Raw genomic sequence first — 935,055 nt, 5'->3', positions numbered from 1 at the left:
TCAGAGATGTTCTTTTTTCATTTTTAAGATATTTTTAAGATATGAGCTTTCCTGTTTTCAAGCACATCAGGATTCATAATTATAAAAAATTTCGGCTAAAATTGGTTCCGAAAATTCATAAAAAATCGATGTTCCACAAAGTTCGTCAAAAATAGTTTTACCATCTTGGAATTTTTTTTTCAAATTTTCTGCATGACTTCTATTTTATATAAAAAAAATAAAACCCTTTTTAGATATTACAAAATTTATTTTCGTAACTAAAAAAAATCTATTTTTTTTCTCAATATATATTTCTTCATGTTTGAACATCGATACGCTAAGACGACTCACATGCTTTCGGTACGACTCATAGTTTTTGAGATATAAATGATCAAACGTAAACTCATATTTCCTCCAACCCACTCGGAATATAAACTTTCATTGGAATCAGAAAAATACTCATGTTTTGTCATTTGTCGATTTCATTTGGAGTTGCTCATATAGAATCTGTCAAATGTTTGTAGATCTGTCATCGTCTTCGTAAGTTTTTTTTGAGTAATAGAGAAACACATTATTTTCGCAAATTGTGAAAAGTTTTGAACAAAAACTATATCTGATGATTTTATGGGATTAGATTTTAAATGCATATCTGAAAATGCATACACAAATAATTAGGGCGGTATTCTAGTGCAGAGGCACGAATTTTCGTTTCGATTTTGTGAGCTCGGAAAATTTTTTTAAAAAAATATTCCTACTATCTTTTAACAATAAAACGAATATAGAACGGAAGAAAAATATTTGTAATTAGAATAGTTACAAGCTAATGAAGGGGTTCAAAACAGTTGTTTCATGGCGTACAGCCATTCTGGTTATCTAAAACAAAAAAAAACAAACAGATTCTGAATAAGCAAAAATGTCGCTATCGCATGAACCTCAAAAACATGTTTTTTGACAAAATAGCGGCAGTCTGAAGAAAAAAATGCCGATTTAAACGTTTTTTCTTACGTTCCCCGATTTTTGACTTTTGTAATAGTAAACATTCAAAAATATGATTTTTTTTATTGGTTCACTAGCTGACCCGGCAAACTTCGTTCAGCCTAAAATTTATTTTTTGTTATCAATACCTTCAAACATTCACGTTTTCTTACTAAGTGCAAGTTCATGAGTCCAATCGCAGAACTGTACATTGATAGATCTTCTAATCGACCCCGTTGAATTTACCTTTTACTAAAAAAATCCTAGTACTTCTACTGAAACTCAGATTATTTTCAGACACAATTCTCGTTCAAGATTTTTCAACCACTTGCAAATAACATGTTTCTCCGTCACATGGAATAAATGTTTGTTACAGAAAATATGATAGAAAAGAGATAGACCACTCCCATCTACTCCATTTAGAGAGGGGGGAGGAGTATCTATTCACCATAGAAACGTTTCGTGCCCCCTAAAATCTTCACATGCCAAATTTGGCTCCATTTGCTTGATTAGTTCTCGAGTTATGCAGAAAGTTGTGTTTCATTTGTATGGGAGACCCCCTTAGAGAGAGAGGAGGAGTGTCGAACCACCTTAGAAATGTTTCTTCCCCATAAAACCTCCACATGCCAAATTTAGTTCCGTTTACTTGATGAGTTCTTGAATTATGCGGAAATTTATGCTTCATTTGTATGGCAGCACCTCTCCCCGCTCAGAGAGACGGGAGGAGTGTGTATTCGCCATAGAAACGTTTTGTATCCCCTAAAACCTTCGCATGCCAAATTTGGTGTTTTCTTGATTAGTTTTCGAGTCACGCAGAAATTTGTTCTTCATTTGTATGGCAGCTTGCACCCCAAAACCTCCCTATATCTAATTTGGTTTCGTTTGCTTGATTAATTCTCGAGTAATGCAGAAATTTGTGTTTCATTTGTATGGCAGCCTCCCCTTAGAGGGGGGAGGGGTTGGAGAGTCTAATCACCATAGAAACATTTATTGCCCCTAAAACCTCAATTTGCCTGTTTGGTTTCATTTGCTTGAATAATTCTCGAGTAAAGCAAAAATTTGTGTTTCATTTGTATGGCAGCCCCCCTTTAAAGAGGGGGAGGGGTCTCAAACTATCACGAAAACCTTCCCCGGCCCCTAAAACCCCTACATACCAATTTTCATGTTGATCGGTTCAGTAGTTTCCTAGTCCATAAGACAGACAGACAGACAGACAGAAATTCATTTTCATATATATAGAAAGATAGATAGAAGATGCGATAGAGAGATGCATACAGATTGTATTCATATTAATTTGACAAAAATCGGTATAGTAGAATTCGAGATAACGTGTACCCCGGTTTGAAAAAAAAATATTTTTGAGGAAAACGCGTTTGAAGTTAATTGTTTAGCCATACTAGCTTAGATATCTCATCACTAAAATCCTTTGTAGGGTATATTCTTGAATGCCTAAACATCCGAAATATGAAGATTTTTTTTTCAAATTTCTAGAATACTCCACACGAATCATTTCGGAGTAGGTAGACGATAAACAAAACAAAAGAGTAAGCATTATACAAGTGCCAATAGAAAGATTTTTTGTAGGCTTTTATGACAGGAAAACTTTGACAGGAGACTAGGTATATTTATTACGGATGATTTTATTGAGATAATGGTGAAAGTACAAAAAACAGGAAATATCAGGATCATTCAAGAAAAATCAGAAAAATCGAATGTTTATCAGGTTATCAACGAACATACCAAAAAGCCTGGGAGATCTTGAAAATGCAGGAAGGTTGTCATCTCTGTTCCTAATGACTACGACTTCATATGGGGCTCTAATTTGAAGCAATTGATTCGCAGTTTTTCGCTTAGTGGAATAGGTTTAGGAACAGTTAGCTTTGAGAATAGTTCTACTTTTTCATATTATTCACCAAATTTAGGGTGGCCACCCATTTGAGAAAGCGGGAAATGCGAAAAAAAAATCGGGAATCAAAATCCGTCGGGAAAAATGCGGGAAAAAGTCGGGAATTGCTTCACGAAGTCGGATTTTTTTTTGCTCAATGTTTTTTTTGGCGCTCAAAAATGTTACTGTGTGTATTTTAGCGCGTTACGACTTTCTAAACAGCGTAAATCTGTGTTTTCCAAAAAGTCCTTCTCTGTTGAAGAAAGTAATTCAATGTTCCATGAATAACCCAGCAGTAAACTGGATAATGTTTAAGCATTCTACGAGCGAGGCTCAAGAACTTACATCAAACCAATCGTACGAAATTCTCAACATTGGTAGCTGCGTACTCGATACGGTTGATATTTTGACGTAGTCCCGTCAAACCGGAGTATATGGGGGGTAAAATGAAAACATAAACACAGAACATGCAAGAAAATGTTAAACGTTATCTAAACGCCCTAACTACCTCGTTTTGATTTGCCCGATTTACGGTTTCCCCAACACAGTCATCATAACCAAGCAGCCTTGGGGAAATCGGCATTGCAAATACATGAAAGTATGGGGATTTTTGTTCTCACCGAAATGTGTTCCCTAACACAGACTTCAAAACCAAGCAGTGTTAGAGAAATCGGCATTACAAACACATGAAAGTCGGGGGTATTTTTGTTCCGACTGAAATGTGTTTCCCTAACACAGACTTCAAATCCATGGAGCATGGGGAAATTGGTATTGCAAATTAATGCAAGTCGAGGATATTTTTTGTTCCGACCGAAATGTGCTTCCCCAACACTGACTTCAGAACCAAGGTGTCTGAGGGAATCGGCATTGCAAATTCATGCAGGTCGGGGGTATTTTTGTTCCAACTGAAATGTGTTTCCCTAACACAGACTTTAAATCCACGGAGCGTGGGGAAATCGGTTTTGCAAATAAATGCAAACTGCGAGTACTTTTGTACACGCTTGCCTTCGTGTAGACTAGAATATGTTTCCTTAACACGGTCTTCTAAACTTAGGAACCTGGGGAAATTTAGCGAACATTAGAGGCGAATGAATTGAAAAGTTTAAAACCTCTCTAATTCATCATCAGTCATCACTCTGCAGCAAACATTAGAGGCGAATGTACTTTCAAGTTTAAAGGCTCTATAATATAAAAAGTATAAGATGAAGTTGTTGATTCATGCAAGCTGGGGGTACTACACAATATCAATGTCGATCCCAGTTCCCACAGAAACTCGTTGTATGAATAGAAAATAGTCGGCAATTCGACCAGGATGTTTTGTTAAACATCCGAAAACAAACCGTATATATTTTTATTTTATTATTTTGTAACTGTCAGTCCCAGTCAGTCAGTACTTTCCTACCAAAAAGCTCAACGTCAGCTCCTAGGGACCGACTGCCCTGGAATGGAGCGAGGTTCCATAAAAATATTACACATATTTAACTATCCTATGTTCTACAATTACATAGTGACAAGCGTTGTTAGTCCATTTAATGTTTGTGCTAACGAAATTAATCTTCGTTCGAAAGTGGAAATGGATTTTAATGTGATAAAATCAATCGTCTTCCATCTATATAAATAAAAATGGATCGCCGAGTGTGTTGATAAGAGCAAAACTCGAGAAAGGAATTGTCCGATTTAGGGCTGTCTTCATTCTATCATATTTTCTGTATCAAACATTTATTCCTTGTAACGAAGAAACATGTTATTTGCAAGGGGTTGAAAAATCTTGAACGAGAATTGTGTCTGAAAATAATCTGATATTATAATGAGGAGTTCTGGTAGGAATACTAGAAATTTTATAGTAATAGGTAATTTTAAAAGGTTAGTTAGAAGATCAATCAATAAACAGTTCTGCGATTGGATCCATGAACGTGCGCTTATTAAGAAAACGTGAATTTTATAACGAAAAATAAATTTTGAGCGGGACGAAGTTTGCCGGGTCAGTTAGTTTTCTATAAAAATCGAAAAAAATTAACGAAAAAGGCGTTTCTAGATTTTATTCTGTACAGAAAATGCATCAACAATAAGTGATAGCGTTGATCAGGTGATCTCCAATTTCTTGCGTCGCTCAGGAGCTTATTTTGTCGTGACAAATATAATTAGTGGAACAAAATTGACCTTGGGATAGGTGAAAGTTTCCGGCTAGATTGACGCTATGTTAAAAAGAGCCTAGACTCTGTATACAGAGACACATAAACTTAAAAATTATGTGTTCCGCATTCTTGGATGAGTTCAGAGATGTCACAGAATCAATCAGACAGAAGCGGAAAGAACTTCCGTTAGTACGAGGGGAATGTTTGAAATAGTAATAAACATTAAGGATAAGACAACATCACACCTTCTGAAGGTCATTTAACAATGTTTGTGTTAGAGCTATCATCAGAAAAACACACATTTTGTTCCACACCCCCAAAAGGATGAACCCTCAAGTTCGGTTTGATGATACCCACACGGATTCAATTACATTTCTGGACTGGCATAAAACTGCACAAAATATGGATGGGTTTCTGAAATACATATATCCGTTTCATGTGGTGGTGGTCGGTGGTAATTTGATAGCTCGATTCGTAGTGGACTAACTCCGGCCATTCGTTTGCTGTAATGTTTCCTACCGACGTTTGGCACTGGCCAGAATGTGGTACGCACTCGAACCAAATTTTGGTAATGAAACGAGAGAACATGATTTTGTTTTTCGACAATTATGGGATGAGCACGCAATCTAATTTGAAATTTGATCGCCTTTTTATCATCGAGATTGCGTTTGTAATCGATGCGAGAGGAGAGGATTGGAAGAGATCGGTACCAATGAATGTAGGGATGTTATTACTGAAAATATAAGATGAACTATTTAATTGAAAGAAGCAATCGAGATAATCATGACGCCGGTGCGCAAAAAATATCGATTTTAAAAATTCTCCCAGTATTTTTCAAAACAGTTTCTCTTACTGAAAAATACATACCATACTAGGAATACATAGCTCATCGAATACTTCCCCAACAATTTCCAATAATGTCTAGCCATTAAACAGTCACCGAATAATTAATCAACTTGTCGCTTGCGTTCATCCACTTGAGAAGATAATTAATTCATCAGTAGCACTTTGGTGCTTTTCACGCGCCTAGTGGCGTAAACCGGAGGGCGATGTGAATTTGGTCCACGCGAAACATTACTGCAATAATACTTGAAGGGGAAGAGCTCTCATACCGTCCTGTCAATACTTAATTGGCAAATATTATTGAAGTTAAATTGACTTTGCCACGTATCATATCGGCATTTTGATTTCACTATTAAATTCAATTACATTCCATCAGATCATGGATTCAATTTCAATTATGAAAAGCATAAGTTCACATAGTACAAATCATTGCGGTGCCACTTATTTTCCGAAATGCGATCTACGAGCATGTGACCAACACCAATCATCTATGTGGATGTTCTTTTATATCGCACTGCTAACACTCTTACTATACAATTCATACAATTCTAACAAGTGTAGCACAAAGACTGTTTGGAATGAAATTGTCACTTCATCCTATTACAGAATGCTCCCATTACGGTGTAATCAACGTGGCAGCCTCCCCCGTAGCAACCGTTTCCAATGCTACATGCTTCCAGTAAACAACTCTCGGAATTTCCGGCAGCTGCACTGAAACGACACACAAACGGTGTGCAACGATTAGCTCGTGTTGGAATTTAGAGCCATGTTCAACACATCGTCGTGGGCGACAACGGCGATGCGAGTGGCAAGTAGAGAACGAAACGAAGAACCGCTTCCAACTAATAATCCTCCGCTGACCTACAATGCGGGTTCCTTCCAAAAACACACACACATAATAGTTGCTAGCGCCACGATTTGCTCCACCATTTGGATGGATTAACGATTGCCATCATTTTCACCGAAACCAACAAACGGACCACCGCGGGAATGTGGCAATGGCACATTAAACCCACGTAACGAACTTCTCCAGCAATCCCTGCGTGCGGCGGTTCCATATCGAAGTGGTTGAATGATGAAAGTTGGTGGTGAGTTGAGCATCATTCCACGTGAATGGGTGACACGCCGAGGACACATCGGGCCTGCGAATTCTCATATGTCAAATTGACGCTAGTTTCATTGCCTTTTTGGGGGGGACTCGGAATTATGAACTGAACTGGGAATGCAGTCGGTCCCGGAGAGGAGTGCGATGTCAGTCGTTCGCTTTTGGTAGTCTTGTTTACTGACCTACTGCAATGGTGAAGCTATGTGAGGTTACGCCATGGATCGGAAGGAGTGAGGGGGAAGCTTCTATTAAATGGAAGATGAGTGGAATTTTCATCTCTCTCTGATGATGGTACTGATGCATTGGACAGCGCTTATACATCAAAAGACCACGCTTACTTTGAACTCCGGGAAAATTCTCCACAGAAGTAAACCGAGAGTCTTCCACAGGGCTTAGACTCATTGTGGTGCCGCTATTGGAATAATGAAAATGTTACAAGATTGGCTTTTGCTTGAACTGTTGCTCCGCTCTATTTCCATTGTCCAAGGGTTATTCTTGGGATTTTCTATTTTTACACATGCCCTACAATATTTTTTTCTTCCATGGTATTCTGCGGTATTCTATCGTTAAGGAATCAAGGCTACTTGATAATACATTTTTGTTCCAACAGGAGAGAAAAAGCAGTATTATGTTATAATATAGACCATACAGTATTGAACAGAACATTTGCAACCGACTATAAACTATTATGAAAAGCAAAATATGCTAAAATACAATCATCCTTCAAAATATACATTGAACCCAAAAAAGAAGAAGAAATAAGAAATAAATGTATTAATGTGTATGAGTCCAGAGTGGCCGTGTCCTAAAGTGTCCGAAAGCAAATTGGGCTTGGAAAAATGAACAAACCATAAATTTGTACCTTATTTAGTACAACCGGATGATGTTTCACTTAGTCGAACCCGAATTTGTTCGGAAGTGACGAAATTCGTCAGAATCAATCACCAGAAATTTACTGTATAGTGTCCCTTTGCTTAGAGCAGGGGTTCTCAAACTCTTTCGAGCGAGAGACCCCTTTTCCAGAATTAAGTTATACCTTAGACCCCCATAGCCAAATTTCTTTAAGAATCTTATCTTCAGTTTTTTTTTCTTACTGAATAATTATCAATTTGAAAACATTGCAGTTGGTTAAATTAATAAACTTGCCTTTTTTTCACGGAGGCGATCTGGCGTAGTGGTAATGAGCGCACCTTTCACGCAAAAGATCACGAGTCAAATTCTCACTCCCGGCATTCTTCCAAAAATGGAAGTAGTGTTACAAAAGTGCCAAAAGTGTTGAAAGTCACTATAATACAGAAAAAAGTCACAGGAGGGTTGTGTCCGAGACACGACCGCATAGTTGACGTAGGATTCCGTTAGGCTATCTGTTGATTTTGGAAATGTTTGAAGAATTATATCGTTAATCTCTTTGATAGTGATTTGGTTTTAATGTCTCCGTTGAGGAACACATTTCGGCAGGAACAAAAATTCGTCCTACTTTCATGTATTTGCAATGTTCTTTTTTCCCTTCGTTTACGGAGACTTTAAATCTAGTGACTCATTCGTCTCCGGATTTGCAATGTTGATTTCCCCCAGGCAGCTTGATTTTGATGTCTCTGTTTGGGACCCGCCGAATGTGTCGTCAATTTCGACCAATCAGAAGTGGGTATTTCCGTTAGGATAGGGGTGGAGATTTTTCAATTATTCGATAGTTAGTTTCATGACATATATTATTTTCTTCAATATAAAAATTGTTATGGAGTGCCAAAATCGATTGACGCAAAAATTTTATCAATCCATCACGAAATGACTGAGCAATAAGCGTTTGAAATTGGACAATTTTCAAGATGTTCTCGGGTTTCGATTTTCAATTTGTACCCCAATTTGTTCCCGAAAGACGTAATCCTACGTCAAAAAATGTTTCCTCATCATATTCAACCAAATAAATAGAGATAAAATTTAGTAAATATCAAGTGTAATAAATAATTATTAATTCAAATTACTCACAAACTATAAAAACATTCAAATCGCAAATCTATCTATAAATACCAAAATATCAAAATACGGTTCAATATTGGTTAGTTTAAGCCTTAAATCTCCGCGTTCGTTGATTTTCAAATGGTTTGTTTTTGCGTTTTGCGTTGTTTGTAATCATAATGATACCATTTTCGACAAAGTATAAGGATGGAAAAACGAGAAGATATTTTCCAGCAATGTCTCACATCGCAGGATACTGTTTTTCAATGTTTCGTTATAACTAGAACATATGATAACCTTGGTTGTACTGCTGCCTCACCTGTGTTGATGATAATCAGCTATTCTTATTGGCTCATTCCATGGAAACGATATAATAATGATTTATAATCCATTACGGAATTTGAAAATTTTGAAGATCTAAAAACATTTTAGTAAAATCCTTGGGTAATGCATCCAAGTGAGGGACATATGATAATATAACATGGTCTACAAGCTTTTGTGATAATTTTGATAAATGCGAAAACTGTGACTATTCTCTTCTGCTTCAATTTTATTTTGAAAATTTTGTCAGAAGGGCCGATATTATTGATATTGTTTGAATCAAGTTGAAATCGTCACCCTGCAGCTGAAACATAAATTCAAAAAGCTGAAAATCTTGCTATGCTAGAGGCTCTTGGTGGTCAGCGAACTCCAGCGTGTTGAAGTAACCGAGTAAAGATTTTTTTGTTTTTCTCTTACAGCTGAGCAAATAATCGAGTGTTCAAAGGATTGCTTCGGAGGTTTTTGATAGCACTCATAACCAGACGTAACCACACGTACAGATTTATCTGAAAAGGTACAGATTTTTTGGTTGTTTTTGGTACAGATTCTGTACGGTACAGATTACAGATTTTCGTCAAAAAGTACACACCACTCATCACATTCACCTGAGAATAAATTTCATTACTGGAAAATAAATTCATAATAAAAATTGCGCCCCGATGACGTTAATTGTAAGTATTTGTAGTAAGTAAATGTAGACATAAAGTTAGTAGGTAAATATAATATTTTGTTGAAATAAATCAGTATTTTTCCATGCTTCATGATTTTTTTTTACAATAAATATTTTCGTTGGTAAAGATTTTTTGAAGAAAAAGTACAGATGTGAAAGATTTTTTCCCCTTCTGGTACAGATAAATATGTGACAACACTGCTCATAAGATATAAAAAAGACTGATGCGATCTAGAGCTCAGATTTTTGCTACTAAATGTTGAATAACGCAGGGAATGGTCAATACCTTACGCAGTTGTAACTTTGAGTTAGTTGTAAAACTTTTCCGGTAAAAAAACCGATCAATTCTCCTCCGATATCAGTCTTCATATATGTAGCAAAAACCATTTCTTGGCACATATTTTCATCTTTAATATATCGAACATACCCTAACAACAGAGCTTCATTGCTGGGTAATGTAGACTCGTCCAGCTGGAGAAAAAATCTGTTGGTCTATAATAAATTGAATAACATTTTTCCCTCTTCGCGGCCCATCTCAAGTTTCCTGAAATAATAAAAACAATTTTCTTGTTACGCCATGCACATAGATGACCAAGCATTTTGTGAATTCTTTTTAACCACTTTATTCTAGTTCACTTCATTTAACTATGTAAATACCTTGTAATCTCTTGAATTAAATTAGATGTTGAGTAAATTATCATTCAAGCTCCAACGTATTTCAGAACGCATAAGAAACTGCAACCTAAGGGCAAGCTGGTTATACAGGGTGGGCCATTTAAAGTGGAAGCATCTGGCAACCCCATAACTTTTGACAGAGATGTCAGATTAACAAATGTCATACCGCGTTGGAAGCGTCATTTCAGTACAATTTTAACCATGGAACAATACACACCTAAACAACGCGCTGAAATTGTTCAGCTGTACATTCAAAATAACTTCTCAATTGTGTTAACTAAACGTGCGTGGAAAAATAAAAATAAAGTTAAAACATTGCCTGGAGACAACACTATACGTCGATTATATGCCAAATTTATATCGTCTGGTAGTGTTGGTAATGCCAGTCATCTGTCCAGACAACGACCAAGACGTTTCGACGAGAATATTGATGCCGTTCGAGCCAGTGTTGCAGAGACTCCATCGACATCAGGTCGCCATCGTTCGCAAGAGTTAGGCATCGCTCGAACCACTCTCCGACGCATAATTCGTGTTGATTTGAAAATGTTTCCGTATAAAATTCAAATGGCTCAACAACTTAACCCATCTGACTTACCACGTCGACTTGATTTTGCGAAATGGACCATCGAAATGGCCAAAAATGAACGTGGCTTTTGGCAAAAAATCATAATGTCTGATGAGGCGCATTTCAACTTGAATGGAGGAGGGAATAAACCAAATTGTCGGTTTTGTGCAACTGAAAACCCTCAATTCATCGAAACACAACCTCTTTACGACCAAAAAATTACTGTGTGGTGTGGCATTTATGCCGATAAAGTCATCGGCCCGTACTTCTTTGAAAACGAAAATAGAGCAACGGTAACCGTGAATGGGGAGCGTTATCGGACAATGATAACCGATTTTTTATTGCCATTTATTCGTGAAAATGAATTGGACAATTACTCGTTCCAACAGGACGGCGCTACATGCCATACAGCGGCTGCCACGACCAAATTATTGCGCAAAATGTTCCCCGGAAGATTAATATCGAAAAACGGCGATTATGACTGGCCACCGAGATCACCTGATTTGACGCCTCCAGACTTTTTTTATGGGGATATTTAAAATCCAAGGTATACACGGGTGAACCAAGGACCCTGGCTGCGCTGAAAGACAATATCCGACAAGAAATTGCTGCCATATCGGCCGAAACATTGGGCAATGTGATGGAAAATGCCGAAAAAAGGGCACATTTTGCGGTCAAGGCCAGAGGCGGTCATTTACGAGATATCATAATCAAAAAGTAGTTAGAACAAATCTCCTTGGACCAAAATAAATGAATTTCAAAAATAAATTTAAAATTCCACTTCTTTACTTTGCTATTGCAAAAACAAATCCTTCCACTTTAAATGGCCCACCCTGTACAGTAAAATATCAGGAGCATGTTTGAACAAGAATTTGATGATGACTTCCTTCGTGTTAAATCGCGTATATGTTCAAAATACAGAGAAATGTTAAACATGCCTGAAGGACTCGTACGCTCAAACACATTATCTTGCACGAACCTGTTCAGGATTTTTTACTTGCCGAATTTTTCATCTTGTACTGTTTGTACTTTTTTATTTTCATGTACTTTTTCACACTCATCGTCTTGTTGAGTTTTTAAAATGAACAGCAATAATATTTTCTACTAAAAGTGACTCATATCATTCTCAGGGTTTCTCAGGGCCACATATACAAAACATTCTGTATTTTACAGATTTTTCGCCAAATTTCAGCTACAGAACCTGTATACGCAGAATTACAGATTTTCTGCAAATATACAGAATTTAAAGATATTTTTTTTAAAATTCAAACTAAAATGTGAAATTAATTACAGTTCATTTTCTCTGTCTACCTTCTGACTAATAAACTTTGTTTTTTTATCGTTGAGTCATGAAGCTATGTTCATTTATAAAAATGCTGAACCATATGAACCATGTCACCTCACTTCTCCATTCCTGCTGAGGACGTTTTTGGGACACTTTTTGATAATTCCACATTCATCAGCGTTTGTTGAGTGAATAAAGGGTGTGTCACATCAAATTGCATCACGGAAAAAACGCTGTAGAAATTCGCCCAGTAGACCGATCCTTTTGAAAATTTTAGACAGTAAAATAAAAACTATTAAACAACTTTTGGCATTTTCTTTTTATTCATACTTCGAGCCCAAGCCCGTATGCTCGCACCTTCCTCTTTACCCCGTCCATAAGGTTCTGTACAACGTCAGGTTGTAGTTTTTTTTTTTAACAGAAATCCATTTTCTCTTGAAGTCCGCCTCCGATTTGACAACTTTTGGGTTCTTCCGGAGGGTCTGCTTCATAATCGCCCAATATTTCTCTATTGGGCGAACCTCCGGCGCGTTGGGCGGGTTCATTTCCTTTGGCACGAAGGATACCCCGTTGGCTTCGTACCACTCCAACACGTCCTTTGAATAGTGGCACGAAGCGAGATCCGGCCAGAAGATGGTCGGGCCCTCGTGCTGCTTCAATAGTGGTAGTAAGCGCTTCTGTAGGCACTCCTTAAGGTAAACCTGCCCGTTTACCGTGCCGGTCATCACGAAGGGGGCGCTCCGCTTTCCGCAAGAGCAGATCGCTTGCCACACCATGTACTTTTTGGCAAACTTGGATAGTTTCTGCTTGCGAATCTCCTCCGGAACGCTGAATTTGTCCTCTGCGGAGAAGAACAACAGGCCCGGCAGCTGACGAAAGTCCGCTTTGACGTAGGTTTCGTCGTCCATTACCAGGCAATGCGGCTTCGTCAGCATTTCGGTGTACAGCTTCCGGGCTCGCGTCTTCCCCACCATGTTTTGCCTTTCGTCGCGGTTAGGAGCCTTCTGAACCTTGTATGTACGCAGGCCCTCCCGCTGCTTGGTCCGCTGGACGAATGAACTTGACAAATTCAGCTTATTGGCGACATCCCGGACCGAACTTCTCGGATCACGTCTAAACTGCTTTACTACGCGTTTGTGATCTTTTTCACTGACGGAGCATCCATTATTGCCGTTCTTCACCTTCCGGTCGATGGTTAGGTTCTCGAAGTATCGTTTTAGTACTCTGCTGACCGTGGATTGGACGATTCCCAGCATCTTACCGATGTCCCGATGTGACAACTCCGGATTCTCGAAATGAGTGCACAGGATTAATTCACGACGCTCTTTTTCGTTCGACGACATTTTTCCAAATTTACGAAAAATTGACAGTGAAGCATGACCAACGTGATCTGTACACTCTTATCTGATTATAAGCGAAAGCTGAAGATATAATTCCTAAAAATTAAACTTCTACAGCGTTTTTTCCGTGATGCAATTTGATGTGACACACCCTTTATTCTCGCTTCACAATGCCAACGAAACAATGTTCTGAAATCGGGGTCCACGATGATGGACTCTATTTTGAAAGCAAAGAACTATGTATCGGCTCAAGGAAGAGCGTCAAGGATGAAATTGATAGAAAATTTAAAAAAAATAAAAGTTCAACAAAACCATGTATAAACATCATACAATGTACTATGAGAAAACTTTTTTTATGATTTATTTTGTTGTATTGATACCACTTAAGCCTACCATAAATAAGAACAATAAATTCAAAATTAAAATAAACATTTCTTTCCATTTTTTCCGTTAGTTTTTTTATACAGATTTATTCGGAAAATTTTACAGGATCAAATGTGGCAACCCTGGTTATTCTCATAACAGGGTGGTTCACGTAACACAACTTATGGAGCGTCTTGATTATTTCAAATAAGAACTTGTGTTATTTTATAGGGGTCGATATTCAGACCCCGTCGACCCCCAAAATCTATTTTCGTTTCTGTCGACCCCTGGGGAACCGAAATCGACCCCAGCGGGTCGATATCGACCACTTTGAGAAACCCTGGCCTAGAGTTATTCGATGCATTCTAAAGAAGAAGTATTGATAGAAAGTACATTGATTTTAATATTTTTTTCCGCAAAAGAGCTTGTGCGAATCTAGGTATGTTTTGGGCTTGCTGGTGACTTTTTTACAATTAATCATTAATCATTAATCATTATTCACCGTAATATTGTGAAATTTTGAACCGATTAAGAACAGCGATTAAGAGGCCAGGTTTATTGACGAAAGGAGTGTTCCGCCTCCACAACAATGCGTGGCCCCATTCTGCTCGAGTAACTCAAGAGCAATTGAAAAGAATTCAAATGGACTGTGTTCGAGCATCCTCCTTATTCCCCAGACCTCGCCCCTAGTGACTATCGCTTATTCCCGGTGATAAAACACTTGTTTACATGAAGAATAAAACATTTTCAGGCATACTTGATTTGAGAGTGTATCGATTTCTAGCAAGTCTTGACGCAAGGTCTTCAATGAAGAATGATAAGATGGAAAGGTTTATATAAACATGTTCATAATTACATAAGTTTATTCATATATTATTATTGTCCTTATATCAACTATTCAGTGCAATTTTATCAAAATTTGAAAGAGAAATTATAAAAGGAATGTGTTTTTGATTTAATTTTAATCAAAAAACCACAAAAAGTGTCTTCGATTGTAGGATATGTAATAATAGAAAAATATTATATGATAAAATGTGTTATATATAAAAAAATTATATCCGAAAACATATGGAAAAAAATATGAATATACATACAGTACACATTCGCTTATTTGCATTATTTAGTTGGAGTGCTTTTTAATTGGCGGTTCGCTAGTTTGAGTGGAGCACGCGCCAATCAAAAAGCAATCATCCTTCACAATTGTATTTCAGTTTTATTCTGTTGTTTCAATGCCAATTTTTTGTCTTTTGTCAAAATGTATTATTGAATACTGAACACGCAAAAACTGATTTTAATTCTTGATTGTAGTCGTTTCTTGTTGTTTTATTTGCTTTGGACTAGAGGGCGCTATAAAATGTCTTTTTACGGAGTATGTTCGAAACGGAAAAAAATGAGATTTATTCAGAGATCATACTTTTATGTTGTATTTTATGCGTACATACATTATTAATTCGTATAATTATTAAATTATTCAATTTATTTTGTTTACCATGATGATGCGTGTTTATCATGATGTTAGCATCAGTAACATTATATACAATATATACAATTTAATGCGACATGCCGAGGCACCACTCAGTGTCGCATTGGAGGCGATTTTGACCTGTAATTGGACATTGGCGATGATAGTGGTACAGTGTAGACGTCTGGTGACGAATTTCAATGTGGGGTCACAATTTGGGTCCCGAACTCGATGTTTACAAAAATGTCCAATTAGGCCACGGTGATACTGCCTGCAGCTTCTTACGAAAATAAGGCTGCACGAAATGCATACAATCGTGAGAAGTAAATAACTACATATAATTGTGTTGGTGTGGTTACATTGCTTCCTACTTCGTCAGCTTCTATCGAACAAAATTGTTTGTTTCTCTTCGTCAGTTATCGCACAATCAAGTTTTCGTGCGTACTCCGATCCAGTGTCACCTCGACCTTAGAGGTAAAAATGTCCAATTAAACGTGTCGCATTACAGGTCTGTCCAATTAGCAAAATGTCGCATTAAGTGTTACTTACTGTACGAACCTCCCAACTTATATATGATGTCTCCCACCGTTTTAGAGACACCTTAACATTCTGTTAAATTTTTAGAGTGTAAACCATCTGTAAATTTTTTCACTGTTTACATTCTCTACCACAAACCGTTGCCACTTTTTTCCCTCAAGTTCCACTTCTCTTCTCTACTTATAACTTGACCATGCCTCGACAAATCGAGAAGATGATTACACCAATTTAATGAAAATAATTGAGTGGCTCAAAATGAAAGGGGTGTAAGTGACATCATCGATTTCTCTACATTTACACATACATCATAGCTTAGCTACAAACACATTCCCAGCTGTATTTGACAATGTGGAAGATTGCTCAGAACCTCATTTATCCGATTCTATAGCACACTCAAATGGAAATGTTTTTTTTGAAATGCCATTTAAGTAAACAAAATTATATACTTTTTGAAACCATCTATTGAATAATTGTAAAATAAAAGGCATACTTTTCTGGTTGTGCAGCTTTTCCGCGAGCTTTTAGTACTCTAGTACTTCATATCAAATATAATACGAATCGGCAGTCCAGCTAGTAACCAGATATTCGTGTTGGCGAGGACAAAATGCCTTTTGTCAAGTCCGAATATTTGGAATGAGTTTTCCAAATTGGCCTTTTTCAAGGCTAGAGACGAAAGAACTTCAAAGATTTTAGGTCTCTATAATTCAACATATGCTCTCTCTCTGTTTTTTAGTTATTTAATTCATTTTCCGAGTAGAACACTTCATGCCCAAATCTCATTATCATTTGAAAAAAATGCGAACAAATGAAAATAAAACAATTTATTTAAATTGACAGCCCTTGTAGTCTATTCGGTTATGTTCTCGACATTGCTCACTTATCTTTTCTTACTCACAAAATAAATATAACCTAAAAGGATATCAACGAATTGGTCACGAGTCTTCTGATGAAACTCGTTATCTACTTCAACACCTTGAGACGGGCCTTGAGCTCGATTGAAGCCTTCTTGAAGCCGTTCTTGATAGCCGATTAGGGAAAGTCATACCAGGCACCTGAATTCCACAAGTGTCCTCGTGAAATGTGCGTTGAGCATTGCCCCCACCCCCCTTCTCCTTAAGAGAGGGGGGAGGATCATCTAACCACCATAGATTCATTTATTGCACCCTAGAACCTCCACATACCAAATTTAATTTCATTAGTTCAATTAATTATCAAGTAATGTAGAGGGGGGGTCTTCGTAGCCACTTGGTTACGCGTTCGCTTACCAAGCGATCGATCGTGAGTTCAAACTCAGGGCCCCAATTGACCATCTTTGTGTTGTTATAGAATAACAACGTCCACGCAACCATCATCAGCGATGGAAATCGATCCACGGTCGAAATGAGATCGATTCATCCATACAATGCTCTGCTCTGCAAGACACATCGGGCTGCTGTTCTATAAATAACTCAACAATGATCAATATCAACTGTCTTCGCTGTCCGGTCTGCTGAACAATGGAAGAACAGAAAAGAATACCCTTACGCCTAAATGGCTACTACTGTGTGATTTACCATAATGTCATGGAACAGAATACTTAACACCTAAATGGCTACTACTAACTACTGTGTAATTTACAATTTATAGAAACATAAAAATAGGTACATGTACACGATTAAAACCCGGCTCTGTTCTCTGTTACAGCTAAAATGCAAATGAGCCTAATAAATAAATAAATGAGGAAAAAAAAAAAGTAATGTAGAAATTTGTGTTTCATTTGAATGGCAGCCCCCTCTTAGAGGGAGGGAAGAGAGTGTCTAACCACCGTAGAATCATTTACCGCACCCTTAAACCTCCTTATGCCTGATTTGATTTGGTTTCATTTGCTTGATTAATTCTAAAGTCATGCAGAAAAAACTTGTGCTTCATATATACATATATATATATATATATATATATATATATATATATATATATATATATATATATATATATATATATATATATATATATATATATATATATATATATATATATATATATATATATATATATATATATATATATATATATATATATATATATATATATATATATATATATATATATATATATATATATATATATATATATATATATATATATATATATATATATATATATATATATATATATATATATATATATATATATATATATATATATATATATATATATATATATATATATATATATTATATATATATATATATATATATATTGTATTTGTATATTTGTTGAATGCATTTATTCTTCGCTTTTATCATGTCACATTACTATGTCTGTACAATAGCAGCATGTATGACTAGTTTCAAACAAAATAAATAACCAAATACTTGACTCAATAGTTCATGTCTAAAGGTAAAGGTGAGCCACTTTGTAGATCTAATTCTGTTCAGCACCTCAGCAGCCTTGTTTGGACGCGATTCCTTCGTTTGTGTATGATCTTTCCATCTTCCAATTTGATCGATATGAACTCGCTAAGATTCCGCAGCTTGGGTCAAACTACTGAGACACCTTGGTTCACCCTCACACAGTTTGCCAGAAATTATTGCCTTAAATTCGCCTTCAGGATCATGATTATACGGTAATTCTCACAATCCAGCTTGTCACATTTTTATTGATGGAAGATTACCCCTTATTTCCACTCCTCCGGTAGCTGTTCTGTGTCCCAGATCCTCACCATCAGCCGGTGCATACATTCTACAAGTATTACTGGATCTCCCTTTAAGAGCTTCGCTGCGAGACCATCCTTACCAGCTGCTTTGTGGTCCTGCTTCGTGTTTCAATCGGGTATACAAGTCGGCTACCGTCGCATGTGTTCTTCCGATTATGTCCACGTCATCGGCGAAGCAGATAAACTGACTAGACTTGTTGAAAATCGTACCCCGCATGTTGAAGCTCGTTCTCTACATAACACCTTCCAGCGCCACGTTGAAGAGAAGACAGGTGAGTCCTTCGCCTTTTCGAAATCCCCTGTGAGTCTCAGATGATTCCGATAGCTCACCTGAGATCCGCACACCGTTCATCGTTGCCTGAATCAGTCTTGTCAGCTATCGGGAAAAGCCGTGTTCGGGTATTAATCCGTATTAATCCGGTCTGATAACTTCCCACAAATCTACTTACTATTGGCGATAGACGGCGCTGTTAAGGTGTTCGTCGAAGTGCTGCCTCCACCTTTCCATCACTTCGCGTTCGTTCGTCAAGATGCCTCCTTCCTTGTTCATGCACATTTCGGCCCACGGCACAAAGCCTTTGTGCGAGAGATTTCTTGAAGAACTTCCGCGACTCTCGAGAACGATAAAGCAGCTCCATCTCCTCACACTCGTTCTCTTGCAGGCGGCGCTTTTTTCCCGAAAGAGATGTGTATTCTGCCTTCCCTTCAGTCTATATCGTTCCAAATTCTGTCGAGTCGCTCGTTGTAGCATGGCTGCGCGTGCTGCACCCTTCTCGTTCAGGAGCGTTTGGCACTCGCCGTCAAACCATTCGTTCCGTTGTCCTCGTTGTTCATACCCGATGACGGTCTCTGCTGTGCTGCTAATTGGTGCTTTCAAGGTGTTTTAGCATTCATCGAGGGAAGTAGCATCCAGTTCATAACGGTATGGCAGTTTCAAATACAATGCGAGTATGTTGCAGCAACGTTCGGCTCCTGTAGTCATCGTAGGTGGTACCGTAGTGAGCGCTGGTGTCTGATGGTCTGATGGTGTGGTGATGGTCGCTGAACTCCTCCTCTTGGCCGACCTGAGCATTCAAATCACCGATGACGATTTTGATGTCGTTTCTGGGCAGCAATCGTATTCACGCTCTAGCTGCGCGTAAAATTCTACTTTATCGTCATCGGTGCTAGCTAGATTGGAGGCTGTGGACGTTGATAATGCTGATGTTGAAGAAGTGGCCTCGCATCCTCAATCTGCACATTCTTTCATTGATCGACCACCAGTCAGTCACCCGTTTTTGCATCTCCCCCATCACGATGAAAGCTGTACCGAGCTCGTGTGTGTTGCCGTAGCTCTGGTAGATGGTATACCCACCTTGAAGCGATCACACCATCGAACCATACCAGCACATCTCCTGCAGCGCTACGATGTTGAAATTGCGGACTTTCAATATGTCCGAAAGAATTCGGGTACTCGCAAGGAAGTTTAGAGACTTGCAATTCCATGTTCCGAGTTTCCAATCTCTAGTCCGTGTTTTTTGCGTGGGTCTAGTCCAATTGTCCTGTGTCGAATTTCTTTGTGAATTTTCCTGTGTGTTTAATTTTTTTCTATTTTTAATTATGCAGGGTCTGCACCAAGCCCCTGTCTCGCCGAATGACCGACGTGCACAGCTCTTTTTAGAGTCCCCGCTGGCACGAAGACAGTGATCAGCCACCCCTGACATGGAGATCAGACGCTGTTTTGAGCCGCACCTCCATGATGAACAGACGCTCGGATAGGTCCCCTCCCCGGTCAGCACACGACCAGAATCCCACCGGGGTTGGTTACCAGATCTTCACTATGGTTTCTCGTGTCCCAGCCGGCACCACGGGGAGGTAGAGATAGGAGTTACTGGACAGGAAACTAAGGACCACGAATGGGGTCCATTTTATGCCTGCAGATACGCGAAGTAACGATGGTACGCTCAGTCCAGTCATTTACCAACCAACTGGGAAGAATATACAACCCACCACCTGAAGAGCAGGAGGATGAAGCAAACGTTGAGGAGGAAAATTCTGTGTTTGAAAAACATGATGAAAAACATGATTTTCGTCTAAAGGAATACCCGGAGGGATTCAAAGGTCCATTCATTGTATACTTTAGACGAAAATCAAAACCTCTTAATGTCATTCGCATCTCAAAAGAACTAACGCAGAAATTTTCCAAAGTTACTGAAATTACTCGGATGGGGCCAGACAAATTACGAGTTGTCGTCTCTTGCAGGACCCAAGCGAATGCAATAACGCGCTGTGATCTCTTTGCGATTGAGTATCGCGTATACGTACCCTGTTGCAACGTTGAAATAGACGGTGTAATAAACGAAAAGGGTTTGACTCGAAAAGAGATACTCGATGGTGTCGGTCGCTTCAAGAACTCCTCACTTAAAAGTGTGAAGATTCTTGAATGCGATCGACTGAAGTCTGTGTCACAAAAAAATGACAAACGAGTTCTCAATCGGAAAAACTCTTTTCGTGTGACATTTGAGGGTTCCGCTCTTCCAAACTACGTTGCAATAGGTGCACTTCGTTTACCTGTTCGGTTGTTTGTACCCCGGGTAATGAAATGCAACAAATGTATGCAACTCGGTCACACGGCCGCCTATTGTTGCAATAAACAACGTTGCGCAGATTGTGGAGAGAGTCATGATGGGACTTCTTGCGCAAAAGAGCGCAAGTGTCTTCATTGCGACGAGGCTCCACATGATCGTTCTCAATGCCCGGTGTACAAACAACGAGGGGAAAAACTCAAGCGTTCCTTAAAGGAACGTTCCAAGCGGACTTATGCAGAAATGTTTAAGAGTTCCGCTTCAACGACTCAGGACAATCCCTACTCCATTCTGCAGAACGACGAGCCTGTTGCTGACGCTCCCAATGCAGGAAGATCCGGTACATCGCAGGGTGCCGTCAGGAAAAGAAAAATTACTTCTTTTCCATCACTCCCCAGAAAGAAGACCGAAACTTCCCAAGTTGGAATGAAACCTCGTATCGAACGTGCTGAGAATAGACCGAAGCAAGTACCTCCTGGTTTAAGCGGTTCTTCTACGCACCAGGGGTCCTCAGCACTTCCCGGAGCAGAGCCCAACACGTCTGTTCCTTTTTCGCGATCGAGGCAACAGCCACAATCTGGCTTGCTTGCGCTTTCTGACCTGGTGGACAATATTTTAAATGCTTTAAATATAAATGACCCTCTTAAAAGCATAGTATTATGTTTGCTTCCGATTGTGAGAACATTTTTGAAAGAAAAATGTGGTTTTTTAGCAGCGTTCATTTCCCTCGATGCCTGATTCAGTGCAAGAGGTCAAGGATTTGACCACTGTAATACAGTGGAATTGCAGAAGCATCATCCCTAAACTAGATCAATTTAAATTTTTGATTCATAGTTCTAACTGTGATGTATTTTCCTTCTGTGAAACATGGCTTTCTTCAGCCGACGAACTGAATTTCCACGATTTCAACATTATTCGCCTCGATCGAAATGACTCGTTTGGTGGCGTACTATTGGGGATCAAAAAATGCCACTCCTTCTATAGAGTCACTCTCCCATCGATGACAGGCATTGAAGTTGTCGCTTGCCAGACACAAATCAATGGCAAAGACCTCTGCATTGCCTCGATATATATTCCTCCAAGAACTATGGTTGGCCGCCATCAGTTTTTTGATATCATCGAGGCACTGCCGGAGCCGCGGCTAATCTTAGGTGACCTCAACTCCCATGGAACAGCATGGGGTTCACTCTACGATGACAACCGTGCCACTTTGATTAATGATCTGTGTGACAACTTCAAATTGACAGTTTTGAATACTGGGGAAGCAACTAGAATAGCCAACCCTCCTGCACGGGCAAGCATGCTAGACATATCACTTTGCTCTTCTTCGTTATCCCTGGATTGCATGTGGAAGGTAATCCAAGATCCCCACGGTAGTGACCACCTGCCAATAATTTTATCGATCGCCAATGAATCAGGTTCTCGTGAGTCAGTCGATATTGCGAATGAAGCACTTGTTTCAATGCATGAACTTCCTCCACTCGAAGAGTATAATTTTATATCGAGTTTGATTTACGAAAGCGCACTTCAAGCTCAAAAGAAACGTGTTCCTGCTACCACTTTACGACGCCGTTTTTCTCGATATCAAAGGGGCATTTGATTCAGTTTCCATGGAAATTCTCTCAGAGAAGCTTCATAATCGTGGACTTTCACCAATTCTCAACAATTTCCTGTACAATTTACTGTCAGAAAAGCACATGATTTTCTCTCATGGCAGCTCGAAATCTTCCCGTTACAGTTTTATGGGCCTACCACAAGGCTCCTGCCTAAGCCCCCTCTTGTACAGTTTTTACGTCAATGATATGGATGATTGTCTAACTAGAGACTGCACGCTGAGACAACTTGCAGACGATGGAGTTATTTCCATCACGGGTACTAATCCCGCCGTTCTGCAAAAATCCTTGCAAGATACCCTGAACAACCTGTTCACGTGGGCTCTCAAGCTGGGTATCGAATTCTCTACGGAGAAAACCGAAATGGTCGTTTTTTCTAGGAAGCACGAACCCGCCCAATTCCAGCTTCACCTATCCGGCAAAACGATCAAGCACTCGATGTTTTTCAAATACCTTGGAGTATATTTTGACTCTAAATGTACCTGGGGAATACACATTGCGTATTTAAAACAGAAATGCCAGCAAAGAATCAATTTTCTCCAAACAATAACCGGAACATGGTGGGGTGCCCATCCAGGAGACCTCATTCAGTTGTACAAAACAACGATATTATCAGTGTTAGAATATGGCAGTTTTTGCTTCCGATCAACTGCCAGGATTCATATTCTCAAGCTGGAGAGAATACAATATCGTTGCTTGCGTTTAGCCATGGGGTGTTTGCATTCGACACATACGATGAGTCTCGAAGTTTTGGCAGGAGTACCCCCGCTTACTCTTCGGTTCACAGAATTATCCTACAGATTTCTCATCCGTTGCAAGATCATGAATCCATTGGTGATTGATAACTTCGAAAATCTACTCCAACTGATTCCTCAGTCAAGTTTTATGTCTTTATACCATGAGTACCTTACCCACGACGTGCACCCTTCACCAGGCATCTCCAACCAAGTTTGCTTCCCATACTTTTGCAATTCCTCTATCATTTTTGATCTGTCCATGCGACAAAAAATCCATGGAATCCCAGATCATCTACGCTCAGATTCTATTCCGCCGATATTTTCGGCAGAATATGGGGGCATAGTTAGATCTGATAAAATGTTCTTTACTGACGGTTCATTCATAAACGGGTCCACTGGCTTTGGCATCTTGAATGAAAATTCCAGTGCCTCTTTCAAACTCAAAGATCCTTGTTCCGTGTATGTTGCTGAACTGGGTGCGATATACTACGCTTTAGGGATCATTGAAACATTGCCCATCGATCACTATTTTATTTTTTCAGACAGTCTCAGCTCATAAGAGGCAATCCGCTCAATGAAGGTTGATAAACGCTCATCTTATTTCCTAACAAGAATAAGACAACTATTGAGTGTTTTGGTCGAAAAATTATTCAAGATTACCTTAGCATGGGTTCCCTCTCATTGCTCGATTCCGGGGAATGAGAAAGCGGACTCGCTAGCTAAGGTGGGCGCTTTAGAAGGCACTCTTTTTGAAAGGCAAATTGCTTATAATGAATTTTTCCACATTCCTCGTCAGTACACGCTCGTAAGTTGGCAGCGCATGTGGAGTGGTGATGAGTTCGGTCGTTGGTTACACACGATTATCCCTAAGGTCTCGACGAGGGCATGGTTCAAGGGATTGAATGTAGGTCGTGATTTCATTCGCGTGATATCTCGGCTTATGTCCAATCACTACAACCTAAACGCGCATCTCTATCGCATTGGGCTCGCAGCAAACAATCTTTGTGATTGTGGCGATGGCTACCACGACATCGAGCATGTTGTCTGGTCGTGTATCCGGTTCCATGCTGCTCGCTCTCAGCTCTCTAGAGCACTGAGAGCACAAGGCAGACAATCGGATATCCCCGTCCGGGATATCTTAGGTAGCCGGGATCCTGATCTTCTGCTTCATCTATACCTGTTCCTCAGAAACGCCAATGTCAACGTTTAATGATGTTTCCCACGTTGTGTCGCCGTTTCATATCCCTCCTATCCGATCGATAAACTTTTACTTAGTCGCGGTCGTATTGAACTCCCGGCCCCGTGAGGCTAACGCCATATGAGCCTCCCGGGTCATGGAGGCCTTGCCAACCCGCTGTCTCCCGGGCAAAGGAGATACACCCAATAAAATGGAGCTACGATCACGAAGAATAATTAGAATGCGATCACCCGAGGAGGGTCCCCGAACTGGAGCTGGTCCTGGAACGGGCGTAAGAGCGAGCGGCCAGCGGCTGGAGGGCGATGTGCAAGAGCGGGCCACCAGCCGGGTTCAACCCGAAGAGCTACCGCCACACGGAAACAGCAGCCATCGACATCACCCAAGAAACGCTGCGCCTACGAGGCGTGTTGTGACTGCCAGACGGCAGTCGTCCACACTCGTGGGTACCACTAGGCGCCGGATCATGTGGACACACGAAATGAATGAATTCGTGATCCGCGCCTATTACATCTGCACTGCTTTGGAGACGGACATGAGTGGTCGCCCTCGAATACTAACAATGTTCGAGGAAGCGTATCCAGAGTTCGTTGGGAGGCTTGATCAGAACGCGATGAACGCGAGGCGTAGAGCGATAGTACGCAACAACATGCTCTCCCGAACGCAAATCGACGAGATCAAGCAGCAGGTGCAGAGAGAAATAAGCTCCAGGAACAACAGAGCAAGCGATGTGTCGAGACGAAGTTCAGTACGGCTGAGCAATTCATTCGCGAGTGGGGCACGCGAATCAGCACCAGTGGAGGCCACAGTACAACAACCCCCTGAGCCGGAAGACCCACAGCCAGATCAACAACTACTACGCGATCTGGTCTTCCACTACGACGAGGCGATCTCACAGTTCCGCGACACAGACCCATTGTCGCGCCCCAGGATCCCGAAGTTGCAGCATTCCCGCAGGCTGACAAGTGCAGTAAAGCTCATGAACGAGCACGTTCTTCCGCTGCACTTGGTTGATGCTGAGAACATGGAGGAGCTGCAACTGAAAGTTTACTGCGCTGCTGTGGCGACCGCCAAAAGTTTAGGATACCGTATTAGGCCAAGAGGCGGACTGCTCCAACATCTCCGTGAAAGGCGTGAGCCTCCATGGCGAAGGAGATTGGAGCAACGGATCCTAAACAAGCGCGCCGCAATTGGAAGACTGATGGCGTACAAAAGAGGCAGCAGATCGGTGAAATTATGTCGCCAAGTTGCCGTGATCGTGCGGCCTACTGAACTTCGCCAGCTGGGAGCTCACCAGCTGACGGAAAAACTCGACACACTGGTACAGCAATTGAGCGTCCTTACAAAACGGCTGAAACGTTACTCTGACTCTGCAAAGCGCCAGGAACAAAATCGGATGTTCAGAGATAACGAGAAAGCGTTCTACGACCACATTAGCGACGAGAAGCCCGACTACCGCGAAGGTTTGCCAGATATTAGCGATGTGACGAACTTCTGGGCTGGTATTTGGGAGACCCCAGTAGAACATCGCGACGGGCAAATGTGGTTAAGACGGGAGGAGGAGAGTTGTGGTGAAATTGGAGAGATGCCAGCTATCATCGTCGGAGAGAACGATGTCCGCGAAGCCTCGCGGTACCTGAGGAACTGGGCAGCACCGGGCCCCGATGGTGTTCAGAACTTCTGGCACAAGAAGCTGACCGTCGCACATCCAAAGATAGCTGAGTGCTTCAACAAGGTGCTACGTGACCCACACAACCTTCCTGAATTCGCCACCCGTGGCGTCACCTTCCTCCTCCCGAAAGACAGCAACACATTGAACCCATCAAAGTACAGACCGATAACGTGCCTATCGAGTCTGTACAAAATACTGAGCAGCATAATTACCGCCAAAGTTTCTGCTCACTGCGAACAGCATCACATCATCGCAGAAGGGCAGAAAGGATGCAGGAAAAATACGCATGGCTGCAAAGACCAGGCCATCATCGACGCAGCCATAGTCGGCCAGGCGGTTTATAACCAGCGGAACCTAAGCATGGCCTATATCGATTACAGGAAGGCTTATGACTCCATACCTCACCCGTTTCTCGTCCGGGTATTGGAGCTCTACAAAATTGATCCCTTCGTCGTTAGGTTCCTGCAGCATGCGATGAGGCAGTGGAGTACGTCTCTGCACCTCAGTGATGGGGAAAATGTGTTGCAGTCTAGAACGCTGCAGATAAAGAGGGGGATATTCCAAGGTGACTCTTTCAGCCCGCTTTGGTTTTGTCTGGCATTGAACCCCCTCAGTAGGACGCTCAATAGAAACGGTCATGGCTATAAAATAAGGTATGGCGACGGCGCCCACGAAGAAGTGACCCATACCTTCTACATGGATGATCTCAAGGTCTACGCTGATTCACGTCAGCGTCTAGGTGTAGCTATCCGGGTTGTCGAAGACATAAGCAGGGACATTTGCATGGAGTTCGGCCTCGACAAGTGCCGCTGTGTCCATCTGCTGAAAGGGCAGCTTACCGAATCCGGAGGTTACGAGGTCTATGACGGCGAGTTCATAAGAGACATGGTTCGTGGCGAATCCTATAAATATCTTGGATTCCGACAGCTCACCGGGATTCGCCACTCCGACATCAAGACGGAGCTGCGAGACAAGTTCTTGAGTCGAGTGAACTGTGTCCTGAGGACTTTCCTCAACGCGGGGAACAAGGTACGCGCGATCAACACATTCGCGGTTCCCCTGCTGACCTTCAGTTTTGGTGTAGTCAAATGGAGCAAAACTGACCTAGAGGACCTTGAGAGGAGGATGAGGAAAGCATTTAAAGAGGCCGGAATGCACCATCCTCAATCGGCACTGGAGAGAGTTTCACTGCCACGCAAAGAAGGGGGACTTGGAATAGTCGACATATCTGCACTGTGTGTTGCCCAGGTACGACAACTGCGCGAGTACTTCGCAGAACGCGCCAACCAAAACGCGCTATACCGGGCTGTCTGCGCCGCCGACAGAGGATACAGCGCTCTGCACTTGGCGCAAGCGGAGTACCAACTCAACTGCAATCTGCAGACAGTGGAGGAGAAGATTGCAGCTTGGAAGCAGAAGGCAGTGCATGGTGCCCACCCCCATCAACTGGACCGGCCACACGTCGACAAGGCCGCATCTAATCTGTGGCTAACGCGTGGTGAACTCTCTTCAGTAGTAGAAGCCGACATGATAGCCATCCAGGACAGGATAATGCCGACGAGAAACTGCAGGCGGTACGTCTGGCATCAAGACGTTGATGACATTTGCCGGATGTGTCATCAACCAGGTGAAAACATAGAGCACATTATGGGAGGCTGTCCCGTTTTGGCCAACGCAGCCTACACCGAGCGCCACAACAACGTGGCCCGTATTGTTCATCGACAACTGGCGCTCCAATGTGCTCTACTGGAAGACAACGTACCAAACTACCGGTACCTGCCTGCACCTGTCCTGGAAAATGACCGTTTCAAGCTGTACTGGGATCGCACTGTTCTGACCGACCTCTCGATCCACCACAACCGGCCAGATATAATGGTTTACGACAAGAGCGACCGCAAAGTCACCATCATCGATGTCGCTATTCCACTGAACCAGAATCTGGAGGAGACCCACGGTCGCAAAATCTGCAAGTACCGACCATTGGCCGTGGAGCTCAAGGAACTGTGGGGGCTAAGGGAGGTCCCAAGAATTGTTCCAGTCGTTCTCTCTGGAACTGGAATTGTCCCGAAGACACTTCTGGAAGCGCTAAAGGTGTTGAATATGGAGAAGGAATTGGCCGGCATCCAAAAGTCGGTCATCCTTAGCACCTGCGCGATTGTCCGACAATTTCTCGGTCAGGACTGAAACAGCACGAGCATGCAGATACGTGCATTCCGCAGAGCCTAGTCCCCCTTTGGCATTCAGAAGCCCGGGGGCAGGTGAAAATTCTGGCTAGGTTCGCCTAGTTAAGAAGTGAGATAAGTCTGCCTAAAAAAAAAAAAAAAAAGAAACATCAAAACCAAGCTGCCTGGGGGTAATCGACATTGCAAATATATGCAAGTCGGGGGGGCATTTTTGTATTGAAAGTAAGATGAGTGATACGATTAATTTTAGCAAAAACAATTTAAATTTGGAACTTTTATGTTGATTGCTTCGTGAAATTTCATATCAATAACCGATCCTGTATTGTGAAAAATATAGCACAAGTGTAAGCGTAAAATTGTATATGGCAGCAGTTGTGTGAAAACCAAGGTGTGTTCCCGCTCGAGAACGGGTCATTCGGTTTAAGCTGTCTGTTTTGTTGTGTTCAAGAAAGGAAAGTTTATACGGCTAGAAAAATTCTAAAAGTGAAAAAATATTAGAAAAAAGTGATTTCCCATATGCTACATATAGTATTAGGTGTTGTTAGTCCAATTAAAATTCGTGTTGGGTTGAATAAACACTTAGAAAGTAAAAATTATAAAAGAAAATTACCTTTTCCATTTCAAATATGTTTTCTCTATATTAAAGAAACATGTTTTTATTGATGAAAAAATGTATAATTGTGTTCGGTATTGGTAATTATCTTATATTACATTGGTGAGTTTTTTTTTTACTTCGTCCATACATATCACAGGAGGCATCTCGTCTAGGATCGCAGAGGGCGGTTTTCATCATATCTCATTCCACTTCAGTATCTTTTATCTGATACGTACCATCCAATGACTGTTTACCATCCTTCTGTCATCATCACTCGGTAAACACTGGTTGAGTGAACAAACAATACCCAACAACCAAACAAAACGTTCCTTTTCATGGCCATCAAATCATTATCAGAGAGTTTAACGATGTAATTCTTCAAACATATCCAAAATCAATAGATAGTCTAACGGAATCCTACGTCAACTATGCGGTCGTGTCTCGGACACTACCCTCCTGTGACTTTTTTGTACCGCGCAACACTGAAAAAAATCACACATATCTAGAAAAGCCGTAGAAACACATTTAAATATGAATTAAAGTAGTACTGAATGTTTAAATCCAAAAAAAAATTCAAAATTTCAATATTTTTTTTAGTACTAAAATTTTTGATGAATTTTTTTTTTGGCAGACTTATCTCACTTATTAACTAGGCGAACCTAGCCAGAATTTTCACCTGCCCCCGGGCTTCTGAATGCCAAAGGGGGACTAGGCTCTGCGGAATGCACGTATCTACATGATCGTGCTGTTTCAGTCCTGACCGAGAAATTGTCGGACAATCGCGCAGGTGCTAAGGATGACCGACTTTTGGATGCCGGCCAATTCCTTCTCCATGTTCAACACCTTTAGCGCTTCCAGAAGTGTCTTCGGGATAATTCCAGTTCCAGAGAGAACGACTGGAACAATTCTTGGGACCTCCCTTAGCCCCCACAGTTCCTTGAGCTCCACGGCCAATGGTCGGTACTTGCAGATTTTGCGACCGTGGGTCTCCTCCAGATTCTGGTTCAGTGGAATAGCGACATCGATGATGGTGACTTTGCGGTCGCTCTTGTCGTAAACCATTATATCTGGCCGGTTGTGGTGGATCGAGAGGTCGGTCAGAACAGTGCGATCCCAGTACAGCTTGAAACGGTCATTTTCCAGGACAGGTGCAGGCAGGTACCGGTAGTTTGGTACGTTGTCTTCCAGTAGAGCACATTGGAGCGCCAGTTGTCGATGAACAATACGGGCCACGTTGTTGTGGCGCTCGGTGTAGGCTGCGTTGGCCAAAACGGGACAGCCTCCCATAATGTGCTCTATGTTTTCACCTGGTTGATGGCACATCCGGCAAATGTCATCAACGTCTTGATGCCAGACGTACCGCCTGCAGTTTCTCGTCGGCATTATCCTGTCCTGGATGGCTATCATGTCGGCTTCTACTACTGAAGAGAGTTCACCACGCGTTAGCCACAGATTAGATGCGGCCTTGTCGACGTGTGGCCGGTCCAGTTGATGGGGGTGGGCACCATGCACTGCCTTCTGCTTCCAAGCTGCAATCTTCTCCTCCACTGTCTGCAGATTGCAGTTGAGTTGGTACTCCGCTTGCGCCAAGTGCAGAGCGCTGTATCCTCTGTCGGCGGCGCAGACAGCCTGGTATAGCGCGTTTTGGTTGGCGCATTTATAATTTTTCTTTTTTTTATCCCATTTATTTATTTAAGGCTCATTAGCATTTAAGCTGTAACAGAGCCGAATTTTTAATCGTGTGAATTTTTAATATTGTGTCTGTTGGAACAGCCTATCATCTATCGAATCAGCAGCATCCTATCCCCCAAAAATTTTCCCTATTGCTAATTCCATCTTTTATTGCTTAACTCAACCGAAATTTATTCCTAGTTGGGACTAGGGCAAGAGAGAAAAAAGCTTGAATAGATTAGCAGATCCGTTTGGCTATAAAAGAAGCCGGACAACTAGGCGCAGCCTCTTTTACACCAGATCTGATCCACAAAACAGTTCGCGCATTTTCATTCGAGGTAAAAAAATATCCAAAATTTCAAATTGTTCGTTCGTTTTTCCGCATAATCAATTATTTCGGTTATCGCCAGATCAGTGTCAAAAATTTAGATTTCTGAAAAATAATGTTTTTCAGATATTCCTTTTTAAACTTTATTTACAATATATTCAGTAAAAAAACAGTCTCTTTATTCAGTGTGTGCCTTTTTAAGAACAGCAAAATTATAATCTGCTACTTTGCCTAAGACACCATTTCGATCAAATAATCCGTTCTGGGATTATAGTTTGTTTTTTGAATTGATTCCATTTTTACATAAGCCCTTTTCAAAAATAAGTCGTAATCGTATATGAAAAAACTAATACCGTAATATGACATCGTACCCAGTGCCGAAAAAATTGGCAAAGCTAAATCAGCTAAATCAGAAATATGAAATTGAAAAATTCTTCGAAAATTCGTGCTGATTGGTGGAATGCTTCACGAGTACCGTTCGTTCCGATAAATGTTCGATGTGATTCTTCAAATTGTAGCAGAAAAATAATGCTACCCACAAATCGTACTTTTTAGCTAATTAAAACAATGATTCCATGTGAAACTTGTTTCGTTGTTAGTGATGAAACTTCGCCATACAAAACAATGGTACCAATTAGACAAAGTGACCAGATCTATTTTGACGGTTGGACCAATTGGTCTCCGAGTTCTAGTTCATATTTTGCTACGGTACAGGTCAGACTTAATCCCCATCACGACCCCCCTTTAAAGGCCCATTTCGCATTCCATCGTTCCATCCCAAGTGTGACCAAGCTGTTCCGTGCTTGGGTGAATATTAAAAATTCACAACATTGTTCACGTGTTGGTCACCCGTACCGGTATGAGCATGAGCATCGTCATATTTGTGGTGTTATCCCTATCTGCAATCGATCTCTTGCTGCGATGGAATTGAGTTATTGTGTGTATGTCGGAAGAAAAATGGCGAAGAAGCTGTCTTCTGGATCGTTTTGATATTCCTCGACTTTATGTGCGATACGATACGGGAGAGAGCTTTATTGGGTGGAACAATACGACCAATCCAACTCCTCCCCCGCTGTCTCAGGGGGCGAACGGGTCGAGTATGAAAAGTTATTCCGACGGAGCATATGTATGAGGAGGTTTCTACTCCCAGGGTGTGGGACTGTGGATTGCATGCGGAGAAGGATTTATCGTAGCGTCTTCTGTGTCTCCAACAAAACGGGATTATGGAACTGAGGATAAGAGTAGAAGAATGTCATGGTAACACAAAACAAAGCTCACACTGATAACACACTTACCGGCGACGTAAACAAGTGTTCAACAGTTTTATCCTGGACCGCGCGGTTATTCGTTGCAGCAACAGGAAATCTTAATGAACACGTGTGTGTCCTTTATCAAGTGAGTGCGCATGATCCTACATATTGGCTTGATTCCATCGTCATTCATTCTGGTGGGAATTCATTTCGAACGAAAATATGCTGTTGTCTGAGTCCTGCTGTACTCAGTAGTTATGACACACCGACCGAAAGTAGATGTGAAATATTATGTAAATGGGAAATAATAGCTTCAATAATGAAGCACTCAATCATGATTGAAATGGTGCTGTCAACGCATGCAGCTGATGAAATATTTTTAACATGATCAATTCAGGATAATTAAAGCCAGTATTGTTCATACAAGAGAGCAACGAAACAAGAAAACGGAACTATTTTTCCACGGAATGTTTTGACAATCGAAAAACTTTACCAATAAGCGCGCTCTCGATATCACCGAATACTTCCCACGTCTTTCGTATCGAAGTTTATTTTTTATTTTTTATGGCTCCCCGTCGCAGGTCTGTCATTCGCTTGAACAGCTGACGGAAACATGGATTTTTCTTTCAATTCCAAAAATCAAAACTTTCCGCTTGAGCAGAGATACCCTGAGAGAAGGGAACGCACATAAAACATCACCAGATTGCCTTTTCGCTTGTTGGGATAGGATTGGCAGATATTAAAGTTACAATTGCCATTCCCCATCCAGCGATTCTTGCGTGTTCCGAGAAACATGATGTACCCAAACTGACAACACTCTGTTTGGGGGAACCGTTGCGAGCACATGTCCCGTTTGAAATTTTGTTTGTCATACATAAACAGGGAGAACTCAGTGCGGCAGTAAAAACACAAGTATATGAATTGATTCATTCTCTTCTCCTTTTTTTTTTTTGTTCTTCGGAACGAACCCTTCCTTTCTAATCACGCAAAATATGCCCCAAGGAACGGGCGGGGGCGAAGTTTATGTTTTGGCCCGACCGGGCTGGTCGGAGTAGACGACAATGACAACGAATCGAATGGATGCAGCCATCGAGAAGGACATTCTGGAGTACCGAATCATCAATTTGATGGTTTTATGGTTCTACTCTCGATTCCAGATAAATTTAGCTTATTAGCTATGAAGCAGTATTGTGCGGGACTAGAATGCGATGCCGAAATAGCAAATTGATTATCAATCCGGTAGAATGGGTAACCGAGATTCATTATTGCTGAGAGACAATGCGGAGAATGCGGAACGGAGGAGCCTTGCGTAGCTATTTTTGGTTCGATAACCAATCCAATTAGAAAGTCGGAAATGATTCCGACCCAGAAGGAATGGGACGTCGAAAGCCAAAGAAAGGATTAGATTAAATTTATTCCCACCAATAACACGATTTATTATATACATTTCAGGAAATGCTTCTCCTCCACTGCATTCATTAGGAAACGAAACTCATAGAAAGGAAACCCCTCTCGGCTAATTCTGCTTTAGATGATGGAAAATACCCACGCATCGATTGATTCCAACTCATCTTCCACCGTAAAACCCTACCCAGTAAGGAACCCGTCTTTTCGTCAACAGCTAAATCCAATCAGCGGAAGCTCGTATTTCAAGCGCATGGCGCAAAAAAAATAATTGGGTGCTCATGGCCACAACCCAAACCCGGTTGAACCAGGTGGATCCGGGAGTGTCTAAAAGCAGGAAGCATAGGTGCCGCTGGCTGACTCCGGTAAACAAAATTTCATTTGCTGGAAGTAGAAAGCGTATCTTCGAGCAGCAAACGGCTTAATCTCGGGACAACACGGAAACAACGAAGATGCTCCGGTATCGAATTAGGACTTGGCAATCTTCATCGATCCAAGGATGATATGAAGGACGGCAATCAGTTCGTTGGAAGCGTGACTCAAACGGCACTATACGATTGCGGTATGCGACATCTTTTTTTTTCTCCGATTCACAGAAGGATATTTAGGATACATAGGTGGCAAAAAACAGAGCCCTACTCTGCCCATCGCAGTGTACGCCGATGTGTTCCTTACAAAGGATCATTGGATAACTTTTATTTTAGATTCATTTGATTCGTTTTAGAGCCCAAACAGTTGTCCAAATTCTAATGTGTTTTGCGTATGATAATAAATGTAGCGTTACCAGAATAAGTTTCCTTTTTTCCTTCTTAAAAAAAAGTCATCACATGTATCGAGATAGCTCTTCAACAGAAGAAATGTTGTAAAAATTTGAAGATTTTTTTTTCAAAACCGAGCAATTCTTTGCCAAATGAATGAACGACTCAACTCAACGCAAATCGTTTTCAATGCAATTCAACAGGCTTCGTAGTGTTTTATAATGGACTAAAAATCCTGAAAAAAATTCAGCTTTCTTTAGAAATTTTCCCAATCTTTTATGAATTAGCACATTATCTTTATATATACTGCGTTCCACAACTATAAAACCACTCGTTTTTTCTGAGTTTCCAGAGATATGTAAGAAGTCGGATAAATTGAAGTATATAGTGTAGGACATAACAACTATCTTCATTTAAAAGACTGGCCATTTGAACTTTATTGTTGTGTTCAGTCGAGAAACATTCAAAAAACAAAAATTCCATTGTGTCATACCTATAGAACCAGATGGAAAAACTCTCACTCCTTTACAAAATTTACGTCAATTTCACATGAATCACAATAAGTTTCTTATTCATATGTCATCTTTAGCCTTTCATCAGTTCAAATAACCCATTGTATTTCGTTCTACGCAGATGATACTGCTCGTTTATGCTCTTCAAATCCCTCAGACTGCTTGTAAACTGCATCTACTATTCGTGCGATCATTCCTCATAAGTTCTTGATAGGGTTTTGATCTGGTAAACAAGCTGACCAGTCCAATATATGAAACCCTTATTCAATAAAACATGCCTTGACTTTCCGGATGTTACGAATTGTTACGAATTGATGCCAAATTTCCCAATTATCACGGTATTTTTGATCCAAAAACAGAAGCAAACGATTCTGAAGTACTTCATTGCACTTCAGACTGTACATTAGTGTTGATGAAAAGCTATCTGAACCAAGCCGTTTTGAAAATATTATTCTCAAAACGTAAAACTGCCGCCTGCAAGATTACGAGTTGAATAACTACATGACACGTCCCGAAAGTATGAAGAAATTCTATTCAAGTTGTATTTCCTTTTATCAGAAAAGTTCTCCTGATATAGTGAAACCCATGGGGTTAGCTTCCACATTAGTATTTGGAGCCGCAGCTTTGGAGATGAGATTTTTATGGTTTAGGGAGAATTTTCTCAAAAAGGCCTGGTTTAGGTAGCTTACCATCAACACGAATGAACAGTCAGAAGTGCAAAGAAGTTCTTCAGAATCATTTACTACTGCTTTTACATAACAAACTATGTGATAATTGGGTATTTTGGCATCAATTCATAAAATCCGGAAAGTCAAAGCATGGTTTATTGAATAGAGGTTTCAGATTCTGAACTGGTCAGCTTGTTTACCAGATCAAAACCCTATCAAGAACTTATGAGGAGTGATCGTACGAATAGTAGATGGAGCTTACAAGCAGTATGAGTGATTTGAAGAGCTTAAACGAGCAATATCCTCTGCGTAGAACGAGATACACACTACAACATGGCGCAGCTTAGTCAATACCACCCCGAATGGGTTATTTGAACTGATGAAGAACTAAAGATGACCTACGAATTAGAATCTTATTGTAATTCATGTGAAATTGACGTTAATTTTGTAAAGGAAGTAAAGTTTTTCCATCTGGTTCTATAGTTATGAAACACTGGAATGTCTGTTTTTTGAATGTTTCTCGCCTGAACACAACAATAAATTTCAAATGACCAGTAATTTAAATGAAGATAGTTGTTATGTCCTACACTATATACTTCAATTTATCCGATTTCGCACATATCTCTGGAAACTCAGAAAAAATAAGTGGTACTATAGTTGTGAAACGCAGTGTATATATAAATCTCGTGTCACGGTGTTTGTTACCAAACTCCTCCGAAACGGCTCGACCGATTTTAATGAAATTATGCACAAAAGCATGAGAATAGCTTGTAAACTATATACGATACTGCTAGGATACCGATTACTAAATATTTAATACCGATGCCTCTATGCAGAAAAAAATCTGATTTTTTTTTTCTTAAACTTTGCTTCAAACAATACATGTAACCACAAATTTAAACCTAATCCCCTATTTTTAATCGCGATTTTAGTAGTTTTGTTCAAATAATTGAACCGAAGGTCGTTTTTCAAATAGAACGAATTTATTTATGTTGTTAAATGATGGCGCTAGATCGAACTTTCATCCACATATTCGCAAGTAACCTCACTTCGTCTAAAGCCAGGCGTATCGCCGGCGAGCTGGAAGTATTTTTGAATGAGCACAACGAATTATGGAAATACTTCAAATTACACTTGCTCGGTTTACAAAATGACAATCACGTTATAGTAATTAATTCTGATAAAACATCTGCCTGAGAGCACGTGGCTAGATTCAGTGCGCAAGCATTCCTAAAATCATAGAAGGTGTCTGCACAAGAACGCGAGAAATTGTGATTTTAAGAAAAAACAATAATCTGGAATTCATCGTTGACGCACATCGTTCATACGACTCTCTCCATGTTCTTCTTCAACAGCACTAACGTTCCCAACATTCGCCTTCTCATCGTAGTATTACTTGCATCATTTTTAATAGTACTTAGTTCTGATTTCTATACCAAACAACACACCTTGAATGTATTCTGAGTGGCAAGCTCTAGAATATGTGTGACCACTATGCAAGTCAGAAGAAATATATTTGACGAAAAATGCACAACCGTTCTGAAAGCCGTTAGACAACGTGATTCTGCCACAGGTACTCCATTCATTATGAACATCATTACTCATTTTGAAATAATATTTATGAATAGCTATATCAGACGAACAAAATAAAGGAGTGCGCTCGATGGATTTTATGTGTATTATATGATGTCATTATATTGCTGTACCAACAATTCATGGTTAACATGTACGCGAAGGTAGAGAGTGAACGACTGCGATTCTTACGACCTAATCAACATAAGTGGCTTGACGAATAATACATTTACTTGGGAAACGCGATCATAAGCAACACCGTAACAGTATTCGAGTCAAAATTATCCGAACGGATTGCAAATTTTGCATTCTGAAATCAGTTCGACCCAAGTTCAATCGAGTTGTCCAAATGTGTCAACCTTGCGACGCGATTCGACATAGACAACATTGAGTTCCGTGTTCCATTTCTATGAAGTAAAAATGCAAAATGGATATTCGGGAGGAATAAACACGCTTTTAAACCATTTTTTTATAATGAAAGTTAAATCTACATATCAAAAATGAGTTCGATGTGAAAATTGTGTCAGACGATGATTTATGTATAAAGTTTTGGTGGAACTACAAGCACATTTATATGCAAAAAAGTTAAGTTAGGGCTGGGACTATGTCTTCTTTGTATTTAAACGACATCGAGGGATTTTGAAATTCGATCGAGTTTCAAATCAATCGGATTCCGGAATATGAATAACTGTTCGATACTGTTACCACAATAATGGTGTATGGTTCATGCGGTGATTCGAAACCTTAATCGTCTTGCATGGTAGATGGAATAGGTAGAAAGCGTTTTCCTAGAGATTTCACCAACGACACGATCGCAAGCGTAGGCGAATATCCAATACATCAACGAATAAATACTGATAATGTCATTCACATATATCAACAACGCAGACATTGAAATTGAAAATCGTGGATTAGTACCATATTCGCCTCAGCTGAGCAAAGAGCCATTAATATATTTGCAAGTCCGTGGATAAAGGAAGTGGCAATGTGGCTGTGATTCTAAATTAGAATACCGCTGTGAATACTCCTCGATTGAATGACAACATCGAAGTAATGCGGTTCCAAATAAGAACGATACATCAGCTCCATTGTTGACTGGTGTATCGTTGGTTTCCTAATTCATGAACGAGACCCAGCAGTTATAAGCAGTTAATTTAGCCGTGCATATTGGAAAAGAGAAGCACATATTTTCCTCCAACGAGACAGCATTTAAACAATATGAATATTGATTTTCTTTAATTCATTTTTCAACTTTACTACAAATATCTATTACTTATTTTCTCTTTACATTTAACTTTTGAGAGATCAAACATATTAGTTACATTAATGAAATACATCATGAAATATCATGCCAACATACGAAACATACGTCGTTAAAATATTTTTTTTTTTATAAATTCGTTTATTTTTACAGGCTCAGTTACATAAGTTTAAAGAAGCCGAATTCTTAAATATATTTTTAAAACTATATATATGAACAATTTTCTTAAATCTATGGTTAGTAATGTGGGAAACCGATTACTCGTGGTGGACTCGAGATTAAAAGGGGTGACCTTTTCTCAGGAAAAGGATGGGGTATAAGGAAATTATTACAATGTTGATAATCACACACACTCAATTCTTAAATCTATTCGTACATCAGTTGTGAATTTACATTTCATTCTTCTGTTTATAGCAAGCGGACCAATTACTCACAAAGGAAGAAATGGAGGGTATAAGGATATAAGGATAATCACACACGAACATCGATAGATTTAAGGAAAACATATATTTGGGACATGTAATCAAGGTCTAACCGAGCCAACACATCTCTCACCGGCACATTGGGCTGCCTTCCTCTAGCCCGAAGGGAGTTCTCTAAATTCGATCTGGCAACAAGATACACCTCACACGACCAAACAACGTGTTCGATGTCGTGGTAACCTCGGCCACAAACGCAGATATTGCTGCCGGCCAGATTGAAACGAAAGAGTAGCGCGTCTAACGAACAGTGATTGGACATGAGTCGGGAGAAGGTGCGAATAAAGTACCGACTCAAGTCCAGACTTTTGAACCACGGTTTGAGGCTAACCTTAGGGATAATCGAGTGAAGCCACCGACCCAATTCATCTTCGTTCCATTTGCGTTGCCAGTTAGCGATGGTATTTTTACGGACTAAAGAGTAAAATTCATTGAAGGCGATTTGACGCTGATAAATATCGCCATCAATCGCACCTACCTTTGCTGATGAGTCAGCCCTCTCATTACCCGGAATTGAGCAATGAGAAGGGACCCACACAAAGGTAATGACATAACAGCGTCTGGATAAAGCACTCAAAATTTTTCGTATTCTCTCAAGGAAGTACGGCGAGTGATTTTCCGGCCTCACTGAACGGATAGCTTCGACAGAGCTAAGACTATCCGTTACAATGTAATAGTGTTCAACAGGTCGTGAGGCGACGCTGTCCAGCGCCCAATGAATTGCTGCCAATTCAGCAATATACACTGAGCAAGGATTCTGAAGACTGTGTGAGGTGCTAAAAAATTCGTTGAACACTCCAAATCCTGTGGACTCATTTATAGTGGACCCATCAGTAAAGTACATATTATCACAATTGATACCCCTATATTTTTCATCGAAGATCGTTGGAGCGATCCTCGATCGTTGGTAATCTGAATATCCATGGATATCTTGCTTCGTGGACAGATCAAAATGCACAGAGGAATTGATGTAGTCAGGGAAACAAACACGGTTGGGAATATACGAAGAAGAATCAACCTGCATGGAGATGAATTCATGATATGAACTCATGAATCCGGAGTGAAAATTTAGCTCGATTAGCCGCTCAAAATTTCCGATCACCAATAGGTTCATGACCTTACACCGGATGAAGAACCGAAGAGATAATAAATTGAAGCGATCTTTTAGTTGGAGTAGGCCTGCCAAAACCTCGAGACTCATGGTATGCGTTGAGGGCATACATCCCAACGCGATACGGAGACAAAGATACTGAATTCGCTCGAGTTTAATGAGGTGTGTTTTGGCAGCTGATTGAAAACAGAAACTGCCATACTCCATCACTGAGAGAATAGTTGTTCGATACAACATTATAAGATCTTCGGGATGGGCTCCCCACCAGGTGCCGGTAATTGTACGGAGAAAGTTTATTCTTTGTTGGCATTTTTTACTCAGATACCTAATATGGGCCCCCCAAGTACATTTGGAGTCGAACCAGACCCCAAGATACTTGAATGACATAGCATGAGTGATCGGTTTACCCAAAAGTTGAAGCTTTGGTTTTGCTGGTCTATGCTTCCTAGAAAAAACCACCATCTCTGTTTTCTCCGTGGAGAATTCGATCCCTAGCCCAATGGCCCAGGTTGAAAAATTGTTCAAAGTATCTTGTAAGGGTTCTTGTAGGTCGGATTCTGTTGATCCTACGACAGAGACCACTCCATCATCTGCAAGTTGTCTTAGGCTGCAATTTTGTGTAAGGCAATTGTCGATGTCGCTTACATAGAAGTTGTACAAAAGGGGGCTTAAACATGAGCCCTGGGGGAGGCCCATGTAAGAGACCCGACTTACTGCCGAATCTCCGTGAGAAAAGTTCAAATGCTTCTCACAAAGCAAGTTATATAACATATTATTCAATAGAGGCTTGCCCCTGCGGAACCCATATTGTGTATCTGAGAGTAGGCCATTCGTTTCAACCCATCGATCAAGGCGAAACAAGATCATTTTCTCCAACAATTTCCGTATACAAGACAGCATTGCTATTGGGCGGTACGAATTGAAGTCGGACGCGGGTTTTCCGGGTTTTTGAATAGCTATAACTCGTACTTGTCTCCAATCATCTGAAACAATATTATTCTCCAGAAACCGATTGAATAAATTCAACAAGCGATGTTTCGCCACATCAGGGAGGTTTTTCAGCAAGTTGAACTTAATTCTATCCGATCCCGGAGCAGAATTGTTACATGAAAGCAGAGCAAGAGAGAATTCTACCATCGAAAACTCGGAATCAAGATCGCACCTATCTTGTGGTATATCTCGAACAATTTTTTGCACAGGAGCGGAATCAGGACAAACCTTCCGTGCAAAATTAAAAATCCATCGATTTGAATATTCCTCGCTTTCATTGGATGAAGAGCGATTTCTCATGTTTCGAGCCACTTTCCATAATTTTTTCATTGACGTTTCTCGTGACAAACCTCCCACGAAATTTCTCCAATAAGCACGTTTTTCCCTTTGATCATGTTTTTAAATTGATTTTCAAGGTCCAAATACGATTGAAAATTTTCAATGGTTCCACGTTTCCGAAAAGCTTTGAATGCGTTCGATTTATCCTGATAAAGCTTGGAATATTGGCTATCCCACCATGGATTGGGAGGCCTTCGACGAATAGTGGAGCCTGGGATGGGTTTCGTTTGAGCGCGAACCGCGCTGTCATAGATCAAACGAGAAAGGAAGTTATACTCCTCCAATGGAGGTAAACCATCTCTGGAATTGATGGCTAGAGCAATCGCGTCCGCATATTTTTTCCAGTCAATGTGTCTTGTGAGGTCATATGCCATGTTTATAGATTCAGAAAAATTCGACCCAATGGTGATGGAAATTTTGATTGGCAAGTGATCACTACCGTTGGGGTCCTGGATTACATTCCACTTGCAATCTAACGATAGTGAATTCGAGCAAAGCGAGAGGTCAAGAGCACTTGGGTTAGCAGGAGGTTTAGGTACACGTGTTGTTTCCCCAGTGTTCAAAAGTGTCATATTGATGCTGTTACAAAGATCATATATCAACAGTGAACGATTGTCGTCGTACTGTTCCCCCCAGGCAGTTCCGTGAGAATTGAAGTCTCCCAAGATCAATCGTGGCTCGGGAAGGAGTGAGCACATGTCAACAAGTTGCTTGCGGCTAACCGCAGCTCTCGGAGGCCAATACAAGCTGACAATACAGAGGTCTTTTCCTCTGATGTTTGCATGACAAGCAACAGCTTCAATCCCTCCAATAGGTGGAAGGTCAATTCGAAAAAATGAGTGGCACTTATTGATCCCCAATAGCACCCCTCCGTATCTGTCATCACGGTCCAAGCGTATAATATTAAAATCGTGGAAAGAGAGATCATCTCGCGAAGAAAGCCAAGTTTCGGACAGAGCAAAAACATCACAATTGAAGTTATGAATTAATAATTTGAATGTATCCAATTTAGGGATAAGACTACGACAATTCCACTGTAAAACAGTGATATCTCCGACTTCTCTATTTGAATTAGACATCAAGAGAGATAATCATTGCAAGGAGGGGCCATGTTTGCATCAATTGCTGTAAAATTGTCTTTAATACAGGAAGCATTGAGATGACAAGGGTTCTGATGGAGTCGGAAACATTAAAGCATGTGAAGATTTGAGCCACAAGGTCAGTCAACTTTATAAATCCCGATTGGGAAGTTGAACTGGACGGTAAAATAGGGACAGTTGGGGTTTTTGATGTCCCTTCGAGTGCTGGGTCGTTCGAAGGTGAATTATTCCCACGGAAGCCAGGAGGAACCTGATTTTGCTTGTCCGCTGCACTCGATTTTTTAGGCATGCTAACAGAGGGTATAACCGGAGGGGCTTGTCCTTGAACTTTGGGAGTGGTCACATTTTTGCGCCGGGGATTCCCTTGGAAGATGTACGGTGTGCCCTCGTTAGCTGTATCCGCTTCCATTTCGTCAACTGGCAGCGAAGCGAAGACATTGTTTGCGGTTAAAGGTTGTTGCTGTTGGGCCAATGGAGAAGCGCCCTTCAAAATTTCCGCAAAAGTGCGCTTCGAGCGTTCCTTTAAAGAGCGCTTCTGCTTCTCCCAGCGACTCTTATAAGTTTCACAAGCCGAGAGCACGTGCGGATTTCCTCCGCAATATGGACACTTTTGCTCAATCGCACTGCAGGATTTGTCCACATGTTGCTCTCCGCAAGTGGCACAGCGCTCCTTGTTGGCGCAGTAAGCTGCTGTGTGACCAACTGACTTGCATTTCAGGCAAGTCATGGGCTTTGGCACGAAGAGTCGCAGCGGTAGCCTCAATTTGTCCACCATAACGTAGTCAGGGAGGGCGGAGCCAGCAAAAGTGACTCTAAACGAGTCGGACGGCGTAAATTTCGATTCTTTCCCTTCCTGGGAGACTTTGCCGAGTTGTCGGCATTCTAAGATTTTAACCTTAATCAAAGGCAGCTTTTTAAATCTGCCATCTCCTTCCATAATTGATTTGCACGTCAGACCCGTTTCGGTTATCACCCCCGAGATTTCTACGTCATGGGAAGGCACGTAGACACGATATTCCAGGGTAAACCTCTGGTCGACGACAATACCGTTTGCGTCTTTCCGATCAGCCACGACAACACGCAGTTTGGTCGGTCTAACCTTCGTAATTTCTGTCACGGAGGAGTATCTTGCCAGATCTTTCATGATCTGAATAACATTAAGTGCTTTTCCGTTTGGCTTAGGCCTGAAGAAAACAACCCACGGACCAGTTCCAGGTGCATCTTCAGGATAGACCTTGACACGTGGAGAGAAGACTACAGGAGGAGAAGGAGATAACGAGGATTGAAGGGGATCGGGGACAACAGGATGGGGAGGCGAAATCTGAGCTGGGGTAGGAGCGAGGGGGGTTGGAGAGGAGATATTTGCAGGTTTTTTAGAGGGGGGCTTGCTAGAGTTAGCAGACTCGTCCCCGGACGAAACAACCTCTGATGTAAGAACGCGTTTAAGTGTCTTCGCTGTTGCTTTATTTGTTTTTTCAACCAGAGGGGAGTCATCATCAGAGATCTCCATATCTGGAGATCCTCCCCCTCCTTCTGCCATTCTGTAATTGGTACTTATAATCTAATATTTTGTTTTAATAATAATAATAATAAATAAAAAAAAAATTAAAAAAAATCTTATATCTTATTTATTTCTATTCACCACAATGCACCCAGTGCTGATGAACTGGCAACCGCTGCTTGCTTCTCAATCGGAGCGCTTGAGCGCTCGGCACTATCACACACCACTAAGAAGTGATGCTCTCCTTCACACTGCTGTAAGTGAACAGCGAATCGCGCTGGTATTGTGTGCGTGCAACTGAGCACCGATGTCCGACTTCGATTGCGATGGCGACAAATCGGCGAAAACTGAAAGCCGGCTGGCCTTGCCAGGCTTTGATGATTCTGCTTTTCTCACTAATTCCGAGTTCACACTGCGTTTTACGATATCTCGAACAGTTCGAAAACGCGCGAAAAAAGCACACCCGGGCGATAAAAAAAAAATAACAGCCAACGGTAACCGAAAACAATGCTTTAACGGAGACGCTCACAGCACATGACCGGTTACTCGAAGCTTATGATTGTATTATCGAATTGGACTTAATACCAGTGCCGGGCCGATGCACACACTGCGTACTGCGAGTGCTGGCTCGCGCAGTGACAAATTAAACAAACTGTTGCGCTGTTGTGTTGTGTGCGCTGTGTGGGGGAGACTTTTCATCCATTTTTAAAATATTCAAACACCCTTAAAATACATTTTTTTGTATTTTATTTATCACCCAAAATGTTCTCTAGAAAAAAAAATTAAATGGCAGAACAACGTTTGCCGGGACAGCTAGTTATTTATATATTTTGGCGTAACGTGTTTAAAACATTGGCCTGATTCACATCATTTTTCTTTGTGTTTCGTTCATTGCTTGGAGTTGTGGCGCGACAGCAAAAACTGCGACCAACCCTACAATTTCTATCTCGTAGAAAGACCATTGTGATCCTGCTGCTTTGCGCTCCTGACCGTAGAGTGGGGTGAGTTGAAACGCGGAACTATCATGAGTTTAATGTACTGTTTTGCTTCTCGAACTATCTACAACTGATTCATGAAACACTAAATTGAAGGAAATACATATAAGTATTTGGAAAGAAGGGTTCTGGTACACGTGGGATGTGGAGGAGTAGCCTAATACACACAGAATGGACATACTAGGAAACGAAACGAAACGAAACGAAACAATAACATCAAGAATACTATTTTGGACGCTTTCATGTCGGAGTAGAGCAACTCGAAACGATCACTAATGAGGTTTATGGGATCATTCAAATATTCTAATATTACGTAACGCAAAAGGGAGGAGGGGATGTTGTCGCGTACAACGCGAGTCAAGTTAACACCTTGATCGCCCCGTCACCCAGATGTGGGAGACACTTTTCTCGTTCAATTTGAATAGGATTTTTAAACGGAATTTGATAGAATATGCACTTAAATGTAAATATGGGTTATGTAGAATAATCAAAAAATTAAAAACATAAAAATATTGTTTTTACACTATACTTTTTAATGGTTTTATTTACCATTACTTACTGTAAATATGCTTGTATGTTTATCTGGGTTGTGTCCCATTCACCCGAAACACGTTTACCTGAAGAACATTTACTCGAATGTAACACATACCCGAATGACATTCACCCGAATGTAACAAATACCCGAATGCAACATTTACCCGAATGCAACGGTTACCCGAATGCGACATTTAGAAGAAGGAAGGAAGAAGGAAAAATTCCGACAATTCAGTTTGAGTTTTGTAGAATCTGCTGTTAGGAAATTACTAAGTAAACTGAGAAATTGTAATGAGGAAATTCGAAAAAGATGTTGAAGACTTCGCTGTGTTATTTTTAGAAATTAGTGTAGGCACAATTGACATGCTGTCTTCTTTCCTTTCCGTATTGCTCTTTAAGACCAAGAGATCATTCAGAAATGAGCATGGGTTATGAAATATTCCGAAAATTAAACAGAATAAAAAAAAGAATACATAAGAAAAAATGGGACTTACGTATTTGCCGCTGCAGCGCAATTTTTATCATGAGTTTACTATTTCGTGATGAAATTTATTTTGAGATCAATGTAATGGGGGCGAAGTCCCCATTTAACGAGGATAAGGAATCGAGGTGACGCCGCCGCCGCCGCCGCCAAGGTGACGCAATCCGAGTAGGCCGCCGACCCGCCGTCGGAAGCGGCGGCCTCTCGAAAGCAATCATGTGTTCCACCGATTACCCGGTTTATTTGAAACATAGGAGACGATCCTTTAATCAGATCCGTTACGTTTTAACCGGGCATACGTTTATCTGGTGCATTACGTTTGCCCGGTTAATTATGCGTGTCATGCATTTTGATTGCCTGGTTACAAACGTGATGCACCAGATAAACGTATGGCGTCCGACGCTCGTAAACGGGCTGCGTCATCCATAAGAATGGATAGACTTAATAATACGTTATAAAACTGCATTCTTTCACTTTTCGTTATTTTGAAAAGGATTTTATTCAATGCCAGTATTTCTCGAATTGTACTTCCCACGAAAAATACTTTTTGAATGGAAATGAAAGTATGAGACAAATATGATCTTTATATAACATTGATCAGTAAAATTACAAATATAGTAAAATTGGTGTATTATTTGAATATATCCTTCTTTTGAGTAAGTGTCGCTTTCGGGTAGATTACATTCGGGTAAATGTTACTTTAGGGTAACTGTTGCATTCGGGCAAATGTTACATTCGTGCAAATGTTACATTCGGGTAATTGTTGCGTTCGGGTAAATGTCGCATTCGGGTAAGTGTCAATTCGGGTAGATGTTACAATCGGGTAGCTGTCGCTTTCGGGTATTTGTTACATTCGGGTGAGTGGAATTTGGGTGAATGTCTTCCGGGTAACTGTCATTCGGGTGAATGGGTTTCGGGTAAATGTGATACAATCGTTTATCTGCAGGGTTGTCCCACATCAATAGAAATTTAACCTCCTTCCTGTTGACCGATTGATCTGAAATGACCTTGAAAATCCAAGCTGGCGCCGCTACAAAATGGCAGACTACATATTTTATCAAAACCCCATCAATATGGGTATCAAACGAAATGGCTTGACTAGTAAAACATATTTATTTGTGAAAAATCAGATTTGTAATGTACATTTGAAAAATCAATATCTTTATATCGTCTATAGTAAGTTCTTCTAACATATCGTTCAGGTCTTCACTTGCGTATAGTTATTCAATATCATAATCGGAACCCGATGAAATAATACTCGAAACTTTTCTTCTAACGCTTCACATTATTTCGTCGCTACTACTTTCCTCTCTTTCAGATTGACTATTACGCCGTCCGGTGAACATTTTAAGGATGAAAAAAACACATGTGTATCTAAAAAATATACATAATAAGCTTATTGTTTTTTGAAATAAACGGGCTTTTCCGCGTTGCGCAATTATTATTCTCATTCTCAGAAAAAAAACTTGCAACTTGCTTCTTCTTTTAACTTTTAACTACCAAGCGCAAAAAACGATGAAAACAAATTCTGTGAAAAATCGGAGTTACCAAATGTGATATAGCTTATGACGATTATTTTCCCACAAATGTGACGTATGTTCTCAGTATGATATATTTACAGAATCTTCGCAATCGATTGAACAGAATATTCCATATTCTCCAATATAATTGTAGTTATTCATCGTCATCGAATATAGTATATAAAGCAAGTACGTTCGGTTGAATTTAATTTTTTATTATCATTTCCAACACTGTATAATTGACTGTAAACTTATTTTTATAAGTTTTCTAATCAGCAGCCGGTTGATTTCATTCGGATTCAACAGAAAAGTAGTCCTGAATCGAGCCCGAATTCGTTATTATCGTTGCCCGCCTATTTCTCTAGCACCCGCATGAAACTCGACAAAATTGCTCTGGGCGACGAAGGTGTTAAGGTAGGAACAGAATGCTGCATTGTGCGTTGCTTCTCATCAGCTGTCATTGCTTGCGTTTTGTACTAAAGCATTCGCCCGACGCAGTCTGTTGATTTGCAGTCACAATCTAGCATTCGCACCACTTTTCATGTAAACAAAAACAAAATAAAATTCGTATGAAAATCTTGTTCTTGTTGTGTGCACGGATTAGTTGAATATTTTTAAACACAACACACTTACATATCCACGCTGACGGCATTGAGCTTCATTTACTTGGGGAGCGTGAAAGGATAGCTGATTTTCAGTCGAAATGAACACATTTTCAAAATTAAAATTATGAATGAAAATTAGCTTTTCCATATCAAACTAGTATTCCATTTAAAAGAAAAACATTTTTGTTTGCAGGTGGTGAAAAAGTCTCATACGAAAATCGTTAATGAAGGCAACTCTTTATTATGATGAACAAATTCAGCAACAATGTTGGAATTGTTTAACCATATGGTTGACTGAAAGTCAGAAACACGTGTTTCAAGTAATCAAATAACACGATGTGAAAATTTTCATTAAAATTTTAGAATTTAAAAACCGGCTTCGTGTCTTCTAATCTGATAGAGATTACACTAACGAGTTTGGGCCCTAATTGGAAGTTGCAACCAGACGTCGACACCATGCCACTGTCATCGCGAATTCAGCGCAAGCAGTTTAAAATAAATGTTAGCGTTTAGTACAACGATGCTAATGACGCAACGCATTACTGTGTTCGACTAAATGGAAACACACATATTGAAAATGCCGGCATTCTGGTCCCACCTTTAGAGTAGCCCGAGATAACACTCAACAGACGAGATACCACAAACGCTGTTCTTGTGCACAATCACACACAATCACACATCACACACGAAACATCTCACTAGCAGTATAAATACCGGTCACCAACACAGCATCCCATCTCACTTCTTTGCAAACCGTCACCAATAAACAAACGAAAGGAAGCAGCGAGTTTTCTATTCACCAAAACCAATAGTCTTTTATAAGACTCAAAAAGAGTTAACAGAGTTTTCCGATCCGCCTGTTCAAGCGTGGGAGCTTTTCGAGGAGGAGTCCGTGGCGCGGACAGATGTCTGAAATTAACCATTTGTTACATGTTATCTAGAGAAGGGGAGTAAACAAATTGCGTTACGTAATATTTGAACGATCCCTAGTTGCAAAATTAACAAATTTTACTTGTTAAGAAATATTAATGGTTCTTATTTTTTTTTTTATTTATCATCATTCATTCAGCAATCACCGACTAATAACGGACAAATATAGCGACTCGAGAATTAATCGAGGAAATGAAACCAATTTTGACATGTGGAGGTTTTAGGGTGCAATAAATGTTTTTACGGTGGTTAGATACTCCTCCCCCTCTCTTAGGGGGGGGTCTGCCATACAAATGAAACACAAATTTCTGCTTAACTCGAGAACTAATCAAGCAAATGGAACCAAAATAGGCATATGGAGATTTTAGTGTACAATAAATGTTTCTATGGTGGTAAAACAATCCACCCCCTCTCTAAGGAGGGGCTGCCATACAAATGAAACACAAACTACAGGGGGCACACAAACACAAACTTCTACATAACTCGAGAACTAATCAAGCACAATTTGCGATGTGAGGGTTTTTGGGTATGAGGAATGTTTCTATGATGGTATGACACCCCTCCCTCCCCTTGAATGGAGAGGGGGTCCCATAAAAATATTACACATATTTCAACCAACAATATTCCAACCAAACATGACTATTGAAAATTTTCGGAAAAATCTGAAGAAAAAAGGGAAAATTCGGAAAATTAAATTCCCATATGTTCTGCAATTAGATAGTGACAAGTGCTGTTAGTCCATTTGATGTTTGCGGTAGCGAAATTGATATTTGTTCGAAGCTGGAAATGGATTTTAATGTGATGAAACGCACTACTATATCTTCTTCTATCTATACCAATAAAAGAGTATCGCCGAATGTGTTGATAAGAGCAGAACTCGAGGAAGGAATTGTCCGATTTAGGGCTGTTTTTATTCCATCATATTTTCTGTTACAAACATTTTCTCCATGTAACGGAGAAACGCATAACTGACTGAAATCACATACGTGCACTTGATTTTCAATTTTTTTTGTGTTTCGTCTTGTTTTTGTTTTATTTTTAAGTTTTATATTGATATGACCTTTAACTTTAACTTAACTTTATTATTATTTAACATTATGACCTTAATTTATTATTCAACAACCTATTTGGCTAGTATTGTCGCGACTTACTTTGAATATGGACAGCGAGATTATTTGTGTTGTCTGCGAACATAAAGAAAATGATATGTTTGTACTGTTTCTCTAGTTTTCATTTAAAATGTAGAAATATTATTGGCAATGCTTGCTGTCGTATTCGTGACAAGCCGTTTTTCTGCACCCCCGACTGTGGGAAGATTTATCTACGCATAGTAGAGATGTCCGATAACAAGAAAACGCTGATTGAAACTCTCACGAATGAACTGAAATCTACAGTCAATAACATAATTGGTACTGAATTGCTTAACTTTAGATCTGAGGTGAAGCAAATAACTACAGCTATAGAAAGTTCCCAAGAGCTTTTGGCAACTAAATTTGATGCTATTTCCGAAGACTTCAATAAAATTAAATTAGAGAACGAAGATTTGAAGCTCGTAATTTTCAACTTGAAGAAATCTTATTCTGCGTTAACTGATACGGTTAACAGGCTTGAGTTGTATAATGACAGAACAAACCGATTGATTAATGAGAAAAATGCCGTCTTCATGGGAATTCCGGTAACACAAAACGAAAATACCATGCACATCATCGACAATACAATCAAATATCTGGGTGTTGAGTTGAAGTCTGATGCCATAAAGTCTGTTTCCAGACTAAAATCCAAAAATAACTAACAAATAACTAACTAACTAATAAATAACAAACCACTTATTCCAATTAAAGTCGAGTTCGAGGATGTTGTAGATAAAGAAATTATATTTCAGAAAAAGAAACAAATAGGGAAACTGCCGTCAACAGTTATTGATCCGTCGCTGCTGTTAAATGGCAGGCTTACCTTAGTTTCCGTACGCGATGAATTAATTCAATATTCTTCGGATCTTCTTCGTGAATTACGTGACTCCCAGGAGGTTTTGAAAATAAAATATGTTTGGCCTAGAAGTAATGGAGTTATTCTCGTTAAGAAAAACGTCGGTGATAGACCAGAGATTATTAAAAATAGGGACGAAATAAGCAAACTAACGACACGCTATCCTAATGCGATGGTTACTCCTTCCCCAAAGAGGAAAAGGTATGATCATAACACCGAATTCCTCTAAAATTCATCAAAAAATATAACATCCTTAATCCTAATTGACGTCCTATATTCCAATGATTAATATTAAAGCTATGAATTACTATCATGACGATATTAATGACTTTAACATTGGATTGAGTACTCTTAGCGGTGAACACCTGAGAATTCTCCAATGGAATCTACGAGGAATAAATCTCGCGTAACTTTTGAAAAGGTCCAATGTAACATGTTCGCCAACTTGAGAAAAACGAAGTTGAAGACCCGAACATTGTCTTAAAAGCTATCGATCTTTATCACTGTTTTCACCACTAGCTGTCAAGAATAACTCCGTAAAACCAATCGTAACTGTCGATCCGTGATTTGAAATTAAGGTTGAAGCCTCGGAACGAAAAATGTTACATTGGACGTTTTGACTGCCCGCGATTGCACATTGGACATATTACGTTGCACTATAATAATTTGAAACTAACTAATAAACAACAATCCAAATATCAGCATTTCGTTCTAAAGACTGATTATTATTGTTATCGCTCGTTGAATTGCACTGAAATCGATAACAACACCTGTAAGAAACAAATTCCATAACGACCGAAGTACGACTGCGAGTTGTTTTGACTGCTTTGTTACTTCGGACGTTTCGGCCGTCGGAGGAAAGTGGCGTCCGAAGTAACAGCCGAGTGCTTAAAATCCGAATCTGTACATTGGATATTTTTTGTATCGGCGACAAAAAGATGAAGAAGATAGATACGTGAACGATTTTTTTTGTAATACATTCAATGATTAAAAACTAATAGCGTGCGTCCATTAACTCGATTTGTTTACATAGGACCTTTTCAAAAGTTACGCGAGAAATGACCTATCAAAATTTGACAATATTAAGCTGTTTCTTGACCAGTGTAATGTGTCCATAGATGTAATTGTAATTGGTGAGTTTACGAAGTTTTTTCGTGTCGTGAGGTATAACTGTTGGGCTAAATAAAGTGCTGAATTATCAAGTAACTACGTAGTGTATCGCTGTGATCTTAATTCACTCAGCAGTCACTTGTCCCGTGGCGGTGGTGTCTTGATTGCAGTGAAATTTGAGCTTAACTGTAGTTCGGTGCATCTAGTAGACTGTGAGAGTTTGGAGCAAACAGCCGTGCGCATCATTCTACCCCGGTTCTCATTGTTCATCTGTAGCATCTACATCCGCCCGAACAGTCATGTGGATATCTACGCCCATCACGTTGAATTCATCCATCAAATTCAACAAATGGCCAACCCTGATGATGTGATCGTAATTCTCGGTGACTATAATCTCCCGAATCTATTGTGGACCTTCGACGATGATTTCAATTCATTTTTACCTCTTAATGCATCTACGGAGCAGGAACTAGCATTAGTAGAACAAACACTGTCGTCTGGGTTACATCAAATTAACGACCTACTGAACGCCAACGGTAAGCTTCTTGACTTGACATTTGTTAACAACCCTGACCGTGTAAGTCTTGTCGACTACCCATCGGCGCTCCTCAAAGTGGACGATCACCATAAGCCGCTGGCTTTAATTGTTAACTTTTGTTCCCGAATGGGAGATGACTCTTCTTCTCGCTCTGAGCTTGATTTTTCTCGCTGTGACTATCATACTGTAAATAACAAAATTGCTTCTCTGGATTGGGACCGCATACTTGACCATACATCAGTTGACAATGCCGTATCTACATTCTATGAAAAATTGAACGAAATTATTAGAGAAACAGTTCCGTTGAAGGCCCAGCGTTCTAGGAATTTCAATCAACTCTGGTGGACTCCACAGCTTCGAAATCTCCGCAATAGGCTGCGAAAAGCGAGAAAACGATTTCTTCACGACAAAACTCCAATACGCAGAAGAGAACTACACGAGGCCGAAGAAAAATACAAGAACTTGCAGCTTGAAAGCTTCCGCAAGTACATAAATGCTCTTCAAAGCACATTCAAACAAAATCCATCTTCTTTCTGGAGTTTCGTACGGAACCGGAAGAACTTGACGCGGATACCGGACAAAATCGTTTATCAATCCAGCAACTCCGACTCACCACTTTCTTCTGCCAATCTCTTTGCCGAATTTTTCCAAAACATGTATGAAAGCAATTCATCTCAACCAACCCGCAAGTATATTGACAGTCTGCCATCTTACAATCTCCGTTTCCCAGTACTTGCGTTTGATGAAGATGTGGTGCATAAAGCACTCAGTTCAGTAGATGCAACAAAAGGACCCGGTCCGGATCTTATTCCCCCGGTCTTCATCAAGAACTGTGCAGCGATGCTCGCCAGACCAGTTTCTATGGTTTACAACCAATCTCTGCGCGAGGGTATTTTTCTCGAGGCTTGGAAGCTTGCATCGATAGCTCCAGTCCACAAGAAAGGCAGCTTTCACGATGTCGAAAACTATCGCCCGATATCGATTTTAAACTGCCTAGCAAAAGTGCTCGAGAGCCTAGTTCATGGTGCCGATTGTACAACCTGTGATTTCAGAGTTCCAACACGACTACGTTAAAAAACGCGCAACCACCACGAACCTTATGGCATACACTCACATGCTAATCAACAAAATCGAGAAGCGGCAACAAGTAGATGCTGTTTACGTCGATTTCTCCAAAGCTTTCGACAAAGTACCCCACGACCTTGCTATTCTGAAAATGGATCGACTTGGTTTACCATCCTGGATCATAAACCTGCTAACCTCATACTTATTATCCCGCAAAGCTTTTGTCAAGGTCCACGGTACTAAATCTAACGAATTTACGATTCCATCTGGTGTGCCACAAGGAAGCATTCTTGGTCCTCTGATTTTTGTATTATTCGTTAACGATCTGTGCGAAAGGTTATGTTCGGGGAAAATTTTACATGCGGATGATTTGAAAATTTACCGAGTAATACAATCAAATTTAGACTGACATTGAGCGATTAACGGTTTGGTGCCAGGAAAATGGAATGCATGTGAACGCTGAAAAATGCAAGGCCATCACATTTACGCGCTCTCACTCCCCTATTGTACACGGATACATGTTGCATCTCTCGCCACTGCAGGGAGTCAATCGAATCGAATCGAATCGAAAGATCTGGGAGTTCTTCTTGACAGCAAGCTGCGTTTCTATGAGCACGTCTCGGTCACAATTTCAAGAGCAAATGCGATGGATGGATTTTTGAGACGCAACACAGCTCATTTCGATGACGTCTACGCTCTGAAGTCGTTGTACTGTGCATTTGTTCGCAGCGTCTTGGAATACGCAGTACAAGTATGAGCCCCATATCACGCGGTACATATCCAGCGCATCGAACGTGTTCAGAAACGCTTCGTAAGGTATGCTCTACGTGGCCTGCCCTGGAATGATCCAACCAACCTACCACCCTATGAACAGCGCTGTGCACTTATTGGAATGCAAACCCTGGAAATCCGACGATTGGTGCTACAGAGAATTTTTATTTTCGATGTATTGACAGACAAAATTGACTGCAGCTATCTACTTCGAAACGTTAGTCTACACGCACCATCCCGACAGCTACGCCATCGAGTCCTGGCGATGCCTAATCACCGTACCATATATGGGCAAAATAATCCCTTAGACGCGTGCTGCCGCGTCTTTAACGAGGTATCTGAACTGTTCGATTTTAATATTAGTAGGTTAATCTATAAGAATAGAATTAAGTCCCTATAAGTAGTCTGTACAACCATTAGGTCGGAGACGTTTAACATTAAATAAATAAAAAAAGTAACAACATTCCTTGAAAGAGTACAAAATAGCGTAGAGTACCTGCTACAGTTCTGAAAATTTAAAATTTTCTTAGTTAGAGTGTTGAAATATTGTGTTTTCATACGACACAAATACATATTAGAAGTTGTTGATTTGAATAAAATTCAAGCTATATTACCCATATTATTTATATTATTGATCTCATTGCTTTTTTATGGAAATGTAGATCACATCAATACGAGCAATAAGAAACGTTTATATGAAATTGACGAAGAACGCAATATTCATCCCAAGTTATCGTTGTAATTCGAATACGAAGGAATTTTCTTTATGAATGTCATTTTCCGAATATGAGCAATTTGAATAAATGTTTGAATTTGGATCATATCACCGCCTCCGTCAAGCAAACAAATGGTAATATATTATAACTCGACAGCTTGGTGGGTGATCATTAGATGCTGGTTGTGTTTGGCTTATCCCAATCGAGGATACCACCGAGATGGCAATTTGATCCGAATTTGTATTTCCCACTCTGCATTGTGCCACCGGTATCGTACACCTTCGCGGGCTCTTTGTTCAACTCAGCTCATGACGCGGCTCTGAGATAGCAACTTTCGATAAAAATTCAATTTTCTCCACCAACCGTTGCACGTGTTTACTTGGCTATCTCGCGCCATGAACGCTTCTACGTGGAATGTGGAATGTATTCAGTCGCGGTAGCGGTTGTTCCGGAAGGACGCCACTAGCGAATATGAATATTTAATAAGCGTTCATTATCTTATATTATGCTAAGGATCGAATCAACAAAATGTTGTGGCTCCGCTGTCTAGTTTGTGCCCCGCTCGATCCACACTAGCTTTATTACTGCTGAGTGCCAAAACGGTAACAAAGTGTACGCTTCAATCCTTTATTGACATAAAGACGCGGATGAAGCCGGTATCCTTGAAATGTGCAAAATAGCGACAAAATCCTTGCACATATATCATTACGGAAAACGATCAAATTGCCACCGCCATCGAATGCTGTCGTCTCGCGTGGGCGGAATTTATTTTGAAGCAAAGCTGGTGCCTCTTGCCCGCCCACACACCCGCAAACATCGCGGATGTCTTTTGCGCGAAATTTTACCACATTTTCCCTAGAGCTGCGGCAGCGAAACGGCTTACTCACTGTCATCACCATCCGGAAGGCACAGAGCTTGGGGCTTATTTCGACGATTCCGCTGCAATGGAGTCAATTTTGGTGGCTCGTTTTTATTTCCCACAAGGAGCGATGGAGAGAAGACTCGCGCGAAGTAAGGAAGTCAACTGTCGGATTTAACTGACAGATTGGACGCCGTCGGAGTGATTGTTACCGCTGGAATAATGATTGTGCAAATTTGGTACATCTGTTGAACAACTTTGAAATCAATTTCGTGTTTTTAGGGAGCAAATTTATTTTGTATAAATTCAAAGATTTCAACATTGTCAAATTAATTATGCGTCGATAACTTGGGAGTCGTCTTTTGGACAAAATCATGAAATCTTGAAAACAGGGCGACACCGAACTTTTTGTCCAGGTTATTCACAACGGATACCCATATTATTGAAATTGGCTTGCATTCAAAGCAGCATCTCTAAGCTTTTTCGCTCACCGCACTTGTTTTGCATCGAAAATAGCTGAAAGAGGAAGAACTATCTGAGACTTGTTATCTGGTTTTACCGTATCGCGGTTTTGTTCCAGTAATTATTCCCGGAAAGATGAAAACAAATTTAATTTATGCACTCATTTGCATGATAATACAGCCACACTTCGGAGATGACCTTCGAGATGTTGTTTGTATAACCGAAAACAAAGGGTGGTAACGGTGTAAAATTTTCGTTTGAATTCGAATGGTTTCTTGGAAGCTTTAGAAATTCATGGCCGGTGATGCAATATAGCGCAGGGACGACAGAAATGAGTTTGCAAAGAGTAAACGCGTATTGTTAAACTCGAATTTAGGCCAAGGAATTATCCATTTCGATGCTCCGCAAATAAAAATCTTTTCCCCTGGGAGGCAATTTCTGTCTGGCCAAATTTTCACACTTTGTGGGGCCGAAATTGTTGATGTCATAAGTAATTGTGTCGAAGTTGTGTGCGAAGTAATAATTGCAAAAATGTGTATTAGTCAGTCCATGTGTTCCCTCGTGTTGAATTCCTAAAATGACCAAATTACAATGTGTTTTGTCTAATATTTCGAACAGTCTCAAATTCTGAACACTTGAACACTTATTCCGAACACATTTTTGAATCAAATTTACTGAACTTTTATGTTATAAATAAACGAACAATGAAAACCCTGACATTCTTTGGGGATAAGCTTCATTTTAACATCATTTACAGGTATTGATACAGCCTATGATTTATAATAATAAGCATTTGCAAAAAAATGACAGTCAAAACCAATGATAAAATATTTTTTCAATAAAACAACAAGCATTGTTAGTTTTTCAGTTTTTGTGGTTTTTTCAATTATTTTGTTTGCTGTTTTCATGTTAAGTACTAGAAAAGGTATGAATCTAGAATAAATGGATAAGAAAATGATATTTTATGCAGAAACTAGCTGACCCGGCAAACTTCGTCCCGCTCAAAATTTATTTTTCGTTATCACTATCACTATCGTTTTCTTACTATGGGCACTTTAATGGGTCCAATCGCAGAACTGTTCATTGATTGATCTTGTAATCTACCCTTTGAAATTACCTTTCACTATAAAATTCCTAGTTCTTCTACCAAAGCTCTTCATTATAATATCAGATTACTTTCAGACACAATTCTCATTCAAGACTTTTCAACCACTTCCAAATAACATGTTTCTTCGCTACATGGAATAAATGTTTGATACAGAAAATATGATAGAATAGAGACAACCCTAATTCCTTTCTCGAGTTTTGCTCTTATCAACACATTCGGCGATCCATTTTTATTTATATAGATAGAAGAAGCTATAGGCGTGAGTTTTATCACATTAAAATCCATTTCCACTTTCGAACAAAGATCAATTTCGTTACTGCAAACATCAAATGGACTAACAACGCTTGTCACTATGAAATTGTAGAACATATGGGGATTGAATTTTCGCAAAATTTCCCATTTTCTTCAGAGTTTTCCGAAAATTTTCAATTGTCATGTTTGGTTGGAATATGTTTGATTGAAATATATGTATTATTTTTATGGGACCCCCCCCCCCCCTCCATTCCAAAGAAGTCCAATAGGAGGGGTGTCATACCATCATAGAAACATTTCTCGTACCCAAAAACCTCCACATGCCAAATTTGATTTCGTTTGCTAGATTAATTCTCGAATAATGCAGAAATTTGTGTTTCATTTGTATGGCAGCCCCCCTTAAGAGAGGGAGAGGAGTATCTAACCACCATAGAATCATTTATTGCACCCTAAAACCTCCATATGTTCAATTTGGTTTCATTTGCTTGATTAATTTTTTTTTTATTCCCTCCACTCACCCCCATCTCGAAGAAATTCTTATTCGAGAATCCTAGAGTTGGGCACCAATTATTTTTTGCTGAAAAAAAAATTTTTTTTAAGATAATTTACAATTCCACAGGACAAAACAAGATATTTAGGTACGAGGTGAGCGGACAATAACATGTAAAGCAGAGATGTAAGGATCCCAGTGAAAATAGTATTTCTTTTAAGGGATCCAATATAATATAAGAATATAACATAGTAAAAAAAGATAAATAGAAACAACAAAAATTTGAATATAAAACATAGCTTGTAGAAAATTATGAGAAAAACTGGCAAGTATACAAAAATAAGAAAGCTAAACACTGAGGTGGTTTATTGTGGTTGATCGAAATCTATACTAGGAAAACTCTTATGATCGATTAGTATAGTATAGTATGATTAGTATAGCTTCAATTTATTTTTAAAAAGATCTGAACGTGTTATTGCTCGGATTTCCGGTGGCAAAGCATTGAAACGGGAAGGTCCATAAAACAAAATGCGCTGTTGACCAACATTGGTTGTTGCCCGACTTCGCATTAAATTTTGGGCTTGTCGTGTGGAGTGTTGGTGATTTGCTGTAGGTATTGTCAGGTTGTGATGGATATTATTGTCATTTATAACGCTGTGAATAAATTTTACAGTCTGTAATTCGCGCAGTCCAATAAGAGGCAGTATACTATGAGAATCGTCAGAGTATAAGTCCGAAGTAGGATGAAGAATTGGTAGTCTGTATATGATTTTCAAACATCTATTCTGCAACACTTGTAATTTTTTTAGTTTTGTTTTACATGCATGCCCCCATACTATTATTCCATATTGCAATAGTGAGTGTATACATGCAAAGTAGAAATTGATTAACGATTTCTTGGCCACAAAGTGGGATACTCTCTTTAATACATCACAGAGTGAAGAAATTTTTCTCTCCAAAGAATTTACTTGTTGTGTCCATGATAAGGTCGTGTCTAGCTGAATTCCAAGATATTTGAAGTGGTTAACCTTGTCAATTGAAATATCCCCGACCTTTGGGTCGGGACAAACGATGATTTTTTTCCTAGGTGAGTGGAAGAACATATATTTTGTTTTTGACAGATTAAGTGACAAAAGATTGTCTTGAAAATAAGTAAGAAGAACATTTAGATCATTTTCAATATTTGAGACGACGGTTTTTGATTCAGAACAAGGATAAAATAATGCAGTGTCGTCAGCAAATAGTCTAGCTGTTCCTATCAACGGAAGGTTACCTATATCATTAACGTACATAAGAAACAGCAGAGGCCCGATATTACTACCCTGGGGTACTCCTATATTTATTGGACGCAGGATACTTCTGGCATTATTCAATGCAACATATTGGTGTCTATCGGTGAGATAATTTTGCACGAGGTCGTTGGCTATTCCTCGAATACCATAGATATTCAATTTTTTTTAGTAATTCATTATGATCGATTGTATCGAAGGCCTTTTTTAGGTCAGGAAATAGTGCTCCAACTACCTTTTTGTGATCGATTCCATCTATCAGCTCATCCACAAGCTCAGTGATGGCAGTTACAGTGCTGCTGCCACGCCGAAATCCGTACTGGAGCTGGTAGAAGACGTTATTTTTATTCAAAAAATCAAGAAATCTGACAATAATGAGCTTTTCAAATATTTTATTAAACACTGATAGGGTTGATATCGGTCGATAGTTGCTAGGATTCGTACAATCGCCGGATTTAAAAATTGGCACGACTCTAGCAATTTTTAGACAGTTTGGGTATCTTCCTGTAGACAGCAATATGTTGAACATTTCCGAGCAAATTCTAGAAAAGGCAACTGTGTTCGTTTTTATTACATTCACTGGATATTATCAGATCCGCAACCTTTTTTGCTGTTCAGATCTTGTATGATCGTTAGCACCTCAGCTGGATTTGACGGATATAAAAAAAATGAGTTTGGGACATAACGAAAACTTCACACACTTCTTCGTCCTTTGTATACTCAATACCATCATTTTTTTTTTTTCCCAAAATATATTTTTTATTAAGGCACATGTGGCGTTAGCCTCACGGGGCCGGGAGTCCAATATTTTGACAATTTTTGTCTTACAACTATGTTAGTAATATGTAACCGATTACTCGCGGTTGGCTCGAGGTTAGTATTACAAGTGTTCTCATAATTGGTATGTTGCAGTCTTCGATGCTCTGTACGTGTGCCCGATACGGGATACTTCCTATTGGGATGCAGCTGACCATTAATCAGCAACGCCCCCCTAGTCTGTACCCCATATCTAGCGTGGTGCGTCTTTCTCGACTCGCGGAATCCAAGATAGAATGGTCACTAGCCGGCGCAATCATCATCTCGTGTAGAGTTGTCATGAGCGGTACAACCTTTGGCTCTTGTTGAATGATCAGTGGACTGCACAACCTTCGGCCCGTGCATCTGTAAAGAGTGTGTGTATCAATACCATCATTAATAAGATTAATTTGTGTTCTTTCCTTGGAGCGTCCAAAAATGGAATTAATTGTTTTCCACATTCTTGAATTATTCGTATTGTTCAATAATTGTTGGAAAAATGCTCTTTTACTGTGCCTTTTCTCTACTTGAACTTTTTTGAAATATGGTTGAGCATTTCTTGTAGGTACGTATCATTAGGACGGCTTTTAACCTTTTTCAAGTATTTGTCTTTAATTTTCAACAATTTCCAAAAATCATATGACATCCAGGGACAAGCGTTTCCTTTGGTGTTGACCTCAACAGAGATGGTTTTGGAGCATTGGTTTAACAACGCATTGTACGTCGACGAGATATTTGTTAAGCACAATTCAACGCTTTGCCCACAACTCACTGTTTCCAAGAAATTAGAGAAGAGCGTGTTTAATCTGTTGTGGTCTTTTTCAGTTTTGTTTTGACTTTGCAACCGTTTAGTCTTAACGAAGATACAATCAATGAGTGATCACTGAGACAAGAGAAAACAGTATCATTCCGAATGTTTGGCACGTCCATGATTCTGCATACAACATGGTCCAATATATTGTTACTCGCATTGCGCGTAGTAAACGTGTTGCCACATATAAAACCTAGCGACTGTAAGAGATAACGAACTACAATATTATTACCAGACAAATTTACAGGAACATTCACGTCACCTACAATGAAGTATGGTCTTGATGTAGAACGATTCAATTTATTTTCCAGGAAGTCATAAAATCTGTTGAAGTCAAAAGAGGGGGGACGATAAACACCTAAAACATCGAAAAACTGATTTTTGATTGATAGCTCAATGTGAATGAAATGAAATCCATCTAGATTTTGATTGTCAATGATATTATGTCGAATTGAATTTTTAACGAATACAGCTAAACCACCAGCAGATACCTCACGACACGAGAAAATCGATTTGTACCCATTTATATTATAAATTGAGCACATTTCAGCTTTAAGCCATGTCTCTCCAATCACTATGACATCTATGGACACGTCACACTGATTAATGAATAAAATTATTTGGTCGAAGTTTTCTAAGTAATTTATTCCACGAACATTCCATTGAAGAATTCTCAAAAAGTTACCGTTAATATTTCTCAAGCTAATGTTCAGATCATTCACGTCGTCATGGGAAAAGTTATTTGTATTTGTATGAGTCATAGATTAAAAGACAAACACAAATTGATTAAAAAAAAACGAGGAAAACAGGCAAGAAGAAATTACACAGCATTGTTGTGTCTCCCTCTTGGGCGAGGGAGTCTTAGTCATGTTCAAGTATCGGATCATTAGTTTACTGAGATCTTCTCTGTTTTTTATAACGTCAGGTCTATCACCATCTCTTTTCTTTACTAGAATTGTTCCGAATCTGCCAGGCAAGACATATTTAATGTTCAATACTTCCTGCGATTCACGAAGTTCGCGAAGTAGTTCAAAAGAAAGCGGAGACAATTCATCACGAATGGAGACAGAAGAAGATCTACCATTCAACAGTAAAGATGGATCAATTTCTGTTGATACAAGTTTACCTTTTTGTTTCGTTTTGTCAAATACCTTTTCCTTACTAACTGTATCATTAAAGATCACTTTGATAGGAATCAACGTTGAATTGCTGTTCTTTTTTGAGCTAAGCCTGGCGGCTGTTGCTATAAATCCAGCTTCCAGAGACTGTATAGTTTTCTCAATGAGTTGAACTGTGTTTTCATTATGTGTTAGAGGTATGCCCATAAACAACGCGTTTTTTTCGTTCATTATCCTATTAGTTTTGTCTGAGTACATTTCAAGTTTATGGACCGTCTCTGTTAATGCAGATTGCGATTTCCTCAAACTATGAATCTCGAGCTTGAGTTCATCGTTTTCCAACTTTAATTTATTAAACTCATCTGTAATAGCGTCAAATTTGGCAGATAGGAATTCCTGGGAATTTTCTATAGCAGTAGTTATCTGTTTGACTTCCGATCGAACATTAAGAATTTCGGCAGACACTGCGTTCTCGATCGTTGTTTTCAATTCAGTTGTGAGCGTAGCAATTAATGCTTCTTTATTATTGGACATTTCGACAATACGCTGGTATATTTTTGCACAGTCAGGAGTACAAAAGTGAGGCTTTTCACGCACACGACGAACGGCGTTTCCGATTATATTTTTACATTTCAAATGCGCGCTAGAGAAACAATACAGACATGTAATAATTTTATTCGAATCAGGTTCTTTCCGTTCACAAACTACACATATATTTTCGTCATTCATGTTACAAAGAAAAAAGGTCAGACAAACATAGAAGCCTAAACAGGAAATCAAGAAAGCTTTATGATGACTTCAATGTTTTCCCAGTTGCTGCATACAAGAGATGAGTTCAGCTGAATTTGCTAGCGAGCTATTGTGAACGTGCTATGATTGACACGATCAATGGACAGACATCACTTACCTTGTCCACACAAGTGCTTTATTCCTCACACTTAAGCGTCGTACAGAGACTCACACTGCGATATTCATTATTACATATACTGGACAGCTTACAAGCAAACTTTTAGTTCTTACTTCCTCGTCAAGTTGCATGCAAGTCAGAGACGACACGCTTGCACACAATATATTGGATGTATAGTTGTGTGCAGCCTCGCCGAGCTTGTGACATATATTATCGGAAGGCGAACTAGGGCTATCTGTAGCAGTCCCACACAATCATGGAAAACACAGGCATTGTCAATTTAAGAACGTTGACGGCGCCAGTGGTTGTATGGTTAGCGTAACAGCCTCACAATCCGATCGGCCTGGGTTCAATCCCAGCTGGCGTCGTTGGGATTTTCTGAGGCGAAAAATCTCTGGTTACGTCTTCCTTCGGAGCGGAAGTAAAAGAAGTTGGCCCGGCTCATGAGTTGTTGAGTCTGATAGGTAGGAACAGGTGGAGTCGCCTCCCTGATGTCGGTGATTGGCACTAAAGTGGCGGAAATAGGCCGACGAAAAATAAGCGAAGATAAAAAAAAAAACAGGAAGTGGGTTATATCTATGGTATAACCGCAAGGGCGACGTAGGACTATCGTTGATTTAGAGATCATTTGTTTGAAGTTGAATCTAAATCCATCCTGAATGAATGAATAAATAAATATTTGGGTGACTTCAAAAACGAGAGTGTTACGTTGGAGACTCAAGGTTTTATGCATCCAATATTGGATACAAAAAACCTTGTTCTGAAGAATAATCTTCAGAAGCTTTCCTGCTAACTGCACTTGATTGACAAATCACAAAACCAAATGTATGTGGTAGCAGTATTATATGGATAGAAAACATTAAAATAAACTCGCTTGAATGTAATTCTCAATTCCAAGGGGAACTGGCAGATTATTTTTCAGCAACGATCATTTCTTTCTAGGTTTCCTCTCGATAACCAGCAAACGAAAAGAGTTGCGCGCGTGTATGTGTGTGTGTGGCGGCTGCTTCTATGTCTTCCCGAGGAACCGTATTTCGATGCTGATACTCTCTTGGTCACGAGAGTATCAGCATCGGCTTTTCTGCGCTCCCTCACAGTTAAAACAAACTGATTGCATTTCAGGTCAGGTCAGGCCAGGTAATGAATCCCTCGATCCCTCGCCGTTCAGCTCGTTCAGTAACGATGTTGTCTTGTCGATGTCCTCAGGCGTCGTGCACAAATTACGTAACGCTAAAAATCCGAATTTTGAACCGCCTCTCCCCCCCCCTTTCATAACGCAATTTCCTATCTCTAATAAGCAGAAAGTAACGCAACATCTACCCCCTCCCCCCTTATCGCGTTACGTAATTTGTGCACGATGCCTCACGAAAAATGAATCGGTTTCACCACCAGAATATCATTTCAGTATGCTTTTCGTGCGTGATTGAATCGAGAGAAGGTGTGGTTTTCGATGGCAATTTGGAAGGCAAACTAGAGGAGAATGAACTCTCTGAGTATGAAAATTTCGGCGACTGAGCAATAATCGATTGAAAATTATATAATTTTCGCGATACGAAACATTTTCCGTTTTTCATGTTATGCATCCAATATTGGATACGAAAATATCCTACTGATGGGAAAGAATAATCTTCAGAAGCTTTCCAGCTAATTACACTTGATTGAAAAATTACGAAATCAAATGTATTTGGTCGCTGTGTTCGCCATATAATTAGAAAACATTAAAATAAACTCTTTCGCATGGATGTATTCTTCAATTCCCAGGGAACTGGCAGATTATTTTTCAGCAACGATTAGATCTTTCCGGAATTTTCTCGATGCTGTATGGCATCCAAACGAAAATTCTCGTTTCAGTTTGGCCTGCAAAAAACTTTTCTAAACTCTAATCCATCAAATTTGGAGCCCTGAAAAGGGCCGATGATTATATGCTAAGCTAATATAGCACCCTCTCCTTGGATTCGATGGGCCAGCTGAATGTCCTTGGGCATGATGTGACGCGTTTTGCGTGGATAGCACACAAATTTGTATCTTCGAATAAGCCTCCTGCAGCGTCATAACCGCGGAACTTTGGAAGCGCAAGTCGGTTTTGAAGTCCTGAGCAATTCCACGATCCAAAAGCTGCAAAGGTAGCTTGCGGATCAGCAATTCGGTCGACTTCCGATAGCGATGAATTTCACGCAAAGTTCCCGGTCGATAGCGATGTGGCTTCTTCACCTATCCTGCGGCTGGTGCGCTTATCCGAGCTGCTTTCGTGTGCCTTACCACTGAAAGACTAACTATCTATCTACTTGGTCCCAAACAAACGAGTCGTCACGGTGCGAGAGTAGAGTAAGAAATGAACGAAAGCAAAGGAAGCGTCATTTTATAAACCATAAATGTATAGAATCTAAACCCCACCCTTATTATATTCGTTGCTTACCCTGAGAGAGAAACGAATAACATCGAAGTAAGTATACAGTAATGTATTTGAATCCGGACACTTTACGTTACATTTAATACCATACCGCAGCCACAACATTTTCTGCATGTTGAATTAATGCGATTGATAAGTAACTATCAAGAAACTATCAGTAACTATATTAGCAACTAATAATCGCATAAATTCAACATGAAAAAAATGTTATGGCTGTGGTATGATATTGAATGTAATGCAAAGTGTCCGGATTCAAAAGCATTACTGTAAAAAAGAGTTAACTCGACTGAAATTTTTTCGGTTCGACCTGCAAAAACGAAATTAAGAGCCCCCGCCGACTGCAGACTGACTTGTCGACCGATAGTTCGGTCGGCTTCTTAATCAGTACGGAGAAAAAAAGTCTGTAGTGTACAGCATAATGCATAGACGTAAGTATGAGCTTCCCCATCTCACATTCCAATAAGATTAATGGGTTTCCAAGTGGGCGCGCTACATACGGATACGAATGATTTCAATAACCTGTTTTCGAAGCTATCATTAAGCTATTGAAACAATTTTTCGACTCAATAAATAGCAATCATATAACTCTTGGAGACGGCGCCAGTGGTTGTATGGTTAGCGTAACAGCCTCACAATCCGATCGGCCTGGGTTCAATCCCAGCTGGCGTCGTTGGGATTTTCTGAGGCGAAAAATCTCTGGTTACGTCTTCCTTCGGAGCGGAAGTAAAAGAAGTTGGCCCGGCTCATGAGTTGTTGAGTCTGATAGGTAGGAACAGGTGGAGTCGCCTCCCTGATGTCGGTGATTGGCACTAAAGTGGCGGAAATAGGCCGACGAAAAATAAGCGAAGATAAAAAAAAAAAAAAAAAAAAACTCTTGGACATTTTATCTTTTGTATGAAATGATTATCATACTGTTCCGTTGATCCGAAGCAGAATGAATCACGCTTAAAGAAGGAATGGATTTTTTCTTGGAATTTAGTCAGCAGAAATAATGCCCTTTCCCAACAATTAAAAACGACAAACGATAAACAGTTTCATCAAAGTGATTTCTTCGATATGGGGATATATTCACTACATCATGTCATATATTTCATATTTTTCATTATGAAATCCATATCCATGGCACCTATTGGTATCGAATTATCATCGACACCACGATTTTCGCTAAATGCTCCTTTCAGTTCGGCCTGTAAAAAACTTTTCTGAACTCTAATCCATCAAATTTGGAGCCCTGAAAAGGGCCGTTGATTATATGCTAAGCTAATATAGCACGCTCTCCTCGGATACGATGGGCCAGCTGGATGTCCTTGGGCATGATGTGACGCGTTTTGCATGGATAGCACACACATTGGTATCTTCTAATAAGCCTCCTGCAGCGTCATAACCGCGGAACTTTGGAAGCGCAAGTCGGTTTTGAAGTCCTGAGCAATTCCACGAACCAAATGCTGCAAAGGTAGCTTGCGGATCAGCAATTCGGTCGACTTCTGATAGCGACGAATTTCATGCGAAGTTCCCGGTCGATAGCGATGTGGCTTCTTCACGCTTCCTGCGGCTGATGCGCTTATCCGAGCTGCTTTCGTGGTGCCTTACCACCGAAAGATTAACGAGCTGTCTGCTTAGTCCCGATGAAACGAGTCCTCACGGTGCGAGAGTAGAGTAAGAATTGAACGAAAGCAAGGGAAGTGTCATTTTATAAAACATAAAAGAATCGAATGTAAACCCCACCCTCTTTATTGTATAAGCTTACTGTATACTCACGAATATAATAAGGGTGGGATTTAGATTCTATACTTTTATGGTTTATAAAATGACACTTCCTTTGCTTTCGTTCATTTCTTACTCTACTCTCGCACCGTGAGGACTCGAGCTCGTTAGTCTTTCGCAGACAGCTCGTTAGTCATTCGGTGGTAAGACACACGAAGTCAGCTCGGATAAGCGCACCAGTAGCAGGATAGGTGGAGAAGCCACATCGCTATCGACCGGGAACTTTGCGTGAAATTCATCGCTATCGGAAGTCGACCGAATTGCTGATCCGTAAGCTACCTTTGCAGCATTTGGTTCGTGGAATTGCTCAGGACTTCAAAACCGACTTGCGCTTCCAAAGTTCCGCGGTTATGACGCTGCAGGAGGCTTATTCGAAGATACCAATTTGTGTGCTATCCATGCAAAACGCGTCACATCATGCCCAAGGACATCCAGCTGGCCCATCGTATCCGAGGAGAGCGTGCTATATTAGCTTAGCATATAATCAACGGCCCTTTTCAGGGCTCCAAATTTGATGGATTAGAGTACAGAAAAGTTTTTTACAGGCCGAACTGAAAGGAGCATTTAGCGAAAATCGTGGTTTCGATAATAATTCGTTACCGATAGGTGCCATGGATATGGATTTCCTTATGAAGAATATGAAATACATGACATGATGTAGTGAATATATCCGAAGAAATCACTTTGGTGAAACTGCATTATAAAATTATTTGTGTACGAATGCCGCAATCGATAGTCGACTCTAATTTGCGCTGGGTAATTTCCTCGGAGGACTCGATTCATCCTTTGAGCATTAATAATCTCTTTCTGGCAAAACGATGTGGTATGAATCACATTATTTGAATGATAGAATGAAGAAGTTTCTGCCAATTTCCTTCAACCTCCAAACGTATCTTTCTCCCGTTTGTCGTTTTCGCGTTCGCTAATCCTCTCTCACAACACCCATTTCTAGTTTGAGAAATTGTTGAGTAAACATTGTTTGCTAGTGCGCGTAGAGCGGGAATTCCTAAAGATTCATTGCACCTCTAATAAATTGCCGAAAGACGTGGTCTTACGTTGATCGCACTTGATTGAAAAAATCCAAAACGAAATGTATTTGGTCGAAGCATTATATGAGTAGAAAGCAAATAATCGCTCGAAAATGACTTGATTTTCGCGATGTGAAACATTTTCCGTTTTTCATGTTATGCATCCAATATTGGATACGAAAATTTCCACTGATGGGGAAAAAAATATTCAGAAGCTTTCCTGTTAATTGCGATTGATTGAAAAATAACAAAACCAAATGTATTTGGTTGCAGTGTTATATGGATAGAAAACATTAAAATAAACTATTTCGCATGAATGTATTTTTCAATTCCCAGGGGAACTGGCAGATTATTTTTCAGCAACGATGATAGCAACCACGCGTGAATTCCACGCGTGTATGTGTGTGTGTGTATGTGTGGCGGCTGCTCCGATGTTTCAAGCGGAACCGTGGCATCACTCTCCTCCTGATGGATTCCCTTTTGGCCTTAGGTGCACAAACAGGCTCTTGGTGACACCGTTCATCAGCGCATTCATGATAAACGAAATTAGCTTCACAACAACAGCGACAACATGCTCCAATCGCTGTTCAATCATAACTGAGTGGGTTAACGAGCGCCGCTCGCTTATATACCGATTTTTGATTTCAATAGCCTGTTTTGAAAGCAATTTTAAGACTATTGAAACAAGTTTTTGGATGAAAAAGTAACAAGTATATGACGCGTAGACATTTTATCTTTCAAATGAAGTGTTTATCATATCATTTCGTTCAGTTGTTTAAGAGCTATTAACGCTCAAAATCTCGGTCTCCAGCGTAACGCTTTCGTTCTCGAAACTTTGGTTTTACACCCCGGTATAGAAATGAAAGACGTAGTCCTACGTCAAAAAAAAAAAATTTAAGAACGCTTGTACGATACAATACAATGGCACTGTAATAGCTTATTGACACTAACACACGAGCACTGTTCAAATTCAAACGATGGACCACAAGAGATATCTGGACGGCTGATTTAATTTTGTCAATTTCACTTGAATTTGCGCGGGAATTCACAAATACTCGAAACTCACACCTAACTCTGATTAAAGGGTGTGTCACATCAAATTGCATCACGGAAAAAACGCTGTAGAAATTTAATTTTTAGGAATTATATCTTCAGCTTTCGCTTATAATCAGATAAGAGTGTATAGATCACGTTGGCCATGCTTCACTGTCAATTTTTCGTAAATTTGGAAAAATGTCGTCGAACGAAAAAGAGCGTCGTGAATTAATCCTGCGCACTCATTTCGAGAATCCGGAGTTGTCACATCGGGACATCGGTAAGATGCTGGGAATCGTCCAATCCACGGTCAGCAGAGTACTAAAACGATACTTCGAGAACCTAACCATCGACCGGATGGTGAAGAACGGCAAAAATGGATGCTCCGTCAGTGAAAAAGATCACAAGCGCGTAGTTAAGCAGTTTAGACGTGATCCGAAAAGTTCGGTCCGGGATGGCGCCAATTAGCCGAATTTGTCAAGTTCATTCGTCCAGCGGACCAAGCAGCGGGAGGGCCTACGTACATACAAGGTTCAGAAGGCTCCTAACCGCGACGAAAGACAAAACATGGTGGGGAAGACGCGAGCCCGGAAGCTGTACATCGAAATGCTGACGAAGCCGCATTGCCTGGTAAAGGACGACGAAACCTACGTCAAAGCAGACTTTCGTCAGCTGCCGGGCCTGTTGTTCTTCTCCGCAGAGGACAAATTCAGCGTTCCAGAGGAGATTTCCAAGCAGAAACTATCCAAGTTTGCCAAAAAGTACATGGTGTGGCAAGCGATCTGCTGTTGCGGAAAGCGGAGCGCCCCCCTCGTGATGACCGGCACGGTAAACGGGCAGGTTTACCTTAAGGAGTGCCTACAGAAGCGCTTACTACCACTATTGAAGCAGCACGAGGGCCCGGCCATCTTCTGGCCGGATCTCGCTTCGTGCCACTATTCAAAGGACGTGTTGGAGTGGTACGAAGCCAACGGGGTCACCTTCGTGCCAAAGGAAATGAACCCGCCCAATGCGCCGGAGCTTCGCTCAATAGAGAAATATTGGGCGATTATGAAGCAGGCCCTCCGGAAGAACCCAAAAGTTGTCAAATCAGAGGCGGACTTCAAGAGAAAATGGATTTCTGCTCAAAAAAAACTACAACCTGACGTTGTACAGAACCTTATGGACGGGGTAAAGAGGAAGGTGCGAGCATACGGGCTTGGACTCGAAGTATGAATAAAAAGAAAATGCCAAAAGTTGTTTAATAGTTTTTATTTTACTGTCTAAAATTTTCAAAAGGATCGGTCTACTGGGCGAATTTCTACAGCGTTTTTTCCGTGATGCAATTTGATGTGACACACCCTTTATTAGAATTCAATATACCACACCACAGCAGGAAGAAATTCACATGGACACATAGATTTTATGAACTTTAGACGGAAACAAAAAGAACCATATCAACCACAAGAAGACACAGTTGCCATTCTCGAGTAATGCAGAAATTAGTGTTTCATTTATATGGCAGCCCCCCCTTAGAGATATGTTTTTCCTATCTTTGGAAGTTAAGGTCCATAAAAGGGACTGTCTACATACACCAGGTGACAGTTTAAGAGGGGGCGGGTTGAGACCTTGGTCTTTCAACCTAAGCGCCCTTCATGAGGCGACGTTCAGATCCGAAGTCTTTGGGAACCGTTGACGACTTAATACGTCATTCCACACAAAATCTCTCTAAGGAAACAATTTATTCTCGTTGGTTTGCGCCTGCGACCAAGAAACGAGCCAACAAACATTTGTTAACAAATGTTCTTTTTATATTGTTTCTCCAGAATTGGATCGTCTTCGTACCCCAATTTGTGAACTATTGCAGTATTTGTCTAAAAATATTGTGTTCAAACATCTTCTATCTGGATTTGAATCATGCGTCGAAACTTGATTCAATTTTCGAACACTACCAGAATGCTAATTTTAATGAAGATTTCTGCATAAAAGATATTTTTTTCATCCATTTATAGTAGATTCTTACTTTCTTCTTAACATGTAACTTTAACATGTATCATTCAGCATGTAAACAGAAAACAAAATAGATGAAACATCTACAAAAACTGAGAAATTCAAGATGCTTGTTTTTTATGGAAATTAATAACGCAAACATTTTATTACTGGTTTTGATATCAGCATATCATTTTTTTCACCCAATTATTGTAGGTTCATACATTCTCTAGCACTTAACATGAAAACAGCAAACAAAATAGTTGAAACAACTACAAAAACTGAAAAATGAATGATGCTTGTTTTTTTACGGAATTTGCTAACGCAAACATTTTATCATTGGTTTTGACTGTCACTTCTAGCAAATGTCTAATATTATAAATTATAGGCTGTATCGGTGCCTGTAAATGATGTCAAAATGAGGCCTATACATCATAGAATATCAGTGTTTTCATTATTCAATTATTAGAGGTTGATCCTTCTTCGTATATTCCCAACCGTGTTTGTTTTTCTGACTACATCAATTCCTCTGTACATTTTGATCTGTTCATGAAGGAGAAAATCCATGAAATTCCAGATTATCTTCGATCGAGGATCGCTCCTACGATCTTCAAAGCAAAGTATGGGCGTGTCAATTGTGATAATATGTACTTTACTGATGGGTCCTCTATGAATGAGTCCACAGGATTTGGAGTGTTCAACGTATTTTTTAGCACCTCACACAGTCTTCAGAATCCTTGCTCGGTATATATTGCTGAATTGGCAGCGATATACTGGGCGCTGGACAGCGTCGCCTCACGACCTGTTGAACACTATTACATTGTAACGGATAGTCTTAGCTCTGTCGAAGCTATCCGTTCAGTGAGGCCGGAAAAGCACTCGCCGTACTTCCTTGAGAGAATACGAGAAATTTTGAGTGCTTTATCCAGACGCTGTTATGTCATTACCTTTGTCTGGGTCCCTTCACATTGCTCCATTTCGGGTAATGAGAGGGCTGACTCATTAGCAAAGGTAGGTGCAATTGAAGGCGATATTTATCAGCGTCAAATCGCCTTCAATGAATTTTATTCTTTAGTTCGTAAAAATACCATCGCTAACTGGCAACGCAAGTGGAACGAAGATGAATTGGGCCGGTGGTTCCACTCGATTATCCCTAAGGTTAGCCTCAAACCATGGTTCAAAAGTCTGGACTTGAGTCGGGACTTTATTCGGACCTTCTCCCGACTCATGTCCAATCACTGTTCTTTAGATGCGCTGCTTTTTCGTTTCAAGCTTGCCGACAGCAATCTCTGCGTTTGTGGCCATGGTTACCACGACATCGAACACGTTGTTTGGTCGTGCGAGCTATATTTTGTCGCCAGATCGAATTTAGAAAACTCCCTTCGGGCTCGAGGAAGGCAGCCCAATGTGCCGGTGAGAGATGTGTTGGCTCGGTTAGACCTTGATTACATGTCCCAAATATATGTTTTCCTTAAAGATATCGATCTTCGAGTGTGATTGTTCTTACATCCTTTCCCCCCCATTTTCTCCTCCTTTTCGTCCTTCGCGAGCTATCGGTTCCCTAACATTAGAATAAGTTAAATTGTTAATACATATTAGATGTGAGGATAGTTTAAGAATTCAGTGTGATGTGTGAGTATGAATGTGAAAGTGAGTGTGAGTGTGAGTGTGAACATGGTTACAATCTCCTTACATCCCATCCTTTTCCTAAAGAAAATGTGTCACCCTTCTAAACTCGAGTCGACCGCGAGTAATCGGTTTCCTATTTCATTAACCGTAGAATTAAGAAAACATGTTAATAGTAAAAGTATAGTTGAGAGTTTGGCTTCTTTAAACCTATGTAACTGAGCCTGTACAAATAAACGAATTAAAAAAAAAAAAAAAAAAAAAAAAATTATTCAATTACTCATGTTCAGTTCAAGTTCAGGAAATTTATATTTAAAAATGAAGTGTTCGGAATTTGAAACTGTTCGGAATATGAGACAAAACGGTTTGGTGCAGAAATTTCGTAAATTCTTCTTAAAATAACTGAGCAGTGACTGCTAAAAAATGGACGACTTTTCGTGACGCGACTAATTTTAGTTACCGTTTTGTCTCAAATTCCAAACACTTAAGCTTTGATGGCCAATAAACAGTGTCTCATCACACAAAATGGTACTTTTTTGCGAAATTAATTTGATTTTTGGAAACAATAGATTTTTCATTTGACTACAAGAAAATTGATTTACAAATACATATTCATGGTGAAAAACTAAAAATATGTTTAATCACATTTGTCTCAAATTCCGAACAGCGAAAACGCATTTTTTTTAAATAATCATAACTTTTGATCTACTGGACCGATTTATATGATCGATATATCAAATTAAAGCCAAGTAGCAAGTCTGAAAAAATTATACTCGCAAAAATCGGATTTTGTTTTTGTAATTACGGTTGTGTCCCATTCACCCGAATTCCATTCACCCGAAACACGTTTACCCGAAGCACATTTACCCGAATGTAACGCATACCCGAATGCCATTCACCCGAATGTAACAAATACCCGAATGCAACATATACCCGAATGAACATTTACCCGAATGAACAATTACCCGAATGCAACGTTTACCCGAATGCGACATTTACCCGAACGGGATGTTTACCCGAATGAAGAAGAAAAAATTCCAACAAATCAGTTTATGAGTTTTGTCGAATCTGCTTTTAGGAAGTTATGAAGTAAACTGAGAAATTGTAATGAGGAAATTCGAAAAGGATGTTGAAGACTTCGCTGTGTCATTTTTGGAAATTAGTGTAGGCACAATTGACATGCTATCTTCTTTCCTTTCCGTATTGCTCTTTAAGACCAAGAGATCATTCAGAAATGAGCATGGCTTATGAAATATTCCGAAAATTAAACAGGTAACTTTAAGATAAATTTTTTTAATGAAAATGTGAAAAGAATAGATAAGAAAAAATGGTACTTACGTATTTGCCGCCGCAGCGCAATTTTTATCATGAGTTTATTATTTCATGATGAAATTTATTTTGAGATCAATGCATTGGGGGCGAAGTCCCCATTTAACGAAGATAAGGAATCGAGGCGGCACCAAGCCGCCGAGGTGACGCAATTCGAGTAGGCTGCCGACCCGCCGTCGGAAGCGGCGGCCTCTCGCAAGCAAAACTGTGTTCCACCGATTGCCCGGTTTGTTTGAAACATAGGAGACGATCCTTTAGTCAGGTCTGCACTACTCAGAACTGCATACGTTTACCTGGTGCATTAACGTTTGCCCGGTTAATTGTGCATGTCATGCATTTTGATTTCCTGGTTGCAAACGTGATGCACCAGATAAACGTATGGCGTCCGACGCTCGTAAACGGGCTGCGTCATCCATAAGAATGGATAGACTTAATAATACGTTATAAAACTGCATTCTTTCACTTTTCATTATTTTGAAAAGGATTTTATTCAATGCCAGTATTTCTCGAATGTGCACCCGTGGCCGAGTGGTTAGCGTCATAACTAACATGCCGGGTGTTCGGGTTCGATTCCCGTTCTGGTCGGGGGAATTTTTCGTCAAAGAAATTTCCTCCGACTTGCACTGGGATCACGCGTATTCTAGAGCTTGCCACTCAGAATGCATTCAAGGCGTGTTATTTGGCATAGAAATCTTAACTAAGTACTAATAAAAATGACGCAAGTAATACTACGTTGAGACGGCGAAGTTCCTCTAGAAACGTTAGTGCCATTGAAGAAGAAGAAGAAGAAGATTTCTCGAATTGTACTTCCACGAAAAATACTTTTTTAATGGAAATGTTCTTCTATGTTCTTTATATAACACTGATCAGAATTAAATATACAAATACAAATACAAATATAGTAAAATTTGTGTATTATTTGAATATATCGCTTTCGGGTAAGTTTTACATTCGGGTAATTGTTACATTAGGGTAACTGTCGCATTCGGGTAAATGTTACATTCGGGTAAATGTTACATTCGGGTACTGTTGCATTCGGGTAATTGTCGCATTCGGGTAAGTGTCAACTCGGGTGAGTGGAATTCAGGTGAATGTCTTTCGGGTAACTGTCATTCGGGTGAGTGGGTTTTCGGGTAAATGTGACACAATCGTAATTACTGATTGTATTTGTTTTTTTTTTTATAGTTTACATGGTTTAGGGGTCAAGGGTGCTGTACTTTTTAGATTTTTCTTGAAAACTTAGTTTTTTTACATAACATATGCAAAAACGAGAGATCTGATTTTTTCTTATGATTTTCCAAAGTTGAGATGTTTCGGTTGCGGTAGCTTATTATTACAAGAAAATAGGAACATGGGAAATACAATTACAGAATTACAAAAGTCTGTAATTGTAAAAGATAATTCTGTAAGTCTAATATTTTTTCAAGGAATTAGCCGGCTAGTTAGCTTCTTTTGATATTTTTTTTTAAATTTTATCTACTAAACAATTGCAATAAAGTGAAAGTAAAAACCAATGATAAAACGTTGCGTTAGCAAATTCTGCAAAAAACAAGCATCGTTAATTTTTCAATTTTTGTAGTTTCTCAACTATATTGTTTGTTGTTTTCATATTAAGTGCTAGAAATGGTAGAAATCTACAATGAATGGTTGGAAAAAATAATATTTTATGCAGAAATCTTCATTAAAATTAGTGTTCGGAATATGAATCAAGTTCCTACGCACGATTCAAATTGCGAACACTTCATTTTTGAATGTGAATTTACTGAACTTTAATGTTATAAATAATTTAATAATCAAAACCCTGACATTCTTTGGGTTATAGCCTTCATTTTAACATCATTTATGGGTATCGATACCAATATAGCGCCCTTGGAAACCATGTGAACTATAAAAAACAAAAATAATCAATAATTACGAAAGCCACAATAATTTTTTTTTTTGCGAGTATAATATTATTCCAAAGAAGACTAGCTAATTGACTTCAATTTGATATATCGATCATATGAATCGGTCCAGTAGTTTAAAAGTTATGATTCTTAAAAAAATGCATTTTTGCCGTTCGGAATTTCAGACAAAAGTGTTCGGAATATGAGTCAGGGACAAAAATGGTATTCGGAATTTGAGACAAAAGTGATGAAAAACTAAACATCTTTTTAGTTTTTCACCATGAATATGCATTTGTAGATCAGCTTTATTGTAGTAAAATGAAAAAAAGAAGATTCTATTGTATCCAAAAATCAAATTAATTTCGCGAAAGAGTACCATTTTGAGTCATGAGACACTGTTTAATGGCCATCAAAGCTAAAGTGTTCGGAATATGAGACAAAACGGTATTCCAAATAAACCTATATTGATCGCTTACGTCGCTTCGTCAGATTGATAGATATGCAGACGGTAAAAAAATAAACAATCATGAAATTGAAAAGAACATTCCGTTTCAAATTGTTATGAATTTTACAGCTTAATCAAGCACTAAAAAGAAAATCGGTTACTCAGACAGATAACAAGATATTGACTCGCAACAACGACAAAAAGGGGAGAAATCGAAAGTTAATCACGGTGATAGCGAACCAATTTCAGCTCATCAATATTCCGAGAACGCCTTGCTGATTCGATCACTCTATTTACCACTTAAGTGGTGGCCTTTTCCGCCGGCGCAAGAAAATATGTTTTTCTTGGTGTCGTTTCCATGGGCTCTCCGTTCCGCCACACAGCAGTTCGGATGCGATACGAAAAAAGCAATATGTATAACTGTGCCATGTGAGCAAACAAAACATCCGCCGAAGCAAGACGTTCTCTTCAGGAAGAAGGAACAACACGCCCCCATCGTCCGGTGGAGCGCGGCTTCCGCCGAATAAAGCTCGGCAAAATGAAAGTAAAAGAAGGAAAAAAAAGTGGCGGTACTTTCCGTTCATCGTATGTCTAACGTGTTGATGTGCTTCCGATCCGGTGGAAATTTCGCCGGTCTTCAGTTTGTTTTGCAGCTTACCGAGAGTCTGATACACGGGGAGTAAATATTGTATTAAGTACAAATTATACACCGTGCGATCAGACTTCGGATACAATGCAATATCTTTAACTGTGGAAGCGACGCTAGCACGATTAAGCTGATGAACTTTGATTGAACTTTCGACGCAAATGTGTGCTTATAGGTCCATCGCATTTGGGATTCAATAAATACAATATGCAGCATCCGTGGAGGTTGTAAACATAAATTCATAAATACAACCCTGCTAACCGTTTCTAATTTCTGATTTCCGTTTAAAAAGGTTACATCAAACTAATCAATTATCCAACAACTGCTATCTCACAGAAGAAAATTTTGTGGTAAATGCTAGTCAAAATAATTTTTGAACTGTAATCGGTCTATTAGTTTATAATAGTACAGCCCTTCCATGCCAAACCGTTATAGATTTTTCTCAGATTTTCGGGAAAAGTGATAATTTTGTTCTTTATCGCAAAACATTAGACCACTATTTTTCATTTTTTTATTAGGGTCAACATTTCGATTTCAGGGTGGCCCAAAAAATAAACTTTTTTTTTAAGTAGGACTACGTCTTTCATTTCTATACCGGGGTGTAAAATCAAAGTTTCGAAAACGAAAGCGTTACGCCGGAAACCGAGATTTTGAGCGTTTATAGCTCTTAAACAACTGAACGAAATGGTATGATAAACACTTCATTCGAAAGATAAAATGTCTACGCGTTATATACTTATTACTTTTTGATCCAAAAACTTGTTTCAATAGTCTTAAAATTGCTTTCAAAACAGGCTATTGAAATCACCAATCGGTATATAAGCGAGCGGCGCTCGGAAATCCACTCAGTTCTAATTGAACAGCGATTGGAGCATGTTGTCGCTGTTGCGGTGAAGCTCTTCGTTTATTATGAAAGCGCGGATGAACGGTGTCACCAAGAGCCTGTTTAATCCATCAGGAGGAGAGTGATGCCACAAACGGTTCCCGGGGAGAGATCGGAGCAGCCGCCACACACGCACACATACGCGCGCGGAACTCTTCGTTTGGATGCCATTCAGCATCGAGAAAATTCCGGAAAGATTCAATCGTTGCTGGAAAATAATCTGCCAGTTCCCCTGAGAACTGAAAAATACATTCATGCGAAAGAGTTCATTTTAATGTTTTCTATCCATGTAACACTGCGACCAAATATTTTTCAATTAAGTGCTATTAACAGGTGGTTATCGAGTTAGCCTTAACTACTGGTGGGCTTCGAGTATCGAGGAAAATCTGGAAAGAACTAATCGTTGCTGAAAAATACTCTGCCAGTTCCCCTGGGAATTGAAAAACACATTGATGTGAAAAAGTTTATTTTTAATGTTTTCTAACCATATATCACAGCGACCAAATACATTTGATTGTGTAATTTTTCAATCAAGTGTAATTAGCAGGAAAGCTTCTGAAGATTATTCTTCCCCATCAGTAGGATATTTTCGTATCCAATATTGTATGCGCGCGCAACGGAAAATGTTTCGCATCGCGAAAATTATATAATTTTCAGTCAATTATTGCTCAGTCGCCGAAAGTTTCAAACTCAGAGAGTTCAGTTTGCTAGTTTGTCTTCCAAATTGCCATCGTAAACCACACCTTCTCTTGATTCAATCACGCACAAAAAGCATACTTAAGCGATATTCTGGTGGTGAAACGCATTCATTTTTTGTGAGGACATCGACAAGACAACAGCCATCCAGCATCGAGAAGATTCCAGAAAGATTATCGTTGCTGAAAAATAATCTGCCAATTACCCTGGGAATTGAAAAATACATTCATGCGAAAGAGTTTTTCTTAAATGTTTTCTACCATATAACGCTGCGACCAATGAAGTACATATAGAGGTGGAGCAGTAGGCGAATTGTATCTATATTGGCAAGCAAAATATAGTGTCGTAATTATTTGCATTCAATATCGAATGTATATGGAAGAAACAAAACAATTTTGAAAATACTCACGGTTGCATGATAATTTGAGCCAAAATTCTCATGAAATCATTCAACTGGTTGCTTTTTAACAGATGACAATTATATCGTGGCTTATTTCGATTATTCATGTGGTAAAAAGGTCCAGAGAGCAGTGGAATGCTTAGTTCTTCAAAGCAGTAACATTTTCGGTGAAATTTTGGTAAATTGGCGATTATTATTTCACAACATACATACTGACACTGAGAGACTTCGAAACATCAACTTCATAACGGTAAAATAATGAAACTTCGTTTGTTTCTATGAACGTGGGGGAGATAAAATGGCACATGGAAATATCACTTTTATCCGTCTTTTTCGACGTGATTTCACAAATATTCAATCCACACTATCACATTAGCCTCATATTCAGCGGGAGCTTTGCAAAAATGTACGTTTTTAATTGATAAATTACTTCCTGAAAATAGCATTTTTACATGAATGCGGTGGGCAATCAAAGATAAACACAACGACTGACGTCACTATTAGTTATGGCGAAATAGTTATGGCAGCGCATGCTATTTCGCTCGAAACTCGACCATCTTCATTACCTTTTTTCCAGAACATTGCGCTGCGACCAAATAGTTTTGGTTTTGTGATTTTTCAATCAAGTGCAATTAACAGGTGCTTACATATGAAATATAACGCTGCGACCAAATCAAGCGACCAATCAAGTGTAATTAACAGGTGGTTATCGAGTTAGCATTACCCACTCACTGGTGGACTTCGAGTATCGAAGAGAATCTGGGAAGATGTTATTGTTGCTGAAAAATAATCTGCCTGTTCCCCTGGGAATTGAAAAATACATTCATGCGAAAGAGTTTATTTTAATGTTTTCTAACCATATACAGTGTCGGACAATAGAATAGGACCACAGCTCAATCCAAAACAGAAAGTGACAAAACTTTGAGAAAAAAAATTCCATTTAAGTGCATCAAACCATTTACAAATAGTAAATTCCATTCTTCGAAGAAATTAAAATCATCCGTAGTGAAACCAATTGTCCTTTATTTAAAAATGCGTTTTAAGCATACTTACTGACTAAAATAACGCGACATAAAATAGGACCGCTTTAGAATTCATGGAAAAAAAATAAAAAAAAAAAAGGAAATTCATACCGTGATCGATTTGCAGGGTTAGTACTTGGTGATATAACCCTTATTACGCATCACTTCTCGCACCCGGTTCGGCATCGACTCCACCAGCTTTTGGCACGTTCTCAGCGGGATAGCGTACCACACCGCCTGGATTCTCTCCCACAGCTGCTGCTTGTTTTTTTTATTTTTCGGTGTACACCTTACGTTTAACTATTTCCCATAGGTTCTCTATGGGATTGAGATCAGGGGACTGTGCTGGCCACTCCATAACGTCTACCTTATTATCCTGGAACCACTTTTTAACCGTTTTAGCGGTATGTTTGGGGTCGTTGTCCTGCTGGAACTGCCACTTTAGGGGCATCTCCCACTCGGCGTGTGGCAGCATTACTTCTTGAAGTATCTGGGCGTAGAGATGTTGGTCCATAATCCGGTCGATCCAGTACAAGGGACCCACCCCGTAACAAGAAAAGCACCCCCACACCATGATGTTACCTCCTCCATGTTTGAATGTTTTATTTGTATACTGGGGCATATACGCACAGCCGAGTGGGCGATGGACCCGGAAAAGGAGAAACTATGGAGAAATGTGCTGTGGTCGGATGAGACCAAAGTGAACCTCATCGGCTCGGACGGAAAGAGTTGGGTCCATCGCCCACTCTGTAACACTGCGACCAAATACATTTGGTTTTGTGATTCTTCAATCAAGTGCAATTAGCAGGAAAGCTTCTGAAGATTATTCTTCCCCATCAGTGGAATATTTTCGTATCCAATAATGGATGGATAAAACCTTGTACCTTCAACGTAACGCTCTCGTTTTCGAAGTCCCCCAAATTTTCATTTATTCATTCATTCAGAATGGATTCAGATTCCACTTCAAACAAATGATCACTGAATCAATGATAGTCCTACGTCACCATTGCGGTTATACCATAGATATAACCCACTTCCTGTTTTTCTTTCCAAAAATAACTTTTTTTTAAACATTCATACCTTTTAAACAACTAAACCGATTTCCATTATCAATAAATAAAACTAGCTGACCGGGCAAAGTTTGTCCCGTCCAAAATTTATTTTTCATTATCACATCCACGTTTTCTTACTAAGCGCTGTTCATGGGTCCAATCGCAGAACTATTCATTGATTGATCTTCTAATCTACCCTTGAAAATTACCTTTTACTATAAAATTCCTGGTACTTCTACCAAAACTCGACATTATAATATCAGAATATTTTCAGACACAATTCTCGTTCAAGATTTTTCAACCACTTGCAAATAACATGTTTCTCCGTTACGTTACATGCCAAATTCGGTTTTATTTGCTTGATTAATTCTCGAGCAATGCAGAAATTTGTGTTTAATTTGTATGGCAGCTCCCCTCCTCCACCCCTTAGAGAGGGAGGTGGAGTGTCTCATTATTTAAAAACATTTATGGCACCCTATAACCTCCACATGCCAAATTTGATTTTATTTGGTTGATTAATTCTCGAGTAATGCAGAAATTTGTGTTTCATATGTATGGCAGCCCCCCCTTATAGAGGTGGGGGGGGGTCTTTGGAGTGTCTAACCACCATAGAATTATTTATTGCATCCTTAAACCTCCATATGCCTAATTTGGTTTCATTTGCTTGATAAATTCTCGAGTAATGCATAAATTTGAGCTTCATTTGTATCGCAGCACCCCCCTAAGAGAGTGGGGAGGGGTATCTAACGACCATAGAATCATTTACTGCATGCTAAAACCTCCACACGGCAAATATCGTTTCATTTGCTTGATTAATTCTCGAGAAATTTAAAAAATTTGTGTTCAATTTGTATGGCAACTCCTCTCAGAGAGGGGGGAGGGTTCTCAAACTATCACGAAAGCCTTCCCCGGCCCCAAAAACCCCTACATACCAATTTTCTTGTCGATCGGTTCAGTAGTTTCCGAGTCCATAAGAATCAGACAGGCAGACAGACATCACTCCATTTTTATATATATATATATATAATAATAAGACTTACATAAGGTAAGTCATAACTTTATTTCTTTACTTAAACACTAAACATTCACTTTTGGGATCTGAATAAAAGCTAACTGGCTAATTTGGTTACGGCCCTTATTTAAAACCTAATTCTGTTGAACTTGCAACTTCTGGCTGGCGTGGTCCGGCTTCTCCAATTCTGCTGACTTGGCTGTGGTGACGTGATCGGTGATATGGAAGGTCGAACGTGTACTTTGATCCTCTGACTCAGCGTACACATGGACGTCTGTTGCATAATTATATAGATTAAAGGCAATAAACCAATTTTCTACGAAAAGATATTATACTTGCAAAAACATTGGATTTTGTTTTCAAAATTATTAATTGCATTGGTTTTCCATAGTTTTCATTTTCTCAGGACCAAGGGTGCTATATTTTTAATATTTTTCTTTGAAAGCTTAAGATGTTTTACATAACATTAAAAAATCAGAAAATTGTTTTTTTTCGTTATGAAATTATAATTTTTTAAAGTTAACTGATGATCCAAAAAAATTAAAATTTACCACATTTTTCCAAAAATGCTTTTTATGACTCTTAACTAGAGGGCCCTATATTTTTTTTCATATATTTTTTCTTGAAAGCTGAGGTTCTTTCTTACATAACTGACCCTAAATTAAGAATTGTGGTTTTTTTCTTTTCAAAGTTATGATTTTTCATAGATAACCGATGATTAAAAAAATATAACCATAACTTTTGAACTACTGAACCGATTCAGATGATCGATGTATCAAATCATATTCTAATTTCAAACGGCGATTCTAAGTTTACACTTGCTAATATTACACTTGCAAAGAATACATATTTCTCACGTTCCTTTTTACTGTTCATAAGGCTATTGCAACCAAAACATTTGAACTTTGAAAAATCATAACTCAAAAACGAAAAAAAAACTCTCTGATTTTGGGCGTGTTGTTTTGGACATGTCATGTTATGGACATGTTATTGGACATGATATTGTCATTAAGATTGGATGAATACTAAGTTGTCAACGGCGCGTATAGGAATTCCGCTCCAAAAAATTTAAAATCTTATTCCAAAAAAGTATAGAAGCACTAATGGTAGCGAAATATATTATGTTTAAGCTTGAGCTTGAGCTTGGGTAGACTGTACAATTCGTAGTTGCTCTCCGTGATTGACCTGAACCAACCAAATTGCACAAAGAACACACAGAATGACGCTTGGGACTAGCAAATCATTCTCGTTGTGCAATTCTCGGTGATTCGAGCTTTGAATGGTCAATAACGACGCCGGCCACGTCCTTACAGTCACCAGGGGAAGGGAAGGAATGTTAGTATGACATTCGCCGCCCGAAGGCCAGAAGGGTCGCCTCTATAGCGTGGTTCCCTAGCGTTTATCATGGAAGGGATAGTTGTTAGTGGGAATGGTTAAGAACAATCAGGATTCACTGTGGTAAGTGATGTGATTATGTAAACGGAAACTATCGACCATTCGACGAAACGAAAATCCAAAAATCTCATGTGACACTGCCACGTAGATTATCTTTATGTATCCTAAAAAGGAAAAGTTGTAAAATTCATTGGATCATCTATATATTCTACTATTCATCGCACGTATTTTTAATTGAAATTCTGGGAAACCTGAGAAGGTAGTTGATGAAACTTCTCTAAAACACGAAAATTTAAAGAACAATACACAAAACAAAACTCAAGCCACTGAATTCCAATAATTGACGCAAAAAATATGAGACGTAAATGACAAATTTAAAACATAATATCCCAATAACAAGTATGTATTTCTCGAGGCAAGTATGAATTTTCGACAATCGAATATATACTTATCATTATTAAAGTGTCTTAGAAATCTTTGGATGCATGTGTACAAAATATTTATATCGTTCAAAGTTCATCCCACTAGCCAACTATAATTCAAACACTGAAAGAAAACAAACACAGCACCACGATAAAAACTTTCCCAAGCTTAGAACCTCGTTAACCCCTTCCCGTATTATTTAATACGTCACACATCAAGTGATTTCACTAGCCTGCTGAGCGTTCTAGCGCCCTATGTTATGCAAGTACCCACGAGTGAGACTCGATGTTGTACGGGAAAGGGTTAATGTACGGCTGGATACAAATCCATGGAGCGTATTTTGTCTGCCATATGGCAACAGAACCCCTGCATTTACATGTATTGTAGTATGTGTATGAGAATGAAAATAATTGAAAACTTAGCTCCAGCACCAACTCATCATGTTGCACTTCCTGCAATTTCTCTTATGGTGGTATTCACTCATATGGTTTCACTACGATACGCACACCATCACGCACATCGATTAGCACGAAGTAAAACACATATACAGAACTGCACGAACATGCTTCAACCGGTTCGACAAATGATTGCATCAGCGGTCTTCGTCATGAAAAAAAAAACTTGAAATTCGGAATCATTTTATGAAATTCCACATGACGACACTACACTATTGCAGGAAAAGACACTTCCTACTTAAGTAGTAGATTTCCTGTAAGTGGAACCACACTTTTTCACCGGAGAACACTATATTTCCACAGCAAAAACGGAGCTACCGAAAACACGTCTGCTCACGACGAATGACTAAGATTCTCCTCGGTAGCGAAATATATTATGTTTACTATATTTACTACACTTATGAAAACATCATAATTGAAATGGTTTAGCTTAGTACTATGCTAAAAAAGATGCTGTAAAAAACCTAGGTGCCTCTAATGGAATTTCTCCAACATGCAGCGGTTCTAAGACAAAAACAGTTTTTAAGTGCTTCAACTTTGCTCAAAATTGCAGAGATTGGTCAGCAGCCAAAAAAATAAGACCCATATTTTTTTGACGTAGGACTACGTCTAACCGGAAGATATAGGGGGTGAAATGGAAATCTAGGCACTGAACAAGTAGGAAAAAATGCAAGATTTGGAACGCTTATAACTCGAGCATTTCTCAATAGATCGCAAAGGTTTTTGCATCAATTGATAGGAAATATATCTACGCATCTATCATAACGAATAACATTTCATTTTTCTTGAGATAAATAATTGAATAATTGTGAAATATCAAGCATTGTCCAAATACACTATGTGCCCATTTTTGATTGGTCCATTTTGTGCTCCTCAAATCGTACCTACCAAAACGGGCAACCAGAGCAGCAGCGAAATAGAATGAAGCACGATTGGGAAGGAAAAAGAAAAAAATGAGGGAAACATTGGTCGCAGTCTCACACATGCGTAATTCTCGAGCCAGCCAGTCAGCTTAAAAATCCCCTCTCCGCTGCCGTAACGATCATTCTCATCCGAACCGTACACCACATCGTTTCGCATCACCTCACATCAACAAACCAACACAAGCAGCCATGGTTGGATATGGCAAAGGAGGAAAAGTGAAGGGAAAGGCAAAATCCCGCTCGAACCGTGGTGGTCTGCAATTTCCCGTAGGTGTATCCGCCAATTGCACCGGAAAAGGTAGCTAGGTCGAGCGCGTTAGTACCTGTGTACCAGTCCACCTAGCCGGCGTTATATAGTTTCGGCCGCCGGAGTGATCGAGTTGGCTGGCAAAGCTGCTCGCGACGATAAGAAAACCTGCATTCGGAACATAACACATTCGGTTCGGCGGACATCAAGACAACAGGCAGTTGCAGCGAATGGCGAGTGGCAAACGCAATCGCAAAACGGCATCAGGTAGCAGAAGAAAAAAGTTTGTTCTTTATACAAACTGCTTTGGTGGCAAATCCAGAACAAGGCGGCATCGAGGGCGTTCGAAATGGTTTTTTTCAAAACCACGAGTACTAAGTTTTCTAAATTGGAACCATTCCATAAAACAAGGCGCTTTTCAGGGCCATTAAACCTTCCAAAAAAGAGTTTAGGAAATAAAGTTCAATGCTTTCTAAAACATTATCCAAAATAATAATAAAACACAAATTGATGTTTTCATAATTTGTTTGCCAGAATTTGATGAGTATGTGAATTTGGCAGTTGTTCTGAGCTTATTGATAGTTGGGGACTTTCCTGATTATTCAATTTTCACCAATTCTTAAATTGTTTCCAGATTGAAAGTACAGTAATTTACAATTAGTTCGACATTTAGCTAATTGGACGGACATGTAATGTGACTTATTTAGTTGGACATTTTTGTAAACATAGAGATCCAAATTATGATCCCACATTGAAAGTCGACACTGTACCACTGTCATCGCAAATGTTCAATTACAGGTTAAAATTACCTCCAATCCGGCACTGAGTGGTGGTAATGCGACGTGCCATTGAATGTAATCTACTGTAAAATATGTCACAAGCTGGAGGGGAAGAAATTTTCCAACTGTGAAAGCTGTGGCGAGTGACAACAAATCGCTAAACAGGAAGGTTTAGCCGAACAAGATGGGATTATCGATTGATAACAAAAACACAACACCAAAGGTTCTTTTCAGAACCATTAACATATTCATAAAGAGTAAACAGTAAACTAATCCATTTTTCAGGTAGATAGGTAGGTATTCACGTAGGTGAAGAAAATAAAACAATATATTTAAAATATATATTTAACAAAAGCTGTCCCCTTTGCATAGTCCTACGTCACTCCGGTTATGTCCCCGACATTACCCACCCGTCTTTTTTAATTTGTCCATTAGGCTGCTTCGTTTTAAAAAATTGTAAGGGGTTGTATCTAGGACACGACCACATATTTTCGACGTAGAACTACGCAATTATAATATGCAATCCACTTGTTTACCACTTCGAATATTATTTTAGAATGCATCGAAATTTTTATAATAGATTATGTTCCTCGTTACAATTAAATTTGATGAACGTCCTTTTACGTTTGATATGATACCTAGGACTACTACAATATTCGAATGGAAGAATTGTCAAACGATCATTGTATTTTACATTTTCCTCTGAAATTATTGCACATCTCATGAAAAATAATATTTCATTAATTGTGATAGACGCGTAGAAATATTTTCTATCAATTGATGCAAACTTATTTCCGATCTGTCAAGAAATGTTCGATTCATTAGCATTCAAAATACGGGTAGGGTTAGCACACAAATCGGCAGATCAAATATATGGGAAAATAGGAAGTTCTTCTAGTATTCGTGAATTTAAACCGTTTACAGATTAGCGAATTGTAATGTATAACATAACAAACAAATCTTAGAAAATTTTCGACTCAATGGGTATGCAAATCGTGAGAATTCATTCACAGTGAAAATAGTTTTTAACGTTAACTTCATTTCATTAAAACGTGACCTATTTTCTGATTTGGCACCCTTCCTGGAAGACGTAGTTCTACGTCAAAAGGGTGACAAGAAAATTGCGACGTGTGACTTTTTTTATCTTCTCATTTATTTTATTTCATTTTATTTTTATTTCTATTTTTTATTTATTTATTTTCTATTTTTTTTACACATAGGAAGAAGTCATTAGAGTATATGGAAAGGGGAGGGCCCATGAAGGAAGGGAAACTTGATTCTAAATCAAAGCTTGGCAAATTCAGATAGTATTTTTATAAAATTACTAGCTGACCAGGCAAACGTTGTTCTGCCAAATAAATTATTTCTAGTGAATATTTTGGGTGTTGAATAAAACACACTAACATGTTTGATCTCTTAAAAGTTAAACGTCAACTGAAAAAAGTAATATAAGTTTGTCGTAAAGTAGAAAAAATGAAATATAGAAAATCAATATTTATTGCTGTCTCCTTGTTAGAAAATACGTGCATGTGATTTTCAACATGGCTTAGTTTATAACAGTTTGGTCTCGTTCATAAATTGGAAAACAGCGATACGCCAGCTAACTTCAATGGAGCTGATTAATCCGCCTGTTTGGAATCGCGTTATTTTATCGGTGTTATTCAATCGAGGAGTATTCACATCGGTAATCTAAGTTTGAAACACAGCCATATTGCTTCCTTTATTCATGGATGTTTTTATTACTCTTCACCGATTTGTAGAACTCAATATTCATATATGCATATGAGTGATTTTACAATTCGATCGAAATCGACTTTTACACTCTTAAATTCGTTCGCCTTGTCGCGAAACAACGGTCAAAATAAGTCATCCGTATTTGTGGTTCAATTTACTCTCTATCTGATCGGCATAATTCCGGAAATAATTCTAAATTGTTGAAATTTGAATGAAAATTATTATTCGATTTCGTTTGGATGCTGAATTTGTTTTGAATGTGTTTGAATGCTGTGCTCCCGTGGCCGAGTGGTTATGCCGGGGGTCCCACACTATCATGCCGGGGGTTCGGGTTCGATTCCCGTTCTGGCCGGGGGATTTTTCATCAAAGAAAATTCTTCCGGGTTGCACTGTGGTCACGCGTATTCCAGAGCTTGCCACTCCAGAGTGCATTTAAGGCGTGTTATTCGACATAGAAATCTCAATCAAGTATTACTAATAAAAATGACGCAAGTAATGCTACGTTGAGAAGGCAAAAGTTCCACTGGAACGTTAGTGCCATCCAAGAAGAAGAAGTGTTTGAATGATAAATTTTGCGTGTTTATTCCACCCGAAAAACCATTACTATTTTTGCTTCATAGAAATGGAACATGGAGACCAATGTTGTTTACGTCGAATTGCGTGGCAAGGTTGTCACATTTGCTCAACTCGATTGGACTTGAGCTTGAACAGAATGCAAAATTGCGCCTTTTTCCATTCAACAGAATACAACCAACAATATGTGGGGACGAATACGATCGAAATTCATTTTGTGTTTGAACACACACACGCAATGTCATGACAATGCATTGCACTTTGGCCTGGCTATAACTAAAGCTGTGCCGGCGTTGCTCATGATAGTGTCTCGCAAGTGAATGTATTATTCCTCGCACCGCTTTTGTTAATTGTGTAGTAAGAATTGCAGTCGTTCAATCTCTACCTTCGCGTATATGTCGACCATAAATTGTTGGCACAGCTTACGATATCTTGAATTGGCGTTTCTTGACCATATCAAATCACCATATGATAAACATAAAAATCCTTCGAGCGCGCCCTCTGTTTGTTTCGTCGCATGTTCATAAATATTAAATCAAAATGAGAAATGATGTTCATAATGAGTTAAGTATCTGTGACGGGGTCTCGTTAGTCTAATGTTTATGCAAGAGATTTTTCGTTAAAGAAACCCTTCTGACTTGCACTGTAGTCACGCGTATTCTTGAGCTTGCCACTCCAGAATATATTCAAGGCATATTGTTCGTCATAGAAATCTCAACTATTTACTAATAAAAATGACGCAAGTAGTACTACGTTGAGAAGGCAAACCTTGGGAACGTTAGTGCCATTGAAGAAGAACATAGCGAGGGTCGTATGAACGCAATTCCAGATTATTGTTTTTTCTTCGCATTAAATTTCTCGTGTCACCGTGCTATCATGATTTCAGCAGCGCTTGTGCTTTGGATCTACACACGTGCTCTCCAGCTGATGTTTTATCAGGGTTGATGGCAATAGCGTGATTGTCATTTTGTAAACCGAGCAAATGTGATTTGAAGAATTTCGATAACTCATTGTGCTCATTCAAAAAGGCTTCCAACTCGTCGGAGATGCTCCCTGCTTTAGATGAATTGATGTTACTTGTGTATTTGTAGATGGATGTTCAATGAAGCGGGCGTTACGCCATCAGTCATTGAACAACTTAAATGAATTCGTTCTGTTGAAAAAACGAACAACGGTTAAATTATAAGAATATTTTTGACACAAAAATAATAAAATCGCAATTAAAAATAGGGGATTGGGGTCAAAATTTAAGGTTTATGTATGGTATGAAGTAAAATTTTTGAAAAAAAACAGGAAGTGGGTTATATCTATGGTATAACCGCAAGGGTGACGTAGGACTATCGTTGATTTAGAGATCATTTGTTTGAAGTTGAATCTAAATCCATTCTGAATGAATCAATAAATGAATATTTGGGGGACGAGAAAACGAGAGCGTTACGTTGGAGGCACAAGGTTTTATGCATCCAATATAGGATACGAAAAACCTTGTTCTGAAGAATAATCTTCAGAAGCTTTCCTGCTAACTGTACTTGATTAACAAATCACAAACCCAAATGTATTATATGGATATTTTATGGATAGAAAACATTAAAATAAACTCTTTCGCTTGAATGTAATTTTCAATTCCAAGGGGAACTGGCAGATTATTTTCCAGCAACGATTAGATATTTCCAAATTTTCCTCGATACTGGAAGCCCACCAGTGGTTAATGCTAATTCGATAACCACCTGTTAATAGCACTTGATTGAAACATATTTGGTCACAGTGTTACATGGATAGAAAACATTCAAATAAACCCTTTCACATGAATGTATTTTTAAATTCCCAGAGGAACTGATCGATTATTTCCCAGCAATGATTAGATCTTTCCGGAACTTTCTCGATGCTGAATGGCATCCTAACGGAAAGAGTTCTGCGCGTGTATGTGTCGATCCTTCGCCGTCCACCTCCTCCAGCACGTTAGGCAACGATGTTGTCTTGTCGATGTCCTCACGAAAAATGAATGTGTCTCACCACCAGAATATCGCTTAAGTATGCTTTTTGTGTGTGATTGAATCGAGAGAAGGTGTGGTTTACGATGGCAATTTGGAAGGCAAACTAGAGGGGAATGAACTCTCTGAGCTCGGAACTTTCGGCGACTGAGCAATAATCGATTGCGGGCGCATACAATATTGGATACGGAAATATCCTACTGATGGGGAAGAATAATCTTCTGAAGCTATCCTGTTAATTGCGATTGATTGAAAAACCACAAAACCAATTGTATTTGATCACAGTGTTATATGGAAAGAAAACATTCAAATAAACTCTTTAACATGAATATATTTTGAAAATTCCCAAAGGAACTGGCAGATTATTTTCAGTAACGATTAGATATTTCCACATTTTCCTCGATACTGGAAGCCCACCAGTGGTTAATGCCAACTCGATAACCACCTGTTAATAGCCGCGCGTGTATGTGTGTGTAGCGATGTCTTCCCAGGGAACCGTTTGTGGCATCACTCTCCTCCTGATAGATTCCCTTCTGGCCTAGGGTGCACAAACAGGCTCTTGGTGACACCGTTCATCCGCGCTTTCATGATAAATAAAGAGCTTCACCGCAACAGCGACAACATGCTCCAATCGCTGTTCAATTAGAACTGAGTGGATTTCCGAGCGGCGCTCGATTATAAACCGATTGGTGATTTCAATAGCCTGTTTTGAAAGCAATTTTAAGACTATTGAAACAAGTTTTTGGATCAAAAAGTAACAAGTATATAACGCGTAGACATTTTATCTTTCGAATGAAGTGTTTATCATACCATTTCGTTCAGTTGTTTAGGAGCTATTAACGCTCAAAATCTCGGTCTCCGGCGTAACGCTTTCGTTTTCGAAACTTTGATTTTACACCCCGGTATAGAAATGAAAGACGTAGTCCTACGTCAAAAGTAACAAGTATAGAACGCGTAGACATTTTATCTTTCGAATGAAGTGTTTATCATACCATTTCGTTCAGTTGTTTAGGAGCTATTAACGCTCAAAATCTCGGTCTCCGGCGTAACGCTTTCGTTTTCGAAACTTTGATTTTACACCCCGGTATAGAAATGAAAGACGTAGTCCTACGTCAAAATATCCAGATTTTTTTTCTGCATAGAGTCACACTATTCGGTATTAAATGTATGGTTATCGGTATCCTACCGGTATCATATATAGTTTACAACCTATTCTCATACCTACCAAGTATTTTGAGTATAATTTTATCAAAATCGGTCGAGCCGTTTCGGAGGAGTTCGGTAACAAATGATTTTTCGGTAACGGTAACGGTTAGGTAACGAGATTTATATATATATATATATATATACATATATATATATATATATATATATATATATATATATAGTTTCAATCAAACTGAAAAAGACGGGTGGGTAATGTCGGGGACATAACCGGAGTGACGTAGGACTATACAAAGGGAACAGCTTTTGTTAAATATATATTTTAAATATATTGTTTTATTTTCTTCTCCTACGTGAATACCTACCTATCTACCTGAAAAATGGATTAGTTTACTGTTTACTCTTTATGAATATGTTGATGGTTCTGAAAAGAACCTTTGGTGTTGTGTTTTTGTTATCACTCGATATTCCCATCTTGTTCGGTTAAACCTTCCTGTTTAGCTATTGCGTTTGCCACTCGCCACAGCTTTCACAGTTGGAAAATTTCTTCCTATCCAGCTTGTACATGTTTTTCAGTAAATTACATTTAATGCGACGTGCCGGAGAAACACTTTGCCACTCACTGAAACTAATTGTTGCCTTGATGAGCGCCGAACCGAAGCTGCTCTGTTCTTGATGCGGGTTTTCTGATTGTCGTGAGCAGCTTTGCAAGCCAACTCGAGCACTCCGGCGGCCGAAACTCTATAATCGCTGCTAGGTATATTGGTGCTCCCGCACCAATCCGTTCGGCCTAGTTACCCTTGCGGAGCAATCAGTGAATGCGACCAACAGGGAACTGGAGACCTGCACGGTTCGAGTGAGACTTTGCCTTTCCCTTAACTTGTCCTCCTTTGTTACGTCCACGATGCCGATGCCGTACAACCACACGGGTTTACGGTTTGAAAGAAAATAAGATATTTTTTTGGGGTCCGCGTGTTTTATACTCTAGCGGTACACACTCACAGAATAGAGACAAATCGGCAGACTCAGCCAGAGGGGCGAGTCCAACGAGACGAACGAATGAGCGTTAAAAGGAAGCGATGGCAAAAAAATACATTCATTACGATTTGTTCGCTCGTTGGATTCACATGCAGGCTAAAAAGGGTCCTTTTCAGGATCACAAAATTATCTTCAATCTAAAGAGTTTATTGTTTTGTTATCACTCGATATCCCCATCTTGTTAGGCTAAACCTTTCTGTTTAGCGATTGCGTTTGCCACTTTGCCAGCTTTCACAGTTGGAAAATTTCATCCCATCCAGCTTTGTGACATGTTGTACAGTAAATCACATTCAATGCGACGTGTCAAAGCGCCACTTAGTGTCGCATTGGAGGCGATTTTAACCTTTTTTTTTTTTTTTTTATTTAAATCGTTTATTTTTACAGGCTCAGTTACATAGGTTTAAAGGAGCCGAACTCCTTACTGTATTGTTACTAGTATATATATATACATTTTTCCTTAATTCTAATGTTAATAATATAGGAAACCGATTACTCGCGCCAACTCGAGTTTAGAAGGGTGACATATTTTCTTCAGGAAAAGGAGGGGATATGAGGATATGTTGACAATGATCACACTCACACTCTCAATCACACTCATCACACTCAATTCTTAAACCTATCTTATATCTAATATGTATTTACATTTCATCTTATTCTTAAGAAGGGATCCGATCTCTCACAAAGGAAAAGGAAAAGGAAAAACTAAGGGTATAAGGACAATCACACACGAAGATCGATAGCTTTAAGGAATACATATATTTGGGACATGTAATCAAGGTCTAACCGAGCCAACACGTCTCTCACCGGCACATTGGGCTGCCTTCCTCGGGCCCGAAGGGTGACTACTAAATTCGATCTGGCGACAAGATACAGCTCGCACGACCAAACAACGTGCTCGATGTCGTGGTAACCTTGGCCACAAACACAAAGATTGTTGTCGGCAAGATTAATACGAAAGAGTAGCGCATCTAACGAACAGTGATTGGACATGAGTCGGGAGAAGGTGCGAATAAAGTCCCGACTCAAGTCCAGACTTTTGAACCATGGTTTGAGGCTAACCTCAGGGATAATCGAGTGGAGCCACCGGCCCAATTCATCTTCGTTCCATTTGCGTTGCCAGTTAACTATGGTATTTTTGCGGACTAAAGAATAAAATTCATTGGAGGCGATTTGACGCTGATAAATATCGCCTTCAATTGCACCTACCTTTGCTAATGAGTCAGCCCTCTCATTACCCAGAGTTGAGCAATGTGAAGGGACCCAGACAAAGGTAATGACATAACAGCGTCTGGATAAAGCACTCAAAATTTCTCGTATTCTCTCAAGGAAGTACGGCGAGTGCTTTTCCGGCCTCACTGAACGGATAGCTTCGACAGAGCTAAGACTATCCGTTACAATGTAATAGTGTTCAACAGGTCGTGAGGCGACGCTGTCCAGCGCCCAGTGTATCGCTGCCAATTCAGCAATATACACTGAGCAAGGATTCTGAAGACTGTGTGAGGTGCTAAAAAATTCGTTGAACACTCCAAATCCTGTGGACTCATTCATAGAGGACCCATCAGTAAAGTACATATTATCACAATTGATATCCCCATACTTTGCATCGAAGATCGTTGGAACGATCCTCGATCGAAGATAATCTGATGTTCCATGGATATCCTGCTTCATGGACAGATCAAAATGCACAGAGGAATTGATGTAGTCAGGAAAACAAACACGGTTGGGAATATACGAAGAAGGATCAACCTGCATGGAGACGAATTCATGATATGAGCTCATGAATCCAGAATGAAAATTTAGCTCGATCAGCTGCTAAAAATTTCCGATCACCAATGGGTTCATAACCTTACACCGGATGAGGAACCGAAGAGATAATAAATTGAAGCGATCTTTTAGTGGGAGTAGGCCTGCCAAAACCTCGAGACTCATGGTATGCGTTGAGGGCATACATCCCAACGCGATACGGAGACAAAGATACTGAATTCGCTCGAGTTTAATGAGGTGTGTTTTGGCAGCTATTTGAAAACAGAAACTGCCATACTCCATCACTGAGAGAATAGTTGTTCGATACAACATTATAAGATCTTCGGGATGGGCTCCCCACCAGGTGCCGGTAATTGTACGGAGAAAGTTTATTCTTTGTTGACATTTTTTACTCAGATACCTAATATGGGCCCCCCAAGTACATTTGGAGTCGAACCAGACCCCAAGATACTTGAATGACATAGCATGAGTGATCGGTTTACCCAAAAGTTGAAGCTTTGGTTTTGCTGGTTTATGCTTCCTAGAAAAAACCACCATCTCTGTTTTCTCCGTGGAGAATTCGATCCCTAGCCCAATGGCCCAGGTTGAAAAATTGTTCAAAGTATCTTATAAGGGTCCTTGCAGGTCGGATTCGTTTGATCCTACGACAGACACCACTCCATCATCTGCAAGTTGTCTTAGGCTGCAATTTTGTGTAAGGCAATTGTCAATGTCGCTTACGTAGAAGTTGTACAAAAGGGGGCTTAAACATGAGCCCTGGGGGAGTCCCATGTAAGAGACCCGACTTACTGCCGAATCTCCGTGAGAAAAGTTCAAATGTTTCTCACAAAGCAAGTTATATAACATATTATTCAATAGAGGCGGCAGACCCCGAGATTGTAATTTGTCTGACAAAACCTCTATTGAAACAGAATCAAAGGCCCCCTTTATGTCCAAGAATACTCAAGTCATTTGTTTTTTTTTCGGCGTAAGCCATTTGAATTTCTGAAGAAAGCAACGCAAGACAATCATTCGTCCCCTTGCCCCTGCGGAACCCATATTGTGTATCTGAGAGTAGGCCATTCGTTTCAACCCATCGATCAAGGCGAAACAAGATCATTTTCTCCAACAATTTCCGTATACAAGACAGCATTGCTATTGGGCGGTACGAATTGAAGTCGGACGCGGGTTTTCCGGGTTTTTGAATAGCTATAACTCGTACTTGTCTCCAATCATCTGGAACAATATTATGCTCCAGAAACCGATTGAATAAGTTCAACAAGCGATGTTTCGCCACATCAGGGAGATTTTTCAGCAAGTTGAACTTAATTCTATCCGATCCCGGAGCAGAATTGTTACATGAAAGGAGAGCAAGAGAGAATTCTACCATCGAAAACTCGGAATCAAGATCGCACCTATCTTGTGGTATATCTCGAATAATTCTTTGCACTGGAGCGGAATCGGGACAAACCTTTCGTGCAAAATTAAAAATCCATCGATGTGAATATTCTTCGCTTTCATTGGATGAAGAGCGATTTCTCATGTTTCGAGCCACTTTCCATAATTTTTTCATTGACGTTTCTCGTGACAAACCTCCCACGAAATTTCGCCAATAAGCACGTTTTTTTTCCTTTTGATCAAGTTTTTAAATTGATTTTCATGGTTCAAATACGTTTGAAAATTCTCAATGGTTCCACGTTTCCGAAAAGCTTTAAATGCATTCGATTTATTTCCATAAAGCTTGGAACACTGGCTATCCCACCATGAATTGAGAGGCCTTCGACGAATAGTGGAACCTGGGATGGGTTTCGTTTGAGCGCGAACCGCGCTGTCATAGATCAAACGAGAAATGAAGTTATACTCCTCCAATGGAGGCAAACCATCTCTGGAATTGATGGCTAGAGCAATCGCGTCCGCATATTTTTTCCAGTCAATGGGGTTAGCAGGAGGTTTAGGTACACGTGTTGTTTCCCCAGTGTTCAAAACGGTCATATTGAAGCTGTTACAAAGGTCATATATCAACGATGAACGATTGTCGTCGTACTGTTCCCCCCAGGCAGTTCCGTGAGAGTTGAAGTCTCCCAAGATTAATCGTGGCTCAGGAAGGAGTGAGCACATGTCAACAAGTTGCTTGCGGCTAACCGCAGCTCTCGGAGGCCAATACAAGCTGACAATACAGAGGTCTTTGCCTCTGATGTTTGCATGACAAGCAACAGCTTCGATCCCTCCAATAGGTGGAAGGTCAATTCGAAAAAATGAGTGACACTTATTGATCCCCAATAGTACCCCTCCGTATCTGTCATCGCGGTCCAAGTGTATTATATTAAAATCGTGGAAAGAGAGATCATTTTGAGAAGAGAGCCAGGTTTCGGATAGAGCAAAAACATCACAATTGAGTTTATGAATTAGAAATTTGAATGTATCCAATTTAGGCATAAGACTATGACAATTCCACTGTTAAACAGTGATATCTCCAACCTCTCTATTTAAATTAGACATCAAGAGAGATAATCATTGCAAGGAGGGGCCATGTTTGCATCAATTGCTGCAAAATTGTCTTTAGTACTGGAAGCATTGCAGTGACAATGGTTCTGATGGAGTCGGAAACATTAAAACACGTGAAGATTTGATCCACAAGGTCAGACAACTTTATAAATCCCGATTGGAAAGTTGAACTTGACGGAAAAACAGGGACAGTTCGGGTTTTTGATGTCCCCTCGAGTGCTGGGTCGTTCGAAGGTGAACTATTACCACGGAGGCCAGGAGGGACCTGATTTTGCTTATCCGCTGCACTCGATTTTTTGGGCAAGCTAACAGGGGGTTTCACCGGGGGGACTTGTCCTTGAACTTTGGGAGTGGTCACATTTTTGCGCCGGGGAATCCCTTGAGAAATAAACGGCGTGCCCCCGTTAGCTTTATCCGCTTCCATTTCGTCAACTGGCAACGTAGCGAAGACATTGTGTGTATTGATTGGTTGTTGTTCTAGAGCCAGTGGAGAAGCGCCCTTCAAAATTTCTGCGAAAGTGCGTTTAGAGCGTTCCCTCAAAGAGCGCTTCTGTTTCTCCCAGCGAGCCTTGTATGTTTCACAAGCTGAGAGCACGTGTGGGGATCTCCCGCAATATGGACACTTATGCTCAGTCGCACTGCAGGATTTCCCCTCATGTTGTTCTCCGCAAGTGGCACATCGTTCTTTATTGGCACAATAAGCAGCCGTGTGACCAACTGACTTGCACTTTAGACAAGTCATTGGCTTTGGAATAAAAAGTCGCACGGCTAACCTCAATTTATCTACCATCACGTAGTCAGGGAGAGCTGAACCAGCGAAGGTGACTCGAAACGAGTTGGACGGCGTAAATTTCTTTTCTTCTCCTTCATGGGAGACTGTTCCGAGCTGGCGGCAACATCTTAACAGTCGTCGAGGGCAGTTTTTTAAAACGGCCGGTACCTTCACTCGTAATGTATTCGCACGTCAAGCCCGTTTCGGTTATCACACCCTCAATTTCGACTATGTGAGAGGGTATGTAGACCCGATACTCAATTGTAAAATGCTGATCGACAACAATCTTGTTTGCGTCTTTTCGATCATTCACGACAACTCGCAATTTGTTTGGTCTAACCTTCGAAATTTCCGAAACGAAGGTATACCTTGCCAGATCTTTCGCGATCTGCATGACTCTCAACGCCTTTCCATTTGGCTTAGGCCTGAAGAAGACAACCCAGGGACCAGTTCCGGGCGCATCTTCTGGATAGACCTTTACACGGGGAGTGGGAATAACAGGGGGGGAAGGCGAGGACGGGGTCTGAGAGTGGGAAGGCGATGGTTGAGAAGGAGCGGGAAGAACAGAGGGAGAAGACGAGGTTGAAGGTAGAGTGGGATCGTTAAGGGCAGATGGGAGATTTGCTAGTTTTTTGGAGGGAGGCTTGGTAGGGTTAGCTGACTCGTCCCCAGAAGAAGTATCTTCCGTATTTGGAACACGTTTGAGTGACTTTTTTTTATCCGTTAGGAGGGAACTAGAGTCAGAGACCTCCATATCCGAAGGTCCCCCACTCTCTGCCATTTTAAATTTTCACTTATATTCTAAGTATTTTTTTAAACAATATTTCACAATAAAATAATTCACAAAAACAAATAAAAATAAATTTTAAATATTTTCTCTCAGTATATTTAATGTTATTCACCTATGAACGCACTCCAGTGCAGATGAACGGGAGCGTGCTGAAAGCTCGTTGGTGGTGGGAATCAAGGCGCCTAGAAGTATATCCTAAGGTGGGCCAACTTCCTAAAACCACTCTTCAGCCATCTTGGAAGTCTACTGTGTTTTGTTTGTAAACAAAACACAATACGCTAGGGCCGAAGCTCGCTCGTGATCAGTCTATCTCTTTCACGCTACAAGCAAATAATTCCCCTTCTGCTTTCTTCCGTTCTGTTTTCATATACCGCTCCCCTAACCAACTTAGTGACGAAACGGCCTCACCTAGTACCATAGACCCGTCTTGGTGGGAATGTGCCTACGACACCACTACACACAGTCGTCGGTGAAAGCTTACCCGCACTGTCACTGTTGGCACGATGACTCGGCGAAATCTCCAATGTCGGCGAAGCAGCGACAAAACAAAAACCAATGCTTGGCTTTCCGAGGATGAAAGCCTTTATCCACTTGCAGGCAGGGCACTTCACTCACTATCCAGATAGCGAAATGAACTCTTCAGCGGCAAAAAAACAACAATCACGCGGTAACCGATAACGGAACTTGGACGCGACTTTACTTCGGGCAATCGGCGAAGGGATTTTAACCTGTAATTGAACATTTGCGATGACAGTGGTACAGTGTCGACTTTCAATGTGGGGTCATAATTTGGATCTCTATGTTTACAAAAATGTCCAACTAAATAAGTCGCATTACATGTCCGTCCAATTAGCTAACTGTCGAACTAATTGTAAATTGCTGTACTTTCAATCTGGAAACAATTTAAGAATTGGTGAAAATTGAATAATCAGGAAAGTCCCCAACTATCAATAAGCTCAGAACAACTGCCAAATTCACATACTCATCAGATCCTGGCAAACAAATTATGAAAAAATCAATTTGTGTTTTATTATTATTTTGGATAATGTTTTAGAAAGCATTGAACTGTATTTCCTAAACTCTTTTTTGGAAGGTTTAATGGCCCTGAAAAGCGCCTTGTTTTATGGAATGGTTCCAATTTAGACAACTTAGTACTCGTGGTTTCGAAAAAAACCATTTCGAATGCCCTCGATGCCGCCTTGTTCTGGATTTGCCACCATAGCAGTTTGTATAAAGAACAAACTTTTGACGTAGGATTACGTCTTTCGGGAACATATTGGGGTACAAATTGAAAATCGAAAATCGAGCGCACCGTGAAAAATGTCCAATTTCAAATGCTTATTGCTCAGTCATTTTATGATGGATTGATGAGATTTTTGCGTCATTCAATTCCGGCACTCTATAACAATTTTTTACATTGACTAAAATAATATATGTCATGAAACTAACTATCGAACAATTGAAAAATCTCAACCCCCATCCTAACGGAAATACCCACTTCTGATAGTTCGAAATTGAACACATGCGGCGGGTCCCTAACAGAGACATCTAAACCAAGCTGCCTGGGGGAAATCGGCATCGCAGATACATGAAAGTAGGGGGAGCTTTTATTCTCACCGACATGTATTCCCTAACAGAGATTTCAAATCCAAGGTGTCTGGGGGAAATCAGCATGTAAATACCCTCGTGGTCGATAGTTTAACTAACGACGCGCACAAATGGATAGTGCTCATTGTAACTAGCGTGGGCATTGCTGATTGCATACGTGCTGGCGGATAAGTTTGGAGTGATGAACGAGTTTTTTTTTGTTATTTTCGTTCCAATAAGAATCTGTCGATAGGTAGATTGAAGAATGATGTTTCAATGAGCTGAATAGAACTTATGCTAGATGGAATATAAATAAAATTAAAATTTGGAACTTTTATGTTGGTTGCTTCGTGAAATTTCATATCAATGACCGATCATGTATTTTGAAACTTTTAGCAGAACTGTAAGCGTAAAATTGTATATGGTAGCTATTGTGTTAAAATGACTTGAAATATGAAACAATTTTTTTTCTCCCAACGAAAGTTCATGCGACAAGCAAAATTGGAAAAATGAAGGAGTATTCGAAAAAGTGATTCCACATATGCTCTATATATCGTATTGGGTGCTGTTCGCTCAATTGAAATTCGCCTTGAGGCATGTAGGATCGTGTTCCGTTGGGTTTAAAGCGAAAAGGAAATGGGTTGAATAAACACTCAGAAAAAAAAATTATAAATGAAATTACCTTTTCCATTTCAAATATATTTTCTCTATACTAAAGTAACACTTTTTTTCTGGTGATAAAATTTGTGTTCGATGATGATTGATGAGCTTTTTTTTCTTTATTTCATCCATACATTACACATCTCGTCCAGGAATACAGAGGGCGGCTTTGGTACGTGATACGCACTATCTAATGACTAATCATCATCCTTCTATCATTACCACTCGGTTATGGACACTGGTGGAGTGAACAGACATTTCCTAACAACCAGACAAAACGGACCCAAACCATCGAAGAGTGAATGATGAATGATGATGTGTGAATGATGAATGAATGTTTCAATGAGCTGAATAGAACTTATGCTAGATGGAATATAAATAAAATCGAAGAGTTTTACAATTTATCCAAAATCAGCATGCAGCAGATAGCCTAACGGAATCCTACGTCAACTATGCGGTCGTGTCTTGGATACAACCCTCCTGTGACTTTTTTCTTCTGCTACCTGATGCCGTTTTGCGATTGCGTTTGCCACTCGCCACTCGCTGCAACTGCCTGTTTTCTTGATGTCCATCGAACCGAATGTGTTCTGTTCCGAATGCGGGTTTTCTTTTCTTATCGTTCTTTGCCAGCTAACTCGATCACTTCGGCGGCCGAAACTAAACACGGTTCGAGCGGGATTTTGCCTTTCCCTTCACTTTTCCTCCTTTACCATGTCCAGACATGGCTGCTTGGGTTGGTTTGTTGATGTGTTGTGATGCGAACCGATGTGGTGTACGGTTTGAATGAGAATGATCGTTACGGTAATGGTAATGGTATTGTATTATAGAGACTTTAAACTTTTTCAGTTCATTCGTCTCTTGAGAAAGGCCCTTTGAAAACACTACTCTATTTTACTCCAGCGCTACCACCTCCGCCCTCTTGCCTTGAGAAAGGCACTCGATCCCTCGCCGTCCAGCCCGTCCAGCAACGATGTTGTCCAGTCGGTGTCCACACAAAGAATGATCGTTACGGCAGCGGAGCGGGGATTTTTAAGCTGACTGGCTGGCTCGAGAATTACGCATGTGTGAGACTGCGACCAATGTTTCGTTCATTTTTTTCTTTTTCTTTTCCAATCGTGCTTCATTCTATTTCGCTACTGCTCTGGTTGCCCGTTTTGGTCGGTACGATTTGAGGAGCACAAAATGGACCAATCAAAAATGGGCACATAGTGCATTTTGACAATGCTTGATATTTCACAATTATTCAATTATTTATCTCAAGAAAAATGAAATGTTATTCGTTATGATAGATGCGTAGATATATTTCCTATCAATTGATGCAAAAACCTTTGCGATCTATTGAGAAATGCTCGAGTTATAAACGTTCCAAATCTTGCATTTTATCCTACTTGTTCAGTGCCTAGATTTCCATTTCACCCCCTATATCTTCCGGTTAGACGTAGTCCTACGTCAAAAGATAAGCCTTTCTAAGAAGGCGATCGTGAAATATATACAAATTGTCATAGATGACAAGTGTCAACCATGTCAGAAAGAAAAAAACACTTAAAAAGGATAAGAAAAAATATTATCATGTATAACTACCGTTCTGCGCATAGTTGTTCCATGTTCCAAAATCAGAAACTGAGAAAAACGCAATCAAAGTTTTCTAGCGTATTTATCTACCAGAAGCTTTAATCCTCCTATATTTACGCACTGGTTTGTGAGACCACGAAATCAATAATTCGTTCATTTCTCAGAAAACATCACCACGACGACTTTGCGATTTTCTCTAGCTTCGTAATTCGTCGTTCGTCATCGTCTAGCGTATCGCTTGTGTTGGTACGAAGGGGACGTGTGTCAATTTTTCTACACTTTCGGTCTGCGACACCGACGCGTGTATAGGAGATACTTTTTTAGACAAGTGATTTTTTTCCTATTTCAGAATATTATTCAATGAAATTTATAAATTAATATCAGTGGCGTGGAATATTTGTTGGATACTAGCTGACCCGGTGAACTTCGTCCCGCCCAAAATTAATTTTTTGGTATGAATTCTTTCGAAAAGTAAACGTAATTTATCTATTACTGTTTTTTTTTTTTATAATTCGTTTATTTGTACAGGCTCAGTTACATAGGTTTAAAGAAGCCAAACTCTCAACTATACTTTTACTATTAACATGTTTTCTTAATTCTACGGTTAATGAAATAGGAAACCGATTACTCGCGGTTGACTCGAGTTTAGAAGGGTGACACATTTTATCTATTACTGTTAACCGACGTAGTTTATTACAATTACACTTGGGGTTGTTAATACCAGCACTGCATTTGTAATCCTTGCAAATCCTGGAGATCACGGCTTGACTCATGTTGCTAAACAATGTCACACTTTTCTTCGTTGAATTGTTGATGATTACGCAGAAACAAAAAAAAAAATATTGGAAACAAAAGAACAATTTAATTTTTGTTCAAACCCCTCTGAAGTCAGAAAACACCTTTCTCACATGAAAAAAATATTTTTTTCCAGAATCTCTCAGGAGGTGATAGACGATAGACGATCATGCTCAAAGTTGCTTAATTAGGTAAGATCTGTACACCCACAAAGTTACATTAAGTTCTGAGGGGGGCATGCCAATCCCATAGACGAGTTGGCGCGAAATCTGTCAGCTAGTGTTAGTATTCAGCGTATTGGAACCTATGCAGCAGACGGGATTATATCATATATAAAAAATATAATATTACACTCATAGAGATACTCATCTTCAATATTGTGATAATTAAATCGGTACGATCCTGCCAGACAGATATAGTCGGAACACCATGAAACCCATAAACTTAATTACTCCAAAGACAAACATCAATACTGGCAGATGAAACATAGCTGTAATTCTCAGAAACACATGTCCTACAGACTCCAGTCATGTCCCCAGTATGTAAACACGCCACTTTTACTGCTCTCCGGTGACTCGTCACATTTTACATTATCCGTGACTTATGGGTGATTTTGTTCGTTTTTTTTTTCATCACTTTACCAACCGAGATGAAAGCGAACCAGGTGTGGTTGAAAGGGACCGCCATCTGTCTCTCGCTGAGTGCGAAATTCAAAATTTAAGATGAGAAATATGGAAGCCAGAGCCAAAGCTATCGACAGCTATCTTAGCCCAAACTGTTGCTAGTACATACTCATTTCCGACGAGGACTTCCATCTTCCCTGGCACTATGATAAATGCACATTAACACCTCGCGATACTTGGCTCATAAATATGAAAAGGATTGAAATTTATGGGGAGCAGAAGGTGAGAAGCACTATGCGATATCGAGGAAGCTTTTGAAAAATTGGCAATAGTTCATCGTTATACGTCATACCTTTTTTTGGTATTGGACCTGTTTTACCGAGCGAATAGAGCACTCAGGGAAGCTGACATTGGCAGAGTCAATGATGGCCAGCATCGGATATTTACTAAAATGAAGAAGGCACGAGGCACGATAAAAATGCAAACGTTTCATCAGCAGAAACAGGCTCGCTCGTTGAGGAGCCAATCACCTGAACGAGGAGAATCTGCTTGATCCTCGAGCCTCGAGTCCCTGCTTTGTTTGTGTTTATTGGATGGAAAGCAACGCACCACACATGGGTTGGGAAGTTGAACATTTCAAGGGCTATTAGGAAGGGATAAGTATGATGACGTGATCCGATGTAATCCGGATGAGATTACGATAGTTTCACCGAGATAACGCTGAACAAGCAATCATTATCGAGGGGGAGGGAAGGTTGAGTGATGGAAAGTGATTTCAGGAATGCCAAAAGAGCGAGAGATGATGTTTGCTTAGGATGGCTAAAATATTTCGTGTGATTAAAAGCATAAAGATAGAATGTTTCTCCTGCACCCTATTTGCTAGTCAAAGCACTTCTACAGTAGTTTTTTGGAGATGCTATTTTATATGAGGAATGAAGATTGATGATTACTGTCACAACATCTTGACTATTTTCATTACTATTCCAATTCCATATTATGGTCTGCAAAACATCAAATGTGTGAATATAAATGCGAAGCCTCACATAACTGGCATTGAATCAACAACAGTAGAAACCCTACTAATATCGATATGAGGCAAATTCCACACCAGCGTGAACAAATCTAATCAGTCCCAATCAAACAACTTTAATGGTTTCTGTCTGCAGCATTCATGAAAGTTCCGCATTCTTTTATGTTCTCTGTAACCCTTGCTGTGAACAATGAAAACTGAAATTGCGTATATTCTCATGTACAAAAATCATCTCCCAGATTGTCTCCCAGCAATGTTCAAATCCTTTTCTACATTCATTACCCTTACAATTGGGTGATATCTGATTTGAATTGATGATGACAGAGGATATCCTCATACTCGCAAGGCGCATTTAATAGTAAAGCACAACTGTGTAATGCTCCATTCCGTTGCGGGTTTCGTCCAGACGACTTGCCGTCGAAATATGTTTGACATTGTCCGGGTTTTACGTGTTATCATTAAGTGCCAACATCTCATACAATTTGATTAGCTCGTAGCGTTTCGAATGCAACAAGGTTTAGATAAGAAAATCATCATTGATTTACGACATCACACGAAAAGATTTTTTTGACGTAGGACTACGTCTTTCATTTCTATACCGGGGTGTAAAATCAAAGTTTCGAAAACGAAAGCGTTACGCCGGAGACCGAGATTTTGAGCGTTAATAGCTCTTAAACAACTGAACGAAATGATATGATAAACACTTCATTCGAAAGATAAAATGTCTACGCGTCATATACTTGTTACTTTTGACGTAGGACTACGTCTTTCATTTCTATACCGGGGTGTAAAATCAAAGTTTCGAAAACGAAAGCGTTACGCCGGAGACCGAGATTTTGAGTGTTAATAGCTCCTAAACAACTGAACGAAATGGTATGATAAACACTTCATTCGAAAGATAAAATGTCTACGCGTTATATACTTGTTACTTTTTGATCCAAAAACTTGTTTCAATAGTCTTAAAATTGCTTTCAAAACAGGCTATTGAAATCACCAATCGGTATATAAGCGAGCGGCGCTCGGAAATCCACTCAGTTCTAATTGAACAGCGATTGGAGCATGTTGTCGCTGTTGCGGTGAAGCTCTTTATTTATCATGAAAGCGCGGATGAACGGTGTCACCAAGAGCATGTTTGTGCACCCTAGGCCAGAAGGGAATCTATCAGGAAGAGAGTGATGCCACAAACGGTTCCCTGGGAAGACATCGCTACACACACATACACGCGCGGCTATTAACAGGTGGTTATCGAGTTGGCATTAACCACTGGTGGGCTTCCAGAATCGAGGAAAATGTGGAAATATCTAATCGTTACTGAAAATAATCTGCCAGTTCCTCTGAGAATTTAAAATTACGTTCATGTGAAAGAGTTTGTTTTAATGTTTTCTATCCATGTAACACTGTGACCAAATACATTTGGTTTTGTGATTTTTCAATCAATCGCAATTAGCAGGATAGCTTCTGAAGATTATTCTTCCCCATCAGTAGGATATTTACGTATCCAATATTGGATGCATAAAACCTTGTGCCTGCAACGTAACGCTCTCGTTTTCGAAGTTCTCCAAATATTCTTTCATTCAGAATGAATTCAGATTCAACTTCAAACAAATGATCTCTAAATCAACGATAGTCCTACGTCACCCTTGCGGTTATACCATAGATATAACCCACTTCCTGTTTTTCATCCAAAAACTTATTTCAATAGTCTTAAAATTGCTTTCAAAACAGGCTATAGAAATCACCAATCGGTATATAAGCGAGCGCCGCTCGTAAACCCACTCAGTTATGATTGAACAGCGACTGGAGCATGTTGTCGCTGTTGTGGTGAAGCTAATTTCGTTTATCATGAAAGCGCTGATGAACGGTGTCACCAACAGCCTGTTTGTGCACCTAAGGCCAGAAGGGAATCCATCAGGAGAAGAGTGATGGCACACACACACATACACGCGCGGAATTCTCGTTGCTATCATCGTTGCTGAAAAATAATCTGCCAGTTCCCCTGGGAATTGAAAAATACATTCATGCGAAATAGTTTATTTTAATGTTTTCTATCCATATAACACTGCAACCAAATACATTTGGTTTTGTTATTTTTCAATCAATCGCAATTAACAGGAAAGCTTCTGAATATTTTTTTCCTTATCAGTGGAAATTTTCATATCCAATATTGGATGCATAACATGAAAAACGGAAAATGTTTTACATCGCGAAAATCAAGTCATTTTCGAGCGATTATTTGCTTTCTACTCATATAATGCTGCGACCAAATACATTTCGTTTTGGATTTTTTCAATCAAGTGCGATCAACGTAAGACCACGTCTTTCGGCAATTTATTAGAGGTGCAATGAATCTTTAGGAATTCCCGCTCTACGCGCACTGGCAAACAATGTTTACTCAACAATTTCTCAAGTGAGAAATGTGTGTTGTGAGAAAGGATTAGCGAACGCGAAAACGACAAACGGGAGAAAGATATGTTTGGAGGTTGAAGGAAATTGGCAGAAAACTTCTTCATTCTATCATTCAAATAATGTGATTCATACCACATCGTTTTGCCAGAAAGAGTTTATTAATGCTCAAAGGAGGAATCGAGTCCTCCGAGGGTTTACATTCGATACTTTTATGTTTTATAAAATGATACTTCCCTTGCTTTCGTTCATTTCTTACTCTACTCTCGCACCGTGAGGACTCGAGCTCGTTAGTCTTTCGCAGACAGCTCGTTAGTCTTTCGGTGGTAAGGCACACGAAAGCAGCTTGGATAAGCGCACCAGCCGCAGGATAGGTGAAGAAGCCACATCACTATCGACCGGGAACTTTGCGTGAAATTCATCGCTATCGGAAGTCGACCGAATTGCTGATCCGCAAGCTACCTTTGCAGCATTTGGTTCGTGAAATTGCTCATGACTTCAAAACCGACTTGCGCTTCCAAAGTTCCGCGGTTATGACGCTGCAGGAGGCTTATTCGAAGATACAAATTTGTGTGCTATCCACGTAAAACGCGTCACATCATGCCCAAGGACATTCAGCTGGCCCGTCGAATCCAAGGAGAAGGTGCTATATTAGCTTAGCATATAATCAACAGCCCTTTTCAGGGCTCCAAATTTGATGGATTAGAGTTCAGAAAAGTTTTTTGCAGGCCAAACTGAAACGAGAATTTTCGTTTGGATGCCATACAGCATCGAGAAAATTCCGGAAAGATCTAATCGTTGCTGAAAAATAATCTGCCAGTTCCCTGGGAATTGAAAAATACATTCATGCGAAAGAGTTTATTTTAATTTTTTCTAACCATATAACACAGCGACCAAATACATTTGATTTCGAAATTTTTCAATCAAGTGTAATTAACTGGAAAGCTTCTGAAGATTATTCTTCCCCATCAGTAGGATGATGATGATGACGTTGGATTAAAGAGGCTTTAAACTTTTCAGTTCATTCGCCTCTAGAGGATCAGTAGGATATTTTCGTATCCGCGCGCAACGGAAAATGTTTCGTATCGCGAAAATTATATTATTTTCAATCGATTATTGCTCAGTCGCCGAAAATTACGTAACGCGATAAGGGGTTGTTGCGTTACTTTCTGTTTATTAGAGATAGGAAATTGTGTTACGTAAGGGGGGGGGAGGGGGTTCAAGATCCGGATTTTTAGCGTTACGTAATTTGTGCACGACGCCTGAGCACATCGACAAGACAACATCGTTACTGAACGAGCTGAACGGCGAGGGATCGAGGGATTCATTACACGGCCTGACCTGACCTGAAATGCAATCAGTTTGTTTTAACTGTGAGGGAGCGCAGAAAAGCCGATGCTGATACTCTCGTGACCAAGAGAGTATCAGCATCGAAATACGGTTCCTCGGGAAGACATCGAAGCAGCCGCCACACACACACACACACATACACGCGCGCAACTCTTTTCGTTTGCTGGTTATCGAGAAGAAACCTGGAAAGAAATGATGAAAAATAATCTGCCAGTTCCCCTTGGAATTGAAAATTACATTCAAGCAAGTTTATTTAAATGTTTTCTATCCATATAATACTGCGACCATTTGGTTTTGTGATTTGTCAATCAAGTGCAGTTAGCAGGAAAGCTTCTGAAGATTATTCTTCAGAACAAGGTATTTTGTATCCAATATTGGATGCATAAAACCTTGAGCCTCCAACGTAACGCTCTCGTTTTTGAAGTCACCCAAATATTTATTTATTCATTCATTCAGGATGGATTTAGATTCAACTTCAAACAAATGATCTCTAAATCAACGATAGTCCTACGTCACCCTTGCGGTTATACCATAGATATAACCCACTTCCTGTTTTTTAAATATTTAAAATACAATATAGGGGAAAAAGGGGGGAATTTGGAACACCTAAGCAAATCGCCTAATATTTCCAAACCAATACGGTCTAAATAAAAAATGTCACATTGTATAGTAAGCTACACTTGTTTTCTCTCAATCAATAATGTTTAATCAATATATCAAGCTTCATACTACCAAATATATCATAAAATAAAAGAGATGATTTTTGGACATTAAAATTTTATGCGGGGTGATTTGGTCCAGTGTGTGTTTCATCGAAAAAACATACTTATGTTTATGTAAAGTATTTTGGGATAATATCACAATCAGTAACAGTGTTTTGGGGTCGATACCAGGTGTCTTGGCCAGATTCCAGACCAGAAAAATTAGATTGACACCATCTCGAATTCTGCATGAATCGTTTCACTGTTGTTCGAGCGTTTTCAAACACTTTCGTTGTTGGTCATAGAAAATCCGTTCTTGATGGCCTGAGTTGCTCTTTCAAGCTTCTCGTTCTTCCAACGTTATCTGCCCATCCTCTTTTTGTAATTCCGTAACATCTGGAATCAATTAGATCGAAGAAAAGCCTCAAACCTGTAGGACCAATTCACCCCACAGAAACGTGTCCATTTCACCCCACACAACATGCAAAAATTAAAATACAATTAATTTCATTTATTGTTATCAAACTTACAGTTTCGCTGCATCAAATTGTTCCTCTTCTGTAGGCGAACAGAATTTTACTGCACAATACATCAAAAGTTTGTTTAATCAGCGGGAAAAACCTTAAAACCACGATCGGAAAACTCACATTTTTGACAATCAAAGTGCTTGTTGTGCTCATGCTACCGTTTCCTTCCACCTGTCGAATTTTACCAAAGTTTTTTTTACGTTAGTTACATACGGTTCAATAATAAAAGAAAATGACATTAAAAAATCCAAGTTGAACCGTACTTTTTGAGATAAAGGGGTGGTCTAAATCACCCCGTATGTCCAACTCACCCCGTGTTACTCTAGATGTGTTTTTGACGTAGGATTCCGTCTTTCGGGAACATATTGGGGTACAAATAAAAAATCCAAAATCGAGCACATCGTGAAAATTGTCCAATTTCAAACGCTTATTACTCAGTCATTTCATGATGGATTGATGAAATTTTTGCGTCAATCGATTTCGGCACTCCATCACAATTTTTTATATTGAAGAAACAATATATGTCATGAAACTAACTATCAAACAATTGAAAAATCTTAACCCCTATCCTAACGGCAATATCTACTTCTGATTGGTTGAAATTGACGACACATGCGGCGGGTCCCTAACAGGGACATCAAAACCAAGCTACCTGGGGGAAGTCGGCATTGCAAATAAATGAAAGTAGGGAGAGCTTTTATTCATACCGAAATGTATTCCCTGACAGATACATCTAAACCAAGCTACCTGAGGGAAATAGGCATTGCAAATATATGCAAGTCGGGGGCATTTTTATATTGTAAGTGAGGTGAGTGATACGATTAATTCTTGCAAATAAAATTTAAATTTGGAATGTTAATGTTGGTTGCTTCGTGAAATTTCATATCAATGACCGATTGTGTATTGTGAAAAACTTAGCACAAGTGTAAGTGTAAAGTTATATATGATAGCAGTTGTGTTAAAAATGACTTGATATATGAAACGATTTATTTCAATTTTCATCAATAAAAATCAAGGTGTGTTCCCGCTCGAGAATGGGTCCTTTGATTCAAGCTCTCTGTTTTGTTGTGTTCATTTTCACCCAAGGAAAGTTTATACGGCGAGAAAAATTGGAAAAGGGAAGAAATATTAGAAAAAGTGATTTCCCATATGCACTACATATAGTATTAGGAGTTGTTAGTCCAATTAAAATTCGCATTTGGGATGAATAAACACCCAGAAAGTAAAAGTTATAAAAGAAAATTTCCTTTCCCATTTCAATTATGTTCACCCTATATTAAAGTAACATGTTTTTACTGATGAGAAAAATTGATAATTGTGTCCGGTATTAGTAATTATGTTATATTACATTGGTAAGTTTTTAATAACATAGGAGACATCTCGTCTAGGATTTCACCATATCTCGTTCCACTTCGGTATCTTTTATCTGATACGCACCATCCAACGACTGTTTACCATCCTTCTGTCATCATCACTCGGTAAACACTGGTGGAGTGAACAAACAATATCCAACAACCAAACAAAACGGCCCTTTACAGGGTCAAAGAGTTTAACGATGTAATTCTTCAAATATATCCAAAATCAATACATAGCCTAACGAAGTCCTGTGACTTTTTCCACCCGAATTGTGAGTCGCATTAAATCCGTGTTGAAAGAATGATGTTTCTCCATAAAAACATAGCACTATAAAAATGAAAAAATATATAGTCCCTGTTGTGTCTCAGCGGTTCGTGGGCTGAATTAAACCAATTGTTGTTCCATCCTAACTTTACACAAATCCATTTCATTTTCGTTCCAGGTAATCTCCAGGATAGTAGATAGTTAGATAGTAGATAGTTAAGCGGTTCAAGTAAGTATTCAGTTTGATTTTTCAGGTAAGTATCCAGTTGAATATTCCAGGTAAGTCCACGTAAGTGCAATGATAACTTTTATTTCAAATTTTCCAGTGTTTAATTTCTCACATCATCGATTTATTCAAATGTCCATCAATAGGAACAATTATTTTTGCGCGAGATTCAATTACTTTTCACAAAAGGATCTATATAATTACTGAAAGGTTCTCTATCTTTTGACTCGTGTTTATCCCTTTTTCCCTCTCTATCCATCTATATATTTATCTATTAAACACGGAGTGTCTTTTTCTGGGGATACTCAAGTGTATAACACTTAATGGTTCAAACTAGAGATGGGCAAACCGTTCACGAACGGTACGAAAGATCTAGTTAGCCGAAAAGAGTGAACGAACGGTCGTTCTTTTTCAAATAACGGTAGCTCTCCACACGAACTGATTGCGAGTGAACGGTTCGTGAACGAACTGATTCCGAAAAAACGGTTTGCGAGTGAACTGTTTGTGAACGAACGAGTGCAGCTGAACTGATTTGCGCTGGACGGAATGGATAAATATAACGAGAACGCTTGTAAGGAAAATAAAACGATATTGTCATTTATGAGCAAAATGCCTGTAACGCAGGGTTTATTTTGTTAGTGCATACTCAATTGTGGGTTAAAAATTAAATTAAATTTTCGTAGTTTTAAAAGCAAAACTATATATTTTCAATTTCATGTATTCTTTCAATTCTGCGTAACATTCAGATATTTCCTGATTACCAGAAAAAAATCTGGGGGAAGCTGACGCGATTCATGGATTAGGTAATCATAAAATCTTATAGTGTTGTCGTATATATGTTGAGAAAAAAGTTTTGACGTAGGACTACGTCTTTCATTTCCGCGGTGTAAAATCAAAGTTTCGAAAACGAAAGCGTTACGCCGGAGACCGAGATTTTGAGTGTTAATAGCTCCTAAACAACTGAACGAAATGGTATGATAAACACTTCATTCGAAAGATAAAATGTCTACGCGTTCTATACTTGTTACTTTCTGATCCAAAAACTTGTTTCAATAGTCTTAAATTTGCTTTCAAAATAGGCTATTGAAATCACCAATCGGTATATAAGCGAGCGCCGCTCGGAAATCCACTCAGTTCTAATTGAACAGCGATTGGAGCATGTTGTCGCTGTTGTGGTGAAGCTCTTCATTTATCATGAAAGCGCGGATGAACGGTGTCACCAAGAGCCTGTTTGTGCACCTTAGGCCAGAAGGGAATCCATCAGGAGGAGAGTGATGCTACAAACGGTTCCCCGGGAAGATCTCGAAGCAGCCGCTACACACACACACATACACGCACGGAATTCTTTCCGTTTGGATCGAGAAAGATCCGGAAAATAATCTGCCAGTTCCTCTAGGAATTTAAAAACACATTCATGTGAAAGAGTTTATTTGAATGTTTTCTATCCATGTAACACTGTGACCAAATATGTTTCAATCAAGTGCTATTAACAGATGGTTATCGAGTTAGCATTAACCACTGGTGGGCTTCCAGTATCGAGGAAAATGTGGAAATATCTAATCGTTAATTAGATATTTCCACATTTCCAGTTCCTCTGGAAATTTAAAATTACATTCATATGAAAGAGTTTATTTTAATGTTTTCTATCCATGTAACACTGTGACCAAATACATTAGGTTTTATGATTTTTCAATCAATCGCAATCAACAGGATAGCTTCTGAAGATTATTCTTCCCCATCAGTAGGATATTTCCGTATCCAATATTGGATGCATAAAACCTTGTGCCTCCAACGTAACGCTCTCGTTTTCGAAGTTCTCCAAATATTCATTCATTCAGAATGAATTCAGATTCAACTTCATACAAATGATCTCTAAATCAACGATAGTCCTACGTCACCCTTGCGGTTATACCATAGATATAACCCACTTCCTGTTTTTTTTGTTGCTTTCAATTCATTGTTTGGCCTATTGCGTGTACGTGTTATCGTGATTGTTTGTGTGATTGATTGTTCGCTGCTGATTTTTTCCCCTGAATGAACATTATGAAATATGATCTTACATGGAACCTGTGTGTTGTCCAAAAAGAGGATATGAGAATTGCACATATTTTGTGCGCATCAAATTATTACATAATCTTTTGTCGACCGATAAACATATTTTCACATACAGTTTGCGACTTTCAAAGAAGAAGCAGCTTATCTTTCCCCACTAAATTTTAAAAATATAAATCCCATACGTACACTATCCAATCCAACGATATCCATTAATAGCTGTCTATTGATGTTGGGTTCCAGCTAACATTCTATGTTTACGCTGAACGGAAGAGCGAAAGAACGGCTCAAAAGAACTGATTCACTTAGATGAACGGTTGATGAGTGAAACGTTCATCAAAGTGAACTGTTTTAGAAGAATGCATTACTCGATTTCGATTTATGATAGGTCGGTAGAATATAAATAACATTTTGAGATATCAGACCAAGTACCTATCCCATGCTGGAACCAAGAAATTATCATTATTGAATTATTTAACTATCAGATTGATGCATCCGATCTTTCATAAAGACAAACACCCTGTAAAAATTTTATAATTCATCAATTTGATTCCGAATGTAAAATACCCACATCAGTTCAGGATGCGTTACATCAAAAGTAACCAGTTGGTGCTACTATGTGTTTTTACTGTTTAAGCTACTGATCAGTAGATGTCACTATTCTCGCTATTCAATTCTGCCATCTCTCAAAATCTATAAATACACTGAGAGGTATAATTAGTAAATATAACCAGTACTTTTGATTGATACTACCTGTGTCATGCGGAGTCAATAAAATTTATTTTTCAAATGCATTTTGCTTGAAAAATAAATTTCTTGCACCTTATTTCCGCATATTTTCAGATGTTTCTCTGGTAAAAGAAGCAAACGTGTTCGTGACTCGGGCTTTGTTTATTTACCTTTTTGATCGAACCAGTGTTGAAATTAATGTTGTAATTCGTAATATAATTCTATCATTCAGAATAATAAAAACTAACTGTCGGTAGATCATCAAAGCAGCGGACGGGCCGTTGTCCGTTCGAGCGAAACGTTTCGAAAAATCCCTTGCAGGGGGTAGCAGATTATAGCAGGTAAGTCTTCCCACTATTTTTCACTTTTCTTTCAGGTCCAATGTTCTAATTATTTCAGGTAAGTATTCGCACTAATTTAACTTCGTTTTATTTAGTCTAACTTAACACTTAACAATTCAATATAACTTCGATATCAGTTGCACAAATTATTTTTCCCACTGAGGTTAACTTGTTCACGAGGTGTCTTCGGCCGGAAAGAGGTTGACAGCATGCGTCGTTGAGTAAAAAAAGAGTTGACGGCAGGCGTCGTTGAACAGGAAAGAGTTGACGGCAGGCGTCGTTGAACAGGAAAGAGAAAGAGCTAAGCACGACGTCCTCCTTTTATACCCGTCGTGACGTCATTCGTTCGATATGCGGAAATGATTAAACGTCAACCAAACGCGAGACAAACGCATAATAATAACAAACGCATGTCTGACGAACGAGGGGTTTTCGTTGTTGTAGTTCCTCCATCCACAGATAGTTGGCGCTCCTTCGTGTTGTCACGAACATACCGGCCCCTTCAGAATCGTCCATTCTGACAGTTAAACGATAAATGAACATTGTTGATGATGGTTCCTTCGATGATGATGAGAGCGGCTGTCACTCGATAGACGTCAGGCGATGTTGTTTTGATTGCGAGCGACGACGATGACCAGTAACTTGTCCCTCATTAATCAGGGCGTTGTATTTATTTTATTATGAGTGAATCTGCTGGAATCGTGACGTGGATTTCTTCAGTAAAGCGGATGTTGTTGTTTTTAGTATTCGGTGTTGTTGTTATTCGGTGGTGTTTCCTCTTGTGTTGTTTGGCAGCAAACAAATCTTCGACACAGGACGAATGTAGCGACCTTCCGGCGTCTGAACGGTGACCACACGGATGATGTTGTCGGCGCCAGGATGTACTTCGATGATTCTTGCTGTTGGCCATACCATCGGAGGACAATTTTCATCCTTTAGAAGAACGAGCTGACCCTTGCTGATTGTGACTGGAGGACGGCACCACTTTGTTCTCGCTTGAAGTGTCGACAAATATTCGGAGTGCCACCTTTTCCAGATGTTCTGCAGTAGTTTCTGGGTTTGCTGCGGTTTAGAGGAATTTCAGACACATCCGAATCTGGCACGGCCTTTAGAGCGGACCCAACAAGGAAGTGGCCCGGTGTTAGCGGTTCCATGTCGGACGGATCGTCGCTGATGGGAACGATGGGACGAGAGTTAAGGCAGCATTCAATTTGCGCGAGTAGCGTGAGCATCTCGTCAAAAGCCAAGCGATGAGTTCCCAGAGCGCGAGTGAAGTGTTTTTGTGCGGATCGAATAGCGGCCTCCCACAGGCCACCGAAATGCGATGCTTTAGGCGGATTGAAATGCCAAACAATTCCGTTGCTGGCACACTCTTGGGCGACTGCTTGACGATGTTGCTGGTTTCGCACAAGTCGTTGTATTTCGTTGTCCGCTCCGAGGAAGTTACGGCCGTTGTCGCTGTAAATCTCCGCGCACAGACCTCGACGAGAAACGAAGCGACGTAGAGCCTGAATAAATTTTGCTGTGCTGAGGTCGGTGACGAGCTCTATGTGCACAGCGCGTGTGGAAAAGCACACAAATACAGCGATGTACGCTTTGCTTGGGGCTGCTCGACGGTAGGGTGGTTGAAGCGTTATTGGACCCCAGTAGTCCACTCCCGTAGTGGAGAAAGGTCGGTTGGCGGTTACTCGTGCGGCTGGTAGTTCGCCCATGAATTGTTCCACAAGCTTCGGGCGGGCTTTGAAGCAGATGATACACTGGTGGACGACTACTTTTGCTAGACTTCTGGCCCCTGTGATCCAGTACCGCAGGCGTAAAATTGTAAGCAGAAGTTGTGGAGCAGCGTGCAGTTGTTTCAAGTGTAAACTGCGAACCAGAAGAGCCGAGAGAGGATGCGAGCCAGGTAGCAAAATCTGATGCTTACTGTCGTAAGGCTGTGAGGCGTGAGCGAGACGCCCACCAATCCTGATTAGCCGTTCCGGAGACATGAATGGAGCGAACCACCGAAGACGAGACTTAGGTCTAACGGGTTGTGACTGCTGAAGCCTTTTCCACTCGTCGGGAAACTCTTGCTGCTGAACGAGTCTGATCAAAGCAGCTTCCGCGTTTCGTATTTCGTCCCTACTGAGGGGATTAATTTCCGAAGTTTGGTTGTTGGTGTTGATTGTCAGCTTGTAGTTGTGAACGCGATTCAGCAGAAAACGATGACAGTAGGCCACAACTCGTACCAAGCGTGTGTAGCTGGAGAATTTTTCCACGATTTCATCTATGAAGCTAGGTTCGGTGACCACACGCGAAGCGACTGCTGTGGTTTTTATTACTTCCTGTATCTCTTCCGAGTTGGAGACGTTGTTTGTGCGTCGAGCAGGCCAAGCTGCTTCATCGAGTCGCAGCCATCGTGGCCCATTCCACCAGATGTCGTTTTCGAGTAGACTCTCTGCAGAACAGCCGCGAGAGAGACAGTCAGCAGGATTGTCCAGTCCGGTTACGTGGTTCCAGTTGCAGTGTTCGGTTGATAGTTGGATTTTGGACACACGATTCGCAACGAAGGTGGTCCACGTTGACGGTGTACTTTGGAGCCAGCAAAGCACGGTTGTTGAGTCCACCCAAAAGTAAGCTTCGGCGGGTAGTTGGAGGGATGACGTCACCTTTTGGTACAGTTGGGCGGAGAGAAGAGCTCCGCAGAGCTCTAGTCGAGGTATGGATTGTTGCTTGAGTGGAGCTACTTTTGATTTAGAGGTTAGTAGCGCCACTTTGATCGCGCCTGTAGAGTCAATAGACCTGACGTAACAGCAAGCGCCGTACGCTTGTTTGCTTGCATCGGAGAAAAAGTGGAGTTGAGTGAGCGTTGGGTTCGAGCATAAAATGTAGCGTTCGATTCGAAGCTCATTCAAGCGAGGAAGTTCGGAGAGGTACAATCCCCAGCGTGAGACGAACATCGACGGCAGTTGGTCGTCCCAGCCCCACGATTTGCCTTCGTCGGTCAGAAGCGTCCACAGTGTCTGCATAAAGACCTTGGCAAATGTTACCACTGGACCCACCAGGCCGAGTGGGTCAAACAAACGAGCGATTTGCGACAGAGCGATGCGTTTAGTGAGTGGAGTGGAATCGGTGAGAATCTGAATACGGTACAGTAGAATATCGTTGGCTGGTTCCCAGTGCAATCCTAACGTTTTGATGCATTGGCCGTCGTCGAGTTCTACGGTGGGTTTCAGGGCAAGGTTGTCTTCAGCTACTCCTTCCAAAACAGCTTGTTCGTTGGAGGCCCACTTGCGGAGTTGGAATCCTCCTCTCGACAGGAGCGCTTCAAGTTGTTCTCGGAGTTCGATGGCTTCCTCTATGCTGTTGGCTCCCGAGAACAGGTCGTCGACATAAAAGTCCTTTCGTAGAACCTCTGCTGCCTTGGGAAAGTTGTTTTGTTCGTCGTCTGCAAGCTGCTGAAGAACTCTCGTCGCTAGAAAGGGAGCGCTCGCGGTGCCGTAGGTAACCGTTTGTAGTTCGAAGGTGTCTAGAGGTGCGTCCGGTGTAGAACGCCAGACGATGCGCTGTAACGGCGTGTCTCGTGGGTCCACCAGGATCTGGCGGAACATTTGCTTAATGTCAGCAATTAGCATTACCTTGTTTCGCCTCGAGCGCATGATGATGCTTCGGAGGTCCTCCTGCACGATCGGACCGACCAGGAGGGCGTCATTCAGAGATGGGCCGTTGGAAGTCTTAGCCGATGCGTCAAATACGACCCGAAGTTTCGTGGTCGTACTCTCTTCCCGAATGACTGCGTGGTGCGGGAGATGATAGCAGTTTTCAGGCGGTGTCTGGTACTCCGTGACGCGTCGCATGTGTCCAAGTGACTGGTACTCGTTCATGAAGTCAGTGTATTGATCAGCGATATCGTGTTGGCGATTCAGACGACTCTCGAGCATCCGAAACCGACGAATAGCGTTGGAACGATTATCACCAAGCTGCTCGAGTACGTTGCTTTGTAGTGGTAGGCGAACGATGTACCTGCCGTCCAGGTTGCGAGCTACAGTTTGGCGAAAGTGGTTCTCGCATGCTGTTTCTTCCAACGAATAGCACGATGAGGGGTTGCCTTCCTCGATGGTCCAAAATCGCTCCATCTGATGCTGTAGTTCAGTGACCGTTGTGACGTTGGCTACGTTGGAAACGATCGGAGTGGTTGGGGTTCCGTTCGAGATTTTCCCGGACAACACCCAACCAAGTACGGAGTTGACGAGGAATGGCGACGAGTCTCCGAGTTGGATTCGACCATCCACCGTGAAGAGGTCAAAAAAGATTTCCGCGCCCAGAATCAAGTCGATCGGATGAGAGCGGTAGAAAGTCGGATCGGCCAACTGAATTCCAGGAGGGATCTTCCATGCAGAGGGATCTATGGATGACGATGGGAGATCGATTGTGACCTTCGGAAGTACCACTAATTCCACGGTGGCGGAGTATTCACTCGTTCTGGAACGTATGGTGGACACGATTTTGTAGCGCGCGTAGGTTGATGACTGCCCAATCCCCGAGATTGGCAGCGAGATCTTTTGACGTGGTGCCTTGATCGACTGCGAGAACGACTCCGTTACGAAACAGTATTCGCTCCCAGAATCCAGAAGAGCCCGAGCGAGATGAGCTGCCCCGTTGGCATCGACCAAGGTTACAATAGCAGTAGCGAGTAGGACGTTCTTGTGACGACTCTCAGATGGAGCGCAGTTAGGCGTATAGTTGAGAGATGCGCTGATACAAGATTTTGGTGTTTGATGTTCAGCCGCTGGAGTGGGGACCGATCTCGCGTGTTCGGATTCTGTAGCCCTGGAGTGCACAGCGACTACGCTTTCCCCCGAGCAGAGTTGAGTGTGATGACGTCCTCTGCATCTTCGACAAGAGCTGGAAGATGGACAGTCCCGCACCGGATGACCCTTTCGAAGGCAGTTCCTGCAAAGCTGCAGGCGACGAACGTGTTTCTCCTTTCCCTCCAGATCCAGCTTCGAAAAGGCAGGGCAAAGGTAGACCGGATGATGATCGAGGCAGACGGCGCAGTTTCGACCGCTGTTGGTTGACTGCTGAAAAGCGTTGTTACTGACTACTGGCCGTTGAGTAGGCCTTTTTGACGTAGCAGGGGGTGGAATTTCTGGAGCCTTCATATTGATAGTTTGTAATACTGTCACTCGCCTCTTGATGAAGGTGGTCAGTTCCTGGAACGACACGTTGTCCAGCGCAGACGAATGCTCCTCCCAGTCTCTCCTCGTGGTCGGGTCTAGTCGAATGCTAAGCATGCGGATCAGGATTATATCCCAATACTCCGTGCGTTCACCGAGCTGTTTCAGGATTTTCACGTTCGATTCAAATTTCTCGACCATCGAGTGCAATTCCGTCGCAGATTCCCGCTTCAACGAAGGGAAGTCGAATAAAGCATCTACGTAGGTGCGCTTGAGTCGGGCAGTGTTCTGATAGTGATTTATCAGAAGTTCCCATGCAATAGGGTAGTTCTCGGCGCTGATCGGAACGGTCTGAACGAGTTTCAGTGCATCGCCAGCGAGTGAAGAGCGCAGGTAGTAGAACTTTTGTATGCTCGAGAGATCGGCCGAGGAATGAACCAGTGACACAAAAAGGTCGTGGAAATTGAGCCACGTGTCAATATTTCCACTAAACGTAGGCAGTCTGACGTCTGGCAGGCGGATATGCGACGACTGTGCAGGAAGGTGGTGAGAATGACTAGCCAGAGACGCGATCGACGTAGTAGGCTGCTTGTTCATGGCCAAAAGAAACCCCTTTGCTTTGTAGAAAAGCGACTCGAACGCCATCCGCTCCTTCAAGAGTTCATCCAGAGCATCATCGTCCTGCATTTCTAGATCGCTTTGGACGCTGTCCAGGTCGGTCCACAGCTTCTGAAGGTGTTCAAGACGAACCGGAACTTCGAGGTAGTCCCTATCCTCCTGATACTCGTCGACAAAGATTTTGATCTGGATGAGTGATGACTTCAAGCTCTTGTAGCGCGATTTGAGTCCTTTGATGCGGCGTTCGGCGGACATGATGGCAGAGTATGGAGCTGATCTGCAAAACGCAAGACCGCGTAGCTCTCACGGGAAAAATTAACGTTATTGGAAATGCAATTACCTTGTGAAAGGCAATAATGTGCCTTGTATGAATAATTCAATAACAGGAACAATGGTCGCTACCCGCAGCGAGCTCGTGGATGTTCTAGAACGTTCCAAATGGATCGAACAATGGCGGATCGTAGATTGTAGCACGTGGGTACCAGATGAGCGGAGTTTCGACGCTTATCCGGTTCGAAGGACCTGATGTCGGTAGATCATCAAAGCAGCGGACGGGCCGTTGTCCGTTCGAGCGAAACGTTTCGAAAAATCCCTTGCAGGGGGTAGCAGATTATAGCAGGTAAGTCTTCCCACTATTTTTCACTTTTCTTTCAGGTCCAATGTTCTAATTATTTTAGGTAAGTATTCGCACTAATTTAACTTCGTTTTATTTAGTCTAACTTAACACTTAACAATTCAATATAACTTCGATATCAGTTGCACAAATTATTTTTCCCACTGAGGTTAACTTGTTCACGAGGTGTCTTCGGCCGGAAAGAGGTTGACAGCATGCGTCGTTGAGTAAAAAAAGAGTTGACGGCAGGCGTCGTTGAACAGGAAAGAGTTGACGGCAGGCGTCGTTGAACAGGAAAGAGAAAGAGCTAAGCACGACGTCCTCCTTTTATACCCGTCGTGACGTCATTCGTTCGATATGCGGAAATGATTAAACGTCAACCAAACGCGAGACAAACGCATAATAATAACAAACGCATGTCTGACGAACGAGGGGTTTTCGTTGTTGTAGTTCCTCCATCCACAGATAGTTGGCGCTCCTTCGTGTTGTCACGAACACTAACATTTGGCAAGAAGTAAAAATTATACAATCCACAATATACAATCCACTTCAAGGAGTGTTGTTACGGTATAAAAAAATTGGAAAATTGGAAGAAAAATGATTTTATATATGACCAGAGTGCGTTTCTGAAATTGAGCTTCTAATGAAAATCGACTATTCAGTAATGAATATGTGTTCTATGTGATAGAAACATCTTTTTTCCACGTGTTTGACAAAATTATGAACTGAAATTGTGTTTCGAAGTGATTTAAAATTTATCGATTTATTAAAATTAAACATTTTCTGCCCGTTTCTGCTCGAAAAGTACGGAACCGGTTGAGCTCAAACTATGATACAATATACAAAACCACCAAATACATCTAGGATTGTTGTAACAACATAAAAAAACGAAAAATTCTACTCAACCATGCAACCACAATGTGCCACAGCAAAGCGTGGCAGGGTACGGCTAGTACTTTTATAAATATTATCACCGATACATTCTAAATTAAATAAAAACTGTTCCATATTCAAGACTTTTAAAACATTCCGCCAAACCTGAGTATGAGAGTGCTTCATATAGTTTTACTAATATCATTTTTCTTCATTGAAATACATATTCTGAAAATAACTCACCTAAACTGTGAACGACCGAGCTATTTCCTATGATCCTATGACTTTTATAGATAGGGGTTATGCTTAAACGTTCATAGCCCACAACTATGAAAATTAAACGATTCCATTATGATTGAGTTTTCATGCTATTACGCATACGGCTTTTTTCATAAAATATGATTTTATATAGATTTTGTTCTATCTCGAGAACAGTTGGTCTTAGGATAATAATGTTTGTATAGTTTTTCGAATAAAATATTTTTTTTGTATTTTTTTTCCAAAAGTTGCCATTTTTCGAGGTATTGGAATTTAGTCGATTTCTAGGAATTAATACACTGAGAGGTATAATTAGTAAATATAACCAGTACTTCTGATAGATACTACCTGTGTCATGCGGAGTCAATAAAATTTATTTTTCAAGTGCATTTTGCTTGAAAAATAAATTTCTTGCACCTTTTTTCCGCATATTTTCAGATGTTTCTCTGGTAAAAGGAGCAAACGTGTTCGTGACTCGGGCTTTGTTTATTTACCTTTTTGATCGAACCAGAGTTGAAATTAATGTTGTAATTCGTATTTTTAGTCGTTTTAATAAAAGAAAAAAGTCCAAATAATATAATTCTATCGTTCAGAATAATAAAAACTAACATTTGGCAAGAAGTAAAAATTATACAATCCACTCCAAGGAGTGTTGTCCATATTCAAGACTTTTAAAACATTCCGCCAAACCTGAGTATGAGAGTGCTTCATATAGTTTTACTAATATCATTTTTCTTCATTGAAATACATATTCTGAAAATAACTCACCTAAACTGTGAGTTGCGTAAAATGATCCATGCACGGCTAGTCGTCAAACTTCAATCAATTGACCCAGTATTTTAATATTTATTTTTCTGAAAATTTCGCACAGAATGCAATTGTAAAACATTTAATTGGATGGATTTAAGTTCCTTGGAAAAAACTTTTCGTTTTTTAAGGATTTTTATTAATTTTTTGCCAAAAATATATGATAAGCTTGTTTGTTTCTATCAACAAAATGAAGCTCTTTCCCGCAAAATTTTCTCATCTTTCAAATGAATGCAATTAAATCGTTCTAAGTAGCGTAGTTTTCAATTTGGGTCAATTTAAGGCAAAAAAATAGGTCGCAAAAAATGTTCAATAATTCTTTCATAATTGAGATTTGAGATTGATTTCATAGTTAGGAATGGATGAATCGTAAGTTGTCTGATGTCACTTTTCCCCGCGAGCACTTTGAAAGTCATCTAAACACTCAAAGCAGAATGTTCGATAAGGACCCTTAGAAAATTGTCCGAACTATGGCAGAAATGGTTTCGTATCGCGCTACCAACGCTACCAAAGGTGAATCGAAAATACAGAGTGAATATGAATCGGCATTTGCATTGATCGATCATATACCGGAGGGGACAAAGAACTGCACTCAACAAAAAAAAAATAGGGGAGCGGAATGAGACAATTAATCAGATTATTTGCATTATTACTGGCGAAGATGTTCATGGATTTCCAGATGGAATAAGCACTCTTCTGAAATAAAGCTATGAACGTAAATTAACTTTCTTGTATCAAATATGTAGGGCCTGATCACGAACGTCACTTCACGGTGAAAACGAAATGAATTGTATGCAAATTGTATTTTATGTGATATCAACACATTTTTTGCAAATGTTTAAAAAACGGGTACTAAAATTGTAGTAAAGTCAAGATTAATCTTACACTCGACAAAAGAAATAAAGAGAGCAAAATGTGACATCGAAAGTTTTGAGTGATTTTTGAAACGTTGTAACTCTATCATAAAATAATGCTTTCGTCAAAGCAACAACTGGATCTTGTATAAAATATTTTCAAGTTTGCGATGAGCAGATTTGACTATCGATTTGCTGTGCGTTCATTATTTCATGAAAGATTCTCAATTCTAAATTAAAGGAGAAATTTTCATTCGATAGAGAATACCTCTGTAGTAAATATTTTTACTGAAACTTTCTATGAATCAAATGGAAGCGAAATAATCAGGTTGATTGAATTTTTATTGGGAATGCATTTTCAAAATCTATAGAAGCTTTGAAAGTCAACCAAAAACGTTTTATCTTTTCTTGAATTTATTTAATTGATCAAAAAAAGGCGAGTGGGTAATGTCGTTGACATAACCGGAGAGACGTGGGACCTTCTCATTCCCTTCCTCCACTTTTCATTCGACGGAAATATCTCGATGCTAATGATGATGGGCACCAAAGCCGCCGCCGGCAAGTAAATGCAAGCGGACTGGCTGTGGAGTTGTTAATGATACTAAAAATTTGAACCACAGAACGGTCAATGTATACATCTATTTCTCTCAATGCAACTTATTCTATTTCTAGTTCCCAGGCACATTGATTTTGAAGTCCGTGTTAGGGAAACACAGTTCGGTGGAAACAAACCCCCTACTTGCACGTATATTTGCAAAGCGGATTCTCACAGGTACATTGATTTTGAAGTCTGTGTTGGGGAAACGGTAAGGCGGGCCAATCAAAACTTGGCAGTTAGGGCGTTTAGATAACGCTTGACATTTTACAGTTATTCAACTGTTTATCTCATGGAAATAACATTTTATCTATTGTGATAGACGAGTAAATATTTTTCTTATCAATTGATGTAAACATCTTTCCGCTCTATTAAGAAATGTTCGAGTTATAAGCATTCGGAATCTTTCATTTTTTCCTGCTTGTTCTGTGTTTAGGTTTTCATTTCACCCCCATATACTCCGGTTAGACGTAGTTCCACTGTGCACATAAAATTATTCTGTTCGTTTTTGTGCGCTACAAAAACTCGAAAAGTTCGCCACTGATGGATTATGACACAATATACAATCTACTTCAAAGATTGTTGCTGCTAGTGCCAACGTCTCAAAAAGCTTCAAGATTTCCAGATAGAATAAGCACACTTCTGAAACAAAGCTGTGAACGGTAATTAACCTTCTAGTATTGAATATTGAATATTGTGAGTATATTGAATGCCAAATCCTTTCAATCCTTGATTTGATCCCGTTTTCATTTATGGTTCTCTTAAGGTGCAACATCAGCATCTATCCTGTCCCATCTTTTGTTGATTTGCAGTTACTTCCCGTCTTCCTGGTTGTTCTTCCCATCCTTTGTTGCCCTTTATTCCTGATTCCTGTTTCGTGTTCTCCTGGTAAATTTCCTCCGGATCCTGTCCCGCCTTTGTCGGATCCAAAGGGCCTCCACCCTTTATTCTGGGTCTGTCCGTGAGGAATCATCAATTCTTTGGACGATTGCCCGAATGGTCGAGAGCTCGCGATGACTTCAAATTAAGTAGCGAAGCACATGAAGGAAATGAATGCCTGTACGAAGTAGTGGTCACCGCGAAGCTTAAAGCGAGCTCCGATGATGACTTCTTGAACATCAGTAGTGAGCACCGTGAAGAAAAGAAGAAGGGGAAGCGGCTAGAGTCCCTTTTTGGTTAGTTGATTCCACAAGAAAACAAGCTATGAAACCGAAGTGACGAAGAAATCTCAACGAGAACCGAAAAACGAACAGTCGAGTTTGACCTTCGGAACCAAGAATGGGAAAAATCAACTCGGATTGTAAATAAAATTAGTATTAGATTAGTAGTTTAGTGTTTCCTAGTTCCCTATCACTTAGTTTCTAGTATTAGTCTTAAATATAGTTAGGTTAGCTTGTTCATGTAAACAGTTTTATTCACTGACGATTTTTTTCCTTTGCTCATTTTTTCAATTATAATGGATTTCGTTCTTCGTAGTTGTTATTGTTTTGGTTTCGAAGAAATCCATAGTCTACTGATTTGTGTTCATGTATTTCGTGTAGTCGTCTTAGTTCCTAAAATAAACATAGAAATTAGTAATTAGTTATAATTTTATATTATATTTTATATTTCATATTCATCGTTGTGATTCCTCCGTCCGGTTTTGTAAATGGTCCTCCAGCTCGTATCCTATCCAGTTCCTTCCCTTGTGATTATCCCGTTTTCTTACTTGTTTCCTTCCAGAACGAAATGGTATGATAAACACTTCATTCGGAGATAAAATGTCTATTTAGTCAAATATTGTTCCGCTTCCTGTATTTTTTTGTTCCTGTATTATTTTTCCAGTGTGTCATCAGCAATCATCCTGTCCGATTTATTTGTAGTTTTCTTGTTTTTTTTTGCCGCGATTACCGTTCCATCTGTTGTCCTTCATTCCTGATTTTAGTATTCGTGGTTGACCTCCCGATCCTGTGCCATCTTTGTCAGATTCGAATGGGTTTTATCCTTTCGTCTGAGTCTGCTTGTTAATTTTCATTATTCATCGCGTTCAGTCGGTGATACTGCTTGTTGAACCTAACCTGGGAAAGAAACAAAAAGGAAAAACTTCACATCCAATAAATGGAACGGCAATTGATTGATGATTCATTATCGTCCTCGTAGAACAACATACTAGCCCTATCGTATGTCGCAATTTGTTTCATGTCAGTGCATTGAAAATTTACCGCGAACGCTATTCCGCCTTCTCGCAATTGACATAGACTCGGCTACAGTCGATTATATACTTGTTGCACCAGTACCATTATTCCACATCTTATAACTACATCCATATATCTTTGGCATACACACTATACATTGCCATACATTAGTGGCTCAAAGCTACTAAAAATATAAACACTTCTCATCATTTTGTGCTATGCTCAAAAGAAACGCTTCTGTGATTATTACTGGCCTCGAAAGCAGTTGCATTACTTTCTCATGCTCAAGATAAGCGCAGCTGTCATCCTTAGTGGAGAAAATTTTGCTACTGGCAAGCGAAACCAAATCAGATACAAAATTTCAGAACGACATTTACTTTCTTGGTAACTAAATAAACGAAATAAATTCTATCTGTTAATCTCAACAACCTCGAAAAGAGTAGCATTGCTTCGTTATGATCAAGATTAGCGCAAATGCAATCCTAGTTGGAGGCAGTTTCGCAACTGGCACGCGAGCCCAAATAACTTATAACATTTCAGCAGATCCTTGGAATACCCTAAATAATAATTTGGCGCACAACCTCAAAGCCTGCTTCGCGTCAATTCAATGTATTGATTCAATGTCAAAGGCACCAACGAAACCTTTCTGATGAAGGAAAACAATGTCAACTGCGTGGAAAAGACTGAATATTTGCCTCAGCAGAGATTCATTACTAATACCGCAAATCTTTCCCTCCCGCTATCTCCCCTCCTTGTTTAAGTTTTTCATTACGGCTGCATAATTTGCACCACCAATGCACACGGGAGCAGATACAAATGGGGTTTCAGAGTAGCGAAGATGCACTACTTGTACCTGCAGATTAAGAAGCACGCACGTACGCACACAAATATCCATATATCGATGGCTTAAAGCATCTAAATATACACACACTTATATCCGTTTTGCGCTCTTCTCAACAGAAGCCCTTTCTATTAATATTGCCCGTCTAGATTAGCTTAGCTGTTATCCTTGGTGGAAATAGTTTTGCTAACGCCATGCGAAACCAAATCACAGGCAGAATTCTAGAACAATTATTTTCCTGGTGAGCCGATGATAACCTAGCTTGATGATTCCCCAAACAATTGTGTAGCTCAAAACACTAATGCAATGGCGTCAGTTTGATGAATGATTGCAATGCCAGAGACATCAGCGAGTGAGTAACTTAGTCGCGTCCACTCCAATTGCTTTGAGAAAGTCACTCGATCCCTCGCCGTCCATCTCGCCCAGCAACGGTGTTGTCCAGTCGGTGTCCTCACGAAGAATGAACGTTTGCCTCAGCGAGATCCACTGTTTATACTGTAGCCAAATATTTCCCTTCGTTCTTCTTTTTTTCCTTTGTTCACGGAGACTTTAAATCTTACGATTTCCCCTTCGTTGCTCGTCGATGAGTTGCTCGTTATTGATAACTGTTCGGAAAAGCACACATATGGACAGAACAAATGTATGGGGAAACGAAATTGCTTCCAATTTTCATCAATTTAAACCACATACAGACTATGGGATTCTAAGCCTGACGTTCATACTCATAGAAACCAGGGGCTCAACAATACTAAAATCAGTGCAGCGCTACAATGTGTGATAGCAACACATTTCTTTGTAAATGTTTAAAAATCGTCAACATAAATTGTATTTGATAACAATTTTAAATCCAATCATTTTTATTCCATTGGCGTTGCTTAAGATGTGTCTTCAGAATTGTATAATTTATATTCGGATGCGCTGTGTTTTGCACGTTTCCGTGTTGGAAAACCAGACAGGCTTTATAACTTCGCAGATAATAGATAAACAAAGTATTACAAGTATTTTGAAATTAAACTCATATGAAACACACACTTTGTTTTGCTACTCATTTCCCTGTCAAAAAAAGACGGGTGGGTAATGTCGGGGACATAACCGGAGTGACGTAGGACTATACAAAGGGGACAGCTTTTGTTAAATATATATTTTAAATATATTGTTTTATTTTCTTCTCCTACGTGAATACCTACCTATCTACCTGAAAAATGGATTAGTTTACTGTTTACTCTTTATGAATATGTTGAGGGTTGAAAAGAACCTTTGGTGTTGTGTTTTTGTTATCACTCGATATTCCCATCTTGTTCGGTTAAACCTTCCTGTTTAGCTATTACGTTTGCCACTCTCCACAGCTTTCACAGTTGGAAAATTTCTTCCTATCCAGCTTGTGACATATTGTTCAGTAAATTACATTTAATGCGACGTGCCGGAGAAGCACTTTGCCACTCACTGAAACTAATTGTTGCCTTGATGAGCGCCGAACCGAAGCTGCTCTGTTCTTGATGCGGGTTTTCTGATTGTCGTGAGCAGCTTTGCAAGCCAACTCGAGCACTCCGACGGCCGAAACTCTATAATCGCTGTTAGGTATACTGGTGCTCCGGCACCAATCCGTTCGGCCTAGTTACCCTTGCGGAGCAATCAGTGAATGCGACCAACAGAGAACTGGAGACCTGCACGGTTCGAGTGAGACTTTGCCTTTCCCTTGACTTGCTTAACTTAACGGGCTGCTGTTCTATAAATAACCCAACAATGATCAATATCAACTGTCTCCGCTGTCCGGTTCGCTTGAACAATGGAAGAACAGAAATAATACCCTTACGCCTAAATGGCTACTACTGTGTAATTCACCATAATGTAATGGAACAGAAAACTTAACGCCCAAATGGCTACTACTAACTACTGTGTAATTTACAATTTATAGAAACATAAACATATGTACATGTACACGATAAAAACCCGGCTATGTTATAGATAAAATGCTAATGAGCCTGATAAATAAATAAATGGGATAAAAAAAAACGTACCGAAGCGCCACTCAGTGTCGCATTGGAGGCGATTTGAACCTGTAATTGAACATTTGCGATGACAGTGGTACAGTGTCGACTTTCAATGTGCGGTCATAATTTGGATCTCTATGTTTACAAAAATGTCCAACTAAATAAGTCGCATTACATGTCCGTCCAATTAGCTAAATGTCGAACTAATTGTAAATTACTATACTTTCAATCTGGAAACAATTTAAAAGTTGGTGAAAATTCAATAATCTTGAAAGTCCCCAACTATCAATAAGCTCAGAACTACTGCCAAATTCACATACTCATCAGATCCTGGCAAACAAATTATGAAAACATCAATTTGTGTTTTATTATTATTTTGGATAATGTTTTAGAACGCATTGAACTTTATTTCCTAAACTCTTTTTTGGAAGGTTTAATGGCCCTGAAAAGCGCCTTGTTTTATGGAATGGTTCCAATTTAGAAAACTAAGTACTCGTGGTTTTGAAAAAAAAACCATTTCGAACGCCCTCGATGCCGCCTTGTTCTGGATTTGCCACCAAAGCAGATTGTAAAAAGAACAAACTTTTTTCTTCTGCTACCTGCTGCCGTTTTGCGATTGCGTTTGCCACTCGCCACTCGCTGCAACTGCCTGTTGTTGTCTTGATGTGTTCTGTTCTGAATGCGGTTTTTCTTATCGTCGCGAGCAGCTTTACCAGCCAACTCGATCACTTCGGCGGCCGAAACTATATAACGGCGGCTAGGTGGACTGGTGCACTGGTACTTACGCACTCGGCCTAGCTACCCTTGCGGGGAACTCCATATCAACACGGTTCGAGCGGGATTTTGCCTTTCCCTTCACTTTTCCTCCTTTACCATGTCCAGACATGGGTGCTTTGGTTGGTTTGTTGATGTGTTGTGATGCGAACCGATGTGGTGTACGGTTTGAATGAGAATGATCGTTACGGCAGCGGAGCGGGGATTTTTAAGCTGACTGGCTGGCTCGAGAATTACGCATGTGTGAGACTGCGACCAATGTTTCGTTCATTTTTTTCTTTTTCCTTTCCAATCGTGCTTCATTCTATTTCGCTGCTGCTCTGGTTGCCCGTTTTGGTCGGTACGATTTGAGGAGCACAAAATGGACCAATCAAAAATGGGCACATAGTGAATTTTGAGAATGCTTGATATTTCACAATTATTCAATTATTTATCTCAAGAAAAATGAAATGTTATTCGTTATTATAGATGCGTAGATATATTTCCTATCAATTGATGCAAAAACCTTTGCGATCTATTGAGAAATGCTCGAGTTATAAGCGTTCCAAATCTTGCATTTTTTCATACTTGTTCAGTACCTAGATTTCCATTTCACCCCCTATATCTTCCGGTTAGACGTAGTCCTACGTCAAAACTCAATGTACCACAGCAAAGCGTAGCAGGGTACAGCTAGTAAAATTTTAAACAAAATAAACTCAAAAAAAATTACGAAAATGTCCACGCTTGTCCACGGAGGGGGAGGGGGGAGTATAAAATCGTGTCCACGTGGTATGTGGACAGCCCCTAACTGGAGAAAGTCGAATTTCGTTATTTGTGGTAGAGTACCGAAAATTATTCTGTTTTGAGGAGGCTGAATAAAGTGCGATTTATATACAACATCCACGTCACGTTCATGTTCCGTCACGTCACGTTGCGTCAATTATTCTTCCTATTGAAGCATACACCAGCAACGGCAAGTCGAAGTTCCCGTTGCCGGTGTATGTGAATGTTTGCATAAGAACTGCTTGGAAGAATAATTGACGCAACGTGACGGGACGGAACGTGAACGTGACGTGAATTTTGTATGTGAATCGCCCTTAAGATGACTATTGAAACTAGTTGAAGACTGAGAAAACATATTTTCTGTAGTTTTTTATTCTATTTTAGCTTTTTCTTCAAAAAAAACACAATAAAGCCTAAAAATACCCAATAACAATATGACACTGAAGTTCAACTTTCGTTTCAACATCGTGCGCGAGTTTAGAGGCGAATGAACTGCAAACTTTAAAACCTCTTACAAACAAAGACCTGAACTGAACCGTGCGCGAGTATACAAGTTATGATTCTCCACGCGAGTACAAGAGGGTAAAAAATTTAGTTTCAGATTTTTAAATTTCATCAGAATGACGAACCTCACACAACTGATAAAAACTGTATTCACTATGCGTTTGCTCACCCTATCTTTTTGCAGTTTTCCGCCGCTAGGTGCACCGCTAGTTCAGCGGCGAACTGATAGAGTGAGCTGCGAACGTAATTCACGCGCGAAGAGTTTTTTTTTTTTTTTTTTTTTTTTTTTTATCTTCGCTTATTTTTCGTCGGCCTATTTCCGCCACTTTTAGTGCCAATCACCGACATCAGGGAGGCGACTCCACCTGTTCCTACCTATCAGACTCAACAACTCATGAGCCGGGCCAACTTCTTTTACTTCCGCTCCGAAGGAAGACGTAACCAGAGATTTTTCGCCTCAGAAAATCCCAACGACGCCAGCTGGGATTGAACCCAGGCCGATCGGATTGTGAGGCTGTTACGCTAACCATACAACCACTGGCGCCGTCTCTGACGCGCGAAGAGTTGAGGCGTATCAAAACAAACTGAAGCAAATTACGCAAATCTGCGCTAATGAAATCAATTTAATTACATGTTCCATTCTGTTCTGATCGAGTGTTGGTATATGTTAGCGCTAGCACAGTTCACTGCTACTTGTGAGTAACATTTAATTTTAATTGAGCGGTGACGGCGTTTAGCATCCGCTTCGTTTCCATCTGCGTTTTAAAAAATGAGTTTATTTTTACTTTTTGCCTTTTCCATACTGGTGCTGTTCAAATTGATTTACGCCCACTTCCACACGCGATATCAGTTCTGGAAGAACCACAATGTGCCCTATCTGGAGCCTCGATTCCCGGTGGGGAACGTCGGGGACACTCTCCGATCGAAGACTCACTTCGCTTACATCATGAAGAACTTGTATCGGAAGTTAAAGCCGCGTGGTGACTACGCTGGAATTTACTTCTTCCGGGATCCGGTGCTGCTGGTGCTGTCGCCGGAATTCGCTCGAACAGTGCTGGTGAAGGATTTCAACTGTTTCGTTGATCGTGGTTTGTACAGCAATGAGCGGGACGATCCGCTGTCGGCGAATTTATTTTTCATGGAAGGACACCGGTGGAGAGCACTGCGAGCGAAGCTTTCACCGACTTTCACGTCCGGTCGGTTGAAGTTTATGTTCGGGACGATTGCTGCCGTGGCGGAGGAATTGATAAAATACCTGGATGAGTATACGCTAGGTAGGAGTGAGATTGAGCTGAGTGATCTGATGGCAAGGTTTTCGACAGATATTATTGGCTCGTGTGGATTTGGAATCGACTGCAATAGTCTCGTGAACCCGAAGTCGATGTTTCGAGAGATGGGGAAGAGGATGATCAATTTTCCAAAGTTGAAGGCATTGAAGCTGTTCTTCGCTATGATGGGTCGTGATAAAGCGAGGATGCTTGGTATTCGATTCAACGATGCTGATGTGTCCGAGTTTTTCTTCACTGTTGTAAGGGACACGATAAGGTATAGGGAGGTGAATGGCCTTCGCAGAAACGATTTCATGCAGTTGTTGATTGATCTGAAGAACAAAGGTTTTATGGAAGGTGATAACGCGCTTCTTATCGCCGAATCGGATGGAAATCGTGCGGAAAGATTAACATTTGAGGAGATTGCAGCGCAAGCATTTATATTTTTTTTCGCCGGGTTTGAAACCACCGCCACCACCATGACGTTGGCGTTGTATTTGCTAGGAACAAATCCAGATGTCCAAACTGAAGCTAGACGTTCCGTTGAAGATGTTCTGCGAAAGTATGAGAGCTTTTGTTATGAAGCGGTCATGGACATGAAGTATCTCGAGTGTGTCATAAATGGTACGTAGAAGGTGGGATATGCATTCACATCAAACATAAATTATGCTTTGTGGCTTTTCAGAAACACTTAGAATTTACCCACCGGTTGCAACTCTTCATAGAATCACCACCAAACCGTACAAACTACCAAATGGATCCGTTCTACCGGAGGGAATCGGTGTCTTAATACCAAACCTGGCGATGCAACATGACCCAGAATTTTTCCCTGACCCAATGAGCTTCCGTCCGGAACGATTTTCGATCCAGGACGAGAACAATCGTCGTAACTTCTGTTACCTTCCTTTCGGCGAAGGACCTCGGATTTGCATTGGAATGCGATTTGGATTGCTAGAACTGAAGATGGGCTTAGCATTGCTGCTGAAAAATTATAAATTCACGATCTGCTCGAAGACAACTGTCCCATTGGAAATCGATCCGGTGCATTTGATTCATGGCCCATCTGGACCGGTTTGGCTCGGAATTGAGAAAATTCAACAGAAATAAACAAAACAACAAAAACCAATAACCGGTTCACCGGCATATTACATCATAGTTGTTTATAAATAACGTGAAAATCCCCGACCTTGGCCGTAGCGTTGTGCATCGATGCATAGAAACATAACTCGCGTGGAGGAAACATATACATGCGCTCCCACTCTCGGAATGAGAATCTGTGTTGGTGAAGCGCTACAGCGACTCAAACTCGAATGCGTATGCAACCATGCTTTTGACGTAGGACTACGTCTTACATTAAGAGTGCCAAATCGGAAAACAGGTTTTTATGAAATAAAGTTTACGTTTATAACTATTTTTTCTTGTGCACGGATTTTAACGATTTGCATTCCAATCGAATCGGAAATTTTCTAAGATTTGTTTTATATGCTATACATTACAATCCCATAGTATATAAAGGGTTTAAATTGATGAAAATTGGAGGCATTCCCAGTTCCCCATACATTTGTTCTGTCCATTTGTGTGCTTTCCCGAACAGAGCTGTCAATAACGGGCAACTTATGCAGCTGTTAGAATAGAAACAACGAAGGGTAAAAAGAGAATATTTGCGAACTAAACTCCACCCTTGTATAGTAAATAGGCTGTCGCTAGCGTATAAGTATTGCATCTCTTCTGAGGAAAATTCTCAGAATCTTTCTGTGTCGGAAACAATACAGGTCGCTTATTCTGCTCGTTTTGTGTTTCCTCTTGAGCTGTGAACGCTAGCGAATATTTCACGTATGTGCCATTCGTATTTGCTCTCGTGCGCATCGGCTCTGTTCTGATGCAACAAGCTTCTAGCTTTGTTGACGGTTTTGACCGAGAGTCGAGAAACGATTTTTCATAAACGGTCATTCTCACGATGTTTATCGATTTTTATCGCTGCAACTGTGTGCATCTGTTAGACGTGTTTTTTAATGCTTGTTGAATGGCGATGCACGGAAGATACCTCTCGTTAGATACTCAGTGCAATGCGTGCATTGATATAAAGAAACAAATTGCGACACATGACCAATTAGATGCATCTCAAAATGATTCTACAAAAACCACGCAAGTCATTAATCCTTTTCAGGGTCCCCGGAATTTTTTACTAAAGAGTTATTCATGAAATTTCGACGTTTTCGCAAATAATATCCGAAATGATAAACCAACAAATTTAAAAAAAAAAAGATTGCGTAGTCCTACGTCCTAAGCGGTCGTGTCTCGTATACTACCCCTTGATTTCAATACATTTGAAAGCCGAAAGCAAGCTTTCCACGTCCTCTTGAGATTGTTCATGTGTATTTGGTAGTCGTCAAATTCATATTTTGAGTTGAATAGATATTTACATATATTTTGACGTAGGACTACGTCTTTCATTTCTATACCGGGGAGTAAAATCAATGTTTCGAAAACGAAAGCGTTACGCCGGAGACCGAGATTTTGAGCGTTAATAGCTCCTAAACAACTGAACGAAACGATATGATAAACACTTCATTCGAAAGATGAAATGTTTACGCGTTATATATTTGTTACTTTTTGATCCAAAAACTTGTTTCAACAGCCTTAAAATTGCTTGCAAGACAGGCTATTGAAATCACCAATCGGTATATAAGCGAGCGCCGCTCGTAAATCCACTCAGTTATAATTGAACAGCGATTGGAGCATGTTGTCGTTGTTGTCGTGAAGCTCTTCGTTATTTTTAATTAAATTATCTACCAGTTCCCCTGGGTATTGAAAAATACATTATTGCTCATTATTGCTCAGTCGCCGAAAGTTTCAAACTCAGAGAATTCATTCCCCTCTAGTTTGCCTTCCACATTCCCATCGTAAACCACACCTTCTCTCGATTCAATCACGGACAAAAAGCATACTTAAGCGATATTCTGGTGGTGAAACGCATTCATTTTTCGTGAGGACATCGACAAGACAACATCGTTATGAACGAGTTGAACGTGCTGGACGAGCTGGACGGCGAGGGATCGAACGATCGATCAGAAGGAGAAGAGAAGGTGACCAAGAGAATATCAGCATCGAAAAACGGTTCTCCGGGAAGACATCGAAGCAGCCGCCACACATACACGCGCGTAACTCTTTTCGTTTGCTGTTTATCGAGAAGAAACCTGCAAAGTGATCGTTGCTGAAAAATAATCTACCAGTTCCCCTTGGAATTGAAAATTACATTCAAGCGAAAGAGTTTATTTTAATGTTTTCTATTCATAGAATGCTGCAACCAAATACAATTGATTTTGTGATTTTTCAATCAAGTGCAATCAACAGGTGGTTATCGAGTTAGCATTAACCACTAGTGGACTTCGAGAAGAATCGGAAGTATCCGGAAAGATGTCATCGTTGCTGCAAAATAATCTGCCAGTTCCCCTTGGAATTGAAAATTACATTCAAGCGAAAGAGTTTATTTCAATGTTTTCTATCCATATAATACTGCGACCACGTACATTTGGTTTTGTGATTTGTTTCCTGCAGATAGCAGGAAAGCTTCTGAAGATTATTCTTCAGAACAAGGTTTTTTGTATCCAATATTGGATGCATAAAACCTTGTGCCTCCAACGTAACGCTCTCGTTTTCGAAGTCCCCCAAATATTCATTTATTCATTCATTCAGAATGGATTTAGATTCAACTTCAAACAAATGATCTCTAAATCAACGATAGTCCTATAGTCCTATGGTTAATACCATAGATATAACCCACTTCCTGTTTTTTTTTTCAAAAAATTGATTTATTTTGCCAAGAAAAACATCGTCAAATATCATATTTTTAACATACTTTCGGTTTTCTTAAAAAAATTATCAGAAATGATCAGCCTCCAACGTAACGTTTGCATTAAAAAAAATGGACAAAAATTGCCAATTTTTCATGGGTTTACCTTCAAACACACTGACGAAACTACCCATGAGTCAGCAGAAAAAAAATGACAGCTTTATAAGTCGGACTCTAACCGTGATGACGAAAACAGTGAAGATACTCCGTTCAGAGGTGTGTGGGTTCAAAGAACGGTACCCCGCCTCTTCGAAAGCGGACATCGTGCGGCACTTTGTGGACGCCTACACGCATGTTTTCGGTCGCCATGGTGCATGGTCCGGTTAACTGCCGAAAGGCCGCTCGTAAGGGCGTAGATTTTTTTGCAAGCTTATATAATTACCTCCCATGGAAAATTTATCAAACTCAATTATTTGTCTTAGTTTTTTTTATCATCATCCGAAAAAAACTTTTTTTTTAATGCAAACGTTATATAATTCAGTAAAGAAGCGTTCTGGTTTTACTTTCCAGAAGTATCCGTAGTTCTTCACTTTGCTTTCTGCCAGTAGTCCTGCCTTTGTTCGTCTGTTTGTACGCTCATCTTAGCGGGGATAGTTAGAATAACAGAGGAGTTAGAGACAGGAGACAGTTTCTACGGAACAGGGAAAAGTATGGTGTCGACACTAGGAAGAGACCCTTAAGGCCTCATCAACGTTTCAACAGATGAACCAGAGAAGAACAGAGTGTCTATTCGAGGGAAACTATTTTTTTTAGATAAAATTCAGAGAACATGTAGGAAATCGTAAAACCATGAAGGAGCAGAATTTTTCCATTGATGGAGGAAGCGTGGGTGGAATATTATTGATAACCTAGATGCCATTAAAGTTAAAGCAGGATTGCTATTTCAATACGTCCAAAAACATGATGTTTACGTGGATCACGTAAACGTGTATGTTGGTAGTTGCGGGAGAGAAAGCTTCTGCAGATAATGACGCTTATCCTAAATTCAAGGGAATGCTCATGAAGAAAATATTGGAAATGGATTTGACAAAAGCTCAAATTTTTAATGCAGATGAATCAGTCCTCTTTACTAAGCTTATGGCATCATGCACTGACGCACTTTAGGACGAGACAATTATTTCGGGACATAAACAAAACACGATTCTCTTTCCTGCCTTTTGGATTGATGGATTGATTGATGGATCCTTAAAAATGAGTCTGGTTTCCTCGTGGATTTAAGTAGTCACTGGTGTCCTATTATATAGAAAAGTGATAAGGTTGGATGACGCGTAAGTTGTTCCGCACTTGGTTTAGTGTTGAGCTTATTCCCGCTGTCCGTAAGTTTTCTGTTGAACAGCCGAGGACTTGTCTTCCGAACAGCGTCTGAAATATGAATCCCTGCGGCAGAGTATTGATTGGATTGCAGAAGCCTGGGACGAAATCAGTCAGGCTACCATTGAGAACTCTTGGAAAAAAATATTCGGTGAGTTTCCGCGGTACGAGTGGAACATGTCTGAGCAGGCAGGAGATTTTTCTGCGGATGTAAAATCCTTTGTAGCATCGATAGACACAACGGACGAGCAAATTAGACTGTGGCTTGAGGATCATGAACTAGACTTTGGACGGAGGTGTTTGTGTTGACGAAAACGAGGGAAAGAAGTAGAATTCTTAACTGCAATGGAGTCACTTAATAACGTAATCCAATCCATTCAGAACAATACTCTGAAATCTCTGAAATACTGGAAGCAGAGTGGAAGAAACGAAGTTCCTAGAATAAAGTTGAGTTGTAACCTTTGTGCATAATTTTATTTTGTTATTATTTTTTAAGCTCGCCTTCGAAAAACTCCTCAACAGAAATGATGTTGAAACGTCAGAGCAAAACTGACATACAATTCTGAAGGATGACTGCTTTTTAATTGGGTCGCGCCCCAATTAAAAAGCATATCAGTGTTACCTTATATACAGATTTTTCTGTAATGATACAGATTTTCAGCATGTTTTTTGATCAAGAATCTGTGTATACAGATAACAGATTCTTGGATATCCATGCAGATTTTATACAGATTTTGTAACGAGATAATTTTTAACGACTAATTTTTAATTATTTGATCATTTTACGCAACAATTCACAAACTTAATCAGAGAGTTCGAACAGCACTGATCTGAACTATTTTTGCTACTGTCAAACGTGTCAAATAAAGTAGTGATGGAAATCGTATTTTTTCGCAATATAATGCGATAAAAAAAAAGTTTTAAACCGTCTCGCTACAGAAACTGCGAACGCAGTTTATCAAATCGAAATTATTTGTTAAAATTGGAGGGGGAAGTGCTTCAGAACAGTTGTCAAACGACATCGAGGCTAAATTTTACAAGACCATGTAAAATACCACGAGGAAAGTGAGGAAATGGATGTTTATAACATGAAGCTAAATGAAATAAGCTCTTCCCGCCGGGTTTCTCTAAAATACATTTTAAAATGATTTTTATTTTTTATTTGGCATAATTATCTATGTATTTAAAAATCTCAATCTAAGATATAACACACTTTTGATCAAGTTAGACCTCTGTGCGAGAAAAAAAAGCTCGTTAAATTTTTTGCATAGGTCATTCAGAAAACTATTGGCGAGCTATACCAGTGCACTATGGTCCAGTAGGTGCATTTAAGTGGAAATTAGCATCTAGAGCTCAACAGTGATTCTCTAGACAAAAACTGTCTTCGATAAAGTTGTTACATATAATAGAGCGCTCATTTTTATGTTATCAAAAATAGGGTGACCAAAATTGTCGATGAAATGAAAAATCTAACTTTCTTATCTTTCTTATTATTACCGATATACGGTTATTTGAAAAGATATTGAATGGTCGTGTTTTCGGGGAAAAAACATCAATAACTTTGAGTAGAATTAAGATACATACAAGTTATGCACCGTAAAATGGGTGGATTGGAAAGCTCTAAAGATCATTCAAAGACAGTTTTGATGTAGAATTTTACATATAAAAGTTAGAGCAAAAAAACCTTTTTTTCATGGTAACCCTAACTCAACCTAGAGAAAAAGCGTATATACAATATTTCTTTCTATTGTTCCACAAAGTTACTTAAAATAACCAGAGCTACAATATTGTCGATCTATGTTTACCTCTATCTATAAAGATAAGAAAGTTAGATTTTTTATTTCATCGTAAATTTTGGTCTCCCTATTTTTGATAACATAAAAATGAGCGCTCTATTATATGTAACAACTTTGTCGAAGACAGTTTTTGTCTAGAGAATCACTGTCGAGCTCTAGATGCTAATTTCCACTTAAATGCACCTCCTGGACCATAGTGCAGTGATCACGAGCTTAAAAATATGGATAAGCAGAATATATATATAGTTTACTACAAGTATACAATTATTACTCCGTACTTAAATCTAACGCAAAAGTCTCATCAGGTGCAAAATCCGCAATACAGATTCAAATATAGATTTTCTATTTTCTCTACAGATAAAAAAGATTTTTTAGCTCGGAAATACAGATTCTATTGTGGCAACAACTAAAAAATCTCCAATTAGCGAAGAGTACTGTTAAATTTTTCGTATGCTTGTTTTCCACTTTCAAAAGTAGTGAATAGAGATCTGCATGGTGGCGTACGAATTCGAGTTTGAGCCACTGTACCATATGTTGATCTGTATAAGTGCCCCATTCAAAGCCAAGAATTGGTTTTGCAAGTCAGTCTTCCATCTCGCGTTCTACGTTTTGGTCATACTTTGTTTTGTTGTGAAATAGTAAATAGTGTCGCTACGACCTTGATATTTACAATCTCTGCACACATAAAGAGTCAATAAACTAGCAGACTCAGTATCTCGTGGCCATCCGCTTATTGTGAAGTAAGTTTTCATTTCCATCGCAGTGGAAAGATCCATCCAAGATGTGGATCTATCTTCTGATTACCGTTATCACGCTCTCGATCTTGTTCGTGCGGAAGAAATATTCCTTCTGGGAGCGCCATGGAGTGCCTTTCATAAAACCTCGGTTCCCGTTCGGCAATATCCAGGCCGTTGGACGCCGCGTTCACTCGTCCCAGCTGATGACGAAGTTCTACAATCAGATGAAGGGTAAACATCCGTACGGGGGGATTTTCTTCTTCACGAACCCGGTGGCGCTCGCGTTGGATCTGGATTTCGTGAAGAACATTCTCGTGCGCGATTTTCAGTATTTTCACGACCGCGGAACATACTACAACGAGAAGGATGATCCCATTTCGGGCCATCTGTTCAACATCGAGGGAAGCAAATGGACCAATCTACGCAAGAAGCTCATTCCGACGTTTTCCTCGGGCAAAATGAAGATGATGTGCCCTACGATTATTGCCGTGGCGGATCGATTTCGGGAGTGTATTGAGAAGTGCATAACGGATGAGCCGGAAATTGAAATGAAAGATTTGCTGGCGCGCTTCACGACCGACGTGATCGGCACGTGTGCCTTCGGAATCGATTGCAACAGTTTGAACGATCCCAACACGGAGTTTCGGAAGATGGGCAAAAAGGTGTTTGAAATACCCACCGGGAGGATATTGAAGTTCTTCTTCATGGCCACGTTTAAGGAGTTTGCCCGTAAAATACACATCAAGGGAACCGCTGATGACGTTTCGGCGTTCTTCTTCAAAGTTGTCCGGGAAACGATCGATTATCGGGAGAAGAACAGCGTTCAACGGAATGATTTTATGAATCTGTTAATGCAACTGAAGGAGAAAGGAGAATTGGATGATGACTCGGGGGGAAAAGTTGGAACATTGAGTCTCAATGAAGTTGTTGCACAAGCATTTGTATTCTTCCTGGGGGGATTTGAAACATCGAGCACGACGATGTCTTACTGTCTGTATGAACTCTCCTTGAACGAGGATATCCAGCAGAAAGCAAGACAATGCGCTGTCGATGCTGTAGCCAAACATGGAGGCCTAAACTACGATGCTCTGATGGATATGGATTATATCGAACAGTGTATTAATGGTAACTCAATTGAGCACAAAAACGACTCACACTAATCTCTCCTTCTCTCCAGAATCTCTCCGGAAGTACCCCCCGGGGGCGAATCTGATTCGTAGCGTCACCAAGGATTACCGCGTGCCCGATTCCGACGTGGTTTTCACGAAGGGCATGAATGTCATGATTCCGGTGTACGCAATTCATCACGATCCGGAGTATTATCCGGATCCAGAAAAGTACGATCCTGATCGGTTCAACGCGGAGGGAATCGCTAACAGGGAACCGTACACTTTCATGCCGTTCGGAGAGGGCCCACGGATTTGTATCGCTGCACGATTTGGAATACTGGAGACGAAAATAGGCCTTGCCACTCTGTTGATGAATTTCAGGTTCTCCAAATGTTCAAAGTCGGTGGTTCCGCTGGTCATATCCTCTCGGCATGCGGTGTTGACACCAGCCGATGGACTTTGGTTGAAGGTGGAGAAATTGTAGCGTTGATTGGAGTTCTTGGACAATGTTCGCTAAGGAAAATGTTGGTTATGTGACTTTCACTGCTATGGAAAGCCAGATTTCAACCAGTGATTTGAGGTGCTATAACAATTGATTAAATCTTTAGTATATTAAAATACATTGGATCACTCAAAACGATATTAGACATAAGAATAATTTTATATTGAAAATGTGGCATGTTTTTTTAAATGATGGTGGGAAATAAAGTTATTTAATCTGATGACTCGATTTCAGTTTCCACTGTTTAGTGATTATGCGGTAGTATTCGGCCCATAACCTACGAAGCGGGACTCTACTAGGGCAACAGTAAACAGCAGGACGCACCTATCCGTTAGCTGTCTGATAGAGCCAAACATTTCCAACACCATTACTTTTCAGTCAAAATCTCTTCCGATCAAAATGGTCCGATCATTAACTAGTTTTGTTTGGGAAATTTATGTGATACCTTTGAAAAATCGAGATAACTATTTTTATTGGCACCCTAAACCATACTTTTCTGTGCAGAGACAGATGAACTCCCAGAGTTTAAAGTCTCTTTAATTCAATATCATCATCATCATATTTACTTTTCGTTTCGTATTCGAAAAAAAAAACCAGAGTCCCAGAGTGCTGATTTTTGACAAACAAAAATTTCGAGATGACACTAGATCTAGACGTTTCATGCATCTTTAAGACATTTGGATTAACAAAAAATTCGAAACCCACGATTTCCTCCCCTCTTGGGTGATTTTTCGATTTTCAAAAAACTCAAATTTTGACCGCTTTGCGCCACTCTCCCTTATGTCCGATTGAGCTGAAATTTGGCATAGGGTGTTTTTTTTCGAGGTGGTGAACATTTTGTGTAGGGCCCGAAACGAAAACATTCGAGGTATTTTTTTCAAAAAAGGCTGACTAAAAGGCTTTAATTTGATATGCAGATCATCTGAATCGGTCCTGTAGTATATAAAAATAACAAATTTTTGAAAAATTCCCTTTTTTGGAGAGAAAAAAAAAGGAAAACCGATTTTTTTGAGTCATGAAAAATCATGACTCAAAAACGAAAAAACGCCTCTCTGGTTTCGAGATATGTGAAAATCCTCAGCTTTCAAAAAAAAAATATATAAAAGACCATGAAAACTGTTAAAAGCCTTTGGAGACCATGAAAACTGTAAAAAGCAAATGTAATCAATCATAACGAAGCCATTTTTAGAAAAAAGTGGAAAAATTTGATTGTTCGGACCACCCTAAAATGGAAATGGTCACCCCAACAAAAAAAAAAATTAAAAATACGGGTCTAATGGTTTGCGACAAAGAACAAAATTTCCACGAAAATCTGAGAACCACTATACAGGTAAACTTCGATATAACGTACATTTCACTTTCAAAATTGTACGTTGTATTAAATTGTACGTTATATCGAAGCATAATAAAGTACTCACAAACGTAGTCTACATTACATTATTGTGTTGCTGTTTTAGTAAAGATAATAAATAACTTCAATCAGAAGACGAAGCCGGCCTTTCTCATGATGTTTCCCTTCGTACTGTTGATTAAAGCTTGATTCATTTAGAATCCGGAATCACAAAACCAGCTGTATTTCGGAATTGATTGAAGGTACAAAACTTGTTTTAGCATCACAATAAAGATAATTCATTGTTCTATCAGAAAAAAAATATTGAAAAAAATTTTCCTTTACAATTTGGAAATGTCTACGTTATATCGAGGTAAAATGTACGTTATATCGAGGTAAAATGTACGTTATATCGAGTGACGTTATATCGAGGTAAAATGTACGTTATATCGAGTGACGTTATATCGAAGTTTCCCTGTATCGGTTTGGCATGGAATGGCTGTATTACTACTAACCCTAAGTGTTACAGGTGTGGAAGTGAAGCGCATCTGGCTAATGCATGTTCACATAAGAACTCAGTTTGTAACCACTGTAATAAAATCGGTCATTTGCAAAGGGTGTGCCTCAGCTTTCCGGACCACAAGATTAAAAACAATACTAATTCGAGTAAGCACTACAAATGTAAGACAAATTTGGTTGAGGAGGGTAGTGAGTCAGACTCAGAAGGAGAGATTGATGAAATATGTGTAATTGACGTTGGTAAACTTGAGGATTTAAGTGCAGAACCTCGTTCGAAAATATTTTTGAAGCTTAAAGTGAACGACGTATTGATGAAATTTGAGGTAGACAGTGGTTTACCAGTTTCCTTGATTGGGCTTGGTGACAGAGTAAAATGGTTTAACGACATTCGCTTAATGAGATTGCACAATGGTCCAGGAGGTGCATTTAAGTGGAAATTAGCAATTAGAGCTCGACAGTTCTTCTCAAGACAAAAACTGTCTTGGACAAAGTTGTTACATATCATAGAGCGATAACTTTCTTATCTTTATAGATAGGGGTACACAGGGGTCGACAGTGTTGTAGTCCCAGTTATTTGGGACATCTTTGTAGAACGAAGTTTTTTTATATCTCTTGAAATAATCGATATAGCGCCTTTTTTCTAAGTTACGTTAGGGTCACCATGCAAAAACTGTTTTTTTGCTCTAACTTTTATATTTCAAATTCTACGTGCAAACTGTCTTCAAAAGACTTTTAGAGCTTACTCATACAAACATTTTGCGATGCAGAACTTGTCAATATCTCAACTCCACTCAAAGTTATTGCTATTTCTTCCCAAAAAAATTTGATGGGTCTGAGCCTAAGGGCACGGACGAGATATTGACATAGAACTGTGATTATGTGTAGTAATTGCATTTGAGTTTTTTCATGGTTCAAAGTCTGTAATTTTTTTCTCTTTTGATACATCAAATAGAAGTCCTGAAAAAAAACCGTTTCCTGTATGAACTTGTATCCTTTAAACGGGTTAGATGAGATAACGTGGTAAAATCCGGAACCACATTCTGTTCAAAAATGTACACAAAAATACCATTAATGCCATTACTCCCTTTTTCATCTGTTTATTCAATTATGCAGAAAAAGACATGGAGTCATAATTTATCATTTTTAAACACAAGTCTAAATAGTTAAGATCTACATAAATATAAGCCTAAGTCAAATAAATATATGACTACAGAAATACATTATAGATAAAAAAATAGCACTTCTCCTTCGTTGCCATGTTGTCCGGAACATTGTTTAACACGTTGAGCCCCGCGTCGGTCCCTAGGGGTCGACGTGGAGTTTTTTGGCAGGAAAGCGCTGACTGAATGGGACTGACAGTTACAAAATGAGAAATTAAAAATATATATGGTCTTGTTTCGGATGTTTTACAAAATGTGAATACTTTCTAGTCGAATTTCTGACTATTTTCTATTTATACAATAAGCATCTGTGGGAGCTGGGACCGACATTGATATTGTGCAAACGCTCTTGATGCGGACTGAATGGAAAGCGCAGCAAGAAAAATTTGGGGCTCAACGTGTTAATTTAATTTTTTCATGTTTTCATCATGATATCCTGGACCAACATTACATACATTGTTAGTAGCAAGACCTACACGATAAAAACGTGAATTGAACACCTAAAATAAGTAAAATTGAATGTCCTAAAATAATTTTATTTTCGTTTTTTTTTTTAATAAAAATCGGTTCACTTTTGTAGAAGTTATTAAAATTTGTTGCGTGAGCGTTAAATCTGAAAGACCCTGTACAAACATTCAAGGACAAGATCAAAGCTCTCCGGTGTTCTAAATTTGAAATTCAGAAGGAATTGTACTAAATTTTGATGGCGTATAGAAGAACTGTTCACCCGGCAACCGGGAAAAGCCTTTTTGGAAGACAAATGCGATCTCGGATCGACTTAATGATTCTCTCGATTGAAAAAGGATCTGCTTCACTTGGTGAAGAAAACAGCGGTTAGATCATTTGAAATTAACGACAGTGTTGCAGACTTTGTTTTGAATTCGGAGAAGTGAGATTTGGCATTGTGTCAGAGAAGATTGGTAAACTACATTACATGGTAGAACTTGATAACGGACGAATATGGAAGCGTCACATATCGACCGACTTACGAAGACGTAGTTCCGGGAATGGTTATTCGTAACAAAACACCTTCCACCACGCCTTCTTCCCTCACTTCTACATCTGTTTCTCCATCGTTTCCTAACCCCACTCCAACTTACGCTTACGCTTACGTCAAATGAACAACACAGCTCATTAAAACCATGCTTCATCCATTCAACATCCATTCCAATTCCATCTACTCCTGTCAGCGACACCCACCATGGTACTGAATCAGAGACGAGGTCGAATAGAACAACAGAATCTGATTATGAGAATATGAAATGGTCTAATAGAATAAGACGGCCTCCGGTCACACTAGACCTCCTTTGTTCCTTTGTAAAAGTCCGTTCCATTCGATTCGAGAGTAAGCTTACAGAGCATGGCTTGGGAATATTGTTGCTATGCTCATTCTCGCGCCGCTCAGAGAATCACGTTGCATCGAAGCGTGATGCATATATAATATAAGAGAATGGTGGACGATACAAAATTCAGTTTAAAGTAGAGAGACTACAAAAGATCATATTAGATGCAAAATTCAAGAACGCCGTTTGAAGTTATTGAAAGTGGACACGGTTTGCTGAGGAGCGTCGAGCGACAATGAAGTGTACTTTTCAAGGCTGGCGGAGAAGGAGTGTAACATAGTTTCTTTCCACGAGGGCCCTTATCAGGGCTAGAGACGAATGAACTGCCTAAGTTTAAAGTCTCTATAAAAAATATGAAATGAAATACAAAATTCAGTCACACTTCAGTCAACATGATGTGTTGACGTTGATAGTTTATTTGGGAATGTGGCTGCTGCGACCATTGCTCGCCCCAACTAAACTGAAATGGCTTCAGGATTCATGGGGATGTAAGTCATGATCAAGGATGGAAAACAAGGGAGCATGATGTGCTTTACGATTAATCGCAAACTGCACAGATCGCAATCTGTGCAAACTGCGACTAACTATTAATCCTCACCCATCATAACCAAATGATTTTCTCTTGGTAACTCTGAGTTGACCAAAGCATTGCTAGACTGAAACTAGTTCGAATAATTGAGTTACTCTCTGTCCTCGTTTTGTTTACAACTCCTAACAAGAATTTGTTCCATGGGAATGAGTGTCTCTATGACGTACGCTTTACGATTCTCGCTCTCTCGTCCGGGCGTTCAATTTTCCTTTCCAAGTGCTTCGTTTACTTCGATGAAACTGGGCAAAATAAAAAAATGCGCTACAGCAGATAGGACGACTTTAATGTTTCACAGAGGATTTCTCAGATGGTGTTTAAATTAATCTACAAGAGACTACAAACAATAATCCCCCTCAAATCACTAATTTTATGAGTTAATGTAAATGCGATATTGGCCAAGGCTATTACGACATCGAACACGTGGTCTTGCGAGATATATTTTTCTGCCAGCCCAAATACAGACCTCTTTTTTCGGGCCCGAGTAAACTGGTGGCTAGAAAAGACCTTGATTACCTTGAATTAATCAAAAAAACATAAATTAGCGCAAATATGTCAACATGTGTTTTTTTTTGTGTAAGTACGTAAATATTTGCTCATAAAATTTTTGGATTGGGGAACTCTACATAATTTGTATGCAGATAGACTATCCACAGTTTGTGGGGGGAATACTCATACAACTCAAATGGATAATGATTCTCTGCTATCACAAAGCTGAGAAATTTTTTGACGTTTTGTTTTACTATTGATTCATTCAAAAAAAAAAAGCTTTATTTTTAAATGTATTCTTATCCTGAGACTGGCTCACCATATTGCACTGCTACTAAAACCGTAGGCTAACTTCAAGGATATTTTTTATTCATTTTCGGCGAATAATCAATAGAGTGCCGTGTTATGAAACATCAGAATAATAGCAAAAACAATGTTACGATCATAAGGTGTTGGATAGGTTATTCCAGACGACATTGGAATATATTCCATCTGATCATCTTTGGAAAGGTTAATGACCTTCAAAGGATAAATTTATCTTGGGCACATTGAATTGATGTTGATGACTTCCAGTCGGGTGTTTATCAGCTCTGATAATAATTGTGTGGTCCTCACCAAGCATATATTCCAATGCCGTCAGTTCACTGAAATTCTTTGCATACCGTTTGATGATAAGGTAGAATGTTGATAATCATTTGCTGCGATACCTATTTTTCCAACAGTATTCATTCGACAATATGAAGACTGAATACCTGAAATTAACCAGATTCAACCATGCAAATCTGCGGTCAAAGCAGTATGTACACTTGAGAGATGCAACAAGTTTGAAGGGATATAAATAAAAACATTAGTCGTTCGATAAATCTACTGCCACATATTTTTTTTTTTTTTTTTTTTTTATCCAAAATATATATTTTTATTAAGGCTCATATGGCGTCAACCTGACGGAGCCGGGAGTTCAATATTTCGACAATGTTTGCCTTATAACTATGTTAGTAATATGTAACCGATTACTCGCGGTTGGCTCGAGGTTAGTATTACAAGTGTTTTCGTAATTGTGATGTTGCTGTCTCCAATGCTCTGTACCTGTGCCCGACACGGGATACTTCCTTTTGGGATGCAGCTGACCATTAATCAGCAACGCCCCCTAGTCTGTACCCCATATCTAGCGTGGTGCGTCTTCTCGACTCGAGGAATCCAGGATAGAATGGTCACTAGCCGGCGCAAACATCAGCTCGTGTAGAGTTGTCATAAGCGGTACAACCTTGGGCTCTTGTTGAATCATCATTGGACTGCACAACCTTCGGCCCGTGTATCTGTAAAGAGTGTGTGTATGTATTGCCGCGACTAAGCAAAAGTTTATAGATCGGATAGGAGGGATATGAAACAGGGACACAACGAAGGAAACATCATTAAACGTTGACATCGGCGTTTCTGAGGAACAGGTATAGATGAAGCAGAAGATCAGGATCACGGCTACCTAAGATATCCCGGACGGGGATATCCGATTGTCTGCCTTGTGCTCTCAGTGCTCTAGAGAGCTGAGAGCGAGCAGCATGGAACCGGATACACGACCAGACAACATGCTCGATGTCGTGGTAGCCATCGCCACAATCACAAAGATTGTTTGCTGCGAGCCCAATGCGATAGAGATGCGCGTTTAGGTTGTAGTGATTGCACATAAGCCGAGATATCACGCGAATGAAATCACGACCTACATTCAATCCCTTAAACCAAGCTTTCGTCGAAACCTTAGGAATAATCGTGTGTAACCAACGACCGAACTCATCTTCACTCCACATGCGCTGCCAACTAACGAGTGTGTCCTGACGAGGAATGTGAAAAAATTCATTATAGGCAATTTGCCTTTCAAAAAGTGTGCCTTCTGAAGCGCCCACCTTAGCTAGCAAGTCCGCTTTCTCATTCCCCGGAATCGAGCAATGAGAGGGAACCCATGCTAAGGTAATCTTGAATAATTTTTCGACCAAAACACTCAATAGTTGTCTTATTCTTGTTAGGAAATAAGATGAGCGTTTATCAACTTTCATTGAGCGGATTGCCTCTATTGAGCTGAGACTGTCTGAAAAAATAAAATAATGGTCGATGGGCAGTGTTTCAATGATCCCTAGTGCGTAGTATATCGCACCCAGTTCAGCGACATACACGGAACAAGGATCTTTGAGTTTGAAAGAGGCACTGGAATTTTCATTGAAGATGCCGAAGCCAGTGGACCCGTTTATGTATGAACCGTCAGTAAAGAACATTTTATCAGATCTAACTTTCCCATATTCTGCCGAAAATATCGGCGGAATAGAATCGGAGCGTAGATGATCTGGGATTCCATGGATTTTTTGTCGCATGGACAGATCAAAATTGACAGAGGAATTGCAAAAGTATGGAAGCAAACTTGGTTGGAGATGCCCGGTGAAGGGTGCACTTCATGGGTAAGGAAATCATGGTACAAAGACATAAAACTTGACTGAGGAGTCAGTTGGAGTAGATTTTCGAAGTTATCAATCACCAATGGATTCATGATCTTGCAACGGATGAGAAATCTGTAGGATAATTCTGTGAATGGAAGAGTAAGCGGGGGTACTCCTGCCAAGACTTCGAGACTCATCGTATGTGTCGAATGCAAACACCCCATTGCTATACGCAAGCAACGATATTGTATTCTCTCCAGCTTGAGAATATGAATCCTGGCAGCTGATCGGAAGCAAAAACTGCCAATCGGAAGTCCACGATATATGAATAACATACGTCCATACTAATTCATTACATTGATTCGCAACGAAGAACGTAACCACACAGAATTGAATTAATCAAATATGTGATCCGTTTTATCTACAAAATAAAAAAGGGTCTGATATTCAATCGAATTCGAAAGGTGTTTCGTGAAGTCACTAATTGAATTACTATTGGAAAAATTATTTGGAGAGACCTGTGAATGTTCAGAATTATTGGTATCTAAAAAACAGGAAGTGGGTTATATCTATGGTATAACCGCAAGGATGACGTAGGACTCTCGTTGATATAGAGATCATTTGTATGAAGTTGAATCTGAATTCATTCTGAATGAATGAATATTTGGAGAACTTCGAAAACGAGAGCGTTACGTTGGAGGCACAAGGTTTTATGCATCCAATATTGGATACGGAAATATCCTACTGATGGGGAAGAATAATCTTCAGAAGCTATCCTGTTGATTGCGTTTGATTGAAAAACCACAAAACCAAATGTATTTGGTCACAGTGTTACATGGATAGAAAATATTCAATTAAACTCTTTCACATGAATATATTTTGAAAATTCCCAGAGATTGGCAGATTATTTTCAGTAACGATTAGTTATTTCCACATTTTCCTCGATACTGGAAGCCCACCAGTGGTTAATACCAACTCGATAACCACCTGTTAATAGCACTTGATTGAAACATATTTGGTCACACTGTAACATGGATAGAAAACATTCAATTAAACTCTTTCACATGAATATATTTTGAAAATTCCCAGAGGAACTGGCAGATTATTTTCAGTAACGATTAGATATTTCCACATTTTCCTCGATACTGGAAGCCCACCAGTGGTTAATGCCAACTCGATAACCACCTGTTAATAGCACTTGATTGAAACATATTTGGTCACAGTGTTACATGGATAGAAAACATTCAATTAAACTCTTTCACATGAATATATTTTGAAAATTCCCAGAGGAACTGGCAGATTATTTTCAGTAACGATTAGATATTTCCACATTTTCCTCGATACTGGAAGCCCACCAGTGGTTAATGCCAACTCGATAACCACCTGTTAATAGCACTTGGTTGAAACATATTTGGTCACAGTGTAACATGGATAGAAAACATTCAATTAAACTCTTTCACATGAATATATTTCGAAAATTCCCAAAGGAACTGGCAGATTATTTTCCAGCAATGATTAGATCTTTCCGGAACTTTCTCGATGCTGAATGGCATCCTAACGGAAAGAGTTCTGCGCGTGTATGTGTCGATCCTTCGCCGTCCACCTCCTCCAGCACGTTAGGCAACGATGTTGTCTTGTCGATGTCCTCACGAAAAATTAATGTGTCTCACCACCAGAATATCGCTTAAGTATGCTTTTTGTGTGTGATTGAATCGAGAGAAGGTGTGGTTTACGATGGCAATTTGGAAGGCAAACTAGAGGGGAATGAACTCTCTGAGCTCGGAACTTTCGGCGACTGAGCAATAATCGATTGCGGGCGCATACAATATTGGATACGGAAATATCCTACTGATGGGGAAGAATAATCTTCTGAAGCTATCCTGTTAATTGCGATTGATTGAAAAACCACAAAACCAAATGTATTTGGTCACAGTGTTACATGGATAGAAAACATTCAATTAAACTCTTTCACATGAATATATTTTGAAAATTCCCAGAGGAACTGGCAGATTATTCTCAGTAACGATTAGATATTTCCACATTTTCCTCGATACTGGAAGCCCACCAGTGGTTAATGCCAACTCGATAACCACCTGTTAATAGCCGCGCGTGTATGTGTGTGTAGCGATGTCTTCCCAGGGAACCGTTTGTGGCATCACTCTCCTCCTGATAGATTCCCTTCTGGCCTAGGGTGCACAAACAGGCTCTTGGTGACACCGTTCATCCGCGCTTTCATGATAAATAAAGAGCTTCACCGCAACAGCGACAACATGCTCCAATCGCTGTTCAATTAGAACTGAGTGGATTTCCGAGCGGCGCTCGCTTATATACCGATTGGTGATTTCAATAGCCTGTTTTGAAAGCAATTTTAAGACTATTGAAACAAGTTTTTGGATCAGAAGGTAACAAGTATAGAACGCGTAGACATTTTATCTATCGAATGAAGTGTTTATCATACCATTTCGTTCAGTTGTTTAGGAGCTATTAACGATCAAAATCTCGGTCTCCGGCGTAACGCTTTCGTTTTCGAAACTTTGATTTTACACCCCGGTATAGAAATGAAAGACGTAGTCCTACGTCAAAACGATTTTGGGCGGGATGAGATTCGCCCAAATCTTCTGGTAATAAAATTAATCACTTGCATCCATTACCCGTCTGCTGTTCATCGGGCGGGAGACGACAGCAAAATAAAATCAACACGAGACTGAGTCAGCCACTCACTGCGGACAATGCAATAGAGAATTAAAAATCCCTCGACGAGTGTCGTAAGATTTCAGTTGATCGTCTCTTGTTACACTTTCCGATCAAGAACTCATCATCCGCTCTATGGAATGGGATTAATCGTTTGTGGCTTGCACTCACGATAAAACTTGAGTAGTAGAAGTAATGCTTAGAGAGTGCAAGCAGTGGGACACCGCTTTCATATTGCTTTTTTGAGATCTTGGTAGCTCACCGTTCCAAGTATTCTCTCTGTGTACATATGAAGAATAAAAGAGCATCGCCTGCTGGGGGTGATTTAAAAATATCCGACTAGAGGGATATACTTATTCATTGATCGTTGAATGTGATTTTTTACCATCCCTGGTCATGATACGCCTAACCTTGCTAAAAGGCTGTGTAGATTTCTTGACACGGCTGACATAATCATGATTGCCTTTCCGACTGGATAATCTAGCGATTTATCATGTAGGTTTGTGCAAATCCCCATTGAAATCTCATGATGACCGAAAGGGCTGAGAATAATACGAAAGATCCCTTTGATCCATTGCAAAGATGAATTCCATCGACAGATGAAGCCTAATACTAGCTAAATGTATTTATATATTAATAAAGCGCTTCGGTAACTGGTATAGATCATACAATTTTTAATTTATTTATTTGTGAACAAACTGACACAGTACGTAACAAAAAATTATATCGATTCACATAGTGAAGATTTATCAGCTGATTCTACGATAAAATAGATATTTTTGGTTTGGCATTTGGTTTACCAAACAAAAACAAAACATTAATTCATACGTAGCACGTATCTTTTTCGAGCTGTCATGGTTACCAATTTTGAGTACTGAAATCTACAGCTTTTCAACGTGCAACCAGAGACCACCTTCTGAGGTCAGAACAATACCACTACTGGAAATTTTTAGCGGAATCGGTGTTTTGTCGGATAAAGTGAACCGGAAATTATTCAGCATATACGCCATCCCAACACGGGCCTGCATCTGTCCAAAGCGTGTACCAATGCAAACGCGTGGTCCTTCACCGAACGGAAGAAAGCAGTATGGGTTTCGTTTGGCCACTTCTTCCGGTGAAAATCGATCCGGATCGTATTTTTCAGGATTGGGATAGTGTTCAGGGTCGTGATGGATACCGTAAACAGGGACGATCATAGTCAAACCCTTTTGAAGAACCATGTTTGTATTGGGAACTTTATAATCTTTCGAGATCGAACGTGTTAATTCGGATACGGGCGGATACTTCCGGAGAGATTCTATGGAAGAAGTGAAAATTAGAAAAATATGGTTATGTAAATTGAAACACCTACCGCTGATACAGTTATCAACGTAATGCATATCCTGCACCGCTTCGTATGTCATGGCTCCATGTTTCCGCAGGGATTCGAAAACATCCTTTCGCGCTTTCTCTTGAAGCTCTTGGTTCAATGCTAACTCATACAAGCAGTACGACATTGCTGTGGAAGAGGTTTCGAACCCTGCCAGGAAGAAAACGAATGCCTGTGCAGAAATTTCTTCGAGTGTTAACGTCCCCGAATTGTTGGTGCAACCCTCGTCTAGTGGCTCCATATTTTTCAATTTGATAAGCAAGTTCATGAAGTCATTTCGTTCGATCTTATGTCTCTCACGATGTTCAACAGTATCTTTCACAGCACTCAAGAAAAATTTAGACACATCAGCATCGATTGTGGTTACATGTAATGCGCGAGCAACTGTGTGAAACTGCTGGGCAATCGTATTTTTAAACACTTTGAAGAATTCAGGCTCGAAAAATTTCCTTCCCATTTTTCTGAACTGAGCTTCCGGATCGTGTAAACTATTACACTCTAAACCAAAAGCACAACTTCCAATCACATCGGTGGTAAATCTCGCAATAATCTCCTTAATTTCAATTTCACTCCCGTTTGTGACCTCCTGGGTAAGAATTTTTTTGAACTCCTCGGCCACTGCGGTAATGGTTGGGAACATCATTTTCATTTTACCGGATGTGAATGTTGGAGTCAGCTTAGCTCGCAAGTTCTTCCACTTGGTTCCTTCCATCGCGAATAAGTGACCCGATAGTGGATCATCTTTTTCGTTATGGTAAAACGATCGATCATGGAAGTATTGGAAGTCTTTCACTAACACATTTTTCACAAAATCAATGTCCAAAGCGATTGCCACCGGATTTGTATAGAAGAAAATTCCTCCAAACGGACCGTTTCCTTTCAGTTTCCGGTAGCATCGTTCCATCAGGGTTGAGATGTGTTCGTTCCGACCCATTCCTCCGAGATTACCGGATGGGAAGGTTGGTGTCACGTATGCCACGCCTCGATCCTTCCAGTAAGAGTACCGTTTACGAACCCATAATATAGCCAGAATTGTTGCAATTATTGTTAGATATAGTAACATCTCTGGTAATAAATAATTGAATTATTTCGAACAGCTTCATCCGCGATCCTCGCACAACTAGCCCACGTTCGATCTATGCTGCGTTTTATATTGAATCGACCATGCGTTTCCAAAGGAGCATGTCGAATGACTTGGCATTAATAACATTTGATTACAGACAAAACCATCGTTAGAGTATGGCGAAAGTAAAAAAGATTGTGGACATTCCATATCGCGAATATTAAAACACTCCCATTCGTCTGGCTCCCCATGCGATCAATACTCTCATCTCTCTCGCTAACTGTAATGCTTGTTCTCCTTAGGCGTTATTTTCTGCAAATCATGATGATCCGTGTGGTGTCGTATCGCGTTTTTTTTATTTTTTGGCTCTGTTTTGTGTTTATATATATCGAAAAACGGGGCTCAAGACCTGTTTTGCTATCGCTTCTTTATACACTGACTAGCTGACTCGGCAAACTTCGTCCCGCCCAACATTTGTTTTTTGTTATGTTTAACCACCTTAGAAACATGTATTGTACCCTAAAACCTCCATATGCTTAATTTGGTTCAATTTGCTTGATTAGTAGTGCAGAAATTTGTGTTCCATTACTATAAATTTGGTTTCATTTTCTTGATCAATTCTCGAGTAATGCAGAAATTCGTGTTTCATTTGTATGGCAGCCCCCCCTTGGAGAGGGTGGTGAAGAGTCTGACTACCATAGAAACATTTATTGCATTTATTGTAATTAAATAGGGATAATCAAGTGGAGTGGTTTTGAAAACTAAACTGAAAAATCTTCATCCGTATAGCTCTGAGGTTTTTAACTCCCCCTATGTTTTTTTCAACCCTGGACCAAGTTGAAACCAGTGAAAACCGACTATTTTTTAAACATTTCCACAGATGCTGGACGTTATTTGTCGGTGAGTGCTGTATCCATGAATGGTGATAAATTCTAAAAGATAAGAATCATTCATATTTCGGTCTTCAGTATGTTCTACATTATTTATGAATACAAGTAAAATGTTTAATTTTGCAACAAGAGGTCGTTCAAATATTACGTAACGCTTTTCTCCCTCTTCTATATATAACACTAGCTGACCCGGCAAACTTCGTCCCGCCCAAAATTGGTTTTTTATTAGCAATACCTTCAAACATCCACGTTTTTTACTAAGCGCAAGTTCATGGGTCAAATCGCAGAACTGTTCATTGATTGATCTTCTAATCGACCCCGTTGAATTTACCTTTTACTATAAACTTCCTAGTACTTCTACCAAAATTCATCATTATAATATCATCATTATAATATCATGAATGCGTTTTCCAATATTTCGCGATTGCTTCTTATATTGACAACTGTATATTCCCATGTCGGTAAGTCGTCTGGTTTTATATCCATGCTGACAATAAAACGGCAAAAAATATTGCGTAAGGTACACCGGGGCATGTTGAAATGATTTTTTCAAAGTTCAACTTGAATGTTATCTTGAAAAATCAATAAATCTCTAAATTGAAATCTGTTTGCAGCATATACAAGGTATAACAGATGACGTTCGATAAATAAATAGGGATTGACACTGGATGTTTCGATAAATATGAATTTTGAAAATGTTTAGTTTTCATATGCATTTTTTCAACTTGTCCGTAAAGCGGGGTAAGTTGGAACGCGGAACTATCATAAGTTTAATGCTTTTCGAACTATCGACAACTTATTTATGAAACACTTAATTGAAAGATTTTCATATAATCATTTGAAAAAAATTATAGGAGGTTGTGTTCAAGACACGACCGCATTGTTGACGTAGAACTACGCTGTGGTTTAATTCAAGTCGCTTGTTTATAACTGCGGATATTATTTTATAATTCAACGAAAATTTTGAAATAACCATTCTACCAGTTTGGTCGCTCTGAAATGTTTTTTTTATTGTATAATCATTTGATGGTAACTGTTTGATGATTCTTTCTTGTGCTCGCAGAACAATACTTTGCTCGAGATAAGCGCAGCTGTTATCCTTAGTGGAGAAAGTTTTGCTACTGGCAAGCAAAATCAAATCACATACAAAATTCCAGAACGACATTTACTTTCTTGGTGACTAAATAAACGAAATAAACTCTATCTGTTAATCTCAACAACCTTGAAAAGAGTAGCACTTCTTCATTGTGATCAAGATTAGCGCAAATGCAATCCCAGTTGAAAGCAGTTTTGTGACTGGCACGCAAGCCCAAATAGATTAATAACTTAATATCACTTATTGAATAACTTGGTATTCCCCAAATAATTTTTTGGTGCACAACCTTAACACCTGCTTCACCATAGCGTCAGTTCAATGCATTGATGACAGAAAACAAACAATGTTCACTGCTGAATAATAGCGTAAATATTTCCCTCCCGCTATCTTCCCTCCTCATTTATATTTATCATTACGACTGCATAATTTGCAACACAAAACAATCGTCAATCATAGAATAAAAAAATAGGCAATTGTTGCATCGAAGCGAAGATGAACTATTTTTACGTACGGGTTATGAAGCACGCACGTACGCACACAAATGTCCATATATCGATGGGTTGAAGCAACTAAATATACACAAGCTTATCTCCGTTCTGCGCTCTGCTCAACAGAAGCCCTTTCTGTTAATATTGTCAGTCTACATAAGCTTAGCTATAATCATTTGTGGAGAGAGTTTTTCTGCCGTCATGCGAAACCAAATCACTGACAAAATTCCAGAACATTTATTTTCTTGGTGAGCTGACGATAGCCTAGCCTAATGATTCCCCACACAATTGTGTAGCTCAGAACTTTAATGCAATGGCGACAGTTTGATGCCATGATTGCAATGCCAGAGACATCAGCGAGTGAATAATTTGGTCGCGTCCACAGCTCAATCCGAAACAAAGGCATGTGATGACGCAAAACAAGGAAGAACAAGTAATATTCATTGCTTGAGAAAGGCATTCGATCCCTCGCCGTCCAGCTTGCCCAGCAACGATGTTGTGTAGTCGATTTCCTCACGAAGAATGAAAGTTTACCTTCTTCTTCTTTCTTTGTTTTTAAGAGGCTATAAACTTTGCAGTTCATTCGCCTCTAAAAGTTTACCTCAGCGAGATCCACTTATTATATTCTAGGCAAATATTCCCTTTCGTTCTTCTTCTTTTTCTTTGTTCATTTTATATCCTACGATTTCCCCTTCTTCTTCTTCTTCTTCTTTTTGGCTTTAAGAGGGTTTAAACTTTTCAGTTCATTCGCCTCTATATTTCCCCTTCGTTACTCGTCGATAAGTTGCTCGTTATTGACAGCTCTGTTCGGGAAAGCACACAAATGGACAGAACAATGTATGAGGAAATGGGATTGCTTCCAATTTTCGTCAAATTAAACCATATACAGACTATGGGACTGTAATGTATAGCATATCAAACAAATCTTAGGGAATTTCCGACTCGTATGGTATGTAAATCGCCAAAATCCGTTCGCGGCAAAAACATTTTTATGCAAATGATCATTTATTATATCTATATATATAAAAATGGATTTCTGTCTGTCTGTCTGTCTGTCTGATTCTTATGGACTCGAAAACTACTGAACCGATCGACATGAAAATTGGTATTTAAGGGTTTTAGGGGCCGAGGAAGGTTTTCGTGATAGTTTGAGACCCCTCCCTCCTCTCTGAGGGGGGCTGCCATACAAATGAAACACGAATTTCTGCATTGCTTGAGAATTAATCAAGCAAATGAAATCAAATTAGGCATATTGAGGTTTTAGGGTACAATAAATTTTTCTATGGTGGTTAGACACTCCAGCCCCCTCTCTAAGGGGGGGGTGGCGTGGGCTGCCATACAAACGAAACACAAAGTTCTGCATTACTCGAGAATTAATAAAGAAAATGAAACCAAATTTGGCATGTAGAGGTTTTAGGGTGCAATAAATGTTTTTACGGTGGTCAGACACTCCACCCCCCTCTCTAAGAGGTAACTGCCATAGAAATGAAAGACTAATTTCTGTATCACTCGAAAACTAATCAAGTAAATGGAGCCAAATTTGGCATGCGAAGTTTCAGGGGGCACGAAACGTTTATGGTGAATAGACACTCCTCCCCTCTCTATGAGGGGAGGTTAGGGACCGCCATACAAATGAAGCATACATTTCTGCATAACTCAAGCACTAATTAAGCAAACGGAGTTATGCAGAAATTTGTGTTTCATTTCTATGGCAGATCCACCCCCCCCCCTTCTTAGACAGATGGGAGGAGTGTTGAACCACCTGTTTCTTGCCCCCTAGAACCTCCACATGCCAAATTTGGTTCCGTTTGCTTAATTAGTTCTTGAATTATGCAGAAATGTATGCTTCATTTGTATGGCGGTCCCTAACCTCCCCTCATAGAGAGGGGAGGTTAGGAGTGTCTAACCACCATAAATACATTTATTGCACTCTAAAACCTCCACATGCCAAATTTGGTTTCATTTTCTTTATTAATTCTCGAGTAATGCAGAAATTTGTGTTTCGTTTGTATGGCAGCCACCCCTTAGAGAGGGGGGAGGGGTCTCAAAATATCACGAAAACCTCTAAACCCCTTAAATACCAATTTTCATGTTGATCGGTTCAGTAGTTTTCGAGTCCATAAGAATCAGACAGACAGACAGACAGACAGAAATCCATTTTTATATGTTATATATAGATATAAGAAATGGTCATTTGCATAAAAATGTTTACATTTAGTTGGATTTATTTCTAAACATGTTCCCACAAGACATCCTCTCCTCCCTTTTTGAGTGCGTTACGTGATATTTGAATGATCCCATTAACCTCATTTGCGGCCGCGTTCAAAATAGTACCCAGCAAACATTAAATCGTATAATTTTGCACGTGCCAAGTCTTACAAGAAATCCGGATAAATCATAATCGAATATAATATCAACCAAAGTATGTATCGTGTATATTTGAAATCGCATAAACTGTAAAAACTCGATTTTATATACCATTATCAAATTAAGTCGCAATTCGGTATAATAAACATTAATTTTATGATGTACATTGTCGTAAAATATATTTAATCCGCATCATATGCGTATATTACGCTGATGCAGTTTGTGTGTCGTATAAGCGTATAATTTAAATCGATTCAGTACATTAGTAAATCGTGTTGCATGCTGAAGAAAATCATATTAAATCCTAATAAAGATCATATTACATTATATAGAAATGTCATTGAAATGCTGATGCACTCGAAAATTTTAACCGCTGTTGAATTAAATTTCAGATAGCCGCGCGAGATAGCTGGTGGATGATAATCCAGACGACCGGAGTTCGAACCCACATCGGAGCAGTTTTCACCAAACATCAATCTGTGGCATTTTAAACATTCATATTCCACTCCCAACACAAATCAATCAAACAATTATTATTTCTACGAACATAAATACTCATATATAAAAATGGGGGTTCGTGAGGTTGTAATAAACATTTCACGAAAATATTTTGCGCCATTTGTTTTTTTCTATGTCTGTAATAAATCGTATATAAGTATGGCAAAATTTGTATTTGGTGCTTTGACAATTCATGAATATATTCATATTAGATCGCAATTCAATTCCAACATAATCGCTATTATAGCCGGTCAAAGTTGCATCTTCAGCCAAACAAATTCGGTAAGCATTTGCCATGTATGTATATGGCCTACACTTTTGCATGCATATGCCAGTTAGGCGCATTATATGCCAACCAAATTTTAGGGCACATGATGTTATATATACGCTTGTTATGCGATTTAATGTTTGCTGGGTATTCACGATGTTTTTGTTTCGTACATTAATTCCTAGTCTGTAATGTCCATTTTGTGTGTATCAGACAATTCCCCAACTTCTCACGTATACCAAAACCCTTTTTTTCAAATGTTTATATGTAAATCTTTCAATTAAGTGTTTCATAAAAAAGTTGTAGATAGTTCGAGAAGCAATAAACTTATGATAGTTCCGCGTTCCAACTTACCCCGCTTTACGGACAAGTTGAAAAAATGCATATGAAAACTAAACATTTTCAAAATTCATATTTATCGACACATCCAGTGTGAATCCCTATTTATTTATCGAAAGTCATCTGTTATACCTTGTATATGCTGCAAACAGATTTTTTAAGATAACTTTCAAGTTGAACTTTGAAAAAATCATTTCAACATGCCCCGGTGTACCTTACGCAATATTTTTTGCCGTTTTATCGTCAGCATGGATATAAAACCAGATGACTTACCGACATGGGAATATACAGTTGTCAATATGAGAAGCAATCGCGATATATTGGAAAACGCATTCATTACGACATTACGAACATTACGAATAAGGTTCTGACATAGTATACAAATTTCACTAACATATAATGGTTTCATTTCGAGAATGGTTAGTGCTAGGATAAAACGTTTTTCATGTTACTTTTCCTGAATGGTTTTACGATTTCATAAAATATTGAAGTTTAATAAACTTTAAAAAATTCATATCTCCATTTTGATAAGTTACCAGGGTAAAACCGACACCTTAAGGATTTCCACATATTTCCAAGATCACCCATGTTTCTTCGACAGGTGATGGACAAATTACTGGTCCGGGGTTAACACAAGAGCTTTGATACCAGCTTTGGTGGGCATCCACGGGAGATGTGCCGATGAGCATTGAACGAAGGAATACCATGGTATTCCAGGTTTTTCTGTTGACTTGCCCTGTTCAACGTTGGTTGTGGCTGTTTTATCAGTCCAGCTCTGCCGTTTTGTCTTCCAAATATAGACACGAGGCTTGCACAAAAAAATTAGGACGCATTTTTTGCTGTCAGTGAAACACAAACCAGGTGTTCGTTTTACCCTGATTGATGGTGAATGAACTCGTAATTTTAAAACTAAGTTTTCGAGCATCGAGAAGCAACGAAACCATCTACCGTCTCACAAAAGACACAAATGATTTAAGATAAATTATATAAACAAAACAAACAAAAGTATAAAATTTTCGAAAATTTTCCGATTAAAAACTCAAATTCCACTAGCGAAATTTTACATGGACTAATTCCTGCTGACTGGCTCTGTTTTGTTCTTTGTTGTTGTAGAGTAACTCGAAACGTAGTAAATGAATAGTTTGTACGGGAGATATCAGAAAATTTGCAAAATATTGCTTCTTATTGGAGAAATCAGGGGGTATCGGTTTTACCCCGATTTCCTCTACATCGATTTTAAGACAATTTTTTTAAAGTGTTTCGATTGCTCAAAATAAGCGATCAATCGTGAGTTCAAAACTCAAGGCCCCCATTGACCATCTTTGTGTTGATACAGAATAACTACATCAACGTAACAATCATCAACAACAGAGATCGATCCACGGTCGAAAAAAAGATCGATTTTTCCATACAACTGTTCTGCTCTGCAAGAAACATCGGACTGCTGCTCTGTTAATAACACAACAATGATTATATCAACTGTCTCCGCTGTCCGCTAGTCTTACCGACATTCGCCCGAATGCAACAAATATCCGAATGCGATAGGTACCCGATTGAAACATTTACCCGAATGCAATATTTACCCGAATGCAACATTTACCCAAGGAAACTATTTACAGCTACCCTCCGTCGGACCTAAATAGAGGATAGTTTCCTATTGTTGCCGTGAATCGCTGGTCACCCTGGCGACTGTTAGCACATCGCGTACTGGTCCTGCCGAAGAGCAGGTCATGTATATGACAGAAGAATGACGTTAGAGAATTATATGAAAAAAATGAAAAGATGACTTAACAAAAGAAAAACATAAACAAAGCATTCATTGAATATGGTTAATTGTGCAACTTATACTTATTTCGATATACTTAAAACTATTCCTTAAAAGTAGCCTAACTAACATAAATTAGTGCTTATAATTAAACGGAATTGAATGTAAGTGGAACTAAAAACGAACGACATCTTATGAAACTAAACATATATTTATATTTATAGTATATTACACTTAACCTATTGTTACCGTGAGTAAACGAAGTACACATAGAAGCCGACACTGAATTTGTAATAATAATTAATAGTTAATTAATATCGATGTATTACACTAACTAAAATAAATATTGCAGCTTAAGCAATCGCTAAAAGAAGTGTTCGCTTGTTCATTCGAACAAACTTAAGAAATTCACGGTACGATGGCCAACAATAGAGCAGATTCGACTGCCCTCAACAATACCCATCCAGTTCGGGAAGGCAATTGTCATGCTTGTAACCGTCCGGATAGTGTCGACGACATGGTTGAATGTGAGGAATGTAAGAATTGGTACCATTTCGGCTGCGTGGGTGTCACACAATCAGTTGAACGTCGACATTGGTGCTGTAATAATTGTTTACCAATCAGCGTTGGCAGTAACTCCTCTAGAGAGTCTGCCCGGAAGACGCGAGAACAGCAGCGATTATTGCAGGAACAGCAGATTCGCCGTAAGCGGTTTCAACAAGAGAAAGCTCTAGAGAAAAAGCGACTCGAACAAGAGCAAAATCAGATTCTAGAAAAGGAGAAAATAGAGAAAACATTCCTACAGGAAAAGTATGAATTACAAGAAGCACATGAAGCTGACGAAGTCAGGAGCGCAATGAGCAACAGAAGTCGTTGTCGAAATAGCCTCGAGAAAGTCATGCAATGGATGCAAGATGACGGACCGAAGGAGCCAAAAGCCAGCTCACCAAATTATGCGGCAGAACGGGCACCAAATCCGGAAACTTCCCTCCACGACAATGGTAGCAACAAAGCTCCAACCGCGATCCATCCAAGTAGGACAACTACACAGCCGGACGCACAGAACAACCAAACAACTTTTCAACCTCGTACATCCCAAAATATGATTCATAAGAATATTCCAGCATTGGTAGTGATTCCGTCTAACGTTTCCCCCACCGAGCATATCGTGCCTCCTGCACAACTGATCAATGCTGTATTAGATGATAGAAGCATCGATATACCACCACTGCCGTTCCAGTATGCGCCTTCAGAAGGTGTCGCTGATTTTTCTCATCGTCCTTGTGATGATGCTCAAAATTCCACACCAATTCACTTTCCTCCAAAACAGCATTCGCTACCAATGTGTGCTGAGAATCAAGCTGCTGTGCAAATTCCTCCACCGAAAAACACGAGAAACGCGGATCCTCCTGTACATCCTATCCCGCATCAAAGAAATGAAAACGTTATCGTTGATTCTGGACCTTCACCAATGCAAATAGCAGCACGTCACGTAATGTCACGCGATCTTCCAGATTTCAATGGGAACCCAGAAGACTGGCCTATATTCATTAGTCAGTACAATATCACCACGGAAAGCTGTGGTTTCAGTAATGCCGAGAACCGCATCCGACTTCATCGATGCTTGGAAGGCCACGCTCGCGAATCGGTACGAAGTCGGTTACTCTTGCCAGCATCCGTGCCACGAGTAATAGAGACACTTCGGATGCTTTATGGGCGACCTGCATTACTCATAGACACTCTGTTAAACAGAGTACGCTCTACTCCAGCGCCGAAGATGGAACACTTAGAAACGCTAATAGAATTCGGTCTGGAACTGCAGGGACTCTGTGACCATCTGCAAGCGGCATCAGAAATCGCACATCTCAACAATCCTTCGCTGTTACAAGAGCTAGAAGACAAGCTGCCATCTCAACTGAAGCTTCAGTGGGCAATGCACAAACAAACTGTGCCCAATGTGACACTGCAGACATTCGCCACTTACATGTCGCATATGGTTTCCGCGGCGAGTCATGTTACCAAATTCGTGGGACACTCCAGTATGTGTCGGGGAAGTGATCGCAAGAATAATATAAATCCAAAGGAAAAAGGACAATTGCATACACACAGCTTGAATGACGAGCAACAGTTTCACACGACTAATAATGAGAACCCGGAAACTACAACACGCAGGTGTTTAGTCTGCAGTAAACCAGATCATCGAGCGAGAGAATGCCAACAGTTTTGTGGTCTAAGCGTGGAGAATCGCTGGCGCAATGTTCACGATCTTCAATTGTGTCGAATTTGCCTTAATCAACATGGGAGAAATCGATGCCGATTGTCAACCAAGTGTGGAATAGATGGGTGCGAATTCAAACACCATCCACTGCTGCACACTAAGGTGGAAAATATGGTCAAGCCCGTAACAACAGCGGAAAATCATTCGCACCGAGACGAGAAATCCAAAACGCTGTTCAGAGTTGTACCCGTCACACTTCAAGGAAAAAACGGATGTGTTAACACATACGCCTTTCTAGACGAAGGCTCCTCTTTAACCTTGGTGGAAAAATCGGTAGCAGAGCAGTTAGGAGAGTCCGGACCAGCAAGTGCGTTATACCTCAACTGGACCAATAATGTAACCCGTTGCGAAACCGACTTCCAGGAAATTACATTTGAAATCTCGGGAGCGACTAGTGGAAAGGCCTTCAGGATTCAGTCAGCCAGGACAGTATCTGAGTTGAAGCTTCCAGTACAGTCATTGAACCCACAAAAGCTTTCCCGGCAATATCCTCACTTAAAGGGACTACCGATTGCTGGTTATGAAGATGCTGTACCACGTGTTCTTATCGGTTTGGACCAATTGACTTTGTCTTTACCGTTGGAATGCAGGGAGGGACGACACGGACAGCCAGTAGCCACGAAATCTCGCCTCGGATGGTGTATCTACGGCGGATATAGTAAATCAACGTCCGTAGGTGTAAACTGCCACATTCTTGAAGTCAATCAGCTTCAAAAAATTGAATATTCTTACGGACAGGAAAAAGCTGGTATCAGACCAGTTGTTGAACTAGCTTCCGCGGAAGCTACTAGAGCCGAGAATATCTCGACCAACTTTACCGATCGCTTGGAATATCAGTTTAAATTCTTGAATAAACATCATATTCGCCGACATTGCTTCGATAGTGTCGGAGATGAACAACAGGTAACAGCTGAGATGAAGTTAGTTCATCAAGAGGGTGGGTTTGAAATCCGCGATTGGTGCCCCAATTCGTCGGACGTACTCATTCATCGGGATAGAAAGGTTGTTCAGAAAACAAAAGCCCTAAACTCGTATAAAAGTTTTATAGTGGGAAGAGTCTTCGGTATACTGAGGTTCCTAACCGAGAATATTTTGGAATTAGCGACACAAATGCGGATGAGCAATACTGCCATCATCGATAAAGGTCAAAACCCAAACAAACGTCTAGTCCTGCATCATTATATCATATCACAGTTTGGCTCTGAAAAACTGTTGACTACACATATTGTGCACGATGAATTAGGTAGTTGCTCTGGAAGCAACAAGGATCATCACAATCACATTTCATGTCGTTACATTATCCAAGCATTTTCTCCACTACATTCAGTTCAGCAGAACAAAGCAAACGAAGAAGCTTACTGCGCTGCGGTATGTGAAACCGACGTCTCCAAGTTAGTCTTGGCGAAGACGAAAGTTGAACATTTCAGGTTCAGAGCATGCTCATCGGGTCAGTCGGACTCATCGGGAGAGAAGGGTTATAGTCCCGTACAACCATGGCTAAACCAAAATAGCTTGTGGTTAATAGATTATATTGCCACTATCAGCTGCCACACGAAGTGGCTCATCGGTACAGGTGGAAAAAATGGGCTTAGTTCTAATTGCATATGAGGAAAAAAACGAAAATTAGAAATGGGAACGAGTAATCAAGATTCGCACAGCCACATCTGGTCAGATGGAACAAGCTTCAGATCGAACAACAACAGGATTGCTGAGAAAACCTGTTTCTAAGCTGATGATCTGGAACGTGAAGTGTCTAGGTAAAACAGCGTCGAATACGCTGTGTTACGAGGGCCGGGATGTTGCCGTGAATCGCTGGTCACCCTGGCGACTGTTAGCACATCGCGTACTGGTCCTGCCGAAGAGCAGGTCATGTATATGACAGAAGAATGACGTTAGAGAATTATATGAAAAAAATGAAAAGATGACTTAACAAAAGAAAAACATAAACAAAGCATTCATTAAATATGGTTAATTGTGCAACTTATACTTATTTCGATATACTTAAAACTATTCCTTAAAAGTAGCCTAACTAACTTAAATTAGTGCTTATAATTAAACGGAATTGAATGTAAGTGGAACTAAAAACGAACGACATCTTATGAAACTAAACATATATTTATATTTATAGTATATTACACTTAACCTATTGTTACCGTGAGTAAACGAAGTACACATAGAAGCCGACACTGAATTTGTAATAATAATTAATAGTTAATTAATATCGATGTATTACACTAACTAAAATAAATATTGCAGCTTAAGCAATCGCTAAAAGAAGTGTTCGCTTGTTCATTCGAACACCTATGTTTCAATTTAACCGGGCAATTGGTGGCATAAATGAAGATAGTTATTGGTTTCTACACTATATACTTCAATTCAACCGACTTCTTATATATCTTTGGAAACTCAGAAAAAATGAGTGGTTCTATAGTTTTGAAACGCAGTGTATGACAATTTCTATCATATCAAAATTAAAAAAAAAACTTAAAAAAGGGTAAAATAACTTTATTGTTATATTGACTCATGTCTAATCATTATTCCTCGAATGCACATCTTTTTTCGAATTAACATCAGTGATAGCAACCTATGAATTTGTGGTACAGGTTACATGGCTCATTGATGCTTAACGCTGCTGAGCCAGTTGAAAATAAATGAAATTAAAAAAAACCTTATTATTATTTGTTGAATTTTTTTTTTGATTTTGTATATTTCCTATAGAGACCAAACATTTTCAAAACGCGATAAAACACGCCGTCGCAGGTCGTCGCAGCAATACTCTTCATAATTTGTTAGTAAATAACTAGAGCTTGAAAAAAAACAAGGATCCGACCCGAGAGTTCCTGGAAGTAAAAAGATGCCGACCAACAAAGTTGAAATTAAATTTTTAATCGGAACCTACGTTGAACGAAGCTTTCGATTCCATTGATAAATTATGGATTTCTGTTTACTACATCTTATATTTTAACATTTTCCTACCGACTTTTATGAACGTGACTACGAAGGTTCCATCTCCGCGATCCACGGAAGACTAATCCCAGCTCGAGTGAAGCAGTGTATTATGTTGAGTCGCGAGATGTTCGACGCGGACTCAGTTTGCATTAGAGTAATCATCGTACAAGAGACAAGCGTGGGTTCATCAGGAGTTCTCTCATACGTGTCTCTTTCGCCATGCTCTACAGGTGATCAAACTGATTAAGCTTTACTCTCTCAGTCGTGAAAATGTATTAACAATCTGCCGGAGTTGTTTTTCTGCAAATCATGATGATTCAAATATTGTGTTGCGAATCTAGTTTATTGTTGCTCTCCTTTTGTTTTGGTTTAACTATCCGTTGAACAGGTTGACTAAAAATGAAAGTGGATAGAAAACAAATATTTTCATTCAAAACGAATGCTTTATATGTATGTTGTTGCACATAATAGTACAGGTGGTCAAAGTCGCATGATTTGATACGTTGTTAAAATGATGAGAGAACCAAACATGTTTCATCATCCAGCAGTGTATAACAAAAATTAAAAATGTTCTAAAGATATTTTTTTTTGCGATATATGAGTACCCAAAGGGTTGAAGAAAGTCGGAATGTGGATGGAAACAAAACAAGGGAAATAATCAAAATTCATCTTGCAGCTGTTTTCTGCAAATCATGATGAACCAAGACTGACAGAAAACAATACCTGAAGATAATATTATGGACAAAAAATAAAATATTGGAGCATATGAATCACTTGTTGAGCATACGGAGAGAGACGCTCTAACGAGGTTAAATGTTTACGGCTAAATTATCTCTCATAAGATAACCATTCTATCACCTGAATTCCCTCTGTGAGTTTCAATCTGTACAGAAAATCATTCAATGAGTCACAGCTAAGATAACTCAAGCACAATATAACACACTGTAACCCTCTCAGTGAAGTTAGTCTTGCGTGAATCGCGGGAGGAGAAGTTTTGTTACGATACATTGATATTCAGTGACATTGTGTTCAAATAATCGGCGCAAAAATGTTACTATATCTAGCAATAATAGCACTAACTCTTGCTGTACTCTGGATTCGGAGACGGTATTCCTACTGGAAGGATCGGAGGGTGGCATACGTGCCACCCACCTTCCCCGCTGGGAATCTTCGTGGGATGGGCCGTAAGGAACACCTTTCGGCCATGATGGAACGCTGCTACCGGAAACTGAAAGGAAGCGGTCCTTTCGGAGGAATTTTCTTCTTCACCAACCCGGTGGCAATCGCTTTGGAACTCGATTTTGTGAAGAATGTGCTAGTGAAGGATTTTCAGTTCTTCCACGATCGATCTGTTTATCATAACGAGGAAGACGATCCACTCTCCGGTAATTTATTTGCGATGGAAGGAGCCAAGTGGAAGAATTTGCGGGCCAAATTAACCCCGACGTTTACATCTGGTAAAATGAAAATGATGTTCCCAACCATTATTGCGGTGGCCGAGGAATTCGAAAAACTTCTTACTCAAGAAATCGCGAGAGGGAGTGAAATTGAAATGAAGGAGATCCTTGCAAGATTTACCACCGACGTGATTGGAAGTTGTGCTTTCGGTCTGGAATGCAATAGTTTACACGACCCGGACGCTCAGTTCAGAAAAATGGGGAAGAAAGCTTTCGACGCTGGATTTTTCAGGTTTTTCAAAATTATCGCGGCTCAACAGTTCCGTACAGTTGCTCGTGCTTTACATGTGACCACGACCGACCCTACTGTATCTAATTTCTTCACGGGTGCTGTGAAAGACACTGTTGAATATCGTGAGAAACATAAAATCGAGCGAAATGACTTCATGAACTTGCTTATCAAGCTGAAGAATATGGAGACATTAGATGAGGATGACGCCAATAACATGGGAGCTTTAACACTCGAGGAGATTTCTGCACAGGCATTTGTGTTCTTTCTGGCCGGGTTTGAAACCTCCTCCACGGCAATGTCTTACTGTTTGTACGAGCTTGCAGTCAATCAAGAACTACAAGAAAAGGCACGAAAAGATGTGCTGGAATCGCTGAAAAAATACGGGTCCATGACCTACGATGCAGTGCAAGATATGCATTACGTAGACAACTGTATCAGCGGTAAGTATCTCATGTTTACAATATCGAATATCTTTTCATTTTCAACTTTCTCATAGAGTCTCTGCGGAAGTATCCACCAGTATCTAATCTTACACGCAGCGTCTCAAAGGCCTACCAAGTGCCAAACACAAACTGCGTTCTTGAGAAGGGGTTGACTGTGATTGTTCCTGTGTACGGTCTTCATCATGATCCCGAGTATTATCCCGACCCGGAAAAATACGATCCGGACCGATTCTCGCCAGAGGAAGTGGCCAAGCGAAACCCCTACTGTTATATTCCGTTTGGCGAAGGACCACGAATCTGTATCGGAATGCGGTTTGGACTGATGCAGGCCCGTGTCGGGATGGCGTACATGCTGAAAAACTTCCGGTTTACCCTGTCCAGCAAAACGCCGGTTCCATTGAAAATTTCCAGTAACAGTTTAGTTCTTACATCGGAGGGTGGCCTCTGGCTGCGCGTTGAAAGGTTATAAAATAGTGCTATGATGTGATATGCGATAAAGGAGGCAATTATATTGTGCACATCGAATGTAAACAAGCTGGTTTTGCATCAGTGTAAGATTACGGGGGATGGGATTTGTAATTATTAATCTAGTGAGAAGAACAATTACGTCAGCTGATGCATACGAGCTGATAAAGCGTCGTAGTTAATCATAGAAACAAACGAATTTGGTTATATGAATTGTACGGATATTCAAAAAGTAGAATAATCTAACCAAAGAAATGTATCAATAGAATTGGTTGGGTAAAATTACAACAAATTTGCAGCAATTGACAAATTAGTACAGGCAACCTTTTTTTGTCCGGGGGATAGGGACCGCACAAAAAATCGTGCAGAACTTAACCAGTAGGTTTAAAAAAGCGTGTTCGGAACACATTTTGAAAAAACCTTTTTTTGTGCGGTAGATAGGGACTGCATAAAAAAAGTTTTGCCCAAGAAAATAACTCAAATCCACGCCGTTCACCGTTCAATTTCCTTTTGTTTCCCTACTTTGCGATGGGACAGTTTGCCTTTTCGGTTGTGAGTGGCTGTTTTGTGCTTTCAGTTGCATGTCGAAACGTGTTGCTGTTAGAAATCATGTCATGCACTTAGAAAATCTTAGAGCATTTGATGGGAGGAGGGGAATGATTTCAGAAGTGGATAATTGAGACGCAAATATGCTTTTTTTTCGCACCGAAATGCATATAAACCATCGAAGAAAACTAAATGGACGAAAACTTCATCAAATATGCTTCTTTCCATATACCGCACAAAAAAATCGCACAAAAAAAAACCGCACAAGAACAGAAAATCGCACAAAAAAACCGCACAAAAACAGGTTTCACTGTAGTGCTTTAAAGAGGAATATATTTCACGGGTTTAGTTCTACCTTCTAATTTTTGTAATGCGTTATACGTAAATCTATTGTTGTTCAATATTGTGAATAAACTTATTTGTTTTGAAAAAATGAGTTTTTGACGTTTGACAGAAGAGATACTGGGGCTATATTGTCATAACCTCGTTCCACCGGAAATAAACTTTTTGAGTTCAACGGTTTAATTGTTATTAAACATAATATTGTACTAAAAGCTAGAAAATAATTAGGTAGCAAGTAGCAGTTAGTAGTTATCACACCTCTCCTTCATTAGTCTAGGGCATTGATAAGACTAAAATAAAATCGTGGGACATATGATGAAGTCGCTAATTGTGGATAATGGAAATCCAACGTGCCCCACGATTTTATTTTAGTCTTATCAATGGCCTAGACTAATGAAGGAGAGGTGTGATAACTACTAACTGCTACTTGCTACCTAATTATTTTCTAGCTTTTAGTACAATATTATGTTTAATCACAATTAAACCGTTTAACTCAAAAAGTTTTTTTACTTTTTTTGACGTGGGACTACGTCTAACCGGAGTATACGGGGGGTAAAATGAAAACCTAAACACAGAACATACTGGAAAAAATGAAAGATTCCGAATGCTTATAACTCGAACATTTCTTACTGGATCGGAAAGATGTTTGCATCAATTGATAGGGAATATTGCTACGCATCTATCGCAATTAATAAAATGTTATATTTTATTAGATAAACAATTGAATAACTGTAAAATGTTAAGCGTTATCTAAACGCCCTAACTGCCTCGTTTTGATTGGTCCGATTTACTGCTTCCCCAACACAGACATCATAGCCAAGCAGCCTTGGAGAAATCGGCATTGCAAATACATGAAAGTCCAACACAGACTTCAGAACCAAGGTGTCTGAGGAAATTGGCATTGCAAATTCATGCAGGTTGGGGGTATTTTCGTTCCGACTGAAATGTGTTTACCTAATACAGATTTCTAAACCAAGGTGTCTGGGGAAATCAGCTTTTCAAATAAATGCAAACTGCGAGATCTTTTGTACTCGCTTGCCTTCGCGCAGACTAGAATATGTTTCCTTAACACGGTCTTCTAAACTTGGGAACCTAGGAAAATCGTGCAGACATTAAAGGCGAATGAACTTTCAAGTCTAAAGCCTCTATAGTATAAAAAGTAGAAGTTGTTGATTCATGCAAGCCGAGGGTACTTCTGCACTCGCATGTTTTTTGACGTAGAACTACGTCTTTCATTAAGGGTGTCAAATCAGAAAACAGGTCGAAACAGAAACAGAAAACAGAAAACAGAAACACGTTTTTATGAAATAAAGTTAACGTTAATAACTATTTTTGCCGCGAACGGATTTTGGCGATTTACATACTAAACGAATCGGAAATTCCGTAAGATTTGTTTAATATGCCATACAATAGAATCCCCTGGTTAGTAAATGGTTAAAATTCATGAAAACTTTAAGAGTTTCTATTTTCCCATACATTTGTTCTGTCTATTTGAGTGCTTTCCCGAACAGAGATATCAATAACGAGCAACTTATCGACGACCAACGGAGGGGAAATCGTAGGATTTAAAGTCTCCGTGAACAAAGGAAAAGAAGAAGAATGAAGGGGAATACTTTCCTAAAGTATAAACAGTGGATCTCGCTGAGGCAAACTTTCATTCGGCATCGGACTGTTGAGTAATCCAGTTCACTTTGCTTTCGCTGCGCTTCGATCTAAGATTGGACCCCACCAGTGGTAATCCAACTTGGATATCGTCGTGTGGTTTTTTCAGTTTGTTTTTGTCGTTATTCATATCGTGTGTATTTCTTTCCGCATCATAAATTGGACGCTTCGCGTAGTGTGCGATGAGCAAGAAGAAGAGGAAGGCAGGCTCGAGCCCTGCAAAAAACGAACGCATTGCCAGAAGCAATAAAATTTCGAGACAAGCGTCATCTAATGATGCGCGCGATGTTGGTGGAGTGAAAAGCGCTCGCACTGAACCGAGCCTTCGCAAATGTGACACCGCACCGAACAACAGCGAAGTAGGCGATTTCGGCGCGTCGGTCAAAAATATAAACGCCCAGGCAGCAACCAAAATCAAGCTCCCCCCGCTGGTGGTGAAGGCGGTCGCTCTTGACAAACTCATTAGCGAATTCGTATCGAGTACAAGCTGTGTGGCATAATTCAGTCTTTTTCCAAGCAGTTAACATTGTTTATTTTCCGTCTTCATAAGGGCTTCGTTGGTGCCTTTGAGAATGCATCAATGCATTAAACTGACGTTATGGCGAAGCAGACGTTAAGGTTGTGCACCAAAAAGTTATTTGGGAATACCAAGCATCTTGAATGTCTTACTGGAATGTTATAAGTTATTTGGGTTCGCGTGCCAGTCGCAAAACTATCGCAAATCTTCAACTAGGATTGCATTTGCGCTAATATTGATCATAATGAAGCATTGCTACTGTTTTCGAGATTGTTATTAACAAAAAGAGACATTTACTTTCTTGATGACTAAACAAGAGAAATAGTGTTTAGTCATCAAGAAAGTAAATGTTCTGGAATTTTGTATGTGATTAGGTTTTGCTTGCCAGTAGCAAAACTTCCTCCACTAAGGGTGACACCTACGCTTCTCTCGAGCATGAGAAAGTAATGCAACTCTTTTCGAGGCCAGTAATATTAACAGAAGCGTTTCTTTTGAGAATAGCGCAAAATGATGAGAAATGTTTATATTGCTAGTAGTTTCAAGCCACCAATGTATGGCTCTGTATGCATGCTATGGTGAACGCTTGTTTGGCGCTTGGTTTATGCTTAGTTTGTACGAACGATATCTAGAGGTGCGATTCCTTTGAGGCAATACTAAATAACATGTAGCATGATATTTGATACTTGCAAGTGTTGTCATTGTTGTTGTTTACATGCGGTGCCAAAGATATATTGATGTAGTTATGAGATATGGAATAATGGTGCTGGTGCAACATGTATATAATCGACTGTAGCCGAGTCTATGTCAATTTCGAAAAAGGCCACCAGAATAGCCTTCGAGGTAAATTTTCAATGCATTGACATGAAATAAATTGCGACATACGATTGTTTTGCGAGGGCAAGAATGAATCATCAATCAATTATCGTCAACTGATTCTACAATGAAAAAATCATTTCAGAGATTATTCTACTAAGCAGTTGTTTCTAAAATGTCACAACATTATAGAATAATATCCGAAGGTATAAATAAGCGACTTATATAAAATAACAGCGTAGTTCTACGTCAACAATGCGGTCGTATCTTGGACACAACCTTCTATAATTTTTTGTACTCCGAAAAATGTTTCCCTAACACGGATTACAAAAGCGAGTGAGAACAAGGAAGGATATGCTTTCATATCTTCTACTCACTGAATTTTTACGTATACCACTTGATGATTAGGCAAAATGTTGATAACCATTTGCTGCGATAACGCCTATTGACTAAACAATATGCGTTTGACGTACATGTCAAAATCAAAAATGAGTTCCTGAAGTTCATCAAATCAAGCAAATTCGCCGTTCGAGTGGAAACTGAGGAAAATGCACAATAAAATAATCGTTTGATAATTCTTCCGTTCACATATTTTGTCCTAAGCATCATACCAAACGTAAAAGGACTGTCATGTAATTCACTTGTAACGAAGAACATAATCTATGCACAATGCAATGACTCACATGGCATTTATTCAATCTCTCTACTCACAAAGCAAATATTTTGAATTCAATTGAATTCGGAAATTGCTTCAATTTAAATTTAATCAATACAAACAAATGATTGCTAAGCTAAGATAGTCCCACGTCAACCTAGCGGTTGTATCATAGATATAACCAACCAATTTTATTTTCTAGTTTTTAGTACATTATCTGTTTCACTAGAATATTTCTCTACAATAAAACCATTGTACTGTATTCTATCAGACCAAAAATTTCATTTGATACCGATATTGAGTGGATTGCAGAAAATTCGTTCGTTTGATACACATATCTCAATCAATCTTTTTTTTTAGATGATATGGAATCAGCAATTTTGTAGCGGCGGTCAAATTGGATTTTTCAAGATATGCAGTTTTAAAATGACAGTAGAGATAAAGGTTTTTTATAAATTCGGTCAGTTCCTATGGGTCAAATTTCTATTAATGTGGGACAGCCCTACAGACATACAAACATACATACGAACAGTTCAAGCTAAATGAAAGTGTTTAATAAAGTAATTTGCTATTTTGTGATTGCGGCCATCTTGGATTTGGATTTTTCATGATCTACTGTGAGCCCTTTCATTTGATACCCATATTAATCGGGTGAGACAATATGCAGCCCGCCATTTGATAGTGGCAGCCATCATAGATTTACATTTATAGGAAACCTGAGGAAAACCAAGAAGGTGGAGCAGAAATCCTTTTCTAACAATGGATCCGAAACCCCCAAGCGCAAACGAGGTCGACCAAAAGGAGCCAAAAACCAAGCAAAAACGACGGTCATGCAATTTTCTTTTTGCGAACTTTGTGGCAGCTGCTTCAGTTTGTCGGAGGACTGACAAGATTGGTTGAAGTGTTCGAAGTGCTTCTTGTGGTTCCATGAATGCCAAGAGGATTCACGATGCCCATCATGTGACACTTCGCACAGATGCAGTTGCCGTGCTGAACTTTCTCTTTTTTAATAAAATCTTTATCACTTCACTATGTCTGTTTTGAAGTATTTTTTTCTTTTATTGGAGAAATTTTTTCTTGAAGCTAATTATGCCTTTGTTGACGTTAAATTGTTTTTTTTTGTGAGATTTGATAAAGTAAGTTAATCATGGCATAAACATATCATTGTTGAAATACCAACATAAAACAAACATGTTTCGGAACAATGCAACACTTTTTTTTTATTTATTAACACAAGAAGAAATGCGCGCGTGTGTGTGTGTTTGTTGTACTTAAACACATCTTTAAAGCATCTGTTAATAAGGGTGATCTCTATGCCCCGTGGGGTGCCCATTATGCCTCAGGGGGTGCTCATTGTGCCCCACACACGTGCTGATTTCTTGTTTTTGATGCATGAACTAAAAGAGCATTTTTCACAATCATACAATTATTTTTCAATTTGTAAACCGCATCTTTAATTATCATGAGTTAATTAGAATTTTGCGCTAAAAACATCTCGAAATTTCATTTATTTTTAATGCTTAAATCTGCAGTTAAGTTAGGGTGCTCATTATGCCCCTAATCCCTCTACCTGTGTGGTATTTGACTTCTGGTCTCCGGTTAATTTATAGTCTAAATATACCATAGAATAAAACCGCATCTGAACGAAAAGAAACACTCTCACGCAATCCCTGGATCATCGCACGCTAGCATGTTATGATTGTATTGAAATCATGAATGAAGGAAGCTGCAGCACAGCATTCATCTTCTTCTTCTTCTTCAATGGCACTAACGTTCCTAGAGGAACTTCGCCGTCTCAACGTAGTATTACTTGCGTCATTTTTATTAGTACTTAGTTGAGATTTCTATGCCAAATAACACGCCTTGAATGCATTCTGAGTGGCAAGCTCTAGAATACGCGTGACCACAGTGCAAGACGGAGGCAATTTCTTTGACGAAAAATTCCCCCGACCAGAACGGGAATCGAACCCGAACACCCGGCATGTTAGTTGTGACGCTAACCACTCGGCCACGGGAGCACAGCATTCATACGAATGGGAATAAATCAAGCTGTCTATCTCCAGCTTTTCGTTATCATGTGACTCACGTCCCACCATTACTGGCAGTATTTCGTGAAAAGTGCGATAAACTAGACCTTTTTGTCAACTGTGGAAGCGCACCTTCAATAATTGATCAGTTATCGTTATCGGGATTGGTTATACCAATGGTAAAACCATCAGTAGTATATGTCACTAACTGCATAGCGTTTAAGCCCAGTCGTCGTTCTACTACGCGTCGCAATGGATCTCGCGGTGCTGCCGGTGGTCGTGATTTTATTATTGACATACTTAGCGTATCGCTTGAAGACACAAATTACTTTCTGGTCCGATCGGAATGTGCCTTCCACTGGAGTTTCTCTGAGACAAAAGCGTGATTATAACGTTCATATTGCCCGATCCTTCCAAAAGCTGTACCATCAGTTCAAAGGTCAGTTTCCGATCGCTGGAATCTATTTGTACATCAAGCCGGTCGCGCTGGCCATCGATTTGGAACTGCTGAAGTGTATATTCGTTAAGGATTTCCAGTATTTCCACGATCGGGGCACATACTACAATGAGAAGGACGATCCTCTGTCTGCGCATCTGTTTAATTTGCAGGGCACGAAATGGCGTAATTTGAGGATGAAAATTTCTCCAACGTTCACCTCGGGAAAGATGAAAATTATGTTCCCGACCATGATCGCAGCGGGGAAACAATTCGGCGATTACATGAATGAAAAAGTTGGAAAGGGAACGGAGCTCGAACTGAAGGATCTGCTTGCACGGTTCACCACCGATGTGATTGGAATGTGTGCCTTCGGAATCGAGTGCAACTCGATGAAGGATCCTAATGCACAGTTTCGCCAGATGGGGAGAAGGCACTTCGAATTACCGAGAAACCGGCTGAAGGATTCGGTTTGTTCGATTGCCCCACGATTTGCACGCTTACTCGGACTGAGACAAAATGATCCGGAACTGTCCGATTTTTTCATCAATGTGGTTCGGGAAACTGTTGATTATCGTGTTAAGAACAATGTGCACAGGAACGACTTTATGGATTTACTGATTGCTATGATGAAAGGTGACACTTCGGGACAGGATCCGTTGACCTTCAATGAAATCGCCGCTCAGGCATTCGTCTTCTTCGTCGCCGGTTTCGAAACATCGTCCACCACGATGACCTGGGCACTGTACGAGCTGTCCCTCGATCAGGATGTCCAGGAGAAGGGGAGAAAATGTGTACAGGAAGTTCTCGATAAGCACAACGGGGAGATGAGCTACGAAGCGATGTTGGAAATGACGTACATTGATCAGATTTTGAATGGTGAGGGAATTTTAACATATGTAACGAAAGATATGATATTCAATACAACTTTTGTTTCAGAAACACTTCGCAAGTATCCACCGGTACCTCTTCATTTCCGTGCAGTAGGAAAGGACTATCAAATACCCGACACCAATACTGTGCTACCAGCTGGCACTAGCGTGATGATTCCTGTCTACGCTATCCATCACGATCCGGAGATATTCGCAGATCCGGAAAAGTTCGATCCAGAGCGATTCACAGAGGAAGAAATACGCAAACGGCACCCATATGCTTGGACACCATTCGGGGAAGGTCCCCGTATCTGTATCGGCATGCGATTTGGGATGATGCAAGCCCGAATAGGGTTGGCATTGTTGCTGCGATCCTTCCAATTCACGAGTGGCGAAAAGTCAACCGTTCCGCTGGACTTCACGGCGAAAAGTTTTATTCTGTCTCCCGAACAGGGATTGTGGTTGAGGGTTGATAAACTTTGAAATAAAGAAGGTATTCTTGGATATTGAAAACTAATGAGATTTAATCTACTTCGATGTGTTTGATAATGTAGTGGGTCTTCATAGTAAATATAAAAAATTGATCACATTGTGATCGCTATGTTAAGAAGTGAATAAACTAAAGATGTGACGCATCGAATCAAAAATATCAAGTTTACACTTGGCATGGCCACCTTTTGCTAATCAGTCTTCAGAAAACAAACGCAGCGCTACGCTTGAGTTGAAATTCCATCAGCGCGCGCTTAAAGAAAACTCGTATTCTCTCTTGGTGCGAAGCGCACAAAATTCATAAGCACGACAGCACAAAATGTACCCGGTGGAGAACTCAGATACTAAACATTTCTTCTCAATTGTGTGATGCGCATTACACACACATATACACACACACACACACTAGGCCCCGACGCGAGCGAAGTAAGGGAGAGGCCCTGATCGTCGAAGTAAAGGAAGGAGTGACTTATGCATCACTCCTACGGAAAGTGAGGGACGATCCGGAGTTGAAAGAACTGGGAGAGAAGGTGGTGAAAACCAGGCGTACCCAGAAAGGAGAGATGCTCTTCGAGCTCAAGAGGGATCCGGCGGTCAAAAGTTCAGCCTTCAAGGAACTGGTTGCGAAGTCGCTCGGTGAGGAGGTGAAGGTGAGGGATCTTTCCCAGGAATCAGTGGTCGAATGCAGAAATTTGGACGAAATCACGACAGACGAGGAGTTAAGGCGCGAGTTAATAGAACAGTGTAAGCTGGACAATACACCAAAGACGATCCGTATGAGGAAGGCGTATGGTGGCACGCAGGCGGCGTCGATACGGCTCTCAACAGTCGCAGCCAATAAGATGGTAGAAACGACCAAAATAAAAGTTGGCTGGTCGGTTTGCTCGCTGAAGATGGTGCCCCGGGTGGCCAAGCGGATGGAGAGATGCTTCCAGTGCATGGGCTTCGGACATCAGGCAAGAAACTGCACAGGCCCCGACAGGTCTGAACTGTGCAGGAGATGCGGTGAGGAAGGGCATGTTGCGAGAGACTGCACGAAGCAACCGAAATGCCTGCTCTGCAAACCAGAGAACGGCAGCGACCATGCGACAGGAAGCTTCAAGTGTCCCTCATATAAGAAGGCGTTAGCAGAGTCGCAGTAACGGAGATAATTCAGATCAATCTGAACGTCGCATTTTGTCTCTGTTGTCGACTGCCACAACAGTTGCAGAGCTGTGTTGCAATGCTCAGCAACTGTTGTGGCAGTCGACAACAGAGACAAAATGCGACGTTGCAATCATAGCGGAGTCGTACCGAGTACCCCGTGATAACGGCAGCTGGGCGACGGATAGTTTAGGGATTGCTGCAATACAGGTGATGGGCAGATATCCTATCCAGGAAGTGGTTGGAGGTTCACATGAAGGTTTCGTAATCGCCAAAATTAATGGAATCTTCATGTGTAGTTGCTACTCACCCCCGAGATGGACAACTGAGCAATTCCACCAGATGCTAGACGCAATGACCGAGGAACTAATTAGTAGAATACCGATCGTCATTGGAGGCGACTTCAACGCCTGGGCGGTGGAATGGGGAAGTAGATGCACCAACATCAGAGGGTACAGTCTACTGGAAGCTGTAGCAAAGCTGGAAGTAACGTTACTGAACGAAGGTACCACCAGCACTTTCCGGAAAGATGGGCGCGAATCCATCATCGACGTTACTTTTTGCAGTCCGTCGCTGTTGGCGAGTACGGAGTGGAAAGTGTGCGAGTCGTATACGCACAGTGATCACCAGGCGATCCGGTACAGAATCGGTCAACGAAGCCACGTGCTAGTTCGGATTTCGACAAGGACCTTTTCGTCGAAGCACTTCGTCTAGATAGCGGAGCTTCAGTTTGGAACGCAGAAAAGTTGACAGATCTACTGGTGAGAGCATGCGACACTACCATGCCGAGGAAAGTTGCACCAAAAAATGGAAGACGCCCAGCTTACTGGTGGAACGACTCTCTCCGCAACCTTCGCGCTAGCTGTCTTCGAGCCAGAAGCCGCGTTCAGAGAGCACGAAACAGTGCTGATAGAGAGGAACGTAATACGGTGTACCGAGCAGCTAGAGCCGCCTTGAAACGGGGAATCACACTGAGCAAAGCGAACTGTTTCAAGGAGCTGTGCCGAGAGTGCCAACCCATGGGGCAACGCGTATCGAGTCGTGATGGCGAAGATCAGAGGACCTGTGTCGCCCGTCGAATCGTGTCCCGAGAAGCTGAAGGTCATTGTGGAGGGTTTATTTCCGATGCATGATCCTACGATATGGCCACCGACACCGTACGCCGAAATAGCTTCCGAACGTTCTCAAGTTTCCAATCAAGAACTGGTAGCAGTGGCGAAGAGACTGCAGGTAAAGAAAGCGCCCGGCCCCGACGGAATCCCCAACGCGGCCTTGAAAACGGCGATTCAGGAGTTCCCGGACAATGCCTGGATGATGGTCACTTTCCTAAGAAATGGAAGATCCAAAAGTTAGTGTTGCTGCCAAAACCAGGAAAGCCCCCGGGGGTACCAACATCCTATAGGCCCATATGCCTGCTGGATACGCTCGGGAAACTCTTGGAAAGGATTATCCTCAACAGACTGACGAAATGTACGGAGAGTGACCATGGTCTGTCAAAGATGCAGTTTGTATTCCGGAAAGGCAGGTCCACCGTTGATGCTATCCGGGCAGTGGTTGAAAAAGCAGAGAAGGCATCACAGCAAAAGCGGAGGGGCGACCGACATTGTGCTATAGTAACGATCGACGTGAGGAATGCTTTCAACAGCGCTAGCTGGGAAGCCATCGCCGAGTCCCTACACCGTATGAAGGTTCCTGGGTACCTGTGCAGAATTCTAGGAAGCTACTTACAGATCCGCGTCCTAGTCTACGTGACGAGCATGGGGCGGACAACGTTGAATATAACGGCCGGAGTACCACAAGGCTCTATCCTGGGCCCAACGCTCTGGCACGTAATGTATAACGGTGTACTGAATCTGAAACTTCCCGAAGGCGTGGAGATCGTGGGCTTCGCGGATGATATCGCTCTCACAGTGGCAGGCGAGGCACTCGAAGAGGTGAAGATGCTTGCAATCGAGTCCATCGTCTCAGTAGAGAACTGGATGCAAGCAGTGAAACTGCAGATTGCTCATAATAAAACGGAAGTATTGTTGGTGAGTAACTGCAAAGCCGTGCAGCGAGCGGAAATTACAGTCGGGGAGCACGTGATAACTTCTAAGCGTAGGTTGAAATACTTGGGGGTTATGATCGACGACCGGCTGAATTTCAACAACCACCACGACTACGTCTGCGAGAAAGCAGAGAAGTCCATTAGCGCGATAGCGAGAATAATGCCGAATAACGCAGGACCTTGCAGTAGCAAAAGACGTCTTCTGGCTTCTGTATCCTCGTCCATACTGCTGTATGGAGCACCAGCCTGGTCTGCGACTCTCGAAACCCACCGGAATCGTGGAAAACTGGACCGTACGTTTCGGCTCATGGCGATGCGAGTGGCGAGCGCGTATAGGACGATCTCGTTGGAGGCAGTCTGCGTTATCGCCGGCATGATCCCGATTGGCATCACTCTGGCGGAAGACGGAGAGTGCTACTGACGGAAGGAAATCAGAGGTATCCGGAAAACAGCGAGAGTAGAATCACTCTTGAAGTGGCAGCAGGAATGGGACACGGCGGAGAAAGGTAGGTGGACGTATGGACTCATACCGGTACTATCGACCTGGTTGAACAGGAAGCACGGGGAGTTGAATTTTCATCTGACACAGTTCCTGTCTGGACATGGCTGCTTCAGGCAATATTTGCACCGGTTCGGGCACGCAACGTCGCCACTCTTTCCGGAGTGTGAAGACGTGGAGGAAACACCAGAACACGTGGTATTCGAGTGTCCCAGGTTCATCGCAAGACGCGAGGGGCTGCCTGCCCTTCATGCCGGGAACATAGTGGAGGAAATGTGTCGCGAGGAGGGCACCTGGAACGCTGTGAACAGTGTAATCGTGCACATCATGTCCGAGCTACAGCGGAAGTGGAGGGTCGACCAGCGACCCCTGACCGTAGAAGAGAAACAACTGCGAGGGCTGCTGCAACGGACTGTACCCCACGGGAGTCGCTGTGACGGAGTGCGCGTTATGTTGGAGGGCACTGCCTAATCGGCGCTCCGTTGGGAAGAGAAATCCTGCGAGGGTGGCTGTGACGGGGCGCGGGTCAAGTTGGAGGGCGCTTCCTAATCGGTTCACGTCTCGACAGGTGAGAAACCCCGCGAGGGTGACTGTGACGGGTTGCGCGTCAAGTTGGAGGGCAATTCCTAATCGGTACACGTCTCGACGGGTAAAAGGAATCCTGTGCAACGGATGTGCATGGCGGAGTACAACGGATTCGTAAATGAGATATACAGAGAAAAAGGGAAGGATCAACGCTAGTTTGCGTTGAAAACTCGTGAAGTGCATGAGCACAGCCGCCCCCTGAAGTAGTCGCCTAGATGTGGTCCCGGGGGAAATGAGGCTACGAGTAGAGGGCTTGGTTTTTGTGGGTGCGATCCCCACTCGACGTCTGGGTTATCCCTTCCCAGATAAGGATGGAAGGGCGTTCCTCACCTCTATAAAAAAAACACACACACACACTCACATACATACACATCAAATTCTAGCGCCCGCTTTGTCTTCGTTCGTTCTAAGCAAAGCATAAAAACAACAGCGCGCCTCCATTTGAACCGTATACGCTTGTGTGAAGAAAAATATCTCAACAGAGAGAGCAATCCCGATTCAAGCGCGCAGCAAATTTCAGTGTAAAACTCAGCGTAAACTCAGCTTAAAACTGGGCTTGCGTCCACGGCGCTGACAATCAAACATTTCATCTGTGTTTCGGAGCGTGCTCATTCGCCAGAGCGCATGTGTGCGCAAGGAGTGGGAGCTCAACTGTGTACAAAAATCTTGTGGCGCATCAGCACCGAGTTGCATTCTGAAGACTGCTTCTAATCGTTGACTGACCTCGACCCAATAATAAACCGCGAGCAAGGATACATGCACCCCTGGAGATCCTTGCGCCTGCGATTCGGAATCAAATGTCAGCTGATCAAATGCCAAATCAAAACTCTCTTCGATACCCCAACGATGAACAAGGAGAACGTCGAAGAACTTTTGACCTTGGTGGACCGTTTCGAAAAGCAAATTTCGGTCTTCAAGAGCTTCGGAGAACCAGCTTACCGTTGGAGTTCTCTTCTGGTCTACCTGTTATCGATACTCTCTACCATTGTCTCGATTTCCGCAAGATGAATATCACCCAACGATTGGAGCTCGTGCAGCAAAACCGGTTGTCATATTCTCACTACACGATGACCTGTTCTGACTAGAGGTGTCTTGTGTGCTCCATGAAGCTCCACACTCTTTTGGATTTGTATTTGCCGTTTCAGGTGTCGATTCTGGCAGTCATTCCTCCAATACCAGCTGCTGCGTGGCACTCCAACAACACTCTTCTGCGCCACAAGTCCAGCTAGCTATCGATCTTCTCTCGCGTGTCGCCTCTCTCAATTATGTACACGATGTTGGTGCTGTCATCTATCACGGTGAAGCTTCCACAATCGACACAATCGACGACCGCATTGTTGACGTAGAACTACGCTGTGATTTGATTCATTCAAGTCGTTTGTTTATAACTGCGGATATTATTTCATAATGCTACGAAAATTTTAAAATAACCATTCTACCGGTTTGGTTGCCCTGAAATGTTTTTTTTTATTTTAGATTCATTTGACGATAATTGTTTGATGATTTATTCTTGTGCTCGCAGAACAATACGTGCTCGAGATAAGCGCAGCTGTCATCGTTAGTGGAGAAAGTTTTGCCACTGGCAAGTGAAACCAAATCACATATAAAATTCCAGAACGTCATTTACTCTCTTGGTGACTAAATAAATGATGACAGAAAACAAACAATGTTAACTACTTGGAAAAAGGCTGAATATTTGCCTCGGCAGAGATTCATTTCTAATACCCTAGCGTAAATATTTCCCTCTCGCTATATTCCCCCCTTGTTTATATTTATCATTACGGATGCATAATTTGCAACACAAAACAAACGTCAATCACAGCATAAAAAATTAGGCGATTGTTGCATCGTTACATGGCCAATGTACACGAGAGCAGATACAAATGGGGTTTCAGCGTAGCGAAGATGCACTATTTTTACGTACGGGTTATGAAGTACGCACGTACGCACACAAATGTCCATATATCGATGGCTTGAATCAACTAAATATACACTCACTAGTCACCGATTTGCGCTCTTCTCAACAGAAGCCCTTTCTGTTAATATTGTCAATCTAGATTAGCTCAACTGTCATCCTTTGTGGAGAGAGTTTTTCTACCGTCATGCGAAACCAAATCACTGACAAAATTTCAGAGCATTTATTTTCTTGGTGAGCTAACGATAGCCTAGCTTGACAATTGTGTAGCTTAGTACCTTAATGCAATTGCGTCAGTTTGATGCAGTGATTGCAATGCCAGAGACATCGACGAGTGAGTAATTTGATCGCGTCCACAGCTCAATCCGAAACAAAAACATGTGATGACGCAAAACAAGGAAGAACAAGCGATATTCATTGCTTTGAATACAGAACGATACTAAAAGTTTGCCTTCCTTCCTTGTTTGAGATTTTAAACTTTCTCATTTCTTTCTTCTCTAACCTTCAAGAAGGCCCTTGGAAAACTATACTTTATCCATCAGATTACTCCTCCACCCCCATTGCCTTGAGAAAGGCATTCGATCTCTCGCCGTGCAGCTTGCCCAACAACGATGTTGTTCAGTCGATTTCCTCACAAAGAATGAAAGTTTGCCTCAGCGAGATTCACTGTTTATATTTTAGGCAAATATTCCCCTTCGTTCCTCTTCTTTTTCCTTTGTCCACAAAGACTTACGATTTCTCCTTCGTTGCTCGTCGATAAGTTGCTCGTTATTGGCAGCTCTGTTCGGGAAAGCACACAAACGAGGAGATGGGAATGCTTCCAATTTTCATAATTTGAAACCATATACAGACTATGGGATTGTAATGTATATGTATATTGTAATATCAAACAAATTTTAGGGAATTTCTTATTCGTTTGGTATGTAAATCGCCAAAATCTGTTCGCGGAAAAAATAGTTATTAACGTTAACTTAATTTCATAAAAACGTAACCTGTTTTCTGATTTGAAAGACGTAGTTCTTCGTCAGAAACGCAACAAACGGCCTGGAACGTTCGCTTGCCGCAAACCATACGAGAAAAGAGCTGTATAAGAAAGTTCATTCGTGAGTATCTCGACTCAGTTCACATGCACAAGAAGTTCACTGCCGAAGAAGAGCTCAAGCCGCTGTTTTTCAGCCAGAGAGTATAACGACCAAGATGTGCGATGTTTTCGATGCGCCGTGCCGTTCCAAGCCTGTCGCACAACGATGTTCTTCTCTTGGGGCAACCATCCAAGATACTCTGGATACAATCGTTCAACGTTTCAGATTCCACCACTATGTCGTCACAGCTGACATCGAGAAGATGTATCGCAAGTTCGGGTCCACGAATCAGACCAGCCTCTCCAGCGATTTCTGTGGCGCGACGAAACCGTTTTTCCGCTCAACTCTGTCACCTACGGCACCAGTAGTGTCCCGTTTCTTGCGACCATAGTGTTGTCTAAGCTCATCGACGATAAAGAGAAGACATTCTCGCTCGCCGCATCTGTCGTACGACTCGACATACGTGGAGAACCTACTAACAGATACTGACAATGCCGGTTTTCTCGCCAAAATAAGCAGGGAGATTATTGCAATGCTTGCATCTGCAGGTCTTCCGTTCCGTCAATGGTCATCCAATTCCGAAGCTGTGTTAGGCAAAATTCTTCCAGAGCTGCAAGATACTGCGTCATTGCGTGACTTGGACGACGAATTCTCCGTAATCGCACTTGTTCTTCGTTGAAAGCCAGTCTCGGTTAACCTTCTCCTTAAGACTCCAAAATGGGAGGGGACACGTAGTGTTAGCTAAGAGAACGATACTCTCCGGCATCAGCAGGCTCTTTGACACACTGGGATTGATTGGTCCGACAATTACCAATGCTAAAATCAACCTTCAAGGGCTGCACCTTGAATGAGACACACCGGTATCCGGTCAATTCGCTCACGATTGGCACTGTGTTCCACGTCACGTTCTTTGTCCAGGTTACACACGCCGAGCGATGCCATGGAAGACACTTGTAGCGCATGCACAGCTGCTCTCCAGACTTCTCTAGAAGGATCTGAACATTTTCAATGTATCGTTATCGTGCTGAACTGCAGCGATGTAGCCATTTTTCCCTTTATCTTCCTCTTCAGCATCCTTTGGAGCTTCTTGTCGCTCAGGGTCGTCGGTCGTCCGGAACCGGGCTTTCTATCGATGCTCTGATTGTTGTCCAATAGTGCTAAGATGTTGTAGATGTCGGAACGGGCGTATAACGAGGGTAACGGGTAACGAGTTTTAATTTGCTGCGCTTCTCCCTAGACTGCAAATTTTCCATGGGCCGATAATTTTGGACCTTCTATCCAAAAATGACTTTTTTGAGTTATGATTTTTCAAAGTGAACGGGTCCAAAAAATCATTTTTCACCTTTTCCCGCGCAACATCGAGTCTCACTCGTGTTGTACTTGCATAACATAGGGCGCTAGAACGCTCAGCAGAGTAGTGAAATCACTTGATGTGTGACGTATTAAATAATACGGGAGGGAGTTAATACCAGCACTGTATTTGTAATCCTTGCAAATCCTGGAAATCACGGCTCGACTTATGTCACACTTTTCTTTGTTGAATTCTGATGATTACGCAGAAATAAAATAATGCTATTTCTTTTCCGCCTCATTTGTTGCCGGTCACGACTGGTAATTTTCAAACAAATGCCGAGCCATTTCATTCATTCCTTAGGTATCTATACAATCCATTTATTATTATCATATCTACAGTGATTTACAGTGACTCTTAATAGATAGCTAAATCTACAACAACTATTCGATACCTGACCGATCGATCAAGAGATTTTTGGTAGATTGCTATTGTTTGAGAGCTGTCGTTGCTATCTGAATTGAAACATATTGTATTTGTCTACAAAAACATGCTGAAAACTGTACTTTAACATCCAAGCGTCACCATAAATCTATTTCTACCTGTTATTGATTCTATAGCTGTACAAAAGAAAAAAAAATTAAAAATTTTGAAGAAAAAATCTTGAAAAAGTTTTTGTTAGGAAAACTTTTTCGTCTTAAATATGCTCAAGTTGTGATGTATGGAAGAGTTGTAGGGCACATATTTATCCACAATTTATCTACCATTTCATCAAAATCTGAGATAACCATTTAGAGAAAATCGACTCTTTTCAGTGTAGAATTAAAAAAAAAAATTTCAGTATTTATAATACTCAATTATTTTCCTCAAACTCTTCCGTAGATAAATTTTTTGTAGGACTTACCATTTTCAAGTAAAAAAATATATAAAAAAATACCAAAAATATTTAGCCCTTTCCATATGTTAGTCTAGATAAATTTTCGGAAAACTAAGTATGCCAAGTTAGGTAAGGTCTTCACGCCCAGAAAGTTTCATTAAGTTCTAAGAGGGTCATGCCAATCCCATAGACGAGTTGGCGCGAAATCCGTCTAGATGAGAAAGGCACGACCACATCTTCAGGTGGGGTAAAATAGAATTTTTTATGCACAAATCTTTGAATTACCTATTAAATGACCGTAAACAAATAATTCAGGGCATTTGTATACATTTTTGTGCATATCACACCAAAAAATCATAAAGTAATAGATTGATCAACTTTACCCTAAAACTTTGTTTTCAAATTTGCCGAAAAAAAGTGTTCCAAACTTGCGGAAACTTTTCAACATTTTTTTTCATAACCGTTTGGTGACCTTTGCACAAATGCAACACCATGAAACTATTCAAGTCCTCCCAAAATAAAAAGTCTGGCCATCCGCGTCTGCGGCTGGGAAAGCGATATTTAATAGCCACCGGAAACATTGATCAGAACATATACGTCAAAGAATTCTTGGATAAATGCCTGCTGCCTTTGCTCAAACGAAAACGACAAACCAGTTCTGTTTTGACCGGATTTGGCCGTTATGGAAAAAGGCGCTGGAGTGGTATGCTGATAATAACGCAATAATAATGCTCAAATCCCACAACCTTCCATTCCCCAGAGTTCCGTCCCAGAAAGATAATTGGGTCATCGTAAACAGCAGCCCGATGTTTCTTGCAGAGCAGAACAGTTGCATGGATGAATCGATTCTTCTTCCACCGTGGATCGATCTTCATCGCTGATGATGGTTGCGTGGACGTAGTTATTCTATAACAACACAAAGATGGTCAATTGAGGACCCTGAGTTTGAACTCACGATCGATCGCTTAGTAAGCGAACGCATAACCAAGTGGCTACGAAGACCCCCATTATTTCTGTTTAAACAGAATATCAATAAAAGGTGCACCCGAGTGGTTAGCGTCTCACATTATCATGCCTGGTGTTCGGGTTCGATTCCCGTTCTGGCCGAGGGATTTTTTCGTCAAAAAAAATCATTCGACTTGCACTATGGTCACGAGTATTCTAGAGCTTGTCCCACGGAATACATTCAAGGCGTGTTATTTGCCTTTTAGAAATCTCAACTAAGTATTAATAAATGACACTAGTTAATGCATACGTTGAGACGGCAAACGTTTCATAGGGAACGTTAACGCCATTCAATATAGGGGAAGTGGGGGCATAGTGGTCACCCTAAGGAATGAGCCCATTTCCAGCGTCCACATACCTCTTCAATTCCAGTTTCTCGAAGAATATTATAGTTCAACTCATTGTTGTTCAAGATAGCAAACGGCTTTTACTATAAAAATTCAAAATAGTACAATTTTCATCGTTAGAAAAAAAGGTGGAAAATCGAACTTTTTTTTGCTTGGAGGTAAAGTGGTCATCTAGTGGGGGCAAAGTGGTCACTCGCACATATCAAGCTAAATGGCATAGATTTATGCGTTTTTTTCGTCCAAATTTGTTCAAATCATATTTGATATAGTAGGTACATGTATGAAATAAGCTTAGCCTTTTCACCTAGAGTCTCAATTTAGATTTTCTCATGCATACAAAAACGTAGTAAGAAACACATAACGTTTCGCATAATGAGGTTTGGTTTTGTCGTAGTGGCATATTTATCCAGGGTCAAAGCCATAAAAGGATCCTCTTCAACATTGTAAGTCGTTATTTACCTATGACCACTTTGCCCCCAAACATTAAAGTAATTTATATGCGAATTAATCGCTGAGATTAAACAAAATATCTGTTCACCTCTTCTAGAATATGTGAACAGTCGTCCAAACTAATGATTTGTCCAACATATGAGATTGAATAAACTAAATTTCATGAGAAATTCCTTAGATACCATGCGCACAGAACTACGGCCGAATGGCTATCGAGAGAGTAATTTCTGTTTTTATTTGTAAGTTGACATGCGAGAGCTCTACTGAAGTACAGGGTGACTCAAAAGTCATTAAATTCTTCAAACATGAGGTTACTATCAATACGGCATCTACAGTCAATAGTTATACTACCAAACAAGCAGGTGACCACTTTGCCCCCCATGACCAATTTGCCCCCACTACCTGTATATCAATAAAAGGCAGGCACATTAGTGTGAAAACACCATGCCATACTGTGCGCTTATGCTAGATAGATAGATATAGAAAAAGAAAGACGATAATCGACATAAAGGTATTCGATGTGAGTAGAGCGGAGTAGGATTCTCACAACTGGAAGAAAAGAATATAATATTGGGGAGTAAAAAACTTGAAAATGCCGAAAACAATAAAAAAGCTGGATAAAACTGTGAAAATTAAAAAAAAAGGAAGGCAAAAAAGGCAAACAAAATTTTTATTTTGCTTTCGACTGTTTCGCTGGCATACTTTGAAAAACTGGCAATATACAGGAAAAACTGGAAGGTTGGCAACTCTGCACATTACACGCATTTAGACCAAATGTTTATCGTTCGGACCTTTAAAAATCATATAAACGATAGAGTTTTTCTTGAGTTCGATTTTTTCTTCATCAATCTACAGACTTTAAAAGAAAAGTTTAAAATATAAACAGTATCCTATTTCGAATTTCCAATATATTCCATTTTATGAGAAGGAAATTGCGTAAAACTCTTCTTCGATACACTCTTTACTTTTTACGGAGCAATTTAAATTGAAAATCAAGATGCAGGTGGAACGCGAATAAATAGTTTTTATTGAACAATTTCTTGTTCAATTGCATTTCGGGTCACCAGAACAGAGCAGAGCGTTGGTTTGAACCCGCCTTAAGAGTAGAAAATAGCTGCTAAACAGCGACAGTATATCAAATGGTGGTATAGGCACAGAAGTTAAAATTGTAATCGTTTGGTTCTTCACCGCTACGAAAAGAAATCCGCTACAAAACAAACAGCAAAAGATCACTCACACTCACTCATGCGCCAGCCTCTCTTATCAGCTTAGATACGAATGTACTCATTCAACCAAAACTCGCTTCTCAACCACATCTATGGCTACTAACATCCAACACGCTTATTGCTGTTGAACGCCTGAGTACCAACGCACAAAGTTCATCTGGCATTGGTTCAATTGGTTCACATATTTCAGTTCTTCTAAGCCCCGTGAGTCGTTTGGTTGGATTGCAAAGATGGCTCTCGTAGCACTCGTGTGGATCGTTGGCATACTTCTGCTGGCATCATTCCTGTGGGTCAAAAAACGATTCAACTTTTGGAAGGATCGTGGAGTGGAGTTTATTGAGCCCGAGTTCCCGTTTGGGAATTTTAAGACCTTGGGTAAGGTGGAACACATTGCACCGATTACGAGACGGCACTACGATTATTTCAAGCGCAAGGCCGTTCCCTTTGGCGGAGTGTTTATGTTGACATCGCCACTGCTGTACATCTTGGATGTGAAACTGATCAAAACCATCCTCGTTAAGGATTTTAACTACTTCCCCAATCGGGGTGTGTACTTCAACGAGAAGGATGACCCATTATCGGCCCATATGTTCGCGATCGAAGGACAAAAGTGGAAAGCGCTGCGGAATAAATTATCGCCCACCTTTACGAGTGGTAGAATCAAGATGACCTTTCCGTTGGTGGTGGATGTCTGCCGGCACTTTTGCGATCATGTGAGTGAGGTCGTGCTGAAGGAGAATGAAGTGGAGATGCATGATTTGCTGTCGCGATACACGATCGATGTGATTGGAACATGTGCGTTCGGAATTGAGTGCAACAGTTTTCGTGACCCAGACAATGAGTTCCGCCGGTACGGAAAAATTGCGTTTGATAAACTGCCTCACTCTCCGCTGGTGGTTTATTTGATGAAGGCTTTTCGAAGCTATGCCAACGCGCTAGGTATGAAGCAACTTCACGATGATGTTTCCTCGTTCTTCACGAAGGTCGTGAAAGATACAATCGAATATCGGGAGACGAACAATGTTGTGAGGAATGATTTCATGGATCTTCTGTTGAAGTTGAAAAACACCGGTCGCTTGGAAGAATCGGGGGAAGAAATTGGCAAACTTTCATTCGAAGAGATAGCGGCTCAAGCGTTTATTTTCTTCACCGCCGGTTACGACACTTCTTCAACCGCCATGACTTATACCGTTTATGAGCTGGCGCTCAACCAAGAAGTGCAGGAAAAAGCCCGTGAATGCGTTTTGAAAACTTTTGAAGCGAACAATGGCAGCCTCACCTACGAATCCGTCGCAAACATGGGTTATCTCGATCAGTGCATAAATGGTATATCAATGTGCGAAAACTTATCACCTTATCACTTCTTGCTATTATTTTTGTAGAAACACTCCGCAAGCATCCCCCCGTTGCTATTTTGGAACGGAACGCCGATAAGGATTACCGAATACCGGACAGTGATTTGATAATCAAGAAGGGGCGCAAAATTATGATTCCCACTTTCGCTATGCACTACGACGAAGACTATTTCCCGAACGCTGAATTGTACGATCCGGATCGATTTTCGCCGGAAGAGGTAGCAAAGCGGGATCCATACTGTTATTTGCCGTTTGGGGAAGGACCACGGGTGTGTATTGGAATGCGTTTCGGCACGATTCAGGCCCGCGTCGGATTGGCAAATCTGTTGAAGAGGTTCCGATTTTCGGTTTGCGAGAGAACGCAAATCCCGGTGCAGTACTCGAGAACGAACTTTATTCTCGGTCCAGCTAACGGGGTGTGGCTGAAGGTGGATAGATTATAATTTTTGATCGAATCACCAAAATCTAATCATATCGATTTGATGTGATTAGCCATTTTCTATGATTTCAGATACTCGATTAATGTCCCAAATTTATAGTTATGTTATGATATAATGTTTTTCAAAATAAATAGATCTTTTTAAAATAATCATTGTGCAAGATCGAATATGTCCATATTAACAGCTTGGGGAATTCAGAGAACCGGACTCTTGATCTTGTCCTCGTGAACGACATCGTGCTACCTGGTTACCAGATTAGCGAATCCATTGAAGCGATCTCTAGGATTGATCCTCGTCGCCCTCCATTTGAGCTAATCGTTGCATATCCAACGGCTGTAACATACGAATCAGAACGTAACGATCCTGGTTTCGATTTCAAACGGGTCAACTTTGAGCATTTGTGTGCAGCATTACTCGTGGTCGACTGGAATACTCTGGACACGATTCAAGACACCGATGGAGCCGTTGGATTCTTCTCCAACGCTGTACTTCAGGCGATTACAGCACACGTTCCTTTGATGTCTCCTCCGTGTAAACCGCCATGATCAAACAACTGTTTACGCTTGCTGAAACGTCGTCGATCTGCTGCTCTACGTTCCAACTGCAGTCAATGATCTCAACACTCGAAGCAGCAGTTCAATCGGGCCAGTAATGAGTACAGGAGATACAATGGATTTTTGTATGCCCGATACAAGATTCGTATTGAGGAGAGCCTACGTGTGAATCCAAAACAGTTCTGGTCGTTCATCAACTCGAAGCGAAATGCAAACGGTCTCCCGACACCAATGTATCTTGATGATCCGATTTTAAACGATCACTTCAGCAACGTGTGTTTCTCTCGAGCTGGAAAAAATCGTACCTATTCCCCATCCACAAGACGAAGATAAACGAGATGCTAAAAAATTATCGCCGCATTACCTGCTCGAAGCTGTTTGTGATTATTATAAATGAATAGCTTTTTGCCAGTTGCTCAACGAAACAGCATGGTTTTTGCCCACAAAGATCCGCGAGCACCAATCTAGTTGAGTTCTCATCGCGTTGTATTCGCGTCATGGATGCTGGTAAGTAAGTGGATGCCGTCTACTTGGACTTGAAGGCAGCTTTTGACCGGTTCATCGGATCCTTCTCGAAGAACTAGCGAAATGTGGCGTGGCCCTTGGTTTTGTCGAGTGGTTCGAGTCATACCTGAAGAATCGAGCTTTGTGTGTGAGAATAGGGTCACATGAGTCCGAGTCATTCACAACCATATCTGGAGTGCCTCCGGGGAGCAATTACTTATTTTTCTTACTTACTTATCCTTACTTTTCGCATTGTTTGTAAACGACCTGTCCTTTATCCCGCCACGTGGAACGAGACTTTTTTGCGCCGACGATTCTAAGGTCTACGTTATTGTCGAGGACATAGATGATTGTCATCATCTTCAAAGCTTGCTGAGCATTTTTGAGACGCGGTGTGTCTGAGCGTCGAGAATTGCCAAGGTATATCGTTCACGAGAAAGCGGAATCCCATCAATTTCTCCTACATGTTATCCGGCAAAGCAATCGAGCGGGTTCAACGAGTTCGTGACTTGGGTGTAATTCTTGACGAGGAGTTCACATTCATCTATCACTACAACGACATCATCACCAGGGCAAACAAGCAGCTCGGTTTTGTTTTGAAGGTCACCAATGGATTCAAGGACCCGCTTAGCTTGAAATCTCTATACTGTGCGCTGGTTCGTTCTATCCTGGAATTTGCGCTTCTGTCGTATGGTGCACTTTCCCCAGCATTTGGAAAGCGTGCATTGAATCTGTACAAAGGAAGTTCGTACGTCGTGCTTTGAGGAATTTTCCATGGCGGAACCCAAGGGAATTGCCTCACTACGAGGAACGCTGTATCCTGCTGCTAATTGATACCCTGGAGAACAGGCGATCTGCAGCACAAGCCATGTTTGTTGCGAAGCTGCTGAGGAACGAGATTGACTTCCCTTTCTTGCTAGCTAATCTAAATATTTATGCTCCAGAACGCACCCTACGTCATCGTGATTTTCTTAGGCTCGATTTCCAGAATAGTTTGTATGGCCAGCATGATCCGTTGGAATTTATGTCTGCTACTTTCAATAGGATTTTTCACTTCTTTGACTTTAATCTCCCTAGCAATGCGCTTCGGAGTAGATTTAATGATTAGTTTAGGATAAGTTGACATTCGCAATGCGTGAATTTGATACTGGCTTGAGTAGGTTCCTTAAGACAATTTGATGTCAGATGGAAAATAAAATAAATAAATAAATAAAATCATTTGGTCCTCTCCTAAAAAGATAGAACGTCATGTATCGAATTATCACGGGGATGAAAAAGGATCCAGAATACGATAATCCAAAGTCGTAATTCCAAGTAGAAAATTTAACATCTCGAACATTATAAAAATTCGGCTCATAAAGTGACAATCCAATCCAATCTCCAATCGGGAGTAATGTTTTGGTGCAAGCTCGAGTCGAAAAAGTTTCTACAGGATTGTCCAATTCGTGGTTCGGTCTTCAAAAAAAAAAAAATAATACTTTGTGTAATATATGCTATAATCCCATCTGCTGCATAGACTCCAATTTTCGAATTTTGTAATCGGGCATTACTAATACGTGGAATACTAACACTAGCTTAAGTATGAGCTCATCTGAGAGAATATTCAATAAACTCTTTCACTTGGATTACGGCCGGTTAATTGACAAGACGTTTTTATTCATTGTCACGGATATCACAGCTATCAAAATTATTATGATACAATACGTAAAAGTTTTTTGTTCAAAAATTGTGAACCTTTCACCGAAATTATGCGATTCGACTTCACTGGACTTTTTATGGACAACTGAGAGACCAACATTCAAATCGTGCATTACGATAAAATATAAAATCATGCAAGCTGTCACGCGATGGACATTTGAAGGTTCATGGTTAGTTTAAATGAAGTTAATTGCCATTAACAATGACACGAGAAAGAAACGTTGGAATTTGAGTTCTTTATGTGTTTGTTTTAACTTCATTTAATACACTGCGTTTCAGAAATATACACCCACTCATTTTTTCTATGTTTCCAGAGATGAGTAAGAAGTCGGTTGAATTGAAGTATATGGTGTAGGATATAATAACTATCTTCATTTATAAGACTGGCCATTTGAAGTTTATTGTTGTGTTCAGGCGCGAAACATTCAAAAAACTAAAATTCCAGTGTTTCATAACTATAGAACCAGATCGAAGAACTCTCACTCCTTTACAAAATTAACGTCATTCGGGGTGGTTACGACCATGCTGCGCTATATTGTAGTATGTATCTCGTTCTTAGCAGAGGATACTGCTTGTTTAAGCTCTTCGAATGACTCATACTGTTTTTAAGCTGCATCTACTATCCGATCACTCCTCATAAGTTCCTGACATGGTTTCGATTTGGTAAACAAGTTGACCAGTCCTGAATCTGAAGTTCCTACCCATTAAACCATGCCATAACCTTCCGGATTTTATGAACTGATGCCAAATTACTCAATCATCACATTGTTTTTGATTTAAACACAGCAGTAAATGATTATGAAGTACTTCGTTGCACTTCTGATTGTTCATTCGTGTTGATGGTAAGCTATCTAAACCAGGCCTTTTTGAGAAAATTCAGATGAGACCAAACCGAAAAACTTCGTACATTCTAATTTTTTTCCTGTGATCTGAAGAAAAGGATTGATTTTGATTGAGGTCGTTTTACGTTAATGTACAGATATTTACGTGTTTTATTCATACCTTGTACTATCAACGCGTTCGTTCGGCTTAAATCGTGATGAAAGAATTTGGCGGTCATTGCAATTTAATATTCGATCTCATCAATCGCTTTTTATCACATTTTCTGACAAAAATTGGCTGGTTATCGTTAACCATTTGCATGATTGAACATTGTGTTAATTTCCCCAATCGGTACAATTGTAATTGTCAGTAGAAGAAATTCTGACCAGCAGACCGTCTATAAGTTGCGTGGCGTATTTGCAAAATTATCCAATAGTGGCAAAACCAAATAGTGGTTCTCACATTTTCGTGAAAAGTGCTAAATTTGTTCTTTATCGCAAAATATTAGACACGTTTTTTTATTCTGTCATTGGGGTGCTCATTTCCATTTTAGGGTGGTCCAAAAAATCAATTGTTTTGCCTTTTTCCTAAAAATTACACGAAATTTGATACATATTCTTTGATCCACTTTTGCAATAGGCAAAAATCGAAGATAAACTAAAACACGTGTAAGAAAAGCAGTTGTCAAAAATTAACTGAACATTAAAAATAGCCGTACTTGTCAGCATACGTGAGAGACATGAGTACCAACATAATGCCACAAAAAAGTCTAGAATGGAATATACGTAGCCCGCGTAAATTCGAAAGTCTCGATCCTTTTTGAACAGACCTCGTATAGAGCCGGATATCCGGCTACCGGATATTCTTTATTAGCTTTAGTTTCTTTTACAAAACCAAGCCACCAAAAAATTCTACTGAAAATTAATTCAAAAGTTAAGATGTGTTCTGCCGAAGTACAGGGTTTTCCATTTCGGGCTTCCGAAAGTATACAGCCCTGCGCTGACAACCGTTTGACATTGCTGTCAACCAAAGCGTCATATCGTTAGTTGAATGTCTTCCATTTTACAATATGGATCGTTTTAGCATCGCACAACGTGTTAATTTTGTTAAATTATACTATAAAAATGATGATGTTTGTCGAACATTACGGACGGATTTTGGTCGTCATGGACGGCCTACAGAGCACACAATTGCTAATGTAGTGCGTAAATTCGAACAAACTGGATCCATAGCGGATATTGTGAAACCTGTGCATCATCGTAATGTGCGTTCGGCCGAAAATATTGCTGCTGTTGCTGCCAGTGTGGAGGATGACCCGGATGTTTCGATTCCACGGCGTGCTCAGCAATTGGGCTTGTCAAACACATCATTGTGACGAATTTTGCATTTGGACTTGCACCTACATCCATATAAAGTCCAACTGGTACAAAAATTAGAGCGTGGTGACCATGGAATGCGTCGGGCATACGTCGATTGGGTGAACGAACAACAGCAGCAAAATGCTGAATTTTCGAATCAAATTTTCTTCAGCGATGAGGCACATTTCGAGCTCGGTGGCTATGTGAACACCCAAAATTTCCGTATATGGGGCTCAGAAAATCCACACGTGATTGTTGAGAGGCCATTGCATCCGCCAAAAGTCACTGTTTGGTGCGCATTATGGTCTGGTGGAGTCATCGGGCCGTATTTCTTTGAAAATGAGGACGGCGAGACGGTAACTGTGAATGGTGAGCGCTATGGCGTTAACCGATTTTTTTTTGCCACAAATTGAAGATATGGATACGGATGACAAGTGGTTTCAGCAGGACGGCGCCACGTGCCACACAACACGACCGAACATGGCCATATTGCGAACGAAATTTGAGGGACGCATAATTTCGCGTTTTGGTGATGCCAATTGGCCGTCCAGATAATGCGATTTGAACCCGCTAGACTTTTTTTTGTGGGGTTATACCGTGACTATGCCAACTCTCCGCAAACGCTTGAACATTTGAAAGACAACATTCGTGAAGTTATGACCGAGATACCGCCCCATATGTGCCGAAAAGTCATCGAAAATTACTTGTTCCGGATCGAGGTGTGCGAGGAAGCCCTAGGTGGACATTTGAATGATGTTGTATTTCACAAATAATGGCATAAACCAAACTTTAATTTGAAATAAAAGTTTCATCGAAATTCGAATTCTAAGTGTGTTTTATTTCAATTTACTTTCGGAATTTAAAGTTGGAAAACCCTGGTATTGTATAATGTAGTTGTATAATATATAATGTAAGTTACGGAAGCAACCGTCACCTATCCTAAATAGAACACGCCAGAAATCCTCCAAGGTTCGCTAAAGCAGATAGATGAATTACAACTCGCAGTAGCAATAGAGCAGACAGTGAAATCACCAATGAATGCATAATCATCAGATCCACCTGAATCAACCTCAACACATTTGGAATCTATAGTCAGCAGAATGAGCGAAAAGTCTGGAAACCAACAACGCGACACCAGCAACCGGACGTCGCTATTAAATTTCACCTTAGGGTAGGGAACTTAATTCTACAGTAAGGCCTCTGTAATCAAAAGGAAATAAATTACCTATAAGTATCATTTTGCTCTTCAAGCAGTACAGTTGTTTTCGAAAAGTCACTCCGAAAGATCTGATCCGTAACTTGTATCACAGTCGATGTAACAAACAAGTGAAGAGCATAAAATAATTCCGTAAGTCGTGTGAAGGATACCAGTCCCTATAATTTTTTTTGTATCTGAGGTGTGATGTTCCATGATTTATGAATTATTGGTCAAAGAGTGGATGAGTCGTTCACTAAAGCGTTTTTAACCTAAAGCCATGTTAACCATGCACTCCTGGCCAATGAATAAAATAAATAACATTAAAAACAATGAAAGCTTTTCTTGTGTGATAATAAAAACTTCAAATACTATAACGTTTTCATTTTTATTTACGATGAGAAAGCTCTGCAAATATCATCATTCTTCAATATAAAAAAAAACAGTTGGAAGTTGTTTATGAACATCATACGATTGATAGCCATCAACGGAAGTACTTTTCACTGAAGAATTCCTGCGTGAAATGGGATTATAATTTAACGATGGTAGATAAAATTCAGCTGAACCGGTAGAAAGCGAACTAATTCCAGCTGATACTAGCATTAGTGTTGAATCCATTCGATCAGTAAAATGTTCCGATTACTTTATGCTGTCGATATGTTAGTATCTACAGTGCGATGACAATGTATCCAATTGATCCACGATAATTTAAACCATTAAGAACCGCAACGAAATCTGAAGGACATACACCTGGGGCCGCACGTTTCGGGACAAACTTGTACGCTTCAGTTGTTCGGATTCCTCGAATGAGATCGTTTCCTTCGGTGTGGATGAGACGAAAGCAAGTCATCGGTAGGCCTTGTTAGATTCTTGGCAGACCAAGGATTTATTCATCAAGTGTAGATGGGTTATTCCGTGATCCATCCGTAACAGACGGAACGCGAAACACGAGAAAACTCGTGAGCGGTCCTTAATATGTTAAGTATTCTTGTTTATTTATTGACGACGATACTGACAAATTAAGTAAGAATACTATCATTCCAAACTATATCAGTATACATAAATTTGAAGAATACATTCAGATTATTTGACAAGAGATATTTATAGGAGTATAGAATTGAGTTGTATCCAAGCATGTCGCTGTTATGTCGCACATTAATTGAATTTGTCTACCGTACATTAAAAACTACGCATTTTGTTGACTCTGTCTTGCCACTGATACTCATATCATCTAGTGATGATACATCACCTACGTTATCAAAAATCATACTCTCTCCCTCCTCAGCGTCCTAAACATGTTACTCTCAACCGTTTTCTTTCCATTACAAGAGAACTCTGTAGAGTTGAATCGCGATGAATCACGATGAAAACAACACTTCAAAACGCTATGTCATCAACGGTTGTAAACAAATGGTTAACTATCAGTCGCTCCGGATTGGACGCTCAAGTACCTGTCGTGCAGCCACCCCACCCTTCCAACGAGATTATACATATCGGTCTCGACCATCCACTAGAGCTTCAGTTGTTAGAAGCGGTCCGAGTTGTCCACATCACTTAACTAGTTTCAGCGCGGCATTGCATCGAGTGCCTGATTCCCACTTCCGCCCAATTAAGCCCACGCGATGATGATGTTGGAGCCGTTGGACGCGATCATCACCGTGGTGATGATCGGTTTGGCCGTCTATCTGTATTTGAGCAAGCTGTACTCGCACTGGGCAGACAGAGATGTACCCTATCTCAAGCCGGATTTCATCTATGGCAACTCCAGAACCATGGGTCGCACGGAGCAGTCCGCCGTTATGTTGCAGCGATTCTACAACGAGCTGAAGGGACTGAATCCGTTCGGAGGAATTTTCATATTCACGAAACCGGTGGCGCTGGTGACGGATTTGGAGCTGCTGAAGTGTATATTTGTGAAGGATTTCGAAAATTTCCATGACCGAGGAACCTATTTCAACGAGAAAGATGATCCACTGTCAGCGAACATGTTCAACCTGGCCGGCAGCAGGTGGAAAGAGCTGAGGCATAAACTTTCGCCAACTTTTACGTCGGGTAAAATGAAAATGATGTTCCCAACGATTGTGGCCGCAGGGAAGCAGTTGAATGAATTTCTGGGGGAATTGGTTGAGCATGAACAGGAGATTGAAATGAAGGACTTGTTTGCGCGATATACGACGGACGTGATTGGGACTTGTGCCTTCGGGATCGAATGTAACTCTCTGACAGATCCCAACAATTCCTTCCGCGAGATGGGGCGGAAAATCTTCTCGACCCCAACCGGGAGAGTTAAAAGATTCATGATGGCTTCGGTGCCCAAGATTGCCAAGATGCTGGGAGTGAAGGCATTCGATCCGCAGGTTACGAAATTCTTTGCTGGGGTCGTTCGGGAAACTATTGACTATCGGTTGAAGAATAACGTTAAGAGGAACGACTTCATGGATTTGTTGATGCAAATGAGGAGCCCAGACGAACAAAATAGTGGAGAGGGATTGTTGTCATTTAACGAGATTGCCGCTCAAGCGTTTTTGTTCTTCTTGGCTGGTTTCGAAACGAGTTCAACGCTGTTGACGTGGACGTTATACGAGCTTGCGTTGAATCAGGCCGTTCAAGAAATGGGACGAGAGCATGTCGTGAGTGTTTTGGCTAACAATAATGGAGAGATGACATACGAATCTGTATTGAGCATGAAGTATTTGGATCAGATCTTGAATGGTATCGTATCAATGTTCTCATGGAGAAACTTTCATTAGTTTTTATTTTCTAATTCAGAGGCTCTCCGAAAGTACCCTCCTGTACCGATTCATTTTCGGGTGACATCTAAAGACTACCAGGTTCCCAACTCCAAATCAACCCTCGAAGCCGGAACTCGCATCTTCATACCGGTGTACGGAATCCATCACGATCCGAATGTGTTCCCCGATCCGGAGAGGTTTGACCCCGAACGGTACACCCCCGAGCAGGAAGCGAAGCGACATCCTTACGCGTGGACACCGTTTGGCGAGGGACCGAGGATTTGCGTAGGACTTCGTTTCGGGATAATGCAAGCTCGCATCGGTCTCGCTTATATGTTGAAAAACTTCAGATTTTCAATTGGGGACAAATGCGAGGTACCTTTGCAGTTTGATGTTAAAAGTTTCATACTCGCTCCCAAAGGTGGATTGTGGTTGAGAGTAGATAAAATTTAAAGTTGCACTGCCTCTGTGTTGGACTTAGGGTAGACATATTTATTATTGATTGATATCTATTATTTTTATGGTTTTATTGTGTGATGAGAAAGTCCTCGTGAATATAGTGACCACTATCACTCATATAACTTTGACTCCCATTCAAAGACAAATCAAGTGTGGAACAAAGAAACCATCGTCCAAACATTGACATTTGTCCAATTTGAATCCCTTGTTTTCGACACCAAAACCAACGGATAACCAAAAACATCCCTCAAACGAAAACTACAATCATAATCCTCATCATGCTGCAGTACGAGTATAGCCACTAAATCTGGTTCTTATCTACGGGCACAAATAATCTCCCAGCAAACAAACGACTGTCATACGCTTCGGAAGTGGGCGAACGAGAAGCAAGTTTTCTAGCTGTCGTAATTTGGTTAAATGGTGTAGCCTTTTTTCCTTATAATAAAACATTCCGGTCTCACGTCCCCTGGCAAAGGCTTGTCTAAAAATTCCTTGGCCGAAGAACCGAGTGGTCGACTTTGGCACCGTCCCAACTTTGTCAAAGCATTCGAAATATATTTATCCACACTCTCCTCGGCACATCCCGCATGTTTGTTGTGTGTTTGGGAAAACAGTTGTTCACATTGTATAGAAGCAGCTGGTGTTTAGCGAAGAAGCATCCTCCCAACCAGGCAACCAAAAGATTCATCTTCACCGAAGTTGTTTCTCTATCCACATAAACATAGGGCCACTATAACGTCACTAGTGGCGTACCCTCCCAATCACGGTAATCCTGCTTCAAGCGAATACCCTTCCGCTCGACAGAGAGAGAGAGAGAGAAAGAGAGTGAGAGTGATGTTTGCAATAATAACATAGAAAGGATACCCACTACTCGAACCGGCTTATGATGGCACGTTATTGACGCTGTCGTATTCGCTATTTTTCCGCAATTCTGGGAAGCGAGTATTGTGACGATACAAACGTCGTCTATTCCGAGCCGTAGGGCAGTGGTATTATACTGGAACGCGTGTTATCTACAGGCTGCTTGTTATGGCCTTTGGTTGTACCCGATACCCGGGCTCCCGAAGCAAACAGAAAAAAAGTGGAACTAAAGCAATTTAGCACAATTAAAAGTTGCCTGTGGCATTCGTAATGAAATGCCGTTTGGTATCCAATGCTTTTTTGTCTCTAGTGGAAATTAATGAGATTATTGTTTCGGATATATTGATTTTTCAGAAGATTGGTGATTTATAAACAAATTTCGATTTCAATTTCTACACACCGTCGTGATATGAATAGTTATTTTATATAATTCCATATCAATATTATGAAAATTTACATCTGAATTTATCATAATTGAATTACTCATTATTTTATTTGGATTTGGGGGGAAATCAAAAACACGAAATGATCATGTTGGTTGTCTTCAATCTAATGAACGCTCCAAACTTATTTTAATTATTATTTCAATTCAACGATCACTGATACAAAGGTTTTATCGTAGTCTTTGTTTATGACTTTTCTTTCGCAACGGTCTTTTCCAGACGCAAAGTTTGAATGAAGATAAATTGTAGAATTCTCATCTCTTAAGATTCTCGATGGAATAATTGATCGCCGAATTTAAAAGTACATGCTCAAATCAATTCAAAAATATACAAAATCTTACTTGGAGTTTTTTTACCCCAATTTTATGTTTTCTTTGCCCTGGAAGTTTGGACTCGAAATTTCCGAAAAATACGTTGACCAGGGCAGAACGGGCGAGTCGAACAAATTAAAATCCGGTACAAATCCGTGAAAGTCCTCTCCGACATCTTACTGTTGCTGGATTGCATTTTCAGTACCTTGGTTCACTGGCCGTTCTGGCGAAGCTCGATCGATCGAAGACCTTGTCGTGTTTCGCTCAAAAAGCTCTTGTATCTGTTGCCGATGGGCGGAAAACAGACGACCGCCGAGAGAAACGTTTCACATCTTCCACAGTATTTCCGATCTCTCTATCTGAGATATGATTTACTCTATTGATCAATAACATTGAACGTCTATGGGCAGCTTCATGGTACGAGAGTAAATCATATCTCAGAGGGAGATATCGGAAATACTGTGGATTTATGGTCTATACCCAGTTCCGGGCCAATCGAGCGAGTGCTCACATGCCGGTTTGCTTGGATGATTTCAACGATTTTATCGGTTTCCACAACGATTGGCCTACCAGTACGGGGTGTATCTTCGATAGCCCAGAACGCCAATCGAACTCAAACCAACGCTGTGCTGTGCGAATCGTTACAGAATCGGGTCCATAAACTACACGAATTTTTTCTACACTCGCCTTCGTTGAAGTTTTACCTCGCAGGTAGTAAAAACGTAAAAAATGGCGAATTTTTTCCTTGGTGGACTCCATCTTTGACGCGCTATAACTTGAGACTGAAAAGGACAATCACAACACTGTCAAAACGACACTTGTAGCACAGATTGTCGTCTTTAAATAGCCGTATAGTATGACCCGATGCGATAAGTACAACACAAGATATGTTTAAGTGTTGCCATATATTTTTTTTTTATTAAAGACGCTTTAACGATCATCATTCGCGTCTTACTCGAAATCAATTATAATAGATTGAATATCATGGTCTTTTTCAGGAACTTCAGCAGTTTCTTCTCACTGTCATTACTGTTTTTGAGGATTTCCTTTAGATTACCACGAATACCTTCCATTTCGCGTTCTTTTTTCAGCAGTGAACATTTCGTAAGGATATGTTCAATTGTAAGTTTTTGTTTGCATCTGCACGTTGGGGGGTCTGCGTAGGGTTGCAGAAGAAAACCGTGCGTGAGTACTGTATGGCCTATTCGAACACGTGTCAAAGCTCTTTGGTCCCGAGCATTTGGTTGATCCGCTCCGGCAGTTACCGTACACTTTACATGATTTAGTTGAGTTGTTGAACTGGAATGTTTCCAGTCTTGGCGCCATGTTAGCTAGATTTTATTTTTAACCATTCTCTTGGCATCTCCACCACTGAGTTCGGGAAATTTAATTACTCCTGACCTTCCTTTGTTAGCGAGTACGACCGCTACTTCATTGCCTGTAATGCCGCTGTGACCCGGAATCCATACGAAAGTTACATTTCTTTTGCATGCATCTATTTCACAAGCTTGGACCCATGGGTTCTTGGATGATCCCGCTTCCAGGGCATTTAAACAACTTGCACTATCAGAAAAAATTACTGATGGTGATTTCTTCGGTGTATTTTCTAAGGCGATGCGCAAAGCCATTAGCTCAGCACCGAAAACCGAACAGTCGTCGCTCAACCTGCCACAGAGCTCAATGTTATCCGAATAGACTCCGAAACCTGTGTTACCATCTGCTTTAGATCCATCCGTGAAATTTTTTTGAAAATCGATGTATTTTGTATTCATTAAATCATTGAAAATTGCTCTCGCTTTTTCTTTGTTTTCTCCTGCTCTCACTTGTGCCTTTATAGACCAATCAATCTTAGGTGGTTGGTAGTACCATTGTGGGCTTCTGATTCGTCGCCTTGCCGTAACAGTGGGAAAAGCTTCGTTTGTTAATGTTTCTAATGATTTGTTGGCTTTTCTAAGTTGAGCGCAATCGTGGAAGGTTCTGCCTATTTCTTTGAAGCGAATAGCTGTATTTACTTCCACCATCACTGCTCTGATTGGACTTGTTGGAAAGGCACTAGTGGCTGTACGTATGGCCTTGTTATAGACTGGCTTGAGAATGGTAATGACATTTTGTCTAGCTCTACTGGCTAAAGAAAAACCGTATAGAAGCCTGGATGGGACTAAAGCATTTGTTGTGTATGAACGACTCTTCTTTGCAGCTAATGCTTTACTACTTATCACTCTTAACATGTTGATTACTCCTATCGCTGATCTGCTTCTATCCCCGGCATGTTTTGTGAATTTCAGCTTTTTGTCTATTGTTACCCCCAAAATTCTAATCTCTCTGGAAACTGGTATGTTGATGCCATTTATTGTCATGTCTGGTGGTTTTTTGCCTCTATGCATTATGTGAATCAGTTTTCTCTTATTTCCAGCTACTCGTAGTCCGACAGAGTGTAACCAAGCAACCACGGTGTAAGCGGCTTTCATCAATCGTATACTTATTTTAGACACTCCTGATGCGACTAATAAAATATTATCTGCATAGACCAGTGCGTGTACATTGTTAGGATTTTTTGTGAAGAGTGGATTCATAGCTATGATGAAAAGTGTTACTGAAATCAATGATCCCTGCGGAACACCCCGGGTTGTAAAAAGCTCAGACGATAGCGTGTTTCCAACTCGTACTCGGAATGACCTCTGACTTAAGAAGTCTCGTATGTAGCGCATCATTCTACCTTCTATGTTCCATTTAGTAATTGTATCGAGGACCGCGTTTCTGTCAATGGTATCGAAGGCTTTCGACACGTCGATTGAGAGAAGTTCTGAGTGTTTTTTCTCTCGAAACGGAACATCTAGAAGCTCTTCTAACCCTGTTAAGTAGACTTCGGTTCCTAGACCCTCTCTGAAAGCGTACTGTCTTGGGTCGAGGAGTTTACGTTTCTTCGAGTGTGCACATGAGTCTGGTGTTCACCATTCTCTCTAGAGTCTTACCTAGACAACTTAGCAGAGAAATCGGACGATAGTCTTTTGGATCTCTTGCTATTCCTGGTTTTGGGATCGATACTACAGTCGCTTGTTTCCATGCTTTTGGGATGCATCCTTTTTGCCAAACCGCATTGAGTGTTCTCAACAAAGCCGAGTGACCAGTCTCCGGTAGATGTTTCAGCAGTGGGTACCTTAATTCGTCGGGCCCCTCAGACCTACTGTTGCTTCTTCGAAGTGCTCTGTGGAGTTCCCCCAACGAGAAGCCATTATTATAGTTTGTTGAGAGTTTGATAAGGCTCGATCGAAGCTCAGTGGAAGAAGAGTGGAAGAAGTTCTTCTTTTCTTTCTTCCTCCTGTCGTTTAGCTCTCATAGTTGTCGATAAAATCGTGCTACACGCTCCTGTATCTACAACGAAGAGGTGGGGATGGAGGTTGTCCCTTCTCCCACTTGCTGTCTTGCTTCCTGAGTGTTGCTCATCTCATTGTTGGAGTTAGAGGTTTGCCAATAGTGTTTAGCAAGTATCTCGGCCAAAACAGTCGGGTCATCTGTGTTTGTGTCGCTGCCAGGGAGTAGAAACTAGAGATGGGCAAACTGTTCACGAACGGTACAATAGAACTAGTTCGCCGAAAAGAGTGAACGAACGGTCGTTCTTTTTCAAAAAACGGTAGTTCTCCCCACGAACTGATTCCGAAAAAAAACGGTTTGCGAGTGAACGGTTTGCGAGTGGACTATTTGAGAGAGAACTGATTGAGAGTGAACTGTTTGTGAACGAACTGATTCAGAACGAACTGTATGGGAAAGAACTGATTGAGTGTGAACTGTTTGGGAACGAAGTGTTTGCGAGCGAACTGTTTGTGAACGAACGAATGCAGCTGAACTGATTTGTGCCGAACGGAAGGGATAAATATAACGAGAACGCTTGTAAGAAAAATAAAACGATATTGTCATTTATGAGCAAAATGCAAGTAACGCAGGGTTTATTTTGTTAATGTATACTCAATTTTGGGTTGAAAATTAAATTAGATTTTCGTAGTTTTAAAGGCAAAGCTATATATTTTCAATTTCATGTATTCTTTCAATTCCGCGTAATACTTCCTGATTATCAGAAAAAAATCTGGGGGAAGCTGGGGTGATTCATGAATTATGTAAACATAAAATCTCATAGTGAGGGCAAGTTGAGAAGAAAGTTTTTTCGATGTTTTCAATCCATTGTTTGGCCTATTGCGTGTACGTGTTATCGTGCTTGTTTGTATGATTGATTGTTAATGAAAATCGCTGCTGAATTTTTTCTCTGAAATAAATATGGTTTAACATGGAACCTGTGTGTTGTCCAAACAGTAAATATGAAAATACAATTTTGTTCACATTAAATTATTACATATACTTTTGTCGGTCGATAAACATATTTTCACATACAGTTTGCTACTTTTAAAGAAGAAGCACCTTATCTTTCCTCACTAAAATTCAAAAATATAAATCCCATACGTTCACTATCCAATCCAACGATATCAATTAATAGCTGTCTATTGATGTTGGGTTCCAGCTAACATTCTATGTTGTCCTTAATACCGCCGAACGGAAGAGCGAAAGAACGGTTCAAAAGAACTGATTCACTTAGATGAACGGTTAGTGACTGAACCGTTCATCAAAGTGAACTGTTTTGCCCATCTCTAGTAGAAACCTCATTGTGCTGTTTTTCCCCTGGAGTGCATTTACTCTCCGCCATATCTCTTGGGTGGTAGAGTTTGGATGTATTCCTTCTACGAAATTTGTCCAGCTTTCTTGCTTGGCTCTGATTATTGCAGATCTGGCACTATACCTTTTTGTTCGAAAATCGGTAAGGGCCTCTGCATATAGTGGGTCGTTTTTGTTGAGTTTTCGAAGAGTTCTGAGTGCCTTTCGTATGTTTTTGATTACTGTCGTCACCTCGTTGCTCCACCACGGCACATATCGTCTACCTTGTATTCCAGAGGAAAGTGGAATGTTACTCACTGCTGCGTCGATTATTATGTTAGTAAGGGTCTCTGGAGAGTATACTGTATCTTGTCTTATTATTGATTCTATGGACCTGTGATAACCTATCCAGTCAGCGTTAGCATATTTCCATTTTCTTCTGCTAGTCGAAGGTACGTAACATGTGACAGAGTGCAATGTTATAGTAAAGTAATCGCTGCCATGGATGTCCATCATAGTGTTCCACTGAAGGTTTTCTTCTCTGGCTGAAGACAGCGTGAGATCTACTACGCTTTCACTACCGTTTCCAACGGTCTCGGCAATTGACTGATCAATTCCTGAAGTTCTGCTTCCAAAACATTGTTGTCATGCGAAGGCGGAATATAAAGTGAAACGAACGTTCGACTCGTTGGGTTGTGTATCGTGACTGCTATCGCTTGCAACGTTGTTCTTATTGAAACTCTTTCGAAAGGAATGCCTTCCAAGATAGCGATTCCACTCCTCCCCATCCAATTTGTCTATCTGGTGGAAGGCAGATGTATATACATATTGGGTGGAAAAAGGTTTGCATTGTGTTGTACAAATTGTTTCCTGGAGACGGAAGATGTCTGGTTGGTGCTCTTGAAGTTCAGCAGTTCTTGCTCTATATCCTCTTACATTCCACTGTACAGCGATTGTCTTTTTAATTGGGGAGGTTCCGATTCTGTTGTTCTTATTCATATTAGCGTCAAGGGTTTGAAGATGTTCTTCTGAAATTCCATTTCCAGAGCAATTATCGTTTCCAAGGTCGTGGTCTCTTCTGGTCTTTAGTCCATCATTCATATTTTGCCTTAATGTTGCTTCTGACACTCCTTATTCTACGCTCTCTTGGTCGGTCTCACTGTTTATTGTTAGTACTGCATCTTTGCTCTGCGACCTTTTAGCAGATGGACCTGATTCTGCATTCTTCCTTCTTTTTAATCCAGATTGAGACTCGTCCATTCTAAAAGGGTCTCCTGGATTTACGCATGGATCTTCATTTTGCGTTTTCGAAAAGCTTTGATTCATTTCATCTTCTGAAATTTCGACGTGTATTCTAGGAATCTCATCTGTTTGTTTTTCTTTGAGTTTTTGCATATCTCTTTTTAGTAATTTATATTTGGTAAGAATAATGTGCATTTGATATAGTTCTTTGCGAAGTTTTCTTATCTCATTGTCATTTTCAGTCTCCTTCCTTGCTTCTTTCATTTTAGTTATCTCATCTCTTAGTTTTTGAACTTCATCATCTCTCTTTATCTAGTTCATTCTATCTTGCGCTCTGCATATTCCTGCGTATGAATGGTCTTCGGAGAGCTTAGCGTATTCCTTTCTAGCCTCGCTAAAAGAGATCCCGGTATCAACTTTTATTTTTATAATTTTTTCCTCCTTGATGAACATGGGACACGGTTTACTAGTAGGAGAATGGTTTCCTTTACAATTTTTGCACATGGGTTCAAGTGTGCAGCTACCATTATCCAAAGGATGAGTTTCAGAGCAGTTGCGACAAGTAGTTAGACTGTTAGGGCATTTGTCTTTCACGTGGCCGTAACTGCAGCATTTGAAACAAATAATCGGATTAGGATGAAATATGCGGGTAGGGATTCGTAGGGGACCAGACATAATGTGTTTCGGAATCACTGTCCCGAGTACTAATGTAGGAGTATTTACTCTATTTTCCCCGTCCATCCTTGTGAACCTTCGTACGTGGCACACGCCTTGTTCGGAAAGCTCGGTCAATAGTTCTTTTTCGGATATATCGATGACTTCTCGACAACTTACTACGCAGCGACTCACATTTAATGTGGGATGTGGTTCGACAACTACTTCAGTTCCATCAATCAGCTTATTCATGTAAATCAGCTTCGTTGCGTGTTCAACGCTTCGCGTTTTGAGCACATATTTACTACCCTTATCCTCCGTATTTGCTGATTCTATGTTTCCCAAGCACAGCACGATAACGAAAGGGTTTTTTGGTAGGTTACCTGCACCAGCCGCTCTCAATGACAAAACAATTCTTTGTCCGTGGATCCCCAAGCGATCCATCCTTTTGGGCAGTGTTCGTTCATTCTCATTTCCTGGTGATATATCAGGGGGTTTTATAGTACCCCCCGGTGGAGGACAGCTTACTGTGGCCATATGGCCAGCAAGTTTTAATGGCGTGTTTTCACGATCAGCACAGCGGTGTACGGAAATAAAAATTCAGTAAATAATATACTGCGTTCTTGCCGGAACAGGTAACGACTACCCTTTAACCTATTTAATTGTTCCACCTAAGGGTTTAAGGTTCAGGCGGTCAGATAATGCATCCCCACCTAGGTGAGAGATGACTACGCTTTTACCTATTTTCTATCTTGACTAAGCGTTGGAAGGTACAGCCAGGATAGGACGTTTTTTCCTAGTTATTAGATCCTGCCCAATACGTTCAAAGGTGCTAATAGGTCCAGATAAAGTGTTCGTTGCGATTTGTAATGTCGAGCTTAACTTGCACGCAACTTCTCAAGCAACTCAGAGATAAACTTTGTGCTTTATAGCGATTGTTCCGATACCTCAGCGATCTCATGATCAGCTTATGGCGTCTATTGTTTTCGATGCTCAAGCAAATCGTAAACCAATTACTGGTAAATATTCACTTTTGACGATCCGGAAAATACGCACTAGGTTTTTCCTCGACACCTGTTGTGTGTAGGCGTCAGTACCAAACACTTTGTGGCTATCAATCGCTAAGCCAACCCGAGTAAATATATTAAGAAATATGATCGAAATAAAAGACTGCTCTACTGTGGCACAGATATAAACAGAGTGCTTTGCCATATATTGACAATATATATACGACATTTCTTTTTCCCCAACCCAATAAGGAATAAGGAATTTCTCGTGAAATTTAGTTTATTCAATCTGATATGTTGGACAAATCATCAAATTGGATGATTGGATGACTGTTCACATACGAGGTATGGCTATTAAATAACAAGACTGCGCGCCTGGAGGGCGCCCTAGAGGGGTGGGGGGAAAAACGAATAGGGCGTTCGGTAGCTTGAAGTGTCTGTTATAAACGTACGAAAACACGTTTTTGTCACTATAGTAGTTTGCGAGCAGCAGTGGTTTGAATGGAACGGGGTTTGTAGTGCACGTCGGAAATCATGTGTGACGAAAAACACGAACAACAACGCACCTGCCCATAACGCGCTGTCGGTGAAGCAATTTTTAGCCGATAAGGGCATTCCAGTGCTCGAACATGCCCCGTACTCGCCAGATCTAGCCCCATGCGACTTATTTCTATTCCCCAAGATCAAATCCGTGTTGAATTGCAACACATTCTCACCACCACTCAGCGTAAATAAGATATTATTTCGAAAATGTTGAAAATCCAATGCACGAATGGTCCAGGAAATGCCTTTAAGTGGAAATTGGCATTTAGAGTTCGACAGTTATACACTAGACAAAAACTGTCTTCGACAAAGTTGTTACATATGATAGATCGCTCATCTTTATGTTATCAAAAATAGGGTGACCAAAATTGTCGATGGAATAAAAAATATAAATTTCTTATCTTTATAGATAGAGGTAAGTAGAGTTCGACAATGTTGTAGTTCCAGTTATTTGAGACATTTTTGTAGAACGAAGATTTTCTATATCTCGTGAAATAATCGATACAGCGCCTTTTTCTAAGTTACGTTAGGGCCATGAAAAAAAACTGTTTTTTTACTCTAACTTTTATATTTCAAATTATACATGCAAATTGTCTTCGAAAGACTTTTAGAGCTTACTAATACAAACATTTTACGATGCAGAACTTGTCAATATCTTAATCCTGCTCAAAGTTATTGATGGATTTTCATCCAAAACTCATGTTCTCAATTTTAATTTACTCAAACACAAAAATAACATAGTTTTGAAAATCATATATTAAACAGAGTGAAATCTGTTCTTCCAAATTCCGTCAACAAACATTTTTTTTTATTTTTGCCCCAGAAAGATTGACAAACAAATGAAAAGAGCGTGTTTTTTGGGAAGAAATATCAATAACTTTGAGTGAAGTTGAGATATTGACAAGTTCTGCATCGCAAAATGTTTGTATGAGTAAGTTCTAAAAGCCTTTCTAAGACAATTTGTACGTAAAATTTGAAATATAAGAGTTAGAAAAAAAAGTTTTTTTTTTCATTGTGAACTTTACATAACTTAGAAAAAAGGCGCTATATCGGTTATTTCAAGAGATAAAAAAAACTTTGTGCTGCAAAGATGTCTCGAATAACTGGAGCTAAAACATTGTCGAACTATGTTTACCCCTATCTCTAAATATAACCAAGTTTTTTTTTTTATTTCATCGACAATTTTGGTCACCCTATTTTTGGTAACATAAAGAAGAGCGCTCTATCATATGTAACAACTTTGTCTAAGACAATTTTTGTCTAGGAAATAACTGTCGTGCTCTAAATGCTAATTTCCACTTAAAGGCATCTCCTGGACCATTGTGCAAAGGAAGAAACCTTTTTGATCACAATGTTTAAAAATATTCGCAATATTTGTCAAGATATTACTAAAAGTAACTTTCTTCGTTTCAGACCCAAACTCACCCTCATCGATGGTACCTTATTTTAGGTAAAAAAATCAATATTCCAACGTTAATAGCAATAGCAATTAATTTGCTATTTAAAGTACAGTGTAGTGAAAATCGTAATTTTTGAAGATTCTAATAGATTTCAATTCTGATTCTAATTTTCTCATCTTTCGAATGCAAGCAACAAAATCGTCCTTTGTAGTGTACTTTTTGAATGAGATCCAGTTTGAGAGATACAGCACCCAAAACGAGAAAAGCTCGAAAACTATGTCAAAATAACAAATATGGATTGAATATGATATTCTATCAGCTATCCTGACACCCTGTATTTATTGTTTATCGTATATAAAGAAGGTGGTTTCGGAATACTTTTTTCTTTCGATTTGGTTGGGGGATTTTCCGTCAAAGAAATTCCTCCCGACTTGTACTGTGGTCATGCGTTTACTAGAGCTTGCCACACAGAATATATTCTAGGCGAGTTATTTGGCACAAGAAATCTCAACTATACCCGTCTACTGCTGTAACAAAGCCCTCATTTCAAGAAAAACGATTTCTACGACATTTTTAGCGCCATATCCGAAGGCATGTCATCTTATTATGAATATTATTTCTGCTGTGAACGGATATATTGATTATTTTCGTACCAATTTTACCGATCATTTTCGTACCAAGTTGAAATTGACGAAAATCAAAAATGGTCTCATTTTTCCATAACATTATTTTCGGCTTCTTTGCCCTATCCGAATCACCATTAACGCGCACCTAACATAGCGGCGGGGCACAATATAGCAACATCACTGTGCAGCAAACCGTTCACTTCGCAATGAATGCTCGGTGCGATTTCTATTCCATACTTGCTCCAGCCAACTAGCAGTCTTTCTCAAGACAAACAAGGACAGACTTTCTCAAGTTTGAAAAAAAATCTCTTTAAATTTACTGCTACATTGCATAAGTAAGGAAATTAAAGATTGTGGGCGGGGCTCCAAATTTCGAATGACATGGGTGAGTAATAGTTTTACCCAAAAGTGTAAGTGTGTTGACATTATAATATCTTTCAAAATTGGTTGAAAAAATAGTGATTTTTGCATATTTTTATCCAAACAGTAAATTCCAGGAGAATGTTCAATAGATAACCGGGATAATTGGAATTTCATATATATTTTGAAAATTTTGTTTTCATGTAAACTATTTATAATCACACTTTTTAATTAAACTTCTATCATCTTTAAATTTCCTGACTTTAACGCTATTGATGATTGCTTGTATATCATTGGCATTTAACATGATTAGTATAAATTTAGATCTTATCCACATTCCCATGCGAGTAATTCTGGACCGTAGCTGTAGCCGTTATCGTAGCCAACATAGACAACCGTTTGGAATAGGAATAATAATCCTTTAACATAACAGAAGGCCAATGCATAACAAGTTACTGTGTAGGTATACTATATATTGAACTAATATTGGTCATAGATTTTATTCTTCTGGCAATTGTAGCAGCCCCCCAATGAAGCCACGTGTTTGATTTCCATTACGCTCCGGACCACCCTCTGCTCCTCCCCTTCTCCTGTTGCCCCAACCACCAGTTCTATTCCTCGGGGTACACAGCATCTGCTCAAACAGTCATAAAGTGAGTGAAACCTACTTTGGAAACCGCAAAAACGTACCGTCGTGTCGTTAAAGCTGCTGCAGTTCAGGTGACCAAAGCAGACCGACAAATGGCCGATCGCCAGGAGAAACGCCACAACAAGCAAGGTTGAGAAGCGCATGTTTTCCCTCAAACTAAACTTTCGCCTCCAGTGTACAATACGGTCTGCCAAAAGCACAGAAAACTCTACCGCCTTCCGGGTATTTGCGGTTGTCGTTTTGCACACCAATTGTCCCACCTTAATTGTTGCCAGTGTCTGGTGACGCTCGGAAAGCAACAGAAATCCCAATCCAAGCCCGGGGACCGTCGAAACACCGGATCTAGGATAGCTCGGACAATATTTGACCAGAACGCCGTACGTTTCGGTTGTATATATAGTGGGAGTCTCATAACACTCACACCGATGTGTCCTCCACAATTCACCCTTCCCTTTTCCCACTGCCCGATCAATCCGATGTGGTGGAACAAAATAATAAGTAAAAAGCAGGTGAACTGTTCCACGGACGGCGAGGTGTTTTTCTGTTGTTTCGTTTTTTTCCCGGCAATGAAAAGGTATCAACATAAAGCTCGCATTGAGATCCGGTTTCGCTCGGCGGTCACAAATTAGAGCTCAACAAAAAGGCTGAAAATTTTTGGTCCGATGGTAACGTTAAGCGAGAAGCAGTGAGTGGAATTTCGCACCTTGCGGGCTGCTGGCTGGATCGGCCGGGAATGAGTTCTGTGAGGCTGGAGCTGGGGCAGCGGATGCTAACCAAACAATTTTGTGATTTAGGAACATCAGCGATTGGATGGGTGATGGGACTGTTGATTGTTGTCGATGCCAGCGGGATGTTTTTGTGTGCTGATGTTGTTTTTGGTACTGCATTTAATAAATTGGTTTATTTTGCGGAAGTGTTTTTGTTTGTTTGTGGATGTTTTTTTGGGAAAATTTAATTTTCCAATCGAGCATTGTGTGCTAAATTTGGGGGATTACTTGAATATGTGCATTAGATAGAGGAGCAGCAAGTAATTTAATAAATGTAACCTTTTTATTTGATATGAAGTTTCTAAAATTGAGAAGATAGATTGTAATGTGATTTTAAATCGATTGGAGAGTATAGTAGAACAGTTTTTTTTAAATTTTATAATCCAATGTAATTTGGATGTAATTTGTTGTTGTGAAATCACTCTGAAACTGTGCACTTTTATAACACAATTGCCATAACAATCGATTGGTTTTGATTGACTCAATTTCTAGATGACGAGCATGGTTTAGGATACAGGTAAATCTGTTAAGCGGCCTACTCACTTGCGCAGATCATAACATTAACTCATTGTTCCTTTCAATAAGCTCCTCAAAACACCTTGAAACCAACAAAACAAAACATGAGAATGGGAATCAGCTGACACAATCCCAGATGAAATACATATCAAAGATAGAAAAAAATGACCGTTGATGATTTTTCAAATACCACACACAAAAACATGCACGAGATTTTTGATGCACTTTTTGTGCGATCGCATAAAAAACCCACACAAAACCAGGTTTTATTGCACTATTAGTTATTTGACCTAAAACGTTCCAAACGTGACATCCTGGCGAAAGAGAAAGACTTGCATTCACGACATATCTTTCTGACCTTCTTAACGTCCAGTTGAGCCGTTCAAAGACTTTCTATTCACTTCATCAAACCTATCACTGTCCAACATCGAATTTTACAGGGATACGGAAAGGATAATTTTCATCAATATAGTTGTTAGCTTTTCTAAAAAATAATCACTTCCACCAACCAACAATTATTTAACAATTAACAAAAATACCCTACTCCCCCAACCACAAATACTTTTGCTGGGACCACTTTAAGAATAATAATGCGTTTGGTATGATGAGCATTGCATTATTACGAGCAAATCGCGTTAAAAAATTGCGTAGCTTCAAGAAAATAGCGAAAAAAAAACTCGCAAAAAAAGCGAAAAAAAGAATCCAGTGTATTTACCGAGTTATAGGCATATTAGTGTCACGATATCTAATGAAGTATCTCAGCGATTCCAAACATTCAATGATTTTTCTCCAAACTACTTTTTCCAATCCGGCCTACACGATATCTCAAGTTCGACTTATTCCAAATTTGGTACAAACATTCTCTATCGCATGAACCAATTGAAATTGTTTATTTTCTAACATTATTTACTATTTTGAAAAAAAAAAAATCGTCATAAAAATGCGCGAAAAAATTGTTTTATTATCGAACAGCCCTCATTTGACTAAAAACTTTTTTTTTGCTTATCCGAGGTTTATATAATAGCGCTGTTTTTATAAATTGTGAATCAATTACATTTTTTTGTTCGAAAAATCAGGAGGGCTGAAATAGTGTACACCAAGCATGGAAAAGTTCATTCGCTCATTTCTCCACACCTGATTATAAATCTCTCTTGTATCTGCTTGGAAAAATCATGGCGAAAAGAATGCAGCAAACAATCGTGAGATTGCACGATGAATCATTTTACACTCCCCGACCATCTTCATTTGGGACTGATAGAAAACATAACGAAACAAAGAGTGGAAAACAACATTCAATGAATGAATATTCCTTTGAAATGATCGCACGAAACAAAATAACGAGTGAGTCAAAATATACTGAATCTGCGTTTATGAATGATTTTATGTTGCCTTGTGCTCTTTTCCTTGTCAGCATTCAAGTGCACATGAAATCCACCTTCCCGCTCATCAATAACATGCATTAATATGGTCTTTTGCGATGGCTTAGATCGTTTCATACTAAAAACAAAAAAATGTCATTGCATTGCACAGGAAACAACTCAATTTCAACTATCTACCTATATTTTACTGCAGCGATCGAGGCTCAATGATTGCTATTTGAGTGAAAAACGAATGATTTTACAGAGACACTCGCTGGCTCAAGCAAGTGAGGCAAATGAGGGAATACAAAAATTTCTGAGAATAGAAGAGCGGAATCGAGACAGTATTTTTCCGTTCTAATCGGGAATGAACTTTGCGAAGAGGATAGGTGAATGTTTTCTGTCTCAAATAAAGTGAGGCATAAACGGAGAATAGAAGGAGGAGAAATTTCGATGCGATTTTGCCCATATCTGGTGTACACCTCGTGCACAGTTTTTTAATCTCCTCATTTCACACACTTTTAACTTATTTAATTTGGAATAATTTTCTTCCGTTTAATTATTTTTGTATTTTGAAAAGATTTAAAAAAAATTAAATGGATATTGAAGATATATTTTTTGTTTAAATTGAATTCAAAAAAAAACCTCCAAAAATCATGCCTCCATTCCAGAATATCCCCACAATCTAAGATTTCTGCTTCATCAGCTGGATGCAATTTACCAGCAAGAATCATTTCGTATACCGCAAAACGGATGCATACTTCTTCTTCATCTGTTTCTGGTTTCTCACTAGAATTATGGGATTAGATACATGTCTCATCCATGATATTTATGATTATTTTTCTAAAACACTATTAACTTTGCTGAAAAATTTGAATTTGATTAAACTTTTGTTTCAATGCTAATGAAAGCGGCACTCATTGTACAGACAGCTTCATGAAATCCAATATTTCATCCAAAATATTTTTCACATAGTTGTATGTCTTTCAGCTAATCGATGGCTTTCCAAAGCTCAGTTTTGATTTTTTTGCTATGACTTGTAATGAAAAATCTTTTTCCATTTTCCATCTACTTTCAAAAATAATATATTTGACAAAAAAAAAAACAAGAGAACAGAGTGCGAAGTCGAAATTTTTAGGTAAAGATGGGATAAACCTAATTTTTAAGCTACAACTTCCAAGTTTTATATCTTACAAACCCATGTTTATATGGGTGTGTATAGACGTAGTGGATAAACATATCGGGAAGAAATAAAAAAAAACAATTTCGAATGATTATTGCTCAGTCATTTCATGATGGATTGCTTCTACCGAAATATATTCCCTAACAGAGATGCCTGGAGGAATTCGCATTACAAATACATGGAAGTAGGGAGAACTTTTGTTCCTAACGAATTGTGTTCCCTAACAGAGACATTAAAACCAAATCATTATCAAAGAGTTTAACGATGTAATTCTTCAAACATATCAAAAATCAACAGACGAAATTCTACGTCAACTATGCGGTCGTGTCTCGGACACAATCCTCCTGTGACTTTTTATAATGTCATCTCCTTTTATTGCTGAACCGTATGTACCTAACCAAAAAGAAACTTTGGTAAAATTTGAGAGGTGGAATTATTGGCAGCATGAACACAGTAAGCACTTTGGTTGTCAAAAAATGTGACTTTTTGATCGTGGTTTTAAGGTTTTTCCCACTGATTAAACAAATTTTTCGTGTATTTTGTAGTAAAGTTCTGAACAATTTGATACAGCGAAACTGTAAGTTTGATAACAATGAATGAAATTGATTGCATTTTAATTTTTGCACGTTGTGTTGGGTGAATTGGTCCTACAAGTTTGAGGCTTTTTTTTTGGTCCAATTAATTCCAGATGCCGCTGAATTACAAGAAGAGGATGGGTAGACAACGTTGGAAGAAGGAAGTGTTTGAAAATGCTCGAACAACAGTGAAAAGATCCATGCAGAATTCGAGATGAAAAAAAAGAAAGAAATTTTTCTGGTCTGGAATCTGGGCAAGACACCTGGTATCGATCCTAGAACACTATTACTGATTGTAACATTATCCCAAAATACTTTACATAAACATAAGTACGTTTTTTTCGATGAAACACACACTGGACCGTATATATCGCTCTAACTTTATATATTACAATAACTTTGTATATTGTTCTAACTTTTGCCCCATAGTGGGGGCAAAAGTGCGCTGAATCTGAAAATGTTTAACATTTGAAATAGAATTCTTTTTATTAACAAATCAAGTTTGAAGAAAATAACAATATTTATTTGAAGTTCATTATGAAAATATTAACATAAACGAAACATAACCGTTATTAAATTGAAAATAAAAAGAAAACATTTTTCAATTGAAATTCATTTTAAATTATTTTTAAGCAATTTTTTTTCTCATCTTGGATTTCGGTTCTGAGGGTTCCGACGCTTGGAGCACTGTTGTTTCGTTGCGCTGTTGTGGGGTTCGAAGAGACAGACGATGTTTCCTCATGAAGCTAGAAGCCCAATCCCTTCCTGCCAGTTTTGCAACTAGGTTGAATTCGTGTTGGAGGTTGTTGGTTTCCGTAATATCCAACGCCAGGCGCCGTAAATCCTTCAGAGTCATTCCGTAGAAAGCTTTGTCCAGTGCTCTAAAATGGTTTGCCAGATCCTTTGAAACGCCGTAGGTGATCACTGGCACATCCCAGCAGAAGTAGAATCATCAATAAAAGAAGAACCAAATCATAAATCACTTACTGATATGATCCTCTTCCTCAGATCTGAATCAGAAATACTGAGGACTGCCGCAATCCGACGCTTCAAGACCCCCTCCCGAAGCCTCTGTCGGGTCATTTCGGGCATTCTTGGAGTGCATTTCATTAAATTAGTTTTCTTCTTGTGGGTCCCGGTAAAGAATTGGTTGAAAACATTTTTTAATTATTTTTTTTTATCCAAACGACGGTGCAAACTTTTGTCCCACAGCCACTGCGCACTTTTGCTTCACAACTTCCGAACTAACCGAACTTAACCGAATTTAACTTTCCATAACCGAATTTAAAAAAAAATCATGAACTTTTTCACAAAAACGAATACGCACTATTATCTACTAGAGAATAAAGGTCTCCTTGACACTGTAGTTTCGAACTTTCCAGTTATTTTAGGTAACTAAATCGCCATCCCCAAAATTTAAATAAAATAGATCAAAATAACGCAAAACCCTTCTTACATCATAACTTTTTGCCACTTTCATGAATTGTAACATGTTTATATGTGTGAGCAGCTGCTGTAATAATATGTCAAACGAAAATATTATTGCCGAATTTACAAGCCTTCTAAATGGCAACAACTTTGCGAACAAAACGGCGCATATTTGACTTAAATAGGATAATTTTAAGTATGTTAAATAAATCGTTAAATTTCGATCAGAAATACGACATTTCTTTTTCCCCAACCCTTTATATATATAATTGAAGCCAACTAGCTGGTCTTCTATGAAGAAATATTACATTTGCGAGAATAAAATGGATTCTGTTATCGTGATTATTGATTGGATTTGCTTTTTCTACTTTACAAGGTCTCGGAACCAAGAGCACTATATTTTATTAGTTTTCTTGAAAGCTGAGGCTTTTTGCAAAAATAATTCAGAGATGCGTTTTTTTCATTTTTCAGTTATGATTTTTCAAATTTTTCAAATTTCGCTTTCCTTACTTGACATAGAAATCTTAACTACTAGTAAAAGTTCCACTTGGAACGGTAACACGTGAGCCCCAGACTGTTCCGTTTTCCATCCAGCCCGCATCAAGAGCGCATGCATAACATTAGTGTCGGTCACAGCTCCGAAAGATATCTATTGTATGAAATGAATATGTAGCGAGTATGAGTACGAGTGCAAGAAAGAGATAATGAGTTGTCTCTCTCTCTGTCTTTTTCGGTGATTTATTCACCTGAAGTAGAACTGCGGTCAGCTTCAGTGATTTCTAACCAGTGAGAAATTTACCAGCGTTGCATATGCTGAATTTATTCGAGTTAAATATACTACGAATAAGTGTATCATATTTATTCTCATCCGTTTACATCTATTTTCGCGCCATTAGTCACAGTTTATACCGATCGCGATCTGTGCAGTTTGCGATTGATCGTGAATCGCATCATGCTCCCTTGTTTTCCATCTTTGAGACCGTCTCATTTATGACTTGTTATATAACAGTATCCTTGATTCAGCTGGAGCAGTAATAATTGTTATAGTTGCGAAAGCATCGTGAAAATTTGTGTATATTTATTCGAGAACGAATTTAGTACAATAGGTTTCATATCAAAACACTGTTCTGTCTAACTGGTAGTCTCGTCATCATCATTAATATAAAGATCGAATATTCCTGTTATAATACCCGGTCTTCTATTGCGATCAGGTGAACCCATCGGACCACCAGGATAACCCATTGGCCCTCCCCGTCCGAAGCCGTCAGTTCCATTTCGTGGTGTACACAACATCTGTGGGGGCAACAAAAAGAATGAAATGTAAATGAAGCTTTTTCCAGCATCTATAAACACGGAACTCCAACATACCGCTGTGCTGTTGTACGACGTACAATCCATGGGACAGGACAGTGCGGACAGATAAATCGCTGCCAGCAAGGACATCACAAGCAAGATTCGGCTACTACTCATTTTGCTGCTCGTTCCAAAACCCTATTGGCCTTTAGACCTTTCCCACTCCAGTGCAAACAAGCAAATATTTACTCACAGAGAAAACCGTGCGAAACACCGCTGTTTATATACGGGAAGCTTCACTTTGTTCCCTTCACTGCGTTAGCCGTTTTCCGAGCGAAAGCCAAAAAATACAGCATACATCTATTGTGTCACCAGGTAAACTGTTAAAGCTGGCCCTCGGCGGAAAAAAAGCTCGACCAAATGGTTGGTTACACTTGGCTGCCAACAGTAGGGGCAAAACAATAGCTTGGACAATTTTAGAGCGGCTTCGTTTTGTCGAAAAAAATAGTCACTATGAATTATTTGATTCACTATTGTCAGTTGATGGGCTCTAGTAACTAGTATTTGTTGGTTAGAAGTAATAGTCCTCGATTTTAAAACCCATTTGTCTGGAAGTTGACAAATATTTACAGATCTAAAGATTTACGGTTCCATTGCATTGGATTTTTCCTCCTGCAGCCCGAATACTTCATCTAACTCTTCTTCTTCTTCTTCAATGGCACTAACGTTCCTAGAGGAACTTCGCCGTCTCAACGTAGTATTACTTGCGTCATTTTTATTAGTACTTAGTTGAGATTTCTATGCCAAATAACACACCTTGAATGCATTCTGAGTGGCAAGCTCTAGAATACGCGTGATCACAGTGCAAGTCGGAGGAAATTTCTTTGACGAAAAATTCCCCCGACCAGAACGGGAATCGAACCCGAACACCCGGCATGTTAGTTATGACGCTAACCACTCGGCCAAGAGAGCACTCATCTAACTCTGAGTGGGTGAAATGTTACCTTGGTGGTCTGCCAACTGAATAATTCATCCTTAGCATTGTGTATGCTCAATGCGCACGCCGTCCATATGCTCTGCATCATTTCTCATCTTTTGAGGAAGCTTTGTTTTTTTCTGCGTTCACTTTCTGTCCCTCGGGGAGGATAATTCACCATCATTTGTTTCATCAGTCCGATGCCAAATGTGAGCTCATTTGGTTCCGTCATAGGTGACAGTTTTATAGCGTCGGGTATTTCTCAACCACCTCCCTCATCCTTCGTAAAACCCTCACCTATTTTTAACATTCACGGAAAAAACTCGCTAATAATTTCGTGGAAGCGCAAACAAAATGATTACGTTGCCCATTTCGTGTGGTACACTTCGCTTCGTTTCCGGGAAGAGAGCACGGAGTGCGACGGTGGGATTAATTCTTGGAAACTCTGTAAATTGTTTGTTTATGATGCAAGAGTAATTAACTGACACGTTCTGACGCAAGGATTTGTCGTTTTAGAAGAATTGAGGAACAACTTGAAATGTGACACGCAATGCGCTCATCATGCGATGATTGTACGGCAGGAAGCTGCACCATCTAATTTAATTTTTACGTTTTACGCTGTGTGACATACCTACCATCATTCAAACATTTAATTATCTTTAGGTAAATGAGGTTAAATTTATCAAACATCTGAAAAAGAGCAAAGAAGTAAAATGTGCCCCAAACCAAATAACCATCTCTATGGATAATATTGTATATGGTACCGAATAAGAAGTTTTGGCAACTTTTTCGAACCCCATATGTGGTTTACTATAGGATCTATGGTAAAAAGCGTACTTATTGCACACCATTCTCAATAGCTTTGAGATGATAATTTGGAAAAAAAAGTACGGAAAGTGCATCTTACTATGATGTATCGAGAAATATTATCAAAAAACTGTTTCATCAAAATTGCAGTATGTACGATAAAAAATCTTGAAATAAATAAATTTTTGTTGCGCAATTTAGATACTTAGAACTACTCTAGTTTTTATTCAAATGTATTTCTACGCCTTTTCTCTATATATGTGATTTTTTTCAGAGGTTTGAGCGGTAAAAACGAAAATATATTCCCAAATTTCTATGTTTTTTTAGAATTTTGAGACGTAATTCTGATTTAATTTATATTTAAATGTGTTTCCTATGTGTTTTGATATTTGTGATTTTCAGAAAATTTCGAGATTTTTTTTTGTAATAAATTTTAAAAAACTATGTATTTTATTCTTTCTTTTTTTTCTAAAATCTATGATTGTATTGTCACATATCAAATATTATCACTAGCGCTAAGGAAAATATTGTATAGGGTACCAAATCAGAAAATTAGGCATTTTTTAGAATCTCTACACACTGCGTGTCATAACCATAGAACCACTCGTTTTTTTCTGAGTTTCCAGAGATGTGTAAGAAGTTGGTTTAATTTATGTATATAGAGAAGAATATAATAACTTTTTTCATTTATAAAACTGGCCATTTAAATTTTATTGCTGTGTTCAGGCGCGAAACATGAGAAAGCAATGCAAATGATACTGCTCGTTTAAGCTCGTCAAATCTCTCATACTGTTTGTATGCTGCGTCTTCCATTTGTACGATTCCTCCTCATAAGTTCTTGAGTTTCGTTCTGGTAGACAAGCTGAAAAAGTAATCCACTATTTTTTTATGAATTTCAAAATCTTTTTTTAATATGCTTCGGATTGGCCAATTTGGGTCAACCATGCACAGTTTTGTTGGAAAAATGGTTTCCATTCTAAAGGTAGCTTCATAAAGCATCTCTCCTAGAAGTCTTGGTGAAAAGCTCTAGCAATAGATTTTTAAAATCTTCTCTTGGTCTCAATTTCTTATCACTTTGGAAGTTTTGCAATGCGAAAAAAAACTTTCCAATCAAGCTCTCGGAGTTGTGTGACCTTGCGTTGTCCTGATGGAACACAACACCTTCTCTGTTGGCCAATTCTGGACATTTCGGGTCAATCGCTAGCTTCAAACGGTCAATTTATTGACTGCGAAGCTCTAAATTTAGTGTATTACACTATTTTTTTATTTTGAAAAAAGAATTATTAAAAAATCCACAATTTTCACAATTTCAGCGGCCTGGCTTGCATTTTGGCTTTTATAAAAGAAAAAGTGTAAAATGTACCGATTTTTTTCTTTGTTTACTTCCATTGTAAACACCCTGTAACTCACAACTGAATGGAGCAAACAAAACACAACAAGAGATTTTTTTTAGTGTGAAATGTAACCTTTATAACGAGCCTGAACTTGAAATTAGAGATCGATATCACGCGAGATATTGATCACTATAGCCAGCTGCCGAGAAAATAATGGATTAATTTTCCTCTAACCTTATATGTTTAGTCTTATAAATTTGAATTCAAGAGCACAATAAAATCATCATGTCTTAGTAGTCTGTGATTTTTGGATATGTTATGTAAAAAAACCTTAGCTTCAAGAGAGAACATAAAAAAATATAGCGCTCTCCGTCCCAAAACCATGTAAACTATAAAAAACAGATACAATCGAGAATCGCAAAAAGAAAATTCATTTTTCGCAAATGTAATATTTCACCGAACAAGTCTAGCTTATTGGGTTTAATTTGATACATAGATCAACTAAATCGGTCTAGTAGTTCAAAAGTTATGAAAAAAATAATATTCCGAGCTATCGGTTAACTTTGGAAAAACATAATTTAAAAAATTAAAATAACACATCTCTGATTTTGAGATATTTTATGTAAAAAATCCAAGAAAAAATATAAAAAATATAGCGCCCTTGGTCTCGAGACCATGAAAACCATAAAAACAAACACAATCAATAATAACGGAAACAAAATTAAAATTTTCTGCATCCTGAAAAGACGACCTTAGGCCTTAATTTATTATGTCGATCATCTGAATCGATTCAGTGGTTCAAAAGTTATAAATTTTTGAAAATAGTAATTTTTGAGAAAAATAAAAAAAAATTAAAAATACGGGTGTGATGGTTTGCGATAAAGAACACAATTTACCACTTTTGACGAAAATTTGAGAACCACCATATCGGTTTGACATGGGATGGCTGTAAGTATAATTTATAAACTGTATATTTATATAAGCGCAAAGCGGTCAAAGTTTGAGATTTTTGAAAATCGAAAAATCACCTATGGGGGAGTAAATGAAATCGGGGTTTTCGAAATAAAAAATCAATGCCAAATGTTTTAAAATTGCATGAAACGTCGAGATCTATTGTCATCTAGAATTTTTTTTTTCAAAGATCGACTCTCTGGGACTTAGTTTTTACGGAATACGAGACGAAACGTATGGTTTTAAGTGCCAATAAAAATAGTTATCTCGAGTTATTCGGAACTTGTTACGAAATGTTGATTTGAACGATAATATACCGTATGCAAAATATTAGCACATTCGTTTATTAGTGTTGCAGACGTTAAAATTTGAGTTTTTTGAAAACCAGAAAATCAACGGAAATCGGGATTTTCAAACAAAAATTTTTGATGCCAAATGTTTTAAAATTGTATGACACGTCGAGATTTACAGTTATCTGAAAAAAAAATTTTTTGTCAAAAATAGAATTTTCAGACAAAAAAACGGAAAAAAATTTGTTTTCACAGCATTTTTTTTCGAGATAACAGTAAATCTCGACGAGTAATGCATTTTAAGACATCCTCAAAATAATCCTCAAAATATAAAATAATATAGAGCCCTTGAACCCGAAACTATGAAAACAATAAAAAACGAATTCAATCAATAATAACGAGAACAAAATTCGAATTTTCTGCAGGTTTAGTATTTTTTTCAAAAAAGAGAAAGTGTTTGGCTTTAATTTGATATGTCGATTATCTGAATCTTTTTTTTTTATTCTTTATTATAGAGACTTTCAGCCGTAGGCTGGTTCATCTTCTAGACGATTATCTGAATCGGTCCAGTAGTTCAAAAGTTATTAATTTTTGAAAAAAGGCATTTTTGGAAAAAGAGGAATAAGTTGATTTTTCGGACAACCCTGAAATGGGAATGGTCATCTTACTGAGAAAATAAAAAAAAAAGAACAAAACTTCCACATTTCACGAAAATCTGTTTTAAGTCAAATATGCGCCGTTTTGTTCGAAGACTTGTTCCCAACGAGATGCCAACTTCATAATACCCCTGTTATAGAAGCTCGCTTCCTTATTGGCAAAAAACTCGGATAGCCAATTTTCACAGGCCTCTTTTGTGGCTAACTTCTGACTACCTAGCTCGTTCGCCATGGACAAAAACAGGTGGTAGCCACTTGGTGCAAGGTCCGGACTATACGGCGGATGCAAAAGAACCTCCCATCCGAGCTCCCGGAGCTTCTGGCGCGTCACCAAAGAAGTGTGTGGCCTGGCGTTGTCCTGATGGAAGACAATGCGGCCTCTGTTTATCAAAGATAGCCTCTTCTTCATGAGTGCTACCTTCAAGCGGTCCAGTTGTTGGCAGTACAGGTCCGAATTGAGCGTTTGGCCATAGGGAAGCAGCTCACAATAGTTTATTTCTTGACAATCCCACCAAACACACAGCAGAACCTTCCTGGCCGTTGATGAGGGTTTGGCGATGGTTTGGGCCGACTCACCGCGCTTCGAACACGACCGTTTGGGCTTCACGTTGTCGTAAGTGACCTACTTTTCATCGCCAGTCACCATCCGCTTCAGAAACGGGTCGATTTTGTTGCGATTCAGCAGCGATTCACATGCGTCGATACGGTCAAAGATGTTTTTTGCGTCAACGTGTGTGGCACCCATACATCGAGCTTCTTTGTGAATCCAAGCTTCTTCAAACGGTTAATAACGGTTTGATGACTTATCCCCAGCTCTTGGCCGATGCTACGGCTGCTACTATGCCGGTCTTTCTCGGCTAATTCAGCGATTTTGTCGCAATTTTCGACGACAGGCCTTCCGGAGCGTGGCGCATCTTCGACGACCTCTACACCAGAACGAAAACGTTGAAACCATCGTTGTGCGGTGGAAATGGAAACTGTATCGGGGCCATAAACTGCACAAATTTTATTGGCAGCTTGAGATGCATTTTTGCCTTTGTCATAGTAGTACTGTAAAATCTGTCGGATTTTCTCTTTATTTTGCTCCATATTTGCGACACTATTACTCACGAACGACTTAACCAAACAAAACACTGTCAAGGACTATATGATAGCGCGCAAAAATACCTTTCCAACAAGCTATAGTATGACTCGATACAATGAATACAACGGAAATGCGGAAATACCGCAGGACTTTTTTGACAGCCTAATATATTTTGACAGCCACGTTAACGCAAAAAAACATCTTTGACCGTATCGACGCATGTGAATCGCTGCTGAATCGCAACAAAATCGACCCGTTTCTGAAGCGGATGGTGACTGGCGATGAAAAGTGGGTCACTTACGACAACGTGAAGCGCAAACGGTCGTGGTCGAAGCCCGCTGAAGCGGCTCAGACGGTGGCCAAGCCCTCATTAACGGCCAGGAAGGTTCTGCTGTGTGTTTGGTGGGATTGTCAAGGAATAATCTATTATGAGCTGCTTCCCTATGGCCAAACGCTCAATTCGGACCTGTACTGCCAACAACTGGACCGCTTGAAGGTAGCACTCATGAAGAAGAGGCTATCTTTGATAAACAGAGGCCGCATTGTCTTCCATCAGGACAACGCCAGGCCACAAACTTCTTTGGTGACGCGCCAAAAGCTCCGGGAGCTCGGATGGGAGGTTATTTTGCATCCGCCGTATAGTCCGGACCTTGCACCAAGTGACTACCACCTGTTTTTGTCCATGGCGAACGAGCTAGGTAGTCAGAAGTTAGCCACAAAAGAGGCCTGTGAAAACTGGCTATCCGAGTTTTTTTGCCAATAAGGAAGCGAGCTTCTATAACAGTGGTATTATGAAGTTGGCATCTCGTTGGGAACAAGTCATCGAACAAAACGGCGCGTATTTGACTTAAAACAGATGATTGTAACTAATTTTATGAACAAATGAAAATTCAAAAAAAAATACCGCAGGACTTTTTTGACAGCCTAATATATTATTTTGTAATTGTCATTCCCAGTCGGTCAGAGATTTCCTACCAAGAGCTAGGGACCGACGCGGGGCTCAACGTGTTAAATATTTCTTTAGCGTGGTATTGACATGTTCGATAATAGATCCAATGTCTGCTGGAACCAAGGGAGTATTATATTATTTTTGAAATAATGGAGGATTTCTCGGAGGTGGTAGTTATCTCGAAACGACATTCTCATCAATTGTTAACCAGGGCGAAAAAGCATGTCACTGTTTGCCACTTTCCTAACGAATATTTTTTTAGCTTATTGGAGGTTGAAAAAAAATGAATGAAAAGCAGACGAGGGATAATGAAAAAACTACATCCAGCCAAATAACTTTTCAGCTGGTTGAAGCAGAATATTATTATGACTGGGCGCATTTGGTATGCCGTTGGAAGAGACTCACTCTAATGACAAATTCAATGTGCTTGGACATTGAAACAAAAAAAATACCAGTGTCATATGAGTGGTAAAACAAACATCGATACCAATTGGATTATTATTCAATGAAATAAACAAGGGTCGTATCGTAATTTCATATAGAAAAAATACGATTGGAAAAAAGTAATGTGTGATGGAGGCGCACAGTTTGCCTAGTTGTAATTACCTATGGCTCCGAGCGCTTTTATAGGAGAAGTGTGTAATATGCACCCCCTAAGCGAGAATGGATTTATCTCGACCGTGCTCCAAAAATTTAAGGTAACAACTACGTCAGTACGTAGATTAGTTAACCCTCAGTCATCTGTACTCGTTCTGTATTTTAGATACTGAATAACAAAAGTGCTATGAATTTTATTTTGTAAGGTGCCCAAATTCTAAATTTCCAATCATACGGTGCTAAATGGCCCAGTAGAGGTATAATATACCCATAAGTTGTTTCTTTCAGAGACTATAAACCTCAGAGAAACAGCTTGTATGAATGAGAGATTCCATCAATCTATTCCCTTCATGCCCACCAGCGAAGAGAAGAAACCGTTCCTCCGGTGAGCATGTTCTCCCAGTAGTCGTGCATTAATTCTCCAGTCCGCACTCTTGTTTTCCTGCATTCTCTGAGCACATAATATAGATGGCAGATGTGAAGACAAGTTTTCGTTGTCAAGACATTTAATTTTCTGAAAACATACTGAGGTCATTTCAAAGTATGTGAAAACTATTGTTTGTGTGATTTATCGAACATGATTTAGAAATATCGTGATGGTTTGCTCATTTTTGTTCATCATGATTACATTTGAATTTGATTACATATTCGTGTCATGCAGAGATATAGAGATATATATAATCATCTGGCATCCCTCACATACAAGCTATTTCTCTCGTGAGATTGTTTACAGCCGAAAGCGAGCAAATTGTCCCGATCGAGGGGATGCCATACTGCCCGATGGTAAGCCGATGCGGAAAATAACAACTTGAGAAAGAAACGAATCCTTTCTACCATTTTCTACATCTGAGATATTCACTGGGAACTCGACTCAATAAATAAGACCCACAGTTATCGCCTCTGAATCGGTTTCAAACAACAAAAACCTTATAGAAATGATGTAGAAAATTATATCGAAAATCGCTTCCAAAGGAAATTATTTTTTTTAATTTTTTTAAAGCATGTTTCGAATGTAAAACTTGCATGGTAGGATTCTATCATTGACTAGCACGATGCCCTATATCCATTGCATTTCTATTCTTGCTGGTTTACGAGAAAATCAGGCGGGTCAAATTGCCCGGCAGGCGCGTTTTAGACGGTTCCCGGAATAAATCGCCACAGAAAACGACTGCAACAGAAACCACCGCTTATAAAATGTGTAGTAGGCTATAAATATTGTGGCGCGGTATTGTATTTCAAAACAAGAATTAACCGGGCAAACGTATCGCCCCAGGCAAACGTAACGCCCCGGGCAGACGTATACCGTCCGACGCTCGCTAGAGCTCGGTCGGACATTGCTAAAGGATCGTATCCTATGTTTCAAACTAACCGGGCAATCAGTGGATCCCAGGTTTGCGTGCGAGACACCGCCGCTTCCGACGGCGGGTCGGCGGTGGACTCGGATTGCGTCATCTTGGCGGCATGGGCCGCCTCGATTCCTTATCCTCGCCAAATGGGGACTTCGTCCCCATTACATTGTCCTCAGAATAAATTTCGAAAAACGAGAACAAGAGAATAAATTTATAATAGAAATGTGAGGCACATGATGTTTTTCCCGCGCCAAATATTTCTAGCCTACTACACTTTTTCTAAGCGGTTGTTTCTGTTGCAGTTGTTTACTGTGGCGATTTATTCCGGTCACCGTTTTAGACACATCTCCTCGACTGCGATAATTTCATACGGTTCTGTGAATATACGCACACGTTAATTGAAGTGCAAAAAACGAAAATAATTTCTGCATGATCACCCCAGGCAGTTAGGTATTCCACAGTTGACAAATCGTAAACAGTTGACTGAGGAAATCGATTGTTTTTTCAATGCGAATATATGGTATGTTACGAAATTTAAAACGATGCTCTACCTGCAATTCGATATCTGTAAAACAGGTAGTGAATACGATTGATTATCTTATTTTATCAGTTGTCCCGTCTAGAAGAAATAACTGCGGTAAATCTGCTGGAAGTGCGCTTTAAGCATTTCTACCTTGGCGAGAAGATCAACTTCTTGCAGTCTATGAGATTTTTCATCGTTAAAATTGCTCACGTACGAAGCTCATTCTAAGAGCGGATTATGCTTCAATGTGATGTACTTTATACGCACAATGTAACATTTTACTCAATAATTTCATTATAAGACCCATAGACTACACACTATTGAAGATTCGATGGCACTTTTGTTTGATTCCAATATAGCTATATCTTTAAGACTTCAGCACATTCACTGCTCTTATAACAGGATACTGTCTGAGTAAACACCATTTCAAAAACATGGGTATAGTGCAAGATGATATTTGTCGCTTTCGTGATGCCGCAAGCGAAATCTCGGAACATTTGCTCGGCAATTGTGGAGCTCTAACAAGACTTGCAGACTTCAACACCTTGACAAGGCTATTCTGGAGCCCAATGAAATTTGGTCAGGTCGCCGATCAGGATTATAAATTTCATCAAAAAGATTATTCCTGATTGGCACCTATCTCGCTTTAGCTTTCAGTTTACTCCTTCATCAATGAGCAGTAGATAAGCTTGAAGCGTAGTAGAAAAAATGAGGCATACCACAATAGTTCAAAATAATGGACGCAGTGGTTAATACCCAACGAGGGAAAAAATATCTTTACTATGAAGAATCGTGAAAATCATTCCTACATTTTTTCTCATCCAAACTAGAGGCTGTGAGGATGTAAACGGTACTGCTCCTTAATTAATATAAATTATCGAATATTTTCAAATAAAAATCAAGTTGAAACCCAGTTCAATAACCACCGCAATTGATACTTTACTGTCCATCGGAGCCGGTCATTAAATACGATAGTGGCGCTCAATCCGCTGCTATCCGTGCATCTGTCGATCGAATGAAATAACTCCCTCCACCCACATTACTACATCAACTGACCGGACAGCTGGAACGGATAACACGGTCAATGTGTGGTTGCACTGACCGAAGCAAGCTATCAGCAGGCGAACTTCGGGGGGTGGGCGAGATAAAGTGATTTTGCCCTTTGCCACGGTGGGAAATGTCAGTCACCGATATGTGTGATACGTTTGAAAAAAAAAACACACACACACATATTTCCCCTTGCGTTCAACCATAACCGTTGCCATCGGTAACACCGGTTGGAAGTCGAGAAGCTGGTAGAACGCAATCGGCAGAGGACTCATCGCACACGAGGGTCGGATTGCACACAGCATGTCACGCAGAGCGGGAGCGAATGTCCTGTCTGCTTCGTGGGAGTTTGAAATTATACTGACAGTATTTGGATGCTGTCAGACACAACATTAGAAGTGAAGGATGTAGATGATGAGGTCGAAAACACATGCTATCCTGAAGTCGATAAATAAAATCTCGGATAAAAATTAGAGCGTAGAAGGCGAAGGTTTGACGAAACCACAGATTTTATGGAAATTTTTATATGACTTATCGAAGAATATTATTTTATTTCATGTTTAAACAAGGTTTGAGCGACTTATCAGATTAAAAAAAAAACATAATCCATGGTTAACCATTACAAAATTTTTCAAAAACTGGTACATAATTCTATTTTGTCATAAATGTTGTTAATCGAGGAGTATTCGATGACTTTTTTTTCTGGTAAAGACTTCTTCGTCTTCCATTTTTATTCTTCTACATTGAACATTCAGAGATACTCCACCTTCTGCACGTAGTATTATTGACGTCGTTTTCACGAAGACATGCTTATGATATCATTTTGAAACAACAAGAGAGGACAGTAGCAGAACTTTGTTGTAATCATATTTTCGTTCTTCATATTAGATTTTTATATAGGGTAGATAGGGGCAATATGACCAGACAGGGCGAAATAGGCCACCCTTCGTTTGGACTTGTTATTGAACCAATGACACTTATTTTCAAACAATTGTGTTAGAAATACTCTACATAAGTATCTCTGTGAAAACCGTATTTAAATTCAACTGTTTTATAAAGATATTGAAGGAAATCTCACACTAACTGATAATCACGAAAACCATATAAAAAAAACCATATAAAAAAACAAAATAAGCTCTGTATGCTTCATACTGAAATTTATTACTCTGCCTTTTATATCAATTCGTACTGGTATTATTTCTGAACATTTTCACTGATTTATTGCGCTGCTTTGCCGTTTCATGTAAAAGAACAGTTTATTTTCATTGAGCGTAAATGTACGGGGCGGAATGGGCATAGCTGCTTGGGGCATTATGACCAGGTATTTCTTCAACATAACCTGTAAATACTGCTGTCAAAATTTATAAACATAGTTGGAAATAACTAGATGTTGAATCATGGTGCGAATTATACCAGAACATCCGAACGTAAAAAGTGGTCACAGACCAGCTTGAACGCGGCAGCCTTAGTGCATTGTGTCCCGCTCGAAATACTCAAACGTTATTTACGTTTGAGTATTTCGCAGATCCTTTGCTGCTCCAGCAACTCGAATCATTTAGTTATGTTTTAACGACGGAAGTTCTCTTAGCTTGTAGATTATATTCTCTCTATGGAACAACGGTTCTACAGAGTTACGGCGAAAGGAATCCGGAAGCTGGCGTACGATTTGGCCGAAAGATGGCATTTCTCACCATTTCAATAGCCGAAAGCAATTATCCAAAATATATATTTTATTAAGGCTCATATGGCGTCAGCCTAACGGGGCCGGGAGTTCAATATTTTGACAATGTTTGCTTAGACTACTCGCGGTTGACTCGAGGTTAGTGTTACAAGTGTTCTCATAATTGGTATGTGGCAGTCTTCGATACTCTGTACGTGTGCCCGACACGGGATACTTCCTATTGGGATGCAGCTGACCATTAATCAGCAACGCCCCCCTAGTCTGTACCCCATATCTAGCGTGGTGCGTCTTTCTCGACTCGAGGAATCCAGGATAGAATGGCGGCGCAATCATCAGTTCGTGTAGAGTTGTCATGAGCGGTACAACCTTTGGCTCTTGTTGAATAATCAGTGGACTGCACAGATGAATGGATTAGTTGGCTGGTTTTGGAGAGCGCCACCCACAACTCTCACTTTGGACACCAAAAGCAATCTCCGCCACCAGGGCACAAAAATTCAATCGCGTTGCGGTCGGAAAAATCTACGATTTACTGGAGGACATTCCACCAGTAAGGCAATTCAACGTGGATGAGACAGCAGTGATTTCAGTAAATATTTTTTTATGTACTATTATACTATTTTTCATTTTATTTTATTTTTTTTAGCTTCATTCAATAGGTACAGACCAGAAATTCCAAAATCCTAACAATGCGGGGAAAAAGGCAGAAAAGCGCTATAACTTCGGCTGAGCGCTAAGTGCTGAACACGGAATAACGATCATAGAATCTTCCACAGGACACTCTATGTTGCTACTGTGGGGCACAATTCAATTTCTCTACGGACTGCGATGGATGGAACCAATGCTATCGATGCCACTCGTGGGTATGTAACTGCACAAATATTCTCTGTTCCTGCTTTGAATAACGTAAAATTGCAGTCCAATCACTTTGATCACATTGTTACTTTTTGTACATACAAACTGATTGAAATATACGTGAATAGAATAAACTTTCGTTATATGAACTTGTTACGTTATTTCCTAGCGAAAACATGCTTAAATGATTGAATCAACCAACATGGTCATATTGCCCCGCATGGTGACCCATTTTGCCCCGTAGTGCTCTCGATCGACGGAAATGGAATACATTTTTAAAAGTGTAAATTTTCATCATGAATCATTTCTAAAGCATGTTCATACAATGTACATCGATCAATAAGGTTTCAAATCGTGAGGTTTTAATATGTAGCATAAATTATAAATGTTCATACATGATTTAGGACGTTTCGTTCTTAGGGGGACCATATTGCCCCTATCTACCCTATTCGTTTAGCTTGGTGAGTATGACTATCTTTCGGTTCATCTTGTGGTCTGGGTCATCGAATCATAGTGATCCTCGAACTTTTTTACGGTGGATTCCACAATCATAAACCTAAACACTTCATCATTTTGGTCATAGTGACACACTTTTTACTCAAAACAAGAAATAGTTCTAAGTCGAACGGATCTCGGAGTACGTGGCATTCCCGAATGAAATCCAACTGAAATCTATAATGATTCCTCATTGGTTTAGTTACAATCGTATTTTCGGATTCTTTCTTTTTCTATTTTTCGATTTAGATATTTTTACCATCAAACATACACATATCAAAGCTATTATATGTAACTAAGAGATTCCAGGACTAGGAACTTGAAGTAGCTTTAACATTATATATATATATATATATATTTTATCTCCAGGTTTTCATTTATACAGCCATTCCATGCCAAACCGATATAGCGGTTCTTAGATTTTCGTCAAAAGTGGTAGTTTTGTTCTTTATCGCAAAATATTAGACCCGTTTTTTTTTTATTAGAGTCACCATTCTCATTTTAGGGTGGTCCGAAAAGTCCATTTTTTCGCATTTCTGCCAAAAATGACTTTTTTCAAAAATTCATAACTTTCGAACCACTGGACCAATTCAGGTATTCGACATTCAAAAAAATACTCCATTTGCAGAAAATTTGAATTATGTTTTCGTTATTATTGATTGTATTTATTTGTTATAGCTTTCATGATCTCGGGACCAAAGGCGCTATGTTTTTTTTATATTTTTTTCTGGAAAGCTGAGGATTTTTCACATAACATATCTCGAAACCAGGGAGGCGTTTTTTTCGTTTTGAGTTATGATTTTTCAATGTTAACCGATGGTCCGAAACATCATTTTTTCCCCATTTTTTCCACTACAAAAAATCATAACTTTTGATCTACTAAACCGATTTAGATGATCGACATATCAAATTAAAGCCAATCAGCTAGTATTGTCTGAAAAAATATTACACCCAGATTAAAAATGGATTTTGTTTTCGTAATTGTTGATTATATTTGTTTTTTCTAGCTTACATCGTTTCGGGACCAAGGGTGCTATATTTTTTTGTATTTTTTCCTGGTTTTTCACATAATATATCTGAATACCAGTGAGGTGTTATTTTTCGTTTTTGAGTTATGATTTTTCCAAATTAACACGTATTCAGTTTTCGTTCAATATTTCTATGCGACTAGAGTGGATGTATGTGACTATAATCCAATTAATTTGCAAATGTGTTATTTTTTCAAAAAAAGCTAGCTAGTAGGCTTTAATTTGATATGTCGATCATCTAAATTGGTCCAGTAGTTCAAAAGTAATAAATTTTTGAAAAAACTCATTTTTGGGAAAAAAGGGAAACATGGTTTTTTGGACCATCGGGTAACTTTGAAAATTCGTAACTCAAAAACTAAAACAAACGCCTCCCTGGTTTCGAGAAATGTTATGTGAAAACTCCTCGGCTTTCCATAAAAAATATAAAAAAATATAGCGCCCTTGGTCCCGAGAGCATGAAAACTATAAAAAACAAATACAATCAATAATGACAAAACCAAAACCTTTAGGGGGGGTCTTCGTAGCCACTTGGTTACACGTTCGCTTACTAAGCGATCGATCGTGAGTTCAAACTCAGGACCCTCAATTGACCATCTTTGTGTTATTATAGAATAACTACGTCCACGCAACCATCATCAGCGATGGAAATCGATCCACGGTCGAAATAAGATCGATTCATCCATACAACTGCTCTGCTCTGCAAGAAACATCGGGCTGCTGTTCTATAAATAACCCAACAATGATCAATATCAACTGTCTCCGCTGTCCGGTCTGCTGAACAATGGAAGAACAGATAGAATACCATTACGCCTAAATGGCTACTACAGTGTAATTTACCATAATGTAATGGAACAGAAAACCTAACGCCTAAATGGCTACTACTACTACTGTGTAATTTACAATTTATAGAAACATAAACATATGTACATGTACACGATAAAAACCCGGCTCTGTTACAGATAAAATGCTAATGAGCCTAATAAATAAATAAATGAATAAAAAAAAACCTAAACCTGATTTTTTTGCAAGTGTAGTGTTTTTTCAAGAATGACTAGCTAATCAGCTTTAATTTGATATATCGATCGTCTAATTCGGTTCAGTAGTTCACAAGTAATGAAATTTTTTTTTCCCCAAAATATATATTTTATTAAGGCACATGTGGCGTTAGCCTGACGGGGCCGGGAGTCCAATATTTTGACAATTTTTGTCTTACAACTATTTTAGTAATATGTAACCGATTACTCGCGGTTGGCTCGAGGTTAGTATTACAAGTGTTCTCATAATTGGTATGTTGCAGTCTTCAATGCTCCGTACGTGTGCCCGACACGGGATACTTTGTATTGGGATGCAGCTCACCATTAATCAGCAACGCCCCCCTAGTAGTAATGAATTTTTGAAAAATGTCATTTTTGGAAAAAAGGGGAAAAAGATATTTCGAATCACCCTAAAATAAAAATGGGCACCCTAACAAAACAATAAAATAAAAATACGGGTCTAATAGTTTGCGATAAAGAACGAAACTACCACTTTTGACGAAAATCTAAGAACTACTCTATCGGTTTGACATGGAATGGCTGTATGACTAAGTAGCAGTGTTCTATCCTGTTCCTCTAATTTTATCATGGAGTGGAGTGGAAGAAATAACACATTCCTTCGAAGATAATGTCATTAAATTTTCACAGTTTGCTTAGAACGGTTCTTAACACGTCAACCAACCACATTAGAATTGGACGATTTTGAAATACTCAAAAAGATTGAACTAGTCGAATATGGTACAGAGATAGACATTTGGGGAAATCCACGAAGTTCAAATGTCCACGAAGAATGCTAAAGAATGAATTTGTGTATCTGATTCATAATTTTGAACATGTTCCTGTTTAGAGTAAAAATGTCGTTTTTCTATATTTTTGTTTAATGATAGAATAGAATTGTTTTCTGAATGGAACTCAACAAAACTGTTATTTTTGTTGTCAGTCTGATGTCGATTGATAAACAGAGATAGCGATTATTGCAAACAACATCGTTTTTGAACGATACTGGCGTAATCGTAGAGCAGAACACAGAACTAACAGGCCAATAGTAAAGGCCATTTACCAGATATACCCTTCCAATTGAAATAAATTATCGAGTATCCGAGTAGTTTTTCGGTACCCTCTAGCAAAATTATATCTCCAACAACGTCACTTCTTACCATGTTTTCCGGCACAAATTTGTAGAAATTCCATGATCGAAGAGCCCAAAATCACACAAGATCTCCCCAAGAAAATAAAAATCGGTTTACTTTTTCTTTTAATAATTCTGTTACATTGAATTGTATTGTAATAACATTTTCCGGAAAGGATTGATGGTCCTGAATGCGTCAATGAATTCGCGAGAACAACCTGCCATATGTCGAAATTTGTGTCCTTATTTTGCCAGTATACTCTTCTAGACACACTAAATGTAGCTACAGGCACAGTATCATCACTGTGTGCTGGGTCGATTACACGGAAGCGATGACGTGACGGTTGTTCGTTGGATGGCAACGAAATCAAAATTCGTTGGCCGCTCGTAAACTAAACGTGGAATTTAGCTGCATCGTTTTTCATGCCATCTGGTGAATATAGGAGCACCCCTGTACTATGACTTCATGCATTGCTAAAAGTAGGTTGGGGTGGTTAAGACATGTGGAATAAAATATAATCGCGACCGGACGGTAGTGGCGGGAGGTTTCGAAATTGCCACTTTCAAGGCCGATATTTAGAGTTCAGCGTTAGTTCTCCAAAAGAACCTTTTTAAATGTGATAGCTGAATGAACCGCAAAAGTTTTGACTATCTATAAAAGAGATAAATAATAGTCGCCCTAGTTTCTATTGTGCTACCGTGCTGAACGAACGTGCAAATATTTTTGCTTAAGTATGCATTCCCAGAATATGTACAAAGCAAGCATAGTGCGGATCTTTCACTGCCGCGCATAAGCAAAGCAGAAGAGAGAAATACTTCAGAGAAGGAGCAGAGTTTTTTCATGAAACATAATCGCTTCGGAAGGAGAGTTGTGAATGAAAAATGTCATTTTTATTTTTTTTTTAAATTTTAGTTTTCAAGTCAAAGGTGATAAATAGATGAATAGTTTTCATATAATTAGGTGAACAGTGCATGTGTATGATTAAGTCACACGTAAGCCTTTTGGAATTTATAAGTGGTCAATTGTGATGGTGATACAAATAAAGAACCGCCTGGGGCTACAGTGCGTGTCTAGAAGAACAAAAGAATCGACATATGGCTAGCTTCTATACTGTTATCGCGCGCTGTCTTCGGAATGCAACGCTGCTGTGCATCTTTTTTTTGCACTAATTAAACTCTCGCTCCTTGTAAACACATGCACTCGGGCGACTCAACATGTCCCAAAAATAGTCAAAATGTTTTGTTGTTCGCTTTAAGGTTCGAACATCATTATTGCACCGTATCCATACACCGGTCTATATACCCTGTTTTGAACCGAGCTCGAATCTGGTTGTTTGCTTCTTCTGTTGATTTATTTTTCTTCATCCAAGCGCATACGGTCGATAGGGATGAAGCGCTGTAGTTTTTATGCTTTGCTTAGAACGAGCGTAGACAAAACGGGCGCTAAAGTTTGATGTGTGTGTGTGTGTAGAAAATGAGGCGCGCGTCACAAAAGTAAGAAGCGATGTTAAGAATCTGAATTCTGCGCCTTGTTCATTTTGCGCTCTGCGTGTTTATGAGTTTGGTACATTAAAATAAAACCTGAAAAAAATTAAACCTGAGTGCAGCGCAGCGTATGTTTTCTTAGAGAATAAGAATTATCACAAATAAACCATTTTCAGCTGCTACCATAAGACCAAACCAATTTGTACTAGAGAAAATATTTTTATGATTTTATTACCGGGAGTGAGCTTATTGGTAATTTGATCGTTCATCTCATTTTTTTAATATGAGCATTGAGGTGTCAATGTGTAACGCATTTGCAGCCGTACGTGAAAAAAGTTTTTTCCTGCGGTGATGACTACAATTGAAAACTGAAGCGGTTGCTGTCGCTGCATCATCATTCGATCGGCTAATGAGGGAAGAATTAAAACAAGAGAAGTTTTGTTTCTCACTAGATCGGTGTTGCTAGTAACACTTTGTGATCTACATGAGTGCAAATTATGTTGCAAGTGGGATACTGCTGTCGGTGATTCTATTGCTTGACACGTGACAATAAATTTTGTTCGCGACATTTAAACGTAAGTAAAATTGATTTTAGGTAGTTATTTCTAGCTAGGAGCACACTATCAATGACATTAACGCAGTTATTCGATATTTTCGTTCACGTAACTTAACACGTCCCCGCCGGCGCGCCGGCGGTGGCTTGAACTAGACTGCCTGTTCGTTATTGTGTCATTGTGTCATAATTCGTAGCATGTAACAACAAACGAAATACATTGGGGGGAATGCCTTCTGCAAGATGGTAGTTGAACAAACGAAAGTGAATTATTCAGAAAAACGTTCAATCGGCAAACACCGACTGGAATAGGTTCCGTCCGATATAGAGAAAAACTTTAATGCGTAGCTGCCAGATGGTGAGGAACATGAATTACAGTGCCGACGTGAACCTGTTAAACATGTTTTCGGCGCCACCGAGGTATAATTGATTCTGTATTGAACAGCATTGAAGAGAGGAGACGAGAAAAACAAATAGTAGAGTAGAAAAACACAAGGGATATAATCTGAAGAGCTCGATAGGTATCGAATGAGAGGCAAATATGAATATAATCTCGCAGCATCGGAACCTTTCATGACGTTTTGGTTCGCATGCTAGTGTATCATGAAGTACTAACCGAAGCAGAGTTCTCTCGTTCTCGTTTGTGTCATGATTCGTAGCATAGATCAACAAACGAACGCCACTGGGATTCTCGCCAGCAACAATTTCCAACGTTAACGTTAAGTATGGGGTCGTATATTGGACACCCTTCTAGAACTGTACGAAATTACTTGTTGAGTTAAGTCTTACGACTCTGCTGGTTCCTGTTATATTCGACTATCATCCTCATCCAGAAGTGGCTTCAATTTTGCATCTTCAAACGTTTTCACCGTTTTGGGATGCTTCTTGTCTGAAGTCTCAATTTATTAAGCAGTGAAACCATTCGTGACACGTTCTTCCACTGATTGCGACATCATCATAGATACCAACAATCATTCGGTAGGTTTCAGACGCAGATTTCCTCGAATTAATAACCTGACGCGACCTTTCGACTGAAAATACTACTGGCATCACCTAACGAAAAACGGCGAGCTTTGATTTGCGTACCTGAATATCTTGATATAAAGCGTGTCATAATTGCATGACAATCTGACGATTAGTTCACATGTCACAATGCACAATGATTCAGGAGATGCATTTGAGTGGAAATTATCATTTAGAGTTCGACAGTTATTCTCTAGACAACAACTGTCTAAGACAAAGTTGTTACATATGATAGAGCGCTCATTTTTATGTTATCAAAAATAGGGTGACCAAAATTTTCGATGAAATAAAAAATATAACTTACTTATCTTTAAAGATAGAGGTAAACATACTTCGACAATGTTGTAGTCCCAGTTATTTGAGACATCTTTGTAGAACAAAGTTTTTTTCTATCTCTTAAAATAATCGATATAGCGTCTTTTTTATATCTTACGTTAGGGTCACAATGAAAAAAAAATTTTTTTTCGCCATAACTTTTATATTTCAAATTCTACATACAAACTGTCTTCGAAAGACTTTTGTACCATTTGGTGGGGCGTTCGGAAAAGATCACGGAAGCGATAGCTGTTTCGGCGTGCAGCTAGCACGCATCACGTATATTCAACGACTATTCAACAGTACAAACATGTCTCTTAAATACTAGTTTACATTCATTCACTTAAACTCTACACAAACATCCCTTATTGCTATTACTGGGCGGAGCATCTCACCAGAAGAGAAAAATGGAAAGAGATAGACTGAGGATGGACAAAAATGGTTAAAGATGTTGTGGGTTTTAGCTTTCCGCTTTGCTTGAGCAAGCGTGGCTAAGGTGGGTCGTAAACATAACATCAGACACTTCTTCTTCTTCTTCTTCAATGGCACTAACGTTCCTAGAGGAACTTCGCCGTCTCAACGTAGTATTACTTGCGTCATTTTTATTAGTACTTAGTTGAGATTTCTATGCCAAATAACACGCCTTGAATGCATTCTGAGTGGCAAGCTCTAGAATACGCGTGATCACAGTGCCAGTCGGAGGAAATTTCTTTGACGAAAAATTCCCCCGACCAGAACGGGAATCGAACCCGAACACCCGGCATGTTAGTTATGACGCTAACCACTCGGCCAAGGGAGCACAACATCAGACACTTGCGCTGTGTGGCTAAGCGTACACATGTGGCTACAAGTGTCGTGTTTATTTATGGTACTTGAATGTTATTCCGTCGGTCGTGAAGCGTATAGCGGGTGACTAATACTTTATGACTTGTGGTTTAACGAGGGTTTGGGAAATTGGATAATTGAATTTCACTAAGTGTGAAATTAGATGAAACATGCGTGGGAAAGGATATTGAATTAAGGATAATGCTACACTTTTAGAGCTTACTAATACAAACATTTTTCGATGCAGAACTTGTCGAAACTCAACTCAAAGTTATTGATATTTATTCCCAAAAAATACGCTCTCTTCAATTGTATGTCATTCTTTCTGGGGCAAACGTAAACAAAATTTGATGCCGGCAATTGAAAGAGCATATTTCACTCTACATGATGTGTCTTTTTCAAAACTATGTTATTTATCGTGTTCGAGTAAATTAAAATTGAAATCATGAGTTTTTGGATAAAAAACCATCAATAACTTTGAGTAGGATTACGATATAGACAAGTTCTGCATCGCAAAATGTTGGTGTCGATAAGCTCTAAAAGTCGTACGGAGACAGTTTTGATATAGAATTTGAAATTTAAAAGTTAAAACATAAAAAACACGTTATTTCATGATCACCCTAATGCAACTTAGAAAAAAGCGCTAAATCTGTTATTTTAAAAGATAGAAAAAAGCTCGTTAGCATTTCGGTGTACAGCTTCCGGGCTCGCGTCTTCCCCACCATGTTTGCCTTTCGTCGCGGTTAGGAGCCTTCTGAACCTTGTATGTACGCAGGCCTTCCCGCTGCTTGGTCCGCTGGACGAATGAACTTGACAAATTCAGCTTATTGGCGACATCCCGGACCGAACTTCTCGGATCACGTCTAAACTGCTTAACTACGCGCTTGTGATCTTTTTCACTGACGGAGCATCCATTTTTGCCGTTCTTCACCTTCCGGTCGATGGTTAGGTTCTCGAAGTATCGTTTTAGTACTCTGCTGACCGTGGATTGGACGATTCCCAGCATCTTACCGATGTCCCGATGTGACAACTCCGGATTCTCGAAATGAGTGCACAGTATTAATTCACGACGCTCTTTTTCGTTCGACGACATTTTTCCAAATTTACGAAAAATTGACAGTGAAGCATGGCCAACGTGATCTATACACTCTTATCTGATTATAAGCGAAAGCTGAAGATATAATTCCTAAAAATTAAATTTCTACAGCGTTTTTCCGTGATGCAATTTGATGTGACACTCACCCTATTTTTGATAACATAAAAATGAGCGCTCTACCATATGTAACATCTTTGTCTAAGACAGTTTTTGTCTAAACAATAAATATCTCCCACAAAGTTGTTTTAGCGCTTTCTATCTGAGTCGCATTAAGGTAACTATGATAAAACGGATTTTTTTACTCTAACTTTTATATTTAAAATTCCACATCAAAATGGACTTCGTACGACTTTTAGAGCTTATAAATATAAATATTTTGCAATGCATAACATTTTTTTTTTATTAATTCGTTTATTTTCACAGGCTCCATAACATAAGTTTAAAGGAGCCGAATTCTTAAATATATGTTTAAAAACTATATATATATATATAAACAATTTTCTTAAATCTATGGTTAGTAATGTGAGAAACCGATTACTCGCGGTGGGCTCAAGATTAGAAGGGTGACATATTTCCTCAGGAAAAGGATGGGATTTGGGACACACTCAATTCTTAAACCTATTCGTACATCTATTGTTAATTTACATTTCAACTTATTCTTCTGTTTATAGCAAGGGGACAATGATGCAGAACATGTCAATAACTTAATCCTGCTCAAAGTTATTGATGGGTTTTCATCACAATACTCATGATTTTAGTTTTAATTTACTCAAACATAGTTTTGAAAATCGCATATTATATAGAGTGAAATCTGTTCTTTCAAATTCCATCAACAAACATTTTTCATGTTTGCCCCAGAAAGAATGACAAACAAATGAAAAGAGCGTGTGTTTTGGGAAGAAATATCAATAACTTTGAGTAATGTTGAGAAAGTGACAAGTTTTGCATCGAAAAATGTTTGTATTAGTAAGTTCTAAAAGTCTTTCGAAGACAGTTTGCATGTAAAATTTGCAATGTAAAAATTAGAGCAAAAAACAGTTTTTTTCATGGTGACCCTAACGTAGCATAGAAAAAAGGCGTTATATCGGTTATTTCAAGAGATAGAGTAAAACTTTGTTCTACAAAGATGTCTCAAATAATTGGAGCTACAACATTGTTGAACTATGTTTAGCTCTATCTGTAAAGATAAGAAAGTTAGTTTTTTTATTTCATCGACCTATTTTTGACAACATAAAAATGAGCGCTCTATCATGAGTAACAACTTTGTCTAAGACAGTTTTTATCTAGAGAACAACTGTCAAGCTCTAAATACTAATTTCCACTTAAATGCATCTCCATTGTGCCCATTGTGGACCATTGTGCAATGGTTTCAATGAAATAACCTGTTTAATTTTCAAAGATTGTTTCAACACAAAGAAGCGTAAGTTTCTTCCGTGTTGGGTGATCAATTGAACGTGGGAATCAAGAAAAAAAGTACTCCGAAACAGAGTAGTTTTTAAAGAATAAAGTGCATGATGCTCAACTCAAAAACTTTTGAATTTGAGACGTGAGTTTACGTTCCCGAATCATGGCAACCATATCTGCCAAAGCTTTTATCCCACAAGCCCGCGAAAGCTTCCGCTTCTTTTCGACCGCCTCATCGAAACCCCCAACCTTATCGAGTCGAAAGCTATCTCCCGCTCATCCACTCTCTCCTGATTCTCTCCCATATCATCCCCACAGCAGCATCCAACTGAGCGAGGCAGTGGATCCTGTGCCGTAAGGAGTCACTGATAACTGCTGGCTGCACGCCAAGCAGCAACAGCGGAGATGATTGGGGACCTACTAGCCTTCGCTGCAGTGCACTTGAAATCAGTCTTGCAGGTCATCACGCGTCGAACACACTGCCCCAGTTTTGCGTTGTCCCGGGTTGTTCGCTGTGCCACTCCGCCTGTTAACGGGCCAACCAGTCAGGATTCTAGGTAGGCTTCAGGCAGTAACAGCAGGGGGCACGGGTTTCGTAACGGTTTCTGCTCGGTGGCGAAGAAGAAATGTGTGAGTGGCAATAATCGGAACGGATTACAATGAGTTTCGACACCAGCCAGTGAAGGTCGTAGCATCCGCCGAGTCGAAGGGATTTATAGCACCCGGTCGGAACGATTGCCGTAGATAAGCAGGCTCATCCGTGGAAATCCGGCTCAGATTGACAGTGCTCTCCAATTCCATCCGTTGCGGTCGTGGAAATTCGTTTTAATTACGGCGTCGGTTCTGTTCTATTCGCGAAAAGTTCGTATTGGCTCAGTAAGCCCGGATTAAGGGCTTTTAATTACAGTGCTTATCAGTGCGTCGCGATGTGGTAAATTGTAATACTCCGAGTTGGATTTCATCCTGCGCAACGAATTTCCACCCGTTGTCGCCGTCGTCGTCGTTGTGATCGCATCTGCAAAGCTCAAACTAACGTTACTTACTATCCGAAATTGGATTTGAGAATTCGTGTAGTGTTGTATTCGCATTTCAGCAAATCAAATATAATCGGTGAGTTTGTGTGTGTGATTAGTGGTGTGCGGGGGTTGTGTAAGCGCGTGTTTTGGAATGTTTCTGGATTTACTCGCGAATGGAGATGATAGAATAAGTGATTCTGGGAAACGAGCTCTGTGAGAAGTGTAAGTTTATGTTTGTAGATGCTGAACATTCTAACTATTGGATTACGAGTTCCTGTTTGCTGATTCGTTACTATAATGGACTAATGCTACTTGGAGTGAGATTTGCGCATAGAAACAGGTAATTGATTCGCAATTTCATGCAGCCTGACAGAGAAGATTAAATTCACTTTACAATATCGAATTTCAATTTCAAATGTTTCGATCGTTTCAATTCTGAGTGCAAAAAGCATTATTGCGAATTCAGTGGTAAGATGAGATAATGTATTCAATTCAGGAAATTACTTTCCGCTTCCGCACAGATGCTGAAATTGGTTTATTGTGTTATCGGGAGCGGTAAATAAAACCTTATATCCAAGTTTGCCTATCACAACAATGAATTGCGAGCGATGTTAATTTGACTGTGCGGTCACTTTCCATTAAGAATATACAATTGGATTTACGCGGAGGACGCTAATTCACGAGGCAAAGTTTTTTCTGTTTTTATCTCAATTGCAATAAAGATTCGCGTCTGTGGCACAGAATATGGTAATCATATTCATTACCAGTGACGAATGAAGAGGAAAGTTTCCGTCATTCGCTCTCGACATCGAATGCTCACAATGATCTGTGGAAAAGTAGAAAAGTTTCTCCGGTGATAGATATGTGATTTTCGCACGATGCCTCATTGCCCATTGTGAGGAAACGGATGGATGTTTTTGTGGGAGGATTATTATGAAATAATAGATACACTTGTTGTTCTGCGAGATGCCTAATTGGCGGATAGTGTTGTTTTGATGAGATCGTTTACTGGTAGTTTTTCTCTCATTTGCTCATTTATACACTCTTAGGAAATATACTGATTTCTGATGGAAAAATGGAGAGCTTAATATTCGGATGGTAATTTGTTATCAGAGTGTTGTGCTGCTTCCATTAGATTATCAATTCTTGAAATTGTTGAATTTTGAGCAGAACAATTGATACTTTTTTGGAATTTTCTTGCAAAGAATTTTTAAAAATATATTTAATTTTATTTAATGTATTTAATTAAATTTGAAAAATTAAAGCGAACTGTGATCTGAAAATAATTTTATAAAAATTATTTATAGACATTTGAAAAGTCTGGGTTTTTTTTTCATATTTTATATATTTACATTCATACAAAATTAAATGTGCAATGGAAGAACTGAACAAAAAAGTATATTTTTATGAAGCAGATCCGTTAAAGCATTCCGTACTGTATTTATTGTTATATTGTATTTCTAACGAGCATGCAACTTCATTTTCGGGATTACGTCGTCGTTATTTAGGTTTGCTCAAATAAATAAATCTAAGAGTATACAAGACGTAGCTCAGGTTGTTTTATTTGTGTTCATTTGTTATTTTCTCGACAGCAATAGGAGCAGGAAGGTTTTTTTTTATATTTTTTTCAAACAAACATCTGGAGATTCACATATATTATCCTAAAAATAAAAATTAATTTCTTGCGAATTCTCTATCATTAACTACGTTCGTGGTACCTGCGTTTATTTGTTCTCTGATTTATTGCACATATTCCTACGGACAATATGAGCGACTACCAAAATGTTCTCGTGCCGCTCGTTTGATTCTACCCAGAGAAAACGCTCGAAATATAATCGTAGCGCGATATTGTCTCAGCTCAAATTTCACTATTCGTGTGATTTTAGCCAAGAATAGCACCGTTATGCTGCCTCAAACAATGTTATTACTATCTGGTAATGGTATCGTGAACGTGTTTCATTTTGGCCATTGGTTTGGCATGCGAAGCATTTGCCACGGATATGAATCCTAGCAGACGGGATTGGGTATTGTTAGCAAGCAACTGAGGAAAACTCATATCTTCTTCCGATATAGCGCTCATCACATCATGTCGAATCATTAAACATAATCCTTTTATATGCATCAAATTAAAGTAGGTAAAAGCAATGTATGACAGAGTGAATCGATCCATAGACGTTCAATATTATGGCGCAATATTTTGATCAGATGACGACTTCATGGAATATAGCAAATAAATCAAACGCCGATCAATTGCAAGGAGGTCCTCTACAAAGCCTATTTACTGATGATGATACTCTAGGTTCTCGGTTAAACCCTCTACATGCAAACTCAAGAGCTCAATAGTTCCAGAAATAATTTTAGTTGTCTCAATACAATCTATGTACTCCATGAAACAATTTTGTCTTCGTTTGCTACGTGTTGGTGTCATTTGTCATCCTGAATCTCGTATCGCCTCCCATATCACGAAACGCATTAAAGGGGATTGTTGAAAGGATAAAAATTCCAATCATCAGGAATTATCAGCCCTATTGGATCCAGAAAATCGAAAAAATCGATAAGAGTTGCAACATTTCCGCCCTGACTAATGAAGATAAACTATAGTTTGGTATAAAGTCGGCTAACGGAATATTTGTTGAAATCAGGTGTGAGAAGGTACAACATACTCTCGTTTAAAATACTAAAAGTGTTAAGTTAAAGTTAAATTAAACCGATTTTTAGCTACTTTATATCATCATAAAGCTATATTTTTATAGTGAACATTCCGCTATCAACGATTTTTATTATGCAAAATCATTAAGCACTCATGGTTGTCACTTCGATTGTTAGTCAGGAAAATTTTCACAATACTTCTAATGTCGTCGAACTAGTTTGTTTCGAAAAGTATCTAGAACTCGCCCATAATGTTATTCACTATGTGTCACTTTCTTCATTTTTCTGAAATTTAGGCATTTAAAAATATGTTCTCGGAAGGATTTTTGTAAATTCTCATTATTTAACAAGTTATAGCAAAATTGACGAGCTATATAATCTACTACAACGATTCAAAGTTGAACTTGCATGCACAAAATATTTTCTTTCGGCGTTCCGAAATCCAAGTATTGAATGAAACTATCTAAAAATGAATTATTCGTATTATTCTCCCACTTGCCTCTACAATGTCTGTCTACATCCAAAATAAATATTTAGTACATTTTTTTAAATCTTCATACACTACTTTAAATAAGCTTGAAAGTATCATTCAGTGTGCTCTCCACCGATACTGGTGTAGCAAGCATCCAAGCGAGAGACGAGTTTGTGTATAATATAGATGATATAGTAATACAAAAGTAATATAAGAAAGCGAAATAAGAGACACTTTGCAAATACGCACGCATTAAAAACTTCACGTTGTTTACGCTCTCCGTTTTACTCTCAGAAAACACTTTCCGTGTATACTTATAAGATCCAGTTTCATTTTATAATGTAGTGTAATATTCTGGTGCATTTTTTTGGTTACAACTCTAAGCTAACTGAATAATTTCATTTTCTTTGAATAATTGAATAATCTTATAGAATCTTATAGAATGAAAGGTTTGCTCCATGCATGCAAACATTTTAACACTCTTGAAAACGGGTGCCGTCTCAACGTATGAATTACCTAGCGTCTTTTAGTAACACTAAGTTGAGATATCTTTAGCCAAATAGCACGCCTTGAATGTATTCCGAGGGGCAAGCTCTAGAATACGCGTGACCACAGTGCAAGTCGAAGGAAATTTCTTCGACGAAAAATCCCCCGACCAGAACGGGAATCGAACCCAAACACCCGGCATGATAATGTGAACGAAAAAAACGCCTATCTGGTTTTGGTAAAAGTTATGTGAAAAATCTTCAGTTTTTCAGAAAAAAAAATATATTGGTCCCTAGACTATGAAAACAATAAAAAACGAATAGAATCAATAATAACGAGAACAGAATTCAAATTTTCTGCATTTTCTGCAGTATAGAATAGAGATGGGCGAGCGCTCACGAGCCGCTCATTTGAGCCGATTCGTCAAAAAGAGCGTACGATCCACGATTCTTTAAAAATACGCTGCGGCTCTCAAATGAACGGCTCCTGAATGAGCCACGGCTCATAAAAGAACCGTGGATCTTTTTTGAACCGCGGTTCATTTAAGAGCCGTTCATTCGAGAACCACGGTTCAAAAAAGAACTGCGGTTCGTTAAAGAACCGTGTTTTTTTTTCGGCTTGTTGGTAAAGAACCGTGAATCGTACGCTCGTTCTGACGAACCGTGGGCTGCGGCAGTGCGGAAGAAATATATGTTTCTCATGCTGCTTTTTAAACGGTTTTATTTAGCTGTTTGTATGTTTGTAAATTTTGGCGGATTAGGGGGAAGGGGGGCAGTTTCGGACAACGCTTATAAAAATTAAGTGGTACAATTTTCAACCAAATTAAAAATATAAGTATGTTAACAGCCCTTCCACCAACAGCTGTCATATGGTTTGACATCTCCTGGTCGTTTATTACTTACGAAAACAACACAATGCCCTTTTTCATACACGTTTCGAAACTTTTGAGCTTGAGGTTGTAAGTATTTCCCTAATTCCTTTGTGAACGATTTAGAAAATGAAGTACACCACCTCAGTTAGTAACTAATATGAAATGAAAAAAACGTACATACAACGGAGAAATAAAGGTCTATTTATTAGATAAAATTATGATTTGTCTTCGGATGATGGTGGGGCACATTCTGACACTGTTTAATACCTGATAAAATTTGAATCTGATTGTTGTTTACTAACAAACACCAATTTAGTCTGATTCTCAGACCTAATGATGGTTCGAAACTATAAAAAGAAAACCTATAGAACCAGCATCAACGAAGATGAGAAGGAAAAAGCTATCGAACGAGTTTCGAATAGAACGTTTTCATGATTCAAGCTCACAGGTGGGCCATCTGGCTCCATTGTATTTGCTAATTTCCCAACTAACGGTTGCATAACGGGAAAACTGTTTCTCAAACAGTAAACGTAAACGTAAACGAATCAATTTCAAAAAATCAAAAATCAATCAAAAAGTCATTACACTTTGGAAAAAAATAAATATTGCAGAGAAAATTGCACAATTCATGTATCTTTTCCACTTTATGTCACAAATCGCAACCGCTGGATGTTTCAGTTATGGGCCCTTTCGAGCAAAAGCTCTCAGTTTCCCAGAACGATTGGCTACTCAATCATCGTGGAAAAACTATTCCTATGCACGACCTTTCAGGTATAGTTGCATCGGCTTATAATGCTTCTTTCAATCTGAGTAATATCCTAGCTGGATTCAAAATGACAGGTTGCTATCCATTCTCAAGAAAGGTTTTTTCGGACAAGGATTTTGAATGCTCAAATGATTTCAACTGACTCATCGGGTAATACAACAATGCTGCAAAACATTGCGTCTACAGCACAGATAGATACTTTGGCAACTTTGTTCCCGGAAAATGTTGAACCTTTTCCAAAAACTTCACGGTGGAAAACCACCACTAGAAAACGGAAGAAAGCAATATCACTAATTTTTACTGAAAATGCAGAATATGCTGGAAATAAGAGGAAACGGAAGTAATTGTTGATGAACATAAAATTTTAATTTTTTTTTTTCGTTGTGCGGAAGAGCCCCAGGACTGTCCGAAACTGCCCCACACATGGGGCACATTCGGACAAAAAGGCAATTTTCTAAAATTAGAATAAACCATTCGTAATCGCATCAACGCACACCTCTAACACGCTCATATGATACATTGATGTCCAAATAACAACCAGGAAGAATTCAGGTTTTTTTTTAAGTTTACAAAAAATATTAAAAATGAAGGAAAAAAAAGTGTACGAATGTGCCTCCCTCTCCCCTACATATTTTCTCCAAACCCCATGAAAATGGGTTTCAAACGAAAGGGCTGGATTAGTAGAACACAGGTATTAATGAAAAATACAAATCCAAAATGACCGCCACCCCTAAATGGCGAAATATGTATTTTTTTCAAAACCTCATCAATATGGGTATCTAATGAAAGGACTTGACTAGTAGAACACAGTTATATATGTAAAATGGAAATCCAAGATGGCGGCCGTTACAAATTGGCAGACAACAAATTTCGTCAAAACCCCATCAATATGGGTATCAAATGAAAGGGCTTGACTAGTAGAGCACAGTTATTTATGATAAATTCAACTTCAAAATTATCAATTACTTTTTCCAAGCAACTCCCGCCTATGGGTATCGAATGAAATGATTTGATTAATATAATACACTTAATCATGAAAACATTCCATTCGAAAATTTTTAATATTGTTTGGGATATACAACGGAGAGGAAACTGTGTCGTTATCGAAAAATAGCTATACTCTCCCGACTGATAATTCGACATGATCAACATTATACGGATCAAGAAAAATCAGTTCTAGTATTTATAAAAAAAAGCTCTGTAATGAATTGATTTCGGAGCTGGTAAAGTGATTTACAAATCTTGAGTTAGACAGATTAATAGCCTAACCAATACTCGCTTCAAGCAAAATGGTTTTGGGGATAACAGAAAATACAACTATGCACACCAGTCGTTGATAAGAACGCTAAAAATGACATCCATAGAATACACGCCTACGAAACTACTACAAATCGTTGGTGATGAAGCGTTTTTGATGCATTGGTTGGCAGTCTTCGATCCTCACAAAAGCTGCTGCAATATCTATTGTAGATAAATATTTAGCGGAACCACATTTGCTGTGTATAAACGACCCTTTGCTTTGGTGAAATGAAAAGAAATCTATTTTCGGTTCCACCATTTTTTTAAAAATATTATGTATTCCGGTGACTTCAGTACCATGTGAGCGAGTTTTTCCGAAAGCAGGATAAGTTTGCAGTGAAAGATGTAGTAGACTTTCATCAGATAACATTGAAAAGATAATGTTTATAAATAAAAAAATAGTAAAGAAGATCATTGTAACGAAAATATATCAGAGAAAACTTCAGTAAAGTAATATTTTTGCTATTCTCTGCACTGATTATTGTTTCAAACCTTATTTTTTACGTCTTCCATTCTTTACATATCCGAATAAACCAGTTCTTGAAAAGAGCCGTCGAGCCGCTCAAATGAGCCGGCTCCATTGAGCGCACGGCTCTGAGCCGCTCACTGAAACGAACCGTTTTGCCCATCTCTAGTATAGAAAGGCATACAGACATCACTCACTATATAGATTTTTCAAGTATCACAAGTAGTAACGTTTTGGTTGTATCAATTTACGTTTTTCACGTCACGTTTATAGTTCTCTCTCAATTTTATCACTGAAATAGTTCGCTTTTCACGCGGTTTCCGAAAAATAATACTATGAAATAAAACACGATATAAAATAATAATAAAAATTCAATTCACTCAATTTAATTCATTGAACGAATCAGATGAAATAAACAGAGAATATGGTATTTAAGCAATAAGCATTTCAGTTTCAATCGAATGGTTTCCAGAATTCAACTAACGGGCTCGATATATGCCGTCCACTGGTGTATTTGTAAATCTGTTTGTAGTATAGTTAGTTGTTTTTTTTTGCTGTGGTTTGATTTCTGATAAACTTTTACGCGGCAAATGAAACCACCAAATTCAGCAGGTATCCAAAAACATATTCAGGCTATGTGAATGCAATGGGTTTGTGAATGAGCTGTTTGATTACACATAAACTGAAAATTTAGAAAAAAAACATTTTAAAAATCAGTCTCTTGTCCAATCTACACATCGCCACATCTTTGGAGAAGGAGAAAAATGTAAACCTGTCTACACTGAAATCGACGAGTGCTTTAAAATATACTCTTGGAGATAAAAAAGCTGAGATGTTAAAGTGAACTGATGATGAAAATGTGTGTTGTGAACAAAATGTCGAATGATTATGGGGCAATGCATCGTTTCGAAGATGTTTTTTTGCTTTTAGAGAGTGTTTGGGGGTGTTTCATTATGTTTGAGCACGGTTTATACACACAATTTAAGAGTGAGAGTTTTTGTTTTATTTTTTTTTATTACAATGCTTCAATACAAAATTAGATTCCAATCAGTCATATATCAACGATCGAAGACTGTCTTCCAGATTCGGATTTTGGCCACTATTTTCCAATCTTTTACGAATCTGGATTGGAATGGAATCTGGTGGTGAAATGTTTTCTCGAACATGATTTGGTAAGGACCTAAGAAGATCAATTGGTTTCGCCTGAAGACAGTTGCAGCGGATTCATCTTCTTCGGTACGAACTGCACTTCGTTGGATTGGTACCAGGCTACAGTGTCTTTTGAGTAGTACACCGATCCCAAATTCAAAACTGAATTGGGTAATCAAGCTTACGGACGACCAGTAGGTTCCGATTCAGACACTCTCTGACGTAAGCAGTATTCAGTCTATCAGTGTACACGGCTCGGAAAGCATGTCATATAGACAAGGTCTTCCAATCGATTGATTTTTTACTGATCTTTCTGGTAAAAACTTATGACTCTATCTCGACAACACTTCGGCTTCCTCAAACAGTGTAATACTGGTCACCCAGAACCATGTTGTAATCAAACGTGATATAACTTTCATCCGATTTTCGACACTCGTAGTTTACGAGCTCTTGGTTTGATGGATGAGCCGTGACAACGCCTGACTTCCCGGTTTGGCCGAGTTTCCCCAAAGTTTTGTCCACCGGATTCGGTTTCCGTTCAGATTTTTTGTCCTGGAAGCTGCATTCTCGTCCATACTTCCCGTGTCACATTTCGAACCGCTCGAATGCCTACTTGTTCCATATAGCCAACAGTTGTTGACCAGCGCGAGAACATATTTTAACTCCATTAAACTCATCAATTTTCTATGTAAAGACTCTTGACATCAACACCCCCTGTAAAAATCAATAAGTTTCCTAACTTCGATGCCACTAACTTACTTGAGAGAAAAATGGATAACTAAGGTTTTTCACAGCTATCTCGGAGCTTATTTAACAGAAAGTGTGTTATTTATTCACTATAGTCTCATTCTATTTTTTTTGTACTAAATTTATTTTCAAATGGCTCAGCAACATTAAGTAACAATGAGCCGTGTTTATGAATAGGGAAAAGCCTCTTTGAGTAGAACAATGCCAATGTTTTTTCTCTAAAAGGCATAAAAACCCTATTATCTTTTCGAAAAATGTTACAATATGGACAAACATCATGACAAAATTCACAATTAGATAATATTATTCTTGTTGCAGAGATGACCATCTCCTAGGAACTAGTTATCTCCTTGGGACTAGGGAAGGGATGAAAATCTGCTCACTTTTCGAATTCTGAAGAAAAAAGTTGAAATAGAGAAACGGAAACGCTAATAAAAAAAACAAAACAATGAAGGAAAACTAAACATATATATTCATATTTGAAAGTGTATGGATTTGAGAAAATCATAAATTAAAGAGATAGCATCGATATTACGATTAGCCAGAACGTCGCGAATCGGAAAATTAGGTGGCATTCCCTTATTGCGAAAATTTTCTATTAAAGATAACCTGTCATTTTGATACTGAGAACAAAACCACACAATATGATCAATATCCTGATATCCTATACCACACACGCATAGGTTACTATCACTGATGTTAATTCGAAAAAGATGTGCATTCGAAGAATAATGGTTAGACATGAGTCTGCACACTACCCGTATAAAATAACGAGAAAAATTATATCCTTTAAACCATGGTTTGAGAGAAACCCTAGGAATGATAGAATATAGCCATCGGCCTTTATCACTACTATTCCAACTTGACTGCCAAGATACAAGTGCCCGTTCACGAGGAAAATGAAGATATTCATCGAAAGTAATAGGCCTATAGAATAAGTCTCCTTCCATAGTGCCCTTCTTAGCAAGAAAATCTGCTTTCTCATTTCCAGGTATCGAACAATGAGACGGAATCCATACGAAAGTGATATTAAATGAACTAGTAATCAGAGCACTTGAAAGTTGATGGATTTCAGATAAGAAATACGACGTATATCTAGTTCTCACTGAACGGAGTACCTCTAAAGAGCTGAGACTATCAGAAAAAATGAAAAAGTGATCTGGGGCCAAGGTCTGAATATGGAGTAAGGCCATGTATATTGCAGCCAATTCTGCAACAAACACCGAACAGGGTAAACTAAGCCTACGAAAAGTGAAGAAGTTGATATTGAATATACCAAAGCCTGTGGATCCATTAAGACTAGATCCATCAGAAAAAAAAGTTTTGGTTGGGTCAATATGTTTATACCTTGACAGGAATATCGCAGGTGTAACTAAATGGCGGAGATCATCTGAAATATTATGCACATAATCCTTCATTGACAGGTCAATAGTAATAGAGGAATTGAACAAAATTGAAGGAATGATCTGGAAACCAGATAAAGCAGATGGACTTTCCAAAGTCATAAATTCATGATATAGAGACATTCGCCTAGATCGAACGCCTGAGTTCAACATTTTTTCTAAGTTTGCTATCACCTTCGGATTAAGTGTTTCACACCGTATTAAAAAACGGAATGATAACTCGAAAAAACGTACGGAAAGAGGAAGTATGCCAGCTACAATTACTAGGCTCATTGTATGTGTTGACTGCATACATCCTAGAGCAATACGCAAACAGCGATATTGAATCCTTTCCAGATGCAAAATATGGGTACAGGCAGCGGACCTGAAGCAAAAACTACCATACTCCATAACAGATAAAATGGTTGTTCTATACAACCTAATCAAATCCTCAGGATGAGCTCCCCACCAAGTTCCTGTTATGGATCGAAGAAAATTTATTCTTTTCTGACATTTTTGTTTCAAGTAGCCTATGTGTTTACCCCATGTTCCTTTGGAGTCAAACACAACACCTAAATACTTGAATGACATCGAGTGACGAATAGGTCTATCCAAAAGTTTAAGCTGTATTTGTGCAGGATGATGTTTTCTTGAGAATACAACCATCTCTGTCTTCTCAGTAGAAAATTCAATACCCAATCTACAGGCCCAATCAATCAAATTATCAAGAGAATCTTGCAAAGGATTATGAAGATCGGTGTTGTCTTTGCCTATTACCGATACAACACAATCATCTGCAAACTGTCTCAAAGTACAATTTCCCGATAAACAAACATCAATATCATTTACATAGAAGTTGTAAAGAATTGGACTAAGACATGAGCCTTGAGGAAGACCCATGTAGCTAATGCGTAAAACTGACGAAGAACCATGAGAAAAACTCATATGTTTTTCACGCATTAGGTTAAACAGAAAACAATTTAATTTCTGGGAAAACCCATTTAGACGAAGTTTTTGAAAAAGGACTTCAATGGAAACAGAATCGAACGCACCTTTGATATCTAGGAACACTGATGTCATTTGTTGCTTACTACACAAGGCAAAGTCAACCTCTGATGAAAGAAGCGCAAGACAATCATTGGTTCCTTTGCCTCTACGAAACCCGAACTGCGATGGCGAGAGAAGATTATTAGATTCAACCCAGCTGTCTAAACGATGGAGATTCATTTTTTCTAGTAATTTGCGAATGCAAGATAGCATTGCAATTGGTCTATAAGAATTATAATCAGACGCAGGTTTACCAGGTTTCAGAATAGCTATAACTTTAATTTGTCGCCACTCATGCGGAACAATATTCTGCTCAAGGAAAGCATTGAACAGTTTCAACAAACGTCTCTTCGCATTATCAGGTAGATTTTTCAACAAATTAAATTAGATCCTATCTGACCCTGGAGCCGTGTTGTTGCAAGAAAGAAGGGCAAGAGAAAATTCAGTCATACTGAACGGAGGCTCAACATCATCAGATGTCTCTAAGAAGGGAGAAGGTGCGGGGGCAGAGTCTGGACATATCTTCTTGGCAAAGTCAAAAATCCACCTTTCTGAATATTCAACTTCTTCATTTGAATGAGATGAATTTCTCATTTGTCTGGCAACTCTCCAAAGAGTGCTAAAGGAAGTCTCTCGTGAAAGCCCATTTACAAAATGACGCCAATAGCCTCTCTTTTTAGCTTTAATGAAGCTTTTGAATTTACGCTCCAGATAAATGTAGTTATCATAACGTTCACAGGTGCCCAATTTTCGCCAATCCTTGAACGCATTCGATTTATCTTTATAGAGATTCGTACATTCTTGGTCCCACCACAGATTAGGAGGACGTCTACGAAACGAATTACCAGGAAAGCGCTTCGTCTGAGTATCAATAGCACTGTTAAGAATTAAACCAGTTAGAAAATTATATTCTTCCAGCGGGGGTAACTCATGAACTAATGCCACCGATTCTGAAATAATTGAAGAGAATCTCTTCCAATCAATGTTTCTAGATAAATCATGCTGAATATTTGTTGTTTCAGACGATTTTGAATTATTTGAAATGGAAATAGTGATTGGCAAATGATCACTTCCATGTGGATCTTGGATGACATTCTAATTACAATCTAAAGAAAAAGAGGAAGAACACAGAGACAAATCTAAGCAACTAGCGCGGCCTGAAGATGGAGCGATTCTTGTTACATCACCTGTATTCAAAATTGCCATGTTGAAGTCCTCGCAAAGATCATAAATCAAATTGGCCCTTCGATCATCAAAAGACTCACCCCATCCAATTCCATGAGAGTTGAAATCTCCCAAAATAAGATTAGGTTGCGGTAAAAGTTCAACTATATTCACAAGATTTCTATAATTAAGCATAGTTCTTGGAGGAATATAAATAGAAGCAATGCATGAATCTTTACCCTTGATACGTACCTGACACGCTAGAATTTCAATTCCTGAGACTAAAGGCAGGGGAATCCTGTAAAATGGGTAGCATTTTCTAGTGCCTATGAGAACTCCTCCATAGCTATCATCGCGGTCTAAACGGATAATATTAAAATCATGGATGTTTAACACATTGTCCGAACGAAGCCATGTTTCAGAAAGAGTAAACGCATCACAATTCAAAAAATGGAGCATTTGCTTGAAAGAATCAAGTTTAGGAAGAATACTTCTACAATTCCACTGCAAAATAGAGGATTTACCTGAATCATCCAACAAATTAGACATCGAAATTAATGAACGAGAGGAGGGGCCACTTTGAAGTCTGGCTGATAGAAGGAAGCCAAGCAAAAATGATACCTTTCATTGAATCTGATATTCCGAAAAAATCAAGAATCCATTGAACAATCGATGAAAAGGAAATACCTACTGAAAAAGATGAGGGATCAGGAACCGATTGAGAAGTAAATTGAGAATGGCTTGACAATTCAGGGAAATGAACGTCATAATTTGAAGATCTCCAACCAGGAGGGTTATTCTTGGGTAGAGCAGAATAATTTGAAGATTCTGGCTTGTTAGAGATCAATCCTCTTTTTTTAGATGGCTTAGAGGAAGAAGCAATTTTCCTCTTCCTGACTCTTCCTGTGATTACTGGATCAAATTGAGAATCCGAATCATCATCCTCTGATAAAACAGAGAAAGGATTTTCTGAAGCCTCGGGTACCTGAGGTGAAGCTGCCTTGAGCATATCAGCGAAGGATCGATTAGAACGATCCTTAAGTGATTGCTTGAGTTTCATCGAACGTAATTTGTATTTCGGACAATCCTTAATTGTATGAGGAACATCTCCATAAAAATACATTTATCAGCATCTTTGTTACAAGTGACTTCGTCATGGTCGTCATCACATTTTGAGCATTTCGTTTTATTACAACAGTAGGTTTTAGTGTGACCTAACTGATTGCAATTTAAGCAAGTCATTATTTTAGGGGTATATAACCGAACTGGAAGACGAAGTTTATCGATAAGCACATAATTTGGAAGTGCTGTGCCTTCGAAGGAAATTCTAAAAGAGCCAGATGGATAATACTTTTTTTCTGTACCCTCAGATATCAAAGAGTTCAGAGATCTCACCTCCAAAACTTTAATATGTGGAATATTTGCATTGTGAAAGATACCCTTAGCTTTTACAAAATCTTGATGTTGAAGAGATTTTTCCGTAACTACACCATCGATTTCAACAATGTGAGCCGGAATATAAACTCTATATTCATTAGTGAACAAAGTGCCTTTCACTATCGCGTTAGCATCTTTGTAATTTGAGAGCACAACACGAAGTTTATCTTTATTGACTTTCGTCATTTCTAAGACACCTGAGTAGTTAGACGTCAGGTCTTTGCAAATTTGAGATACTCTTAGAGGTTTCCCTTTGGGACGGAAGAATACCACCCAACGGTTTTTCGATGATGCCGGGGCGTTCTGGTATTGTCTAATACGTGGAAGTTGAGCCGAATTAGGCAGAGATTGTGTCGAAGAGCGGAGAACAGAGTCACTATTTGGTACAGACGAAGAGTTTGACTGCGATTTTTTTTGTTTTTTTCCTGGAGAAACCGTAAAACCATCTGGAGGAGGGTCTGAGACCCTCATTTCAGCATCGGAGGGTTCATTACCCTCCATTTTTCAAAAAAAAAAAAAGTCGTAAAAATGAGAGAGAAGATTTCTTTGAACACGCAAATATGAAATGATAAAAAAAAATAAATAAATAAATAAATAAAATAAAATGAAATATGTGTATGTATATGTATATGTATACGTATGCGTGAAAGAAAAATAAAACGAAAACTTATCTTAAATGTATCTAGATGAATGTCAGAAAACTTCTAAAATCCTTGAAGCTTCACACTCCAAAAAACACTTGAAAAATAATTCCGACTTCAAGAAAAATCCTTTCTTTTCAGTATATCGTCCCGGCTTCTTTCGAAATTCCGTCAAAAAAAGTTTTGAATATTGATTTTCCAGAGACAGGGGATCTTCAGAAACTCTGCTCCGAGGGTCAATACAGCGGGAAGTTCACAACTTCTTCCGGAAATAGTCTTTCAAACACTGAAATGGCTTACAAGAAAAAGTCACAAAGAAAATCTGCAATATTCGTTATGATGAAAATTATACGTCACCTTTATTCCACGGCTTGCTGATGTATGAAGTCTCATTCTATATAGTCTCATTCTATATAGTCTCATTCTATATGCAAGTTAATTGAAAATGTCATTACCCTCCCTCAGAGCAGCTGGATATGAATTAATTTGGTACCCCTCCCCCACACCCGAACTGTCGTTATGTCACGCCGCGTGGCATAATTTTCCATATGAAACCACGCGCGGGCCCACAACACGACACAAGATGCTTGGCGGAAATTCCCAATCAAAAATCTTATTAAGCATCCGGTGGAGGTTGGATGTTGTTATCGGAGCAGCGAAAACGACTGCGCCCCCCCCCCCCGGGGAGGTGTGTTTGTTGGTTCTGCTAAGCAGCGTTATATTTAAAGTTATAAGGTTTCCTCGGTTTAACGTTTTCAAAAATAAGCATGGCGTATTCAGAGGGAATCTTTTGTTGGAGGTTTCAGTTCAGACTTGAGCGGGTTTTGTCAAATTAACAGAACGTTAATTAGCTTTCTTCTATGTGCGAATCGTCGGTGTGCGGGATGAAAAGTTTTTAATATAATTGATTATATCGATTATACCGTTATCGGCGGGAAGCAAAGATTAATCGATAATGAAATCGACTAATTCCTCAAGAAAGCAGTTGCTTCGGCGAAGATTGAATTTCTGTGGAAAACGTTCCTGTGTGCCAAGTTTTCTATTCCCGCACTTTGGTAAACTTTGTAAGAATTTATTTACAGATGTAACTTTAGCGAGAATCTACCACATCTAGAAAAAAGAAAACTTAATAAATTCTTCAGACAAAAACACATTCCTCAAGTCGTTTCTCAGCATTTTTTCATCTTCTAGCATCATTGTTTTCAGTTCATTAAACGTCTACAAACACCACCCGTGTTCAGTTACTTTACGCGATTCGAGGAAGAAATCAGGCCTTCTCGGAACGAGAGTCATTCCGGAAGCGGAGGAAAAAAGCGAATTGAAATCAAATGAAAGTGCCAAAAACGGCTGCGAGCGAACCGCAGTTCGTTACGCTTGTTTTATTTGGAATTTTGTATTAATGGCCGGTTCTTGAATGGGGCGTGTTGAATTTGGCTTCTTGGCTTAAAATTACAAAGTGTTGGCACTCATTTGGGATGTGGATCTGTGTCAAATGTAGTTAGGAATAATAAGTACAGGGTGGGCCACTCAAAAATGCCAACATATTTGCGTCTTTAGAGTTATTTTGTCATTATTTCGATTTTTTTTACAGTGCACTTGTCAGTCACTACAAAATTGGCAGTATTTATTTATCATCTTGTAAAAATGTATGATAAACTAGTGATTACCACATTTCTGCTTTCAAAAAAAAAATTAATGGGTTATATCTATGATATAGCAAGTTTGACGTAGGATTACTGCTGGTTTAGTAATCATTTGTTTGTAATGATTAAATTATTGATTCAATTAGTGTCGTGTTCGTACTCGCTTTTGTAGTCCGTGTTTGGAAAATATATTCCGGTCTGCACGGGTGAGCGCAAAAGTAGTCATATTTTGCATTTAATAATAATGTCAGTTTCCTCAGGCTCTTTAGTTTTGAAGTCCGTGTTAGAGAAACACATTCATTTCGTCTTGCATCACAAACCGAAGTGCCCCCGGCCTGCGTGTATATACTGTAGTTAAGTTTGTTCTTTATGCTAATGTGGGATGTGATATTTAATCATCGTAACCACGAACGTTCTTTCCGTTCCGTTTGGATGCCTACGTGACACTACTCGCAGCCGTCAGCATAAATCGCAATCGCTCGTTCTCGGATTTCGGACTGTTGCGCTTTATGATGATAGCGTGCATACAAAGTATCAATAAGGATGGCACTCCCCACATTCTATATTTAATAATATTTAAAAATTAGGCTGTAATTTTTGATTTTTAAAACCAACATAAAATTTGTTTTGATATTAATTCGTAGGTGTTAAGTCAGAGGGGATTTGGAAAATCAAACTTACAGCAGAAATAACGGATTGAAATTGTTTTGAATGATAAAAAAACCCTTATAGCACCAAACTTCAAGTTCGATTTTATCGAAAGCATGACCCATCTTTGCATGCTTGAAATATTCGAAGAAGAATAAGACTCCTTTTTGGAAAGGGTCAAAAAAATTTCTTAATTTTTTACAAAAATTTATAACTCAAAACCTATGAGACCTACAAAATTGAGATCAAAGGATAAAATGTAGAAAATTTTTAAATTTTCAAAAAAAATGCCAGAAATTTTTTTTTTAAATTTCACTGAAAAAATAATTTTAAAAATAAAACTAATTTTTTTATTTTTTTAAAATTCTCAAAAAAAATTTGAATAGCCTTTACAATTTTCAACCAGTGGTTAAAATTCTGTCTCATCTGCACTTCTTCTTCCAAAAATCTGTACCATCAAAAATATTCTTTGTAGAGAATAATCCATTTTATTAGCATAAAAAATACTCATTTACAAATACCACATTCACATTTCATTCGTCATTCGTGTGTTTGACAATGCTTATACATAGTTTTTTTTGAATCTAGATTGCAGTACAGGAAAACCTTTTTTTGTGCGGAGGACAGGGATCGCATAAAAAAATCGTGCAAAACTTCTCCAGTAGCTTTAAAAAACCGTGTTAGGCACACATTTTGAAAAAAAATTTTTTTTGTGCGGTAGATAGGGACCGCATAAAAAAAGTTTCCCCCAAGAAAATAACTCAAATCCACGCCGTTCACCGTTCAATTCCCTTCTGTCTCCCTACTTTGCGATGGGACAGTTTGCCTTTTCGGTTACGCGTGGCTGTTCTGTGCTTTTAGTTGCATGTCGAGACGTGATGCTGTTAGATATCATGTCATGCAAAAATTTAGGAAAACTTAGAGCATTTGATGGGAGGAGGGGAACGATTTCAGAAGTGGATAATTGAGACGCAAATATGCTTTTTTCGCTCTGAAATGCGTATAAATCATCGAAAAAAACTAAATGGACGATAACTTCGTCAAATATGCTTTTTTTCATATGCCGCACATAAAAAATGGCAATAAAAAAACCGCACAAGAACAGAAATCCGTACAAATCGAAAATCGCACAAATCGCACAAAAAAAATTCGAACAAAATAAAACGGACAAAAACAGGTTTTCACTGTATTTATTAAATGTTTCGAGCTGGCGCACCAAGCGATACTGCGGCGTAAAAGTCGGCATGTACCTGAATGTAGCTTTGTTCAAATGTAAGAAATTTCACCCGCGGAAAAAATCTGTACCAATCTGTACTTTTTGAAGAAAATCCGTACTCTGTACCGAACAGAATCTGTACCAAAAATAACGAAAAAATCTGTACCTTTCCAGAGAAACCTGGTAATACTGTTTACAACAAATCGTTCATACATCGCAAGATGAGCCATTTTACTGGGAAAAAGTTTTTGTAACATTTTCTTCAAAGAAAACAACTTTTTCATGTTTTCTTTGAACAAAATTACATCTCATCCTTATTTTGTTGAAAGTCATGATAGCAATACAGTGCATTCGACAAAGTTTAAGATCTTATTAAACTATGAACTTTTGTCGAAGACGTCAACTTTCTATCTTTTATAGTTTCTGGACATTTTTGGGTGTAGACTTCTGAAAAAATAATCTTTCACTCGTAACATTTTCATGTTTCTAAATAGAAAAAAGTTAACAGAGCATGTTTCCAAAGAAAAACATGAAAAAGTTGTTTTTCGAAAAAAAATTTCCCTGTAACGGTGCCCATCTTACGATGTATGGGTGACTTGTTGAAAATTGTAAGGGCAATTTATATCCATTTCATTTTTGGACAAACATTTTGTAGATCTTATAGTTTTAAAATTAAGATTCTTTTATAATGTTGATGAAAACTCTAGATTTCAAAAAAAGATCTCCCTAAAAATCTATCAGAATTTTAGTCAAAAACTAGGATTAGTTGTAACTTTTTCAAAAAAAAAAAAAAAATGAAAAAGTTGTTTTAGAAAAACTTTTTCCCTGTAAAAGTGCCCATTTTCTAATGTATGGGCGACTTGTACGAAATTTTAAGAGAATATTATTTTTTTTTGAGAATTAAAAAACAAAAAGTTTTAGAGAAATACTCAATAAACATTCTTCTATTAAAATGAATTTTCGTTTCTGTTTCATGTTTCAGGCCATTGCTCCCCGTGGGTAAGCTAATGATGTCACTGCAGTATTATATATTTTTTTCTATTTTTAGGGGACTCTTCTATTTCTTCATTTTTCTTTCATTTTATTTACACTCTTTTCATTCATATAGCGCATTTTTCAATGTTTCCCTTTTATTGCGCATCTTTATTTTATTTTTCCCCATTCTTTATGATGATATATTTTATATTATTTTATTTGAATATTCCTCTATTTTTGACAGTATTGCCTGTCGGTCAAGTTGTGTCCTTTAAGTAGAATTTCAATTTCTTATTTTTTTTTCGCTCGTTTAATTTGTACAGCGCACTTCTATCTTTTTATAATGACTCAGCTATAGTGATAAAATCCACCGTAACTGGAGTAATGCAATTCAATGATTCAATATTGCTGGTCTTTGAATTCCTCTTGAATTTTTTAGATGGACATATTTTTTCTTCTGAAAGCTTTCACATTTTTTTCCTTATTGAACAAAAAAGTACTCTATCATAATTTTTATTCAATTGTAAATTCTACCAAAAATTAGTTTTCTGTTTAAAAAAACTCAAAAAATTCCTTGTAGCTGGTGATTCATGATTCATTTGGTTTATTTGAAAAGAAAAATTAAATTGTGACATGTTGTTTAGCTAAGGAACCTCGATAAGAAAAATCAGATGTAATGTTCTCTATTATTTTTTCGGATTTATAAACTCAAAGTTGATCACTACATTGGTACTTCTCAACGTCTTCGATGCTCCAGTTATTACGGTGAAACTCGTTCTAAACAAATATTACACAAGTAAAAATGTTCACGGAGGTTCGAGAAACAACACATCATGTAACAATTCCATAATTTTTATGTGCTTAAGATAAAATCGAATATTTTCATCATTACAAAAAAAAATCTATAATAATAGAGGATTTTTTTGCCTAGCTAATTCTAATCTAATTTCGAATTAATTGGAAAATAATTCAACAGTTTTATTACGCTTTGAAATAATAATGAAATGTTAATATTCAAAAGGACCCGATGTTGTGCTATTGTAGATAATCTATTTTGAGTTTTTATTGTTTAGATAATGCTTGACATTTCACAATTATTCAATTGTTTTTCTCAAGAAAAATAAAATGTTATTCATTGTGGTAGATTGGTAGAAATTCTTCCTATCAATTGATGCAAACATCTTTGTGATCTTTAAAAAAATGCTAGAGTTATAAACATTCGAATTCTTTCATTTTTGTCCTTGTAGGACAAAAGTGAGATAATTCAGTGTTTACATTTTCATTCTACCCCTCCATATATTCCTGCCAAGGAAGCTAACTTGACCACTATCTTTACTTTCTGGTCAATTGAATATTGTGCGTTTCATTGATCCATTTGCGGTACTTGTTGGCAGAACGTATTACTGGTTGAGAAACACTTGTACACAGACTCTGAAATCCAAAAATAATTCGTTCAATAGCTACCCAATTTAATTCATAATTTGTTGATTATATTTTTGCTAAATATTTCTTCCCAGCTTCTAACACAAACAGTGAGAGTTTCAATCTACATAATGAACAAAAGTCGCATTCCGCCCTCCAGCGCGCATTAATTAAAAAATTACTTCCCGTTGAATGTTCCCAACCTGTTGTAAAAACTGTATCCACTCTGGGTCAAGATGGACAAAAAAAAGTCGCTCATTCACAAGAAACACAATACGCTTTCGGGGCATATTTGAGAAAGTGCAGAATGCTGCTCTTGCCATGCTCACTTCGTACGGTTCCGGCGAGTTCGTTCGCTCGTCCAATTTCCGCCAAGGGAACAAACATTCCCGAGAGGATATATTCAAACCGCCGTCGTCTTCCCCCGTTTCTCGGCCGCCCCCATCCCTTCTTGCGCTCTAAATTAAATTAAATGTGGAAGCATCTAATGAAAACAACCCGTTTGCGTTTATGCTTTTCCATATCCCAACCATTCGTCAACGCTGGTTCGGGAGTTCATTGAAAATGCAATGCGAGCGTGTTGAGCGTGTCGGGATATATATATGGTAAAGGGTCAGCCCCCCGCATTTAATTCACCCCGGACAGTGTGTGCACCCGGACCCCGGCCGGGGGTGGGATGAAATATTACCTACCCTTGCAGCTGACTTGTTTATGATTCCCAAGGCGGGCCGTAACACAAAACAGCCGAAGCACTTTTTCACGTTTTATGGACACTCGGGGGCGCGCGCTCGCGCCTAAGTTCGGATTGCCTGACAACGAGTCGATGTGATGGGTGGAGGGAGTGCAGGACGCGGTCGCCGTGGATGTCTGCCTTTGCTTTATGGGGATGTGGTTTTTCCAGCTGCCGTTTTGGGTCCCCTCTGATCGGGTCATAACTCGAAATCAGGCGTAGAGTCGTTCGGTTGGGGTTTTTGACATTGGACTGATTGCGCGCCCACGTAAGGCCCTTCCGGCATGAAGACGAAATTCGGAACGAGCGTCGTTAATGCTGGTAACCAAGCGAGTGCGAGCATAAATCTTATTGATACGGGTGGTGCTAATCCGGAGCCGATCTCGATAGCATTTTGGGCAGCATAGATGATGGCGTAAATTGTTGTAGGTTAAGCTCCTTAATTTGAATGGTTGAAGTAATCTCACCGTACTTGCAGTGAAGAAAATCCAGTGTTTTACAACAGTTGTTCTCCAATTTTTCCCCGAAATTGCAAAGTTTTACGACAAATGTTTTCTGAAATGGAGCAAATCATTCTAACCAAATGGTCTGAATATATTCGAAATGTTACCGACAGTTTTCATTCAACTTGAATGTGTATATAACATTGATGGAAAATTTTCTAATTGATTATCATCCAGAGATCAGATAGTGTTGTTAAAAAATCACTGATAATGCTTCTGAGTCATTATTTTGGTTTCGGTGCATTTTGAAACGTTCATTCATTCATCGTGTGGCAACATTTATGTAGGGCCCTTTATTGAATTTAACACGATATTCCTTCAAAGATGCTCTGGAATCTACAGTTAACTTTGAAATATATTTATCTCCCAATAGTTCGCATCATTTTTGTCCCAAGAAAGAAGCTAACATCCATAATCGTTTCGAACTGACCGCCTTTATTTTTTTTGTCAAAATAAAACATTTTCAACGTGAAATTAGCGCTACTCAAATTTTAAAATTGGAATGTTTTTCAAATGTTCTACGACTAGTTATAACAACGGTTGCCGTGCAAATGCATTAGAGCTGTAAATAATTTCTTTGATTTTTGGAGAAGCAGTTTTCTACCAATTGGTTTGCTTCATGAGGATAATAGCAGAGAAATCAAATGTGTCATTCCCAACATGTTCAAAAAAGGTGAAAAATGAAGATCGACTCTACTCTCAGTAGCTTCGCTTCGACTGGAACGTCAACAAAAAGTGACTTGACTAGAAAATGAATTGACTAGCGTTGACTAGCGAGGATGACTGGTGAATTAGTCCAGTCAGTGGTTATTGTAACAGACGCGACTCATGAATACAAATCTGTCTCTTCATTCAACTGACTTCAATCCACACTTCCATTTCCCCCTGACACTAATTTTATACCCGCGTACGCAATCTTATTTTAAGTCCATATAAAGAGGAACGAAAACTTGATTTCTGATGCAAAAAAGGTAATTACCCCATCAATGGGCGGTTTATTATCTACCCATTTTGAACTCAAACTAACGAATTTAGACATTTATCAAGTGTGCTATAAAGGTCCTCGCCTTAGTATTTGTAAATAGCGAGCAAAATAGCGCACACACACTGCACGCAATTTTATTCGTGTGAGTAATTTTTGTGTACGATACAAAACAAATCTGGCTCACCTGTAGCGTATGTCAAACCACGTTGAACTCAAACATCGATGCATGCATGCATACATGGGCGAGAGAGAGAGGAACGTATTCGTTTTGGGGAAGTCACTTCAAAATGCCATTAAAACAATTTGACTGGGAAGAATGAAATGATATAGTAGAGTCGGTAGAGGGCGATAGCGACTAAACGTCCGACTGACTGTTTAGTCGTTTAAGCGGAGAAACTGCGTGAAGAAGCCAAAAGTCATTTCCGACTGGATACGGATATAGTCAGTCAGATAGTCAGCTGACTATGACTATGCCGAGCCCTGGTCAGTATAGTGAAATTGGAAATGTATTCGAACTAAAAATGCAGATTTCAAAAACTTGTTTGTATTTCGTATTGGTTGAAGGAAAAAGGGCTTATCGGTTTTAGTAAGAGAGATAGGAGTTGGGTGTCAAAGAACAAATTGTAGAGCGGTTAAAGAGCTTCAATTTAATTGAAAGAAACAATCTAGTTTAATATAAATTTTTGAAATGATATTAATAATAACTCATTAAAAATTATTAACTGTTAAGTTTGTCACCTCCAAAATGTTATAAAATTTAGATGTTTCACTACTTTATCCTATACTAAATTTTCTCATCCTTCAAGTGGAAGCTAGAGAATCGACTTCCGTAGCGTACTTTTTAATGTAGAGCCAGTTTGAGGCAACAAAGTTCGTAACAAAAAAAAAGGGTCTATAACTCTGTCATTGGGGGTCTCCGTAGCCACAATGGTTGCGCGTTCGCGATCGTGAGTTCAAAACTCAGGGCCCTCATTGACCATCTTTGTGTTGTTACAGAATAGCTACGTCCACGCAACAATCATCAGCGATGGAGATCGCTCCACGGTCGAAATAAGATCGATTCATCCATACAACTGCTCTGCTCTGCAAGACACATCGGGCTGCTGTTCTATAAATAACTCAACAATGATCAATCAACTGTCTCCGCTGTCCGGTGGTCTAGCTGGATAATGGAAGAACAGAAAGAATACTCTTACGCCTGAATGGCTACTGTGTGAATGTACCATATGTAATGATATAGAAGGAATACTGGCGAATGGCAACTGTGTGTAATGTGCTAATTATAGATATGATAACCATGTGACATGTACACGATTAAAATTCGGCTCTGTTACAGCTAAAATGCTAATGAGCCTCAAATAAATAAATGGGATAAAAAAAAACTCTGTCATTGTTGGAATTCGATTTTTTTTCATCAAATATGATCATCTATCACTTTCTGAGAGAATCTGGATAAATTTATTTTTTTCATGTGGAAAAGGTGTTTTCTGATTTTAAGGGGATGAATCAAAAATCAAATTCTTCTTTTTTATTCAAAAAACGTATAATACATGCATTAAAAATGAATAAGAAAAAAAAATTCACTCGATTATATACAGGATTCGATTATATACAGTGAAAAGGAATCAGAGACCGTATATAATCGAGTCCGCGCTGTATTCTAATTTTATAAATGATGAAAAGTCTCATCTCATTCCCTTAATTCTTGAGATTAATCCCAATTCTAAACAATGGGATCAATAATATAAACTAGCTGACCTGGCAAACTTCGTCCCGCCCAAAATTAGTTTTTTGTAATCAATACCTTCAAACATTCACGTTTTCTTACTATGAGCAAGTTCATGGGTCCAATCGCAGAACTGTTCATTGATTGATCTTCTATTCGACCCCGTTGATTTTACCTTTTACTATAAAATTCCTAGTATTTCTAACAAAACTCATCATTATAATATCAGATTATTTTCAGACACAATTCTCGTTCAAGATTTTTCAACCACTTGCAAACAACATGTTTCTCCTTTACATGGAATAAATGTTTGATACAGAAAATATGATAGAATAAAGATAGCCCTAAATCGGACAATTCCTTCCTCGAGTTCTACTCTTATCAACACATTCGGTGATACTATTTTATTGGTACAGATAGAAGAAGATATAGGAGCGCGTTTCATCACATTAAAATCCATTTCCAGTTTCGAACAAAGATCAATTTCACTAGCGCAAACATTAAATGGACTAACAGCACTTGTTACTATGTAATTGTAGAACATATGGGAATTTAATTTTCCGAATTTTCCCTTCGGAGTTTTCCGAAAACTTTCAATTGTCATGTTTGGTTGGAATCATTTTGGTTGAAATATGTGTAATATTTTTATGGGACCCCCTCTTCATTCCAGAGGAGGGAGGGGTTTCATACCATCATAGAAACATTTCTCATACCCAAAAACCCTCTGTTGGGGCTGCAGTGGACTGTAATTGCGCTGGTCGATAAGGGTGCTCGCGTTCCCAGCGGAAACCGAGCCGGGTGGAAGCAGGAACCGCTTTGTTCCTTCCCAAGAGGGCAAATGGGCCGGACTCCTTGGGTTGGCTTCGCCTCATGAAGCCAACGACACAGTTGGACTGGACTAGCTTGGCTAGCAGCAACCGCTTTTACTCGTAGAGCCTTGAGAAAGGCTTTCCCAAAACTCTTTTGAAAACTTTTACTCTTTTTGGTTGTGGCAGAGGTGGAGAACTGGATGTTCCGGCGATCGGACGCAAACACCGGAGACTTGAACTTTTCACACTTTCATTTTATTTAAAACTTTTCTCTTCTTGTTTCTATTTGAATTCACTGTGATGTTCACTGTTTGATGGTTTTATGACGACTGATGCGCTCCGCTGTGGGCGCATTACTTTTATGGAGTAGCACCGAAACGATCTTCTTCTTGCCGGCGGTGCAACTTCTTACTGCCGACGGTGCAGTTTCATTGCTGCTGCTGATGTTGTTTTCTTCCTCTTTCTGCTGGTCTCCGATTTACACTGCACCACGGCTCACGCAAAACTGAATGCCGTGCCGCGACAAACGTGCATCTCTATGCCGTCGAGCATAGCGTGCTTTAGCGATGGCTGGCTCATAGTTGCAATGTGGAAGGGATGCACATGGTGTGTGGTGTGTTGTGCAAATTCTGCATGCCGCGAGGTGCTGTCACTGAGCTACCATTAAATAGTAATTCATTGATTCAAAAACTACGAATGAGTTCACCCCAAAATACCGAAGTAATGCACACATGTTAGGAGGGTTGGAAAAAGTTATTCGGACAAGTATATGAAAGCTTTTCTTCTCCCAATGTGGGACAAGTTTTTTCATACCGTCACCGAAGAAATGTTTTGACTTTTCTTGAATCCAGAACTTGGCAGCTGTATTCATCTCATCGTGTAAGGTGTAGCGATGTACTTTGAAGTCTCTCTTGTGCATAGGGGCACATGAGAATCTCTGGAAGCAAGATACTGAATGAAGGCACAGTATTTAAACTGCGCCCGTTTAACCAACCTTATAAGATACAATTCATAATAAAAATTTGTCTGAAAATCCTTGTGCTAAAATACTTTTAACATCCACATGTACAATTTACTTGGTCTCTTATACTGAAAACAATCAATCCGCCATTTGGCATGGAAAAGCGCAATTTTACATTTTCGGAAAGTTACACAGAACGTAAATGTTTAATTTTCATTATTCACAGTATTGCGATCGATTCGGATGAAAGCAAAACACCGAAACGAGCTTGACATAAATTCGCTCGTAACCCGAAAATTTCGAGAAAAAAAAAATCCAAACATAAAAACAACCTCTAACACATGTCATGTTGGTTTGGATCCCGATCCCAAGCTATGTGGGCAGAGCACGAGGGCTTCCACAAGTGGAATAATTGAATATACAAATTGAATTAGCACAGGCACAGCTCGAGCTTTTCATTTTTATTTCAACTCCCACAGCTTCCATTGCATACGCCGTGGAATATCGAGAAGATCGAAGCCAAATTAGTGGAAATCAGTTGCCGTGTTTTGACGTAGGACTACGTCTAACCGGAAGATATAGGGGGTGAAATGGAAATCTAGGCACTGAACAAGTAGGAAAAAATGCAAGATTTGGAACGCTTATAACTCGAGCATTTCTCAATAGATCGCAAAGGTTTTTGCATCAATTGATAGGAAATATATCTACGCATCTATCATAATGAATAACATTTCATTTTCCTTGAGATAAATAATTGAATAATTGTGAAATTTCAAGCATTGTCCAAATGCACTATGTTCCCATTTTTGATTGGTCCATTGTGTACTCCTCAAATCGTACCGACCAAAACGGGCAACCAGAGCAGCAGCGAAATAGAATGAAGCACGATCGGAAAGGAAAAAGAAAAAAAAAATGAACGAAACATTGGTCGCAGTCTCACACATGCGTAATTCTCGAGCCAGCCAGTCAGCTTAAAAATCCCCGTTCCGCTGCCGTAACGATCATTCTCATTCAAACCGTACACCACATCGGTTCGCATCACAACACATCAACAAACCAACCCAAGCAGCCATGTCTGGACATGGCAAAGGAGGAAAAGTGAAGGGAAAGGCAAAATCCCGCTCGAACCGAGTTGGCCTGTGTTGGTTCCCCGCAAGGGTAGCTAGGCCGAGTGCGTTAGTACCAGTGCACCAGTCCACCTAGTCGGCGTTATATAGTTTCGGCCGCCGAAGTGATCGAGTTAGCTGGCAAAGCTGCTCGCGACGATAAGAAAACCCACATACGGAACAGAACACATTCGGTTCGGTGGACATCAAGACAACAGGCAGTTGCAGCGAGTGGCGAGTGGCAAACGCAATCGCAAAACGGCAGCTGGTAGTAGAAGAAAAAAGTTTGTTCTTTATACAATCTGCTTTGGTGGCAAATCCAGAACAAGGCGGCATCGAGGGCGTTCGAAATGTTTTTTTTTCAAAACCACGAGTACTAAGTTTTCTAAAATTCCATAAAACACGGCGCTTATCAGGGCCATTAAACCTTTCAAAAAAGAGTTTACGAAATACAGTTCAATGCTTTCTAAACTAATAGTCAAAATAATAATAAAACACAAATTGATTTTTTCATAATTTGTTTGCCTGATGAGTATGTGAATTTGGCAGTTGTTCTGAGGTTATTGATAGATGGGGACTTTCCCGATTATTCAATTTACATTAATTTTTAAATTGCTTCTATATTGAAAGTACAGTAATTTACATTTAGCTCGACATTCAGCTAATTGGACGGACCTGTAATGCGACATATTTGGTTGGACATTTTTGTAAACATAGAGTTCGAGGTCCAAATTATGACCCCACATTGAAAGTCGACACTGTACCACTGTCATCGCAAATGTTCAATTACAGGTTAAAATCGCCTCCAATGCGACACTGAGTGGTGTTTCGGCACGTCGCATTAAATATAATTTACTGTACAACATGTCACAAGCTGGATGGGAAAAAATTTTCCAACTGTGAAAGCTGTGGCGAGTGGCAAACGCAATCGCTAAACAGGAAGGTTTAGCCGAACAAGATGGGGATATCGAGTGATAACAAAACAATAAACTCTTTAGATTAAAGATAATTTTGTGATCCTGAAAAGGACCCTTTTTAGCCTGCATGTGAATCCAACGAGCGAACAAATCGTAATGGATGTATTTTTTTGGCATCGCTGCCTTTTAACGCTCTTTCGTTCGTCTCGTTGGACTCGCCCCTTTGGCTGAGTCTGCCGATTTGTCTCTATCCTGTGAGCGTGTACCGCTAGAGTACAAAAGGCGCGGATCCGCTGAAAAATATAGTGGTTTTGAATCACCAAGGTGGATAAATTCATTAAATAAACCTCTCCATTTTTCAGCTCTACTATATACCATTAAATTCAAAACCACTATATTTTATTCAAACTGTATTTCATTTCATTTCACAACCACCCCACACCCTACTCCTCCCCTCTTTCCTTCCCATACCACTCCCACTCCCTTCCACTCCTCTAATCCCACCCAAATCCTTTCCACTCCTTTCCTTCCCATCCTCCTGAGAAGGGCCTTTTTTTTGTGTTTTTTTTTGTTTTTGGAACACGCCCTGCGCTTGGAGTCTAGGTCATTTGTGCTTCGTCACTGCTTCGGTCCTCGGATCAGTAAATATTTACTTTTCTTTACAGCATATATTAAATATCTTATGAAGCATAGGATCCCTTCCTACCTTCTTCTTTAACCGAGAGTCGAGCGGACAGATTTGATGAGTGATTTTTTTGGTTCCCCTTTCGCCAGTCCCCTCTGGGCTGGTTTTATTGTGGCTCTTCACTGGGCTAGAGGCGAATGAACTGCAAAGTTTAAAGCCTCTTAAAAACAAAGAAAGAAAGAAAGAAGAAAAATATATCATTCTCTTTCATACCGTAAATCAGTGTGGTTGTATGGCATCGTTTCATATCACATCACATCAACGGATTGGTGCCGGAGCACCAGTATACCTAATAGCGGTGTTAGAATTTCGGCCGCCGGAGTGCTCGAGTTGGCTTGCAAAGCTGCTCACAACAATAAGAAAACCCTCATACAGAACAGGGCACATTCGGTTCGGTGGCAACAACTAGTTTCAGCGAGTGGCAAACGCAATCGCAAAACGGAAGCAGGTAGAAGAAGGAAAAAGTTTGTTTATACAGACTGCTTTGGTGGCAAAACCAGCCACCGTAAAACACGACGCTTTTCAGGGCCATTAAACCTTTCAAAGAAGAGTTATTAATACCAATGCATTCTAAAGTGACATAATATGACATATAATATAAACTGATTTATTTTGTTTATGCTTGTTCTTGAACTTATTGGTGGTTGGGGTCTTTTAAATTGATCATTCAGTTTTCACAAAACCATGTATGGTTTCCGAATTAAAAGTGGCTTTAAATTACAACACATTGTATGCAGGATGGCATTAACGAATTTTCTCGGTAGCAAGAACTGCTTTCTTTGGTTGATAACTGATGTTGAAAATTGACTGACGTTACATCTGCATTGTATAGAAAAATAACTAAGGAGCAACATGATGAGCTATGTATTTCCTGCTGCTCTGTTCTTATTTTAAAGGACATTAATCCGAAGGTCATCCGTCCCTGTATTTACTGTTGGTTTTTCAGAACGCTTATAGCTCGTTTATTTCTCGACAGATCGTAGAGTTCGTCTCCAAAACCTCAGTTCTTATTCATTTTTATTTACATTGTTTGCGGAGACTACAAATCTTACAATTCATTCGTCTCCGAAACACGGAAACAGTTTAAGGTACGGTAATGTGCTCAATAGTGAAATATATGATAGTGAATGAGCTGATGACCACCTATGCATCTCCTATCACAGCCATCATTTTGATTGTACGATATGTGCATACGCCGAAAGATGCCCGGCGTTGAACATTCAATAAGTACAAAGCCTTCGGAAAAAAATCAAGAATCAACTATAAGACAGTGATAAAAAATTGAGAAAGTTTGTAAAACAAAACGCAAAAACACAACACCAAAGGTTCTTTCAACATGTTCATAAAGAGTAAACAGTAAACTAATCCATTTTTCAGGTAGATAGGTAGGTATTCACGTAGGAGAAGAAAATAAAACAATATATTTAAAATATATATTTAGCAAAAGCTGTCCCCTTTGTATAGTCCTACGTCACTTCGGTTATGTCCCCGACATTACCCACCCGTCGATGTCGATGAAAGACCTTTCGTTATGTTCTGGTTGGTGGGTGGGTTGATGCGTTGGTTCGTAACGACGTCGACGAACTCCCAAAAATCTAATTGGGGTCTGTCATAGACAGGGGAAAAGAGCTAAAAACGAGAGCACAATTTCGTATGCGAGTGAAAGGTAAACATGAACAAACAACAACAGAATTTTCGACGGAGGCAAAAGCACAAACGACCAATCCATGATCGGTCCCCGGTTGGCGTATGCATTAAACTTGCCGAAAGTGTATTAAACACAGCGCCACAGCCATCGGTAGTCATGCCAGCAGAACAGAAACAGCGTAATGATGGCGGTGAGGGTTTGTTTTCAGTTGGAGAGACACACCCAGCCCAAAACTGGGGAATCCCACTTCGTGTCTACGGGTATGATGGGTATGATGGGGGGAGAGGAGGGAACACATCCAATTTTGAAGCGGGGAGTATAATTTGAGTCCCATCACGGTTGGGGGAGCATCGTAAAACTCGTTAACGAGGTGAAGGCAATTTGCATGTGGAGGTGTGTGAAAAAAGTTCACCGTGTTGGAGCTTAACATCAAACGAATTTTAGTGCAGAGCGTCATCGAGATGTATGCTAATTCCATGTGATCCGTACAATGATCCATGTGTTAATTCTTCATGCACCGATGGAGAAACGATACCAACATGTGACTGTACGCAAATCGACGTTTGTTCGTTGTTTAGGGCAGAATAAATTTAATTAATCAGTGCGTGTCATCATAATGGCGGAAAATTCTTGGCTAGCGATTACACCAACAACAGAAGATTAGCAAACTCGCGACGTCTCGCAGTAATTGGATGCTAATTAATGCTCCGTTTATTACGACGTATACTCGCAAACTTCCCGGTGGAGGAAACGTGGAAGCGATGGATAATTTGATCATTTTTCGCTCCATTTGGCTCGAATTTTATGGCACCCAAATTATTACTTCGCCGTTCGCTGATTTATCGTGTTTATGTTGTTTTTCAGCGCTGCTGACATTCCGGATGGAATCTAATTTGATAAATCGTTAAAATGATAATAAATATTAATCGCCTGCTTTCGTGTCTGAAGTTTGTTAATCCATCTTTACATCAAAATTATACTGGAAATGTTACATAACAAATTATTTACCACATATTGTGACTTTTGTTATGCGTTTATTCTTATGTTCTAAGTATTGGAATTGGATTTACAAAATGTAAATATTTGAATTCAATGATTTCAGAAAATTAGTTCTTCTTTAACTAACGAGCACCTTTTTCACATGGTTTTCAACTGATTTTAATATATTATCAAGATTATTAACAAAATTTCATTTTTTTTGAATATTTAATTCATCCTCATAAAGGGTTATTTATCATTCGGGTAAATATTCCATCCGGATAATTGATATTCGAGTGACCTTGTTTCATGTCAATGCTCTAGAATCTCGCTGTGTTAGCGTTTTTTTATCCCCGATTCAAACTATGTTATTTGAATATTGAATAGCTAAATGTATTAGGTACCCTTAGGTACAAAGCTGTTATCAGGTTCAATATATTGAAATAGAATGCGATGGTTCCATATTCAATTGTACGAAAATCAGTAACACTAGGTTACTTAACACTTTACGGACCGCTCACGAGTTTTCTCGTTTTCGCGTTCCTTCTTTACGGACTTGTGTGAAGTTAGCGGATAAAAGTTTTTGTTGCAAGTTTCTGTTCAACGTCTAGCTGGAATTCATGAATAATGAATTATTTTAATTGAAATAAATTGATTGTTTATCAAGTAACATCTGACGATTTTCATGCCAACTCGTCTTAGGAGTTACACCATCTCAGATAGCAGCGAAACGTTGTAGGAGTAAATACATGGGTCTTTTAAACAACTTTGCATACTTAAAATATTCAAAAACAAAAAAAAATTAGACTAGAATTAAAGCCTAAAATTGTTTCTTGATTCTTCACAAAAAATTATAACTCAAAAACTATAATAACTTCCCAATTTCAGTCAAAGGAAGAAATGTAGAAACTCGTTTAAATATTCATGAAATAATAAGAAACATTTTTTTGAAAAAAAAATTCGCTGAAAGAAAATTATTTTGAAAATTAAAATTCATTTTTCTCAAAAAAAAACGTATTTTTTAAAATTCTCAAAAATGTATATGAATAGCCCTTACAACTTCCAACAAGTCGTCCATACATCGGAAGATGGACACTTTTACAGGGAAAATTTTTTTTCTAACAACAACTTTTTCAAATTTTTTGATGTTTTGAGTTTTTTCATGTTTTTCTTCTAAAAATTACTATTAATGTTTATTTCGTAACATTTTTATGTATCAAAATGTATCACAATTGACATGCTCTGCTAACTTTTTTCTATTCAGAAACATGTCAAGAATATGTCAAGTGCAAGAATTTACACACAAAAATGTAATGAGTGAAACATTATTTTTTTCCAGGGGTTTCCATACCAAAATGTCCTATATTCCAGAAACTATAAAAGATAGGAAGTTGACGTCTTCGACGAAAGTTCATATTTTAATAAGATATAAAACATTGTCGAATACACTATATCTTAACTTTAAACAAAATTAAGATTAGTTATATTTTTTTCAATGAAAACATGAAAAAGTTGTTGTTAGAAAATCTTTTCACCTTTGAATGCCTTTGACCTAAAATTTGTAGAAAATAAAATCAAGAAAATTTTTTGGCTCTTTTAAAACAGTAGTCTAATTCTTTTTTGAATATTTCAAGCATGCAAAGTTGTTTAAAAGACCCATGTGTTTACACACACAACGTTTCGCTACTATCTGAGATAGTGATGCCAACGGCCAGTCGAGTTGGCATGAAATTCGTCGTCTTTCAAAATCATAGATAGAGAATTGAATCATTCATCTCTCCACATAATTATTTTTTTCTTGATCGTGACAGGAAAAAGTTATAGGCCAAGTTGTATGGGAGAAATGAGTTATTTTGAAGAAAATTAAAAAAAAGTTATTTGAAAGGACCCAAAACACATTCTCGAGATAGTAGTTATTCGATATAGAATTATTGGAACGGGGAGGAAATATTATTCTCAGCAAACAAACACCTTGCGTTTTAGGTGATAATTTGTGCTAAAAGCTATATTTTATTTATAGTTTAGGGATTTCAATTGATTGCGTGTAACTTACATCGATAATCTCCTCCTTTTTAGGTTAGTTCCAACAAATACAATTTTAAGAATATTGAGAAACGTCCTAGAATTCTATTCAGGAAAATATTTAAATAGGAATTTACTAACTCAATAAATTAGAAATTGAAACTTACTTCAAAGTTCAAACGTTTATGCAAATTTTCGGTTCAAAATCCACTGTATTAATTTGTAATTTTTCGCGTGCTCAAACAATGACTCTATTACATTTTATGAACAATGCCTCCCTACTTTCCCTGACATTTCACTCTGTCACTACACTTAAACGCATCGTATTGCGTTCCGCTATAACCAAGGGGCATACAGTTCTAGAGCGAAACGCTGTTACAAGAATATTTTTATCTATAGCAAAATTTTCATTGGTCGAAAAAGGGTCCAAGAGAAGTTATAGCCCAAAACCAGTATAACTTGTATGGGAAAAAGTTATTAATTTAAAGAAAATTGAAAAAAAATATTTTAAAGGACACAAAACTTTTTTTTTTAGATAATACTTATTGGATAGAGAATATTTTTATCCATCTTCAGCCAAATTTTCGTTGGCCGGAAAAAGGTCTGAGAAAAGTTATGGGCCAAAATGTATGCAAGTTGTAGGAGGGAAATTAATAAATTTAACGAAAATATTGCTAAAGATAGATAAAAATATTCTCGATCCAATAAGTAGTATTTAAAAAAAAATTTCGTGTCCTTTCAAATATTTTTTAAAAAATTTTCTTTAATTTTTTTTTAAATTAATTTTCTACAAAAATTATTAAATATCTCTATGTAGTATACCTATCTCTACGGATATGCGTTAATTTGGCGCGATCGTAATATAGACAAAATTTTGAGTAAGCATGCAAACACCAACAATATATGAATTAGGAATGTACCGAAACTTCCGTCCGCTAAGAGATTTTAAAAGTTCCAGTTGTTTAGTTCGAGTTTTGAAAAATTAAATGCTTGAATATTTTTTGAATTCATATTATTGTGGACCTCAATTTTACATACAGCGCCGACTCGATTATATGCAGTTTTTGTTTTCTTTTCACTGTATATAATCGAATCCTGTATATAATCGAGTCAAAAAAAAATTTTTTATTGGTTTTTTTTTTGCATATGTTTTTCGTTTTTTGAATATAAAAGAGGAATTAGTCAGAAAACACCTTTCTCACATGAAAAAAATAAATTTCTCCAGATTCTCTTAGGAGGTGATAGACGATCATATTTGATGAAAAAATTCTTCTACGCATATGTTCGAATTTCAGCAATGACAGAGTTATAGATATTTTTTTTTGTTCCGGACTTTGTTGCCTCAAACTGTCTCTACATTACAAAGTACGCCACGGAAGTTGATTCTGTTGCTTACATTTGAAAAATGAGAAAATTTAGTTTAGGATATAGTACTGGAACATCTAAATTAGTGAATTTTAATAACATTTTGAATGTGAAAAACTTTAAAGTTAATGATTTTAATGTGTTATTATAATTTTAATCTTAATTCATATTAAACTAGATTGTTTTTATCTTTTAAATTGAAGCTCTCTAACTGTTCTACAATTTTTTCTTTGACACCCAACTTCTATTTTTCTTAATTTGACTGCAATATCGATATAAACAATTCCTCGTGAAAATTCAAGTAAAATCTTCAAATTTCACAATTTTTACCCCACTGTACATGTAATAGCCACTTAAATTACACCTTAACGTTGAAATGTTTCATTTCTTCTTGAAATAAGTCATATTTGAAATATAAAAAAAAAATATTTTTTTTTCCAAACTGTATATGATTGAGTCCGAACTGTATTTCCATGTTTAACTTATAGTTTATAATAAAATTTCTATTTCTTATATTGCCTGAAAATCCTACTCCGCTTTCGTACAAAGATCAATTTCTTTGGCGCAAACATCAAATGGAATAACAACGCTTATCATGATGTATGTGTAGAACATATGGGAATTCAATTTTCCTAATTTTCTGACCTTCCTTTAGAGGTTTCCGAAAATTTTCCGATTTTTCTACAGCAGTGGTACTCAACCTTTTTTTCATATGGGCCACAAACACGTGTTAGTCATGGTGTCGCGGGCCACAAAGAAAATCTATCTATCTATCTATCTAAATATATAAAAATAGAGTGATGTCTGTCTGTCTGTCTGATTCTTATAGAATCGGAAACTACTGAACCGATCGACATGAAAATTGGTATGTAGGGGTTTTTGGGGCCGGGGAAGGTTTTCGTGATATTTTGAGACCCCTCCCCCCTCTCTAAGGGGGGGCTACCATACAATTGAAACACAAATTTCTGCATTATTCGAGAATTAATCAAGCAAATGAAACCAAATTTGGCATGTGGAGATTTTAGGATGCAATAAATGTTTCTATGGTGATAAGATACTCCTTCCCCCTCTCTTAGAGGGGGCTGCCATACAAATGGAACACAAATTTCTGCATTACTCGAGAATTAATCAAGCAAATGAAACCAAATTTGGCATGTGGAGGTTTTAGGATGCAATAAATGTTTCTATGGTGATAAGATACTCCTTCCCCCTCTCTTAGAGGGGGCTGCCGTACAAATGAAACACAAATTTCTGCATTACTCGGAAATTAACCAAGCAAACGAAACCAAAGTTGGCATGTGAAAGTTTTAGGGTGCAATAAATATTTCTATGATGGTTAGACAGTCCTTCCCCTACTCAAAGGGGGGGCTGCCATACAAATGAAACACAAATTTCTGCATTACTCGAGAATTAATCAAGTAAATGAAACCAAATTTGGCATGTGGAGGTTTTAGGATGCAATAAATGTTTCTATGGTGTTAAGATACTCCTTCCCCCTCTCTTAGAGGGGGGCTGCCATACAAATGAAACACAAATTTTTGCATTACCCGAGAATTAATCAAGCAAATTAAACCAAATTAGGCATATGGAAACTTTAGGGTGCAATGAATGTTTCTATGGTGGTTAGATACCCCTCCCCCCTCTCTTAGGGGTGGCTGCCATACAAATAAAACACAAATATCTGCATTACTCGAGAATTAATCAAGTAAATGGGCGGGACGAAGTTTGCCGGGTTAGCTAGTAAAAGATAAATAAAGAAGGGTGATGTTCAAGATACGACCGCACTGTTAACATAGAACTACGAAATTATTGCCGGCGAGCACTAACATTGAAGAATTTTAATAATAAAACTCTTTGATACAAATATTCAATAGCAATCACAAGGGCCGACAAATGAATGCTTTCACAGAGTGAGGAGTGCGAACGCTTCGCGAAACAATTTTAGTAGATCGTCAAATTAATTATAAGCTTCAACATCCAGTATCCTAGCAAGAATACATCTCCAAAGCAGAACGAATCATCTCCTCAGACGCAGAACGGTAACAGAAATGAATTAACGGGAATGAATTAATCAATACTATCCCGGGACGCAATATATTAAGCATATTGGAAGCCTCTTATTCCCCCTCCACAGTCCAGACCATCCCGCCAGCGATCATCAGTCGTCCCGGGCCTGTGTTTGGGTGCGAAGATGGGGTCTTCCACTGTGCTTCAGCAGGAAAGTACATATCCTGTTCGAACAAATCACCTCCGGTAGTGCCATTGGCTTTCAGTGCTTCTTCATCTTCGCCAAACTTACATCGAAGTTTCATGGGTGTACCTAACCGCCAGACAAGCAGCTTTATCAGCTTCAACACCACCGGGATGCAGACTTGCAAATCTCATGGAAGCCCCTAATCCTCTCGTCACAGTCGAGCTACTCCAGCCAGTCATCCCGGTCCTGTGTACGATACTGGTGAAGGGGTCTTCCAAGCCGTTACTGCAGGCAAATATACATTCGATTCCAACGCGTCCGGTAATGCACATTACTTCCAGCTATACGCTACGTGATTCCGATGTATCCAGTCGAGTGCCTACCGAATTAGAATCGAGAGCATATGCGTCCCACCATATCTTTTCTGTGTATTACCAGAATGTGCGAGGTCTACGTACTAAAATAGCGCAGTTACGTTTGCTGCTTTCCAGCTGCGACTACGATATGCTTGTCTTCACAGAAACTTGGCTTCGTGCAGACATCGACAGTGCTGAAATTTTTTCAGAATATACATTCTTCCGTTGTGACCGCAGTACATTATCTAGTCAACATTTTTTGTTTTGCATTGGACTACAGCAGATTAATCGATATGTAAATATGAACGCCAGACTGCTCGATCTCATTTTCGTCAGTCTCTCAAAACAACTCGACATTATAGAACCGACCGTACCTCTACTGTCTGTTGACAATCACCATGTTCCCCTCGTTTTGCTTTTCGACGAGAGCAGTGATGAATTCACTGAACAAACCAAATCAGAAAATGATTTTTACTGCGATTTCTACTCGTGCGATTTTGTATATCTTAAAGTGGCATTGGGTGCCGTTGACTGGGATTTCCCGGTACTAACTAGATCTTTGGATAGAGCGATATCAACATTCTATGACAAGCTTTATTCAGTGCTAAATGACTATGTGCCAAGAAAAAGACGAACATTCCACACTTCCAGAAAACCATGGTGGACCGCCGAACTAAGACATCTTCGAAATGTCCTCAGGAAGACCCGGCGCCGTTTCTTTCTTTCAAAATCCGAGAACGACAGAGAGTATCTTCGAGCAGTAGAAACGCAATGCAAAACATTGCTATCAACCAGCTATGAGAACTACTTGTTGAGAATCCAAGCCAGCGTTAAAGAGGATCCATCGCGCTTTTGGGATTTCGTGAAGAAACGACAAAATTCCACTCGCATCCCACGGAACGAAGACATCAAAAAAGGATGTGGAACGGACGGTATACCACCTTTGTTACTGAAAAACTGCTCCAGAAAACTTGCGAATCCCATTGCGTATCTAATTAACCGGTCGCTTCAGGAAAGAACATTTCCAGCGTCTTGAAAAACTGCATCATGCATCATTCCTATTGATAAATCTGGCAACTGTAAGCAGGTGACGAATTATCGCGGAGTATCATTGACTTCGCGAAAGCTTTCGACACTGTCCCGCACGTCTTACTAGTCGGAAAACTGAAGAAGATAGGTTTCCCAGATTCGATAACGGATTGGATATTTTCATATCTCCGCGATCGCACTGCATATGGCTTGGTCAATTCATGTAGATCTCGCAGTGTCAGCATCACTTCTGGAGTACCACAAGGAAGCGTTCTTGGACCGCTATTGTTCAACATCTTTATCAATGATCTGAGCTTACTGCTTTCATCATTTAAGCTTGCATTCGCCGATAACCTGAAAATCTACAGGGTGGTTTCACCGCTTTCGGATTGCTTTGCTCTTCAAGAGGACATTAATACAATGCTCATATGGTGTGGCGATAATGGAATGCATGTCAACGACAAAAAATGCAGAATCATTTCCTTTGGTTGCTCCAATAATCTCGTGTTGCATCAATACAGGATGGAATCGTCAATACTGGAACGAACATCGTCAATCTGTGATCTCGGAGTCATGATTGATACTCAGCTCAGATTCAACGAGCACGTGGGCGTTATGAAAGCTAAACCTTTCTGTGTATTAGGATTCATTCGCCGTCATGCGTACGAGTTCACTGATATTCATGCTTTGAAGACTTTGTACTGCACGTTAGTTCGTGGTATTCTTGAGTATGCTGCACCAATTTGGTCTCCCCATTACGTAGTTCACGTTTTGTCAATCAAACGGGTGCAGAAAATCTTTTTACGGTTTGCTCTGAGACGACTTCCATGGAACGATCCTGCCAATCTTCCTCCGTATTCCGACCGATGTACGCTATTAGGATTGGAAACATTAAGTTCCAGGCGCACTACAATGCAGCGAATGTTCATTTTTGACATAATTCAAGGATGTATTGACTGTCCTGAACTTCTCGCACAGATTCCGCTGAACACTCCCTCTCGTCGTTTTCGGAACTCATTTTTGTTCGCAGTCTCGTATCATAGGACTAACAACGGCTACAATAACCCTCTTGACTCGTATATTCGACAGTTCAATGCCGTATGTGATGAATTCGACTTTAATTTAACGAAACAAAATTTTAAAAATAGGATTAAGAATCATACTTCGTTTATAAGTTCAGTCTGTGCGAGTAATCGAAGACGATGTTAATAAATTATAATTGAGAAAATCCGAACCGAACGTATTATGTGGTGGCTGCGGAGGCGAAAGCAATATCATCGAAAAAAAATTTAGCTTTAGTTTTTTCACGAAGAACACAACTCTCAACGTTGAAAAGATACTTTACGTCACTTCCATCAATGAAATCACGAAAGTTGAATGATTGATTGAAAAAATCACAAATCAGTCATTCACGATTTATCTGTCATCGGGAACAGCAAGGCTTTCCAAATAGTATTTCTTAAGACCGGGTTATTCAGTTTGATATTTCAAATTGTTCTTTTTCAAGGCTAGTGGCGAATGAACTGAGAAAGCTTACACCCTTTAAAAAAAAGTTTTCTGATTTGGTAACATTACTGGAAGACGTAGTCTTTTGTAAAAAAAAAGTAATGATTTGATATTCATATTTTCAATGTATTGAATTGAATGTATGAATAATGAATGTATTTGATATTCAATCTACTAATACCACTAGACAACTGACTAATGTGTAGATGTGTAATGTGTCAAACTCCGTTATTATCATCTAATGTTTTCTAAATTATTTCTTAAGTTTTAGTGATTGTTATGCACACAAAATGATAATGGGCCAGGCGGGCCACTCAAAAGAGCCGGTTGGGCCACAGGTTGAGTATAGCTGATCTACAGGAAGAGACGAATACAACAAAATGAAGACGGCTGAACTCGGATCGTTTGTTCCTCGGGTTTTGCGCTTACCAACACATTTGGCCTTCCACTTTTATTTATATGGATATAGATAGATTTCGTGGGGCGTAATGCACTCTAAACGGTGTGTCACATCAAATTGCATCACGGAAAAAACGCTGTAGAAATTCGCTCAGTAGACCGATCCTTTTGAAAATTTTAGACAGTAAAATAAAAACTATTGAACAACTTTTGGCATTTTCTTTTTATTCATACTTCGAGCCCAAGCCCGTATGCTCGCACCTTCCTCTTTACCCCGTCCATAAGGTTCTGTACAACGTCAGGTTGTAGTTTTTTTTTTTGAACAGAAATCCATTTTCTATTGAAGTCCGCCTCCGATTTGACAACTTTTGGGTTCTTCCGGAGGGCCTGCTTCATAATCGCCCAATATTTCTTTATTGGGCGAAGCTCCGGCGCGTTGGGCGGGTTCATTTCCTTTGGCACGAAGGTGACCCCGTTGGCTTCGTACCACTCCAACACGTCCTTTGAATAGTGGCACGAAGCGAGATCCGGCCAGAAGATGGTCGGGCCCTCGTGCTGCTTCAATAGTGGTAGTAAGCGCTTCTGTAGGCACTCCTTAAGGTAAACCTGCCCGTTTACCGTGCCGGTCATCACGAAGGGGGCGCTCCGCTTTCCGCAAGAGCAGATCGCTTGCCACACCATGTACTTTTTGGCAAACTTGGATAGTTTCTGCTTGCGAATCTCCTCCGGAACGCTGAATTTGTCCTCTGCGGAGAAGAACAACAGGCCCGGCAGCTGACGACAGTCCACTTTGACGTAGGTTTCGTCGTTCATTACCAGGCAATGCGGCTTCGTCAGCATTTCGGTGTACAGCTTCCGGGCTCGCGTCTTCCCCACCATGTTTTGCCTTTCGTCGCGGTTAGGAGCCTTCTGAACCTTGTATGTACGCAGGCCCTCCCGCTGCTTGGTCCGCTGGACGAATGAACTTGACAAATTCAGCTTATTGGCGACTTCCCGGACCGAACTTCTCGGATCACGTCTAAACTGCTTAACTACGCGCTTGTGATCTTTTTCACTGACGGAGCATCCATTTTTGCCGTTCTTCACCTTCCGGTCGATGGTTAGGTTCTCGAAGTATCGTTTTAGTACTCTGCTGACCGTGGATTGGACGATTCCCAGCATCTTACCGATGTCGCGATGTGACTCCGGATTCTCGAAATGAGTGCACAGGATTAATTCACGACGCTCTTTTTCGTTCGACGACATTTTTCCAAATTTACGAAAAATTGACAGTGAAGTGCCAATGCCAACGTGATCTATACACTCTTATCTGATTATAAGCGAAAGCTGAAGATATAATTCCTAAAAATTAAATTTCTACAGCGTTTTTTCCGTGATGCAATTTCATGTGACACACCCTTTATTACCTTTCTCTCCGCACCCCCTTTCTTTGCTCGATCCACAGATCCATTCCGAATCGTAAAATGCAAAGCAAAGCAATACAACAGAGCGAGGGCAGTTAATATGAAGAGCTCCTTCACACAATCGATCGTAGGGTAGAAAAATGGCTGTCGAGCCAACTCCCGCCTCGTTATTGACGGCAGCTCGTAACGTATTATATTGTATTTATTTTATCCTGGCAAATGACACTGTCTCTTTTATGCAAGCATACGTACAAAATAAAAATAAAAGAACGAACCGAAAACAATACGATTGGCACTGTTGCGAGCAGCGCCAGCGGTTTCCGCTCGATGAATATAACGAGGATTATGTTGTCTGTCAAGTGGTAACGGGGAAAAGCCCATCGCTGAAGTGTTCTCGAAGAATGTTGTGGATGGGTGGGGTATTGAAAATGGAGATGGTTGGGGCGTTCGGCAGAACGGGTTCCACAGGGTGTGCGGGATGAGCTTTTCAGTCTGAGTCTGGTTGGATTTTTGGAGGGTTAATTTCGTTTCCTGGTACGAGTACCGCTCGTATTATCTCTGCCTTTTCGTCAATGTTCCGGAGAAGGAATTATCATTTCGAAGTCAACGAAATTTGATCGGAGCGATACTAATCAGCAGGATGAGCCCTTTCTTTACTTAAGTAGAACTCTCATGTTGCCAAGTGTTTTTGCCTGGCTCAAATATATAAAATAAATATGAAATGTTTATATATATATATATATATATATATATATATATATATATATATATATATATATATATATATATATACATTTATGACGGAGACTGCCACATGACTAGGGATCGATATTAATCGTAGCATGATTGCTTTAGGGAGCTGGTTTAATATGTTGTAAATACGAGTTTATTCCCGTCGATGAATGGCTGTAAAAGAGGGATAATTTGAGTTTTCGCTCCCATGTTTTCAATTATTTCTATTGTGGAGCATCCGATGGAATCTCGGGTTGTGTAATAAAATGGAGCTGCAAGTAACGGAATCCCTTATCGATTATCAATTAGGACGATGAACGCAAGCGTAGTTTGGAGTGTGTATGAAGTGAATGTATTGTCGGTGCACGGTGTTACTCCTCCTGAAAATAGGGAATAGGGAAGATTTTTTAACTGCATGCTGCATTTCAAAGAAAACTTTTATTTTTTTAACTGCCAAAATGCTATTGAATTCCACTTATTCAAATATTTCACAACTGTTTACAGTACCAAATTATTGAATGAAAGCAACATAACCGTTCTAAAAAGCCAGAATTTGAGCCAGTTTAGTACAAACAGAACCCACATAAAGTTAAAGTTCAATAGCTTTGTCTCAGTTGAGATTTAACCATAAGCATAGATAGATTTTTCAACAAATATGAAATACAGTAACGTTTTGATTATATCATTCTCAACAAAAATTTTCGCGTGACAGATCTTTTCTTAAAATAAAAAAAAACATTTTTTCTCCAATGCGACATGCAAAATGTATTGAAAACCATTTATTAAATTATTCATCACATGAGCACATAATGTGCTCTCGTGTCCAAGTAGTTAGCGTCACACATGATCATACTTGGAGCTCGAGTTCCATTTCCGTTCTGGCTGGGGGATTTTTCGTTAAAGAAATTTCTTCCGACTTGCACTGTGCTACGCGTATTTTAGAGCTTGTCATTCTGAATATATTCAAGGTGTGTTATTTGCCATAAAAAAATTCAACTAAGTATTAATGAATGGCGCAAGTTAATACCAACGTTGAGACGGCAAAAGTTCCTTTGGGAATGATTGTGCCATTCAAGAAAAAGCACGTAGTACAACATAACATACCATAACATATTGCAACAATCGTCACAATATGAGAAATTGTAATAAAAGAATTTATTGCAATTTCTCGTATTTTTCTCAAACACCAGTGTATGAGCTGAAAAAGTTATTTTGTACAACTGCATTCATAATTTTTCTTCTTTAACTTTTTTTTAGAGCAGTATTTTCATCTTTTCTGATTGCCCATTCTCTATACTGATACCAACACTGAGAAATATCATTTCTGTCTCGAGCTCCAGTACCACTATCTAAGAATTAGGAATCTTATACAAGGTTGAGAGAGAAAGTTTATATGCTTAAGGGGGAACCCCTGTCTTGATGGTCGGAAAATAATGAATTTACGTGGGTTTTTTTCGGATGTTACGAATAAAGTGAAGTGTTCGTGTATTTTGGTTATTGTTCAAGGCATATTTGAAGATGTATTTTCCATTTTTTTGAGTGCACGAATAATGATTATGACGCTGTTGACAACTGGATGCGTTGAAAATCTGAAAATCGGTACCTTGCTGGTGGTATCGGTTCTGACGCAACGGGGTGTCGCAGAACGAATTCCAATGAATATTTTGAATACTTTGGAACAATACCTAAAGGTACACAATACAGGCTGATAAAAAATTTCAGCCAAATCAGCCAAGTTTCGAGAAAAACGCGTTTTAAAATTTGTACAGCAATACTATATCCTTCGAGGTGACTTCATACTTCATATGACTTCATACTTCATACTTTGGTAACTTTCCAACGAAATCAAATATCGAAAAATCTTTTAGGGATAACATTTATGAGGGCATAAGCTTCCCGAAAATGCAAAACACAAAAATTCAATTTTTTCGATTTTCCAGACCGGGGTCCCTCCTTAAATTAAACGATTGTTCTGATCCATACCTGTTGGATTTCAAAATTTTATGATTGTGGTTAACAAAATGTGCTGCCAGGACTCAAACAGGCAAGATACTACATTTTTCAATGTTTTTTCTTCAGTGCCTTCTTCAGTATTTCTGAATATGATTGTCACTTCTAGTTTTGTTTTCGGTAGATTAGGTGCTTATTTTGATTTTTCCCTGGTTCATTGGTTGAGCTAGATCAGGGGTTCTCAAACTGTTTTGGGCGAGAGACTGCTTTTCCAGAATTAAGTGATACCAAAGACCCCCATAGCAAAATTTCCCTAAAATCTCTAGTTTTTGTCTTATTCATACATAATACTTACCAATTTAAAAACTTTGCGGTTGATGAAATGAGAAAACTTACTAAAATTCAATAAAATAAATATATACATGAATTCAGTAATAATCAAGTGTAACTAATAATTTTGAAATACACATTATTTAAAAATACTTTAGTAATTAATTTTTGAAACTAACTTTAAAATCGCAAAGTAAAAATAAAAATATGTTCCGGAAAAACGTAATCCTACGTCAAAAACTATGGGTGGGTTATACCCAAAATACAACCACAAGGTTGACGTAGGACTACCGTTGGATTAGTAGATATTTGAGTGTATTGATTGAATTATTGATTAAACCAGTAATTAAATGAAACAATTTCCGAATTCAGATGGACTTCCGAAATATGTGAACGACAGAATGGCTAAACAATCATTTCAGTCTGAATGTATTGGATCTCCCAAGTGTACTTACTTCTTGAACCACAAATTTGTTTGATTTGTTGAACTTCAAGCACTCAGTTTTGATTTTGACATGTAAGTTGAACGCATATTGTTCAATCGACGTTATCGACGTTATCGCAGCAAATTGTTATCAGAATTTTGCCAAACGGTATACGGCATTGTGTTCATCCCGTTTTTGAAGTCTGCACATATTCCCTAGTGTAAAAATGCATGTGGGTACAAAAGTACCCGTACATATATTTACAATGCCGATTTCTCCAGATTCCTTGGTTTTGAAGTCTGTGTTGGGGAACTCATTCTCGATCTGTAGAAACGCAGGCGAGTACAAAAGTACCCGCATCTTGCATCTATTTCGCAATGCCGATTTCCCCAAGCCCATTGAAATCTGTGTTGGGGAAACCCATCAAGTAGCGGCACCTTGCATCAAAATAATGTGGCGAATGAACAGTATTGTATAGAAAATTTGCATTAGGCACCAATCAACGTATAAAAAACGAAAACCAAGTAAACCGAACATTTATAATTTTCGGTGATAAGTATCCTGAACGCTACGATCTTTTAAATTATTTTTAATCACTTCATTTAAGTTCACTTTCACTGTATAATAACGTTGTAATCTCTTTAATTAAATTAGGCGAAGAGTGTAGTGTATCATTCAGGGTGGAAACTTAAACAAGAAAACCAGTAAAACCAGGAATTTTCATTCAAAACCAGGAAAAATGGATTAATGGATTAATGTTTTCAATTGTTATTTAAATGAAGTGCTCTTGTATGTTTTTTATACATTGATCTTCAATCAGAGAGTCAACGGAGTTTTCGTCGACACTTGAGTCCCGTCTAGAGTCAGAGGGCGTGATTCTCGAATAGACTTCACCGTGGAAACAAAAGGAACGGCACGCCATTGAACTACGGTTTACGAGTTAGTGAAGTGTCGAAGATAATGAGTTTTCAGGCAGAATGAGCACTTTTCAAATAAAAAATCATCAATGAAAATTAACTTCTTCGTATCAAACTGGCATTTAATGTGAGTGGAAAACTTTGTTTTCTTCATGTGATATAATAATCTCATACAAAAATTTCATCTGAAGATAATTTGATATTATAATGATAAGTTTAGTGGGAAACTAATCTCGTATCCAGATGTCGACACCGTACCGTTGCCATCGCGGATACGTTTCATTCCGTTTCCACCGTGAAGTGTATTCGAGAATCAGGCCCAGAGTCTCTAATCGACGCAAGATTGATTTTTCATCTTCCAGCAAACACAAACATAAAGAATTCAACCATTTCTTTCGATTGATTCATAATTCAGGCTGTTGAATAACGTGAGTATTTAGAAATCAATCACTAAAAACAATTAAAATAATAAAAATGAAAATAGGTGCTGCCAAAGAAGATTCAACGAAAATCGCAGTCGTGGGTACAATTCAAGACAACTGTAAACATTTCCACTGAAACGCAGAATACACGCACGAGTAAGGTCGTGAGCTCATTTGGGCAACCTTCCTCAGCAAGTGGTAGACATGATCCCATGAAACTCTAGTGCTCTAGTGCTCTAGTGCTAAGCTGTTTCCGCATTGGAATGTCTCACTCTACGACAATAATTTATTCCAATAATCAACAGGCAGAATCTATGCCCTAATGATATTTAAATGGGTTAATATTCTCTTAAAATTACGTTTAATAGCTACCCTACATAAATTGAAATCAAAGCCCTCTGCAACTCTGTTGAACATTCTGAGCAGACCGGATATACTACCGTAGGTCGCGTAATTTGTTCGCCGGACCGGTATACGCAGCAAATTTTGGTTCCGCAGACTTCTTGGAGGCACCTGTAGTTGGAATGAACGGAGCAACGCCGAACACTCTGTTTTCGACGTCAGGACATCAGACACTAGCACAGCACGGGCGACATTGCGGCGAACAGCTAAGGTGTCTAAATTGATGAGAAGGCATCTACTATCATAGCTGGGTAGCCGAAAAGGATCCCTCCACGGCAAGCGTCGAAGAGAAAAGCGCACAAACCTGCGCTGTACAGCTTCAATTCTGTCGACACCGTTTTGGTAGTAAGGACTCCAAACTTGACAGCCGTACTCAAGAGTCGAACGTACCAGCGAGCAGTACAAGGACTTCAAGCAATATATGTCATTGAAATCTTTACCGATTCGAAACAAAAAGCCCAGACTACTGGAAGCTTTGCCCACAATATATGAAATGTGCTGCTGGAACGATAGTTTGCTGTCTAGAAGTACCCCTAGATCTTTGATACAGTTGGTTCTCTCGATGGAAGTATCCAAGAGTTTATAATCGAACAAGATCGGTTCCTTTTTTCTTGAATAGGTGATAATAGCACATTTACTTGGGTTCACCTTCATGCAATTAGCAATACACCATTCGGCAAAACTATCCAGCTGTTGCTGAAGTAGGCAGGCATCGGCAGTCGAGTTGATTATAAAATAAATCTTCATATCGTCGGCGAATGACAAGCGCGGAAGGTTCAGCTTAAAATTGACGTCATTGAAGTACAAGAGGAAAATCAACGGCCCCAGGTGGCTGCCTTGAGGAATCCCAGATGGCGCGTCGAATTTGCGCGAGAAATGATCACCAATTTTTACTGCTAGCTGGCGACCGATTAGGTATGACCGCAGCCAACTGATCATTCTGCCGCCAAACCCCAAATTCTCCATTTTAGAAATCGCAATTTCGTGATTAATGCTGTCAAACGCTGCTGTCAGGTCGAAATATATCGCATCTGTTTGTTTGGCGCTATTGAAACCTTCCGTTATATAAGCCGTGAAAGTCAACAGATTGGTTACAGTAGATCTCTTAGGCATAAATCCATGTTGGTCTTCTACAATGTAATGCTGGCAGAAACTAAAGATCGGTTCCAAGACAACAAGCTCAAGCAGTTTGGCGACCGAGCTTAGTGCGGAAATTCCTCGGTAGTTATCGATTTGAGTCTTGGCACCCTTTTTATGTACAGGAATCAAAAACGCCGACTTCCAGGAAGTTGGAAATTTTCCATAGCAGATTGTACCATTGGCTCGTCAACCTCGATATGGGAGCAAGACTGGCCGAGAAAAGGTACGTTTCCAGCAGCAGATTCAATTTGCTCGGGTGTTATCGACTCATCCGAAAACACGCTTCCAAATTTATCAGCAAATAGGTCACATATCGTTTGTGTGTCAGAACTCCAGCGCCCATTGTACTCCATTGTAGAAGGTAGACCGGACTCATTCCTTTGCTCGTTTACGAACTTCCAAAAAGACTTAGGATTTGATTTCAGTTTCAGCTGCATGTTAGTTATGTAACTACGATAACACGATTGAGTAGCTCGCTTTTATGCATTGTTTAGTCGCACATAATAATTCCTAAGTGGCACGGTTCGGTACTTGGCAAATCGACGTAATGCCGCTCTCTTTGCTGTTTTCATTTGTCTTAGTTCCCTAGTCTGCCATGGAGTATGCGAATGCTCTAAAGTAGTTCGCTTCGGTACATGCCTGTCAATAGCATAGTTCACGATAATGGAGAACATTTGAACTGCATTGTCTACATCGTCACAATCTAAAACTTCTTCCCAGTCGATAGTAGACAGGACGTTAGAAATGGCGTTATAGTCAGCTTCTTTGAAGTCATAGTACACTGCAGTTGCGGTTTTGCGGAATTGATTTGAAGCACGGTTTTCCAAAACAAGGTGCAGAGCGGGGTGGTGAGGAACGGTTGTAACTAGCGGAGCAGCCGCTGCTGAAATAACTGGAGCTGAGTCAGCACTGCTAACGAAGCAGAGGTCCAGAATTCTTCCGTTGTTGTTCTCGACATGGTTGATCTGTTGAAGCAGGCTGGTGCTGTACGAATCCAATAGGGAGACTGTGCATGTCGAAAGTGTAGAGTGATTGGCATCCGGGTACAGAAATCCTGATCTCGAAGGTCTCCATTTGATTCCAGGTAAATTGAAATCCCCGATTATCGCAATTTCATCCATCGGTTTGAGTCTAGAACGCACTGTTGCTATCGAATCCGTGTGGACGGTCATCAAAGCTACATCACGGACGCGGTCTGGTGGTACATAAACGGCGCACAGAAATAGCGAGTGATCAAACATCTTAATTTCAACCCACACTTGTTCGATGCTTAACCAAGAGTCATTTGGAACGATGTGGGGTTTTAACTCACGGCGGATGGCAAGCAGCACTCCACCTCCAGAAGCTTTCGAACTGTTTGACTGACAGCGATCGCAGCGAAAAACATCGTAACTCTTATCAAATACCTGAGTGGATGTGGTACGGTCGTTTAACCAAATGGTACCAAAGATGCAGCTCAGCAGAACTAAAATGAGCTACCTGATCACATACGGTATTGAGCCATACTTTTTGAATGGCATCCTTCGTTTACTCGAAAATTGCAAGAATATCGTTATCGGATTCGACGAAACGTTAAATAAGATTTCACAAAAGCAACAGATAGATGTTAGCGTCCGCTACTGGAAGGTCCGAAGGGAACAGTGGAATCCAGGTACATTGGCTCAGCTCAGTTTTTCTGAGCTCAACGCGTGTACTGGACTTGTTCGACGGATTGAAGAAATATTTTGAAGCTAAACCTAGTTTGAAGTGGGTCAACTCAGCATTGACGGTCCCCATGTTAATTGGAGTGTAATGAAGCAGTTGAATGAGGAAATTCGTGAAATCCGAAGCAGCCAAAACTACGAGCTCACGAATATAGGTAGCTGCAGTTTGCAAGTTTTGACAATTCATTCAAAGAAGGAATGAAAAAGACTGTTTGGAAAATTGATCAATTCTTGCAGTGCTTGTACAGCCTGTTTTAGAACGTTCCGTTAAGATGTGCGGAGTATTCTTGAACTATTGGATCGGCTGAAGTTTTGCGGAGTAAAATAGATCGAAAACCAACCGATGGTATAAATAGCACTGGACATGCTGCCGTACCTTAAAACCAACGTAGCCGCAGTCTAAGCACAAACAAACTTACGTTCCTAAGTACAAAGATACACATCCAGATTTCCGTAGGAGCTTTGCTGCTGTTTTCACAGCCAGTACCTTTAGAGTAGTTGCAGAGGCTTTTGAGGATAAATTGTTGGTGGCTTTTCTTAACATCAGCTGCTGCAGTTCAACCATTTATGACGAGCTTTCAGAATGACTATCCAATAGCACCTTTTCTATTCGAACTGACGAACCCTTTTAAACCAGCTAGTAGCTCAGCGCATTGTTCACAATGAATTCATCTTATTTGGCAAATAACTTGCAACCTAAATGCGAGCTTGTTATGTTTGTTTGGACTTGAATTTGATCATGGCTTCATTCGTTCTACTAAAATATTAGTCGTTAGTTGTAACAAATTGCTTCACGTAATACAACTTATACAGTATCTTGAATGTTTCAAATAAGAACAAGTGTTAATTATTAGGGATCGATTTTAAGACCTCATCGACCCCCAAAATCAATTTTCGTTTTTCTGTCGACCCCTTGGAAACCGAGATCGACCACTTCGAGAAACCCTGAGCTAGATGTAGCACTCGGCGACGAAAAAACAATATCAATCTATTATCAGAGAAAATTTAATCCCCACGATAGTGCATATTTCAGTTATCCATTAATAAAACGGCCGTTCACAAAATAATAACCGGTTCATCCATGCATTAGGAGATTCTCTGAAAGTGTATTATATTTGGATTTTGAGTAACATAACGCTTTTTCCTTCAAATGAGTTAATGTAATATTTTAATGTTTTCAAAAAAGGAATCAGATTCCTCGCAATTATGTACTTGATCAACTAGAAGCTCAAATCATGGTTTTCCGTTCTTGAAACTATCCATTGCCCGAAAGTCAACCGACTATTCGCCGCATACATATCTTGCGTTTTTGAATACATAGCCTTTTTTTAATTAACTGAACTGAAACGACGTAGATACTACAAAAATAGGTGCGTACTTTTATCCTGTAAGCGAATATCTTTAGAAGAAATAACATTGTCAAATTCTCTTTCAGTGAGAAACCAGATGTATACAACCGTCCTTTAAAGTAAAATATAGAAAAAAAATATATAGAATACCTTTAGCAGTATAAGTCACAGTTTTGTTCACATCCTATAGCATTTTTGCCTTTTTTGTATGATGTACGCTGTATTGCGTTTTGTGCTTTGGATAAGTCGCTGTATATCAGATTTTTGAGAATGTCGAGCTAACATATTATAAATTCTTATTATTAAAAATTATATGTCCGAATTTCAAGTATATTTGGCATCTCATTTCACACAATGAAAGAGAAAAGGTTGATTCTGAACTTATGGAGGTAATACTAGGAGATAACATATAGGTGTTATACGTTATAAATTATCCAGGAAGAAAATTTCGCTGTGCATTCGGCTGATGACTACAATTGGCACGAATGCTTAGGATTTTTTTTTCTGCTTAATTCTCATGTTTTGTTCAATAATTTAACTCGGAATTGAGCCTTTCATAATATTTCTTATTTTTCAAGAAAACATTATATTGTATAAACATATAGACCAGGGATGGCCAAACGGTAGTCCGCAGTCTACCGGTCGCCCGCGTAGGTATTCCTAAGGGCCCGCCAGCTGGTCTAGGATAATTGCACCTCAAAACGCATTGGATTGAATATCCTTCCATATTTTTCCGTGATCATTTTATAAGGTGTTTATGCTTACCGCGTCGGTACCTGGGGGCTGACGACGACGACGATGTTGAATCAAAGAGGCTTTAACCTTTTCAGATCATTCGCCTCTAGGGGACTGACATTGAATTTCCCTTCTTTTATGCACCGATCTTACCGGACCGACACTAGACTTTGCGTTCGAAGAGTGACGGCATTGGAAACGTCAACAACAAAGTTAAAAAATGATATTTAGAAAAGTCCGCTATCGATGCGATGGGACTGACGTTGGCCAGACGAATAGTTCATAGTCGGTCCCCTGTTTCGGTCGGGGCTCAACGTGTTGAATGATCAATATGTTCAAACAGTATTTTTTGCGGATGCAATGGTGTTTCATGAAGCAAATGTGGGTTTGCATCTTATCAATAACGCATATTTTGCTTGTTGACCATTTAGCCGAAAAGGAGCCTCATCACTGAAGATGATTTTGTGATAAAAAGTCACAGGAGGATTGTGTCCGAGACACGACCGCATAGTTGACGTAGGATTCAGTTAGGCCATCTGTTGATTTTGGATATGTTTGAAGAATTACATCGTTAAAATCATTGATAATGATTTGGTGGCCCTGTAAAAGGTAATTTTGTTTGGTTGTTGGGTATTGTTTGCTCACTCCACCAGTGTTTACCGAGTGATGATGACAGAAGTATGGTAAACAGTCGTCGAGTGGTGCGTATCAGATAGAAGAAGCCGAAGTGGAATCATATATGATGAAAACCGTCCTCTGTGACCCTATATGAGATGCCTCCTGTGTGATGTATGGACGAAATAAAGAAACAAAAAATTCACCAATGTAATATGAGATAAGTACCAATACCGAATTTACTTTTTCGAATATTTCTTCACTTTTCCAATTTTTTTTCGCCGCATGAACTTTCCTTAGGTAAAAATGAACACAACAAAATAGACAGCCTCAATCGAATGACCTGTTCTCGAGCGGGAACACACCTTGGTTTTTATTTATGAAAATTGAAATAAATCGTTTCATATATCAAGTCATTTTTAACACAACTGCTACCATATACAATTTTCACGAAGCAACCAACGTTAAAGTTCCAAATTTAAATTTTATTTGCTAGAATTAATCGTATCACTAGGGGGAATTTTTATACAGCAAGTAAGGTATAATATAAAAATTCCCTCGAATTGCATATATTGCAATGCTGATTTCCCTCGGGCACCTTGGTTTTGATGTCTCTGTTAGGGAACACATTTCGATAGGAACGAAAGTTTCCCCTACTTTCATGTATTTGCAATGCCGATTTCCCCCAGGCAGCTTGGTTTTGATGTCTCTGTTAGGGAACCGCTGCATTTGTCGTCAATTTCGACCAATTAGAAGTGGATATTTCCGTTAGGATGGGGGTTGAAATTTTTCAGTTTTTCGATAGTTAGTTTCATAACATACATTATTTTATTCAATATAAAAAATTGTTATGGAGTGCCGCAATCGATTGACGCAAAAAATTCATCAATCCATCATGAAATGACTGAGCAATAAGCGTTTGAAATTGGTCAATTTTCACGATGTGCTCGATTTTCGATTTTCAATTTGTACCCCAATATGTTCCCGAAAGACGTAATCCTACGTCAAAATCATCATTCTCTTCAAGATTCTCCAGGGCCCAATCGGAGAAGCTTCAGCGCTTCATATGATCAAGTGGCTTCAGTTCTTGAGTCAATTTAATCTTGTAAGGATGTAGCCCAAGATCTTTTCGCAAAATACACCATAAGAAAGATGCCTAATTGTTGAGAACGCCGTGCAATTGACTGATTGGCTGCGATTGTTTCGTTGCTTCGTGCGGGGTGGCTTCTCATTGACACGGGAACATCCAACAGCGAAAATGTAGACTCAAATTTGGTCACTAAACTAAGCACGATTATTACACCCGAAGCGCTCTTAAAGCGCGGTAAGCGCTCCTAACGTTGCAACCACCAACTCCGAGCTTTGGTAGTCATTTTTAACAATTATTAGGCGTTGCTCGTACGTGTACTTCACCATGATGAAAATGTTGATTTTGACTGACGTTTTGACTTTGATTGACAAATAATTAAAAAAAAATATATGGGTTCGATCAACTGAAGACACAAAACTGTCCATTTAGTGGTAAAGTGTCACAAATAAATCAATGATAATAATAATAATAACAAAACTGTCAAATGGATGCTAATGGATGACCCTTTAACTCTAGGCAATTGAGGGATATAATAATCATCTCTGGTGTATTTGCATGGAAAATAATTGCTTTGCATGTTCAGAAATGACGATATCATTAAAAAAATCAACGATATTGATTGACGAAATTTTACAGAAAATAAAGTAATACTTATAAATTATCCAGTAATCGATAATTATTTTTATTTTATAAAATAATTTAACCTTGAATATTTATTAGTGTGACTTATATTTTTCCTTTAATCAACTTTCTCATAATCTCGGTCTGTTTGTGTTTTGAGGTGGCTGACATGACTATGGCTAATTGAAGGAAGTTGAAAAAAACATTTTTCTGGAGTTTTTTGATTTAATTATTTTTTTTTTACTTCAAAGTATAAAATTGTAAAATTACAGAACCACGCACAATCTATGACATATGAGTTATGATTCTGCGCACGAGTACATGAGGGTTAAAGCTATGTTTTATTGTCTAGTACTGCATTCATTTTCTAATGATTTCTTGATACAGTCAACGTTGGTAGATCGCGACCTAACATTTGAGCAATTAGTCGCCCGTAATGGCCGAAAGTTTGGCCACCCCTGATATAGACGTAACATTTTTAGTGATAAATTCGAGAGTGATATAAACGAGACGTGATAAAAACGCTCAGTGATATAATCGAGACGTCACTGTATGAGAAAATGAAATTCGGTGAACACAATTCGAGGGTGCTTTGAATATTAAATTTTTCCTCAGTTGATCCTCATTCCATCAACTAAAATTGAAAAGATCAGAGTTTTTTGCCCTTAAAAAAGGACTTCAATATCCAGTTTCAGCTATGCAGTAAACTGTTCAAAGTTTTGCTCCACTTTTCCACAATCTGTTAATCTGGTTGAAGCAACACGGGATTTAATGCCTCCCTTCGCTTCATCAGAATTTATAATTGATGGTAATTACTTTATGGTTCGCATTGCGGCACCCATTATTGGTTGGCATACATGGTGAAACTTCTCGGTGGCCTAGTAACTGTGCGTCATTTGGGGGGATAGTAAAGTTTCTTCCACGAACGTGATTGAATTAGTTCCTCGTTGCTTTCGTTGCGTAACACCCGGCAGCGTTAAACTCGAGCTCTCCCCTCCCATCGACACTATAAAAGTGGGTTATAATACACTACCAGGCGCCGATAGTGGAGTGAGGGAAGCAACATTAACACCCAATTACTGCGAGGCGAGATCCATCATAATTAATCTTCTAATGGAAGTTTGTTTTGTGTAGAAACTGGCGTCTGCAAAGCAAAACATTGTTCTGTCCGTTGTCTGCGTGTTCGAAAGGGGATCACTAGAATCCATTTCATCACAATGTACACTAATATTTCGCTTAGCCGATGTAGTCCTCCCCATCCTCCTTCCCACCGCTTGGTGGCTCCATTCAGCAGCAAACAAGAACTGATACCGAGCTGAGAGGGCTGAGAACTGCCATTTGGCAGAAAACAAACCTTTCGACCGGCCTTTCTTCGCGGCCCTGGAAAGAGTAATCGGATGGTGGGGGTGGCGAATAAGTAGACGACTCTTTGGCGTTGGGCTGTGCTGTGTGAAAGTGAGACAAACTCCCCCACAAATGGAACACAAACACGCCCGGGGCGAGGAAAAACAGAGCTTAGGAAGTGGGATTATCCGCGTGTTGCTCAGAACCTACAGACTACCAGACCCCTTCCGCGGTCTCCTTGAGTCGGCCCGAAATTCAGCATGAAAAGGAATAAATGAATAGCCTCGATTTATTCACTTTATTTTTCTCCACCACGTCATGGCGGGGTTCAGGGACGAATCATGTGCTCTCGTTCATTTGTCTGCCAGGATGTACTTATGGGGATACGAGAGTGAAAAATTTAACGATACACTCCCGCAGTTTTCTCGTTCCGCAGCGGCCATCGGTGGCGACAGTCGAAGCTGGGTCAACAGAGAAATAAAACCTAGCTTCGTGCACTCCTCCCACGCGTTACTGTGGATGTGGGAGGGTAATATAAAAATAATAGGATTTATGGTGCATGGACAAGGACAAAGCAGTGGAGCAATGTTTTCGAAAGCAATTATCATTCAATTGTTTTTCCCTCGTTTGCTGCAGGAAACTCCTTCGCTGTTATTAATTTGGATAATGATACGGTCTTCGGCATGGGACATGAGTATGTTGCCTTCGCTTCCAATGTAGTATTTTACATCCATCCAATTCAAACGTAATCCATCCCATCGCCAGCAGAAAACGGCATGAATTATTAACTCCTTCAGATAACTTTTCAAAGCCCTCAGATGAAAGAGAATTGCTCGGTTAGTGATTTTAATACGCGGCTTTGGCAGCGCTTGAACGCCTCATTAGTTTAAAGTTCTCCGGAAGATCAATGCGATTACTGAGTAATGAATTTCCAGTACCGTACACCGTGCTCTTCAAAAGAACCCTTCGCACCGTACCAGATAACACCGCAAAGTATTTCATTACATTTCAAGTGATGATTATTTGAAACGGCGATGATTGCACCTGCCTATCGGCGCTACTTGGAACGTATCTTGCCATCCCCCCTCCCCCGGTGCTCTCTACATTCATTAACTGTCAGTTGGGGGCTTCAGCCGTTTCAGTGTTCCGGGGCGCCCCGCATCGAGGGTTCGGAACCGACACGTACCGAATTTGCACGCTGTAAATAATAAAATAACTCGTTTCATTCCGCTTCCGAACATATTTCCCTACGCGCGCGAGGTGTGTCTCGTCATAACGACCCTGGGAAACGAGAGGAAAAGCAGCGAGAAAAGATTACGGGAAATTCAATTCCACAAAAATGTTCTCTGACAGCTGCTGGGGTATGAAGAAGCTGTTCAAATCATGCCAGAAATCGCGAAATGAAGGCTGGGAAATAGGAAACCCAATGACGTGAAAGCGTTTATCAAATTGTGTGGACTTTTTTTTTGTTGCTTTCCGATGATTTTGTGGTTTCTTGGATTTCTATATAAGTCAGCAACATTTTCGTCGCCGGTATTTGCCGTGAGGATCTTTGTTCTGTACATAACAGACAGTCATTCGTGTTTGATTCAAAAGGTTAAATCAGTTATCGAACTCATTTGAACACCATAGAAAGAGAGGAAAAAGAATGTGTCAGTTTGGTTTCTGTACTCGCAATACTATTCTTCATCTCCTTTTTTAATATCTCAATCCGGTACAGTGAAAAAGCTCGCTAGCAGACATTATTTGGATAAAATAAACAAGCGAGCACGTAATCGTCTGTGGATGAGACTATTACAAGCAACTATTAGTGTTGGAAAACTCGTTCAGGGGTAGATAACAATTTGAATTACAAATATGAGTAAAAATGTAGAAAAAATGTTTAAATTTTCATGAAAAATACCGAATTTTTTTTTAAAAAAAAAAAAAAAAGATTTTTTTCGAACAAACATTTTGCTACAAAAAATTATTCAAAAAATGAAAATTCATTCCTCTCAAAAATGTTTTTTTTACACTTTAAAGTTTCCAACAAATCGTCCATATATCAGAAGATGGCCACTTTTACAAGGAAAATGTTTTCATTATAACCATTTTTAGATGTTTTCTTTGAAAAACTCACAACTAATTTTTTTTTCAATGATTTTTTTTTTAATTTGCTTGATATTTTTTGAATGAAAACATGAATAATTCCCTACATGTTATTCTCTGATTAAAATTTTGTAGGTCTGATAGATTTTGTGTGAGAATTTTTTGATGTTTGGAGTTGTTGGATTGTGAAATATTTCAGGACTGTGTTTCCTCAAAATTAGACGAGATTTTTCTTGTCGTCTGGTAGCACTGCACGATCCAATAGATAATTGTACTCATCGTCCTATAGTTTGTCTGTCAGTTGTAAGGAATAAAGCACTCTGTTAAGTTCGTCTTGTTATAAAAGCTCTATTATGTCCATTGTTCGTTAATTGTGAAATAAAGTTTAAGTATGCGCTAAAAAGTTTCTCTGTAATTTGAATGTTAAAACGTGCTTTGATTCGAAATCCACAACGATTCGATCGGGAAAGTGTCGGATGTCCTGTAAAAACAAAAATTAAGACACAACGTAGGGTTTGACCGATCATAAAATTGGTGCCGTGACCAGGATACTCCGAATCGAACGCCATTGGATTCCATTTTCACGAAACGACTATCGTTGCGATAAATACAAGGCTCGCTTTAAGCGACCGTCAGGTGATTACCAGTCCATTTCCCAGCACGTTTTTACATAGGTACGCTTAAGATCTCGTTTTTCTGCACGTTTTCTGGGTCATCGAGCGGCCAACGACGTTTTCTGGACTATCAGCATTGGATACAAACGGAACAATTATTACCTGAGAATACCTATCCTTTCAACGAGGCTATTATTCACCTGGATCATCGACATCGATAAGGACCAATTAATTTAATACAAGGCATTTTGAGCCTTGGAAAAGGTGAGCATCTTTCCAAGCTTAAATACTCCTTCCCGCCGGGTCTACTGGGGTCTTTTTTGTAGAAAATTCAACTGAATCGCGTTTCTACAAAATGGCCGACGAACAGCAGAGGAGACAACTAAATTGCCGTCGTGACACGATGATCGCCGCACTGGGTCGGGCTGAGGCCTTTCTGGCTGGATACATTTCCGATCGGGATCAACTGCAGGTACCGTTGAGGCTTGAGTATCTGAATAGTATGTGGAATACTCTTGAAGAAGTCCAGGCTCAATTGGAGGACACCGAAATCAATTATGAAGGTATGGCACGCAACGCTGAGATTCGTGCTGATTTCGAATCTCGTTTATTCGCAATAAAAGCAAATTTACTTGCAAAGCTACCTGCACCGCTATCTGATAACGCTCGAATTCCTCCACCCTCCCACGCTAATCCCACTCTCTCTGGGATAAAACTTCCTACCATTTCTCTTCCTGAGTTCGACGGTGACTACAAACAGTGGCTCACATTTCATGATACGTTTCTGGCTCTCATTCATTCAAACCCGGATGTTCCAGACATCCAAAAATTTCATTACTTGCGAGCAGCAGTTAAAGGAGAAGCGGCTCAATTAATAGAGTCGATCGCTATCAGCTCTGCCAACTATATTCTGGCTTGGCAAACGCTCGAGGGGCGATACGCGAACGATTACCTTTTGAAGAAACGCCACATGCAAGCGCTCTTCGAAATCCCTTCCATGAAGACTGAATGCGCTGCGACATTGCATGCGCTAGTAGATGAATTCGATCGTCATACGAAAATTTTACGCCAATTAGGAGAGCCAACCGACAGCTGGAGTACCATACTCGAGCACCTTCTGTGCACACGCCTGCACAAAGACACATTGAAGGCATGGGAGGACCACGCTTCAACTGTGAACGAACCGAATTATAATTGCCTAATAGATTTCCTGCAACGTAGGATTAGAGTGCTGGAATCGATTTCCGTCAACCATCACGTGGAAACACCACGCTCTTGTACATCTATTCATTCGACCAAAAAGACGCCTCACTTTCGTCTTTCGTCCTGTTCATCGATAACCAATTTGGAGGGAAAATGTCCCGCTTGCAATCAGCACCATCCGCTGATCAAATGTCAAAGGTTCAATAAGCTTTCATTGTCTGAAAGACAGCAACTAGTAAACTTAAAGCGTCTCTGTCTCAACTGCTTAAAAGATGATCATATGGCTCGTAATTGTCCATCCAACTTCAATTGCAGACACTGCAATCGCCGACATCACACTCTACTTCATGTCACGTCAAACGACAATGTCAAACATCGCATGAACGGTAACGCTATTCAAATTTACCTGTTACTCCTGCACGAAATAACGTGTCCACACCACCCACGCAACAATCGACAATCGCCGAAAGCGAAAACCACTCACCTCAAGAAATAAGTTTACCTGTCCAACAACCATATGAAAATGTGTTCCTACTCACTGCAGTAGTAAATGTCGTAGATGCGTACGGACATGAACATCCAGCGCGCGCGCTCCTTGATAGTGCTTCACAGCCTAATTTGATATCTGAGCGATTAACTCAAAGGCTAAGACTACGCTCAAACAGTGTGAATGTTACAATTCAAGGAGCTGGAAAATTAGCTAAGGTAGTAAACCGATCTGTGTTTGCTAATATCAAATCCAGAAAGATTGATTTCTCTACCGGTGTCACATTCTTGGTGATGGATAAAGTGACTGCAAATCTTCCCGCCCACAACATTCCTATATCGGATTGGGCCATCCCGAGCGATTTATTTTTGGCCGATCCCACGTTCAATCAAAGTCAGCCGATTGATATGGTTCTAGGTGCAAGACATTTTTATTCATTCTTCCCAACCGCTAATCGCATCCAACTGCGAAGTAACTTACCCATTCTGGTCGATAGTGTTTTCGGGTGGATTGTAGCAGGCTCATCTCACACCGTCCACCCTAAAAATGAAGCAACATTGTCATGCAGTGTTGTAGAAGTAGCAACGGTATCATTGGAAGATTCTTTGGAGCGTTTTTGGAAAACCGAGGAGTTACAAACGAAAGATAATTTTTCGATAGAGGAAAGACATTGTGAAACAACATACGCAACCACTACAACAAGAAACGTTGAAGGGCGATACATAGTTCGCCTACCACGGAAGCCTGATTTCAACATAATGCTCGGAGACTCAAGGACAAATGCCCTACGGCGATTTCAATTACTCGAGAAAAGGCTAGAACGGAATCCAAAGCTGAAAAGTGAATATCATTCATTCATACAAGAGTACATCTCCCTCGGCCATATGCGAATGGTCGGAGTGGACGATTATGAAAACTCCCAAACATTTTATTTACCCCACCACCCCGTAATTAAGGAAGGAAGTACCACGACAAAAGTTAGAGTTGTCTTTGATGGCTCTGCGAAATCTTCTACCGGCTTCTCTCTAAACGAAGCTCTTTGCGTGGGTCCTGTGGTGCAGGATGAACTTCTGACCATAATTCTCCGATTTCGCACCTTTCCAATTGCTCTAGTTGGCGACGTTGCAAAAATGTACAGGCAAGTACTTGTGGATCCGAACGATACACCGCTGCAACGAATTTTCTGGCGTTTTTCCCAAGAAACTCCAATCGAAGTTTACGAACTCCTAACCGTGACTTACGGTTTAGCACCTTCATCGTATCTTGCTACACGCACTCTGCAACAATTGGCAGACGACGAGAAAGAATCGTTTCCAATAGGCGCACCTGCAGTACGAAAATGTTTTTATGTGGACGATTTTATTGGCGGCGCCCAATCCATAGAGACAGCAGTCCAGTTGCGGAATGAACTGACTAATTTGCTCCAGAAAGGCGGCTTCGAGCTCCGGAAATGGACATCAAATCGACTAGAAGTGCTCCATGGTTTGAATGTCGATCAGATAGGAACTGAATCTACACTCCAATTCAGTCCATGCGAAACCATCAAGACGTTGGGCATATGATGGGAGCCCGAAGGCGATTTCCTTCGATTCGATTCGGTTGTTCAAGATCACCACGAAGTTCCAACAAAACGCTCCATACTCTCCACCATAGCTAGACTTTTTGATCCTTTGGGTCTCATTGCTCCTGTTGTCGTCAAGGCAAAAATTCTAATGCAAGAACTGTGGTTGCTTTCCTGCGAATGGGACGATCCTGTTCCAGAGAAGACTAGGATAAAATGGAAAGAATATCAGCGACAATTACCCATGATAGCAGCTTATCGAGCTGACCGATTTGCGTTCCAGATAAACTCGTCAATACAACTCCATACATTCGCTGACGCCTCTGAATTGGCCTATGGAGCATGCACGTACGCACGTTGTGAAGATGCACGAGGAAACGTGAGGATTCAGCTTTTAGCATCCAAGTCGAAAGTGTCTCCATTGAAGCGGCTATCTATTGCGCGTCTTGAGCTTTGCGCAGCGGTTCTAGCAGCACATCTCCACTCACGAATTAAACAGGCAATTGACATCAGCATTTCAGGATCATATTTCTGGTCCGATTCTGCAGTTACACTGCAATGGTTACGATCGCCACCGAATGTATGGAAAACATTCGTGGCAAACAGAGTTTCCGAGATTCAACATTTCACACACGGCTCTCAGTGGAATCATGTGTCCGGTTGCGAGAATCCAGCGGATCTAGTGTCCCGTGGTATGACAGTCGAAGAATTTCTCAACAGCAAAATGTGGAGAAGTGGACCAAGTTGGTTGCAGCTCTCATCACGAAATTGGCCAATATCCAATCCGCCTGGCGTCGCAGAAGAACTGTTGGAAATTCGAGCAGTAGTTGCTACCGTTCAAACATCACCTTCCGTTAATCCGTGGTTTCTCCGTTGGTCATCGTATAGACGCATGATTCATGTAATCGGATATTGTATGCGTTTCATCAATAACGTCCGTGATAGAGCCAGAACCCAGTCGCTAACTAATAGCCCTCCAGTTTGCCAAACACTCACTGTTGAACAGCTAAATAAAGCCAAAATATTTCTAATTCGCCTAGCTCAGAAAGACGCATTCAGCGAAGAGATCAAAAACCTGGAAAAAGAGAAATTAGTATCAAAACATTCACATATTCGCAAAATGAGTCCATTCTTAGACCCAGAGAAAATACTCAGAGTGGGAGGTCGATTGAATCTGTCCCAGCTTCCCTACCAAACCAAACATCCTGCCTTACTACCAAATCCTCATCCTTTTACACGAGCAATTGCAGAGTACTTCCACCAAAAACTACTTCATGGCGGCGGGCGTTTACTGCTGACCACCATACGTGAAGAATTCTGGCCACTACAGGGTCGCAGATTAGTTCGAAATATTGTGCGAAACTGTTTTCGTTGCACTCGCCTCAACCCCGTACCTGTCCAGCAGCAAATTGGACAGCTGCCTACTTCGAGAGTCACTCCGAGTCGTCCATTCAGCATAACTGGCGTCGACTATGCAGGGCCCGTATATTTGAAGCCGATACATAAACGTGCAGCTCCGACTAAAGCATATATTTGCATATTTGTGTGTTTCGCTACGAAGGCAGTCCACATCGAGCTCGCCAGCGATTTATCAACCCAGGCCTTTCTATGCGCTCTCCGTCGCTTCATATCTCGTCGTGGTCGTCCACTACACATACACTCGGACAACGGGAAGAATTTCGAGGGAGCTAAAAACGAATTATCCGAACTATTCGAAATGCTAAATAACAGCTGCGAAATATCATCTGCCTGCACAGAAGAAGGCATCACATGGCATTTAATACCGCCTAAAGCACCACACTTCGGTGGTCTCTGGGAGGCCGCGGTCAAGGTGGCGAAAAGACATCTCTATCGTCAGTTAGGATGCTCCAAGCTGTCTTTCGAGGACATGTGTACCATTTTGACTCAAGTCGAAGCATCTATGAATACACGACCGCTACTACCGATGACAGATGACCCAAACGATTTAGCAGCTTTAACTCCGGCGCACTTCCTCATAGGCACTACAATAACCGCCCTGCCCGACCCAGATCTCCGTCATCTTCCAGCTAACCGGCTTGATCACTTCCAAGAACTTCAGATGCATGTGCAAAGGTTTTGGCGTCACTGGCGTTCAGAGTATCTTCAGGAGCTCCAAAAGGACACTAAAGGCTCAGTACGGAACGATGGAATTTCGATCGGCAGAATGGTCATCATAGTGGATGAATTGCAGCCGCCTACACGATGGTCCTTGGCACGTATTGTGGACGTTCATCCTGGGAAGGACCATATCATCAGAGTCGTCTCTCTTCGCACGGCTCGCGGAGTTATCACTCGACCCACTTCCAAGATCTGCTTTCTACCAGATTCATCAGTAGATCTGGATCAGGACGGACGCATAGGCTTACCAGTCAACCGGAATGCCTCTAATTTAGATAGATAAATTGTAAATTTGTAGCGAAGTCTAAAAGCACATCCATTGTAAATGTTTTTTATTATTGTTTATTGAAACTGATCGTTCAAGGCGGCGGGTATGTTGGATTGTGAAATATTTCAGGACTGTGTTTCCTCAAAATTAGACGAGATTTTTCTTGTCGTCTGGTAGCACTGCACGATCCAATAGATAATTGTACTCATCGTCCTATAGTTTGTCTGTCAGTTGTAAGGAATAAAGCACTCTGTTAAGTTCGTCTTGTTATAAAAGCTCTATTATGTCCATTGTTCGTTAATTGTGAAATAAAGTTTAAGTATGCGCTAAAAAGTTTCTCTGTAATTTGAATGTTAAAACGTGCTTTGATTCGAAATCCACAACGATTCGATCGGGAAAGTGTCGGATGTCCTGTAAAAACAAAAATTAAGACACAACGTAGGGTTTGACCGATCAGGAGTTTTTTTTTAAAAATATATTACTTTAGAAAATTTTAAATATTTAAATTATTTGTTAAAGAATGAAATGTAGGAAGTTATTTATGTTTTCATTAAAAAAATACGAAGCAATTTTTTGAAAAAAAAAAATCATTGGAAACAGAAATATTTTGAAAATTGAAATTAATTTTTCTTAAAAACATGTTTTTTGTTAATTCTGAAAAAATGGATAAGAACAGCTCATACAATTTCTAACAAGTCGCCCATATATTGGAAGATGCGCACTTTTACAGGGAAAAAGTTTTTCGAATAACAACTTTCTCATGTTTATGTTTGGAAAAATATTTTTAATGTTTAATTCTCAGTTATCTTTTTCCTTTGCGTTAACATGGCAAGAATTTACTCACAAAAATGTTACGAGTAAAACATTATTCTTTCAGGGGTCTCCATACCAAAATGCGTTATATTCCAGAAATTATAAAAGATAGAAAGTTGGCGTCTTGGAGGAAAGTTCATTTCTATATATATAAAAATCTCTTGCCACGATGATCGTGGCCGAACTCCTCCGAAACGGATCGATCGATTTGAATGGAATTATGCACAAAACGTTTGTTAGGCATGAGAATAGGTCGTATATCACATCCCGCTAGGATACCGATTACCGCATAATTAATACCGATAAGGGTGACACTATGCCTATCCACAATGAATTGTTGAAATCCTTCAGATGCTCGGATAGCAAAATGTTAATTCGTCATCAATTGTCGCTATTGTCATCAATCCAGATAAATTATCAGCTGGAGAACATGTGTATTGATTCAATGATTCGAATTAATATTTATGAATATGTAGTTACAAGAGACGAAACAAACAGGAGAGCTCGATGGATTTATATAATCGAACGATGATTCAACGCAGCTGGGGCGACGTCATTCTACGATGTCGTGAGCTGTGCCAAATAATTCATGGTCGGCATGTACGCGACGGTAGAGGCCGAACGACTGCGATTCCTACGACACAATCGGCATGAGAACGAATAAATTAACCTGCGAGGAGCTATCAAAAGCAACGCTGAAACAGCCTTTGCTATTGACATGCTAAAACGCATTGTATCATTATGAAAATCGATAGTTTGATTGCCTCGGTAATTCCAGATCCGTCTACTGATCTACTACTCACCCGTATTCTGAAATAAGAGCGAGTCAGAATAACTCGAACGGATCGCATTTTTCATTCCAAAAAATGCGTTCGACTCAAGTCCAAACAATTTGTGATAATGTGATAATGCATGGCAATTTGGCAAAAATGGCAAAAAAACGACAAATCAATAGAATGGTTTGCACGTAATCTATATTGTGCTGACGCGAATCGATCAAAACCCAGTTATCTATCAAAAACAATTATATATTTCTCGCGAATCGGGGAACCGATAGGTGGCTTCGAAGTTTTTCGCGTGTGTTCCAGAAAATCAACAATTGGTTTTTGCTGAAATTGAGAAGTGATTTATCTTAACTTCTTTGGATCGATAAGCCATTAGCGAAAAACAAAGGAGTTCAATTCGAGCAGTTTTTGATCTCAACAACAACACAACCACCATGGCAAGCGAACGTGGTCTTCGAAATAACTCAACTACGACATCTAACAAAGGTTCCGGATCAACTACTGACGCAGACATGAACGTTGCAGAACTGGCCAATATGATGAAGTCACAGTTTGTTATGTACCAGAAGAATATGATTGATGAAATCAGAGTACTGAAAGATTCCATACATACACAAATGGATAAACTTAGATCAGATATTGCGAGTGACTTCGAACGTATTCGTAAAGAGAGTGACAGAGTTACCACCCAACTCACCAATTCCATTGCTGATAGTAAGGCTGAGTGTCTAGTAGCTGTGGATAGAAGTTTGCGTTCTAATGATCTCGTTGTTAGTGGAGTTCCATTTCGCTCAGGAGAGAATCTGATGGAGTACTTTTCAGTTTGGCACCGCACTCTGGGATATACCGATGACAACATTCCACACGTCGATATCAGGAGACTCTTCAAAGGCACTCCATCGAACGGGACCGCATATATAATTCTCATTCAGTTTGCTATAACTGTGCAACGTAATGATTTCTTCGCTCGTTACTTACGCTCTCGAAAGCTTTGCCTCTCCGAACTTGGATTCACGACCAACAAACGTATTTTTGTCAACGAAAACTTGGGAGCCGCGGCGAGGGAACTACGAGCCAAAGCTCTACAAATGAAAAAACGAGGACAGCTAGTTAAAGTCTACACGAAGTTTGGTATCGTACATATCAAGGAGAGTGCTGATGGACAAGGAAAGCCTATTTTTTCGGAGAACGATCTACAAGCTTTGCCATAACCTTTCCTATTACGTTTCTGTTTACTCCTATGTATTCCATTCCTCTGGTCCTATGACTCCCTTCCTAAAAGCTAAATGATGTTACTGCTGATGCTGATGCTGCCGATGTTCCTGTTGTTGCTGTTGCTGCTGTTGGTGTTGTTTTTGGGCTAGAAGTTTTCTTCAGTGCAATTATGTTACCTGATTTTGTAGTGCTAATAGGTTAAATTGTTTGATTTCATTCGACATTCGCGTCGCTCATGTTTTTGAAAAGTTGAATTATGATTGAATTTTTGATGAAGATTATTATGCATTCTATTATAATCGTGCAAGTGCTCTCTACTTATTTTCTCTTATTTGCTAAGCTCATCTCCAATCCCTATGGCTAGTCATTACTATGATAATGCCTCCACGAATTTGTGCATACCGGGGACTGTTATGAAGTGTGCTCTTCATCCAGGAAAACTATCCGTGTGTAGTGTAAACAGTCAGAGTATTTGTGCTCGCAAGCTTTGCAAGTTAGATGAATTAAAACAAATATTAAAGCTCGCTGCGGTCGATATTGTATGTGTCAGTGAAACCTGGCTTAATGAACATATTAACGATTCTGTGTTAAAAATTGATGGATATAACATTGTTAGACAAGATAGAAAGGGGCGTCTAGGAGGCGGCATCATGGTGTATGTTAACGACAGACTTAAGTATAGTGTCATTGATTTTTCTTCATATTCACCAGGAACGCCATGTTCCGAGTATATAGCAATTGAAGTTTTACTAAACAATGAAAAGATTTTTTTAGCTACTTTTTACAATCCACCTGAAGTAGATTGTGCAGACATAGTCGATACCTTGCTGTCTCAATATGGGACAAAATTCGAAAATATACTTCTAGTAGGCGATTTCAACACGAATCTTCTTGATAACAATTCGGCTAAAACATCCAGATTTAAATCCATTTTATCCATTCATAAAATGTTCAGCTTTGTTTGCGAACCAACATTTTTCCATAGTAATGGTTCATCACAATTAGATTTGATGCTCTCTAATTGTAGATCACGCTTGCTTCGCTTCAATCAAATAGATTCACCTGTATTTTCGAATCACGATTTGATTTTTGCTTCACTTGATTTTGAAATAGTGTCCACTCCACCACAAGTCGAATATCTTGATTATTCCTCGATGGATGTAGATGGCTTACTTCAGGCATTTTATTCGTTTGATTGGACAAGTTTTTATCGGTTAAATGATTCCAATGAATTACTAAACTTTTTTAATTCAACAATTAAATATCTGCATGATCATTTTGTTCCTCTTCGAACATTTGTTCCCAATAAATCTAAGAACCCATGGTGATTCCATTTGTAAAGGTATTATTGATCGTGATTTGGTTTACAAGAAATGGAAAAATAGTAAAGATCCTAACGATCATAAATTATTCAAGATTCTTCGAAACAAAGTGACTATGCTCATTCGTCAAGCCAAACGAACGTATTATGATAGCTGGACTGACAATAATCTCCCTTCCAAAGAACTATGGAAAAGATTAAAAACATTAGGTTTTTGTCAATCAAAATCATCTTGTTCTGTACAATTTGACTCTAATGAGATAAATGAGAGTTTTGCTCGAAATTTTTCTGGAAATTCCCCTGAGAATAATGTCAATCAATTTGTAACAAACCGAAATTCATTTTATTTCAATTTGATTAATGAAGACGATGTCATAATTACTTTATACCATATAAAATCCAATGCAATAGGTCTTGATTCTCTTCCAATTAAATTTTTGAAAGCAATCATTTCGCTTGTGGCCAAACCGATTACTCATTTATTTAATTGTATCATAACTACAAGTGTTTTTCCTGACGAATGGAAAAAATCTAAAATAATTCCGATAAGAAAAAAGGCAAACATTAATAACATCCAAAATTTGCGCCCTATAAGTATACTCTGTGCGCTGTCCAAGGTATTTGAACGAATTATTAAACACCAAATTTGTCATCATATAAATCAAAATAACCTGCTAAGTTCGATGCAATCTGGATATCGTCCCCATCACAGCACAAAAACCGCAATGCTGAAGGTGTTCGATGATATAGGACTTATTCTGGATAAGGGTCGACCTGTTGTCCTATTACTTCTTGATTTTTCAAAAGCTTTCGACACGATTTCCCACGAAATTTTGTGTAAAAAACTGTCGCAAAACTTTGATTTCTCGAGTCATGCAACGACATTGCTGCGATCGTATCTAATAGGACGAAGTCAGACCGTTTTTAGTAACGATGTTTATTCTAGACTTCTTCCAATATCCTCGGGAGTACCCCAAGGTTCGATATTAGGACCAATCTTATTCTCATTGTATATTAACGATCTTCCTGATGTTCTAAAATGTTGTAAAATACACATTTTTGCGGACGACGTCCAGATATACTTCGACTGCCTGGATAATACAGCATCGACCATTTCAAGAAATATAAATGGAGACCTTGTCAGAATACATGAATGGTCGTGCAGAAATAAACTTATGTTGAATGCCAATAAAACCAATGCATTATTCATAAATAACTCGCAATCCAATAACGTTCTCAAACCAGCGCTGCAGTTGAATAATTCAATAATTCAATATGTTGAAAGCGGGTTGAGTCTCGGTATAATTATTCAATCTAACTTTAGCTTTGATAAATTTATTTTTAAACAATGTGGAAAAGTGTATGGTACCCTTCGTACATTGTATGCTACCACATCGTTCCTCAGCACTGACACTAAACTTAAGCTTTTCAAAAGCCTGGTATTGCCGCACTTCATCGCCTGCGATTTCCTTTTATCTAACTCATCAGTTTTTGCGCAATCTAAACTACAAGTAGCATTGAACGCTTGTGTTCGATATGTTTTCAGACTGAGTAGATTTGCCAGAGTTTCTCACCTTCAACATCGTCTGATTGGTTGTCCATTTCGCAAATTTGCTCCGATGAGATGTTGCATCTTTTTATTCAATCTTGCAAGAACAAAACTTCCAGGCTACTTACACGAAAAACTAGTAACTCTAAGAAGTTCACGCTCAAAAAAATATGCAATTCCACGACACTTCACTTCCAGGTATGGTAACTCTTTCTTCGTGAGAAGCATTTCACACTGGAATTCATTGCCAAATGAGTTGACTCTTGTAAAATCACAAACACTATTTAAGAGGAGCACTTTAATTGTTAAACTCAAGAAATTCTTCAAAGTAATAATTAATAATTTAATAATCAGTAATGCACCATTTGTACGTAAATCAGTGTAACAATTAAAGAGACAAAAGTCTCAAGTTACAAATTAAATTTGAATAAAGAATAAAGAATAAAGAATAAAGAATTTGACATAGACGACATTGAACTTCGTGTTATATTTCTGTAAAAACAGAAACAGATGTTCAGATGGAATAAACACGCTTTTGAAACAAAAAATATTGATGGAAATTAGCTATATCCTTTCAACTATGTTTTGTATGTAACACATCAACACATGTTCTGCAAGTGGGTAAAAATCGTGTACGAAAATTGTGTCTGAAATTGTTTTCATATTATGGATAAAGTTTTAGCGGAAATGTAGTTGAAAAATATAGAAGAAAAAGTTGTCTAAGTATTCAAATAACATGAAGCAATAATCTTCATTCAAATGTTAACAATGTAAAATTGCTTTCGGTCTGCTGATCTGATATAGAGTAAATTGCTCCACAACTTATATTTTTCATCGATTAAATTTGAGCCGAACAGATTTAAGAATGCAAAAGTCGATTTCGTTCAAACGAATCGAATTCTGGAATATGGGTTAGTTTTTGATATTGTTCCCAAAAACATGGTTCAAACAAAAACATGGAAAACACGGACACAAGGGTAAGTGGATAACCAATATAAAAACGAAGAAACGGACAACCATTGACAAATATCAGTAACGCAGACGTTGACGGACTGGAAACCGTTGAGTAGTACCATATTCACATCAGCTGAGCAAAACATTCAATGTTCATATTAATGTTGAGTTTCGCTGTTCGGCGAAAAGCAGTAAGTGCAAATGAAAAGTACGCGAATAAGGGAAGCAATATGGCTTTGTTTTAAATTCAGAATATCGATGTGACTACGTTTCGATTGAGTGACAACGACGAAATAATGCGCCAACAAATTGACCGGAATATCACCACCAATGAAGTTGTCTGTCATATCTTTAGTATCCCAATTCATGAACAGGGCCCAACAGTCATGAATTTGGCTCCCAGTCAGAAAACCTATTTTTCAGTAACGAGACCGTAATTGAACAAAATTAATATTGATTTTCTTTATTTCACTTTCTAAAGGGTGTGTCACATCAAATTGCATCACGGAAAAAACGCTGTAGAAATTCGCCCAGTAGACCGATCCTTTTGAAAATTTTAGACAGTAAAATAAAAACTATTAAACAACTTTTGGCATTTTCTTTTTATTCATACTTCGAGCCCAAGCCCGTATGCTCGTACCTTCCTCTTTACCCCGTCCATAAGGTTCTGTACAACGTCAGGTTGTAGTTTTTTTTGAACAGAAATCCATTTTCTCTTGAAGTCCGCCTCCGATTTGACAACTTTTGGGTTCTTCCGGAGGGCCTGCTTCATAATCGCCAATATTTCACTATTGGGCGAAGCTCCGGCGCGTTGGGCGGGTTCATTTCCTTTGGCACGAAGGTGACCCCGTTGGCTTCGTACCACTCCAACACGTTCTTTGAATAGTGGCACGAAGCGAGATCCGGCCAGAAGATGGTCGGGCCCTCGTGCTGCTTCAATAGTGGTAGTAAGCGCTTCTGTAGGCGCTCCTTAAGGTAAACCTGCCCGTTTACCGTGCCGGTCATCACGAAGGGGGCGCTCCGCTTTCCGCAAGAGCAGATCGCTTGCCACACCATGTACTTTTTGGCAAACTTGGATAGTTTCTGTATGCGAATCTCCTCCGGAACGCTGTATTTGTCCTCTGCGGAGAAGAACAACAGGCCCGGCAGCTGACGAAAGTCCGCTTTGACGTAGGTTTCGTCGTCCATTACCAGGCAATGCGGCTTCGTCAGCATTTCGGTGTACAGCTTCCGGGCTCGCGTCTTCCCCACCATGTTTTGTCTTTCGTCGCGGTTAGGAGCCTTCTGAACCTTGTATGTACGCAGGCCCTTCCGCTGCTTGGTCCGCTGGACGAATGAACTTGACAAATTCAGCTTATTGGCGACATCCCGGACCGAACTTCTCGGATCACGTCTAAACTGCTGAACTACGCGCTTGTGATCTTTTTCACTGACGGAGCATCCATTTTTGCCGTTCCTCACCTTCCGGTCGATGGTTAGGTTCTCGAAGTATCGTTTTAGTACTCTGCTGACCGTGGATTGGACGATTCCCAGCATCTTACCGATGTCCCGATGTGACAACTCCGGATTCTCGAAATGAGTGCACAGGATTAATTCACGACGCTCTTTTTCGTTCGACGACATTTTTCCAAATTTACGAAAAATTGACAGTGAAGCATGGCCAACGTGATCTATACACTCTTATCTGATTATAAGCGAAAGCTGAAGATATAATTCCTAAAAATTAAATTTCTACAGCGTTTTTTCCGTGATGCAATTTGATGTGACACACCCTTTACTTTAGGACAAAAATATATTTCTTTCTTTCACTTCACATTCTACTTATATACATTATTTTTTTTTTTACTTATTTACATATTAATACTTTACATCACACACATCAGTTACAAAAAACCTTGTGTATTAGTATTAGTTATTGTTTATTCAATCACCAAAATATTCACTAGAAATAATTTATTTGGCAGAACAACGTTTGTCGGGTCAGCTAGTATTTTAATAAGATCTTTACCTTTGTCGAATACACTATATCGCTATCTTGACTTTATACGAAATTAGGATTAGTTGTAATTTTTTCAAAGAAAAAAAAAAGTTATTGGTAGAAAAACATTTTCCCTGTAAAAGTGCCGATCTTCCGATGTATGTACAACTTATTGGAAATTGTAAGGGCTATTCATATAGCTTATTGCGAGTTTCAAAAAAGTTCTTTTTTGAGAAAAATGAATTTAAATTTTTGAAATATTTTTTCAGTGAGATTTGGTATTTTTTTATGAACATTTAATTTAATTAATTTTTTACATTTTATCCTTTGGCCAGAATTTTGTAGGTATTATAGTTTTCCAATTATATTTCTTTTTTGTAAAAAAGAGTAGAAAAATTGTTTGGCCCTTTTCAAAAAGTGGTCTAATTCTTTTTTTTTTAATATTTCAAGTGTGAAAAGTTGCTTGAAAACCCATTTGTTAACTGTTTCACTGATATCTGAGATGGTGTTGCCAACGGCTAGTCGAGTTGGCATGAAATTCGTCAATTATAAGAAAGGAAACGAGGTTTTCTAAAATACTTTAATATAAAATGCGTCTAAATGAAGTAAAACCAAGGAAACCAGATAAAATATCAGCAATTTAATTGCTATCAGTGTTCTACCCCTGAATCGTGTTTTATGTACAGTTCAAGTAGTGTATTTCCCGGGCACTCAAAATGTCACAATAGAGTCACAATAAGAGGTATGTTACTCCCGTTTTTTCCCTTTGCTCTTTGTTGTATGCAAAGAAAAATAGCAAAAAACGGACAACGATCGAATATATGTGAATTTGAATATGTTTTCCTTTTCTCATATTGTAACACCAAAAATATTTGGATAAAGCTTATATATGATACCTTACCTGCAATGAAAATCGATACATTATCATGTATATCATATCAGCTTGAATTTAAGTTCTTAAATAAGCAACAACAGAAAACATTGGAAACAAAATTCACTACGTTGAACCACAACAACAACTAACTTTGTGTATTGGAGAGCGTGTTTCAAGCCTGTTTCAATTAGAATTTGGTCTTATAAACTAGAACATTTCTCAGCATAGAAATGACGTACAAAAAAGGGAGGGATGTAATTTTGTGGTTTTTTTTTTAATGAACTCTAACCCCTTGACAGGTACTGGCAACAATATTGCCACCAACCGAAAATATTCTTTTCGCTGCACTTGGAATATTATTTTGATATTTGGCTTAGCCAAAAGGTATCTGGCAATACTCTATTTTTTTTGGACTGCTGCAAATGTACAATATTAATTTGGGAGTCATTTTTATGTAACAAAACCACGATTTCAGAGCGCCGGCAGAAAATTTAGTTTAAATTCGTTGAAAATGCAACAAGTTGAAATGTTTTTCACTCTAAACATACTATTAAGGTTCTACTGTGTAAAATCATGCAGTTTTATCAATAAAATAAATGGTGTATTTGATGAAAAATTCAAATTTTATTTTCATTCTTTAAAACTCTACACATTTTTTTTGCTGCACTATAAATATTGTAAATCGATGAAATAATCAGTATCGCTGCACTAGAAATATTGTTTTGGTTTTCCTATAACCAAACAGAGGCGAATGAATGAGTTTAAAGCCTCTATAACTCAACATCCTCGTCGTCGTATAACCAAAGACGCAATGAAGTGAATTCACAAGGCAATGTTTCTGGGGTTAACTGTCGGTGGGTAAATTGCTGTCGGTGAAGTATTTTTTAGCCGATAAGGGCATTCCAGTGCTCGAACATGCCCCGTACTCGCCAGATCTAGCCCCATGCGACTTTTTTCTATTCCCCAAGACAAATCCGTGTTGAAAGGTACCCGAATTCAGTCCGTAGAAGAGGCGAAGGAAAAAGCGAAGCGGCCTTTGAACGCCATCACAAAAGAAGAGTTTCAGCACTGCTTCGAACAATGGAAAAAAACGTATGGAAAGGTGTGTGAGGAGCCAAGGGGAGTATGTTGAAGGGGAGCATATCGTTGTACCGTAATTTTTAAAATATCACCCTTTTTCGTAACCAGTCTCGTTATTTAATAGTCATACCTCGTACATGTCAAAAAGCGGAAGTCCCGTCCACTGGAAGCAGCGGCAACGGCTGAATAAGATGGTCAAGTCGATTTTCCCGGCGAATCGCGACGTTGCGGTGGTGATGGACGACGAGACCTATCTCACCCTGGATGGCAACGACTGGCAGGGCACTTCGTATTTTACTTCCCCCACGAGGGACGTGAGCTCCGAAGTGAAGTTTATTTTACACACCGAGTTGTTGCAGCTGTCGCTGACAATCAGCGTGAACGGGATGTCAAAGCCTCTTTTCTTGAGATACCAACTGGCCGCGGACGAGGAAATTTACAATACGAAGTGCCTGTCGGAAGTTGCGTCGTTCATCAAGAAATACCATAAGAGCGAAGACACGGTGTTCTGGCCGGATCTGGCGTCGGCCCACTACCCGAAGCGATCGTTAAAGGAGATGTAGCGGCAGAATATCGACGAGAAATCTTCAGGATATAACCCTTTAGTTTCATCTTGTTTAACAAAATAATAGTGATTTTATACTCGTGTCCAGTGTCGCCATACGTACAGATTTATCTGGAGAGGTAAAGATTTTTTCGCTATTTTTTGTACAGATTCTGCACAGTACAGAGTACATATTTTCGTCAAAAAGTACAGATTAGTACAGTTTTTCCGCGTGTGGAATTTCTTACGTTCGAACAAAGCAACATTAAGGTACATGACGACTTTTACACCGCAGTATCGCTTGGAGCGATTTTTTTTAAATTTTAATTCATGATAGTAAATATGCAATCTAGATTGAAAAAAGCTATGTATAAGCGTTATAAAACACACGAAGGACTCAAAAATGAAATGTAGTATGTGTAGTAAATAAATGAGTATTTCATGCTAAATTTCTACATCGAATATTTCCGATGGTACAGATTTTTGGATGAAAAAGTACAGATGAGAAAGATTTTTAAACCCTCCGGTACAGCTTAAAATGTGGCAATACTGCTCGTGTTGTATTGGTTTTATGTAAACAAAAGTTTTAAATTTTGACCGAATTTCTTAATCCTGCAGACTGCAATTTCTTGGCAAGAATAATTTAAAAACGAAAATCTGAATAAAACCATAATATCGATTTTTTTCACTTAGATTTTATTAGTATATTTATCTCAACAGCTATTAACTCCCGGCACTCTCCGTCATAATTCTGGAAATCATTTAAAATTAATGCTCAAACTATTTCAGGTTCAAAATTGTGATTTTTGGAGACAATAATCGGCGACATTGAAAACTCGCACAACTCGCACAACTCGCACAAGTCTAGCCTAAAACCTGTTATATTATCAGGGCTCTGCATAGTCATAGTCAACTGAGGATAGTCAGCTGACTATCTGACTGACTATATCCGTATTCAGATAGTAATGACTTTTGGCTTCTTCACGCAGTTTCTTCGCCAAAACGACTAAACAGTCAGTCCAAAACGAATTCGTTCCTCTCTTTCTCTCTCCCACGTGTGTGAGCCCAAGCCCGTATGCTCGCACCTTCCTCTTTACCCCGTCCATAAGGTTCTGTACAACGTCAGGTTGTAGTTTTTTTTGAACAGAAATCCATTTTCTCTTGAAGTCCGCCTCCGATTTGACAACTTTTGGGTTCTTCCGGAGGGCCTGCTTCATAATCGCCCAATATTTCTCTATTGGGCGAAGCTCCGGCGCGTTGGGCGGGTTCATTTCCTTTGGCACGAAGGTGACCCCGTTGGCTTCGTACCACTCCAACACGTCCTTTGAATAGTGGCACGAAGCGAGATCCGGCCAGAAGATGGTCGGGCCCTCGTGCTGCTTCAATAGTGGTAGTAAGCGCTTCTGTAGGCACTCCCTAAGGTAAACCTGCCCGTTTACCGTGCCGGTCATCACGAAGAGGGCGCTCCGCTTTCCGCAAGAGCAGATCGCTTGCCACACCATGTACTTTTTGACAAACTTGGATAGTTTCTGTTTGCGAATCTCCTCCGGAACGCTGAATTTGTCCTCTGCGGAGAAGAACAACAGGCCCGGCAGCTGACGAAAGTCCGCTTTGACGTAGGTTTCGTCGTCCATTACCAGGCAATGCGGCTTCGTCAGCATTTCGGTGTACAGCTTCCGGGCTCGCGTCTTCCCCACCATGTTTTGCCTTTCGTCGCGGTTAGGAGCCTTCTGAACCTTGTATGTACGCAGGCCCTCCCGCTGCTTAGTCCTCTCGACGAATGAACTTGACAAATTCAGCTTATTGGCGACATCCCGGACCGAACTTCTCGGATCACGTCTAAACTGCTTAACTACGCGCTTGTGATCTTTTTCACTGACGGAGCATCCATTTTTGCCGTTCTTCACCTTCCGGTCGATGGTTAGGTTCTCGAAGTATCGTTTCAGTACTCTGCTGACCGTGGATTGGACGATTCCCAGCATCTTACCGATGTCCCGATGTGACAACTCCGGATTCTCGAAATGAGTGCACAAGATTAATTCACGACGCTCTTTTTCGTTCGACGACATTTTTCCAAATTTACGAAAAATTGACAGTGAAGCATGGCCAACGTGATCTATACACTCTTATCTGATTATAAGCGAAAGCAGAATATATAATTCCTAAAAATTAAATTTCTACAGCGTTTTTTCCGTGATGCAATTTGATGTGACACACCCTTTATAAAATAGCGTGCAGAGTGTGTGTGCGCGCTATTTTGCTCTTTATTTACTAATACTAACGCGGAGATCTTTATAGCATACTTGAAGGGCTTAGAATGCAAGGGGTGTAAGTGACTTGATCGATTTCTCTCCGTCAATTGATGGGGTAACTACTTTTTGACATAGGACTATGTCTTTGATGTCTGTATAGAGGGGTCACTCTACGAAAAATGTAACGATTTATAAAGAGTTTTCAAACGCATATTACTCAAAATGGTTATTGCGACATATATTGTGTTATATATCATTAGACAGGAAATTTATCCAGATATTTTTGCTTGAAACATGAACAGCGAATATAGTAAAAAAAGTTAACATTTTCACGATTTAATTGGGTATGTTTTCTTTCAACTGCACTATCCACTCGCTTCCTCCCCGACGCAACGAGCAATCTTTTTGCCCAAATTCGGGCGTTAGCTCATAATGTGAGTTGATGCGTAAAATGAATTATTTTCCATTTACCGATAATAGACATTAATCTTATGTTATATTGTATGTTGTCCAATCAATTTGTGCTCAATTCATGTTTTTATCGTGTCGGTCTTACTACTAACAATTTATGTAATTGTGGTTCAGGATGTCATAATATCGAGTATGTTGTTTGGTTATGTGAAAATGCAATAAATGAATTTAAATGGCTGCTGATTTAGAAAATCGAAAGCGTATACCCACGTAAATCAGATTAGAGTAGTTTGAGTAGTCGCGATCTTACAGGGCTATAAAGTTATTACAAACAATGTTCCGGACAACGTGGTAACGAAGGAGATAATGGTATTTTTATCTATAATATATTTTTGTAGTCATAGATTGATTTGACTCAGGCTTATATTTATGTAGGTCTTAACTATTTAGACTTGTGTTTAAAAATGATACATGATAACTCTTTGTCTTCTTCTGCATGATTGAATAAACAGAAGAAAAGGGTAGTAATGGCTTCAATGGTATTTTTGTGTATATTTTTGAACAGAATGTGGTATCGAGTTCTACCACGTTATGTCATCTAACCCGTTTAAAAGATACAAGTACATACAGGAAACGGTTTTTTCAGGGCATCCATTTGATGTATCAAAAGAGAAAAAAATACAGATTTTGAACAATGAAAAACTCAATTTAAATGCAATTACTAGACACAATCACAGTCCTATGTCAAGATCCCGTCCGTGCCCCTAGGCTCAGACCCATCAACTTTTTGCATCAGAAATCAAGTTTTCGTTCCTTTTTATATGGACGTAGGATAAGATTGCGTACGCGGGTATAGAATTAGTGTCAGGGAGAAATGGAAGTGTAGATTGAAGTCAGTTGAATGAATAGGCAGATTAGTATTCATTAGGCGAGTCAGTTAAAAAAACCACTGACTGGACTAGTTCACCAGTCATTCTCGCTAGTCAACGCTAGTCAAATAATTTTCTAGTCAAGTCCCTTTTTGTTGGCGACGACTGCCGAAGAAGTTCTAGTCAAAGCGAAGCTACTAAGATTAGAGTCGGTCTTCATTTTTCACCTTCGAAGATTCCGCGCCCTGCATATTATAAAGAAAACATTGACATGTTGTGTAGCGACCATAAACAAACATTCAATTAAATGGCAGGTCACGGAAACGCTTGAGCGATTTTGAGTGAAATTGCTATATATCGCATCGAATTATGCATGTCACCTTTGAAAAACTTCCTTCAGAGGCCCTCGCTTCAAATTCCATTTAATTGCTTTCGATAGTATCCAATTTGATGCTCGAGATTATTTTTCCTACCTCTTCAATTTCGGAGAAGTGAACACGACAAGTTGAAGATTAAATGTCTAGAGCAGAGCAAAAATATAAATAAATAGCCTTCTGTCGAAAGCATCTCCGAAGATATGGAAGCATCCACCCGGTCGTGTTTGAGGAGCGGAGTAAGGAAAATTAGACGATCACAGACCGTACCAGTCAATATTTGTATTTTGTTATTTTGACTTGAGAATATCTGCATTCTGGATGCGAGCAGAAGAAATCAACAACGGTGATTTGATTTCAGGTATTTGCTGTTCGAGTGAAGTTAGCGCTATACACTTGAGGATGTTTTCACTTTTCTGTTGCTTTACCAGGAAGGAGCTGCCTTTTTGTTGCTCCCACCTGGATGATTTGAAAGTTCTTCGGAAGGAAACGATGTATGTCGGGAAATATTGTAGGGTTTGATCCTGCTGCTTCACCACCACCTTAACTGTTTGAGTACCATTCGGAACGAAGCAATATATATTCTTGTGAGTAAGTGCTTCCCAAAAATGATTAATACCCACCTGATTTATGCTTGTGATGTTTGTTGGTAATAAAAAATATATAAACCAACTTCCGAAGAAGAGAAAACAAAAACATGGCAATTTAACTTTTACAACCGAAAGTTCTATGAAGTTCACCACCACACCGACAGAGCTACTGTTGTCCTGGCACACAAAAAGGGGGAGGCTTAAATTTATTTTCTTCTGTGGAAAGTTCCCATATGTTAGCAAGCCCACGCAAACAAATTGTGACGGCTGCCCACCCGCAAACTGTGCGGAAACCACACACGAACATCCCCATCGAACGGACTGCCAGGACAACGGGTGGATGGATGGTCCGAGCTGACAAATTACGGAGCAATTTTTCTCCACCACTGTGTGGCAACCGAACTGCATTGCGGATAAGCCTGAAACTGGACATATGGAGAGAGATAAAACATTTACATTCACTCCGGGCAATAGACAGCCTCTGGGCGCAGAACATCCGACCTTTGCGAGACAGCGATGATGAACCACTATCTGAAATGATTTATTGTTGGGATTCGTTTTTCATGTCCGAAAGTTGGTCGTCATTTTTTTTTTTTGCTCGAGCTCAGTCTGAAGCTCTTCACTTCAAAAGCTTCCAGCAAAGCACCCATAATGGAAAAGTAATAAATTAATTTCTTTACTCCTCAATTAACGAGCTCTTATTTTCTCCTCATCATCTTTTGTTGTTTCTGCTCGCAGATCTCTTCAGTCTTCGGTGTTTGGGGTCCTACCTTACCTCCAGATGTATTGTTTTTCCAATAGTCCCAAAACACATAACCCGAGAAGATTTCCTCCTCCCGCAATCCGGGGAGCGGTTGCGTGAGAAACTTTCTCAAATTTGCACCCTATCCCGGGTAGGAAAAAAAACGGACCGTGACCGAAACGAGGCTGTAGAAACCTGAAGAGCCTCCTCGAGGGAGGAACGTACCGCGGGGAGAAATCCGCAATTAATCGTGATTTACGAACCGGAGACGGTGAACGGTGAAAAATGAACGTCACCGTTGGCTGGTGATTTTCAAATCCGTCCCGACGTCACTTCCGAGTGGCGGCGGCGGTCGGTTACAAGTGCGTCCTTCCGCTCCGCCTCCGTTCGTCGTAATTATAGAGAATCGATGCGGTTGATGATGTGATGTTCCCTGGAAAACAGGTCCGTATGTTTTTTTTTTCGTACCCCGAGAATGGACAGCGGTGAGATGTGAACCAGCGAGGTACGGTTCGAAGAACATCCATTTTCTTGATTGAATTTAGTGGTGCTTTCATCGGATGAGAGTGGAAATAGTGCGGAAAAAGAATCCCGTGTGAGAGCGATCACATTTGGACGTGAACCAAGCGGAAAAACTAGATCCAAGAGGTTGTGTAATGAAAAAAAAAATCGAACGTTCGAACGCAGGAAAAAACGAGGATTAAATTCCACTTAGAAAATGACCATTTCGTGTCGGTGAGTGAGTGACAGTAGTGGATACCTAAGGCGGGATATTAAATTGTTGCTGAAATTTATTAGATTCACCAACGTTCAATGAGATTGAATTATAAAACATAGTTACGATGGAGGAAGGAGGTGGATTGAATTAATTTAATGGAAACGAGAAATGTTAATCGGTTAAGTAAATCTCGTTCACTTACTGAAGTGTGAACAGGGGCGGGAAGCAATGAAATCAATTTAACTTGAAGAGAAGTTAGGTTAGGTGCGGTGCACAAATTCCGTAACGCCTGAATCTCGGATCTCCTTTCTCCCTTACGTTACGCAGTTCGTATCTCTAACACACTTCCCCCTTCTCGCGTAACCTAATTTGTGCACAACGCCTGAGGCAAAAAAATTCTACAAAAAATGTGGCTTCTTCGTAAAGAATAAAATGCTGCTCGGCCTAGATATGAGTCTAGGATCGGAACATGTTTTAGTAGGGCATCCAAAGATTTAAACAAAACTAATTGTCTGCAAAAAAACAGCAATCTTTCCGATATGCCAATAAAGAATCATATTACGTAACTCATTGATATCGCAATGAATAACTTGAGATAATATTCGCACAAAATCAGCAACCTCGGGATTGAATCGCTACCTCAGTAAAATGCGAGAAGAGATTCATCAAACTGGGATTTTATCATTTGAAATAGCGGCAAACATTCATCGAACCCCACAAGATAGTCAAGCAGAAATAGAAATATTACAGGAATTAAGAACATCGTCAGCCGTAATCATCTGAATAGAAAATCAATATTGAAGTCATGCTACCACCTCCAGCGGAGCCCAATCCCAGTTTAATGCTTGTTCGCGTCAAAATCTGGACACCTCAGTTTTGGTATTAAACAAATTTGCTGGATGGTTAATCCGTGAAACAATTTGATTTCATTTATGTGCCGGTAATAATTATCAAGCAAATTACCATTACGTATTTGTTCTACATGAAAAGTTGGCGAACTTTAGAGTTTACCCCTGCCATGAGGGTCAGTGCAGACTTGTTGGCAACCAATTTAGCTGAGTTTTTGCGAATATTTTCCAATTTTTTTCTTTAGTTGTTGCTTGATGTTTGTGCTGGAACAGTTCTCTCTTCACCAGAGCCCAATCCCGTTCGATGGGGCGTAACTCTGGGTAGTTAGGTGGATTCGCTTTCTCCGGTACAATATGGTCTCCATTAGCATCATACCACAGCAGTGGAACTCTATACAATTCACTGACTAAAAAGTGTCCACATTTTCAATCCTTGTTTACATGAAGAATAAAATTTTTTCAGGCATACTTAATTTGAAAGTGTATCGATTTCTAGCTGTCTAGACGCATCTAGACGCAGAATGAAGAATGATAAGATGGGAAGGTTTATATAAACATGTTCATAATTACATAAGTTTATTCAAATATTATTATTGTCCTTATATTACTGTGGAGCTTCCGATATTCACTGCAAGGGTTCCTCAATGCCGTTAGTATAATACTACAGTGAAATCACCCGATACAGAGAGGAAATATTGAGCGTGGCTTACCTATTCGACCGTGGTCTGCTGAAGGAGGAAATGATGAGAAATGTGTGCTACTACTGCTGCTATGATATAACACCAACATCACTGTTATACTGTCAGCTGCGAGGGGTAGGGCATTGTGTATTTAATCTTTCTTCTACGCACCTCACAATTACTAATCAGTGCAATTTTATCATCATTTGAAAGAGAAATTAAAAAAGGAATGGTATTTAATTCTTTTTCTTATATGGTTATTAAAAATCCATGATTACCTTTGCTTTATCAGTTACCCCCTATTATTTGTCAATTTTTCCTGCTTTTCGTTCTTCGATCTATCATTCTGACAGTTCCATTTGAATGAGTGAGTGAAAAAAATGCGACAAAATAGAAATTTGTTTTGAAAGAACGAAATGTGGAAAATTTTCTTAGCTATATAATTACAGTTTATTGAATGACAGATTGAAGTTGATTCATAGAAGAATAATGTATCATTTGATATGTCAATTTTTGAAATCGGTTCATCTATATATATAAAAATGGAGTGATGTCTGTCTGTCTGTCTGATTCTTATAGACTCGGAAACTACTGAACCGATCGACATGAAAATTGGTATGTAGGGGTTTTTGGGGCCGGGGAAGGTTTTCGTGATATTTTGAGACCCCTCCCCCCTCTCTAAGGGGGGGCTGCCATACAAATGAAACACAAATTTCTGCATTACTCGGAAATTAACCAAGCAAAAGAAACCAAAGTTGACATGTGAAAGTTTTAGGGTGCAATAAATGTTTCAATGATGATTAGATAGTCCTTCCCCCACTCAAAGGGGGGGCTGCATACAAATGAAACACAAATTTCTGCATTACTCGAGAATTAATCAAGCAAATGAAACTAAATTTGGCATGTGGAGGTTTTAGGATGCAATAAATGTTTCTATGGTGATAAGATACTCCTTCCCCCTCTCTTAGAGGGGGCTGCCATACAAATGAAACACAAATTTCTGCATTACTCGGAAATTAACCAAGCAAAAGAAACCAAAGTTGGCATGTGAAAGTTTTAGGGTGCAATAAATATTTCTATGATGGTTAGACAGTCCTTCCCCCACTCAAAGGGGGGGCTGCCATACAAATGAAACACAAATTTCTGCATTACTCGAGAATTAATCAAGTAAATGGGCGGGACGAAGTTTGCCGGGTTAGCTAGTGAACAATATAAATCCAAAAGGGTTGCCGTTACAAAATGGCAAACCTGTATTATTATTACGATTAATCACAACGGAACCGTTTAACTTTAAAAGATTTTTTAACATATTTTATTTGCCTACACATATTAACCCTTTGCGGTCGTAATAAATTTTTATATGGGTCGTACTGGTGGGCAATAATTTCCCTTGAAATAGCAGTGAAGCATAACATAGCATTTTATAAACTTTAGACAAGTATTGAGTGAACAGTGTGTGTTGCTTATGCAACGAAGAGAGAGTCGTTTCCGAAATTTTTCAACCAAGTTTATTTGTACTTTGTGTTAAAATTTATTATAAGAAATTTTACAATTTAGAATTTGATTTGATAATTTTATGTTCGACTTACGTTTTATAATTCTTTCGTCGTTTAGCCTGGAGTAAATGATCCAATCTATCAAAACGTTAATTTTCGAAAAACCCTAAATCCAAAATTTAAGTTTAGCAAATTGTCATTCATTTTCCTAATTATAAGTAGGAATTTACCGTGAATAAAGAGTAATAATTCACAATGTGACGGCGTTGGTACAATGTATTTAACCTAACTGCTATCTGCTAGAATAATAAATTCCATCCAATGCAAGTTCTAGCTATTTATATTCGACTCACTTCAACAAATATCGGTTAAGCAAGTATCAGTGGATTGATTTGCTATATAATAAATTTAACAAACTGTATAAAATAATAAATTTAGGTATCGAGCACGTGAGTTCTACAAAGGTGAATTTTGGAACAAAGGTGAATTAAATCTGGAAAACAATATCTCTTGCCCAATGTATTCAACATTCCATCATCTGTCAATTTCAATCACGGTGATATTCTAGAGGTGTGCTCGCTGACAAGGGGCGTTCGTAACAGTGTGTTTTAATCTAATGTTTTAGTTTGTTTTAATCTGATGAATTATATTATAGTATAATTTACGAAGAAGAATCTCAGCATCGTGACTATTCTCTTATATTTCCAGGTTAATAATAGTTTGTATTGTACCGTTATCTTCTATTCATGAGAGCTATTGATAAGAGAATATTGATTCGTGAACAGGTTTGCGAGACATTGAGATTTGCTCAGAAACAGTGTAAACTAAATATGGCTGCATAAAATATAATATTAGTACGGTTCCTTGCTGTGGCGATTGAGATCTGTCATACGACCGCGAATTTTACATATTTTTCTTATTTTGATTTTTTTAGTCTGTTTCTGCTCCACTTATCTATTTCTATTTCCTTCGTATACGATTTAATTTTCAAAAGAGCGGACCAAATGCAAACGCTTCGATGGGTTACGTATCGAATAATCTCACTACTCTGCTGAGTGCCTTGTGATATGCAAGCGTACAACGAGAGAGACTCGATATTGCACAATTTGACACAATCATTTCACACCGAGTGAAACTCGATGTTATACGTGAAAGGGGTAAGTAATCTATACATGTATTTCATGATTAAAAAAAATTTAGTTTGGACTAAAGTTTAATAACAGATGAATGAATTCTTTCCACATGAACATAATATCATAATATAACATAAACATGAAATAGATTCTGTTGCTGAACAAAAATATTAGTTTTTAGCAAAATGGATATTTTCAATTCATTATAGTAGTCTGCTTATATATTTCATGTGCGGAAAAATGTGAAATTATCCGTTTTAAAAATCTGTGCTACAAATTGAAAAACCATGTAAACAGATTAATCTATAAACCTGGCATTCCTGGGTCGCTCAACTGATTCGTCAAAGAAATTTTACGGTGTCGACATCTGTGGCGACATTGGTGTTTATAGGACAAATTACAATCTCTATCAGATTGGTAGGCCTGAGGGCAGTTTTAAATCGTTAAAATTTAAATTAATATTTTATTAGGTATTGTTTAATAATTTGAAACACGTGGTGCTGACCCTAATTTAATACTTTTTCAATATTTTTTCTGATACTCCCATAAAAACTAATTATTATTATATACAATCATCTTTAGACACCATTTAAGATGAAGATTGTTTCACCAGTAGTGAAAAATGTCATTTTTAATTACACAGAATGCATATTTGATACGAAAAAGTTATTTTTCATTCATAATTTTTATTTTGAAAGTGTGTTCATTCCGTATGAAAATCCATTGTCTTTGTCGCTTCACAAAAGTTCCAGAGTAGGGTTCGGCGATTCAAAGATGACAGACAAAACTTAACGATACCTGTCAGTTTCGACTTGCTTCGTGTGCGGATCGAAGTTGAGCTCGAGTTTGACAGCTGAGATGAAGACAAGTTGAGACCGAGTTTCAGTTGACCCACGTGCGAACGGCCTAAGGGGGGGCTGCCATACAAATCAAACACAAATTTCTTCATTACTCGGGAACGAATCAAGCAAATGAAACGAAATTTGGCATATGGAAGTTTTAGGCTGCAATAAATGTTTTTCGGTGGTTAGATACTCCTCCTCCCCCCCCCCTCTTAGGGGGGCCTGCCATACAAATGAAACTCAAATTTCTGCATTACTCGAGAATTAATCAAGTAAATGGAACCAAATTTTGCATGCGAAGGTTTTAGGGTACAATAAATGATTCTATGGTGGTTAGATACTCCTCCCCTCTCTTAAGTGGGGCTGCCATAAAAATGAAACAAAAATTTTTAGAGTGTTTAGAAAGAGGTTTTAGAGTGTAATAAATGTTTTTTACGGTGGTGGAACACTCCACCCACCTCTCTAAGGGGGAACTACCATACAAATAAAAGATAAGTTTCTGCATAATTCGAAAAAAATGGAGGCGATCTGGCGTAGCGGTAACATCCATACCTCTCACGCAGAGATCACGAGTTCAATTCTCACTCCCGACATTCTTCCAAAAATGGAAGTAAAAGTGACGAACCAGCCGAAATGTGTTGAAAATCACTATAATAAAGAAAAAAAAAAATAATAATTCGAAAACCAATCAAACAAATGGAGCCAAATTTGTCATGCAAATGTTTTAAGGACACGAAACAAAAAAATCCGGAATAATTCAAGAACTAATCCAGCAAACTGAACCAAATTTGGCATGTGGAGGTTTTAGGGGGCAAGAAACATTTCTAAGGTGGTTCAACACTCCTCCCACCTTTCTGAGGGAGGGGGGCTGCCATAGAAATGAAACACAAATTTCTGCATAACTCGAGAACTTATTTGCAAGTGGTTGAAAATCTTGAACGAGAATTGTGTCTGAAAATAATCTGATATTATAATGATGAGTTTTGTTAGAAATACTAGGAATTTTATAGTAAAAGGTAAATTCAACGGGGTCGATTAAAAGATCAATCAATGAACAGTTTTGCGATTTGACCCATGAACTTGCTCATAGTAAGAAAACGTGAATGTTTGAAGGTATTGATAACAAAAAACGAATTTTTGGGCGGGACGAAGTTTGCCGGGTCAGCTAGTTATATATAAAATTATATATAAATTATATATAAAAAAAATAAAACATTTACGACGGTGATACCGAAAACATATTTGGAAAAATATAAATATACATACCGTACACATTCGTTTATTTGCATTTTTCTAGTTGGAGTGCTTTTTAATTGGCGGTTCGCTAGTTTGAGTGGAGCATGCGCCAGTCAAAAAGCTAATCATCCTTCATAATTGTATGTCAGTTTTATTCTGTTGTTTCAATGCCAAATTTATAGAAATATATAAAGTGAATTATATCACATACACTATTCAAGGAAGTTAATGACTCTTCTATTTATTTTGGCTTAACGTCTTTACAACATGGCCTGATCCATAATTTTTCTCCAATTAACTCGGTTCGTGGCTATCTCTCTCCAATTCTTCGGGCACCCCGTGCTCTCCATGTCATGCTCCACTTGGTCTAACCACCTTGCTCGTTGTGCTCTACGTCGTCTCGTTCCAGCCGAATTCCCGATGAACACCATTTTTGCAGGATAGTTTTCCGATTGTGTTGTGCTCCCTTGGCCGAGTGGTTAGCGTCATAACTAACATGCCGGGTGTTCGGGTTCGATTCCCGTTCTGGTCGGGGGAATTTTTCGTCAAAGAAATTTCCTCCGGCTTGCACTGTGATCACGCGTATTCTAGAGCTTGCCACTCAGAATGCATTCAAGGCGTGTTATTTGGCATAGAAATCTCAACTAAGTACAAATAAAAATGACGCAAGTAATACTACGTTGAGACGGCGAAGTTCCTCTAGGAACGTTAGTGCCATTGAAGAAGAAGAAGAAGTTGTCCGACATTCTTGCAACATGTCCTGCCCAGCGTATTCTTCCAGCTTTGAACACTTTCTGGATACTGGGTTCGCCGGTGAGCTCGTGGTTCATCCTTAATTAATTGACACTTATATTATGTTATTATTATATTATTACAGCTATTCCATGCCAAACCGATATAGTGGTTCTCCGATTTTCGTCAAAAGTGGTAATTTTGTTCTTCATCGCAAAACATTAGACCCGTATTATTTTTTTATTGAGTGCCATTCACATCTTAGGGTGGCCCGAAAAATCAATTTTCGTCCATTTTTTTTTCCAAAAATGGCTGTTCTGAAAAATTAATAACATTTGAAGCACTGAACTAATTTAGATGATCGACATATCAAATTGAAGCTAATGAGCTAGTTTTTTTTATCAAAATATATTATTGAAAATTGAACCCGCAAAAACTGATTTTAATTACTGTTCGTAGTCGTTTTTTGTTGTTTTATTGGCTTTGGGTTAGAGAGCGAAATGACTTTTTACGGAGTGTGTTCGAAACTGGAAAAATGAGATTTAGCGTACATACATTATTAATTCGTATAATTATTTAATAATTCAATTTATTGTGTTTACCATAATGATGCGTGTTTATCATGATGATGCTAACATCAGTAACATTATATACAGTAATTTACATTTAATGCGACATGCCGAAGCACCACTCAGTGTCGCATTGGAGGCGATTTTGAGCTGTAATTGGACATTGGCGATGATAGTGGTACAGTGTAGACGTCTGGTGGCGACTTTCAGTGTGAGGCCACAATTTGGGCCCCGAACTTGACGTTTACAAAAATGTCCAATGAGGCCATTGTGATACTGCCTGCAGCTTCTTACGAAAATAAGGCTGCACGAAACGCATACAATCGTGAGAAGTAAACAACTACATATAATTATGTTGGTGTGGTTACATTGCTTCCCACTTGCTTCGTTCGAATTAGTCAGCTTCTATCGTTTGTTTCTCTTCGTTAGTTATCGCACAATCAAGTTTTCGTGCGTACTCCGATCCAGGGTCACCTCGACCTTAGAGGTAAAAATGTCTGATTAAACGTGTCGCATTACAGGTCTATCCAATTAGCAAAATGTCGCATTAAGTGTAACTTACTGTACGAACCTCCCACCTGTTTGATGTCTCCCACCGTTTTAGAGACATCTTAACATTCTGTTCAATTTTTAGAGCGTAAACCATCTGTCAATTTTTTCACTGTAATGTAAATGTAAAAAAAGGTAAATTCTTACCACAAATCGTTGCCACTTTTTTTCCCTCAAGGTCCACTTCTCTTCTCTGATCAAACCATTTCGAAACATCCTCGGCGTAGTGACAGGATGTCAAATCAAGCCAGAACAGCGAGGGGACATCATAACTGCGTTTCTGCAGACCCTTTTCGCGGTAGATTTCCTTGTAAATCGTGTAAACCACAGCTACATATCATCAATATTTTTGGGGAACTTCGTCTCCTTCTTTGTCCTGAAATACTCCGCAGCGCCATTCCGTTTCAGGGCAGTGTTATTAGGAAACTATTATATTAGGAAACTATTTAAAGTCTTCTAGGACATACGTGTCATCGTCCATTATAACGCATGGAAACTTCGTCAAATATTCGCGATTGAGCTTGCGAGCGCATGTTTTACCCTTGATATCTTGTCGTTGCTAGGAGTGTACACGAATGTTGGGGTCATTGTTAAAGATCTGGTCTCCTCCGTGATATTCGTTTTACCTTTGCATCTTTGCGGTGGTTCCTCAGATCCGTTTTTGTTTCACCTCCCCTTCTTCCTTGCTGTTGTCAAGCGAGTATCGAACGATTTTGAAACACTGTAAACAGTGCTTGGAGGTAATTCATGTTTTTTGGCAAGTTTTCTTATCGAGCCGGATCCCGATTTTCATTGCGACCGCATACAGTTGTTTTTCGCACCTGTTCCTCTTTCGGCGCTATTTTACACTAAGCGCTTGCAATATAAACAAATGTCATATTTTCAGAAAGAACAGACACGACATTCATGATTTTGGGAGACTCTACAGCTGCACCGTGCAACATATTTTCGTGCCGACAGTTGTGTTTTCTCCAGAACTGACGAACCCCTTGAGGGATGATAATTTGCCACTTCCTGGCGTAAAGCAAGACTTGACATCTTCTCAAAAGGAGGTGTTTTCATTAACGAAGTCAGACGTTCCAAAAGATCATGTGAGTACAACTATCACCGAGAGTAAAGATGAACAGTATCCAACTGATGACAACTTTACAGCACCTAACGATGCACAGGAATTGTCAGCTCCACGTGTAGTACACACTGAACCATCTACCTCACCTCAACAACAGAATGCAGTTGAAATTTTGGTATACTGCCAAATTTAAACCGCATGAAAATTTCACTTAACCCATATCAGGCCAAGCGTTCGAAAAATCGAACAGCAACTTTGCTAATTTTTCATATTTTTTGGGAAGCACCATATGTTTATAACGTTTTCGCACCAAAAAATAGCTTAATTTAGTAGATATGGTGAATGATCTTGATTTGTCCGATTTGGGGTGTTTTTACGCAACTAGTAAATGCAAATCGATTTTTCTTCATGAAAATCACGTATAATCGATACGAATTTGGGTTCGTTGAAAAGCCCCAAGTCTCTAGTTGCTAATACTAGCATAAGGTGTTGAAATTATTCAATTTTTTATGTTTCAACGATTTTCCGTAAAGAGGAATTATGCTCATGATTTGACCATCTCCGATCATGGTTTGCCCAAAAAATGATCATGGTTTGTCCGGTTTTAGAAATCATCATTTTTGAATGAAAACATTCGAATTCACAAGTAGATGTTGCATTTACCATCGCTTGAGTTTACTGTCATCATATTGATCCATTCATAGTTTAGGCTTTCTTCAGAATATTGCCTTTTCTTGGGCATTTTGTAAGAGTTACCCTCAACACTCTCAACACAGATAACTTTACCGTTTTGTCTCAAATTCCGAACACTCAAGCTTTGATGGCCATTAAACAGTGTGTTATTACTCAAAATGGTACTTTTTGGCGAAATTAATTTGATGTTTCGATACAACAGAGCCTTCTTTTTCATTTGACTTCAATAAAATGGATTTACAAATATATTACCATTGTGAAAAACTGAAAAATTACATTAATCACATTCGTCTCAATTTCCGAACACCATTTGTGTCACTGATTCATATTCCGAACATTTTTGTCTCAAATTCCAGCAAAAATGCATTTGTTTAAAAAATTCATAACTTTTGATTTACTGGACCGATTCAGATGATCGATGGGCGATATATTATATATTTTAATATTTTTTCTTGAAAGCTGAGGATTTTTTACATAACATATCCAAAAATCAGAGGTGTGTTTTTTTTATCATTTTTGAGTTATTTTTTAAAGTTAACATGATTTAGTCTTCGTTCGATATTCCTATGCGACTAGACGAGTTCTATGCGAATAGGATTCCATTTCTTGCAAATTCAATATTTTTCAAAGAAGACTAGCTCATTGACTTCAATTTAATATGTCGATTATCCAAATCTGTTGGGTAGTTCAAAAGTTTTTGAAAAACGTTATTTTTGAAAAACAAGGAAACATGATTTTGAGACCATCGATTAACTTTGAAAAATTATAATTCAAAAACAAAACTAAACCCATTTCTGATTTTTGGATATGTTATGTAAAAAATTTTCAACTTTCAAGAAAAAATTGAAAAAAAAGGCGCCCTTGGTCTCGAGACCATGAAAACTATAAAAAACAAATACGTATAATAAAAATAAAATTCAAATTTTTCAAATTTGCAGATGTAGTCTTTTCTCAAAAGAGACCAGCTAACTGGTTTAATTTGATATGTCGATCATCTGAATCGGTCCAGTAGTTCAAAAGTTATGGTTTTTTGAAAAAAAGTCATTTTTGGAAAAAAAAAAAAAGAGAAAAAAATGAGTTTTTGTACCACCCTAAAATGGAAATGGTCACCCTAAAAAAAATAAAAAAACGGGTTTGATATTTTGCGATAAAGAACAAAACTACCACTTTTCACGGGAATCGGAGAACCACTATATCGAGTTGGCATGGAATGGCTGTATAATCGAATCAGTATACGAGGGTCACTATTTATATTTCGGGAATAGGAACAAAAAAAATAGTTAAGCTGCGAATATATTTGTTCATGTAAAATCTTCACGAAACTCGTCGGACAGCGAACTACGACCACGATTGAATTCACTATACCAGCGATACACAGTGGTTTTTGATGGAGCTTCATCGCAAAAAGTCAAATTAAGTTGATTGACGCACTCTTGTTGTGATAATCCACGTCGAAAGTCGTAAAAAATCATCGCACGAAAATGTTCACGATTCAGTTCCATTTTTTTGCCGAGACCAAACTTTCAACTAAATATAAAATAAACAAATAGCGTCCGTATGACAAAATGTTCTGAGTACGTATATCGTCAAAAATGTCAAACTTTACGATGGAACCGTCAGATGGACTCACATGACATCAGTGTTGCCAATTCCCGAAATATAAATAGTGACCCTCGTATAACCGAGTTCGACCTGTTACTTCAGAACCCCGGTTTTATTATTGTGGTTTTGGTTGAAAACCTGGCTGAGAAAATCAATTTTACTCTTGTTGGTTTGCTCCTACGACCCTCGTTTTGCAAGGAAAGAGCTTGTAAATATTGGTTAAAAAATGGTCTTTTTATATTGTTGTTCCAGAATTGGTTTGTCCTTGTATCCCAATTTGTGAACTATCGCTGTATTTGCCGGAAAATAGTGTGTTCAAACATTTTATTTCGGAATTCGATTCATGCGTCGAAACTTGATTCAAATTACGAACACTACTTAAACGCTATATTTAATAAAGATTTCTGCATAAAAGATTTGTTTTAACAATTTATAGTAGATTCTTAACGAGATTCTTACCGAACGAACATATAAACAGCAATTAAAATAGTTTGACTGCAAAAATTGAAAAATTCAGGATGCTTGTTTTCTACGGAATTTGCTAATGCAAACATTTCATCACTGGTTTTCGATAGTCACTTTTTTGTAAATGTTTAGCATTATAAATTATAGGCAGTATCGATATCTGTAAATTTTATGAAAATTTAGAAAATGAAACCATTAAATCAAAGAACGTTAGGGTTTTCATTATGCAATTATTTATAACATAAAATTTTAGTAAATTCTCATTAAAAAATAATGTGTTCGGGATTTGAATCATACGTCGAAACTCGATTACTAATTTTAATAAATATTTCTACATAAAATATATTTTTTCCCCTTATTGTAGATTCTTACTTTCCTAGCTCTTAACATGAAACAGCAATCAAAATAGTAGAAAAAACTACAAAAACCGAAAAAAGAACGATGCTTGTTTTTTACGAAAGTTGCCAACGCAAACATTTTATTATTGGTTTTTACTGTCACTTTCTTGCAAATGCTTAATATTATAAATTATAGGCTGTATCGATACCTGTAAACGATGTGAAAATGCAAAAAATGCAAAATATACCAGTTCATTTAACTCCCGGTTGAATTCATTGCCTCTCAGGCTAATTCCCAAAAGGTCGATTTTAGGCCAAAAATTTTTTTTTCGAGATGACACCAGATCTCGAATGTTTCAGAGTTTCATGCATTTTTAAGTCGATTGGCATCGAAAAAACAAATTTCGATTTTTCGATTTTACAAATTTCCTTTACTTCCCCCTTGGAAGATTTTCGAGGATGAAAAAATCAAAACTTTGTGCGCTTTGAGGCATCCCTAAATCTTGTCCAATTGAGCTGAAACTTGGCACAGATAATTTTTTTGGGCCAATAAACAAAATGTACATGGTCGGGTTTTCAAAATTTGCTACCACCTGCTGCATTTTCGCTGCCACCCTAAGGTACACTTATTACGAAACTCCTGGAACACTATTACCATGGTGGGTACACGGAAGTGAAATTTTCAAACATGTTTTTTATATAATTCAGTCAATTAATTAGCGAAATATCAGTGGGAATCTTCAAACACAGAATTCAAACTGCTAGAAAAATTATACTTTTGTATACTTTTGAACTAAAATGGATTATATATTCGCCAATTTCTGAAAGTGTCCTCCATAATTGGTACACTTACCCTATGACCGTAGATTTCTATGTGACTGAATCATTAACTCCACTATGGAAAAAATTAAGCTTTCCACACATTTTGCTTTTACATTTGATTATGAATTCAGGAAAGTCTCTGATTGCACTAAAGCAAACAACCAATCAATTAGGTGTAAGCTTAACTATATCAATTGAAAGGGTTTATTTAGAAGTGTTGAAAATATTAGCAGTGATATTAGAAACACTAACACAAAATATCCGGTTTGGTTTAATCAAAACATAAAGAATCTAAACCATAAAAAAACAGAAGGTACATAAAATTTATAAGACATACAAATACGACGCTAATTTCGAAAATTATTTAAGTATTTGCAACCCGCTCCACTCTACTCTCCAATACCCCTTTAAAGATTACAACTCAAAAACAGAGAGTTTCTTCAAATACATAAAATAAAATTAAAAAGCAATAGTTTTCCATCGCGAATGCATCTTGAAAAATTCAAATCCTTTTTGCGACATTTGTATTTATTGATATTGAAACATCTGAGGAGGACCGAGATCGTGATTTCTTCGCATTTCTTCCAGAATTTCCGTGGGATGTTGGCGTCAGACAACTAACTGCCAGTGAAATTTTCTGACACATTAAAGAAACTTGACTTCTCGTAATGGTTAGGTCCTGACGGAATTTCTCCGGTATTTCTAAAAAAAACATGGCATCTGAATTAACTCATCCACTTTTATGGCTTCCCAATCAGTCATTGGAATCGTAAAGGTTCCCAAAAATATGGAAAAACTCCTTTCTCGTAACAATCTTCAAACCCGGTAATAGATCCGATGTAGGAAATTACCGTGGAGTAGCAATTATTTATTGCATTCGAAAAATCTTTGAGGCCATAATAAACCAAAAACTATTTCAACAACTAAAAACACGAATTACGAATAAGCAAACACGTTTTTCTCTTCAAAGGACGCTCAACAACTATCGTGTTGATACACGAATACTTCTCATTAAACTTAAAAAAATAAGATAGAGGTCGAGCTATTGCAATGGCCCGAATCATATTTGACTAACCGTATGCAAATAGTATGATTTAATGGGAACATTTCTAATCCAGTATTTGTTACATCTGGACTTCCTCGAGGCTCGCATTTGGGACCACTTTTATTAAATTTATTTGTTAGTGTTGTTTGCGTTTTTCTCAAAAGTGTTAAGGCACTTTTCTACGCTGATCATATGAAGCATATGGGAATAAAAAATGAAGATACGGCAAATAATATGTTGAGCTTTATTAAACGCATCATTCGCATGGTCCGTACACAATAAAAACATTGTACGTATCATACATCAGGTCAATTCTCGAATATTGTAGTATTGTATGGCCCCCTACATAACTTCACACGAAGACAGAATTGAATCTGTACAATTTTTATTATTTGCAGTTCGTAAACTAGGCTTGTCTTCATATTATCTCCCTACATATGAAGCACGTTGCATGTTAACCACTATGAAAAGCTTAAAGGAACATCGGAACTCTGCCATGATTCAATTTATTATTGACATCATATCACAACGAGTGGAATCAGTAGGAATTAGGCATCTGAGAAACTCTCACATTTTCTACATAGATAACCGAAGAGCTAATAATGCCAAATATAGTCCTATCAATCGCATGATAAGACTCTGTTACGAACACAGCGAAATAATTGATGTAACCATGTCAAGGACAATGCTTCAAGTCTACCATATTAGAATCAGACATAGATGAGTTTACTATTATTTTTATATTGGAGCAGCATGTTATAACTTTATGTAACTCGTTAAATTCGTCTTTTGAATAAAATGAATTAATTATCAAGCTAGTCCAGCTAGAGCAAAATCAAAAGCTTTTTTTTTAAAGAAATAAGTTTTGCTACGTCAGTTCAAAAAAATGCTTCTAAGTCATCGACTGTGAAAAGTACGTCCAACAATTGATGAGTAATTAAGTAATGAAATTAATTCCCGATCCACCCTATAATAAAATTATACATGTGTGATCGGAAACGATTAGACACATTTGAAAAGTAATATAAAAAAGTTTAATTTGAATTATAGAAAAACGAAATGTAATCCAACCGATTGCTAACAGAAACCCAAGCAAATACAATAACGAAAGACCTTCCGCCCCCATGAAATGTAGATCAATTAACGAAGAAATCACTCAAGCGATGAAGTGAATCCACTTGAAAGTCATCCTCGGAGAAATCCATTACAGCTCACATTGTTAACTCAATTGCTGGGTGTAGAAAATATCGCTCATTGAAATTTTCTTCCCCCTCATTTTCCAATACGGTTTCAATCGGTTCGTCACATTCCGAGCCATGAATGGGAAATCAATTCCCATACATTTCCCTGATTGGAAGCCTTCTTCGAAAGGGCCCCATCGCCATCAAGCTATCAGCGATAGACCTCTTCCGGCTAAACGACCTAGAACGCCAATAGCAGCAAAAAAGGGCCGAACGAATCGATCCGGACGGAGAAGCAGCACACCAGGCAGCATCTATCCATCCCTGAAGTGCTCAGAAGTCTGATTAACTTTTGTGCCATTCCATTATCTTTGGAAAGATTCGTCTCAGTGTTGTTTCTCTGGTTGCGCCCGTTCCCAATGTATACTGCGGAGACCGCATCGCAGCGCGGGGCTTTCAAAAATTGCTAAATCATTCATGAAATCTTCGCAAAGATACTACGGAAGAGATAAAGTTTATTTAACTCCCGGTTGAGGGGGCAACCCACCTTCGCCGCTACTCCAGCTCCGCTTTCCCTGCTGGTTTGTCGTTAAAAAAATACAAATAAAAAAAGCTCAAGTACAACATGTAACCTCTCGCTCCCACCAGACGTGTTCCGCAGTGCGGATTAGACCCAGTCCATTGTCTCGGAGGTGGTGCCGGAAGAGGGAGCAGCGAGCATCAACTTAGGCTGGAGAAAGTTCTGACAGAGTCTGGAAGAAGTCAAACCACGTAATATAAAAGTTAACTTCAGGACGTCGCTCCTGGGCTTGTAGTAAATTAACCTGGGAAAAAATTCCGTTTGGCAATTTTGTCCCAAGTTTTAGAGATTCACCGGAGGTGGGGTAGTAACGAGCTGATAAACTTCCCCCTTCTTAGCCAGCGGGCGTCTCCATTGGTGGAGTTAGAACAAAACGATACACGCGAGGAGAGAGCACGCGATTCGATGGAGGCGCATTTTGGTTGGCTTTTTTCGCCTCCAGCGAACCACGTGTGTGTGTGTGTGGGCGAAAATTTTGTGGTTTTCGATTAAGAGACCCGGCCGAGTTTGCTCCCGACGGGCGTAAAAGTTTATCCCGGCCAGCGGATGATGATCGATTCGAAGTGGTGCAAAGGGCAAACGATTCAGGCAATATTCAGATTGGAGTGCGTAATAGAATGATTCGGGCTATCGACGGCGACATCTCGAGCAGCAGTTCGAATCTATCTTGTTTGGATGTCTCGAGATATGCAAACGAATTCTTCCGGATTGAATATGAAATCAGTTGTAGGGGGTGTTCATATGGATACCAATATATGGAAGTTCGGGATCGAAAATCGAATTGATAAATCCACCCGGAATGTATTCAAAGCCCGGGATGAAATTCATTCGATTTCCTTAACCTCATTTAATGGCGCTTACGTTCCTAGAGAAATTACGCCTTTCAATGTGATGTTACTTTTTTTTTGTTAGTAATTTTCTATTAGTTGAAAATTCAATGCTGATTGATTGTATTTCTCAGTAACAATCATCAGCTTAAAAATGTTGCTAACTCAACGACTATTGACAATGAAGTCAATAAAGTCAATGAAGAAATGAAACTGATTTCCGATCTACTCAATAATAAAAATTCATATGTGTGATAGGAAACGATTAGGTACATTTGAGAAATAAGATAATAAAGTTTAATTCAAATCATAGAAAAAATCAATGTAATCCAACCGATTACCAATAGAAACCTAAGCAAATACAATACCGAAAGACTTTTCGCTCTCATGAAGTGTAGATCAATTAATGATCGTTCCTCGTTTTAGTCTTTTTTGTAGGTATTTTTTTATGAGTTAAAAATTAAATACTGAATGAGTGTAATGGATTCTACATCCATTTTACACAGCACTATCCTTGACCACCATCTATTTTCGAGATTCATTATTTTAGCAATGTTGAAATTCGAAAAAATCTCAAAAGTTTCAGTTTCGGATGAAAATCGCGGCAGAATGGCGGCCACATATTCTTCGCCAGAACGGCAGATGTTCCTGAAACCACTTCTGAGTGCGGTTTGAGCTGCGATATGGGGCTCCATCTTGTGGAAATACAACATTTGGCTTCGGGCTTCGAGAGCCACCAATGCAAACATCATAACGCTAGCAGGATGCTTGGTCAGATATAAGTTTTTACGCTCATGGGCCACGTCTTTCACCGTGAGAGAACCAATATAGCGATCGTTTCTGAAATTTGACAGGGAACGACGGTAAACCTTCTCTTGTCAGTGAACAAGATTACCGGGTTTTTTTTCCGCTAGAGGAAGTTCATGATTTTCTTATATCGCTCGATTCGTAGCTCCCGGTTGCGGTTGGTAATTCCGGTTAGATTTTTTCCGTGCCCTCGACTTCACTCCACAATCTTGCTTTTAGATCTTCCGTGCCGTAAAGTCGTTGAGCCCGTGGTCCTTCGCCATTTTCCTCATTGAATGCCCAGGATTCGCTCAAATCTTCCTTTTCCTTTTCATGTGAGAAAGGTGTTTTGTAACTTTGCGGGGATGAATCAAAAATTAAATTCTTTTTTTTATTCAGAAAATGTAGTTATATGCTTGGTGTATTTCGGATGATTGAGAACTGAATTAAGAGAGCATTCTATTTATTACAATAATCAACAGGCAGAATCTATGCCCTAATGATATTTAACTGGGTTAATATTCTCTTAAAATTACGTTTAATAGCTACCCTACATAAATTGAAATCAAAGCCCTCTGCAACTCTGTTGAACATTCTGAGCAGACCGGATATACTACCGTAGGTCGCGTAATTTGTTCGCCGGACCGGTATACGCAGCAAATTTTGGTTCCGCAGACTTCTTGGAGGCACCTGTAGTTGGAATGAACGGAGCAACGCCGGACACTCTGTTTTCGACGTCAGGACATCAGACACTAGCATAGCACGGGCGACATTGCGGCGAACAGCTAAGGTGTCTAAATTGATGAGAAGGCATCTACTATCATAGCTGGGTAGCCGAAAAGGATCCCTCCACGGCAAGCGTCGAAGAGAAAAGCGCACAAACCTGTGCTGTACAGCTTCAATTCTGTCGACACCATTTTGGTAGTAAGGACTCCAAACTTGACAGCCGTACTCAAGAGTCGAACGTACCAGCGAGCAGTACAAAGACTTCAAGCAATATATGTCATTGAAATCTTTACCGATTCGAAACAAAAAGCCCAGACTTCTGGAAGCTTTGCCCACAATATATGAAATGTGCTGCTGGAACGATAGTTTGCTGTCTAGAAGTACCCCTAGATCTTTGATACAGTTGGTTCTCTCGATGGAAGTATCCAAGAGTTTATAATCGAACAAGATCGGTTCCTTTTTTCTTGAATAGGTGATAATAGCACATTTACTTGGGTTCACCTTCAAGCAATTAGCAATACACCATTCGGCAAAACTATCCAGCTGTTGCTGAAGTAGGCAGGCATCGGCAGTCGAGTTGATTATAAAATAAATTTTCATATCGTCGGCGAATGACAAGCGCGGAAGGTTCAGCTTAAAATTGACGTCATTGAAGTACAAGAGGAAAATCAACGGCCCCAGGTGGCTGCCTTGAGGAATCCCAGATGGCGCGTCGAATTTGCGCGAGAAATGATCACCAATTTTTACTGCTAGCTGGCGACCGATTAGGTATGACCGCAGCCAACTGATTATTCTGCCGCCAAACCCCAAATTCTCCATTTTAGAAATCGCAATTTCGTGATTAATGCTGTCAAACGCTGCTGTCAGGTCGAAATATATCGCATCTGTTTGTTTGGCGCTATTGAAACCTTCCGTTATATAAGCCGTGAAAGTCAACAGATTGGTTACAGTAGATCTCTTCGGCATAAATCCATGTTGGTCTTCTACAATGTAATGCTGGCAGAAACTAAAGATCGGTTCCAAGACAACAAGCTCAAGCAGTTTGGCGACCGAGCTTAGTGCGGAAATTCCTCGGTAGTTATCGATTTGAGTCTTGGCACCCTTTTTATGTACAGGAATCAAAAACGCCGACTTCCAGGAAGTTGGAAATTTTCCACTAATCAACGATAAGCGGAAAATGCGACAAAGAGGAATCATCAGATTAGCTGCGCATTTCTTCAATATAATAGACGGAATACCATCAGGACCAACTGAGCAAGACGCCTTGAGTTTGTTCATAGCAGATTGTACCATTGGCTCGTCAACCTCGATATGGGAGCAAGACTGGCCGAGAAAAGGTACGTTTCCAGCAGCAGATTCAATTTGCTCGGGTGTTATCGACTCATCCGAAAACACGCTTCCAAATTTATCAGCAAGTAGGTCACATATCGTTTGTGTGTCAGAACTCCAGCGCCCATTGTACTCCATTGTAGAAGGTAGACCGGACTCATTCCTTTGCTCGTTTACGAACTTCCAAAAAGACTTAGGATTTGATTTCAGTTTCATCTGCATGTTAGTTATGTAACTACGATAACACGATTGAGTAGCTCGCTTGTATGCATTGTTTAGTCGCACATAATAATTCCTAAGTGGCACGGTTCGGTACTTGGCAAATCGACGCCGCTCTCTTTGCTGTTTTCATTTGTCTTAGTTCCCTAGTCTGCCATGGAGTATGCGAATGCTCTAAAGTAGTTCGCTTCGGTACATGCCTGTCAATAGCATAGTTCACGATAATGGAGAACATTTGAACTGCATTGTCTACATCGTCACAATTTAGAACATCTTCCCAGTCGATAGTAGACAGGACGTTAGAAATGGCGTTATAGTCAGCTTCTTTGAAGTCATAGTACACTGCAGTTGCGGTTTTGCGGAATTGATTTGAAGCACGGTTTTCCAAAACAAGGTGCAGAGCGGGGTGGTGAGGAACGGTTGTAACTAGCGGAGCAGCCGCTGCTGAAATAACTGGAGCTGAGTCAGCACTGCTAACGAAGCAGAGGTCCAGAATTCTTCCGTTGTTGTTCTCGACATGGTTGATCTGTTGAAGCAGGCTGGTGCTGTACGAATCCAATAGGGAGACTGTGCATGTCGAAAGTGTAGAGTGATTGGCATCCGGGTACAGAAATCCTGATCTCGAAGGTCTCCATTTGATTCCAGGTAAATTGAAATCCCCGATTATCGCAATTTCATCCATCGGTTTGAGTCTAGAACGCACTGTTGCTATCGAATCCGTGTGGACGGTCATCAAAGCTACATCACGGACGCGGTCTGGTGGTACATAAACGGCGCACAGAAATAGCGAGTGATCAAACATCTTAATTTCAACCCACACTTGTTCGATGCTTAACCAAGAGTCATTTGGAGCGATGCGGGGTTTTAACTCACGGCGGATGGCAAGCAGCACTCCACCTCCAGAAGCTTTCGAACTGTTTGACTGACAGCGATCGCAGCGAAAAACATCGTAACTCTTATCAAATACCTGAGTGGATGTGGTACGGTCGTTTAACCAAGTTTCGGTGAGTGCAATAATGTCGTAACATAGATCAGAACTGGCCAGCAAATAATCCTTAATGCTACTATTCATACCACCAACGTTTTGGTAGTAAACGTGCAAAGTTGAAAGATGGCGATCACTGTTATGTGAATAAGTACCAACAGCCACAGAATGACGATCGTCTCCTTCTGAAGCACATCCTGAGAGAAGTGGGTACTGTAGGCTATCGTATGTTACGTGTTCATCAACAATAAGAGGGTCGCAAGTAGAACTGAAATTACAAGAGCCTTCAAGGAATGATCGACTGTTATCGCACACGTACTTGCCTGAAGGTGCAGGCTGGAAGACCTCGTCCGAACCTCCGTGAACAGGACCGGGACGACTGCGACGGCAGGATACGGAGCGTGTAGAGGTGACGGAAGACGAAGGCTCGACTGTTACGGGGTCAGGAGAGGCTTCCATAATACTTTGTGGTGTGCGTCCCGGTTGATTCGAAGAAGAAATCAGCTGACTTATGCAGGACACAATCGAATTAGGCTGGCTTACAGAAAGCGTTTGTTGTACTTCATGGTCGATGTCAGAGACAGGGCTGAAATTTGGAGGATCTTCAGGGACAGATCGACTGACAAAACACGTATACTTGCCGGGAGGTGTAGACTGGAAGACCCCTTCTAAACCTTCGTATACAGGGCCGGGACGACTGCGACGGTAGGAAGCGAAGTTGAAGAGTGTGGTGGAAGATGGCTCGACTGTTACGGGATTAGAAGGAGCTTCCAAAGAGCTTCTCAGCGTGCGTCCCGGTTGTCTTGCAGAGGGTACCATTGACTCGAGATGTTCGAGATCGAATCCGATGCATTCATGTTTGATGAGGAGTTGTCTTCGAGAGGTGCCGTTGACAGTAAACTGACAATTTTCGGACCGTTTTTTGACCGATGATCTTCAAATTCCCGAAATCGGATACTCTCGGGCCACGTGTCACTGAAGAGGGCTTTTTGTTTGTACTGGTCTGCAATTCCAACCATGAAGGAAACGAACTGCAACGAGTTTAAATCTTTTCCTTTCGGAACTAACTTCACCACCTTAGGTGGCACGCTGGTCAGATCCAGGCACTCACTGACGAGCGAAGAGATTTGGTTCTCAGATGTAGCAGGATGGAAGGCCGAAAGGTGGATCCAGAACAACTCGTCGTCGGCACAAAGTTCGAGTTGAACCGTTTTGATGATGCCAGCTGCTCTTGTACCTACATTGTCTGCAACGTTGGGAATGTCTAAAGCATTGCCATCGTTTGCCCTGCGACGTTTCAATGCACCAAGGGGAGTATTAATGCGGTTTCTACTGGGCCATAAGTTGGGTGTAGCGAAGGGAGTCGGTGTGTTGGCCTTTTCTTCTAACTTTGCAGCTAAAGTGTTCACGGCATTGTGCAGTTTATCGATTTCCGTTTGCTAGTGTATAGGCACAAATTTCAGACGGTTTTTCGAGCTTCGAAAAAATTAAACAAAGAATATTTTAACTATCCGTCATATCATTATTTGTTCATCTACCTTTCAACGACAAAACAAAAATTGAACGGAAAAAACATATTCATAATTAGAATAGTCACAAGCAGGTGAAGTGAGGGAGTTAAAAAAAAAGTTGTGCCATGGCGTACACGATTCCAGCCCTACTAGTTATCTGAAACGAAAAAACCGAACAGATCCCGAATCAGTAATGAAGCCGCTATCGCATGAACATTGAACGTGTCAAAACCATGATTTTAGACAAAATGGCAGTCGTTTGGAGAACAATGCCGCTTTTCACGTTTTTCCTTACGTTTATTATTTTTTTTAAAAGTAGTACAACTAAAAAATCATGATACAGGAAAACCTGTTTTTGTGCGGTTGCTTTTTGTGCGATTTCTCATTTGCGTGACTGTTAAGGTGCGATGTTATTATTTGTGCGATTAGTTTGTGTGATTCAAGACCCGATGTCATAATAAAATCGCACAAAAAGAGTCGCACAAACGAGGAATCACGCGAAAAGGGACCGCACAAAAATAGGTTTGCCTGTATTTTATTGGATCATGCGATAGAGAGATGCATGCAGATTGTATCTACACAAATTCGACATAAACTGGTTCAGTTCAGTATATTGTGTACGCCAGTTTGAGAAAACCAATTTCGAGAAAAACGTATTTGAAGTTCAATGTTTTGGCCGTACTAGATGAGATACCGCATTACTAAAATAGCTATAACTCGGTAAATAATCGGATTTTCGAAAAGTTCTTTCTAGAGTATATTAATGCATAAACTTCAGAAATATGGAGAAAAATAATTTTGATTTTTTATAAAATCTCTAGACTAGAATACTGTCTTGAGAACGATTCAAAACAACATCATTCGTGAATACCGTTCTGAATCATATTTCGGACGCTTAAGACATATGATGCAGAAAATAGATCTAAACTTTATGCACAGGTTGGTTGATATTTTCAATGAATTAGTTCAATATGCATTTAAGGTTTCTACTTTGGTACCTATTTGATTGAAAACATAAAAAAAATCATCGAATATAATGCTTTTCAAATGAAGCGAATAAAAATCAAACTTCGGACACTAAATCAAATGTCGGACAGATTGAATTCAAATTTCAGACACTTTAATTTGAAATTTTATGGACGAAAATTACATTACAGTTGATTATGTTTTATAATTAACTGCGAAACATTTACTAAGCAATAACAGTAAACTGTTAACGATAATGAAAACTGATGAAACACGGGAGAAATTTCAATATTTATGAACGGGTAAATTCTACGTTCTCACACTAAACAAACGTCAAACATAAACGATAATGGTGGAGGCGATCTGGCGTAGTGGTAACATCCATGCCTCTCACGCTGAAGGTCACTTCTCACTCCCGACATTCTTCCAAAAATGGAAGTAAAAGTAACGAACCAGCCAAATGAGTTGAAAATCACTATAATACAGATAAAAAAAAAAACAAACGATAATGAGTAGTGTTGTCAGATTTTTGGCGATTATGTTAAAATTCAAATGTAGTTCTTATATGAAATGATAGTGAAACCAAGGGATTACTCTAAAGAAGCAATTGTGATATTAATTTTATAGTTATGGCATCAGTGCATTGAGCATTTCAAGATATTAGAACAAAGTGTCCGAAATATGATTCAGAACGGTACCTAATAGCGATTTTTTTCAAACATTCTATTCAAACGATTGTTATAATCTGTTCTATTTTCTTCGTTACAGGTACGTACATTACTTCCACAAGTAATAGACTTCAAATCGTGGGTTAGAGAGGTAAATTTATCGTATAAATTAATCTAAGCGCTATACATATTGATACCAATCAGAACAAAAATATAGGAAATATATATTAATATACATTTATCTAAGTCAATTCATCTTCGAAGGAAGTGAAAATAGGAAATCTCCAGAATTGAAACTGCGGACCCTTTTTTCAACTAATTTATGAGTTGGAGAAGGATTATCATAAACATGGTCAATCATTGGTTGGATCAGCTGCATTTTTCCCCATCTCAGGCCGAAAATCGAATGCTTCTACAAATGTTGCTTGAATTTCCATAATTCGAAATTTTGAATGCAATTCGATAATCGCAGTTTTTGTATAAAGCTCATAGTGATAGAATATCATTAGCAGATCATGTTCGACCTCTCCTGAGCCATTAACGTCAGCTATTATTATGAAACATTTATAACTAATATTCACTCACAATACGTTTTTGTATGCAGTTTAGTATTCCCCTATCCTTATGCTTTTCATCCTTTCCTTTCCTATGATTTGTCAAAAAAATCTTAGTGGATTTCCTATTCAATTGGTTTACATACATCAAAAACCGGTCGCAGAAAATATAAGTATCCAAGATGAAACTATTTTATTAAAAACATGAAATGTTTTTTCATTTCACGCCTTTAGTCAACAATAATTATTCATTCAAAACACAATTGTCTGAGTATTTTCGACTGAGGGCAGAAAAAATGGAAACTCGGTGGATGTTTTGTAAAACCCAATAAAATAGTGTTTTATAAACCGAAAATAGTACATAATTAAATTTTAACGGAACATCGTACTGAGGAAATCGGTTCCACGCAGAAAACTAGTGAATTACTCAAAAAAAAATCTTTTTATTCGAAAAGATCCAAAATTGTTCTCACGAATACAACAAAATAAAAACGGCTCTGATGGAACGATTTTTTCTGGGATTTTGCGCTTACCAACACATTTGGATCTCTCTCTCTCTCTCTCTCTCTCTCTCTCTCTCTCTTTCTCTCTCTCTCGCTCAACGTAAATTGTGAGTAACTTCTGATGGAAAAGCACTTATAAAAAGGAGAATATTGTTTAACAATAAACAAATTTTCAAACTTTTATTATTTACATACGATTATTGTCAACACTCAAGACTCGAATTTGATTTTTTTTTTCGGTTAGTTGAACTTACACAGGCTCTGAGAAAATTTCTATATCCTTGAATATTCAAAACAGAATAAAAACACGAAAACACAAAAAAGTTAATTACTTTGCAATTCGCAATTTGCAATCGGCTTGTGTAATAAACAAAATAAAAAATGTAATAAACAAAAGCTTGAATCTCAGCAATCTTTGGATCTAGCTGTAACATACCTCGCTCTCACCTAATCTGGTCCTTTGCAAAATACCGCTTTTCATCGGTTGAAGGCATTCAACGGAAACTGACCGCTACCTACTGAACAACACCACATTCAATGGAATGCAGAGAACACATGATGCACTTGACGAAAGAGTTAATCAATATATTCTCGTTCAGGGAAATTATTTCGAAGAGATTAAATTAATTTGGGAAAGTAATTAACTACTTTTGTGTTTCCGTGTTTTTATTCTGTTTTGAATATTCAAGGATACAGAAATTTTCTCAGAGCCTGTGTGGTGTAGTAACTTACCGAAGAATTAAAAATACATATCCGAGTCTTGAGTGTAGACAATAATCGTATGTAAATACTAAAAGTAGAAAAAATTATTTGTTGTAAAACAATAATCCATTTTATAAATTTATAAATTTTATAAATGCTTTTGCGTCAGGAGCAACTCACAAATTACGTTGAGAGATAGAGAGAGAGAGAGAGAGAGAGAGAAAGAGAGAGAACCAAATGTGTTGGTAAGCGCAAAATCCCAGAAAGAAATCGTTCGATTTGAGCCGTCTTTATATTGTTGTATTTGAGAGAAGAATTTTGGAAACTTTAGAAAAACCTTGAGGTAATGGATACTCAGGTGATGAAACGCGCTTTGAAAATAAAAATTATGAATGAAAATTTACTTTTCGGTAGCAAACATATTCCATGTAACGGAGAAACATGTTACACTGGAGTCGCTTTTTACGCGGGGGATACGTGCCGCGTAAACGAAAACCGCGTAAATTCCAAAATCCGCGTAAAAAAAAACCGCGTAAATTCCAAAATCCGCGTAAAAAAAAACCGCGTAAATTCCAAAATCCGCGTAAAAAAAAACCGCGTAAATTCCAAAATCCGCGTAAAAAAAAACCGCGTAAATTCCAAAATCCGCGTAAAAAAAAAACCGCGTAAATTCCAAAATCCGCGTAAAAATAAACCACCCTAAATTTTAAAATACACGTAAAAAACTAATAGTCAGTGAATTATTGATATAAAATGCAACCCATATTCAAACAAATTGCATATTGTGTGCATATATTGCGTGACACAAGGCTTCACGAAGGTAGCTCCTTGGCCGATTGCATGTAAATACCTGTTTAACCGTTTGAGTGCGGAGAAGCGCGATAGCGCTCCTCTTGTTTCTGCGGGGAGCACCTTTAAACATAGGATTTTGTCTTTCTGGAACATGTTGGGGGTACAGATTGAAAATGTCCAGATTCTACCGCTTATTGCTCATCCATTTTTCAATGGATTTAACACGTTAAGCCCCGATTTTTTCGTGCTCTGCTTCCCATTCAGCGCGTATCAAGAGCGTTTGAACAATATAAGTGTCGGTCCCAGCTCCCGAAGATACTTATTGTATAAATAAAAAACAGTCAGAGATTCAACTAGAAAGTAGTTACAAGTAGGTTTTTACGCATTTTATGCCTGTTTTATCTTTGAATTATCTGTAAATCGCTACAAGTTGTTGTTCCGTCCAACGTGCAACAACCGAGTGGTAAGTAAAGAGCTGTTTGGTTAGGTGGCATGACCAAAATACGTAGAAGCATATTTTAACCCTGCCTCAAATTACTATTTTAACAACAAATTTCAAATGTAAGAGTATACAAACTGTTTCTACAGTATCTTATATATGTATTGGCTACATTGAATTGTTCTAAAAGCATACCTATCTGTTATATGGTCGGTGTTAAGTCAGACCGGGCCATGTGACATTTTTATGATTTCGAGAAAACGAACATAAAGTTTAATGCTCTGCAATTTACAAAGCATTTAATTTTTTCGTTCAATATTGTTCTCAGAAGTTTGAGCTACTCTCTGCCAATACTGTGATGTATGATAGTTGTAAAAAAACATCAAGTATCATGCCAAAAAAGGCTGTTATTTGGCTGCCTATACGTACAAAGTCCGCTCTGACTGAACTGAATGATGTATTTTTTGAGAGTTGGTTCACTATGACTGAACAATTCCGAACAGTATTCGTCAATATATCGTCAAATTTGAACTCATTGTCATCGTTACAGCCTAAATCGCACTCTGAAATAGTATATTTTGCGATCATTCACACTGCATTTTTCACTGATCCGTTCAGTCGGAGTGAACCAATTTTATTTTTATGCAGTCGGGCACAGCGTGTGTTGGTGATGGCTAGCTCATAGTTGCGCTGTGGGAGGGGTACTCGTGGTTTGTGGGGTCGTGTGCAAATTATGTGTGCTGCTAGATGCTGTCGCTTCAGTTCGTTCGGTGTGGAACTGAACACATATAAAAGGACGAAATCGCATTAAGAAGTTATTCGTGATTTAACCTTGCAGTGAAAGTTAAAGTGAAAGTGCAGTTCCTGAACCGTGGTGGTTGTAGAGTCTAGCCAGTTTGTGTTCGGTCGAGTTCGGCCAGTTCCCAGCGAGTTACCCAACCTTGGGGGTAATCGTGTGCAGTTCCGCTTTTCGACAGTTAGCTGAAGACGTCAGCAGTATTCAAAATTTTTGATTAAAGGCATACTCTAAAATGGCTTCGCAAAAAACCGCCTTCAAAAAAAACAGATCAAGAGTGTCTCTTTCTTTGGAAATGAAGCTCAATATTTTGGATGCCCTTCAAGATGGGAAATCTGTTGCAAACGTCGGCAGGAATTTAAAAATCAACGAATCGACTGTGCGTACAATTAAAAAGAATCAAGATAGCATCAGACAGACAGCAGCTCAGGGCACTATCTATGCAACAAAATCCTCATCATATACACGAGATCCATTGATGGTCAAGATGGAAAAGGCACTTCATATGTGGATCGAAGATCACGCGCAGAAGAAAATACCCTTGGATCAGGAATTAATAAGGGAGAAAGCTTTGAGCCTTTACCTTTGGTTAGAGAAGAATGAGCCGTCTTCAAGTAAAAAGAAAGACTTTACCGCGAGTAAGGGATGGTTTTATAACTTTATACGTAGTAATTCCATTCGCAACGTTAAAATCAAGGGTGAATCCGCATCGGCCGATGTTTCGGCTGCAAATAGTTTTCCTCCAAAGCTCGCTAAGATCATAAAAGAAGGTGCGTATCATGGTGACCAAGTGTTCAATGGAGATGAAACGGGTCTTTTTTGGAAAAGAATGCCGTCTCGTACCTACATTACGCAGCAGGAGCAATATGCCAGTGGTTTCAAAGCGGCCAAAGACAGGGTTACCCTGTTATTTTGCAGTAATGCTTCAGGCGACCTTATGTTGAAACCGCTATTGATCAATCGTGCTATGACGCCCCGCTCGTTGAAGGGGGCTGATTTCAACAAACTGCCAGTGCACTGGAAAGCTAACACTAAAGCGTGGGTCACAAAAGCCGTTTTTGAGGAATGGTTTTACGATATGTTTATTCCGGAAGTGAAAACATACTTGGAAGGAAAAGGTTTGGAGTTCCACGTGCTTTTGATTTTGGATAACGCTCCAGGACACCTAGTTATCAAGCACCCAAACGTTCAAGTTGTGTTTCTTCCACCGAATACAACTTCTTTGTTACAGCCTCAAGATCAAGGAATAATTGCTGCTTTCAAGAAGTTGTACATTAAACAATGTCTTCGGTACATCCTCGAAAAGCTTGAAAGCGATGAAACGATGACGGTAATTCAAGCGTGGAAAGAATTTAAGATAAGAGACGCTCTGACGTTCATAGGAAAGGCTCTGTCTTCTATGAAATCTAAAACATTGAATTCGTGCTGGAAGCCACTATGGCCAGAATGCGTGAAAGCTGGTTCAACAGACCCTTCAAATGTGGAAGAATCAGAAATTCTCATTCTGGCACATGCAATTGGAGGGAAAGGATTCAAAGATATGGATAGTAGAGACGTTGAAGAGCTTCTTGAAGACACCGAAATTGAAGATGATGAACTGATGCAGAGTTTAGTCACATCGGAGCCTTTAGAGGACGATGAAGACCGGGATATCAAGCCATGTGATATCGAAGACGGGAATAAATTAGCGGATACCCTCGTAAAACATTTTATGGAAAAGGATCCTTGTGTTGAGAGAGCCGTTTCATTTCGGAATGATTTGAAACTGTGTATGCTTCGCTACAATAGATTGAACGAAAAAACACAGCCAACAGTTATCGATGAAGGTAGTGACATTGATGTTTAAAGTGAAAAGTATTTTAATAATATCTTTACAGATGACGAGGATTTCAGCTTACCATTGGAACGCAGACGATCTCGTCCGATTTCTTCGGATGAGGAAGATATCGCCACATCATCTAACCGCAAACATCCACGTGTTGCTAATGATAGTGATTAGATCAATAAAAGAAATTCTTTTTTCCACTTGACTACAATAAAATTGATTTATGAATACATTGGTAAAAATATCATGGTAAAAAACTAAAAATATGTTTAATTAAATTTGTCTAAATTCCGAAAACATTTGTTTGTATTGTAATTTTTTCAAATTGCAAAAATGCAATTTGAAAAAATTACTTTCGAACTACTGGACCGCTTCACATGATCGATATATCAAATTAAAGCCAATTAGCTAGTCTTTCTTGAAAAAATGTTATACTAGCAAAACAGTTGGATTTTGTTTTCGTAATTATTGATTGTATTTGTTTGCTTATAGTTTACATGATCCAAGGACGCTATATTTTTTTATGTTTCTTGAAAGTTCTGGTTTTTCCACACAAGATAATCGAAAATCAGAAATGTGATTTTTATCGTTTTCGAGTTATGAGTTTGCCGATGGTCCGAAAAATCAGATTTTTCTCTTTTTCTATAAATAACTTTTTTCTAGAAAGAAGAAGCTTTCAAGAAAAAAATATTTAAAATATAGTGCCCTTGGTCACGCAACCATATAAACTATAAAAAACAAGTACAATCAATAGTTACGAAAACTTGGCAAAATTGGTTGTACTGTTCGAAAAATGAGAAAAAATGTTACTCTATGTTTCTATATTTTGTATTTTATATGAAACATCTAAATTGGTAAATTTTATCAACAATTAGAGCGACAAAAACTCTAAAGTTTTTAATTTGTTATTAATTTTATCAAAAAAAAAAAATGCATAATAAACTTGATTGTTTCTTGAAATTTAATTGAAGCTTTCTGAACGCTCTATAATTTGTTCTTCGACATCTAGCTCCTATATTTTCTTATTCCGCAGCAATATCATTTTAAACAATTCCTGGTGAGTCTTCAATTAGAATTTCCTAATTACCACGGTTTTTACTCCATTGTACTTATAATATCCAATAAACTTTCACCTTAACTTTGAAATATTACTTTTTTTCTTTCTTGAAAAAAGGCTATTTGAGATATAAGACTTTTTTTTCAAACTGAGTGTATTATAGTCCAAAATTGTATATAATCGAACCATAGATAATCGTGTCAGTATATAATCGACTCTGTATATAATAGAGTGAATATATTACTTCAGAAATCCGGTTTCATTATTGTGGTTTTAGTTGAAAACCTGACCAAGAAAATTCATTTTGCTTTCGTTGGATTGCGCCTGCAAACTATGTGCTACAAGAACGGAGCTTACAAACATCTTTACATCAGTTGCTCCACAATTGGACTGTACTTGCATCCTAATTTGTGGACTATTGCTGTATTTGCCTGAAAATAGAGTATCCAAACTACAGTTCGGAATATGAATCATGCGTCGAAACTTGATTCAAATTCCGATCACTACTTTAATACTAATTTTAAAGAAGATGTCTGCATAAAAGATTTCTAGTAGATCCATACCTTTTATAGCACTTAACATGAAAACAGCATACAAAATAGTTATACAACTACAAAAACTGAAAAACTGCGGAATTTGCTAACGCAAACAATGTGTTATTGGTTTCGACACATTTTTTGCAAATGCTTAGTCTTATGAATTATAAGCTGTATCGATACCTGTAAATGTTATTTGAATGTAGCCAATACCTCAAACAATGTCAAGGCTTTCATTATTCTATTATTTATAACATTAAAGTTTAGTAAATTTACATTTGAAAATTAAGTGTTCGGAATTTGAGACAAAACAGTACTTTGAGCTCCATCAACCAAATGTGTCTATCTTTTGAGTCGTAGTAAATGATATCTGCTTCTATGAAATGCTATAATATGCATGAACAAATTCAGTTCAGAAAAAAGCAAAAAGCGTTTGAACTTTTTCACCGTGGAGAAATATTAGGTTGTCTTATGTCCGATTGGGGCAGTCTTTCTTTGGAAAAAGTAAATAGCCTTTGTGAATCACGAATATACATATTTTTACTGGTAGATGAAGAACAATCGCTAAGATCGGACGCAAATAGATAGCATCCTTTTCTCCAGAATAGTAAAAAAAAACTTGAACCCTCGAAACTGTATTTATTTCTATACAAACATTTGAAACAAACCATCTCGATTACTACGGCAAAAAACTTCACCACATATGGTTAAGGGTGCTTCAAGTAACTCAATTTTCAAATTAGGCTTTTCAAAAGGAATTACATTGCTTAAAAGTGGTATCTCTCATTCGTTCAATAGATTATTTTCAAAATTACACAAATGAATTTCGAATACTTATTCAACCATTGATCAAAATATCCGACAAATCTTTTGACATATTGTAAAGTGACAGTCAAAAAATATACGATGTTACATACTTCTGTCCGGTACTGTGAGTAAATTTAACACTTAACGCCCACGTTTAATCTGGGAAAGCAAATAGCGCAAAAAAAGAAAATGTAGAACTGGTTTTTCCTAAATGAACAAATAAATTCCTATTTAACAATCATAACATTTTCCCCTCCAACAAATATGTCACCAGAGGAGAATTTTCGATCATTGCTTTCTACGGAAATCAAGTAAGGACGCAATACATTTTAGATGTAAGGATAGTTTTCAAGAATTGAGTGTGAAGTGTGAGTGTGAATGAGAATGTATGAATGTATGAATGTGAACATTGTTAAAATGTCCTTACATCCCATCCTTTTCCTAATGAAAATGTGTCACCCTTCTAAACTCGAGTCGACCGCGAGTAATCGGTTTCCTATTTTATTAACCATAGAATTAAGGAAACATGTTAATATATTCTAGTTAAAATATAGTGATGAATTTGGCTCCTTTAAACTTATGCAACTGAGCCTGTAAAAATAAACGATTTAATTAAAAAAACAGTAAGGACGTTGGTCCAAATGACGAACTAGCCAAAGGCTGAGTGTCATAAATAAAAATAAAAAACGGGGACATATCTTTCACATTTTTTAGATTGGTGTTTGACATCTCTTGAAATTTTTTTTGAATTCATATCGCTTGGAGTCTTTTGAGTAAAATTTACAAAAGATATTTCATATTAAATTTGTGTTGAAACATATAAAATTTCGCTGAAATACATCCGAAACAAAAAAAGGGGATCAAGCTCACATTACTTACACTATTGTTGTTTATTCTTTTTCCATTCGGTTACCAAAATCGTTTCAACGCTAGCTGAAATCGAACCCAGAATCAGGTACCAATTTCGCCAAGATTGCGACAACGTTATCACGAGAATACTAAATCTTATCCCTCAGATATACCGTGTTAACCTCGAGCAAACCACAGTTATTTAACTCAATTCCCAGGAGACAAACATAGAAAAAATGAATTTGGCTCCAAATATTGAAGCAAACGTACTTAAGTCTTACAAATGAACAAATTGAGAAGAAAATACAACATACCGCGTATAAATCGATTCTTTTGGAAAAACCGCGTAAATTCCGAAATCCGCGTAAAAAAAAACCGCGTAAATTCCGAAATCCGCGTAAAAAAAAACCGCGTAAATTCCGAAATCCGCGTAAAAAAAAACCGCGTAAATTCCGAAATCCGCGTAAAAAAAACCGCGTAAATTCCAAAATCCGCGTAAAAAAAAACCGCGTAAATCCCTAAAACCGCGTAAAAAAAGCCGCGTAAAAAAAAACCGCGCAAAAAAAAACCGCGTAAAAAGCGACTTTAGTGTATTTGCAAATGAATCAATATTGAGCGAAAATCGTGTCTGCAAATGCAAAATGTTTTGTAATGGAGTGCTTGGTAGAGGTCCTAGGAAATGTATAGTAAAAAAATTGTAAAGGTCCATTGAGAAGATCAATCAATGAAGAGTTCTGCGATTCTTCACGAACGTCCGCTTAGTAAGAAAAGTGAATGTTCGAAAGAATTCATATCAAAAGTATAATTTGAGGCAGATTGAGGTTCGCCGAGTCAGCCAGTATTACATAAATCAATTAGACATATAGTATTAGCGATCCCATCTGTAAAATGTTGTTAATGTTGCTTAAATTAAAAAGAGATCTCATACGTCAGGCACCTCATTATACCTCATTATGTTGTAATATTTGAGATTCTTTGAATATCTGAAAAAAATTACATTGGCATATTTTAATTAACTTGGTTTGTTTTTGGTTAGATTGAGTCGTTTGTATGTGATGTTTAAAGTATCATTCAAATTTTGCTATTCGTAAGCGGAAAATAAAGTAAATTGTGGATATAAATATAACGTAAACATCTGACTACAATTCCGTCTAGTTGATTCAAATCCCCAAATGCACCACCAGCAGTTTTTTACGACAACTCATCCCCAAAGGATAAATTTAAAAATAAATTAATCAAAGCGACCACTTTCAATGGCAGTCCCAAACGATATGAGGTCACCTATGCTCGAAACTTCTATTCGGAAAAATACCTCGTCTATATTTATCCATGGGATCAACTCTGGGCTATAAAACCGATCCGGATGAAGTCATAGACTTTTACACCTGGTCCCTAGCAATAAACGTGGGCGACAAAAACTATCACCATGCTGATAGCTCGGCTGGAATTCGAATCACCAACCCCCTCGACAAACAAAAAAAAAACACATTCAAAAATTAATACCATACTCCAGAGAAAGGAAGATTTAGTCGAATAACCACGTTTCAGATAGCAGTGCCATTGTGGGATTTTTAATCCGTTACAAATTGCGTCAAAGCCTGGCAGGCGGTCTCTGACTTTCCTTCTTCTGGTGTTTATCTAACGACGGTTGTTGGATAGACAACGTTGTAAAAATTAATACATATTTCAGCTCTCAGCTCTTGCTTCGGCAGACCAAATTTCCGAGCAGCTTCACTGGACGAAACAAATGACAGCACTATCTCTCTGGCACTCACACACACACACACACACAATTCCGAAATTTCCATATCAATCCTGCAAACTGACGCCTCTCGGGTTGAGGGTTGAGCTTACGAGCATCACACCGAAATGAAAATAACTTCATCATTCGTGTCCTGGTCAGGCTTCACCAGGGTGGGAGGGAGAGGCGGGAATACATACAATGGAAAACGAGAAAATTATTCATGTGCTTTTAGTTCCGGCACTGGGATTTTAATTTGCAAAGGGATTTACGATTTACATTCGAATGATGAAACGGAGCGACGGAGGCAAACGGAGGTTTTGACTCGCGTCAGATTCGCTGCAACGCCCGAAAGGATTTGCCAAGTCAATCAGGAGACGTCTGTTAGTCTGCTGTGTGCAGTATTTAGTGTGACACGAGCGCATCACATACCGACCTGACCGGAACAGGTCCATTGGGATGACACAAAAGTACTGCAATCGTGTGGAGGTGTTACCAGGATTAATACGCATAGAAATAATTGCTGGTCTAATCTGGTGTTATGGGCGCCGGGTTACCGAGAATGGAATAATAATCAAGTCATTTTGTGGAGGGAGTGGGCACGTATCTTTCCTTTAGACAGCTTTTTGCGATTTGGTATAAGAACAGGAAAAAAGTACCATATGAATTCAAATTGCCTTATTAAAATCAAATGGGTGATAAAATAAGATTTATATTTTTTATTGAAGCCAACACTAGCGTCGAGCGTCATAAGCATCATAAAAATCTTCACTTTCAAGACTTATAACACTTCGTGACAGTGCACGAGTCGAAATAAATGTGTCATTTTCGACATCATAAGAGCAGTGGCAATATAAAGCATCCACGTGAATGGCATCAATATTCGAGTCCTCTGTTGACGAATCATTGGAGCAGCACTCGTGCACACACACGCTTGTGGAGTAACATCACGACCAACTGTTCACTTGATCCCACGTTTGGGGGAAACGAGTCGGAGGAAAAATACCGCAGTCATCAGTTTCGTCTCCCACCGTAATCTCGCTTCTTTTTTGTTCCTTTGTTTTTGGGGAGGTCCCATATATTTGGATGACACACATATGGCCGGGAGTATTTGTGAGTCGTACGTGATCGAAATACGGATTGCCGTTGCCGAGGTAGAACCATTGGAGGACAGCATGTTGTCACCCATCGCGCTGCTTCAGGAATTGTTGGCCGTTGACAAAGCGACACCTCTTTCATCGCCATGTCATACCCAGGAGATGCCCCATTGTCTCCGACGGGGAGGAAAAAGCTCTGAAGGGTCGTACCGCCGTATCGGGTTAAGGTTCATTAGCGCACGCTGCCTCAGCCCTCTGAAACGTATTCCCAAATTGGGATTGGTGTTTTATGGCGTCAGCTGCAGAATACTGCGCAACGAGGGAAATCTTAATTATTATGATATCGTTTGTGTAATACAGAGCTGCCCTGGAATGGGCAAAGTTACTGGTCGCCATTTTTTGGTTTGATGTTTTGTGGATATTTACAAGAAAAAATGCGTCAATTTATGGATGAACTATAGGAACTAAACAACCAAAAAAGCAGTACAATTATTAGACATGAATTGTACTTTTTTTGAAGCGGAAAAACAGCAGACGTGTAAACAAACAAAACTTGATTTACTTCAAAAACTAAATGTGAAATTACCACTGCACTCAAACCAGTTGAATGGGAAATAGAGAAAAAACATGGATAGTTTATTTCTCTGCAATGGCATAGCCAAAATACTCGAGATTTTTTTTCCCACATTTCAAGTTCGGAGAATCGAATTGAATAAAGTTGTTTTTCTTCGTGAGTGTCGATGTAGGTGCCAAGGTGGAATTGTTAAATTGCATTTTGTGCGGTTCATAGTACTGGAACAATAACGAAAAAGTGCAGACATCAACAGGGTGAGGCACAGAGTGAAGATGCTTGGTACGCTTGATGTGGACGTCAGAATAACAACTAACTGGAAGTAATGAGGAATTTTCTTTTTCATTTTGAAAAACATTATCGCGTTCTCCCTTTTCTAGCCTTCAATAAACGTTTTTGACGCAGGTTCACGTCCAACCAGTATATGTTGGAGATAAATGAAAACTAAACACTGATTATGTAGGAAAAAAAATTAAACATTTCGAATGCTTATAACTCGAACATTTTTTAGTAGATCGCAAAGATGTTTGCATCAACTATTAGGAAATATTTCTACGCGTCTATCACAATGAAAACAATTTCATTTTTCCTCAGATGAACAATAAAATAGTTATGAAATGTCAACCAGAGTAACAGCGGAATACGGTTTCCCCAACACAGACTTTAAAACCAAGGGGAAATCGTCATTGCAAATACATGCAAATAGAGATGTCTAAATTTTTCGTTTATTCGATTGTCGATTAATCGAGTGAATATTTATTGTAATCAAAAAGAACAGACATTTATAACAACAAAAAAATGATGTCATAATTTTAAAAGTTACATTAAATATAATTTTGAAATAAGCATGGTGCAGAATAATGGCTTTTAAATGAAATAGTATTTCAGTATGTTGATAAATTTACCAATTCATGATTTTTTGAGGACGATTGAAAAAAGAACACACCATGAAAATGATGCGTAATATTTTTATTGCACAAACATAATTTTTTTCCTGTTCAAAATTACCTGTTCTTCGAATGTTGTTGATATAGCAGATTTGTTTAAATATTTCTGTTTGGTCCCTATAGCTACTAGTTCAAAAAAAGTGTATTCATAGAATCATTGACCCCTAGTATGGTATTTTGTTCGTTGGCACTCTGAATTTGAATACTACTATTTTAGAACGGGAGCTGAGCCCACCTTCTTCAAGGCCGCAGTTTTACTCCTGCAGACCCTGAATTCTTCTTCCAGTCTCCTCCACCATCAGGGAATCATTTTTATGCTTCAACCGTAAATGGTTTAGCATATTCGATGAATTTCGACGAAACACCATGACGGTTAAACAAATTTTGCAATGTATTTTTTGAAAAAAAATGGTTCCCTTTTTCATTAATCGCGATTACTTTGATAATTATTCGATGTATTCATATTTTGATTTTCCATTATTCGATACAAAATTACTCGAATAAAATTGCAGATATTTGATTATTTGAATTAGTCGAACGATTAACCGACGTCTCTACATGCAAGCCGGGGGCAAGTTACTTGATACATTTAAAATACATTTTTTGTACATAGAATGAACGCATAAAGATGGGATGCACATAATTTTAAAGTTTGAACTTTTTAGTTTTGTAATATTTTGCGAGCAAATCGTCTTTGATGATCAATTGTTCAATAAATAATTATCGATTCGCAAATCGGCAGGCAGTTTTGAAAACTCCAATAAATTCTGTACCAGGATAATTTGTTATATTAACGAAAAAAAAAAAGTTGATGGGTCTAAACCTAGGGGCACGGACGGGATCTTGACATAGGACTGTGATTGAGTGTGTAGTAATTGCATTTAATTTCGAGTTTTTTATTGCTCAAAAGCTGTAATTTTTATTCAATTTTGTTTTATTCAATCAAGCGGACTAAGACAAAGAGTCATCATGTACCATTTTTAAACACAGTTCTCAATAGTTAAGACCTATCGTTCCGGAGAAATAATCGTTCGAACCAGTGGCAGTTACGAGTCAGCTTACCCTAGTGTCGATCAGCAGCATAAGCTGAGATTCCCGAGTAACGAGGATAGCAACAATCGAAACAATAAGTAACGAGAGCGAGAGTTCGAAAACAGCGAGTGCCGAGCTTGCCTGTACCGAGCGAGATGCATCAGTGTTTATAATCATCATTATCATCGTCTTCGATCATCGTCGTCACCGTCACGAAGCGAGTCTCAACGCTACCTACAATCATCGCCGGCGGAGCAGAATGTGTAAATAAAGGGGCTGATTCTGATGCGCGAATGAGAAGTGACAGCTCGCAAAAACTGTCTCACTCAATTTCCGAAGGCGACTGTGGTGAGATTTTTAGCTTGAATGAACTCTTATGAACACTCACTCAATTCTCGTGGGCGATTGCAATGGAAAAACATGCCATTTTGTGCCTTTTGAAGTCGTATCCTCATTTGTTATCGACTAGTACCAGTAATGGTCAAAAATAGGATTAAGCGTTTCCAATGGACTTGAACGATCTCTAATCATTCGCCGTTCCAAACGGGCAATCACTACTCCAGATTCAAAGATGTAGTCATCATCAACATTGTGAGAATTTTCGGACAAAAATAGGCAATTTCGAATGCAATCCATTTAAACTGTGCATTCTGAAATAATTTATATTTATTATTAACATGTAGTCAGTTCAAGTATTTGGTATGCTATTACTAATGACAAGAATCTTCTGCAGCCGTTATAACGCGGTACAACATTAAATTAAAAGTTTACAATAGTTGACCCTAACTGATACGAGAAACTCAATTCAGCATACCGTTTCCTTTCTCCAAAAACACAAATCAGACTTTCAAAAATTACGAAAAGCTACTTAAGTAGTTAAAAACTGTATTTGCTTAATCAACTTCTTCCATGTGTGAGGCATCCTCGGTGTCACCCACTAGTGGAGGAGCATCTTCATCAGTAGTTGCGGATGGAGTATCATCTGTGCTTATCAATTTCAAGACCCAGCTTGACCATAAGGTAGATGCGAGATGCGTGCTCACCGGGCTCATCCAGTGAGAATCCAAACGATAACAGCGCAGTTTCGGACAGTGGAATTACAAGATCCTTGACAGCACCATCATTTTTATCGGCTCATTGTCTGTGAACAAAATTTAGCTTTTAAATTTATTTGAATGCGATAATAAATATATCTTACCTTGATGACTTTTATGTGAGGCGACAATAACATTAATGTTCACTGTAATGCTATAAAGAATAGTCAACCTTCCGATAAACTTTTAGCAATAATTACGCTAAAATCAGCACCGGACACTAAGTCAAAAAACGAATGCGGAATTAAAACACGGATACGAAATCAAAACAATTGATATAACATACACTCATATTAATGCAAAGGGACAGATTTGAAAATATATTTTTATTTGTTTTCTTATCCCAGTAATATTATTTTTCATCAATTATAATAAGAGGAAAACATTTATAAAGATGAACGAAATTATTACCTGTACATATTTGTAACAAGGAATGAAAATTTTTAAAATAAAAGAAATCTCGCGTAACTTTTGAAAAGGTCCTATGTAACATTCACATCAACTCGAGAAAAACGGAGTTGAAGATCGGAATATTGTTCCGCGAATTGTTTCAAAAGGAATCGATCTTTATCACTACTTTTACCACTAGCAGTCAATAATAAATCTGAAAAACCAATCGTAACTGTTGTCATGTGATTTTAGTTAGAAATTCAAGCCTTCGAGCGAAAAATGTTACATTGGACGTTTTGACTGCCCGCTTTGTACATTGGACAAATAACGTTGCACGATGAGAATCTGAAAATAACTACTAAACAACGATCCAAATACTTGCACTTCGTGCTAAAAGTAGATCATTATTGTTATAACTCGTTGAATTGAACTAAAAACGATATCAACACCCGAAAATAACAAAAACTCAAAATGACCGAAGTGCGATTTCGTGTTGTATTGGTTGCTTTGTTACTTCGGATGTATCGAGCGTCAGAGGAAAGTGGTGTCCGAAGTAACAGTCGAGTGCTCAAAATTCGAATCTGTACATTGGTCATTTTTTGTATCGGCGATAAAAAGGTGAAAAGGATAGATACTTGAACGGGTTCCCGGAATAAATCGCCACAGAAAACGACTGCAACAGAAACCACCGCTTATAAAATGTGTAGTAGGCTATAAATATTGTGGCGCGGTATTGTATTTCAAAACAAGAATTAACCGGGCAAACGTATCGCCCCAGGCAAACGTAACGCCCCGGGCAGACGTATACCGTCCGACGCTCGCTAGAGCTCGGTCGGACATTGCTAAAGGATCGTATCCTATGTTTCAAACTAACCGGGCAATCAGTGGATCCCAGGTTTGCGTGCGAGACACCGCCGCTTCCGACGGCGGGTCGGCGGTGGACTCGGATTGCGTCATCTTGGCGGCATGGGCCGCCTCGATTCCTTATCCTCGCCAAATGGGGACTTCGTCCCCATTACATTGTCCTCAGAATAAATTTCGAAAAACGAGAACAAGAGAATAAATTTATAATAGAAATGTGAGGCACATGATGTTTTTCCCGCGCCAAATATTTCTAGCCTACTACACTTTTTCTAAGCGGTTGTTTCTGTTGCAGTTGTTTACTGTGGCGATTTATTCCGGTCACCACTTGAACGATTGTTTTCTCAATGCATTACATGATTGATAACTAATAGTGTGCATCCATTAACTCGATTTGTTTACATTTGTTACTTAGGACGTTTTCAAAAGTTACGCGAGAAATATATATTCATGAAACACATTGAATACATAGAGCCTTTGCAAAAAACACAAGCTTTGACATATATTTCAATGAACACCGCACCATTTGTAATTCATTGAGTATTTTACTCCAAAATGAACCTCTCACGTCAGGGCAATCGCCTTCGGCGATACGGTGATCTGGGTTATGTGACTTTGAGGAGTTCATTGTTGACACATTCCATTCGCGCTGGAGAATCAGGCCCAAAATATATACAGACATATGTATAGAATTGTAGCTTAGAAGATAAATTTGTGCGCACAAATAAAATTAGTAGTGAGTTGTTGTTAGCTAGTCGAGAACATCGGACGTTTCTTTACAACAGATCCGAACAAGAACAGTTTGATCGAAAGTGATCGCTTCTCGGAACCGAGCGAAAAGATAGAACCGGTTGTTCATAGGTTCCGCCAGTTAAGGAACCGGACAGTGTCGAGTTTCGCACATCAAAAGGTCCTTCGAACCGGATTCTTTTCCGCCGGTAACGAAGCGTGACCAATCGTGGAGAAATCGAATTGCACCGTCGTCGCCGTCATAGTAGTGAGCAGCGGAATTTCCAGAAGCCAGTATCGAGGAGAGCAAACGTTTCGAGGGGGAGCAAAGGTAGGTGGTGATCGTTTGAGCTAGAGCAAAGCGCGTCCAATTGAAGTTAATAGAATCGTGTGGTCTTTGTGCGAAATTCTTTTGTGTGAAGTAGCGTCGCTATCGCCATTTTGTTGAGCACATTGTGCGAAGACAATCTAATCAATACAATGGCTGCTGAAAAGAAAGCGTTGGCTTTGTCTCTACAGAGAACAATGCAAGCTCTGAAGGAGCGTGCGAATAAAAATTTGACCTTTGTGACCTCTTTTGATTGTGACAAAAATGACCCTCTGCGTTTGGAAATAATTCGCCAGACACTGGAGGAAATGCGTATGAGTTTTTTCGATGTTGAAGGAAAAATTTATGGCTTAATCAAGGATGATGAAGTGGCATCGGTGAAACTAATAGGTGAAGAGTTCTATGACTTGCTTAGTGAGATCAATTATCAAATCGCGATGAAACTTAAGCCACTTTCGCAGCCTCATGAAAAGACCATTATCGATACACATGTTCCGAAAACTTGCACTGAATCGAAAATCAAGCTGCCTGACATTACGTTGCCTCATTTCTCTGGTCACTATGAAGAATGGTTGTACTTTCGAGGCCAGTTTAATCATCTTGTTCGTCGTAACGAAGCGTTGAATGATCAACAACGTTTGCACTATCTTCGGTCGTGTTTGTCCGGTGAAACTGCCAGTATCGAAACCCCGGAAGAATCGTTCTCGTCTTTGTGGAATGCCCTAGAAAGTAGGTACGAAAATCGTCGTTGGCTCGTCGACCGCCATCTTGCTGAAATCTTCCAAATCAAGCCCCTTCAAAATGAATCGTCGTCCGCCCTTCGCGAACTGATCAACGTCGTGCAGAAAAATCTCCGTGCCCTTTCATCCCTCAAATTAAACCTCGATTCCCTCTCCGAAGCAATGGTCGTCAACATCGTCGCCTCTCGTTTAGACAAGGATACCCATAAGGATTTTGAATCACATGCCGTTGGCACAGCTTTAGTCAAATGGAGTGAAATGGTCGAGTTTCTACAAAATCGGTGTCGAATACTGGAAAATATCGAAATTGATCACAAGGTTACATCTCGCCACCTCGTCAAACCCGGTGGAATGAAGGTAACACCCAAAGTTTTTGTGAGCTCCACTCGCCCAGACAATTCGAGGAAGTTTGGGTGTTGGGTGGGAGTGCTACAATTTCTTGGCCAAATCTCCAGCCCAGCGGTTCCAGAGGGTGAAAGAGTTAAAGTTGTGTGTCAATTGCTTCAGTAACCGCCACATGGTTACTGATTGCAAGAGCAGTTCATGCAAGGATTGTGGCCAACGTCATAATACCCTGCTACACTTCGAATCGAAACAGATCAACGCAGCTACAACCGGTCGGAAAGCGAACGTTTCCAATGTTGAATATCCCAAAGAAGGATGCAAGCAGGTCGAGCTATGCAGCGTGTCGAAACAATCTGAAGCTCAAGTTCCGAGAGAGATCCCAAAAGAAGTCGTGTGGTCCCAACCACATACGTCGCCGAAAAAGGTACAGTTAATGGCAACCGTTGATCAAGCATTTCTGCATACCGCAATCGTTCTCGTTCGTGGAGGTAACGGAGAGTTCCAAGAGTGCCGTGCTGTCCTCGATTCATGTGCAATGTCCACTTTTATGACTACAGCGTGTGTGCATAGGTTACGATTAAAAACTTTTCCTTCGAATGTTTCTGTGGTCGGATTCGGTGGAGCTGGGAAGAAAATTGTCGAAGCAGCAGTGGCTGAAGTCAATTCGAAGTCGTCCAATTACCAATCGTTCGCAGAATTCTTAGTCACTCACAGTATCACTACTAAGCTACCTTTGCGTCGATTAGATATCGCCAAGTGGGACATCCCAGCGTCGGTCGTTCTCGCTGATCCGTTCTTCAATCAACCTGCGAAAATCGACATCCTGTTTGGTATCGTTGACTGGAACAAAATTATGCTGAGCAAATCGCACAAAATCGATGATGATCTACCCTTGTTTAGAGAAACTGTTTTCGGCTGGGTTGCTGGAGGTGCGATTTCGGGAAAGCCAAGCTACCCTATTTTGCAAACCCTGATCGTGACGAATGAGCAGTTGGACGATCAAATATCCAAGTTTTGGCATCTCGAAAGCTACGGTAGCGAACGACTTTGTTCTGCGGAGGAGCTGGCTGCGGAAGAGCACTTCGTGTCAACCTATACCCGTGACGAAAATGGACGATATGTTGTCGCTTTGCCCTTCAAAGACCTAGAAGTTACGCTAGGCGATTCAAAGCACATGGCTCGTCGTCGTTTTGGTCAATTCGAAGCAAGACTCGTGAAGGATCAGCAGCTGTACACTGACTATCGTCAGTTATATATATATATATATATATATATATATATATATATATATATATATATATATATATATATATATATATATATATATATATATATATATATATATGTTTTCACGAATTTAAACCGTTTAGAAATTAGTGAACTGTAATGTATAGCATACCAAACAAATCTTAGAGAATTTCCGATTCGATTGGTATGCAAATCATGAGAATTTGTTCATAGTGAAAATAGTTATGAACGTTAACTTTATTTCATACCGGTTTTCTGATTTGGCACCCTTTCTGAAAGATGTAGTTCTACGTCTAAAAGTGCCAAAATACTGCCTTTCGAATTGCGATGCGATTATTATTTGTTGAACATTTAACCATCAAAAATGAAGGGGAAATTTTTCATTCAAACAAAACTATCTTTGTATTGCAAGATTCTACAGGAATGGTATATGAATCGATCTTCTAAATATCGATCCAAGATCGCCCAATTCTACTCTGCTTTTAGCCACCACAATAAGAAACTATACTAATCTTAAACTTTATTCAACAATATATCAGTTAACACTTTTTCCGAAAGAGCGTTTATGTCTAGTGAACCTGTTCACGAATTAAAACTGTGTTCCTATGTTTGATATATACTCAGTGTCAACAAAAATTGCAAGCCATGCTTGAGGGAATTGCTCAAAGAAAAATTTGTAGAAAATATTCAGAAATACGACTAGAAAGTAGTCTCATTTTGTAAAACAAACCGTGTGTATTTTTACATTATTATTCGGTAACTGTCTGTCCCAGTCAGTCAGCGCTGACCCCTAGGGACCGACGTGGGGCTCAAAGTGTTAAGAATCGATACCACTAGTAAGGTACTAGTTTTCAGAAAGCATCTATACATCCAGCTGTCAACAGCGTAATTCGTGCATTATTCGTTCACTCAAAAAATGGAAAATACATCTTCAAATATACCTTAAACAATAATCAAAATATCCGAACTCTTCACTTTATTCCTAACATCTGAAATCACGAAAATTCTTTTTTTTTGACAATCCAGGTAGGGGTCCCCCCTTAACTCAATCGGAGGAAATCGGTTACTATGTGGTTGTCTGCTTTCGATTATGACTCATGCTCTGCACCGAAAAACCATTCACGGTTTTCGATGAGAGTTTCTCATCTAATGCTAAACCAATGTCCAACTACAGATAGAGTGAGCAGTTGTCCAGACGAATTTCATAGAAATGTGGTCGGTGTTTCTTGACTCTGCTAGAAAGCTGAACAACCTCGTCCCTGTTCATATTTTACTGACCCTCGTATACTAAGTTGTAAGGAATGTGTATGTGTTAAAATGTTATTAGAAGTCTGCTCCATCTGATTTTTTTCAAACGAATCCGTTGTTAGGTGACTGTCACTTCTCAATTTGTATGTAGAATACTAATTACAGACACCTCTCACGAGCATCATCTGCAAAATAATAAACAAAATGGAAATTAATAATCTGGTTTTCCTAGTTAAAACCCTCGTTGCTCCCCTCGAGAGTTGTTTTGATAGCAGCGGAATGTAAGCAAAGCTCGTCCAAACCACATAAGCATCGGCAAGAGTACACAAAGTACACAGTTCAGCGCTCTCGGGTGTGTCGTATATCAAATGTCGGTGAAGATGAACCACAGCACTTTGCAGCGATTTCCCCCTCTCCCCCCTTTCGGAGTCGGACGAAGTTATCTCACCCGGAGGAAATATGCAAACGATTACCTGATAAAATGGGTATAACTGCCGTTGCCGCCGTTGCGTAGTTCCGTAGTTCCGTGATACGACGATGATGCTGGAAACTCATGCATATTTCCAGGAAGGCTCTCCCAAAAAGATAACAACAACACACATTGAGGTCTTCGGAAGCAATCATCAATTCGCTGGAAAAGCGTGATGGGCCGTAAAATTATATGGGAAAGTTTTTCCTCTGGTCGGAATCCTTCGTTGCCAGGAAGTGGTGCCGGTGACGGAACGGAACGACAAGTTTATGTTTTATTTATGGCGTTCCTGGCTAGGAGACTCAGGAGTTTATCGTAATGTGATTAGGTTTTCTGGGGCCAAACGCTTTTCGACCTTTGCTGGCCATTTCAGTACCGAACATTCGGTGTGGACAGAAGTATGGCATATTTTATCCACTTGAGACGATGTTTTTTTCCCTAATGCTCATCGGAAAAGTTTGTCTTGCTCTGTGACGATACATTAATTTATCACATGGGCCAGGGAAATGCAAATGGGGATCTGTTTCTAATGGGTGTTGGAAGCAAGTTTCGTGTTTCTGCAGAAGTGCTCGGAAGCCATTCCGAGTCGGAACGAGCAGTTTCTGTGACCGTTCGTTTCTCGGAAACGATTATTTTTTGTCAACAGAGGGTCACTCGAATACATTCATCATGCTTACCGGGAATTAGGAAAAATTTTACTTTGAGCTAAAGAGCCATCTGGGAGCAATGTAACGCTCGAGTTCGTCGTTTATTTTGGGCCATTTTTCGCGAAATCCTGGGATCTCTGGCGTGAATTCATCACATTTTAATTTTTAACAAGGCGAAGCATGTGAACTTTGCTCCTCCGCAATCGCGATATGAAGTGAAAATTTAACGAGAAAACTTTGTCGGTAATCAAATTCAACAAATTCACAGCATTCCCTGTGTAATTTGCTGCCGAGCTATGTGTTTGAAGCTCACGCCCGAAAGTTTTCCTGGAGTGGTTGAGGGAGATTTTATCTGTTTGTCGCTCGAGTGACAAATTCCTGCATTCCACACGTCTTAGTCAAAAGGCGTGCTTGGGTGTTTTTCCTGCACGCGGCTGTGAATGTTCCTCCCTGCCACGCAGAAGACCTAGCGCGGTATGGGCTGGGCTATAGACCTGATTTACACCCATGTCGGATTTTAAAGTTTAAGGTAAGGAATAGCTTCAGAAGACAGTGAAAATTTGCTAAGGTTGAAGTTGGTCGGAACAAGCATAGAGCAAATGGTTGGTATTATATAGTAATTCGTGTTCAATATAGCAAGTTAAGCTCTACTCGACAACGGAAAATCCAGCCACGGCGTAGCCAAAACCAGAGAAAAAAAAATAGGGATGCAATCAATTTATTATTGTGTACATTCAATGACATCCCCTCCTTGAAAAGCTGCGCTCAGTTTGTAACTTGATCTAGTGGTATCATACGCGGACAAGATTTCCATCATCACAACTGATAGCAAAAAGCTTCGATCATCGAACAAACCTTCATGGACTTTGGCTTATGTTCGGGATCTATTCTGTACCTGACAAAAACCGTGGCAGTCAACATTGGCTGCTGGCAACAACCCGACGAGTCTGTTTGGCCGACAGTTCGTCCCAACAATTGCAATTGCCCGTATCACATCTCAAATAGGCAGCTTCATCTGGGATCGGCACCCAACGAGAATATCCATAGAACAATTTGCACTACCAGTTAGCATGGGTGCCCTCAATCTGCATCTGCCAAAGTATAAATGCAAAGCGCTTCTAGTCAGTCGATTCATCAGAGACATGGAATTCACTCTCTTTTCATTCACATTCTCGAATTGTCTGGGTAATCCACCGAATGTTGCAGCTGTTCCAGCACTATATCCTTGCCTAAAAAATGTTGCAAAAACTATAGCATACGTTCCTGATCGTCTCAAGCAAAATCCATCGAATGCTTCTCTGCACGACTGTTTCAGAAAAAGCATACAAACGCCAAAAATTTCGTTGAAAACCCCTAACGTGCTCTGGAAAAGTGTTTGGAAGACCATCAAGAGCAGAAATCTTACATCGGCCGAACGCTCTTTATATTATCTACTGGTGAACGGGAAAATACCAAATGCTGCGTTACTTTATCGACAAAATCGAATAGACAGCCCTATGTGTCAGTACTGTCCAAATGCAGTAGAAAATTTAGAACACAAAATAACGCAGTGTCAAAGAATTAGGCTACTCTGGAGTATCACTCTCTCACGATTGGAAACAATCGTGGGAAGAAGAGTCAATTTTAAAAATTTCATTCTTCCTGAGTTAAAGCAAATTAGAAGAAGAGACAAATTAAGAGCTCTAAGATTATTTATAAATTATGTAAATTTTATTTTAGATGAAAATAACACACTTTCTGTAGAAGCCTTAGAATTTCAATTGCCTCAAAATGGTGACGAGTCTTTCAAAATTGTCCACTACTACTTAATATCGTTCGTTTGTTCCAACGAAGACAGCAAAAGTCTACGGCTGGAATTCAAAGAGCTTCTCAGCTGCTGAGCGTCCTCCGTTTCGATGAGGTTGGAGGCAACAGCGGTGATGAATGAATGCAGCGAAAATTCGGCGGGAAAAACACCAAGAAACAGTGGAAAATAACCATAAATCCCTAGCAGAGATGCTCATCCGACAAAAGCAAAGCTATACCTTGTACAATTGTCTTTCCATGTTACAATTTAACAGGTAACCCGATCGGCCTAGTAACCTGCACAAGAAATTGAATTTTTTGAGTTCCCGCTGTTCCCGATTTTTATCATGTGTCCTATTTACTCTTTGACCATCATTTAAACAAGTAAAGTTTATTTATTAAACGAAAGCAAAATAAATTATAGTTTCAAAGCTTACAATGTGTTTGGAAAATGGTTTGCAACATATAACATATCGCCGAAAATGCTATCGCTTTCAAGAACTAAAAATACGAAAAATACACTGTTGAAAATACTGTTGAAAATAATTGGTTCTTGACTATTTCAGTTGAAAGAGGTATGCAGATGGGAAATTATGGAATTTTATATCATTCCCCCAGTTCTAGTGACCAGCGCTTTCTAGAAATTTTAGAAAACTGGTGGGAAAGCTTCGTTAATTGCGGTAAGTTAAATATAATTGCTGGTGACCTTAACATTGACTGGCTTAATATGCGAAATTCGAATCAATTGAAACAATTATCACATTACTTTAATTTAAAACAATCTGTTAACGAAGCTACTAGAATATCTACATATAGTAGAACTCTAATAGATCACGTGTATTCAAATTTTGCTACTGTCCATTCTGTTACAGAGGCCAAATTCGAAGTAACTGATCATGAGACAATTTTTGTTTACATTGAGAATGGACAGGATGACCTTGATGGAAATAGAATAAAAACTAAAAACTGGAATAGATATTCCAAAGGAGCCATGTCTCAGCTTGTTTCGACAAGCCTGGATTTTGCAGCAATGACGGGACATCTGAATCATAAAGCAGTTGTTCTGACTGATATTCTGAGAGAGTGTACTAAAAAATTAGTGATTGAAAAATATATTGAATTAAAAAATTCGAACAGTTGGTACTCTTTTGATTTGCTGCGTCTCACAGGCCTTTGCTATATATTCACAGGCCTTGAAAAAGACTAGAAGTGAATATATACAGAGGAAAATCGATTAACATCAAAGTAATAGCAAAGAACTATGGAAATTATTGAAAAAAATATTAAATTCTAAAAATAGTGTACCGCGATGTATAGTTTTCGAAGGGTCAGAAGTGCAGTCAGACCAAACTATTGCCGATAAATTCAACCAAAGTATTGACTTGGTCAGTTAAACTGACGGAATAATACAAATATCAATTGTAGACTAGATTGTTTTTCACCCATCACTTTTGCTGAGTTAAGAGATATTTGTTTTTCATTGCAAAAATCGGCTGGTATCGATAATGTCAACGCAAAAGTGATACAAGATTGCTTTCATGTCATTGAACACGATCTACTGGACCTAATAAATGAATCTCTACGAACCGGGCACGTGCTAACGGTTTGGAAGGAATCCCTTGTGATTCCGATCCTCAAAGTTAATGGGACGGATAAAGCCGAAGAGTTCCGCCCTAATCACATGTTGCACATATTAGAAATAATGTTAGAACTTGCTGTGTTGCCAGTTGATGCATTTTGTAGATAACAACAATTTGCTAATACCGGAACAGTCGGGATATCGAGAGGGACAATCTTGTGAAACCGCTCTGAATCTGGTGTTAGCAAAATGGAAAGAGAATATCGAGGCGAAAGAGACTATATTTGCGGTATTTCTGGATCTTAAACGCGCTTTTGAAACAATTTCTAGGCCCTTATTGTTACAAACATTGGAGCGCATTGGAATTGTAGGAATATCGTACAAATGGTTCGAAAGCTATTTGTGCGACAGGACTCAAAAGACTCGTTTTAATGATTCATTTTCCGATCCCATTGGCAACTCACTCGGGGTGCCGCAGGGAAGTGTTCTAGGGGCCCATTTTGTTTATTCTATATATAAATGATCTGCGACGGGTTTTACGATATTGTGACATTAATTTGTTCGCGGATGATACTGTCCTGTTCATCGCAGCTAAGGATATAAAAGAAACCGAGGAACACATAAACGAAGATTTGCATTCTCTGGCTCAGTGGCTTAAATTCAAACAATTGAAATTGAATGTTGGCAAAACAAAATATCCAGTAATGACGTAAATTTTGAAATAGATGGTGAGACATTAGAACGCGTGAATGAAATCAAATACCTAGGAGTTATCATTGATGATAATTTAACATTCAAGTCTAACATTAATAATGTGTTTAAGAAGATTGCCAAGAAGTACGGCGTTTTGTGTCGTTTGAAAAAAGAACTGACGGTGAACAGTAAAATTAAATTGTATAAATCATTGATCTCACCGCACATAGACTTTTGCTCGTCGATCCTATTCCTTGCAAACAATACACAATTAACGAAACTGCAGCGTTTACAATTATGCGTTTGATTTTAAAATGTAGTAGATACGCGCTACAGTGGCTATCTGTGAAGCAAAGAATTTACTATTTGACAATGGTGTTCATCTTTAAAATTTTAAACGGTATGCTGCCTCGATATTTGTGTGATCGAATTGAAAGAGGAAATGATGTTCATAGATACAATACTAGAAACGCGGATGATGCAAGAACACCTAACTTCATATTCAGTAGGTCGCAGAACTCGTTGCTTTACAAAGGAATACATTTTTTCAATTCGATGCCCAGGGAAAAAAAACGAGCGGCAACAATGGCAGAGTTTACTGCCTACAACAGTAATTGCCCACTGAGAAAAGTTTCTTCGACAAGAAACGTTCCTTGGTGGAATAAAAGGCTCGAACGGCTTCGCAAAACGGCGCGTAAATTGTTCAACAGAGCAAAAATTACCTCGGACTGGTCTCAATATAAGAGAGCCCTAACTGAGTACAGTAGAGAACTGAGACGATCTAAACGAAAATCCTGGGTATATAACTGCGAAAGCATTGAAAATACCCCAATCGTTGCTAGACTCAACAAGACTTTGGCAAAAGACCACTCGAACGGGCTTGGATCGCTTAAAAAGGACGACGGTTCGTTCACAAAAACCCCCTCAGAAGTACTAGACTTACTGATGAAGACTCACTTTCCGGGATCTACATCTGTCCACTCGGACACAAATCCTGGCTATAATGGCGACACAATATGCTCTCGAAGGCGTCTCATAGGACCCGAAAGTGCAAAGGATGTCGCTAACATAGTTGCTGGGTTAGTCTTCACGAGGGCCAGAGTAGCAAACGCGGTGAGATCCTTTCTACCTTACAAATCTGCAGGTGCAGACGGGATTTTTCCAGCCTTGATTCAAAATGGAGAATCAAAACTAATTCCGTCTCTAATCGAGATCTTTAAGGCAAGTCTGATACTAGAGCACATTCCTTCGATATGGAGACTTGTGAAAGTAGTTTTCATCCCAAAAGCGGGAAAACGCGACAAATCACTTCCAAAGGCTTTTAGACCAATTAGTTTATCATCAATACTGTTGAAAACTATGGAAAAAGTATTATATGAATACATAAAGTCTGTATTCATGTCCAAACACCCACTATCCAAGTACCAGTTTGCCTACCAATCAGGCAAATCCACAATAACAGCACTACACATGCTTGTGACAAAAATTGAAAAATCTCTCTTGTCAAAAGAAACCGCATTATGTGCGTTTCTTGACATCGAAGGTGCTTTTGATAATGCTTCTTATCTATCAATGGCACAGGCAATGAGAAGAAGACACTTTGATAACTGTATAGTCGAATGGATCCATGGCATGCTCACACAAAGAAAAATCACCTCGGAGCTGGGCGGGTCGTCTAATTATGTGATTGCAACAAAAGGTTGCCCACAATGAGGCGTTCTATCACCTCTCCTTTGGTCACTAGTAGTTGACGACCTTCTGACAAGTTTAGAGGCAAAAGGTTTTGAAATTGTGGGCTTCGCCGATGATCTAGTCATAATGATACGAGGCAAGTTCGACGACGTGATATCGAGTAGAATGCAGATGGCCTTAAACCTAACACAAAATTGGTGTACCACAGAAGGTCTGAGCATAAATCCCTCGAAAACAACAATTGTTCCATTCACCAAAAAGAAAAAACAGCATCTGCAGTCTTTATATCTTGGGGGAGTGGAAATAAAATGCAGTGAAATATCTAGGTGTTATCCTAGATGCTAAACTCAACTGGAATGCACACTTAGATGCAATAATCAGTAAGGCCAATACAGCCCTATGGACATGTTCTAAAATGATAGGAAGAACATGGGGTCTTAAACCAAAAATGGTAATGTGGGTCTACACTGCCATTGTGCGGCCCAGAATAACCTATGCCTCATTAGTCTGGTGGCCAAAGACCAAGGAGACTGTAGCTACAAAAAAGCTGAACAAACTCCAACGACTAGCATGCATTGCAATTACTGGAGCAATGCGAAGCACACCCTCGAAGGCACTGGAGGCTATCCTTCACTTGCTACCTCTGAACCAACATGTTCAGCTAGAGGCTAAGAAAAGCGCTCTAAAGCTTAAACAATGGAAAAAAATACTAGACGGAGACAAAATTGGTCACTTGAGCATCCTGAATCTCTTACCCGTAGGACCATCCTCAGAGATGAACAGTGATTGGATGGAACCTAGGACTAACTACGACATTCCATACAGTGTAATCGAGCCTTCTCGTTCAATATGGAATGAAGGCGGTCCCAGTGTTCGTATCGGTTCAATCATGTTCTACACTGATGGGTCAAAAATGGGAATCAGAACAGGTGCTGGAGTGTATGGTCCCAGAACAAAAATCTCTGTAGCTATGGGAAACTGGCCAACAGTTTTTCAAGCAGAAAAAGCTGCGATAATAGAATGCTCAAATGTCTGCCTTAAAAGAAAATATAGACATGCTAACATCTGCATATTCTCAGACAGTCAAGCGGCACTTAAAGCTCTAAATGCTTTTAAATGCTCCTCAAAAATTGCCTGGGAATGCATTCTCCTCTTACGGCAACTAAGTCGGATAAGTTCGGTACAACTGTACTGGATTCCTGGCCATTGTGGAATAGAGGGAAACGAGCGAGCAGATGAACTTGCCAGGAACGGCTCAAGCTCACCTTTCACTGGTCCAGAACCTTTCTGTGGAATATCTGACTGTGTGTTGAAAGGTGAGCTGAAGAACTGGGAAGACCGGGAAGTATTAGCCAACTGGTTGGCGGTACAACTTAACCAGTCAAAAAAATTTATCACGCCGAGTATTAAAATTACTCAACAATTGCTGAGTCTTAATAAGAAAGACTTAGGCACAATCACAGGCCTTATAACAGGACACTGTCCGAGTAAATACCATCTCAAAAACATAGGTTTAGTGCAAGATGATATTTGTCGTTTTTGTTATACCGAAAGTGAAACCTCGGAACATTTGCTCTGTAATTGTGGAGCTCTAACTAGACGCAGACTGCAATACCTTGATAAGGCTATTTTGGAGCCCAAGGAAATTTGGTCTGCGACGCCGATCAGGATTATAAAATTTATCAAACAGAGTATTCCTGATTGGCACCTATCTCGCTATAGCATTCAGTCTACTTCTTCATCAATAAGTAGTAGGTAAGCTTGAAGCGGAGTACAAAAAAAATGGGATATACCACAATAGTTCAGAATAATGGACGCAGTGGTTCACATCCAACAGGGGAAAAAATGGCAGAGTTTAAGCGAATGTGTGTTTCCCACGTTAAATCTGTTTTGTAATATATATATATATATATATATATATATATATATATATATATATATATATATATATATATATATATATATATATATATATATATATATATATATATATATATATATAGCACTTTCTGGGATTCCTAGGTGTTATGTTCGGCTCGCCGTCGCTCGTGTATGTCGAGTCTGCATTCTTGGTGCCGGTGCTGGTTCTGGCGTCGGGTTACGGAGTGCAGAATTGTGTGTCTGTTGACTTGTTGCCTGATTCTAACGATGCCAATGATGTCGCTATCTGTTGTTGTTGTTGTTGTATTTGCTCGAGCCTTTGCGATATGTGTTGTTCCTGGGATTTAGGGTTGAAGTCGGTTATATATATATATATATATATATATATATATATATATATATATATATATATATATATATATATATATACTAATTATATATATATATATATCTATGGCTGTCAAAAAAGTCCTGCGGTATTTCCGCGATGTGTCGTTGTAAGCGCGTAGTTCTAGTTGTATTCATTGTATCGAGTCATACTATAGCTTGTTGGAAAGGTATTGCGCGCTATAATATAGTCCTTGACAGTGTTTTGTTTGGTTAACTCGTTCGTGAGTTATAGTGTCGCAAATATGGAGCAAAATAAAGAGAAAATCCGACATATTTTACAGTACTACTATGACAAAGGCAAAAATGCTTCTCAAGCTGCCAATAAAATTTGTGTAGTTTATGGACCCGATACAGTTTCCATTTCCACCGCACAACGATGGTTTTAACGTTTTCGTTGTAGAGGTCGTCGAAGATGCGCCACGCTCCGGAAGGCCTGTCGTCGAAAATTGCGACAAAATCGCTGAATTAGCCGAGAAAGACCGGCATAGTAGCAGCCGTAGCATCGGCCAAGAGCTGGGGATAAGTCATCAAACCGTTATTAACCATTTGAAGAAGCTTGGATTCACAAAGAAGCTCGATGTATAGGTGCCACACACGTTGACGCAAAAAAAAACATCTTTGACCGTATCGACGCATGTGAATCGCTGCTGAATCGCAACAAAATCGACCCGTTTCTGAAGCGGATGGTGACTGGCGATGAAAAGTGGGTCATTTACGACGACGTGAAGCGCAAACGGTCGTGGTCGAAGCCCGCTGAAGCGGCTCAGACGGTGGCCAAGCCCTCATTAACGGCCAGGAAGGTTCTGCTGTGTGTTTGGTGGGATTGTCAAGGAATAATCTATTATGAGCTGCTTCCCTATGGCCAAACGCTCAATTCGAACCTGTACTGCCAACAACTGGACCGCTTGAAGGTAGCACTCATGAAGAAGAGGCCATCTTTGATAAACAGAGGTCGCATTGTCTTCCATCAGGACAACGCCAGGCCACACACTTCTTTGGTGACGCGCCAGAAGCTCCGGGAGCTCGGATGGGAGGTTCTTTTGCATCCGCCGTATAGTCCGGACCTTGCACCAAGTGACTACCACCTGTTTTTGTCCATGGCGAACGAGCTAGGTAGTCAGAAGTTAGCCACAAAAGAGGCCTGTGAAAATTGGCTATCCGAGTTTTTTGCCAATAAGGAAGCGAGATATATATATATATATATATATATATATATATATATATATATATATATATATATAGCACATGCATAGGTCCAATCGCTGAACTGTTCATTGATTGATCTTCTAATCTACCCTTTAAAATTACCTTTCACTATAAAATTCCTAGTACTTCTGCCAAAACTCGTCATTATAATATCCGATCTTTTTCAGACACAATTCTCGTTCAAGATTTTTCAACCACTTGCAAATAACATATTTTTTTTTCCACAAAATATATTTTTTATTAAGGCACATGTGGCGTTAGCCTGACGGGGCCGGGAGTCCAATATTTTGACAATTTTTGTCTTACAACTATGTTAGTAATATGTAACCGATTACTCGCGGTTGGCTCGAGGTTAGTATTACAAGTGTTCTCATAATTAGTATGTGGCAGTCTTCGATGCTCTGTACGTGTGCCCGACACGGGATACTTCCTATTAGGATGCAGCTGACCATTAATCAGCAACGCCCTCCTAGTATGTACCCCATATCTAACGTGGTGCGTCTTCTCGAGGAATCCAGGATAGAATGGTCACTAGCCGGCGCAATCATCAGCTCGTGTAGAGTTGTCATGAGCGGTACAACCTTTGGCTCTTGTTGAGTGATCAGTGGACTGCACAACCTTCGGCCCGTGCATCTGTAAAGAGTGTGTGTATGTATTGCCGCGACTAAGTAAAAGTTTATCGATCGGATAGGAGGGATATGAAACGGGGACACAACGAAGGAAACATCATTAAACGTTGACATCGGCGTTTCTGAGGAACAGGTATAGATGAAGCAGAAGATCAGGATCACGGCTACCTAAGATATCCCGGACGGGGATATCCGATTGTCTGCCTTTTACTCTTAGTGCTCTAGAGAGCTGAGCGCGAGCAGCATGGAACCGGATACACGACCAGACAACATGCTCGATGTCGTGGTAGCCATCGCCACAATCACAAAGATTGTTTGCTGCGAGCCCAATGCGATAGAGATGCGCGTTTAGGTTGTAGTGATTGGACATAAGCCGAGATATCACGCGAATGAAATCACGACCTACATTCAATCCATTGAACCATGCCCTCGTCGAGACCTTAGGGATAATCGTGTGTAACCAACGACCGAACTCATCTTCACTCCATATGCGCTGCCAACTAACGAGTGTGTCCTGACGAGGAATGTGAAAAAATTCATTATAGGCAATTTGCCTTTCAAAAAGTGTGCCTTCTGAAGCGCCCACCTTAGCTAGCGAGTCCGCTTTCTCATTCCCCGGAATCGAGCAATGAGAGGGAACCCATGCTAAGGTAATCTTGAATAATTTTTCGACCAAAACACTCAATAGATGTCTTATTCTAGTTAGGAAATAAGATGAGCGTTTATCAACTTTCATTGAGCGGATTGCCTCTATTGAGCTGAGACTGTCTGAAAAAATAAAATAATGGTCGATGGGCAATGTTTCAATGATCCCTAGAGCATAGTATATCGCACCCATTTCTGCGACATACACGGAACAAAGATCTTTGAGTTTGAAAGAGCCACTGTAATTTTCATTGAAGATGCCGAAGCCAGTGGACCCGTTTATGTATGAACCGTCAGTAAAGAACATTTTATCAGATCCAACTTTCCCATATTTTTCCGAAAATATCGACGGAATAATATTGGAGCGTAGATGATCTGGTATTCCATGGATTTTTTGTCGCAAGGACAGATCAAAAATGACAGAGGAATTGCAAAAGTATGGGAAGCAAACTTGGTTGGAGATGCCTGGTGAAGGGTGCACGTCGTGGGTAAGGTACTCATGGTATAAAGACATAAAACTTGACTGAGGAGTCAGTTGGAGTAGATTTTCGAAGTTATCAATCACCAATGGATTCATGATCTTGCAACGGATGAGAAATCTGTAGGATAATTCTGTGAACCGAAGAGTAAGCGGGGGTACTCCTGCCAAAACTTCGAGACTCATCGTATGTGTCGAATGCAAACACCCCATGGCTATACGCAAGCAACGATATTGTATCCTCTCCAGCTTGAGAATATGAATCCTGGCAGCTGATCGGAAGCAAAAACTGCCATATTCTAACACTGACAATATCGTTGTTTTGTACAACTGAATGAGGTCTCCTGGATGGGCACCCCACCATGTTCCGGTTATTGTTTGGAGAAAATTGATTCTTTGCTGGCATTTCTGTTTCAAATACGCAATGTGTCTCCCCCAGGTACATTTAGAATCAAAATATACACCCAGGTATTTGAAAAACATAGAGTGTTGGATCGTTTTGCCGGATAGGTAAAGCTGGAATTGGGCGGGTTCGTGCTTCCTAGAAAAAACGACCATTTCAGTTTTCTCCGTAGAGAATTCGATACCCAGCTTGAGGGACCACGTGAACAGATTGTTCAGGGTATCTTGCAACGACTTTTGCAGAACGACGGGATTTGTACCCGTGATGGAAATAACTCCATCGTCTGCAAGTTGTCTCAGCGTGCAGTCTCTAGTTAGACAATCATCCATATCATTGACGTAAAAACTGTACAAGAGGGGGCTTAGGCAGGAGCCTTGCGGTAGGCCCATAAAACTGTAACGAGAAGATTTTGAGTTGCCATGAGAGAAATTCATGTGCTTTTCTGACAGTAAATTGTACAGGAAATTATTCAGAATTGGTGAAAGTCCACGATTATGAAGCTTCTCTGAGAGAATTTCCACGGAAACTGAATCAAATGCCCCTTTGATAACGAGAAAAACGGAAGCCATTTGTTCTTTGTGAGCAAATGCGATTTGGATTTCAGAAGATAGAAGCGCGAGACAATCATTCGTCCCTTTACCTCGGCGGAAGCCAAACTGCGTATTTGATCGGGACAAACCTTCCTTGCAAATTTGAAAATCCAACGGTCAGAGTATTCCTCACTTTCATTGGTATGGTTCCAGTCACGCATTCTCCTAGCCGTATTCCAAAGAGTACTCATAGCGGTCTCCCTTGACAAACCATTGACGAATTTCCGCCAATATCCACGCTTTTTTGCTTTAATCAGACCTTTTAGTTTGGCTTCTAGAGCTTGGTACTTTCGAAACCATTCCACTAATCCAGTTTTCCTGAATTTTTTGAAAGCGGATGATTTTTCAAGGTAGACCTTTGAACATTCCTTGTCCCACCAAAGTGATGGAGGACGACGTCGGAAAGTGGTAGCCGGTACACGTTTCTTTTGAGCTTGAAGTGCGGTTTCGTAAATCAAACTCGATATAAAGTTATACTCTTCGAGTGGAGGAAGTTCGTGCATTGAAACAAGTGCTTCAGATATTATTACTGCAATTTTTCCGCAGTCAATATTTTTCGTGAGGTCATACGCAATATCGACTGACTCACGAGAACCTGATTCATTGGCGATCGATAAAATTATTGGCAGGTGATCACTACCGTGGGGATCTTGGATTACCTTCCACGTGCAATCCAGGGATAATGAAGAAGAGCAAAGTGATATGTCTAGCATGCTTGCCCGTGCAGGAGGGTTGGCTATCCTAGTTGCTTCCCCTGTATTTAAAACTGTCATGTTGAAGTTGTCGCACAGATCATAAATCAAAGTGGCACGGTTGTCATCGTAGAGTGATCCCCATGCGGCTCCGGCATTGCCTCGATAGTATCAAAGAACTGATGGCGGCCTACCGTAGTTCTGGGAGGGATATATATCGAAGCAATGCAGAGGTCTTTGCCATTGATTTGTGTCTGGCAAACAACAACTTCAATGCCTGTCATCGATGGGAGAGTGACTCTATAGAAGGAGTGACATTTTTTAATCCCCAATAGTACGCCACCAAACGAGTCGTTACGATCTAGGCGAATAATGTTGAAATCGTGAAAATTCAGCTCGTCGGCTGAACAAAGCCATGTTTCACAGAGAGAAAATACATCACAGTTAGAACTGTGAACTAAAAATTTAAATTGGTCTAGTTTAGGGATGATGCTTCTGCAATTCCACTGTATGACAGTGGTCAAATCCTTGACCTCTTGTGCTGAATTAGGCATCGAGGGAAATGAACGCTGCTAAAAAGCCACATTTTTCTTTCAAAAATGTTCTCACAACCGGAAGCAAACATAATACTATGCTTTTAAGAGGATCATTTATATTTAAAGCATTTAAAATGTTATCCACAAGGTCTGAAAGCGCAAGCAGGCCAGGTAGTGGCTGTTGCTTCGACCGCGAAAATGGAACAGACGTGTTCGTTGTTGTTCTGGAAAGTGCTGAGGACCCCTGGTTGGTAGCATGACCACGTAAACCGGGAGGTACTTGCTTCGGCCTATTCTCAGCACGTTCAGTTTGAGGCTTCATTCTAATAACATATTTCTCCGTTACAAAATATAAATGTTTGATACAGAAAATATGACAGAATAAGGACAGCCCTAAATCGGGCAATTCTTTTCTCGAGTTTTGCTCTTATCAACACATTCGGTGATCCATTTTTACTTATATAGATAGAAGAAGATATAGGAGTGCGTTTTATCACATTAAAAAAAAAATCAATTTTCATGTTAGGTTGGAATATGTGTTTTATTTTTACGGGACACCCCCTCTCCATTTCAGAAAAGGGAGGAGTGTCATACCATCATAGAAACATTTCTCATATTCAAAATCCTTCACATGTGAAACTTGGCTCCATTTTATGGATTATTTTTCGAGTTATGCAGAAATTTGTGTTTCATTTGTATGAGCAGATTAAGATAAACGGGGGATTATTTAACAAAATGGTATGGTCAAATGGTCATTTTTTAAGTGACATAATTGATCAACGGAACATGAAAGACGGTCAAAATCCTACAGATTTGTACTTATTTGACACTCATTTGTTATGAAATTATTCAGGCATTGTTTTTTTTTTGTGAACTGGTATTCAAAACACTAACAATAGAATGGCATCCAAACTGGTATGTTTACGAATTGAATGAACAGTAATCAGTTCGATAGAAAGAGAGGATAGACGAACTTCGAGTCAACTCGACTGTCGTTTCACATGTTTCTTAACATAAAAAAGTAAGCAGAGCATGTAAGTCGAAAAGAAATATACATAAAAATGCTACAAACTAAACATTAAAAGTAATTTTTCAAAGAGAAACATGAAAATGTGGTTCGAAAAACTTTTTCCATGTGCCTATCTTCCGATGTATGTGAAATGTTGAAATTGTATGGGCTATTCATATGTACTTTTCCAGAATTTAAAAAAAAACATGAAATAAATTTTAATTTTCAAAAACAATTTTTTCGGTGAATTTTTAAAATTTTTTTTTTTATATTTTTTATGAAAACATAAATAATTTCCTACATTTCATTCTTTGACTAAAATTTTGTAGGTCTGATAGATTTTGTGGAAGTGGAAAGTGCCCCCAAACCAAATCACCCGTTCTATGGAAAATATTGTATAGGGTACTAAATAAGAAATTTTGACTATTTTTCTGAACTCTTATGAGGTTCAACAAAGGATATATGTTGAAAAACGTACTTTTTTATTTTCTGCACGCCATTCTCGATAGCTTCGAGACAAAAAATTGAAGAAAATACCGTGCATCTTATAATGATGTATCGAGAAATATTATCAAAACAAATTTTCATCAAAAATTTAAGTATATAAAAAATTCATGAAATATTGAAAAAAAATTTTTTGGGGATTTAGAGATCTACTACTGTTCTAATTCGTATGTAATATATATGTATAAATATATATATTGTTTGTGTATTTATTATATGTGTTGATAATGGTGATCTTTTTTCAGAATATTTCGAAAGCTGCGTGGTACGAAAATATCTAATAAATTTTTAATATTTTTTTTTATTCCATTTTTTGTGGTTTTCTGGCATTTTTAAAATTTTCCTAAAATTTATTATTGTATTGTATTCGTATATTTATAAAAAAAAAGCCCCAATTCTAATAACCAGCGCTATGATAGGTATTGTTGAAAATTAGAAAATAACGCATATTTTCCAAATCCTTATATGGTTCACTGTAGGAGCTACGGCTAAAAAAGTAGTTTTTTTTTCAAGGCACTCTCAATAGCTGGGAAATGAAAATATAGAAAAAAATAGTGTATAATAGTATACTCATAGTATCTTATTATGATAAAATTACCATCGAAAAGTCAAATTTGTTTGGTATTTCGATTAGATAATTAGATAATTCTATAAATAGAACAAATATTAATATGTTTAGTCTTATGAATTTAAATTTACGATTTTATTAATCATCGATTTCATAAAAATAAAAATAAATGCAGACGGTGAAAATTAGGAAAACATTTCAAAATAATTGATTTACTGCAAGCTGTTGTTACTTCTCCTCAGTCTTTTGGCAAAGATGCGGAAGCTTTGTTGGGAAATGCTCATGCAGTCCGGGCCTGACTTCAAGTGGATACCCCCTATAAGTGACTTTGTTGGTCAGATTGTGGAACATAATCAAGTACTTTTTACAAATGTCTAGGTGTTATATGACATTTGGTATTTTAAATGTTTATTGTCACACAACTTTCACCGCTCTACTATCACAATGTTTCTATGTTTCGAGTTTTGATTTCACAACTCTTTGTTCACTAAATATGTGATACATTCCGTCAAATTTATACCGGGAATTTGTGTTGTAAAAAAAAAGGGAAATACTTTATTTATCATATTCATTTATATTATCGCCTTCAAAGTATGTCCATATTGAGTCAATAGACTTTTTCCAACGTAAAATCCATTTTTATAGCTGTATTCAAGAATCGACATAAAATAGTACGTTTAGTACTAGATACATCATGTAAAAATAATGAATATAAAAAACCAACTTCGAATACAGCAGTACTGTGTTTCAAAACTTAATCTTAATCAAAACAGGTACATTTAAATGAAAATTATGTTTTAGAAGATGTAGAAGATCAAGATCAATGGTTAAAAAAACTCAGAATTTATGCACCGACTTCTTCTTCACGAATGGCGTTAACGTTCCCTGTGGAACTTTTGCCATCTCAACGTATGCATCAACTAGCGTCATTTATTAATACTTAGCTGAGATTTCTTTTGATAAACCACGAACTGTTTTATTGTGTCAGGTGGAAACTATGGAAGTCGTCGTCGTATGTTTCCAATTATTTATTTTTACTACGAATCATTACCCTCGGATAACTATCCGACATACGTCGTACATGTGCCATCCCTCGAGTACAGAGCTCACTGAAAGGAAAATAATTCACAGAATGCCATTCACGCCACTTTGGGCAACATGACGGGCAGAAAAAATTGTGATTTTCCTTCCCTTTTGAAATGTTCAATGGCTTTCTCTGTACGTTCTGTTCTCTCTTCAAACGGGGTACAAACGGTACATTTTTTTTATTGCTTCACTCACCAATGATATCATTCTTGGAAATTCTCATTGCGTCAACATAGATACACATGTATACAACAAATGCGTTGCGAGCAACGAATGACAATTGTACAACGAATCTTGAAGATTTCAATTTGATGCAAAGTTGAAGCAACTGAAGCCACTGTTTTGCTAGCAACAACACCCCCACCCCCTTTATTTTTGGTTGTATCCACAGATTCCCTAATCGGTTTAGATATCTGGAGCCTTACTTTGGTCTGATTGAATATGATTTATCCGGCGAAATCCTTCGGGGAGATGAGGTTTTATTTGTTATCATTCCTGGGAAGCACTCCAAATTCGTGATTCTGGACCGGGAAGATATTGATGCAAGCTGGTCATTGATGGTGGGGTGCACAAAGGAGAAATCCATCTCATTACCATAGTCAGTAGTAGCAGTAGCAGCAGCAGCTGCATCATTCCCATGAGCGAACGACTTTTAGGAGTCAGAACGTGAGTGATGGATGCAAACTAGGACAGAAACCAAATAATAGTCATTCGCCACAATGCGGAAATATGCTGTGTGCTGTACGTTTGCATGAGGATGGAGGATGCGGTTCTTTAACCCAACTTTTGTGGTGAACAGAAACAGCGATGTAGGAAGGGGGGAGGGGGCTTCTTCGAGGTAATCAGAGACCCCTGGTAAACATTGACTGATGACAATCCCCCACATTCGGGGTATGTAACCATCATAAAGAGCGTGCATTGTTGTGCTCGGTGCATTATGGGAAACACGGGAAACAGTACGAAGGTGCACTCGAAAGAATAGAGCTTCTCTTCGTTTGTCAAATATTGAAACATTATGTGTGGTGTGGTTTTGTTTAACGACTGGTGAAGGTTCTGTTTCCTTTGTGGAATATAATCCTCGTAGAATGACTTTTAATCTGATGCAATTTGTCTTCGCTTGGATCCTTATGTTTTCGCTTCTGTTCCGGAACTGCTCGAGTGTTTCGTGCATTGCAAATAGGTCTCTTAATCAGAGATGCCATATTTCCTTGGGGTAAGACTAGTTTATCTTTGATTGGTCCATATCAGAAACCATGTCACATTTTTATGATATAGTTTGGGTATTAAAAACACTTTTCACGTAAACAAACTAAATAAATCAAATTGAATTTTCCTAATTTTTTTTTTGTATCCATATATTTTAATTTACAGCTTGGGGGTTGTCCACATACCACGTGGACAAAAAAAGCATGATCTTGAACTCCCCCGTCCTCCTCCGTGAACAAGCGTGGACATTGACAATACCCCTCCCCTATTGTCAACGTGGACATTCTTCCGTATACTTAAATTTAAAAAAAATAATTGCATTGTGCCTCTATTTAATTTTAAATTAGTCTTATTTTATATTTGATGTCTTTAATGATAAAAAGGCAAAACAAATAATTCAAGAATTCAAGTTTTTTTTGCTGATGAATACTACAAATCTTTCGATTCATTCCTCTCCGCAAATCATATATTCAAAAAATGAAGCAGGCTTTTGTTCGAAAGCTTCTCAGCTGCACCTTGTCCAGCTACAGGATTTCAACTTGACTCAATGTCAGCCCAATACAAAACCTTTTCCGTCAACGTTTGGAGAATTTTCAGAGGATGCGATCCATTCCATATATTTTATTAACAAATTCCCAGCGACCATTCTGCATTGAATATCCAGATGACTTCCAGAGTGCTCGTGAGGTAGGGTTACCATCTGTCCTGATATAGCAGGACATGTCCTGATTTTGAGATGCTTCTGATATGCTTCCAGATTTGATTTTCATATTCCAGCATTTGTCCTGATTTTCAACTCCGACCGGATGGTTTCCCTATCGTGAGGCAAAATTTCACTAGACAATTCTAGAATCAGGCAGCGCATCTTTTTTCCGAAGCGACGCAAACTGCCGGCAACATTGAAATCGTTTTATTATGGTTTTAATCTTAAATTTTGTTTTCTATTGTTCAATTTTGTTTATTAACATTGCCCGAAAAGTTATTTGTATCGCTCCTCAGTTTGTTCCAAATTATATTTATGTAGAATTGATTACACCTCTTCGTATCAATGTAGTTTGAAAATATGTGAAATCGTTGGCTGCAAGAAAGGCTTGGTTTTGGCCACTGTATGAAATGGTGGATTAAAGTTACTAAAGCCAAAATTAGTCCTTTTTTATCCTATTTGTTCTAATGCGTATGGTACCTGTTTAATCATTTATGTAATAATCCCACTATGAAAATTGATATTAAGTGCAAAATACTACCTCTTCAAAATCGATTTTCGAGAACATTCGAGAGAACCAACGACAAATACATATCTGCTTTTCTAATGATTTTAACGTGGAGACTGTTTCCAATTCAAAAACAAGAACACTATTGATTCCATCCGACTTTAGGATTTCACCACAAATAATGAAATACTGAAATTAGAAACATATATTCGGTGACTTCAAAGGATTTTACAACAGAAAACTGCACAATGAAGCAAACAAATTTCTTGTCATCGTAAAATCACAGCTGAATCAACAACCTATAACCAAATGACGCATGAAATAGCATCTGAAGAAACTTATTTGGCATTAGAATCATTCGCCCGCAGGAAATCTCCGAGAAACGAGTATCGATCGGAAAGGGCTTTTCGGAAGAAGTCTGAAATTGGAGCCAATCGTGGTACTATTCAAAAACCTGCGTCGAAAGCATTCAGATGAAGAAACAACCAATGAAATCAGGCATACTTCATTATTAAACTTTGACTGCGAGATCCTACTTCAGATATTGTAGCGAAAATTGGAATAGAATTTTTTTTTTCAATGCCCCAATTTGAAGAAAAATATTTTCGATTTGATTCAGTCTCTTAAACGTAGAACTGTCAGCAAATATAAAGTAAAAAGACTTATCGCTTGGTTGTGGTTGTGGTGCAGAATATGTAATCTAATCCCGGATTCGAAGCCTCCTTAACAAAAAACACGAATGTCGTAATAACATGTGCTAATTAACGGAAATCTCACTTGTAACTTCCCAATCTTTCGTTTGGTAGGACAAAGTGATCCTTAAAAAAATATGTAAACATTATTATTGTTAATCACAATTGAACCGTTTAACTTAAAAAGTTTTTTTTGCATATTTTATTTTCCAGTTTTTAGTACATTATCTGCTTCATTAGAATATTTCTCTATAATAAAACCATTATACTGTATTCTATCTGTTAAATAATTTCATTTGATACCGATATTGAGTGGATTGGAGAAAATATATAGTGTGTTCTCCAGGTCAAGTTCGTTCGTTTTATACACATATCTCAATCGACCTTTTTTTTTGAGATGATATGGAATCAGCTATTTTGTAGCGGCGGCCAAATTGGATTTTTCAAAATAACAGCATAGATAAAGGTGTTTTATCAATTCGGTCAGTTCCTATTGGTTAAATTTCTATTAATGTGGGACAACCCCACAGATATACAAACAGTTCAAGCTAAATAAAACCGTTCAATAAAGTAATTTGCTATTTTGTGATTGCGGCCATCTTGGATTTGGATTTTTCATGATCTAATGTGATCTACTATTCAAGCCCTTTCATTTGATACCCATATTTATCGGATTTTGAGAAAATATGTAGCCCGCCATTTGGTAGTGGCAGCCATCTTGGATTTGCATTTTTCCTTAATAACCTTGTTCCACTAGTCAAGCCCTTTCATTTGATACCCATATTAATGGGGTTTTGACATAATATGTAGTCCGCTATCGGTAGGATTTCGATGGATTTGCATTTTTCATAAATAATTTCATTTGATACCCATGATAATAGGGTTTTGAGAAAATATATACTGCACCATTTTGTAATGGCAGTCATCTTGGATTCGCATTTTTCAGGAATAACTGTGTTCTACTAGCCAAGCCGTTTCATGTGATACCGATATTAACGGGGGTTTTACATAATATGTAGTCCGCCACAAACATACAAACATACAAACATACAAACACACATACACACAAACAGATTACAGGGCAAGCTAAGTAAAACCGTTTAAAAACATCTGCTCTCCAGTGCTGAACATACCTAACTCAGCTGAGATAAGGTTGCAAAAGGGACGCTAAATTCGGTAAATATACGGGAACGAGGGTACTGCCCAACTGAATTCTACTATAAATTAAGTGACAGATGGAATCACGTTGAACTGTTCTAAACCACATATATACACACCCGACCTTTGATAAAAGATTATAAAACTGAGTTTAATAAACCAGTATTAATTGAAATCACCTGATGTATATCTGACTTCACGACGGGAAACTCGTTTCGGTAAGTCCTTCTCAAATTATTTGGAAGATCCTCCAAATATTCCGGCCATTTCATCAAGTTATCTACATCCCACATGTACTCTGCAAATCAAAATGTGTCAGCAGTTCGTCATGTCAAATTTATTCTTACGTATACCTGGACCTAGAACGCAGAGTTCAGTTTATGCTCAGATATGACGTACCTTAAGACGCGTCCACATCACGCCAATCGGCCTTGGCCGCCCGGTAAAGCCGACTAAATGTGGACGTACCGCCCGGGCTTGCCGACATGCCGAAAACCGACTCGAATCAAACCGAACCCAAACCGAAACAAGTGGGTCCGGTTCGAGAAAGTCGAACCAAAACAAAACGAAGTATATTAGCGTTGACGACATAGTGCTTCGTGTGTTCGTGATGGCTTCGTGCATGCGATGGGACTTCGGCTTCGTGCACCCGATGGGGCGTCCACATTACATAACGAACCGAATATGCCGCCTGGTACAGGCCGATCGGCCTCATTCGGCATAATGTGGACGCGCCTTTAGAAGTTAAAAACAATGATTCTCCACTACCAATGAAAGCTTGTTCACTCGCCGTTTATGTGAGTTCAGAATACATATTTCGGTGAAGAAGTTCGAAACTTAGAGGCGAATGAACTGCAAAGTTTAAAGCCTCTTAAAAACAAAGAAAGAAGAAGAAGAAGTTCGATGATATGGAAAAATATTCGACCTAATTATTTTATGGGTTTTTTTTTCTATGGAAAATGGGCGAAAAGATTAAACATTCTTGAAAATGCCAAACAGATTTCATTCATTTTTGAAAATAGATCTGAATTTACCTTAAAATAATGTTTGTTCAACGTGTCCACGTGGAAATTATCTGTACCCCCACCCACCTCACCGTGGGCAACTGTGGATGTTTCGTACCCCCTTCCCTCCCTAAGGTGGTCCACGTGGTATGTGGACAGCCCCTCGATAGTTTAAACTGACAAAAAATTAAACCATCTCCATTTGTTCGGTGCTTTTCTGTTTTTCCAAAACAAAGTCGTCACTATTCAGCATCTAACCTAATGTTGAAGCAAATCCGTAGATCTGGCATCTCTCCCTAAATTACCGCCTGCTAAATCCTTTCTAAATTTATCGTTCGTTATCTTGGCATAGAATTAATGATGCTGCCATCATTCGAAACGACACCACAGTTCTTGGCCATCCGTCGGCATTTGCGGACGATATCAGCTGATCAGGTGCACTTCATCCTCCAGTAAGCATTGTCGCATTGTATTGATAGTTTATCTATAGTGATAGACTAAGCAAAGGCCGATGAAAAAGATGTTGGCATCACATTGCCCGTTCTCACCGATGCTGATGCTCCTGCTATGTTTCCAACGACACGAGTATAGCTAAAGTGGAAGCAAAAGTTTCACAATCCTATCCCCCTTCCGGTCCCCCAACGACATCGCGAACCAACTTTGCACTGCGGCAAAGTCACGTAATTGATGGCATTCTGCAGGTGAACTTTGCTCGCGGCAACATCGATTGTACGGTTAGGCAGGCGTGGAATTGCTGGCCGTTTCTCGGCATAGATCCGATGGGGTCACACGGGTACACGGACGGCACCACAATCGTCTTCAATTCTAATCATCAGCACCGAAACCGTTGCTCCGTTCATTTATTTATCGCCTCGGATAAAACTTGTGTCGGAATCATCGCACGTATTTCAACTATCTCAGCATAAATATGAATATAAAATTGTCTTGTTTGACTTTCCAATTCTCTTCGTCGAAAGCATCCTGATGGGAAAAGGAAGTGAAAATAATAACGTTTCCTGCGCGCTATTCCTGTCGCTAGCAGATTTCTCCTGCGCTGCGGGAAAATTAAATTATTGTCCCACTGAAAAACAACAAACAAGAAAGAAAGAAATATAACAACAAAACGTTCAGATGACAGATATGATTGCCATTATTCGTGCACGAACAACAGAGAAGGGATAGCCGAGGATTCCCAGAAAACAAGTGATTTGCTGTTTCGCTTTTTAGCAGCCTACCGACAGAAACAGAAACTGGCCGAAATGGAAATTATTTCGTTATCACATTTGACATGCTTTATCCTGCCTTCGGTAGCGGAAAGGACATCAGGGAGGAAGCACTCTGGGTTCAAGTATGTATGTGTGTCGGGTGGAAGCTGCGTGGGGGGAATTGGCCCCGCCAGTAGTAGATTGCAATAAATCAGCCGTAATTTGTAATTCAAATGCATTGCTCATAATAAAACGAGCGCTGATAAATTTGATGAGGACTTGTCATAGACAAGCATGGGCTGTTTCGTTACGTTCGTAAAATATGGCACCGTATTTGCCTTGAGCAGTAAAATCTGCATGCCCTCGAGAGGTCGCTATACAAAAGGTCGGATCTTCAGTACCGTCGTGCGGGGCTACTTTTGAAATGCGGGGCTACTTTGGACAATTTAGGTTTTCACAAATTTCTTATAAAATTACATTTTTTCAAAATGTATTATCTGTGATAATTCATTCATACAATATCTTTCTACCATTTCACGTTGACAGTTTTTTTTAAACGCAACTACTCCTTTTCAGAAAATTAAAAAACCTCGAAACTTCGAGCGGTAGTAATTTGAAGCTCCAGAAAAATTGTTTCCGTATACATTGTTCTTACAATTTTAAATACTGGTAAGTGTGTAAACCTATCAGAGAACTATTCGTTTGTCATATATCAGCAGCAGCAACGTTATTTTATCGTTGAAATTAGTTATTTTTGAAAAAAAAATTGAGAGCGAGAACTTTCCACCGTTAGCCATATTGTAAAGTTATGTTTGTTTACTTTTTGTAGGTACAAGCAGTCTTCAGAATTCAACTCGGTGCTGATCAGGGGTACGACTAAAACGTCAAATCCCTCATATTGCCAGTGTACCCAATATTGCTGCGGTTTACTGACATTTTGGTTCAATCAATTACTGTTGTTTACAACTCGGTCCAGTTATATAGTTGAATAGTGGCTAACTTTAAACTCCATGTTAAATGTGAACACCTCCATGTGAAACCGAAATATGAAAATCGCTCATGCAGTTAGAATAAAGCAGCGCGTTTTTCGATTTCAATCCTCGTAAATGATATGTTGATAAACAAATGACGCCATATTTATTTTGATTTTGGGTAGCCTATATTCAATTGATGTCTAACCCCTGGTACTGATGCGCAACAAGATTTTTGTACCCAGTTGAGCTCCCACTTCGTGTTTGCACTTGCGCTCTGGCAAATGAGCACAGATTTGCGTCGAGTGTTAAGCTGAGATTTACACCCAGTGCTTGCGCCCAGTGCTTGCGCCCAGTGCTTGCGCTCAGTGCTTTCGCCGTATTTCTATACTGTGCGCTTGGATCTGGATTGCTCTCTCTGTTGAGATATTCTTCTTCACACAAGCGTATACGGTTCAAATGAGGGCGCGCTGTTGTTTTTATGCTTTGCTTAGAACGAAGTCAAAGCGGGCCCTAGAATTTGATGTGTATGAATGAGACGCGCATCACACAAGTGAGAAGCAAGTTAGTATTTGAGTTCTGTGCCGGGTACATTTTGCGCTGTCGTGCTTATGAATTTTGTGCGCTTCGCACCAAGAGAGAACCCATTCGCTATCCAACTCTTGACGAGTAAAGTTCAGTGTCGTTATTGTGCGTTGCCACTTTTACTATTGTGCGATTGGTATAGTGTACGAGTGAAGGTCATTGCTGTCCGCTTTCGAATTGACCTTTTGTGAAGTGGAACAAAGGAAGCAGCGCTCTTGCAGCTTGCAGCCCTTGGCGGCTGTTGAACATTGGCATAACGGGATCGCCATCGTGTGGCTGTCGTTAACGGGAATTATCATCACGTGACCGTGTGAGCTATTCTTGCGCTATTGTGTTGATCCATAGCGCGTAGCCTCTGTCTCTCCCTGGTTAGGGCAGTAGAGCGCAGTATCGGAACAACTTTTATATTAAGGTACACATATTTAATATTAATATTATTGTTCAACTCATATGTTCATTGCTTAATATTATCATCATAATTTTTTATTTGTTTGTTTTGTTATTTTTTTTTTGAGATTATTGTTAAAATCAATAATAGATTAGAAATAAGACAAAAAATTTTGTAAAATGGAGAATAGTGGAGGATCTCCAGAGATGGAGATCTCCGATAATGAATCCCATTCAAGATCTGGAAAAAAACATAAACGAGTCCCTCAAAAAGAAGATAATTCTTCTGGGGACGAATCTGCTCATCCTTCCAAGCCCCCCTCTAAGAAAATAGCAAGCCTCCCTTCTGAACCCACTGTTACTTCCACTCCCCCTCTCCCATCATCGATTTCGCTTCCCCCTTCTGATGTTTCCGATCCAACCCAATCCTCGTCCTCGTCCTCGTCCTCGTCTTCTCCCTCTGTTGTCTCCGCACCACGTGTCAGAGATTATCCAGAAGATGTACCTGGAACTGGCCCGTGGGTTGTTTTCCTCCGGCCAAAACCAAAAGGAAAAAGCCTTAACGTGATACACTTCTGTATCTGAAATTCGCAGGGTTAGACCGAACAAATTGCGGGTTGTCGTGAATGAACGGAAACACGCAAACGAGATTGTTGCTGACCAACACTTCACTCTCGAATATAGAACATTTATACCCTCCCATAACGTAGAAATTGAGGGGGTGATAACTGAAACGGGTCTGACGAGCGAACAAATAAAAAAAGAAGGAAAAGGCAAGTTCAAGAAGCTTCCCTCAATGGAAGTAAAGATCTTGGACTGTCGCCAACTCGGGAAACTCTCCCATGATGGGGACCAAACTAAATTTACGCCGTCAGACTCGTTTCGAGTCACCTTTGCTGGTGCCGCCCTCCCTGACTACGTTATGGTGGACAAATTGAGACTACCTGTGCGACTCTTCGTGCCAAAGCCCATGACTTGCAACAAATGCAAGTCAGTTGGTCACACTTCAGATTATTGTGCCAACAAGGAGCGCTGTGCCACTTGCGGAGAGCAACATGAGGGGAAATCCTGCAGTGCGACTGAGCATAAGTGTCCATATTGCGGAGGATCCCCACACGCGCTCTCAGCTTGTGAAACTTACAAGAGTCGCTGGGAGAAACAGAAGCGCTCTTTAAAGGAACGCTCGAAGCGCACTTTTGCGGATATTTTAAAGGGCGCTTCTCCACTGGCCCAACAACAACAACAACCAATCTCAACACACAATATCTTTTCCACGTTGCCAGTTGATGAAATGGAAGCGGACACAGCTAGCGGGGACACACCGTTTATTTTCAAAGGGAATCCCCGGCGCAAAAATGTGACCACTCCCAAAGTTCAAGAACAAGTCCCCCCGGTGATACCCCCAGTTAGCTTGCCTAAAAAATCGAGTGCAGCGGACAAGCAAAATCAGGTTCCTCCTGGCTTCCGTGGGAATAGTTCACCTTCAAACGACCCAGCACTCGAGGGGACATCAAAAACCCCAACTGTCCCTGTTTTTCCGTCCAGCTCAACTTCCCAATCGGGATTTATAAAGTTGTCTGACCTTTTGGATCAAATCTTCAAGTGTTTTAATGTTTCCGACTCCATCAGAACCCTTGTCATCTCAATGCTTCCTGTATTAAAGACAATTTTACAGCAATTGATGCAAACATGGCCCCTCCTTGCAATGATTATCTCTCTTGATGTCTAATTTAGATAGAGAGGTCGGAGATATCACTGTTTTTCAGTGGAATTGTCGTAGTCTTATCCCTAAATTGGATACATTCAAATTTTTAATTCATAACTTCAATTGTGATGTTTTTGCTCTGTCCGAAACTTGGCTTTCTTCGCGAGATGATATCTCTTTCCACGATTTTAATATTATACGCTTGGACCGTGATGATAGATACGGAGGGGTGCTTTTGGGGATCAATAAGTGCCACTCATTTTTTCGAATTGACCTTCCACCTATTGGAGGGATCGAAGCTGTTGCTTGTCATGCAAACATCAGAGGCAAAGACCTCTGTATTGTCAGCTTGTATTGGCCTCCGAGAGCTGCGGTTAGCCGCAAACAACTTGATGACATGTGCTCACTCCTTCCTGAGCCACGATTGATCTTGGGAGACTTCAACTCTCATGGAACTGCCTGGGGGGAACAGTACGACGACAATCGTTCATTGTTGATATATGACCTTTGTAACAACTTCAATATGACCGTTTTGAACACTGGGGAAACAACACGTGTGCCTAAACCTCCTGCTAACCCAAGTGCTCTTGAGCTCTCGCTTTGCTCGAATTCACTATCGTTAGATTGCAAGTGGAATGTAATCCAGGACCCCAACGGTAGTGATCACTTGCCAATCAAAATTTCCATCACCATTGGGTCGAATTCTTCTGAATCTATAAACATGGCATATGACCTCACAAGACACATTGACTGGAAAAAATATACGGACGCGATTGCTCTAGCCACAATTCCCGAGATGGTTTACCTCCATTGGAGGAGTATAACTTCCTTTCTCGTTTGATCTATGACAGCGCGGTTCGCGCTCAAACGAAACCCATCCCAGGTTCCACTATTCGTCGAAGGTCTCCCAATCTATGGTGGGATAGCATATGTTCCAAGCTTTATGTAGAAAAATCGAATGCATTTAAAGCTTTTCGGAAACGTGGAACCCCTGAAAATTTTCATACGTTTTTGGACCTTGAAAATCAATTTAAAAACTTGATCAAAGGGAAAAAACGTGCTTATTGATTTTTAGGATCTAATTTCGTGGGAGGTTTGTCACGAGAAACGTCAATGAAAAAATTATGGAAAGTGGCTCGAAACATGAGAAATCGCTCTTCAACGAATGAAAGCGAGGAATATTCACATCGATGGATTTTGAATTTTGCACGGAAGGTTTGTCCCGATTCCGTTCCCGTACAAAAAATTGTTCGAGATATTTCACAAGATAGGTGCGATCTTGATTCCGAGTTTTCGATGGTAGAATTCTCTCTTGCTCTCCTTTCATGTAACAATTCTGCTCCGGGATCGGATAGAATTAAGTTCAACTTGCTGAAAAATCTCCCTGATGTGGCGAAACATCGCTTGTTGAACTTATTCAATCGGTTTCTGGAGCATAATATTGTTCCAGATGATTGGAGACAAGTGCGAATTATAGCTATTCAAAAACCCGGAAAACCCGCGTCCGACTTCAATTCGTACCGCCCAATAGCAATGCTGTCTTGTATACGGAAATTGTTGGAGAAAATGATCTTGTTTCGCCTTGATCGATGGGTTGAAACGAATGGCCTACTCTCAGATACACAATATGGGTTCCGCAGGGGCAAGGGGACGAATGATTGTCTTGCGTTGCTTTCTTCAGAAATTCAAATGGCTTACGCCGAAAAAAAACAAATGGCTTCAGTATTCTTGGACATAAAGGGGGCCTTTGATTCTGTTTCAATAGAGGTTTTGTCAGACAAATTACACTCTCGGGGTCTGCCGCCTCTATTGAATAATATTCTCACAAAGCAAGTTATATGCTTTGTGAGAAACATTTGAACTTTTCTCACGGAGATTCGGCAGTAAGTCGGGTCTCTTACATGGGCCTCCCCCAGGGCTCATGTTTAAGCCCCCTTTTGTACAACTTCTATGTAAGCGACATCGACAATTGCCTTACACAAAATTGCAGCCTAAGACAACTTGCAGATGATGGAGTGGTGTCTGTCGTAGGATCAAACGAATCCGACCTGCAAGGACCCTTACAAGATACTTTGAACAATTTTTCAACCTGGGCCATTGGACTAGGGATCGAATTCTACACGGAGAAAACAGAGATGGTGGTTTTTTCTAGGAAGCATAGACCAGCAAAACCAAAGCTTCAACTTTTGGGTAAACCGATCACTCATGCAATGTCATTCATGTATCTTGGGGTCTGGTTCGACTCCAAATGTACTTGGGGGGCCCATATTAGGTATCTGAGTAAAAAATGTCAACAAAGAATAAACTTTCTCCGTACAATTACCGGCACCTGGTGGGGAGCCCATCCCGAAGATCTTATAATGTTGTATCGAACAACTATTCTCTCAGTGATGGAGTATGGCAGTTTCTGTTTTCAATCAGCTGCCAAAACACACCTCATTAAACTCGAGCGAATTCAGTATCTTTGTCTCCGTATTGCGTTGGGATGTATGCCCTCAACGCATACCATGAGTCTCGAGGTTTTGGCAGGCCTACTCCCACTAAAAGATCGCTTCAATTTATTATCTCTTCGGTTCCTCATCCGGTGTAAGGTTATGAATCCATTGGTGATCGGAAATTTTGAGCAATTGATCGAGCTAAATTTTCATTCTGGATTCATGAATTCATATCATGAATTCACCTCTATGCAGGTTGTTCCTTCTTCGTATATTCCCAACCGTGTTTGTTTTCCTGACTACATCAATTCCTCTGTACATTTCGATCTGTTCATGAAGGAGAAAATCCATGAAAATCCAGATTATCTTAGATTGGGGTTCGTTCCTACAATCTTCAATGCAAAGTATGGGCGTATCAATTGTGATAATATATACTTTACTGATGGGTCCTCTATGAATGAGTCCACAGGATTTGGAGTGTTCAACGTATTTTTTAGCACCTCACACAGTCTTCAGAATCCTTGCTCGGTATATATTGCTGAATTGGCAGCGATATACTGGGCGCTGGACAGCGTCGCCTCACGACCTGTTGAACACTATTACATTGTAACGGATAGTCTTAGCTCTGTCGAAGCTATCCGTTCAGTGAGGCCGGAAAAGCACTCGCCGTACTTCCTTGAGAGAATACGAGAAATTTTGAGTGCTTTATCCCGACGCTGTTATGTCATTACCTTTGTCTGGGTCCCTTCACATTGCTCAATTCCGGGTAATGAGAGGGCTGACTCATTGGCAAAGGTAGGTGCAATTGAAGGCGATATTTATCAGCGTCAAATCGCCTTCAATGAATTTTATTCTTTAGTTCGCAAAAATACCATCGCTAACTGGCAACGCAAGTGGAATGAAGATGAATTGGGCCGGTGGTTTCACTCGATTATCCCTAAGGTTAGCCTCAAACCGTGGTTCAAAAGTCTAGACTTGAGTCGGGACTTTATCCGCACCTTCTCCCGACTCATGTCCAATCACTGTTCGTTAGATGCACTACTCTTTCGTTTCAATCTTGCCAGCAGCAATCTCTGCGTTTGTGGCCAAGGTTATCACGACATCGAGCACATTGTTTGGTCGTGCGAGGTGTATCTGGTCGCCAGATCGAATTTAGAAAACTCCCTTCGGGCCCGAGGAAGACAGCCCAATGTGCCGGTGAGAGATGTGTTGGCTCGGTTAGACCTTGATTACATGTCCCATATATATGTTTTCCTTAAAGCTATAGATCTTCGTGTGTGATTGTCCCTACATCCTTATACCCTCCTTTCCTTCCTTTGCGGGTAATTCGTCCCCTTGCTATAAATAGTAGAATAAGTTGAAATGTAAATAAACTATAGATATACGAATAGATTTAAGAATTGAGTGCTCATCAACATTGTTACAATTTCCTTATATCCCATCCTTCTCCTAAAAATATGTCACCCTTCTAAACTCGAGTACACCGCGAGTAATCGGTTTTCCACCTTACTAACCATAGATGTAAGAAAATTGTTTCTAGATATATATAGTTTTAAAAATATATTTAAGAATTCGGCTCCTTTAAACTTAAGTAACTGAGCCTGTAAAAATAAACGAATTAAAAAAAAAAAAAAAACAAGAGAGAACCACAAGCAGAGATGCAAAATTTCAGAAGAGCATGCTGAAATCGAAAATGTTTTTTTTTCAGTGCAAAATATCCACGCAACCATTATTTACTTTTTTTTCTCTGCGCTCACGACGATTCGACAGCTGGTTCATTATCATACTTGCTTTGATTTGGTTTACTGTTCGGCGACACGTCCGTCAGTTCATTCCGAAGTTCACTGAATGTTGGAAGCCAGTTATATCATTTATCATTGTATCTTGGTGAAAATTTCATTGATATCAGAATGGATTCAAGCACCGCGAAAAATAAGAAGCGTACGTATACGGACATCGCATTATCTTTCATCCTTGAGAATGGTGGAAAATTTAAATGCAACATCGATCAAAGCGATTGCGTCTATACACAGGATAAATTAGATTCGGGAAATTTCATCAGACATTTCCGCTTAAAGCATAGTGAAATCGCTAACTTTGAAGGCCTTCTTAAGGATTATGAGCCGCTTGCTAAGAAGCCACGAATCGTCGCAAAGCGCCCAATTGCCATAGATCTACAGGTTTTGATCGAAGCTGTTGTGAAACTGGTCACAGAACATGGGATGCCGCTTTCATGCATTGAATGGGAGGGATTTCGGCTGCTATTGGATCCTATTTGTCAAGCAGTTGGGTGTACGTTGAATCGCGAAACTATTAAAAATCCTTTGCGTATTATGTCCCAGCGGATGAAGCAGATCTTAATAGATGAGATGAAGGACAAACTTATCTGTTTGAAGGTAGATTCTGCTTCCTGCCATAATCGTCACATTCTAGGTGTGAATGTTCAATACGCTCTTCGAGAAAATGTCGTCCGAATGACTTGGTATGTACAACACAACGCCCCCACATATCACAAATGCAAATACACACGCAATTGCGCGTACCTATATACATCTAGCAGGATTTCTAAAATATGTTTATTTTTATAGGTATGGTAGAAGTTAAAGAAAGCCAAACTGCCGCTTTCTTGAAATCTAAAATAATGGATACGCTAGCAGAGTACAATGTGCCGATTGGGAACATTTTCTCTGTAACTATAGACAACGGGGCCAACATGGTTGCGGCGGTCAAAAAGCTAAAAGACGAGTTGGAAATGACATTATTTGAGAAATTGAACGACGTAAACGATACGGATGAACGAGATCAAGGACACGATATTTCAACTGAACTATGTGCTGAATTCAACAAACGAATCAATCTGGTTAGGTGTGCAGTGCACACTCTACAGTTAGCCATTTTGGATGTTGTGAATAAATCACACACAAGCGTAAAAAAATTAACCGAGCTGTCGAAAAAACTAAAAACGTTAAATATAAGACAAATTTTGACCACCATGATGCATCACATCCCCCTGTTTGGAGTCATACACGCTGGGGAGGAATTTTTGAAATGGTTCAATCCTTCAAAAATCAAAAACCATTTTTCGAGCAATTGGCCATTCAATTTCCTAAGCTTGGTAAGTATAAAAAACAATTAATTGTGATCAACAAAGCAACGAATTGATATACATTTTCGATTTTTTTTGTAATATATATCATTGATTTTAACAGATATTACGGAACATTACATTTTCATTGACAACTACTACGATGCATTTAAACCATTGTACATATGTACGAAAAAAATGCAAGAGCAACATGTCTCATTGCCAGACTTTTACATTGCTTGGCTCATGGCTATGAATGAAGTTGAAAAAATTAAAGAAAATTTATTTGTACCTGATTTATTAAATTCGCTGAAGACTAGGTTGGCAGCTCTACTTAAGTCTAGAGCTTTTAAAATGTCACTATATCTTGATCCACGCATGAATTATCATGGGTCTATATTTTTTCCACCTGAAGAGAAAGTGGAGATACAGGTAAAAACTTAATTTTGAACTATTTCTTATAAACTCCCGAATCCTACACACTTACTTTCCATATATGCTTCATCAATTTTCATCGTTACAGAGATACATTAATGAAACATGGCAGCGGATTCACCAACTACAATCGACATCATCATCCTCCATCATGTCAAACGAATCTTTATCAGTATCCGAAGGTATTGATGATTTTGATGAATATCTTACCGAGATGTTCGGTGGAGCTGTGGACACGGAAAATAGACCTCAAACGAAATTTTTACAACAGCTTCAGTCGCTGGATTTAGAACCACGTCAAAGTCACAGCTATAACGTTTGGGATCACTGGGTGAGCCGTAAGACAACGCATCCAGAATTATATGCAGTGGCCATGGTTGTGCTGTCTACTCCATCAAACCAAGTCTCCGTAGAGAGAGCCTTCAGCGTACTTGGTATAGTACTATCCAACCGTCGAACACAACTTGCAGAGGACACCTTGACAAATATCTTGTTGGTCAAGTTGAACAAAGCGTTGTTCCCACAAGCTATTTCCTCAGCTTATAATTGGAAAGAAATTTAAACAAAGGATTGATTTAGGCAGATGTCCATAAATCAAATGATACTTGTCGTCCAATTTTGTTGTTTTAAATCTACATAAAAATAAAAATAATAAACGAGTTTTATTCTCACATCTATACGAACGCGCGTATACACATCTGACGCAGTATCATTAGCATAATATTTCTTTGAATGAATTTTTGTTTCCATCACTTACAGCTAATCTAAGACGAATGCGAATATTTCGGGTGTTCATTGTCAGTGAATCAGTTTAAGAATGAGTGTGAGAAATAATGCAAAAATGAAATGTTTGAACGCGAGGGAATGTCGGCTGCATGATATTTTGTTCGGTTCATTTGTCATGAACTGAGGCGGATGAATTATTGAACACGATGTTGTGTCGATATCTTGCACTGTCAGTAAAATGATTATGAGAATTTGCAACCTTGACCACAAGTGTTCTTTGAGCCGGCGCTGATGAAAATTCAACTCAAGCGCACCGCTGGGTTTGGTTTTCTGAAGACTGGGTACAAGAATGGTGAGGAACTATCGGAAGGATAATAATGCTCGGAAATATACTGTAGTTTCCACTGCAGATTCAATGCAGTGCCTTGAAAAAGTCAAATCCGGAGAAATGTCCCACGCAGAAGCCGCTAGGCAACTCCATTGCAGCCGACAAACAGTATACAACAAGCTATGCGAATCGCACCAGAAACAGCCCGGACATCAGAAAGTTTTTACTGAGGCGGAAGAATTATCGTTTTCAGACCATCTCAGCTGCTTGTCCGAGTGGGGTTTCCCCGTTGAAACCGATGATCTGCGGGAAATAGTTCGAATTTATTTGACGAAGCAGGAAAGAAAAGTGCCAACTTTTGTAAATAACAAACCTTCACGGGACTGGGTGGCACGATTCCTACGCGATCACCAGCAACTAAGCAAATGTTTTGCACAAAATATAAAGTTAAAACGCGCAGCAATAACACGAGAAACAATCGCAGAGTACATGGCCAACTTTAAGGAATCTGTGGAAGGTGTTCCGGCTTCCAATATTTTTAATTACGACGAGACGAATTTGTCAGATGATCCGGGTAAGAAGCTTGCTATCTGTAAGCGTGGCTTAAAGTATTTTGAAAACGTGAGAAACTTCAGTAAATCTGCTACTTCCGTTATGTTTTGCGGAAGTGCAACTGGAGAACTGTTGCCACCATACGTGGTGTTCAAGGCAGAACATTTATGGGATTCTTGGGCACTCGAGGAACACGCTACAATCGAAGTGCTTCTGGCTGGTTCGACGAAAGAATTTTCGAGGACTGGTTCAAGACACTTTTTCTTCCAGCCATAAGGCATTTAAATGGACCAATTGCGCTGATCGGAGACAACCTCTCATCTCATTTGAATCCAACAGTTATTGAAATTTTCCGTCAAAAATATATTAAATTTATCTCCTTTATCTGGCTAATGCAACTCATCTGATACAACCGCTCGACGTAGCATTTTTCTCTCCAATGAAGCGTGAATGGCTGAAAATTTTAGGACGGTGGCGTGCCTCTTGTGAGGGTTCTAAAAACGCAACTATTCCCAAAGGTCGCCTCGGAAGCCTTATCAGTGAACTTTTGAAGGCACTAGCACCACATACTAGACGTATTCTAATATCGGGCTTCCGGAAATGCAGTATCGTACCATGGAATCCCCACGAACTCATTAACCAGCTGCCATCTGATAGCTTAAAGCCCGAGTTGATTGGAGACCGATTTAAACAATTTCTAAAGGAACATCGTAACGACGTGATCGGCTGTCCAGTTGAGCCTCAACCGAAGAAAAAACTAAAGGTTTCTCCTGGAAAAAGTGTTTCTCTTGATGAAATTCCAAAACGTGATTCGAAACCCATATCTAAGTCACCCGGTAAAAGGGGACGAAAGCCCAAAATCACCTCGTTGTAAAATACATTGATGTAATAAATTTATTTTGAAAAAATCCTTCAAATGCACATATGTATAGCCATCCATAACTCCTTGTTCCAAACAATGTTAATTCAGCATTTTCCTATGTAATTAATGTAATTGATGATGATTTTAAATTTTCAAATGACTATGTCAAAAGTAGCCCCCAACGTGCAACGGAGCTATTTTTGATCGCTCTATGAACAAAAGTTTTATATATTTTCGATGTATACTTTTCAGTCAAAATTTAATGATAACTTCGTCAAATTTGTGCAATGTAATGAATTTGATTTAACACATGAAACATATCCAATTCTGTGTGGAGCCGATCTGGCGTGGAGGTAACATCCATACTTCTCACGCTCAAGATCACGAGTTCAATTCTCACTCCCGACATTCTTCCAAAATGGAAGGTAAAAGTGACGAACCAGCCAGAAGCGTTGAAAGTCACTATAATACAGAAAAAAAAACTCCAATTCTGTGTTTGATATCCTTATTAAAACATCCGGAAAAAATGTTATACTATATTTACTTCCGAAAAATTACATGCATACTCAAACACAATAAAAATGTGTTGCACCGAGTGCCCTCGGAGGATGAAATGGCACAATAATGCAAACGGATATTTGAACTTTTTTTCCTCTCGCGCGACGGTTTTGTATTCTGTTTGTCCCTCCCGGTTGCTTCAGTTCAGCAAACGATGGCCGTAACAAAAAAAAAAGTTTATGCAATCCGTCATAGCGGGCGAGCTTGGGGAGCTTTCCAAAGTAATAACCCAACAACGATTCAGTTTATTGGGTTAGGATTTTATTTTGCAACCGTGAATTAAATTACCAGCTGCAATTAAATTTAATTATACTACCATAAAAGTCACGTTAATTTCCAATGGTAGTAGCGTGTCTTCCAGACAGACAGGCAAGCAGGCAGTTTATGTATGGAATCATCTATATTAAGTTCACTTGCGACTAACTGACTGAATCTCGGAAACCAGATTTCGAAATGATTAATGAACTCACTTCCCGTTTTCTGAATGGACTGAATGGACTGAACTAGATACAACTCTACGAAACATTTCGGTCGCTTTGCATCTTTTTTTCTGTATTATAGTGACTTTCAACACTTTTGACTGGTTCGTCACTTTACATCCATTTTTGGAAGAATGTCGGGAGTGAGAATTGAACTCGTCACCTTTAGCGTGAGAGGTACGGATGTTACCAATACGCCTGATCGCCTCTATTTCTGTGCATCTGCTGCCTCAAAGTGTGTGATGTGTTGTATTATTTTGAACGAAATGTATCGAAACATTAACTCTTTGTGGTCGTTTGTCTGCTCTCAGCCACTACAGCAAGAAACCATGCTAATCTTATATTTTACTCAACCAAGTATCAGTTTATGCTTTCCTAAACGAAACTTGATGTCTAGTGAACCTGTGCACGAATCAATACGTTGATCATATGAGTAATAGATAACGGTACTTAGCATCAAACAAAGAAGTCACCCGCACAAGACAACGCACAGTGCGTTGAATGCATAGGAATGTGGTACAAAAATCATAACAGCCGAATTATAGCCATTGTAGCACTTTAATGTGATGGAAATGATTGTTCATAAGTATTAGAACCACTGTTTGCATAAATGTCTCATATTATTTGATTAATTGCATAAATGTCTCAAGCGACAAAATCTTTGTTCATCTAAAGTGAAAAGTTCTGATCATTTCGGATACGCAGAAATCATTATTTGAGTAACTACTGGTTTAAATTATGTTGAAATAGTTGTCGAACAATTGTTTGCATAAGTGTCTTATGCCACCTGAATAATCTAATGTAAAAAAAATGTTTGTTAAAAGTGAAAAGTGCTGATCTTTTCGGATACACATTGCTGGTATTTATAATACATTTATTGCAAAAATGGCAAAAGTGTCTCATATTCAATAACATTGTGTATTGATTAATATAATTAACTCTTGGAGACTGCTTCGAAAGATTTCACATGAAGACGAATAATAGAATATAATGTTTATATGAAAGCATCACATGAAAACACATTGTTAAGTTAATACATGTATATTGTTCACAAAATGTTTATTTTTCATAATATTGCATGTATTACTGCTTTTTCAAGGAAAAACAATTCGGACCAGTACAACACCCATGCCCTAAATTAATACGACCGCGTAGGGTTAATTAGCCTCTCTAACTCAATAAAGTTTGTTGTTATAAGAGTGTAACTATGGAACATCAAGTTTGTTGATGTCGGAGCAAATGGAGCAAATGGTAGTTCCAGATAAAAAGTCACAGGAGGGTTGTGTCCGAGACACGACCGCATAGTTGACGTAGGATTCCGTTAGGCTATATGTTGATTTTGGATATGTTTGAAGAATTACATCGTTAAACTCTTTGATAATGATTTGATGGCCCTGAAAAGGGCAATTTTGTTTGATTGTTGGATATTGTTAGTTCACTCCACCAGTGTTTACCGAGTAGTGATGACAGAAAGATGGTAAACAGTCGATGGATGGTCTTCTTCTTCTTGAATGGCGTTAACGTTCCCTGTGGAAGTTTTGCCGTCTCAACGTGTGCATTAATTAGCGTCATTTACTAATACTTAGTTGAGATTTCTTAAGCCAAATAACACGCCTTGAATGTATTCCGAGGGGCAAGCTCTTGAATACGCGGCATGACAATGTGAGACGCTAACCACTCGGCCACGGGTGCACTAGTCGTTGGATGGTGCGTATCAGATAAAAGATACCGAAGTGGTACGAGATATGATGAAAACCGCCCTCTGTGATCCTAGACGAGATGCCTCCTATGTTATGTATGGATGAAATATGAAAAAAAGTCACTAATGGAATATAAAATAGTTACCAATACCGAACACAATTATAAATTTTTCTCATCAGTAAAAACATGTTACTTCAATATAGAGAAAACATATTTGAAATGGGAAAGGTAATTTTCTTTTATAACTTTCACTTTCTGAGTGTTTATTCAACCCAATGCGAATTTTAATTGGACTAACAGCACCTAATACTATATGTAGAGCATATGGGAAATCACTTTTTTAAATATTTTTTTCACTTTTCAAATTTTTCTCGCCGTATAAACTTTCCTTGGGTGAAAATAAACACAACAAAACAGACAGCTTAAACCAAACGACCCGTTCTCGAGCGAGAACACACCTTGGTTTTTATTTATGAAATATGAAATAAATCGTTCCATATATCAAGTCATTTTTAACACAACTGCTACCATATACAATTTTACACTTACACTCGTGCTAAATTTTTCACAATACACGATCGGCCATTGATATGAAATTTAACGAAGCAACCAACATTAAAGTTCCAAATTTTAATTTTATTTGCTAGAATTAATCGTATCACTCACCTTACTTGCAATATAAAAATGCCCCCAACTTGCATATATTATATTTGCAAAGCCGATTTCCCCTGGGCACCTTGGTTTTAATGTCTCTGTTAGGGAACATATTTCGGTAGGAACAAAAGCTCCCCCTACTTTCATATATTTGAAATGTCGATTTCACCCAGGCAGCTTGGTTTTGATGTCTCTGTTAGGGAACACATCTCGGTAGAAACAAAAGTTCCGCCTACTTTCATGTATTTGCAATGTGGATTTCCCCCAGGCAGCTTGATTTTGATGTCTCTGTTAGGGAACACATGTCGGTAGGAACAAAAGCCCCCCCCTACTTTCATGTATTTGCAATGACAATTCCCCCAGGCAGCTTGGTTTTGATGTCTTTGTTAGGGACCCGCCGCATGTGTAGTCAATTTGGACCAATCAGAAGTGGGTATTTCCGTTAGGATAAGGGTTGAGATTTTTCAATTGTTCGATAGTTAGTTACATGACATATATTATTTTCTTCAATATAAAAAATTGTTATGGAGTACCGAAATCGATTGACGCAAAAATTTCATCAATCCATCATTAAATGACTGAGAAATAAGCGTTTGAAATTGGACAATTTTCACGATGTGCTCGATTTTCGATTTTCAATTTGTACACCAGTATGTTCCCGAAAGACGTAATCCTACGTCAAAAAGTTCATCAAGGAACCCCATTGTATGTTTTGTATCATGGTTGAGCTTCTTCTCCTCAGCTAAGATAATGTCTATACACGTCCCTATGAACCGGGATTTGAATCAAATATAGAGTCACGTTAGCATATCATCCAAGTCAGCCCAGAAACGGACACCGCACGCGGCTACAGACTGCCAGATAAGCGCATCTTCACCAATGTGCACGATCAGCAGTTTTAGTCAATAAATAAGACCGATCGTGCTAGACCGAGTTAGTTAGTAAGAAGTACAGAGCGTAACCGGTAGTTGTAAAGTGAATAATTGTGAATAAAAGTGATTTAAAATAAACATTTCCTGTTTTTAAAAAGGCGATCACGGCCCGGGTAATGTGATTGGGGCAGCCTGCAGTGCTTGGAAAATCAGTTTCACGAACAACAGTGCAGAAACTCTTGCATATCAGCTTGCAGTTAAAGTGAGTGTGCCGACGAAGTCGAGGCTCCGCCGCGCGAAATTGGATTCCAAGCGAACCTGCCAGAACGACTGAGGTAAGTGAACATTAGTATAATTGTTTCACACGCGTTCTTAGGCGGCTCGCACACCGCAGCAATAAGCAACTAGCAAACTGCAGTACACAATATGCAACAGGAAACATATTTTGTTGTTCTTCGCATACCAGAGCAATAAAAACCCCTGACATTATGCAAACAATCGCCTTAATGTACGAAACTTGTCAAAATATGAGCGATAAGTTGCTATTCAACCGACACGCCGTGTTGCTAGCGACATGTGTTGCTCTGTAAAGGCGACAGCGATATCGTATTGCGTCGGTGTGCGAGATCAACAAAGATTAAATGGAAAAATCCATTGGTGATAATATTGCTTATTGCATGTTGACAGTTGCTAGTTGCTCATTGCTCCGGTGTGCGAGCCGCCTTAGAGAGACGTGAGGAAAATAATTTTATTGATTTCATTTACTACTCGGAAAGTGAACAGTTCTGAGAGAAGTTCTCTTTCCAACCGGCGCTGTGAAGTTCTTAGAGAATCGCAACACCGGAAGATAACACGAGTTCTTAGAGAAAGTGTCTCTTTTGCAAACTTATTTTTAAAACGCATTAAAACTGATGCCTAAGTTTTCCAGGAAAGCAAAAAGTGCTCTGGAAATTACAAGGGAATATTTAAAAAGGAGTAAATCAGAAACTCATATTAGCTCTGACATTAGCGAATCCGACATAGAATCGGTAGAGTCAGGCGAGTTTTCACATATCCCCCTGAGGACTGATTTACCTACACTTGCCACACTATCGCTTGATACAAACAGCGACATGGATAGTGGTATAGCACAACTTATGAGCCAGCTGACTCAGATATCTGATCAGCTCGCAAAACTAAATACAAAACAAGACGAGCACGACAGACAGCTCAACCTACTACTAAATCAACAATTTGCTGACGTTCCAGTTGTTGACAATGAAAGGCCAATGCACAGCAGAAGCTTGATTGAGTCGTTATCTCGGATCCCAGATCCGATAAAAAGTATCCCCTCTTTCGATGGGAATAAAAAACAGTTAAATACATGGATAAATACAGCGGAAAAAACACTCAACACATTTAAACCAAGGCCGTGCCAAAGATGCGATATGCATGGCCTGCGACATCGGTAGCTTCGCTGAGGCGAAGGAAATTTTGATTAACACACTGGGAGACAAATTCGAATTATCAACGTACAAAGCCCAACTATGGAAAAATAGACAAGGAGCAGAAATGACCGTACACAAGTACTATCAAATTACAAAACTGATAGTGCAGAATATTAAAACGCTTGCAAAGCAAGATGAAACATATGCCGCTAGTTGGGGGGCGATCTTGAAATTTATCGACGAGGACGCCTTAGCAGCATTTATTTCAGGTTTAAATGAAAACTATTTCGGCTTCGCCCAAGCTGCAAAACCAGAATCTTTGGAGGATGCTTATGCGTTCCTTTGTAAATTTAACTCTAAAGAAAAAATAATAATAACACAAGCTAATAATTTCGAAAAAAAAAATCAAAAACAACAGTGATAAAACAAATACCAATAACTCCAACAGTAAATTCAAATACCAAAAACAAGGCAAACATGAGACACCTGTTAAAAATGAACAACATGTTGAGCCCATGGAAATCGATCCTTCACTAAGGAGTCGACTAACCTTAAACAAAAGAAATATCAATAATCATGAGGTATCAGAATCAGAAGAAGAATCAAACAACGATGAAATCGACGAGAATGAACTAAATTTTCATCAAATCCAACACAAACAAAATCTAACTTAAACTATTTACCTTTCCTCGATGTAAAAGTTCCACAATTTAAGAGAAACTTAAAATTTCTAATCGATACCGGGGCTAGTAAAAATATTATCTCCCCTGGTATCATCAATAATACAGTAACTACAAAAACGACCGTAATAAAAAACATATCTGGTAACAAAGAAGTCAATAAAAAGGCCAAGTTGGATATATTCAACGGACTGATAAAACCGCTAACATTTTATGAATTAAAATTCCACACATTTTTTGACGGAATTATAGGTTCTCAATTCTTTGCTAAACACAAAGCAAAAATTGATTACCAAAAAGAAACTATCAATATACCTGGAAAAAAGAATTTTAAATTTCAAAAATATTACCCTGCGAATCAAAAACAATACGCATATACAATAACCTTAGAAACAAATACAAATGGTGATTGGTTTGTACCAACTTTTCAAAAACTTTGCAAAAATACTTATATTGCGCCTGGCTTATATAACGCGAATAACTTCAAAACAATGATTCACGTCGTATCTTCAAACAAAACTTTACCTAATCCCCCCAAATTAGGATTGGATGTTAATAATTTCGAAGCGTTCGATCCCTTGCCTACCGATAGGGATAACCTAATCTCCAGGGACGAAATTTCGAATATAATAAGAGTAGACCATTTATCGTCTTTAGAAAAATCAAAACTAATTGATCTTATCCACAATAATCAACAAGTCCTTTTACGCAAATGCGAAAAACTATCATCGACCACGGCTATCAAACATAAAATATTAACTTCCGATGAAACACCCGTGTACACAAAAAGCTATCGCTATCCACATCACTTCAGAAAAGATGTGGAAGAGCAGATCCAAGAGATGTTAGAAAATGGTATAATAACACATTCAGTAAGCCCATATTCTTCTCCAATATGGGTTGTTCCAAAAAAAAACAGATGCTTCTGGCAAACGAAAAGTTCGCGTGGTAATCGATTACAGGAAATTGAATGATAAAACTGTAAACGATAAGTACCCGATTCCTCAAATAGAAGATATCCTTGATCATCTCGGAAAATCTGTCTACTTTACAACATTGGACCTTAAGTATGGCTTCCACCAGATAGAAATGGATCCAAACCACAAAGAAAAAACTGCATTTTCAACGGAAAAAGGGCATTTCGAGTTCACCCGAATGCCTTTTGGATTAAAGAACGCCCCTGCCACTTTCCAGAGGGCGATGAATAATATTCTTGGAGATTACATAGGCAGAACTTGCTACGTATATCTCGATGATATTGTAATAATTGGAAGGAACCTTGAGGAACATTTCATAAATCTTACACTCATCTTGAAAAGACTTTCAGAATTCAATCTGAAAATCCAACTGGATAAATGTGAGTTTCTCAAAAAAGAAACAGAATTTTTAGGCCACGTTATAACGGAAGAAGGAGTTAAACCAAACCCAGAAAAAATAGAAAAAATAATTAATTGGCCGATTCCAAAAAACCAAAAAGAAATTAAACAATTCCTTGGTCTACCCGGTTATTACCGACGTTTCATTAAAGACTTTTCAAAAATTTCCAGAAATATGACAAAGTATCTAAAAAAAGATGTAGTACTTAATATTGAAGACCCAGACTACGTCAATGCGTATAAAACGTTGAAAGAAGTTATTTCAACGGATCAAGTTTTGGCATACCCTCAGTTTGAGAAACCGTTTATACTCACAACGGACGCGTCAGACTATGCCTTAGGAGCTGTTCTCTCACAAATACAAGAAGGAGTTGAAAAACCAATTGCATTTGGGTAAAGAACACTCACGGATACTGAGTCAAGATACGCAACAAACGAAAAAGAAGCTTTAGCCATTAAATGGGCCGTTACTAAATATAAACCTTATTTGTTAGGAGGTAAATTAACATTGATCACAGATCACAAGCCGTTGACCTTCATAAAAAACTCAGATAAAAACTCTAAAATATTACGATGGAGATTGGAGCTCGAGAACTACGATTATGACGTTAAGTACAACGAAAGTAAAACAAACGTCGTAGCCGATGCTCTCAGCAGAAGACCAGTAGAGACAAATAATAATTAAACTTCTCTTCTTTCAGGTCCTCCAGAAGTTGGACCAGAGACAAATACGAATTCCATTCAAAAACAACGCACAAAATATTAACCTCTCATCGGATTGTGGACCCCAGAACCGCAGTCTAACTGGCAATTTTTTAATAACGTTTGACAACTGCAGTATTCACGTGGATGACCAACTCTTTACGAGCATTGCAACGATCAGCAACGAAACTCAAATAATGCAAGGTGCTTTTCATAACCTTATCATCAATCGCAATATTTTGAAACTTCAAAACATCCAAGCCATCAGTAACCTCACATTAGTAAATAGGAAGCGAATGGAAACTTTAAAACTCAAACAGTACGATCATCAAAACTGGATATTTAGCATTTTTGGAGGACTAAGCACAACAGTAATAATAGTAATTGGGATTATTCTTTATACATGTCTTCGTAGACGAAAGATAGTCATCAAAATCCGTCAGCCCAGAATGAGGCCGGCTATCTCGCATAATAATAGCATCAATCAAACAACTTCTACAAATTCCTAAGAACGAGGACGTCCTTTTTTCACCCCCCGGAGGAGTCACGTTAGCATATCAGCCAAGTCAGCCCAGAAACGGACACCGCACGCGGCTACAAACTGCCAGATAAGCGCATCTTCACCAATGTGCACGATCAGCAGTTTTAGTCAATAAATAAGACCGATCGTGCTAGACCGAGTTAGTTAGTAAGAAGTACAGAGCGTAACCGGTAGTTGTAAAGTGAATAATTGTGAATAAAAGTGATTCAAAATAAACATTTCCCGTTTTTAAAAAGGCGATCACGGCCCGGGTAATGTGATTATAGTTTCCTTATTTAAAATATAAGAAACTTCCCATATTAAATTTTAGTTCTACAAAATTGGAACTGAGTATTGTAAAATTAGCATCGCATTTTTTTCAACATGTAGAAAATTTTGGTGAAAATGTTTCAATTCGTCAACAAAAACACACAAAGACATGAAGATATATTCACAAATTTCGATCACAATTTTAGTGATCTTCAATAAATTCATGCATTAATTCAACAGGTATCTGATCATCGTTTGTGTTTCCTTGACTTAAGGGGGTATTCTAGTGTAGAGGCACTTCGAACCTTTTTTCGAGTAGAAACAAAGTATATTTTTACGATTCATTGTATGATTATTTGTTTATCTATCTTTTAGCAGTAAAACAGAAATAGAATGGAGGAAAAATATTCATAATTAAAACTAGATATATTTTACAGTGTACAGTGGAAAAAAACTGGAGACTGTATATAATCGAAACCACCCTGTACTATAAAATGTATACAGTTGAATTGTTTTAGAAATTCTTAATATTAAAGTTAATAAACGCGTCACGAGTTGAAAAAAATAAGAATGTGAGCAAATATTCAACACTGAGTTAATTTCTTCTTACTAGACTTACTTAGTTTTTTACCATACAAGCACACAAAAATTGATCCATCCTAATGCAACATCAAATACAGCGCGGATTCGATTATATACAGTTTTTGATTTCTTTTCACTGTATATAATCGAATCATGTATATAATGGGGTCAAAAAAAATATGTTTTTATTTGTTTTTGTGTATTGTTCGCATGTATTTTTCGTTTCTTGAAAATAAGAGAGGTATTTGATTTTTGATTCATCTCCTTAAGTTCAGAAAACACCTTTCTCACATGAAATAAATAAATTTATCCAGATTCTCTCAGAAGGTGATAGGCGATCATATTTGATGAAAAAAATCCTCTTACGCATATGTTCAAATTTCAGCAATGTCAGAGTTATAGAACTTTTTTTTGTTTCGGACTCTGTTGCCTCAAACTGGTTCTACATGAAAAAGTACGTTACGGAAGACGATTCTGATGCTTTTATATGAAAGATGAGAAAATTTAGTACAGGATATAGTAGAGGATTTTAATAACATTTTGGAAGTGCAAACTTAAAAGTTAATAATTGTTAATATGTTATTATAATTTCATCCTAAAATTTATTTTAAACTAGATTGTTTCTATCAATTAAATTGAAGTTCTTTAACAGCTCTATAATTTGTTCTTTGACGCCCAACTTCTATCTTTCTTAATTTGACTGCAATATCGATATAAATAATTCCTGGTGAAAATTCAAGCAAAATCTTCAAAAATCACTATTTTTACCCCACTGTACATATGATAGCCATTTAAACTTCACCTTAATGTTGAAAGGTTACATTTCTTCTTGAAATAAGCCATATTTGAAATATAACAAAATTATGTTTTTTAACTGTATATAATCGAGTCCAAAATTGTATATAATCGAATCACATATATTTGAGTCCAACCTGTATTATACAGCTGTGATGTATTTGAAATCTAAGCAGTTTAAAAATAAATATGACCAGTTTGAGTCACCAGTCCATGAAAGTTTTATGTCTTTTAATTATTATCAATCAGGGCTACCCTAGTGAAAAATTCCATTGAAAGAAAAGCATTGAAGCGAGCTGAGGCATTTCCGTTCTAGCAGTAAAATGGAAAAAAGGTGATTTAGAAAGTAAAGGAAAGGAACAACAACGCATACTTTTCATATTTCAGGCCAGTCGGTCAACAAGAAGGGGTTCACATTTCTATTAATGTGAGATAATGCTGCAGACAAACGATCATGTTACAGTTACAAACATACAAACAAATCAAGTTTCATAAAACCATTTAACACATAGCTTTTAACTGGCACAATTGTAGAGTGTCGTCCCTATCCTGATTTCTCTAGAAAAAAAAATTAAATTTTGCATAGGGTATTCTGCAGAAACATTTTTTTTCCTCTCTGTAGCCAAGAAGGTTGCCTTTAATTTTACAACCATTAGATAATAATTTGACATTTTTCTATATAATAATTTGTTGAGAATATGCTGTAAGACACAATGGATCTATGCTCTATGGATTTAAACAAACACAAAAAGGATTCGCCATTTCCAGAATGAGGTCTAGACTTGTAGAGTATAGAATTCTGAAGAAATTTAACATGGAAGCATATTTAATTTGCTATGGTCTCCACATCCAAAAAGTTTGAATGAATTCTGAGAGGTTGCTGCCAACGAGACGAGTTGGTGCGAAATTCATCAACTGTATCAAATCTTTTTATGTGTGAAAATTCGCCTCCCTAGACCGAAGGAAGACCTCGACATCCATTGCAGGTCTGCATCGATGTCAATCCACATATTTTGACGGGATCATGCAATCAAAATCTATCCAGCAACAAAAAACAAGCTTTTACCAACTCCGGAAAAATGCAAAAAAAATCTTCAATCATTTATTAGATGGGGTCTCTGTATTAGATCATTTTCGATCTAATACGGAGACCCCAAATTCCTGCACATGATGTTGTCAAATCACTGGTAAAGAACATGTCAGAACTGCGAAAAAACATTCGAATAATTACTAACGTCAACATGTCACACAACAAAATTTTTGGGTATTTCATTTTAATCATTTTCCACATCTTGAACAACTAGTTTAAGGATGCGGGTTGTCGTGTTTTCTATGGTTTCGAACGGAACTAATCGACACAACGCGAATCTATTAATCGTTTGTTTGTAGTCGAGAGGTCTTTGCATTAATATTGTTTTTTTTTATATTTATGTCACACACACTAATTCTACCTTCATCGTTTTATACATTGACATCGACATTATTTCACCTAACCAAAATACAATTGCTAGGTTAAAATGTTACAGCCAGAAAAAAAGCCAAAGAAGCCATGGAAACAAATCTAGTGCAGCTTAGATAAAAACAAATTATATGAGATTCAGTGTTCCAGATTGAATCTAAAGGGTGTGTCACATCAAATTGCATCACGGAAAAAACGCTGTAGAAATTTAATTTTTAGGAAATATATCTTCAGCTTTCGCTTATAATCAGATAAGAGTGTATAGATCACGTTGGCCATGCTTCACTGTCAATTTTTCGTAAATTTGGAAAAATGTCACCGAACGAAAAAGAGCGTCGTGAATTAATCCTGTGCACCCATTTCGAGAATCCGGAGTTGTCACATCGGGACATCGGTAAGATGCTGGGAATCGTCCAATCCACGGTCAGCAGAGTACTAAAACGATACTTCGAGAACCTAACCATCGACCGGAAGGTGAAGAACGGCAAAAATGGATGCTCCGTCAGTGAAAAAGATCAGAAGCGCGTAGTTAAACAGTTTAGACGTGATCCGAGAAGTTCGATCCGGGATGTCGCCAATAAGCTGAATTTGTCAAGTTCATTCGTCCAGCGGACCAAGCAGCGGGAGGGCCTGCGTACATACAAGGTTCAGAAGGCTCCTAACCGCGACGAAAGGCAAAACATGGTGGGGAAGACGCGAGCCCGGAAGCTGTACACCGAAATGCTGACGAAACCGCATTACCTGGTAATGGACGATGAAACCTACGTCAAAGCGGACTTTCATCAGCTGCCGGGCCTGTTGTTCTTCTCCGCAGAGGACAAATTCAGCGTTCCGGAGGAGATTCGCAAGCAGAAACTATCCAAGTTTGCCAAAAAGTACATGGTGTGGCCAGCGATCTGCTCTTGCGGAAAGCGGAGCGCCCCCTTCGTGATGACCGGCACGGTAAACGGACAGGTTTACCTTAAGGAGTGCCTACAGAAGCGCTTACTACCACTATTGAAGCAGCACGAGGGCCCGACCATCTTCTGGCCGGATCTCGCTTCGTGCCACTATTCAAAGGACGTGTTGGAGTGGTACGAAGCCAACGGGGTCACCTTCGTGCCAAAGGAAATGAACCCGCCCAACGCACCGGAGCTTCGCCCAATAGAGAAATATTGGGCGATTATGAAGCAGGCCCTCCGGAAGAACCCAAAAGTTGTCAAATCGGAGGCGGACTTCAAGAGAAAATGGATTTCTGTTAAAAAAAAACTACAACCTGACGTTGTACAGAACCTTATGGACGAGGTAAAGAGGAAGGTGCGAGCATACGGGCTTGGGCTCGAAGTATGAATAAAAAGAAAATGCCAAAAGTTGTTTAATAGTTTTTATTTTACTGTCTAAAATTTTCAAAAGGATCGGTCTACTGGGCGAATTTCTACAGCGTTTTTTCCGTGATGCAATTTGATGTGACACACCCTTTATAGGAGAAGTGTGTAATACGCACCCCCTAAGCGAGACTGGATTTATCTTCACCGTGCTCTTAAAAATTGAAGTAACAACTACGTCAGTACGTATATTACTTAACCCTCAGTCATCTGTAATCTTCCTGTACCGTTTTGTCTCATATTACGAACACTTCATTTTTAAATGTAAATTTACTACACTTTAATGTTACAAATAATTGAATAATGAAAGTCCTGACATTCTTTGAGGTATAAGCTACATTTGAACATCATTTACAGGCATTGATTTAATCTATAATTTCAAATATTAAACATTTGCAAAAAAGTGACAATCAAAACCAAAGATAAAATGCTTGCGATAGCAAATTGCGTAAAAAACAAGCATCGTTATTTTTTTATTTTATTTTATTTTTTTTTAAATGTTGTTCTCTCAGTTTCTTTGTTTGCTTTTTTCATGTTAAGTGCTAGAAAAGGTGAGAATCTACAATAAATGGATGAAAAATTTTATTTTATGTAGAAATATTCATTAAAATTAGTATTGCAGTAGTGTTCGGAAATTGAATCAAGTTTCTTTGCATGATTCAAATTCCGAACACTTCATTTTAAATGTAAATTTACTGAACTTCAATGTTATGAATAGTTGAATAATGAGAGCCCTGACATTCTTTGGGTTATAGGCTACATTTTCACATCATTTACAGGTATCGATAGAGCCTATAATTTATAATATTACGCATTTGCAAAAAAAAAGTGACAGTCAAAACCAATGATGAAATGTTTGCGTTAGCAAATTCCGTAAAAGACAAGCACCGTTATTTTTTCAGTTTTTGTATCTTTATCAATTATTTTGTTTGCTGTTTTCATATTTAGTGCTAGAAAATGTAAGGGACTATAATGAATGGATGAAAAAAAAAAGATATTTTGTGCAGAAATATTCATTAAAATTAGTATTGAAGTAGTGTTCGGAATTTGAATCAAATTTCTATGCATGATTCAAATCGCACACTTCACTTTGAATGTAAATTTACTGAACTTCAATGTTATAAATAGTTGAATAATGAGAGCCCTAATTTATAATATTAAACATTTGTGACAGTCGGAGCCAATGATACAATGTTGACGTTAGCAAATTCCGTAAAAGACAAGCACCATTATTTTTTCAGTTTTTGTAGTTTTTTCAACTATTTTGTTCGCTGTTTTCATGTAAAGTGCTACAAAAATAAGAATCTACATTCAATGGATGAAAAAAAACAGATATTTTATACAGAAATATTTATTAAAATTAGTATTGAAGTAGAGTTCAGACTTTGCATCGAGTTTCGACGTATGATTCAAATCCCGAACACATCATTTTTAAATGAGGATTTACTGAACTTTAATGATATAAATAATTCCATAATGAAAACCCTAACATTCTTTGGTTTGTAGGCTTCATTTTAAAATTCATTTACGGGTATAGATATTGCCTATAATTTATAATATTGAACATTTACAAAAAAGTGACTATCGAAAATCAGTGATAAAATGTTTGCATTAGCAAATTGCGTCGAAAACAAGCATCGTGAATTTTTCCACTTTTGCATTTTAATTGCTGTTTATATGTTTGTTCGGTAAGAATCTCGTTACGAATCTACTATAAATAGTTAAAAAAAAAATTTATGAAGAAATCTTAATCTTATTAAAATTAACGTTAAAGTAGTGTTCGTAATTTGAATCAAGTTTCGACGCGTGAATCGATATCCGAAAGAAAATGTTTGAGCACTATTTTCCGGCAAATACAACGATAGTTCACAAATTAGGGCACAATACAATTCTGGTGCAACAGTATAAAAAGAACATTTGTTAATAAATGTTTGCATGCTCAAAGTTAATCTTTGGTTTAAAACTCATGTTTCAGTTTTTCTAAAAAATGACGTTTTTCAAAAATTCATAAAAAATATATAATATATAGCGCCCTTGGTCCCGAAACCATGTAAATTAGAAAAAACGAACACAATCGATAATAACGAATACCAAATCAAATTTTCTTGCGAGTAAAATATTTTTCCACAAAAGATTAGTTCCAGTGAATCGGTCCAGTAGTTCAAACGTTATGAATTTTTTCAAACAAATGCATTTTGGTTGTTCGGAATTTGAGACAAATGTGATTATTGTAATTTTTAGTTTGTCACCATGAAAATATATTTGTGAATCAAATGAAAAAGAAGGCTCTATTGTATTCAAAAATCAAATTAATTTCGCGATAAAGTACCATTTTGAGTAATGAGACACAGTTTAATGGCCACCAAACTTAAGCTTACGGAATTTGAGACAAAACGGTATTTTAGATACTGAATAACAGAAGTGCTACGAATTTTATTTTGTAAGGCGCCCAAATTCTATATTTTCCAATCACACGGTGTTAAATGGCCCAGCAGAAGTATAATATGCTCATAAGTTGTTTTCTCAGAGTCTATAAAGATCAGAGAAACAGCCTGTATGAATGAGAGATTCCATCAATATATTCTAGAGATGATCGAGCGCTCACGAGCCGCTCATTTGAGCCGGTTCGTCAGAACGAGCGTACGATCCACGGTTCTTTACAAATAACGGTTCAAAAAAGAGCCGCGGTTCAAAAGAGTCTCGGCTCAAAAAAGTGACGCGGTTCAAAAAAGAGCCGCTTTTCGAAAGAGTCTCGGCTCAAAAAGAGCCGCTTTCTCAAAGAGTCTCGGCTCAAAAAAAGAACCACGGTTCAATGTCTCGGCGCAAAAAGCCGCTTTTCGAAAGAGTCTCAGCTGAAACAAAAAAGCTGCGGTTCAAAAAAGTCTCGGCTCAAAAAAGATCCGCGGTTCAAAAAAGAGCCGCCCAAATGAGCTGGCACGTTTCAATGAACGAGCGGAGAGCGTGTTCTCCCAGTATTCGTGCATTAATTCTCCTGTCCGCGCTCTTTTTTCCTACGTTTTCTGAGCACATAATATAGATGCCAGATGTGAGTACCTGTTTTCGTTTTGAAGTCGTTTAATTTTGTGAAAACATACTGAGGTCATTTCAAAGTATGTGAAAACAATTGTTTGTGTGATTTATCGAACATGATTTAGAAATATCGTGATGGTTTGCTCATTTTTGTTCATTATGATTACATTTGAAGACATTTATTCGTGTCATGCAGAGATATTTTAAATCAATCATATGGCATCCTTCACATACAAGCTATTTCTCTCGTGAGAATGTTATCGAGGGTATGTCGTTCTGGCCGATGGTAAGCTGATACGGAAAATATTAAAATTGAGAAGGAAATTAATCTTTTCTTATCGTTTTCTTCATCTGAGATATCCACTGGGAACTCGACTCAATAAATATGACTCACAGTTATCGCCTCTGAATCGGTTGCAAGCAACAAAAACCTTATAGAAATGTTTTACAAAATTACATCGAAAATCGCTTCCAAAGAAAATTATTTTTCTGATTTTTTTTAAAGCATGTTACAAATGTTAAACTTTCATGGTATGATTCTATCATTGACTAGCACGATCGCCTATAACCTTTGTATTTCTATTCTTGCTGGTTTACGAGAAAATCAGGCGGAACAAATTGCCCGGCAGGCGCGTTTTAGACACATCTCCTCTACATAACACCAAATCCTAGAAATATATATTCAAATACCATAAAATAATCCGCGAAACTTTTTCTTTAATTTCTTCATCTGTAAACATAATCAACGGATATGATATCCCGGTCGATTCCAAGTTGGACCAAGTTTCAAGTTTCAAGTTTCATATCCAGCGTAGGAGAAGCATTATCAATATTCCGCACAATAAAAATCCTCACTGAATAATATGGCTCCTGCTAAGCGGACTTACCCAGCGAATGCTGGAAACTTGAAAAGATTTATACCAACAACTTTTCTGCTAACTTCCAAATGTATTTCGCAGTTTGTGACGAGTTTTGTGCTAGTGAAGCAAATACTGCTGCGAATGTCGCGCGCAAGCGATGGACAAATATTTTTCTCGAGTTCACGATGCGATGCTGAATCGTGGGATTTTGGGGGGCGAGTTTGAGCGTCTCGTGTATAGCAAACGTTCGCTTTGCTGTTGCCTTTTGCCCCAAAAACTTTGATATTATTGTTTTCTTTTTCATTGAAGCAACGCGTCTGCCATTGAAGCAAATATATTCAGTTATTCAGTTAATTTGTAGACTGGGAATTTCACAGCATGATTAAATTCTTGGCCTTTAGTTGAATCAAGCCTGTCTTCCGTTTTATCGTTCTTCATTAGAAGTTGAGATGTCCCGAGATCACTGAGAGGGTTGAGAATCTCATAGATTTACATTTTTCTTCGTTTCTATTGGATACTGCGTAAACATGGTGTCTGTTTCGATTCGGAGTATTATCAGATTCCGATCCAAACTGAGTATTATCATTAATTGATCTGGTTCAACAAGGTGCGCTATGAAACTGGAGCCCATTTTTCTCATTTGGTGATTGCATTTTTCGATCGCATCCGATTTCGTCGCATAATAAAATTGAAACTTCATTCGTGCGAAATAGTCACGTTTTGGCTGATTGCCTTTTAGTGGACGTTGCTCTGTTTTTCTTCCCGCTTTTCATATTTTTTCCGTGGGAGCGAGGGAACCCATAAAATTCCAGCACCCGCATAATCGTCGCCCATTTTCCCTGAGTAACTACTTTGCAAAGTAAATGAAAAGTAGTTCCCTGAACATAAATTCAACATAACGACCAGAATCCCAAATTCTCCCGTCGCGACCCCGTCCTGTCCTGTTGGTTTCACCCGCTTGTAAGAAAAAAAGTTAATTAAAGTCGGATCAAGCCTGCCCGGACGTTACAATTATTCTTCTGTTTTCCTTTTTTTGGTTTCGTTTTTGTGGATTCTCGCTGCTTGGGTCAGAGGCAGCTTTCGGTGATTACAAGATTGTCGTTTTGATTCAACCCAGTTTTTTTCTCGGTATAAATTGTTATCTCCTGTTCGTGCTTGCTTGATCATTGATTCTGACACCAAATTTATTTTTTGTTGATTAAAAACAATTTAATGTCAATTTAAAACGATAGACAATTCATTCTCTTTAAACACAATGCACTTATGCACGTATTCAATCTGAAAATACTATTTGCCCTACAATTTTAAAATGTTTTCAACAGTCAACACACATCTCGCAAAAGCAAATGTGTTTTCATGGTATCAAAATATCGCGACATTTCACTGCGAACGTGATAAGAACGCGAAACGATATCACAAAAATCAAAGCTGCCACTCTGCGCCATTCACCACCAAATCGAAGGGAAACAATCACTTGAATGTTTTATTTCCTTTCAAATCAAAAGGGAAACAAGATCCGCTCAAGCAAAAGAATGCATCTCGGAAATTTAACCCATCATCCGATTTGGGACCGACAGAAGCAGCAGCAACAGAATAACAAGTCTTCTTTCGCTATGGCAACTCCATTACTACCAACGGACATCGGCAAAAAAAGGTGACCGGATGTTGGGTGGCGGGTTGCGGATAAACAACCAAAAATAGCACCACCGACAGTGGGAGTGGGAGATGAATGGCAGGAGCAAATGTCTTATTCGGAAGTGACGTTACACTACTTTTACCCCCGCCGTTGACAGACATTGATTGGTGTGCCAAGAAAATGAGATTATTGGTTGATGAGGAAGAAGAACAGGGAAAAAATGGCAAGGATCACAGTGGGGGAAAAATAACATTCTTTCTCACTTCCGCTGTTGCGGTCGATGGTGAGCATTTTTTTTTCCTCTGCTGTGCCATGAAAGTGGCTAAACGACATAAATAAACGACATTCGGTGACATTGATTTGAGGTTGACTTTCACATGCCTTCTCTGAGTCGCGCGGCAAGTGCCGAGAAATAGGTGCCGTAATATCGGGGGATCTGAGGTAGAGATCGAAACGAGCTTATAAGTGACGAGAGAATGGAAGGATGATTTTCTCGGATATATTCGTGGCCATTAACGAAGGATGGTTGAATTACATGTAATATATTTACGCAGGGGATGTCTCTCTCTAGAATGAATAGGAGTAATTTCACCCAGAATCGACGAAAAGTCGGGTTTTCCGGTCTTCTCCCATTTTTTTAGAATCTTTTGGCAACCCAAAATGATTTTTTTTTCTTCTTATTAGTCATGATCATTTTCAGTTTATTGAATGTCCTTATTTCCAGTAAGATACTAGGGTATTTGATGTAGGTTTGTTCAGTCGAAAATCCGATCTTGGTTTGTGCAGCTTTTTAAATGCTGTAGTTCTGCTCACCTGTGTCAAATCAGGTATTCAAATGTTTACAAACAAAAACAAAATTGTCTTTTTCATGATTTACAGTAGATTTATAGAATATTATTACGGATTCACATGTTTTAATGGTTTATAAAGTCCATCTTCTATTGGTGTCAACGCGTCCCTCATTCTAGCTAACTTTTAATCAGTGCCACAAAATATCAAAATTTGTTCACGAATGAAGGAATTAGCTTTTTCTCAGTGTCGGATAAATTCTCTTCTGTTGACACTCAACACCATATCTGTTACAATGAGTATAACACAAGCAGGGATGCCAGGTTTGAAGACATGTCTTCATTTTGAAGACATTTGACCTACTGTGAAGAGATTTGATTTGTGAAGACATTTTGAAGACAATATGAAATATGTGAAGACATTTCAGTATAATAGCGTATGTGGGTTATTGAGTGTTATTATTTCCATGAAATTCTAACTATTGGCCGAAAATATCGTCAAAAGAAGTAGGGCTTTTGTCTTTTGTTCGCTTTTTTATCATTGTCACTTGTTCACTTTTGTTCTTAGTAATGAACGGAGACTCGGGGTTATTAACTTGCTTTTTTAAAACTTTTTCAAGCAGAAAATCCACATGCATATCGAATGAGTTAAACAACAATGCGACTTTTACTTCAAATCTAGAGAACTTCCAGTGGTCTGAATGCATATTTCCCCTAGAAACATTATTTGCGCTCGAGAATTCGAATGATTGTGACATTGTATTTTTTTTTTATTATTTTGGGCCTATACTATACAATAGATTAACCTTCTTTCAAACGACCGCTTCACAAATCGAAGGTTGTCCGGTTAAATAATTAGTTCATGGATATGGTTTGAGTTACAGCCAAAACTTCAAAGCTAAAATAAAACAAATTGAGTTATCACAGCTCCGTATTTGTGGAAGAACTGGTTCTATATTACCTCAATCAACGGTTTATCAAGCCAATTATCATTTCTAAACTCATAAAATTTAGTTCGCAGTTGCACAATATATTCTATGTTTACATTTATTGAAATAAACTTCAAAACCTAAAAGTAAGTTTAATAAAATGAGCTATATAACAATACCAATTTAAATAAACATTGAGTTAGCTATTAAACTTTGCTCAAAAATAAGTTATGAATTGATTGTGAAGATATTTGAAGACATTTTTTCGTACCATGTGAAGACATTTTAAAAAATCACCTGGCATCCCTGAACACAGGAGTCGAGACGCGTGAAGTTTGTCTGGTATATTGAACGAAAACAGCATGAATGATTTTCGCAAAGCCTGCATTCAGGCACTTTCATTACTGTCAATAATTTCAGGCTATTATCATGAACGTTAAGTTGATCTTCATCGCTTGCAGTGAATTTTTATTGAAATCGTGTTTGATTTTCAAGTTTAGAAAAAAAAACCAGGAATCCGAAAAAGGCAACATTAGTTTTTGTTGAGCGTTGACCGTTGTGCGGTGTTGAGCGGCTGAGTGAGGTTTATCGTTGAACGGCGTTGAGCGCTCCGTTCCCATTTTATACTGTACTAGCTGACCCGACGAACTTCATCCCGCCCAAAATAGATTTTTCGATTTGAATACTTTCAAACATCCACGTTTTCTTACTATGTGAACGTTAGTGAGTTCCAATCACTGAACTCTTCATTGATTGATTACCATTTGACCCTTTACAATAACTTTTACTATAAATTGTCTAGTACTTCTACAAAAAATCGTCCTTATAATATAAAATTACAATTCTCGTTCAAGATTATTCAAGCATTTGGAAATAACATGTTTGATACAGAGAATATTACAAAATAAGCTCAAATCGGACCATTCCTTCCTCGCGTTAAGGGCACACCAACACATTTGGCCTTCCATTTTTGTTTATATAAATACAAGATATAGGAAAGCGTAATTCCGTGTGAAAGTCATTTTCCATTTACAAACAAAGATCAATTTCGATAGCGCAAACATCGAATGGACTAACAACGCTTATTATGATGTAATTTTCGAACATGTGTGAATTCAATTTTCAAATTCTGTGAATTCAATTTTCCGAATTTTCCGACCTTCCTTCAAAATTTTCTGAAAATTTTCCGATTTTTCTCTCCACTATATTGATCTACGGGAAGAGACGAATACAACAAAATAAAGAAGGCTAAAATCGAACCATCCCTTCTTCGGGTTTTCCGCTTACCAACAGATTTTGCCTTACATTTTCATTTATATAGATTATAGTGACTTTCAACACTTTTTGGCTGGTTCGTCAATCGTCTGTTATAGTCACCCATTGCCCATCTAATTGGGGGTGTATGGCATTTCCGACCAATCAGGAGTATATTCATAAAACAAAGCAAGAGTTATACTATACATTCCATTGCCGAAGTCGCCAAAAACAAGAATTTTGTGTTATCGATTTCACTTGGTTGACGTTGAATTTTATGCTTTGATTTTCACTAACACGCAATGATCTTCAATTTCGACGTTACGAGTATCATGACCAAAATGAAAATGCAAATGAAAAATGAAATTGGCACGCTTATGTTGCTGTTCATTCCAGTGGCGTTCATTGATATTGTTGTTCCACATTTATCGACTCTCGCTTGAGCAGTAGATATCAATACAAGGCAGGCTGAAATTCGCCGTATTTGAATGTTGTGAACGTGAATATTTTCGGCACTGCTTTTAATCAACCACACCTTTTCTGGATTATAACACTTACAAATATTGTAAACATCATAATTGCACACCATTTGTATAAGATTTATATATCTAAATTATATAATTAATGCATCTGGATTACCACAATTCTGATCATGGTTTGTCCGATGTGCTGATGTTGGTTTGTCCACATGAATACTATGGCGGTCGCTTGGCGCGCTGTAGTTTGTTTCCGGTGTTCTTCGCACGTAGCAAAAATCAAGTTTCTCTGTGTTGAGTGCTGTTCACCTTTAAAATGTCCAAGAAAAGGTAATATTCTGAAGAAAGCTTATATTATGATTGATATAGATAGAATCTAATATAAGCTTGATGACAGTAAATTCATAGAATGAGAAATTCAACATCCACTTGAAAATTCGAATTTCTTCATTCAAAAGTGGTGATTTCTAAAACCGGACAAACCATGATCATAATTGGATCGTTTGTTTGAGAAACCCCATAAGTCCATTTGACGCGCTTGAGAGAAAACGACTAAAAACTGTTTTTCTCAACATTTTGACCATTCAACATCTATTCGTTACTATCAGGTTCGGTTATCACACCCAAAAAACTCAATATTTAGAGAACATTCACTGACAGCTAACGACTTGCTAAATTCAACAAAAAAAAACTGACTAAAGGGTGTGTCACATCAATTTGCATCAGAAATTCGTAGCTGTAGAAATTCGCCCAGTAGACCGATCCTTTTGAAAATTTTAGACAGTAAAATAAAAACTATTAAACAACTTTTGGCATTTTCTTTTTATTCATACTTCGAGCCCAAGCCCGTATGCTCGCACCTTCCTCTTTACCCCGTCCATAAGGTTCTGTACAACGTCAGGTTGTAGTTTTTTTTGAACAGAAATCCATTTACTCTTGAAGTCCACCTCCGATTTGACAACTTTGGGGTTCTTACGGAGGGCCTGCTTCAGAATCGCCCAATATTTCTTTATTGGGCGAAGCTCCGGCGCGTTGGGCAGGTTCATTTCCTTTGGCACGAAGGTGACCCCGTTGGCTTCGTACCACTCCAACACGTCCTTTGAATAGTGGCACGAAGCGAGATCCGGCCAGAAGATGGTCGTGCCCTCGTGCTGCTTCAATAGTGGTAGTAAGCGCTTCTGTAGGCACTCCTTAAGGTAAACCTGCCCGTTTACCGTGCCGGTCATCACGAAGGGGGCGCTCCGCTTTCCGCAAGAGCAGATCGCTGGCCACACCATGTACTTTTTGGCAAACTTGGATAGTTTCTGCTTGCGAATCTTCTCCGGAACGCTGAATTTGTCCTCTGCGGAGAAGAACAACAGGCCCGGCAGCTGACGAAAGTCCGCTTTGACGTAGCTTACGTCGTCCATTACCCGGCAATGCGGCTTCGTCAGCATTTCGGTGTACAGCTTCCGGGCTCGCGTCTTCCCCACCATGTTTTGCCTTTCGTCGCGGTTAGGAGCCTTCAGAACCTCGTATGTACGCAGGCCCTCCCGCTGCTTGGTCCGCTGGACGAATGAACTTGACAAATTCAGCTTATTGGATCATCCCGGACCGAACTTCTCGGATCACGTCTAAACTGCTTAACTACGCGCTTGTGATCTTTTTCACTGACGGAGCATCCATTTTTGCCATTCTTCACCTTCCGGTCGATGGTTAGGTTCTCGAAGTATCGTTTTAGTACTCTGCTGACCGTGGATTGGACGATTCCCGGCATCTTACCGATGTCCCGATGTGACAACTCCGGATTCTCGAAATGAGTGCGCAGGATTAATTCACGACGCTCTTTTTCGTTCGACGACATTTTTCCAAATTTACGAAAAATTGACAGTGAAGCATGGCCAACGTGATTTATACACTCTTATCTGATTATAAGCGAAAGCTGAAGATATAATTCCTAAAAATTAAATTTCTACAGCGTTTTTTCCGTGATGCAATTTGATGTGACACACCCTTTAAGATGTACTTTTAAGCAGGCACTCATACAGCCATTCCATGCCAAACCGATATAGTGGTTCTCACATTTTCGTCAAAAGTGGTAGTTTTGTTCTTTATCCCAAATTATGAGACCCATATTTTTTTATTTTTTGTTAGGGTGATCATTTCCATTTTAGGGTGGTCCAAAAAACCATTTTTTCGCTTTTTTGCCAAAAATGACTTATTTCAAAAATTCATAGCTTTTGAACTACTAAACCGATTCAGATGATCGACATATCAAATTAAAGCCAACTTTTTCTTTTTTGAAAAAAAACTATACCTGCAGGAAATTTGAATTCTGCTCTAGTTATTATTGATTGTATTCGTTTTTCATTGTTTTCATGGTCTCGAGACCAAAAAATGGGAAAAAGATGATTTTTTGGATCATCGGCTAACTTTGGAAAATCATAACTCAAAAACGAAAAAAACGCCTCTCTGGTTTCGAGATATGTTGTGTGAAAAATCCTCACTTTTCCAGAAAAAATATAAAAACTATAGCGCCTTTGGTCCCGAGACTATGAAAACGATAAAAAACGAATACAATCAATAATAACGAGAGCAGAATTCAAATTTTCTGCAGGTATAGTATTTTTTTCAAAAAATACCAGATAATTGGCTTTAATCTGATATATCGATCATCTGAATCGGTCTAGTAGTTCAAAAGTTATGAATTTTTGAAAAAAGTCATCTTTGGAAAAAAGAGGAAAAAGTTGATTTTTCAGACAACCTTAAAATGGAAATGGTCACCCTAACAAAAAATTAAAAAATTCGGATCTCATCATTTGCGATAAAGAATAAAACTACCACTTTTGACGAAAATCTAAGAACCACGATATCGGTTTGGCATGGATTGGCTGCATATTTATAGAATTTTGTGATTTCAATAGTTTGCTTTCGAGGCAGTTTTGAATTAGAAGATGTTTTTGGGTCAATAAGCATTACTCATGCACCTTTTTATCTTTCGAAAGAAGAGATGGACATACCACTTTGTTCAACTGACAAAAAAGGTATTCACGCTCTCGTTTCAGAAATTTCAAACTTACACCAAATATGAAGAAACTACCATTGAAAGAAATTCAATTTGCAAAACTAAACTAAACACTCAGTTTAAGAGAAAGGTCATTTCGAAAGCCTTGTCATCGTTTGGTCGCTAGTTAGATGACTGGCGAATTGTGAAAACTGTAATTTGAGATCGCGAATGGCTTAAGTATGAGTATGAGTATTACATTAAACAGAAACGGCGGAGCTAAGATTGCAATATTTCCTCTATCCATATTGTGCGTAGAACGAATGTTGCATTTGTATTTCGACGCTCTTCTGATGAGCAGTTGCAAAATTTGAAGCCTCTTTAAAACAAAGAAGAAGAAGAAGAAGATTAGCAGTGATATTCAAATGTTGTGCCTCGCTGAATTCATAAAGAAGCTTCAAACTTTGCAGTTCATTTGCCACTAATGTATGAATTTATAAACACAAATAATCGTCATTGCTAACTACATTTAATATGAAATTTATATAACAAAAAACTATAGCATGGTAATAAATTCAAAATTTCATTCCAAATTGGCCCGAAACAATCTTTAATTGTTAGAAGAAAAAAAAAATCATGAAATCATTCAACTTTGTTTTTGGTGGATGATAGCTTTATTGTAAAATATTTCTGAAGACCCTGACACTGTGGAGCATCCTTTCGGAATCGCTGAAGCAATAAAGATTGTTTTTTCTATACATGTGAGAAGATCAAAATGCCACATTACAATTTCACTTTTATTTGCTTTCGTTTCGTTATTATTTAGAATGGACATCAACCCGAAAGTAATTGGTCTATGTTATATGTTCCAACAAATATTCGCTGACAGTATATTGATACTCGGTGAAATTAGGTATATGAAGGTTTTAGGGCGCAATAAATGTTTTCATGGTGGTTAGACACTCCATCCCCCTCTCTAAGGAGGGGTTGCTATACAAATGAAATACAAATTTCCGCATAATTCAAGAAATAATCAAGCAAACGGAACTAAATTTGGCATGTGGAGGTTTTATGGGGAAGAAACATTTCTAAGGTGGTTCGACACTCCTCCCCTCTCTATAAATGGGAGCTCTCACACAAATGAAACACAAATTTCGGCATAACTCGAGAACTAATCAAGCAAACGAAACCAAATTTGGCATGTGGAGGTTTTAGAATGCAATAAATGTTTCTATGGTGGTTCGACATTCCCCCTCTCTTAGGGTGGGCTGTCATACAAATGAAAAAGAAATTTCTGTAGAACTCGAAAACTAATCAAGCAAATGGAGCCAAATCTGGCACGTGAAGATTTTCGGAGGCACGAAACGTTTCTACGGTGAATAGACACTCCTCCCCCCTCTCTAAGGGGAGAGGAGGGGAGGGGTCTGTCTTTGTTCTATCATGTTTTCTGCATCAAACATTTACTCCATGTAACGGAGAAACATGTTATTTGCAAGTGGTTGCAAAAACTTGAACGAGAATTTTGTATGAAAATAATCTGATGTTATAATGATAAGTTTTGGTAGAAGTACTAGGAATAATATAGCGAAAGGTAAATTCAACGGGGTCGATTAGAAGATCAATCAATGAACAGTTCTGCGATTGGACTCATGAACTTGCGCTTAGTAAGAAAACGTGAATGTTTGAAGGTATTGATAACGAAAAACAAATTTTGGGCTGGACGAAGTTCACCGGGTCAGCTAGTTTTTTTATAAAAATTTTTGCTCGAAAATGGTAAGTCCCACAGAAAAGTGATCTATGGAAGAGTTTAAGAAAAATAATTAAATTTTCAAAAAAAATATTTTTTGAAATCCTACACTGAAAAAAAAAAGATTTAAAAAACTAAAAGTCGATTTTTTCAAAATGATCATCTCAGATTTTGATGAAATGATAGATAAATGGTAGATAAATATGTGTCCTATAACTCTTCCATACATCTTTTTCAATATTTTACTTTTTCAATATTTTATTGAAATTAAGTTTATTTCTTTTTTCAGTGAAGAAAGCCAACTTAAAATAAAAATAATAATAATAATAATTAAAATGATGAATGAGTGTTCAATTCAATTCAAATGAAATAAAACTTATGACACATTTTGACATTAAATTCATTTTTATTCATATGATCTTATACCATACACATGTTAACTTATATTCTCAGAGATACAATCATCATATATTTCCTATTTTTCTTTTTATCTAACATTTTGAAGATTTTGAGATCATCTACTGAATTTGAAAACTTTTAGCTGCGATTTTATTTTTATCTACAGGTAAAAACAATGAAATTTTTGTGTTCCTGATATTGTTTTCGCGTGATTGAATAGTTCCTCAAGCTCACTAGCCTTTTTTGTATGCTGTTCTTAGGATACGGTACAGAAATTCAATTTCGTGATCCATTTGTCATTTTGTTTAACTGCCCAATCAAAAAGATCTAGTACTGTTTGGATCGTGTTTCCGTAATCTTGGGCAAGACTTGCTCTCTTTGCCATTCGTTCTAGAGTCCCTCCTATTGCATCACAGGGTCCTTTCCCGTGGGAGGTGGCAAAGAAATGCCATTCTGCTTCTAATCCGTAAACTTTTTTGAAATTTCACAGACTGGCGAAATTCTTTTTGTTTTCGTAGTGTGCTGCCGATGGAGCGGACATGAGAGTCATTTTAGTAAAATCGATTATTTTTCTGACAAATTCTATCAATTTTTCTATAAAGAACTGCATAGTCATTCCACGTCGACAGCTTCGAGAAGTCGCACGCGCTTTGTGTACGTCCCGTTAGTGTGATCGGATACCGTTAGTGAAGCTATTTTTTCCCGCATTGGTGCTTATTAGTGTCGCGCGTGAACTGGATACAGTGTTCGCGATAGCAGAGAGGAAAGGTTCACTTCAGCCAAAGTTGGCAAAGCGTCTGGCTTTTGGTTTTCACCATATCATCGCCATTACTATCGGCATCAGACATCGGTGGTCAATCCCACACAGTGTGAAAGCGTGAAGAAGCAATTTTTGGTGGTGGTAGTGTTCGATTGCCATCTCACTTGCGCGGAGCGCCCAGCACGCAATCAACCGAGCGTCAAGTTCAGCTGCACCGGTAGGTGCGTTTAGGTATTTAAGAGTAAATAATTTTTAAGATTTGATAGTTTTAAGATTTAAGAAAAATATTGTATTTTTTAACTGCCGCATAATCATGGCAGAAGGGGAAAGAGAGTTTCCTAATATGGAAACCTCTGACTCCGAAAGTAATACCGCTTTAGTTATGCAAACGGCGGCAGTAAAATCGCTAAAGCGAAATACCACTTCGGAAGAAGAGTCATCCCACCTCAAAAAACCCCCCTCGAAAAAACTCGCAACCCTCTCCTCTCAATCCCCTGAATCATCCACTTTAACTCAACCCCCGATTTCGCATCCCTCATCTGTGGCTTCCGATCCCCCTCAACCATCCACCTCCTCACCACCCTCTATCGTCACCGTTTCCGCTCAACCATCGACCTCGTCTTCCTCCTCCGCTGTCTCCGCTCCCCGTGTCAAGATCTATCCGGAAGATGCATCTGGAAATGGCTCATGGGTTGTTTTCTTCCGGCCCAAACCAAACGGGAAACCGCTCAATGTAATTCAGATCATGGTTGTGTGTTGTCGTGGCTGATCGGAAGCAAGCTAACGAGATTGTTGTCGACAACCGGCTCATACTAGAATATCGCGCATATGTGCCCTGCCATATCGTAGAAATTTCGGGGGTGATAACAGAAACGGGTCTGACGAGTGAATAAATAAAACAGGGAGATGGCAGATTTAAAAAGCTTCCTTTGACAAAAGTTAAAATTTTGGACTGTCATCAATTAGGAAAAGTATCCCAAGAAGAGGGAAAAACTAAATTCACGCCGTCAGACTCGTTTCGAGTAACTTTTGCTGGTTCCGCCCTCCCTGACTACGTTATGGTGGACAAATTGAGGCTTCCAGTACGACTCTTCGTGCCAAAGCCCATGACTTGCAACAAATGCAAATCAGTTGGTCATACAGCAGATTATTGCGCCAACAAGGAGCGCTGTGCCACTTGCGGAGAGCAACATGTTGGGAAATCCTGCAGTGCGACTGAGCATAAGTGTCCATATTGCGGGGGATCCCCACATGAGCTCTCAGCTTGTGAAACTTATAAGAGTCGCTGGGATAAACAGAAGCGCTCTTTGAAGGAACGCTCAAAGCGCACTTTTGCGGAAATTTTAAAGGGCGCTTCTCCACTGGCTCAAGAACAACAACCAATCAACACACATAATGTCTTCGCCACGTTGCCAGTTGACGAAATAGAAGCGGACACAGCTAACGGGAGCACACCATTTATTTTCCAAGGGAATCCCCGGCGCAAAAATGTGACCACTCCCAAAATTCAAGCACAAGTCCCTCCGGTGATAGCCCCTGTTAGCATGCCTAAAAAATCGAGTGCAACGGATAAGCAAAATCAGGTTCCTCCTGGCTTCCGTGGGAATAGTTCACCTTCGAATGACCCAGCACTTGAGGGGACATCAAAAACCCCAAATGTCCCTGTTTTTCCGTCCAGTTCAACTTCCCAATCGGGATTTATAAAGTTGACTGACATTTTGGATCAAATCTTCATGTGTTTTAATGTTTCCGACTCCATCAGAACCATTGTCACCGCAATGCTTCCAGTATTAAAGACAATTTTGCAGCAATTGATGCAAACATGGCCCCTCCTTGCAATGATTATCTCTCTTGATGTCTAATTTAAATAGAGAGGTCGGAGATATCACTGTTTTACAGTGGAATTGTCGTAATCTTATCCCTAAACTGGATACATTCAAATTTTTAATTCATAAGTTCAATTGTGATGTTTTTGCTCTGTCCGAAACATGGCTTTCTTCGCGAGATGATCTCTCTTTCCACGATTTCAATATTATACGCTTGGACCGTGATGACAGATATGGAGGGGTGCTATTGGGGATCAATAAGTGCCACTCATTTTTTCGAATTGACCTTCCACCTATTGGAGGGATCGAAGCTGTTGCTTGTCATGCAAACATCAGAGGCAAAGACCTCTGTATTGTCAGCTTGTATTGGCCTCCGAGAGCTGCGGTTAGCCGCAAACAACTTGATGACATGTGCTCACTCCTTCCTGAGCCACGATTGATCTTGGGAGACTTCAACTCTCACGGAACTGCCTGGGGGGAACAGTACGACGACAATCGTTCACTGTTGATATATGATCTTTGTAACAGCATCAATATGACACTTTTGAACACTGGGGAAACAACACGTGTACCTAAACCTCCTGCTAACCCAAGTGCTCTTGACCTCTCGCTTTGCTCGAATTCACTATCGTTAGATTGCAAGTGGAATGTAATTCAGGATCCCAACGGTAGTGATCACATGCCAATCAAAATTTCCATCACCAATGGGTCAAATTCTTCTGAATCTATAAACATGGCATATGACCTCACAAGACACATTGACTGGAATAAATATTCGGACGCGGTTGCTCTAGCCATCAATGCCATAGATGGTTTACCTCCATTAGAGGAGTATAACTTCCTTTCTCGTTTGATTCATGATAGCGCAGTTCGCACTCAAACGAAACCCATCTCAGGTTCCACCATTCGCCGGAGGCCTCCCAATCCATGGTGGGATAGCCAGTGTTCCAAGCTTTATCAGGATAAATCGAATGCATTTAAGGCTTTCACGAGAAACGTCAATGAAAAAATTATGGAAAGTGGCTCGAAACATGAGAAATCGTTCTTCAACGAATGAAAGCGAAGAATATTCACATCGGTGGATTTTTAATTTTGCACGGAAGGTTTGTCCTGATTCCGCTCCTGTGCAAAAAATAGTTCGAGATATACCACAAGATAGGTGCGATCTTGATTCCGAGTTTTCGATGGTAGAATTCTCTCTTGCTCTCCTTTCTTGTAACAATTCTGCACCAGGATCGGATCGAATTAAGTTCAACTTGCTGAAAAACCTCCCTGATGTTGCGAAACATCGCTTGATGAACTTATTCAATCGGTTTCTGGAGCATAATATTGTTCCAGATGACTGAAGACAAGTACGAGTTATAGCTATTCAAAAACCCGGAAAACCTGCGTCCGACTTCAATTCGTACCGCCCAATAGCAATGCTGTCTTGTATACGGAAATTGTTGGAGAAAATGATCTTGTTTCGCCTTGATCGATGGGTTGAAACGAATGGCCTACTCTCAGATACACAATATGGGTTCCGCAGGGGCAAGGGGACGAATGATTGTCTTGCGTTGCTTTCTTCAGAAATTCAAATGGCTTACGCCGAAAAAAAACAAATGGCTTCAGTATTCTTGGACATAAAGGGGGCCTTTGATTCTGTTTCAATAGAGGTTTTGTCAGACAAATTACACTCTCGGGGTCTGCCGTCTCTATTGAATAATATGTTATATAACTTGCTTTGTGAGAAACATTTGAACTTTTCTCACGGAGATTCGGCAGTAAGTCGGGTCTCTTACATGGGCCTCCCCCAGGGCTCATGTTTAAGCCCCCTTTTGTACAACTTCTATGTAAGCGACATCGACAATTGCCTTACACAAAATTGCAGCCTAAGACAACTTGCAGATGATGGAGTGGTGTCTGTCGTAGGATCAAACGAATCCGACCTGCAAGGACCCTTACAAGATACTTTGAACAATTTTTCAACCTGGGCCATTGGGCTAGGGATCGAATTCTCCACGGAGAAAACAGAGATGGTGGTTTTTTCTAGGAAGCATAGACCAGCAAAACCAAAGCTTCAACTTTTGGGTAAACCTATCACTCATGCTATGTCATTCAAGTATCTTGGGGTCTGGTTCGACTCCAAATGTACTCGGGGGGCCCATATTAGGTATCTGAGTAAAAAATGTCAACAAAGAATAAACTTTCTCCGTACAATTACCGGCACCTGGTGGGGAGCCCATCCCGAAGATCTTATAATGTTGTATCGAACAACTATTCTCTCAGTGATGGAGTATGGCAGTTTCTGTTTTCAATCAGCTGCCAAAACACACCTCATTAAACTCGAGCGAATTCAGTATCTTTGTCTCCGTATTGCGTTGGGATGTATGCCCTCAACGCATACCATGAGCCTCGAGGTTTTGGCAGGCGTACTCCCACTAAAAGATCGCTTCAAATTATTATCTCTTCGGTTCTTCATCCGGTGTAAGGTTATGAACCCATTGGTGATCGGAAATTTTGAGCAGCTGATCGAGCTAAATTCTCACTCTGGATTCATGAGCCCATATCATGAATTCATCTCCATGCAGGTTGATCCTTCTTCGTATATTCCCAACCGTGTTTGTTTTCCTGACTACATCAATTCCTCTGTACATTTTGATCTGTTCATGAAGGAGAAAATCCATGGAATTCCAGATTATCATCGATCGGGGATCGTTCCTACGATCTTCAATGCAAAGTATGGGCGTATCAATTGTGATAATATGTACTTTACTGATGGGTCCTCTATGAATGAGTCCATGGGATCTGGAGTGTTCAACGAATTTTTTAGCATCTCCTACAGTCTTCAGAATCCTTGCTCAGTATATGTTGCTGAATTGGCAGCAATACTCTGGGCGCTGGACAGCGTCGCCTCACGACCTGTTGAACACTATTACATTGTAACGGATAGTCTTAGCTCTGTCGAAGCTATCCGTTCAGTGAGGCCGGAAAAGCACTCGCCGTACTTCCTTGAGAGAATACGAGAAATTTTGAGTGCTTTATCCAGACGCTGTTATGTCATCACCTTTGTCTGGGTCCCTTCACATTGCTCAATTCCGGGTAATGAGAGGGCTGACTCATTAGCAAAGGTGGCGATATTTATCAGCGTCAAATCGCCTTCAATGAATTTTATTCTTTCGTTCGTAAAAATACCATCGCTAACTGGCAACGCAAGTGGAACGAAGATGAATTGGGCTGGTGGCTCCACTCAATTATCCCTAAGGTTAGCCTCAAACCATGGTTCAAAAGTCTGGACTTGAGTCGGGACTTTATTCGAACCTTCTCCCGACTCATGTCCAATCATTGTTCGTTAGACGCGCTACTTTTTCGTTTTAATCTTGCCGACAGCAATCTCTGCGTTTGTGGCCATGGTTACCACGACATCGAACACGTTGTTTGGTCGTGCGAGTTGTATCTTGTCGCCAGATCGAATTTAGAAAACTCCCTTCGGGCTCGAGGAAAGCAACCCAATGTGCCGGTGAGAGATGTGTTGGCTCGGCTAGATCTTGATTATATGTCCCAAATATATGTTTTCCTTAAAGCCATCGATCTTCGAGTGTGATGTTCTTACATCCTTTACCCCTCCTTTTCGTCCTTCGCGAACTATCGGTTCCCTTCCTACTAACATTAGAATAAGTTAAATTGTGAATATATATTAGATGTAAGGATAGTTTTAAGAATTGAGTGTGAAGTGTGAGTGTGAATGAGAATGTGAATGTAAATGCGAGTGTGAGTGTGAACATTGCTACAATATCCTTACATCCCATCCTTTTCCCAATCAAAGTGTGACACCCTTCTAAACTCTAGTCGACCGCGAGTAATCGGTTTCCTATTTTATTAACCATAGAATTAAGGAAACATGTTAATATTTTATAGTAAAAATATATTTAAGAGCGTGGCTCCTTTAAACCTATGTAACTGAGCCTGTAAAAATAAACGGATTAATAAAAAAAAGAACTGCATAGTCGCAGTGTCGTGTGGTATAACTTCTGAAATAACTTTAAAGCTCACGTTTTATAGTTAATCATCTTTTTTGTAGTATATTTCAAATTGGTGAATAGTTGCTTGCGAGTTATTCCAGTGATAACCCTGTGCCGCATTTTGAATTATGAATGAATAATTCTCTGAAAAATCACAAATTACTATTATTTTTCATTGCGTCAAAGATTATTTTTTTATTCCGCAAAAAAAGCAGACTGCTGTTGGTAAATACCGTCATGCTCTATGAAGTTTATCTACTTTATCAACGAAATACGGCACAAGTTCATCAATTAGTTTTAAAACGATTTCTTCTTTTCCGCTGTCCTCTAACGGAAGAGTTGTTTTTTCATGAATTGATGATTTGGAAACACAATCCAAACAACACTAAAGCTTTATGATTAGGCAGTTCAACAAAATGACAAATGTATGTAAAGGCAAGTGAACTCGAGGAACTATTCAATCACGCGAAAACAATATCGGGAACACAAAAATTGCATTGCTTTATTCATGTAGATGAAAATAATATCCCAGGTTTTCAAATTCAATAAATGACCCCAAAATCTTCAAATGTTAGATAAAAAGAAAAAATAAGAAAGATATGTTGATTGTATCTCTTAGAATATAAATTCGAGTAAAAGAATTTTATAAAAAATGGTCGAAAATATATGACCCTTTCCATATGTTAGTCTAGATAAATTTTCGGAAAACTAAGTGTACCAAGTTGCTTAATTAGGTAAGGTATTCACGTCCAGAAAGTTTCATTCAGTTCTGAGAGGGTCATACCAATCCCATAAACGAGTTGCACGAAATCCGCCAAGAATGGAAAATAGCAGGAGAAAAATTTAAATATAGTTTTTAACGTTCTTCAACTACTCTACGAAAAACTTTGTTTTTTATGAATTTTTCAGAAGACCCATTATTTTTGATAGCGTACTTTTTTGTTGTGTTCAGTAAAAACAACATACTAGTAATAAATGCCATCATTTCTTTATCACCTTCAAGCGATAAAGGATCTCATGACTAGAAACCTATTGAATTGCATTTATAATTTGAACTACTGATACATAGTCCACAGTCTTGCACTTGGTGTTCAAATAATAATAGTATCTGAAAAATAAATTCCATTTATTCTACTCGATACACAGAATCGAATGAACAGAAATTTTAAAAATTAATACAAACAAATATATAAAAAAAATAATAAACAGTCAGCATTATTATCGTTCAAATGCAGCGGCTTCCCTCTTATAAGATCAATCAGGGGCATGGCATTCATATTTCTGGTGTTGCTCCAGCCCTTTTTGTTATCTTCAATGGCATCCCATCGATAGGTACCAATCCCACGGACGAAGGAACAAAATCTATTTTTGGCCCACGGACCGCTTCAAAATTGAAGTTCGACAACAGCATAATCAATGCGATTTTGGAAACCACAGCACCCATCCTGAACCCTGTTGCAATGAAAATTAGTTTTGTTTAAAACCAGACAATCATAGAACGAGAAATAACCGTATCTTACCGATACAATTCCTAGGACCTTCCCCGAAGGGATAGTATGCCTTCTCATCGTAGTTCTTATTATCTTTCTCGAATCGTTCTGGATAATATCGATCGGGCTCGGGGAAATACTTCGCATCCATGCTATATCCCAGTAGTGGTATAACGACTTGGGTGCCCTTCCGGATAATCACATCCGATTCCGGTACCCTGTATTCTTCCGTACACTCGCGGTTCAATATCGGAAGGCCCGGATATTTCCTCAAAGTTTCCTTAACGCACATATCCAACAATTTCATACCATTCACAGCATCGTAGTTGATTTCTCCGTTCGTCTTCTTCAAGGTTTCGTCGATTTCCGCCTGAAGTCTTCCCATCAGCTCGGGATTCTGGGTGAGCTCGTGCAACGAGAACATGATCGCCGCCGTTGAGGTTTCCGAGCCGGCTACGTAAAACAGAAACACATTCGCCGCACACTGACCCAAACTCAGCGAGAGCTCCTTGCTTTTGTTATCCTCCTGTCGGAGATCAATCACCTGCTGGATGAAATCCTTCCGCGTCACCCCGTTCCGTTCGCGTTGCTCAATCTGGTGGGTGACTATTTGCGTCACAAACTCGATAACCTCCGTCGGCAGCGACGTTGTCCGGACGAGCTTCAGCAGTCCAGGACAGACGAATATGGCCGCCGTGCGGAAATTTGTCGATAGTCGGTCTCGTTGAGCGTTGCGAAGCACGGCCCGGAACGAATCGTTGGGGTCGTGGATACAGTTCGCTTCGACGCCGAAGAACACCGAAGCGATTATCTCCAGCACAAACCGCGATAGCAAGTCGCGCATCTCCACTACTTCACCCTTATCAGCGTGCGACTGTAAGTGTGTCTTCAGCTTATCACCCACCTCCAGAATGGTGGGGAGCATACCTCGCAACTGCCCGGAGGAGAAAGTTGGAGTCAGTTTGTTCCGAAGGCTCCTCCATCGTTTTCCGGATAGGCCGAACAGGTTCGCCGAGAAGGGGTCGCCCTCTTCGTTACAATAAACTCCTCGGTCATGAAAGCTGCTGAAGTCCGAGGTCATGATCCGGTGCGCCAAATGAGGGTCTCTGATCAGGATGGCTGGCCGGAAGAAGAGATAGATTCCAACCAGTGCTCCCTTCGATTGCCAGTACAGGTTGTTGATTGCGACTCCGAACGATTCTGTCTTCAGGGCGACCGTTTGAAGATTCCCGAAGGGAATGTGTGGGCGCAAATTTGGCAGTCCATGGCGATCCCAGAAGGAGTAGATGTATTTTAGCAGCGCGTAAAGCAGCACTCCAAACAGAATGATTGTGTATAGTAACATGTCTCCAGTTAATTTGTGAGGAAAATAAACGGGTAATACGAGGCACCTCCGGTTCCAAAAATGTGATATTACTGACTTCACTTCAAAGGCTACCGGGTGAGATTTTATATCAAAAGAATGAAATAAATATTTGATTATATTTGTGGTGGGTACTGTTTACTGTTCATGCGAGATTGTAGTGGGTGTATGTTTCCGATATCTCGTTCCAAGCTGTTTGCAAACAACTGATTATGACCCGTCGCTCAATGAACTCCTGACCATCCACATTTCGCTTGTATGAGTTAGTAACAGTAAGTCAAACGTAAATTTTGCTTGTCATTTGTTTTGGTGCATCGATTTAGCAATGTCATTCCCGAATCTTTATCGAAAACGACGGTATCTTATCAGTAATAGACCAATGAAACAAAAGGGGAGATTGGTAGACATAGGTATAAGATTACGCGATGCTTGTAAGTATTATCTGTCTGACCGATTATGCGGAATTAGTATCATCTCATTTCGATTGTTCAATTGTTAAAAAGTCGTGTAACAAGTAGTCGATTTTTGTATAATTTATGTGATTATTGTAATAACTGAATTGGAATCTAATGATTCAAAGCACATATTATCATCGAGTATTTGATTTTTTAGTTTTTCCACTTAGCTCCACTTAGATTTGTTTTTTAGAATGGACTGTTTTGACACTGGCATTTTAACTTAAATCATTGGCAATCATTTGAATCAAATAGTATTCCATACTTAATTGAATTAGGTAGAAAACGATAGAAAGTATTGAACTCTATAGATTCTTTAAAACAAACCAACCAAAAATGGGTTAAATGATAACTCATTGCAAAAACATCTGGAGCAGTTTATCGGATAAAATGATATTTTATAATTGAAGGATAGCTTTACGCTTGACAGAAACGCAACAATCAATCAATAAAATAAATTTTGCCTGAACTTCTTAGATTGAAACCAACCGGTGGCCCAACAGATGAATTGGGCTACATAACATCCAATTCTGAAGCAATTTTCATCATATCTATCTATTGATCATCTATAAAACAGCTGGGACTTAATCGTCAGCCTCGAGCTGCATCCTCAATGGTTCAATTACAACAGAGGCTTTTTGAGTAAAGAGTGCGTAAGTACTATATCATTTATGTGCATCTCTTTGCCACGTGTCCTGTGTTTTTGAATTGAACACAAAATTTTAAAACAAAATTTTTAAAAGAGGTCATTTTCTAAATTGGGATTTGAACAGAAGATTTCCCAGTCTCCTATGTACTGGGTTATTCAGAAAATTCGAGTGCATTATCAAGAACAATCCTCGATACACAATATGTGAATAAGATATTTCATTTGAAATATATATCTATCACCTTGAAAACATAACATCTATAACATTAAAAACACATTTGAGCGAGAAAAAAATTCTCCATTTGCTACCAAGAAAGCCGCAAGCATTAGCTATCCCCCAAGGCGGCAGAAGGTCATGCATTATGATTATGTATTATGAGAACCAGTCTACTAAGAAACCAGTCGATAAACTCCAACAGGTACTACTCGCAATTAGATGAATTAATGGCATCCAGGCAATCGAAGATAAACGTCTAGAACTATCCAATAGGAGAGGTATCGTTTTCCATCAGGACAATGGCAGACCTCATGTCTCATTGACGATCGGCTTTGAAGATGTTTGGGGTATGGCTGGGATATGCTACTCCAATCGCTGTACTCACCAAATATTGCACCTTCAGATTATCACATGCAGGTCCTTGTAAAATTCTCTTAATTCTAAAAAAATCGTTTTTCTACATGCATTTAATTAGTATTCCAATGCAACATCAAACTTTTTTTTTTGTAAATACACCTTACAGAGCTGATGTATTTATATACAGAAGAGAACGAAACAACAGCCATTCGTCGACGCAAAAGATGTTGAGTCCGCTTAAATTTATATTCTCATATTTTTCTACGAAAGTGACTTGCTATTCGGTGCCTTTTTTTGTAGGACGAGCTATGTTTCACAGCAAACTATTCTTCAATTCGTAAATCAAGATTATGCGATCGTATTGAATAATGTTGGGCAAATCGCTGATGGAAATTCGATCCATGAAGATTTTGCGTAAATATGTGTGTCACTCATTGAGTATCCTTTTGGATCCAGCCTTACTCAATCGAAACTTATCGAAACAGTGCTCAACTCTGATCATTTATTTGATCTTGTTTAGAGTATTGACGACGGAACTACCGGTGGGAGGTACATCTACAGCATGAAAGATACTTGAACTGAATCGACGAAACCAAATAATTGCACGTATTCATCTGTTAAAGTGTCAGAATCATAAACACTATCCACAATTTGGATTGTATCGTTTTTGACGTAAGATTACGTCTTTCGGGAACATATTGAGGTACAAATTGAAAATCGAAAATCGAGCACATCATGAAAATTGTCCAATTTCAAATGCTTATTGCTTAGTCATTTCTTGATGGATTGATGAAATTTTTGCTTCAATCGATTTCGGCACTCCATAATTTTTTTTTGTATTGAAAAAAATAATATATGTCATGAAACTAACTATCGAACAATTGAAAAATATCAACCCCCATCCTAACGGAAATACTCACTTCTGATTGGTCGAAATTGACGACACAGGTGGTGGGTCACTAACAGAGACATCAAAACCAAGCTTATTCTTCTTCTTCTTCTTCTTCTTCTTCTTCTTCTTCTTCTTCTTGAATGGCGTTAACGTTCCCTGTGGAACTTTTGCCGTCTCAACGTATGCATTTTAACTAGCGTCATTTATTAATACTTAGTTGAGATTTCTTAAGCCAAATAACACGCCTTGAATGTATTCCGAGGGGCAAGCTCTAGAATACGCGTGACCATAGTGCAAGCCGAAGGAAATTTCTTTGACGAAAAATCCTCCGGCCAGAACGGGAATCGAACCCGAACACCCGGCATGATAATGTGAGACGCTAACCACTCGGCCACGGGTGCACCAAGCTGCCTGGGGTAAATCGATATTACAAATACATGAAAGTAGGAGGAGCTTTTGTTCCCACCGAAATGTGTTCACTAACAGAGACATTGAAACCAAATCATTATTAAAGAGTTTAACGATGTAATTCTTCAAACATATCCAAAATCAACAGATAACCTAACGGAATCCTACGTCAACTATGCGTCAACTCATTTGTTAACTTCATTCATAAACAGCCTGTACCTCATAACTAAATATACTTAACAAAAATGACAAATGAACTATGAAGCGTTCAACGCCACTTTTTCAATGATCATATTTTACGAGATATCGATCGATATCGATATCGATTCATTTCTCCATAAACTTTTTATTTGTGGGGAGTAAATATTTAAGAGTATTTGTTGTATGGCGTGCTTAATTATGCTAAATTATGAACTCTGAGCGTCATGTACGGGCTATTACGGAAACGGATGTTTGATAAATAAATATAAATGATAATTCACAGAATTCACTTAAAATCAAAAGAAAAATTATATTCCAGTGAATATCCATGGGTGGGCAAAAAGAGAAGGAAAGTCTGCAGAAAATCAAAGTGAACATCGCTATATAGCGTTTGCATTGAAAAAAAAAGGATTTTTTCGGATGGTGATGAAAAAAACTAAGACAGATAATTGAGTTTGAAAAATTTCCCATGGAAGGTAATTCGATTAGTTTCCTTGCAAAGAAAATCTACGCCCTTGCGGGCGGCCTTTCGGCAGTTAACCGGAACATTCGCCATGGCGAACGAAAACATGCGTGTTTTCGCCATCACGGTTAGATCTCGACTGATAGAGCTGTCAATTTTTTATGCTGACTCATGGGTGCCTATGATTGATGCAGCATGGGTAGTTTGGTCAGTGCGTGTGAAGGAAAATCGTAAATTTTTATCCATTTCTTTAATGCAAACGTTAAGCAGCGACGTAAATTCGAGCGATCTAGGGACGAATGACCTTAGGGTTACAGTACCTTAAAAAACAAGAAGTGAACTGAACTGAGCTGAACGCATGGACTTGAGACTAGATGAAACAAATTTCGCCTGCGACACTCATTGAATTTTATGCTAAATGCTTGTTTTCCAGTATTGTTTTGATTTTTTAAGTTCCCAACGCAAAACTTCCAACCTGTTTTACGAAAAACATTTACACATGTACACGCGATGTTCAAAGTCCATGTTTTTGTTGTACACGAACATGCTTTTCGCTAGTGTTTAATGTTCATTCCAAACACGCCCAATGATGCACAAACACAGACAAAAATAAATAAAACAAAATAAAAATAAAACCTTCCTGAATTTGCCACCCGTGGCACATTGAACCCATCAAAGTTCAGACCGATAACGTGCCTATCGAGTCTGTACAAAATACTGAGCAGCATCATTACCGCCAAAGTTTCTGTCCACTGCGAGGAAGGATGCAGGAAAAATACGCATGGCTGCAAAGATCAGCCCATCATCAACGCAACCATAGTCTGCCAGGCTGTATATAACCAGCTGAACCCAAGCATGGTCTATATCGATTACAGGAAGGCTTATGACTCCATACCTCACTCGTTTCTCGTCCGGGTATTGGAGCTCTACAAAATTGAAACCGCCGTCGTTAGGTTCCTGCAGCATGCGATGAGGCAGTGGAGTACGTCTCTGCACCTTAGTGATGGGGAAATGTGTTGCAGTCTAGAACGCTGCAGATAAAGAGGGGGGATATTCCAGGGCGACTCTTTCAGCCCGCTTTGATTTTGTTTGGCACTGAACCCCCTCAGTAGGACGTTCAATAGAAACAATCATGGCTATTAAATAAGGTATGGCGACGGCACCCACGAAGAAGTGACCCATACCGTTTACATGGACGATCTCAAGGTCTACGTTGATTCACGTCAGCGTCTAGGTGTAGCTATCCGGGTTGTCGAAGATACAAGCAGGAACATCTGCATGAAGTTCGGCTTGACAAGTGCCGCTGTGTCCATCTGCTGAAAGGACAACTCACCGAATCCGGAGGCTACGAGGTCTATGCGAGTTTATACAAGACATTTTTCGTGGCTAATCTTACAAATACCTTGGATTCCAACAGCTCACTGGGACTCGCCACTCCGCCATCAAAACGGAGCTGCGAGACAAGTTCTTGAGTCGAGTGAACTGTGTCCTAAGGACTTTCCTCAACGCGGGGAACAAGGTACTCGCGATCAACACATTCGCAGTTCCCCTGCTGACCTTCAGTTTTGGTGTAGTCAAATGGAGCAAAACAAACCTAGAAGACCTTGAGAGAAGAATGAGGAAAGCATTCAAAGAGCCGGAATGCACCATCCTCAATCGGCACAGGAGAGAGTCTCACTACCACGCAAAGAAGTGGGACTTCGAATAGTTGACATATCTGCACTGTGTGTTGCCCGGGTACGACAACTGCGCGAATACTTCGCAGAACGCGCCAACCAAAACGCGCTATACCGGGCTGTCTGCGCCGCCGACAGAGGATACAGCGCTCTGCACTTGGCGCAAGCGGAGTACCAACTCAACTGCAATCTGCAGACAGTGGAGGAGAAGATTGCAGCTTGGAAGAAGAAGGCAGTGCATGGCGGCCACCCCCATCAGCTGGACCGGCCACACGTCGACAAGGCCGCATCTAATCTGTGGCTAAGGCGTGGTGAACTCTCTTCAGTAGTAGAAGCCGACATGATAGCCATCCAGGACAGGATAATGCCGACGAGAAACTGCAGGCGGTACGTCTGACATCAAGACGTTGATGACATTTGCCGGATGTGCCATCAACCAGGTGAAAACATAGAGCACATTATGGGAGGCTGTCCCGTTTTGGCCAACGCAGCCTACACCGAGCGCCACAACAACGTGGCCCGTATTGTTCATTGACAACTGGCGCTGCAATGTGCTCTACTGGAAGACAACGTACCAAACTACAGGTACCTGCCTGCGCCTGTCCTAGAAAATGACCGTTTCGAGCTGTACTGGGATCGCACTGTTCTGACCGACCTCTCGATCCAGCACAACCGCCCAGATATAATGGTTTATGACAAAAGCGACCGCAAAGTCACTATCATCGATGTCGCTATTCCGTTGAACCAAAATCTGGAGGAGACCCACGGTCGCAAAATTTGTAAGCACCGACCGTTGGCCGTGGAGCTCAAGGAACTGTGGAGGCTAAGGGAGCTCCCAAGAATTGTTCCAATCACTCTCTCTGGAACTGGAATTGTCCCGTAGAATCTTCTGAAAGTGCTTAAGGGGTTGAACATGGAGAAGGAATTGGCCAAAAGTCGATCATCCTTAGCACCTGCGCGATTGTCCGACAATTCCTAGGTCAGGACTGAAACAGCACGAGCATGCAGATACGTGCATTCCGCAGAGCTTTGTCGCCTTTTGGCTTTCAGAAGCCCGGGGGCAGGTGAATATTCTGGCTAGGTTCGCCTTCGTTAAGAAGTGAGATAAGTCTGCCAAAAAAAATGTACAGATGACACGCGTTGCTCACATCATAAACAAACACAACGTTTATATTTCATGTACAAAGTACAAAACATACAACCCATTTTCGCAGTATTCATTGTTCTTCGTTTCCTTTGCGAGTTTTTGGATAAAAAGGATAAGAGATGGGTGGTTTTCGAGAGTTGGAACTTTTAATAAAATGGAAGCTGTATGACTATTGCATTTGTTTTCCATTACGTAATACCGTAATGCTCCAAAACCTGTAGAGTTTACTACGACTACTTTGCAATCTAATAAACATTAGACACAATTTTATACGATAGCAACAGGACATAGTAATCTTTACGTTCTATTTGGATCATCCCAGTAATATTTAATTAGATTCGAAATATGTCCGGAATTATGGACAATTTGTTTGCATGTTTAAGTACGAGGGTCGTTCAAAAAATAAGTTTCAGTGCCTCAGAAATCGCGGAAAAATTAAGTTAGGACGAAAAACAAGTTGTTTTTCGTAATCTACGTTTTGACGTGGGACTACGTCTAACCGGAGTATATGGGGGGTAAAATGAAAACCTAAACACAGAACATGCAGGAAAAAATGAAAGATTCCAAATGCTTATAACTCGTACATTTCTTACTGGATCGGAAAGATGTTTTCATCAACTGATAGGGAATATTTCTTCGCTTCTATCGCAATTAATAAAATGTTATTTTTCATTCGATAAACAATTGAATAACTGTAAAATGTTAAGCGTTATCTAAACGCCCTTACTGCCTCGTTTTGATTGGCCCGATTTACGGTTTCCCCAACACAGTCATCATAACCAAGCAGCGTTGGGGAAACCAGCATTGCAAATACATGGAAGTCGGGGGTATTTTTGTTCCGACTGAAATGTGTTTCTCTAACACAGACTTCAAATTCATGGAGTGTAGGGAAATTGGCATTGCAAATACATGTAACTCGGGGGCATTTTTGTTCCATCTGAAATGTGTTTCCCTAATACATACTTTAAATACATGGAGCGTGGGGAAATATGCATTGCAAATACATGCAAATCGGGGGTATTTTTGTTCCGACTGAAATGTATTTCCCTAACACAGACTTCCATGGATTGAGCGTGGGGAAATTGCAAATTCATGCAAGTCGAGGGGCATTTTTGTTTCGACTGAAATATATTTCCCTAACACAGATTTCAAATCCATGGAGCGTGGGGGAATTGGCATTGCAAATACATGCAAGTCGGGGGCATTTTTGTTCCGACTGAAATGTGTTTACCTAGTACAGACTTCTAAACCAAGGTGTCATCATATCAAACGTAAAAGGAATGTCATTAAATTTACTTGTAACGAAGAACATAATCATGAAACATGTACTGTAGGAATAATATTTAACTTGAGAAAACATTGTATCATTAATATTTAAGTATGTAGCCTATATTTGTTTGATGAAAATGAATGAATAAATCTATCACAATTCATGAATTGACCTTACATGGCATTATACAATCTTTTTACTCACAAAGCAAATATATTGGATTCAATTGAATTCGGAAATTTTTTCATTCAATCAAAAATTTAATCAATACAAACAAATGATTGCTAAGCTAAGGTAGTCCCACGTCAGCCTTGCGGTTATATCATATATATAACCCACCCAATTTTTATTTCCTATTTTTCTACATAATCGTCGTAACGTTCGAGGCATTTTTCATAGCGTGGCACGAGTTTTTCTATTACGATAATGCGCGGCCCCATTCTGCTCGCGTAACTCAAGATCAATTGAAAAAATTCAAATGGACTGTGTTCGAGCATCCTCCTTACTCCCCAGACCTCGCCCCTAGCGACTATGACTTATTCCCGGTGATGAAACAGGCGTTCGGCGGTCACCGATTCGATAACACTGAAGAAATTCGTGACGCAGTTACATCGTACTTCAAAAAGTTGGACGCTACGCACTTCGCGCTCGGAATAGAAAAACCCGTGCCACGCTTTGAAAAATGCCTCGAACATTACGGCGGTTATGTAGAAAAATAGAAAATAAAACGTCGATTACGAGAATCTCCTTGTTTTGTGTCCTAACTTTATTTTTCCGCGATTACTGAGGCACTGAAACTTATTTTTTGAACGACCCTCGTATTACGGTATTTCAAGGAGCGGGCATTTTATTCAGTTTTCAACTTCTAAAAATCGTTTTTCAGTCGACGCGTTATTCGAACGGAATGCTCAAAATGCAATGTTCCAATAGTTACGACCAATGATCTCTAGATAAGCATAAATCTTAATTGTTTCAAATATTTGCGCTGTAACAGGAATAGAGCAATATGTATACATTGCTTCTCACCCCAACAACTTGTGTGTAATGTTATTATCAATATATCCGTAATTTTAAGCGAATATCTAACGCCAAGATAAAAATGTGAAAATGAAAATCTGAAAACGAAAATTTTTCACGAAGTTCGAAGTTCTCTGTACTTCTAATTTTTTCATCGAGTGTAGATAGCATACGAAAATAACGAAGAGGAAACGTTTCAAAAACTTTATAAATCTTTATAAACAATACGTGTTTGAGTGATGTGTTTGAATGATGTGTGTTCGTCGGTTGTTTGTTTGAGAAGCTTTGATTAATATAGTGTATATTCCATGTTTTGAAACGATCGTGTTTTGATTAATCATGTACATTTATACAAGCCGCAGTATGTTTTGCGACTATGTTTTTAGTTTTTTTAAATACATTTTGTTTTGGGATTCATGGTTCCGAAATTCAGTCCTATCAAATAACGGAAAGTGGGCCAATATGTCATTCTCTAATTTAGTGTGCCACTAATTTGTGCGAAAAATACGACACAGATTCTTCCCCCTCAATGATATCAATTCGATAACTACAGCTACCAATTTCCCCATAAAATATAAATATCAACTCAAGTTCCAAAATATGATTTCTCTTATCTTTAATTAAGGTCATTACTTTCATAATTATTACCCCACCCTTAATGGGCCGCATCAGTTCAACTTCCCACATACGATTTCACGGTAAACTTGCATCTTTATTCGGACAGTTCCGATTACTCAGTGCTCCCTTTCTCTCTCCGATTTGAGCACAACCACCCAAGCAGCAGGCAAAGCAACGCCGAACTCGTTTGAGCTCCAGTAGCAGTCGAAAATATTGTTTGTGGTTGTACAACCTTTTGCAACCTCTGCTTCAAGGAACTCACCGTGCTTTCAACTTTTCCAAATAACCAGCTCCTCACCGTTGTACTTTTCATCTCTTCTTCATGATTACATCCTTACCTTACAGTACCCACCCTTCCACCTCCCCGTAACCAACACAAGCACGTCGTAACATGAAAAGTTTTCCTCGCTCATAACCCAAACAAGAGTAACTTTTACAGTACACATTGAAATAAATGTGGATGAAAGTTTTCTTTTCTCCTCCACACCGCAGAAAAAGTTGCCAAAAAGCATACATCTTGCTATCTTGCTACCTTTCTCACTCCCCGAACACTGGAAACCGCCATGAGTTGAAATAAATAGGGACCAAGTTTCACCATCTGAACTTGCCACTTCGGGTCGGTACCGGGCGGTGGGCTGTTGCTGTTGTTAGGTGGTAGGTTTATTTTTCTAGCCAATCTCAAGTGTCCAGTTTAACTTTTGCCAAACGGTTCCATTACAAGCGCTGGGAGATAGCAGGTGGATCGGTTGGAGCAAGCGCAGTTTATTTTCGGTAGTTTTATAGATGAAACAATGTTACGCCGAGGACTTTACTAATGAAATTCACGATCAGCTGTTAAGCGGTCGATTCGATGTGTCTCGTTTCTATTTTCAGACGAATTCCATCTTTGGGTCTGATTCCGGGCACCGCTGTGGAGAAATCAAGCTTCGATTCACTGAGCGTTGCGAAATTGAACTTTGACAACAGCATAACTAAACATATTTTGGTCACCAATACACCCATTCGGATTCCTGGTAATGAAGAACTCAATTAAATACCGTCTATTCAATTCAAACCTAATGCAACTCACCGATACAGTTTCTTGGTCCCTCACCGAACGGAGCGTATGCATTTTCATCGTAGCTTTTCGTTTCGGGGTCGAACCGCTTCGGATGGTATCGATCTGGATCAGGGAAGTATTTTTCATCCGCGCTGTAGGCGTGTATTGGGATGATCACTTGGGTACCCTTCTTGATCACCACCTCGGAGTCGGACACTTTGTAATCCTGTGTGCACTCTCGATTCAGTATTGGTAGTCCGGGATACTTCCGCAAAGTTTCCTTGACACACAGATCCAGTAACCTCATTCGAGCTACCACATCGTAGTTTATCCCCCCCATAGACTCCTTCAGCGCTAGATCTATCTCCGTCTGTAGTCTTGCCATCAAATCCGGCTGCTGACAGAGCTCGTACAGTGTGAAGCTAATAGTCCCGGCTGTCGTCTCCGTTCCGGCGACGTAGAACAGGAAAACATTCGCAGCACAAGTTCCTACACTCAAGCCGACTTCACCATTTTTGGTATCCTCCTGGCGAAGATCGATCAGCTGCTGGATAAAGTCTCGTCGCGTTACCCCGCTTCGTTCACGGTTCTCGATCTGTTGCGTAACGATGTTTGTCGTGAGCTCAATCACTTTCGCGTCCAACGATTTTATTCCGGGGATCTTAAACAACCCGGGACAAATGAAGGTTCCCGCACTGCGGATACTATTGATCAAACTCTCCCGCTGAGTGTCCCCCAAAACGGTACGGAACGAATCGTTCGGATCGTGGATGCAATTTGCCTCGAATCCGAAGAACACAGTGGCGATTATCTCCAGCACAAAGCGTGATATCATATCGCGCATTTCCATCACCTCGCCCGCAGCGGCAGCCGGCCTCAAATGATTTTGAAGCTTAACGCCCACACCCAAAATAGTCGGAAGCATGTTACGCAGCTGGCCGGAGGTGAAAGTCGGCGTGAGCTTATTTCGCAGATGCTTCCACTGTTTTCCGGCCAGAGCGAATAGATGTGCTGAAAACGGATCACCTTCCTCGTCGCAGTAGACTCCACGGTCCCGGAAGCTGTTGAAATCCTCAGTCATTATCCGATGGGCCAGTTGGGCATCTCTGATCATGATAGCCGGTCGAAAGAACAGGTAGATCCCCACGAGTTGACCTTTGGTTTTCCAATAGATGCTGTTGATAGCCATCCCGATGGATTCCGTCTGCATGGCGACCGTTTTGAGGTTCCCGAAGGGAATGTGAGGCTTCAGATTTGGTAGTCCATGTCGATCCCAGTATGAGTAGATATATTTGAGAACCAAATAGAATACCACGGCGAGCAATGCAAATGTGAGTGTGAAAATCATCCTCGAAGCGGGAGGAATAGAAAACCCCTTGACATTGAATAGATAGGAAGCCACTAGACGATGTATATTTTCCCATCGCCTTTTTATAGCTTCTGTGACATGAAGCCGTGTGAGAAACGCTCACTTGTGATTTGAAATTGTTTATCAATAAAGTAAGATGACTTGGCACGTAGCGTGCCGATGTTAGCGCGGTTCATCTTATCGATGGCGGCTCAAAACAATATGACGTTCGATGCAAGGCGGTGATTGCAAGTTTTTCGATTGATGACACGTTCGCTGAACATGCAAAGCCTGGTCTCAATATTTTTCCCTCCTGGGAGCCGAACTTCATTTTTGAGGAAGTGTATACACATTCCAGAGGCCACACATTCCAGATGAGAGGGTCTCCTCAAAATGCGCAAATTCACGTGAGTGAGTACACGTGCTTCCAATAGTAATGTTCAGTTCGAGAAATCGCTTTCTGCCGATAGCACAGATGGCAGCAGACAGTGGGAGGGAAATTGATAGATTGGCTATCATTTCCATTTCAACGTCGTCTACCTGTGATAATTCACATGAGGAACGTTTGCGTTGGAAGTAGGTATTCTCACAAAGAAATGTGCTTCGAGCGGAAAGAAAATGTGCCACTAGCAACCAAAACGTTCAATTCGATCGATGCTGATACACTCAAGCAGAATATTTATGTGCTATTATGTACTTTACAGTATGAGCAATTCCACGCTGAATCGTCAATCAGTTACCTCAACGATCTTAAACATTGCAAGCTGCTGAGAGCATTTCCAAAATCGGGGACCTTTTCTTCATTGAATCATAACATGAAAAGACCCATTCCATGAGGTTATGCACCAATGAACCAAATTTCAAATTTAGTTTCAGTGAAAAATTGAAAACGTAATTTGAATAAGCACTAGTTATATCATAAATTCCATGAAACGAATTTGATTTTTATGCGCCAACCTCTGAGAGAGGCGAGTTTAAAAAACTACATAATTATATTTAAAATATTTTAAGTTTTCAGTGTTTTTATGTTTCTTGAGATATCTCTGCACTTGCTTAACCAAAATTCATTGGCTATGTACCATTGAATGGATAATTAACTCTACTCGGACCCTTGCTGTTTGTTCTCTTCATTAACGACCTCTGCACGAAGCTAAAATCTAAGAAGCTGTTGTACGCTGACGATTTAAAGTTCTACCGAGTAGTTACATCGACTCTGGATTGCTACGCACTTCAAATGGACATCGAGTCGCTATTGGAATGGTGCCGATTAAATGGAATGGAAGTCAATGCCAACAAATGCTATGTGATTTCTTTCAGCCGTTCTCGTATTCCGCTTTTTATCGACTACAAAATGGGAAACACAATTTTGAAACGTACCAGCACAGTAAAGGACCTTGGAATACTTGTCGACAGCAATTTGAGATTCACTGAACACATCGCCGCAGTAGCGGCCAAAGCGTATTCTATACTTGGATTCCTGAAGCGCACCACAAATCACTTAAAGGACGTGTATAGTTTGAAAACGTTGTACTGCTCACTTGTGCGCAGTGTATTAGAATATGGAGTGCAGGTTTGGGCTCCGTATCACGCTGTTCACATCAACCGGATCGAACGGATTCAAAAGCATTTTGTTCGATATGCTCTAAGGCGCCTAAACTGGAGGGATAGGACGATCCTGCCATCTTATGAAAGCCGATGCATGTTGATCGACCTACCGACACTATCAAGCAGACGAATACTCCTTCAACGTATGCTCATATTTGATGTTCTGACAAACCACGTCGATTGTGTTGACTTACTTGGGAAATTACGCTTCAACATTCCTCTTCGAGTGACGCGTCAAGTGGATTTTTTCCGTCGTTCAAACCATCGCACCTTATATGGGATGAATAATCCTCTGGACGTCTGCTGCAATCGCTTCAACGAAGTTTCAGATTTTTTTGACTTTGGAATGACCAAAAATTTGTTTAAAATTAGAATTAACTGATAAGTTATGTCTGTGCGTTACATTTTTATAGCGAAGATATTTTCAATACACATTAAATGCTTGCTCGAAGAGCCGTGGGTAGATCTAGGTTTAATTTTGTAATTTATGAGAAACAAGCATTTGAAAAACAGGTATTTTTAAGTGTTGTCACGTCACAAAAATAGAGCTTTTTTTTTAAATTTATCAGCTGAACCTAAGTTCAAACCTTTTTATACTTGGGTTTCTCTGAGCAAACAATGAGAGTCAACAACCCACAACATTGGGTTGAGATCGGTCCACAAATAGAGGAGTATCAACTGTCTCAAGAAGTCGTTGTCACGTCACGCAAAGTATACGATCCATTCCAGCGTGACGTGGTAATATTTTGACTTAATACAAACATTATTTTTGCGTTTTTATGTATGAAACACACCAAATTAAACGATGTTTTAGGGAAATTGAGAAAATTCACTACAAGAATCATCAGTTGGAGAATACTTTATAGATAGATTGGTTTGTTGTCAGTCAAATACTTTTGTGATGACACAACACCTGACTTTGTTACTGTTTCGGACTGTTCAACATTAATATTTTAAACAGAACTGAAACCGTTTCAATACATACGAATGAACATACTTCTATGTTTTGTCAACAATAGATGAACGTAGATTCCACAATATAGAATTGATTCATTTTTCAATATCCGGTTTGCTGGTAAAAGTATTGAATAACGAAAAATATGGAAACCCCATACGATTTGGGTGTTGGTTACAGGTGTCTTACCAGCGGAAGTAGAATATCGTATTCCGATGTCAATTTAAAATCGAGGATGGTGACTTCCGGCTCATTAAAAACGGATCTAAAAGACCGGAAATGACATGACATTCCACAATACAATCGTGAATGTTAGCGTTGGCATATATCCATGGGTACACGAAGAAGAATGAAAAAAGAGAATAAAGTTTGATAGTGAGCAGATAGGATCCAAGCGAGAGGGAGATAATATTTAAGTGGTAAGAACTTAGCCTTAGAGCGACGTTTGTGAAGTTAGACAAAGAAAGTATACATACAGTTGCACACGCAAACGTCAACGGTTAACGAACAAAGTGAACGTCCAAGTCAAAGTCAAAGTCACCTTCAACACGCTAACATAAACGCCCTTGCACAGGTACGATGCAACACAAAGAGTTTATCAAAAATTTCTGATAGCAAAATAAAATGCGTTCCCCCTGTAGTGAGCGCCACTCGATGAACCAGGATTGTGCTAGCCATTGATGGCAAGCGCCAGAGTGAACGTATAAACAATCACGATGTAAAAATTAGAGGTCGGTATAGCACCATCTCTAATTTTCCCAAACAACGGCATATCGTTGGTTTATTCATTCATTACTATCAACAGGCCTGAACATGAGTGCCCTAATGATACCTAATAAATTAATAACATAAAATACTTAATCTACTTAAAACTATGCCTAACTGGAAAGAGCGGTCAAGAATGCCTTTCTTAAACTGGCGCGAGATAAGTGAAAGTCATAAGATAAGTAACAGCGGTTAAATACACGAGACATACTCGATACGGGTTCGTTGTAACCGTAGTTTGTGCGAGAGTGAGGAAGGCAGAGAAATGTATGTGAACGCAGGTTACGAGGGCGTATATTAAAATCGATCGACTGAAGAAGATCAGCACAATCGATTTTCGAGGAAATTAGATCGGATATAAAAGTTGCCTTCGCTACATCTCTACGTACGCTCAACAAATCGAGTCCGATCAATTTACAACGATCCTCATAGCTGGGTAAGTTCGAAGGATCGCTCCAGGGCAAGTTGCGTAGGGCGAAACGGACGAATTTCCGCTGGATCACCTCAATTCGCTGGACACTATTTTGGTAGTAGGGAGACCATACTATGCACGCATATTCAAGATGAGAGCGCACTAAAGCACAATAAAGAGCTTTGATACAATGTGGGTCTTTGAATTGCTTTGTGATGCGAAAAATGAAACCTAACATCCTAGATGCCTTGGTGGTGATGTATGAGATATGGTCGTTGAACGTTAGCTTTGAGTCTAAGACGATACCAAGATCCTTGATAGTTACAACACGTTTCAAAGAGATATTGCGTATTTTATACGAAAATGTTACAGGCGATCGTTTCCGCGTGAACGATATGACTGAACACTTTGCTGGATTTAAAACCATTCTATTGGTTTCGCACCAATCAGAGAAAATATCGAGTTGTTGGTGTAGGAATATCGCATCATCGACACTATTCACAGTGTAGAACAATTTAAAATCGTCCGCATATGCAAGTTTGGGACACTTTAGACAAAGATTAATATCATTGAGGTAAAGCAGGAATATATAAGGACCGAGATGACTTCCTTGAGGTACGCCCGATGTCACCCGAAAAGGAGATGAAACGATATCGCCGATTTTCACTGACATCACACGATCAGTCAGATATGAGTGTAACCAGTTCAAAAGAAAACTATGGAAACCTAGACGCTGGAGTTTGGCGACAACGATATCGTGATTGATTTTGTCGAACGCGGCCGAAAAATCTGTATAAACAGCATCGATCTGGTTACGAGACTGCAGAGAGCGGGCGATGAACGATGTGTACAGCACCAGATTTGTAGAAGTAGACCTTCTGGGCACGAAACCGTGTTGTTGGTCGGAGATGTAGCTACTGCAGGCGTGTGAGATGAAATTCAAAACTATTATCTCAAATAGTTTGGAGATAGAACAAAGGCAAGCAATACCTCTATAATTTTTGACGTCCTTTTTGCTGCCTTTTTTAAAAACGGGGTAAACGAATGAATTTTTCCAAGCCTTCGGGAAAACTCCACAGCGTAGTGAGCGACTGAACAATAGACTTAGCGGTGAAGAGAGTATGCTTGAACACTTTTTCAATACGATAGAAGGGATGCCATCTGGCCCAGGATTCGAAGATCTCTTAAGATCCAAACACGCAAGTTGTACTTTGCTGGAACTTATAGCAGGATTAATACAGATAGCAGGTAGGCAAGGTACACTACTGGCGGCTTCATAAATTTGCTCATTGTGAAGTCTTTCGCTAACGAAAACGCTACTGAATTGTTCTCGGAATAGCTCACATATGCTTATTTTGTTTGAAGCATCCACATTGTTGCGTGTCATTATGGTTGGTAGTCCTGACTCCTTCCTCTGTACATCAACAAATCTCCAAAATTCTTGTGGGTTCTTTTTCAGATTACTCTGAACACGGTCCAGATGAGCTCCAAATAGCGCTCTGTTCAATTTTTTATAGTCTTTGTTGATTTCTGAGTAACGGGCTTTCCAAAAAGCTCAACGGAGATTGGAAAATTTCCTCAAAGTAGAACGTTTTACCCTCTTCAAACGTTTCAAAAGATGATTAGACCATGGCGGATAACGGGAGTTGCAGGCTGTTTTCTTGGGGACAAATCGATCAATCGCATAGAGGATAACATTAGATAAAGACTGCGTGGCTACCTCTATATCGCTGTCAATCAGAATGTCGTCCCAGCTGATACTTGTGAAGAAACGATTCATTGATGAAAAATTCGCTTTACGATAATTGTAGTAAGTAGATTCGATGGTTTCAATAAAGACGAGTGGTGACGTTTCGATCAACGAAACAAGAAGCGGAGGATGATGACGACATATTTTAACTAAAGCGGAAGGAGCTTTGATCACCGTTGTGTTGTGAACCATTTCTGAATTGGTGAAACATAGGTCGAGCATACGATTATTATCGTTGAGGATTCCGTTCATTTGACATAAACCGGCAACACTAAAACTGTCTAGTAAACGTTCGGTTAAACAGTTCATAGATGAACGTGAAGAATATAGATACAAGTGTTTACTTGTACTCTGAGTCCACCTAATACCGGACAAATTGAAATCACCAAGTAATAGAATGTTGTCAGTCAGTGACATTCGATTTGTTATCCAATTGAGCGAGGAGATGTGCGAATCTATTACAGTTGAGTCGTTTATGCGATCTGGAGGTATGTATGCAATGCCAATATAAGTGATGTGGCTATAGAACGACACGGCAACCCAAATTTGCTCAACAGTACAGCCGTCAGGAGGAAGCAACTCTCGTGATATGAATTACTACAGGTAACTGGTAGATTAAATTTATATAGTCTATTTTGATGAACATACCATAAGCAATTGCAATCGCCTTGTTTCGCAATGTTTCACAATATAAAAGAACATTGAACTCATTTTGTATACAGGTCAACCAATATTTCTTCTCTGTTTTTGAAGCAATGAAAACGCAAAATGGCGCTAAAACGCTAGAATGAAGAGAGCCAGAAAAAAGTCACCATGTTAACAAATTGTCAGCGTTATGACACTTTTCATTTGACACTACTGTAAATTCGATAGGAAGTACCGTTCCTGAGATACAAAGAGGGTTAGGTTCAGAATCACCGGTCGCGTTAGGACCCCACTTCCCTATAGGATGGACATTTGAGAAGGGAAGGGGAGATCTCAGAGGAAAGTGAGAAGTATTTAGAGTAATAAAAAACATAAAAAATAGTATATTGCTTGCTACAATACGGTGAAATTCTCATTTAATACAGCTTATTGACTCTGTGACGTGACAACGCTTCGTGGAGACTGTTTTTCGCACAGAGCGCGTTGTCACATCACAAAATGAATGCCGATTTTTGCAATGTTCTTGCGAGTTTTTCGAAAAACTGGATATACAGGAATCACCGTTCATCTTTTGTTGACAAATCATAGAACAAAGCTTACGTGTATGTTTTGAACTGGAACTGAAAATACAACATTAATGTTCAAAAGTCGGAAACCGCCGCAATACTTTTGTGACGTGACAGGTGTTGTCACGTCACAAAAGTATTGGGCTGCCAACAAGCGAATTGAACTCCAACTGAAGATTCTTATAGGAAATTTTCTCAATTTTACTTTGACATCGTTTACTATTTGAAAATCGTGTGATTTATACATGAAAACGAGAAAACCCCTGTTTTTAGTGAGTCAAAACGTTGTCACGTCACGCTGGAATGGGTCAAAAGTGTTTGACTGTGTGTCTCGACAAAGTTCCATGACGCGACACGATGATTGTACCAGTGAGGGTAATCTAATGTATTTGTTAAAACAGAAAGCAAATTCATTCATTTTTGAGCTTAATTTCAGTTGATAGTAATGACTGATGCGTAAACGTTCCACTATTTTTCACCGCAAACGGATTGAGATGCTCCATTCTTTGTTTTTGAGAGACTTTAAACTTTGCAGTTCATTCGCCTCTAAGCTACAACGAGCTCCGTCTGCTGCCTAAATTCAACTTCGATCCATATTTCCTTGGAATATGTTCACGCCATATGACGAATCAGACTCCAAAAATAAGTACTGATGAATTTCAACATTTCCGAAACAGCGGCGGCTGAAGCGCATCGAAAGCTTTGAAAAGTTCACGGAGACGCAACTATAAGTGAAACAACGTGACAAGACACTTCAAAATGGGTCCTAGAACATTGTTTTTATGTTCGTTCGCGTAAAGGAAGCCATAAATCATACACTCTGTCCAACTTCTATAAGACCAGGTGATGATCTTGCTGCTTTGTGTCATTATAAACAAACAATGATTCAATTTATATTCTAGTGTGTAAGTATTGGCAATTACCATACACTGCATGATATTCATATGTGTGTATGCAAGCGCTGAGCGTAAACGAATGTTTTCGTATTTTTCAAGTGTCAAGTTTCTATAATACCAGTTACATTTTCCGTTGTTGTAGTTGTTTTGATAATCAATCTTGAAAATGTGCTCACGGAGAAAGAAGAAAGACAAATCGATGCATTTCACCAAAAAAAATGCTGATATCAGAGAAATTGCTCGTCGGATTGGGCGATCCCATCCAGTAGTGCTTAATTATTTGGCGAATTCTCAAGGATACGGTAAGAAGGACGCTCCACGTAAATCGTCAGAGAGCTTCGACTTACGGGATAAGCGGGAAATATTTAGTACAGCTTCGAATGCCTCAAAATCGCTCATGGAAATGAAACAATATTTCAACTTCTCTACTACTCGGGTGACAATTCGCAAATGTTGGTTAAAAATCCTCACAGAAAGAGGTTTTAAGAGGTTAAAGCTCCTCATCTTACACCATCTCACATCGGAAGACGTCAGAGTTTTGCCAAAGCTCACATGAACCGACAGTGGGACAAGGTATGTTGTGACAAAGAATGTTTCCAAAAGAATACATTTTGCTATAACGAAAAATTCTTCATTTGATAGGCCATCTTCACTGACGAAAAACGTTCATTCTGGATGGTCTTCATGGTTTCACCGGGCAATGGCGTGATTTACGGAAAAAGGAAATCTGTAAAATTAATTGGGTCGTTTATATTATTTATCGCGGGTTATCGAACTCCAATCGCTATGACGGAGAGTTAACTTCTGGAAACCTGAGAAGGTAACCGAGAGAATTCCGTTAATCATTGAGCATTCTTTTTTATGGAATTCCTATCGCAACGCTGGAGACCTAATATTTGGAAACCTGAAAAGGTAACCAAGAGAACTCCTCGAAAATAATTTAAACCTGCGTTAACAATCGAGCGTACTTTTTTATCGAACTCCAATCCCGACGGCTGAGAGTTAACTTTAGGAAACCTGAAAAGGTAACCGAGAGAATTCCGTTGATCACCGATCGATAAGCCTTCGTACTAAACGGCGCATATTTGATCTAAATTATTTTATCTAATTTTGCTAAATAAACGTTTCAATTTAATGTAAAAATACTGGATTTTCTGCCTCCCAACCTAGCATGAAAAATAAAGATCCACCACAAAGACAATGTACGACGATTTTTGATCCAAGCAATGCAAAATTTTGTAGAATTTAATAATAATATTTCAATATATTTCATATTATTGGAAACTACTTTCATTGAGTGGATATCCGAGTAATCAGTCAATATAAGAGCATTCAAGTTCACATTAGCGTTCTAATAATGATTTGCAAATCAACATGCATATATTTTTTACTTTCAATATACAAACGAAACCTCATTTGCAAAAAACTGACTCACTAAAAAAATGTTGGAATAATTGTATGTATGGTTAAGGTGGAGGCGATCTGGCGTAGTGGTAACATCCATACCTCTCACGCAGAGATCACGAGTTTTTCTTTCTCACTCCCGACATTCTTCCAAAAACGGAAGTAAAAGTGACGAACCAGCCGAAATGTGTTGAAAATCACTATAATAAAGAAAAAAAAAGTATGTATGGTTATATAAAGGGTGTGTCACATCAAATTGCATCACGGAAAAAACGCTGTAGAAATTCGCCCAGTAGACCGATCCTTTTGAAAATTTTAGACAGTAAAATAAAAACTATTATACAACTTTTGGCATTTTCTTTTTATTCATACTTCGGCCCAAGCCCGTATGCTCGCACCTTCCTCTTTACCCCGTCCATAAGGTTCTGTACAACGTCAGGTTGTAGTTTTTGACGTAGGACTACGTCTTTCATTTCTATACCGGGGTATAAAATAAAAGTTTCGAAAACGAAAGCGTTACGCCGGACACCGAGATTTTGAGCGTTAATAGCTCTTAAACAACTGAACGAAATGGTATGATAAACACTTCATTCGAAAGATAAAATGTCTACGCGTTATATACTTGTTACTTTTTCATCTAAAAACTTGTTTCAATAGCCTTAAAATTGGTTTCAAAACAGGCTATTGAAATCACCAATCGGTATATAAGCGAGCGCCGCTCGTAAACCCACTCAGTTATAATTGAACAGCGATTGGAGCATGTTGTCGCTGTTGTTGTGAAGCTCTTCGTTTTTCATGAAAGCGCTGATGAACGGTGTCACCAAGAGCCTGTTTGTGCACCTTAGGCCAGAAGGGAATCCACCAGAAGGAGAGTGATGCCACGGTTCCGCTTGAAACATCGGAGCAGCCGCCACACATACATACACGCGCGGAACCCTCGTTCCGCGTTCCGCGTACCAGTTCCCCTGGGAATTGAAAAATACATTCATGCGAAAGAGTTTATTTTAATGTTTTCTATTCATACAACACTGCAACCAAATACATTTGGTTTTGTGATTTTTCAATCAATCGCAATTGACAGGAAAGCTTCTGAATATTATTTTTCCCCATCAGTAGATAATTTTCGGTTCCCGGAATAAATCGCCACAGAAAACGACTGCAACAGAAACCACCGCTTATAAAATGTGTAGTAGGCTATAAATATTGTGGCGCGGTATTGTATTTCAAAACAAGAATTAACCGGGCAAACGTATCGCCCCAGGCAAACGTAACGCCCCGGGCAGACGTATACCGTCCGACGCTCGCTAGAGCTCGGTCGGACATTGCTAAAGGATCGTATCCTATGTTTCAAACTAACCGGGCAATCAGTGGATCCCAGGTTTGCGTGCGAGACACCGCCGCTTCCGACGGCGGGTCGGCGGTGGACTCGGATTGCGTCATCTTGGCGGCATGGGCCGCCTCGATTCCTTATCCTCGCCAAATGGGGACTTCGTCCCCATTACATTGTCCTCAGAATAAATTTCGAAAAACGAGAACAAGAGAATAAATTTATAATAGAAATGTGAGGCACATGATGTTTTTCCCGCGCCAAATATTTCTAGCCTACTACACTTTTTCTAAGCGGTTGTTTCTGTTGCAGTTGTTTACTGTGGCGATTTATTCCGGTCACCATAATTTTCGTATCCAATATTGGATGCATAACATGAAAAACGGAAAATGTTACACATCGCGAAAATCATGTCATTTTCGAGCGATTATTTGCATCCTACTCATATATTGCTGCGACCCAATACATTTCGTTTTGGATTTTTCAATCAATTGCGATCAACGTAAGACCACGTCTTTCGGAAATTTATTAGAGGTGCAATGAATCTTTAGGAATTCCCGCTCTACGCGCACTGGCAAACGATGTTTACTCAACAGTTTCTCAAACGAGAAATGGGTGTTGTGAGAAAGGATTAGCGAACGCAAAAACGACAAACGGGAGAAAGAGATGTTTGAAGGTTGAAGGAAATTAGCAGAAAACATCTTCATTTTATCTTCCGAATAATGTGATTATCATAGTACTTCCTTTTGCCGGAAACAGATTAATAACGCTCAAAGGAGGAATCGATTCCTCCGAGGAAATACCCAGCGCAAATTAGAATCGACTATAGATTGCGCCATTAGTACACAAATAACTTTATAATGCAGTTTCATCAAAGTGATTTGTTCGATATGGGGAAATATTCACTACATCATGTCATGTATTTCATATTCTTCACTATCAAAATCCATATCCATGGCACCTATCGGTATCGAATTGTCATCGACAACACGATTTTCGCTAAATGCTCTCTTCAGTTCGGCCTGCAAAAAACTTTCCTGAACTCTAATACATCAAATTAGGAGCCCTGAAAAGGGCTGCTGATTATATGCTAAGCTAATAGCACGCTCTCCTCGGATACGATGGGCCAAGGACATCCTTGGGCATAATGTGACGCGCTTTGCGTGGATAGCATACAAATTGGTATCTTCGAATAGGCCTCCTGCAGTACCATAACCGCGAAGTTTGACGAGCAAGTCGGTTTTGAAGTTCCGGGCAATTCCACAAACCAAACGCTGCAAAGGTAGCTTGCGGATCAGCAGTTTGTTCGACCTCTGAAAGCGACGAATTTCACTTAAAGTTCCCGGTCGATAGCGATGTGGCTTCTTCACGCTTTCTGCGGCTGGTGCACTTATCCGAGCTGCTTTCATGGTGCCTTACCACCGAAAGACTAACGAGCTGTCTTCTTGGTCCCAAACAAACAAGTCCTCACGGTGCGAGAGTAGAGTAAGAAATGAACGAAAGCAAAGGAAGCGTGATATTATATACCATAAGAGACCCTCTTTATTATATTCTTAGCTTAGCCTGAGAGAGAAAAGAATAACATCGAAGTAATTATACAGTAATGTATTTGAATCCGGACACTTTGTGTTACATTCAATATCATACCGCAGCCACAACATTTCGTGCATGCTGAATTAATACGATTGATTAGTAAGTATCAAGTAACTATCAGTAACTATATTAGTAACTATTAATCGCATAAATTGAACATGAAAAAAAATTTTATGGCTGTGGTATGATTTTGAATGTAATGCAGTGTCCGGATTCAAAAGCATTACTTCTTTTACAGTACAGTTAACTCAACTGAAAATTTTTCAGTTCGGCCTGCAAAAACGAAATTAATTGGAAGAGTACAGCATAATGCATAGACGTGAGTATGAGCTTCCCCATCTCACATTCCAATAGGATTAATGGGCTTCCAAGTGGGCGCGCTACATACGGATACGTATGATTTCAATAACCTGTTTTCGAAGCTATCATTAAGCTATTGAAACAATTTTTCGAGTCAATAAATAGCAATGATATAACTCTTGGACATTTTATCTTTTGTATGAAATGATTATCATACTGTTCCGTTGATCCGAAGCAGAATGAATCACGCTTAAAGAAGGAATGGAATGGAAAAATCTAATCGTTGCTGAAAAATAATCTGCCAGTTCCCGTAGGAATTGAAAAATACATTCATGTATCGAGGAAAATCTGGAAAAATCTAATCGTTGCTGAAAAATAATCTGCCAGTTCCCCTGGGAATTGAAAAATACATTCATGTGAAAGAGTTTATTTTAATGTTTTCTAACCATATAACACAGCGACCAAATACATTTGATTTTGTAATTTTTCAACCAAGTGTAATTAGCAGGAAAGCTTCTGAAGGTTATTCTTCCCCATCAGTAGGATATTTTCGTATCCAATATTGTATGCGTACGCAACGGAAAATGTTTCGTTTCGCGAAAATTATATAATTTTCAATCGATTATTGCTCAGTCTCCGAAAGTTTCAAACTCAGAGAGTTCATTCCCCTCTAGTTTGCCTTTCAAATTGCTATCGTAAACCATACCTTCTCTCGATTCAATCGCGCACAAAAAGCATTTATTCTGGTGGTGAAACGATATTCTGGTGGTGAAACGATATTCTGGTGGTGAAACGATATTCTGGTGGTGAAACGCATTCGCTTAGAGGCGAATGAACTGAAAAGTTTAAAGCCTCTTTAATCCAACATCATCATCATGAAACGCATTCAATTTCCGTGAGGACATCGACAAGACAACATCGTTACTGAACGAGCTGAACTAGCTGGACGAGCTGAACGAGCTGAACGGCGAAGGATCGAGGGATCGAAGGATTCATTACCTGGCCTGACCTGACCTGAAACGCAATCAGTTTGTTTTAACTGTGAGGGAGCGCAGAAAAGCCGATCGATCAGAAGGAGAAGAGAAGGTGACCAGGAGAGTATCAGCATCGAAAAACGGTTCCCCGGGAAGACATCGAAGCAGCCGCCACACACACACATGCACGCGCGCAACTCTTTTCGTTTGCTGGTTATCGAGAAGAAACCTGGAAAGAAATGATCGTTGCTGAAAAATAATCTGCTAGTTCCCCTTGGAATTGAGAATTACATTCAAGCGAAAGAGTTTATTTTAATGTTTTCTATTCATATGATGCTGCGACCAAATACAATTGGTTTTGTGAGTTTTCAATCAAGTGAAGTTAGCAGGAAATCTTCTGAAGATTATCCTTGTGAAGAACCTTGTGCCTCCAACGTAACGCTCTCGTTTTCGAAGTCCCCCAAATATTCATTTACACATTCATTCAGAATGGATTTAGATTCAACTTCAAACAAATGATCTCTAAATCAACGATAGTCCTACGTCACCCTTGCGGTTATATCATAGATATAACCCACTTCCTGTTTTTTTGAACAGAAATCCATTTTCTCTTGAAGTCCGCCTCCGATTTGACAACTTTTGGGTTCTTCCGGAGGGCCTGCTTCATAATCGCCCAATATTTCTCTATTGGGCGAAGCTCCGGCGCGTTGGGCGGGTTCATTTCCTTTGGCACAAAGGTGACCCCGTTGGCTTCGTACCACTCCAACACGTCCTTTGAATAGTGGCATGAAGCGAGATCCGGCCAGAAGATGGTCGGGACCTCGTGCTGCTTCAATAGTGGTAGTAAGCGCTTCTGTAGGCACTCCTTAAGGTAAACCTGCCCGTTTACCGTGCCGGTCATCACGAAGGGGGCGCTCCGCTTTCCGCAAGAGCAGATCGCTTGCCACACCATGTACTTTTTGGCAAACTTGGATAGTTTCTGCTTGCGAATCTCCTCCGGAACGCTGAATTTGTCCTCTGCGGAGAAGAACAACAGGCCCGGCAGCTGACGAAAGTCCGCTTTGACGTACGTTTCGTCGTCCATTACCAGGCAATGCGGCTTCGTCAGCATTTCGGTGTACAGCTTCCGGGCTCGCGTCTTCCCCACCATGTTTTGCCTTTCGTCGCGGTTAGGAGCCTTCTGAGCCTTGTATGTACGCAGGCCCTCTCGCTGCTTGGTCCGCTAGACGAATGAACTGGACAAATTCAGCTTATTGGCGACATCCCGGACCGAACTTCTCGGATCACGTCTAAACTGCTTAACTACACGCTTGTGATCTTTTTCACTGACGGAGCATCCATTTTTGCCGTTCTTCACCTTCCGGTCGATGGTTAGGTTCTCGAAGTATCGTTTTAGTACTCTGCTGACCGTGGATTGGACGATTCCCAGCATCTTACCGATGTCCCGATATGACAACTCCGGATTCTCGAAATGAGTGCACAGGATTAATTCACGACGCTCTTTTTCGTTCGACAACATTTTTCCAAATTTACGAAAAATTGACAGTGAAGCATGGCCAACGTGATCTATATACTCTTATCTGATTATAAGCGAAAGCTGAAGATTTAATTCCTAAAAATTAAATTTCTACAGCGTTTTTTCCGTGATGCAATTTGATGTGAAACACCCTTTATTTTAACTTGAAAACACATTTTGCAACACTTTGGGCCTGATCACGAAAGCCACCCCACGAAGAAAACGAAATGAATTCCATATAACCTTGCATACAATTCACCTCGCTCCCATCGCGAAGTGGCGCTCATGACCAGGCCCGTTATTACCGTTTTGTCTCAAGTTTCGAACACTTCATTTTAAAATATAAATTTACTAAACTTGTATTTAAAAAAAATTGAATAAAGAAAACACAGACATTCTATGAGATATAGGCTTCATTTTGACATAATTTACAGGTATAGATACAGCCTACAATTTATAATATTAGACATTTGCAGTTAAGTGACAGTCAAAACCAATGATTAAATGTTTGCGTTAGCAAATTCCGTAAAAAACAAACATCGTTCATTTCTTAGTTTTTATAGTTGTTTCAACTATTTTGTTTGCTGTTTTCATGTCAAGTGCTAGAGAACGTATGAACCTACAACAAATGGTTGACAGAAATGATATTTTATGCAGAAATCTTTATTAATATTAATATTGGAGTAGTGTTCGGAATATGAATCAAATTTCTACCCATGATTCAAATTCCGAACACTTCATTTTCAAATGTAAATTTATTGAATTTTAATGTTATAAATAATAGGATAATAAAAACTCTAAAATTCTTTGGGTTATAACCTTCATTTTAGAATCATTTACAGTTATCGTTTACAGCTTATAATTTATAATATTAAGCATTTGCAAAAAAAAAGTGACATTCAAAATGTTTGCGTTAGCAAATTCTGTAAAAAACAAGCATCGTTAATTTTTCAGTTTTTGTAGTGTTTTCAACTATTTTGTTTGTTGTTTTTATGTTAAGTGCTAGAAACGGCAAGAATCTACAACAAATGGATGGAATAAAACGATATTTCATGCAGAAATCTTCATTAAAATCAGTGTTCGGAGTATGAATCAAGTTTCTACGCATGATTCAAATTGTGAACACCTCATTTTTAAATGTGAATTTACTGAACTTTAATGTTATAAATAATGTAATATTCAAAACCCAGACATTCTTTGGGTTATAGACTTCATTTTAACATCATTTGCAGGTATCAATAACTTTATAGCGCCCTTGGTTTCGAAACCATGTAAACTATAAGAAACAAATACAATCAATAATTACAAACGCAAAATACAGTTTTTTTGCGGGCATTTTTCATTTTTCCATTTTTCCAACATTTTTCCAAAAAAGAATAGCTAATTGACTTTAATTTGATATATCGATCATATGATTCGGTCCAGTAGTTTAAAAGATATGATTTTTTTTTAAATTGCATTTTTGCTGTTCGGATTTTGAAACAAAGGTGTTCAGAATTTGAGACAAAAGTAGATCAAAATATTTTTTAATTTTTCACCATGAATATGTATTTGTAAATCAATTTTATTGTAGTCAAATGAAAACGAAGGCTCTATTGTATCTAAAAATTAAATTTATTTCAAGCAATTGAAATTGAAAAGAGCGTATTTTTTGGGAAAAATTATCATCAACTTTGAGTGAAGTTAAAATATTGACAAGTTCTGCGTCGCAAAATATTTGTATTAGTATGTTCTAAAAGTCTTTCAAAGACAGTTTGTATGTTGAATTTGAAATAAAAAGTTAGAGCAAAAAAGCAATTTTTATTGCATGGTGACCCTAACGCAACCTAGAAAAAGCGCTACATATCGGTTATTTTAAGAGATACAAAAAAACTTTTTTCTACAAAGATATCTCAAATAACTGGGACTACAATATTGTCAAACTATGTTTACTATGTCTATAATAAGTCTATAATATAAAGATAAGAAAGTTAGTTTTTTCATATCATCGAAAATGTTGGTCACCTATTTTTGATAACATCAAAATGAGCGCTCCATAATATGTCACAATTTTGTCGAAGACAGTTTTAGTCTAGAGAATAACTGTCGAGCTCTAAATGCCAATTTCCACTTAAATGCATCTCCTGGACCATTGTGCAATGGAATCAGCCGGTACCTCGTTCCAAGCCTAGGCTACAAACATAAAAAAATAACATTTCTAATGTTGGTTCGCTTAACAATGTGATCGAAAATTTCCTTGGCATCAAAGAAGCTCACGCATAAGCTTTGGCTTGTAGTTGGTCCAAAATGTTAGGTCCATGAGCTGTAACAAAGCGATGATTTTTTTTTAATTTTCAAAACATTACCCCTCCCCCAGGGGGAGCTAGTCAATTTCTGGCAATATACAAATAAATCAGTGCAAATCATAGTTATTTTACGTTTACAGAGAGATTTTCTTTTAAATTTTTTATAGTTTGATTATACGGAGTGAAAAAAAATCAACACTTCGGATAATCGAGTTCGACCTGTATTACATGCGGGTAAATATTACCTTCGGGTAAATATTGCATTCGCGTGAATGTCGCATTCGGGTAAATGATCCGTTCGGGTACCTGTCGCATTGAGTTTTGTTACATTCAGTTGATTTGAATTCGGGTGAATGTCTTTCGGGTAAATGTGACGCAATCGAAAAATTACTCCTCTCAGCTGAATTTGATTCTATGAATTTAAATATTAGGTTGGAGAAAAAGTAATCCATTATTTTTGGGTTGACTTCAAACCCATTTTTAATATGTTTGGGATTGTTCGACTTGGGTCAAACATGCACCGTTTTGTTCTAATTTTTTTTGCCATTCTAAAGGTAGCTTCATTATGTCCCTATCACAGAGGATTTGGTCCTTATAGGCGAAAAACACTAGCAATAAATTTTTACAATCTTCTCTTGATCCCAATTTCTCGCTTGGTGCCAAGTCCGGATGCATTAAAACATATCAATCAAGCTCTCGGAATTGTGTGGCCTTGCGTTGTCCTGATGGATCACAACACCTTTCCTTTTTGCCAATTCTGGACGTTGCTGGTCAATCGCTAGCTTCAAACGGTCCGTTTGTTAACAGTAGAGATCAGAATTTAATGTATTGACAAAAAATTTGAAAAATTGATTTTTTTTTCAATAAATGGAATTGCACGTATTTTACTGTTGCAGTATCGGCACCATGAACACCAGTCAAATTTTCAGCGACCTGGCTTGCATTTTCGTCTTTATAAAAGAAAAAGTGTAAAATCTACCGAATTTTCTCTTTGTTGACCTCCATTGTTAACACTCTGTAACAACAAACAAAAACAGCAAAAGAACTTTTTTTAGTGTAAAATGTAACCTTAACAACGAGCCTAAAATTGGCCTTAAAACGAGCCTTGAAATTATATGATCGATGTTACACGAAATATTGATCACTAAAATCAGCTACCGAGAAAACAACGGACATTAACACGTAGACATTCTTGATTCAGGGAGATGCAGGCTTAGGGAATTTTGGGATAACAAAAGGTTATTATCAGATGATGACAGAAGAATGTCATTAGATGGTGCGTATCAGATAAAAGCTACCGAAGTGGAACGAGATATGAAAACCGCCCTCTGTGTATGGATGAACTGAAGAAAAAAAAACTCGCCAATGTAATATAAGATAACTACCAATACCGAACACAATTATCAATTTTTCTCATCAGTACAAACATGTTACTATAATATAAATGTAAACATGTTACTATAATAAAAGAAAACATATTTGAAATGGAAAAGGTAATTTTCTTTTATAATTTTCACTTCAACCCAATGAGAATTTTATTTGGACTAACAACAACTAATACTATATGTAGATCATATAGGAAATCACTTTTTCTAATATTTCTTCACTTTTCGAATTCTTCTCGCCGTATAAACTTTCCTTGGGTGAAAATGAATACAACAAAACAGACAGTTTAAACCAAACGACCCGTTCTCGAGCAGGAACACACTTTTAGCTTTTAGCTTGCAAAATAAAAATGCCCCCGACTTGCATATATTTGCAATGTCGATTTTCCCCCAGGCAGCTTGGTTTTGAAGTCTCTGTTAGGGAACCGCCGCATGTGTCGTCAATTTCGACTAATCAGACTGGGTTTCTCCGTTAGGATAGGGGTTGAGATTTTTCAATTGTTCGATAGTTAGTGTTATGACATACATTATTTTCTTCAATATAAAAAAAAAATAATGGAATACCGAAATCGATTGACGCAAAAATTTCATCAACACATCATGGAATGACTGAGCAATAAGCGTTTGAAATTGGACACTTTTCACGATGTGCTGATTATCAATGTGCACTCCAATATGTTCCCGAAAGACGTAATCCTACGTCAAAAAATCCATACGATGTCAATGGGGATGGAACCAAGGCCGGCTGGAATGCAAAGTTGTTTCATGTGACCAAGCTATCCATAGCGCTGTTATATAAAAGTGTGATAATATTATACCTCGTTATAAAATGAAGTTGGAAAGTGTTTTCTAAGAGTAAAAAGGAGAACATAAATATCATATATATCTTTCTCGGTCTAGGCCATTGATGTGGCAAAGTACGCAAAAAAATTTATTGCGAGCATATTTGCAATGTGTATCTTGCTTCGCTCGCCCATATTATCTTTTATTGCCATACCATATGTATTATACAAATGCTATACAAGTATTTGGGAGAAGTACTTTCTCTGTTATTTTCAGGCATATGAAATAAATTTAGATGCCAAAACATGTGCCTAAAATTAATTTTGGGTCTAATCCAAAAACCATAGTACTGGCCGGATGTATACATTTGTATTCGTTGTATCGTAATGTATCGATCGGTACGAGAAACTGATACCGAACTAAAAGATCTCGTACGTGAGAAGGATTACCAATTCTTTACACTCATAAATCACATTGTTGCGGTTGCGCTGGCTTTTTTTGAATTATGTTGTGATTCTCTACACAAAATACTCAATCTTTTAATATGTTATGTAAATACTTATACTCATTAAAGTCTCTAACCATTTTTCGTCATTCAGTATGATGTGGCATATTAGCATTAGCATTAGCATTAGCATTGAGCAAGTTGCACAATATCGTAGGTGGTACGAATTCAGAACTGTTCAGTTAAAAGCTAGCCTCCATCCGTTGCTGATGATTAGTATTATCTCTTAGATGAAGGTGTGCTTTCTCCAACAGTTAAGAATTGTCCTGGCCACGTCCTTGCAACTGCTAAGGAAAGGGAAGGAATGTTAGTTCAATATTTACTTAAGAGTGATGCAGAGAACTCTACGACCTCTCATAAATATCTCGGGAATTTAGGATGTGTGTTAGTCGAATGTAAAAATACACGCTCCAGGATCCCGATAGTCGTCGTATTAGTAGCTAGAAGGAAATAATAGGGTTACACAATTTTGATTTGATTTATATTGTGAAAACTGTAAAACCCGCGGAAGCAAGAGTGATTTTGGTTTCTCTTTTGCCAAATACACAAACTCTCTATTTCTTTAGCTTTATCTCTTCCACAATTTTATGATCAACCTATAGAATACCACGAATGCGCTGCGACCGTCCGATAGTTCCAATAGATGTCTAATAGCTGTGTAAAATAAATGTTTTATCGTATATTGAATAATTATCTAATTGTTCCATTCTTCCCCCAATGGTCCAAATTTCAATACCAGTAATTCTTTATATCCAAAAGCCGAGTATGACATTTAACAGATAAGGGAGGTTTACATAAAAAAGGAGAATTTGTGAGATAATATTATGTATAAATATATATCCTTATATAATTAATTGTCAGATAATACCAATAAACACAATATTCGATGGAATTCATAAATACAGAGAATGAATGAAGAAAACAGTGATCAGCCCGACGTATTCTGTGTGGGCCCAGAGGGGTTATGTGGTTATGTAGTTAGGGCGCCTCCTCGACATCAACATTAGCATTTAATTCATATCTCGCCTGCTAACCTGGAATAAAATTGTATTTTTATGATGTAGAATTATAGTAATTGGGATCCGCATACAATTGGGTACAACCTTAGATCTACTCGTCTTCCTATTCAGATTCAGGTAAGTTATACATTTCTTTAATTTTCGAGTCCAATTTCTCCCTGTCGTCGGCTAACTCGTACCATTCGTCAACGGTTATATTGTCGAATCTCCACATGCTTTGGGCAATAGTGTCCCACCAGGTGAATGAGGGTCTTCCTCGTTTTCTGTGCGGCAGTCGGTATTCTGCTGCCAACTTGAGTAAATGATTCTCCGGCCTTCTAATTATGTGTCCCCAGTATCTTAACTGGAGAGTCCTAATCCATTTAGTTATGGATCCGGGGCCATCGAAAGAGGGTGAATTTCCGTCTTCCTTACACATCGATTTTATTTGACCATAGATTTGTTGTCATTCAGTATGATGTGGCATATGGCCCCATATTGTGGGATCCGTGGATAATTCCACTAATCAGTTATAATTCGTTTCCCAGAATAAAAAAAACCTACAGTTCGGACTCGATTATATATGATTCGATTATATACAATTTTGGACTCGATTATATACAGTTCGAATATATTTTTTTAATTTAAAATATGACTTATTTAAAAAAAAATGTAGCCTTTCCGCGTTAAGGTGAAATTTAATTGGCTTTTACATGTAAAGTGGGATAAAATCATGATTTTTGAAGATTTTGCTTGAATTTTCACCAGGAATTGTTCATATCAATATTGCAGCTAAATTAAAAAGTATAAAAGATGGATGTAAAAGAACAAACTTAGAGAGCTTCAATTTAATTGATATTAACAATCAAGTTTGATATTAATTTTAAGGATAAATATAATAATAACACATTAAAAATATTAACTTCTAAGTTTTTTACTTCTAAAATGTTATGAGAATCCACTAATTTAGATGATCCACTACTATATCCTATACTAAATTTTGTCATCTTTCAAATGAAAGCAACAGAATCGTCTTCCGTTGCGTACTTTTAAATGTAGAGCCAGTTTGAGGTAACAGAGTCCGAAACAAAAACAAAGTTCTATAGCTCTGTCATTGTTGAAATTTCAACATATGCTATAAGGTGATGAATCAAAAATCAAATTCTTCTTTAAATTCGAAAAACAAAACATACACACATAAAAAACGAATAATAAAAAAAAATGTCTCGATTATATACAGGATTCGATTAAAAACAGTGAAAAGAAATCAGAAACTGTATATAATCGAGTCCGCCCTGTATTTCATTATTGGCACATGAAAAAGTTCTAGGGAATTCGATTCGATTCGAAGATTCGCTTTGGTCGACCTTCCGAACAAAACTTTTAGTCTGATTTCTTGTGAAACAAAATTATTTATCAATGTGATTATTTCATCATTTTGAAATTAGTTTACTTCTCCTTTACTAACGTTTTGTTACTGTTGTTCTACGACTGAGATCCCGCTGATAACTCCGTAACCAAGCAGCATTCTCATGTATTGGAATTAAAAGCGAGAGCGAAGCAAAAAAAAACACAATACAAAACAAAACTCTTGAAAACGCTGAAAAGTTCGTGCTCAATCAAGCTGAACCGAATGGCTGGCCCCCAGCATTTCGACGCATAAGTTCAAAATATATTCGAACTAATAATTGAAAAAGTTTTTTACTCGATAGTGCCATTGATCGGTAGTAGTTGACTTGTGCCATCCAGCTGCGAGCGGATTTGGCGGGATTAAAAGTGCTACTAAACATTTCGCTGGTGTTCGTAGAGATGCAACTTGGAGATGCAGGTTTTGAATCGTGCCCAGAAATAGTTTTGTCCGTTCGATTTTATTTGTTATTGTTACTTCGATGCAAGTTGAACTCCAGTTGCTTGCGAGAACAGAGAGAACATAGAATTGCATAGAACATAGAACATAGAACAAAGAATAAATTCTGAACAATCTTTTGGTCAAACATTGCTGGACTAATCTCACCAGGAGCGTTACAGTAAGCTACCGTCTCATTGAAATTATTGCTATATGGACAATTTTTTTGTTACAGTGCAGCTAATTTACAATCCTACACCCTAGCTACATTAGTGTGAATATTCATTGCTGCTGTCGAATTGGTCCCCCCTTTGGAGTGAATTCGCAAGTGAGCGCGCAATCTCCGCACTAATATATCAGTTTTCGAGAACCACCCACACCAACAGACTCCGTGGCGCAACGGTAGCGCGTCTGACTCCAGATCAGAAGGTTGCGTGTTCAAATCACGTCGGGGTCAACCTTATTTATAAGAAATTAATCTTTCCCAGGTTTCTTTTTTGTATAACAAAATTTTGAAATGAGGCTCATCTTCTGCGGCGAATGATTTAATCAGTTCATCAATCACTCTCGTTAGAGCGAGTCCTATACATATCTAATCAGCCATTAGTGGGGCGAATAAGACAGAATGGAAAATAAATTGAATCAGACGAAATATAAAAATAACTTCGGCCGGAAAACAATTGCCGGTTTTGCGGTTGCGTTGGGTGAACGATGATGATTGAGTGGGAATTTACGAGAGAGGGCAGAGCAGCGGTTGGTAATTGGCGGTCGAATCACGTGCTGATGTTTTTGTCTTCTATTACTCCGTAATGGAGCCCAGCTCTGTGTTTTCTACACGCCGAGTTGTTGTTGTATTCCCTACAGAAAAAAGTGTTATTTTTCGAATTCCACAAGCAGGTATTGTATTTTAGAACTTTATGTTTCTTCTGGTTACTGTCGCAATTCACATTCTTAAACTCACTATATTACCGCGTGTTCTTCGACTTAGACTTGTACCGCACAGTGGTCAGAAAACCCTCGAATCGGGGGAAAATTAAGGAGAACCCCTGCCTGGAAGGTCGAAAAATCATTTTTCGTAATTTTTTTTTCTCGGATGCTGAGAATAAAGTGAAGTGTTCGGGTATTTTGATTATTGTTTAAGGTATATTTGACGATTTATTTTCCATTCTTTAGTGCACGAATAATGATTATTACGCTTTTGACAGCTGGACGTATAGATGCTGTCTGAAAATCGATACCTTGCTGGTTGTATCGGTTCTGAAGCAACGGGATGTCGCAGAACGAATTCCAATGAATATTATGAAACTTTAGGACAATAACAAAAGCGGAACATAGGGGTTTTTAAAAATTCGAAATGTTGCCAAAATGCGGCCATTTTTGTAAAAAATGAGTTATTTTTCATGAAAAAATCGCTGTTGGGATGTCATTAAAAAAATCGAAAAAAAATAGATATCAAAAAACAACTATGTAACGCATTAGACATCTCATTTTTACATGCTGTTCAAAAATTTCAGCCCAATCGATCGAATTTCGAGAAAACGCGTTTAAAAATTTGTACAGCAATATTGTATCTCTTGAGATGATCTCATAGTTTTGGCTGCAACTTTTCAACGAAATTAATTATCGGAAAATCCCTTCATGACAACACTTCTGAAAAAATGCAAAAATAATGATTCGATTTTTTCGACCTTCCAGACCGGAGCCCCCTTAATAGCTCCTATGAGATATTCCTTCCAAAGTTAATCATAGGGTTCCTGGCCATCATGGGGAGACAAGTTCACAATATCACCGCTAGGGCGCGCAGTTGTATGCAAAAAAACTCATAACAGAGAAAAAATAATAACTAATAAATGGAATGCCTTCTGAAACATGTTGTCTTCAGCAAAGTTGATTCAATTGACGAATTTACGTTATATTTACAACCAGATGATGCAGCGAGTAAAATGATGATGTTTTGTTTTTTTTTTGTATGAAATACGTTTAAGTTTGTTAGAAAAATACTAATTTTCCTTCAAATTTCTTGGATTTAAGTATCCTTCCACGCTGAAAAGGGTGGAAAATCATCCATTTACAATGTGGTATGTATATTATGGAGAATAGTATGTTGTAGTGTTGTAACTGTATTTTTTTTCAACTAGGTAAACGATGACTAGCATGTGTTGCGCTAAAATTACTGCAAATCCTTCTCGTATCAGCCCCTACATAGTCAATAATATCAGGCAACTTAATATGATATCTAATTCATCACCATTATCCACAGAATTCACGATCTGTATGCATTATCAAACTTAAAATTTTCGAATATTATCTATGACTATGGAAAAATCGCGTGTTGAAACCATCGTAAATATACAAAACTCTAGCTTTCTTACCATATACTGACGACATTTAATTGTTGAAATCAATAAAAATAGAAATAAAATGAATAATCACGACCGTATTGCGTAGAATAAACAAACATCACCACTTTTGTGGTTCTGAGCTCTAATGTAGGTGTCGCATGAGCTGATTTAGCTTTGCGTAAATTCGTCATATGATCCCTGGTTATCAAAGTACGTGGAATAAGAAGGTAGTCTACTCCCTGCTTTGTTCAAGTGTGGTAGGCAAAGGAAAAAAGCAAGAAATAGTAATAAACCATCGATCGAATCCATATAAATTTAAACATTTTTTAATTTTTTAAATTATAATACAAGAACTGTCTCCAAAAATGCTTCGAAATGATGAAATAGCAGTTTACTTAATTATTTTAAAATTTAAAACTGTAAAATTATCGCACCTGTACTATAAAAATAATGCAATCCGATAAACAAATGTGTTGAGAGGTTATATCGAAGCAGTGTCGTTCCCGTTCCCGATCCATGGAGCATGCATGGGATAACTGAAAACGTCTCCGATTAGTTTATCTCATTCAAAATTATTCTGTTCCGGCATCGCGGGACGTGGTACTTCAACATTTCGCTGAAGTAAACAAAACCTGTTCAGTATGAAATCGATAAAAAACCACATAAAAACTTACTTGCACTGAAAAAGCGGTATATTATCGTGTTTACCGTCGTCACGACTTGCGATTTTGTCTTTTTTCAGGATTTTTGGAACTTTTAAAATCGAGAAATATTGAAAAAACTTCAGTACTTCGAACTAATTGAGGATTTGTTATTACTAACTTCGTTGTGTGTGTAACACATGCGCTCTCCGTGTGTATACACAGGAGATATCCCTTACCTTCTATTCTACGTACTTTGCCTGGTTATAACGGAATACGTAGCCTGGTTCATAATATCACTGCTAGGGCGCGCAGTACACAGGAAAAAATTAAAACGGAAAAGATATTATAATTTCTCAGGAACGCTTTCTAGAAACATTGTGTATTATCTAAAGTTGATCCTATGATCCCCGATCATAACGGGATGACAATAGTTTAATGAAAAATATTACCGTTAGCACAGTGGTCAAAAAATAATCAAATCAAGGTGAAATTGATAATTCCTCAGGAATACTTTTTCGAAACATAGTGTCTTCTGAAAAGTTGGTCTTATGATCACTGACCGAAAAGGGGTGATCAAAGTTTAGTTCATAATATCACAGAAAAAAAATAATGCAGAAAAAATAATAACTCCTCAGGAAAAAAAAATAAAATAAAGAGAAATTTGTACGGACTAAAAATAAAATGAAATAGGAAGAATATTAATATTTTTTAGTAATATATCCCCTTAGGTAGTTCCAGCGATGACATTATGTCTGCTCAATGAATCAGGATAAAATGTACTGAAACAGGGTTGTAAAAACCAAGTATCCTAGATATTTTTACCGCATCCAATTTGATTGAATCCCGATCGAATTCAGTGATTGACGATACCGTTCCAGGGTTTTTTTTTGAAAAACTTTCTCGCTGTATTATCGTCCTTTGCACAGCCTGAACTCTGTTTAACGACATCCACCAACACTCCTACACACACAATTAATTTTTAGCACATGTTTTGGCACACCGATTTCATACACTAAATGAGATTAAAAAACAGAAAACGTGCTGTTCTCTCCTACTGGTATAGCATTTGTATAATATAAATGCTATAGCAATATGAGCAAGCGAAACAAGAGACACATTGCAAATAAGCACGCATTAAACTTCGCCACATACATAGCTGAGAAGGATATAGATTCACGTTTATGCTCTTCTTTTCACTCTTAGAAAACACTTTCCGGCTTGATTTTATAATGATGTGTAATATTATCACGCATTTATGCAACAGCCCCAGTGGCTGTGCGGATAGCGTGGTCGTGTAAAACAGCCTTGTTTTCCATTCGGCCTTGGTTCGATCCCCGTTCACATCGTATGGACTTTTTTTTGGTAGAATCCCAAGCTGACGATCGATCAGAGAGCAGAGATGTATGCTCCCAAACATACCAACATTTCAAAGCTTTTGAAAAAGGTTCTTTCATTTGTTCATTCCACCTTCAGCACACGAAAAAGCATTTTTTCTGCCGAAGATGAAATACCGTTTGTTAGATTATAATTATAGAGAGGTGATGTTGTATTCTCAATGATTTTCCTGGCTGTAAAGAATTTATTTGATCTTCGAGGTACGCCTATTCCTTTTTCAATGTCTTCTTCGTCTCTTAAATAAACTGTACTCTAAGCGGTTGACAGTATCGGATCGAGCATGGCGAAGGGTTTGTCTAAATGATTTTTGGATCTGATGTATCGCAGACCTTCAATTGGAGTGGCACCATTGCAGTAGGAAGAACAGAAGTATCATCATCGTGAAATTTTTCAGCAAATTGTTGCTTATATTGGGAATTAGATGAAAGCTTAAGATCTGTCTCAGTCGAATTACTTGGTATTCCAGTATTAGATTATCTTAATTCAAGGAATATTGGAACTCAAGCCATTGAAATACCGATGATAACTATAGATACACAAGATGGTTTTTGCTGGGATCCGTCGTTGATATTTTAAGGATTTTTAATAGCAGCTGAAGAAGCCACGTCGGTACCAAAATTGTGAAGAAAGAAACAACTGAGCTAGGCGAACACAGAAAAAAAATAAGTCTAAATCAAAACATACTCGATTAATTTATTTAGATTGGAAGTCTGTAATGAAATTTTATCAGAACCTGTCGGAACCCTAAGCTTATGGCTTCAAATCAACCCTAAGACAATTTTTCAAGAGAGTTCTTCTACTTTTGAATTTATACCTTATGATCAATGAGGTACATATAGACGTGCAACAGTAGGCGAAATGTATCTGTATTGGCAAGCAATATATCGTGTCGTAATTATTCGCATTCAATATGAAATGTATATGGAAGAAACAAAACAATGTTGAAAGTACTCACGGTTACATGATAATTTGAGCCAAAATTCTCATGAAATCATTCAACTGGTTGTTTTTTAACAGATGACAATTATATTGTGGCTTATTTAGATTGATCATGTGGTAAAAACGTCCAGAGAGCAGTCGTATGCTTAGTTCTCGAAAGCAGTAACATTTTCGGTGAATTTTTGATTAATTGGCGATTATTATCTCACAACATACACACCGACACTGAGAGCCTTCGAAACATCAACTTCATAACGGTAAAATAATGAAACTTCGTTTGTTCCTATGAACGTGGGGGAGTGAAAATGGCACATGGAAATACCACTTTTATCCGTCTTTTTCGACGTGATTTCACAAATATTCATTCCACGCTATCACATTAGCCTCATACAAAACTCTACAAAAATGTACGTTTTTAATTGATAAATTACTTCCTGAAAACAGCATTTTTACATGGGTACGGTGGGCAATCAAAGATAAACACAACGACTGACGTCACTATTTGCGAAATAGTTATGGCAGCGCATGCTATGTCGCTCGAAACTCGACCATCTTCATTACCTTTTTTCCAGGGCATTGCCTTATGATGTTATTTTGATTGTTATAACAAAGCAACTTACATAGCGCAATGCAAACGAACATGTCCTGATAACTGTGTAAACTTTCATTACGTCTCAATAAAGCATTATATTTTCACTACCGTTCTCGAGATTCAGTTCTTAATTTTTCTAAAGTTCAAAGGATCTACGTGGATACTATTAACATTGTCGAATTCATAATAACTGGGGTCAATGATACTAAAGCTAAGATTATACTTCAAAAATGGCGTTATAAATTTGATACAGATTTCAATACAGATTTTCTGAGAAAAAAACTAATATAAAATGTTTTTTCAAACCAAAAACACAGATTTTATTATGGCAGCCGTGCTCACCATCCACTTTGAGTTTAGTAGCAGCGGTATACAAAAGTTCAACAAAAGGGTGCTTCTCTCGAAGCGTTTCTGTTTTCTGTCTTTTCGACCGTAATGTCGATTCCAACATTAGTCCGTCATATTTTTCCCACTTTGAACGACTGAAGCTCCCAAATCATATTTTGCGGGACAAACTTCGAGCAGCTTAGCCGGCATATGCTCTATAATATGTTTTTTTATTCTGCGAAGCCCTGGTAGTTCATTTTCTCCCGAAGGAACTCAAAAAGTTGCCTCCTGGTAACCGAAAATAGCTTCATTTTGTTAGAAACAAACAAACATCAATTTTCACTGGGTATTCCCTTTCCATACGTTTATGAACCTGATTAGATCTTCAAACAAATACTTCCGCTTTACAGATTTCGAACACCACGGCTTGTACTAAACGTAAACTTAGCAAATCATACAGCTGTTTGACTTTAATCAGTGGTGAGGTGCGATTGCGCGTCATAGCATTTTTCTCTTCTTTTTGATCGTATCACCGTTGAGGCGGAATTTGCCCAGAATTTATATCAGATCCTCTTAATAAAAATACTATAAATACTAAAGAATATCTTGAGCGTTGTTAGAACCCGTGAATCAGCGGAGATAGTATTTTAATATTCTATTGAAAATCAAATGTCAACTAATTTAATATGATATTTTTTTGCTCTCCCTATATCAGTGTATTTATCCTTAATGTGTAATCATGCTATAAGAGTGAAAAAGTACATCCATTCGAATAATTTGACATAACACTTGGAAACACTTGGAAAAACTTTGTTAACACCTCTATACTGCCGTTCTACGCATAGTTGTCCAATTTTCCACAATCAGCGTTAGGGATTATGTTAAGCAGAAACTAGCCAATAGGACAAGCTCGCGCCAAAACGGCGCGTCATTAGGCAAATAAGCTGAGTAGACACTTTATCGTAATAAAAGGTGAGCACTTGCAGTGCTCTGCCTCTTTCTCGTGACGATCTAGTGACTGTAAAGTAGTGGTTACCAATAAAGTTGTTTTTTTAAAAACTCAACCGCGCACGCGTATGTAATAACTGGTGTCAGAAGTGGGATGCCAGCGCGAGTGTAAAAGAAAAAAGTGATCAAGTGAAACTGCTCTGGAAAGGGTCACGCTCTGCAATATTCAGAAGACTCTTCTTGGAAAAGCGACGACACCCCTCTTAGACGAACTCATCTTGATCCGCTTGCAAGCTGGAACGGCTACTGTTGTAAGTACTGAAGCTTTTAAATAAAACCATAAAAAATGCCTGAAACCAGATCGGGATCGACCGAGTTAGAGCAAATTAAAGATACGGTGGCAGCGCTCACCGAAAAATTAAATAGAAACACTAACTCGAGCGTGCAGCAACTGCAAGCCACCGTGGCGCAGTTGCAAGCACAGCTAAGGCAGGGACAGGATGCCTATCGGATACCTGATCCCATTAAAAATATGTCTGAGTTCTCGGGCTGCAAAAAAGAATTACATGCATGGATCGAGGAATTAGATGAAATCTTCGATACCTTTAGCGTCAAGGGGGAGAATGGCCTCCCAGACACAATCAATCAAATTTACCTAAGAGCCATTAAAAACAAAGTAAAAGGGGAAGCCCGCACCATTCTCTGTGCGAACGGCAACCCCAATCAAATCACAGAAATCAAACGAATATTGATTCTAAACTACGGTGATCAGAGAGATCTGAGCACCAACTTATCGCTTCTCTTCAATTCAAGAAGAGGCGATAAGAGCCAAATAAAGTTTTTTACCGACATGAAGGAACTGAACACAAAGATTAAGACTAACATACAATTGAACCCCGTCTCAGTGTCAGAAATTATCGACATGCTAACTATAACAAAATACTTGGATAACATCGGCGAACCGCTTGCCTCCATTATTCGCCTATCAAAACCCGCCACGTTGGAAGACGCTTATCAAGCAGTCTTGTTAAACCAAAATGCGGAAGCGAGGAAGCCCTCGTATAGTTTCAAACAAAGACAAAGAAACTGATAGTGATAGCGAGCCCGAGGAAGTAAATTTTCAGGACGGCCACGCGTCAAATCAGCTGACCTAAATTTCATTCCGTACATAAAGTTTACCGCAAACCAAAAAACAATTAAAATATTGATAGACACCGGGGCGAATAAGTCATATATTAGTCCCGAGCACATAGAAAAACCTCGCACAGCTAAACACACTGCCATAGTCTCCAATAAGGACGGGAAATTTCTCCTCGACAAAATGGTTTGCATCAATCTTTTCCCAGAGGCAACCAAAAAGAAACTACCTTTTTATGCCTTCAAATTTCACAAATATTTCGATGGGCTGATAGGCTATGAAAATTTAGCGGCCTTGAAAGCAATTATAAACACAGAAACTCATGAACTAATCATTGGAGAATCAGCGTTTCGATTTTACAAATATTTTCCGTTATCCACAAACTTTCATGAGAATTTTGAATCGTTTATGAAAATCAAAACTGCAAAGGACGGATCCTTTTTAATTGACAACGAATTAAACCTAACACCAACCATTTCTATCCAACCAGGACTTTATATGTCCAACAATAATGAAGCAACCGTACACATTCATACACAAGGTTCAGCAAAACACCAATCAATAAAACCATTCGAAAACGGGAACTTCTTATTGAACACCGATCACGCAAAAGAAACCCTCAATTTTCCTGCCGACCACCTCAATAAAGAGGAGATCAGGCTTCTTGCCAAAACTTTGCGGCCATTCAAGAACGTCTTTTTTAAAGATGGTCAAAAATTGGCTTTCACTCATCAGATAAAACATAAAATATCAACCACGGAAAATAATCCCATACACCAGAAGACTTACAAATACCCCTATCACTTGCGAGAGATAGTTGGGGACCAAATTCAAAAACTCTTAGATACAGGCATCATACGAGAGTCAGCATCAGCTTGGACTTCTCCCATCTGGGTGGTGCCCAAGAAGGCTGATAACTCAGGTACCAAGAAATTCCGTGTCGTGATCGACTACCGAAAACTGAACCAAATAACTCCAGCTGACCGGTATCCAATACCGGAAATTAGCGAAATATTGGACCGTCTTGGAAAAGCACAATATTTTTCTGTGCTCGACCTGGCCAGTGGATTCCATCAAATTGAAGTGGATCCCGTGGACATCCCAAAGACGGCATTCAATGTCGACAATGGGAAATATGAATTTTTAAGAATGCCTTTCGGGCTGAAAAACGCCCCCGCCACTTTCCAGCGACTAATGGACTCAGTCTTAAGGAAACATTTAGGGGTGCGATGCTTCGTCTATATGGATGATATTATCATCTATTCAACGTCCTTACAGACACATCTAGAAGATATTTCGAAAGTGCTTCAAACTTTGAATGAAGCGAACCTTAAAATTCAATGCGACAAATCAGAGTTCTTGAGAAAGGAGGTAGAATTTCTGGGTCATGTGGTAACGACGGAAGGGGTAAAACCCAACCCAAGAAAAGTCGAAGCTGTACGATCATGGCCGTTACCAAAAACTCAAAAAGAACTTAAATCATTTTTGGGAACAATCGGCTATTATAGACGATTTATCCCTCGCTTCGCACATATGGCAAAACCAATGACATCTAAACTAAGAGGAAAGAATAAAGTTTTTGAAATAACAGCTGACTATGAGAGAGCATTCTCAGAATTAAAAAATATTATGACATCTGATCTTATATTGGCGTACCCGAATTTTGATGAACCTTTTATCCTAACGACGGATGCCTCAAATGTAGCGATCGGAGCTGTTCTCTCGCAACTAGTGGACGGAAAAGAAAGGCCAATAGCCTATCTTTCCCGGACTCTATCTAAAGCCGAAGAAAATTATTCGGCAACGTCAAAAGAATTGCTTGCGATATATTTCGCGGCTCAAACGTTTAGACCCTATCTTTACGGACGGACTTTTACCATTTATACTGACCACGAACCATTGACGAAAGAACTAAAACTAACAGACGCAACGGGACGTGTGACGCGACAACGGCTTTACTTAGAGCAATTTGACTTTAAACTTATCTACAAGAAGGGTAAACAGAACGTGGTAGCTGACGGACTATCGCGAATTCCCCGTTTGGAAACAAATAGTCAAATCGTTTTGGAAAATGAATTTTACGAAAATAACCCTCTATACGGACCTGAAATTATAAACAAATTTCGGAATCAAATTATCCTTAGAGTAACCAAAGATCAAACCAAAAGCCCTCATATATTATTTAGTGTTTTTCCAGGACAAAACAGGCATATATTCCACCAGGAAAACTACGATGACGAGCAACTCCTTCGTATATTGAAGGACACCCTGGACCCCGGAGTGAACAATGGCATCTTCGCATCTCCCCCCATTATCTCATCCTGTTCTAAAATCCTCAAAACACATTTCCGCTCTGGTATGAAGGTTCAGTTTTGCAATCTGAAATTGCCAGACCTCATTTCCGACGCCGACCAACTGGACTTCATCAAGAAAAGTCACAATTTCAATCACAGAAATTGGAGACTTACGCACGAAGAAATTCAGAAATCGGTATATTTCCCTGGTATGATTTCCAAGATCAAATCATTTGCAAAAAATTGCGAGGAATGCAAATTCGCTAAATACGAGCGAAGACCATTCAAAATCCCCATTATTCGACGCATTTATGAAAAACCATTGGAGAACATTTACATCGACGTCTATGTTAAAGAAGGAGAAAAATTCCTCACACTCATAGATTCATTTTCAAAATTCGGACAGATCTTCAAAATCAAAAATGAAACGGCAGATGAATTGATCGAAGTGCTAATCAAATATTTTAAAATCTTTGGAATACCTAAGCTGATCACCTGTGATCAAGCAACTTCATTTAGAAGTGCGAAATTTAAAACCTTTCTAGAAAAACACGGATGCGCACTGCACTTTGCAAGCAGTAGCAATAGTAACGGAATCATCGAACGATTCCACAATACGTTATTAGAAATGTATATGGCAAATCAGAAAAAGGTGAGAAACCATACCCTCTACGAAGGCCTCTCTATCATCACCGCCTTATACAATGACGTGAAACATTCTGTGACAAAATTATCCCCCAGAGAAATCATTTTTGGTAACTTCTCGTCGCTAAACATTGACGAAATCAATCTTAGTAAACAAAAAGAAATCCAAACGGCTAAAGATAATATTACGCAGAATGCAAACGCTCATAATTCGAAAATTCCTTTAGTTTCATTTGAAGAATTCAAAATTATAGAAAACCCAGAGGCTTTGGTGAAAGGTAAGGCGAAACCTACACCGTACACCCCCAGATACCGAAGGGTGACAATAAAAAATCAAACAGACCGAACCATAACGGACGAGACAGACATCAAAGTACACAAAAGAAATATCAAAAGAGAGACTTAAACGGATCTTGTTGAAACGAATCCTATCAAAGACTACTCAATCCTGACAAAGACCTTTTCAAAATTCATTTACAGACTATGTATCCTGGCGACAGAAGGACTTTCGACTTTACTAATCCACGACTTAAGGCAAAGCCCCGTTGCCATTATCCCTTTAGGAGCGGCGAAAATCAGCAATAGACACATTAGAATTCTGCATAAAATAGATCTAAACGAAATCGAAAATACGATACAAAAACTAAGAATAGACGCGGAAGAAAAAATAGTTAACAAACATCTACTCAGTTCCCTTATTCAAGTGAAAATAAGCAAACTCTATCAAACATTCTGGAAAATCAAACCACACAGAGTAAGAAGGTGGGAAACAATAGGTAAAATATGGAAATACGTGTCAGGCAGTCCCGACGCGGAAGATCTTAGAATCATAAATACTACCACAAATGCTCTTATAGATCAAAACGACAAACAAATCAAAATTAACCATGACTTTGAAGAAAGGATTTCAAAACTTACAAAAACTATCAACATAATGATTGCAAATTCTAATAACCTAGTAAACAAAGCTATAGAAGGGCTTGATTCTGTAAACCTCTTATTCAACTTAGATGAACTCTCCCACCAAATAGAAATTATAGAAGAAGCAATTTCCCTAGCCAGGCTTAGCATACCCAGTAGTCGGCTCATCAGTCTACAAGAACTAACAGCAGCGCAGCATACGCTACAGGACAACGGCCTAGGATCAGACACCATAGATAATATCCTCGACATAGCCAGCGCATACGTTATGTACTCGCAACATTCCATAGTCTACGTGTTCAAAATTCCAAAGGTTACGAGCGATGCGTTCACATTATACTACATTGAACCAATGATTTCGAATAGCACACGTATTCACCTAAAATCCAAGTACTATCTGAAGGGTCCAAATTCATTTTCATCGGAGATACCATGTCCAAAAACCAGAAATTTACATGTATGCTTGAATCAGCAGTTAGAAGCACCGGACAGCTGTATTGAGCAGCTCTTTAATGGAGAACCATCCCAATGCCCGATGGAGAAAACATACGGCCAAAACTTTGTCAAAAAGGTCGACGACTTCAATATCGTGGTAAATCAAGTCAACATGACGATCCGCTCCAATTGTTCAGCACACAACCAACGATTAGAGGGATCATACCTCATTCAAATATCAAACTGCTCTATTAGATTGAATAACGAGGAATACTTCAACAAGGAAATAGAAATTCCTTCGAAACCATTCATTCCCACGACTGGATTAAAGGTAACTTCAACTAAGTTAATGGACCGTATACCTTTGGAGTACTTACAGCATTTGAACACAGAGCAACGGAACCACATTAATCATCTAAACTTAACAACAAATAATCTTCATGTGAACCTACATCTACTTAAGTGGCTATCATCCGGTTCACTTTCTATAATAACAATAATCATTATCGGACTCGCCGTAGCCTGGACCCTTGGAGTACGCATCCCGAAGAAGACTACCCTATTCATCCCTGAAGACACACCGAAACGATTTAAGGACGAAGACAACCCGGACACGGACACGGATTCACAACAGAAAACAGTAATGGTACCACAAATATAATAATTCAAAAGCCGAGGACGACTTTTCGCTAGAGGAGGGAGCCGTTAGGGATTATGTTAAGCAGAAACTAGCCAATAGGACAAGCTCGCGCCAAAACGGCGCGTCATTAGGCAAATAAGCTGAGTAGACACTTTATCGTAATAAAAGGTGAGCACTTGCAGTGCTCTGCCTCTTTCTCGTGACGATCTAGTGACTGTAAAGTAGTGGTTACCAATAAAGTTGTTTTTTTAAAAAACTCAACCGCGCACGCGTATGTAATCAAAAATAACTCAGCAACTGAGAAAAACGCATTCAAAGTTTTCTAGTATATTTGTCTACCAGAAGCTTTAAGCATTTCGGTTTAGCAATACACTGGGTTTTTTTATAGGCAGAGAACTGTTGTTTAATGAAATGTGAAAAGATTCCCTCATTTGAATCAATCGATCTTGGTTACAGGCTTAAAATCTCATGGTGGGACAGTTATGCCTAAAATATCAACATGGGGCAATTGAACTTGATGTCGTTTTTTGAAATACTGGTCGGACTCGATTATATATAGTCGACCTTTTTTTTCAACAATTATTTTCAAATCCTATACATAATCGAATTTCAAGAAAACAATTTTTTCATTAATGTACCGTTCTGAACCATATTTCGAACAGCATCATATTTCGGACACTTTCTAATATCTTGAAATGATTAATGCACAGATGATATAAATACAAAATTAATATCACAATTGCTTCTTTAGAGTAATCCTTTGGTTTCACTATCATTTCATATGAGAACAACATTCGAATTATAACAAAATCGGCAAAAGTCTGACAACAGTACTCATTATCGTTTGTGTTTGACGTTTGCTTAGTGTGAGCACGTAGAATTTGCCCGTTCATAAATATTTAAATTTCTCCCGTATTCATCAGTTCTCATCATCGTTAACAGTTCACTGTGATTGCTTGGTAAGTGGTTCGCAGTTGATCATAAAATATAATCAAGTGTAATGTAATTTTGAATTCAATCTGTATGTTTTCAATCAAATAGGTACCAAAGTGGAAAGCTTAAAAGCATATTGAACGAATTGATTGAAATAAATCAACCAAATAATACCTGCGCATAAAGCTTAGATCTGTTTTCTGCATCATATGCCTTAAGCGTCCGAAATATGATTCAGAACGGTATGAATGTCAAACATTAATAGAAAAATAGTTTTTTTTTGTGATTCGATTATGTATTGGATTCTAAAATTAACGTTGAAAGTGAAATTGTAAATCCGACCTGTACTGGGAACAAACAATGAGTTTTTTTTGTGTTGTGTCCGAAAGATTATGTATAAAAACATCGTTTTATGAAGAAGGGAGTGATCTGCAATACTTTGCCGAATATAAATCTCATTGTTATTAGGCAATCGCTAGCAAGGTGTACACGTGTTCTGTTAAACTTTTGTTTTTATTTGTTTGAGATTTAGTTCGTTCTTCCAAACCAGAAATGAGTGCATTAGCCCTGCTGAAAGCGTAACATAAAATTCTAGTACTTGAACCGATTTATTTGATATAGATTTACAAAAAAAGCATATGTTGCGACAGTTATGAACATGGGACAATTGAACTTGATGTTGTTTTTTTTAAAGCTGGGAACAAACTATAACTTTTTTTGTGTTTTTTTTTTCGGAAGACTAGGAATCGTTTTATGAAGAAATGTGAAAATTGTCAAAAAGTAACCTGGGACAACTATGCGTAGAACGGGTATCGCGGTATACTCGCGCGAAAAATAATCATAATTTGTGTACTCTGGACTGTGCGCGTCTCTGTGTTATTCAAAGTATTTATTCAAAGAAAAAGTTATAATTGAGTGAGAAAACTCCAGAAAATATTTTTACTTTAACTTCATTCAGTTTCAATAGACATTTAATTCAGCCACCTCATTGATGCTCGGTCTATCAGACCTATACGCGAGTATAGGAATGTTAATAATGCATCATTTTTTGAATATTTCAAGTCAACTTTTTGAATATCGAATTTAGTATGAAAATATTCGTAATTTTCATTTCACGATATATTTTTGTGATAAGATACTTCAAAATCAGTTTCTAGTGATAGCTGTATAGTTCCACTACATTTAACAAAGAACTTTTTTCCGATTTTTCTCAGTTTCCTGCCACTGTGTACCGAAGGGAACCAACTAAGTGAATTAATCTCGAACGCTACGCACGACGAACACAGCCATTATTGCATTATCAATCATGTTTACTCCACTCTCTCTGGGTGATAACACACCGGCTCACGGTAAGCACTGCGAGGATGGGAAAACAACAGCGCAGGGCACAGAGGAGTAACTTATAAATGCCTTCACAAGAGCCGCAGCAGCATCAGCATCAGCAGCAGCGAAGCAAGTGACTGTCACCAACCAAAACACACACCCACACACCCAATGGCAATGGCAGCTCAGCGGTAGAGCTTACCGTCTCTATTCCGACAGCAATTAGATTACTTCACGGGGGCGACATCTGTTGGAAATTGAAGGTGACTGCCTACCGATTCCGAGGGCTGTGACTGCGCATGTAATGAGGCAAAATTCCAAGATTTATGGCAGAAGTTGTTTTTGTCGTTGTTCATGTTTTGTTGTGAACAGTTTCGTTTTTCTTCGCTGGCGCCAGAGAATCGCGACAAAAGTTTTTTTTCAGTCCTCCCCCCGGGCGGCTGGAAGAAGTTTGAATCATGCTCGGCTGCAAGCTTGAGAGCTTAGAATGGTTCTGTATTAGATTAGACACTCATTGGGGGACTCTTCTGATGGGTGGGATGAAAAAGAATAGTTCCACAGAGGGTCGAACTTGGAACGATCTTATCAACCAAGCTCTGGTGTCAAATGGATGCAATTCCCGAAAGCTACTGACTTAATTGCGAAGAAATAATCTCGTTTGCACAACAAGCAAAAAAATAAGACACCGTGGGATTTCGATTTGATTGCATTTCAACTGACTTCAAGTTTACCGGGTGGGTGGCTTACAGTTTCACCCATAACCGAAACGGGGGCGAAAATGCTTCCCGATTGTGCGACACCGGCACCGACAGGAAGCTTTTCCTGTTATTCTAGCCGTTGCCTGATGCTACTGTTTCGGTTTGCTGCACCGGCAAACCGTTGAAAACAAGATGATCTCTTTGAAGTGGATGGATACCCTTCGGGAATGAAAAACTATCCGGCCTTTCTTTTCCTTTGTTCCGGGCGGGAAACTTTGTTCCAGTGAAACACGCGCTCTTTCTGGTACGCACACAGACACAAACACACACACACAGAATGGCGTGAAACAAAGCCGAATGACAAATGGGAACAAAGATAAGATCCGTCGCCCTCTGACGCGAAGGATAGATATAAATGATTCGCAGGCGAGTTTGACAGGATGATTCAAGGCTTTCGGTGGAAAGTGTCTGACAATCTTTGATTACAAATCATCCCAGCAGCTGTGACCACCGAGGTAGTTGAGAATTGTTCGAGAAAAGAGTGATGCAATAACTTTGGTGAGGGGAACGCTAGCACTCTGGTACTATCAAACTATAACTATCAATCACTGATTGAAAATGTAAAAATAAACTTTTATCGATTGGCAGGATATTTCTATCAACGTAACTCTTTGCAGTTGTATCTATCATCTACTTTATTTTTTGTTATAACGCATGGTATATATCTTCCAAGAAAACTAGGATTATTTGAATTGATAGGTATGAATTGTTGATAAATCGATAGTGATTGACTTTATTAGAACCAGTATATCAAACGAATGTTTTCGGGTAACTATAGAGATGTCTGGGAAATTTAAATGCATTAGTTTTGGATGACTTTTTCGTCCACAGAAGGCTTTAGCAAATACATATTTTCAAACAAAAAAAATCTTCCGAAAATACGGCGTTTTGTTATGGGGGAAAATATTACTCATATAACAAAAACATATTGAAAGCTTCGGTACATGATATGGTACACCAATTTTACTATTTTACTTTTTCACTAATAAAAATGGCCAAACAGTTGCAACTGCTATTTTGCGCTAGTTAAACAAGTGCCACTTTACAAAACATTTTGTTTTTTTTTTTTTAATTAATGTGCTGAACAACTAGTGGAAAGACTGGCATTCGAACAACTCCTGCGAATTTAGCAGATTTTTAACGTAAATTGTGGTTTAACGTTCGTATTAAAAAAGTGCTAATTCCGGATGACAATGAAAAAAAAAACTAAAAAAGATAATTCAATGGTACAAATCTTCCTTAGATTGTACGTTTATTAAGACTTCTACAAAAACAGATAGACGCCCTTATCAGTTGATTTGCGGTCAAACAACGATGTTCTGTTTGTACTGTCAGCTCCACCTAGAAGCGGAAAAGTTTCACAGCACGAGGCACTTCGTGTCCGCCGCATACGGCCGATTCGGTATTCACAAGATCCCCTCCCCTCTGGAGAAAGGCGAGAGCGTCGAATGGAAGCCTGGATCCGGCTGCCCGACGGTACTACGCGACCGTAGTGTACAGCAGAAGCTAAAGAGATGAACCGAGAGCAAGGTTGCCTCATCTTTCTACGTCTTGGGCCGGGAGGTCGAAGCTACCGGCCTAACGGTGAAGAAGTACCTGGCTAAAATGAACATTGTTTTTTGCCGAAGTGTCATTCGAGACCGGCCTTGTCTGAGCAGCAGGCCATCACCCAGAATGAGTGGCTACAGGTACTGGTGAAGTGGTCCCCATGGCCTATGGGTAAGCGTTGCGCTTGCCAAGATGGGGGCTTCGGGTTCGATTCCCGTTCGGGTCAGAAATTCTATCGTCATAGATCGTTTTTCTAGCTTGCACTGGTAAAGGGGAACTGTCTAGGGTGTGGTGGAATGAGCATATTGGGTATTGCCATTCCCCAATAAAAGCCACAAAAACCCGGAAACAGCTCCTCTAAGCGATTTGACGCCGCTATAAGCGTCTTTGCCCAGTCCTGGTGGTACTCGGGACGTAAAGCAGCAGTATCACGATGGTCCTCTTGCGAGATAGTGAGGTTGGTCACAGGCCTTGCAAGCCGTACCACTAAAACACCAAGCAACGAACGATACACAAGAAAAATTGTGAATCATGACATGTTGTAAAGACGTTAAGCCAAAATAAATAAAAAGGTACTGGTGAAACACATCGTTCCGGAGAAGCGCTACGGTCATAATGGATTACGGGACCTACCTGACGTTGGACGGCAAATATATCTCCAACAACAAATTCTCAATGATGGTCCTTCTGGGGCTGACGATCAGTGAGAAAGGAATGTCCAAGCCGCTATTCGTTCCTCTGGAGCTTGCGGTGAACGGAGAAATGTACAGTCCGAAGTGCCTCCCGGAAGTTGCCGCTTTCATCAAGAATTATGACCTAATCTGACCTGGTCTCGGTCCGTTAGATATTTCTGAAGGAGTTGGGCCGGCTGAAGATAAACATGACAGAAGTAAGAAATACTGAATGATTTTTGTTAACATGGTATATAGTAGCCTAATGTGGCTCTTTGGATCTAATAGTTTAATACAGCGGTACTTAACCTTTTTTATAGGGGTCACAAACGCGTGTTAGTCATGATGTCGCGGGCCGCAAAAATAATAATGAAGGGTGATGTCAGGGATATACAACCGCATTATTAACATAAAACTACGAAACTATTACCGGCAAGAACAACATTAAATAAATATTATAATAAAACTCCTTGATATAAATATTTGATAGTAATGAAAAGGACCGATAAATGAATAAATTCACTGGGTGAGGAGCGCGAATGATTCGAGAAGCAATTTGTCTTCGTCATTGTCAAATTAATTCTAAGCATTAACATGTACTGTTGATTGCTTGCTGCACTGAAACTGAAATACTGATCTTCTTTAATATCCATGTGATTTTTCAGTATTAACAAAATTAACAAAATTACATCTCCAACGCAGAACGAAACATCTCAAATAACACAGAACGACAACAGAAAATCCATGTGGAGGTTTAGGGTGCGATAAATGTTTTTACGGTGGTTAGATACTTCTCCCTTTTCTCTTATGGGGGGCTGCCATACAGATGAAACATAAATTTCTGCATTACGCAAGAATTAATAAAGCAAATGAAACCAAATTTGGCATGTGAATGTTTTAGGGTGCAATAAATGTTTCTATGGTGGTTAGACTCTCCACCCCGCTCTCTATGGAGGGGCTGCCATACAAATGAAACTCAAATTTCTGCATAACTCGAGAATCAATCAAGCAAATGAAACCAAATTTGGCATGTGAAGGTTTTAGGGTGCAATAAATGTTTTACAGTGGTTAGACACTCCACTCTCTAAGGGGGAGCTGCCTTACAAAATTCAACGGGGTCGATTAGAATATCAATCAATGAACAGTTCTGCGATTGGACCCAACTTGCTCATAATAAGAAAACGTGAATGTTTGAAGGTTTTGATAACAAAAAACCAATTTTGGGCGGGACGAAGTTTGCCGGGTCAGCTAGTGACAAATTAAAAAAATACGGGTTTTTTTATTTTTCGATAAGAATATAGGATATTTTTCGATATGGAACATATCTACCACTTTCCCCGAAAATCAGAGAATCATTATATCGGTTCGGCATGGAATGGCTGTATGTAGGAATAACCTTGAATATCTGGAGTATCGAATTCACCCAAAACATAAACGAAGAATTCAGAGACTTTCTAAGTCTAGGATTCATAATTCTCATCAGATTAACATGGAATGATTGAACATTGATTATTGGAATTGATCTTAGTCACACTTTCGTAGTTGGTTCAAAGTGGATCTCAAGGCTGAATTCTTTCTGAAAGCCGCTTTTTTTTTGCAAAAACAGCCACAATTGAAGTGACCCAGTTTTTTGAATTTCTATTAAATCCAGAGTCGCAATATCAATATTTAATATTTTTTATACCAACAGTCAAATCATTGCCATTGATATACATACGGTAGAACTTACAAGTACCAATCAACAGAGATCAATGTTTATATTAGGCACTTACCATGCTGCTTACTGCCATTTAGCATTGAAGGCATTAATAACTCAAATATAAAGAATAAATTTATCCAGTTTCATAATATAAAGTATAAAGTATTAATTTCATGTGTCAAAACCAATTTGATCAAAAGGTTAATGCCATTTACTGGACATTAGACAACTAAATTTTTTCATCCTATTTGTTTATTTCTTGGGCTTATTAGCATTTTCTACATTAACATTTTCATTGGTCAGTTAGATCGGACAGCGGAGACAGTTGTTATGATCATTGTTATATTATTAATAGCAAAACAGCCCAATCTTTATTGCACAGCAGAGCTTGTATGGATGAAGAGAGGTGAATCGATCTCCATCGCTGATGATTGCTGCGTGGACGTAGTCATTCTATAACAACACAAAGATGATCAATTGAGGGCTCTCAGTTTTGAACTCACGATCGATCTCTTAGTAATCGAGCGCACAACCAATGAAGGCAAATATGTTATATTTTATTTTAACTAAAACCAAAATCAGCACTATGGTAGTGCTCTGTTGTGGTAGTTAGCTGAATCTGGATAAAGCCTTCAGGAGTATTGTGAGATTTGTCATATGATAGAATGTGTCTTTCCAGATGTTCTTCCCCCTAGGTATTTTAATCCATAGTATTCTTTATGACTTATGCATTTTTTAAATGGGTTCTTATCAAGTGCTCAATTTCTATCGAATATTTTCACGATTTCCTTTTTACAAGGGAACATCGGACATCTGAGAATATTTTTGCTGATTTTTGAAAGGAGAAGAATATGAATAATAATCGTAGCAGATTCAATATGTGACATTCAAAGTTGTATATTAACACTCAAGCTCTTTTCTTTCTATATACTTATGTCCACGATATCATTTATAACTTTGCTATTTGTTTCTAACTACAGCTGCGAATTTAAATCAAGAGTCTCTAGCGATAGACTAGACTAGACTAGTTCTGCTTCAGAGTTCAGTATGCTGTTCTACTGCACGTTTTACAAGTACATTTATTTTTTCAGCAACTTTAAAGCCCAATCGCATCAGTTACTGAACAGCATTTGTCGAACGCCTGCCATACATCCAAAGGTTAATCTAATAATCAGCTCATCCCTTCTGTTAATGACGTAAAACGCTTTTATTGAACAACCGTGGGTTCAAATTCTCCAAATCTATATCTGGTACATACATGACAAAATTTCCCTACAGCTAAAAAAATTGTACAAATTTTCGCTCATCGGACCAATGGAGAATAAACGTCCAAAACATCCGGTCCCTTTCACATAGATCCCGTCCATTAGCTCGCGATTGGCTCACAGCAATATTTCAATAAAAAAAAACAAACAGACGAAAACTCAGACGTCCGCTATCACGACAAAACGTTAAACCGGTTTAACGAACTCTGCCATCAATCATGTTGTGCGCTTCGGTGGGCAGTAATTAATTGTGGCGCTAATCCTCCGATTCCTCGGAAAATTGGCGGCAAGCGCGTCCGGAAGGTTCCGGGACTGACAGCAATGAACGGATATCGGTGGGAGAAAGGCGGAGCACCAAAAAATAAACGCGACAGCAAACAGCAATTATTTCCCACCGAAAAACCAATTAGCATCCCTTTCTCGATTTTCTTTTTTGTTGGTTTTTTTTTGGTTGTGACGTTACGGAATTTTTCCAAAAACTGCAACCAATGGACACAATGCAGACGAGGGATAAAAGATAACGGGAAGGATTGGAGCAAAGTTGGACGGTCTTTGCGAAGAATTTCATTAGCGAAGTTTATTGTCATTCATTTCCCTCTTACCCACACTTTTTGACGTAGGACTACGCCTTTTATTTCTATACCGGGGTGTAAAATCAAAGTTTCGAAAACGAAAGCGTTACGCCGGAGACCTAGATTTTGAGCGTTAATAGCTCCTAAACAACTGAACGAAATGGTATGAAAAACACTTCATTCGAAAGATAAAATGTCTACGCGTTATATACTTGTTACTTTTTGATCCAAAAACTTGTTTCAATAGCCTTAAAATTGGTTTCAAAACAGGCTATTGAAATCACCAATCGGTATACAAGCGAGCGCCGCTCGGAAATTTTCTCAGTTGTAACTGAACAGCGATTGAGGTACTGCGTACTTTATGTACTGCTGCGAGTAGATAAACACAGTTTTTCCAACACAGATTCAGAAACCAAAAAGTTAGGAAAATCGGCATTCCAAATCTCGGCAATACTTTTTATACCCCCATGCATTTTAACACTCCGGAATGCGTTTTGCTAACACGGTCTACAAAAGCGGGTAGAAATACAACGCTTTGGCTCGGACTGCATGCCTCTTCATGTCGCCAGCTCACTGAACTTCTTCGCATACCGTTAGATGATTAGGCAAAATCTTGATAACTATTTGCGGCGATAACCACTACTGTAATGCATGAATTGACCTAAATAGGGATTTGTTTGCAATTGAATTCGTAAATTGTTTCATTCATTCACTAGTTCAATCAATAATTTAATCAATAGTTTAATCAATAATTTACCCAATGAGGAACATTCGAAGTGAGATTATTTCTAATTGAAAAAACACAAATGATTACCAACGGCAGTCCTACGTCAACCTTGCGGTTATATCATAGGTATAACCCATCCACCGTTTTTTTCATACAGATGCACATAATGTGATTGATTTTCATTGTCCGCCAATTCTCCGAACTCTTGCACTTGCGGTAAAAGCGCTGGGGACAGAAAATGTGTTGACTGGTTAACTTCCTCCGGAAATTGGAGGGAGGGAATTTGAATTGACTGTAATTTGTTCGAACCATTATAATGGCTCGATTACCTCAGATGAACAATGGAAAAGAAAATCTGCGACCATACTGTTGTACAACCATATTAAGATATTTGAACTTTTTTTTTCTTGTGATTGAATGCTTCGAAACTGAAATTGATTTTTTCCTTCATTCTCTCTCTCTCTCTTCACAGGATTTCAATACGGACATAAACAAAAATCGGTATCGTTCCTAGCAATTTAGTGGTGTAATCTTGTAGGCTATCGTAACGAGAAGAATAGGGATAAATATATATATATACAAGACATAGCGATTGTAGCTGAAACACAACAACACGAACAATGGCTGCCACAATGAGATCCCGAGGTAAGTCTGCTGTTTTCGTATTCATTTCGTGCACAGGAAGAATAAGTATTTCCGGGAATGGGTTTCCTGGAGGGATACAAACACAAAGCAATGAAGGTGGGAAAATTTCCCTGCAACGGTTTGGATATTCTTTTCCTACCACAAAAGGTTCGGGCTAACTGTTGGGAAAATTGGCTTATCGGATACTGGTTACTGGTTGTCCTTTTTCCTATTGAATTGAGTAGGGGAGGGGCCCCTGGCAACGCACAAATGGTCAGTAATTTCGTTTGTTAGTTCAGTTGAAAATGGTGAAGATGATGCGGTGTGTTGCTATGACGCAACTGTGTTGCCTACATCTATATCGGATTTATTGGCCCGGATCTGACCCTGGTTCATTATTTGTCAACAGGTTTGTTGTGTGTAATGAAAAGCAGGATATAAACAAAAGATTGACTGAATAGCTCAGATAGTGCTGAAAAGTTTAAAGAATTGTCCGTATTCTATGAATTTGAATTTGTTATTCTACTTAGATCTAGCTTAAGATACCAAATTTAGCTGGAAAATACGAGCCTTAAACTACATTATCCTTAATTAGAAACATAAAGGATGTAAACCTGATCAGAAAATTATTATAGTCAAGCTAGCTCTTCGCACTTACAGTAATTGGTAGTACAAAGAAAGTACGAGGATGGCGACTAGTACGGGCAAATTTACAGTAAAGGGAACTAAACGTGAGTGGTTGGCATGCATATTCTATTCAAAAACATTTCCTTTAATATATCCAAATCAAAATTATCCTCCTAATGCAACACATGAATTGTAAATTGAACCAAACAGATTATGTATTTCTCCCTAAAGGGATTTTATAACTCTTTCTCTTTCCTAGAAAATACACGAGTTACAAAATTGGAAATCGTCTTTTCTGACTGTCCGTTTGCTATCGCAACAGTGCTGTTCGAGACGACACTAAGAAATTCGCGAAGTTTTTGTCGCGAGGAGATAATAAAAATAAATAATAAAAAACGACGAAATTTAATTTCTTCCAATAATGGAAAAATAAGCCGAGATCGAGAGGAAAGACGATGCTGATGCTTCGAGATCTTTATTGTGACTGATCATTATTATTTCTGTGTGGTGATCGATCGATTCAAACAATAGACTAAAATATTTTGTTCTGATGGCATATCTGGCTTATGTATTTAATAATTAACCGTATATTCGCTGTGAACGGATTTTAACGATTTGCATACACTTCGAATCAGAAATTCTCTAAAATTTGTTTGATATGCTATACATTACAATCCCATAGTCCGGAAATGGTTTAAATTGATGAAAATTGGAAGTATTCCCATTCTCCTATACATTCCTTCTGTCCATTTGTGTGCTTACCTAACCGTGCTGTCAATAGCGGGCAACTTATGCAGCCGCGAGAATATAAACAACCGAAGGGATAATGAAATGATAATCACCCCTATTCCGCATTCCGCCGGATTTGTATTTCGTTCGAAACCATTTGCTCGTTCGAGTCATGATTTCGCTTTTCATATTTCGAACGTTTTGCCCATTTAATGTTCAAAGAGAAACAGATCGAACGAAATGCAAAAACAACTCGAACGGAATACAGAATGGAATTTCATCAAGTCGTTCGAAATATTACGAATCGATCGAAATACAGAATAGGGGTGAACATTGGCGACGTAAACTCCACTCTGGCACAGTAAGTGCACTGTTGCTAACGTATAAATATTGCATATCCTTTGAGGAAAATTTTCACTCCCCATTCCGTGTTCATCGAAGCAACATCTTTGCCGGCGAGAGTCGAGTGGGAATGAATTTTCTGCTCATTCTGCTCCTTTTTATGTCATCTTCGTTTACCCTCGAGCTGTGGACGCGAGTGAATATTTCACTCACTGTGTTTGGATCTGGTACTGCAATCAACATATCGATCCTAACCGTGTAGGAGAATCAAGATGGGATATCATCGCCCACTCACAGGGAAACTTATTCTTCTGCTGAAAATGCTATGTGTGATTTAGTTTCGCGTTCCAGTCGCAAAACCGTCTCCACCAAACATCCACACAATAGGGCCTCTTTCCAATGCAGCAATCTCTTAGCTTTGTTAACGGTTTTGACCGAGAGTACGGGGAACGGACATTCTCGCGATGTTTCATTTTTATCGATGCACATGTGCATCCCTGGCAATGCACGGAAGATGTCTAAAGGTGCGATACCACTGGGGCAACACTACACAACATGAAGCAGGACAATTGATACTTGCAAATATTTTCATTTTCGTTGTTGCTGAAGAGATATTGTTCTCGCAAAGGCAAGAGAGAATCGCTGCTTCTAGAACTGCTTCTACAAAGCCAAGGGTAAATGATTTACCCTTTTCAGGCTCACCGGAACTAATCTAATAAATATTTATTTATGAAACCAATGCGTAGTTCTACGTCCTAAGCGGTCGTGTCTTGGATACAACCCCCTAAATTTTTTATCTATAGTTTGCAGCAAGCTCGATTTCTGGTTTATCGTTCAAAATGGTCAAAGATTTTCATCTGTCCTAGCATTACGCTTCAGAATGGGAACATCGTCTGACTAACTTAGTGTTATTTAGCTTATTGAATATTAGCACATAATTTAAATTTCAAGTCTAATAGTTTACACTGATCATAGTTTTGATAGTTTGATAAATCGTTCTCGAGATATTTGGAAAAATATTTCTAATTTATTGTCTTTTTTATAGTAAATATGCTATTTTAATATGTTTGGCGCGGTTTACCGCGCCAAACATATTAAAATTAAATTTTATGAATTTGCTTAAAATTTTCAACATTTTTTTGTTCCAATACATCTTTATGGTAATATATGTAAAGGAGTTTTCCCCACATGTCTTCAAATGTATATCAACGAAACTCCTAAACAAATATTTTAACCATAATGATTGGAAAAGTTGTTGAAAATTATAAGTAAATTCATAAAATTCACGACAAACATCTATACAGCCATTCCATGCCAAACCGATATGGTGGTTCTCAGATTTTTGTCAAAAGTAGTAATTTTTTTCTTTATCGCAAAACATTAGACCCGTACTTTTTTTTATTTTTTTATTAGGGTGCCCATTTCCTATTTAGGATGGTCCGGAAAAATTTCTTCTTTCTATGACTTTTTTCAAAAAATCATAAATCAAAAACGAAAAAAAGCATCTTTGATATCGAGATATGTTATGTAAAAAATCCTCAACTTTCCAGAAAAAATATAAAAAATATAGCGCCCTCTAGTCCAAAGCCATGAAAAGCCCTCTAGTCCAAAGCCAATAAAAAACGAATACAATCTATAATCACGAAAATAGAATCCACTTTCTGTACAAGTTCAATATTTTTAATTGAAAAGCTAGCTCTTTAGCTTTAATTTGAAATGCCGATAATCTAAATCGGTTCAGCAGTTCAAAAGTTATAAATTTAAAAAAAAAAGGAATTTTTGGGAAAAAGTGGAAAAAAATATTTTTTGGACTACTTCAAATGGAAATGGGCACCCCAATAAATAAATTAAAAATACGGGTCGAATGTTTTGCGATAAAAAACAAAATTAACACTTTTGACGGAAACCTGAGAACCACTATATCGGTTTGGCATGGAATGGCTGTATATAAATTATGGTAAGGGGAACATTCGGTAAGTTTTTAAAAAGTAAAGAGACAAGTGATTACAACTGAATCATAAAATTTAGTTCTGATCGCTACATTAACAGCTACGATCCCTACTCGCTAATTCATTGTTCACCTAACTGTCACGTACCAGAAGCTGAGACGATGACAATTTCCTGGGAACGATGTTCGCCGATGATGTTACTCGCTGTCCTCCAGAGGTGATGATCGGGAATGCAGATTCAGCATGATGGGATGTTATGATTTATATGGATTGTTATATTGTTGCTTCCAATCTTTCTGCCTGAGGGGATGGTGCCTGATGTTGGGAGTGGTAACGGAGGTGGAGCTGTGACTGATTTTATGATCTGAGTTTGGCTGGTGTCTTTGGATTTGAATTTTTCATAAACAACAAATGATTGTAAATGGATATGTTTATAAAGGGTGTGTCACATCAAATTGCATGGAGGAGGCGATCTGGCGTAGTGGTAACATCCATGCCTCTCACGCTGAAGGTCACGAGCTCAATTCTCACTCCCGACATTCTTCCAAAAATGGAAGTACAAGTGACGAACCAGCCAAATGAGTTGAAAATCACTATAATACAGATAAAAAAAAAAATCAAATTGCATCACGGAAAAAACGCTGTAGAAATTTAATCTTTAGGAATTATATCTTCAGCTTTCGCTTATAATCAGATAAGAGTGTATAGATCACGTTGGGCATGCTTCACTGTCAATTTTTCGTAAATTTGGAAAAATGTCGTCGAACGAAAAATAGCGTCGTGAATTAATCCTGTGCACTCATTTCGAGAATCCGGAGTCACATCGCGACATCGGTAAGATGCCGGGAATCGTCCAATCCACGGTCAGCAGAGTACTAAAACGATACTTCGAGAACCTAACCATCGACCGGAAGGTGAAGAACGGCAAAAATGGATGCTCCGTCAGTGAAAAAGATCACAAGCGCGTAGTTAAGCAGTTTAGACGTGATCCGAGAAGTTCGGGTCGGGATGTCGCCAATAAGCTGAATTTGTCAAGTTCATTCGTCCAGCGGACCAAGCAGCGGGAGGGCCTGCGTACATACGAGGTTCTGAAGGCTCCTAACCGCGACGAAAGGCAAAACATGGTGGGGAAGACGCGAGCCCGGAAGCTGTACACCGAAATGCTGACGAAGCCGCATTGCCTGGTAATGGACGACGAAACCTACGTTAAAGCGGACTTTCGTCAGCTGCCGGGCCTGTTGTTCTTCTCCGCAGAGGACAAATTCAGCGTTCCGGAGGAGATTCGCAAGCAGAAACTATCCAAGTTTGCCAAAAAGTACATGGTGTGGCAAGCGATCTGCTCTTGCGGAAAGCGGAGCGCCCCCTTCGTGATGACCGGCACGGTAAACGGGCAGGTTTACCTTAAGGAGTGCCTACAGAAGCGCTTACTACCACTATTGAAGCAGCACGAGGGCCCGACCATCTTCTGGCCGGATCTCGCTTCGTGCCACTATTCAAAGGACGTGTTGGAGTGGTACGAAGCCAACGGGGTCACCTTCGTGCCAAAGGAAATGAACCCGCCCAACGCGCCGGAGCTTCGCCCAATAGAGAAATATTGGGCGATTATGAAGCAGGCCCTCCGGAAGAACTCAGAAGTTGTCAAATCGGAGGCGGACTTCAAGAGAAAATGGATTTCTGTTAAAAAGAAACTACAACCTGACGTTGTACAGAACCTCATGGACGGGGTAAACAGGAAGGTGCGAGCATACGGGCTTGGGCTCGAAGTATGAATAAAAAGAAAATGCCAAAAGTTGTTTAATAGTTTTTATTTTACTGTCTAAAATTTTCAAAAGGATCGGTCTACTGGGCGAATTTCTACAGCGTTTTTTCCGTGATGCAATTTGATGTGACACATCCTTTACACTGCGTTTCATAACTAAAGAACCACTTATTTTTTCGGAGTTTCCAGAGATATGTAAGAAGTCGGTTGAATTGAACTATATAGTGTAGAAACCAATAACTTTTTTCATTTATAAGACTGGCCATTTCAACTTTATTGTTGCGTCCAGGCGCGAAACATACAAAAAACTAAAATTCCAGCGTTTCATAACGATAGAACCAGATGGAAAAATTTCACTCCTTCAAAAAATTAACGTCAATTTCACATTAATTACAATAAGTTTCTAATTCGTAGGTCATCTTCAGCTCTCAATCAGTTCAAACAACCCATTTGGGATGGTTTTGACCAAGCTGCGCCATGTTGTAGTGTGTATCTCGTTCTACGCAGAGGATATTGCTCGTTTAAGCTCTTCAAATCACTCATACTGCTTGTAAGCTGCATCTACTATTCGTACGATCACTCCTCATAACTCCTCATAACCTCATAACTCCACTCCTCAAAAAAAACGCGTTACACTGATAAAAATATATTTTCAATGTTACTTAACAAGCTCAATATCCGAAACTCCGAAAAAATGAGTGGTTCTATAGTTATGAAACGTAGGGTATAAACAGTCACACTTATCTCTTATCCGTTGACGATATCGGTTTCAGTCAAGCCCCGGTCTAGAGGACATGATTCGCAAGTCAAGATCAAGGCGGTATACCTTATAAGGTGAAACGATATGTCAGAATTGCTGTTCAGCCATTATTTGAGTTCGTATTGACAGCGGTCAAACGTATTCACAAACAAACGGCTTGAGTTTTTCTGAGGCAGAGGACAACAAATGGCATGCAATAAATGGACAATGGGGAGTGCATACCGCTGTGTGTTTGCTGCTCATAAACGTTGTTTTTGTTTACGCTGTTGGCATCGTTATTGTGATTCGGTGACTGCTGCAAGTTATTGTTTGTTGACCTGAGGGTTGCAAACCTATCAAACTACCTGGTGAGCTCAAGGCAGGTCAATGGAACAAGGTGCGCCCGTTTGGTTACTGGGCTGGGTTAGGGGAGCGGTATAAAACAGTACGGCAAAAATCGGAAGGGGATTATTTATTCGAAATGTTAAAGGATGAATCACAACAATTTGAATGAATTGTGCACTCTCTCAATAATTTCAGTAGTATTCAGCTGCTGCTAGTACTTTATTCGAAGATAAAAGTTTTGCGTGTAGAAAATATGAAAGGTTTGCAACATGATCTGTTGTATTGAATAGAGTTCACAAACCGTGCACAAGCGTATTGTGTTTTGTTAAAAAAATCAGTATACTTTTGAAATGGTCGCCGTAAGAATGTGAAAACTGAGGATGCGAAGTCACTTCTTCGATTTTAGCTTAATCAACGTCCGCAGTCCCTATTTAGGTAGACATCCGTCTTTATCAGATAACAACACCCGAATGTAGTTTTGTAATTTTAAAATTTGAATGAGAATTTTTACATCATGTTATTCCATTACTTAAAACACGTAATTCTGGCGCTCACTTGGATATTTGGATAAATATATCTAAATATTTCGAAACATTCACAAAACTCACCATTATATTATGAAATCAACATCAGACACAATTTTGGTTTGATTTTTTTTTTCACAATTTGCGAGAAAACGTATTACATAGAATACATGTTCGGTATCTAAAAGTTAATCTTCATACATAATTACAAATAACAATTTTTTATTTTAAAAGTGTGTTCTTTTCATTCTGAAAATCCACATTCGTTTTCCAAAAGGTGCAACACGGAGTCAGTGCTGTCAAAACAAATAGGAAAGACGAAACGCTTACAGCGTGAAATTTAATGAGTGTAATGAATATAGTAATGAATATGTAATAAAGTATCAATATAGTTCACTAACTGTGCACAATCGTGTTGATTTACTTTTGTAAAGTTTTAAGATGGCCATTCTGACCCACTAAGCTTACACCAATTTGAGAGTTTGACAGTTATTGGAATTTATAATTTATCTTATCTTCGGTATTTAAATTGGCCTCCGTATAAAGCGATACGAATGATGTGATTTGTACTTATTCTTATTATTAGTTTCTTATAGCGCGGTTTCCATAAAACGCGGTTTCCATAAAACGCGGTATCCATACAACGCGGTACGTACTCACCGCGTTATGGAAGGTTTAACTGTAAATAAAACTGGAAGGCGTTGCTAATATGTTGCTAAGCGCAAATCCCGCTATCAAAATTGTGCGTTGTATCGAATTGTACGTTATATCGAAGCATAATAAAGTACTCACAAACGTAGTCCATAATATATTAGTGTGTTGCTGTTTTAGTAAAGTTAATGAATAACTTCAATCAGAAGACGAACCCAGCCTTTCTCATGATGTTTCCCTTCGTACTGTTGATTAAAGCTTGATTCATTTAGAATCCGGAATCACAAAACCAGCTGTATTTCGGAATTGATTGAAGGCACAAAACTTGTTTTAGCATCACAATATGGATAATTCACTGTTCTATCAGAAAAAAAGTATTGAAGAAAAAAATTCCTTCACACTTTGGAAATGTGTACGTTATATCGAGGTAAAATGTACGTTGTATCGAGTGAAGTTATATCGAGGGTACGTTATAACGAGGGTACGTTATATCGAAGTCTCCCTGTATCAATATAGTGGACAGAAAAATCGAAAATTTTTCGGAATACTCCGAAGGAAGGTGGGAAAATTTGGAAAATTATATTCCCATATGTTCGAAAATCACATCATTAGAAGCGTTGTAAGACCATTTGATGTTTACGCTATTGAAATTGAGCTTTGTGCGAAGGTGGAAATGGATTTTCAGGCGAAATAACGCACTCCTATATCTTCTATTTATATAAATAAAAATGAAAAAATAAAAAGGTTTTGAAATTTTCGAAAAGCAGGGAAGGTTAAAAGAATATAATTTCCATATGTCCCACAATGACATCGTTAGTAGTCCAATTGAATTTCGCATTTGCGGAATTAAGCTTTGTGTTCCGTTAGTGTGAAGCGAAAGTGATTCTCAAGTGGAAAATAAAAATTATGAATGAAAACTTACTTTTCTGTATCAAACATGTATTCCATTAGCTACTACGTCCATGCATCAATCATCATGTGATGGTGATCCCAGCCTCTCACTCCACATACGATCGATCTGCTGCATCGGTAATTGGTGCTATTTATAAACACAACAATGGAAGCCTCATATCAACAGTCCCGCCATGTTCAACTGTGTCGCAACATGTCGCATTTTTCGGCGTTAGAATATCCCGCCTATGGCTATGGCCTATGGCTATTAGCCGGTTAGGCGTTAGAGTATTCCTATTCTATCGATACACAACACATGTCGCATTTTTCGGCGTAAGAATATCCCTATTGTTCGAATGTTCACAGTTGGACTGTGTAATATACAAAATGAGAAAAATGTACACGATAAATTCGGCTCTGTTACAGTTGAATTGCTAGATGAGCCCAATAAGAAAAATAAACAGATGGGATAAAAAAAATGTATTCCATGTAAGGAAGAAACATGTTACTTACAATTGAAACAAGCGAATATTATGTCTGAAAATAAATTTATTTTAAAGAGGTGAGTTTTGTTAGAAGTAATAGAGAATTTATAGTAAATGACAACTTGAAAGAACCAGATGGAAATTGTAAAGATCAATCAATGGAGAATTCTGCGATTGAACCCACGAACGTTCACTCTGTAAGAAAACTAAAAAAGAATTCGTGTCAGAACAAAATTTGGCGAGACGAAGTTCACCGGGTCAGCTAGTAATAAATAATCACGAACACGGAATCCATTTTTTTCCGCGAGTATAATATTCAATATTCAATTTGATATATCGATCATCTAAATCGGTGTTGTAGCTCAAAAGTTATGAATTTTTGAGAATAGGAAAAAGGGGGGAAATTGATATTTCGAACTATCGGTTAACTTTGGAAATTTCATACTTGAAAAAGAAAAAGACCACATATCCGATTTTGAAACATTTTATGCATGAAATCTTCAGGTAGTCCTACGTTCATCTTGCGGTTATATCACAGAGATTACTCACTTTCTGTTTATTATAATCAAAAATATTTCAAGAACTTGTCAAACGCGAGAATTTACACACAAAAATGTTATGAGAAAACATTAATTTTTCAGGAGTGCCAAAAATGCTAGAAACTATTAAAGATAAAAAGTTAATGTCTTCGATAAAAGTTCATATTGACTATAAACTAAATTAGGGTTAGCTATATTTTTTTTTCAAAGAAAACATGAAAAAGTTTGTAGCTGAAAGAACTCTTTCCTTGTAAAAGTGCCCATCTTCCGATGTTAAGGTGACTTGTTGGGAATTGTAAGGCCTATTCATACTTTTTTTTTTTGAGAACAAAAAAAGTTTTTGAAAATTAAGCTTAATTTTTAAAATATTTGTTTTTAAATTTTTTGGTATTTTCAATTTTTTTTTTTTTCAAACAATTTTCTACATTTTATTATTGGCCATAATTTTGTAGGTACAGGTCGGACTCGATTATATACAGTCACGGATTTCTTTTCACTGTATATAATCGAATCCTGTATATAATCTTGTCAAAAATAAACATTTTTTATTCGTTTTTTTATATGCATAAAAACGAATTTGTTTTTTGAATATAAAAGAAGAATTTAATTTTTGATTCATCCACTTAAAGTTACCTTTCACCTTTCTCACATGAAAAAAATCAATTTCTCCAGAAACTCTCAGGCGGTGATAGACGATCATATTTGATGAAAAAAATCCTTCTACGCATTTGTTCGAATTTCAATTTGTTTCTTCAAGGTGGTGAACATTTTTCACGGGGAAACTTTTTTGAAATTCGAGATAACCATTTTCATTGGCACCATAGTGTACAATAGAGTCCCAATGGGTGTATGGGAAAAAAGTGACTCTCGAATTTTCAAAGCGAACTTGATTAAAAATGTTGATTCCCACGAAAAACTACCCCATGCAAAATATCAGCTCGATCGGACTTCAATTACTAGTGTTGCATAGCGGCCAAAGTTTGAGTTTTTTGAAGACCGAAAAATCACCAAAGGGGGGAAGGAAATCGGGGTTTTCGAAAAAAAAATTACATGAATCGTCGAGATATACTGTCATCTCGAAAAAAATTTTTTTATCAATAATCGACACTCTGGGTTTTTTTCAGAATACGAGGCAAAACGTACGATTTAAGCTGCCAATGAAAATCGTCATATCGATTCTTCATACGAGAATCCCTGCGAAATGTTGATTTGTACGATAAAATACCCTCTGCAAAATATTGGCTAATAGGGACTTCATTTTCAATCACTCTTTTACTCAATTGGTAGGATACGTGGTTCAAATACGTCCATAATAATCCAGAATTTGATCTACAATAGGAATCCCACATAGAGTCAACGTCAAGATCACCAGACGTCAGTTCTCATAAATGTCCATACCTAAGCAGCTCTTAATCGGTATATGGGTCATCGGAAGCGTGAACAGGGCTCCGCATACCAGAGAAGTCGTTTGAAAAATGTCATTTCTTATCGAAAAAACACCTCTCATTTTACTTATAACATAAAATATGCCACGGCTCTTACGTCGTAAATGAGAGAATCTACTACATGTGCTAAACAGCCCCAGGATTTTTAAACAGATGTCGCCACTAAAGATGAACAAGATTCAAGATTCATTCGAGAGTATCATCTGTCACTAGCTTATGTGTGAAGTTTCATGACATTCCGTTTATTTGTTCGCATACTACGTTTGTTTAAGGGTCACTACTTGAGCAATTGTAAGGCCTATTCATACTTTTTTTTTGAGAACAAAAAAAGTTTTTGAAAAATGAAGGTTCATGTTTTCAAGCCGAAAACATGAAAAAGTTTGTAGCTGAAAGAACTCTTTCCTTGTAAAAGTGCCCATCTTCCGATGTTAAGGTGACTTGTTGGGAATTGTAAGGCCTATTCATACTTTTTTTTTTGAGAACAAAAAAAGTTTTTGAAAATTAAGCTTAATTTTTAAAATATTTGTTTTTAAATTTTTTGGTATTTTCAATTTTTTTTTTCAAACAATTTTCTACATTTTATTATTGGCCATAATTTTGTAGGTACAGGTCGGACTCGATTATATACAGTCACGGATTTCTTTTCACTGTATATAATCGAATCCTGTATATAATCTTGTCAAAAATAAACATTTTTTATTCGTTTTTTTATATGCATAAAAACGAATTTGTTTCGTTTTTTGAATATAAAAGAAGAATTTAATTTTTGATTCATCCACTTAAAGTTACCTTTCACCTTTCTCACATGAAAAAATCTCCAGAAACTCTCAGGCGGTGATAGACGATCATATTTGATGAAAAAAATCCTTCTACGCATTTGTACGAATTTCAACAATGACAGAGTTATAGAACTTTTTTTTTCTGTTTCGAACTCTGTTGTCTAAAAATGGCTGTACATTAAAAAGTACCGTAGTGTACGATTCTGTTGCTTCTTTTTGAAGATGAGAAAATTTAGTACAGGATATAGAAGTGGAACATCTAGATTAGTGGATTTAAATAACATTTTGGAAGTGAAAACTTAAAAGTTATAAATTTTTAATGTGTTATTATGAATTTTATCGCAAAGATTCGTAATAAACTTGATTGTTTCTTCCAATCCAACAAAAGCTCTACAATTTGTTCTTTGACACCCATCTTCTATCTTTCTTATTTTTGCTACAATATCGATATAAACAAATCCTGGTGAAAATTCTAACAAAATATTCAAAAATCACGTTTTTTACCTCACTGTAAATATAATGGCCACTTAAATTTCACTTCGAATCATATATAATCGAGTCTGTATATAATCCGACCTGTATTATAATTTTTGAATTATATTTTTTTGTAAAAAAAAATAGAAAAAAAAACCTTGGCTCTTTTCAAAAAATAGTTTAACTCGATTTGCCTGTCTAGTTGGCATGAAATTTGTTTGAGAGCAAAAAATAAAAAGCTTGTAGAAAGAAAGTACAAGAAGGGTATTTTGGGTGTCCGATATTTAAAGTTCCACTCAATCTATTTATTTCAAATTTGTTATAAATACATCTGTATACATCTGTTTATTGCGTGAGCTAACAACAACTATATTTTTATGTTTAAGGACTAAAGTCGTGTATGTCAGGGCACTATTTTCAGTTTTTTTTTTTCAAAAAGTTGCAAAAGTGATAACATATTCCATATTAGAATTCGGTAGAACTTTTTTTGTGAAAATGATCTAAGTGAGAGATTCTATTTAAAGAATAACCCATTTACATAAAAGAGAATAATCGAACTAGTTTTCAAGCACAAAACTCGAGAACGTATTCGAACAGCCCAACCGTTCATAGAAGTGCCGGAGAAAAGCTTCAGCAGCACCGTACATTTCATGAACTAGTAACTTTTCCAAGCCCCTCATCGGGACACAAACAGCTGGCAGACTAACTGACTGACTGACTGACTGACCGTCAATCATGACGGAGCAGAGAGCGTAAAATTTGAGCACCATTCCTTCCAGCTCCACGGCTTCTAACATAACGAATCGAACGAACACTCATGAGCCACTCAGCACAGTTATGCACAGTTCCAAGTACTCACTTGGCCCAGGATTGCCCTCCGATGGAAAATCGTGTGACGCGGAGGTGAAAAGCACTGGCGAAACGAGTTCCACCCCACAGATTGGTGTTGGTAAAGCTGATATTCTACCAAAAACAAATAGCCGTGCGGTGAATTCGGAAAAGTGTGGTGAATATCGCAATATTTTGGTTCCCTTCCTAGCACAACTACCAGTGCGTTGGGTTTCTGAGTTCCGGCGTATACAAATCCATTGGATCCATTGCACCGTCGAGGATCCATTGCACAGGACGGTGTAGAGGAAGTAAAACAATGTTAAGGATTTTGTACGGAATGGATGCTGCGACGAAAAGGTGTGCTGGGTGGTATTTTCGGGAAACACCATTGGCTTTTGTTCGTGGTGGTGACACGTAGATATTTGTTTTTGTTTCCTGTGAGAAATTGTTACGATTCTCACCAAAGGAAATGAAAATACCAGAGGTTGGGGGTTGTTATTGTTTTGATTCATCCTTCGCCTCACGGTTTGATAGTATTGTGAGTATACGTTGTGTCTTATTTCCGGAGTTATTATCAGATGAATGGTTGCATCCGCTGTGTTGGTGGCAATTTTTTTGGAGAGACAGGCTGGTATTCAGGATCCGGGAAATTTCTGATGAAGTAATGGAACGAATTCGACTCCATCATGAGTGAGGTTTCAGAACTATTGACCGAACTCATCAATTGAGGGGCTCAGAATGGGAGGGGTGTTAGTGATTTGATCGATTTCTCTTCATCAACTATTTCTTTAGTAAATAACTCAACTGCAAAAACGTTCCAATTTGAGTTTGCTATAGAATCCGATAGATGAGGCTCTGACCTATCTTCCACATTGTCAAATACAGCTGCGAATGTGTTTGCAGCTAAGTTATGACCAAAAGAGAGAGTCGATGTAAATAAATGGTTGAAATTGATGATGTTACTTACACTTTCACGGAAACGTTTTCGCAACACAAACAGTGAAGATAGTGAAACAAGTAAACAATTTAACGAATAAAGAAGGTATGTTTTCTGGTTTTTATTCGCACCTTGTGCGGTTTTGTTTGCATACAATTCGGTAGTAGCATCCATGCTCCGATTTCCTTATTCCATATTACACGCTTATTTTGTAGCGTACAAGGTGAGTCGATTCCTATTAGGAAATATTCTACATTTATCGACAGCAAGCACTTTTCAGTTGACAAACCCAAAGGAGAGGAGATGACATGGAAGAACACAATATTATCTCTAAAGTTGCGACTAATGCTTTAGGTCAATTTTGTTAAAGATTCTATTGAAATGTTTGTTTTCATTTCGTACTCGATGTAAGGGTTGCTATTTTATAATTATAGAAAACGATATCATGATATTGAGTACGTTGATAATATAGAAAATTCTTCATAAAAACAATTGAACTGGCTGCCGATTCAGAGGTTTGGAAATATACATTCACGCATATCAGTTCGCGATATCATAACTAGAGGCTCCGTTTCTCCGTTTGATGTTACGTCTTCTAAGAAGTATTAGAGATTGTCCAAGCTATTGAGAATAAATACGTTTATACGAAACAATTACGTTTTTCACCATAGTTCTTACAGTGAATCACATAAGGAATCAAAAACAATAACCTAATTTTCTAATTTGGTAGCCTATAGAGGAACTGGCTCAAATTCGGTACCCCATTTTGTTTTTTTGGACTTAGCTCTTGGCCAATGCTCGGAATTTCTTCATATTACGTCAGCTTATGAAGGGATCTATTGCGGACATTTCCCCGCAAACCGATTTCAAAAATCTTGATTTGGCTCAGAGCTTTGAGCATAGAAGTGAAACAACTCAAATTCGAGTACCCGAAATGCCTGGGTATTAATTTTTTAAATTTTTTCAAATTAAAAGAATCGTCTCGAAATCACTGAAAAATGTATTTTTTGACATTTTCATACAAAATAGAAGTGAAGTACACTATCTTACGTAAATTAACTCAACTTTGACGAAAAAGCATGGCATTCTACAAAACAAAGAGGAACAAAAAAATGATTTTTTTAAGAAAAAGTGAACAAATTTCATCTCGATTTATTTCTAATTTCTAAGTGAAACGAATCAGAAGCCTTTACAGAAGTCGCGAGCGTAGTAATCAGCCTCGCAATCGGTGCAGGCGGGATGGGCCCATGGAATCATCAACACAATGTTTACATAGGGGTGCCAAATTACCCGCATACTGAATTTTCACTTTGGAATGAAATCTATGAAATTTGTGAATAAAATCTCGATACACTTACTCGAATTCGTTGAAGAACATCATTTTTTTTATCCAAATCAGCTTTAATATTAGGCTGTCAAAAAAGTCCTGCGTTATTTTTTTTGAATTTTCATTTGTTCATAAAATTAGTTACAATCATCTGTTTTAAGTCTTGAGTTTTGTTCGATGACTTGTTCCCAACGAGATGCCAACTTCATAATACCCCTGTTATAGAAGCTCGCTTCCTTATTGGCAAAAAACTCGGATAGCCAATTTTCACAGGCCTCTTTTGTGGCTAACTCCTGACTACCGGGTCCATAAACTGCACAAATTTTATTGGCAGCTTGAGATGCATTTTTGCCTTTGTCATAGTAGAACTGTAAAATATGTCGGATTTTCTCTTTATTTTGCTCCATATTTGCGACACTATAACTCACGAACGACTTAACCAAACAAAACACCGTCAAGGACTATATTATAGCGCGCAAAAATACCTTTTCAACAAGCTATAGTATGACTCGATACATTGAATACAACTAGAACTACGCGCTTACAACGACACCTCGCGGAAATACCGCAGGACTTTTTTGACAGCCTAATATTTAAAATCGTCTCGCTGTTCGATTTTTAATGATTTTTCAAAAGACGCACATGAAAAATTTTCGAGATTTCAAAACTGAACTAATTGGTGAGTGGTCTTACCATCTGTCATATGAGTATTCAACACAATATATTTATTTTCTGTTCAGAACCTGTTTATTCGATTCTCAGGTGTTCCAGATTTTCTGAAATGAATGTTCCAGATCGAGTAAATGTAGTCAGAGGAAATTCACTTTGCTTCAATTGTTTGTCTCCTGCAGACATAGCCAGACTCAGTACTCGGGAGTCGTGTCACCATTATGGTCAACACCATCATACACTCCTCCATAGAAGTTCATCCTTCAGGACGGTCGGACATGAAGGACAGTTGGTTACACTTGGTTACGCGTTCGCTTACTAAGCGATCGATCGTGAGTTCAAACTCAGGGCCCTCAATTGACCATCTTTGTGTTGTTATAGAATAACTACGTCCACGCAACCTACATCAGCTATGGAGATCGATCCACGGTGGAACAAAGATCGATTCATCCATACATCTGCTCTGCTCTGCAAGAAACATCGGGCTGCTGTTCTATAAATAACCCAACAATGATCAATATCAATTGTCTCCGCTGTCCGGTCTGCTGCACAATGGAAGAACAGATAGAATACCCTTACGCCTAAATGGCTACTACAGTATAATTTACCATAATGTAATGGAACAGAAAATCTAACGCCTAAATGGCTACCACTTCTACTGTGTAATTTACAATTTATAGAAACATAAATATATGTACATGTACACGGTAAAAACCCGGCTCTGTTACAGATGCTAATGAGCCTGATAAATAAATGGGATAAAAAAAAATGCCCAAAGTTCACCCAACACACATTCAGCAAATGCTTAGACACAACACGGAATCACTCGTAAATTATGTCATGAATACAAGCACAGCTCAATCACACAGATTCGCCACAGACAGCTCCAACACAAGTTATCACAATGCACCCACAGTGAATATACAAAACCTATCACGTACAATATTGCTCACGACTGCCGTTGTAATCATTATAGATTAATTCGGAAATTCGATGTTCGTCCGTGCGTTGCTGGACTCGGGCTCACAGTGATGTTATATGTGTGAAGGCTTTCCAAGAAACTCAAGTTCAAAAGACGTCTAGAATATTTTCCAGCTGTCGGTACTGCAGGAACACGCACAGCCTTCACTCAAACAGTATTGGCAAGAATTAGATCTTGTGCCACGAAATATACAATGCTACTAAAATTCCATCTACTATCTAGTGTCCAAAAGGCTACCTGACATAGGCTGCAGTATTCGTTTCAATAAGAAAGTCTGATCAACTGTGGCATCGCAATATCCGTATGGCTAATGGATAAGACTATCCTAGGAATAATACCAACTCAAACCACCAAAGCATTCATACCTCCCCCGGATTACCTATTTTGATTTTACGATTTTCAAAAAACACAAACTTTGACCGCCTTGAGCCACTCTCCCTTAAGTCCGATTGAGCTGATATTTTGCACAGGGTGTTTCTTCAAGGTGGTAAACATTTTCACGGGGAAACTTTTTTGAAATTCGAGATGACCATTTTCATTGGCACCATAGTGTACAATAGAGTCCCAATGGGTGTATGAGAAAAAAAGTGACCCTCGAATTTTCAAAGCGAACTTGATTAAAAATGTTGATTCCCACGAAAAACTACCCCATGCAAAATATCAGCTCGATCGGACTTCATTTACTAGTCAGCGGTCAAAGTTTGAGTTTTTTGAAGACCAAAAAGGAAATCAGGGTTTTCGAAAAAAATTGACTTTTCGGCACTTGGTCAATACTTGTCTGAAAAGTCGTTTTTTGACGATTTTTGACGTAGGACTACGTCTTTCATTTCTATACCGGGGTGTAAAATCAAAGTTTCGAAAACGAAAGCGTTACGCCGGAGACCGAGATTTTGAGCGTTAATAGCTCTTAAACAACTGAACGAAATGGTATGATGAACACTTCATTCGAAAGATAAAATGTCTACGCGTCATATACTTGTTACTTTTTCATCCAAAAACTTGTTTCAATAGCCTTAAAATTGCTTTCAAAATAGGCTATTGAAATCACCAATCGGTATATAAGCGAGCGCCGCTCGTAAACCCACTCAGTTATAATTGAACAGCGACTGGAGCATGTTGTCGCTGTTGTGATGAAGGTCACTTCGTTTATCATGAAAGCGCTGATGAACGGTGTTACCAAGAGCCTGTTTGTACACCTTAGGCCAGAAGGGAATCCATCAGGAGGAGAGTGATGCCACGGTTCCGCTTGAAACATCGGAGCAGCCGACACACACACATACACGCGCGGAATCCTCGTTGCTATCATCGTTGCTGAAAAATAATCTACCAGTTCCCCTGGGAATTGAAAAATACATTCATGCGAAAGAGTTTATTTTAATGTTTTCTATCCATACAACACTGCAACCAAATACATTTGGTTTTGTGATTTTTCAATCAATCGCAATTGACAGGAAAGCTTCTATTGTTTTCCCCCATCAGTAGATAATTTTCGTATCCAATGTTGGATGCATAACATGAAAAACGGAAAAATTTTCGCATCGCCAAAATCATGTAATATTCGAGTAATCATTTGCTTCTTACTCATATAATGCTGCGACCAAATACATTTCGTTTTGGATTTTTCAATCAAGTGTGATCAATGTAAGACCACGTCTTTCGGCAATTTATTAGAGGTGCAATGAATCTTGAGGAATTCCCGCTCTACGCGCACTGGCAAACGATGTTTACTCAACAATTTCTCAAGTGAGAAATGTGTGTTGTGAGAAAGGATTAGCGAACGCAAAAACGACAAACGGGAGAAAGAGATGTTTGGAGGATGAAGAAAATTGGCAGAAAACATCTTCATTTTATCTTTCGAATAATGTGATTCATATCACTTCGTTTTGCCAGAAAGAGATTATTATTGCTCAAAGGAGGAATCGAGTCCTCCGAGGAAATAACCCAGCGCAAATTAGAGTCGCCTATCGATTGCGGCATTCGTACACAAATAATTTTATAATGCAGTTTCATCAAAGTGATTTCTTCGATATGGGGAAATATTCACTACATAATGTCATGTGTTTCATATTCTTCATTATCAAATCCAATATCCATGGCCCCTATCGGTATCGAATTATCATTGACACCACGATTTTCGCTAAATGCTCATTTCAGTTCGGCCTGCAAAAAACTTTTCTGAACTCTTATCCATCAAATTTGGAGCCCTGAAAAGGGCCGTTGATTATATGCTAAGCTAATATAGCACGCTCTCCACGGATACGATGGGCCAGCTGGATGTCCTTGGGCATGATGTGACGCGTTTTGCATGGATAGCACACAGATTGGTATCTTCGAATAGGCCTCCTGCAGCGTCATAACCGCGGAACTTTGAAAGCGCAAATCGGTTTTGAAGTCCTGAGCACGAATCAAATGCTGCAAAGGTAGATGGCGGATCAGCAATTCGGTCGACTTCTGATAGCGACGAATTTCACGCAAAGTTCCCGGTCGATAGCGATGTGGTCACACTCCTCGCGGCTGGTGCACTTATCCGAGCTGCTTTCGTGGTGCCTTACCACCAAAAGACTAACGAGCTGTGTGCTTGGTCCCACACAAACGAGTCCTCACGGTGCGAGAGTAGAGTAAGAAATGAACGAAAGCAGGAAGGAAGGAAGGTATTGAATTAGAGAGACTTTAAACTCTGAGAGTTCATTCGTCTCTTCACGAAAGCAAAGGAAGCATCATATTATAAACCATAAAAGTATAAAATGTAAACCCCACCCTCTTTATTATATTCGTAGCTTAGCCTGAGAGAGAAACGAATAACATCGAAGTAAGTATACAGTAATTTATTTGAATCCGGACACTTTGCGTTACATTTAATATCATACCGCAGCCACAACATTTTATGCATGTTGAATTAATACGATTGATTAGTAACTATCAAGTAACTATCAGTAACTATATTAGTAACTATTAATCGCATAAATTCAACATGAAAAAAATGTTATGGCTGTGATATGATATTGAATGTAATGCAAAGTGTCCGGATTAAAAACCGTCCGGATTCAAAAACATTACTGTAAAAGAGAGTTAACTCGACTGAAAATTTTTCAGTTCGGCCTGCAAAAACGAAATTAATTGGAAGAGTACAGCATAATGCATAAACGTGAGTATGAGCTTCCCCATCTCACATTCCAATAAGATTAATGGGTTTCCAAGAGGGCGCGCTACATACGGATACGAATGATTTCAATAACTTGTTTTCGAAGCTATTATTAAGCTATTGAAACAATTTTTCAAGTCAATAGATAGCAATCATATAACTCTTGGACACTTTATCTTTTGTATGAAATTTGTATGAAATGATCCGAAGCAGAATGAATCACGCTTAAAGAAGGGATGGATTTTTTCTTGGAATTTACTCAGCAAAAATAATCCCCTCGTCCCAACAATTAAAAACAACAAGCGGCAAACAGTCTCATCAAAGTGATTTCTTTGATATGGGGATATATTCACTACATCATGTCATATATTTCATATTCTTCATTATCAAATCCATATCCATGGCACTTATCGGTATCGAATTATCATCGACACTACGATTTTCGTTAAATGCTTCTTCAGTTCGGCCTGCAAAAAACTTTTCTGAACTCTTATCCATCAAATTTGGAACCCTGAAAAGGGCCGTTGATTTTATGCTAAGCTAATAGCACGCTCTCCTCGGATACGATGGGCCAGCTGGATGTCCTTGGGCATGATGTGACGCGTTTTGCATGGATAGCACACAGATTGGTATCTTCGAATAGGCCTCCTGCAGCGTCATAACCGCGGAACTTTGGAAGCGCAACTCGGTTTTGAAGTCCTGAGCAATTCCACGAATCAAATGCTACAAAGGTAGATGGCGGATCAGCAATTCGGTCGACTTCTGATAGCGACGAATTTCACGCAAAGTTCCCGGTCGATAGCGATGTGGTCACACTCTTCGCGGCCGGTGCACTTATCCGAGCTGCTTTCGTGGTGCCTTACCACCGAAAGACTAACGAGCTGTGTGCTTGGTCCCACACAAACGAGTCCTCACGGTGCGAGAGTAGAGTAAGAAATGAACGAAAGCAAAGGAAGCATCTTATTATAAGCCATAAAAGTCCAGAATGTAAACCCGTCCATAATAATCCAGAGTTTGATCTACAAGAGGAATCCCACATAGAGTCAACGTTAAGATCACCAGACGTCAGTTCTCATAATTGTCCATACCTAAGCAGCCCTTAATCGGTAGATAGGTCATCGGAAGCGTGAACAGGCCTCCGCATACCAGAGAAGTCGTTTGAAAATTGTCATTTCTTATTGAAAAAACGCCTCTCATTTTTCTTATAGCATAAAAGATGCCACGGCTCTCACGTCGTGAATGGGTGAATCTTCTACATGTGCTAAACAGTCCCAGAATTTTTTAACAGATGTCTCCACTAAAGATGAACAAGATTCATTTCGAGAGGTTCAACTGTCACTAGCTTATTTGTGAAGTTTCATGACATTTCGTTTATTTGATCGCAAACTACAGTTGTTTAAGTGTCAATACCTGAGGAATCGTATAGAAAATCGTAAAAGAGGAATATCTTGTTTTGATCAAACATTGTTTTCTGATAGGAAAAACTCCTGCACAATTAATGGAGTGGTTGACGCACTGTTATTTCACTTCTGCTACTTTAAGAACAACAGTTAATCGGTGGTTTAGTGAATTTAAAATGGGCCGTACGAGCACCGCAGATGCACCTCGCTCTGGAAGCACAAAAGAGGCTACGAATCCAGAAATCTTAAACAAGTGCATCGAATTGTTTTGAACGATCGAAAAGTGAAGTTACACGAGTTAGCTGAAGCCGTAGGGATTTCAAAAGAACGAGTGGGATACATTTTGCACATGGAAAAGCTATCCGCGCAATGGGTGCCTCGTTTGCTGACCGTCGACCGAAAACAGCGGCGTGTTGATGATTCAACAATCGGTTTGGCGTTGTTGAAGCGTAATCGAGTGGGCTTCTTTCGACGTTTTGTGAGAATGGATGAAACGCGGATCCATAACCCACTCCTGAGTCCAATGTAGTAGATGGAAATTGTAAAGAGCCAATTGGGAATTTTAAAGATCAATCAATGGAAAGTTCTGCCATTGAACCAACGGACGTTCGCTCGGTAAGAAAACGTGAATGTTCGAAAGATTTCATATAAAAAAATAAATATAATTTCGAGCCGGACGAAGATCACCTATTTCATAAAATCATCCTACGTCAAAACACAACAAAAATTAAAACTGCGCAATTGCTACTGAATTACCAAAAATTACCAACTTACAGTGATTTATGAATGGTATACATTGTTATTACAATGTTTTTTTTCCCTAGAGATGTAAATCACTTCTTTCTGACTCTTGGAGCTTTTCATTGTTTTCAAAACGTATTATGGTAGAATTCTGAAAGCGTTAAATGAAAAATAATATCACAACTATTGTTTCATGATAAATATACAAATTAAAAAAAAAACATTTGTATTAGGAAACATTGGAAAGATAGGATGTTCAAAGTAGCTCAGTGTATCAAAAGGAGTCCAATATGACAGTGTGTTAAAACCTGCATTTTTTCATTGCTATTAAATTTATCTATCAGCAGGGGTATGTCGGGAAAGACGGACATCCCTTTATAATTGATAAATTACATATTTATTTTAAATTTTAATGATTTACAAACCTGCAATACAGTGTATCAATACCTTTGACACTTACTGTGTACATCTAGCTGGCTTTCTGTTAAAACTGTAAATAAAAACAAAAAGGTAAACTACAAAGAGCAGCACGATGTAAGTTTTCCTCTGCAGAAAATAAGGTTCTCATTGTTATGAAGTAATTTTTCAGGGTATTTTTCGATACATGAGTATTTTACCATCTCTTCTCTAACAGTTTATCGAATCAGCGGAGAAGTTTTCTCATTTTTACTTCAGAAATATTGATGAAAAAAAATACTAATCATTAGGGTAAGACGGATTCTCTATTCCATCCCTATCCTTATCCCCATCCAAATCACTCCTTCCCATTCAGAATGCGAAGTGCTGGGTAGCTGGTTCGTTGCCAATACGCAGGACCCTATCCAGCGTGGTGTAAAACACAACGACCGCGAAAATAAATACCATGTTTTAGATATTTTTCCAAAGTTTGTTTTTTCACATTCTCCAAACAAGCCACATCCAAACGGTTTTGTCTTCCATAAGACCAAAGTGTAAGAAGAATTCATAACCCTGAACTACCAACATCCAGGCCTCTATTCAGCGGAAGGATCCTCCACTTCCTCAAAGGTGTGATCCACCAGTAGTACTTAGTTGAGATTTCTATGCCAACTAACACGCCTTGAATGTATTCTGGAGTGGCAAGCTCTAGAATACGCGTGCCCACAGTGTTGGAAGTTGGAAGAAATTTCTTTGACGGAAAATCCCCCGGCAAGAACGGGAATCGAGTCTGAAGCCCTAGCATGATAGAAGTTTTGTTCCACTCCTGTTGATCAGTCTCCCGTAATGGATTGTGTGTGGGCTCCGGAATGCGTATTGCGTACTATGCGTACTATACGTATGCGTACTATCTCGGCACACTCGTTCTTCCCACCATACATATATACTCCTTTTATAGCAACCAGACGAGCAAACCACGAGCCCGGTTCGACAGTTCATCTGGAAAGACGGAAAAAGAGGCGCTTCCCTTGTTCCAGCCATAGCAGAGGTCAGATGTGGTTTCCGCGTCCCGAGACAAAACAGCATAATGCAAGGAGCCCGGTTATTCACAGATTGCTTCATTTTCATTCTTCTTTCTCTGTAAGTACTTTCACACATCTACTATTCTACACATAAATATTCGTCTTACGTGACAGAAATTCAACTGGTCTTATATAAACTGGATCGTGTGTATTTTCTGGTGAAATTAATACCTAAGCTTGTCTCAATTTCACAGTATGCTACATGACGATCTTGCATTTTGACGTAGGACTACGTCTAACCGGAAGATGTGGGGGTAAAATGCAAATCTAGGCACTGAACTAGTAGGAAAAAATGAAAGATTCTGAACGCTTATATCTCGAGCATTTCTTAATAGATCGCAAAGGTGTTTGCATCAATTGATTGGAAATATTTCTACGCGTCTATCACAATGAATAACATTTCATTTTTCTTGAGATAAACAATTGAATAATTGTGAAATGTCAAGCATTGTCCAAACGTTTGTGTGCCTCGTTCTGATTGGTCCGATTTGTGCTCCTCAAATGACTTCGACCAAAACGAGCAACCAGAGTAATAGCGGAATATAATTTAGGTACAAATGAAAAATCATATTGTAAACCACTCCCACGTGTGATTCCACCGCAAATCGAATGATATAAATTTGACCGTTGCTTTCCAAAACCATCATTCTTTTTCTAACCGCGGAGCAGAACGGATGTGCTAAGGTCATCGTTCCATCATGGAGCGGCAGCAATGACAGGAAAGGCTGGAGTAGTGTCATGAGCGGTAGGAGCGTAGCGATGGCAACGGCGAAAGCGGACAACGAGTTTTAATTGTGTGGCGCGCATACTCTAAGGCGGCTCGCACACCGGAGCAATAAGCAACTAGCAAGCTGCCATACGCAATATGCAACAGGCAACATATTTTGTTGTGCTTCGTATATCAAAGCAATAAAAACGCCTGACATTATGCAAACACTCGGCTTAATGTACAAAACTTGTCAAATTATGGGCGATAAGTTGCTTTTCAACCGACACGTTGTGTTGCTAGCAATATGTGTTGCTCTACAAAGGTGATAGCGATATCGTATTGCGTTGGTGTGCGAGATCAACAAAAATTAAATGGAAAAATCCATTGGCGATAATATTGCTTATTGCATGTTGATAGTAGTTAGTTGCTTATTGCTCTGGTGTGCGAGCCGCCTAAGAGCCTCCGCAGACTGCAGACATTCCATCGGCCGGTAGTTTTGTACGGTTTAAGCTAGTGCAAACACCGACCCAACTGAATCGATAAATTGTGCGTGCGCGTATGTATAATTCTCCACACTGATCAAGAAGCCGATCAAACTATTGGACGATAAAATGTCTGCAGTTTGTGGGGACTTCGAGGCCATTGTTCCACGAATATCAGCAGCAACAAGCATCGTGTTTTCATTAAATGGACAACCGTTATCCGTCGCTTTCGTGGAACAGGGCCTGTGACTGCATTCAGTCGGTCGAGAAAAGTGCTTCTGCAAAATGAGGACAAAGCCTTCGGCATCGTGAGAACGATACGAAATACATTGGCCACCAGGGCCACCAAATCATCTACAAAAGAGTTGAAAGTTATTTACAAAATACGATGGCTTTTTAAGAGATATCCGAATGAAAAATCAAAATAAATAAACTGATTTTTGTTTGCTTGGTGAGAGCCTCTGTTAATTTAGACGCATCTCTTTGAGCTTGTTGATGTTTGGGATTATTTAGATAGATCATTTAGTTTATACAAATTTTGAATTAAAAAAGTTCAAGCAATTGTTTAACACGCTGAGCACCAAATTTTTCTCGCTGCACTTTCTATTCAGCGCACATCAAGAGGAGAATAAAATAAAACAATATATTAGGCTGTCAAAAAAGTCCTGCGGTATTTCCGCGAGGTGTCGTTGTAAGCGCGTAGTTCTAGTTGTATTCATTGTATCGAGTCATACTATAGCTTGTTGGAAAGTTATTTTTGCGCGCTATAATATAGTCCTTGACAATGTTTTGTTTGGTTAAGTCGTTCGTGAGTTATAGTGTCGCAAATATGGAGCAAAATAAAGAGAAAATCCGACATATTTTACAGTACTACTATGACAAAGGCAAAAATGCATCTCAAGCTGCCAATAAAATTTGTGCAGTTTATGGACCCGATACAGTTTCCATTTCTACCGCACAACGATGGTTTCAACGTTTTCGTTCTGGTGTAGAGGGCGTCGAGAATGCGCCACGCTCCGGAAGGCCTGTCGTCGAAAATTGCGACAAAATCGCTGAATTAGCCGAGAAAGACCGGCATAGTAGCAGCCGTAGCATCGGCCACGAGCTGGGGATAAGTCATCAAACTGTTATTAACCATTTGAAGAAGCTTGGATTCACAAAGAAGCTCGATGTATGGGTGCCACACACGTTGACGCAAAAAAAACATCTTTGACCGTATCGACGCATGTGAATCGCTACTGAATCGCAACAAAATCGACCCGTTTCTGAAGCGGATGGTGACTGGCGATGAAAAGTGGGTCACTTACGACAACGTGAAGCGCAAACGGTCGTGGTCGAAGCGGCTCAAACGGTGGCCAAGCCCTCATTAACGGCCAGGAAGGTTCTGCTGTGTGTTTGGTGGGATTGTCAAGGAATAATCTATTATGAGCTGCTTCCCTATGGCCAAACGCTCAATTCGGACCTGTACTGCCAACAACTGGACCGCTTGCAGGTAGCACTCATGAAGAAGAGGCCATCTTTGATAAACAGAGGTCGCATTGTCTTCCATCAGGACAACGCCAGGCCACACACTTCTTTGGTGACGCGCCAGAAGCTCCGGGAGCTCGGATGGGAGGTTCTTTTGCATCCGCCGTATAGTCAGGACCTTGCACCAAGTGACTACCACCTGTTTTTGTCCATGGCGAACGAGCTAGGTAGTCAGAAGTTAGCCACAAAAGAGGCCTGTGAAAATTGGCTATCCGAGTTTTTTGCCAATAAGGAAGCGAGCTTCCATAACAGGGGTATTATGAAGTTGGCATCTCGTTGGGAACAAGTCATCGAACAAAACGGCGCATATTTGACTTGAAACAGATGATTGTAACTAATTTTATGAACAAATGAAAATTCAAAAAAAATACCGCAGGACTTTTTTGACAGCCTAATATTTAAAAATATATTCAACAAAAGTTGTAACTGGATATATTCGGCAGATATAAAGTGTAATTGAATCAGTGATTATCTATAAATAAAAATGGAAGGCCAAATGTAATGGTAAGCGCAAAACCCGAAGAAGGAATGGTTCAATTTCAGTCATCTATATTTCGTTGTATTCGTCTCTTCCCGTAGATCAATATAGCGGAGAGAAAAATCGGAGAATTCGGAAAATTGAATTCCCATATGTTATACAATTAACTGAGCGTTGTTAGTCCATTTGATGTTGGCGCTAACGAAATTGGTTTTTGTTCGAAAGATGAAAAGGATTTTCTGACGGAATAACGCATTCCTATATCTTCTATCTATATAAACAAAAATGGAGGCCAAATGTGTTGGTGTGCCCTAAACCCGAGGAAGGAATGGTCCGATTTGAGCTGTCTTTATTCTGTAATATTCTCTGTATCAAACAGGTATTTCATGCAACGGAGAAACATGTTATTTCCAAATGCTTGAAGAATCTTGAGCGAGAATTGTGTCTGAAAATAATTTTTGTAGAAGTACTAGACAATTTATAGTAAAAGGAAATTGTAAAGGGTCAACGGGTAATCAATCATTGAAGAGTTGAGTGATTGGACTCACTAACGTTCCCTTAGTAAGAAAACGTATATTTTGGGCGGGACGAATTATTATAAAATTGATGATTCTAATAAACTAATTGGTCACCTGCGAAAGCATGTGCGGATATCTTTTGTTCGTTCTATCTCTCTTATTCGAAAGATGTTCGCGTTGTCGGTAGAGCAATGAGGGCAGGGCGGGTCTGCAACGAAAAAAGAGAATGTCACGGTGACACAACGTTCACCCGTCAAATACAGGAACTGATTGCACCTAATCGCTCTTCACACGCTCGCTGAGGACGCTGATTCAGGTCACAATCAGGTTCAGGATACGTCTTGAAGGAAGCTGCTTCCACTTGTGGGGACTCGATGACTCCTTGGCGGTTATCCTCGCGATCCACTCACGACCTCTTCCGGTTGGCACGTTTGATTGCGGCGATCAACGGATGACTCTACTTAGTACACAACTTCCACTCGCGGAACTACAATGGAGAAGGCAAATTTCGACAAACTAATCAAATGAGGATGTCGATTAACGTGTTGACCCGCTCACGGCTCAATCCAGAAGAACTAGTCACTCGTCGCGTATCCACCATCAGGACTCTCCCCCCCGTCATGGCTGTCGTTTAGGGCTTTCGCCTAGGAGTGCCATTTCACAAATGACAGCTGATGTAGGGATAGGACTGTGAAGTTTAGTTTTAGAGAATAAAAGGATAAGGAAATGGATCGAGAACAGTGGGACCCAGCTTACCATCACCGTCATGATTACTTCCTTGTTATCCTCGTGGATTGTGTTCCTAGCGACAGGATACAACAATCCAAGTAAGTGACGTGCTAATAATCACGTCACCGATTCTGCTCACTCAGAAACGTTACAAAGTTGCCCTCTTTATGTAGTCCTACGTCACTCCGGTTATGTCCCCGACATTATCCACCCGTCTTTTAATTTTCGATAGCATCAAAGTTTTTCTTCTGATTTCCACAACTGAATTTGAAAAACCTTAACCGGTTGCTCAAAACGGAAGACCATTTTGAGCAAGCAGTGCTTCAAAGCAGTTATACTCGATCGTTGATCGACGCACTCCTGATTTAATTTTTCGGTACGATACAACGTGATTGTTAAAAACACAGCGCTCGAATTACAATTACAGAATCACACGAATTATACGAATCACAATGCAATTGCCAGATGGCACCTAAACACTCAATGTTGCCAAGGTTCAACATATACATTTTCTTGGAATTGTTCAAACTGACTTTGACTAACAGTTATAAATAAAATTACATATTGTAATTTGAGTTATGACATCACAAAACGAAAAAAAGCGGAAAATAAATTCACCTTTCTGTCAACCAGATACATTGTTTATATTCGGTACCTCTTCCTGTGCATGCAAATTTAATGCACCGAATGATTATTTCCCCCTTTAGAGTGACTCCACACCGAATCAATTATTCCAATATTTCAATTATGGACGAACATCATCCCTGTGTTCGTCCCTGTCCCCGACTGTCCTGTCCCGATCGGGGCAGGACAAAAAGAAAAACACATCAATACATGCGCTCGGTTTGTGTTCGCCTAGCGCGCTACCAAAACCGGGATGGTGAAGCTTTTCACTTCCTGTCTTTCGGTTCGTTCGCCATCAGGGGCGGATGTTGTGGAGCTCGAAAAATAGGGATAGGGACTCTCGGTGTTCCTCCCGTGTCCGCCCCGGCATCCTCGAGTCGCCTGGTGGTGAGGCGGGCTCTCTCCCTCTCTCTTTCTAGCTGTCCTTTAGTAGTGAGATGCCAGACTCTTAGCAGATAATAACCATATGTGTTGCCCGACGACTGGCTGCTGTGTGAGTTCAAGCGATTTGCAGAAGCCTACACACGCTGGGCAGCAGCGGGTGTACTTTTTGCAGAGGACAATTTGCCGTGGTGTGTGCGCGAACCACTCCGAAGATTGCAGCAGGAGATTACCGATTAGTAGTGCAGCGGTAGTGTCGGGAGTTAAACGCACCATCGCGACTAATCTCAATGGAATTGGATGACTGACGGCGATACCCAATCTCGTCGCATCTCGGAGTCAGCCGGGTTCAGTGAGTGACGTCACCGTGATCGGTAAACACACGTACTCCGGGAGTGCGTGTGACTTCGTAGCTCTTCTCGGGGAAATAAAAGAAAATAGACAAGGATTTTGTGATTCAGCTGGCGATTTGCTGAAGGCTGTCTGGGGATCCACTGACACTCGCACTTGTTGGGGATTTAGTGGATTTTCGGGTGGAGTGGTGCCAAAAAAAACTCAAATCTAATTGTCTATACGACTCACGAGTCGATGACAAAGACGACCAGGCGAGGAAAGTTCATAAATAGTGTTTTGTTTTATGCTCACTGTAAAACATGTTGATGAAAAGCGAATGGAAAATTGGTGCTCTGTTATCCTGTTTTGCTTCGCACAGTCTCTTACTCTCGCCCGTCGGCACTCAGTTGGTGTGTAATTGAGGATCTATCTCTCGCGCCTGGATCCTGGTGCGACTGTGTGAGTGTACGATTTGGCCTAGCGAAGCACAGATGGGACGGAGGATAGTAAAATAGCGAACAACTCCTGGATTGTTTGAACTTTTCAGCGTGCATTCTCGGCGGTCGCGGAAGATTTTCGGATGCTGTGTGCGGCTGAACGTGTGTGTACTAGTGTTACATAAGTTCGAGACGTTCAACAGGAAGCACTTTCCGCGGATAGTGTCTCTCCACCGAAGAAACCAAAGTGTTTGCGGTAGACTCTGGTGCTAAGTGCTAATTGGGATAATTGCCGAGTGTTTCAATCTGTCAAAACCAGTTAGTTGGTTATGAAGGAAAGAAAACAGCTCTCAATGCTAATGTGTGAGCAAACCACCCGGAGAGAGTGCCATCATCATCGTCATCGTCATTACCCGTGCCTGTGATAGCCTAGTGGTAATTGAATTTGCTGTGGTGTGAAGGTAAAGTGTTTACCTACGGTTTTTTTCACGCTCGTTGTGGTGACCAACGCAAGACACAACGCTCACTTGGGTACTAATCACTTTACGCCCTCTAATCACTTATTCCCAAGTGAGAAGAAAAAACATTTGCCACCACGAACGCGTTTGAGGCGAATTAGCCAAAATATCCACCTTTCGCTGGCAGGTTAATTGGTGCGATACAGTGAATGCATTTTATCATTATCCGAAGGTAATCGAGTGATCTACCAAAGTCCGCCCCAATCAGGGATTACCGTGATCGACCCCCCGTCTAATCGGATTGAATTTCACCTCCAGGATTAGCAGAGAGGCGTGAAATCGTCTAATATGAACAGGTAAACCATTGTTATATCCGAGAGGAAAATATCGAATGAATTTCCCGTTTTTATATACACACACGCTCTCCAATCGAATGTCAGCCCCTAGTTACAATTTCAGTGGATGAAATGTGAGCCCGGGCCCGGGCCCAATTTCGTTACTTAGCTCTTGGTGCAAAGGTGCGAAAATTTATGAGTAACTGGAGTGACGGACGTTTAATGGAAAAGCTGAGTCCTTCCGGAGAGCGGTTAGGCACGAATGAAGCACCTCAAGAGAAAAAAAAAAAGAAGTTAGAAGTTAGGAAAATTGACTGACTTTCGTCCTTAGGAATATGTTGCTCTGCTTTTGCGTGCCGGGATGTTTTTTTTCTTCTTTCCTTCTGTTCGATGGCAAGAGCATCGAATGTCGTGCGGTTATTGAACGTTTTCATGCTTGCCTATGATGCGGGTATAGGCGCGCAGGGTGGGGGGATGGTGAGGGTGGCAAGGGCACGATTACGTTATTTTGTTACTGCTGATTGTCTTTCCTGGTGCGTGAAATTGGGGATCGCTGTCGGCGAAATACGAACCTGTTGCCAACGTTTCGTCGAGTTCCAGCGAACTCGATACGATTTGGAATGCTTATTTACCCATGGTGATTGAGACACAATGGAGCTTTCTCGGAAGCTATCGATTATCGATTCGTCCCTGACAGACGCTATACTCTACGAAAAACATTCACCCATCAGCATCGGTGGCTTTAATTTCGCTTAATATTCTCATCGTGGATCACGTACAACCCTGATTACCGATACATCCGATGGGACAGCACTGAGCAGCGATCGGAAATATAATTCCACGTACACTCCTTGTTCAAACAGCTGAGTTTGGGACGGATTCCGGTGGCGACAAATATTTGAAAATGCCGCTGTGTCATCCCACACGCATTCGTCGGACGGTGACGGTGGGAAATTTCCTACCCAATTGTCACGCACAACCTACGCTCGGGGATGCCCTTCGACGACGACAACGACGAGTCCAATGCACACGGAGGAAGCACACAATAAGGAGGAAAGGGCGCAAATTGACCTTTCTCGTTCGGGGAGAAGTTCACTGGATCTGCTATTTTGAGCAGACCTATTTTTAGCCCAGTGTTATTTTAATTCCGAAGTGTTGTAAAAAATGTGTTAGAAAATCGACACTGTATCTCCTTATAATCTGCATACTACTTATTTCATTATGAAGATTATTGATGATGATGATGATGATGACTCACCTTATACCCCTACAAAGGTTTGGACTGGCCGATTTATCTAATAGATAATATTCATATTTAACCAAATTAAGATATCAGTGTTATAAAACAAAACAGCGAACTGTCTCTGTTGCAGGCATGAATTTCTATTAATCGAATATCATAAATAGGCAAAAACTTTAAAAGAAAAACAATGGTCCTATCCGTATCGACATTATCATAACGATAATCCCAACTTCATACCCAAAGTTTCTTGACATTCTTGACAGATTGGGTATCTAACCCAATATCTAAGAGTGTCTACTTAGAACATGATAGAGATCTGCCACATTCAGAAATACTCGATATAACCATCCAATAAAAAGATAGTTTAAGACAATTCTGAATGAGCTATCCCCATTCCAGTTTCCACTTCAGACCCACATAAAAATTTCATTATGTATCAGTGTTCTGCCAGTGTTCCATTAACATAGTCCAGGCCGACCAAACGCGCGCGAGGCTTAAACTTTCGTAGACAACGCTTATTTTTTTTTTTTTTACAATATACATTAACAAAACAACAACAAAAAATCATCATCATCAGTACGAAAATGGTAGTTTAACCTGTAAATAAATTTTATTAATTTTAATCAATTGAAAACATAAATGGATGATTTAAGAAAAACAAATAAAACCTGTTTACAAAACAGCTTTTACGTGTGAAATACAAATACACATTACACATTACACTCTGCCATTGTTGCCGCACGTTTAATTTCACTGGGCATCGAATTGAAGAAATTTATACCTTTATATAACAACGAATTCTGCGATCTACTAAACATAAAGTTGGGTGTTCTTGCATCATTCGCGTTTCTTGTATTGTATCTCTGAACATCACTTCCTCTTTCAATTCGATCACACAAATATCGAGGCAGCATATCGTTTTGAAGATGAACACCATTGCCATGTAATAAATTCTCTGCTTCACAGATAGCCACTGTAGCGCGTCCAACATCAAACTAGAGGAAGTGTATCTACTACATCTTAAAATCAAACGCATTACTTTATTTTGTAAACGCTGCAATCTCGTTAATTGTGTATTATTTGCAAGGAAGAGGATCAACGAGCAAAAATATATGTGCGGTGAAATCAATGATTTATACAATTTAATTTTACTGTTTTTTGTTAACTCTTTCTTCAAACGACACAAAACGCCGTACTTCTTGGCAATCTTTTTGATGACATTATTGATGTGAGACTTGAAAGTTAACGTGTCACCAATAATAACTCCTAAGTATTTGATTTCTTTCACGCGTTCTAATATCTCACCATCTATTTCAAAATTTACGTCAAAACTGGAGTTTGCTGCAGAAATGAGCATGTATTTTGTTTTGCCATCATTTAACTTTAATTGTTTAAATTTAAGCCACTGAGCCAGAGAACGCAAATCTTCGTCTATGTGTTCCGCGGTTTCTTTTAAATCCTTAGCTGCGATGAGCAAGACAGAACAAATTAATGTCACAGTATCGTAAAACTCGTCGCAGATCATTTATGTATAAAATAAACAAAATGGGCCCTAAAACACTTCCCTGTGGCACCCCGAGTGAGTTGCCAATGGGATCGGAAACAGAATCGTTGAAACGAGTCTTTTGAGTTCTATCGCACAAATAGCTTTCAAACCATTTGTACGCCATCCCTACAATTCCAATGCGCTTCAGTGTTTGTAACAATAAGGGCCTAGAAATTGTTTCAAAAGCGCGTCTAAGATCCAGAAATACCGCAAATATAGTCTCTTTCGCCTCGATATTCTCTTTCCATTTTGCTAATACCAGATTCAGCGCGGTTTCACAAGAGTGTCCCTCTCGATATCCCGACTGTTCTGGTATTCGCAAACTGTTATTATCTATAAAATGTATCACCTGACCTCTCACAACTAGTTCTAACAGTTTCTCTAATATGTGCAGCATGTTAATAGGGCGGTACTCTTCGGCTTTATCCGTCCCATTAACTTTGGAGATTGGAATCACAAGGGATTCCTTCCAAACTTCCACATTGGTTCTTAAAAACTTTTTGTACTTTTTGTCTCTTTTGCGTTTGAGGCGCATCAGATCCAAAGAGTACCAGCTGTTCGAATTGCTCAAATCAATATGTTTTTCAATTACTAATTTATTCGTACACTCTCTCAAAATATTAGTTAGAACAGCTGCTTTATCATTCAGATGTCCAGTCATTGCTACAAAATCCAGGCTTGCCGATACAAGCTGAGACATGGCTTCTTTATCGTTTCCAACATTTGATCTTTACTTTATTTCCATCACTGTCATGCTGTCCATTCTCAATGTAAACAAAAATTAGTCAAGTACTTGAATTCGAAAACATTGGAAAAATAAGTACACAGTATATGAAAAGGTAAAATTTTGAAGGAAGAAAAGGTTAATGTACCCTCCTATACTGGCGCATTTTGACAGACCATATGCGCCAGTATAGGAGGGACCGAGAATCAATGAGGTGGCTGAATTTAAATGACTATTAAAAATTAATTAATTTATAGAAAAAATATTTTCTGGAGTTTTTTCATTCAACTATATCTTTTTTTTAAATAAAGGAGAGAATCTTGGTCATTCGTCGTGAGCAGACGTGTTTTCGGTTGCTCCGTTTTTGCTGTGGAAATATAGCGTTCTCCGTTGAAAAAGTGTGGTTCCACTTACAGGAAATCTACTACTTAAGTAGGAAGTGTCTTTTCCTGCAATAGTGTAGTGTCGTCATGTGGAATTTCATAAAATGATTCCGAATTTCAAGTTTTTTTCTCATGACGAAGACCGCTGATGCAATCATTTGTCGAACCGGTTGAAGCATGTTCGTGCAGTTCTGTATATGTGTTTTACTTCGTGCTAATCGAGGTGCGTGATGGTGTGCGTATCGTAGTGAAACCATATGAGTGAATACCACCATAAGAGAAATTGCAGGAAGTGCAACATGATGAGTTGGTGCTGGAGCTAAGTTTTCAATTCTTTTCATTCTCATAAACATACTACAATACATGTAAATGCAGGGGTTCTGTTGCCATATGGCAGACAAAATACGCTCCATGGATTTGTATCCAGCCGTACATTAACCCTTTCCCGTACAATATCAAGTCTCACTCGTGGGTACTTGCATAACATAGAGCGCTAGAACGCTCAGCAGGCTAGTGAAATCACTTGATGTGTGACGTATTAAATAATACGGGAAGGGGTTAACGAGGTTGGGAAAGTTTTTATCGTGGTACTGTGTTTGTTTTCTTTCAGTGTTTGAATTATAGTTGGCTAGTGGGATGAACTTTGAACGATATAAATATTTTGTACACATGCATCTAAAGATTTCTAAGACACTTTAATAATGATAAGTATATATTCGATTGTCGAAAATTCATACTTGCCTCGAGAAATACATACTTGTTATTGGGATATTATGTTTTAAATTTGTCATTTACGTCTCATATTTTTTGCATCAATTATTGGAATTCAGTGGCTTGAGTTTTGTTTTGTGTATTGTTCTTTAAATTTTCGTGTTTTAGAGAAGTTTCATCGACTACCTTCTCAGATTTCCCAGAATTTCAATTAAAAATACGTGCGATGAATAGTAGAATATATAGATGATCCAATGAATTTTACAACTTTTCCTTTTTAGGATACATAAAGATAATCTACGTGGCAGTGTCACATGAGATTTTTGGATTTTCGTTTCGTCGAATGGTCGATAGTTTCCGTTTACATAATCACATCACTTACCACAGTAAATCCTGATTGTTCTTAACCATTCCCACTAACAACTATCCCTTCCATGATAAACGCTAGGGAACCACGCTATAGAGGCGACCCTTCTGGCCTTCGGGCGGCGAATATCATACTAACATTCCTTCCCTTCCCCTGGTGACTGTAAGGACGTGGCCGGCGTCGTTATTGACCATTCAAAGCTCGAATCACCGAGAATTGCACAACGAGAATGATTTGCTAGTCCCAAGCGTCATTCTGTGTATTCTTTGTGCAATTTGGTTGGTTCAGGTCAATCACGGAGAGCAACTACGAATTGTACAGTCTACCCAAGCTCAAGCTCAAGCTCAAGCTCAACTATATCTTTTTTTAAATAAATACCAATAAAGCTTAAAAATACACAATATCGAAATTACAGAGACACGCACAGTCTGTAAGTCTCTCTGTTACGATTTTGCGCGCGAGTACAGGAGTGTTAAGGTAGAATTCGAGTTTAGAAATTTGATAAAAATAAAAAAATAAAGTTCCTTTACATTTCTGAAGTTTGAGCATTCAAGAATATACCCTAGAAAGGGCTTTTCTAACATCCCATTATTGAACGAGTCATAGCCATTTTATTGATGCGGTATCTCATGCGTTTTTCCCGAAACTAGTTTTTCCAAACTGGCGTACACGATATCTCAAGTTCTGCTGAACCGATTTATGTCGACTTTATATGAAAACAATCTGTATCGCATGATTTTATTTTTATTTAAATCGGGTATCGTAATAAACTTTTTAAATAGTTTTTTTCTTCAAACGGTCACCATTTTGTTAAAAAAAACATGTTTTTGATTTGTCCGAGGTTCATGCAACAGCAATATTTTTACTGACTCAGAATCTGTCCAATTTTTTTTTTGTTTCAGATATGACATCGTGTACGCCAAGGGTTTCTCAAAGTGGTCGATATCGACCCCTAGGGGAACGAATGAAATCATGATCAAAATCTCCAAACATAGCGAGCTTGCAAGTTTATTTGCGTTCTGAATTTCGTTGGAGCTTGAATGATGCTTACAACGTGATTACACAGCTGAATAATGTAAACTAAAATGAAGTGATTGAAAAATAATTTAAGAGATATTCAGTTACGCGTAGCATTTCTTCTATTACATCAGGATACTAGGATGGTGTTAAGCCAGACCGGTCCATGTGACATTTTCATGATTTCGAGAAAAACGAGCTGGAAGTTTAGTGATGTAAGGAATTTTCATTGATCATTCAAAATAATTTCGATTCGTTATTCTTACTGTGTGCTTGATTTTTCAAATCTGATAAATGTGGTGTGTAGCTTACAACATGCTTAACCCTATGCAATCAATAACTTGAAAATATTAATTTCGCGACTTGGTCCCCTCTGACTTAACACCGACCACTTGTCATTGAAAATTATAAATGTTCGGTTTTCTTTGTTTTCGTTTTTTATGCTGATTGGTGCCTAAAGCAAATTTTCCATACAATAGTGACTATATCCAAGTTAATCAATGAGTATACCTAAAACATCAAAAACTTACACTCACAAAAATACGTAGTAAAATAAGCTACAAAATATTCGGTAACTACTTTCTACTAAAAATTACTTTGAGCAATGACATCGTTCAGAGACGAAATGACGAGGTGTTATTACAGACCAACAGATCCTCTCTCCAGTTGGGCGAGTCTGCATTACATGGCAATGGAGCTCTGTTGTTAGGGTATATTAAAGATGAACAAAGAAACCGTTCGAACGCGAAGATTTAATGCTTTAACTCACCAATATCGAACCGAATTTAGATAGATCGTTAGAAAGTCACCAGATTCATTCAGTACATAAATTTGATGCAAGATGCGGGTACTTTTGTATCCGCATGCATCTTTATACTCGGGAATATATGCAGCCTTCAAAAGCGGTATGAACACAATGCTTTGATTCGGTTATTCGAATAATTTGCTGCGATAACGTCGATAACGTCGATTGAACAATATGCGCCCAACTTACATGTCAAAATTAAAACTGAGTGCCTGAAGCTCAATGAATCAAGCAAGTTTGCGGCTCGAGAGGTAGAGGAGATGTGTCTAAAACGCGCCTGCCGGGCAATTTGACCCGCCTGATTTTCTCGTAAACCAGCAAGAATAGAAATGCAATGGATATAGGCAATCGTGCGAGTCAATAATAGAATTCTACCATGAAAGTTTTACATTTGTAACATGCTTTAAAAAAATAAGAAAAATAATTTTGTTTGGAAGCAATTTTCGATGTAATTTTCTACATCATTTCTTTAAGGTTTTTGTTGCTTGAAACCGATTCAGATGCGATAACTGTGGGTCAAATTTATTGAATCGAGTTCCCAGTGAATATCTAAGATGAAGAAAATTGTAAGAAAGGATTCATTTCCTTCTCAATTTGATATTGTCCGCATCAGCTTACCATCGGGCAGTATGGCATACCCTCTATCGGGGCAATTTGCTCGCTTTCGGCCGTAAACATTCTCACGAGAGAAATATCTTGTATGTGAAGGATGCCAGATGATTTTTTTCAAATATCTCTGCATGGCACAAATAAATGTCTTCAAATGTAATCATAAATGAGCAAACCATCATGAAATCATAATCTAAATCTAAATCATGTTCGATAAATCACACAAACAATTGTTTTCACATACTTTGAAATGACCTCAGTATGTTTTCACAAAACTAATTGTCTTCAAAACGAAAACATGTCTTCACATCTGCCATCTATATTATGTGCTCAGAAAATGCAGGAAAACAAGAGCGCGGACTGGAGAATTAACGCACGAATACTGGGAGAACACGCTCACCGGAGGAACGGCTTCTTCTCTTCGCTGGTGGGCATGAAGGGAATAGATTGATGGAATCTCTCATTCATACAAGCTGTTTCTTTGAGCTTGCTAGTCTCTGAGAGAAACAACTCATGGGTATATTATACTTCCGCTGGGCCATTTAACACCGTATGATTGGAAATTTAGAATTTGGGCGCCTTACAAAATAAAATTCGTAGCACTTTTGTTATTCAGTATCTAAAATACAGAACGATTACAGATGACTAAGGGTTAATTAATCTACGTACTGACGTAGTTGTTACATTTAATTTTAAGAGCGCGGTCAAGATAAATCCATTCTCGCTTAGGGGGTGCGTATTACACACTTCTCCTATACGTACACTTGGGAGATGCAATAAATTCAGAGGGAAATGTAGAATACATTGATCGTTTGGTCATTCTAGCGCTCACATATTTTGGAAGTCCATGAGAAATGAATGAAATAAACAAGGCATCATGCCATACGACTTGCAACGAAAAAAGTGATCTATCACAATGCATGATTTGACCCAGTTCTGAAAATATTCACGTTCACTACATTCAAATACGGAGAATTTAAGTCTACCTTGTATTGATAACCTACTGCTCAAGCGAGAGTCGATAAATATGAAACAACGCTATCAATGAACACCAGTGGAATGAACATCAACATCAGCTTGCCAGGAAGCTAAGTTTTCATTCGCTTCTTCATTTTCGTCATGATATTCGAAACGGCGAAATTGAAGACCATTGCGTGGTAGTACAAATCAAAGCATAAAATTCAACGTCAACCAGTTGAGGATTAAATCGATTAATGGTAAAGGATGGCCATTCATCACACAACATACCTGTTTTGGCGACTTCGGCAATGGAATGTACAGTATAACTCTGACTATGTTTCATGAATGAAATGGCAAAACGTCAAATTATATGGGCAATGTGTTTAATTTTGTTTTGATTTGCGATTGAATGATGCTGGCTCTAAATGACAGCCAATAATATAAAACCCATCGCTAAACGTCGCTCAACCACACAACGGTCAACGCTCAACAAAACTAATGTAGCCTTTTCCGGATTCCTGTTCCTTTCTTTTCTTTTCTAAATATGGAAATCTAACACGTTTTCAATAAAAAAAATCATTCCAAGCGATGAAGATCAACTTAACGTTTGTGATAATCACCTGAAATTATTGACAGTAATGAAAGAGCCTGAATACAGGCTTTTCGAGACTCATTCATCCTGTTTTCGTTCAATACTTATACTCAATACTGGTATACTCATTATGACAGACATGGTGTTGAGTTTCAACAGAAGAGAATTCATCCGACACTGGATAAAGGGTGTGTCACATCAAATTACATCACGGAAAAAACGCTGTAGAAATTCGCCCAGTAGACCGATCCTTTTGAAAATTTTAGACAGTAAAATAAAAACTATTAAACAACTTTTGGCATTTTCTTTTTATTCATACTTCGAGCCCAAGCCCGTACGCTCGCACCTTCCTCTTTACCCCGTCCATAAGGTTCTGTACAACGTCAGGTTGTAGTTTTTTTTTGAACAGAAATCCATTTTCTCTTGAAGTCCGCCTCCGATTTGACAACTTTTGGGTTCTTCCGGAGGGCCTGCTTCATAATCGCCCAATATTTCTCTATTGGGCGAAGCTCCGGCGCGTTGGGCGGGTTCATTTCCTTTGGCACGAAGGTGACCCCGTTGGCTTCGTACCACTCCAACACGTCCTTTGAATAGTGGCACGAAGCGAGATTCGGCCAGAAGATGGTCGGGCCCTCGTGATGCTTCAATAGTGGTAGTAAGCGCTTCTGTAGGCACTCCTTAAGGTAAACCTGCCCGTTTACCGTGCCGGTCATCACGAAGGGGGCGCTCCGCTTTCCGCAAGAGCAGATCGCTTGCCACACCATGTACTTTTTGGCAAACTTGGATAGTTTCTGCTTGCGAATCTCCTCTGGAACGCTGAATTTGTCCTCTGCGGAGAAGAACAACAGGCCCGGCAGCTGACGAAAGTCCGCTTTGACGTAGGTTTCGTCGTCCATTACCAGGCAATGCGGCTTCGTCAGCATTTCGGTGTACAGCTTCCGGGCTCGCGTCTTCCCCACCATGTTTTGCCTTTCGTCGCGGTTAGGAGCCTTCTGAACCTTGTATGTACGCAGGCCCTCCCGCTGCTTGGTCCGCTGGACGAATGAACTTGACAAATTCAGCTTATTGGCGACATCCCGGACCGAACTTCTCGGATCACGTCTAAACTGCTTAACTACGCGCTTGTGATCTTTTTCACTGACGGAGCATCCATTTTTGCCGTTCTTCACCTTCCGGTCGATGGTTAGGTTCTCGAAGTATCGTTTTAGTACTCTGCTGACCGTGGATTGGACGATTCCCAGCATCTTACCGTTGTCCCGATGTGACAACTCCGGATTCTCGAAATGAGTGCACAGGATTAATTCACGATGCTCTTTTTCGTTCAACGACATTTTTCCAAATTTACGAAAAATTGACAGTGAAGCATAGCCAACGTGATCTATACACTCTTATCTGATTATAAGCGAAAGCTGAAGATATAATTTCTAAAAATAAAATTTCTACAGCGTTTTTTCCGTGATGCAATTTGATGTGACACACCCTTTAGGATTTGAAATCATAGGCTTTGCAGATGATATTATAATTGTAGTTCGTGGAAAATATGAGAAAATATGATAGCAAGCTCAATTGGCTTTAGATGAAATAATACATAAGGCTACGAATGCATTATGGATTAGTAAAAGAACATTCGGTAATAAATGGGGACTTAGACCTAAAATGATCTACTGGATCTACACTGCTATAGTGAGACCTAGAATAACATATGCGTCATTAGTTTGGTGGCCAAAAATAAAATCCAAGCATGTTCAGGAAAAGCTAGGAAAATTACAAAGGCTAGCTACAATTTCCATCACAGGAGCAATTCGTAGTACGCCATCTAAAGCACTAGATGCGATGTTGAATCTACTTCCCTTATATCTATTCGTTCAATTGGAGGCGGAAAAAAACGCACTAAGGTTGAAAAGAACAAAACAGTTCTTTGATGGAGACCTTAGGGGTCATTTGAGTATTTTAAAGGAATTCAAACTTAATCCGATACTAACTCAGGAGGACTGGATGAGCAGGCAATACAACTTTGAACGTCTATTCAATGTGACTGAGCCAAGCCGCACTGAATGGGAGTCAGGGAGACCTGATAATCACTCAGGATCTATAATTTTCTACACTGATGGTTCCAGATTAAACGAAAGAGCCGGGGCTGGAATAACCGGTCCTGAAGTGAACATATCAATTTCAATGGGCAAGTGGCCAACTGTATTCCAGGCAATTATTGAATGTGCAACAATTTGTCTAAGGCGCAATTATAGACATGCATTTTTTCTGACAGCCAAGCTGTATTGAAAGCATTGAAATCAGTTACCTGTACTTCTAAATTAGTTTGGGAGTGTATTCAACGTCTTCAAGAGGTAGCTAAAAAAAAGTGCAGTGAACCTTTTCTGGGTTCCAGGGCACTGTGGAGTTGAATGTAATGAAAAAACAGGTTTGTTAGCTAGATGTGGATCATCGAAACCATTCCTAGGAACAGAACCATTTTGTAGGGCCCCTAATTGTACCCTCAAAATGGAATTAAAGAACAGAGAAAAATTAAAGATTGATGGCATCTGGACACATAGTACAGTAGCTCGACAGGCTAAATCATTTATATCACCAAGTAAAAAAGTTACTTAAAGACTTCTCAGTCCAACAAAAAAAGACCTATGCACTTTCAGTGGCCTTGTGACAGGACATTGTCCAAGTAAATACCACCTAAAGAAACTAGGTAAATTGGATGATGATACCTGTCGTTTCTGTAACCTAGAAAGTGAAAGCTCGGAACATTTATTATGTAATTGCGAAGCACTTTTTCATAGAAGGCACAATTTCTTTGATGAAGGTTTAATGCAACCCTCAGATGTTTGGATAGCTTCCCCCAATAAGGCAATCACTCCAACTAATAGCGATACGTCACCCTGATAAGGCTTACAACAAATAGAGACCCGCCACAATAGATCAAATAACTGGTCGTAGTGAAAAATGTACCCAACAGGGAAAAACAATCCGACACTGGGAGAAAGCTAATTTCTTCATCCGTGAGTAAATTTTGATAATTTGTGGCTCTAATTTGACCTATATTGAGATTTGTTCACATTTGAATTCGGAAATTATTTCATTCAATCACTGGTTTAATCAAAAATTTAATCAATACTAAGACAACGGTAGTCCTACGTCAACCTTGCAATTGTATTTTAGGTATAACCCACCCTTAGTTTTTGACGTAGGATTACGTCTTTCGGGAACATATTTTTATCTTTATTTTGCGATTTTAAAGTAACTTTCAAAAATTAATTACCTACTTTAGTATTTGTAAGTAATTTGTATTAAAAAATTTGATGGGTTGTGTCCGCGTCACGACCGCTTAGGACCTAGGACTACGCAATCTTTTTTTTTTTAATTTGTTAGTTTATCATTTCGGATATTGTTTGCGAATTCGTCGAAATTTCATAAATAACTCTTCAGTAAAAAGTTTCGGGGGCCCTGAAAAGGTAATGGCTTGCGTGGTTTTGTAGTATCATTTCGAGAAGCAACGCTACTTTCTTGCCTTTGCAAGAACAATACACTAATTGGTGATATGTCGTAATTTGTTTCTTTATATCAATGCACGCATTGCACTGAGTAATTAATGAGAGGCATCTGCCGTGCATCGTCATTCAACGCGTCTAACACAGTTGCGGCGATAAAAATGAATCATCTCGAGAATGACCGTTCATGAAACATCGTTTCTCGACTCTCGGTCAAAACCGACAATTATGCTAGTAGCTTTTTGCATCGGAACAGAGCCGATGCGCACGAGAACAAATACGAATGGCAACTAAAAGTATCGAATTGTTCGATTATTGTCAAAAAAATTATCTCTGCTGAAGCGATTTCTTGTATAAGTGTCAAGAGCTATAGTACATCTAGAATTCTTCGTGGTTAGTATTTTCTAAAGTTGCCATTACTTCGTATCCTACCGCGACAAAAGGCTATCAGAAATGAGTTTAAATTGCCTAAAATTAAAAAAAAAATACTATATTGAAATCTTCCCACTAGCAGTGAGAATAACATAAAATCATCAATAATTTTTTTACGCCTCGAAATAAAAAATTAGTATGAAAGGAAATTTTATTCAGAGTTGGAAGATCTATTTTCGTCTTGCACTAAGGGTTTAATTCAAATCTGTATATTTCGACCATCTGATTGTATCGTAAATAAACCGGTTTCAATCATTTCACTCATGTTTATCTCAACGGTTATGCTTCTCCTGAATGGAGTCTTATCTTCTATTTTATATGTTGTATTTTGAAATTTCAATTGCAACTTTGCGTGTTGTGCCGTATACCTGAGAATGGCATGATTTGGTGAGGCAAATAACATTTCTTACTTTGATGTAGTTTGCTCTTTTTATTTACATCGTGCACTTTAGTCTGTGGTGGAACGGAATTTATTGACATTGACAAATTCATGGTAATCCAGACCCAGACTGTAAACCCTGACCAGGGATCTGGAAACATTCGAGTCAAGCGAATCTCACTCGATACGCGCAGATTGTATGTCCCGTATTTTGTCACAAACTACGAAAAGTCACATCACTCATCTCCCCAACTCAACCGTTCCATAGCTTCATGGCTAAGATATTTGCCGCCGCCAGCGCACATCATAATTAATGCCTCGGTTCGGTCTGTTGCGTCAAGCTCACACGGACACACGGACAGTGGCACGGCGCTAATTTATGGCGTCCATAAAAATCACCCGCACACCACACGTAGAGCGTGATGTTTTTGCGATGGCCGCCCCCACATTCGCGCAGCCTCCCCGGGGAGAACAGCCGCGAGCGTGGAATCACAAAATTTGCGCTGCGGAGATGCTCCGTTGGCTTCGGAGGAACGTGTTCCAAGAACGGACTTCCTTCCTCCTGTTCCAATCGCCCTTTGGATCAGAGTGGGATTCCCCCGGTGGCGAGCGGCGATGAATCACAGAGAGTTATATCCAAATATCCGATGGTTTCTGTGGTCGCAACCGTTGACTGTTGATGATTATTGCTTAGTAGATTGGAAACATTGCTATGCGAGGCATGAAATTCACACGATTCTGTGCAATTGATTCGTGTATTGTAGGTTCATGGGAGTGTAGATGCTCTTTAGAGAGTTCTTACTATCGGTCGAATGGATCAATATATACAGTGTGTGAATTATGTTTTCAACTGGTAGTGGAAAATAACTTCAAGACAAATTATTTCAATATTCTTGATTTTGTTATTCAAAGTTGTTCATGTCAGCTACATGATTTCAATCACTCAGTTGTTTCTTATCTCATAATCTAAATAAAACAAAGGTAGAAGATAATAGATCTGATTGAATTCCCAATAATTAGTGCATCAATTCATAGTTGGCTGCTAAGATATGGTTCCAGTCCTGAAACCACTATGTAGAACACAGTGTATCTTAGATTTGTTCCGAAATGCTGTAAATTACAATTCATGAAAATAAATAATGAAACTCTGCAAAAAGAAAAAGTGAAAAGAGTGAAAGTGAAAATTTGTAAACGGAAAATCTTATTCAGAAAGCAATATGTACTAATGACAATGCCAAACTTAGCACTCACTTTGAAGGCGATCCTCCGCCGCTTCGATCGCAATCACATCAATACGACGCCAGCGCGCCTGTTCCCAATCACCACAGGAACGATTTTGATTATTTCCAATCGTTTGGCGAATTTTCCAGCTCATAAGCATTAAAAGCATTAATCACATTCCGCCTCACAATCCCGGGAATGCCTTTGACCGGGCGGCCTCACCGCTCGGATTCACCAGACCAGACCAGACAAATTAAACACAAGCAGCGAGCACCAAGGGTGTAATTAATTGCGAAATAATGATCCGCTTTCGCTCGGAATGTCTTCGAAGAAATGCTTCTCGCCTTGATGACTCGCATAATTATTTCGCTGAACGAAGGCAGAGAAAAACCACCCGAAAGGGTTCAGAATTACGCTTCTGGTGGTCGGTTCGAAAATAACCATTTAATTTCTAGTTTTATTGAAAAACGTTTAACTTTGTTTTGAATGGCGTTGTTGGCAGCCAGAGATGCCATATCTACGGAAATATCCGAGGCTCAGCGGATTTGTTTGATACACAGAGTGGTTCAAAACAGACTATCAGATTCCGAAGAGATTATGACGGAGCTGTAGCTAAGATTGTCTTCAGACCCAATTTTCATTCACTAGAATGGTTTGGTCAGACGAGACTTTCTGGAAACAATAGGTCAATGATTGTAACACAAAAAGCCTTGCGTGGACATTTTAAAATTACATGCACTGAATCGACAAATTTCATCGACACAAATCGATTGATGTTTGTATCAAATATAAAATAATTCCAGCCAAATTAGTGGGTGCAGTAATTTCAGAAAAAATCAGGGGATGAATAAGGCTAAAAATTGACTTGCTAACATTGGAACTTACTGCAATATTTGAAAAATTACTGAAGATTTCCTAAAACACCTTTTGGTTTGCGGTGCGATCATTATTTACTGAATTATTAATCATCAAAGACGAAAGGGTAATTTTTTATTCAAACACTAATGACGAATTTCATGCCAACTCGACACCATTTCAGACAGCAGTGAAACGTTGTGGGTGTAAAGACATGGGTCATTTAAGCAACTACTTAGATTCCTTTTTGAATTTATTTTTAATTTTTTACAATTCATGTCAAAGGATGAAATGTAGGAAATTGTTTAATTTTTTCCAAAAAAATACCAAAAAATTTTTGGAAAAAAATTTTGTTGACAAAAAAGTTATTTAAAAAATTAAAATTTATTTTTCTCAAAAATGTGTTTTTATTATTTTAATTTCTTATTTATATCTATTTTTTGCAGAATTTTAAAAACATATTTTTTTCCAGAAAAATGAATTTTAATTTTCAATTTTTTTTTATAATGAAATTTTTTTTCGAAAATTTTTTTGATAATTTTTAATGAAAATCTAATTAATTTCCTACATTTCCTACACTACATTTTTGTAGATCTTATGGTTTTTACATAAAAATGTAACGAATAGAACATTAATAGCATTTTTTCAAAGAAAATATGAAAAAGTTTGTGTTCGAAAACCTTTTTCCCTGTAAAAGTGCACACTTTCGATGTATGGACGACTTGTTGGAAATTTTAAGGGCTATTCATATCTATATTTTTTTTGGGAATTTTAGAAAAATACATTTTTGAGAAAAATAAATCTTAATTTTTTAAATAACTTTTTTGCTAATTAGCTTTAAATTGATATGTTGATCATATGAACCGGTCTAGTAGCTCAATGGTAATGAAAAGAGAAAAGTTATTTTTGGAAAAAAAAGGGTTTTCTGGACCACCCCAAAATGGAAAAAATTAAAAAAATACTTCATAGAATCAGAACAAAGGTTTCTCTCGCGTAAAACATTACAGATATCTTGAAAATTTCAGGAAGTAATAAAGGAATATATTTGAGGAAAAAAAATCCTTCTACGCACATGGACGAATTTTAACATTGACAGAGTTATTGATATTTTTGTTTCTATTTCGGGCTCTGTCATACATGATCGAATCTGTAATTAAAATTTTTTCAACTTTCTCGTACTTTAGGAACATTTTCTGGTAGCCTTTAAAAAACTCAAATTTGAAACTTCAAAATGAACTCTTAGCCTGTAGAAGCGTCGTTGACTGCTCGCTGACCAAAGCGAAAATTAACAAAATTTTGGTGATCTTGGGGTGATATTCCATTTCACAGCGGGAAGCTACAAAATTGTAATTTGATAATTTTCAACCTGCCAGTGCAAAAATTGACTGATCGCATCACTGGAATAGGAATCGCAAATGACATCTTTTAATTCTCACCCGTTTCAAAAGCTTTCAAGCCGGCGGAGCTTAAGTTGCAATATTTCCTTTCTTCTTTCTCTTTCTCTTCTTTCTTTTTGATGCATAGTGGGTCAAACTAATCTCAGAGATGTCCATTTCAATTGGTATGCAGATAATCACAGACCGTTTGCTACAAAAAGGCTTTTAACGTTAAAAAGTATTTCATAAGAACGTGACATGATTTCTGGTTTGGAATTCCTGTTAGAAGACATTGTCCTGTGTCAAAACTGAACATCGTTCACTGTGAGAAAAGAGAATATTTATTTCATACTAGCTAACCCGGCAAACTTCGTCCCGCCCATTTACTTGATTAATTCTCGAGTAATGCAGAAATTTGTGTTTTATTTGTATGGCAGCCACCCCTAAGAGAGGGGAGAGGGGTCTCAAAATATCACGAAAACCTTCCCCGGCCCCAAAAACCCCTACATACCAATTTTCATGTCGATCGGTTCAGTAGTTTCCGAGTCTATAAGAATCAGACAGACAGACAGACATCACTCCATTTTTATATATATAGATGAACCCATGTGCTTTGCCGTCTAAGTTCTAAATTAGAGATTGACGAAATGATTTTGCAGTGAGCGACTCAAGGCTATGTGTTGAAACAACAAATCGACTCATTTGAGCGGCTCAACGGTTCTATTTTAAAAGCGTATTCTAGTCTAGAAATTCGAAAAAATCGGGGCTGACATTGAGCCTTTCGTTATAAAACGTTAATCACTGGGACCGACAGTTAATAAATAAGGAAATAAAATTTTCTTTTTATACAATAAATGTCTTTGGGAACGGCGACCGAAAATACTCTCGATGTGGACTGAATGGAAAGCAAAGCAAGAACAATCCTGGGCTCAACTTGTTAATTTTATTTTTTTTTTCATTTAGTTAATTTTGTATTATTAAAAAAATAATAAGCAATAACTAAAAAAATGAATACTTAAAAATATTATTTTTCTTATTTGTTCCCAGCTCTGAATAACGTCCAAAAATCATGCTGGACTCCTGAAATTTGTTGTTTTTTTTAATTTTTTAAGTTTTTTTTTGTTTGTTAAGATCTTTGTGATGACTATTTTTGTTGCTTTCTTCTGTATTAATAAAAAAATATGAGTTCGTATCGCGTGCGTTACACAGGTTTAAGGGATATAAAATCAAAGTTTTGTGAGGGTCGCTCTAGGATTTTTGCATAAAGGAAAAATTTCAAAGCTAGATGCTCTTGTGGGCCAAAGGGTTAAAAGGGCCTTGTCGGAACCGTACCGGATTCGTGACGTACAAGACTGGGTATTGGCTTGTGTTTTGATATAACATTTTTTTTGATTTTATATTTGTAAGTAAAAACAGTTCGTTTTTTGCTCAAACTTCCTCTGTAGCGGGACCATCATCAAATGCCCTTTGTATCAAAAATACCAAATTGTACCTCAGTTTTTTCACTTTTAGGTTTTTTTAAAATGTGGTACACGGCCCTCAGACTACCATTAAAAGTGACTAGTTATAGTTATGATGAATATTTACTTCATCAGAATTTGACAAATAACGAATTGATGGGTAATGATGATGCGAATCAGAATTTTCTGATCTCGACATTTGGAGATTTTTTTGTAGGTCTACTTTAGTTTAAATTCAATGTAGAAAATGTACCTACTTTCACTCATTTCACAGCTTCAAAATTTTTTAAACTAAAAAAGTAATAAAAAATCGAAATCAGCAGCGACTATTTAATGCCACCTAGAATTTCTGGGGGACCACTGTGCGTCGCTCAACGCAGTTTCTGAAGCGTTTCATAATACCTTCCTGCAATAATTGTCAAGACTCGTTCATGAATATCAACCAGAATTACATCGTTATTGTCCTTGAAAACAGTTACCATGATTTTTCATGCTGACGGAGTTTGGGGTCAATTTCTCAATTTTTTAAATAATGCCTATGAGAGATACAGACCAACCGCTACCACTTCTCAATTCAGTTATCTTTTAAAAGCAAGGTGGTGGCTCTAGCCAATTCTAATGCAACCCGAGTGAAAAACGTCCGCTACTTTCTAGAGTTCTCGTACTTGATTTTGTTCTACCAGATTCTAGATTCAGAGATTTTTGTTTGAATCCTAAAATTTCTGTGAACAATTTTCTTACCAAATTAAATATCTTCATGAAATATCAAAAATGTACGTTGAAACAAACGTGGAATTTCAGTTCAATGTAACGTTTTTATTTTTGAAAACAACGTAGAGAAAAGTGTTTTTTTACATATGAAGTGCAATAGAATATCTATTCTTTCAATATTCTGTACCGTTACACGATTGTCGATCGAATTACGATTCATTCTATTTCATGTGTTATAAAATTGTGGTTAATTGAACAGCAATTGAAATTTAATTCAACTCGGTTGAGCAGTTCACTCGTCCGACAGCTTTTTTTTGTTTCTATTGTGAGATGTTTTGTTGTTTTTGTTTAGTTCCTTGCCTAGGTTGAAGTTCAAGGGGGTAGTACACTAAAGGGTGTGTCACATCAAATTGCATCACGGAAAAAACGCTGTAGAAATTCGCCCAGTAGACCGATCCTATTGAAAATTTTAGACAGTAAAATAAAAACTATTAAACAACTTTTGGCATTTTCTTTTTATTCATACTTCGAGACCAAGCCCGTATACTCGCACCTTCCTCTTTACCCCGTCCATAAGGTTGTGTACAACGTCAGGTTGTAGTTTTTTTTTTAACAGAAATCCATTTTCTCTTGAAGTCCGCCTCCGACAACTTTTGGTTTCTTCCGGAGGGCCTGCTCCATAATCGCCCAATATTTCTCTATTGGGCGAAGCTCCGGCGCGTTGGGCGGGTTCATTTCCTTTGGCACGAAGGTCACCCCGTTGGCTTCGTACCACTCCAACACGTCCTTTGAATAGTGGCACGAAACGAGATCCGGCCAGAAGATGGTCGGGCCCTCGTGCTGCTTCAATAGTGGTAGTAAGCGCTTCTGTAGGCACTCCTTAAGGTAAACCTGCCCGTTTACCGTGCCGGTCATCACGAAGGGGGCGCTCCGCTTTCCGCAAGAGCAGATCGCTTGCCACACCATGTACTTTTTGGCAAAATTGGATAGTTTCTGCTTGCGAATCTCCTCCGGAACGCTGAATTTGTCCTCTGCGGAGAAGAACAACAGGCCCGGCAGTTGACGAGAGTCCGCTTTGACGTAGGTTTCGTCGTCCATTACCAGGCAATGCGGCTTGGTCAGCATTTCGGTGTACAGCTTCCGGGCTCGCGTCTTCCCCACCATGTTTTGCCTTTCGTCGCGGTTAGGAGCCTTCTGAACCTTGTATGTACGCAGGCCCTCCCGCTGCTTGGTCCGCTGGACGAATGAACTTGACAAATTCAGCTTATTGGCGACATCCCGGACCGAACTTATCGGATCACGTCTAAACTGCTTAACTACGCGCTTGTGATCTTTTTCACTGACGGATTTTTGCCGTTCTTCACCTTCCGGTCGATGGTCTCGAAGTATCGTTTTAGTACTCCGCTGACCGTGGATTGGACGATTCCCAGCATCTTACCGATGTCCCGATGTGGCAACTCCGGATTCTCGAAATGAGTGCGCAGGATTAATTCACCACGCTATTTTTCGTTCGACGACATTTTTCCAAATTTACGAAAAATTGACAGTGAAGCATGGCCAACGTGATCTATACACTCTTATCTGATTATAAGCGAAAGCTGAAGATATAATTCCTAAAAATTAAATTTCTACAGCGTTTTTTCCGTGATGCAATTTGTTGTGACACACCCTATATGAACATCATAAAAAGTATTTGATTTTCGCGATTTTTTTTTACGAGAAAATAAATTAACATAATCAATCTGATACCACAGTTTTATTGGATATATATTACTTAACAAACAAAAAATTAATTGGTGTCAATTGGACTCCCCTGAATAGCCGCAACCGGTTTGTTGAACCCTTGCAGCCAAAACCTTGTAAACTGGTGGGAGTTCTACAAGTTTTTCAAGTGGGCCGAATTTATCCAATGATTTTTTACGTAATCTTGTATATATTTCCTGTCGTCGTACGTAGGATTTTTCAAAATAGTGATTTTTGACGAGATGGCGACATTTTTTGTAAAAACAATTGTCGAGACAAAAACATCCACCAAAATTTTATTTTTCAAAATATTAAAAAAAACTATTTTTTGCAAAATCGGATTGATCGACTTAGACTTACTTTTGAGAAAAACGCGTTCAAAATGTTGAATCCGCGCTCCTTACGCAAAGACTTAGGTTCACTAATTGGCTTGCAACTTTGGAACGAAGCATCGGACAAACCTGGGACAAAAACTACAGTAAACAAGACATCTCAGAAAGTATTTTGAGCTAGATTTTTGAAATTTTTTCAAGTATCCATAGTGTACTACCCCCGTTATACTATTATTACAATTATTTCTTTCCCGGATCGAAGGTAATCAAATTTCGCAAAAATCTTAAATATATTCCAATCAAGTTTACATGACAATTCATGTCTAATTTGAACCAAAAAAAAGATAAATAAAATGGTTAAAGCTAAATGTCAGGCATGACAGTGATTTCAGCTAAATATGATTTGAAATTAATAAAAGTTACCGAGATTGTAAAGCTCAAATTCACGATGATTCTATGATTGATGATTCTGTCGCAGTGAAAAAGTAGAAACGATACTCCCACTACTACAGCTTGATGCGTACGAATCATTTGAAACCAAGGGGACAACTCCAGTTCCTTCCACTGCCGCCCAAATGAAAAACAGGAAGTGGGTTATATCTGTGGTATAACCGTAGGACTGTCGTTGATTTAGTGATCATTTGTTTTTAGTTGCATCTGAATCAATTCTGAATGAATAAATAAATGAATATTTGGGGGACTTCGAAAACGAGAGTGTATAATACATAATACATTGCTTGTATTGTGATATGATTTGTTTTTCATTTCCAATAGACAAAATATCTGTTGCAATGAATCCATCTACATAATTTTTGCGCTCGCTCGTCCTTTCTCACAACACCCATTTCTCGTTTGAGAAATTGTTGAGTAAACATCGTTTGCCAGTGCGCGTAGAGCGAGAATTCCTTTTGAAGATTCATTGTACCTCTAATAAATTGCCGAAAGATGAGGTCTTACGTTGATCGTACTTGATTGAAAAATCACACAACCAAATGTATTTGGTTGCAGTACTATATGGATAGAAAACATAATAGACTCTTTCGCTTGAATGTAATTTTCATTTCCAAGGGAACCGGCAGATTATTTTTCAGCTCAGCAACGATGACATCTTTCCAGATTCTCCTCGATACTCGAAGTTAATGCTAACTCGATAACCACCTGTTCATTGCACTTGATCGAAAAATCATGAAACCAAATGTATTCGGTCGCAGTGTTATATGGATAGAAAACATTAAAATAAACTTTTTCGCTTCAATGTTTTTTTTTTCAATTCCCAGGCGAACTGGCTGATTATTTTTCACTAACGATAACATCTTTTCGGAATCTTCTCGACGCTGGATGGCAACCAAACGAAAATAGTTCCGCGCGTGTATGTGTGTGTGGTGGCTGCTCCGATATCTCAAGAGGAACCGTTTGTGGAATCACTCTTCTCCTGATGGATTCCCTTCTGACCTAAGGTGCACAAACAGGCTGTTGGTAACACCATTCATCAGCGCTTTCATGATAAACGAAGTTAGCTTCACCACAACAGCGACAACATGCTTCTTTCTTTCATCGTTTTCGAGAGGCTTTAAACTTTGCAGTTCATTCGCCTCTAACAACATGCTCCAAACGCTGTTCAATTATAACTCGCTTATATACCGATTGGTGATTTCAACAGCCTGTTTTGAAAGCAATTTTAAGGCTATTGAAACAAGTTTTTAGATGAAAAAGTGAGAAGCATATAACGCGTGGACATTTTATCTTTCGAATGAAGTGTTTATCATACCATTTCACTCGGTTGTTTAGGAGCTATTAACGCTCAAAATCTCGGTTTCCGACGTAACGCTTTCGTTTTCGAAACTTTGATTTTACACCCCGGTATAGAAATGAAAAACGTAATCCTACGTCAAAACGACTGCTACTTCCTGGATAGTTTTTTTTCCTCTCATTATTTTTTTTCCTTCAATTTCATATTTTCAGTATTGCAACAAACATAGAATTTCTATTTCAAGGTTCTATATGATTTTTTGGGAAAAGGTTGAAAAACCTGGTTATTTTACATATGAAGTTTAATAAAAAGTTTATGTACCCCGGGTAATGAAATGCAACAAATGTATGCAACTCGGTCACACGGCCGCCTATTGTTGCAATAAAAAACGTTGCGCAGATTGTGGAGAGAGCCATGATGAGAATCCTTGCGCGAAAGAGCGCAAGTGTCTTCATTGCGGCGGGACTCCTCATGATCTTATCCAATGCCCGGTGTACAAACAACGAGGGGAAAAACTCAAGCGTTCCTTAAAGGAACGTTCCAAGCGGACTTTTGCAGAAATGCTTAAGAGTTCCGTACCAACGACACAGGACAATCCCTACTCCATTCTGCAGAACGACGAGCCTGTTGCTGACGCTCCCAATGCCGGATGTTCCGGTACATCGCAGGGTGCCATCAGGAAAAGAAAAATTACTTCTTTTCCATCACTCCCCAGAAAGAATACCGAAACTTCCCAAGTTGGAATGAAGCCTCGAACTGAACGTGCTGAGAATAGGCCGAAGCAAGTACTTCCCGGTTTACGTGGTCATGCTACCAACCAGGGGTCCTCAGCACTTTCCGGAACAACAACGAACACGTCTGTTCCATTTTCGCGGTCGAAGGAACAGCCACTACCTGGCCTGCTTGCGCTTTCAGACCTTGTGGATAACATTTTAAATGCTTTAAATATAAATGATCCTCTTAAAAGCATAGTATTATGTTTGCTTCCGGTTGTGAGAACATTTTTGAAAGAAAAATGTGGCTTTTTAGCAGCGTTCATTTCCCTCGATGCCTAATTCAGCACAAGAGGTCAAGGATTTGACCACTGTCATACAGTGGAATTGCAGAAGCATCATCCCTAAACTAGACCAATTTAAATTTTTAGTTCACAGTTCTAACTGTGATGTATTTTCTCTCTGTGAAACATGGCTTTGTTCAGCCGACGAGCTGAATTTTCACGATTTCAACATTATTCGCCTAGATCGTAACGACTCGTTTGGTGGCGTACTATTGGGGATCAAAAAACGTCACTCCTTCTATAGAGTCACTATCCCGTCGATTACAGGCATTGAAGTTGTCGCTTGCCAGATACAAATCAATGGCAAAGATCTCTGCATTGCTTCGATATATATTCCTCCCAGGACTACGGTAGGCCGCCATCAGTTCTTTGATATTATCGAGGCATTGCCGGAGCCGCGGTTAATCTTAGGTGACTTCAACTCCCATGGAACAGCATGGGGGTCACTCTACGATGACAACCGTGCCACGTTGATTTATGATCTGTGCGACAACTTCAACATGACAGTTTTAAATACTGGGGAAGCAACTAGGATAGCCAACCCTCCTGCACGGGCAAGCATGCTAGACATATCTCTCTGCTCTTCTTCATTATCCCTGGATTGCACATGGAAGGTAATCCAAGATCCCCACGGTAGTGATCACCTACCAATAATTTTATCGATCGCCAATGAATCAAAATCTAGTGAGTCAGTCGATATTGCGTATGACCTCACGAAGAATATTGACTGGAGAAAATTTGCAGAATTAATATCTGAAGCAATCATTTCGATGCATGAACTTCCTCCCCTTGAAGAGTATAATTTTATATCAAGTTTGATTTACGATAGCGCACTTCAAGCTCAAAAGAAACGTGTACCGGCTACCACTTTCCGACGTCGTCCTCCATCACTTTGGTGGGACAAGGAATGTTCAAAGGTCTACCTTGAAAAATCATCCGCTTTCAAACAATTCAGGAAAACTGGATTAGTGGAATGGTTTCGAAAGTACCAAGCTCTAGAAGCCAAACTAAAAGGTCTGATTAAAGCAAAAAAGCGTGGATATTGGCGGAAATTCGTCAATGGTTTGTCAAGGGAGACCGCTATGAGTACTCTTTGGAATACGGCTAGGAGAATGCGTGGCTGGAACCATACCAATGAAAGCGAGGAATACTCTGACCGTTGGATTTTCAAATTTGCAAGGAAGGTTTGTCCCGATTCTGTTCCTGCACAAAGCGTCGTACGCGATATTCCGCTCCAATGCGATTATGAGAATTTTTCGATGGTGGAATTCTCAATTGCCCTCCTCTCATGTAACAATTCAGCTCCGGGGTCGGACAAGATTAAATTCAACTTGTTGAAGAATCTTCCCGACTTGGCAAAACAGCGTTTGCTGAACTTGTTCAGCAAGTTTCTGGAGCTGAATATTGTCCCGCATGACTGGAGACAAGTGAGAGTGATAGCCATACGGAAACCCAACAAGCCGGCTTGCGATCACAACTCGTATAGGCCGATTGCAATGTTATCCTGTATTCGTAAATTGTTAGAGAAAATGATTCTACTTCGTTTGGACAAGTGGGTCGAAACAAACAATTTGCTGTCAAATACGCAGTTTGGCTTCCGCCGAGGTAGAGGGACAAATGATTGTCTCGCGCTGCTATCTTCTGAAATCCAAATCGCATTTGCTCGCAAAGAACAAATGGCTTCCGTTTTTCTCGATATCAAAGGGGCATTTGATTCAGTTTCCATGGAAATTCTCTCAGAGAAGCTTCATAATCGTGGACTTTCACCAATTCTGAATAATTTCCTGTACAACTTACTGTCAGAAAAGCACATGAATTTCTCTCATGGCAACTCAAAATCTTCTCGTTACAGTTTTATGGGCCTACCGCAAGGCTTCTGCCTAAGCCCCCTCTTGTACAGTTTTTACGTCAATGATATGGATGATTGTCTAACTAGAGACTGCACGCTGAGACAACTTGCAGACGATGGAGTTATTTCCATCACGGGTACTAATCCCGTCGTTCTGCAAAAGTCGTTGCAAGATACCATGAACAATCTGTTCACGTGGGCCCTCAAGCTGGGTATCGAATTCTCTACGGAGAAAACTGAAATGGTCGTTTTTTCTAGGAAGCACGAACCCGCCCAATTCCAGCTTTACCTATCCGGCAAAACGATCCAACACTCTATGTTTTTCAAATACCTGGGTGTATATTTTGATTCTAAATGTACCTGGGGGAGACACATTGCGTATTTGAAACAGAAATGCCAGCAAAGAATCAATTTTCTCCAAACAATAACCGGAACATGGTGGGGTGCCCATCCAGGAGACCTCATTCAGTTGTACAAAACAACGATATTGTCAGTGTTAGAATATGGCAGTTTTTGCTTCCGATCAGCTGCCAGGATTCATATTCTCAAGCTGGAGAGAATACAATATCGTTGCTTGCGTATAGCCATGGGGTGTTTGCATTCGACACATACGATGAGTCTCGAAGTTTTGGCAGGAGTACCCCCGCTTACTCTTCGGTTCACAGAATTATCCTCCAGATTTCTCATCCGTTGCAAGATCATGAATCCATTGGTGATTGATAACTTCGAAAATCTACTCCAGCTGACTCCTCAGTCAAGTTTTATGTCTTTATACCATGAGTACCTTACCCACGACGTGCACCCTTCACCAGGCATCTCCAACCAAGTTTGCTTCCCATACTTTTGCAATTCCTCTGTCATTTTTGATCTGTCCATGCGACCAAAAATCCATGGAATACCAGATCACCTACGCTCCAATGTTATTCCGTCGATATTTTCGGAAAAATATGGGAAAGTTGGATCTGATAAAATGTTCTTTACTGACGGTTCATACATAAACGGGTCCACTGGCTTCGGCATCTTCAATGAAAATTCCAGTGCCTCTTTCAAACTCAAAGATCCTTGTTCCGTGTATGTCGCAGAAATGGGTGCGATATACTATGCTCTAGGGATCATTGAAACACTGCCCATCGACCATTATTTTATTTTTTCAGACAGTCTCAATAGAGGCAATCCGCTCAATGAAAGTTGATAAACGCTCATCTTATTTCCTAACAAGAATAAGACATCTATTGAGTGTTTTGGTCGAAAAATTATTCAAGATTACCTTAGCATGGGTTCTCTCTCATTGCTCGATTCCGGGGAATGAGAAAGCGGACTCGCTAGCTAAGGTGGGCGCTTCAGAAGGCACACTTTTTGAAAGGCAAATTGCCTATAATGAATTTTTTCACATTCCTCGTCAGGACACACTCGTTAGTTGGCAGCGCATGTGGAGTGAAGATGAGTTCGGTCGTTGGTTACACACGATTATCCCTAAGGTCTCGACGAGTGCATGGTTTAAGGGATTGAATGTAGGTCGTGATTTCATTCGCGTGATATCTCGGCTTATGTCCAATCACTACAACCTAAACGCGCATCTCTATCGCATTGGGCTCGCAGCAAACATTCTTTGTGATTGTGGCGATGGCTACCACGACATCGAGCATGTTGTCTGGTCGTGTATCCGGTTCCATGCTGCTCGCTCTCAGCTCTCTAGAGCACTGAGAGCACAAGGCAGACAATCGGATATCCCCGTCCGGGATATCTTAGGTAGCCGGGATCCTGATCTTCTGCTTCATCTATACCTGTTCCTCAGAAACGCCGATGTCTACGTTTAATGATGTTTCCTTCGTTGTGTCCCCGTTTCATATCCCTCCTATCCGATCGATAAACTTTTACTTAGTCGCGGCAATACATACACACACTCTTTACAGACGCACGGGCCAAAGGTTGTGCAGTCCACTGATGATTCAACAAGAGCCAAAGGTTGTACCGCTCATGACAACTCTACACGAACTGATGATTGCGCCGGCTAGTGACCCTTCTATCCTGGATTCCTCGAGTCGAGAAAGACGCACCACGCTAGATATGGGGTACAGACTAGGGGGGCGTTGCTGATTAATGGTCAGCTGCATCCCAATAGGAAGTAGCCCGTGTCGGGCACACGTATAGAGCATCGAAGACTGCGACATACCAATTATGAGAACACTTGTAATACTAACCTCGAGTCAACCGCGAGTAATCGGTTACATATTACTAACATAGTTGTAAACAAACATTGTCAAAATATTGAACTCCCGGCCCCGTCAGGCTAACGCCACATGTGCCTTAATAAAAAATATATTTTGGGAAAAAAAAAAAAAAAAGTTTATGTTTTTCATACTTTATTTCGGTACAATCGACTGTGTTTGCATCAAGATAATTATGATAAGAAAACTAAACATACGTTTTTGAGTTGAAATTTCCATTTTTTCTAATTTTACAAAGATCTAATATTTCGAACTATTTTTCACCGAAAAAAAAACCTCGTTCGAAATGCAACGCAATTTCCATGACTTTTCGTTTATGTCAATTTTGTGAGAATTGCGAGAATTTCAAACATCTAATGTAAAAACTAATATTCGTATTTCAAGCGTTTGCTACACGGATTTCCACCCCCCATCCCGTTACTTGTTCCAACTTTCCGTGGATTAGTCAGTTAATACTTGCGCACACACATTTTGTATCGGTGCTATTTTTTTCGATTAGAATTTTACTGCCATTTCGCTTTCGGGCTTCCGTGGATCCCAGAAGCTACTCTCGCAAATATAAAGCACGGCCCCGTCGGTCGTTTGCTTTTACGGACCGATGGAATGGTTACATAAATAACGCCTCCACCCCCGCACTCTTTCTGCATGTGTGGTTTCAAGTGTTATACCTGGTTTCTGCATTTGGCTGATAGTATCGCAAAACGGGCGGCCGAACGTGGTGGCGAACGGAGCGGATTTCCGTTTCGAGAATACATTGAGCCTTCATCTCAAGTAGTCGAACCGTTCCGAACCACCACCGGAGTCATGTGCTGTACTGAGATATGTTTTGGACTCAGACATTTTTGGAATTCAATTCACGTGGTGACTGGCGAAGTGGATTGGTTGCTTCGGAGAAATGTGGTGCGGAATTTCAAGTGTGCTCTAATCTAAGAAAATATGAACATGGCTGAGTGATGTTCGGGAAACTAAAAAGAAAAAAAGAAATATCATGAATTTACTCCACACACACACACACAGAGTTCAACTGCTACAAAGTGATGCAAAAAAATCAAATATCTGGACCGGCCATTACCTTATTCGTACCATCATGAGAAAAAAAACACCCAGATCATTCGGCTCAGCCAGGTGCGAAATCGAATTGGGATAATTTAGCAGGATTCCTTGCGAGCACTGGAGGGTTAAATCGCGGCGAAAGGTTGCCGAGTCCAAGTCTGAGCCGGGTATACAAAACAGCACTTCATTACAGCGGCAGGGTTCAAAGTTGACACGAATTCCCATTTCGCTCTTTTTGTGCCTAAAGCTCAAACCCTCATTACCCGTGTCAGGTTGCCCCCGGCAGGAAATAGGCACCGAACCCCTTTTTTTCTCGATACAGCCGCCCAGCACGCTTGCCGGGGAGGAAATTTGCTAGATGATTGCTCGTCCCATACTGGCTAGTTTAAGGTAATGCTTTGATAGTGGTGATTATATAGGGGCTCATTTCTTCGCTGGGTAGATGCGGGCAGATACGCATGTGGCGTATACTTTGAGCGGTAAAGTTGGAGAGCCCGTTGGTTATGTTTATCGACATGAGTAGGGTTATTTTCCAAAATGTGTTATTAACAGAAAAGGGACAAGAGAAGGTAATGACAAGGACAGATAACTGGAACCACAATTTAGTCATGAAGGTGACAACGTGGCGGTCGATTCATAACTATCTACTTATTTTGGCCTATTTTCTGTTGCGTCGATGTAGATTAGGAGTGACCAAAACATCGAACGTGATCCAATAGCCGCTCGTCTGTTTGTGTATGCATTTTAGCACGAACTTAATTATAAAAAAAATCGAAAACTTCTGGTTGCATTCAAAAAAAAAAAAATTATGAGAACGAGTTGTATAAAAAAATAAAATAAAATAAATTATTAAAAAAATGAAAAACTTCAAAAAACCATTCACATTTGGAACTGTTTTTTACCCTCCACTGACCCCCTCACCAATAGGCACACACAGAGCCCACTGGTAGTGGTAATTTAGCAACAGATGAAGAAAAAAAAGAATAATTTAGGAAAACGCGGAGAGTAAACCACTAACTAATAAAATAAACGGAGAGAAATCCCAGTGGAACTTAGTTCCTTTGAAGGGATTCACTTAAGATAGGAAACAAAAAAAAATAAATAAAAACAAAACGGTGATAACATTTATGACTTTGGAGACAATTTTGAATTAATTTTAAAATTTATAACAATAAAAAAATTAAGAAATAATAACAATTAAAAAAAACAGAATGGTATTTTCTAAATTCTAAATTGTTTTTTTTTATCCCAATTATTTATTAAAGGCTCATTAGCATTTTAGCTGTAACAGAGCCGAAGTTTTTAATCGTGTACATGTCACATGGTTATCATATATCTATAATTAGCACATTACACAGTTGCCATTCGCCAGTATTCCTTCTATACCATTACATATGGTACATTCACACAGTAGCCATTTAGGCGTAAGAGTATTCTTTCTGTTCTTCTATTATCCAGTGGGACCACCGGACAGCGGAGACAGTTGATTGATCATTGTTGAGTTATTTATAGAACAGCAGCCCGATGTGTCTTTTGCAGAGCAGAGCAGTTGTATGGATAAATCGATCTTATTTCGACCGTGGATCGATCTCCATCGCTGATGATTGTTGCGTGGCCGTAGCTATTCTGTAACAACATAAAGATGGTCAATGAGGGTCCTGAGTTTTGAGCTCACGATCGATCGCTTACTAAGCGAACGCGCAACCAATGTGGCTACGGAGACCCCCCGTCTAAATTGGTTGGCACATTTAAAGAATGTATTCATTTTTACGTTCCTGATTATATGATGTTTCAGCTTACTTTTGAAAATATTGTTATTGGTTATTGATTTCAAATCATTGGGAAGTAAATTTAATTTTAATGGACCGTAGCTTATAATGCGCGTGAAACCAAAGTTTGTGTATGCTCTACTTCTTGTTAACTCATTTGCATTTCTCGTATTCGGAAGGTTCACTCGAGCTGAAAAATGTATGTTATGATGGAAATCACGATTATGCAATGTATTATGTACAAACATAATTGTTTGGGTACCACACAATCCTAAAATAGGAATAATTCTGTGGTGTAAGCTAGTGTAGATTTAAATTGTCGAATATCGGAACGGTAGATTAAAGATTACTTTCACACATCTGTTCTGAAGTGTTTGGATTTTTTTTAGTTTTGTTTTGGCAGCATGACCCCACACAACGATTAAATATTGGAGTATGGAATGAATACATGTGAAATAAAAACGCAGTAGCGCCTCTTTAGGCACAAAACAACGTACACTTTTCATAAGACCACATAGAGTTGAAACTTTTCTCGATACATGTTTCAGAACTGTATTCTAAAGAGCTATCGTTTTGTATCATTGTTCCATGGACTGTGATTTGTCTTAACTATTATCCGTGAATTACGAGCTGTAAAATCACTCCATCGCTATTTGATGTTCTATGTACGAGCCGTGAAGTGAAATCGTGTGTGTTTGTTCTAATTCGCACATCCGCCGTAGAGATAAAATATCAAAACACTGCTTTGGGCATTATCAGTAGTTTTGTTGTTGATATTCAGCCATTCACCGTTTGCTTCCCACTCCCCTCGTCTATTGTTTCAACCCGAAGCGACATCTGCTGGAATAAACCGCAACCTGCGACAGCAAAGCTGATTTACACTGCTCGAGCTTAATTTCGTCATCTGTATCACCTAAGCACAGGCGCTTTAGCACCAGCTGTATCATCTAAGCGTAGGCGCATTACTATGGCTAAAAATTGTGCGAAGTGCTCAGAAGCAATCACCGGCATCGACGTCGTAGTTTGTCATGGATACTGTGGCGCATTATTTCATATTAATAATTGCTCCGGGGTAACTCGTGCGATGCAATCCTACTTCACATCCCACAAGAAAAATCTTTTCTGGATGTGCGACGGATGCGCGGAGCTATTTGAAAACTCACATTTCCGTGCTATATCGGATGTAGCTGATGATAAATCTCCACTCCGTTCTTTGATGACAGCTATTACCGAATTAAGAACTGAGATCAAAGAGCTGCACTCTAAGCCTGCAGTTCCGCCCTCACAAGCAGCAAGTGTGCAGTGGCCTGCTATCGAACCCCGAAGGCCTACTAAAAGACTGCGTGAGTTTGACACTGCTTCTCGTGTCCCTGAATGCCGTGTGGGCTGCAAGAAACCACAAGATAATGCTGTGATGGTTCCCTCTTGCAACAACGATATCGACCAGAAGTTCTGGTTGTATCTTTCGAGGATTCGACCAGACGTCACAATTGAATCCGTTACTTCTTTAGTTAAAGCCAATCTTGAACTCGACGTCGATCCTATGGTGATGAAACTCGTCCCCAGAGGAAAGGAAATAGGGATGCTGTCCTTCGTCTCTTTTAAAATCGGCCTTGATCCGTCGTTAAAAAATAAGGCCCTTGATCCTGCAACATGGTACGAGGGTTTAGTATTCCGTGAATTTGAGGACTACGGTTCCCAAAAATTTCGAGTACCCGAATATCAACAACAACGCATTTGAAGCCGACATTTACAAACACATCATCAAACATGACGCTTTCATCCCGGGACGCAACGATTTTTAGCCACATGGAAGCCCTTTATCCCCCCATCACAGTCGAGCCTACGCTACCACCGATCAGCAGTCGTCCCGGCCCTGTGTTTGGGTATGGAGACGGGGACTTCCACACTGTCGCCACAGGCAAGTACACGTCCGATGTTCGAACGCAATTGATTTTTGTACCTGATACTCCATACGATTCCAGCGAACCGACACCGTCTATTGATCCATCCTCATCATCAGTTTGGATACCGAGAAGCATCCCCGAATCGACCGACCATCCTTTCTCGGTTTATTACCAGAACGTCAGAGGTTTGCGTACTAAAATTGTTCAATTACGATTACTGCTTCTCAGCTGCGGTTACGACGTGCTTGTTCTCACGGAAACGTGGTTGCGATCCGATATTGATAACGCCGAAATTACATCTGCATACACGCTTTTCCGATGCGACCGTAGTAGTCTAACCAGCAATTTTTCTATGGGAGGCGGGGTGCTGATAGCGGTGAAAAAGCACCTGAAATATGAGCATGTTCCACTTCCGAATTGCGAACAGCTTGAACAAATCGCAGTTCGTGTGAAAACCGCACATCGTTCAATGTATATTGTGGCCATCTATCTCCCACCGTGCTCTAGTCCAGACTTACATCTCGCACACGCATACGCAGTGCAACACATAACGGATCGTTCTTTTGGGACTGACATGGTCATATCGGTAGGCGACTTTAACCTTCGTTTATGGTGGCTTTTCGACGATGTCATAAATGGTTACATTCCATCGAACGTTTCATCCGAGGCCGAGCAGTCTCTTATAGAAAGCATGTTTACTACTGGCTTCCAACAAATCTGCAATCTCGTGAACACGAATAATAGACTTCTGGATTTAGTATTTGTTAATAGGCCAGATGAACTAGACCTCATAGCACCGCCTATTTCAATTTTACCTGTGGACAATCATCACCCTCCTTTTATTTTAATACTTGACGAAAACGTGGACGATTCAGCACCTGACGACTGCAATGAAAATGTGTCATTCAATTTTCAAGCTTGTGATTTTGACCGTTTGAACAACATACTCACCAACATCGACTGGAGCGCCTTAAGGAGTGACAGAACCGTGGAAGAATCACGTTCGACTTTTTACGATAAGTTGTATCAAGTTTTCATTCAACATGTTCCTCGAAAAAGACGCGCATTTACCGCGGTTATTGGCAAACCATGGTGGACTCCTGAGCTGCGGCACCTACGCAATAAACTTAGGAAAGTACGTAAAAGGTACTTCCGGACGAGAATTGAGAGAGAACGCAACAAACTTCGCGAAGTGGAATCAAATTACAGAGCACTTCTTCTGTCCACCTACGAAAATTATATATCTAGGATTCAGTAGAATGTAAAAAGTGATCCTTCGCTCTTCTGGGACTTTGTGAAAAAACGAAGATCATTCACTCGTATTCCATACCATGTTAAATATGGAGAATCTCATGCAAGCTCAAATGCAGAAGCAGCGGAACTTTTTGCTGCATTCTTTGAGAGTGTGTTCAGCAAAGTGTCGCCCGTTAGTCGTCGCAATTGCTTTGCTAACATTCCATCGTATGACATCGCATTCCCGGTTTTGCAATTCACCATTGAAGATGTGAGGAAATGTTTTGAAGAACTTGACACCAAAAAAAATATCGAGTACCGATGGAATACCTCCCTTGCTTCTTAAAAACTGCTCTTCCACCTTGGCGACGCCCATCGCATTTATACTCAACCGTTCACTGCGCGACCGAACGTTTCCGGCTGCATGGAAACGCGCCTCTATTGTTCCGATCCATAAATCCGGAAACTGCATTTATGTCAGCAACTACCGTGGCATATCAATACTGAGCTGTCTGAGCAAGGTCTTCGAAAAGCTAGTGCACAAGGCTTTGTACAACGTGTCAGCTCCAATCATCTCTGATACCCAGCATGGCTTCATGAAACTTCGGTCTACTACAACCAGTGTTGCTAATGGTTACCATCGTATGACTGTTCATGGAGACGTATGTGCTGTGTCATTAATGAACATCATAAAATGAACAGTCAAACAACCGTCGAACTAAAAATGTCATATGACATTTCGGCTTTTTTTCGTCCTATACATTAGATATCCATCGTCCCGTAATTAAACAACAGTGTTCACGGGGAACGTTACCGCTGAAAACGTTCATTCAACATATTCGCACTTGATAGGGGAGAGTTCGACGGTTGCTTTGATATAGCAATCCGTCTGAATCAAGCCCCGGGCAAGGGGATATGATCCGCGAGTCAAGATGTGCTACAAATTTAGCTGTCATTGCCAAACCTATGACAGCTAAACCTAAATTACTCGGCGAACTCAAGGCAAATCTATGGAACAAGGTGCGCCCATTCGCTAACTAAAAAAAGAATTGTTTTTTGAAAAAAAAATTTATGTGAAATGTAATGATCATGATGATCACAAGGGTCTGAATGATAATATAAAACGTAGAACCCTAGGTTGATCACTTGAAATGTAGTATTATATTATAATGTAAACCAACTTAAGAAATTGAAAGAATCAGTTTCATATTATTTCACAATTTTCGAGGAAACGTATTACTCTATTACATAGAATACATATTGAATACAGAAAAGTAAATTTTCATTCATTATTTTTTGTTCTAGAAGTGTGTTAATTTCGTCCTTAATTTCGTTTTCCAAATGGCGCAAATCATTATGGTGCCTTCAACGCAAAGACAATAAATGAAACGCTTGCAGCGTAAAACGTAATGAATATAATGAATATAGCAATGAGTATTTAATAAAGTATCAGTATATTCCACAAATTGTGCTCAATCGTCTTAATTTACTTTTGTGTATTTTTTAAATGGCTGCAGAAAACCACTTCACGTTTTGACCCACCTGGTAGTATGTTAAGTGCCTTGTTTTACACCAGCTTGAGAGTTTGGCAGTTCTCGCGAGTGACAGTGGTCGCAAATTGCATTTGCGACCCGGACATGTTTGACGCTGTCAAATCCTATGTGCTAGTATACGGCTGCCCTCAGGCTGGTCTGAATACCATCCATCGTGTATGGATGTGTGAGTGAGCAGGTGGATGTATATGTGCAGCTACGCTTGAATGCAGAATAAAGGGAGAAAAAGAATGCACACCACTGCAGTTTTAATGTCAAATGACATTAAAACTACAGTCATATTAGTCGGAATTGAGGGATGGTTATGAGCACGAATGGTAGAATGGAAATAGCATATTTTCAACTTGTGTGAAGTTAGCGGCCAAAATCCAGCGGCTAAAATCGCATACAAGTCATATGTTGGATGCAACATGTGATAATTTTGTTTTTCGTTATTAATTATTTTAACATTCATCGAATAAATAACGTTGGATATATACTCATTCGAAAGAGAAATGTGTTATCTACCTTCTAGCATGATTTAACCCATCATCAAAGTATCAGAAGGAAGTTATACATCAAAACGTGCACATGAGTCAATAATTTGAGGAGTACCAATTTCGGAAAATCAAAAAAAGTTGTTCGAAACACCCAAAAACACATTCTTGAAACAATGTTCATTCGATAGAGGAATATTTTACCTATCTTCCGGCCCCTACTTTCGGACTTTGTTGCTTCAAATTCTACATTAAAAAGTACGCTACGTACGGAAGACGATTCTGTTGCTTCCATTTGAAAAATGAGAAATTACTGTACATTGTACATACAATAACCACTTAAATTTCACTTTAACGTTGAAAGGTTACATTTTTGCTTGAACTAAGTCATATTTCCATTTTTGGAGTCGAGTAGAATTTTGTACTTCTGATACGGTTTGCAATTAAATGCTCCTCTAATTTAATCCAAACTTTGAAAAATCGTCTAGAATAAACGGTTGAACGTATCGATATGAAACGTTCACAAATGTTTAGGTAATACACTAGGCTACAAAAATTGCCTGCAAACATTAGAACTTACTGCTATATTTGCAGAATAACAGTGGATTTTGTAAAGCACTATAAAAATCCTGGTTTGGCACTTCTATGAAATCGATACAAAAAATTCAAATAAATTTTTTTTCGTCAAAGTAACAAATTAATCTCATGCTGAATTTATTGGAGTTTTCAAAACTGCCGTTAGATTTACGATGCGATGTTTTTTATTGAATTATTCATCACCAAAGACAAAGACTTAAACTGAAATACCTCTGTGTGGGAAGGTCCTACAGGAACGTTCTTGGAATCGAATGAAAGCTGGTTGATAAGGTTAATTGGATTTACTATTGAGTTGGTTAGCAAAAAAACGTGTTAGTCCAGAATATTCTCAAAAAAAAAAAAAACAAACAAAAATCGATTTTTCATTTATTCTTGATATTGACCTACACATCACAAGATAAAAATATATACGTAAAATGTTCTAATAACTGGAAGTTGTAACTTTAAAATGATGCGCACCCCATCGATATGCGTTGATTTTTCACGATGTTACAGTAGGTATGTCAAAAATCACTTAAAATTTCCGACTTTGCCCTCTGTTCCTCTAATTTTTCGGTCGAGTAAATAATCGAGTCCAACCTTTTCCTATCAATGAAAATGTGGCTAAAAAATGTTCTTTATCGAATGAGTATTATCTCAAACATGTGTATTGGGTCCTTTCTAATAACTTTTTTTCAATGTTCTTTAAATTAATTAATTTCCCCCATACAACTTGTACACATTTTGGCATATAACGTTTCTCAGACCCTTTTCCGATCAATGAAAATATGGTTGAAGATAGATAAAAATATTCTCTATCGAATGAGTACTATCTCAAAAATGTGTAATTGGGCCTTCAAATAACTTTTTTACATTTTCTTTAAAATAATTCCCTTCACTTATACAACTTGTACGCATTTTCTCAAATTATTTTTTCTCCCATATAACTCGTACACGTTTTGGCCTATAACTTTTCTCAGACCCTTTTCCGATCAATGAAAATGTGGCTAAAGATAGATAAAAATGTTCTCTATCGAATGAATATTATCTCGAAAATGTGTATTGGGTCCTTTCTAATAACTTTTTTCAATGTTGTTTGAATTAATTAATTTCCCCCATACAACTTGGCCTATAACTTTCCTCAGACCCTTTTCCGATCAATGAAAGTAGGGGCCGGAAGATAGGTAAAATATTCCTCTATCGAATGAACATTGTTTCAAGAATGTGTTTTTGGGTGTTTCGAACAACTTTTTTTTATTTTCCGAAATTGGTACTCCTCAAATTATTGACTCATGTGCACGTTTTGATGTATAACTTCCTTCTGATACTTTGATGATGGGTTAAATCATGCTAGAAGGTAGATAACACATTTCTCTTTCGAATGAGTATATATCCAACGTTATTTATTCGATGAATGTTCAATTTATAATTATTAAAATAATTAATAACGAAAAACAAAATTATCGCATGTTGCATCCAACATATGACTTGTATGCGATTTTAGCCGCTGGATTTTGGCCGCTAACTTCACACAAGTATATTTTCATCGCTCTTCTGGGTACGGTCGACAGAAAGAGAAAACATATAAACGTTTAATTGATAGTCATGTTTGCGGCTGTGCGTTTATTTCTGATGTGACTGTTAGAACCGAGCAATGCATTCTTGGTTACATTCGCAATACATATTGAGCCGTAACTCTTGAGCAAGGGCAGTAGGTGATGGTTGAGAGAAATGTCGACCGTTTACAACACTGACTACAACTAATCTGATGTGTTACGTCACCGCTGTATCCCGTGAAATAGAACTCAGGCGGCAAGTAGACTCGGTGTACATCGATTTTGCGAAGGCTTTCGACACTGTTCCGCATATCCTTATAATCAGCAAGATGAAACATATGGGATTTCCAGATTGGTTTATGGAGTGGCTGTGGTCATACTTATCGGATCGTTCCGCTTATGTGGTGGTTAATTCTTCACAATCTAGACCATTCAATATTACATCTGGCGTACCCCAGGGTAGTGTTCTCGGCCCGCTGATATTCAATCTCTTCATAAATGATTTGTCTTCACTGCTCTCTTCGTCTAAGCTATCTTTTGCCGACGATCTCAAATTTTATCGGAGTATTACCTCGCCTCTGGATCATGCCGCCCTGCAAGACGACATAAACACTGTGCTGACATGGTGTGGCGATAACGGTATGCGGGTAAACAATAAGAAATGCAAGATTATCACCTTCAGTCGACGTTATAACCCTGCCTACCACGAGTATTCCATGGAAGGAAAATCGCTTGATCGAGTCAAATCCATCTGCGATCTAGGAGTGACCATCGACGCTAAACTCAGGTTCAACGAACACATAGGAATCACGGCCGCCAAAGCTTTCTCTGTTCTTGGATTAATCCGTCGACACGCTTCCGATTTCACCGATGTTCACGCATTGAAGGCGATATACTATTCTCTGGTGCGCAGTATCCTGGAGTATGCTGCTCCTGTCTGGTGCCCGTATCACACATCGCAGATAATCACCATTGAACGCATACAGAGGAAGTTCATACGGTTTGCACTACGTCATCTTCCATGGAATGACCCTGTTAACCTTCCTCCATACTCCGACCGTTGCCAGCTGATCGACCTGGGTACCCTATCCAGCAGACGGGTTTACATGCAGCGCGTATTCGTCTTTGACATGCTACGAGGCTACATTGACTGCGCTGAACTTCTGGAACAAATTCCATTCTACGTTCCACCGCGTCGTTTCCGGAGCTCCTCGTTTTTGGCACTTCCCCGTCACAGGACCAATTATGGTTACAACAATCCGTTCGACTCGCTTCTTCGTGCTTTCAATAACGTGAGTGATGAGTTCGATATGAATTAGTAATAATTTCAGTCTGTGCGGCTAGGGCGAAGACGGTGATAAATAAAAATAAAATGATGTATATGAGTGTCCCATGAAAGACAAGAATCTAAGTGTAGCCCTAAATATTTCAAATATGTGACCTTCTCAATTGACAAGTTCCTGACAGACGTTTCGAGATGTTGACAGATTTTCTTGCGTGGCGATTGAAAAACCATATATTTTGTTTTAGTAAGGTTTAGTGTGAGATGATTACCACTAAAATATTCAATGAGAGCCGCTAGATCTGATTACATATCTGCTACAATGGATTCAACATTAGGACGAGGGTGAAATAAAGCTAAATCATCTGCAAAAAGTCTCGGTATACCATGAAGTTTTAAATTTCCTAAATCATTGATGAAAATCAAAAAGAGTAAAGGACCTATGTTACTTCCTTTAGGAACTCCCATGCCAATTGGACGTAAGCCACTAATGTGTCAAAAGCTTTTTGAAGATCGATAAATAAGCCACCTACGATCTTTTTTTGATCAATTTCACAGATCAGTTCATCAAGGAGCTCGATAATTGTTCCACAGCTTTCCCGAAAACCATTTTGATATTCGTACATAGCATTGTCTGTACGCAAGAAGTTTACTTCATTGTACATTTCCAAGATGAAAAAATCCTAAAAAAAATTCAGCCTGGATGGAATTTTCGCTGATGTGCTATCATGTTCCTCCACTGGAATACAATGACGACAGCCTTGTTAGCTCGAGCTTCCCCCACCGTGAGAGATTTTATTATGCACGACACGTGAACGCTTGACGGGTATAATCGAGCGTCGGAAGTGGTACTTCGGAAAACAGAAACACGAATTATCACGTGCCAAGGCCGTCGAGTCGGATGTGTACGAATAATAATGAGAGTTACAACAGCAAACATGGATGATGGTAACACCACAAACATGAATCAATTTTATGTATAATGTGGCTTTAATTTATATGTGTGGAGAAATATTTCAGAGATGTACATTCGAACTCAATTGGATGGAAATTTTCCACTCTCTGGGAAACATCAATTGAGATATTAAATTACCCCAACAACGCCAGTCGAAATTTGCTCGAGACAACTTCAAGTTATCGTCATTCACATAAAGCAACCAGCAAGCAACCAATGTACCACTGATACCATTCCGAGCGAACGGAAAGATAATTTAATTAGTTGTCCAAACATGCAGTGCTCCATTTCGGGCCAGAACCATCCCAACCGATCTCTTGGCATGATGTATCACTATTTACTTGCACAATTCAAATGGCCCAACACGAGAGGCGAAGACGGGGCGGATGAGTGAGTGGTATAGTGGATATAACTTGTCCCAGTTCCCAGTGTGTCAAGTAGTTTGTTCGGAGCACTCGAGATTCGATAAACAGTGATGTGAGCACAAGTCTTGATGTATTTACCGGAATGAGATTGGATGCTCGCAAAAATGGTACAATTCATGCCGTTGAGAGCTGGAGAAGTGTACGCTTCCTTGGGCTTGATAGTTTAGGGAGATAAGTTTTGCGATAAACGGTCATCACTCAGACGAGGGCTCACAGATTCTGATCTTCAACGTTCTCGTATTGAGAAATAGCAAAGTGTTCCAGCATAGTTCTGATGGTAATCTGTTTCCTGCTAATGAGACATTGCTGTAATGAATTACTCACATACGATTACAAATATCTTGTTATTTGGAAATCATAATTGAAAATCGACGAAATGATTAAATTTAATTTCTTACAGTAATTTCGTGAATCATTATTCGAGACATCGTATTAAAAACGAATTCTTCTCGCTTTTAGGAATGAGCATTTAGGTTTGAGGCAATTAAATTTCATCGATAAACAAAACGTAGAAACTTATGCGTAACCGCACGAATAAAACGGTTACGATTCGGAACGATCACATCACTGTTCAGCCTACCAAAATGTACACAAACATTATATTTCTAAATGGCCGTTGAAGTAAAACTGTTAGTCTATAACTGTATTAATTGCTCTTCACCGAAATGCAGAACTCAACATTAATATGCTGAATGTCTTGCTTGGGCAGTGGTGACTATGGCACCACCTCACTAGTGTCAATGTTAATGTTTGCGTTTTTGATATTTGTGAATGATTATAAACACTATTGCTTCAGTATTTCTTCGTTGATATATTGAATATCCCCGATAGAGACCATGGACCATGGCATTTGTGGTAACAATATTGAACAGTCACCAATATTTCGGAATTCGGTTGGTTTGAAACTCGATCTGAATTCACGATTCGCATTCTGAAATTCGTTCGACTCGAATCAATCGAACTTGCCTTGTAGAATTTGGCGATCTCGGATCGATTTTCAGAAGATCGATCATTCTCATTTCGATTTCCGATTTTTTGGATCGATCTTTTTTACTCGAGAAAATCGAGAAAATCTTACTCGAGAAAATCGAGAAAATCTGACGTATGGCACGATTGGCTTTTATGGCTTGACGGCACAAGATGAATGCCCTAGATTTTTTTCTGGACTTTAAAAACTTGCATGGCCTACATGCTGAGGAACAAGCTTTTGATGTTTCATTATAAATATTAAATTTGTACTGTTTAAAGAAAAGACGACACTCCTATACTGCCATGTTTGCATAGGAGACGTAATCACCAACACCATTAGTGTTGGGAAAACACAATTTTGTTGTTTTTTGCCTACAAGTGTAACCATGCAAATTACCAATGAAATAATTTGTCCAGTTGAAGGATATTAACGGCAAAAGAGGGGAGATTTTGCGGATTAGAACACTTTTTTTTTCCATTTGGAAAACGCTTACGTCTACTTATGCGGACAATCAATCGTTTTAATGAACATTTGTTCGCATTGCCAGACGTAATCACCAGGTTGCTCTGTCTGTAGCGTTAGTATTTACATTTCCGATAATAGTCAAAACGTCTCCGTCGGTAGTTTCAGTTGTTATAGGATAAAATCAAAAGATTTTGGAAGAAATTTAGTGAAATGTCTGGAAAAGGTGTTCTGGATTTGTTGCGAGTCTAGAATAGTGCTTTTTTCTGAATACTCTGGGATATGATAAGAACAGCAGGTTCGTGTTTGAAGATTCGAATGCAGAAATTTAGGTAATTATAACGTTAAAAACATAATTGCTTCTCTTTGTTCATCGCAGTGCAGTGTACAAAAAATAGTAATTATATCAGCAGTTTTTCAATGGTTTCTTATATTCATCCATTAGGAAACACTAAGTAATAAAACACTATCGTGACAGGCATGTTTGGACTATACAATGAATTTGATTCAGATTTGGCTTATAGCACATAATACTTATAATTGTAGATTTTCGAGTGATGTATGAAAGTTGTATGGAACTACGTCTGTTATGCAGACAAACAGTGATTTCTCGGAATCGTTTTTTCAAAACTGCTCGAATGTTTTCGAACAAAAAATGTTTGTTTGCATGTTGAGCAAACGTGTTACATTGCGTAGAATGAAAAACGGCGAAAAAGTTGATTTTGTTCATTTTGTCGCTTACGTCTCCTATACAAACATAGGCAGTATAAAATAAGCAAATACATTGAAAAAAAAAAGTTTTCGATTTTTCAGAGATCGATTCGGCAAAGATCGATTCTTTGGTACCGACTTAATCAGTGGATCGATCCCTACGCCATTTGGAAAATCGATTCGACAAGATCGATCTTTTTATAAAGATCCCCCAATCCTATTGCGTTGACACAAAACAAACACCAACACAATTCATCCGTATTTATGGAGTAATTTACTCTAAATAAGATTAGCAGACCGGAGGGAATTTCAAATTGTTAAAATTTGATCAAATTGTTGAAATTTGATAAAATTGTTAAAATTTTAATGAAAATTTTTATTTTATGTGTTTTGAATACGTGGTACTGATCCTAGCTTAACTATTTTTCTATTAATTTCTTTGTATTCTCGCCAAAATCTTATGCATAGTTTGGACTTATTATCAGACAAAATTTTCGTTTAAGATTTTTCCCCACTTGCAGAGAATGTGTTACTCTGTTACACAAAACGCATATTTGATACGGTAGAGCTATTTTTTTTTTATAAATTTAGTTTACCTTTTTTCTGCGTTTTCTCCATCGATATTAACCCTTTGCGGTAGGAATAAATTTCCCTTGGAAGAAATCCTCTTATTGTTCCACGCTAATAATATTGGGCCTTATTCCCGAATACACTACACGTGAAAACAATGTGTAGTGGGTACAACCTTATTCCGGATTGCACGCCACTGTAAACATTTGGTAGAATTCATTATGAATACACCGAGTTCATCCACCGATGTTATTCTGGTTTACACCAAGGCGCCTAGAAGTATATCCTAAGGAGGGCCAACTTGCTAGAACCATTCTTCAGCCATCTTGGAAGTCTACTGTGTTTTGTTTGTAAACAAAACATAATACGCTTGTGCCCAAGCTCGCTCGTGATCAATCTGTCTCTTTCACGCTTCAAGCAAATAATTCCCCTTCTGCTTTCTTCCGTACTATTTTCATATACCGCTCCCCTACCCAACTTAGTGACGAAACGGCCTCACCTTAGGATATACTTCTAGGTGCCTTGGTTTACACTTCACGCTCTCGTTTGTGTAAACAGAGCGATTTCTCGTGCTCATCATATTCGCCGATCATACACTCTCCCGAAAAATAGGTATACATGACGAGCTTTTTGTTAAATATTACCAATGTTTAGTATTTTTTTGCAATACGAATTCTTCGTACATATTACGCGATAACAATGGTAACCAAATCTAACCAGTATGACCCAGTATAAGCAGTCGGTTCAACCCAACCTTAAGGCAGTATTATAGTATTCTAGAAATTTCAAAAAAATCGATTTTGTTCTCCTTCATATTTCTGTAGTTTAGGAATTCAAGAATGTACCCTGGAACAAACTTATCGAAAATTGTATTATTTACCGAGTTAGAGTCATTTAAGTAATGCGTTATCTAACCTGGTACGGTCACAACCAGGGATGCCAACCTTTCTGATTTTTCAGGATTTCCCAGACTTTTTAGCACGCTCCCTGATAACCTGACGAACACTCAATTTATCCTGATTTTTCCTGATTTTTGTACACTTTACGTTATTGGTAATAAATATACTGATTTTTATGCCAAAGTTTTCTGGCATGATAGTGCTCCGGTTCGCACTTGTATGTATCTTACATTAAGTTAAATTCTCTAGACGCAAAGCTGTACTTAACTTTTTCTATCTCTACCCTCAATTGTTTTGTGGCTTCCCAAAAGTATGGTAGAAAATTTCATGAAGCCAGATTGTCTGACGAATTTATGAAATTAGAAGATTAAGTTTGAGGAACAACATTGCTTCTAGATGATGTATCCCCAGAGTTATTAATGTAGGAATACGTTTCAGAGTGTAAATTTATTCAAGAGAAAGTTTTTGAATCCACAGTTAATATAAAAATATTTTATATGCAATTTGCTCGTCTGATTCAAAGTAGACTCAACTTTAATGATGGGACTCTGGTAAATATATCTATAACCGTATTAAATATCATAAAAATTAGGAAAAATTCAACAAGTCTTCCACTGTTGATATGCTTTCTTCATTTGTTGAGGAAAGACTCATCCCAAAGCATGGACGATGAATTCAGTGAAAATTCGAATATTGATTTCTCTGCAATTGACTATAGTGATGCTGTAGGTTTTTTCGGAAAAAATATAAAAGATCAAAAGGTCACGCGAAATACAAGCATTTACGCTTATGCGAGAATTTATACCATGCTTATTAATTCGTTTACATATTCGGTCTTCGCCCGAAGAAAGATATATTCTATTTCTGCTGGAATTTGGAATGGATTCTGTATAATGAGCTACTACCAAGCAACCTGTTTTTCACATGTATGGGTCGCAGCAGTTTTTGGTGAGGAAGCAAACATGTTCTGGGAGGATAGAATATTTAAGCTGTGTGAAAGATGGCGAAGGATTGTGAAACAGAGCTATAGATATAAAATTAAATGATAATGCTTTGATTAAATGATGATGATGTTTTTGTTTTCCAAAAAATCGACATTAACTTTTCGGACAACCCAATATGCGCTATCCTGATTCATCCTGATTTTTATTTTCATTCTTCCTGTTTTTTTTAAACTATAGTTGGCAACCCTGGTCACAACAATGAACTTCAAACGAGTTTTTCTCGATACTAGTTTTTTCAAATTGGCGTACACGATATCTCAAGTTTTACTGAACCGGTTCTTGTCGAATTTATATTGATACAATCCGCAGGCATCTCTCTATCGCATGAACCTATAAAAACTATATTTTTTTTAAATTTCACTTTTTTTAAAGCGGAAAACATGAGAAAAAACCTTTCAAACTGCATTTTGTTTCTCAAACGGTCGCCATTTTGTCAAAAAAGATGTTTTTGACTTGTCCGAGGTTCATGCGATAGCGGCATCTTTACTGATTCAAAATCTGTTCGATTTTTTTTTGTTTCTAATAACCAGAAGGTCTGGAATCGTGTACGCCATGGCACAACTTTTTTTTTAACCCTCTCACTTCATCAGCTCTCAACTATTCTAGTTATGAATATTTTTACTCCGTTCAATTTTTGTTTTATTTTTAAAAGATGGATAAAATGGAAAAAACGTCCGAAATTCATGCCTCCACACTAGAATTGGTATGCATCTTTATTCATTTATTGAACTATTTAAACTATTTAAATGTCTAAACTGTCTAAACTATCTGATCCTGCAGCTACAAATTAGGAAAAAATAAACAATCATTACAAGAAAAAAGCTACGACTAGGGATTATTACCCGGATTTACCGTTACCGGTTTTTATCGGTAATACCAAGTCAATTTCCAGAACCGAATTACCGGTAATTTTACAATCAATAACCGGTAATTTCGGGTATATGCTTTATTATACCATAAATGATATTTCCATTTATGCCGCTTTGGAATATTGCTCGAGAATCAAAATAAGATTGGAAAAACGAGGGATAGAGATCGCACAAAAAAACGCATTAAAATCGTACAAAACATCACTAGTAGCTTTAAAAAATCGTGTTCGGTACACAATTTGAAAAAAAAAACGGTAGAAAGAGACCGCATAAAAAAGTTTCCCAAAAAAAGAACTCAAATCCAAGCCGTTCACCGTTCGATTTCCTTTTCGTTTCCCTACTTTGCGATGGGACTGTTTGCCTTTTTGGTTGCGCGTGGCTGTGTTGTGCTTTTAGTTGCATATCGAAACTTGTTGCTATTAGAAATCAAGTCATGCGCAACTTAGAGCATTTGATGGAAGGATGGGAATGATGTGAGAAGTGGATGGATATTTCGCATTGAGATGGATATAAAAACCGAAATCGAAATAACTAAATGGACGATAACTTCGTCAAATATGCTTAAATTTATACAATTTGACTCATCCACTATATTGTGAATGATATTTAACTCCTTAGTTAAGCGAACAGCAAGGAAATCAAGATAACCTGAAATGAAAAAAAGGAAGGAAGCTATAAGGCACTAAAAACCTATGTACACTGAAATCGCTTTTTAACGCGGTTTTTTTATCTCTTTTTTACGCGGTTTATTTTAACACAGATTTCGGAATTTACGCGGTATTTTTTCACGCGGATTTCGAAATTTACTCGGTGATGTGACTTTTCACGAAATACAGGGTCTTTCAGATCAAACGCTCACGCAAAAAAATTCGAATAGCTCTTTATATTTTTTTTCGCTCCGTCGATGGTAACACTGCATTCCCCACTTCGGGACGATAATATTCGGCTACTCGTTCAGTCTGATCGGAAGGTTTTTAGTGTCAAGATGTACAATTTACAATACATGAAATCGTAGTACTCGAGCAACCAAAGCCTTAATGAAACTTTGTCCTCTCATGGTAAGAATTTCAACATTTCTCGTCGTCGATTACTTCCTCTGGGGGTACGCTAAAGACCGTTGTTAAAATGCCAACAATATTTGGAGGAACTTAAAGAAGAAATAACTCGGATTTTCAACAGCATCTAAGTGGTAATGTTAGAGTTGTGCATGATGAATTTTGTTCACCGTTTAAAACGCGTTATCGAAAAAAGGGGTGGTCACATCGAAAATATCCAAAAATAAGCTTAATTTTCGTTTTTTAAAAATAAAAATCGGTTCACTTTTGTAGAAGTTGTTAAAATTTGTTGCGTGAGCGTTCAATCTGAAAGACCCTGTAAGTTTGTATTGTATCACTGATTGTAGCTGAGAAATAAGAGGAGAAACAGATACCATGATTGTAGCATACAAGAAAATCAATTAATCAATTGTAAGAATATGGGTTGCATTTCAAACTAATAATTCACTGTTTGTTAGATTTTTACACGAATTCAAAAATTTACGAATTTGAAAATTTCAATTTCCTTTGACACGTATGTGTATACAATATTTCAATCAGTTTTTTTTTCAATTTTATATATTTCGAACGGAATATTTCAGAGACTTCACCGTAATTCGAAATGCGTTCATTCATTTGCAACTTCCGCTCGCTGTGCACTTTTTGTTATGTTCGTTCCTGTAAAACTGTCATGAAAATGTATGTTCGTTCAGAACCAGTTGAATTTTTTGTTGCTGAAATTAAAACTTTTTTATTGAATTGTTGGCGCCAGGAGGTTGAAATAAAACTTCCTTCGAGATCGGGGTGAGTGGATAAACCGAAAAAAATAATGATAATTTCAAATAGAGCACAGAATGTTGAATGTTGCGGAAAAAATATATATGTATTGCAAACTGAGAATCATCGCAAAATATTCCATCTGCATCCATTGCGCTGCTGTGGCGAAATCGGTTGCGGTCCTCCGCAGTGCCGAGGAGCAAAAGCAGTAAAAAGCCATCGCTCAAACTTTCCATTAACACACAAAAATGGAATATAAATTGGGAATTTCAACATTGCTCACAGCTGCTGCTCACAGGGATCGGAATAAATCCCACAGTTCCGAAACTGTTTGTTCCGCGTATTCCCCGGCGTGGTGATTACAACACACGATTACGAAACGCAATGTCAGCGTATCAATTTCCGGGAAAATTCCAGGGAGGATTTTCATTTTCAGCTTGTTTAGTCAGCTGTGAAACGGTTCAGTTTGTTTTGTGGCGCTCAGTCCAGAACAAGAAAGGGAGCAGAAAAAAAACAACAACGACAAACTGTGAATGGCTCCCGCTGAACACCCACTGTTCCCCACATCTCATCTCGCAGTTCGAATTTGATGGATTGAAAATTTGACAACAGGCTGCATGAAAACATAGAAAACGCTGACGCTTGGGTTGTGCTTGTGCGAAAATAATCCTCCGACTATCCACAGCCCCGTTTGCTGGGAAGCGGACTCACAAAGGAATCTCGGAATTGGGAGGAAGAAACCGTGTCGATCAGACGGCATATTTTTGGGGCTTCACTCTCTTCCGCCGCCGTTTTTGCTAGCCGCATTCTTTAATGCTTTCTTCTTTTGAGCCCAAATGGAATGAAAAGCTTACCGCGCCGAGCGAACGTCGAAAGATACAACCAGATTTGCGCGAGGATAAGTTGGAGGATTCGTTGATCAGTATTTATAAACCGAGAGATAAATGTAGAAACGTGTTCCGAGACGGAATGATGTAATCCTCCACCATCAATGGGCAATCTGTTGGTAGCGATGTTTTGGAAACAGAAACTAATCTTTGCGTCAAACGCTTGATCGCGCTCGATTGTGTGTTGCTTAGAATGGATTTGAAGATGGAGGGTATTTTAATTGAATGTATGGTTTTATTAAAATAATTAAAAGAAAAGTTTCACCGGAGGTCAAAGAATTTTAATATGGAGGAGGTGCAATGCAGTTCACAAACATCGAACATCCAAAACACCACGCGCTCTCCATAATTCAGTGTGGCCGAGAACAGCAACTGGTGATGAACTTCGCGTGGTACTTAGAGGCGTTGATGATGATGAAAATGATGATAGAAGTTGTAAAGTTGCCAGTACAGGAACACAAGAAGAAAAAAATCATGTGATGCTCATAAAAAATATTGTTTTTAGCCTTCAGTGCTCGAGGCGTTCAGAGGAAGACAACTGCAACGAAACATAGTTTGCTATCCCCGCTTACGGCCTTAAGGCCAACGCTTCGCCGGAAAGCAGCAGAAAACTTGACGAGAGTAGTAAAACAGGAAGCACCAGTTGAGAGCGGGAGCAATTGAATTGCAAGACAGTTTATTTCAAAGTGGAAAATAAATTGTCTGAGTGAAGCAAAGGAATGCTTCGTGATGGGATTCAGCGGCATACGGTGTGCGCAGTCAGAAGAGACGCTTCTCAGAATAATCTTCCTATTTCTCAAGTCAAACGGAAATGAATGGTAAGGCAATCACGGACTATATATAGTATTCCAATCCACTTGCAATATAGTTAGCCATTCAAAAGGGGGAAGTGCCATCCATACAGTGTAAAGTTATGATCGGCTGTCGAGGTCAAAAAAGCTCAAGCATACAAATCCACACCAAACACAAACATTATCACGTCTGGCCTGACATGACCTATCTCACTCCGTCATAAGGTGTAAAGTTCATAGTATTCTGGCCCCTCCGTGTTCATACCTGACTCGCCCGTTGTTTATGTTGGCCGAAAGAGGATAGTAAACATTCCGCTCTCAGGTGCACCCTCGTGAAGCACAAGCCCAGTGCAGTGTATGACACACCGACCGGTCGGTGGAGATTATGAAACGAAAAATCAACTGCTACATTATTAATGCTATTAACCGGCGAACACTCCGAGCACCGGCATCCAACACGATGCGGCTGTGTTCTTCTCCTTCGTACGGACATTAGGGTCGACGAGTGCCACCTGCACTGCTATCTCTCATCTCGTAAATGTATAACATGCCCACAACTACGTACTACGGCATCCAAACATGACCCCGGCGCCCGTGACACACACACATACATATTCAGATCATCCTTGGTAGAATCACAACATTCCGGAGTTGCTTATTAGAGCAAGACCCCAGCCGAATGTTTATGGCCTTTGCACGGAGAGGGGAGAAAGAGGAGGATGAGAGGAAAGTGAGCAGAATAGTTATTGCGCATATTATGTAAACCAAAGTAATTGCACTTGCTGCACTCAACACGTTGTGTCTTGGATGTGGGCCCATCTATGAATATATGTATTGAGAAGAACATACAATGTTGGTATATCATCCGATATGAAGCTACGCGTGAAATTTGTATACTCTGTTAACTATTGCTTTAGCCGTACTACCCGGCTTAGCTCACCTCGTATTTGTTCGCGTTTCTCAGGGTCGGCTTTGGCCCTCGGGAAGACTGTTCGATCTGGTTTGGACTGGCTTTGGTGATAAATGTAGTAGGAAAAGTTAGTTGTTCTTTTCGAATTTATATTTTTTCGATGTTTGGGGTTAGTATGGTACCGTGATCATTGGGGCCCTTCGCTTGGTCCTTCGTGGTAGTTGTCGTCGCGCTGCTGTTCGTCGTTGCTCCTGGGAGGAGGGATGCTGTCAGTCCTGACGGATGAGCTCGTCGTGATCCGTTTGCAATGAGATTGCTCTCGCAAGAATATCGCTTTGGAGGTGGTAGGTAGCCGGAGTCTCTATACAGAACTCACGAGCGAATGGTTTGACTCTGGGTCCTATTGAATTGGTCAGAAGAGACCATCTTCCATCTTCAGATCCTCTCAAATTCTTCACTACACTCTACCAGTCACCTTCCTTCTATTTGTATGACTTTTTACTATGTCGCTTTTAAACTCACTATCTTTCCACAACTTATCTTTCTCAACAAATTCTTCTTCCAACTTTTCAACTTCCATGTCGTTTCCTGGCTCCGGACTGAGTGACCGAGTCTATTCCACGTCTCCTTTCAAGTCATCTTTCCCTCCTCCATTCTAGCTCCTTTCCGCCTCCCATTTCCTTCCATTTCTCCTATTCCTACCGGAGGGGGATCTGTCAAACATGACAGATGTCATTTTCGACTGAGCCACGTCGGAGCGATGTAGGGTTCTTCTTCTTCTTCTTCAATGGCACTAACGTTCCTAGAGGAACTTCGCCGTCTCAACGTAGTATTACTTGCGTCATTTTTATTAGTACTTAGTTGAGATTTCTATGCCAAATAACACGCCTTGAATGCATTCTGAGTGGCAAGCTCTAGAATACGCGTGATCACAGCCACCACCACAAAAAGGCGCCATATTTTGTTTTAAAAGTCTCATCAATATGGGTATCAAATGATATATATGTATCAAATGATATGATATATGGGTACAGTAGATCATGAAAAATCCAAGTCCAAGATGGCCGCAGTTCCCAAATAAACAATTACTTTTTAATGGTTTCATTCAGCTTGCCCTGTTTGTATGTGTGTTTGAGTGTTTGTAGGATTGTCCCACATTAATTGAAATTTGACCCCGTTCCTGATCACTGATTGAACTGAAATTTGGAACATACCTTTAATTCTACTGCCATTATAAAACTGTATATTCCATGATCTTGAAAAATTCGAGAAATCGAGTCTAAAATTCCAGATAATCGAATCCCGGATAATCGAGTCTCCGAATAATCGAGTCCGACATGTAATTCTGAATAAAGTCAATTCCTTTTAGGATTTGGCCGCACAAAATTTCCAACTTCTCCAAGAGGAAATAAAGTACAAAATCGGTGAAAATATATTTATGAAGACTTTATCGAGTTATAAAAATACAAGAAAAAATATTCTTCTTTTAAGCTTTCTGATGATTGATGAGCTTTCGAACTTTTCGCTGAACGTCTCCCAAAATTTTCTGAACATTTTCTTTCAACTTCATCTGCCACCAATTTTGCGCACCAGATGGTATTTCGATTGTTTGGTAATTTTTTCTGCTTACTCGTGACAATTGCCCTATATTTTTCGATCGGACGAAAACAATTCGTTGGATTCATATTTTTTTTTAATAAAATCAATATTATTCTGTTCATACCATTCTACGACAACCTGGATATAATGTTTGTATCTAAAAAAATGGACTTTTATCGGATGATAAAATGGGTGGGTTATACCTATGATATAACCGCAAGGTTGACGTGGGACTACCTTAGCTTAGCAATCATTTGTTTGTGTTGATTAAACTTTTGATTGAATGAAACAATTTCCGAATTCAATTGAATTCAATTTATTTGCTTTGTGAGTAAAAAGACTGAATAAATGCCATGTAAGGTCAATTCATACATTGTGATAGATAATTTTATCCGTTACAAGTAAATTAAATGAAAGTTCTTTTACGTTAGTTATGATTCCTAGGACAAAATATATGAACGGAAGAATTATCGAACGATTATTTTATTTTACATTTCCCTCTGAAGTTTGCATCTCTCAAGTGTACGTACTTCTCGAACTGCGAATTTGCTGGATTTGATGAACTTAAGGCACTCAATTTCGATTTTGACATGTACGTCGAACGCACATTGTTTAATCAATAGGCGTTATCGCAGTAAACGGTTATCAACATTTTGCCTAATCATCGAATGGTATGCGTAGAAATTCAGTGAGTAGAGGATTTGAAGGCATATCCTTCAATGCAATCTTGAATAACGGAGCCAAAGCGTTGTGTTCGTAACTTTTTGTAATCCGTGTTAGGAGAACGCTTTTTTGAGAGCAAAACAAAACATACGGGTGCAGAAGTATCCCCGGCTTGCATGAATCAACAACATCAACTTCTAGTTTTTATACTACAGATGCTTTAAACTTGAATGTTCATTCGCCTCTAGTGTCTGAAAGATTTTCCCAGGTTCCTTAGTTTAGAAGACCGTGTTAGGGAAACATATTCTAGACTGTACAAAGGCAAGCGAGTATAAAAGTGCTCGCATTTCGCATTCTTTTGCAAAACCGATTTCCCCAGACATCTTGACAATTTTCACACACTCCATGGATTTGAAGTCTGTGTTAGGGAAACACATTTCAATCGGAACAAAAATACCCACGACCTGCATGATTTTGCAATGGCAATTTCAACACGCTCCATGGATTTGAAGTCTGTGTTAGGGAAATACATTTCAGTCGGGACAAAAATACCCCCGACTTGCATTTATTTGCAATGCCGATTTCCCCCAGGTACCTTAGTTTTGGAATCTTTGTTAGGGAACACATTTCGGTGGGAATAAAAGCTCTCCCTACCTTCATGTATTTACAATGCCGATTACTCCAACGCTGCTTGGTTTTGAAGTCTGTGTTAGGGAACATATTTCGGTGAGAACAAAAGTCCCCCTTCTTCCATGTATTTGCAATGCCGATTTCCCCAAGGCTGCTTGGTTTTGATGGCTGTGTTGGGGAAACCGTTAATCGGGCCAATCAAAATTTGGCAGTTAGAGTGTTTAGGTAACGCTTAACATTTTACATTTATCCAATTGTTTATCTAATGAAAAATAACATTTTATTAATTGCGATAGATGCGTAGAAATATTTCCTATCAATTGATGCAAACATCTTTCCGATCCAGTAAGAAATGTTTGAGTTATAAGCATTCGAAATCTTGCATTATTTCCTGCATGTTCTGTGTTTAGGTTTTTATTTTACCCCCTATATATTCCGGTTAGACGTAGTCCCACGTCAAAAGAAATTAAGACAGATAATTGCGTTTGATGAATTTCCCATGGAAGGTATTAGCTTACTTGCAAAAAATTCTACGCCCTTGCGAGCGGCTTTCCGACAGTAAACCGGAACATTCGCCATGGCGGACGAAAACATGCGTGTAGGAATGTTTTTGAGTTCTTTCTTCGTTTTATTTATCAATTCCTTCTCAGTTTTCGCGACAAAATTGTTGGAGTAAATCTTACGCTTTATGTTTGCCCAGATATTCTCGATGAGATGCAGCTGGGGGACGTTGGGCGAACGTCCATCTCCTCTAATGATCAAGTAGTGGGCCGACGACAGATCCGGCCAGAACACCACGTCTTCGCCCTTATGGTATTTCTTGATGAACGACGCAGCTTCCGGCAGGCACTTTGTACTATAAATTTCCCTGTTCACGGCCAGTCCGGAGCTAAAGAACTTGGAGAACTAGGTGACTTCATTTCAGAGCTCACTTCCTTCGTGGGGGAAGTAAAATACGAAGTGTCCTGCCAGTCGTTGCAATCCAGGGTGAGATAGGTCTCGAGGTCCATCACCACCACCACGTCGCGATTCGGCGGGAAAATCGACTTGACCATTTTATTCAGCCGATGCCGCTGCGTCATTGCCTACAACTCCGAGACCAGTGAACGGAACTTCCGCTTCCTGACATGTATGTCCATGTTCGCCAGGTACTTTTTCACTGTTTGGCCAATTGCATCAACCTCCCGGCCAAGCACACACATCCATGTAACCACTTTTCCCTCGATCTTCCTCTTCAGCAACCTTTGGAGCTTCTTGTCGATCCGGATCGTCCGGTTTTATTTTGATGCTTCGATTATAGTGCAATAGTTCCAAGATGTTATAGATGCCGGAATGGGCGTGTCCGGCGTCCACAAAGTGCCGTACAATGTCCGTCCTTGACGCGGCGGTGTACCGTTCTTTGAACGCGCTCACTTCTGAACGGAGTAGCTTCACTGTTTTCGCCATCACGGTTAGAGGTAAGAGACTCATGGGTTACTATGATTGAAGCTGCATGGGTAGTTTCGTCAGTGCGTATTGTAGCATCCCTATGCATCTTCATCATGCATTATTTCCAGTAACCCCAAAAACGATACTTCCTAGAAAGCAAAGTAAAAAACATTGCACCCAGACCCAAATTTATTGTTTCGTATTCATTCCTCACTGGGTCATAAAATATTATTGCTATCCGACACTTTTTCTTGTTTACTTTCTGTCTCTCGCCTCGTGTACACTTTGCGTACAAGCAGCGATGCGGCTACCGCATGGGTCAACACTTGTTTTCAAACACCGTCGATTGCTTGAGTTAGGGTTAAGACTAATTTAGGTTGTTTTATAAGCTACAGGGTGGGCCATTTAAAGTGGAAGGATTTGTTTTTGCAATAGCAAAGTAAAGAAGTGGAATTTAATTTTTTTTTTAAATTCATTTATTTTGGTCCAAGGAGATTTGTTCTAACTACTTTTTGATTACGATATCTCGTAAATGACCGCCTCTGGCCTTGACCGCAAAATGTGCCCTTTTTTCGGCATTTTCCATCACTTTGCCCAATGTTTCGGCCGATATGGCAGCAATTTCTTGTCAGATATTGTCTTTCAGCGCAGCCAGGGTCCTTGGTTTACCAGTGTATACCTTGGATTTTAAATATCCCCATAAAAAAAAGTCAGGAGGCGTCAAATCAGGTGATCTCGGTGGCCAGTCATAATCGCCGTTTTTCGATATTAATCTTCCGGGGAACATTTCGCGCAATAATTTGGTCGTGGCAAGTCAGATGGGTTAAGCTGTTGAGCCATTTGAATTTTATACGGAAACATTTTCAAATCAACACGAATTATGCGTCGGAGAGTGGTTCGAGCGATGCCTAACTCTTGCGAACGATGGCGACCTGATGTCGATGGAGTCTCTGCAACACTGGCTCGAACGGCATCAATATTCTCGTCGAAACGTCTTGGTCGTTGTCTGGACAGATGACTGGCATTACCAACACTACCAGACGATATAAATTTGGCATATAATCGACGTATAGTGTTGTCTCCAGGCGATGTTTTAACTTTATTTTTATTTTTCCACGCACGTTTAGTTAACACAATTGAGAAGTTATTTTGAATGTACAGCTGAACAATTTCAGCGCGTTGTATAGGTGTGTATTGTTCCATGGTTAAAATTGTACTGAAATGACGCTTCCAACGCGGTATGACATTTGTTAATCTGACATCTCTGTCAAAAGTTATGGGGTTGCCAGATGCTTCCACTTTAAATGGCCCACCCTGTAGTTGGTAAACAAAGAATATAGCGTTGATTTCTGACCATCGACATGCGCGGATTGATTAATGCCGAAAATTCCTCCGTAGTAATCGAGACGTTTTTATACTGCGACATGGCGACCGTGACAGCCCCCCCTAGCAACTATCGAGCTAGTTGATTCCCAAGCGGTTCAGTTGTCGAATTTGTATGGTTTTTTCGAGAATAAAGATTTTGTATCGTGAGACATTGTTTTTAAACGATTTTTTTTTGTGCAAATCGGTTGCGTCACTTATGCGCCACCCTGTATATAGGGAAAGATAATAAATTAGAAATATTTTTTTTAAATATCTCGAGAATGGATACATTTAGAAGGAGATTGATAATGACCTTTTTTGTTTCAAATCACATCAGGATTCATTTGTTGCTAAAATTAATTGTTAACATACAAAAATTCTCGAGTTCCGAAAATTAATAAAAATTCCATGTTTCACAAGATTTGACAAAAATTGTTTTTGAATTTTCTATATGACTTCTATTTTATATGAAAAAAATTAAAACTGCATATTTAAGATATTGCAAATTAAAGTTTTGTACTTAGTTTTATTTTCTCGGCACAAAAAAAAATTTTTGAAGACGCAGTGACCCAGACCCAGTTTCCAGTGAATTTTGACAGTAGATTTCGACGTTTCATGCAATTTTAAGACATTTGGCATCAATGTTTTTTACAAATCCGATTCCTCCTCTTGGGTGATTTTTCGATTTTCAAAACACTCAAAGTTTGACTGCATTGCTCCACTCTCCCTTAAGTCCGATTCAGTTGATATTTTGCGTAGGATTTTTTTTTGTGGGGTAACTTATTGAGTCAAAACAAGAGTATATTCCATAAAAGAGACTTCCGATTTGGTCTCTGTTTTCCATTTTCTAAGCACACCTGAACCACACAGACCAGTAAAGAACATAGTTTAAGACTCATAGTACTCAATTCAATGCCGAAGTCGCCAAAAAACGAGAATTTTCTGTGATGAATGGCCGTTTCAAATTATGGGGTCAGTTCAAGTCCACCATCCTCTACACAGGTACTGTGTGAGTTAATTATCAATTTATGGGGGGTCTTAGGGGGGTCTTAGTAAGCGATCGATCGTGAGTTCAAAACTCAGGGCCCTCATTGACCATCTTTGTGTTGTTACAGAATAACTACGTCCACGCAACAATCATCAGCGATGGAGATCGCTCCACGGTCGAAATAAGATCGATTCATCCATACAACTGCTCTGCTCTGCAAGACACATCGGGCTGCTGTTCTATAAATAACTCAACAATGATCAATCAACTGTCTCCGCTGTCCGGTCTAACTGGATAATGGAAGAACAGAACGAAAACTCTTACGCCTATATGGCAACTGTGTAATGTGCTAATTATAGATATGATAAACATGTGACATGTACACGATTGAAATTCGGCTCTGTTACAGCTGAAATGCTAATGAGCCTAAAATAAACAAAAGGGATAAGAAAAAAATTATCAGTTTCGTGCTTTGTTCTGTTTATTAGAAAAATAAAGTAGGAGTTCATTAAAGACCGGGGCAATGAGTTGATTTTATGATGTGCGCAAGAGAGCACTCGATTATTGAGGTGAAAACAAAATCAAAAAGAGTACCGTAATGCTTCAGAATCCAGAGGTCTTTTTAATCCGGACACTTTTTTATTATATTCAACATCATACCAAAACCATCGTATCTTTTACATGTAACGTGTGTTTTAATTTTTAAATATTCGAATAACGTTCAAGTTCCACTTTCACGATTCTGAACCATTAACGTGAGATTTATTTCTAAGCGTAAATAGTAGTTTGTTCGCAACTGACAGTGTGGAAAGAGCAAGATTTCATCTAAATTTTCCACTACCATCTATTCCCCATCCTTATATAGGTTCGCAAACTGTACCTGTACCTGTAGACTTACCTCCAGCAAAGATGGCTATATGCATGCAAAACACGAAAGATTCGCAAAACTCTCAGCACATGGACTGTTGCTTGCTCACTGTCTAGAGCGACACTGAACCTATTAGATATACATTTAGTGTTTCAGTATATTTTAGCAAAAACGCTCCCAAAAACACAATTTCTCAAAGAAATAATGTACAAATTATGATATGCAGCATGTTTGGATGAAGGCAACTGAAAATCCAAACCAAATCGATTGCAATGTCAATGTCAAGTTTATTTGTTCGAAAATATTTACATATTTAGTTCACTTCTAAATAAAATTCTAAACTAGCGATGTCTATTATTCCGCTATCCTCATCAATGAAATTAGCATATTCAACGAAGTTTCTCAATAATTCATTTCTTTTTCTATGATTGATATGTTGCAATGATGGTCTCAACAGGTCCTCACAAGATAGTTGTTGCCATCCCCCTTATGTTTCTGTCATTTTGCGCTGCATTATTGCCCTAACTGCCGCAACTCGAGGACACTCGCTCAATTTGTGCACTAACGTCTCCTCAACTGCCTGACAATGTACACAGCTGGCTCCATCTGCCCGCTGCATAGTGTGCATCAGTATCCTGTGCTCAAATGAACCGACAGTGAAGTGGGACATGGTATGTTGTGACAAAGAATTTTTCAAAAAGAATACATTTTGTTATATACCATAACCTTCTTCAATGTATAAGTTATCTTCACTGACGAAAAAAGTTCAATTTGGATGGTCCTCACGGTTTCAACGGGTACTGGCGTGATTTACGGAAGAAGGAATAATATTTTTCAACTAGGAATTTTGGTGGAGACTTGTGCATGGTTCGAGCGGGATTCTGTGCAACAGCAAAGCTCAAGATAGCTTTCACATCATTCAAAGATTACACACATGATCCTCGCTTCTACCGTTTTTGCGTGGAAATCGTCACAAAAAATCACATTCCAGCAAAACAATGCTACTATTCATACCAGCAAGTAAACTAAGCAATGGATTGAGGACCAAAAACTTATTTTTTTCGACTGGCCGGCTCGCTCTCCAGACTTGAATTCTGTTGAAAATCTTAGGGGGGGGGGGGGTCCTTGTACGCAGAATCCACACTGAGGGAAAACGGTACATCACGATTGAAGAGCTCAAGGTCGCAATTTTTGAAAAATGGAAAAATATCGAGAAATCCGTTCAGCAGAATTTGGTAAATAGAATTCCAACACGAATTTTCAAGGTTATTAGTCGAAATGGCAAGGTTCCAATTATTAACATGTAAATCTGCCGATCATTTTGAATTTTTCATTGATAATACTTATGAATTCTGGAGTGGTCTTATAGAAACTGGACAGCTGAAATTATCATATTTACATTTCTATTTAAGCACAATAAATAAACAAACAACTCTTTTGAACGAAATTGACATTAAATATACTTTATTCTAAGCATTCAACAACGAAATAGAATCAGGGTGGTCTTATAGAAGTTGGACAGAGTGTAGGAATAAGCTGTTGTAATAAAATTTGTTCTTCAGGTATGAAAATTGCAGGAGTGATGATATCCATACATATACATACGCATTCCTACACTCATTAAAATGAAAGTTACGAATCGTGCATTCTGAGAGTACACATAGCACTTGTTGATTATGGTACAATTGGCGATGAAGTGATACATATGAATACATATGATACCCTACAATAGATCAAACTTATGGTCGCAGTGGTACAATGCTCTCACAGAGGATACATATGAAACGTTCACAGGGGTTTTGGGGATACACTAGGCTAATGAATATTGTGCTAAATTATAGAAGATTTACAACATAACGAATGACCCGTTCCTGGCACTTTTTTAATATCTATGCAAAAACCTAAATAACTTTATTTTCGTTATAGCGACAAATTAATTTTGTACAGAATTTGTTACAGTTATTAAAATTGCCTTCCGATCATTATTTATGGAATTATTCACCATCAAAGATGAGGAATTTTATTTTGCATTCAAACAAAAATATATTTGTATTGAAAGGTCTTTCAGGAACAATCTAGGGCAACAGTATAAAATTAATTGGATTTGCTATTGACTTAGTTACCACATAATTGTATTAGACCACAGAATCTTTGGAAAAAATCCTATTCCTACATCTACACACACCAAGAAGTGTTCCAAAAAATGAAAGTTGAAGCTTCAGATGATGATCTCTAAGTGTTGATTTTCAACGAAGTTACAACATTTCAAAATCACCTAAAACTTGAAATTCCACACTCTGTTCCTGTCATTTTTGTTGTTGAGTGAATTTCCTAACTTGTTGCAATAATATCTTCGGCTTGTAAAAGATGAATACAACTTATGCTAGCCGTGAAGAATGAGCGTTTCAAATATTTTTTTAGCAACAAACGGAATAATGAAATTCAAATGTTTGTAGAATTGTTGGAAATTCTCTAGGTATACTGTTTGAAAAGAGAGCATTGTGGTGTTGTTATTTATTTATGTTATTGTATGTTGAATTAATTATTTCGTTAAGATATTCTTCTAAATGTTTGAACATGGCTATCTGATTAGAATAATTATGTTTGATAAAATATTCCCGGATTGGACTTCAAATATTTATGAAAAGGTTCCATTCGGTGCTGCCGATCACACTGTATCCTGCATGATTATCATGCAGCTCTCCTATTTTACTGATTGACGTTAATTGTCTTAAATTATATAATGAATTTTGTTCCACCATAACACTACATGAGTATATTCGAAAGTAAACTGGCAGACACCATAGTTTTGTGTAATTCATGGCTGAACACGCTTCATATGGCTCAGAAAAATTTTCCAACTGTGTGGGAAGCTGCAAAGCCACTACTCCCGAAAACATTCTCTTCGGCGAGGTTTTTGTAAGGAAACATTAACCAGGTTTCTCCCATCATTTTCACATGAATGAACATAGTGGTTTATTTCAGTTTTTGATTTCACTCGAGGTGCGAAGCGGAACATCTCTACCCTAGGAGCGTAAAATTTCCTGATAAGTATTCTACCTTTATAGAACGACGATTGAAAATGACACTGATCCACTTTTCCTTTTTTTATCTTGTACCTGACGTGAGAAACGATTGCGGTTCCTTCCACGTTGTTGATATCGGTTGCCTCGATACTAACGGGTGTTAAATAAAAAATGAGAATTTTTTCAATCACACTTAAAAATATTTTTTTTATCGATTTCAGTGTTTTTTTTATTAATAACATAATGTACTTCTTCAAAAAAATGTCAGTGAATGTTTGAGTAAGGGCCGTGGTCTGCTGTTCGACGCAACTTTGTCGCGATGCTCTCACAAGAACGTTGTACGGAACTTACGTCCATTTTCCGGATACAATTCCGGATTCTTGTAGTCAGTTGCTTCGTGTCCTTGGCCCTCCATTGTTTTTATACACTAGGGTACTGAGTGAGCCAAAGAAATCCTCTATTGGGCGGCACTGGGGCAAGTTTGTTGGGTTACGATCTTTCGGCACGAACGGTATCTTTTTCTCCTCAAGATACGCCAGCGTCTTCTTGGCGTAATGGGAAGACGCCTTGTCCGGCCAGAAGACGTACTTCCCATCCGTGTGATGCTCGTTCAGGAACGGCAGCAGGATTTTATCGAGGCACTCTTCTCGATAGATTTGTTGGTTGATTGCCAGACCGCTCGGCTTAAACCAAAGCTTTGAAATGCCCCGGTCGGAAATGGTGATGTACAACATAACCTTTTTTTCAAACTTGAGCTTGAACTTGTATTTCACTTCAGGCGGTGTGGATGACTTGTCGCTGGAGTAGTAATTATCATTTCCTGGAATATGCGTTTTGGACAGCGGAAAATAGCTTTCGTCTTCCAGAACGAAAGACGTCCCGCGGTATTTTTTGTTCATCCACTGACACTGTGATTTAACCGTCTCAATATGCTCCTCCGTGTACTCCGGCGACCTCGTCTTCTTCCTGCAGACGATTCCTTCCATCTTGAGGGTTCGATGGATCAATACGTGGGAGCAGCCATATTTCCGACCGGCGTCACGCAGGCTGGTTGCGTCCTTATTGTCAAACAGCTTCTTTAACGATGTTTTCCTCTGCTTCGTCACCGGACGACCACTTCCGACCTTCCGCTCTACGTTCAGGGAACCCAGGATACGATATACCGTACTGACAGGTACATTTTCTTCCTTAAAATGTGCCACCGTGAACTTTTCTCCTTGCTGGAAATGCGTTTCGTAGAACCGTACAATGCGTTCGCGGAGCACGTGCTGTTTCGACGCCATCTTTACTTTGACTAAATTCAAACTAGCAAAACCAAATACGCCTACTGTTTCTAGGGAACCCAAAGAGTAATTTTCTTGGAGAAAGAAGCAACATATCTTTGTTTTTATTTAATGTCATTCTACAATTCATCGGAAGCAGTCTGAAAAATGAAATGTAACCGTTATTAGGATTCTACTGATAGAAGAATATTGATCGAATTTCGTTGAGTAGTAGGTATAAAAAACATAGATAATCCATAAAACGTATCTAACGATAATCATTTCGGTAAATTTCCAAAAAGTTTCACCAAGGAAACAACTAATTCCCAGTAAGGGTGAAAAACTATTCATAACAACTCCATAAACCTGAAAACGTACCCGGTGGCCCAGTATTTCCATCCCTTCCATCCCGATAGGGAACGATACGATGATTTGCAATTGAGCATAATAGATTAGCCGGAGCCGAAGGCAGATGATGCCCAGCTGGGTGCTGAAAATTTGATAAACTTTCGGACCCATATTCCACTCTAATCGATCAGAGCTGAGGCAATATCTCGATTGACTGTGGTAAACGAAAATTGATGGACCGTAAAAGAGGGCACAAACAGAAGCGTGTGGTAGAAGCAAGCCTGTTTCCATGGAGATTCTGCCTTTCCGGGATGCCGAGATGATGCGCTTTCCATGTTCCCTGGAAGTTATGTTTAGCCCTATATACAAAACTCTTCCCAAGGGAGTGAATCCACTGGATTGGAGCTTTACGTATTTAATATTCGTGTTAATTTCGAATCACAGGTAAATTGATAATTCGAGAGATATCCTGCCGAGAAGTTAATAAATAACGCAGAAGATTGCCATTATTCGTTAGCCGTCTCCCATCGATCCATTCTCCGCCACGGTATGGCTGTTGAATAAATCATCAAATTTTCACTTTATCCTCCGAAACAATTTCTCGGGCAAGCGTCGAGAATGTTCATAAATCACGCTCGTTGGCGACAGGATTAATCAAAGCATTCCACGAGCGGCCAACAATCATAAAAGCATTCCCAGCGCCAAAGGGCACGTGAGGGCTCTAGACGCGATGGCGGTGGCCCATCGGATGCCTCTGAAGCCATTCAGGGAGAGGGAGTCAGAGTGTGTGTGTGTGTGTGTTCTACAAGAGGAGACGAATTGTAGTCAAGCTATGAATAAAATATGCAAAAAGTGAATCCGAAACGGCTGGCTGAAGTCGGCTGCAGACTTAGGCGGCTCGCACACCGGAGCAATGAGCAACTAGCAACTGTCAACATGCAATAAGCAATATTATCACCAATGGATTTTTCCATTTAATCTTTGTTGATCTCGCACACCGACGCAATACGATATCGCTGTCGCCTTTACAGAGCAACACATGTCGCTAGCAACACGGCGTGTCGGTTGAATAGCAACTTATCGCTCATATTTTGACAAGTTTCGTACATTAAGGCGATTGTTTGCATAATGTCAGGGGTTTTTATTGCTCTGGTATGCGAAGAACAACAAAATATGTTTCCTGTTGCATATTGTGTACTGCAGTTTGCTAGTTGCTTATTGCTGCGGTGTGCGAGCCGCCTTATGCTCTTCATCTCGCGGGCGATAAAGTTGAAAATGTTGAGCTTTATCTGCGACGTTCGCCGAGTCAAGCCCGGACGAAATTTATCTCCTGCGTTGATATAGGTGCTCCCCCCCAATGATTGCGAATGCAGGGCAGGGCTTTGGGGGTGAGTGATAATTCGCCCCAGTGATCCTAGCTTCATGATTCCAACACACGTCGCGCGGATATGACGCGAAGATAGGACTCGTGTCGGGTATGGGTTTGTGTGTGTGATTACATTAAAAATGAGTTTGATTTAAGTACTGCTTCGTTTCTTTACTCGGGTCGAAAGATGCAGAAGAAAAGAGGATCTATGTAATGAAGACAGTGGCAATCAATTTGGGATATTCTAGGATTCTTTCTACTCCGACCGAGCAACGGTAGATTAATCAAGATGGAGGGAAATCCGACGAAATTTGATTAAACTTCATTTGTGGTGTTCTTTGTTTAGGGTTAATGGGACGTTTTGTGATGAAGCTGGAGTTCACAAAATATACAGTACATTATATAATCTTATTCATGAAGCATTTTTGAACACTTCGCTGTAAAAATATATATTCGTTAATATAAAAGAAAAATACGGAATAGATTTAACTCAATTCGCATTAAATATAACAAGTACATGCGCGGAAGGTGTACAGATAATTGCATAGAACATGTGAAAAGCATTGATGTCCGTAAATCTAGCTCCAACCAACCATCCAATGACCTTTTTTTAAGTTTATTATACCTCATTTCAAGCACCAGTTCCAGATTTTGTTGTCCTTCCAGGATAAAAAGGAGTTTCTCGAGTTTCTGGTAAAATTATTTTGAATCGTCATTGTAGTCCAAACTCCATTCCCCATTCAAATTGGTAAAATCTGATATTTAATTAATGAAGTGCAGTCATTCTCAAACACATCCCTAATTATTTGACAAAAAACCTTATTCATTGACAAAAAAAAACCCTAAGCAGCCTATTTTGAAATTCTTAATTGAAGTCATTGTTTGTAGCACATGTGGTAAAGCATTCCAATAACTAATACTTCTTACAAAAATCGAATCTTTACGATCTTAGAGGAACAAGTTTGTTGTGTAGGTAAATTGGTTGTTGTGATTTTTTTTCAATCGATATACTAAATGAACAGTTCTGATTTTGGTTCATTTTTCAAACGAGCAGCCGAGCAGAGTGTATTGTAAATGAGTCACGTTTGAATACCGGTTGAGATTATAAACATATCTTATTCAACAGTTTAATGTTACTTTCAAAAGACCACGGACATGTGCAGAAGCTTGGGAGAGTATGAAATCGCTGGATAGCAAATGAGTGCAAATTAAAATTTTAAATGGTGTGAACTTAGTTGACAAATTTGAAAACTTGGTTTTCAAACCTAGGGATCTTAGGCATCCCATTCCAGGTTATTTTGAATTTTCACACCAAAACTAGTTACATTGTTGATTGTTACAATTCAATGCGTCTATTTTTATTGAAAAAAAAGGTACAAACCTCCTGCTGTTAGGGTTGATATACATTGCTCGTGTCTCGTCAACATTCCAAGATAACGAGTTTTGCTTAGCCCATGATGCAAGTATCCTCAAATTTCTGTTTGTAAGAGCCGCTTATTCTTCCTGGGACATTCTGGTACAGCCAAAGTATTAGGCTGGGGGATAGATTCGTAGCGTTGCTCTCATTTAAACAAATAAGGATAATCATATTAATAAGTTGATCAATGATTTATTCGCCGCAGTGCATTTTTCCGGGAATTCACAACTGGTTTGGTGACCATTCTCCTTCCAAAGTGATTTGAGACGTTCTTCATTGAATTCAGAAGGGGCGTGTCAACGAAAATGTTGACTTTTGAGCATTCCATTTCATAGCCTCAAAACTTATTAAAAAAGTTACTCCAAAATACAATTCACATAGTTTTGTAGAGCAGAAAGAGTTATATCGAATCAGTACTTACCTTTCGCCAACCAGCAAACAAATCGTTTTAAAATAAAAGAAATATAAAAAAGCTATGAATTTATTTCCTAACCCAATACGTCGTCTGCTAAAATATGGATTTGGAAGCGATCTGGCATAGTGGTAACATCTATGCCTCTCACGCTATATGTCACGAGTTCTTTTCTCACTCCCGACATTCTTCCAAAACTGGAAGTAAAAGTGACGAACCACCCAAATGAGTTGAAATCACTATAATACAGATAAAAAAAATATGGATTTTACACTTGCTGATTTAACAAGAATGATCGTTGAGATCTTAATGCATCGAAATCCGGTCACCTCCGGCTTCCGGCTTACGATGATAACTTCAATTACTAAATCATATTAGGTGCCGTTTTACAACAGATGGCGTAACTTGATTATTATTCCAGTGAATCATATTTCCAGACATTTGTTGGAAAGCTACTGTCTTTGAACGTCTTTCTCAGTATATGTCAAAAAGTTGAAGCGTAAACAGCGTAGTTTTTTGCCACTTCGAATAAAGTCTGCTTCATTTAATATTGGAACACAAACAATTGCGTGTAGTTCAGTCATTTATTAACGAATTCATAATTTGTTTTTCATACAAATGTAGCATTTTCTTTACTCTTTCATAAAAAAAAATTAAAAAAATTATTCATTGCTGTTTCGAAGAAATTCTCGTACGTTTCCCGTAATACGGCACATTAGGCGGCGCACACCCTTTTCGTCCACCGTTTTGGCGATTTGATTCCACCAGTTCTTCATTTGAGTCATGTTTCTAACAAGTTTTCCCTTTGCCTTAAGCCGCCGCTTCGTGATTGCCCAGTATTTCTCTATCGGCCGGAACTGGGGGCAGTTTGGGGGGTTGAGGTCCTTCGGTATTACGCTGACCCCGTTCGTTGCGTACCATTCCATAACCGTTTTGCTGTAATGGCAGCAAAACGGTTATGGTCGTGGGCACGAATAAACGGCAGAATCCGTTTCTGTAGGCACTCTTTTTTGTAGACTTCTGATGTCATTGTCTTGTCAGTGAGAAAGACTTTGGTTTTCTGTCCACAACTGCATATCCTCTGCCAAATCATGTACTTGCGGGCGAATTTATCCGCAAACACGAACTTAAATTTTGCAGGTACATCCCCCCGAGCCGTCGCCAAATAAAATTTTTGACCTGGGATTTGCCCAAAGTCCGCCTTCACGTAGGTCTCATCGTCCATCAGAATACATCCGTCGAACTTGGTCAGCACTTGGTCGTACAGCTTTCGAGCACGGATTCTGGCCACATTGTTCTGCTTCAGAGTCCGATTTGGCTGTTTGCTGGCTCGGAATGACCTTATTCCTTCCCGGAGACGAATTCGTCGCACCGTACTGTGAGCGGCCTGGAACTTATTGGCCAAATCGCGGTCTGAAAGATTGGGATTCCTCTTGACGGCCTTGATGACTTTCCCACGCAGTTTCCGGTCGACAGTTCCACTCCGACGCTTCGAATGCGGCTTCCGAGCCGTCGTCAATGTAGGAAACTGCTTGATAACACGCCATACGGTATTTCTGGGCATTTTAAGCTGTTTAGCTAGCTTAGATGCCGACAACAATGGATTTTCAAGAAAACTGTGCACAATGTTATCTCTCCGTTCGGCTTCCATGGCGGTTGTTTACAAAATGCTATCGTTTGGTGTTATGACATAAATACATGGTGAAAGGTAATGAATTTCCCGACACGTGGGTGAAAAAAGTTTCCAAATCCGTCCACTAGGAGCGCCACAATGAGCAAAAGAATTTGTTCCAATATTAAATGAAGCAGACTTTATGTCGAATTTCGTACCAACAAGGGTGTTTTTGCGGGGAGTGTTGCTTCATTACTTCAATATGAAGGAAAAAGCTGCGGAAAGTCATCGCATTTTGGTGGAAGTTTATGATGGCCATGCTCCAACTGAGCGAACGTGTCAGACGTGGGTTGCACGGTTTGAAAGAGGTAATTTAGACTTGGAAGACGAAGAACGTTCCGGGCCGCCAAAAAAGTTTGAAGGTGAAGAATTGGAGCCTTTACTCGATTAAGATCCGTCACAAATGCAACAAGAACTTGCAGATACACTTGGAGAAGTTCAGCAAACCATATCCGATCGTTTAAAAGCAATTGGTATGATCAGAAAGATAGTACATTGGGTGCCGTATGAATTGAAGCCACGAGACGTCGAACGCCGTTTTCTCACGTGCGAACAACTGCTCCAACGGCATAAAAGAAAGGGTTTTTTGCATCGAATCGTTACTGGCGATGAAAAGTGGGTCCATTACGACAATCCTAAACGTCGGGCAACGTATGGATACCCCGGCTATGCATCAACATCAATGGCCGCGCGGAATTTTCACGGCCAGAAGGTTATGCTGTCCATTTGGTGGGACCAGCTGGGTGTGATGTACTATGAGCTGCTAAAATCGAATGAAACCATTACGGGGGCCACAATACGAGCAAAGACACGATAAAGTTATTTTGCAGCACGAAAATGCTCGGCCGCATGTCGCGAAACCGGTCAAAACATATTTGGAAACGCTGAAATGGGAGCTCCTATCCCACTCGCCGTATTCTCCAGACATTGCTCCGTCCGATTCCTACCTTTTTCGATCGATGCAACATGGCCTGGTTGACCAGCGCTTCTCCAATTTTGATGTTTCACTTCGATTCGTGGTTAGCCGACAAACCGGCAGATTATTTCCGCAAAGGGATCCGTGAATTGACAGAAAGATGGGAAAAAGTAGCTATGGGCAATACTTTGAATACTAAATTTGTAACCATTTTTGCATGCTTTAGCATTAATTGAAAAAAAACCAAGAAACTTACCGGTATTCATATTAGAATGAAAAATTATCGTTCTTAAGAAGGCTTAAGATGTAAGGCTTTCATGTATGTTATGGGTCACAGAATTCCACAAAATAATGTTATATTTGTTCAAAATTTGTGAATTTCTTCATTGTGCTGTGATTTTAAATCCGGACACATTTTTATTTAAGATTAAGAATTCCGTAAACTTGCTTTTAATTCTGGACACTCTTATGCAACTACAGTAGAATCCGTTTATTATGACTCCACTTATACTGACCTACCGCCTATTATTACGTAATTACACAATGAAGTTTGGTTTTGATATAAAAAGTTATGTAAAAAATCGGATATAATGACTTCTGTACAGGCATTACTACATATATACATAATTTTTTTTTTCACAAAACGCTTTGTATAACGTCCGCTTATTAAGACCTCCATTCGATGTCATTATACATGGGTTTATAAAACACAAATATTTGTTTTGATTTTTGTCATTTTTTGTCAACTGCTAGGTACAATTATTGACACTACACTAAATTGATACCATAGTAACTATCAGTCACATTAATTCAATGGAAAAGTGTCCGGATTAAAAAGGTATGGGTCCCAAAAACAGAACCCTTAGGAACACCAGAGCTCACAGGTAAAAGGGTCTGATAGAAAATTATCATGAAAAACCCTTTCATATTTTCCAACCAGGTATGATAAGTAGCATTGAATTCCTGCAGGAATCGAATTGATGCTTATAACTAATGACAAAACATGCCATGTGAAATTGTGTCGAATGCCTTGGGGAAGTCAGGTAATATCAAAACAACTGAACTTCCTTTATCTAATACCACACTCAAACTAGCGTTGACAGAAAACATTTTTCATCTTTGGCAAAAATTATGCCATTTCGTGTGCTGGAGGATCAAATGCGCAAATAATGAGCTGTTAAAAGCTTGAAAATGGTTTGTATGTATGCGTGCAGACATCTCTTTCTGTTTTCTTTTCTCATTTCATTTGGGATTATGCCAATAAAAAATCAATACGACGTCAATGGGGTTCGAACCATGGCCGGCTGGAACGCCAAGCTATTTCACACGACCACGCTATCCATATAACTGCCAGTGCTGTTATAGAGAAGCGTTGTGATATTACACCTCATCATAACATGAAGTTGGAAAGTGTTTTTCTAAGAGGATAAAGAAGAACATGATGAACGTGGATATATCTTTCTCTGTTTGGGCCGTGTATTTGGCAAACTATACGAAAAGCTTTCATTTTAATGTGTCTCCTCCTGGGGGTCTCCGTAGCCACATTGGTTGCGCGTTCGCTTAGTAAGCGATCGATCGTGAGTTCAAAACTCAGGGCCCTCATTGACCATCTTTGTGTTGTTACAGAATAGCTACGTCCACGCAACAATCATCAGCGATGGAGATCGATCCACGGTCGAAATAAGATCGATTCATCCATACAACTGCTCTGCTCTGCCAGACACATCGGGCTACTGTTCTATAAATAACTCAACAATGATCAATCAACTGTCTCCGCTGTCCGGTGGTCCAACTGGATAATGGAAGAACAGAAAGAATACTCTTACGCCTAAATGGCTACTGTGTGAATGTACCATATGTAATGGTATAGAAGGAATACTGGCGAATGGCAACTGTGTAATGTGCTAATTATAGATATGATAACCATGTGACATGTACACGATTAAAATTCGGCTCTGTTACAGCTAAAAAATGCTAATGAGCCTTAAATAAATAAATGGGATTAAAAAAAATGTGTCTCCTGTTTCGCTCGCTCATATTGGATATATATTACAAATCTAGCTCTGTTATTTTTAAGCTCATTTAATGTAATAAATCGGGATGCCATAACATGTGCTAAAAATTACCTTTGGGTGCAGAACAATGTCGCATTTTAAGCATTGCAGTTTTGGTGCTCTGACCCTTGCGATAACCTGACTGATATTCATATAATAATACCGCTTCCGCTACATAACTACAAATTTGGGATTTCATTATTGATTCCAAAAGAAATGATACTGAACTTAAGATGCTCACAAGACGAGTTTTCCATGATTATAAGATTAAACATGTACACTAAAGTCGCTTTTTACGCGGTTTTTTTATATGCGGTTTTATTTTATGCGGCTTTTTTTACGCGGTTTTTGGAATTCACGCGGTTTATTTTTGCGCGGATTTTGGAATTTACGCGGTTTTTTTACGCGGATTTCGGAATTTACGCGGTTTTTTTTACGCTGCACGTATCAACCGCCAACAAATTCAATGTGCTTATTGGTGTGACTTTTCACGAAATAACTTGATATTGTATCACTGATGAGTAGTTGAGAAATAAAAGAAGATACAGATATCATGATAACAGCATACAAAAAAAAAGATAATCAATTATTAGAACATGGGTTGCATTTTTAATTAATAATCCACTGTTTCGTTAGATTTTTATTCTAATTTTGAAATTTACCCGGTTTATTTTTACGCGGCACGTATCCCCCGCGTAAAAAGCGACTCCAGTGTATGTTATCGGTTTGATTATGAGAGGAAGTATTATTTTAATATATAGATTTGATTGGAATTCCATCAAGGCCAGTTGAATTGGATTTAATGCCATGGATGTCATTTATCATGACACTCCTCAATATCAATAAAGTTAAACACGTGTGGCACGGACTCAACGCTTCCACAAAATAGATCATTTTGCGTGAAATTGCTCACAAAAACTTGAATAATTTCATCGGCACCGAAATTGGTTGATTCTCCAAAACCGCCAAACCGTGCCAAACCGATATAGTGGTTCTCAGATTTTCGTGAACAGTGGTAGATTTGTTCTTTATAGCAAACAATTAAACTTGTAGTTTTTATTTTTTCACTAGTGTGACCATTTCCGTTTTAGGGTGGTCTGAAAAGTCACTTTTTCACTTTTTCCTAAAATGACTTTTTTCAAAAATACATAACTTTTGAACTGCGGAACCGATTCTAATCTTTATATAGAAAAGAGAGTTTTTCCCAGGTATGTATCATCGCATACGCGTACGCATCATCATCACGGGAGAACGGCTGATTAGATCTACGTCGTCCATATATTTTATGAATTTGTCTTCACCCAAATTAGAATAATAGAGTATTTTGGAAAATATTTGAGATGATTGAGAAAATTGATTATGCATATATTTATATATAAGAAGGATATTTAAAATAAAAAAGGAAAATTCGAAAATAACAGATATGCATATGTATGTTTCGCTGTGAAAATCATCATTTAGATCAATTTTACAGATATGAACGATAACATACAAACTCTCTTGAAATATATTCGTTATTTAGAGAATATATACCAACCAAAATATTCTCTAAAAATACATTATATGGCAGAACAACGTTTGCCGGGTGAGCTAGTGATCTATACATCAAATCGGGCCAAAATATCGAAAAATACATCAGTTGCAGAAAATTTCAATTTTGTTTCAGTTATCAATCAATAATATATCAATAATGTATAATATTTGTTTTTTATGGTTTCCATGATTGCGGGACCAAGGGAACTATATTCTTTTATATTTTTATTAAATTTTATCAAATATATTAAATTAAAATTTTATATTTAGATAAAGAAATTAGTGGGTTTGTATACATTTTCGTGCATATTACAGTAAAAAATAATGAAAAAAATTATAGGAGGTTGTGTCCAAGATACGACCGCATTGTAGACGTAGAACTACACTGTTATTTTATATAAGTCGCCATACATTGGTGCTTGAAACTACTAGGAATATAAACACTTCTCATAATTTTGCGCTATTCTCAAAAGAAACGCTTATGTTAATATTACTGGCCTCGAAAAAAGTTGCATTACTTTCTCATGCTCGAGGGAAGCGCAGCTGTCACCCTTAGCGGAGGTGGTTTTGCTACTGGCAAGCGAAATCTAATCACATACAAAATTCTAGAACGACATTTACTTTCTTGGTGACTAAACAAGCGAAATAAACTCTTTTTCTTAATAACAACCTCGAAAACAGTAGCAATGCTTCATTATTATCAATATTAGCGCAAATGCAATCCTAGTTGAAGGCAGTTTTGCGATTGGCACGCGAACCCAAATAACTTATAACATTCCAGTAAGACATTCAAGATGCTTGGTATTCCCCAAATATTTTTTGGCGCTCAACCTTAACGCCTGCTTCGCCATAACGTCAGTTGATTGCATTGATGCATTCTCAAAGGCACCAACGAAGCCCTTATGATGACGGAAAACAAACAATGTTAACTGCTTGGAAAAAGACTGAGTTATGCCACACAGCTTGTTCTCCGCTGTAACATCCATCGATGCGAATTCGCTGATGACTTTGTCAAGAGCGACCGCCTTCACCACCAGCGGGGGGAACTTGATTTTGGTTGCTGTCTGGGTAACGGCGTTTACATTTTCGACCGCCGCGCCCAAATCGCCTACTTCGCTGTTGTTCGATGCGGTGTCACACTCGCGAAGGCTCGGTTCAGTGCGAGCGCTTTTCACTACACCAACATCGCGTGCAGCATTAGATGACGCTTGCCTCCAAATTTTAATGCCCCTGGCAATGCGTTCGTTTTTTGCAGGACTCGAGCCTGCCTTCCTCTTCTTCTTGCTCATCACACACTACGCGAAGCGTCCAATTTATGATGCGGAAAGAAAAACACACGATATGAATAACGACAAAAACAAACTGAAAAAACCACACGACGATATCCAAGTTGGATTACCACTGGTGGGGTCCAATCTTAGATCGAAGCGCAGCGAAAGCAAAGTGAACTGGATTGCTCAACAGTCCGATGCCGAATGAATGTTTGCCTCAGCGAGATTCACTTCTTATACTCTAGGCAAGTATTCCCCCTCACTCTTCTACTCTTCCTTTGTTCACGGAGACTTCAAATCCTACGATTTCCCCTCCGTTAATCATCGATAAGTTGCTCGTTATTGACAGCTCTGTTCGGGAAAGCACACAAATGGACAGAACAAATGTATGGAAAAATGGAAACGCTTAAAGTTTTCCTGAATTTTAACTATTTACAAACCAGGGGATTCTAATGTATAGCATATTAAACAAATCTTAGAGAATTTCCGATTCGTTTAGTATGTAAATCGCCAAAATCCGTTCGCGACAAAAATAGTTATTAACGTTAACTTTATTTCATAAAAACGTGACCTGTTTTCTGATTTGGCACCCTTAATAAAAGACGTAGTTCTACGTCAAAAAATAGATTGATAAATTTCACACCAATGGTATGATTGGCACCAGTACTGGTTTTTAAAATATTTTTTTCAATTATAATTCGTTTATTTTTACAGGCTCAGTTACATAAGTTTCAAGGAGTCGAAATCTTAACTCTATTGCAATAACTATATATAAACAATGTTCTCAACTGGATGGTTAGTAAAGTAGAAAACCGATTATTCACGGTCAATTGGATATAATTACATTTTTCCGAAAATTGTGATTAATTTGCCCCCGGTTCACGGTACTTTTTTCCTTAAGAGTTTGAACATTATATGATCTTCCACTGGCATTGATTTCTTTCATGTACGATACACAAAATCACGGTCTATAATGGACCTCGAAATGTCAGAATTGAACCATGGCTTGAACTTGGGACGTTTAGTTACAATTTTCAAAGGAACAGTGTTCTTAAATAGTTCTCTGATATGACTATGACTGATTCATTAGAATTTCCAATGCTATAAAAATAACGCCAATCAATTTGATTGAACGAAGAAATCATTAGTGCAGGGTTTATTCGGTTAAAATCACGATAACAGAATTCTTTCGATGTAATAAAAGAATATTAACAGAACCAAATATCAAGTCATGGTTGGACGAAAAATATTGTTCATGTTGTTAGTTAAAATATGGTCAATTTGTGAACAACCATTTCTATAAACATGGGTAGGCTCGTGACCAACCGAGTGAAAAGAGAAGCTCCTATAGAAAGAAGTTTTGAATAAGTTTGTTTTTGTCAGATCTTCCATCAAGCAAGTAGGTTTCAAAATCTCCCATAAAAAGAGTGTTATCATATTGAAACCAGTTATGAAACGGATAGTGGTTTGGCCGGATTACGGATACCGAATATCCGGCCATCCGGATATTTTCCAGGCCTCTGTTCAATTCATCTCGTAGCTCAGTACTGAATAGAATGATTTGGCTTTGAGTAGCTCTGTTTTGGGCAGCTATCATTCTTCCGAAATATTCTGGTGCAGCGAATCGGACGAAATTTTGGTTTTGTTTCGCTTGATTGTTTTACACCGCAGACACAATTGATTAATCGACGAATCAAGATCAATAGGCGGAGTGTGTAAGAGATAACGTGGATATTGGCAAACAACTTAACGATCGAAAAGGAAAATTCGATTTTTCCAGACAAATCGCCTCTGGATCGATTAAATAACGACAATAAAAAGAATAAAACAAAAAAAAACAATTCTAGTTTTAGTTTTTAATGCACTCGATAGAAAAATTACTTCCATTTCATTTCTACTACTGTTTATTCTCTGTTTTATATGCTGTTTTTTTACAATCATTATTTTTTGGAAGATTAAAATCTAGCTGTCGAAGTTTTCATATATCATCTAACCACTTTTTAAACGACTACTAAAGTCAATTACCATAAAAAATATTATTTTGAAATTAATCTTGCAAATATATAACTATTGTGAGCCCGGAATGTATCCACATACCACTCAATAAAACGGCACGAGATTTTATTCTACAAAAACGAAATAAATCCTACTCTGATAGAGCCCCTAGTCTGCATACAAGCAAGATTTGCTAGCATACAAAATTTCAAGAACAGAATGAGTTGAGCTGCTAAATCAACAACAGAATATATCAAATGGTTAAAACGAAATCATTCCAGAGGAAAAGCATACAATATGTAGAGAGCGAGCAATACATTTCAGTGTATCACACTTGAATGCCCAACTTCTGAACCAATTTTCACACAATTGATTTCAGATGCAGCGTTCATCCCTCAAAAGCAAGTTTCTCCGTTTATGCTCGATAGTATCCGACACATCGCATTTCAAGGTCAATTTTCCTACCGCTGCAGCAAGTGTTGAGTGCGGAAAATGGAAGAAAAACTCTGTTTTTATGTGTATTATTAACAAAATAAATGGTGTTCATTACGTACAAGTGCATCGCGCAAAAAAAAATCTCCTCGAGTAGATCTCAAACACCACCGCCTGCGGTGAAGTGCTTTCGCCCCGAGTTGGCTCGATGAGGATTGCGCTCCTCCCGCGCATACTAATGACACTGCTTGAATAAAATGCACCGACCGAGTTTTGCAACCGAATTCCCGTGGCAAAGGGAAAACTCTCCGCGCGGTCCTTCCGGGAACGCAAACAATTTTCCTAATTCAGTCGCTCTTGTTAGCATTCCGACTGCCGTCAAGTGCGGAACTACATTGACAAACACTCACACACACACACACACACACACACCCATCCAACCACTTCCACACAGACACACATTCACTTTCCTGGAGCAATTTGTATTAAAAGCAAATGCCAACCAATCATCACTACTTACAATTACCATTAAGTGACGATTTTCCGGGAGACATCTCGGAGAAGCAGGCGGGCAAATCCATTCACAGGTGTTCTATCTGAGCGCAGGTGAGAATACGTGAGTAAATCAAGACTGAGATGAGGCAGCACGGGTACAATTAAGCTCCCTTGTTCGACTGAAGCAGCAGGTGTATAGTACTTTCCGGAAATCGCAATGGCAACCGGAAGTGATTCGTGGTATCTTCTAATTAGTGCTGGTAGCGGAAATGGTGAGGATTCTGGGCGAATTGTTGGAGCGCTGTTTGGTCAATAGCGAAGCTTCAGCACACAGTGCTTGCTGCGCCTTTTTTTAGCCCTCAGGGAGATGATATAGCACCACTGTTCTGAATCGTTTTTATGCTCGTTACATGCATGTTTGCACTGAATTAATTGTTTCATCGACGGACGCGATGTGAATACCAATAAGGGCGGGTTCGGATTGAAAATTGAAGTCTGAACAGTGGTTTTGAATGATTTGTTTGATTGTGCGTTTTCAGGCCGTCATACAGAAACATGTTTACCTTTATCGGTTATTCTTAAAATAGATGTACGGTAATGGTACTGGAGAAAATCCGGTTAAAATATCCGTGTAGTCTGGATTGAAAACAAGCTAAAAGCTGCTGAAAGTCTTCTGTCAACTTCCATATTCAATATAAGATTTGGAAGCGGTGTGGTTATCTAAAACAACGAAAACGGAAATCAACTTCAGGTGTAACTGAAAATAATGATGATGAGGATGATGAGTAAAATATAACAACATTGAACCAGTTTTGCAAAACAAAAACGAACTGATTTTATTTACAGATGTGAACTCCAAAAGTTGTTATTCATAGAATATTATCAAAAAGCTTGCCAGTATCCAGTTTTCCCTGCCAATTGGACCATCGAAGTACAAGTCCAGCCATCCAATTTTGAATGGACAGTGAATGATCTCGAATTGAGATGTCTATACGAAAAAAAACCTAGACCAACCGACAGAAAACTTTAACCTTTTATTTTTTTACTTAAAATTTAGCTTCAAAATATCAACACAATGTGATGCGATTTCAGATTTAATAAAAAGCGTTTCCAATCTAATGGTTGTGTCTTTACATTCTTATTGATCTTCCCATTCTAAGTTTAATGTGATTTCACGAGAATGACCTTCTCGATATTCCGACTGTTCTGGTTAGAATACCAAGGAGTTACAATTCAAACAATCAAATCCTCTCAATACTAGGTCTAAATTGAGATTTCTAAATGGTCTATACCATTTACTGTTGTTCTGATGCTGATAAAATTTTACTGTACGATCCACAAATTATCGTTAACCTTTTTTCTTCAAATTGAAAAATTCAGCCAAATCCTTTGAATGATTCGAACACCAATCAATTTTCAGACCATCAGCCAACATATTTAATTTGCTAGTTTCGTTAAACATTGCGAGCTTGTTCTCAAAACATTCAACAAAACGTTGGTCACAAAAGTTGCGAGAAAGATATGAAATGTGGCAACTTACTCATTCTTACAAAAAGTCACAAAAGTCATGTGAGCGGATGTTTATTGCGTTGAACATGTAATTATCAATCAACTTTTACAGTACAAAACACTACACACTACCATAATAAAATCTTTGTTTTTGGTCTGAAAAAATCTTTTTGTCTCAATTTTTTTCTCGGGAAATTTGTATTGATATCTGTATCAAATTTATGAGTTCTATTCTTGAACATAATCTCAGCATTAATTGACATAGTTTTTATTCGATATGGTAAAAATACAATACCTCATTGAGGTGTGATGGAACCTACCACAGTTACCAGGTGTAAACACGCGCTACGGTACACTGATAGTTTTTACTTCTGTTTAGCTGGTTCTTTCAACGCAGCATGGGTCGTCTGTTGAGGACTCTCTGGGGGACCTTCACACAATTTACTCGCGACGCGGAACACAACACAAAACGGTGGACGCAAAATGGTGGAAAAACACGATTACATAGTCACTTTTATCGGATGGGGGAAAACAAGATTTACACTGGAAAACCTAACACAAAAATAAAGAAATCCGCAGTTTGGATGGCCGCACAATTCACACTTAAGAAATAAATGTTACAATTGTACTTTTTCTCATTTGATTTTTATTTACTACTAGCTAACCCGGCAAACTTCGTCCCGCCCATTTACTTGATTAATTCTCGAGTAATGCAGAAATTTGTGTTTTATTTGTATGGCAGCCACCCCTAAGAGAGGGGGGAGGGGTATCTAACCACCATAGAAACATTTATTGCACCCTAAAGTTTCCATATGCCTAATTTGGTTTAATTTGCTTGATTAAATCTCGGGTAATGCAAAAATTTGTGTTTCATTTGTACGGCAGCCCCCTCTAAGAGAGGGGGAAGGAGTATCTTAACACCATAGAAACATTTATTGCATCCTAAAACCTCCACATGCCAAATTTGGTTTCATTTGCTTGATTAATTCTCTAGTAATGCAGAAATTTGTGTTTCATTTGTACGGCAGCCCCCTCTAAGAGAGGGGGAAGGAGTATCTTATCACCATAGAAACATTTATTGCATCCTAAAACCTCCACATGCCAAATTTGGTTTCATTGGCTTGATTAATTCTCGAGTAATGCAGAAATTTGTGTTTCATTTGTATGGCAGCCCCCCCTTTGAGAGGGGAAAGGACTGTCTAACCATCATAGAAACATTTATTGCACCCTAAAACTTTCACATGCCAACTTTGGTTTCGTTTGATTGATTAATTCCCGAGTAATGCAAAAAATTGTGTTTCATTTGTATGGCAGCCCCCTCTAAGAGAGGGGGAAGGAGTATCTTATCACCATAGAAACATTTATTGCATCCTAAAACCTCCACATGCCAAATTTGGTTTCATTTGCTTGATTAATTCTCGAGTAATGCAGAAATTTGTGTTTCATTTGTATGGCAGCCCCCCCCTTTGAGTGGGGGAAGGACTGTCTAACCATCATAGAAACATTTATTGCACCCTAAAACTTTCACATGCCAACTTTGGTTTCGTTTGCTTGGTTAATTTCCGAGTAATGCAGAAATTTGTGTTTCATTTGTACGGCAGCCCCCTCTAGGAGAGGGGGAAGGAGTATCTTAACACCATAGAAACATTTATTGCATCCTAAAACCTCCACATGCCAAATTTGGTTTCATTTGCTTGATTAATTCTCGAGTAATGCAGAAATTTGTGTTTCATTTGTATGGCAGCCCCCTCTAAGAGAGGGGGAAGGAGTATCTTATCACCATAGAAACATTTATTGCATCCTAAAATCTCCACATGCCAAATTTGGTTTCATTTGCTTGATTAATTCTCGAATAATGCAGAAATTTGTGTTTCATTTGTATGGTAGCCCCCCCTTAGAGAGGGGGGAGGGGTCTCAAAATATCACGAAAACCTTCCCCGGCCCCAAAAACCCCTTCAAGTGGAAACACTTCTTAGGAGCCTAGCAAATTTGCGTTGCTAGCTCACTTGCACGGATAATTAGATCCTTTTTAGGTTGCTGGATTTTACAATAAAAAAATAATTCGCGGTGATATCACTTGCGACCATGCACTTCCAGATCTTATCGAAAAGACTCACCCATTCTTTTCGATTTGCCTCATCTCAATCCGTTCTGTCTACGTTTTTCCTTCTTTTTTTTAAATTTCTTTAAACAATTGAAACTCTTGACCCTATTCAGGTACCCTGGTAATTTTCCATTGGGTCCTGTTTCCAATGCAGGCGCCCTATCCCCCTTTCGCTACAACGACGAGACACACGATCGATACTCCGACAAACAAACACAACTTAAATCTATTTGCTTCGGTTGGTGTCACGACTAATCAATGCACATTTATGGTAACGTGGTTTACTTGGACGATTAAACCTAACACTTGCTTTCCGCATATATGAATAAATAAATGATAAATCTTTGAACAAGCAAAACAAGCAATTGTATGTGAGTATAATAAACATCTTTGAATGTGTAAATAAATAAATAAATAAATAAATCTGTAAATAACTATAGTCCTTTTCCTACTACTGAACAAATACAACAAAACTAACTAACAAAAAACAAATTCTTTGTGAAACACCAACCTGGGGGTCTGCGATCAACTGCTTATTTCGATTTCAACAAAAATTGGACCCAAGACTCCCAATACTACATTTTTCTTATTGTCATATACGAAACTACGGAAGGTCAAACACAAATTGTAGACAGCAACTGTTGGTTTCTCATATGACAAGACAACACAAACAAATATTTTACAATTTTCTTTTTTTACAATATTGGTAAGGTCCAAACCGACTGCCCGCATGGACTCTTTATATTCTCTCCCAAGGATAGCTCAATTTCAGCCTTTCTATATTAGATAGTGAAGGAAAACACACTCTTATAGGTTACCTAACGAGACGGCGTTTATTAGCTCGGTTCTAACCTACTTCCCTAGCTCCTATTTTGTATTACAGTACTCACAGGTGTATTGGGTATTGTGTCAGGGCCCGTCGCTGCCTCTGCATCCGCTGGACCAGTTCCAGACCGAAACGTTGCACTGGTTAGGGGTGTTCTGTATCGCCGTATCCTCCGCCTCTTCTAGACCAGTTTCTGACCGGAATATTGCCCCGGTTGGGTATAAGAATGCTCCGTCTTTAGGCTCGATATCTCCTCGAACTCCCGTTCCTTGACTGATGCACAAGAACCGGGATGTTCCACTCGTTTCCGTTTGTCGGCACAGTTATTGCTAGCGCGTACCACAGAACTCGCGCACAAATGAACTCGGACGTTTTATCTAGTGGAGTCTGAACACAACTTTTCAGACAGGTTTATCAACGATGATGGATGGAATACTTCTCTTCTCTATCTCGTGTCTCAAGCAAGTCCGATCTTCTCCGGCCGGAATTTTCATCCAACCAGCCGAGTAATAATTGGAATCGATTTATCCCGCCAGGAATCCACTCGTACCAATCGTAAAGCCTTTTATTTTGTGGTGTGTAGTGTTGTGGCTGCTGTATATAAACCCTGGTTTCGTGTAATGTTTGTTGCCTGTGCCTTTTAATTCTAGCTAGCTCGTCTTTTATTAATTAAATTTTTATTTCGTTTCATATAGGTTTTATTTTTATCAATTGGGTTCATAGTTTTATTTTTGTGTATGTCCCTAAGTAGCTTATTTATTTTTCCCATAGATGTGTGTTTTGCCTTTTTTTCCTATATTTCAATGCCGTGGGTTGAAATAGAACCCCGAACAACATAAACGAACAGGTGACCTGTCACACACTACGCCAGATCACCTCCACTCTTAAAATAAATTCTATTACGAAACAATAAATTCATAATATAAATTGCACTTCAGTGCCATAATACGTATGTACCAAAGTTGTCAGCTTTCTTTTAAGTAAACGGGCTGCGTCATCCATATGAATAGATGAATTTCATAATACACCCATATCTCGCTTTACGGTCTAGATACGTTCCACGAAATTTGGCCGCGAAAAGCCGTATAAGGAATCAATTATTCTAATACAAATTTATACAAATTCAATCATGTCAGTTCCAAATTTGTTAAATATGTAACATGGTTTATCATTCAAAATGCATTTTATCCCTTTATTTTTATTTCATTTTAATCAAAAATACATGCATAACGTAAACATAAAACATACAATACATACAACATACATACATAAAAACCAACAATAATCTATAAACAAAAATGAAACAAATTCATGTTACATGGAATATGTGTAGTATACTTACCTAAATTGTATGTTACTTAAGTTATTGTCTCGCAAATGTTTTTTTCACTTCTGTACAAAAGTAATTTTTGAACCAATCCTCATTTTTTTTGCCGTTATAACGAAACATTTTAGGCCGTAAATCGAAAACGTGTCTGAATTGAAAAGGGCCGTTTTAGCGAAATGCCGTATAAAGAGCGCCCGTATAGCGAGGTATGGGTGTACGTTATAAAACTGCACTCTTTCACTTTTTTATTATTTTTAATAGGATTTTATCTAACGCCGCTATTTCCCAAATTGCACTAACCACGAAAAATACGAACATTTTGAACGGAAATGAACGTACAAGACAACTATGATCTTCATATACCGTTCTGAATCATATTTCGGACACTTTGTTCTAATATCTTGAAATGCTCAATGCACTGATGATATAACTATCAAATTAATATCACAATTGCTTCTCTAGAGTAATCCCTTGGTTTCACTATCATTTCACATGAGAACTACATTTGAATTATAACATAATCGGCAGAAATCTGACAATACTACTCATTATTGTTTGTGTTTGACGTTTGCTTAGCGTGAGCACGTAGAATTAACCAGTTTATAAATATTTAAATTTATCCCGTGTTTTATCGGTTCTCATCATCGTTAACAGTTTACGGTGACTGCTTGGTAAGTGTTTCGCAGTTGACTATAAAATATAATCAAGTGTAATGTAATTTTCGTCCAAAAAATTACAAAATAAAGTGTCCGAAATATGAATTCAATCTGTCTGAAATTTGATTCTTGTTCGCTTCATTTGAAAAGCATTTTATTCGATAATTTTGTTATGTTTTCAATCAAATAGGTACCCAAGTAGAAAGCTTAAAAGCATATTGAACTAATTTATTCAAAATATCAACCAAATAATACCTGTGCATAAAGTTTAGACCTGTTTTCTGCATCATATGCCATAAGCGTCCGAAATATGATTCAGAACGGTAACACTCATCAGAAATAAATATACAAATACTTCCTAATAATAAAAAAATTTACGTATTATTCGAATATATCCTTTTTTCGAGTAATTCTCGCATTTGGGTAGATGTTACATTCGGGTATTTGTTACATTCGGATGAGTGGAAATTGGGTGAATGTCTTTCGGATAACTGTCTTTCGGGTGAGTGGGTTTCGGGTAAATGTGACACAATCGTTCATATAGTGCCTTCCAAAAGACGACAATGCTTATTGAGGACAAATAGGGTAAATGATCTTGGTTTGTTCGATTTGGGGAGTTTTTATGCTACTAGTAAATGCAAATCGATTTTTCTTCATGAAAATCAAACATAATCGATACGATCGATACGTTTGGGTTTGTTGAAAAGCCCCTAGTCTCTACTTGCTAATACTACCATAAGGTGTTGAAATTATCCAAATTTTTATGTCTTTTAACGATTTTCCTTAAAGAGAAATTTTATCATGGTTTGCCCAAAAAATGATCATGGTTTGTCCTGTTTTAGAAATCACCATTTTTGAAAGAAAACATTCGAATTCACAAGTAGATTTTGCATTTATCATTGCTTGAGTTTACTGTCATCATATTGATCCATTCATAATTCAGGCTTTTTTTCAGAATATTACCTTTTCTTGGGTATGTTTAGAGTGTTACCCTCAACACACTCAACACAGAGAAACTTTATTTCTGCCCAATGAGGTACATATGAAGGTGAAGCAGTAGGCGAAGTGTATCTGTATTGGCAAGCAAAATATCGTGTCGTAATTATTTGCATTCAATATGGAATGTATATGGAAGAAACAAAACATTGTTGAAAGTACTCACGGTTGCATGATAATTTGTGCCAATATGCTCATGAAATCATTCAACTGGTTGTTCTTTAACATATGACAATTATATCGTGGCTTATTTCGATTATTCATGTGGTAAAAAGGTCCAGAGAGCAGTCGTATGCTTAGTTCTCGAAAGCAGTAACATTTTCGGGGAAATTTTAATTAATTGGTGATTATTATCTAACTACATACACACTGACACCGAGAGCCTTCGAATCATTAACTTCATAACGGTAAAATAATGAAACTTCGTTTGTTTCTATGAACGTGGGGGAGTGAAAACGGCACATGGAAATATCACTTGTATCCGTCTTTTTCGCCGTGATTTAACAAATATTCACACCACGCTATCACATTAGCTTGATATTCAGCGGAAGCTCTACAAAAATGTACATTTTTAATTGATAAATTACTTCCTGAAAATAGCATTTTTACATGGATGCGGTGAGCAATCAAAGATAAACACAATGTCTGACGTCACTATTTGCGAAATAGGCAGCGCATGCTATGTCGCTCGAAACTCGACCATCTTCATTACCTTTTTTCCAGGACATTGATTTCTGCTATCCGCGAAGGACAAAGTAAACAAACTGCAGCGCGCCAAGCGGTTGCCATAGAAATCATGTGGACAAAACAACATTATTGAATTGGACAACTCATGATAAGAATTGAGTTCTTCAAGATGCGTTAATAAAATTTTAGCTTTGTAAAACTGATACAAATGGTGTGCAAGCAAGATGTTTACAATATTTGTAACTGTTATAATCCAGAAAAGGTCTGAATACGTGCGAAATAATCATTTGGTGATTGATTAATTAGCTCGAATGAGGGGCGCATTGACACAAATAGAAGGTGTATTTTATAATCCTTTAAAACATGTGATTCCGTAAAAATATATTATAAAACTAGTGTAAATCATGAAAAAGACAATTTTATTTATATGTTTTGAAACATTCGAATATCTTATTTGACACAGGAGCGCTGAATTAGAGCATTCCAAAAAGTGGGCAAACCATGATCATATTTTCGACTGGACAAACCAAAATCGTTTACCTTATTTATTGAATGCATGACTATTCACAGAAATGATCAATTATAAAATTATTAGATAGTGCCTAATCACATGATATTGGAATTAATCTGATGCTGCTGGCCGATTGTAAACATTGAATGATTGAATGTGTAAATGAAATCAGTTCATTCGACTGCACGTACGCAGCAATTTAACTGCCGACAGCTAGGTGAAAGCATTATCGCCGGTTCCCGGAATAAATCGCCACAGAAAACGACTGCAACAGAAACCACCGCTTATAAAATGTGTAGTAGGCTATAAATATTGTGGCGCGGTATTGTATTTCAAAACAAGAATTAACCGGGCAAACGTATCGCCCCAGGCAAACGTAACGCCCCGGGCAGACGTATACCGTCCGACGCTCGCTAGAGCTCGGTCGGACATTGCTAAAGGATCGTATCCTATGTTTCAAACTAACCGGGCAATCAGTGGATCCCAGGTTTGCGTGCGAGACACCGCCGCTTCCGACGGCGGGTCGGCGGTGGACTCGGATTGCGTCATCTTGGCGGCATGGGCCGCCTCGATTCCTTATCCTCGCCAAATGGGGACTTCGTCCCCATTACATTGTCCTCAGAATAAATTTCGAAAAACGAGAACAAGAGAATAAATTTATAATAGAAATGTGAGGCACATGATGTTTTTCCCGCGCCAAATATTTCTAGCCTACTACACTTTTTCTAAGCGGTTGTTTCTGTTGCAGTTGTTTACTGTGGCGATTTATTCCGGTCACCATTATCGCCATACAGCTTCCCATAAATTATCATTCAGAGCAACTGTTTATGCAAACTTTCCGTCCGGACAAATGTTTCCGCAAGCATTATGCATCGTTAATCACATGCATACATAGTAGGCTGACATCGCTTTGTCATCGGGCCAAAATGGATTCCCGCAATTCGAGTTTCATCCTCCAAATCATCGAAGAAATTTTCGAAAACAGCCTTACGAAGCTCCCATCCAAACTTCCGTGGTATATCTCGAAACAATTTTTCGATACAACTCAAGCGCACCAGATAGACGAGCCACCGATTGAAGCTCCGGTCGATGAGTACTCCTTTCCGGTGCTTCCCAGTGCATTTTTGGAACCATCTCCGGATCAACCGCTCCGGGACACCCTCATTGGCTGTGCGATTACTCTGGCGAATTGTCTTCGCATTGAGACTCTGCTTATTGCGTCCCGGAAGGGAGGCACCGTGAGTCGATTGAGAGAACTTACGGATCGCTTTCACGTGGTCGTTGTGGTTGACGAGACGAGCTTGAATCCCCTGGAAAATTGCCAACTGGAACGTCGTTTGAGGGGGCTCAAAAATGTGGATATATTACGGCTCAATTGTGAAGATGAAACGTCTGTTGAAAAGCATCCATTGCAGAAAAGTCAGAAGGAGCACGAAGCAAAGCTTCAGTGGATGGCGGAGCTGGGATTAGAATCAATACGTCGGAAGAAGCTTGCCATGGTCGGTGATCAAGTTCTTTTCTGCTATCGGTCGTTTTCGTTTGCGAACTGTGTGAATGCTTCCAAAATTATAACTGTTTAAAAACTATTATGCACTGAATATACTTCAAACCGGAGTTAAATAAAAAATTTAAAAAATTTACCGCCATCAACACAATCTGACTATCAGGAAAGAATTCAAGCCAACTAGGGCACCCACTTAAGTTTGGCGTTATAACTTTGAAATCTCCATTTCCTTCTCTATTTACCGCTTAAACAGCAAAAAAAACCATCAGTAAATCTCCTACCAAAAATAACGAATCAGCGCAAACAGCGGAGCGAATTTCTGCGACGTGAGATGAATTCCAATTTTGTGTCACATCTTTACGACCGGGTGACGCTTTTTGTGCTATGTTTTTATTCGAGCTGATAAGATGAATCAAATCAAGATCTGAAGCAGCACGAGAAAATATCATTTGTTGTAGGAAGTGTTTACTACCAACTATTGGTAGCACATTGGAAGATAAAACTAAAAAGAGCGTTCCATAGAATTTATGTTTACGCAATCCTATTTTCCAACAACTCTTGCTCCAAGCTTGAATCATGCGGATGAATCTCAACCATCGTTAGCTTATATTTCTTCCATTCTACCGCTCGTACCGGTGTGCTTCGAACATCTGATCTCGCCGGAAGCGCTTCCGGTGGGGATTGATTGCAGAGAGTCAGGATTCGAGTGCAGCAGAAACTGTTTTTTGAGATTGGATAAAAAATTTTATAATGATTTGATTGATTGCAAAATAAACTACCCGATGGCGAGGCTCATCTCTCGTTACAAATGTTTATTTTACATTACATCAAAACACAGATAATTAAACGATCGAATGAAAGCCAAATATATGAATTTGTCTCAATTAAAAATGATTGAAACGAATACTACTTTCAACGAGATACACATTGTTATTTATGAATGCACATTGGCGATTCCAATTAAGCAGTAATAGATAAATTTCATACATTCGCTTTGTATTTCATTGAACCGGAATAATAAACCTGCACATGCCTGTTTCGTTCGGTTACATACATCACTGAGCAGATTGGAAATGATTCCCCAACACACAAAACCGTGCACACAATCTCTACCCATCGAGACACTCATACGATTTTTATCCTCGACTCGTGCGAATCCATCGGTTTTGTGTGCTCGAACAAATTGCAGCAAATAACGCTGAAATAGCGCTCTGATGAGCACTCGGGAGGATATCCTCAAAAAACGTTGGTTGCAAAATACGTCGGGTTGAAGTTTTTTGAATGAAACTTCAAGTGTAGACAAATTCATGGAGGGGAAAGAAATCTGAGATAAATGTTTTATTTTGATCCATAGAATCTCTAAGGACACAAGAACACTCCTTCTCTACTTAGCATTATTTGTGCAATTTTTCACCATACAACAGTGTCGCAACGCAACACAACGCAATTTGGTTAAATGGTGATAGTTTTTTCTATTTCTTCCATTCTAGAGCTTTAGAACGATCATGTGTTTCAGAAAAGAATAGAATACATTTTGACCTGTTTGCAACATGAGTCAAATGTACAGTTAGAATCAATGCTGCAATACATCACCATAATGGAACCGTTAAATGAAATGTTATCTAGTATAGAATGGGTTCTGAATCATCAGTTGTGAAATTCACTTATTTGCTTCTGAAATCCAATAGAATGATGGTTTCATTTGACGTAAAGAGAGTGGTTAGACTGTCGATTTTGATCAATATGAAGAAAGAAATATTTGTTTGCTTATTTATTGCATACTTCTTTGCGCTGGGAACACATCACATCAGCATGATCATTATAACCAAAAAAATTATAAGAATATGCTCAAGACACGACCTCATTGTTGACGTAGAACTACACTGTAGTTTAATTCAATTCGCTTGTTTATAACTGCGAATATTATTTTATAATGCTACGAAAATTTTGAAATAACCATTCTACCAGTTTGGTTGCCCTGAAATGTTTTTTTTTATTGTAGAATCATTTCACGATAATTGTTTGTTTGACTCGCAGAATAATACATGCTCGAGATAAGCGCAGCTATCATCCTTAGTGGAGAAAGTTTTGCTACTGGCAAGCGAAACCAAATCACATACGAAATTCCAGAACGACATTTACTTTCTTGGTGCCTAAATAAGCGAAATAAACTCTATCTGCACGCGAACCCAAATAAATTAATGACTTTTTATAACTTATTGAATAACTTGGTATTCCCCAAATAATTTTTTGGTGCACAACCTTAACATCAGCTTCACCATAGCGTCAGTTCAATGTATTGATGCAACGTCAAAGACACCAACAAATAATGTTAACTGCTTGGAAAAAGACTGAATATTTGCCTCAGCAGAAATTTATTACTAATACTCTAGCGTAAATAATTCCCTCCCGCTATCTCCCCTCCTTGTTTATATTTATCATTACAAATGGGGTTCCAGCGGAGCGAAGATGCACTATTTTTACGTACGGGTTATGAATCACGCAGCTTCCCCAAATTATGAAGTCGTATGTCGCTTCTCGAAACCACTACATTTTCATTTGTGCTATTGTGGCTTTATGGTTTTTCGCTCGACTCCAGGTTTGTGTATATGGTGTATATGTGTGTGTGCGTGTAATTATAGCTAACTTATGTCCTATGGTAAACCTACTTTACATTCTAATTTATTCCTATACACAATTATCTATACAACTAATTTATTTATTTTCTTAAACCAAATTAATTTCTAAACGGTAACAATGTAAAACAGAAGCATTATATTAAAATGTACGATCACAAACAAAAAAATCCAAAGTGCTACTTACTGACACAGACACTGTATATTGTAATTTTTGTTGCTAATATGAACAAAATGACTAAAAATCGATTCTTCCAGCTTTTTCCTGTTTTTTTTTTTCGAAGCTTTTTCAAAAATTTGGTTGACAAATTTCATTACGAAAAAGAATTCATAGTGAAAAAATTACGCTCCGATGGCGTTTATACGTATGTACTAATGTTCATACTGACACTATCACTATATATACAAATTTTTATTGCTAATATAAACAAAATGGAGGAAAAAATTTAAACAAAATAATTCTTCCAGCTTTTTCCCAGTCATTTTTTTTCATTTTTCCAGCTTTTTCCAATTTTTCTTTCAAATATTTCCAGCTATTTCAAGATTTTGGTTGGCATCTCTGCTCTTGATCCTCAATAGTCATTTTCACCGTTTTATCATTGTGTTTCTTTGCAATAGCCTCAGCCATTTTCACTCGCATTTAGCTGCTATGACCGCAGAGGCATGAGGGAGAACTATTCAACCGAACCGAAATTTTACGACAATACGTAAAATGTTTTCTGTAGCTCGTAGCCAAAATTTAAAAAAAATGTTAAAAATATTGTGAAAAAAGTCATTGCTCACAGTAATCGAAAAACCGCTACGTTACGATATAGAATATGCACTCGACAAAAAAAATAAGAGGAACAGAATGCGAAGTCGGAAATGTTAAGTGATTTTTGACATGCTGTAACTTCGTGAAAAATCAACGCATATCAATGGGATGTGCATCATTTTGAAGCTACAACAATTTTTTGCTAACCAACTCAACAGTAAACTCAATTAACAATATCAACCAGTTTTCTTTTGGTTCCAAGAACGTTCCTGTAGGACCTTTTCAAACATAGATATTCCAATTTGAATGAAAAATTACTCCTTCGTCTTTGATGATGAATAGCTGACGTTGAATATCAAGCAGATAGGTAGGTGGAATCTAATTTATGTGTGTATAGAATTTTCAAAACGCTCCAAATCTCGTCGTTGCAGGTTGTTGCATGTAAACTCTTCAGCACTTGTTAGTATACACCTTAAACTAGAAAATAACCAAGAACTCGACTCCGGAACTACATGAAGCAAAAAGATACCGACCAACTAACTTATCACTTTTTTACTGATGAACATATTTTTGATTTCGTATAATTCCTATAAAACCAAAAACTTTCAAAACGCTTCAAATCTCTTCGTTGCAGGTCGTTGCATGTAAACTCTTCAGAACTTGTTAGTATGCACCTTAAACTAAAGGGTGTGTCACATCAAATTGCATCACGGAAAAAACGCTGTAGAAATTCGCCCAGTAGACCGATCCTTTTGAAAATTTTAGACAGTAAAATAAAAACTATTAAACAACTTTTGGCATTTTCTTTTTAATCATACTTCGAGCCCAAGCCCGTATGCTCGCACCTTCCTCTTTACCCCGTCCATAAGGTTCTGTACAACGTCAGGTTGTAGTTTTTTTTGAACAGAAATCCATTTTCTCTTGAAGTCCGCCTCCGATTTGACAACTTTTGGGTTCTTCCGGAGGGCCTGCTTCATAATCGCCCAATATTTCTCTATTGGGCGAAGCTCCGGCGCGTTGGGCGGGTTCATTTCCTTTGACACGAAGGTGACCCCGTTGGCTTCGTACCACTCCAACACGTCCTTTGAATAGTGGCACGAAGCGAGATCCGGCCAGAAGATGGTCGGGCCCTCGAGCTGCTTCAATAGTGGTAGTAAGCGCTTCTGTAGGCACTCCTTAAGGTAAACCTGCCCGTTTACCGTGCCGGTCATCACGAAGGGGGCGCTCCGCTTTCCGCAAGAGCAGATCGCTTGCCACACCATGTACTTTTTGGCAAACTTGGATAGTTTCTGCTTGCGAATCTCCTCCGGAACGCTGAATTTGTCTTCTGCGGAGAAGAACAACAGGCCCGGCAGCTGACGAAAGTCCACTTTGACGTAGGTTTCGTCGTCCATTACCAGGCAATGCGGCTTCGTCAGCATTTCGGTGTACAGCTTCCGGGATCGCGTCTTCCCCACCATGTTTTGCCTTTCGTCGCGGTTAGGAGCCTTCTGAACCTTGTATGTACGCAGGCCCTCCCGCTGCTTGGTCCGCTGGACGAATGAACTTGACAAATTCAGCTTATTGGCGACATCCCGGACCGAACTTCTCGGATCACGTCTAAACTGCTTAACTACGCGCTTGTGATCTTTTTCACTGACGGAGCATCCATTTTTGCCGTTCTTCACCTTCTGATCGATGGTTAGGTTCTCGAAGTATCGTTTTAGTACTCTGCTGACCGTGGATTGGACGATTGCCAGCATCTTACCGATGTCCCGATGTGACAACTCCGGATTCTCGAAATGAGTGTACAAGATTAATTCACGACGCTCTTTTTCGTTCGACGACATTTTTCCAAATTTACGAAAAATTGACAGTGAAGCATGGCCAACGTGATCTATACACTCTTATCTGATTATAAAACCAAAGCTGAAGATATAATTCCTAAAAATTAAATTTCTACAGCGTTTTTTCAGTGATGCAATTTGATGTGACACACCCTTTAGAAAATAATCAAGGACCTGACCCGGGGGATCCTGGGAGTAAAAAGATGCCGATCAACAAAGTTAAAATTATGATTTTTTTTCTTATTTTCTTCTTCTTTGTCTTCTTTATTTTCTAGTTTTCCCCAATAAAACTAGTTAACTACTTGTTTTTCGGAAAGCCCAATCAATAACGTTTTCAAGAATATAATAAACTTTAAATTTATTCTGTCATTTGTGACTAAAAAAAGGTTTTTTGTAATTCGCTTTTATTGGAAAAAAATTTGCATTTTTTTTTTAATTTTCATGTTTATTTCTTAATATCTCAAGTATGGTACCTGCTAGAGTGCTGAAATTTTGAACTTTTCTTAGTTAAAGTGTCTTCTTTCTATAGCAAATATATAAAAACAGATTGGTGACAGTCACTTTTCCGATTTTTGTCCGCCTGAAATCCTATAGTGCACTACTCCATAAACTAGGTCAAATCCCACCAACAAACGAAGCGCGAGAGAAGGACACAAATCACAGACCAATGGAAAACAGCTGTTGAATCCTACACAACACTTCTGGAACTGCTCCAGCAGCACTTCCAAAAGTGCAAGTGCAAATCGTCGAGTGGTTTTTAGTTTCTCTTCATCTTTCCCCTCTCCATTGAACGGGGTGTAGGAGCGCGAGTTCGTCGTTTTTTGAAATTGTACTTATTACGCGCAACGAAAACATTTAATCCGCATCTGCTGAATTCATTAATTTTCTGCTCAACTAGCTAGTTACTCATTTGGGATTTCCGTTCCGTTCGTTCATTTTCGCCGGTTTTTTCGGTCTTTATTTCTCTGGAAGCTGGAAGATTTCGTTCAGACCGTTCCGAACGCGCTTGACTTGGTCTGAATTATTTCCGGATGCCACAAGAAAATCCCTTTCACTTCCCCGGAACTGCTGGCTCCGGATCCCCGTTTTGGTGGTACCATCATCGTCAGGTCGTTAGCGTTGCGGGAATTTTTTTTTCTCGTACGAGAAAGTTCCTATAAACAGATCGTTCCGCCATGCCGTAGATTACGTGCGAAATAAATTTTTCACAATCCCGATGGGGCCTGACTTTTTTCCGTCTGTGTTTCCCCAAACAGTTCGAGGGGAGCAATCGAACGTGCCAAGAGAGGCGGAACGAACGAAAATTCACTTCGATTTATCTTTTGGATTGCAGTTTTGGAATTCTTTCTCTGTCGCAAATGGTATTATCTTAATGGGCAGTGGATTTATGGATGCTTTGTGCTCGACGAGTGCTTCGGATATGGGCACGGAGCGGGTGACCCAGATGCGTTTACCTCTGCAACCGAGGCAGATTTTCCTCTCCCTTAACTTTAGATAATTGCTTTTATTGAATGAAAATCTATACCGTGCTGAAGGCTGGCGATAGTTCTGAACAAGTGTTGCTCGAGACCGGTATGCAACCGAGACTACGACACGTTCCGAAGAAATTTAAATGGATTAACTACAAGGGGAAAGCAAATTTCAATCAAATCGATGCACACAGTTCCTGGGGAATTCACTTTTGTGTCTCGGTGCATCTAAATATACTTTCCATTACACTGAACAAACTTAGCCAGTGTGTGTGTGTGTGTGTCGGAACTGTTCTGGGTGAGATAAATGGAAGCTGAGCGGCGCATTCTACTATGGTCACTCCTTCATACTTCGTTCAAAGGAACTGAATTATCTCGTCCGTTCAATCGTGCCAGCTTTCGTAAATCCGCTTTACGTTGATGGTGAAGAATATATACTCCAGGCAATCTGCAATGAACAGGTGGAACCATTCAGCCAGAGTGTGATTCTTCGATATAAAAAATTGTTATTGTAGATTGTTTGCTTCGACGAATTCAAATTAGACCCTATAAAATAAGAAAATTGTCACAACACAACAAACTACTCCCAAAGCAACAAAAATTCCATGCCAAAATAGGAAAAACGGAAAACACGGAAAACTGAAGGGATTGATTTGGCCGTAAACATGTTTTATCACAGCCCATAAATATCGCCATTAGACGTAAGCCGATTTGCTGGAATCTTTTTCGAACACCAGACAACACCAGGGACCATTGGCCATAAAATAGTAAAAATAATCCCCTTTTATCCAACCGCCGAGGCATACGAAAACAAAATAGCATCATCATGGACCTAATTTTCGGTGAGCCTTGTCGTGCCAGAGAAGGAACTCCGGAATAATAGAATAGATCACATCATAATGTAAAGCCGGAGGAAAGCTCAGCACCAGAGGGGAGGAGGGCGGGAAGGATAAGGAATGGATGAGAAGAAGGAAGGAGGGAAGGACATGGGAAATTTCCTGCAAAAGCACGGCCATTTGCGTGTGCTGTATTATTTATGGTCACGAATTTATTCACAGAACTGGAGCAGGACACCGGGTCGGGATGTGTCGGCCTGCGTATTCTCCCATCAGTGCGGTTCTGTTGTTTCTCAGCGTTCATCGTTTTTTTGCTCACTGTTTCATATCGCGCAATCTGGTTAAAATATAAATCTGACGGTAATCTGCAATATTCCATACAAATTGTATTATGTGCCAGACACAATCTCAGCTCCGCAAACACGTTAACACTACCATTAGCCATTATTTCATGGGGATACAATATTCGCGAACATTATCGCGGACGATAAATTCAAGTGGCATTCTTATTTTTGGGACCACACGTGAGACGCCTTTTCCGGCAGGTTAAATTACATTTCTCAGATGTGGCAAAAGTATAATCATATAATATGACGTAACCGTAAGTGGCAAAATTTGTATCACGTTCGTGTGTTATTTTTTGTTCGTTTTTTATCTGCTCACTCACTTCTGTCCTTCTCTCCTTTACAGGTTTGCACCACGCTTCCTCGCTCGGAAACATAGAAGCATCGTCATCACAGGTACGTATATCTTTCAGTAGGATACAAATTACTTGGACTCTGATTCGTTACCATCTGGATGCCGCATTTGCCGCTTTTCCCCAGTCTGAATCGTATCATAGAAGGGACATGAAAGTGGCAAGATAGATGCAAAAAAATGGAGAGAATACATGGAAACGTGTTTCCATCTATCTGGTCACAAACGTTAGATAACCTTTGATTTTTTTTCTTCATCCTCGTGATGCTGACATATGCTCCAAGGGAGCATGGCAATGATGGCAAATTATATGACTCGATTGTGGAGTGTTGAAAGGTTGCCTAAGAAAATCATGATTTTCTTCACGTGTCTCAATCAATTATCTAAAGAAGTCATCACTGTGGGTAAAAATTAACTTTAGACATATATGTATTAGATCCTTAGTGGCTAGTTAACAATCAGCTTGTTCAGAGTTTCGATGCCTTTTCTATAAAATTATTTATAATGGGTCTTATACAACGCTTTAGTTTTTGAAATTACTTCTCATTGGAATCGAACCTCTTTCTCATGAGCTTTTCTTTCCGGTCTGAATTCCGAGAGTCATTGCTAAACAGTATTTGGGAAGAATATATTGGGCAACCAAAATATTGAGATCAAAACTTTATTAAGATTTTTTTTTGTTTCGATTTGGACAATCCCTGACAATTCGCTTTGTATTTGTATGGCAGCCACCCCTAAGAGAGGGGGGAGGGGTATCTAACCACCATAGAAACATTCATTGCACCCTAAAGTTTCCATATGCCTAATTTGGTTTAATTTGCTTGATTAATTCTCGGGTAATGCAAAAATTTGTGTTTCATTTGTACGGCAGCCCCCTCTAAGAGAGGGGGAAGGAGTATCTTAACACCATAGAAACATTTATTGCATCCTAAAACCTCCACATGCCAAATTTGGTTTCATTTGCTTGATTAATTCTCGAGTAATGCAGAAATTTGTGTTTCATTTGTATGGCAGCCCCCCCTTTGAGTGGGGGAAAGACTGTCTAACCATCATAGAAACATTTATTGCACCCTAAAACTTTCACATGCCAACTTTTTTTTTTTTTTTTTAATTCGTTTATTTTTACAGGCTCAGTTACTTAAGTTTAAAGGAGCCGAATTCTTAAATATAATTTTAAAACTATATATATAAACAATTTTCTTACATCTATGGTTAGTAAGGTGGAAATCCGATTACTCGCGGTGTACTCGAGTTTAGGAGGGTGACATATTTTTAGGAGAAGGATGGGATATAAGGAAATTGTAACAATGTTGATGAACACTCAATTTATAAATCTATTCGTATATCTATAGTGTATTTAAATTTCAACTTATTCTACTTCATGCCAACTTTGGTTTCGTTTGATTGATTAATTTCCGAGTAATGCAAAAAATTGTGTTTCATTTGTATGGCAGCCCCCTCTAAGAGAGGGGGAAGGAGTATCTTAACACCATAGAAACATTTATTGCATCCTAAAACCTCCACATGCCAAATTTGGTTTAATTTGCTTGATTAATTCTCGAGTAATGCAGAAATTTGTGTTTCATTTGTAACCCACTTCAAGGAGTGTTGTTACGGCATACAAAATTGTAAAATTGGAAGAAAAATGATTTTATATATGACCAGAGTGCGTTTCTGAAAATGAGCTTCTAATGAAAAACGACTATTCAGTAATGAATTTGTGTTCTATGTGAAGGAAACATCTTTTTTCCACGTGTTCGACAAAATCATGAACTGAAATTGTGTTTCGAAGTGATTTAAAATTTATCGATTTCCCTCATCTATCTCTATATACATAAAAAATTTCTGTTCGTTTATGTGCGCGCTAAAACACGAAAATTACGGAACCAATTGAGCTCAAAATGTGATACAATATACAAAACAACTAAACACATCTAGGATTGTTGTTACAACATAAAAAAAAGAAAAATTCAACTCAACCATGCAACCACACTGTGCCACAGCAAAGTGTGGCAGGGTACAGCTAGTTAGTTATAAAATCCTTTTGTCATTTTTGAAGCTGAAGCTGGTCAATTTAGTTCAATGAAGGCTTTAAAACATCTTTCAGTTGATTTTTGTCAATATCTTCAATTTCTTCGTGTGAAGGTTAGTTCAATGGAATTTCTTCCAAACCTATTTGATTTTATCCGGCAACAACTGAAACTATCCACGGAGACGTTTTGACTGTTATGACTAACACTATCTACAAAGCAACTTGGCGGTTACGTCTAGCTACACGAACAAATGTTCAATGAAACGATTGATTGTCCACATAAATAGACGCAAGCGTTTTCCAAATGGAAAAAATATGTTTTATTCCGCAAAATCTCCTAGGCTTTCTTTTTGCCGAAAATATCCTTCAACTGGACAGATCATTTCATTCGAAATTTGCTTGTATGCCTTTCGGTCTACAAAATAGCATTTTCCCAACACTGATGGTGTTGGTGATTACGTCTCATATGCAAACATGGGCAGAGCAGGTGTCGAATATGTTGATTATTGGCTCCATTTCTAGGCCTCAAAATTAATTAAAAATTAAATAATTACAATTAAATCAGTTTCGTAGAGCAGAAAAAGTTTTCATTTCTATCAAATGAAAACTCACCCTTTACCGAACAGCAAACGAATCGTTGTAACATAAAAGAAATATTAAAACGCTAAGGACTTATTCTCCAACTCGAAATATAGATTGAAAAAAGGAGAAAGTTATAATTACACAATTTCATTCACAATTATAGTTTGCTGCACAAAGCGCGTGAAGTCCTTTTTTACAAAATGAGCAAATTATATTTTATCGATTTAATTTTCTGTCCTTTTTATTACCACCTACATATCGCCTTAAAGTTCGCCCTGGTAGCTTTTGAAGTTATTTTCAAGAATCTATCAATCCAAAAATGAATGAGCAATGAGATTTTTTCTATCTAGATTTATTCAGTTTGAACCCCCAATATATTCCCGAAAGACGAAATCCTACGTTAAAGGGTGCCAAGTCAAAAATGTTAACATAAAGCCGGGCTCAAAGATTAATCTTTAAGCTGTAGCACGAAGTATACGAAGTATTCAGCTGTTGGTTCAACATTCACCAACACACATCGCAAAAATAAGTAACTGTGAGGAAAATGAATAATTAGGTTGGGGAAAAAGCTATCAATTATTTCTGGGTGAAAGTCAAAACTGTTTTTAATATGCTTCGGATCGTCCTAATTGAAATATGCACCGTTTTGTTGTAAAATGTATTGCCATTCTAAAGGTAGCTTCATAATGTCTCTATCAAAGAAGTATTGTTCCTTATTAGCGAAACACTCCAGCAATAGATTTTTACTATCTTCTCTTGATCCCAATTTTTTATCACTCTGGAAATTTTGCAATACGAGAAAAAGGTGGTAATCGCTTGGTGCTAGGTCCGGACTATATGATGAATGCATTGAAACATCCTTATCAAGCTCTCAAAATTGTGTAGCTTTGCGTCGTCCTAATGGAACACAATGCCTCTTCTGTTGACCAATTCAGGACGTTTCTGATCAATCGCTAGCTCTAAACGGGCCATTTGTAGAGATCTGAATTTAGTGGTTTGCACTAAAAAATTTAAAAAAAGCAAAGAAATATCTAAGAAATATATGCACGTATTAGGCTGTCAAAAAAGTCCTGCGGTATTTCCGCGAGGTGTCGTTGTAAGCGCGTAGTTCTAGTTGTATGAATTGTATCGAGTCATACTATAGCTTGTTGGAAAGGTATTTTTGCGTGCTATAATATAGTCCTTGACGGTGTTTTGTTTGGTTAAGTCGTTCGTGAGTTATAGTGTCGCAAATATGGAGCAAAATAAAGAGAAAATCCGACATATTTTACAGTACTACTATGACAAAGGCAAAAATGCATCTCAAGCTGCCAATAAAATTTGTGCAGGTTATGGACCCGATACAGTTTCCATTTCCACCGCACAACGATGGTTTCAACGTTTTCGTTCTGGTGTAGAGGTCGTCGAAGATGCGCCACGCTCCGGAAGGCCTGTCGTCGAAAATTGCGACAAAATCGCTGAATTAGCCGAGAAAGACCGGCATAGTAGCAGCCGTAGCATCGGCCAAGAGCTGGGGATAAGTCATCAAACCGTTATTAACCATTTGAAGAAGCTTGGATTCACAAAGAAGCTCGATGTGTGGGTGCCACACACGTTGACGCAAAAAAAGTCGGGTGGGTAATGTCGGGGACATAACCGGAGTGACGTAGGACTATACAAAGGGGACAGCTTTTGTTAAATATATATTTTAAATATATTGTTTTATTTTCTTCTCCTACGTGAATACCTACCTATCTACCTGAAAAATGGATTAGTTTACTGTTTACTCTTTATGAATCAACATGTTCTGAAAAGAACCTTTGGTGTTGTGTTTTTGTTATCACTCGATATTCCCATCTTGTTCGGTTAAACCTTCCTGTTTAGCTATTGCGTTTGCCACTCGCCACAGCTTTCACAGTTGGAAAATTTATTCCCATCCAGCTTGTGACATATTGTTCAGTAAATTACATTTAATGCGACGTGCCGGAGAAACACTTTGCCACTCACTGAAACTAATTGTTGCCTTGATGAGCGCCGAACCGAAGCTGCTCTGTTCTTGATGCGGGTTTTCTGATTGTCGTGAGCAGCTTTGCAAGCCAACTCGAGCTCTCCGACGGCCGAAACTCTATAATCGTTGTTAGGTATACTGGTGCTCCGGCACCAATCCGTTCGGCCTAGTTACCCTTGCGGAGCAATCAGTGAATGCGACCAACAGGGAACTGGAGACCTGCACGGTTCGAGTGAGACTTTGCCTTTCCTTAACTTGTCCTTCTTTGTTACGTCCACGATGCCGATGCCGTACAACCACACGGGTTTACGGTTTGAAAGAAAATAAGATATTTTGTTGGGGTCCGCGTGTTTTATACTCTAGCGGTACACACTCACAGGATAGAGACAAATCGGCAGACTCAGCCAGAGGGGCGAGTCCAACGAGACGAACGAATGAGCGTTAAAAGGGAGCGATTGCAAAAAAATACATTCATTACGATTTGTTCGCTCGTTGGATTCACATGCAGGCTAATAAGGGTCCTTTTCAGGATCACAAAATTATCTTCAATCTAAAGAGTTTATTGTTTTGTTATCACTCGATATCCCCATCTTGTTCGGCTAAACATTCCTGTTTAGCGATTTGTTGCCACTCGCCACAGCTTTCGCAGTTGGAAAATTTGTTCCCATCCAGCTTTGTGACATGTTGTACAGTAAATTACATTCAATGCGACGTGCCGAAGCGCCACTCAGTGTCGCATTGGAGGCGATTTTAACCTGTAATGGAACATTTGCGATGACAGTGGACAGTGTCGACTTTCAATGTGGGGTCATAATTTGGATCTCTATGTTCACAAATGTCCAACTAAATAAGTCGCATTACATGTTCGCTAAATGTCGAACTAATTGTAAATTACTGTACTTTCAATCTGGAAACAATTTAAGAATTGATGAAAATTGAATAAACACATCAAATTCACATCAAATTGCATCACGGAAAAAACGCTGTAGAAATTTAATTTTTAGGAATTATATCTTCAGCTTTCGCTTATAATCAGATAAGAGTGTATAGATCACGTTGGCCATGCTTCACTGTCAATTTTTCGTAAATTTAGAAAAATGTCGTCGAACGAAAAAGAGCGTCGTGAATTAATCCTGTGCACTCATTTCGAGAATCCGGAGTTGTCACATCGGGACATCGGTAAGATGCTGGGAATCGTCCAATCCACGGTCAGCAGAGTACTAAAACGATACTTCGAGAACCTAACCATCGACCGAAAGGTGAAGAACGGCAAAAATGGATGCTCCGTCAGTGAAAAAGATCACAAGCGCGTAGTTAAGCAGTTTAGACGTGATCCGAGAAGTTCGGTCCGGGATGTCGCCAATAAGCTGAATTTGTCAAGTTCATTCGTCCAGCGGACCAAGCAGCGGGAGGGCCTGCGTACATACAAGGTTCAGAAGGCTCCTAACCGCGACGAAAGGCAAAACATGGTGGGGAAGACGCGAGCCCGGAAACTGTACACCGAAATGCTGACGAAGCCGCATTGCCTGGTAATGGACGACGAAACCTACGTCAAAGCGGACTTTCGTCAGCTGCCGGGCCTGTTGTTCTTCTCCGCAGAGGACAAATTCAGCGTTCCGGAGGAGATTCGCAAGCAGAAAATATCCAAGTTTGCCAAAAAGTACATGGTGTGGCAAGTGATCTGCTCTTGCGGAAAGCGGAGCGCCCCCTTCGTGATGACCGGCACGGTAAACGGGCAGGTTTACCTTAAGGAGTGCCTACAGAAGCGCTTACTACCACTATTGAAGCAGCTCGAGGGCCCGACCATCTTCTGGCCGGATCTCGCTTCGTGCCACTATTCAAAGGACGTGTTGGAGTGGTACGAAGCCAACGGGGTCACCTTCGTGCCAAAGGAAATGAACCCGCCCAACGCGCCGGAGCTTCGCCCAATAGAGAAATATTGGGCGATTATGAAGCAGGCCCTCCGGAAGAACCCAAAAGTTGTCAAATCGGAGGCGGACTTCAAGAGAAAATGGATTTCTGTTCAAAAAAAACTACAACCTGACGTTGTACAGAACCTTATGGACGGGGTAAAGAGGAAGGTGCGAGCATACGGGCTTGGGCTCGAAGTATGAATAAAAAGAAAATGCCAAAAGTTGTTTAATAGTTTTTATTTTACTGTCTAAAATTTTCAAAAGGATCGGTCTACTGGGCGAATTTCTACAGCGTTTTTTCCGTGATGCAATTTGATGTGACACACCCTTTAATCAGGAAAGTCCCCAACTATCAATAAGCTCAGAACAACTGCCAAATTCACATACTCATCAGATCCTGGCAAACAAATTAAGAAAAAATCAATTTGTGTTTTATTATTATTTTGGATAATGTTTTAGAAAGCATTGAACTGTATTTCCTAAACTCTTTTTTGGAAGGTTTAATGGCCCTGAAAAGCGCCTTGTTTTATGGAATGGTTCCAATTTAGAAAACTTTGTACTCGTGGTTTTGAAAAAAAACCATTTCGAACGCCCTCGATGCCGCCTTGTTCTGGATTTGCCACCAAAGCAGTTTGTATAAAGAACAAACTTTTTTCTTCTGCTACCTGATGCCGTTTTGCGATTGCGTTCGCCAGTCGCCACTCGATGCAACTGCCTGTTGTCTTGATGTCCACCGAACCGAATGTGTTCTGTTCTGAATGCGGGTTTTCTTATCGTCGCGAGCAGCTTTACCAGCCAACTCGATCACTTCGACGGCCGAAACTATATAACGCCGGCTAGGTGGACTGGTGCACTGGTACTAACGCGCTCGGCCTAGCTACCCTTGCGGGGAACTCCAGATCAACACGGTTCGAGCGGGATTTTGCCTTTCCCTTCACTTTTCCTCCTTTGCCATGTCCAGACATGGCTGCTTGGGTTGGTTTGTTGAAGTGTTTTGATGCGAACCGATGTGGCGTACGGTTTGAATGAGAATGATCGATACGGCAGCGGAGCGGGGATTTTTAAGCTGACTGGCTGGCTCGAGAATTACGCATGTGTGAGACAGCGACCAATGTTTCGTTCATTTTTTTCTTTTTCCTTTCCAATGGTGCTTCATTCTATTTCGCTGCTGCTCTGGTTGCCCGTTTTGGTCGGTACGATTTGAGGAGCACAAAATGGACCAATCAAAAATGGGCACATAGTGCATTTGGACAATGCTTGATATTTCACAATTATTCAATTATTTATCTCAAAAAAAATGAAATGTTATTCATTATGATAGATGCGTAGATATATTTCCTATCAATTGATGCCAAAACCATTGCGATCTATTGAGAAATGCTCGAGTTATAAGCGTTCCAAATCTTGCATTTTTTCCTACTTGTTCATTGCCTAGATTTCCATTTCACCCCCTATATCTTCCGGTTAGACGTAGTCCTACGTCAAAAAAATAGTATTGTTTGTTTATTTTGTATTCAGACTTCTGCCACCCAGAGTATGGGTTTGGAATATTATTTATTCATTGCCGTCAAAAACCCCATTTTAACGCAGCCAAAAACAATTCAAATGCACAAAAATTACTATTGACTTGAGAGAGCTCTATCCAACGAATATGTTTTCATTCCTGGCAACAACAATTTATCACGCTGCCCAAAATCGGCCCCAGGTGGAACGATACGAGAACAAGGCAACATCCATTCACATCTTGTTAACTCCGATTCTCTTTTTGGTTTCTTTCATGTATTTTTCTACTTGCGACTGCTGTTGCTGCTGCTGCTGCTACTGTTTTTCCACATATCCTCGCCGTCTCGTGACCCACAGTCAAACACAAATCTAGCGGCACGAAGTTACGATTCTGAAGATGAGAACATGGGCAGGAAAAAAGGACGGCCTTTCGACACGGGATCCGGCCTGAGAGCGCCCGTCTACTCCAAAGGAGATATTCGCGAGCAGGTGAGTATTGTGTAGCTCTGTGTTTACATATCATGATGCTGGCGGTCATTGATACGGAAAAGGCAAGATATGTTACGAAACATCGTTCCTGTCCCATCCCACTTTGGGGGGGAGGGAATCAAATTGATTCCATCGACTCCATTAGCGCTGATTTATGAGCGCCAGATAACATTGACCAATGTTAATGTTTTTGTTTGTCTGGAATTCGGGGCGAAACAAAACAAGTTAATTTTTGAAAATTGAAGAACAAGCGAAAGTTCGCCCCCAAACCACACTCTAATGCCGACGAGTGTCCTGACACTGAATGGGATGATGAATTGCGAAATGTAATGTTTCTTCGGCTATCTTTATCATCCCCCCGACGGGTATAAAATTTTTCGAAAGTATCAGACCTGTCGTGGGCGAAATTCGAAGAGGAGTTCGGTTAAGGGGGGCTGAAATAAAACGACGGACGATTCGTTCTAAGTTTTCACAACACTAATAAAGTGAAACCTCTTGATTGATGATTGTAATTTCGTCTGCAATTCCACGGCACGATAAACTCCTAAACAATATTTTACCGCACAGTGCGAGAGCAACTGGAGCAGAAATAACAATAGAATGCTATTAATTTCCCGAGGGGGGAATCTGCGAGGCGAAGATTTTATCTTCCAACACAAATAGCCGAGCTTTCTTCGGAACAAAATCTTTCGAGTGACAATGTCATCAACGTTAAGTTGTTGTTGTTATTATTGTTCTTCGGAACAACCCAAACTTGGTCCTTTTCCAGCGGGTGGCGAGCGAAGGATTTCCTCCCTTTGCCGGATTCTAATTCAATTTCTTTCCCCCGGCGCTCGAATCTAGCGGTGTCGATTGATAATTATGAGGCGCACATTAACAGGTTAGCGGAATTTTAGCCCAAACTTAATAAATGCGTTGTAATAATCAAATTAACATTTAATAATCAAGTTAACTGGAAAATTGATGATCCATGGGCTGCAATTTCTATGCACTGTGCGTTTGGGAGTTTCCGAAATTAGCTCACACCCTCATCAAAACAAATCTCCTCACAGGGAGTAATGAAATAAACGTTGATTGGTTGTTTTTCTCGGTTATGAGAGCCCATCCGCCCGAGAAAATAACGCTTCTATTGTTCCATTATTTTTTATAAAACAGAAACACTCGCCTCTTCGCATCCTCTAATCGTTCGTTCCAATTATGTCACGTAGGAGCTACATAGCTGGTAAAAGTCTGAAGCCGAAACGGTTTGGACGAATATTATTAAAAGCTGTGGCCATTCAAGAAAGCGTTCTATCAAGTAATTAATTTATATTTTTCGCGTGAACTATTCCGAAACGCGTATCGTTACTTTATATTTAGAATGGGTAATGAGAGCGACCTAATATTGTTCCGGAAAGCAATTCCCGATACATGATTCATAATGAGTCCAACCCTTTTCTCAAAAAGCAATTTTCTTCCGAAAAGACCTCCGCACAAAATTGATCATATCGGGCACGGAACCGGCCCTACGGGTGGCTTCCATCCCTTCCATATTGGTGATTATCGACCGGAAGCAACACTAAATGACTTTGAACGGTGAAAAAAGGTATTGGCCCCCGGGGGAAGAGTAAGCAGACATGGACGCAATTCGGATGATTCAATTACCTCGAACAAAAAATTGCTACTTTTCATCTTGCGGAAATCTCGGAAAATTTGAATTTTTTCCTCCTCGTCCCATCGTTCGGGTTTCGATTTTGCCGGAAGAAAATCTGATATCCTGCTGAATGCGAGAGCATGTCTTCTGAGGCAGTGCTGCTGCTGCTAAAGAATACAAGCTTGGCGTAAAAGTTTTCGAACACAAGTCGAGCGGCTGGATGTCACAAGCTGCTGGCTGTTTTCCACTCCGCAGACGGTTCCCTCCTGGGGAAACTGGGGAAACGAATTTCTGATTGAGAATTTCAATCCCTTCCGAATCAGATTCCGAGTTGTTACTCTGGAAATCGTATTGATTCGATGAGGAGGGAAAGAAACAGAAAAAAAACGAAACAATACGACAGCTCCGGCAAGGATTGTCAAGGATGTCAACAGATTGAAATTTAATATTTTAGCCTTTCTAGAATTCGTCCTCTCTGATGTCAGAGTGATGTGAGCCGATCTTCGGTTTGTCGAAGCACTCCGGCTGTTTGCTTTATGAAAAATGAATGATAACATGATTTGTGTCCGTCTAAAGGGTGTGTCACATCAAATTGCATCACGGAAAAAACGCTGTAGAAATTCGCCCAGTAGACCGATCCTTTCGAAAATATTAGACAGTAAAATAAAAACTATTAAACAACTTTTGGCATTTTCTTTTTATTCATACTTCGAGCCCAAGCCCGTATGCTCGCACCTTCCTCTTTACCCCGTCCATAAGGTTCTGTACAACGTCAGGTTGTAGTTTTTTTTGAACAGAAATCCATTTTCTCTTGAAGTCCGCCTCCGATTTGACAACTTTTTCGTTCTTCCGGAGGGCCTGCTTCATAATCGCCCAATATTTCTCTATTGGGCGAAGCTCCGGCGCGTTGGGCGGGTTCATTTCCTTTGGTACGAAGGTGACCCCGTTGGCTTCGTACCACTCCAACACGTCCTTTGAATAGTGGCACGAAGCGAGATCCGGCCAGAAGATGGTCGGGCCCTCGTGCTGCTTCAATAGTGGTAGTAAGCGCTTCTGTAGGCACTCCTTAAGGTAAACCTGCCCGTTTACCGTGCCGGTCATCACGAAGGGGGCGCTCTGCTTTCCGCAAGAGCAGATCGCTTGCCACACCATGTACTTTTTGGCAAACTTGGATAGTTTCTGCTTGCGAATCTCCTCCGGAACGCAGAATTTGTCCACTGCGGAGAAGAACAACAGGCCCGGCAGCTGACGAAAGTCCGCTTTGACGTAGGTTTCGTCGTCCATTACCAGGCAATGTGACTTCGTCAGCATTTCGGTGTACAGCTTCCGGGCTCACGTCTTCCCCACCATGTTTTGCCTTTCGTCGCGGTTAGGAGCCTTCTGAACCTTGTATGTACGCAGGCCCTCTCGCTGCATGGTCCGCTGGACGAATGAACTTGACAAATTCAGCTTATTGGCGACATCCCGGACCGAACTTCTCGGATCACGTCTAAACTGCTTAACTACGCGCTTGTGATCTTTTTCACTGACGGAGCATCCATTTTTGCCGTTCTTCACCTTCCGGTCGATGGTTAGGTTCTCGAAGTATCGTTTTAGTACTCTGCTGACCGTGGATTGGACGATTCCCAGCATCTTACTGATGTCCCGATGTGACAACTCCGGATTCTCGAAATGAGTGCGCAGGATTAATTCACGACGCTCTTTTTCGTTTGACGACATTTTCCAAATTTACGAAAAATTGACAGTGAAGCATGGTCAACGTGATCTATACACTCTTATCTGATTATAAGCGAAAGCTGAAGATATAATTCCAAAAAATTAAATTTCTACAGCGTTTTTTCCGTGATGCAATTTGATGTGACACACCCTTTAATGTCTTGTTTCGAGATTCTCATCCTGCCTTTTTTCTACCCCTTTGCTCTTTCTGCACCCTCCCTCTGTTATTCCAGTATTGCTTGACGGATCGACAGCTAAGTTCCATCGAACAGCCTCGGAGGGAGCGTTTTTTTGGCTGCTGGTCGGGCCGTAATGCACCTCAATCCTTTCTGGGGGTGTGCGTGGGGAGGAGAGCTCCGTCCGATGAAAACCTCGCCGACTACGCACCAATGCAGCGGTATCCCAGGTGAGTTTTATGTGGAATTGGTTCCAGCGAACGATAGCAAATGGAAGTCGTTCCTAATTAGCTAATTGAATAATTAAACTGAATTAATTTATGTTGAATATTTAAGAGTGCTGACATTAATTTCGAAACTTATCATTGTTCATGTTTGAGGAAAATTCTTAAATTCAGTTTATTGCGTTGTTCGTATTTCTGTGGGTATATTTTCTTGTGAACTCGAATAAGCTAACAAATAACGCAAACACCACGAGTTTGTATTGCGGTTTCGAGTGTCTGGAAGCTACACATTGATAATAATGAGGAAATTAATATAATATCTTATACATTTTCAAAGCTGTGAAAAAATGTACCATTTATGTTTGAAAAAAGGGCTACAACGGAAATCAAAAGCAACTCATTAATTATATTATCGAATTATAAACTTTGAAAATCATTCACCACCTACGTTCGAATAATGAGGTAAGAAAACAAAATAATTGTCTAATTAATCCTTATGGTTCACAGGAGTGTTGCCACACGTACAGATTTATCTGGAATGGTACAGATTTTTTCGTTATTTTTTGCACAGATTATGTATGGTACAGAGTACAGATTTTCGTCAAAAAGTACAGATTGGTACAGATTTTTTCCACGCGTTAATGGGACGTAGGAACACTCTTATGCCTAAACATCTACCATATGTTTAGATACGATAAACATGTGACATGTACACGAATAAATCCGTTTCTGTTACAGCTAAAATGTTAATGAGCTTAATTAAATAAACAAATTCCCCATACTATTGTTTTACAGAGATAAAGATCTTTAAGGCGCCAAAACTGTTCGATTTGTGCATCATATTTACAGCTACTTTGATTTGCTATTTCATCATGAACAGACTAGCACTTGAAGTTTTTTTGGGAACGTAAAATTGCCACTTTAAGAGTGAAGAGATTGTCATTATCGCATTCACAATGTCGCATTCTGGAGAAGGTAGCTGTTCATTGCGCTTTATAAGTCAGTGGAATTATTGATTCGTGTAGGCCAGGAAGTTAATGGTGTACATGACTCTAGAACGGACTCGATTATATATACAGTAGGGTGCCAAAGAATGTATGGGAAAATTTCGACCCTAAAATTTTAAAAAGTTACCCTATACAAAATATTTAGGGGAGTAACTCGGTAACTCTGCCGAGACATTATCACAAAAAAAGTGAAAAATAAAAATGAGAAAAATCGTGATTTTGTTATTGTTTTTCGTTTTTTTCAAATTTCATTATACACTTTATGAGAAACATTTAAATTTCAAAATAATGTTATACATGATAAAGGTACTCTATTGTACATAATCTGTTTGTTTCCGGCGAGTTTCAATCATGAATTTTTTTCAGCTAAATTTTTTTTATTGAAAAAGTCGCTTGGGGCAACATTATGTTAATTTTTGGTTTTTTATTGCAGATGGTTAGAACTTATAAGCGAAAAAGAGACCAATATTGGTCGGCCACCAGTTTGGATAATGTTATGAAAGCTATAGAAGAAGGTTTGTCTGTTCTGGGTGCTTCAAACAGTTCGGTGTGCCAGAACCAACTTTGAGACGCTATCGACGAAAATATCCAGACATGGAGGTTAGATTTTCAATTCAGCATTTGCATTTCCATGTTCTTTATGCAAGAAATATTAAATCTGTATCAATTTCAGGATACGTCGTCCAATAAAGGCTGCTTTAAAGCCACATTCAGCGAGCGGCCGTGCGGCCGCTTGAAAGCCGCTTTCAGGTCCAGCTTCGAAGAATTTCCTATTCGTTTGCGATTGAAAATTGCATAGAGCACCCTTTCAAAGGAACATGCGCTAGACGGACATGGGTTGAAATGTTTATGAAGGTCCATAAGCTATCTTTGAGAAAGCCAGAAAATACCTCAGCTGCTCGATTAATGGCGTTCTATAAAGAAAATTTTTTTTTGACTTATTTTTTCAAACATTGTCGATTTTTGACAAAAAAAAATTTCGAGATGACACTAGATCTCGACGTTTCATGCAATTTTTAAGATATTCGACATAAAAAAAAAAATTCAAAAACCCCTGGGTGATTTTTCGATTTTCAAAAAACTCAATCTTTGACCGCTTTGCGCCACTCTCCCTTAGGTCCGATTGAGCTAATATTTGGCATAGGGTGTTTTATCGAGGTGATGAACATTTCTCATGAGGTAACTTTTTGAAATTAGAGATGAGCATTTTCATTGGCACCCTATTATACAATCTCCAATTTATTTTCATCATTACAATCGAATAAAAAAACTTTTTTTTATTGTTCGATATACTCTTTTCATTGTTTTAAGAAAGTAAAAGAAGAATTTAATTTCTGATTCATCCTCTTAAAGTCAGAAAATATCTTTCTTAAAAAAATGCATATATTCGGACTCCTTCAGAACATGACAGAGGATATTTGATAAAAAAAAATCTTTCTACACATGTGTTCGAATTTCAACAATGACAAAGTTATTGAATCTCTTTTTTGACGTAGAACTACGTCTTTCAGGAAGGGTGCCAAATCAGAAAACATGTCACGTTTTTATTAAATAAAATTACCGTCAATAACTATTTTCACTATGAACGAATTCTCATGATTTGCATACCAATTGAATCAAAAATTCTCTATGATTTGTTTTATATGCCTCACATTACAATTCGCTAATCTCTAAACGGTTTAAATTCAAGAAAACTGGAAGAACTTCCTTTTTTCCCATCAATTTGTTCTGCCGATTTGTGTGGTAAACCTACCCGTATTTTGAATACTTTTAACTCTAACATTTCGTAACAGATCGGAAAGATGTTTGCATCAATTGATAGGAAATATTTCTACGCGTCTATTATAATTAATAAAATGTTATTTTTCATGATATGAACAATTGAATAACTGTAAAATATCAAGCGTTATCTAAACGCCGTAACTCCCAAGTTTTGATTGGCCTGATTTACGGTTTCTCCAACACAGACTTCGCAATCGATGTACCTGTGAAAATCCGCTTTGCAAATATACATGCAAGTCGGGGGTATTTTCGTTCCCACCGAGCTGTGTTTCCCTAACACTGTGCCTGGGGGAATCCGCTTTGTCAAACCATGCAAGCAGGGTTGCCATTAATATTTTTCAAAAAACTGGAAGATTGCTCTTAAAAAAAACTGGAAGAAAACTGGATCCTGTAAAATCTTCATTTTAAGAAGTTTGGTTTTGATTCATCTATAATGATTTGTTTTACCTATTCCAATGCTTGAGAAAAAGGACTTGCTTCGAAGCATCGTGTAGTATTTATATGTAGTTCATAGAATAGCGAAATAAACCATTCATCAACCGTTCGAGCAAATCAAAATAACATTTCCCACCACTCGAACATTACCGTGAAACAATATTTTAGGATCTTTTCTTCTAGAACCTCTGGAAAATAGGGTTTTATTTGGATAAAACTTGAAAAATATCGTATTTATTGCTCGACAATAAAGGTGCATGGCCAACCCACACCTCAATTCTTTGTTCTTTTTCTTCAAACTCGAATTTTAACATTTCTGTAGTGTTTGTTTTGACAACTTCGTTGTTACGTATTTCGCATTTACGAAGAATGTGTAAACTCCACCTGCGAATGACGGATCTCTATAGAAGCATGCCCGAAAAACAACTTGAAACTATTGAGAACCAGAGAACCAGAGGGTCCAAAGCCCCTAAGAAGGACGGTTTTAATAGCTGTTATTTATAGCTATTACGCAAAGAAAGATAACTACTCTCCGCCTTCGCGATTGAAGTTCGATACAGAGTACGCGCGACATATCGCACGGAGTATAGGTTTTAAAGAAATTCTCTCGTTCACCTTCTCAGGTTCTCAGGTACCTAAATACACTTTGAAGGATCGAACGAAAGTGTCAGAATACAAAAATTAGTCAAGGAAGGGTGAGAGAAGAATAATATTTATGCATTGTGAATTTATTTTACATGAAATTGGTGAAACTGAAGCACACAAATGAAAAAAACTGGATAAAACTGGACAGTATTTAGAAAAACTGGAAGATTTTAAAATTAACTGTTTGACTGGATCGAGGTGAAAAAACTGGAAGAATCCAGTTTAAACTGGAACATTGGCAACGCTGCATGCAAGTCGGGGGTATTTTTTGGTGTTGAGTACTTTTGTACTCGCTTGTCGTTGTGCAGACCGGAATATGATCCTAAAACGTACTTTTAAACTGAGAAGTCTGGGAAAATCGTCATTTCAGATACTAGAGGTGAATGAACTTTCGCGGTTCGAGAACTACGTAAACATGAAATGTGCAATAATTTCAGAGGGAAATGTAAAATATAATGCTCGTTTGACAATTCTTCCGTTCCCATATTGGGTTGGGGAAAAATAAATGTCGTATATTGTCAATATATGGTAATATATTGTCAACACTTAAACATATCTTGTGTTGTACTTATCGCATCGGGTCATACTATACGGCTATTTAAAGACGACAATCTGTGCTACAAGTGTCGTTTTGACAGTGTTGTGATTGTCCTTTTCAGTCTCAAGTTATAGCGCGTCAAAGATGGAGTCCACCAGGCAAGAAATTCGCCATATTTTACGTTTTTACTACCTGCGAGGTGAGACTGCAACGAAGGCGGCCGAAAAAATTCGTGTAGTTTATGGACCCGATACTGCAACGATTCGCATAACAAGCGTTGGTTTGATCGATTTTGTTCTGGTGTAGTGGCTGTCGAAGATACACCCCGTACTGGTAGGCCAAACGTCGTGGAAACCGATAAAATCGTTGAAATCATCCAATTAGACCAGCATGTGAGCACTCGCTTGGCCAGGAACTGGGTATAGACCATAAAACCAGTTGGAACCATTTGCAGAAGATTGGATTCCAAAAAAAGCTGGATGTATGGGTGCCACACGCGTTGACGCAAAAAAATCTTTTAGACCGAATCAACGCCTGCGATGCACTGCTGAAACAGAACGAACTCGACCCATTTTTGAAGAAGATGGTGACTGGTGATGAAAAGTGGATCACGTACGACAACCTAAAGCGAAAAAAGTCGTGGTTGAAGCGTTGTGAGTCGGCCCAAACCATCGCCAAGCCCGGATTGACGGCCAGGAAGGTTTTGCTGTGTGTTTGGTGGGATTGGAAGTGAACCATCCACTATGAGCTGGTCAACTATGGCCAGAACCTCAACTCGGTTCTCTACTGTGAGCAGCTTTACCGTTTGAAGCAGGCGATTGACCAGAAGTGGCCAGAAATGATCAATAGGAATGGTGTTGTTTTCCACCAGGACAACGCTCGGCCTCACACATCTTTGATGACACGCCAGAAGCTACGGGAGCTCGGACGGGATGTCCTAATGCAGCCACCGTATAGTCCGGACCTGGCTCCAAGTGATTATCATCTCTTCCGGTCCATGCAAAACGCTCTTGGTGATACTAAGTTGGCCTCAAAAGAGGCTTGCGAAAACTGGCTGTCTGAGTTGTTTGCAAATAAGGAGGGGGGCTTTTATGGGGGGGATAATGAAGTTTCCTTCTAAATGGCAACAAGTTTGCGAACAAAACGGCGCATATTTGACTTAAATTGGATAATTTTAAGTATGTTAAATGATGCGTCAAATTTTAATCAGAAATACGACATTTCTTTTTCCCCAACCCTATATTTTGGTAGTCCTAGGCATCATATCAAACGTGAAAGGATCTTTATCAAATTTATTTGTAACAAAGAACATAATCTATTACAAAAATTTTGATGCATTCTAAAATAATATTCGAAAAGGTAAACAAGTGGATTGCATAATATAATTGCGTAGTCCTACGTCGAAAATATTCGGTCGTGTCCTAGATACAACCCCTTACATTTTTTTTTTGTTGGGTTCTGTTGCCTCATATCAGCTCTACTTCAAAAAGCTATGTACAACGATTCTGATTTCATTCCAAAGACACAACATTTAGTGATAAATATACTTGTGAAACCTGAAAACTAATGGATTGAAATAACGTAATAACGTAACGTTTTTCTAACTGAATATGATTGAATCTTATATACTCGAGTCTGTTGACGCGTTAGAAGACAGCATTCGTTATGTTTTCACCAATATAGGTAAACCGATGCTACAAAACTCAAACAAAAATTGGATTTTCTGATGGAGACTTTCCAGATAATGCATTGGGACTCCTGAAAACTAAAGTTTTACTCGTAACATTATGTTTTTCAACATTTTTTTAGAATTTATGAAAAAAGATTTTTATGCGAAAAACGAATTTCAATTGAAAAAATATATATTTTTTCATTGTGTTTTTTTTAATTTAAATTTTATCATTTTTAATGAAAATTTCAACATTTACTTTTTGGAGCAAATTATTGTAGGTCTTGTGCAGATGCTACCGAATTTGAAAATCATTTTGAAGCAGCAAGAATATTTACTTTGACAGTAGAAAAAATTATTGAAACGATGGTCGGTGAAAGGCAGAGAACACGGTAAGAAGATTTTTTTACCTTGGATTCTGTGTCAAAACTAAACTCTTCGATTTTTTCACCTGAATGTAAAAAGTATACTCCATTTATTTTATTTTTTTTAAAATTAGATTTTTTTAATTTTTTGACACCAGTTATCGATATCAAAATATATCAAAAAACTACGACTACTCACCGATGTTGTAACCAGTGCTACAAATTATCAAAATCCATTCACGAATGAAGAAATTGGATTTTTCCCAGTATCGGATGAATTCTCTTCTGTTGAAACTCAACACCATATCGGTCATAATGAGTATAACACAAGAGTCAAGACGCGTGAACTTTATCTGGTATATTGATCGAAAACAGCATGAGCGAATTTCGAAAAGCCTGCATTCAGGCACTTTCATTACTGTCAATATTTTCAGGTGATTATCACGAACGTTAAGTTTATCTTCATCGCTTGCAGTGATTTTTTATTGAAAACGTGTCACCCATTGCACATATTAATGGTGGTGTATGCCATTTCCGGGCAATCGTGAGTAGATTCATAAAACGTAGCAAGAGTTATTCTATACATTCCATTGCCGAAGTCGCCAAAAACAAGAATTTTGTGTGATGAATTGCCATCCTTTACCATTAATCGATTTCACTCTCAATTGGTGACGTTGAATTTTGTGCTCTGATTTTCACTAACACGCAATGATCTTCATTTTCGACCTTACGAATACCATGACGAAAAGTAAGATGCAAATGAGAAATGAACTTCATGGCAAGCTGATGTTGATGTTCATTCCACTGGGGTTCATTGATATTGTTGTTTCATATTTATCGACTCTCGCTTGAGCAGTAGTTTGTCAATACAAGGAAAGCAGAAATTCGCCGAATTTGAATGTCGCGAACGTGAATATTTTCAGCACTGGTTGTAACCGCAAGTGGTGATGATAATGGATGGCAACAATCAAATATGTTTTATCGTACAAAAATAGGCGGTTTCATATTGATAAATCCATTATACACTCGACATAGAGGAACAGAGTGCGAAGTCGGAAATTTTAAGTGATTTTTGACATGCTGTAACTTCGTATATCGACGCATATCGCATATCGATGGGATGCGCAACAATTTTAAGCTACATCTTTCAGTATTAGAATATTTTTCGTACATATTTTTATCTTTGTGTGTGTTGATGTAGTGGGCAACAATATCGGGGAGAAATGAAAAATCGATTTTTCTTTGTTTTTTCACGAATATTCTGGACTAACACAATTTTGTGCTAGCCAACTCAATAGCAAACCCAATTAACCTTATCAACTAGGTTACTTTTGGTTCCAAGAACGTTCCTGTAGGACCATCTCACACAGAGATATTTCAGTTTGAATGAAAAATTACCCCTTCGTCTTTGATGATGAATAATTCAATAAACAACCATCACACCGCAAATCGAAAGGCAGTTTTGAAAATTCCAATAAATTCTGCATAAGGATAATTTATTACTTTGACGAAAAAAAAATTATTCATTTTTTTTTGCATCGATTCAAAAAAGTGCCAAAAACAGGATTTTTATAGTGCTTTACAAAATCCTCTGTAATTCTGCAGTAAGTTCTAATGTTTACAGGTAAATTTTGAGCTTTGTGTATTCCCTAAACATCTGTGAACCTTTCATACTGATACGTTCAGCCGTTTCTTTTTCTAGCCGATTTTTCAAAGTTTGGAGTAAATTAGAGGAACATTTAATCGCAAATCGTACTAGAATGACAAAGTCCTACGCGACTCGCAGAATGAACGATTCGCAATTTTTTCACCAAGTTACAGCATGTCAAAAATCACTTAAAATTACCGGCTTCGCACTCTGTTACTATATTTTTTTGGTCGAGTGTACAATATTATGAAATAGCTAGACCGGAAAAATGTTTACATTATACAAAATAGTTGAATTGTATTATTTATGTGCATTCAACAGAAAAAAAACCCCTGTTGTATTGAACAGCAACTCACGCCTTATTCCAACAAAACATTAATGTTAACCATAATTTGGGGAATAACTTGGTATTCCCCAAATATTTTTTTTTGTTGCACAACCTTAACATCTGCTCTATCATAGCGTCAGTTCAATGCAATGATGCAATGTCAAAGGCACCAACGAAGCCTTTATGATGACAGAAAACAAACAATGTCAACTGCTTGGAAAAAGGCTGAATATTTACCTCTGCAGAGATTCATTACTAATACCCTAGCGTAAGTAATTCCATCCCGCTATCTCCCCTCCTTGTTTATATTCATCATTACAAATGGGGTTTCAGCGTAGCGAAGATGCACTATTTTTACGTACGGGTTATGAAGTACGTACGCACACAAATATCTATATATCGATGGCTTGAAGCAACTAAATATACGCACACTTATCTCCGTTTTGCGCTCTTCTCAACAGAAGGCCTCTCTGTTAATATTGCCAGTCTAGATTAGCGTAGCTGTCATCCTTTGTGAAGAGAGTTTCCCTACCGTCATGCGAAACCAAATCACTGACAAAATTCCAGAACATTTATTTTCTTGGTGAGCTGACGATAGCCTAGCTTGATGATTCTCCACACAATTCTGTAGCTCAAAACATTAATGCAATGGCGTCAGTTTGATGCAATGATTGCAATGACAGAGACATCAGCTAGTGAGTAATTTGGTTGCGTCCACAGCTCAGTCCGAAACGAAGACATGTGATGGCGCAAAATAAGGAAGAACAAGCGATGTTCATTGTTTCATATCTAGAACGATACTGACAGTTTGCCTTTCCTTCCTTGTTGTTCCCTTGTTGAATTAAAGAGACTTTAAACTTCTTCAGTTCATTCGTCTCTAGCCTTCAAAAAGCCCTATGGAAAACTCTACTCATATTACTCCTCTACCCCCATTGCCTTGATAAAACCATTCGATCCTTCGCCGTCCAGCTCGCCCAGCAACGGTGTTGTCTAGTCGGTGTCCTCACTTCGTTCTTCTTCTTTTCTTTTGTTCACGGAGACTTCACATCTTACGATTTCCTCTTCGTTGCTCGTCGATAAGTTGCTCGTTATTGACAGCTCTGTTCGGGAAATCACACAAATGGACAGAACAAATGTATGAGGAAATGTGAATGCTTTCAATTTTCATCAATTTATACCATATACAGACTATGTTATTGTAATGTATAGCATATCAAACAAATCATAGGGAATTTCCGATTCGTTTGGTAAATCGCCAGAATCCGTTCACGGAAAAATAGTTATTAACGTTAACTTTATTTCATAAAAACGTGACCACCCTTAATGAAAGACGTAGTTCTACGTCAAAAAAATTAGAGGAACAGAGTGCGAAGTTGGAGTTATTATGAGATTTTTGAAATGCTGTAACTTCGTGAAAAATCATCGCATGGAGATGAGAGATCATTTCGAAGTTTCAAATTTTTAGAAGCTCAACATGTTTTATCTGGGTGTGTGTATATGTAGTGGATAAAAATATTAGAAAGGAATTAAAAACCGATTTCTTTTTTTTTTTCTAACTTTTTGTAGACTAACACAATTTTTCAGTAACCAACCCAATAACAAATCCAATCAACCTTATCAAGTAGCTTTAGTTTGAATGCTAGAACGTTTTTGTAGGACCTTTTAACAGATGTTCCCGTTTGAATAAAAAGAAACCATTCGCCTCTGATGATGAATAATTTGAAAAATAATGAGCGCACCGCATACCGAAAGAGAGTTTTGAAAACTCCAATAAATTCAGTACCAAGCTAATTTGTAGCTTTGGCAAAGAAAACATCATCTATTTTTTGAAAGTGCACAACACGTTTTTCATGATGTCTTAGAAAATCTTCTATTATTTTGCAAAAAATGCAGTAAGTACTTATGTTGCCAGGTAAATCTTAAGCCTTGCCTATCTTCCAAATCCCTTGTGAAAGTTTCATATTGATACGTTCAGCGGTTTTTTCTATCCGATCAATCAAAGTTTGGAGTAAATTAGAGGAATACTTCTTCGCAAACAGTACCAAAACTACAAAATGATATGCATACCCTCGAAGTAAACGTTTCGTAACTTTCGTTTAATGAGTTTTTAGATGTGGAGTGGGTGTATATGTGGGAATGCACAAGTATATGTGCGAGTATAATCACTCCTTGCAATCTTCCAGATGTAAAACCAGTGCACTAACCGTTTTACGATCGATTCCGCCAATTAATTAATCTGCATGTTCAGTAATGGCAGTTGTAGTGCTGTACCATAAATATGGATTCAGTTGTAGCTTGTAGAGACCGTTATTTTAATTAAAAAAAATCAAGAAATCCATCACAAGCAATCTTCCAAATATTTTTGAAAAAACACCAATAACTACAATATCTATGGGCACGTAAAAATGCTTGAATAGTTTTATAATCATTTACATTGAAGTGGGAAATGATTTTAGCAATTGTATGCGTCTCTGATGTAAAAAAAATGTTGCTAAAAATTATATGATTATTTTTTTCCGAGGAAATTAGAAAGGTTGAGTTGTCTTTTTCAAGTTCAAATAACGTTTTATTATTTTTCTAAGGTCGTCTCAGTGTTTTACTACATCTGGTCTATCCCCGTATTATTTCTCGAATAGAATTGTTCCATGTCTGAGGTGTCAAACATGCGTGTATTTAATTTTCAACATTTGCTTAAATTCACTCGATTCCATGAGTGGCTCAAAACTAAGTGTATACAACTAATCGCGGTATGATGAATGTGAGTGCGAATGTGAGTGTGAACATTGTCAACATATCCTTATATCCCTTCCTTTTCATGAAAAAAAATGTCACCCTTCTAACTCGAGCAAACCGCGAGTAATCGGTTCTCTACTTCATTAACTTTAGAATTAATGAAAAATGTTTATATATACTTGTAACAATACAGATAGGAGTTTGGCTTCTTTAAACTTTTGTAACTGGGCCTGTAAAAATAAACGATTTAATAAAAAAAAACTAATCGCGAATAGATACGGAAGTCTGCCTACCATATTATGTTCATTTGGAAACTAATTTCAATTTTCGATACGAGCAACGCTCGAACTATTTTCGATTTTATGAGTTATTTTTTGATTCCAAAATTGGAGTGAAAGTTTCCTAACTCTTTATCTGTTCCTGAGGTGTAAACCGAGGAACCCTCCTGAAAACGATTTTATACGTAAAGCTGAACTCATTCGAGGCTTTTTGACGTAGAACTACACCTGTCATTAAGGGTGCCAAATCACAAAACAGGTCACGTTTTTATGGAATAAAGTTAACGTTAATAACTATTTTTGCCGTGAACGGATTCTGGCGATTTACATGCCAAACGAATCAGAATTTCCCTAGGATTTGTTTGATATGCTATACATTACAATCCCATAGTTTGTATATGGTTTAAATTTATGAAAATTGGAAGCATTCCCATTCCCTCATACATTTGTTCTGTCCATTTGTGTGCTTTCCTGAACAGAGCTGTCAATAACGAGCACTTATCGACGAGCAGCGAAGGGAAAATCGTAAGATATAAAGTCTCCGTGAACAAAGGAAAAGATAAAAGAAGAACGAAGGGGAATATTTGCCTAGAGTATAAACAGTGGATCTCGCTAAGGCAAACTTTCTTTCTTCGTGGACGGCGAGGGATCGAATGCCTTTCTCAAGGCAATGGGGGTGGACGAATATATTATGGATAAAGTTTTCCAAGGGCGTTTTTGAAGGTTATAGTCGAATGAACTGAAGAAGTTTAAAGTCTCAAGCAAGGAAGGAGGGCAAACTTTCTGTATTGATCTAGATACGAAACAATGAACATCGCTTGTTCTTCCTTATTTTGCGCCATCATATGTCTTTGTTTCGGATTGAGCTGGAGACGCGACCAAATTAGCGTATTGCAATCATTGCATCAAACTGACACCATTGCATTATTGTTTTGAGCTACACAATTGTGTGGGTAATCATCAAGCTAGGCTATCGTTAGCTCACTAAAAAAAATAAACGTTCTGAATTTTGTCAGTGAATTGGTTTCTCATGACGGTAGGAAAACTCTCTCTACAAAGGATGACAGCTAAGCTAATCTAGACTGTCAATATCAACAGAAAGGGCTTCTGTTGAGAAGAGCTTAAAACAGAGACAAATTTGTGTATATTTAGTTGCTTCAAGCCATCGATATATGGATATTTGTGTGCGTACGTTCTTCATAACCCGTACGTAAAAATAGTGCATCTTCGCCACGCTGAAACCCCGTTTGTAATGATGAATATAAATAAGGAGGGGAGATAGCGGGAGGGAATTACTTACACTAGGGTATTAGTAATGAATCTCTACTGAGGCTAATACTCAACCTTTTTCCAAGCAGTTAACATTGTTTGTTTTCTGGCATCATAAAGGCTTCGTTGGTGCCTTTGACATTGCAATAATGCATTATGCAATGTACCAAAAAATTATTTGGGGAATACCAAGTTATTCAATAAGTTATAATAAGTCATTAATTTATTTGGGTTCGCGTGCAGATAGAGTTTATTTCGCTTATTTAGTCATCAAGAAAGTAAATGTCGTTCTGGAATCTTGTATGTGATTTGGTTTCGCTAGCAAAACATTCTCCACTAAGGATGACAGCTGCTTATCTCGAGTATGTATTGTTCTGCACAACACACAAGAATGAATCATCAAACAATTATCGTCAAATGATTCTACAATATCATCTATATCATCTCATCTATCTCTATCTCTATTTATATAAAAGTTTTCTGTTCGTTTGTGTGCGCGTTAAAAACTTGAAAAGTACGGAACCGACTGAGCTCAAACTATGATACAATATATAAAACAACCAAACACATCTAGGATTGTTGTTATAATATAAAAAAAATGAAAAATTCAGCTGAACCATGCAATTTGCCACAGCAAAGCGTGGCAGGGCACAGCTAGTATAATATAAAATAAAATAGATTGAGAGCCGGAGCCGATCTGGCGTGGAGGTAACATCCATACTTCTCACGCTCAAGATCACGAGTTCAATTCTCACTCCCGACATTCTTCCAAAATGTAAAAGTGACGAACCAGCCAAAAGCGTTGAAAGTCACTATAATACAGAAAAAAAAAAAAAAAAAAAAAGATTGAGAGCCGAAAATCAATGACCACGAAGATTTGTATGCCCGATATCAAGAAGCAGTTTGATACTTTCTTATTTCAAATTGCAGAGAACATATAAATGATAGTATTGACCATAGTTAAACACTGCTTTCCCGATAATTGTAGCAGCATTGTTGTTTGTTGAAAATTGAAAAAAAAGTTTTTTATGGTTTCGTCATCAATATTATTATCTCTGAAGTTCCTCTCTAAATGTGTCCAAATCAATAGTTACACGTTATTCCATCTAGTGCTTCAGCTGATATTATTGACATATAAAGTGAAGTTGTTTTCTTTTTTGTTTCAACCAAACTGGAATGTGTAAGACAATGTCTTCGAATTGTGTCAATTATCTATGAATAAATGAGTCATAAAGATATATCTATCAACGTAAATATACCATATTCGATGAACATTAGCGAATTTGAACTGTTAACGTAAGCTTGTGTGTGTGTTTTTTGCATCGATGAAACAAAGAATATTAGATTCTGTTTTTTAACATTAGAAACTGCCAACCGCTGTTCGTACACATAATATGTTGAGTGAACAAAATGAACCAATGTATAAATCTACAACGTGTTTACCGAGAGCAGAAGTTTCATCAAAACTTCCGACCATTGTGGACCTCCCTGCTGCCTTGAATAATTTTGTACATACACCCTAACCGTATTTATTATGCAAAAACTCCTGCTACTCTTTTTATGGAGTCTTAATTCTGCTACACGAATTATTTTTCTGACTTCGGTCGATTCAACGAATTATAAGCGCGAGCAAATCGCGATGGAGCCAAAATTTATCACAAACTTTGCGTATAATTCAATTTGTAACAAACTTGACTCGAGTCGGTTTGAATTTGAATTAGGCTAATTGAATTTTCCTGACAGAAGTATGATCTTTACAATTTGCGCCGTTCTCGCTGTTTTTTTTTTATTATTTTCGCGCCTCCTCCCCCCAAAGGTTAGTAGCACTCTTTTTATCGCTTTTATTATTCAAAAGCGAATCTTCAGCCCCACTTCAGAATTTGCACCTGCCAGACAGGGGAAGGTTTCTTCTTTTCATCTTGCCCACATGTTTTCCAGTGGCGGCTTGGCACATTTAGCTTTTGTTTTCTGCGATACGGTGGATGTTTTTAATTCGTTTTTCCAGCTTGGAACCTCTCCAAGGTGTAGATTATATTAGGTTCCCATGAGGAGAATTACTCTCATATACCAGACTTCTGCTTGCTTTGGAATAATATAATGAGAGGAAATCTCTACTCATTGAATGCAATTATAGACACTGGGGGTTTTTCTTGCTCGCTTTAAATTTCTTAACACAAAGAATAGTGAAATCAGCGATCCAATTCTCGATTCACCACAAACCAAATTAAATTATCAACATACTGCACACATCATCACCAATAAATGCAGTCATGTCCTCGAAGCGACCTGGAAAGTGCCGCCCTAGAGATGGTGTGACCCTCCGGTGTGAATGCGTCCAATAAAATGCATTCCCACTGCATACGTGCTGCATGCGACATGAAGATAAAACCCCTATCAGCCTCCGTCACCACCCCAAGTCGAGGATCCTCCATTGGTTCTTCTGTGGTGGAAAACAGCTGCCTTCTGCCGTCACAATCCATCCAATTCGTCCGATCGACTCTCCTGATTGAGTTCGGTGCGGTGCTTGGAATGGTCGTAGATTTTGCTGCATCAACACATTGGATGAGGTACATTGCTGACGTCGACCGGCTAACCAACGAGGTCAGATTCATGGGCTGTAAAATGCCGAACCAGTCTGGCATGTCCGGTGTAATGATTTTTGTTATCCGCTTGATTTTATCTAAAAGTTTTCACCTGCAGATGGGCGGTGCAGTGTAATTGGGTTTGTTTGAAAAAAAAAACTTTTCATGTTCACGTATGTTCAATATGACACATGGTAATTAAAGAAGTTTGAAATCATGTCGGTCGGTAACTTTCTTTTATGTTTTTAACATCTTTCGACAATATCCAATTCAAAATTTCAGAAGTTTCATTCAGCTAGAAAATTTTACTGTTAAAAATTGTGAATGTTGTGCCAACGGAATACGATTTGCGGAGACCATTGATTTTTTGGTATAAACTTAGAAAACACCGTTTCCTATTCGTATAGAATGATGGTGGAAGCTTACAGCGAGCCTGCTCTCGGTAAATCGCAATGTTATGATTGGCTCAAAAAGTCTAAAAGTGAAAACTTTGCTCTGCTCCAAAATCGTCCGGAATATAAAGTCATTTCTACCGTGTACTATTTGTTTTCATCAATGGAAATCTCACGCATTGAGTGTCACTTCAATGCTTTAAAAAATATGAGGTTTGGTTCAATAATTTATAAAATACCCGAAAGATAGGAAAAGTGTGCATATCCCAATGCGCATTATTTTGAATAAAATATTTCAAAACATTCAAGAACAATAATCATATATTGTAAATGAAAAAAAAAATCGTGATTCGTTTATGAATAATTTGGGCAAATTTTTCTTATATTTTAAGTTTCGAATGTTCTATTACAAACTTGTTGACTGTTCTGAGATCACATTCAAAAGAGGAAGTAGAGCTACAAGTTCCACAAGGTATTCTTTTACCCGATAGCCGTCCTACACCGTTTACTTCTACGCATAAGGGAACCAAATCATAAAACATGTCACGTTTTAATAAAATTTTAATATTAACTATTAATATATATTGATATTGATTACTATATAAGCTGGATCTTCTAAGTAGATGTAACAAAATATATTCTAGGAGGTATGCCCCTCTTTCATCCGGAGTACACTCAAGACTAAATTATCTAATATTTGTTTGATGTACTATGTATTACGAATGACCAGTCCGTAAATAATTTAAATCGCAAAAAAATGGAAACATTCCCATTTCTAATCCATTCTGTCCATTACTATGTTTTCCTACCCACGCCGTTGGTTAGAAGCACCTAACGTGGCGGCTATGCCCAATTTTTATATAGGGGAACTATCGGTCTGTACGGGGGTCGGTGGGAGTAAAATGGGCATGGGGTTGATTAGACCAGTTAACCGTGCAATTTCATATTCATATTGATGAGTGACCATTAGGATGCCAATGAAAATGGTCATCTCTAATTTCAAAAAGTTACCCCATAAAAAATGTTCACCACCTCGAAAAACCGTATGCAAAATATCAGCTCAATCGGACTTAAGGGAGAGTGCCGCAAAGCGGTCACATTTTAATTTTTTTGAAAATCGAAAAATTACCCAAAAGGGGAGTAAAGGAAATCGAGGTTAAAAAAATGTTGAAGTCATATGTCTTTAAATTGCATGAAACGTCGAGATCTAAAAAAATTTTTGTCAAAAATCGACACTCTGGGACTGTTTTTTTTTTGGAATACGAGGCAAAACGTATGGTTTCGGGTGCCAATAAAATGGTTATCATGGTATTTCATTCGGAACTTGCTACGAAATGTTGATTTGCACGATAATATAGCTGGTTCGGACTTCATTTACTAGTGTCGCAGACGTTAAAATTTATGTTTTTATGTTTATGTTTTACAATCACCGAAAATCGAAGTTTTCAAATTTTTGTCATGCCAAATGTCTTATAATTGCACGAAGCATCGAGATTTCTTACTTTCTCAAAAAAAAAATTGTCAAAAAAAAATCGGCGGATTAACATCTGAAAAGTCGGTTTTTGACAAAAAAAAACCTTTTTTTAGTTCACTGTAGCAATATTAACTATCAGTCGCATTAATTCAACTTGTAAAAGATGTTAGGGTTTTGGAATGATATTGAATATAATAAATTAGTGTCCGTATTAAAAAGCCGTCCGGATTCAGAAACATTAGGGTAGTATGTTCGTTTAACATGACATGAAATAGAAACTAAAATTGACTAGAATGCCGAAGCGATATTTTCAAATTCTATTCGAGGAGCACAAATTGTGGCTCCAGTGTCTTTGTGATTAGAGTCATGCATACAATTTACCGGGGGTTTGCGAATTCGATTCCCGCTCTGGTAGGGAGATTTTTCGTCATAGACGAACTTCATGCCAACTCGTCTTAGGAGCTGGCAGCATCTTCTTAGATAGCAGCGGAACGTTGTGGGTGTAAACACATGGGTCTTTTAAGCAACTTTGCATACTTGAAATATTCAAAAAAGAATTAGAATAATTTTGTGAAAGGTCAAAGAATGTTTTCTTGATTTTTTACAAAAAAATTATAACTTAAAAACTATATTACTTGAAAACTCGGATCAAAGGGCGAAATGTAGGAAAATGTTTAAATTTTAAAAAAAAATGCCAAAATTAAAAAAAAATCGCTCAAAAAAAATTATTTAAAATATTAAAATTAATTTTTCTCAAAAATTTATTCTTTTTTAAATTCTTAAAAAAAATATGAATAGCCCTTACAATTTCCAACATGTCGTCCATACATTGGAATATGGGCACTTTTTCAATGGAAAAGTTTTTCTAACTAACTACTTTTTCATGTTTTCTTTAAAAAAACTATAACTAATCCTAATTTTGTTTAAAGTCAGGATAGCAAAATAGAGTATTCGACAAAGCTTTAAATCTTATTAAGATATGAACTGTCGTCGAAGACGTCATCTTTCTATCTTTCATAGTTTCTGGAATATAGGGGCCTGAAAAAATAATGTTTTACTCGTAACATTTTTGTGTGTAAATGTTTCTGAATGTTTCTGAATAGAAAAAAAGTTAGCAGAGCATGTAAATCGCGATAATTTATACATACAAACGTTACGAATTAAACATTAATAGTAATTTTTTAAAGAACTTCGTAGAACTTTTTCCCTGTTAAAGTACCTTCCGATGTATGGGCGACTTGTTGGAAAATGTATGGGCTAATCATATCTTTTTTTCAGAATTTTTAAAAACATGTTTTTGAGAAAAATAAATTTGAATTTTCAAAATATGTTTTTTCAACGATGTGCTTGATATTTTCAAATGAAAACATAAAAAAATTCCTACATTTCGTTCTTTGACTAAAATTTTGTAGGTCTGATAGATTTTGTTTGTGAGTTTTTTTTTTAATTTTGATTTTTTTCATCTTTTTTTCGAAAAATATTAATTTAAAAACTATAAGATCTACAAAATGTTGGTTAAATAATTGAATGTAGGAAATTATTCATGTTTTCATTAATTATCAAGTTTAATATCAAGCAAATTTAAAAAAAAATTAATCGGAAAACAATTTTGAGATTTTAAATTTATTTTTCATATTCAACGAAGGATAGTCAGGGGACTATGAAGCCATCGGTCGTCGCTTTCAATTGGAAATGAGTTTTTACTTCTTCCAGCAGTTCTCCGTCAACATGAATCAACAGTCTTTCGGGCCCTCCCCTCGTTAGCTATTCTAACAAAGCTCCCATTATGTTCTTCACCGTCAAATGGACTTCACGGCAAACTGAAGTGACTTCCCCAGACTGAACTCATTTTTAAAGGGTGGGACAACCAAAAAGTGCTTTACTTCAACGTAGCATTAATCACATAATGGATTATTTGAAGAAAAAAAATGTGAACCTCTATTTTTGTTGGCACAGGTGTGTAGAATGATGTGCCTACTTTGTTTTCAGTTGTCAAAACGGCCTGCACGCAAGAGGAATGGTGTTTAAAAATTCTGCACGCGCACCAACAATTTCCGCTTTTGTCGCATAATCAGTTAGCAAAAAAGCTCAATTTACCTCAAACGACGGTATCTAAAATGATTAGAGTGTTTGGGGAGAGGTTGACCACAACTCGGAAGCCGGGAAATGTAGGAAACCGCATCCCGATTGTCGAACAGCCAAAACGAGGACACGGAAGTTGTACACGACGATGTTGACCAAATTCTATTGGATGACGAGACATACGTCAAAAACCGACTTTAACCTGCTTCCGGGACAAGAGTTCTACACGGTGACGGGAAGGGGCAAGGTGTCAGAGATATTTAAAAACATTAAATTGTCGAAATTCGCAATGAAATATCTGGTTTGGCAGGCGATATGATCGTGTGGAGAGAAGAGCAGCATTTTTGTAACAACCGGCACCATCAACCAGGAAGTTTACGTCAAAGAGTCCTCCCAAAAACGACTCCTGCCGTTCCTGCAGCATCAAACGGGTTCCGTGCTGTTTTGGCCAGATTTAACCTCATGCCACTACGGCAAAAAGGCCCTGGAGTGGTATGCGGCCAACAACGTCCAATTCGTGCCTAAGAATAAGAACCCGCCCAACACCCCAGAGCTTCGACCGATCGAACAATACTGGGCCATCGTAAAGCGGAACTAACGGGAGACAAAAAAAAGTCGTCGAGAGCGAGCAGCAATTCAACGCGAACTGGCGTGAAGCAGCTGAGATGGTCGACAAATCGACTGTACAAAATCTGATGCAGCATGTGAAAATGAAGGGCCGAGCATTCGTTTTTTCGCCGCAGAAGAACTAACCCAATTTTTTTTTCATAATGTAATGTATGAACTTCATGAGGAAAAAAAAATGAATTTTTAATTTAAGAGTAAACATACTCTAAACGGTCGTTCCACCCTTTACGTGAATATAATACCGGGCATATTACATCGTTTGTGTGATACACACACTTTCCAATACAAAGAAGCTAATTTTAAAAACACTGCACAATTGTCATGTTGAAATCACGTTTTGGTTTTATTCTTTACCTACCACTACACGAAAAAAGCGAGGAGTAATATACCTGGTATTCTATTTACGTTGTGCATATATCGATGTTTGAGTTCATGGTGCAAAGTACGTAGAATAGAAGGTAAGTTATATTACGTATGTATACACACGGAGCGCGCACACAAAGAAGATAGTAATAAACAATCCTCAATTTGTTCGATGCTCGGAAGTTTTTGCAATATTTCTTGTTTTTAAAAGTTCAAAAAATCGTAAAAAGTGACCAAATCGTAGGTCGAGCCGACGATAATCACGATAGTGTATCGCATTTTCACTGCAGGTAAGGTTTGATGTGATTTTTTCAGGGGTACGACTAAAACGTCAAATCCCTCATATTGCCAGTGAACCCAATATTGCTGCGGTTCACTGACATTTTGGTTCTATCAATTACTGTTGTTTACAACTCGGTCCGGTTATATAGTCGAATAGTGGCCAACTTCAAACTCCATGTTAAATGTGAACACCTCCATGTGAAACCGAAATATGAAAATCGCTCATGCAGTTAATATAAAGCAGCGCATTTTTCGATTTCAATTCTCGTAAATGATATGTCGATAAATAAATGACGCCATATTGATTTTGATTTTGGGTAGCCTATATTCAATTGATGTCTAACCCCTGGATTTTTAATCGATTTCATACTGAACAGTATTTGTTTACTCCAGCAATATGTCGAAGTGCAATGTCCCGCGATGCCGGAGCAGAAAAATTTTGAAGAAAGTCGGATAACTTTCCACCACTTTCCGACCAACAAATTGTTGAGACGGAAATGGTTAAACTTTTTCGAATACAAAAGCTCGTTCGATACGCGAAACATATTTGTTTGTTCGCTTCATTTTTCGCCGGATTCTTTTGGGGATACTGTTTTAACCTATAATCAGCAAAGAAGACGTCTTCGTACTGGAGGTAAGTGTGTTTTATATTAATTGTGATGAGATAAACTAATCGGAGATGTTTTCAGCTGTTCCATGCATTCGCTTCTTGGATCTTCCAAAACGTTCCGTTCCAATGGTTTCATACGAAATTCCAAATTTATACATTCACTTCTTGCGAAAGTGCAAAATATTTATTTGCAATCACTTCGGAAGATGACCCGGGATGGATGAAATGTTTTTCTCGTTTTCCAGAAACGCCAGTTTGGTCCCTTAAGTGGCCCCACTACGGCTGAACACTCCAAACTGAGACCAATGAAAGCGTCGCGATGATTCATGATGGACGCTTCAATGAAAGACAAAAAAATCAGCAGTGTTCATCTTTCATCATATTATCAATTGCAGGAACGACACTGCTTCGATATAACCTCTCCACACATTTGTTCATCGTTTTTTGCGTTATTTTTATAATACAGATGCGACAATTTCACTGTTTTTAATTTTAAAATGATTAAGTAAACTGTTGTTTCATCCCCTGGAAACATATTTTGAGACAGTTCTTTTGTTACAATTTAAAAAAATTCAAGAATGTTCGAATTTATATGAATTCAATCGATGGTTTATCACAATGTTTTGCTTTTTTTCTTTGCCTACCACTACTTGAACAAAGCAGGGAGGAGACTACCTTCTATTCTACGTACTTTGTTCATGGTGGATAAACAATGGAGCCGCCCATTAATGGCGTATCTACTTTTTGACGTAGGACTACGTCTTTCATTTCTATACCGGGGTGTAAAATCAAAGTTTAGAAAACGAAAGCGTTACGCCGGAGACCGAGATTTTGAGCGTTAATAGCTCCTAAACAACTGAACGAAATGGTATGATAAACACTTCATTCGAAAGATAAAATGTCTACGCGTTATATACTTGTTACTTTTTCATACAAAAACTTGTTTCAATAGCCTTAAAATTGCTTTCAAAACAGGCTATTGAAACCACCAATCGGTATATAAGCGAGCGCCGCTCGTAAACCCACTCAGTTATAATTGAACAGCGACTGGAGCATGTTGTCGCTGTTGTGATGAAGCTAACTTCGTTTATCATGAAAGCGCTGATGAACGGTGTTACCAAGAGCCTGTTTGTACATTTTAGGCCAGAAGGGAATCCATCAGGAGGAGAGTGATGCCACGGTTCCACTTGAAACATCGGAGCAGCCGCCACACACACACACATACACGCGCGGAACTCTCGTTGCATATCAGTTCCCCTGGGAATTGAAAAATACATTCATGCGAAAGAGTTTATTTTAATGTTTTCTATCCATACAACACTGCAACCAAATACATTTGGTTTTGTGGATTTTCAATCAATCGCAATTGACAGGAAAGCTTCTATTATTTTTCCCCGTCAGTAGATAATTTTCGTATCCAATATTGGATGCATAACATGAAAAACGGTAAAATTTTCACATCGCCAAAATCATGTAATTTTCGAGTAATTATTTGCTTCCTACTCATATAATGCTGCGACCAAATACATTTCGTTTTGGATTTTTCAATCAAGTGCAATCAAAGTAAGACCACGTCTTTCGGCAATTTATTAGAGGTGCAATGAATCTTGAGGAATTCCCGCTCTACGGGCACTGGCAAACGATGTTTACTCAACAATTTCTCAAATGAGAAATGTGTGTTGTGCGAAAGGATTAGCGAACGCAAAAACGACAAACGGGAGAAAGAGATGTTTGGAGGTTGAAGAAAATTGTCAGAAAACATCTTCATTTTATCTTTCGAATAATGTGATTCATACCACTTCGTTTTGCCAGAAAGAGATTATTATTGCTCAAAGGAGGAATCGAGTCCTCCGAGGAAATTACCCAGCGCAAATTAGAGTCGACTATCGATTGCGGAATTCGTACACAAATAATTTTATTTCTTCGATATGGGGAAATATTCATTACATAATGTCATGTATTTCATATTCTTCATTATCAAATCCATATCCATGGCTCCTATCGGTATCGAATTATCATCGACACAACGATTTTCGTTAAATGCTTCTTCAGTTCGGCCTGCAAAAAACTTTTCTGAATTCTTATCCATCAAATTTGGAGCCCTGAAAAGAGCCGTTGATTATATGCTAAGCTAATATAGCACGCTCTCCACGGATACGATGGGCCAGCTGGATGTCCTTGGGCATGATGTGACGCGTTTTGCATGGATAGCACACAAATTGGTATCTTCGAATAGGCCTCCTGCAGTGTCATAAACGCGGAACTTTGGAAGCGCAAGTCGGTTTTGAAGTCCTGAGCAATTCCAAGAATCAAATGCTGCAAAGGTAGATTGCGGATCAGCAATTCGGTCGACTTCTGATAGCGACGAATTCCACGCAAAGTTCCCGGTCGATAGCGATGTGGTCACACTTCCTGCAGCTGCTGCATTTATCCGAGCTGCTTTCGTGGTCCTTTACCAGCTGTGTGCTTGGTCCCACACAAATAATAAAAATGACGCAAGTAATACTACGTTGAGACGGCGAAGTTCCTCTAGGAACGTTAGTGCCATTGAAGAAGAAGAAGATACTTACTTCGATGTTATTCGTTTCTCTCTCAGAGTAAGCTACGAATATAATAAGGGTGGGGTTTACATTTTATACCTTTAATGGTTCTAAAATGACGCTTCCTTTGCTTTCGTTCATTTCTTACTCTACTCTCGCACCGTGAGGACTCGTTTGTGTGGGACCAAGCACACAGCTCGTTAGTCTTTCGGTGGTAAGGCACCAAGAAAGCAGCTCGGATAAGTGCACCAGCCGTGGGGAGTGTGACCACATCGCTATCGACTGGGAACTTTGCATGAAATTCGTCGCTATCAGAAGTCGACCGAATTGCTGATCCTCAATCTACCTTTGCAGCATTTGATTGGTGGAATTGCTCAGGACTTCAAAACCGATTTGCGCTTCTAAAGTTCCGCGGTAATGATGCTGCAGGAGGCCTATTCGAAAATAACAATTTGTGTGCTATCCACGCAAAGCGCGTCACATTATGCCCAAGGACATCCAGCTGGCCCATCGTATCCGAGGAGAGCGTGCTATTAGCTTAGCATAAAATCAACTGCCCTTCTCAGGGCTCCAAATTTGATGGATAAGAGTTCAGAAAAGTTTTTTACAGACCAAACTGAAAGGAATATTTTCGTTTGGACGCCATTCAGCATCAAGAAAATTTCGGAAAGATCTAATCGTTGCTGAAAAATACTCTGCCAGTTCCCCTGGGAATTGAAAAATACATTGATGCGAAATAGTTTATTCTAATGTTTTCTATCCATATAACACTGCAATCAAATACATTTGGTTTTGTGATTTTTCAATCAATCGCAATTAACAGGAAAGCTTCTGAAAATTATTCTTCCCCATCAGTAGGATATTTCCGTATCCAATATTGGATGCATAAAACCTTGTGCCTCCAACGTAACGCTCTCGTTTTCGAAGTCCCTCAAATATTCATTCATTCAGAATGAATTCAGATTCAACTTCAAACAAATGATCTCTAAATCAACAATAGTCCTACGTCACCTTTGCGGTTATACCATAGATATGACCCACTTCCTGTTTTTTGCATCAGAAATCATGTTTTCGTTTCACTTCATATGGACGTTAAAATAAGATTGTGTACGCAGGTACGCAGATTCATGGCACGATGGAGTAGAAGTGGTAAAATGAAGAGGCAGATTTGTCTTCATTTGACACCTCAATTAGAATAACCATTTGCTAGAATAGTTCATCAGTCATCCCTGATTTTCATCCGGAAGATACTAGTGGATTATTATATGGACGATGCATCACAACGAAAAGCTGATGAGAAGTTTACTCGTGGAATTTAGAAAAAGGACCAGGAACTAGGATAGTGTGGGACATGAGACGGAGTGAGAAACTTGGTTAGAATCAACGGAATAATAACAACCTACATCAACATCATCAATAACAAATTGCGATATTTCTTAAGCGGAATTAGGGAAGAACTTTCAGTAGGACAATAATCCGAAGTATGCTGCTAAAAAATCAAGGCTTCCTTCGAATCGAATCGATCGGATCTGCTCGGAACCCAGATTTGGTTCCTAGAGAGAATCTGTGGGCCACAACAGGATGGAGAAAATGGATGTAACAGATGAGTATACGGATTAACACTCATCATTCAAAGAGTTTGATGGCGAACACGAAAATTGTTCTGGTGATTTTTTTCAGTTACAAAATTTCAATCCATCTGATAATAAATAAACAAATTAATATGTTAAGTCACAGCACTATTCCAAATTCATGAGCCATAATCTGCATCTGATGCAGCGAAAACAAGGATGGGTATCATAGAGTGAAACTGCTAAGCATAAGTCATCGATGGATTAATTAATTCGACAAACATTTTCTGTTATTTCAAATAAGTCCTCCATTGGATGTACCTCCCGGTAGAAACAAACCCAACCGGGGAATAAGCTAATCCATCGGTATTGTTATGGACGAATGGCCCTCTCAACAGCCCTAGCGTTGGCCGAGCCATTTGTTGGCAAACCACTGCACTGCTGCCTGGAAGGACGACTGATGACGACCCCACCCGACAGCTGTCTGCTGTATTTTCCGACAATTATCAAGAATGACAGACTTTTCCGAGCACTCGAACCCCTTGCAGTTTTGCAGAAGTATCCATTTATGCAGTACCCATCGCTTGTTAGCATCAAAACGTCCGATAGAGCTGCATCTATGATGCTCATAGCATCATTCGGCCCCGTCGAGATTGTCCAAGCAATTTATAGATCCAATGATTATATTATTGAACTAGCATCCCCGTCCGTAATTCGTTGATGGTACGCTTCGGAGTGGTGCAGCCGCTTAGACGATACGATGGAAGAAAAACGAGTTTATGGAGTACCCCGATGTGACCACCGAACCAGTTGAGGACCGACTCGTTGTGGGAACACTTTAAAGACTAGCGCGCTGCTAGTACATTCGTTTGGGTGGAATTGGTCCCATCTCTTTATCCTTCTATTTTTTTTCTGCTTGTTTTCGTTTTCGAAGTCGACTTAGTTCAAACGACCGGTTGAATAGCACCCATAATCGTTGCTTTTGACTTGTACACAGGAGAGCCCAGTTTATCATCGCTCTGGTTGGCGTACTTTACGGGGGATAATGAATAAAAATTGCACCTTCGTCGGTGGCGTCTTGGCATGAGCTAGCTAGCTAGCTAGCTAGTAATGGAAAAAATCATTGGTTGGTAAACAGTGGCTTCGAGAACGGTTTGAATGGTGTATGAAACGTTCTTCTCTCAGATGGGATACTCATGATTTTCCTGGAAAAATACCATTCTTAGCAAGCTGCAGTGCTTGGCAGTAATGAAGAATTATATCGATTTGTTTTCTTCGTCGGTAGTTTAAGCTGGGGTTCATTTTGTGTTATTTATAGTGTTTCGAAAACAAAAAAAAACGCTAATACGTTTATCTTAATTAAAGTAAGCACAACTCAGATGAAACAATAAAATAGGTGTTAAATATGTGCATCGAAAGTATTACAAGGTTAAAAGGTGTTCGAAAACATTTGAGCAATTTTGAAAAAACGTTTTCTAAAAATCACTGTTTGTTCGCTTAACAGACGTAGTTCCATACAGCTTTCATACATCGTTCGGAAATCAACAATTATCAGTATTATGTGCTACAAGCTAAATCAACATTTGAATCACACTCTTTGTAGAGTCCAAACATGCCTTTCATGATAGTGTCTCATCACTTAGCGTTTCCTAATAGATGGATATAAGAAACCATTGAAACGGTGCTCATATAGTTACTTTTCTACGTTCGCTGTTCAGAGAACAGAGATTTTTTTCATTTTTTATGTTGTAACCAGAGATGCCAACCTTCCTGATTTTTTCAGGATTTCCCAGACTTCTTAGCATGCTCCCGATATCCTGACGAACACTCAATTTATCCTGATTTTTCTGAAATGATCTTGATTTTTCCTGATTGTTGTACTATTTGCATTATTTGTAATAAATATAAGGTAAATGATTTTGGTTTGTCCAGTCGAAAATATGATCATGTTTGGCCACTTTATTGAATGCTCAAATTCAGCACACCTTTGACGATACAGGTATTCCAATGTTTCGAAACATATAAACAAAACTGTCTTTTCCATGATTTACAGTAGTTATATAGTATATTTTTACGGATTCACATGTTTTAAAGGATTATAAAATACATCTTCTGTTGGTGTCAATGCGCCCCTCATTTGAGCTAACTTTAAATCAATCACCAGATGGCCGTATTCAGATCTTTTCTAGATTATAACACTTACAAATATTGTGAACATCATGTTTGCACACCATTTGTATCAGATTTATATATCTAAATCATGTAATTTATATATTTTTTTTATATAAATTCGTTATTTTTACAGGCTCAGTTACATAAGTTTAAAGGAGCCGAAATCTTAAATATATTTTTAAAACTATATATATGAACAATTTTCTTAAATCTATGGTTTGTAATGTGGGAAACCGATTACTCGCGGTGCACACGAGATTGAAAGGGTGACATATTTTTCTCAGGAAAAGGATGGGGTATAAGGAAATTATTACAATGATGATAATCACACACACTCAATTCTTAAATCTATTCGTACATCTGTTGTGAATTTACATTTCATTCTCCTGTTTATAGCAAGCGGACCAATTACTCACAAAGGAAGAAATGGAGGGTATAAGGATATAAGGATAATCACACACGAACATCGATAGATTTAAGGAAAACATATATTTGGGACATGTAATCAAGGTCTAACCGAGCCAACACATCTCTCACCGGCACATTGGGCTGCCTTCCTCTAGCCCGAAGGGAGTTCTCTAAATTCGATCTGGCAACAAGATACACCTCACACGACCAAACAACGTGTTCGATGTCGTGGTAACCTCGGCCACAAACGCAGATATTGCTGCCGGCCAGATTGAAACGAAAGAGTAGCGCGTCTAACGAACAGTGATTGGACATGAGTCGGGAGAAGGTGCGAATAAAGTCCCGACTCAAGTCCAGACTTTTGAACCACGGTTTGAGGCTAACCTTAGGGATAATCGAGTGAAGCCACCGGCCCAATTCATCTTCGTTCCATTTGCGTTGCCAGTTAGCGATGGTATTTTTACGGACTAAAGAGTAAAATTCATTGAAGGCGATTTAACGCTGATAAATATCGCCTTCAATCGCACCTACCTTTGCTAATGAGTCAGCCCTCTCATTACCCGGAATTGAGCAATGAGAAGGGACCCACACAAAGGTAATGACATAACAGCGTCTGGATAAAGCACTCAAAATTTTTCGTATTCTCTCAAGGAAGTACGGCGAGTGCTTTTCCGGCCTCACTGAACGGATAGCTTCGACAGAGCTAAGACTATCCGTTACAATGTAATAGTGTTCAACAGGTCGTGAGGCGACGCTGTCCAGCGCCCAATGAATTGCTGCCAATTCAGCAATATACACTGAGCAAGGATTCTGAAGACTGTGTGAGGTGCTAAAAAATTCGTTGAACACTCCAAATCCTGTGGACTCGTTTATAGTGGACCCATCAGTAAAGTACATATTATCACAATTGATACCCCCATACTTTTCATCGACGATCGTTGGAGCGATCCTCGATCGTTGGTAATCTGAATATCCATGGATATCTTGCTTCATGGACAGATCAAAATGCACAGAGGAATTGATGTAGTCAGGGAAACAAACACGGTTGGGAATATACGAAGAAGGATCAACCTGCATGGAGATGAATTCATGATATGAACTCATGAATCCGGAGTGAAAATTTAGCTCGATCAGCCGCTCAAAATTTCCGATCACCAATAGATTCATGACCTTACACCGGATGAAGAACCGAAGAGATAATAAATTGAAGCGATCTTTTAGTGGGAGTAGGCCTGCCAAAACCTCGAGACTCATGGTATGCGTTGAGGGCATACATCCCAACGCAATACGGAGACAAAGATACTGAATTCGCTCGAGTTTAATTAAGTGTGTTTTGGCAGCTGATTATCTGTGATTTTCATGAAGAGAAATCGATTTTCATTTACTAGTAATTGTTTCCATGCCAAAGTTTTCTGTCATGATAGTTCTCCGGTTCGCACTTGTATATATCTTACATTAAGTTAAATTCTCTAGACACATAGCTGTACTTATTTTTTTTATCTCTACCCTCAATTGTTTTGTGGCTTCCCAAAACAGTGCTAGAAAATTTCATGAAACCAGATTGTCTGACGAATTTATGAAACTAAACAAGATTAAGTTTGAGGAACAACATTGCCTTCTCAAGGATAATGTGTATGTAGATGTATACCCAAAGTTATTGATGTAGGAATACGTTTCAGAGTATAAAATTACTCAAGAGAAAATTTTTGAATCCACAGTCAATATAAAAAGATTTAATATGTAATTTGTACGTCTGATAAAAAGTAGAATCAGAATAGTAGAATTTGGAATTGTGGGGCTATGGTAAATATATCTATAACTGTACTAAATATCATGAAAATTAGGAACAATTCAACAAGTCTTCCACTGCAGATATGCTTTCCTCATTTGTTGAGTAAAGATTCATTCCAAAGCATGGACGATGAATTCAGTGAAAAGTTGAATATCAATTTCTCTGCAATTGACTGCAGATCACTAGGTTTGTAGGTTTTTCGGAAAAATTTAAAAGATCAAAATGTCAGGCGAAACACTAGCATTTCCACGAGGATTTATACCATGCTTATTAATTCTTTTACATATCCGGTTTTCGCCCGAAGATTTACTCTGTTTCTGGTGGGATTTGGAATGGATCCTGTATTATGAGCTACTACCAAGCAACCTGTTTTTCACATGTATGACTCGCAGCAATTTTCGACGAGGAAGCAAACATGTTCTGGGAGGATAGAATATCTAAGTTGTGTGAAAGATGGCAAAAGATTGTGAAACAGAACTATGGAAATAAAATTAAATTATAATGCTTTGATTGAAAATGATGTTTTTGTTTTCCCGAAAATCGACATTAACTTTTCGGACAACCAAATCCTGATTTTTATTTTCATTCATTCTGATTTTTTTTAAATTATAGTTGGCAACACCCGCAAAGCAAAATGAGCGAAAGCGCCCATTTTGTTTCACTCTATACAGGGTTTTCCAACTTTAAATTCCGAAAGTAAATTGAAATAGAACACACTTAGAATTCGAATTTCGATGAAAATTTTATTTCAAATTAAAGTTTGGTTTATGCCATTATGTGTGAAATACAACATCATTCAAATGTTCACCTAGGGCTTCCTCGCACACCTTGATCCGGAACAGGTAATTTTCGATGACTTTTCGGCACATATGGGGCGGTATCTCGGTCATAACTTCTCGAATGTTGTCTTTCAAATGTTCAAGAGTTGGCATAGACACGGTCTTTCGCATATCCCCACAAAAAAAAAGTCTAGCGGGTTCAAATCGCATGATCTGGACAGCCAATTGGCATCACCAAAACGCGAAATTATGCGTCCCTCAAATTACGTTCGCAATATGGCCATGTTCGGTCGTGTTGTGTGGCACGTGGCACCGTCCTGCTGAAACCACATGTCATCCATATCCATATCTTCAATTTGTGGCAAAAAATTCGGTTTACATGCGGCCATAGCGCTCACCATTCACAGTTACCGTCTCGCCGTCCTCATTTTCAAAGAAATACGGCCCGATGACTCCACCAGACCATAATGCGCACCAAACAGTGACTTTTGGCGGATGCAATGGCCTCTCAACAATCACGTGTGGATTTTCTGAGCCCCATATACGGACATTTTGGGTGTTCACATAGCCACCGAGCTCGAAATGTGCCTCATCGCTGAAGAAAATTTGATGCGAAAATTCACCATTTTGCTGCTGTTGTTCGTTCACCTAATCGACGTATGCCCGACGCAATCCATGGTCACCACGCTCTAATTTTTGTACCAGTTGGACTTTATATGGATGTAGGTGCAAGTCCAAATGCAAAATTCGCCACAATGATGTGTTTGACAAGCCCAATTGCTGAGCACACCGTGGAATCGAAACATTCGGGTCATCCTTCACACTGGCAGCAACAGCAGCAATATTTTCGGCCGGACGCACATTACGATGATGCACAGGTTTCACAATATCCGCTACGGATCCAGTTTGTTCGAATTTACGCACTACATTAGCGATTGTGTGCTCTGTAGGCCGTCCATGACGACCAAAATCCGTCCGTAATGCTCGAAAAACATTTGCCGGTTTTTCATCATTTTTATAGTATAATTTAACAAAATTAACACGTTGTGCGATGCTAAAACGATCCATATTGTAAAATGGTAGACATTCAACTAACAATATGACGCTTTGATTGACAGCTATGTCAAACGGTTGTCAGCGCAGGGCTGTATACTTTCGGAAGCCCGAAATGGAAAACCCTGTACAAGAGCGCGGAGCCACGACGAATGCGACTGTACTCGATGACTGCTCAATCGAAACTCTTTATGATTTTTAGAAATTTTTATCATCAAAGTTGTTATATTCCAGATCAAAGATTTCCGACTTTCCCGTTGTCCACATCTAAGGCCATCTACACATTACGCAACCGCAACCCGATCTATGTTGGCGATGTCAATCGGATCTCCAACTCAGCTCTGCACATTGAGGCAACTCAAAGGTGATAAAATCGTTAAGTTTTCATCCGTCATCATGCATCACACGTCATTACGCTAGCTGAGATGTCATTTCTTCAATTACCCCAGGAAATCATATGGAAAGCGAATTATTAATAAAACAGTTTGTTTTCAAAAAATCTGTTTTGCTTAGATTTTTCCTTAATTCGAACGAAAAGAAATAAAATCAAAAGCATCAATATATACGTAACTTTTCAACACTCTCATTGATATAAAAACGAGCAGCTTTATAGTACAACATTTGTGTAGAAAAATGCTTCCAATTCAGTCCAATATTCATATCAACTGCATGAAACAGAAAATCATCATCACTACAAATTTAGTGATTGCATGAAAAAGACAAGAAAATATAACGTGTTGCTCTTGGGCAGGCGACTTTAATAATATTTCACATAAAACAAAAACAAATGATGAAATTGAAACATTCATGTTGAACATTTTATCGCTAGCGAATTCGAATGTTTGTTAAATTCTCGCAGTAGTGCCGTAATGTTCTCATGTATCACCTCCGACATGATCTCGGTAGTGGTTAAATCAGCATCCATTGAAGCATCACCGGGACTGTGCTCAGCTATGGTTCTGTTCTCTCTCCCTCTATTTCATTCGTAGATCCGGTGTTAATTGAAGATGCATCATTCTAGTGAATCATGTCATGCGGGTCTAGAAGGCAGGAAAGCTGCGAGTTATTTAATGAAACAATGTTTTTACCGGAGTGCTCTCTCGTAATTCACGATCTGATTCATTGTTTTTAAAGTGACCGACTACCCCGAATCCATACATACACACGAATGTATGAAGAGCGACCGCCACAATAACTGGGTCTTGCTCCGTAATATTTTCACCTGAAAACAATAAAACAATATATGAAATTGTATATCAAATGAGTAAAATCCTTACATTTCATTCGTGTTTTTGTAAACTAATTCAATTTTGGAAACAATGTTTGGTATTGCAACTGACAAATACCGAAATGTCAACATCAATTGAACGAAAAGGTTGCCGACACAAATCGCGCGCGACTCGACATGCTGAGTTGAATCGAAAAAGTTGGTCCGACCAAAGTTGCCAGTTGCCTAGTGTGTATGCTCCCATTTGATTACACATGTTCTCAACTTTTTTGACAGATTCGTTAAGTTGCTTTCCAACTTAGGTTGCCTAGTGTGTAGATGGCCTAATAATCTGATATAAATGTTGTCCACTTCGTAGAAAAAAATCCATTCAATCGGTGTGATATTGTCAGGCAGACACAAAATATGATTTCCTTCGAATTTCTTACGCTATAGAAATTCATTCAATTCTCCCATCAACAAGGCCAATAAATGTTTGAAAAGTATGATATCTGGTAAAAAGCAACCATAGTTTTAAGGCATGGTTCTTCCATTAAATCGCATGGTACAACAGGACATTTTCATGTTATGGAAAATAGGATCATAATCCCTCAATCCGCCAATCCGTCGAAAAAAATTACTTTTCTTTTCATGTTGAAAATACGGTACAAATTGGGGATAAGACGGGACCATCAAGAAAGGTTGAAAAAACGGTACGTTTAGCCAGACTACTTATGAATCATTTTTTCACGAGCAAACCGTACCCGTTCCTTATATGAGGGACAATTATTCTTAGACGAGGAGTTGGCTGTGGAAAAAATGTGTTAAACAGATAAGTCTGATGGAAAATTGAACACATCAACATTTTGAGCACCCCGATAATTAAACTCTGTGTTCAGTTTACCGCCTTCCTGTTCGCGTCACGCTCAATCAACGTCAGCCAACACTTGTTGGCTGGTGCTCAAATTACGCCCGGATTCACAAAAAGCGATGTTACGTTATGCTTGTTGAACAAAACAAACGAAAGTACAGCAGTTTAGGCTGCCATGGTCAATTCCGGTGACCGGTGGTGGTGTTGATTTTAACGATTAGTGGTGGCATTCCATCCGGTCATCACTTTATGCGATCATTTGCTCCATGTAACCGTGTCCCGTCGGTCGGACACGACTGGAATTTGCCCTCTATTCATTGGTATTAAATGAAGTCCAATATAATTAAGAATTAAGTGATTAAGGATAATCGAGTTTGGTGTGTTGTTTTGCAAACATTACAGATACATTCATCCGGGACCAATCAGCAAATCCATCCTACAGCAGTACGATGATGAATTGGATAATCCGTACTTTCGACGAAAACCTACGTCATTCCTGGCGGGAAGCGGTGGCAGCAGCGGCGGCGGCGGCATCGGGGGACCTATGGTCACTGGCAGCAGTGCCACTCTACCATCAGGAGAAACCAGACGCTGCACGTGGATGCCGATGGACGACGAGGCAGTCCGAATGGAGGGACCAAGGTAAGAGTAACATTGGTACAATGGTTCCACTGGAATAATAGAGCACGAAATTGTTCGATCATTTAGTCATGATTCGTTAATTTTGATTACGCTAATGGGTAGAAAAGAGTAGTGCAATATAATTATTCTAGCAAGTTCAAACTAGATAGAATTTCTCCTCTCTCTGTGTAAAATTACACGAATAGAATTGCTAGCTATATTATTCTATCTTTCTCGTTTTTTCTCATGTCTTTCACCGTGATCTGCTAACCACAAAATACTCTAACAAACCCACAATTGGCAAATTTAAACATTAACTCTTCCCCTGCACTGCTAATGCTACTCTACCTGAACTTCTCGTGTTCTTACACTACAAACTCTGAAGCTACTCACTCTGTCCCCTGGCTATCTCTGTTCCAACGTTTCTCTCATCCCGACCTAGGGTCAACTGTCAACCGCAACGTTGCCCTGCGGCGTCGGACGAATTAGAACATTCTAGCTGGAACAGAGCCTCCTCGCCGTTCGTTATAGGGACTCCAGTCGCGTGCTCATCGGGGAAAGCTGCAGCCTATCTGAGCCGCAGTACCGATCAATTGACAGGGTAATGATGGTCTTAGATAACTATGTACTGCTTGCTCCTTTGCAACATCGTCGCCCGATCCCCGTCTAGTTCATTGCATCTGTATTCGATGTTTCCCATTGGTGTCAAATGTTGTGTCTCTAATTCCATAGTTCATCAAACATACGTTGTATTATCCAGTAGTTATGGCAGTCAACGAGAGGTTAGGACACATATTCAAAGTTAGGCCAGCAATATCCCTACAGTAGGGTGACGGCGAAAATGGTCATGTCAAATTTCAAAAATCGACCAATTGACTCAAAAAAATGACATGTGCAAAAATTTCAGCTCAATCGGACATTATTTAGGGGTGCCTCAATGTTTTGATTTTTTTTATTCTCGAAAATCATGAAAATCGGGGTTTTAAAAAAATATTTTTATGCCAAATGTCTTCAAATTCCATGAAACGACGAGATCTAGTCGACTAGATCTAGTAGATCTCGAAAAAAAAATGACCGAAAGTCGCCCTTAACCTAGAGTGTTTTGAGTCATAAGTCAGGCTTAGGCATACTGTGAACAATCCGCCATGCATGCATTAGTGATTTTGTTTTGTATTCATATACATTCGGATTTGGGGAAATCTCTTTTGCTGTGCCAAATCGTGATTTGCGAGAAGTTTTGATTATCTTCATTCATTCGAAGAAAACGGCTGAAGAGTATCGAGAACCCAAAAAAGTTCTAGGAAATGCTGCGATGCGATTTCGATGTTGACAACCTTCTGCGTGAAGGAAGGCCTTAGAATGCGCTAAATTGGAGGAATTGCTCGATGAAGATCCATGGAAGGGTCACTATGAGGAGGCTCGATGAAGATCGCAGGAAGAGTTTGTTTCAGCATCAGAAAATACCTACCGAGGCATTTTCAAGCGATTGTGTGCGTTAGTAAGCCATATACTAAAACAAATTGAGCTTTCAATATTTTTTTTTATAATTTGTCGCGGTACACCATATTAGACGTACTATGAGTATTTTTTTACTATAGCTCTTATAATGAACCATACAAGAATTCAGAAAAATTACCTAATTTTCTAATTTTGTACCCTTTACAATATTTCCTATAGCGCTGGTGATAAGGATTGGGGGCACTTTATACGAACACACGAATATAATACAATTATGGGAAGTAGGAAAATTAAAAAAAAATTATAATTCACAAGATATATTCGTACCGCGTAATTCTCGATATTATATTATATTAAATATGTTAAATCACGTAGGAACACATTTAAATATGACTATGGACAATCAGGGACTCTTCATAGCCTCAACGGTTGCGCGTTTGCATCGTAAGCTTTATTAAGAACTTTCCATCGATTGCCTTTTACTAGGTCTTTTTCAAGGCCAGATGCGAATGAGCTTTGTAATTTAAAGCATCAATAATAGTGAAAATAAATCGATCAATCAATATGGACAATTAATTCACAAGAGACAATGACGAATGGTCAAATCAGACATGTCAAGTCAGTACGAATCGGCAGAATTTTTAACAAATCTAACAAAAAATCACCTAAAAATCTGGTGATTCATTAAAAGTTAGCTCAAATGAGGGGCGCATTGACACCAATAGAAGGTTGATTTTATAATCCATTAAAACATGTGAATCCGTAAAAATATACTATAAAACTACTGTAAATCATGAAAAAGACAATTTCATTTATATGTTTTGAAACATTCGGAAACCTGTTTTGACACAGGTGCGCTGAATTAGAGCATTCAAAAAAGTGGACAAACCATGATCATATTTTCGACTGGACAAATCAAAATCATTTACCTTATTACACTCCTTTCATTAATTTCAAAAATTCATAACTTTTGAACAACTGAACCGATTCAAATGATCGATATATTAAATTGAAGCCAATGAGCTTGAGCTTATTGAGCAAAATTTTTTCGTTATTATTGATTGCAGTCGTTTTTAATTGTTTTCATGGCTTTGGACTAGAGGGATTTTTTACATAACATATCTCGATTTGTATATCTTATAGTTTTTGAGTTAGGATTTTTCAAAAAAAAAAGTTGAAAAATAAACTCAAAATTAAAAAAAAAAGAAATCACTCAAAAACTATAAGACCTACAAAATGTTGATCAGAGAATGAAATATAGAAAATTATTGAAGTTTTCATTGAAAAAATATCAATTTTTTTATTACACTGAAGAAAAAATAAATTGAAAATTAAAACTTATATTAATAGATATGAATAGCCCTCACAATTTCCAACCAGCCACCCATACATCGGAAGATGGGCAATTTTACAAGGAAAGAGTATTACCAACAACCACTTTTTCATGTTTAGAAACATGTCAAGAACATGTCAAACGCGCGAATTCACACACAAAAATGTTATGAGTCAAACATTATATTTTCAGGAGTCTTCATACAAAAATGGCATGTATACCGGAAACTATAAAAGATAGAAGTTCACATTTTGATGAGATCTGAAACTGTTTTCGAATACGCTACATAGCTATCTCAAAGAAAATATTCAAAGAAAATATGAAAAAGTTGTTGTTAGAAAATCTTTTTCCCTGTAAAAGTACCCGTCTTCCGATGTATGGCTGATTTTTTTGAATTTAGAATTAATAAAAACATTTTTGAGAAAAATGAATATAAATTTTTAACATAGCATTTCAGACTTTTTTTTCAGACATTTCATCAGACATTTTTTTTCTGTTTAATAGTATTTTTTAATGAAAATTTTAATAGTTTCCTACATTTCATCCTTTGATTAGAATCTCTTAGATATTATAATTTTTTGTAAAAAATAAAAAATGGCCCTTTTCAAAAAGTATTTCAATTCTTATTGGATGATTTCAATTAAGGTGAATGATTTTGGTTTGTCCAATCGAAACTATGATCATGGTTTGCTCACTTTTTTGAATGCTCTAATTCAGCGCGCCTGTGTTTAATAAGGTATTCGAATATTTCAAAACATATAAATAAAATTGTAGCGCTGTACCACATTAATAGAAATTTAACCCCCTTCCTGTTGACCGTTTGATCTGAAATTTGGAACACATCTTTATCTCTGGTGTCATTATAAAACTGCGTATTCCATGATCTTGAAAATCCAAGATGGCGGCCGGTACAAAATGGCGGATTATGTACATATTTTCTCAAAACCCCATCAATACGGGTACCAACTGAAAGGGCATGACTGGTAGAATACAGTTATTTATAAAAATGCAAATCCAAAATGGTCGCCGCCACAATATGGCACCATATATTCTTTTCAAAGGCCCATCAATATGGGTATCAAATGAAAGTGCTCGACAGGTAGAACACAGTAGATCATGAAAACTAAAAGTCCATTCTAAAGGCCGCAGTTCCCAAATAAACAATTATTTTTCAATGGTTTCATTCAACTTGCCCTGTTTGTATGAATGTTTGAGTGTTTGTAGGATTGTCCCACATTAATTGAAATTTGACCCCGATCCTGATCACTGATTGAACTGAAATTTGGAACACACCGTTAATCCTACTGCCATTATAAAACTGCGTATTCCATGATCTTGAAAAATTCAATTTGACCGCTGCTAAAAAATGGCTGAATGGCTTGACTTGGAGAATACACTACATTATGAACAACATAAATTCGAGAAGGTTGCCGCCACTAAATGGTTGACTATGTAAAACAAGGCTCTGTGGCTGACATGACTGAGTATTGGCTTGTCTTTTGAAATTGCAATTTTTTGAACTTATATCTGTGAATAAAATCAGTGCGTTTTGTTGTGTTTGCTAAACTGATTTGAATGTTGAGAAAAAATAAATAAATTATCTTTTAGATAACTCGTCTTGCTCAAACCTCTGTAGGGGAAGGAGGCGGGACCATCATCATCATCATTTGATACCCATATTGATGGGGCTTTGAAAAAAATGGCGCCATTTTGTGGTGGTGGCCATTTTGATTTCACATTTTTCATAAATAACTGTGTTCTACTAATCAAGCCCTTTCATGTGATCCCCATATTGATGAGGTTCTGAGAAAATATGTAATCCCCCATTTTGTAGTGGCCGTCATCTTGGATTTGCATTTTTCATAAATATCTGTATTCTACTTGTCAAGCCCTTTCATTTGATACCCATATTGGCTATTCATTATGGAATTATTATCAATCAAAAATTAAAAATACTCCGGATAATCGAGTCTAAAATTCCGGATAATCGAATCCCGGATAATCGAGTCTCCGGATGATCGAGTCCGACCTGTATTCTGAAGAAAGCCTAAATTGTCCATGGATCGATATGATGACAGTAAACTCAAGCAATGATAAATGCAACACCTACTTGAGAACTCGAATGTTTTCATTCAAAAATGGTGATTTCTAAAGCCGGACAAACCATGATCATTTTTTGGAAAAACCATGATCAGAGATGGTCAAACCGTGATCATAATAATAATGATTAAAGAAAATCATTAAAAAAACATGAAAATTTGAATAATTCAACACCTTATGGTAGTATTAGCAACTAGAGACTTGGGGCTTTTCAACAAACCCAAACTCGTATCGATTCTGTGTGATTTTCATGAAGAAAACTCGATTTGCATTTACTAGTTGCGTAAAAACACCCCAAATCGGACAAACCAAGATCATTTACCCAATGCAAATATGCTTAAGCGTTCCTGTAGAACATTCCCACACAGAGATATTGTAGTTTGAATGAAAAATTATCCCTTTGTTTTGATGATGAATAATTCAATAAACAACCATCGCACCACAAATCGAAAGGCAGTTTTGAAAACGCTAATAAATTCTGCACAAGGATAATTTGTTACTTTGACGGAAAACAAATTATTTAAATTTGTTGCATCGATTTAAAAAACGTGCCAAAAACAGGATTTTTATAGTGCTTTACAAAATCCGCTGTAGTTTTGCAAATATCGCTGCAAATTCTAATGTTTGCAGGCAATTTTTTAGTCAAGTGTATTCCTTATACATTTGTGAACGTTTCATATTGATACGTTTAACCGTTTATTCTAGCCATTTTCTCAAAATTTGGAGTAAATTAGAGAAGCATTCAATCGCAAATCGTAGCAGAAGTACGAAATCTTACGCGACTCTTAGAATGAACGACTCGTATCTTTCATTCTGCAAACTGCAAACGTTAGAACTTACAGCGATATTTGCAGAATTACAGTGGATTTTGTGAAGCGCTATAAAAATCCTGTTTTTGGCACTTTTTTGAAATCGATGCAAAAAATTTAAATGGAAATCGCCTCTAAGATTTGATTCTGAAGAAAGTATAACACACTAAATTCTCCAGCCGTCCAAGAATAGCAAATTTCCTATCCTGCTGTCTATAGAATTGAACAGAAATTTACAAGTAATGAAATTTTACTTCATAAACCTAGTCACATCGAAAGTCATACAATAATACTCCATTGAATTAAAACACGCTTGTTTAATATTGAATGTACAAGTTATAAAAATGAAACACTCCATACAACTTAAATAAAAGTTAGCGCAACTTTCTCCATTCGTATAACCGCACTGCAGCATACAACACACCAACCACCATCTGTTCTCTTGTTGATGAGCCACAACCACACTCCATTCCACTTCTGCTCTCCCCCGTATCCAAAGTATATATGTGCTTATTTAAGTGCACCCATCTTTGACTCCTCTTAGTTTTATGCTTTCAATTATCTCGGTGTGTGTTGTGTGTCATTCCCCCTTCGAAGTAAGCTCCCCCTTTTCGACCAAACCGACTTGACGCCAGAGATTACCCATAAAACAACAAAATAACGAGCATTGCAGCCTCTCCTGCCTCGCTTTGAGCTCCCCCCACACCGTGTGTCGGATAATTGTAATAATCGTTAAAGGACCCTTTGATATGATTCGTGAAATTCAACTTTCAACAAAAACGTGAAATTCAATGCTCGGAGATGCCCGGTTACGGACCCCACTGTGGATGGCGAAGAAAAAACACTTAAACTGAAGTGATGTCGATTGAGAATACGACCATTTTGTTGCGCAAAACAAGAATTAAACACAATTGCTATGTTGCGACTTCGGTAATGTGTTGGGGTGTTAAGCGTTGATGGGTTTCCTAATTGGGGGAAAACAAACCAATCGTTGTTTCATTGTGGAAAACTTGCTCCCCATCCATATTGATTCGGTACAAAACGCAAGTGGAATGGACCAGAGTTGAAAGCAAACACATTCGTTCATGGTTAGTGCCAGTAAAAAAAATGGAAAGCTTCAATCCGAATACGGAGGAAAACAATGTAACCGCCATGGGGAAAGTAGACACAATCCAACATATATGTTTCCACAGAAGCTTCTCGTATTTCAGTGTCTTTTTTCCCTTTCATCCCCAAACACGCTGCTCAACATGTGCTTGTCTTTCGCTGGAACACTTCGCATACTCTATACTGGCACAAAACAACATTTCATTTCAACTTTTTGTGGCAGTCTCTGTTTTCGAAATGCTGACGAGCCAATTTTTATCAGCATAATTAAATGTCAATTTCTCGGACTGTTGCCTTTCTTGACTTGACTTTTCCCATTCTCGGGGGGAGGGGAGGGCGGTTCTGCTTATCACGTTGGTGCTAAATTGGCTGCTTGCGTTGTTTCACATTTCGGGTTCGAGAGCAGAGGATCGAATCACTGTTGCGGTAATGGAAGCAGTTTTGGGAATTAGGATGTGCTCCGTTGAGTCGAGCTTGAGTTTGCATCCGCGCCAGGGTGGTGGGAAGGGCTGCCTCGTTAGAGAAGCGGAAAGAAATGACATGTCAAACGATACGTTTGGGATTCCTTCGGCATCCTTTTTCCGCTTACAGCCGACAAAAAGATTCATTCGATCATTCAACGCCCTATGAGAAAAAAATATCGCATTACGACTCCAGCATCAATTACAATCCCTTTAAAGCACCACAATCAATCGTTAAATTCTATTGGAATTGCCTTTCGCTGAATGAATGAAATTTCGATAGGCTCTGCCACCCTCTGCTGTCCAGAAGCTCCAAATTCTAACATATCGCACCGCATCATTCGCAATGAAAAGCGAAAATATAAAACCATGAAAACATGTGGAACGCTTTGCTGAAAATTTAATCAAATGTTTCCGTTTCGAAGACCCTTTGTGCGGCCCCATTTTTCCACATCGAATATGTAAAGCCCCACCCGCGCTTATTGGTTTTGATGGTGATGATGGGGTGTGCACTCCCATTCCACACCAATAATAGATGTCGACCATTACGGCGTGTAGTTGTTCGGTACACGCGATATGTATCCCACACATGATGGATGGATCCGGACCCGGACGTGAATGACTCGTGGTTTCTTTTTTTTTATTTGTACCCTTCTCACACTTTCCTCCCATACGGCTTCTAATGGGTGCCCCACTATGATGCTGTCTGTAAATCCGTTTAGACTACACAAAGGCAGCGATAAATCAGCATCGATTACATTCGATGTTCAACATTGCCGGCCCGGAAATGGGAGAGGTCGTTGTTGGAATTGAAATAATTGTTTTAACCCTTTCGATTCCGCTCTATTATTGTGTTTAATTGAACCTTGACTGGAACCAGAATGGGAGTTTATCGTTTTCAATAGTGAAATCATCTGAAGGCCGTGTGATCAGTGAAAATACAAAATTGTAACATGTGATCGTCGGTTGTGTGTGTTTAAGGTGTTATTTTATATTTATTTTATTTTGCAGAAGTTCTTTTATCCCATTTGTTTATTTATTTAGGCTCATTAGCATTTGAGGGCCCTGAAGTTCCTTTTTGAAAGGGTTCATCACATCCTTTTTCTCGAAAATATTGAAACACAGATGATAAAAATGTACTGCTTTATTGTATCCAAATATTTTAAACCATATAGGGTAAATGATCTTGGTTTGTCCAGTCGAAAATATGATCATGGTTTGCCCACTTTTTTGAATGCTCTTATTCAGCGCTCCTGTGTCAAATAAGGCCTTCGTATGTTTCGAAACATATAAATGAAATTGCCTTTTACATGATTTATAGTAGTTTGAAAGTATATTTTTACGAAATCACATGTTTTAAAGGATTATAAAATACACCTTCTATTTGTGTCAATGCGCCCCTCATTCGAGCTAACTTTTAATCGATCACCAGATGATTATTTGGCACGTATTCAGACCTTTTCTGGATTACAACACTTATAAATATTGTAAACATCATGCTTGCTCACCATATGTATCTGATTTACATAGCTAAACCATTAAATTGACGCATTTTGATGAACTCAATTCTGATCATGAGTTGTCCAATTCAATAATGTTGTTTTGTCCACATGATTTCTATGACAACCGCTTGGCGCGCTGCAGTTTGTTTATGTTTGTTTATGGTGTGCTTCGCGCATAGCAGAAGTATGGTTTTTCTATGTTGATTGTGTTGAGGTGAACACTTCTAAAATGCCCAAGAAAAGGCAATATTCTGAAGAAAGCCTAAATTATGAATGAATCAATATGATGACAGTAATCTCAAGCAATGATAAATGCAACATCTAATTGTGAATTCTTATGTTTTCATTCAAAAATGGAGATTTCTAAAACCGGACAAACCATGATCATTTTTTTGGGCAAACCATGATCAGAGGTGGTCAAACCATGATCATAATTCTTCTTTAAGGAAAATCGTTAAAAAAACATAAAAATTTGAATAATTACAACACCTTATGGTAGTATTAGCAACTAGAGACTTGGGGCTTTTCAACAAACCCAAACTCGTATCGATTATGTGTGATTTTCATGAAGAAAAATCGATTTGCATTTACTAGTTGCGTAAAACACCCCAAATTGGCCAAACCAAGATCATTTACCCTATAATAGAATGTGTAGACAAATTAATTATTGATATTATTGACAAATTTCATGCCAACTCGACTGACCATTGCACAATGGTCCAGGGGATGCATTTAAGTGGAAATTAGCATCTAGAGCTCGACAGTTATTCTCTAGACAAAAACTATCTTTGCATGTTGTTGCATATGAAAGAGCGCTAATTTTGATGTTGTCAAAAATAGGGTGACCAACATTTACGATAAAATAAAAATTCCAACTTTCTTATCTTTATAGACAGAGGTAAAGATAGTTCTACAATGTTATAGTCTCAGTTATTTGAGAAAACTTTTTAGAACAAAGTTTTTTTGTATCTCTTGAGAAAACCGAGATAACATTTATATTGCAAATTTTACATGCAATCTGTCTTCAAAAGACTTTTAGAGCTTACTAAGACAAACATTTGGCGATGCAGAACCTGTCAATATCTCAACTCTATTCAAAGTTAATGATATTTCCTCCCAAAAAAACACGCTCTCTTCATTCGCTTGTCATTCTTTTTTGGAAATATCGGATATAGCGCTTTTTATTCTAAGTTTCATTAGGGTGAACATGAAATACGGGTTTTTTGCTCTATCTTTTATATTTCAAATCCTACATCAAAATTGTATTAGAACGACTTTTAGAGCTTATCATGACAAATGTTTTGCGATGCAGAACTTGTCTTAGTCCTACTTACAGTTATTGATGCTTTTTCACCCAAAAACTCATGATTTCAATTTTAGTTTACACAAATACAAAAAATAACATAGTTCTGGAAATCCCATATTATATAGAGTCAAGTATGCCCTTTCAAATGCCGTCACCGAACATTTTGAATGAGAAGCGAATGAAGAGAGCATATTTTTTGGGAAGAAATATCAACATTGAGTAGAGTTGAGATATTGAAAAGATCTGCATCGAAAAATGTTTGTATTAGTAACCTCTAAAAGTCTTCTGAGGACAGTTTGCATGTAAAATTTGCAATATAAAAGTAATAGCAAAAAACCGTTTTTTTTGGTGATCCGGACGCAACATAGAAAAAAACGCTATATTGGATATTTCAAGAGATAGAAAAAAACTTTGTTCTACAAAGATGTCTCAAATAGCTAGGACTACAACATTGTCGAACTAAAGGGTGTGTCACATCAAATTGAATCACGGAAAAAACGCTGTAGAAATTTAATTTTTAGGAATTATATCTTCAGCTGTCGCTTATAATCAGATAAGAGTGTATAGATCACGTTGGCCATGCTTCACTGTCAATTTTTCGTAAATTTGGAAAAATGTCGTCGAACGAAAAAGAGCGTCGTGAATTAATCCTGCGAACTCATTTCGAGAATCCGGAGTTGTCACATCGGGACATCGGTAAGATGCTGGGAATCGTCCAATCCACGGTCAGCAGAGTACTAAAACGATACTTCGAGAACCTAACCATCGACCGGAAGGTGAAGAACGGCAAAAAGGGATGCTCCGTCAGTGAAAAAGATCACAAGCGCGTAGTTAAGCAGTTTAGACGTGATCCGAGAAGTTCGGTCCGGGATGTCGCCAATAAGCTGAATTTGTCAAGTTCATTCGTCCAGCGGACCAAGCAGCGGGAGGGCCTGTGTACATACAAGGTTCAGAAGGCTCCTAACCGCGACGAAAGGCAAAACATGGTGGGGAAGACGCGAGCCCGGAAGCTGTACACCGAAATGCTGACGAAGCCGCATTGCCGGGTAATGGACGACGTAAGCTACGTCAAAGCGGACTTTCGTCAGCTGCCGGGCCTGTTGTTCTTCTCCGCAGGGGACAAATTCAGCGTTCCGGAGGAGATTCGCAAGCAGAAACTATCCAAGTTTGCCAAAAAGTACATGGTGTGGCAAGCGATCTGCTCTTGCGGAAAGCGGAGCGCCCCCTTCGTGATGACCGGCACGGTAAACGGGCAGGTTTACCTTAAGGAGTGCCTACAGAAGCACTTACTACCACTATTGAAGCAGCACGAGGGCCCGACTATCTTCTGGCCGGATCTCGCTTCGTGCCACTATTCAAAGGACGTGTTGGAGTGGTACGAAGCCAACGGGGTCACCTTCGTGTCAAGGGAAATGAACCCGCCCAACGCGCCGGAGCTTCGCCAATAGAGAAATATTGGGCGATTATGAAGCAGGCCCTCCGGAAGAACCCAAAAGTTGTCAAATCGGAGGTGGACTTCAAAAGAAAATGGATTTCTGTTCAAAAAAGTCACAGGAGGGTTGTGTCCGAGACACGACCGCATAATTGACGTAGGATTCCGTTAGGTTATCTGTTGATTTTGGATAATTACATCCTTAAACTCTTTGATAATGATTAGGTGGACCTGAAAAGGTTGTTGTTGGGTATTGTTTGTTCATTCCACCAGTGTTTAACGGTGATGATGACAGAAGGATGATAAACAGTCGTTGGATGGTGTGTATCAGATAAAGGACACCGAAGTGGAACGAGATATGATGAGAACCGCCCTCTGTGATCCTAGACGAGATGCCTCTTGTGATATGTATTGTTGAAATAAAGAAAAAAAAATCACCAATGTAATATAAGATAATTATTAATACCGAACACAATTATCAATTTTTCTTATCAGTAAAAACATGTTACTTTAATATAGCGAAAATATATTTGAAATGGGAAAGGTAATTTTCTTTTATAATTTTTACTTTCTGATTGTTTATTCAACCCAATGCGAATTTTAATTGGACTAACAATACCTAATACTATATGTACTATATGTAGTGAGACTCTATGTTGTACGGGAAAGGGTTAACACAACGGCTATCGTATACAATTTTACACCTACCCTTGTGCTAAATTTTTCACAATACACGATCGGACATTGATATGGAGTTTCACGAAGCAACCACCATTAAAGTTCCAAATTTAAATTTTATTTGCAAGAATTATTCGTATCACTCTTCTTACTTGCAATATAAAAATGCGCCCGACTTTCATGTATTTGCAATGCCAATTTTCATCAGGCAGCTTGGTTTTGTTGTCTCTGTTTGGGTACACATCTCGGCGGGAGCAAAAGCTCCCCCTACTTTCATGTATTTGCAATGCCGATTTCCCCTAGGCAGCTTGGTTTTGATGTCTCTGTTAGGGAACCGCCACATGTGTCGTCAATTTCGACCAATCAGAAGTGGGTATTTCCGTTAGGATAGGGGTTGAGATTTTTCAATTGTTTGATAGTTAGTTTAATGATATATATTATTTAATTCAATATAAAAAATTGTTATGGAGTGCCGAAATCGATTGACGCAAAAATTTCATCAATCCATCATGAAATGACTGAGCAATAAGCGTTTGAAATTGGACAATTTTCACGATGTACTCGATTCTCGATTTTCAATTTGTACCCCAATATGTTCCCGAAAGACGTAATCCTACGTCAAAAAACTACAATCTGACGTTGTACAGAACCTTATGGACGGGATAAAGAGGAAGGTGCGAGCATACGGGCTTGGGCTCGAAGTATGAATAAAAAGAAAATGCCAAAAGTTGTTTAGTAGTTTTTATTTTACTGTCTAAAATTTTCAAAAGGATCGGTCTACTGGGCGAATTTCTACAGCGTTTTTTCCGTGATGCAATTTGATGTGACACACCCTTTATATTTACCTCTATCTATAAAGATAAGAAAATTAAATTTTTTATTTCACCGAAAATTTTGGGCACCCTATTTTCGACAACATTAAAATGAGCGCTCTATCATGTGTAACAACTTTGTCGAAGACAGTTTTTGTCCAGAGAATAACTGTCGAGCTGTAAATGCTGATTTCCACTTAAATATATCTCCTGGACCATTGTACATTGGTAGCACCATCTCAGATAGCAGTGAAACTTTGTGGGTGTATAGACATGGGTCATTCAAGTAACTTTGCATACTTGAAATCTTCAAAGAAGTAATAGACTGCATTTTGAAAGGGGCAAAAACAAATTCTTATTTTTTTATAAAAATTTCTAACTCAATTATTATAGCTACAAAATTCTGGTCGAAAGATAAAATGTAGAAAATTATTCAAATTTTGATAAAAAATACCAAAAATTAAAAAAAAAACTCACTGAAAAAAAATAGTTTTCAAAATTGAAATTTATTTTTCTCAAACACGTATATTTTAAAAATTCTCAAAAATATTTATATGTATAGCCCTTACAATTTCCAACAAGTCATCCATACATCGGAAGATGCGTTTTCAACATTTTCGGTCCCTAAAAATTTTTACATGCCAAATTTGGTTCCATTTGCTTGATTAGCTCTCGAGTTATTAAGCATCCCTTTAAGAGAGGAGGGAAAAGTGCCCATCCATCATAACCAACCTCTATTTGCCAAATTTGGTTCCGTTTACTTGATTAGTTCTTGAGTTATGCAAACCTCCTCTTTGAGAGGGGTGAGGTGTGTCAAATCACCATAGACACATTTATTGCTAAACCTCCATATGCCACATTTGGTTCTATTTGCCTTATTAGTTCTCGAGTTATGCGGCAATTTGTGTCACATGTCAAACGTGACAATTTACACCCAAAAATGTTACTTTTTCATGAGTCTTCATCCAATAATGCCAAGAGTTCTCATCTTCCGATGTATGAATGACTTGCTGGAAATTATAACGGTTATTAATATATTTTTTTTTAAATTTTCGCAAACATACCGTTTTTGAGAAACATGAATTTAAATTTTTTAAATATTTTTTGCAGAGTTTTTTTTAATTCTTTTTGATGTAAATTTAAACAAGAAGTAGTCTAATTCTTTTTTTGAATATTTAAATTATGCAAAATTGCTTAAATGACCCTTGTGTTTACACCCACAACGTTTCATTGCCATCTGAGATGGTGCTGTCAACTCCTAAGACGAGTTGGCATGAAATTCGTGTAGTATTAAATTCAATTGCACTTAATGACAATATTTATTTCGTTTTTATTGCCACAAAACAAATGAACATTTTTTTCGGAAACTCTCTTCGAAATTAAAGTCTTAACCATAACAAAGGCCTGTAATTAAATTTAACGCGAAACTTGGTTCAGATCCATCTGAAACATTGCAGTTGATGAAAGAATGCCAGAACATATTTGCGCAATGGCAAAAACGGCATAAATGTTTCGAAAGGTAAAGTGACCCTCGAGGATAGTTAAATGACACCGATATAGTGTGCGTACGATACACTTGAACTAACATATCACGCTACAAAAATAATTTCCATTCTTTGGTGAAATTTCGTTTAACCTTTCTATTTAAAACAAGTTGGCAATTTTGATTGGCAATGTTGAATGAATGCATACGGAAAAGCCGCCGTAGTTCTGAACGAATGTGGCTAGTCGCTTCCGGAAACTGCAGCAACCTCATCGCAATCAACGATGCCCGAAAAGAAATAGTCCAATGAATTTGTCAGTGGAAGGTCAAACTTAATTTTTCTGGAACCTTTTCATAAATGCGATTTCTGTGTTTTTGTTTTCCCCGCGAGTTAGAGTAGTTTAATCGATTCACAAGTTTTTCAGCTTTTCCGTGATTTGTTTTCAGTGTTCATAAACTGGCCTATGCGCAAAGCATGCCACTTAATATCGATGGTTTTGGCAATAATATTCTGGGCAGAGTAGAGAGAACAACTGATTTCACGTGCTACGGACCCGATTCATCTACCTTGTTCCTGTTCCATACATTTTCGCACTTATTCCGGCACTAGGAACTTCGAGAACCGAAGAACTAAAAATCACTTGTTTCTACATCGTTAGTTTTTGACTGTTGTTAATTTTTCCAACGATCGCTAAAAATATTGACTGTGTTTTTTGTGTTAGTAACCTTGGCAGTGTTGCCAAAATTATTTGCATCGTTCTTCGCCATAGTAAAACATTTTTCTCCCCTTACGAAAAAGATTAGGCCCATTTTTTTTATTTTGCCCTTTGGGGTGTTACACCAAAGTAGGATGCTCCGAATAAGAGCAGATTATATATTTTGTTGGAAGCTGAGACTTTTTGAAATATATTTCAGAGACATGATCATTAAAGAATTCAGAAATGTATGTCTTCTTGTTTTTGAGTTATATATTCATCTAATATCATACCTAATGTTTTGTTTAAAAATGGTATTCTTTGGCAACATAGTCAAATTAGAAAAATGTAAAGCAATGCTCCCTTGGCCGAGTGGTTAGCGTCACAACTAACATGCCGGGTGTTCGGGTTCGATTCCCGTTCTGGTCGGGGGAATTTTTCGTCAAAGAAATTTCCTCCGACTTGCACTGTGATCACGCGTATTCTAGAGCTTGCCACTCAGAATGCATTCAAGGCGTGTTACTTGGCATAGAAATCTCAACTAAGTACTAATAAAAATGACGCAAGTAATACTACGTTGAGACGGCGAAGTTCCTCTAGGAACGTTAGTGCCATTGAAGAAGAAGAAGAAGAAGAAAGCAAAAACGGATGCACCTACCTTATGGTTTTTTTAGATTTTATGCAAAAAAAGAAGCTGAGATTTTCAACAAAATTTGGTTGACGGAAAAGAATCCTTTATTAAATAAAAGACGGGTGGGTAATGTCGGGGACATAACCGGAGTGACGTAGGACTATACAAAGGGGAAAGCTTTTGTTAAATATATATTTTAAATATATTGTTTTATTTTCTTCTCCTACGTGAATACCTACCTATCTACCTTAAAAATGGATTAGTTTACTGTTTACTCTTCATGAATATGTTGATGGTTCTGAAAAGAACCTTTGGTGTTGTGTTTTTGTTATCACTCGATATTCCCATCTTGTTCGGTTAAACCTTCCTGTTTAGCTATTGCGTTTGCCACTCGCCACAGCTTTCACAGTTGGAAAATTTCTTCCCACATGTTGTTCAGAAAATTACATTTGATGCGACGTGCCGGAGAAACACTTTGCCACTCACTGAAACTAATTGTTGCCTTGATGAGCGCCGAACCGAAGCTGCTCTGTTCATGATGCGGGTTTTCTGATTGTCGTGAGCAGCTTTGCAAGCCAATTCGAGCACTCCGACGGCCGAAACTCTATAATCGCTGTTGGGTATACTGGTGCTCCGGCACCAATCCGTTCGGCCTAGTTACCCTTGCGGAGCAATCAGTGAATGCGACCAACAGGGAACTGGGAACACGGTTCGAGTGAGACTTTGCCTTTCCCTAAACTTGTCCTCCTTTGTTACGTCCACGATGCCGATGCCGTACAACCACACGGGTTTACGGTTTGAAAGAAAATAAGAATTTTTTTTTTTTGGGTCCGCGTGTTTCATACTCTAGCGGTACACACTCACAGGATAGAGACAAATCGGCAGACTCAGCCAGAGGGGCGAGTCCAACGAGACGAACGAATGAGCGTTAAAAGGGAGCGATGGCAAAAAAATACATTCATTACGATTTGTTCGCTCGTTGGATTCACATGCAGGCTAAAAAGGGTCCTTTTCAGGATCACAAAATTATGTTCAATCTAAAGAGTTTATTGTTTTGTTATCACTCGATATCCCCATCTTGTTCGGCTAAATCTTGCTGTTTAGCGATTGCATTTGCCACTCGCCACAGCTTTCACAGTTGGAAAATTTCTTCCCATCCAGCTTTGTGACATGTTGTACAGTAAATTACATTCAATGGCACGTCGCATTACCACCACTCAGTATCGGATTGGAGGTAATTTTAACCTGTAATTGAACATTTGCGATGACAGTGGTACAGTGTCGACCTTCAATGTGAGGTCATAATTTGGACCCCGAACTCTATGTTTACAAAAATGTCCAACTAAATATGTCACATTACAGGTCCGTCCAATTAGCTAAATGTCGAGATAAGAGTAAATTACTGTACTTTCAATCTAGAAGCAATTTAAGAATTGGTGGAAATCAATAAGCTCAGAACAACTGCCAAATTCACATACTCATCATATCCTGGCAAACAAATTATGAAAAAATCAATTTGTGTTTTATTATTATTTTGGATATTGTTTTAGAAAGCATTGAACTGTATTTCCTAAACTCTTTTTTGGAAGGTTTAATGGCCCTGAAAAGCGCCTTGTTTTATGGAATGGTTCCAATTTAGAAAATTTAGTACTCGTGGTTTTGAAAAAAACCATTTCGAACGCCCTCGATGCCGCCTTGTTCTGGATTTGCCACCAAAGCAGTGCGTATAAAGAACAAACTTTTTTCTTCTGCTACCTGATGCCGTTTTGCGATTGCGTTTGCCACTCGCCACTCGCTGAAACTGCCTGTTGTCTTGATGTCCACCGAACCGAATGTGTTCTGTTCCGAATGCGGGTTTTCTTATCGTCGCGAGCAGCTTTACCAGCTAACTCGATCACTTCGGCGGCCGAAACTATATAACGCCGGCTAGGTGGACTGGTGCACTGGTACTAACGCGCTCGGCCTAGTTACCCTTGCGGGGAACTTCAGATCAACACGGTTCGAGCGGGATTTTGCCTTTCCCTTCACTTTTCCTCCTTTACCATGTCCAGACATGGCTGCTTGTGTTGGTTTGTTGATGTGTTGTGATGCGAACCGATGTGGTGTACGGTTTGAATGAGAATGATCGTTACGGAAGGAAGGAAGGAAGGAAGGAAGGAAGGAAGGAAGGTCTTGTATTATAGAGACTTTAAACTTTTGCAGTTCATTCGTCTCTAGCCTTGAGAAAGGCCCTTTGAAAACTCTACTCTACTCTATTATTCTACTCCAGCGCTACCACCTCCGCCCTCTTGCCTTGAGAAAGGCACTCGATCCCTCGCCGTCCAGCTCGTCCAGCAACGATTTTGTCCAGTCGGTGTCCACACAAAGAATGATCGTTACGGCAGCGGAGCGGGAATTTTTAAGCTGACTGGCTGGCTCGAGAATTACGCATGTGTGAGACTGCGACCAATGTTTCGTTCATTTTTCTCTTCTTCCTTTCCTATCGTGCTTCATTCTATTTCGCTGCTGCCGCTGGTTGCCCGTTTTGGTCGGTACGATTTGAGGAGCACAAAATGGACCATTCAAAAATGGGCACATAGTGCATTTTGACAATGCTTGATATTTCACAATTATTCAATTATTTATCTCAAGAAAAATGAAATGTTATTCGTAATGATAAATGCGTAGATATATTTCCTATCAATTGATGCAAAAACCTTTGCGATCTATTGAGAAATGCTCGAGTTAGAAGCGTTCCAAATCTTGCATTTTTTCCTACTTGTTCAGTGCCTAGATTTCCATTTCACCCCCTATATCTTCCGGTTAGACGTAGTCCTACGTCAAAAATCTTGTGAGGAGGAAGGAAATACCCCGGAAAGAAAACGAGGAAACGAGTTGGACGGCGTAAATTTTGATTTTTTCCCTTCACGGGAACATTCTGAATTGTGGATGTTTACAATCTTCGTGGGAAGCTTTTTGGACACATTTTCTACATCATGCGAAGGGATGTAGACTCGATACTCGAACGTAAAGTGCTTTTCGGTAATCTGAGTGAGTCATTTCTATTTTTAACATTCATATGTTATATCCTGTTTTCTCATATTCAACTTTTTGACCACATCCCTGACCGAAGCATTGGTATTTCACTTAAATGCTTTCACGGCATGCTTGTGATCCTCATCATTAGTAGAACATCCATTCTGACCGCATTTCTCCTTCCGTTCGATGATCAGAGTTTCGTAGTAACGTTGAATCACACGACCCACTGTTGTCTACACTGTTCCGAGTACGACACGATGTCCCGATGAAATAGTTGAGGATTTTCCAGGTACATACGCAATATCAATTCGAGACGTTACCTTTCGGGCGATGCCATTTGTTCTAATTTTCGAAAAACTGACAGCGATAAGAATACAGTGTAAACCATAAACTCTAAACTATTTCTACCCAAATTTTCAAGAGAAGATACCCAATAGGTAATTTTCTACGGCCTTTTTTCCGTGATGCAATTTGATGTGGAACACTCTTTATTTAAATTTCGACTTATTCTATTGTTAGTTTGAAGAGAACCGTTTGCTCGCGAAGGAAGAAAAAGAAGGTATAAGCATGAAAGTACAATCTCACACGAAGATCGATAGTTTTAAGGGAACCCTATCTAACCGGTCCAACACATCAGCGTTCATTTAAAGAGTTTCAATTCATCTACCATGACGTGAACCGGGAGGGAAGACCCAGGAAAAGTAACTCGAAACGATTCGGACCGCGTAAATTTTGATTTTTTTGCTTCATGGAAAATTATATCTAGTTGGCGATAGTCCAGAATGTTGACAATCCTCGTGGGAAGTCCTTTTGCTTTTCTCAATTCCTTTGCCCATTAATGTTTCGTACGTCAGACCTGCTGCGGATATCACTCCCACAATTTCTAAATCATAGAAAGGGGTGAAGACTCGATACTCGAACGTAAAGTGCTTGTCGGCAATCTTAATGAGTCATCTTTTTTTTACCATTCATATTTTATGTCTTTTTTCTCATATTCAACTCAAATCGAAAACCAGAACACTTCATCTTACTTTCTCGAGCGTTAAATGCTCATAGTAAAACATCAAATTTAAGGTGGTAGAATGCGACTTTCGATCAGCATGTGCCACGAGATATCTTCGTGGGTGTTGTAGCTGTAGAAACAGAAGCTGAGGAATTGGACGAGAATATTAAAATTACTTTTAGAACCGTCTACTGAATCGTCAATAGGTTGAACTTCGAAAGTTAGAATGAAAGATATAATTTTTGTAGCTATTTGAGACGAATTTCATGCCAACTCGTCTTAGAAGTTGGCAGCACCATCTCAAATAGCAGTGAAACGTTGTGGCATGGGTCATTTAAGCAACTTCAAATATTCGAAAAAGAATTAGACTACTTTTTGGAAAAAGACAATTTTTTTCTTAATTTTTAAAAAAAATTATAACTCAAAAACTATGATACCTAAAAAATTTTTGTCAAAAATTGAAATGTAGGAAATTATTTAAATTTTCACAAAAAAATGCCAAAATTTTTTTGAAAAAAAAAATTTCGCTGAAAAAAAACTTATTTAAAAAAATTAAATTTATTTTTCTCAAAAACGTATTTTTTTTAAATTCTCAAATATATATATATATATATATATATATATATATATATATATATATATATATATATATATATATATATATATATATATATATATATATATATATATATATATATATATATATATATATATATATATATATATATATATATATATATATATATATATATGAATAGCCCTTACAATTTCCAAAAAGTCGTCCATACATCGGAAGATGAGCACTTTTACAGGGAAAAAGTTTTTCGAACAACAACTTTTTCATGTTTTCTTTGAAAAAAATACAACTAACCCTAATTTTGTTGAAAGTCAAGATAGCGATATAGTGTATTCAACAAAGTTTTAGATCTTAAAACTTCTGTCTAAAACATCAACTTTTGATCTTTTATAGTTTTTAGAATATAAGTCATTTTTGTACCCTGAAAAAAATATGTTTTGCTCGTAACATTTTTGTGTGTAAATTCTTACGTTTGACATGTTCTTGACATGTTTCTGAGTAGAGAAAAGTTAGCAGAGCATGAAAATTGCGATAATCTATATATATAAAAATCTTGTGTCACGGTGTTTGTTACCGAACTCCTCCGAAACGGCTCGACCGATTTTGATTGAACATTGAACATCCATTCTACAAATACACAAGTAACATCAATTCATCTAAAGCAGGGAGCATCTCCGACGAGCTGGAAGCCTTTTTGAATGAGCACAATGAGTTATCGAAATTCTTCAAATCACATTTGCTCGGATTTCAAAATGACATTCACGATATTGCCATCAACCCTGATAAAAGATCAGCTGGAGAGCACGTGTGTAGATCCGAAGCACAAGCGCTGTTGGAATCATGATAGCACGGTGACACGAGAAATTTTATGCGAAGAAAAAACAATAATCTTGAATTGCGTTCATACGACCCTCGCTATGTTCTTCTTCAATGGCATTAACGTTCCCAAGGTTTTCCTTCTTAACGTAGTACTACTTGCGTCATTTTTATTAGTAAATAGTTGAGATTTCTATGAATGTATTGAATGTATTCTGGAGTGGCAAGCTCAAGAATACGCGTGACTACAGTGCAAGTCAGAAGGGTTTCTTTAACGAAAAATATCTTGCATAAACATTAGACCAACGAGACCCCGTCACAGATACTTAATTCATTATGAACATCATCTCTCATTTTGATTTAATATTTATGAACATGCGACGAAACAAACAGAGGGCGCGCTCGATGGATTTTTATGTTTATCATATGGTGATTTGACATGGTCAAGAAACGCCAATTCTAGATATCGTAAGCTGTGCCAACAATTTATGGTCGACATATACGCGAAGGTAGAGAGTGAACGACTGCAATTCTTACTACACAATCAACAAAAGCGGTGCGAGGAATAACACATTCACTTGCGAGACACTATCATGAGCAACGCCGACACAGCTTTAGTTATAGCCAGGCCAATGCGCAATGCATTGTCATGACATTGCGTGTGTGTGTTCAAACACAAAATGAAGTTCGATCGTATTCGTCCCCACATATTGTTGGTTGTATTCTGTTGAATGGAAAAAGCGCAATTTTGCATTCTGTTCAAGCTCAAGTCCAATCGAGTTGAGCAAATGTGACAACCTTGCCACGCAATTCGACGTAAACAACATTGGTCTCCATGTTCCATTTCTATGAAGCAAAAATAGTAATGGTTTTTCGGGTGGAATAAACACGCAAAATTTAGCATTAAAACACATGCAAAACAAATTTAGCATCCAAACGAAATCGAATAATAATTTTCATTCAAATTTCAACAATTTAGAATTATTTCCGGAATTATGCCGATCAGATAGAGAGTAAATTGAACCACAAATACGGATGACTCATTTTGACCATTGTTTCGCGACAAAGCGAACGAATTTAAGAGTGTAAATGTCGATTTCGATCGAATTGTAAAATCCGATCACTCATATGCATATATGAATATTGAGTTCTGCAAATCGGTGAAGAGTAATAAAAACATCCATGAATAAAGGAAGCAATATGGCTGTGTTTCAAACTTAGATTACCGATGTGAATACTCCTCGATTGAATGACAACGATAAAATAACGCGATTCCAAACAGGCCGATTAATCAGCTCCATTGAAGTTAGCTGGCGTATCGCTGTTTTCCATTTTATGAACGAGACCGAGCTGTTATAAACTAAGCCATGTTGAAAATCACATGCACGTATTTTCTAACAAGGAGACAGCAATAAATATTGATTTTCTATATTTCATTTTTTCTACTTTACGACAAACTTATATTAGTTTTTTCAGTTGACGTTTCACTTTTAAGAGATCAAACATGTCAGTTACGTTAATGAAATACACCAAGAAACATCATATAACCTTTCGTTCAAATCATTTAATTGGTTTTTTTATCGGTCATTCGATTTATTTTAAAGATCGTTAAAATATTCAAACACACTTACAATACATTAGTGTGTTTTATTCAACACCCAAAATATTCACTAGAAATAATTTATTTGGCAGAACATCGTTTGCCTGGTCAGCTAGTTTATACATAAAAATGTTACGATTTAAACATTAATAGTATTTTTTCAAAGAAAAAAAATGAAAAAGTTGTTGTTAGAATAACTCTTTCCATGTAAATGTGCCCATCGTCCGATGTATGGAAAACTTGTTGGAAATTTTAAGGGCTATTTATATCTTTTTTTTTCAGAATTTAAAAAGCATATGTTTTCGAGAAAAATGAATTTTAATTTTCAAAATATTTTTTTTTTCGATGATTTTTTTCCAATAAATTATTTGATAATTTTTAATGAAAACCAGAATAAATTCCTGAAAATTGAAATAATTTCCTACATTTCATCCTTTGACATGTGTTTCCGCAGTGGGATTTGAACGGTTTGCGCACTTGAAAAGTCGGACAGGAACTACGAGAACTGATTTTAACCACTACACTTTTTAATCACACGATTCAAAATGATATATATTTACGAAAACTTTTATTTGACTATGAATACATATACGTTTCAAGCGGTCCACTTTGGCCAACTAGTTACTTGTTTCCGTATTGATAGATATGGGAATTATGTACAAAAAGAGATTCATCTGAATTGATTTCTGTCTCTCTATCGAGATCAGTTTCTCTCCTATCTGAAACTTAATTATAGTAGATGCAGGCTGATTCTAGTGAGATGACTACATATAAGTTCACCACTGTTGTAGGGTTTTTTGATCATGAAAGTTTCGTTGCGAAAACTCTTAATATTCTAGGGTTGCTCCAACATATGCCGGCCCCTGTTGAAAGGATACACCTTTCAACCGACATATCTGCGACAAGTGCTGCTGGTGGGATGATGATGCTTCCTTATCCTCCGGAGACTGTTATTCGTCTGGTATTATCCCCACATCACGGTTGGGACATCGGACTCTGACGAGTTTTGTTCGGTTCGGCTGCCTTCCTATATTCCATGGTTGTGGTGACCTTCTTGAAGCGACGGAAATGCAGTTTTCGGGAATCCAGGGTTCATCTTGTTGTCATCGGGGTTGGGCGTACTCAATGGTGATCCATCGAAGCAGCCATGGGGGCGTTACATATGCCGGAGTAAAAAAATCCATTATTTTTTGAAAATTCAATTAATACAATACTTACAGGGTACGGAGGCTCAAAGGCCTCCGTTCGTTGCGCAGTACTGAGTACTGCGATGGAAGAACCTAGTGGTCATCTGAGCAGAGGCCGGGTACTTCAGTAGGCCCAGCTGTTTGTTGGATAGGCAGCACACATATCTTTGTGATACCTCGTTGGTACTCTCCTTCTGCTGTTCGGACGTCTACAACACGGATATTTCCATCGTCTCCATGGTAAATTTTGCTGACTCTCCCGTATCTCCATTTAAGAGGCGGCAGATTATCGTCCTTAAGAAGGACCATCGTTCCTATGGCGACGTTGTCTCGTATGCGAGTCCACTTGGTACGTGGATGAAGACCAGACAGGTAATCGATCGTCCAGCGTTTCCACAACCGCCGAAGAAGCTCTTGATTTCGTTGCCAACGATCGAGTCTGTTTTGGGGTACATCAGACAGATTGGGTTCCGGGAAGCAAGTGAGAGGACGATGGACGAGGAAATGACTTGGTGTCAAAACTTCCAAGTCATTGACTTCAGCCGTAAGTGGAGTCAGCGGTCGAGAATTCAAACAGGCTTCGATGCGGGCCAGCAGGGTGACGAATTCGTCCTGGGATAGGATCGAGTTTCCTAGGGTTCGACGGAAGTGCTGCTTGAAGGACTTCACCGCTGCTTCCCATAGCCCACCGAAATTTGGGCTGCGTGGCGGAATGAATTTAAAGGATATCCCGTCATCAGCACAACGGTTGACTATTTCTCTTTGATGTTGTTGAGAACGAAACTGCTTGGCTAATTCTTTTAGTTCCCTCACAGCACCCTTGAAGTTCTTGGCATTGTCGCATTCTATGAGGTTCGGTTTTCCTCTTCGGGCGACAAATCGATGCAGCGCTGCTATGAACGCTTGAGTGGAGAGATCGTAGACTAGCTCCACATGAACTGCCTTGGTGACAAGGCAAACAAAGATGGCTACGTAGCATTTTATTGGTGGAGCCCTGCTGGCTTTGCGATACTGGAACGGTCCACAAAAATCCACTCCAGTATTGAGGAAGGGTAACGTTGGAGTAACTCGTTCTGAAGGCAGATCTCCCATGATCTGATCGAGGGTACGAGGACGACAGCGAAAACAGTTTACACATGAGTACACTACGCTTCGTGCTAAATTTCGAATGCGAAGTGGCCAGATTTTTTCCCGGACACATGCTACAAGCAGCTGAGGACCGGCGTGAAGATTTTTCAGGTGATAGTAGGTCACAATAGACGTAGTTAGTGGATGTCGTGCAGGTAGGATTATCGGATGTTTAGTGTCTTCGGATATGGCCGCATGCCTGAGTCGGCCACGAAGTCTTGGAATGCCGTTGATCAGAATTGGTGCAAGTGTTCGTAGATCAGAGTGTGAGTCAACCTGGCCATTTTTAGCCACAGCAGCGATATCCTTGCTGAAAGACTCGAGTTGTGCCAGTCGAACTAGGTTGTTGGAGGCTTCCGCAAGTTCTGAAGCTTGTGGGAAACCATATCGTCGATTTGAGCGATTGATAAGTTTGCTGTTATGAATGAAGCGACGAAGAAATGCAATGAGACGAACAAGCGCCGGAAACGACGATCGTAAGAAAAAGATTTCATTCGGAGGGTGCACCCGCACTGGCAGAGAAACTGTCCTTTCTTCCAGCATTTCTGACGGCAATTCGACGGAAGTTGGTGGAATTAGAGGTGGCCAAAAACGCGATGGTTGGCTGAGCCAGGGTGGACCATTCCACCAGGATGCGGTTTCTTGCAATTGTGCTGGCCGCATACCACGGGAAATTATGTCTGCAGGATTTTCGATGCCTGGAACGTGCGCCCAAATACCGCTTTGTGTGAGATTCTGCAGAGGCGTCAAAGACCACCCGTAATTTGGTGGTTGTACTATCCACCTTCTCTACTCCATGATGAGGTAAGTAGTAAGACGGAAATGTGTTATCCGTGTCGTCGATCTCACGCATGTGATTGAGTTGCAAATATTCAGCAACAAATGAAGTGTACGCTTCTTTGAGTGGGAGGTTCGCATCAAGTCTGCGTTCAAGGGCAAGGAACCTTCGAGTGGCTATTTCCTCGGAACTCCCGAGTTGAGACAATATATCTGGGCGTTTCGGTAAGGTAACGACAAATCTTCCAGATTCGTCACGAAAGGTGTTAGCAACAAAATGCTCGCAGAAAGTTCCATCTGGGGATCGTATACTATTGAACCAACAAGATTCTATTTCCCAGAAGCGAGAAATTGGATCATCGACTGATTCTGCGCTGCACACGTGAGCTAACTTGTGTTGGGTACGAGGGTGGTGAGCTCCTATTTTTCCGGATGCTACCCATCCGAAAACAGTATTTTGAAGAAGTGGCTTCTCAGGGCCCAGTTTTATTAATCCTTCAAGAAGAATATCGAAATATAGTTCCATTCCCAGAAGCAAATCTATTGGCCCTGGCGCATAGAACATTGGATCAGCCAGTATGACTTCGGATGGAATATTCCAAGTTGACGAATCAACAGGGTTCACTGGAAGCTCACGAGTGATTTTCTTCAATATTTGACAAGATTCCTCAACCGTAAATTTCGTACAATGAGATCCTATCCGAACGTCAACAGCATGATACGACACGACGAGAGTGTTTCCAACTCCACCAATTTCTTGGCGATTTGGATAGCGACGAAGCTTTAATTTCTGGACCATGTTTTCAGTAATTAAGCACAACTGCGACGCAGGATCCAACAGTGCCCTGGCCCACAGGGCGTCTCCACCAGAACCGAAAACCTTGATGATTGCGGTTTGCAGCAGAACTGTAGCAGGCATTCTTTGACTGCTACCAACGAGAGTGGTGGACACGAGGCTAGTTTGGGTCGAGGTTGAAGGCAATTGAGATTCTGTCGACGATGATAACCGTGGTTGTGACGGTTGGTTTGATAGGTTGGACTGATCAATTTGATGCGATGGCGAAGTGGGCAAAACAGCAGTGGTGTTTGGTTTCGATTGAGTGGACAAGCGATCTTGCGATGGGTGGTGGAGCATAGTGTGATGCTTTTGGTTGCATACTCTGCAAGAACCAGAAGAACAATTTCTGAGTAGGTGGGAGGAGGAAAAACAGTTGATGCACAGATTTTTCTTTTTCACCTGTTCGAAGCGTTGGGCTACCGACAATTTCTGGAATGATTCGCACTTGAATGGCGAATGCGGTGATTTCAAACAAAAAGGGCATGAGCCAGGTGATGATGTGGTATTGGTAGTTGTGTGGACTGTATTTATCTTAGATTTCTGTGATCTATTTGAATCGAATCTGACTGGATCGACCGAACGTGACTTCGACAATGTCAAAGATTGTAACACTGTAAGCTGTGTGCGAAGGAATGTTATTATATCATTGTATTTGGGAACTTCCGTGGATTTGTGTTGAATTTCCCATTGCTTCAACGTCGACGCATCTAGGCGACTACAAATCATATGTGCCAGCAACACACTCCAACCGTCCGTTAGAATGCCTATCTTCTCGATCATGCACAGATTCCGCTCGAAATCGTCAACTAAATGCATTAGTGATTCGTAACATTCCTTTTTTATTGGTTCAATCGAAAAAAGACTATCAATATAGGTTTTTACAATCAACTTTTTATTGTCGAATCGCTTTTCCAGCAGTGCCCAAGCAACAGTATAATTTGCGGCTGTGTGTTCGACGGATTCGATAACTTTCCTGGCATCTTTAGAAAGAGATGCAACGAGATACGACAGTTTGTCTATTGGCGACAGTTGGGGATTCGAGTCTATGAGTGATTTAAAAGTGTCCCGGAAGGTTATCCATTCTGAAACACATCCGTCAAAGGTTGGTAGTTTAACTTCGGGAAGCATAATGCGCGAAAAAGAGTGGTCTGTTGAAGTTGTACTACCAATAGAAGTGGTAGGGAAATTTATTTGTAACCTTTTTATTTCTCTCTTCAGAAAGCTAACCACTCGCACATAATCTTTTTCAAATGCACGTCGAACAAGACGATTTGTTTCTTCTACGACACTTGTTGTTTCTGCATCCTTCACATCTTTTTCGGACCTATCGGCTACATCTATACACATTTCAATTTTTAACCGATTCGCCTGAAATTCAGTATAAAAACATTGTAATATCTCAGCTTGTTGCTTCCATCCCTCAAGTTGTTCACTGTCGCGGTCAGCTTCGAAGTTTTCCATAAAATCTTTTAGATTTTCCATGGTGTCGAGATAAAAATGTTCTTGACGAGTAAGTTCTCTCAAATTCAGTGCCATTTTTCACGAATCTGCAACCGTTTACGAAATCTACTCAACTCCTCACCTACGTTCACCAGAATTTACCACTAAGCAATAAGCGAACCAGAGCACAAGCTACCAACCAACAACTCAATCAGGATGAAAGCAAACAAGCCAATCGAAGCTAGTAGTGTTCTCGATAAGAATAGTGTTTGAACACACGGGTACTCACAATGCCAACCACAGTGTAGAAATTTGCTGCTTTTGATCGGCCAATGACCCAAGCCAAGCCGTCGTGCCACTCTCGCCTGATAAAGAACACTCTAACTGCGGATGAGTTGGCTCTCCACTGAAAGCGGCCGATAACACGCCAACGACACTAATCGGAGATCGAAGTCGAACAACATTCGATCTTTCGCGCACTGTAATTATTCTACTTCAGTCTTCTGTTCACTTGCAGCAACGAGCGTTAGATTTTCACTTTGCGTATGGGCCAGCGAGTCCAGTCCAGAGTCAACTATTGCACTGAACACTGATGTCCGATTGATGTCCGAGTTTTTCACAGTATCACAAAGCACTTTACGATCACTTAATCCGGTTCGAAGGACCAAAAGTGTTTCCGCAGTGGGATTTGAACGGTTTGCGCACTTGAAAAGTCGGACAGGAACTACGAGAACTGATTATAACCACTACACTTTTTAATCACACGATTCAAAATGATATATATTTACGAAAACTTTTATTTGACTATGAATACATATACGTTTCAAGCGGTCCACTTTGGCCAACTAGTTACTTGTTTCCGTATTGATAGATATGGGAATTATGTACAAAAAGAGATTCATCTGAATTGATTTCTGTCTCTCTATCGAGATCAGTTTCTCTCCTATCTGAAGCTTAATTATAGCAGATGCAAGCTGATTCTAGTGAGATGACTACATATAAGTTCACCACTGTTGTAGGGTTTTTTGATCATGAAAGTTTCGTTGCGAAAACTCTTAATATTCTAGGGTTGCTCCAACAACATGAATTTTTTAGGTATCATAGTTTTTAAGTTATAAATTTTTGTAAAAAAATTAAGAAAAAAATTGGCTTTTTCCAAAAAGTAGTCGAATTATTTTTCGAATATTTCAATTATGCAAAGTTGCTTAAATGACCCATGTCTTTACACCCCCAACGTTCCACTGCTATCTGAGATGGTGCTGCCAACGGCCAGTCGAGTTGGCATGAGATTCGTCTTAAAAAAACATTGTAATCACCAAATAAGTGTTGACGGGCATACGTCAAAATTAAGGCGATCCTTCCATTAGTAAAATTCGAATAACACTTTGTGAGTGCAGCGTTAATGTTTATAGTGGGATCATCGGGTTCAAATTTCGTTATGGTCATGGATATTTTCGAATCTAGTTATACTTTTGAATTTTCAATTCAAAGAACAAGATGTAAGTTTGCTCAACATGACTGTGTATGGCAAGGAAATTTGAAGTAGGTATTGCTCCAGGCTATGCATTGCATTAATTTTCCTAAGGAATAAATCTCATAAAAATTAATGCAATACATGAGCAAATACTACGAAACAAAAACTTCTGAAAGTGTTCGTGTTCTCGTTCGTGTTCTGTAACGATTGAACATTCTCAAGAAGGGTTCAATTTGACCGCTATTTGTTCATGCAAAAAATCCAACCCGTTGCATGCAATGATCTCTCCAGGATTCATTATCCATTATTCATCTATTAAAACGAGCGCTCTCTACTGGTAAAATCCGTTCTTCGCATTCGATAAATGATAACAATCGGCATACTTGTTTGAAGACGATACACCCAAAGAATTTAAATTACACTCTTACTCTTTCAAACCCGTAGTGCTTGACGACCCTGTTAGATGTTAGAATGTACATTCTTATAGTTGTATAACACGATGTGAAGACAATTTCCTACCCCGATATTGATAGTGAATATCTTCTAAGTTACATTCCCCCCAAATCTCCTGCACGTTTCAATAATATCCATTGATTATCATGTGTGAATATAACTCCTTCTTTTTTCTCGACGAAATGATTATTGTGCCACATTCCCGAAAATGTATCTCTCAATGTGAATGTGTGTGTATATATACCAATATATTCGCCTTTTTCCAAACGATGTGCTGTCCTGTCCTGTCTGCTGACTCGGTGCCAAATCCAATTTCGTACCCCGATGCCACCGAATCATCATCGTCATCGTCACCAGAATGTATCGATGTCCAGCGCACACGGATCTTCCACCGCCACCCCCACCTCCCAACGTTAGCCTTATCGATGGCGTCGCAGGTGGACCTCCGAGGTTTGTTCCATTATCAACCAACCAACCCTCTTTCCGAAAAGCTGTGTGAAGAAGTTGTATGTGTTTTCATGTTGGTGTGTGTGCGTGTGTGATTATGTGTGTATACTAGAAACGCTTTTCACAGGGCTTTAGATGGTGTTTCACATGTTAAGCGATACAGATAAAAGCCAAAAATATGAAAATGAAACTTCAATGTACGAGAGCGGATAGCCACAGCGATGGAAATGGAGATTAAGTGATCATGGGCAAACGTTAATTTAACAACTCAAATGATGTAATTTTAGATCACCTCTGCAATAAACATTTCGCTGGAAATGTACCTTGTCCCTACCAGGTTCGGCCACTCAGTTTCGGAATGTAAATTAATCAAATTGCTCAATGACCCAATTTTATCACACCAACGCAAAGCTAGCAGCAAAAAACAAAGAATGTCGAGAGCGAAAGCATTTGGCAGCCTTTCTCGGCGGCATGAAACCACTTGAAGGTACTTTTCCGCCTTGCTAAGTCCCGGAGTTATGGTGATAAATATTCATGCGAAGAATTCGGGTGTTTCCTGCGCCTGCCGTCTATCACAACTTTTATTCTTCACATCTCCCCCACTCCGTGAGTGTCGTGTCTCCGAAAGAAAAATCAAACAAGTGAGAAAATGAATAAATCATTAACATCACGAGGCGGTTGATATCGCTGTTGTTGACTTTGTACGTTAGTTGGATGGGAGGATTAAGCTAGTGGGACTGGTTTGTTTCCTATTTGTATCCAAGAATTGAATTTCTATTAATTTTTCGACAAAAACATGGGTGATGTAACTCTTTGAAACATTTAGTAGAAACAGCAGTAGCAAAAAAAAATTCAACACAGTAGCAAAATAGAAACTGAGGTTGGCCAGGATGAGCACAATATTTGTAGTGCTTTTACTGCCAGCCGATGGCAACCATCAACTGCTGGCCAACCTTGACTGAGATGGACTTTCAAGCAAACTATTGAAATTCCTAATATTTTTTTTAAATATGGGCACCTAAAGTCTGCTTCAGTTATAATTGAGTCGCATGAAGCATGAAATTTCCCAGCATAGAAATAACGTACAAAAAGGGAAGGATGTTATTTTGTAGGTTGTTTAATTAAAAGTTCATGAATACATGTAAAATTTTTCGTCAGCTCTTCGGATGAATTTTCGAACTTTTGGTGTGATACCACCCATCATTTTCTACACAGTAATGCTGGTAACCGTATTTACTATCTTGTTCTACCACTTTTCCATTTGAGCTAGTTTTTTGATAGTTTTGTCACATTTCTTCAGCATGCCTGGGATAATTTCCCAAAATCCCTATAAGAGCAGGTGATGATCTTGCTGCTTTGTGCCATTGCACAATGGTCCAGGAGATGCATTTAAGTGGAAATTAGCATTTATAGCTTGACAGTTATTCTCTAGACAAAAACTGTCTTAGATAAAGTTGTTACTCATGATAGAGAGCTCGTTTTTATGTTGTCAAAAATAGGGTGACCAAAATTGTCGATGAAATAAAAAATCTAACTTTCTCATTTATAATCTAACTTTCTTATCTTTATAGATAGAGGTAAACATAGTTCGACAATGTTGTAGCTCCAATTATTTGAGACATCTTTGCAGAACAAAGTTTTTCTCTATCTCTTGAAATAACCGATATAACGCCTTTTTTCTAAGTTACGTTAGGGTCACCATGAAAAAAACTGTTTTTTTGCTCTAACTTTTATATTTCAAGTTCTACATGCAAACTGTCTTCGAAAGACTTTTAGAGCTTACTAATACAAACATTTTTCGATGCAGAACTTGTCGATATCTCAACTTTACTTGAAGTTATTGGTATTTCTTCCCAAAAAACTTGCTCTGCATCGCAAAATGTTGGTATTGATAAGCTCTAAAAGTAGTACGAAGACCATTTTGATGTAAAATTTTAAATATAAAAGTTAGAGTAAAAAAAAACGTTTTTTCATAGTTACCCTAATGCAACTCAGATAGAAGGCGCTAAAAACAACTTTGTGGGAGATATTTATTGTTTAGACAAAAACTGTCTTAGACAAAGTTGTTACATATGATAGAACGCTCATTTTTATGTTATCAAAAACAGGGTGACCAAAATTATCGATGAAATGAAAAATCTAACTTTCTTATCTTTATAGATAGCGATAAACATAGTTCAATAATGTTGTAGCCCCAATTTTTCTAAACAACTTTGTAGAACGAAGCTTGTTTCTATCCTTCAAAATAATCGATTTAACGCTGTTTTCTAAGTTGAATTAGGGTGACCATGAAAAAACGTGTTTTTTCTGCTTTAACTTTTATATTTCAAATTCTACATCAAAACTGTCTTCGTACGACTTTCATGATTTCAATTTTAATTTACTCAAACACAAAAAATAACATAGTTTTGAAAATCACACATCATGTAGAGTGAAATATGCTCTTTCAAATGCCGCCAATAAACTTTGTTTACGTTTGCCTCAGAAAGAATGACAAACAAATGAAAAGCGCATGTTTTTTTGGGAAGAATAATCAATAACTTTAAGTAAAATTGAGATATCGACATGTTCTGCATCGAGAAATGTTTGTATTAGTAAGCTTTAAAAGTCTTTCGAAACAGTTTGCAATTACGATGTGAAATATAGAAGTTAGAGCAAAAAAACAGTTTTTTTCTTGGTGACCCTTAGTAACTTAGAAAAAAAGCGTTATATCGGTTATTTCAAGAGATAGAGAAAATCTTTGTTCTACAAAGATGTCTCAAATAGCTAGGACTACAACATTGTCGAACTATGTTTACCTCTATCTATAAAGATGAGAAAGTTAGATTTTTTATTTCATCTAAAATTTGGGTCACCCTATTTTTGACAACATAAAAGTGAGCGCACTATCATGAGTAATGTTTTGATCAATAAATCTGGAAAATGCTGAAGGGAAAAGTGCTCACGGAGAGAAAAGTAAGACAAATCGATGCATTTCACCAAGAAAATGTTGGTATCAGAAAAATTTCTCGTCGGATTGGACGATCCCATAAAGTAGTGTTCAATTATTTGACGAATCCTCAAGGATATGGTAAGAAGGAGAGAGCTCCACGTAAATCGAAGCTCTCTGACCGGGATAAGCGGGAAATAGCTAGAACAGCTTCGAATACCTCAAAATCGCTTCTGCAAATAAAACAATATTTCAATTGAAATGTTACTCAGGTGACAATTCGTCAAGTTTTGGTAAAAAATCCTCACATAAAGAGGGTTTGAAACGTTAAAGCTCCTCATCTTAGACCATCTCACATCGGAAGGCGTCTGAGTTTTGCCAAAGCTCACATGAACCGACAGTGGGACATGGTATGTTGTGACAAAGAATATTTCCAAAAGAATGCATTTTGCTATATACCATAACGAAAACTTCTTCAATGTATAGGTTATCTTCACTGACGAAAAAAAAGTTCAATTAGGATGGTCCTGATGGTTTCAAAGGGTTCTGGCGTGATTTACGGAAGAAGGGAACAGTATTTTTCAACCAGGAATTTTGGTGGAGGCTCCTGCATTGGTTTGGGTGGGATTCTGTGCAACCGGAAAGCTCAAGATAGCTTTCACATCATTACATACATGCTCTGGAATCCTCTCTCCTATCGTTTTTAAGTGGATATCGTCACAAAAAATTCATATATCATATCAGCAAGGTAACTAAGCAATGGACCAAAAAGTTAATTTTTTGGACTGGTTGGCTCGCTCTCCAGATTTGATTCCTGTTGAAAATCTTAGGGGGATCCTTGTACGTAGAATCTACACTGAGGGAAAACAGTACACCACGACTGAAGAGCTCAAGGTCTCAATTTCGGAAACATGGAAAAAATATCGAGAAAATCGTTCAGCAGCATTTGGTAAACAGTATTCAAACACGAATCTCCAGGTTATAAGCCGAATTGGCAAGGTTGACAATTATTCAGCCGATCGTTTTGAATTTTTCATTGATAATACTTATGAATTTTGAAATGGTCTTATAGAAACTGGACAGCTGAAATTATCATATTAAGGCTTAATAAATAAACAAACAACTCTTTTGAACGAAATTGACGTTAAATATACTTTATTCTAAGCATTCAATGTATGGATATATCTTGTATCTTGTTGAAATTATAACTGTTTGTGTTGCAACGAAATAGAATCAGGGTGGTCTTATAGAAGTAGTACAGAGTGTATATGGGACGAAATTCCGATCAATTTGGTGGATTGATAATTTTTCCAATGAAGTCAATCTTCTACTTATTATACCAGTTGACGACCATACGGGTGTAATGGCAGCTTTCCAAGTCAGGCCAGAACTTCACCGGACCTTTGAGCGATCGAAAGAATGGCCAAATGGTGTTTTGATGACTCTCCTCCTTGTAATTTTCCCATTCATTGATGCCCCAGTGATTAAGACCTTTGTCTTCTCTCCACAATTACAGATCCCTTGTCAAATCATTAAACCTATGGACAAACTTATCTGCGTAAACGAATTTGAACCTACCCACACCAGCAGTACTATGCAAAAAATAATGGGTGGTATCATACGAAAAGTTTGAAAATTTATCCGAACAGCTGATGATTTCAGTATATGTAAAGCTCCACTCGCGTCCGATCGCTAGCTGGATGCTAATGAATCGTGAATGCTGTGATCAAAAATCGCGAATTGATTGTTTATAGTCATTATATTGAAAACGGGCGGGGCTTGAATTGCAACATTTTCGATATCCACATCGTCCGTAGGAAGAACGCTGCATTTTCATTTCGAGAGAACGATTCACGTGAGCCGGATTCGCAGTGGTTTATGAATAATATGCCTTTCTGATACATTAGTTGATCGTTATTAACAGCACGGATAAGTAAGCACACAAATGGGCTGAACAAATGTATAGGAAAATTGGAATACTTCCGATTTTCTATAATTTCAACCATTTATGAAATAGGGAATGGTAATGTAGGGCATATCAAACAAATCTAAGATAATTTTCGATACGGTTGGTATATAGATCATCAAAATATGGTCGCAGACGTCGCAAAAAACGTAATCCTAAGTCAAAAAACAGGTAACGATTTCTTAGATTTTCACGATTGTTACTCATATAATATGGTTCAAAATAATAAAAACAACACCAGGAGGGCCAACCAGAAAGGTACAGAGGGCCGCTTATTGAATAGAGCTTGTCTAACGGATTGTTTTGTCCATGTATGGTTCGGTAACCAGACATGGCCAGGAGTCGGTGATGATGATGTAGCTGTAGGGATGGCGCGTTCAGGCTAACGTTTAACTATAACGTTTAACTATGATTTTCAATAATCAGAGTGAGTGAGAATAAAAATCAAGAAGAAATCAGGATAGCTCTCATATTGGCTTGTCCGAAAAGTTCGTGTCGAATGTTGGGAAAACATAAGCATCATTTTTATAGGCAAACATACATTTATTCAATTTATATACACAGTTTTGTTTCATAATCTTTCGCCACGCAGCTCGAAAATTAGGAGAAATCAGGGTAAAATCGATCCCCTAAGGATTTCCACGTATTCCCAAGATCTACCATGAGTCTTCGACTCCAAATCGTTACAGAACCTCTCTTCAATTATTTATGAACCATTCTATAGTATCTGTTGATCATATTTTGAGTAGAACTCGAATTTTGATAGAATACAAAAATTGATGTTATCAGGTGAAACAAATGGGAGTGCGGGTGAGATCGACACCCTGTCTGGTAAAACCGACAAATTTTAAAAAAAAGATGAAAACTTGCTACAATAATTTCAAATTATTAAGAGGTTATCTATATACTATGTGGACACTTTAAGATCCCTCCTCGAGTGAACATCCACGTGAAATGTGCCGACGAATGTTGAACGAAGAGATACCATGAGCTCTGTCAGGCTTTTTTTGTTGACATGCACGATTCAACGTTGGTTTTCGCTGTTTTATCAGTTCAGCTCAACCGTTTTATCTTCCGAATATAAACACGAGGCATCTGCAAAAAGTAAGAACGCATTTTTTCTGTCTGTGAAACAGAAACCAGGTGTCGGTCTTACCCTGACTGCAGGTGTCGGTGTTACCCCAAATGGACTCGAAATTTCATGTTTTCGACCATTGATAAGCAACAACACCACCTACCGTCTCACAAACTACACTGAACAATGATCTACGATGAATTAAGCTCATAAAAGCAGTCTTCCATTGTAACCAAACGTTGGGTTACAATAATGAATTTGGTGGGAAAGCCAACCGTGGGTTTGGACTTCACCGATATTGTACAAAAAAATGTAAAATATTTGTTTGTTCTGTCTTGTCATTTGAGAAATTTACAGTTCATGTCCACATCTTGTATTTGACTTAATGTTATTTCTCATATGACAATAAAAAAAAAGTAGTATTGGGAGTCTGTGATTAACTGTCGTAGAAAAGATGACGTATGAGTCCAATTTTTGCAATAAACCAAAAAAAAAACAGTTAATCGCAGACCCCCAGGTTGGTGTTTCACAATAGATTATCTTTTCGTTAGTTAGTTTTTTTTGTATTTATTTATTTAGTAGTAGGGAAGAAAGATATTTATTTATTTATTTACTTATTTATATATTTATTTACTTATTTATTTATTTATTTATACATTCAAAGTTCATTTACAATTGCGTGTTTGGTTTATTCAGTTCATTGTTTATTTATTCATTTATATGCGGAAAGCAAGTGCTAGGTTTAATTGTCCAGGTATAGCATGCTACCTTTAATGTTTATTTATTAGTCGTGACACCAACCGAAACCAATAGTATTAGGTTGTGTTTGTATTGTCGGAGTAACCATCGTGTGTCTCATCGTCGTCGCAGCGAAAGAGGGATAGGGCGTCGGCATTGGAAACAGGCCTTAATGGAAAAGTACCAGGGAACCTGAATAAGGTCAAAAGCTTGAATAGTTTGAAAGAATAGAAAAAGCGAGCAATGAATTTGGAAAGAAAAAAAAATTGAGAGGAGAAAATGAAAGAGAATCTAGAAGTCTTCGCGAAGATCTGGTCACGGACGGACGCAGTTGCTATTACTGCGAAAATTAACTAAAAGTTATCCCTAAATTTAAAAGGGTTTAAGTCCTCCGTGTGTGAACTAGCCACGTAAAAAGGCTAGTTCACAGAGAAATTCAACTGATTCCGGTTCCCGGTTCCACGGTATTTACCGTGTGTGTTCGCGAGACAGTGAGTGCGAGCAATTTAGCCAACTCGACCATCTGGCTAACCAGTGTCGCCGGCGGACATAATATACGGCCGTGCCACGTGAGAAGTTTGTTCCCGTCTTGTGATCGTCATCCAGTATCCTGTCCAGCCGAAGCCGCCCCGTTCCCGTCATCAGTTCCAGCCAAGAAGATCCCGGAAGTGCACCAACGCAGCGAACGGCCGCAACGAACCGGTGAGCTCGAGCCAAATTGAAACCAAAAAAAAAATTATAATAAAAAAACAGTACATGTACAGAATTTATATAATACGTTTAATTATTGTGTGGCCTTCCAAACCGCGATGTTCTTTGTTTGTTAGGTTTTACGTAGCAAGTCTTGTTTTCCGCCGACGATAAAAAGTGTTGTAATTGTGCTTTTCCACCATTTTGTTCCGTGTTCCGCGTCGCGAGTTATTGTTCGAAGTTTCCCCAGAGATCCCTCAACAGACGACCCAAGCTGCGTCGAAAGAACCAGCTAAACCAAGTATAAAACTATCACCATGTTTCACAAAAAACACTGCGTCCGGAATAAACATGTCCACGCTGCTGTTCACAGTTTTGTGTTTGAGTACAAACATGATTTTTTCGTACCTATGTTAGAAAATGTGACATGTTTGTATTCGTGGTTTGTTTGGACATACGATGTTGAATCCCAATGTTTCACATGATGTTCGAACATGGTGTACAGTTTCTGCTCACTCACACATCCATACACGATGGATGGTATTCAGACGGATTGCTATATCAAAGCAACCGTCGAACTCTCCCCTATCAAGTGCGAATGTGTTGAATGAACGTTTTCAGCGGTGAGCGTTCCCCGTGAACACTGTTGTTTAATTACGGGGCGATGGATATCTAATGTATAGGACGAAAAAAAGCCGAAATGTCATATGACATTTTTAGTTCGACAGTTGTTTGACTGTTCATTTTATGATGTTCATTAATGACACAGCACATACGTCTCCATGAACAGTCATACGATGGTGACCATTAGCAACACTGACCACACCACCACCACTCAACGCGTGGTGTGTTGGTATGTTGACATGGAAAAAATGCTTTCCTTTCATGACAATGGGTGCTTCATCAAAAATATTGGGCAAATAAAATAAACCTCTTTTTCTGTTCTTAATAAAATAAACATCGATTGATATGAGAGTTTTTCACATTTGATATCATTATTTAGTGCACGCATCAATTTATATATTAAATTCATGTAACATTCGCTATTATTAGCTATTTGAACAAGTACTAAAATTGAATTGTTCAGCAGTTTTTCCTTCATTCAGTTTGTGATAACATCGAGAAATTAATGGTGTGTTTTAGCCGCTGAAATTTCTCTGCTGGTTCTGCTATGTGCCGCTGAAGGTTGCATCTAAAATTAATTTTTGAGTATTTATTTTTTTGGTCAGCATTTGTACGACGTCGCCCGCTATGCAGTCGGCTCCCCAGACTTTAATTGCCAACATGCATGCAAAAAAAAAATAGAAAGCTTCTTTCTATTCAGAGAATGTTTTCTTTGAACGAAACCAAGGATTATTTAATCAGACTTGAACGATCTATAAACTTTTACTTAGTCGCGGCAATACATACACACACTCTTTACAGATACACGGGCCGAAGGTTGTGCAGTCCACTGATGATTCAACAAGAGCCAAAGGTTGTACTGCTCATGACAACTCTACACGAGCTGATGATTGCGCCGGCTAGTGATCATTCTATCCTGGATTTCTCGAGTCGAAAAAGACGCACCACGCTAGATATAGGGTGCAGACTAGGGGGTCGTTGTTGATTAACGGTCAGCTGCATCCCAATAGGAAGTATCCCATGTCAGGCACACGTACAGAGCACTGAAGACTGCAACATCTCAATTATGAGAACACTTGTAATACTAACCTCGAGCCAACCGCGAGTAATCGGTTACATATTACTAACATAGTTGTAAGCAAACATTGTCAAAATATTGAACTCCCGGCCCCGTTAGGCTGACGCCATATGAGCCTTAATAAAAATAGCCTCTTAGTTCGTGCAATTTTTGAAATGCGAACTAAATTTCAAGTTCGTTTCTGTGAAAAAGTATTCTACGAATAAATGTTTTGGGATGAATAATTTCTTTCCGTGTATGAAAAGAAACGAAACGAAAGCAATGAATACTGCGACATCGGGTGATATGTTTGTACATGATGTTCTTGAATTATAAACATCGTGTTTGTTTTCACATGTCTATGTTTGTGTATCATTGTTCGTGTTGGGGATAGACACTCAACACTAGCGAGAATCATGTTCGAATTCAAACAAAAACATGGAATTTTCACATCGCGTGGACATGTGTAAGTGTTTTTCGGAAGACTGCATAAAAGTATCTATTTTTCCAAAATTTTCCGACTTAAACACTTAAATTCCACAAGCGTGATTTTACATGGACTGTTTCCTGTTTTCTAACCGGTTCCGTTTTGTTATTTGTTTTGACAGCAAAGCGAATTCCGCAGCTATGAGTTGACTCGAAACGTAAGAAATGACAAGTATGTACAGGGGACTTCGTCAAATTTTAAAAAAATTGCTTCTAACTGAAAAAATCAGAGGGTGTCGATTTTTCCTTTATTATATTCTTATTATATTCTTCCAGAATATATTACTTGCTCGTTGGAAACTGTTCAAGGTATGTTTTATGCTGTCCATAGAGTCGAAGTTGTTGTCCTTAACCCTCCTATCGTCGCGCTTATGGTATCACATGCCGAAAAACCTATAGTTCTGTTTTGATGAGGCTGAACTCAGTGACTATTAAAACCGAATGCGTTTATGAAGCGAGTCATTTCACAAATACAGTGGAGATGCAATCCATTCAAAGTTTTTCGATTGTTTGTCGCTAACACAAGTTCAGTGTTATTCGCAAGATTATGCAGATATACCAGTTTTTTTTTCAAATCCCTGCAATTCAGTGTTCGAACCGTATAAGATTATTACATATTATACATATCAAATCTAAATCTCTTATTCTTGAGCTAAGATTATAGAGTGAGAGGAAGAAAAAAATCGATGCACTATTATCAATGTAAAATCCGCGTTCACAGCATCGAGTTTCGTTTTCTGTTATTGTGAAGCGAAAATCTTATTGGATTTACAGGGTGAATAAACACTCTTTTATGATAAAAATCACAAATTAAAATTTTACTTTTCCGTATCGAATATGAATTCTACGAAAAAGAGAAACACGTTTTTTCGCAAATGGACAAGTATTGAACAAAAACTGTATCGGATAATAATTCATATTATAATGATGAGTTTCTGAAAACATAGTAGAAAATTTACCAATGAATGATTAAGTAAGAGTTGATACTACATGTTTTAAAAAATTCAAAAATTTGTTTTTTGAAATTCTCTATCATATGTAACAACTTTGTCGAATACAGTTTTTGTCTAGAGAATAACTGTCGAGCTCTAAATGCTAATTTACACTTAAGTCCATCTCCTTGACCATTGTGCAATGGCTTATGATGATCGTCAACTTTAAGGAGTTATCAATACATTCCGATTGCGAGCCAATCCAATTGGTTCTTGTTTGTTGATGAACCTCTCGAATATTTTGGAAAATTAAAATCACAATTGGTTTACATAATCTTTTGCATTTTGTTCTCAAAGAAAATTTTTTTATTGGAAAAAAATCACGATGTTACGTCAAATTTAGAGCATTTCGACATTTCCGACACGGCGCTAGCAGCTGTCACGATTTATTTATAACTGTAAGCGTAAATATTAATCCAGTAATCTCCATCTTGCTTTAATTTCCTCCAAATTGAAAGCACTAGTAAGAACATTTCCTATCGGAAATTCTACGGTCCTTTTTTTGGTGCCAATTTCTCTTCCTTACAGAACATGAGCATGAAAAAAATCCACTTCCTGCAGTCAGCGGCATTTTTCGTAGCACATATATAATGCTTAAAGCAAGCGGGTGCCAGCTATTACTGCTGGCATCTTCTAACAAGTCCGGAAGGACGAGAGACAGATTTTATTAAATTTCTCATAGTGCTGCTAGTTTTGGATTATTTACCCCTCGACCCTCCGTGCTCAAAATCTCATACAAGATGAGAAGATGCTCAATCGTGGGAGCATAGACCAGGAAAAATCGTTGGATAAGCATCTTGTGGAACTGCTCCGGAAGTGGCTACACGCGCAGAATAGTTCGTGTGGGAGCAAAAATGTAGTTCCCTTGTCTGTCCCCTCCGAACAGGGGGAAGGGTGGGATTCCAGTGGTGGAATAACAATATCGTTGCTTCCGCTCGGGGATTTCTGAAAAATAGACGGAAACGAAATGGAAATATAATTTGTAGCAATTCCTTTGTTTGGAAATAAAGGGTGTGTCACATCAAATTGCATCACGGAAAAAACGCTGTAGAAATTCGCCCAGTAGACCGATCCTTTTGAAAATTTTAGACAGTAAAATAAAAACTATTAAACAACTTTTGGCATATTCTTTTGACGTAGGACTACGTCTAACCGGAAGATATAGGGGGTGAAATGGAAATCTAGGCACTGAACAAGTAGGAAAAAATGCAAGATTTGGAACGCTTATAACTCAAGCATTTCTCAATAGATCGCAAAGGTTTTTGCATCAATTGATAGGAAATATATCTACGCATCTATCATAACGAATAACATTTCATTTTTCTTGAGATAAATAATTGAATAATTGTGAAATATCAAGCATTGTCAAAATGCACTATGTGCCCATTTTTGATTGGTCCATTTTGTGCTCCTCAAATCGAACCGACCAAAACGGGCAACCAGAGCAGCAGCGAAATAGAATGAACCACGATTGGAAAGGAAAAAGAAAAAAATGAACGAAACATTGGTCGCAGTCTCACACATGCGTAATTCTCGAGCCAGTCAGTCAGCTTAAAAATCCCCGCTCCGCTGCCGTAACGATCATTCTCATTCAAACCGTACACCACATCGGTTCGCATCACAACACATCAACAAACCAACCCAAGCAGCCATGTCTGGACATGGTAAAGGAGGAAAAGTGAAGGGAAAGGCAAAATCCCGCTCGAACCGTGTTGATCTGGAGTTCCCCGCAAGGGTAGCTAGGCCGAGCGCGTTAGTACCAGTGCACCAGTCCACCTAGCCGGCGTTATATAGTTTCGGCCGCCGAAGTGATCGAGTTAGCTGGTAAAGCTGCTCGCGACGATAAGAAAACCCGCATTCGGAACAGAACACATTCGGTTCTGTGGACATCAAGACAACAGGCAGTTGCAGCGAGTGACGAGTGGCAAACGCAATCGCAAAACGGCATCAGGTAGCAGAAGAAAAAAGTTTGTTCTTTATACACACTGCTTTGGTGGCAAATCCAGAACAAGGCGGCATCGAGGGCGTTCGAAATGGTTTTTTTCAAAACCACGAGTACTAAGTTTTCTAAATTGGAACCATTCCATAAAACAAGGCGCTTTTCAGGGCCATTAAACCTTCCAAAAAAGAGTTTAGGAAATACAGTTCAATGCTTTCTAAAACAATATCCAAAATAATAATAAAACACAAATTGATTTTTTCATAATTTGTTTGCCAGGATATGATGAGTATGTGAATTTGGCAGTTGTTCTGAGCTTATTGATTTTCACCAATTCTTAAATTGCTTCTAGATTGAAAGTACAGTAATTTACACTTATCTCGACATTTAGCTAATTGGACGGACATGTAATGCGTCATATTTAGTTGGACATTTTTGTAAACATAAAGTTCGGGGTCCAAATTATGACCCCACATTGAAAGTCGACACTGTACCACTGTCATCGCAAATGTTCAATTACAGGTTAAAATTACCTCCAATCCGATACTGAGTGGTGGTAATGCGACGTGCCATTGAATGTAATTTACTGTAAAATATGTCACAAGCTGGATGGGAAGAAATTTTCCAACTGTGAAAGCTGTGGCGAGTGGCAAATGCAATCGCTAAACAGCAAGGTTTAGCCGAACAAGATGGGGATATCGAGTGATAACAAAACAATAAACTCTTTAGATTGAAGATAATTTTGTGATCCTGAAAAGGACCCTTTTTAGCCTGCATGTGAATCCAACGAGCGAATCGTAATGAATGTATTTTTTTGCCATCGCTCCCTTTTAACGCTCATTCGTTCGTCTCACTGGACTCGCCCCTCTGGCTGAGTCTGCCGATTTGTCTCTATCCTGTGAGTGTGTACCGCTAGAGTATAAAACACGTGGACCCCAAAAAAATATCTTATTTTCTTTCAAACCGTAAACCCGTGTGGTTGTACGGCATCGGCATCGTGGACGTAACAAAGGAGGACAAGTTAAGGGAAAGGCAAAGTCTCACTCGAACCGTGCAAGTCTCCAGTTCCCTGTTGGTCGCATTCACTGATTGCTCCGCAAGGGTAACTAGGCCGAACGGATTGGTGCCGGAGCACCAGTATACCTAACAGCGATTATAGAGTTTCGGCCGTCGGAGTGCTCGAGTTGGCTTGCAAAACTGCTCACGACAATCAGAAAACCAGCATCAAGAACAGAGCAGCTTCGGTTCGGCGCTCATCAAGGCAACAATTAGTTTCAGTGAGTGGCAAAGTGTTTCTCCGGCACGTCGCATCAAATGTAATTTACTGAACAACATGTCACAAGCTGGATGGGAAGAAATTTTCCAACTGTGAAAGCTGTGGCGAGTGGCAAACGCAATAGCTAAACAGGAAGGTTTAACCGAACAAGATGGGAATATCGAGTGATAAAAAAAACACAACACCAAAGGTTCTTTTCAGAACCATCAACATATTCATGAAGAGTAAACAGTAAACTAATCCATTTTTAAGGTAGATAGGTAGGTATTCACGTAGGAGAAGAAAATAAAACAATATATTTAAAATATATATTTAACAAAAGCTGTCCCCTTTGTATAGTCCTACGTCACTCCGGTTATGTCCCCGACATTACCCACCCGTCTTTTTATTCATACTTCGAGCCCAAGCCCGTATGCTCGCATCTTCCTCTTTACCCCGTCCATAAGGTTCTGTACAACGTCAGATTGTAGTTTTTTTGAACAGAAATCCATTTTCTCTTGAAGTCCACCTCCGATTTGACAACTTTTGGGTTCTTCCGGAGGGCCTGCTTCATAATCGCCCAATATTTCTCTATTGGGCGAAGCTCCGGCGCGTTGGGCGGGTTCATTTCCTTTGGCACGAAGGTGACCCCGTTGGCTTCGTACCACTCCAACACGTCCTTTGAATAGTGGCACGAAGCGAGATCCGGCCAGAAGATGGTCGGGCCCTCGTGCTGCTTCAATAGTGGTAGTAAGCGCTTCTGTAGGCACTCCTTAATGTAAACCTGCCCGTTTACCGTGCCGGTCATCACGAAGGGGGCGCTCCGCTTTCCGCAAGAGCAGATCGTTTGCCACACCATGTACTTTTTGGCAAACTTGGATAGTTTCTGCTTGCGAATCTCCTCCGGAACGCTAAATTTGTCCTCTGCGGAGAAGAACAACAGGCCCGGCAGCTGACGAAAGTCCGCTTTCACGTAGGTTTCGTCGTCCATTACCAGTCAATGCGGCTTCGTCAGCATCTCGGTGTACAGCTTCCGGGCTCGCGTCTTCCCCACCATGTTTTGCCTTTCGTCGCGGTTAGGAGCCTTCTGAACCTTGTATGTACGCAGGCCCTCCCGCTGCTTGGTCCGCTGGACGAATGAACTTGACAAATTCAGCTTATTGGCGAAATCCCGGACCGAACTTCTCGAGTCACGTCTAAACTGCTTAACTACGCGCTTGTGATCTTTTTCACTGACGGAGCATCCATTTTTGCCGTTCTTCACCTTCCGGTCGATGGTTAGGTTCTCGAAGTATCGTTTTAGTACTCTGCTGACCGTGGATTGGACGATTCCCAGCATCTTACCGATGTCCCGATGTCCGATGTGACAACTCCGGATTCTCGAAATGAGTGCGCAGGATTAATTCATGACGCTCTTTTTCGTTCGACGACATTTTTCCAAATTTACGAAAAATTGACAGTGAAGCATGGCCAACGTGATCTATACACTCTTATCTGATTATAAGCGAAACTGAAGATATAATTCCTAAAAATTAAATTTCTACAGCGTTTTTTCCGTGATGCAATTTGATGTGACACACCCTTTAGTTTGATACCGGACTTCGTAATGACAAATAGGAGGAATGGCTGGGATAAGCTGTTGGGCGATCATTCCGATTTTCGTGAAAATCCTCATATAGCAATGGTTTCAGCTCTGTCTCCCCTTCTCCGAGAAAACGAAAGGATTAAAGCAGCTTTATATTATTTTCCATACAATTTCGCTGTCGCTTTGTATGCCTAGAATATTTCCTGCTCGAAAAAAAAGCCATGAGTACGTGCTGCAACCATTCCAAATTAAACTTCTCATGAAAAATGCATTCTTGTCACCATGCACAATCCGGATTGCAGACGACTGGCAGAGCACGAAATTCGTTTTCGGCGGCATAAATATTACAATATTAAATTCGCACACAAAGTGGCACTTGGCGGGAAATCGCATAAGAACAGCTTCTGTTGCTCCACACTAATAGTTCTCAACAACGAAGCGGCACGAGAGGAGGAAGTTTTGCCGAGGCGAAACTTTACATCAAAGAGACTGCACTATGAGTCAAAATTATGGTTTTCCGTCGGTACCAGGGCTGGCCTGTAAAGATTGTCCTCCGAACCGAGCGAGCTTGCTCGTACGCAAATAGATTTCGGCGGTTTAAATGAATAAGTTTCCTCTTGGAGTGGAAACTTTAACTACTGCCAACAAGTGCTACATCCTATGGTGTGGCGGGTATTTGATTTCGCTCCTCCCTCCTTAGACGGAGAAGTTCGGAAGCTATGTTTATTCTGTGAAAGCAGTAGATGTCAGGAATACTTCAAAAGCGATTTTATCATAAGTTGTACGCCTTGGATTACATTCATGTGGTTTGGGTTGGGGATGGTAGCTTTTGAGAAGACTATGATTGAACGAAGATGTAAGTAGTTTTTACTGTGGAATGATAAACTTTATTTATAGAACAACCAGAAAAAGTATTTATCAGCTCTACCAAGCAATGTTTGTGGGATATATGGACTTGTAAATATAAAATCGGTCTTATCTCCATAGCAATTCGAAAATCACAGAGTCCTTTCTTTGTGGCACTTTGCTGACGCCTTTGCTCTATTGATAGCTGCTTACGATGTGAAGGCGCATCTTCTCTCTAACGCAACAGAAGATTAGGAGTTAGGGTATTGATTGTAAGATGACAGCGTTTGTTACGACGCTACTAAGGTCAATCTGGGAGCTTCTATTTGCAATTCTGGTGCCGAATTTTTGAATCTTATTGAGGCGCCACTTTTCATCATCAGCTAAACATTAAATTAAAAGTCATTTTCAAAATTAAAAAAAAGAAATTAGGGCCCACTTGGGCTTGTAAAAATACCAACGTAACAATTCAAACCGGAGGAATTTTTGTTAGGCAGAGGTTGCAAAGGCAATTGAATCTATTACTTCGAACGCTGTTGGTCTTGACGGCATCCCTCTGAAATTCATTAAATTGATTCTACCCTACGTTATCATTCCAATTACATTCGTGTTCAATCTAGTTTTTTCGACTTCCAAATTTCTTCGAGCGTGGAAAGCGTCTAGGATAATTCCGATACCAAAAAAAAAACAATAAAAACTGCATTAAACAACCTGCGTCCAATTAGCATACTTTCCTCGTTGTCCAAAGCTTTCGATAAAATTGCCAAACATCAAATGCAGGAGTTTTTCAACACATTCAACCTGTTTACTCCGTATCAATCAGGTTTTAGAGCTGGACATAGTACAGCATCGGCTTCGTTGAAGGTTCTTGGTGACATAAATGAATTTGTAGACAAGAAAGGCGCAGCCTTCCTACTTCTTATTCACTTTTCAAAAACTTTTGATAGAGTGTCCCATGCCAAATTATTGAAAAAAAAAACTCTCAGATCAGTACAGCTTTTCCCGGGAAGCAGTTTATCTTATTGAGTCATATCTCTGTCAGCGCACCCAAGTAGTTGAAACTCAAAGAACTCTATCAAATTCGGTCAACATAATGTCAGGTGTACCACAGGGGTCAGTGATTGGGCCATTAATTTTCTCACTATTCATTAATGATTTGCCCAATATTCTCAAATACTGTATGATCCACATATTTGCTGACGATGTTGCTATATTCTTGCTCCCTCGAGTGGGAGTGGAGTGGGAGTGGAGTGGGAGTGGGATGCTCATATTAATATACAGTGTTCCAAGGTCTATGCTGGCCTGCGCCACTTGAGGCTTACTGCAAGTATGCTGTCTGCCACGATTAAAATAAGATTATTGAAATCTCTCCTACTACCCTAAAGGGTGTGTCACATCAAATTGCATCACGGAAAAAACGCTGTAGAAATTCGCCCAGTAGACCGATCCTTTCGAAAATTTTAGACAGTAAAATAAAAACTATTAATCAACTTTTGGCATTTTCTTTTTATTCATACTTCGAGCCCAAGCCCGTATGCTCGCACCTTCCTCTTTACCCCGTCCATAAGGTTCTGTACAACGTCAGGTTGTAGTTTTTTTTTAACAGAAATCCATTTTCTCTTGAAGTCCGCCTCCGATTTGACAATTTTTGGGTTCTTCCGGAGGGCCTGCTTCATAATCGCCCAATATTTCTCTATTGGGCGAAGCTCCGGCGCGTTGGGCGGGTTCATTTCCTTTGGAAGGTGACCCCGTTGGCTTCGTACCACACCAACACGTCCTTTGAATAGTGGCACGAAGCGAGATCCGGCCAGAAGATAGTCGGGCCCTCGTGCTGCTTCAATAGTGGTAGTAAGTGCTTCTGTAGGCACTCCTTAAGGTAAACCTGCCCGTTTACCGTGCCGGTCATCACGAAGGGGGCGCTCCGCTTTCCGCAAGAGCAGATCGCTTGCCACACCATGTACTTTTTGGTAAACTTGGATAGTTTCTGCTTGCGAATCTCCTCCGGAACGCTGAATTTGTCCTCTGCGGAGAAGAACAACAGGCCCGGCAGCTAACGAAAGTCCGCTTTGACGTAGGTTTCGTCGTCCATTACCAGTCAATGCGACTTCGTCAGCATTTCGGTGTACAGCTTCCGGGCTCGCGTCTTCCCCACCATGTTTTGCCTTTCGTCGCGGTTAGGAGCCTTCTGAACCTTGTATGTACGCAGGCCCTCCCGCTGCTTGGTCCGCTGGACGAATTAACTTGACAAATTCAGCTTATTGGCGACATCCCGGACCGAACTTCTCGAATCACGTCTAAACTGCTTAACTACGCGCTTGTGATCTTTTTCACTGACGGAGCATCCATTTTTGCCGTTCTTCACCTTCCGGTCGATGGTTAGGTTCTCGAAGTATCGTTTTAGTACTCTGCTGACCGTGGATTGGACGATTCCTAGCATCTTACCGATGTCGCGATGTGACTCCGGATTCTCGAAATGAGTGCACAGGATTAATTCATGACGCTATTTTTCGTTCGACGACATTTTTCCAAATTTACGAAAAATTGACAGTGAAGCATGGCCAACGTGATCTATACACTCTTATCTGATAATAAGCGAAAGCTGAAGATATAATTCTTAAAAATTAAATTTCTACAGCGTTTTTCCCGTGATGCAATTTGATGTGACACGCCCTTTACTCCACTTATGGCTTGGAGTTAACATCGAATGCTTCTGTAGCTGCTCTCGAGAGATTGAGGGTTGCGCTAAATGGGCGTGTTAGATGGATATTCGGTATTAGTACATTTTCTCGTGTTTCCCATCTTCACCATCAGCTATTGGGATGTTCTTTTCATAATTTTCTTAAAATGCGATACATCATCTTTCTGTTTACAATAGTCCATCATTTTGAAAAGCTTATTTCTTCTAGAGGCACGCGGACCCAAAATTTTGTTCTGCCACAAGTAAATACTTCTCATTTTAGAGACTCATTCTTCGTGCGAGCATTCATTCTGTGGAACCAGCTACCAGCTGAAATTAAAATCATTCGATCATGCGGACGGTTCAATCGTTCAATGCATAGATTGGCTGGAGGGAAAAAATTAGAAATTAGAATTAGAAAATAGCTATTCATTGAATTCTGATCCAAAATTTAAGATGTGGTCGTATTGAAACCAATTGCAGAATTTAAAAAGGAGAAGTCCTTACTCTGCAAGTATTTAAGAATGAATAAAAAGAAATGAAAATGAAAATATATAGAAGAAGAAGATTTGAAACTAATCATTGAACAATTGATCTAAATAAAAATTCCACATTCTGATTCCTTCATTGGCATGAGCAATATATACTCTCCTAGCTGTGCTGTGAGTAGAGCAAGTAATGTAACAGTAATGATCGAACGGAGAACCAAATTGTGTGATTCTGCGATATTTTTATCACCTCGCTTCCCGTTTGGTGGTCATCGAGTCAACATCGTTAGCCGGCGGGCGCAAACGGAGATAAAATTGCCTTTCTCAAGGCATGGAGAAAAAAGTTTTGTTTAAGTTGTCTCCAAGAACCTATGTCAAGTCTAGAGAAGAATCACATTACCAGGCCCGAAGGCAGTTTTAAATTGTTCAAATTCTGGATGAAAAACTTTACTCCATATTATTTGATTAAATGAAACATGGCCTCCTGGCCTTTACTTAATCATTTGTCGAAAAATTTTCTGATATTTCCACTGAAACTCTTCATTGTAATAACATTATCCAACAAATCTCTCATTAAATATTTTTCACAATTTGGAAAAAATAGTTTTTTTTACATAGAATACAATACATCAAATAACTGGTCGTAGTGGAAAATGTACCGAACAGGGAAAAAAAACATAGAATACATATTCGATACGGAAAATTTAATTGTCAATCATAATTTTTGTTTTAAAAATGTGTTTATTCAACCTGAAAATCCATTATTGCCTTTTTCGCTTCTCAAACTCGTCAACTCGAAAAGTTTTAAAGTTTTTTTTTATATTATTGATATAGCTTGAGTTTCTGTTGAAAGATTGAGATGCATCTACTGGGACCCGATAGAAATAAAGTAATACTATTGAGCAATTCCAAATGAAATGCAGATTTTAAAAACATGTGTTTTTAATTCGAATGAAACTTTGTATTCCGTTTGGGTTGGAGGAAATATTAATTTTCCACAGCAATCGGGATTTTTTTTGACTGTGGAGTGTAACTTTTAAAAAGGGCGTATCGATTTTACTAAGAGAAATCATTGATAATTTATATCTCAAAAACTATGAGTCGTACCGCAATAGTGTCTTAGAAGAAGTTATAGAGTATTAATGCAAAAAATAGATAAAAATAGGTACTATTTTTTTTATTTAAAAAAATTATTAGTTTTCAATATCTTTTTTCATATAAAATAGAAGTCATGTAGAAAATTTTAAACATGAGTCAAAGATTGTAAAATTATTTTTGACGAACTTTGTGGAACATCTAATTTTTATGAATTTTTATGAAAGGCAATCAATTAGAAATATTTTTTTAAATATCTCGAGAATGGCTGCATTCAGAAGGAGATTGATAAAGAATATCTTTGTATTAAAACACATCAGGATTCAAAATTTATGGCTAAACATGATCGTTAACATACAAAAATTCGAAGTTTCTAAAATTCATAAAAAATCTATGCTCCACAAAGTTTGCCAAAAACAGTTGTATCATCTTGGACTGATTTTTTAAAATTTTCTACATGACTTCTATTAGATATAAAAAAATAAAAAAATAAATAAAAAAATGCATATTTTAGATTTGCAATATCTAAAATATGCATTTTTAAGTTTTTTTTTAAATAAAAAAAGAGCACTATTTTTTCAGTGTATATTTTTTTCACGTTTTAACATCAATACTCTTTCTAGTGTCTTAGACGGCTTAGACTAATACTTATGTTTTGTCATGTGTCGAATTCACTTGGAATTGCTCTATTTGCTGGACATTGTGAGGTATAAAACAACAAATTCAATTAAATTAAATCAATATTCAAAGGTGTTCGACTTGCAGCAAATGATTTCAGTTACAGAAACTCATACTCCTTGTATGAAATTTTCAGAATTTGAAATTCATTTAATTTTACAAAAAGTGTTATTTATAGTCGAAACCGGGTCAAACTGTTTTTAGTGAGTGGAAACGTTATATATATTTCAGTTTTATCCAAACTTCAAATAAAGTTATTTACACATAAAATTTCGGTTCGATGACTAAATGAGGACAGATATTGGGTTGCCCGAAAGGTAATTGCCGATTTTTTCATTTCAAATGAATTATATTTTTTTACATAAAATGAACGCATAAAGATGTAGATCATTTTGGAGCTTCAGCTCTCAAGTTTTGAAATATTTTACGAACATATTTTTAATATGATGTATGTAGATGTAGTGGTCAAACTATCAACCAGCTTTCATTTTTTTTTTTTTTTTTATTTAAGTCTTTTATTTTTACAGGCTCAGTTACATAGGTTTAAAGGAGCCGAACTTTTAGCTATACTTTTATTAGTATATATCAACATGTTTCCTTAAATCTAGGGTTAATAAAGTAGGAAACCGTTTACTCGCGGTCGACTCGAGATTAGAAGGGTGACATAGTATCTTTTGGAAAAGGAGGGGATATAAGGATATTGTACAATGTTCACACTAGCATTCACACTCACGCTCATCATACTCAATTCTTAAATCTATTATTATATCTATTATGTATATACATTTCAGCATATTCTATAGTTAGTCAGAAGGGAAACAGTCGCTCGCGAAGGAAAAAAAGGAGAGGATAAGGGTGTACGGACAATCACACACGAAGATCGATAGTTTTAAGGAAAACATATATAGGGACATGTAATCGAGGTCTAACCGAGCCAACACATCTCTCACCGGTACATTGGGCTGTCTACCTCGGGTCCGAAGGGAGTTTTCTAAATTCGATCTGGCAACAAGATACACCTCGCACGACCAAACAACGTGCTCGATGTCGTGGTAACCTTGGCCACAAACACAGAGATTGCTACTGGCAAGATTGAAACGAAAGAGTAGCGCATCTAACGAACAGTGATTGGACATGAGTCGGGAGAAGGTGCGAATAAAGTCCCGACTCAAGTCCAGACTTTCGAACCAATGGTTTGAAGCTAACCTTAGGGGAAATTGAGTGAAACCACCGGCCCAATTCATCTTCATACCATTTGCGTTGCCCATTAGCGATGGTATTTTTACGGACTAAAGAATAAAATTCATTGAAGGCGATTTGACGCTGATAAATGTCGCCCTCAATCGCACCTACCTTTGCTAATGAGTCAGCCCTCTCATTACCCGGAATTGAGCAATGTGAAGGGACCCAGACCCAAAAGTTGAAGCTTTGGTTTTTCTGGTCTATGCTTCCTAGAAAAAACCACCATCTCTGTTTTCTCCGTGGAGAATTCGATCCCTAGCCCAATGGCCCAGTTTGAAAAATTGTTCAAAGTATCTTGTAAGGGTCCTTGCAGGTCGGATTCGTTAGATCCTACGACAGACACCACTCTATCATCAGCAAGTTGTCTTAGGCTGCAATTTTGTGTAAGGCAATTGTCGATGTCGCTTACATAGAAGTTGTACAAAAGGGGGCTTAAACAAGAGCCCTGGGGGAGGCCCATGTAAGAGAACCGACTTACTGCCGAATCTCCGTGAGAAAAGTTCAAATGTTTCTCACAAAGCAAGTTATATAACATATTATTCAATAGAGGCGGCAGACCCCGAGAGTGTAATTTGTCTGACAAAACCTCTATTGAAACAGAATCAAAGGCCCCCTTTCCCACCATGGATTGGGAGGCCTTCGACGAATAGTGGAACCTGGGATGGGTTTCGTTTGAGCGCGAACCGCGCTGTCATATATCAAACGAAAAAGGAAGTTATACTCCTCCAATGGAGGTAAACCATCTCTGGAATTGATGGCTAGAGTAATCGCGTCCGCATATTTTTTCCAGTCAATGTGTCTTGTGAGGTCATATGCCATGTTTATAGATTCAGAAGAACTCGACCCAGTGGTGATGGAAATTTTGATTGGCAAATGATCACTACCGTTGGGATCATGGATTACATTCCACTTGCAATCTAACGATAGTGAATTCGAGCAAAGCGAGAGGTCAAGAGCACTTGGGTTAGCAGGAGGTTTAGGTACACGTGTTGTTTCCCCAGTGTTCAAAACGGTCATATTGAAGCTATTACAAAGGTCATATATCAACAATGAACGATTGTCGTCGTACTGTTCCCCCCAGGCAGTTTCGTGAGAGTTGAAGTCTCCCAAGATCAATCGTGGCTCAGGAAGGAGTGAGCACATGTCATCAAGTTGTTTGCGGCTAACTGCAGCTCTCGGAGGCCAATACAAGCTGACAATACAGAGGTCTTTGCCTTTAATGTTTGCATGACAAGCAACAGCTCTCTATTCAAATTAGACATCAAGAGAGATAATCATTGCAAGGAGGGGCCATGTTTGCATCAATTGCTGTAAAATTGTCTTTAATACTGGAAGCATTGAGATGACAAGGGTTCTGATGGAGTCGGAAACATTAAAACACGTGAAGATTTGATCCAAAAGGTCAGACAACTTTATAAATCCCGATTGGGAAGTTGAGCTTGACGGCGAAACAGGGACAGTTGGGGTTTTTGATGTCCCCTCGAGTGCTGGGTCGTTCGAAGGTGAACTATTCCCACGGAAGCCAGGAGGAACCTGATTTTGCTTGTACGCTGCACTCGATATTTTAGGCATGCTAACAGGGGGTATCACCGATGGAACTTGTCGTTGAAGTTTGGGAGTGGACACATTTTTGCGCCGGGGATTCCCTTAGAAAATGAACGGTGTGCCCTCGTCAGCTGTGTCCGCTTCTACTTCGTCAACTGGCAACGTGGAGAAGACATTGTGTGTGGAGATTGGTTGTTCTTGTTGTTGTTCGGCCGGTGGAGAAGCGCCCTTTAAAATTTCCGCAAAAGTACGCTTCGAGCGTTCCTTTAAAGAGCGTTTCTGTTTCTCCCAGTGACTCTTGTAAGTTTCACAAGCCGAGAGCACATGTGGAATTCCTCTGCAATATGGACACTTTTGCTCAGTCGCACTGCAAGATTTACCCACATTTGCTCTTCGCAAGTGGCACAGCGCTCCTTGTTGGCACAATAAGCTGAAGTGTGACCAACTGACTTGCATTTTTGACAAGTCATGGGCTTTGGCACGAAGAGTCGCACTGGCAGCCTCAATTTGTCCACCATAACGTAGTCAGGGAGAGCGGAACCAGCAAAAGTTACTCGAAACGAGTCGGACGGCGTAAATTTAGAGTTTTCCCCTTCCTGGGAGACTTTGCCGAGTTGTCGGCATTCTAAGATTTTGATTTTCATCAAAGGTAGTTTTTTAAATCTACCATCTCCTTCTATAATTGATTCGCTCGTCAGACCCGTTTCGGTTATCACTCCCGAGATTTCTACGTCATGGGAAGGCACGTAGACACAATACTCTAAGGTAAATCTCTGGTCGACGACAATATCGTTTGCTTCTTTCCGATTATCCACGACAACACGCAGTTTGGTCGGTCTAACTTTTGAAATTTCTTTCACGGAGGAGGATCTTGTCAGATCTTTCTGTAATTCAGATCATGAAAGATCTTGTCAGATCTTTCATGATCTGAATAACATTAAGCGCTTTTCCGTTTTGCTTAGGCCTTAGGAAAACAACCCATGGACCAGTTCCAAGTGCATCTTCCGGATAGACCTTGACACGTGGAGAGGTGATAAAATGAGAAGGAGATGACGTGGATTGAGTGGGATCGGTGATAACATGAGAAGGAGATGACGTGGATTGGGTGGAATCGGTGACAACAGGGTGGGGAGGTGGGATCGAAGGAAGGGCGGAAGTGCTAGGGGATGGAGAGGAGTGAGTGGCAGACTTTTTAGAGGGGGGCTTGGTGGAGTTAGCTGACTCGTCCCCGGACGAAGCATCTCCTGTTAAAGTAACGCGTTTAAGTGTTTTCGATGTTCCTTTTTTGTTATTTTTTACTAACATTGGGGAGTCATCGTCAGAGATCTCCATATTTGGAGACCCCCCCTCTGACATTCTACAATTTGTACTTATAATCTAATGTATTTAAAAATAATAATTAAAAAAAATAAAATAGAAAAAAAAGAATTAAATATATTAATTTTTATTCACCCAATTGTACACCAGTGCAGATAAACTGGCAACCGATGCTTGCTTCTCAATCGGTTGATCGCGCTCGGCACAATTGAATGTGTGTCGCACACTACCACACACAGTCGCCGGTGGTCGTTGAATCGCACTGTATGCGAATGAGTTGTAGGTGCGACGAGGATGGCGGCTCCTCCTCAATCGGATGATCACGCGCAAAGAATAGCTGCGATTATGAGTCGGCCAACGGCACTTCACCACACTATCCACGGTATGCGCAATCACACTGGTATTGGTGTGTACACGCGCGATATAATGCCAGCAATGGCGATGATACAGCAGAAACCAATCACTTTTCCAGCTCTGCTGAAATGATTTCCCGGTTTGTACACTGTCCAATGTTCCGCGGTGACAACCACGCGCGACGTGAGAAAAATAAAATCCCAAACGAAAGAAGGAGAAAAAAACACTTGTCCGGTTTTGTAGCTAACGAGACCAATCGAATATCCGGAGTCGCAACAATCACGTCTGGCTACCACAAACTTTAGACATGGAATGAACCAGCTTTCATTTGATCACAATAACGTTCCTGTAGGACCTTTTAATATTGAGATTTTGTTTGAATGAAAATTTTAGCCCACACAATCTTAGAAAAACCAGAAAGAAATCGTTTTTTTCCATTTCTTCCCTACACACATCAACATAAAAAAAATTGTTCGTAAAATATTTCAAAATTTTAGAGTTTAAACTTTTAAATTATGTACATCCAATCTTTTTGCGTTCATTCTATGTACAAAAAAAATGTATTTAATTATTATCTAGCTGACCCGGCAAATTTCGTCTCGCCCAAAAATTGTTTTCTTACGTGTTCTTACTATGAGCAAGTTTATGGGTCTAATCGCAGAACTGCTCATTGATTGATCTTCTTATCGACCCCCTTGAATTACCCTTTTACTATAAAATTCCTGGTATTTCTACCAAAACTCATCATTGTAATATCAGATTATTTTCAGACACAATTCTTGTTCAAGATTATTCAACCACTTGCAAATAACATGTTTCTTCGTTACATGGAATATACTTTACCAATACTTTACTCCCAACCGACGAGAAAACAGCTTGAATTGAATCTACAACAGATTTTCAAAACTGTTTTTATTCAGACTTTTTCAATGAGCACACCATCGAACAAATTCTCAAACTCATCGAACGATCTGTCGGAGCACACGTGAACCCAGTGTGAAATCCTCCCGGAACGGATACTCCCGATGATGGCTGTAATATTTCAGTGGCACTGCTCGCTCTCCGGTGTCAAACCTCCCCAACAGAGCTATTTCTTCGGCCGTCAACTCGAAGTCGAAGATATCTATATTCTCCAGCGTCTCGGCTCGATTTGATGGCTTCGGAATGGGCGTCGTTCCGATGTCAATCTGTGGACAGAGAAAACGGATTGATAACACGTGGCTTAATGAATAGTAATTCAAGGAATTTTCTACAAACACTCACCAGGTACCGGAGCACTATCTGTGCATTACTCTTGCCATACTTGGCCCCGATAGCTGCCACTCTGGCATCTGTAAGTACACCGGCTGTCACATGACATGAGGAATCGCACCTGTTAGCACGGCCCATGGGACTGAATGCTGTCACCGTAATATCGAGGCCACGACAGAACTCGATTAATGGCCGCTGGGTAAACCCAGGATTGCATTCGACCTGGTTCGTTACCGGCTTGATGGAAGCAACCGACAAGAGCCGCTCCAGCTGGGGCTGGTTGAAGTTCGACAAACCGATGCTGCGCACCCTTCCACTGCACACCAATTGCTCCATGGCTTTCCAGGTGTCGCAATAGTCCACGTCGGAGCACACAATCTTCCCACTATTGTCGTACGAAATGAGATCCTGCTGTTCGTAGCCTCGAAAGCCCAATGCCATTGGCATGTGCATCAGGTACAAATCGACATAGTCAAGTTGCAAGCGCGCCAACGACCGACCGAAGGCCTGACTAACGTGTTCCGGTTTGTGGAAGGTGTTCCAAAGCTGAAAACAAACACGTCAATACATGACTTGTGCCACAATCAACGTCTCCACACAAGCACACCTTTGTTGTTATGAATAAATCCTCCCTCCTGACGAAACCCTCATCAATCTTATCCTTCACCGCCCGGCCCACCTCGCACTCGTTGCCGTACTGATGGGCGGTATCGATGTGACGGTATCCAATGTCAATTGCTTCCTTGATGGATCTGACGCCTTGCTCGCCACTTGTCTGCCACACAGAGATGGACGGAGTAGAAGAAGAAAAAAAAACCAGGATAACATGAATCCATATTAACAAAGCGATAAATTCAAGGCTTATAGAATCTCACCAAATACGTTCCTAACCCAATCAGGGGGATCTCGAATCCGTTGAAGAATTTCACCCGTGGCACCCGGGCCCACATCTCTCTCCTGTTTCCTGTTCAATTCCCTTCTCAATGTAGCTAATCTGATCCGGGCTGAGTCCCCGGTCCGCACGGAAGTGTGTGGCACTATGTGTCCCTGAGGGCCGCCAGACAAGGACTAGGACCGCCGCCACCAAGCAAAGTGCCAAAATAAGCCTCCATTCAACCGACAGTAGAGTGGACTCTTATCAACTGTCTGCTTGCCATCGTTCCATTCATTCGCAGATACGCGATGCACTGGAAGAAGTAAACAGCACTCTTTGGGCCAAAGTGGAATTTACCAATCGCGCTGAAATTTTCCGTTGTTGTTTGGTTTGTTTTGATTTCAAAAAATTTCGATTGGCATTTTTCTGACCTGATGCGGATGACGCCAAAATTCGTTTTTATTCTCTCAGTGTCGGATTACCTTTTCGTGAGCCACTATCAGTGTAAATATTGAACTAGAAATGGTTTAGGTTTTACTGGTTTGAGTAGTTTGATCGATTATACTCGTCATTCGAAACTCTTGTAGAGGGTCTTATCGGAACTTAAATTCGTTGAAGAGTGAACGAGAATTGGGTAATGGGGAAGCGTTGCGATATTTACAATATGATTGGCTCACTGTTGAGATTTCTGTTTAAGCGTTTGTTCAGTTTAAATATATAAACTCGAAGCGTCATTCACGTCATTTCATCGTAAATTTTAGGTATTCATTCCTACTTACGGAGAACAGCATAGTGTAAACAAGCAACATCTACATAAATATTTATGTTCAAGAATCTTCTTTTAGGGGGTCTTCGTAGCCACTTGGTTACGCGTTTGCTTACTAAGCGATCGATCGTGAGTTCAAACTCAGGGCCCTCAATTGACCATCTTTGTGTTGTTATAGAATAACTACGTCCACGCAACCATCATCAGCTATGGAGATCGATCCACGGTGGAACAAAGATCGATTCATCCATACAACTGCTCTGCTCTGCAAGAAACATCGGGCTGCTGTTCTATAAATAACCCAACAATGATCAATATCAACTGTCTCCGCTGTCCGGTCTGCTGAACAATGGAAGAACAGATAGAATACCCTTACGCCGAAATGGCTACTAGAGTGTAATTAACCATAATGTAATGGAACAGAAAACCTAACGCCTAAATGGCTACTATTTCTACTGTGTAATTTACAATTTATAGAAACATAAACATATGTACATGTACACGATAAAAACCCGGCTCTGTTACAGATAAAATGCTAATGAGCCTGATAAATAAATAAAATGGGATAAAAAAAAAGAATCTTCTTTTTTAAAAAAATGTATAACCAACCAACTTCTTAGCCGTATAATGATTGAAACAAATCCAAATACTTACAATACCTCTTCAATTGTCTAATAACTCTTATTTTCTTAGACTGAACTTATTTTAAAAAAGTAGAAGGAACTGAGCCTAGGGGCACGGACGGATGATTGACGTAGGTCTATGATTGTTCAGAACAGTTAATCTTTTTAATTGTAATCCTTTTTGACGTAGGACTACGTCTAACCGGAAGATATAGGGGGTGAAATGAAAATCTAGGCACTGAACAAGTAGGAAAAAATGCAAGATTTGGAACGCTTATAACTCGAGCATTTCTCAACAGATCGCAAAGGTTTTTGCATCAATTGATAGGAAATATATCTACGCATCTATCATAACGAATAACATTTCATTTTTCTTGAGATAAATAATTGAATAATTGTGAAATATCAAGCATTGTCCAAATGCACTATGTGCCCATTTTTGATTGGTCCATTTTGTGCTCCTCAAATCGTACCGACCAAAACGGGCAACCAGAGCAGCAGCGAAATAGAATGAAACACGATCGGAAAAGAAAAAGAAAAAAAAATGAACTAAACATTGGTCGCAGTCTCACACATGCGTAATTCTCGAGCCAGCCAGTCAGCTTAAAAATCCCCGCTCCGCTGCCGTAACGATCATTCTTTGTGTGGACACCGACTGGACAACATCGTTGCTGGACGAGCTGGACGGCGAGGGATCGAGTGCCTTTCTCAAGGCAAGAGGGTGGAGGTGGTAGCGCTGGAGTAGAGTAGAGTAGAGTTTTCAAAGGGCCTTTCTCAAGGCTAGAGACGAATGAACTGAAGAAGTTTAAAGTCTCTATAATACAATACCTTCCTTCCTTCCTTCCTTCCGTAACGATCATTCTCAACGAAACCGTACACCACATCGTTTCGCATCACATCACATCAACACACCAACACAAGCAGCCATGTCAGGACATGACAAAGTAGGAAAAGTGAAGGGAAAAGCAAAATCCCGCTCGAACCGTGTTGGCCTGCGATTCCCCAAATACTAATACGAATAGGTGAATTCGCCAATTGCTCCGCAAGGGTAGCTAGGCCGAGCGCGTTAGTATCAGTGCACCAGTCCACCTAGCCGGCGTTATAAAGTTTCGGCCACCGAAGTGATCGAGTTGGCTGGCAAAGCTGCTCGCGACGATAAGAAAACCCGCATTCAGAACAGAACACATTCGGTTCGGTGGACATCAAGACAACAGGCAGTTGCAGCGAGTGGCGAGTGGCAAACGCAATCGCAAAACGACAGCAGGTAGCAGAAGAAAAAAGTTTGTTCTTTATACAATCTGCTTTGGTGGCAAAACCAAAACAAGGCGGCATCGAGGGCGTTCGAAATGGTTTTTGACGTAGGACTACGTCTTTCATTTGTATACCGGGGTGTAAAATCAAAGTTTCGAAAACGAAAGCGTTACGCCGGAGACCGAGATTTTGAGCGTTAATAGATCCTAAACAACTGAACGAAATGGTATGATAAACACTTCATTCGAAAGATAAAATGTCTACGCGTTCTATACTTGTTACTTTCTGATCCAAAAACTTGTTTCAATAGTCTTAAATTTGCTTTCAAAACAGGCTATTGAAATCACCAATAGGTATATAAGCGAGCGCCGCTCGGAAATCCACTCAGTTCTAATTGAACAGCGATTGGACCATGTTGTCGCTGTTGTGGTGAAGCTCTTCATTTATCATGAAAGCGCGGATGAACGGTGTCACCAAGAGCCTGTTTGTGCACCTTAGGCCAGAAGGGAATCCATCAGGAGGAGAGTGATGCCACAAACGGTTCCCCGGGAAGATCTCGAAGCAGCCGCTACACACACACACACACATACACGCGCGGAATTCTTTCCGTTTGGATGCCATTCAGCATCGAGAAAGATCCGGAAAATAATCTGCCAGTTCCTCTGGGAATTTAAAAATACATTCATGTGAAAGAGTTTATTTGAATGTTTTCTATCCATGTAACACTGTGACCAAATATGTTTCAATCAAGTGCTATTAACAGATGGTTATCGAGTTAGCATAAACCACTGGTGGGCTTGCAGTATCGAGGAAAATGTGGAAATATCCAATCGTTACTGAAAATAATCTGTCAGTTCCTCTGGGAATTTGAATTTACATTCATGTGAAAGAGTTTATTTTAATGTTTTCTATCCATGTAACACTGTGACCAAATACATTTGGTTTTGTGATTTTTCATTAACAGGATAGCTTCTGAAGATTATTCTTCCCAACAGTAGGATATTTCCGTATCCAATATTGTATGCGCCCGCAATCGATTATTGCTCAGTCGCCGAAAGTTCGGAGCTCAGAGAGTTCATTCCCCTCTAGTTTGCCTTCCAAATTGCCATCGTAAACCACGCCTTCTATCGATTCAATCACGCACAAAAAGCATACTTAAGCGATATTCTGGTGGTGAGACGCATTCATTTTTCTTGAGGACATCGACAAGGCAACATCGTTGTTGAGGATGCTGGATGGCGAAGGATCTAGATCTGCCCTGAAACGCAAGCAGTTTGTTTGAAACTGTGAGGGAGCACAGAGAGGCCGATCCTTCAGGAGAAGAGAAGATGACCATCGAAGCAGCCGCTGCAGACATACATACACGCACGGAATTCTTTCCGTTTGGATGCCGTTCAGCATCGAGAAAGATCCGGAAAATAATCTGCCGGTTCTTCTAGGAATTTAAAAATACATTCATGTGAAAGAGTTTATTTGAATGTTTTCTATCCATGTAACACTGTGACCAAATATTTTTCAATCAAGTGCTATTAACAGATGGTTATCGAGTTAGCATTAACCACTGGTGGGCTTCCAGTATCGAGGAAAATGTGGAAATATCTAATCGTTACTGAAAATAATCTGCCAGTTCCTCTGGGAATTTAAAAATACATTCATGTGAAAGAGTTTATTTGAATGTTTTCTATCCATGTAACACTGTGACCAAATACATTTGGTTTTGTGATTTTTCAATCAATCGCAATTAACAGGATAGCTTCTGAAGATTATTCTTCCCCATCAGTAGGATATTTCCGTATCCAATATTGGATGCATAAAACCTTGTGCCTCCAACGTAACGCTCTCGTTTTCGAAGTTCTCCAAATATTCATTCATTCAGAATGAATTCAGATTCAACTTCAAACAAATGATCTCTAAATCAACGATAGTCCTACGTCACCCTTGCGGTTATACCATAGATATAACCCACTTCCTTTTTTTTAAAACCACGAGTACTAAGTTTTCTAAATTGGAACCATTCCATAAAACACGGCGCTTATCAGGGCCATTAAACCTTTCAAAAAAGAGTTTACGAAATACAGTTCAATGCATTCTAAAATAATATCCAAAATAATAATAAAACACAAATTGATTTTTTTATAATTTGTTTGCCAGGATATGATGAGTATGTGAATTTGGCAGTTGTTCTGAGCTTATTGATGGTTGGGGACTTTCCCGATTATTCAATTTTCATCAATTCTTAAATTGCTTCTTGATTGAAAGTACAGTAATTTATATTTAGCTCGACATTGAGCTAATTGGATGGATCTGTAATGCGACATTTTTGTCGCAACATAGAGTTCGGGGTCCAAATTATGACCCCACATTGAAAGTCGACACTGTACCACTGTCATCGGAAATGTTCAATTACAGGTTTAAATCGCCTCAAATGCGACACGGAGTGTTTCTCCGGCACGTCGCATTAAATGTAATTTACTGAACAACATGTCACAAGCTGGATGGGAAGAAATTTCCAACTGTGAAAGATGGGGATTTCGAGTGATTAAACAGTAAACTAATCCATTTTTCAGGTAGATAGGTAGGTATTCACGTAGGAGAAGAAAATAAAACAATATATTTAAAATATATATTTAACAAAAGCTGTCCCCTTTGTATAGTCCTACGTCACTCCGGTTATGTCCCCGACATTACCCACCCGTCTTTTTTGTTCCGAAATCTGTTAGTTTAACTCTTTTGAAACTCTAAATAGTAGCCCTGAAAAGGGCCGTTTGTTATATGTACTCATAACCATCAAACGGTTTTTAAGGAACAAAAAAAGAAAATTAGCTTCTGGCAGGAAATTAAACTGTCTAACTGAAAATGCATTCGTCTTCGTGAAGTCGAGGCCGCCGGGTGTATTTTCTCCCGTCTGGTGATACCGTTACCTTGTGATACTGTTGTGATACCGTTACTTTCGCTGCTGGTGAAATAATTGTTTCACCCAAACGGGATTTTTGGACAGCAATAGTGTGAAGCAAACAAAGCGGAAGAAAGAAGACCTGCATCGCGGGCGCTGTGTGCTGGCGTGTTTATCGCCATATCATCGTCATCGAAATCATCATCGCGCTGTGGAGCCATACACCGTTGCAGCTGTGCTGTACGATCGACACGCGGTTCGCTGGGAACCGTTCTAATTCAACCGCACGGGTGTGCGATATAAGTATATTTTTTATTAGATTAAGGTTTTTAGTTTAAGAAATAATCAGAAAAAAAGATTGAGAAATCACTGAAAAACCGTACATCTGCCACTTTATATGGCAGAATGCGGAGAACCCGTTGACATGGAGATTGAATCCACTGTCTATCCCTCCACATCTACGGGAGGTGGGAAGTCGCTTGAACGCGTTCCCCCTTCAGAAGAAGTCTTTTCGGGGGAGGAATTAACCCACCTAAACAAGCCCCCCTCAAGAAAATTTGCAAACCTCTCCTCTTCACCCCCTCAATCTCCTGCTCCCGTTCCTCCTCTCGCTCCCGTTCTCGCTCTCCCTCTCGCTTCCACTCCCATTCTCGCTCCCCCTCACGCTCCCGCTCCCGCTGAACTCCCGATCACGCCACCCAACCCTGCTGTTTCCGCTTCCGCTCAACAATCGACCCCACTTCCCTCTCCTGTTGTGTCTCCACCCCGTGTCAAGGTTTATCCAGAAAATGCAACTGGAACTGGCCCATGGGTTGTTTTCTTCCGACCTAAACCTAAAGGAAAATCTCTGAATGTCATTCAGATCATGAAAGATTTGACAAAAAATTATTCCTCCGTGGTCGAAATTTCCAAGGTTCGCCCGAACAAACTGCGTGTTGTCGTGGCTGATCGGAAGCAAGCTAACGAGATTGTTGTCGACAAGCGGTTCATTTTAGAATATCGCGCATACGTGCCCTGCCATAACGTAGAAATTGCGGGAGTGATTACAGAAACGGGTCTGATGTAAATTTATTAAAAAAGGAAATGGAAAGTTCAAGAAGCTCCCCTCGATGGAAGTCGAGATCTTGAACTGTCGCCAATTAGGCAAAGTCTCCCAGGAAGGAGGAGAAACTAAATTCACGCCGTCCGACTCGTTTCGAGTAACTTTTGCTGGTTCCGCTCTCCCTGACTACGTTATGGTGGACAAATTGAGACTGCCGGTGCGACTCTTTGTGCCAAAGCCCATGACTTGCAACAAATGCAAGTCAGTTGGTCACACTTCAGATTATTGTGCCAACAAGGAGCGCTGTGCAACTTGCGGAGAGCAACATGTGGGGGAATCCTGCAGTGCGACTGAGCATAAATGTCCATATTGCGGGGGATCCCCACACGCGCTCTCAGCTTGTGAAACTTATAAGAGTCGCTGGGAGAAACAGAAGCGCTCTTTAAAGGAACGCTCGAAGCGCACATTTGCGGAAATTTTAAAGGGCGCTTCTCCACTGACTCAACAACAACAACAACCAATCTCAACACACAATACTTTTTCCTCGTTGCCAGTTGATGAAATAGAAGCGGACACAGCTAGCGGGGACACACCGTTTATTTCCAAAGGGAATCCCCGGCGCAAGAATGTGACCACTCCCAAAGTTCAAGAACAAGTCCCCCCGGTGATACCCCCTGTTAGCTTGCCTAAAAAATCGAGTGCCGCGGACAAGCAAAATCAGGTTCCTCCTGGCTTCCGTGGGATTAGTTCACCTTCGAACGACCCAGCACTCGAGGGGACATCAAAAACCCCAACTGTCCCTATTTTTTCGTCCAGTTCAACTTCCCAATCGGGATTTATAAAGTTGTCTGACCTTCTGGATCAAATCTTCAAGTGTTTTAATGTTTCCGACTCCATCAGAACCATTGTCATATCAACGCTTCCAGTATTAAAGACAATTTTGCAACAATTGATGCAAACATGGCCCCTCCTTGCAATGATTATCTCTCTTGATGTCTAATTTAAATAGAGAGGTCGGAGATATCACTGTTTTACAGTGGAATTGTCGTAGTCTCATCCCTAAATTGGATACATTCAAATTTTTAATTCATAAATTCAATTGTGATGTTTTTGCTCTGTCCGAAACTTGGCTTTCTTCGCGAGATGATCTCTCTTTCCATGATTTCAATATTATACGCTTGGACCGTGATGACAGATACGGAGGGGTGCTATTGGGGATCAATAAGTGCCACTCATTTTTTCGAATTGACCTTCCACCTATTGGAGGGATTGAAGCTGTTGCTTGTCATGCAAACATCAGAGGAAAAGACCTCTGTATTGTCAGCTTGTATTGGCCTCCGAGAGCTGCGGTTAGCCGCAAGCAACTTGTTGACATGTGCTCACTTCTTCCTGAGCCACGATTGATCTTGGGAGACTTCAACTCTCACGGAACTGCCTGGGGGGAACAGTACGACGACTATCGTTCATCGTTGATATATGACCTTTGTAACAGCTTCAATATGACCGTTTTGAATACTGGGGAAACAACACGTGTTCCTAAACCTCCTGCTAACCCAAGTGCTCTTGACCTCTCGCTTTGCTCGAATTCACTATCGTTAGATTGCAAGTGGAATGTAATCCAGGACCCCAACGGTAGTGATCACTTGCCAATCAAAATTTCCATCACCATTGGGTCGAATTCTTCTGAATCTATAAACATGGCATATGACCTCACAAGACACATTGACTGGAAAAAGTATGCGGACGCGATTGCTCTAGCCATCAATTCCAGAGATGGTTTACCTCCATTGGAGGAGTATAACTTCCTTTCTCGTTTGATCTATGACAGCGCAGTTCGCGCTCAAACGAAACCCATTCCAGGTTCCACCATTTCCCGAAGGCCTCCCAATCTATGGTGGGATAGCCAATGTTCCAAGCTTTATATAGAAAAATCGAATGCATTTAAAGCTTTTCGGAAATGTGGAACTCCTGAAAATTTTCAAACGTATTGAGCCCTTGAGAATCAGTTCAAAAATTTGATCAAAGGGAAAAAACGTGCTTATTGGCGAAATTTCGTGGGAGGTTTGTCACGAGAAACGTCAATGAAAAAATTATGGAAAGTGGCTCGAAACATGAGAAATCGCTCTTCAACGAATGAAAGCGAAGAATATTCACATCGATGGATTTTTAATTTTGCACGAAAGGTTTGTCCCGATTCCGCTCCAGTGCAAAGAATTATTCGAGATATACCACAAGATAGGTGCGATCTTGATTCCGAGTTTTCGATGGTAGAATTCTCTCTTGCTCTCCTTTCATGTAACAATTCTGCTCCGGGATCGGATCGAATTAAGTTCAACTTGTTGAAAAACCTCCCTGATGTGGCGAAACATCGCTTGTTGAATTTATTCAATCGGTTACTGGAACATAATATTGTTCCAGATGATTGGAGACAAGTAAGAGTTATAGCTATTCAAAAACCCGGAAGGCCCGCGTCCGACTTCAATTCGTACCGCCCAATAGCAATGCTGTCTTGTATACGGAAATTGTTGGAGAAAATGATCTTGTTTCGCCTTGATCGATGGGTTGAAACGAATGGCCTACTCTCAGATACACAATATGGGTTCCGCAGGGGCAAGGGGACAAATGATTGTCTTGCGTTGCTTTCTTCAGAAATTCAAATGGCTTACGCCGAAAAAAAACAAATGGCTTCAGTATTCTTGGACATAAAGGGGGCCTTCGATTCTGTTTCAATAGAGGTTTTGTCGGACAAATTACACTCTCGGGGTCTGCCGCCTCTATTGAATAATATGTTATATAACTTGCTTTGTGAGAAACATTTGAATATTTCTCACGGGGATTCGACAGTAAGTCGGGTCTCCTACATGGGACTCCCCCAGGGCTCATGTTTAAGCCCCCTTTTGTACAACTTCTATGTAAGCGACATCGACAATTGCCTTACACAAAATTGCAGCCTAAGACAACTTGCAGATGATGGAGTGGTGTCTGTCGTAGGATCAAACGAATCCGACCTGCAAGGACCCTTACAAGATACTTTGAACAATTTTTCAAGCAAAACCAAAGCTTCAACTTTTGGGTAAACCGATCACTCATGCTATGTCATTCAAATATCTTGGGGTCTGGTTCGACTCCAAATGTACTTGGGGGGCCCATATTAGGTATCTGAGTAAAAAATGTCAACAAAGAATAAACTTTCTCCGTACAATTACCGGCACCTGGTGGGGAGCCCATCCCGAAGATCTTATAATGTTGTATCGAACAACTATTCTCTCAGTGATGGAGTATGGCAGTTTCTGTTTTCAATCATCTGCCAAAACACACCTCATTAAACTCGAGCGAATTCAGTATCTTTGTCTCCGTATTGCGTTGGGATGTATGCCCTCAACGCATACCATGAGCCTCGAGGTTTTGGCAGGCGTACTCCCACTAAAAGATCGCTTCAATTTATTATCTCTTCGGTTATTCATCCGGTGTAAGGTTATGAACCCATTGGTGATCGGAAATTTTGAGCAGCTGATCGAGCTAAATTTTCACTCCGGATTCATGAGTTCATATCATGAATTCATCTCCATGCAGGTTGATCCTTCTTCGTATATTCCCAACCGTGTTTGTTTTCCTGACTACATCAATTCCTCTGTGCATTTTGATCTATCCATGAAGCAGGATATCCATGGAATTCCAGATTATCATCGATCGGGGATCGTTCCTACGATTTTCGAAGCAAAGTATGGGCGTGTCAATTGTGATAATATGTACTTTACTGATGGGTCCTCTATGAATGAGTCCACAGGATTTGGAGTGTTCAACGTATTTTTTAGCACCTCACACAGTCTTCAGTATCCTTGCTCAGTGTATATTGCTGAATTGGCAGCAATACACTGGGCGCTGGACAGCGTCGCCTCACGACCTGTTGAACACTATTACATTGTAACGGATAGTCTGAGCTCTGTCGAAGCTATCCGTTCAGTGAGGCCGGAAAAGCACTCGCCGTACTTCCTTGAGAGAATACGAGAAATTTTGAGTGCTTTATCCAGACGCTGTTATGTCATTACCTTTGTCTGGGTCCCAATTGGCAAAGGTAGGTGCAATTGAAGGCGAAATTTATCAGCGTCAAATCGCCTTCAATGAATTTTATTCTTTAGTTCGTAAAAATACCATCGTTAACTGGCAACGCAAATGGAACGAAGATGAATTGGGCCGGTGGCTCCACTCAATTATCCCTAAGGTTAGCCTCAATCCGTGGTTCAAAGGTCTGGACTTGAGTCGGGACTTTATTCGCACCTTCTCCCGACTCATGTCCAATCACTGTTCGTTAGACGCGCTGCTTTTTCGTTTTAATCTTGCCGACAGCAATCTCTGCGGTTGTGGCCAAGGTTACCACGACATCGAACACGTTGTTTGGTCGTGCGAGTTGTATCTTGTCGCCAGATCGAATTTAGAAAACTCCCTTCGGGCTGGAGGAAAGCAGTCCAATGTGCCGGTGAGAGATGTGTTGGCTCGGTTAGACCTTGATTACATGTCCCAAATATATGTTTTCCTTAAAGCTATCGATCTTCGAGTGTGATTGTTCATACATCCTTTTCCCCTCCTTTTCGTCCTTCGCGAGCTATCGGTTCCCTTCCTACTAACATTAGAATAAGTTAAATTGTAAACACATATTAAATGTAAGGATAGTTTTAAGAATTGAGTGTGAATGAGAATGTGAATGTGAATGTGAATGTGAGTGCGAGTGTAAACACACATCTCCTTACATCCCATCCTTTTCCTAATGAAAATGTGTCACCCTTCTAAACTCGAGTCGACCGCGAGTAATCGGTTTCCTATTTCATTAACCATAGAATTAAGGAAACAACATGTTGATATATGCTAGTTGAAATATAGTTAAGAGTTTGGCTCCATTAAACTTATGTAACTGAGCCTGTAAAAATAATCGGATTAATAATAACTGAATTAATGAATATCAGTGGCACACATAAAAGGAAGAAATGGTAGATGAAGTATATTTGGATAGGTAACCAAAAACACTCGCAAGACGCGGCTTAAGCTCACTCATCACTGGTCCAGAACCATTCTGTGGAATTTCTGAATATGTGTTGAAGAGTGAGCTGAAGAATTGGGAAGACCGGGAAGTGACGGCCAACTGTATGGCTGTACAACTTAACCAGTAAAAAAGTAGAAGGGTCTGAGCCTAAGGGCACGGACGGAAGTTTGACGTAGGACTGTAATTGTTCAGAACACTTGGTTATTTTAAATGTAATTCTTTTCATTGTTCAAAAATCTGTTAGTTTAACTTTTTTGAAACTCTAAATAGTAGCCCTGAGAAGGACCGTTCGTTGTTTGTAGTCATAACCTTCAAACGGCTTATAACGAACAAAGAAAGACAATAAGCTTCTGGCAGGTTGTTCAACTGTCTAATTGAAAATGATTAATGAATATCAGTGGGACACATAAAAGTTTGGAATGGTAGATGAAGTATATGTGAATAATAAATTATATCGTCATTTTTTTTTTATCTTCGCTTATTTTTCGTCGGCCTATTTCCGCCACTTTAGTGCCAATCACCGACATCAGGGAGGCGACTCCACCTGTTCCTACCTATCAGACTCAACAACTCATGAGCCGGGCCAACTTCTTTTACTTCCGCTCCGAAGAAAGACGTAACCAGAGATTTTTCGCCTCAGAAAATCCCAACGACGCCAGCTGGGATTGAACCCAGGCCGATCGGAATATATCGTCATTGATAACATTGAATATGAAATTTATGGGGAAGAAACGAAAAAAACAAGTTGAAAATACTCACGATTTCGTGATATTTTGAGGTGAAATACACATGAAATCATGAAGTTGCTTTATTTTTAATGGATAGCTATGGTATTGTGATTTCTTTCCATTGTCTCATTCTTATTATTGGGCATCGAAAGCAGTAGCTTTTTCTGTGAAATAATGTTCGTTTGCCGACTATCACAATCATGTCATATTGGTTCTACTGCTCAATCTATCATAGAAGGAATTGAATCATTGAGAATTATGAATATGAGTCATGAAGAATATTAATATCTCAATAAATCTTCGCATGATAATCGCTGCCTCCTCCTAATTAATGAACGATCACTATATGGGTGACACTTTCCTCGTAGCTTTGATGAAATCTCGCATGAAGTTTGAGTGATGCATGAAATCTTGCATCTGATTACTTTAACACCTTGATAATTTGTTAGATAGAACGAATCATTACACACAAGTTTGTGTTTCATACAACATTCATGGGAGCGAAGTTGGAAGAAAGAATGCATAATACATGATTTACTTTCGCATCCGCTAGCAAAACATACCTCTTTTATTTGATAAATTGTTCACTTGTTTTACCGTTTCCACTGTTGATGTCTCAGGCGGAAAAAATTGTGGATAAATTTGCCGTCTAATGGTATATATTATAACATACATCGTAAGAACGATTCTGCGTAATATGCATTTGAAAACTCCTAATAAACTCTTAATTATCACGCCGAGCATCAAAATTACTCAACAATTGCTCAGTCTTAAGAAGAAAGACTTTAGCACATTCACTGGTCTTATAACAGGACACTGTCCGAGTAAATACCATCCCAAAAACATGTGTTTAGTGCAAGATGATATTTGTCGCGTTTGTAATGCCGAAAGCGAAACCTCGGAACATTAGCTCTGCAATTACGGAGCACTAGCAAGACGCAGACTTCAACACCTTAATAAGGCTATTCTGGAGCCCAAGGACGGTTGGTCTGTGTCGCCGATCAGGATTATGAATTTCATCAGACTGATTATTCCTGATTGGCACCTATCTCGCTATTGCTTTCAGTCTACTTCATCATCAATAAGCAGTAGATAAGCTTGAAGCGTAGTAGAAAAAATTGGGAATACCACAATAGTTCAAAATAATAGACGCAGTGGTTCATACCCAACAAGCAAAAAAACAAAAAAAATATATCGTCATTGATTACATCGAATGTTGAGTTTATGGGGAAGAAACAAAAAACATGTTGAAAATACTTACAATTTCTTGATATTTTGAGGTAAAATGCACATGAAATCATGAAGTTGCTTTATTTTTAATGGATAGCCATGGGATTGTGATTTCTTTCCATTGTCTTATTCTTATTATTAGTCTTATTCTAAGCCTTCGGGAGCAATAGCTTTTTCGGTGAAATAATGTTCGTTTGCAGAATATCACGATCAAGTCGTATTGGTTCTACTGATCAAGGAATTAAGCCATTGAGAATTAATTATGAATATGAGTCATGAAGATTACTAATATTTCATTTCGTTTCATTTTTGTGATGCGATGTAATGCCGATCTCAATAAGTCATCGGATGATAATCGCTGCCATCCTCCTAGTATTGATATCATTTTTCGCTGTACAATAACCCGCGTTGCCGCACCCCGGAAAACACTCGCTTAAGATGTTCGTCACCCCGTCATATACAGAAGTCATTCGCTAACTGGACCATCTTCAACTGAACTTATCTATAACAGGACGTACGTTAACTGAACTACAAAGCAGTTATGTATCAATAATAAATGTTATCTTCAAGTTGAAGTATTGCTTTTGCTGTTTTGCTGTCCAGTTAGCAAGTAAAATTTGACAATATTGTATTGATTTTTAGGCCCAATCAACGAACGGTCAATATATGGGTGACACTTTCCTCGTTGCTTTGATGAAATCCTGCATGAAATTTGAGTAATGCTTGAAATCTTGTATACATTGTATACATTCGACAAAGGGCTTGCTGATTTGATTGATAGAACGAATTATTGCACACAATTTCGTGTTGCATACAAGTTGAAAGAAAGAACGAATTATTGCACACAATTTCGTGTTGCATACAAGTTGAAAGAAGAATGCATAACACATGATTTACCTTCGCATCCGCTCGCAAAACATACCTCTTTTATTTGCTAAATTGCTCACTAGTTTTATTACTTCCACTGTTAATGTCCCAGGCGAAAAAAATGCTGGATAAATTTGTCGTTTAATGGTATATATTATAACATATATCGTAAGAACGATTCTGCGTAATATGTATTTGAAAACTCTTGATAAACGATACATTTTTCGTAGAGTGACCCCCCTATATATATATAGATCAAAGACGTAGTCCTACGTAAAAACAGAGTATATGTGTTTCAAAGCAAAGGTTAACTCCATCAAAACCAATAATCACAATCGAACGAACACAATCACTTAAGCCGGGTTCAGACGGTGCGAGTAAGCATACGAGTCGGTCTAGTCAGTTACTGCAGTGCAGCTACTCACACCGTGTGAACACATCATGCCAGTTATTGTCATGTGTGATCCGGCGTGCGAGCTACTTCAAAGTTTTTTGAATTTACTCGCACTTGCATGCTTCACAACGTCAAAAACAGAATTTAGCGTTCGAATCAGTGATGCCAAATGTAATGAAATGTCTCTATTTTTAAGATATTTGAAAATATGTGAAGATATTTATAGACTTGAAAATTATTGGAAAAACAAATAAAACCCTCATAGTTTCTAAACGAAATAATTGTTATTTCGTTTTGCACGCTGGCGGGGCACGCTTTCTTTTTGAGATAGTTTTCTTGAGAATCTCTAATATAGAATCATTATCAGATCACAACTTACAAAAAAAAGTATTGTTCTAAGAAACAGAATACATATTCGATTTAAAAAAGTACATTTTCATTCATTATTAAAATTTTTGAAGCGTATTTATTGCACCTGCAAATCGACTATCATTTTCATTTCACAAAATAAATAAAATTAAAAAAAAAAATCTTTTAGACTACCATTTATAACATCACATCCTTTCGGAATTATCTGAGCTATGGATGTTTTCGAGATTCTAAAAAATATCGACAACAATCCCAACGATATTCCAAAACAAAGGCACATCAATGTCATTTCTAATTTAACTCTTGCAGGTACAGCATCCCTCATGACTGTATCTTGGCGTTGTATTCGTGGAGCAATTAAATCCAACAGTTTTTTCACTTGTTCAGGTGTTATTATCAACACTGCTCTGTAATCACGGGGATCCTCATCGTAGAGTTCCTTCAATATTGTATTTGTTGCTCCTTTTCTTTGCATCTAATTCCTGGCCCGAATCCTTTTCTCTTTCTGCTTTTTCGGATAGTACCTTCAGTTCAAAGAAATTCAGCACAAAGTATGTATTTTTAAACACGATCAGCGTTTGTTTTGCTATAAAATTGTGTGATGATACATTCAACTGAAAACCTAAGATGAAAACTGCCAATAAAGAAGTCGATTTTGGACCAATCATTTGACAAATTCGGACCTGATTGCTGTTTCTGACTATTTGATGGACATTTGAAAAGTCGCCTGGCATCCCTGGTAAACCCGTGCCGTAGTATCTAGTTTCTCGCCAGCAGCTCACACTGTGTGAACGGACAAGGCGAGTCAACCAATTGTCAAGCGAGTCCACCGGGTCAGTAGCTGCTCATTGTCAAGTCAGCTACTAGCAACGTATAAATGGGCCTTTACGCACGCTTAACTATTACTACTATCCGTAAGAAGCAATGGGGGCAAAACGGACATGTGAAGAAGAACTTGAATTGTATCTTTGGAAACTCATATTTTCCAAAACTTAAAAGCAGTTTCTTACAGTTCAATATAATGGTTTTCGAAATAATTGGCCAAATGTTTTGTACAAATGTGTTTTTCCATGTTTTTACTGAAATTAAAATAAACCGAAAAGTAGAACATTTTTATCGATGCGGGTATAATAGACTTGTAGTGGCGGATAAGTACAGCTTAATAATATACGAAGCGTAGAATTTATCGCTCGCGAGAGGAATAATTTCGCTCTCTCTCAGTATTTGTCCAGTAGCTGAAATAGAACAAAAAAAGAAAGCGATATAAAAAAGAGTTGAATATTCTCTTCACTTTCACTTACGAATGAATTAACTTTTCCGTACATACCTAAGATCGCTTCCCTGTCAACTCACAAACCAAAATATAACCATCAGCGAATTCAATTTTGCAATTAAACCACTCGAAATGCTTGATATCGAAGCCGCAAAAATTACATCCACACGCGGAATCATGTTTGATTTTCGGTTTTTGTTTCCCTATTCCACTTTTGTCATAGGATGGTTTATAGAATAACATGTAGAAGGGGTTCCCATCAACAGAAATTTGATATTCATAATGCAACTATACAAATCAACCACCTGTCCATTATACCCCCACTGGCCGTCTTACCCGCGGTTCCACTTTAGATTATCCGCACCCACGAAATGTAACAGTATTTACATATTTGTTCACTATGCTGGCAAGAGTTCAAAAAGAGGACGACACACTGGAAAACATGACGGGAACATGCAATGGAAAATGTTTCCAATTGAGTTATTCACCCGAATGGACACATGGTGTCAGCCTTTCAAAGAGGATACATGCAAACAGTGTCCGTAATGTAATTCATATTTAAAACGTGTTAATGCAGCCCAGTCCCCAAAATGTAATTGGATTGCAGTGCTTTCATGGTGTTGTGCATATTTATGTTGGATTGTTTGAATAAACCTTCAAACAGAAGAGCTGTCACTCGCTGTGGTCGAATGATACACACAGTGACGAAAGGAAATATATGGAACCCAGTGTTTACCCATTCGTTCATTTTCGTCATATCCAAGTGAACATTTGGTCGGGGTGAAAAGGAAATCGTTCAGAATTCGCTAGACTGAGATATAATTCTAATGAAATTTGGACTGTTTTCTGGTATTTTTGTTTCAACCACGATAGAACAGTTACTTAAAAGTTGCAAACCAATTCAAGATGTCATTGTTTTTGATCTTGTGTTGTCAATAAACTGAATTCTGGAAAAAGGTTATGAGAGACATTCGTCTGCGTTTAGTTTTCTGAACAAATGCTTCATCTGATGAAGGATATAAATCAGTGTGGAAATGAAAGTATTGTTATCGAAAATTGCGTTACAAAAATATCATTTTCAATTAAATTGCTGTTGACGATGTACAAAAGAATAGTATGCCTTTCCGGTAATCGATTTTAGATGTTTCAACATCATTGTTTGTAGCTCCTGTATTCATCAATATTCTGGTATAGGCTAAATCATCATTATATAATACTTGTAGAATAAATTAAGTTATTCGTCCCTAAGGTATGCTGAATGTGATTGGAGAAAAAAAAACCTCGAAATGTGGTTCTAGGAATTGTCCATCAATTTCAATACTTTATAACGATTATGAACAGAATGAAGAATTCGCCACGTAAATTTTCATTCTGTTCATAATTGTAGTGATACAAACTTTTCATATTAGTTTATAACGCATACCCATTCCAGCGTGACGTGACAACGCTTTGACTCACTAAAAACAGGTTTTTTTTCTCGTTTTCATGTATAAATCACACGATTTCCAAATAGTAAACGATCTTAAAGTAAAATAGAGAAAATTTCCTACAAGAATCTTCAGTTGGAGAATATTTTACAGTTCAATTCGCTTGTTGCCAGCCCAATACTTTTGTGACGTGACAACACCTGTCTATTTGCGGTTTCCGACTTTTGAACATTAATGTTGTATTTTCAGTTCCGTTTCAAAACATACAAATAAACTTTGTTCTAGGATGTGCCAACAAAAGGTGAACGGTGATTCCTGTATATTCAGTTTTTCAACAAAACTCGTGAGAACTTTGCAAAAATCGGCATGCATTTTGTGACGCGACAACGCGCTCTGTGCGAAAAAACAGTCTCCACGAAGCGTTGTCACGTCACACAACCAATAAGTTGTATTAATTGAGAATTTCACCGTGTTGTGGCAAGCTATATACTATTTTTTATGTTTCTATTACTCCGAATACTTCTCACTTTCCTCTTCCCTTTCTAACATTTTACTACTTAAATTGGGACTTTCTCTATTAGGCAGCAGACTACTCAACTCTAGGTTCGAATAACTAATGATTTATTGTTCTCATTTCATATCAGCGAGACCCATAGAGAACGCTCGGGCATCGATGTGGAGGGTCGATGCCATTGCTGACACAGCGTGTCAATTGCGCGTGGATGTTTAATTTACCAGTCGGCGCAATTTGACACCATGATAAAATAATCAACCGTAGCAACAATGTTGCATCGGTTGGCGACTTACAGTGTCGCTCAAAAGTGTTCACCACACCTTCCCCCTTTCGGAAGAAGAATGTAGCATAGCAAATTATTCGTGATTTGAATTTTAGTTGAGGTTCTCTAGGAATTTCGCTGATGATAATACAAAGGTTTACATTTTTGTTCTTATACACCTAAAATATATTGACCATGATTATTTCGAAAAATTTAAAATTTATTATTTATATTTCGTAGAGAATATTTGTCCCTGAATGGATTTGAATAAATGAATGACCTTTCCTTCCCTCTTTCAAAAGTAAATTTTAAATTTTCTCATTTATAGTTTTATAATTCTATTTTTATGTACTTTCATTTGTTTTCCCTGTGCCAAATCTTCCACATCACAGTTGCATCCTTCTACTTTTACTATTTTAAAGGGACCTATATAGAATGGGTCCAATTTTTTGCGATTTTCGTTAGTAATATATATTAAATCTCCTACAGATACATTGATTGGATTCAGATTTACATTCAAATTTTCAGTTCTTAATCTTTTTTGTTCAATTAATTTGTTTCGAGCTTCTGAATGACTTTTTTGTAACTTAAATTTCATTTCATTGTAGTACTGATCAAGGTTATAGATTGGTTCTATTTTTGTATTAAAGAGGTCTTGAGGTAAATTTGGTTTTCGTGCAAAAACTAACTCAAATGGTGCATATTGTGTGTCCGTATGTGGGGTTGTATTATATACAAAAGCGTAAAAGTTAATCCAGTCATCCCAGTCGTTATGATGTTCATTGGAGAACGATCTCAGATACTCATTAAGGCATCTATGATTTCTCTCCAAAGCACCGATAGACTGAGGATGATATGCGGTTGAAAATGTTTGTTTGAAATTTAATATTTTACCGATCTGACAAAGTATTTCATTGCAATATTCAGTACCTCTGTCCGATCTTAGTTCTAAAAAGTTTCCGTATGTCAAAATAAAGTTTTCCACTAATGCACGAGCAATGGTATTAGCTTCCTTATTTTGAATTGGTATTAGAACTATAAATTTTGTGAGATCGCACTGCAATGTAATACAATAACGATTATTTTTTCCTGATTTAGGCAATGGCCCGACAGTATCTATCGAAATAACATCAAATGCTCTTACTGGAGTAGTTGTAACAATTGATGCTTCTTTCGTTTTTTTCGTTATTTTGTTCGTTTTACAAAACTCACAGGCCTTTATGAATTTTGCTATAGAACTCTTCATTCCATGCCAGGCATATAGATCACGTAGTTTTAGGTAAAGTCTATGTTGACCTATGTGACCACCGATAGAACTGTTATGAAAATCATGTAAGATTTTCTCGATTTCCTCTCTATTTTGTATATATCTTGGAGGTCTGTATAGAAAAAATTCAAAATTTTTCGTTTGTTTAGTGGCAATTTCTTTGAATTTTTCCACTGTTATTAATGAAAACATTGTATCATTTAATGGTATAGCTATCCTTTTTTCATTTATATTCATCATAATTCCATTTAGCTCTGAAAGAGCAGACTCTAGTGTCTGACTTCCATTTAGTAAGCATTCTTTATTTATCTCAATTGTAACAAATGTTTTCTTTAAGTTTGCGCTTTTTATTTTTATGTGTATGACGTCGTCTTTTATTTCGGTTAATATCTTTTTCATAACCCTAATTGGTTGTAAATTTTCGATTTCACGCACAAGAAGTTGATCAGGCTTCTCGACTTGTATAATCGGTTTGTTTTGTTTTGCTGTTTCATTTTTCCTACTCATGGACCTTGTGTTTACCACGAGCATTGTTTTGTTTTTCAGGTCGTCAGATGACACGATTCTTGAGAGTGCATCTGCGCCTACATTGTCTTTTCCTTTGATATGTACTATGTCAAAATCGTAATCCTCGAGATCAAGACGCATTTGTGTTAACTTTTTGGTAGGTTCCTTCATTCCAAAAAGAAAGACAAGGGGTCGATTCTTGGAAGTGGAAATCTGTCGGCTAAAATTTTCTTGTTTAGCTGTCTGAAATCCACGACCATCCTCCATTTTTTATCATCAGTGTTCGATTTTCTGGGCACCAATAAAATTGGTGAGTTATAAGCCGATACTGAATGTTCGATTATTTTGTTTTCCAGTAATTTATTCACTTGACCTTCAATTTCGGAATTTTGTGCGTGTATACTCCTATAATTTGGAATATATACGGGCACATTGTCCGACAATTCGATGTTTTGAGTGTAGAAGTTATTTGTGGTCAAATAATCTTCTCCCAACGCAAAAATGTCATTATATTCTTCTATCAATGTCTCAAAATGTTTACTAGCGTATGTTGGTATTTCAGTAAAGTCAATTTTTTGTTTTATTTCATCCGATCTCTGTTTAATTTCGGTATTTTTATTTATATTAGCTATAATGAAATCATTCAATGGTTTAACTATGGGTTTAAAATTAAGAATAAGAACTGGTTTATCCGTAGTATTAATAAATTTAACATATGTCGTTTTCGGAGATACTAAAGTGTTCCCACAAAAAATTCCGTTCTGAATTTCCTGTGCACACACTAAAGCATCGTCTTCAAGTTTTAAATTTGGGATACGGCGAATAACTTCGCATCTTTCCGGAAGCAGTATTCCTTCATTAAGATTATCTTCAATTGGAATATTAACTTCTATATTATTAAACGTAAAATTTAAAATCCAATATTCATAGTTAATGCTACACTTATATTGTGATAAAAAATCTCTTCCCAATATTCCTTCAGTGCATATTGGGAAATCGTTATTGACCAATTGAAATCTATGATTCAATTTTAATACCTTCTGAAATTTCAATGTAGTAATCGTTGAAGCTACAGTTTCCAATTTTTCACCGGATATACCAGAAATTATACATTTATTAGTTCTATCTACTATTTGATTATTAACTACCTTACCTATTTTGAAAATTGAAATGTCAGCCCCTGAGTCAATCATGAAAGTACACGTTGAATTGGCCATTTCAACGTATGCCTTCACAAAATTTGATGCAGTTGCATTTATTGTGAAAAGCTTCGGGGTTGACCTAAAAAATTTTGCTGTGGTGGTTGTTGCTGCTGCTGAAATTGGAATGGAGGTTGTTGGCACTGGTTCCAATTTTGCACATTCTGCGCATTTTGTGGTACTGGTGCCATACCATTTCCAGTTTCTGCAGTTGCGTAAAATATGCGTGGTTGCATGAATCCACGTCCATATCCTCTTTGCGATCCCCTACCACGTTGATTTTGAAAATTTCTTTGATTGTCGTATTGCTGGAAATTTCCTCTGCCGCGACGATTGAAAAAACCGCCACGGTTACTGAAATTATTTTGAGCATAAAAATTTCTATTCCCACGGTTTTGATTTCTACCGCGTCCCCGTTGTAAATGGCCACGACGGGTATACATTATTTGCGAGTTTTGATTCGCAGATGATGCTCCCTCGTTTTCAATCACCTTTTCTATCGCATCAGTTAAGGACGAAAATTGTCCCGCTTTTAGCAAGAGCTTGGTTTCACTGGACCTAACTCCGGTGCAAAGTGCTTTTACTCCCTGTTTAACAGCCATTTTGCAGGCCGTTTCAGTGGGAATATTTTCCGATATGTATGCTTTTTCCAACAGGAACACTAAGTTTTCGACTTCGTTGGTAAATTTATTGATATCACCAATCTGCTTCGTTTCTTGTAGTTTTGCTACAAAAACATCAGGAGATTTTTTCATTCCACAACATGTCTTAAGCTTATTTATTATTTCTTCAGTGTTTTGTGGTCTGTCTCCGACAGCTGCTCGAGCTTTCCCGGTTAGTCGAGTTTTAATAAATCTGATTACCGTCTCTTTCGCTGCTGATTTTTGTGCAGCTGTTGCATCAGCGAATTCCGATTCCACGCTGTCTGCAAACAGCGCAACAGAATCAATAAATTGATTCAACCCTTCCGGGTTTCCCTCATAGGTTTGGACGATAGCTGTTCCCAGCTTAATGTCCACCTTCGGGGTAGCCATTTTATTTTTCTTAAACAATTGGTTAAATGCTATTATTATTTTTACTAACGTCGTAAATTTTAATAACTGTTTTGCGGAATCAAGTTTGGAATTAATCAATACTTGAATACCGCCGAATAAATCTCTGGCCTCTAACACAATTTCCCTCTGCTCGTGATGTTCATAATCATCGAGCAGATATAAAATTGTGTTATAGACCTGTCTGGCATATTCTCTTTTGGCGAGTAAAGTATTCCTCAGGTATTTTCTGTTAGGACTCTTTTTTAGATTTATGTATATAGTTTTCAATTCGTTTAACAAACTTCGTTCCTCACTTTTCAATTTCTTCAGCATTGGCGAGGTGGAAAAATTTGGCACTTATTTAAGAAAATGAAACAAATGAAGGTACTTACATTGAATTCTTCATTTAATTTATCTTTTTCACTGATATGTGTTAATTAATCTATAATTCATATATAAGTGTTCATTGCACCACCGTCGCTCCGTTTCGCCGATGTTCATGTAGTAAAATTCTAGCAGCGTATGGAATGCGGCTCTCTGCGATTCATTCAAAAGATTGTTGCGAAGATATTCCAAGCATTTGTCACTCCGTTTCGCCGATGTTCACACGGGGCCGTCCCGCCTGTCGCCTGCTTCGTGGTTCTCGTATCCGTTTCGATTAGTGGCTTCAAGTCGGATTCTTTACAGCCGTTGTGCACTGAGTGGATATTTTCGGAACCCAGTGCTGGTGATGAAGGACAGACATAGTGGTGTAATTTGGTGCACGGGCGCGTTCTCGCGGCTTCGTCGGCAGACTGTATGCTGCTGGAAGACTGCTTCCACTTCCATATACAATTCAGGAGCACTGGCGCCCCACAGTTCATTAGGCAGCTCTTTCCCCTGCTCGCCACTCAGGACATTGTTCACTTAACACTTCAACATTAAAGAGGGATCCAGTAATACCACTTGAAAGTCAAGAAAAGCTAACATGTAGCGCATTGTCGCTACAGTCCACTGTCCAACACTAAATTCACTGAATTTTCATGAGGAAATCACATCCTCCCGCCAGCGACACTTCGAGGCACGGTGCAAAACAGCAGAACCGTCTCGCCCGCAGAACACTCTCACTCTAATAGTGAGGCTGCCACAGTCGCCATCTAACATTTTACTACTTAAATTGGGACTTTCTCTATTAGGCAGCAGACTACTCAACTCTAGGTTCGAATAACTAATGATTTATTGTTCTCATTTCATATCAGCGAGACCCATAGAGAACGCTCGGGCATCGATGTGGAGGGTCGATGCCATTGCTGACACAGCGTGTCAATTGCGCGTGGATGTTTAATTTACCAGTCGGCGCAATTTGACACCATGATAAAATAATCAACCGTAGCAACAATGTGGCATCGGTTGGCGACTTACAGTGTCGCTCAAAAGTGTTCACCACACCTTCTAAAGGTCCATCCTATAGGGTAATGTGGTCCTAACGCGACCGGTGATCCTAAACCTATCCCTCTTTGTATCTCAGGAACGGCACTGCCTACCGAATTTTCAGTAGTGTCAAATGAAAGGTGTCAGAACGCTTACAATTTGATTACATGGTGACTTTTTTCTTGCTCTCTTCATTCTAACGTGCGTTTTCATTGCTTCAAAAGCAGAGAAGAAATATTTTTGACCTGTATGCAAAATGAGTTCAATGTTCTGTTAGATTTTGAAACATTGCGAAACAAGGCAATTGTATATTTTAACACGTTCACTCTAGCGCTTGCCATCAATGGCTAGCACAATCCTGGTTCATCGAGTGGCGCTCACTACTCTATGCTACTACTAAACTCTTTGTATGTATCTGTGTACATGTGCGCATACCTGTGCAAGGGCGTTAATGTTTGCGTATTGAAGATGACTTTGACTTTGACTTGGACGTTTACTTTGATTGTTAACCGTTGACGTTTGCGTTTTCATTTGGATGTGTACTTTATTTTTCTAACTCCACACGCGTCGCTCTAAGGCTAAGTTCTTACCACTCAAATATAATCTCCCTCTCGCTTGAATCCTATCTGCTCACTATCAAACTCTATTCTCCTTTTTCCATTCTTCTTCGTCTCCCCATGGATATATGCCAATGCTACCATTCACGATCGTATGGTTGAATTTCATTCCACTTTTGGTCTTTTAGATCCGTTTTTAACGAACCGGAAGTCACCGTCCTCGATTTTAAAATTACATCGGAATACGGTATTCTGCTTCCGCTGGAAAGACACCTGCAAAGAAATACCCAAATCGTATGGGGTTTCCATATTTTTTGTCATTCAATACTATTACCAGCAAACCGGAAGTCGAAACAAGAATCAATTCTATAAGTATTTGACAGACAACAAGCCAATCTATCTGTGAAATATTCTCCAACTGATGATTCTCGTAGGAAAGTTTCTCAATTTTACTGAATTACTTTTACTCAATTTGTTTGTAGTGAGTTCAAAATGTTGTCATATCACGCTAGAATGGATCGTATACTTTGCGTGACGTGACAACGACTTCTTGAGACAGTTGATACTCCTCTATTTGTGGACCGAATCTTAACCAAATTTTGTTGGTTGTTGACTCTCATTGTTTGCTCAGAGAAACCCAAGTATAAATAGGTTTGAACTTAGGTTCAGCTGATGCTGAAAAAATGCTCTATTTATGTGACGTGACAGCGCTTCAAAATATTTGTTTTTCAAATGCTTGTTTCTCATAAATTACAAAATGAAATCTAAATCTACCCACGGCTCTTCCAACAAGTGATTAATTATCCATTCAATGGTATACAGGCAAACCTTTTTTTGTGCGAGGGATAGGGACCGCACAAAAAAGTCGCATAAAAAATCGTGCAAAACTTCACCAGCAGCTTTAAAAAATCGTGTTCAGTACTCATTTTGAAAAAAAAAACTTTTTTTGTGCGGTAGATAGGGACCACATAAAAAAAGTTTTCCCCAAGAAAATAACTTTTCACACTGAAATGATATAAACCATCGAAAAAAACTAAATGGACGATAACTTCGTCAAATATGCTTCTTTTCATACACCACACAAAAAAACCGCACTAGAACAGAAAATCGCACAAAAAAAATTCGCATAAAAAAAACTGCACAAAAACAGGCTTTACTGTATAAACATTGAATTTTGGTTAAGTGCAGAGATATCTCAAGAAACAAGAAACATATTGAAAACCTAAAATATTTTAAATATAACTATGTAGTTTTTAATCTCGTCTCTCTCATAGGCTGGCACATAAAAATCAAATTAGTTCCAAAGAATTTATGATATAACTAGTGCTTATTCAAATTACGTTTTCAATTTTTTCCTAAAACTAAATTTGAAATTTGGTTCATTGGTGGATAACTTCATGGAATGGGTCACTAGCTTTCCCAAAGAATTTTGTCGCAGATTACATTGTCGAATAATCTCGGCATGCGGGAGAAGGGACCATCATTCATTTCATGCCAATATGTCTTATGACTCTGTGTCTTTTAGTAATGACTTCGTGGGAAGCTAAGGCAATGAATGTTTCTATGGTGGGTAGACACACCTCTCCCTTCTCTAGGGGGCTGCTGCCATACAAATGAAACATATATTTCAGCATAACTCGCGAATTAATCAAGAGTAATTGTTGCTGAATTGGAGCTGAATAACTCGAGAACTAATCAAGCAAATGGAAACAAACTTCGCATAAAAAATTTTTAGAGAGCGATAAATGTTCCTATGGTGGTTTGACACTCGCATAATCAATCAAGAATCAATCAAGCTAACCGAATCATATTTCGCATGTGGAGGTATTAGAGAGCACGAAATGTTTCTATGGTGCTTCGACACGCTACCATACAAATGAAACACAATCTTCTATATAACTCGGGAACTAATCAAGCAAATGGAGCCAAATTTGGGATGCGAGGAATTTTGGGTACGATAAATGTTTCTATGATGGTATGACACCCCTCTCTCATCTGGAATGGAGAGGGGGTCCCATAAAAATATTACACATATTTCAACCGAACATAATAATTGAAAATTTTCGGAAAACTATGAAGGGAAATGGAAAAATTCAGAAAATAATTTCCCATATGTTCTATAATTACAAAGTGACAAGCGTTGTTAGTCCTTTTGATGTTTGCGCCAACGAAATTGCTTTTCGTTCGAAAGTGGAAATGGATTTTAAAGTGATAAAACACACTCCTATACCTTTTTCTATCTATACAAATAAAAATGGATCGCTGAACGTGTTGATAAAAACAAAACTCGAAGAAGGAATTATGCGATTTAAGGCTATCTTCATTCTATCATATTTTCTGTACCAAACATTTATTCGATGTAACGGAGGAACATGTTATTTGCAAGTGATTGAAAAATCTTGAACGAGAATTGTGTCTGAAAATAATCTGATATTATGATGAAGTTTTTTGGTAAAAGTCCTAGGGAATCGGGAAATGAATTGTAAAGGGTCAATTAGAAGATGAATCAATGAACAGTTATGCGATTGGACCCATGGTCGTAAGTAAGAAAACGTGAATGTTTGGAGGTATTGATAACAAAAAACAAATTTTGGGCGGGACGAAGTTTGCCGGTTCAGCTCGTTCCAAATAAAATCGAACTAAAAATTCCAATTTTAAAAACTTGTATTTTTGAACTTTCGTTCGAAGTTTGCATTCCGTTTGGGTTGGAGGAAATATAAGTTTTCCACAGCGTAACTTTTGAAAAGGGCGTATCAATTTTAGTAAGAGAAATCTTTGATAATTTATATCTCAAAAACTATGAGTCGTATCGAAATAGTGTCTTAGAAAGAGTTATAGAGTATTGATATTTAAACGTGAAAAAATATACATTGAGAAAAAAAATCAGTACTCTTTTTTTATCTACAAAAAAAAGTTTTAATTTGCAATATCTTAAATACATATTTTCAATTTTTTTGTAATTTTTTTCATATAAAATAGAAGTTATGTAGAAAACTTAAAAAATGAGTCTACCATGGTAAAACTATTTTTTACGGACTTTGTGGAACATCCAATTTTTATGAATTTTCGAAACATCGAATTTTTGTATGCCTGATCTCATTTAAAATAAAAAAGCCCATTATTAATCTCCTTCTGAATGCAGCCATTCTCGAGTTGTTAAAAAAAAACATTTCTAATTTATTGTCTTTTTTATAGTGAATAGGCCCTTCTAATAGGTTTGTCGTGTTATACCGTTATGTTCATGAAATATGGTGAATTTGCCTATAATTCCCAACAACGTTTCCAAATACATCATTATGACAAAAATATATGTTCAGGAGTCACGTTGGAAACGATTTTAAGAGATGTAGGTTAGTACAAAATGTAGCGATATTAAAAAATCATACTAATCTTATACTGTATTCAGCCATATATCAATTTAGACGAATTTTAATGTCTTTTGAACCTGTTCACGGGTTAATATGGTGCTTCTATCATTATTCATAACGGTAATCAGTATAATTAGTGAGGAAACATAAGAGCATAGTCACAATGCTGAATAGCTACGATACATCGGATACAGCAGTTATAGTAAAAAGGATGAAACAAGGCGGCACCGTCTACGTTAGAAATCCAAATTTTATTTCAAACAACGATATGAATGGGGGAGGAGTAGTGAAATGTGTACGAAAGATGCTGGAATGGCTTCCATAATCTTACATGATACATGCTCTTTCAAGGCAAATTATTTCCGACCAGTATGACACCCATATAAAAAATTTAATACGACCGCAAAGAGTTAACTCACTTAGCTTTCAAAATTCATGTACTTTGAAACTACCCCACTCAAAATGCTACTATCCAGGTTTTTTTTATCCCATTTATTTATTTAAGGCTCATTAGCATTTCAGCTGTAACAGAGCCGAATTTTAATCGTGTACATGTCACATGGTTATCATATCTATAATTAGCACATTACACAGTTGCCGTTCGCCAGTATTCCTTCTTTACCATTACATATGGTACATTCACACAGTAGCCATTTAGGCGAAAGAGTATTCTTTCTGTTCTTCCATTATCCAGTTGGACCACCGGACAGCGGAGACAGTTGATTGATCATTATTGAGTTATTTATAGAACAGCAGCCCGATGTGTCTTTGCAGAGCAGAGCAGTTGTATGGATGAATCGATCTTATTTCGACCGTGGATCGATCTCCATCACTGATGATTGTTGCGTGGACGTAGCTATTCTGTAACAACACAAAGATGGTCACAATGAGGGCCAATGAGTTTTGAACTCACGATCGATCGCTTACTAAGCGAACGCGCAACCAATATGGCTACGGAGACCCCCAGTATCCAGGTTGTTAAAAATAAATTTATGACGAAAGCCATTAATGCAATTTTGATTATTGGCTTTGAAGAAATCCCATTGTTCAAGATTTTGTTTCAATCTACCATTTCCAGCAAATGACTGTTCAAAAAATCAAACATTGACCAGAACCAGTATTTTTTTCTGTAAGAGGTAAAAATGTTTTTGTGCTATACCACAATGTGTTTTCTTCTATCAAAGTTACACTGCAGAAAATATTACATATTTTTTTGTATTTGATTAGTTTTTGCTCAATTAGGTTATACAAAATTAAATTAAATTGATGGCGAGTAAATTAGGCTACAATTTGTTGCAAAAACATTACAATACGGTTACTTTCCAAATACATGAGAAGTTATCAAAATTACATCCGCCCGCAGAACCACCGTCAAGATTAACACGTTGTGTCCCGTGTCGGTCTCTTTGGCAATCCAAGATTCAAGAATAAAAATTTAAACCGAAATTACTTAAATTTCACAAATCTCATCAATACCAAACACTAGAATATATTCCCAGATAGTAATCAATGAAACAATCCTAAACTCACAAATTCAAAAAGTATCTAAGGAAAAAATCTTATAAATAGGTTTGAACTTAGGTTCAGCTGATAAATTGAAAAAATGCTCTATTTTTGTGACGTGACAACGCTTCAAAATACTTGTTTTTCAAATGCTTGTTCCTCATAAATTACAAAATGAAATCTAAATCTACCCACGGCTCTTCAAACAAGTGATTAATTATCCATTCAATGGTATACAGGCAAACCTTTTTTTGTGCGAGGGATAGGGACCGCACAAAAAAGTCGCATAAAAAAATCGTGCAAAACTTCACCAGCAGCTTTAAAAAATCGTGTTCAGTACACATTTTGAAAAAAAACATTTTTTGTGCGGTACATAGGGACCACATAAAAAAAATGTTCCCCAAGAAAATAACTTTTCACACTGAAATGATATCAACCATCGAAAAAAACTAAATGGACGATAACTTCGTCAAATATGCTTCTTTTCATACACCGCAAAAAAAAACCGCACTAGAACAGAAAATCGCACCAAAAAAAAATTCGCATGAAAATACTGAAAACCTAAAATATTTTAAATATAACTATGTAGTTTTTAATCTCGCCTCTCTCATAGGCTGGCAAATCAAAAATCTTGAGTCATTGTTGCTTCCGTTCATTGGGGCCCTGATTTCTTCCAATGGAAACGCTAATTTCGACTCGCACGTGTGTTGCAAACATTCTCCAACTCCACCAAAACAGTAAATTTTCCCACCCAGCATCGGGATTTTACTTCCAATCGAAATAAATAAAAACCGACTGAATGAGAGAGGCTTTTAAGTAGATTTTATTGTTTCGAAGTGATTTGTTCGTCCTGAACGTGCAATTATTTCGCTCTCTGCCACGGTTTTATATAACAACCTTGTGATGAAGTTATTCATTCTCCGTTTTTATGTTATTTTGAGAAGGAAAGCCGTCGTTAATTTGTGGGAGGAAGAAAATCTACTGTGAGTCAATGCTTGTTCAACTCTATTAAATTGATCCAATCGAACAAGCATTTCCGATGCTTTCGTTACTTCCGTTCGCAATCAAATATAAATTGTTCCGGGCGGTGAACCCTTGATGAATAACCAACTTCAAATGAGAAAAGCACGGTTTTCAACTATCTCAATTCCGGTCCATCTGCCTTAATTAGCGAGCAAATAGTTTGCCGAAGTTGTGCTTCCTCACGCTATGGTGAATACTCTATTCGCCCCCACCACTCCATCGATAGACTTCGTCAGCTTCGATTCTTCATGTCTTCATTGCCCCGAGCCAGGAATAGTTCGGAAACAAGCGAAACTCATATTTCATTCATCCCACGTTTCACCTCAGCAATTGGGGAATGTTTGCTGGAAGAGGCAGAAAATACATCAAAGTGAGGGGGTCGAAAAGGGAGCAATCAACAACTTCACGGCTTCGCACGTCATTCCCACTCGTGGGTAAAATCGAACGCGAACCAATGCTGGTAGAAGTGCACAGATGAGAAATCAATTTCGTTATGTGAAATTTAATCATATCAAGCATTATTTAATTTGCTCAATTGTTAAGCATATACTCCACTCACATCAACACGCACGATCGCATTTGAATTGTACTCTTCGTTGGCGCTTCACGTCGCGTCACGTGCCACTGTGAGTCGGTGAATGTGGGTGGTTTCGAATGTGGTTGGCGGCAGAATGGACTGTGGGAAAGACATTACTCCCACACGGGATGCGTGCGTGAATGTGAGTGCGAACGTGTGCTAATGCGAGTTATACACCATGGCGCAAATATAAACGTTTTCATTTACCACTATGGTTTTTCTCATCCCCACAGGACCAAGCATGTCAGCTTCGCCCGCTCCTACACCCTCACGTCGTTCGACGAGGCGATGGGTGGTCGACCTCTGTCCCGCCTAGCCGCAGCCAGGAGCCAAGAAAGACTGATAGGTGGTAAAAAGCCTACGATTACATTATCCCAGCAGCAAGCGACCACTCAGTTCGGAACGCCACTTCACTCGATTCTCCAGCAACCAAGCCACCAACCACTGCTGGCTCAGCAACTGCAGCAGCACCAGCAGCAACAGCAACAGCAACAACTGGGTGGTCAACCGCAGCCACCGTCCGTCCATCAGCACATCCATACCCATCAACACCTGCAGCACATTCAGCAGTCTCATCCTGGCCAACTCATAGCTCAACACCATCACCAGCATCAGCATCATCATGTTCTCCCACAGCAGCAGCAGCAGCAGCAGCTTCAACAGCAACATCAACCACAGCAAAAACAACAGCAGCAGCAGTTACAGGCAGCTCCTTGTAGTAATGCTGCCCTAGCAGCACCACCACCAACAGTAGCAGCTCCAACGGGGAGCCAACAGGAGGTCTTCGTGGTGGAAAAAATCAAACGAAGTGCCATGAAAACCCAAGCCACACAAACCGAAGTGTATTTGAACAAGAAAGCTCCTGCTCCTCATCAACTATCGCTTAGTCCGAGGACCATTCACAGGGTGAGTGCCACTCTTTATATACTTCCAAGCAATTAGGGGATTTTCCCACTCGCTGTGGGGCAATATGGCTACATGTTAATCTCAGTGTGATTCGAGCACCGGAGGTGTTTCCACTGGGGGGAAACAATTTCATTTCACGAGATAGTGTCTCCTATCAGGTATGGTAATTTGTTTGATGAGTCGATTATTAGTATTTTGAGTAAAAGTTTACGATCTAAACTAGTTTTCCACCATAGTGGACTCGAACATGGTTCGAGAAAAGAACAAATTGCAATCTGCATGAAGGGCCTGGCTGGGTAGGCGAGCAAAAGCTGTCCCTAAATTAAATTTTATTATTGTATAGGATGTTAAATAAGAATTATAGTAACTTTTTTTTTGAATCCCTATATCGTTCACCATAAGACATATGATGGAGAACGTATTTATTTTTATTTTTACTTTTTTTTTTCAAGGCATTCCCAATTAATAGATCCCAATCAGTAGAATGGTTCTATGATAGTTTTGTTCGACTCTATGTCAACTCTATATTTGTCATCAAAACATCTATTCAGCCCTTGGTCACGCAAATTAGGAGAAATTATTAGACTATAGACTAATTTCATGCCAACTCGTCATTGGCAGCAATATCTCAGATTACAGTGAAACGTTGTGGGTGTAAAGATATTGCACAATGGTCCAGGAGATGCATTTAAGTGGAAATTAGCATTTAGAGCTCGACAGTTATTCTCTAGACAAAAACTGTCTTAGACAAAGTTGTTACTCATGATAGAGCGCTCGTTTTTTTGTTGGCAAAAATATGATGACCAAAATTGTCGATGAAATAAAAAATATAACTTTCTTATCTTTTTAGATGAAATAAAAAATATAACTTTCTTATCTTTTAGAGCTTGTCAATACCAATATTTTGAGATACAGAACATGTCAATATCTTAATTCTGCTCAAAGTTATTGATGGGTTTTCATCCAAAAACTGATGATTTCAATTTTAATTTACTAACATAGTTTTGAAAATCAGATATTATATAGAGTGAAATCTGTTCTTTCGAATTCCGTCAACAAACATTTTACTATGTTTGCCCCAAAAAGAATAACAAACAAATGAAAAGAGCATGTTTTTTGGGAAGAACTATCAATAACTTTGAGTAAAATTGAGATATTGACAAGTTCTGCATCGAAAAATATTTGTATTAGTAAGCTCTAAAAGTCTTTCGAAGACAGTTTGCATGTAAAATTTGAAATATGAAAGTTAGAGCAAGAAAACATTTTCATTTCATGGTGACCGTAACGTAACTTAGAAAAAAGGCGATATATCGGTTATTTCAAGAGATAGAGAAAAACTTTGTTCTACAAAGATGTCTCAAATAATTGTATCTACAACATTGTCGAACTATGTTTACCTCTATCTATAAAGATAAGAAAGTTATATTTTTTATTTCATCGACAATTTTGGTCACCCTATTTTTGACAACATCAAAACGAGCGCTCTATCATGAGTAGCAACTTTGTCTAAGACAGTTTTTGTCTAGAGAATAATTGTCAAGCTCTAAATGCTAATTTCCACTTAAATGCATCTCCTGGACCATTGTGCATTGGTAATTCAAACAACATACTTGAAATATTCAAAAAAGAATTAGACTAAAAAAAATTACAAAAAAAATTACTAAAATTTGTTACTCAATTGGTAAAATTTCATAAAAAAATATCGAAAAATTTTTTTAAAAAAATTACACTGAATAAAAATATTTTAAAAATTTGAATTCATTTTTCTCAAAAACGATTTTGGGAAATTAAAAAAAAAATGTGTTACAATTTTCGAAAAGTCATCCACATATCTGAAGATGAGCACTTTTACAGGAAAAAAGTTTCACTAACAACGATTTTTTGATGTTTTTTTTTATTTTTTTTTTCAACTAATCCTAATTTTGTTTGAAATCAAAATAGCGAGATACCGTTTTGTCTCGAATTAAGTGTTCGGAGCTTTCATGGCCATTAAACAGTGTCTCATTACTCAAAATGGTACTTTTTCGCTAAAATAATTTGATTTTTGGATCATTTGACTTCACAAAAATTGATTTACAAATATATTTTCATGGTGAAAAATTAAAAATTACATTAATCACATTTGTCTCAAATTCCGAACACCATTTATGTCACTGATTCATATTCCTATTAACGCTCAAATCATTGCACCCGAAAAGTGATGCAGTCGTTTTCGAAATTTAAAACTTACAACCCAGTAGATTATCACGCCAAAACAAATGGATATGATTCAATTGCTTGAATATGACCATATCAGGACAAGGAAAATTATCAGCAAATGTTTCTATGTCGTGGTACTAGAAATACAGAACAAAAATATGACGCATTTCTATCTGACACTTGAAAATTTCCCAGTTCATTCGCCCGTGGCCTTAGAAAATTTGGAAAACTAATCTAAACTCTCAGCCTTGAGAAAGGCCATTTGGAAAACCTCGCTGCCATTTGGTCACCAGCCGGATGCCTGATATATCGTGAATGCTGTGAAATCGCGAATAGCTTGTTTATATTCAATAAATAAAAATCGGGCGGAGCTTAATTTGCAATACTTTCTTCATCACTAGAACGAAAGCTGCAATTTTCTATTTTATAAAAACGTACCCTGTTTTCTGATTATACATCATTAGGGACTTTTGAGATATAGAATAAAACACGTATTGTAATATGTTTGAAAGTTATTTTTTTATTTGAAATAGTCTCCATTTGACTCAATATAACGTTTAGAACGATGAACCATTTTATGCGTAGACTCCTTCGTGTCATTCATGTCAAAGGAATGTCCTTTAACACATGTGTCACGGCCAGGGATGCCAACCTTCCTGATTTTTCAGGATTTCCCAGACTTTTTGGCACGCTCCCTGATATCCTGACGAACACTCAATTTATCCTGATTTTTCTGTAATGATCCTGATTTTTCCTGATTTTTGTACTCTTTACGTTATTTGTAATAAATATACTGGTTTTCATGCCAAAGTGTTCTGGCATGATAGTTCTCCGGTTCGCACTTGTATATATCTTACATAAAGTTAAATTCTTTAGACGCAAAACTGTACATAACTTTTTTTTATCTCTACCTTCAATTGCTTTGTGGCTCGCTAGAGCTCAGTCGGACATTGCTAAAGGATCGTATCCTATGTTTCAAACTAACCGGGCATTCAGTGGATCCCAGGTTTGCGTGCGAGACACCGCCGCTTCCGACGGCGGTTATTTTTCGGTTTTCAAAAAACTCAAATTTTAACATCTGCAACACTAATTAATGAATTTCGAAAGAGCTAATATTTTGCATAGGGTATATTATCGTGCAAATCAACATCTCGCAATAAGTTTCGAATGAAAAATCGAGATAATTATATTTATTGGCACTTAAAACCATATGTTTCCTCTCGTACTCCGAAAAAAAGTCCCAGAGTGCCGATTTTTGATAATTTTTTTTTACGAGATGACACTAGATCTCGTCGTTTTATGCAATTTTAAGACATTTGGCATCAACAATTTTTTTTTTCGAAAACCCCGATTTTCTTTACTCCCCTCTTGGGTGATTTGTCGATTTCCAAAAAACTTAAACTTTGACCGCTTTGCGCCACATGCATACCAGGAACAATATTATTATAAAACTTAGATGAACTTCAATTCTGCCTTCGCAGGGTTTTAGATCAAGATCTACCTGTCAGAAAAACATCGGTTCAAAATCTTCTATCGGTAAAAATTGAAATAAATTACGATTTAAGATTTTTACCTTTTTCAGTAAAAAATGTTTATTTCTCAGGCGATCAAACATCGTTAAATTAACTCTAGTGACTCTCAACTTCAAAATTCATAAAACTTTATAAGTAGGACTTGTAGAGGATGAGATTTCCTAGAAGTCCTTCGAATACACCATTGTCCTATCTTAAACCGTATGCGGCGCTAGGGTGAAGAAAAGTTTCTATTGACGAATTTTCGGATATATTTGGCTTTGAGAAATCATATAATGCAATATACATATAATAGAAAGTATAGTAACAACTTCAACTTTTATTTTGAAAGAATATAACAGAATACAAAATATGTAAACATGGGTTCATTAACAAAAAAAACTGCCTAAATATGGCTACTGTTATATGCCACCAGAGCGCTTAGAAGTCTCTGCGAATATTTCGCGTGCATTTCTGGTACTTTATAATTCTCCCAGGTTGCAGCAAAATCACTGTGGATGGCTTCTATCGTCTGCTCCGATGATCGTGACAAGCCTTCACCAGCATGTTCACAATGTTCACTTATGTGAAACTTGGTTATGTGAAGTTTAGGCGTGATGGGCAGGTTTGCTAATATCCAGCTCTCACAAAATTTGTCAATGCAGGATTGATATCCTTCCATCAAATCAGTGCAGTGCAAACAGGCATCCAACATATCCTGCAGGTTTTCTAGGACCGAAAAATAAGAAAGTAATCCTTCATTCTTCAAAACTGAACGCTTTGCAACTAAGTAGCGACAGTGACGTCCAGTGAATCCGAACTGGGCGTGGCGTGATGTGTTCGCTGCTTTGGCCCAAGCGTCAGCCGATTCAGGATGGTTTGCTGAAATGTGGTCGTATATAGCATTCGTCAGTCCCAGAAACAGATGAAGAGATGGCGGCGGACATCCATAAACAATACTTGTACTTGCTTCCCCGTATAACATAGGATGATGAACGCAATTGTAATAATCCTTCGCTTCTTTATCTTTCCCCCCTGACGCCAACCACGAATCAGCACAACTCTTCACAAATCCGATTGTTCGAGTGACTCCTTTAGTGGCACTCAACGAATTTTTATGCACTGTGCAATAAGCACAAGGATGTGAAGAGCTGTTTGCCATTACTCCTGCCAGCATGTTGATGACTTTCAAATCACCTTGAATAACAATGCGAAAGCTAAATTAATTAAACAAAAGGTATTCAAATGTAACATACCTGCTACAATTGCGTTTAGATGGTTGAGCTGCAATTGGTTGATCCATATTTCGTGTATGTTTTCAAAATTTTCTTGGAAATTCGGCGCTAAGGCAATCACAAATGTGCGACGGACCCCAGAATCTTTGAACTTGGAGTTCATCGCTTGATCTGCATTACATTCTTCAATGCTCAGCGTAATTTTTAGTGAACCTTTTCCTCCGTCAATTCCGATCTTGTAACGCACTTCTTCAACATTTCGTCTGGCTTTGATATACTTTATAAGCCCAGGTACACTCGTGCATAATACAATTGGACGCGATGATGAACTACGGGACTTTCCCTTCGTGGTGACTATATGTAATGACTTAACTTCATAAAAGTCGTCAAGTTCACGTACACGATTTCGGAGCGCTGGTTCAAGTCCAGATTGGATAGCTTTCCGATTGCTCCTACGAATATTCTGAGCGAGTTTGATGGTCTAGTAAAAGAAAGACACGACGAAATGACAATTTTGGGATCGGTAGATCAAAGTAAACAGTGCATGTACCTACCTTCTTCATACTTAAGTTCAAATCTGACTTCCAGGCCAGAACTTCCTCATGTGTAATTGTTTTTGGATACTCGTTTTGCTCAGATGCACTAACAATTTTTACTCGAGTTGGTTTACCGTATTGGTTAGACAGAGATACATGATCTGCCTCTGCAGATGATTTTTCCCGAATGACTTTAGCAGCAATCTGATCTTTGCAGTCTCCAGCTATGCTCTCAATATTTTGTAGCTTTGTTCTCTTTGTGCATGTATGGCGCTTTCCACGGGAAATAGCTGTAAGACAGATGGCACAAACCTTCGGAGGAATCTTTAACTTTGTACCTTGCTTTGGGCGTTTAGGGAAAATGGTCTGTCGTGCGACTTTACAAAGATTGCAATTGCCATGGTCAGATGAACTTCTGGTTTCAATTAATTGATCTTCGGAGTAATCGTGTACTGAAAAACCCACTGGAGTTTTGCTTTTCGAGCACCTATACACCATGGCATAACAGCTTGAGCAGAGCACTTTGGGGAACATCGAGACTTTATCGCAATAGGAGAAGATGAAATTTTGAATAATTATAGATTTAATCATTTTGGAAATAGGTTTCGCGGTAGCGGCCTTCTTGATGCACAAAAGGCAAACTTTAATTCGATTTTCTTCGTGATGCCTCATGATTTCCGAAATGTTTGGCAAACACCAACTAGGAAAGACCAACTAGGTAAACAGCAAAACTAGGAAAGAAATGGCGTGCTATAGCACAAGCTACTAGCAGATCAACACAATACAATGAGTTAATAGCATATGTGTGCGTGAGATGAAAGCAACTCAGATACACAATCATCATGTTATGCGATCCAATAGAGATTCTTATGCCTGATTTCACGAACACTTTTGTCCAGTGTGTAATACGAACATAAGAAAATTAGAATAAGAAGATCGTGTTACGTCTATCGGTCATATCACGCATACTACACAGTGAATCCGGCAATGTTACAACTACTAAAGCACGTATCCGACAATCTCGCACGTGCTCATGGAAATCTCTATAGAGTGAAGCGATGTATTGCATATTATGGTGGAAGGAACTCATTTGTCATTTGATTCGGTGTATTGCTATATCATTCCAGTTGAAGCTGAGTAATTTAAAAGCCTTTTGTACACCCTACCAGAACAAGAAGCAGAAGGTTCGTTGAAAGTAGATCGGTCGAAAAATCTCCCAACCAAGATATCGAAAGATAGTTAACTAAAGTGCTTCATGTACTGTGGTATATGGTTTCTAGCATCGTATACGTTAGAGATATGACAATGGTGTATTCGAACAACTTCTAGGAAATCTCATCCTCTACAAGTCCTACTTATGAAGTTTTTATGAATTTTGAAGTTGAGAGTCACTAGAGTTAATTTAACGATGTTTGATCGACTGAGAAATAAACATTTTTTACTGAAAAAGGTAAAAATCTTAAATCGTAATTTATTTTAATTTTTACCGATAGAAGATTTTGAACCGATGTTTTTCTGACAGGGTAGACCTTGATCTAAAACCCTGCGAAGGCAGAATTGAAGTTCATCTAAATTTTATAATAATATTGTTCCTGGTATGCGTGCGCCACTCTCCCTTAAGTCCGATTGAGCTGATATTTGGCATATGGTGTTTTTTCGAGGTGGTAAACATTTTGTATAGGGTAGCTTTTTGAAATTTTAGAGTCGATTTTTTCCCATACATTCATTGGCACTGGCATTGTACAATGATTTACTATAGTTCAGTTCGAGAAACTCATCGCTCTCTTCAACTATTTTACGATCGACATTTATTGTCCATCAGAGTAATTAATTCGAACAACCACTTCCTATTCTATAGAAAATTACGCTTAGATCAGCGCACTACGCACAGCGACCAAAACCTAACAGTTAATGGAGAACGCTACATGGCCAATGTTACTGACTTCTTTTCTATTACTATTGATTGTGGGGGAGCTATTGTTTCAACAAGCAGTTCAACATGCCACACAGCTCAATTATTGCCACAATTAATTTATTGGATGCAATGTTCGGCAAATAATAATGTATAATTTACCATAATGACCCCGTGAAATGTTGTCTCGGATCATGCGGTTAACGCCGTTAAACCATTTTTTTTTGTGGGGACGCCGGTAAGGCACCGACGATTGACGCCTTAGAAGATAACATTCACCACGTTATCATAGTTAAATGAGTACCATTGCTGGAAAAAGTGATCGAACATTGGACTTCTCGATTGGGAATCGAATGGGAATTATTCTTCGAATAATGCCAAATATATGGCATAGAATACTGTTTTATTACGATTTCAAAATCTAGGCCTCTAAAAAATAGGTATCCAATAGAATTGTACTGAATCTATCCCATCCGATTAAGGATATTGCTGTGTTACGTCGTTTTTTCTGTGTATGTAGAATTCTTTTCAAGTGCACATGACCTTCTGGGTGCAATTTTTTTGTTGTCAACCAGGTCGTCGGCAGCTATTCAAACGTCATAGAATCGGATGAAGTGTCCCCACCGTCGCCACCATATGAAGAAAAACGTCGCACCATAGAGATTTCAGCATTAGCATCGCTCGGGGAGGATGGAGAGAAGCGATGATAATGGCGCTGAAAAGTAATATCCTGAATGGCCATCATTCATGCTTGTGCTTTGTGTCCATTAGCGACAGCGGCAGCACCAGCAGCGAATCCTTTCTCTACCGGCCATCAAAAAGTTTTGAACTCAGCTTTATCTCTTTCTCCTTATTTCTTTTTTTTTCTCTCTCAAGCGAACCACACGAACAACAGTCATTTGCATTTGTAAGTTTTAGTTAGCTGGCAGCGTTCGCGTGCACGAATTTAATTATTCTCATGCTTGGAAGTGAAGTAAACTTATGAGCTGGTAAGCAAGAAATACTGCTGGCTGTTAATGGGTTATTCTAACGAGTTTTCACATAAATCGAGTGAAATGTTCTGGTATTCAAATTAGTTAAATTAGGTGAAGTTATGAAACAATTACTATTACCGTTACTTGGCTTAAAACTTTGATATAACAACATCATTATTTGTGAAAATTGGAAACAGTGCGTCTTCGCTGAACCATTTCCCCCTTTCTCCTCCTCTGCAGGATACTGTATTGAGACCAAACGCTTGAAATCACTCAACCAATGACTTTGGCATGCTTCGTTAAGTATTCTGAAAATGATTTCCATCTCACAAATAAATCATTAACGAACTTATACCAAACTCAGAGCAGTATTGAGAAGAGAGAACGCAAAGTTACTTCTTTTTCTTAAGAAAATCAGCAGCGATGCCATGGCACTAGCGATAAAAGGTTATCAAACTTGGCTCCCTCATTGATAATGCTGTTCGAATAATTCCTAGAACAGAAATGATTGTATTGATGAAATTATCATTTGGCATGCTGTTGGAATTAGGTTGTGAATTAATTTAGAATATTGATTATTACATTATTATTATTACCTCTAGAAGCTCTTGACTCGTTTTCGCAAATGTGTACTTGATAACGGAACGTGTTACCCACTCGAAAAAGGCCATTACCTGAAAGCTTAAATGATATTACGATAATTCATCGCGGATGGGAAACAATTTCCGTTCCGCTCGGTGGAAGATACATGAAATTTATCAACCCGGTCGACGCTTCACCGGAACGCTTCCAGCGAGAACATGTCTTCTCCAGATTGTACACTAATCAGAACAATCTAACTTCAATCTAGCAATCAATCAACGCGAACGAGGTGTCGATTTGATGTGTGTTTTGGGGCGTTTTTCCCCCTGAAACGCCCGTATCTGATCCTCCGCGTTCCGAGCATGAATCGATCAATATCCGGAAATTACCTTTATTCCCCGTGATGGACGCATTTTCTCGACTCGCGTAGGTGAAGTAGGAGGATGAGCTTGTATTGAACGAAAAGTTGTAGGATTTTCTGTTTAATTTTTCGTGCATGGAACGCTCTTGAGTGTTATTATGATGGCTGAAAAGTGTTACACACTTGCTAGGAGATAGAAATGCAAAAAGTTCGGAAATTTTGAACGTTCATATAACTACAATTAATGGATGGATTTTGATTCCAAATACCCAAGATGAATAAAAAAAATTATCGGAGGTTGTGTTCAAGACACGACCGCAGTGTTGACGGTGTAGTTTAGTTCAAGTCGCTTGTTTATAACTGCGGATATTATTTTATAATGCTACGAAAATTTTAAAATAACCATTCTATCGGTTTGGTAGCCCTGAAATGTTTTTTTTTATTGTAAAATCATCTGATGATAATTGTTTGAATATTTGCCTCAGCAGAGATTCATTACTAATACCCTAGCGTAAATATTTCCCTCCCGCTATCACCCCTCCTTGATTATATTTATCATTACAAATGGGGTTTCAGCGTTATCTCCGCTTTGCACTCTTCTCAACAGAAGCCTTTTCTGTTTATATTGCCAGTCCAGATTAGCTTAGCTGCCATCCTTTGTGGCGAGAGTTTTCCTACCGTCATGCGAAACCAAATCGCTGACAAAATTCCAGAACATTTATTTTCTTGGTGAGCTAACGATAGCCTAGCTTGATGATTCCCCACACAATTGTGTAGCTCAGAACCTTAATGCAATGGGGCCAGTTTGATGCAATGATTGCAATGCCAGAGACATCAACGAGTGAGTAATTTGGTCGCGTCCACAGCTTAATCCGAAACGAAGACATGTGATGACGCAAAACAACAAGCGATATTCATTGCTTTGAATACAGAACGATACTGAAAGTTTGCCTTCCTTCCTTTCTTGAGACTTAAAACTTCTTCAGCTCATTCGTCTCCAACCTTCAAAAAAAAAACTTGGCAAAATTTACTTTATCGATAATATTACTCCTCCACTCCCATTGCCTTGAGAAAGGCATTCGATCCATCGCCATCTAGCTCGCCCAGCAACAATGTTGTTCAGTCGATTTCCTCACGAAGAATGATAGTTTGCCTCAGCGAAATCCACTGTTTATACTCTAGGCAAATATTCCCCTTCGTTCTTCTTATTTTCCTTTGTTCACGGAGACTTTACTCTTACGATTACCCCTTCGTTGCTCGTCATTGACAGCTCTGTTCGTGAAAGCACACAAATGGACAGAGACAGAATGTATGAGGAAATAGGAATTTTCATCTATTTAAACCATATACAAACTATGGGATAGTAATGTATAGCATATCAAACAAATTTTAGGGAATTTCCGATTGGTTTGGTATGTAAATCGCCAAAATCCGTTCGCGGCAAAAATAGTTATTAACGTTAACTTTATTTCATAAAAACGTGACCTGTTTTCTCGATTCTGGCACCCTTAATGAAAGACGTAGTTCTACGTCAAAAAATTAATATCCCCAACAATTTTGGAAATAGTGAAACAAGTAAACAATGTAACGAATAGATTAGGGAGGTTTTTTCCTATTTTATTCGCCACTCACATTCTCGCACAATACAACAATTGAACAAGTTTTTCGAATGCAATTCGGGTGTTAATTTACATGGTATGGTATATTTCTTCGATGTCATGTTGCATCGAGCGACTGATATAAATTATTTTGCTCTGTGGTTAATTTTCAGCAGCAATTATGGTTCAGCTGTCATCCGACTAGTCGGTGGTGGTGACTGTGTCGGCTTTTTTCTTAAACAGAATAAACATTATCTGTAAAAAAAACTAAGATCCCTGTCAATGTTTTCTTGATTCAAATGAGAACTGTCATAATAGATCTCCGGTCCGCAAATGTATAACGCTCACATTCTCCTGATACCTAACAGTACCTACCTTTTTATCGTTGCAACTTGAATGAATAAACTTTTCCAGAGTGAAAATCCCGAATTATTTACACTACGCACAAATGTTTCGAAACTTTTCAAAACAGTACTAGATAATTTTATTAAACCAGAATATCTGAAATAAAGAAATAATAACGAGATTAAATTTGTATCAGTGTCTAACATTTTCGAAAACAAATCATGAAAACTAACTCTTCTCTCAGTCGCTTCACTTCGAGCAGAACTACTTCCTTAAACGTCCTCCTCTCTCTTGCTACTGATACTGGTTCATCAGTTATCCTCACTCTTAACAATTCTAGTTGAAGCAAATCGTTGTTCAAATTGGCGCGGAGAATGTATATAAATCTGCCTCTTCATTCAAGCTCACTTCACTACACCACTACTACTTCACCCAACATGTAGCTCGTTGCCCGTGTACACAATCTTATTTTAACGTCCATATAACGTGAAACGAAAACTGAATTTCTGATGCAAAAAAGCCATGAATTGATGGCTACATTGCAATTGAACCTTTTTTCGAATTCAGTCTAAGAGCAGGTTCATTTCAATAAGTCGTGAAGTTCATTTGACGGTGAAAAATTAAATGAACACGGAACATCATAGAGCAGATAGCAACGAAAACGCCCGAACTACGTTTCATTTATGTTGGCAGAGAAACTGCTGGAAGAAACAAAAACACATTTTCAATTGCAAATGCAAAGGCCGATGGCTCCACAGTCCCCTGGCGATCTTCAGTTGAATATGACTTTGGCGAGCCCTGATGTGTACGAGTTATCGATCAGCAAGAGAAACTTTTTGTGTACAAGGTCAAGATATATTAGAATTTTATATGTGGGACTCGGAAAGAAAAGGATGTAAGTGACATGTTCGATTTTCTCTTCATCGACTCTCTGTCATAATATTTGTCATAATTTAGCTGAAAACACATTCCTAGCAGTGTTTGACAATTTTGACGACAGGTAAGAACCTCATCTATTGGTTTATTTTTTTTTTTATCTTCGCTTATTTTTCGTCGGCCTATTTCCGCCACTTTAGTGCCAATCACCGACAACAGGGAGGCGACTCCACCTGTTCCTACCTATCAGACTCAACAACTCATGAGCCGGGCCAACTTCTTTTACTTCCCCTCCGAAGGAAGACGTAACCAGAGATTTTTCGCCTCAGAAAATCCCAACGACGCCAGCTGGGATTGAACCCAGGCCGATCGGATTGTGAGGCTGTTACGCTAACCACACAACCACTGGCGCCGTCATCTATTGGTTTATAGAGTAAACTTAAATTGGAACGTTTTTGCAGCAAAGTTATTAACGAAAGAAAAAGTTGAAGAAGAGAAAATCGATCGAGTCACTTACACCCGTTTCCTTCTGGGTCCCTCATATAACAATTGATCGTCAGAGTCAAAGTAGAGTCAACTTTAATTGTGAAACTATATCTATAAACGAAACAAATAACATCAAAAATAAAAAAATAAAAAAAAAAAAAAAAGTCACAGGAGGAATGAGTCCAAGACACGACCACATAGTTGACGTAGGATTCCGTTAGGATATCTGTTGCATGCTGAATTTGGATATATAATTTTTGGAGAATTACATCGTTAACTATTTGATAATGATTTTACGGCCCCGAAAAGGGCCGTTTTGTTTGGTTGTTGGGTATTGTTTGTGAGCTCCACCAGTATTTACAACCGAGTGATGATGACAGAAGGATGGTAATTAGTCGTGGGATGGTGCGCATCACGTTAGAAGATGCCGCAGTGGAATGGCCTATGATGAAATAGATAGATACCCCCTGTGACCCTAGACGAGATGCCTCCTGTATTCTGTATGGATGAAATAAAGAGAAAAAAAACTCACCAATGTAATATAAGAGAATTATCAATACCGAACACAATTATATTTTTTTCTCATCAGTAAAAACATGTTACTTTATTATAGAGAAAACATATTTGAAATGGAAAAGGTAATTCTTTTTATAATTTTTCCTTTCTGAGAGTTTATTCAACCTTTTATTCAACCCAATGCGAATTTTAATTGGACTAACAACACCTAATTCGATATGTAGAGCATATGGTAAATCACTTTTTAGAATATTTCTTCACTTTTGCAACTTTCTCGCCGTAAAAACTTTCCCTGGGTGAAAATGAACACAACAAAACAGACAGCTAAAACCGGTCGACCCGTTCTCGAGCGGGAACACACCTTGGTTTTTACTTATGAAAATTGAAATAAATCGTTTCATATTTCAAGTCATTTTGAATACAACTGCTACCGTATACAATTTCACACTTACACTTGTGCTAAATTTTGCACAATACACGATCGGTCAATTAGATAAAATTTCATGAAGCAACCAACAATCAATTTCCAAATTTAAATTTTATTTGCTAGAATTAATCGTATCGTTCACCTTACTTGCAATACAAAAACACCCCCGACTTGCATATATTTGCAATGCCGATTTACCCCGGGCACCTTGGCTTTGATGTTTCAGTTAGGAAACACATTTCGGTAGGAACAAAGTTCCCCCTACTTTCATGTATTTGCAATGTCGGTTTCTCCGTATCTTCAATTTCGACCAATCAGAACGAGGTATTTTCGTTTGGAAATTTTTCGATTGTTTGATAGTTAGTTTCATATTATATATTATTAATTCATTGTGATGTGTTGTGAAGTGCTCAGATCGATTGATGTAAATATTTCGTAAATCCATCAGGAAATAACTGAGCAATAGGCGTTTAAAACTGGACAATTTTCACGATGTGCTCGATTTTTCGATTTTCAATTTGTACCCCAATATGTTCCCGAAAGACGTAATCCTACGTCAAAGCATTCACCAATTCATCCACTGTTGACATGCTTGGCTCATTTGGTGAGTAAAGATTTATTCCAGAGTACAGGGTCTTTCAGATTAAACGCTCACGCAACAAATTTTAATAACTTCTACAAAAGTGGATCGATTTTCATTTTTAAAAAACGAAAATGAAATGATGTTGGAAATCGGAGTTATTTCTTCTTTAGGTTCCTACAAATGTTGTGGCTTATTAACCTAGCGACGGTCCTTCACATACCACCAGAGGAAGTAATCGACGGCGAGAAATGTTGAAATTCTTGCCATACAAAGTTTCATTAAGGCTTTGGTTGCTCGAGTAATACGATTTCATCAAAAATACACATTTATGTAAATTGTACATCCTGACACTAAGAACCATCCGATCAGACTGAACGAGTAGCCGAATATTATCGCTCCGAAGTTGGGAATGCAGTGTTATCACCGACGGAGCGAAAACAAAATATATGGATCTATTCGATTTGTTTGCGTGAGCGTTTAATCTGAAAGACCCTGGGCCTGATTCTCGAATACACTTCACGGTTGAAACGAAATAAACGGCACGCCATTGAACTACGTTTTACGAGTTAGTGAAGTGTCGAAAATAATGATGAGTTTTCAGGCAGAATGAGCACTTTTCAAATAAAAAATCATTAATGAAAATTAACTTCTTCGTATCAAACAGGTATTCAATGTGAGTGGAAAACTTTGTTTTCTTCATGTGATATAATAATCTCATACAAAAATTTTATCTGAAGACAATTTGATATTATAATGATAAATTTAGTGGGAAACTAATCTCGCATCCAGATGTCGACACCGTACCGTTGTCATCGGGAATGCGTTTCATACCGTTTCCACCGTGAAGTGTATTCGTAGTGTATTCGAGAATCAGGTCCCCTGTATCAAAAAACAAAATTGGTCATAAGACCAAAATAGTGAGGGAGGGTTAATATTCGAACATTGAAAATTTATTTTACATAAAAAAACGTTAAGCTGAAGCACACAAAAAACTGGATAAAACTAGATAATGTTTGAAGAAAATGGAAGATTTCAGAATTTAACTGTTTACATAGTCAATATAGTAAAAAAAAGTGGAAGGAATTTAAACTGGAACATTGGCAACGCTGCGAACGACAATAACGTGCCGGATGAGCCTTAATGAGTTAGGAAGAAGCCGTGCAAATAATGGAAAATAATCGCGATTTTAGCACGGTGTATTGCATTCCTTCGTATTATTCATTATTAATCAAAAGTATGTTTGTTTATTGGGATGAAACCGAAAATAAAGTAAAAAATAAATTTTAAACACATAAATAGAACAAACCTCATCTTTCGAATCTAAAGCAAATACATGAAATGAACCCAGTATCAAATGTAGTAGGCACTGTGTATCACACATTTCGCCAGAAATGGGGAAAAAATAAACGACATCTCTTCAAGAAGGATGCAAATTTTCCAAACAGTTACCGAAAGGAACCTATTATCCCATACATCATCCCAATGGGTTATAGTCCCAGTAATAACTTCCCCGATACTCATTGCGAAACCAATTTCGCTGATACCTTCCATCGACGCGAAAAACAAGTTTCAGGTGGAACCATTGCCATAACTTCAGCGAAGTGTAGAAGTACGGCTTATATCGAACATAAAATTGCCATAAACTCCAGCGCTCGGAGTCTGATTTACGACCGTCTTTGGTTGTATTGTGTATCAGATGAGGGAGGCTGGGGGTAAATTTCCCTTATGCTAAACATGGGAAATGTTTTATGGGAGAAAGGTTATCACGTGGAAGTAGCTTTCCCCTAACTTTTGCCAAATTGATATGCAAAGATTTGACAAACGCTCTCCACTTCTGTTTCTTGCTTCGGTAGGTGAAAATGGTATCGCAAGGAGCGCAAACGAACGGTGGCTTAAACGGGAGAAAGCTAACCAAAAGTCTATCGGAGGCGGGAGATCGAATCCAGGAGAATGGTATCGATTCCGGGGCGGCATTGGATGAACCGAAAACGTAAGTAGAATATGCAAACTTTTGTGCTTTTAGGATTCGATTCTTACGAACGCTTTCATTTCATTGCTGTGCTTTGCTACGAGCAGACCCACCGAACACGAACAGCTGCATCGAACACAGTCCGAAGAACCGCCAAAGTCACCATTCACCATCACCTCACCGCCATCCAAATCACCGATCATGCAACCGTTCGAATTGCCTTCGCGAACGTCGTCCCAGATGAGCCACACCTCTCACAGTGATAGCTATCCGATTGATACGATCATGACTCACTCCCGGAATCACTCTCAGGACAGCGCAACGTCATATCGGTCCACCGCAGGTTCGCGGACATCATACGAAACGAGTTCCTATCCGTACGAGATGTACGATAGTGTCGTTATTCCGAGAAGGGCTAGCTACACCCTTTCGACGGAACCACTACAAGTGCTGCGCAAAGATATCGAACAAGTTCATTACCACGGCCACGAAAATGGTTTCGTGTTTGAGACGCACAGTCTTCCACGAAGGACATGCATTCATCACAAGCCGGAAGAATTTCATACTCACACATTGCCACGTCGCGATCATCATCCACATCATCACCATGAGATCATCTTCAAGGATCAGCTCAAAATGCCGCCTCAAGAGGTGCTAATATCCAATGGTATCGTTAATCAAGATATTCGTTCTTTCGACAGCAACAGTCTGAATAGACGAATGTCCGCTCACGTATCTATGCACCAAGACAAGCAGCTCCAGCAACGAAGAGCATCCTACGCATACGTTGCCCCGGAGACCCATTCGCTGACACGCAAAAACTCAATAACGCACCAACAGATTCAAAAGGTACAACCCATGATCCAAACACCCTCTTACCAGCAACAGAAGCAACCTATGTCTCAGTCTCATCAACAGCCCCAACCCCTATCCCAACAAATATCTGCTCAACAACAGCAGTTCCAACCGCTGATAAAGCCCCAGTCACCGATCCTATCGCAACCTTCTCATCCGCCACCCTCCTGCCCGATCACACCACCCAACATCCAACCCCTCGACATGCAGGACGACACGAAGTCGTCCTCCGACGAGAGCTGTTCCACATGTGATTCCGAAAGCGACAGAGAAGACGAAAAAGAAATCTTCATAGATTTCAAACCGCGCGTTTCGCCCATCCCCTCGCCCAACGCGGTCAAAAAGAAAAAGCTCCTTAAAACCCTCTCGGATGGTGAGATTCTGCTCGATCGGAAGAAATCGAAGACACCCGACGCTCCCACCACTATATCGGCAAGTGAGGAAGATCTAAAATCCCCCGCGCTAGAAAACATCCAGAAGGACCCACCCACAAACCTGCAATTCAGCGAAACACCCATCAAGGACGAAGGCATTTTTTTCGGATCACCACTCACGGAGGCAGACCGGCGGAAGGAGTCCTTCCGCAAGCGATCGGTGAGTCTGGACAATCCCACCAGTATGGAGGAGGAGGAAAAGGGCCTACTGGAGGAGCTGAAGGCAGATGCCAAGGATGATAAGCTCACGTCACCACCATCGCCTTCAAAGGAGGAAAAGTTATCGATCAAATCGCACTCACCGTTTCACTCGTCGGAATCGCTTGCGACGAGGGATAACTCGGACGGAATTTGGAACGAATCGCAGGCTACCATTATGACGACGAGGTGAGTTTCGAGCTGTTGTGATGCTGGGGAGGGTTATGGAATAATTATTGTTTTTTTATTCTCGCAATTGCCGATTTAGCCTAACTGACAACGGCAAGCTGACGCCGTCCTCGAGGCGAAAAAATCTGTTGTTGCAACATCAGCAGCGCAGTTCGATGGACACCGATGCGCTCGATATCGAAGATATAGCTGACCAGGTTAGTGAGAAATTTTTTTTTTGTCATAAGTTCCCTAGTCTCATCCATAGCCAATCTGTTCCTGAATAAATTTGGAAATCATACTGTTCAAATTGAAATGACAGAATAAAGAATCCATCGCACAATGGTCCAGGAGATGCATTTAAGTGGAAATTAGCATTTAGAGCTCAACTGTTATTCTCTAGACAAAAACTGTCTTCGATAAAGTTGTTACATATGATAGACTGCTCATTTTCATGTTGCCAGAAATAGGGTAACCAACATTTTCGATGAAATAAAAAATCTAGCTTTCTTATCTCTATAGATAGAGATGAACATAGCTCGACAATGTTGTAGTCCCAGTTATTTGAGACATCTTTGTAGAACAATTTTTTTTCCTATCTCTTGAAATAACAGATATAGCGCCTTTTTCCTAAATTGCGTTAGGGTCACCATTAAAAAAAAAGTTTTTTGCTCTAACTTTTATATTTCTAATTTTACATACAAACTGTCTTCCAAAGACTTTTAAAACATACTGAAACAAACATTTTCCGATACAGAACTTGTCAATATCTCAACTTCACTCAAAGTTATTGATATTTCTTCCCAAAAAATACGCTCTCTTCAATTGCTCGCCATTCTTTCTAGGGCAAACATATGCAATATTTATTTGCGGCATTTGAAAGAACAGAGTTCACTCTACATAATGTGTGATTTTCAAAACTATGTTATTTTTTGTGTTTGAGTAACTTGAAATTGAAATCATGAGTTTTTGGGTGAAAAACAAGTGACAAGTTCTGCACCGCTAAATGTTGGTCTTGATAAGCTCTAAAAGTCGTACGAAGACAGCTTTGATGTAGAATTCGAAATATAAAAGTTAGAGCAAAAAACCCGCTTTTTCAAGGTCATATTAAAAGATAGAAAAAAGCTTTCTTCTACAAAGTTGATTAAAATAATTTGGGCTATAATATTGTCTAATTATGTTTATTTCTATCTGTATAGATAAGAACGTTAGATTTTTTATGTCATCGACAATTTTGGTCACCCTATTTTTGATAACATAAAAAAGAGCACTCTATCATATGTAACAACTTTGTCGAAGACAGTCGAGCTCTAAATGCTAATTTCCACATAAATGCATCTCCTGGACCATTGTGCATTGTCACAAGAAAAAAATGTGTGCAAAATTATGAGGTTGCCAATAAGCTGTTGAAAAGCAAAGCAAAATGTTGATTTGTAGGTAAACCTCCGTTAAATTGTATATAGACCGTTTTGTTTCCCAATATTTCACCATTTTTCGCTAAGCTTTGAATTTAAAAAAGCTAGCCTAATCAACATATTTTGCTAGGTCTTCAAAGAAAGATCTTCTTCTTCTTCTTCTTCTTCTTCTTTTTCCTCTTCTTCTTCTTCTTCTTCTTCTTCATCATCATCATCATCTTCTAGAAAACACGATTACGATTTTAATAAATAATGTTAACGTTTGTAATCATATTCGATGCGAACGAATTTCGATGAATTACATTCCAGTAGAATCGAAAATTCCCTGAGAAATAACAGACAAGTAACGTGGTAACAAAGAAAATGTATAAATACTGCACACAAATCTCAAGTTTCGTTCTACATGCAAAGCAGTGAACACATCTTGTTCTGCTTGTCTCGTGTCATCAGAAGCGCTTTATTTCCTTTCATGCATTCCACTCTGAAATACGATCTGTAGCTCTATCAAGCAGATTGACTGAAACAATTCCGCACAACCTTCTATAATTTTTAATTTAATAACCCGTGATAATTTCACGCGGTTTCACTATACAGTACTCATGCAGATCTTTGCTATATGTTCCTCGTTGACCGAGTTAGTTTAATTTTTGAGTTTAGGAGTTTCGCGAATAAGCCTTTTTCCGTCACCAGTGAAAGGTATATGTAAAAAAGATTTTAAATTTCTCTCCACTTCTGTTCATGTTGCATCCAATTTATTTTTGTTGGGGATGAATAACAAAGATTTCAACTTTACAGGTAATTGATGCTTAATAACTTTACAAACTCCTCTTTTGCTTGACACGGGTTTTGATTAGGTTATAATACCAATATACATTCGACAAAAAAAAATAAAGAAATAAAAAACCATTGCACCGCAAATCGAAAGGCAAACTTTTAAGAAAAAAAAATTAATTTTCTTGCATTGATTTAAAAAAAGCCAAAAATAGGATTTTCATAGTACTTTAGAAAATCCACTGTAATTCAGCAAATATCGCAGTAAGTTCTAATGTTTGCAAGAAAATTTTTAGCCTAGTTTATTCCCTAAATACCCGTTAACGTTTCATATTAATACGTTCAGCCGTTTTTTCTAGTCGATTTTTCAAAGTTTGGAGTAAATTAGAGGAGCATTTAATCGCGAATCGTATCAGAAATACAAAATCCTACGCGACTCTCAAAACTACTATAATAAGTAGTTTAAGTTAAAAAGGTAAATATAAAGCTTAAGGTAAATAATCTTAACAAAGACGATGAGATTTAGGCATCTGTCAAGGATTTATGAAAAGCTGAATAATTCTTCAGTACCAAATGAAAAAAAAACAACAGATCGTAATTGGAAGCATCTGAATAATATCATTTTTTTTGTTTTATAGTTTTATCCTCTCCAGATTTGGCTTCCGGATTCATTTCCTCACCGAAAAGATGGGAGGTAATGTCAAGGACATAACCGGAATGACTGTCAATTTAAATTTCCTAAGATAAAGTTACCTGCACGAACAATTTACTCTTTATGAAACTTTTGATGGTTCTGAGAAGAACCTTTGGTGTTGTCATTGGCTCTTGTGTTGCTGGATCATAAACTTGAGTGCTGTCTCGATGGTGATGCTAAATGATCGCTTTCCTCGACAAAGCTTCCTGTTTGAGGCTTTTCACTTTTGGGATATATTCCTGGCTTTCGATGCGAATATTTGCACAGCACTCTTGAAGATTTTTCGCTCCTTCTATACGGGAATCATTAGAAACATACTGGTCGGGTAAAACAGTCAAAAAATACTGAACGAAAGCATGAAAGCCCATAGCCGTCACTTTTTATTTCACTTCCTTCACGTATATTTCACCTGGGAACATAAAACATACTGGAAAACATCCCAAAAATTATCGATTAGCGAACTTTGATTCTATTGCACTCGAGAAAAGTAGAGAGCACTGCAAAGCACTGAACACAACTTAGACCGATGCAGAGAGAATTATTCGCCAACTGATGAAAAGTAGCGTCGGGGACGCCATGGAGCGCGTCTTTTTTACAGATACACGGAAAGCACCGATGAAAATGATGGGTGGATAATTCATTTTTCTGCTGAATCTGAAAATTAAAATTTATTAGTACATATAATTAGCCCTGATAAAGGCCCTTCGATAGCAATCAGTATAATATAACGGAAAACTGTTATAAACTCTTTACAAAGCGGAATCGGATGATCCTTCTCGCTTGACTACCTTATGCCAAATGATGATTGTTTCAGAGTGGAGAGCGCATTGTATCCATGTTGGTTGGCAAGAGAATCGCATCGGATTAATTGAGATGTTCGCTGCCGCTGCTGTTGTTGCTATTGCAGCAGACCGACGCCAAACTCGATTGCGGGTTGCTCGGATTAGCTTCGATTTTCGCTGCTACCGAAGCAGACCGATGCGACCCTCAGCTCGATGGTTGCTTGGGTTGACTTCACTGTCCGATGCTGCTGCTGCTGCTATTAAGCAGGCCGATGCGACGTCCAGCTCGATTACAGGCTGCTTAGGTTTGCTTCGATTTCGCTGCTGCCGGTATTTCGCGCTAGCTCTTGTCCGCGTCACGTCCGTTGTTAGAATGCAAGCTGTGTCGAATGGCTCGCGCTTTTATAGCCTGGCTATGTTTTCCTTTCATCTGATTGGTTCATAATTTTGGCGTGTGGCGAGTGTCTCGCGTTTCTTATTTATTATTTAATATTATTATATCACCCTATTCTGTACTATACACTCTAGTTGTCTGTTTTGGTCGGTACCATTTGAGGAGCACAATTTGGACCAATCAAAACCGGGGACATAAAGCGTTTGGATAATGCCTGTCATTTTACAATAATTCAAATGTTTATTTGAAAAAAAAAATTAGTGGGTTATATCTATGATATAAACGCAAGGTTCACGTGGAACTACCTTAGCTGAGCAATCATTCGTTTGTATTGATTAAATTCTTGATTGAATGAAACAGTTTCCAAATTCAATTGAGTTCAATATATTTGCTCTGTGAGTGAAAAAAATGAACAAATGCCGTGTAAAGTCAATTCATTTATTGTGATTGATTGTTCTTCGTTACAAGTAGATTTAATGACGGACCTTTTACGTTTGGTATGATGACTAGAACAAAATATATGTACGGAAGAATTATCAAACGTTTGATGAACCAGCCTAAGGCTGAAAATCTTTCCAATAAAGACAAAAAAAAATTATCAAACGATTATTTTATTTTACATTTCCCTCTGAAGTTTACATCCCAAAAGTGTACGTACTTCTCGAATCTCGAATTTGCTTGAAACTGGGAAGTTCATTCGCTTCTAGTGGCTGCACGATTTTCCCAGGTTCCTAAGTTTAGAAGATCATGTTAGGACAGACATATTCCACTCTGCACAAAGGCAAGCGAGGACAAAAATACTCGCAGTTTGCATTTATTTGCAGAGCCGATTTCCCCAGAAACCACGGTTTTGAAGTCTGTGTTAGGGAAACACATTTCAATCGGAACAAAAATATCCCCGATTTGTATGAATTCGCAATGTCGATTTCCCCACGCTTCATGGATTTGAAGTCTGTGTTAGGGAAACACATTCCAGTCGGAACAAAAATACCCCCGACTTGCATGAATTTGAAATACCGATTTCTCCAGGCACCTTGGTTTAGAAATCTCTATTAGGGAACACTTTTCGGTGGGAACAAAAGCTCCCCCTACTTTCGTGTGTTCTTTTTCTTCTTTTTGGCTTTAAGAGGGTTTAAACTTTTCAGTTCACTCGCCTCTAGGCTCTTTCGTGTGCTTGCAATGCCGATTTCGCTGCTTGGTTTTAAAGTCTGTGTTAGGGAACATTTTTCGATGAGAACAAAAGTCCCCCTACTTTCATGTATTTGCAATGCCGATTTCCCCAAGGCTGCTTGGTTTTGATGGCTGTGTTAGGGAAACCGTAAATCGGGCCAATCAAAACGATGCAGTTAGGGCGTTTAGATAACGCCTAATATTTCACAGTTATTCAATTGTTTATCTAATGAAAAACAACATTTTGTTAGTTGCGATAGATGCGTAGAAATATTCCCTATCAAGTGATGCAAACATCTCTCCTATCCAGTACGAAATGTTCGAGCTATAAGCATTCGAAATCTTTCATTTTTTCCTGCATGTTCTGTGTTTAGGTTTTCATTTTACCCTCCATATATTCCGGTTAGACGTAGTCCCACATCAAAAGTCACAGAAGCGTTGTGTCTGAAACACGACCGCATAGTTGACGTAGGATTCCGTTAGGCTATCTGTTGATATATCCAAAATGAAGAATTAAACTCTTTGATAATGATTTGGTGACCCTGAAAAGAGAAATTTTGTTTGGTTGTTGAGTATTGTTTGTTGATCCTTGACGAGATGCCCCTGTGTTATGTATGGATGAAATAAATAAAGAAAAAACAGAAAGTGGGTTATATCTATGATATAACCGCAATGGTGACGTAGGACTATCGTTGATTTTAGTGATCATTTATTTGAAGTTGAATTTGAATTCATTCTGAATGAAAGAATAAATGAATACTTGGGGGACTTCGAAAACGAGAGCGTTACGTTGGAGGTACAAGGTTTTATGCATCCAATATTGGATACGAAAATGTCCTACTGATGGGGAAGAATAATCTTCAGAAGCTTTCCTGCTAATTGCACTTGATTGAAAAATCACAGAACTAAAGGTATTTGGTCGCATTATTATATGGATAGAAAACATTAAAATAAATTCGTTCGCTTGCATGTAATTTTCAATTCCAAGGGGAACTGGCTGATTATTTTGCAGCAACGACATCTTTACGGATTCTCCTCGATTCTTCTCGAAATCCACCAGTGGTTAATGATAACTCAATAATCACCTGTTGATTGCACTTGATTGAAAAAACACACAATTAATTGTATTTGGTCGCAGTATTAAATGGATAGAAAACATTACAATAAACTATTTCGCTTGAATGTAATTTTCAAGTCCAAGGTGGACTGGCAGATTATTTTACAGCAACGATCACTTCTTTACGGATTCTTCTCGATAACCAGCGAACGTAAGTTGCACGCGTGTATGCGTGTGGCAGTTGCTTCGATACCTCAAGTGGAACCAATTTTCGATGTTGGTACTCTCTCGGTCGTCTTCTCTTCTCCTTCTGATGGATCGGCTTTTCTGCCCTCCCTCACAGTTCCACACAAACTGCTTGTATTTCAGGTCAGGTCAGGCCAGGTAATGAATCCCTCGATCCCTCGCCGTCCAGCTCGTCCAGCACGTTCAGTTCGTTCAGTAACGATGTTGTCTTGTCGTTGTCCTCATCTTTCTTTCTTTCTTTGTTTTTAAGAGGCTTTAAACTTTGCAGTTCATTCGCCTCTAACGTCGTTGTCCTCACGAAAAATGAATACGTTTCACCACCAGAATATGGCTTAAGTATGCTTTTTGTGCGTGATTGAATCGAGAGAAAGTGTGGTTTACGATGGCAATTCAGGAGGCAAACTAGAGGGGAATGAACTCTCTGAGTTTGAAACTTTCAACGACTGAGCAATAATCGATTGAAAATTATATAATTTTCACGATGCGAAACATTTTCCGTTGCGCGCGCATACAATATTGGATACGAAAATGTTCTACTGAATGAATATTTTTCAGAAGCTTTCCTGTTAATTGCGATTGATTGAAAACCCACAAAACCAAATGTATATGGTTGCAGTGTTATATGGATGGAAAACATTAGATTAAACTCTTTCGCATCAATGTATTTTTCAATTCCCAGGGGAACTGGTAGAGTATTTTTCAGCAACGATTAGTTCTTTCCTGATTTTCCTTGATACTCGAAGCCCACCAGTAGTTAATGCTAACTCGATAACCACCTGTTAATAGCACTTGATTGAAAAATATTTAGTCGCAGTGTTACATGGATAGAAAACATTAAAATGAACTCTTTCGCATGAATGTATTTTTCAGTAACGATTGGATCTTTCCGGAATTTTCTCGATGCTGAATGGCATCCAAACGAAGAGTTCCGCGTGTGTATGTGTGTGTGGCGGCTGCTCCGATCTCTTCCCGGGGAACCGTTTGTGGCATCACTCTCCTCCTAATGGATTCTCTTCTGGCCTAAGATGTATAAACAGGCTCTTGGTGACACCGTTCATCCGCGCTTTCATGATAAACGAAGAGCTCCACCACAATAGCGACAACATGCTCCAATCGCTGTTTAATCATAACTGAGTGGACTTCCGAGCGGCGCTCGCTTATATACCGATTGATGATTTCAATAGCTTGTTCTGAAAGCAATTTTAAGACTATTGAAACAAGTTTTTGGATCAAAAAGCAACAATTATATAACACGTAGACATTTTATCTTTCGAATGAAGTGTTTGTCATAGCAGTCCGTTCAGTTGTTTAGGAGCTATTAACGCTCAAAATCTCGATCTCCGGCGTAACGCTTTCGTTTTCGAAACTTTGATTTTACACCCCGGTATACAAATGAAAGACGTAGTCCTACGTCAAAAAGCTCATTGAAACTGATTATATATTACACAATTTGATGAATATATTCAAATATTTGAAATGCTCCAAATTGCATTTTCCGATTCGCTGACTTTTATCCAAATAACTGTGATGATTGAGGGAACAGCAGCTATCAACACAGATACTTTTCTGCTCAGTTTGAAAAAAATAACAATTTTTACGGCAATGCTGTGTTTCCGGGCTGTATCGTTCGTCCGGAATTGAGATGCCATTCGTCATGCAACATTTTTGATTGGATAATAACATATCACATCCCATGTGTTCCGCCGCAAATATTTTCATAATACATTTTTACAAATTGTTCAATCTTTCGACATCATCACAAACAAACAAAAATCGCTTCCACTCGCTCCATATTTCCGTTTCTCCAGTGATAAAACGACACAATCAGCAGTTTCATTTTCCACCGACAATTCGACGGATGTTTTACCAGCCCGAGGGGTTCCCAGGTCGAAGGAAGGACGCACTTATCGAACCGACAGAAAGGATGCCGATAATGGAAATACTTGCGTCCTGAATCTGGTTAAATTTATTTTGCACGTCATCACCGCTGTCCGGCCAAAGTGTGTGCCGTTGCTCCATCTTTGGTAACACGCATTTCAAACATGATAACATTCGATGTTTAACAAGAGAATTTATCCGAGAACGGATCGTTTGGCAGAAATAACCCTCAAGCAGTGGTGATGGTAGTGAATTATGGGTTTTCAGTTTACAAGGACAAATTCGAATAACTCGACACAATAAACACTCCTTGGAAGGAAGGGAAGCGATTACGACGAGCGAATATTGATATTATGATAATTTATTCTGCCAATTAAATATATATCAGATCGCCCCTGAGGGGAGGGAACTAGCTTTTCCAATGTCGCGAACACAATTGAATTAACATTGAGACATCTCGGGAAGTGTTTGCTGGGAAGAAGCATGGACGAAACCATATCTGAGAAGCATTCCACAGCTGTCGTCATTTATCATCGCCAATCAAAACTGTTTTTGTCATACACTAATTCCTGACTGTAATCTTGTTTTTATAGCCTCTTCCGCCGCTGCCAGTAAACGTCGTACCTGCGACGATGCAGAGTATTTGTACGACAACTCCCACAACCCCTGGATCCCAATCCTTCCCGCTTCCTGTCACTTGTATGACGATTCCCATCGCATCCAGCCCTTCAACAGCAACAGGAGTAGCAACAGCGCCAACAACGACGACGACGACGACGACGACGGCAACGCCGACAATAACGACCGGCATCGTGAAACCGACGCCCTCAATAGCCGTCATCCCATCGCCCAGCATCGAACGGGAAGAGCGGGACCTGCAGCAGAGGCCGATGCAGAAAAGTGCCACACTGAGACGTCTCTCAAGGCCGCCGTCGCCTTCGAAGCGGCGCGCCAGCGACCAGAGGAAGCTCTCCAAGATCGAACCGCTCATACACCGGTAAGTAAGCGAGCCAGCAAGCAAGCAAGAATGTTGTGGGAGGAAAGGGTGGAAAATTTGTATGGCTTTTCCATGGAGTGCCGTTATTGATGACTTCTTGGTTCACTACTGCTGCTGCCAAATGGTTGCGAACACGTTCAGCCATGTGACGATACGGAATTTTCCGTTCGACATTTATCGGTTCTATCGATATGGTGGCCACTTTCCTATTTTTCAAAGAATGATACGTTGGAAAAACAAAAGAAAATTCCAAACAATCAAGTGTTTTCAGGTATTATTAAAACTTGGTTTTTACAACATTTTTTTACCTACCGAGAAAGTACCGATTACAAAAAACTATGGATGGGTTATACCTATGATATAACCGCAAGGTTGACGTATGACTGCCGTTGGCTTAGTAATCAATTGTATTTCTTCAATTAGTAATAATCCCACATTGAATTTTCCTCATTGGGTACGATATCGCTGCTGCGCAGAGCTATCTTCTGTGTGTATTGATTAAATTATTGATTAAACTAGTGAATGAATGAAACTATTTACGTATTCAATTGCAAACAAATCACAATTTAAGTGAATTCACGCATTATGGTAGTACCGTTCTGAATCATATTTCGGACGCTTAAGGCATTTGATGCAGAAAACAGATCTAAACTTTATGCACAAGTACTATGTGGTTGATATTTTTACTAAATTAGTTCAATAAACTTTTAAGCTTTCTACTTTGGTGCCTATTTGATAAAAAACATCAACAATTATTGAATAAAATGTTTTTCAATTGAGGCGGATAAGAATCAAATTTCGGACACTATTTATGAAAAAAAAATCAAATTTCGGACAGAGTGAATTCAAATTTCGGACACTCTGTTTGCATAACGGTTTCTTGTGGTTTTTCTGTACAATTACTAATGCAATAAAATGATCAAACATGAGAAAAACGAAGTGTTCGGGTATTTTGGTTATTGTTTAAGGTATATTTGAAGATGTTTTCTTCATTTTTTGAGTGGACGAATAATCGGTACCTTCATGGTGGTATCGGTTCTGAAGCAATGGCGTGTCGCAGAACAAATTCCTAAGAATATTTTGAAGCTTCAGGACAACACCTAAAGCGTTACCTAGGGGTTTTTCAAAATTCGAAAAAAATCCAAAATGGCTAAATCGGTCGATTACTTCCTTAGATATCGATACCACCAGCTGAAAAAACATGGTTTCGGGAAAAAAAAGCGTTCAAAAATTCGTACAACAATACTATATCTTAGAGGGTGATCTCATACTTTTGACTGTAACATTCCAACGAAATCGAATATCGAAAAATCATTTTAGGAAAAAATTTCTGAGGGCATAAGCTTCCCAAAAATGCAAAAAAAAATCGATTTTTTCGACCTTCCTGACCGGGGCCCCTCTTAACCGCAGTAGAGCCTGTTTTGAAATATATTCTATTACCATTAATTAACCTGATGTTTATTGATATAAGTTATAATATTACTAGTATGTATTTATATATCTCAAATGCGCTCTCATCCACCCGCTTCCATCCGCCCACATCCGCTTTGCATGTTGGCCAACACTGATTCTGAGGATTTCCTGAGAATTTTGGATTTTGGGTTGCAGCAGATGATCCTGCTCCAATGGCATCCAAAGCGTCTTCAACTTTGACCTTGTTGTATTTACGCTTCGCATCCATAATAAACCTGAAAACACACATTGTAGTACCGTTCTGAATCATATTTCGGACAACATCATATTTCGGACACTTTGTTCTAATATCTTGAAATGCTCAATGCACTGATGATATAACTATAAAATTAATATCCCAATTGCTTCTTTAGAGTATTCTCTTGGTTTCACTATCATTTCATATGAGAACTGCATTTGAATGATAACATAATCGGCAAAAATCTGACAACACGTAGAATTTACCCGTTCATAAATATTTAAATTTCATCAGATCTCATCATCGTTAACAGTTTACTGTGATTGCCTGGTACGTGTTCCGCAGTTGACTATAAAATATAATCAAGTGTAATGTAATTTTCGTCCAAAAAATTACAAAATAAAGTGTCCGAAATTTGATTTAGTGTCCGAAGTTTGATTCTTATTCGCTCCATTTGAAAAGCATTTTATTCCATGATTTTTTTTTATGTTTTCAATCAAATAGGTACCAACGTAGAAAGCTTGAAAGCATATTGAACTAATTTATTGAAAATATCAACCAAGTAATACCTGTGCATAAAGTTTAGATCAGTTTTCTGCATCATATGCCTTAAGCGTCCGAAATATGATTCAGAACGGTATTACCAATTTTATTTGTCCGAAATATGAATCGTAGGAAAAAAATTCTAATCAAATTTCGGACATTTCATTTTATAATTTTTTGAAAAAAAATTACAATATACTTCATCATGTTTTATAATCAACTGTGAAACACTTACCAAGCAATAACAGTTAACTGATAACGATGATGATCAGGAATGAAACACGAGAGAAATTGAACTATTAATAAACGGTTATGGTTATATTATACCTGCTCACGCTAAGCGAACGTCAAAACCTAACAATAATGAGTAGTGCTGTTAGATTTTTGCCTGCTATGTTATAAATTAAAAGTAAATCTAATATGAAATGATGGTGAAACCAAGGGGATAATCTAAAGAATCAATTGTGATATTAATTTCACAGTTATATCATCAGGGCATTAAGCATTTCAAGATATTATTACAAAGTGTCCGAAATATGATTCAGAGCGGTAATTATCGCAGCAAATAGATATCAACATTTTGCCTAATCATCAAACGGTATGCGTAGAAGTTCAGTGAGCTGACGGCATGAAGTGATATCTTCTAATGCAGTCTTGAATAATCGAGCCAAAGCGTTGCATTTGTACCCGCTTTCGCATCAATTTTGCAATGTCGACTCCATGATTTTGAAGTCTGTGTTAGGGAAACATTACGATTTCCAGAAACGCAAACGAGTACAAAAGTACCCGCTGCTTGCATCTATTTTGCAATGCCGATTTCCCCTGGCTTCATGGTTTTGAAGTCTGTGTTAGGAAAACATCCATCCATTCCAGCAATCGTAACTCATTCGTTGCGCATTCATAACCGAGTGGATTTCCGAGCGGCACTCGCTTATATACCGATTGGTGGGATTTCAATAGCCTGTTTTGAAAGCAATTTTATGGCTATTGAAACGAGTTTTTGGATCAAAAAGTAACAAGCATATAACGCGTAGACATTTTATCTTCCGAATGATGTGTTTATCATCCCACTCCGTTCAATTGTTTAGGAGCTACAAACGCTCAAAATCTCGTTCTCGGACGTAACGCTTTCGTTATCGAAACATTGAACTTACACCCCAGTATAGCGCCCCCAGTTTGCGGGTACTCTTTGAAAAAAAACAACCAATCCTAATTTTGTTAAAAGTCAAGATAGCGATATAGTGTATTCGACAAAATTTTAGATATTATTAAAATATGAACTTTTGTCGAAGACAGCTTTTTGTTGATCTTATTGTTTTTAAATTAAGATTTTTCGAAAAAAAAAGTTGAAAAACTCAAAATTTAAAAAGAAACCTACAAAAAAATCTATCAGATCTACAAAATTTTAGTCAAAGAATGGAATGTAGAAAATTATTTTGGTTTTCATTAAAAATTACCAAAAAAATTTTTGGAATAAAATTTCATTGAAAAAAAATATTTTGAAAATTAAAATTCATTTTTCTCGAAAACATAAGCTTTTGAAATTCTGAAAACAAACAGATATAAATAGCAACAAGTTGTCCATACATCGGACGATGGGCACATTCACGTGGAAAAACATGTCAAGAACATGTCAAACGTTAGAATTTACACACAAAAATGTTACGAGTAAAACATTTTTTTTTCAAGCCCCCTGAAAAAAAAAAAGTTTTACTCGTAACATTTTTGTGTGTAAATTCTATTTAAATAGTTTTTGGAATATAAAATATTCCAAAAACTATAAAAGATAGAAAGCTGATGTCTTCGACAAAAGTTTATATTTTAACAAGATCTAAAACTTTGTCGAATACATTATATCGCTATCTTGATTTTAAACAATATTAGGATAAATTGAATTTTTTTCAAAGAAAATATGAAAAAGTTGCAATAGGACATCCCATCCGAGCTCCCGTAGCTTCTGGCGGGTCATCAAAGATGTGTGAGGCCGAGCGTTGTCCTGGTGGAAAACAACACCATTCATATTGGTCACTTCTGGTCAATCGCCTGCTTCAAACGGTAAAGCTGCTCACAGTAGAGAACCGAGTTGAGGGTCTGGCCATAGTTGAGCAGCTCATAGTGGATGATTGCCTTCCAATCCCACCAAACACACAGCAAAACCTTCCTGGCCGTCAATCCGGGCTTGGCGATGGTTTGGGCCGGCTCATCGCGCTTCGACCACGACTTTTTTCGCTCTAGGTTGTCATACGTGATCCACTTTTCATCACCAGTCACCATCTTCTTCAAAAATGGGTCGAGTTCGTTCCGTTCCAGCAGTGCATCGCAGGCGTTGATTCGGTCTAAAAGATTTTTTTTTGCGTCAACTCGTGTGGCACCCATACATCCAGCTTTTTTTGGAATCCAATCTTCTGCAAATGGTTCCAAACGGTTTTATGGTCTATACTCAGTTCCTGGCCAATCGAGCGAGTGCTCACATGCCGGTCTACTGATGAAGATGATGATGATGATCATGGTCCCGCCTCCTTCCCCTACAGAGATTTGAGCAAGACGAGTTATCTAAAAAATAATTCATTTATTTTTTCTCAACATTGAAATCAGTTTAGCAAACCAAAAAAAAACGCACTGATTTTATTCACAGATATAAGTTCAAAAAATTGCAATTGCCAAAGACAAGCCAATGCTCAGTCATGTCCGCCACAGAGCCAATACGGTCCCGACGAGGCCCTTGCAGCCAAAGGGACCACCAGAGCACAAGTCCAACCGCCAGCCTTGTTTTGGATTGACAATGAATATCCTCATTCAGAGAAATCGAGAAAATTTCCTTTACGAAAATTTCCTAGACCGGCACTTAAAAATCTTTCAATTTAATATCCTTTATATCTGTGGCACGCGCGCGACGCTCAAACTTTTGTAGACTACTTTTATTTTTTTTTCAACTCATACAACTATAAAAACAACAAAATAAAAATAAAAATAGTCCATCATCACCAGATCATGACAGACATAATAGAGATCAATACAAATTAAAAAAAAAAAGATAATTCAAAAAAATTTAGATAGTCTACATAATATAATCCGTTCAAAAAACTTCGTCAGGTTAATCGAAAACATTGAAAACAAACTACCAAAAATTGTCCACTATAATTACCCGTTCGTATAAAAATTTGTCAATAAAAATCTTCGTCATAAAATAAAAAAAATCGTTCGACTGTTAATAAAACACAGTTTTCACGTGTGAAATACAGTGCCTCTTAAATTCTGTAAGTGTTGTTGCGCATTTGATATGTCTTGGCATCGAATTGAAAACATTTATTCCTTTGAAGTACAACGAATTTTGTGAAGCACATGACAAGAAATTAGGTGTTCTTAATTCATTCGCGTTTCTAGTGTTATATCTATGGAAATCACTTCCTCTTTCAACTCGATCACACAAATATCGAGTGTGTATCTTCGACAGCCACTACACCAGAACGAAATCGATCAAACCAACGCTGTGCTGTGCGAATCGTTACAGTATCGGGTCCATAAACTACACGAATTTTTTCGGCCGCCTTCGTTGCAGTTTTACCTCGCAGGTAGTAAAAACGTAAAATATGGCGAATTTCTTGCTTGGTGGACTCCATCTTTGACGCGCTATAACTTGAGACTGCAAAGGACAATCACAGCACTGTCAAAACGACACATGTAGCACAGATTATCGTCTTTAAATAGCCGTATAGTATGACCCGATGCGATAAGTACAACACAAGATATGTTTAAGTGTTGCCATATATTGACAATATACGACATTTCTTTTTCCCCAACCCAATACAGGTCGGACTCGATTATATATAATCGCAATTTCACTTTCAACGTTAATTTTCGAATCCAATACATAATCGAATAATAAAAAAACTATTTTTCTATCAATGTTTGACATTCTTACGTTAATGAAAAAATTGTTCTCTTGAGATTCGATTATGTTAGGATTTGAAAATAATTGTTGAAAAAAAATGGTCGACTATATATAATGGAGTCCGACCTGTATATATTTTTGGGAATTTTAAAAAAATATGTTTTTAAGAAAAATAAATTTTAATTTTTTAAATAACTTTTTTCTCAGCAATTTTTTTTCCAAAAAATTGATGGTATTTTTTTTGTGAAAATTTCCTACAATTTCCTACATTTCATCCTTTGACAAGAATTTTGTAGGCATCATAGTTTTTAAGTTCATTCTTCGCCGATTGCCCGAAGTAACCAGACGAAGGAGAGTCGCGTCCAAGTTCCGTTATCGGTTACCGCGTGATTGTTGTTTTTTTTGCCGCTGAAGAGTTCATTTCGCTATCTGGATAGTGAGTGAAGTGCCCTGCCTGCAAGTGGATAGAGGCTTTCATCCTCGGAAAGCCAAGCATTGGTTTTTGTTTTGTCGCTGCTTCGCCGACATTGGAGATTTCGCCGAGTCATCGTGCCAACAGTGACAGTGCGGGTAAGCTTTCACCGACGACTGTGTGTAGTGGTGTCGTAGGCACATTCCCACCACCAACGAGCTTTCAGCACGCTCTCGTTCATCTGCACTGGAGTGCGTTCATAGGTGAATAAGATTGAATATAGTGGGAGAAAATATTTATTAATTATAAGTTTTTTTTTTGTTTGTTTTTGTGAATTATTATTATTGTGAAATATTATTTTAAAAAAAATACTTAGAATATAAGTGCCAATTTTAAAATGGCAGAGGGTGGGGGACCTTCGGATATGGAGGTCTCTGACTCTAGTTCCCTCCTAAGTGATAAAAAAAGTCACTCAAACGCGTACCAAATACGGAAGATACTTCTTCTGGGGACGAGTCAGCTAACCCTACCAAGCCTCCCTCCAAAAAACTAGCAAATCTCCCATCTGCCCTTAACAATCCCACTCTACCTTCAACCTCGTCTTCTCCCTCTGTTCTTCCCGCTCCTTCTCAACCTTCGTCTTCCCACTCTCAATCCCCGTCCTCGCCTTCCCCCCCTGTTATTCCCACTCCCCGTGTAAAGGTCTATCCAGAAAATGCGCCCGGAACTGGTCCCTGGGTTGTTTTCTTCAGGCCTAAGCCAAATGGAAAGGCGTTGAGAGTCATGCAGATCGCGAAAGATCTGGCAAGGTATACCTCCGTTTCGGAAATTTCGAAGGTTAGACCAAACAAATTGCGAGTTGTCGTGAATTCCCCGTGAATCTACATTCCCTCTCACATAGTTGAAATTGAGGGTGTGATAACCGAAACGGGCTTGACGTGCGAATACATTACGAGTGAAGGTACCGGCCGTTTTAAAAAACTGCCCTCGACGACTGTTAAGATCTTGGGTTGCCGCCAGCTCGGAACAGTCTCCCATGAAGGAGAAGAAAAGAAATTTACGCCGTCCAACTCGTTTCGAGTCACCTTCGCTGGTTCAGCTCTTCCTGACTACGTGATGGTAGATAAATTGAGGTTAGCCGTGCGACTTTTTATTCCAAAGCCAATGACTTGTCTAAAGTGCAAGTCAGTTGGTCACACGGCTGCTTATTGTGCCAATAAAGAACGATGTGCCACTTGCGGAGAACAACATGAGGGGAAATCCTGCAGTGCGACTGAGCATAAGTGTCCATATTGCGGGGGATTCCCACACGTGCTCTCAGCTTGTGAAACATACAAGGCTCGCTGGGAGAAACAGAAGCGCTCTTTGAGGGAACGCTCTAAACGCACTTTCGCAGAAATTTTGAAGGGCGCTTCTCCACTGGCTCAAGAACAACAACCAATCAATACACACAATGTCTTCGCTACGTTGCCAGTTGACGAAATGTAAGCGGATACAGCTAACGGGGGCACGCCGTTTATTTCTCAAGGGAATCCCCGGCGCAAAAATGTGACCACTCCCAAAGTTCAAGGACATGTCCCTCCGGTGATACCCCCTGTTAGCTTGCCCAAAAAATCGAGTGCAGCGGATAAGCAAATTCAGGTCCCTCCTGGCCTCCGTGGTAATAGTTCACCTTCGAACGACCCAGCACTCGAGGGGACATCAAAAACCCCAACTGTCCCTATTTTTCCGTCAAGTTCAACTTCCCAATCGGGATTTATAAAGTTGTCTGACCTTGTGGATCAAATCTTCACGTGTTTTAATGTTTCCGACTCCATCAGAACCATTGTCACCGCAATGCTTCCAGTACTAAAGACAATTTTGCAGCAATTGATGCAAACATGGCCCCTCCTTGCAATGATTATCTCTCTTGATGTCTAATTTAAATAGAGAGGTCGGAGATATCACTGTTTTACAGTGGAATTGTCGTAGTCTTATCCCTAAATTGGATACATTCAAATTTCTAATTCATAAACTCAATTGTGATGTTTTTGCTCTATCCGAAACCTGGCTTTCTTCTCAAAATGATCTCTCTTTCCACGCGTATTAATATAATACGCTTGGACCGCGATGACAGATACGGAGGGGTACTATTGGGGATCAATAAGTGTCACTCATTTTTTCGAATTGACCTTCCACCTATTGGAGTGATCGAAGCTGTTGCTTGTCATGCAAACATCAGAGGCAAAGACCTCTGTATAGTCAGCTTGTATTGGCCTCCGAGAGCTGCGGTTAGCCGCAAACAACTTGTTGACATGTGCTCACTCCTTCCTGAGCCGCGATTAATCTTGGGAGACTTCAACTCTCACGGAACTGCCTGGGGGGAACCGTACGACGATAATCGTTCATTGTTGATATATGACCTTTGTAACAGCTTCAATATGACCGTTTTGAACACTGGGGAAACAACACGTGTACCTAAACCTCCTGCTAACCCAAGTGCTCTTGACCTCTCGCTTTACTCGAATTCACTATCGTTAGATTGCAAGTGGAATGTAATCCAGGATCCCAACGGTAGTGATCACTTGCCAATCAAAATTTCTATCACCAATGGGTTGAACTCTTCTGAATCAATAAACATGGCATACGACCTCACAAGACACATTGACTGGAAAAAATATGCGGACGCGATTGCTCTAGCCATCAATTCCAGAAATGGTTTGCCTCCATTGGAGGAGTATAACTTCATTTCTCGTTTGATCTATGACAGCGCGGTTCGCGCTCAAACGAAACCCATCCCAGGTTCCACTATTCGTCGAAGGCCTCCCAATCCATGGTGGGATGGCCAGTGTTCCAAGCTTTATGGAGATAAATCGAATGCATTTAAAGCTTTTCGGAAACGTGGAACCATTGAGAATTTTCAAACGTATTTGGACCTTGAAAATCAATTTAAAAACTTGATCAAAGGGAATATATATTGAATAATATGTTATATAACTTGCTTTGTGAGAAACATTTGAACTTTTCTCACGGAGGTTCGGCAGTAAGTCGGGTCTCTTACATGGGACTCCCCCAGGGCTCATGTTTAAGCCCCCTTTTGTACAACTTCTACGTAAGCGACATTGACAATTGCCTTACACAAAATTGCAGCCTAAGACAACTTGCAGATGATGGAGTGGTGTCTGTCGTAGGATCAAACGAATCCGACCTGCAAGAATCCTTACAAGATACTTTGAACAATTTTTCAACCTGGGCCATTGGGCTAGGGATCGAATTCTCCACGGAGAAAACAGAGATGGTGGTTTTTTCTAGGAAGCATAAACCAGCAAAACCAAAGCTTCAACTTTTGGGTAAACCGATCACTCATGCTATGTCATTCAAGTATCTTGGGGTCTGGTTCGACTCTAAATGTACTTGGGGGCCCATATTAGGTATCTGAGTAAAAAATGTCAACAAAGAATAAACTTTCTCCGTACAATTACCGGCACCTGGTGGGGAGCCCATCCCGAAGATCTTATAATGTTGTATCGAACAACTATTCTCTCAGTGATGGAGTATGGCAGTTTCTGTTTTCAATCAGCTGCCAAAACACATCTCATTAAACTCGAGCGAATTCAGTATCTTTGTCTCCGTATTGCGTTGGGATGTATGCCCTCAACGCATACCATGAGTCTCGAGGTTTTGGCAGGCCTACTCCCACTAAAAGATCGCTTCAATTTATTATGTCTTCGGTTCCTCATCCGGTGTAAGGTTATGAACCCATTGGAGATCGAAAATTTTGAGCAGCTTATCGAGCTAAATTTTCATTCTGGATTCATGAGCTCATATCATGAATTCGTCTCCATGCAGGTTAATCCTTCTTCGTATATTCCCAACCGTGTTTGTTTTCCTGACTACATCAATTCCTCTGTGCATTTTGATCTGTCCATGAAGCAGGATATCCATGGAACATCAGACTATCTTCGATCCAGGATCGTTCCAACGATCTTCGATGCAAAGTATGGGGATATCAATTGTGATAATATGTACTTTACTGATGGGTCCTCTATGAATGAGTCCACAGGATTTGGAGTGTTCAACGAATTTTTTAGCACCTCACACAGTCTTCAGAATCCTTGCTCAGTGTATATTGCTGAATTGGCAGCGATACACTGGGCGCTGGACAGCGTCGCCTCACGACCTGTTGAACACTATTACATTGTAACGGATAGTCTTAGCTCTGTCGAAGCTATCCGTTCAGTGAGGCCGGAAAAGCACTCGCCGTACTTCCTTGAGAGAATACGAGAAATTTTGAGTGCTTTATCCAGACGCTGTTATGTCATTACCTTTGTCTGGGTCCCTTCACATTGCTCAATTCCGGGTAATGAGAGGGCTGACTCATTAGCAAAGGTAGGTGCAATTGAAGGCGATATTTATCAGCGTCAAATCGCCTTCAATGAATTTTATTCTTTAGTCCGCAAAAATACCATAGTTAACTGGCAACGCAAATGGAACGAAGATGAATTGGGCCGGTGGCTCCACTCGATTATCCCTAAGGTTAGCCTCAAACCATGGTTCAAAAGTCTGGACTTGAGTCGGGACTTTATTCGCACCTTCTCCCGACTCATGTCCAATCACTGTTCGTTAGATGCGCTACTCTTTCGTATTAATCTTGCCGACAACAATCTTTGTGTTTGTGGCCAAGGTTACCACGACATCGAGCACGTTGTTTGGTCGTGCGAGCTGTATCTTGTCGCCAGATCGAATTTAGTAGTCACCCTTCGGGCCCGAGGAAGACAGCCCAATGTGCCGGTGAGAGACGTGTTGGCTCGGTTAGACCTTGATTACATGTCCCAAATATATGTATTCCTTAAAGCTATCGATCTTCGTGTGTGATTGTCCTTACACCCTTAGTTTTTCCTTTTCCTTTTCCTTTGTGAGAGATCGGATCCCTTCTTAAGAATAAGATGAAATGTAAAAACATATTAGATATAAGATAGGTTTAAGAATTGAGCGTGATGAGTGTGATTGAGAGTGTGATTGAGAGTGTGAGTGTGATCATTGTCAATATATCCTCATATCCCCTCCTTTTCCTGAAGAAAATATGTCACCCTTCTAAACTCGAGTCGACCGCGAGTAATCGGTTTCCTATATTATTAACATTAGAATTAAGGAAAAATGTTTATATACTAGTAACAATACAGTAAGGAGTTCGGCTCATTTAAACCTATGTAACTGAGCCTGTAAAAATAAACGATTTAAATAAAAAAAAAAATAATTTTTAAGTTATAAATTTTCGTAAAAAATAGGAAAAACAAATTGGCTTTTTCCAAAAAGTAGTTTAATTCTATTTCGAATAGTTCAAGTATGCAAAGTTGCTTAAATGACCTATGTCTTTACACCCACAACTCATGCTGCCAACTACTAAGACGAGTTGAAATTCGTCTATTGTGAAAAAAATTGAAAAATCACAAATCAATGAAAACGATGGCAAAATTACATGAATATGGCAAAATTACTTCGAATTGCTTCCGCGTCCACCGTATCCTCCAGATTTCGCCCACAGCGACTATTTTCTGTTCGCAGACCTGAAGAGAATGCTCGCTGGCAAGAAATTTAAGACCGATGATGGAGTGATTACCGAAACTGAGGCCTATTTTGGAAAAACCGCTGTATCGCCCTCGAAGACAATTATGTTGAATAATAAATTTAAATTTTGCAAAAAAAAATTGTTTTACTATTTTGCCTTATAAACTTTTCAGCCGAACTGTAACTAATAGAAAGCCAAGTAAGCCAAATACTTAATGTTTTTCACAATTATGAGAAGACAAAGTATTGTCAGAGAGTAGCTAAATTTGTGGTAAATATTGCACACAAAAAATGAAAATTGCAGAACACTAAACTTCATGTTCGTTTTTCTCGAATCATGGCACATGGTCCAGTCTGACCTAATTCCGACCATGTTTTAAACTTTATTTCTCTATATTCACAATTAAAGCCAAATTGTTTGACAATTGATATAACAAAACATATTAAAAAAAAAGATACTTACTGAACTATCAAATGCCAACAATCTTATCATATTATACTTTTTTCGGAAGAAAAAAATAGAACCGTCATCCAAGCAATTAAGAATCCAAGAATCTGAAGATTTGAATAAAAAATCAGCATCTTTCACTGTCTCTTCTCAGCTCTCCCGACACTAACGAACGTAACGTGCCTACTTTGAAGGACCAGTCGCCAATAAGCGCCCCGACAGTGCCACCACTTCCAGTGACCCCAGCTATGCCACCACCGAAACTATCCAGCTCAACGCCAACCCATCCACTGCCAGCGCTTTCATCAACGGTGAACTCCGGATCCGGCTCGCGAATTCCACCTGCCGTCCCATCGGCTCGTTTCGAGCACGCGAAACTCAAAGGATTCGAAGAGAAGGATCTGTTCGGCGATGGAGGAGCCGGTTCGGAGGGAAGCACCACCGAAGACTACGCGACCTGCACCGACAACTCGAAGCGCACCGGTTCCACACCGCCCGTTGGAGCCAAAGGTATATTTAAAACCACCCTCGCCATTAGACCAACAACCAAACAAGTAACAGGTTCGAAGCCCATTCTTCAAAGCAAGCATTTGTTCCCCAATTTTGTCTCTCTGCTTTTACGTTGTTGTCAACTTTAAAACACACACACACAAACGCATCACACATATTCCTAACTAATCTCTTTACTCATTAAAGCCATTAAGTTCCCTGTTCCCCCAGAGCCCTCAATGTTATGTTCTCGCGTAGATTGTTGAACATTTATTCAGTTCGCTTTAAATTACGATTGATTATATAATTTGACGTTTTTTGTCATCGTTTATTTTTTTCGCTATAATCGATGTTACGTAAACGAGAGAATTGATGGCTATTTACATATTGATTGGTGTTAATTTAATAACTGTTGAAACCCACAACCCCCAACCAATCTGTTGACACACCCCACTCTCCCCTTCCTCCCACACACACACACACAAACCAACACACTTTCCCCATAATTCCTGCTAGCTGCTATTCCCCAAACACACGGTCGGAAATTCATTGCGCACCGTATTATTCCTAGAGTTACCATCGCTAGTGTTATTATCGGTTCGATTCAGGCACGGTCTGTTGGCATTCACACGCGCGCATACAATAGAGCTAATTGAGTACTATAAATAAACCCAAACCCCCCCCTTCAATTGGCTGGATCTGACCAACCTGACCTCACCCTCACCCAGCTTGAAAGTGCCATTTGCATACTTCCGAGCACTCACTCTTGGTCAATGGGGACTGGCACCAACCGCAACCAACGCCAAGATACAAAATATCGCTCGTTGGCGATCGAATAATAATTGGCTTAACATTGTGTGCGCAACATTAAAGCATTCTCCCCTCCGGGGGGTGTGACCGAATGTGACGAAGATTGAAAATTAATGTTCGATTAAATTCCAATTGGTTTATCTCTGGGCTCTCCATTCACTTCGTTGCGTTGATAGCGAAAACCCTCCCTTAGAATAATACACCTCTTCCACCTTGTTATGAAGCAGCTTGTTAGTTAATGTACGATTAGTTAGTGTTGAGTTAAATTCATGATTTGAGCCAAAAGCCAAAAATACTTGTGCAATGGTCATGTCCCAAGCGCACCCAACTCCACGCCACCGCTAACCTCCCCCATTTATTGTGAATCCAGCAAACGCCGTGCAGGAAGGATCATCCTTCGAGAGTGCCTCCTCGTTGTACAGTCTGGCCCGCGTCGATGCCATCTGTGAGGATACTCCACCGGTCGAGGAGAACACGGCCACGCCACAAATTCCCCCACTGCCGAAACCATCGCCAGCCCATTCGCTCAGCAGCAGCTCGAGCGGAAGCTACAATATGGCCACCAAGACGCGAAGGAGTTCACCATCGCGCACAGTTGTGCCAAAGCCACTGCCAGCCAAGGTGAAAATAAAGCCCGAGTCCATTTCGGATGACGAGAGGAGCGAGAAACGTTACTCGTCATCCCACGACGAGAAGGACATTCGAGGAACGCTGACCAGACCTGCGCGGAAGGGACGCGATTGGAACGAAGAGGAACGACGCAGGAAAAAGAGCGCCTTCAAGCTGGAGTTCGACAAAGATTCACTCAAAACTTACACAACACCGATGCTGCGACAGCCAAGTCCCGGATTCAAGAAGCTCTCCCCGGAGGACAAGAGTGCGTTGAATGTTCTGGATGGGGCGAGCCCAAGCAGCAAGCAGAAACGATTCCGACCCAAGACTCGGAAGTCACCACGAACTCGAACTGCCACCAGCGATGATGTCACCAGCACACCGATGCGACGAAGCAAAACACCTCTTATTAAAAGCCCTGAAAAACCTGCGATTCATACTCCGACTCCAATACCTAAACTGAGTCCAGTCCAGTATTACTCGCAAATCAAAAGCCCACCGAATCAGGAATCACCCAAGAAGCAAAAAATATCACCCGAACAACGACTGAAGGCCATCTCGACGGAATCACTTCGGTCGGTTTCGCCCGGATCGGACTCGGTGTTCTACAGCGAAGCGGACGCCCTCTCCCAATGCGAGCAGCAAGTATGTTTACCGACAGCGTTGAGACTGTATTTTTTGTAAGAATTAAAATGAACACTTTCCAAAGGTCCACTGCCATCACTGTGGTAAGGAGGTTGAGGCTATCAGCATCCCTGGCGAACTGGAGGGATCCCTAGCTACGCTTTCGCTTGACTCGACGGACGCTGATCGGCCGGATATCGTCCAGCCCCCGGAAGGGTTCGCCGACTCACCGCAGTGCACCAAGACGACCCACCGGCTGTACAAGAAGATGGACAAGCGATTTCGCTCCGAAGATCGACACGCCGACCGGCGCCACTTCAAGTCAAGGCAGGAGTACCGGGCGAAAGTGAGTCAACACCCAGTCAAATTTCTGGTGATCAAAAAGAACTGTGTTTATTTCTGTTATTATTCTTAATTTAGAGCGAGGAACGAGGAAAGGACGACAGTGAGCAGAGTAATCTACGATCCGCAGGATCTTCACCTTGTGTCGCGCCTGTAGCTCCGTACGGTGAACACCAAGCCGAACCGGAGCAGGGTATCTACCGGGGTAACTACCGAGCCGGAACGTGGATTTGTATCGCCGACCGGGACGCATTTCGGCGGTACGATTTGTCCAGCGATGGGAGCTTCGAACGACCTACGCGAACCGTAGCCGAGCGCCGGGGATCAACGGATTCCGAGAAAGATTTCTACAAGCGGTACCAAGCGATCAGTCATCGGCTGGTGCATCGCAGGTCCTGTGTGGAGCTCTACCGGCGGCAGAATACTACCAACTTCGGTATGGTGAAACCGGTTTGTTGATTTCGTTCCTAACTCATGAAGATCATTTCTTCTTCAGAACCAGACAAAATAGTGGTGGTTAGCCGGAAATCGGGTGAATTTGGCTTCCGTATCCACGGGTCCCGACCGGTGGTGGTCTCGGCTATCGAACCTGACACTCCGGCGGAAACCTCCGGACTAGAAGTTGGAGATATCGTACTTTCCGTCAACGGGATTTCGGTGATCGATAAGAGCCACTCGGAAGTGGTCAAAGTTGCCCACGCCGGCAGTGATACCTTAGAGCTTAAGGTATTATTACAGCACACTGTCTTACTTGTTTTCGTTGATGGTGATTTCATGATTTCGTTCCAACAGATCGTTCGAACTATTGGGGTACATTCACCGCTGGAAGATAACACTCCGGTGGTGGCAATTTACGCCGGCTTTCTGTGGCGTCACTCTAATTCCTCGAGTAAGAAGTGGGTGCGGAGATGGTTTTCGCTGCGACCAGATCACTGTCTGTACTATTTCAAATCTGAGTTGGTAGGTCATCGATAATGGTTTGAGATGATTGAATTAACCTTTTGTCGAATTGTGGCAGGATATTCATCCAATCGGGGTTGTCATTTTAACGAATCACAAGGTGGAACGGTTATCGGCGGAGGTTGGAGGTCGTCCATTTTCATTCACCATAGACACCGGGGAGAACACCAAAGTGCAACTAGCAGGGGATAACGACGAAGCTGCCAGCCGATGGATTGCCGTAATCAGTCATGCGGCGCAGCAGGGTGATCCCTGGCTGGATAATAGGTAAAAGATTCGATTGACAGTGATCCGAAATTGAGTATGTTTCCAACCAATAATTTCTCAATACAGCGCTCGAAATCTACGGATTCCGGCGAGTTGTGTACCCAAACCGGACTGCGTTGGTCCGCTGACAAAACTGGGGAGCAAGTGGCGTTCGTGGACCAAGCGGTACTGCGTGCTGAAGGATGCCGTCCTTTACTTCTACCACGAAGCAAGCAGCAAGAGTGCTTTCGGTAAGTGGCTCTTGTAATTTCAAGAAGACAAATATTATTTTTTGTTGTGCAATTGCTAATCGTTCTACAGGAATGGCATGTCTGCAAGGATATCGCATACAACCATCCTCTGCCGGGGGTAAGAAATACGCCTTCGAGATTGTCCCACCGGAACTGACCCTTCGTCATTACTACTTCCACACCGACACAGAGATGGATAAGAGGCGGTGAGTAAAATCATTTTTGTATTAGTTGAGGCCCAAAGAAGCTAAGATGAACAATTGCATATTTCAAATTGAGCACTGAAGTCATTCAGAGAAAAACTATCTATGCGGATAACAGGAGCAATTTATCATTTGAACGATTATCAAAGTCAAACAATACGAAATAATGGATAAAGCATCAAATGGCATAAATTTGCTTCTATAAGTATATGGGGTCGAGCCATGGGCGTTTATAAAGGGTCATCCATTAGCGACTTGACAATTTTGTGTCTTCGTGTTAGCGAACCTTTAAAATATCATAATGATCTGTCAATGTCAAAACGTTAGTCAAAATCAACATTTTCATCATGGTGAAGTATTCGGAGTCGATGGTTGCTCCTAACATACCGGGAGTTCGGGTTCGATTCCCGTTCTGGTCGGGTGAATTTTTCGACAAAGAAACTTCCTCCGACTTGCACTATGATCACGCGTCTAGATTTAGTGCTTGCCACTCAGAATACATTCAAGGCGTGTTTTTTGGCACAGAAATCTCAACTAAGTACTAATAAAAATGACGCAAGTAATACTACGTTGAGACGGCGAAGTTGCTCTAGGAACGTTAGTGCTATTTAAGAAGAAGAAGAAGACTGCAACTGGAAGAGTGCTTACTCCAATATTCGCACGTAATAACCGTCCCAGCCTGCAGGGTTGTTTATAGTTTAGTGGCCAAATTTGATTCTACTTTTGTGAATCCCTCCGAAATTACCCAAATCAGTCAATTGGACGGCGTTCTCAAGAATTGGGCGAATTTCATTCTTAAAATGTAATAGTTAAACTACAACCGGAATAAATTTTGATTCAATGTCTCGTAGAACCTGTGTTTTATTTAAAAAAAAAGTTGAAAATCCCTTAATGAAAGACCCGTTCATTTACCGAAATATTTTTCCATGGCTACAATGGCTACAAGTACTGAAAGAATTGTAATTGCGGATTTTTGAAAAAAAAAACTAAATTAAAAAAATGTCCCGTACAAAATGTTCGCTACAAAATGGCGGACTACATATTTCCTCAAAAACCCATCAATTTGGGTATGCTGGGGGTCTTCGTAGCCACATTGGTTGCGCGTTCGTTGAGTGAGCGATCGTTCGTGAGTTCAAACTCAGAGCCCTCAATTGACCATCTTTGTGTTGTTAAAGAAGAACTACGTCCACGCAATAGTCATCAGCGATGGAGATCGATCCACGGTCGAAATAAGATCGATTCATCCATACAACTGATCTGCTCTGCAAGAAACATTGGGCTGTTGTGCTATAAATAAAACAACAATGATCATATCAACTGTCACCGCTGTCCGGTGCAAACTAACAGTCGCAGCGGTCCAATGTTCCTACAGAAAAAGAAATGTATATATATCTCATGTCATTGCCGCAACATCTCGCCTTTTAGATATGATTATAGGTTGAAAATCTTCGCTGTCTGGAAGACCGACGTGGTATGGTGTGTTGTATGGTCGGTGTGCTAGCAGCAGCCGACTCGAAACTGGAAGATTTTGTGCTTGAAAACGAGGATGACAGATCGGCGTTCATGCCCGGACCAGCAGGTGGTGATAACGAGGGAGTCCGGGCCATGTCGCTTGCGTTCGCAGTTGTAGCTGTTACTTCGCTGCTTGAATCACTGATTGGCGATATATTCCAAGCATCAAGGAGCACATCCAAGGGAAGTTGCTTCTGCCTTGGCGATGTGCTTACTTCAGGAACATGATCAAAACTAGATGATGATCGGCTTTTCAGTTGGTTTAGATGTGAGCGAACTAAGCTCTTTTTCGATTATCTTGCCGGGAACCCAATTCCAGACGTTCTTGGTATAAATCTTGACGTAGACAGGGTCACTGACATTGAAGGATCTTATGTTGAACTTCTTCTGGTCGACAGGTGGCGTTACTGATGGTGGACATTCAGTTGGCGGACGTAGAAGTTCGAAACAGGTGCGTATCCGCCGTCCGAACATTATTTCCGATGGTGATAGACCCTCAGGTGCTGACCGGTTCGGTCTGCTTCGGTAAGCCAACAAGAACGTTTCCAATGCTTCAATGGTTGACTCTCGCCCTTTTTCGAGTTTCTTCATCGCCAGCTTGAATGTATCGACGAACCGTTCCACCTGGCCATTGGATTGTGGGTTACATGGTCGATTCTGTTTGTTGAACAGAACCAAACTCGTGAATTGGGTGCCGTTGTCTGACACAACCGTTTCCGGCATACCTAGACGTGCAAAAATATTGCGTAGGATGTCGATAGTTGCGGATGCCGTGATGCGACGTGTACGGATAACCTCCGGCCATTTTGAGAAAGCATCCACGGCGAGTAAATAATAATCACCGTCAATGGGGCCGGCATAGTCCATATGGACACGTTGCCAAGGGCGAGTTAGTTTGGGCCACGGTACAGGTGTGACTGCGGCGGTTGACTTCCCTGTTGTAGCACATGGTGAGCACGTCTTTACGTAATCGGCGATCTCGTTGTCCAGCGACGGTCAATAAACGTAGCTGCGCGAAAGAGCCTTCATCCGCTGGTTCTCTGAGTGTCCTCTGTGGAGTTTCACAAGGCATCGCTTACGTAGCGGAGACGGAATCACAAGTAAAGGGTGTGTCACATCAAATTGCATCACGGAAAAAACGCTGTAGAAATTCGCCCAGTAGACCGATCCTTTTGAAAATTTTAGACAGTAAAATAAAAGCTATTGAACAACTTTTGGCATTTTCTTTTTATTCATACTTCGAGCCCAAGCCCGTATGCTCGCACCTTCCTCTTTACCCCGTCCATAAGGTTCTGTACAACGTCAGGTTGTAGTTTTTTTTGAACAGAAATCCATTTTCTTTTGAAGTCCGCCTCCGATTTGACAACTTTTGGGTTCTTCCGGAGGGCCTGCTTCATAATCGCCCAATATTTCTCTATTGGGCGAAGCTCCGGCGCGTTGGGCGGGTCCATTTCCTTTGGCACGAAGGTGACCCCGTTGGCTTCGTACCACTCCAACACGTCCTTTGAATAGTGGCACGAAGCGAGATCCGGCCAGAAGATGGTCGGGCCCTCGTGCTGCTTCAATAGTGGTAGTAAGCGCTTCTGTAGGCACTCCTTTAGGTAAACCTGCCCGTTTACCGTGCCGGTCATCACGAAGGATGCGATCCGCTTTCCGCTAGAGCAGATCGTTTGCCACACCATGTACTTTTTGGCAAACTTGGATAGTTTCTGCTTGCGAATCTCCTCCGGAACGCTGAATTTGTCCTCTGCGGAGAAGAACAACAGGCCCGGCAGCTGACGAAAGTCCGCTTTGACGTAGGTTTCGTCGTCCATTACCAGGCAATGTAGCTTCGTCAGCATTTCGGTGTACAGCTTCCGGGCTCGCGTCTTCCCCACCATGTTTTGCCTTTCGTCGCGGTTAGGAGCCTTCTGAACCTTGTATGTACGCAGGTCCTCCTACTGCTTGGTCCGCTGGACGAATGAACTTGACAAATTCAGCTTATTGACGACATCCCGGACCGAACTTTTCGGATCACGTCTAAACTGCTTAACTACGCGCTTGTGATCTTTTTCACTGACGGAGCATCCATTTTTGCCGTTCTTCACCTTCCGGTCGATGGTTAGGTTCTCGAAGTATCGTTTTAGTACTCTGCTGACCGTGGATTGGACGATTCCCAGCATCTTACCGATGTCCCGATGTGACAACTCCGGATTCTCGAAATGAGTGCACAGGATTAATTCACGACGCTCTTTTTCATTCGACGACATTTTTCCAAATTTACGAAAAATTGACAGTGAACCATGGCCAACGTGATATATACACTCTTATCTGATTGTAAGCGAAAGCTGAAGATATAATTCCTAAAATTTAAATTTCTACAGCGTTTTTTCCGTGATGCATTTTGATGTGATACACCCTTTAGAAAGCGATTCACGGCGTTTGAAAAAACTGAGAAATTCTCGGTCAGTATTACTGGCTAGGGAATTCGGCCAGCCATCCTGGATGTACCGATAAACTTTCTTGAGCACCTGGTCCGATTTAGTATCTTGTTGTACTGCTTTAAAACTCAAGGGGAACACGTTAAAAGTATTATATACAACTGACCTCATATCACTCTCCAGCGTAACGGAAGCGATTACGAAATCTTCATCGGGTCTCGCATGTCGACTAATGAGTCGGGAAAGGATGTCTGCATGACCGAACTTTTCTGTTGGCACGTATTCAATGGTGAAATCGTAGGATAGTAAAGTAAGGGCCCAGCGTTGCAAACGGTTAGCGGTGTAGACCGGGATGCCCTTTTTGCTACCGAAAATGCGCAGTAATGGCTGATGATCAGTTTGAAGCAGGAACTTGCGACCATAAACCATGCGGTGAAATCTTGTTACCGCATATATGATGGGCATTCCTTCCCGATCGGTCTGGCTGTAATTGCGCTCGGCGGGTGCCAAGGCACTCGACGCGTGTTGAACTACTTTAATTGATCCATCAGGAAAGCGATGGCTGATGGTTGCTCCCAAACCGACAGATGAAGCATCGGCTGAAATGATGATGCCCATTTTTGGATTATAATGGGTAAAGAGCAGGTCCGACGAAAGGGTGGTTTTGAATTCGTCGAATGCTCGCTGACACTGTGGCGTCCAGACAAATTTGGCTCTCGCTTTCAGCAGATCATTCATAGGGCTACGCAGGGCACGCATATTCGGCACAAATTTCCCGTAAAAGTTTACGGCTTCGAGAAACGACCGAACTTCCGACACATCCTTGTGTGCCGGCATTAACCTGATTGCCTCTATCTTCTCTGGATCGGGACGAATTTCGTTTTGATCAATCACATGTGCAAGGTACTTTATGTGCTTGCGACCAAACGAACACTTTTCCATACTGACCGTGGACCCGAACTCTTTCAGTCGTTGGAAAAGCGCGTTTAAGTTCTGCCAATGTTCTCCCCCAGTTTCTCCACCCACGATTACATAATCAATATAACCGCAAGTGTTCTTTAATCCCGTCAACATGGTGTCGACGAGTTGTTGAAACGCTCCCGGTGTAGCTTTTACTCCAGGTGCCAGACGATTCACTTTATAGAGGCCCCGGTGGGCGTTGATAGCGAGGAGCATATTCGTTGATTCGCTGACGCTGACGCTGAGGTATCACTCCGACATGTCGACTATGACAATGACTATGACTATGACGACTATTGACAAAAATGTCTTTGGGTAACGCCAACGGATATTGATGCGGCTGAAGGGCATCATTCGAACCTGTCGAATAATCACCGCAAATCCTTATTGTGCCGCTTGCCTTCCGTATGATCTATAAACGCTCGAGACGGTCCAGTTCTTCATCGACGGTTTGAAGCATGGCGTAAGCAACAGGGCTTTGAGGACGAAAAACTGGTCGTTGTCCTGGCTTGAGGTCTAACTTTACTGTTGCTCTGGTGCTCCAACCAAGAGTGCTACTGAAAACTTGTGGGTAAGCAGCTTTGAGTCGCTTAACCATGGACGAAGAGAAGTTGTTTACTTGGCGGCAGAAAACGTTCATGGGAATGGTACCTCCATGCGTTTTTCAGCTGCTCTAAACAGTCCTTTTAACTTAGTGACAGTTTCGTGGAAGGTAAAATCCTTCGAGGTTTTCGGCAGAATATAACTGCTGTAGCGCTCGTGTTCTGTGATACCTAGTTTTCGCATCAGCAACCTAACCATTGCTGGGTCATCAAGTCGTGCAGCATCATTAGCAAACAGCTCTTCGTACCACGAAAACCATGACGGAAAAGTTACATTGTTCTCGGCGTCATACCGAAACTTTTTCACATTCGATGCCAACGAGTCAAGAATCGCCTCGGAATTCGCTGTTGCTGGATGAACACGCGCTGTTGCTCGTTGGACTGCTGCTGGCTGCGGAGGAGCTCGTTCGTAACAAGCTGCTGCTGTTGAAGCTGTCTCAGCACTTGGAGGATGAGCGTGTCAGTGGACATTGACGACGGCTGCTGAATGTTCTCATTCGACATCTCGAAATCGTTTTCAGAAGATGATGGAAGCTTGCGCTTCTTCCGCGTGGGTGGCGCGACTTTTCGGTTTTTCACTTATTACTCCGCGAAAACGACATAAAATTCGCGCATCCGAGTCGTCACTGTTACGTCACGTTATGTGAGGTGGCCGTGATATAATCACATCGAGAGGAAATAAAAAAAACGTGATCGTAAACGTACTAACTCTTTACTAAAAACACGCATTATACATAATACAATAGGCAAATATCTGAATAGTCGAGCACTACTGACTCGGCTTCCGGTTTAGCTTCTGACGTCTATCGTGTGACAGCATGTAGCTGTCACCGATGAGCCCAGCAAGAAAGTGATGGGGCTGCACGCAGTGCTCCCAGCACTTCTGTTCCATTGCCGCAACAGTTCTAGGAGAGGAGATTCTAGGAGAGATGAACAGGTATTTTGTTCAATATTAGTTATTAACTCACATAGAAATTACTTTGATGTTTGGGGGCAAAGTAGAGAGTGGTGGATAATGACTTACAATATTCTGTTAACTGAATCTGAATTATCACATTCTGCTCTTAAAGGGGTCCCTTTTGTGGCTTTGACCCAGGAAAAATATGCCAAGAAATGTATAAGAAAATTTAAATTACAACTCTAGGTGAATAGGCCAAGCTTACTTTATACATGTTCGTACTATTTCAATAATGATTTAAACAAATTTGGACGAAAAACACATTACTCTATCCCTTTAGCATGATATATACGAGTGACCATTTTGCCCCCAACAGGTGATCACTTTACCCCCTGGTCAAAAAAAAGTTCGATTTTTCAACTTTTTTCCTAATGACGAAAAATGTACTATTTTAAATTTTTATAGTAAAAATCGCTTGCTATCTTAAACAACAATAAGTTGAACTACCATATACTTCCAACAACGGGGAAAGAAGCAGTATGTGGGCGCAGGAAATGGGCATAATCCTTAGGGTGACCACTTTGCCCCCACTTCCCCTACGTTAACACACAATTGTTGAAAAATGGCTTCGAATTTTCAAATATTCCATCCGGTAATTTGAAGAAAATGGTAGAATTCGTATCGTGCTTGCCAGGCTTAAATGCTCTGACTGAGCGAATTTTTCTTAGGCGTAAACAAAATTTGTACCACCGAAAAATTACAACTATGAGTCGATACGTTGAAAGAAATAATACAGATCAGGTTTAATTGCAAGGACACATGTTAAAAATTTCATGAATAAATCGCTAAACTATGACTTATGTCAACATAACGTATATACATAAAGTTTTTTTTATGTGTCCCGCGTTAGACCTCTGACCATCTGGTAACTTTACACTAGGACTTATTTTACCTTCTTCGGCACGGGTTTAAACAGCCATTGCCTATACGCCTTCGCCTGTGGTGTTTACCTGAACTAATTAAATGTCTCTAAATTAATTCAATGTAATTGTTACAAACATCACCGCAGGGAACACGATTAGCCCTCTCGGAAAACAGAGGTTCTTAGACGTCAAATAGTGGGCGAGTCAAAAAACGAGCTACGACTGACTCTCGGACTAGCAAGTTGTCAAATAAGTAGAAAACATTGAAACATTATGGTGAAAAGTACGAGTTAAAAACACGAGTTACGAGATGATAGACAATTATTCCTAAATTTATTATACTAGCTAAAATAATATTTACAAGCGAATTTATTGAGCTATAGCCATGAGTAATTATATACACAACTTGAATATTTTATCTAATTAAAATGATAAACACTGGACACAAAACGGATTAAATCGAACAGTTCTTTTTCAGAAACTGCTTTTTCCTGTAATTTCGTGGGTTGAAATTACAGAAAAAGGCAGTTTCTGAAAAAGAACATTCCAGCCGTATGGCACCCGTCATGTTTTTGGTGCCAACATTTCAAACGTCAGAAGTATTTGTTTTCTTAAAAACAGCGATCCGCGTTGACGGCAGTGAGCTTCGTTTACTAGTTTAGGGGAGCGTCAAAGAATAGCTGATTTTCAGTCGGAATGAACGTTTTCAAAATTAAAATTATGAATGAAAATTAGCTTTTCCATATAAAATTAGTATTCTGTTTAAATAAAAACATTTTTGTTTGCAGGTGGGAAAAAAGTATCATACGAAAATTGTTTATGAAGACAATTTTATATTATAAAGAAAAAAAATCAGCAACAATGTTGGAATTGTATGACCATATGGTTAAATGAAAGTCAGAAATACGTGTTTCTAATAATTAAACAACATAATGTGAAAATTTTCATTCAAATTTTAAAATTTGAAAACCGGCTCCGTGTCTTCTAATCTGGTAGAGATTACACTAACGATTTTGGGACCCAAATTATGGCTCTAACTTGAAGTCGCCACCAGACGTCGACGTCATCGCGAATTACCAATTTACCACCATCTGACATATCGTGATGTCGATGATGAACTTTGGCAGCAGAGGGATAGTGAGATAGGCGGTGACGGTAGGTAGAGTGAGATAGCTATAATCGTGTCATACACCTGGAACATTCATTGAAAGAGGAAGGAAAACTTATTATAAAAGAGTAACAAATAAGAAAAATGAATTTATCTAATATAATTCTATATCTAAAATAATTATATTTGTAGCTTTGATCTACAAACTGCGAAGTTGATTCAAGGAATTTCTTTCCGTAATCCGAACAGTAATTTTACCATCAGTTCAACGGAAATCTTAGTTTAATATAAAAAATAAATTGGAAATGGATGCTACGGAGAAAAAAATACTTCAATAATTGACGTTTTTTATTACGCCTGCCTAGACTGTTAATTGAGGGGCTTAGAATGAAAGGGGTGTAAGTGATTTGATCGATTTCTCTACATCGACTCTCTCTCTTCTGGTCATAACTTAGCTGCAAATACATTCCCAGTTGTATTTAACAATGTGGAAGATAGGTCTGAACCTCATCTATCGGATTCTATAGCGAACTTAAATTGGAACTTTTTTGTAGTTGAGTTAATAACTCAACTACAAAAAGGTTCCAATTTAAGTTTATAAAGAGAAATCGATCAAGTCACTTACACTCCTTGCATTCTAAGGCCCTCAATTGGTGAACAACGGAATTTTCTACAGTCTATTAGATTTCAGCGTGGTTCAAACAAGTCTTATACATCGATTTGTTGCAATCGGATGTTGTTTGCTACAAATATATTAGGCTGTCAAAAAAGTCCTGCGGTATTTTTTTTGAATTTTCATTTGTTCATAAAATTAGTTACAATCATCTGTTTTAAGTCAAATATGCGCCGTTTTGTTCGATGACTTGTTCCCAACGAGATGCCAACTTCATAATACCCCTGTTATAGAAACTCGCTTCCTTATTGGCAAAAAACTCGGATAGCCAATTTTCACAGGCCTCTTTTGTGGCTAACTTCTGACTACCTAGCTCGTTCGCCATGGACAAAAACAGGTGGTAGTCACTTGGTGCAAGGTCCGGACTATACGGCGGATGCAAAAGAACCTCCCATCCGAGCTCCCGGAGCTTCTGGCGCGTCACCAAAGAAATGTGTGGCCTGGCGTTGTCCTGATGGAAGACAATGCGGCCTCTGTTTATCAAAGATGGCCTCTTCTTCATGAGTGCTACCTTCAAGCGGTCCAGTTGTTGGCAGTACAGGTCCGAATTGAGCGTTTGGCCATAGGGAAGTAGCTCATAATAGATTATTCCTTGACAATCCCACCAAACACACAGCAGAACCTTCCTGGCCGTTAATGAGGGCTTGGCCACCGTCTGAGCCGCTTCAGCGGCCTTCGACCACGACCGTTTGCGCTTCACGTTGTCGTAAGTGACCCACTTTTCATCGCCAGTCACCATCCGCTTCAGAAACGGGTCGATTTTGTTGCGATTCAGCAGCGATTCACATGCGTCGATACGGTCAAAGATGTTTTTTTGCGTCAACGTGTTTGGCACCCATACATCGAGCTTCTTTGTGAATCCAAGCTTCTTCAAATGGTTAATAACGGTTTGATGACTTATCTCCAGCTCTTGGCCGATGCTACGGCTGCTACTATGCCGGTCTTTCTCGGCTAATTCAGCGATTTTGTCGCAATTTTCGACGACAGGCCTTCCGGAGCGTGGCGCATCTTCGACGACCTCTGCACCAGAACGAAAACGTTGAAACCATCGTTGTGCGGTGGAAATGGAAACTGTATCGGGTCCATAAACTGCACATTTTTTTTTTTTTTGCAGCTTGAGATGCATTTTTGCCTTTATCATAGTAGTACTGTAAAATATGTCGGATTTTCTCTTTAGTTTGCTCCATATTTGCGACACTATAACTCACGAACGACTTAACCAAACAAAACACTGTCAAGGACTATATTATAGCGCGCAAAAATACCTTTCCAAGCTATAGTATGACTCGATACAATGAATATAACTAGAACTACGCGCTTACAACGACACCTCGCGGAAATACCACAGGACTTTTTTGACAGCCTAATATAATGGAACTTTTATTTTTTTTCTATTTAGCTCTACATAATTCTTAGTGGGTAAAATTCCATCCATTATTTCCTTTCTTAGTCTGTTCCTAATCTTTGTTTTATTAAGATAATTTAATAAAATCGTTCTACCAAATGCTGAGGAATGTAAAAGAACTAATAATCATGGTTTAAGCCCATTCCGTAAGTGGAGAAGCTAGTGTTTCACCTGATCTTTTGATCGTTTATATTTTTTCCCAAAAACCTAACCTAAAGTCAATTGCAGAAAAATCAGAGAAATTCAGAGAATTTTTTTCTGAATTCATCGTCCATGCTTTGAAATGAATCTTTGTTCAACAAATTAGGAAAGCATATCAGCTTGTTTAATTTTCCTAATTTTCATGTTATTTGATTCGGATATAGATATATTTACCATAGTCCCAGAATTCAAAAATTTTCTCTCGAGTAATGTTACAATCTGAAACGTTCTCCTACATCAATAACTCTGGGATTACATCTACATACACATTATCCTCAATAAAGCAATGTTGTTCCTCAAAGTTAATCTCGATATAATTTCATAAATTCGTCGGATAATTTGATGTCATGAAATTTTCTAGCGCTGTTTCGAAAAGCCTCGAAACATTTGAGTATAGAGATAAAGAAAAGTAAAGTATAGCTTCGTATCAAGAAAATTTAAATTAATGTAAGCTTTATAGAAGTGGAGAGCTATTGCGACAATTCTCATTTCCAACTTAAAAAAACTTTGACATGGAAACCAGTATATTCATCACGGATATTTTTTTCCGATAAAGTAAAAAGAACAAAAATCAGGTACATTTCAGAAAAATCTGGCAAGTCTAGTTTTTGTCAGATAAGTTGGTATCTCTCTGGTGATACCTTCGAGTACTAGTTCACTAACATAATATAATATATAATAAATTAGAATTTTATTTCCTCAAGTACACTCTGCTCATTCTCAATATAAACAAAAATAGTCTCGTTATTTTAAAATGGACCACTTAGATAACTGTATGAAAATCTCACTTGAATGACACTCTCAATTGTATGTATCTAAAGCAATGAAATCAGTCGACAGTCATTGCTTCAGCTAACTAATCGACTATTTCCTTCCAGGGATTGGGAATTGAAAAACTAACCTTCTCTTTTCTCTTCTCTTTTTCTTTCACGCCATCAATCCGTCCTTCGAATGCGCCACAGCTGGGTGACCGCTCTGGAATACTCGATAGACCGCTGGATGAAGGCCGGCTGAAATACGTTGAAACGATACGAGCAGCTCGTATAGTACACATTTAGGCGCAGAAAAACCATCTTCATTCATTTCCTCTTTTCACTTCCGACGTTTCTCGAATGCACACCAACACCCACGCGTCTCGTCCTTGATTCGTTTCACTCGATCAGTGGTGGCAGTACAAGTCGAACGCTATTACAATTCTTCCTCTTCCCTCTCTGAAACCTCTACACTATCCACAGCCGGCGCACCGACTCTACGCATTTTCACAACAATAGCATAGCGGGGAAAATCATTGTGAAACGGTGCATTTAGGTGCACCCATCCTTTTGGAGCGAACGAACGAACGAACGGATGCTGTGCATGATGACAGAGGCTAGCCACCGATTTATGGTGTGGCAGAGTGTTGAAAGTTAGAAGGAGCACATAAAAAACAAGAAGCCATTTGTGTGAGTATTTAGGTTTAAAGCTGATGCTCAACATTTTTTTAGCAGCGTCGGTAAAATTTTATACGCGCGTTGGTTGTTTTTTGGGACCCAAAGCATCGATGATGCTTTTTAATTCGACCGCCCATGGTTGGGAATCGCACCGTGCGAAACTTGAATTCAACGAACTGAAACAAGCAAATGTAGTTGTACTAAATAAATCGTATTCACAGTCAAATAGAAATGTTTGATGATGATAAAAAGTAAAAAATAACGCACACTACCGCGAGGAAAAACAAACAAAACCCATTTTCAGGCTAGATGTACTGAAAGGATATAAATGTAACGGCAAGAAACTAGAACTATATCAATGTAATGTATTCTAAAAAAAACTATTTCGGCTAACGTGTTGTATGTGGCAATAGTTGAAAATTGACTTCTAGGAAACCCGTTGACTACATAGAATAGAGTTTAAAATTTGCAGTAAATCTATGTGAACCAGCGCAATGTGTATCGAATCGAACAGGAGTAATCGTTGTGGCAAATTAGACGATGTATACCTTATGTTACCGTTTCAGGCAATCGTCTTAAACTGACTGCAATGTTTAGAAGTCCTTGTGAAAATTGATAAATTTTCAAAAAAGTCCATGCATGCTCAAAATTGATATTATTTCTCATGGCAAAACATTTGGAATCCGTTTTAGCCAACCGTTACTGTCATTTGCTTAATTCGTGTATCGTGAAACGACAGTATTAAATCGAATTCTACACCAAAATAAACCATTCCACAGACCCAACACTAACGAGAATACAAATTTAAAAAAAGTCTCTCAAAACAGCGGCCAAAAAACACTTGGAAGTGTTCTGTACCTCGTTCGGTAGCTTCAGCCTTTATGTTTCAACCGAACTCATTCCAGACTGATATCGATACGGGTGATTTCGAAACTAGAAAATATAATACCAACGTTAAAATAAAAGTCAAGTACATCGTCAACGCATCGTTTACCATCGGAACCCATTTTTACTAGGAGCTACCAGAACCAAGAAGTGCAGAACACTTTCGCAGTGTCTGGTTAATTAAGGATAATGAAAATGAAAGTGCTTTGGCAATTCGTGGCTCAATTCCGTACACTGCGGGACCCTTTTGCTTCAACTACTTTCCCAAACTCACCTCTTGTTGACTCACTGTCAGACCAAATATCAAGTACCCTTAAACGGCAATTTGCAGTATCATGACAATAACTGTAAAATTTTCGCGCGAATGTCTGATGTTTCCTGAAACCCTGTCTATTCTTCATTTGCTTCAGCTTCAGCACTCTTCTCTGTGAATGCTTTCCCAGTGTTAGCTTTAAGGGTTATCAAATTCAACAACTACAAAAAAAAACTGTTGGACAAATGCCAAGACAAAACAAAAATAGGGGGGGGAAACCACGATATTCCACATAAAAGAAGCCAAAATAAATGAAACACGGATGACCTTAAACAAAGTGAATTAAATTGAGTTTATAAATAACGAGTAGATAAACGAAAAAACAAAATGCGATTAAAGTTGGTTTTTTAAACAACACAAGGGTATAGAGAAATTAATCTATAAATAAAAGCTATGACAAAATTATAGTATAGTTGAATTTTATAAGGATTATATGAAGCGCAACCGGAAGATTGATTCATCCAAGTGCGTTTGAAGTGAACGTTCAAACTAGAGTATTTATTAGAAAATATAAAAAAAACAAAGTTTAAGATCAGAAAAGAGAACAGCGCAATATTCAAAGTTTTATTTGGATGAAAGTTTAGAATATATAATGCATGAAAATCGAATATTTCACAACACACACACACACATACACAAACACACATACTCTAAAAACTACTTGGCACTCATCTAACCATTTGATAACAAATATCAATTATCGACTAATCGTATTGTATCGAAACCCTAAAGAGATTAGACAGAAAAAGAAGATGAAAATACAATGAAAGCAGCTTGAGATAATATTGCGAAACACAAATAATAACTATGAAAATCCAAGAGGAAACCGCGAATCAGAAATTACCAACCAAAGCTAGAAGCTGTAAGCACTGCCAATTGAACATGAGAGAAAATAGATTACTTCGAAAGCGTAAATCGTTTCCCGGATGACACTGATAGACGGTTAGCAGTTGCTGTTGGTTTTTGCGAGGCGAAAATTGTGGGCGAGAACAGTTGCGGGAAATAGTAGAAAAAAAAACCATGGTGCGATATAGACCAAAATCTAGAACCAATTGTGAGATTATTACTAATAGAATAATATAAACAGACACTGTTTACGCGGAGGACTTTGCTATCGAACAAATATCACAATCCTTCCAGCTTTTTGTTTCAAATATTAAATTTTATACTTAAATTCAATTATATCTGGCATATACGACGGTTCAATCAATTCGTCCGTTGAGTCACTTTTTCGATAATATACACCACACACTTTTGCAATGGTTTTCTTGTTGAAATCATATTCCTGTAGCATACATTTAGGCGTTTGACCTTAAATCGCAACTCTATGGAAACACTGATGAAATATTTCCTTCCTTATAGGCAGACAAGTAACGCATTGAAAATTATTTGAAGATATAGATGCCAGGTTTTTAACATTTTCATACGGCTTAGAAAAAAGTGTCCGATCAACATTAAAATTGGTATGTAGGAGTTTTTGGGGCCGGGGAAGGTTTTCGTGATAGTATGAGACCCCTCCCCCTCTCTAAGGGGGGCTCCAAACAAATTCAACACGAATTTCTGCATTACTCGAGAATTAATCAAGCAAATGAAACCAAATTAGGCATATTGAGGTTTTAGGGAGCAATAAATTTTTGACGTAGAACTACGTCTTTCATTAAGGGTGCCAAATCAGAAAACAGGTCACGTTTTTATGAAATAAAGTTAACGTTAATAACTATTTTTACAGCGAACGGATTTTGGCGATTTACATATTTTTTACATTTGTTTGATATGCTATACATTCGAATCCCCTGGTTTGTAAATGGTTAAAATTCATGAAAACTTTAAGCGTTTCCATCTTCCTATACATTTGTTCTGTCCATTTGTGTGCTTTCCCGAACAGAGCTGTCAATAACGAGCAACGAAGGGGAAATCGTAGGAATTAAAGTCTCCGTGAGCATTGGAAAAGAAGAAGAATGAAGGGGAACACTTGCCTAGAGTATAAACAGTGGATCTCGCTGAGGCAAACTTTCATTCGGCATCGGACTGTTGAGCGATCCAGTTCACTTTGCTTTCGCTGCGCTTCGATCTAAGTTTGGACCCCACCAGTGGTAATCCAACATGGATATCGTCGTGTGGTTTTTTCAGTTTGTTTTTCGCGCTATTCGTACCGTGTGTTTTTCTTTCCGCGTCATAAATAAGACGCTTCGCGTAATGTGTGATGAGCAAGAAGAAGAGGAAGGCAGGCTCGAGCCCTGCAAAAAACGGACGCATTGGGGCAATAAAATATCGAGGCCAGCATCATCTAATGATGCACGCGATGTTGGTGCAGTGAAAAGCGCTCGCACTGAACCGAGCCTTCGCGAGTGCGACACCACATCGAACAACAGCGAAGTTGGTGACTTCAACGCCTCAGTCAAAAATATAATGCGCTAAACTTGATCATAATGAAGCAATGCTACTGTTTTCGAGGTTGTTGATATTCACAAAAAGAGTTTATTTTGCTTGTTTAGTCACCAAGAAGAAAGTAAATGTCGTTCTAAAATTTTGTATGTGATTAGGTTTCGCTTGCCGCTAGCAAAACTTCCTCCACTAAGGGTGACAGCTGTGCTTATCTCGAGCATGAGAAAATAAGCAGCTTTTTTCGAGGCCAGTAATATTAACAGAAGTGCTCCCGTGGCCGAGTGGTTAGCGTCCCACACTATCATGCCGGGGGTTCGGGTTCGATTCCCGTTCTGGCCGGGGGATTTTTCATTAAAGAAAATTCTTCCGGGTTGCACTGTGGTCACGCGTATTCCAGAGCTTGCCACTCCAGAGTGCATTTAAGGCGTGTTATTCGGCATAGAAATCTCAACCAAGTATTACTAATAAAAATGACGCAAGTAATGCTACGTTGAGAAGGCAAAAGTTCCACTGGAACGTTAGTGCCATCCAAGAAGAAGAAGAATATTAACAGAAGCGTTTCTTTTGAGAATAGCGCAAAATGATGAGAAGTGTTTATATTCCTAGTAGTTTCAAGCCACCAATGTATGGCTCTCTATGTCTATGTTAATTGCGAAAATTCTATGTCAATTGCCGAAAAAGGCCACCGGAATAGCGTTCGAGGTAAATTTACAATGCATTTACATGAAATAAATTGCGACATAAGATCAGCTAGTGTATTGTTCTGTGAGGGCAAGAATAACTGACGTCAACTGATTCTACAATGAAAAAACCACTTCAGAGATTATTCAACTATGCAGTTGTTTCTAAAATTTCACAGCATTATAGAATAATATCCGAAGGTATAAACAAGCGACATATATGAAATAACAGCGTAGTTCTACGTCAATAATGTGGTCGTATCTTGTACACAACCTCCTATCGGTAATCGGTAATGAATTAGAGAGACTTTAAACTCTGAGAGTTCATTCGTCTCTACAACCTCCTATAATTTTTAGCGTTTTTATTTATAGTGAGACTAGCTAACCCGGCAAACTTCGTCCCGCCCATTTACTTGATTAATTCTCGAGTAATGCAGAAATTTGTGTTTTATTTGTATGGCAGCCACCCCTAAGAGAGGGGGGAGGGGTATCTAACCACCATAGAAACATTCATTGCACCCTAAAGTTTCCATATGCCTAATTTGGTTTAATTTGCTTGATTAATTCTCGGGTAATGCAAAAATTTGTGTTTCATTTGTACGGCAGCCCCCTCTAAGAGAGGGGGAAGGAGTATCTTAACACCATAGAAACATTTATTGCATCCTAAAACCTCCACATGCCAAATTTGGTTTCATTTGCTTGATTAATTCTCGAGTAATGCAGAAATTTGTGTTTCATTTGTATGGCAGCCCCCCCTTTGAGTGGGGGAAGGACTGTCTAACCATCATAGAAACATTTATTGCACCCTAAAACTTTCACATGCCAACTTTGGTTTCGTTTGATTGATTAATTTCCGAGTAATGCAAAAAATTGTGTTTCATTTGTATGGCAGCCCCCTCTAAGAGAGGGGGAAGGAGTATCTTATCACCATAGAAACATTTATTGCATCCTAAAACCTCCACATGCCAAATTTGGTTTCATTTGCTTGATTAATTCTCGAGTAATGCAGAAATTTGTGTTTCATTTGTATGGCAGCCCCCCCTTTGAGTGGGGGAAGGACTGTCTAACCATCATGGAAACATTTATTGCACCCTAAAACTTTCACATGCCAACTTTGGTTTCTTTTGCTTGGTTAATTTCCGAGTAATGCAGAAATTTGTGTTTCATTTGTATGGCAGCCCCCCTTAGAGAGGGGGGAGGGGTCTCAAAATATCACGAAAACCTTCCCCGGCCCCAAAAATCCCTACATACCAATTTTCATGTCGATCGGTTCAGTAGTTTCCGAGTCTATAAGAATCAGACAGACAGACAGACATCACTCCATTTTTATATAGTGAGATAATCATATATGATACATGCAGCGATATATGCTCTTTCAAGGGAAATTGATTCCGATCAGTACGACACCCAAATGAAAATTTAATACGACCACAAAGGGTTAATACGTATTCACACTGGCATCTCTGGTGAACCATTCACTTGGCTTTGCATACATTTAGGCGTATGGCCTCATTTCGTATGATGATTGAAATATTTCATTCAAGATAAATTAGGAAACAGTAACGCATAGTGTAACTAAAGCTGACTCTTCAAAATTTCATTATTATTAACTTTGTAATCAATTATGCCGCATGTGAGCTTATGACATTATTTTAAATACAGAGATTCGCCTTTAATTGGACAGACATGTAATGCGACACGAATAATTGGTATTTTGAACCGAGATTGGACATTTTTGTAATCATCTTTTGTGCAAGTTTCACCAACACGATGAATTTTTAGGAGTTTTTTCAATCATTTTCCAACCATTTTACTAGATTAGGTATTTTACACACTTTTCGAATCGTTATTTGTTGGATTTTAAATGATTTTCCTGTTTTAACTTGTTCTTCACATTGCGTTGTGTTTGTTTATGTGTCCAATTAGAGATTACATTCGCCATTAATGCGACACTGAGTGGTGCATCGGTGTGTCCAATTAGAGACAAATTTCTGTACCTTTGACCTGCAGTGAAGGCATTTAATTTTTTAAGACATCTTGAAGACGTTCATAGAATTCAGCGTAGAGATACATTGAGTCGAAAATTTCGAAAACAAAGGCTTTTTTTCTTCTTAGTTCACTTTTCATTTAATAAATCCGTCAATCCGTCAAGGTTTTGTTTATATCAGAAACAACATAAAGTATATGTTGTTTGGATATTGATTCCATTTCATGACATGAACAGTATATAGAACGTTCGATAAAATGCGAATAAAAGTATTTCTTTTAACTGTTACCGACAGATTAGGGACAGATTTTGGGTTGGCGGTGTAATTCCGCTATGTTTCTTAACTCATCATGATTAATGATATTTAAATATAAAGGAGCCGTACATCCACAGACTCTTCAGAATTCTTCGAAGAACATCGTCGAGGTTCCAAAATTGATTGAATCTTCTAATACACATTGGGACTGATACTGCCTATGAATATGTTTCTTCCAATACAGCTTAGTCAGTGATATAGTATGTACCCAACAAAATCACATTATGATTAACATAATAATAAATTGTTAATTGACTGTGACTCGAGAAATAGATGGAACGTGAAGACGTCGTGGAGGTCGTACCTTCCCAAACCAGCCATCCATCAATAGGAAAGTGCTACTAGAATGTTCTTCTTTAAAATTCCTCACACAATATTTTGAAGCTGAATGGGATTGGAAAGTTTCAGACAAGGAAGATTTCAAACTAAATTTAATACGACAAATTATGTAATTAAAAAAATGAATTAGGAAAAAAAGAACATTAACTTTTTTAATTATGAAAGCAGCTTAACGTTATTCGCATTCAGTATGTACATCACCGAACGTCATTCTGGAGCATCGCAGCAGAAGCGGACGAGGAACGAACTTTTCCTTGCACAACATTACCGTAGAAGCAGCGGCATCGAATGCTCTGTATTCGAACCGACAGCAGTTCATCGGGGAAATGCAACCGATTGAGCAACGGGGGCTCACTTATCCTTCACCTTCGACGCCCACACGCTGTGCAGGGTCAAAAGCATCATCCCCCGCGCCTTCGCACTGTCTTCCCATCACGCATCCCACCAAAGGTTTGAGAGAAAAAAAATGAAGGAAATGCCCTTGCAGTTGGTCCATTGCGCATACACACACGAGATTGAGACGTTGGTAATCCTCTTAAAAAATCAACCGACAGATTGAGCAGAAAGTATTTTTGTTTTGTTTCGATTTCTTGGGCGTGAAACATCCATTTCACTGGCTGACAGTCACATGTCTTCTCGCCTTTTGGTGCTGTCCTCGGGAGCGAAGCACTGTTGAGACTTTAGCAATCCGAGCCCTGTTGTCGCCCCTTTGTCCAACCATCTTAGATGAATAATTAGTGTTGCCCTCCTCAACACAAACTTTAACTAAATCCCCTAACGGCCCGAACAATGGACGGTTAAACCAGTTACTGGGTCCATACCCTGCTTTCACCATCCCAGTATCCCCAGCCTATTGAACTATTAGCTGACGAATAAAAACCTTCGTCAACCCGTTTTCTCCTGCTGCTGCTGCCGTTCGATCGTTGTCTCTCGAATATCTCCTCCTCGGGTGCTCATAATTTAATATCGGCGCAGTCGGATACCGATTATTAATAAAATGGCTGCTGCTGTTGCTGTTTCATACTGTGTAGTGCCCGGCTACCTGGCTTTTCCCGAACGGCACCGAAACAGGATTCTGGTTTAAAACAAACACCCGACACACTACCAGACGCTAATGCAGATGCGGAAATGTGGCGGTGGACCTGTTTGTCATAATTGATTAGGGTATTTTACGATTAGGTTACGAGCGAGCGCAACTGATTTGGTTCGGATGAAGAATGCAAGTGATTTAAACTTGATGAGTTTTGATAATATATTGCTGTGGAATCACTAATACTTATCTACTAAATGGTTTTTCGGCTCAGTTCGATTTAAAATATGCTTAAGTTATTCAGATGTTATTATAGTTGTTAAGTTTTCAGATTATTGGATGAGCTAGAAGCTCATGCTGAGCATTTCGAATACTTAACATCGTCTACCAGAAAAGAGCTAACTATACCCACGTCGATAGTTTGCTATACCACTCTTTTTTGTCAATCTATCTTCTATCTCCTATGTATATATATAAAAATGGATTTCTGTCTGATCGACATGAAAATTGATATGTAGGGGTTTTTGGGGCCGGGGAAGGTTTTCTTGATAGTTTGAGACCCCTCCCCCCTCTCTAAAGGGGGGCTGCCATACAAATGAAACACAAATTTCAACATAACTCGAGAATTAATCAAGCAAGTGCAACCAAATTAGGCATCTGGAGGTTTTAGGGTGAAATAAATGATTCTATGGTGGTTGGACACTCCACCCCCCTCTCTACGGGGGTACTGCCATACGAATGAAACACAAATTTCTGCATTATTCGAGAATTAATCAAGCAAATGAAACCAAATTTGGCATGTGAAAATTTTAGCGGGCACGAAACGTTTCTATGGTGAATAGACACTCCTCACCGTCCAAGCCAGCCCACCCCCTCTAAAGGGAGAAAAGGGAAGAGGTCTGTCTTTTTTCTTTCATATTTTCTGTATCAAACATTTAGTCCATGTAACGGAGAAACATGTGATTCGCAAGTGATTGATAAATCTTGAACGATAATTGTGTCTGAAAACAATCTGATACAGTCAACTCTCCCTGACTCGATGTTCTGTATCTCGATATTTTCCCTAACTCGATGGATTTCATGGCACCTTCGATTTTACAAGCATTCTTCTCTCCATAACACGATACCTCCCTAACTCGATGCCTCTCTTACTCGATGTTTTTTGATTCATTTTTCCATGGATTTTCACCTCCCTAACTCGATTGATTTTCGCGTACATGTTTTTGTGCGTTATTACCTCAGATTTCAATTGCCCTTGAAAGTGAAGACGGAGTGTTCGTGTCATCAAACAATTTCTTTTCAAGTATGGAAAACCACGAGAAACCTTTCAAGCGAACAATCAAAACGCTAACCATTGCGCAAGGTTTGAGCATCATCGAGCAGGTCGAAAAATATGGACGGAAGGGGTCTGAAGCTGCAAATAATTTCAGTATTGCACAAAGTGCGGTATCAACACTACTCAAACTAAAGTAAAAATGGAATCGGAATGGAAAATTGTATCTAAACCAAAAGCATATAAGGTTGGTCAGAATCGAGAAGCTGGAGCGGTCAATGAATTTTTGTCTTGTCAAGCTAGACAAAATAATTTACCCCTCTTCTATTCTTCTATTCTTCTATTCTTCTATTCTATTCTTTGTCCAGAAACTGGGAAATCCTAACTTTAAAGCACAACCAACATGGACGGGAGTGATATTCCGCTGGCATAATTAATGTGTCGTGAGCGATGTCGACGGTACAATATCGTTCGATTGCTCAATGTCTTTTAATAATTAGTGCAAAAAGGACCAAAACGTGATTTGCTGTGATCTGATGCCAGATACCGATATACTAGAAAGTGTTGAAAAACCAGAGAAAAACGCTGAAGGTAGTAGTTCTATTGAGATGTTAATTCGAACGTTAAATCAAACCTGAAGAATATGTCCGGAATATTGAAATCAACTGAAAATGTTCCTGTGAAACTATTCGAACATTTCTTTGTGATTGAACAGTTCCTGCGTGATCGTTACAATTCAGTTTGAGTAACATACTTAATCAATATTTTCTTTGTTAACCTAGTGCCTTGTGCAAGTCGGACTCGATTATATACAAACTCGATTATATATGATTCGACTATGTAAAATTTAGGACTCGATTGTATACAGTTTGAAAAAAAAAGTTTTTTTTTATAATTCAAATATGAATAATTTCAAGAAAAAAAATTAACCTTTCAGCATTAAGGTGAAATTTAAGTGGCTTTTATAAGTACAGTGGGTTAAAAATCGCGATTTTTGAAGATTTTGATTGAATCTTCACCAGGAATTGTTTATATCGATATTGCAGCGAAATTAAGAGAGATAGAAGTTGGGCGTCAAAGAACAAATTGTAGAGAGGTTAGAGAGCTTTAATTTAATTGATAGAAACAATCAAGTTTAGTATGAATTTTTAGGATAAAATTAATAATTACAAATAAAAAAAACTTTTAAATTTTCCACTTCAAAAATGTTATTTTAATCCACTAATTTAGATGTTCCACTACTATATCCTGTACTAAATTTTCTCATCTTTCAAATGAAAGCAACAAAATCGGATTACGTAGCATACATTGAAAAGTAGAGTCAGTTTGAGCCAACAGAATCCGAAACAAAGAAAAAGTTCTATAAGTCTGTCATCGTTGGAATTCTAACAATGCGTAGAAGGATTTTTTTTCGTGAAATATAACCGTCTATCACCTCCTGAAAGATTCTGGAAAAAATATTTTTTTTATATGAGAAAGGTGTTTTTTCACTTAAAGGGAATGAATCAAAAATTCAAATTAATACCATAATTGGGACACTTACCCTAATATATGACAATTTAAGATATAAAAAAATTAGGAAAAAAAATTCTGTGTCTCGATACCTCCCTAACTCGATGGTCCCTTTGGATATCGAGTTAGGGAGAGTTGACTGTATTATAATGATGAGTTTTGGTAGAAGTTCTAGATTTTTTTTAGTAAAAGGTAAATTCAACGGGGTCGATTAAAAGATCAATCAATGAACAGTTCTGCGATTGGACTCATGAACTTGCGCTTAGTAAGAAAACATGAATGTTTGAAGGTATCACAAACAAAATAACAATAACAAAAAACAAAAGTTCGGGCGGAACTAAGTTTCCCGGGTCAGCTAATTTTTTATGTATATAAAAATGGATTTCTGTCTGTCCATCTGTCTGATTCTTATGGACTCGGAAACTACCGAACCGATCGACATGAAAATTGGTATGTAGGGGTTTTTGGGGCCGGGGAAGGTTTTCTTGATAGTTTGAGACCCCTCCCCTCTCTCTAAGGGGGAGCTGCCATACAGATGAAACACAAATTTCTGCATTACTCGAAAATTAATCAAGAAAATGAAACCAAATTTGGCATGTGGAGGTTTTAGGGGGCAAGAAACGTTTCTATGGTGAATAGATACTTCACCCCTTTCTCTTAGGGGGGCTGCCATACAACTGCATTACTCGAAAATAATCAAGCAAACGAAATCAAATAAGGCGTATGGGGGTTTTGGGGTGCAGTAAATGTTTCTATGGTGAACAGATACTCCTCTCCCCTCTCTAAGGGGGGCTACCATACAAATGAAACACAAATTTTTGCATTACTCGAAAATCAATCAAGCAAATGAAACCAAATTAGCCATGTGGAGGGTTTAGGGTGCAATAAATGTTTTTATGTTGAACAGAGATTCCACCTCTCTTGGGGGGGGACTCGAGAACTAATCAAGCAAATGAAGCCAAATTTGGGATGTGAGGGTTCTTGGGTACGAGAAATGTTTATATGATAGTATAACAACCCTCCATCCTCTGGAATGGAGAGTGGGTCCCATAAAAATAATACATATATTTCAACAAAACAATTGAAAATTTTCGGAAAACTTTGAAGGAAAATGGAAAAATTTGAAAAATTCAATTCGCATATATTCTACAATTACATATTGACAAGCGTTGTTAGTTCATTTGATGTTTGCGCTAACGAAACCGATATTCGTTCGAAAGTGTAAATGGATTTTATTGTGATTGCATTGCATTCCTATATCGTCTTCTATCTATATAAATAAAAATGGATCACTGAATGTGTTGATGAGAGCAAAACTCGAGTAAGGAATTGTTCGATTTAGGGCTGTCTTTATTCTATCATATTTTCTGTATCAAACATTTATTCCATGTAACGGTGAAACATGTTATTTGCAAGTCGTTGAAAAATCTTGAACGAGAATTGTGTCTGAAAATAAACTGATGGTACTATAAATTTTAGAGTGAAAGGTAATTTTAGAGGGTAGATTAGAAGATCAATCGATGAACAGTTCTGCGATTGGACCCATGAACGAGCGCGTAGTAAGGAAACGTGGATGTGATAACGAAAAAATAAATTTTGGGCGGGACGAAGTTTGCCGGGTCAGCTAATGAGATATAAAAAGCCACAAATCACAAACTTATTTTCCCACCTGGCGGCAGGTTTATTTCAGGATCTATTCGACCGATTTGACTGGAATAGGTTTTCAGCATGTAAAAATTGATTAACTATCGAGAAGCGATGTTTTGTTTTTTTACTGATTTTATGGGTTTAGAAAAAAAGATTTTAAAAATCATTTAGCCGCCATTTGGCAGTTTTTAAAATTTCTAAAAACGTCATTGAGGCATTGGCTACGCACAAAAATACCAGCGCTTTAATCAACAATATACAAGCACAGTACATGGCAGAATTAATAATTATTATAATAATAATTGTGGCAGAAATAATAATAAGTATAGTTAACATTCAATTTTTAAATGTTCTAAAATTAGAGTTATTCTTTATTTTTTCCTAAAAAAAATTATTACTTGGTCTGTTGTTTTGATCATCCAAATGAATGCTCTCAAGCTGCTCTGCAGTGGTAGACATTCGTTTAGCCGCACCCTATTTTTCCTCAATATTTTCAAAAATAAGTCAATTATTTGTACAATTTTGCTCATAAGAGACGATTATTGTTTATTTTCATCGAATTCATTCTAAAAAAAAGTATAGATTCACTTTTTGTTCTCTAAGTAATTCAAATATGTGGAATCAGGGTGGACATTCGTTTAGCCGCATCCTAAAGTTTCAATAAAAAAAATTTGTGCGGCAAATTTCGAGTCCAATCGGTAGCTAATATTTAGTATGTCCACCTCCATTTCGGATTACTTTGAAAACGCGATTTGGCATCGAGTCAGACAGCTTTTCAAGTGTTGCCATATTGATTATAGCCTAGCATTCCTGAATTACTGCCTTGAGACTGGAAATGTTGTCAAATTGTAATCCGTTTGCATAGACCATCTCGGTCAAGATTCTCCATAGGCTCTATGGGTTTGCAATCGACTGGCAGCAGATCATTCAAGAAGCTGAATGTCCCTCTTGGCAAACCATGCCTTCGATTGCTTGGAATCGTGGATATATGCATAATCCTGCTGAAAAAACAACATCCTCGGTAGCGTTATTCTCAATATGGCCAATCAAAACGTCCTCGAGTTATTGAAGATACTTTTCGGAGTTCATTTGGGTGAAAATGAAACAAATGAGAAGCTTGCTGTGATAGGAAACGGCTCCCCACACTGTCAAACTTTCGACCCCAAAGTTTCGCTTCGAACTCACGACATGCCGATGACTTAAATTGTACCAATAGCAACTGTAACAGTCTGGACCATCCAAATTGAACTTTTTTCGCCGGAAAATACAACATTTTTCCATTCTAGTTTCCATTCCATCTATTGTCGGGCGAAAATGAGATGGTTCTGCTAATGGCTGGCGGTCAGTTTCGGCTTCCCTTGAAGTTTCTTCCACATGATGTTTGGTGACTCATTCAAGATGCGCGCAATATGTCTCTTCGTTACTGGAACAACCGATTCTGCCTTAATGTATGAGCAGGACATCGTTTCCTGGTTGCTTCGTGTCTTATTCGACCTTTGAGACGCAAAGTAACTTTGGTGTTCCCATTTGTTGGTCGTTATATATCATATTTCTGGCACTATTTAAAGAAATTCCGTATACCACTTTCTCAGATAGACCAACTTTTGTTACGATCGAGCGATTAGAAAACTTTTGTTCACTGAATATCTTTATTATTTTCCGCCCCTCTTCCAACAATAGAATACCTTTCGCCATTCCTTCAAATTCTACGTAAATCACTAATCTGACCAACTTCTTACTTTGCACATCTAATATTTATCTTGTAAATTGAACATTTCCAAGCATTTTAAAAAAAAAACACAGATAAAGGCATGGTGATTATGCGAAAACTCGATTTTTGTGCCCTGCGGCTAAATGAATGTCTCGGGAAAAAAAGACGTTTGAATGTTTATATCAACCGATGCCGCCTTGTGTTTGTGTGTGTGTGATTGTGAAGCCCCTTTCAATTAAAGTGACTTGAACATACTATCACTACAGCAAATAAGTATCCCGATAAAAAGAACATTCCTAATTGTTTTGTAAGTGTTTCAAGTTTTTTTCAAGTGCGGCTAAACGAATGTCTATCACTGTATTATTCGCTTTTAGGCTCTTATTATCGCTTCTATTCCAATTCAATATCAATACTTTTCATCAACTGTCCACGCGGACACAGTATTGTAAAACTCAAGTTTTTCTCAAATTATTCGAGAAACTGCTGCGAAAGTAATAGAGATAGCAATTGAGAGCTCCCGAGCGAATCGTAGAGCAATTGAAAAGGGGTAAATTTGGTTTATTGAAACAACAATCTCATTATGAATTTTTGGGGATAAAAATAGACAACAACTTTAAAAAGGAAAATGTTCAGAAACTTCACAATGGGGGTCTTCGTAGCCACATCGGTTGCGCGTTCGCTTAGTAAGCGATCGTTCGGGAGTTCAAAACTCAGGGCCCTCATTATCTTTGTGTTGTTACATAATTACTACGTCCACGCAATAAAATCATCAGCGATGGAGATCGATTCAGTGTCGGAGACCTGGCCTCTCTCTATCCATATGCAAGCTCTGCTTGCAACAAGAAAAACATCGGGCTGTTGGGCTGTGAATAACACAATAATGATCATATCAGCTGTATCCGCTGTCTGGTTGTCTAACTGGATAATGGAAGGACAGAAAGAATACTCTTACGCCTAAATGGCTATTATGTAATGTACCATATAGTATAGAAGGATTTCTCTCACGCCTAAAAATGGCAACTGTGTAATGTTGCCATTATTTATAGATATGATAAACATGTGACATGTACACGATCGAAATTCGGCTCTGTTACAGCTAAAATGCTAATGAGCCTAATATAAAACAAAAGGGATAAGTTTCCTTTAGTACTAAAATTTTTGATGAATTAATTTTTTTTTTTTGATAATTTTTCTTGATACAAGTAAACTTCGATATAACGTACATTTCACTTCCAAAATTGTACGTTATATCGAAGCATAATAAAGTACTCACAAACGTAGTCTATAATACATTATTGTGTTTCTGTTTTAGTAAAGTTAAATAATAACTTGAATCAGAAGTTGAAGCCAGCCTTTCTCATGATGTTTCCCTTCGTACTGTTGATTAAAGCTTGATTCATTTAAAATCCGGCATCACAAAACCAGCTGTATTTCGGGATTGATTGAAGGCACAAAACTTGTTTTAGCATATCAATACAGATAATTCATTGTTCTATCAAAAAAAAAATATTGAAAAAAAATTTCCTTTACACTTTGGAAATGTGTACGTTATATCGAGTGACGTTATATCGAGGGCACGTTAAAACGAAGGTATGTTATATCGAAGTTTCCCTATACACCATAGTAAGATGCACATTCAGTATTTTTTTCAAATTTTTATCTCGAATCTTTTGAGGATGGCGTGAGATAAACGTAAAAGAACGTTTTTCACTATAGATCCTATGTTAAACCACATAGGGGTTCAAATAAACCGTCAAAATTTCTTATTTAATATCCTATGCAATATTTGTCATACAGCTAGTGATTTGGTTTGGGGGCACTTTTTACTCCCTTACCCGGCCAGGCCCTTTGTGGGGTTTACTTTTGACAAACTCAAATGCAATGCATAATGCTTATGTTGTAGGGAAATATACAAATCGGACTCAGTTGCACACCGGTTGTTTAACTGTTTTGAATATCAGATCAACCTCACTCAAGGAAAAAACGTCAAAAGTCAATCCAAACACTTATATTCTTACCCTCAGCTTACAAACCTCCCACAAATAAATATTCATTCTCGAGTACCGAAATGCGGGGAAAAAAAGAACAAAACAACAAAAACAATCAGACTGCATAATCCATTACGACAAAATCAGCAGTTATTTGTTTTGGCCTTGGGCCCGAGCTGGGACGCAAAGATTGCCCCTGGATTATCACTTCATTTGTTTGAAAAGGATTTCACTCCGGTCGTGTCCATTAACAGGTAGCAAGCCAGAGAGTGCTAAAGTTGCCCAGCCAATCATCATCAACCGACGTGATTCTTCCTGAAAACTGTTCGTGCACTTCACTGCCGTCGTCGTCGTCTCTTTCTCAACTTGACACTTTGCGCCGAATGGGCCAGGAAGAAGGAAGCCTTCCATTCGAGCATCGCTCGGAATGATGGAAAAGGACTCCTGGGCGGCTGGCCGATCCGCTGAGGTGATGCGAGGGACGAAATGGAAAGTGTAATTCATTTTTGCTGCCCCGAACAAAGACTCGACTGGCTCGGGTCCGGGATGCTTTATGATGGTAACCTATTTCTCACGTTCCCTGTATTGTCCTTCACGTTCCGAACCCGGTACTATTTAAGCCGTGCTGTGTTGGCTGCTGGATTGTGTCTGCTGGCACATCGGACGCACCGTAATAAAAGGTGAAATATAACAAATTTCAGTGTAAAGTGTGTGGGCACAACAACAGAGGGAAAAAAGGAGGAAGGCGATTCGCCTTTGATTTCGTACACAGCACAGAAGCCAGCGGGAGCTAGAAAACTAATTAAACGGGCTTCCTTTTTCCAGGGCTCGGCTGTTGTTCATCATGCTAGGAAGGTGGATTGATTTACTTGGTGATTCACCGAGGGTCGTGAAGGACAGCGAAAAGGCCGCTGAAGAAATATTGAAAATGCACGCAAAGACTTGAACGAATTAAAGTGATGAACCTCCGTGTCTCGCAAAGAATCCGGCGGATGTAATATATTATTCCTCCCAAGAAAAAAAAAACAAGACGATACTATCAGAACTATTAAAATATTACCATGTTGATATCCCGAAAAACGAGTCGACGTCAGTCGTGTTATCTAGAAACGGGTAACTTATCTTAATGTAGAGTTAAAACTTCGTCATCACCCGCCCCTTCCCGTCGGAAAAAGGTGCGAAGCTTGGGAGGAGAAAGCTTTAACAAACAAATATGCTGCTAGTGGAAGACCTGACCGAGAAGAAGCTAACGTTACCTAAGAACACAATCTGGAGAAAAAAGAAGCGAAGTAAGCGAAGAAGTCAGAACCTGAACCACGGCGGGAGAACAACGAAGAACCGGAGAAGTAAACACAGCATCCGAACGAGCGACCGGGCAACGAACGGATCGTCGACCACTTTGGATTGTCCAAAACACACAACAGCATCATGCCGAGATGACGATGCTGCGCTCGAGAGCTGCAGATCACGAACCACCGCTCCGACAATAATAGCAACGTTAGACTCCAACAGCATCAACCGGGCAAGAGCGAAAGATTAAAAAACTGTCTGAACATTTTTTTTCTGCCCTTCTGCTTTTCCATCTTCCTTTCATGTTCCTACCTTGCGGGCAGTTCTTCGTTTCCTCCATTCCGATGCATGTGTCGAACAGACTTTATTTTTATTTTCTTGTTTTACCTTTTCACTCCTTTGACCGGCTTAGTCAAATTTCTTTCACTTTTTCTTCATCTTGGCGTCACCTTTGATTCGATTCTACGAGAGAAAAATAACTTTTATAAACACATTACCATCCCGACTTGGGACCTCTTTCCTTGGTTTTACCATTCTCACAAAGAACTGATTTTTTGCTTCGTAGAAAACGGAAGGTCTTTTTACAAAATGACACAATTATCATTACTTTATGATGTTTTTTTTTTTTATCATCAATGTGCCTGGGTCATTTGAAGGTCGAACATCATATTAAAATACTCAGTATTGGATTCCGAATCCCCCTCAAAAATTCCGCTAGGTGACTTGATCACGTCGCCTTTTATCGATGTTGTGTTGCCGCCGGTGCTGGTTACTGGTGGCTGCTGTGGCTGCTAAGCAACGATCGCGAAGACACACCACAGCACCGTCAGCACCGTCGTGGACCCGAAACGGACGCGCGCGCTCGTCTCTCGTTCTCCTTGCCACTCCCGTCCCACTCCTATCCAGCGGTCCGGACGCTGCGATCACGCGGCGAAAGGTGCTTGCTGAAGTAGCAGAAACATCGAAGAGAAGAACTCTTTTACCTACTACTACTTCTACTACTACTATCACCACTACCACCAATCCAATACCACATGGGGCATGGCAGGGGATTCCACTGTTAGAGGGCAGCAATTTTTTTGTTTTGTATCTCTCTTCTGTTGGCCCGGAATGATCGATGCTGCCATTCAGTGTGCTAGGAATGGATCGACAGGCGGCCCATCGTATCGTTCCCCCTTCGGCTGCTTGGGGGCTTTTGTGGGTCTCCGCAAAACGTAGGTTGTATTGTCTGAAGAGAAAAAAACGAGGCAGACAACGGTGGGGCTGACACTGAGATTGGTGGCTTTGAAACTTGCTTTTTTTTGCTGGCTGTTGTTTTATCCCGCGCGGCGGATCGTAGTTCTCCGAAGGTACCATGCCGATAGTCTGCAGACAATAGCGGGAACATGGTACTATTGGGGCCAGAAAATTTACTTATAACAGAATCATTTATGGACTCGTTCACAACATTTTTAAATCGTAAATTGTCGAATGGTTTCGTTTTACCTCGATCAATGATCAATTCCAAATCTAGAACACTGAATCATTCCCTTTTCAAAATAGTTATTGGGCGAGTGCAAAAAATGCGTCCATGATAATAGATCATAAAAGTAAAACTTCACCATGCATGTCAAAAATCTAACGATTAAAAAAATAAGAATATTCGTGACATTCAACAATTAGTAATATTGTGTACTGAAACTGGATGCGTACAGAAAGTTAAAATTATAAAATCTGCTATGAAAGTTTGATAACTCAAGTTAACTATTTGATAAATCAATCTAAAGTTATTAATGATAAATTTGAAGTGGATTTAACTAGTAAACAGTGATATCAACATTTCAAATATACATTACAGTTACAAAGAAGCAATTCCAAATGAAATCGACAAATGCCAAGCATCAATGCAAAATTATGCCAAGTACCGAACCGTGCCACTTAGGAATTATTATGTGCGACTAAACAATGCATACAAGCGAGCTACTCAATCGTGTTATCGTAGTTACATAACTAACATGCAGCTGAAACTGAAATCAAATCCTAAGTCTTTTTGGAAGTTCGTAAACGAGCAAAGGAATGAGTCCGGTCTACCTTCTACAATGGAGTACAATGGGCGCTGGAGTTCTGACACACAAACGATATGTGACCTATTTGCTGATAAATTTGGAAGCGTGTTTCCGGATGAGTCGATAACACCCGAGCAAATTGAATCTGCTGCTGGAAACGTACCTTTTCTCGGCCAGTCTTGCTCCCATATCGAGGTTGACGAGCCAATGGTACAATCTGCTATGAACAAACTCAAGGCGTCTTGCTCAGTTGGTCCTGATGGTATTCCGTCTATTATATTGAAGAAATGCGCAGCTAATCTGATGATTCCTCTTTGTCGCATTTTCCGCTTATCGTTGATTAGTGGAAAATTTCCAACTTCCTGGAAGTCGGCGTTTTTGATTCCTGTACATAAAAAGGGTGCCAAGACTCAAATCGATAACTACCGAGGAATTTCCGCACTAAGCTCGGTCGCCAAACTGCTTGAGCTTGTTGTCTTGGAACCGATCTTTAGTTTCTGCCAGCATTACATTGTAGAAGACCAACATGGATTTATGCCTAAGAGATCTACTGTAACCAATCTGTTGACTTTCACGGCTTATATAACGGAAGGTTTCAATAGCGCCAAACAAACAGATGCGATATATTTCGACCTGACAGCAGCGTTTGACAGCATTAATCACGAAATTGCGATTTCTAAAATGGAGAATTTGGGGTTTGGCGGCAGAATAATCAGTTGGCTGCGGTCATACCTAATCGGTCGCCAGCTAGCAGTAAAAATTGGTGATCATTTCTCGCGCAAATTCGACGCGCCATCTGGGATTCCTCAAGGCAGCCACCTGGGGCCGTTGATTTTCCTCTTGTACTTCAATGACGTCAATTTTAAGCTGAACCTTCCGCGCTTGTCATTCGCCGACGATATGAAAATTTATTTTATAATCAACTCGACTGCCGATGCCTGCCTACTTCAGCAACAGCTGGATAGTTTTGCCGAATGGTGTATTGCTAATTGCATGAAGGTGAACCCAAGTAAATCTGCTATTATCACCTATTCAAGAAAAAAGGAACCGATCTTGTTCGATTATAAACTCGTGGATACTTCCATCGAGAGAACCAACTGTATCAAAGATCTAGGGGTACTTCTAGACAGCAAACTATCGTTCCAGCAGCACATTTCATATATTGTGGGCAAAGCTTCCAGAAGTCTGGGCTTTTTGTTTCGAATCGGTAAAGATTTCAATGACATATATTGCTTGAAGTCTTTGTACTGCTCGCTGGTACGTTCGACTCTTGAGTACGGCTGTCAAGTTTGGAGTCCTTACTACCAAAATGGTGTCGACAGAATTGAAGCTGTACAGCGCAGGTTTGTGCGCTTTTCTCTTCGACGCTTGCCGTGGAGGGATCCTTTTCGGCTACCCAGCTATGATAGTAGATGCCTTCTCATCAATTTAGACACCTTAGCTGTTCGCCGCAATGTCGCCCGTGCTATGCTAGTGTCTGATGTCCTGACGTCGAAAACAGAGTGTCCGGCGTTGCTCCGTTCATTCCAACTACAGGTGCCTCCAAGAAGTCTGCGGAACCAAAATTTGCTGCGTATACCGGTCCGGCGAACAAATTACGCGACCTACGGTAGTATATCCGGTCTGCTCAGAATGTTCAACAGAGTTGCAGAGGGCTTTGATTTCAATTTATGTAAGGTAGCTATTAAACGTAATTTTAAGAGAATATTAACCCATTTAAATATCATTAGGGCATAGATTCTGCCTGTTGATTATTGTAATAAATAAAGTGACAAATGACAAAACATGAGTATTTTCGATTCGAATGAAAGTTTGTATTCCGTTTGGGTTGAAAGAAATATGAGTTTTCCTCAGCAATTGGGATTTTTTTGACTCAAGCGCAACTTTTGAAAAGGGCGTATCGATTTTAGTAGGAGAAATCTTTGATAATTTATATCCCAAAAACTATAAGTCGTACCGAAATAGTGTCTTAGAAAGGGTTATAGAGTATTGATGTCTAAACATGAAAAAAATATACACTGAGAAAAAAAAAATACTACTCTTTTTTTTATTTACAAAAAAAAACTTAAAGTTGCAATATCCAAAATACATATTTTTTAATTTTTTTTAAATTTTTTCAAATAAAATAGAAGTCATGTAGAAAATTAAAAAAAATGGTCCAAGATGGTAAAACTATTTTTGACAAACTTTATGGAACATCGAATTCTTATGAATTTTCGAAACTTCGAATTTTTGTATGTTGACAGTCATTTTTAGCCACAAATTATGATTCCTGTTGTAATTTAAAACAAAAAAGCTCATTATAAATCTCATTTTAATATGTTTGTCGTGTTATACCGTCATGTTCATGAAATTTTATGAATTTGCTTATAATTTCCAACAACTTTACCAAATACATCATCATGGTAAAAATATATGTTTAGGAGTTACGTTGAAAATCATTTGAACACATGTGGGTTAATATAAAACGTAGCGATATTAAAAAATGTTTTTTTTAAATTTCAATACAAACTTTTAACATGTTATACATGTTGCGCCAACAGAACACAACATTTATAAAAGGAAAAAATATAATTCCCTACAATTTGGTCAAATAACTCCTATATTTATCGGAGTTTAAGAGATACTAATAATAACACTAGAATTTTTAGCATTTATTTTTTATCAACATTTATTTTTATCAACTAACAATTCTGTTGTATATAATTTATGTTTTTCATTATTTTCTTATATTTCTATACACATTATGATAACTTGCTGCATTGTCGTTAGAGTACAACTTTACTGCTACTTCATTCTCGGATACATGCACAAAAGAATGATACTTTTGGGTACATAGAATTTGTTTGGTGTTATCATACATGCTACTCAACTCTTCCACACCCTGATCATATTTTTCTTGTGACATATATGAAAATGACAATTTTGTAAGATAGACATGAATTTTATTCTTTTTACCTGCATTTGTTGTTTCAAAAATGTTACCAATTTAGAAATAAATACTTGCACAGCTATTGTGTCATGACTTAAAACTTCAGTCATAACTACAAAGCTTAAATTTGTCAGAGAACCTTTTCATCTCTATAATAAACAACGAATGGATGGATTGTAGCTTGATCATTGTTCCAGTGTTCCAGCTTTGAACTTCATCTTGAAGCACAAATGAATATTTTTTTTAAATTCGACAATACACCTTTTTCATTTGCCAGTTTTTTGGCTTGAATTGCCATATATTTATTAACGCTAAATTCTTCTTCCATTTTTTGCACGGACCAAGACTTAGGCAAAACTGTTAAAATTCTAACTTTTTCTGATTTTGTTGTTTCTGTGTGGTCAAATTTCACTTTGAGCTGATTGATAATTTCATCAAACTCTTTTGCCTTTTGTTTAAAGTTCGACTCTTCGTCTTCTTCATGCGAAAAGGAAAATAGATTTCTTTTTATACCTTTAGAAATTTCTTTGAATTTTTGTTCGGGGTAACTAGCCTGTCCAAGTCTTTTCGTCATTATTGGTGAAACGTTAATACAGGCGATTCCCTCGTTGAATAGCTCAATGTTGTATGTTCGGGAATACTCTGGTATATTGCTGTTTTGGGAATCTTGCGAAGATGCTGAAACGACTGAAACTATTGATGGTACTTCTTCTAAAGTATTTCCTACTGCTGTACTGATCTGCTCCTCAGTATTGCACTGCATTGGTTTGGAAGGTATACAGATAAACGGCATGATCCGCAAATTTTTAAAGATGTATCTAAAAGGATATTGCATCCCATTGACTTAAGTTTCTCAATCATTGACATGGTTAAGAAACGTTTTTCAGATAAACATTCCTTACCGTTTTCCGGAAACGGTCTACAACACGAAAACAAAATTTGTAGTCCGTTGTGGTATACTGTTATTCACTTTCTCATTGATTTGAAACTGCATTTATTAAAACAAAGGATATAACCTTATAATTTCTCATATTTTGCGTGACACCTTCACCCATGTGATACGGAACAAGGAAGCGGGGGTCCACAAAATAAACCTTTGAATTTCCCTAAAAAGAAATATCAAGCGAAATACACTGCGTTTCATAACTATAGAGCCACTCATTTTTTCTGAGTTTCCAGAGATATGTAAGAAGTCGGTTGAATTGAAGGTTATAGTGTAGAATACAATAACTATCTTCATTTAAGAGACTGGCCATTTGAACTTTATTGTTGTGTTCAGGCACAAAAAATTCAAAAAACTAAAATCATAACTACAGAACCAGATGAAAAAAACTCTCACTTCTTCACAAAATTAACGTCGGTTTTTTTCATTTTTTTTTTTATTCAGTCTTCGCCAAGAAATTGACGGACAGACTAAAATTCAATTATTGAATCCTTATAACAAACACATTTCTGGACATATCGAATTCAAACAAATGATACACTTCATTGAACCGTTGGCAACAAACATCCAAGGGATTATTCTGTCCGTATAGAGTACGATGTGCTGCTTGCCGGAAGAAAACAAATTGTCTGGTTGTTCTACCTGGAGCGTTGATTCGAAGCTTGCCCAAAACTTCAGCACAGTCAAGATTGTTGTTAAGAAGGTCGAAAATCAGCAGTCTCTGGAGAAATTCTCGTCGTTTCTGCAGTGTCGGTAAGTGAATCAGTGCGCAGCGTTCTTCATATGTGGTCAGATGTTGGTCGTTGCGCCAGGGGAGATGACGAAGAGCATATCGGATAAAACTTTTCTGCACACGTTCCAGACGAGCGATGTGAACAGCGTGGTATGGGGCCCAAACAGTAACACCGTATTCCAATATACTGCGTATGAGCGACACATACAATGCTTTGAGGCAATAGACATCTCTAAATGCCTGAGTGTGGCGTCTAATGAACCCAAGAACGGTGAAAGCCTTAGCGGTGACCGTTGCAATATGCTGCGTAAATTTTAGCTTGTTGTCGAGCACGATACCCAGGTCTTTGACGGCTGCAACTCTTTCCACTTCGGTCGACCCCATCGTATATTCAAATGTGATTGGTGAGCAAAGTCGCGAAAATGTTATCGCATGACATTTCCTAATATTCACCTCCATGCCATTTATTGAGCACCATCCCAGCAGAGTATCTACATCCATTTGACGAGCACAGCAGTCCATACTTGATGTTACTACACGAAACAATTTCAGATCGTCTGCATACATCAACTTAGGCGATTTGAGAACAGCGCAAATATCGTGAATAAAGAGTACGAAGAGCAGAGGACCCAAGTGACTGCCCTGCGGCACGCCAGAGGTGACAGAAAAGGGCGATGAAACTGACGAGCCAATCCGTACGTGTGCACTACGATCAGTCAAATACGAATTAATCCAATTGGTTAGCCAAAGTGGAAACCCGTATCGCTTCAGTTTTTCCACAGCAAGGGCGTGAGGAACGCGGTCGAAAGCTTTCGAAAAGTCCACGTAAATGGCGTCAACCTGCTGCCTTTTCTCAATTTTGTCAATCAGTAGAGAAACGTAGCTCATGAGATTTGATGTAGTAGACCGTTTTTTGACAAACCCATGTTGTTCGTTTGCGATGATGTGGCGGACAGATGGGTATATGAGATCCATCAGCATACTTTCAAAAACTTTCGGCATGCAGCTCAGAATCGATATTCCTCTGTAATTTTGCACATCGTGGACGTCACCTGATTTATGAATAGGGATTATTGATGCAGTTTTCCATAATGCGGGAAACTGCCCTTCTCTCAGCGAACGGTTGAAAAGCAAAGTAGACGGCAAAGCCAACGAGGAGCTGCATGCCTTGATGAAAGAAGGTTGCAACTTATCCGGTCCGGCTCCCTTCGAGGCTTCGAGACGGCTCAGCTTCCTGTAGACGTCCTCTTCGGTGAATGAAATAAACCGCAAGTTCAGGTCATATGACTGCAGATTACTCAAGTAACGTTCAGACAAAGGTGGTGAGTTATTACTTAACACACTTCGAAAGAAGGACGAGAATAAGTTAGCTGAGTCAACTGATGATGACGATGTACTGCCTTTGTAGAAAACGTTCTGAGGAATTCCATTGGACGATAAATGTAGTTTGATGTGTCTCCAAAGCTGTTGTGGTTTGGTCCTGACGTCACTCTGCACACGACTTATGTAAGATCTAAAGCATGCTTGGTTCAAAGAGTTGAATTGGCGCTCTAATTCCCGCACAACAGTCTTTTGATCATCGCCTCTCAGTTGGAAATACCGCTTTCGTGCCTTCCTAAGTCGATTTCGAAGATTCCCCAAATCTCTGTTCCACCACGGTTGTTTACCCTTCGGTTGAACAAACCTTTTGCGCAAAGGTAAAGGGTGTGTCACATCAAATTGCATCACGGAAAAAGCGCTGTAAAATTCGCCCAGTAGACCGATCCTTTTGAAAATTTTAGACAGTAAAATAAAAACTATTAAACAACTTTTGGCATTTTCTTTTTATTCATACTTCGAGCCCAAGCCCGTATGCTCGCACTTTCCTCTTTACCCCGTCCATAAGGTTCTGTACAACGTCAGGTTGTAGTTTTTTTTAGACAGAAATCCATTTTCTCTTGTCCGCCTCCGATTTGACAACTTTTGGGTACTTCCGGAGGGCCTGCTTCATAATCGCCCAATATTTCTCTATTGGGCGAAGCTCCGGCGCGTTGGGCGGGTTCATTTCCTTTGGCACGAAGGTGACCCCGTTGGCTTCGTACCACTCCAACACGTCCTTTGAATAGTGGCACGAAGCGAGATCCGGCCAGAAGATGGTCGGGCCCTCGTGCTGCTTCAATAGTGGTAGTAAGCGCTTCTGTAGGCACTCCTTAAGGTAAACCTGCCCGTTTACCGTGCCGGTCATCACGAAGGGGGCGCTCCGCTTTCCGCAAGAGCAGATCGCTTGCCACACCATGTACTTTTTGTAAACTTGGATAGTTACTGCTTGCGAATCTCCTCCGGAACGCTGAATTTGTCCTCTGCGGAGAAGAACAACAGGCCCGGCAGCTGACGAAAGTCCGCTTTGACGTAGGTTTCGTCGTCCATTACCAGGCAATGCGGCTTCGTCAGCATTTCGGTGTACAGCTTCCGGGCTCGCGTCTTCCCCACCATGTTTTGCCTTTCGTCGCGGTTAGGAGCCTTCTGAACCTTGTATGTACGCTCCCGCTGCTTGGTCCGCTGGACGAATGAACTTGACAAATTCAGCTTATTTGCGACATCCCGGACCGAACTTCTCGGATCACGTCAAAACTGCTTAACTACACGCTTGTGATCTTTTTCACTGACGGAGCATTCATTTTTGCCGTTCTTCACCTTCCGGTCGATGGTTAGGTTCTCGAAGTATCGTTTTAGTACTCTGCTGACCGTGGATTGGACGATTCCCAGCATCTTACCGATGTCCCGATGTGACAACTCCGGATTCTCGAAATGAGTGCACAGGATTAATTCACGACGCTCTTTTTCGTTCGACGACATTTTTCCAAATTTACGAAAAACTGACAGTGAAGCATGGCCAACGTGATCTATACACTCTTATCTGATTATAAGCGAAAGCTGAAGATATAATTCCTAAAAATTAAATTTCTACAGCGTTTTTTCCGTGATGCAATTTGATGTGACACACCCTTTACGCTCCCATTCATGGTTTCCCATGAATAACAATAAGTTTCTAATTCGTAGGTCATCTTAAGTTCTCAATCAATTCAAATAATCTATTCGGGGAGGTTTCGACCAAGTTGTGCCATGTTGTAGTGTGTATCTCGTTCTACGTTGAAGATACTGCTCGTTTGAGCTCTTCAAGTCACTCATGCTGCTTGCAAGCTGTATCGTACAATCACTCCTCATAATACCTCATAATACCAGATAGGATTTTGATCTGGTAAACAAACTGACCAGTGCAGAATCTGAAGATCCTATTCATTAAACCATGCCATGACCTTCAGGATTTAACGAATTGATGCCAAAATACCCAATTGTCACATTGTGTTGATGCAAAAATAGCAGTGAATGATTCTGAAGTACTTTCTTGCACCTCTGACTGTGCATTCGTGTTGAGAAAAAGCCATCTGAACCAGGCCTTTTTGAAAATATTGTATATATAAATATTGCGAAGTCGTGAGGAAAAAGTGTATAGATTTTGTGCAATAGAATATGCATTTTTTTCCAAAATATATATTTTTATCAAGGCTCATATGGCGTTAGCCTCACGGGGCCGGGAGTTCAATACTTTGACAATTTTTCTTATTATCTATGTTAGTAATATGTAACCGATTACTAGCGGTTGGCTCGAGGTTAGTATTACAAGTGTTCTCATAATTGGTATGTTGCAGTCTTCGATGCTCTGTACGTGTGCCCGACACGGGATACTTCCTATTGGGATGCAGCTGACCATTAATCAGCAACGCCCCCCTAGTCTGTACCCCATATCTAGCGTGGTGCGTCTTTCTCGACTCGAGGAATCCAGGATAGAATGGTCACTAGCCGGCGCAATCATCAGTTCGTGTAGAGTTATCATGAGCGGTACAACCTTTGGCTCTTGTTGAATGATCAGTGGACTGCACAACCTTTGGCCCGTGTATCTGTAAAGAGTGTGAGTATGTATTGCCGCGACTAAGTAAAAGTTTATCGATCGGATAAGAGGGATATGAAACGGGGACACAACGAAGGAAACATCATTAAACGTTGACATCGGCGTTTCTGAGGAACAGGTATAGATGAAGCAGAAGATCAGGATCACGGCTACCTAAGATATCCTGTCATATATATATAGGTAGCCATATATAGAATATGCATTTGTCGATAACGATAAGGGACTGTGCTATGGAATGTGTTTGCCATTTCTCTCAGTTGATTTGAGAATCGATTCCACACAAGGGATGGATAGAGTCACGTTACATCGAACGAGAGGTATAAATTATCCGGTCTCTGGTTTCAAGTTTTAGCAGTAAAAACTTTTCGGCAGCCATACAGGTAGTAAGCAGTCGACGGCGGCTAGGGCGTCCAAATGGTCTTTCTAAAGGCCGAGAGATAAGTAGTGTTTAGGTTCAGGTTTGCGTCCGATTTAAAGAACGATAAGCTTCACGCAGACAGATTCTTCGGACAATGTATTGTAGATTGATTGAAATTGTATGGAATTGGAATTGTATCAGCGTCCAAGAACCCTGAATTTGTGCTGATTGTTCTTAATAATCTTCCAATTATGCTATCCATCATAAGTTCTTCTATGGCGCGTACTTCAAAAACACCGCTCACGGAATATTTTGTGGGCGCTATACATGGGTGTTAAATATAGTTAAATCTAAAGGCGGAATTTCATCTATTCAACATGCTACATGCTACAAGTCAATGGTTTTTGTTTATTGGATAGTCTCTTTTTACGACATAATTGGTCTTGTCGAGCAATGCTGGCCTTATCCAATGGCCTGCGGATCGGTGCGACGTGTGCAGCACGACAATATTGGAGCAACTACGTCATTTATCGATGATTATCATAACTCACCACAATAATGGAACAACAGAACGTTTGATCATAAAAACAAAAACATCAGAACAGATATGTTGGAGCAGTGAGCGTTCGCATACTGCTTTGTAGTGGCTGAGGTGGATACATAATAAAAAGTTGTGCAAATATCACATCCAATGTTGTTTATCATTGACTTGTAGCATGTAGCATGTTGAATAGATGGAATGCCGCCTTAACAATTTTACATTTCTTGAATCTTGAATCTCGGATTTTCGACGTGGATGTTAATTTGTCCAAAATGTTCAAATGCCCAGAATCAATTTATTTCTTTGCCTTCCATCTGTCATTACTTTTTAAATCTGATTGCAGTGCAAAAAAACACTCACCACCGAAACAGGAAAACTTACCAAACCATCTGCTGTCGAAACATTCTAGAATCGACCAGTAAGAACGCAATAGTATAATAAACAACCGAATCTAAATGAACAAAATGGAAAGAAGAAGCATCTGTATTTTTCGAAGAGGAAAATTTACGGCCTAAAACAGTCGATGCGACTCTGCAGAGTATTTATACTTTTCTTCGGAGCTTGAGTTTTAAACAAAGTCGATTGGATTATTACTTATATATGAAGGTCATCAACAAGAAAAGCCATTCCACGCCGACAGCTTCGAGAAGTCGCACGCGCTCTGTGGACGTTCCCGTTAGCGTGATCGAATACCGTTAGTGCAGTTGTTTTTTCCCGCATTGGTGCTTATTGGTGTCGCGCGTGAATTAAAAATAGTTTCCGCGATAGCATAAGCAGAAGAAAAGCTCGCCTCAGCTAAGACTATCAAATCAGCTGAATTTTGGTTTTCACCAAATCATCGCCATTACTATTGGCATCGGATACCAGTGTTCAATCAGTGTGATTCGTCGCTCACTGACGAAAACGTGAAGAAGCACTTCTTGGTAGTGGTGGTGTAGGATTACGATCTCCCTTGTGCCGAGCGCCCAGCACGCAATCAACCGAGCGACAAGTTCAGCTGCACCGGTGGGTGCGTTTAGGTATTTAAGAATTATTAGTTTTTAAGATTGGATAGTTTTAAGATTTGAAAAAAAATATTGTTTTTTTTTAACTGCCGCTTAATCATGGCAGAAGGGGGAAGAGAGTTTCCTGATATGGAAACCTCTGACTCCGAAACTAACACCCCTTCAGTTGTGCAAACGGCAGGAGGAAAATCGCTCAAGCGAAATACCACTTCGGAAGATGTTACTTCCGAAGAAGAGTCATCCCACCTCAAGAAGCCCCCCTCGAAAAAACTCGCAACCCTCTCTTCTCAAACCCTGGAACCATCCACTTTACCTCAACCCCCGATCTCGCATCCCTCATCTGTTGCTTCCGATCCCCCTCAACCATCCACCTCCTCTTCCCCCTCTATCGCCAACGTTCCCGCTCAACCATCGACCTCGTCTTCCCCCTCCGCTGTCTCCGCTCCCCGTGTCAAGGTCTATCCGGAAGATGCTCCTGATAATGGCTCGTGGGTTGTTTTCTTCCGGCCCAAACCAAACGGGAAATCGCTCAATGTAATTCAGATCATGAAAGATCTGTCAAAAAATTATTCCTCCGTGGTCGAAATTCGCAAAGTTAGACCGAACAAACTGCGTGTTGTCGTGGCTGATCGGAAGCAAGCTAACGAGATTGTTGTCGACAAGCGGTTCATTTTAGAATATCGCACATACGTGCCCTGCCATAACGTAGAAATCTCGGGGGTGATTACAGAAACGGGTCGAGCGAATTAATAAAAAACGGAGATGGCAGATTTAAAAAGCTCCCTTCGATGCTAGTTAAAATTTTGGACTGCCATCAACTAGGTAAAGTTTACCAGGATGGGGAAAAACCAAAATTCACGCCGTCCGACTCGTTTCGAGTAAATTTTGCTGGTTCCGCCCTCCCTGACTACGTTATGGTGGACAAATTGAGGCTTCCAGTACGACTCTTCGTGCCAAAGCCCATGACTTGCAACAAATGCAAGTCAGTTGGTCATACAGCAGATTATTGCGCCAACAAGGAGCGCTGTGCCATTTGCGGAGAGCAACATGTGGGGAAATCGTGCAGTGCGACTGAGCATAAGTGTCCTTATTGTGGGCGATCCCCACACGTGCTCTCAGTTTGTGAAACTTACAAGAGTCGCTGGGAGAAACAGAAGCGCTCTTTAAAGGAACGCTCGAAACGCACTTTTGCGGAAATTTTAAAGGGCGCTTCTCCACAGGCCCAACAGCAACAACATCCAATCTCCTCCCACAATATCTTTTCCACGTTGCCAGTTGACGAAATGGAAGCGGACACAGCTAACGGGGGCACACCGTTTAATTCCCAAGGGAATCCCCGGCGCAAAAATGTGACCACTGCCAAAATTCAATCACAAGTCCCTCCGGTGATATCCCCTGTTAGCTAAAAAATCGAATGCAGCGGACAAGCAAAATCAGGTTCCTCCAGGCTTCCGTGGGAATAGTTCATCTTCGAACGACCCAGCACTCGAGGGGACATCAAAAACCCCAACTGTCCCTATTTTTCCGTCCAGTTCAACTTCCCAATCGGGATTTATAAAATTGACTGATCTTGTGGCTCAAATCTTCACGTGTTTTAATGTTTCCGACTCCATCAGAACCATTGTCATCTCAATGCTTCCAGTATTAAAGACAATTTTGCAACAATTGATGCAAACATGGCCCCTCCTTGCAATGATTATCTCTCTTGATGTCTAATTCAAATAGAGAGGTCGGAGATATCACTGTTTTACAGTGGAATTGTCGTAGTCTTATCCCTTAGTTGGATACATTCAAATTTTTAATTCATAAGTTCAATTGTGATATTTTTGCTCTGTCCGAAACTTGGCTTTCTTCGCGAGATGATCTATCTTTCCACGATTTTAATATTATACGCTTGGACCGTGTTGACAGATACTGAGGGGTACTATTGGGGATCAATAAGTACCACTCATTTTTTCGAATTGACCTTCCACCTATTGGAGGGATTGAAGCTGTTGCTTGTCATGCAAACATCAGAGGCAAAGACCTCTGTATTGTCAGCCTGTATTGGCCTCCGAGAGCTGCGGATAGCCGCAAACAACTTGTTGACATGTGCTCACTCCTTCCTGAGCCACGATTGATCTTGGGAGACTTCAACTCTCACGGAACTGCCTGGGGGGAACAGTACGACGACAATCGTTCATCGTTGATATATGACCTTTGTAACAGCTTCAAAATGACTGTTTTGAACACTTGGGAAACAACACGTGTACCTAAACCTTCTGCTAACCCAAGTGCTCTTGACCTCTCGCTTTGCTCGAATTCACTATCGTTAGATTGCAAGTGGAATGTAATCCAGGACCCCAACGGTAGTGATCACTTGCCAATCAAAATTTCCATCACCATTGGGTCGAATTCTTCTGAATCTATAAACATGGCATATGACCTCACAAGACACATTGACTGGAAAAAATATACGGACGCGATTGCTCTAGCCAGAGATGGTTTACCTCCATTGGAGGAGTATAACTTCCTTTCTCGTTTGATCTATGACAGCGCGGTTCGCGCTCAAACGAAACCCATCCCAGGTTCCACTATTCGTCGAATCTATCTATGGTGGGATAGCATATGTTCCAAGCTTTATGTAGAAAAATCGAATGCATTTAAAGCTTTTCGGAAACGTGGAACTCCTGAAAATTTTCAAACGTATTTAGCCCTTGAGAATCAGTTCAAAAATTTGATCAAAGGGAAAAAACGTGCTTATTGGCGAAATTTCGAGGGAGGTTTGTCACGAGAATCAATGAAAAAACTATGGAAAGTGGCTCGAAACATGAGTGACTCTTCAACGAATGAAAGCGAAGAATATTCACATCGATGGATATTTAATTTTGCACGGAAGGTTTGTCCCGATTCCGCTCCCGTGCAAAAAATTATTCGAGATATACCACAAGATAGTTGCGATCTTGATTCTGAGTTTTCGATGGTAGAATTCTCTATTGCTCTCCTTTCATGTAACAATTCTGCTCCGGGATCGGACCCAATTAAGTTCAACTTGCTGAAAAACCTCCCTGATGTGGCGAAACATCGCTTGTTGAACTTGTTCAATCGGTTTCTGGAGCATAATATTGTTCCAGATGATTGGAGACAAGTGCGAATTATAGCTATTCAAAAACCCGGAAAACCCGCGTCCGACTTCAATTCGTACCGCCCAATAGCAATGCTGTCTTGTATACGGAAATTGTTGGAGAAAATGATCTTGTTTCGCCTTGATCGATGGGTTGAAACGAATGGCCTACTCTCAGATACACAATATGGGTTCCGCAGGGGCAAGGGGACGAATGATTGTCTAGCGTTGCTTTCTTCAGAAATTCAAATGGCTTACGCCGAAAAAAACAAATGGCTTCAGTATTCTTGGACATAAAGGGGGCCTTTGATTCAGTTTCAATAGAGGTCCTGTCAGACAAATTACACTCTCGGGGTCTGCCGGCTCTATTGAATAATAATATAATTTGCTTTGTGAGAAACATTTGAATTTTTCTCACGGGGATTCGACAGTAAGTCGGGTCTCCTACATGGGCCTCCCCCAGGGCTCATGTTTAAGCCCCCTTTTGTACAACTTCTATGTAAGCGACATCGACAATTGCCTTACACAAAATTGCAGCCTAAGACAACTTGCAGATGATGGAGTGGTGTCTGTCGTAGGATCAAACGAATCCGACCTGCAAGAATCCTTACAAGATACTTTGAACAATTTTTCAACCTGGGCCATTGGGCTAGGGATCGAATTCTCCACGGAGAAAACAGAGATGGTGGTTTTTTCTAGGAAGCATAGACCAGCAAAACCAAAGCTTCAACTTTTGGGTAAACCGATCACTCATGCTATGTCATTCAAGTATCTTGGGGTCTGGTTCGACTCCAAATGTACTTGGGGGGCCCATATTAGGTATCTGAGTAAAAAATGCCAACAAAGAATAAACTTTCTCCGTACAATTACCGGCACCGGCACACACCTCATTGAACTCGAGCGAATTCAGTATCTTTGTCTCCGTATTGCATTGGGATGTATGCCCTCAACGCATACCACGAGTCTCGAGGTTTTGGCAGGCCTACTCCCACTAAAAGATCGCTTCAATTTATTATCTCTTCGGTTCTTCATCCGGTGTAAGGTCATGAACCCATTGGTGATCGCAAATTTTGAGCAGCTGATCGAGCTAAATTTTCACTCCGGATTCATGAGTTCATATCATGAATTCATCTCCATGCAGGTTGATCCTTCTTCGTATATTCCCAACCGTGTTTGTTTTCCTGACTACATCAATTCCTCTGTGCATTTTGATCTGTCCATGAAGCAGGATATCCATGGAATTCCAGATTATCATCGATCGGGGATCGTTCCTACGATTTTCGAAGCAAAGTATGGGCGTGTCAATTGTGATAATATGTACTTTACTGATGGGTCCTCTATGAATGAGTCCACAGGATTTGGAGTGTTCAACAAATTTTTTAGCACCTCACACAGTCTTCAGTATCCTTGCTCAGTGTATATTGCTGAATTGGCAGCAGTACACTGGGCGCTGGGCAGCGTCGCCTCACGACCTGTTGAACACTATTACAGTGTAACCGATAGTCTTAGCTATCCGTTCAGTGAGGCCGGAAAAGCACTCGCCGTACTTCCTTGAGAGAATACGAGAAATTATGAGTGCTTTATCCAGACGCTGTTATGTCATTACCTTTGTCTGGGTCCCTTCACATTGCTCAATTCCGGGTAATGAGAGGGCTGACTCATTAGCAAAGGTAGGTGCAATTGAAGGCGATATTTATCAGCGTCAAATCGCCTTCAATGAATTTTATTCTTTAGTTCGTAGAAATACCATCGCTAACTGGCATCGCAAATGGAACGAAGATGAATTGGGCCGGTGGCTCCACTCGATTATCCCTAAGGTTAGCCTCAATCCGTGGTTCAAAAGTCTGGACTTGAGTCGGGACTTTATTCGCACCTTCTCCCGACTCATGTCTAATCACTATTCGTTAGACGCGCTGCTTTTTCGTTTTAATCTTGCCGACAGCAATCTCTGCGGTTGTGGCCATGGTTAGCACGACGTCGAACACGTTGTTTGGTCGTGCGAGTTGTATCTTGTCGCCAGATCGAATTTAGAAAACTCCCTTCGGGCTGGAGGAAAGCAGTCCAATGTGCCGGTGAGAGATGTGTTGGCTCGGTTAGACCTTGATTACATGTCCCAAATATATGTTTTCCTTAAAGCTATCGATCTTCGAGTGTGATTGTTCATACATCCTTTCCCCCCCCCTTTTCGCCCTTCGCGAGCTATCGGTTCCCTTCCTACTAACATTAGAATAAGTTAAATTGTAAATACATATTAGATGTAAGGATAGTTTTAAGAATTGAGTCTGAAGTGTCAGTGTGAATGAGAATGTGAATGTGAATGTGAGTGCGAGTGCGAGTGTAAACACACATCTCCTTACATCCCATCCTTTTCCTAATGAAAATGTGTCACCCTTCTAAACTCGAGTCGACCGCGAGTAATCGGTTTCCTATTTCATTAACCATAGAATTAAGGAAACAACATGTTGATATATGCTAGTTGAAATATAGTTAAGAGTTTGGCTCCATTAAACTTATATAACTGAGCCGGTAAAAATAAACGGATTGATAAAAAAAAAAACAAGAAAAGTGAATATTTGCTTGCGTATGTAGATGACATAATGGCGACTCGTAAAAGTGAAGTATGAAAAGAACATGTTCAAACTTTAAGGGAGGCGATCTGGCGTAGTGGTAACATCCATGCCTATCACGCTAAAGGTCACGAGTTCAATTCTCACTCCCGACATTCTTCCAAAAATGGAAGTAAAAGTGACGAACCAGCCAAATGAGTTGAAAGTCACTATAATACAGATAAAAAAAAAAAATGTTCAAACTTTCGAAATTAAAAAAAAAATTGAAAATGTCAATTCACAATAAGTAAAATGTTTACCATTCGCTGTAGAATGCTAACAGGGTCAAATAAAAAACTTTTTGGGTCTTGAAATTTGAAGAATCCCCAGAAACGATTATAAGATATTCCGATGCAAATTGACAAAAGATTTGAGGTCTACACAATAAACTGCAAGTTTTATTCCATTCAATTGTGTAACACGAGAAATAAAATATTTAAAATAAGGTCCAGATAGATCAGGGTCCGATGGAAGCATAATATATATAGAAGTTATTATATTTCGTATTCGGGGTATTACAACAGACTGATCCAAAGTTTGATATGAACCTGTTTCCACTCGACAAATCCGAGATGAGCAAAAGCATGACTGAAAGCTTTATTTGGAAATAATCATTAATTCTCCAAACCATACATTTCAACTGGAATCTGAACAAGAGATAGACGAAAAAGTTGATGAGTTCATATAGGGACAGATTCAAACTCAAAGACAATTTGATATGAACTCAATCCCTAATTGGAATAACAACGTATAACAATAAGACAAATACATCGTTATTCACTCATCAAAATATAAAAATGAATCAAAACATGCGAGCTGCGAAAGACTTTTACTTCCACTCAGTTCAAATTCTGATGATGCAAACTTTCCAACAATTCTTATTTGAATGAAAGCCACATTCAACTGAAAGTATATCATCAGCAACAATAAATCAATAACAATCCACAAAAACCACTTCGAATCGGCATTGTTCGGAAGTCGGACTTGTCGAGGATCCGAAACCGACGCTGAACTAGCAATAGTCCAAAGCGCTCCTTTAAACGGCGAAGAAAACAAAAGCCTCAGCCAAAGTGGTTACGTGTGAGTGTATGTGTATGTGTGTCTGTATGTGTGCATGAAAACCAAAAAGAGACGGAATCGAAGCTGTTCCAAGATCGGACCAAGAAACGAATCGAAAACCGGCTTGACTTGTTCTCCTTTTGCTCTGTCTCGCTCACTGCAAACTAAGCGCTATGTTGACTTGTTTTGTTTACCTCACTCAACTTCATTCCATCGGTTTCACGTTTGAGTTGATCTTATCTCGGCCGTCTTCCACATAGTTTCTCGCAGCCAACATCGGACCGAAGAAAATTCTCTCCGCGCGGAAGTTCGAAACAGTGGACATAGAGCTCCTTCACGCGATGAGTCCGGCCGGGGGTTTGTTTAGGGTCACCCGAAGTGTAAGCGCAAACGTAACCCGATCTACAACTCTCAAACGCAGAGCTTTTCTTGTCCGGGGGGAGGTGATTGTGTAGTGGTGCAAGCATGGCCCATTCGGGACAAACACAAGCGGAAAAATTGAGAAAAGGCAACAACAAGTGAGTGCTCAGTCCTTTACTGTTGTTCTCTCTCCCCCATAAGCTCTAGCTCTCGCTTGTTGGAGAGTCCGTGTGTGCGCTCGATGAACTTGTTGTGCAACGCGCAGTCCGTTCAGTCTGAGAGAGTTAACCGTGGTTGAACGACGCACCTGTGACCGTGTCCGTGACAATTGTTCAGCGCAAATCCGGGAGTTTAATCGAAGATCCTTGGCGAAAAGTGTGCGAGAGAGAGAGAGAGAGCGCGTGCAGATCCTTGTACGCAATCAAGTGTTGAAAGAATTTCAATCCGGGCACAATATGACAGACGAAGAAGGAAAACGATGATGGAATTCGCTCAAAGTGGAGGAAAAATATTTGAGCGGTGTTGAAAAACAACAACAACAGAAAAAATGGTACAAGTGGTCTTGTGAAGCTGCTTAAGCAGCCAAGATGGAGGCTGCTGTTTAGGGTCGTTGCCGCGAAATGTTTATCAGGGATTAAATCGTTCAACTGACTCGCGGATTGAGGTTAAGTGTGTACACGCGTAGTGACGACTGGTTGGAGTTGGATAAACGCGAGAGAAAAATTAAAATTCAAGTGAATGAGTACGATTCGACGGGTGTCGTTTGCGATTTCGTCGGTGAAAAAGTTTAAGTGTCACCCCAAAAGTGGTAAAAGCTTAACAGCAATAAAAGTTTATTGAATTTTGTGGTCATCGCCCCAAGCGGGAGTGATTGTTTGCTCAAATTCAAAATCAGAAAGGATTAAAGCCTGAAATCGGTGAGTGGTTATAATTGTGGCACCCCCATCAGAGCAAAAAACCGCGGATACTGTTTAATAGCGTTGTGCAGTATTAGTTTCAAAGTGAAAAATTGTGAAACAAAAAACGGTGCCTCTGACCAAGTGATACGCATGTACAAACAAGAGGATTGGTCAGGCCAAATTGAAATTAATCATTCCCAATTCGGATTACAATTATTGGATTACCTGCCACCCGATCGCAACTCCTACACTGTGTGGGGATGTTTCCTGAGGGGATCGCCGATGGTAGTGCAAGTGTACAGCAGTGTCTGCTAGCGCTGCGCTGTTAGCGACTCGAGTGGCCCCTTGACCTGTCCCTAATCGGACTAATAAGACAGACAGCAATAGCGACGGCGATTTAGTGAGATAGAGAGGGAGATAGCGCAGTTCAACCGTAATACAGAGCGAACAAACCGGCCATTTAACCAGTCGACCCAGTTTAGGAGCTGACACAAGCAGAGAAAGGTAAAAATCTAGTTTGCATTCCATATGTGGAGACATTCGTATTGTTAACATGGAGTAATTGAAACAAGTAATGGATGTAGAGGCGTATAACCATCGGGTTCTACTTATCGATTGTCGGAGTTAATCGTAGTCAATTTATAGACACCCTCGAGAATTCTAATCAGTCGGATTTTCAAGTGCTATTCTGCCGTTCCACGCATAGTTGTCCCATGTTACTTTTTTCACTTTTCTTCATAAAACGATGTTTTATGCCTTATCTTGCGTAAGAACACAAAAAAAGTTTTTGTATGTTCCCAGCTTTTAAAAAACAACATCAAGCTCACTTGTCCCATGTTCATATTCTAGGCATAACTGTCCCACCATGTATTTTTTGTGGATCCATAATAAATGAATCGGTTCAAGTACAAGAATTTTATGCCACCCTTCCAGCAGGACTAAAGCGCCCATTTCTGGTTTGAAAGAAAACACTAATTCTCAAACAAATAGAAAAAAGTTTAGCTGAACACTTGTACACCTTATTAGCGAATGCCTAATAACAATGAGATTCATATTCTGCAAAACTGTTGCAGATTACTCTCTTCTCCATAAAACGACGTTTTTTATGCATAATCTTTCGGAAAAAAAAACAAAAAACAAAAACAACATCAAGTTCAATTGTCCCATGTTGATATGTTCATATGTTGATATGTTAGGCATATCTGTCCCACCATGAGTTTTGAAACTTATAATAAAGCTTAATTGATTCGAGTGAGGGGAACTTTTCAACATTCATTAGACAATAGTTTACTGCTGCTTAAAGCTTCTGATAGACAAACATGCTAAAAAACTTTGATTGTGTTTTTCTCAGTTGCTGATTTTGGAACATGGGACAACTACGCGTAGAACGGCAGTATTCTTCTGTATCATTTAGTTAAGCTTTTCACACTGAATGATTTTTTTCTTACGAATAATGCATTCCAAACGCTTTCGTTCGATACAAGATGCAATTGTGTTGTATTTCCTCTTATGTAGTCTTCAAGAAAAGAATTCACACTGAGTACTGACTAAGAACGATACGTTAAATATATTTGACTCTTGATAGGGGAAGGAGAAGATTGTTCGAATATATTCTACAAACATCGACTGTTAATTGATTTGAATCCTTTATTCACAACCATCCGCCGTTCGTAATGGTTTTAGCTTAAGATGGCTAACAGATCTTTTGCTAAAAACATCACGAACGGCGACCTCGTCCGAAAAAAAAAGATATGGTCAAAATTATACGAAAAACGTTTAAATGCGTTTTTTGTCAACTAAACATTTCATCAGAATCGTTTATACAATCAATGATAACTGCACGTAATGTATCTGATGATTTTGACGTAGGAATACGTCTTTGATTTCTATATAGAAGGGTCACTTTACAAAAAAACGAACATTTATTAAGAGTTTTCATATGCATATTACGCAGAATCGTTCTTACGATATATGTCATAATATATACCATTAGACGGAAAATTTATCCACCATTTTTTTCGCCTGAGACATCAACAGTGGAAATAATAAAACAAGTGAGCAATTTAACAAATAAAAGAGCTATGTTTTGCGAGCGGATGCGAAGGTAAATCATGTATTATGCATTCTTTCTTCCAATTTTGTTCCCATGAATGTTGTATGTAACACAAAATTGCGTGCAATAATTCGTTCTATCTAACAAATTAGCAAGCTGTTGAAGTAATCAGATGCAAGATTTAATGCTTCACTCAAACTTCATGCATGATTTCATCGAAGCAACGAGGTAAATGTCACCCATACAGTGATCGTTCATTAATTAGGAGGAGACCGCCATTATCATGTAAAGACTTGAGATCGGCATTACATCGCATCACAAAAATGAAACGAAATGAAATATTAATAGACGGAAACTCATATTCCTTCTATGATAGATTGAGCAGTAGAACCAATACGACTTGATTGTGAAAGACTGCAAACGAACATTATTACACCGAAAAAGCTACTGCTTCCGATGCCTAATAATAGGAATAAGACAATGGAAAAAAAAATGATACCATAGCTATCCATTTAAAACAAAGCAACTTCATCATTTCATTTGTATTTTACCTCAAAATATTACGAAATCGTGAGTAGTTTCAACTTGTTTTTTCGTTTCTTCCCCATAAATTTCATATTCAATGTAATCACTTTTAATTGAACTTCCTGCCAGAAGCTTATTGTCTTTCTTTGTTCGGTATAAACCGTTTTAGTACATACAACAAACGGCCATTTTAAGGGCTACTATTTAGAGTTTCAAAAAAGTCAAACTAACAGTTTTCTGAACAATCAAAAGACTTACATCTAAAATAACCAAGTGTTCTGAACAATCACAGTCCTACGTCAAACTTCCGTCCGTGCCCCTAGGCTCAGACCCTTCTACATCTTTTCTTAATATTACACGTGTATTTTGATTTATATCTATTAACTTACTGACCCGGCAAACTTCGTCCCACCCAAAATGCATTTTTGATATGTATTCTTTCGACCATTCACGTTTTCATGCTAAGCGAACGTTTGTGGTTTTAATCCCAAAACTATTCAATGATTGATCTTATAATTGGCATTTATCAATTATATAGACGGATGGATCTTGTAGTTCGAAGCCTCTATAACACTTTGGAACAAAGGTCAATTGTGTTAGCGCAAACATCGAAAGGACTAACAGCGCTTATCATGTTTTCATGTTATATTAAATTATAAGTTCATGCGATATGACGCCACCAATTTTTTTAAGGATTCTATCCACATCGAATGACACAACTATAATTAATATTTTATTGAATTTATTATTGAATTTTCTAATTTTAAAATCATTATATGGATGCATTCGGCAAAACTTGAAATTATGTTTAAATATGGACTTTTTCCGAAGACGTCAACATTACATCTCTCATAGCTTTTATGTAGCATTTTTGCAGGGAGACGGGATTTACATGTTATTATCATGTTTCTAAATAAGGCAACATTTGCAGAACATGTAACATGGGCATTTCTACAAGGAAAAGATTTTTTCCGACAACTTTTTTATGTTTTTTTATCACATGTCACAACGTGTCAATCGCGAGAATTTACACACAATAATGTTACGAGTTAATTGTTTAACTCATAACAATTGTTCAACTCATAACATTTTTGTGTGTGAATTCTCACGATTGACATGTTGTGACATGTGACAAAAAACATGAAAAAGTTGTCGGAAAAAATATTTTCGTGTTGAAATGCCCATGTTTTTATGCATAGATGATTAGGTTATTGAATGAGCCATTCATATATTATCTTCAGAATTAGAAAAATACATTTTTTAAAAAAAGGCCAATTTGAAATCTAGTGCTAGTGCTCTTTTTTCGAGTTGCTAGTCTCATTTGCATTTGCTTGTCACACAACATGCAGGAAAAAATGAAAGATTTCGAATGCTTATAACTCGAACATTTCGCAATAGATAAATAGATCGGTAAGATGTTTGCATCAAATGATAGGAAATATTTCTACGCAACTACATATCACAATAAATACAATGTTATTTTTCATGAGAATTCAGAATTTCAAAATCAATGTATCTGGGGGAATCAGCTTTGCAAATAAATGCAAGTAGGGAGGGAGGATTTCTGTTCCCACCGAAATGTATTCCCTAACACAGCCATCAAAACATACACAACAAATATGTTGAATTTAGTTGAATTCGGAAATTGTTTCATTCAATCAGTAATTTAATCAATACAAACAAATGATTACTAAGCCAACGGTTGTCCCACATCAACCTTGCGGTTGTATCGTAGATATAACCCACCCATTTTTGTCTGTACCCTTTATGTGTATGTAAATGTATATTAAAGCATTTGTTAATTTGTATGCCAATGTAAAAATAAATATTTTTGTTAAAGTTTGTTTGTTTTATGTTCGTATGTTTTTGCCGATCTAACAAAAGGATAAATAAAATGAATGGTTTAAATACATACAAAACATCCTTTTTTGAGTTGACATCATGTTGTCTAAAAAATTTAATACTATTATACCGTGGAGGCGATCCGGCGTAGTGGTAACATCCTCTCACGCTCAAGGTTCAGTTCTCACTCCCGACATTCTTTCAAAAATGGAAGTTAAAGTGACGAACCAGTGTTGAAAGTCACTATAATACAGAAAAAAAATGATACTATTATGAGAACCAAATCACATTCCCATTAGAATATTCCGTACTTACCTTGATAATTGCATTCCATTTCAGTTGATTTGATGGCACACAAGATTTGACTTTTAAAAAAGTGGAAATCGGTTTGAAATTTTTCAAAAAACTTCGCATGCAACAATCTCGCCAGAAGTTCACAGTTCAGCTGGTTTTACTAGTAGTTGTGGTGCTTTATCTAGCTTACCAATACTTATTCACATAGTTTCCGGCAAACATAACCAAGTATTGGTGCATTGGACACAAAAAAAATGATTTTCGTCCACTATAATACTATTCCAGATTTATTTGCGAGAGAGCATAACACTTAAGTTGTGTTTTCGATTTGCCCATTGTTCATATACGACCCGAGTAGGATCTCTGTCTTTTTTTTAACTCACAACACAGTGAGTTAAGAATATGTTAATTTTCTAAGTAATTCTTTGCTAAAACTTTTTATTTTATCAGAAACAATTAAATTTACTGAATTTAAATCTGAATCAATTAGGTAGGTTAAATTCACTCTATGTTTTGTGAGTGGTATAGTTTTTTTGATTTCGTTAGTACAGCTTTAAGGAGGTAGTACACTATAGAAACAATCTCAGAAATTTTAAAGACAAGCTTACGAAAAAATGTTTTTTTTTTGTTATTTCACATTTGTAGATGAGGATGAAGAATTATATCAGGTAATTCATTTGTAATTTCCCTATTATCCCGAATATCTTTGTTTTCTTTTCTGTTTAGGTTAAAGTTCTCCACCGTGAAGAATGTAATCTAATGCAACGCAACACAACACAACACTACGAAATAAGCGAGGAATGGTTCAAACCAAGGCGCCTAGAAGTATATCGTAAGGTGGGTCAACATGCTAAAACCACTCTTCAGCCATCTTGGAAGTCTACTGTGTTTTGTTTGTAAATACGCTAGTGCCGAAGCTCGCTCGTGATCAGTCTGTCTCTTTCACGCTACAAGCAAATAATTCCCCTTCTGTTTTCTTCCGTACTGTTTTCATATATCGCTCCCCTAAACAACTAATTGACGAAACGGCCTCACCTTAGGATATACTACTAGGCGCCTTGGTTCAAACCAGTGCCGTGCTACCGCCTATTTCTCCCTATATGCTAGGATGACGCCAACATGTCAGGGTTCAAAACTATAGAAGTGTTTGCAGCTCAGCTAACACAACTGTCAATAGGGCTCAAAACGTGTTCAAAACCGCATAAATCTCAACTGTTTTGTTCTCGGGCTCAAAAACATGGCCACCTAGGACGGGGCTGGTTCAAACCTATCATCAGAGCCCGCCGTCATTCATTTTCTTCAAGTGCGACGGAGTCAAAAACGCAGTCATCTATGCATGAAGCGATCGCTACTACTAATGCGTCGCCTAGCGTAGAAATGACATTTGATTCAAAGTTTTCTGCTGAACGAAGTCGATGGAAACGATAGACAACACACACACACACACACACACACACACACACACACACACACACACACATCATTGATGATTGAACAGGCTCACTTTGTCACGCGTCGCCTCTGTATCAATTCTAATCAAAACCTCTCTTTTGACGTAGGACTACGTCTTTCATTTTTGTACCGGGGTGTGAACGAGAGAGTGACGCTTGGAGTGCAAGGTTTTGAACGTTAATAACTCTTAGCCGGCTGAATGGAGTTGTATTATAATCATTTCATTCGAAAGATAAAATATCCAAGAATTTTATGATTATAATTATTGTAATTATTGATCCGAAAACTTGTTTCAATAGCTTTAAAATTGATTTGAAAACAGGCTATCGAAATCACATAATTCCGTATATAAGCTAGCGCACACTCCATTGTATTGCGATTTGAGATGCGGAAGGTCAAGCTCACACGCCTATGCATTATCCTGTGTTTACCATATCGAAGAAATCACATTTATGAAAGCAGCGTTATAAAATTATTTGTTTGCGTATGCCGCAATCGGTCGTCGTTTCCAATTGTTAGGAAGAGGGGCTTAGAGGAATCCATTCCTTCTCAAGCGTTAAAAATCCTGCTCCGGATCAACGGTGATTCCAACTGTCGGGGCTTGGGGAGGAGGTACTATTCGCGCTGGGTAGGAATCGATTCCTCCTTTGAGCGTTAATAATTTTCCGGCTAAACTAAGTGGTATGATAATCACTTTATTTGAAAGATGAAATGTCTATAAATTATATGATTGTTACTTATTAATTGCTAAGGCAACGTTTGTCCTACGTCCACCTTGTGGTTATAACACAGATATAACCCACTTCTAGTTTTATGACGTAAGAACATGGAGACTGGTGAAATGACGACATTATTGTGAATTCAAGAAAATGAACGCATTTTACATTAGTTTATCAAATTTTCTCCCATATGGGAACTATATATTGGTTATTGTTTATAGTTAACGTTATGTTACGTTACCTTACGACCTCGTTTCTTTAATTTTTATTTGACTTAGAACTGTATCTTTGTAGAATCTTGCTACAAAAACTCTCATTTCAATACATTGACACGCCGTAATATGATGTCCGGTGAAGAGTCAATAAAATTCGTTCCAAAGAGGAGAATATCCAACGGCTCGTTAGTCTGTAGTGGTGTTTAGGTGGTTGTTTATCTTGACCATTATCCGTTCAGTCTTTTTTCGAGGTCCCATTTGACAGCATGGTTCATGCAAATTCACATACGTCGAGAGATCGCTGCTCTTAGATGGAATGACTGTCCGGCATTCATGTGAGCACTGCTAGATAATCTGGTTTTCTCCGCCCAGCGTGTGATTAGAAAAGAAATTTCACCCTTAGCCACAGCGCGCGCTAATAACCTGTAAATTTTACGACCTTTCCGGGTACCACCTTCGTCCGGTGCCGGGCAACAACGACGACGATGAGGACGACCGATAGTTTCTAATAAAAAAGCAGCCAAAATTAACAATATATGTATTTAATAGAGTAATAAAATTTACCATAAAATTATATGAATTGAATCTGATTTGAAATATATTCCATTTGGGGGTCCGCTGTTCAGAGGCAACGGCAACGCGTTGAAACAGAAGGCACTCGGACGGAACGGACCTGCTTCTGGGACCATCCCCAAGTGCGCTCAGCTCGTAGCAATTTCGTGGTGAACAGTGCGCGCGGAACGGAGCGAAACATGGTTTAAGGTTGTTCGGTCGGTTTCTTGGGACCCACCGATGGCGGACGCCGGAGCGGGCGTAAATTTATGACTGCAGACAGGCAGCGTGAAAACAAAACGAAATAACAGTAGTGTGTAATAACAATAGACCCATGATGTTCGGTTGGGCGAGTTGAAGTTAGTGAGCATGTTTAATTCATGCCAAGCCGTCGCCGCTGATTTACGTGTGCTGCTGCAAGTTCTTCTGACAACAAAGAGCCCGCGCAAAAATCGGGAGCTCCTCTGATGAAGCTTTATTGTAATGGACGGGGGCACAAAATTAGCTTCTCGAATCACGAATAATCAGTCACTCGGATTCGGGTGACGGAACCCAGCGGCTTTCCCGGGGCTCTAGTGAGGCTTGTCTTGGCGAAGTAGTAGGCGCTCATTAACAAGTGTGAACAAATCAGAGAATAGCCGCGTGTTCAGTAGCTTAAGCTCGACCGTGGGTCGCACTCTAATTGGATGACGGGAGGAGAAATGGTGGGGTGCGTGAGCGTTAATCAGTTCTTTGGCTAATGAACAGGAAGCGTAAATTATGCAGAAAGTACAGCCTATATCATGTCTAATATCTCTTTACATTTTTTCCAACGAATGAGTTGGAAAATGGGAGAAAAACTCATTACCACCCCCCGCACACACACACATAATCACAACCATGCCAATAACTCGTTTATCTGCGGATAACCACCGGTTAAAATAACTCGTAAAGCTAATTAAATCGAAACATACATTTTAATCGCCCGAAGTCCAATTTATGCGAGCTCAACTGTTCACAGGTTATTTGCCGGAATGTTAAGTGACATATCCTCTCGCTCTGCTCTTTTAACCGCTGCCGGGCGGCTTCATGTCAATATGTAACGGAGGTGGGCGGTTAAAATTTGTTTTTTTTTTCAGCCAGACCTATTTGCTGTACATGATTTCATTCTCTTTCAGGTTTGACGAGGGTGAACCGTAAAAAAAATCACACGCACATAAAAAAGACGATCCCGAAAACCATATCCCCAGGCCATATCACTTCAATTAATGGCACCAACGGTTTCTCCTCGATAGGTTCAACCCATCATGATGGTAATCAACGCATCAGAACAATGTGCACTTATCGTGCAAACTGTTCGCACAAGATGCGTTTCGTTTCCCCGCTAATGACATTCGCTTAAGCCTTACGCCTCAAATTGGGACATTACTGTCGCTAGTTGAAACCGTCTCGAATGACATCGAATGGTGTTTAGTTAGAATTTGCCCCACATCTGAGCGGGAGAGATGGGGCGCGGTGGACCATGTTTCGGTTTGAAAACGCTGGCGTTATTATGCATACAAGCATTACGGCAGCCGTGTGGTGGCGTTATGGCAGATTTCCGAGGCTCGTTAAGGCGATAAATAAATTAATGTGACATGCGACTAATCTCGCATTCAGCGCACGGAGCAGCGGCGCTGGCTGGTACCTCTCTCTACTTGCTAGCTTAATCGTTTCTGGGTCCGATGATTGGAACGAAGGAACAGTAGCGTTCTTGTACTTGTACTACCCATGGCCCAAGCCCAGTTGTGATTATGACACATGCCGCTTGGTTAGTGAGCAAACGCGCGTGTGTTGTTTGTTTCGTAGGAGACAAGCATGCAGATAAGGATGGTCATGTTGTAAGTAGCACTGGCCCGGAAAGGCAACCCATTAAACGGTAGTGCCGTTGTAATTATGGAAAGCTTCTGAGAAACACCACCACCACACAGCAGGCAGGAAGTTGGGTGGCCAAACTGCTGATAAGCGTGTCTTGTGATCTTCTTTATGATGATGTTATTTTGATGGAATTTTTCGGAGCTCCATTTATCAGAACGGTCTCAATTCCAGTTACCATAGTATTAAGAAACTAACAACAACTGAATAGACCAACAATTCATCTTTAAATTAGTTGTTAATCAGAGCGGACTAAGTTTTAAATAAAAAGTATAGAAAAATATCAATAATGTTAGTTAGGTATTTTCCATATCAGGTTTGATAAATAACGTAACTTTATAAGATGTAACTAATGTTGATACAACGTCGGCCGTCGATAAACCGTCCATAACTTTCTAACTACTTTTTTGCACCAGAAATCAAGTTTTCGTTTCCTTTATATAGATGTAAAAAGAAGATTGTGTACGCGGGTAACAAGATTCATGTCAGGGGGAGTATACGAGGTATGGTAATAACGAGACTGGTTACGAAAAATGGTTATATTTTTAAAATTACGGTTCAACGATATGCTCCCCTTCAATATACTCCCCTTGGCTCTTCACACACCTTTCCAAACTTTTTTCCCATTGTTCGAAGTAGTGCTGAAACTCTTCTTTTGTGATGGCGTTCAAAAGCCGCTTCGCTTTTTCCTTCGCCTCTTCTACGGACTGAAATCGGGTACCTTTCAACAGGGATTTGATCTTGGGGAATAGAAAAAAGTCGCATGGGGCTAGATCTGGCGAGTACGGGGCATGTCCGAGCACTGGAATGCCCTTATCGGCTAAAATTTGCTTCACAGACAGCGCGTTATGGGCAGGCGCGTTGTTGTTCGTGTTTTTCGTCACACATGATTTCCGACGCGCACTACAAACCACGTTCCATTCAAACCAGTGCTGCTCGCAAACTACTATATTAACAAAAACATGTTTTCGTACGTTTATAGCAGACACTTCAAGCTACCTAACGCACTATTCGTTTTATGAAATATGAAATATCCATAAGTATTTCCTCCTGCTTTTTTTTTGGGGAAAAATACATAGTACAGGTCGGATTCGATTATCTGGAGACTCGATCATCCGGGATTCGATTATCAGGAATTTTAGACTCGATTATCCGGAGTACTTTATTTCGGAAATCGGAAATTTTGAATAATTTGCATAATAATTCCATATTGAATAATAAAAATGGGTATCTTTCATTTGATACCCATATTGATTATTCAATATGGAGTTGACTAGCAGAACACAATTATTTATGAAAAATGCAAATCCAAAATGGCCGCCACCACAAGATGGTGCCATATTTATTTATTTTCTCAACCCCATCAATATGGGCATCAAATGAAATGGCTTGACTAATAGAACACAGTTATTCATGAAAAACGTAAGTCCAAGAATGAGTTGAGTATACGGCCACTACAAAATGGCGGATTACACATTTTATCAGAACCTCATCAACATGGATATCAAATGAAAGGGATTGACTAGTAGAACACAGTTATTTATGAAAAATGCAAACCCAAAATGGCCGCCAACACAAAATGGCGCCATATTTTTTTCAAAGTCCTATCAATATGGTTATCAAATGAAAGAGCTTGACTAGCAGAACACAGTTATTTATGAAAAAATCAAATCCAAAATGGCCACCACCACAAATTGGCACCATATTTGTTTTAAAGGCCCATCAATATGGGCATCAAATGAAAGTGCTCGACTGGTAGAACACAGATCATGAAAAATCCAAATCCAAGATGGCCGCAGTTCCCAAATAAACAATTACTTTTTAATGGTTCCATTCAGCTTATCCTGTACGTATGTTAGAGTGTTTGACCCCGTTCCTGATCATTGGTTGATCTGAAATTTGGAACACATCTTTAATTATACTGTCATTGTAAAACTGTGTATTCCAAATGAAACATTCAATTTGGCCGCCGCAAATGCAAATTACAAATTGATGAGGTTTTGCAAAAAAATTTTTATGGCACCATTCTGTGATGGCGGCCATTTTGGATTTGCATTTCTCATAAATAATTGTGTTCTAATCCCTTTCATTTGATATCCATATTGATAAGGTTGTGAGAAAATATGTATTCCGCCATTTTGTAGCAGCAGCCATCTGGGATTTTCATTTTCCATAAATAACTGTGTTCTACTGGTCAAGTCCCCTTCATTCGATACCCATATTGATGGTATTTTGAGAAAATGTGTACATAATCCACCATTTTATAGCGGCCGCCATCTTGGATTTTCAAAATCATGAAATACGCAGTTTTATAATGACACCAGAGATGAAGATGTGTTCCAAATGTTAGATCAATCGGTCGACAAGAAGGGGGTTAAATTTCTATTAATGTGATACAGCGGTATAGACAAAGTTACAAAGTTACAAAATCACAAACATACAAACGGATCAAGCTAGATAAAACCGTTAATAAATAAGTGCAAATCATAATTATTTACGTTTACCGAGAGAAAACTCGTTTTTTATGATTCGATTATCCGGAGTGAAAAATAAACGCTGTAGTGTAAATGCATTTATGCAAAGTATGCATTATCTCTTTTTATTACAAACTATGCGTCAAATAGAAGAGTTTAGATCATGCGTAATATCAATGCTATTTAGAACTAATAATATTAATGCTATTTTGAACTAAAAATTTGAGTGGCGATAATAATCTATTTGTAAACCATTGCACAATGGTCCAGGAGATGCATTTGAGTGGAAATTAGCATTTATAGCTTGACAGTCATTCTCTAGACAAAAACTATCTTAGACAAAATTGTTACTCATGATAGAGCGCTCGTTTTATATTGTCAAAACTAGGGTAAACAAAATTGTCGATGAAATAAAAAATGTAACTTCCTTATTTTTAGAGATAGAGGTAAACATAGTTCGACAATGTTGTAGCTCCAATTATTTGAGACATCTTCGTAGAACAAAGTTTTTCTCTATCATTTGAAATAACCGATATAGCGCCTTTTTTCTATGTTACGTTAGGTTCATCATGAAAAAAACTTTTTTGCTCTAACTTTTATATTTCTAATTTCACATGCAAACTGTCTTCGAAAGACTTTTAGAGCTTGCTAATACAAACATTTTTCGATGCAGAACTTGTTAATATCTCAACTTTACTCAAAGTTATTTATACTTCTTCTGAAAAAAAAAGCCTAAATGCAACTCAGATAGAAAGCTAAAAACAACTTTGTGGGAGATATTTATTGTTCAGACAAAAACTGTCTTAGACAAAGTTGTTACATATGATAGAGCGCTAATTTTTATGTTATCAAAAATAGGGTGACCGAAATTGTCGATGAAATGAAAAATCTAACTTTCTTGTCTTTATAGATAGAGATAAACATAGTTTAACAATGTTGTAGCCCCAGTTATTTTAAACAACTTTGTAGAACAAAGCTTTTTTCTATCTTTTAAAATAATCGATTTAGCGCTTTTTTCTAAGTTGCATTAGGGTGACCATGAAAAAACATGTTTTTTCTGCTTTAACATTTATATTTCAAATTCTACATCCAAACTGTCTTTGTACGACTTTTATAGCTTATCGATACCAACATTTTACGATGCAGAACTTGTCTACATCTTAATCCTACTCAAAGTTATTGATGGTTTTTTACCCAAAAACTCATGATTTCAATTTTAATTTACTCAAACTCGAAAAATAACATAGTTTTGAAAATTATGTATTATGTAGAGTGAAATATGCTCTTTTAAATGAGACCAATAAACTTTGCTTACGCTTGCCCCAGAAAGAATGACAAACAATTGAAGAGAGCGTATTTTTTGGGAAGAAATATCAATAACTTTGAGTGAAGTTGAGATATCGACAAGTTCTGCATCGAAAAATGTTTGTATTAGTAAGCTCTAAAAGTCTTTCGAAGACAGTTAGCATGTAAAATTTGAAATATAAAAGTTAGAGCGAAAAAATAGTTTTTTGTTTTCATGATGACCCTAACGTAACATAGAAAAAAGGCGCTATATAGATTATTTTAAGAGATAGGGATAAACTATGTTCTACAAAGATGTCTTAAATGACTGGGACTACAACATTGTCGAACTATGTTTACCTCTATCTCTAAAGATAAGAAAGTTATATTTTTTATTTCATCGACAATTCTGGTCACCCTATTTTTGATAACATAAAAATGAGCGCTCTATCATTTGTAACAACTTTGTCTAAGACAGTTTTTGTCTAGAGGATAACTGTCACTTGGATTTATTAAAGTTAATGATGCACATTGACTCTATGATCTTCTGAACTTCAAAATGATTTGGAGGACCTATTGCATCTGATATTCTTATAACTTAATTTAAAAAATTTCATTAACTGAACTTAAGAGTGTTTTGGAGAACTTGTTCGTGACGCAGTTACATCGTACTTCAAAAAGTTAGACGCTGCGCACTTCGCGCTCGGAATAGAAAAACTCGTGCCACGCTATGAAAAATTCCTCGAACGTTACGGCGATTATGTAGAAAAATATTTGTTTTTTGCCCTAACTTTATTTTTACGTGATTTCTGAGGCACTGAAACTTATTTTTTGAACGACCCTCGTATTTTGGTGTGTTTGCCCAACGAACCATTTTAATTCTCCTTCAAACTTCCTATCTTTGTATCATTAGAATTCAACTACAGAAAAGATGATCTCGAAGATAATACAAATACTCTGTTAAAAGGAGTACTTCCAGAGCAATAAATTAGCTTGCCAATGACCTTGTTTCATTCGATGATTATGCTAATGGCTCTTCGAAGTTACATCGTATCACTTAGGCTACATGATCGGAATGAAACATTATCGATAGACTGTGGGATCATCGTTGGTCATATTGTTCGTGCTTATAATAATATAAATTATAATAAGTAACCCCGAGATAAGAGAAAAAAGAATCGTATCTCCATACTGTTGTATTTCCCCGACACAGCAGCACCACAACCGTCGAAAGTCGCAAAACCAGTTATACAGCCGGGGTCTAATTTTCTCAGGAGAAAAACAACGCTTGGTAGGCAGGCCACAATAATAAAGCAATCGAAAACCTTTTTTTTCCTTTTTTTGGTTTTTTATATGCAACATATTTCGAGTGGGATTCTTCCCATCAATCTTCATTAATCTACTGTGTCGTAAAAAATCAAACGTTTATTTTATTATAGCCCAGATTGATGGATAGAAGCCCGGGTCAAACTTACGAAAACTGAAACTGAAACAACACTCACTCATTCATTCCGACAAGTGTCCCCACGAAACTGGAACTCGGGGCCATAAAAGCCCAATGAGGGCAGCGCACGAAAAAAAAAGTGGGAAGAAGGCAATCATGAGAAATCACACTCCCCGGTGCTTAAGGAAAGGTCGTTGAAGAGTGATGGGTCAGTATAGTAAATAATTTCGTTCGAGCAGCGTTTTATTGCCACCTCTCGAAAGAATCTCCGATGTCCATAATATTTCGTTTAATGACGATGAAAATCGCTCCTATCCTCAGAGGTGCAATTTTGGGCCCCATTGTGAGGCATGAGTGATTGATAGAATAAAGTGTTACGGTTCCCGTTTTTACGTAATTCAACGGTTACCACCGAAAACGGTACTCGCAGCGAAAATTGAAACGTGCAATAGGCAAAAACCGAACAATTAATTTTTGCGCAAGTTATAATAAATTATAATTAAAAAGAGTCATCGCAGACAATCGCTTTTTGAAGTCCGTGTGCGTTTCGAGCGATAGCGAACCAAGAAAAACGAGCGAGAAGCCAACAGGGGAGATCGAGATGCTGCGATAACCGACCGCGGCGGCTTGCTCGGGATACAAAGTCCAAACTGTTGCCTCTTGGCCAGAGAGATCGGTTGAACGGAACAGCGAAGGAAAGATCGAAACCCTTGTGATTTCTCACCTTCTTCTCTCTAGATTCTACTGCCGCCTCGCCGCAGCCGACGCCGTCTTCGCCACGCTCCCGAACAGCTTTGAAGACACTTTGTTATGCTTATCCTCTCATCCACAACCGGTTCCGTACAACGGCCACAGCCCCGTCCGGAGTTGATATGAAGAAAATAAAACCGATTGTTAAGTTAACATTTTTCAATTTATTACCGCGCTCCATCGGTATGCCGCGAGTGCCTCCCACCGGTGTCCCTTCTCCCTTCCAGCAGCATCTGCTGCGTCAGCAAAGTTTCTTTTGTTGCTTTGAAATTCCTCATCGAGATAGAATCCTAGCGCTGGGGGAATAATAGATCCCTCAGATCGAGAAGATAAGCGCGAGATTTCGCCCAACCGCCCGCCCCCTCTCGGAGGCTGCAGCAAATGAAGCTGAACGATGGCGAATGCCCTCAACCGCCACCATTTTGTGAAGAGTATTGCTGTTACACTTATTCGCGGTGCGCGGGCTAACAAATGTCGCCCCAGTTTAAGCCCCTAATATACTCGCTAATTTGACAGCGACCACTCTAAAGCGACATCTGTGGAGCGCTGCGCTCTCGCCTCTTGCGGAATTAATTAATCGCCGCTCCCGGCTCTGCCAAAGACTGCGAATATTATGTCCACCCAAGTCAATGTCATAGAAAGCCGCAGACAGCTAGAGGAGCCACGGCACCCGGAGAGGTAACAAGCGATCGAAATGTTTCAGAAGTGAACAGTATAATTTTTTATAATTTTATGATGTCGTAAAAATTAAAGTAGGAAGGCGCGTAGCGAACACCGCAGCACAGTTGGGTGCTAACTGGGCTCATACACACACACACCCGAGCGCGTGATGGGACGGAAGTGTTAGCAGGAAGGAGAGGTGGAGGATCGTAAAAATATGGACTCTCTGCGCCGAGATTAGAGCCCCAATCGCATCAGGTTCGGTGGTGGCACGGAGCGGACTAGTTGAAATGTTGGAGCCCCCTAATTATAGACCCGTGGACTATCTCCCGTTCTCCCAATCTCCCTGTCCAGAGCCGCGAGCCTTCCGAAGACGGCGGTTTTATCCGCGCAGCGTTTGTTTGCGATAGATAAAGGTGGGCGGAAGATTTTACGAGCTGGAAACTGGTGGTTATGTCGAGTATTGCTGTTTTTACTTCTCTTTCACGAATTACGCCAAGGAAGTGTACCGCGCAAAAGGAAAGTGATCGATTGCATGGGGTGCGCTGTATCAAGAGATATTACGACTTTCCCGGCCACAGTTTCAAGACGGCTTTCCAAACCGATTTGTTTTGCAGTAGCGAAAACGATGTGAAACATCGGTACTTCGCCAAACTAGTTTTGAAATAAAATACAATGATACAGTGTTATCGCAAAGCATGAACGAAACATGTATTGGAAAAGTTTTTGCGTTAGTTCAAGCTTGTGAACAAAGTTTATGGGGGGCAAGTCGTCTTTGGTCACCAATTTGTTACAAGAATGTTCAGTTCAAGTGGAAATTTATACAGTCAACACTGTTCACTATTATTTTATTCACCTTTTAAATCCTTATTATAGTTGAACTAATTACATCAAAAATCTTCGTGAGGTAGAGGCTATACCCAGTGTTGCCACATTTTCATCTGTACTTTTTCTTCTAAAAATCTGTACCATCGGAAATATTCATGGTAGAGAAAAATCATGTTTTAGCATTGAAAAAATCTCATTAATTAACTAAGAATACTACATTTACAGTGGCAAGTGATGCTATTTCAAATTTTCAAAAATTCAAAAGCTGCCACCACGATGTTTAATCAAATCTTTTGTTTCTAAAATAGATTTTGAAGCTTATTTTTGTTTTGATTATATTAGACTAACGTTGACTTAGAAATCAATAAGTAACAAGCATATAAATCTTAGACGTTTCATCTTTCGAATAAAGTGATTATCATACCACTTCGTTCAGCCGGAAAAGAATTATTAACGTTCAAATCGATTCCTCCTCGGAAATACCCAGCGCAAATAGTACCCACTCCCCAAGCCCCGAAAATTGGAATCATCGTTGATCCGGAGCAGGATTATTAACGCTTGAGAAAGAATGGATTTCTCCTCGGAATTACACAGCGAAAATAAGACCCCCTTCCCAACAATTCCAACTTCCCAATAACAACGATCGATTGCAGCATTCGTAAACAAATAAATTTATAACGCTGCTTTGCTAAATGTGATTTCTTCGATATGTAATATAATATCCACTTCGATCATATCCACTACACCGTATCATACCATATCAAATCCATAGTCAATCCGAGTAAAATAGTACCCGCTGCTTACATCTAATTTGCTATGCCAATTTCCTTTGATGATGATGATGATGATGACCCACCTCATACCCCTACAAAGGTTTGAACTGGCCGATTTATCTAATAGATAATATTTATATTTAACCAAATTAAGATATCAGTGTTATAAAACAAAACAGCGAACTGACTCTGTTGCAGGCATGAATTTCTATTAAAGGGTGTGTCACATCAAATTGCATCACGGAAAAAACGCTGTAGAAATTCGCCCAGTAGACCGATCCTTTTGAAAATTTTAGACAGTAAAATAAAAACTTTTAAACAACTTTTGGCATTTTCTTTTTATTCATACTTCGAGCACAAGCCCGTATGCTCGCACCTTCCTCTTTACCCCGTCCATAAGGTTCTGTACAACGTCAGGTTGTAGTTTTTTTTTAACAGAAATCCATTTTCTCTTGAAGTCCGCCTCCGATTTGACAACTTTTGGGTTCTTCCGGAGGGCCTGCTTCATAATCGCCCAATATTTCTCTATTGGGCGAAGCTCCGGCGCGTTGGGCGACTTCATTTCCTTTGGCACGAAGGTGACCCCGTTGGCTCCGTACCACTCCAACACGTCCTTTGAATAGTGGCACGAAGCGAGATCCGGCCAGAAGATGGTCGGGCCCTCGTGCTGCTTCAATAGTGGTAGTAAGCGCTTCTGAAGACACTCCTTAAGGTAAACCTGCCCGTTTACCGTACCGGTCATCACGGAGGGGGCGCTCCGCTTTCCGCAAGAGCAGATCGCTTGCCACACCATGTACTTTTTGGCAAACTTGGATAGTTTCTGCTTGCGAATCTCCTCCGGAACGCTGAATTTGTCCTCTGCGGAGAAGAACAACAGGCCCGGCAGCTGACGAAAGTCCGCTTTGACGTAGGTTTCGTCGTCCATTACCAGGCGATGCGGCTTCGTCAGCATTTCGGTGTACAGCTTCCGGGCTCGCGTCTTCCTCACCATGTTTTGCCTTTCGTCGCGGTTAGGAGCCTTCTGAACCTTGTATGTACGCAGGCCCTCCCGCTGCTTGGTCCGCTGGACGAATGAACTTGACAAAATCAGCTTATTGGCGACATCCCGGACCGAACTTCGCGGATCACGTCTAAACTGCTTAACTACGCGCTTGTGATCTTTTTCACTTTTTTCAGCATCCATTTTTGCCGTTCTTCACCTCCCGGTCGATGGTTAGGTTCTCGAAGTATCGTTTTAGTACTCTGCTGACCGTGGATTGGACGATTCCCAGCATCTTACCGATGTCCCGATGTGACAAATTCGGATTCTCGAAATGAGTGCACAGGATTAATTCACGACGCTCTTTTTCGTTCGACGACATTTTTCCAAATTTACGAAAAATTTACAGTGAAGCATGGCCAACGTGATCTATACACTCTTATCTGATTATAAGCGAAAGCTGAAGATATAATTCCTAAAAATTAAATTTCTACAGCGTTTTTTCCGTGATGCAATTTGATGTGACACACCCTTTAATCGAACATCATAAATAGGCAAAAACTTTAAAAGAAAAACAATGGTCCTATCCTTATCGACATTATCATAATGATAATCCCAACTTCAGACCCAAAGTTTTTTTAAGGCATGTCAAGAAAATTTCCAACCCGGGAAGATCCTTGACAGATTGGGAATCGAACCCAATATCTAAAAGTGTCTACTTAGAACATGATAGAGATCTGCCACATTCACAAATACTCGATATAACCGTCTTATGATAAGATAGTTTAAGACAATTCTGAATGAGCTATCCCCATTCCAGTTTCCACTTCAGACCCACATAAAAATTTCATTATGTATCAGTGTTCTGCCAGTGTTCCATTAACATAGTCCAGGCCGACCAAACGCGCGCGAGGCTCAAACTCTCGTAGACAACGCTTATTACTTTTTTTTTAAAATCATCATCATCAGTACGAACGTGGTAGTTTAACCTGTAAATAAATTTTATTAATTTTTATCAATTGAAAACATAAATGAATGATTTAGGAAAAAAAATTATAAAACCTGTTTACAAAACAGATTTTACATGTGAAATACACATTTTCTTGAACTCTGCCATTGTTGCCGCACGTTTAATTTCTCTGGGCATCGAATTGAAGAAATTTATACCTTTATATAACAACGAGTTCTGCGACCTACTAAACATAAAGTTGGGTGTTCTTGCATCATTCGCGTTTCTTGTATTGTATCTATGAACATCACTTCCTCTTTCAATTCGATCACACAAATATCGAGGCAGCATATCGTTCAAAATTTTGAAGATGAACACCATTGTCAAATAATAAATTCTTTGCTTCACAGATAGCCACTGTAGCGCGTCCATCATCAAACTAGAGGAAGTGTATCTACTACATCTTAAAATCAAACGCATTACTTTATTTTGTAAACGCTGCAATCTCGTTAATTGTGTATTATTTGCAAGGAAGAGGATCGACGAGCAAAAATCTATGTGCGGTGAAATCAATGATTTATACAATTTAATTTTACTGTTTTTTGTTAACTCTTTCTTCAAACGACACAAAACGCCGTACTTCTTGGCAATCTTTTTGATGACATTATTGATGTGAGACTTGAAAGTTAACGTGTCACCAATAATAACTCCTAAGTATTTGATTTCTTTCACGCGTTCTAATATCTCACCATTTATTTCAAAATTTACGTCAAAACTGGAGTTTGCTGCAGAAATGAGCATGTATTTTGTTTTGCCATCATTTAACTTTAATTGTTTAAATTTAAGCCACTGAGCCAGAGAACGCAAATCTTCGTCTATGTGTTCCGCGGTTTCTTTTAAATCCTTAGCTGCGATGAACAGGACAGTATCGTCCGCGAACAAATTAATGTCACAGTATCGTAAAACTCGTCGCAGATCATTTATGTATAAAATAAACAAAATGGGCCCTAAAACACTTCCCTGTGGCACCCCGAGTGAGTTGCCAATGGGATCGGAAACAGAATCGTTGAAACGAGTCTTTTGAGTACTATCGCACAAATAGCTTTCAAACCATTTGTACGCCATCCCTACAATTCCAATGCGCTTCAGTGTTTGTAACAATAAGGGCCTAGAAATTGTTTCAAAAGCGCGTTTAAGATCCAGAAATACCGCAAATATAGTCTCTTTCGCCTCGATATTCTCTTTCCATTTTGCTAATACCAGATTCAGCGCGGTTTCACAAGAGTGTCCCTCTCGATATCCCGACTGTTCTAGTATTAGCTAACTGTTATTATCTGTAAAAAGTATCATCTGACCTTTCACAACAAGTTCTAACAGTTTCTCTAATATGTGCAGCATGTTAATAGGGCGGCACTCTTCGGCTTTATCCGTCCCATTAACTTTGGGGATTGGAATCACAAGGGATTCCTTCCAAACCTTTGGCACGTGCCCAGTTCGTAAAGAGTCATTTATCAGGTCCAGCAGATCGTGTCCAATGATGTAAAAGCAATCTTGAATCACTTTCGCGTTGAAATTATCGATAATTTGAAAAGACGTGATCAATTAGAGTTCTACTATGTTTAGAAATTCTAGTAGCTTCGAGAACCGTTTGTTTCAAGTTGAAATATTGCGATAATTGTTTCAATTGAATCGAATTTCGTACATTGAACCAGTCAATATTCAAATCACCAGCAATTACATTTAATTTACTGCAATCAACGATATTTTCCCACCAGTTCTCCAAAATTTCAATAAAGTTAGGTTCAACTGTGTTGCCAGCATTGCTGCACATTTATTTTACGGCCTTTTCAGGTCACAAAAATAGCAAATGGCATAAAGAATAGAATGTATGTTAATTCTTGTAATCCCAAAGATAACGCGAAGAGTTAGTTCGAAAAACAACGTGCGATAATGAATAGAAAGATCAGATTGGTTTTGAAGACGCGTTTTAAGAATCACATCACTTACCGCAGTGAATCCTGATTTTTCTCAACCATTCCCACTAACAACTATCCCTTCCATGATAAACGCTAGGGAACCACGCTATAGAGACGACCCTTCTGGCCTTCGGGCGGCGAATATCATACTAACGTTCCTTCCCTTCCACTGGTGACTGTAAGGACGTGGCCGGCGTCGTTATTGACCATTAAAAGCTCTAATCGCCGAAAATTGCCCAACGAGAATGATTTGCTAGTCCCAGGCGTCATTCTGTGTGTTCTTTGTGCAATTTGGTTGGTTCAAGTCAATCACGGAGAGCTACTACGAATTGTACAGTCTACCCAAGCTCAAGCTCAAACTCAAGCTATGAGTTCATTGGCATTTGGATGTACGTGATCTCTAAAAATACTTTGTACACAGGACCGGTACACAGGACCGACACCGTTCCGACTGAAACAATGTTAATATATCAATACACTTCATTTTCCAATTCATATGAAAACTCACCCCAGACCATCGAACATGTTGGACTCTTGGATCATGGTATCTCGGATTATATCGTCATTCATAGGGTCTTCTACCTTCTACATCTTACCTTGAATCTACCTTCATTAGACCACAATACATTCTCCCAATCATACTTTCAATGTTGGAATCGTTTGGTAAAATTTGAGCAAACCTTCCGGTTACTAAACAAAACAATCTTTGTGTCGTTTTGAAGTTTGTACTGAAAAGCCCCGTGATTTTCAATGAAAATAATAGTTTTTTGGCCAAAGCTGTATTTATTCCTCACCATAGTTTCCATCGAGGACAATACACTTGGTATAGCGAGTTTCCAACATTTCGATTCGCTTTCTGTAGTAAGAAACGTCGAGATCTTCGAAATATGCCTCAGTTTATGCGATGACTTCGATGATGACACATTGATGTGAATCGCTTTCCCTGGAGCCACCGCTTGAGGTTTGGAAACATATAGTAGTCATTTCTGAAGAATATGGTGGGTGATCAACCATTTGGAATCGTGAGTGGTCCAACTTGGTCATCGCTTTTAAGGACGTATGCGACGGTGCGTTATCGTGGTGGTACAGAACATTTTTCTTCGTCATATAGGGCCGATTTTTATTTATTTCGTCGTGTTTGTCCGTGTTTGTCCAATAACGCTGCATAATACCCTCCGGTAATCGTTTTTCCCTTCTGTTTCATCCATTGTCACAAAACGTTAAAAGAAGTCTGCTCGATTGCACTTCAACAAGCTGTTGAATCATCAACGCGCCGCTGTTTTTAGTCGACGGTCAGCAAACGCGGCACCCATCGCGCGGATATTTTTTTTATGTCCAAAATGTATTCCACTCGTTCTTTTGAAATACCAACGGCCTCAACTAACTCGAGTAACTTCAATTTACGATCGTTCAAAACAAGTCGATGCCCTTGTTTTACGATTTCTGGATTCGTAGCCGCTCTTGGGCTTCCAGAGCGAGGTGCATCTGCGGTGCTTGTACGACCCATTTTTGATTCACTAAACCACCGATAAACTTTTGTTCTCGAAGGAGCAGAAGTGGAATAACATTTCGTCAACCACTGCATTGATTGTTCAGAAGTCTTTCCCATCATAAAACATTGTTTTATCAAAATACGTTATTCCTCTTTTTCCATTTTCTATGCTCAGGTAGTTTGTAGTTTGTGAACATATAAATGAAATTTCATGAAACTTCACACATAAGCTAGTGACAGATGAACCCCTCGCAATGAATCTTGTTCATTTTTAGTGTTGCATCTGTTGAAAAAGTGTGTTTAGTGTTTTAGCATCTGTTGAAAAATCCTTTCAGCCCATGTAGTATTTGGCAGATTCTACTACTTGCTCAAGTATCTTGTTCTCACCACTCCAGTTCCGAGAGTGGAATAGGACCTATATTTGCCGCTGCTTTAACTGCTTACTGCTGTCGTTGCTTCTGCAAAGTACAGGGTGGGCCATTTAAAGTGGAAGCATCTGGCAACCCCATAACTTTTGACAGAGATGTCAGATTAACAAATGTCATACCGCGTTGGAAGCGTCATTTCAGTACAATTTTAACCATGGAACAATACACACCTAAACAACGCGCTGAAATTGTTCAGCTGTACATTCAAAATAACTTCTCAATTGTGTTAACTAAACGTGCGTGGAAAAATAAAAATAAAGTTAAAACATCGCCTGGAGACAACACTATACGTCGATTATATGCCAAATTTATATCGTCTGGTAGTGTTGGTAATGCCAGTCATCTGTCCAGACAACGACCAAGACGTTTCGACGAGAATATTGATGCCATTCGAGCCAGTGTTGCAGAGACTCCATCGACATCAGGTCGCCATCGTTCGCAAGAGTTAGGCATCGCTCGAACCACTCTCCGACGCATAATTCGTGTTGATTTGAAAATGTTTCCGTATAAAATTCAAATGGCTCAACAACTTAACCCATCTGACTTACCACGTCGACTTGATTTTGCGAAATGGACCATCGAAATGGCCAAAAATGAACGTAGCTTTTGGCAAAAAATCATAATGTCTGATGAGGCGCATTTCAACTTGAATGGAGGAGTGAATAAACAAAATTGTCGGTTTTATGCTACTGAAAACCCTCAATTCATCGAAACGCAACCTCTTTACGACCAAAAAGTTACTGTGTGGTGTGGCATTTATGCCGATAAAGTCATCGGCCCGTACTTCTTTGAAAACGAAAATAGAGCAACGGTAACCGTGAATGGGGAGCGTTATCGGACAATGATAACCGATTTTTTATTGCCATTTATTCGTGAAAATGAATTGGACAATTACTCGTTCCAACAGGACGGCGCTACATGCCATACAGCGGCTGCCACGACCAAATTATTGCGCGAAATGTTCCCCGGAAGATTAATATCGAAAAACGGCGATTATGACTGGCCACCGAGATCACCTGATTTGACGCCTCCTGACTTTTTTTTATGGGGATATTTAAAATCCAAGGTATACACTGGTAAACCAAGGACCCTGGCTGCGCTGAAAGACAATATCCGACAAGAAATTGCTGCCATATCGGCCGAAACATTGGGCAAAGTGATGGAAAATGCCGAAAAAAGGGCACATTTTGCGGTCAAGGCCAGAGGCGGTCATTTACGAGTTATGAATTTTTGGTCAAAAAATTTTTTGAAAAAGTCATTTTTGGAAAAAATAATGTTATCGAGATGGTCGCCATAGAGAAAAACTAAAAAATATGGATCTAATATTTTACGATAAGAAACAAAACTATCACTTTTCACGAAATTCTGAGAACCACTATATCCGTTTTGGCATGAAATGACTGTATACGGAGAGAAATTTTCGGAAAACTCTGGAGGAAAAAGAGAAAATTCGGAAAGTTGAATTCCCACAAGTTTTACAATGACATCGTGATAAGCATCGTTAGTCCATTCAATGTTTGCGCTAACGAAATTGACCTTTTTTCGAAAGTGGAAATAAATTTTCAGGTGAAATAACGCACTCACATATCCTCTATCTATATTAATAAAAATGGATCGCCTAATGTGTTACTAAGGGAAAAATTCTAAGAAGGAACCGTCCGATTTGAGTTCTCTTCATTTTATTGTATTCGTCGCTGGTCATAGATCAATGTAACGGCGAGCAAAATCGGAAAATCCAAAATTACATCGGGAAAACTTTTTTAGTCTATTCGATACTGCGTTAACGAAATTGTGAGAAAAAAGAAAGTTAATAGATAGAGTAACCACCGTATTTGCCGACAGCCATCGAGAAGTTATCCTTTTTTTTGCATCGCGGCTACAAACAACTAAGTTCATTCGCCTCAGCCTTGAAAAAGGCCAATTTGAGGATCATTGAACGAACAGTTCAGGGATTGAACCCATGATCGTTCGCTTAGTGAGAAAACATTGAATCACTCAATGCAAATATTTGTTTATCAACTGTTAACCTTGACCCTTCAACAATGTAAATCTTGAGTCAAACGGCATTTTTCGAAAATGAGTCAAAAAAGTCGCATAGTGAAATAGAAAGATTGTTTTCTACCGAGGAAGAAAAGTCTTGCCTGTCTACCAATCTGCATAAAGTAAAACTATTGATATTTGAAAGCACGATGAACTACTCACGTCATTCTCCAGGTCCATAAGAATTAGTTACCCCATACTGCGCGCTGTCAAATTAAAGACCCACGACGACAGGGAAAGTTTATCTGGAGAGACGAATGGCGGCCACGATTTTTATCATCCACGAGTTTAGCAGCTATCGGCTTTCAAAGAGCTAGCGACTAGCGACTGGCTAGCTAGCCGTATACCTCCAGCTAGCAAATCACCGTTTTGTAGATGCGCCGGCTTCCGAATCAGTTCTGCGGGAAAAAAAACTCCGGTAGTCTCCGCCGAACCGAGCCCCACTCTAATCCACGCCCCCTAATCACCAATCGAATGGTCCCCATCGCAGGAATTATCATGAAAGGTCCATAACTCAAATCTAAAACCGCGCCCGAGCGTTCAACCCCGAGTGCCAAAAGACCAACTGTTTCTGCACGATTTTCGAATCCCACTCAGAAAGCGGCGACGAAAACGAAAAAAAATATAAAGACACGATCAAAAATAAGACAACAAAACGGTAATCCACCCCAACGGCAGCAGCCATCAGGTTTGACAAACGCCTCATGAGTATACGCCCACCAGCGGTCTGCGGCTTGTTGTTGGTGTTGGCGGGGTCTCGGTGCGATGTTTCGGGGCCCAATCTCCGTCCCAAACGTTGCGTCGGAATATCTCACCGACGCGCAGCACGGCGGTTGCAAGCGTTCGACCATTTCGAGCTGACATTCGATGTGGCTCCCGAACGCTTAAGCCAGTCGCTTAAGCCGCTGACGACACGCGGATGCCATGTGTGTGTGTGTGTGTGCTGGCGCGCGAAAATCGGACAATTTATTAAAAACGAATCAAACGGACATCGACGGACGATCGATCCTTTAGTCGAACTTGATCGGATGGTGGCGGAGGGGATAGGGGATTAATTTATTCATTGGCTGTCAATCGAGAAGCAGCGCAGATGAGAAAGAGAGGGCAGCGTTTCTTAAAGTTGTGAATTCATAATGAACCAGAGCTAAATTCGCGCGCCGTGTCGCGGCCGTCGTAAATACTACTGGTTGGTCGCCCCCCTTGGGTGCGTCTATAATTTGGTACGACTTTTACGACGGTTTCGTTTAATTGTGTGTGTGGCTGTGTGCGGAGGAATTTTTTATCGCTTCATTTTATTCTGCAAGTTAACTAGCACCCGCAGGTACCAGCCGGACAACCAAACAGAAGCTCAAAGTAGCTCGTTGAAAACATTGGATTAATTATCAGAATTTCCTGAGTTGCGTCGTTGTTCGGGGCTTAAGTAGAGGGTACAATGACAAGTGGTTTACTCATTATTGGGTTAAACAAGTAAAAACAAGTTTTTTTTTTGTCGGATTGTAAAACCTGTTCAGCGGCCTCTCGACAATCGTTTGGTGATTGAAACACATAGTATAGCCCAAGGTCCCAACTCACTTTGTTATTTGGTGACCTGTTGCCTGTTGTGGCACGACATCCAACGAGATTTCATTCATAAGTCTCGGCTTACGAGCGTTGTTCGTTTCAATATTTTCCACATAACTTTTATTTTATGAGCAATACGCACCTCGCACCATCGCATCGGCGATTCGAGCAGGAGTGAGAGGTGAACCGAGGTCAAGCCTTCGTCGACGGGGCGATGTCGGCAAACGTTCGCCGTGTGGTATTAATAATGGACCGTGGAGATTCCTTGGTCTGAGGGTTGTGTGTGTCCAGGCACGATGTAGAATGGAGTCGAGTCAGAGTCTCTGATAATGAGGGACGAGAAGGGCAGACAAGCAGCTACCCGATCGTGCAGCGTGCAACAACGATGCTGTGCGCACACGTTTTCAGAACATTTTGATTTCAGAAAGGCGCAGGGAGGGAAGATGAAAGGATGCCGCCCTTGCCGAGGCACAGCGGTGAGGGTGGATACCACGAGTGGCCGTTACAATATTTGCACTGATTGAATTAAATCAATGTAAAACGGTTTCAAACAATCGTTACATTTGTGCGATTCTGTGTGATATCGATCGAAACGAGCATCCGAACCGTTTTTCTGCCCGAGTGACATTATAATTTGCTTACCACGGGTGTTTTTTTATCGTCTGTTTATTTGTTTCAAGCTTCCAGATAGTCGAGCTGAAACTTGTTTATTTATTCTTCTACTCTGCATCGTCCGGTTGTGAAACGAACCAACATTGAAACAAATATGCCCTGTTTCCAGAGAATGTACCATTTTGAAATGGTGTAGACACAAACTACTTCCATTCAAGAATCATTAATTCCGCTGGCTTCTTTGGCTTCCATCATATCGCCATTGTTTACATTCCTTAGCATGCAGATAAACGCACGGAACGACGCTGGGCATACCTTCCTCACGTTTACAACAAACATCATTCCTTATCACACAAGATAAACGACTACCCGTTACACTACAGACTGCGCGCGAGCACACTTCTGGAGCCACAAGCAGTGTTGCCACCTTGAAGTCTTTATTCTAGTACCAGAAAAACTTTTTAATCTGTATATTTACAAAAAAAATAATGTGTACATTTGGCACCACCGACCACGATAGCTCTTCTCGGTCACATCGCATCGGGAGAAGCCATTACACATTTTATTGGATTTGCTCGAGATATGCCCCTCACAAAACCCCCGCTTTCATCCTCTCCTCCTGATAAAGCGAAGAAATATTTCTTCACCGGTAGTTACCAGTGACACATGACGTCGCACAATGTCAACCGGCAGTGCTGGCTGGAAGGTTGTGGCATTCTGAAATCCAAAAGTATATCGGTCACGATAGAGACCCAACTCTTCGCTGCAGCAGTGTAGTTGCTCGGGCCAAACAACCTAACATCGCACTGTAAACACGTCCGCAATAGACATGGGTAGTTTTATGGCCTTACTCTATGAGTGCATTGCGTAGCACGTGTGTTACCGTCGATCCAGTTATGTTGTGATATCTTCTTTTTGTTTGAAACCGCCACGCAATAACACCCCAGAGCTGTCCCCCTTAAAACCGTAACAGCCATATCACCAAGGTTGCCAACTGTCATTTTGAAAACTCAAGGAAAAATGTAAATAAAAGTCAAGAAGAAATCAGGAATTTATATTGAGTTGTTCGGAAAGTTCGTGCTGGTTTTTGGAAAAACAGAAGCTTTATTTTTTTATTGGCAAACATACATTTATTCCATTCCATATGCAAAGTATTTTTCTATTCAGTTCCAATCAGTGTCATAGAATATCAACAAATTATCACGAGTAACGAATATGATTTTGTTCCAGTGTAAATGACTTTTTTTTGGCTAAATTCCTGCATTACACTCTGTAATCAAGTTTTAAAACGCTTCAGTTTCAATGATGCTTTGATCAACAACATGACGATAGCTGATCCAATTGATTTCATAAAAGGAAGCATATGTCAGTTGTTATCCTTATTGAAATTCTTGCAAATATTTGCGTTAGAAATTATATTCAGGACATCGATTAATGAATCAAGAGAGCTTGAGCTTGAGCTTGGGTAGACTGTACAATTCGTAGTTGCTCTCCGTGATTGACCTGAGCCAACCAAATTGCACAAAGAACATACAGAATGGCGCTTGGGACTAGCGAATCATTCTCGTTGTGCAATTTTCGGTGATTCGAGCTTTAAATGGGCCATAACGACGCCGGCCACGACCTTACAGAGGAATGTTAGTATGGTATTCGCCGCCCGAAGGGCAGAAGGGTCGCCTCTACAGCGTGGTTCTCTAGCGTTTATCATGGAAGGGATATTTGTTAGCGGGTAGTGTTAAGAATCATGATTCACTGCGGTAAGTGATGTGATTCTTTAAACCTCTCGATGAAACGACCGGACTGACGATATTTTTGAATTCATTGTGTCTCGAAATTTTTCAATTCTTCCCGACAACGGAGGTTATCCTTGAGAAACCTAAGAAGGTCACCGGGGAACACCTCTACCATTAATCAAACTTCAAATATTCCTATGCCTTCTAAATTTTGAAATATTTTCATTCCAAAGACAAAGGATCCATAAGAAAGAAGAAGAGAAGATCACCGTGAAAAACCTCTACCTATAAAGCTAACTTACAATATATTTCGTGAATACTCACGTCGCTACCTTCTAGTTTTCGGAAAATTTTAAAAACAACGACGAAGAATCCATGGGAAATCTTAGGTCTCTGAGAAACACCTCTACAACAAAAACGAAAATCGCTTGCTTTCTGATTTTTTGATTTTTTTTCATAGCCGACAACGGAGGATCCATGAGAAATCCGAGAAGGTCACCGAGAAATACTTCCAAAATAAAACGGACTCATATATGATTATGTGCGCAATTCGTCATACTCTTAATTCTCTCCGGTTAACACGTTGTGCCCCGATTTATTTCTTACTTCGCTTTCCATTCATCCCGCATCAAGAACGTTTGCACAATATCAGGATCGATCCCAGGTCCCAAAGATACTTATTGTATGAATAAAAAATAGTCAAAAATTCGACCAGAAAGTATTCACATTTTGTAAAACATTCGAAAACAAACCGTATGTATAAAGGGTGTGTCACATCAAATTGCATCACGGAAAAAACGCTGTAGAAATTCGCCCAGTAGACCGATCCTTTTGAAAATTTTAGACAGTAAAATAAAAACTATTAAACAACTTTTGGCATTTTCTTTTTATTCATACTTCGAGCCCAAGCCCGTATGCTCGCACCTTCCTCTTTACCCCGTCCATAAGGTTCTGTACAACGTCAGGTTGTAGTTTTTTTTGAACAGAAATCCATTTTCTCTTGAAGTCCGCCTCCGATTTGACAACTTTTGGGGTCTTCCGGAGGGCCTGCTTCATAATCGCCCAATATTTCTCTATTGGGCGAAGCTCCCGCCCAACGCGCCGGTTCATTTCCTTTGGCACGAAGGTGACCCCGTTGGCTTCGTACCACTCCAACACGTCCTTTGAATAGTGGCACGAAGCGAGATCCGGCCAGAAGATGGTCGGGCCCTCGTGCTGCTTCAATAGTGGTAGTAAGCACTTCTGTAGGCACTCCTTAAGGTAAACCTGCCCGTTTACCGTGTCGGTCATCACGAAAGGGGCGCTCCGCTTTCCGCAAGAGCAGATAGCTTGCCACACCATGTACTTTTTGGCAAACTTGGATAGTTTCTGCTTGCGAATCTCCTCCGGAACGCTGAATTTGTCCTCTGCGGAGAAGAACAACAGGCCCGGCTGCTGACGGAAGTCCGCTTTGACGTAGGTTTCGTCGTCCATTACCAGGCAATGCGGCTTCGTCAGCATTTCGGTGTACAGCTTCCGGGCTCGCGTCTTCCCCACCATGTTTTGCCTTTCGTCGCGGTTAGGAGCCTTCTGAACCTTGTATGTACGCAGGCCCTCCCGCTGCTTGGTCCGCTGGACGAATGAACTTGACAAATTCAGCTTATTGGCGACATCCCGGACCGAACTTCTCGGATCACGTCTAAACTGCTTAACTACGCGCAATTAAAAAAAAAAAAAAAGCAATTAAAATCGTTAAGAAAAAGAATGGAAGCTTTTTTGCCCCATGCTTTTTTTTTAATTCCTACTGATATACTATGTTATGATAAATGATTAGAAGACCAGATAGACGATAACCGAAAAAAATATCAAACTTAGCTTTGAAAATTGGGCGCTCTGCATAGCATAGCTAAATCCAATCACGGTGATAATATCGCTGCAGGAAACCAATGTCAAGCCGACAGAAATTCTGGTAACCACCGAGCCTGTTCAATTCGCACACTATTACACATAACTTGCCCCATCGAAGAAAGACATATAAACAAACTCGAACATGAAAACGCACGGATCGATAAACAAAAATATCACTTCACACTATTGCAAATATGCAAATATATAACTTATAGACATTCCCGTAACTACTCGAAGAATCGATTTTTATTTTAATCGTTATTGTCACATCTTCCTAGCTCATACACATAGACACATATCGGGTAAAAGAGAATGCAAAAAACGAGAGAAAACTAACACATTGACACTGGGCAAACGAAGCGGAAAAAATTTTCACCGTTGGCGTTCGAATTTTCTACACAATTTATACTCATTTAGCAAATGAAACCAAATTTGTAACTGGCGTCAATATAAAATTTCGCCAAATAACTTCAGGGAGAACTTCGGGAACAGCGCTTTTCGACCACAACTGGAGTTTTGTCACCACCCACAGAGAAACGAGGAAGAACTACATTTAATCACGGATCAAACGAAGAGCGCGTCTACTCTCGATGACTACTCGTGCGTAGAGATGTGCCATCCGCTCATGAGCTGTTCCGAAGAATCGACTCTTTGAAGTGAGTTGACGCGGAACAGCTCGCAAAAAAAATCAAACAGCTCTTCAGCTCACTTTGATGATGATGAAGGAGAGAAAAGAGCTGTAGAATTGAAGAGAGTGTGTGAGCTGTAAGATTCAAATGAACTGACCGTCTCTCGCTCTTCGTGTTAAGACATCAGTTTAGTTTCATTTGTCCCTCGTCTTTTCAACTGTTATATTCGCGTTGACGGCATTGAGCTTTGTTTACCAGTTTAGGGGGCGCCAAAAATAATAATTGGCTCTCAGGCAGAATGAACACGTTTTCAAAATTCAAATTATTAATGAAAATTAACTTCTGTGTATCAAATGAGTATTCTATTTCAATGAAAAACACTTTGTTTGCAGGCGGTGCAAAAATCTCATAAGATTTTTTTTTTTTGAAGAAAACTTTCTATTGTAATGTAAAGCCTCAGTAAAAATGTCGGAAATGTTGTACTCGCCGAGTCTGTTGTAAATAATAGTCTGGAATACGTGTTTCAAGTAATTAATAATATGGTGTGAAAAATTTCATTTGAATTTTAACATTTTCAAACTGGCTTCGTGGCTATCGAGTTTGGGACCCAAATTGAAAGTCGGCACTGACAACTGAGCTGAAGAGCTGTTCATAAAGAACAGCTCATTTAGATGAGCTGATATGATCAGAGCTGTTCATCATGATGAGCTGATTTGCACACCTCTACTCGTGCGAGACTCCATCGATGAATGAATCAGGAGAGATCCGAAACCTGCTTCTTAACCCTCCTGTACTCGCGTGCAAAATCATAACACGTATACTCGCGCACGGTGTCACAGACCGAAAATTGAACTTCTCTGTAATGTTGCCATTGTGTATTTTTCAGGCTTTATTGGCATTTATTTGAAGAATTTATTTGAATGAAAAAGCTGAAAAAATATGTTTTCTTTGTCCTTATTATGTTTTAATAGTCATCTAATTCAGCCTCCTCAAAACAGAGTAATTTTTGATACTCCAACACAAATAACGAAATTCAAATTTTTCACTGTTATTAATTAAAATTAAGCAACTGAATATAATTAATGGAAGTATAAAGAGTTATAAAATAATATAAAAACGTATTAATCGATTGTGTTTTCATTGGAGTAAGAATCAGAACATAGCATAACCAGATGCTCGAAACCAACATATTTTTTACATTTCATGCAGTTGTTGTGTATTTTGCGGGTCTTTTATCGAAGAGAAGAATTATAACGACCTTCTAGATAATTACCAGATTATCGAATATGAAGTTTGCATATTGTTGGGTACCTAGCCACCTTCGATAGCTATATGAATTTTCAGGCACCCAACATCGAACGGGAAATCCTTTCCCCGTAAAACACAAATCCAAGTGCCGTCGGTAAAAGAAACAATAAACCAATCTCCGTTTACGCAGTGCTGACGGCCAACAATATTGAACACCGAATAGTGGAATATTTTCTGTTCTCAATTAAATAACGCACAGATCTTGTACAAATTACACATTTAATCGATTAACAAACTACATATATTTTTAAATACATTTCACAATTACAACATGCATTGACAATCACTCCATTCAATATCGAATCCATATGGATCCTGTGGTGGACGATCTCGGACTGTCGTCGCTCCGCAGCATCCCAATTTGCTGCGCTCTGTCGATGCCTGTGTTGGTCTTCATCACGTGCGATGTTGTCTGCCGATCGAGCTTCGGCAGAATGCTGATTGTTTCCAACGCTGTGATCGTATACGTAGTGGTGAATGCTAGGATGACCTCACAGCGGTGAACGAAAACCCAATACGAGCGAAAGAATAGTTAGTTGTTTTCGTTCCTTCCTGCTCTGGTACACGTGTGGAGACGCTAATGAGCACAGTTACATTTGTGCCTCATCAGCTGTTACTTCCCGTTAGTTTGTCTACGATGTGTCTGCAAATCTTTGTGTTTTGTGCGACGAAACAGCTGACGTGGGGAATTCCTGGTCAGGGTAGTAGCAGGGTGTTCGTGCTACTCGCAAACACATATACTTTGTCTCTGTATTCTTGGTAAACTGAGAATCAATGCCATTTTATAGACGGGGCATAAAAAGATGATATAAAATGATTTCTATGAACTTCCTTTTCTTTTTCTTGTTTCCTTGTTGATATTGTCTATTATAAAAAAAATATCCCCGAAACTGTAACTGTTAAAAATTACCATAAGCCACCGTTTAATTTACAGTTTACTGTTTACAATTCTTCCACAAGTGAAATTCTTTCACCAGTGTGTATATGTATGACCATTATATTTAGCGAATAACTATACGAAAGTCATACATTTATATTTTGCTTTTGAACGTATGAATCTAACGACGAATATATCGACGAATATCCGTTCAATTCAGTTACAAGAAGGGACTGAAATCAAATAAGAATAGTCCGGTAATGATCTTATGCATTATATTCAACAAATATTCCACGCCACTAACATTAATTTATACATTTCATTCAACAATTGGTGCACCCGTGGCCGAGCGGTTAGCGTCTCACATTATCATGCCGGGTGTTCGGGTTCGATTCCCGTTCTGGCCGGGGGATATTTTCGTCAATGAAATTTCCTTCGACTTACACTGTGGTCACGCGTATTCTAGAGCTTGCCCCACGGAATACATTCAAGGCGTGTTATTTGGCTTTAGAAATCTCAACTAAAGTATTAATAAATGACGCTAGTTAATGCATACGTTGAGACGGCAAAAGTTCCACAGGGAACGTTAACGCCATTCAAGATGAATTTCATTCAACAATATTCTAGAATATAAAAAAAGGCACCTGTCCAAAAATGTTACTCCTATACTCGCGTCGGTGTGTCAGACCGAAAGTGTGAAAAAAGTGGCACACGTCCCCTTTGTACCAACACATGCGATACGCTAAACGATGACGAACGACGAATAACGAAGCTAGAGAGAATCACAAAGTCGTAGTGATGATATTTTCTGAGAAACGAACGAATTATTGATTTCTCGGTCTGACAGACCAATGCGCGAGTATAGGAGTGTTAATGACTTCACTGCAAACATTGAACGATTATTTTCATAATACAATGGGAAATCAAGGAGTAGTACAGGAACCAAAAAATTATGCGCGGAATTATAGCTTCCTAAAATTATGAAGACACGCATAAAGAAAAGTCAGGTATCTATGTGTTTTAGGTATTCAGAAAACAGCAACTTATCATTTTCATTCAAAATATGACGATTTGAAATAACTTTCGGACATGCTATTCTGACATGTCTCTTTTTTCACGCAAACTTCAAGCTTTCAAAAACGCTTCGGAATACATAGATAATAACCGAAAGTAGCGTGAACATGAGAACATTTTATGTAGGCTATTAATGACAGTCCTAATTTCCAACCAAGAAAACTTCACGGATAATTTTATTTCGAAAAAGTAAAATGTAGAGAAAATCAGGAAAAATTAGGATCATTTCTGAAAAATCAGACAAAATTGAGTGTTCATCAGGACATCAGGGAACGTACCTAAAAGTCTAGAACATCCTGAAAAATCAGGAAGGTTGACATCTCTGCATAACACAATCAACGCATTCGTTGACTCAAACATATGTCCCCCTTAAAAAAACACCTCCCCAATTCCGCTTCTCAAGTTACCGGCCGCTCTATCGGCTCTCCATTGACGATCCCACCCGGAATAACTTCCTGACCGTGGCAAATCTAATCTCGCCGTTCTCTCGAATTTTACACCAGCGAGGTCAATAAATCAAACCACCAGCCAGCCAGCTTCACGCGCATCAGCTTTCGATCGGCGGTCTCAGCGCCTGAATCAATCAGATCGCGCGGTTTTTTGTTTTGCTTCCCAATAGGCCCTAACGAGTGCGGGAAGCAAAAAAAAGAGTAGAAGAAAAAAAAGCCAAATCGACTCTCTAGGTGGTCCAACCATGCCTGCCACCCTCACCACCCACTCCGTAAAACTCCTCTTCCGCCTAAATCAACCAAACAAAGGAAAAAAATCCACTTGTTGTGAGAAAAGAGCGCAGCGCGGTGTGATCCAATATGGGCTCCTCAGCAGCCGCCGCCACAGCTCAGCTCTATCGCGATGGCTTCGATGTTTTCTGAAGAGACTTATAGGCGTTGGGGGAAATCTTAATCAGGATTTATTATTTTCGGGTTTGTTTTTTATTGTTTGAAATTTTACAACCACCACCACCAGCACCAGTGAGAGGATAGCTAGGCCGTGCGGGCCAAGTTTTACGATCGTAGGCCTCTTCCGGAGCAGCAGCAGCAGAAGCGCAGATTTCATCGACGCACGATGGATGGCCAAAGTATCACGGCTAACGGAACTGTTGAGGTTTGTTGTTTTTTGTTTGTTTCTTGCTTTCGGTTCAACGGAATGGGGTTGAAAAATATTTACCGGGTTCAGAGTGCTGGGTAGCGCAGAGTAGCGAAATATTTGAAGCTTGAGAGGAATTTTTGTGTTAAAAACGGAAGACGTGGCATTCATTTAGAGATGATTATACCCCAGATCATATAAACTTTGCGACTATTTCAACTTTCAATTATAAAACATTATGGTTCAATTAACTGTACCGATAGTATCTCATATGATCACATATTGTAATTCTGCTCAGCCATGTCTCAGTACATCTGGTAGTTCTTTTCTGCATACCATTCGGATCTGTTTTCAGCTAGCTCGAACTTATGACTGTTGGAATTCGAATTTCACAGAGCAAATTTTTTCGACCTGTTTCGACCTCTATGGTTCTTGGTGGAAATAGCTCAGTTTCATGAAGTAATCTAGATCTGTTTGCAAATTATTTTTCTAACGTATTCGAGCCACATTACTGTTCAAACTATGGGCCAGGCAAAAGAGAATGTTCCCGGAATTGTTATTGAGATTAGAAATTTGAAATTTATGGAACAAACATGGAACCGCTCGAATGGAATGGAATTTCCTACCCCGTGTTCATCAGATTTCTTCCCAACCAATTACCATATGGTCCGATTAATGATGCATGGTCCCACTAAGTAGCGATTACTGTAGCGCCCAGAATCCTATGTATCCTCAACTGTCTTGTTTCATTTGTCGACATGGGTATCAAATGCATACTTATATGCAGTGCTGGCAGAAAAAAAACGCAAATGCTCAGAAAAAAATTATTCAATATCAACCATACTTTTTGGAGCGCGCAACACTCATTGCATCCACCTTGAAAATGTCACAGCTTGTTTTTTGTGTCGTTACTTTAAAAATGTTGCAGAATACATTTGTTGACTCAACTATGTCGAAAACACGGATGTATGAATGGTATAAGGCATTCAAAGATGGCTGAGAAGAGATGATCGATTTTGCACGTCAAGGACGATCACCATCCTCTTCAACAGATGAGAACATCAACAAAATAAAAGCAATGGTGCTTTTTTTATCCCATTTAGCTCATTGGGATTTTAGCTGTAACAGAGCCGGGTTTTAATCGTGTATACCCTTAGAAAAATCCTCGGTCGAAAACTACTAAATACATTTGGTAATGCAAAATTAGTAGAATGTACAAATTTTTTGTACATATTGTCAACAAACCCGCATCCCTACCAGAGATTAGTATATTTTACTCGATAACATTAGTAAGCTTGGATATTGTCATATCTGAAAATTGGTGAGAAAAGCGCGTATTAACCATTTTCATTGTTCCCATAAGGCAATACGGAGGTATAATAAGGATATAATTCTGATACGTGCATTTTCAGCGAGAAAATGTAGCCGATATTGGGCTTCCGAATCATGGTTCTGCTTGACATATGTGTTTATTAGTACGGTCGAAAATGACTATAGATTGGTAGTATTTACCAAAAAATTCGTAATATTTACTAATTATTTCTCTCAGTGTATGTACATATGTTTATGTTTCTTCTTCTTCTTCTTGTTCTTCTTCAATGGCACTAACGTTCCTAGAGGAACTTCGCCGTCTCAACGTAGTATTACTTGCGTCATTTTTATTAGTACTTAGTTGAGATTTCTATGCCAAATAACACGCCTTGAATGCATTCTGAGTGGCAAGCTCTAGAATACGCGTGATCACAGTGCAAGTCGGAGGAAATTTCTTTGACGAAAAATTCCCCCGACCAGAACGGGAATCGAACCCGAACACCCGGCATGTTAGTTATGACGCTAACCACTCGGCCAAGGGAGCACAATGTTTCTATATGTTTCTATATGTTTCTGTTATGTTTCTATAAATTGAAAATTACACAGCAGTTAGTAGTAGCCATTTAGGCGTTAAGTTTTTGTGTTCTATTACATTATGGTAAATTACACAGTGGAAGCCATTTAGGCGTAGGGGTATTCTTTCTGTTCTTCCATTGTTCAGCAGACCGGACAGCGGAGACAGTTGATATTGATCATTGTTGGGTTATTTATAGAACAGCAGCCCGATATTTCTTGCAGAGCAGAGCAGTTGTATGGATGAATTGATCTTTGTTCCACCGTCGATCGATTTCCATCGCTGATGATGGTTGCGTGGACGTAGTTATTCTATAACAACACAAAGATGGTCAATTGAGGGCCCTGAGTTTGAACTCACGATCGATCGCTTGGTAAGCGAACGCGTATCGAAGTGGCTACGAAGACCCCCCTTGGAATGGTGCTTTGGAATCGTCTATCAAGTTTGAGAGCGCTAGACTGTGAATAAAATATCCCTCACGAGACCGTTCGTCATATTTTGGTTCATGTTTTGGGCATAGGAAAAGTCGCAACACGGCTAGTGCCGAAAGAGCCTCAATTTTCTTCCAAAATTCCATCGCCATCAAGTAACTGAAGACATGCTTGAACGATCAATTTCTGATACCACGTTCATCCAAACTATAATTAGGGGAAAAGGGGGGCTAATATTTCCAAACCAATACGGTCTAAATAAAAAAATGTCACATTGTATAGTAAGCTACACTTGTTTTCTCTCGATCAATAATGTTTAATAATTCTATCAAGCTTTAAACTACCAAATATGTCATAAAATAAAAGAGATGATATTTAGACATTAAAATTTGATGCGGGGTGATTTGGTCCAGTGGGTGTTTCATCGATAAAAACATACTTATGTTTATGTAAAGTATTTTGAAATAATGTTACAATCAGTAACAGTGTTATGGGATCGATACCTGGTGTCTTGGTCATATTCCAGAAAAAATGAATTGAGGCCATCTCGGATTCTGCATGGATTTGTTCACTGTTGTTCGAGCATTATCAGACAATTTCGATGCTATGCTTGGTCAAAGAAAATCCGTTCTTGATGGCCTGCGTTGCTCTTTCAGGCTCCTCCTTCTTCCAACGTTGTCTGTCCATCCTCTTTTTGTAATTCAGCGGCATCTGGAATCAATTAGACCTCAAATCTGTAGGACCAATTTACCCCACAAAAACGTGTCCATGTCACCCCACACAACATGTAAAAATTAAAATGCAATTAATTTCATTTATTGTTGTCAAACTTACGGTTTCGCTGCTTCAAATTGTTCCTCTTCTGTAGGCGAATAAAACCTTACTGCACAATACACGAAAAGTTTTTTTAATCAGCGAGAAAAACCTTAAAACCGCGATCGGAAAATTCACATTTTTTGACAATCAAAGTGCTTGCTGTGTTCATGCTACCATTTCCTTCCACCTGTCGAATTTTACCAATGTTTTTTTACGTTAGTTACACACGGTTCTTTAATAAATGAATATGACATTATGAAAAATACAAGCTGAGCCGTACTTTTTAAGATAATGGGGTAGTCCAAATCATCCCGTATGTCCAACTCACCCCGTGTTACCCTACTGGCGACTGAAGAAAATTCCTGAATACAGCTATAAAAATTGTTCCCATGATTATTCGGTGAAAAAGTGTAATGCTTCAGATGGGGCCTATTTCTAAGATGATAATAAAAATTTAGATGATAAACGAAGCTTTTTTTTTCAACGCATTATTTGACAGTATGTATAGAATAATCATAAAAAACATGAGAATAAATGTTTTATACTACACCCACAGGGTATTAAAAAAATATTATTTGAATCAAGAGAAAGAGAAAGAGAGCAAGAAAAAAAGAGATCGAGAGAGATGGACTAAGAAAGAAGAAGAGAAGGAGAAAGCGAAAGAGTAAGAGAAAGGAGAGAAAGAGAGAGAAAAAGATAGAGAGAGACAGCCTGAAAAAATAATGTATTTTATTTTCGTAATTATTGATTGTAGTCGTTTTTCATTGTTTTGAAGGCTTTGCACTAGAGGACGCTATATTTTTTAAATATTTTTTCTTGATAGGATTTTTACATAACGTATCTCAATATCACAGAGGCTTTTTCTTCGTTTTCGAGATATGATTTTTCAAAGTTTTCCGGGGGTCCGAAAAATCATTTTTCCGTTTTTATCCAAAAATGTCTTTTGGCCACAATTCATAACAAAATATTGAACTCCCGGCCCCGTCAGGCTAACGCCATATGGGCCTTAATAAAATATATATATTTTGGAAAAAAAAATCACAAAATCAAATATCACACTTGCGGGAAGATCGGATTCTTGTCGCATTGGTCTAGTTTAGTCACATAGGAATATTGAACGAAGACTTAAAACATGTTAAATTTGCAAAATAATAATTCAAAAACGAAAAATAATACCTCTCTGATTTTCGGATATATTATGTAAAAAATCTCAGCTTTTCAGAAAAAATATTTAAAAAATAGCGCCCCCTATCTTTAACCGAGAAAAATATGAAAAATTAACTCAATCAATAATCACCAAAACGAAAATCCAAATTTTTCGCAAAGGTGACGCTTTTGCAATGAAAATTAACACATAAGCTTCAATTTGATATGCCGATCAATAGACTCGGTCCAGTAGTTCAAAAGTTATGAATTTTTGTAGTGGAAGAATTGTTTTTGAAAACTATCGGGAAAATGGTCCTTGCATCTGTCCTGAATAGGTTTTGATCAGAGATCGAAATACTCGCTCAGCTGCGAGATAAGTAGAAATTTTTGTCTCTTCCTTTTCACAGGACAATCTCGAGAATGCTTTTTCGTCTCTCATTTAGTTCTGAAAATATGGAGTGAAAAATCAAAGCTAACTTTACCAACATTAGCTTTTTCAGACAGCGTCAAGAAGACCTGCATTTGGATAGCGTCTGAATTGTACAAATATTAACCCATATCATGTTCACTTCTCGATAAAACCCAATATTACCGCATGTTTTCAGCTGTACTGAAGAAGTGAAAAACCATTATCGGCATCAAGAAGTCGAAGTGAGCGTATAACATCCTCTCGCCTCCCACATTCCTAACTATCTTTCTCTGTGGATGAAAACGGATGTTTTTTTTTCTCAAATCGGTGAGCATTTCGATCTCTGGTTTTGACTGATGTGATGATCTCAGAGTCACGTTCGATTCTTATATTGTTGTTCGCCCAGTGAAAGAACTTGGGTCTCCAAAACATTTTCAATTAGAAGTTAATGTTAATGTGATTTTAACGATGAAGTCTCGGAAGACAATCTAAAATCCAAATTTGCGCCGAAGGTATCTGAAACATTTGCTGCGTACACTCGATCATCGTACCGGTTATGATGATTTTCTCAGTTCCAAAATACCGAAGTGTCCGAAATATGATTCGTAACGGTACCTTGTATGGATGACTGATTTGATAATGATTTTAACGAATCCGCTGTTTAACTACGTTCACCGCATGCATGGTTCTGACAGACTGCTTCAGTCCAGGTTTTGGTTGAATGTCCCATGAACCGTTCTCCTTCGACCGTTTTATGGTGCGAAGAATAATCTTCTGTTCACTCCGAGCACTTTCACATTTATATATCCTGCGGTAGTTCGTTTTTAATAATCATTTTCATGACTACTTAACTTTTCACCTCCATGACGCCTCAAGCACGCAAACGAATGAGTTTTCAATACATTCACTTAAAAATAATAGCAATTTTAGCCGTAAGAGTATTCCTATCTTATCGATTCACATTTTTATTTATTACACAGTAGTCATTTAGGCATAAGAGTATTCCTATTCGGTGCTCCCGTGGTCGAGTGGTTAGCGTCACACCTAACATTCGTGTTCGATTCCAGTTCTTCCTATTCTATCGATACACATGTCGCCTTTTTCGGCGTAAGAATAATATTCCTATTGTTCGAATGCTCACAATTAGGCTATATACAGGGGGACTGTTGATATGAGGCTTCCATTGTTGTGTTATTAATAGTACCAATTACCGATGCAGCAGACCTTAATGTGATAGATAGATAGTAGTCGAACGGTAGTAATCCAGCCAATAAAATAACAAATCAATCAAGGAAGGCAAAAATAACACTACGGTTGAACAGCATGGAATCTTTTATCTGATTAGGCTTCCGCATTGATTAGTAGACTTTGTAATCAAATTAAAAGCTATACGTTTTAAATATAAATTAATACATCACCACCTATAAGAACCGACTGAATTTTTTGGAAAACCTGATAAACTATTGTACTGACGATTGTTTGGCTCCTTACACCTTTATCGTTCTGGATCCATGCGATGGCTAATGTAATTCAAGAATTCGACTTCATCTTCCAACCCGTTCACAGCCAATTTGCAAACAAAAGTGAACAATCAGTGAGCCAGAAGTCCTCGGCTGCAACTCATCGTGCGCACCTCTCAGATCATGCCGCTACTGAGTTGCGCTGCGCCACTCAGTTCCATCTGATAAATCAAGTCTCAATTACAAAGCCGCTCATTAGAGCCTAAACAAAACAACAAAACGGCAGCTACCAGTGTTGAACTCAACGCGCGCCCGTTTTCCATTCATCTTTTTCGCACCCATCCAAGCCAGGCTCTGCCAAAAGTCAGGCCAGTCATACCCGAGAGGCTCCCTTACCGACGAGTTGGGTGAAAATATAATTTTTCCGACGCGTATATATTAGCAATTAGCTCGCGGGCAATAATTCGTTCGAAACTCCCGATAAATCATTCTTCTAGATGTCTGCGGTGGCAGAGGATTGGACCCACAGAGGCGGAACGGCGGGTGAATATGACACGGCGAACGTGTCTGTATTCGGGTGCCACTTAGTATTCATCGAAGTTATGCTCCTGTGTTATGAGATGATGGGGTGACTGGATGAAGTTTATTCCTTACGATGAAGAAAGTCTATCCTTCTCCCATTGTTGACTGGATTCTCGCTATGCGAGACGCAGCCTCAATTGCTGTTTGGATAAGTCTGTTACCCAGAAATTTCATTCAAAATACATTCTTAGTTTGCATTAAGAGTATGGAAATGGGTATACACAGGCGGGCAAAAGTTATCTGGGCTAGTTACGAGGTTCTTCATAGCGCACCTTCTCAACACCGTCTTTCACCATAGTTGATAGACCTTCACCGAAGCTGGGATTCGTTCCGTTTTATTTATTTATTAAAATGTATTCAAGATAAAGTAGAACATAGCAAAAACGTTGCCGGGGAAAGGTTTGAACTACTGGTCCGCATAGAAGCTCACGCTCGCTTTTCGGGCAAACAACCATCATCGGGGTAGCGAGAGCGTCGGAAGACCGAGAGGCTGAAAAGGGGGAAAACATGTTTCCCACTTTCAAATACACGCATTCGTACCTCGAGTAAAGTAGATTGCATTGTAATGTAATATTACTTTTTTTTCTCTTTTTCGTTTTGGTTGGCGGGCCGTCCCTTCGTGTCAACTTGGGGGTCGCTTATCTTGTTTGAACACTTCTGGGATACGCGCCAAACCAGACGACGGTGGGACGCAGGGGCATCTTAGAAGAGCGGGAAGTGCTTCGCTGTAATAAAATGGATGGCTGCTGCTGCTGGCCCTGCAACTGTTCAAATGATGAAAAAAAAAGAATAATAATAAAGAGACTTTATGCATCAATGTATCGATTTCAGTAGCAGCAGCCACAGCAATGCAATCGTAAAAAGTTAATCTTCATCATATTCTGGCTGCTACCAGGCTTCCATATGTGTTATACCATGAAAGGAATATCAGTTTACCACCGAAGTGCATGCATGTGCGGTTATGATGGTCTCTTGCATTCGTGACAGTGGAATCATTATGCAGATAATGTAGAGCTTGGTGATAGAAAAATACTTGTTTAGTGCGCAAATGAAGTCATGGCGGTGTGGTGTTAATCCTATCGATAGCCATCTGAATATTATGTTGTGTAGAAAAAATATTCTCATATGTTCCCATATAAAAATGAGTGCACTGTTTTATTAAGCCTGCTCAGACATTGCCCAAGACTAGACTTGCCAGACAGTGATGAAATTCCAAGTTAGTTTTATTTGTTCAAGATATTCAAGAAAGAAATATATGTAATACAACTAAACAATATGAATGACCAATATCATAAATCGTATCGATAATAAAGTTAGAGACACAAAATTTTTCTATGACAATGAAACTATATTTCATACAGACTGAATACAAACCAGCAAAATAATTTTGGAAAAAAAATCAAGAAACTGGTGTCAAAATTCATCGTAGACACAAACACAAACTGTTTTAAAATTTATTTTTTGTCTCTATTGTTTTCTTTAATTTCCGTCATAGTTAGAACGATCCAAAATATTTTTTTTCTGAATGTTTTAAATTTTTTTTTAATTTTCCTTTTTTCCTGATTTTTAACCGATTTTTTTTTAAATTCTCTTCTTCCTAATTTTCTTTAGTTTTTGAATTGTTCTTCTGTTTTTTTTCAAATTTCCTTTGTTTATTCCTTTTTCGAATTTCCTTTTTTTTCAATTTTATTTATTTATAAATTTCTGAATTTCTTATAAATTTATTTCCTAATTTTTTTTTTCTTTATTATATTACTAGCTAACCCGGCAAACTTCGTCCCGCCCATTTACTTGATTAATTCTCGAGTAATGCAGAAATTTGTGTTTTATTTGTATGGCAGCCACCCCTAAGAGAGGGGGGAGGGGTATCTAACCACCATAGAAACATTCATTGCACCCTAAAGTTTCCATATGCCTAATTTGGTTTAATTTGCTTGATTAATTCTCGGGTAATGCAAAAATTTGTGTTTCATTTGTACGGCAGCCCCCTCTAAGAGAGGGGGAAGGAGTATCTTAACACCATAGAAACATTTATTGCATCCTAAAACCTCCACATGCCAAATTTGGTTTCATTTGCTTGATTAATTCTCGAGTAATGCAGAAATTTGTGTTTCATTTGTATGGCAGCCCCCCCTTTGAGTAGGGGAAGGACTGTCTAACCATCATAGAAACATTTATTGCACCCTAAAACTTTCACATGCCAACTTTGGTTTCGTTTGATTGATTAATTTCCGAGTAATGCAAAAAATTGTGTTTCATTTGTATGGCAGCCCCCTCTAAGAGAAGGGGAAGGAGTATCTTATCACCATAGAAACATTTATTGCATCCTAAAACCTCCACATGCCAAATTTGGTTTCATTTGCTTGATTAATTCTCGAGTAATGCAGAAATTTGTGTTTCATTTGTATGGCAGCCCCTCCTTTGAGTGGGGGAAGGACTGTCTAACCATCATAGAAACATTTATTGCACCCTAAAACTTTCACATGCCAACTTTGGTTTCGTTTGCTTGGTTAATTTCCGAGTAATGCAGAAATTTGTGTTTCATTTGTATGGCAGCCCCCCCTTAGAGAGGGGGGAGGGGTCTCAAAATATCACGAAAACCTTCCCCGGCCCCAAAAACCCCTACATACCAATTTTCATGTCGATCGGTTCAATAGTTTCCGAGTCTATAAGAATCAGACAGACAGACAGACATCACTCCATTTTTATATATATATAGATAGTGACTTTTAACACTTTTGGCTGGTTCGTAACTGACGAATTTCATGCCACCTCGACTGGTCGTTGGCAGCACCATTCCAGATAGCAGTGAAACGTTGTGGGTGTTAAGACATGGGTCGTTTAAGCAGCTTTGCATACTTGAAATATTCGAAAAATAATTAGATTACTTTTTGGAAAAAGCCTATTTTTTTCTTAATTTTTTACAAAAATTTATAACATAAAAACTATGATACCTACAAAATTCATGTCAAAGGATGAAATGTAGGAAATTGTTCAAATTTTCAAAAAAAAACAAACATTTTTATATTCCAAAAACTATAAAAGATAGGAAGTTGATGTCTTCGACAAAAGTTTATATTATAACAAGATCTAAAGCTTTGTCGAATGCATTATATCGCTATCTTGACTTTAAACAAAATTAAGAAATTTTTTTTTTTAAAGAAAATATGAAAAAGTTGTTGTTCGAAATACTTTTTCCCTGTAAAAGTTCCCGTCTTCCGTCTTCCGACGACTTGTTGGAAATTGTAAGGGCTATTCATATGTATACTTTTGGGAATTTAAAAAAAAATACGTTTTTGAGAAAAATGAAATTTAATTTTTTAAATAAAATTTTTTGTCAGCAAAATTTTTTTTCCAAAAATTTTTCGGTATTTTTTGTAAAAAGTTTTTTTTCTACATTTCTACATTTCATCCTTTGACATGAATGTTGTAGGTATCATAGTTTTTAAGTTTCCATATGCCTATGTATGTTATGAATTTTTGTAAAAATTAAGAACAAAAATTTGGCTTTTTCCAAAAAGTAGTCTAATTTTTTTCGAGTATTTCAAGTATTTCAAGTTGCTTAAATGACCCATATCTTTACACCCACAACGTTTCACTGCTATCTGAGATGGTGCTGCCAACTCCTAAGACGAGTTGGCATGAAATTCATCAACTGTTGCTTCCATTTTGGAAGATGATTATGTGAATAAAATGGTTTTTCTGTTTTTTCCCAAACTATTCTTTCCTTTTGGCAGACTTATCTCACTTCTTAACTAGGCGAACCTAGCCAGAATTTTCACCTGCCCCCGGGCTTCTGAATGCCAAAGGGGGACTAGGCTCTGCGGAATGCACGTATCTGCATGCTCGTGCTGTTTTAGTCCTGACCGAGGAATTGTCGGACAATCGCGCAGGTGCTAAGGATGACCGACTTTTGGATGCCGGCCAATTCCTTCTCGATGTTCAACACCTTTAGCGCTTCCAGAAGTGTCTTCGGGATAATTCCAGTTCCAGAGAGAACGACTGGAACAATTCTTGGGACCTCCCTTAGCCCCCACAGTTCCTTGAGCTCCACGGCCAATGGTCGGTACTTGCAGATTTTGCGACCGTGGGTCTCCTCCAGATTCTGGTTCAGTGGAATAGCGACATCGATGATGGTGACTTTGCGGTCGCTCTTGTCGTAAACCATTATATCTGGGCGGTTGTGGTGGATCGAGAGGTCGGTCAGAACAGTGCGATCCCAGTACAGCTTGAAACGGTCATTTTCCAGGACAGGTGCAGGCAGGTACCGGTAGTTTGGTACGTTGTCTTCCAGTAGAGCACATTGGAGCGCCAGTTGTCGATGAACAATACGGGCCACGTTGTTGTGGCGCTCGGTGTAGGCTGCGTTGGCCAAAACGGGACAGCCTCCCATAATGTGCTCTATGTTTTCACCTGGTTGATGGCACATCCGGCAAATGTCATCAACGTCTTGATGCCAGACGTACCGCCTGCAGTTTCTCGTCGGCATTATCCTGTCCTGGATGGCTATCATGTCGGCTTCTACTACTGAAGAGAGTTCACCACGCGTTAGCCACAGATTAGATGCGGCCTTGTCGACGTGTGGCCGGTCCAGTTGATGGGGGTGGGCACCATGCAATGCCTTCTGCTTCCAAGCTGCAATCTTCTCCTCCACTGTCTGCAGATTGCAGTTGAGTTGGTACTCCGCTTGCGCCAAGTGCAGAGCGCTGTATCCTCTGTCGGCGGCGCAGACAGCCCGGTATAGCGCGTTTTGGTTGGCGCGTTCTGCGAAGTACTCGCGCAGTTGTCGTACCTGGGCAACACACAGTGCAGAAATGTCGACGATTCCAAGTCCCCCTTCTTTGCGTGGTAGTGAAACTCTCTCCAGTGCCGATTGAGGATGGTGCATTCCGGCCTCTTTGAATGCTTTCCTCATCCTCCTCTCAAGGTCCTCAGGTTAGTTTTGCTCCATTTGACTACACCAAAACTGAAGGTCAGCAGGGGAACCGCGAATGTGTTGATCGCGCGTACCTTGTTCCCCGCGTTGAGGAAAGTCCTCAGGACACAGTTCACTCGACTCAAGAACTTGTCTCGCAGCTCCGTCTTGATGTCGGAGTGGCGAATCCCGGTGAGCTGTCGGAATCCAAGATATTTATAGGATTCGCCACGAACCATGTCTCTTATAAACTCGCCGTCATAGACCTCGTAGCCTCCGGATTCGGTAAGTTGTCCTTTCAGCAGGTGGGCACAGCGACACTTGTCGAGGCCGAACTCCATACAGATGTCCCTGCTTATGTCTTCGACAACCCGGATAGCTACACCTAGACGCTGACGTGAATCAGCGTAGACCTTGAGATCGTCCATGTAAAAAGTATGGGTCACTTCTTCGTGGGCGCCGTCGCCATACCTTATTTTATAGCCATGACCGTTTCTATTGAGCGTCCTACTGAGGGGGTTCAGTGCCAGACAAAACCAAAGCGGGCTGAAAGAGTCGCCTTGGAATATCCCCCTCTTTATCTGCAGCGTTCTAGACTGCAACACATTTTCCCCATCACTAAGGTGCAGAGACGTGCTCCACTGCCTCATCGCATGCTGCAGGAACCTAACGACGACGGGATCAATTTTGTAGAGCTCCAATACCCGGACGAGAAACGAGTGAGGTATGGAGTCATAAGCCTTCCTGTAATCGATATAGGCCATGCTTAGGTTCCGCTGATTATAAATTTTTAATTTTCCTTTTTTCCTGATTTTTAACCGATTTTTTTTTAAATTCTCTTCTTCCTAATTTTCTTTAGTTTTTGAATTGTTCTTCTGTTTTTTTCAAATTTCCTTTGTTTATTCCTTTTTCGAATTTCCTTTTTTTTCAATTTTATTTATTTATAAATTTCTGAATTTCTTATAAATTTATTTCCTATTTTTTTTTCTTTATTATATTACTAGCTAACCCGGCAAACTTCGTCCCGCCCATTTACTTGATTAATTCTCGAGTAATGCAGAAATTTGTGTTTTATTTGTATGGCAGCCACCCCTAAGAGAGGGGGGAGGGGTATCTAACCACCATAGAAACATTCATTGCACCCTAAAGTTTCCATATGCCTAATTTGGTTTAATTTGCTTGATTAATTCTCGGGTAATGCAAAAATTTGTGTTTCATTTGTACGGCAGCCCCCTCTAAGAGAGGGGGAAGGAGTATCTTAACACCATAGAAACATTTATTGCATCCTAAAACCTCCACATGCCAAATTTGGTTTCATTTGCTTGATTAATTCTCGAGTAATGCAGAAATTTGTGTTTCATTTGTATGGCAGCCCCCCCTTTGAGTAGGGGAAGGACTGTCTAACCATCATAGAAACATTTATTGCACCCTAAAACTTTCACATGCCAACTTTGGTTTCGTTTGATTGATTAATTTCCGAGTAATGCAAAAAATTGTGTTTCATTTGTATGGCAGCCCCCTCTAAGAGATGGGGAAGGAGTATCTTATCACCATAGAAACATTTATTGCATCCTAAAACCTCCACATGCCAAATTTGGTTTCATTTGCTTGATTAATTCTCGAGTAATGCAGAAATTTGTGTTTCATTTGTATGGCAGCCCCTCCTTTGAGTGGGGGAAGGACTGTCTAACCATCATAGAAACATTTATTGCACCCTAAAACTTTCACATGCCAACTTTGGTTTCGTTTGCTTGGTTAATTTCCGAGTAATGCAGAAATTTGTGTTTCATTTGTATGGCAGCCCCCCCTTAGAGAGGGGGGAGGGGTCTCAAAATATCACGAAAACCTTCCCCGGCCCCAAAAACCCCTACATACCAATTTTCATGTCGATCGGTTCAGTAGTTTCCGAGTCTATAAGAATCAGACAGACAGACAGACATCACTCCATTTTTATATATATAGATAGTGACTTTTAACACTTTTGGCTGGTTCGTAACTGACGAATTTCATGCCACCTCGACTGGTCGTTGGCAGCACCATTCCAGATAGCAGTGAAACGTTGTGGGTGTTAAGACATGGGTCGTTTAAGCAGCTTTGCATACTTGAAATATTCGAAAAATAATTAGACTACTTTTTGGAAAAAGCCTATTTTTTTCTTAATTTTTTACAAAAATTTATAACATAAAAACTATGATACCTACAAAATTCATGTCAAAGGATGAAATGTAGGAAATTGTTCAAATTTTCAAAAAAAAAAACCAAACATTTTTATATTCCAAAAACTATAAAAGATAGGAAGTTGATGTCTTCGACAAAAGTTTATATTATAACAAGATCTAAAACTTTGTCGAATGCATTATATCGCTATCTTGACTTTAAACAAAATTAAGAATTTTTTTTTTTTAAAGAAAATATGAAAAAGTTGTTGTTCGAAATACTTTTTCCCTGAAAAAGTTCCCGTCTTCCGATGTATAGACGACTTGTTGGAAATTGTAAGGGCTATTCATATGTATACTTTTGGGAATTTTAAAAAAAATACGTTTTTGAGAAAAATGAAATTTAATTTTTTAAATAAAATTTTTTGTCAGCAAAATTTTTTTTCCAAAAATTTTTCGGTATTTTTTGTAAAAAGTTTTTTTTCTACATTTCTACATTTCATCCTTTGACATGAATGTTGTAGGTATCATAGTTTTTAAGTTATGAATTTTTGTAAAAATTAAGAACAAAAATTTGGCTTTTTCCAAAAAGTAGTCTAATTTTTTTCGAGTATTTCAAGTATTTCAAGTTGCTTAAATGACCCATATCTTTACACCCACAACGTTTCACTGCTATCTGAGATGGTGCTGCCAACTCCTAAGACGAGTTGGCATGAAATTCATCAACTGTTGCTTCCATTTTGGAAGATGATTATGTGAATAAAATGGTTTTTCTGTTTTTTCCCAAACTATTCTTTCCTTTTTATTTGGCAGACTTATCTCACTTCTTAACTAGGCGAACCTAGCCAGAATTTTCACCTGCCCCCGGGCTTCTGAATGCCAAAGGGGGACTAGGCTCTGCGGAATGCACGTATCTGCATGCTCGTGCTGTTTTAGTCCTGACCGAGGAATTGTCGGACAATCGCGCAGGTGCTAAGGATGACCGACTTTTGGATGCCGGCCAATTCCTTCTCGATGTTCAACACCTTTAGCGCTTCCAGAAGTGTCTTCGGGATAATTCCAGTTCCAGAGAGAACGACTGGAACAATTCTTGGGACCTCCCTTAGCCCCCACAGTTCCTTGAGCTCCACGGCCAATGGTCGGTACTTGCAGATTTTGCGACCGTGGGTCTCCTCCAGATTCTGGTTCAGTGGAATAGCGACATCGATGATGGTGACTTTGCGGTCGCTCTTGTCGTAAACCATTATATCTGGGCGGTTGTGGTGGATCGAGAGGTCGGTCAGAACAGTGCGATCCCAGTACAGCTTGAAACGGTCATTTTCCAGGACAGGTGCAGGCAGGTACCGGTAGTTTGGTACGTTGTCTTCCAGTAGAGCACATTGGAGCGCCAGTTGTCGATGAACAATACGGGCCACGTTGTTGTGGCGCTCGGTGTAGGCTGCGTTGGCCAAAACGGGACAGCCTCCCATAATGTGCTCTATGTTTTCACCTGGTTGATGGCACATCCGGCAAATGTCATCAACGTCTTGATGCCAGACGTACCGCCTGCAGTTTCTCGTCGGCATTATCCTGTCCTGGATGGCTATCATGTCGGCTTCTACTACTGAAGAGAGTTCACCACGCGTTAGCCACAGATTAGATGCGGCCTTGTCGACGTGTGGCCGGTCCAGTTGATGGGGGTGGGCACCATGCACTGCCTTCTGCTTCCAAGCTGCAATCTTCTCCTCCACTGTCTGCAGATTGCAGTTGAGTTGGTACTCCGCTTGCGCCAAGTGCAGAGCGCTGTATCCTCTGTCGGCGGCGCAGACAGCCCGGTATAGCGCGTTTTGGTTGGCGCGTTCTGCGAAGTACTCGCGCAGTTGTCGTACCTGGGCAACACACAGTGCAGAAATGTCGACGATTCCAAGTCCCCCTTCTTTGCGTGGTAGTGAAACTCTCTCCAGTGCCGATTGAGGATGGTGCATTCCGGCCTCTTTGAATGCTTTCCTCATCCTCCTCTCAAGGTCCTCTAGGTTAGTTTTGCTCCATTTGACTACACCAAAACTGAAGGTCAGCAGGGGAACCGCGAATGTGTTGATCGCGCGTACCTTGTTCCCCGCGTTGAGGAAAGTCCTCAGGACACAGTTCACTCGACTCAAGAACTTGTCTCGCAGCTCCGTCTTGATGTCGGAGTGGCGAATCCCGGTGAGCTGTCGGAATCCAAGATATTTATAGGATTCGCCACGAATCATGTCTCTTATAAACTCGCCGTCATAGACCTCGTAGCCTCCGGATTCGGTAAGTTGTCCTTTCAGCAGGTGGGCACAGCGACACTTGTCGAGGCCGAACTCCATACAGATGTCCCTGCTTATGTCTTCGACAACCCGGATAGCTACACCTAGACGCTGACGTGAATCAGCGTAGACCTTGAGATCGTCCATGTAAAAAGTATGGGTCACTTCTTCGTGGGCGCCGTCGCCATACCTTATTTTATAGCCATGACCGTTTCTATTGAGCGTCCTACTGAGGGGGTTCAGTGCCAGACAAAACCAAAGCGGGCTGAAAGAGTCGCCTTGGAATATCCCCCTCTTTATCTGCAGCGTTCTAGACTGCAACACATTTTCCCCATCACTGAGGTGCAGAGACGTACTCCACTGCCTCATCGCATGCTGCAGGAACCTAACGACGACGGGATCAATTTTGTAGAGCTCCAATACCCGGACGAGAAACGAGTGAGGTATGGAGTCATAAGCCTTCCTGTAATCGATGTAGGCCATACTTAGGTTCCGCTGGTTATATACCGCCTGGCCGACTATGGCTGCGTCGATGATGGCCTGGTCTTTGCAGCCATGCGTATTTTTCCTGCATCCTTTCTGCTCTTCTGCGATGATGTGATGCTGTTCGCAGTGAGCAGAAACTTTGGCGGTAATTATGCTGCTCAGTATTTTGTACAGACTCGATAGGCACGTTATCGGTCTGTACTTTGATGGGTTCAATGTGTTGCTGTCTTTCGGGAGGAGGAAGGTGACGCCACGGGTGGCGAATTCAGGAAGGTTGTGTGGGTCACGTAGCACCTTGTTGAAGCACTCAGCTATCTTTGGATGTGCGACGGTCAGCTTCTTGTGCCAAAAGTTCTGGACACCATCGGGGCCCGGTGCTGCCCAGTTCCTCAGGTACCGCGAGGCTTCGCGGACATCGTTCTCTCCGACGATGATAGCTGGCATCTCTCCAATTTCACCACAACTCTCCTCCTCCCGTCTTAACCACATTTGCCCGTCGCGATGTTGTACTGGGGTCTCCCAAATACCAGCCCAGAAGTTCGTCACATCGCTAATATCTGGCAAACCTTCGCGGTAGTCGGGCTTCTCGTCGCTAATGTGGTCGTAGAACGCCTTTTCGTTATCTCTGAACATCCGATTTTGTTCCTGGCGCTTTGCAGAGTCAGAGTAACGTTTCAGCCGTTTAGTTAGGACGCTCAATTGCTGTACCAGTGTGTCGAGTTTTTCCGTCAGCTGGTGAGCTCCCAGCTGGCGAAGTTCAGTAGGCCGCACGATCACAGCAACTTGGCGACATAATTTCGCCGATCTGCTGCCTCTTTTGTACGCCATCAGTCTTCCAATTGCGGCGCGCTTGTTTAGGATCCGTTGCTCCAATCTCCTTCGCCATGGAGGCTCACGCCTTTCACGGAGATGTTGGAGCAGTCCGCCTCTTGGCCTAATACGGTATCCTAAACTTTTGGCGGTCGCCACAGCAGCACAGTAAACTTTCAGTTGCAGCTCCTCCATGTTCTCAGCATCAACCAAGTGCAGCGGAAGAACGTGCTCGTTCATGAGCTTTACTGCACTTGTCAGCCTGCGGGAATGCTGCAACTTCGGGATCCTGGGGCGCGACAAAGGGTCCGTGTCGCGGAACTGTGAGATCGCCTCGTCGTAATGGAAGACCAGATCGCGTAGTAGTTGTTGATCTGGCTGTGGATCTTCCGGCTCAGGGGGTTGTTGTACTGTGGCCTCCACTGGTGCTGATTCGCGTGCCCCACTCGCGAATGAATTGCTCAGCCGTACTGAACTTCGTCTCGACACATCGCTTGCTCTGCTTGTTCTGGAGCTTAGTTCTCTCTGCACCTGCTGCTTGATCTCGTCGACTTGCGTTTGGGAGAGCATATTGTTGCGTACAATCGCTCTACGCCTCGCGTTCATCGCGTTTTGGTCAAGCCTCCCGACGAACTCTGGATACGCTTCCTCGAACATTGCGAGTATTCGAGGGCGACCGCTCATGTCCGTCTCCAAAGCAGTGCAGATGTAATAGGCGCGGATCACGAATTCATTCATTTCATGTGTCCACATGATCCGTCGCCTAGTAGTACCCACAAGTGTGGACGACTGTCGTCTGACAGTCGCAACACGCCTCGTAGGCGCAGCGTTTCGTTGGTGATGTCGATGGCTGCTGTTTCCGTGTGGCGGTAGCTCTTCGGGTTGAACCCGGCTGGTGGCCCGCTCTTGCACATCGCCCTCCAGCCGCTGGCCGCTCGCTCTTACGCCCGTTCCAGGACCAGCTCCAGTTCGGGGACCCTCCTCGGGCGATCGCATTCTGAGTATTCTTCGTGAACGTAGCTCCATTTTCTGGGTGTATCTCCTTTGCCCGGGAGACAGCGGGTTGGCAAGGCCTCCATGACCCGGGAGGCCTTCCCCGGGAGAGATATAGCGCTCTGACTCGCTCGCACCCCCTCACTTAGCCACTTTCGACACCCGTTCTCGGAGCCAAGACCAGGTGTGTGTTTCCAGTTCACGCCCGATCTAAAAATGTCGTCATATGATCTTCGTGGAGGCGTGAGATAGGAACATTTGAGACCAACAGGTAGGCTCCTACCCTAGTGTTGATCCCCATTTGAGAACCTTTCCTTTATTTTCTTCGTTTTCTTTTGTTTTGTTTTTTTAATTTAATGTTTTGAAATTTTTCAAATTTTCCTGTTTTTTTTCCAAAATATGATTTTTTTTGTTTAGTTTAGTTTTTTGCTGAACTCTGTTCTCTATTTTCATTATCTCCCAAACATGTTTTTGTAGTAATATAATATATATTACTACAATAATATTTTAATTTTTTTTTTATTTCATGACTTTTCTATTTTTCCCTAAATTTGTTTTTTTGATCATAGTTAGAATGATCCGATATAATTTTTTTTCTGAATGTTTTATTTTTTTTATTGAATTTTGGTTTATCTCTTTTTTTTCCATAACTTTTTGCCAATTTGCTTTTTAATGTTCTTTATTTTATATTTTTTCAGTTTTTGAACTTTTTTATTTTTTCTTCCAGAATTCTCTCCTTCTTGATGTTTTTTTAGATTTAGAACTGTTCTGATTTTTTTCCTTTTTCGAATTCCATTCATTTATATAGGGGAGAGGGGGGCACATTCGGACACTTTTTTTCCTTGATTTTTAATATTTTTTGTAAACTTAAAAAAAATCCTGAATTCACCCTGGTTGTCATTTGGACACCAATGTATCATATGAGCGTATTAAAGGTGTGCGTTGATGCGATTACAAATGGTTTATTCGAATTTTTGAAAATTGCCTTTTTATCCGAATGTGCCCCATGTGTGGGGCAGTTTCGGACAGTAGTGAGGAAGTTTCGTTTCCTCTTATTTCCAGCATATTCTGCATTTTTCTGTTTATCAGTATTTTTCTGAAAGGAAACTTGGTGGATCACACCATTGAGGATAATGGCGGTTCCTTCGGCTGAAGGAGGCCTGGGTTGATAACTCAGATTTACGGGAACACTCTTTGGATTTATACACTTGGGAAAATTAAACACTTTGGAGTACTTCTACACACGGATTTATTACGCGATGTTCTTCGGTAAATGGTTGGAATTGAAATGGAAAATAAACGTTTTGGCTATGGATATATTCGTATGCTATTTGCTTGTATGCGTTCTGTTCCTGTTCGGCATCGGGATATGCTGTTGTCGTAGTGTCGCACACCACACATTGCATTTTGAATGGGGGGGAGTGATTTGGATAGGAAAAAGGATAGGACACAAACTTCGCGCTTTGGTCGCGAACAAAACTGCTTACTATGAGAGTCAGTAATAATGCGTGATTTTGCTTTCTTCCGTTTTCGAGTGGCGATTTTCCGCGGTGAAGTTTTTGGAAAAGGTTCAACATTTTCCGGGGACAAAGTTGCCAAAGTAAAATCTATCTGTGCTGTAGACGCAATGTTTTGCAGCATTGTTGTATTACCCGATGAGTCAGTTGCTACCTCCGCTCCAGTATGTGAAATCATTTGAGCATTCAAAATCTTTGTCCGAAAAAACCTTTCTTGAGAATGGATAGCCTGTCATTTTGAATCCAGCTAGGATATTACTCAGATTGAAAGAAGCATTATAAGCCGATACAACTATACCTGAAAGGTCGTGTATAGAAATAGTTTTTCCAGGATGTTTGAGTAACCAATCGTTCTGGAAAACAGAGAGCTTTTGCTTCAAAGGGACCATAACTGAAACATTCAGCAGTTGTAATCAATTTGTGACATATGGTGTAAAAGATACATGAATTTTGCAATTTTCTATTTTTTTAATTGTTTCCAAAGTGCAATGATGTTTTGATTGAATTTCGATTTTTTGAAATTGATTCGTTTACGTTGCTTTTTGCTACCTTTTTCAAATGTTCCAGAACTTTGAGAAACAGTTTTCCCGTTATGCAATCGTTAGTTGGGAAATTAGCAAAGACAATGAACCCAGTTGGACCACCTGAGAGCTAGAATCATTAAAACGTTCTATTCGAAACTAGTTCGATAGCTCTTTCCATCTCATCTTCGTTGATGCTGGCTGTAGCGGTTTTATTTTTGTAGTTTCGAATCATCATTAGGTCTGAGAATCAGACGAAATTGATGTTTGTTAGTAAACAACAATCAGATACAAGATTTATGAGGTATTGAACAGTGTCCGAATGTGCCCCACCACCATCCGAAGACAAATCATAATTTTATTTAATAAACCTTTATTTCCCCGTTGTACGTTTTTTTCATTTCATATTAGTTACTAACTAAGGTGGTGTACTTAAAATTCTAAATCAAACAAAGCTCAAGTTTCAAAACCAGCTCAAAAGTTTCAAGACGTGTATGAAAAAGGGCACTGTGTTATTTTCGTAATTAATAAACGATCAGGAGATGTCAAACCATATGACAGCTGTTGGTGTAATGGCTGTTAACTTACTTATATTTTTAATTTGGTTGAAAATTGTACCACTTAATTTTTACAAGCTTTGTCCGAAGCTGCCCCCGTCCGAAACTGCCCCCCTTTCCCCTATATATAATTTTTACTTCTGAGTTTCTTCCCTGATTTTTTTTTTCTAATAAAATGGTGAAAAAATAATATTTACTGAATTTCTATAACGAATTTATCATTTTCCTTTTTTTTTATTCGTTTTATAAATTTTCTTTTGTTTAGTTTTTGTGGAAGTGGATGTGAAGATATTTTTTAAATTTTTTTTCTAATTCTAATGTTTTTTTTTTCAAAATTTCATTAAATTTCCTATTTTTATTTATCTGTTTTTTTTTGCTGAATTCACTTATTATTTCCTAGACTTGTTTTTGTAGAATAGTTTTTTTCATATTCGATAACTTCTAGCTATTTTGAAGGTGAGCTGATTTATTATGAAAACACATAAAAACTATCGTCCCCATTGTTAAGAAAATGGAACAATACCATTTTCCCATCCTTATCTTGATGCCAATGTCCTCTCACCGAAAGAGATTTGCAATACAAGGAAAAGATGGTTATCGTTCAGTGCCGATGGTGAGTGCTTTCAAAATTTTCAAACGAAGTTCCCAAGCTTCTTTATTAATGTTTGTGGCCTGATGTGATCCTGGTGAACCATATCTTTGCACGTGTTCAACTGTTTCAATATCGGGACCACCAACACCATTCACACTTTTAGTCTCCTGACATGGGTTTTCGCTTTATCAATAAAAAAAAAACTATAAAACGTACCGAGTTTTGTTTTTGTTGGCTTCCATTATTAACACACCAATAGAATAAAAATAATAAAAAAATAATAGATTTTTTTTTGTGAGAAATGCATACTTTCTACACTTTACGAGATGTGCATCACCATCAAATGGAAAATAATTGATTTCATTTCCCCAACCTCAAACTTGGAATCACGAGGCATTGATCGAAATTATACAATTTGCCATAGTTCAAATTCAAGAAAAAACATGCGCTGTCAAAGGGCATCTACAACTTGAGAAGTTTCCGTGCATTATTCGAAACATATTTGTAGGAGATTACAAACAAATTATTAAAAACAACAGTGACCGCAAAATGACGCAGTCGAAAACGGCAACAGGTGCAGTAAAACCTGTTTTTGTGCGGTTTTTTTTTGCGCAAATTTTTTCGCGCTAAAAAAACGAGCCACTGAACTATCGAAAGAATTGTACAGCTTTTTCTCTAATACAGAATATAATACATACTGGAATACGATCCCTGAAATAGAATATGTATCACAACCAATTCACTCGATTCCACAAGATCGCCAAGGCTTGATGGCTTTTCGATCACTGTTCCGAAAATAATATCTCAGTATTAATTCGAATATTCTTGTTAAGGGACTTTTATATCGGATTACCTTAAGATTCCCTGCCTAGTTATTATTTTTAAAGAAAATCTTCAATATTTCAAATACTGTAGATCTATCTCAATTATATCGGTAACGCATTTAAAAACATCTTCGCTAGTTGATTTACCGTTTTGCAAAAACTCTTCATGACATTGAATTACGATATTTTTCTTAGATGAAGTTATTTATAACCTATGATTTCGGGATCTTATTTTTATGGTCGTTTGGTTCTTTACCACAGACAACAATAAGAGATAATAAACACCTGTAAATTTGCAAACAGATGGATTTATATTGAATTTTAATCTGAAAGTAACATTTTTTTTTATTCTTTATTTTTGAGATTTTCAACCTCCTGGGCTGGTTCGTCTCAGCGAAAGTAACATAACAAAACATATCAATTTGTCTTTCATTATTCAATGCTCACTCTTTATTCAGTGGAAATATGGAAATAAAATTAACAACTATGTACTGCGCGAATAAAATTTTATCAAATTGATTGGTCAAAATATCATGAAACACTATGTTCATTTGTTTGCAAACCTAGGAATTAATCCTCTCATAGTCTTCGAGTGCAACAAACGTAAGTCGATGTAAGAGCAAAATATGACGTCTAATTCCAATACGTCCATGTTCAAAATTTGTACAATTTGTCTGCGTACGGAATCAGAAGAGCACAATGAATAAACCCCCTTTCTCAGTGTCGGACTATGCAATATTCCTACGCCTTTCAGCCATTTGTTCAACCCATCCGGAGATGTTTATTCAGACCCAGCTTAAGGTTGACTGTTTGTTTCCCTCCGAACATTATTGACGATACTTCCTAACCCAATGGCTTATCACCTCCCGCACCTCACTTCGTGCACTGCCTCCTGCTTCCAAGTCCAGACGCCAGAGTGGAAACCAAGACACAGACCCATAAACGAAAAAGCTGTAATTCAATATTTGCTTCGCCAACAGGAATATAAACACAAAGTAAAAAACGAACACCAACAATAACAACAGTATTATTACCAAGGGAAGCGGGAATGTAAGCAAAAGCCTTTTGCTCCCTTCCCACTCCCCGTAACCGTTTTTGTTGTGACTGTAAATCATATTTATTCGGCCATACTCACGTATCCTGCATCTTCGTCTGGTGGCACAAAGATGATCGCACGTTTCGAGCCAACAGCACAATAAACTGTGTATATTTTAACTCATTCATATTTTTTTTCTTCCGTTTCTCCTCCCCCAGAATGCCTGCCGAAGGCTCACTCGACGACCATGGCATCACGACAATGTCACGTTCGTCTCGGATCGACCAGTTCCTAGCGGGTGGAAATCCTCCCTCGTCTCCAACGATTCGCGGTTCCTCCAGCGGAGGTGCCTCTGGCTCCTCGTCTGCCAGCGGGAGTGGCGGCGGTCGGACTCCATCCTCCTCGGGCAGTGGGTACGATGGTCAGCTGGGGGGATATCAGCCGCACATGATGAATCCCGCAGCGCAACATCACGGCCGGGAGAGTTCGGCCTTCGTACCGGTGCTACCGTCCCGGTCACTCAGACCAAGTCTCTATCCGGGCATGCTGGATGGACCGGACGGGATGTCCAAGGAGGGAGTCCCCAAGAGAGGCTCCAGCTACGAGCTGATGGCAATGATGGCGGACAAACGGAAAGAACTTGCACTCAGGGAAGCGGCCGCGGCGATGTTACTGCCCAGACACGGCGGACAGCCGGTGCAATCTCCCGGAGGAATATATCCACCACCAGGGGCGTTTCTTGGTGGACCTGGTCCATCTCCCACATCGGCCGGAACGTTTACATTCCCTCCCGGCGGTGTTGGCCTGTATCCCCCGGGAGTTCCCCCCGGAATGCACGCGGGTCTTGATCGACGATTGCTACGAGCGCCTGGCCGCGCCTCTCGGCCGAAGAAACAATTCATCTGCAAGTTCTGCAGCCGCCAGTTCACCAAGTCCTACAATCTGCTAATCCACGAGCGAACGCACACCGACGAGCGGCCATATTCATGTGATATTTGTGGGAAAGCCTTCCGGCGGCAAGACCATCTACGAGACCACAGGTAATTAGTCAACCCCGAAAAAAAAATCATTGCGGTTTTTCAACCTTATTTAGACCCCTGCTGAAAACTTTAAAATTACAACAGTCTCACCACTCCCCTCCTGAGAGGCCCCACGCTTGGTTTGGGGAAAATAAAAAGTGGACTTCAGAGAGGTTCCCAACCACAGTCCGCCATAGACGAACCACGTCATAAAAGTGTACCCCATTGCTATTTAGTTATAATTCCTGATTTATACTTCATTTTCAATTTTCTACACACCACCGTTTGTGGTGGAGTCGGCTCCAACCTTTCAGTTCATCGGTTTCGCTCGCATCATTCAACACCGCCTGTTTTTGGGAGCATCGTGTCCAGTCACGTACCTTATCTCTCAAGCTGTGCGATCGTTCCGCCCGCTTTCGTAGCGGTGTGCCAAACGGGGAGGCATCGATCAATCTTGGGTTTTGTTATGATTTTGTGGTGTATTCGGCGTTCCCCCCTGCTCGGCCCCAGTGGATCAGCTTAAGAAAAAAAAACGCTGTCCTTCTAGTTGGATCGCTCTCTCTCCACCCCTTCACACCCCCTAATCCTGACCAGAATCAATCAACTTCTCCACAAAGAGATCTATTCATTCCATTTTTCTCCCGCTGTTGCCGATTTAGCACGCACGCAAGAGCTTTAATCAGCCGCCCGATCTGGATCTATCAATCTGGATCGAAATTCTTTCCGCACAGAACCCGTGGATCGAAATAGCTGGCTGGATGGGGCCATTGTTCGACACGGATATTCCCTTTCCTCCCATTAATTACGGCTTGCCGATACAACAAGTCCGCTCCTCCGCTCGCCACCCCCTTCTGTGCGCGCCTTAGGTTAACATTGACGGTGTGTCTTCCGCAGATAATTGCTAGCCATGGCACGTCATCTCATCCTGGGTCTCGGTGAGACGAGGTGGATGTGGACGGAGCAGGTTTACATTGGATGATGAACTTGGTTCATTTACTGTGGTGGTTGGAGAGGGTGGTGGTAGTGACACACATCATCTAGCCGTGTTCCCACGATAAGCTCCTTCTTCTGGTTAACTTCGTGCCACCCTTTTTTTCGGTGAAGAATTCATTATGTAGAGCTGCACTTTAATTGGAGTAATGTTGAACCGACGGATGATGGCGTGTGCTCATGTAAGTGTCTTTTCGATTACACTGCGTGAGACGTGAGCCAGGGTTCCAACGTTCGTTGTTTGCCGTGGAAGATTGTTTGATGTGATTTCACTTCTGCACGGGTTTTCTATCCTCTTCCGACAGAACGGGTGTTTCTGGTACAACAGCATAACGGAAAGTATGCTGTAATTTACATTCCCTACGCTTACATCGAACCCAAATTCTCCACTCGAACCTCAGTTAACATAAGTGACAAAAGTTCTGTCAGTCGTTTGAAAATTCATAACTCGACAGACAGAATGACATAAAAAGTTAATATCTTCACTGAAGGTTGGTAGGTTTGCTGTTAGCTACGTTGTTAAACCATTTTTGGAGTTTCTTGCATCGTTTCAATTGTATTTGCCTCAATAAGTGGCAATAAATAGCACACATCGCATACACATTGTGTCTAATATACCCTATGATCAGAAAGTACAGGGCATTTAAAAAATACAAAATAGAGTTAAATTTCAGGCAAATTTATTTTATCTCCTTCAAAATATGATCCATCAGAAAGCAACACACATGTGCCAACGCTTGACCTACTCATCAATGCATCACTGGTATGCCGACGAAGGGATGGCCTTTAGTTCCCTCGTCGTATTCTCTTTGATCTACTGAATCGACTGAAATCTCAAAGTGGCAATTTCAACTTGGGAAACAAAAAAAATCTCATGGGGCCATATCAGGTGAATACGGTGCTTGCTCGAGGGATTTTTTTTAAGTTTGGTCTAATAATTCAGTACAATCCGGGCTTGGTGCGATGGTGCGTTATCATCATGCAAAATCCTAGAATTGTCGGCAGAAACTAAGTCGTACCAACATAAGGGGTAAAAACGGTTCCCGCATGCACGGTATGTTTAAATAAATAATTCCCGGTACTTTCTGATCATAGTGTATACCGGAATTTTGTAATTTGAAATCTTCACGCTAAACATTTTTCAATTGTTTTTAAGTTGGTTCTACTGTCAGTGGTCTTAAAGACAGTTTTGAAAACGATCTGCCATTTAGTTTGTTTATAGCATCATTAAAAACAAGTTAACTTTTTTGCCCGGTGATTTTTGATATGAATAAATCTATTTGTCAAAGATATTTTTTCCAATTCATTTATTTGTAAGGCTCAATCGCATAAGCTTTGCGAAGCCACTAATCCATGGTTTGCTTATACAAAGTTTCAACTAATTGCTATGTTTGGTAGTATTCGACCGAATACTCGCGGTTTACTCGAGGTTAAAAGGGCAACAATTTTTGTGGGACAGGAGAGGCTAGGGATTAGGATAAGGGGTACCGTTGTCTCAACCGAGGGTTTCCGCACGCACTGTAGCATTGTGCGTAATGACCAGGGATAGCATCTGGTGTTCGACGAGCTGTCGAGGGTGGGCGACGGTGAGATGAGGGGACAATACAAACAAACTAATAACGGAAAAGAAAAACACAAAAGCATTAAATACATATCCTATACCGTTTCACAAACATATAGATCAACTGCATATAGCAGATGGCGCGAGTTCCCAACATTCAAATTGCAGCGAATTTCAGCCTACCTTGTATTGATAACCTACTGTTCAAGCGAGAGTCGATAAATATGAAACAACACTATCAATTAATACCAATGGAATGAACCTCAACATCAGCTTGACGTGAAGTTCATTTGCTTCTTCATATTCGTCATGATATTCGAAACGACGAAATGACGAGAATGAAGAAGCGTGTTAGTGAAAATCAAAGTATAAAATTCAACGTCATCCAGTTGGTAAAGAAATCGATTAATTGTAAAGGATGGCCATTCATCACACAACATTCTTGTTTTCCAATTATATGGGCAATGTGTTTAATCTTGTTTTGATTTAAGGTTCAATGATGCTGGCTCTAAATGACAAGCAATAATATAAAACCCATCGCTAAACGTCGCTCAACCGCACAACAGTTAACGCTCAACGAAACTAATGTTGCCTTTTCCAGGAATCCGGTCCTTCCTTTTTTCTAAATATGGAAATCTAACACGTTTTCGATAAAAATTCGTTGCAAGCGAAGAAGTTCGACTTAACGTTCGTGATAATCACCTGAAATTATTGACAGTAATTAAAGAGCCTGAAAGCAGGTTTTTCGAAATTCATTCATGCTGTTTTCGTTTAATACTCAATACTGTTATACTCATTATGACAGACATGGTGTTGAGTTTCAACAGAAGGAAATTCATCCAACACTGGGAGGAAGTTAATTTCTTCATTCGTGAATAAATTTTGATAATTTGCGGCACTGGTCTGCAGGCTTGTTGGAGATCCTCCCCAATGCGAAGTCGATTGCTGCCAGCTCAGCAACATAAACGGAACAAGGTTTCTGCAGTTTACGGAAGGCGCTCGAATTTTCATTGAAAACACCGAAACCAGTGGATCCATTTTGCGAGACCCACCAGTGAAGTATCTTTTCATGCAACTGACTTTTTCGTACTTTCGGTTAAAAATATGGGGAATGAAAGTTGGTCGAACCTGATCGTAAATTCCAAGTATTGCTTGTTTCATCGACAGATTGTATTTAATTGAGGAACTGCGGATGGAGAAGTGAGCACGGTCTGGAGTAAACGATGGAAGACAAATATCTGATGAAATATAGTGATGATAAATTCTCATAAACCGAGATTGTATATTTAGATAAAGAATTTTTTCAAAGTTTACAAATCACAAGTGTGTTCGTGAGTCCGCATTCCACCAGTATTCTGAGAGAAAGCTTCCAGAATCGGTTCTGCAGAGGAGTTACTCCTGCCAGAACCTCGGGGCTCATGTTACGCGTTGAGTGCATACAGCCGAGAGCTATACGCAGACAAATTCGTTCCAATTTTAGAAGGTGACTTTTAGTTGCTGAGAGAAAGCAGAAAGAGCCATACTCCAGAATAGATAGAATAGTTGTTTTATAAAGCGCTATGAGATCTTCCGGATGAACTCCCCACCACGTAGCGCAAATCGAACGAAGAAAGTTGACCCTTTTTTGGCATTTTTGCTCCAAATACGTAATGTGGGTATTCTAAGTGCATTTTGTATCAAACCAGACAACAAGGTATTTGAACGTCAATGATTGGGTAAAGTTTCTTCCCAAAAGCTTAAGTTGCAATTAGGCTGGGGATCGCTTTCGAGTAAACACCACCAGTTTAGATTTCTGCGGCGAAAATTCGATCCCTAAGTTCCTTGCCCAAGAAGACATGTTATCTAGGGAATTTTGCAATAGTCAATTTAAAAACTAATCTCAGCTTCCGGTTTTCAGAATTTGGAAAGCCTCACTGTCGTCCGATCGCTGGATGACTGATGAATCGTAAATGTTGTGATCTGAAATCGCAAATTGATTGTTTATACTCAATAAATGTAAAACGGGTGGAGCTTAAATTGCAATATTGCGAGCGATCGTTTCATGTAGGCCGGATTCGCAGAGCAAATGGGCCAAACAAATGTATGTATAGGAACATAGGAATATTTCCATTTTTCTGCAATTTAAAACAATTACGAAATAGGGAATCGTAATGTAGAGCATATCAAACAAATCATAGAAAATTTCCGATTCGATTGATATACAGATTATCAGAATATGGTCGCAGCAGAAATAGTTATTAATGTAAAAACTTTCATTTCTCAAAAATGTACCCTGTTTCCTTCATTGACGCCATTACTGAGCGATTAGTCCTACGCCGAAAATAGGTAATGTTTTCTTAGGTTTTCGCGATTATTACACATACGAGGGTCACTATTTATATTTCGGGAATTGGCAACACTGATGTCATGTGAGTCCATCTGACGGTTCCATCGTAAAGTTTAACATTTTTGACGATATACGTACTCAGAACATTTTGTCATACGGACGCTATTTGTTTATTTTATATTTAGTTGAAAGTTTGGTCTCGGCAAAAAAATGGAACTGAATCGTGAACATTTTCGTGCGATGATTTTTCACGACTTTCGACGTGGATTATCACAACAAGAGTGCGTCAATCAACTTAATTTGACTTTTGGCGATGAAGCTCCATCAAGAACCACTGTGTATCGCTGGTATGTGCTCCCGTGGCCGAGTGGTTAGCGTCATAACTAACATGCCGGGTGTTCGGGTTCGATTCCCGTTCTGGTCGGGGGAATTTTTCGTCAAAGAAATTTCCTCCGACTTGCACTGTGATCACGCGTATTCTAGAGCTTGCCACTCAGAATGCATTCAAGGCGTGTTATTTGGCATAGAAATCTCAACTAAGTACTAATAAAATGACGCAAGTAATACTACGTTGAGACGGCGAAGTTCCTCTAGGAACGTTAGTGCCATTGAAGAAGAAGAAGAAGAAGTATCGCTGGTATAGTGAATTCAATCGTGGTCGTAGTTCGCTGTCCGACGAGTTTCGTGAAGGTCGTCCAAAATCGACTGTAGTGCCAGAAAACATCGATTCTTTGCACGAAATGATTAAGCAAGATCGTCATGTAACCAATTGTGAGATTGAGGCATCCCTAAGCATTAGTTCCACCATCATATATGCGATTTTACATGAACACTTAGTTGTGCGAAAATTATGTTCACGTTGGATCCCACATAATTTGACAATCGCTCAAAAAAAAAGGCTCGTGTCGATAATATATGCTTTGAAAATTGGTTTAAGCGCATGCAAAAGTGTATCGATCATCGTGGCGAGTACTTTGAAAAACAATAAAAATATATTCGCAGCTTAACTATTTGTTTTTGTTCCTATTCCCGGAATATAAATAGTGACCCTCGTACAAAATGGTGAAAAATAAAGTAACACCAGGTGGGCTAACCAGAAGAGACCCGCAGGCCGCTGGTTGAGGATCTACTGTATGATTAGGGAAAAAGGGGGAACCACCTAAGCAAATCGCCTAATATTTCCAAACCAATACGGTCTGAATAAAAAATGTCACATTGTATACTAAGCTACACTTGTTTTCTCTCAATCAATAATGTTTAATCATTATATCAAGCTTTAAACTACCAAATATATCATTAAATAAAAGAGATGATTTTTGATTTTTTAAATTTGATGTGGGATGATTTGGACCATCTGTGGGGTGATTGGGTCCAGTGTGTGTTTGATCGGAAAAAACATAAAACATGTTTATGTAAAGTATTTTGGAATAATGTTACAATCAGTAACAGTGTTCTGGGATCGATACCTGGTGTCTTGGCCATATTCCAGACCGAAAAATTGGATTGAGACCATCTCGAATTCTGCATGTTTTTTTTTTCACTGTTGTTCGAGCATTTTCAAACAGTTTCGATGCTTGGTCAAAGAAAGTCCGTTCTTGATGGCCTGCGTTGCTCTTTCAAGCTCCTCCTTCTTCCAACGTTGTCTGCCCATCCTCTTTTTTGTAATTCAGCGGCATCTGAAATCAAATAGACCAAAGAAAAACCTCAAATCTGTAGGACCAATTCACCCCACAGAAACGTGTCCATGTCACCCCACACAACATGAAAAAATTAAAATGCAATTAATTTCATTTAGTGTTATCAAACTTACAGTTTCGCTGCATCAAATTGTTGTTCTTCTGTAGGCGAACAGAACTTTACTGCACAATACACAAAAAGTTTATTTAAACAGCGGGAAAAACCTTAAAACAAAACCACGATCGGCTTGCTGTGTTCATGCTACCATTTCCTTCCACCTGCCGAATTTTACCAAAGTTTTTTTTTACATTAGTTACATACGGTTCATTAATGAAAGAAGATGGCATTATAGAAAAATCCAAGTTGAACCGTACTTTTTGAGATGATGAGGTGGTCCAAATCACCCCGTGTTACCCTATATTGATGTTTGCATCATGAACAGCGAACATACATAACCTCTCTTTTTTCTCTCTACGTAGGCACTTTTCCTTTCAGAGTTTTGTAAACTTTTCGTTCATAAAACTTGAAATGATGAAAACAAATAAGTGGTCTTATAATAGACAATGTATTCATTGACATCGCGCGCGGACACACCTACACACATATATAAAAACCATGCATTACATTCTTATCATCAATCCAAACACATCTTCTTCGATGACATTAATATTCCTAGAGGAACTTCGCCGTCTAAATCTAAATCTAAATCTAAATTACTTGCGCTTTTTTCTTTAGTTTTTAGTTGAGATTTTTATGTCAAATAACCCGCTTTGAATGTATTCTAAGCAGCAAGCTCTAGGATACGCGTATCCACAGTGCAAGTCGGAGATTTTTTTTTCGAGAAAAATCTCCCGTTCTGGCCGGGAATCGAAATCAAACCAAACACATCTTAGTTATAAATTGATATCGTCTCATGTGGCAGATGAGAGGTAAAATATAGTTTGGCTCATAGAAATTAAAATAGAGTGTATAACTTCAATCAATATTATTTTCATTTTTCATCGAAAACTCTTTTTCAGAAGCTTTCAAAATTTGGGGGATTATAAACCTTGAACAACATCAATTTTCCAATCTGGATCACTATCTCTGCGGAAATGATGGTGTTTGAACAAAGTGGAAACTTGAAGCACACACCAAACTCTTCTTTTGAAAATTAAAGTAAGTGCTCTGGAAGAAAAACTTTCAACCGCATCTTTTCGTCGCCGTCTGCCGATGAATATTTCTCTACCGCACGCACAGCCCAGCCCCCGGAGGTAAGCGCAAGTTCCTCGCGTTGTTCAAAGATTTCTTATCTTGCTCAAAGAATCGATATGCGGTGCTTTCAAACATCTCTCGCATTCGTCCCCTTCGAGCTACACACACACACACACACCAGACACAATCACCCCTCTCACCGCTTTTTCGCTAACGGAAAGTCGGTTAATGGCACCCCGAAGAATACCTTGCCTGGCAGTGGCGCATCCAATCCAAAGACGAGACCTCTGAAAAAGCAGCAAGCATCTGCATGTCTGCAGAGTGCCTCCGGGAGGTTGTTGTCAGTGAAACTGGTTCCTGGCTCGCATGTGTGTTGTTGTGTTATTACCGGAGCGCAAAATCTCGGAAGATGCACTTTGAATGGGCGCCGAGGCACACATGATGAAGTATCATTATTGTATTGCGCCCCGTTGTAAGATGAAGTACGTTGTAATTCCCAACGAATTTGGTGCAATTATTTTATAACTCAGCCCGAAATTTTCGCTGCGGTCTGGGTGTGACACGTGTTGTTGCTGGAACTAATTGCAACCTTGACAAGGGAAACACTTGCGTAAAAAGTCAGTCACAAAGTTCCTTCCACCAGCGATGAACGACAAGCTTTTTGATGAAGAGCTGCCACGTACTTTCCCGACTCAGGGAGCAACAATGTTGGTTTTATGCACTTTCCATAGTTCGTGCTGCCAGTGCAAAGTTGCATTGCAAGTCGCTCTGGGATGGGTTCCAACAAAGTTTGCCCTTGAAGTCGGAAAGTTCCACTTCCGCGTATTGCAACAAAATTTGAAATTAAAGATCTTCCGCTCTTACGTTCGATTATGTTTTTCCCGAGGTTCCATTCGAAGGGATGGTGAGAGTGTAAAGGGCAAACTTTTCCCAGACTCCCCGTTCCTGTGGCAAGACTTCTGCCAAATTCTGAACATGTAACATCGCAGAAGCTAGGGCTCATATCAACGGAGAGGTAAAAACTGGGCTCAGAAGGGAACGAATGGAACTACGACACCACGGAACAAAAGTGGAGGAGAAAATTTATTGCCAGTTTCGACAAATTTGCGATCATCAGTGGTATTAAATATTAATAGAGCACAAATTCACGGCACTTCGTTTGAAATTCATTGACTGTCTGTGTGAGTGCGCCAGGGAAGTAAATTCGTATGATTTGTAACATTTGGATTCGTACGGAATCAGCGAAAGCAGAGGGGGGGGGGGCAGTGTTTTCGAATCTTTGCATCTTTGAAAGCTTTCAAAATAGATTAAATTGTGATGAATCAAGGGAATCTGTGAGTGCCTTTTTGCTATCACCTATCCAACATCTGAGTAACGCTAATGGACGTTTCGGATTTGTGCTGGCTCATCTTTAAAGTGCTTCGAGTCCACCTTGTCACCTTGCTTTTGATATTGTGTTAGCCCTTAATTATTTGTTCGCCACGGTCCCAGGTAAGACCTACCGCTCTATCGGTTAAAGACAACAAGCAACCGGCATCTATTCCCTTCCAGAACGGGAAGCAAGAGCGATGCCAAATTTCATTAGCCTTTCTTCTCGAACATGCAAATTTATTCTGCAGAAAAACCGAAGGAAACGAACAAAACTGTAGTCGTTATCATCATCGTCTCGTCTTTGGTCCTCTTGCGGACGGATTCCGGGTATTGCAGATGTTGGCAGGCAGGCAGGCAGATAAGTGGGGTGTGAAATTCGTCTTCCATTGCCGCCGCCGCCACTGCTGTTGCTCCTGACGAGTTGCCCGGTGCCATTAAAATTCAGCACAGATCATTAAAAAGTAATCACGTTCAAGGAGTTTGTTTCCTTATGTGTGAGATACATCCCAGAAGTTGTTTTCCTTCTCCTATCCTCATCGCACACATGTGTGTGACCTTTGCAAGAATCGAAAAAGTTCATTATTGACTTAGGCGGAATTAGCATACTTTTGACGGGCTGAAGCTGCGGAAAACCCCCGCTCCGACGAAACGTTTTTCGGGATAAAAGGAAACAAGTACGTGTAAATTTGAATAATTTATTCCGAAACAGGGCGCGTTTGAGGTACTGCAAACCAAAAAATTGTTGTCATTTTCCATTCGCATATCGGCAGCACGGAAACCTGAGCCAGAGTACCACTGGCTCAGCCTTTTGAATTACACACGTAACCTCCAATCGTCGGCCCAGAGACAGAGGGACGAGAGATTAATTAGTATAATGTTGCTATATTCATCACATTCCTTCTCGTCTCGGACTGAGTAAGGGGGTAATCCATTTGTTCGTTCGTTCTTCTCAAACAAAAACTACGGCACCACAACTCCAAAAGAGACCCGTTTGATGTTGTTTCAATTTATTTTTACGAGGCACTCGGAAGGTGTTAATGATGGCCCCAACATCGGCTAGTTTATTGGGTTGAATTCCACCGAATAAGGGGTTCCTGCTTGGGAATGGCAGTGAATGCCCGGGGGTTACAAGTTTAACGACCGCAGTTACAAGTCCCTCCAGAATGACTTGTTATGATTAACTGAACATTCGGTTCATTTGAATGTTGGAAGGTTTGCCTTCTGAGTCTGAGAATAAAGTGAAGCATAGTTAAAATTCACTTGACGTCGAAGCAATTATGTTTTGAAACTACTGTTTATTCATTTTATTCAAAACCTAATACCTCTCAACAGATTCCTTAAAATATCAGTTGAAGCAGTGTCACGATAAGCTGATCAGGTTATACTGTTCTCCCAATTAGAGAATAAAATTAAACCCCCGAAAATATTTCTTCGTTGACAAAAAAAAATCCACGATTAATATATTTCAAACGCATTAAAAATAAATTGTTTTTACACTGGACAAAAAAAATAGAGTAAAAAAAAAATGTTCGATACACATTTAAAAAAAAAAACTTTTTTTGTGCGGTAGATAGGGACCGCATGAAAAAAGTTTCCCCCAAGAAAATTACTCAAAGCCACGCCGTTCACCTTCAATTTCCTTTTGTTTCCCTGCTTTGTGAAGTGACGTTCATGATCAGGCCCGATGTGAGAGAATGTGCAGTACTCCAACTTTCAATTGAAAGCAGTGATCGTCCTTTCACATGCGAAGTTGAAAGTAACATATACCTCATTCAAATGGTATTGAATAGGGAAAATACCAATCGTCAAGTGAAAGTGTCTGCTTCAAATTCAAAGCCAACGACAGCAGAACGGAAACGGAATTGAAGAATCGATATTTAAGTGTGCGTAGTGAATGCACACAATCGAAATTAAAATTGGCTGAACAGAAAGGAAGAAGTAAAAAAAGTCATTTTCATCTTTTAGTTTCAAAATTGTCAAGCCCTGGTTGCACACGTGGGTGACGTCCAAATTGAACCTCTAACTCACAGGAGTCAACATATTAGGGTGGTAGCGAAAATGGTTTTCTAACCTGTGCTAAGTTTCAGCTCAATCGGACATGATTTAGAGGTGCCTCAAAGCGCTCAAAGTTTTGATTTTTTGATCCTCGAAAATCTTCCAAGGGGGGAAAAGGAAATTTGGAAAATCGAATTTTTTTTGATGCCAAAAGACTTTTAAATGCATTAAAAGTCGAGATCCAGTGACATCCCAAAAAAGAATTTTCGGCCGAAAATCTACCTTTTGGAACTTAGCGTGAGAGGCAATGAAGGTATGAAAAAAAATATCGAATTTAAGAACCGACCATGTACATTTTGTTTATTGGCACAAAAAATGACCTGTGCAAAATTTCAACTCAATCGGACATCATTTAGGGGTGCTTCGAAGCTCTCAAAGTTTGGAAGGTTTTCCATACATCCATTGCCACCCTAATACACGTGCATCGGTGGCGAGGAATGAAGTGGATGTGGTGTAATATACATATGAGAAATGAATTCCAAACAGACATTCAGTCTGAGAGAATAAGAAGTCATTTTACTCTCCAGCACACGAAAAAGCATCTTTTCTGCCAACGCTAGTTTTGGTGTACAGGCAAACCTTTTGTTGTGCGGGGGATAGGAACCGCACAAAAAAAGTCGCATAAAAAAATTGTGCCAATCTTCACCAGTAGCTTTAAAAAATCGTGTTCGGTACAAAATTTGAAAAAAACTTTTTTTGTGCGGTAGATAGGGACCGCATAAAAAAAGTTTCGCCTAAAAAAATAACTCAAATCCACGCTGTTCACGGTTCGATTTCCTTTTGTTTCCCTGCTTTGCGATGGGACAGTTTGCGTATTCGATTGCGCGTGGCTGTGTTGAAAGAATGGAAATTGGGATGGCAATGGAATGGGATTGTAAAATTCGATGTAAACTTGCTCTTTTCACACTGTCAGTTGCAAACAAACTGAATTTTACGCTTTGAAATAAATCTTATCGCAATGGTCCTGAATCATGAAAGCTTAGAATGTGGACATCATCAAAATTAAAACACACGTTTTATTTTTTCTTTGCTTTACTAAGCGGTCCCACTTGCGCAGATCAGGAAATCAACTATTTTCTCCATTCAAGAAGCTCCTACTTACACGTTGAAACAAACAAAATTGGCTGACACAGTACCTCTTTACTGCAATGAAATAAATATCAATAATCGAAAACAAAATAAATGCTAAATGTCCAATAATTTAGTCATATATGATCATTTTCATATACCGCACACAAAAGGTGCACAAAAACAGGATTGACTGTATTTTCGTCATTTGCAGGAATCTATTTCTACCAATGTCTCGTATCACAATAGGCGCGAAACATTTCGATTTGAAAACGAACAAAATGTTTGCTCTCCATAAAAGCCGTTTTCCCATTTCATGTTTATGCACGGCGAGGTTGCCGACGATGCACATCTTTTCCGCTCGAATTCCGCAAACGTTGCGGAGTTTGTCGGCCATCGTTCAAAACCCGGACACTGACATGACTTGCGAACTTGGAGCTCCTGCTGCTGCCGCCATCGGAAGCCGTTGCCGTTGTCTGTCGGAACGGAGTTACAACAAGCTGTCAGGGGGGAGAAAAACGGATAACCTGGGGAAGCTTTGTAATGCCTGCAAATATTGATAAATTGGCAAGATAAGCGATATCGTGAGCGAAATAAAGCACACAAAAAAAAGGCCGCGTCTACCCAATCGCTTTCAGGTGTACATACCACATCCCTGCAACAACAGCACAGGGTTCGAGGCCTTGTCGAGCTGCATTTGCATATTAATGAGCGCGAGGATACCCATACTAAGGAAGAGAGTGGGGTTCGGCTTCTGTCTGTTGCCGTTGCAGCAGTTCATGTTCGGATTCAAAGAAGGAAACTCAATTAAAGCCATTCGGGAAAGCGATCCTCCGTACCCGGGTAAGTTAATTGGCAGTTTTTAGCGGACTCCAAAAACGAACACGACAAGCGGCGAGCAAGCCGATTGGAAAGGATGGCGAAATGAACGCGTGTGACTCGATCTGACCTCCCGATTGGCACGCAAAAGACAGAAAAATAAATATACAAAGATCGCTCGGAAGAAAGTTAAAATAACATTCGCATGATTATGGCCGAGGGGTCCTTGTGGCGTTTGCTGTTCGGAAAATTAATGCCTCCAGCTGCAATCGATAATTAGGTTGCGCAAATTAATAAATGTCTGCGTCTGCAAGAG

At 39.1% G+C, this 935,055-nt stretch overlaps 16 protein-coding genes, 1 long non-coding RNA gene, 1 other non-coding gene and 1 pseudogene across 29 annotated transcripts in view; 13 read left to right on the top strand and 6 right to left on the bottom strand.

Annotated features, from left to right (window-relative positions):
* Window positions 1-116,521: 116,521 nt before the first annotated feature.
* Window positions 116,522-121,615, bottom strand: LOC129772973 (uncharacterized). The gene has a single exon (XM_055776517.1). The coding sequence runs from the start codon at window positions 121,613-121,615 to the stop codon at window positions 116,522-116,524; it is 5,094 nt and encodes a 1,697-aa protein (XP_055632492.1).
* Window positions 121,616-133,117: 11,502 nt separating this feature from the next.
* On the top strand, window positions 133,118-143,210 carry LOC129772972 (uncharacterized). Its single transcript, XM_055776516.1, has 4 exons — window positions 133,118-134,298; window positions 134,360-134,780; window positions 141,376-142,496; window positions 142,549-143,210. Exons 1-4 carry the CDS (start codon window positions 133,176-133,178, stop codon window positions 142,962-142,964), a joined length of 3,081 nt encoding a protein of 1,026 aa, XP_055632491.1. The 5' UTR covers window positions 133,118-133,175; the 3' UTR covers window positions 142,965-143,210.
* An 11,025-nt stretch (window positions 143,211-154,235) lies between these two features.
* LOC129776200 (probable cytochrome P450 6a13) lies at window positions 154,236-156,027 on the bottom strand. The gene is made up of 2 exons (XM_055781700.1): window positions 154,875-156,027; window positions 154,236-154,820 (listed from the first exon to the last, which is right to left on the bottom strand). The coding sequence occupies exons 1-2, from the start codon at window positions 155,953-155,955 to the stop codon at window positions 154,405-154,407; spliced, it is 1,497 nt and encodes a 498-aa protein (XP_055637675.1). The 5' UTR covers window positions 155,956-156,027; the 3' UTR covers window positions 154,236-154,404.
* A 13,818-nt stretch (window positions 156,028-169,845) lies between these two features.
* Window positions 169,846-171,803, top strand: LOC129778753 (probable cytochrome P450 6a13). Its single transcript, XM_055785850.1, has 2 exons — window positions 169,846-171,022; window positions 171,079-171,803. Exons 1-2 carry the CDS (start codon window positions 169,942-169,944, stop codon window positions 171,492-171,494), a joined length of 1,497 nt encoding a protein of 498 aa, XP_055641825.1. The 5' UTR covers window positions 169,846-169,941; the 3' UTR covers window positions 171,495-171,803.
* Window positions 171,804-178,103: 6,300 nt separating this feature from the next.
* On the top strand, window positions 178,104-179,873 carry LOC129779018 (probable cytochrome P450 6a14). The gene is made up of 2 exons (XM_055786252.1): window positions 178,104-179,367; window positions 179,428-179,873. Exons 1-2 carry the CDS (start codon window positions 178,305-178,307, stop codon window positions 179,841-179,843), a joined length of 1,479 nt encoding a protein of 492 aa, XP_055642227.1. The 5' UTR covers window positions 178,104-178,304; the 3' UTR covers window positions 179,844-179,873.
* A 12,609-nt stretch (window positions 179,874-192,482) lies between these two features.
* Window positions 192,483-194,260, top strand: LOC129778041 (cytochrome P450 6a2-like). The gene is made up of 2 exons (XM_055784690.1): window positions 192,483-193,642; window positions 193,699-194,260. The coding sequence occupies exons 1-2, from the start codon at window positions 192,547-192,549 to the stop codon at window positions 194,112-194,114; spliced, it is 1,512 nt and encodes a 503-aa protein (XP_055640665.1). The 5' UTR covers window positions 192,483-192,546; the 3' UTR covers window positions 194,115-194,260.
* Window positions 194,261-201,777: 7,517 nt separating this feature from the next.
* On the top strand, window positions 201,778-203,465 carry LOC129778042 (probable cytochrome P450 6a13). The gene is made up of 2 exons (XM_055784691.1): window positions 201,778-202,954; window positions 203,012-203,465. The coding sequence occupies exons 1-2, from the start codon at window positions 201,865-201,867 to the stop codon at window positions 203,425-203,427; spliced, it is 1,506 nt and encodes a 501-aa protein (XP_055640666.1). The 5' UTR covers window positions 201,778-201,864; the 3' UTR covers window positions 203,428-203,465.
* A 43,734-nt stretch (window positions 203,466-247,199) lies between these two features.
* On the top strand, window positions 247,200-825,255 carry LOC129777510 (histone-lysine N-methyltransferase 2D). 11 transcript variants are annotated; one of them, XM_055783811.1, is made up of 24 exons: window positions 247,201-248,129; window positions 266,855-266,871; window positions 504,429-504,601; window positions 629,964-630,013; window positions 638,344-638,475; window positions 642,058-642,230; window positions 676,129-676,368; window positions 676,733-676,948; window positions 706,823-706,915; window positions 765,971-766,643; window positions 782,638-782,774; window positions 782,861-784,429; window positions 784,509-784,626; window positions 793,409-793,812; window positions 806,460-806,866; window positions 807,975-808,861; window positions 808,926-809,186; window positions 809,261-809,618; window positions 809,679-809,908; window positions 809,975-810,142; window positions 810,201-810,409; window positions 810,476-810,639; window positions 810,710-810,845; window positions 822,507-825,255. In XM_055783811.1, exons 3-24 carry the CDS (start codon window positions 504,577-504,579, stop codon window positions 822,556-822,558), a joined length of 6,702 nt encoding a protein of 2,233 aa, XP_055639786.1. In that variant the 5' UTR covers window positions 247,201-248,129; window positions 266,855-266,871; window positions 504,429-504,576; the 3' UTR covers window positions 822,559-825,255. The 11 variants fall into 11 exon arrangements, with proteins under 11 accessions (XP_055639787.1, XP_055639786.1, XP_055639789.1 ...); XM_055783810.1 differs by lacking the exon at window positions 266,855-266,871 and having other exon boundaries at window positions 247,226-247,330; window positions 247,867-248,129; XM_055783812.1 differs by lacking the exon at window positions 266,855-266,871 and having other exon boundaries at window positions 247,200-248,129; window positions 808,950-809,186.
* LOC129772971 (uncharacterized) lies at window positions 308,052-309,320 on the top strand. Its single transcript, XM_055776514.1, has one exon. The coding sequence runs from the start codon at window positions 308,052-308,054 to the stop codon at window positions 309,318-309,320; it is 1,269 nt and encodes a 422-aa protein (XP_055632489.1).
* LOC129772970 (uncharacterized) lies at window positions 310,440-311,741 on the top strand. Its single transcript, XM_055776513.1, has one exon. It carries the CDS (start codon window positions 310,440-310,442, stop codon window positions 311,739-311,741), a length of 1,302 nt encoding a protein of 433 aa, XP_055632488.1.
* Window positions 356,147-359,573, top strand: LOC129777512 (tigger transposable element-derived protein 1-like). Its single transcript, XM_055783820.1, has 2 exons — window positions 356,147-358,304; window positions 358,356-359,573. Exons 1-2 carry the CDS (start codon window positions 356,714-356,716, stop codon window positions 358,475-358,477), a joined length of 1,713 nt encoding a protein of 570 aa, XP_055639795.1. The 5' UTR covers window positions 356,147-356,713; the 3' UTR covers window positions 358,478-359,573.
* Window positions 367,576-368,386, bottom strand: LOC129777516 (uncharacterized). The gene is made up of 2 exons (XR_008743254.1): window positions 368,139-368,386; window positions 367,576-368,081 (listed from the first exon to the last, which is right to left on the bottom strand). It is a non-coding gene; the product is annotated as an uncharacterized LOC129777516 (long non-coding RNA).
* On the top strand, window positions 406,555-408,162 carry LOC129777514 (uncharacterized; annotated as a pseudogene).
* On the top strand, window positions 408,560-409,366 carry LOC129772968 (uncharacterized). The gene has a single exon (XM_055776511.1). It carries the CDS (start codon window positions 408,560-408,562, stop codon window positions 409,364-409,366), a length of 807 nt encoding a protein of 268 aa, XP_055632486.1.
* Window positions 445,190-446,980, bottom strand: LOC129777513 (probable cytochrome P450 6d4). The gene is made up of 2 exons (XM_055783821.1): window positions 445,601-446,980; window positions 445,190-445,532 (listed from the first exon to the last, which is right to left on the bottom strand). Exons 1-2 carry the CDS (start codon window positions 446,913-446,915, stop codon window positions 445,354-445,356), a joined length of 1,494 nt encoding a protein of 497 aa, XP_055639796.1. The 5' UTR covers window positions 446,916-446,980; the 3' UTR covers window positions 445,190-445,353.
* Window positions 455,917-460,511, bottom strand: LOC129772967 (probable cytochrome P450 6d5). Its single transcript, XM_055776510.1, has 3 exons — window positions 460,490-460,511; window positions 457,373-458,782; window positions 455,917-457,313 (listed from the first exon to the last, which is right to left on the bottom strand). Exons 1-3 carry the CDS (start codon window positions 460,509-460,511, stop codon window positions 457,138-457,140), a joined length of 1,608 nt encoding a protein of 535 aa, XP_055632485.1. The 3' UTR covers window positions 455,917-457,137.
* On the top strand, window positions 481,586-481,657 carry Trnaw-cca (transfer RNA tryptophan (anticodon CCA)). Its single transcript has one exon. It is a non-coding gene; the product is annotated as a tRNA-Trp (tRNA).
* LOC129777515 (1,5-anhydro-D-fructose reductase-like) lies at window positions 733,372-734,877 on the bottom strand. The gene is made up of 4 exons (XM_055783823.1): window positions 734,617-734,877; window positions 734,349-734,516; window positions 733,754-734,287; window positions 733,372-733,677 (listed from the first exon to the last, which is right to left on the bottom strand). The coding sequence occupies exons 1-4, from the start codon at window positions 734,689-734,691 to the stop codon at window positions 733,450-733,452; spliced, it is 1,005 nt and encodes a 334-aa protein (XP_055639798.1). The 5' UTR covers window positions 734,692-734,877; the 3' UTR covers window positions 733,372-733,449.
* A 34,665-nt stretch (window positions 825,256-859,920) lies between the features above and the next one.
* Window positions 859,921-935,055, top strand: part of LOC129776192 (protein bowel) — a 131,363-nt gene continuing 56,228 nt past the window's right edge. The window contains exons 1-3 of one of the 2 annotated variants that reach the window (XM_055781686.1): window positions 859,921-861,366; window positions 866,303-866,413; window positions 920,878-921,699. In XM_055781686.1, the coding sequence (XP_055637661.1) occupies window positions 920,879-921,699 (821 nt within the window). In that variant the 5' untranslated portion in view covers window positions 859,921-861,366; window positions 866,303-866,413; window position 920,878. The remainder of the gene's footprint in view (window positions 861,367-866,302; window positions 866,414-920,877; window positions 921,700-935,055) is intronic. The other variant, XM_055781685.1, reaches the window with a different exon arrangement.

Source organism: Toxorhynchites rutilus, chromosome 3 (assembly GCF_029784135.1).
Source record: "Toxorhynchites rutilus septentrionalis strain SRP chromosome 3, ASM2978413v1, whole genome shotgun sequence".
Classification (NCBI taxonomy): Eukaryota; Metazoa; Arthropoda; class Insecta; order Diptera; family Culicidae; genus Toxorhynchites; species Toxorhynchites rutilus.
The sequence above is the reverse complement of the archived record's forward strand: the minus strand, read 5'-3'. Positions and strand labels throughout refer to the sequence as shown.

Bases quoted from the DNA above. Each gene is read 5' to 3' on its own strand.
- LOC129777513 (XM_055783821.1), bottom strand. From the start codon at position 446,915: ATGTTACTATACACAATCATTCTGTTTGGAGTGCTGCTTTACGCGCTG. The intron at 445,533-445,600 runs GTAAGATACGGT...TCATTGCAACAG, and splicing joins AGGTCCTAGGAATTGTATCG to GGTTCAGGATGGGTGCTGTG.
- LOC129777512 (XM_055783820.1), top strand. From the start codon at position 356,714: ATGGCTTCGCAAAAAACCGCCTTCAAAAAAAACAGATCAAGAGTGTCT. The intron at 358,305-358,355 runs GTAGTGACATTG...ATATCTTTACAG, and splicing joins GCCAACAGTTATCGATGAAG to ATGACGAGGATTTCAGCTTA.
- LOC129779018 (XM_055786252.1), top strand. From the start codon at position 178,305: ATGGATCTCGCGGTGCTGCCGGTGGTCGTGATTTTATTATTGACATAC. The intron at 179,368-179,427 runs GTGAGGGAATTT...CTTTTGTTTCAG, and splicing joins CATTGATCAGATTTTGAATG to AAACACTTCGCAAGTATCCA.
- LOC129777515 (XM_055783823.1), bottom strand. From the start codon at position 734,691: ATGTGGGCCCGGGTGCCACGGGTGAAATTCTTCAACGGATTCGAGATC. The intron at 734,517-734,616 runs GTGAGATTCTAT...TCTGTGTGGCAG, and splicing joins TTGGGTTAGGAACGTATTTG to ACAAGTGGCGAGCAAGGCGT. The intron at 733,678-733,753 runs GTGAGTGTTTGT...CTCTGTCCACAG, and splicing joins AGATAGTGCTCCGGTACCTG to ATTGACATCGGAACGACGCC.
- LOC129777510 (XM_055783808.1), top strand. From the start codon at position 504,577: ATGGCTGCCACAATGAGATCCCGAG. The intron at 706,916-765,970 runs GTTTGTTCCATT...TCATCCCCACAG, and splicing joins GTCGCAGGTGGACCTCCGAG to GACCAAGCATGTCAGCTTCG. The intron at 809,909-809,974 runs GTATTATTACAG...TCGTTCCAACAG, and splicing joins GTGATACCTTAGAGCTTAAG to ATCGTTCGAACTATTGGGGT.
- LOC129772970 (XM_055776513.1), top strand. From the start codon at position 310,440: ATGAGTCCATTCTTAGACCCAGAGAAAATACTCAGAGTGGGAGGTCGA.
- LOC129772971 (XM_055776514.1), top strand. From the start codon at position 308,052: ATGGATAAAGTGACTGCAAATCTTCCCGCCCACAACATTCCTATATCG.
- LOC129772972 (XM_055776516.1), top strand. From the start codon at position 133,176: ATGAGTTTATTTTTACTTTTTGCCTTTTCCATACTGGTGCTGTTCAAA. The intron at 134,781-141,375 runs AACAAAACAACA...CTTATTGTGAAG, and splicing joins GAGAAAATTCAACAGAAATA to TAAGTTTTCATTTCCATCGC. The intron at 142,497-142,548 runs GTAACTCAATTG...CCTTCTCTCCAG, and splicing joins TATCGAACAGTGTATTAATG to AATCTCTCCGGAAGTACCCC.
- LOC129778042 (XM_055784691.1), top strand. From the start codon at position 201,865: ATGATGATGTTGGAGCCGTTGGACGCGATCATCACCGTGGTGATGATC. The intron at 202,955-203,011 runs GTATCGTATCAA...TTTCTAATTCAG, and splicing joins TTTGGATCAGATCTTGAATG to AGGCTCTCCGAAAGTACCCT.
- LOC129772967 (XM_055776510.1), bottom strand. From the start codon at position 460,511: ATGTTGAAGCGTAATTTCCCAA. The intron at 458,783-460,489 runs GTAAGTCAACAC...TTCATGTCACAG, and splicing joins GTTGAAGCGTAATTTCCCAA to AAGCTATAAAAAGGCGATGG. The intron at 457,314-457,372 runs GTGAGTTGCATT...CTTCATTACCAG, and splicing joins GGGACCAAGAAACTGTATCG to GAATCCGAATGGGTGTATTG.
- LOC129778753 (XM_055785850.1), top strand. From the start codon at position 169,942: ATGTTACTATATCTAGCAATAATAGCACTAACTCTTGCTGTACTCTGG. The intron at 171,023-171,078 runs GTAAGTATCTCA...ACTTTCTCATAG, and splicing joins CGTAGACAACTGTATCAGCG to AGTCTCTGCGGAAGTATCCA.
- LOC129772973 (XM_055776517.1), bottom strand. From the start codon at position 121,615: ATGTCCGCCGAACGCCGCATCAAAGGACTCAAATCGCGCTACAAGAGC.
- LOC129778041 (XM_055784690.1), top strand. From the start codon at position 192,547: ATGGCTCTCGTAGCACTCGTGTGGATCGTTGGCATACTTCTGCTGGCA. The intron at 193,643-193,698 runs GTATATCAATGT...TTATTTTTGTAG, and splicing joins TCTCGATCAGTGCATAAATG to AAACACTCCGCAAGCATCCC.
- LOC129772968 (XM_055776511.1), top strand. From the start codon at position 408,560: ATGGTGAGGAACTATCGGAAGGATAATAATGCTCGGAAATATACTGTA.
- LOC129776200 (XM_055781700.1), bottom strand. From the start codon at position 155,955: ATGTTACTATATCTAACAATAATTGCAACAATTCTGGCTATATTATGG. The intron at 154,821-154,874 runs GTAGGTGTTTCA...CTTCTTCCATAG, and splicing joins CGTTGATAACTGTATCAGCG to AATCTCTCCGGAAGTATCCG.